The sequence below is a fragment of the Macaca nemestrina genome, chromosome 2, assembly GCF_043159975.1.
Source record: "Macaca nemestrina isolate mMacNem1 chromosome 2, mMacNem.hap1, whole genome shotgun sequence".
NCBI classification, from domain to species: domain Eukaryota; kingdom Metazoa; phylum Chordata; class Mammalia; order Primates; family Cercopithecidae; genus Macaca; species Macaca nemestrina.
In genome coordinates, this window is record NC_092126.1 from 114,030,385 (window position 1) to 114,998,443 (window position 968,059).

The window sequence follows — 968,059 nt, forward strand, 5'->3', positions numbered from 1 at the left end:
GAAACACTCGTCTCTCTCATCTGCTAGCATGAAGTAGTACCTAGTTAAGCAAATGCAAGGAGCATCTGCTCAGGATGGAAGATGCAGGCCATGTGTGGTATGGCAGGAAATGAGGACAGGGATGGGAGTTGCGGGGGATAGACAGGACAGGGGCTGGCCTGGGACCATTGCCCCCAGGTGGGCTAGCTGGGGGAGGGGCATCATTGCCCCAAAGGTGTGGGGTGGGGAAGGGGAGGCTGTCCAGGGTACAAGTCCAGAAATGACTATGCCTTGTCGGAATTCTGGGTCCTGTTCCGCCTGGGCCCTGAGTATCTGCAGACAGGAAACATCCTGGCCACTCTGGAGATGACTGAGCGGCAGAATCCCTTTCAAAGGACAACAGGACCTCTGTGGACCCCTTACTCCATTCCATAGTTGGGCAAACTGAGCCTCAGAGGTTTGGGGTAGGCCCAAAGTTACCCAGTAAGCAGTAGAGACCAGGTCCCAGGTCCCCCTGGGTCATTGCTTGGGGCCATCCATGGCCTTGTCTGATGGTTAGAGCTGGCCCATGTTCCCATCCTGGGTGTCTGTTTTCCACTTGCTGATAAGGGGCTTATACTGAGGCCAGCAGAGCAAGGCAGGTGCCAGAACAAATGCAGAGAGCAGAGGGCCCCTTGGTGGCCTAGACAGACCCTACAGGTCTGGGAGCCCCCAAGACAGAACTAAACCCTCTCTCCTCCCAGAGAGTTTTGCTGGGCTCTAGGGCCCAGAGGGGATGCTTGGGAGGCTGTACCTGCGTAGACTAGTGAGAGTCCAGAGGAGAGTGAGGAGGCTTCTACCTACTTACATTCCCACCAGCTGGAACCCCTTACCCTCCCCCCGCCATGGCCTTCCTGAGCCCTGCTTGGCAGCTCCAAAGCACCATCTTGCTGAGGTCTTAATTTCTAAATGAGTGAGGAGGAGCTTCAGGGAGGCAGAGCCAGGGGGGAGGGCGAAGGCTCACTGAGAGAGACCTCAGGGAGGATCAGCATGTGGACTCAGCAGTTTGCAACAAGCCACCAAGGTCTTACCTGAAAATCTAAGCCGGCTGCCATGGGGTGGCTGGGAGCAGGCCATGGACAGGAAAGACTGACAGTAAGTCAAGCATGGAGCAAGAGCGGAAGGTAGAACTCAAACACCAGGGCAGCGGGTATGCCAGGCATGCTCACCCCTCAGAGTGTAGGGCATTATCAAGTGTTGGTGAATGAATAAATGACTATGTAATCATACATCACCTCCATCACACTGGGGCCTGGGGTCAGGCCTGGTATGTGACCCCTGCCAGTCCTGCAGGTCAGATCCCTGGGAATAAGATGAACCCTGGCCGGGCGCAGTGGCTCACGCCTATAATCCCAGCACTTTGGGAGGCTGAAGCCGGCAGATCACTTGCGGTCGGGAGTTTGAGACCAGCCTGACCAACATAGAGAAACCCCGTCTCTACTAAAAATACAAAATTAGCTGGGCTTGGTAGCGCATGTCTGTAATCCCAGCTACTCAAGAGGCTGAGGCAGGATAATTGCTTGAACCTGGGAGGCAGAGGTTATGGTGAGCCGAGATTGCACCATTGCACTCCAGCCTGGGCAACAAGAGCAAAACCCTGTCTCAAACAAACAAACAAACAAACAAAAACAACAACAAAAAAAGATGAACCCTGCCTTCAGAACTCCATGTAACCTCCTCCCAGGTTGCCCTGCTGTTCCCTGCCAGCCACATCTCTCTGATTAGATTCAGAGCTCCCTGTAAGCCCCAGCCACTCAATGGCCCCCTCTCCCAACACACATGCACACACACTACTGCCATTCTCCTGGACATGCCAGGGTAGCTGCTGCCCATTCAGGCTGGTCTGGCTGCTCGCATAGAAAGCTGGACAGCTCTAGGGTCTTCTTACCCCGGGCTCTGCTCACCCCTCAGGCCCCTAAGCCTGTTCTTGGCAGAGGCTTGGGACCACAGGGACCACACTGTGACCTCTCTGAGTCTTGCTGCAGTATCCCCATAAGTAGGCCCCGAGGGGCTGGACCCCAGGCTGGAGTGCCCCTGTTCCCAACCTTCTCTGGGGACTGTATGTTCACTGTACAGAGGAAAAGGGCTTGCCCCAGGTCACTGGGGCTTGTGATTTTCAAGTAAGAATTCCTGATGTTTCCTCCAGAATAATAACTCCCATCACCACTCCCTCCTCTTCAACCCCTTCATCCCCACTTCCTACCAGGAACTGGGCCAGAAGGATGTCTAATTCTCAAAACAGCTTTCCAGGTAGGTAGCATTAGCCCCATTGCCCCATTGGGCAGATGAAGAAACTGAGGCTCCAGTAGTTCTGAGTGGCTTGTTTAAGCCTGGCTGGGAAGCAGCAAAGATGGGCTCCAACTCCCGATCCAGCTCCTCCTGGGTTGATTCATGAGGAGCATATTGTAATCTTTTTTTTTTTAGCAAGCCCATTTTATCTCAATATGCAAAACTATGCACATGGCATGCAAATTATTAGAAAAGCTCCCAGGGTGACAGTGCAGGCTTTGAGTTTCACTAATGATCCAACAATTCGGGGGCCTCTATCTCGCTTTAGCTGAGCCTCTCTACTCTGCCTCCCCACCAAGGTACCTCTGGGGAGGGCGTTGCAGGAGAGTTGAAGGTTTGTTGACACATGGCCAGTGAGGTGAGCAGCCTCAGACCCCATGAATGAGGCAAGGGTCTTATGCCCAGCCCCCTTCCTGCCTCCCCTGTCCCTTATTGGACTCCTTGGGGCTCAGCAGAGTTGAACATCTGCACTTTGGTGTGCACGAGGACAGGGGCTGCTTTCTGCTGCCAGAATATAGGAAGGCTTTCTGGAGGTGGAGGAGAAAAGGACATTCCAGATGAAGGGAACACTGGAGAACTAGTAAAAGGTGTCGAGGTAGGATCTGCTCCAGGGAAAGCCAGTGAAGCATTGAAGGTCTGCTACGTTTCGAGGAATGAGGCTTCTCCATGATGAAAGCCCTTTCCACCGGAGCAGGCAGGCCAGGAGGCTGGGAGGCGGGTGGCCAGGTTAGATCCAGACTGCGGCCACAAATCATGGGAGAAATGTCCCATGCGCACAGGGTGGAAAGGACAGTCATCCAGCGCCTTGGCCTGATTCACGGCTAGGGAGGCAGTGGGCATCCACCGGGCCCAGGTAACCTTGAGCTTGTTAGCTAACGTCACTGCACCTCAGTCTTCTTGAAGGTAAAATGGGCTCAGTAAATTCCTCATCTTCCTCTCAGAGCTGCTGGGAGGCAGCTGGGGCCTTCACCCGTTGCTGAATCATAAAGCATTTATGGAAAGGCTGTACCCATGGTGTCCTCCAGACCTGCAGAGGGAGGCAGGGCAGGAGTGCCACCACCACCCCTACACACATCACTCCCCGAGGCGATGAGCCAGGCCTGGCACCTGCCAGACACCCCTAGCCAGCTAGGAACAAAGCCCCAAGCCCAAGGTTAGGGCCGGGCTCAGGGTCCATTTCAGTGATAGGTCAGCAGGGAGGGCAGCACGTGGAGGCCACCCTGCCTGTTTCTGAGGTGCATAGGGAAAGTGGGGTGGTCTGCGGTGAGCAATGGTAGAAGCAGAGTCTCAGAGAGAGAGACTGCAAGACAGACAGACAGACAGGGCCCAGAGGTGGGTGGCTGAGCTCAGTCTGGAACCTTACCTGCTGTTAGAAAGGCCCCAGGAGGGTCTGGTAAATTGATCCGACAAGGGCAGCTTCCAGGTAGGGAGGGAATCCATGGAAGCTGGGTCTACCCCTTTCAGGACACTGGATTTCAAACTGGTTTTAAAGCAACAAGGAATTCTTTTTAAACTAAATTGGATGCAGATCCCTAATATATGGCAGATTGAAGTAGGGTTGTTCTGATGGAGGATGGTCAGGGGGTCGAGAGTCTCCCAGGACAGAATCAGGGTACATGCCCTGCACTGGAGGTGGTACGGGTGCTGGGCAGAGGCTTATGCCCCTGACAGGGTCTGGACTGTGGTTTCCACTCTCCTAGGACGACCTTGTGAAAAGCCTTTTACAGCCGTGGGCTTCATGTTCTCATCTGCAGAATGGGAGTTCTTGGTACCCCGGCCCAGCTTGCCCCTTAGTTGCCAGAACAACTGTGGGGGCAGAGAGCCCTCTCTCTCAGGCTGCCCCACTTCATGGAGAGGGGGCAGGTATTTATTCATCCTCCCTAAGAACCGAGGTCTTGGCGAACTCATCTGCCTCCCGGCTCAGCTAATTGGAATCACTTCCCCACTTCTCCTCTGCCTCTCAGTAAATTATGCGAATTCCCCCAGTCAGAGGCCTGGGTGATGGACAGCCCTGTCACAGCAGCCTAAGTGTTTAGAGAGCAATTGTTCTGGGGAAGGCTGCCATTCCTCAAGCGTGTGCTGTGCGGGGAGCCACGAGGAGCGCTAGCCCAACCCTGCCGCTGCCCCCGTCCCTGCCCCTGTCCTTGCTCCTCTGCCCGCCCCTGCCCCGCCGCTGCCCCTGCCCAGCCACCAGAGCTTGCTCCGCCCAGCCTGCCAAGCACGGGCTTCCGGTACGTTATCCTTGTCATAACAATCAGAGCAGCCGAGAGGTATTGCTCTTAAACCCTCAACACACATTTTTATAACCTTTCTGTTTAATAAGAAAGAGACAGCTCCAATTAGCTGGGAATATTCTGCCGAAATGGGATTATTTTAAAAGCTCTGGCAATATTATAAAATAGCTTCAGTAAGTGAACAGCTGTTGCCGGGCCCTGCCCGCCATGCGCACTGCGCCTCCCACACCCTCGAATCAGGGCTGGGCCCCTTGCCCCTCCCCAGGGGCTCCAGAGTCCCTGAGAACAGTGCTCTGGCCAGCAGCCAGGAGCCCCTCTTCAGGCAGCAGGATGTAAGTTGTGGGTGTGGGGCATAGTCTCCATGGCCCAGACTGGAGGGGAGGGACAGTTCACACCATGCCCTGAGGCTGGACTATGGCCTTGCTGGGGTCCTGCCTGTCCCAGAAAAAGTCATGTGGGGACCCCAGCATCATCTCTAAAAGGCCTGCAGCCTGTTCTGCTGCCCCTGTAGCCTGGACATGTTCCCTACTTTTAGCAGGACTCCCATCTGCTGCCCAGGCCTTCGCAGCCTCTCCGGCTCTCCAGTCAAGGGGGCAGGGCAGGCTGCTTGTGAATCCATTTCTCCAGATTGTGTGTTCTGAGTCCACCCCCCAGGCCCACCCCTGGGCCAGGTAAGGATGCTACCGAAGGGGTCCCTCCCTCTCCTTCTTGGGGCCAATGCTCATCTCCTCTTTGGCGCCTCCTCCACTCTCCCCAGGGCCCTCTACATTCCTTCTCTCTAGGAGGGGCTGTCTCTGTTTCTTTGCCCATTGCAGCTGGCAGCTTTATCAGTTACTGTGTCTAAGCCCCCAGGGCTGAGAGGCAGGGACCTGGAAGTCCTGGTCTTCCCCCTTTTCCCATGCCTGCTAGCTAAGCTCTGCAGAAAGGAGGCCTCCGCTCCCACCTCCCAAAGCCCTGGGGCTGGATCTTATCCACAGACTCAGCATTAGCAGCTGCCTCACCTGGGCCATTTGAGGCAGCAGACTGATGCCAGCTCCTCCAGGAGCCGGCCCGGCCTCTGTGGGGAAAAGCTGGGGCTGGGGCCTTCTAGGAGGCCCTGGGTCTTCTTTGGCCTGCTGCTTCCTGCCCACTCTGTCCACTTGCCACTTGGCCCACAGCTGTGGTGCCCGCATGGTGCTGGGTCCCCCTGAAGGCTCAGGCTGAAGAGTTGATAATGTTTGAACAACTTTCAGGGAAGGATACAGTTGAAAGGGACCTCAGAGTCTGGCCCATGGAACGGGTCACTGTATAGTCGGGAAAGCTAAATCCAAGTGAGAGGAAGCTCTGAGGCTATATTCTAAGACAGGATGGGAAGCAGGACTCAAGCTGTCAGCTTCAGCCCTGGTGTTTGACCCTTATTGGCCCTGGCACTGGTAATGATGGGATTTGAACTCTCGGCCCTGGTGTGGTGGAACTAAATGAGCCCTACCTTAACTGCACAGGTAATGAAAGGCAACTGCCTTCCCTCTGAGGCAGGAGTGGGTGAGGCCCTGCTGTGGGGCTGAGGGGGTGCAGATGGGACTCTGGGTCAGGCTGCTTGACAGGGAGACCCCTGTGGGTACTGTGTGGCAGAACCAGGGCAAGGACTGGGCCAACAGAGGTGCACTGAGGTGCCCAGATACTCCACTCATTTCTCCCACCAAGTGCCCTCCACGCCTGGCCAGAAAATATGGGCATTCAAGGTCTCCCTTGATGCTGCCAGGAAGAAAACCTCATGGCCAAGGGAACAGCTGCTGTGGCCCCAGCCTCACCAGGCCTAGGTCTTAGAGACCCTGCCTGGGGAATGGGAACAATTTTGGGACATCCTTGGGAGGAGACCGCAGCCTGGGAACTGCAGCATGATGCAAATGAACCATGTGCTAAATGGGGAAAAATGAATTTTACACCCAGACAAAGTGACTTTTATCATGTTAACGACCATGGTTTGCTCATCGTGTCTGGCGCAGTGAAATGGGGCCTGTGGATGTTTTTCTTTTAGTTCTGCTTTTAAATGGAGGCATATTCCCCCGCAGAGCAGACAAGCCAAGGCCTTCAGATTGGGATGACAGAAGTGCCTATTCAGCAAAAACAAAACAGAATTTTTTTTTTTTTAATCTTCATCTGTGCCTTCCAGCAAAAATAGAGCTGAGAATGAGGAGTTGGGGTGTGGTGTGAGGAGCCCCGGCCAGGAGACAGGAATGTGGCCCTGGCCAAGCTCATCCTGGTATGGCCTGGGACATGCTTCACCCATTCCCAACCTCAGTTTGCCCATCAGTATCAGGAGTGAGATGGGCTGGAGGCAGACGCTCTTAGGATCAGAGAGCTGCTCTGGCCTGGCCCTTGCTCAGATGTCCATGTCAAGCACATCACACTGGGTATGTCTGAGTCTGGAACTGCCTCCTCTCTCACACTGGGACTCCCAGGGGGCCAGGCAGGGTGGAATCATTTCGGAATCCATGGTGCCCTCAGCGGCCAGTGCAAGGTCCCACATGGAAGGGGCAGAGATTTTTGCTGATGGAGCCAAGGCTACTTCCACGACATCTGTAAGGAGCATCCAAGGGTGGACTCTGTTGGCCACGTCCCTGAGCACCCCACCCCCACAGACTGCACCCGGCACACATCACTGGCACATGGCAACTCCATATTGTGCTCATCAAGTTTCAGGAAAACACCATCTGATGCCTTGTATAGTTGCCCAGCACAGCACCCAGCTTCCCAGAAGGAGCCTGCGTTGTGTGCAGTGAGGGGCTGCTCATCTAAGGCTAATGAAGAGGACACGAGGCTGGCATATCTGGAAAACCTCTGCCCTGACGCCATGCAGTACTGTTCTGGAAGCCTTGCCCAGGTCAGGCAGGCAGGGCAGAGATCAGTGGACAATCAGCCAGCTCCAGCAGAGGTAATTAATCAATGTTTGGGGCCTTCCATCTGGGAATGCTGTGATCACTGCCACGCCTGTGCTCTGGTGGAAGTCAGGGCCTGGGCCAGGCTGACAGGCAGGGACTCAGATACTGTCAGCACCCTCACTGCCAGCACAAACACCATTGCGAACACTGCCTCTAGCAGTTCAGTGCTGCTGTTCCCATCATGGTCACACTGCTGCCACCCTTATGGTAGCAGCGACTCCCCCGACCCCACCCTGCCTCACCGGGACTCACTATCACCATCCCCACCCACAGTCACCTGTGCTTACTCTTCCCCTACTCAAGACACTTTTACACTGTTCCCACAATCCTAAAAGACACACAGGCAGCTTAGTGGTAGGGAGACCAAGGCACAGAGAGAGAAAGGGCCATGCCACCTAAACAAGAGAGAGAAGCCGGCCCCCTGGCATATAAACTATTGTCGCTTCCATCCGACCCCTCCCCTGTTCCGATATCAGCTGTTCCCAGGGAAGATCCTTCCTCCTCATACCAGTCAGGATGGGCTCAGTTAGGTCGCAATGACAACAACTCTAAAATCTTACTGGTTTAAAATAATGAAGGTTTATCTCTTTTTCCTGCTCCGTGCTCTTCATGGGTCAGCTGAGGCTCTGTTCTGTGTCATCTTCACACTGAGCCCCAGCTGGCCAGACAGCCAAATTCTGGAAAACTGACTGTTGTCATGGTGAAGGGAGAGCTGGCCCCTAAAGGTCCCATGCCAGCGATTAAAAGCCCTGCCCTGAAAGTGCTGCCTCTGCTCACCACTCGTCGCCAGAACCAGGCACACACCCCGCATGACCACCAGGGGGCAGGAAGGTGCAATCCTACCTTTAGCCGGGAAGCAAGGAGATCAGGTGGATTTGGCACCCACCAACAGTGGAGATTTCTCTTCCTCTCCCTGCCTTCACTCCTTGCTCCACCTACCCATGTCCTCCAGCCCCCTGGTCCAGCAGGATTGTGAGGGTTCAGGTGGGGCTTCCTCGGTCCTGCTGGGATCACAGGCTGGGCTTTCTGCTCCAGGTCCCGGCTCCCAGATGCCAGACAGCCTTTCCTCAGGAGGCAGATAGGCAAGGCTCTGGGACTCCAGGAAAGAATGCCCCTGGAGATGAGGCTGGGTGAGCCAGCAGCACGTGGGAGCCTGTCCTGTCCCAGGGAAGCCTTGTGGAAAGGGAGGGAGGGGCTAAGCTGGGCTTTGGACAGTGGCTCTGGCCATGGGTGTGGTAAGAGTTGCAATGGGAGAGGCTGGGGCAGGAAGCAGCTGGGATTGTCTCAGGAGTGTGCAGAGAGGGAGAGGACGGGCCAGCTTCAGCAAGAAGGCCAAGACAGAGGAGGAGGGTGAACGAGGTACGCACAGAGAGGAATGAGGCCTCTGGATAACAGTCTGGAATTCTGGGGTTCAGATCCAGGGCTCCAGTCCTGCAAGGCAGGTCATCTTGGCTGCCCAGGAAAGGAGATGTCAAAGGCAATGGGTATGGAATGGCTGGTGTGGGCTATGAGCCTCCGGGTCTGTGCAAGCATCTATCAGGCACCAGCTGGGGCACCCTAGTCACATGCTGATCCTCCAAATTCAAACCTGGCTGAGGGTCCCTGCAGTCTGGTCTAGCCCCAGGGTTTGGGCTGTAGGAGAAGATCCGAGGCTAGGGATTGCAGGGAAGGAGAGAGATGGCTTCCTGGGGCCTCTGAGTAACAGTCTGGAATTCTGGGGTTCAGCCCCAGGGCTCCAGATTCCCAATCTGGGGCTTATTTTGATCCATCACCACAGGCCAAGGCCAGGAGAGGGGCAGTGATGTGTCAGGATGGGGATGGGTCCAGGCAAGCCCACCTCTGATTCTTCCAGTACTGGGGTGCCTGTGCCCCGGCAAGTAGGGCTCTTCCCACATCATCCATCACTAGGCCACAGAAGGCTGGTCAGGATCAATAAACAAACAATTATCCTGTCATTACTGATTGTAGGCTGGGGGCAGGGTGGCAGCTAAGTGGGGAGCACCCGGTAAACAGTGGGGAGCACCCAGTAAACAAGAGTTTCTGATAAGAACAACCCCCACCTCAGGGGTTGGCTCAGGATGGGGGTGCAGGGGAAGAGGACTGTGGAAGTTGCCAGGCAAGGCTGCCCTACAGTGGGGGCAGGGCCCAGGAAGACTGAGCTCTGTCTGGTAAGCCACCCCAGGGGGCTGCCTGAAGGAAGCTAGAGGCCGTACTGGACCCACCCCTCACCCTCTCCCCTCTTTCTGATGTTTCCCTCTTCCCTTTTTCCCCAGCCACCTCAGCTAGGGACAGAGGGCACATCAGGAAAGTTAGTAACTGAGCTATTCCCGCCACAAATTAAGAGTCCTTCTCTGCTGGTCTATTGTACTTCCCTCATCTTGGGACGCCTAAACAGTCAACCAAAACAATAATTTGTCACTGCTGTCCCGCAAGGCATGTCATCTTGGTTGCCCAGGAAGGGAGATGTCAAAGGCAATGGGTATGGATCTGACTGGTGAGGGAAGCAGGAACACCCACAACCCTGTGGCCTGGGTCCCAGCTTCTAAGAAATGTTTGGGGTCTGACCTGGGAATAGAGGAGTTGCACCCTGAGCTCCTTGGTGGGTGGGGCAGGGCCAAATCTGCAGACTCAACGCAGAGGAGCCAGGGCTGCACATCTCCCCCAGTTCTGTTCCCTGTCCCATTCCCAGCCCCATGGAAGGGAAATCTCTCTCCATCAGAGGAAAGAGACGAGAGAAGAAGTGATTTATTATTCTATTCCATTATGCCTGTTTCCAGAGAAACTAATTATGGTGCATTGTTGTATTAGATACTTTCAGAAAGATTACATTTTCTTACTTTGGCCGATAAAAAAATTAAATCCATCAGTTTTCCTAAACACATTACAGTAAAGACAGACTTGCTCCTTGTAATTATTAATCAGTCAGATTTGGGGACGCAAAGCGTTTGACTTAAGCTCAATGCAGTCACGAACAATGTCCCGGGATCGCATGTGGTATTGAAACAATTTTTCAATTTATTAAAAAGTCATTAAGGCAGTTGGGGTGGGAGGTAAGGAGAGCTGGACTAAGCTGCTGAGTCAGGGTTGTGGATCGGGGGTGTAGAGTCGTCAAGGGGCTTCTGCAAGTGGGAAGAAACCCAGTGTGTCTTACTCCTACACCTGGCTCTGAGGGGCCTGATCAAGTTGAAATGGGACCCTAAGACGTCAGCCTCAAGGCTGGGTGCGGTGGCTCACACCTGTAATCCCAGCACTTTGGGAGGCCAAGGCAGGGGGATCACTTGAGGTCAGGAGTTCAAGACCACCCTGGACAACACGGTGAAAACCCTTCTCTACTAAAAATATAAAAATTAGCCAGGTGCAGTGGTGCATGCCTGTAGTCCCAGCTAGTTGGGAGGCTGAGGCAGGAGAATCGCTTGAACCCAGGAAGCAGAAGTTGCAGTAAGCTGAGACTGTACCACTGCACTCCAGCCAGGATGACAGCTCAAAAAAAGGAAGTCAGGAGTCAGGCCCTGCCCCCACCTCAGCGACCTCACACTATACTCATTCATCTGTCCAGAGTCCACTCCTTCAGGTTGTGAGCTCAAGGGATGGAACGGTGGCAATAATGTAGTAATGGGTCACTCAGGGGGAACAATTTGCCCTACGGAGTCCTAAGCCCACTCTCCAGTGGTCCTGCACTGACGGCTGACAGCCTGACTCCCACCCCTGGCAGGGAGACAGGCCCCTCCTACCAGCTCAGGCCCTTGGAACCCCCAGCTGGGGACATGTGGCTATTTGGAAGGACACCTGGTGTGGCCGAGTGCCTTGTTCCAGTTGCTGGGCTTGCTCACTCAATCATTTAATTACTCCTCTGACACTTCCTGCTCCCAGGAGGGATTTACAGGGGTTTAGAAGGCTGGCAGGCTACAAGCCCAGCTTAGCCTGCATCCTGGCTCAGGTGGGAGCCGAAGGGCGGCAATAGGACCCAGGCTCAAGTCATAGCTCAGCCACTTGCAAATTGCTGACCTTGGACAAGTTAGTTAAACTCACTGAGCCTCAGTTTCCACTTCTAGCGAAAGGGGTCCTGTCTCCTCACACAGGACAAGGAGGTCATGAGACCTGTGTCTGCCCCTCCTGGGCGGGAGCTCTGTCACATCACCTCTCTCCCTGTCTGCCATCAGGGCAAAGTTTGGCTCCCCCTCAGGGGCTGCTTCATTCATGTGGTTCCCTCTCACTGGAATACCTACCCTCTCCCATGAGCCTTTCTTCTGAATTCCACTCACCCTTCTTCAGGCGACCTTCTTCAAATCTGGGTGGGGCCCTCTGGGTATTCCTGCCCAGACTAGGGGAAGGTCATTAAAGCAGAGGCCTGAAATTAAATCCATCAGTTTTCCTAAACACATTACGCTAAAGACAGACTTGCTCTTTGTAATTATTAATCAGTTGCATTTGGGGATGCAAAGCATTTGACTTAAGCTCAATAGAGTCATGAACAATGTCCCGTGAATGCATGTGGTATAAGGCATGGGGCTCAGAAAGGCCAGGTCTCGTCCCTGACATCCCCCAACAGAGCCGAGACCTGGTACCCCCAAGCCCCATCCACACGAGACTCCCACGAGAGACTTGAACCTTGCTGGATTGGGCAGACCACTCTTTCTGTAGGTGTATTGTGAGGGTCCACGACCTCAGAACCAGAGGAACAGGCAGTGCTGAGCCCTCATAGGCTCTCTTGATCCAGCACTGAATGACCCCATCCAATTTACGGCCATGCCGCTCTGAACGTGCCCGATCTCGTCTGAGAGACCCCATCCAGCAACAAGACCTGCCAGCTCTGCTCTCTGCCACCAGCTGAGTGCCCTGCTCTGGACCTGCTGCCAGCCCCACTCTTGAGATACCCACACCCTCCAAGAAACTCAGGACAAGGCAGGGGCTGGGGGCCAGGGCTTGCATTGCCACTGACTCCTGGGTGACGTAAGCCAGCTCTGCCACTGTGTACCTTTGTTTCCTCATAGGTACAATATCCCCACCCCCACCCCATTAGCAGAACAGAGATTGGGCTGGAGATGAAATATCTGAATGGAGGGGAGGACTCCAGAAGAGGAAGGAGGCCCTGGGAGGGCTGAGGTTTGAGCATCAGCATAATTGGGGGTGACTGGTGAGGTTGGGGCGGGGTCTGAGCACAGCTGAGCTTCAGGCCTGCCCTGCTCCCAGCTGTCACAGGCCACAGGGCTGCAGAGATGGGCTGCTGGGTGCCTCGCTCCCTGGCCCTTGCCCCTGGGTCTCTCACCTGCGGGCAGGTAGAATTGAGCATGCTCCAGACACTCCATTTCCGGGGGATTTATAGAGGGCTTTATCTTCCCTCCTTGATCACTGGTGAGGGGATAGAGAGGGAATGCTTCATTCTTTCCCCTTTAGAGGGGCAAGGAAGAACAGCCTGGTCGCCCTCAAGCTTGCAAAATACTGTCTGAACCCCATGGTGGCTAACCCTCCTTCCCCACATGGGGCCTCGTCAGGGCCTGGCGGGTACTAGGAGGGGATGGAAGCCATTTAAGCTGTCACCAGCTCCATCAGAGGATTTAAATCACTGACACAGAGTAACAGCGCCGTGGATTACAGTGCGGGAGCCATGCGGGCACAGCACAGCAGAGGCGGGGGAGGGGGGCAGTGAGGAGGTCCGGGCCAAGAGGCACCTCCTTGGCACCTCAGCTGGGGGGTTTCTCTGCAGCTGAGGCCATCCCAGCAGGGAACCCCTGAGCATCCCACCTCCCCCTCCACCCAGACTAGTTCCCCACAGAAGCCCCCACATCACTGGGCTGTTTCAGGGCAGCTGGGAACCTATTCTTTGTGTCCTCACGTAAGGGCTTGAGGTCTTAACTCATGCCTGCCTCCCCACCTTGCCCATGGACTTTGCACCCAGAGGTCTCACAGTCACAGGCACCCTAGAGAGTGGTGGTGGGGGCAGGGGCACCTGGCAGGGAGCCTGCCTGCTCTCGCTCACAGGCACCCAGCCATTGTCTCTGATTGCATGGTATTAGCCATAAATTACAGCCTTTGAGAGGCCGCATGTAAAAATAAAATAAAATAAATGTCAAAAGACAGAGAAAATGTTGATTCTTCAGGGAGAAGAAAGGATGGCTTGGTTAAATTAAAACTTTGAGAGGAAGTGGAGTGTGGGAAGATGGTCCCTGGGACCCAGGAGCTGCTGGGGCATGGTAGGCGTAGCCTGGAGAACATCATTCAGTCAATCAGCAAACACACTGGTCCTTCCTGAGGTCTTGGCCTGTCCAGGCCAATGTAGGGGAAACACAGGAAAGATGGGGCCCCACCTATTGTGGGCAGCATAGTCCTGAGACTCAGCAGGAGGAGCCCCAGGCACTGGCTCAGCAGACACGTGGCTGGGCTCAGGCTGGGGCCTGGTAGGGTTGTGGGAGCTCTCCGTGGTGCTGAGGCCCATCTACCAGGTGAGAGGGCTGCTACCCATCCTGCCCTTCCCGCAGCAGGGTCAGGGGCCCCTCCTTCTCTACCTGAGTCTGGGACCCAGAGAGAGGCCAACAGCTGACATAAGAGCCCAGCTTGCTCCACCTTCTGTTTACCCTCTGCAAACACTCCTCTTCTAGTCCCTCCTCACCCTCTTCCTTGACTCTCCCACCAAGAAAGTTAGGGAGATTTTCCAAGGCTGCCTCAGTCAGGGCAGTGGAAAGAGAGACTGATGGATGGACAGAGCCCCTGACTGCCTGGCAGATGGACCACGTCCACAGTGATGTTTCCCCGGTGGGTGGCATTTCTCACTGGAGTCTGATTCAGACCCCAGACCCACATACCTGAAGGCCTAGGCCAGGAATACAGTCAACAACCCAGTACTCCTGGGCCTGTAGGGTTGAACTGGGGCAGGGAAGACACTCAAAGAATGAGGGATATCAAGCCTAAGGAAACAGATAGGATCCCCTGGGAGGGCTGGCTAATAAGGGCTGGAGTGGCACAAAATACACACCTCTCACCTCCCCTGCCACTCCACCACACACAACCTGTACTCCCAGGCTGCCCCCTTGGAGGGGCCAGAGCAATTGTGAAGCTGCAGCTATTTTTCTAGAGATTCTGGTTGGGGGACCCATTTGTTTCTTCAATGAGCAAAATACACTAAAAAGGCATCCCACTCCCAGCAACAGCCTCCAGGCCCTTTGCTCGCCCACCACAGCCATGGGGAGGAGGGATGCTCCAGGCTAGCTATGCTGGGTGCCTATTCCTGTTCTTAAGGGAGTCTCAGCAGGGTCATCTATGGCACACTTGCCATAGATGGGCAGATGACCTGGGTGCAGCAAGGGCTTGGTAGCTGGACAGGGCCTGACCTGGCTCCTGCTGGAGGTGAAAGGGGTTCCTGCAGCAAGGGCACCTCCTCACCAGGCCCAGGAGCACCTGCCCCCACTCATCCAGCTGCTCCCTCATCCTGAGACTGCTGCCCAGTCCTGCTTGACCTCAAACCATGGCAGGACAGGGCACTGAAGTTGCTCGGTTGAATAGGCCCCAGCATGACCCCAGAATGGCCTTCACTCTGGTACCTGCTCTTCCATCAGCAAGTGAGCCCAAGTGTACTGTGGCCTGAGCCCCTGCCTGGCAACACCTCCTCTGGTGAAGGTGCCCACCTGGCACCAGGCTTCTGGTCTGAAAGATGCCTGCCTTCTTCAAGGTGGGAAGGGAGCTGTCTCTGGTGCCAGGAACCCCCCAGCTACCTTCCTGCTCAGCATCCCTGTGGCTGGCAGTGTTTGATTCTCTACTGGCAGTCAAGGCCAAGGTCTAGCCCTGGCCTCCTCTCAACACTTGGGCTTCCCTGAACCTGCAACCCATATCCAGCCACCTTTGTATGCCCATGCTGAAGATAACTCTAGGACTCAGGAGGTGCTTGTAGTGGTGACTCCCCAAGGGTCTCACAGGGACCAGGCCTAGAAGCCCCTTCCTCATTCAATGCCTGCATTCTCCTCAACGTGTTCATCCATCCCTGATGTCCCTGAGTCATCCTCGTCTCCCTGCAACTTGGCCCCCAAGGTGGTCTTCCCCCACCCCTCCTTCTCTCAGGCTCCCAAATTCCAGAGCCTCTGAACCTCCTCCTTTTAGCCCCCTCCCCTCTCTGAGCTCCTCTCTTGGCCAACCCAGGGGCCATACTGACAGATTTCACCTTGAAGTTCCCTTCTCACCATCTCCATCTCCTGCTTGACCTTAACTGGAGAAAGTCATTTTCTTTGTGCCTGCCCCTAGCAGTGGGGCCAGAGTGAGTGCAAAGATGGGAATGGGCCATGGCAGGTGGAAATTCAAGTGCTGACATCCACGGGCCTCTTCTGTCCCCTCTTCCTGCACCTGGACCCCATGCCAACCCCTCCACTCCTAGACCCCAGGCACAAGCCTGGCCTACCCCAATCTACTGCTCATACCTACACTTACTCTCCCCTCTCATCCTGGACTGAGCTTACCAAGCAGACCCTTGGGACACCCCCCTACCCAGTGCGAACATACTCCCTACCCCACTGATCACACAGCATATGCCTGCATACCTTTGGACCCCTACTTTGCCTTGTGCTTTACTCTGAGCACACACTCCAGACAAAAATGTGTATCCACAAACCTGTGCATTTGTCCAACATAGGGCTCCAGAAGATCAAAGCCTAGAGACTCCCAGAAGCCTGCCACCTGCTAACCCAGTCCAGATGCCCTGCTGTACAGGTGGTAAAGCAGAGGCCTAAAGAGGAGGAATGGAAGCAGTCATTCTGAGTGGGAGGTGGAGCTGTCATGTCCCAGGGAGGGGATAGGGGTCCAACTGGTTCCCCTGACTGCTTCAAAGGCAGGTCCCTCTGCTGGGCCACTTGCCTGGCCACATTCCCTCTCCAGCCTCTTTTCCTCTCCAGAGCAAATAAGATTTCAGTGCTCTTCCCTGGGGAGACTCAGCACGCCCCTGTCCCTCAACCTCTGCCCTCTACCAGCTCTCTTTCAGGTCCATCTCATTAGGAAAATCATCTCAGGCCCAGCCATGTTCCAGAGTCCCAGATCCAAGCTCTAGCTGTGTGACCTCAGATAGCTCACCTCACCTCTCTGAATGTTCATTTTCTCAGCAGATGAGGAAATAATAATAACAGCTGACCTCACATGCTGTCCAGAGGCTAAAAGGCTCACCTGGAAGGAACTTAGTGCAGTGGACAGGGCCCTGTACCAACACAATAGTAACACCAACAGCAATAATAAAGCCTCTGCCTTTCCCTACATCCCCCTCTCTGGATTCTCACCCATAAAGATCTTTTTTTCTCTATCAAACTTCTTATAAAAGCTGCCTGCATACTAGCTGCCTCTTCCTGTCCAAGCACAAACTCCTACACACTCAAGCCTACCCATGGGACATGCCCGTCACGGGAATAGGCCACAAATCCACACCCCCCAACCTGGCACATACACACATGCTTGAACACATGCATGCACAAACAGTACACAGAGTATAATTCATTTGTAAAGGAGACTCCAGTTGTGCTATCCATCTTGAACTAAAATTCAATACTTCCTGGCATGGCCCGCTGGGCCTTGATGGAGAGGACAACACTGTCCCACGTAGCTGGCTGATCCTTCCTCTCTGAAACAATGGAATGCCAGCCACAAGGGCCCAGTAGGGATGGGTGAGGTGCTGGAGGGGTCATCCCAGCTGTCTCAAGGGATGGATTCTAACGGTCTAGCAGCAGATGTGGGCCCAGAGCAGAAAATGTTCTGCCCTAAGTCATCTCATCTGCAGCATCCTGGAGGGTCAGACAGTCCCTCTCTGATGCGCTATTTTTTTTCTGGGTCTTTTGGGAGCAGTGCAGCCTGGATAGGGAGTAGACAAAGCCACCTCCAACTTCCTGGAAGCCAATCCCCATCTCAATTCCACTTCTCCATCCCTAGCCTCTTCCCCTCCCTCAGCCACAGCGGCAATTCATCAACTCCCTCCCTAATAAAATTTCCCCCATCCCTTCCTGAACTCCACCCCTTTAGAGACTGTGGTCTCCTCCCAAGTACCGCTGCCCTTTGGATAGGCTGTTTCCTACCCTAAATCAACATTCCTTCCCTTTTTGACCTGGAGAACTCCTCCACAAGATTCAAGGCCCAGCTCAAACACTTCTTCCTCCAGGAAGCCAGTCCTGACCCTCCTGGGAACAGCCAAGTCCAGCCAATCAGGGAGGCTAGAGCCATGGGATGGGGCACTGAGAGAGAAGCCAACTGTCCCTGCCCCACCATGCAGGCCCCTGCAGGTGGGTAGGGGACTCAGATTCAACCCAGGCAATGGTGAGCCATGGAAGGGATTAAGGGGGAGCGATGTAGTCAATGCACAGTGCCTGGGTGCGGCTTTAAAAGGACATGCCAGGTCCTTTCCTCACCGTTTCCCTGGGGCTTCCAGTATCACTGTGTTCGGGCCGGCTCAGGGCTCGCTAAGTGAACATTCCTCGGCTGGGGGAGTTTTATGGCCCGCGGTGCTTCCTCCGCAATGGCCTGTGCTGTTTACTAACCCCTCTCCGGCTTGGAAATAGACTGTCTTTCCTGAACGATTTTCTCTTTTCCCATTTACTAAACATTGATTTCCCCCCTCCTGCGCCTCTAATAGAGCAGAAACCAATACGTCTCTGTTTGCTTTTCTCTGCGTTTGGGGCGCGGGTGGCGGCGGGGGGCGCCGGCGGCTGCGGCGGGGCCAGGCGGCTGCTCCGCGCATGTGCACCCGTCCAGGTGGCCCTGCTCTCCTCTGCGGCGCTGGCACGGCAGCCCCGGGCCCGTAGGGTGCCAACATCGGGCACGCAGGGACGGGGGACGGGGCACGGGGGTGGCGGAGAACACATCGGGTAGACAGGCGGTTAGTACCAGGAGCCTGAGTCGTCTGGGGCTGCTGCCAGAGCCGGTAGCAGGGGCACCAGGAAGACAGCCCGTTCCCGCGGATTCCCAACTCTTCTGTGCCTGCAATTTCATTAGTGATGCCTGGCCTCCTCCAGATCCTCCTTTGAAGTCCAGGTGCTTCTGAATGAGAAGCCCATTAGCGCCTGGGGCTGCATTCAGTAGAGGCCAAGTGGGGCTGAGACATTCATTTTTTCTCTCATGTCTTCAGTCACCGAACATATCAGACCACCTGTGGCTTGTTCCCACTCACAGATGAGAAAAGTGGGAGCTCAGAGAAGGGAAGATCTTGCCCCAGTCACTCTGCAGGAGAGAGGCAGAACCCAGAACAGAGCCCAGGCCTCTGACTCCAGGTTGGGGGGTCTGTGGTCATTGCATGGATCAAGGGGAAGAGAGGGCACATCTGGCAGAGATGCCTGCTGAGTGTAAAGGCCTGGTGGCAGGAATGTGTGTGACATAACCTGGGGCAAATGACGGTCAAGTTTAATTTTGAAACTTCTCAGGAAGCTGGCCTTGGCTGGTTGTTTGTGACCAAATAAAATACAGGAGGGGCCTTTGCAGAAGGGAAGACCAGAGGTTTCAAGGCAGACACATGGGAAGGACTGAGGTCAGGGCAGATGCAAAGAGGGACTTGCGGCAAAAAATCCGACTAGGAGACTCATAGACAGGCTGATAAGTGCAGGCAGGAGGACAGAGGGATGAACAGATGAATGAGAGGATGATGGACAGAGGGATGGACAAGTGGACAAGCCAATTCGAACAGTCAGAGAGCACTGAGCAGGATTCAGCAGAGCCAGGAGGAGAAACAGCATCCCTAGGGGCACCGGTGTGAGCAAAGGCTTGGAGGGGAGGCTGCAAGTGACCTCTGGGCTAGGAGCAGTAGGGGAGGAGGCTGGTGTCCTATTATAGTACATTGCAGAGGCCCAAGGCCATGAGGAAAGCAGAGCTGGAGGGGCAGGTGGTTGGGAGGTGGCTGTGATCCCCCACCTCCCAGTGCCCCTGCCTAACACAGGCAGCCCTCCCACAACAGAACAAAGGCAGCACTCAGGTGGGTCTGGTTATTCACATCCCCCAAGGATCACTGCACCCTGTACAGTCAGTGACCAATGTGTGTTTGGAGCATGAACTTGGATCATGATGCCTTTGCTGCACCAGGGGCCAGGTGTATGGCCTGCCTCTGGAGTAAGGCTGTGACCAACTCGGACAGACTGGGGGCAGGCAGTGGGAAGCCTTGGCTACCAGGAGGGAACTGGTCACAGCCACAGGCACAGGGAGCCTCAATAGGGGCCTGGACCAATTAGGATGGAAGGGGAGGCAGCAATAATTAAAAATTAAAAACCAGCAAGACAGTGGTTTAAAAATGAAAGGAATGAGTAAAAACAATTAGCAGAGATGAGGCAACAGGGCTGGCACGATACAAATGGAGCCGATCACAAAGCACTAATGACATCGGAAAACCTAATTTTTACAGTGTCAGGACTGGGTGATTGAAGCACTGGGCCTGCTCCCGAACCAGGCCGTATGCTGCCCTGAGGCCGGTGGAACTTTATCTCCCTCTATACATCTCAGAGGGGCCAGCAGGCAGGTGCAGAGGCTGGTGGGAGAGGCTTGGAGGCAGGAGGCCTAGGGATGGTGCTGGGAGATTGGGAAACCAAGACAAGGGCTAGAGGGAGGCAGATACTGCCCCCTTGGAGTGTCCCCACTAACGAAGGCAGCAGTGGTGAAGTCACAATCCTAAGGCACTCGGTTGCCGCGGAGACCAGGCGACCCTCCTGGCAGGGGGAGGCTGAGTCAGTTTGAGTAATGGCGGAGAAGGATGCTGCTGATGGGGAAAAATACATCTTCATAACAGGGTGAACCTTTTGGAAAATGGAATAAGTAAAATAATTGAGAGAAAGAAAATTGAGTTTTTATTGCTTTTTAAGTGTTTAAGTGGAGGTTTCATTTAGGGAAATTATCGTTGCTTTTATTTTTAGCCACCCGGTGGGGTGGGGAGGGGTGAGGAAGCATTGATTTAGGGAGGGGCTTGGGTGTCCTGTCCCTCCCCGCAGGAGTCGCAGGGCACCCTCATTTCACAGAAGAGAGAAGCTGGAGGCCAGCGGAGCAACTGAAACTGGCCACAGGGCATGGCAGAGTGCCCTCTGGATCCCCCTTGCCTTTTGGGGGTCTCCTGGGCCTGCCGTCAGGCCGACCCCTGGGCCTCCTCTCTCGTCAGTCCCCTGACCCAGTCCCACTTCAACTCATTCTGTGCTTCTGCTCTTGCTGTGGCCTCAGTTTGGAATGCCGCTTTCTCCCTGGAGCCTCAAAAGCTCTTTCTGCCCTGCAACCCCAGTCCCTCTCCCCGGCCTGGCTCCTCCTCCAAGCTTCATGCTCCCCTGAGTCTCCTGACCCTTCTTTTAGGATTTCCTGCTCCCTCCTGCCTGGTCCTCTGCCTCCTGTCCCCAGCCCTGGCAGGAGAGATGAGGAGGGACTCTCCAGAGAGTCTGCAGAGCCCATGTCTGTGCCCGTAGTGTGCTGTTCGAGCCTCCCAGCCTCCTCTGCCGAGCCCTGGTGTCCTCAGCCTCATCCATACTTATCCCATTCTTCCTCCTGGCCAGCACTGGCTGTGACCCTTCCACACACCAGAACTGGCTCAGGCCAAGATCACCAAAGACCCTACTGGGCAGATTCCATGATGGGTGAGGTGAGCTGCTTCTCCAGACCCCACTGCCCTCCCCTAGGTCCATGTCTGGCTGCTACCTGGGTCTCTGTCCTGGGCCCACTCTTGTACTCCCTTTTTTGCCTCTAGGATTAGCCTCTTCAAGGCTCTGTTCTTCCTAAGATCTCCTAGACATCCTCCTGGTCCCAGGATGGAACCCTGTGCTGGCTGCCCCCTTCGTTTTCTGCTGGCCCCACTCACTCCCTGCTCACACAATCCCCTCTTGCTCAGCCAACCCCTCATCCACTCACTCCACGGACCCCCTCATCTCTGGCCAAGGCAGCTGCTCTGGAAGCTCCTGGCCCACCACCATTTACACTCCCTGCCCCAGCAGCTACTTCCAATTCCTCAGCAGCATGGAGCTGTTTTCAGGCTGGGGCCTCTGCCCATGCTGTTCTCAATGCTTGGGAAGCACTCTCTCCCCTCAGGCCATGAGTCAGGAGGGAAAGACCAAGACTCAAGTTACTTCAGTCACAAAATGGAATTTATTGGCACAAGTAATTTAAAAATCCAGGTCTGAGAACTTCAGGTATGGCTGGGTACAGGTGCTGAAACGTTATTACCGTGACTTGGCCTCTTGCCTGTCATACTTACCTGAATGTGAGCTCCATGCCCAGCCAGGCCTCCCTGGTTCTGCTCCTCAAGGCACCTCATTCCCTGATCCCCCAGCTGGAGCCCCAGCCTTGAGTCAGCCACATGCCTGTCCTGGAAAATCACCGTGGGCCTGGAGATGAAGGAAGCTGATTGATTGGCCAGGCCTACGTCAAGGGGGAGGCATGTGACTGTTCCCAACACATAATGATGGGGTCAGGGGTTCCCCAAGGACAACTGAGAGTGAGCACCCGAGCATGGCCCGGCCTCTGCTGAACCTCCACAGGTGCCTCAACTCCCCTTTCTTGGTTAACTCCTTGAGAGAGTTAATTCTCTTCCCGTCTCACCTCCGCCTAGGCTGTGAGCCCAGAGGCAGGAACAAGGCTGTCCTGTTTACCACAGGATTCCCAGTGTCCGTGAGTGAGGGGGAGCCCTTTATGGTACAGAAGGGGAAACTGAGGCAGGGGCTTAACTAAGATCACATATCCATGTTCATGCCAAGGCACCCTGTGCTCTGTCTTTATGCCATCTTCAGTGTACCAACCCTCCATCTCCCACAGCTCTATGTCATTTGCCCCCACCCCAAACCACCCCCATTCCTCGTGTGGCCTCCAGCTCTGCCTGTCCATGTATCCCTCTTGCCTAAACTCCTGTGGTGTCCTCTCTGTTCTCCACCTCCTCAGTGCCAAAGCTGTCTCATGCTAGCCCCTGCCCAGCCCACCCCTGCTCCCGAGGCCCTGGCGGCCCCATGGACGCTGGCCTCTCTTGTCCCCACAGACAAGATGCCATCTCTGGGGGATATTCTCGTAGGTTCTCTGCCTACGCTGCCGCCCTCCCCAGGGCCTGAGTGCCTTTCCTCCCTGGCCTTCTGCACCAAGCGCTCCTCCTTACCAGGTTAGCTGCCCTTATTCTTTAAGCTGTAGCTCAGGGGTCACAGAGAAGCGTTCTGTGGTCCGCCACTGTCCCCTCCTCTGCTATAGGATATCTGTCTGTGTCTGCATGTTCTCCCCAGGCACACTCTGCCCCCTTGAGGGTGGCCAGTGTGTGATTCCTCCTGGAGTCGGCCCATGTCAGACCCTGAGCTGGTGCTCAACCACTCTTGGTGCGTGTTCATTGAATGAATGGATGACCTTCCAGTGATGGGGCCTTCACACCTGGGGCCAGTTCTGCCGGTGAACAATGGGGCATGGTCAAAGATCCTCCTGGGCCACGCCCTACAGAGCCAACAGGGGCAAGTTCTGTGCACATGCTCGGGGCTAGCAGGACCATTGAAGAAGTTGTGAGCCGTCTGGGAAGCTGGGTGATAGACCCATCCTGACCGCTGGCCCCTGTCCCACCAGGAGATAACTCCTGGGAAGCTGATGAGACACAATCTTGTCCTCTTGCTGGCCTTGGTTCTTCCTTACATCTTTCCTATTCTCTGTGCCACCAGCCAGTCCCCTCGCCCTCTTGGTCAGTGGCCTTGGTCCTCATAGTTCCTTTCCTCTCCTTTCGGCTTCTGCTCCCCTCTGCAGGGTGCATGGCACATCCTACTCCAGCGCCACCCCCTCCCATCTTTCCCTGCCAGTTCCCCACCCACTCCCTGCTCAGGCTCAGCCTCCTGAAGCCCTGTCTCCTCTCCACTAGGCACGGCTGCTTTCCTCCAAGTTAAGTTGAGTTGATCTTCTGTTTAATTACCTGATGTGTTCATTGCCTGCATGGCCTATTGGCAGAGGTGGGTAAGCTGGTGGGCAGATGGACAGCTGGGATGGCTCAGACCTTCAGTGGCCACCTGCCTGTGTACCTGGGAGTACAGCAGTGCGGGTGTGCTTCCCTGGGATGCCAGGGCAGCAGGAGAGGAGTGCATGCACCCACCCACACACGCATACACACACACAAACACACACACACCCTTGTGTTTCCACACGTATAACACACTAGCACAGTCACATCCCACATCCCACGTAGCCAGCCATGCATGCATACATGCACACACACACAAACACACATCACCATCTCCCACACACACATCCGTACTGGCTGACTGTGCTTCCAGCTACAGCCAACAGCTGTTATTACTATGCCTGTCCTGGGCCTGATATTCGAGGCCTCCGTGATCAAACCTCAACAGACCATGCCAGCCACACCTCTCTGAGATATCCCTGGACACAGTAGGGGCTGAGGCACCCTCAGGACAAGGCTGGAGGGGTAGGAGCTTGCCAGCTTCAGGCCTGGCCAGAGAAGTGGAGGCTGTCCATCTCTATCCATCAGTCTGTGTGTTTGTGGGGGTGTCAGTCACCCTGGGGGAGCCCCGGGGGCAGACACTCTGAGCAAGTCTCCCACTCAGGCATCATCTCCCCTCCTCTGACACCCTGTGCCAGGCAACACCTGGACTCTCACCTGCCCCAAGCTGATCCCAGGAACTGGAGAAGAGGTGGGGCACAGGGAAGGCACCTCCTGGAGGAGGCAGAACTCAGAGGACAATGAGCCCTCACTGAGAACCTATTATGTGCTGGAGCTTTCACACCGTGGTTGAAGTTGGTTGTTATCACAGTCTTTCCAGTCTTTCTGTCCCCTGCCCACATATCCCTCATTTCTCCCTCCTCTTGAACACAAGGAATGAGCTCCTCAGGGAGGGAGCACACTTCTCAAGTCACACCCAGACTGCTGGAGCCTCTTCAGTTTCCCTGGCTGTGTTTGCAAGCTGCATCTCTTTTTTTTGGTGGAGGTGGAATGTCATTGTCCTTTCTGCTCACTGCTAACCTAGGTTCATCTTGCTGCTTTCAACAGTGATACTCTCTGGTCCTGACTCCTATGGGCAATGTCTGGTATACCAGGCCACTGCTGAAGTCTTCACATGCCCTGTGGCAGAGGCATGCCTCATGACCCCATTGAGCGATGAGGAAAGTAAGGCTTTGGGAGTTTAAGTGACTTACTGGGGAGCTCCCAGGTAGAAAGTAGCTGTGGCAGCAATGGATCTTGGTCAGGTCACCAACTAGGCTGGGTCTGCACCCCACACCCTGGTACAGATGGGACGATTGAAGACCTGAGGCCAAGAAAGAAAGCTGCATGGTGGCCCCTGGCACTGGGATGCTCCACGGTGTGTGGTGTGTGGTATTCAGTGCACAGTATTGTTGGGGTTCAAGAAACATGACTTGGCCGGGCGCGGTGGCTCAAGCCTGTAATCCCAGCACTTTGGGAGGCCGAGACGGGCGGATCACGAGGTCAGGAGATCGAGACCATCCTGGCTAACCCGGTGAAACCCCGTCTCTAGTAAAAAATACAAAAAAATAGCCGGGCGAGGTGGCGGGTGCCTGTAGTCCCAGCTACTCGGGAGGCTGAGGCAGGAGAATGGCGTAAACCCGGGAGGCGGAGCTTGCAGTGAGCCGAGATCCGGCCACTGCACTCCAGTCTCGGCGACAGAGCAAGACTCCGTCTCAAAAAAAAAAAAAAAAAAAGAAACATGACTCCAGTCAGACGTGGTGGCTCATGCCTGTAATCCCAGCACTTTGGGAGGCCGAGGCGGGAGGATCACCTGAGGTCGGGAGTTCGAGACAGCCTGGCCAACATGAAGAAATCCAACTAAAAATACAAAATTAGCCAGGGATTACATGCCTGTAATCCCAGCTACTCGGGAGGCTGAGGCAGGAGAATTGCTTGAACCCAGGAGGCGGAGGTTGCGGTGAGCCGAGATAGCGCCATTGCACTCCAACCTGGACAAGAGCGAAACTCCATCTAAAAAGGAAAGAAGGAAAGACAGAGAGAGAGAGAGAGAAAGAAAGAGGGAGAGAAAGAAAGAAAGAAAGAAAGAAAGAAAGAAAGAAAGAAAGAAAGAAAGAAAGAAAGAAAGAAAGAAAGAAAGAAAGAGAAAGAAAGAAAGAGAAAGAAAGAAAGAGAGAAAGAGAAAGAAAGAAACATGACTCCAGAATGTGGCACCTTGCAGGTCACTCTGCCCTTCTCCGGCCCTCCTTTTTTTCCACTCCCTTTTCTCCCGGAAAGTGGTCATAGGAACTAGAACCCCTCTCCTGGCCAAGCAAACCATAAAACCTAGAAAGGTCACTTTCTGACCTCCTTCCTTCTCTCGTACAGATCCTCATGAGACAGGGGTTCTGGCCCTGGGCAGGGGCGGGGGCACCTCTATCATGCAGAGACCCAGGAAGAAACCTGAACAAATGAGTCTTGCTGAAGCTTTGCTCCCAGCGTATTAGCATGAGGCCATGCCCTTTTGCTTTAAGCATTTTTCCACAACTTCTTTCATCAGACTTAGCATAAAAATATTCTGTTTTCCCAGGCCCTTGGATCTTCATTTCCTCAGGCTCCCCAGTCACTTAAAACTTTGGTGAAATCAATGTGTTCTGCTTTTCTGTCAATCTGTCTTTTGTTATAGGGGTATCAGTCATGACTTTTGCAATGGGTGAGGGAAGATGTTCCTTTTACTCTCCTGACCTGAAAGACAAAGCTTCCTCCTGAATCCTTGCTGAGGGCTCCAGCTGTGAGGGAACTCATTCAGGCTGCCAGGCCAGACACAAACCCTTTGGGTCCCAGCCCACATTTGCTGGGTAAACGTGCCCCTTCCTATACCTTCTCATCTTCACCATAAAACAGTCTGGGGGCCTCTCTTTGTTGGGTGTAATTAGCTGTTTCTCCCTCACTTGCTCATGATTATATTCTGGTTTAGAAGAAATCAACCAAAGGAGTCTTTGTGCCGGGGCTTCTTAGGCTGACCTGGGGTGACTGAGTGCAGTGGCTGCCCCCCACCCTGCAAATACTTCCTCTCCCCTAGGGAGGACTGGGGAGGAGAGGATGAAGGAAGGAAAGGCAGGAAAGGGAAAGAAGCAGGGGAAGCAGGGGGAGGAAGAAAAGAAGGAGACAGGGAGATAGGAGGGTAGGTTGACTCGGGGTGGGGAGGAGGAGAGGGAAAAGAGGAGGAAAGTGAAGGGAGGAGAGCAAGAGGGAGGGGAGGAAACAGTAGGGAGAGGACACACTAACCTGACCTTCGGGGAGGCTGGAGGGAGGGGGAGCCCGGGCCACAGGGGAGTTGACTATGGCTGCAGGAGACAGATAAGGTTGGGGAGAAAGGCGCAGACGCTGATGGGAGGGCAGGGATTAGGGGCTCAAGGGCCTGTCCTGGGCCTGTGGGTGGAAACCCAGGAAGAAGGGCAGCTGCCCTAGTGAGATGGGAGGAGGGAAGAGGAAGCTATCGCTTCGGGGTACCCCTGTGCCCTTGGTGAGCGAGGAGAAAGGCCTCCCACCCCTACCCCATCTCTGCTGCACAGTGAGCTGTCTAAGCAGACCCAGGCCTCTGGACCTGGGCAGGACCAAGAGGGACAGGACAGATTCCCTGAGCTCAGGGCTCTCCTCCAATCAAAGAAGACAAGTCATGACCCATCCCCCACGAGCCTGGAATGATCACACATCGATGGGCATGCATGTCAGCTCACAGAGACAACAGGGACTATCTCTGCCCTGGTGGAGACTGGCCCATTGCGCACGTGTCCTTTGCAGCCATGTGCTCATACACGCTTGGCCACATCTGGTCTCTCAGATTCCCACACTCAGCTTGGTGCCTGTAGCCTGTCACCTGGGGCAGGTGAAGATAGGCCCATATCAGCATGTATGGCATGCTGTTATTCTCAGAGGCAGATTTTGAGGACACCCCCATTCTCCCCCTCCAGGGCAGGGCAGTGGCCTCTCATGGAGGCCCATGGCCACTGGGCCTTGGGCTTGAGACAGGTCTGAGGCTCCCTGAGCCTGCACTGCTCACGTGGCTGGGCCTGGGGAACCAAGTCCCTCCTGGCCGGGAGAATATAGCTCTGTGTGGGTGGTGGTGGAACCCTGACCTTGTTCACCATGCTGAGCCCAGTGCCCAACACATGGTGGGCCTGCAGTGGGCACTTGCAGAGGTCTGGGGGTGGATTAACCCTGAGGTGTTAGAAGCTGGGTCTTCTGGGGGCTTGGAGGGAAAGGGTCGCTCCTTGAAGCCCCTGCAGACTGTGCAGGGGTTTGGCCTCCTCCTAGGGAGTCCAGCCAATGAGACTGAGAGTGGAGGAAGGGCTGCCCAGTGTCAGCCTCATGGAATGGAGATAGGACATGCTAGCCGAGAGCCTGGCTGCTGGGAGCAGCTGATGGAGATAAATGGTTCCTGTTCGGGGTGGAGGTCAGGGCCTGGCAAGGCAGTCTTGGGCCTGAGAGACGGCTCTGGGCTGGGCCAGGAAGTCAAAGAGACCTCTTGCTGGGACCCAACTCTCCGTAGCCTGCCTGGGCCATCCCCCGCCACCCCCCAGCAGGGGCTGAGAGTATCAGCAGAGGTGGGCTGGCTCCACCCTGTCTCAGGTTGGAAAGCTGAGCCCTGCCAGGCCCTCAATTGCTCTGTGGGCCAAGCCTCCGCCAGAGCAGGGAGTGGTGGGTTTTCCCCATTTGTCAAGTGGACCAAGAAAGACCTCAGGGCAAGGGCTAGGCTGATGGAAAGGCCTGGTCCCAGGCCTTGTTCATTTCTTCATTCATTCATTCCCACATCTGCCCCTGCTGTCCTTTCTGGCCCCTCCACCCAGTGAGGCCAGGCCCTCCCCTCCGCCCTGGGATATCCTTGCCCATGCCGCTCCCCTCCTGCCACGTCAGCTTCCTGCTGTTTCCCCAAGAAGCTTCTGGAACTTTGCTTTTGCTGTGTTTTTTTTTTTTTTTCCCTCATCTGGAACCCTTCTGTCCCAGATCCCTGCATGGCCAGCAACTCTTGACATTCAGGTCTCAGCCAGTGCTGAAGTTGCCCTCCTTCCTTGATCGCCATCAGAAGCTGCCCCCTCCATTTTTATTCCCATGCAGTCCTGGTTTGTTTCCTCCAGAGCCTGAAAATACCTTGTTTATTGACACACCTGTTTATTATCTATCTCACCAAGCCCTGCATAGGAGCCAAGGTCCCAGCTGCTTTCCCCAACCGTCCATGAGTGCCCTAGTCCCCAGGGTCATTCAGATCAGCATAAGGCCGGCCCTGGTCATGGACAGGAAACAAGAGGAGTGTTTCCAGGGCAACAGGCTGCCCCATCTCTAAGGGACTCTATGTAAAGGCTTATGGGTTTGGATCTAGGCTCTCAGAGGGGGTTCAGATGGCTAGGACCCAAGGACCTTGCACACCCAGAAAGCAGGTTCCTTGAGCCCTTCCTGGGCTGGCCCCTGTGACTGGAGCCCAGAGTGGGGTGCATGTAGACATTAGCAAGTCAGGGCACCTCCACCCCCAATGATGGAGACAAATGAGAGGGGTGTGGAGCTGTAGTGGATTATGAGGAAGTTGGTGCAGCCTTATTGATGAGGGGTTATGCAGGAGGACAAGGCGGGGCAGAGGAGGGCACAATATGTTGAGAGAATCCATAAACCCTCCTGGACACCGCCCTCTATGGGGAGGAGGGAAGGTGTGCTCCACAGGTGTGTGTGGGGTGGGGGTAGCTCTGGGGCCCAGCTCAGCTCAGCCCATGGGGGGCCAGTGCCAGAGCCTTTAACACCACCCTGTGCTGAGCCCTGGGTGGGTAACCAGGCAGGAGAAGTGGAGGAGCCAGCCAGGTCCTGGCTCCTCTTCTCTCCCTCTACACTCCCTGCCTCCTTGGGCTCCAGGAAGGGTCCTCTCTGGTTGACATCTGAGAATCAGTGGGCCTGGTCAGTGTGAGCATCTCAGGGCGCCTAGACCCTGAGGCTCACCCTAGTAGCACCCAGTCTGTCCCTCCAGCCCAGCTACTGCCCCAGCAGCTTCTACAGAGGTGGGGCTAGGAAGGGAGCCAGGGCCACAGGCCCCTCGTTCCTCTGAGATGGAAGGGGTTCCTGTGCCTCGGGGAGTGGGGGGGGACCCCATCTTTCCTCAACTCTTGCATGTCCAGGGCCTCTAGATAACCTCAGAGTCTGTTGGGAGGTTAAATCCGCAACTCCAAAGGGTCCGGGAATGGAGTGAGGCAGAGTATGGCTTGCACTGCTGCCACCTGGTGGCTAAAAGAGGTAAAGCACCTAAAACACCTGCTCTTCCGATTCCCAGAAGGAATTGAAGGCTGTGGAGGGAAGGGTGCTCCTCAGGGAGCAGAGGCACAGGGAGATAGAATATGCACTCCTTGCTCCAGGTCAGCATCCTGGCCTGCAACCTTTGCCCTCACTCAACTTGGCTCAGAGCTTTCCCAGGTGCCATCAGACATTTGCCCACCAGAGCCTTCCAGAATGCTAGCAAGGCCAATCTAGCATCAGGGATGCCTGTTTGGCCTCCGCTATACTGAGGGGGACAGAGGGTCCAAATGACATCCAGGGGCACACACAGTGGGTCTTGGTGTCTGGAAGAGAGGGAATAGTGGGATATGGGAGGGAGGCAGGGAGAAGGTGGAGCTGGGAGGTGGGTGCAGCCTAGCCAGGCCCTGCCTCCCCTGTCCTCGCCTTACTCACAAATGCTGCTGGTCCTCTTCTTGCAGGACCTGGAGTGAGTCCCATGAGGCTCTCTTCCACACCCAAGTGTCACCTACTTATGTCATAATACACTGCCCCCAGTTCCAGAGCAGGGGCAGGGCTGGGGGGAAGAGGGGAGGCTTGATCACAAGCCCCCAGCAGAGGGCCCTCAGGAAGGAACATAGTTCCTTTCTACACCTCAAGCTCAAGATTATGTCAAGGGGCCAGGCATGGTGGCTCACACCTATAATCCCAGCACTTTGGGAGACCAAGGCAGGTGGGTTTCTTAAGCCCATGCGTTGGAGATCAGCCTGGGAAACATGACAAGACCCCATCTCTCCAAATGAATATTTTAAATATTAACCAGGCATGGTGATGCATGGCTGTAGCCCCAGCTGCTTAGGAGGCTGAGGTGGGAGGATCGCTTGAGCAGGGGAGGTCAAAGATATAGTGAGGGGTGATAAAGTGAAACCCTGTCTAAAAAAAGAGAAAAAAGAAAAAAAAAGATTATGTCAAAGTCACAAAGTCTACTGAAGGAATCCTGATGTGGCAGGCAAAGTTAAAATTGGGTACAAAAATGGACTGTTCCTGGAATCCAAGGGGAAAGTCAAATTCAGTTCCTCCCATGGACCTTTACCTCCCTTTCCTCAACCTCCAGGAGGTAAATCCCACCCAGCTCACCCTGTCCTACTGGGGATGGTGTCCTGACAAGGTTTGCCCCTTTCCACCCACCAGGCAACAGGATGCACTATTTCCCCTCTCATTCACTTCCTAAAGTCTCAACAACTCAGTCAAGCATAACCTCTGGGAAAATATGGTGTTGAAATCACTAGATGATAATCAGGGGCAGGGGGCGGGGGGAAATCCACTTGGATCCCTGCCTCACGCCTTAAAACACCAAAACAAGTTCCAGCTGGATCAAAGGTATGGGGACTAAAGAATGAAGAAAAAATCCCTAGACAAGTTTGATTTAGTCTAGCCTTTTCTAAATATAACAAACAACAGAAAAGCCATAAGAGAAAACATGGATACACCTGACTCCATAAAAACCAAACATTTCTACCCGGAAAAAAAAAAAATAATAGCCAGGTGTGGTGGCTCACACTTGTAATCCCAGCACTTTGGGAGGCTGAGGCGGGTGGATCACAAGGTCAGGAGTTCAAGACCAGCCTGGCCAACACAGTGAAACCCTGTCTCTACTAAAAATACAAAAATTAGCTGGGTGTGGTGGTGAGCGCCTGTAATCCCAGCTACTCAGGATGCTGAAGCAGGAGAATCCCTTGAACCCGGGAGGCACAGGTTGCAGTGAGCTGAGATCGTGCCATTGCACTCCAGCATGGGCGACAGAGCTAGACTCCATCTCAAAAAAAAAAAAAAAAGAAAAGAAAAAAACTCAAAGTTTAAAGACAAACTACAAGTTAAGGAAAAAATGCAAATTTCATAATATATAAAGGGTCCTTATAAATTGATAAGGAGAGGATCAAGAATCCCATTGAGAAAAGGGGCAAACAAGATGAACATACAATTCACACAAAAAGAAATCCAAAAGTCTCAACCACTGAACCCATGCTTACCCTCATTTCTTTAAGAGAGATGCAAATTAAATAGGCAAAGCCATGAAAGATTGATGCACTTGCTGGTGACCATGGGGAAAATCAGAAACTTAGAGTTGCTCATTGGAATGTAATCTGTGCAGCCTTCATGAAAACAATTTGGCAATATCTATCAAAATTAAAAATGCATAGACCCTTTGACATAGCACTGCCCACTTCTAGGAATTTATTTTACAGACTGACACACATGTGAAATTATGCCCAAGGTGTTCACTGCATGATGTTTCTAAGAGCAATAGATTGGAAACAGCCTACCCCAGGAAGGCTGACTGAGTGAATAGGGAGCTTCCTCACCAAATATACTCTGCAATTACTGGAACCAATGAGGGGGAGGCAGAGCCACATGTAGGGCCATAAGGACAAGGTGTAGTATAGGTATAGGATGGTGAACTCGTGTTTTTTTAAAAGGAAGAAGGTAAATGTTCCCAAATACTGCCGGTATCCCCAAGACCTCTCGGCCCCCATCTCCCAGAAAGCTGAGCTGCACATGTGGCATTCGTCTGGCTCTGCCCTCTGGCGTTCAGTTGAATCTGGACAATGGAGACCCCCAGGAGTTTAGCAGGCAGGATGGGGAGGTCGTATTTATTCCCTTGGCCCTTTCCAGTCCACCCTCCACTTGATTTTTCTGACCCTGAGATCTGGCCACATCTCTCCCTGTTCAAAACACTCTGTGGCTCCCCATTGCTCTCTGGATGGAAGTCAAGAGGAGGTCAGATCCCCACCCCTGCTTTTTTTTTTTTTTTTTTGAGACGGAGCCTCACTCTGTCATCCAGGCTGGAGTGCAGTGGTGTGATCTCTGCTCACTGCAAGCTCCACCTTCAGGGTTCATGCCATTCTCCTGCCTCAGCCTCCCGAGTTGCTGGGACTACAGGCGCCCGCCACCACGCCCGGCTAATTTTTTGTATTTTTAGTAGAGACAGGGTTTCACTGTGTTAGCCAGGATGGTCTCGATCTCCCGACCTTGAAATCCTCCCATCTCGGCCTCCCAAGGTGCTGTAATTACAGGCATGAGCCACCATGCCTGGCCTTTTTTTTTTTTTTTTTTTTTTGAGACGGAGTCTTGCTCTGTTACCCAGGTTGGAGTGCAGTGGCGTGATCTCGGCTCACTGCAACCTCTGCCTCCCGAGTTCAAGCTATACTTATGACTCAGCTTCTCGAGTAGCTGGGACCACAGGCATATGCCATTATGCCCTGCTAATTTTTTTGTATTTTTAGTAGAGACAGGGTTTTGCCATGTTGGTGAGGCTGGTCTCAGACTCCTGACCTCAAGTGATTCACTCACCTCGGCCTCCCAAAGTGCTGGGATTACAGGCACAAGCTGCTGCGCCTGGTCCCCACCACTGCTTTTGAGGGTCTGCTTCTGTGGGCCACTCATCCTGTAGACTCCCTAACCTTTCCCAGGATCCTGGTCTCAGCCCAGTTCCTGCCATCTGCAACCCTCCTCCTGCGCACTTTGAGGGGACAGCCTCAAAGGACCTCCTTGTCCTCCCCTGGCTGCTGTGCTCATGCCATCAGTGTCAGCCCCCAGTGTGGTGCCTGTCCTGAAACTGGGCTCTCCAGGGCACTGAAAGCAGGAAGCCCATCCCCCACCCCACCCAGGTGCTCCTGGAATGCAGAGGTTGACTAAATGCACAGAGGTTTTCCCAGGGCTCTTGGCCCTGAAGCCCTCTGGGGTTGTACTGTGTTGCACAGCCCAGCTCTGGCCCTTCCAGACTTCGGGAAGAAGGTGCCCTGCTTGACTCACCTCTGGGAGGCTGGACCAAAAGCGGCAGGGAGGACCCAGGACACTGGCTTCTGGCCCACCAGAAAGCAAGGCTCAGGGCACTGGCAGGAACAGCTGTCGGCTGAGGCAGGGTAGGAAGGGGACTGTGTGTAATCAGTAAGAAGCCATGTTTTTTAAAAAAATAACTCTGCCGTCAGTAGTGGTGAAACAATATAATAAATATGAGAAATAAATCTCGTTACCATATAATGAACTGCCTTATTAATGTGTTAAACTTGTAAGAAATGCTTAAGTGTTTAATTAGCAACTAATGAGGGTACCAATTAGGGATCATTATACATTTCTTTAAAACTCCTAATTGGCAGGGGGGCATTTCAATCAATGCCATAGGGCTGGCTCCACGGGGACCTCGTCCTGGCAGTACATCTGTTGGTTGTACCTGTAGGGCTACACATCTGGTAGCTAGCCCCATTGGAGCCCACAACAAGGCCAGGGCCACTTGAGTCCAACCCAACTGGACACCAGGACTCAGTTTCTCCTCTGCCACTAAATCCTGCTATTGATCAAAGCCCACCTGAAATGGTGCCTGTTAGAAGGCTGCCCAGTCCCTCTCACCAGATGGAAGGACTTGGCCTGTTCCGAGGCCTCAGGAGTCTGTGAGCTCACTTAGGACCATGGTTCTCCACCAGTGACCAGCTCCCCTAGGAGCTTGGAGGAAGAGTCACCAGGAGGCTGAGCAAAGGCTGAGCTGGTGCTGGGGCCACAGTGTGGGTAGTGAGTTCCTGCAGCTAGAGACAGGCTGAGAAACAATGCTAAGGTGCATCCTGGGGCACCTTCAGAGGCAGGACCTGGGTCTCTATCTCAGCTGAATCCTGGGCTCCTTTGCATGCAATCCCTGACCCACGGCTGCTGCAGGGCCAGGTAATGGGACTCAGAGTGGACCATCTCTCCTGCCTCCAGGGCTCAACCCCCCTTCCCAGGGAAAGTCAAGCCAAGTAGATCTTTGGCCTGGCTGGCGGAAGGGGAGCATCCTAAGCAGCAGAAGCATGATTAATTACCAAATTAATTGCCAAATTAATCACCTGGGTAATTGCCAGAGAGCTGGAAAGATGTCAGGGAGGCAAGGCCCAGCCAGGGGCAGGGTGGGAAGTAACCCTGGCACAGGCATGGGCAGAGAGCGTAGAGGCAGGAGACTGGCTGCTGTCTGAGCAGATGGCCTGGGCACGATGGGAGGCAGCAGGTTGAGGACTCTGGAGGCCAGGCTGGGGCGTTTCAGAGTTCAGAAGAAGTCTTGCAGGCCTGAGTGGAGGATAGAGGGGCATTGGCAAATAGGGTGTGTCTGGGAGCTCCGTAGGGGAGGGTGGGAGGCCCAGGAAAATCTGACCAGGTGGTACTTATGTCATTGCATACGAGTCTTGTCGGGAGGAGAGCGACTAGCCTTGGGGGCTGAGGGCTGGGGGAAGACCCTGGTTTGTGGCCTGGGAACTAGGAAGACAGTGGGCATCGTTGAGCCAGACAGAGAATTGGCTGGGGAAAGGAGCCAGCCTCTCCCCTGCAGCCTGTGGACCCCCAGGCCTCCTAGGTCCTGAGCCCTTCTGTGGCTCTTGTATTTTTTTTTTTTTTTTTTTGAGACGGAGTCTCACGCTGTTGCCCAGGCTGGAGTGCAGTGGCGCGATCTCGGCTCACTGCAAGCTCCGCCTCCCGGGTTCCCGCCATTCTCCTGCCTCAGCCTCCTGAGTAGCTGGGACTACAGGCACCCGCCACCGCGCCTGGCTAATTTTTTGTATTTTTAGTAGAGACGGGGTTTCACTGTGGTCTCGATCTCCTGACCTTGTGATCCGCCCGCCTCGGCCTCCCAAAGTGCTGGGATTACAGGCTTGAGCCACCGCGCCCGGCCCTGTGGCTCTTGTATTAAGGAGTGACTGGGGAAGTGGCCAAGTAGCCTCAGCCACCCACCAGGTTTCATGAATTTTCAGGAGACAGAGGGCTCACCTCATCCTCCCCGGTGGAAAAATACTCTACGACCTTGTGGCCCAAGGCTGCTGCTTAGAGCCAGGTCAGAGGGTTCCCTGGCCCCAGAGCTCAGAAGATGGGGCCCATCCTTCTCACCTGCCCCAGCTGCCCCTACTCACCTCTCCCAGGCTGGATCCGAGTCTGGGCTGTGTCTTCAGGAGGCTCCAGGTCAAGCCAGGTGTAGAGCAGGGGATTGCCCCATGACCCTGCCCCCACCTGGCAGTGGGGGACTTGGTGAGGGCACATGCACTGCTAGGTAGAGGCAACTTTAGAACTCGGGGCCACTTCAAGGGTTAGACCTTCCAGACTGTGGAGCCAGGAAGTGTAACCTAGAACTGGGTGGCCCCGCAGCCCCTGTAGACCTCAGGGCTGCCCGAGGGCTGAGCCCATGTATGGCTCAGAGGCCCCACCCTTGCAAAAGCTCTGTCCCCCGTGGGCCACCTTTCAGACCTTTAGCGTGTCATTTACTAAGCAAATATTTACCTAGTGTTCCTATGTGTCAGGCACTGTTCTAGACCCTCTACACATATGAACTATTTTATTTTATTTTATTTTATTTTTATTTTTATTTTTAGAGACAGGGTCTTTAAAGTGGAGAATGTGACCCAGGCTGGCCTTGACTTCCCATGCTCAAGCAATCCTCCCACCTCAGCCTCCTTAATAGCTGGGACTACAGGCACATGCCACCATGCCTGGCTAATTAAAAAAAGCTTTTTTTTTTTTTTTTTTTTTTTTGTAGAGACGGGGGTCTTGCCGTGTTGCCCAGGCTGGTCTCAAACCCAGGGCTTGAACTCTTTTTATACTTTTTTTTCCATATCTTGGTACTCACTGGCATTGAACTCTTAATTCTGTCAAGTAGGAAGACTTGCCCACTTTACAGATGAAGAAACTGAGGCAAAAGGTTCAGGGACTTGCCTGGAGTTGCATGGTGGCTTAGCTGTGATTCAGATAAGCTCATTCATGTAGCAAGGGGCACTCAGGAGAATGCAGTTGCCCCAGGCCCCTTGGACAGGGGTGTCTGGGACACCTGGCACCAGAACCCATGTTATTATAGAAGGCAGAGCTGACTTGCCGTGAGGTATGCCTCTTCTGGAAGCCCAAAGAGGTGTGGGGCCAGTCGCAGCTCCTCCCTAGAGTCCAGCCGCCTGCTGCGCTGGATCACCAGGAGTCCCGGTGCAGCAGCGGCTTGTTTCCTGCTGTCTGCCTTGCTGGAGATGATATATGGGAAAGAGGTGGTACAGTTCCTGCCCTCCCAGTCACAGCCAGGTCGCTGGAGGTGGCAAATGTCCCCATCTCGCTTGTTCATGTTGGGGGATGCAGGAGCCAAAAAGAAGGGGCCCTTGGTGACACACTCAGGAACCCACTATAAGGGATGCAGAGATAACCCAGGCCTGTTCAAGACTGCTGAAGGAGTTCAACAGAGCTGGGTGCAAATCCTGTGTGACCTAGGACAAATCACTCAACCTTACTGAGACTCTGCGTCAGGCTCATGAGAGCTCTGTGGGGAGGACCTGGGGGAGGGTGGTTGGCGTCTGAGAGCGGCTTTCTGCGAAATGCCTTGGGTGGGCAGGGAAGGGAACCAGGATTTGAAGTAAGAATGAGACAGGCATTTACAGTGGAGGTCTCAGGGAAGGCAAAGGTGTGCAACGAGAAAAGCCTGGGAGGGAATGATCAGATCACTCTGAGAGCCTGGGCCCTGACCACTGAGGGGCATGCCCCACCCTCATCCCTCCCTAACCTCCGGCTAGCTAACCCTGCCAGTGGCCCAGTCCTGACAGCACTTAGGGGACAGTAGCAGGTGGCCTCTCTCCCTGCTATGGAAGCTGCATGGTGAGGCCTAGGGGCCTGACCCCTGTGTGCCATCCTCAGTGCTTATGACAGGCCCCTTCTGTCCCCCAACTGCCCACAGGGATGCTGCATCGAGTGGTAAGGCCTTGGGGTCCAGTCTTTATCCCCTGCTGGCGGAGGCTGTCCAAATCCCAGGGCAGGGCACGAAGTTTAGATGCCCTGAGCCCAGATAGGTGGGCCCTGATGAGAAGAACCACCCTCCATAATAAAAGTACAAATAGCTGCACACTTTCACTGATGGCTCTCCACGTGCTTTTAATATGTTAACTCATTTAATTCCCATGAGGCAAGGACCACTTATTCAATTCTCCATTTGATAAATAGCCCTAAGCACCCACTATGTGGCAGACTCAGGATACAGTGGTGACCAGACAGTGTGCCTGACCCAACCCCAGTCCAGACCTGCTTCTGGCAGGGAGGAAGCAAACAGCTCCAATGCAGCAGCCTCCCAGACTCCAGGGCCCTGAAAAAAGCCTCAAGGCCAAATTTCAGGCAAGCCCCTGCCTGCTCCCACCTAATAATCTGGGTCTGCACCGCCACCTGGTGTTCACATTCAGAATGGCTCCAAACAGTGTGCCCTTGCCTCCTCCACCAAGGAAACTTGCACCCACCCCACCCACCCAGCTTTGGGATGGTCACCATTTGGGCGATGGGAACAGGCCTCCTGGGCGCCTTTGGAGGGTGTGGAGGCAGGTGCGGTCTCTCTGGGGGAGTCATTTAGCAGCACCTGTTGTCCTGGTGGATCTTACAGAGCAGTGTCCAACAGATCCACTCCCCACCCAGCACCATCGTCTGTGACAAGGGCCTCAGCAGAGCAGGCAGGATGAGTATCGCACGGCGTGCTGGCCCAGCACCATGCGAGCGCTCCATGCCCGCCGGACTCACCTGGTGAGGTCACCATCTTAGTGTCCTGGCTGTGGGGAAGTTCACGTCCTTCACCCCTTGCCCCCTGCCCAGCCTGAAATATCCACCACCACCTTTTATCAAACCCAGCAAGAGGTCCAGCACATGAAAGCCTTGCCTCACCCCCAGGCAGTGGTGTCGGCTCCTCTGGAGTCCCCTGTCCCCAGCTGCCTCTCTGGTCACTTCTTCCTGAGGGTGCTGTTGTTGCTGTCAGTGCTGCTGTCCTGGCTTTCCTGCTGGGGGGTCTCTTCCAAGTCCAGCACCGACCAGGTGCCCCTCAGCACCAGAGCCCAGCAGAGGGCCTGCTGTGGAAGAGCTGGGAACGTGTGAAGAGAATGAATGAGTGGTGTCAGGAGAAGCCAGCTCTGTCTTCAGAGGATATTCTTTCCTTGTTCGGGAATGTGAACTCGGGTTCACCCACCTGAGATCAAATTCAGGCCCTGCCTTGTGCTGAGCAACCCTACTCCCCTGTGCCTCAGTTTCCCCATCTGTAATGTGGGAGCACAAGGGGTGCCCACTCTGTGGGTTGCTGGGGAATTAAATGGGCTCGGATTCTGTCTGTGAGTGCCCCAGGAGGTCCACACGCACACAGACTCTGGGTCTGACTCATCTGAAGGGATTTATAGCATGAATCTTCCTGCCTCCTTCACCTGGAGTTTCAGAGTGTCATTTTTATTGACCCATTATCGAGCCGCTGAGAAATCCCTTAAATCTCTCATAATCTGGTGTTCTCAGCCTCCTCTGGGTAAAGAGCTTCCTGATGAGCTTCAACTGGGGCAGGGTTTGGCCCACACTCTCATTGCTTGGACCTCTGGGGCCTCCAGCCTGCTAGCAGGGTGTGGGAGGAGGGTAGGGGTTTAATATCAGCCTTAGCTAGAGAGGGGCCTGAGATTCGGGTGAGTGAGGTATCCAGGGCATGAGATTTAAGGAGGCACACACATTAATGTTGGTGAAAGTGCAGTGTCAGTACCTGAGAGTGAGTGGCTCCTTAAATTTTGAAGCCTAGGCCCTTCATTCACTTGGCCTAGTCCTGGCCCTGCCAGTTGATTCCCACATCAGGGCCTGCAGTCTGGGGGCTGCTCTTCATGCCACATGTGGGAGAGGCCAAGTGCAGAGATCTGAGGGTGGGACCACAGAACCCCTGGGCCACCAGACAGGTGACCTGTCTGAGAGCGGCAGTGCCTGGAACTGCAAGCAGGTGGCAGAACAGGCTGGCATGGAAGGTTAGTGGGCAGATTGGGGAGTGAAGTGGATAGTGCCTGCTGGGTGCCCTGTCAGGCCCCTGCACCCGCAGTCTCTGAGGCTTATCTTATCTGAGGCTCCTTTCTAGAATGGTATGGGAGAAGGGCCAGGTCCCTGGCTCTGAGTCTGATGCCCGCAGTCTCTGGGTGCTGGGTCTCCTCCTCTGCAATAGGGGTGGCCGTATACCCTCCCAGGGGCTACTGAGAGTAAAGTGAGATGGTGCCAGATTGCACCAATCAAGGGTAACTTATTAGGACCAGATTCTAGCCGTCAAGGTAGCCAAAGGCCCACTACCAAGGCCCTTCTGGCAGCTCTCCGGAGTTGTTGGCTGGAGCCCCTGGAAGTGCATGTATGGAATTGTTTTTTTTTTTTTTTTTGAGACGGAGTCTTGCTCTGTCACCCAGGCTGGAGTACAGTGGCCGGATCTCAGCTCACTGCAAGCTCCGCCTCCTGGATTTGCGCCATTCTCCTGCCTCAGCCTCCCGAGTAGCTGGGATTGCAGGCGCCCGTCACCTCGCCCGGCTAGTTTTTTGTATTTTTTAGTAGAGACAGGGTTTCACTGTGTTAGCCAAGATGGTCTCGATCTCCTGACCTCGTGATCCGCCTGTCTCGGCCTCCCAAAGTGCTGGGATTACAGGCTTGAGCCACTGCGCCCGGCCCTCATGTATGGAATTGTTATACATGCCTGGCACCACTCCTGGTTGGGGATACAGGGGCCTGTGTGCAAAACCACCTTACAGGGCTCTCAGTTCAGCATATAAGAGATGTCCTGGGTGAGGTAGATAGAATTGGACTGAACTCTCAAACCAGCCCCCATCCCACTAGCGTCCAGAAAGGTGCCATGGGAAACATAGCCAGGAAGAAACCTCAAGGTGGGTAGTAAACCAAGAGGGAGCTCTAGGGTCCCAGGATCAGCCAAGAGGTGGTCATGATGAGGCTTACCTGGGGTGAGGGGCTCTGCTGCTCTTTGAGGAGCCCAGGTTTGGGGAGTCCCATTTGCTGAATGCCTCACCCGCCGCACCTGGACCAAGGTTAGGGGTCCTATCTCTTTGACGGGGATCTCCACGAGCAAGACTACTTAGTTAGAAAATGGCCTGGAAGATTGTGAAATTGGTAGCATTCCTGGGTGCCAGCTATGTGCAGGGAGCCGGCCTTGTGCTCAGGCTCTCCCCGAGCTCTGCCCTTGTGACCTGCCATCCGTGCCTCGCAGGTGCACAGCCAGTCTCACTGCTTCTCTGAGTCCCCCTGTGCTTTGTCTATAAGAGGGGGCTAATGTTTATCACAGGGATTAAATGAGATGATGGGAGGGGGTACACAGCAGGCAGTAGGTGCTGTGCGGTGGGGTAGGAGTAGAGTCCCCGTGGACAGCCCCTCTCAGGGTACCAGGCTCAAGACAGGCATGGGCTCAAGTCCAAGTGGGGACTAGGGACTCAGACAGGGCTTAGACCAGCCCAGGCACTTGCCTTCATTTAGAGTAAAGAGAGAACATTGGCCAGGACAAAATTCAAAGAGAAGGTGAAGATGAAGGGGCCAATGCTGAGGAACCTGAGGGATCAGGGAGAGCCATAGGTGAGGGACGTCCCAGGGAAAGTCCCCATGAAGTTAGTCTGAAGCCAGGGGCTTCATGTGTTCTTTGTGCCTTCCCTGCCGATGGCTCTGGCACAGGGGACAGTCCCCCGCCTGCCTTGGCCTCCAGCAAGAGCGCACCCCCGGCAGGAGGGCGCACCAGGCCCCTGCCCTGCCAGCCCCTCCAGCTGGACTCAAGGCTTTACCCAAGCTCCAGCCACTGGCTGAACTGTGTCTCCTTCTGTCACTAGGACATACGGACAGAGGTGGTGCCCACGAACCCATCAGGCAGGCCTCCTTCTCATAACCACCACCCTGCCCCCTCCAAAATCAAAGATATGAGGTCCCCAAGGAGACTTCATCCAAATCCCCCCTCCAAGGTCCCCTGCTGAGAGACAATCCTTGTCCTTCACTTTAGACCTGGGAGACTTCAGGGCCTGGGAAGCAGTTATATTTGGTGTGGCTGGAGAAGCTCTGAATCGTTGTCTTTGTCCCAGGCTGTCTCTCCAAGGTTCCCAGTGAAGGGGAAGCACCGAGTGACTCTGAGCCTTGTTGGAGCTTGGCCAGTCTGAAGGTGGGCCCAGATGACAGCCCCTAGCCCCTTCTCTGCTCCACCTAGGCCTTCCCTTTTCAAAGCCTATCCGACCAATTCCTGCCTCCCACCTCCCCATGCCTGGGCAGAAAGAAGGGCAGGATTACATTGTCCACTTTACAAATGAGTCAACTGAGGGCCAGAGGAGGGAACAGATCCTCCCTCCTGGTTTGGTCAGTTCATGCCAAATCCAGGACTGGGGCCTGAACCTTGAGACTCCCAAGGAACAACCTCCTCACCCTCATTTCTTGCTCCCTCTATGGCCCAGGACCTGCTCTTTCTCAAGCCTCCACCCCAGCTCCCCTCCCCATCGCTCTGCCCACTCACCCAGGCTGGAACCATGGGGCCATCTTCTTCTGCAGCCCCCAGAGTCCTCAGCCAGGGCAAGCCCGAAGTTGGTACCAAGAACTGTGGTAAGGGGCCAAGTGGCTGCCAACTTCACTTTCTCCCTTGGTGTTGTGGGAAGAGCAGACAGCATGGGGCTCCAAAGCCCCACACAGTGGGGCAATCATGGACACTTCATTCAGCCCCTCTGACCACCCAGTTCCTCATGAGTAAACGGGGCTGGGCACCTCTTTCTTATAGGTCTGGCCCACTGGGGCCATCCATCAGCCCAGGCCCGGTGGCTTCTAACTGGTGTTCTGCCCTCTTAACACCCCTTGGTGGGACTGGCTTTTATGTTATTGAGTCTCCCAGGCTGGGAATGAGGGGCTGCTCTGCTGGGCCATGACCTGGACCCAGAGAAGGGAAGCTGGTGTTGCTGCCACAGGAGGATCAGCCAGGAGTGTGGCACCTCCTGGATGCTGCTGTGCCTGCTGGAAGAGAGAGCAGCACTCCACTGGGTTTCTTGGGAAATGCCACGGGTAGAGAATGTTTCTCATTGGGGTCTGTTGTTCTGTTCCACTGCTAGACAGCCTGTGTCACATCTGTCACAACCACAACCACACCCACAGAATAGGCAGCAGAGGCTGCCACATCCTGGCCTGCAACCCAGGTCCTGGTGAGTCAGGCAGAAAGTGAAGGCGGCTGGTGCTGCTCCTGTGCCTCCTCCAGGCAGGCCTCCCTGAATGCAACTCTTGGAGTTGGGAGCAACTCAGTCAGCACACTTTCTCTGACCAGCAGACTTGGCTCTCAAGGGCAGCAAGCACACCTCCAAGCACATGGTTGAGCATACCGAAAGTGCTTAATTCCTCCTGTGGACTCTGCATGAGGGAGACACCAGGGAGGCCCCTGTGTGATTTTTCACTTTGCTTTCAAGTTAAATGGCACGATGGGCTACCTGAGATTTTGCCCAAAATGTGAACATCTGGCTCAGGCTGTGACCAACTGATCAGAGCTGACCTGGCTTACTGAAGGCCTTGGTATCCCCTGGGTGAGGCCAGGTAGGGGGCTCCCTGGCCTCAGAGTCAAGGTTGTCTAGACCTCCCTCCCCTGTCAGCAGATTTGAGTTCAGGGTAACATCCCCAGACAGAAACCTTGGCCCCAGGCTCCCAGAGGATCACCTTCCCAGCAGAACCCTGAGAGAGAGGGGGATTCTTCAAAGCTGAGGGCAGACCTGAGAAGCAGGTCCTCCTCCTCTACCCAGCAGAAGGTCTCTTTGACACAGACTGCTTTCCCCAGGCCAGGGGCTGGGAAAAGGAAACCACCTTCCCAGGTAGGTCTCAGCTCCGCCTCCCTCTCTGCTTCCCCCACAGACCCTCTCCTGGGCTGAAGCCCTAGAGTTTTCTCTGGGGTGGGGGAGGTGACACCCACTTCTTGTTCCTCCCTGTATGCCTGCTGCCCTTCCCCCAGCTCCCTCAGGTTGGGGCAGAGGGGCAGGGAGTTGCTCCTGGGGAGCATTGACACCTGCCCTGATCTTCCACTGGCAGCACCAAAGCGCCTGGGGTGAGGGGCGGGGATTGCTGCCAAGGAGCTTTGAGGGCCGAGGGGAGGTGACAGAAGGTGCCACAGGCAGACCCAGGCCCAGGTCGAGGGCATCCTGGTCCCACCCCACCTAAGGGGTCTCCATGCTCTCCCCCTCCCTTCCTCCTTTTCCTGCAGCTGATGTCTACATATTTCTTGTTCTTCTCTCAGCAACTCTGGCCTTTTAGAGTGTCCTCTGGGTGACTAAGGCCCCCCTGTCCTGAGCCCTCAGAGGACAAGTTGTGTGGGGATGTCAAAACAGCGTCTCCTGGGGTCCCCCAGATATCATGGACCACGGCTCTCGACACTGAGGCCTACTGAGGGGTGCAGCTGGGCAGGATGGGGCGGGGGTGTCTGCCCTCAGCCTATAAAATCCCTAGGCACACCCTGCCCCCACCCCAACTTCTTTTTCCTACAGCTGTACATATAGAGATATATAGACCTATAGAATGTGTGTTATGTGTGTACACACACGCACACACCTGTTTTCCTATTTGACATCTGTCTCCTCCATCTAGAATGGAAATGCAGAGTCTAGGTTGGTTCACCCTCAGGACCGTGATGCCAGGCTCATGATAGACGCTTAGCAATGTTTCTGGAAGGAATCCATAGCAAGGTCAGGCTGCTGTACTGGAGTTTCTGGGCCCTCCCCCACAAGAACTTTCCTTTATATTCTGTAGGCATCCCCAGTGTCTGCCGGCAGCCAGGCAATGGGATTATTTCATTCACTTTGGCTCAAAGGTGACATTTCACTTTATTAAACAAGAAGATGGCCTCTGAAGGCGCCAAGCCACGTCTTCAGATACCACCTACCGCAAACTGCCCAGCTTCTGAGCCCAAGCCCTGGTTGCTACTCCCAAGGAAGGGTTTTACTTATGGAAGAGAGAGAGTGTGTGTGTGTGTGTGTGTGTATTGTTGGGCAGGGGGCATTTCTCAAAGGGCTCCATTTAACAGTCAATTTCAGGAGCAGTGAGGCAGGCAGGTGACTCCATCTCATCCCACTGCCTGACTGAGGGTGGTGAGCACACCAGGCTCAAGGCCTCAAGGAGGACATGCCAACCAGAACATTTCATCCCAATATTTATTGACCCTACACTCTGGAAGACCTGGGAACTTGGTTTTCCTGAAGGACTGGGAATAAGAGATAGAGAGCAGAAGGTGGGTGGATGGGGGAGAAGGTGCCTGTGAGGGCACAAGAGGTGTGAACAGGGGCCCTGGCACCCACAGAGTCTGCTGCCCTGTGCACATCGTCTAGCCAAGCCCACCCTGCAGGAGAGGGGCATGGGGTAGGCAGCAGGAGCGGATGGGCACTGGGGTCCTCCTGGAGCCACTGTCCAGGTCCTGGTCCCTGGAAGCCAGCCTTACTCCGCAGGCCCCGTTTCTTCAGGATCCCCCAGACGCTGGGTCTTCTGCAGCTCCCACATCCCTGGGCTGAAGGGCCACCCAACAGGAAGGGAGGACACAGCCCACCACCACCTCTCCTCTCACTCATGCCCCTCCAGAATCCTGCCAATCTGTTGAGGGAAGGAGACCTCTTCCAAAGATCAAGGCCATCGCTGACAGGCTGAGCTGTGACCCCAGTGTGGTTGGTCCGTGGGCACGTGGCCCTCCCCTCACCTAAGGCCCTGTCTGCTAGCCCCGTCCTCTAGCTCAGCCCTCCATCGTGGAATTGGGGGGGTGGGGGGGCTCACCTGCCCCTTATTTTCATGACGCTGGACTGCAGGCTCAGTTCTCTGGGAAGGACCTGGATGTCACTTAGAGTTCTGGTCTGTGGGACTTTCAGGGCTAAAACTGGAATAGTCCTGGGAAAAGCAGGATGGCTGGTCACCCTAGTGTCATTCTCCCCCAAACCCTTCTGAACCCTGCAGGTGGGTTCCACACAGATGACCCTAATGGCTTCCCACCCCTCACCCTTCCCCTGTACCCTCGTGCCCCAGAAAAAGCGACACTGTTTTGCTTCCTTTCGTGTTTCAGACTCAGCTCCTATGGGTCCTGAGGCGCCATACCTTCCCCGGGGCCCTTGGGGCTCAAGCCTCCTTCCTCCCCTAGTCCCACAAGGTCCTGTCCAGTTGGCCTTTCCACCCTAGGGGGTGGCAGGCCTTGGGACCCCAAGCCCCAGGGCAACCTTGAAGTCAGGGCCAGAGGCATTTCCTCAGATGGCTCAAGAGAAACCTGGGCTGCCACCTCATAGCTGTGATCCAAGCAACTATTCCCAGGCCCCCGACAGCCCCTCACCCATCCTGCCCCTCCTGGGGTTCCACACCGCAAGTGTCACAGGCTCACACTCCCTCCATGTAAACATCTTCATTACATCTTTAATGCTCTCACATGGAGCTGCTCTGGGTTAAATTACAGCTGTATGCATCCTGAATTCCTGGCAGCCTCCAGTCGGCTCAAGTGCTAACATATTTATAGCATTTAGAGGAGGGAATAAATCCAGAACCTTCTTCATGGGAGCTTCCTAGGCCCTTCCCTCCTGACACGTGGCATTTGCCCAATGGAAGATCTGCACACACTACCCCTGCAGCCCCTCCAACCAGCGGCGGACAGTGATGGTGGAGAAGCTGGGCACGGGACATGCCTCTGTGCACGCTTGTGTGTATACGTATGTCCAGCGTAAAAAGATGCTCCGCTCTTGGGGTCTGTCTCTGCCCAATGCCTTGCCAGGACCCCTGGCATCAGCCCTGACCCTCCAAGGCTTATGGAGAGGCCAAGTGCAGGGACCCATCTCCCCACTCTCTAAACACTGAATGGCTCTTCCCATAGATGGGATGGAGGTGGGAAATTCATAGACTAGGTTTTTTAGATCTTTTTCTGAGGTGCAATCCCTCACTCAATTTCAGGCAGTCATAACTGCCCCCTCTAGCCTGCAGCCTGTGATTACTGCCTTCAGACCAACAGCCTCTCCCAACCCCAGATCCTCAGTAGAGCCCAAGACAGGGAGCCGTTTTCAGAAGCAGGTGAGCCCAGTGAAGCAATGCAGTGGAGAGAGAAACCCTGCCGTGCATGCTTCCCTCTTCCCAGCAGTCCCTGAAGACTGAAGGCAGAGAAGATAGCCTACCCTGATGCTCTGCTACATACCATGGGGTACAGGTCGACTTGGAGGGTGGGGCCAATGTGGACAATCTCATCCTGCCCTCTGTGCTGGGACAGGCACGTCTGCCCATGGGCACACTCATGCACATGCATGAGGCCTCTCGGCAGGTCTGGGGGGCTGCATCCTTCCACTTCTGTTCCCCTACTTCCTTCCCCCTCAGCTCCCATCCTAGCTTGGCCCCAGTAACATCTGGTTGCCAAGGATGGGTGGCTGGGAGACCCCCTGGACCCTCTGTAGTATGGATGGGCCCTGGGTATAAACTGTCCTTCTCCTGGCATCCTTGCATACTGGGCAGTTTCAGCTCCATCTCTGGGCTTCTCAGGGCCCATAACAGGTGCTGCCCTACCCTGTCCCTATAACTTGGGTGGTTTCCTCTACCCACCCCAGAGGAGGCTCCAGATTCCAAAAAAACAGGTCTTTCCCTAACAGAGGGAAACCTCCCCTTTCCTCCCCCAATCGCTCCCACTCCGTATCTCCCCCGATTTCCTCCAGGTTAGCAGGGCAGACCCTAATGTGAGCGATCTGGACAGGGGATGAGGAAGCCAGCAGAGGCTCTTGACCTTCTCAGCATGAGGGATGCCCTTTGTGCCAGGGCCCCCAGGTCAGGAGAAGTCAGTGGTCAGAAGTCCAGCCCAGCCAGGGCCCTCTCTTAGAGCCTAGAGTCAGCAGGTGGGTCTGGAGAACAGCTGGGGCCTGGCAGGGCCTCTCGTGTCTTGGCAGGGCAGGTCCTCAGAGTAGGTCTTGACAATCAGGGAGTGGGGAGCTCTGTGGGCACCATGGCGGGTCTCTATCAGAAGTTCAGGCTTGTCCCAGGCCACTCACGCATGGATGGCATTGGCCACATCGGTAAACACCAGCCGGCTGGGCCTCTGCAGTGGGCCCTGGGAGGGCAGAGTAGTCTGCAGGAAGACAGGCAGAGGCATCAGAGACCATGGGCAAGGCCATGCATTCACTGGCCTGGTCACCTCCACCCTCACTTCCTGGTGCCTGCTTATGCTTGGCACCAGCAATGGCTTCTGCCTGGAATGCCCTCCCTGTAAGCTCAGCCTAGAAATACTACTTGCTCAGATGACTCCTCCCTAGCTTGCCCTGTCACCTTGGAGGCACTTACTGTGTTGATTTAATTACGCATGCATCGCCTTTTCCCACCGGGGGATCAGAGGGCAGGACTCTGTACCCCCAAGCCCTAGCACAGGGCCTGGGACAGGGAGGAACATGGGAAACAAGCGTCAAGTGGCCAGCAGTCCCAGCGGCTGGGTGGACCAAGGTTCTCAGCGCGAGTTCCTGAATATCCCAAGGGGGCAATATATCCTGACCCAGGTGATGCAGAACCTTTGGCAAAACCAAAGGGTCTTCAGACTCCCAGCCTGGATTCTTTCTGAGCCCAAGAAGACGCAAAGAGGCTGGATGAGTCAGGGGCAGGTCAGGCCTGCTGATGGTGCTCTGGCCCGGGGGGATTTGGGGGAATGGTAGCAAGTGGTCAGGCAGCCCAGTGGCTACAGCAGGATGGCCACACAGGTACCTATCCCTTTGGACACAGGAGGCAAGTTTGGCTGGGGTCTTCACATGCCTGGGTCTGTCAGCTACTGGGAATCCACCAGCCTAAAAGGTACTGCTGCCCAAGAGTCTGACCCCATCCACAACCCACTCAGGGCCATGGACTCTCAGGAAGCAGAGGAATCTGGGGTCCTAGCCACCAACAATCTCCCCCATTAGTCCTTTCCTACTTTCCTAACCAGTATGTGGGGGCACACGGAGCAAGAATTAGGATTTTCACTTGTGGATGAGAACACTGAGGCTCGGAGATGCCAGTGGGTCTCCCAAGATCAGCAGGCTATGGGGCAGAGCCAGGCTGGATCCCAGGACTGCCTCGGCCTGGCCTTGTGCTGTGAGTTTGTGTGTGGCCCCAGAGCAATCTGACCACTTTCTGAACAAATCTGGCAAAAGCCATGTACCCAATACCTGCTATCTGACCAGAAGGCAGGTGCTAGAAAGCTGCATGAGAAAGGAGGAGGGTGAGGGTGGAGGACAAAGGACGCTGCAGGCGGGGTGGGGAGCCTGGTCAGTGCCCACCTTGCCCTGCATGGCCTGCACAGAAGTGGCAGCCTGCACAGAGGCGGCGTCCCGCCCATGTTCCAGCAGCTCCTGCTCCAACTCATCTTGTTCCTCCATGGGGTCGAAGTTGTACATGGGCATGAGCTGGTGGCGTAGCTTCTCCAGCCTGGAGATGGGGGCAAAGGCTGCTGGGGACAGGGCAGGCCCTTCCCCTCCCAGCAGCCCTCCAGGCCTTGCCTGCTGACAAGCTGAGCCATAGCACACAACCATGCTTAGGGCCTTAAGATTTTCCTTGAAATGAGAACAAATGACAGACATTTTTGTACCTATAATACCAGCTCAATCCCTTAAATGGGTAGCCAGGGAGGCAGCAGTTATCCACTCCAGGGTAAGGCCATAGGCCAAGTAGCTGTTATCCATGGGCCCTACAGGGATCACCTAGGTTAGGGCCTTGCTGTAACCCACAGCGTCTGAGTCTCAGGTGGGGTTGGGGAGCCAGTAGCAGTCAGCTCAGAGCAGCAGGGCAAGGGTAGTGGGCAGTTGGGTGGGAGTAATCCCAGCCTTCCCCCTCCCTGCCCATCCCCAATCCCAGGGTTATACCCAGTTATCTAGAATCCTCACACCTGCCTGCCCCGTGTGTGAGATCCTTGTGGGAGGGGGGCCCTCAACCCTCCCCAAAGGAAAGTGGTCACCCCCAACTGTGAATGGGCAGAAGAGGCCTTGACTCCCTGATCAGCTTTTCACCTACTTCCTTCAGAGCCCAGCCCAGCACTGCCCATGGGCTCGAGATTTGGTTGGGATTTTGGTTGGGGTGGGGAATTACCTCTTCTTCTTCCTGATGTACAAAACCTGCAAGAGAAGGAGCAGCATCAAATGGCAAGGAGAGGAGGCCCTGAGGAACCCAGCAGCCCTTCTGGATGGGGACATGCTGAGGCTGACGAACAAGAGACCCGTGGGTCCCCATCCTAATGAGACATACACCACCCCCGTTCACCTTCATGCCTCCCTTTTTTTTTTTTTTTTTTTTTTTTGAGACAGAGTCTCACTCTGTCACCCAGGCTGGAGTGCAGTGGCACAATCTTGGCTCACTGCAACCTCCACTCCTGGGTTCAAGTGATTCTCCTGCCTCAGCCTCCCAAGTAGTTGGGAGGGTGTGCACCACCACACCCAGCTAATTTTTGTAATTTTAGTAGAGATGGGGTTTCACCATGTTGGCCAGGCTGGTCTTGAACTCCTGACCTCGTGATCAGCCCGCCTTGGCCTCCCACAGTGCTGGGATTGCAGGCGTGAGCCCCTGCGCCTGCCCCATGCCTCCTTTTGACATTGTAGCTGCAGACAGTGCCCAGGCTGAGTTTGGAGACTCAGAGGCTCCCTCCAGCCTGGGAGCCCACACAGTTAGGCCCAGCCTGGGGACTGGTGGGCCCCACCTATTGGCTGAGCTGCCAATACTAACTGTAGCTCCAGCCACTCAGCACCCACCTGTGGCTCCCCAGGACTGAAGAGGAAAGGGAAGACTTCAGCACGTACCCTCCGCTCGACTCTTCCCAGGCTCAAAGCCACATGCAGGGAAAAAGTAAAGGGACCAGGTAAGGTGGTGCATGCCTGTAGTCCCAGTTACTCAAGAGTCTGAGGCAGGAGGATCTCTTGAGCCCAGAAGTTCGAGTCCAGCCTGGGCAACATACTGGCACCCCATCTCTATAACAACAACAAAAAGAACCAGGGACAGGCAGTGGCCAGACTCTGTAGTGTGTAGAGCAGTGGCTCTAGGCAAGGCCCTGAGCTGGTGGTCTCTGGAGTTCCTATGGGAGGCTGACGGCTCCCAGTGGACTAAGGTAGGGGTGGGGGACCGCAGCCCCTCGCATCAGCCCAGGTCAATCCCCCAAAGCTCTGATGCAAGAGGAATCCCTGAGGTCCGGTCCCTCAATGTACAACCTTAAAGATGAGGGCCTAGGCAGCCTGAGAAAACATCTAGGACTTCTAGGTCAGAGCAAGAAACCCTGTACAATGCACTGAGGAGAGGAAGGAAGCAGGTAACACTTGTGGGACCACCTTGGGTAGGGAATCCAGGGACTTCTGCCATCATCCTGCTCTTCCCTAAACTGGCAGTTTCTGACTACCAGGAGCATGACTACCTCTGCCTGGGGGAAAGCACAGCCCTGTGGTTTGCTCCAAATCCTCCCACATTCTTTGTGGCCCATTCACAGCTTGAATCTGGTTTGGTTTCCAGCCTGGCCCAGAGCTCCTCCTGCAGGACCCCCAAAACCTAAAAAGAAACTGGGGTATCGATCCTCATTCTCCCTTCCTGTCCAGGGTCCCACGTAGGGGTGCTCCCTTGCTCTCCTGTGGGTAGGCTGTGACAGGAACTCTGGGATCTTCTGGCCCAGCCCCTGCCACCATGAGCAAGTGGATCCAGCCCCAGCCCCAGCCTCTGCGGTCCCCACCTCTCAGCCCTTGCCCCAAGCCCTCCTCCCTCCCCTGAGACCCTGGGATTCAGAAGGATCTACAGAAAAGGCCAGAACTTTTACTCAATTTCCATGCCTTTTCCCCTGTTCCTCAGCTAACACCCACCCCCACACCTTCCTTTCCAAATCTTCTCTACCCTTCACTGTCCAGCAGGTGCAGCCCTGCCTCCTCCAGGAACGTCCCCCACCACTGATCCTGGTCTGCCCGTGCCAAGCACTTTTTCCTCCTGGGTAAGGCAGAAAGCCTGGTGCAGATTTGCTCCTCCTTGTACCCACAGCCCTCCTTGAGGCTGGCATCGGGGAGAGGAAGCAGCACTTAGTGAGCACCTCTGGGCCTGTCTGCAGTCCCCAGGAGCTATCTTCTGCCCTCCGCTGCCTTTGTCCTATGAGCTTCCTACCTCTCTGATTTTGGCAAGCGGGCCATCCACCCAGGCCTTCTGAATGTTCCTCTAGAACAAAGAGTAAGAAAGCGTTCTCAAGTTCCAAGGACAAAACCTTTCACTGAGAGTAAAGAGGGCAGTTTCTAGGCCCCATTTTGCCCTTAAGGGTGCCTCCATCTGCTTACCCACTGCATGGGTGCCAAGGGAAAACACTGGCATCCTGCCTTACCCCCACCCAGGAGACCTCTCAGGCCCTGGCCTCATTCTGCCTATGCTGCACCCTGGGCCTGCTTGCTGGCTGGCAGTTGCTCCCTGGCAGCAATCTGGAGCCTGTGGGGCCCATATGGCAACCCTGGTTTAACAGCAGCTCCAACCAGGCCATGATGGACCATCCACAGCCCTACTTGTCAGAGCAACATGCTCCTGAGCCCAAGGCCAGCCATCGGAGCCTGCAAGGGGCAGTGAGCAGAATCCTACCATTGCCAGGCACACTGGGGAACTTCAGGGGCACCCCATCCTCCCTAGTCTCAGCCTGCACGGTCTCCAGTGGTCCCTCAGTGACATTCTGAGTGTCCATGTATCATCTTAGGGGGACAGTCCATATCCTTAGGGACTGACACCAGATCAAGAGGCGTCACACTCACTACTGGATGATACCTGCAGCCCTCTCCCCAGCCCCCTTCCTTCCTGATGGCTACCACCTCCACCCCTTCTCATGACACGGAGGCCAGGCTTGCACTTTGAGATCTCAACTCTAATTTTGCTTCTCAGCTGTCCCTAACCACCCAGCCTGGAAAGCTCCTGCTTTCCTGCTTGAGTCCCCAAGTCAGTCCCTGCAGGCTTCCCTTGGAACCCTTGGTTTTTATGTTTCCCGCTTCCTGTAAGAACCACAGGGCAGGACCTTGTCTTCCTAGCCTCTATTGGGTCCCAAAGGCCTGGTCCAGGGCAGGTACACTCAGTAAAGTGAATAAATGAATGTTCACTGCCAACAGCCTCCCAGGCGCAGATCAGCTCACCCAGACTCTGCTGCCCACAGTCCACATCAACCACCTTTAAGCCTCTTCTCCTATTGCAACCCCATACCCACTGCCCTAACTGTCCTGCTGGCTGCTCACAGAACCTCCTGTCTGCCTCCAAACTTTTGCCCATCAGGACCCTCCACTTGGAACTCCCTGACTACTATGTGGCCTTCACCACCCAGCTCAAGATACCATGTAATTCCCGAGAACCTTTTCTGTTTCTTCCAATTGGAAGCATTGCCTCTCTGGTCTCTGGTCTCTGGTCTCTGGGCCCCAATGGACAAATCTCTGTCAGAGAGGAGGACCACACTCTCATTAATAGATTGTTGGCTGGGCGAAGAGGCTCATGCCTGTAATCCCAGCACTTTGGGAGGCTGACGGGGGCAGATCACTTGAGGCCAGGAGTTCAAGACCAGCCTGACCAACATAACGAAACCCCATCTCTACTAAAAGTACAAAAAATTAGCCAGGCATGGCAGCTCACACCTGTAATCCCAGCTACTTGGGAGGCTGAGGCAGCAGACTCGCTTAAGCCCAGGAGGTAGAGGTTGCAGTGAGCCAAGATCGAGCCATTGCACTCCAGCCTGGATGACGGAGCAAGACTCTGTCTCAAAAACAACAACAACAACAACCAGATTGTCTTCTGATTGAACAGGTTCTCTATAAATCTAAACACTGATTATCCTCCCCCAGCCTACCCCAGCTCTCACCATGGCCACAGCCAGGCCTATCACCGTGATGATCCCAAAGGACAGAAGCATGGTACCCACGCCGGCCGTGCCACCAGCCGCATCAGGGATTCTGGTGTCATTAAAGGTGGTGGCCTCTGGGCTGAGGGTAGTGGTCTCGGAGGCTGGCCCATCTGTGGCAGGTTCCAGGTCAGACTCAGAGGTGGGTGGGCGGCTGCTGAACCAGCCCCTAGCAGATGCGGTCCTGGAGTTCATGCTGACGCGGAGAGGGCCCTGGCTGAGAGGCTGCCTGAGGCCAGTCAACCTGCCCACTCACTCCTGACTCCGGAGTGCCCCAGCCTGTGGTTCTTGCCACCTGTGGTGGCCACCTGCACAGTCACCTCCTTGGATAAAGGGAGCCCCCTGCCTTCCTGGGTGCTAGAAAGGAAAGAATAAGAAACATAAGGCTAAGGACAGGGACTCGTAGTGAGATGAAGTCTCTCTAGGTTCTGAAAGCATTGGTGAGGTAAAGGTTTGAGGGCAAGGATGAGGGCAAGTTCAGGAGGCATTAGGACACATATTTACATATCTATGGTACCCCTGTTTTTAGGAACAAAAATGAAGCCCTGCATCCTCTGTGGATAAGATGATCATAGTGATCAAACCTGGAAGATATGAAAGACAGCAGGGATGTTTGAAAGAAAAGGTCTCCCTCCCCTGATCAAAAACTCCCCACAACCTGCGTCCCCATATCCCCCACCACCCCACATCCACCGCCTCATTCCCTGCCTCCCACATCCCTCATCCTGCTTGCGGAAAAAATACCACAGCTTTTTCCTTTCCTGGAGGGAAACACTTGCCCAAGAGTCAGACAAGCCTGTCTTTGAAACCTAGCTCAGCTGCTTAACTAGTGATCCCTGGAAAGTCACTCCACCTCTCTGTGTCTCTGTTTTCCTGAGTCTACAGGGTCATGGGGTTACAGAAATGGCAGAACAAACAGGTCTCAAAGAAAGACTTAGTTCAGCACAACCCCCATCCACAGTAAGAATCCACTACATGTTAGATTTTCTCCCCATGGCCAACCCAGTCACAAAGGGGAGACATGGGAGCCCCTGGACCCAGTCCACTGTGTGGTCCAGACTATGCTTGGAGTGTGGGTGGAGGCTGATGTGGAAAGACCAGAAGACAAGAAGGAGATAGAGGCTCTGGTTCTTTGGCCGGGCTTCTCTGCAGGCTCTCGGGGACATTGGACTGCCCTTCCCACCCACAAACAATAGAGGGGCTGCTAGGGTCAAGAAGAAAGGCGAGGAAGGAATGGAGCTCCCAGTTTGGGCGCCTTCTCTTCGTTTACCCTCCTCCTCTGGAAGCAGAAGGTGAGAGATTTGCCCAGTGCAGAGGGCCCTGGTTAAGGTGGGGTGGGAAGAGGTCCCAGCCAAGCTGCAGAGGGGGCGGCCTAGGGAGAGGAAGGATACCTAGCTCATGGGTACACACGTCCCTTTCTGTGCTGGTTCATGGGCATTAGTGGGGGTGCCTCCCTGTGCAGATGCATGTTTGTGTGTGAGGTGTGTACACACCTCTGGTGGCCCCTGAGGAAGGGGCAAGGCTGGCAGAGGGCTATGGGGTAGAAAGGCTCATCCCTCTTTGCCTTCTCCCTCCAGCTAGGCTGGGCACATAGGAAGTCCCGGGTTCTTTTATTGGTTTTGCAACTGATCCCGGGCGTGACCTTGGGCCAAACCCTTAACTCTGGGGCTCTGTTTACATCGCCTCCCAAAGGAGAGAAGGGGCCCTACTGACCACTTTCACCTGGAAAGTGCCTCAGGGTCCAAAGGGTAAGGGAAGGAAACCGGGGCGAAAGGGGTCGGCACCGCGACCTTTGAGAACCCGCATGCCGTTCTCCACCAGGTCTCTCAGTCCTCCCTGCCCCAATCCCCATGCCCGCCTCCGCGACCCTGTGATGCCTCCCTTCTGGCACAGGAGCAGCGACCTCAGCACTTACTTAATCCTCTCCCGGCGCCGAGCTCAGTTGGAGAGGCTAGGGGTGGTAGTGACTGGCAGGAGGCCGGGGCGGGGGGAACCCCCAGGCCCGGCGTGGGGCGGCGGGTCCGACCAGAGGTCCACCCTCCCTGCAAGCTCCGAGCCGCTGGCCAGGCCCGCTACTGCGCACCGGCCTCAGCTGCGAGCGCTGGCTCTGCCGGCCTGAGCCAGGGTGGGTGAGCCAGTGTGGGTAGGGCCGGGACCCACGGCGGGGGTGGGGCCGGGCGGGCAGCCTCGGGGGATCCCCGAAGCTACAGCGCCTTGCCTCCCTGCGCGCTCCGCGCCCCCGGTCCCCGATTGGCTGTCGGGCCTAGAGCCCGCCCAGAATTGGACTGTTCGCTTGTCGCTCGGGTCTGGCTCCACCCCTAGAGGGAGCCTGGAGCCTGGAGCCTGGAGCCTGGTTGCAGTTTTTAGAGAGTAGCCCTGACTGCGTGGCCTGCGCTGAAGTTGGGTTGGGGACCGTACGTGGCTAGGTCCTTCCCAGGCCAGACCTCGGGACCCCTGCCAGCTACCCGTGCCAGGGCAGACTCACGCCCCCAAAACGCGGATGTACAGAGGAGACTTGGGGAGAGCAGTGGACTGGGAGTCCTTGGGCCTGCACTGAACTCTGGCTGACTTTGTGACCTTGAAGAAACTACTTTTCCCTTCGTGAACCTTGGCTTTCTACTCAGATGGGTCCTCTGGTGTGAGGGTTCTTGGCAAATGACTCCAACCCCGGGCTAGAAATGGGAAATCTGCGTCCAGAGAAGTTGAGAGTGGGGCGGATTTATTATTGGGCACCCCGACCCAGGCAAGTCTACATATACCCTTACAATAGCTTCCATCCACAGCATGATCAGCTCAGGGAAGGAGCCCTCAGATACTCCGGAGCCCTCAGATACTCCTAATCCGCCGGTTTTCAAAGGAGTTTATGGGGGTCACAGGGTAGCCTGGTACAAATGCGAACGCTCCTGTGTCTCCCGGTCTGGGAAGGATCCAGGGAAACGGCATGTTTAATAGTTTAAGGCCTGGCGTGGTGGCTCACGCCTGTAATCCCAGCACTTTGAGAGGCCGAGGCAATGGATCACCTAAGGTCAGGAGTTCGAGACCAGCTTGACCAACATGGTGAAACCCCGTCTCTATTAAAAATACAGAATTAGCCGGTCGTGTTGGCTCACGCCTGTAATCCCAGCTAATTGGGAGACTAAGGCTGGAGAATCGCTTGAACCTGGAGTCCGAGGTTGCAGTGAGCAGAGATCGCGCCATTGTACTTCACCCTGGGCAACAAGAGCAAAACTCCGTCTCAAAAAAAAAAAAAAAAAAAAAAAGGTAGTTAACAGTACATTCTGGTGGGGGGATGTTGACAAGACACACTTTGCGAGACGCTGCCGTGTATTTTATAGAAGGCGCAACTGAGGTCCAGAGGGGTCCCAACACCTGGACAAAGTCTCTTGATGAGTTGCCAAATAGAGTCAGGATTCGCACCAGGAAAAGAGTGGCCCCTGGGGTCTGGCTGCCACTCAGCCGGCCCCCTGGTGGGCTCGGCCACTGACCTAGGTAGGGTCACGACACTGGGACTGGACCCCAAAGTTGGACCTGTCTTCAACACTGGAACCCGCCTTCGCACAGCTCCACCCGGCTAAGATAGACCACGCCCCCGGACATCTGGTCCCCGCCCGAACACACAGGCCCGTTGGTGACACGCCTCCGTTCCGGCAGGCTACTGGGCTCTGCCCACACACCTACCAGGCTCGGTTCCTAAAAGCCAGCTCGGAGCAATCCCGTTGGGCTGGAGCCAAATCCCTGATGTGATTTTAAGGAAGACCAGCAGGTCCGGGTCTCCAGGGGTCAACCCCACACACATCCCCCGCACTTTCCTGCATGTAGGCCTGCGGGCGTAGAGGGCGTGGAATTCACACCCTCCCCACCCATCCGCAGGGGTCTCCTGGGAGGAACCCACAGGCGATGGGAACCCTGAAGCTGGGCTACGGCGTCCGCCCGAGCCTTTTCTTAAATGCGCCAACCCCGGAAGCGGGGCATCCAAGGGAGCGAGCGACGGGCCACGCACGTCCTGGCGTCCAGTACGGGGCAGCTTCTCCGGCTGGTGGGAGGGTGGGGAGCCTCTCAGGCAGGTATGCACGGGAGGTGGGGATCGGAAGGGGATGTTTCGACTGCAACCGCCTGGAGACCTGGCCGGTCCCATTCTCCATAGTGCAGATGGAGAAACAGGGTTGGAGGGAGGGGACCCCGTCTGGGTCGTTAACAATGCAGTGCATAGCTGTGAGGGAATTTACACCTCTGACTTCGGGCCTTGGTTCCTGGGACGGCGTACTGGTGCACAGAGCTGCTTCTGGAGTCTGGTGGACTCTCGGGTTCGTGTCTTGCCTGGGACAGTTTCTTTTTCTCTCTCTCTCTCCCTTTTTTTTTTTTTTTTTTTTTTTTTTGGAGACGGAGTCTCTCTCTGGCACCCAGGCTGGAGTGCAGTGGCGTGACCTCGGCTCGCTGCAACCTCTGCCTGCTGGGTTCAAACAATTCTCCTGCCTCAGCCTCCCGAGTAGCTGGGACTGCAGGCGCCCGCCACCGTGCCCGGCTAATTTATTGTATCTTTAGTAGAGACGGGGTTTCACTATGCTGGCCAGGCTGGTCTGGAACTCGTGACCTCGTGATCCGCCCACTTCGGCCTCCCAAAGTGCTGGAATTACACAGGCGTGAGCCACTGTGTCCAGCTTACCTGGGACAGTTTCTACCTAAGTGACGTTGGGCAAGTCGCTTCCCTTCTCGGACCCTACTTGTATTTGAAGATGTGGCACTTAGCAGGTGCTCAATAAATGCTAGTTTGGACTTTTATCTGGAAGCAAAGGGGACCGCTGATTTTAAACTTTCAGTTAAACTTGCTTGTGACATCTTTAAATATAAAATTGTAAATTTTTTAGTTGGCGGTTTACACTAATGTCCTGGATTATGGGTTAAATTAGGAGGAAATTTTCAGCATATAAATCCTTGACAGTACACACAAAATGTCAGATTCAAAGCTCCCAATCAAAGGCAATCATCTGCCCCTTGTAACATCAGTTAAGATCGTGTAACATCTGGTCTCTGCTGTGTGTTGAGCTGCCTCCCAGGCCTTGGATATTCATAGTCTAATGCTTTGCTTGCCATGGGTTTGGTGTGATTTTCTCCCATCTTACAGATTAAGAAAGTGAAATTCAGAAATAATGACTTGCTTAAGATCACACACACTAGGTTAGACACAGATCTGTCCTATCCCCAAATATGTGCCCTAACCTGCCACCAACCCATTTATTAGCAGAGACTGAGCCATGGGCTGAGCCCATTCCAGCTAAAAATGTGAAGAAAACATAAGTGGCAGGCCGGGCGCGGTGGCTCAAGCCTGTAATCCCAGCACTTTGGGAGGCCGAGACGGGTGGATCACGAGGTCAGGAGATTGAGACCAGCCTGGCTAACACGGTGAAACCCCGTCTCTACTAAAAAAATACAAAAAACTAACTGGGCGAGGCGGCGGGCACCTGTATTCCCAGCTACTCGGGAGGCTGAGGCAGGAGAATGGCGTAGACCCGGGAGGCGGAGCTTGCAGTGAGCTGAGATCCGGCCACTGCACTCCAGCCTGGGTGACAGAGAGAGGCTCCGTCTCAAAAAAAAAAAAAAAAAAAAGAAAACATAAGTGGCCAAGACAAGAATGATCAGATAGGTGGGTGAGGCTCTAAATGGAGTCAAGGGGGTGTCAGCAAGAGCACAACTATTCTCAGGCAATGTACTGGTAGAAGGGGGGATGTCATACAAGGCTCACCTGCTTTCCTGGTTCCTTTCACTCCCAGGGTGGCAACCAACTATATCTGAGGACCAGAGCCATTTTGGGGCACCAGAACTTGTGACCTCTCCATCTCCACCCAGCTGGGTCCAGGGGCCACTCTCAGCACCCACCTCAGCAGCTGACATCATAAGGCAGACTTGGGAACCTGGAAGCACTCTGGAGAACCTTTTCCTGAGACATGGAGCTTTGGGGCCGTATGCTGTGGGCCCTCCTGTCTGGCCCAGGGAGAGGGGGAAGTACCCTCGGCTGGGCCTTCAGCTCATGGCAACCCCAACCACCTCTGGCTGGGTTATCCAGTGCCACAGAACTGGTCAGCCACTGGACTAGGGTCTTTGAGAAAAGAGGTATCCCTGAGGCCCGGGAATCCAGTGAGTACATCGTGGCTCATGTCCTTGGAGCCAAAACAGTTAAGTTCAGTGTTGTCAAGAGGACAGGAAGAGGGAGGAGAGAGGACTTTGGGAAGAGATATCCAGGTTTTCTGTTCACTAAGAGTTCTTAGCTGAGACTGATGGGATTTTTCTGAAGGAACGTCTTAGCACCTGGCACACACTGTAACAGTTTGTTGGATGAATGAATAAATCTCTGCCTAAGTGTTCTGGGATAGACACCTGGAGGCCTGGTATTAGCTGTGTAACCTTGGGCAGGATGCTGCCCCCTCTGGGCCCGGATGATGAGAGCGTTGGGCCTCCAGACCAGTGCTAGGCAGGCATTATCCACATAAGACACCTGGGTTGGGGCCCCTGGGCCCAGTGAGCCAGCCACTTACATTCTCTGTGGGGACAGTTTCAGAGCCTGAGGCCGGCACTTTGGACCCAGCCCTTGACCTCTCAGCAACTACAGTGTATCCGGGAGCTGAGTAGCCGTCGATTGCAGAGGTGAGCACCCATGGATCAGACCTGAACAATGTGTTTGGGGAGCAGCAGTCCAGCTTCCCCTATCCCCACCAAGTTCAGGGAGGAGGAGAATGTCCAAGGACTAAGGAGGTGTTAGGGTGCAGGGGTGGCAAGAGTGGGGCTGGGGTAGTGAATAGAAGAAGGGAGGGAGGGAAGGCTTTGCCTCAGGAGTCCCAAGGCCCTGGAGACATGGTCTTGCCTGATACCCTTGGCCACAAGTGGTATCTCTCAACCCAGGCATGGTCCTATTGGTCCTGGCTCTGTCAATGATGACCACCCGGCTGCCCCCTCTGCAGGATGCCGGTGCAGTACATCCTTGGAGAGTGGGACTTTCAGGGGCTCAGCCTGAGGATGGTGCCCCCAGTGTTTATTCCTCGGCCAGAAACAGAGGTAGGTGTGCCACCAGGGCAAGGCAGGATCAGGATGAGGGTGGAGTTCAGGGTACCGGTCTTACCCCAGGCTTCCTCCAGGGGGCACTGGGGCCCCATGACTTCAGGGACATTGCCTTTCTAGACACGTATCTTCTCACTGTCTGTGGTGGCAGAGCCCAGAGGACAGGATTCCTGTTGGTCCCCTTGACTGTCATGTTCCAAGCTACCACCCCAGCCTCTAGGTCTGGCAATGTCCCAGAGTGCCTCAAATAGTGCTGCCCAAGTACTTAGACTGTTCCGCTGTTTCTCTGGGAGCTATCCCATGGCTTACCCAACCCACAGGGAACAGTGTCCTCCAGCAGCTTCTCAGGAGGCATGGAGGAAGTGGAGAGGGCTCCAGCCGGACACCTGGAGACCTGGTATCAGCTGTGTGACCTCGGGCAGGTCACTGCCCTACTGCCCTCTCTGGGCCCAGTTGATGAGAGGGTTAGGCCTCCAGACCAGAGAATCTGATCTACTGACTGGTCTGGTAATCACCCGTGTTGTCCCTCAAATTACTAGGACTAGGGATGTGCGGCGCAAGTGTGCTATCCCTTGGTAAGGCACCCTGGTCCTGGAAGAGACGCTTTCTATGGCCCTTCTTGGACTCCCCTCTGACTTTGTAGGTGGCAGAGCTGGGAGCCAGAGGGTGCAGACCAGGGAGTAGAGCTGAGTGAGAGCTGGTGGGCAAGTCAGAGGGCGGCACGTTCTGAGAAGGAATGTTTCTAGAAAGACCCAAGCACACAAACATTTCTGGGAAAGATTCCCATTCCCCTGCTGTGGCCAGGGGCCCCAAACCCTTCCTTCACTTTCCCAGCTTCTGTCCCCTAGCCAAGAAACTCTCTGACCCCTCTCCCCTCCATGTCATCTGGTTGGGAGGCCAGGTCCTTGCTTCACTGCCCAGTGTCAGGGCAGGGACAGTAGGGAATCTGAGGCCTTGCTGAAGTCACAGGGCTGTCAAGGAAGGGAGCATGAGGGCAGCACTTGGGCTTCCTGACTCCCAAGTCAGAGCCCCATCCCTCTCGTGGTGGCTCCCCTATCTGGGATTGGCATGACCTAGGACACAGTATGGAGACCCAGAGCAAGGTGTGGCCTGCCACCTGCAGGCCTTGGGAGGCTTACCTGTGGCTCCCAAAAACACGTGATCTCTGGCGAAGAGATCATTTGCTGTCTCCGGCTGCCCAGGGTCAGGGCATGGTGACCTTTGAGTTCCTTCAGAGCTGACCTGGCACCAGCCATATGTGCCAGGGTTCTGAGTATCAAGTGTGGACTTTGGCTCCCATGTGGCCCCTGATTCTTAGATTGGTCTGGGCCAAGAGAGCAGCTCTACTGCAAGGGGTGGGGTGAGGGGAGATGCTGCGATTGGGAGGCCAGGTGCTCACCTCACTGTGCAGACATTTCTGAGAACTCACCAGGTTCACCCCAATGTAAAGCCACATCGGGGGATGCCTTACCAAGAACTCAAGAGGACGTGGCCTGTGGCAGGGAGTGGTGAGAATGGGTGCAGAGGATGGTGTCTGATGAAGGAGGAGTCTGAAGTGCAAACTTGCAGGAGGCATGTGACCAGTGAGTTGGATTTTCCCTAGGGGTGAGAAGGTGGTTCAGCTTCTGGCCTGGCAGTGAGTACAGTAGGAAACTCAGGGCTGGGGGTGTGAACCATTCTCACCTGGCCTGCTGTGAGGCTGTACAGGTTGTGGGAGGATCAGTGTTTTGTCTGTGATTGACTCGAAGGAGGCAATGCCACCTCCCTGGGTCTGCTCCACCAGGGATGCCATCCTAATAGAGGGTACTTGTGGGCACTCAGGTTCTGCTGAGGCCTTGGGCCAACCTCTTGATGGGGTATGAAGTCCATGTTGGGGCAGCAGTTCTAGGCAGAGCCAACAGCTGCCTGCCCCTCGCCTCCTTCCTGCATGCCCCTGCGCCCCACCCTGTTCTTGGATTCTTTCCATATTCACCTGGAGGGGGTGCCTTGAGCCTGTGACCAGCTTGGCTTTTAGTCTCCCTGAAAGAGCCACCAGCGTCAGGCTGAGGGAGGCTCTTCACTGGGCGGAGAAGAGAAAGTTTCTGGACTTCTTGTGCTGTTGTCTATCCCTGCCCCAAGTGGCCCTACAACCAAGATGAGCCTCCTGTGCTCTGGAGTATTATGGCAAGCAAGAGGCCACTAGCCGTGGCAGGGGCTCAGTTTCTCAGCTTCTCACCCTCCCCAAGGTGGCCATCCACATATGTGGTGTGTGTCTTTGAGGTCTTTGAGTATCTCTGTGAGGTGACTGGCCAGTGTGGCTGACTGAGGGGTCATTCCCCAGCCAGAGTAGGTCTATGGCCAGGAAACCAAGAGAGGCTCAACACCTGACAAGTCCTGGTCACCCTGCCAACCTCTCAGCGTGTGGCCTCACCACTGAGACCACAGGCTCTCAGCCACAACCCTACACTGCTCACTCTGTACCCCTCAACCCTGCAGGCCCAGATTGCCACAAGTACCCTAGTGGTCTCCGGTAGTGCCTAGCACAGGGCTGGTGAGAGCTAGTGAATATATGCCCTCTCCTGCTGGAGCTGGACCCCCTCACCCACAGGCAATCATTTGTTTGATGCAGAAGAGGCTTGGAACAGGGAGGTTTGCACCTGCTGGCCAAGTTCTGCCTGGCTTGGACTTGCCATCCTCAGTGTGGGTGAACATTGTTGCTGGGGTTGGGGGCCTGGAAGGGTGAGATACTTTTTGGAACCCAGCACTGGGGAACTTATGTGGAAAATGGGTGTGAGTGAGGCTCATGGCATTGGGGTGTTGGGGAGACCTGGCAGTGTGAGACGCAGAGGGTGGTGCCACAGAGAGTTTGCCCAGCACTTAGAAAGTAGCCAAGAGGGTCGGGCGCCATGGCTCACACCTGTAATCCCAGCACTTTGGGAGTCCGAGGCGGGCGGATCACCTGAGGTTGGGAGTTCGAGACCAGCCTGACCAACGTGGAGAAACCCTGTCTCTACTAAAAATACAAAATTAGCCAGGCATGGTGTTGCATGCCTGTAATCCCAGCTACTCGGGAAGGCTGAGACAGGCGAATTGCTTAAACTGGGAGGCGGAGGTTGCGGTGAGCCAAGATTGCGCCATTGTACTCCAGCCTTCCAGCCTGGGCAACAAGAGCAAAACTCTGTCTCAAAAAAAAAAAAAAAAAAGAAAGAAAGTAGCCAAGAAGTCTGTCTGTGGGCCAAGCCCTGCCAGTGTGGGACACACTGCGATAAGTCGGACCTCAGGTCTTCCTGTTATGGAGTCTGGTGGGAGAGGCACACCGCATCCTTAGGCTAGACCTTAGGCTCAGGGTGGGGAGAGCCATGGTAGAGCCTGGCCCAGGTTTGAGGAAGGCTTTATGGAAAAGGTGGTCCTCTTTTCAGATCAGGGAAGCACCCACTTGCTGCCCACCATCCCTAGCTCCCTGAGCCAGTCTTTCCTGAGACCTGGGGTCCCAGGAGTTCTGACCCTCTGGGAAACATTTTGGCCATTGGACGGTAGGAGCCTTCCACCCTTCACCCCTACCCTATGTTGGTTTGCAGGCATAGTCCTCGCAGGCAGTGGCTGGGTAGGCAAGGCTTGAAACCCTCTTGTTTCCAAAGTGGCAATGTCTGAAAATGTCCTCCTGCTGCCAGGGCAGGCACCTCCCTCTGCACCCATGCCTGTTGAGCTATGCCTGTGTATGCCACACCCCTCAGGTCCTTAGTCAGGACCATGTTCCCCCATGACCCATCTTCTCCAAAGGAGGGAATTCCCTGTCCCTTTGGCTTAGGAGCCTCCCTGGGGCCTCTCAAGCTCAGCTCTGTCACACCAGCTCCTGATTCTTGGCCACCATGAACCACAGGCTAGGTAGGCTCAGGTGGGGCCTTGACCCCAGGCCTCAGTTTCCTCATGGGACGCTTGTGAGGATTTAACAGATTAATACAGGAAAAGCTCTGGGAGCAGGATCAGGCCAGAGGGAGTGGCCAGGAACTATCAGATACAGTTCTTGAGATGGAGTGTTGCTCTGTCTCCCAGGCTGGAGTATAGTGGCACGATCCTGATCCACCGCAACCTCTACCTCCCGGGCTTAAGCAGTTCTCCCGCCTCAGCCTCCCGAGTAGCTGGGACTAGAGAAATCCGCCACCATGCCCATGCCCGGCAAATTTTTGCACTTTTAGCAGAGACGAGGTTTCACCATGTTGGCCAGGCTGGTCTCAAACTCCGAACTCAAGTGATCTGCCCACCTTGGTCTCACAAAGTGTTGGGATTATAGGCGTGAGCCACTGTGCCCAGCAGAAATGCTAAGAATGGGAGGATGTCTGTAAAGGGCTTAGCTGGGGTTGATTAAACACTTAACATGACACAGGTGTGGATTAGCTCATTTAATCCCCACCATATCCCCATGAGGTGGGCTATCCTCAACTGGGCTCAGTTGTACAGATGGGGAAGCTGAGGCGTGGAGGGGCAGGGTGACTTGGCCATGGCCCAGCTGACATGAAGGTTAGTCTGGCTTTGGCTACCTCCCCTTCCTACGTTCACAGGGGTAACTGCTTAGGCCTCTGTACCAACACCCCCAGGCACCAACTCTGATCCAGACCCCTCTGCTTCACAGGAACTGGTTGAGTGGGTGCTGGAAGAAGTGGCCCAGAGGTCCTATGCTGTGGGATCCCCAGGCAGCCCCCTCATTCTGGAGGTAGGCTGTGGATCGGGAGCCATCTCCCTCAGCCTGCTGAGCCAGCTCCCTCAGGTGAGCCTCTCCACCCACTCTGGATAGACTGCGACTGACACTCACTGTCCCTCCCATTAGTGCTTCCCCCACATCCCTCTGCTAGGAGCACTTGAGGGGAAGCAGCTAGATGAGGGAGGACAGGGCTGCCCCTAGCCCACTGTGGTTCACAGACTCTAATGCCTACCACATGTATCTGGCTAGATTTTGGCCAAGAAGAAAAGGCTGTTGGGTATTTCCCTTCTCTTCTGGTGGGGGGTTGGAGGAGGGTCTCCCAGGCCCAGTATCTCCCAGCATCTCTCAGCATTGCCTTCCACATATCCTCTGTTTGTTCTTGGGACAGAGCCGAGTCATTGCTGTGGATAAGGGGGAAGCTGCCATCTCTCTGACCCATGAGAACGCTCAGAGGTAGGTGGGGGAGTTGCACTTTGGGGCCTGATCTTGACTCCTTTTCAGGTTTCAAACTCACTAATGTCTGATTTCTCCTGCCAAGAAGGAGGAAGCAGTGGGGTAGCCTGGCATGGGTCCCATGGGTTTCTGAATGGGTAGTGGGCAGTGAGTATCTTGCCGGTCCAAGAAAGGTTGACTACAAGACCTCATTCTTTTGTGTTTTGTTTTGTTTTTTTGTTTTTTTTTTTTTGAGATGGAGTCTCGCTCTGTCGCCCAGGCTGGAGTGCAGTGGCCAGATCTCAGCTCACTGCAAGCTCCGCCTCCCGGGTTTACACCATTCTCCGACCTCAGCCTCCCGAGTAGCTGGGACTACAGGCGCCCGCCACCTCGCCCGGCTAGTTTTTTTTTTTTGTATTTTTTAGTAGAGACGGGGTTTCACTGTTTTAGCCGGGATGGTCTCGATCTCCTGACCTCGTGATCCGCCCATCTCGGCCTCCCAAAGTGCTGGGATTACAGGCTTGAGCCACCGCGCCCGGCCCAAGACCTCATTCTTGTAGTGAAGGGTAGGGATCTGCCCCCGTGCCCACCCCTTTCTCCCTGTCTATCTAGGCTTCAGTTGCAGGACAGGATTTGGATCATCCACCTCGACATGACCTCAGGTACCCTCCCCTGAATGTTCCTTAACATAGGGAGACTAGATACAGGTGCTGCTGGGTGGATGAGGCACTCCACGGACATGGAGGGAGGGCTTCCCCAAAAGCCACACAACCACACACATGAACACACACAAATGTGTGTGTGTGTGTGGTTGTGTGTGGCAGTTCAAACGAAGCCTTGGCTGAGGACAGACAAGTTGCTTTTGCCTCCTAGGCTGACCTGACCCATAAGGGTCAGGTCAATGAATTCCTCATAACTAATGAGTTAAGGACTTGCTTGTTGATAAGCAACAACAGATAAGCAAAAGCTTAAAATAATGCCTTCAGGACCAAAATACTTGAGTGCCCCTCTCCCCCTGCCTGGCCTGGGAAGAAGCGATCCAGGCACTGCACAGCTCAGCCATAGCCTTTACAGTGTCTCTGGGCCTCCAACTCCAGTTCTGGCTCCATTGCCTTACCCATGGGATCCTTGAGCCTCATGTGCCCCCCCCATGGAGTGTGATATACTTGGTGTAGCACCCGGCACAGGGTGAAACCAGTAGTCAGAGCCATCAGGAATTGGCTGATGAGGCCAGGCCCACCCTCTGTGTACTCTCAGTCCATGTTGGCTATAAGGCTGGTGGAGCTACAGAAGAGAAAGGCTCTTTCCTGCCTAGGTAATCAGGAAGGATGCCCTGGAAGTGGCACTTGAACGGAGTCTTGTGTAATGAGGATTTTTGGCAAGGACACTCTATGTCTTGAAATGAAGGGCTGCCATGTTAAAGCATGCACATCCTCCACCAGGCTGTAGCTGAGGACCCTGGGCACTAATTTGCAGGTCTGACTTATCAGATCCAGTGGCAGGCCCAAGGTGTGGCGTGATAAGAGGGACATAGTGGCAGGGGGAGCTACCATCCTTTACCTCCCAATGGGTTAGTCCCTACTGTGTGTCCTCTTCTTTGACGACAGAAAGGAGCTGGACACACTTGCCCTGGGGCCCTGTGGACCTGGTCGTCAGCAACCCTCCCTACATCTTCCACCAGGACATGGAACAGCTGGCCCCCGAGATCCGCAGGTGCTAAGCAGGGTGGGCCAGGGAGGCCAGGCCTGGTAAGGCCTAATGGGATTAGTCTGCCCTCGATCGAGGACCACGTCATCTAGAGGGACAGAGGAGTTGGTGCTGAAACAGGCAGTGGTGTTACGTGGACGCACTGGAGAGCCCACAATCCTACCTAGATTCAGCATCTGCCTCCCTACTTAAGACTACTGAACAGCCACCGAACCTCTCTGGGCCTGTTTCCTGCCTCTGAAAAAAGAGAGGCAGTGCTCTGCAGGGCCATGGGAGGACTCAGTGACGACTTGAAAGCATCAAACACAGTGGAGGACTCATAGGGGGTGCTATGTAGATGGGCACATCATTTTATAGAATACTGAGGCCCAGAAAGGGAAGGTGTCTTGTCTGTGGTCACATGGGGGCTCAGTGGGAAAGCTGGGACTAAAACTTGGCCCCAGGCTAGCTTTGCACCAGGCGATCCTGCTCTTACACAGGGACTGAGAACCAGGGGCAGCCCAGGAGTCCTGGATGGGGCAGCAGTCATGTTGGATGGGGTTGGGGTGTTGGCTCTCCCTTTCTGGGCTCTCAGGAGTGGTCAGGACTAGCCCCAGATCTCCCAAACCAAGAAGAGGAGCAGCCTTGTGGGGAGACATTCATGCCCTGACATGAGTCAGTCCATCAGGAGAGGCCATCAGCCAGTGGGATTCAGCAAGCACGCCTGGCACTGCCTGGCAGGGTGCTGCCCATGAGAGGAAGGGAAGAGGAGCTGCCACCCATTTGGGGCCCTCCTTCTCTGGGTCCTCAGATTTGCCCTTCAGTCTAGAGTGTAAGTTCCACAGGGCCCCATTTGTGGAGGCTCTGCCCATACCCTCCGTGCATTTCAGATACCCCTTCCTCAGGCTGTCACCTCTCACTGCTTTCCCTTTCAGCTATGAAGACCCTGCGGCCCTGGACGGTGGGGAGGAGGGCATGGACATCATTACCCACATCCTGGCCCTGGCACCCCGGCTCCTGAAGGACTCTGGGTATGAATGGGATGGGTCTCCTAGGTCTGTCCCCAGCAGCCTCCACTGCTCCTAATGTGTACTGGGCAGGCCCTGGCAGAGATGAGCACAGGACCCTCACCTCACCAGCCCAAGCAGCCCAGAAGGGCAGGCCCCAGACCTGTCCTACTGAGCCTACCCATTTCTCCCCCATGTAGTAGTATCTTCTTAGAAGTGGACCCAAGGCACCCGGAGCTTGTCAGCAGCTGGCTTCAGAGCCGGCCTGAACTGTACCTTAATCTTGTGGCTGTGCGCAAGGACTTCTGTGGGAGGTGAGCTCCTACCCCTCTTTAGCCCTGTAGCATGCTGGTCTTTCCACTGGGGCCATCCTCAGCCCTGGCTGTCAGGAGAGTGTGCTGTTCCCACTCCCTGCTCATTCCCCGAGGCCCAGGTGGTAACCAGCCCCTATCCCTGTCTCCTCAGGTCCCGGTTCCTGCATATCCAGAGGTCTAGGCCATAGTGTGGCTGCCCTGTGGATGCCTTGTCAGTGGCGCCAGCCTGACCGGAGGGAGGTGGATGGCACTTTCCAGAACCCAAGTGCTTATGGCATTTCCCAAGGTTCTGTGATTTCCCCATGCTCTGCATTTCTAGGATATTTCTAGGACACCTGGGTAGACCCAAGTTCTCAGTCTGGCTCCATCACATCAGGGTGGCCGAGGGCAGTTGCTGTGTGTTGGTGAAATAGATGTGGGAGTATTGGGGGATATGGCCAGTAAAGTATTGAGAGACTAACAAATGGTGACCTAATGATTTGTTCCATGACTTGCAGGTCCCCTGACCCCTTACTCCCAGGTAGCGCCAGGGCGAGAGTTTCCTTCTGCCCCAGCAGGGCTGGCCATCAGTCCCCTGCTTGGTAGGGGTATGCGGGTGCAGCGTGGAGGAAGGCACGTGAGTCCTCACTCCTGGCCTTGGATACCATGGGGCCTGGTGTAGAGCAGCTCACTCCCAGGGACTGATCAGTCCTCCACTGCCCTGGGTGCATGCGAACACACTTCCCTGGCCAAGCCTGGCTCAAGCACAGGAAGCTCATCTGCATTTCGGCTTAAGGATGACTGCCTGCTTTCTGGAGGGGAGGGCCTGGAGGTCCTTGCTGCACAGTTCCTGGGTCGCACATCCACATTCATTTAACGGAAGGCTTGAGCCAGTGAGGGGTGTTTCCTTTTTATCCCCATAGCTTTTAACTAAAACATCCCTCCTGAGTTGACCCCCTGGGGTTTCAAATAACCCATGTGTACCTGGTTAGGGCTGGGGAGAGTGAGAAACTGAGATACTGGGCACAGGATTGTGGCCTCCACCCCAGCTCTGGTCTGTGCAGACTCATGGCCACCAGGAGGCTTGCAGATCCAGCCTTCCTATCAACAGTGACAGGAAATCTCTAGGTTGGTGAGTACTGGTGGTGTGAGCCTGCTTCAGGGTGGGTCCTAAGGAACATGGCAAACCAGGCTGGCTCATTCCACTAGACTGCCCCCTGCCACTCCAGCACTTCCCAGGGCCTGGCAGTATGGTCTGATGAGCAGTGTGATCCAATGGGCAGCATCCTCTGCTGCAGCCAGGAGAGCTGAGTTCCAAGGCTGTGTCCTGCAGTGGGACCTTGGGCAGCTCCTTTCCCTATGAGAAGCTGGCTCTTCTGAGTCCAAGGTCAACGCCAAGTGGCAGCCTCTTTCCTCTTAGCCAATGGAATGTGCATGCTGGCATCTGAATGTCCATTCTCCAGGCAGAGAGAACAAGAGAAGGTGTGAACTGCCTGAGGTCCCATGATAGTGGCCAAGTGGAGATAGTAAGTTAGATCCGTCCCTTTGGGGAGTCTATATTGCTGGAGTCACACCCAGCCTAAGTGTCGCCCTGCACTATGGCTGGAGGATGCATTTGGCAGAGGTCACGCTACAGCTCCTAGCGCCCCAGTGGCCTGCCCCATGCCCAGCCCCAGCTGCATGAACCTTGAGCTGCCCCTGGCTTCCTTTGAGGAGGCTGCTCCAGAAGGAACTTGGGTTGGGAGGCGAAGGGGTGCACAACCAGGGCGAGGCTCCCCACTCCCTGAGTTCCCTGTGCTCACAGACCTTTGCCTGCTAAGGTCCTCACCAGTGTTGCCCTTTCTGTCTTCCTCCCTGTGCCGTTTGGCTCTTGCTGTCTTCAGCAGCATCTCAGGGTAGTTGCCGTGACCTTAGTGCAGTCTGTCATCCCCCACCCCTCAGCCAGTCCTGGCTTCCCTGATGGTCTCACCCTCCTGGCCTCAGGCCCATTCCTGAGGAAGGGCCTTGGCGAGCTTGTGGATGTTGCACCAGAAGAGAGTGCAGTGTTGGAGAGTGACAGTGTTGGGGCAGCTGGGGCCACAAGCAGGAGCAGCCCTCAGGGACAACTTTCTGCCCAGAAAAATGTGCAGCTTGACTCTGCTGAGGAAAAGATCCAAGCCAAGAGGACTGGCAGGTGGGGCCTCAAGCCTGCAGCCACTGGCTTGATTGGGCCCTGGACATTGAGCCCTGATGTTGTAGCCACACCAGCCTGGATTTCAATCCCAGAATCTGCCCCTCACCACAATGTGACCTTGGGCAGATGACTTCACCTCACTCAGCCTTGGCTTCTAAGACTGAGAAATGTGACTAAATGCTTTATTTCTTTTTTTTTTTTTTTTTTTTTTTTTTTTGAGACGGAGTCTCGCTCTGTCGTTTACGCCATTCTCCTGCCTCAGCCTCCCGAGTAGCTGGGACTACAGGCGCCCGCCACCTCGCCCGGCTAGTTTTTTGTATTTTTAGTAGAGACGGGGTTTCACCATGTTAGCCAGGATGGTCTCGATCTCCTGACCTTGTGATCCGCCCGTCTCGGCCTCCCAAAGTGCTGGGATTACAGGCTTGAGCCACCGCGCCCGGCCCTAAATGCTTTATTTCATAGGATGCGTGTGAGGAACCCATGGAAGGTGCCTGGCTTGGCACATTGTGGCATTTTTTCTTGCCTTCCCCAGAGGGCAGACACAGGGAGGAAGGACCGGGTGCTCTCAGGCATCCATCTGATGCTTGGGACCAACATAAGGCAGGCAGGGATACAAGGCAGTCTGGAAAGAAGGGTAGGCAGGAGTTTCAGTCTTGGGCTCTTGACTCCTCATTGTTGTCTAGAGATGGAGCCAGCAGGCTGGTAGCCTGGCAGCCCACATCTCCCCTCAGCCCCTCCTCACTATGGCCCCAGTGCCTTGAGGCCCAGGCCAGGGCAGCCAGTGGCTCCAGCTCAGGGAAAGCCAGGCTCACCTGCCCTATCCCCTCCCTTGCTCCTGAGGCCAAAGCCAGAGACTCGAACTACCTCCCCATCACCACCAGCATATGTCAAGAAGCACTTGCAGGCAGAATGGGAGGAGGACATGGAGCTGATGGTGGAGTCCAGGCTGTGCAGGCCCCTGAGGTCTTGAGAGATGTGCCTACTGCCCATGCAGCCTCCTTCAGCCAGAGCCCAGAGCACAGACAGGAGTGTAGGAGTCCCTGTTTGATGTACTCTGAGAAAGTAATTCTATCTCCTCTTCTGATAGTTGGGGAAACTGAGGCCTTATCTCACAGTTGGATGCTTTTCCCAGTTGTCAATGGGTTTCTCCATGGGGCTCATCCAGCTGCCTTATTGAAATATGCCTCCAACCCTGTAAATGCAAGAAATCTACTCTTTTTGGCTCCTTTACCCCCACCTGGGCCCTGGGCCATTGGCTGCTCTCAATCCCTGCCCCAAACACTTAGCTGGCTCCCCATGACTTAAGTGTGTTCTCTTGTGTCCTATGGAATCCAGTTCTGAAGAGATGGGGGAGGACAACTGTGGGAAAAGCCCTGGGGGCCCTCCCAAGGCCCCATTAGTGCTCTGAGTAGGCTGCCATCAGAATAAAGGGTTCCACTGCTGACAAGGTTTGAGAACTGCTGGCTTGAGGTGGGAACCCCTTTAACCTCTGCGGGACAGCATGTCTTTCCCTATCCACCTTCGATTCTTTTCTCTCTTCATTGGCTTCTTCTTAGTGGATTCTTTTCTCTACTGCCCTGGGCTTCAGCCTTTGTGCAGCATTGTTGATGCCCTGAACACACACCTTCCCTCTGCCCAGGCAGTGCAAACAATCCACTTCTTCAAGCTCCAACACAAATGCTGCTTCCTTTAGGACAACTGCTCTGTGCTCTCCCTGCCTCCCCTAGCTCATACCTCTGCCGGCACCAGTGACCTTCTGTACCATGCCTTCAGAAACCTTCTTATCCCCCTCATCTCTGGGGCCCCCTGTGGATCTGGCATACCCAGATTCAGTAAATGTCTACCGGTAAGCTGATGGTACATGCATTTTCTAGAATAGAGCTGGGACTTCCCATGTGGCCCACATCTGACCTGGTGGCCCATGTATTCCGGTCATTAGGGAGAGGAAGCCATGAGGACCTGGCCTTCTGCCCGACCCAGGCAGCCATTCAAGTTGAGCAGTGGCCACTTCGAATGCTCAAGTGCACCTGATCCCTGTGCGACAGCCATGCCAGGAGAACAGGCTGTCCTTGGCGGCAGTAGGAGCAGGCGCCAGGTTTCCTGGAGCTCTTGGCTTCAGCCAGCCCCCAGTCAGAGTCCTGGCTAGGGCAGAGACCTGATCTCCCCCTCATGACTTTCTACCTTGGACAAGCCCCCTGAACTGGATTTGGGACTGTCAAAGCAACTCTACCACTGCTTTGGTAGGCTGAACAGTGACCCCCCCAAAATCGCAGTGTCTTAATCACCTAATCCTTAACATGTGACTATATTACCTTCACATAGCAAAATGGACTTTGCAGATGTGATTAAGGATCTTGAGATGGAAAGAGTATCCTGAATTTTTCAGGTAAACAGTATAATCACAAGGGCCTCTGTAAAGGAGGCAGGAGTGTCAGAGTGATGGAAGAAAATGTGTGTAACAATGGAAGCAGAGGTCAGAGTGATGCAATTGCTGGAGGAAGAGCCATGAGCCAAGGAATGCAGACAGCCTTTTCTTCCCTGGGGCCTCAAGAAGAATGCAGTCCTGCCAACACCTTGATGTTAAGCCCTGTGAAACTGATTTCAGATTGCTGACCTCCAGAATAGTAAGATCATAGGTTTGTGTTGTTTTCAGCCACTAAATGTGTGATAATTTGTTACAGCAGCCATGGGAAATGAATACAGATTGTGGTGCCCAAATTAGTGCTGCTGTAACACATGCCTACTGACTGAAGTGGCTTTGGAATTGCAATGTGGAAATGGGCAGAGGCTGGAAGAATTTTGAGTCATGATAAATTGCCTTAACCACCTCTCTTCAGATAGGTGATATGGCCCAGGGAACTCTTCCTCAACCTTCAGACCTAAACTGCCCAGGCTCCCCATTTTTTACTCTTACTTGGAGAGAGGTGGCCCTTTCCCAGAGTGAGAAGACTGGAAGACTGACCAGCATGGGTCCCAGAAGGGAGTGGGTGAGGAATGGTACTGGGATGTGGGGAGAGAGTGCAAGGCTGGCCTCCATGACCCATCTCCAGAGACTGGGTCCAGAGAGGACCTCAGAGACTGGGGCCAAGCCTGTTCCTGCTTTCCTGTGGAGTTAATATGACTGGCCCAGGACCCCTTGGGTGTGTGAGGATGAGCAGGGGCCCTATACTCTCTGGGTTGCAGGTACTGCATCTGTGAAATGAGCACAGCAGCCCCTGACTTTGAGGTAATGGGCCTGGCCCCTCCATGTAAGCCATAGGCCTGAGCAGAGCTGTGTCACCATTCTGTTCCTATGGTGAAATGGGGCTATCCCTGGGGTTCTCAACCTCCTGGTCCCTAAAACTGAAGTGGCCAACTGGTGCCCTCAGCCCTGTCCCTGTCCAGGCTGGGACTAGGACCTCCCTCTCCAGGGGTACTAAGGGACTCTGGAGACACTATCCCACCTGGCCAAGGCTTAGGGCTCCTGAGGCCAGTCCTAACCCAGGAGCCATATGGAGAACTACTGGGAAGCCAGACATGGGCCTCATGCTGGGTTTCAGAGCTGAGAAGCTAGGGGACAGAGAGCATGGATACCTGGGTTCAAGGGTCAGCTTGGCCCCAAATCACCTGGATACACTTTGGATGAAGCCAGGAGGGCCTGTTTATACTGGAAGGGGTGGATCTTGGCAAGACTTATGTTCAATCCCTGATCTTTTTTTCCCAGAGAGGGATGGGGCTTACTTAAAGTAACACAGCACTTGACTACTGACTCCCAGTGTGGTGCTCTCATCTGCCATTGCTTCCAAGGGTCTGTGGTTAGTTAATTAAGTTAATTAGGTGGTGCTCATATGGCTGTCCTTGTAGCTACTAAACCCAGGGATTCAGGCCCATAAAGCCCTCTGGGCCAGGTTTATGGGCAGGTAAGAGCCACATTAGGCCAACTGTAGCCCCTGGGTGTGCGGACAGATCTGGGTCCCATCAGAAACTCTGGTAGCTGTGGGAGGAGAGCAGGATATCCCCCGCTTGCGGAATGAGTGGGCGCCTTCCCCTCTGAGGGAACTGACTGTACAACCCCCAGCCTCTTCCCTCCCAGGGCCCTCCTGAGTTGTCTGGAAGGACCTTTGGGATCTTTGGCCTCATAACCAGGAATCAGAAGCTTCAAATTCTAGGGGCCCCTTTTCTTCCAAAGACTACCTCTCACACATACAACAGTCCTGCAGGAAAATGGTCAGGAAAGGCCAAGTTTACAGCTCACAGAGTGGGAAAGGCAAGGAAGCCTACCTCAGCCTCACTGAAAGCCCTGAACTGGGCTGACCTCCACCTGCCCCAGCTATGCCTAAAGGGGGAGGGTGTGACAGCTCAGAGTAACTGCTCCATGGTAGGCAGGCCTGGCTAAGTGGCCCCCTTCCCAGGGTCTGGAGTCTTCCTCAGACACTCTAACTCTCAGAGCAGAGGATGTCACCTTTTTGCTCCGTCTTGTACTAGGTCTGCAGCCCTCTTCTGGGGCATGTGGCTGGGGAAATGGTGGGATCAGATATCCCCTACTGAGCCCAGGGAGCAGATTGTTGGTGCCTGAAACACAGAGATCCCTGCGCTACAGATGAGAAAATTCAGGCTTAGCAGGACAGGAGCAGAGTTGGGGCACAATCCCAGGTCTCTTCTCTGGCTCCAACTGTCAGTCTTTCCTTTGCCACCCGAAGACCCCCCACCCTGCCTTGCTTTCCAGGAACAGGCCTGCCTGCCTGGAGAGGCGGCCAAGTCCCTCTGCTGTTCCTGGAAGTCAGTGTGAGGCTGAGCTACATGACCAAGCAAAGCAAACTAGGACTACAGGTGCGAACCACCCTGCCTGGCTCATTTTTAATTTTTTTTTTTTTTTTTTTTGTAGAAACGGGGTCTCTTGATGTTGCCAGGGCTGGCACATGGGATTTTTAATTGTCCCCACATTACAAAGTTGAGGACATCAAGGCTCAGCAGGATGCAGTTACGGGTCAGGTTGCATAGCTAGACTGGAAGGGAGGATGAGGCTGCCATTGGTGCCCATTTGACTATCAGAGACACTGAGGCCAGCATAACTAGGTCCTGGGCTGTCCCCTACAGAGCTTAGTGCAGAAGTCACCTGGGCTTGTGGACCCTTGGAGCAGGAGCAAGGGTTTCCAGGGCTGTCCCTAGAGGGCTTTCTAGAAGACCTGCAGCTGCACCTGGGTGCGTCTCCTGAGGTATAGGGCCAAGGCCTCAGTCTCTCAAGACCTGCTATGTGTCAGGCACCAGGGAGATGATACCAAGTGGAGGGTCCTATAGAATATGGTGCATCCTGCACCAAGTACTTCCAGGATTATCTTGCTCAACCTTCATGACATCCTGAGAGATGGAGGCTGTGAACCCTCTCGTTATACCGACGAGGAAACAAACACAGGGTCTAAGAAACTTGCTTGTATGCTGTCTGAGCTGTGATTCTGGCACAGGCTGAGTGACCTGGAGCTGGACGCCTTAGTCGTCACACCAGGATTGAGAGGGGCGGATAGGACAGGAATATACCAGGCCGTAGGGACAGTCTGGACAAAGGCCTAGAGTTCTGCAGACACACGGGTAGGGATGTATAGGGGTAAGCTGGTGCTGGGGGGTGCCCTTGGCTGAGCTCTGAATGCATTTCTGGGGACCAGGACCCTAAAGAGGTTTTTGAGCTGAGTTACAGAGTTAGAGAGGCATTGAGGCTGCTCTTTCTGGCTTCTAGGAAAAGGACTGGGGCAGGAGGCTGCAACTGTCCAGGGTCTGGAGGTGGCTGGGGTCTGTAGCAGTGGCATCAGATACTCTGGAACAGAACTGACTCACAGCCATTGCTGAGGGGTTGGATGTGGGATGGCCAGGACCACAATGGACCCAGGGCTCTGATTGGGACGTGGGGGAAATGGGGCCACCTGAGTTGGAGACTGGGGTGCTGGGGGGGGGACAGTCGGGGAGCTTGACAGCATAGGATGCTTCCAGAATATCCGAGAGGCAGCATCGGAGTGTCTGGAGATGCAAATGTGACCATGTGGGGACACAGTCCAAAGGCAGCCCTTGAGGTAGAGTTGGGAAGAACACTCTCCTAGACCTGAGTGCTGACAACAGTACCGGGCACCTGCAGTATGTAAACTAGTGCCAGGTGCCGCACACACTTTGTCATAAGTCTTTCTGTTGGCACATCAGGGATCCCTTCCTTGGCCCACTGTACGGATGAAGGGACTGAGGCTTAACCTGCCCAAGGCCACACAGCCAGCAACTGGCCATGCTGGAGTTTGAACCTAGTCCTCTGACGTCCCAGCCAGGAGAGGCGTGAGCAGGCTGCAGAGGCCAAATGCAGCCCAGAGCCTCAACCCCCAGAGGGGCCCCAGGAGCCAGTGAGGTGCCCCACAGCCAACGTGGGCTCCAGAGTGAAGGGGAAAGTGATGAATCAAACAGAAAGCAGCAGATGCAGACTGAGCTCTCTCCCCGTCAGCCCGGGTGCCAGATTTTCACGCCCACAGCAAAGGGGCCAGGCAGAGCACTAGGTGCGGGGCAGGAGAGGGCAGCGAAAGTGGTTGCCACTGAACCCACACTCATATACTCCGGATATGGGTGGTGCAGACTGACAGACACCCAGCCCAATTCCAGACTGAAAGTTGAGTCCATCTCAGCATGTGAGGATATGAAGTTTGCCTTGTCACGGGGAGCATTTCAGGTCCCTAGGCCTGTGAGGTTCTGGGATGAGGCACCAGATGCATGTGTCTAAAAACCCTTGTTGAAGGCACTCCACAGCTCAAGAACTGACCATTGCTGCCTACTTTCTTGGCCTGCACTGAAAACCACTGTTTCTTCATTTCCCTCAGCCCTCCTGCCTCAGTCCCCCAGAAATTTGGAGCTCATTCTTTCAAAGCACGTTTCGTGTGCAACTCAAATATGTATTTTTAAAAAGATAAAATGAGCATCTTGTTAGCATAAATGTATTTTGCAAATGCAAATTATTTCTCAGCATACAATCCATCAAGTCGAACAGCAATGAACACAAATGTTTGAACTGGGGGCTGGGATGGTAGTTGTAGTCTTATGTTGGTCTCAATGTCCAGTTTCTTTCAGTGTTTGATTTTGGTAGCACAGGATGAAGTGACTGCTGATTCTCACAAATAAGTGTTTACAAATGCTAGCACTGTGTCTGAAGCCCACCTTGCAGTCTCTTTGATTGACAGGGACAGCAAGAGAAACCTTATTTCAAGCTCAGCACAAACCTTGTTCTCTGAGTACATGGGAAGGATTCTAATGTGTCATAATTTGGTGCTGTGCCCATTTGAGTCTGTGCGTGGTTTTAAAAATTGGATTTTTTTTCAATAATTAAAAATATGAGCTGGGCATGGTGGCACATTCCTGTGGTCCCACCTACTTGGGAGGCTGAGGCAAGAGGATTACTTGAGCCCAAGAGTTTAAGACAGCAATGAGCTATAATTGTACCACTGCACTCCAGCCTGGACATCAGAGTCAGACCCTGTCTCTAAAAAAATAATTTTAGACTGGGCACAGTGGCTCATGCCTGTAATCCCAGCACTTTGGGAGGCTGAGGCAGGCAGATCACTTGAGGTCAGGAGTTCAAGGCCAGGCTGGCCAACCTGGTGAAAACCCGTCTGTACTAAAAATACAAAAATTAGCCAGGTGTGGTGGCTCACGCCTGTAATCCCAGCTACTCGAGAGGCTGGGGCAGGAGAATCGCTTGAAACTGAGAGGCAGAGGTTGCAGTGAGCCAAGATCACGCCATTGCACTCCCACCCAGGCAGCAAGAGCGAAACTCTGTCTCAAAAATAATAATAAGGCCGGGCGCGGTGGCTCAAGCCTGTAATCCCAGCACTTTGGGAGGCCGAGACGGGCGGATCATGAGGTCAAGAGATCGAGACCATCCTGGCTAACACGGTGAAACCCCGTCTCTACTAAAAAATACAAAAAACTAGCCGGGCGAAGTGGCGGGTGCCTGTAGTCCCAGCTACTCGGGAGGCTGAGACAGGAGAATGGCGTGAACCCGAGAGGAGGAGCTTGCAGTGAGCTGAGATCCGGCCACTGCACCCCAGCCTGGGTGACAGAGCAAGACTCTGTCTCAAAAAAAAAAAAAAAAAAAAAATAATAATAATAATAATAGGCCTGGCGTAGTAGCTCACATTTCTAATCCCAGCACTTTGGGAGGCCAGGGATCACAAGGTCAGGAGTTTGAGACCAGCCTGGCCAACACAATGAAACCCCATCTACTAAAAATAACAAAAATTAGCTGGGTGTGGTGGCGGGCTCCCATAATCACAGCTACTCAGGAGGCTGAAGCAGAATTGCTTGAACCTGGGAGGCAGAGGTTGCAGTGAGCTGAGATCACATCACTGCACTCCAGCCTGGGCGACAGAGCTAGACTCCGTCTCAAAAAAATAAATAAAATTTAAAAATTATAGTAATTTAAAAAAATGTTTTAAAAATGAAAGAAAAGGAAGAAGGGAGGAGGAAGCAAGAAAGAGAGAAAGGGACTGCACACAGTGGCTCACGTCTGTAATCCCAGTATTTTGGGAGACTGAGGTGGGCGGATCAACTGAGGTCAGGAGTTCAAGACCAGCCTGGCCAACATGTTGAAACCCTATCTCTACTAAAAATACAAAAATTAGCCGGGTGTGGTGGCTTATGCCTGTAATCCCAGCTACTTGAGAGGCTGAGGCAGGAGAATCTCTTGAACCCAGAAGGCGGAGGTTGCAGTGAGCTGAGAAAGGAAGAAGAAAAGAAAGAAAAGGAACTCCTGTGGGGTGGGGCATCTGGGGCACTTGATGCCCCACGTGACCATTCCCTTCCTGGAGGTCTGCCCCAACTGCTCCAGCCCCCATAGCCTGAGGCTCCCGGCACCTCCCACCCAGCATCTGTCACAGCAAATGAATCTGGGCCACATGCTCCTGAAAGATCCTGGGAGCCCCACCTGGTTCCAGTGTGGATGCTCCAAGTACTACATCCCCGATCTGGGGCAGGGAAGAAAGCCCCGAGCAGTAGACATGGGCTAGGGACTTCCCCAGGCCCTTGGTGGTGCCTCCAAGGGTGGAAAGACTGGGGAACCCTGTGCCCCTGAAAGCCCAGAGTTTCACTGGTTCTGGGTACCTTCATTTCTGGGAACTGACTGTGCTTTGGAAAGAGAGAAATGAGAAGCAAAACCCTAGGGCCCCAGTATCACCCCTCCTTTCTTCCTTCCGCTTAGTCACAGCCGAGAGCTCAGTATCTGAGCCTCCCTTAGGGCCACTGGGTGGGGCAGAATTCAAGGTCAGGCCAGGACACAGCATCTGGGACGAGTCCTCCTTTCCTGCCAACAGCCTCCGTGAGGGGTCCTGGGATTGCTGAGGGCTGAGACTGCCTTCCCAAAGTTGGGAAAGGGGTAACTGAGGTTCTCATCTGACCTGTCTCACCTCCTACTTGCAGGCCCGTCATTCCTGCATAGTCATTTATTAGGCACCAACTGTAAGCCAGGCCCAGGAGGTTGGATGGTTCAGGTGGGACCCTGTCCTTGCAGAACTTACGGACTTGCACATAGAGTCCTCCTGACAGGCCCCTCATGAGTGGCTGGGTCTTTACGAGTTTTCTGGTCAGCAATGGGGAGCCATGGGAGGCACTAGGCTCTGGGGAAGCCAAGCCACATCACATGTACATAGCACAGAGACTCACACGCCCCTGCACAGGCAGCCACATGTACATGTATGTTCATGGGCGTGGGCCTTGAGCACTGGGTCCCGTGAGCCACTGCACCTGGCCAACTGGGTCCATGTCCATAATCACAGGTGTCCACGCAGGGCCTCCCTTGGATCGGGGAGCTCCAGGCTCTGGAAACCAGGTCAGGGCTGCATGCACACACACGTGTGTGTGTGTGTGTGTGTGGTGTCGTGTCACTCTGCCTCAGAGGCCCAACCACTGCCTCCAAGTCATGGGAGTGCAGAGCCCATGTGAGCTCAAACACTGCCCCATGTCATAGAAAACAGGGCCAAAGCTCAGAGAGGGCCCATGACTTGCCCAGTGTCACACAGCAAGGTGGGGCAGGTCTGGGAGGGAAATGAACCAGACCTTATCCACATCCCTGACCTTTTTGCTTCATGCTTGGAGCTTGGCACCCCCTGCGAACCACACTCCATTGACCTCTGGGAAATGGAGACTGGTGATTCTCCCAGCAAACCCGCCTGGGAACTAACCACAGGCTCCTCCCAACCTTCACTAACCAACCCCAGGATTTCCAACACCAGTGTTTTGCTTAGCTGTGCTGGGCACCTGAAACTCATTCTCCCTGCCACCCTCCCTCCCTGATTCCTTGAATAAAATTCAGCCTTCCAAATTTTACTCAAATGCTTCTACTTTCTCTGACCCCCTGGAACTTTCCCCTGTCGCCAGCCTCCCTCCAGCATCTATCCCCTCATTCTTACCTCCTGTTTACTTCCCCACAAAGGCCAAAAATTGACCCCTAGAGCCCGAGACTCTGGGTGGAGGATCTTCTTAGCTGGGACCACACCCAGAACAGCCCAGCCCTTCAGACTCTGCCAGTCACAGTGGGATGGGCCCTGGAGCTGGAAGAGGAAACAGCCTCCACCAGAGTCACCACCTGCCCTCAACCCTGCTTCTCCTCCGAAGGCCCAACAAGGTCCTGTGTGCCCTCCAAGGGCAGAGGAGGCTGCTGGCTGTGGGAGGAGACCTGGAGCACTGGGCCCGAGGCAAAGCTGGCCCCGTGGAGTTTGCTATTCCAGCTTTTATTTACTCCTCTGTACCCTGAGCACCATTAACTGGGTGTCAGGCCTGTGCCTGTATTTGGCAGGGTGAGGGGCGGGGGCCAGACAAATTGTAGAGAAGCCTCAGGTCTTTGGGGTGTTGCCCCTCCACTACATGGCCCCAGACCAAGTTCTCTGCCAGTTTGCAGAGCTCTTCCCTTCCACTTGGTCTTGAGGAGAGGCCAGAGAGGCTGCCTTTACCCCATGAGCTCTGAACCCTCTCATTATCTGGCTGTCCCCTCATTCTCTCACTACCCACTCCCACTCCCGATGGGAGCCTCAGGCCCGGCTTAGGAACCCTTCCCATAGCTGTACTGATGTCCTTGGCTTTGCTATAGGGAAAGAACACAGCCACTCCACACTCTAGGACAGCCAGCTTGCGTCCAGTCCCTAGTGCAGAGGGGCTAGTTTAGGGAAGGACATTAGGAACCTGCCCGTGCACCTGACTCAGGGGCCCCAGAGAAGATTTGGTGGGCTAAGGGTGGGCAGGAGAATACAACTCACAGCCAAGCAGGAGGTGGCTTTCAGCTCCCCGCTTCTCATTTCTTTTTACCCTGGCTGCACCAGGGCCATGCCCCTCATGGAAGGTTCGCTTTCCTGCTTATCTAGTCTCAGGTGTTACAGTTTTTCTTGTTATGTATTGCACAGAGAGATAGCCTAACTGGTTCTTGCTGCTGCAAGGTCAAGTCATTAATTTACAAGGGTTTATCTTATAACTGGACACCTTTTTGGTTTCTCTTACAAGATGTGCTGGTTGTTGCTTCTCTTGGATTTTCTACAGTGACATTTTACCACTGAAAATAATGACAAATTTGTCTTTTCCTTTCTTTTTTTTTTTTTTTGAGACGGATTCCCATTCTGTTGCCCAGACTGGAGTGCAGTGGTGTGATCTCCACGCACTGCAACCTCTGACTCCCAGGTTCAAGCGATTCTCTTGGCTCAGCCTCCCGAGTAACTGGGGTTACAGGCGTCCACCACCATGCCAGGCTAATTTATTTTTTGTATTTTTAGTAGAGATGGGGTTTTGCCATGTTGGCCAGGCTGGTCTCGAACTCCTGACCTCAAGTGATCTGCCCACCTCGGCCTCCCAAAGTGCTGGGATTACAGGCGTGTGCCACCATATCTGGCCTGTCTTTTCCTTTCTAATACTTATGGCTCTTATTTATTTTTCTTGTTTAATAGCTTGGCTGAGACCTTCAATACAATGTTGAAAAACAGTAACAACTAGAGCATTTGTATATTGTTTCTCACTTGGGGTGCCTCTGGTCCCTCCCTGTCGAGTGCATTTGCTATTGATTTTGGATAGACGGCCCTTTTCTACTTAATGGTTCAGTCTAGTTCTGGCTGACTCTGATTTTTGTTTATTTTAGAGGCTTTTTTTTTTTTTTCCATCTTTCATTCATGCAACAGACCTTCAGTGAGCTGATTGCCAGGACTACACTGTCATACTGTGGCACCAAAGAAAAATTGACATGGTTCCTACTCAAAAGGAGTTCGTGGCCTGGTGGAGGATAGATAGAGGCAGGCAAATAGATCCTTATCCTTAGGCCATGGGGCGTGCATTCAATCCCCATCTGCTGGCACTGTGCCAGGCACCAGGAATGGGCACTATTCAGACAGGCCCCCATCACAGTCTGATGGGATCTAAGCAGCTCACATCCCCTCTCACTCAAGTTCCCACAGAGTAGTTGTAATGGTGAGCTGAGGTTTTCTCTGCTGCAGAGGCCAGGTGGGTAAGTAAACAAAAGTGCCCAAGAGCTAATCCCCCGGAGCAGCCTGAAACCAAGGAAGAGAGAGAGTTGGTAGACACATGCCCAGCTCCCTCACCCCTTGCATGGGACAACCATGGCTTGTGTTTTCTGCCAGCTCTCAACTGAAGACTGAGCCTCAGTTGCCTACAGAAGGAACCCACTCATTAACCCACCTATCTCCTTTGACTGCCTTTCCTTCCCTGTCTCACCCCCTCTCCCGTTTTACATCAGTAAGTGTGAAGGCTGAGATTTTATCCAACTTTCTTTTTTTTTTTTGAGACAGAGTCTCACTCTGTTGCCAGGCTGGAATGCAACCTCTGCCTCCCGGGTTCAAGCGATTCTCCTGCCTCGGTCTCCCCAGTACTGGAACTACAGGCACAGGCCACCACGCCCAGCTATTTTGTATTTTTTTTTTTTTTTTTGAGACAGAGTCTCACTCTGTCGTCCAGGCTGGAGTGCAGTGGCGCTATCTTGACTCACTGCAAGCTCTGCCTCCCGCGTTCACGCCATTCTCCTGCCTCAGCCTCCTGTGTAACTGGGACTACAGGCACCCACCACCGCGCCCGGCTAATTTTTTGTATTATTAGTAGAGACGGGGTTTCACCGTGTTAGCCAGGATGGTCTCGATCTCCTGACCTTGTGATCCATCTGCCTCGGCCTCCCAAAGTGCTGGGATTACAGGCATGAGCCACCACACCAGGCTTATCCGACTTTCAAGCAAACAAGTTAGTCTGTCATATTCTCAAGGATCATGGCAGAAGGCACAGAACTCCTGGTTCAGAAAGAGACAACAGATTATTGTTTACAGTAACGGCAGTAGACAGAGTAAAACCATTTTCTTGCACCACTTCCTTGAACCTCAGTTCCCACAGAGTGATGTGTTGATGGCCCGGTGATGCCTGCATATGCATTGGGTTGCATTACAGTGGAAAAACTGTATGCTGAATTTAGGGGACCCACATCTTGTATAATAAGCTGCAAGCAAACCTGCCCAGGTGGGAGATGTTATCTTTAGTATATGGGACAATAAACAAATCTGCCTTTTGCCCTGGAGGGAGATACTACCTCTATCTTCTAACGGTACTCACTATAATAATCACCCTTGTGGCCGGGCGCGGTGGCTCAAGCCTGTAATCCTAGCACTTCGGGAGGCCGAGACGGGCGGATCACGAAGTCAGGAGATCGAGACCATCCTGGCTAACACGGTGAAACCCCGTCTCTACTAAAAATACAAGAAAATTAGCCAGGCGAGGTGGCGGGCGCCTGTGGTCCCAGCTACTCGGGAGGTTGAGGCAGGAGAATGGCGTGAACCCCGGGGGGGCGGAGCTTGCAGTGAGCCGAGATCGCGCCACTGCACTCCAGCCTGGGGCACAGAGCAAGACTCCGTCTCAAAAAAAAAAAAAAAAAAAAAAAAAAAAAATCACCCTTGTAAAGATAGTTTAGAACAAGGGCAACCAGTGCCTCTACTGGCAAATGTGCAGAAATAGGAGAGAACCATGGGGAACTGTCTCTCAATACCTTACTGGTGCTTCTTGGCATTACTTCCCAAATAATCTATTTGCATTTGGATGCTTGTCTTAGAGTCGTTTCTGGGGGGAAAAACCCAAGATGGAGAGATAGCACTATATAGGCATCGGTGTATTTCTGGGGTGACTCTCTTTCCTCCAGACCTGTCCTGCAAACATCACAGGGGAGCCACACAAAGGAAGAGGTTTCCACACCTAGGATTGATACTGCTGGGACTTCAGGGCAGGTGCTCTAAAGGACTCTTAGAATTTCATTTTTAATGTTTAATATTTGGTCCATCTAGAATTTATGGTGGAAAGTGTGAGGTAGACATTGCACTTTTTTTCCCTCCAAGTTGCTCCAGTATCACTGACTGGAAATTGTGCTTAGTCTCTTACCACTTTCTTCTAATCCGCCTGTGGCCTGTTCCTTAGAGTATATCACAAACATACAAGTGATCAATTTCAAATAAATTGATTAAAGAATTCATGTGCATTCCCATCACTGGGATTTGACACTCAGTGCTGGTGCATTGTGAGACAAACCCAAACACCCACACTCATGATAACATGCGTTCTAGGGCAACGCATGGAGGTTGTGCTTTGGCTAACTGCAGAGCAAACACTACTTCAGCCTTCACAGAGAATTTGACTGTGAATACTGAAGATTTCTTTTCTTCTCTCTCTTTCTTTTTGAGAAGAGTTTTGCTCTGTCACCCAGGCTGGAGTGTAGTGGTATAATCATGGCTCACTGCAGCCTCGAAATCCTGGGCTCAAGTGATCCTTTGGCCTCAGCCTCCCAAGTAGCTGAACTGCAGACATGCCCTGCCATGTTTGGCTAATTTTAAAAATATTTTTTGGAGAGAAAAGGTCTCACTATGTTGTCCAGGTTGGTCTTGGACTCGTGGACTCAAGCGATCCTCCTGCTTTGGCCTCCCAAAGTGCTGGGATTACAAGTGTGAGCCACTGCACTCTGCTAAGGTTCCTTTTTATAAAAACATTTAGCAATATTCAATAACAATTTCAAAAAGTTAAGTAAAATTTTAGTTTGAAATCTTCTTTTTTTTTTTTTTTTTGAGACGGAGTCTCGCTCTGTTGCCCAGGCTAGAGTGCAGTGGCCGGATCTCAGCTCACTGCAAGCTCTGCCTCCCGGGTTCACGCTATTCTCCTGCCTCAGCCTCCCGAGTAGCTGGGACTACAGGCGCCAGCCACCTCGCCCGGCTAGTTTTTTGTATTTTTTAGTAGAGACGGGGTTTCACCATGTTAGCCAGGATGGTCTCGATCTCCTGACCTCGTGATCCGCCCGTCTCGGCCTCCCAAAGTGCTGGGATTACAGGCTTGAGCCACCGCGCCCGGCCTTTTTTTTTTTTTTTTTTTTGAGACGGAGTCTCGCTCTGTCGCCCAGGCTGGAGTGCAGTGGCCGCATCTCAGCTCACTGCAAGCTCCGCCTCCCGGGTCTACGCCATTCTCCTGCCTCAGCCTCCCGAGTAGCTGGGACTACATGCGCCCGCCACCTCACCCGGCTAGTTTTTTGTATTTTTTAGTAGAGACGGGGTTTCACCGTATTAGCCAGGCTGGTCTCGATCTCCTGACCTTGTGATCCGCCCGTCTCGGCCTCCCAAAGTGCTGGGATTACAGGCTTGAGCCACCGCGCCCGGCCTGAAATCTTCTTAACTTAAATTTTAATACAATTATAACTTATAGTTTGTTTTGCCTCAATTTTACTAGGTGATTTTGATTATTTAAAAAATAACTTTTTAGGCTGGGTGTGGTGGCTAACGCCTGTAATCTCAGCACTTTGGGAGGCTGAAGTGGGTGGATCGCTTGAGCTCAGGAGTTCAAGACCAGCCTGAGCAATGTGGCAAAACCCTGTCTCTATACAAAAATTAGCCAGGTGTGGTGGCGGGTGCCTGTAGTCTCAGCTACTCAGGGAGGCCGAGGTGGGAGGACCCCTTGAGCCCAGGAGTTTGAGGTGTCAGTGAGCTATGATCACACTACTGTGCTCCAGCCTGGGTGACAGAGCAAGACCACTCCCTCAAAAAATAATTACAATTAAGGCCAGGCGTAATGGCTTATGTCTGAAGTCCCAAAGCTTTGGGAGGCCGAGGCGGGAGAATCCCTTGAGCCCAGGAGTTTGAGAGTAGCCTGGGAAACATGGCAAAACTCCATCTGTACAAAAAATACAAAAAAATTAGCAGGATGTGGTGGCACACACCTGTAGTACCAGCTACTTGGGAGGCTAAGGTGGGTGGATCACTTAAGCCTAGGAGGTCAAGGCTGCAGTGAGCCAAGATTGCACCACTGCACTCCAGCCTGGGCAAAAGAGTGAGACCCTGTCTCAAAAAATAATGATAATAATTAAATTAATTTTAAAATAAAAATAACTTTTTGGACTATAACATATTTTGAAATTTTGCTATATCTCATTTAACATATTTTTATGTTATTTGAATGTAATATTTTATTTCATTATTTTATTTATTTATTTATTTATTTATTTGAGATGGAGTTTCACTCTTGTCACCCAGGCTGGAGTGCAGTGATGCAATCTCGGCTCACTGCAGCCTCTGCCTCCTGGGTTCAAGAAATTCTCCTGCCTCAGCCTCCCAAGTAGCTGGGATTACAGGTGTGCACCACCACGCCTGGCTAATTTTTGTATTTTTAGTAGACATGAGGTTTTACCATGTTGGCCAGGCTGGTCTTGAACTCCTGACCTCAGGTGATCCACCCACCTTGGACTCCCAAAGTGCTGGGATTACAGGTGTGAGCCACTACATCTGGCCAATATTTTATTTTAGTCTTTTTAAAAATTATTATTTTTTTTTTGTAGACAGAGTCTTGCTCTGTTGCCTAGTCTGAAGTGCAGTAGTATAGTCATAGCTCACTATAAACTTGAACTGCTGGCCTCAAGCAATCCTGTCACTTTGGTTTCTCAAAGCGCTGGGATTACATGTGTGAGCCACCATGTCCAGCCTTATTCTAATCTTTTGAATCATTACCATGAAAAGAACAGTAATAGTGTAGAAGTCTTGACTGTAACAACATAATCAGTCGTTTTACTAGAATAAAGATGAGGAGAATCAATGTTACAGAATAAATACAGAATGTCTTAGGCATTAGGCAAGTCTTCATTTTCTCACTTAAACCTCAGGTCACTGAACACCTGGACATGAGTGATAATTATTAAGTTCCATCATTTTGGATATCTGCTGACTTTCAGACATAAAAACCATAGATTTACAGATGTTTTTACTGCTATGAAAGCTTATTTGTTCAGTAGGAAGATAGAACACATTTTATTAGCAGCTTGATTTATGGTTGTTTAATATTTAGACTCTGGTATATGGGCCTCCATTTGTCCTTTTGCCTGGAGCACTGCAAACATCAAGGCCTGTGCTCCAGTGTGCCCACAGGTACTTCTCGCTGCAAGAGAGACCAGAGAAAGAGCTGTCCTGGGGCTCATGTCTCCACGGGCTCATGGTGAAGCGGGAGCTGGAGGGGTGAGGTGGGATCCAGGGGAAGACTCCGAGGAGAAACAAAAATCACCAAGTCTACACATTTCCTTCTTACAAAGATTCCATAAGGAATATCACTTGATAACATTGTCCCCAAAACAGAGGTGGAGGCCCGGTGCAGTAGCTCACATCTGTAATCCTAGTGCTTTGGGAGACTGAGGCAGGAGAATTGCTTGAACCCAGGAATTCAGACCAGCCTGGGCAACACGGTGAAACTAGATCTGTACAAAAAATTAGTGGTGTGTGGTGGCACACACCTGTAGTCCCAGCTACTTGGGAGACTGAGGTAGGAGGATTGGTTGAGCTCAGGTAGTAGAGGCTGCAGTGAGCCAAGATTGTGCCACTGGACTCCAGCCTGGGCAAGAGGGTGAGACCCTGTCTCAAAACCAAACCAAACCAAACAAAACACCAAAAACAGAGTGAGAAACTGAGGCTCAGAGTGGGTTCATGACTTGCTCAAGTCACGACGCAGGATACCTAGTTCTAGAACCACGTGCAGCAGGGCACCGGAGTCCTCTGCAAACCCATAGCTCTTTTCACTCAGGTCAGATGGTCCCCAGGTCAATTTCATCCACAGCAGGTTCTTTCCAGCCACAGCCAGCCTGACCTGGGTGCAGGCACCAAGGCCTCTAAGTGACAGAGAATGCAGCATTCCCACCCACTGCCAGCTGCCCCAGGTAGCCTTTGAGAACTGGCCACTGCAAAGTACAAGCACAGCAATGACCTGTGTCCTTGGGTTGCCCCACTGCCCTCTTACAGGGGTGGGAGGACCTCTCTGCCATAGCCCCACTTCACAGCTGCCACCCACCCACTGGGTCCTAGCCCTTCTTAACCACAGCATCGTCCCTGCCTTCTCTGTGACATTGGGGTGGGTGGGTAACAAGCTTGGCGCTGTGCTCAGTGAGGGCCAAAGAGTGACCTGAGGGTGGGAGGGGAGAGGCAAGTTCTTGCTGACACCCCTGTCCAGCCTTGGCCAGGGGAGGTTCTCCATTCTGAAGGTAAATGGGTCACGAGTGGTTAAAAGGTTGTCCTAGTGCCTCCCAGCTATGGGACCCTAACCTGCTCATTCAGCACCCTCAGCCAGACTTCCAGTCCGCTGCTCTGACAATGCTGCCCTTGGGATCCTGTGATGGGAACACTCATGGCCATTCCCTTGAAATGTGGCCAGACTTCAACTCAGTCCCAGACAGGTGTCAGTGCCCACCCACTGCAGCCTCTCCTCCGCATTCTCCAGGCCATTCTCCAACAGGCTGGATGCATATCCTGGGTGGCTTGATGCTGATGCTGGGGCCTAGCTGTGGGACGGGGAACTGTGGGTGAGACAAGGTTGGCCTCTAGTGACTAGAGCCAGAGGCTGCCTGCCCACCAGCAAAGAGGGCTCAGTGAGCAGGGCCTGGCACTGCTGACCCCACCTTGCTTTCCTTCCTACTCTCCCTTGGAACTTCACACCCCCGGCTGCCCACTGGCCTAGGCAGGACACTCCTGTCTAACCTCCTGCTTTCACTGTGGACCTACACCCACATGCTACCTCCACAGGTACACATGCCCTTTTTTTCTCTGCTAACACCTGTTTCTCGTCGTCCACTCTGCCAGGCTGGACACTGGGCACTTCAGAGGTCATGCCAGATCCAGCACAGACATGGAGGAGTCTAAGGAGGCACCTGCAGTCAGGGAGGGCTTCCTGGAGGCAGAGACTCAAGCTAAGGGCTCAGCACCCTCTCCCCCCACTTACCCCAGGTCATTGGCTGTCCTCTGAGCCTCACTCCCTGGAAGGGCCAGCAGGTTCCAGGAAGTGTCCCCTCGCCCTGCAGTGCTGGTTCCAAGAACTGCAGCTCTTGGCAGCATTTGCTTAGGATCCTTTCCTAGAACTCAAGGCTTGCTCTGCCCAGACTGCTGGGGTCTCAGAGGGCAGCCAGTGGGGGTAGTGGGGGAAGGGGGTGCCCTGGGACATGTTTCTGCAGGGAGAACATCCCATGGACCAGACACTGGGAGGTGGACCTAGGCTGTCAGCCAGGAGTGGTTGGCCACACTAGGGTGGGAGACAGGAGGTCGGTGAAATGCGGGTGCTTTGACTCCAGTCAACCATGGGGTGCGGGCCCATGAGTTCTCCCTGCACAAAAAGGAGGCTCACTCCCTAGGTCCAGAACTTCCACCAGCTTGCCACATGTCACCCTCCACGCCCCCATCTCTCCTCCCCCCGCTAGCCTGGTACCAGGGTCCCATACAGAATCAGCACAGGTCTTACCCTCAGAATAGGCTCTCATCAGATAACCTCCAGAGGACAGGCCAGGGTGCAGGACAGGCAGGTTCTGAGCAGGGAAGGGGGATGGGATCGTCAGTCTTGGGGCCCTTGGAAGGCCATGACAATTGTGTTATTAATCCTGTTATGGTTTTACCTTGCCTGGTTAGAACTGAGTAAATCACCCCACTTCACACCCCCCAGCAGTTGGGTCAGGTGAATGGGGGACAGGCCCTGATAAGTGGTCAAGGACAGGCCCCAACTTCCCTCAAGGTCACTGGGCCTTCCCCTGGGGTGTGTCCTCCACCCGCCACCTCTGAGCTGGCACCAGGCCTGCCCAGCTGCCTGGGACCTGCCAGATCACGTTGAGCAACCAGTTCCTGAGAAGCGTTGAAGGCAGTGTGGTTTAAAATTAACTCCCCCGCTTCCCCTCCCGCCTGCGGCCTCCTCTGAGTTCTTGGAAGAGGCGCTCTGCTCTTCCTGGGAAGAGGCCTCCAGCCGCAGCTGCTGCAATTCTGGCGAAAACACCTCACCCAGGCTGGGGGTGGGGGGTGCCCACGCCAGGCCTTCTCTGCCCTCCGCAAGGCCCAGGGATCCTCTGGAAGCTAGCTTCCACCCCAGTTACTCACTGAGACTCAGAAGAGAAAGGGGGTGATTGTCAAGGTGCTGGGAGGGGCTGCTCCTGCCCCCAAAGTCCACAGCTCCCAACCAGGCGCCTCTGGGCAGGAGGGAGAGTGAACTGATCCCACAACTGCAAACCCAGGACCCTGGCCTACTCTGAGCCATATATGTCCCGGCAAGATGCAGCAACTTGCCTAGGGCCACCCAGCTTTGGCTGCCCTTATAAGCTCAGCCTGCCCACTAGGTGCCAGGCTGATGGTGCTGATCTGGCAAGGATGCCCGGGAGCATGCCCCCGCAGGCACTCACACACCAGGGTTAACAGTGATCTCTGCCAGGGGTCTCTCCTTGTCTCTCACCCACACCCCTCGAACTGCCCTTGGAACACCTCTCCTTCTGGTTAAGCCTAATTTTCTCATGTCTCGTGGGCTCCGTGTCTCTGGGGCTTTGGGGGAAATGTTTCCTGAGAACCTACTCTCCTAGTAGCTCCTCCTCCCACAGCCATCCACTTGAAGGAGCTGAGAAAAACAAGGCATGTTGGCCAAGTGGAAAGGTCAGCACACGCACGCACGCGCGTGTGCGCACATACACACACACATATATGTGATGTCGCTGACATGAGGCTGGTAGGGGTGGGAGCAGTGAAGTGCTTCCTGGGAGGAGGCTGAGGGTTGGGAGGTACTTTGAAGAACAGAGCTTTGGCCCAGTCTGGACTATGAGTGCAACCCCCACCTCAGGTGGAGGAGCCCAGCTCCAGTGACAGGAAGGGCTCCATCTGGCTCATGGGTGCTGGGTGTGGGGAGTCCCTGGAGCAGAACTCTGCCCTGAGGAGCATTTGCCGGATACCACCCTCCCACCAAGCATGCCATCAGGGCATCATCGGTGCCAGCACAAGCATCTCACTAGTAGGGTCTGTGTGGGTGAGACAGTCCTGGAGGGCTGCCTGGAGGAGTCATGGCAGTCCTAGGTTGTAGCCCTCAGAGGCCCTGCCTGCTTTACTGAGGCCCGGGTCATGGAAGCAACTGTCTTTCCACTGAGCAGGAAGCTTTGACCACATCACAAACGCTCCCCTGCCCTGGGCCTGCTGTGTCTCCTCCTGCTCAGAGCATCAGTTTCCATTCACTCTCCATTCTCCAGCATCGAGGCCCAGCCACTCTCCAACCACTCTGAGGTCTGCATTCTGACCAAAATTAAACCTCCAGGGACCTCCTCTAGCTTGAGTCTCAGATGTGGGAACTCCAGCCTGCTGCCCCAGAGTGACTCTTGGAGTGACCCCTTGGGTGTTCCACGTGAGCCAGGGAGGGGTAGGGAGGACGCATCCACCATGAGAGGCTGTTGAATTTCTGGCAAAGCTCAAGCCTACTTTATATTAAAACTGGTCTAGGCCGGGCGCGGTGGCTCAAGCCTGTAATCCCAGCACTTTGGGAGGCCGAGACGGGCGGATCACGAGGTCAGGAGATCGAGACCATCCTGGCTAACACGGTGAAACCCCGTCTCTACTAAGAAATACAAAAAACTAGCCGGGCGAGGTGGCGGGCGCCTGTAGTCCCGGCTACTCGGGAGGCTGAGGCAGGAGAATGGCGTAAAAACCCGGGAGGCAGAGCTTGCAGTGAGCTGAGATCCGGCCACTGCACTCCAGCCTGGGCGACACAGCGAGACTCCGTCTCAAAAAAAAAAAAAAAAAAAAAAAACTGGTCTAGCAGGTTGGTGTCAAAGGCTGCCCAGGCTTGCACAGGGCCTACTTCTCCTGGAGGAAGAGGGCCTTTATGAGAGCCCAGGAAGTCTGGGATGTCCTGTGCACAGACCCTGAGTCTTCCTGCCTTCATAGGCCTCTAGGCCTTTAGGCCCCCGGCCCCTCACCTTCCACTTCACTGTGGGCAACCGTGCAGGATGGAAGGGTCCCCATCTGAGAGTGAGGTGGGCCTAGTCATGGCCCCCAGCCCCACTCAGATGTGTGTTCAGACTTGGCCAGGAGAGATTTGCTCAGTCAGTAGATTAAAAGTCCAGCCTAGGTGTAGGTGCAGGGACCTAGTGAGATGTATACACTGGTACCAATGATACCCCAGTGGCGTGGCTTGAAGGGGGCTGGTATCCAGCAAATACTCCTTGGGGGCAACAAGAAATACCTGGATGGCTTAGTAGCATCTCTGTCCCAAGGTCATTCCAGAGGGAGGCTTGTGAATCCAGGGAGGGACACCACACAGAATCAATCTCCAAACCCATTTCCCACCTGGAGACAGAATCCTCTAGGGCCCAGCCCCTAGACCAACTCTTCTAGAAAGCCCTCCTGAATCTCCCCACCCTTCTGCATGCCTTCTGAACCTGTGGGTGCCTAGGCTTTAGCAAGCCAGCCCCTTGGAGGCAGAATAGAGCAGTGGTTACATAAACAAGGTCTGGAATCAGGATGTGAACTCTGGCTCTGCCTCTCACCATCCCTCTCTGAGCCTTCCCTCTCCAGCTGTAGATGAGGACAGCCTCTGCTAGTGGAGCAGGAACCCCATCCAGAGTCACAGAATTGCTGCCCTCACCTCTTCCTGCCCCTGCTCCCACACTCTACCCTCCAGATCCTTCTTTCTGGCCTCCTGCCTCCAGGCCCTCATGAGTACAGATACCTCCCTTAGAAATGAGGTTCAGATCACAGCACTCCCCTGCTAGGCTCTCAAGAGGTGCTTCGCCATCCTCAAATAAAATCCACTGCTTCCTTTGCCCTTCTCGCCCCTTGTGGGCAGCCATTCTGGGCTCTAGGTTTCTGCCTCAGGGCCACTGCACTTGTAGTTCCTTTCACCTGGGACATCTCTTCTGCACGTTGTCTGCATGACCAGCTCCTGCTCTTTGCTTGGGTCTCCAGGCTCAGTGCCACCCAAAGTTGCAGAGCTATCCCCAACGCCCTCCCAGCTGTAGGGTGTCCCTGTACCCAAAGTTACTCTCCCCGCACCCCCCTGCTTTTCTGTCTTTACACTCTCAAAGCTTGTCCTGTGCACCCATTTGTTCACTAGTTCACTCTCTGTCTCTCCCACTAGCCCATGAGCCCCATGAGTGTGGGGACCGTGTCTGTCTTGTTCCCTGCTGTCCCCAGGACCTAGATGGAGTCTGGCCCAGTTGGTGCCTTTGGAGCATGTGTGCTGGTGGAGGACTTAACGGTAAAGTGTGACCTTCGTTACTGTTGTATGTTGTGCAGGGTCCTTGCACCCACCAGAAAGCTCATCCCTTTGTTCCTGGCTAGTGTCAACATGTGTGCCCCTTTTCCTAGGCCAGGACCACCCAGTGGTGATCATGTTGGCCAGCGGATCTTCAGTATCTGTTAGGCTGAATCTCTGATTGGGGTCTGGGCAGGCATCATTCGCTACCCTGGTAGGGAAACAAGAAAAGATGGAACCTGGAGCATGTTGGGAGTCAGAAGTAGCTGGCAGCCCCTCCCCAGATAGGAGCTGGGCCCTGGCTTGAGCTGAGGCCAGGGTGAAGAGAACAGGACCTTGGTGGCCAGGCCAGTGGCCAAGAGCTCTCAGCAGGCAGGGAGACCAGGAGATAGAAAACAGCATCCAAGAGCAACTTGCCTGGAAGCCGTCATCCCTGTTCTCCCTATCTCATGTAGTAATCCAGAGGACAAAAGGTCAGTCAGGACCCCCCAGGGTTGGCTCTGCTCTGAGCCCCACTTGCTGAGTGGCCTTGGTCAGCCCCTTCCCCGCTGTGTGCCTCGGTTTCCTCATCTGTGGAGCGTGGGTAATATTTGGACTTGACTCCCACAGTTGTGGTGAGTGCTGTATGAGGTGCAAGCCCTTGGCCCATGCCCAGCACCTGGCAGGCACCTTGAGGCTTTTCTCTCTGTGGACAAAGCAGTTTTCTGTGCTTCCTCTCACCACAGCAGCTTTCTGTCCAGGCTGCAGCACCAGGTGAGGAAGAGCTTGACACTGGCCCCTCTGTGTCCACTACCCGTCCACTAGGTGACAAATCTGGGGTGAAGCAGACAGAGGGGTTACCTCAGGTATTCTGGAAGCAATGAAGCAGCTGAAATTCAGACTGAAGGAATGAGGAACTGCAAATACCCCTGGCTGGGTCATGGTGACCTGAAGGAAGTGTGCCATCTGGCCCTACAGACAGCCAAGTGCCCAGGCCGCCGCCAGCAACAGGGAAGGCACGTGGCTGGCCACCTGGGTCTGGGCGCCACATCCAGGAAAGACACCCTCCCTCCATCACCCACCTCTTGCCCACTCTCACCAAACGTCAGGCCTATTCTTTGCCATGACAGCCTCCATGTCCCCAGGGTCCTGTGTGAACTCCAAAGTTCTTGCTGTCTATCCTCGTCCTCACCCCTCCCTGTCATCAGCCTGTCACTCCTCACCCCTTCTTGCTCTCAAGTTGCCAACAAGTGTCTCTTCTACTCTAAGACTTCTAATTGCTTGAGGGCTGAGACAACAGGAAGGTTAGGATTGTTTCCAGAATAAAGGTTGGAAAGCTTTAGAGAAGCTTTCCTGTGGGGCCCTCAAGCAAAGGTGCAGAAAACTTCAGGACATAGGGAGATTGCAACAGATAGTGTTCCAAAGTCAGACTGTCTGGTAAAGGAGGGTGTTTTCATTGTAATTGCTCTTCCACACACTTGTGGTGTGCTGAACCCTGAGAGAGAAGAAAGGATGCCCCAATTCCAACCAGTGTGGACCAGAATCCAGACACTCCCACCCCAGGCCAGACTCCGCCAGCTCACTGGCCCCTACCCCGATTCAGTTGCCCTGCCCCACTGCAGAGCAAGCCCTCCTCAGGTCTCTGTGTCAGGAACACGGGCCTCCCAGTCATGCCTCGGTGCCTTTGCACTCACTGTACCTTCTTCTGGGAGAACCAGCCCTAATCTGACTACTGGCTTCCTCATCTCAAGACACTGACCCCAGGAGTGGTCCACAGCTCTCTCCCCCTGGATATTCTCCACTTGTGATTTGGAGTTGGCATTTCTTGTTTACACATCTCTCAGGGCTGGTGCCCCTCTGCCAACCTCCCCCCAGCCCCCGCCTGGTAGTGGCCAGGACAATCACCCTGCAGGCAGTCTAACTGGCCTTCGTCTCCTAGCTCCCATTTCCCAAGGGGACCCAGGGGAGACGACAGGAGAGGCTGCTCCCTGTCTCTTCCACTCCTCAGTGAGTCCCCAGCAGGGACTGCTCAGCCACATAGGGTTTCCGGGCCTCTCCACTAGCCCAGATATCAAATGAGGGCTAATGGTAACAAGATCAAAGGGGACACATTGTGTACACAACTCAAAAGTGGCCCCATTGAAGGCTCCATACATGAAAGGTATCATTTTATTATAGAGGTAATAAAATAAAGAGGTAATAAAGGTATAATATCATTACAGAAATATCAGTGGAAAAGAAAAGACCACCAAGCTGTTCTTTGTTATAATTATTATTTCATGAAGTCTTATCAGATGTGTATTTCTCTCCTTCTCTCACGTGCAGGCACCTTCCTGGGCAGGAAGCAGACCCAGCAGAACTGCAGCGGCGGCCCTCAAACCAGCACCCCCTCTTCCTGACAGCACAGGCATTTCCCCAGGGCCTGTGCCACAGTGAGACCAGCTCTATGCAGACACAGCTCTGTCCTGTGAGGGGGTGAGACACAGGCTCTGCTGGGGACTGAGGCTCTGGCTGCATTTTCTTATCTATTGTAGTTGTCCATCCTCCCCAAGTATGGCTGGGGGCAGAAAAGAGTGAACACATTCACAGACAGGTGGGTCAGTGCCAGGACATCCAGGATTGCCTTGGTTCCAGCAACATGTCTCAGGGAAGAACCAGAGAAGCCAGGGCAGAGTTAGGGTCTCTGGACTACCAGGGCTCAGGGCATAGAGGTGGGCTTGGTTCACCCCTGACACCAACCCCAAGGAGAATAAATAAATAAATAGTATATAATTGTGCAGTCCCCTAGCCTGGCTTACCCCTCAACAAGGGGTCACTAGTCATGGTTGACCTCAGTTCCTCTGCCTGTCATCCTCCCAGAAATGGAGGCTGGCTGCTGGTAGGAGTCCTACCCGACCCTGGGGATTGAAAAACCAGGTCTGAGAGTGCCCATACAGTTCAGGTGGCCAGGGCAGGCAAGCGAGTGGAGGTCTGGGCCCAGCCCACAGGTGAGACAAGGTCCTGCCTGTCTCCCCATCCTCTGACACATGGCTCAGTGTAATGAAGCCACATGGGGCCTGGGGGCATTTACCTCCAGGTTGTGTGACACCTCCCCTCTCCCATGCTTTGTTCTTGCTGGCTCTTCCTGGGCCAGCTGCCAGAGGTATGCAGGCACCAGGATGCCTGGAGGAGGGACAGTGGGAGCCCAAGTCCAGCTGGGGCTGATGTCCCCTCCAGGGTGTGACTGGGTGAGGCTGGGCAGGGTGCCCGGCCCAGTCAGAGCTGGAAGGGGTACTGTCGGAGGTAGTCGGCCATGCGCCGGGGCAGTGGCAGGCAGTCCACGTCGGTCACCAGACGGTTGATGACAAGGCGGCACAGGTGTTGCAGGCTGCGGGCACTGCTTCTGCGTACAAAGGGCTGCACCAATTTTAGGTGTACAGCAGTGGCTGGTGGAGGAGCAGGCAGTGCTGGATCATTAGGCGCATCTTCCTTAGGCATAGGCAGGGCCGGGGTGGGAGCAGGATCGGGGCTGTCGCTTCGGGTGTCAGCAGCGCAGGAGGCCACATAGTGCTGCACAAGGCTGACCACATCCGGAAAGGCCAGGATGCGTGGCCTGGACAAGCAGTTGGAGTCCAGACGGAAGCTGGAGTCAGCATACTCAATGCGCACATTGGTGGGGCCACGAGCAGTTTTCACTGACAGCGTGAACAGGTAGCTGGGGTGGGTGCTGTCACGTACTAGGAACGTGCCCTCTGGCATCTTCTGCAGGTGTTGCCGGGCCTCGCTGGCCGTAATGGAACCCCAATACCAGCCTAGGCAAGTGCAGAGGGGGACAAGGGACATAGTGGAAATTAGCTGGGGGTACCAATCCAGGGTAAATCAAGGCAGTGCCTCTCGCTTCACACTTCCCTGGAGAGGGCTGTGCCTCTCCCATCAGACTCTCCTGGGCAGGGCTATGCATCGCAAATCAGACTCAATGGCAGAACTCAGCTTCTTCCACCAGACCACCCAGGAAAAGGCCTGCCTCCCCCCTCAGACTCACCAGATTCCCGAAGGTAGGAGAAGGTCTTGGCTATGCACAGCAGATCCTCCTCGGGGTCCAACACCTTTGGCTCACTCTCTATCTGGGCTGGGGTCCCCTCTGCCACCTCCTCCAGGAAGGCCCCAGCAGGCAAGGGCTGCATGACTGTCTCGAGCAGTTCTAGGGACTGGGCCCACAGGGGCCGCTGCCCAGTCCTCTCCACAGCCAGCAAAGGATGAGGTCTAGAAAGCAGTGGATGAGCAGTGAGTGGAGGACCCATGCTTCTCCCATCTCCAGAGACCCCCCTATGCCCCAGACTAGTTGCATGACCTCTGGCTGGCCCATCTCACTATAAGCCTCAGCTTCCCTTCTACCCAGCCATGGGCTCAGTTAGTCCAGTATCTCATTCCCCACTTGTCATCACAAAAGCCCCCTTGTTTCCATGTGGGGATCCTCTTTTGAAAGATTATTTTCCACTGCCCTGCATTTACTAAACAGTAATTAATCGATCTCTATTTTACATCAACCAAAAACACAGATCATTCCCTATAGGCATTTCTAATGTTCTTGCCACACTGATAGGATTCAGTGCAAAGTAGCTTCATGTTTGTGCCCTCCTGGCTGAGGTGGGCTGACTAAGTGGCCCACTGATGAACAGTCCTAGTTGAGCGATAGATCTACGATAGACAGGTAGATTTATCCTACAATAGATCTATGTGGGGTCCTCCAGAGAATTCCCAGGATTATGGTAGGCTGCCTGAGGTCACATGCTACCTCCCCATGGATAGGAGTGTCTCTCAGAGGGACCTAGGTCCACAATGGCCAGGACATAGAGACTGAAATAATCCCCTACCCATACAAGTCAGCCTATCCTGGCCTCTGCTTCTCCCAGTGGAGGGTCTGGGGTGGACAGTGGCCTCTAAAGGCACTGGCAAGTCTCACCTCCTGTCAGTATGAGCTTCCACCAAATAGCAGGGACCTAGCCCACACTCCAGATCCCACCCTGGCAAGCCAGCCATATCAGGCTCTATGATCTTGTACAAAGCTTGCTCTTCACTGGGCTTCAGTTTCTCTTTCCCAAAATAAAGGGTCCCACGAACCCATACACTGAGAGGGTCAGTAACACCATATTCTTGGATGGCTGGGGTTGAGGGAACTAAACTGACCAAATTCTGAGTAAGGGGATTTCTCCTAGGGGAAGCCCACCCAGCATGGTGATACTAGGGCTTCCTCCTTGGGAAAGCAGCAGGGACTGGCTCTACTTCCCCAAGAAGACTGCTGCTCCTCCCTCACTCCTTGCAAAATACATCTCCAAGCCTCAGTTCTGGGTCTAGTCCCTGGCTGGGCCTCAGGACACTGAGATAATGAAACCATGGCCTTTCCCTCAAGGACAACCAGACTGGCTGGGGAAGATGGCACTAAGAGTAATTATAATGCAAAGTCATAAAACTGCAGGTGTTGTGGGGGAGTCAGGGTCTGCTTGCTCCTGAGCTGAGTCTTCCAGGACAAAGGAAGGAGCTGGGGGAAGGTACCCCAGGCAGAGAGGACAGCATGGGCAAACAGCGCCAGTATTGCTTGTGAGGCAGGGAGGGGTAGGCAGGAGCAGGTAGCAGGAGCCAGACCTGACTCCTGTGTAGGTTATAGGTGACCCTCTAGGTTCCAATAAATCATGGCCCTATGACCACTCACAGTGAGAAAGGCCACACAACTCTGGCACACCACAGACTGCTAAAAACTGTTCCACACCTACCCTGGCTGTACTGTGGGAGCTCGGAAATCCCTCTTGGAGAACTGGAGGCCAAATTTTGAGATGACCTGCCTGCTGGAGCCCAGAGCTACCTTCCCAGGGGCACGGTTGGTGGCTAGCCAGTCAGGCTGGAACCTCTGTGGGTGGCCATGTCCAGATAGCTTAGCCGGTCCTCAGACAGATTCCACCTGTGGGTGTGGGCACCTCTGGGGCTGACGTGGTAGCTGGGTGTATGAATAGCTGTGTTGATCACCACAAGCTCCTGGTGAGTGACTGTGTACCTGGGCAGGGGTGTGTCCATGGCTGTGTCATCATGGTGGGGACAGTGGCTGGTGTATTCTAGGTACATGTGTGTGCCTGCTTTGGAGCCCAGCAGTCTGTTAAAAACTTTGTTCCCCGACACCCAACACTGGCCCTGAGCTTATAAGGGGGTGCTTAGCTAGGGTAAAAAGTGAAAGAGCCTATGGGACCCCAGAATGCAGGGGGAGGCAGGTAGTGGTGGAGCAGGTGTTCAGGAGTCCCCGAATGCAGACAGGAGGAAGGAACTTGCTGGAGACAGCAAGGGAGAAGTAGTCTTCCCAGCACTTTCATGTCCTCTTCCCTGGCCTCACCTTCCACCCTCCCTCACTTGGCACCAGGCCAGTTGTGATAAGCACAGCCACCCAGTTCTCCCTGAGTGCAGAACACCCATTTATACCTTCTTCTTCTCTCCTGGGAGCTCCCTGAGCTCCTGTCAGATCACCATGGCCAGCATCAGACCCTTTGGTTGAAAGGGTTGCTCCCAAGAGTTGCTGACCATCAGGTGCCAGACTGAGGAAAGGCAAGGATCTCGGGCTGTCTTCCCAAAAAAGAAAAAAGAGCCTATTTGCTAGCCTGGTGCAGGAGAGGGGACACCAGGACAGAGGGGGCCAGGGGCTGGTCCAAGGTTACTAGCAGGCAGGGCAGCCGGCAGGCTAGTGTAGAGTGCTCTGGGCCCAGAAGAAGATCTGGGATTGTTGGCCACATCTTGGTGGACGCCCTGCCGTTGGTGTCCATTTGCTCCAGTGAGAACCCAGGCTGAGCCCACCCCGTAAGTTCCTCCTGTAGCCAGCCAGCCCCCGGTTTCCCAATCCACAGTGGGAATTGAGGTGAGTGTGTGGGGGTGGGGAGTAGGAGTGTCACAGCCCCACACAGAGCCTCGCTCCCGAGGTCTGTCCGCGCTCAGTCACCTCTGGCCCGTCAAGCCCTCCCAATGCCCGGCAGCTAGCACATGGCCCCTGTTCTCCCGTGCGCCCCTCTTGGTGGCCAGGCGGGGGCAGAGAGCCGCGCTTACCCCTGAACGCAGAGGACCATGTCCCCGCGGCAGCGGCGACTCCGGAGTAGGGACTCGGCTGGACGGCGGCGGCGGGAAGGAACCAGTGGGCGCGGAGCGCGTGCAGGGTAGGCTCCCGGGGCGCGCGGGCGCAGGGCAGGGACTGAGAGGCAGTGGCGCGGACCGCCTGCGAGGGCAAGGTGGGGCGGGCCGGACGAGCGGGGCGGGGCGAGCTGCTGCCTAATCCTTTGTCTGCCGCGTCCCAGCCCTTCCCGGAAGCGGCGTCTTCCTAGAACCGCAGGCTGACCGGTGGGGCCCGGGCGGGGTGCGCGGGCGCAGTCGCCGGGTCTGGGGCCCTGGGCAGTGAAAGGAAATACTTTGACAGATTTCCAAGAACTTTCCAGGAAAACGGGGCGGGGCCCTGCGAGTCGACCAATCGCGACGCTGAAGGTGGAGCCGAGCGGTCGGGGAGGGCCAATAGCAGCGCGTGGACCCGGGGCTGACGCTGCCCAGCGGGGTAGGACGGAGAGATCAGTAGGGAAAGACCGGGTGGGGAAAGTTAAGGAGGGGCCCGGGCTCAGCAACCCGCGCCCAGATTGCCTTCTGGCATTCTGCGTCGTTGGGGAACGGCCCTCTTATCTCGCCGTGGAACTCCTGGCAGGGCGGGGGGCGGAGTCCCGGCCTCGTCCTCCCTGCTAGCGACTCCTCCAAGGAGGTCTGTCGGCGTGGGCAAACGCCCGGTGGTGGGACGGCCGCTCCTGGACCCTAGGACTCTGTGTGTCGGGTGTCGGATTGGGTGGCATGGGGTGAGGTCTGGAGCGGGACTTAGGGCAGGGTGGGGTGCAGAGGACGGTTCCAGAAATGAGTGGGTCCACTGGGGTCAAGCTGGCGGTCACCACAGCCAGAAAGATCCAGACAAGAACGTTTTCTTTGAGAGTTGAAGGAGAAAGCACATCCCAACTTTTCAAATTCTGGCCGGCCCAGCCAGTCAGGGGAGAAGAGACTACAGATTGAAGGAAGCAAGCAGAGACAGCCCCAGATGGCCCGGACTCTGCGTTGGTGCCCCCCCCCCAAAAAAAAATGCTGAGAGAGAGAGTCCTGCAGCTCAAAACATTGGGAGATAATCTGGGAGCAGGGTAGTAGAGGTTGGGGCAGGGTGGTGGGGCAGAGTAGTAACACTCGCTCTTATCTACAGGGAGTACTTGCTGCATTTGATCCTCTACAACTGGTGTTGCTCCCGTTATGCAGACGGAAGACAGCCCCAGGGAACAAACGCTAGGAAATGGCAGGGTAAGAGCTTGATCCCAGCTCTGAAGCTGGGATCAGAAGCCCACACTCCTACCAGGACCCTCTCCACCTGTTTCAGTTCACTGGATTCACTGTGGAGCATCTATGTGGGGTCTGTGTGACTCTCCTCCAAATCCTTGGGCCAGAAGAACTGTGGGATTTGGAGAGGTCGCAGGTCCACTCCCTACCCCTCACCCCCTCCCAGTGTGTGCAACCAGGGTCCTCAGAAAGGAGGCTAGCTTTGAGATCCTGGGCAGGGATGACAGACCCCTGGCTGTGTTGAAGGGCCTGAACGATAGTGTCCAGGGAAGACAGAGCTCAGCTTGCTCTGCCCAGAATGGCAGAAGGCAAGAGACCTGAAAGCAAAACCCTATGAAACTGGGGGAAAAATGGTTTAAGTTTCAGACTTCAGGGCAGTAACTTCTCTGCAGCTTTCCTAAAGGGAAGCCAGGCTTCATCAGTGCAACTCTGCCAGCCCCCTCCTGAGTTGGTCAGAAGCCAGTTTCTTGGAATGAGGGTACAGGGAATGGATACCTTATAACCCACCTTGAGGGGTGGGATACCTGGATAGCCTGGTATGGGGCCCCTGTGTGGACCACTGACTTGGCAGTAGGAACTGTCCACTGTCTCATTACTATGAAGACAAAAGGACTTTGCAGCTGCCAGGCAACAGAGTTACAATTTTGAACTTGGGTCTCTTATGGGGCCAAATCCCAGGCTGTCTACCAAAACTATACTTCTTACCCCTCACCATGACTATTCAACTGAACACTTACTATGTGCCAAGCACTCTCAGCAATTTGCAGCCTCATGTCATTGTCACAACTACCACATATTGTCTCCTCTTTCCAGGTGTGGAAACTGAGGCATGGAGAGGTTACAATATACCCTAGATCTCCCAACTGGCAAGTAATGGTTGAAGTCAGGAGCCTACACACTTCCTCCTACTTCCTCTGTGGGTGCTGGTGATCTGCCGACTCCTAGACATCCAGCTTTAAGGTCCTCAGTGAAGCTTCTCTGCCCCCAGGCCTGTCAATGTGAGAGCACCATGGGTGTCCCTTTGAAAGCATCTCCTACAGAGGTCAGTGATTATGCGGTCTATGTGTACACCAAAGGGTCCCAAGGGTTTTGGCCTTCCAACTAGTTTTGTGCATGCGTGACTATGACAGCACTGCGCACCTCACCTGCATGCTGGGAATAGTGATGTGCCCCTGTTCTGCCCCAAGTGCCTGCCTCAGGCATTGTGGGTCCCTCTGGCCAACTTAGTAGTTAATTCTCCTGCCCTGGCTGCTCCCTAGAAGCCCTGGCTCTGATTGCTGGGCCCACACTGCCACCTAGCGGTGCCACCTCTCATGCCCTCACTAGCCAAATCTCCATGGATTCCTCCCTTCTAGGATACCCTCCCCTGCACTCCGGGGATTGACCTTACTGCAAGATTCCCCTGCCCCTCCCTACCCAGAACAATCACAAAATGAGTCACAAGAATACATAGCAGTGCCTTCCCCAAAGTCTCCCTCATTTGTCCTCTATCCCTTCATCATGTGCAGCCTCCCCTCTTCAGGAAGGACATAATGTGTGTGTGTGTGTGTGTGTGTGTGTGTGTGTGTGTAGGATTTAGCCACCTTCACTTTAAGCTATTCCAAGGTCTCTGTCCCCTTGGACACACAGCTATATGAAGGGCTATGTGGCAGAGTCTGCCACCATGAACCCACTCCTGACCAGGCCTAGCCATCCCACATGCCAAATCCTCCCATCATAGTGGAGGGGATGTGGCAGGTGGTTGCTGGAACATGAGCACTAAGGGAAAACCACATATTCTGACTTTCCTGGGCTAAGTGAGTAGTTGCAAGTCATCTCTCTGATGGACCCATGTGGGGAATGCGTGTGCCTATGAATGCGTGTGCCTATGGAAACTGGTTATAGGGACTGGGAGGGGAGAAGCAGCACCTTTGCTTACTTTTCATACTTCTGTATAATTTGAATTAATGACAATGAGCAAGTTTTACTTATGCAATTTAAAATTTTAATAAAAAGAGACAAGCTTAAAAATACAATTATAAAATTTTTAGAGCAATTATACTCTAACTCCATTTTAAAGAAACGAGACATCTTCACATAACATTCAGTGAGATGCCTTTGGCTGAGGCAAGGAGCCAGCCTCCACCCTCAGCTGCCTAGCCTTCTACTCATCCAGAATGACATCTTGCTCAGCCTCAGGTTCACCAGGCTCAAACTAGTTGCCTTTACAGAGCAGAGCCTTCTTCAGTGCCCCCAGCAGTAGAAGCTTCCAGATCATAGGGCTTTCTAAGAGGCTCTGAGATCTTGAATCAGATTCTTAGGTTGGGCTCAGGGACATCAGTCCTGGGTCCAGCTGGGCATAAATGCGTGTGTGTGTGCACATGTGCATGTATATCTGTGTACATGTGTGTTATATGAATGTGTATTTACACATGTATATTATATGCATGTGTATGCACATGTGTAAAGGTGTGACTGCATGTGTACATGTGTGAGAGTATGTTTGTACATGTGGCTGTGTGAGGAGCCAGAAAGGACTAGGAGAGGAGGCCATGGTTTGAGGATAAGAGCCCAGCCCTGAGGTTGTGCTTTGGAGTTGGAATGGGGGCTCTGTCATGACAGCTGCTGACCTCAGACAGGTCACCTAACCTCTCTGGGCTTTTCTGTCCTGTGTGTCTGTAGCGTGGGGCAGAAGGGATAGTGTGACCTCCTCCAGTCTCTGTAAGGTCAGGGGGTTCCAGGGAGAGCACCTACCCAGCATCTGGTCTACAAGAAGTGTTCACTATGGCCAGCTGAGGCTATTGTCTGGAGCCTCCTGCTTCACTGAATACTGCTAGCCTGAAGGTCGCCTGAAAGAAATAGGGGCAGAGCCCCCAAACCTGTCTCCACTCAACATCTGCACACAGTGGGTACCCACGAATAAGTTGTAGCATCCTTTCAGTCACTCATTCACTCATTCATTCAGAGGATGAGCATCTTTCCAAGAGCTACTTCTCTGATGAGGCTGGACATGCAGCCCAGGGGTCCGTGAGTGTGTGTGTGTTAACCAGTGGGGCTGAGGGGAAGGCGCTCACTAGGCCTAAATTCCGACGCCAGGAGTAGGATGGCTGGGAGATGCCTCTGAGTGGGACCGAGGTCCTGGTACCTGCAGTCCTGTAGATGGCCTGTAGATGACAGCAGAGGCCCACGCAGAGCCCCTGCCCTGAGCCGCAACCTTCCCAGTCCCAAGTGAACCAGCTCGCTCAGGTCCCTCAGCTTCCGGATTGGGGGAGTGATGTGCTGTGCGCGAGTAGCTCAGATCTGTCCCAGGAGACAGCCACAGCCACCCTCCCTATGGCTTTAGACAAGTTGTTTTCTCCCCAGGGGCCCCAGTTTCCTCATCTGTGAAATGAGAGCTGTTTAACAGCCGGTGTTGGGAAAACTGGCTCAAAATACATAATGTGGTCTAAGATGGGCTTAACAGAGACTTAAATGTGCAAGGCAAAACTAGAAAGCTAATGGAGAATATCTGTCACTCGGAAGGGGGGCAGAGACTTTGTAAACACGACGCCAAAAGCCCAAACCATAAAGTGAAAGGTTGGCGGATCTGACTAAATGGCAACTCGGGATTTCTGGTCCCCAGGACGCTGTATATACCAAAGGGAAGCAACGAGTCAAGCGGGAGCTGCACAAAAGGGGGCAGTCGCCAGTGCTGGAGACGCCCAGAGCCACCAGAGGCTAAAGAGTGGCGAATTCAACAACGACGAGATGCCACTTCCCTCGGCATGTTGGCAAAAATTTAAAAGTTGAGTACTCTGAGGGTTGGCCACCACTAGGCAAGTCGGAAGCCTAGCAAGCCATACTGGAGGGCCACTTGGCAGCGTGCAGAGCAAACACCTGCCTCAAGGAGAGCTTTCAAGAGAAAGAAGACGTCCTGCGCTGTCACGTTCTAGGTCGCGAATAAAACCCGGGACCCGCACAGTAGCGGACTGCCAGTGCAGGAGCCTCCCTGGGTATCCCTGGAAACCGAGGAAGTTACCGCCCCCTCGGGAAGCCACGCCTCCTATTTTGTTCCGGCTCGGGGGCGGGACCCAGTCGAGGCCCGCCTGGCCCTTTAAGGCTGACCTAGCGGGGCCCCAAGTTGGGATGACGCGCAAGGAGCTGGGGGTGGAGGGCGGGGGAGGTCACGTGGGCGCCGGCAGCGCGACTCTCGGCCCTGGGCGCTCTGCGGCCGCCAGCTCCCGCGACCGCCGCCCCTGCCCTTCGCTGGTGCCTCAGCAAGGTGCGTTGCCGCCAGGTACGCCCTCGCCAGGTACGCCTTCCTGGGTCCCCTCTGCGGCCTCCTCCGGGGACCTCGCGGCCATTAGGCGCCCGGCCCCTTCCCTTCTTAACACGTGCCCAGGCGGCGCTCGCTTGTACCCGGCCGCGCGACCACCGCCCCCTGCGGCAAGTCTGTACTCTCTGGCCGTTCGTCCCTCACTCCCAGCTTGCCCCAGGCTAGCAGCCCAGCCCAGTTCAGAGGCTCCAAAGCTGGGGTGTGTTGGAAAAGTCTGGGCTGGACTCACTCTTCCCCTTTCCCCCAGGTGCCACTAGAAGCGCCAGGCTGGGGCCGCCTCTGAGCGCCCCGCGGGGGCCATGGATGGTGAAACAGCAGATGAGCAGGGGGGCCCTGTGCCCCCGTCAGTTGCACCCGGCGGACCCGGCTTGGGCGGTGCTCCAGGGGGGCGGCGGGAGCCCAAGAAGTACGCAGTGACCGACGACTACCAGTTGTCCAAGCAGGTGCTGGGCCTGGGTGTGAACGGCAAGGTGCTGGAGTGCTTCCATCGGCGCACTGGGCAGAAGTGTGCCCTGAAGGTCAGTGAGCCCTCACTGAGGCCTGGGCTATCCTGGAGGGTCCACAGCGGAAGCCTGTGGGTGAAGCTATGTCTAGCGCCCCTGCTAAGCTTCCTATGCTCAGCAACATGTTTCATCCTCATACTCTCCTGTAAGGTCAGGCTCGTGGTCCTCCCTACTTTACAGATGGGGAAACTGAGGTGTAGTCTAGCTAAGCTTTGGGTGTCCCAGTGAGCAAGGGGTGGAGTCAGTATGGCTAGAGCTGCTGTACCCGGAAGCAGGGAAGGGGTGACTCCTGACTCTGGGGTTCTGGCTGGACCCATGTGTTCAGGCCCAAAGGGGGTCTCTTGTTCAGCTTGGCTGCCCCTTCCATGTGAAGCTCCTTTGACTGGAATGGATCTGTTTCCCTTTGCTGGAAGCTGAGCCCTCACCAAGGCTTGGGTGGGGCTGCTTCTTCCCTGTGGCCCCTGCCTGTCTGGGCTGGAGTGGTGTGAGCCTCCCAGGGCTGGCCAGAAGACAAGGCTGATGCCCACTGCACCTGTGGAGCCTCAGGAGGCTGCTGATGGACTCCTGTCGAGTCACTGGTCCCCTGTTGAAAGGGACAGGCCCTGGTCCAACCCACCCCTGGTTCCTGGGCAGAGGGCGGGCCAGCCATCTAACTACTTCAGACTATAGGCTCCCTGGAGACCTGGCATGCTGATATAGGTGGCATGGTGGGGATCAGGGGGATGCGGGGGTTGGGTACCTAGTTCTAGCTTAAGGCATACATCTGGGCCTTGGGCCACACCCCATGCCCAAAATTCCTTGAATCTGTCATCTCTGGGGTCTTTACTCATCTGTAGCTTGTGCCAATGGATAGGTAGAGCATGGCAGGGATAGTGACTCCTGGAGGCTAGAAGTACAGCAAAGGCCCTTCTCAATTTTTTTTTTTTTTTTTTGAGACAGAGTCTCGCTCTGTCGCCCAAGCTGGAGTGCAGTGGCGCAATCTTGGCTCACTGCAAGCTCCGCCTCCCGGGTTCACGCCATTCTCCTGCCTCAGCCTCCTGAGTAGCTGGGACTACAGGCACCCGCCACAGCGCCCGGCTAATTTTTTGTATTTTTAATAGAGACGGGGTTTCACCATGGTCTCAATCTCCTGACCTTGTGATCCGCCCGCCTCAGCCTCCCAAAGTGCTGGGATTACAGGCTGAGCCACCATGCCCGGCCAGCCCTTCTCATTTGACAAAAGATTTTTTTTTTGTTGTTTTTTTTGAGACTCCGTCTCCCTCTGGAGCTCCGTCTCCGGCTCTGTTGCCAGGCTAGAGTGCAGTGGCACGATCTTGGCTCACTGCAACCTCCACCTCCCAGGTTCAAGTGATTTTCCTGCCTCAGCCTCCCAAGTAGCTGGGACTGCAGGTGTGTGCCACCATGCCCAGCTAATTTTTTGTATTTTTAATAGAGACAGGGTTTCACCATATTGGCCAGAATGGTCTCGATCTCTTGACCTCGTGATCCGCCTGCCTCGGCCTCCCAAAGTTCTGGGATTATAGGCGTGAGCCACTGCACCTGGCCTTTACACAACTTTTAATTATGAGTCCAAGTGCAGAGTCCTCTAGATATGGCTAATAGGTATCCTGTGTTTGCCAGTTTCATGACCTTGTATGATATCCCAGACTCTTGAAGCCAGGTTTCTGCATCTATTCATGGGGAAAGATAAGGAGTTGTTGTGAAGATGAAATGAGATTATACGTTTAAAGCACTTGGTACAGGACCTGATACAGGTCTGGAGAGGTTACAGGACTTATTTAAAGCACAGGATCTTAAAGCATCTGAGCAGGGAGCTGGGCCCAGCTCTCTGTGTCTTTCCCAGGACCACTAGGGCCAACAGAGGAGGTTGTCTCCGAGACTGCCTTGGAGGGGATCATGCGGATGGTTCTAGGAGAGGATCAGGGTTGGGCTGGTGGGGCTGGGCCCCAGGTATAGCTTCTTTGCCCACTAACCCAGCAGTCGAATGGGGTGCGGGAGATTTTCAGAGTCTCAGGAATGGGATTCTCTGAGTCTTTTAGGGAAAAAGTGACTCTTCTGAGGGCAGACTGGGATTCTGAGGGCAGATGGGGATAAGGGGATGAGGAATGAGAGTTTTCATCCCCCTCTGGGCACCATTTAGCCCTTCCACCTGTGCTATGATTGAGGGCAGTCTGGGTGGTGAGGGATTGAGGCCAGAGACCCACTTCTTAATACCAAGGCTTTGGCCCTGTGGGCCAAGACTGAGCTCTGACCAGCCCCTGTGGTGTCCAGATGCTGTGGGTGAGTCAGGGATGGGGTGGGAGATGAGAATTTGTAGGCCCACACAGTGCCAGTTATAAGTAAGGCTGGACTTAACCCCTTCCCCATAGATGCTATGTCTGATGAGTGACTTGGGGTAACTTCTGACTGCAGGAACTTCCATAGCACCTCATCAGTGCTCCCCTTGTTCTGGACTGGGAATTGGGTCAGGCCTGGAGTGGGTTTCCCTCTGTACCCCTTTATGGGTGAGCATGGCTGGGGCTACTAGCGTGGGACCTTCAGGATCTGGCCCTAAATTGGCACTCAAAGGGGACATGGATTAGATGTGGCTCCCACTCCAGGACCTTCCTGTTCTTGGTATCCCTAGTGACCAAGCCTAGAAGTCACTACCCAGCTAAGTAGGCATTTACTATCTCCCAATATTGGGCTAAGCACAACCTCTGGTACAGTCATTTTACCTGTCTTGTGAGTGGTAGCTGTGGCCATGAGGAGGAAGGTGGCACTTCCCCACTTATAGCTTCTGCCCATTGCCCAGGAGGGCCAGGACCTGGGGACCTCAGTGCATGGGCAGGCCTGGGCCCAGGGAGCTTAGCCAGCTCGTGATGGATCACAGTCCTTTCCTTACATCTGCCTAGCCCTCTCCCCCCAGTTGCCCCAGCTCAGCGTAGGCAACAGTTATGGGCTCTGTGTCTTTCTGCCTCCCTGGTGATGTGCCCCAGGTTACCAGGCTGGCCTGTCCTTGTTTTATAACCTGAACTTGTTCAGGCCATCTCTGCCCATTTGTCTCATGCTCATTCTCTTGACTCTGTTGCAGCAAGATGGCAGATAGTGCTCAACAGGAAGCCTGAAACTCAGCAAATACTCATGAAACAGGAAGAGCTGTGGCCACTGTCCCTGTAACTGTTGCTATTCTGTGGAGGCCCTAGAGGAACAGGTCCCTCCCTCCCAGGGAGCTGAGCCTCTTCTGCTTTCCCTTAGCCCCTGACCACCTGCTAGGTTCATCTTGGCCTCAGTCATACTCAGTGGCTCCCTCCCAAGGCTACCTTCTGCTGCCAGTGCAGCCATTCTACTCCATTCTACTCTGAGCACTCATTGCTGTCCTCTTGGCAGGAACTGGAGGACTGCCTTTCTTGGAGAGGGTGTATGGGCCAGGCAGTCCTCCAGTGTCTGTTCCTCCTGACCTCTTGCTTGTGCCCTCTCCCAGGCTTAACTAGTTAATTAGTACCCTTCAGCTTTCCCTTTAACTGGGCACAGCCCTGCAGATTTATCACAAATCAGTTACCCCACCACATCCAAGACCCAGTCCCTCAAACTTTATCGTATATGTGAAAATTGGGACCCAAAGTGAGTCACATGGCTTGAAGTGGGGGGTGTAGCAGAGGCCATAATTTTCTCCCCTCCTGATTTCCTGCCCAGCCCTCTTGTGGTTTTTGGCCTCTTGGCAGGCAGAAGTGACCATGGCACTTAGTATCTCTAAATGAAAGCAATAGACTGGGTGCAGTGGCTCGTGCCTATAATCCCAGCACTTTGGGAGGCTGAGGCAGGAGAATTACTTGAGTCCAGGAGTTTAAGACCAGTCCTGGCAACATAGTAAGACCCCTATCTCTATACAAAATTAAAAAATTAGGGCTGGGTATGGTGGCTTATGCCTGTAATCCCAGCACTTTGGGAGGCCAAGGTGGGAGGATCACTTGAAGTCCGGAGTTCGAGACCAGCCTGGCCAACCTGGCGAAACCGTGTCTCTACTAAAAATACAAAAATTAGCTGAACACAGTGACTAGCGCCTGTAATCCCAGCTGCTGGGGAGGCTGAGGCAGGAGAATTGCTTGAACCCGGGAGGCGTAGGTTGCCGTGAGCCGAGATCACGCCACTGCACTCTAGCCTGGGTGAGAGAGTGAGACTGTGTCTCAGGAAAAAAAAAAAAAATTAGCCAGGTGTGGTGGCACACACCTGAAGTCCCAGCTACTCAAGAGGCTGAGGTGGGGGCCGGGTGCGGTGGCTCACGCCTGTAATCCCAGCACTTTGGGAGGCCGAGACGGGCGGATCACGAGGTCAGGAGATCGAGACCATCCTGGCTAACACAATGAAACCCCGTCTCCACTAAAAATACAAAAAAATTAGCCGGGCGTGGTGGCGGCGCCTGTAGTCCCAGCTACTCGGGAGGCTGAGGCAGGAGAATGGCGGGAACCCGGGAGGCGGAGCTTGCAGTGAGCCGAGATCGCGCCACTGCACTCCAGCCTGGGCGACAGAGCGAGACTCCGCCTCAAAAAAAAAAAAAAAAAAAAAAAAAAAAAAAGAGGCTGAGGTGGGAAGATTGCTTGAGCCTAGGGGTTTGAGGCTGCAGTGAGCTGTGGTCATGCCACTGTACTCCAGTCCGGGTGACAGAGTGAGACCTGTCTCAAACATTGAAAGAAAGAAAAGCAATAAAAGGCCTTACGGAGACATAATGGTGGGGTCTTCTTTCCTGCCCCTGTGTTCTGGACTGTGGGGCTGGGAGCTCTTCCCCTCTGACCCCTAAAACATGTTGGAAGCTCTTCTGGGCTCCCAGTGCCCTCTTCCCTTCTTTGTTAAGGAGAGTAGAGTGGTGGGGTGGTGGATCCACATGTCCAGGAGACCCCTGCAGAGTCCTCTGGGTCAAGTCTCTGTAGCAGGCATCTTCCTTCTCGTTCCCAGGATCTGGGAGGTTGCTGGAGCTGCCTTCTCTGGGATAGTTTCCTTCCCCTTGATGCCAGTTGGCTTCCGTGAGCCAGGCTGCTCTGCATGTGGGATCTCAGTGATGCCCCAAAGCACAACACAGAAGAGGGCATATTTCTCTTGACAGATAGGAAACTAAGCTCTGGAAACCAGGAGGAGATCTCACAGGGATTTGAGATTACACAGGGATTTGGGGACTTGGCTGTATATGTTCTGAGTCTCTAATTGTGGCATTCAAAACCTCTGCAGTCCAACCCACCTCCCTTTTCTACCTTAGGTGACATCTTTCCTTCTCCAGCACTGAAGACTTTCTTCCCATCTGTCAAGATTCAGCCCCAGTGCCACCTCTTCCAGGAAGCTGCCCAGAGTTCCTGGCTTTGGGGCAATGGAACCTTCTTTGTTTGACCCCTAAAGCCATAATACTCCCCTTTGACTCAAAGCACCTTTATAGCACCTGGGCCCAAGGCCTGGCATGTATCAGGGACTCATGAGTGCTTATGAAAATAACCAGGCTCTGGCCCCTCTGAGCTTTGGAAGGAGCATCAGGAGCTGGACTTTTTCCAGGTTACACCTTCTCCACAGGAGAGGGGTTCTTGGATTGCAGCTCAGAGATAAGCCACAGAGAAATGTTATTTCTCCTCTCCTAAAGTCTGAGAATTCACATTGTTATTGGAATCTAACAGTTCCACTGCCTCAACAGACCTCATGGGGAATTCCTGGGAGAAAGGAAATGCCCATTCATGAGGCCGTTTCTGCCCACTGCCTGCTGTCCAGGCTGCACCTCTGAGTAGACAGAGGGTATAACCAGAATGCCGAAAGGAAGATAGAACATGATGGATGCAGAGACTGGGAAGCAGTGGATCCAGAGCCCAGTACCCTGGATGCCTCACTCTCCCTGGGGGGATGGTGCCCACTGCTCCATGGGTGAGGCTGGCCTGTTGGGGCTAGTGCTGTTGAGCTGGATTTGAAGCCAGGTGAAGCTGCTAGGCAAGCCAGGCCCTTCTTCATTTGGCAGCCACCAACCCCTCACCTACCATCTCCAGACCGGTCAGATCAGCCTCTGCAGGGCCACCCATTAGAGTCAACAAATCAGGAGGCACATGGAGGGCCTGGCAGCCCTGTACAACAGAGTCCCTTAAAATAGTTTCACTGCCCGCTGCGTTCTCCCAACGCTGCTCCTTACCTGGAAGGAAAGAATCTGAGGAGCCAGAGTGTTAACTGCCAGGGATGGGCAATTTGCTTTTTCATGAAGATCCTGGGGAGGGCATCAAACCCTACAAAATACAAATAGTGGAATTTTAGGCAGAGGTTGATTGTTCTGAGATGGTTCATACCGTGCCTGGCTGGCCTTGCTTACTGTTTTCGAAGCTGTGCTACCGGCCTACTCTGAGGATCACCTCTGCTGGGGCTTCTAGGATCTTTCCCCATCCCATCTAGGAGCTGATGCCAGCTCTCCAGGATTCAGGCCTTGGTGCTGTGGATTCTGATACCCCCATAAATGGCTAACAGTTTTTCACAGCATTCTGCCCAGCAGGTCCTGTCCACAGTGCACAACGATGCACAGCATGAGTTATCTTACCTAACTCTTATCACTCCCATTATATGGATGAGGTTCAGAGGTCAGCAACTTGCCCAAAGTGCACAACTAGTGGGTAGCAGGGCTGAGCTGTGAGCCTAGGCAGTTTGATGCCAGAGTCCTACCATCTAAGTCATCTCACTCCTCATGCAAGTCTGTGGGAACACGGGAGGGTCTCTGAGACTTGGCCCTTGGAGGGATGCTGGCATTGTCCTCTCTGCTCCACTGGGATCCCTGGCAGCCCCAGCTGGGCCCTGAGTGTTGCTGCCAGTGTCTGCCTACATCTGCCCAGTCCTCCTCACTGTATGGAACTCTATGCTAGTGATTGGACAGGTGGCAGTCCCATGAGGCCAGCACACAAGGACCATGATGACTGTGGAGGCCACCTCAGAAAGGTCATGTGCCTTTTCCCAGGCCTTGTGAGTCTCAGGCAAGTGGAGCTGAGCAGAGCCCAGAGCACCACGGGCAGGAAGTCAGACTGGTGAGTGGGCGAGTGGAAACTGTATCTGGGCTGGGCCAGCTAGGAGAGGCTTCCTGGAAGAGGTTGCCAGTTTAATCCAGACCTCTGGTTTGAGAAGGATGTGGATGACAGAGGAAGGCACAGGGTGTATGTGTGTGCCTGTGTGCGTGTGTGCGCGTGTGGGCGGGTGTGTGTGTATGTGTATGTGTGTGTGCATGTGTGTCACAACATGCCTGGTTTAGACATTCAGTACCTGCTGTGGAGTACCAGTTTCCCACTCGCAGACCTGTGTTCTGGCAGGATGTGGTTGACCTCAGCAGGCCGGTGTCAAAGTCCTGACAAAGCCTGGGAAGCTGAGGGAGGACCAGAGGAATCTGTGGAGGAAGAGGCATTTGTGTAGGGCTTTAAAGGGTAGAGCACCATTGCTGAGGGTGCTGCAGGGACTCCTGGATCACCTGGGCTGTTGTTCAGACTATGTGGGAAGGACTCAGTTTTCATTACAACAGAGGTCTGTTATATCTCTTCTGAGCTTCACACCTGGGGAAGTGGAGTTAGATCCCTCATCTTTCTCTACTGGGGCCATTATCATGGAAGACCCCTGGGTGGAGGCAGCGGTTGGAACATCTGGCTCTGTAAGCCCGCAGCCTCCCTTGGCTCCAGGCTGCCATGTCTAATAGTGAAGGCCCACAGGCAAGAGCTGAGGACATCCCTAGGTGAGAGACATTCCAAGCATACCTGTGCTGTGAGAGTGTGCACCAAGCGCTTCCTGGAGAGCTGGCTCTGCTGCTTTCAGGGCAGTGAGACCATGGCTCCTGTGAGCGCTGGTGTTTTCCCTGGAGAACATTAGTTCTACTGCTCTCCCTCCATCTGTTGGACATCTTGTGTGGTCCCAGATGAAAGGCCCCACCTGGGGTTGAGAGAGGAACAGTGCTCTCAGCTTAAAATGTTTTCTGCGACATTCTCTCTAAGTGACTTTGGACTAAACGCGGTTTCATAATCTTTTGCAAAACCGTCATTTTGTGGTGCAGTTGAACCCTGGGTTTGAATATGTGGTGGGGAATAGGATCCAGTCTCGGTGACTGTTACTATCCCTGCATTCATGCTATGAGACAACATAGGCCAGCAGACACTCTCAGAAGGCAGGGCTCTCATTTGGGGTGGCCTGGGTGCATTTGCTGGTGAAACATTATTGGTTTTTATGAGGGTTCACCCTGCATCTGGGGAAGCCAGCCCCTTGAGGGACAGGAAAGAATGGTGTGAAGGGAGCTCTGGGTCCTGGTCTCTTCCCCACCCTCCTGCCCTTTTGGAACTAAGTGGATTAGGCCCTGTGCAATTGTGATTAAAATCCTGCTGTGTGGGAACCATGGAGGTTTTGCTTAGAGCAGGAACACGAGGCTCCTGTTTGGGGAACAAGGAGCCTCAGGAGGCCCTTTCAGCGCTAGACAGGCCAGGGATGCGGAAAGATTGCTTTTGTTTTTGAGGCGAGTTTGGGATTAGGGTTGCCTTTTTCTTTAGATAGGGCTTTGTCTTTGCTGCCTTCTCATGGCACTAGCGATATTTCTGTCCTCTGCCTCCTCGTCCCTCTCATTTCTCCTTTTCCACCTGTTTCTCCTGCTATTGCTCTGTCCCCACTCTCCCGGGCCTTGCCAGTTTGCCTGTCTCATGTGTTTCAGGCCTGATGGCCTCTTTTCTGCAGCCCAGCAGGCTGAGGGCAGGCGGAGGACAGAGCAGGGCCAGGTCAGGTGCTGAGAACTCATCCTGGTCAACAGGCAGCTCACTCCCCCACCCCCACCCCAGGGGAGGGTGGGGGTGGGGAAGGAAGGAGTGACTGCTGTACCCATGCCACTCACAGTGTCCCCTCCTGCTACCCGCCTTGACCAGGTGTCAGCAGCCTTGGCAGTCAGAACAGTGGAGTCAGGAGTTCTTGGGCTGAGCTGTAACCTGAGGAGGTCCCCCGCCACCCCCCCATGGCTTGTGTGAAGTCAGCTTCAGCTGCAGTCTCTACTGTTGGGTCTCCTTTTACAGCCCAATGGTCTGAGACTTCTGCTTGGGACAATTGTGTGGGACTAGGCACAGTACAACCTCCAAGGGTTCCCTGGCCACAGTCAGGTGTAGATGGGGCTGAGATCTGACCTGAGTCAGAGCCTTAGAGCCAGCCAGAGGAGCTGGTGAGAGTCTGGGAGGGCTCAAGGTGTGAGGTACAACCTGCTTCCATTTTTACAGAGGGCATAACTGAGTGTGAGCTACACCTGCACTAGCTGGGGTGAACACTCAAGAATCTCTAGCTGGCACCCTGCACCTGACCGCCCTCGCCCTGCTAAGGCTCAGAGGCTACATTCAGGGGCCTGTGGGACCAGGACCTTGAGCTGCTACACTCATTGCCCCATTCTTAAGGGTTCAGCCTCCACAAGAGACCCATAGCTCATCCAAAGATACTCACTCAACATTAACAGCCCCCTTCTCAGGATGTGGCAGAAGAATTGGCCTCTCCATGCTTTCTGGCAGGCAGTGGCACAGGGGGCTGGGGGATGGCAATAAGGGTACCCACTTGCTGAGTGTCTCCTACATGCCAGGTGCAAACATGGCAGAATCAGAATGGATTATCACCCCCATGCCATGGATGCAGACAGGTTCAGAAAAGCAGAGTAACTCACCCAGGGTCACGTAGTATGGACATGGCCCTGTGCTGGAACCCAGGCCTGGCTCTCAGCCATTCCTCCCTGCGTGTGTGCTCCTCTGGGAATCGGGAGCCACAGTCTGCTCATCTGCAAAATGAGAGCCTGGGCCGGGTGCGCTGGCTTACACCTGTAATCCAAGCACTTTGGGAGGCTGAGGCGGGTGGATCACCTGAAGTCAGGAGTTCGAGATCAGCCTGGTGAAACCCTGTCTCTACTAAAAATAGAAAAATTAGCTGGATGAGGTGGCACATGCCTTTAATACCAGCTACTTGAGAGGCTGAGGCAGGAGAATCACCTGAACCTGGGAGGCGGAGGTTGCAGTGAGCTGAGATTGTGCCATTGCACTCTAGCCTGGGCGACAAGAGTGAAACTCCATCTCAAAAAAAAAAAAAAAAATGAAGGTCTGGGTGCTCTGCTTGACAAAGGCCTCCATTTTGGTTGCGAAGACATGTTAGGTGGGCAATGATCATCAGCAGTACCAGGGAAGCAGGCAGGTCAGGGGGGCCTGCCTTGCCCACTGCTGGGGCTGATCTTGCAAGTAGATAGACAGCATAGAGACTGGTCAGAGAGTGCCCCAGGATGCCTCTCCCACACCAGTCAGCAAATGGTGTTGTCAGGGGGAACATTTGTCTATGGTGATGCCACCAGCAAGGGCTATATTCTGCCAGGCTCAGGAACTCTGGGGGTTATGACTCAGGTTTGGGGACCCCTTCTGCTGTACTTCATGGCCTAATTAAGTGCTTGAGTCAGGCTGAGCCAGTACCAGGGTGTGTCCTTACCCTAGGCAGGCCCAGGAGAGGGGGAGTGAGTCACTGCCACCTAGTCTCATGGCAGGAACAGGCAGTGTCCCTCAGAGCTGCCAGGCCACCACTCTGGTCCCCTAGAGGGCAGGGCCTCCCCCTCTTCCTCGTAGCTATGGCTCCATGTTGTGATCAGAGACTAGGAAAGCCTCCTGGGAGCCGGCTGGGTGTCAGTGCCTTGGGAGTCCTCTGGTTGAGCATGAGCAGGAGGGGAGAGGGGCCAGGGACCAAGGGAGACTGGAAGCCTGGATGGCCAGTGCTCCTGCTACCCCTGGGAGGAGCCTGAGGAGAGCGATGGCTGCCTGTGCTCACCCAGGCCTGTGTGGCGAGCTGCAGAGACGTGAATGAAGCCAAAGGATGAGGGAGACATGCTGAGCAGATATGAGATAGAAGGTCAGTGTCGGGGGTGGGGATGGAAGGTTCCCTAGGGCCTCTGTGCCATGCCTCTGGGGGTGAGCCAGTGCATCTCCTCACGCCCACTTCTGATTCCTTTTGTCATCTCTGTGACATCTCCTCCGGGTGAGGGAGACCAGCTGTCATTCTTCTGAAAGCTGGAGGGTGTTGGGTCCCCTCTCTCCAGAGCTGACCAGAGGCCTGACCTGCTGAGTGCTTCAGCAGGGGTCACCTAGGCATGACCTCACTTGCCCTGGCCACCCCTGTTAGGGTGGGTTCTATGGCCATTTGTAACCCTGTGGCAGCTATGTGGGCATCACTGTCACACAACTGGCCAGTTGGGGGCACATATTTCATAGCTGCTGTGGAGTCTCTTCATGAAGAGAGACCACTGATGGGACATTGTTTCTGAGATTGCAACAAAACACTTGTGTTTGCTAAAATGTTCCAGTCTTATGATGAAAATGTCCTATTTTTACACTGTCATAGAAGAAATAGAACCAGGGTAAAGTTTCACAGATTATGTAGCTGATTTTGATAGAAAAATCCCCTTTTCCTCTTTGAAGTTAAAGGAAGATACCAGAACCTAGATCTTCTGAGTATGTACTCAGGGGGCTCACAAGTGGTCTCTGCGGCCTCCCCCAGCCCTCTGTGGGAAGGCCGTGGGCAGAATGCTGGGATCCCACACCCGTCAAGGGCAGAGGGAGTTCTGATCCTGCCACTTTCTCACTGTAGAACCTCTGGGGGAGGGGAGGAGGCCATAGCTGTCTCTGGGCCTCTCCCCACCTGTAACACAGGTGCCATGTGGGAGGAGAGTGGGTACCCAGTTCACAGATGCAAGCTGGGGCTTAGGAAGGTAAAAGGACTGGCCATGGTCACACACTTTGCAGGAGGGACATTGTTCAAAAGGATGCGAGGAGTTATCGAGGGGTGTAAAGGTGTCTGCTACCTGGGAGAGTAGGGGGCTTCCACAAAGAAGTGAAGATGGGCCCCCTCCTGTAGTTGACCAAGCTTGAAAGCTGGGTGAGTTCCCTGTTGTGGGTCTCTGTCCTTTCAGTCTTGGTTCCCATTCCCCAGGGTCCCTCCCCTGAGATCAGCCACCCTCTCCACCCTGGAGGGTCTTCCCCTTTCTTTTTTTTTCTTTTTTTTTTTTTTTTGAGACGGAGTCTCGCTCTGTCGCCCAGGCTGAAGTGCAGTGGCTGGATCTCAGCTCACTGCAAGCTCCGCCTCCCGGGTTCACGCCATTCTCCTGCCTCAGCCTCCCGAGTAGCTGGGATTACAGGCGCCCGCCACCGCGCCCGGCTAGTTTTTTTTTTTTGTATTTTTAGAAGAGACGGGGTTTCACCGTGTTAGCCAGGATGGTCTCGATCTCCTGACCTCGTGATCCACCCGTCTCGGCCTCCCAAAGTGCTGGGATTACAGGCTTGAGCCACCGCGCCCGGCCCTTCCCCTTTCTTATTGAGCCTTTCACAGCTAAACAGGATTCATGAACTCAAGGTTCTTGGTCCATCTTTGAAGAGCCCAGTCTGGCCGTGCACCTCTGAGGATATGAGACCATTTCCTGTGACCTGCTGGATTGGAGGGGTTCTGCCTCCCCCGGGTCCCCAAGGCTGCACCTCGCTTTCCCTGAGTTCTGGGAAACAAGGAGGGGAGGAGTGTAAGGCCATTTCAGGAAGACACAGGGGAATCCTGAAGCCAGGAGTCCCTAAGCAAACCCGGAAACTGTTTTCACCTGTACCATCATGGCCCCTCAATTCCCTCAGTGTACACCCGACACCGAGTTCATCTGAGCTCTTTGTGTGTGCTCTCATTCCCTCCTCCTGGCTCCCTGGGAACAGGAGTATTAGCACCATCTCCACTTTCCAGATTGGGCCCGTGAGACTCAGAGAGGCTGAATGGCCTGCTTAAGGCCACAGGGGAGTTGGGGACACACCTGGACCCCTGTGGCTACAGCTAGTCCTGCTGTGCATGGTCCCTGGTCTGGGGCACTGGGACCCCCTAGCACTCACATTCCCACTGTTCTTCCCTCTTCCTTCCCGGGAGCCTCCCTCACGTCCCTCTTTCTAGAAGCGTTTCCCTACACTCTTCCCATCCCCCAGACTTAGCATTTCAGCCTTTGTTTCCAGGTTGTCTGGGGCTGGTGGGAAGCAGACCAACTGAGGCCATCAAAATTTAGTAAATTGGAGGAATCTTGTCTTCCTAAGACTTGAGGATTTATTTTTTATTTATTTATTTATTTTTTAATGTGAGATGGAGTCTCACTTTGTCACCCAGGCTGGAGTGCAGTGGCGTGATCTCCACTCACTGCAAGCTCCACCTCCCGGGTTCACACTATTCTCCTGCCTCAGCCTCCCAAGTAGCTGGGACTACAGGCACCCGCCACCACCATGCCTGGCTAATTTTTTTGTATTTTTAGTAGAGACAGGGTTTCACTGTGTTGGCCAGGATGGTCTCAATCTCCTGACCTCGTGATCCGCCCGCCTCAGCCTCCCAAAGTGCTGGGATTACAGGCGTGAGCCACCGCGCCCGGCCTAAGACTTGATGATTTCAAAATTTGTGTTGGCTGTTCTGTCAGCAGAGCTTCCTGGGAAGACACTAGGTTTGGAACCTCAGCTACTCCCTCTCCCCCCAAGAACTCTAGTGGGAAGTGGTCAGGTGGAGGTTCCCAGCCTGTCAAGCTGCCCCCTGCCCCCATCAGGTGTCCTGGCCTTGGCCTAGAAGGGGAGTGGTTGTTCAGGCATCTTCCTTTCTTGTGAGTTCCCTCAGGAGGGGCTGGCCTTCCCCATCTCGCCTGTTCTGCCAGGTTCTGGTTCTGGAAAGAAAGGAGAAGGGAAGGGAAGGAGCCAGGACCAGTTTCCCGGGTGTACATGTCATCATCAAGCATCCCACTTGGCAGTGACTCATCCATAGACCCCTAAATCCTTGAGGACAGAGTGCCCATGGCAGCATTCCCAGTCCCAGTCTACCTAGCCCCCAGACAGGGCCAGTACATGTTTGCAGGAATTGGGAGGGGATCTGTACATGGGCAGGCCTCCTTGGGGATGAAAGTTGAATCCTGCTTCCCAAAGAACTCTGACTCAGAGGTGGCCATGTGCAAACCATGTGACCCAGAGAATCTACAAAGCCTCTCTGACCCTCAGTTTCCTCATCTGAAAATGGTGGCTAACAATGGAGTTGTTGAAGAGCAAGAGCTAATGGGTGTGACATGCCTGGTACAGGGCAGGGCTCCGTGAACATCTGCCATTATTGTAACAACCACCAAGCAGCAGGGCCTGGTCCAGACCAGGGGCGTGGGCCAAGCTCTTGGAAGGAGTGGCAGGGCCTTCTCTGTTTGTTTTCCCCAGGCTGGTGTTGTAGGGATGAGTGCCTGCTCCAAGCCTTGAAGCTGCATGGAAAAGGGGTGAAGCAGCTGTACATGGTTCCCAGTGCAGGGGACAGGTCCAGGTTCAAGTCTTGACTCTCACTGCCCGGCTGTGTGACTTTGGGCAAGTCACTTAACCTTCTAGAGGGACATTTCCTTACAGGTAGAAGGGCACTGCTGATGCTCGTTGGGTTATGGTGAGCACTGTATGAGGTGGCCTCAGCACAGTACTGGCCCAGCACCAGGGACAGACTGTTGTCATGTAGTGAGAGCTAATCCTACCTGACTCCATCATTCCCTCAGCACCCACCTGGGGCCTGGACGTTTGGGGTCAGTAGTATCACGTGAGCCGCCCTCCTTGGAACTGAGCCTCTGAGGAGGAGAGGTCAATGGGCAGGGTGAGACAGAGGACAGGATGTGGTCAGAACTTAATGAAGCGAGGTCTCATCTGTCAGGAGGCCAACTTATCCATAGCTGCAAAATTGGTTCCATTAGCTCCTTTAATGAGATACAAAAGCTGGGAAAATGAGTGTGTGAGAGAATAATGGCACGGGTCTGCAGCTCTGTTTTGAAACTGTGGCTAAAAAGTTAGATATTACACTACTTCCAGCTCTCCAAATAGCACCGGTGCCCTTGGTGGGAGGGAGAAGGAGGACACGGGGGGCAGGAGCGGGGCTCTGGCATTATAAGGAAGATGCTGAAGCCTTAAGAAGGAAAAGCCTGCTTCTGAACTCTAAATTCAGGGTCAGTCCCATCCTGATGTCTTCCCCACAGAGCAGAGGCTGAGGCTGTGACCCATTCTCCGAGTGGGCAAAGCAGCCCGCAAGGGTCACACTGGCTGGCAGGGCCGAGTGTGTTAATTGCCCACACAGGTGCCAGCACTGCTGGCAGGGGTTTCAACAACTGGCTGTAAAATGAATTCTGCTATTCCAGTGGTGTCTCTTACATCATTTGAGATGTGATCCTCATGGGAAACAATCACAAATAATCATACAACTGGGAGCTGGGAGAGATCTTAGAGATGGCTGAGTCGAAGACTTGTCAAGGAGGAAGTATGGTAGGTTCAAAGTGCTTTGTCTTATTTATGGCTTGTCTCTGTAAGAATAGGGGTTCCCAACAATGAAACCTAAATTTCCCTACAACATTCTCCACAGTTTTGCTGCCTGAGATTTAGTGTTGAGCACGTGCGCTGAGATTTAATCTTCAGCATCCTGGCCTGCCTTTGCCTGAGGCTGGGACGAGACCCTTAGGTGGGACAGAAGGTGTTGGAGGCCATGATGGTCCCTGCTGCTCCTCTCCTCTCTGCCCTCCGGCACAAAACAAAGCTGGAATCCCAAGAAAATGAAGGTCTGGTGATGTTATCTCAGCACTCCTGGCCCACATGCCAGGCAATAGCTGAGGCCCATGTGCTGGCGTCAGTCTTCATGGGGGAATCCATATTAGATATGTTCATTTGAGTCTGTATCTTTTGCAAAATTGCTGTTGAAGGTGTTGTCAGAAGGTTTTCTCCCATATAAGGTTTGATGTGAAATCCTTTTTAGAATTTTGTCTTAGAAAATGTTCAGTGAATGTCTGTGCTCCTCTTCATGGGGTAATAAAAGCAGCAGAGCCTAACTGGTTTCCATCTTTGCCAAGACTTCCAGGAAGCTCAGAATTAAAATTTGTCCTCATTTGTAGTATTGAACTTGCATGGGTTTCTGGTGCATTTTATCTTTTTCTTCATTCTAAAGAAAATCTTCTGTTTTTGTTTGGTTTGGCTTTTGCCTTGTTTTAGAATTATAAAATGTCTGAAATACTGTTGTTAATAAGCAGGGCTTGCAGAAATAATGGGGCTTGGAGGGCCTCAAGGGGTGGTGAGAGGAACTAGAACCCTGGCCTCCAGGAGGAAGTTCCCTTTGCTGTAGGGCTGATGTCTCTCATATTGTGAGTTGTCACAAAATCCATAGCTTCAGCTTCTTAATTTATTACTGCCTCGTTGATGGGAGAGATAAGTCAGCTCTCTTCCCCCGGAAAGAGTGGGTGTTCTGGCAGAAACCATACATATAGCAGCCTGGCCGGGGCTGCAGGTTAATTGGCCAGGGGTATGGAGGTTGGGGTGTGGCTGCAGGGGGTGTTGGGGAAACTGCTTTTCCAAGCTGGTAGCCTGGGCGCTTCCTATATGTGAGAGACGGAGATACTGTGGGCACTTTTACTTGAGAAGAGCCCAGCACTGGGGTGAGCTGGATGGGGATACCCATGTGTGGGTGGGTGGACCTGGATAGGGGGCCCTTCCTGGGAAAGGAGGTGGCTGGAGGAGGGTGTTGGGGACTGGTTCCCAAGAGTCACTGCAGACATCCCAGCTTTGTTCGATCTCTAAGAAGACAGACAGAGTGCTTTTCTAGTTCTGGACAAAAAGAAGTGTTAGGCCCTGCCATGGAGATGGGGTCCCAGTGGGAGAGGAGGTCTGAATGCTGAATAATGGAGGCATCTGGGCTTGGTCACCTTCTTTTTTTTTGAGACGGAATCTTGCTCTGTCGCCCAGGCTAGAGTGCAGTGGTGTGATCTCCCCTCACTGCAAGCTCCACTTCCTGGGTTCACGCCATTCTCCTGCCTCAGCCCCCTGTGTAGCTGGGACTACAGGCGCCCGCCACCAGGCCCGGCTAATTTTTTTTTTTTTTTTGTATTTTTAGTAGAGATGGGGTTTCACCGTGTTAGCCAGGATGGTCTTGATCTCCTGACCTCGTGATCCGCCCATCTCTTGGTCACCTTCTTGCACAGGCTGTCCTAGGTTGAGTTGTAGCAATAAGACCCCCCAATGTTTCTTGGGCACCTCTCTGTGGCCAGTTCTCTGCTAGGTACTTTGGAGAAGTAGAAAATATTAGATGAACAAATGGACAGATGGATAAATCCTGTTCTCTGCGAGTTCAAAGTCAACATTGCAGAGACTGGAGACACACATATGCCCATGGGCCCACACACCCACTCCCATACGCCCCACACACCCATGCACACACCCCTACACATGGATGTACACATGCATGCACACACTCATGTTCCCACACACACACATGCCCCCACATACCCTCCTCATACCCCTACATATGCACACACCCACTCACCGATGCACTCATTTATTTCAGAACAAGCTTCCCCAGTTTGTGCAAGCTGTGGATTTGACCAGTGCCTCTCCAACTTGGGGCCACCCCCTCCTCTCATCTCCCCTCAGGGAGGGGTTGTCTGGGTGCTCTCTCAAAAGTCCTGTTCTCCTTCCTTCTCCAGCCTTGCCATCCTGTAGCCAGGTGGCCACAGGGCAATGACTTCATCCTCCTGAGCCTGTGTTTCCTCAATTTGTAAATTGGGGCTAATGGTTCCCACCCTGCTTGCCTCACAGGGTGGTGCCAAGGATTCCCATGAGATAAGGGACAGCAGAGTGTTTTGTAAACTGCAAATTGTTTTCCAAACAGGCAAATGGTGCTGTAGTTTTCCCAGCTATGGAACTCAAGAATTCCTCCACCCACAAGTAAACCGTGTCCTTGCAAGGGTGGGAAGGGACATAGTAGGGTGATAGTGAGGGGCCTGGCCTGTTTTGAGGCCCCCACATTCCACCTGGTGATGCTAGAGGGGCACTAGCCCTTCTGCTCTCAAATTTTGCTGGGACTCACTAGCTGGTGAAGTCAGTAGGGGTCTTGGCCTCTGGCTGCTGGCTCTGGGGGCAAGAAAGAGAATCTGGCAAAGGAGGATGAGGGGAGAAGGGGGAAGTGAAAACCAGTACATCAAAGCCTGAGGCCTGCGGTCACTCGCTAAAGGAAATGTCATCTCAAATTCAATGCTCATTGAGCTTCAGTGGGGACCCACACCTCAGGTGCATGGCCAGGAATCCCCTTCTTCAGGAAGAAGCGCAGTTTCCACCTCACAGGGGTGTATGTGTGTGTATGTCTGTGTGTGTGTGGTGAGTGTGTGTGTCTGTGTGTACCTACTGGGCACTAGCTAGAGCTGTGGAGCTGCCCAAGTGCCATCACAGACCCTCCAGTTCTGATGGACCGCTGGGGAGCTCAGGGAACATAGGAGAGGAGTGAGGCAAGGGTAGGGGCCTGTTGGGTTGTCAGAAGTCCCCTCCTATCTTCTTCTTCTTTTTTTTTTTTTTTTTGAGACAAAGTCTCATTCTGTCGCCCAGGCTGGAGTGCAATGGTGCAATCTCGGCTCACTGCAATCTCTACCTCCCAGGTTCAAGCCGTTCTCCTGCCTCAGCCTTCCAAGTAGCTGGGATTACAGGTGTGTGCCACCACACCTGGCTAATTTTTTGTATTTTAGTAAGATGCGGTTTCACCGTGTTGGCCAGGCTGGTCTCAAACTTCCGACCTCAGGTGATCCTCCCGCCTCGGCCTCCCAAAGTGTTGGGATTACAGGCATGATCCACCGTGCTTAGCCCCCTCCTATCTTCTTGTCTTCCCAGCTGTGACTGGGAACCATGACATCATTGCCCATTCCAGGTAGCCCCTAGTGGGCTCAGGCATGTGGTGTGGAGGCCATGGGGACCCAGAGGCTGCTCCATGGGGGCAATGATGTGGGAGTGGTACTATGGTAGGTACTTTGCAAGGAACCCCTGTCTAGAAGTCCGCCTTGTTACCCACTTCTCTCCCCCACCCTATGTAGCCCAAGCCCTACAACTTAACACTGGGGAAACAGAGGCCCAGAGAGGAAAAGGGATTGGCCTAAGGTCATACTGAGAATAGGGATAAAACCTGGGCCTCCTGTGTCCTGGCTCTGTGCTCATTCTCATACCTGGGAAGATGGAGCTCTTACTTTGGGACATCTTTTGTGAAGAGTAGTGTGGAGTCATGTACCTATGTGAAGGAGGTCAACTTGCAGCAATGCCTTGTGGAATGGAGCAGTCATGATGGGCTCCCTGGAAGAGGAGGTGAAGCCTGGTTCAACAGAGCGGGTAGGTGAGGTACAGGCTGCCCTTGGGCAGCAGGGAGAAAGTTTGGCCAGGTTGTCATGTCTCCCATTTATTGAGCCTCACTGGGGCCTCCTCAATTTAATCTTTTTTTTTTTTTTTTTTTTTTTTTTTGAGACGGAGTCTCAATCTGTCATCTAGGCTGGAGTGCAGTGGTGCGATCTCAGCTCACTGCAACCTCCGCCTCCCAGGTTCAAGTGATTCTCCTGCCTCAGCCTCCTGAGTAGCTGGGGTTACAGGTGCACATCACCACACTGGCTAATTTTTGTATTTTTTAGTAGAGACGGAGTTTTGCCATGTTGGTCAGGCTGGTCTCGAACTCCTGACCTCGTGATCCACCTGCCTCGGCCTCCCAAAATGGTGGGATTACAGGCGTCAGCCACCACGCGCAGCCAATTTAATCTTATCTTGTCCTCATGATAGGTTGTGAGAGGTTTTTCCCCTCATCCTTACTCTATAGATTTATTAAATCTACCAATATTAACAGGTGCAGTGGCTCATGCCTGTAATCTCATTGCTTCGGAAGCCAAGGCAGGAGGATCACTTGAGCCTAGGAGTTCGAGACCAGCCTGGGCAACATGATAAAACCCCGTCTCTACAAAAAAAAAAAAAAAAAAAAAAAAAAAAAAATTAGCCATGTGTGGTAGCATACACCTGTGGTCCCAGCTACTTGGGAGGCTGAGGTTGGAGAATCATTGAGCCCAGGAGATCAAGGCTGCAGTGAGCTATGATTGTGTCACTGCACTCCAGCCTGGATGACAGAGCAAGATTCTGTCTCAAAAAGAAATCTACAACTATTACCTGAGTTAGTGCTCTGTGTCAGGCCCTGTATCCCCGTACTGGGACCTAGAGGTGGCCAGGCAGACTGACCCTGCCCTGTGGGCCCACAGTCTGATGAGGGATCAGCCATGTGATTTGGGGCCAATTACTTTCTCTCTCTGTGCCTCAATTTCTCATCCAAAAAGTGGCGATAATGAAGTCCTTTCCTCCTAATGTTTATAAAGTACCCCAAACAGAGCCAGGCACATTGAAAGTACAATATCTGTATGTGTGTGTTTGCTTAAAGAGTTATCAAAGGAACAAGCTAATTGCAGGTTGTGAGCAAGTGCTGCACAGGAAGTAAAAAGGGCAATGATGTGAGAGCTTTCTGGGGAGCTAGGAATGTTTTCCATCTTGATGGAAGTTTGGGTCCCAAGGGTGTGTGCAATCGTCAAAACTCATTGAATTGGACCCTTGAGACCTGTGCATTCTACTATATGTCAATTACACCTCAATAAACGAAGCATATATTGAAAGAAAGAAAAACAAAGGATGAAGAGGGAGGGCTTCTGAGATGAGATGACATTGAGGTGTACCACATTGAGGGGAGACCTGGAGGAGGAGAAGGCTCTGGCTAAGGGGAAGGAAGATGAGAAAACTGAGGCTCTAGGAGGTTTTGGGCTATGCTCATGTTCAACTCAAGGGGTCAGGAGATAGCTTAGGAGATTTCTTGGCAGCTGGACCTGGGCCCAGGCTGAGGGGTCTGTCTCCTGTGATGTGCTCTGTAGAGAGGCCAGTGGGGCATTTATTATATTTTCCGGAAACAGCCCTCCCCCCTGCCCCTGTGCCTATTTTCAGGGCTTTGGCACTTGTAGAAGGACTATTTTAATCCATGTGGGAAATGGGTTCCTAAATATGGACGCAGTGGGGCAGGAAGCCTCGAGAGGCTCCAGCTCAGGGCAGCTCCACCTGCTCCTCTACCTCAGCAAAGCACAGGCTACAGGCCCAGGCTGGAAGGCTCTCTGGCGGCTCCTTGGCCATCGATCACCCTCCCTCTCTCCCTCTCTCCCTCCAGTCCTGGGCCCATCCTCCCATCCTTTGTTTGCTCAGGAGCCCAGTGTTTCCTGCCAGGCCCCAGCCAGGGACCCCCAGCTGAATTTGACCTGCCTCTGTCCTCAAGCTGCTCCCAGGCTGATAGGAGGAACAGAGGCAAAACCAGTAAGAAAGGTACTGGGAGGATTTTCCACAGAGAGAGAGAGAGAGAGATTGATTGATTGATCTGAATTGAGCCCTGAAGATTCCTCAAAAAGAGGGAGTTGATCCAACAGAGAAGATGAGGCAAGAATGCACATGACAGGGACCAGCACAGGCCTAGACGCAGAGGCCTGGGGGAGTAAGGCCTGTTTGGGAACAGCACATGTATTTTTCTGGCCAGAACAAAGTGGTTTTGGCCCAGAGGTAGCAGGAAGTGAGGTGGGAAAGGAAGGTAAGCCCTGCGTGCTGGGGGAGGACATTTATCTGGAATACGTGAGGAAGTGTCTGTGGCCACAGGTGGATTACAGTCATAAAGGGAGAGGCAGGGCTGAGGACCCTACTGAAAGCATTCCAGCTGTGAGCTCGGGCTTTTAAGAGAGAAGAGGAGGATTCTGATGTGGGAGTGAGATGCCACAAGATGGGGAGTGAGGAGGGAGTGTGGGAGCCAGCCTGCTAGGCCTGAGAGGAGATGGTTAGGTCAGGCTGGGGAGGAGGGGATCAGGCAGGGGGAAGGGGAGGAGGCAAAGAAGGAACCAGGTGCAGGGAGGGAGGATGGTGCCTCTTGGCTCCTATGGCTGAGGATTGGGGTACCCCCAGCTAGAGCCACCCCAGGACATGGTGGAGGTGAGTTGGGGGCACTGAGCTTTCTGGTGTCAGCGCTGAGGAAGAAGCTGGTGATTGGGAATTGTGCGGACACCAACCTGAGGGGTGTTCTGGAAGGCAAGGGCAGCATAAGCAATGATCCACAGTGTCCAGGCAGGAGCATCTGCCCACAGCAGCCTTGACACATACCCCCAGCCTGCTCTGGGTAATGGAGCAGGGGCACAGAGCTGCTGGAGGGCTTATCCAGACCCTGGCTCTCTATATTCCTTGCACTGCCTGTATTCCCAGGCTAGAGTTGACGGGAGCAGCTCCAGAAAAGGAGGGACAGCCAAAGGGCAGCAGGCTCGAGAAACCATTGCCTGCCTCTCCCCTCTCTGGGACACTGCCCTGCCCCAGTTTGTCTTTACCTAGAGAGGGTGTGTGGTCCCAGAGCCTGCCCCCAACAGTGCCCTGTGTAAAGTGGCCTGGCTGTCCGCATCCTGCAGAGGAGGAAATTAAGGCTGGGGCAGCCCAGGGTCCTACGGATGCTGAGCAGTGCTGATCTGAGCCCCAGTCTTGAGCATCAGCCCTGGTCCCCAGCCCTCCTCCATTAGGAAACACAGTGTCATGGCTGGTCCTTGAGTGAGCAACCCTTTTGGGGAGTGGCTTGTCCCTGCTGTCCCTATTCTGGGCCATCTCCTCATGCATGCTGACTTCTTCTCCTCCTACAGCAGGGCCACTGTGAGACCTTGTTCTTTTGTGGTGCTGGTTGGCAGCCACAGTCCAGGGCTGAGTTAACCCAAGCAAGGATCCTGATGCCTGCCCACCGGATGCTTGCCTTGCTGGGATGCACCCTGTGGGAATGACTCTGCTATTACTCCATTTTACAGAGTTGTGGGCTGCAGCTTGGAGCTGTGAATGTTTGCCTGAGGTCACACCGAGTCATTGGAGGAATTCAATCCCAAACCCACATCTCACTCCACTCAGCTGTCATCTCCTTCAACTAGGGTCCTCCCTGCCCCCAGTCTCTACCTCTGGGTCCTCACCGGAGATCTGTAAGCATGGGATGAGGGTGGAGGCTAGGCAGCTAGGTCACCTTGAGATGGCCCCACCTCTCTCACAGCGGGATGACATTGTTGCCCTGGTATTGTATAGCAGCTCCCAGGCAGGCTACAAAGTTACCTTGGGAGCTGGGGACTGACTGGGCGGTCATGACCAAGCAACTCATTTTAGAAGCACTTTACTTGGTAGTGACAGTTTTGTTCTTGCTCCCACTCCTGGAGAATTTGAAGTCTTAATTACTTTTACCCCTACAGGAGTGTGGCCTTGTCTCCCTCCACTCTGGGCCAGTTTCTTTGTGGGAGATAGATTGACAGACACAGGCCTCAACCTCTCCTGCAGGAAGTCTTCCTTCCCACTCCAGCACTCTCCTGATCATGCTGCGGCCTGTAGGGCAGATTTGTGTGTTAGTGCACCCTCTCCCCTCCCCAGCCTTTCCCCAGCACCTTCTACATCTACACTTATGTTTCTCATAGATGTGCTGGGTGAGAATCACAAGGGAGGCACCAAGGGCCTACTATGTGCCAGGTGCTATCCTGTTCAATTTACATGTACAATTTCCAACCCTAGCCTAGGAAATAGAACAACTGTGTCATCCTCATTGTAAAAATGAGGCTCAAGGGATGTGTGGCCCCTGGCTTGAGGTCCCATGGCTGCTGTGTGATTAGAGTGGGGTTATAAAACCCACTCAATTTCCATCTTATTTGCAGTCCCTGAGAAGGGAGGCAAGGGCTTCTTTGGCCTCTGAGCCCCTCGAAGCAGTCAGCCACCTCTCAGAGACTCCTTGAACTACCTGCCAAGCTGCTTGAGCCCAGGACTGACCCTCAAGTCCAGAGGCTCATTGGACCACAAGTCAGAGAAACCTGGATTCAAATTCTCATTCTGCTCCTTATAAGCTGTGTGACCTGGGGCAGGTCACAGGCCTCTGAGCTTATATGTTTTTGTCTGCAAAGTGATGGTAGAGGGCTCTGAGCCTGATGCTTTCTACGCCCACCCACCCACAGCTCCTATATGACAGCCCCAAGGCCCGGCAGGAGGTAGACCATCACTGGCAGGCTTCTGGCGGCCCCCACATTGTCCGCATCCTGGATGTGTATGAGAACATGCACCATGGCAAGCGCTGTCTCCTCATCATCATGGAATGGTATGCTGGCCTGCCCTGTCTCCATACCCCCTCGGCATCCCTGTGGCCCCCAGGCTCCCTGCCATGCTTCTAGAGACTTTCTTTGTTTTCCAGGTAGCAGATCTGGATGCCACTGTAGCCCCTGAGGGGCAATGGAGCAGGCAGCCACAGGCCCTGCCTGTGGATCTATGGAGTTGGCCATAAGGACATTCCCTCAAGGGTGGACAAGAAACCATAGGGGTTAATATGGCCTCCCTGAGTGTGATTTCTACTCTGTGAGGAGGCCTAGAAGAGCTGTCAGAGAAGCCTCCCAATCCCTGAATATGGATGGATGGGGGATGTGGGGAAGAACAGGACCCACACAGTTCCCTCAACTTTCTCTCCTTTTGACCTGGATATGTGCTCCCATGGTCCCACCAGGAATTGGGTGCTTGGGGCCTAGAACCAGGAGCCAGCAGCCTGCTCCACCCTGGGCTTCTTTCTGTAACACCGTGGCTCAGCACCAGCTGTCCTTGGACTCTGGGTCCCCAGCTCCTCCCTGTCTGCCTTTCAAGTCCCCCCTTCCTGTACTGGTTAGCCAGTTCTTCAGATTTGGGGTTCAGATCCTGCCTCTGCTACCCACTAGCTGTGTGACCATGGGCAGCTCTTAACCTCTCTGAATCTCTGTAACTCACATGTAAGATGTGGAGAAGATCTTAATGTAGCATTTACCGTGTGATTGACTCCATTCTACGTGGCCCATGTGTATTGCATATTCAATCTGCATGACTATGGGGTTGGTGTTGTCATGCCTATTATACAAAAGAGACAGCTGAGGCACAGAGAGGTGAAAGAACCAGCCCAGGATCACACAACAGCACTCATGAAATGTGGATCCCAGGGCATGGCACATAGTAGGTGCCCAGAGAACAGTGGTCATATGATGATAATTAACATCTCATCCCACATTTGGGGAAACAGAGACTTGAATAGGGTTGGGAGTACCCAAGCCCTCACAGTCAGGTAGGGGCCGTGCCACTGGGAACACACAGGCTTCTTGGCAGGGATCAGAGCCCACCACCCTCTTCTAGTTCCAAGAGTTCAGTTCAAGCCACCCAAGCTGACAACCCACCATGCACCAGGTTCTGCAAGGGACAGGGAGGGTGACAGTGGCTGTTCAGTAGGGGAGGACCAGAGTGGTAGGGCTTGAAGCCTGGTCCTGTGATTTGGGGCAGGGGCAAGGGTACGATGATGTGCAGTTTCCCCCTCTCTGCTTATAGTCACCTCTTTTACAGCATGGAAGGTGGTGAGTTGTTCAGCAGGATTCAGGAGCGTGGCGACCAGGCTTTCACGGAGAGAGGTATGTGCATGTAGCTGGACCAGCAGGAGGATTCAGGGTGAGAGGTATGGACCAGAGAGTTGTGTGTGATGCTGGGCAAGACCCTGTTCCTCTCTGTGCCTCAGTCTTCCCATCTGAATAAGAAAGGGTGGGACTCAGTGTCCAACCCCACAAGGGACTCTCTGAGTCTTAGACACTTTGTCGAAGATGGACTCTCTATGGCTTTGGGATGGAGGCCTCAAAGCCTCTTGGTGCTGCCTTGCAGTTGAGCTGGGGAGAGGTAGTTCAGGACTGAGGAAAGAAGTTTAGATGGGTTGGGGGTATCCTCGGAGGAAACTGGGGTATCTGGGGTGGGGTAGACATCCCGGGATAGAGAACCTGGATAGCAGGAGTGCTGTCACTGTCTTCTTGTCTTGTGCTGGCCAGCTAGACTGTGTCCAGGAGGGATGATAGGGTGGGAGCTTGACCTTTGACTGGCATCACTGACCCCCTCCTCTTCTGTTTCTGCAGAAGCTGCAGAGATAATGCGGGATATCGGCACTGCCATCCAGTTTCTGCATAGCCATAACATCGCCCACCGAGATGTCAAGGTGAGGCTCTAGGATTCAGGTTGGGGACCCAGGGAAGAGGATATTGTCACACTCCACAATCCCTGATGGCATCCAGGACCCACTGGGTGGAGGCCATATTCCATAGTCACATTCAAAGCATCCGCTCTGTGTCCCAGACTGCTCTTCTCAGCCTCTTCTCTGGTTTCAGCATACTCATTCTGTTCTCACCAGATGGGTCCCCTTGTTTCTTTCAAACACTGAGTAATCCCAATAGTAATAAGAATAACCAAGTGCCTGCCTGAAGCTAGCAGGCCCTGACAAGCAATCTCATTTCATTCTCACCCAGCCTTGTGAGACAAGTGCCATTACCCATTTTACAGATGAGGAAAACAAGGCTCAGAGAAAGATTAAGTGACATGCCCAGGGCTGTGTAGTTGCTGCACTGGGATTCATTCATTCATTTGTTCACTTGTTCAGCAAGAAATTTTGTGTGCATGCAACCTCAGGAAGGGGCTGCCTGATGCTGTTGGGATTTTTTGTTTTGTTTTGTTCTGTTTTCTTGAGACAGAGTCTCACTCTGTCACCCAGGCTGGAGTGCAGTGGCACGATCTCGGCTCACTGCAGCTTCTGCCTCCCGGGTTCAAGCGATTCTCCTGCCTCAGCCTCCCAAGTAGCTGGGACTACAGGCACCCGCCACCACACCTGGCTAATTTTTGTATTTTTCGTAGAGATGGGGTTTCACCATGTTGGCCAGGCTGGTCTTGAACTCCTGACCTCAGGTGATCCACCTGCCTCGGCCTCACAAAGTGCTAGGATTACAGGTGTGAGCCACTGTACCTGGCCCTGTTGGGGCTTTTGTGAAGTCACAGCCATAGCTTTGATAGATCAGGCCCTCTGATACCAGCATTTTAAGGGAAAGAAGCCATTTGCTGAGCACTGGAGGAAGGAGTAGAGATAGTGCCAGTTGTTGGGCCACCTTCCAGTCTTGAGGCTGGAAGGTCAGCTCTCCAAATTTCCTATCCTGGGAGAACTGGGTCTTAGAGGTCATCTGGATCAGATGGATGAAATGCAAACCAAGGCACTCTGCATGTACAGCACACACATGCACGTGCACACATAAGCATGTGTGAGCACTATCAGAGCAGAGTCTGCTTCTCCTGGACCCTCTGCCCCAAGCCTAGAACATTACCTTCCTTGGTTTAGTTCCTCCTCAGACTGGGCAGAGGCGAGCTGAGGTTCTAGTTGCTGCATCAGGTCCTCCCTCTGGCTGAGCACCACAACCTGTAAATCCTTGCTTTACTTGGACCCTGGCTTCTTTTTTTTCCCAAAGAGAGAAAAGCCTTCTGCAGAGAAGATTCCCTTGAATAGACTAAAACTGCTTTTCTGTTTTTATCACAATTTTTATCACAATTGAGAAGGTCAGATCTTCTCAAACAGAACCTGAGAAATAGCATCCATTGGTTCTAAACCACCACCCCATCCTTCTAACAACACCCCATCCTTCTACCCCAGCTCTGCTTGGGGGTCTCTTCTGCTCCTCTCCATGGGCCTATATCCTACCCATTCATTAAAAACCGGTTTCAGGGACAGACCTCCCCACTGCCCTCATCTGCCAGGCCCCTGGCTACTCCTGGGACACAGGAAGATTGCCCCTGTGCAGCTCCTGGGGTCTGAGCAACCAGGGCCTTCTCCCCTAAGCAACCTCAGTTGGGGCTGTCCTTCTAGCCCTGTAGGATTCACTCTGGGCTGGGTATGGGACATGTGCTTGGCAACACTGACTTATGAGCAGCCTGCCTTCCCCTAGCACCCTTGCTATAGCATTTCATGGCAATGTCACCAACTCAGGATCAGAAGTTCCTGCCCCGAGACTTTCTTTTTTTTTTTTTTTTTTTAAGACGGAGTCTCGCTCTGTCGCCCAGGCTGGAGTGCAGTGGCCGGATCTCAGCTCACTGCAAGCTCCGCCTCCCGGGTTTACGCCATTCTCCTGCCTCAGCCTCCCGAGTAGCTGGGACTATAGGCGCCCGCCACCTCGCCCGGCTAGTTTTTTGTATTTTTTTTTTTTTAGTAGAGACGGGGTTTCACCGGGTTAGCCAGGGTGAAGAAGTTCCTGCCCCGAGACTTTCTATGGCACTTGGTCATTCACAGCCTTGGCTGAACACCTGCCTTGCTTCCCCTTTTGTGAATGCAGGTAGCACCTTGGGTTTCTCTATATTTGACCCATGTTGGTGGGCAAGGCCCAGGTCTTTTTATAAATGGACCTGGCTCCTTCTGCACTGGGATGGAGTTGGGGAGTCTGGCTGAAGATCACCTTGGGGCTCTGCTCCTGCCTGGTTCCTAACTCCAAACCAATGTTTTCTCTTTCTGGCCCAGCCTGAAAACCTGCTCTACACATCTAAGGAGAAAGACGCAGTGCTTAAGCTCACCGATTTTGGCTTTGCTAAGGAGACCACCCAAAATGCCCTGCAGACACCCTGCTATACTCCCTATTATGTGGGTGAGTCCTTGGGACATGATTTGTAACTCCTCACCCCAACTTATACAGCTGTATTGTAGGGTAGCCGGTGGGTTGCAGAAAACAAAGGGTTAAAGCCCAGCAAGGAGGGAGGGGGAGAATTCTGTCTGCATGGAGGCGGGTGCCGTGGGGGGCCGGAGGCTGCAAAAATATTCTCCCAAACTTCAGCTTCTGCTTTTGAAAATAGATCCAGGAAAATTCTGGCTGTGGCCTGTGAGCTGAATGACATCACAGCAGCTCTAAATATATATGTGATAAAAGGCTGCCATCAGCTCGGGACGGAGCCCAACCACGGTTGTTTTTCTCTAGTTTTTGTCTTCCTGGGATTCATATTCAGAAAGCGGGCAGGCATTTCCTCCTAACCTGGAGGGACAAAGGGTACCAGTCACCTGCTTCGTGGGAGAGAGTCACTAAAGCCAGGGCTTGGAGGTGTGCACATACTCATGTTTCCTGGAAAAGTTCCTTGCCCTTCTGCAAGTGGGCAACCCCCAGATCTGAAAATGCTCCTTGCCAAAACTGCCCCCTAACCTGAGAGTGGGCTGATGACAGAGGGCTTTTCTTCCTCAGAAGAGGTCTTCCTGGAGGGCTGCTGAAGGGGTGGGAAGCTCCCTGAGATAGTTGAAATGGCACTCTGTTAACTAGGATGTGTTTTGCAGTATTTTAACTTAGAAATCTTAGAGCCTACCCACCTCATTGCACAGGGAAGACAGGCCCCATGGATTGGTAGCCAAGCTGATGATGGAATGCAGAGCCTTGCCCCTGGTTTCTCCTTGCCTGTGACCTAGGCTGTGCATTCTGGGAGGCAAGGGACACAGGACAGCTGGCAGGCCAAGACCCTCTCACCTACGGCAGTTTCCCACCAAGCCCCAGACTGGCCTTCTCTTATTTCACCAAGGTTGAGACTGGCAGACGGGCCCAGGCCCAAGGGAGCTAGGGGTATGTCTGAAAGTGGTTGATTTTTTTCCGGGAGCTTTCTCCTCCCCTAGCTTCACACACGTGCTGCCTTTCCAAAAGGTGCCAGACGCCAGTCTGCTCTGCCCTACCTCCCAGCCCAGGTACCTGCTCCCCACCTCGCCCAGGCTTCAGGCTTCTGCCTGGGCTCTAAGACCCTTGGGTCTGAGAGCCCTGATGTCCCTCTGCCCTGGCAGCCCCTGAGGTCCTGGGTCCAGAGAAGTATGACAAGTCATGTGACATGTGGTCCCTGGGTGTCATCATGTACATCCTGTGAGTACCTTCCCCACCTCCTGCCTCCATCTTCTGTCCTCACCCCCACTGTGAGCCCTCAGGACCACTTCTGTCCCCCTACCCCCATGTCCTTGGTGAGGGGCTTGTGTGTGTCACTCCTCATGCAGGCTGCCCTTCCCTTTTGGTCATGGGACACCACTCCTTCAGGTGCCTGAGGGTCTCCCCATGCCAAGGGCTGATGGCATTCCTGGGATATGCCTGGGAGTCTGGAGGGCTGGTATTATTGCCATGGTGTCTGGTTGCCTGTCTCCCCAGTCAGGGACTTTTGAGGGGAAATGGGTCTACCCTGGCACTGGTCCCACCCTATGCCAAATGACTTACCCCTTCCCCCAGCCTTTGTGGCTTCCCACCCTTCTACTCCAACACGGGCCAGGCCATCTCCCCAGGGATGAAGAGAAGGATCCGCCTGGGCCAGTATGGCTTCCCCAACCCTGAGTGGTCAGAGGTCTCTGAGGATGGTGAGTGAACCTCTCTGTCCCAGCCTGGCCCCTGCAGCTTTCATTCTGGGAAACATCACTTTGGTGTCAAACTGACCTGTGTTCAAATCTTGGCTCCCCCTCTTCCCAGCTATGGGATCCTAGGCAAGTCCCCTAACCTTCTTGAGCCTCAGTTTCTACATCTGTCAAACAGGCTCAAAACTTGCTTCCTCAAAACTCCCTCTAACTCCTGTTCCTCATTCATATTTTCCCTTCTGAGGACCACAAACAAGGCTGCCCTGTATGAGTTATCTACTGCTGCTTAACCAGTTATCCTGGACACTTAGTGCTTCAAAACAAGAAATAGTTGTTAGCTCACTCTTTCTGTGGGTTGGGAATTTGGGAGCACATGCAGCCCCTGCCTCAGCAGAGCTTGTGGTCTATGGGGAAGGGTGGAGGGGCTGGCTCTGAGGAACTCTGCAACCTCACCTCTCCCCTCTCTTCCCTGGCCTCCCTAGCCAAGCAGCTGATCCGCCTCCTGTTGAAGACGGACCCCACAGAGAGGCTGACCATCACTCAGTTTATGAACCACCCCTGGATCAACGTGAGCCCCTCCTCCTCCCATGGCAGGCAGGGTGTCCAGCCGGAGTGGGACTGCCGGGCAGGAGGGTGGTGGCTCTGCTTTGAGGCCCCAGTACAGGGCTGGAATGGGCCCATGCGCACAGGTAGATAGTAGGGCCTCACCTACAACCTGGCTTTGCCACTGCCCCATTGAGGCTCCTTCCGCACCCCAAGCCTTAGTTTTCCCATCTGAGACTCGGAGAAGGGGATGGAGTTGGGGGAACCAGTGCTGTCCCAGGTGCCTCCAGTTTCTAATCCATGGGCATGGGGCTCCTTCCAGCAATCGATGGTGGTGCCACAGACCCCACTCCACACGGCCCGAGTGCTGCAGGAAGACAAAGACCACTGGGACGAAGTCAAGGTGGGTGGGCTCTGCCTCAGTCTCACTACAGGTGCCAGGATTTGGGCAAAAGGGACTTCAGGGGGGTGGCTACCCAGAGTCTGGGGTCTTTGGCCCCTTTCTATGCCTGGAGGACAGGATGTCAGTGACTGTCACAGTGGTCCAACCATGGCACTCCAAGGATTGGGCCTCACTACCCCATTCAGTGTGGTGCTCCTGGCGTACTTTCTCAATGAAACAGGGCTTTGGTACCAAGCTTGGATGATGACCTCTCTTATAACCAACAACATTTGGGAGGGTGGTCAAACTGGTTTAGACCCAGCAGAGGCCACATTTGAATATATGGGGTAGCAGCTCCAGTGGCACAAACTCCACGCCCCAGTGTGCTGGTTGCCCAGCGAGATGGCATTCTCTGAAGGTCTTGTGGTTCTGTGGTGGAAGTGGTTTAGTTCACTATCCCACTTACCCTTGGTGTGGTCCCAGGGAATAACTCTCCTTTTGTGCCTTTGTGAAGAAGCTCAGTGTCTGCCACAGAGGACTGTAGTGCGGTCCCTCATGTGATGCAAAGGGCTTGGCCCAGTGCTGGGCACACAGTGGGCACAGAAGCAGCACAGGCTGTCACTGACACTGTTAAGGGGCTGCCCAGGCAGGGGGTGATAGTTCCTAACATCAGTACATCCTGACCTCTTAGTGCCCCCCATCCTGTCTGTCCCCAGGAGGAGATGACCAGTGCCTTAGCCACTATGCGGGTGGACTACGATCAGGTGAAGATCAAGGACCTGAAGACCTCTAACAACCGGCTCCTCAACAAGAGGAGAAAAAAGCAGGCAGGCAGCTCCTCTGCCTCTCAGGGCTGCAACAACCAGTAGCTCATGGGACCTTGGAGAAGCCTGGCCTCTCAGCCTGCATGACAGACGGGAATGTGCTGAGGCCCTGGCCAGGAGGGCCCAGGGTCATTCTTTTAACAAAAGGATTATTTTGTTGTGTTTTAATTTGTCACTTGGAACTTCAGGATGGAGGACCCTGACCCTAAACCTCCTTCAGATCTCTGGCCCAGGCTCAAGCCCTAGAGACGGGCAGGGCCTAGGGGCTGGGAGCTGCCTGCTGCCATAGCAGCACCTTTAGCCAGGATGGCCTGAGTGAGGCCTCTGTGCTGTCCTGCCCTGGTCCATGGCCTTAGCTTTCTAGGCCACTGGGAGTTGTGGCTGGGCTTCCCATCTTCCATGTCTTCCACAGAGACATCCCCCTGCGGGGTGGGCAGATGGGCCTGGCCTTGAGAAAGGCATTGGCCATTGGTTGCCATGGTGACCAGGGACCACATTGCTGCCTGTGAATGCTGAGTGAGCGAGTAAGGGAGGAGGGGCAACTAAGGGTTCACCTCTGCCTTCTTGGGGAGGCTGATTTCTCGCACACTGGCTGGCCCTCTCAGTCTCACTCCTCCTTGGGCTCCCTGAGGCTGCTGGATCTGGTCTGCCTGCCTCCCTGTGCAGTCCAGCCCTGCCTTGCTGCAGCCCAGCCCAGAGGGAACACAGCACTCTCCCCTGAGGGAGTCCCTGGGCCTAGCTATCCCCTCACTACTCCCTACCCAAATGGTGGCTTTTCATCTGAACTTAAGGTGGGGGATATTTTTAACCTTTTTCCACTTTGGAAAATGTCACTGTGAGAAAAGCCAGTATACTTCCCCTGCACCCATCTGCTCACCAGATCTCAGGCAGGAAAGCCTCTCTCTGTTGATGTGAGGGGCTATCTTTTGGTGTACTTATGTGAAAGTGGCTGGTTGGGAGCAGGGCCAAGAGGCTTCCCATTAACCTGAGGTCTCTTTCTTTACTCTGGGTCAGACCTGAGGTTGGGGAAGGCGACCGAGCCATGCTCAGAACATCTGGTCCTGGCTTGGGCCTGAGTGGGGCAGAGAGGGCCTTTCCTGGCTGATCAGGACTTACCAGCCCCACCCCACCATGGTAGCCTCAGGGTGCCGAGTGCCTGGTGCTGCCTGACAAGTGCCTGACACCCAGCCTAGTTCCTTCCTGGCCCCTCTCTCACTGGCTGGAAAACCCTAGACCATGTCAGATAGGACAACACTGCTGGGTTTTACATCCAGATAGTAATAAACACCATTTCATCATTTTCTCCTGGCTCCTAGGTTTACTTTTTGTCTACAGGGGTGGACAAAAGTGGCCCAAGGGCAGCTTCTCAGACCCACTAGTGATTTCACCCCAGCTGGAGGGGGTGCCTCAGGCCTGGTAAGCATGCCATGCTAACTCCAAGGCCACTGAGTCCTCGCTAGGCGTAGAAAGGTCAGAAGAGCTGAGGGATGGCAGCTGCCACATGCCCCCAGCTCTGTGCCGCCCCTGTGCAGTGTGTGTGACACCTACCCCCGGTCCTGTGTGTGCCAGTGTCTGCCCACAGTGGCCACCCCCAGCTGCGTGCCAGCCTGCTGAAGGGCGGGCAGAGTGCCTGCTGCAGCGCTGAGCTATTTTCAGAAACTGCCAGATTTCATTTGGCAGTGAGAATATCGAGGAGGGGAGGGGGCGGCATGCTGCAAGACTGTCTTTTGACTACTCCAGTAACAGAGCACTCTTACCCCTCAGGAGCCCTTGCGGGCAGCCTCAAGGAGGGCTCTAACTGTGGCATTTCTCTCCCAGCTCCTATCTTGAAACTCCCAGTTTTCCAAGAGCTCATCTGCTGCCTGCAGCGCTCGCTCCTCCACCCCGCTTCCTTCAGGGCGTGGGGGAGGGTGCAGAGCTGCTGGAAAGCAGGGGACAGGCAAACACACCTGAGATGTTCTGCTGCTTCCCAGCCTGGTGACCTTGGGCAGCTTTCTTGGCCTCAGTTTCCTCAGCTGTGTCCTGGTGATGATAGTGCCCATCTCATGGAGTTGTGTGGGGGATTTGAGCAGATGATGTGTGTGAAGTACTTAGTGAGGTGCCAGGTGCGTGGCTTATGCCCCACAGTCATTAGCTACTCTAACATCCTTAGTCATCAGGAAGGAAGGAAGTATCTAGAGTTACATCTAGAGTATCTAGAAGTCTCTAGAAGAAAAAGCAGCCCCAAATCTACCTCAGGAAGGAGAGAATATCTAGAGTTATATCTAGAGTATCTAGAAGTCTCTAGACTTCTACCTCAGGAAATTTCTATCCAGACAATCAGGCCTTCCTCACCCATGGGGTTTTATTTACAGAGCAGCATCATGTGGGCCTCCTGGGCCTTGGTTCCAGTACTGGGCTTCCAGGAGGGTGGCCAGGTAAGTTCAAGAGACCCCATGGAGCCTGTGGTTCAGCCCAGCCTTCCTAGTGTACTCTACATCTGGAGGAATGCTGGCCAGATGCAAAGGCAGACGTAGTCCATCTAGTCACAAAGCTGTGGAGGCACAGATGGCCTCCCTCGCTTGGCTGCCAAGCATCCAGTGTACCTGAGATGCTGTGCTGGGTACAAGGAAGGCTGCAGTGAGAACTTCAGACAGGGGGCTCACCTCAAGGTGTTTACATTCATGTGGGAGAAGGTGAAAACATCACATGTTGAAAATGTTAAATTGGCCAGGCGTGGTGACTCACGCCTATAATCCCAGCACTTTGGGAGGCCAAGGTGGGCAGATCATGGAGTCAGGAGATCAAGACCATCCTGGCCAATGTGGTAAAACCCTGTCTCTACTAAAATACAAAAAGTTAGCCAGGCGTTGTGGCAGGTGCCTGTAATCCCAGCTACTTGGGAGGCTGAGGCACGAGAAACACTTGAACCCGGGAGGCACAGGTTGTGGTGAGCCGAGGTCACGCCACTGCACTCCAACCTGGGGACAGAGCAAGAGTCCATTTCAAAAAAAAAAAAAAAATGTTTAATCAAGGTCTTGATATGGTCTGTGATGGAAGAACATGGCTCCAGGAGAAGGAGGTGTCATGGGACAGTTTGAGCCAAAGAGAGAATGTATGCATCCCAGTGCTGGGAAAGGTACCTAGGTGCCTGATAGGATACAGGGTTACAGGCAGAAGTGCAGGGACCAGGGCCTCAGGGACAGAGGGACTCCCTGCTCTAGGACTTCTGTCTGCCACTCCTCTCTGCCAGTCTGTGCTTCTCCCTGGGGCTGGCCTTGATCCTCTGCCTGCACTAGTGGTTTGTTTTGTTTTGTTTTTTGTTTTTTGAGATGGAGTCTCGCCCTGTCGCCCAGGAATGCAGTGGTGCCATCTTGGTTCACTGCAACCTCCGCCTCCCGGGTTCAAGCGATTCTGCTGCCCCAGCCTCCCAAGTAGCTGGGATTACAGGTGCGCGCCACTACACCCAGCTAATTTTTGTATTTTTAGTAGAGATGGGGTTTCACTATATTGGTCAGGCTGGTCTCGAACTCTTGACCTCGTGATCTGCCCACCTCGGCCTCCCAAAGTGCTGGGATTACAGGCGTGAGCCACCGTGCCCAGCCATTTTTTTTTTTTTTTTTAAAAACCTCCACAGCTCTGGCAAAACCAGAGCTGCAGAAGTCCTAGCTGGGGAGGTCATCTGCTCAGGTGTCCACATGTCAGTTTCAGGGGAGGGTTCTTATTGGTCACATTTGGCCCCTTGCTGTTGTTGGGGAGAGGGTAGGGCCCCTCCTGTAACTAGGTGGGGAGGGGTGCCCTAGAGGCAGTTAGCAGAGGAGCAGATGGAAGGGTTGCCTCATTATCTCCCACATCTTTTTGGCCACTTCCAAGAGCCCATGAGGAGCCTGATCCAGCCGCTAGCCCAGCCCAGGGCCTGGCTCCGTGATCTCCAGCATCAGGTGTTGCTCTTACAAGCCAGGACCGGGAGGCTGGATGCCTGGCCAAGTCACACTCCTTTTTGGGCCTCAGTGTGGCTGTCCATGAAATGGGCGCAAATCTCTGACAATCAGCTAGTATTAGGTGAGCTAAGAAGCCAAGTGGCCACTTGTTCTCATCAGCGAGTCCAGACGCACAGGCATTTGCATGGGCTCTATGATAGCTTCCCTGGCAGCTTTCCGTAAGGAATTCCATAAGAAGCTACTTGGGAGGCTGAGGCAGGAGGATAGCTTGAACCCAGGAGCTTGAAGTTATAGTGAGCCATGATTGTACCACTGCATTCCAGCCTGGGCAACAGAGCGAGACTCTGTCTCTCAAAAAAAAAAAAAAAAAAAAAATGGCAGCACGCGGTGGCTCATGCCTGTAATCCCAGCACTTTGGGAGGCCGAGGTGGGTGGATCACGAGGTCAGGAGATTGAGACCATCCTGGCTAACATGGTGAAACCCCGTCTCTACTAAAAATACGAAAAATTAGCTGGGTGTGGTGGCGGGCGCCTGTAGTCCCAGCTACTCGGGAGGCTGAGGCAGGAGAACAGTGTGAACCTGGGAGGCGGAGCTTGTAGTGAGCCGAGATCCTGCCACTGCACTCCAGCCTGGGCAACAGAGCCAGACTCTGTCTCAAAAAAAAAAAAAAAAAAAAAGCCATAAGCTATATACACACGTGTGCACGTGCATGCGTGCGTGTGTAACATCTCTTCCCAGTGATGTTTCCCCTGACCTGGCCAACCGCCCTGATTCTGGCCTCCAAACCTGATGCTGGCTGGCTTCCAATAGCCTGGCTCATTGCTATTCTACACCAGCCCCTCTCTGCCCTCAATTCAGCCCCTTCACTGCAGTGTCAGAATTAAGCCTCGGCCGGGCGCGGTGGCTCACGCCTGTAATCCCAGCACTTTGGGAGGCCGAGGCGGGCGGATCACAAGGTCAGGAGATCGAGACCACGGTGAAACCCCGTCTCTACTAAAAATACAAAAAAAATTAGCCGGGCGCGGTTGTGGGCGCCTGTAGTCCCAGCTACTCGGGAGGCTGAGGCAGGAGAATGGCGTGAACCCGGGAGGCGGAGCTTGCAGTGAGCCGAGATCGTGCCACTGCACTCCAGCCTGGGCGACAGAGCAAGACTCCGTCTCAAAAAAAAAAAAAAAAAGAATTAAGCCTCAAAATGCAGCCTGCTACAGCCTCTGCAGGGGTCTCCATGCTTCCAAGCCTGCTTGAAACTTTCTTTCTGGCCGGCATGGGGAAGGGGGGAGGGCAGGCTGTGTGTGGCTGTCACCAGACCTGGCCGCCTTGGGCCTGGCTGCTTTGGGCCGAGTCTTTGCATCCGTCGTGGGTCCTCATGGCTGCCCACAACGGATGCCAGCAGGGTAAAATTCTTCATTTTGTCATACTGAGCAGCCAGCATGCTTAACCAGCAGGCAGGGAAGGGTCTGGCAAGCCCACCTCCCCTGCTGTGTGTGGGATGGAGTGGGGTTGTCTAGAGCCAGGAGACATGAGCTTTGGTTTACATGAGGCCTTGAGCAAGGCAGTTCTTATTTTTGAGGTTGTCCATCAGTAAAGTGAGAGACTGAATTAACAGGACCAGATTATTCCAGCATCCTTGACAGACATATCACTACCAGTTGATGGATTGTGAGGAATGTTCTATGTTCAAGCAGATCATGCATTTTTCTAAGCCTCAGTTTTCTTATCTGTTAGCATAATTCTCACAAGGATGGGGCAGGGCTGCAATGAAGACAGGGAGAGGGATGGCTCAGCCCAAAGGCCTTGGTCACCAGCATAGCCCAAGCGTCTGCTAGGTGATGCACTAAGCTGCCCAGCACTCTGCCAGTTCTACCCTCTCTGTGTCCCCTGACCAGGAGAAGGCAGCTGTTGACTCAAGGGAACAAGTTCTCTGGGGCTCAGAGGAGCTGGTAGAGAGGTTAATTGGGGTGTGGGGCCACCTGCTGGTCACCTGGATAAGCATTCAGTGGGCACCTACTGTGTGCCACAGCCTGAAGGAGCTGTGGGGCAGGGGAGAGACCACAGCACCATAATGAATAGCTGACATTTATTGATTGCTTACTGTGTGCCAGGACTGTACTAAAGCTTTACATGGATCATCTCAGTCCTCACATTCTCATCTTACAAATAGAGAAACTGAGTCCCAAGCTCTTAGCTGCTGCTCTCTGTGCTAAAGGAGGTCAAAGGAAGGAAATGCTATTTTTGGCTAGGGGCAATCACAGAAGACTTCCAAAAGGTGGTGACAATATGAACTCAAAGGGAAAGCCAAATTTGGATAGACAAACATTTAGGGACTTGGCTGGCAGGTACACGGGGAGGCAAGGCATTTTGTGTGAAGAATGGAGAACAAGTCTATTTACTGGGTGAGAGGCGGCCGTGGCACAGGGGTCTCTCATTTCCTTGTCCCACCTCCTGTAGGAAGTCAGAATGGGGTGCTCAGGGATAAGACAATGGGCCCCTGGTAACAGCTCCTCTTTCTTAGAGCCCCCAGGGTTCTCCCATGGGTGGTGCATTTCCCCTCCACATGTGCACCTCTGGCTCCTCTGGAGATAGACCCAGCCAATGTGTGAGACAGTCTATCCATCCCCTCTTACTGCTCTAGCATTTCTGGTTGATTTCAGAGTTGGCTGTTAGAGTTGGGGCCAGATCTTTTCACATTGGACTCCCTGAACTCCCCAGGATTTGGTGAAGGAGTCCTAGGGCCCTCCACTTTTCCTTCCAACACAGCTATTTCATAGATTGGTGTCCTGAGATATAATTTGAACAAGTTTACACGCGTTAAAAAAGTTTATGGAACACTGAACTAGACATTAACAAAACTGATCTCAAATTTTGCAAGTCAGGCATTAAGATCTCCATTTTACAGATGAGAAACCAAGGCTTGGAGTAACTAAGTGGCTTGCCGAGGTTCATGGCTGGTGAGGACAAGAGGCAGGGCTCTGATGTGGCAAAATGGCTACAAGATTGTCCTTTCTCCCATGGTTCCTGCCCTCAGAGAGTCCATACTTCATGGGCACAGGCACCTGCCGGCATTGTCTGGTGGGGCATCGGTGTTGACAAGGGGAGCAGAGATGACTGGGTGGTCATGGCTGTCTTAGGCAGGCTTGTTTCCCCCTTTCTGGAGAGTTCACTCTGGACAGAGACAGTTGGGGCAGAGAGTGGGTGGTGGGACTGAGGCAGCAGGGGAAGCACTGGGAAGCCTGCCTTAGCCTATAAACCCTGCCCCAGTGTAGAGGCTGTGTAGATAAAGCAAATGACACCCCCATTCCCATTCCTGACCTTGATCTGTGTTCACAGCAAGCTAGGGAGTAATCAACCCTCAAACCTGGCAGAGATGCCCTGTGTGGGAATGAGGCAGGCCCCTCAGCCACCTCTTGAAGCAGTGTCCCCGGTGCAGGGACTCTCCCCACCCCAGCCTCCCTTCCAGGTGACAGTACCTTCACTCATGGGTCATGTTTCCCCCACATGAACTACTAGGGCTGGATGGAGGGTCTCAGGGCCCCCTGAAAAGACCCAGGGGGGTGAGGGGCTGGGCTCTTAGCTCTGGGCCTGTTTGAGTCATGCCTTGGAGCTCATGTTTTAGCACATAGTGTGTGCCCGACATATCTCATACTTGACTTTGTTTACTTTTCTGTTCTTCTCGTAGCCCTCCCAGGCAGAGATCATGCCCATTTTGCAGATGAAGTCACGGAAACTTGAATAGTAGCAGAAGAAACTTCCTAGGTTCCTATGAGTGGTGTGTGGCAGGACCAGGGTCTGAAGCTAGGGGCATGGAGCTTCACAATCCCCTTCCTAATGGGAAGGCTATCCCTGCCCAAAGAGTTCCAATGTCATCTGACCCCTTCCCTGATCTGGTCTAGCTGGAGAAGACGTCACAAACCCGTTTCTCCTCTGCCTTGACCTCCTATGCCCCTCGATGCCAGAGGAAGGATTCTTGGGGGTGCCCTTCTATGGCCTCTGGTCCCTGAACTTGGGCAAGGAGTGCCTGGCACCTCTCGGGATGCTTTAAAGTCAGAGTGCTTCCCTGCAGAGGAGACAGATGTTGGGTCTGAGTCACACAGCTTGGGATCCCCTTCTGACTCCACTCTGCGTCCTTGGACAACTCCCTTAATCTCTCTGAGCCCATTTCCTCATTAGAACATATGGATAGCAATGCCTGCCCCCCAGACTGTGAGACTGGGAGAGGTCAGGCACGACAGTTTGCTGCGCTACCAGCATGTCACAGGTCCTGAAAAAATTCACCTCACATGAGACCGCGTGGGGTGGGACGGTGTTTAAGGAAATATTGAGTCACAGGTTAAAGCCTTCAGAAAGGAGGCTGACTTCCTGGGAGAAGCTGTAGTCAGAGCTCCTGTCTAACTGAGCCGCCCACCTGCCCTTGAGGTCTCGGTCGGTCTCTCTCTCTCTCTCTCTCTCTCGGTTCCTGCCAGGCCAGGCCCTAGTAGGCTGCGCAGTGGGACTGGCCAGGGCTGCTGTGAAATACAGGTGAAGCAGGTGAGGCTTTGCCCAGTGGCATCAGGCAGGTACAGAGAACCCCTCCTTACAAGGTCAGGAAGGGAGCCAGAGACTGTGGGGCATCGTACCAGCTAGTGACGGGATGGACTGGCCCAGCGTGCCTCCTTTGGGCAGGTGTCTCTGTGCTGTTGGCTGAGTCAAGTTAAGCAGACAGGACTCCTTCTACAATGATGGAGCCAACAGCCAAACAGTGGAGTGACAGAGAGGGACAGAAGGGTCGGGAGGTGGGGGGTGTCTCTGAGAAGGGGACACTCAGCCAAGGATGAATGACAAGAAGTTGATTATAAGAAAAGAGAGGTCGGGCATGGTGTCTCATGCCTGTAATCCCAGCACCTTGGGAGGCTGAGGTGGGCAGATCACCTGAGGTCAGGAGTTCAAGACCAGGCTGGCCAACATGGTGAAACCCTATTTCTACTAAAAATATAAAAATTAGCCAGGTGTGGTGGCATGCACCTATAATCCCAGCTACTTGGGAGGCTGAGGCAGGAGAATTGCTTGAACCTGGGAGGCGAGGTTGCAGTGAGCCGAGATCGTACCACTGCACCCCAGCCTGGATGAAAGGGCGAGACTCCGTCTCAAAAAAAAAAAAAAAAAGAAAAAGAAAAAGAAAAGAAAAGAAGGGCATCCCAGGAAGAGAGAATAGCAAGCGCAAAGGCCTTATAGTGGAAACAGCCTTTGAGATTCTGAGGAGCAGAAAAGAGCACAATATAGAGAGCGCTGGTCTCGTCTAGCCTCCTCCAGACAGAAGTGAGCATGTGGGCATTCTTATGGGACCCAAGGAAGTCAAGCTTTTTGGAGGCACCTTTCTCTAGGTTCTGCCACTGACCACCCAGAATAGAATGAGTCCAGGGCTCAGGATGGGTTGGCCAGGTGTGAAGCAGCCCCCACCTGGCCCTTGACTTTACAGATGGAACACCAGCTCCTAAGATGGCTTTGATATCTAATTGCTGGCAATAAATTAAACCCACAAAACTGTGGATGCACGGCTCATTGGGGCTGTTAACATCAGCAAAGCCAGTGGCTGTGCCTGTTTTCACACCAAGATGCAATAAGACACAACTCACCTCTGGAGATGGATTACATGGAGATAGGGCTCTGCCCTTTGGGCCTGGAAGAGAGAGGTGGATTCCTGTTACTGAGCTCCTGTAACTAGGCTTGATCTTATCACAGTTATATGAATGCTTGGGAGGGAGATCCTGGAGTAGAGGTGAGCAGAGATTTTCAGCAATAGTCACACACTCTAATCTCAGCAAGCAAGAGACAAGCCCCTCCTCCTTCTAGCCCATGAGTCAGTGCAGGCTAGGGGCCTGGGCTAGGAGCACTGCCAAGGGATGAGGGGATCCCAAGGTGTTCTTCCTGGGACAGCCATCTTCCTCCTATGGCCACCTTTCCCAGCCTGCCCTGAGAAGGTTTTCTTCCTTCTGTTGCTCTGGAAGTCAGGTGGGTTTCTGAGAGAGTTAGTTCCAGGGAATAAATACTTCCCACCTGAAGCTGGGAGGGCTGCCTGGAGGAGGTTAGGATGCCGTGCAAGTGTGAAAGGGGGTTTAGGGAAGGAGCAGACAGCCAGTTTCCACACTCTGGAGAGATGATAGTCAGAGGTCAGCTGAATTGTCCAAGGTTGCCCAGAAGGTTAGTAGCTAGATCTACGAACAAAAGAAGGCTCCCTGGAGATGGTCTGAATCATAGGGGCAGAGGAAAAGGGCATCGGGACTGGAGGGACTTAGAAGAGCTTGCAGTTGGCCGGGCGCGGTGGCTCAAGCCTGTAATCCCAGCACTTTGGGAGGCCGAGATGGGTGGATCACGAGGTCAGGAGATCGAGACCATCCTGGCTAACACGGTGAAACCCCGTCTCTACTAAAAAAATAAAAAAAAACTAGCCAGGTGAGGTGGCGGGCGCCTATAGTCCCAGCTACTCCGGAGGCTGAGGCAGGAGAATGGCGTAAACCTGGGAGGCGGAGCTTGCAGTAAGCTGAGATCCGGCCACTGCACTCCAGCCTGGGCGACAGAGCGAGACTCCGTCTCAAAAAAAAAAAAGAGCTTGCGGTTCTAGCTTCAGGACTTGTGATGATTCCTCCTTAGAGTATGATTACCCTTAGAAAAAGATGGTATCTCTTGGGCCTCTGCAGTTTCTTGCCTCCATGTTTGTCCTCTTGGACTGGCCAAACCCAGTCCTCCAAGGATGGAAGTGGATCCAGGAAAAATGAAAGTTGACACAGGCATGGTTCAGAAACAGCTTGAGAGCTGGAATGGACAGGCAGTTCTAAATAGACTTCAAGATGGTCAGAGCTGGAAAGTACTATTTGATTTTCATTTTATAAATGAGAAAACTGAGACTCAGAAGCCAGCTACCCAGCTTCAACTGTCTCGCCCAACATTGCAGCCCCCTGACCACTGGCTGGGCCACCTTGCCTTCCCTGGTCTTAGAGTTCCCTCTCAGGTCTTTCTGGCTCTCACCTTCTCCTGTAGAGCTGTTTTCCATTTTTGCTTATTCCTGAAGGGGACGGTATCAGTGACTGTTTTTGTGGCATCCATAGCTCTTAATTAGGCTTCCTTAGGCCTCCTTTCAAAAGGCTTTGAGTGAAAAGACCATCAGTATTTGGCACTGGGATCAGTGTAAGGGGCTCTGCCCATAGCATGGAGAGAAGTGCAGATGTGCAGGGAGACTGATGCTGAATTACTGGGGCCTAGAGAGCCTGGAGGCCTGAAGAGGGTTTTTCAGACCCCATCCCATGCATGTTCTGCTGGAACCCAGAGGCCCTTCAAGCCTGAGAGCCCTGGCTTCTGGGCTGGCTACTGATGTCCCCCGCCTACAACTCTCAGGGCGACAACTGCCCAAAGGCTGGACACAAACAGGGATTTCTTGTGTGCATTCTGTGGTTGGAGTGGGGCTGTGGAAATGTTGGATGCCATGGCCTGGCTGAGTTGAAGTCCCTACTCTCCGGCTGGAAATGCGGCCACTGCCTATAGGCTCTACGGCATAAGGATGTCTTTCAGAGAATCAGGGCTATGGAGATCATGAGAGGAGAGTGGTAGTTTTGCTTGGCCTTGGGATTTGAGGTGGGTTTGGAAGGAATGTGGAAGGTCAAAGCAGAGAGGGCACAGCATGACTCTGGGAATAGTCTTGCTGATTTGGGTGTGGGGAGTGTGGCTAGGAAAGGGCAGGGCCTCTCTTAAGCTTTAAGTGCCCAGCCTGGGGTGGAAAAATAAATGCCAGGCTCTGGAGGCAACAGGGAGCCATTAGGGTCTCTTGGACTGAAGAGAAGTGACAAGAGAGTGATTTGGGGCAGCTTAGCCTGGGAATTGGCAATGACGAAGCCAGAGTGGAGGAATTCTCCTCACAATTTCTCCCAGATTCAAGTAGCACAGCCTCAGGGTAGATGTTCCTCTCCAAGGGTGACTGGGACTGTGGATGGATGCTCAGAGACAACCCAGGATGATTCCCATGCAAATCATCATTAACCCCTGGCTCATGTCCACCCTTGGTTAGAGTCTTCCTTGACAAGCTCTCCCCGGGGCATTCTTAAACCAGCACCAGGTGTGTTTTCCAGGTGAGCCGGGCAGTTCTCATGCTGCCAGACCTGAGGTTCCCCACAGCCTAGGACATCCTGTCCAATGGAAGGATAAAGGAAAACTGGCATTATTGACAGATGGATCCTGAACCCCTCAGCTCATGTAATCCTTGCAGCAGTCAGAGGCAGGTGCCATTCGCACCCATTTTATACCTAACATCTCCTGATGAGCCAAGTCTTCTCAGACTCCACAGTCCCTACTGGTCCCTTGACTCTGGGGTTCCCCTGGCTCTGGGCTCCATCAGAACCTCCCTGGGGCTCCATCAGAACCTCCCTGGGGCCCCCACCTTGAGAACCTGCTTGAATGTGGATGGTGCCTGCATTTACTGTAGGCTTCTTGAGTGATACTGCTCCACAACTGGGTATGGGGAGGTTGGCTCCAGGTGGCCACCTCTAGTGGTCTTTTTCTGGCTGGTGGTTGCCAGCATCAAGAACCACCATCACTTCTCCCACCTTTCAAGAAGCCCTCAGGGTTTTCTCTGCATTTAGAAAAGAGCACAAAAACATAGACTATATCCTGGAAGTGGGCAGGGGATAGGGGAAAGCCTCTGCCACTTTCCTCTTCCCCAAAGTATCTTCCACAGCTTCCAGACTTGTCACTAAGACTATGTCACAGTCTTAGGTTTGATAGTGCCCACTCCAGGTTCTGCAAAAGTTTGAAGGTCAGCCTCTTAAATATTGTGGTTGCTGATTTCCCTGGATATAGAGAAGGGGTTTTGGTGTCGGGAAGTCCTCAGAACTCTGGGGATGGCTGCTATGGCTGATCTTGGACAAGTCTCTTCTGTTCTTTGCAATCTCAGTTCCCTTAACTGTAAAATGGCCAAAATTATGCTCACAGGATTATTGGGAGGATTTCATGTGAGAACACATGAGAAAATACCATAATTACAGAGTCTGGTGCTCCAATAATAGAATTACTTCAGGTTAGAGGGGAGTTGGGGGGCCCTAGACCAGCTCTACAGAATGGGGAGGCGAAAGGGGCTGGAGGGCAGGTAGCATCTGATCTGACAGAGAGGGCCAGAGCAGTTATATTCATTCAGGGGCTCCTATGCTGTGCCCAGGTCTCTGCTGTACAATGCCTGCCCTGCAGACATTGAGGGTAGTCTGCTGTTTACCTAGAAGAGTTTATATAGACAGTAGTCAAAACCTTGGGGTCCAGGGAGCCAGTACTGGGAGGCCAGTGGCCAGCCTGGAGGAAGAAGAGAGTAGGTGGAAAGAGCTAGAGACATAGTGCTCTTTTCCAAAGGCCACACCTATGCTCATGAACTTGGGTTATGCTTCAGGCCTTGGGTGCTGGGGGACAGCCCAACAGGAATAAGAACGTTTCCTAAGCAAACGATAAACTCTGAGAGCACTACCTGGTTCCAGGCCCAAGGAAGGCATGCTTTCAGCCCCCTGTTCCAGCCTCGTCCCCCTGCAGTCCTTGTCCATCTTACTAAGTGCAGATCCACACGCCTTATGCTCCGCAGGGCCAGTTTTGTAAGCCCAGAAGTCAAGGCCTAACCTGAACCTGATGAATGAATCAGATCAAATACATGCTGTATGCTCCCAGGCCTGATTTCTCCAACTCCTCCAGGCCACATCCAAGGGGGAGCTACAGAAATGTCCATGCCTCAGTTTCCATGAGGAATAGCATTCAGCAGTTAAGGTCTGTGATGGACTCTAAGAACAGTGCCAGGGCTGGGCGCGGTGGCTCACGCCTGTAATCCCAGCACTTTGGGAGTCTGAGGTGGGTGAATCATGAGGTCAGGAGTTTGAGACCAGCCTGACCAACATGGTGAAACCTCGTCTCTACTAAAAATACAAAAATTAGCTGGGCGTGGCATGCGCCTCTAATCCCAGCCACTCAGGAGGCTGAGGCAGGAGAATCGCTTGAACCCAGGAGGCAGAGGTTGCAGTGAGCCAAGACTGCGCCACTGCACTCCAGGCTAGGTGACAGAGTGAGACTCTGTCTCAAAAAAACAAAGAACAGCGCCATAGGTTTGTCCATTGGTCACTGTCATGATCAAACAAGTAGCTTCCAAAAGGAGCCAGCATGTCACATGGCAAGAGTGGAAACAAGAGAGAGAAGGCGGAGGTGTCATACACCGTTTTTTGTTTGTTTGTTTGTTTCTTTTTTTGAGATAGAGTCTCACTCTGTTGCCCAGGCTGTAGTGCAATGGCACCATCTCAACTCACTGCAACCTCCGCCTCCCAGGTTCAAGCTATTCTTATGTCTCAGCTTCCAAGTAGCTGGGATTACAGGAGTGGACCACCACACCCAGCTAATTATTGTATTTTTAGTAGAGACTAAATGCTTCACCATGTTGGCCAGGCTGGTCTAGAACCTCTGACCTCAAGCGATCCGCCTGCCTTGGTCTCCTAAAGTGCTGGGATCACAGGCGTGAGCCACTGTGCCTGGCCTTCATACACTTTTAAATAACCAGATCTCAGGTAAACTCACTCATCACTGGGATGGCGCTAAGCCATTCATGAGGGATTGGCCCCCATGATCCAAACACCTCCCACCAGGCCTTACCTTCAACACTGGGGATGACATTTCAACGTGAGATTTGGCAGGGACAAATATCAAAACCATTTCATCATAGATGGACATGTAAGAGGGAGAGAGGCACCAAGGTGACTGCTAGAGTGTTGCCTTGGGCTGCTAGAGAGATGGAGGTGCTGTCTATGAGGGATTGGCCCCCATGATCCAAACACCTCCCACCAGGCCTTACCTTCAACACTGGGGATGACATTTCAACGTGAGATTTGGCAGGGACAAATATCAAAACCATTTCATCATAGATGGACATGTAAGAGGGAGAGAGGCACCAAGGTGACTGCTAGAGTGTTGCCTTGGGCTGCTAGAGAGATGGAGGTGCTGTCTCTTAAGATGAGAAGACTGTGTGTGGAGGGGATGGTTTGCAGCACTGGCCACTTTCAAGATATTCAAGGTGACATTCAAGGTGTCAGGAAAGCAGTTGGAATGATGGAGCTTGGGGCACAGCTTTGGGAGACATCATGATTTATAGGGGGTCCAAACCCACAATATCAGACAAGAGGAGAGAATGTGGAGAGAGACGAAAAGGGAACTCAATCCTGCGGCAGAGGTTGGGGAGATATGAAGAATCCAGAAAAGTAAACTGAGAGGGAGCAGCCGGCTAAGAGAAAAACCAAGAGAGTATGGTTTATTGGAAGCTTCTGAAAGCAAGTATTATAAGAATGGTCACGGCTGGGTGGGTGGCTCATGCCTGTAATCCCAGCACTTTGGAAGGCTGAGGTGGGTGATCACGAGGTCAGGAGATCGAGACCACCCTGACTAACACGGTGAAAACCTGTCTCTACTAAAAATACAAAAAAATTAGCCAGGCGTGGTGGCACGCGCCTGTAGTCCCAGCTAATCAGGAGTCCTGAGGCAGGAGAATCGCTTGAACCCGGGAGGCGGAGGTTGCAGTGAGCCGAGATCGTGCCACTAAAAAAAAATAAAAAAAATAAAAAAGGGATGGTCACTGTGTTGAATGCTGTTGCACAGGAAAAGTAGGATGAAAACAGAGAAGCAATAATCAGATTTGCCAATAGGACTAGAAGCCCACATGGGGAGAAGTGGGGGCTGTAGATATGGAGGTGGAGATAGTGAGTGCAGTGAAGGGGAGTGGCAGCCTTTTTCCAGGCACACCACGAGGAGACTTGAGTTCTGGGCTTCTCCTCTGACTGACCAGAGCCCTCAGTGGCCAAAGAGAAAGACAAAAATGGGTCCTATGTCCTGGAATTCAGGGCCTGGGTTGGCCAGAGTGGATGAGTAGATGAGCTAGGCTGGGAAGGATGAATCAGGTAAAAGAATCCATGTTCAGTGCTGTCACAGTTCTCTGTCACAAGAGCTTAGCTTTGAAAACTACTCCCTGCTCATTAGCAGGAAGGATGAGCTCCAAAGTGGGTGGACTGCAGAGTACAGGGTGGCCAGTGCTGCCGAGCTCCATGTCCCGTCTGTGTGTATTATTCTCCTGAGAAAGTGGTACTGCTGTATACAGGTAAATTTGTCAGAGAAGCAACACATAATCATTGGGAAATTGCAGAAAGGAGGAAAGGGTCTCTTCTTGGTATATTTTACTCTGGTTTGTATCTACATGTGATTGTTCTTGCATAATTATAACCACATTGTGAACAGAGTTTTGGGCCTGATTTTTTTTTGCTGAATGTGATATACTAGCATTCTCTTTGTTGATAGATGGATTTCATGGTTGTTATTGGTTGCATACAATTACATGGGGTAATGTCCCATGTTCAATCACTTCATCCCTTACTGGTTGTCACTGGGATTATTTCCAATATTTATAGACAATATTACATTGGATATCTATAGAAATGAAACTTCTCTCAATCCATTTTCACAGAACTAACATTTTTTTGGGGGGGGTTCTTGATACCCACTTGCCATAGGTTGGTGGGAGGGTCAACCTGGACCCACCCTGCTTGAAATAAGTAGCCTACTATTACACTAACTGACTGCACACAGTCATTAAATTTTTTTTTTTTTTTTTTGAGACGGAGTCTCGCTCTGTCGCCCAGGCTGGAGTGCAGTGGCCGGATCTCAGCTCACTGCAAGCTCCGCCTCCCGGGTTTACGCCATTCTCCTGCCTCAGCCTCCCGAGTAGCTGGGACTACAGGCGCCCGCCACCTCGCCTGGCTAGTTTTTTGTATTTTTTAGTAGAGACGGGGTTTCACCGGATTAGCCAGGATGGTCTTGATCTCCTGACCTTGTGATCCACCCGTCTCGGCCTCCCAAAGTGCTGGGATTACAGGCTTGAGCCAACGTGCCCGGCCTTTTTTTTTTTTTTTTTTTAAGACAGAGTCTCGCTCTGTCGCCCAGGCTGGAGTGCAGTGGCGTGATCTCGGCTCACTGCAAGCTCCGCCTCCCAGGTTCAGGCCATTCTCCTGCCTCAGCCTCCCAAGTAGCTGGGACTACAGGCGCCTGCCACCACACAGGGCTAAATTTTTTGTATTTTTAGTAGAGACAAGGTTTCACTGTGTCAGCAAGGATGGTCTTGATCTTCTGACCTCGTGATCTGCCCACCTTGGCCTCCCAAAGTGCTGGGATTACAGGCGTGAGCCACCGTGCCTGACCCAAATAAAAAAGTTTTAATGGGCTGGGCACAGTGGCTCACGCCTGTAATCCCAGCACTTTGGGAGGCTGAGGTGGACGAATCACTTGAGGTGAGGAGTTCGAGACCAGCCTGGCCAACATGGTGAAACCTTGTCTCTACTAAGTAAATAGAAAAATTAGCCAGGTATGGTGGCCTGTGCCTGTAATCCCAGCTGCTCAGGAGGCTGAGGCGGAGAATCGCTTGAACCTGGGAGGCAGAGGCTACAGTGAGCTGACATTGCACCACTGCACTCCAGCCTGGGTGACAGAGTGAGACTCCATCTCAAAAAAAAAAAAAAAAAAAAAGGCCAGGCGTGGTGGCTCACACCTGTAATCCCAGCACTTTGGGGGGCCGAGGCAGGCAGATCACAAAGTCAGAAGATCGAGACCATCCTAGCTAACACGGTGAAACCCCGTCTCTACTAAAAAAAAAAGAAAAAAACACAAAAAATTAGCTGGGCGTGGTGGCAGTCACCTGTAATCCCAGCTACTCGGGAGGCCGAGGCAGGAAAATCGCGTGAATCCGGGAGGCAGAGGTTGCAATGAGCCGAGATCACACCGCTACACTCCAGCCTGGCGACAGTTGAGACTCCATTAAAAAAAAAAAAAAAGGAGGCCGGGCGCGGTGGCTCATGCCTGTGATCCCAGCACTTTGAGAGGCTGAGATGGGCGGATCACGAGGTCAGGAGATCGAGACCATCCTGGCGAACACGGTGAAACCCCGTCTCTACTAAAAATACAAAAAAATTAGCCGTGCGTGGTGGCGGGCGCCTGTAGTCCCAGCTTCTAGGGAGGCTGAGCCAGGAGAATGGCATGAACCTGGGAGGCGGTGGAGCTTGCAGTGAGCAGAGATCGCACCACTGCACTCCAGCCTGGGCAACAGAGCGAGACTCCGTCTCAAAAAAAAAAAAAAAAAAAAAAAAAAGAAAAAGAAAAAGAGAAGGGGTCTTCTTGTAGCTTCAATTTGTCTTTCTTGATAGTTAAAGAAGATGTTCATTTTCCCATCTTTTCATTTACTATTCTATTTCTCCTCACGGGAGGAAGCAGTTTCCATCAGGTGACCCAAATTTGTACCTTTCCCCAGGGGCTCTCTGAATGGCTCATCAGCCCTGCTAGGGCTGTCCTCACCAGCTGGAATGATGCAAGGTCAAATCTCTGTGTCCTCCTGCATTGTCTCCATGCCTTCAGCCAGTCTTCACAGTTGCACTCTTCCTCCTAAATGCCTCATAGCAGCCTCTTGGCCTGCCCCACAGACTCTCCTCTAAGCCAACATTGACTATCCCCAGCCACTTCCCCTGGACCCTGAAGAGCCTTCAGAAAATATAGCTTGACCCACTGACTAGTTTAGTCTCTACTGACTACTCAGAATTCTTCATAGTCTGCCTCCACCCACCTGCCACCCTGCCCCCACCCCCAAGGAAGTCTTGGGCTCTGGTCACACTGGCCTTGTCATTGCATCCCATTCATCTCGCTCTTCCTGCCTCTGTGCCTTGGTTCATGAGACCACCCTGAGAGTCATATCCATTTAAACTCATCCTCTGAGATCTCGCCGCCTCAGCCAAGCCTTCCCAGATTTTTCCAATCCACTCAGCCTCCCCTACCTCTGAACAGCTGAAGCATTTATAATCTATAGGGGCTTTCTGAGACGGTCCCCAATAAGTAGTCCTCTTTACCTCATCCAAGTTCTGAACAATGGAGAAATAAAAACTCAGATGGAGGTCAAAGCATTTTCTTCTTTACTGAAGAAGGCTTAGAGGAGGAAGTGGCTTAGTGTGAAGTCACATGGGTCTGTGTTGCGCTGACTTTCCCCCTTCCCCAAGTCTCACTTGTTTTGGGTAAGTGAGGCCCCACACATCCCAGCAAGTGGAGACCCACACATAGAAGAAAGCATGGGAGTGGGAAATCTGCCCCTCTCCTCACAGTTCATACCCCAGGAGCAAATGCTAAATCCTGTCTTTTTTTTTTTTTTTTTTTTTTTTTAATCCTGTCTTGAATTAATAGTTACTGTGGGTTAGCTGGGTGCTGTGGCTCATGCCTGTAATCCCAGCACTTTGGGAGGCCAAGGCAGGCGGATCACGAGGTCAGGGGATCGAGACCATCCTGGCTAATGCGGTGAAACCCCGTCTCCACTAAAAAATACAAAAAAATTAGCCGGGCAAGGTGGTGTGCACCTGTAGTCCCAGCTACTCGGGAGGCTGAGGCAGGAGAACAGCGTGAACCTGGGAGGCGGAGCTTGCAGTGAATTGAGATCACGCCACTGCACTCCAGCCTGGGTGACAGAGCGATATTCTGTCTCAAACAAACAACAATAACAACAAAAATAGAGTTACTATGGGTTTTGTTGCTTCAACTATGCTGGACCAACTATATAAAGTCCTTAAAGCCCAAGGTATGTACAGCTTCTTATCTTCACAGTGCCTTCGAGCAGGTGAAGAGGACTCCCTCTTAGCAAGCCCTTCCTTCTCCATGCACACTCACCCCAGTTAAGTCTAAAATTTGGTTCGGAGGACCTCATTTCCCTATGGACGCTGGTCTGAGTTTGCAGGCAGAACCATGGGAGCAGGCAGGGATGTAACCAGTATCATTCACTCAGGCCTCAGTCAAGGGGGTGACAGGGCCTTTCCTGAGGGCAGTCTTCCATGGGGTGCAGGGCACGAAGGCACAATTGCCCTTGGTGCCTCTGTACTAAGATCAAGGAGAGAGTCAAACAAGAGGTTGGGATGGCATAGACATGTTTTGCTTAACTCACAATTGTATCAAGAACCTCCTTTGGGCTTTTACTGGACCGATGATAAGTGACTGGATTATCCAAGGCATGGGGATTAATTATTTTGGGCTGGACAGAAGAGTCCATGGACAGAGTCAGGTTACAAACTCCACTGTTTCACTGGCTGTTGCTTTCTAGAGGAATGTGAACCCTCATACAATTTGGAACCCACCTGGTAATGCCTGGATTCCAGAGCTGTGGGTGCACACACATCATTGCACCATGTAGAATTAGAAAAAGATTTCTCTAAAAATAACTACCAAGGAATATTTAATTTGATAGCAAGACTATGACTAATCCATGAAACAGAGAGTCTGTGTGACAAGACACAGTACAATAATGGGGAAAAATTCATGTTTGACCTTTAAGCAAGTGCAAAATGAAACAGATCTATGCCTTGGCAGCTGAGGACCTTGTGGCTCTAGGGAGAGTGGCTGTGAGCAGGGGGTTTGATGGTCATGGAGGAGAACTAATGCAATACGTAGTTCTCAGGGGTGTTGCATCATGGAAATAGCTTAGGGAAATCAATACCTTTTGGTGTTAAATAGAGAGAAGAGGCTCACGCTGAGTTAAGTGCTGGCTGGTAAGAGGCGGATGCAGGAGGCCAGCCCAGCTGCATAGGGGTGACCAAACCAGCTCTCACAGGCTAACTTGTAGGAGAAGTAGATTCCACAAATACAAGGAGACCCAGCATTTCTGGGAAGCAATTTGAGCCGGTAGGAGGGGAGCAAGGTTCCAAAGTTTTGTGAACATTAACCTTGTGCCAGGCTCTGTGTTGAGAACTTTGCAGGCTTTATCCTCAGAAGCATCCCTGATGTAGAAGCCATTAAACTGGCTTCAGAGGGATTAAGCTACTTGCCTGGGGTCGCCCAGTTAGGAAGTATCTATCTGGAGCTGGATGTGAACCCAGCTCTGACTCCAGAGCCCTCAAGTTCTATTCCCTGTTGCTAGGTCACCTGAAACTTGAAAAAGCCTGAGGCTGTCAGTGGGTTGGAGTGACAGACTGGGGCTGGGACAGGCTGGGTGCAAGTGAGGTTTGGCCAGGGGCCACCCCATGTTGAGTTCTCATGAAAAATTGCCATGGCTCCCAGAATGGCAGATTTCTGAATCAGGATCACTTCTCTGATTGTTCCGTAATTCATAACTGCATATTATAAATTCTGATCCATCACCCTCAATGCTAATTGGAGAACAGAATAGTCCCCATTTCTTAGAGTTGCTTTTCCTCAGTGGTGACAGGGTGAGTACTATTCTTGCTGCTCTCTAGGTCAGGGCCCTGCATGTTCTGAGTAGAAGTCCAAGGTTTGATCTTGTGAGAGAGTTTTCTAAAGATTTCTCTTTGTTGGCATCCCCTACTAAATGTTCTTCAAGGAAGAGATTAGCCATAATCCTTGATCAGATTCAGGGCCAATTGCTTGTTGGTGCCCCGGCAATGTTCTTTCTCTGGACCCTTAGCATGGGCAGAGGTGTGATGGACAAGCAAGGTGTTGAGACCACAGCTAAAGCAGTGGGTCACAGAACCTGGAGAGTGGGCTGTGTAGGGACGTAAGCTGTGCTTCCCCTCCAAACCTGGGAGATGAGCGCTAGACCCTGGACACAGGTGTGCCATCTCGAGAACAAAGGAAAGATTGGCTCAAACAGGAGAAAGAAGCCTGGAGTGGTCCTGTGTGAGCAGTGGTCCTAGATGCTTCTGGGCAGACTTTGTTGGTGCTCAGAGAATTGGGGAATGTGCAGTGGTGCCTCTGAGCCCAGGACTCAAGAGGATAAGTCTTCCTCCTATGCTGTTCCTTCAACAAGCCCAGGATCTCCTTGAGGGGAGATCACGTTCTTATTCATGTCTCTCATCTCTGCTTCTGATCCAAGGTCTGTCAATGGTTGGTTCCCTAATGTCATGGGACGTGGAAAGGCCCCGACGGCTGCCCTGTCTCCCACTCTAGTCCCCACATTTCTCCCCACTCCCTACTTGCTCACTCACACATCACGTCCTGGTCACACTGGCCTTTCCTTTCCTTGGATACGTTAAGCTCCTTCTTCACCAGATTCACCTCCCCAAAATGCTACTCCCTCTGCCTAGAACACTTTTCTCTTCTTTACTTGGCTGATTTGTATGTATTGTCAGCCTCCAGTTTAAATATCATTTCCTCCAGGAAGTTTTCCCTATTTGCAAACTAGGTCAGAACCCCTAGTTGAGGCTCCCTCTGTACATGTACACTTTCTCTTTCTCTTCTCTCCTAGTACTTGTCTCTCTCTTCATTTTTTTTGTTTTGTTTTTTGTTGTTTGTTTTTGTTGTTGTTGTTTAGATGGAGTTTTGCTCTGTCACCCAGGCTGGAGTACAGTGGTGCAGTCTCGGCTCACTGCAACCTCTGCCTCTTGGGTTCAAGTGATTCTACTGCTTCAGCCTCCCTAGTAGCTGGGACTACAGGTGCTTGCCACCACACTGGCTAATTTTTGTATATTTATTAGAGATGGGGTTTCGCCATGTTGGCCAGGCTGGTCTGGAACCCTTGGCCTCAAGTGATCTGCCTGCCTCAGCCTCCCAAAGTGCTGGGATTTACAGGCGTGAGCCACTGCGCCTGTCCTGTGTCTTTCATTAGATATTTGCTGGTGTGATTATTGGTTCAATGTCTCTTCACCTAGCTAGATGTTAAACTCCATGAAGAGAGGCTGGACGCAGTGGCTCCCTGTTATTTATTTATTTATTTATTTATTTATTTATTTATTTATTTATTTTTTTGCTCTGGACCTGGCCCATAATAGGTGCTCAATAAATGTTTGGTAAATAAATGACTCAAATTTTTTACACTTCAAGATAAAAAGTAGGAAAAGTTGGTGCGGATAAAGTCTCAGTTCTCTTCCTAGCCCCAGTCCCATAGCATTTCAGAGATGGGGTAGGTGGTGCTACACTACACAACAGGCTTTTGCTTTTAACTCATTTAACTCAAGTGAGTTGGTGAAGGCATTTCCATTGGTGGCTTTTTATGTGTAGATAAATTACCTCTGTCCTGATTTGGAATATCTGTGCTATTTTGGGCTGTTTTTCTCTTTTGGGCCTATTTGTATTGTAGCAATAATTTCACCATTTGGCTATGCAGAGGCCCAATTAGTATTACAAATATGGTTCCATAAAATTTGCTTCTTGACATCAGAACGTTTTGTTGCTAATTACTCTCCAAGGTTTTTAATTTCAAGCCCTCCTTGGTGACTTAGTGCAGAAATTTAAGGACATAATTATTTCCCCCAAGGGAAAAGAGAACTAGGTAATGCCAAGTTTCCATCTACTTGCGCTTCCTTCCAGGGGGTATCTTGTTTTTGATTCTATCTCTGCCCTTTCTCCTGGACAGAAAATAAACAAGCAAACAAAAACCCTATTGGAACAAAAATATGAATTTCTGGAAAACATTAAAAGCACTAATTTACGAATATATTCATCCAAACAACATTTACTGAGCACCTACTATGTGTCAGATGCTGCATGCTAGTCACTAAAAATAAAAAAGAATATAGCATGGTGCTGTCTCCAGGTAGCTCACAGTCTTGAGTGGGCAGGACACAAGTGCTGAGAATTCTCTGACACATCTGGACACATCTGGGGGTGCTTCTCATGGTGGGGCTTGTTCATTAGACCCCATCCAGAAGTGCTGTATCAGTCTCCAGGAATTACAAACAGGGGAGATTTGACCATTTCTCATTTGAAGACCTTGGCTAACTGAAAGAAATCCACATTTTAATAATATTTTGAATGGGTTGATAAAATAGGAACAGATGGTTAAAGTGTGTCATTTTAGGGAAAATAATGAAATATTGCACTGCTTAATCCGTCTTCCTGTCACACTCTTCCCTATCCCCTCCCTACTGAAAATATATTCAGATACAACAAAACTTAAAGCAAAACACTAATATCTTCTTAGACAATTTAGGTCTCTTCACCTGAAGGGGCTCTAACTGTGTCAGCCATCTCTGTGTTAACTTCATCTTTTTTTTTTTTTTTTTTTCAGACTCCACCCAGGCTGGAGTGCAGTGGAGCAAAATCTCGGCTCACTGCAACCTCTGCTTCCCAGGTTCAAGTGATTTTCCTGTCTCAGCCTCCTAATTAGCTGGGACTCCAGGTGCATACCACCATGACTGACTAATTTTTGTATTTTTAGTAGAGATGGGGTTTCACCATGTTGACCAGGCTGGTCTTGAGCTTCTGGCTCCAAGTCATCTGCCTGCCTCAGCCTCCCAAAGTGCTGGGATTACAGGCGTGAGCCACTGCGTCCATTTGTGTTAACTTACTTTGAATTAGCCCCTTATTCTAAAGTTGCCTCCTGAAAGGAGGCTTCCTAAAAGGTGTTGCTTTGGGATAAATAAGGGGTGGTGGTGAAGTGGCACTAGCTTGCGCGTCTCTCTGCCACGAAGAAAATTAGCTCTGCAGATGTTTTACAACCACAGCAGACCCACTCCTTGAGGAACCCAGAAGGGCAGAAGTAAGTTGGATAATGTGTTCTTGAGCCTTCCATTTACCTGACCCTGGGGTTCATATGGGTATAAGCTCTAGCTGCTGGCACTTCCTGATCAAGAGAAGGCAGAATGTCACCACTATCACCTGCACTTCGTTTGGATTTGCCTCTATACCCATTGCATTTCTCTGAAGTTTTTTTCTACCATTCTGCTTGGACAGAGCATCAGATGAAATCAACTGCTGAGAGAGGGAAGTGAGTGCTGTGGTGGCACCGTTGCCAGAACTCTTGAGAATGAGCATCGTGTGCCACTTACCCACTGCTTGCCGACTTCAGTAGCAAGAGCCTCCAGAATGCTCATGGATAAACATCATCTTTGTGGCCACACATTGTTTTATGAGCTGAGTCATCAGACTGGCTGGCTCCTTAAGTACTGCTGTGTGATTCTCCAGGCAGCAGAAAACAAGGAGAGAAGATTAGAAGTGTATCTCATGGAGCTTTGCAAAGGGCCAGTATCATTCACCAAAGGTGATGGGGGATTTACCGTTATGGAGTTCGCTCGTGATAAAAAATTATTGATCAACTTAAACTCTAAGAGAAAAAGATGATGCTGTCTGCATTTCTTGTAAATCATTTATAAAATTTGTTTGGTTATAGGCTTTATTTTATTTTATTTTATTTGTTTGAGACGGAGTCTCGCCCTGTCACCCAGGTTGGAGTGCAGTGGCGCAATCTCGGCTCACTGCAAGCTCCGCCTCCCGGGTTCACACCATTCTCCTGCCTCAGTCTCCTGAGTAGCTGGGACTACAGGCGCCCACCGCCATGCCCGGCTAATTTTTTGCATTTTTAGTAGAGACAGGGTTTCACCGTGTTAGCCAGGATGGTCTCGATCTCCTGATCTCATGATTCGCCCGCCTCGGCCTCCCAAAGTGCTGGGATTACAGGCGTGAGCCACCGCGCCCGGCGGTTATAGGCTGTTTTTAACAGCCACCAGTCTTAACGAATTTCCTGTAGAAAACTTGATTCCTTTCTTGCTCATCGAGTTGCAATTTATCATCTAAGGTAATGAGTTAAACCTAAAAGTAACAGTGACATAAGTCAAACTGTTTGCATACTTTGTTTCTTAGATAAATTGCTCTATCATATTTATCTTTTATATAGCTACTCAATAAGACATTGCAATGAATTTTTAATTAAAACCAATATATCTATAACAAAGAAATTTAATTAATTAGAGTTTCTGAGTTTGCAGATTTGTGACTTGCTGAGGTAAATATCTCAGTTCTCTCTTCCAACCTATTTCATTATGGTCTCAGAAAACATACAGGGAGATCATTCACCCAAGACTGTATGTTAAATTCATGTTAGGTGGTAGGCACTATGTTAGTCTCTGTGTAAGGTAAAAATAATTGAAGAACAATCCTTGTCACTGAAGAAGAAAACAGATGTTTGCCAATGTGAGAAGCAGACCCATTTGATTTATTGGAGAAAGGTGGAATGAGTAAGTGCTACAGGAAAGGACATAATGGGTGTGAAAAATCCAGCTGAACTAACGGCAGTTGGGGAAGTCTTCCTCAGGAAAGTGGCCCTGAGACAGCTCTTGGAGGATGATGCAGATGTGTGGGTTTCAAGACTAGAGGACACGAGTTGAGGGAAACTGTATGCAAAAGCCCAGCCAGAACCAGGCAATGGTCTGAAGTTGGGATGGCCCTGGGAAATTCTGGGAAAGTAGTTTCCAGGGGGTGACAGTGTCAGAATGCAGACCTTCAGGTGCTGAGAATCAAATGAATTACATTGAAATAAAAGGATTTGGAGTGGATGATTCTCCTTTGTAGTCAGATGGAGAGAGGAGGAAGAGAGAGGAAATGGGGGGATGAGGGTACCAACAGGGCAGGTCTTCCTAGGACTGCAGAAGGAGTCTATGGAGCAGGTCAGGGTGAAAATGGGAGACGGGGCAATGATAGTTGAGGATCCTGAGAAGCAGTAGGTAGTGAGCCTGGTGGTGGCGAGAACACAAAGCAGAGCGATTGGAGAGGAGGGAAGGTTACTATGCTGAGGGTCTTGATTTTCAGAGGCAAGCTGGAAGGTAGCTCATATACTGGGAGAGTGTGTGTGTGTGGTGTGTTGAGTGGACTGGGAGCCTGAGGAAGGAAAGGATCAGAGCAGATGCTAGGGGGATAAGAGAGCAGGTGCACGGTCCTGCTGAAGGCCAATGTGTGCTATGCCCTTTTGCTTGAACTCACGCAATCTAAATTTATACAAATAGCAAGAGTGTAGGAGTCCAGGCTTACTAAGTCCCTTCCTTCTCACTTTGGTCCCTTCTTTTCCCTTCCCTGGTTGGGTTTAATGCCCTTCCACCCTGGAGCTGAGGTGTGCAATCATGGAGAATTTTCTTCATCTGGGAAAGCTGTAATCTAAGATGGATTCAGACTGGGAACAAGAGTATAAACTTTGGAAAAACTGGCCCTAGGCTCTGTGACTGTCATCACATACAGCAGACAAGGGAGTGAACTTAGAGGATGAAATAAGAGCTTTAAGGTTGTTCCCCGAAGGCCTGCGTAGCTCAGCCCCACTTGTTGACTAGCTCCCTGGAGAGTTCTGTAAGAATGTGGCTTCATTCCATAGTATACTTCCATGGTGGCCACTGGGGAGGGGTCTGTCTTCTCGGACGGTTAGCTCTTTCGTTATGTTGTTGGACATCCCTGCTACCCCTAAATAGAAGTGTATCTGGCTATTGAGAAATTCTATCATTCACAGAACAGACATTTTCTGGGCAGGAGTGGGCAGCTATGATTAGTGAGGGGAGGAGCCTAAAGATCGGAAGGTGGAAAGGGGTGGCCATAACCCAGGAGAGCACAATCAGGCCTGGGAGGAGTTACCAATAATGACACTTTGAAGGAAGAATCAAGATCTGTTGATTACAAGATATTCTTGTACTAGTCTGGCTTCCCATGCAACAACTATACACCAGGTGCTGGGTTGGTGGTGAGGGGTTAGAAAGATGATTTTAGCCTGGAGCTTGCCTTCTGGGAGCTGACAGTCTTATAAGGGAAATAAGACAAATTGAACATAGCTCCAATTCCAGACAAAGAAGGAAAGGAGCCTATGGGTCAGGGCAGGCTTCTTGGAGGTGAGGGGCTGAGCTGGACTTTGAAGGTTGTGGGGGTGTCTGAGAGCGCTAGTGAAGGATGACACTAGGGTTTTGACTTAGTAGTGCTAGTGACAGAGATGGGCAAATCTGCTGGGATTAGGGCATGTGGTCCAAATGTAGGTGTAAAGGAGAAGTTCTGCAGTTCATGGTCTTTGGTAAGTGGTTGACTTGGGGGTCACAAGGTGACATTTACAGGCATCAGAATGAATGGATTCTTAGGGAGGAGAGAGAGGAGGAGTTTCCCGTAGGAGCCTGTACTTAGGGCCCCAAGGGAGGCAGACACCCAGGAGCAGCAGAGGCCGTGTCCTGGGTAGGAACCTGAAGGGCCCAATGAAGTGCTTCTTTACTAGCAAGGCAGCTGTGATTATTCTGGCCCCAAACATTCACCACTCAGGCCAACTTAGAGAAGCAAGAACCTAGGTGTCAGCGGCCTCAGCCCAGAGGGTATCCAGGAGAGACGGCCACGAGTGCACCCCACCTAGTTCCCTCGTGGCGACTCCACCCTGCGGACCCTGGGAATGCACAGGGTGGCTCCGGGGACCTTTCCGACAGCACTGTGGGTGACACTGGGATGGGTCTGAAAATGGTGTCGTCTCCTCCTTTTCCAGATCTCCCCTCTCCAAGCAGGAGGCCTTTGGCCATCTCCGGGCGCAGGCAGGAGGCATTGGAAGCGGAAGCGAGTCTGGAGTCTGGGTAGAGGGAGTCGCCCACCTGACCGGCCTCGCCCCCTCCGTAGTTTGCTGCAGCTGAGGGCCCCAGACCAGCGAGAAAGCCAGTCCCGGGCCGGGCAGTCCAATCGCTTCTCGCGGATTTCCCTCCGCTGGCGCGCCGCAGCGGCGCGTGGATTCGCGCGCGGGCTCGGGACGGCGCGAGCCCGGGCAGCGCGAGCCCCTGCGCGGCAGGGAGTGGCGCATGCGCGGGCGTCCTGCGAGCCCGCTGGGGCGAGCCGAGCCGCGGCGGCGCCGGGAGCCCGGCGGCGGAGCTGTGAGGAAGCAAGCGGCGGCACGGGAGCAGCGGCGAAGGACAGGTGGCGAGCCTTCGCCCGCGCCGCCAGGGGCTGCTGGGCCACCCGCGGAGCCTCGCGGTCCAGACGTGGAGGGGGTGGCGGCGGCATCCCGGACGGCCTGTGAGGGATGCGCCGCCCACTGCCCCGCGCCGCCTGACCGTCCCCGCCTCGACTCGCGGTGCGCCACAGCCGGGCCCGCGGCCGTCCCCGCCGCGTTGTCGCCCGGTTGCCGCGCCCGCGGGGCCGCGCCCGGCACGGTCATGTGGACCCCCACGGAGGAGGAGAAATACGGCGTAGGTAGGTGAGGCTCCGGCCTGGCCTTGCCTGGGGTTCTGAGGGACGCGCCCAGCTCCCGGCCCCGCCTGGATTCGCATCCTCTCGCCCCCGCCCCTGCCCGCAGGCTGCGCGGCCTTGGCGCCGGGCTAGCGCGGGGTGGGGGCGGGTGCGGGTGCGGGTGCGGGGGTGGGCGCGGGTCTCTCTGCAGAGAGGGCGGCAGGGGGCGCTGGCGGTGCGGCCTTGGCAGGTGCGGCCCGCGGGAGGGGTGGGCAAGGCCCGGGCAGTTGCCCGAGGTTTCTGGTGTGGGCCACGGGGCAATTTTACCCGATAAGCCAAATTCTGGTAATATGTTTTTTTCGCTCCAGAAGCTCAATTTTAATGAGTTTCCGCACCTGAATTGATGAACCCGGTGGCTGTTTATTTTTGGTCTGGAACCTTAAACGGATGAAAAACGTTGACATCATTTTCTCAGTTCAAAAATTTGGACATTTGACTGCAAATGTTTGATCTGTTTTGTTTTGCCGTTAGTATTAGAAATAATACTTTACAATGGGAAATGTTTTTGGACATGTATCAATGTTTAGATGTTTTATAGACACGGGTTTTTTTTTTTAACCTGTTTTCAGTTGAGACCCTATTCCTCTTAGAAACCTTTTTTTTATCTGTTATAAGTGTTAAACTCCAGAAGCTAAATAACTCTTACAGTATTCTACTTCTTTAAAAAGAATATTCAGTAATTTAAAGTATTGAATGTTTTACAATTTTAGTTTTTTGTGTCAATTACATGATAGAGTTAAGCCTCATTGCATCACCTATCATCTTGTTCAGTTAGAAACAGATTTAAAATGTTGAGTGTACAGGTTTTATTTTTCCTAAGCTCGTAGTGGAAAATTTTAGATAGGAAATCTGTCTAAACAGATTTTTGTTTCCCATCTTTACTGCAATTTAGTCAAGATTTAGTTCACAGTTCACTACCAAATAACTTGAAACTGCGGTGGTAACGAGTGTTTTGGAATGCTATTAGGCAGGTTATCGTGTGAAAATGAAATTTATTTAAATTTGAGGACCAGCAGAGAGGTCTTCTATTCTGGTAGAAAGTCTTGTTTTAAAAGGAAACTTTGTGAAACAATTAGCTATGCTAGGGTGGAGGTGATAACGGGAGCTCTGGTCCTAGAGTCTCTATTGAGAAGGAATTGGGAAATGATGCGAAGAGCTAGGATTCATCTCTAAGGACATTTTACCCCTTAGAGTATTCCCTGAATACTGAATTGATTCTGTGAAATGAGGAATTGGTGGTTTATCTTCTCCATAACTCGCTCCCAGAACTGCTGAACTAGAATAACAAGTAATCAATGTGAGTGGTCAACTCTCCAGTGGCACCCCATGATTGATTTTTTTGGAGGGGAGAGGAGCCCTTTTTTTGGGGTGGGGAGGAGCCCTTGAATAGTGAACAAAGTGGAATTCAGAGTCCTAGCTTCTCTTTACTGGTGGTGTGGGCAAGTAATTTAACATCATTTTCTTAATGTATAAATTGGGGATAATGTTTACCTATCTTACAGGGTTGTGAAAGTGAAATGAGAACATGCGGAATGCTTAATAAGCGTTGGTTTCTTCTTTTCCCCTTAGTATTTAGACTAATAACACTAAGTGTGTTAGTTCTGAGACAGAGCCAATGCAAGGTAATCAAGATAGGTACATGTGAATCTGAAAGCACTAGGATTTGGTGTGTGATTTACCCAGCAAGATGCAACGGAATTCTTGCATTCCTAGGACTGTGTGTTTAGCTTTAGAAAAATTGTTACTCCCTTTGGGAGGCCACTGCATTGGGCTCAGGGCAGAGCTTAAATGCTTGCTAAATGAGAGAGAGAGTTACACTGAAGACGTTTTCATAGCAGCTGTGGTTTAGTATAATTTAGATGCCTTTTCTACCAAACCAAGCAACTCTCTCCCTGTTTATCTCACAGTCTTCTACTGTCCCCTCCTTAGTTATGATCTAAAAGTTTTTGTGTAAATTGTTTAAAACTCAGGACACAATTTTTTTTTTTCCCATAAGGATGTTAGGGCTACACTTCTAGACCTTTTCATAAAATCCGCTTTATGAAGTAGCTTATTCATTATACTTATGAGAAAAATAGTCAATTAAAATGGCATTTTTGCCGCATCATTTAATTGCTATGAAGGCTAGCTTGAAAATTGAACCATTATCATTTTCCTGTGAGAAAATGTTTGAGTTTCAGCTTTGATTTTTATGACTAAGTTGGAGCACAGATTTCTGTTTCTGTTTGTCAACCTATAACCATATAGCAGAGAGGGAAACCCCTTATACTTAATTTCCTACCAGTTTGGAGAAATTTGTGGAGGAGGGCCTCGAGGGCCTCCTTTTGCCCTGATGTTAGTGAGGGAAGGAGTCTCCTGTTGCAGCAGTACAAAGGGTTTTTTCCACTGCAGCCGTTCATTTGTATTTGACATTGGTAAGGCTTTGAGATCCTATAGTAATATCTTATTAAATTTTTTATAATATAGGAATTCTGTACAGGTTATAACACGACTGAATTGTTTGGTTTATTCATTTAGGATGAGGTGATTACTGAGCTCCCCTTTCCATTATAATATTCTGTGAGTGACTTTAGGCAGTGGGGAGGACATTATCCTTTTCGGAGGGTCAGTGATCGGCCTGTCAATGTGCCCGGGACTCTCACTTAGGTAACCCCATGTCGATTCCCAGAGTAGTCTTAAGACTATCATAGATGAAGAAACTGAATCCCAAAGATTGTTAATACTTTTTTTTTGTCTTTCAACAATTGTATATTTTCCTTAATTTTCTTCTTGGCAGTGGGCAGTATTTTGTGATATACTTGACTGTCTTGCTTTCTTTCTCTGGTACTGTAAGGTACTGTTCTTTACCGTACCCATTCGCCCGTGTTTTGACTTCTTATGTCTCTTTCCCTCTTAGAGAATCTCTGCTTTCCTTTCTGTTGCCATGAATGCTTGGAAAGTCCTGCATCCTTCCATTCTTTATTCTACCTTTCCAAGAAGCTTCCTGCTCTAAAGTGTATTAGGTGAGAAAAATCCAGCTATTTTTGTGAAACACCTGTCTTTCCCTATACTGACTGTACCCAAAGTACCAAATGTAGAATACAAAAACCAAGAAAATACTTTTCTTACCCTCTAACAGGAGCAACAGCAGGAGCAACAAACACCAACCAATTTTTAAAACAAGAGTGTTTGTAATTAAATTCCTTGAATAGAGGAGCGGTAAAGGTTTGAGTATGTATGTATTAGTTTGACGTCTTAGAAGTGGAAACTGCTTCAGGTCATCTTGTTTATTCTGCTGCTGTCGTGGGCAATTTTTTTGTTTTTTTTGTTTTTTTTTGCTTGAGAGATGGGATTCTGCTGTTGTCATCCAGGCTAGAGTGCAGTGGCATGATCATAGCTCTCTGCAGCCTTGAACTCCTGGGCTCAAGCAGTCTTCCCACTGCAGCCTTCCAAGTAGCTGGGACTACAGGTGTTTACCACCTTGCCTGGCTAATATTTTTTTTTTCCTTTTTTTGAGATGGAGTCTTGCTCTGTCATCCAGGTTGGAGTACAGTGGCATGATCTTGGCTCACTGCAAGCTCCGCCTCCCGGGTTCATGCCATTCTCCTGCTTCAGCCTCCCGAGTAGCTGGTACTACAAGTGCCCGCCACCATGCCCGGCTAATTTTGTTTTTGTATTTTTAGCAAAGATGGGGTTTCACTGTGTTAGCCACGATGGCCTCGATCTCCTGACCTCATGATCCGCTCGCCTTGGCCTCCCGAAGTGCTGGGATTACAGGTGTGAGCCACCATGCCCAGCCTTGCCTGGCTAATTTTAAAATTTTAATTAAAAAAGTATTTTTTAGTTATATGGTCTTGCTATGTTGACCAGGCTTGTCTCAAACTGCTGGCTTCAAGTTATCCTCCCATCTCAGCCTCCCGAGTCACTGGGATTATGCCTGTGAACTACTGTGCCCAGCTAAGGCAAATTTTTAAATAATTTAGGGCATTTATTGCTTATTTTTTCTTAATCCCTTTTAGTAGAACATGAAAAATTTTTTTCATTACCAATCTGAAGACCTTACATTTTAGTTTTGTAATGTTATATTTTTTCCTATTTAAAAAGTAATGCATATTTTATGCATTATTTTTACCTAATTTCCTTTTGGTTAGGTTTCCCCAGATAGGGAAGAAAAGCACTTAAAAACAAAACCAAAACAAACAAACAAAAAAAACGAACCCTGAGTCCTTAAAAGAAACTTGTAAAGATCCTGTGGTGCAGGAAAATAATCTGAAGGTGGGGAGGGAATAGATCCTTGAAACCAGATCTGAAATAATTAGTGTTCACAAAATTTGAGTAAATCTGTTGGTAAATGTACTAGAATTCACACTGTCTGAAGACAGTGTGCTCTTTAGATATTTATTCAGTGAGGGAAGCCCAACCTTTGCAACCTCTGGAAGGACCCCAATACCCCTTTAGAGGTAAAGACATCATCCACTAGGGGTAGGAAAGATTTCATATACCTATAACTTTATTTTGTTCTGAAAAGTGAGGATGTGCTTGATGTCTTGTTTAGTGTTTATGGGGAACTTCCACATTCATGATTCTACTTGAGCTTTACACTATATCACCGCCTCTCCCCTCTTTTTTAAACAGATGAGAAAGCAGCTTTAGCTGAGAGAAATTAAGTAACTGATCTAAGGTACTTTAGATAGTAAGTGCTGAGTTGAGATTTGAATGTAGAACTTTGAGATTCTAAGCCACAGATTGTATTATTACACTGTGTCCTCTGAGAGGAATGTGTCAGTAGTATGACTCTGGCTTGAAAGATGAGATATACTCTACAGTTTTCAATTTAAACTGGATAGTTACATTTAAGGAATTTTATTTCTGTATTGGACTTTTTTACTTTTTTTTCCTTTTTCTTTTCTTTTTTTTTTTTTTTTTTTTGAGACGGAGTCTCACGCTGTTGCCCAGGCTGAAGTGCAGTGGCGCGATCTCGGCTCACTGCAAGCTCCGCCTCCCGGGTTCCCGCCATTCTCCTGCCTCAGCCTCCTGAGTAGCTGGGACTACAGGCGCCCACAACCGCGCCCGGCTAATTTTTTTGTATTTTTAGTAGAGACGGGGTTTCACTGTGGTCTCGATCTCCTGACCTTGTGATCCGCCCGCCTCGGCCTCCCAAAGTGCTGGGATTACAGGCTTGAGCCACCGCGCCCGGCCTCTTTTTTTTTTTTTAGACAGAGTCTTGCTGTGACGCCCAGACTGGAATGCAGTGGTGTGATCTCGGCTCACTGCAATCTCCACTTCCTGGGTTCAAGTGATTCTTCTGTCTCAGCCTTCTGAGTGGCTAGGATTACAGGTGTGCACCACCACGCCTGGCTAATTTTTTTGTATTTTTAGTAGAGACGGGGTTTCACCATATTGGCCAGGCTGGTCTCGAGCTCCTGACCTCAAGTGATCTGCCCGCCTTGGCCTCTCAAAGTGCTGGGATTACAGACGTGAGCCACTGTGCCCTGCTTTTTTTTTTTTTTTTTTTTTTTTTTTTTTTTTTTTAAAGATGAGGTCTTGCTTTGTTACCCAGGCTAGTGTGCTATGGCATGATTGTAGCTCACGGTAACCTTGAACTCCTGGGCTCACGCTGTCCTCTCCAGTAACTAGGATAACAGTTCCATGCCACCATGCCCAGCTAATTTAAAATTTTTTTTTGTAGAGACTGGGTCTTGCTATTTTGCTCAGGCTGGTCTTGAGCTCCCGGCCTCAGGAGGCCCTCCCTCCTGAGGAGTGGCGGGTTTACAGGTATGAGCCACTGTGCCCAGCCTGTCGCCTGCTTTTTTTTTTTTTTTGAGATGGAGTCTCGCTCTTGTCTCCCAGGCTGGAGTGCAATGGCCGGATCTCAGCTCACTGCAAGCTCTGCCTCCTGGGTTTAGGCCATTCTCATGCCTCAGCCTCCCGAGTAGCTGGGACTACAGGCGCCCGCCACCTTGCCTGGCTAGCTTTTTGTATTTTTTAGTAGAGGCGGGGTTTCACCATGTTAGCCAGGATGGTCTCGATCTCCTGACCTCGCGATCCGCCCGTCTCAGCCTCCCAAAGTGCAGGGATTACAGGCTTGAGCCATTGCACCCGGCCTGTCGCCTACTTTTTAATGGGGTTGTTTGGTTTTGCTGTTGAATTCCTTGTATATTCTGTATTTTAGTCCCTTATCAGATAAATAGTTTGCAAATATTTTCTCCCATTCTGTAGATTGTCTCTTTACTGTTTGTTTCCTTTGCTGTGCAGAAGCTTTTAGTTTAATGCAGCCCCATTTGTCTATTTTTGTTTTTGTCGCCTGTGCTTTTGAGGTCTTAGTCATAAAATCTTTGCCTAGATGAATGTCCTGAAGCATTTTCCCTATGTTTTCTTTTAGTAGTTTTATAGTTTTGGGTCTTATGTTTAAGTTTTTAATCGTCTTAAATCTATTCAGTAGACTTCAGATTTCTAGTTCATTTTATCATGCAGTATTAGACTATGATTTAGAAACGTTAAGCTAAATTGTAAACATGGCACCTATTTCTGTGTAGTATTAGACGCATTCTGAAGCAGGACAGTCTCAAAAGAATGGTCATTGAGTTTGAAACTACTTTATCTTCATACCATATTTTTATATTGGTGCTAAATTTTAATTTTTAATAGCTTGTGTTTTGAATTTTTTAAAATTTTTGTGTCTTTATTCTTTAAGAATGATCTGAAATTATTCCCAATATGTGAGCATTATTGGATATGCTATATTAGGATTTTAATTCCAATGTTATGCTTTTATTGTAATGAACAAACCAAACCTGTTTATGATTATGCATTTAAGTGTTTGCATACCCCCTTTTGACAGCTTTTGCCTGGAAAAGCAAGTATTTTTTTCACATATTTTAGCTCTTAAAACCTTAAAATTTTTTTTTTATACATCACCAAATTATTTTAGCTAAGTACTTGCAGTTGGTTTGCTATATCACACCTTAGGATACTCTAGTAAAGATAATTACTATGTTGGGAAATGTCATTCAGAAGCTTCCCATTTTCCTGCTTATCTACAATGGAATAAAATCCCATCCTCCTACTTCAATATGATTCTCCCTCTCCCTTTGGAACTTATTCATGAGCTCTTGCTAATAAGTGAGAACCAACATGATAGAAGAATTAGAGTGTGATAAACACAGAACTTGATAGTACTGATTTAGTACCATACCTTCAACAGATATGTATTTGGCCTATATTCAAACATATCTATTGCCAGTGCCCTCACTACTTTTTGGGACAGCCCATTTTATTGTTAGCTGTAATGAGAACATTCTTTCTTATTGAGTAGAGTAATGAATCCCTGTAGTTTCTTATAAGTCCTTGTTCTGTGCCTGCATATAAATAACTTGTATCATAGCTTTTCAGTAAGTCATAAATTTTAGAACTCTAAGAAATCTTAGAGATAATATGGTTTAAGGCCCCAGAGCTAACACTAGTTGGAATAGCTAGCATTCATGGTTTATCATGTATCCAACACTTTCATGTTATGGTTCAGATGTGCATGTTCAGCCTCATCCACTGACTTGTTAATACTTTACACGTTAGCCAAACTGAACTTTCCTCAGGTTCTTCTGTTTGTGCTTAACTTATAACCAGTGCTGCCATGTCCCAGGACCATTAAACACTTATTTGCTGCATCATGTCTTTGTTAATATTGTTCCTTCTACATAGAGTGCCTTTCCCCCATGTCTTTATTTCTTAAATTATTTCCAGCCTGCCAAGACTTCTCTCATATATTGTTATCTCTGTAAATCCTTTCCTAGATTCTTGGCCCTACCCCTCTCTTTCTCCAACCAGATATATTTTATTCTGTTAAATCCTGTTATACTTTGTAGTTTATAGTGATATGTATACTTTATCCTGTTCATTAGACCAATGTCTTTCCAACTTTTGACTATGACCTACAATAAAAAAATACATTTAAAATTGTTATCTTGGGCCAGGCACAGTGGCTCATGTCTGTATTCCCCGCACTTTGGGAGGCCTAGGTGGGTGGATCACTTGAGGTCAGGAGTTTGAGACCAGCCTGGTCAACATGATGAAACCCCACCTCTGCTAAAAATACAAAAATTAGCTGGGCGTAGTGGTGCACGCCTGTAATCCCAGCTACTCGGGAGGCTGAGGCAGGAGAATCGCTTGAACCTGGGAGGCAGAGGTTGCAGTGAGCCGAGATCGCACCATTGCACTCCAGCCTGGGTGACAGAGTAAGACTCTGTGATCCTCCCAAGTGTTGGGACTACAGGCGTGAGCCACTGCACCTGGCCTGTCTTTGTATTCTTGGCCGATGCACCTCAGAACCAGGCATGCAGAAGGTTTTACACACATATTTGTAGCACTGAATTGGACATTTTTGTTAATGTGATATAAAGACTGATTTTTAGAGACTTCTGAGCTGCCATTTCACACTAATTGCTGATACTGAAATGATAACTCTAAGTTTTATTTTATATGAACTGAGGTCAAGCTATATCCCGTCCATCCTGAACTTGTATGATATTAAACAGAAATGTAAAATTTTAGTTTCATTTAAACAATATTTGTTGGGGTCCACGTGTTTCCTAAACAAAGGAATGAACACACAAGACAACACAAGACAGACATGGCGGCCGCCTCGAATGGTGCGCTCTGCTTTATTTTATACAGTCGTTTGTGGAATGTTGCCAAGTCACAAGACACATTGTTGTTTTTCTGACGTTTCCCTGATTTTCTGGATTTTCAAGATGTTTACTCATAAACAGGCCCCCAGGGTCTGCTGTTTGCAGCTGGCTCCTTTGTCCTCCCTGTTTGTAGGGAAGGAAGCCCCCCTTCGTTTGCAAGAGCAGGACTTATTGGGAACGCCCTGCTTCGTTTGCAAGAGCAGGGCATATCAGGAACATCTCGTTTGCGAGCAGGTAGTCTATTTCTGTTAACATTTTAACCACTGTATTTGGCTCATGAGTACAACCTGTCAAATCTTTTTGAAGCTTAAGTTTGTGATCCAAGATATTACTGTATTTTCTTTGAACCTTTACACGGTTTGTCTTCTATGTTTTTCCAAGTGGTTAATAAAAATGTTGGACAGGGCCGAGCGCGGTGGCTCAAGCCTGTAATCCCAGCACTCTAGGAGGCTGAGGCAGGCGGATCACGAGGTCAGGAGATCGAGACCATCCTGGCTAGTATGGTGAAACCCTGTCTCTAGTAAAAAATAGAAAAAATTAGCCAGGCGTGGTGGCGGGTGCCTGTAGTCCAAGCTACTTGGGAGGCTGAGGCAGGAGAATGGCGTGAACCTGGGAGGTGGAGCTTGTAGTGAGCTGAGATCACGCCACTGCACTCCAACTTGGGCGACAGAGTGAGACTCCTTCTCAAAAAAAAAAAAAAAAAAAAAAAGAATAAAAAAGGGTTGGACAGGAGAGGAAGAAAATTTTATTGTCCTAGGGAGAAATTATGTCTAGTGTATAAACAAGTAGTGTTTGCAGTGTTGTGATTTGAATGCAGATTATCTGTGTGAACATTTTTTGATAGTGCCAGCTGTGCCACCTTTGTGAACTTGATAATGTTTGGGGTTAGGATGGGCTCCTTAGCCTTAGTTCATGGCTACGGTGTTTTAACAAGGGGCAAAGATGCTACTAAAAGGTCTGTGTGGACTTACTAAAGCATGGGGAATGAGAAAGAAATATCAGCTTTGAAAAGATGTTAACTTCATTTTTGTCTTCCTGTACAGGAGGAAGGGTGGCACTAAACTTTTCTCAGAGTTTTGTTTCTGACATTTTCTCTACATTTTCTCTCCCCTCCCCTCCTCTCCTTCCCCTCCCTGCTCTCCTCTCTCCGACCCCCCTCCCTCTCCCCTCTCCCCTCTTCCCTCTCCCCTCTTCCCTCTCCCCTCTCCCCTCTCCTCTCTCCCCTTTCCCCTCTCCCCTCTTCCCTCTCCCCTCTCCCTTCTCCCCTCTCCCCTTTCCCCTTTCCCATCTCCCCTCTCCCCTTTCCCCTCTCCCCTCTTCCCTCTTCTCTTGGCTGGTCTTGAACTCCTGACCTCAAGTGATCTGCCTGCCTTGACCTCCCAGAGTGTTGGGATTACAGGCGTGAGCCACTGTGCCCGGTCTCTCTCCGCATTTTCTGTGCTCTAGATATGCTGGGCAACTTACCCTTTTCCAGACAGGGCTATAATGTTCCTACCTTTATTGCTTTGCTCAGGGTGTTGTTATATCATTGGAATCCCATGATTCCCTTTCTCTGCTTGGGGAATGTTAACTGAAAAAGCTCAAATGTCGTCTCTTTTTTATGCCTTTTCCCACTCTGCCTGATATAAATAAGCATTGCTGCTTCTACTGCAGTTGGTACCAACCTCTAGTATGGCATTTAGACTTTTAGATCATGCTTAATTGCATCTCTGCCTCAGGGACTGAGGATAAGGAACTTTGTCTTCATGTTTGTATCATCAGGACCTAGTTCATAGTGAGTGACTGGTGAATGCTTAATTAAGAATCCAACCTAGTGAAGAATTTTATTTTGTTTTATTAATCCTGATGGTATTTTAAAAGGCAGGCTGTAAACGTAATAATATTTGATTGTTAGAAATTTGTGACATCATGAGTATACTTTTTTTCTCTTGCCCTTTCTCTTTCTTGAGCCTGTTAGAGAGGTTTAGTGCCTATGGCTAAGTTCAAATGACAGATTTTGAGTGGGAGCCTTAGGATTCCAGTATGAATCCCTCTCTCTCACCTCCAGTTTCACAGTCATCACAACAGTGATCCAGAAGTCTTACAGCAGGTAATTGGGATGCAGTTTGAACTTATCCTGACAATACCTCTTTTGTTTGACATCTTTGGGGAATGCTGTGTTTTGGATGAGTGACTTTTCCAGGGAATTCAAGGTTAAACCTTTAAGAGCACCAAGAAAAGATTTTGTCTATTTTTGTTAGATTTTTTTCTTTTTTTTTTTTTGAGACGGAGTCTCGCTCTGTCGCCCAGGCTGGAGTGCAGTGGCCAGATCTCAGCTCACTGCAAGCTCCGCCTCCCGGGTTTACGCCATTCTCCTGCCTCAGCCTCCCGAGCAGCTGGGACTACAGGCGCCCGCCACCTCACCCGGCTAGTTTTTTGTATTTTTTAGTAGAGACGGGGTTTCACCGTGTTAGCCAGGATGGTCTCGATCTCCTGACCTCGTGATCCGCCCGTCTCGGCCTCCCAAAGTGCTGGGATTACAGGCTTGAGCCACCGCGCCCGGCCCTAGATTTTTTTCTAAAATATGACATATTTAGTCTTTCCTATATTGTGAATTCAGTATCTTGAATACATTTGAGCTTTTTATTTTCCTGTGTAACATTTCCTTCTGATTACATAACATATATATCATTACAGAAATGTCAGTAAATACAGAAAAACATACAAAAAAGAACATAAAGGTGATGTCTTATTTTCGTTACCCGGACAGTACCTCTCAACATATTGGCATATCTTTTTAGTTTTTTTTTTTTTGTGTATACATTTAAGTAGGCATTTAAAATAAATTTGGAACCGTACTGCTTATATTGTCTTATGATCTACTTTTATTTTAAATCTATTGTATTTTGAACATGTTCTTTTTTTTTTTTTTTTTTTTTTTTTGAGACGGAGTCTCGCTCTGTCGCCCAGGCTGGAGTGCAGTGGCCGGATCTCAGCTCACTGCAAGCTCTGCCTCCCGGGTTCGGGCCATTCTCCTGTCTCAGCCTCCTGAGTAGCTGGGACTACAGGCACCCGCCACCTCGCCCGGCTAGTTTTTTGTATTTTTTAGTAGAGACGGGGTTTCACCGTGTTAGCCAGGATGGTCTCGATCTCCTGACCTAGTGATCCGCCCGTCTCGGCCTCCCAAAGTGCTGGGATTACAGGCTTGAGCCACCACGCCCGGCCTGAACATGTTCTTATATCTGGATTCTTCACTCTTTTAAGACTGCCGTTCTGTAATACATGTATACTGTCCTTTACTTATTTTCCTACTTTTGAGCAGTTAGTTGTTTGAAATTAACTGTTGCCAGATTGCCCTCCAGGACAGTGAGAGTACTTGTTTTCTGCAGCTTTGTTATAATAGGGCATTATTTCCTCCGCAGATTTGCATTTTGAAAAATTTTGGCTGGGCTCGGTGGCTCACGCCTGTAATTCCAGCACTTTGGGAGTCCCAGACAGGCGGATCACGAGGTCAGGAGATCGAGACCATCCTGGCTAACACGGTGAAACCCCGTCTCTACTAAAAATACAAAAATTAGCCGGGCGCGGTGGCGGGCGCCTGTAGTCCCAGCTACACGGGAGGCTGAGGCAGGAGAATGGCGTGAACCCGGGAGGCGGAGCTTGCAGTGAGAGCAGAGATCGCGCCACTGCAATCCAGCCTGGGCGACAGAGTGAGACTTCGTCTCAAAAAAAAAAAAAAAAGGCCGGGCGCGGTGGCTCAAGCCTGTAATCCCAGCACTTTGGGAGGCCGAGACGGGTGGATCACAAGGTCAGGAGATCGAGACCATCCTGGCTAACCCGGTGAAACCCCGTCTCTACTAAAAAAAATACAAAAAACTAGCCGGGCGAGGTGGCGGGCGCCTGTAGTCCCAGCTACTCGGGAGGCTGAGGCAGGAGAATGGCGTGAACCCGGGAGGCGGAGCTTGCAGTGAGCTGAGATCTGGCCACTGCACTCCAGCCTGGGTGACAGAGCGAGACCCCGTCTCAAAAAAAAAAAAAAAAAAAAAAAAAAAAAAAGAAAAATTTCAAAATTGATACATGCTTGAGAGGAGTAAATCCTCAAGCATGACAAAAGTAAAAGGTCCCCTACTACCAGTTCCACTTCTTGAGTATCAGTTGTTTAACTGAGTTTCTGGTGATTTGACATTATTAATACAGACAAGTGATTACGATGGTTATGACATTAATACAGGGATATTTGTTTCTTCCTCGCTGACATCCATAGGAAAATTGCTAGTTTTTCCTATGGATGTTGCCACACCATTATGAAAATTGCCACACCATTATGGTGTGTTAAGTCACCACCCTGACACAAAAACTCTGGAATATTTATATGAAAGCAGGAACCCTTATTACCAAATCGTTTTTCTCCAGTGGTTGCAGCGTGAAAGTTTTCTGCTGTCTTTGGAACTTTGTCTGCAAACAGCTCAAAGGACACGTGGCTCAGGGGCTGTCCATGGCCTAGAGCATGGTGGGGTTGACCATGGCTGGTGGCAGGGAGCTTTCAGGGGCAGTGGCATCTCCAAAGCCTTGCCCATTTTCTAATTGAGTTGTTTGTTTTTTTGTTGTTGAGTTATAGGAGTTCTTTATATTTTTTGGATAGTAATCCTTTATACAGCAGTCCCCAACCTTTTTGACACCAGGGGCTAGTTTTATGGAACGTAGTTTTTCCATGGACAGGATGAGGGGATGGTTTTGGGATGATTCAAGTGCACTACATTTATTTTGTACTTTATTTCTATTTTTATTACATTGAAATGTATAATGAAATAACTATACAACTCACCATGATGTAGAATCAGCGGGAGCCCTGAACTTGTTTTCCTGCAACTAGATGGTCCCATCTGGGGGTGACGGAAGACAGTGACACCAGAAGTGTGTTGCTTATGTCTAGTCAATGTCTTAGTCTCGCTTTGGTTGCCATCACTCCAGAAAACTCTGCTGTACAAAAATAAGATGTTGGAAATGGAAGCAGGCTTTTCAGTGCTTTTGTGGAAATCTCAGGATATTCCACCTTGACTCTAATCCAGAATGTATGGAGATTTGAAGTTGTCCCAAGCATACTATTAAGGCTACCGTCATTTCTAATCTCAAGCAGTTGATCCTCTTCTAGCGCGCATAAAGTCAGTTCACCTGGTTTATTCACAAATGGGTCGTGGATTTATTCCTTCCCAGTTTGGGGGCCTTTTGTGGTTTGGAAATAATGCTCAGACTCTTTCGAAAGCTGAGATAGGTGATCATGCACCAGCTGGGAGAAAGAAGGCCCTGGCTCAGTCTCTTTTAAAATCTCTGCTGGCTGAGTGTGGTGACTCACAACTATAATCCCAGCACTTTGGGAGGCCAAGGCAGGTGGATCACCTGAGGTCAGGAGTTTGAGACCAGCCTGGCCAACATGGTGAAACCCCATCTCTACTGAAAATACAAAAATTAGCTGGGCATGGTGGCATGTACCTGTAATCCCAGCTCCTGGGAAGGCTGAGGTAGGAGAATCGTTTGAATCTGGGAGGTGGAGGCTGCAGTGAGCTGAGATTGTGCCACTGCACTCCAACCTGGACAACAGAGCGAGACTCTGTCTCAAAAACAAACAAACAAAGAAAAAAGGCCAGTGCGGTGGCTCATGCCTGTAATCCCAGCACTTTGGGAGGCCGAGGTGGGTAGATCACGAGGTCAGGAGATTGAGACCATCCTGGCTAACATGGTGAAACCCTGTCTCTACTAAAAATACAAAAAAAAATTAGCTGGTTGTGGTGACGGCCGCCTGTAGTCCCAGCTACTCGGGAGACTGAGGCAGGAGAATGGCATGAACCCGGGAGGCGGAGCTTGCAGTGAGCTGAGATTGTGCCACTGCACTCCAGCCTGGGCGACTGAGCAAGACTCTGTCTCAGAAAAAAAAAAAAAAAAAAGCTGGGCACAGTGGCTCACTCCTGTAATTCCAGCACTTTGGGAGGCCAAGGTGGGAGGATCACTTGAGGTCAGGAGTTTGAGACCAACCTGGCCAACATGGTAAAACCCCATCTCTACTAAAAATACAAAAAATAGCTGGGCATGATGGCAGGTGCCTGTAATCCCAGCTACTCGGGAGTTTGAGGCAGGAGAATCACTTGAACTTGGGAGGCGGAGGTTGCAGTGAGCCAAGATCACACCAATGCACTCCAGCCTGGGTAACAGAGTGAGACTACGTCACAAAAAAAAAAAAAAAAAAAAAAAAAAAAAATTCTGCGAAATCCCAGTGTTCACTCATCGCCCTCATAATTCCAGTTTGGCTTTGAATGCAGCTACTTTATCTGCTGATTTGAACACAGTTGTTGTTCTCCCTTGAAGTGACAGATTGAGCAGGTTGAATATGTCACAGAAGTAAGCAGTTTGTGTCTCATTCTGTGTCACTGAAATGTGCTGCCAGTGGTGACTGTTTTTCTAAAAGAAATCACTGGAGCTGCTCTCATAACTCAAAAACTCTGGCCAGTGATCTACCGTTAGAAAGCCATCTCACTTCTGTATATGAGAGAAGACATGTAAGCTCTGCATCCATCTCCTCACAGAACTGTGCAAATAGACGTGAGCTAAGGGCATGTACTTTATTTTTTTATTTTATTTTATTTTTTTGAGACGGAGTCTCGCTCTGTCGCCCAGGCTGGAGTGCAGTGGCGCGATCTCGGCTCACTGCAAGCTCCGCCTCCCGGGTTCACGCCATTCTCCTGCCTCAGCCTCCCGAGTAGCTGGGACTACAGGCGCCCACAACCGCGCCCGGCTAATTTTTTTGTATTTTTAGTAGAGACGGGGTTTCACCGTGGTCTCGATCTCCTGACCTTGTGATCCGCCCGCCTCGGCCTCCCAAAGTGCTGGGATTACAGGCGTGAGCCACCGCGCCCGGCCAGGGCATGTACTTTAATGTGGTTGATAATTTTAATCACATCCTGCAAAATGTTAAGTTTAGGCGACATTTTTTTTTTGTCATTTTTTGATACAGTGCGTAGACTCACATTCCGAAGTGACCTCTTTGACCTGAGTAGTGAAATTAGAAAGCTGTCCAGTTATGGCAGACATTCGTTCTATGCATATACTGATACAAAATGACCAATTCAATTTTCCTGATATGTAATCAGAGACTTGAATAGTTCTGCAGCTGTGGTGCTGGTTGGCAACAAAGGTACACACAACATATCCTCATGTGCATCCTCCTGAAAAATATATTGTACAAAAGCAAGCACTGTTGCCTTGTCAACATTGCTGGACTTGTCAACCTGGATTGTATACCACAGTGACTCAGTCCTCTCTTACAGTTGTACCTCAATATATTCTGCTATTTTATCTATTTGTCTAATTATAGTACTAGCCGAAAGAGGAATGTGTGCCACCTTTTGAACTGCAGCCTCTCCTAAAAGTTTATGGCAAATGTCCTCAGCAGCAGGCAGGATCAACTTTTCACCAATAATAAAGGGCTTCTTAGTTTTAGCGATGTGGTTAGCCACTAAGAATGATGCTCTCAAGTGCAGACACATTTGATCTGCACTTGGCCTCCAGTAATTGCTTCTATTCTTAGTGTTTCATTTTTTTTTCTTTTGAAAAACTCCAAAGGCTTGTCTTTTAATGCAGGGTGCTTGGTCTCCATGTGGTGAGACAGTTTTGAAGGTTTTCATGGCTTTGTTGGATAGCTGGTTGCCACATATTATACAAAGCACTTGGAGAATGTGAATCATTTGTTGCAAGGAACCTGAAATGTAAGTAGAACTCTTGGTATTTTCATTAATTAATTGATTGATTTGTGAGATGGGGTCTTGCTCTGTTGCCCAGGCTGGAGTACAGCCTCTGCCTCGCTGCAACCTCTGCCTCCTGGGTTCAAGCGATTCTCCTGGCTCAGCTTCCCGAGTAGCTGGGCTTATAGGCACATGCTACCACACCAGGCTAATTTTTGTAGTTTTAGTAGAGACAGAGTTTCGCCATGTTGGCCAGGCTGGTCTCAAACTCCTGACCTCAGGTGATCCTGCCTGCCTCGGCCTCTTAAAGTGCTGGAATTACAGGCATGAGCCACCATGCCCAGCCGGTATTTTCTTTTAAATGCAGCTTTCTTTATTGTTGGCATTCTTAGAGTGTCTTAGAGTCTTCTGTCTCATCATTGAGTCTTCCCCACTTTTCAAAGAAGCTTTCCAGTGATGTTTATTTTTTACTCATTTTGGCTAGAGCTAGCTTGTGGGCTTACCAAAACTGTGACTGAGACAAATACACCATGTGGGAAAGAGGCATGGACTGTAAATAAAATAATGGGCAGGCCATTTAAGGACTAAATTAAGTGTTGGATTGTGACTTAAAGCCTGCCACCAGATACAGCTGTGTTAAGTACATTAACTCACTTGCCACTATAAAGCCTGCCACCTGATGCAGCTTAATTGTCACTTGCCACTCACTGATAGGGTTTCAAATGAGCCTACAAGCAATTGATTGTCAAACCTCTCTGCTAATGTTAATCTGTATTTGCAGCTGCTCCCCAGTGCCAGCATCATTGCCTCAGCTTCACCTCAGATCATCAGTGTCTTAGTCTGTACTCACTGTGCTAATAAAGACGTACCTGAAACTGGGTAATTTATAAAGAAAAGAGGTTTAATTGACTTGTAGTTCAGCATGCCTTGGGAGGCCTCAGGAAACTTAAAATCATGGCAGAAGGGGAAGCAAACATGTCCTTCTTCACATGGCAGCAGCAAGGAGAAGTGCCGAGCAAAAGGGGGAAAAAGCCCCTTGTGAAACCATCAGATCCTGTGAGAACTCACCATCAAATCTTCATGAGAACAGCAGCATGGGAGTAACCGGTCCCATGATTCAATTACCTCCCACCAAGTCCCTCCCACGACACATGGGGATTATGGGAGCTATAATTCAAGATAAGATTTGGGTAGGGACACAGCCAAACCATATCAGCCAGGCATTAGATTCTCATAAGGAGCATACAACCTAGATCCCTTGCATGTGCAGTTCACAATGGGGTTCGTGCTCCTATGAGAATCTAATGCTGCTGCTGATCTGACAGGAGGCGGAGCTCAGGTGGTAATGTGAGCAGTGGGGAGTGGCTGTAAATACATACGGATGTGGGTTTGCTTCTTTACCCACTGCTCACCTCCTGCTGTGTGGCTTAGTTCCTAACTGGGATAAAGCAGGGTTGGGGAGCCCTGCTTTATCAGATAGGTGATCTGGAAATATTTCTCCCATTCTGTGGTTGTCTTTTTGCTCACTTGATGGTGTCTCTAGATGTATAAAAATTTTAAATTTTGATGAAGTCCAATTTATTTTGTTGTCTGTACTGGTGGTGTCATGCTATGAAACCGTTACCAAAGTCAGGATCATGAAGCTTTTCCTCTATGATTGTTTATAATTTATTTTTATTGTGGCAAAACATATGTAACATAAAATTTGCTATTTTTACCATTTTTTTTTTGAAACAAGGTCTTGCTCTCTCACCCAGACTGGAGTGCAGTGATGCAGTTATAGTTCACTGTGGTCTCAAACTCTTGGGCTCAAGTGATCCTCTGCTTCAGCCTCACCAGTAACTAGTACTACAGGTGTGTGCCACCATGCCTGGCTAATCTTTTAAATTTTTTGTATGGATGGGGTCTTGCCATGTTGCCTAGGCTGGTCTTGAACTCTTGGTCTCAAGAGACCCTTCTACCTTGGCCTCCTAGAGAGCTGGGGTTACAGGCATGAGCCATTGTGCCCTGCCCATTTTGAAGCATATAGTTCTGTGGCATTAAGTGTGTTCACAGTGTTGTGTAACTATCATCAAATGTCTATCTCTGCAATTTTTTCGTTATCCCATACTGAAATTCTACACCAGTTAAATAACTCTTTATTCCCCCTCACCTCCAACCCCTGGCAACTACTGTTATTCATTCATTCATTCATTATTTTGAGATGGAATCTCGTTCTGTTGCCCAGGATGGAGTGCAGTGGTGTGATCTTGGCTCACTGCAACCTCTGCCTCCTGGGTTCAAGTGATTCTCCTGCCTCAGCCTCCTGAGTAGCTGGGACTACAGGCACGCACCAGCATGCCCAACAAATTTTTGTATTTTTAGTAGATATGGGGTTTCACTATGTTGGCCAAGCTGGTCTCAAACTCCTGACTTCGTGATCCACCCACTTTAGCTTCCCAAAGTGCTGGGATTACAAGTAAAGGCCACTGTGCCTGGCCTCTACTTTCTATCTCTGTGATTTTGACTATTCTAGGTAACTCATATAAATATAATCATATGGCTGGGCATAGTGGCTCACGCCTGTCATCCCAGCATATTGGGAGGCCGAGGTGGGCGGATCACGAGGTCAAGAGATCAAGACCATCCTGGCTGACATGGTGAAACCTTGTCTCTACTAAAAATACAAAAAAATTAGCCGGGCATGGTGGCGGGCGCCTGTAGTCCCAGCTACTCGGGAAGCTGAGGCAGGAGAATGGTGTCAACCCAGGAGGCGGAGCTTTCAGTGAGCTGAGATTGTACCACTGTACTCCAGCCTGGGCGACAGAGTGAGACTCTGTCTCAAAAAAAAAAAAAAAAAAAGTAATCATACAATGTTTGTCCTTTTGTGTCTGGCATATTTCACTTAGCATGAGGTCTTCAGGGTTTATCCGTGGTGTAGTCTATGTAACTTTGTTCTTTCTTATGTCTGAATGATATTTCAATGTATGGGTATACCACATTTGATTTATTCATTCTTCTGCTGATGGACACTTGGGTTGTTTCTACCTTTTGGCTATTGTAAATAATGCTGCAGTTAACATTGGCATGCTAATACTTGTTAAGCTCCCTGTTTTCTATTTCTTTGGGTATATACCAAGAAGTGGAATTGCTGAACAATATGGTAATTCTGTCTTTAGTGCTTTTAGGAGCTAGCGTACTGTTTTCTTTTTTTTTTTTTTTTTTTTTTTTGAGACACAGTCTAGCTCTGTTGCCCAGGCTGGAGTGCAGTGGCCGGATCTCAGCTCACTGCAAGCCCCGCCTCCCGGGTTCATGCCATTCTCCTGCCTCAGCCTCCCGAGTAGCTGGGAGTACAGGCGCCCGCCACCTCGCCCGGCTAATTTTTTTTTTTGTATTTTAGTAGAGATGGGGTTTCACCGTGTTAGCCAGGATGGTCTCGATCTCCTGAACTCATGATCCGCCCGTCTCGGCCTCCCAAAGTGCTGGGATTACAGGCTTGAGCCACCGCGCCCGGCCTAGCGTACTGTTTTCTGTAGTAGCTGTACTACTTTACATTCCCACCAGCAGTGCACAAGGATTCTAGTTCCTCTGCATCCTCCCCAATACTTGTTGTTTTCTGATTTTTGATCATAGCCTTTCAAATAGATGTGAAGTGGTGTCTCATTGTGGTTTTGATTTGTATTTCCCTAATGATTAGTGATGTTGAGAATCTTCTCATGTGCTTGTTGGCCGTTTGTATGTCTTTTTTGGAAAAAATGTCTGTTCAAATCCTTTGCCCATTTTGGAAGTCAATTTAAAAAGTTCTTTTTTTTTTTTTTGAGACAGAGTCTTACCCTGTCACCAGATTGGAGCGCAGTGGCATGATCATAACTCACTGCAGTTTCAAACTCTTGAGCTCAGGGGATTCTCCCACCTCAGCCTCCTGGCTAGCTGGGACTACAGCTGTGTGCCACCGTGCCTAGTTAATTTATTTTTTATTTTTTAGAGGTAATAGTCTTGCTATATTGCCCAGACTGGTTTTGAACTTCTAGCTTCAAGAGATCCTTCTGCCTCGGACTTCCAAAATGTTGAGATTACAGGCATGAGCCACTGTGCCTGGCCTCAATTTTGTTTTTGTTTTTGTTTTTTTGTTGTTGAAGTGTAGGAGTTCTTTATTTCAGTAGTCTGCAACATTTTTGGCACCAGGGACTGGTTTCGTGGAAGACAATTTTTCAACGGACCACAGAGGGGATGGTTTCGGGATGAAACTGTTCCACCTCAAGATCATCAGGTATTAGATTCTCATAAGGAACGTGCAACCTAGATCCTTCACATGCACAGTTCACAATAGGGTTCACACTCCTATGAGAATCTAGTGCCCCTGCTGATCTGACTGGAGGCAGAGCTTAGGCAATAATGCTCGTTCACCCACTGCTCACCTCGTGCTTTTGCGGCTCGGTTCTTAACAGGCCACAGATTGGTATTAATCTGTGACCCAGGGGTTAGGGACCCCTGCTTTATATATTCTGGATATTAATTTCTTATCAGATACATGGTTTGCAAATATTTTCTCTCATTCTGAAGCTGTTTGCCTTTTCACTGTGTTGATAGTGTCCTTTGATGCAAGAAAGTTTTAAGTTTGATGAAGCTGATTTATCTTTTTTTTTTTTATTGCCTGTGTCTTTGGTGACATATCTAAGAAATTATGGACAAATCCAGTGTCATGAACCTTTCCCCGTATGTTTTCTTCTAAGAGTTTTTTAACTTTAGCTTTTATGTTTAAGGCTTTGATCCATTTTGAGTCAGTTTTTATATGTGGTATTATAAGGTTCTGATTTTATTCTTTGTGGATATCCAGTTTTCCCAGCACTATTTGTTGAAGATACTATCCCTTTCCCATTAAACGGTGTTGGCACCATGGTCGAGTATCATTTGACAGTATATGTGAGGGTTTATTCTGGGCTCTGTATTCTGTTTCATTGGTCTGTATAGTTCTGTCTTTATGCCAGTATCACACTGTTTTGATACTGTAGGTTTATACTAAGTTTAAATATCAGAAGTGTGAGTCTTCCAACTTTGTTCTAATTTTCCAGTTATTTTTGCTATTAGAGGACCCTTGAGATTCCATGTGAATTTCAGGATGAATTTTTAAATATTTCTGCAAATAATACTGTTGGAATTTTGGTAGGGACTGAATTGAATCTGTAGATTGCTTTGGGCAGGATTGTCATCTTAACAATGTTAAGTCTTCCAATCAGTTAACATGGGCTATCTTTATTTAGGTATTTAATTTCTTTTGGCAGTGTTTTGTAGTTTTCAGTATACAAATTTTTCATTTTTTTGGTTAAACATATACCTAAGTATTGCATTTTTTGATGCTACTGTAAGTGGAATTGTTTTCTTCCTTTTCATATTGTTAATTAATTTCCTTTCCTTTTCCTTTTTTTATTTTTATTTATTTATTTATTTATTTATTTATTTATTTATTTTTTTTTTTGAGATGGAGTCTCACTCTGTCACCTAGGCTGGAGTGCAGTGGCGTGATCTCGGCTCACTGCAAGCTCCGCCTCCCGAGTTTACGCCATTCTCCTGCCTCCACCTCCTGAGTAGCTGGGAGTACAGGCGCCCGCCACCTCACCCGGCTAATTTTTTGTATTTTTTTAGTAGAGACGGGGTTTCACCGTGGTCTCGATCTCCTGACCTTGTGATCCACCCGCCTTGGCCTCCCAAAGTGCTGGGATTACAGGCGTGAGCCACCGCGCCCAGCCTTTATTTTATTTTTTAAGACAGAGTCTCACTCTGTCGCCCAGGCTAGTGTGCAGTGGCATGATCTCGGCTCACTGCAACCTCCACCTCCTGGGTTCAAGCCATTCTCATGCCTCAGCCTCCCAGGTAGCTGAGACTACAGGCACCTGCCACCATGCCTGGCTAATTTTTTGTATTTTTGGTAGAGATGGGGTTTCACCATGTTAGCCAGGCGAGTCTCGAACTCCTGACCTCAGATGATCCTCCCACCTTGGCCTCCCAAAGTGCTGGGATTACAGGTGTGAGCCACCACGCCTGGCCTTCCTTTTCATATCATTCTCATGTTGTTCATATACAGAAATACAGCTGGTTTTTGCATGTTGATTTTATGTCCCGCACTGCTGAATTCATTTATTAGCTCTAATAGGCCTTTAAAAAAATACTTTAAGGTTTGCTGTATACAAAATTGTTGGCCGAGTGCGGTGCCTTATGCCTGTAATCCCAGCACTTTGGGAGTCTGAGGCAGGAGGATCACCTGAGGTCAGGAGTTTGAGACCAGCCTGGCCAACATGGCGAAACCCCATCTCTACTAAAAATACAAAAAATTAGCCAAGTGTGGTGGCAGGCACCTGTAATCCCAGCTACCTGGGGGGCTGAGGCATGAGAATCGCTTGAACCTGGGAGGTGGAGGTTGCAGTGAGCTGAGATTGTGCCACTGCACACCAGCCTGGGGGATAGAGTGAGACTTTGTATCCAAAAAAACTAAAAAATAAATAAAAATAAAAATAAAAGAATTTAAGAGTTTCTAATACTCAGAGGCAGATATCCCTAAAAATGTAGATTTCCTTTGTAGATACAGATTTCTTTTACAAAAGAGTTTCAGGATAGCCAATTAAATTCCAGAAAGGTGTATTTTAGTTCAATAGGGTATTATTTTTAACATAACTACTGTTTCTTAGCTAAAATTACTGAGTTCAGAGTAATGGTTGGAGCCCATTAAAGAATGGGGCCAACAGGCTGGGTGCAGTGGCTCACCCCTGTAATCCCAGCACTTTGGGAGGCCAAGGTGGGCAGATCACTTGAGGCCAGGAGTTCAAGACCATCCTTGCCTACATGGTGAAACCCTGTCTCTACTAAAAAATACAAAAATTTGCTGGGCGTGGTGGCGCATGCCTGTAATCCCAGCTACTTGGGAGGCTGAGGCATGAGAGTCACTTGAACTGGGGAGGTGGAGGTTACAGTGAGGCTGAGATCACTCCACTCCACTCCAGCCTGGGCGGCAGAGCCAGACTCTGTCTCAAAACAAACAAAAAACAAAAAACAAAAAGAACTCAGTATAAATAGATCTGAAAAAGAAGCAAGCCTATTTTAATTGAGGGCCTACCTTCATAAACACCTTATCTAGGATAGCTTTCTTTTCCCCTTTGGGGCAGGCTAATAACTAAGCCAAAAGTTTAGCAGATTTAATTTTTTAAAAAATCAATTAGTCACTTAAGGTTTTTATTTGCTTTTGATAAAGTCTTTAGATAAAAATATTGCAATCTTTTTAGAAGCTTCTACATATCAATAGGCATCCCTAGATAAGACTAATTTGGGAGCCCCCAATCACATGCACTTCAGTTCAGTGTTGTTCCTTTGGAACGTTGCACTGTAACTTAACTTTAGTAAGATTTCACTATTTCTGTAAGACTTTGCTGCCTGCAGAGCCTAATACTTATGCATGTATAAGCCGGAAGGAACTCAGTTCTTCACGAATTAAGGAGCCTCTTTTTACCTCAAATACTGGCTTTGCTCTCAGGTTCCCTAATGAACTTAGCTAATGTTTTTTTTTCTAAGTACACAAGAAAAGTGAAACAGAGGGTAGAACGCACAAATCCCTGTGAATTTCCAAAAGCCAAATTTTATAACCCCTCCAATTATTGCCATTTACTACCAGTTTCTTTCTGACCCAGTCAAATGTAAGAGGCCTCTAACTGGATCCAGGCCAGTTAATACCAGATGTAATCTGATCCCAGACAGTCCAGTTTCTGTCATGACCTCCAAACCCAGTTTGGATCAGAAATTTGCTCACATAAACTTGAAGAGCTCTAAACACCAATCTGTGGAACTTAGGAATCCCAGAGAGGACTTACCACGATCCTCAGCTGTTCTGAGAGAGGAATGGACACAGTGGGCCTGGTGGGTACCTCGCTTGGTCACTCAGTGCTCCTGGGGGTCGCTAGAAGCTCTACTTCGGATCCCACTTCTGACACCATCTGTTAAAAGAAAAACTTCAGCTGAATTCAATTTAAAAGACTTTAATTGAGCAAAGAATGATTCACAAATCGGGCAGCCTTCTAAGCCAGAGTGGGCTCAGTGACTCCAGCCCAGCCACATGGTAGAGGAGGATTTATGGACAGAAAAAGGAAAGTGATGTACAGAAAATGAAGTGAGGTACAGAAGTGGCCAGATTGGTTATAGCCTGGGGTTTGTCTTATTTGAACATGGTTTGAACAGAATCAGGTCCTTAAGGCATCAGGACCTCTGTGTCTCCATTTGATATCTTAGTGTCTATGTGTTGCTTTCTTTCTTGCAGTCATTTACTTTTTAAAAATTTACTCCTTTTATTATTGGGGACCATAGCTCCTGCAGTTCTGGATACATGTTTACAACAGCATGATGGAATAGGAAAGAGCTGTTTCCAGTCAGGAAAACTTAAGGAATGAATGATATGGCCCAGTCTACTTCATATACCCAGTTATTGAAGGGGTCTAATTGATAGCCCCACTGAAATCACTAGAGTGGGGGAGATTTTGTAAAAGGTAAGAATTAGGAATGCTGAGCACACAGAACAGTAAGGAGACAAGACTACCTTATGCACATTGCGTGCACAAAGCTATTGTAAATGTCAAACATGTACAATGGATAGAAGTAGAATGTGCTGTAGGAGTTCAGAGCTTGGGGGCATACAAGGCAATATCCCTAAGAGTGAAAGTACAACTGAGTGTTGATGAGTGAATAGGATTTTGAGTGAAAAAGAAGCATGAGAGCAAATTCAGGTCGCAGGGGACAGTAAGGTATGAAAGATTTGTGCAAGGTGTTTTGGGAGGACCATGTTATTTGCAGCTACCATCTTCCCTTTAATCTAGTGGTACTTTTTTGGGGGTGGGGTGGAGTAGGTGTCAATTCCATTTTGAGAATCTGATAAGTGCTATGGGAAACCCACATATGCACAAGTAAAATTTTACTAGTCGTGTCAGAATATTTATGGACTTCTTGTTGCTTATCTTTGGACTCAGGTTAAGAATCTCCACTTCAAACATTTCAACTTGTCTTTTTTTCTCTACATTGTGTGTATACTTTTTAAAGCCCACCTTTATGCTTCTGATTTTCTGACACATAGCACTGAATTCTTTTTTTTTTTTTTTTTTTTTAAAGAGAGAATCTCACTCACTCTGTTGCTCAGGCTGGCATGCAGTGGCGCTATCTAGGCTCACTGTAACCTCTACCTCCTGGGTTAAAGCAATCCTCCCTCTTCAGCCTCCCGAGTAGCTGGATTGCAGGTGTGCACCACCATGCCTGGCTAATTTTTGTATTTTTAGTAGAGACGGGGTGTCACCATGTTGACCAGGCTGGTCTCAAATTCCTGACCTCAAGTGATCCACATGCCTCGGCCTCCCAGAGTGCTGGAATTACAGGCATGAGCCACTGTGCTCGCCCATAGCACTGAATTCTAGTTTCAGAATTTATTTCTGTCATTTACTTAATTGAAATGAAGAGTTTAAAGGAAAATGCAAGTCTGGGCATGGTGGCTCACGCCTGTAATCCCAGCATTTTGGGAGGCCGAGGCAGGTGGGTCACCTGAGGTTAGGAGTTCAAGGCCAGCCTGGCCAAAATGGTGAGACCTCGTTTTTACTAAAAATACAAAAAATTAGCTGGGGGTGTGGTGGCGGGTGCCTGTAATCCCAGCTACTTGGGAGGGTGAGGCAGGAGAATTACTTGAACCCAGGAGGTTGAGGTTGCAGTGAGCTGAGATCGCGCCATTGCATTCCAGCCTGGGCAATAAGACCAAAACACCGTCTCAAAAACAAACAAACAAACAAACCCCCAAAATGAGCCGGGCACAACCTTAGCCTCTAGAAGATTGCTTTTTTGTCTTGTTTTGTCATTTCTTCTTTTATTATTATTATGGACTCATGGGTTTTTGTTTATTCAGTGTGACTCAGCTCGTCATTATAATTCTCTAATGCTTTTAAAGTTCTTCTGTGATGACTTCCTGTGACTGGAGAGACACCTGTTTTTGTCTGCTGCTTTGTTGTGATAATTGATTGTATTTGGTCTTAGGTCCTAAAGTCTTTGCTATTTTAATTTTTTTGAGGTAAAAATCAGTTATATAAAATTTATTCTCATAATAAATTTTCTTCCATGATGTTTATCATCTTTTGCTTACTATTTTTCTTTTTTTATCTTTTAAAAATAGGGTGTTGAGGTATAATTCACATACCATATAGTTAAGCCTTTAAACTGTACTATCCCATTATTTTTAATATATTTGTAGAGTTGTGCCTTCATCAGCTGTATCTAATTCCAGAACAGTTTCATTACCCGTGATAGAAATCCTATACCCATTAGCAGTCACTACTCATTCTGTCTCCCCCACCCTGGCACCCCCAGTTGACTTTTTGTCTCTAAGGATTTGCGTATTCTAGGCATTTAATATGAATGGAATCATGTAATATGTGACCTTTTGTGTTTCACTGAGTATGTTTTTAAGGCTTATCCATGTTTTAGCATATATCAATACTTCATTCCTTTTTATGGCTGAATAATATTCTATTATATGGATATACTATATTTGTCCATCTACCAGAATGGATACTTGGATTGTTTCTACTTTTTCATTTTTCATCGTTATGAATAATTATGCTACAGACATTCATATACAAGTTTCTCTGTGGATGTATGTTTTCAGTTTTTTTTTTTTTTTTGGCTGTATACCCAGAAGTGGAATTGCTGGATCATATGGTAATTTTTTAGTTTTTTGAGGAACTGTTAACACTTTTTTTTCAGTAGAGGCTGCACTGTTTTTCATATGTGCCCACTAGCTGTGCACAAGGATTCCAGTTTCTTCATATCCTCACCCATACTAATTGTTTTCTGTCTTTTAAGAAGTGGCATCTCATTGTGGTTTTAATTTGCATTTCCCTGATGGCTAATGATGTTAAGTCTCTTTTTGTGTGCTTATTGGCCATTTGTATCTCTTCACTGGGGAAATGTCTGTTCAGTTCCTTTGCCCATTTTTGAATTGGGTCTGTTCTTTTGTTGTTGAGTTTTAGGGGTTCTCTACATATTCTAGATACCAATCCTTTATCAGATAAGTGATTTACAGATTTTTTTCCCATCTTGTAGGTTGCTTTTTCACTTCGTTGATAGTTTGCTTTTATGAAGTCCAATTTGTGAATTTTTCTTTTGTCATCAGTGCTGTTGGTGTATCAAGGAAATCATGGTAAAATCCATTTTAGGTCTTTTACCTATTTTGAGTTAATTTTTGTATGTGATAGTAGAGAAGGGTCCAACTTCATTCTTTTGTATGTGAATATTCAGTTTTTTCAGCACCATTTGTTGAAGAGGCTGTCCTTTTCCCATCAAATGAGATCTTGGCACCCTTGTCAAAAATCATTTGACCATATATGTGGGGGTTTATTTATGGGTTTTCTATTCTGTTTCACTGGTCTATTTGTCTGTCATTACACATGTGTCATACTGTTTTGATACTGTAGCTTTGTCATAAGTTTTAAAATCAGGAAGTTGAGCCTTCCAACTTTGTTCTTATTTTTAATATTATTTTGGCTATTTGGATTCCATGTGTATTTTCAGATGGACTTTTTCTATTTCTGCAAAGAATGTTGTTGGGCATTTTTTTTTTTTTTTTGAGACAGATTCTTGCTCTGTTGCCCAGGCTGGAGTGCAGTGGCATGATCTCTGCTCGCTGCAACCTCTGCCTCCTGGGTTCAAGCAATTCTTTTGCCTCAGCCTCCTGAATAGCTGGGATTTAAGGCACCCATCACCATGCTCGGCTAATTTTTCTTTTTTTTTTTGTTGGATTTTTTTAGTAGAGACAGAGTTTCAGCATGTTGGCTGGGCTGGCCTTGAACTCTTGATCTCAGGTGATCCCCTCACCTTGGCTTCCCAAAGTTTTGGGATTACAGGTGTGAGCCATCACGCTCGGCCTGTTGTTAGGTATTGGATAGGGCATTGAGTCTGTAGATTGCTTTGGGCAGTATTGTCATCATAACAGTTTTAATTCTTCAATTTGTAAGCATGAGAATCCCTTTCATTTATTTATGTCTTCTTTGTTTTCTTTCAGCAGTGTTTTGTAATTTTCATTATACAAGGCTTTCCACTCTTTGGTTAAGTTAATTCCTAAGTATTTTATTCTCTTTGATGCTATTGTAAGTAGATTTTTTCCTCCATTTCTTTTTAGGATTATTTATTGTTAGTGTATAGATATGCAGCTGATTTTTGTGTGTTGATGGTGTTTTATCCTGCTACTTTACTGAATCCTTTTCACATTTTTTGGTGCAGAATCTTTAGTTTTCCATAGATAAGATCATAATACCAGCACATAGAAATAATTTTTAAAAAACTGTCTACTAAATTATAGATGAAGTAAAAATATGAAAGTGATCTTGAGTTAGGTATGGTGGGTCATGCTTGTAATCCCAAAGCCCAGCACTTTGGGAGGCTAAGATGGGAGGATCACTTGAGCTCAGGAATTCAAGACCATACTGGGCAACATAATGAGACCACATCTTTACAGAAATAAAAAAGTTAGCCTGATATGGTGATGCATGCCTGTTGTCCCAGCTGCTTAGGGGCTGAGGTGGGAGTATTCCTTGAGCTTGGGAGATCAAGTCTTAAATGTGCTGTGATTGCACCCCTGCATTCTAGCCTAGATGACAGAGCGAGACCCTGTCTCAAAGTGATCTTGATTGGTGACATTCACAGGTACCTACTACCACAGATCTCCATTAAAGTTCTAAAGGTTGTATTTCAGGGAGAAGAAAATAATCCAAGCCAAAGGATACAGATTCACAGCCAAAAGGAAGAGATGCATAGGACAAGGTGTTGGGGAAGGAGTGTGAACCATCCATGTTCTCTCAGTGTATCGCCCTCCAGATGCCTTCATATGTTCAGTGATCCAGAGGTTTCTGATTGTACTTCTTTCTTACCAATTTGGTTGCCTTTTATTTTTTTTTTTCTTGCCTAGTTGTTCTGGTTAGAACTTTCAATACTGTGTTGAATAGAAGTGGCAAAAACAGGCATCCTTCTTTTGTTCCTGATCTTAGTGGAAAAACTTTGTTTCACCATTGAGTGTGTTAGCTGTGAGTTTTTCATATGTGACTTATTATGTTGAGGTAGTTTCCTTCTATTCCTGATTTGTTGTGTGTGTCTGTGTTTTAGTCTGGAAAGGGTATTATATTGCTAGATGCTTTTTCTGCATCAACTGAGATAATCATGTACTTTTTTCCCCATGTATTCTGTTAATGTGATATATTACATTGATCATTTCTTTTTTTTTTTTTTTTTCTTTTTTGAGGCAGGGAGGGACCCACTGTGTTGCTCAGGCTGGAGTGCAGTGGCATGATTATGGCAGCCTTGACTTCTCTGGCTCAAGTGATTCTCACGCCTCAGCTTCCTAAGTAGCTGGGAAACAGGCACGTGCCATCACATCCAGTTAATTTAGACATTTTTTAAGTGATGGGGTTCTGCTCTGTTGCCCAGGCTGGTCTCAAACTTCTGGCTCAAGTGATCCTCTCACGTTAGCCTCCCAAAATGCTGGGATTACTTTACTGGTTACATTGATAATTTTTCGTATGTTGAACCATCCTTGTATTCCAGGAATACGTTCTACTTGGTGATGATGTATAATCCATTTCACATGGTGCTGAATTCTGTTTGATGTGGAAATCATCAACAAAATACTAGTAATGTTCATGATGGATATTGATCTATAGTTTTCTTATTGTGCCTTTGTCTGCTTTTGGTATAAGGGTAATGGCAGCCTCAGAATAAGTTAGGAAGTGCTTTCTCTCAGCAGTTGTTTTGAAGAGTTTGAGAAGGATTGGTGTTAGTTCTTCTTTAAATGTTTGGTAGAATTTACCAGTGAAGCCATCAGATCCAGGGCTTTTTAAATTTTTCTGGGAGGTTTTTGATTAGTCTCTTTACTAGTTATGAGTCTATTCAGATTTTCTATTTCTTCTTTTTTTTTTTTTTTTTTTTTTTTTTTTTTGAGACAGTCTCACTCAGTTGCTCAGGCTGGAGTGTAGTGGTGCAATCATGGCTCACTGTGACCTTGACCTCCCAGTTGGAAGTGAATCTCCCACCTCAGCCTCCTGCATAGCTGGGATCACAGGTGTGCACCACCACGCCTGGCTTATTTTTTATTTTTTGTAGAGATGGGGTCTCTCTATGTTGTCCAGGCGTATCTTGAACACCTGGGCTCAAGTGACCCTCCTGCCTCAGCCTCCCAAAGTGATGGGGTTACAGGCGTGAGCCACCATACCTGGCAGTGATTCATTCTTGTTAGGTTTTGTGTTTCTAGGAATTTACTGATTTCACTTAGGTTATCCAGTTTGTTGGCATACAGTGGTTCATAATGCAGCGGTTTTTTTTTCTTTTTTTCTTGAGACAGGATCTCACTCTGTTGCCCAGGCTGGAGTATAGTGGCTCCATCATGGCTCACTGTAGCATTGACCTCCCTGTAGCCTCAACCTCCTTGGACTCAGATGGTCTTCCCATCTCAGCCTCTTGAGTAGCTGAGACTACAGGAGCATGCCACCATGCCTGGCTAATTTTTGCATAATATTTTTTAGTGCATTTTTTTTTATTGTGGAATTTTTTTTACCTGGAATTTTCACATAGAATTTACCATCTCAATCATTTTTAAGTATACAGCCTAATAATGTTAAGTGTATTCATTGTTGAAAAGCACATCTACAGAACTTTTTCATTTTGCAAAGCTGAAATTTTAAATTCATTAAACAATCACTCCCCTTTTTCTAGACCCTCCCCCATTCTCTGGTAACTGCCATTATGTTTTCTGTTTCTGTGAATTTGACTACTTTAGATATCTTATATAAGTGGTATAAATATAGCATGTCTTTTTGTAACTGATTTATTTCACTTAACATAATGTCCTGAAAGTTCATCCATGTTGTAGCATGTGACAGGATTTCATTCCTTTTAATGCTAACATTTCTTGTATCTAATACTATATTTTGTTTATCTACTCTTCCATTGATGGATATTTGGGTTGCTTCCATTTCTTAGCTATTGCGAATAGTTCTGCTGTGAACATGGGCATGCAGATATCTCTTCCAGACCCTGCTTTCAGTTCCTTTGGGTATATATCCAGAAGTGGGAGTGCTGTTTCATATGGTAGTTCTATTTTTATTTTTTTTTGAGAAACTCCATACTGTTTTCTATAGAAGTTGCATCATTTTATAGTCCTACCAACAATACACAAGAGTTCCGGTTTCTCCACATCCTTGCCAGTGCTTGTTTTCTGTTTTGTTTGTTTGTTTTGTTTTTTCTTTGATGGTACCCTTTCTAGTGGACGTGAAGTAATATCTCATTGTGGCTTTGATTTGCATTTTTCTGATAATTAGATATGTTGAGCATCTTTTCATATGCTTTTGGCTGTCTGTGTTTCATCTTTGGAGAACTATCTGTTTAAGTCTGTTAACCATTTTTAAATTGGGGTGTTTGATTTTTTTTTTGTAATTGAGGTGTAGGAGTTCTTTCTGGATGTTAACCCCTTTCAAATATGTGATTTGCCAGTCTTTTCTATTTTGTAGGTTGCCTTTTTGCTCTGTTAACTGTCTTGATGCACAAAAGTTTTTAAGTTTGGCATAGTCCTTTGTGTTTTTTGTTGCTTTTGTTTCCTGTGATTTTGGTGTCATCGAAGACATCACCAAGCCTAATATTATGGGAGATTTTCCCCTATGTTTTCTTTACGTGTTTTATAGTTTTGGGTTTTATGTTGAGATATTTAATCCATTTTGGGTTAATTTTTGTATATGGCATAAGATAAGGGCCCATCTTTATTTTTTTGTATGTTAATATTCAGTTTTTCCCAGAGCCATTTGAAAAGCCTGTCTTTCCTCATTGAGTGGTCTTGGTATCCTTATCGAAAGTCATTTGACTGTATATGTGAGAATTTATTTCTGGGTTCTCTGTTCTATTTCATTGGTCTGTATGTCTGTTTTTATGCCAGTACCATACCTCTTTAGATTACTGTAGCTTTGTAATATATTTTGAAATAGGAAAATGTGAGTTTTTAAAAACTTTTTTTGTTTCACAGTTGGCTTGGTTCTTTGGGGATCAGTCAGATTCCATTTGAATTTTAGGATGGTTCTACTTCTGTAAAAAATGATACTGAAATTTTGATGACAATTACATTGAATCTGTCGATCACTTTGGGTGGTGTAGACATCTTAATAATATTATGTTTTCCAGTTCATGAACACCAGATATCTTTCCATGTATTTCTGTTTTCTTTGATTTCTTTCAGTAATGTTTTGTAGTTTTCTTTCTTTCTTTTTTTTTTTTTTGAGACGGAGTCTCGCTCTGTCACTCAGACTAGAGTGCAGTGGCGTGATTTTGGCTCACTGCAAGCTCCGCCTCCCAGGTTCACGCCATTCTCCTGCCTCAGCCTCCCAAGTAGCTGGGACTACAGGCCTCTGCCACCATGCCCGGCTAATTTTTTGTATTTTTAGTAGAGATGGGGTTTCACCGTGTTAGCTACGATGATCTCGATCTCCTGACCTTGTGATCTGCCTGTCTTGGCCTCCCAAAGTGCTGGGATTACAGGCGTGAACCACCGCGCCTGGCCTGTAGTTTTCAATGAACACGTCTTTTACCTCCTTGGTTAGGTTTATTCCTAAGTACAGATGGTCCTTGACTTATGATGGTTTGACTTACAATTTTTCGACTTTATAATGGGGCGAAAGTGATGTGCATTCAGTAGAAATTATACTTTGAGTGCCCATGCAACCAATCTGTTTTTATTTTTGTTATGGTATTTAATAAATTACATGAGATATTCAACACTTTATTATAAAACAGGCTTTTTGTTAGATGAATTTGCCCAACTGTAGGCTAATGTGAATGTTCTGAGCATGTAATGTAGGTTAGGCTAGGTGATGATGTTCAGTAGGTTAGATGTATTAAATGCATTTTCAACTATTTTATACTTATGATGGGTTTCTCAGGACATAATCTCATCGTAAGTAGAGGAGCATTTGTATCTTATTCTTTCAATGCTATTGTAAATGGAGTTGTGCTCTTTTTTTTTTCCCACATGGCTTCAAGTTATGTCTAATGTTTTTTCATTTCAACCCAAATGACTCCCATTAGCATTTCTTGCAGAGTGGGACTAGTAGTAACAAGGTCTTATGGCTTCTGTTGTCTGGGAATATCTCAATTTCTCCTTCATTTTTGGAGGGTAGTTTGGCTGGATTCTTTGTGGACAGTTTTTGTTTTTTTGTCCCCTTCAACATGTCGAATCAACTAAATCTCTTCTGATCTTGAAGGTTTCTGCTGAGAAATCTGCTGATAACTTTATGACACTTCCTTTGTGATGAGTTGCTTCTCTCTTGCTGCTTTCCAGATTCTCTGTCTTTGTCTTTCTAAAGTTTGATTATAATGTGCCACATTGGGAGTCTCTGAGTTTATGCTGCTTGGAGTTCATTGGGCTTCTCAGATGTTTATATTCATATCTTTGACCAAATTTTGGAAGTTTTTGGTAATTATTTCTTCAAATAAGCCCTCTGTTCCTTTCTCTGTCTTTTCTGGGATACCCACAACTTGTCTGTTGGTCTGCTTGATGGTATCCACATGTCTCTTAGTCTCTGTTTACTTTTCCTCAATCTTTTTTGTTTCTACAGACTTGATAATTCCAATTTTGAGTGTTTTTTTTTTTTATTTTTTATTTTTATTGAGACAGAGTCTTGCTCTGTCTCACCCAGGCTGGAGTGCAGTGGTATGATCTTGGTTCACTGCAACCCCCGTCTCGTGGGTTCAAGCAATTTTCCTGCCTCAGCCTCTTGAGTAGCTGGGATTACAGGCATGCCACCATGCCCAACTAATTTTTGTATTTTTAGTATTTTGTATTTTTAGTTTCACCATGTTGGCCGTGCTGGTCTGGAACTCCTGACCTCACATGATCCCTCCCACCTCAGCCTCCCAAAGTGCTGGGATTACAGGTATGAGCTACTGCACCTGGCTGAGATGCTTTGCCTTTTAAATATCAGGTTGTCTTTTTTTGTTACTGAGTTTTCAAAGTTCTTTATGTATTCTAGTTAAAAGTTCCTTATCAAGTATAAGATTTGCAAATAGTTTCTCCATTTTGTGAATTGTCTTTTCACTTTCTTGATGGTATCATTTGTAGCACAAAAGTTTTAAATTTTGATGAAGCCTAGTACTTTTTCTTTTGTTGTTTGTGCTTTTGGTGTTGTATATAATAAGTCATTGCCTATTCTAAGCTCATGAAGATTTACTATTATGTTTTGTTTAGGCATTTTATATTTTTAGCTCTTACTTTTAGGTCTTTGATATATTTTGAGTTAATTTTGTGTATTCTCTGATGTAGGAGTACAGTTTTATTCTTTTGCATGCGAATATCCAATTGTTCTAGTACTATTTGCTTAAAAGACTCTTTTTTGCCTATTCTTGAGGAAGGGCACCCTTCTTGAAAATCACTTTACTGTAAATGTAAGGGTTTATTTCTGGACATCCAGTTCAATTTTGTTGAGAGTTATACCATTATCACACTGTCTTGATTACTGCAGATTTGTAGTAAGCTTTGAAATTTGGAAATTGGTATAACTTTCTTCTTTTTCAAGATCTTTTTGGCTATTCTAGGTTTTGTATTTCTCTATGAATTTTAAAGACCAGCTTGTCAGTTACTGTAAGGTCAGCTGTGATTTTGGTATTGATAGCATTGCATCTGTAGATCAGTTTGTGGACTATTGCCATCTTAACATTAAGTCTTCTGAACCATGTATTTGTAGTTTAGTTCTTCTTTAATTTTTTTTTTCAGGAACATTTTACAGTTTTCAATGTACGTATTGCACTTGTTTTTAGACACTTTGTACCTAAGTATTTTATTCTTTTTGATTCTATTATAAGTGGAATTGGTAGGAAAGAAGTCATGTGCTCAGTCTTTTGACTCTGTCTTGGCTTCATAAGAATGGGCCTTGGGCCTGGAATATGTCCTTAGAAGAGAAAGAGTCTTCAGCCTGTGTTGGACTTATCCCCTTGTATGGGAATATCTCCCTTTTTAAGACTGTGTGTATTCCCTTGTTCTGCTTAAGTGTATATATCATATGGCAACTAGTCAACTTTGTTACTATATCTGTCTTCTGCAGAGAGGGGACAAGGTTCTTTTACTGCAGCTCAAGAGGCTTGCAGTCCAACCTATTGCCCTGTGTCAGCTATCAGGAAGGATCCACTAGCCATGGGAGACAAAAGTCTACTACTGAAGCTGATCTTGCTCTATTTCTTTTTCTTTTTTATTGATATGTAATAATCGTACATATTTATGGAATACATGTGATATTTTGATACATGCATACAATGTTTAGTGAGCAAATTAGAGTATGTAGGATATTCATTACCCCAAACATTGATCATTTCTTTGTACTGGAAACACTTCAAATGTCCTTTTCTGGAAGGGAGTGGTGGCAAACACCCGTAATCCCAGCACTTTGGGAGGCTGAAGCAGGCAAGGTCACCTGAGGTCATGAGTTCGAGACCAGCCTGGCCAACATGGTGAAACCCTGTCTCTACTAAAAATATGAAATTAGCCAGACATAGTGGTGCATGCTTCTAATCTCAGCTACTTGGGAGGCTGAGGCAGGAGAATCACTTGAACCCAGGAGGTGGAGGTTGCAATGAGCGGAGATCGCACCATTGCACTCTAGCCTGGGTGAAAAGAGTGAAACTCTGTGTCAAAGAAGACAAGACAAAATAAATATTATCTTCTAGCTTTTCTGAAATATACAATAAGTTGTATATTACTACTGTGCTGTCCAGTGCTAGAACTTATTTCTTCAATCTAACTATGTGTTTGTACCCATTGACCAACCGCCCCTTTGTTCGTCCCCGCCTTTTCCAGCCTTTGGTAACCATCATTCTACTCTCTACATCCATGAGATCCATTTTTTTTTAAAAAGCTCCCACATTTGAGAGAGAACATGTAATATTTATTTTCTGTGCCTGACTTATTTCATTTCACATAATGACCTCTAGTTCCAACTGCATTGCTGCAAATGGCAGAATTACATTGTTTTTTTATGGTTGAATAGTATTCTATTGTGTGTATATACCACGTTATCTTTATCCATATCCACTGACAGACACTTAGGTTGATTCCGTATCTTGGGTATTGTGAATAGTGCTGTGATAAACATGGGAGTGCCAGTATCCTTTTGATATATACTGATTTCCTTTCTTTTGGATAGATACTGGGTTGTGAGATTGCTAGACCATATGGAAGTTCTGTTTTTAGTTCTTTGAGAAATCTCTATACTCTTTTCCATAATGACCATACTAATTTAGATTCCTACCAACTGTGCATAAGAGTTCCCTTTTCTCTGCATCTTTGCCAGCATTTGTTATTTTTTGCCTTTTTGATAATAGCCATTGTAACTGGGGTGAGTTAATAGCTAGTGGTTTTGATTTGCATTTCCCTGATGGTTAGTGATGTTGATCATTTTTTCATATGCCAACTCACCATTCGTATGTCTTCTTTGGAGAATATCTACACAGAGTCTTTGTGGCTTTTTTTTTTTTTTTTTTTTTTTTGAGACAGAGTCTCGCTCTGTCGCCCAGGCTGGAGTGCAGTGCTGCGATCTCGGCTCACTGCAAACTCCGCCTCCCTGGTTCACGCCATTCTCCTGCCTCAGCCTCCCGAGTAGCTGGGACTACAGGCACCCTCCACCACGCCCGGCTAATTTTTTGTATTTTTAGTAGAGACAGGGTTTCACCATATTAGCCAGGATGGTCTCGATCTCCTGACCTCGTGATCCATCTGCCTTGGCCTCCCAAAGTGTTGGGATTACAGGCGTGAGCCACCGCACCTGGCCTTTTTTTTTTTTTTAAAGACAGGTTCTTACTTTGTCACCCAGGCTGGAGTGCAGTGGCAGGATCATGGCTCACTGCAGCCTCAAATTCCTGGGCTCAAGCTATCCTCTTGAGTAGCTAGGACAACAGGTCCACGCCGCCACACCCAGCTAATTTTTAAATTTTTTGTAGAGACTGGATCTTGCGGTGTTGCTCAGGTTGGTCTTGAACCCGTGGCCTCAAGTGATCTTTCCACCTTGGCCTCCGAAAGTGATGGTATTACAGGCATGAGCTTGCTGTTGCCCAGCTTGCTGCCTACTTTTTAATGGGATTATTTGGTTTTGTTGTTTAGTTCCTTGTATATTCTGTATGTTAGTTCTAACCAGATAGTTTGCAAATATTTTCTCCCATTCTGTAGGTTGTCTCTTTATTTATTGTTTTCCTTTGCTGTGTGGAAGCTTTTAGTTTAACGTAACCCCATTTGTTTATTTTTGTTTTTGTCGCCTGTGCTTTTGAGGTCTTAGTCATAAAATCTTTGTGTAGACCAGTGTTTTCTTTTAGTAGTTTTGTAGTTTTGGGTCTTACGTTTACGTCCTTAATCCATTTTGAGTTGATTTTTGTGTGTGGTGAGAGACAGGTGTTTAGTTTCATTCTTCTGCATATTGATACCCCCAGTTTTCTCAGCACCATTTATGGAAGAAAGTGTCCTATCTCCAATGTATATTTTTGGCACCTTTGTTGAAAATCAGTTGGCTGTAAATAGGTGGATTTATTTCTGGTTTTCTCTCTTCTGTTCCAGTGGTTTATGTGTCTGTTTTTAATGCCAGTACCATGTTGCTTTGCTTACTGTAGCTTTGTAGTCCAATATTGTGATGCCTCTAGCTTTGTTCTTTTTGCACAAGATTACTTTGGCTATTCGTGGTCTTTTATGGTTCCATACACATTTTAGATTGTTTATTCTATTTCTGTGAAGAATATAATTGGTACTTTAATGAGGATTGCATTGAATCTGTAGATTTCTTTGGATAGTATGGTCATTTTAACACTATTAATTCTTTTGATCCATGATTATGGGCTTTCTTTCCATTTCTTTGTGTCCTCTTCAATTCTCCCTTCAGTGTTTTGTCATTTTTGTTGTAGAGGTCTTTCATCTCTTTGATTAAATTTATTCCTGGGTGTTTTATTTTTCCATGTGTGTTTTAGCTAGTTCATTAGTGGCATATAGAAATGCTACTGATTTTTTCTTTCTTTTTTTTTTGACACGGAGTCTTGCTCTGTCGCCCATGCTGGAGTGCAGTGGCACGATCTCAGCTCACTGCAGCCTCTGCCTGCTGAGTTCAAGCGATTCTCCTGCCTCAGCCTGCCGAGTAGCTTGGATTACAGGTGTGCATCACCATACCCAGTTAACTTTTTTTGGTATTTTTAGTACAGATGGGGTTTCACCATGTTGGTCAGGCTGGTCTCAATCTCCTGACCTCAAGCTATCTGCCCATCTCGTCCTCCCGAAGTGCTGGGATTACAGGCGTGAGCCACTGTGCCCAGTCTGATTGTTGTATGTTCATTTTGTATCCTGTAACTTTGCCAAATGCATTTATTAGTTCTAAGACTTTTTTTTTTCCCCGTAGTCTTCAGCTTTTTCTGTGTATAAGATCATACTGTTTTCAGATGAGGGACAGTTTGACTTCCTTTTTCTCAGTTTGAATGCCTTTTATTTCTCTTGCCTGATTGCTGTAGCTAGGACCTGCAGTACTGTGTTGAATAAGAGTAGTGAAAGTGGGCATCCTTGTCTTGGTCCAGATTTTAAGGAAAAGCTTTCAGCTTCCTTAAAATTGTTGAATGAATTGGGAAGGATTCCTTCCACTTCAATTTTTGGAATAATTTGAGAAGAACCGGTGTTAGTTCTTCTTCATAAGTTTGGTAGAATTCAGCAGTAAAGCCATTGATCCTTTTTCTTTTTGGCAGACTTTTTATTATTGATTCAATTTCATTACTTACTATTGAGGATCTGTTCAGGTTTTCTGTTTTTTTTTTTCTTGGTTCAGTCTTGGTGGGTTTTATGTGTCCAAGAATTTAGATATTTTCTTTAGGGTTTCCAATTTGTTAGCATATAGTTGTTCATACAGTCTAATGATTCTTTTATGTATCTGTGATATCAGTTGTGATGTCTTCTTTTCTGTTTATGAACTTATTTGGGTTTTCTCTCTTTTCTGGGTTACTGTAGTTAGCTGTTTATTGATTTTGTTTATCTTTTTAGAAAAACAAGTTTTCATTTGTTGATTCTTTGTATATTTTGGTTTCTTTCATTTAGTCCCACTCTGATATTTATTGTTTTTTTCATCTGTAATTTTTTTGTTCTTTTCTCGTTCCTTGGAGGTACATTGTTAGGTTAACTTCTACTTTTTTGACATGGGTGTTTATTTCTATAAACTTTTTTCTTAGCTTTGCTTTTTCCATATCCCATAGATTTAGGTATTTTATTTTTCCATTTTGATTTGTCTCAGGAAAGTTTTTGATTTTCTTCCTAATTTCTTTATTGACCCAGTGATCATTCAGGAATATGTTGTTTAATTTTCATTTATTTGTACAGTTTCCAAAATTCCTCTAGTTACTAATTTCTAATTTGTTTTATTGTGGTCTGAGAAGATACTTGATATCATTTTGATTTTTAAGAATTTGTTGAGGCTTGCTTTATGACCTAACATATGGTCTATCCTGGGAAAACTTTTACGTGCTGATGTGAAGAATGTGTATTCTGCAGCAGTTGGATACAATATTCTGTAAATCTCTGTTAGGTCCATTTGTTCTACAGTGCAGGTTAAGTCTGAAGTTTCTTTGTTTATTTTCTGTATAGGTGGTCTGTCCAGTGCTAAAAGTGAGTGTTAAATTCCCCAGCTATTATTGTACTGGTATCTCTCTTTTTAGTTCTGTTATTTGCATTATGTATCTGAGTATTCCAGTGTTGGATGCATTTTATTTATGGTTGTTATATTCTTGTTATATAAGTATAAAGTAATCATATAATGACTCTGTTACTATAATTACTCCAGTATGCGTGGAAACATATTTTTTCCATCTCTTCACTTTCAGACTATGTGTGTCTTTATAGGTGAAGTGCATTTCTTGTAGGCAGCAATTTTTTTTTTTTTTTGAGACAGAGTCTCACTCTGTCACCCAGGCTGGAGTGCAGTGGCTCAATCTCGGCTCACTGAAACCTCCCCTTCCTGGGTTCAAGCTATTCTGCTCCTCCCGAGTAGCTGGGATTACAGGCATGTGCCATGACGCCCGGCTAATTTTTTTTTTCTTGTATTTTTAGTAGAGACAGGGTTTTGCCATGTTGGCCAGGCTGGTCTCAAACTCCTGACATCAAGTGATCCGTCTGCCTTGGCCTCCCAAAGTGCTGGGATTACAGGCGTGAGTCACCACACCTGGCCTCTGTATCTTTTAATTGGGGAATTTAAGCTGTTTACATTCTAGGTTGTCACTGATAGTTAAGGACTTATACCTCTCCGTTTGCTACTTGCTACTTGTTTTCTGATTTTTAAAAATCTATTCCTTGTTCCTTTCTTCCTCTCTTATTGTCGGCCTTTATGATTTGGCGGTTTTCTGTAGTGGTTTGACTCTTTTTCTCTTTTGTGTATCCTGTTCTACCAGTGAGTTTCATACTGTCATGTGTTTTCATGATGATATGTATCACCTTTTGCTTTGAGATGTTGATATGGTTTAGCTCTGTGTCCCCACCCAAATCTTGTCTTGAACTGTAATCCCCACGTGTTGAGGGAGGGAGTTGATTGGATCCTGGGGGCAGTACCCTTCATGCTGTTCTCTTGATAGTGAGTGAATTCTTACGAGATCTGATTTTTTTTTTTTTTTGGAGTCTCGCTCTGTTGCCCAGGCTGGAGTGCAGTGGCGTGATCTTGGCTCACTGCAACCTCTGCCTGCTGGGTTCAAGCAATTCTCCTGCCTCAGCCTCCCAAGTAGCAGAGATACAGGCACGCGCCACCATGCCCGGCTAATTTTTTGTGTTTTTAGTAGAGATGGGGTTTCACCATGCTGGCCAGGCTGGTCTGGATCTGACCTCTTGATCTGCCTACCTTGGTGTCCCAAAATGTGGGGATTACAGGCATGAGCTACCCCGCACAGCCGAGATCTGATGGTTTTGAAAGCGGCAGTTTTCTGGCTGGGCATGGTGGTTCACATGTAATTCCAGCGCTTCAGGAGGCTGAGGCAGGTGGATCACTTGAGGCCAGGAGTTCAAGACCAGCCTGGCCAACGTGGTGACACCTCGTCTCTACTAAAAAATACAAAAATTAGCTGGGTATGGCAGTGCACGCTTGTAATCTGAGCTGCTCGGGAGGCTGAGGCATGAGACTTGCTTGAACCTGGGAGGCAGAGGTTGCAGTGAGCTGAGATGGCACTGCACTCCAACCTGAGTGACAGAGTGAGACTCTGTCTCAAAAAAAAAAAAAAAAAAAAAGTGACGTTTTCTCCTGTATGTCCACTTCTCCCTCCTGCCACCTTGTGAAGAAGGCGCCTGCTTCTCCTTTGCCTTCTGCCATGATTGTAAGTTTCCTGAGGCCTCCCCAGCCATGTGGAACTATGAGTCAATTAAACCCTTTCCTTTATAAACTACCCGGTCTTAGGGAAGTTCTTTATAGCAGTGTGAAAAAGGACTGCTACAGATGTGGGACTCCCTTACGCATTTCTTTAGGGCCAGTATAGTGGTTATGAATTGTTTCAGTTTTTGCTTGTCTGGGAAAGACTTTTATTTCTATTTTGAAGGATAGTTTTGCTGAATATAGTATTGTTACCTAGCAGATTTTTTCTTTCAGTACTTTGAATATATCATTCTGTTCTCTCCTGGCCTGTGAGGTTTTTGCTGAGGAAGCTGCTGTCAGTCTGATGAAGTTTCCCTTATATGTTATTTGATGCTTTTTTCTTGCTGTTTTTAGAACTGTCTGACTTTTTACTGTTTGGGTAAAATGTGCCTTGGAGAAAACCTTATGGGATAGAATCTATATGGAGACCTTTAAGTTTCCTGTGTCTGGATGTGTTTGTCTTTTGCAAGACTGGGAAAGTTTTTAGTTATTACCTTGTTAGGCAAGTTTTCTATACCTTTGCCCATCTCTTCTCTGGAACTCTCAAAATTCAATTATTTATTTGCTTTATGATGGTGTCTTGTGTGTCTCATAGGCTTTCTTTACTCTTTTATATTCTTTTTTTTGGTTTGACTTGGTTATTTGAAAAGAGAAAAGTTCTGATTTTTTTCTGTGTCCCCAGCAAATCTCACATTGAATTGTAATCCCCAGTATTGGAGGTGGGGCCTGGTAGGAAGTGATTGGATTGTGGGAATGGTCCTTTATGAATGGCTTAGCACCATCCCCTCAGTGCTGTTTTTATGATAGTGAGCGAGTGGGTTGTTGTGAGATCTGGTTGTTTAAAAATGTATAGTGTTCATCTCTTCCCTCTCTCTCTTTCTCCTGCTTTGGCCATGTGAAGATGCCTGCTCTGGCTTTGCCTTCTGCCATGAGTAAAAGCTCCCTGAGGCCTCCCCAGAAGCAGATGTTGCCATGCTACTACCTGTGGAACTGTGAGCCAGTTTGAAACTTCTTTTCAAAATTACCCAGTCTTGGCCAGGTGCAGTGGCTCACGCCACCAGCCTGGCCAACATGGTGAAAACCTGTCTCTACTAAAAATACAAAAAAATTAGCCGGGTGTGGTGGGGCACGACTGTAATCTCAGCTGTCTGGGTGGCTGAGGCATGAGAATCACTTGGACCCAGAAAGCAGAGGTTGAAGTGAGCCAAGATTGTGCCACTGCACTCCAGCGTGGGCAACAGAAGAGAGACTCCATCTCAAAAAAAAAAAAAAAAAAATGACCCAGTCCTTGGTATTTCTTCATAGCAATGCTAGAACAGCCTAATACATCCCTGTATGGTTTCTTTGGCTGTAATGAGTGTCAGTGTTGTCTGTGAATTTCTCAGTGGCTTAGGCTGTGGTTGTTAGTGGAAACTGGTGAGTCTTTGGTGGGGATGGGGATTTCAGATGGGCTGGTCCTTGGGCAGTGGTAGCGGGAGAGATTTGCTAGTCCTTGGGCCACTGGGCAGTGTATGTGTGTATCTGTAGTTGTGAGTCTGAGCTGGGTCAGTTCTTGGGCCTTCTGGTGTCATTCTCAGGTGGTAGTGATTACAGTGGTGGGCTGAGTGGCCATTGCCATAGGCCCCTGGGTGGTGTGCACGATGTTGGTGGTGGCAGTCGCAGTGGTGTGCCACCTTTAGGCCCCGATTGGTGTGCATGGATGCCAGTGGTGGTGGTGGTGGGCTGGGCAAGACAGTCTCCTGGCCCCCAGGTGGGGTATGTGTGTGGTGGTGGTGGTGCAGTCTTGGCATGTTGATCCCTAGGCCCCTGTGAGGTGCACATAGGTGTTTTCAGCTAGATGGGGTGGCCCCCTTTTTATGCCTTTGGACAGCCCACATGTGCGTTGCTAGTGGTGGACAGAGTGGCCCATCCACACACACTTGGATGGCATGTGCAGGTGTTGACAATGGTGGTGGTGGGTAGTGTGGGCAGTCCTCTGGCCCTGCTAATGGTGCATGCAGGTGGTGGTGGGCGGTGTGGACCTATTTTCAGTTCCTGGGATGGCATCCATGCAGACTGGTCTCTAGGCACTCTAAAGGCCCTTGAATATTCATGGGAACCCTGCTGCTGGAGGGGTTGAGGTTGCTGTCAGTGGCAGTGGCCCTGTGTAGGTGACTCTCAGGCTGTGGGGAGTGTATGCTTCTGTTCTTTTTGTCTTTGGGGCAGCCTCCCTGGTGTGCTGTGCTGCCCATTTCTCAGGATGTAGGGCAATGCATTGGCTGTACTGCAGGGGACCTGGTTGCACTACTGGGTCCAGGTGGTGTGTCTTGATGCTTCAGGTGGACATGGGAGGATGTCACTGGGGCTTTAGGGATGTGGAGATTTAAGGGTTGTAGGGCCCTAGTGGAGGATGTAGTCTAGTGGGGGCTGTGATTTCAAAATGGCACTATGCTGTGGATGCTCGTGTCTCTAGTGGGTATGTAGGACCTGGCAGTAATGCCTTCTCTGCAATAATGCCATTGTGTGGGCTCCTGGGATCTCCCTTTAATAGTCTTAGGGTCCACAAGGGCCTAGGGGCTCTCCCATGGCTACGATTGTGGGAGTCTGCAATGGGAATTTGTATCACTTGGGAATCTCTCATTTACCTTTTTTTCACAATGAGGAGTGCCTCCTGGCACTGAGCCAAACCTGGCTGGCTGCCTTGCTTTCCTTTCCTTTTATGCCTCAGAGATTTCTTGTCACTTCTATGCTGAATTTCAGTGTTCTTCCTTAGAAGCTCTGTTTGATGTGTGGTTATCTACTTAGTGTTTTGGTGAAGGAAATGAGCCTTAGTCGCCTCCAGTCAGCCATCTTGAAGCCCACCATCATCTCTCTGTTCTGTTTTCGTTTATGCAAGTAAAGCATTGTTCCATCCAGTGCTCGACTTTGTTGTGTTTTCCGTGGCAGCTGTGATACCAAGATGCAATGGACAAAAGTGCTGAGACTCCTAATCCTGATAATAGTCAAGGGATGTCACTTGTTAGACATTTGTTAGTGGAATTCTATTTATAATAGGAATTGTTTTCTTCACTTTATTTTTGGATTGTTCCCTGCTAATTCATAGAAATACACTTGACTTTGTATATTGATCATCTGTCCTGCAGCATTGCTGAACTTATTTATTCTAATAGTTTTTTTTAGTAGATTCCTTAGAAATTTCTGTATAGAAACTCATACCATCAGCTACTAGAGATAGTTCTACTTCTTTCTTTCCAATCTGGATGCCTTTTTATTTCTTTTTCTTACCAAATGGCTTTTCTTCCACTATAATGTTAAGTAGAGCTGACAGTAGTGAACATTTTTGTCTTGTTCCTGATCTTAAGGGGAAAGCATTCAGTCCTTCACCATTGTAGTATTAGCCATGATTTTTTTTTTTTAAACAGGTGGGGCTGGGCATGGTATCTCACACTTGTAATCGCAGCACTCTGGGAGGCTGAAGTGGGCAGATCACCTAAGGGCAGGAGTTCAAGACCAGCCTGGCCAACATGGTGAAACCCTGTCTCTACTAAAAATACAAAAACTAGCTCGGTGTTGTGGTGGGTGCCTGTAATCCCAGCTATTTGGGAGGCTGAGGCAGGAGAGTCACTTGAACCCGGGAGGTGGAGGTTTCAGTGAGCTGAGATCACACCATTGTACTCCAGTCTGGGTGACAAGAGTGAGACTCCATCTCAAAAATAAACAAACAGGTGGGCTTTATCAGGTCAAGGAAGTTCACTTCTATTTTAGTTTGTTTAGTGTTTTTATTGCAAAAGGATGCTGGAAGCTGAGCATGCTGATGTTTGCCATAGTTCCAGGTACTTGAGAGGCTGAGGTGGGAGGATCACTGGACCCAGGAGTTTGTGGCCAGCGTGGGCAACATAGCAAGACTCCCATCTCTTTAAAAAAAAGACCTGAAACCAAAAATTTCTACAAGATAATATCAGAAAAACTCTTCTAAACATTGACTTAGGCAAAGAGTTCATGACCAAGAACCCAAAAGCAAATGCAACAAAAATAAAAATAAATAGATGGGACCTAATTGAACTAAAAAACTTTTATACAGCACACACACACAAAAAAAAAAATCAGCAGAGTAAACAGACAACCCAGAGAAAATCTTTGCAAACTATGCATTTGACAAAGGACTAATATCCAGAATCTATGAGGAACTCAAATCAGCAACAAAAAGAAACAAATAATCCCATCAAAAAGTGGGTAAAGGACATGAATAAACAGTTCTCAAAAGACAATATACAGATGGCCAACAAACATATGAAAAAATGCTCAACATCACTATCAGGGAAATGAGATCAAAACTACAACGAGATACCACTTTACTCTGCAACAATGGCCATAATTACAAAATAATAAAAAAATAGATGTTGACATGGATGTAGTAAAAAGGGAACACTTTTTAAATTGGTGGTGGGAATGTAAACTAGTACAACCACTATGGAAAACAGAATGGAGATTCCTTAAATAACTAAAAGTAGAAATACCATTTGATTGAGCAGTCTCACTACCCAAAGGAAATAAGTCATTATATGAAAAAGATACTTACAGATCCATGTTTATAGCAGCACAATTTGCAATTGCAAAAATATGGAACCAGCCTAAATGCCCGTTAACCAATGAGTGTCTAAAGAAAATGTGATATGGACAGCATGGACTACTGCTCAGCCATAAAAAGGAGCAAAATAATGGCATTTGCAGCAACCTGGATGGAGTTGGAGACTATTATTCTAAGTGAAGTAACTGAGGAATGGAAAACCAAATACTATACATTCTCACTTCTAAGTGGGAGCTAAGCCATGAGGATGTAAAGACATAAGAGGTGGGATAAAATACTTCACATTGGGCACAGCATACACTGCTCAGGTGATGGGTGTACCCAAATCTCAGAAATCTCCACTAAAGAACTTATCCATATAACCAAGAACCACCTGTTTCCCAAAAACTTTTGAAATAATAAAGAAGGTCACTGGCTTTTTTCTTGCATACATATATTGTGATGACTATGGTTTTTGTCCTTTATTAATATTACATAGTACATGAATTGATTTTCATATATTGACCTGACCTTGCATTTCCTGGAATAAATCATACTTGTAATGTTGCTTAGTCCTTTTTTTTTTTTTTTGAGACAGAGTTTCGCTCTGTCGCCCAGGCTTGTGGTGATCTTGGCTCACTGCAAGCTCTGCCTCCTGGGTTCACGCTATTCTCCTGCCTCAGCCTCCCGAGTAGCTGGGACTACAGGCGCCTGCCACCATGCCCGGCTAATTTTTTGTATTTTTTAGTGGAGACGGGGTTTCACTGTGTTAGCCAGGATGGTCTTGATCTCCTGACCACATGATCCACCCTCCTTGGCCTCCCAAAGTGCTAGGATTACAGGCGTGAGCCACTGCGCCCGGCCCAGTCCTTTTTAATGTTGCTGGTAATATTTTGTTGAAGATTCTTGTGTTTGTATTAATAAAAATATTATTCTGTAGTTTTTGTTTGATGTCTTTGTCTTGTTCTGATATTAGGGTAATACTGGCCCCATATAATTAGTTGGGAAATGTTCTTTCCTTTTGTCTTGCAAGAGTTTATGAAGGATTGATGATACTAATTATTTGAATGTTTGGTAGATTTCTCCAGAGAAGCCATCTGGGCTGTGCTTTTCTGGGCTGTGCTTTTTTTTTTGTAGGAAGTTTTAAAAGTACTAATTTGATCTTTTTACTTGTTACAGGCATATTCAGATTTTCTATTTCTTCAGTAATTTGTCTTTTTTAGGAATTTGTCCATTTCTTGTAAATTATCTAATCTGGTGTACAGTCCATAGTGTTCTTTTATAATCATTTTTTACTTTTATAAGGTAGGTGGTGATGTTCCATGTCTTATTCCTGATTTTAGTAATTTAAGTCTTTTAAAAAAATCTTGGTCAGTCCGACTAAAGACCTGCCACATTTATGGATCTTTTCAAAAAACCAACTTTCAGTTTTGCCAGTTTTCTCTCTTTTCCATTTATTTCATTTACTTCAACTCTAATCATTGTCATTTTTTCCTTTGCTTGCCTTAGTTAATTTTCTATTCTTTTTTCCAGTTTCTTATGGTGGTCGTTTAAGTTATTTTAAATTTGTCTTCTTTTTTAGTAGAGATATTTATAGCAATAAATGTTCCCCTAAGCAGTTCTTTAGCCACCTCTTGTAAGACTTTTTATTTTTATTTTTTGAGGTGGAGTCTCGCTCTGTTGCCCAGGCTGGAGTGCGGTGGCATGATCTCAGCTTATTGCAACCTGTGCCTCCCAGGTTCAAGCAATTCTCCTGCCTCAGCCTCCTGTGAAGCTGGGACTATAGGCACCTTCCACCACGCCTGGCTAATTTTTGTATTTTTAGTAGAGACGGGGTTTCGCCATATTGGCCAGGCTGGTCTCGATCTCCTCACCTCAACTGATCTGCCTGCCTCGGCCTCCCAAAGTGCTGGGATTATAGTCATGAACCACCATGTCCGGCTGCCTCTTGTAAGATTTGACAGGTGGTAGTCTCATTTTTATTCATCTCAAAGTCTTTTCTGTTTTCCTTTCTGATTTCCTCTTTGACTCACTGGTTAATTAGGAGTGTGTTGTTTAATTTCCAGATATTTGTATATTCCCTAATTTTCCTGCTGTTACAGGAGATTGATTATAGTTTATGTAATTTCAGCCCTTTTACATTTATTGAAACTTGTTTATGGCATAACAGGCTCTATCAAGTGTTTCATGAGCACTTGATAACTATGCTGCTGTTGTTGGGTGGAATGTTTTGTAATTGTCTCTTAGGCCTCAAACAGACAATGTTTTGCCCTTAGTAAGAAATATATGTAGGTCTCTGGTTCTTTCCCAGTTCTTAGAATGATTCCTTTGATGTCCTGGATGGAGTTTCAGGGGAGTGCACCTTGGTTAGTTTGAAGATGGGTGAAGAGACATTACTGTGCAAAGGGAGATGAGAAAGGAGGAACCAGTATGGGTGCCTCAACTTTAAGTGTGTTCTCAGGCAGATTTGTTTGAGGAAGTCCTATAAAGGAGACAAAGGATCTGGAAATGGATTATCTTAAAACCATTTGTGGTTCTTTATCTTTTAGTAAGACTTTATTTTTCTCCAGGGGTGTGCGTGCCCCAGGTTGAAGATGAATTGAAAGAATCTTGTAAAGGGTTAAGGTTAAGGATTTGCTTTTATATGCACTGGGAAACTACTGAAGTTTTAGGAAATAAACATTTTGTTTTAGTGAGGTTATATGGATAATAGGAAGAAGAGACTAGAACTATGAAGCCTATTTAGAGTTTATGCAGAAAGAAATTTACATTCAATTCATTAAAAACTTGTTGAGAATTTATTTTGTGTTAGGCATGGGCTGAGCTCCTCTTGTTCAAGAATTCACAATCACATTCAGTGTTTCGAGTACAGTAATTTTGATATGTCTTAGGTATGGTGGTGGCACAAGAAAAGTTACTGTCTGTAGTCTGATACATAATATATATCTATTTTGTTTTAGATACCTGTTCTGAGCTCTGGATGCAGATATCCCATACTTATTAGATTTTGCCATTTGGATGTCTCCCAGAGACCTCAACTACATGTCTAGATGGAGATCATGATCTTTAGTCATCTCCAGTCTGTTCTTGTTTTAGTATTTTTTGGCTCAATAAATGATATTAGTCAGATGAAGGTACAAGTTTGCAAGTCCATATTCAATTAGTCACTAAGTATTGATTCTGAAGAGCTCTTGAGGTAAGTGTAGCAGGCCACCATTACACCATTATCTCTTTTTGAACTGCTGGATCAGGTTTTTCATTTTTATTTTATTTATTTATTTATTTATTTATTTATTTATTTATTTTTTTTTTTTTGAGACGGAGTCTCGCTCTGTCGCCCAGGCTGGAGTGCAGTGGCCGGATCTCAGCTCACTGCAAGCTCCGCCTCCCGGGTTTACGCCATTCTCCTGCCTCAGCCTCCGGAGTAGCTGGGACTACAGGCGCCCGCCACCGCGCCCGGCTAGTTTTTTGTATTTGTAGTAGAGACGGGGTTTCACGGTGTTAGCCAGGATGGTCTCGATCTCCTGACCTCGTGATCCGCCCGTCTCGGCCTCCCAAAGTGCTGGGATTACAGGCTTGAGCCACCGCGCCCGGCTATTTTATTTATTTTTTAATTTCAGATGAGCTCTCACAGTATTGCCCAGGATGGAGTGCAGAGGCAGTCTACAGGAGCAGTTATCACACACTGCAGCCTCAAACTCCTGGGGTTATGTGATTCCTCCTGCCCCGGCCTCCTAAGTGGAACTGCAGGTGTACACCACCATGCTGGGCAGAATCTTCCTGCATTCAATTTTGCTATTGTTCTCTCTCCCTTTTCTGCACTGTAACTTCCCAAGTGATTTTAATAAAAACAAACCATGTCTTGGCACTCCCTTTCTTAAAACCTTCTTATTGCATCGTTTAGGATAAAGTCCACATTTCTTTCTTTTTTTTTTTTTTTTTTTTTTTTGAGATGGAGTCTCGCTGTGTCTCCCAGGCTGGAGTGCAGTGGCGTGATCTCGGCTCACTGCAAGCTCCGCCTCCCGGGTTCATGCCATTCTCCCGCCTCAGCCTCCCGAGTAGCTGAGACTACAGGCGCCCGCCACCACGCCCGGCTAGTTTGTTTTTTTTTTGTATTTTTAGTAGAGACGGGGTTTCACCGTGTTAGCCAGGATAGTCTCGATCTCCTGACCTCGTGATCCACCCGCCTCGGCCTCCCAAAGTGCTGGGATTACAGGCTTGAGCCACCGCGCCCGGCCATACATTTCTTAAAATAACTTAAAAGCAACTTGGACTTCTGGCTCCTGCTTACTTCACCAGCTTCATCCTTTATCACCGAGCTATTAATCTGCCATATTGAACTTTTTGAGTTTAAAATGTGGAATATTCTCTGTAGCCTGCTGTTCTTGCAGATCTGGTCCTGATTTATGTCTGTAACTACTTCTTTTATTTACTTATTTATTTTTGAATAGGATCTCCCTCTGTTACCGGAGGCTGGAGTGCTGTGGTGTGATCATGGCTCACTGCAGCCTCGACCTCCTGGGCTCAAGGCACTGTAGACGCATGCCAGGACATCTGGCTAATTTTTACATTTTTTTGTAGAGATGGAGTCTCTCTGTGTTGCCCAGGCTGGTCACCAGCAGTCCTTCTGCCTCAGCCTCCTAAAGTGCTGAGATTACAGGGGTGAGCCACCGCACCCAGCTTCTAACTACCTCTCTGGGTCTCCCTCTCTCCAGCCGTATTATCCAATCAATCAAGTATCTTTTAGTTCCTAAGAGAGTTATTCTTTCTCTTGCCTTTTGGCTCTTTGCACATGCTGTTCTAACACTTTTACTCCTTTTCACCCATTTTTGCCTTACTCGTATTCATTCTTCAGTTTTGAGGTTGTTCAAGGAGGCCTTCCTTGACCCCAGACCAGGTTTGATTTTTCTTTTTCTTTTTCTTTTTTTTTTTTTGAGACGGAGTCTCGCTCTGTCGCCCAGGCTGGAGTGCAGTGGCCGGATCTCAGCTCACTGCAAGCTCCGCCTCCCGGGTTTACGGCATTCTCCTGCCTCAGCCTCCCGAGTAGCTGGGACTACAGGTGCCCGCCACCTCGCCCGGCTAGTTTTTTGTATTTTTTTAGTGGAGATGGGGTTTCACCATGTTAGCCAGGATGGTCTCGATCTCCTGACCTCGTGATCCGCCCGTCTCGGCCTCCCAAAGTGCTGGGATTACAGGCTTGAGCCACCGCGCGCGGCCTGATTTTTCTGTTACATGCACCTACTGAACCTTTTATGTGCTTTAGCAATTGCACTCAACATATTTTATAAGGATTACTTGGTTTTTTTCTCCACAGCATTGTGAGCTTTGAAAGGACAGCATCTGGGTCTGTCTGGTTCACTACTGTATCTCCAGCACCTGGCATCTTGCCAGACACATGGAAAATGCTCAGTGCATATTTACTGAATGTTGAGAAATGACTGTCATAATTAACTTTGCTTGGGTGGGTCAGGAAATGTTTCAGATACAAGGAAATGCATGAGTTGGGGCTTGAAAAATGAGTAGGTGGACCAGGCGTGGTGGCGGCTCATGCCTGTAATCCCAGTACTTTGGAAGGCTGAGGTGGGTGGATCACTTGAGCGCAGGAGTTTGAGGCCAGCCTGGGCAACATAGTAGGACACTATGTCAACAGAAAATACAAAAATTAGCTAGGCATGGTGGTGTGTATCTGTAGTACCAGCTACTCTGGAGGCTGAGGTGGGAGGATCACTTGAGCCCTGGAGGTTGAGGCTGCAGTGAGCATGATCGTGCCACTGCACTGCAGCCTGGGCAACAGAGCAAGACCCTGTCTCAGGAAAAAAAAATAGAAAGAAAGAAAAATGAGTAGGTGTTTTCAGTATTTTGGAGTGAGAACGAGGGTGATGAGGGGAAGGGCATTTTGGGAGGACAGAACACCATTTGCAAAGGCACAAAGATATGAAAAAGCACAGGACATTAAGCAGCTGACTGCCCATAGTTCCAACCAGGTAGAGTGTGAATTTGAGGAATTTTTTTTTTTTTTTTTTTTTTTTTTGAGACGGAGTCTCGCTCTGTCACCCAGGCTGGAGTGCAGTGGCCGGGTCTCAGCTCACTGCAAGCTCCGCCTCCCGGGTTCACGCCATTCTCCTGCCTCAGCCTCCGGAGTAGCTGGGACTACAGGCGCCCGCCACCTCGCCCGGCTAGTTTTTTGTATTTTTAGTAGAGATGGGGTTTCACTATGTTAGCCAGGATGGTCTCGATCTCCTGACCTAGTGATCCGCCCGTCTCGGCCTCCCAAAGTGCTGGGATTACAGGCTTGAGCCACCGCGCCCGGCCGAATTTGAGGAATTTTTGAGAGATGGGACTAGTGATGAAGAAGAGACAAGATCATGGAGGGCCTTAAAGGTGATTATCTTCTGGTTGGCATTAGGGGCCATTCATGTTAAGGAGGATATTTTAACATATATTAAACTTTTGTTATGTCTTAGGTTTTTTTCTAAAAATGTATTATTTAATACAACAGTCTTCTTTCTGTCAGCTGTGATTCATCTTAAGTGAGTGAAGGCTGCTATCTTATTTATCCTGATACACTAGGTGTTTATATCCTAAGCAAGATCATTATTCTTTGAAATCAGATTTTGTGTATTACACTTCTCTGTATCCCACAGAGAACTTAGGTCATTTTTGGTACAGTTTTGGTATACTCTTATCAATGCCTCTTTCAAAATGGGTACAGCATACCATATGGATCCTGTAGAATAACACTTTTACTACCTGTGTTTCTTGCTGTCTGCTTTCTTAATGAAATTGACAGTGGCATTAATTGGGTGTAGTTGGCCAGGCACAGTGGCTCATGCCTGTAATTCCAGCACTTTGGGAGGCCCAGGCGGGCAGGTCATGAGGTCAGGAGATCGAGACCCTCCTGGCTAACACAGTGAAACCCCATCCCTACTAAAAAATACAAAAAACTAGCCGGACGTGGTGGCGGGCGCCTGTAGTCCCAGCTACTTTGGAGGCTGAGGCAGGAGAATGGTGTGAACCTGGGAGGCAGAGCTTGCAGTGAGCCGAGATCGCACCATTGCACTCCAGCCTGGGTGACAGAGCGAGACTCCGTCTCCAAGAAAAAAAAAAAAAAAAAAAAAAATATATATATATATAAAATATATGTTTATATACATAAAATATAATTGTTTATGTATATAATATAATTATATATTTATGTATTATATATTTATATTATATTTATATACATACATATAATTATATTTTTATATATTTATATACATACATATAATTATATATATTTATATAATTATATACATAAATATATATATTTTTGGGTATAGTAATTTTTGGTTTATGTTTATCCACCAAAGCTTATCAAGCTTTTTACATGAATTACTTTTAAGATTTTTTTATTTGTAGTTGATCTTTGGAACCTAAATTAGGGATTTTAATCCTTATTCCTGTTAAACTGTTTTAGTTTCTAATTCTGACTTATTTTTTTATTTGGATCTTATTTATATATTTGCATAACTAATAGAGGCTTCAAAATCCCATGATATGGTATACACCACCGTGATGCTTCCCTTGCCCATTCAGTTCTCTGCTTTTTCCACAGTTGTTCCTTATGTATTTTTCTGGAGTTTCTCTGTGCATTCACAATGCTAGCAAATATTAATGCATATTCTTACATTTTGTTTTTTTTGATACTAAAAGTAGCATGCTGTATTTACTGTTCAGCAAATTTCTCCCCCTACTTAATACTTCTTCGAGATCTTTTAATATAGTCCATAGGGAGAGTCCTTATTTTAAAAATCTGCATAGTGTTCTAGTACATGGATATGCCATAATTTAACCCTAGTCCTTTATTAATGGATATTTGCATTATGTACATTTTTTTGCTGATAGAAACAGTGCTTCAGGGAATGACCTTGTATATACTTGCCAATCCTCATTTACACTTGTGCAAATATACTTGTAAGATAAAGTTACAGGTGTTGGACATGTAGAATCTCTGAGTATATGCACTTGTCTTTCAGTGGTAGTTTGAAGTTTTTTTCTTTTTCTTTTTTATATAGATCTTGCCCATTTCTTAGTTTGTTCTTAGGTAGTTACCTTTTTGTAGTTGTTGTAAATGGGATCTTTTCTATGATTGTATTTCTATTGATTCCATATATTTATGTATGTGTGTATATGTATACATATATATGCACATATGTATGTGCGTATATATGTGTGTATAGACATATATATAGACACATATATATACCTTTAATTGTAACTTTTTTTCTAGTTATCTTGGGTTTTTTGAGTTTGTGAAATCACCTGCAGAATAGTGTTTATTTTTTCCCTTTCTGTCCACACCTGATTTTAATAACAAAGTGTCTTTGTGTTTACTTTTTTTTGGGGAGTAAAATGCTTTTATTTTTGAAATCTTTTTTTCAACTTTTATTTTAGATACATGGTGTACATGTGCAGATAAGTTACATGGGTATATTGCATTCAAGTAGTGAACACAGTACCCAATAGGTAGTTTTTAGATTCTTCTAGTAATTATTATTATTATGTTAGATGGAGTCTCGCTCTGTTGCCCAGGCTGGAGGTGTTTACTTTTTTTAAATTGAGACGGAGTTTCACTCTGTTGCCCAGGCTGGAGTGCAGTGGTGCAATCTCAGCTCACTGCAGCCTCCACCTCCCTGGGTCAAGTGATTCTCCTGCCTCAGCCTCCCGAGTAGCTGGGATTACAGGCGTGCGCCACCATGCCCGGCTAATTTTTTGGTATTTTTAGTAGAGTTGGGGTTTCACTATGTTGGCCAGGCTGGTGTCGAACTCCTGGCTTCAAGTGATCTGCCCACTTCGGCCTCCTACAGTGCTGGGATTACATGCGTGAGCCACTGCAGCCAGCCGTGTTTGTGTTTACTTTTGCATTATTAAATAATCTTATATTCCTTACTTGGTTTGTGTTATATTAAGCATTTACAATATATATCAAGTATATCAGAATATCTAAATAATATACTTTGAATTCCAGTGGTTACAGATGAGGCCATCAGCACCTTCAAGGTGCCTCTCACCTTCTTTCCTTTTCAGTTTTTTCTTAGGTGTGTCATTCTACGTTATCAGGGCATATAACATTTATATCCTGTCACTCTAATCTCCGTATTTGTTTTATTCTTAGTTCAGCTATCAAATTTATTCAGTGCTCATTGTCAGCTCTTTTTTGTGAAATTTCCTCAAAACTATCCTGTTTCCTCAATAAGAAATCATGAGCAAGATATTCCCTGAGTTTTTAGGTGTTCAGAACTGTTTGTAGCTTTTATGCTTTATTCTCTAAGGACATCTTGGTTGAATGGAACATCTTTTGCTTATATTTTCTTTCCTTCAGTATCTTTAAAATGTTTTTCTGGTGTCTTTCAGTGTTAGATATTGCAGTGGAGAAATCTGAGGCTAGTATGACTTTAACCACTTTTATTTTTCTTTTTAAGTTTTAAAGTCTAATAAATTTTCTAGGTTATGTCTTGTGTGGAGCATTCTGTGTCAGTGTTTCTTGGCACAAAATATATGTTACAGTATTTTTCATCCTCCCACAAGAAAACCTTCCTGAATTATATCTCTGTAATTATATTTCTGAATTAATCTTCTCTTGTTTTGGGTTTGTTTAGGAATTTCAATTATGCATATATTGGATTCCTTTTGCCATCCTCTCTAGCTATAATCTCCCTTCAAGTTTGTGGGTTGATTTTTTTTTTTTTTGAGACGGAGTCTTGCTCTGTCACCTAGGCTGGAGTTCAGTGGTGTGATCTTGGCTCACTGCAAGCTCTGCCTCCTGGGTTGACACCATTCACCTGCCTCAGCCTCCCGAGTAGCTGGGACTACAGTCGCCTGCCACCATGCCCGGCTAATTTTTTGTTTTGTATGTTTTAGTAGAGATGGGGTTTCACTGTATTAGCCAGGATGGTCTCAATCTCCTGACCTCGTGATCCGCCTGCCTCGGGCTCCCAAAGTGCTGGGATTACAGGCGTGAGCCACCGCACCTGGCCGCGGGTTGATGTTTTTAATCAGTTTGAGGAAAATATCAGTCATTATCTTTGTGAATATCGTTTCTCTTGTATTCTCTTTTTTTAAGGACTCTAGCTGTAAGTTTTTTAGATTTTTTGATCAAGTTTCACATGTCTATTATACTCTTACTTGTTTTTCCCTCTCTGTTTCAGTTTAGGTATTTTCTTTTTTTTGTTAGTTTTTATTTCATACTCTTAAACTTAACTCTGCAATCCAACTAGGCATGGAAGACAATAAGGAAAATATGGAACCCAAAGAACTGCAGCAAGAGCACAATGATTATAGGATGCTGTGAGCAAATGGGGTGGAGGGTGCTCTCTTGAACTACAGGAGGAATGGTTTGATGGTTAAGATAAAGCACAAGTCAAATTTATTAGAATTGTCCACAGTCAGTCATGGTGATCTTCTCACTGTTCTTGCCATTTCTGGATGCAGAGCACTCTATGGCCTGCACGGTATTAATGCTATTATTTACCTTGCCAGAGAGCACATGCTTGCCATCCAACCACTGAGGTCTTCGCAGTGCAGATGAAAAACTGGGAACCATTTGTGTTGGGTCCAGCATTTGTCATGGACAAGATGCCAGGACTTGTATGCTTCATAATGAAGTTCTCATCATCAGATTTCTCCCTATAGATGGACTTGCCACCAGTGCCATTATGGTGTGTGAAGTCACTACCCTGACACATAAACCCTGGAATAACTCTGTGAAAGCAGGAACACTTATAACCAAATGCATTATTTCGAGTGCTCAGAGCATGAAAGTTTTTTGGAAGTTTGTCTGCTAACAACTTGAAGGAGATGCAGCCCAAGGGCATACGATCCACAGTGATGTCAGGGCTCTGGGTGGTGTCAATGTCTACAAAGACAGTTTAGATATTTTCTATTGATCTGTCTTCAAGTTCACTAATTCTGTGTTCTGCTTTGTGGTGAAAACATTTAAAATCTACTCTTTTAATAATGCTCTAGAATAGTGTTTTTCAAACTTTAACATACAAAGTTGTTACCTGGAATCTTGTTTTTAAAAAATTTTTATTTTAGGTTCAGGGGTACATGTGCAGATTTTTTATATAGGTAAATTTCGTGTTATGGAGGTTTGTCGTATGATTATTTCATCACCCAGGTAGTAAACATAGTATGCAATAGGTTGTGTTCTATTCTCACCCTCCTCCCACTGTCCACCCGCATGTAGGCCCTAGTCTGTTGTTCCCTTCTCTGTGTTCGTGTATACTCAGTGTTTACCTCCCAGTCATAAGTGAGAACATGCAATATTTAGTTTTTATTTTTCTATGTTAGTTCACTTGGGAAAATGGCCTCCAGCTCCATCCATGTTACTGTGAAGGACATGATCTCATTCTTTTTTATGGCTGTGTAGTATTCCATGGTGTATATGTACCACATTTTCTTTATCCAGTATAGCATTGATGGGCTTTTAGATTGATTCTGCGTCTTTGCTATGGTGAATAGTGCTGCGAAGAACATATACATGCATATGTCTTTATGGGAGAATGATTTATATTCCTTTGGATATATACCCAGTAATGGGATTGCTAGTTGGATATATACCCAGTAATGGGATTGCTTGTTGAATATATGCCCAGTAATAGGATTGCTGGGTTGAATGGTAGTTCTGTTTTAAGTTCTTTGAGAAATTGCCAAACTGTTTTCCGCAATGGCTGAACTAATTTACATTTCCACCAGCAGTGTAGAAGGGTTCCCTTTTCTCTGTAACCTTGCCAGTGTCTGTTATTTTTTGACTTCTAAATAATAGTCATTCTGACTGGTGTTAGATGGTGTCTCATTGTGGTTTTGATTTGTACTTCTCTAGTGATCAGTGATATTAAGCTTTTTTTCCTATGCTTGGCTGAGTGTATGTTTTCTTTTGAAAAGTGTTCATGTTCTTTGCTTACTTTTTTTTTCTTTTTTTCTTATTATACTTTAAGTTCTAGGGTACATGTGCACAACGTGCAAGTTACATATGTATACATGTGCCATGTTGGTGTGCTGCACCCATTAACTTGTCATTTACATTAGGTATATCTCCTAATGCTATCCCTCACCCCTTCCCCCTCCCCACAATAGGCCCCGGTGTGTGATGTTCCCCTTTCTGTGTCCAAGTGATCTCATTGTTCAATTCCCACCTATGAGTGAGAACATGCGGTGTTTGGTTTTCTGTTCTCGCGATAGTTTGCTGAGAATGATGGCTTCCAGCTGCATCCATGTCCCTACAAAGGACACGAACTCATCCTTTTTTATGGCTGCATAGTATTCCATGATGTATATGTGCCACATTTTCTTAATCCAGTCTGTCACTGATGGACAATTGGGTTGATTCCAAGTCTTTACTATTGTGAATAGTGCTGCAATAAACATATGTGTGCATGTGTCTTTATAGCAGCATGATTTATAATCCTTTGGGTATATACCCAGTAATGGGATGGCTGGGTCAAATGGTATTTCTAGTTCTAGATCCTTGAGGAATTGCCACACTGTTTTCCACAGTGGTTGAACTAGTTTACAGTCCCACCAACAGTGTAAAAGTGTTCCTATTTCTCCACATCCTCTCCAGCACCTGTTGTTTCCTGATTTTTTTAATGAACACCATTCTAACTGGTGTGAGATGGTATCTCATTGTGGTTTTGATTTGTATTTCTCTGATGATCAGTGATGATGAGCATTTTTTCATGTGTCTGTTGGCTATATGAATGTCTTCTTTTGAGAAGTGTCTGTTCATATCCTTTGCCCACTTTTTGATGGGGTTGTTTGTTTTTTTCTTGTAAATTTGTTTGAGTTCTTTGTAGGTTCTGGATATTAGCCCTTTGTCAGATGAGTAGATTGCAGAAATTTTCTCCCATTCTGTAGGTTGCCTGTTCACTCTGATGGTAGTTCCTTTTGCTGTGCAGAAGCTCTTTAGTTGAATTAGATACCATTTGTCAATTTTGGCTTTTGTTGCCATTGCTTTTGGTGTTTTAGACATGAAGTCCTCGCCCATGCCTATGTTCTGAATGGTATTACCTAGGTTTTCTTCTAGGGTTTTTATGGTTTTAGGTCTAACATTTAAGTCTCTAATCCATCTTGAATTAATTTTCGTATAAGGAGTAAGGAAAGGATCCAGTTTCAGCTTTCTACTTATGGCTAGCCAATTTTCCCACCACCATTTATTAAATAGGGAATGCTTTCCCCATTTCTTGTGTTTCTCAGGTTTGTCAAAGATCAGATGGCTATAGATGTGTGGTATTATTTCTGAGGGCTCTGTTCTGTTTCATTGGTCTATATCTCTGTTTTGGTACCAGAACCTGGGAGGCGGAGGTGAGAGTGAGCTGAGATCGCGCCACTGCACTCCAGCCTGGGTGACAGAGCGATACTCTGTCGGGGGGAAAAAAAAAAAAAAAAGAAAATTAATTGGACATAAATTTAAATTTGAAGGTTATCTCCCGGGACCCCCCATCCTGCCGGAGTCTTAGTTCTTTTCCTTTGACATAATTCTATCCTTATGCCACTACCACACTATCTTCACAATTGTAACTTTATAGTAAGTTTTGAAATTGGGAAGTGCGGATTCTTTATATTTTGTCCTCATTTTCAAGATTGTTTTGGATATTCTGGATCTATGTATCTCTTTTTTTTATTGTGCTTATATATTACCACAGTAAAGAAAAGATATATAATTATATTTACAATTTTAACCATTTGAAAGTATACAGCTCTGTCTGTGGCCATACCACCCTGAATACACCCGATCTTGTCTGAAAGTGTACAGTTCTGCATCATCAAGTACATACACACTGTTGTTAAATAACCATCTCCACCATCTATATCTAGAACTTTTTCATCTGCCTCAACTTGAACTCTGTACCCATTAAACACTGACTCTTCATTCCACACTTTCCCAGCCCCCAGCAACCAAAATTCTACTTTTTTCTTTATGAATTTGAGCACTCTAGGAACATTATATTACAGATACTCCTCTTTTGATGAGGGTACATCCAAAAAGCTTATTGTAAGATTGAAAAATCATGAATTGATTTTGATAAGTTGAGGATCGTCTATAGTGGAATCATACAAAATTTTCCTTTTGTGACTAGCTTACTTTATTTAGTGTAGTACTTTCAAGGTTTATCCATGTTGTAGCATGTCAAGATTTTGTTACTTTGCAAGGCTGAATAATATTCCTTTGTAGGCACATACGGTATTTTATCTGTTCATCTGTTCATCTGTCAGTGGACACTTGGATTGCTTTCACCTTTTGACTGTTGTGTATAATTGTGCTAGAGCATGGGCATACAAATATCTGTCCTTGTCTCCTGCCTTTGGATATATATGCAGAAGTGGAATGGCTGGATCATATAAGTCTGTTTAATATCAAATTAAAATTAAATTTGTTAAATAAAATTAGGTATTTAACTAAATTAAATATTTAATTTACATTCTTTTTAAATTAAAATAATTATATTTGATTATTCTGTTTAATTTTTTTAGGAATTGCTATAATGTTTTCCACAGCGGCTGCACCATTTTACATCCCCACCAGCAATGCAAAAAGGTTCTAATTGCTCCACACCTTTAACATTTGTTCTTTTTTATTTTTTGATAATAACCATCCAGATGGGTATGAAGTGGCATGTCATTGTGCTTTGATTTGCATTTCCCTCATGATTAGGGATGTTGAACATCTTTTTATGTGCCTGTTGAGCATCTGTGTATCTTCTTTGCAAAAATGCCTACTCAAGTCTTTTGCCCATTTTAAGAATCATTTTGGGTTGGGTGTGTTGGCCCACACCTGTAATCCCAGCACTTTGGGAAGCCAAGGCAGGAAGATTGCTTGAGCCCAGGAGTTCAAGACCAGCCTGGTGACAAGTAAGACCCAGCTCTACAAAAAAATGGAAAAAATAAGCGGGGCATGGTGGCACATGCCTGTAATTCCAGCTACAGGAAGGCTTGGGAGGCTGAGGTGGGAGTATTGCTTGAGCCCAGGAGTTCAAGGCTGCAATAAGCTGTGATCTGCACTCCAGCCTGGGTGACTGAGTGAGATAGTCTCAAAAAAAAAAAAAAAAAAAAAAAAGAAAAAAAAGAGAAAAAAATCAGTTTGTTTATTGCTGATCTGTAGGAGTTCTTTATCCTGTCAGTTAATTCCTTATCAGATATATGATTTAAAAATATTTTTTCCCATTCTGTGGATTGTTATTGATGTAGCCTTTGATGCATAAAAGTTTCAAATTTTGATGAAGTCAGACTCTTTTTTTTTTTTTTCCCCCTGTACTTTTGGTCATGAAGAAATCATTTCCAAGCCCAGTGTCATGAAGCTTTTCCCTTTTGTTTTCTTCTAAGAGTTTTACAGTTATAGCTTTTACTTTTAAGTCTTTGAGCCATTTTTAGTTTATTTTTGTATATGATGTGAGATAAGGGTCCATCCAACTTACTCTTTTGCATGTGGCATCCAGTTTTCCGCCACCTTTGATTGAAAAGACTGTCAGTTCTTTGTTGAATGGTCCTGGCACTCTTGTCAAAAATCAAGTGATCATTTATTTGAGGGTTTGTTTCTAAGATCACAACTGATTTTTATATGCAGATGGTTCTTGACTTAGGATGGTTTGTCTTAGGGTTTTTGGACTTCACTATGGTGTGAAAGTGATGTGAATTCAGTAGAAATCATACCTTGAATATTCATAGTACCATTCTGTTTTTCACTTTCAGTATAATGTTCACTAAATTATATGAGACATTGAACATCTTATAAAATAGGCTTTGTGTTAGATGATTTTGTGCAGCTGTAGGCTAATTGAAGTGTTCTGAGCATGTTTAAAATAGGCTAGGTTAAATTATGATGTTCGGTAGGTTAGATATTTTAAATGCATTTTCAATTGAAGATATTTTTAACTTACGATGGATTTATCAGAATGTAACCACATTATTAGTTGAGGAGCATCTGTACAGATTGTGTATCCTGCAATCTTGCTGAACTAGTTTGCTATCTCTAATAGTTTCATGCGGATTTTTTTTCTTTTCTTTTTTTTTTTTTGAGACGGAGTCTTGCTCTGTCTCCCAGACTGGAGTGCAATGGGGTGATCTCTGCTCACTGCAAGCTCCGCCTCCCAGGTTCATGCCATTCTCCTGCCTCAGCCTCCTGAGTAGCTGAGACTACAGGCGCCTGCCACCATGCCTGGCTAATTTTTTGTATTTTTAGTAGAGACGGGGTTTCACTGTGTTAGCCAGGATGGTCTCGATCTCCTGACCTCATGATCCTCCCACTTCAGCCTCCCAAAGTGCTGGGATTACAGGAGTGAGCCACCGCACCTGGACGGATTCTTTATTTAGAAAAAAAAATACACACAAGATCCTGTCATCTTTAAATGGGAGTGGTTTTGTACCCTACTTTCTGATCCTGATCTTACAAAGCATTCAGTTTTTCTTTAGTAAGTGTGATGTTACCTCTGGGTTGAGGAAGTTATATTGTATTCCTAATATTCTGAGTTTTTTTTTAATCATAAAAGGGCATTAGATTTTGTCAAATGTTATTTCTGCATCCAGAATAAATCCCATTTCATCACATGTAATCATCTTTATATGTTATGGATATTTTTTTCCTTGTGATATGTTTGTTTGGTTTTGTCATGAGAATAAGTAATAATTGCCTTGGGAGTTGTTCCTTCCTTTTTTTATTTTTTTGAAAGTTTTTTTGAAGGATTAGCGTTCTTTTTTAAGCATTTGGTAAAGTTCACCAGGACAGATGCCCCTTGAATTACAATGGGGTTATTTCCTAATAAGTTCATCATAAGTGGAAAATATTGTTAAGTTGAAATTCCATTTGAAAATACCCTGATAAACCCATTGTAAAGTCAATAAGTTGTAAGTTCAGATGCTTTTCAACTTACAATGGGGTTATATCTCAATAAACCATTGGAAAGTTGAAAATTATATTTCTAACCATTGTTAAGTCAGGGACCATCTGTCTGGTCTTGCACCTGTGAGAAGCATTGTGATTACTGCTTCAGTCTCTTTTCATATTAGAGATCAATTCAGATTTTTCTGTTTCTTCTTTTTTATTTTTATTTTTGAGATGGAGTCTCACTCTGTTGCCCAGGCTGGAGTGCCGTGGTGAGATACTCGGCTCACTGAAACTTCTGCCTCCTGGGTTCAGGTGGTTTCTACTGCTTCAGCCTCGTGAGTAGCTGGGATTGCAGGTGCATACCACCACACCTGACTAATTTTTGTATTTTTAGTGGAGTTGGGGTTTTGCCATGTTGGCCAGGCTGGTCTCAAACTCCTGACCTCAGGTGAGCCACCTGCCGCGGCCTCCCAAAGTGCTGGGATTACAGGTGTGAGCCACCGTGCCTGACCTCTGTTTCTTCTTGAGTCAGTTTTGATCATATGTTTCGTTTTAGAAATTTGTCCATTTAATCTAGCTTATCGAAAATTTTGGCTTGCAGTTGTTCTAAGTATTTCTTTTAAATATTTTTTATTTTTTTAAATGTTGGTAGTAATAGCTTCACTTTCATTCCCGATATTAGTAATTTAAATCTTCTCTCTCTTTTTCTTGGTCAGTCTGGTTAAAGGATTAATCAATTCTACTGATATTTTCAAAGAAAGTAACATTTGGTTTCATCAGTTTCTTTGCTCTGTTTTCAAATTGACTATGGATATTGGTCTATATGTATACAACCCTTAGAGCACTTGTTCTCACCAAAATGCTAATGGTCTTGAACAAGTTTATATTCTCAGGACATATTTCTTTGTTTGCTGTGATCAAACACTGTTTAATTAATTCATTATTTGTAGGTGGCTTTCCTTGTATGACTAGCTAATGAGCTACTCAGAAATTTACTTTTGCTGGTTTTATTTTCATTTCTATTTTTGTGACATTCTGTGATGAGATGTTGTATTACATTTTTTTTTTCCTGATAGATGGTTTCCTGTGAATTGGGAATATTGTGCTTAGTGCTTAGTCTGGTAATGCTAACATGTATTCTTTTAGCACAGATTTCATATTATTGAATAATAAACAAATAAATATTACAGAAGCTGTATACAATTGGCCTTTCATACCCTTGGGTTCTGCATCTGTGGATTCAACCAACAGCAGATCAAAAATAGAAAACATAACAATACCATGATAAAAAATACAAAATTATTACAGGCATACAGAATTTATACTGTATTAGGCATTATAACTAATCTAGAGATGGTTTAAAGCAAACAAGAGGATGTGTATAGGTTATTTACAAATACTACACCATTTTATATCAGGGACTTGAGCATCCATGGATTTTGGTATCTAGGAATTCCTGGAAACCATCTTCTATGAACACTGAGGGATGACTGTGTGGAATTATGCTGTAAATACTGTTTATAACCCTTTCTACTTAACATAGTATGAAAAAAATTGAAGTTAATAAATATCTACAAAATTTAAGAATTAGCGGCTCAGTATGATGACACATACCTGTAGTTCCAGCTGCTTGGGTGAGGCAGGAGGATCACTTGAGCCAAGGAGTTTGAGACCAGTCTGGGGAACATGACAAGACCCCATCTGTTTTTTTTTTTTTTTTTGAAACGGAGTCTCGCTTTGTTGTCCAGGCTGGAGTGCAGTGGCACGATCTCGGCTTACTGCAAGCTCCGCCTCCCGGGTTCACGCCATTCTCCTGCCTCTGCCTCCCGAGTGGCTGGGACTACAGGCACCTGCCACCGCACCCGGCTAATTTTTTTGTATTTTTAGTAGAGACGGGGTTTCACCGTGTTAGCCAGGGTGGTCTCTGTCTCCTGACCTCGTGATCCACCTGCCTCGGCCTCCCAAAGTGCTGGGATTACAGGCGTGAGCCACCGCGTCCGGCCAACCCCATCTCTTAAAATTTTTTTTTTTTTTTTTTTTTTTTTTTGAGACGGAGTCTCACTCTGTTGCCCAGGCTGGGGTGCAGTGGCCGGATCTCAGCTCACTGCAAGCTCCGCCTCCTGGGTTTACGCCATTCTCCTGCCTCAGCCTCCCGAGTAGCTGGGACTACAGGCACGTGCCACCATGCCTGGCTAATTTTTTTGAATTTTTAGTAGAGACAGGGTTTTACCACGTTGGCCAGGCTGGTTTCGAACTCCTGATCTCAAGTGATCTGCCCATCTCGGCCTCTCAAAGTGCCGGGATTACAGGCATGAGCCTGCATGTCAGGCCTTTCTTAGAATTTATATAGTATCTGACAGACACAGTGGGGAACAGAGCCAAACAATCTATTAACTTGTAGATTTATTCTTCATGATATGCCTGCAGATAAAGTATAGGCCTGAAAATGGATCCATGATTATAGGGAGAAAGCTCTACTCTATTTCAGGCTCCCTGCTTTTCTAGCAGGCATAATTTATTTTTTTTCTCCTCTTTTTATATTAATTAAAAAAATTTAATTCATTTTTTAAAGTTTATTTTTAATCGACACATAATAATTATGCATATTTATGGGGTACAGTGTGATGTTTTGATACATGTACACATTGTGTAATGATCAAATCAGGGCTGTTAGGTTTTCCATCACCTCAAGCACTTGTGATTTCTTCCTGGTGAGAACATTCAAAATCCTCTTTTCTAGCTATTTTGAAATATACAATACATTATTGTTAACTGTAGTCACCTTACTATGAAATAGAACACCAGAATGTATTCCTCCTATCTAACTGCAACTTTGTTTGACCAAACCTCTAACCATTCCCCATCCCTTAACCACCCCCAGCCCCTGCCCCTGCCTTTGGTAACCACTGTTCTGTATATGTCTGTGGGATCAACTTTTTAAAACTCCACATGAGTGAAATAATACAGTATTTGTCCTGTGCTTGGCTTATTTCACTTAATGTCTTCTCGTTTCATCCATCTTGTTGCAAGTGATAGGATTTCATTCTGTTTTTATGGCTGAATAGTATTCTATTGTGTGTATATATATATACCACATTAAAAAATTCATTCATCCTTTAATGGATACTTAAGTTGATTCTATATCTTGGCTCTTGTGAATAGTGCTACAATAAACATGGGAATGCAGATATCTCTGACATACTGATTTAATTTCCTTTGGATATATATGCAGTAGTGGGATTGTAGAATCATATGTTATTTGTATTTTTTAAGTTTTGGAAGAGCCTCCATACCATTGTCCTGAATGGCTGTACTGATTTACGTTTCCACCAGCAGTGTATGAGAGTTTCCTTTCTCTTCACATTCTCATCAGCAATTTTTTTTTGTCTTTTTGATAATTGCCATCCTAACTGGGATGAGGTGATAACTCATTGTGGTTTTGATTTACATTTCTCTGATGATTAATGATGTTGAGCATTTTTTGATATGCCTGTTCGTCACATGTATGTCTTCTTTTGAGAAGTCTTTTGTTTATTTTTAATTGGATTTTGTTTTGCTGTTGAGTTGAGTTCTTTATATTCTGGATATTAACATCCCTTGTCAGATGCATAGTTTGCAAATATTTTCTCCCATTCTGTAAATTGTCCTTCACTCTGTTGTTTTCTTTACTGTGCAGAATTTAGTTTAATGTAATCGTTTTTTGTTAAACATTTCTGGCCTGTGCCTTTGCCAGACTAATATTATGCATTATTTCTCCCATGGTCTTTACTGGTAGCATTCAATAATATTCAATATCCCTTCATAATAAAAACTCTAAACGTGTTAGATATATTAATGGAAGGAACGTACTTCAGCACAATAAAGTCCATATATGACAAACCCATAGCTAACATCATACTGAATGGGGAAAAGTTAAAAGCTTTTCCTTTACAATATGGACCTAGATGAAGATGCCCACTTTGACCACTCCTGTTCAACACAGTACTAGAAGTTTTGATTGAGCATGGTGGTTCACACCTGTAATCCTAGCACTTTGGGAGGCTGAGGCAGGCAGATCACTTGAGGTCAGGAGTTCGAGACCAGCCTGGCCAACATGGTGAAACCCTGTCTCTACTAAAAATGCAAAAATTAGCCGGGTGTGTGGTGGTGGGTGCTTATAATCCCAGCTACTTGGGAGGCTGAGGCAGGAGAATCACTTGAACCTGGGAGGTGGAGGTGACAGTAAGCTGAGATTGTGCCATTGCAGTCCAGCCTGGGTGACAGAGTGAGACTCTGTCTCAAAAAAAAAAAAAAAAAAAAAAGTTTTAGCCAGAGCAGTTAGTCAAGAGAAAGAAATAAAGGGTGTCTAAATTGGGAAGGAGAAAGTCAAATTGTCCCTGTTTGCAGATGACATGATCTTATATATTGAAAACTACAGACTTCACCAAAAAAACTATTAAAACTAAGAAATGAGAATTCAGTAAAGTTGCAACATACAAAGCTTTTCCTCTAAGATCTGAAACAGGACAAGGATGCCCACTTTCACCAGTTATTCAGCATAGTACTGGAAGTCCTAGATAGAGCAGTCAGACAAGAGAAAGATATAAAGGGCATCCCAATTGGAGAGGGAGAAGTCAAATTATCCATATTTGCAGATGATATTATCTTATATTTGGAAAAATCTAAAGACTCCAACAAAAAAACAATTAGAACTGATAAATTCGGTAAAGTTGCAGGATACAGAATCAACATACAAAAGTCAGTAGCATTTCTATATGCCAAGAGTGAACAATCTTAAAAAGAAAGGAAAAAGTAATCTCAGTTGCAATAGTTACACCTAAAATTAAATAGTTAAGAATTAACCAAAAAAAGTAAAAGATCTCCATAATGAAAACTATAAACACTGATGAAAGAAATTGAAGGGGACACAAAAAATGAAAAAAAATTCCATGTTCATTGATTGGAACAATCAGTATTTTTAAAATGTCCATTCTACCCAAAGACATCTACAGATTCGAGACACTGCCTATCAAAACAGTGATGACATTCTTCACAAAAATAGAAAAAAAAAATCTCAAATTTATACGGAACCACAAAAGACCCAGAGTAGCCACAACATTCCTAAGCAAAAATAACAAAACTGGAGAAATCACATTACCTGACTTTCAGATTATGCTCCATATAGACGCACAGACCAATGGAACAGAATGGAGAACCCAGAAACAGGATTTGTCTAACCCTAACCCTAGCTGTAACCTCAACTGACTGGTTAGGGTTAGGGTTAGGGTTAAGGTTAACACACCTACAGCGAACTCATTTTCACCAAACATGTCAAGAAATACACTATGGAAAAGATAGTCTCTTCAATAAATGGTGCTGGGGAAATTGGATATCCATATATAGACGAATGAAGCTAGACACCTATCTCTTGCCATATACAAAAATCAAATCAAAATGGATTACAGCCTCAAACTATGAAGCTACTACAAGAAAACGTTGGGGAAAATCTCCAGGATATTGGTCTGGGCAGAAACGTCTTAAACAATACCTCAGAGCACAGGCAACCAAAGCACACATGGACACATGGGATCACATCAAGTTAAAAAGCTTCTTCACAGCAAAGGAAACAATCAACAAAGTGAACAGACAACCCACAGAATGGGAGAAAATATTTGCAAACTACCCATCTGAGAAAGGATTAATGACCAGAAAATATAAGGAGCTCAAACAACTCTGTAGGAAAGAAATCTTATAATCTGATCAAAAAATGGGCCAAAGATTTGAGCAGACGTTTCTCAAAAGAAGTTATACAAATGGCAGGCAGGCATATGAAAAGGTGCTCAACATCATTGATCATCAGAGAAATGCAAATGAGACCTACAATGAAATATTATCTCACCCGAGTTAAAATGGCTTATATCCAAAAGACAGACAATAACAAATGCTGGTGAGGATGTGGAGAAAAGGGATCCCTTGTATGCTGTTGGTGAGAATGTCAATTAGTACAACCACTATGGAGAACAGTTTGGAGGTTCCTCCAAAAACTAAAACTAGAGCTATCAGCCAGGCGTGGTGGCTCACCCCTGTAATCCTAGCACTTTGGGAGGCCGAGGCAGGCGGATCACGAGGATCCAGGAGAATGGCGTGAACCTGGGAGGCGGAGCTTGTAGTGAGCCCGGATCGCGCCACTGCACTGCAGCCTGGGCGACAGAGCGAGACTCCATCTCAAAAAAGAAAAAAAAAAAAAAAAACAAAAACAAAACCCAAACCCAGAACCTAGAGCTACCATGTGATCCAGCAATCCCACTGCTGGGTATATACCCCAAAGAGAGGAAATCAGAGATATCTGCACTCCCATGTTTGTTACAGCACTGTTCACAATAGCCAAGATTTGGAAGCAATCTAAGCATCCATGAACAGATGAATGGATAAGAAAATGTAGTACACATACACTACAGAGTACTATTCGATCATAAAGAAGAATGAGATCCTTTTATTTGCAACAACATGGGTGAAACTGGAGATCATTATATTAAGTGAAATAAACCAGGCACAGAAAGACAAACATCACATATTATCACTTATTTGTGGGATCTAAACATCAAAACAACTGAATTATTGGAGACAGAGTATAGAAGGATAGTTACTAGAGGGTGCGAAGGGTAGTGGGTGGCTGGGTGAGGGGAGGTGGAGATGGTTAATGGGTACAAAAAATAGTTACAAAGAATGAGCAAGACCTAATGTTTGATAGCTCAACAGGGTGACTATGGTCAGTAACTTAATTTACATTTTAAAATTACTTAAAGAGTGTAATTGGTTTGTAACTCAAAGGATAAATGCTTGAGAGGATGGATATTCCATTCTTCATGATGCACTTATTTTCACATTGTATGCCTGTATCAAAACATCCCATGTATACCATAAGCATATACACCTACTGCGTATCCACAAAAATTAAAAATAAACGTAAATTAACATACAAAATCTGTAACATTTATATATGCTACGAATATTCAGTCACAAGAAAACAATCTCATATACAATAGCTAAAACAAAAAATACCTAGGAATAAATTTAACCAAAGAGGTGAAAGATTTCTACAATGATAAACTAATGCTATTAATGACAAAAACTGAAGAGGACACACATAAATGGAAAGATCTCATGCTCATGGATTTGAAGAATTAATATTGTTAAAATGTCCATACTATTTCAAATGATATACATATTCAATGAAATCCCTATCGAAGTACCAATGACATTCTTCACATAAATAGGAAAAAAAAATCCTAAAATTAGTATGGAACCACAAAAGACCCTGAATACCTAAAGTAATGTTGAGCAAAAAGAACACAGCTGGAGGCATCACACTACTTGTCTTCAAAATATACAATAAAGCAATATTATCCCAAACAGTGTGGTACTAGCATAAAAGCAGACACATAGACCAATGGAACAGAATAGGGAACCTAAAATAAGTCCACAATTACAGCCAACTTAATTTTGGCAAAGGTGCCAAGAATACTGATTGGGGAAAGAATGGTTTCTTCTATAAATTATGCTGGGAAAACTGGATATTCACATGCAGAATAATTAAACTAGACGTCTATCTCTTACCATTTACAAGAATCAACTCACAATGGACTAAACCCTTAAATGTAAGACCTGAAACTCTAAAACTACTAGAAGAAAATGGGAAGCACTTCATGACATTGATCTGTATTAGTTTTTAAAAAATAATTTGAAAGCCAATGTAGAAGGAAGATTGTTATGGAAATGGGAAGTTTACATGGGTTCTCTGAATACACATGAAACACTCAATTTTTTTTTTTTTTTTTTGAGATGGAGTCTTGCTTTGTCGCCCGGGCTGAAGTGCAGTGGCACAATCTTGGCTCAGTGCAAGCTCCGCCTCCCAGGTTCACGCCATTCTCCTGCCTCAGCCTCCTGAGTAACTAGGGCTACAGGTGCCTGCCACCACACCCGGCTAATTTTTTTGTATTTTTAGTAGAGACAGGGTTTCACGGTGTTAGCCAGGATGGTCTCGGTCTCCTGACCTTGTGATCCACCCGCCTTGGCCTCCCAAAGTGCTGGGATTACAGGCGTGAGCCACTGTATCTGGCCGAAACACTCAATTTTAAGCAATGAAGGCTGTTGTTAATTTACATGTTCTTGTTAATTAGTGATGTAGATAAGAAGACAGGAGTGGTGGTGAGTGCTCCGGAGATTGAAATTTAATAGTAAGGGCCTCAATAAAGAGTTTGTTAAAGAGTAAAAGAACTGCTGATGTTAAATTCTTAAGTGCTTATGCAATTCATTGTAGTTTTATTTATGAGCCATGCTTAGAATACGTCTTTGATCTTAGACAGCTATATCATTGTTAATTTGTGGCTACCTGCAATGACTTGAGACTACAGAACCTAATCCTTTCCCCTCCCCGTTGGAGGGTTCGATGCAGTAAATCCTAGGGTAGACCATTTCTTTTTCTCTTGGTAGTCAGAGTAAGATACCGATGAGTATCTGATGTTTCTTAACAGTTCCCAAGTCTGTACAATATTAAGTGAGAGCTTGGTATAACTGTTTTTTAAAGTTTTAAAAAATTTGAGAAGTTTTTGTCCAGAATTTATTTTCCAAATACATTTAAGAATTTAATTTTATTAAATTAATTAAATTGTTTTAAATTTGAGAATTTAAAACATTTACAGATTTATAATGCTACAAGTATTTGAAAATATAGCCAAATATTCCCACAGTATACAGATTACCAATAACAGGTTTGATGTCTTCAGCAGAGATCAAATATAAATATACACATATATACACATGCAAATAGACTCATGGTATATACATTTTTTTCACAGCTTATTTTCTTTGCAACTGAAAGGCTTGATATCTCTTAGTATATGTTCACCTCCTTCATCCTTTGCATTTTTATACACATTTTAGAATCAGTTTATTGATTTCTACAAAAAAGTTTATTAGGATTTTGATTGGGATTGCAGAGAATGTAATGATCAATTTAGGGAGAATATATATTTTTATGCTATTGAGTTTTCTAATTCATTAATATGATGTATGCTTTTATTAGGCTTTTAATGTCTCTAATATTTTATAGCTTTTTGTGTAGAGTTCTTCTACATGTCTCATTAGACTTATTTCCAGTTACATGGCATTTTTTGATATTGTTTTAAGTGGTGTATTTTTCAAAACATTTAATTTTCTAATTGTTTATTCATGTATAGACTTAAAAATATTCACTTTGTATCTAGTGACCTTGCTACAGTCATGTATTTGTTGTAATAGTTTATGTCTATATTCTTTTTGACTTTTTTGCATACACAGTCAGACCTGCTGATGAAGACAGTTTTATTTCCTCATTTCCAATTATTACACCTTTAATTGCCTTATTTGTGTTGACTGGTCCTGCATACAGTGTTGAATAGAAATAGTAACAGTGACTGTCCTCTTCTTGTTCCTAATCTTAGTGATAAAATGTTTCATATATCACCGATGTATATGATGTTTGCTATAGACACATTGTAGATGCTCTTTATCAGATTAAGGAAGCTCTCTTCTAGTCTTATTGTGTTAAGAATTTTTGTCATGAGTGGACTTTGAATTTTATCAGTTTTTTCATACATAGAGATGATCATATGATTTTTTTTCCTTCATTGATTTTCTAATATTAAACCAATCTTGCATTCCTGGAATAATCCCCAACTGGTCATGATGCTTCATCCTTTTTATGCATAATTGGATTGGATTTGCTTTGTATTTTTTAAAAAATATTTTTGTTTATATTAATGAGAAAGATTAGCCTGTAATTTTCCTTTCATCTCATGTCTTTCTCAGGCTTTGCTATCATGCTGAGTTCAAAATGAATTCCCTCTTTGGAAGAGATTATTTATGATTGGTGTTATTTTTTTCAGATATTTGGACAGATTCACTGATAAAGTCATCAGGACCTGGTATTTCATTTGTGGGAAGTTTTTAATTACAGATTCACTTTACTTTAATAAATATAGGACTATTTAAATTTTTAACTTCTCTGCCAGTTTTTGTAGATTTTGCCTTGCTGTAAATTCATCTCTCATGTACAATTTCAAATTAGTTGGTATAACTTTTGTTGTGTAATATCCTTTTATGATGATTTTAATGTTTTGATTGCTGATATTGATAATTTGTTTCTTTTCTTTTTTTCCTAATTAGTTTTTCTAGATATCTGTCAATGTTAGTGTTTTCAAAGAACCAGTTTTTAGATTATAAGACTTGATTTACAGTAGCGGAAGTTCTTTAAGATTGACAGGGAGTTTCTTCTTAGTTTTTTCAATAGTTTTGAGAGTACAGGTAGGCTTTGGTTACATGGATGAGTTCTTTAGTGATGAAATATGAGATTTTAGTGCACCTGTCACCTGAGCAGTGTACACTGTATCCAATATGTAGTCTTTTATTTCTCAGCCCCTTCCAACCTCCCTCCACCAAGTCCACAGAGTCTGTTATATCACTTTGTATGTCTTTGTGTCCTCATAGCGTAGCTCCCACTTGTAAATGAGAATATGCGGTATTTGCTTTCCCATTCTTGAGTTTCTTCACTTAGAATAATGCCTTCCAGCTCCATCCAAGTTGCTGCAAAAGATATTATTTTATTCCTTTTAATAGCTAAGTGGTATTCCATGGTGTGTATATACCACATTTTCTTATCCACTTGTTGGTCAGTGCGTATTTAGGTTGGTTCCATGTCTTTGCAGTTGCGAATTGTGCTGCTATAAACATGCATGTGGATGTGTCTTTTTCATATAATGACTTCTTTTCCTTTGAATGGATACCCAGTAGTGGGATTGCTGGATCGAATGGTAGATCTATTTTTAATTCTTTAAGGAACCTCCATACTGTTTTCTGTAGTGGTTGTACTAATTTACACTCCCACCAGCAGTGTAAAAGTGGTCCCTTTTCACTACATCCATGCCAACATCTATTGTTTTTTGATTTTTAAATTATGACCATTCTTGCGGAAGGTGGTGTCTTATTGTGGTTTTAATTTGCATTTCCCAGATGATTAATGATGTTGAGCATTTTTGTTTTTCATGTGTTTGTTGGCTGTTTGTCTATCTTGTTTTGAGAACTGCCTATTTATGTCCTTTGTCCACTTGTTTATGTGATTTTTTTTTTCTTGCTGATTTGAGTTCCTTGTAGATTCTGGATACTAGTTTTTTTGTCAGATGCATAGTTTGCAGATATTTTCTTTGTGGGTTGTCTGTTTACTCTGTTGATTATTTCTTTTGCTGTGCAGAAGCTTTTTAGTTTGAGTAGGTTCCATTTATTTGTTTTTGTTTTTGTTGCATTTGCCTTTGGGTCTTACTCAGGAATTCTTTGCTTAAGCCTATGTTCAGGAGAGTTTTTTTCGATGTTATCTTGCGAAATTTTTAAGGTTTCAAGTCTTGGATTTAAGTATTTTATCCATCTTGAGTTTTTTTTTTTTTTGTGTAGAGATAGATGGGGACCCAGTTTCATTCTTCTACGTGTGGCTTGTTAGTTTTCCCATCACCATTTATTGAATAAGGTGTCTGTATTAATCCGTTTTTATGCTCCTGATAATGACATACCCAAGACTGGGCAATTTACAAAAGAAAGAGGTTTATTGGATTTACAGTTCCATGTAGCTGGGGAGGCCTCACAATCATGGTGGAAGGTGAAAGGCACTTCTCACATGGCAGCAGACAAAGAGAAGAGAGAATGCAAGCCAAGCAAAATGGGTTTCCCCTTATCAAACCATCAGATCTTGTGAGACTTTTTAACTACCATGAGAGCAGTATGGGGAAAACTGCCCTGATGATTCAGTTATCTCCCACCAGGTCCCTCCCACAACACGTGGGAATTATGGAAGTACAATTCAAGATAAGATTTGGGTGGGGACACAGAGCCAAACCATATCAGTGGTTTTTTTTTCCCCAGCTTATGTTTTTGTATGCTTCGTTGAATACCATTTGGCTTTATTTCTGGGTTCTCTATTTTTTTTTTTTCCATTGCTTATTTTTATTCCAGTATCATGCTGTTTTGGTAACTATAGCCCTGTAGTATAATTCAAAGTCCCATAATGTGATACTTAATATTGCTTTGGCTGTTCAGGCCTTCTTTTGGTTCCATGTGAATTTTAGGATTGTTTTTTCTAGTTCTTGGGGAAAATGATGATGATATTTTGATGGGAATTGCATTGAATCTGTAGATTGCTTTTGGCAGTACAGTCATTTTTACAATATTGATTCTTGTTATCTGTGAGCATGGCATGTGTTTCCATTTGTTTGTGTCATCTGTGACTTTTTTTTTTTTTTTTTTTTTTTTTAGCAGTGCCTTGTAGTTTTTCTTGTAGAGATCTTTAATTTCCTTGGTTAAGTATATTCCTACGTATTTTATTTTTATTTTTTGCAGCTGTTGTAAAAGAGATTGAGTTCTTGATTTGATTCTCAGATTGGTTTTTGGTGTATGGCAGTGCTACTGATTTGTTTCATTGATTTTGTACCTGAGACCTTACTTTACTGAATTAGTTTATTAGATCTAGGAATCTTTTGTATGACGGGTTTTCTAGGTGTATGATTATATCATTGATGGATAGTCACAGTTTGTCGTCTTCTTTTCCAATCTGGATGCCCTTTATTTCTTTCTCTTGCCTGATTGCTCTGATTAGGTCTTCTAGTATTATGTCAGAGACAAGTGAAAGTGGGCATCCTTATCTTGTTCCAGTTCTAAGGGGGAATGCTTTAAACTTTTCCCCATTCAGTGTGATTTGATTGTGGGTTTGTCATATATGGCTTTTATTACTTTGAGGTAAGATGGGGCTTTTCTTTATTCTTTGTATTCTTATATGAATTTTGGAATCAGTTTGTCAATTTCCTTAAAAAAGTTGTGGGATTTTGATTGTTATCTATAGATTTTTTCTGTTGTGCATTTGCTTTCTATTTCATTAATTTCTGTTCATCTTTATTATGAGATTTTTGCTTTTCAAAGCATGATCAAATTTATTTGACGATTCTTTTAAAACATATCTATTTGTTTGCTTGTGGTAGATAAGAAGCTCCTAATATTATTTTTTTTCTTAAGTAATTGATACAAACTTGCTGAAAAAGGACACTTGAACACAGGGTATCCAAGGGACAGAGACTCTGTTAATAGAAATGTTTTTCTACAAGCAGACATGAACCCACCACTCATGGATAGCAGTTTTCCCACAATGTGTCTTATTGTCCCAAACTGCTAATATTATTTTTCAAAATGTAGATTAAATGGAAAGGGGTTTACACTTTAGAAAGAGGAATTAGTAAAGAAGGGAAGGTATACATTTAAGAAAATTTAGTGCTTAATTCAGTGACTCTGACCCTGTCTCAGTGTTTAAAAATGCTAATTGGTGTGTTTATCCTTGCTTTTCTAGTGATATGCAGCTTTCGAGGATCTGTCCCTCAAGGGTTGGTCTTAGAAATAGGAGAAACAGTCCAGATTCTTGAAAAATGTGAAGGTGAGTATGGACCTACAAAGCGCATAAATTGTGATCATTTTTGGCAGTATTATATACATTTATTTTGTGCTAATAAGATTATAAGCAGTAATTCTGGAGCCGTAATTAGTCACATGATGAAATAGTGTTATATAAAATTCTTTCTGATCTATGTTCAGCATAAAGGTGTGAGCTTTTTTGATTCTAATGTATTAGCAACAATTAGATAATTAATTTCTGGCTGTCAGAACATGTTTTTTACATATATTTATGGGGTACATGAGATACTTTGGTACAGACATACAATGTGTAATAATCGCATGGTAAATGTAGTATCTATCACCTCAAGCATTTACTTTTTTTTGTGTTGCAAAAGTTCCAGTTGTACTCCCTCAATTATTCAAAAATGTGCAACAAATTATTGCTGACTGTAGTCACCCTATCGTGCTATCAAATACTAGATCTTACTCATTGTATCTAACTGTATTTTGTGCCCTCTTATTTATTTTTTACAAATAGGTAATCTACCCATGCTTAGCTGCCTTTGAATAGAACTACCTTATAGTCCATTCATTTGTGCGTTTCCATCTGATTGACTGGGCATCTTTAGTCCTAATTAAAACAAGCCCTTAAATATTTTTTGATTTTTATTTATAATTTTTTTTGAGAGGGAGTCTTGCTCTTGTTGCCCAGGCTGGAGCGCAATGGTGCAATCTTGGCTCACTGCAACCTCTGCCTCCTGGGTTCAAGTAATTCCCCTGCCTCAGCCTCCCTAGTAGCTGGGATTATAGGCACCCGCCACCACATCCAGCTAATTTTTGTAGTTTTAGTAGAGATGGGATATCACCATGTTGGCCAGGCTGGTCTTGAACTCCTGACCTCAGGTGATCCACCTGCGTCAGCCTCCCAAAGTGCTGGGATTACAGGCGTGAGCCACTGTACCCAGCCTAAATACGTTTAAATGTAGTTTGGCTTGACGGCTATCCTCTTCTGTGGCATATATGGGTATTTCTACTGTAACATTTACACATTCTTGAGATGGATCATGTTCTCCAGAATCTGTACTTAAATCTATAAGATATGTGGGAAAAATAAATTTAGAGAGAAATTACACAAAATCAGAGTATTAACAAAAGCAAAATTGATGCCATGGGAAATAACTTGGGCAGCCTGGACTAGCAGTTCAGCATGGCTACAAGCCGTCTCAGATGATATAATGAAGTAGAACTGTTGCAGTGTGGGTATAGAACCAATGTATATGGGAGTGGAGCTCTAATCTAGTTGGGTTACTGTTAAGAGGGGTATGGGGGGACATGTAACCTACCATGACCCAGGAATCATATATATTTAGGAATGCACTTTTTCTGGAAAGTGAGCTACATCCGTTTAAAATTTTTTAAAGAACAGAAGTATAAATCAGCACCCTTTTATGATAACAACTCTAAGGAAACTGAGAATAGAAGGTAATTTTCTTTATCTAATAAAGGGTAGCTACTAAAATACCTGTAGCAAACATCATATTCAGTCGTAAAATATTGAAAGAGTTTTCACTGAGATCTGAAAGTGAGACAATACCTACTGTCTTATTCTGTTTATTTGTTGTTATAAAGGAGTACTTGAGGCTGTATAATTTATAAAGAAAAGGGGTTTATTTGCCTCATGGTTCTGTAGGCTGTGACACCAACTTCTGCTTCTGGTGAGGGCCTCAGGAAGCTTCCACTCATGCCAAAAGTCAAAGAGAAGCCTGTATGTGCAGAGATCACATGGCAAGAGAGAAAGCAAGAGTGAGGGGCGGTGCCAGGCTCTGTTTAAAATTTGTATTTTTTAATTGACAAATGATAATTGTATTCATGGGTACATAGTGATGTTTTGATACATATATAGTGATCAGATCAGGGTAACTAGAATATCCATTATCCTAAACATCATTTCTTTTGGTTGAGAAAGTTCAATATTTTGCTTCTAGCTTTTTGAAACTGTATATTATTATTAATTATAGTCATATGGGATAGAACATTAGAACTCATTCTTTTTATTTAGTTGTAATTTTGTATCCTTTGACAAATCTCTTCAAATCCTCCCTTACCCTTCCCCTCCCAGTGTCCTTGGTTCAGGTTTTTTTTTTTTGTTAGCTTCCACGTATGAGTAAGAATATGAGGTGTTTAACTTTCTCTTTTTGGCTTATTTCACTTAACATAATGTCCTCTAGTTCCATTCACATTACTACGAATGGCAGGATTTCAGTATTTTTTTTATGGCAGAATAGTATTCCATTGTGTATATACAACATATTTTCTTCATCCATCTGTTATTTGACACTTAGATTGATTCCATATCTTGAGTATCTTTATTGGTGACAGGGTCTCATTCTGTCAGCACGCTGCAGTGCAGTGGTGCCATCACAGCTCACTGTAGCCTCGACCTCCTTGGGTTCAGGTGATCTTCCCACCTCAGCCTCCTAAGTAGCTGGGACTACAGGTGCACCATGTCACCAGGCCTGGCTAATTTTTGCATTTTCTGGTAGATACAGGGTTTTGCCATGTTGCCCAGGCAGGCTGGTCTTGAGCTCCTGGGCTCTGCCCACCCCAGCCTTCCAAAATGCTGAAATTAGAGGCATGAGCTAGCGCACTCAGCCATATAGTAGTTCTATTTGTAGTATTTTTTTTAATTGGAATATTTATTTATTTTAAGTTTTGATTTAGGTTCAGGGGTACATGTACATGTTGTTATATTTGTAAACTCATGTCACGGGGGTTTGTTGTACAGATTATCTCGTCACCCAGGTATTAAGCCTAGTATCCATTAGTTATTTTTCCTGATCCTCTCCCTCTTCCTACCCTCCATTCTCTGGTAGTCACCAGTGTCTGTTGTTGCCCTCTATGTGTCCATGTGTTCTCATCTTTTAGTTCCCAGTTGTAAGTGAGAATATGTGGTATTTGGTTTTCTGTTCCCATGTTAGTTTGCTAAGGATAATAGCCTCCAGCTCCATCCTTGTTCCTGCAGAGGACAGGATCTTGTGCTTTTCTATGGCTGTATAGTATTCCATAGTGTATGTGTTCCACATTTTCTGTAGTCTGCCATTGATGGACATTTAGATTGATTCCATGTCTTTGCTATTGTGAATAGTGCTGCAGTGAACATACACATGCATATGTCTTTATGATAGAATGATTTATGTTCCTCTGGGTATATATGCAATATTGGGATTGCTGGGTCGAATGGCAGTTCTGTTTTTAGGTCTTTGAGGAATTGCCACACTGTTTTTCACAATGGTTGAACTAATTTACACTCCTGCCAACAGTGTTTAAGCATTCCTCTGTCTCAGCAGTCTCACCAGTACCTGTTATTTTTTGAGGTTTTTGTTTTTTGCATGTAGCTTTTTAAAAAAAATTATTTTTAAGTTAAATTTTAAAATTTCAATGGGGTTTTTGGGAACAGGTGGTGTTTGGTTACATGAGTAAGTTCTTTAGTGGTGACTTCTGAGATTTTGGTGCACCCATCACCCGAGCAGTGTACACTGTACCCAATGTGCAGCCTTTTGTCTCTCACCCACCTCCCACTCCTCCCCCAACCAAGTCCCCAAAGTCCATTGTATCATGCTTATGCACTTGCATCCTCATAGCTTAGCTCCCATTTACAAGTGAGAACATACGATGTTTGGTATTTCATTCCTGAGTTACTTCACTTAGAATAATGGTCTCCAGTTCCATCCAGGTTGCTGTGAATGCCATGATTTTTTTTTTTTTTTAATGGCTGAATAGTCCATGGCATGTGTGTGTGTGTCTGTACCACCACATGTTTTCTTTATCCACTCAGTGACTGATGGGCATTTGGGCTAGTTCCATATTTTTGCAATTGAGAATTGTGCTGTTATAAACGTGCGTGTGCATGTGTCTTTTTTGTATAATGACTTGTTTTCCTCTGGGTAGATACCCAGTAGTGGGACTGCTGGATCGAATGGTAGATCTACTTTTTGTTCTTTAAGGAGTCTCCACATGTTTTTCATAGTGGTTGTACCAGTTTATGTTCTCATCAGCAGTATAAAAGTATTCTCTTTTCACCACATCCGTGCCAGTATCTATTATTTTTTAATTTTTAAATTATGACCATTCTTGCAAGAGTAAGGTGGTATCTCATTGTGGTTTTAATTGCATTTCTCAGATGATTAATGATGTTTAGCATTTTTTCATGTGTTTGTTGGCCATTTGTATATCTTCTTGAGAAGATTCTCAATGGACAATTCTTGAGAATTGTGTATTCCTGTCCTTAACCCATTTTTTGATGTGATTATTTGTTTTTCTCTTCTTGATTTGTTTCACTTCCTTGTAGATTCTGGATATTAGTCCTTTGTTGGATGCATAGTTTGTTAAGATTTTCTCCCACTTTGTGGATTATCTGTTTACTCTCTGCTGATTATTTCTTCTGCTGTGCAGAAGCTTTTTAGTTTAAGTAAGTCCCATCAATTTATCTTTGTTTTTGTTTCATTTGCTTTTGTGTTTTTGGTTATGAAGTCTTTGCCTAAGCCAGTGTCTAGAAGGGGTTTTCCAATGTTACCTTGTAGAATTTTTATGGTTTCAGGTCTTAGATTTAAGTCTTTGATCCATCTTGAGTTGATTTTTTTTTTTTTTTTTTGAGATGGAGTCTCACTCTGTTGCCCAGACTGGAGTGCAATGGCATGATCTGGGCTCACTGCAACCTCTGCCTCACAAGTTTAAGCAATTCTCCTGTCTCAGCCTCCCGAGTAGCTGAGATTACAGGTGCCTGCCACCATGCCTGACTGATTTTTTTATTTTTAGTAGAGATGGGGTTTCACCATGTTGGCCAGGTTGCTCTTGAACTCCTGACCTCAAGTGATCCACCTGCCTCAGCCTCCCAAAGTGCTGGGATTACAGGCATGAGCCACTGCACCCGTCTTTGAGTTGATTTTTGTGTAAGGTGAGAGATGAGGATTCAGTTTCATTCTTTTACATGTGACTTGCCAGTTATCCTAGCACCATTTGTTGAATAGGGTGTGTCCTTTCCCCACTTTATGTTTTTGTTTGCTTTGTCAAACATCATTTGGCTATAAGTATTTGGCTTTGTTTCTGGATTCTCTGTTCTGTTCCATTTGTCTATGTGCCTATTTTTATACTAGTACCATGCTGTTTTGGTGACTATAGCCTTATAGTATAGTTTGAAGTAGGATGATGTGATGCTTCCAGATTTGTTCTTTTTGCTTAGTCTTGCTTTGGCTGTGTGGGCTGTTTTTTGGTTCCATATGAATTGTAAGTTTGTTTTTTTTAGTTCTATGGAGAATGATGGTGGTATTTTGATGGGAATCACATTGAATTTGTAGACTGCTTTTGGCAGTATGTTCATTTTCACAATATTGATTCTACCCATTCATGTGCATGGGATGTGTTTCCATTTGTTTGTGTCATCTGTGTTTTCTTTCAGCAGTGTTTTATAGTTTTCCTTGTAGAGGTCTTTCACTTCCTTGATTAGGTATATTCCTCAGTATTTTATTTTATTTGCAGCTAGTGTAAAAGGGGTTGAGTTCTTGATTGATTCTTAGCCTGGTGGCTGTTGGTGTATAGCAGTGCTACAAATTTGTGTACATCAATTTTGTATCCTGTGGCCAGGCACGGTGGCTCACGCCTATAATCCCTGCACTTGTGGGAAGCCAAGGTGGGCAGGTCACCTGAGGTCAGGAGTTTGAGACCAGCCTGGCTAACATGGTGAAGCCCTGTCTCTACTAAAAATACAAAAATTAGCCGGGTGTAGTGGTGCACGCCTGTAATCCCAGCTATTTGGGAGACTGAGCCAGGAGAATTGCTTGAACCTGGGAGGCAGAGGTTGCAGTGAGCTGAGATTGTGCCATTGCACTCCAGCCTGGGTGACAAGAGCAAAACTCCATCTCAAAAAAAAAAAAAAAAAAAAAAAGATTGTATTCCGAAACTTTTCTGAGTTTATTTTTCAGTTCTAGGAGCTTTTTGGATGGGTCTTTAGGGTTTTTTAGGTATATGATCATGTCATTGGTGAGAAGTGATCATTTGACTGCCTCTTTACCAGTTGGATGTCCTTTATTTCTTTCTCTTGTCTGATTGCTGTGGCTGTTGAAGAGAAGTGGTAAAAGTGGGCATCCATGTCTTGTTCCAGTTATCAGGTGGAATGCTTTTGTCTTTTCCTCATTCAATATAATGTTGGCTGTGGGTTTGTCTTAGATGGCTTTTATTAAGGTAAGTCCCTTCTATGCCAATTTTGCTGAGGGTTTTAATCACAAAGGGTGCTGGATTTTGTCAAGTTCTTTTTACGCATCTATTGAGATGATCATGTGGTTTTTGTTTTAAATTCTGTTTATGTAGTATATCACATTTATTGACTTGCCTATGTTAAACCATCCCTGTGTTCATGGTATGAAGCCCACTTGATCGTGGTGCATTATCTTTTTGATATGCTGTTGGATTCAGTTAGCTAGTATTTTGTTGAGGATTTTTACATCTATGTTCATCAAGGATATTGGTGTGTAGTTTTCTTTTTTTGTTATGTCCTATCCTGGTTTTGGTATTAAGGTGATGCTGGCTTTATAGAATGATTTAGGGAGTGCCTCTTTCTCTGTCTTTTGGAATAGTTTCAGTAGGATTTTTACCAGTTTTTCTTTGAATATCTGATAGAATTCAGCTGTGAATCCTTCTGGTCCTGGCCTTTTTTTGTTGGCATTTTTTTTTTTTTTAATCATTTCTGTCTCACTGCTTGTTATTTGTCTGTTCAGAGTTTCTATATCTTCCTGGTTTAATCTAAGAGGGTTGTATATTTCCAGAAATTTGTCCATCTCCTCTAGGTTTTCTAGTTTGTGCCCATAAAGGTGTTCATAGTAGCCTTGAATGATCTTTTGTATTTCTTCGGTATTGCTTGTAATATCTCTCGTTTTGTTTCTAATTGAGCTTATTTGGATTTTCTCTCTTCTTGTTTAATCTTCCTAATGGTCTTTCAGTGTTATTCATCTTTTCTTTTTTCTTTAATCAACTGATAGGAAATTATAAAATTCCAGAAGTCTTGAGTATTTGAAACTTAGAAAAGTCAACAGAAAATGCAACCAAATTAGGCTTTAGTTTGGTGGTTCCCTTGGTTTAGATGACAGTCCCTCTGTGAGCTCAAGGTCGTCTTCTTGTTCATTTCCTTAGATCTGTTGTTTCAATGACAATGACAGAACTCTTAGTGGAGGCTGAGGAGAGTCTGAGAACTAAAGAAACACCCACCGACTCTCTCTGTGCACATTCACACATGGGAACGTATCTCCTGGAGAACACACTTAAGGAGATGGATGTTAGTGATGCTGTGCTGAACTGTTCTTTGCCAGCTGCCGCACAAAGTTGTTCTCTCTCTGGCCTTTATCATTTAAAGTTGTCCTTACTCTGGCCTTTATGATTTATGAAATCTTTTGCCACAGATTTCACAGATAAAGGGTTTCTCTCCAGTGTTTGTTTTCATGTGTTCGTGAAAATACTGCTTCATGTTGAAATCTTTGCCACACCACTGGCACATGAACTGTTTGTGCCCAATGTGGATGCTCATGTGGGTGTGTAGCTGGTAATTGTACTGAAACCTTTCATCACATTTCTCACCTCTGAAGGGCTTCTCTCCAGAATGCTGCAGGGAATGCCCCATGAGTGGCATACTACATTTGAATGATTTTCCACAGGTTTCACATGTAAATGGCATGTCTGTCATGTGTGCAACCATGTGTTTTCGCACATGAGCCATGGTATAGATTTTTTTCTCACACATTTCACAGGAAAATTTCTTTTCTGCGTAACCATGGATAATCTTGTTATGTTAATGAAGGATACAGTTTCTTGAACCATTTATTACAGGAAACACACTGAATGTTTTTTTCACAGTCTGTTTGCCGGTGAAGGTATAGCTCGCTTTCCAGGACAAACTTCTTGCGACATTTATCACAAATCCGCATGTGCCTATGAGTAAGGTTCATGTGCTTCTCCAGACACCACCGAGTGTTAAATACCCTGGGGCACATGCTTGTAATCCCAGCACTTTGGGAGGCTGAGGCGAGTGGATCATCTGAGGTCAGGAGTTTGATACCAGCCTGATCAACACGTAGAAACCCCGTCTCTACTGAAAATACAAAATTAGCTGGGTGTGGTGACGCATTCCTGTAAACCCAGCTACTCGGGAGGCTGAGGCAGGAGAATCGTTTGAACCCGGGAGGTGGAGGTTGTGGTGAGCCGAGATCACACCGTTGCACTCCAGCCTGGGCAACAAGAGTAAAACTCTGTCTCAAAAAAACAAAAAACAAAACAAAACAAAAAACCCTGGGGCACTTCTCACAGGTCACACTTAGCTTTCTGAACTGGTGCTTCAGGCTCCTTTGTGGCCCGCTTCTTATGCCTAGGTGACTCTACGCTCTTCCTGCAACCTCTTGTAGTTCTGGGAGTAGGGGAAGTGGTAGCTGCAGCAACAGAGGCTGCTCTCCTCGTTCTCCTTTCTGTAATTCTGACTTTCTCTATTATCTTCTTCTTTTTCTTCTGCTTTTCATTCTCTCCAGTCATTGCTGTTATCTGTGGCCCCTTCCTCACTCTCTTCCTCCTCGCTGTTGAAGAACAGGAGTCTCTTTGGATTGAGAAGAGGTACCCTTTTCCCCTTTAGGTACATTTAATGTTTGATTATTAAGGTTTACCTCCACTATGATCTGCTCCCTTTTGCAAGAGACTTCTTCCTCTTCTTCCTCCTCTTCTGTGTCATCAGAATTCTCCTGGTCTTTCTTAATAGCATGCCTGTCAGACTCTGCTCTTGTCTCCCTGAAGTATGACTGTTCTTTGTTTCATTGAGATGTGGTTTACTCATTGTGGTGTCCACAAATGTAGAATAAGGACTTCCTGATTCCCTGTGTTACACTTTGGTGGATAGGTCAAGTTCCTTGTTGGCACCATGATGAACGCTGGATGGCACTTGCCCATGATGGCTATCTTCTTGTGCCATTCCTGCTATACTCACAGCACAGTTTTCAACCAGCTCCTGATGAGAAATGGCTGTGTACCTTGTTAGTAAATGGTTCCATTTATTAAGCAGTTCAGACTGTAAAGAAAATAGCTTTAAAACAAAGTAATTATTAAGACTAAAATATTTTTCCATCCCAAAGAATCACTCAAATGAAAAAAAGATATTCCTGGAAACTGAATTCTTCCAGTGCTGCAGCACCAAAGCGTAAGTCAAAAAGGTTTGGTATTATGGCAAGAGCAGACCACTAGTGATTTTTCTTCTGAACAGAATTACAAGGGACTTGGAGCATCTCATCTGGGCCGGCCACTTCCACTACCTAGATCAAAGCCTTGGCAGTCTGTCCCTGCAGTGGGGGGACTGTAGCCAGAGTCACAACCTCCAGCCAGTCTGGCCCCTCACTCTGCCCAATGTCTGTCCTCAGGGCTGCTCCTCAGACCCGGCATTGGCTGCTGGCCGCTGTGCTACGTGGCCACCGCTCCCATGTCTCTGGACTTCCTTCTGAGTGTCTGAGGGCAAGGAGGGCGGCAGGGTGGGCAGAGTGCAGGGAGGGAGGCAGGGGAGGGAGTGTGGGTGTGCGGATGTGCGTGCAGGGAGGGAGGTGAGTGGCTGCGAGGGTGTGTGCCCGCCCCGTCCCCTTCCTTTATTGGCCACCCCCCTTTATTATCTTTTCAAAGAACGAGGTTTTTGTTTCATTTATCTTTTGTATTGTTTCTTTTTTGTTGTTTGTTTCAATTTCATTTAGTTCTGCTCTGATCTTTGTTATTTCTTTTCTTGTGCTGGGTTTCAGTTGTTTGTTTTTGTTTCTCTAGTTCCTTGAGGTTTGACCTTAGACTGTCTTCTTATTTCTCTTTCAGACTTTTGATGTAGGTGTTTAACGTTAAGAACTTTTCTCTTATCACCTCTTGCTGCATCCCAGAGGTTTTGATTGATTGTGTCACTGTTATGCAGTTCAAATAACTTTTAATTTCCATCTTAATTTCATTGTTGACCCAATGATCATTCAGCAGCAGATTAGTTTCCATGTATTTTCATGGTTTTGAGGGTTCCTTTTGGAGTTGATTTCCAATTTTATTCCACTGTGATCTGAGAGAGTACTTAATGTAATTTTGATTTTCTTAAATTTATTGAGAGTTGTTTTGTGGCCTATAATATGATCTGTCTTGGAGAATGTTCCATATACTGATGATTAGAATGTATATTCTGCAGTTGTTGGGTAGAATGTTCTGTAAATATCTGTTAAGTTCCTTTGTTCTAGGGTATAGTTTAAGTCCATTGTTTATTTGTGGTCTTTCTGTCTTGACGACTTGTCCAGTACTGTCAGTGGATTATTGAAGTCCCCCACCAATATTGTGTTGCCATCCATCACATTTCTTAGGTCTAGTAGTAACTGTTTTATAAATTTGGAAGCTCCAGTGTTAAGTGCATATATATTTAGGATTCTGATATTTTCCTGTTGGACTAGTTTTTTTATCTTTTTGTTTGTTTGTTTTTTAGATAGTCTCTCTCTTTGTCATCCAGATTGGAATGCAGTGGTGTGACCTTGGTGTCATCGGTGGTGTGACCTGTGCCTTCTGGGTTCAAGCGATTCTTGTGTGTCAGCCTGCTGAGTAGCTGGAACTATAGTTGTGCACCAGCATGCCCGGCTAATTTTTGTATTTTTAGTAGAGATGCGGTTTCACCATGTTGGCCAAACTGATCTGGAACTCCTGGCAACAAGTAATCTGCCCACTTCGGCCTCCCAAAGTGTTGAGATTACAGGCATGAGCCACCATGCTTGGCCTAATCCTTTTATCGTTGTATAATATCTCTCTTTGTGTTTTTTAACTGCTTTTGCTTTTGAAGTTTGTTTTGTCTGATATAAGAATAGCTCCTCCTGCTTGCTTTTGGTGTTCATTTGCATGGAGTATCTTTTTCCACCTTTTTACCTTAAGTTTATGTGAGTCCTTATGTGTTAGGTGAGTCTCTTGAAGACAACAGATACATGGTTGGTGAGTTCTTATCTATTCTGCCATTCTGTGTCTTTAAAGTGGAGCATTTAGGCCATACATTCAATGTTAGTATTGAGATGTGAGGTACTATTCTGTTCATCATTCTGGTTGTTGTCTGAATACCTTGTTTGTTTGTTTTTTCTCATTTGCTATTGTTTTATAGGTCTTTATAGGTCCTGTGAGATTTATCCTTTAAGGAGATTCTATTTTGGTGTATTTTGAGGTTTTGTTTCAATATTTAGAGCTTCTTCTTCTTCTTCTTTTTTTTTTTTTTTAAGCAGTTATTGTAGTGCTGGCTTGGTAGTGGCAGATTCTCTCAGCATTTGTTTGTCTGAAAAAGACTATCTTTCCTTCATTTACGAAGCTCAGTTTTGCTAGATAAAACATTCATGACTGATAATTGTCTTGTTTAAGGAGACTAAAGACAGGACCTCAGTCCCTTTGAGTTTGTAGGGTTTCTGCTGAGAAATCTGCTTTTAATCTGATAAATTTTCCTTTATAGGTTACCTGATACTTTTGCCTCACAGCTCTGAAGATTCTTTCCTTTGTCTTGACTTTAGATAACCTGATGACTGTGTGCCTGGGTGATGATCTTCCGTTCTGACTGGTGTGAGATGGCATCTCATTGTGATTTTGAGTTGCATTTCTCTAATGGTCAATGATACTAAGCTTTTTTGCATATGCTTCTTGGCCACATGAATGTCTTTTTTTGAGAAGCATGTGTTCATGTCCTTTGCCCACTTTTTAATGGATTTTTTTTTGTTCTTGAAAATTTGTTTAAGTTCCTTGTAGATGATATTAGACCTTTTTCAGATGGAGAGATTGCAGAATTTTTCTCCCATTCTGTAGGTTGTTGTTTCTTTCATTATGCAGAAGCTCCTAAATTAATAAGATCCCATTTGCCTTTGTTGTGATTGCTTTTGGTGCCTTTGTCATGAAATCTTTGCCCATTCCTATGTCTAGAATGGTATCGCCTAGGTGATCTATTACAGTTTTGGGGTTTACATTTAAGTGTGAAATCTATCTTTTTTTTTTTTTTTTTTTTTGAGACGGAGTCTTGCTTAGTCACTCAGGATGGAGTGCAGTGGTGCGATCTTGGCTCACTGCAACCTCTGCCTCCCGGGTTCAAGCGATTCTTCTCCCTTAGCCTCCCAAGTAGCAGGGACTACAGGTGTGCGCTACCATGCCTGGCTAATTTTTGCATTTTTAGTTTCACCATGTTGAAATGGGGTTTCACCATGTTGGCCACACTGGTCTGGAACTCCTGACCTCAGGTGATCCACCTGCCTCGGCCTCGAAAGTGCTAGGATTACAGGCGTGAGCCACTGCACCTGGCCAAGTGTTTAATCTATCTTGAGTTGATTTTTGTGTATGGTGTAAGGAAGGGTTCCGGTTTCAATCTTCTGCGTATGGTTAGCCAGTTATGCCAGCACCATTTATTGAATAGGGAGTTGTCTTCAGTGCTTGTTTTTGTCAGGTTTGTTGAAGATCGGATGGTTGTAAGTGTGTGGACTTGTTTCTGGGTGCTCTGTTGTTTTCCACTGGTCTCTGTGTCTGTTTTTGTTCTAGTACCATGTTGTTTTAGTTACTGTGGCCCTGTGGTGTAGTTTGAATTTGGGTAGCATGATGCCTCCAGCTTCGTTCTTTTTGCTTAGGATTGCCTTGGCTATTCGGGATTTTTTTTTTTGTTCCATGTGAATTTTAAAATAGATTTTTCTAGTTCTGTGAAGAATGTCATTGTAGTTTGATAGGAATGGCATTGAATCTGTAAATTGCTTTGGGCAGTATGACCATTTTAATGATATAGATTCTTCTTCTCTGTTAGCATGAAATGTTTTTCCATTTGTTTGTGTCCTCTCTGTTTTTTTTTTTTTTTTTTTTTTTAAAGCAATGTTTTGTAGTTCTTTTTGTAATCATCTTTCACTTCTCTGGTTAGCTATATTTCTAGGTATTTCATTCTTTTTATGGCAGTGAATGAGATTCTGTTCCTGATTTGGCTCTCGAGTTGGCTATTGTTGGTGTATAGGAACTCTAGTGATTTTTGCATGTGGATTTTGTATTCTCAGAGTTTGCTGAAGTTGTTTTTCAGCTTAAGAAGCTTTGGGGCTGACACCGTGGAGTTATGTAGGTATAAGGCATGTCATCTGCAAAGAGGGATAGTTTGACTTCCTCTCTTCCTATTTGAATGCTGCTTCTTTCTTTCTCTTGCCTAATTGTTCTGGAAAGGACTTCCAATACTGTGTTGACTAGGAGTAGTGAGAGAGAGCACCTCTGTCTTGTGCTGGTTTTCCAGGGGACTACTTCCAGCTTTATAGATTCATTATGTCGTTGGCTGTGGGTTTGTCATAGATGTCTGTTATTATTTTACCAAGCTTATTGAGAGTTTTTATCATAAAGGGGTGTTGAATTTTACCAAAAGCCTTTTCTGCATCTGTTGAGATGATCGTGTGGTTTTTGTTTCTAGTTCTGTTTGTGTGATGAATCATGTTTATTGATTTGCATATGTTAGAGCAACCTTGCATTCCAGGGATAAAGCTTAGTTTGATCATGGTGGATAAGCTTTTTGATGTGTTGCTGGATTTGGTTTGCGAATATTTCTTTGAGGATTTTTGCATTGGTGTTCATCAAGGATATTGGCCTGTTCTGTGACAGGTTTTGATATCAGGATGATGCTGGCCTCAAAGAATGAGTCGAGGAGGAATCCCTCCTCCTTAGTTTTTTAGAATTGTTTCAGTAGGAATGGTAATAGCTCTTCTTTGTACATCTGTTAGAATTTGGCTGTGAATTTGTCTGCTCCTTGGCCTCTTTTGGTTGGTTGGAAGTTTATTAAAATTCAGTTTCAGAGCTCATTATTGGTCTGTTCAGATATTCAGTTTCTTCCTGGTTCAGTTTTGGGGAGGGTGTATGTGTCCAGGAATGTAAACATTTCTTCCAGATTTTCTGGTTTATGTGTATAGAGGTGTTCATAATAGTCTCTGATGATTATTTGAATTTTTGTGGGATGAGTGGTAATATCCCCTTTGCTGTTTCTAATTGTGTTTATTTGGATATTCACTCTTTTCTTCTTTATTAGTCTAGCTAGCCATCTATCTATTTTATTTATTTTATTATTTTATTTTATTTTTGAGGCAGAGTTTCGCTCTTGTTGCCTAGGCTGGAGTGCAGTGGCATGATTTCAGCTCACTGCAACCTCTACCTCCTGGCTTCAAGCGATTCTCCTGCCTCAGCCTCCCAAGTAGCTGGGATTACAGGCATGTGCCACCATACCCAGCTAATTTTTGTATTTTTTAGTAGAGACAGGATTTCGCCTTGTTGGTCAAGTTGGTCTTGAACTCCTGATCTCATGTGATCCACCTGTCTCGGCCTCCCAAAGTGCTGGTGTTACAGGCATGAGCCACCTTGCCTGGCCTGTTTTATTAATTTTCTTTTCAAAAATCCAACCCCTGCCTTCATTGATCTTTTGAATGGTTTTTCGTGTTTCCCTCTCCTTCTGTTCACCTCTGATTTTGGTTATTTCTTGTCTTCCACTAGCTTTGGGCTTGGTTTACTCTTGGCTCCCTAGTTCTTTTAGTTTTAATGTTAGATTGAGACAGATATTTATTTTTGGTGTGGGCATTTAGTGCTATATATTTTCCTTTTAACACTGCCTTAGCTGTGTCCCAGAGATTTTGGGTATATTGTATTTTTGTTCTCATTAGTTTCAAAGAACTTGTTGATTTTTGCCTTAATTTCATTATTTACCCAGAAGTCATTTGGGAGCAGTTTATTTAACTTATGTGTAATTATATGGTTTTGAGTGAATTTCTTAGTGTTGATTTTTAATTTGATTGTGCTGTGGTCTGAGAGAGTGGTTGTTATGATTTCACTTTTGCATTTGCTGAGGAGTGTTTTGTGTCCTGAGTATGTGGTCAGTTTTAGACTGTGTGTGATGTGGTAATGAAAAGAATGTATATTTTGTTGCTTTTGGGTGGAGAGTTCTGTAAATGTCTATCAGATCCGTTTGATCCAATGCTGAGTTCAAGTACTAAATACCTTTGTTAATTTTCTGCCTCAATGATCTGTTGAATGCTGTTAGTGGCATGTTGAAGTTTCCCACTATTGTTTTGTGGGAGTCTGTCTTTCTTTGTAGGTCTCTAAGAACTTGCTTTATGAATCTGGGTGCTCCTGTGTTAGGTGCATATATATTTAGGATAGTTAAGTCTTCTTGTTGAATTGAATCCTTTACCATTATGTAATGCCCTTCTTTGTCTTTTTTTGATTTTCATTGGTTTAAAGTCGGTTTTGTCTGAAATTAGGATTGCAACCCCTGCTTTTTTTCTGTTTTCTCTTGCTTGGTAGATTTTTCTCCATCCCTTTATTTCGAGTCTGTGGGTGTTTTTACATGTGACACGGATCTCTCGAAGACAGCATTATTAATGGATCTTGGTTCTTTGTCTAGCTTGCTACTCTGCACCTTTTAATTGGGGCATTTATCCCGTTTACATTCAAGGTTATTATTGATATGCGTAGATTTGATCCTGTTATCATGATTAGCTAGTTATTATGGAGACATGTTAGTGTGGTTGCTTTATAGTGTTACTAGTCTGTGTACTTAAGTTTGTGTTTGTTGTGGCTGGTAATGGTCTTTCCTTTCCATATTTAGTGCTTCCTTCAGGAGCTCTGAAAAGGTGGATCTGAGGGTAACGAATTTCCTTAATGTTTGATTGTCTGAAAAGGATCTTATTTCTTGTTGGCTTATGAAGCTCAGTTTGGCCAGCTATGAAATTCTGGGTTTGAATCTCTTTTTTTAAGAATATGGAATATTGGTCCCCAGTCTCTTCTGGCTTGGGTTTTTCCTGAGAGGTCCACTGTTAGTCTGATGGACTTGCCTTTGTAGATTACCTGATCTAGCTACCTTTAACATTTTTTTCTTTCATTTTGACTTTGCAGAATCTGATGATTGTATTTCCTGGAGATGATCTTGTGAAGTATGTTACTGGGGTTCTCTGCATTTCCTGCATTTAAATGTTGGCCTGTCTAGGTTGGAGGAAGCTCTCATTGTTGATATCCTGAAATATGTTTTTCAAGTTTCAAGTTTCTTACACACTCCCCGTCTCTTTCAGGGACACCAATGAGTTATGGATTTGGTGTCTTTTTTTTAAATTTATTTTTTATTTTTTGAGATGGAGTCTTGCCCTGTTGCCAGGCTGGAGTGCCATGTGGCATGATCTCGGCTCACTGCAACCTTTGCCTCCCGGGTTCAAGTGATTCTCCTGCCTCAGCCTCCTGAGTAGCTGGGACTACAGGTGCGTGCTGCCACCACACCCAGCTAATTTTTGTATTTTTAGTAGAGATGGGGTTTCACCATGTTGGCAAGGATGGCCCTGATCTCTTGACCTCGTGATCTGCCTGCCTTGGCCTTTGGATTTGGTCTCTTTACATAAGCCCATATTTCTTGGAGATTTTGTTCCTTTTCATTCTTTTTCTCTGTTGTTTTCTGACTGTTGTATTTAAGAAACCCAGTCCTCAAGCTCTGAGATTCTTTCCTCACCTTGGTCTGTTCTGCTGTTGATACTTGTGATTGCGTTATCAAATTCTTATAGTGTGTTTTTCAGCTCTGTCAGGTCAGTTACATTCTTTTCTATACTGGCTATTTTGACTTTCAGCTCCTGTATCAGTTTATTGTGATACTTAGCTTCCTTGGGTTGGGTTTCAACATATTCTGTTATCTCAATGATCTTCCTCCCTAACCATGTTCTGAATTATATTTCTGTCATTTTAGCCATCTCAGCCCGTTGGGAACCCTTTCTGGAGAGGTGGTGTGGTTGTTTTTTTTTTTTCAGATGGAGTTTTATTCTTCTTGCCTAGGCTGGGGTGCAATGGTGTGATCTTGGTTCACCACAACCTCTGCCTCACAGGTTCAAGCTATTCTCCTGCATCAGCCTCCCGAGTAGCTGGGATTATAGGCTTGCGTCACCATGCTCAGTTAATTTTGTATTTTTAGTGGAGACGGTATTTCTCCATGTTGGTCAGGCTGGTCTCGAACTCCCGACCTTAGGTGATTCACCTGCCTCGGCCTCCCAAAGTGTTGGGATTACAGGCGTGAGCCAGCATGTCCAGCTAGTGTGGTTGTTTATATGAAAGAAGGCACTCTGACTTTTTGAGTTGTCAGAATTATTGCACTGATTCTTTTTTATCTTTGTGGGCTGATGTTTCTTCAGTCTTTGAAGTTGCTGACCTTTAGAGTTTTTTTTTTTTTTTTTTTTAACTTTTATCCTATTTGATGACCTTGAGGGTTTTGATTGTGTTATAAGGTGAATTCAGCTGGCTGGCTTAGTTTGCAGATTTTAGGGGACTAATGCTCCACTCACAACTTCTGGGCTGTATGCTCTAACTCTGGGTGACTTGTGTTGGATCCTGACTTTGCTCTCTGACTCCTTGAAGTTAGGAATCCACTGTGCTGGTGGGGGTAGGGGCTGAGGTGCTCCTGGACCACAGGTCACTTACACTCCAATTGGAGTGCATTTTGTAGTGTGGTGACAGCAGGATCCATGTTTGTTTACATGTGCTGCCAGCAGCAGCAGTGACAACATGGTGGAGTGCACACTGCTGCAGCAGCGTGTTGGTGAATGCTGAGGTTCTTGCCTTTGTGCAAGCATTCACCACAGCGGAGGAGGCAGTATGACTGGGGGAGGTTGGGGCTTCTGTTGGTGACTGTGCAAATGGGTGTGCTGGTGGTGATGTGAGAATGGAGGTGGGGCGCTGTCAGGTGCAGGCCTGTGTGTTATGGGGTAGTCACTCAGAAAGTGGGAGAGTCTGCTCTTCTCTAGGCCTAGTTTCACTCCTGTGGCAGTGTTGGTGCAAGGGCGGGGCATTGGAAGGGGTGGGTCTGCCTTGCTCTGTGCCCCGCAAGGCTCTGACTGCAGTGGTGGTTCAGCTGTGTCTGGTTGGTCATCTTGTCCTCTCTGTTGTCCCAGACAGCAGATGAGACCCAAGGTGCAGCGCCTTTCCAGCTAAATGTCAGTGCTTCAGAGGCTTCTCTGCTTCTGTGTTCTGGAAGAGCCATTTGTAGTATTTTTGAGGCGCCTCCATACTGTTCTCCATAGTGGTATACTAGTTTACATCTCCAGCACAGTGTATAACAGTTCTGTTTTCTCTGCATCCTTGCCAGCGTTTGTTATTTTTGTCTTTTTGATGATAGCCATTTTAACTGGGGGTGAGATGATACCTCATTGTTGGTTTTATTTGCAATTCTTTGATGATTAATGATGTTGAGCATTTTTTTCATATATTTATTGGCCATTTATATGTCTTTTTTGAGAAATGTTTGTTCAGATTATTTGCCCATTTTCAATTTTAATTGTTTTAGCCTTTAATATCAACATTAATTGTATTTTCAAATCTAAAGACGAATTACAGATAGAGAAATTTATGAAAATTATGGGGCACAGCATTCACAGCATTAGACAAAGAATACAAAACATTGTAACACATATGTCACTCTTCTTGTAATGATGAACAAAGAAAGAATAGCTAATTTTGTATTCTGACCACAGTATAAATAAATGCAAAAATATACGGCAGTTAAGCAATAGCCGTTAGGTAGAAAGTATTGATCATAGGCGGAATGTATTGCATGAGAGGAGGGAAATATATCAAGGAATTTAGTTAACAATGCTGGAAAAACCATGCCAGTCAACCAGATCTTGAGGCAAGAGTCATACTTCACAGAGAAAAAGAGCAAAATGTAGAGAAAAACCAGGTCTCACTATGGAATGGTCTGTAGTCTTTTAACCACAGTGCCATAGAAGGAACTTGACCAAGCACTGCCCATGATCTGCAGAGTTATGTGCATAATACTCAGTTTTCCTGCTGGGGATACCCCAGTTCATGACAATGACAAGAGAATGAGAAAGGCCACCTGCAAATGAAATGAGATCATCCCACCTGCAATAGCAGATATGGTCTTATTAGTGCCATCTCAGGGGTTGTGCCACAGAAAGAACCGTGTCCTGGGGAAGGAGATCAGATATTAGGTCAAGCCTGCATTCTCACAGGAGCTCATTTGCCCATTTTGTAATTGGATTTTTTAAATTTTGCTTTTGAGATGTTTGAATTTCTTGCATATTCTGGTTATTAAGTCTCCTGTCAGATGAGTAGTTTCAGAATATTTTCTCCCATTCTGTAGGTTGTCTTTTCACTTTATTATTTCCTTTTCTCTGCAGAGCTTTTTCATTTTATGTAATCCAGTTTGTTTATTTTTGCTTGTGTTGCTTATGTCGCTTTGAGGTCTTATTCATAAAATCTTTGTGTAGACCAATGTCCTGAAGCATTTTTCCTGTTTACTTATAGTAGTTTTATAGTTTTGGGTTTTACATTTAGGTTTTTGATTTACTTCAGTTGACTTTTGTATAGGGTGAGAGGTGGAAATCTAGTTTCATTGTTCTCCACGTGAATATCCAGTTTTCTCAGCATAGTTTATTGAAAAAACGGTCCCTTTGCCAATGAGTGTTCTTGGTACTTTTATCAAAAACAAATTGGCTGTAGATATGTGCATTAATTTCTGGGTTCTCTATACTGTTTTACTGGTCTGTGTGTCTGTTTTTATGCCAGTATCATGCTGTTTTGGTTACTATTGCTTTGTAGTATGTTTTGAGGTGTAGTAGTATGATGCCTTTAGCTTTGCTCTTTTTGCCCAAGATTGCTTTGACTGTTTGGGATCTATTCTGGTTCCATGCCGATTTTAGGATTTTCCCCCTTATTTCTGTTAAGAATGTCATTGGTATTTTGTTAGGGATTGTGTTGAATCTGTAGATTGCTTAGGGTAGTATAGCCATTTCAACAATATTTATTCTGCTGATTCATAAACTTGGCCTTTCTTTCCATTTCTTTTTGTCCTCTTCGATTTCTTTTATCAGTGTTTTGTAGTTTGCCTTGTAGAGATCTTTCACTTCCTTGGTTAGATTTATTCTTAAGTATTTTTTTTTTTTTGTAGCAATTGTAAATAGGATTGCCTTCTTCATTTTTTGGTTCTTTCATTGTTCCTGTATAGAAGTGCTACCGATTTTTGTTCATTGATTTTGTATAATGCAAGTTTACTGAATTAGTTTATCAGTTTAAAGAGATTTTTGGTAGAGTCTTTAGGTTTTTGTATATATAAGATCATGTCATCTGCAAACTGGGACAGTTTGGCTTTCTGCTTCCCAGTTTTGATGCCTCTTACTTATTTTTCTTGCCTGATTGCTCTGGCTAGGACATCTAGTGCTATGTTGAATAATAGTGGACATCCTTGTCTTGTTCCAGTTCTTAGAGGAAAATCTTTCAGTTTTTCTCCCATTCCAGAAGATGCTAGCTGTGGGTTTGTTATATATGGCCTTTGTATATTGAGATGCTTTCCTTCTACACATAATTTATTAAGTGTTTTCATCATGAAGGGATGTTGAATTTCATTAAGAGCTTTCTCTGAGTCGACTGAGATGTTACGGTTTTTGTCCTTCATTCTATTGATGTGATGTATGATGTTTATTTCTTTGCATGTGTTGAATTATTCTTATATTCCTGGGATTAATCCCACTTGGTTATGGTTATCTTTTTGATATGCTGTTGGCCTTGGTTTGCTAGTATTTTGTCGAGGATTTTTGTGTCTGTGTTCATCAGGGATATTGGCATGTAATTTTCTTTTTTGGTTGTGTCTTTATGTGGTTTTGCTATCAAGGTAATGCTGGGCTTGTAGAATGAATTAGTGAGAATTCCCTGCTTCAACATTTTGAAATAGTTTGAGAAGACTTGGGATTAATTCTTCTTTAAAAGAATGATAGAATTCTTTGGTGAAGCCATTGTTTTTGGACTTTTCTTTGTTGAAAGGCTTTTTATTACTGAATTGATCTCATTACTTGTTATTGGTCTGTTCAGATTTTGTTTCTTCTTAGTTTACTCTTGGTATGTTGTAGGTGTCCAGGAATTTTTCTGTTCTAGGTTTTTAAATTTATTGACATATTTCATAGTAATCACCAATGAGCCTTTGTATTTCCATGGGTCGTGTTGTGCTGTCTCCTTTTTCACTTCTGATTTTATTTATTTGGATCGTTTCTCTTTTTTCTTAGTCTAGCTGATGATTTACCAATTTTATTTATTTTCAAAAAACCAACTTTTAGTTTTGTTGATCTTTTGTTTTTAGTCTCAATTTTGTTTTCTGTTCTGGTCATTATTTCTTTACTTCTGCTAACTTTTTGTTTTGGTTTGTTCGTGCTTTTCTAGTTCCTTGAGGTGCACCATTAGGTTATATGAAATCTTTCTAGTTTTTTTGATTTCAGCATTTATTTCCCTAAAGTGTCCTCTAAATACGGCTTTTGCTGTGTTCCCTAGGTTTTGGGATCTTAAGATTCTATTTTCATTTCAAGGAATTTTGAAATTCATTCTTAATTTCTTCTTCTAGCCATTGGTCATTCAGGAGCATGTTGTTTAGTTTCCATGCATTTATATAGTTTCAGATGTTTCTCTTCCTATTGATATCTAGTTTTATTCCATTTTGGTCTGAGAAGATACTTGATATGATTTTGATCTTGTTATAAATAAAGTTTTGGTGTCGTAAAAGAAATAGCACTCGAATATAAAATTTTCTTTTTTTTTCTTCTCAGTAAGGCAATTTACTTCTATAGAAGGGTGCACCCTCACAGATGGAGCAATGGTGAGCACACACCAGGACAAGGGAGGGGAAGGGGTTCTTATTCCTGACACCTGTGGCCCCTGCTGCTGTGTCATTCCCCCTGTTGACTAGGGTTAGGCCACACAGGCTAAACTAATTCTGATAGGCTAATTTAAAGAGAGTGACGTGGTGAGTGGTTTGGTGGGAAAAATGGTTATGGCAGAGCAGGTAATCGGAATGAGTCAGGGTGGAGCAGGTTATTGGAATGAGTCAGGGTGGAGCAGGTGATTGAAAAAAGTTGCTTTATGAGGAAGTTAAGTTTAAAAGTAGAAGGCAAAGAATTGAACATATGGACATACTGATTCTTTGAAGAGAAATTTAGAACTAATATCTAACAATCTTAATTTTTTTTTTGAGACTTGTTTTGTGTCCTAACATATGATTAATCCTGGAGAATGTTCGGTGTGCTGATGAGGAGAATGTGTATTCTATAGCTGTTGGGTGAAATGTTCTATAAATATCTGTTATGTCCATTTGGTCTGTGGTGCAGTTTAAATCTGATGTCCCATTGTTGGTTTTCTGTCAGGATGATCTGTCCATTGCTGAGAGTGGGTGTTGAAGTCCACAACTATTATTGTGTTTGGATCTATCTCTTCATTTGGGTCTAATAATATTTGTTTTATATGTCTGGGTGCTCTGATGTTGGGTGCATATATATTTATAATTGTTACATTCTCTTGCTAAATAGATTGCTTTATTACTATGTCACCTTGTCTCTTTTTACAGCTTTTAACTTCAGGTCTTTTTTTGTCCAATATAAGTACAAGTATTCTTGCTAACTTCTGGGTTTTTTTTGCATGGAATATCTTTTTTATTCCTTCAGTTACAGTCTATGGTGAGGTGAGTTACTCGTAGGCAGTATATAATAGGGTCTTTATTTTTTATCCATTCAGCCTATCTGTATCTTCTAAATGTATATTTAATCCACTTGTATTCCAGATTATTATTGATAGGGGAGGATTTACTCCTGTTATTTTACTGTTTTCTGATTGTTTTGTGTATCCTTTGTTTCTTACTTCCTCTCATTATTTTTACAGTTGAGTGGTGTTTCACCGTGATAAGGTTTTCTTTTTCTCTCGTTTGTGTATGAGTCCTACCAATGAGTTTTATTGTTTCGTATGTTTTATTGATGGTGGTTATCATCTTTTTACTTCCAGATGTAAGACTCTCTTGAGTATTTCTTGCAAGATCAGTTTAGTGGTGATGAATTTTCTTAGTTTTTCTTGTCTGTGAAAGATTTTATTTATTCTTCTTTTTTTTTTTTTTTTTGAGACGGAGTCTCGCTCTGTCACCCAGGCTGGAGTGCAGTGGCCGGATCTCAGCTCACTGCAAGCTCCGCCTCCCGGGTTCACGCCATTCTCCTGCCTCAGCCTCCCGAGTAGCTGGGACTACAGGCGCCTGCCACCTCGCCCGGCTAAGTTTTTTTGTATTTTTAGTAGAGACGGGGTTTCACTGTGTTAGCCAGGATGGTCTCGATCTCCTGACCTCGTGATCCGCACGTCTCGGCCTCCCAAAGTGCTGGGATTACAGGCTTGAGCCACCGCGCCCGGCCTATTCTTCATTTTTAATGTCTAGGTTTGCTGGGTGTAATATTCCTCATTGTCATTTTTAATTTTAATTTTTTCTTTCAGTACTTCGAATATATCATCCCACTCTCCCTTGGCCTGTAAGTTTTCTCCTGAGAAATTTACTGTTAGTCTAGTGGGGTCTCCTTTATATGTGACTTGACACTTTTCTCTTGCTGCTTTTAAAATTATTTCTTTGTCTTTGACTTTTGACAGTTAGATATATATGTCCCTCAGTGAGGACCTGTTTGGGTTGAATCTGTTGGAGTTCTTTGAGCTTCCTGATTCTGGATGTCCATATCTCTCCCAATACTCAGGGGAATTTTCTTCTATTTCATTAAACATGTTTTCCCCACCTTTTCCTTCTCTTCTCCTTCTGGAATATCTATAATACTTTATTCACATGATGGTGTTCCATAAATCCTGCAGGCTTTCTTCATTTTTATAATTTAGTTTTTGTCTGCCTATGTTATTTCAAAAGACCTGTCTTGAAGTTCAGAAATTCTTTCTTCTGCTTAGTCTAGTCTGTTCTAGAAGCTCTTGATTTTATTTTTTGTTTTAGTAATTGAATTCTTCAACTGTAAGATTTTTTGTTTGGTTTATCTTTTCTCAAATTTCTTATTCAAATCATGAGCTGATTTCCCCAATTTTGTGGAATCATCTGTCTTCTCTTGTATGGCACTGAGTTTCCTTAAGATTAACATTTAATTCTTTTTCTGGCATTTCATGTATTTTCTTATATCTGATAATTTGTTTTTCTTCGTAAGTGACATGTTTTCTTGCTTTTTCTTGGTTGATATGTCCCTATATTGATTTGTATCCATCTAGCAGAAAAGTCGCCTCTTCCAATTTTATGGAGTAGGTTTCTTAGGGAAATTCTAATTTGAATGAGTCTTGGGGCATTGGTTTGGTGGGGTGTATTGACCTAGTTTCCATGTAGTTTTTTCAGCTGTAACCCATAGTAGTGGAATTTGCATGTTTCTGAGTGGCCTAGGCTGAGAGAGTTTGTGGTGATAATGGTACAGGTTTTCCAGGGATGGGCTTGCTGGGGCTGTTTCTCTGGGTGGGGCATGTGTATGTACACAGTAGATCAGCCAACTTGGGGTGCGGTCAGCTGGGGTTGGGGCCATGAGCCATTCCTCTGGTTTTGAACATAGGTATACAGTTGCTTGGCTGGTTGGTGGACATGCCTTCCCAGAATGTCTTGGGCTGTTTCTCCGGCCCAGGATGCAGGCAAGCAGCTGCTTAGCTGGCCGGGGGACATGTCTGCCAGGGTCTGCCTGCAGGGCCTTTTCTCAGGTGCTAGATGTGGACACAAGACTTTCTGACTGACCTGTGGGATTGTCTATCAGGCGCAGCCCACAGGGCTGTTTCTTTGGCTTAGGACACAAGGCTACTCATCTGATCTGGATTTTGCCCACCATGGACAGCCCGTGGAGCTATTTCTTTGGCCTTGTATGTGGGTGAGTGGCTGCTCAGCTTTCCTGGGTGCATGTCTGCTGGAGGTGGTTCACTGGGTTTCTCTGGCTCATGATGTGGATGTGCACCTGCTTGACTGGCCTGGGTCTGTGTCTGCCATTGGCAACCTGTAGGGCTGTTTCTGAGGCCTGGTATGTGCAAGGCTGCTTGCCTCGCTTGGGGGAATACGTCAGGGGCTGGGGGGCAGACTTAGGGCTGTTTCTCAAGCCTGTGACGTGGCTGCAGCTGCTCAGCTGGCCTGGGGGTGCTTCTGCAGAGGGTGGCCCACAGGGCTGTTTCATAGGCCTGAGATGCAGACACAGGATTGCTTAGTTGGCCTGGGAGCATGCCTGCTAGAGGTGGCCCACAGGCCTGTTTCTTGAGGCTGGGATGTGGGTACACAACTGCTCAGCAGGCCTGGGGGTATGTCTGCCAGGGGTGGCTTATGAGGCTGTTTCTCAGGTCTGGGATGCAGGTGTAAAGCTGCTCAGCCAGCTCAGGGGTGTGCTTACTGGGTGTGGCTTGCAGGGCTATTTTTCAGATCCAAGACTTGAACTCTTTGCTGCTTGGCTGGCCTGGGGGCACGCCTGTGAGGGTGGCCTGTGGGACTTCTCTCAAGCCCTTATTGGGAGCATAGGACCTTTGGGTAGGCCAGGGGCATGTCTGTGGTGGGTGGGAGTGCTGCAGGCTTGTAGCCAGGCCACTGGCCCCAGGGAATATTGGCTTCTTGTAGGCTCAGGGACCTCTTCTGCTTGGGGGAGGGTGGGCAAGGACGTGGCTGGCTCTCAAGGTCATGTTCACCCTGGGTGGGAATGGCAGACTTTCTTCTGGCTGGAAGTGTAGCAGCAGGCATTGGTTTCCCTGCCGTGCAGGACCAGAGTCACAGGCAATCCTGAGCCCAAGCTTTGTGCATCTGGGGTTGTGGCATTTAGCCATCTGTGGGTGCTTGGTATAATGAAGATGGAGCCCCAGTGTTGGAGAGGTACAGTGCCTACTGTACCCCAGAGGAGGGAGCATTCCAGAGGTGGCTCTAGTCTCAAGATGGTGTCTTGCTACAACAGCTTGGCTCACAAGGGGTGGGTTAGCACACATTGTGTTCCCAATCTGGAGCAGTGTAGTTGCATGAATTTCTGGCAGCTTTCCAAACTGGGCTCAGGGCGTGTAAGGACTGTAGGCCTTTGCAGTGGTGGTAGGGGATGGTGAGGATCTTCTGCTTACTTTTCCCTTACAATGGGAAGTCCCTCCTGTCTTTGGGCTGGTTTGGCGAGACGGTGCTGCAGAGGTCAGATGCCTTTACACTGCCTTCTTGTCACCACAGATGCATCTCCACTCCCCTGTGGCATTCCGCTTTTCTTTCTTCAACACTTCAGTCAAATCTTAGCTATTTATCTTTTTACCTTTGTTCGTTCTTGTGGAGGAGATAAGCACCAGGTGTTTCTAGTCGGCCATCTTGCTCTGCCAAGCTCTTTTTTTTTTTTTGAGACAGGATCTTAGTTCTGTCACCCAGGCCGGAGAGCAGTGGTACGATTATAGCTAACTGCAACTTTGAACTCCTGGGCTCAATCTTTTAACAACCAGCTATCCCAGGAACTAACAGAGTGAGAACTCACTCACCTTCCCCCTCCTGAAGGGCATTAGTCTCTTCATGAGAGATCCGCCCTCATGACCCAGACACCTCCCATTATGACCCACCTCTGACATCGGGGATCAAATTTCAACATGATGTCTGGGAGTACAAACATTCAAACTACAGCACCTGCGATCACCACAGCTGTTGAACATAGTATTATAAGTACTAGCTAGTACATACAGTAAGGTAAGAAACATACAGAATGGAAAGGAAAAGTTGAAATAATCATATATATTTGATATGATTTTATGTGAAAAAGTGCAATAGAATCTGTAGAAAATACTGAGAATAACTAAGGGAATTCGATGGCTACAATGTCAGTATTGTATTGATTGATTGATAGATGCAAAGTCTTGCTCTGTTGCCCAGGCTGGAGTGGAGTGACACAGTCACAGCTTACTGTAGCCTTGGCCTTCCCATGTTCAAGCAGTCCTTTCACCCCAGCCTCCTGAGTAGCTGGGACTACAGGTGTGCACCACCATGCCTAGCTAATTTTTAATTATTTTTATAGAGTCAGGATTTCGCCATGTTGCCCAGGCTGGTCTCAAGCAGTCCTCCCACCCCAACCTCCCAAAGTGCTGGGATTACAGGCATGAGCCACTGCACTTAGTCAAAACGTCAGTATTTTAAAAGCACATTGTTTTTCTCTATGTTTGCAAAGAAGAATTACAAAATGAATAAAACAATGCTATTTATAGTAGTATCAAAAGTATCAAATGCTAAGGAATGAAATAAAAAATATAAGACATTCATGTTGAAAACTACAAAAATATTGAAAAAATTAAAATCTAAACAAATGGAAAGATTTACTATGTTTACAAATTGAAAGACTATCATAAAGATGCCAGTTCTCCCCAAGTTAATCTAATGATTTAATGCAATCCTGATAAAAATCCAGCAGGCCTTTTTTGGGTGTGGAAATTGAACAGCTAATTATGACATTCATATGAAAATGCAAAAGGTTACAAAGAACATGATAATCTTGAAGATTATCTCAACTAGAGGACTTATGCTGCCAGATATCAAGATTTATTATAAATTAAGACTGTGATTTGGGGTGAAAGACAGACTACTGAAACAGAATAGAGGAGCCAGAAATAGACCCTGGAGCCACACCTGTGGGCTAACTCTGGCTCACTGATGTCTTTCCAAAAGTTGCTCTGCCAATCAGCAGGTTGTTACTAGAAACTAGCTCCAACCCAAGTGCCCTGGGAAGTTGTGCCATCACCAGCAGGCTGCATGTTCTTGTGGAAGCCATTCTCTTTCCCACAGATTCTGGATCTTAGCCTTGAAGGGAAAGGGGTTCTTTTAAGTTCTCAGTTTCTTGCTTGTCCACTCCGTGGACATATATCATCCACTAGTGCAGTGGAGAAATGATGCCCTTTACAATAAGTGATGCTATGCCAATTGAAATTGAAAATGATTACCTATCCAATAAATGATACTGGACCAATACTGAAAGCAATGAATATTGATTCCTGCCTCGCAGAATATACTCCAAACTCAATTCCAAGTAGATGGTAGATCTGAATGTGAAATGTAAAAATAATTCACCTTGAAGAAAGCATAGGAAACTGTTCTTCTTGACATTGGTGTATACAAGATTTTTTATAAAGATACAAAAAGCACTAACCATAAAGGAAAAGATGGGTAAGTTATACTTTATTAGAATGAAAATTTTCTTGTTCAGAAGATCATTAAGTAGAGGGAAAAGGAAGTCAGAATGAGTTATTTTACAAAAGGCTTGTACTCAGAGCATATAAAGAATGGCTAGAAGTCAAAAATTAAAAGATAATCTAATAGAAGAGCAGGCAAAAGGCTTGAGTAGACTCCTGAAAAAACACATATCCTGGTGGCTCAAAAACATATGGAGGGTGCTTAATCTCAGTCATCAGGGAAATGCATATTAAAACTATAGTGAGCTACCACCAGATGGCCACTTTATCGACTAAGAATTAAACCACTATACCAAGTGCTAGTGAGAATGTTGATTGGTTGTTACTCCCAGACATTACTGATGGTGGGGAAAATGTTATTAGCACTTTGGAAAACTCCTTGGCAGTATATACTAAAGCTGAATATATACATACCTTATAATTTAACAATTCTACTCATAAATATGAACCCAACAGCAAAATACCTATGAAATGTTAGTATCAGCTTTGTTCATAATAGCCTCAAACTGGAAAAAGTGAAAATGTTCATCAGCAGCAGAATGGGCAAATATGTGGTATATTCATACAACTGAATGTGATATAGAAAGGAAAATGAGTTATTTCTACATACAATACGATGACCCATCACAGACATATTATTGAAAAAAGAAGCCAGATATGATAATTAGTGTTATTATGATTTTGTATACAAAAAGGACAGAATCAGGCAAAACTGAATCAGGTGATATTTTTCAGATTAGTGGTTATTGACTGGGAGCAGTAACTTGTGCCTGTAATCTCAGCACTTTGGGAGGTTGAGGCAGGAGAATCACTTGAGGCCAGGAATTTGAGAACAACCTGGGTAACATAGCGAGATCTTGTCTCTACAAAAAATTTAAAAATTAGCATGGTGGTGTGTGCCTGTAGTCTTAGCTACTCAGGTGGGTAAGGTGGGAGGATTGCTTGAGCCCAGGAGTTCCAGGCTGCAGTGAGCTATGACTGTGCCATTACACTTTAGCATGGGTGACAGAGTGAGAACCTGTCTCAAAAAAACCTTTTTAAGGGTGTGTACATTGTGTTGATGACTGGAGGAGGTACTGGTGGCTTTTAGGATACTGCTACTGTTTTATTTATCTAAGTGGTGGGCAGACAGGTATGTATACTCTTTAAAAATTTATTTAGCTAGTGGGGTGCAGTGGCTCATGCCTGTAATCCTAGCACTTTGGGAGGCCGAGGTGGGTGGATCGCTTGAGGTTAGGAGTTTGAGATCAGCCTGGCCAACATGGTGAAACTCTGTCTCTACTAAAAACACAAAAATTAGTTGGGTGTTGTGGTGGCCACCTGTAATCCTAGCTAGTTGGGAGGCTGGGGCAGGAGAATCACTTAAAACCTGGGTTGCAGTGAGCCGGTATTGCACCACTGCACTCCAGACTGGGCAACAGAGCAAGACTCTGTCTCAAAAAACTGTTTTTTTATTTAGCTGTACACTAATGATTTTCACACTTACGGATGTTACATATTAATAAAACGTTTATTTTAAAAAGTAAAACAACTTTGTAAAAAAGTTGATAAAAGTATAAAACTAAACAATATGGAAAAATCTGAAAAATATATTAAACAAAAGAACACAAATAAAAGTTTACATTCTGTATTGATTCCATTTATATGAAGTTCAAGAATAAGCAACACTACAAATCTATGGTGATAGAAACCAGAACAGTAGTTGCTTCTTGGAAAGGGTTGACTAGAAAGAAGTATGAGGAAACTTTCAGGGTGATTAAAAAGTTCTGTATCTGGATGAAATGTGGGTTATTACATTTGTCAAAGCTCATTGTACTGTATGTTCATGATCTGTATTTTTTACTATATGTAAATTATGCATCAATGAACTGGATTAAAGGTTTAAAAATAAAAAATCAAGTCACAGATAAAAACATTTTTGCAGTGATACAACAAAAATAAGCAATCAGAATATAAAAGATGTCTTATAAACCAATAAGAATAAATAATAGGTGAGTACCAGATATGGTGGCTCATGCTTGTAATCATCAGTGGAGGCTGAGGTGGGAGGATCATTTGAGGCCAGGAGTTCAAGACCAGCCTAATCAACGAGTGAAAGACCCTGTCTCTACGAAAAAAGAGAAGAGAGAAAAGAAAAAATTAGGTGGGTGTGGTGGTGCATGCCTGTAGTTCTGGCTACTCAGAAGGCAGCCTGTGTGACAGAAGGAGATCCTGTTAGGAAGGAAAGAAGGAAGGGAAGGAGGGAGCGAGAGAAGAAAAGAAAAGAAAGAAAGAAAAAGAGTTATTCACAGAATAGCAAGTTAAAATCAGAATGATGAATGGTTTTATACATATCAGTTTGAGAAAACTGAAATGTCTCACATATTCAGATATTGGCACAGATATGTTACCATTGGAATGCTTATATGCTGGTTGTATCTTGTGAAATTAAATGTGCATGTCCTATGACCTAGCCATTTAATTCTTAAGTACATACCTTAGATAAATGTTTTTCAAGCTATCTTTATCAAATCATTAGGGGATTATTATGGTTATATTTAGTGGCTCACTTTTCTGTATGAATAAAAAAGAATAGAATAATATCTAAATATATTGCTATAACAATTATCCTATCAAGAGAGAGAAATCACTAATTTGAATAGAGAATATTTAATATAAATAATTGTTAACTAGTAAAAAGTGGTTAACTGCTAAAAGGGCTAAAGGAAGACTCAAAGGAATAGCAAATGCAGAAATCAGCTACTGCCTGTAGGGCTGAGAGGGAGTGGAGAAGCAAGAAACTAAGAACTTAACCCATATCTTTCTAGCCTAAGATTCAGAATTTATGGGAAAGAGCATGGATTCCATAGGAATGTGTAGCCTGCTGGTGGCGGTGAAACTTGCCAGAGGGCATGCGTTGGAGCTGGTCTATAGGAGCAACCTGGATGGTAGATAAACTTGTGGAAAGGCATGAATGAGCCAGAGCAGATTCATAGGTGTGGCTCTCCAGGTGGTAGAGAAACTTGCCAGAGAATAAGGGCCATAGCTAGTGTGTGCAGGTGGCTAAGATAAGCACTGCTGGGCCTCCAGTGTTACAAGTCCCCTGGGTAGAGTGCTTACAGTAAAACAGTAGCACACCAAATCCCTTCAGCACGCTCTCTTAAAGCCCAACTCCCCGTGAGCTGGCAAAAGAAAAATGTTTATAGGGTTGTATTAGTCTCTTTTCAAGAGAAGGATTTTGTGTGTGTGTGCTCTGGAATATTTGTTTCTATGGAAAACCCAGACTAATACATCTATATATAAATAAAAGATATTACGGAGGCTGAGAAGTCCCAAGATGGGCAGTCAGCAGACTATAGACCCAGGAGAGCTTACGGTGTAAGTTCTAGTCCAAGCCCAAAGGGCAGAAGACCAGTGTTCCAGCTCAGAGAGAATGGCAGGCGGAGCAAATTCTCTCTTACTCTGCCTTTTTGTTCTATTCAGGCTTTCAGAAGATCAGATGTGGGCCACCCACATTGGGGAGGGCCATCTGCTTTATTCAGTCTATTGATTCCAGTGTTAATCTCATCCAGAAACACCCGAACAGGCACATCCAGAATAGTGTTTAATCAAATATCTGGGCATCCTGTGGCCCCAGTCAAGTTGACACATAATAGTAACCATCACAGGCTCCAACTCCGGTATTACTAACCAGGGCAAAGAAGGGTGAGTTTAGTGCTGAGGGGCAATAAATTGGTAACCGGCACAATTGCATGTAGCATCATTAAGTTTTTTCTCTTCATGAGATTTGCTTCAATTTTATGTGAATGGGGTTATGATCTAAAACATATTTCTAAGTCTGGGTCATGGTAAGAAAAAAATACACAAAAGTGGATCTGGAGAAACTTCTACACATGTACACATGAAGACATCCACAGAATTGTTTGTAGTAGCAAAAGATTGGTAATGTCTTAAATGTCTACCAACAAGACAAAGTTGGAGAAATACAGATGCTCCTTGACTTACAGTGGAGTTATGTCCTGGTAAACCCATCGTAAATTGAAAATATCATTAAGTAAAAAGTGCATTTAACTGATAAAGATCAAACCTGTAATCCTAGCACTTTGGCACACTGAGGCGAGAGAGGATCACTTGAGGCCAGGAGTTTGCAACCAGCCTGGGCGACATAGTGAGACCCTGTTTCTACAAAAAATAAACAAGAATTAGGTGTAGTGGAGCATGTCTGTAGTCCCAGCTACTCAAGAGGCTGAGACGGGAGGATTGCTTGAACTCAGAAGTTTGAGGCTGCAGTGAGCTGTGATTGTCACTGCCTCCAAGCCTGGGTGACAGAGTGAGACCTTGTCTTAAAAAGAAAAAACACACACACACACACAAAAAAAAAAAAAAAAAAAAAAAGAAAATGCATTTAATACCTCAATAAATATATTTTAAAGTTGAAAAATCATTTAAGTTGAACCACCTTAAGTTCCGGTGCTTCTTGACTTATGATGGGGTTATGTGTTGATAAACCCATCATGAAGTTGAAAAATTTTAAGTAAAACCACCTTAAGTCAGGGACCATCTCTGAATCATGGGATATATTTTACAATGAAATAGTATTCAAAATGAAATGAATGAACTGTAGCTCACATATTAATATAAACAGACCTCATAAACATAACAACATCAATCAAAAACTAAGTGTGCAGAATACTCACTATATGAAGCTATTTCTATGAAGTGTAAAAGCATGCGAAAGAATACTGTGTGTATGCATGAAGGCTATACTATGTAATGAAAGTAGAAATAATGCATAAGAATAATAAATACCAAGTGCAATGTATCTGGGTAGGGGGTACAAAATGTATGGGCACTGTTTCTTTTCTTAGTTGTGGAGTGAGTACATGGCCTTATTATAATACTGATATTTCATACCTTTTCTTTCCCAAATACTTCATGATAGATTTTAAAATAAAACTTTCTGTTTTGGAATAATTTTAGACTTTTAGAAGAGTTGCAAGATAGTATATAGTTCCTGAATATCCTTGTTCATTCAGCTTGCCTTAAATGTTTCCATAACCATGATATAGATAGTACATAGTTCCTGAATATCCTTGTTTGTTCAACTTCCCTTAAATGTTATATTTTTCCATTACCATGATAAAATTATTAAAAGGAAGAATTAATATTTGTAAGTTATTATTATTGGGACAGGGGGTAGCCCTGTCACCCAGGCTGGAGTTCAGTGGAGCAATCTCAGCTCACTTCATCCTTTGCCTCCCAGGCTCAAGCCATCCTTCCATCTCAAGACTCCTGAGTAGCTGGGACTACAGGCACATGCCACCATGCCAGACTAATTTTTTTTTTTTTGGTAGAGACTGGGTTTCATCATGTTGTCCAGGTTTGTACTGAGCTCCTGGTGTCAAATGATCTCCCTGCTTTGGCCTCCTAAAGCGTTGAGATTTACAGGCATAAGCCACCACACCTGGCCTGGTGGAATATTAGGAACTTAACCATAGACTTTGTTTGAATTTGCTCACTGCTGTTTCTTTTCTGTTCTATAATCCAGTCCAGGATGATAGATTTTTGAAGAGGCGTTAAAACTGGATATAAAATGCCTTTTCTCTTTCAGTTTTATTTATCTTAAAGAATTATATTTCAAAAGTCAATTTTTTTTTTTAGTTTCTTGTTTCTGCTGGAATATACTTTCATATTTTAAAATAACTTGCTTATATTTCTATTTCTTACTTTTTTCATTTTTATTTTATTTTATTGCAGGTGTGTACCACCATGCCCAGTTAATTTTTGTATTTTTAGTGGAGACGGAGTTTCACCACTTTGGCCAGGATGGTCTCAATCTCTTGACCTTGTGATCTGCCGGCCTTGGCCTCACAAAGTGCTGGGATTACAGGTGTGAGCCACTGTGCCCGGCCTCATTTTATTTTTATATATTCACTCTGCAGTATAAATCAGGACTTCTGCTCTATTATTATTTCCTATTCCAAACATACTTCTCCTTTCATTCTTCCAATATATTTACCTTTTTTGGTTAATTTAGTATTTGGCTTATGATTAATTCATAACTTAGCTATATAGCATCTTATGATTATATCTTGTATTACTTTTTGTTTTCTTTGGAATTAATATTTAACTTATTTTTTCATTTATCTAGTTTTTCATGTACCTATCAATTTCTCCCCAAATTCTTTGCTGGAAATGAAACTGTTAGACCATTCAGATGTTTTGGATTTTGGTTTTTGTACCTCACTTCATAATCATGAAATTGACCTTTGTCTCTTTTCATGTTGGACCCTCTCTATTTCCTAGGTCCTATTCTAAACTTTTTCTTGGTCAATTTTCTAATTTTTGTCCTCTGGGAAATCCCCTGGGAGTTTCCTAAGAAAAAAATGTCACGGAAGGCATTTTTTTTTTTTTTTGAGTGTTTGAATACCTGAAAGATCTTTATTTTGCTCTCATGCTTTATTGATAATTTCAGTGGGTGTGGACTCCTAGGTTGGGAATTATTTATCCTACATTTCAAGGCATTGCTTCATTTGTGTTGCGTTTTTTTTTCTTTCTTTTTTTTTTTTTTTTTGAGACGGAGTCTCGCTCTGTTGCCCAGGCTGGAGTGCAGTGGCCGGATCTCAGCTCACTGCAAGCTCTGCCTCCCGGGTTTACGCCATTCTCCTGCCTCAGCCTCCCGAGTAGCTGGGACTACAGGTGCCCGCCACCTTGCCTGGCTAGTTTTTTTTGTATTTTTTAGTAGAGACGGGGTTTCACCGTGTTAAGCCAGGATAGTCTCGATCTCCTGACCTCGTGATCCGCCCGTCTGGGCCTCCCAAAGTGCCGGGATTACAGGCTTGAGCCACCGTACCCGGCCTGCATTGCGTTATTAAGATGGCATTCTGATTTTTGATCCTTTTATTACCTGGAAGCTTTTTAGACTGTTTTTATTTGCAGGATTCTGACACTTTACTGTGATATACTTTTGGGTATGTCAAAAGACAAAATTACAACAGATTTACTTATAGATCTCTTTGGCCTTTATTTGTGAGTCATGGGTTGGGGTAGCCTTCGTTCTACAGAATAGAGTGAGAGCTCCCACTAGGCAGTAGCAGAATGTGCATTTTGTAAAGTCGGAACAGAGAAATGGAAAAATAGAAAAAACTCTTGACTGGTTAATGTTAGCTTACTTTTTTGTAAGAGTTAAAGCAGAGAGGACTTTTATTAAACACTGACTCAGGTAGCCTGGAATCTCTTGTGTTCAGCAAAAACTGGTCTTTTTTTTAGATCTGTCTGCTTCATTCAAGTTTCAGTTTGATTATGTGGCACTTAACATGAGTAACTTCATTTTGATTTGGTTGATCTGTTGCACCTCCTAGTGCAAGAGCTCAGTCCAAAACAATGGCCTTTCATAATTTCGTCTAACAGATATGTATTATTTTTCCCCTTACTATTTTTTTGTGCTGAGTACTCAGTCTGGAAGCTAATGTTTTTCCATTCTCAGTTTTTTTTTTCATTGTTTTTAGGATTATTTTCTCCCTTAATGTTTTTTTCTGTTCTTGTAACTCTTTTTTTTTTTTTTTTTGAGACAATCTTGCTGTCACCCAGGCTGGAGTGCAATGGTGTGATCTCGGCTCACTGCCACCTCTGCCTTCTAGGTTCAAGTGATTCTCCTGCCTCAGCCTCCCAAGTAGCTGGGATTACAGGTGCCTGCCAACATGCCTACCTAATTTTTGTATTTTTAGTAGAGATGGGGTTTCCACCATGTTGTCCAGTCTGGTCTCGAACTCCTGACCTTGGGTGATCTGCCCGCTTGGCCTCCGAGCGTGCTGGGATTACAGGTGTGAGCCACCATGCCCGGCCTCTTGTAACTTCTGTTACTTGAATGGTGCCTCTCCTATCTAGGCTGAGTCTGTAATTGTCATTTTTTCCTAATCTTTTCTTTGTTTTTATCTTTTTATTCTTTGTTCTGGTATATATAGGTAATATCTTCCAAGGCTTCTATTGGATTTTTGTTTCTTTCTTTTATTTTCATTTCTTTTCTTTCTTCTTTATTTCTTTGAGATGGGATCTGACCCGTCCCCCAGGCTGGAGTGCAGTGGCATGATCACAGCTCACTGCAGCTGTTACAGGAAAGGGGTCCCAATCCAGACCCCAAGAGAGGATTCTTGGATCTTGTGCAAGAAAGAATTCAGGGCGAGTCCATAGACTCGCCCTCAAGTGAAAGCAAGTTTATTAGGAAAGTAAAGGAATAAAAGAATGGCTACTCCATAGACTAAGCAGCCCAGAGAGCTGCTGGCATTTTTATGGTTATTTCTTGATGATATGCCAAACAAGGGGTGGATTATTCATGCCTCCTCTTTTTAGACCATATAGGGTAACTTCCTGACATTGCCATGGCGTTTGTAAACTATCATGGCACTGGTGAGAGTGTAGCAGTGAGGACAACCAAAAGTCACTCTTGTGACCAGTATTTTGTACCAACTTCCTGTCTCATCCTGTGACTTAGAATGCCTTAACTGTCTGGGAATGTAGCTCAGTAGATTTCAGCCTTATTTTACCCAGCTCCTATTTAAGATGGAGTTGTTCTGGTTCACATGCCTCTGACACAGTCTCAACCTCCCAGGCTCAAGCCATTTGCCCAACTCAGCCTCCTAAGTAGCTGGGACAGCAGGCATGAGCCACCATGCCAGCTAATTGATTTTTTTTTTTTTTTTTTTGTGGAGACAGTGTTCCCCCTGTGTTGCACAGGCTAGTCCTGAACTCCTGGGCTCAAGTGATCCTCCCACTGTGGCTTCCTAAAGTGCTGGGATTATAGGCGTGAGCCATTGCACCTGGCCATATTTTCGTTTTCTAAGAGCGTTTTCTCACTATCTAAATGTTATAACTTCTTGTTCTTGCTTTATGGATGTAAATCTACTTTTTCTCTTTGGGACTATTTTTTTTTTCCACTTGCTGGATTCTTTCTCCTCTGAGTCTCCTTTTTCTGTCTTCCTCAAATCTTTCTGTTTTGACTTTTGTGCTTTGTGCTAAAGGCTTTGTTTAAATGGCTGCTGAGCGTTAGTTTTGCAAGTTTGAGGCTGAGAAGAGGGCTTTATACTAGTACTTGATTAGCTAGCTACCTTGACATTTTCATTTCATTTGAAGTTTTTGCCTCACTCCCAGCCCAACTGCTACTATCCTTGTCTTTTTCTCTTTACCTAGTTATCTTGACTAATCCTTCAGTATTACGCATGGAGGTAGAAGCCTCTGCCATTGTCCTGGCTGCCCAATAGGAATAGGGGTTGGAATCTGTTTTCAGATTGGTGTCCATCCCTGATACTCAGCAAAACCTAGGTCCCTGAACCTTGAGCCTGACTTGTCCAAATTCTCTAGGAGTGATTATTCTCTTTTCAGATTGGTGGTGGACACATGTCTAGCCCTACTTCGTGGGCAGAATAGAGGAAGAACCATAGAGTTCTGATTGTTTTTCTTGAACAGTGTCAACTAGTTCTTTTGTTATCAGACCTATGCCATACCCAGGCCTCCTGAATTGTCTGATGCCTTGAATTCCTAATATTTTCTGGGGTTTTATAATGGGAATTGACTCTTGTTGACTTATCTGCATGTGGGCTTAGATTTCAGTATTTGTCTTTTGAGTCTTACGCTTCCAAATGTTTTAAGTGCTTCTTGTTTGCTGTCATCTAAATTATTTTGTCCTAGGCAGATGCCTGATACCTACCGCGTATAAACCCTTGCTGGGCTGGCTCTGGTGATACATAATGTTATAGTTCCTCTGTCTGCCTACAAGGAGTGCATGTCGGCTTGGGGTGATAGGTGAATATAAATATGAAGACATTTTTATATTTGAACATGTTAGGTAGAAGTCAAGTGCAGTGTATTATGGATACTACACTGAGGGTCTGAGCTGTTGGCTTCACTGGGACAGGAAGGGAGAGGGGAGAAGAGCAGGGAAGATTTTAGAAATTATTTGGTATTGAACTGCCTTGAAAGAGAAGTTTACCATGTCTTAGAGGTTGATGGTGTTTGGAGTAGTTAGAAATTGCTTGTGGTGGCAGTCAGGTGCCCTCAGACCATTGCATGATGTTTGTTGGTTATTTAATGTCATTTTCCCTGTCCTAATTAGTGTTAGAATCTCTTTGTTTCAAGAGCCTATTCAAGTAGGTACCTTGTCTTCATTACATCACCTCTAAGCCAGGATTCTTCTTAATAGGCACTTCCTGGGCTCATTCTCTAGCTTAAGTATTGCTAGCTTAAACATCCTCTTAAATATTGATATATTATTTGTTTTTTTAAAATAAATGCTTTGTGCTGGAAGACTGGTACCAGTGATCCAAACTGCATCAGTTTGTTGGTTTGTTCTCCATATAGCTCCCTGAAGCCATCTTTCTCATGTCCTAGCTTAATCTAGACTTGAGTTTAGTATCATGCTTTGACTTTGACACTTGCATGTACTTCTGCTGTAGATTTTTTGCTTGATTCCAGCTTCCAGTTTACCTGGAGCATTTCTACCTTCTACCTCTTCTTTCTTGTTCTCTTAGTGTGATTTGACTTAGCTGCCCATTCCTGTGCTGCCTGTAGCAGTAACATTGATGTTGGCTCTTCTGTAAGAACATTTCTACCATCAAGCTGGAGAGTGTAAATCTGACTTTTTTCTGAATCATAGATAGTCTCACACATATTTCATAGTAGATTTCTCTTTTAAAGTGTATCGAACACATTATTCCTTAGATTAGCCAAAGTTTTAAGAATAACAGAATCTAGGTGTGGCATGGTGGCTCACGCCTGTAAGAAGCCAGTCAAAGCTCACCAGAACCAGACGGCGACAAAAGCGATCTCTAGTTGTCCTCATTTCTCATTATACACTAATTATAATGCATTAGCATGTTAAACAACACTCCCACCAGTGTGCCATGACAGTTTATAAAGGCCATGGTGGGCCGGGCACAGTGGCTTACGCCTGTAATCCCAGCACTTTGGGAAGCCAGGGCAGGTGGATCACTTGAGGTCAGGAGTTTTGAGACCAGTCTGGCCCACATGGCGAAACCCCGTCTCTACTAAAAATACAAAAATTAGCCAGGCATGGTGGCGCACGCCTGTAATCCCAGTTACTCAGGGGGCTGAGGCAGGAGAATTGCTTGAGCCTGGGAGGTGGAGATTGCGGTGACCTGAGATCGCACCACTGCACTCCAACTTGGGTGACAGAGCGAGACTCCGTCTTAAAATAAAAAACAACAACAAAAAACGCCGTGGCAACATCTAGAAGTTACAGTATATGTCTGAAAGGGGGAGAAAGCCTCAGTTCAAGAACTCCCCACCCCTTTCCCAAAAAACTCATGAATAATCCACTCCTTGTTTAGCATATAATCAAGAAATAACAATAAGTATACTCAGGCAGCCCATGCCGCTGCTCTGTCTATACAGTAATCATTCTTTTATTCCTTTATTTTTAAAATAAACTTGCTTTCACTTTACTCTGTTGGCTCACTCTTAAATTCCTTCCTGTGTGAAGCCAAGAACCCACATGGCCTCCCAGCTAAACCCCAATTTTGGGGTTCACCCTGTGACAAGTAGGAGTGATCACATCTCATTTTTTATCAGTGGGGTCTTTGTGACCTGTACATTGTGAAATCAGTCCTGCCAAATTCCTGTCTCACACTTATAAATGAGAACATGTGTATTTGGTTTTCTGTTCCTGTGTTAATTTGTTTAGGATAATAGCCTCCAGCTGCATCCATGTTGCTACAAAGGATATGATTTCATTATTATTATTATTATTATTATACTTTAAGTTCTAGGGTACATGTGCATGATGTGCAGGTTTGTTACATATGTATACTTGTGCCATGTTGGTGTGCTGCACCCATTAACTCGTCAGCACCCATCAACTCGTCCTTTACATCAGGTATAACTCCCAATGCAATCCCTCCCCCATCCCCCCTCCCCATAATAGGCCCCGGTGTGTGATGTTCCCCTTCCCAAGTCCAAGTGATCTCATTGTTCAGTTCCCACCTATGAGTGAGAACATGTGGTGTTTGGTTTTCTGTTCTTGTGATAGTTTGCTGAGAATGATGGTTTCCAGCTGCATCCATGTCCCTACAAAGGCACAAACTCATCCTTTTTTATGGCTGCATAGTATTCCGTGGTGTATATGTGCCACATTTTCTTAATCTAGTCTGTCAGTGATGGACATTTGGGTTGATTCCAAGTCTTTGCTATTGTGAATAGTGCCGTAGTGAACATACGTGTGCATGTGTCTTTATAGCAGCATGATTTATAATCATTTGGGTATATACCCAGTAATGGGATGGCTGGGTCATATGGTACTTCTAGATCCTTGAGGAATCGCCATACTGTTTTCCATAATGGTTGAACTAGTTTACAGTCCCACCAACAGTGTAAAAGTGTTCCTATTTCTCCACATCCTCTCCAGCACCTGTTGTTTCCTGACTTTTTAATGATCGCCATTCTAACTGGTGTGAGATGGTATCTCATTGTGGTTTTGATTTGCATTTCTCTGATGGCCAGTGATGACGAGCATTTTTTCATGTGTCTGTTGGCTGTATGAATGTCTTCTTTTGAGAAATGTCTGTTCATATCCCTTGCCCACTTTTTGATGGGGTTGTTTGTTTTTTCTTGTAAATTTGTTTGAGTTCTTTGTAGGTTCTGGATATTAGCCCTTTGTCAGATGAGTAGATTGCAAAAATTTTCTCCCATTCTGTAGGTTGGCTGTTCACTCTGATGGTAGTTTCTTTTGCTGTGCAGAAGCTCTTTAGTTGAATTAGATCCCATTTGTCAATTTTGGCTTTTGTTGGATTTCATTATTTTTTATGGCTGCGTAGTATTCCATGGTATATATGTTTCACATTTTCTTTACCCAGTCCACCAGTGATGGGAACCCAGGTTGATTCCATGTCTTTGCTATTGTGAATAGCGCAGTGATAAACATGCGAGTACATGTGTCTTTTTGGTAGAATGATTTGTTTTCTTTTGGAAATGTACTCAGTAATGGGATTGCTGGGTCACATGGTAGCCTTAAGTTCTTTGAGAAATCACCAGACTGCTGCCCACAGGGGCAGAACCAATTTACATTCCCATCAATAAGTATATGTGTTCCCCTTTCTCCACAGTCTTGCTGGCTTTTTTTTTTTTTTTTTTTTTAAAGCTTTTAGTAATAGCCATTCTGACTGGTGTGAGATGCTATCTCATTGTGGTTGTGGTGATCATGAGCATTTTTTCATGTTTGTTGGCCACTTGTATGTTGTCTTTTGAGAAGTGTCTGTTCATGTCCTTTGGCCATTTTTTAATGGGGTTGTTTTTTGCTTATTGATTTAAGTTCCTTGTAGACTCTGGATATTAGTCCTTTGTCAGATGCATAGTTTGCAAATATTTTTTCCCATTCTGTATGTTGTCTGTTTATTTTGCTGACAGTTTTCATTATTTTTGTTTGTTTGTTTTTTTTTTGCTGTGCAGAAGAAGCTCTTTAATTAGGTCCCACTTGTCAATTGTTTTTGTTGCAGTTGCTTTGGAGACTTAGCCACAGTTTGTTTTTGCCAAGGCCAATGCCGAGAAGGTATTTCCTAGGTTTTCTTATAGGATTTTTATAGTTTGAAGTCTTACATTTAAATCTGTAATGTATCTTGAGTAAGTTTTTATGTATGGTGAAAGATAAGCATCCAGTTTCATTCTTCTGCATATTGCTAACCATTCCAGCACCATTTATTGCATAGGGAGTCCTTTCCCCATTGCTTTTGTCAGCCTTGATGAAGATCAGACAGTTGTAGCTGAGCTTTATTTCTCAGTTTTACAGCTTTATTTCTGAGTTTTCTATTCTATTCCATTGATCTTTGTGTCTGTTTTTGTACCAGTACCATGCTGTTTTGGTTACTGTAGCCTTATAGTATGAAGTCAGATAATGAAGTGCTTCTGGCTTTGTTCTTTTTGCTTAGGATTGCTTTGGCTATTTGGGCTCTTTTTTAATTCCATATGAATTTTAGAATTATTTTTTAAATTCTATGAACAATGACGATAGTTTGATAGGAATAGTGTTGAATCTGTAGATTGCTGTGGGCAGTATGGCCATTTTAACAATATTGATTAAGTTCCTGAGCATGGAATGTTTTTGCATTTATTTATGTCATCTCTGATTTCTTGCAGCCGTATTTTGTAGTTCTCCTTGTAGAGATCTTTTATCTCCTTGGTTAGCTATATTCCTAGGTATTTTATTTTATTTTATTTTTTTGTGGCTATTGTAAGTGGGATTGTGTTCTTGATTTGACTCAGTCTGGATGTTATTGGTGTATAGAAATGCTATTGATTTTTGTACGTTAATTTTGTATCCTGAAACGTTGCTTAAGTTGTTTATCACTTCCTAGAGCCTTTTGGCAGAGTCTAGGATTTTCTAGGTATAGAATTACATTGTCAGAATGATATTGATAAATTATACAATAAAGATATAAGGATATTTCTAGCTCGGATACTTTTTTTTTTTTTTTTTTTTTAGAGTTAGGGTTTTGCTCTGTCACCCAGGCTAGAGGGCAGTGGTTCAATCATAGCTCACTGCAGCCTCATACTTCTGGGCTCAAATGATCCTCCCATTTTAGTCTCCTGAATAGCTAGGACTACAGGCATGTGCCACCATGCCTAGCTAATTTTTAAAGTTTTTTGGTAGAGTCTTGCTGTGTTGCCCAGGCTGGTACCATACTCCTGGGCTCAAGCAATCCCCCCTGCCTTGACCTCCTAAAATGCTGGGATTACAGGCGTGGGCCACTGTGCCTGGCCTTAGGTACCATTTTTATTAGTCTCTACTGTACTTTGGTGGATAAATATATTCCTGCCACTTACTAATGACACTTAAGATTTCAAATTTTAATGAGATTATATGGAGAATTGACATTTTCATCTTTTTGATAAGAAAAAAGGCTTCTTGTAGTTATAAAGACTTCATTTCTGTTAGCTCTGGGAACTGATTTATGTTTGAATATTGTCATAGAATTTGAAATCAGCACACTTAGCATACATTTGTAAAATATAGTTCTAAATACTTAACACTATTACTTTTAAATGCGTTTGACAGATTTTTCATTATACTTGCAACTTAATTTTTAAAAATAAATTGGAATTTTATAATAGTTATCATTTGCTCATTAACCACCATGTCCTAGGCACCAGTAGTAGGTATTATACATTCATTATTTTAACTAATCTCACAGTAGTCTTGTGAGATATTACTACCTCCATTTTTTAGTTGAGGAAACTAAAGGTGGCTGAGTAGAACATAGGTTATATATGACAGAAGGTGTATTTGGACTCTCTTAATCTGCCTTGAGTATTAAGCTGTTTGGAACTCACTGTGTGACTTAAGTTTAGAAAGATCACTGATAGTCTAGACCAGTATTTTTTGAGAGCCATTTACAAAGTTGTATGGGGCTTGCTCTTTACCCTACTAGGCTACTTGAAAAAGTGAATAAATGAATACAACATATTTATGAGGTTTTCTGTTTCTTTACCCTACTAGTCTATTGGGTTTTATGGGGTTTGCTCTTTACCCTATTAGGCTACTTTAAAAAGTGAGTAAATGAATACAACATATTTATGAGGTTTTCTATTTTTGAACACATGAGCAATAGAGGTAACTTTGGACTATAGCTCTCTGGTCAGCTGGAAAGCTTTTCATTCATGGGGAATTATATAAGAGTTTGCTAAGTTAGTAATAGACTGTGGGCTATTGGAAAAAGAAGCCTCAGGGTTTGAAGGTTTATATTAATATGTTTTGCCTACTCCTGGGTCTTGAAGATAGCCTGTGGTAGGCAGAGGAGGGTCGTAATTTGTTTTGTGATTTTGGGTACATATTTGAAACCAAATTTTTTAAGGGGTCAAAATGATGTAGATAACCTAAGTCTTTCATGGCCTTTGATGAATGGCTCACAGGCAACTCAAACTGATATGTATCTTTTCCTTGTGCTCCCAAGTGTTGCCTGTTCACTGCCATTTCCTAGTGTACCTTTTTCTGGATGTATTATTGGCTTTGTAGAGAGGATAATGGACCAGGGTCTTTTTCTAGCTCTGTTTTGGATGATTTATGACAGTGAGCATGACTTTCTGATGCCTCAAGTTATCCTCTGCCACATAGCTATTTTTCCATGTAAATTTTAGGTGGGTAAATGAACTAATAACCTTTGAGCTATGACTAGGAAGATTATATCTGTGCCATGGTTGGTGTTCATTCCAATTTTTCTCTTACGTTTGTTTCAGTGCTAGTGTTAGGACTCAAAAAAGAACATGTATCTTTGTATTAATCTTTAATCCTTCTTGTAATTTTGTTTAATATTAAATATCGTAAATTAGCAAACAGTTTAAAAGCAAATGTTATAGCATGTACATCTAGAGGAATGTTGTACCTATAACAGGCACTTGGGCCGATTATATAATTATTTTAATAATATTGGGCTTTTATAAAAAATATTTGGAATTTCCCTCAGAGTAAGTTTACAAACTGTCAAAGGATAAAAATTTGCTACCAAGTTGAAAATAATATTTGGAAGCTTTGGGGTTACAGTGGAGTATTGAATATCTGTATTTAACTTTGCTTCTCTCTGAAACACTACAAAAAAGAAGATACAGAGATTATAAAATGTCATATACCCATAAGGACAAGGAAATTGGCAAGGCATTGAAAGAGTAGGAACTGTCACTTAGTAGAGCTGAGATAGCCGAATCCCAAGGTGGTAGCAGGAATAGCTGAGAACTAACTTTGTTTACACAGCATATCCTCAAAAAGCATAGTAAATTTTAGCACCAGATACCTTTGGAACTGAGGATGAATATATTTTTAAGTGGTTCTCCTTTACTTCATCTCATTTGATGGCCACTCTTATCTCATCCTGGTAGAAGTTTTGAGGTTTGTTTTTGATGGAGGGTTAAAATAGAGCATCCTTGGATTGGGAGATTTCATGCACAGTTGAGGAAAAGCGTTCCATATTAAAACTGGGTCGGGGGTGGTTAAGTGACAGTATGCCTACTGAATATTGAAGACTGACAGCCTTCATCCTGTACTTGGCTCTCAAAATCCTGGCAGCCAGTCCTTTCCCCTTTCAAGCAGGAGACTAGAAGACTTTTGTGTGGGCAATCCATGATAAGGGGAAGGCCCTGGACTCTGCAAAATACATTTTTTCTTTGTCAGCTGAATCTATGTTAATCACTGCCAATAAAGGAGTGCAGTAGGGAGGTTATTAGGAAGAAGGGATGTGGTTCTTCATGGTTTTTTTTTTTTTTTTAATCACAGTGGCAGACTGCTCTGCAAGTAGTTGATACCCACAGTATTTCCCATGGCAAGCAGTGGTCTTTGTTCTGATGCATGACCTTCAGCAGCATCCTTTCTCACTGAGCAGTCAGTGGATAGCATATTTCTGCAGTAGTCGAACATTTCCTCACAGATCTGTATCTTAGCCTTTTGGGGCCCCTTTTGTAAGTTGGTAAGCCTTTTTTTTTTTTCCTTGTTTACTTTTCCCTCAGCCTTAAATGTGGCAGCTGCTTTCTGTGGTTGCTACCTCCGTTATATATTAGAGCTCTCTTCCATTTTCAGTTGTTTACCATCTTTTACCTATTTAATATTTCTTTATAGTAAATTTTTCCTGTTTGAATGATTGGTATATTTTCTGTCTCCTGACTTTTCCCACTTGATACTGTTGAAGTCTGGGTCTCCACAACAAATGATACACTGAGATCTCTGTGCAGTGAACCATAGGTCATCAAGCTTCACCCAACTATTTGGAGCTTCCAGTTAACTTTTTATTTCCTTTGCCTTAAATATGAACTGGCAACCAAGGATACAGGATATTTGAGGATGCCTCTAACATGAAAGATGGCCGTATTTAACTATCTCCCATTCTGTCCCCTAAAATGAAAAATCACTTTGTAGGAAACAGACTGCACAGGGTGAAGAAAGATTACCATTAATATCCTCTGAGAGATAAAGGAAGATATTGCATCTATGAAACAGGAGCAAGTGAGATCTCTGGGGTCTTTTTTGTAAGGTCATTAATTCCTTTTATAAGGGCCCTGTTCTCATGATCCAATCACCTTTTCAAAGGCTTGATATCTGGATACGCTTATATTGGGGATTAGGTTTCAACATATGAATTTGCAGGAGGAACACAAAACATTCTCTGTAGCATATATAAATATTAGAATGGTGCAAAAGTAATTGTGGTTTTGCTATTGAAAGTAACAGCAAAACCCCTAGTTACTTTTGCACCAACCTATAGCTTATAGTTTGGGAGTTTATTTTTGTTTAATCTAGCAATCTGGATTATTTAGTTCTTTTGCAGTTTGATATAGTTAAGTGTAAGTGTATCATCTTGGTCCTTGTTTTCTTTTTGTTCCTTAGTTTCTCAACTTATCCTTTCTTACTTACCTTGAATTAACTCAGCATTTTAATTATTTCATTTAGGCTCCTCTATTAGCTTACTGGTTTTACAGCTTTTCCCTTAGTGGTTATCCTAGAGTTTGAAACATGCACGCCTTTTTGTTGTGTGTGTGTGTGTTTTTTTGAGATGGAGTCTCGCTCTGTCACCCAGACTGGAGTGCAGTGGTGCCATCTCGGCTCACTGCAGCTTCTGCCTCCATGGCCTCAGCTTCCCGAATAGCTGGAACTACAGGTGTGTGCCACCACACCTTGCTAATTTTTGTATTTTTAGTAGAGACAAGGTTTCACCATGTTGGCCAGGCTGGTCTCGGACTCCTGACCTCAAGTGATCTGCCCGCCTTGGCCTCCCAAAGTACTGGGATTACAGGCATGAGCCACTGCGCCCAGCCTTTTACCCTTTTCTTTTTTTTTTGAGATGGAGTCTCGCTGTGTCGCCCAGGCTGGAGTGCAGTGGCACAGTTTCTGCTCACTGTAACCTCTGCCTCCCAGGTTCAAGTGATTCTCCTGCCTCAGCCTCCTGAGTAGCTGGAATTACAGGCGTGTGCCACCATGCCCAGCTAATTTTTGTATTTTTAGTAGAGACGGAATTCACCATGTTGGTCAGATATGAGGTCAAACTCCTGACCTTGTGATCTGCCCGCCTCGGCCTCCCAAAGTGCTGAGATTACAGGCGTGAGGCACCGCACCTGGCCCCTTTTACCCTTTTCTTTTTTTTTTTTTTTAAATTATTATTATACTTTAAGTTCTAGGGTACATGTGCATAACGTGCAGGTTTGTTACATATGTATACTTGTGCCATGTTGCTGTACTGCACCCATCAACTCGTCAGCACCCATCAACTCGTCATTTACATCAGGTATAACTCCCAATGCAATCCCTCCCCCCTCCCCATGATAGGCCCCGGTGTGTGATGTTCCCCTTCCCAAGTCCAAGTGATCTCATTGTTCAGTTCCCACCTATGAGTGAGAACATGCGGTGTTTGGTTTTCTGTTCTTGTGATAGTTTGCTAAGAATGATGGTTTCCAGCTGCATCCATGTCCCTACAAAGGACACAAACTCATGCTTTTTTATGGCTGCATAGTATTCCATGGTGTAGATGTGCCACATTTTCTTAATCCAGTCTGTCACTGATGGACATTTAGGTTGATTCCAAGTCTTTGCTATTGTGAATAGTGCCGCAATGAACATACGTGTGCATGTGTCTTTATAGCAGCATGATTTATAATCATTTGGGTATATACCCAGTAATGGGATGGCTGGGTCATATGGTACATCTAGTTCTAGATCCTTGAGGAATCGCCATACTGTTTTCCATAATGGTTGAACTAGTTTACAGTCCCACCAACAGTGTAAAAGTGTTCCTATTTCTCCACATCCTCTCCAGCACCTGTTGTTTCCTGACTTTTTAATGATTGCCATTCTAACTGGTGTGAGATGGTATCTCATTGTGGTTTTGATTTGCATTTCTCTGATGGCCAGTGATGACGAGCATTTTTTCATGTGTCTGTTGGCTGTATGAATGTCTTCTTTTGAGAAATGTCTGTTCATATCCTTTGCCCACTTTTTGATGGGGTTGTTTGTTTTTTTCTTATAAATTTGTTTGAGTTCTTTGTAGGTTCTGGATATTAGCCCTTTGTCAGATGAGTAGATTGCAAAAATTTTCTCCCATTCTGTAGGTTGGCTGTTCACTCTGATGGTAGTTTCTTTTGCTGTGCAGAAGCTCTTTAGTTGAATTAGATCCCATTTGTCAATTTTGGCTTTTGCTGCCGTTGCTTTTGGTGTTTTAGACATTAAGTCTTTGCCCATGCCTATGTCCTGAATGGTATTACCTAGGTTTTCCTCTAGGGTTTTTATGGTATTAGGTCTAACATTTAAGTCTCTAATCCATCTTGAATTAATTTTCGTATAAGGAGTAAGGAAAGGATCCAGTTTCAGCTTTCTACTTATGGCTAGCCAATTTTCCCAGCACCATTTATTAAATAGGGAATCATTTCCCCATTTCTTGTTTCTCTCAGGTTTATCAAAGATCAGATGGCTGTAGATGTGTGGTATTATTTCTGAGGACTCTGTTCTGTTCCATTGGTCTATATCTCTGTTTTGGTACCAGTACCATGCTGTTTTGGTTACTGTAGCCTTGTAGTATAGTTTGAAGTCAGGTAGCGTGATGCCTCCAGCTTTGTTCTTTTGACTTAGGATTGTCTTGGAGATGCGGGCTCTTTTTTGGTTCCATATGAACTTTAAAGCAGTTTTTTCCAATTCTGTGAAGAAACTCATTGGTAGCTTGATGGGGATGGCATTGAATCTATAAACCTTGGGCAGCATGGCCATTTTCATGATATTGATTCTTCCTATCCGTGAGCATGGTATGTTCTTCCATTTGTTTGTGTCCTCTTTTATTTCACTGAGCAGTGGTTTGTAGTTCTCCTTGAAGAGGTCCTTTACATCCCTTGTAAGTTGGATTCCTAGGTATTTTATTCTCTTTGAAGCAATTGTGAATGGAAGTTCATTCATGATTTGGCTCTCTGTTTGTTACTGGTGTATAAGAATGCTTGTGATTTTTGCACATTAATTTTGTATCCTGAGACTTTGCTGAAGTTGCTTATCAGCTTAAGGAGATTTTGGGCTGAGACGATGGGGTTTTCTAAATATACAATCATGTCATCTGCAAACAGGGACAATTTGACTTCTTCTTTTCCTAACTGAATACCCTTGATTTCTTTCTCTTGCCTGATTGCCCTAGCCAGAACTTCCAACACTATGTTGAATAGGAGTGGTGAGAGAGGGCATCCCTGTCTTGTGCCAGTTTTCAAAGGGAATTTTTTCAGTTTTTGCCCATTCAGTATGATATTGGCTGTGGGTTTGTCATAAATAGCTCTTATTATTTTGAGATACGTTCAATCAATACCAAATTTATTGAGCGTTTTGAGCATGAAGGGCTGTTGAATTTTGTCAAAAGCCTTTTCTGCATCTATTGAGATAATCATGTGGTTCTTGTCTTTGTTTCTGTTTATATGCTGGATTATGTTTATTGATTTGCGAATGTTGAACCAGCCTTGTATCCCAGGGATGAAGCCCACTTGATCATGGTGGATAAGCTTTTTGATGTGCTGCTGAATCCGGTTTGCCAGTATTTTATTGAGGATTTTTGCATCGATGTTCATCAGGGATATTGGTCTAAAATTCTCTTTTTTTGTTGTGTCTCTGCCAGGCTTTGGTATCAGGATGATGTTGGCCTCATAAAAGGAGTTAGGGAGGATTCCCTCTTTTTCTATTGATTGGAATAGTTTCAGAAGGAATGGTACCAGCTCCTCCTTGTACCTCTGGTAGAATTCAGCTGTGAATCCATCTGGTCCTGGACTTTTTTTGGTTGGTAGGCTATTAATTATTGCCTCAATTTCAGAGCCTGCTATTGGTCTATTCAGGGATTCAACTTCTTCCTGGTTTAGTCTTGGAAGAGTGTAAGTGTCCAGGAAATTATCCATTTCTTCTAGATTTTCTAGTTTATTTGCGTAGAGGTGTTTATAGTATTCTCTGATGGTAGTTTGTATTTCTGTGGGGTCGGTGGTGATATCCCCTTTATCATTTTTTATTGCGTCTGTTTGATTCTTCTCTCTTTTCTTCTTTATTAGTCTTGCTAGTGGTCTGTCAATTTTGTTGATCTTTTCAAAAAACCAACTCCTGGATTCATTGATTTTTTGGAGGGTTTTTTGTGTCTTTATCTCCTTCAGTTCTGCTCTGATCTTAGTTATTTCTTGCCTTCTGCTAGCTTTTGAATGCATTTGCTCTTGCTTCTCTAGTTCTTTTAATTGTGATGTTAGAGTGTCAATTTTAGATCTTTCCTGCTTTCTCTTGTGGGCATTTAGTGCCATAAATTTCCCTCTACACACTGCTTTAAATGTGTCCCAGAGATTCTGGTATGTTGTATCTTTGTTCTCATTGGTTTCAAAAAACATCTTTATTTCTGCCTTCATTTCGTTATGTACCCAGTAGTCATTCAGGAGCAGGTTGTTCAGTTTCCATGTAGTTGAGCGGTTTTGATTGAGTTTCTTAGTCCTGAGTTCTAGTTTGATTGCACTGTGGTCTGAGAGACAGTTTGTTATAATTTCTGTTCTTGTACATTTGCTGAGGAGTGCTTTACTTCCAACTATGTGGTCAATTTTGGAGTAAGTGCAATGTGGTGCTGAGAAGAACGTATATTCTGTTGATTTGGGGTGGAGAGTTCTATAGATGTCTATTAGGTCTGCTTGCTGCAGAGATGAGTTCAATTCCTGGATATCCTTGTTAACTTTCTGTCTCGTTGATCTGTCTAATGTTGACAGTGGAGTGTTGAAGTCTCCCATTATTATTGTATGGGAGTCTAAGTCTCTTTGTAAGTCTCTAAGGACTTGCTTTATGAATCTGGGTGCTCCTGTATTGGGTGCATATATATTTAGGATAGTTAGCTCTTCCTGTTGAATTGATCCTTTTACCATTATGTAATGGCCTTCTTTTTCTCTTTTGATCTTTGATGGTTTAAAGTCTGTTTTATCAGAGACTAGTATTGCAACCCCTGCTTTTTTTTGTTCTCCATTTGCTTGGTAAATCTTCCTCCATCCCTTTATTTTGAGCCTATGTATGTCTCTGCGTGTGAGATGGGTCTCCTGAATACAGCAGACTGATGGGTCTTGACTCTTTATCCAGTTTGCCAGTCTGTGTCTTTTAATTGGAGCATTTAGTCCATTTACATTTAAGGTTAATATTGTTATGTGTGAACTTGATCCTGCCATTATGATATTAACTGGTTATTTTGCTCGTTAGTTGATGCAGTTTCTTCCTAGCCTAGATGGTCTTTACATTTTGGCATGTTTTTGCAATGGCTGGTACCAGTTGTTCCTTTCTATGTTTAGTGCTTCCTTCAGGGTCTCTTGTAAGGCAGGCCTGGTGGTGACAAAATCTCTAAGCATTTGCTTATCTGTAAAAGATTTTATTTCTCCTTCACTGATGAAACTTAGTTTGGCTGGATATGAAATTCTGGGTTGAAAATTCTTTTCTTTAAGAATGTTGAATATTGGCCCCCACTCTCTTCTGGCTTGGAGAGTTTCTGCCGAGAGATCTGCTGTTAGTCTGATGGGCTTCCCTTTGTGGGTAACCCGACCTTTCTTTCTGACTGCCCTTAAGATTTTTTCCTTCATTTCAACTTTGGTGAATCTGGCAATTACGTGTCTTGGAGTTGCTCTTCTCGAGGAGGATCTTTGTGGTGTTCTCTGTATTTCCTGGATTTGAATGTTGGCCTGCCCTACTAGGTTGGGGAAGTTCTCCTGGAATATATCCTGAAGAATGTTTTCCAACTTGGTTCCATTTTCCCCCTCACTTTCAGGCACCCCAATCAGACGTAGATTTGGTCTTTTTACATAATCCCATACTTCTTGCAGGCTTTGTTCATTTCTTTTCCTTCTTTTTTCTTTTGGTTTCTCTTCTCGCTTCGTTTCGTTCATTTGATCGTCAATCGCTGATACTCTTTCTTCCAGTTGATCGAGTCGGTTACTGAAGCTTGTGCATTTGTCACGTATTTCTCGTGTCATGGTTTTCATCTCTTTCATTTTGTTTATGACCTCTGCATTAATTACTCTAGCCATCAATTCTTCCACTTTTTTTTCAAGATTTGTAGTTTCTTTGCACTGGGTATGTAATTCCTCCTTTAGCTCTGAGAAGTTTGATGGACTGAAGCCGCCTTCTCTCATCTCATCAAAGTCATTCTCCGTCAAACTTTGATCCGTTGCTGGCAATGAGCTGCGCACCTTTGCCGGGGGAGATGCGCTCTTATTTTTTGAATTTCCAGGTTTTCTGCCCTGCTTTTTCCCCATCTTTGTGGTTTTATCTGCCTCTGGTCTTTGATGATGATGGTGACGTACTGATGGGGTTTTGGTGTAGGTGTCCTTTCTGTTTGATAGTTTTCCTTCTAACAGTCAGGGCCCTCAGCTGTAGATCTGTTGGAGATTGCTTGAGGTCCACTCCAGACCCTGTTTGCCTGGGTGTCAGCAGCAGAGGCTGCAGAAGATAGAATATTGCTGAACAGCGAGTGTACCTGTCTGATTCTTGCTTTGGAGGCTTCCTCTCAGGGGTGTACTCCACCCTGTGAGGTGTAGGGTGTCAGACTGCCCCTAGTGGGGGATGTCTCCCAGTTAGGCTACTCAGGGGTCAGGGACCCACTTGAGCAGGCAGTCTGTCCCTTCTCAGATCTCAACCTCCGTGTTGGGAGATCCACTGCTCTCTTCAAAGCTGTCAGACAGAGTCGTTTGCATCTGCAGAGGTTTCTGCTGCGTTTGTTATTGTTTACTGTGCCCTGTCCCCAGAGGTGGAGTCTACAGAGACAGGCAGGTTTCGTTGAGCTGCTTTTGTGTAAAATTTTCAGTGCAAATAATGGAAAGAGGATTTTGAATGTAGACCTTTTGAATAATTACATTTTTCTATTTTGTGGCTGAATTCTCTTACAAGTTTCTTATTTTTACAAGTGGTTGGCACTTTGTTTCCTGCCTATCATTGGTTATATAACTGGAAAAGGGATCCAGAATTGGGTGAACTCCATATATTTTTATTGATTCAACAAAGGGGAAAAAAAATCAGTATTTTAAAAAGATTGTGGATTTTGTTTTTGGCTCTTGAATTTACAATTGGTTGCTTAAATGATCTCTAAAGTGGGTCCTCGTGCAAGTCTTCACAAAGAACCATAGTTTGTTATTAAATTACTTTAAATCATGGAATGGAATGGGAGAGAATTTGTGCTTATCTTCTACCTGTCTTTACTTCCTGTGCAGCTATTAGCCAGGTAATGGATATAAATACATTTTCATTTTTTCCTTTCATCAGTGAGGAATATATGTTAAACCTTTGGAATAAAAAACTTTAATCTTTGAAACTTCTTGTCAAAGGGGTATTTTTTTTTTGGACTGCATTTGATGCTTTTGATCTGGTTTGATTGGTTTGCACCTGGAATCTTTGTAAAGGATTGCTGATTGTTGACTGTCACATAGCCTGATCTGTATAGAGGCTTCATTCTTTTAGGTTCACACTGCCGACACTGTTCTGTAGCTTCTCTGTCAGCACCAATTGTTGTGGTACTGTTGGCTCTTTGGGATAGTATAGCCTCACTTGCATTGAGTGACTGGCAAGGGCATTTCACCATCTAAATAAGAATGCATATTATTTTTATTTTTTTGAAGTGAAAGGAAGTTTATTAGGAAAATAGAAGAATGAAAGAATGGCTACTCCACAGGCAGAGCAGCCCTCCTGGTTGACTGTTTTTATGGCTATTTCTTTTCTTTTTTTTTTTTTTTTTTTTGAGACGGAGTCTCGCTGTGTCACCCAGGCTGGAGTGCAGTGGCGCGATCTCGGCTCACTGCAAGCTCCGCCTCCCGTGTTCATGCCATTCTCCTGCCTCAGCCTCCGAGTAGCTGGGACTACAGGCGCCTGCCACCACGCCCGGCTAGTTTTTTGTATTTTTAGTAGAGACGGCGTTTCACCATGTTAGCCAGGATGGTCTCGATCTCCTGACCTCGTGATCCACCCGCCTCGGCCTCCCAAAGTGCTGGGATTACAGGCTTGAGCCATCGCGCCCGGCCGGCTATTTCTTGATTATATGCTAAAGAAGGGTAGATTATTCGTGAATTTTCTAGGAAAGGGGTGGGCAATTCCTGGAACTGAGGGTTCCTCCCCTTTTTAAACCATATAGGATAACTTCCTGACATTGCCATGACATTTGTACACTATCATGGCACTGGTGGGCATGTCTTTTAGCATGCGAATGCATTATAATTAGCATATAATGAGCAGTGAGGACAACCAGAGGTCACTTTCATTGCCATCTTGGTTTTGGTGGGTTTTGGCTGGCTTCTTTACTGCAACCTGTTTTTTTGTTTTTATTTTTTAAAATTATACTTGAAGTTCTGGGATACATGTGCAGAATTGTTACATAGGTATACGCGTGCCATGGTGGTTTGCTGCACTCATCAACCTGTCATCTACGTTAGGTATTTCTCCTAATGCTGTCCCTCCCATAGTCCTCCACCCACCGACATGCCCTGGTGTGTGATGTTACCCTCCCTATGTCCATGTGTTCTTATTGTTCATCTCCACTTATGAGTGAGAAGATGCAGTGTTTAGTTTTCTGTTCCTGTGTTAGTTTGCTGAGAGTGATGGTTTCCAGCTTCATCTATGTCCCTGCAAAGGGCAGGAATGCATCCTTTTTTATGGCTGCATAGTATTCTATGGTGTATATATATGTGCCACATTTTCTTTATCCAGTTTATCATTGATGGGCATTTGAGTTGATTCCAAGTCTTTGCTATTGTGAATAGTGCTGCAATAAACATATGTATGCATGTGTCTTTATAGTAGAATGATTTATAATCCTTTGGGTATATACTCAGCAATGGGATTGCTAGGTCAAATGATATTTCTGGTTCTAGATCTTTGAGGATTCACCATACTGTCTTCTACAATGGTTGAACTAATTTATGCTCCCACCAACAGTGTAAAAGTCTTCCTATTTTTCCACATCCTCTCCAGCATCTGTTGTTTCCTGACTTTTTAATGATCACCATTCTAACTGGTATGAGATGGTATCTCATTATGGTTTTGATTTGCATGTCTTTAATGACCAGTGATGATTAGCTTTTTTTCATATGTTTGTTGGCTGCGTAAATGTCTTCTTTTGAGAAATGTCTGTTCATATCCTTTGCCGACTTTTTGATGAGGTTGTTTCAACAAACCTGACAAAAACAAGCAATGGAGAAAGGATTCCCTATTTAATAAATGGTGTTGGGAAAACTGGCTAGCCATATGCAGAAAATAGAAACTGGACCCCTTCTTTACATCTTATACAAAAATTAGCTCAAGACGGATTAAAGACTTAAACGTAAGCCCTAAAACCATAAACACCCTAGAAGAAAACCTAGGCAATACCATTCAGGACATAGACATGGGCAAAGACTTCATGACTAAAATACCAAAAGCAATGGCAACAAAAGCCAGAATTGACAAATGTGATCTAATTAAACTAAAGAGCTTCTGTACAGCAAAAGAAACTATCATCAGAGTGAACAGGAAGCCTATAGAATGGGAGAAAATTTTTGCAATCTACCCATCTGACCGAGGTCTGATATCCAGAATCTATAAGGAACTTAAACAGATTTACAAGAAAAGTGCAGCCTGTTTTATTTTTTTATTTTTATTTTTTAATTTTAATTTAATTTTATTTTATTTTTGAGACGGAGTCTCGCTGTGTCACCCAGGCTGGAGTTCAGTGGCTGGATCTCAGCTCACTGCAAGCTCCGCCTCCTGGGTTTACACCATTCTCCTGCCTCAGCCTCCCGAGTAGCTGGGACTACAGGCGCCCGCCACCTCGCCTGGCTAGTTTTTTTTTTGTATTTTTTAGTAGAGACGGGGTTTCACCGTGTTAGCCAGGATGGTCTCAATCTCCTGACCTCGTGATCCACCCGTCTCGGCCTCCCAAAGTGCTGGGATTACAGGCTTGAGCCACCGTGCCTGGCCAGCCTGTTTTATTAGCAAGGTCTTTGTGACCTGTATCTTGTGCTGACTTCCTGTCTCATCCTGTGACTTAGAATTCCTAAACTCCTGGGAATGCAACCCAGTAGGTCTCAGCCTTATTTTACCTAACCCCTATTCGAGATGGAGGTGGTCTTATTCAAACACCTCTGACGTATTTTTCTTCTCCCTTTTACAAGGGAACTCTTAATCCTAAGGTTAGTAGAGGGATGAAGATCCATCTTCTGTAACTTCTTCAGGCTGAATAGGGGCGGTGATATTCCTGCCTAACTCTCAGGGTCCCTTGTATTCATGTTAGAGAGGAACTCAGTCAGAAAGCATTGGTATGTCGAGGGCCATTCATAACTGTGAGTTTGAAGAAAGGTGATATCTGGAAGATTAACAAGTCTTCAATTTTAAGAAAACATTCGGTAAGCTTATCATGCATTCCTATACAAAGAGTATAACAGCAATATATTCCACAACAGTAAAGCAAAATAAGTAAAATTATCCCAAGTAAACTAAATAAGAAAGCTTTTCATGAACTGGGCAGTTGTTGGAACCAAGCTGATATGGGGTTGCTAGCTGATGCCAATGTGTGCCCAGAATTAGAATATTGATCTATATGTTTGCATTAGTCATCCCTCTCTTTCTTCTGAGCAGCAGTCAGAGATCACTGGTTGGTTCACAGGATAAGCAGGGTTAGTCTAAAATGCAGATAAAACTTCGAAACAACTGATGAGACTAGAATCTAATCAGGCATACCGTAGTTCTTGAAACATTTTTTTTTCTTTAGTCTTCCATTTTTACTAAAGACAAATTGTAATAGGACCAATTTGTTTGCAAAAATAAGCCTTATTCTTATACTTGGCCTGATTATTTGTTTAAAGTGTAGCAAGAATAATTATTTGTCACATAGACTTTTTAAATAGGCTTTGATGGAACTGTGTTCCATAAGAAATCTCAGATAAGATTTTTTTTAAAGCCAAGCCCAGCCATTTGTTTGTGTACCCTCAAATACCTATGAATTGGGTAAACGCATCTCCTCTTGAGGTCTCAAGACTATTTGGGGCCCCTGGACCTTTCAGAAAGTGACATTCTTTACTTACCAGAGGTCAGGAATCCTGTACAGGGACTGTGTAGGCAAGTTATGAGGTCGGTTTTCCCATGGGGCTTTCATGGCTCTGTATGTCAAATTTGATTCCTTAAAGGAAAGCACACCATTCCAGTCAAAACCTTGGTAAAATAACCAGTTTCTCCAATTGTGTCTTGTTGCAAAAGAAAACATTCTTACTGCACTTATGCAAATAACTATATTGCCATAAATTAAGAATACTCACAAATAGTTTGCAAATTCTGGAGAAATCAGGTAGAGAGAAACAAATATGCTCCAAATTTTTTTCACAGGAGTATACTTAATTGTTAAAAACTGTAAGTAGCTCAAAAGAAAAGTTTTCTTGACTCTAAAAAACAAAACAAAGGATCAGCAACATTTTAAGCAAAGTCAAAAAGATTACTTTGAACTTTTTAGTTTAGTCCTTGCAGTTAACTCCTCTTCTGCTTGATATTCATGAACATTTCAGCTCTCCAGGAGAGTCCTGAAAGTTTTTTCTGCATTCTGATGTTGCAATCTCCAAACTTACCAGAAACCTACATTCAAGAGCACCTGTCAAAGTTCTATAGCTAATTATAAACCTTGAAGAGATTTTTTTCAAGGGATCAAAACAAGAAAACAATTGTTTTTGAAGAGAATTAAAGCAAGAAAACAATTGTTCGTAGATGACCAAATTCTTTAGGGAAGCCCCTATTAAAGCTATATTTGACTAGGAGTTTTAGTTACTTCTGTGGCATTCAACAATTTTACATAACAATTATAATTATTAATAACACATGCTAAGTCATATCAGACTTATAGGAGTTTTTCATAATTTTGGGACACATACCAATAACATTAACACAAATGTATCCCCAAGAAAGCCAAACACCATTCCTTATTTGACAGTGCTTTCTGTATGGTTTGTATACCAAATAAGCCAAATATGTCATTTTTGGACCTTAGGTGACCTAATAGCTAAAATATTAAGTCAGAGAAAGTCATACTTTATAATTTGATTTTGGAAAGTTTGTCAAATATCAAAGTTTTAAGACACTTCATATTATAAAATAGAGTTCCATGTCACTATAAGTCATTAATTTAGCCAAAATGATAACTCAAACATTTAAAAAAGGCAGAAACTAAGAGGGAAGACTTAGCTTTCCAAAGTGTCTTTTTTCTTTCTCTTCTTTTTCCTGTAGTTATTCAAAAGGAGCAAACAAAAATCCTTCATTATTTTTTATTTTTTATTTTTTTTGAGACGGAGTCTTGCTCTGTCACCCAGGCTGGAGTGCAGTGGCACGATCTCGGCTCACTGCACGCTCTGCCTTCGGGTTCATGCCATTCTCCTGACTCAGCCTCCTGAGTAACTGGAACTATAGGTGCCCGCCACCACACCTGGCTGATTTTTTGTATTTTTAGTAGAGACGGGGTTTCACCATTCACAGGATGTTCTCTATCTCCTGACCTCATGATCCGCCTGCCTTGGCCTCCCAAAGTGCTGTGATTACAGGTGTGACCCAACGCTCCCGACCCCTTCATTATTTTTTAATGTAACATGAAAATCTTGTTCAAGACAGAAAGCTGTATTTCACCCTTGCATTAGTGTACTATTAATGTCACACCCAATTCTTAAAACCTTATAGACAATTCTATTCAATCTTAATCACTTTGACCATAAGGTAGATTCTCATAAATCTTTTTTATAACTGTTTACAAATTTTTGTTACAGAAGGCAGGTTAGTGCTCTGAGAAAACCCTGTTGTACGTTTATTCCATTGTTCACACACAGACTTTTTTTACAAGATTAATTTTTCACAAATGTTTCACAACTTGCACAAATCTTCAGCTATATCCTATCTAACTTAAAACAATCATTTAACCCTTTAGGCAAAACTACCTCACATTCACATGCCTTTTTATAATCTTTTACCAAATCACATATCACTTTCTTTACACATCTTGCGTGCAAAACTGTTTTTATTTCCCAAAGATTACTTAAGTCACATGAACTAAAAGGCATTGCACTTTTTACTTTTGTGACAAAATATTTAAGTGCTTATTACCTTTAAACCAATTAATCAAAATCACAGTCTTCAAACTTACCAGACACCTCCATTCAAGAGCACCTGTCAAAGTTATATAGCTGACTATAAAACATCTTTTTAATAGGATCAAAACAAGACAACAATTGTTCATGGATGACAAAATTCCTTAGGGCAGCCTCTATTAAAGCCTCATATCACACATACAGCACATATAAACACACAGACAGAAGAAGATCCAGTACTTGTAAGATTTTTTTTATTCGCCAGTTTTTAGGTTTCTCTTTAAAGTATGCAGTTTTTAGGGCCGAATAAGCAGGCACAACTGGAAGGCAAAACAGATTAACAAAACCCAAAATTAAGGGTTCCATTTTTGTAGCAGATTCTGGATCCCCAAAAGAAAAACATTATGTAACAAGACAGTGCAATGCTTTTACTGTGCATTTCATTGCAAAGCAACCCAAAGCCAATCAGCTCATTCTGTGATTAACCCAACCCCATGAGATCTTATCTCAGTTGTGGGAGAGGGATATCTTCATTCCTTCCAGGTTGCCAAGAGCTTGCTTCTCTTATCCAAACATGCAAAGAGCCAAGTATCCCCCCATAACTGCAGTAGCCATTGCTAAAAATATATTTCCTCCCAAAGTATATTTTGGTTATCACACCCCAAAGTTCTCTCATAATGTGAAGTAATTTCTGATACACCCAAAAGTAAAAAACATCAGATAACACAATGCAAAACAGAACAGAGCCTTAGATTCTGAGAGGGATCTGTCACTTCTAATTCCCAGGGATCCCATTGTGGAGGATGGTGGCTGTCTTCTGACAGCTCCACTAGGCAGTGCCCCAGTGGGGACTCCGTGTGGAGACTCTTACTCCATCTTTCCCTTCTGCACTGCCCTAGCAGAAGTTCTCCATGAAGGCTCTGCCCCTGCAGCAGACTTCTGCCTGGACTCCCAGGCATTTTCATGCATCCTCTGAAATCTAGGCGGAGGTTCCTAAACCTCAATTCTTGTCTTCTACATACCCAGAGGGCCAATACCACATAGAAGCTGCCAAGGCATAGAGCTTCCACCCTCTGAAGCAGTGGCCTGAGCTGTAACTTTCACCTTCTGGAGCAATGACCTGAGGTGTACCTTTAGTCATGGCTGGAGCTGAAGCAGCTGGGACACAGGGCACCAAGTCCTCAGGCTGCACACAGCAGTGGGGCCCTGGACCTTGCCCAGGAAACCATTTTTCCCTCCTAGGCCTCTGGGACTGTGATGAAAGGGGCTGCCATGAAGGTCTCTGACATGCCCTGGAGACGTTTTCCTCATTGTCTTGGTGATTAACATTTGGCTTCCCATTACGTTGCAAATTTCTGCAGCAGGCTTGAATTTCTCCCCCGAAAATGGATTTTTCTTTTCTACCGCATCAGATTTTCCAAACTTTTATGCTAAGTTGCACTCTTGAAAATGCTTTGCTCTTTAGAAATTTCTTCGGCCAGATACCCTAAATCATCTCTCTCAAGTTCAAAGTTTCATAGATCTCTAGGGCAGGGGCAAAATGCCACCAGTCTCTTTGCTAAACTATAGCAAGAGCCACCTTTATTCCAATTCCCAACAAGTTCCTCATCTCTATCTGAGACCACCTCAGCCTGGACTTCATTGTCAATATCACTATCAGCATTTTGGTCAAAATCATTCAACAAGTCTCTCAGAAGTTTCAAACTTTCCCACATCTTTCTGTCTTCTGAGCCCTCAGTCTCTAGGAAGTTCCAGACCTTTCCACATTTTCCTGTCTTCTTCTGAGCCCTCCAAACTGTTCCAGCCTCTGCCTGTTATCCAGTTCCAAAGTTGCTTCCACATTTTTGGTTATCCTTATAGCAGCACCCTACACTCTGCAGTATGAATTTAGTGTATTAGTCTGTTCTCATGCTGCTATGAAGAAATACCCAGGACTGGGTAATTTATAAAGAAAAGAGGTTTAATTGACTCAGTTCTGCATGGCTGGGGAGGCCTCAGGAAACTTATAATCATGGTGGAAGGGGAAGCAAACACTTCCTTCTTCATATGGCAGCAAGTGAGAGAAGTGCTGAGCAAAGGGGAGAAAGCTCCTTATAAAACCTTCAGATCTCATGGGAACTCACTGTCATGAGAACACCATGGGAGTAACTGCCCCCAGATTCAGTTACCTCACACTGGGTCCCTCCCCCAGCACGTGGGGGTTAGACTTGAGATTACAATTCAAGATGATACTTGGATGGGGACAGAGAGCCAGACCATATTAGTGGGGAGATGGGGGGAAACTTCTCTCTTGTTTATTTAAATAGGATGATTGAGGATGGCCTTTCTGAGAAGATAACATTTGGGCAGAGAACAGATGGAAATGAGGAAGCAATCCTGAGATATTCTGGGTAGAAGGGGTTTGGGGAGGGGAAGAATAGTCCAGAAATATGATGCAAAAAGTATAAAGGTGCTGAGGCGGGAGCCAGCTTAGTAAGTTGAAGGAATTGCAGAGAGACTATTATGGTTGCAGTGGATGGATGGGATGGGGAGAAGCAGAGAGAGTGGTGGACGTTGAGATCGGCAGAGGCTCTAATAAAGGGTTTGGATTTTATTTTGATCTGGGATGCTTTTGGAGAGTTTAGAGCAGAGGAGTAACTGAGGCTCAAAAACTTAAACTTTTCTTTTGGAATGTGAAGTTAATACCCAAACCGTTTCCAGTAATTCTTTCATTTCCATACATTTGGGTAAAGTGGAAAAAGTCTGTGTTTCTTGCAATCATGCTGTGAGTAACATGCCCCTAGCTTAGAAGTTAGAGAGTTGCAGCAAGTTACTGAGGAAGGGAAGAGCTGGTATTTATAGGTAGAAGGGATAGAAGACCAATAGAGAACTTTTGGAGGCAATACTTGTTTAGCATTTTATAGAATTCAATTATATTTTTCTGACTTAAAGTTAGACATAAATCTTTATAAACTTGAGTGTTGTGAGAATGCCTTCCTTTCTTTAATTTCTACAAAAATTTATATCTGAAAATGTTAGAGTATAAAACTTTGCCTTAACCTTAAGTTCCTAGTAGTAATCAAACCAGCAGATGTTTTACTCACCAAATGAGACTCTGATGTGTTCTTCGGTTAAATGCATATGATGACATTGAAATTGATGAAGACTCAGACAATCTGAACATCAAGGGGAGTTTCACTTTCTTTGCTAGTATTCTGAAATTTTGGAAAGTCAAGATATTAATGATGAAAATGAAAGGGGAGAATATAATTGCAGAGGTAGATTGTCCAGAGTTCTTGGACAGTAGGTAGATTGACATTTGGAAAATACTTCATTGTACTGGTTCATGAAAAGCATATATTTCCTGTTGATTCATAATGATTTGGGAGATATTTTAGTTGTTTCTTTGAGAGCTTATGAACTTTTTTATTTCTTATGTGAGAAACAAAAATAATGAGTTGTTCTTCCTTTTCTCTTTTCCTTACTGTCTTCAATTCTTCTTAGTCATGGAATGGATAAATTTGGCAAAGCTTGTAGCAGAGTTTTGGTTTTAAGAAAAGGTGATGGCTGAAGTTCACTGAGCAGAATTCTCATGCGCACCTTATAATGGTGGCATCCCTTAGAAATGATAATGTGGTTTTGAAACTACTTAGTGGTTGTCAGGGCTGGGGGAAGAGGTTGGGGAGGAGAGTTGACTACAAGAGAGCATGGTGTCACATTTGCATTATCATTATATGGTGTTAAATGTATCCATAGTATGCGCTTAAGATTCCTTCAGTGTCTTCTCATGGCTTGTTAGCTCATTTCTTTTTGTCTCTGAATAACATTCCATTGAATGGATGTGCCACAGTTGATTTATTCACTCATCTGCTGAAGAATGACATCTTAGATGCTTTTGAGTTTTGGCAGAAAGTATGATAAAGCTGCTGTAAACATCAATTTGTAGTTTTTTTGTGTGGATGTAAGTTTTCAACTCATTTGAGTAAATATAAGGAATGGATTGCTCAATCATATGGTAACAATATGTTTAGTTTTGTTAGAAACTGCCAAACTGTCTTCCAGAGTGCCTTGTACCATTTTGGACTTCCATCAACAGTGAATGAGAGAGTTCCTTTTGCTTTATGTCTTCACCAGCATTTGGTTTGGGTCAGTGTTCTGGATTTTGGCCATTGTGATAAGGCATGCAGTCGTATCTCACTGTTGTTTTCATTTGCAATTGCTTAATCACACAGTGATGTTGAGCATCTTCTCATATTCTTATTTGTCATCCTGTATCTTTGGTGAAGTGTCTGTTTAGATGTTTTGCTTATTTTTTAATTGGGCTCTTTTCTTTTCTTTCTTTCTTTCTTTTTTCTTTTTCTTTTTGAAACGGAATCTCATTCTGTTGCCTAGGCTGGAGTGCACTGGTGTGATCTCTGCTCACTGCAATCTCAGCCTCTTAGGTTCAAGTGATACTCCTGCCTTAGCCTCCTGAGTAGTTGGGATTACAGGCATGCACCACTATGCCCGGCTAATTTTTTTTGTATTTTTAGTAGAGATGGGGTTTCACCATGTTGCTCAGGCTGGTCTTGAATTCCTGACCTCGTGATCCACCTGCGCCTGGCCTCTTTTTTTTTTTTTTTTTTTTGAGATGGAGTCTCACTCTGTCACCCAGGCTGGAGTACAATGACACCATCTCAGCTCACCGCAACCTCCACCTCCTGGGTTCAAGTGATTCTCCTGCCTCAACCTGCTGAGTAGCTGGGATTACAGGCGCATGCCACCATGCCTGGCTAATTTTTGTATTTTTAGTAGAGATGGGGTTTCACCATGTTGGTCAGGCTGGTCTCAAACTCCTAACCTCATGATCTGCCCACCTCAGCCTCCCAAAGTGCTGGGATTACAAGTGTGAGCCACTGCACCTGGCTGGGCTGTTTATTTTCTTGTTGAGTTTTAAGAGTTCTTTGTGTATTTTGGATAACATTCCTTTATCAGATAGGTGTTTTGTAAATATTTTCTCCCAGTTTGTGGCTTGTCATTTTATTTTCTTAACAATTGCCTTTCACAGAGGAGTTTTTAATTTTAATGAAGCTCTGTGTATCAATTATTTCTTCCATGGATCATGCTTTTGGTGTTGTAGTTAAAAAGTCATTGCTGTACTCAAGATTACTTAGATTTTCTCCTATGTTATCTTGTTGGAGTTTTGTAGTTTTGCATTTTACGTTAAGGTCTATGATCCATTTTGAGTTTATTTTTGTGACTAGAGTAATATCTGTGCATAGATTCATTTTTTTGCGTATGGATGTCCAGTTGTTCCAGCACCATTTGTTGAAAACTCTTTTTTGTCCATTTTACTACTTTTGCTCCTTTGTCAAATATCAGTTGATTGTATTTATATGGGTCTATTTCTGGATTCTCTATTAAGTTCTCTAGTTGCCTAATCTTTCACCAATATCATACTGTCTTGATTACTTTAGCTTTATAGTGTTCTCATTGCTTTTGAGGAGAGGCTCTTTGAAGAGACTTACTCTGCCATACCTCTTGATGTCATTTTCTGTTATGTTTCTTAAAATACTGTAAAATGTCACATTGGTAAGTTATCATCATTTTTCAAAAAGGAGAAACTGAGATGCAAGGTATAAAATGAGTTCATGAAATTTATTTTTTCAGCTATTGTTCTAAATAGGAGCAAGGCTCATCTCTTTTGTTTGTTATGTTTTCAGGTGAAAAAAGTTGATTTTTTTCATAGCTTTGTTATTTTAAAAGTTAATATGTGGGACAAACTGTCAGTGATAACCTCTCAATTAATTTAGCTATCATCAGCAATCTCTTCTTTATTTTCCTCCTTTAAAGGAACTCTTGGCTTCCTCTCCTACCCATTGGAACTGCTTCCTTTTAAACCCAAATAAAGAAACTATAGCAAAGCTCTGAAAATAATACATTGAAATTGAGAAAAGTTGGCAGTAAAATTTTCTTTCTCTGAAAATTGTTTTTTATTGTATAATTGAAACTTTTATTAGTATTGCTGAATGTGAATGCTGAAAGGAAATAAAGAAAGAAGGTGATCTGCACTAGCAAGGATGTTGACTTTAGCAGCTGGAAGGCAAATAAGTGAGAGTAGTGTAGTATACTGCATGGGAGATTGGATGAGACCGTGAAACAGAAAGTCTGGGCTATACTCCCTATCTGCCTTGAAAAAAGTCATACAATTTTAGCATTTCTCTGCCCCAACACCTTTATGTAGGAATTTTTGTGCTTTTGAATTACATGTCCTCTGAGGTCTTTTCTAATTGCATTTTACTCAGTTGAAAGGGCTTGTTATGCCTTGTAATGAAAATTAGAAATGTTTTATTCACCCTATGACTGTTCCTTTTGGAGTAAGCTACTATGACAACTCTAGATCCTAATAAAGCCACAATGGGTGATTTAAGGAAAGATGTGCATTTATCTGTTTTTTTCAAAAAATACTATTGTGTCTCTTACTGAACATGACATTGTGATTTTAATATCCTCTTATGCTTTGTTTTAGGTTGGTACAGAGGAGTTTCAACAAAGAAGCCAAATGTGAAGGTAATGAAAAGTTTATTGTTACCTTTTCTAATGTAGGAAGGAAATACCTTGTACGTTTGTTTGGTATAACAACTCTTAGTGGTTCATCTTTTAATCTTTTACAATAGCCACAATGATTCTTTCCTTTACAAAACTGCAGAAAACTCTTCTCTGTCTCAGCATATTAAAATGTTTCTTCTAAAAGGACAGGAAATGCAAATATGGTCATAGCTCCAAAGCTTATCTTGGAAAAGCCTAGTCAGGCTTTTAAATATTTTTTCCTTAAGGTATTTGACAAAAAGTAAATTGACTTATTCACAGGCCTAGTCCTGTGGAACCATATAATTAGATGAATTGTTTTTAAAATGCACAATGGAAAATATTTTCAAATAATCCAATTAGATATTTCTCTAATCATAATTTATTGAAATATGAATTTAAGCAAGGTATTAGTATAGAATACTAATTTTATGTACTAGATTTTATATTTATTACAATTAATATTGATGAAACAAAATATAGTTTAATTAGCAGTTATAATGCAGTTAGAAATAATCTTTCCCAGTAATGTATTTGCAAACACTTCTTTCTGCATATGTTTTCATGTAATTAATATTATCAGTTTTTCTTGTATGTTTCTGTAGCTTAATATTTGATGCAGTATGCTTTTCTTTGTATAGAAAAATACCAAAATTATCACGTTTTCATTCAAAAAGAAAATTGTTTAGAGTTCTAATAATCAGTTTTGCCAGTAGAATCATTCAGTTTGATTAATTTTAAGGTAATGATTATAAGGAAACAATATCTTTATATTTTAATGCCTCCTAGCTGTGGTTTCTCTTTCTTGGCACTGTTGACATTTTGGGCCAGGTAATTCTTTATTGTGGGAGACAGTCTTGTGCAATGTGAGATGTTTAGCAGAGTATGTGGCTTCTACCTACTAGATGCCAGCAACCCTCTGTCCCTTAGTATGACAGCAAAAGAGGACTTCAGACATTGCTGAATTTGTCTTGGGGACAAAATGACCCCTGGTTGAGAAGCACTGCTTATAGGTAATTTTTCTTATATTTCTATTTTGAAATACATTCATGAATGCTTCTGTGGGAATAGTTTCTACTTGTGGTTTATTTTTTAAATTTTGATTTAAAATTGTTGAAAAGTTAGAACTGGAATAAATGAGGAATCTTATAAATGAATATTTGTAATTTGTGATATTGCATGCTATTGATTTATTTTTAGTAGTATTTGTGATCTTGGCTACCTCCCACTACCTTATTTCCAGTACTAGTGTTTGGGGATCAGTGTGTAGACTCTGCTTATTAAAATTATTGTATGTTTGTGATTAAAGTATCAGATTGATGCAAAGTTTGTGGCTTGAAAACATTATTGAGACAGGAATGATGATACCCTTAAAATATTAAACATAACTGTTTTGATTATATCTTCCTGTGCAACAAAGTACTCCAAAATTTAGTGAATTAAACTGATAAACATTTTATCTCTCATGCTTTTGTGGCTTGACTGGGTCAGCTGCGTAGCTAGTTATTCTGGGATGTATGAGGTTACCTGTGGCAACAGTCAGCTGTGGGGTCAGTGTCCAAGACATTCTGGTAGGAATGTCCAAGATAGTTTACTCATATGTCTGGCATCTTGGCAGGGTTGGCTGGAAGACTGTCTTCAGCTAGACCACCAAGATAACCAGGCGTCTCTGTGTAGTCTTAGGGTTTCCCTGTTTCCATGTGGCTTCACGTGGTTTCTCCAGCAAGTAATTAGAGTTTTATTTTAGAGTTAAGGAAAAGTACTTGGAACCTCATACTTAAGTTCTTAATTGTCTTTCTTAGTTTTTGGACTCTGTGGGTGAGGCCATTTTGTGATTACTCTTAGCAGTGTTTTGGCAAGCTAAACAAAATGAGGAACCTAACTCACACTACTCCAAAGAATGTTAGAGCTCTTTTTATCTGATCAGACTCCTTTAATTTTATTACTTTGGGGGCTAATGTATTCAGAGATTGCATATTTTGGTAATATCTCTATTCTAGAATCTTAGGTTATTATAGCATTTATTAGCAACATGTATCTATATATCTCTTAATAGCTTGTATTTGTATTCTTAAACTTAAAAAAATATGGAAAGACAGTATTAGTAACTGAATTTCATCCTGTGTCAGTGATATTTTATGGAACCAGTTATTTAGTGTTTGTAAAATACAATCATTTAGGGATACCACATAATTAAAATAATACAAAAATAAATGCATTTCTATATATTCTTTATTTGTGCTAATGTTGTGGTCCTACTATACTTGATCTTAACCAAAAGGCTAAGAAATGATCTTATTTCAGTCATAATAAGTAAAATTTTCTATAGGTTTTTCATAGCTATTAGTGGTTAAAGGAAAAAATAAACATGACTTATTAAAGTTTGTCTTTAGTCATGTATGATACTAATAAGTAAAACACAAAATAGCTCAAATAAAATAATATCTGAACTAGACAGTGAATATAGTTATTTATTTATTTATTTGTGAGTGAATGAATGAGATTGAGTCTCTCTGTCATCCAGGCTGGAGTCCAATGGCATGATTATAGCTCACTATATTCTTGAACTCCTGGGCTCAGGCTACCGTCCTCCCTCAGCCTCCTGAGTAGCTGGGACTACCGGTGCATAGCACCATACCCAGCTAATTTTTTTTCCCCACTTTTTGTAGAGACGGGGTGTCTGTATGTGCCCAGGCTGGTCTCGAACTCTGGAGCTCAATCGATGCTTCTGCCTCAGCTTCCCAAAGTGCTGGGATTACAGACGTGAGCCACTGTGCCTGGCCAGCACTTAGATATATTAGTAAATGATGAAACAGTTCTTCCTATAAAAGTTTTTAAAAATTTGCAAAGCTTAATCTTTTTGTTGCCTATATTATTTTATAGTAAAACATTTAGAAGGAAAAACTGGGGTGATTATAAAATACCCTTTCTGTTATGACTACATATTAAAATTTTACAGTTAAAGAGAAGCATGATAGGCAAGAAGTATAACTAAATTTTATGCTAGATGATTTTCAGAATGATAGTTTATTGTCTTTTCATTTTTTGAGGACTTTGTTTTTGTTTTTCTGCATACACTTCTACAGTAGAACTTACTTTAGTTTTATAATTTTAGAGACCAAAGCAAGGTTTTGAGACATAGTGTTCTGTTCCACTGCTGAAATGCCATGATATGTATTTGTTAGAGTCATCAAAATATTGACTTTCTGACCAGGCACGGTAGCTCTCGCCTATAATCCCAGCACCTTGGGAGGCCCAGGCAGGTGGATCACTTGAGGCTAGGAGTTCGAGATCAGCCTGGCCAACAGGGAGAAACGCTGTCTCTACTAAAAGTACAAAAATTAGCCTGGCTTGGTGGTGCACTCCTGTAATCCCAGCTACTTGGGAGGCTGAGGCAGGAGAATCACTTGAACTCGGGAAGTGGGGGTTGCAGTGAGCTGAGATCTCGTGGACAACAAGGGAAGACTGTCTCAAAAACAAACAAAAACAAAAACAACAACAACAAAAAAAACCAAACAAAAAAACTTGAGTATACATGAAGAATTAAAGAATAAGAAATAAAATTGAGAAAAAAGGACAACAGATATTGATTTTAATTTTGTGCTTTTTATAAAATATATGCTCAAGAGGAATAATGAAATTCAGTGCAGTTTATATTTACTTCCATTTTGTGATTTCAGGATCAGCTTTTATACAATAATTGTGAACAGGATGTGTAGTATTCTGTGAGATAGGAACAGGGCCTTATGGAATGTTTTGCACAACAAAAAAGTTGCAAGACATGTTCGTGGAATAGTAAATGTTTTAAGCTGGGTAAGGCATAGTGCAGGAGAAAGTGATGGATGGTAAGGCAAGAAAGGTAGATTGGACCTATATATTTAGAGTCATATGCCAAAGAAATCTAAGGAGTTTATGCTTTGGCAACAGGGAATCTGTCATTCAACAGGGATGTAGCTTCATTACTGTCATACAATATAACTAGAAGATAGGGTTTATCAGAAAAACAAAAGGTAAATATTGAAGGTGTTTACCATCAAGAGAATCGCTTGAACTCAGGAGGCAGAGATTCAAGTGATTGAACCTCCTTGAATATTTAAGGTAAATATTGAAGTATTTATGGATAATTTCTGAAATTTTCTCTAAAATACTATAATGGGTAAAATGTGTGTAGATTGATGAGTCAAGATTGGCAAAATGTTAATAATTGTTGAAGCTGAGTGATGGATTTGTGGAGATTCCTTATACTGTTGTCTAATTTTGTCTGTATTTGAAATGGGTATTATGTTATTACTTATCTCATGGAATTGTAATGAGGAATCAAAGAGTTGATATGAAGCCTTTATTGCAGTGCCTAGCACATAAGAACATGATAATTCTTTTGCACATCATCTTTTACTATTAAAGAATAGCACTGCAAATGAGACTGCAAAGACTGCTAACTTGGAGGACAGAGAAAGAGGAACTGGCAAAAAAAGACTAATGGAGGTCATAGTTGGCCAAGGAGAACATTTTTTAAAAACAGGGGCAATTAATGGTTTCAGGTACTGTGGAGTAGCATGAGTACTGAATAATGGCATATAGTGGTACTCACAGCTATGAATTATTACAGTGAAAGAATAGAAAGAAAAATCAGCAAAGGGGAAAAGGTGTTGGGGCAACAGTCTGTGATGAATTATCTTTTGATGTGGTGTTGGATTCAGGTTACCAGTATTTTGTTGAGGATTTTGGTCTGTGTTCAGGGATATTGGCCTATAGTTTTCTCTTTTTGTTGTGTCCTTGAAAGAATTTGGTTCTAGGGTGATATTAGTTTAGTAGAATGAGTTAAGGAAGGGTCCCTCTTCGTTGATGTTTTGAAATAATTTCAGTAAGATTGGTGGCAGCTCTTCTTTGTACATCTAATAGAATTTGGCTGTGAATCTGTCTGGTCCAGGACTTGCTTAGGTTGGTAGGTTTTTTATTACTGATTCAGTTTTTGAACTTGATATTGGTCTGTTCAGGGTTTCAGTTTCTTCCTCATTCAATCTTGGAAGCTTGTGTGTTTCCAGGAATTTATCCATTTCCTCTAGATTTTCTAGTTTCCAGTTTCCTGTATGTCTTCCATATGTTCCTAATGGTGTTTGAGGATCTATCGTATTTCTGTGGGATTGGCTATAATGTCACCTTTGTCATTTCTGTTTGTACATATTTGGATCTTTTCTTTTTTTTCTTTCTTATTCTACCTGGCAGTCCATCAGTCTTGTTGATTCTTTGTGTGGATTTTGGGGTCTCCATTTTGTTCAGTTCTGCTCTGACTGTAGTTATTTGTTTTCTTCTGCTATCTTTGGGGTTACTTTCTTCTTGTTTTTCTAGTTCCTTCAGGTGTAATTGCTAATTTTTTTCCTAACTTTTTGAGGTAGGTGTTTAGCGTTATAAACTTGCCTATTAACTCTGCTTTTGCTTCATCCCAGAGGTTTTGGTATGTTGTGTCTGTTCTCATTTATTTTAAATAATTTTTTGATTTCTGCCTTAATTTTGTTGTTTATCCAACAGGCATTCAGGAGCAAGTTTTTAAATTTCCATGTAATTAGTGGTTTTGAGCAATCTTCTTGGTATTGATTCCTGTTTTATTCCATTGTTACCTAAGAGAATAGTTGGTAACTAGAAAAAAATGACTTCCATTTTTTTAAATTTATTGAAACTTGCTTTATGGTTGAGCGTGTGGTCAATCTTGGAATATGTTCTGATTCCATTGACTTCTGTAGATGAGAAGAATGTGAGAATATCCTGTGGTTGATGGGTGGAGTGTTCTCTACCTGTCTGTTAGATCTGACTAGTCAAGTGTTGAATTTAAATCCAGATGTTCTTTGTTAGTTTTCTGTCTCAGTGATCTAATGCTGTCAGTGGGATATTGAAATCCCCCACTATGGCTGAGTGCAGTGGCTTATGTCTATAATTCTAGCACTCTGGGAGGCTGAGGTGGGCAGATCATTTGTGGCCAGGAGTTCAAGACTAGCCTGGCCAACATGGTAAAACCCCATCTCTAGTAAAAACACAAAAATCAACTGGGCATGGTAGTGCATACCTGTAGTCCTAATTACTCAGGAGGCTGAGGCAGGAGAATTGCTTGAACCCAGAGGCAGAGGTTGCAGTGAGCCGAGATTGTGCCACTGCACTCCAGCCTGGGTGACAGAACGAGACTGCATTTCCAAAAAAAAAAGCCTGATGGTTATTTTGAGGTTGTCTAAGTCTTTTCATAGGTCTAGAGGTACTTATTTTAGGAATCTGTGTGTTCCAATATTGGGTGCATATGTATTTAGGATAGTTAAGTCTTGTTGAATTCAACTCTTCATCATTATATCATTCTCTTCTTTGTCCTTTTTAAAATTGTTGTTGGTTTAAAGTCTGTTTTATCTGATATAAGAATAGTAACCCCTGATCTTTTTTGTTTTTTTATTTGCATAGTAGATCTGTCTTCAGCCCTTTACCTTGAGCCTATGGGTGTTGTCACATCTGAGATGGATCTCCTGAAGATGGCAGACAGATGGGTCTTTTTGTTGTTGTTGTTCAACTTGCTACTCTTTCCTAATTGAGTGTTTAGACTATTTACATTCAACATTTATACTGATATGTGATGTTTTGATCCTATCGTGAAGTTGTTAGCTGGCTGCTTTTTAGTTTCTAATGTGTAGTTGCTTTATAGGCTATGTACTTAAGTGTGGTTGTGTGACAGCAGGTATCGTTCTTTTTGTTTCCATGTTTAGAACTCTTAAGGATCTCCTGTAAGCCTGGACTAGTGGTAACAAATTTCCTTAGTGATTGCTTGTCTGGGAAAGATTTTGGTTCCCCTTTGCTAATGAAGCTTAGTTGACAGGATATGAAATTCTTGGTTGGAATTTCTTTTCTTTAAGAATGCCTAAAATAGGCCCCCAGTCTCTCCTGTTCGTAAGTTTTCTGTTGAGAAGTCCACTGTTATCTTGATGGGGTTCTTCATTGTATGTGGTCTGATGTTTTTCTCTAGCTTCCTTCCAGATTTTTTCTTTAGCACTGCCCTTGTTCAGTCTTGTGGACTATATGCCTTGGTGATTTTCATTTTGTATTGCACCTCACAGGTGTTCCCTGGAATTCTTGTGTCTAGATGTCTTCCTCGCTAGTAAGATTAGGGAAATTTTCTTTAATTATTTCCTCAAATGTGTTTTCCAGCTTGTTTACCTTTTCTCCTTCTTTCTCAGGAATGCCAGTAATTGATAGATTTGGTTGCTTTACATAATCCCATATTTGTTGAAGACTTTGTTCATATTTAAAAAGTTCTTTTTTCTTTATTTTTGTCTGGATAAGCTCAAAAAACTTTTTTTTTTTTCTTTCTTGAGACGGGGTCTTTTTCTGTCATCCAGGCTAAACTACAGTGGTGTGATGGTTCACTGCAACTTTGACCTCTCAAGCTCAAGCGGCCCTTCTACTTTAGGCTCCTGAGAAGCTGGGACCACAGGCACATGCCATCATGCCTGGCTAATTTTAAAATTTTTTGTACAGACAGAGTCTTGCCACATTGCTAGAGCTGGTCTTGAATTCCTGGGCTCAAGCAGTCTTCCTTCCTCAGCCTCCCAAAGTGCTGGGATTACAGGTGGGAGCCACCATGCCTGGCCAAGAAACATGTGTGTATATATATCTCATATATATATATATATATATATTTGCTTTATTTATTTACTTATTATTTTGAGACAGGGTCTCTCTCTGTCACCCAGGTTGGAGTGCGGTGGCATGATCACAGTTCACTGTAGCCTTGACCTCCTAGGCCTTAGTGATCTCCCACCTCAATGTCCTGAGTAGCTGGAACTACAGGCACATGCCACCATGCCTGGGATACAGTAATTAAGCAGGCACAGGAATTGATAAAAAATATCAATGAAGACTAGAGTATTCAAAATCAGAATAAATGCTATTGAGAAAATGAGATACACTTTTGGAAAACGTAAAAATTAGATGCCTTTCTCACAACTTGCAGAAAAACAAATTCCAGAAGGATACAATTAAAAGCATACTTTTCAGCTGGGCACGGTGACTCATGCCTGTAATCTCAGCACTTTGGGAGTCCAAAGTAGTGGGATCACTTGAGCACAGGACTTTGAGACCAGCCTGGGCAACATAGCGAAACCTCATCTTTAAAAAACTAATATTTAAGCTCTGACATTCTTTCTTCTGCTTGGTTCAGTCTACCAATAAAGCTTTCAATTGTATTTTGAAATTCTTTGAGTTTTGAATTCTAGAAACTCTGACTGATTTCCTTTTAAGATGTTTATCTCTTCAGTCATTGTGTGGATTGCTTTAGAAGATTCTTTGTATCGGCTGGGCGCAGTGGCTCACGCGTGTAGTCCCAGCACTTTGGGAGGCCGAGGCAGGCGGATCACCTGAGCTCAGGAGTTTGAGACCAGCTGGCCAACATGGCGAAACCCGTCTCTACTGAAAATACAAAAATTATCCGGGCATGGTGGCACGCCCTTGTAGTCCCAGCCACTAGGAAGGCTAAGGCACGAGGATCGCTTGAATCCAGGAGGTGGAGATTGCAGTGAGCCAAGATTGTGTCACTGCACTCCAGCCTGGGCGACAGAGTGAGACTCTGTCTCCAAAAAAAAAAAAAAGTTTCTTTGTGTTTATTTTAAACCTCATTTTGGATCTTGTTGAGCTTCCTTACAGTCCGTGCTTTGAATTCTTTATCTGTCATTTCTGAGTCTCCATTTTGGTTAGGAACCATTGTTGGAGAGGTTGTGCAATTATTTGATGGTGTCATTATATTCATATTTTTCATGGTGCCAGAATTCTTGCCCTGGTTCTTTCTCATCTGGAGACACTGGCACTTCTAATTTTAAAAATTATTTTTGTGTGAATAGGATTTTTTCTTTTTCTTTCTTTCCCTATGATATTGTTTTGTTTATTTGTTTTCTCTCTCTCCTTCTCCTTAGGATGTGCAATAGTAGAGAATGCTGGGTAGGGACTTTGGCTTTGCTTCTGTAGCCCTATGCACACACTTTGGCAGGTTTTATATTCAGCTGTGCAGTTCAACCTACAAGCCAATAGATGGCACTTATAGGTAAAAGCCACCTGTGGCCAATGGGACTGAATATGTACTTGGTCCTTGTTTACTGGCAGAAGTCTCTGTTGCTTCAGGCAGTGGACTGATTCATGAAATATACAGTGGTCTGAGCTCCCTGCTCAGCCCCAGGGAAGTGGGGGCCATGATGGGCAGGGTGGACCATGCAGGTCTGCCTGTAGGTCCTCTAGTGCTGACACAAGCACCAGCACTGAGGGAGAATATAGTAGGTGGCCATCAAGCACTCAGAGAGTGCCTAGGTGTGGAGATGGGAAACCTCCTTGCCCCCAAATTCTCTGCATATGAATGGTGGGATTGAGGGTGGCCTAAATTCCTAATTCAGGAGATTGGGTACTCTAGATGCCTGGAGATCTGCCTGGGCATGTAGTGGGGAAGGGCCCCTTTGCACCAGGATTTATGTACAAGAGGGGTGGGGCAACTAGGCTGCCGAACAAGGCAAGCAGGTGCTCTGAATGCTTGGAGATCTGCTTGGGTGTAGCAGAGAGGGCTTCCCTGCACCAGGGATCTCTGCGCAGTAAGGGTGGGGCAGCTCAGGCGGCTGATCCAGATGAACTAGAACTCCAAATGCCTGGAGATCTACCTGGGCGTGGAGTGGAGAGGGTCTTGCTGCACCATGGTCAATGACCATAAAGGATGGGATGGCACAGGCTGCTGGTCTAGGCAAGCAGATGCCCCATATGCCTGAATTTCTGCCTGGGGGTGGAATGGAGAGGACCCTGCTGCATCTTGATCTCAGGGAAGCAGCAATGGCACATGCAGACTGGTTCCAGGTCACCAAGCTGGCCCTGGCTGCCAGTCTCATTGCCCTGGAGAAACCGCAGTTGTAGCAATTCTCCCACCACAGGCTTGTGACAGGGTAAATCACACTTCAAGCACCTACTGTTAATGTGCTTTCCACAGTTCTGGCTGTGGAGGCCTCTACCCTGCTTCAGAACAGGTACTCCCATCTCTGGTTCAACACTAAAATGCCTATATGGTCATGCTGCCAGGTTGCCAAAGAATGGCTTTGTATACACCTGGATTAAAAATGACATTCTGCTCTTGGGCCGCGGCCTGGAAAACTGTATGCATCTTTTCCTGGTGTCTTTTTCTCACAGTATCTCCAAGTCTCTCCCCAGTTTAACTCCAGTGCTTGGGAGAAGCAGAGTACTTTCCCTTGGCCTGACTTGCTTAGATCCCCAGTGGAAAGGTAAGTTACAGAGGGAGATTCTCTGCCTCTTGCACGTACTAGGGCTTCACTCACTTTTATCAGCTAGACACTGTCACAGGAGTTGTTTGCTAGTATTTTCCTCCCTGGGATCTGAGGTTTCTTCACAATTCTGGTGGATTTGTATTTTCCTTCTTGAATTAAAGCTCAGAGAGTTGATCTTTATGCATGATCTTGCTGTTTCCAAATGGCTAAGGCATGCTAATAGCCTCCAATCTGCCAATTTCTGAATTCTTCATTCTAAATACTAGTCCTTCTTTCAATATACGTAGCCTGTGTTTTTGTTTTCTTAATGTTGTGTTTTGAGGAGTAGATATTAACTTGAAGGAAGTCCAATTTGTCATTTTAAACTTTTTGTTTATTATCAAGGTTTCTTATGTTTTGTCTTTATTATGGTTGTCTAACTTCTCATCTGGTTTTGGTCAGTTTATATTTTAAGAAATCTGTCCACTTTACATTTTTGAATTTCTTTTAGTTAATCATACTGTTATTTTTTAATGCATGTGAGGTATTTAGTGATAATCCTCATTTATTTCAGATTTTAGGAATTTTTGTCCTTTCTTTTTCTTGATCAAGTCTAACTAGGTTTTTGTTGCATTTGTCAATGTTTTCAAAAATCAACTTTTAACTTTCTGATTTTTTTTCTGTTATTTAACATATATCTGCTCTTATCCTATTCATTTTACTGACTTAGGATTTATTCACTTTTATTTTTAAAAGATATTTTTATTGGATATACAATTCTAGGTGAAAATTTAAACACATCAATTTATTGTCTCCTGGCTTTACACTATTTCTTTTTTGAAAATTGATATAGTTGTACATATTTATGGGATACATGTGATGTTTTGGTACTTGCATACAATGTGTAATGATCAAAACCAGGGTAATTGGGATATATCCATCATCTCAAACATTCATATTTCCTTTCTGTTGGAAACATTACAGTTTTTCTCTTCTGGCTGTTTTGAAATATATAATAAATTATGAACTGTAGTTTCCCTACTGTACTATCGCACACTAGAACTTATTCCTTTTAACTGTATTTTAGTACCTATTAATCAATTTCTCTTCATTGTCTTCTCCCCCTTCCCTTCCAGCTTCTGGTAACCATCATTCTACTCTCTCTCTTCATGAGATCCACTTATTTAACTCCCACATAAGAGTAAGAACATATGGTATTTTTCTTCCTGTGACTGTTTTTTTCTTTAAAATTATGGATTTAGAGGGATACATGTGCAGGTTGTTACATGGGTATATTGTGTAATGAGGGATGGGGTTTGCACTTCTAGCAAACCCATCATCCAAATAATGAACATAGTACCCAAGAGGTAGTTTTTCAATTTTTGCCTCTCTCCCTCCTTCCCACTTCTTGGAGTCCCCAGTGTCCACTGTTTTCCATCTTTATGTTACGTGTACTCATTGATTAGCTCCTACTTATAAGTGAGAACTTGTGGTATTTGTTTTTCTGTTTCTGTGTTATTTCATTTCAGATAATGGCCTCAGCTGCATCCATGTTGCTGCAAAGAACATGATTTCATTCTGTTTTATGGCAGCCTGGTATTTCCTGTTTTATATATAACCACATTTTCTTTATCCAGTCTACTGTTGATGGACACTTGGGTTGATTCCATGACTTTGCTATTGTGATTAGTTCTGTGATAGACATATGTGTGCAGTTACCTTTTCCATAAAACAGTTACTTTTCCTTTAGGTAGATACCCAGTAGTGGGATTGCTGGGTTGAATGGTAGTTCTATTTTTATTTTTTTTTGAGAAGTCTCCAAATTGCTTTCCACAGGGGCTGAACTAATTTACATTCCCATCAAAAGTTTGTAAGTGTTCCCCTTTCTCTGCATCCTTGAGAACATCTGTTATTATTTGACTTTTTAATAATAGCCATTCTGACTGGTATGAGGTGGTATCTCTTTGTGGTTTTAATTTGCTTTTCCCTGATGAATAGTGATATTGAGCATTTTTTTCATGTATGTTGGCTGCTTTTGTGTCTTCTTTTGAGACTTGTCTATTCATGTCCTCTGCTCACTTTTTAATGGGGATATTTGTAATTTTCTTGTTGATTTAATAAGTTCCTTATAGATTCTAGATAGTAGTCCTTTGTCAGATGCATAGTTTGCAAATATTCTCTCCCACTCTGTAGATGGTGTGTTGACTCTTGATTGCTTCTTTTGTTGTGTAGAAGCTATTTAGTTTAATTAAACCCCTTTGTCTATTTTTTTTTTCATATTTGCTTTCGAAATCTTAGTTATAATTATTCACCTAGGCTAGTGTGTAGAAGTTGTTTCTTTTTTCTTTTTTTTTTTTGAGACGGAGTCTCGCTCTGTCACCCAGGCTGGTGTGCAGTGGCGCCATCTCTGCTCTCACTGCAAGCTCCGCCTCCCAGGTTCACGCCATTCTCCTGCCTCAGCCTCCCGAGTAGCTGGGACTACAGGCGCCCGCCACCACGCCCGGCTAATTTTTTGTATTTTTAGTAGAGACGGGGTTTCACTGTGTTAGCCAGGATGGTCTCGATCTCCTGACCTTGTGATCCACCTGCTTCGGCCTCCCAAAGTGCTGGGATTACAGGCGTGAGTCACTGCGCCCGGCCGAAGTTGTTTCTTTTACTTCCCTCCCTTCCCCTCCCCTCCCCTTCTCTCCCCTCCCCTCCCTTCATCTTTTATTATTATTTTTTTTTATTTTTTATTTTTATTTTGGTCATCCAGGCTGGAGTACAGTATTGCGATCATAGCTCGTTGAAGCCTTGAACTCCTGGGTTCAAGTGATCCTTCTGCCTCAGCTTTCAAAAGAGTTGCTTGAACTACAGATGAGCAGCATCACCCCAGCTGTTTTTTTTTTTTCCCCCTCATTTCACTATGTTGCCCAGGCTGGTCTTGAGCTCCCAACCTCAAACAGTCCTCTTTGTTTTGGCCTCCCAGTGTGCTGAGATTACAGATGTGAGTCACTGTGCTGGGCTTTTCCTATGTTTTCTTCTAGGATTGCTGTAGTTTCAGGTCTTACATTTAAGTTGTTAGTCCATGTTGAATTAACTTTTGTAAATGATGAGAGAGATCTATTCAGTATCATTCTTCTGCATAGGGCTAGCTAGTTTTCCTAGCACCATTTATTGAATAGGGTGTTCTCTCCCCGTTGTTTACTTTTCTCAACTTTGTCAAAGATCAGTTAATTGTAGGTATGTGGCTTTATTTCTGGGTTTTCTGTGTTTCATTAATGTATGTGTCTGTTTTTGTACCATTACCATGCTGTTTCATTACTATAGCCTTGTAGTATGGTTTGAAGTCAGGTAATGTGATGCTTCTGGGTTTGTTCTTTTTGCTTTGGATTACTTTGGCTATTCAGGTGCTTTTTTGGTTTTAAAAATAATTTTTCAATTATTTTTTCTAATTCTGTGTAAAATGATACTGGTAATTTGATAGTAATTGTGCTGAATCTGTAGATTATTTTGGGTGGCATGGTCATTTTAATGATACAGATCTTTGAATTAGCATTGAATGTTTTTCCATTTGTTTGTGTCATCTATGATTACTTTCATTAGTGTTTTATAGTTCTCCTTGTAGAGATCCATCATCTTCTTGGTTAAATGTATTTCTAGGTATTTTATTTTATTTTATTTTATTTATTTTTGTGGCAGTTGTAAATGGGATTGAGTTCTTGATTTGGTTCTCAACTTGAATGCTATTGGAGTATAGACGTGACATTGTTTTTTGTACGTTGATTTTTGTATCCTGAAACTTTACTGAAGTAATTTATCAGGACTAGGAGACTTCTGGAGGAATCTTTAGAATTTTTTAGGGATAGGGTCACGTAATAAGTGAACAGGTAATTTGACTTCCTCTTTTCCTTTTTGGATACCTTTTATTGTTTTATTTATTTATTTTTTCCTTTCAACTTTTAAGTCCAGGGATACATGTGCAGGATGTGGAGGTTTTTTACATAGCTAAACATGTGCCATGGTGGTTGGCTGCACGGATCATTCCATTACCTACGTATTAAGCCCAGCATCCATTAGCTATTCTTCTGATGCTCTCCCTCCCCTTACCCGCCCTCCCGCCGACAGGCCTCAGTGTGTGTTGTTTCCCCTATGTGTCCAGGTGTCCTTATCATTCATCTCCCACTTTTAAGTGAGAACATACAGTGTTTGATTTTCTGTTCCTGTGTTAATTTGCTGAAGATAATGGCTTTCAACTCCATCCATGTCCCTGCAAAGGACGTGATCTCATTCCTTTTTATGGCTGCATAGTATTCCACGGTGTGTATGTATCACATTTTAAAAAATCCAGTCTGTCACTAATGGGCATTTAGGTTGATTCCATGTCTTTGCTATTGTGAATAGTGCTGCAACGAACATGTGTGGTTGTATTTTTATAATAGAATGATTTATATTACTTTGGGTATATACCCAGTAATGGGATTGCTGGGTCAAATAGTATTTCTGCTCTGGGTCTTTGAGGAATCACCACACTGTCTTCCACAATGGTTAAACTGATTTACACTCCCACTAACAGTGTAAAAATGTTACCTTTTCTCCTCAACCTTGCCAGCATCTGTTGTTTTTTGATTTTTTAATAATAGCCATTTTGACTGGCATCAGATGGTATCTCATTGTGCTTTGGCAGTGATGTTGGGCTTTTTTTTTTTTTCTTCATATGTTTGTTGGCCACATGTATGTCTTCTTTTGAGAAGTTTTTGTTCATGTTGTTTGCCTACTTTTTAATGTTTTTTTTTTCTTGTAAATTTGTTTAATTTCCATGTGAACTCTGAATATTAGACCTTTTTTCAGATGGATAGATTACAAAAATTCTGTAGGTTGTTTATTCTGATGATAGTTTCTTTTGCTGTGATGGCCTTTTTTTTCTTTCTCTCACCTGGTTGCTTTAGCTAAAAATTCCAGTAGTATGTTGAATAGAGTGGTGTCGGGGGACATTCTTACCTTGTTCCAGTTCTTAGGAGGCATGCTTTCAACTTTTGCCTATTATGATGTTGGCTGTGGGTTTGTCATCTATGGCTCTTATTATTTTGAGGTATGTTCCTGTGATGCCTAGATTGTTGAGGGTTTTTATCATGAGGGATGTTGAATTTTATTGAATGATTTTTCTGCATCTATTTGAGATGATCATATGTTTTCTAAAAAAAATTTATGTGGTAAACCACATTTATTGATTTGCATATGTTTAATCATCCTTACATCATAGGAATCAAACCCTTTTGATAGTGATGAATTATCTTTTGATGCACTGCTGGATTCAGTTTACTAGTATTTTGTTGAAGATTTTTCCATCTATGTTTATCAGGGATATTGGCCTATAGTTTTCTATTTTTGTTGTGTCCTTGCCAGCTTTTTGTTCTAGGATGATAATGGTTTAGTAGAAGAGTTAGGGAGGAGTGCCTCCTCCTCGATATTTTGGAATAGTTTTAGTAAGACTGGTGGCAGCTCTTCTTTGTACGTCTGGTAGAATTCGGCTGTGAATCTGCCTGGTCCAGGGCTTTTTTTGCTTGGTAGGTTTTTTATTACTGATTCAATTTTTAAACTTGATACTGGTCTGTTCAGGACTTCAGCTTCTTCCTGATTCAATCTTGGGAGATTCTTTTCAGGACTTATTTATTTCCTCTAGTTTGTGCACAGAAACTAAAGATCTTCTGCACAGTAAAAGAAACTACCGTCAGAGTGAACAGGCAAGCTACAGAATGGGAGAACATTTTGCAATCTACCCATCTGACAACGGGCTAATATCCAGAATCTACAAATAACTTAAACAAATTTACAAGAAAAAAACAACCCCATCAAAAAGTGGGCAAAGTATATGAACAGACACTTCTCGAAAGAAGACATTTATGCAGCCAACAGACACATGAAAAAATGCTCATCATCACTGGCCATCAGAGAAATGCAAATCAAAACCACAATGAGATACCATCTCGCACCAGTTAGAATGGCGATCATAAAAAAGTCAGGAAACAACAGATGCTGGAGAGGATGTGGAGAAATAGGAACACTTTTACACTGTTGGTGGGAGTGTAAACTAGTTCAACCATTGTGGAAGACAGTGTGGCGATTATTCAAGGATCTAGAACTAGAAATACCATTTGACCCAATAATCCCGTTACTGGGTGTACACCCAAAGGATTATAAATTATGTTACTGTAAAGACACATGCACATGTATGTTTATTGTGGCAGTATTCACAATAGCAAAAACTTGGAACCAACCCAGATGTCCATCAATGATAGACTGGATTAAGAAAATGTGGCACATATATACCATGGAATACTATGTGGTCATAAAAAAGGATGAGTTCATGTCCTTTGCAGGGACATGAATGTAGCTGGAAACCATCATTCTGAGCAAACTGTCACTAGGACAGAAAACTAAACACCTCATGTTCTCACTCATAGATGGGAATTGAACAATGAGAACACTTGGACACAGGGTGGGGAACATCACACCCGGGGGCCTGTTGTGGGATGGGGGGTAGGGGGAGGGATAGCATTAGGAGAAATACCTAATGTAAATGATGAGTTGATGGGTGCAGCAAACCAACATGGCACATGTATACCTATGTAACAAACCTACACGTTGTGCACATGTACCCTAGAACTTAAAATGTAATAATAATATAATAGTAATAAAAAATGTTTAGCATAGGCTCCCAGTCTCTTCTGGCTTGTAGAGTTTCAGCTGAGAGGTCTGCTGTTGCCCTGATGGGGATCCCTTTGTAGGTGACCTGCACTTTCTCTTTATCTGCCTTTAACATTCTTTCTTTCATTCCAACCTTGGAAAATCTGATGGTTATGTGTCTTGGGGATGATCTTCTTGTGTAGAATCTTGCAAGAGTTCTCTGTATTTCCTGAATTTGACTTGTTGGTCTCTCTAGCAAGGTTCGGGAAGTTTTCATGGATAATATCCTGAAATATATTTTCCAGGTTGTTTGCTGTCTCGCCCTCCCTTTCAGGGATGCCAATGATTCATAAATTTGGCCTCTTTTTACATAATTTTATACTTCTCAGAGGTTTTGTTCATTTCTTTTTATTCTTTTTTTCTTTATTTTTCTCTGTCTTATTTCAGAGAACCAGTATTCAAGTTCTGACATTCTTTCCTTAGCTAGGTTATTCTGCTGTTAATACTTGTGATTACACTGTGAAATTCTTGTAGTGGGTTATTCAGTTCTGTCAGACCCATTAGGTTCCTTTTATATCGACTATTTTGTCCTTCAGCTCCTTTATTACTTTATTGTGGTTCTTACTTTCCTTGGGTTTCATATTGTCATCCTCCTGACTCTCGATTATTTTTGTTTCTACTTATATTCTGAATTCTGTTTCTGTCATTCCAGCTAATTCAGCCTGGTCCAGAACTCTTGTTGGAGAACTGGTGTGGTTTTTTTTTTTTTTGAGACAGAATCTCACTCTGTCGCCAGGCTGGAGTGCCAGTGGCCTGATCTTGGCTCACTGCATCCTCCGCCTCCCGGGTTTAAGTGATTCTCCTGCCTCAGCCTCCCAAGTAGCTGGGACTATAGGCACACGCCACCTTGCCCAGCTAATTTTTGTGTTTTTAGTAGAGACTGGGTTTCACCATGTTGGCCAGGATGGTCTCAATCTCTTGACTTGGCCTCCCAAAGTGTTGGAATTACAGGTGTGAGCCACTGCGCCCGGCCCGGTGTGATTTTTTTGTAGGACATATGATACTCTGGCCATTTGAGTTACCAGAGTTCTTGCATTGGTATTTTCTCATTTCTGCACGAGGATGTTCCTTTAACTACAGCATAGATTGAGTACAGTCAGTAGACTTTTCTGGATGTTTTCACTAAGCTGAGGCTTTGTGCGGGGGTTTTATATCAAGCTGACTTCTTGTCTCTCGTTTCAGAGGGGGTTATGTTAGTGAGGTATTTTTGGTGTTGAAGCTTGGGGGTATAATCCAGAAGGTGACACTTAGGCTCATTGGTCAGTTTTAGACTCTTGCTTGGTTGTGTGGCTTTCCTGTGTTTCCTCACAGTTGCAGCCATGTTCCCTCTCAATGCTGTGAAAGTGTGGGTTCCCCTCTTTCTTGAGTGCTGGCTGTAATTTATGACTTTGTACTTCTTGACTGCCCACTGCAACTCTGTGCCGAGTGTTTATGTTTCTTTCCCAGCTTAGAGGCAGCAGAGAAAGAGATCTTGGTACTGGTTGTGGCCAAGGGTCGTTTGGTTGACTCTTGGGGACCCCAACCCAGAGAGATGCAGGTCAGAATTTGCTCAGTGCAGTCAGTCCATGATGGAGGGTTTGTGGGCCCAAGTCAGGGGTTTCTTGTCTGGTGATGAGCCGTGGGGGTTGTATGGGACCTGCAGGAGACAGAATGGCCTCCTCTTTTTGGGTCGACTGCAGCTTGTTGGAGGTGTGGATAAGGCCCTTAGGGTCTTTTCTTCCTCTATTCCGAGGGTAGGAAGGGCAGTTCCATTGCAGAAGCAGTGCCAGAGAGGCTTTCAGTTGCCCCTGGAGGCTCTGGTCAGGGAGTTGCTGAGTTGGTATTGGCTTGATAGTTCTAGTGGGGGCTGGCTCGAGGCTCAGGCCTGGAGGACTTGCCCAGTGAGGAGTTATGGGAACAGGTACTCATGTAATAGTCTGGCCATTTTTCCAAAGGGCTGCTACTGTATGCTTGGGGTATATTCTAGATACAAACTGGCTGCTGGCCCACAGCCACTTGTAGGAAGTGGCTGGAGACCATGGTTGAGAGGTCCTGTTTGGTGAGGAGTAATGGGTCAGGACCTACTTGAAAAAGCAGGCCATGTTTTGGTAGAGCAGATGTGCTGTGCTTGGGGTCCTGTTCAGTCCCTGCTCGCTTCAGAGACTCCAAAGCCCAAAGTCTGGAATGGCCATGTCACCCAAACAGCAAAGATGGCAGCCTTCCCCCTGCCCGGGAGCTCCTTCTTAGGGAGGTTCAATGCCACTACTGGCAGCTGGCTGAAATTCCAAGCCAGTGGGTTGTATCTTCTGAGGTGCCATGGAAGTGGGGCCTGCAGGCCATTGCTGCTGAGCTTTCTGGATTCAGTCTCTTTCCTAGGGGTACATACAGCAGCCTAACCTTCCACTTTGCTGTAGCTCTGGTTACTTTTGCTGGAAGCCCAAGTATCTAGGGCGCCAGGGTCTCCATGCATGCCTGAGGGACTGCTCTGCTGAGACTCTGCGTAGCTCAGACTGAAGACTGAAGGTCCTGGTTTAGTGGGATCTCCTGATCTGAGGGTCGCAAACATCTGTGGGAGAAGCATGGTTTTCCAGGGTTGCTTATTCACTCACCACTTTGCTGGGTGGTGGAGGATCTCCTGGCTCCATGTTGCTCCCAGGTGGGTCGTTGTCCTGTCTTGCTTTTCTTTGTTCTCTGTGGGTCAAGTTGTTTCCTTGATTAATCCCAGTGTGAGTACTTGGATGTTTCAGTTAAGGTGTTGTATTTACTCATGCCTTTTGTTCCTGTGAGAGACACACTAGCTTCTTCTAGTCAGCCATCTTTTCCACTCCCCAATGGTCAATTTTTGAGAGTGTTCCATCTGCAGATGAGAAAAAGGTATATTCTGTGGTCGTTGCCTGGAGTATTCTGTAGATGTCTATTAGGTCATTTGGTGAAGAATTTAATTTAAGTCCACAGTTTCTTTTTTCTCTGCCTCAGTGATGTGTCTAGTTCTGTCTGTGGGTATTGAAGTTCTCCACCATTGCTGTATGGCTCTCTGTCTCTTTTTGTAATTTTGGTAGTATATGTTCTATATCCTGGGTGGTATGATATTGGGTGTGTATATATTTGAGATAGTTAAATCTTCTTTTGAATTGAACCCCTTTGTTGTTGCATAATGGCCTTCTTTGTCTTTTTTTTCTTGTTGCTGGTCTTAAGTCTGTTTTATCTCATAGAATAAGAGCAACACCGTCTCTGTTTTTTTGCTTTGCATTTGTGCGATCTTTATCCCTTTATGTTGAGCCTTTGAGTGTCATTACATATGAGATGGCAGCAGAAGGTTGGTTCTTTTTTTTTTTTTAATGCAAATTGCCACTCTCTGTCTTTTAAATGTGCTGTTTCATTTATTTTATGTTCAAGGTTAATATTGCTATGTAAGATTTTGTCCATGTGATGGTATTGTCAGCTAGTTGCTTTGCCGTCTCAATTGTATAATTGCTTTATATGATATGTGAGCTTTATACTTACGTGTGCTTTTATGGTAGCAAGTATCTTTCCTTTTCATCTTTAGAACTCCTTTGAGCATTTCTTGTGTGATTGATTTGGTGGCGATGATTTCTTTTAGCAGTTGCTTGTCTGGATGTGCATAATCGTTTGGCTTAGTTCCTGGGTGCTTTCAGGGGGCCAAGGCTCTGTATGGGTTCCCTGGTTGTGGGTATCTTCTGTGTGGCAGCTTTCTCAGATACTGTTTGTTGTAGTGATGTATTGGATGAATTAGCTTACATATATCCTTCAGGGCTGAGGATACAGAGAACTCAGGAAGCTTAACTTATCAAGCACCAAGCCCTTTGGGCAGCATGTCTTTTATTTGGTGGTACAGTTCAGGCTGAAATCCAGTAGGTGGTGCTTAAGAGTAAGAGCTGGTTTTCCCTTAGGTTGGCTGATGATAAGTGGAAGCACCTGCCCTGCTGGTGGGGGTGGCAGGAAGTGATCCTGTTGGAGTGTGCTTAGTTCTTAGGGGAGGGGCTCAGGAGTGCATCAGCTCCTCGTCATTATTCGGTAGGAGTGCAGTATGCTTCCCTATCATGCCTTTGTTGTAGGGCTCATGACCTTCACTTCATAAAGACTTTGTCTTTTCATTCCTGGCTTCAATGTGGCTGCAGCCCTTCTCATGGCTACCACCAAATGAGCTCTGGGCAGAGCCTCTTCCCCTAATCCAGAGCAGGCAACTTCATGAATTGGCTGTCCTTTATTGCCAGGACACTGCCATTTTGTGTAGGGAGGGGGAGTTGGGCCCTTCCTTTCATGTAGGCCCGAGTGGCATGGGCTTACATTCAGCAAGGGTGTAGCCACCATGAAAAGCACAAATAACACTTTCTGCAAGTACACATGTGTCTTCCTCCAGTGGGAAGAACTGCTGCTGCTTCTGCAACAATGAATGGGAGCAGTTAGGGTGGGAGAGGACCCGTTCTCCACAGCCATTTCTGGGTGTTGGTGCTGGCCCCTGCAGTGATTGGCACTACTCCTGTGTTTTATTTGTGCCAACGAGGGCTTTGGTGGGCTGCACTTCCCCCTCCCTTATGGGTGGCCTACACTGAGGGTTAGATCTCCAGGCATCCTGCAGCTTCCCAGGGACTCAGTGGTTCTCTGTGTTTGTCAAAGTCAGAGTGGCTTGTAGGGTATGTTTGCAGGGGATCTGGTGGTGCTGTGACTCAAGGGCAGAGAGTCCCTGGGCATGGTAGTGGCCTACGACAAGTGCGGAACCTCTATGGCATGGTCTGTCTCAGTTCAGGTCTGAGGGGAATGTAGGTAGCCTGTGTGAGCTGACTACCCAGTTCTTTGTCCTTGAGAAGTTCCCAAATAATCACCAATAGCATAGCTCTGGGTTACAAGGGCAGAGGGACTTTCCAGCAGTTTGGTGATTCATAGAATGTTACAGGGGTGAGCGCAGCACAGAAGTACTCCCACCTATCCTTTCCATGAGACTCCAGTTTTCCAGCGGTTGATCTTTGCTAGACTCTTGATACTTTCCTTTTTGAATCCCATGTTCTTCCCATGGCTACTCTGACAAGTCCTGGCTACTTTTTCTCAGTTTTTCTTTTGGGATTTGTCCATTCACCAGTAACTTTGATCTTCTTTCTGAGAAGAGCTGGCACCCAACATCCCTAGTCAGGCATCTTGAGAACAAACAAACTGTGTGACTATGTTGTTTCACTTAACCTAATGATCACCAGTTCCATTTATGTTGCTGCAAATGACAGGATTTTATTTGTTTTTATCACTGAATAACATTCAGTTTTGTATATGTGCTTTATTTTCTTTATCCCTTCTTGTGTTGATGAACACTTAGGGTGATTTCACATCTTGGCTATTGCCAGTAGTGCTCCAATAAACATAGGCATGCAGCTCTATCTTCTACACACTCATTTCTTTTTCTTCGGATATGTACCAAGCAGGGGATTGCTGGATCATATGGTAGTCCTTTTTAAGTTTTTTGAGAAACCCCTGTGTTGTTTTCTGTAATGGCTATGTCACTTTACATTCCTGCCAACAGTGTATGTGCTTTCCCTGTTCTCTACATTACTTGCCAGTAGTTGTTATTTTTTTGTCTTTCTAGTAATAGCTATTGTAACTAGGGTAAGGTGAGTATCTCATTGTAGTTTTGATTTACATTTTCCTGATTATTAGTGGTATTGAGCAGCATTGTTTAATATACCTGTAGCCATTTATACATCTTTTGAGAAATGTCCATTCAGGTATTTTGTCCATTTTCAAATTGAATTTTTTTTTTTTTTTTTTTGCTATTGAGTTCTTCGTATATTCTGGTTATTAATCCCTTGACAGATGGATAATTTGCAGATTATTTCCTTTCATTCTGTAGGTTCTTTCTTCACTTTATTGATTATTTGCTTTGAAGAACTTTAGTTTGATGTAATCCCATTTGTCTGTTTTTGCTTTTGTTGCCTGTGATTTTTCAGGTCTTCCCCAACAATTTTTGCTCAAGCCAATGTCCTGTAGTGTTTTTCTAATTTTGTTTTGTTTTAGTAGTTTAATAGTGCCAGGTCTTACATTTAAGTTTTTAATCCATTTTGAGTTGATTTTTGTATATGGTTGAAGATGGGGATCTAGTTTCGTTCTTTTGCGTAGGGATATCCAGTTTTCGCAGCACCATTTATTAAAGGGACTCCTTTCTCCAATGTATATTCTTGGTTCCTTTTTTGCAAATGAATTGGCTGTAAGTGTGTGGACTTATTTCTGAGTTCTCTATTCTGTTCTATTGATCTGTGTGTGTTTTTATGCCAGTCATGCTGTTTTGGTTACTATCGCTTTGTAGTAGTATATTTTGAAGTCAGGTATTATGATGCTTCCAGCCTTGTTCTTTTTGCCCGGCAGTAGCTGTTTGGGGTCTTTTGTGGTTCCACATACATTTTAAGATTTTTTTTCCCTTTCTGTGAGGAGTGTCAGAGGTTTTCTCTCTAATTTTTAATGTTTTATTTTGGGGGGTACATAGTAGATTTATACATTTATGGGGTAAATGAGATGTTTTGATGCAGGCATGCAATGTGTAACAATCACATCATGGAGAATGGGGTATCTAGCCCTTCAAGCTTTTATCTTTTGTGTTACCAACAGTCTAATTGTACTATTTTAGTTATTTTTAAATGTACAATCCAGTTATTATTGATTGTAGACACCATGTTGTGCTTTCAAATTTTAGGTCTTATACATTCTCCCTATTTTTTTGTACACATTAACCATCTCCACCTCACCCTCTGTTTCTCTATGACCCTTCCCACCCTCTGGCAGCCATTCTACTCTCTATCTCCATGAGTTCTGTTGTTTTGGTTTTTAGATCCCAGAAATAAGTGACAACATGTGATGTTTGTCTTTCTGTGCCTGGTTTATTTCACTTAACGTAATGATCTCCAGTTTCATCCATGTTGTTGCAAATAACAGGATCTTATTCTTCTTTATGACTGAATAGTACTCAATTGTATATGTGTACCACATTTTCTTTATCCATTTGTCTGTTGATAGATGCTTAGATTGCTTCCAAATCTTGGCTGTTGTTAACAGTGCTGCAACAAACATGGGAGCACATATATCTCTTCGATATACTGATTTCCTTTCTTTTGGCTATATAACCAGCAGTGGGATTGCTGGATCATATAGTAGCTCTAATTTTAGTTGTTGGAGGAACCTCCAAACTGTTCTCCATAGTGGTTGTACTAATTGACATTCCCACCAACAGCATACAAGGTTTCCCTTTTCTCCACATCCTCACCAGCATTTGTTATTGTTTGTCTTTTGGATATAAGCCATTTTAATTCGGGTGAGATGATATTTCATTGTAGTTTTGATTTGTATTTCTTTGGTGATCAGTGATGTTGAGTACCTTTTCATATACCTGTTTTACAGTTGGTATATTTTCTTTTGAGAAATGTCTGTTCAGATCTTTTGCCCGTTTTTTGATCAGATTATTTGATTTTTTTCCTGTAGAGTTGTTTGAGTTCCTTATATATTCTGGTCATTAATATTTTCTCTTATTCTGTGGGTTGTTCATTTTGTTGATTGTTTCCTTTGCTGTGAAGAAGCTTTGTAACTTGATGTGATCCCGTTTGTCCATTTTTTCTTTTGTTGCCTGTTCTTTTGGGGTATTAAGAATTTTTTGGCGGGGTTGGGCACAGTGGCTTATGCCTGTAATCCCAGCACTTTGGGAGGCTAAGGTGGGCAGATCACGAGGTCAGGAGATCGAGCCCATCCTGGCCAACATGGTGAAACCCCGTCTCTACTAAAAATACAAAAATTAGCTGGGCATGGTGGCATGTGCCTGTAATCCCAGCTACTCGGGAGGCTGAGGCAGAAGAATCCCTTGAAGCAGGGAGTCAGGGGTTACAGTGAGCCCAGATCGTGGCACTACACTCCAGCCTGGTGACAAAGCGAAACTCTTTTTTTTTTTTTTTTTTTTTTTAGACAAAGCTTTGACCGACCAATGACCTAGAGAGTTTCCCCAAGATTTTCTTCTAGTAGTTTTGTAGTTTGAGGGTATATTCAAATCTTTCACCCATTTTGATTAGATATTTTTATATGGTGAGTGATGGGGTCTAGTTTCATTCTGTAGGTGGATACTCAGGTTCCCCAGCACCATTTGTTAAAGAGAATGTCTTTTCCTCAGTGTATGTTCTGGGCACCTTTATTGAAAATGAATTCACTGTAGATGTGTACGTTTGTTTCTGGGTTCTCTATTGTGTTCCTTTGGTGTGTATGTCTATATTTATGCCACTATTTATGCCAATACCATGCTCTTTTGGTTACTATAGCTCTCTAGTATAATTTGAAGTCAGGTAATGTGATTCCACCAGACTTGTTCTTTTTCTTAGGGTAGCTGTGGCTATTCTGTTTCTTTTGTGGTTCCAAATATATTTTAGGATTTTTTTTTCTGTTTCTGTGAATAATGTCATTGGTATTTTAGTAGGGATTGCATTGAATCTGTAGATTTCTTTGGGAACTATAGACACTTTAACAGCATTGATTCATGCAATCCATGAACATGGAATGTTTTTTATTTTTTGGCATCCCTTCAATTTCTTTAGTCCTTGTTTTATAGTTTTTATGATAGAAATCTTTTACTTCTTTGGTTACCTCATAGATTTAATTTTATGTGTGGTTATTGTAAAGAAAATTACTTTTTGAATTTCTTTTTTAAATTGTTCACTATTGGCGTATAGGAATGCTACTGACATTTGTATGTTCATTTTGTATCCTGTGACTTTACTGAATTTGTGTGTGTGTGTGTGTGTGTGTGTGTGTAGTCTTTAGGTTTTTCTAAATATAGGATTATATCATCTGCAAGGATAACTTGACTTTTTTCTTTCCAAATTGGATGCCCTGTATTTCTTTCTGTTGTCTGATTGCTGTACCTAGGACTTCCAGTACTATGTTGAGAAACATGGAAAGCGGGCATCCTTATAGTGTTCCAGATCTTAGAGGAAAGAAAGGCTTTCAGCTTTTCCGCAGTCAGTATTATACTAGCTGTGGGTCTGTCATATATGGCCTTTATTATGTTGAGGTGTGTTTCTAGTTACTTACTGTTTTTTTTTGAGGTTTTTTTTTTTTTTCATGAAGGGATTTTGAACTTTATCAGATGCTTTTTCATAATCAATTGAAATGATCATATGGTTTTTGTCTTTTGTTGGTAATGATGTATCACATTGATTTGTGTATGTAGAGCCATCCTTCTGTCCCAGGGATGAATCTTACTTGATCATGATGAATGATCTCTTTAATATACTGTTGAATTCGTTTTGCTAGTATTTTGTTGAGGATGTTTGCATCAGTGTTCACCAGAGATACTGGCCTGTAGTTTTCCTTTTTTATGTGTCATTGTTTGATTTTGATATTAGGGTAATAATGGCCTCATAGAATGGTTTGGAAGTATCCCCTCTTCCTCTATTTTTTGTAATATTTTAAAGAGGATTGGTATTAGTTCTTCTTTAAATGTTTGGTAGAATTCAGCACTGAAGCCGTTGGGTCCCAGGCTTTTCTTTACTGGGAGACTTTTTTTTTTTTTTTTTTTTTTTTTTTGAGACGGAGTCTCGCTCTGTCGCCAGACTGGAGTGCAATGGCACGATCTTGGCTCACTACAATCTCCGCCTCCCGGGTTCAAGTGATTCTCCTGCCTCCGCCTCCTGAGTAGCTGGGATTACAGGCACGTGCCACCACAGCCAGCTAATTTTTGTATTTTTAGTAGAGACAGGGTTGCACCATGTTGGCCAGAATGGTCTTAATCTCCTAATCTTGTGATGTGCCCACCTCAGCCTTCCAAAGTGCTGGGATTACAGGCTTGAGCCACCATGCCCGGCCTGCTTTTGTTTTTCCTTTGGAGACAGGATCTCACTCTGTCACCCATTCTGGAGTGTGGTGGCATGATTATGGCTTACTTCAGCTTCACCCTCCCTGGACTCAAGCATTTCTCACACCTCAGATCCCCAAGTAGCTGGGACTACAGGCACACACCACCACACCTGACTAATTTTTGTATATTTTGTAGAGTTGGGATTTCACGAAACATTTTGCCCAGGCTGGTCTCAAACTCCTGGGCTCAAGTGATCCACCTGCCTCAGCTTCCCAGAGTGCTGGGATTATAGGCGTGAGCCACTGCACCAAGCTGATTTTTTATTATGGCTTTGATCTTGTTACTGGTTTTGCAGGTTTTGGATTTCTTCATTGTTTAATATTGGTAAGTTGTAGGTCTAGGAATTTCTTCTAGATTTCCCAATTTAATGGTATTGGCATATACTTGCTCATAGTAGCCACTAATGATCCTTTATTTTTCTGCAGTATCAGTTGTAATGTCTCCATTTTCATCCCTGATTTTATTTATTTGGATAATCTGTTTTTTTTTTTTTTTTTTTTGGTCTGGCTAAAGGTTTGTCAGTTTTGTTTAACTTTTCAAAAAACCAACTTTTTTCATTTTTAAAAATTGTTTTCTTTGTTTCAATTTTATTTCTGCTCTGATTTTTTTTTTTTTTTTTTTTTTGAGATGGGGTCTCAGTGTCACTCAGGCTGGAGTCAGTGGTGTGATCTCAGCTCACGGCAACCTCTGCCTCCTGGGCTCAAGTGATTCTCCCACCTCAGCCTCCTGAGTAGCTGGGACCACAGGCGCGTGCTGCCATGCCCAGCTAATTTCTTGTGTTTTTGGTAGAAATGGGATTTTGTCATGTTGGCCAGGATGGTCTCAAACTCCTGAGAGCAAACTCCACCTGCTTTGGCCTCCCAAAGTGCTGGGATTACAGGTGTGAGCCACCATGTGCGACCTGATCTTTTTTTTTTCTTCTGCTGATTTTGGGTTTGATTTGCTCTTGCTTTGCTAGTCCTTTAAGATGGATTGTTAGATTGTTTAAAGTTTTCTTCTTTATTGATGTAGGTACTTATAGCTCTAAACTTCCATCAAAGTACTGCTTTTGCTGTAGTTTTCTTTCCAGAAATTTTTCAATTTTTTAAAAAATTACTTCACTGATCCACTGGTTATTCAAGAGCATGTTGTTTCATTTGCGTATATTTGTATAGTTTCTACAAATCTTTTTGTTGTGATTTCTAGTTTTATTCCATTGTGGTCAAAGAAGATGCTTAATATTGTTTCCATTTTAAAAATATTTTAAGAGTTGTTTTGTGACCTAACATATAGTTTGTCCCTGAGAATAATGCATGTACTGAGGAAGAGAATGTGTATTCTGCTGCCTTTGCATGAAATGTTCTGTAAATATCTATTCGATTCGTTTCATCTGTAGTGCAGATTAAGTCTGATGTTTCTTTGTTGATTTTCTGCCTGGAAGATATCTCCAATACTGAAAGTGGGGTTTTGATGTCTCCAGCTATTATCGTATTAAAGTCTATCTTTGTCTTTCACTCTAATAATATTTGGTTGGTATATTTGTGTTCTCCAGTGTTGGGTGCATATGTACTTAAAATTGTTATATTCTCTTACCGAATTGACACTTTATTGTTATATAGTGTACTTCTTCAAATCTTCTTTTAATTTTTGTCTTGATATCTATTTTGTCTAAGTATAGCTACTTCTGCTCTTTTTTGGTTTCCATTGGTATGGAATATCTTTTTTCATGTTTTTATTTTTAGTGCACGTGTACCTTTATAGGGTAAGTGTGCTTCTTGTAAGCAAAAGATCATTGGGTCTTGTGTTTTCATTTATTCAACCATGCAATATCCTTTGATTGGAAAGTTTAGTCCTTTTCCATTCAGCATTATTATTGATAAGTAAGGACTTATTCCTGTTCTTTTGTTATTTGTTTTCTGGTTGTTTTGTTGTCTTCTCTTTTTTCTTTCTTTCCATTCTACTTTTTTGTGAAGATATTTTTCTCCGGTGATATGATTTAATTTTTTGCTTTTTTTGGATCTCTTGTATTTTTTTTTGTGATTACCATGAGGCTTGCAAATACTACCTTATTATCCATTATTTTTAGCTGATAACAGCTTAACACTGTTAGCATAAACTTACAAGCAAAAAGAAAACTTAGAAAAACTTCACTTTAACTTAATTCCCCTGCTTTTCAACTTTTTGTTGTTTCTTTTTATATTTTATTGTACTGCCTCTCCTGAATAGTTGTTGTAGTTATTATTTTTTGTGGGCTAATCATTTTGTCTTTCTACTTAGAATAAGAGTAGTTTACAGACTGCAGTTACAGTTTTATATATAATATTCTGTATTTTTCTGTGTACTTAGTATTACCGATGAGTTTCGTACCTTCAGGTGATTACTTGTTGCTTGTCATCATCCTTTTTCTTTCTGATTAAAGTACTCCCTTTAGCATTTTTTGTAGGACAGGTCTGGTGTTGATGAAATCCATCTGCTTTTGTTTATCTGGGAAAGCCTTTATTTCTCCTTCATGTTTTAAATGTATTTTCCCTGTATACGTTATTCTAGGGTAAAAGTTGTTGTTTTTTTCTTCAGCACTTTAAATATGTTATGCCACTCTTCTGGCCTGTAAGGTTTCCATGGAAAAGTTTGTTGTTAGACATGTTGGAGCTCCATTGTATGTTAGTTATTTGTTTCTTTTCTCTTGCTGCTTTTAGGATCCTTTTTTAAATCCTTGATCTTTGTGAGTTTGATTATTAAATGTCTTGAGGTAGTCTTCTGTGGGTTAAATTTGCTTGGTGTTCTGTAACCTTCTTGAACTTGGATATGGATGTCTCTCGCTATGTTTGGAGGGTTCTCTGTTATTATTTCTTTTTGTTTTTTTTTTTGTTTTTTTTTTGAGATGGAGTCTCGCTCTGTGGCCCAGGCTGGAGTGCAGTGGCGTGATCTCCGCTCACTGCAAGCTCTGCTGCCTCCTGAGTTCACGCCATTCTCCTGCCTCAGCCTCCCGAGAAGCTGGGACTACAGGCACCCGCCACCACGCCTGGCTAATTTTTTTTTTTTTCCTTATAGTAAAGTTCCAAACCCTATTTCTTTCTCTACCTCCTCTTTAAGGCCAACCCTTAGATTTGCTCTTTTGAGGCTATTTTCTAGATCCTGTCATCTTGCTTCGTTGTTTTTTATTCTTTTAATGTTTGTCTCCTTTGTGTATTTTCAAATAGCCTGTCTTAAAACTCACTAATTCTTTCTTGTGCTTGATTCATTCTGCAGAATGAATCATTCTTGATTCAATAGACTCTGGTGCATTATTCAGTATGTCAGTTGCATTTTTCAACTCCAGAATTTTGGCTTGATTATTTTAAATTATTTCAGTCTCTTTGCTAAATTTACCTGATAGAATTCTGGATTTCTTCTGTGTGTTATCTTGAATTTCTTTGAGTTTACTAAAAACAACTATTTTGAGTTCTCCAAAAGGTCATGTATCTCTGTTTCTCTGGATTTGGTTCTGGGTGCCTTATTTAGTTTATTTGGTAAGGCCATATTTTCCTCGATATGGTCTTGATACTTGTGGAGTTTCGTCTGTGGTAGGCATTGAAGAGTTAGTTATTTAAGGTAGTCTTTGAGTTAGTTATTTATTGAGCTTGTTTGTACTTGTCTTTCTTAGGAAGGCCTTCCAGATATTCAAAGGGACTTGGCTGTTGTGATTTAAGCTGTGTCTGCTTTAGGGGAGACCCCAAGTCTAGTTAATGCTGTGGTTTTTTCAGATTTGTAGAGGGACCACCTTGATGGTCTTGGACAATATCTGGAAGAATTCTCTGTGTTATCAGACAGAGACTCTTGTTCTCTTCTCTTACTTTCTGCCAAACAAGCAGTCTCTCTCTCTGTTTTGAGCCACCTGAAGCTGGAGTTTGAGTGACGCAAGCACCTCTGTGGTCACCACCACTAGGACCGTGCTGGGTCAGACCTGAAGCCAGGTCCACTGGGTCTCACCCAAGGCCTACTGTAACCACTCCCTGGCTACTGTATATGTCTGTTCAAGGCCCTGGAGCTCTAGAATGAGCAGGTGGCAAAGCCAGTCAGGCCTGTGTCCTTTCCTTCAGGGTACTGAGTTTCCCCAGTTCCTGGGTGGGTTTAGAGGTGATATCTGGGAGCCAGGGACTACAGTCAAAAACCTAAGAAGTCTGCCTTGTGTTCTCTTGTACCATAGTTGAGCTGACGCCAAAACCACAAGACACCATCCTTCCCCTTCTTTCCTCCCCTTTCCAAAGGCAAAGGAGCCTCATCCTGTGACCCCTGCCATCACAGGCCCATGGGGCCTACTGCCAGACTACCACCAATATTTTAAGGCCAAGAGCTCTTCAGTCAGCTTGTGGTGACTCTTTCCTGGCCTGAGACTCACCCTTCAGGGCAGCGGGCTCCTCCCTGGCCCAGGACAGGTCCAAAAATGCTGTCCAAGAGCCAAGTCCTGGAATCAGGGACCCAAGAGCCTGCTTTGTTCTGTACCTACCTGTGACCTCGTTGGTTCCTAAGGTGTAAGAGAAAGCCCCCCTTACTTTTCCCCTCCACTTTTCTCAAGCAGAAGGCTTGCCTGGTAGCCAACACAGCTGGAAATGTGCTGAGTTTCGCCCGAAGCCAGCAAGTTTCAGATTCTCACCCAAGGCCCTTGATGTAGTACCTGGGTATCACTCCTGGTTATTCAGGCCCCCAACGGCTCTTTAGGTAGCAGATGATGAATTTTGCTAGGATTTTGCCCTTCCCTTCAAGGCAGCGGGTTCTCTTCTGGCCCAGGGCATGTTTAGATGTGTCGTCTGGGAGGTAGGGCCTGGAAAGGGGACCTCATGACCTCACAACTCTGAGCAGTGCCTTATACTGCTGTGACTGAGCTGGTATCCAAGATGCCAGACAAAGTCTTCTTCACTCTTTCCTCTCCTCTCCTCATACAAAAGGAAGGGGTCTGTTGGAGCTGCAAGCTGTGCAGCCTGGGGGGTTAAGGGAGAGGTGATGCCAGCACTTTCTTAGCTACCCTAGCTGTTCTCTCATTAGATTGTGTGTTTCCTAATCCACTGGCTCTGGGTCTGGTTTGCCACTGGGACTCACCTAGGAGTTACAGTCCTTGTGGCCTAGACTGCCTTTCAAGTTTATTTAGAGCCCCAGAGTCTTTAGCCTGAGGTGGTGAGACTTTCAGGAACTCAAGTTCCAATCACTGAGATCAGCTATTCTCCTCTGCCTAGGGCTGGTTTAAATGCTTTCTTCATGGGCACACATCAGCCAAATTTATTCTGGTTTTTACTTCTGCTCTAATGGAACAGCTTTGAGTTCAATGTCTCCCAGTTTCTACGCACTCTTTCTCCCCCAGCATACAGAATTATTCTCTGCACCATGCAGTAGCTGCTATGGGTTGGGGGAAATGTGGTGTCTGTGATTCAAAACTGTTTTTTCTGCCTCTTCATTTTCTCTTTCAGTAATGTAAAGTTAAAATTGGATGCTGTAAGTACTTGCCTGAGTTTTGGTTTTTATGAAGGTGTTTTTTTCTTTTGTTTTGTCTTTTGTTAAATTGTCCTCTCAGTGGGGTGATCAGTGGAGCTTTCTATTTGAGCATCTTGCTCCATCTTTTCCTCCTGTCATTGGTATTTTGATAGGAATTGCATTAAATGTATAGATTGCTTTGGGAAGTATATTTTGCTGGATGTGATAGGTCACACCTGTAATCTCAGCACTTTGGGAGGCTGAGGTGGGAGGGTCACTTGAGCCCAGAAGTTTGAGACCTGCCTAAGCAAGATGGCAAAACCTTATGTCTGCAAAAAATAAAAAAAAAAATTAGCTGGGCATGGTGGATGCATTTGTAGTCCCAGCTACCTGGGAGGCTGAAGCAGGAGGATCCCTTGAGCCTAGGAGTTCAAGGCTGCAGTGAGCTAATTGTTCCACTGCACTCCAGCCTGGTGATGAAATGGGACCCTATATCTTAGAAATAAATTTAAAAAATGAAAAAAGTATAGGCATTTTAACAATATTAATTCTTCTAATCCATGAACCTGGCATATCTTTCCATTTATTTTGTGTCCTCTTCAGTTTCTTTCATTAGTGTTTTGTAGTTTTACTTGTAGAGATCTTCCACTTGGTTAAATTTATTCCTAAGTATTTTATTTTATTTTTGGTAGCGATTGTAAATCAGATAGCTTTTTTGATTTTTCACTGGTAGTATGTGTAAATGCTACTGATTTTTGTATGTTGAGGTTGTATGCTGCAACATCACTAAATACGTTTTTCAGTTCTGAGCTTTTTTGTGGTGGTGTCTTTAGGTTTCTCTAAATATAAGGTTATTGTGGCCATAGAAAAGAATGAGTTCATGTGCTTGCAGGCACATGAATGAAGCTGGAAGCCATCATTCTCAGCAAACTAACATAGAAACAGAAAACCAAACGCCACACGTTCTCACTCTTAAGTGGGAGTTGAACAATGAGAACACATGGACACAGAGAGGGGAACATCACACACCAGAGTTGTGGGGAAAGGGTGGGAGAGCATTAAGACAAATACCTAATGCATGCGGGGCTTAAAACCTAGATGATGAGTTGATATGTGCAGCAAACCAACATGGCACATGTGTACCTATGTAACAAACCTGCACGTTCTGCACATGTATCCCAGAAGTTAAAGTAAAATAAAAAAAAAATTATGTTGTCTGCAAACAAGGATAATTGGATTTTTAAAATTCCAATTTGAGTGCCCTTTCACTTCTTTCTCTTGCCTGTTTGCTCTGTCTAGGACTTGCAGTACTATGTTAAATAAAAGTGGTGGAAGTCTTATCCTTGTCTTGTTTGAGATCTCTTTGGAAAGACTTTCAATTTTTCCCTGTTCGTTCAGTATGATATTAGCTATGGGTTTGTTATGTGTGGCCATTGTGTTCAGGTAAATTCCTTCTGTACTCACTTTGTTTAGAGGTTTTATCATGAAGGGATTTTGAACTTTATCAATGCGTTTTCAGCACCCATTGAAATGATACGGATTTTGTCTCTGATTTTGTTGACGCGATGTATCATGTTTTTTGATTTTCATATGTTTAACCATTCTTGATTCCCTGGGATGAATCCCACTTGATCATGATGAATTATGTTTTTGATATGTTGTTGAATTTGAGTATTTAATATTTTGTAGAAGATTTTTGCATTTATGTTGATCAGGATTATTGGCCTATAGTTTTCTTGTTTGTTGTGTCCCTGTCTGATTTTGGTATCAGAGCAGTGCTTGCCTCATAGAATGAAGTTGCAATCGTCTCTTCCTCTTTAAGTTTTTGAATTAAAAAAAAAAAAACTGTTGTGTTTTGAGAGTCTTTGCCTGTTCGCTGTTGAAATAATATGAAACATTTTCTTGATATATTGAACAAGAACAGAGCTGAATAAGCCAGCTCTACTGGAGCATTAAAGAAAATTCTTTACCATTATGTAAGGTTTAAATGTAACTGGCACGAGGGTGCATGCTATGTAAAACATAATAAGATTACTGCTGCTATACCAAGTACTTCCAGTCTCTCCTCAGGTTCTGTTGAAATACTGGTAATATTAATAGTTTTATCAGAATTATTCATGTTAAAAAATCATTTAAAAAGAGAAATCAAAATTTCTCACTAATCATATATTCAACTCAAACTTTATCTACTTAAATTAGTTTTATTTGTCTCCCACTTGTAAACCTGTATTTCACTAAAACCAGAGCAATAAATCTTCCATACTTAAGTATCTTCCTTGCCTAATGATTTAAGGGAAAAATACAAAATGATTATTAAAGAAAAATATATGAACTAACACATCCTTTTGTTTTAAATGTTTTAAGTTTTAAAATATTTAGTATTTTATTCAGTATAAATATTTAGTATTTTATTATAGTTTGTAATTTCTAGCAGGAACACATGATTTGAATGAATATCCTAATGGCAAACTATAGTAAAATATTCAGCTGCATTTGGGAAAGAGGGATAGAGATGATCTTCAAAGCCTTCTAGTTGTCTTGATCAGAGGTACACTTGTTTGTATTATTGTAACATTTATTAGGTGATCTAGTTTGCTTTTCCTTCACCTAGGGAGTTTTACTTGTCCAAAGGGCATTTTGCTTCACTTAATTGGCTGACAATTTACTGATGAGATTCATAACTTTTTGGTTGCTCTGGTGTTTTGACATATTTGCTGTGTTCTGGGCCACATCCTAGAAGGACCACCATAACTTCTGTTTCCTGCATGGCTGCAAGAACCTCTAGATCAAGCTTGTCAAGCCCATGGGCCATATGTAGCCCAGAACAGCTTTGAATGTGGCCCAACACAAAATTGTCAACTTTCTTAAAACATTATGAGATTTTTTGCGATTTTTTTTTTTTTTAAAGCCCATCAGCTCTTGTTAGTGTTACTGTATTTTATGTGTGGCCCAAGACAATTCTTCTTTGAGTGTGGTCCAGGGAAGCCAAAAGATTGAACACTGCTGCTCTAGATCACTAAGAATTTCATTGCATCCAGGCATTTCTGCCATTCCAGACATTGCTCCAGGAAAATTACCAGGCATTGCCCTGGGAAAGCCACCTTGAAAAGAGCCATACTGAGCTCCTGAATGTCATCTGGCTTCTTCTGCCTCTGAGCGCTCTCATGATCTTATGGAGCCTTCTTTAACCCTTTTTATTCTTTCTTTGATTTCTTGCTCTTGATACTTCTATTCAACCTTTCTCTAATGTTCTGCAATTTTCTTGGCCCTCAGTTGAACTTCTTTCAGCATTGCACTAGCATCTTTATCACAATCTAGTTTATAGTCAGGGGCAAGATTATAGCTGCTGCTTTCCAATGGCCCAGAAATTTGTGTGCTTTCCTCACCGCTTGTAAGGCTGAGCCTTATCAGAATTTATTTCATTTGTTCTGTCAGTCTCGAATGGCAATGTTTGGCTTCTGTAATGTGATAAAGACACTGACTCTCTTGACATACAGAATGGTCAAGTGAGGATTCAGCTTGGTGGCATCTGTGAACAAGACAGTGGCTTTCTGTAGTGCACCTTTATCTGGGGCTTCAATGGCAGCCTCGCTTCCTCTCCTCTCGCCTTGCCTCGCCTCCCCTCCCCTCCCCTCCCCTCCCCTCCCCTCCACTCTCCTCCACTCTCCTCCCCTCTCTTATCTTTTTTGATATGGAGTCTTGCTCTGTTGCCAGGCTGGAGTGCAGTGGCATGATCTCAGCTCACTGCAACCTCCGCCTCCTGGGTTCAAGCGATTCTCCTGCCTCAGCCTCCTGAGGAGCTGGGATTACATGTGTGCACCACCACGCCTGGCTAATTTTTGTATAGTAGAGATGGGGTTTCACCATGTTGGTAAGGCTGGTCTCGAACTCCTCACCTCGTGACCTGCCTGCCTCAGGCTCCCAGAGTGCTGGGATTACAGGCGTGAGTCACTGCACCTGGCCGCAGCCGCTTTCTTACCATTTGCCTGATCTTCATCTTCTTAGTTATCTTTACAGTTTCATTTCCCATTTCTTGACAGGCGTCAGTATCTGGTTCAATCACATCTTCATTGTTGATTTCTAGATCACTTTCCTGACTTAATGGTTCATCTATCTTTTTGTTTTCCTTTACTTTCCTACTCTGTTTTTTTCCTTGATATTTTCTTCTGATTCAACTTTGCAAATAACAGGTAATACTTTAGCCTCCATGTTCTCCACCCACTTCCTCAGGAAGCGCATTTTTTTTTTTTTTGGTATGCAGAATGTTTGGATCCTGCTGAAGCTAGCTCACTTAGTTGTCGTCAGTGATCAGGATGCAGAGGGCGTGACTGAGGAAGGTGTGGCCTGATGATGGGCCCAGATGCTGGCTCAGTTTGACTGCATAGAAAGGGGGAAGAGTTCTTTACATATTCTAGATACTAGTCTGTGTCAGATGTGTGGTTTGAAAATATTTTCTTCCAGTCTGTAACCTGTCCTTTTATGCTCTTGACAGTTTTCTTTTTTTGAACAGAGAAATAGTTTTTAATTTTGATGAATTCCTATCTGTTAATTTTTCCTTTCATGGATTGTCCATTTGGTGTCAAGTCTGTGGATTTTTGGCTAACCCTAGAAGTTGAAATTTTTATTCTGTGTTATATTTCTAAAAGTTTTACAGTTTTACAATTAAGATGTGATCCATCTTAAGTTAATTTTTATAGAATGTTTTAAACTTAGATTGAGGGTTATAGTTTTGTTTATGGATGTCCGTTTGCTTTGGTATCATTTGTTGAAAGGGTTATTTTCTCCCATTAAATTGCTATTGCATCTTTATAGAAGATTAGTGGCATGTGTTTGTATGGATCTGTTTATAGGTTCTCTGTTTCATTGATCTATATGTAAATTCCTTTGCCAATACTGCACAGTCTTGATTAGTTATATAATCTCAAAATCAAGTAGACTGTTATTTTCACTTTATTCTTTTTCAAAATTATTTTTAGCTCTTCTAGTCTCTCTCCCTTTCCATATAAGTCATTTTTATGGGAATCATATTAAACCTATTTACCAATTTGGGAGAATTTGCATCCTTTTATTGAGTCTTCCATAAGCATAGTATGATATTTGATATCTTTATCTGTGTTTTTTAGTTTTCTACGTACAAGTTGTGTGTCTGTTTTGTTAGATTTATATCTAACTGAATCACTCTTTTTGAGTGAGTGTAAATGGTGCTGTGTTTTTAGTTTCAGAATTTATTGCTAGCATATAGCAATATAATTGATTTGTGTATGTTTATTTGTATCTGCAACCTTTCAGAATTCTCTTGTTCTAGGCGGCATTTAAATTTTTTTTGTTTCTAATCTTGTATGCTTTTTATTTACTTTTTACATTTTTACCTTATGGCACTGGATAGAGTTCCCAGCAGTATATTGATATGAGTGTTGAAAGTGGACCTTGCCTTGTTTCTGATCTTGGGAGGAAAATATATGCATTCTTTCACCACTAATTAATGTTAACTATAGGTTTTTTTTTTTTTTTTTTTTTGAGACGGAGTCTTGCTCTGTCTCTGAGGCTGGAGTGCAGTGCCATGATGTCAGCTTAGTGCAACCTCCGCCTCCTGAGTTCAAGCAGTCCTTCCACATCAGCCTCCCGAATAGCTGGGACTACAGTATGCCTGGTGAATTTTTGTATTTTTAGTAGAGATGGGGTTTCACCATGTTGGCCAGACAGGTCTTGAACTCCTGGCCTCAAGTGATCTGCCCACCTTGACCTCCCAGAGTGCTGGGATTACAGGCATGAGCCACCGCTCCCAGCCAGCTGTAGCTTTTTTTGTAGGTGCTTTCTATCAGGTTGAGGAAATTTTCTGTTTTGGTGTTTCCAAGAATTTTATTTTTATCATGAATATGTGTTGAATTTTGTCATATTTATTTTCTGCATTAATTGATATGATTATATGATTGTTTTCTTTAAACTATTAATGTGGTACATTACATTGATTTTTCTGAATATTGAAGATGAATTGCATCCTTAGAATAACCCTCACAATGCCTAACTCTTACATATTACTGAATTATATGTAATAATAATTGATTAGGCATATTTATACGTATAATCATGAGGAATATTAGTCTGTGATTTTTTATATTGTCTTTGTTCAATTTGGGTATCAGGGTAGTACCAGCTTTTAAAAATGTATTGAAGAATATTGTTTTCTTTTATTCTTTTTAAAATTTTCTTAGAGACAGGGTCTCACTCTGTCACCTAGGCTGGCATGCGGTGGTGTGATCATAGGTCACTGCAGTCTTGAACTCCTGGTCTTAAGTGATCCACCTTAGCCTCCCAAGTAACTGGGATTACAGGCACATGCCACTGCACCTGAATAATTTTTAAACTTTTTAATAGAGATGGGGTTTCTACAAAATGCCCAGGCTGATCTCAAACTCCTGGGCTCAAGCCATCTTCCTGCCTCTGCCTCTGAAAGTTCTGGGATTACAGGTGTGAGCCACTGTGCCTGGCCCTCTTCTGTTATTCTATGGTAGAGATTTGGTAGAATTAGAGCTAATTCTTCTGCAGTCATTTGGTAGAATTTAGCAGTGAAGCCATCTGGGGCTGCAGAGTTTTTAGGAGTTTTCAAAATATAAATTAAAATTTCTTAATAGTATATAGGACGTTCAAATTATCTGTTTTAGATTGAGTGAGTTGTGGTAGTTGGTGTTTTTCAAGGAATTGGTCTATTTCCTGTAAGTTGTCACATTGATGTGTGTGGAGATTTTTATAGTATTTTAAAAATAAACATTTTGATATCTGTGGGATCTGTAATGATACCCTGTTTCTTTCCTGATACTGATAATTTGCATCTTCTCTATTTTCTTCTTTGCCTGACTGGAAATCAATTGATTATATATATATTGTCCAGTACCAGCTTTATATTTCATTGATTTTCTCTGTTTCTTTTCTGTTTTCAATTTATTGATTTCTACATTGTATTCCTTCTTTCTGCTTGCTTCAGTTTTATATTTCTCTATTTTTTCTAATTTCTTGAGATGGGAGCTTAGATTATTGATTTGAAACTTTTCTTCTTTAATAATATGTGTATTTAGCTGTCATAAAATTTCCTTTCAGCACTGCTTTATGTGTGTTCCATAAATTCTGTTATATTGTATTGTCATTTTCATTCAGTTTGGTATAATTTTTTATTTGCCTTGAGAATTTCTTTTTGCATGGATTACTTAGAGTATATTGTTTTGTTTCTAAACGTTTAGAAATTTTTTTTTGTTACCAATTTTTAGTTTCAATGCATTGTGGTTGGAGAAAATATTCCATGTACGATTTCATTTCTTTTAATCTTATGTTTTTTTTCCCCCAAGATATGATCTTTCTTGGTGTATGTCCTCTTGGTGTATGTCCTTGGTGTACACACTTGAAGTGAAAGTATATTTTGCTTTTGTTAGGTGGCTATTCAATGACTGTTGCTAGATCCTGTTGGTTGTTAGTGTTGTTGAGTTTTTCTTTATCATTGCTGATTTTCTGTCTAGTTCTATACCTCTCTGTAATTGTGGGTTTACCTATTTTTATTCCTGTCAGTGTTACTTCATATATTTTGTAGCTTTTGTTTGGTGCATACACATTGATAATTGGTACGTCTTGGTGGTTAATCCTGTGTCATTAAATAAGGTATCTTTTTGTGTTTTGTAATTTTTTCTTTTTTGCTTTGGAGTCCACTTTATCTGATATTAACTACTGCTTTCTTTTGATTAATTTTTGTATAACATATCCTCCTGTCCTTTTACACTCAGCTAGCTTGTATCACTGTATTTAGAATGAGTTATTTTGTGGACTCCTTATAGGTTGGTCATATCTACCTGTATACTCTGCCTGTCTCTGTCTTTGAGTGCATTTATATAATTTACATTTAGTGTAATTATTGATGTATTAGGATTTAAGTCTGCCATTTTATTTTGTTATGTTCTGTTCCCGTTTTCTCTATAAAATAATTTTTTATTTTTCTCTTTTCTTTGTCCTGCCTTCTTGTGGTTTAATTGAAATTTTGAAAAGAATTCCATTTTCACATGTACACATGTCTAGATATATAGTGTTTTTGAATATATCCCTTTGTAGAGCTCTTTTAGTAGTTACCCCTAGGCTTATATCATATATGCAGAACTTATAGTCAGCTGTTGTTGTCATTTTTTTCCAATGGAGTAAATTATAGAAACGTTATCTTCTTTTATTTCACTTTACCTCTTTGATAATATAATTGTATCAGTTATTTTTCTACATAAACTAAGAATCATATAAGTTAGTACTATAGTTTTTGCTTCAACCATCAAATCTAATTAAGAAAATTCAAGAGAAAAATGAAAGTCTATTATATTTACCCATGGATTTGCTTACATTTTTTTCTTCTTAGTGTAGTTCCATGGTTTTTTGTTTTATCATTTTCTTTCTGCTTAGAGAATTTTCTTTCACCTTTATTTTTAGGGTATTTCTGTTGGTGACAAATTATTTTCATTTTCCTTCATCTGAAAATGTTTTGATTTCTCTTCCATGCCTGAAATGTATTTTTGGTAGGTATAAGATTCTAGATTGACAATGCTTTCCTTTCAGCATTTGACAAATGTGCCACTTCCTTCTGTCTTCTATATTTTCAGTGAAAATTATAGGAATTTGTATTTTAAATATTTTATACGTATTTTTCAAAAATCTAGAATGTAAAATACATGTAACATTTACCATGAGTGACGTTTAGTACATTCATAATGTTTTACAAACATCACCGTTATTATGCTCCAAAACGTTTTCATTTCCACAAACAGAAACTTCCAAGCCCCTTAAGCAGTCACGTTTTTTCATCCTCCTGCTCCTGACAACCATTTGACTTCTTTCTGTCTCTGTGTATTTGCCTATTCTGAATATTTCGTGTACATGAAATTAGGTAATAGGTGTCTTTTGCATCTGTCTTCTTTCATTCAGTATATTGTTTTCTGAGTTCATGTACATTCCTTTTTATGACTGAATAATGTTTCACTGCAATTATACACCATTCTTTTTTTTTTATTTTTGAGATGGAGTCTCGCTCTGTCTCCCAGGCTGGAGTGCAGTGGCACCATCTCACCTTACTGCAACCTCCACCTCCTGAGTTCAAGCGATTCTCCTGTCTCAGCCTCCTGAGTAGCTAGGATTATAGGCACCCGCCACCATGCCCAGCTAATTTTTGTATTTTTAGTAAAGACAGGATTTTGCCATGCTGGCAAAGCTGGTCTCAAACTCCTGACCTCAGGTGATCTGCCTGCATTGGCCTCCCAAAGTGCTGAGATTACAGGCGTGAGCCACCGTGCCCGGCTGGATATATACCATTCAATAATATGAACAGCTCATTTATTTATCAGTTGATGGACATTTGGGTTGTAAACAGCTTTTGGCTATTGTGACTGGTGCTGCTATCTTTTATGGTTTCGATGAAAAATTAATATAATTTTTTTCACTATAGGTAAAATGTTGTTTCTCTCTTGTCAATTTTTTCTTTGCCCATAGTATTCCATAATGACTATGTTGTAACTTGTTGTGTATTTCCTTGGTTTTCTTCCTGCTTGGGATTCATTCAACTTCTTGAATGTGTACCTTTATGTCTTTTTCCAAATTTGGAAGTTTTGTGTCATTTTTAAAATTTTACATTTCAAATTAGACTTTATTTTTTAAAGAGTTTTAGGTTTCCAGAAATACTGTGCAGAAAGTACAGGCTTTTCCTCTCCACCCCCCACTTCAGTTTTCCTATTATTAACATCCTGCATTAGTGTGGAACATTTGTTATAATGGATGAACCTATTGATACACTATTAATATTATTATTTACATTAGGGTTTACTCTTTGTGTTGTACAGTCCTAAGGGTTTTACCAAATGCATCGTGTTATGTAGCTGTCGTTACAGTACCATGCAGAATAGTTTCACTGCCCTAACAATGCCCTTGTGTGCCACCTGTTCATCCTTTCCCACTTCCCCTAGGAACCTTGGCAACAACTGTTTTTTTTACTGTCTCTATGGTTTTGCTTTTTCTAGAATATCATATAGGTGGAGTCATACAGTATGTAGCCTTTCAGATTGATTTCTTTCACTTAGCAATATGCAGTTAATGTTTTCCCTATGTTTTTGTGGCTTTATAGCTCATTTCTTTTTATTGCTGAATCATATTTCATTGTATGGATGTGCTACAGTTTGCTTATCCATTCACCTGTTGAAGGACATCGTAGTTGCTTCCAAGTCTTGGCATTTATGAAGAAAAATGCTATAAGCTTTTGTATGCAGTTTTTTTGTATGGACATCAAATTTTCAACTCATTTGAGTAAATACTTAGGAGTGTAATTACTGGATCATATGGTAAGGCTATGTTTAGTTTTGTATGAAACTGCCAGAGTGTCTTTTAAAGTGACCATACCATTTTGTATTCCTACCAGCAATGAATGAGGTTGCATCACATCCTCACTAGTATACCATTATTTCTTCATGTACTTTTTCAGTCCAACTGTCCCGTGGGGCAGTTCTGATACCACCAGAGAAGGCTGATGGAGGGAGTCCTATTAATGCTGGTTAGGGGTGTAAATCCAGATAATCCAGGCAATCTCCACTGCCACTGTGTGGTGGGAGCTTGTTACTAGCTACTGGAGAAGGTTTTCGGGTCCCCAAACAGCCAGCCACCTCTTATGCTACCCCAGTATGGGTCTGAGTGCTTCGTTACTGCCTGATGATGGTGAAAGTCTAGTATCTCCAATTGACCTTGCTTGTGTGGGTGGGGATTAGGTCACAGTTTTTTGGAGTTGGGGGCAGAAAGGGGTGCTGTTTGACAGCAGTATAGTGGTTATTGTTTAAAAGTTTTCTGTCTTAATAGGATGACCTTTTCCTGGTTCTTTGGCTAGAGAGAGCAAGTTTTTGTTGGAGTTTCTTTCTGTCTGTACCTGTTGATGCTTCCAGGTTTCCAACTTCTTCACTTTCAAATAGCCTGATATATATGCAAAAAGATAAACTAGGGAATTCACCACTATGTTTTTTTGTGTCTCCCACAATCCCTAGTTGGTCTGCCTTCTTCTCTCTACCTTTCAGAATATTTTTATTTTGGTTATGTATGTATATATATTCCAGAGTTTTTAGGTATGCATTAGGTGTTTATTTGGAGGAATACTGAAATGTATGTTTCTTTCATCTTCTCAGAAGTGTATGCTGAGCATGTATATTTTAAAGCTTTTTACTATCAATTCCTTTTTTTAAAAACAGATAAACAATAGTCATCATTTAGCTATGGTTACATGCGGTTGCATTTTAAATCCTTTTTTAAGTCCCTCTATTCTCCCATATTAGGATTTTACGTTAGCATATGCTCTTTTATTATGAGCCAACACACAGAATTTATTACTGTAGTCTAATTGCTTATAGCCTTCATTGGGATGATTATTGGTGGTAGTGTGGGCCACAGAGTATAAAAAATATTTAGGACGTGTGTGTGTGTGTGTGTGTGTGTGTGTTTAAGACAGGTTCTTGCTCTGTCACATAGGCTGGAGTACAGTGGTGCTATGATAGCTCACTATAGCCCCAACTTCTGGGCTCAAGTCATCCTCCCAAGTAGCTAGGACTACAGGTGTGCACCTCAGCCTCCCAAGTAGCTAGGAGTACAGGTGTGCACCATCACACCTGGCTAACTTTTTAATTGTTTGTAGAGACAGGGTCTCCCTATGTTGCCCAGAGTAGTCATGGACTCCTGACCTTTAGCAGTCCTCCCACCTCAGCCTCCTAAAGCACTGGGATTACAAGCATGAGCCACCAAACCTGTAAGCCATTCATGTTTTATTTGAAGAGCATTTTATACTTCAGGAGATGGGGTGAAACATTGATTGGAAAACTGACGTGTTTTTTTTTTTTTAAATACGCTACTTATTCTTTAGGGATTGGAATCAAATTATGGTAAATAACAAAGTAGAAACAGTTTTGGAAAGAGTAAAAGAAGACATATTTTAGAAGTTCTCGAGTTGATTCACTCCTGTGAACATTAATGTTAGCTAGAATCTGATGATTGCTTTTCCAGCTCAGAGCTAGATAATATGTAAGTTGTTGGTTAGATGATGATACTAGTTTTGGAGATATGTGACAAGTTTTGTACATAATACTATATCTGGAGAGTGAATTGATGGACCATCTCTAATCTATAACTCTTTTAAAATTAAAATTTAAAGTTTTATTTTTGCAGTGCTAAAGATCATGGTTGTCTCCTGAGGATAGATTTTGATTGCATATGGCCATGAAATTCCTACCTAATATACTTTGTACAGCTCTGCATACTTAATGTGCAAAGTGGTTGCTATAGCAGGAGATCTACTGTGTTTCTGTGCTGAGATCTGATTGCTATTTTTGTATATATGAATGTTAATCACAGTTTATTTTTTCTAATGGGAAATATTTTCTCTTTTACAGGGGATCTTTCCTGCAAATTACATTCACTTGAAAAAGGCAATTGTCAGTAATAGGGGGTGAGTAATTGGCCTTACTAAATTTATTTACAATTTTTATAGGCTATAGAGGAGGATTGTTTTTCTTTTTGGTTCATAGTATAAAATATACCATTGACATGTTTTCCTGGCAAAAATGTACATGCTTTATCATGTAATTCTAAGGGAATAATGTTTTCTTAAAATACAGACAACTTTAATCTGTTTTCTTGTATACGAAAGAAGTGACGTTAGCTGTGAATTTTATAAAATAAATTAGGCATGCAGTATGTTTTAAAAAATTAAGTACTATTTTGAGCATAGTCATTCATAGGGTAGGAGTTAAAGAAAAATATGTCATTTTGTTTTTACAAAGTGAAAGAGACTTTTAAAATTTTTTATTTGCAAGTTGAAATTGAAAAAGTTTAAAGGTATACCTTAACCATAAGAAGACAATATACAAAACGGTTTATCACAAATTTTAAAAACAAAGCAATCTCCCTAAAAAGAGACAAGAAATAAATATATCAAAGTGTTACCACTTGTTTTTGCATGTTGGGAATATGAATGAGTTTTCAAAAAATTCTTTATCATGTTCTGTTTTTAAAAATAGTAAGTATTATAGTTTTGATTTTATTTTTCAAAATTTATTATTTTAAAACATAAAATGTAGGTACTATATAATTTGTAACCAAGGTAGCTTCCTAAAGTAGAAATACTGTTCTTGATTGGAGGGTGAGTAAGCATCAGAGTAACCTTCTGGTCAGTTAGGGTTCATTCAGGAAAATAGAAACATGAGTCACTTTATGAGGTGGAATTTAATGTGGGAAATTATTTACACACGTTTGAAGAGTGAAAGAACAAAAGAGGAAATCCTGATGTAACCCATAGATTATAACTGCATAAAGCGGCCTACACATTAATGGTGGGGATACAAAAGATAGTGGGTTGGGGATACCGAAACCCAGGAACACAGAAATTAGATCTAGAGACACTGGAGCTCAGAAATTTGAGGAGGAAATATCAAATAGCTACTGTTGGTATGTGTAAAGAAGGTGGTAATGAGGCTGTTTTGGGGAATGCCAAAAGCAACTGGAGGCTGGAACCGATTTTCACTGAAAGAACTTGTTTACAGGAACAGCAGGAAACACACTTCTTTACCTTCTTTTCCCCAGTATCTTTCTAATGCTCCCAGCTGGCAATGGAGACTGCAAAACACAGCTTGTGGATTTTAGCCTCATGATTAGTACTTAGAAGAATAGATTTGGAGATGATAGTTATTATTAATTGTCTTGTATGCCTTCCAATATAAAATTTGTGTTGGGGAAATAGTAAGAATATAACTTGGAAGATTCTGATATGAATCCACAACTAGCATACTTCTTATTCTTCTCCTTCTCCTTTTACAAAACATGTAAAGCCATAAGGACATAAAAAAGAAAAACAACTTATACATCTCATGTTTATGAACCTTTGCGGCAAATAATCTGCCATCTCAAGTTTATAAGTAAGGACTATCAGAAGTATCGAGCCTGGATAGAAGTGTGAGAAAAGGAAAAGAGAGTGTTTCGACTTGGGATTAGCAAAGCATATATTTTGGAAAGTGCTTAAAAACATTTTCTGAATGTGAATGGCTTATCACAAAATTCAGAAATAATATCCTTGATTTATCAGTAATGAGGCTGATCAGAGCTGAAAGTGGGCAGAAGCTATGAGGGACCAAGGTGAGAAAAGGAGATATAGATAGTATCTAGGGATTCTGAAATAGAGTGCCTTAGAAAATACCAGCAAAATAATACACTTTCTGATGATAAGGAACTTACCCTAAGTTCATGAGTCATATGTCCCATTTATAATAGTTACAAAGGACATTGGGGAACACTTTGCTAGCAGAAGAATCCCCACCTGGATTCAGTTTGCTTCAGGAAAGTAGAAGTGTTGTGGCTGTACATAAAATTACACACAGAGAAGCCATATTTGCTGGAAGTGGGATGTAAATCTTAGAAAGCTATTTAGAATTTACTTCCATATCCAAATGTCCAATAAGTTGGTGGTGCAGAATAAAAATTCTAAAATCTGGAGAAAATATTAAAAAACAATTGTCTACAGGCACTGGAGAACAATTGGTTGGGCAAGACCAATCTTGAGGGGCTGTGATCTTTGATGGAAGGGATGTGCACAAGGAGAGATTCATGTTTACTTTGGCCTTTTTCTCCAGAGAATTTTTCATTTTACTATGTTGTAGTGGAATAGAACCCAACCAGAAAGTAGTAGTCTTTCATGACATCAGCAATTTGGCAGAATAAGAAGTTTCAGCTCTCATCCCCCTACAGAAACACAGATTTAACAATGGTATACCAAGAAAAATACCTTTATAAGAGGTCCAGTATCCAGTGAAGAAGTTGCAGTACTCCAGAGGAGCACAAAACAGAGAGGAGACACATTGAAATGGCTAAGAAGAGCAATTTCACTCTTAGCTTTGTCAGTCCCTTCTCCCAGCTGGTTAAGAGAGAATTTGTCCCAGACTGTGACTCCTCCAGTGGGGCAAAGAACAAGTGGACTGTACAACAAACATCTCTAGCATTTGTGGGTGCTGCTTGAATGACCTCTTTCTATCCCACCTCATCCAGAGTGCTGGAGTAGCCAGCATAATTTAAACCTGCGGGGGAAGCTAAGAACAAAGAAAGGGAGTGAGATGCTCACTGCAGCTTGCTTGTCTCTGCAAGATTGGAAAAAGTGCACAACCCTCAGATTTCTGTAGGAGGGAGGGAGAGGAGTGGGAGCAGTAGCCCATCATTTCAGTGCCTCACTTTAGAGAAAAGTGGAGGGCAGGCAACTGTGGCCAGTAGAGCTCTGCAGGGTTGGGAGAAGGTGCATATCTGTGAATCTTCTGCTTCAGAAGGGAATGAGAAGAATGAAGCATGCATCCTGGAATTTTAGAGTACTGCCCTAGGGAAAAGAGATGGGCCTCTTACTGTGGCCATCGTTTCTTTGTGAGATTGGGAGAAGGCACACAACCCTGAGACTCTCAGGATGGATGGTGGAATGAAGTGCGTACATTCATAGAATAGATTTGAGAGGTTCCCAGAATCTGGTTGAGCTGATTGGTTGAGGGTCTTTGTCTATTGAAGTCAGTCCATAAAGACTGGGAGGAGTGGTTGCAAAGCTGCAAGGAAGATGAAGAATCAGGAATACATGACACAATCAAAGGAACAAAATAAATATTCAATAACAGATCCTAAAGAAAAGGAGTTCTATAAATTGCCTACAAGACAACTCAAAATAATAGTCTTAAAGATTACTTAACTAAATGAGTTACAAGAGGACACAGATAGACAACTAAATTAAATGAGGAAAATGAAAAGTGAAAATCATGAGAATACCAACAAAGAGATAGAAACCATAAGAAAGCAAAGAACCAAACAGAAATTCTGGAGCTGAAGAATACAATAAACAATACAAAAATTCTATAGAGAACTTCAACAGCATTCTTGATCAAATAGAGGAGCGAGTCAACTGGAAGATAGGTCATTTGAAATGATTCATTCAGAGAATCAAAAAGGAGAAAGAGTGAAGAAATCCTAAGAAACTAAAAGGACACCATCAAGCAAACCAATATGCTCAATATGGGATTATCAGAAGGAGGGCAAGAGAGAGAGGAAGAGGGAGAGCAGGAAGAGAAATGAGCAGGAAACTTACAGTGGCTGAAAACTTCCCAGATCTGGGGAGGGAAATGAACATTGATCCTTGAAGTCCAAACAACCCTTTAAGAGGAATCCATGCTGAGACGCATTGTGGTCAAATTGCCAAACGTCAAAGAGAATTTTGAAAGTAGCAAGATGAAAAGGACTTGTCTTATATAAGAGAACTTCCATAAATCTGCTGTTAGCAGATTTCTCAGCCAAAACCTTATAGACCAGAAGGGAACAGGAGGATATATTTAAAATACTGAAGGAAACAAAAAAACTGTCAACCAGTACCCAGCAAAACTGTCCTTCAGAAATGAAGTAGAGAGAAAGGCTTTCCCAGATAAACAAAAGCTGAGGGAGTTCATCACCACTAGACCTGCCTTATAAAAAAATGCTAAAAGGAGTTCTTTGAGTTGAAACAAAATGATGCTACACAGCAACAAGAAAGCATACAAAAGTACACAATTCACAGGCAAGGGCAAATATATACACATATACAGAATATTTGAATACTGTAAAGATAGTGTATAAACAATTTTAGTCTAAGAGTTAAAAGACAGCAGTATTAAGAATATAACTACAAAAACTTGTTAGTAGATGCACAATATAAAATATGTAAATTGTGTCATGAACAATAAAACATTTGTTGTGGGAATTAAAGTTGTCAGGTTTTTGTTTTTGATTTTTTTTTATAGCATGCAAATCTTTTAAGTTTAGCAAATATTAATTACTTTTAAGGGAACTATGAATAATGATTGGTTCTGTTTACATAGTTGGTTAATTAAGCTTTATTCTTATATATTCTTCCCTTCTGTTAGGTCACACAACTCTTAAGTGTTAAAACAATGTTCTGTTGAATTCTAGGTCTCCCAGCTGTTTTTGACTATTTGGTCACAATTCCAAATTGTTATTCTGACTGCTAAGTGATTTATTTTCAAAGTATTCCTCCAGTAATGTTAAAGGTCTAGTTTCTACCACTTCTTCTATTAAAGGAAATTTTAATTTTTTTTATCAGTTGGGATAAAAGCTTCAAACAAAAAACATCAGAAATGAATCACATAAAAAAGTAATCTTAGTTTTTATTTCAACATCCATATGAAATGCTTAGTTACCTTTATTTTTCCTTTTTTTTTTTTTTAAGTTTGAAAAAGTTTTTTTCCTTCAACTTTTATTTTAACTTCCAGGGTATAGGGTTCCAGAATGTGCAGGTTTGTTACATAGGTAAATGTGTACCATGGTGGTTTGCTGCACAGATCAACCCATCACCTAGGTATTAAGCCCAGCATTCATTAGTTATTCTTTTTTCTTTTTTTTTTAAGGAAATTATATTTATTCAGGCCTGAGCATTGCAATGGCAGTATGCAGGCCATCATAAACTGTGTGCCCATGTGCGTGCTGAGGGAGGTAAGGGGATACAAAGATTTTTTTTTTTTAATTTTTTTTTGGTTATACTTTAAGTTCTGGGATACGTGTGCAGAATGCGCAGGTTTGTTACATAGGTATACATGTGCCATGGTGGTTTGCACCATCAACCCATCATCTACATTAGGTATTTCTCCTAATGCTATCCCTCCCCTATCTCCCCACCGCCTGACAGGCCCCAGTGTGTGATGTTTTCCTCTTCATGTCCATGTGTTCTCATTGTTTAACTCTCACTTTAGATTGAGAACATGTGGTGTTTGGTCTTCTGTTCCTATGTTAGTTTGCTGAGAATTATGGCTTCCAGCTTCATCCATGTCCCTGCAAAGGACATGAACTCATCCCTTTTTTATGGCTGCATAGTATTCCATGGTGTGTATGTGCCACATTTTCTTTATCAGGTCTATCATTGATGGGCATTTGGGTTGGTTAGTTGGTTCCAAGTTTTTGCTGTTGTGAGCAGTGCTGCAATAAACATACGTGTGCATTTGTCTCTATAGTAGAATGGTTTATAATCTCTTGAGTATATACCCAAGGGATTGCTGGTTCAAATTATATTTCTGGTTCTAGATCCTTGAGGAATCGCTGCACTGTCTTCCACAATGGTTGAACTAATTTACACTCCCACAAACAATGTAAAAGTGTTCCTATTTCTCCACATCTTCTCCAGCATCTGTTGTTTCCTGACTTTTTAATGATCACCATTCTAACTGGCATGAAACAGTATCTCATTGTGGTTTTTATTTGCATTTCTCTAATAATCAGTGATGATGAGCTTTTTTTCATATGTTTATTGGCCAATAAATGTCTTCTTTTGCGAAGTGTCTGTTCATATACTTTGCCCACTTTTTGATGGGCTTCTTGTAAATTTGTTTAATCTTTGTAGATTCTGGATATTAGCCCTTTGTCAGATGGAGAGATTGCAAACATTTTCTCCCATTCTGTAGGTTGCCTGTTCACTCTGATGGTAGTTTCTTTTGCTGTGCAGAAGCTTTTCAGTTTGATTAGATGCCATTTGTCAGTTTTGGCTTTTGTTGCCATTGCTTTTGGTGTTTTAGTCATGAAGTCTTTGCCCATGCCTCTGACCTGAATGGTATTGCCTAGGTTTTCTTCTAGGGTTTTTATGGTTTTAGGTCTTAGGTTTAAGTCTTTAATCCATCTTGAGTGAATATTTGTATAAGGTTCTGTAAGGAAGGGATCCAGCTTCAGTTTTCTGCATATGGCTAGCCAGTCTTCCCAACACCATTTATTAAGTAGGGAATCCTTTCCCCATTGCTTGTTTTAGTCAGGTTTGTCAAAGATCAGATGATTGTAGACATGTGGTGTTAATTCTGAGGCCTCTGTTTTGTTCCATTGGTCTATATATCTGTTTTTGTACTAGTACCTTGCTGTTTTGGTTAATGTAGACTTGTAGCACAGTTTGAAGTCAGGTAATGTAATGTCTCCAGCTTGCTATACAGGCTCTTTTTTGGTTCCATATTAAATTTAAAGTACTTTTTTCCTAAACTGTGAAGACAGTCAGTGGTAGCTTGATGGGGATAGCATTGAATCTATAAATTACTTAGGGCAGTATGGCCATTTTCATGATGTTGATTCTTCCTATCCATGAGCATGGAATGTTTTTCCATTTGTTTGTGTCCTGTCTGATCTCCTTGAGCAGTGGTTTGTAGTTCTTCTTGAAGAGGTCCTTCACATCCCTTGTAAGTTGTATTCCTAGGTATTCTATTCTCTTTTAGCAATTCTGAATGGGAGTTCACTCATGATTTGTCTGTTTGTCTATTATTGGTGTATAGGAATACTTGTGATTTTTACACATTGATTATGTGTCCTGAGAGTTTGCTGAAGTTGCTTATCAGGTTAAGGAGATTTTGGGCTGACACAATGGGGTCTTCTAAATATACCGTCATGTAATCTGCAAACAGAGACAATTTGACTTCCTCTCTTTCCATCAGAATATCCTTTATTTGTTTCTCTTGCTTGATTGCCCTGGCCAGAACTTCCAATACTATGTTGAGTAGGAGTGGTGAGAGAGGGCATCCTTGTCTTGTGCCAGTTTTCAAGAGGAATGCTTTCAGCTTTTGCCCGTTCAGTATGACATTGACTGTGGGCTCATAAATAGCTCTTATTATTTTGAGATACTTTCAATCAATATAGTTTATTGAGTGTTTTTAGCATGAAGGGGTGTAGAATTTTATTGGACACCTTTTCTGCCTCTATTGAGATAATCATGTGGTTTTTATCATTGGTTCTGTTTATGGGATGAATTACGTTTATTGATTTGTGTATGTTGAACCAAGCTTGCATCCCAGGGATGAAGCCGACTTGATCATGATCGATAAGCTTTTTGATGTGCTGCTAGATTTGGTTTGCCAGTATTTTATTGAGGATTTTCACATCGAAGTTTATCAGGTATATTGGCCTGAAGTTTTCTCTTTTTTGTGTGTCTCTGCCAGGTTTTGGTATCAGGATGATGCTGGCCTCATAAAATGAGTTAGGGAGGAGTCACTCTTTTTCAGTTTTTTGGAATGGTTTTAGAAGGAAAGGCACCAGCTCCTCTTTGTATCCCTGATAGAATTTGGCTGAGAATCTGTCTGGTCCTGGGCTTTTATTGGTTGGTAGGCTATTAATTACTGCCTCCATTTCAGAACTTGTTATTGGTCTATTCAGGGATTTGACTTCTTCCTGGTTTAGTGGTGGAAGGGTGTATGTGTCCAGGAATTTATTAGTTTCTTCTAGATTGTCTAGTTTATTTGCATAGAGGTGTTCATAGTATTCTCTGATGGTAGTTTGTATTTCTGTGTGATCAGTGGTGATACCCCCTTTATCACTCTTTATTGTGTCTGCTTGATTCTTCTCTCTTTTCTTCTTTATTAGTCTGGCTAGCAGTCTACCTGTTTTGTTAATCTTTTCAAAAAACCAGTTTCTGGATCCATTGATTTTTTGAAGGGGTTTTCGTGTCTCTTTCTCCTTCATTTCTGCTCTGATCTTAGTTATTTCTTGTCTTCTGCTAGCTTTTGAATTTGTTTGCTCTTGCTTCTGTAGTTCCTTTAATTTTGATGTTAGGGTGTCGATTTTAGATCTTTCCTGCTTTCTCTCTGGGCATTTAGTGCTGTAAATTTCCCTCTACACACAGCTTTTAGTGTGTCCCAGAGATTCTGGTATATTGTGCCTTTGTTCTCTGGTTTCAAAGAACATCTTTATTTCTGCCTTCATTTCATTACTTACCCAGTAGTCATTCAGGAGCAGATTGTTCAGTTTCCATGTAGTTGTGTGGTTGTGAGTGAGTTTCTCAATCCTGAGTTCCAATTTGATTGCACTGTGGTCTGAGAGACTGTTATGATTTCTGTTCTTTTGCATTTGCTGTGGAGTGTTTTACTTCCAATTATGTGGTCGATTTCAGAATAAGTGTGATGTGGTGCTGAGAGAAACGTATATTCTGTTGATTTGGGATGGAGAGTTCTGTAGATGTCTGTTAGGTCCTCTTGGTCCAGAGCTGAGTTCTAGTCCTGAATATCCTTGTTAATTTTCTGTCTCGTTGATCTGTCTGTTATGGACAGTGGGATGTTAAAGTCTCCCACTATTACTGTGTGGGATTCTAAGTCTCTTTGTAGGTCTCTAAGAACTTGCTTTATGAATCTGGGTGCTTCTGTATTGGGTGCATATATATTTAGGATAGTTAGCTCTTCTTGTTGCATTGATCTCTTTACGATTATGTAATGACCTTCTTTGTCTCTTTTGATCTTTGTTGGTTTAAAGTCTGTTTTATCAGAGACTAGGATTGCAACTCCTGCTTTTTTTTGCTTTCCATTTGCTTAGTAAATATTCCTCCATCCCTTTATTTTGAGCCTATTGTGTCTTTGCACCTGAGATGGATCTCCTAAATACAGCACACTGATGGATCTTGACTCTTTGTCCAGTTTGCCAGTCTGTCTTTTAATTGGGGCATTTTTGCCCATTTACATTTAAGGTGAATGTTGTTATGTGTGAATTTGATCCTGTCATTATGATGCTAGCTGGTTATTTTGCCTGTTACTTGATGCAGTTTCTTCATATCGTCGATGGTCTTTACAATTTGTTATGTTCTTGCAGTGACTGGTACCAGTTTTTCCTTTCCATATTTAGTGCTTCCTTCAGGAGCTCTTCTAAGGCAGGCCTGGTGGTGACAAAAATCTCTCAGCAGTTGCTTGTCTGTAAAAGATTTTATTTCTCTTTCACTTATGAAGCTTAGTTTGGCTGGATGTGAAAATCTGGGTTGCACATTCTTTTCTTTAAGAATGTTGAATATTGCCACCGACCCCTGCAACTCTCTTCTGGCTTGTATGGTTTCTGCAGAGAGATCCGCTGTTAGTCTGATAGGCTTCCCTTTGTGGGTAACCCGATCTTTCTCTCTGACTGCTCTTACGTTTTTTTTCCTGCATTTCAACTTTGGTAAATCTGATAATTATGTGTCTTGGGGTTAGTCTTCTTGAGGAGTATCTTTGTGGTGTGTGGTCTCTGTATTTTCTGAATTTGAATGTTGGCCTGTCTTGCTAGGTTGGGGAAAAGTTCTCCTGGATAATATCCTGAAGAGTGTTTTCCAACTTGATTCCATTCTCCCCATCACTTTCAGGTACACCAATCAAATGAAGGTTTGGTCTTTTCACATAGTCCCATATTTCTTGGAGGCTTTGTTCTTTTATTTTCATTCTTTTTTCTCTTATCTTCTCACTTTATTTCATTAAGTTGATCTTCAATCTCTGATATCCTTTCTTCCGCTTGATCAGTTCGGCTGTTGATATATGTGTATGCTTCACGAAGTTCTTGTGCTGTGTTTTTTAGTTCCATGAGGTCATTTATGTTCTTCTTTAAACTGGTCATTCTGGTTAGCAATTCTTCTAACCTTTTTTCAAGGTTCTTAGCTTCCTTGCATTAGGTTAGAACATGCTCCTTTAGCTCGGAGGAGTTTGTTATTACCCACCTTCTGAAGCCTACTTCTGTCAATTTGTCAAACTCATTCTCCATCCAGTTTTGTTCCCTTGGTGCCGAGGAGTTGGGATCCTTTGGAGGAGAATAGACATTCTGATTTTTGGAATTTTCAGCCTTTTTGCTCTGGTTTTTCCTTGTCTTTGTGGATTTATTTACCTTTGGTGTTTGATGTTGGTGACCTTTGGATGGGGTTTCTGTGTGGACCTCCTTTTTGTTAATGTTGGTGCTATTCCTTTCTGTTTGTTAGTTTTCCTTCTAATGGTTAGGCCCCTCTGCTGCATGTTTACTGGAGTTTGCAGGAGGTCCACTCCAGACCCTGTCCCTGTTTGCCTGGGTATCACCAGTGGAGGCTGCAGAACAGCAAAGATTGCTGCCTGTTCCTTCCTCTGGAAACTTTGTCCTAGAGGGGCACCCACCATATGCCAGCCGGAGCTCTCCTGTATGAGGTGTCTGTCGCTCCCTGTTGGGAGGTGTCTCCCAGTCAGGAGGCACGGGGTCAGGGACCCACCTGAGGAGGCAGTCCATCCCTTGGCAGAGCTTGAGCAATATGCTGGGAGATTTGCTGCTCTCTTCAGAACTGACAGGCTGGAACATTTGAGTCTGCTGATGCAATACCCACAGCTGCCCCTTCCCCCAGGTGCTCAGTCCCAGAGAGATTGGAGTTAGATCTATAAGCCCCTGACTGGGGCTGCTGCCTTTCTTCTAGAGATGCCCTGCCCAGAGAGGAGGAATCCTGAGAGGCAGTCTGGCTACAGTGGCTTTGGTGAACTGCAGTGGGGAACTTCCTGATGACTTTGTTTACACTGTGAGGGGAAAACCGCATGCTCAAGCCTCAGTGATGGTAGATGCCCCTCCTCACACCAAGCTCAAGTGTCCCAGGTCAACTTCAGACTGGTGTGCTGGCAGCAAGAATTTCAAGACAGTGGATCTTAGCTTTCTTGGCTCCATGGGGGTGAGATCCACCGAGGTGGACCCTCGGTTCTCTGGCTTCAGCCCCCTTTCCAGAGTAGTGAACGGTTCTGTCTTGCTGGCGTTCCAGGCGCCACTGGAGTATGAAAAAAATACGCTGCAGCTAGCTCAGTGTCTGCTCAAATGGCCACCTAGTTTTGTGCTTGAAACACAGGTCCCTGGTGGCATAGGTACCCGAGGGAATCTTCTGGTATGTGGATTGCAAGGACCGTGGGAAAAGTGTAGTATCTGGGCCGGAGTGCACTGTTCCTCAAGGCACAGTCCCTCATGGCTACCCTTGGCTAGGAGAGGGAATTCCCTGACCTCTTGCTCTTCCTGAGTGAGGTGACACGCTACCCTGCTTCAGCTCACCCTCTGTGGGATGCACCCACTGTTTAACCAGTGAGATGAGCTGTGTACCTCAGTTGGAAATGTTGAAATCTCCTGCCTTTTGCATTGATGTCGCTAGAAGCTGCAGACCGAAGCTGTTCCTATTCTGCCATCTTGCCATAAAGAAAGAAAGCAAGCAAGCAGGTATTCTTCTTGATCCTTTCTCTCCCACCATCCCCCTGACAGGTCCCAGTTTGTGTTGTTGGCTCCGTGTATGTCTCCTTTTGGGAAATGTCTGTTCATGTCATTTGCCCACTTTTTAGTGTGGTTGGTTGTTTTTTTCTTGTAAATTTGTTTAACTTCCTTATAGATTCTGTCTCCCGTTCTATAGGTTGCCTGTTCACTCTGGTGATAGTTTCTTTTGCTGTGCTGAAGCTCTTTAATTAGATCCCATTTGTCAGTTTTTGCTTTTGTTGCAGTTGCTTTTGGCATTTTTGTCATGAAATCTTTGCCTGTGTCTATGTCCTGAATGATATTGCCTAGGTTTTCTTCTAGGGTTTTTATAGTGTTGGGTTTTGCAATTAAGTCTTTAATCCATCTTGAGTTAATTTTTGTGTAAGATGTGAGGGTCCAGTTTCAATTTTCTGCATATGGCTAGCCAGTTCTCCCAGCACCATTTATTAAATAGGGAATCCTTTCCCCATTGCTTGTTTTTGTCAGGTTTGTCAAATATCAGATGGCTATGGATGTTCAGTCTTATTTTTGAGGTTTCTGTTCTGTTCCATCAGTCTGTTTGCCTGTTTTTGTACCAGTACCATGCTGTTTTGGTTACTTGAGCCTTGTAGTATAGTTTGAAGTTGGGTAGTGATGCCTACGGCTTTGTTCTTTTTCCTTAGGTTTGTCTTGGCTATTTGGGCTCTTTTTTGTTTCACAGGAATTTTAAAATAGTTTCTTCTAATTCTGTGAAGAATGTCAATAATAGGTTTATGGGAATAGAACTGAATCTATAAATTACTTTGGGCAGTGTGGCCATTTTCACAGTATTGATTCTTCCTATCCATGAGCATGGCATATTGTTCCATTTGTATCCTCTCTGATTTCCTTAAGCAGTGGTTTGTAGTTCTCCTTGAAGAGGTCCTATACCTGTCTGGTTAGCGGTATTTCTGGGTATTTTATTCTCTTCATAGCAGTTGTGAATGAGAGTTCATTCATGATTTGGCTCTTTGCTGGCCTGTTGTTGGTGTATAGGAATGTTAGTGATTTTTGCACTATTGACTTTATCCTGAGACTTTGCTGATGTCGCCTGTCAGCTTAAGAAGCTTTTGGGTTGAGATGATGGGATTTTCTAGATACAGGATCATGTCATCTGCAAACAAAGATAATTTGACTTCCTGTCTTCCTATTTGAATACTTTCTCTTGCCTGACTGCCCTGGCCAGAACTTCCAATACTATGTTGAATAGGAGTGGTGAGAGAGGGCATCCTTTTCTTGTCCTAGTTTTCACAGGTAATGCTTCCAGCTTTTGCCTTTTCAATATGATATTGGCTGTGGGTTTGTCCTATGTAGCTCTTATTATTTTGAGTTATATTCCTTCAATATCTAGTTTATTGAGAGTTTTTAACATGAAGGGATGTTGAATTTTATTGAAGGCCTTTTCTGCATCTATTGAGATAATCATGTTGTTTTTGTCTTTAGTTCTGTTTATGTGCCTAATTACATTTATTGATTTGCATATGTTTAACCAGCTTTGCATCCCAAGGATGAAACTGACTTGATCATGGTGGATAAGCTTTTGATGATCTGCTGGATTCAGTTTGCCAGTATTTTGTTGAGGATTTTTGCATTGATGTTCATCAGGTATATTGGCCTCAAGTTTTCTTTTTTTGTTGTATCTCTGCCAGATTTTAGTATCAAAGTATTGATGGCCTCATAGAATGAATTAGGTAGAAGTCCCTCCTTTATCATTGGTTTGAAATAGTTTTAGTAGAAATGGTACCAGCTCTTTTTTGTGCCTCTGGTAGAATTCAGCTGTATATCCTTCTGGTACCGGGCCTTTTTTGCATGGTAGGCTATTTATTACTGCCTCAATTTCAGAACTTGTTATTGGTCTATTTAGGGATTCAGTTTGTTCCTGGTTCAGTCTTGGGTGGGCATATGCATCCAGTAATTTATTCATTTCTTCTAGATTTTCTGGTTCATGGACATAGAGATGTTCATAGTATTCTCTAGTGGTGGTTTGTATTTCTGTGCCATCAGTAGTGATATCCCCCTTTTAATTTCTGATTGTGTCTATTTGATTTTTCTCTCTTTTTTTAATGAGTCTAGCTAGCAGTCTATTTTATTAATTTTTTCAAAAAACCAGCTTCCAGATTCATTCATTTTTTTTTTTTTTTTTGGGAAGGGCTTTTTTTTTTTTTAAATCTCAATTTTTTTTTACTTCTGCTCTGATCCTGGTTATTTCTTGCTTTCTGCTATCTTTGGGGTTTCTTTGCTCTTGGTTCTCTAATTCTTTTAGTTGTGATGTTAGGCTGCTCATTTGAGATCTTTCTGGCTTTTTGATGTGGGCATTTAGTGTTATAAACTTGTGTCTTAACACTGCTTTAGCAGCATTCCAGCTATTCTGTTACATTGTCTCTTTGTTCTCATTCTTTTCTTTTCTTTTTTTTTTTTTTGAGACGGAGTCTCACTCTGTCACCCAGGATGGAGTGCAGTGGCGTGATCTCGGCTCACTGCAAGCTCCGCCTCCCAGGTTCACGCCATTCTCCTGCCTCAGCCTCCCCAGTAGCTGGAACTACAGGGGCCCGCCCCCACGCCCAGCTAATTTTTTTGTATTTTTAGTAGAGACGGGATTTCACCGTGTTAGCCAGAATGGTCTCGATCTCCTGACCTCATGATCCGCCCACCTCGGCCTCCCAAAGTGCTGGGATTACAGGCGTGAGCCACCGCGCCCGGCCTGTTCTCATAATTTTCAAAGAACTTCTTGATTTCTGCCTCAATTTCATTATTCACCCAGTAGTCAATTCAGGAACAGATTGTTTAGTTTCCACGTGTTGTGAGGGTTGGAGGTAGTTTCTTAACATTGAGTTCTAATTTGATTGTGCTGTGGTCTGAGAGACTGTCTTGATTTTAGTTCTTTTGCATTTGCTGAGGTGTGTTTTACTTCTGATTATGTGATCTATTTTAGAGTAAGTACCATGTGGCAATCAGAAGAATGTATATCCTGTTGGTTTTGGTTGGAGAGTTCTCTAGATATCTATCAGGTTTGCTTGATCCAGGCTTAGTTCAGGTCCTGAATATCTTTGTTAATTTTCTGTCTTGATGATCTAATATTGTCAGTGGGGCATTAAAGTCTCCCACTATTATTGTGCAGGAGTCTAAGTCTCTTTGTAAGTCTCTAAGAACTTGCTTTATGAATCTGGGTGCTCCTGTATTGGGTGCATATGTATTTAGGTTATTTAGCTCTTCTTATTAAATTGAACCATTTATCATTATGTAATGCCCTTCTTTGTCTTTTTTGATATGTGGTAGTTTAAAGTATGTTTTGTCTGAAAGTAGGATTGTGATGCCTGCTTTTTTTTGTTTTCCTTTTGCTTGATAAATTTTCCTCCATCTCTTTATTTTGAGCCTATGTATGTCTTTGCACGTGAGATGGGTCTCCTGAAGACGGCATACCAGTGGTCTTAACTTTTTATCCATCTTGCCATTCTGTGTCTTTTAATTGGGGCATTTAGCCCATTTACATTTAAGTTTAATGTTGTTATATGTGAATTTGATCCTGTCATGATGTTAGCTGGTTATTTTGCAGACTTGTTCATGTGGTTGCTTCATAGTGTCACTGTTCTTCTGTGTACTTCAGTGCATTTTTGTAGAGGCTGGTAATGGTATTTTCTTTCCATATTGAGTGCTTCCTTCAGGAGCTCTTACAAGACAGGCCTGTTGATGAATTCCCTCAGCATTTGCTTCTTTGAAAAGGATCTTACTTCTTCTTCGCTTATGAAGCTTAGTTTGGCCAGATGTGAAATTCTGGGTTGGAATTTTTTTTTTTGAAGAATGTTGAATACTGGTTTCCAATCTCTTCTGGCTTATAGGGTTTCAACTGAGGGGTCTGCTGTTACACTAGTGGGCTTTCCTTTGTAGATGACCTGTTCTTTTTCTCTGGGTGCCCTTAACCCTTTTTTCTTTCATTTTGACCTTGGAGAATCTGATGATTATGTGTCTTGGGATTGATCTCGTGGAGTTTCTTATTGAGGTTCCCTGGATTTCCTGAATTTGAATGTTGGCCTGTCTTGTTTGGTTGGAGAAGCTCTCCTGGATGATATCCTGAAGTATGTTTTCCAACCTAGTTCTGTTCTCTCCATCTCTTTCAGGTAACTCAATCAGTTGTAGGTTTGGTCTTTTTACGAAATCCCATGTATCTCAGAGGTTTTGTTCATTCCTTTTCATTCTTTTTTCTATATTCTTGTCTGCCTGTCTTATTTCAGAAAGGTAGTCTTCAAGCTTTGAGATTATTTTCTCTGCTTGGTCTATGCTGCTATTGATACTTGTGATTGCATTGTGAATTTCCTGTGTTTTATTTTTAGCTTCATCAGGTCAGTTGTGCTCCTTTCTAAAGTAGTTATCCTCATTATCAGCTCTTGTATTATTTTTTCATGATTGTTAGCTTCTTTGCATTGGGTTAGGACGTGCTCCTTTATCTCAACGAAGCTGGCTGAAGCCTGCTTCTGTCAATTCAGCCATCTCAGCCTCAGCCCAGTTCTGTGCTCTTGCTGGAGAGGTATTGCAGTCATTTGGAAGAGAAAAGGTACTCTGGCTTTTTGAGTTTTCAGCATCACCCCTCCTTACACTCTAGACAGTGCAGCTCAGGGAGAGATCTCTTCCACTGGTGACACAAGCATTCCTTTGGCTGCCCCATCTCATGTCTTACTGGGTCATGTGCACCCCAAGTCCACCAGCTCTGAGCCCAGCACAGCCCCAGGACTTGCCCAAAGACTGCAGTCCTTGTGGCCTAGACGGCGTTTCAGATTTGTTCAGAACCCAAGGGCACTTTAGTGCACTGGCGGTGGGGCTAGCCACCACTCAGGTGCCTACTGCTGGGGTGTAAGATTACCCTCTGGCTGAAGCTGCTCTAAGAGCCCCCTCCATGGGCACTGGCCAAATTCTGCCATGTGTTACGTTCTGCTGTGATAAGGAATCACTGAGTTCCAATGCAAAGCCCTACAATCACTTTGTTCTCCCTCCCCCAAGCACACAGATTATCTTTCCATGTGCCAATGGTGGATAGGGATTGGTGGTGTAGGCAATGCAAGTAAGCCTTTCTTATTCTCTTCAACGCTTCTTTCCTTGATATCATGTTAAAACCAGGTGCTCTGTCCACTCACCTCTAATTTTTGGTTCTTAAGAAGGTGCTTTCTTGCATGGGTGGTTGTTGAGTTTGGTGTTCTGCAGAGGATGATTGCTGGAGGGTTCTATTTGGCCATCTTGCTATGCCTTCCTTCATTCGTCCATTTTTATTTGGATTGTCTTTTTGCTGTGGAATTGAGTTCATTATATATGGTGGTTATTAATCCTTTGTCACATGAATAGTTTGCAAATATTTCCCCCTTTCTATAGGTTGTTTTTTCACTTTCTTGATTGCCTCTTTTTCTGTGCAGAAGCTTTTTAGCTTGATACAATCCCATTTGCCTGTTTTTGCTTTTGTTATTTTTCCTTTGAGGTCTCACTCCAAAAATCTTTGCCCAGACAATGTGCTGAGAGTTTTCCCAATGTTTTCTTCTAGTGATATCATAGTTTCAAGTCTTACATTTAAGTCTTTAATCCATTTCAAGTTGACTTTTGTATGTGGTGAGAGATGGAGTTTAGTTTCATTGTTCTACACATGGACATTTAGTATTCCTAGCACCATTGACTGAATATACTGTCCTTTCTCCAATGTATGTTTTTGCCACGTTTGACAAAAATCAGTTGACTTTATATGTGTGGATTTATTTTTGTTCTCTAGTCTGTTTCATTGCTCTATGTATCTGTTTTTAATGCCAGTACAATGTTGTTTTGGTTACTGTGGCTTTTAGTATATTTTGAAGTCAGGTAGTGTGATGCCTCCAGCTTTGTTCTTTTTACTCAGGATTGCCTTAGCTATTTGGAAAATTTTGTAGTACCATACAAATTTTAGGATTTTTCTATTTCTGTGAAGAATGTAATTGTTTTTTGAGAGAGAGAGAGAGATTGCATTGAATCTGCAGATCACTTTTGGTAGTTTGGTCATTTTTACAATATTCTTCCTATTCATGAACATGGATTTTCTTTTCATTTATTTGTGCCCTCTTCAGTTTCTTTCTATCAGTGTTTAATAGTTTTCCTTGTAGAGATCTTTCACTACCTTGTTTAATTTGTTCCTAGGGATCTTATTATTTTTTTGTAGCTATTATACATGGGCTTGCTTTTTGGTTTCTTTTTCTGCCAGTTTATTGATCTCTTGAAGTGCTACTGATTTTGGCAGGTTGATGTTATGTCCTGCAACTTTACTGAATTTGCCTTTCAGTTATAATTAATTTTCTGGTAGAGTTTGTAGAGATACATATGATCATGTTGTTTTCAAACAGAAACAGTTTTACTTCCTCCGTTCCAATTTAGATGCCCTTTGTTACTTTCTCTTTCCTTGAGATGAATTCCACTTGATCATGAGGTACCACCTTGATAGTCTTTGACACAATCCAAAAGTATTCTCTGTATTACCAGGCAGAGACTCTTGTTCTTTTTCCTTACTTTCTCCCAAATAAGCAGAATCTCCCTCTCTGTGTTCTGAGCCATCTGAAGCTGGGGATGGAGTGACATAAACACCTCTGTGGTCACCACCACTAGCTCTGTGCTGGGTCAGACCTGAAGCTTGCATGGCACTGAATGTCACGCAAGGACTACTATAGCCAAACTCCCTGGCTACTGTGTATGTTTGCTCATGGCCCCGGTGCTCTACAGTCAGCAGGTGGCAAAGCCAGCCAGGCCTGTGTCCTTTCCTTCAGGATGCCATGTTTCCTTAGTTCCCAGGTGGGTCCAGAGGTGATGTCCAGGAGCCAGGAACTAGTAAAAAACCTTAGTGTTGCGGGAAGTCAGGGACCCCGAATGGAGGGATCGGCTGAAGCCATGGCAGAAGAACATAAATTGTGAAGATTTCATGGACATTTATTAGTTCCCCAAATTAATGCTTTTATAATTTCTTATTCCTGTCTTTACTGCAGTCTCTGAACATAAATTATGAAGATTTCGTGGACACTTATCACTTGCCCAATCAATACCCTTGTGATTTCCTATGCCTGTCTTTAATCTCTTAATCCTGTCATCTTTGTAAGCTGAGGAGCATGTATGTTGCCTTAGGACTCTGTGATGATTGCGTTAACTGCACAGATTGTTTGTAGAGCATGTGTGCTTGAACAATATGAAATCTGGGCACCTTGAAAAAAGAACGATAACAACAATGTTCAGGGAACAAGGGAGATAACCTTAAACTCTGACTGTAGGTGAGCTGGGTGGAACAGAGCCATATTTCTCTTCTTTCAAAAGCGAATAGGAGAAATGTCACTGAATTCTTTTTCTCAGTAAGGAACATCCCTGAGAAAGAGAATGTGCCCCTGAGGGTAGGCCTCTAAAATGGCCACTTTAGAGGCGGCTGTCTTTTATCGTGGAAGACAAAGGGATGAAATAAGCCCCGGTCTCCTGTAGTGCTCCCAGGCTTATTAGGACGAGGAAATTCCTGCCTAATAAATTTTGGTCAGACCGGTTGTCTGCTCTCAAACCCTGTCTCCTGATAAGATGTTATCAATGACAATGCGTGCCGAAACTTCATTAACAATTTTAATTTCGCCCCGTCCTGTGGTCCTGTGATCTTGCCCTGCCTCCATTTGCTTTGTGATATTTTATTACCTTGTGAAGCATGTGATCTCTGTGACCCCCACACTATTGGTACACTCCCTCCCATTTTGAAAATCTCTAATAAAAACTTGCTGGTTTTACGGCTCAGGGAGCATCACGGAACCTGCTGACATGTGATGTCTGTCCTGGACACCCAGCTTTAAAATTTCTCTCTTTTATATTATTTCCCTTTATTTCTCAGACCAGCCAACGCTTAGGGAAATAGAAAAGAACTCGTGAATATCGGGGGCGGGGTTTCACCCAATACTTTAGAAATCTACTTGGTGTTCTATTGTGCTATGTAGCTGAGCTGTTACTGAAACAAGACACCATCCTTCCCCCTTTTCCTTCCCTTTTTCAAAGGCAGAGAAACCTCACCCTGTAGCCACTGCTGCTACAGGCCCACAGGCCCACAGCCCCACAGGGAGTACTGCCTGACTACTGTTGATGTTCCCTTAAGTCTTAAGGGCTCTTGAGTCAGCGTGCAGTGAATCTTGCCTTGCCTAGGACTCACCCTTCGGGGCAGTGGCCTCCTCTCTGACCCAGAACAGTTCCAGAAATGCCATCCAAGAGCCAAGTCCTGGAATTGAGGGCCCCTAGAGCCCGCTTTGTTCCCTACTGACTGGTGACCAAGCTGGTACCTAAGGTGCAAGAGAAAGCCCTCTTTACTTTTCCCCTCAACTTTTCTCAAGCAGAAGTCTTGCCCTGTAGCCACCAGAGCTGGGAATGTTCTGTGTCTCACCTGAAGGCAGCAGCTCTCAGATTCTCACCCAAGGCCCTTGACATAGTACCTGGGTATCACTGGTGTTTATTCGTGGCCCAGTGGCTTTTCAGTTAGCAGGTGATCAATTTATTTTGGAATGGATCCTTCCTTTCAAGGCAGCGGGTTTTTTTCTGGCCTGGGTATGTTTAGTTTGGCAGGTTAGTAAGGTCTGAGAGCTAGGACCTGGAAAGGAGACCTTGTGACTGACTGGTGCCCTATCTTGCTATGGTTGAGCTGTTATCCAATATGCAAAACAAAGTCTTCCCCACTCTTTCCTCTCCTCAAACAGAAGGGAGTTGTCTTTTGGAGTTGCAAGCTGTGCAGCCTGGGGCTAGGAGAGGGGTGATGTCAGCACTCTCTTAGTTGCTTCGGCTCTTGTGCCATTAGGTCTCATGCACCTCCCGTCCACTGGCTCTGGGCCCAGTTCAGCACTCACATAGGAGTTGCAGTACTTGTGCCCTGGACTGCCTTTCAAGATTAGGGCCCCAAAGCATGTTCACAGTGGTGAGGCTTGCGGGAACTCACATTCCAACCACTGGAATTGTTGATTCCCTTCTGGCTACGGCTAGTTTACAATGATCCTTCGTTGGTGGGTATCAACTGAGTTTCGTCTGTGTTGTTTTTGTGCTATAACAGAATAGCACTGAATTCAGTGCCTTAGAATTGCTGCAAGTTCCCTGTCTTCAGTGCACAGGAACCCTCTCTGTACTACTGCTGGGGGATTGGGAAGGAGTGGCATCGGCGATTCATGATTGTTCTTTATACCTCTTTAGTGCCTGTTTCAGCAGTGTGAAGTTAAAACCAGGTACTATATGGAGGTCTTCTGAGTTTTAGTTCTCATAAAGGTGCTTTTTTGGTGTGGATGGTTGTTAAATTGGTGTCCTTGTGTTGCAGGGAGAGGACAGTTGGTCGAGCCTTGTATTCTGGCATCTTGCTTTGTCCTCCCTGTATTGTCTCTCTTTTTTATTTTATTTTATTTATTTGGGTCTTTTTGTTTTTCATGGTTAGTATAGGTAGTAGTTTGTCAGTTTTGTTTACCTTCTTAAAAAACCCAGTTTTTATTTTGTGGCTCTTTGTATTTTTTTCCTCAATTTTATTTCAGCTCTTCATAGTTTATTTTCTTATATTTAGGTTTGGTTTGTTCTTGCTCATCTAATTATTTACACTCATTCTTGTTGTTTATTTCAGGTTGTTCATTTGAGAGCTTTCTACTTTTTTGATATTGGCATTGATTTCTATAAACTTTCCTCTTAATACCACTTTTGCTGTATCCATAGGTTTAGTATGTTGTGTTTCTGTTTTCACTTGTTACAAGAAATGTTTAAATTTTATTGTTAACTTTTTCATTGAGACATTGGTTATTCTGAAACATGTTATTTAATTTGCATGTAACTGTAATTTTGGAAGTTTTTCTTGTTATTGATATATAGTTTTATTGTGGTCAGAAAAGATAGTTGATATGATTTAAGTTCTTTTGAGTTTGTTGAGACTTGTGTTGTGGCCTAATATACAGTCTGTTCTGGAGAATGTTTCATGTGCTGATGATACGAATGTTTACTCTTCAGCTATTGAATGAAATGTTCTTTAATGTCTGTTTGGTCCATTTAATGTAAAGTATAGTTTAAATCCAATGTTTCTTTGTTGATTTTCTGTCCAGATGATCTGTCTAATGCTGATAGTAGGGTGTTTAAATCTCCAAAACCAATTTGTTGGTTAATTTTTGCTTTTCCCACAATGGGGAGACTTAACCAATGGGATCCCTCTTGGTGTCATGTTTGACAGGCCCACAAGCATTTGCAGTGGTGCTGGATTCTAGGTGGATGTTCTTGAAGTGGCTGTGGGACTAGTGTTCTAGCTTCGGGGTGTCATGAATGTATTGCAGCACCTGGGTCTTGGGGTTTAGGTTTACTCTCTGTGGCAGAGTTGGATATAGATTGCTCACACAGCCAAGATTTGTGAATTTGAGGCACCCCTTAGCAGTATGGGCCGAGTGCCAGGTTTTAGTTGTGATTCTACTTCTGCCTCGCAGGGTACAGCACTGGCTTGACTCCAGGGAAGAGGTGTTCTGGAGGTTTGGGCCTAGGAGCAGGGTCCAGCTGCAGTTTGGCATCCTGATCCAGTGGAACTCAGGGGCAGGGCATGAGGCATCTTGTAGTAGTGACTCTAGACCATTAGATGGCGGGACTTTGCAGTATCTCAGACTGTGAGGTCAGGTACAGGGGCAGAATGTACCTGCCCTTGTAGAATGGTGAAGCACAGCTGTTGTTTGGTCCCTGGAGGGTACAGGGAACAGTACAGCAATGACTGCCCTCCCCAGGGAGAGCAGTCTTTCAGCAGCGTATGCACTAGGGGATGAGTTCACCTGCATGGAAGGCAGGATGCTAGTATTGCGTGGCCTATAGAGCAAGGTATCCAAGTTCAGACACCATTCTGTTTCTCTGGGACATGGGGTACTACACCAACTCAGTCCTGGAATGCACAGCTGCTCCACTTGCCAGGGCACCAGTTTTCCAGGGGGTGATGTGCTGCTTCAGCTGAGGCCTGGGGAGAGGTCTGACTGTTCTGGGTGACCCACGTATCATTTTCCTGGAATGCAGGGAGCTGCTTCAGTGGAGGTACTCGGGTGTGGAGCCAATCCCTAGTGGCCAAGGCACTGTTTTGTTTCAGCTTAGTTACTGGAGAGGCATGACTGTTCTAGGTGACCAAGGTACCGTGTTTTCAAGATGAGGATACTACTTCAGCTCTGGCCCACAGCAGTAGAGGGAAGGTTAGGTAGAGTGGTCCCATCTTTGCTTGTTTCTATGGGGAGGGGTCTAACAGTTGCTCACAACTTAGCTTGGGGATATCCAGCCATAGGTTTGTGATGGCTCTGTGTTGCCTCAGCCGCAGAGATGAAGGAATGCCACGTCTGCTCGCCCCCAAAGCAAGATACACTCCAGCCATAGTTCAGTTCCAAATTGGAGAAGTGTGATAGCCATGTGGGCCATAGGGGATGGGAGATGGTGTCAGCTCCTTCTCTGGGGAAAGCACAGCTGTGCGGACTCCAGGCATCTCCCTCAGCTGGGTCTAGTTCCTATGAGGACTGCATTGGCCTGAGTGGTGAGGCCTGCAAGTGTCCAGGGTGTTAATGTGTGTTCCTGGGATCCTTTAGCTTAACTCCTTACTGTTGGGATAAGTTCCTCCTGGTTTCCAGCTGAGCCCAGTTGGGAGATGGGCCCGATGCTTCCTTCCATTCTCTACGTGGCCAAGTTTCTTTTTTCACCAAAGTTTGTATTGCTCCTTTGATGCACTCTGGCACTGTCCCTCAGTTATTTTTGTTAAAATGTAGTTGTCTTGGCCGGGTGCGGTGGCTCACACCTGTAATCCCAGCACTTTGGGAGAATGAGGCGGGCAGATCACGAGCTCAGGAGATCGAGACCATCCTGGCTAACACGGTGAAACACCGTCTCTAGTAAAAATAGAAAACAATTAGCCAGGCGTGGTGGCAGGCGCCAGTAGTCCCAGCTATTCGGGAGGCTGAGGCAGGAGAATGGTGTGAACCCTGGAGGCGGGGCTTGCAGTGAGCCGAGATTGTACCACTGCACTCCAGCCTGGGCGACAGAGCGAGACTCTGTCTCAAAAAAAAAAAAAAAAGTAGTTGTCTTTTAATTGTTTTGGCTCCCTTTATGAGGGGAACAAGTGCTAGAGGCTTTTAGTTGTACATCTTGCTTGGTAATCATTTCAAAATACATGTTTTAAGAAAGTAGGAAAGACCTATGGAATGTAATAATGTTGAGATATTAGAGGCAAGACACGGATGTTCCCATTACCTGTCATGGTAATGATGTATTATTTTTATTACACTATTGCTTTTGATTTTCTAGATTTTTGCTTCTGTATTTATGTATGTGATTGGTCTATGATTTTTTCTTGTCATATCCTTTACTAATTTGGGTCTAAATACTATTCTAGTTTTGTAGCATGAGTGGAATAACCTTCACATTATTGCTAGACTAAAAAAGTGAATGTAGAGATTAACCCTTCTTTAAAGGTTTGATAAAACTTGTCTTTTAAAATGTCTGGGCCTGCTATCTTTTAGATAATGAGTTGGGTAGTAGGGTGGGTAGGGGAGAAAAACTTGATTACTGGGTTAATTCAGTTTCTTTAATGGTTTTTTTATTTATCCGGGTGTTCTATTTCTTCTTGAGTAAATTTTAGTACTTTATATTTTCCTGGAAATTTTTACATCCATATATTTTTTTAGATTTATTACTATAAGCTTATTCATTGTATTTTTAAGAATATTTTAAAAATTTCAGATCGAATCTATGATTATGCTCATCCCTTTTATACTAATATTGCTTTTGTGTTTTTAAAAATTTTTCTTCACATCAATTTTTTCGGAAGTTTTTCTGCTTTGATTTATAAAGAACCAGCTTTTTTATTTTACTTATTCTTAATATTGTTTGTTTTCTATCTCATTAATTTGTTTCGGTTGTCATGAATGATAGTTTGTATTTTGTGTTTTTTCTTACCTCTGAAGTTTTGTACTTTTGTTTTTTGTTCTTGTCAATTCTGATGTTTATGCACTTAGCAAATTTGTTTTTAGTCTTTAAAAAAAATTTTTTTTTCTCTCCATAGGTTATTGGGGAACAGGTGGTATTTGGTTACATGAGAAAGTTCTCTAGTGGTGATTGTGAAATTTTGTGAAATTTTGGTGTACCCATCACCCAAGGAGTATACACTGCACCCAATTTGTTGTCTTTTTATCCGTCACCCCCTTCCCACCTTTTCCCTGAGTCCCCAAGGTCCATTGCATCATTCTCTTGCCTTTGCATCCTCATAGCTTAGCTCCCACTTACGAGTGAGAACATACGATGCTTGGTTTTCCATTCCTGAGTTACTTCACTTAGAATAATAGACTCCAGTCTCATCCAGGTTGCTGTGAATGCCATCAATTCATTCCTTTTTATTGTCTTCCATCGTATATGTATATACCACAGTTTCTTTATCCAGTTGTTGATTGATGGGCATTTGGGTTTGGTTCTACCTTTTTGCAATTGCGAATTGTGCTGCTATAGACATGCGTGTGTGAGTATCTTTTTTTGTATAATGACTTCTTTTCCTCTGGGTAGATACCCAGTAGTGGGATTATTGGATCAAATGGTAGTTCTACTTTTAGTTATTTAAGGAAACTCCACGCTATTTTCCACAGTGGTTTTTATTTTTAGGTTTATTTCATGCAAGAATTGAATATTATGGAATTCCCTCTATATAATACCTTAGCTGTATTCCACAATGTTTAATACTTAATATAAATTTACAAATTGATAGTCTCTCCAATATTCTCCTTTAGTTTTATAATGTTTCTCTTTTGCTATTCTGTAAATTATAGATTTCAGTGTAAAGCTAAACCTTATCACTACCTTTTTAAAAATAGGTGGGGAAACAATCACTGGGGAATGGAAGAGGGGAAAAGTCAATGAAGTTAAATTTATAAATGAATACATGACATAACAAGGAATAATATATCGTGGATATTATAGACATGTTTCTCTATTTGGTCACAGAAATTAATTTGCATTAGTGATTTCCTTACTTTACCACCCATTTTATAATTTCCTTGCCTTAGCTAGGTACTACTTAGCTGTGGTGTTTGAGCCCTTGATGGTTCAGTATGCAGAGGGATGCTGTACTCTTGCACTAACTTTTACCACAGAGCATGGTAGTATTATGATATTCCCTGGGGATCTTTTGGGTTCCATTCATACTTCTTCCTACTCTATTATATAGCACCAAAAGTATTTCTGTTAAAGACTTGTAAAAATCATGCCAACCAAAGCCAAAACTGCCTCTGTTTTGTTTTTTTTTTTGTTTGTTTGCTCAGTGGCAGGGGTAACCTGAACCTGAAATGGCCTCATGGGAATCTCAGCTTCGATATAATTGAATCATATTCTTATCTGGTGTATGCATGTTTCCCTTGAATTCTAAATTAGCAGAGCCAGAGTCCAAAGATAGAAAGCAAAAAATTTGCAAGTGAGTCATTACGTGTGAAAATGAGAAAATGAGAAATTGTCCTTTACATTTCTACTTCATGTTTCTGGATCCATGTATTCTGGTTATGGGAGAAACATAACTTTATATTAGTTACTGGTTCAGAATAATTGTCTTAACGTGTGGATTGCCCCAGCCTTTAAAAAGCTAGTATAATGAAGTCTTCTATAGTCTTGTCTATTGTTCTATACAGTGTGTTGCTCTGGGTGATGAAGTAATTAGTAAGATCAGTTAATCCGGTGAGTTTCAGCTCCTTATTTTCCTTCTTTTTGTTTAAAGTGAATTCCTTGCTCATATTCCAGTTTTGTATGCAAGAGAGTTATGGCAAATAAGGTATTAAATACTCTGCTGAAGATTATGTTTCCAGAAATGAAGCAGCCAGGGAAAGTAAGTCCAAGTCTCATCCTCTTTGTCATGAACGGGGTCAAAAGTATAAGCTTGCCTGTAGGCAGTTGGCTAATAAACTTGGAGTATGTGTACCACATCCAAGTCTCAGGGTTGCCCACTGCTACCGGTCCGTTCTGATTCAGTAGTTGTTGTGTCAGATTAGCCTCGGTGAGGGAAAGTTCATAGAGTTGAGCTCCTCTATAGCTGCTGTTTCTTTCACAGCGTTCTTTTCAGGATGGCTGGGAAAGTAAACATTGAATTTACAGGACACTGGGGACAGTTATGGGGATGGTGTACGGTCTAAGGAAAATGGGCTTCTCTTTGCAAGATAATTCACTCAGGTGAGGTAATCTCACAGTATGTAAGCAAGGCAAGGATACCCTCATCAGCCCAGAAGGAGGGACTTTTTCTGATGCCAAAAGAAGGTTTACTAGGGGTGGAGCTCAGACTTTCCTAAGTTAGCCCATGTCTTTCTTCTATCTCTATTCTGATTCACAGGTTACTGTTATTTTTATGTTACTACCCTGCCTTTTATCTTAATTTTAATGAAAAGGCCATGAATTCAACTGATCTTGTAATTCAGCAATCCTTAGGATCAAAACTTGAGTTTGATTTTTGGCTATATGAGTGATGAAGCTGAAAGAGAAAATGAACTCTTGCATGAGCATCAGAAAAGTGAGCATTAAGCCTTTTGCAGTCCTGGTTTCCTGATTAGAGATTGTTCTTCCAAGTAGTATTTTGTATATATCAAATTGTCTCATCCATCTGTCAAAGTCAAATAAAAATAGAGAGACAAATCTCTAAACAAAGCATTTTATTTGGAAGGCCAGGCATAGTGGCACATACCTGTAGTCTTGGCTCCTCAGGAGGCTGAGGCAGGAGGATTACTCGAGCCCAGGAGTTCGAGGCCATTGTGCACTATGATCATGCCTGTGAGTAGACATTGCACTCCAGCCTGGGAAACATAGCAAGACTCTGCCTCCTTTAAAAAAAAAAAAAAAGAAAAAGTTTTATTTAGGAAAGCAGAATTGCCATTCAGGGCATACACACAGACAGGGTAGTCTTCTGTGTGTCTGAAGAAGAAACAGAAGGTTGGGGTTTTATTAGAGAAATGTTACATATTGTTTTGAAAGAAAACTTACACTAGAGAAGTTTTTGGGAGCTGGCAAGCTCTGATTGGTTGGATGAGTGATGGCAGTAGGTAAAACTGTTCTTAGAGTCATGGCAGTTCATTTCAGCAGCTACTAGGTAAAACTAGTCTTTTTTTTTTTTTTTGAGACAGAGTCTCACTCTGTTGCCCAGGCTAGAGTGCAAATGGCACAGTCTTAGCTTACTGTCACCTCTGCCTCCCCGGCTTCAAGTGATTCTGTTGCCTCAGCCTCTTGAGTAGCTGGAATTACAAGGCACGCACCACCATGCCTGACTAGTTTTTGTATTTTTAGTAGAGATGGGGTTTTACCATGTTGGCCAGGCTGGTCTCGAACTCCTGACCTCAGGTGATCCACCCGCCTCGGCCGCCCAAAGTTATAGCGGGCCACTTTGGCAGCTGGCTTGTGATAGAACCCTTGGACAGGTGCTTTGTGCCCAAGTGCTTCCCTCCTCCCCCGACCCAGGCTCTTGACATTAATTTAGTTGGGTATGCCAAGATAATTCCAATTCATGTAATCAATTTTTATATATCCATTCTACATATGCTAGATTTGTTAACTCTTAGTTTGGATTAGAGTTAAAGGGAGAATCAGTAGATCAGCAGTACCTGGAAGATTTCTTGCTTTTGAGCATCCAGACCAAGAGTTTTTTTTTATTTTAAAAAAAGTTTGCCTATTTATTTGTTCATTTGTTTGTTCATCCATTTATTAATTCATTCTGTGACCTCATTCTTGGTCTTATTTAGCAAAGCTTTTCTCAAACTCAATCTCATGCTTTCCTCTAGGATGGAGACAGTATTAGACTCTGCTTCTAGTTATATATATTTTATTTATAAGTGTTATAGGAACCTTGACATTATCATAACCAGAGAGGGTTAGAGATCTGGGCCTCCAAAGTGGTTAGATGAAAGTGGGAATTGAAAGGGAATTAGCATGTGTGCCCACTATAGCAAGATTGTGAGAGTTGTTGAGAGTCAGCTGCCAAAGAATGGTAGGAAAGATGTGAGTACCTTATGGACTGTCGGTTGGAGTTGGTACAGCATTAGACAGCTGAGAAGGAGGAGAATCTTGGTGTCCTAAATTGTCCCATTATGGCATGGAATGTCCCATTATGGCATGGAATGAAAAACAGGTACTTCCTGGGGTTATATTTTCTACCTTCTAACTGGTCTCCCTGTTTCTATTCACGTTCCCCTACAGTTTATACTGCAACGTAACTGCCAGAGTTGTTCTTTAAAAATATGTTAGATCATGTTACTCCTGTGCTTAAAACCTTCCAGCGACTCCCATCTCATGCAGAACAAACACTAAAGTTCTTACAAAGGCTTACAAGTTTTATGATGTGGCTTCCTGTCACCCTGTAACCTTCAGTGACACTGGTTTTCTTGCTTTTATTCAGTCATTTCAGGTATGCTCCTGCCTTGAGGCTTATGTTGTTTCTTATGCATGGGATGCTGTGCCTGATTAGCTTTGTCACTTCCTTCAGGCCTTTTCTGAAATCTTCTCAATGAAACATACCTTGACTACAGTATTTACTTCTGCCTTCTTCCTTCCCCTCACCAACTTAAAACTGGGTGCTCCCACAGGGCAGTGGGGAGTGGAGAATGAGGAGGGATTGGTTAATGGGTACTGAAATACCATTAGATAGAATAAGATCTAGTGGTTTTATAGCACAACAGAATGACTATAGCTAACAATAATTTATTGTATATTTTGAAGTAGCTAGAAGAGAAGATTTAGAATGTTCTCAATACAAAGAAATGATAAATATTTGAGGTGATGGATATTTCATTTACCAAGGTTTTCTCATTACACATTGTGTGCTTATATCAGAATATTACATGTACCCCCTAAATATGTATAACTATTATACATCCATAAAAAATGAAAATAAAATAAGTACTGCATGGGAAATTTAGAAAAAGACTGCTGTCTCTGGAAATTGACTGTAGCTGCTACCAAGTTGTCTTCTTTTCAGTCTTTGCTTCTTTAAGTCATTGGTTTCCTTTTCTAAGTCTGGGTTGAAAGGAACTTAGGTCATAGCCCTGTGTTCCCCAGATGCAGGAAGGTTGATAAATCAAGCATCCATCATTTTACACTCACAGAATGGAGGACAATCTGTCTCTACATTCCACCTAGGGGAAGGGGATTATGAGGCAGAACAGAGAAGGAAAAAAATAATCCCACAATTGTCTGTAACCCTGCCATTTACTTCTTTTGGGATACCTATTAGCAGTAGATTAGAGTTTTTCCACCTCTCTCCCATGTACTCTTAAGTACTCACAGATACTTTGGGTCTCTTTTTTTTCCCTGACCTGCATTCTAGAGAGATTTCATCAGTACTGGCTTGCGACTGTTTTCTTTTGAATTCTTTCTAACATATATCCTCTCTATTGAGGTTTTCTTTTTTCATTGGCAATGTTTTTGTGTGATTTTATTGTGGTGAAATATATATATATAAAATATAAAGTTTACCATTTCAATTCTTTAAGTGTACAACCCAGTGGCATCAAATACATTCACAATGTTGTGCAGCTGTCATCACAATTCATCTCTAGAACTTTCATTATCGCCAAAAGAATCTCTGTCCCTATTAAATAGTTACTCCCCGTTCTGCCTCTACCCAGCCCCTGGTAATCTCTATTCTACTTTCTGTCTGTATGAATTTTCATATTCTAGGTACCTAATATAAATGGAATCATAACATTTGTCTTTTTGTATCTGGCATATTTCACTAGCATAGTGCTTTGATGATTCATCCATGTTGTAGAATGTATTAGAATTTCATTCCTTTTTAAGGTTGAATAATATTCCATTGCACTTATATAGACCACATTTAAATTTTCCATTCATCTATTGATGGACACTTGAGTGTTAATAATTTTCGTTTGCAAGTTTCCTAGTTGATTCTATTGCATATCATCGTTTCTTGTTTTATTTGTGCTTGGTTCTGTTTCATACTTTTTCCTTTCTGAAATGGAAGTGATTCTTTTCATTTCTCTAAGCATCCTAAACATTTAAAAATGTTTATCAGGCCATTTCATAAAGTTAATTTTATCTGAAAAGGATTTACAGATGGCCCCCAGCGTATGATGGTTTGCCTTAAGATTTTTCCTCTTTACAGTGGTGCGAAAGTGATACGCATTCAGTAGAAACCATACTTTGGGTACCTGTACAAACATTGTGTTTTTTACTGTCAGTACAGTGTTGAACAAGTTATATGAAATATTTAACACTTTATTATAAAGTACACTTTTTGTTAGATGATTCTGCCAAACAGTAGGGTAATATGAGTGTTCTGAGCACATTTAAAGGAGGATAGGCTAAGCTATGGATGTTTGGCAGGTTGGGTGTATTAAATGCATCTTTGACTTCATGGTATTTTCAACTTACAATGGGTTTATGAGGATGTAACCCCGTTGTAAGTTGAACAGCATTTGTGTTATTTTTAAGCCTTTTAACATAATAGAGTCTTCATGCATTGTAGAATTTTGGTTTTCAGAAGTGGATGATTTTGTTTCCCCTCTCCGTTTTTCCCTCTGAGCATATCTGTCTAGTGCTTGAGCAGTTACTGCTATCTGTCCCCTAACCTCCAGTGTGGAACCAGGTCCTTCAGCAGCATTTTAGAGCTTCTTCCCCACAGTGACATTGGGGCTGTGGTAGATTCTGACCCTTGGCTGAAGTGGGGAGGGGGCTGCTTAAGGTCCAGTCTCCTTAGTCCTGCAGCTTGCTGAAAACCATAGTCCTAAATGAGGTTTAATAGCAGTTGGTGTTGTGCCTCATGTTGGCTTTCTTTTCCAAAACTTCATCCAGTGAATCTGGCCTTGGTTCCCATCTCATTTTGAGCACTTTTTCCCTCCTTGTTATCCCCCTAAGTTCCTAGTCACCAGCGCTGGCTTTTGACTTCAGAGTCTAGAAGACCTGTGATTTCACCGTCGTTCACTGCTGTGTTTTTGTTGTTGTCATTGTTGTTCTGTTGTTGCTGTACTGAGATATTTATTTTATTTTGGATCTCAAAAATATTTATATTTTACCTATAATTGCTGTGTCTTTGGAGCTGAGGAAATATGTCAAAATAAGAATTTACTGAGCTATTTTGATAAGACATCTGTAAAAAATATAAAGTACAGTATAAAATCTAGCTGATTTTGACATTTTATTCTAGAAACTCTTTGCTTAATTGTAAGCAATGAAAATTAAAGATTGAGAGTCAACAATAGCTACCATTTATTAAATATCCTATATACTAATCATTTTATTTGGTACTTCACACTTAACCACATCACACTTTGGTATCCCAGATTCATAGTGGAATTATCCACTTATTCCTGATGAGGAAGGCAAGGCTTTGAGAGTTCAAATACCTTTACTAAAGTAGCATAGCTAGGAAGTGAGGAAACTAGCAGTTGAGGCCAAATTATCATAAGTCCTATGTCTTAGAACTGTAAGATAGGAACAATCTCAGTTTTTTATAGATCTTAATGATTAAAGTAGCCAAAGACCTAATAGATGAAACTCCAAGGAAATTATATTTTACTTTCTCTTGCATATCATTTCTGCATTAATCTTACTAAAACACAACACTCCTTTAACATCGCTCATGTTTCCCTATTTCCATAGTGTCAAATTTAAAATCTCACAGCCTTGCAGTGAGTGCAGAGGTCCGGATCCACAGCCCCGACTTGGGCGGCTGCAGCCTCACTGGTGCAAGGCTCTTGCCTACTCCTTGCCCCCCAAGAGCCCAGGGAGGCCCAGGTCCACAACCCTGACTCGGGCAGCTGCAGCCATGCCCAAAACGGTGGGGCTGCTACCTGTAGCTCCTGGCCCTCTGGAGCATGCAGCCCCTGCTGTGCTCCCTCACAGCCTGGGGCTGGGGCTCTAGGTCCTTGCTGGGCCCTGGCCAGTGTCCAGGGCAGGGGCAACGTCTCCCCGAGCTCCCTCGGTGGCTCCAGTGCTCAGGGGCGGCCCAGAGCTCCCCCTCACCTGGCTTGGGGCCCTGCCCAGGATGGGCATCTCTAGGAGTGGATCGCAGGCCTTGGGCCGGCCATTGGGAGTGATACTGTGCAGACCTATATGGGGTAGACCCTGGGGATGCGACCCTGGGCATGTGACCCTGGGCGGGCCTGTGCAGACAGCCTCCTCCAGAGGCGCAGGAATCCAGTGCTCTCTGTGAGGTGGGCATGGTGACTGCACTGCTGGCTGATCCCCGAAGTGGGCACCACTCTCACTTCCTGCCCCTGGCCCCTGAAGCGTGGCTCCAGCACTGCCTCCTCCCATCACCCTCCCTGCAGCAGTGGCAGGAGAGAGCAGTGACTTGGGGAGAGTTTCTGGAGCTGCAGAGGCTCCGGGCCTGGGGCTGGGTCCTGCCTGGCTGTGTAAGGGTGAGGGCAGTGCAGTCAGCCGCCTCCTGGAGGTAGGGCACGAGAGACTCACCACAGCTATTGCTGCTCCTGCAGCCACTCCTGCCTCCACCGCCCACGCTTCCCCACTACAGATGGCCTGCTGCCATCAGTAGCATGAATTCTCTTTAATATGCCTTGCTCATTATTTTTTCTGTGCCACTTTTTATAGCATAGTACGGTCTTTAGGACTCTCTCTCCACCTGCTTGCCTTTCAGATGCAAGCCTCTTCTAGTAACTTCACTTTCTTCATGAATCTTTATCTGTCTGCAACAGTTTACAGTGAACCTTTTTAGAACATTAGATGTTATAGTTGATGTCACACATATAGCATCTATTTGTGCTTTATGTTTAAGTTTTGTTACTGAGATTGTGATTTCCCTGATTGTTTCTATACATCTCCTAATTATCTCCGCAGCATTCTTAAGATGTAGTATATGGAAATAACTTCAGAAATTGCAACTTTTAACCAGTAGCTTGAAGAAATAAAGGATGTCTTCTCATTCAATTTGAATTTGTGTAGCAAGTCATCATGACTTTCTTATGACATTTATCATTAGCTTCCTCTTTTTCATCTGAGAAGATCAATATGATCTATTTCAAAAAATGAAAGTAAATTAAACCACAGTTATTTTCCTGCTCCCATCTTCCCTAAATACTCAGCATGCTGATCACCACAATATTCGGGGTGGGGTGAGAAAAGTGAGTCTCTTGGGCAGTGTCTTACATGGCTGTTGGAGCCGGGTGCCTAATCATTGTGCTTTTACTTTCCGCTTTGAGAAATTGCAGGGTTATGGAGTTTCTCTTGTTGAGCTGTGCTGCTTTGTGGGAGGGGTGATGCAGGTAATATGAAACTTCTTACTCTCTCCACTGCGTCTATTCTGGGTTTTTTGCCTCAGTAGTGTGCTGAAACTTTTCTGCGGGGTTCCTAGACTCCCACAAAGGTGCTCTCGTCCACAAGTTGTTGTGAAAATTGATGCTTCTTGGGGGCATGTGACAATAGAAAGCACCTCTTCTGCCATCTTGCTGATACTACCTTTGTCACATTTTACTCTTAACAAGCCCTTGATGAAGGCTTTTATATTAATGAGCTTGTAAATTTGATGAATATAGATAATGCCATGGCATTATTTCAAGGTGACTTTTTGTGAGCTGTGGGGGTAAGTCACACAAAATAACACAGTAAAACCATGAGGCATAATCAGATAACTTATATATTCATCGATGCTCAATATTAATGCACTGAGTCATCTTTGAACACAGTGGTGCTTTGTCAGCTGCTTCTTGTGGAAACAAATAATACTTGATGCTAATTTTGTGGAATATATTTTCCTGGACTTTTTTTTTTCAGATGGACGATATTCCCCTTGGCTAATAAATGTGTATAAGTTACCTCAGTATATCAGTATATCAAATCTTTGGTCATATAAAGTATTTTATTAACCCTCAACATTGGTGTAGACATTATAGAAATATTATCAAGTTAGTCTTCCTGCTTTCAGTAACTTTTCTTTCAGGTTACTTGTGTTAAGATCTGGAATTTTTACTGTCTTTTGAAAAGGTCCTATGAGAGCTGGTCCCAGTCATACCAGCTTTTTTTCATCGTGGATGTGTGAAATTGTTTTCCAACTCAGTGACATCTTACATACTTTTCTCATTTGCAGGTGACACCATAACTCATTTTCTCCCTTTGCACACACTTTTCATGTCATGATTTTTTTGCATGTATTGGGCCTTGACACTTCTTCAGAGAAGAGTTTATTGATCTGCTTATTGTAAATTGTACACCACAGCTAAAAATCTTTCATTGTACCTGTATTAGTCTGTTCTCATGCTGCTAATAAAGACATATCTGAGACTGGGTAATTTATAAAGAAGAGATTTAATGGACTCACAGTTCCACGTGGCTGGAGAGACCTTGCAATCACAGTGGAAGGCAAAGGAGGAGCAAAGTCACATCTTTTTATTTATTTATTTATTTATTTATTTATTTATTTATTATTATTATACTTTAAGTTGTAGGGTACATGTGCATAATGTGCAGGTTTGTTACATATGTATACTTGTGCCATGTTGGTGTGCTGCACCCATCAATTCATCATTTACATCAGGTATAACTCCCAATGCAACCCCTCCCCCCTCCCCCCTCCCCATGATAGGCCCCTGTGTGTCATGTTCCCCTTCCTGAGTCCAAGTGATCTCATTGTTCAGTTCCCACCTATGAGTGAGAACATGCGGTGTTTGGTTTTCTGTTCTTGTGATAGTTTGCTAAGAATGATGGTTTCCAGCTGCATCCATGTCCCTACAAAGGACGCAAACTCATCCTTTTTGATGGCTGCATAGTATTCCATGGTGTATATGTGCCACATTTTCTTAATCCAATCTGTCACTGATGGACCTTTGGGTTGATTCCAAGTCTTTGCTATTGTGAATAGTGCTGCAATAAACATACGTGTGCATGTGTCTTTATAGCAGCATAATTTATAACCCTTTGGGTATATACCCAGTAATGGGATGGCTGGGTCATATGGTACATCTAGTTCTAGATCCTTGAGGAATCGCCATACTGTTTTCCATAATGGTTGAACTAGTTTACAATCCCACCAACAGTGTAAAAGTGTTCCTATTTCTCCACATCCTCTCCAGCACCTGTTGTTTCCTGACTTTTTAATGATCGCCATTCTAACTGGTGTGAGATGGTATCTCATTGTGGTTTTGATTTGCATTTCTCTGATGGCCAGTGATGATGAGCATTTTTTCATGTGTCTGTTGGCTGTATGAATGTCTTCTTTTGAGAAACGTCTGTTCATATCCTTTGCCCACTTTTTGATGGAGTTGTTTGTTTTTTTCTTGTAAATTTGTTTGAGTTCTTTGTAGGTTCTGGATATTAGCCTTTTGTCAGATGAGTAGATTGCAAAAATTTTCTCCCATTCTGTAGGTTGCCTGTTCACTCTGATGGTAGTTTCTTTTACTGTGCAGAAGCTCTTTAATTTAATGAGATCCCATTTGTCAATTTTGGCTTTTGCTGCCGTTGCTTTTGATGTTTTAGACATGAAGTCTTTGCCCATGCCTATGTCCTGAATGGTACTACCTAGGTTTTCCTCTAGGATTTTTATGGTATTAGGTCTAACATTTAAGTCTCTAATCCATCTTGAATTAATTTTCGTATAAGGAGTAAGGAAAGGATCCAGTTTCAGCTTTCTACTTATGGCTAGCCAATTTTCCCAGCACCATTTATTAAATAGGGAATCCTTTCCCCGTTTGTAAGATCAGATGGCTGTAGATGTGTGGTATTATTTCTGAGGACTCTGTTCTGTTCCATTGGTCTATATCTCTGTTTTGGTACCAGTACCATGCTGTTTTGGTTACTGTAGCCTTGTAGTATACTTTGAAGTCAGGTAGCGTGATGCCTCCAGCTTTGTTCTTTTGACTTAGGATTGTCTTGGAGATGCGGGCTCTTTTTTGGTTCCATATGAACTTTAAAGCAGTTTTTTCCAATTCTGTGAAGAAACTCATTAGCTTGATGGGGATGGCATTGAATCTATAAATTACCTTGGGCAGTATGGCCATTTTCACGATATTGATTCTTCCTATCCATGAGCATGGTATGTTCTTCCATTTGTTTGTGTCCTCTTTTATTTCACTGAGCAGTGGTTTGTAGTTCTCCTTGAAGAGGTCCTTTACATCCCTTGTAAGTTGGATTCCTAGGTATTTTATTCTCTTTGAAGCAATTGTGAATGGAAGTTCTTTCATGATTTGGCTCTCTGTTTGTCTGTTACTGGTGTATAAGAATGCTTGTGATTTTTGCACATTAATTTTGTATCCTGAGACTTTGCTGAAGTTTCTTATCAGCTTAAGGAGATTTTGGGCTGAGACAATGGGGTTTTCTAAATATACAATCATGTCATCTGCAAACAGGGACAGTTTGACTTCTTCTATTCCTAACTGAATACCCTTGATTTCTTTCTCTTGCCTCATTGCCCTAGCCAGAACTTCCAACACTATGTTGAATAGGAGTGGTGAGAGAGGGCATCCCTGTCTTGTGCCAGTTTTCAAAGGGAATTTTTCCAGTTTTTGCCCATTCAGTATGATATTGGCTGTGGGTTTGTCATAAATAGCTCTTATTATTTTGAGGTACGTTCCATCAATACCAAATTTATTGAGCGTTTTTAGTATGAAGGGCTGTTGAATTTTGTCAAAAGCCTTTTCTGCATCTATTGAGATAATCATGTGGTTCTTGTCTTTGGTTCTGTTTATATGCTGGATTATGTTTATTGATTTGCGAATGTGAACCAGCCTTGCATCCCAGGGATGAAGCCCACTTGATCATGGTGGATAAGCTTTTTGATGTGTTGCTGAATCCGGTTTGCCAGTATTTTATTGAGGATTTTTGCATCAATGTTCATCAGGGAAATTGGTGTAAAATTCTCTTTTTTTGTTGTGTCTCTGCCAGGCTTTGGTATCAGGATGATGTTGGCCTCATAAAAGGAGTTAGGGAGGATTCCCTCTTTTTCTATTGATTGGAATAGTTTCAGAAGGAATGGTACCAGCTCCTCCTTGTACCTCTGGTAGAATTCAGCTGTGAATCCATCTGGTCCTGGACTTTTTTTGGTTGGTAGGCTATTAATTATTGCCTCAATTTCAGAGCCTGCTATTGGTCTATTCAGGGATTCAACTTCTTCCTGGTTTAGTCTTGGAAGAGTGTAAGTGTCCAGGAAATTATCCATTTCTTCTAGATTTTCTAGTTTATTTGCGTAGAGGTGTTTATAGTATTCTCTGATGGTAGTTTGTATTTCTGTGGTGTCGGTGGTGATATCCCCTTTATCATTTTTAATTGCGTCGATTTGATTCTTCTCTCTTTTCTTCTTTATTAGTCTTGCTAGTGGTCTGTCAATTTTGTTGATCTTTTCAAAAAACCAACTCCTGGATTCATTGATTTTTTTGGAGAGTTTTTTGTGTCTCTATCTCCTTCAGTTCTGCTCTGATCTTAGTTATTTCTAGCCTTCTGCTAGCTTTCGAATGTGTTTGCTCTTGCTTCTCTAGTTCTTTTAATTGTGATGTTAGAGTGTCAATTTTAGATCTTTCCTGCTTTCTCTTGTGGGCATTTAGTGCTATAAATTTCCCTCTACACACTGCTTTAAATGTGTCCCAGAGATTCTGGTATGTTGTATGTTTGTTCTCATTGGTTTCAAAGAACATCTTTATTTCTGCCTTCATTTCGTTATGTACCCAGTAGTCATTCAGGAGCAGGTTGTTCAGTTTCCATGTAGTTGAGCGGTTTTGATTGAGTTTCTTAGTCCTGAGTTCTAGTTTGATGGCACTGTGGTCTGAGAGACAGTTTGTTATAATTTCTGTTCTTGTACATTTGCTGAGGAGTGCTTTATTTCCAATTACGTGGTCGATTTTGGAGTAAGTACGATGTGGTGCTGAGAAGAATGTATATTCTGTTGATTTGGGGTGGAGAATTCTATAGATGTCTATTAGGTCTGCTTGCTGCAGAGATGAGTTCAATTCCTGGATATCCTTGTTAACTTTCTGTCTCGTTGATCTGTCTAATGTTGACAGTGGAGTGTTGAAGTTCTCCCATTATTATCGTATGGGAGTCTAAGTCTCTTTGTAAGTCTCTAAGGACTTGCTTTATGAATCTGGGTGCTCCTGTATTGGGTGCATATATATTTAGGATAGTTAGCTCTTCCTGTTGAATTGATCCCTTTACCATTATGTAATGACCTTCTTTGTCTCTTTTGATCTTTGATGGTTTAAAGTCTGTTTTATCAGAGACTAGTATTGCAACCCCTGCTTTTTTTTGTTCTCCATTTGCTTGGTAAATCTTCCTCCATCCCTTTATTTTGAGCCTATGTATGTCTCTGCGTGTGAGATGGGTCTCCTGAATACAGCAGACTGATGGGTCTTGACTCTTTATCCAGTTTGCCAGTCTGTGTCTTTTAATTGGAGCATTTAGTCCATTTACATTTAAGGTTAATATTGTTATGTGTGAACTTGATCCTGCCATTATGATATTAACTGGTTATTTTGCTCGTTAGTTGATGCAGTTTCTTCCTAGCCTCGATGGTCTTTACATTTTGGCATGTTTTTGCAATGGCTGGTACCGGTTGTTCCTTTCCATGTTGAGTGCTTCCTTCAGGGTCTCTTGTAAGGCAGGCCTAGTGGTGACAAAATCTCTAAGCATTTGCTTATCTGTAAAGGATTTTATTTCTCCTTCACTGATGAAACTTAGTTTGGCTGGATATGAAATTCTGGGTTGAAAATTCTTTTCTTTAAGAATGTTGAATATTGGCCCCCACTCTCTTCTGGCTTGGAGAGTTTCTGCCGAGAGATCTGCTGTTAGTCTGATGGGCTTCCCTTTGTGGGTAACCCGACCTTTCTCTCTGGCTGCCCTTAAGATTTTTTCCTTCATTTCAACTTTGGTGAATCTGGCAATTATGTGTCTTGGAGTTGCTCTTCTCGAGGAGTATCTTTGTGGTGTTCTCTGTATTTCCTGGATTTGAATGTTGGCCTGCCCTACTAGGTTGGGGAAGTTCTCCTGGAATATATCCTGAAGAGTGTTTTCCAACTTGGTTCCATTTTCCCCCTCACTTTCAGGCACCCCAATGAGACGTAGATTTGGTCTTTTTACATAATCCCATACTTCTTGCAGGCTTTGTTCATTTCTTTTTCTTCTTTTTTCTTTTGGTTTCTCTTCTCGCTTCATTTCATTCATTTGATCCTCAGTCGCAGATACTCTTTCTTCCAGTTGATCGAGTCGGTTACTGAAGCTTGTGCATTTGTCACGTATTTCTCGTGTCATGGTTTTCATCTCTTTCATTTCGTTTATGACCTTCTCTGCATTAATTACTCTAGCCATCAATTCTTCCACTTTTCTTTCAAGATTTTTAGTTTCTTTGCGCTGGGTACGTAATTCCTCCTTTAGCTCTGAGAAATTTGATGGACTGAAGCCTTCTTCTCTCATCTCGTCAAAGTCATTCTCCGTCCAGCTTTGATCCGTTGCTGGCGATGAGCTGCGCTCCTTTGCCGGGGGAGATGCGCTCTTATTTTTTGAATTTCCAGGTTTTCTGCCCTGCTTTTTCCCCATCTTTGTGGTTTTATCTGCCTCTGGTCTTTGATGATGGTGATGTACTGATGGGGTTTTGGTGTGGGTGTCCTTCCTGTTTGATAGTTTTCCTTCTAACAGTCAGGACCCTCAGCTGTAGGTCTGTTGGAGATTGCTTGAGGTCCACTCCAGACCCTGTTTGCCTGGGTATCAGCAGCAGAGGCTGCAGAAGATAGAATATTTCTGAACAGCGAGTGTACCTGTCTGATTCTTGCTTTGGAAGCTTCCTCTCAGGGGTGTACTCCACCCTGTGAGGTGTGGGGTGTCAGACTGCCCCTAGTGGGGGATGTCTCCCAGTTAGGCTACTCAGGGGTCAGGGACCCACTTGAGCAGGGAGTCTGTCCCTTCTCAGATCTCAACCTCCGTGTTGGGAGATCCACTGCTCTCTTCAAAGCTGTCAGACAGAGTCGTTTGCGTCTGCAGAGTTTTCGGCTGTGTTTGTTATTGCCCTGTCCCCAGAGGTGGAGTCTACAGAGACAGGCAGGTTTCCTTGAGCTGCTGTGAGCTCCACCCAGTTCGAGCTTCCCAGTGGCTTTGTTTACCTACTTAAGCCTCAGCAATGGCGGGCGCCCCTCCCCCAGCCTCGCTGCTGCCTTGCCGGTAGATCACAGAGTGCTGTGCTAGCAATGAGGGAGGCTCCGTGGGTGTGGGACCCTCCCGGCCAGGTGTGGGATATGATCTCCTGGTGTGCCTGTTTGCTTAAAGCGCAGTATTGGGGTGGGAGTTACCAGATTTTCCAGGTGTTGTGTGTCTCAGTTCCCCTGGCTAGGAAAAGGGATTCCCTTCCCCCTTGCGCTTCCCAGGTGAGGCAATGCCTCGTCCTGCTTCAGCTCTCGCTGGTCGGGCTGCAGCAGCTGACCAGCACCGATCGTCTGGCACTCCCCAGTGAGATGAACCCAGTACCTCAGTTGAAAATGCAGAAATCACCGGTTTTCTTGTTGCTCGCGCTGGGAGTTGGAGACTGGAGCTGTTCCTATTCGGCCATCTTGCTCCGCCCTCGCAAAGTCACATCTTAATGGCAGCAGACAAGAGAGCATGTGCTTGGGAACTCCTCTTTATAAAAACCATCAGATCTTGTGAGACTCGTTCACTATTATGAGAACAGCTTGGGAAAGACCCGTCCCCATGATTCAATTACCTCTCACCGGGTCTCTCCCACAACACATGGTAATTATGGGAGCTACAATTCAAGATGAGATTTGGATGGGGACACAGCCAAACCACATCAGTACCTTTTCATTTTCATTTTAGATTTATTACTGTCCATGTCTGTCTGATTCCCTGTCCAGACCAAGAGATTTCTGAAGATAGTAATCCTGTTCATTTTTGTTCACTGATAAATTTTTGACAGTTGGCACAGGGACTGGCATTATAGTGGATGCTGCTTATGAAGTAGTCAGAGAGAATCCAAGCACCTTTCTGTTACTAGGTTCAGAATTCCTCTACCAGACTTAGAATTCCTCTGCTGACATTGTGTTGCAAGAAATACAATACCAATATAATGGAGTATGCATTAAACTTTTCAAAGTTTAATTGTGTGGGTTCCTCCCTGCCACAACCCCCCACATTTTTCCAGATCTTTTTTTTTAACCAAGGGTATGAGCAAACTTTCATGCAGAAAAATGTTAAAGGACATAAATAATTTAAAAAAATTAATCTGAGCGAGACTTGGGTAGTATCATGGGTTTTCATTGAAGGAAAAAAGCTTAGAGACTGTTCTTTAAAAAGTGTGTTGTAAGGATAGTATTATAAAAAGTAAAACTGAGAACTTACGCAGTAAAACCCAAATCTCTTTAATTCAGTTCACTTTCACTGTTGCAGTATATCATTATAAAAAGGTCTTTGATAATTAGATATACTTTTTATTTGCATAAATTTAAAATGTGAGTTAAACAAGTAAAAGACAGGAAACAGTTTGCTGAGATTTTTTTCAGAGATAATATGGCTGTCTTTTGTGGCTCTGGTTCTAGGCAGTATGAAACTGTGGTTCCACTTGAAGATTCTATTGTGACTGAGGTTACAGCAACTCTACAAGAATGGGCAAGTTTGTGGAAACAGTTGTATGTGGTAAGTAGTTGATTACTGGTTTATTGGATCATTAAAGTTTAGTGTACCAAGTAAAAATATTAACCTGTGCTAAGTATGCAGTTTTAGATTTCTGAATATTTGCAGTTTATCAAATGTATATTCTTAGTATTTACTGAAACATAGCAGACTGAGTTTTTTCAACCTGAGGAGCACACATTATTGTTCATATGCCTGTAGTTTCTCTACTCCAGTCGCTGGAATATGTTACATAGCACCAGGGATCTTAGCTGTCTTACTCATTGTTGTGTCCCCAGATGTTTTCATAAAACAGATAATTACAGAACAAATGAACCAACTTGAGAGTTATTTATTTTTATCTTTTGTGAACCTAATGGTGGATATAAAGGCCAATAAATTGTGTTAACAGTTTATAGCAGCTACTAAGCTTCAAGGATATGTCATATCTGACACTTTGCTGGCCCAATAAATTAATAGAAAATGTAATAGAAGCCAGGCATGGTGGCTCACACCTGTAATCCTAGTGCTTTGGGAAGCCGAGGCAGGAGGATTGCTTAAGGCCAGGAGTTTGAAACTACCTTGGGGACCACCATCTCTACACAAAATTAAAAATTTAGTTGGGTATGGTGGTGTGTGCCTGTAGTCCTAGCTACTTGGGAGGCTAAGGAATGAGACCCTGTCTCTTAAAAAAAAAAGTAATAGAAACCTAATAAAAAAGTAATAAAGTTCTCAGAAAACTTAGAAAGTAGAGAGTGATAAGATGTAGAAATAATCATAATATCTACACTAAAAATAAGTGACAGGGTTTGAACTCTGGACAATATGGAGTAAACACATTTTATTTTACTTCTACTAATACAACAAAAAGCCCTGGATAAAGCACATAATTCACCTCCTGGAAAACTCAGAAAGTTAGAAAAAAGAGAATGAACTGCCAAGGGATTTGGGGGCTCAGGATCAAATGAATTTTCTTTCTCTCTCTCTCTCCTTTTTTCCCTTTCCTTACCTTCATATATCCTGACCTGGTCTCTGGAGAGGCACAGAACTTGGAAATGCCAGTGGGTAGAAACCAACAAAGGAAAATTAGTGCCAAGGAAAGCCTGTTCTCTGTAGCCAGAGGATAGCCCCAAAAGACAGAAACTTTTTTAGTAATACTTTACTGTTCTCTAAGAGAACACACAATAAAAGCTGTATTTCTCTCCTACCCTAACAGGCATTTCAGCAGTGGCATCCATAACCAGTGCTGTTTTATACATACATCCTCCCCCTCCTACAGTAACAAGAGGATGCCCCTCTCCAGTGGAGACTGTAGAATGAACTGGAAAAATCTGGAAAAATGTGGGGGCGGGTGGCCGGGAGGAACTCAGAAAATTAGACATTCACCCCCTACCCTATAGTAATGAAGTGGTGCCCCACCTCAGCGGAATATGAAGTAAGGAGGAGGTAACTTTCCATGGAGAAACCTGTGGTTGGAACTCTTGACTTCTACTTTCCTTGTTGTGCTTTCCCCAGCTGAGTCTGTGGGCAAGACTCTGACTTCCACCCTCCCTTCCCCACTGCATTGATGAGGCAGACCCTGTGGGATAGTACCCTGTCTTCCATCCTTGCCCTGCTAAAATGAGGCAGTGTTTGTCCCCACCCAAACCCAAACTGAGGAGATAGTGGGGTGAAGTTATATCATCTACATAACACAAATGAGGGAAATTAGAAAAGCACTGCAGAGATTTTTATAACTAGATTTACATTCATCCACAGCTCATAAAGGTGAGAAGGTTGCAGTTTTAAGTAGGTTGACTACTTGCTAAAATAGATGATTTAAATAGGAACCAGAGTGTCATAGTACAATAATGTTCAGGATATGGTGCAGAATTACTTGTCGTATGAAAAATCAGGAAAATCTAAACTCAGCAGATGCTGATACTGAGATGACACAGATGTGGAATGATCGACAAGGACATTTAAACAGCTTTTGTAAAAATGCTTCAACAAGCAATTACAAACACTCTTGAAACAAACAAACATAGACAACCTTAGGAACAAAGTAAAAACTATAAAGAACCAAATGAAAATGATAGAACTGAAATATACAATAACCAAAATTAAAAATATATAAGCTCAATAGCAGCCTATAGAAATTATAGAGAAATGAATTGGTCAATTTGAAGATAGTTCACTAGAAATTCTCCCATACAAATAATGGAGAGAAAAATAGAAAAAATGAGCTCTGCTTCCAGAGACCTGTGGGACAATAAGATAAGATGTAACACTGTAGCCTCAGAATACTAGATAGAGAGGACAGGATGTGGCGTAAAAAAAAAAAAATTTTTTTCTTTTTTTTAAATGAAATAATGGCTGAAATTTCCCAGTTTGGCAGAAGACATAAACATCTTAGATTCAGGAAGCTTAGTGAACTCCAAATGGGAAAACCCCAAAGAAATCCATACTCAGACACATCATAGTCCAAATTCTGAAAATTAAAGCCAAACAAGAAATCTTGAAAGTAGCTAGAGGACATTTAACACATTACCTGTGACAACAATTTGAGTAACAGGTTTCTCATCAGAAAGTATGGCAGACAGGAAGTATCCCATCATTTTTCAACTGCTTAAAGAAAAAAACCCCCAAAAAACAAGCAGATTATCCTGAATTGTGTATCCAGCAAAAATATGCTTCAGGAATGAAGGGGTAATCAACCCATATCAGAAGGAGGAAAGTATGAAAATTTGTTGACAGGAGATTGGTTATAAAAGAATGACTATAAAAGGAAGTTGTTCAGAAAGAAAGGAAGTGACAACAGGATACTTGGAACATTAGGAATGAAGAAAGCAATGGAAAGGGTAGATTAATTCTCTCTTCAGTTTTTAAAGTTATGTTTGATAATACAAAGCAAAAATTATAATGTTGATACAATTTTCAGTGTATGTTGAATTAATATTTAAGAAAACTGTTGGCCGGGTGTGGTGGCTCACGCCTGTAATCCCAGCACTTTGGGAGGCCAAGGTGGGTGGATCACTTGAGGTCAGGAGTTGAGACTAGCCTGGCCAATGTGGTGAAACCCTGTCTCTACTAAAAATAGAAAAATTAGCCAGGCATGGCGTTGCATGCTTGTATTCCCAGCTACATGGGAGGCTGAGACAGGAGAATCGCTTGAACCTGGGAGGCGGAGGTTGCAGTAAGCCAAGGTTGTGCCATTGCACTTTACCCTGGGTGATGAGAGCAAAACTCCATCTAAAAAAAAAAAACCAAAAAACTGTTTTATAAAGTGGAGAGGGAAAAGGACATAAATTATGATAGAGTAATTACATTCTATTTTAAATATTAAAACATTCGGCCGGGTGTGGTGGCTCACGCCTGTAATCCCAGCACTTTGGGAGGCCAAGGTGGGCAGATCATGAGGTCAGGAGATCGAGACCATCCTAGCTAACACGGTGAAACCCTGTCTCTACTAAAAATACAAAAAAATTAGCCAGATGTGGTGGCGTGTGTCTGTAGTCCCAAGCTACTCGTGAGGCTGAGGCAGGAGAATGGTGTGAACCAGGGAGGCAGAGCTTACAGTGAGCTGAGATCGTGCCAGTGCACTCCAGCCTGGGTGACAGAGCGCGACTCTGTCTCGAAAAACAACAACAACAAAAATTAATACTGGTAGACTGAGCAGCTCCATATGTATATTGCAATCTCTAGAGCAATCATTAAGATATTACATAAAGTGATGTAATAAAAAGTAGTATAAATCAAAATAGAATACTAAAAATGTTCAAATAACCTACAGAAAAATAAGAACGGGGGTGAAACCCCGTCTCTACTAAAAAAATACAAAAAACTAGCCAGGCGAGGTGGCAGGCACCTGTAGTCCCAGCTACTTGGGAGGCTGAGGCAGGAGAATGGCGTAAACCTGGGAGGCGGAGCTTACAGTGAGCTGAGATCCGGCCACTGCACTCCAGTCTGGGCAACAGAGCGAGACTCTGTCTCAAAAAAAAAAGAAAGAAAAATAAGAAAAGGAACATAGAGGCAGGTAAAATAGAGGGAGCAAACACAAAAGTAAATACTAAAATGGCAGACTTAAATCCTAGTATATGAATAATTACAAGATAGAGTTTAGCAGAATTGTACAATAAAAAAAAGATGTTGTTTATATGAGACTCACTTCAAACTCACTTGTCTATATGATGATATAGGGAGGCTTACAGATAGAAAAATATATGCTATGCAAACATGAAAGAAAAACAGGGTAATTATATTAATAACATGTCATTATATTGTGAATAATTTTTTCCTTAAATAAATACTATTAATTGTACTAATATAAGAAAAATTCAATATCAGAGCAAAGAAAACTACCAGGGACAAAGAGACAATACAAAATGATAGAAGGATCAATTCACTGGGAAGACAAAATAATCTTAATCTAACAGAGGTGCAAAATAAATAAAGCAAAACCTGAAAAAACTGAATAGAGAAAAGAGAAAAAAAATCACTGTTGTAGTTGGGGGTTAATGACCCATTCTCTTTGTAATCTGTATAACCACTAGGCAATAGTCATCAGGAATAGGGAAGAACGAAACAGTGCAATCAACCATAGGGTCTAATTGAAATTTATAGAATACTTAATAAAATCAGGATACAGATTCTTTTCAGTCAAACATGTTCATTCACCAAGATAGACAATATCTTAGTTCATAGAGCAAATCTCAACAAGTTTGTAGTAATCGAAGTCATACAAAGGATATTCTAACCATAATGGAAACAAATTAGAAATCAGTAACAAGAAAAAACAAAAAACCAGGAAAACCTTAAAAATTAAACAACCCACTAAATGATCTGTGTCAAAGAGGAAACTGTGAGAGAAATAAAAGATATATCAAAGTGAATTTAAAAGAAAATATATTAAAATCTGTGGGATACTGCAAAAGCATTGTTGAAAGGAAAATGTATGCTTTAAGTCCTAATAATAGGGAAAAAAAAAAGCAAGGTTTCAAATCAGACAATTTCAGCTCCTGCTCTTCTGTAAGAAACTAAAAAAGGACTCCAGCCTGGGCATCACAGCAAGACTCTGTAAAAAAAAAAAAAAAAAAAAAAAAAAAAAAAAAAAAAGGCCAAAGCAAGCAGAATGAAGGAAAAAATGAAGAGCAGAAATTAATGAAATAAATAAAAATACAAAAGCAATAGGGAAAATCAAAGCAAAAACTGATTTATAAAAGATTAATAAAATTGATAAACACCTAGCAAAACTGAAAAAGAAAATGAGGGAAAATACTAATTACCAATATATCAAGAGTAAAGAAAGAGATATCACCACAGACATCACAGACATTAAGCAGGCAAAAAGAAAATACTGTAAACAACTTTACATACATAATGATAGTTTAAGATGAATAGGTCAAATTCTTGAAAACCATAAATTGTCAAAACTCACCCAAGACAAAATAGATAATCTGAAAATCCTGCAACTGTTAACGTAATTGAATTTATAATTAAAATCCTTCCAAAAAGAACCATCTGGTCAAATAAATGACACTAGTTTTATACAGAGTCTTCTAGAAAATGGATAAGGAGGGAATACTTCCTAATTCATATTATGAGGCTGCTATTACCTTGATACCAAAATTAGACAAAGACAGTACAAAAAGAAAAAAATATGGAGTAGCTCTTATGACTATAGACATAAACATCCTCAATAAGGTATTAACAACTTGATCAATATATAAAAATAATAATATACCACGGCCAGTGGGGTTTATTCTGGTAATGCAAGGATGGTTCAGTATTTGAAAATCATGTAGTATAATCCATTGTATTAACATTCTAAAGAAGAAAAACCACCTGATGACATTAGTTGATTCAGAAAAGTATTTTAGAAAAATCGACACTCATTCTTGATAACAATTCTCAGTAAACTAGCAAAGAAGCAAACTTCCTCAGCTTGATAAAGGATATTTATAAAAACCCACAGCAAATGTCGTAATGATGAGAGACAGTTTGCATTTGAGAACAAGGCAAGGATGTTGCCTCTCAGCACTCCTATCAACACAATATTGGAAGATTTAACCAATGGAGCAAAGCAAGAAAATGAGAGAGATAGAGATAGAAAGGAAGAAATAAAACTCTTCCTGTTTGCAGATTATATGGTTGGCTACATGGGAGATCCCAAGGAATCTACAAACAAGAAGACATTAGAGTTTAAAAAGAAACCTCTTAGAATTAATAAGCAAGTTTATGGTTGGAGATATCCAAACACACACACACACACACACACACACACACACACACACACACACACACAAAATCATATTTCCACAAATAACAATGAATAATTGAAAACTGAAATTTAGAACACAGTACCATTTATTAGTTGCTCAAGAAAAAATGAGGCCAGGCACAGTGTCTCATGCTTCTCAGTACTTTGGGAGACTGAAGCAGGAATACTGTTTGAGCCCAGGAGTTTGAGATCAGCCTGGGCAACATAGCAAGACCCCATTTCTACCAAAAAAAAAAAAAAAGAAGGAAAAAAAAGAAACACTTGGGCATAAATCCAACAGAACATGTACAAGATCTGTATATTGAAAACTACACAATGCTAATTAAAAGACCTAAGTAATGGAGAGGCAGTATGCTCATGGATTAGAAGAGACATATTAAAAATATTTGTTCTATCCAGACTATTGATCTGTATATTTAATGTAATTCCTAAAACATTCCTGGCAGGATTTTTTTAGAATAGACAAACTGATTCTAAAATTTATAGGGAAAGTTGAAATTATTTTTTTAAATTAAAACTAAAATTTTAGGGGAGTGCAAAAGAACTAAAATGGTTAAACAATTTTGAAAAGAATAATAAAGTTGGAAGAATCACTCAGTGTAATTTTAACACTTACTATGCAGTAATCAAGGCAGAGTAGTAGTGGCAGAGGGATAGACACTTAAAGGGACCAAGATAAAGAGCTGAGATGTAGATTCACACAAGTGTGCACAACTGATTTTTGACAAAGGTACAAAAGCAATTAAGTAGAGGAACGATAGTGTTTTCAACAAATGGTGTTGGAATAGTTGGATATTAATAGGCAAAAGGAAAAAAAAAAAGAAACTTGCCTAAGTCTCATCCTTTTTTATAAAAAGTTAACTCAAAATGGATTGTAGGCTCAAATGTAAAATGTAAAACGATAAAACTTTCAGAAGAAAATTTTAGGAGAAAACGTTCATGACCTAGTCTTAAGTGGAGACATGGCACTAAAGGAAATGATCCATAAAGTAAAAAGGTTTTGACTTCATCAAAACCAAAATTTTTGCTCTTGAATGACCCTGTTAAAAGGATGAAAAGGTAAGCCATATACTGGAAGAAAATATTTGAAAATTGTATATCCATCAAAAGATTTGTATCTAGAATATTTATGGAACTCTGTAAATGGAACAGTAATACAACAACTCAATTAGGAATTGGGCAAAATACTTGAATAGGGACAAGGAGGATATGTGGCTAGCCAGTAAGCACATGAAAAGATTTTGCCATATCATTAGCCAATAGAGTAATGCAAATAATTGCTACAATGAGATACTAATATATATCTGTTAGAATGACTGAAATAAAAAGTACTGCTAATACCAAGTGATGTCAAGGATGTGGGTCCAGATCTCATACATTGCTGGTTAGAAGGTAAAATGGCACACCCACTTGGAGAAAAATTTGGACTTTTCTTATAAAGTTAAACATATACTTAACATATGACCCAGCCATCACAGTCCTGTTTTTACCCTAGAGAAGTGAAAGCTTCTGTTCAAATAATAGCTTTTACATGGATGTTTATAAAAGCTTTATTTGTAATAGCATAAACGGGAAACAATCCAAATATCCTTCAGTAGGTGCGTAGAAGAAAAAACTATGGAATACTACTCAGAAACAAAAAGGAGTAATGATTAATACATCCAGCAACTTAGAGTGATTGATCTCAAGGGCATGATGCTACTTAAAAAAATGTAACTTTGGTCAGGCGCAGTGGCTAACTCCTGTCATCCCAGCACTTTGGGAGGCTGAGGCGGGTGGGCCGACAGATCACGAGGTCAGGAGATTGAGACCATCCTGGCTAACATGGTGAAACCCCGTCTCTACTAAAAAAAATACAAAAAGTTAGCCAGGTGTGGTGGCGGGTGCCTGTAGTCCCAGCTACTCAAGAGGCTGAGGCAGGAGAATGGCGTTAATCCGGGAGGCGGAGCTTGCAGTGAGCCAAGATTGCATCACTGCACTCCAGCCTGGGCGACAGAGCGAGACTCTGTCTCAAAAACAAACAAACAAAAAAGTCAAAGGGTTGCATACTCTATTATTCCATTTACGTAACATTCTCAAAGTGACAGAATTATAGCAATTAAGACAGATTTGTGATTGCCAAGAGAAGGTTGAGGTCAGGGTGTGACTATTAAGGCTTAATATGAGAGAGTATCTTTATGGTGATGGCACCATTCTGAATTCTGATTATGGTGATAGCTATTTGAATTTACACATGTAGTTTCTTTGTAATGGAGTTGATAATATTGTAACAATGTCAGTTTCTTGGTTTTGACAGTGTACTGTGGTTACATAAGATCTTATCAGTGGATGAAGCTGGGTAAATGGTATATGGAATTCTCTGTATGTTTTTGGCAAGTCCTGGTGAATATCAGAGTTGTACACACCAGAGGTTTAAAAAGGAATGTTTGCCAGATATTCAGTAATTTAGGACAAAAATTGTCAATGTGATTGACATTTTCTTCCTGATATCACATACCATATGAACAAAGTTAAATTTTAAGCTTCATGGAAAGAAATAGCTTATTTGTGACAGAGATGGTCTCAAAAATTTTTGTTAAAACTAAAAACTTTTACTAATAAAAATAATAATGTTTTAGATATTTTTAGTGTGAATTATGCTATTATGAATAGCTATTATGCTATGCTATTATTTATGCATGAGATTTTAATTATGATTGGCAGTGTTAACTAAATTGATTCCAAAAACTGTAACATAAATTTGAAGAATCCTTTTTGGATTTGATGTTAATGCTACAAATTTAACATAAGAGGGTCTGAATTTACTTAACTTGGCTATGGTTTTGAAACTGATAACTGCAGAATCAATAACTGATTACTCTAAAGTCAAATAAATTATTCTAAATTGTTCTATTTGAACCAGAAGAGAAAAACCCCATTCCTCTGAGGCAGTTAAAACCATAATCTCTCTATCCAGTAATCTTGTTTTGATGTGAAACAGATTATCTGAGCATCATCATTTGTGGAAAATGTTGACATTATATTATGCATTCCTGTCAGAACAAGATTTGTCATTACAGATTGAACTCCTTGTTCTCCTTGTTCCCTCTTCTCAATACTGCACTTGACTGGTCTTATAAAAAAGATTGTCATATTTTAAATAGTTATTTATGTTTCACACACTATTTTTTAAAAGCCAAAAGCACACTAGAGGTCACAAAAAGAATTTATATTTTTCCCTCTGCCAAGATAGTAATTAAGGCCAAGTACTAATATAAGCTAGAAAATGAATTTATTGCCCAGAATCATCTTTATTCTTTATTTTTAGAGTTACTCTGGCAATAAGAAAAAGGGAATTTTCTAGCCACTAGGAAATCTTCATCAAAAAACTTTATAGGTGAGGCACGGTGGCTCAGGCCTGTAATTCCAGCACTTTGGGAGGTCTTGGTGAGTGGATCACCTGAGGCCAGATGTTCGAGACCAGCCTGGCCAACGTGGCAAAATCCCGTCTCTACTAAAAGTACAAAAAATTAGCTGGATATAGTGGCAGGAGCCACTGAGGAATAGTGAACTAACTCATTAAATGATTGATTCCCACTATTTTTAATTTACTAGCTTTTTATGTAATATAGTGCGCTTACCTTCACTACTGTCTGTATTGAAATAGAAATTGATTCTCAAATTATTTGTATAAATATATGTTTTAAAATTTACTTTTTCTTCAAAATATGATTTATTTTAATTTTGTAATATATAGCTTTCACACCAGACATAGTCAACTTATAATAGTTTGAAAGCTTTTAGTCCCCAAGAAGACATGGTAACTCTAGAAGAGATAACCTAAGTAGTCAAATTATTTAGAGTGATTATATGCCTTTTCTACTTGACTAGATTTCAGTGTGAAGTAAATTTCCATTTCAGTTGAAAGCGTTTGCAGGAGAAATAATTTATCAGGGTTATTAGATTACTTTTATGTCGTCATTGAGGAATTGTATTAATACAATAAGATAGCATCAGTATAGTTGTATGGAAACAAAATGTTAAAATTGGATTGTATCTCACATATCCACAAATCCTATTCTGGGCTCCTGAACTACTCCCATTTTCCAAGCAAGATATGCTAATAAACTGAAGCATGTGTGGTTAGCATTGGGTGAGTTTAATGAAATATATGGAATACCTGCACACGAAAAGCTAGACAACACTACTGAAAGAAATTTTAAAAGACCTGAAATAAATGGAGGAGATATGCTTATGGAGTGGAAGACTCAATATGGTTAAGATGTTAGTTCTCTCCAGTATTGATGTGTAGTGTCAACATAATCCTAGTGAAAATCAAAATTTCCGCAGGTTTTTTTTTTTTTTTTTTTTTTTTTTTTTGATACGGAGTCTCGCTTTATCACCCAGGCTGGTGTGCAGTGGTGCTGTCTTGGCTTACTGCAAGCTCCACCTCCCGGGTTCACGCCTTTCTCCTGCCTCAGCCTCCCGAGTAGCTGGGACTACAGGCGCCTGCCACCACGCCCGGCTAATTTTTTGCATTTTTAGTAGAGACAAGGTTTTACCGTGTTAGCCAGGATGGCTTGATCTCCTGACCTCGTGATCTGCCCACCTCGATCTCCCAAAGTGCTGGGATTATAGGCGTGAGCCACTGTGCCCAGCCTTCGCAGATATTTTTTGTGTGTAGAAATTGATGTTGAAGTTTTAATCTTTTTTTTTTTTTTGAGTCAGAGTCTTGCTCTGTCTCCCAGGCTGGAATGCAGTGGCACAATCATAGTTCACTGTAAGCTCCAACTCCTGGACTTAAGATATCCTCCCACTTCAGCCTCTTGAGTAGCTGAGACCACCAAACCCGGCTCATCTTTTATTTCTTCCTTTCTTTCCCTTTCCCTTTCCCTTTCTCTCTCTCTCTCCTTTTCTTTCTCCTTCTCTTTCTTTCTTTCTTTTCTTTTCTTTCTTTCTTTCTTTCTTTCTTTTTCTTTCTTTCTTTCTTTCTTTCTTTCTTTCTTTCTTTCTTTCTTTCTTTCTTTCTTTCCTTTTCTTTTCTTTTTTCTTTCTTTTCTTTTCTTTCTTTCTTTCTTTCTTTCTTTCTTTCTTTCTTTCTTTCTTTTCTTTCTTTCTCTTTTTCTTTCTTTCTTTTCTTTCTTTCTTTCTTTCTTTCTTTCTTTCTTTCTTTCTCTTTCTTTCTTCTTTCTTTCTTTCTCTCTTTCTCTCTTTCTCTCTCTCTCTCTCTTTCTTTCTTTGTCTCTCTTTTTCTTTCTTCTTTTTTCTTCTTTTCTTTTCCCTCCCCCTCTTCCTCCCCCTCTTGCCACCCCTCCCCTCCCCTCCCCTCCCCTCCCCTCCCTCCCTCCCTCCCTCCCTTCCTCCCTCCCTCCTTCCCTCACTATGTTGCCCAGGCTGGTCTCAAAACTACTAGTTTCAAGTTATCTCCCGCCTTGGATTCCCAAGGTGTTGGGATTACAGGCATCAGCCACCACATCCAGCCTGATAAGTTGACTCTAAAATGTATATGGAAAAAGTAAATGACTAGAAAAACCTCAGAAGAGCAAAGCTGGAGGTCTTTGTGTGCCTGATTTCAAGAGTATAAAATATAGTAATCAAGACTGTGGTATTAACAAAAGGATGGACATATAGATCAATGAAACAGAATAGAGACAATTCATATATGGCTAATTTTAGGTAAAGGTGAGGTGGCGCTTAAATGAGGAAAAGGAAGGCTTTTTAACAAATGAGGATAAATGAATATTCATGTGGAGGAAAAAATGAACCCAGTTCCTTACCTTACACCATGTACTAGAACCAAAGGATTCCTAACCTTAGAATAGGCTAGATTTCTTAGTACTTTAGAAGCACAAACTATAAAAGAAAAAAGCTGACATTTTGGATTCTATAAAAAAAAAAAACTTTTGTTCTCTGGAATATACTACAGTGAAAATGGAAACTAATCCCAGAATGGGAGAAAATATTTATGTTTCATATATCAGGAGTCACATCAAGAGAAAAAAACTCTTGACTCTTACAATTCAATAATAAAACAACCCAACAGAGAAGGACAAATGATTTAAATACACAGTTTATAGAAGAAGAAAAAATAATGACCAATGAAAAGATACTCAACATCATTAGTCATCAGGGAAATACAAATTAAAAATTTCTCCATTTCATTGTTGTTTGACATTAATTCTCGTCTTTATCCATGTTTAGGAGTGAGTTTGGGCTTCAATCCCTTTGCTTTTGTAATCAGTTTTTAAGTTTGTGATTATCTGTTCCTTAAACATTTGGTAGAATTCACCTTTGAGCTATCTAGGATTGTGTTTTCTTTATATTAGTCATTTAAAAATTATTGATTCCATTTATCTAATGGTTTGGGAATCATTCAAGGTTTTTGATCAATTTTGATAATTTATATTCTAGGAATTTTTCCATCTTACCCAAGTTTTTAATGGTAAAGCCGTAAAATTGCCTTCTCCCATACCCATAATTACTTCCCCTTTACATTGCTAGTGTTTATTTGTTCTTCTTGCTCTTGCTAGACTTCTGTCTCTTTTAGTAACCTATATAGGAAATACTTTTGACTTTGCCGATCCTCTATTATAGTTTTATTTTTTATTTAACTTCTGTTCTTCATTTCTGTCTCTACATTTTTGTGGGTTTATCCAATTTTTTTTCCAGCTTATAAAGTTAGGTACTTAGCTTATTTATTTTTAATTCTTTTCTTCAGCCATGACTGGTCTGCTGTTTAAACAGCCACAAGTTCATATTTTATTTATTACAGTTTTCATTTCTGGAAATTCTATTTGGTTATTTTTCAAGTTTGCCTGGTTCATTTTGACGGTCCTTTCTGCCTGTTAGATACTTTCAGTGTCCTCCTTTATTTCTTTAAACTTATTATGGGTAGCCATTTTATATTCTGTATCTGATGCTTTCAATACCTTCAGGTTTTGTTGTTCTGATTCAAATTTTTAAAAATCTGCTGACTCTTGCTTTTGTTCACTTGTTTTAGTTTTGTTTTTGACATGTTTTATTTTGAGCTAATGTCCCTTGGAACTCTTAAGTGTAGTAATGCCTTGAAACCAGAATTAAAACATTTCTTCGGGGAAGTTTTGCATTTGGTGGTTTTGCCAAGTGCCTGAAGTATTACCTACCTGGAAACACATTAAAATTTAGATTGAAGTTTGTTAGGCCATAACGTAGTAGTGTGGATTTCTTCTTTAAACTCATAGTAGTGCTCATTTGCAGTTAATATTCCTTTTTGCCCTTTATCCCTGAGACCCAAGCTGAGACCCATACCTAGCTTCAGTGCCTCTATGCCTGGTGGAATTTTCCCCTCCTAATTCTAGGAGAGCACCCACCTTCTAGAATTGCAGCCTTCCAGGGTTTAATACCTCCTGCTGCCTAGGTTTTGCCTAAGACCTGGCCTCTTGACCCACTTTACCCAAAACCCAGGGATTGGCAGGTGCTCACAGGACAAGGGGAAATCCGATGCTAAAATGCAGTCCTCCTTGTTACAACGTTATAGTTGTTTTGGTCTTACTTTCTACTCAACCCTATAGTAAATAAGTTTTACTTTCATTTTGATGTTAGCCAACATTTGCTGACATATTTTATGTGGAGGGAATCTCTCTCTCTCTCTCTCTCTCTCTCTCTCTCTCTCTGTCTGTCTCTGTCTCTGTCTCTGTCTCTGTCTCTGTCTCCTGTGATATTCCTACATCTTAGAATAAATATTGTTTGCTTTCGAAAGCTATTTCTTTTAAAACAACTCTCTGAAAGGGGTTTCTTCCCTCTATTAGTAAGAAATAGCCCTCATTTATTGATGGTTTGCTACAGACACAGCACTTTATACATTTACAGCTATTTTGTTCTCACAATAATCTTGTGAGATGGGCATTGATATCCTGTTTTAGCATTGGTGAGTCTCACATGTAGGAAGTAACTAAACTGACTTGGTAACACACTGCCTCCTTCCTTTTTTCTCTCCTATCAATGAGATTTCACTAGATAATAGTTGATGGATGACAAATTTGGGTTATCCTTTTTGCCTCAAACCTTGTCTCCAGCCAGTTCCCAGGAAGATTCACTGTATTACTATGTTGACTAATCTTCATTTCTTTTCCGCATTTGGCTTCCTGTGAGTTCACAAATGAAAAATCAGTATTTTTTTCCATATGAGTTCTTTATGGACTATATCATGGCTTTTCTTTAAACCTGTTTAGGGGCAATATCAATGTAAAAATGATTCTGAAATCTTGATTTACAGGCAAACGGTTGGTCCTGATTCATCTACATCAGTGGAACAAGGGATATAAAATAGTATTTAAAATTGCATGATTCTATCTAATTTGCTGTTAGAGCTTTTCCTTCATTTATAGTAGGATTACTCAGACTGTTTTGGGTTGTCAGTTCTTTCATAATTATTTTTAATTTTAGCAATGGTGTTTTAGACCATTGGTTTCCTGGTTTAAAACAATCTTGATAGAAATCACTGTTAAAGGAGATTATATAATGCTAAGACTGAAAAAAAAAATACATAAGACCTCACTACTTTCATGATGGCATAATGCAGTTGATTTCATTTAACTTACCTTTGTTTGATGCCATTATGACCTGTGGCAGTTATAGCACAACATTCATTTCCAACATTGTCTAAAAATCAGGGCATCCTTCTGTGTAAATGTAGTTTGGGCCAACTTATTAGGCTTCTTTTAAGCACATTTTCAATAGAAATACACTTAATATTTCAGACAAACAGTGGTGGGTTGACTGGGGAGCTTTAGTTGTCTCAGAAGCCACCCCAGTGGAGTTGCATGTCCTCTTATATTTGTGTGCAGAGAATTGGAAGAGCAAATTATACCCAAGGACATTCTTTCAGTGAGACATAGCCAGCTCTGAGGCTTGCTCTTTAAATCTGAATTATGACAGCAACATATTAAAAAGATTGGAATAGTATAATACTTTCCTAATTCCTGGGAAATGTTTTTACCTAACAGGACCTAAGAGTGATTTTTTCAGGTGTCAAATGTTCTAAAACTTTGGATCAAAAACGTGCAGGAGCACAGCAGTGTTTAGAGATGGCTCAAAGGATATTAATCTGCTTTTTCACCAAAAGACGAACCTAGGGGCTAAGAAACTAAGAAACTGTTCATAGAAAAAAAGATATTTAAAAGAAAGTAAGTGTCTGGTTTTCTCAAAATTCTCTCCTAAAGAAGGACCTGGTTTTTAGAAACTTGCCTTTAGAAATACCATATATTTTCATGCTCAATAAATATCTATTTACTAACTTATTCCCATGTAAAGGATTTGGTAGTGCCTCCTAGATTGGCCAGCTTCTTCATCCTCCTTGTCACAACTTCCACCCAGGAGAATCAGTGTCACTGGGTTCCATGAGAGGCCATAATTATCAGGCACAATACCAGTTTAATTGTATGTAATAGTTGGAAGGAGTGGAAAGTACATAGGCTTTTATATTATATACCTGTGCTTGGATCCCAACTCCCCAAATTTCTAGGTTTGTGTGTTACTGCAAATTAGTTAAACACCGAATCTTAGTTTCCTCATCTGTGAAGCTGAGACAAGAGCCAGTATGTTGGGTTATTGTGAAAATAAATAACAAATGAATAACAGTACATGAAGGCCCTTTCCTGAGTATCTGGCATGTTTGAGGTACTGAAGGTTGATGAAACTTAAGTGATTTTCTTAAGATTTTTGCTAATTGCTTATGTGACTCTTACCTTCCTCAGATGATGTCATAGCTCCTAAAACCATTCTCTGACTTTCTAATCCCTAACTAAAGATTTTAGAAGTTTTCCTCAGAGTTGATGCATATTGTTTTCTTGAAACTTGATTAATCTTTCTTCTTTAATTTTAGAATAAACACTCTTTTGAAATTAAGCAGAATGAAGTAGACTATAGGGAAAAGAAAAGACTCCAGTCTTAAAATGTAATTTTAAAAATTCAGATTTCTTCCTATTTAGAAAATGATGTTTGGTTTCTAGGATAGTCCACAAGTGAATGAATGGCTGGTTGATCTGCTGTATTTCCCAAAACCAAAAAAGTGAAGAAGATAAAGTCTTCACATTAGAGCAGTATTCTCAGAGTGGACATAGCAGGGCTTGTGTTCTTCCTGTCTTCCAAGAGAACCATAGAAGACTATTGTGAATTGTCTCATTCCACTTTCCACACCTAGTTATACAGCCTGCCAATTGAGGTCTCATGGGAAGAGGAAAGGTTCATTTCTTAGATGACTGGAAATCTCAGAAAATTCAGTACATTGAATATAAAATGCATGTGGATGACTCCCAACTGAAGAATGTACTTCCTTAGGAAATATGATAAATACAATTACGTATACAAATACATAGATAGATTCTTCCTAGGATATCTTGGGAGGAGTGAAAAAATTTGTTAACATTCATGTGACTATTGTCATATTCTTTAATTCTCAGCTAAAATTTCACCTCCTCACAATAATTTTTGCAGAGTGGGCAAAGAGTGAATTTGGATGTGAGAGGCAACAAATTGCTAACTAGCACAGTTCATTCTTTTGGCTATTAAGCTTTCATATGCACTCTTCTACATATATTTGAATTCTCACACAACAAAACAACTATATATCTACCTATTCTTTTTTAATTTTTAAAAGTCTTTTTGTAGTAAAATATGACATAAAATTTACCATTTCAACTTTCGTTAAGTGTATAGTTCAGTGGTATTAAGTACATTCACATTATTATGCATTCCCCACCATTGTTACGCAACCCCCACCACCAGCCATCACTAGAATTTTTTTTCATTTGCCAAATTAAAACTCTATCCTTATTAAACATTAATCCCACGTTTCTCCCTCCCATATACCCTGGAAACCACCAGTGTACTTTCCACCTCTATGAATTTGACTGCTCTAAGTACCTTATATGAGTAGAATCATATGGTCCTATTGTGACTGGCTTATTTCACTTAGCATAATGTCTTCTGGGTTCATCCATATGGGTTCAGGATGTGTCAGGATTTCCTTCCTTTTTAAGGCTGAATATTCTCCATCTTATGTACAGTGTCAGTGGAATCTGAGTTTCATATATTTAACAATACAGAAAGAACCAGGATTTGGGAGTTAAATATGTATGCTTGGGTTTAAATCCTGTCTAGGTCACTCACATGCTCTATGACCTTGTTGGAGATTTGTAATTTCTCTGAATCGCAACTTCCTCATCTATGAAATAATGAAAATAAAGCCTTTCTGATGGGACTGTTGTATAAATTATATTATTTATATAAAGTACTCAATATAGTGACTGGCCCAAGGAGAACAATTAAGGGTAAAAGTTCATATGCTTATTGGCTGCAGGTATATTTTCTTTGGAAAAATGCCTGTTCATGTCCTTTGTTCACTTTTTAATGAGGTTTTTTTTTCTTGTAAATTTGTTTAAGTTCCTTGTAGATGATGGATATTAGAATTTTGTCAGATGCATAGTTTGCAGATATTTTCTCCCAGTCTATATGTTGTCTGTTTACTTTGTTGATAGTTTCTTTTTCTGTGCAGAAGCTGTTTAGTTAGATCCTATTTGTCAATTTTTACTTTTGTTGCTATTGCTTTTGGCATCTTTGTCATGAAATTTTTGCCCATTCCTATGTCCAGGATAGTATTGCCTAGGTTGTCTTCCAGGGTTTTTACAGTTTTGGTTTTACATGTAAGTCTTTAATCCATCTTGAGTTGATTTTTGTATATAGTGTAAGGAAGGGGTCCAGTTTCAATCTTCCACATATGGCTAGCCAGTTATTTCAGCACCATTTATTGAAAAGGGAGTCCTCAGTGTCACTGATAATTAGATAAATGCAGATCAAAACCACAATGAGATACCATCTCACACCAGTCAGATTGGCTATTTTTAAAACGTCAAAAAATAACAGATGCTGGCGATGTTGTGGAGAAGAGAGAACACTTACACACTGTTGGTGGGAATGTACATTAGTTCAACCATTGTGGAGAGCAGTGTGGCAGTTCCTCGAAGAGCTAAAAACAGAACTATTCAGCCCAGCAGTCTCATTGCTGGTTATGTACTCAGAGGAATATAAATTTTTCTACCGTAAAGACACATGCACACCAATGTTCATTGCAGTGCCATTCACAATAGCCAAATCGTGGAATCAACCTAAATGCTCATCAATGACAGATTGGATCAAGAAAATGTGGTTGATATACACCATGAATGCTATACATCCATAAAAAAGAATGAGATCTTGTCTTTTGCTGGAACATGGATGGAGCTGGAGATCATTATCCTTATCAAACTGAAGTGGGAACAGAAAACCAAATACCTGATGTTCTCACTTATAAGTGGGAGCTAAATGATAACACATGGACACAAAAAAGGGAACAACAGACACTAGGACCTGCTTGAGGGTGGAGAGTGGGAGGAAGGAGAGGAGCATAGAAAGAATAACTATTGGGTACTAGGCGTAGAACCCAGATGATGAAATAATCTGTACAACAAACTCCTGTGACATGAATTTACCTATCTAACAGACCGGCATGTGTACCCCTGAATGGAAAACAAAAGCCAAAAAAAAGGATAATGGTTGATTGCTTACTACTAACTCTTCTGAAGATGCTTATGTATGCCTGGCCCTCTTTATGTCCTTTGAGGATGATGGTACTTTTGTTGAAATTATCATTTCAAATCAGTATCTGTAATTTTCCCTTTACTCACAGCAGAGCCTACTTTGACTGTGATGCTGAATTTTTACTGAGGTCAGCTGCTTATTTTCTGTGTACCACATTTGTTTTTTTGAAAAGCTGGTCAGCCACTGTTTCATTTGCACTTAGTTCAGAATTTGAGAAGTCAACTGATTTCTTAGCATTGTGCATTCTTAGATATATCAAGTCTATCTGAACTTCATATTGCATTTTATAGAAGATATTTTAGAGAAAGCTGTGGAAAAAGGAAAAAAATCTGTGGTTGGAGAGCAACTCCAATAATAAATAAGAAACTTTAGTACCAGTGGACCAGTTGTTAGAAGCACAGATATTTTAAGAACCGCAGATTGTTACATCAAGATTCCTCATGTCTTCACTACAACTCCTTGTATAATTAGATGCTTTATTTTTATCTTGTGAGTCACAGTATTGGGCTTAATTCATTTTGGCTGTTTATAAGATTGAATTAAAACAAGCAGCCTAGTATTTAAATTTTGTGAACTACAGGTTGGATTTTGGTGATGATTATACCAGTGCATTCTTTTGTCAATTTCAGTGCTTTGGAGTCCATTATTCCATTTTATGTTTACTACATCCCAGAAGGTGGGCAGGGATGATTGCTTTTTCCTCATTCTCTTTGTTTTATAGATAAGGAAATGGAAGACTAGAGAAGAGGAGTGTCATGGCCAAGCTGAAGGACGTAGATTTTGTCTAGCTGAGTAGGCAAAATGAAACTAGAATCTAAGTGCCTTGCTTTGACTCCAAGTTTTCCATTTTAAGAAAGTTAGGTCCAATTAAAATGAACAAATTCACAGTACTTGTTAACCATTAAGTGTAAAGATTTTAAAATGGAAAAGTTGATGAGTTATTTTATTTTATTTTATTTTTGAGACAAGAGTCTTGTTTTGTTGCCCAGGCTGGAGTGCATTGATGCCATTTTGGCTCACTGCAACCTCCACCTCCTGGGTTCAAGTGATTCTCATGCCTCTGCCTTCGCTCCTGGCCTCAAGTGATCCGCCTGCCTGGCCCTCCCAAAGTGCTGGGATTACAGGTGTGAGCCACCATGCCCAGCCCCAGAGTATTTTATATTAATCAATTTTTCATTGAAGCATCTGGTCCATGCTAAGTCATGGACAAATTGCAATATTGTACCAGCCCTTTCCTTTTATATTTGTGTATTTATTTGAGATGTTTAATATTGTAAGAAAATTTTGATTCATAATATTTCAAATAAATAGCTGTTGTCTAAATACAGAAACAATACTTTCCTGCCAACAAAGAGGAAAACATTTAGAGCCAGGTACTGATATTGAAGTTCCTTTGGTTTCAAATTGATATTTAAGATAAAATAACTTTCTTTTAAAAATGAACATTTAATGAACATTAGATTTCATTTCTAATTACTCCCTTAGCTTCTGTAATCTAGAACTACCTAGTTGCTATTCCAGATCTTGAATATTTTTAGGACTACCTTACTCTGAAAGTTATTCTGCTAACCTATCAAAACCAATGCCAGGAGACTTCCATTGGATGTTGCTACCACTAGACACAGTGCCAGCTTTGTTTTGTCTCATCATTCTGTGCACTTACATAACAATACTTTGTTAGAGTAGAACCAAACGTTTCATGGAGGAATTGTTTTTTTAGACGAATAACATCTGTGTTTACTAAATCTATGACACTCAGGTAAATATTGTAAGGAATGCTTACAATGCTGTTGAACACCAGCCAGAACATCAGACAAGTTTTTATCCAGAAACCTTCTGGATAAAACCTGGTATGTGACAGATTGTTTGTATTATTGTTTGTATTATTCTCTAGCAAGTGTTAGAATAATTCTAGTTCTCTTCGTTTGTTCATTGACTTCACTAGGTTAATTGAGAAGGAAAGATTGTTAAATTATTTAAATTAACTAAAGCCAAAATTTCCACTCCACAATTTCCCTAGTTTATTCTATTTTTTTTCTGTTTGAAAACCTATTCTTTAATTTAGTGTTTTTTGTTTTTCTTGGCCTCTTAAGTTGGTTTCTTTCTGTAGATTCCTCTTCTTTTTCTCTCCTACCCTGCAGACAACAAGTATTTTGTCACCCATACCAGTTCTTCCTTTGATATGTCTTCTGATTTCTCCTCTCTTTGTCCAGTCCCACTGCTATTGTCTAGATATTCATCTCCTCTGATAAGATTTAGTGTGTTTCTTCCTGCAAACTATTTCATGTCACTCTTATTATGTTATTCCTCTACTCAGAAGTCATCCTTGACTGGGTTGTCTTCAGCAGAAAGAATAGCTGCACCTTCAGTTATCATTCTATATTCATTACCCCTGCTTGCTCAGTCTTGTAGTTTCACAAAAATTATGATTCCCAAAGTATGATGAGTCAAATCATTCCACCAAGCAGCATCCTCCTATTTCCAACTACCTATTGGCTTGTTAGCTATATCTGCCTGAGTGTACCACAGGTGGATCAAGGCCAACATGTCTTTTCAGCTTCTGTGCCCTCTCATCTTTTTTATGTCACCAGGCTCTTGCAAGGATCAACTACGATAATACATATGTAAGCCCTAGATAATCATTGCTCCAGATGCACTTCTAAAAGTGTATGCAATTAGTGGTGTGGGCAGTGCTGAGCATAACAGAAGCTGAATTTATATTCTCTTCAAAGGACATTGATAATTTATTTTTTCATTCAACAAATATTGAATGCTTTCTGTGTTCAGTACATTACAAGGTTGCTCCACATTGCTGCTGGAATACAACAGTAAATAAAAAGAAAATCTTTGCCCTTTTGGAGCTCACTTTCTAGTGTGGGAAAACAAATACAAGAAATGCATTTTAAAAAATATTTTAGTGAGCCCCCCCAAAAATGAAATGGATTTAATATATTTTAAGATATATGTTTCACATTTCTGATTTATAGTAGACATTGGGAAGCATTTTTGCCAAATAATTTTGCACTTTACCTACCCATAAAATTCATTTATTTTAAGTATAGATTTACATGATCTTTAGTCGATTTACAAAGTAGGGCTACTATCACCACATCCAGCTTTATAATATTTCCATCACCCCAAAAAGATCCGTCATTCCTATTTGCCATCATTCCTCACTTTTGCCAAATTTCAAACAACCATTAATCTGCTTTCTGTTTCTGTAGATTTACATTTTCTGTGCATTTCATTTAAATACAGTAATATAATGCGCAGCCTTTTGTATCTAGTATCTTTTTAAATAATAGACTGTTGCATTTATTGATGAATAGGTTGATTTTACTGTATGTAAAGTGTCCATCATGTTTTGACAAACATTTAAGGTGAAGAGATTTCTACTGTCAAGCAAATGAACATACTTTATCATCTTACATAGTTACCTTTCTTTATTTTTTTAATAATGAGAGTATCTAAAATCTACTCTTAGCACATTCCCAGTATGAAATACAGTGTCATTAATGATAGTCTTCATGTTGTACATTAGATCTCTACACTTAGTCTCCCTATATAACTACAACTGTCTACCTTTGACCTGCATCTTCCCATTTTCAATCCCTAGTGATCACATTTTACTTTTTATATATGTGTGTGTGTATATATATATTATTCATTTATTTAATTTGTTTGTTTATTTATTTTGAGATGGAGTCTCACTCTGTCGCCCATACTGGAGCGCAGTGGCGAGATATTGGCTCACTGCAAGCTCCGCCTCCTGGGTTCATGGCATTCTCCTGCCTCAGCCTCCGGAGTAGCTGGGACTACAGGTGCCTGCCACCACGCCCGGCTAATTTTTTTGTATTTTTAGTAGAGACGGGATTCCACTGTGTTAGCCAGGATGGTCTCAATCTCCTGACCTCGTGATCCGCCTGCCTCGGCCTCCCAAAGTGCTAGGATTACAGGCGTGATCCTCCATACCCAGCCCTCTATGTATATATTTTTAAGATTCTACATGTAAGTGATTTCATGCAGTATATTTCTTTCTGTGTCTGGCTTATTTTAGTTAGCATAATGTCCTCTAGGTTCATCCATGTCGACTTCTTTCACTTAGCGTAATGTTTTTGAGGTTTGTGTCATTGCATGAAATCAGTAGTTCATGCTTATTTATTGCTGAATTGTATTCCATTCTGTGGATAATATTTTATCATTCATTGGATTGTTTCCACTTTTTGGTTATTATGAATAATACTGCAGTGAACATTTGTGTACAAGTCTCTGTGTAAACATATGTTTTCCTTGTAGGGGTAGATATCTAAGAGTAGTATTTCTGGGTCATATAGTAAATTTATTTCTAATTTTTAAAGAGGCTGCCAAAATGTTTCCCAAAATGACTGTACCATTTTATATTTTCACCAGTAATGTGTGAGGGATCTATTTTTTCCACATCTCTGGCAACTCTTATTGTTGTCTCCCTTTTTAAATCATAGCCATTATCTGTATGAGAAATGGTATCTCGTTGTAGTTTTTATTTGCATTTTTCTAATGGCTGATGATGTTCAGCATCTTGTCAGTTGTTTATTGGCCATTTATGTATCTTTCTTGGTGAAATGTCTACTTGAATCTTTCACTCATTTTTTTTCCATTAGGTTGTTTGTCTTAGTTATAAAAGTTCTTTATATATTTTGTAGATAATCCCTTTATCAGAGGTATGATTTGAAAATATTTTCTGCCAGTGTGTGACTGTTCTTTTCACTTTCTTAATACATATTTTAAAGTGGAGACATTTTTAATTTTGATGAAGTCCTAGTTTATCCATTTTTTAAAAAATGTATTGTGCTTTTGGTGTCATATTTAATAATTCTGTCTAACTCAAGGTCACTCTATATTTTCTTCTAAGACTTTTATAGTATAGCTTTTATATTTAGACCTGTAATCCATTTTGAGTTAATTTCTGTGGTGGTGTGAGATAAAAATCTAAATTAAGTTTTTTGCAAGTAGATGTACAATTGTTCCACCATCATTTGTTGAAAAGACTATTCTTTCCCCCCATTGAGTTGTCTTGGCACAGTTGTCAAAAATTAATTGACCAAAAATATAAGGGAAAGTTTATGGACTCTAAATTCTGTTCAGTTGTTCTATATTTCTGTCTTTATACAAATACCACATTTACTTGATTACTGTGGTTTTATAGGTAAATATAGTAAGTATAGTTTTGTAGTAATTGTAAAACCAGTTAACAAGTGTGAGTCCTTCAGCTTTGTTCTTCTTTTTCAAAATTGCTTTGGCTATTTTGGGTCCTTTACATTTTCATGTGAGTTTTAGGATCAACTTGTTAAAAAATTTGGGAAACATCTTATAAGTTTTTTTACAATTATGGTTGGCATGTTTTTTTCTGTCAGAGTGATGTTATACTGAATAATATCTTTGAGGGAAAAATGGTAAAATATCAAATGAGGATACATGCAAAAGAAAGAATGCAGTGAGAGGAATAGGAAGTTCTAGGGCTGGTGTTGGATTGCTAGTTTATAAACAGAATGATTAGGGAAGTCCTTCATGATATGGTGACTTTTGAGCAGAGTCCTGAAGAAGATGAAAAGTTGAAACTTGATAATATCTGGAGAAAGTGGTTTAGGCAGAGGAAGAACAAGTTCAAAGGCTCTGAGTTAGGAACATATTGGACTTATTCCAGGAACAAAAATTAGATCATTGTATGTGTAGCTTTAGGGAAGTGACAGGGGAAAAAGTGGTAAAGGAGATAAGAGGACTTTAATTAGACTTTTGAATCTTATTTCTCTAAAGGTTAAATGAAACAAAAGTTAATGAGTACTTATACAGGGAGAATATGATTCTTCCAAAGACAGTGCAAGCTTTACATGATATAATTTATCCCCTTACCCATCTTGGTCTACTCCTTGGTCTTACTAAATCTCTGATCTGTTTAGTATGGTATGTATGAAATGGCTTCATAATTTTAATAGAAAAGAATTATTAATTTTTAAATATTATCCAAGCCTTCTTATGGGGAAAAAAATTCATGCATAATCTTGTTTAGTTCATAGTACACAACTACTAGAAATTATGAAACCATTGATGTAACATGAACCACTTTTTTATATATATATATATATATATATATATATATATATATATATATATATATACTTTAAGTTCTGGGATACATGTGCAGAATGTACAGGTTTGTTACATAGGTACACACGTGCCTACATAGGTACACACGTGCCATGGTGGTTTGCTGCACCCATCAACCCGTCATCTACATTAGGTATTTCTCCTAATGCTATCCCTCCCCTAGCCCCTCGACCCCCAAACAGGCCCTGGTGTGTGATGTTCCCCTCCCTGTGTCCATGTGTTCATTGTTCAACTCCCACTTATGAGATGAACCACGTTTTTGCAACAAAAGATATAAAGGTATATTTTATGAAAATCATGATGGCTTATAATGCATATTGAAGTGAAAGTTCCTCTTCTGAAGCCTGTAATCCCAGCACTTTGGGAGGCCGAGACGGGCAGATCACGAGGTCAGGAGATCGAGACCATCCTGGCTAACACGGTGAAACCCCGTCTCTACTAAAAAATACAAAAAAAACTAGCCGGACGAGGTGGCGGGCGCCTGTAGTCCCAGCTACTCGGGGGACTGAGGCAGGAGAATGGCATAAACCCGGTAGGCAAAGCTTGCAGTGAGCCGAGATCTGGCCACTGCACGCCAGCCTGGGTGACAGAGCGAGACTCCGTCTCAAAAAAAAAAAGTTCCTCTTCTGATATCTATCTAAAGGGCTGTTATTTAGTTCCCTGATTTTGGTGTTAAAGTAATTCTTTTGACTTTTTACATCTAGGCAAATCTTGTGTGGTACTGTAGCATTACTTTGTGTGGACTTCTGTTTCTCACTTCCCAGTTTTCATGAAGACTAGATACCTGCCATGGAACACAGTTATATTCCTAGATAGATGTACAGAGCTAGTTCACTCTAAGAGCAACAATGGTTTACACCACTTTTCCTTCTTAGAGCTCAAATAAATCCATGTATACTTTCAGTATTTGAATATTTTTATAAAAATTCAGAATACTCTTCCTAGGTAAGGAGATAGTTAGACCTAGTGTACAGATTTGTCTTTATGTGTTTGACTTATTTCACTTTGCATAATATCCTCCAGGACATTTCATTCATGTTGTTGTAAATGGCTAGATCTTCTTCGTTGTGGCTGAATAACATGTTATTGTATATATACACCACATTTTCTTTACCCATGCATCTACTGACAGACACTTAGGTTGTTTCCATCCCTTGGCTATTGTGGATGAATATGGGGGTGCAGATATCTCTTTGAGATATTGATGTGATTCCTTTGGGTATATACCCAGAAGTGGGATTGCTGGATTGTATGGTAGTTCTGTTTTAATTTTTTTGAGGAACCACTGTACTGTTTTTTCATAATGGCTATGTTAATTGACACTCCTGTCTTTAGTGTACAAGAATTCTCTTTTCTCTACACCTTCATCAATACTGATTATCTCTTGTTTTTCTTTTTTTTTTTTTTTTAAAAATAGCCATTCTAACACTTACTTGTGAGTTGATTCTCATTTTACTTTTGATTTGCATTTATTTGAAGATTAGTGATATTGAACACCTTTTCATACACCTGTTGTCATAGGTATATCTTTGGGAAAATATCTATAGACAGATGTGGTAAAAGGCACCAGCTACTTGGAGTTTGAGGCAGGAGAATTGCATCCAGGATTTCTGGGCTGTAGTGCACTATGCTGATTGGGTATCTGCACTAACATGGATGTTAGTATGGTAAACTCCTGGGACTAGGGAATGATCAAGTTGCCTGAAGGAAGGGGTACAAGCCCAGGTTGGAAACAATGGAACAAAAGTCTTGTGATGATTAGAATCAAACATTTATAATGCCCTTTTTTGTTCCTGTAACCTTATAGGGGAATGAGGCAGAATTTCACCTTTTCCTTAAAAAAATCTTTTTATTGATATATGGTAATTATAATCAAATTAGTGTATTTAGAATATTTTGTTACCTCAAACACTTATAATTTCTTTGTGTTGAGAATTTTTCATATCTTCTAGCTATTTTGAAATACATAATGTATTGTTAACTACAGTCACCCTACTGGGCTTTTAAACACTAGAACTTAATCATTTAACTGTATATTTGTAGCCATTGACAAACCTCTTCATTCCTGCCCATGTTTTCTAGCCTTTGGTAAACATTCTACCCTGTGCCTCCACTTTTTTAGCTCCCACGTATGAGTGAGAACATGTGATATTTGTCGTTCTGTGCCTGGCGTATTTCACTTAACGTAATGACCTCTAGATCCAACCATGTTGCACATGGCAGGCCTTCCTTTTTTTATGGCTGAATAGCATACCATTATGTATCTATACCACATTTTCTTTATCCATTCATCCATTGACGGATTGATTTTATATCCTGGCCATTGTGAATAGTGCCTTGATAAATGGGAGTGCCAGTATCTTTTAGATTGATTTCCTTTCCTTTGGATAAATACCCATATTAGTCCCTTTTCACACTGCTGATAAGGACATACCTGAGACTGGGTAATTTATAAAGGAAACAGTTTTAATTGACTCACAGTTTTGCATGGTTAGGGAGGCCTCAGGAAACTTACAATCATGGTGTCAGAGGAGCAAATACATCCTTCTTCACATAATGGCAGGAAGGATAAGAATGAGTGCCCTGTGAAGGAGGGAGCCCCTTATAAAACTGTCAGATCTGGTGAGAACTAACTTACTGTCACGAGAAAAGGATGGGGGAACTGCCCCATGATTCATTTATCTCCTGCTGGTCCCTCCCATGACATGTAGGGATTATGGGAACTACAATTCAAGATGAGATTTGAGTGAACACAGCCAAACCATATCAAATACCCACTAGTGGGATTGCTGGACCGTATGGTAGTTCTGTTTTCAGTTGTTTTGAGAAATCTCGTACTGTTTTCCATAATGGCTGTACTAATTTACATTCCCACTACAGTGTGTAAGAGTTGCCTTTTCTCCATATCCTCAGCAGCATTGTTTTTTATATTAACCATTCTAACTGAGGAGAGGTGGTATTTCATTATAGTTTTGATTTGCATTTCCCTGGTGATTAGTGATGTTGAGCATGTCTTCATTTACCTCGTGGCCATTTGTATGTCTTCTTTTTTAGTTTCATTTTTCTTTTGAGACAGGGTCTCTGCCACCCAGGCTGGAGTGCAGTGGCACAATAATAGCTCACTGCAGCCTCAAACTCCTGAGCTCAGGAAATCCTCCCAACTCAGTCTCTGGAGTAGCTGAGGCTACAGGCACACATCACCCTGTCTACCTCTGTTTTTAAAATAAATAGATTTCAGGGGTACAAGTGCAGTTTTGTTCTGTGGTTGTATTGTGTAAAGTGAAGTCTGAGCTTTTAGTGTAACTGTCACCGGAGTAGTGTACATTGTACTCATAAGGGTTCATTTATTGGTATAGTTTATTAGAGAGTCTCTCTTGGAATTATTTCTACCTTTATTCTGCTTTCGTCCAAGAAGATACTTTATATGATTTCATTTTTTTTTTGAGACGGAGTCTCGCTCTGTTGCCAGGCTGAAGTTCAGTGGCACTATCTTGGCTCACTGCAACCTCCGCCTCCCAGGTTCAAGCGATTTTCCTGCATCAGCCTCCCGAGTAGTTGGGACTACAGGTGTACGCCACCATGCCCAGCTAATTTTTGTATTTTTAGTAGAGATGGGGTTTTACCATGTTGGCCGGGATGGTATTGATCTTTTGACCTCAAGTGATCCACCCACCTTGGCCTCCCAAAGTGCTGGGATTACAGGCATGAGCCACCATGCCCAGCCATGATTTCAATTTTTAAAAAATTTGTTGAGACTAATTTTGTGTCCTGATATATAGCCCATCTTGCAAAATGTTCCATGTGCTAATGAGAAGAATGCACATTTTATGGTTGTTGGGTAGAGTGTTCTATGCATGTCTTTTAGGTCCATTTTGGCCTGGAGTCCAATTTAAGTCCAAGATTTCTTTGTTGATTTCAGTTTCAGTTATCTGTCTAGTGTTGTCAGTGGGATTTTGAAGTTCTGCATTGTTATTCTATTGCTGTCTCTTTTCTTAGGTGTAGTAGTATTTGTTAAATAAATCAGGGTGCTCTGGTTTTGGGGGCATGAATATTTGGGATTGTTATAACTTCTTGTTGAATTGTTCTCTTTATCCTTATATAATGACCTTCTTTATCTTTTTCTGTTGTTGAAGTCTTTTTTATCTAATGTAAATATAGCCACTTCTGCTCACTTTTGGTTTCTGTTTGCATGGAATATCCCTTTCCACTCCTTTACGTTGAGTCTATAGATGTCTTTACAAGTTAGATGGGTTTCTTGTAAGCAGTATATGGTTGGATCCTGTTTTTAAAATTTATTCCACCAATATGTATCATTTAAATGGTTCATTTAATTCATTTATATTCAAAGTTAATATTGATACATGAGGTTTTGTTCCTGTCATAATGTTAACTGTTGCCTAGTTGCTTTGTAGTCTCAATTTTGTAACTGTTTTATAAGGCCTGTGAGTTTTATACTTTGTGTGTTTTTATGGTGGCAAGCATCGACCTTTTGTTTTCATGTTTAGAACTCTCTTGAGCACTTGTTTTAGTACTGATCTGTTGGTGATTAATTCCCTTAGTGTTTGCTTGTCTAGAAAAGACTTTATTTGTCATTCATGATTAAACTTAGTTTAGCAGGATAAAAAATTCATGATTGACACTTTTTTATTTAAGAACTATGAGGCCGGGCACATTGGCTCACACCTGTAATCCCAGCACTTTGGGAGGCCGAGGTGGGCGGATCATGAGGTCAAGAGATCGAGACCATCTGGTTAACATGGTGAAACGCCATCTCTACTAAAAATACAAAAAAATTAGCTGGGCATGGTGGCGGGCGCCTGTAGTCCCAGCTACTCAGGAGGCTGAGGCAGGAGAATAGCATGAACCCAGGAGGCGGAACTTGCAGTGAGCCAAAATAGCGCCACTGCACTCTAGCCTGAGTGACAGAGCAAGACTCTGTCTAAAAAAACAAAACAAAACAAAACAAAAAAAGCAAAACAAACAAACAAAAAAACCAAACAAAACTATGAAAATAGGACCCAGTCTCTTCTGGCTTATAAAGTTTCTGCCGAGAAGTCTGCTGTCTGTCTGATGTGACTCCTTTATAGGTGATTATATGCTTTTATTTTGCTGATTTTAGGACTTTTTCCTTTATGTTCACTTTAGATAGTTGGATGACTGTATGTCTTGCTGAGGTCTATCTTGTAACATATCTTTATGGAGTTCTCTGAGCTTCTCATATCTGGGTATCTAAATCTCTAGCAAGACTATGGAAATTTTCCTCAATTATTTCCTCAAATAGGTATACCAAAACTTTTTCCTTTTTCTTCTCCCTCTGGAATATTTATAACACATAGGTTTGGATATATTGCATAATCCTTTACTTCTTGAAGGCTTTTCACTTTTTGAAATCTTTTTTCTTTATTTTTGTCTGCTTGGGTTAATTAGAAAGACATGTCTTCAAGCTCTGAGATTCTTTCCTCTGCTTGTTCTAGTCTATTGTCTTCAGTGAACCTTTTATTTCCATAAGTTCTATTTGTTTTTTGTAAAAAGTGTGTATCTGTTCAGTAAATTTTTCATTTATGTCCTGAATTTTTTTTCTGATTACTTTGTATTGATTTTCAACTTTCTCTTAGATCTCATTGAGCCCCTTTTTTTTAAAAAAAAAATTTAAAACAGGGTATCACTCTCTTGCCCAGACTGTAGTGCAGTGGTGCAAAAATAGCTCACTGCAGCCACGAACTCCTGGGGTCAAGTGATCCTTCTGCCTCAGTCTCCCAAGTATCTCGGACTACAGGCACATACCACCACACTGATGTGATTTTTTTTTTCTTTTCTTTTTTTAGAGATAGGGGACTCACTGTGTTTCCCAGGCTGGTCTTGAACTCCTGGTCTCAAGTGATCCTCTGGCCTTATCCTCCCAAAATGGTGGGATTACAGCTGTGTGTCATCATGCTCAGCCCCATTGAGATTATTTAAAATCAGTTTTGAAATCTTCATCTGATATTTCAAAGATTTCATTTTGGTTAGTATGATCTATTGCTGAAGAATTAGTATGATCATTTGGGGGTGTTGTAATGCTCTTTTTTTTTTTTTTTTTTTTTAACTATTTTCAGAATTGTTTCTCTGTTTCCTTCTTGTCTAAATAAACTATTTTTCTTATTTTTGAATTTACTTATGTTGGATGGTATTAGTTTCCCCCCTTGAAGATGTGACTATAATGTATGTTGTATAGGATTGTTAGGTTCTGGATGCTTTTAGTGGTAAAGACTATATGAACTCCTTGTAATAGATAGCCTTTGTGGGATGGTTTTCTTAAATGCTGGTTGTAGTAACAATGCACTAGATGTATGAACAGACTCATACCCTCTTGTGGGGCCAGGATGGCGAGGTCTTAGGAAACTAACCTTGTTTCCTGGTGCTGTGCACTTGTGTCAGCAGATTTTGTATTGGGTTTTGCAGTTCAATATGTAGGCCAGTAGGTGACACTTACAGGTAAGGGCTGGCTGAGGCAGAAGCAGACGTGTATATGCTAGACAGATAAAAGGACTTTATTTACCAGAAGCAGCTCTCTGTTGCCTGAGGAACTGGGCTGGTCTGTAGAATACACAGTAGCCTTAGATCCCTGCTCAGTAACTGACATGGGGAACAAACCAGGCAGATCTGAACCCTCACACTTACTCTCAGATACCCCAATGCCAAGCACAAGCACCAACACTGATTGGAGTGGCAAGGGGAACTCCTGGTGAAATCTGCTGAGGTCCCCACAGGAGGTGGGGTTGCTGCCCTAGCTCCATGACCTATACAGGCAGAAATATGATCCACTTCCCTGTCATGCTTTTGTCCAGTGCTCAGAACACCAGATTGGACAGACAGTGCTTTCTGTCTCCAGGCTGCAGTGTAGCCAATAACTGTGAAGATACCTATCCTGTGGCTCACAGTCAGAATGTCTTTTGTGTGGAACCTCCTCCCTCATCCCAAAACACACAGCTCTGTGGTTCTCCTCCTCTTCACTGCAGGTATGCTGCTGCTGGGAGGGGCCCTGCATTTTGTGCAAGGCCAGGCCAGGTGGGCACACTACCAGTGGGGATGCTGCTGCCCCCTAATAGCCCTAGAATAGACATCCTCTAGTGTGCCTTCACCAACCTCCGGCAGGAACAGCCATGACTTTGTCTGCAGCAGTGGGTAATGGTGGGAGAGAAGTCTCCCTCTCTATATCTGTGCCTGAGCACTGAGGCTGCCTGGCTTCTGGTATGGAACCACACTTTTCCCTTTTGGAACTAAGCGCAACATCTGCATCTCCATTGGAAGTGGTGTAGTCACTTTTACCCCACAGATGGGCAGCTCTCAGGCAAGGGAAAGCATGCACTATAGTCTCTTTTGTCTCAAGGGGTGCCCGTTTGGTGGGCTGCACTCTTCCCTTAGGAACAACATTCCCTGAGGACTGGGACACTGGGAACCTTGCAGCTCTCCTTGGTTCAACCAGCCTTGTATGGCTGCTGCAATTCATGTGGGTGCTGAGAAATGTCTGCTAGGACTCCATTGATGTGGAAACACAAGCGATGAGGTTCCCTGGTGGATTTATTTCTAGTTTCTATATGCTGTCATATTGGTTATGTGTCTGTTTTTATACCAATACCATGCTATTTTGGTTACTATAGCTTTGTAGTATATTTTGAAATCAGGTAATGTGACACCTCTAGATTTGTTCTTTTTGCTCAGGGTTGCTTTGGCTATTTGTTTTTCTTTTTTCTTTTCTTTTTTTTTTTTTAAATTCCATACAAGTTTTAGCATGGATTTGCTATTTCTATGAATAATGTATTTGGTATTTTGATAGGGATTTCACTGAATCGGTAGGTTTTGGGGGGAAGTATGGTCATTTTAACAGTATTCTTACAATCCATGGGTATTCAGTGTATTTCAATTTGTTTGTGTCTTCTTCAACTACTTTAATCAGTGTTTTGTAGTTTCCTTGTAGAGGTCTTTTACTTTCTTAGTTAAGTTTATTTCTAGGTTTTACATTTTTTTGGTAGCTGTTGTTAATGGGATTGTGATATAGTTCAGATATTTGCCCCCTCCAAAGCTCATGTTGAAATGTGATCCCAATATTGGAGATGAAGCTCAGTGGGAGGTGTTTGGGTCATGGGGGTGGATCTCTCATGAATGTTTTGGTGCCCTCCCCATTATAAGAGAGTTCTTGCTCTGTTAGTTCACATGAGCTCTGGGTGCTAAAGAGTCTGGGACTTCCTCCCCTCCTACTCTCTTGCTCCATCTCTGGCTGTGTCACACTTGAACTCCCCTTTCCCTTTTGCCATGATTGGAAGCTCCCTAAACCCCTCATCAGTAACAGACGCTGGTGCCATGCTTCTTGTACAGCCTGCAGAACCATGAACTAATTAGTCTCTTTTTTTAAAAAACTGAATTACCCAGTCTCAGGTATACCTTTATAGCAACAGACTGACAGAGATTGCTTTCTCGATTTCTTTTTCAACTAGTTTCTTTTTGGTATATAGAAATGGTACTGATTTTTGTGTATTGATTTTGTATCCTGCAACTTGACTGAATTCATTTATTGGTTCTAAGAGTTTTTTGGTAGAGTCTTTAGCTTTTTCTATATATGTAAGGTTATATCATCTACAAAGAGGGAAACCTTGATTATCTGTTTTCCAACTTGTATGCCTTTTCTTTCTTTCTCTTCCCTGATTGCTCTAGCTAGGCATTCTAGTACTGTGTTGAAAAAGAATGTGTAAAGTGAGCATCTGTGTCTTGTTCCAGTTCTTAGAGGAAAGGCTTTCAGCTTTTCCCCATTCTAGTATGATGTTAGCTGTGGATTTTTCATGTATTGACTTCATTATTTTGAGATATGTTTCTTCAATGCCTGATTTGCTGAGAGTTTTTGTGATGCAGGTTTGTTGAATTTTATTAAATGCTTTTTCTGTGTCTATTGAGATGACAATATTTTGTCTTTCATTTTGTCTTTCATTCTGTTGCTGTGATGTATCATATTTTGTCTTTTGTTGTGTTGCTGTGATGTATCACATTTATTGGCTTGCAGATGTTGAATCATGCTTACATTGCTGGGATAAATTCTATTTGACTATGATGTATTATCTCTTTGATGTGTTGTTGCATTCAGTTTGCTAGTATTTTGTTGAGGATTTTTGTGTCCATGATCATCAGGGATATTGTCCTGTAGTTTTCTCTTTTGTTTGTTGTGTTCTTGTCTGGTTTTGCTATCAGGTGATGCTGGCCTCATAGAGTAAGTTGGGAAGAATTTTCCCTGCTTCAGTTTTTTGAAATAGTTTGAGAAGAATTGGTGTTAGTTCTTCTTTGTAAGTTTGGTAAGTTCAACAATAAAGCCATGCATTCCTGTGCTTTTCCTTATTGGGAGACTTTTTATAATTGATTCAGTCTTATTACTTGTTACTGGTTTATTCAGGTTTTCTTTGTCTTTCTGGTTCAATTTTGGTAGATTGTATATGTCTAGGAATTTATCAGTTTTCTGTAGGTTTTCCAATTTGTTAGTATATAGTTCATAATTATCTGTAATTATACTTTATATTGCTTTGGCATCAGCTATAATATCTGCTTTTTCATTTCTAATTTTTATTTGGGTCTTCTCTCTCTTTTTTTTTTTTTTTTTTGGTTAGTCTAGATAGTGGTTTGTTGATTTTATCTTTTTTAAAAAAAGCTTATTTTTTTATTGATCCTTTGTATTGCCTTTCATCTGTATTTTGTTTAGTCCTGCTCTCATTTTTATTATTTATTTCCTTCCACTAATTTTGGATTTGGTTTGTTCTTTTCTCTGTCATTGAGGTGCATCATTAGGTTGTTTATTATAACTTATTCAACATTTTTATGTAATAGGCATTTATTGCTGTAAACTTCCCTCTTAGCACAGCTTTTGCTGTATCCCATAGGTTTAGGTATACTGTATTTTAATTTTCATTTGTTTCAAGAAAGTTTATTTTCTTCTTCATTTCCTTATAGACCCAGTGGTCATTCAATAGCATGGTTTAATTTGCATGTATTTGTACAATTTTAAAAGTTTTTCTTGTTATTGATTTCTGGTTTTATTCCATTGTGACAGATCACAGTATATCTGACAACTTACTTGATATGATTTCAGTTTTTAAAATTTTGTTGAAATTGTTTTGTGACTTATCAGATGGCTTAGAGAATGTTCTGTTTACTGATGAGGAGAATGTGTGTCTTGCAGCTGTTGGAGAAAATGTTCTGTCTTATCTATTCAATCTGAAGTGTAGTTTAAATCCAATGTTTCTTTGTTGATTTTATGTCTCAATGATCCATCCAAAGCTGAGAGTGGGCTGTTATAGTCCTCAACTATATTGTATTGGAGTCTGCTCTTTCTTTAGATCTAATAATATTTGCTTTATATATCTGAGCAATCCAGTATTAGGTGCACATATATTTACAATAATTATATCCTCCTGCTGAATCAATCCCCTTTTCATTGTGTAAGGACTTTCTTTATCTCTTTTTAAAAATAGTTTTTGACTTAAAGTTTGTTTGATGTATATGTAGCTATTCCTACTTGCTTTTGGTTTCCATTTGCATGAAATATCTTTTTTCATGCCTTTACTTTGAATCTATGTTTCATTTTTTATTTATTTTATTTTTGACATGGAGTCTCTCTCTGTCACCCAGGCTGGAGTGCAGTGGCGCAATCTTGGCTCACTGCAACCTCTGCCTCCTGGGTTCAAGCAGCTCTCTTCTTGTCTCAGCTTCCCAGTAGCTGGGACTACTGGAGCATGCCACCATGCCCAGCTAATTTTTGTATTTTTAGTAGAGATGAGGTTTCACCATGTTGGCCAGGCTGATCTTGAACTCTTGACCTCAGGTGATCCATCTGCCTCTGCCTCCCAAAGTGCTGGGATTATAGGGGTGAGCTACCGCCTCTGGCCTTAGTCTATGTTTCTTGGTGAAGTGAATTTCTAGTAGGCAGGATATAGCTGGGTCATATTTTTAAAAAATCCATTCAGTCTGTGTATTTTAAGTGGGGAATTTAACCTACTTATGCTCAAAGTTATTATTGATAGATCATATTCTATTGTTAATTGTTTGCTGGTTATTTTTCATATCTTTTGTTTATTCCTGTATTTTTGTTTATCACCGCAATTTGGTGGTTTTTTGTAGTGGTAATGATGGCAGCAGCAGGCCTTTTGTAGCATGCTGGCTGCAGCGGGAAGGTGTAAGCAGTGGTGGCAGGAATGGCTGCTGCAGCAGCAGCAGTGGAGCAGGAATGGCGGTGGTGAGACCCCTGTGCCTCGTGTCCCTGAGGCAGCCAACTGTGTCAGCCCCAGACCCGGAGTCTCCACCACTCCAGACCCTGGCCCTGTGTTGCTGCTCTCACCTGCTGCTGCTGCTGAGAGGGTACAGGGAGGAGGTGGAGCTGGGCCTGGGGAGTGCTAGGCTCCATGGAGGCAGCATGAACCAGGGACAAGCAGGAGCTCCACCTGAGCCCACCACCCTAGGGATCACTACGATGGGGCTGGGCTGAGCTGCCTGCCAGTGGAGGAGCAGTGCGGTCAGGCACAGGGGTGGGCAGAGAGGGGACCAGCGAGGCGACCTGGAGCTCCTGCCCCAGGCTGCAAGGAGACCCAGCCAGGGCTGCCTGCATGCTCCATTGAGTGGGAGTGAGCGGGAGCCCCACCCTCCCAGGTGCAGGACCTGGGCATCTCCGCACTCTTGGGCACCTGGGAAGACCGCCCATTCCTCAAAAAGCTCAAGGGTTTTTACTCTCGCTGCCTGGCCTCTCCCTGCCCCCAGTATCTGCTCAGATCTTGGAGCAGGGTTTGGGCCAAGCCCAGGCACTGTCACAGCCCAGCCAGGTGTGTGCATGCTTGAGGCAATGCCGACATACCAGACCTCTGCTGCCTCAGCCCCCTCTGGACTTCGGGTGCCCTTCTGAACTTTGGGTGCACAGAGGGTAGGGAAGCTGAGGTGGGGCTGAGGGTGGCTGTGATGCTAGCCTGCAGGTGCCCCTTGGTGCAAGCAGTCTCAGTGCCATGATGACAGGAGGAGGCAGACAGGCTCCTGGGTGGAAGGGGGTGGGTCCCCGATGAGGCCCCACCTTCTGGCTAGGGAGGACCTGAAGGCTGCGGGCTGGGCTGCTAGTCGAGGAACTTGTGGTACCTTTTCTGGGCACACCCATGGCTGCACGTGGACCAATCATACACATTTCCTTCCCTCTGTGGCCTGTAAAAGCCCAGGCTCAGCCAGAGCTGGACAGACGATGGGATGACCAGTTGCAGAGAGGAGCTACCATATCTGCTGATAACTGAACACTTTTTGGGGTGACCAGCTGCAGAGAGGAGCTACCCTTTCTGCTGAAAGCTGAACACTAGTCAGGATAGCCTGCCTAGCAGAGAGAAGCTACCTACCCTCTCTGTTAGGAGCTGAACACTCATTGGGACACCCTTGCTGCAGAGAGCAGCTGCCCACTGTGAGTCTCATCTGAGCTGTTCTATTGCCCAATAAAGATTCCCTTCGTCTTGCTCACCCTCCACTTGCCTGCATATCTCGTTCTTCCTGGTCACAGAACAAGAAGCCAGGACCCGCCAGTTGGTGAGGCTAAAAGAGCTATAACACAAACAGGGCTGAAACATGCTCCTTGCTTGCCATGTTGCAGGTGAAGAGAAGAGCTGCGGCCCTTTGGGGAGCTCAGTCCTGGGCTATGACTCAGACCAGGTGTTGGCGTCCGCGTGTTTCCTAAACAAAGGAATGAACACACAAGACAACACAGGACAAGACATACATGGCGGCTGCCCCGAACGGCACACACTGCTTTATTTTATCCAGCCGTTTGTGGAATGTTGCCAAGTCATGAGACATGTATTGCTTCTCTGACCTTTCCTTGACTCGCAAGATCAGTAAAACACTGACCAGTTCCCAGAGCCCACTGTTTACAGCTGGCTCCTTTATCCTTCTTGTTTGCAGAGAAGGAATGTCCTGCTTTGTTTGCAAGAGCAGGGCTTATCGGGAACTTCTCGTTTGTGAGCACACAGTCCTCTACACCAGCACTATGACTCTCTCTTTGGGGCCCTCCCGTTCCTGGTGTCTCCAAGCTTCCTGTTGCCACTCTGTTCCCCGGTGCCAGCTGTGGAAGCTGCTTGCAGTGCACCTGGTCTAGCCGCAGCCTCATGGAGAGCTGGCACCTGAAGCTGCCTGCCCGCTGCAGCAGCCAGTATGTCTGACTGCACAGTTGCCAGACCCCACACTTGTTCACACATCCCTTGCCACTCTATGCCTTACTTGCCCTTGGCAGGTGTGGGATCCCGACCAGTTGCATGAGCCTAGTGCAGCCTGCCAGGCTGAGTGGCAGAACAAACCCAGTGGACCCAAGAAAAACAAGCAAAGGTGCCACTGGCCACAAAGGTTTCCAGTCAGAAAAGCGGCACCCCAAAGATCCTGTAACAGTAACATTTGAGTTCTTTCTCATTTGTTTGCTTGCTCTACCAGTGAATTTTGTACTTTTATGTGTTTTCATGATGGCACATATCATCCTTCCACTTCTAGATGCAGGACTCTCCTAAGCTATTTCTGGTAGGGTCAGTGTAGTGGTGATGAGTTCCCTCAATTTTTGCTTGTCTGGTAGAGACTATTTCGCTTTCATTTTTGAAGGATAGCTTTGCTTCATATAGTACTTTTGGCTAGCACTTTTTTCTTTCTTCACTGTGCCATCCTCTTTTCTCCTGGCCTAAGGAGAAAAGGTTCCTGCTGAGAATACCACTGTTAGTCTGATGGGGGTTTTCTTATATGTTACTTTATTTATTTCTCTTGCTATAAACTTCAGACCGAAAGGGACCCCTGAATGTCAGGTAAAAATAACCAAAACGGCACTTATTTGTATATATATAGTTGGCCCTCTGTATTCATGGGTTCTGTATCTGAGGAGTCGACTGACCACGGATTGAAAATGTTTGAACAACAACAAAATAAAAAATAAATAAAACATTACAGAAATTAAAAAATAATATAACAACTATTGACATAGCATTTACGTTTGTTACTAGATATTATAAGTAACCTAGAGATGATTGAAAGTACATGTGTGGATGTGGGTAAGTTGTGTGCAAATACTGTGCCATTTTATATAAGTGGGGAGTATCTATGGGTTTTCGTATTCAAGGGGGTTCTAGGGCCAGTTTTTCAGGGATACCAAGGGATGACTGTGTACCTGTGTAAATACACTTATGTTCACACATATGTATAAGTCTTAAATACATAAAATAGAATCACATTATATGTATTTTTATGAGACTTGCTTTTTTCACTTTTGTATTCCTGAATTGTCAGAATTTTAACAAGCAATCACCAAAAATTTTAAAACTGAATGTGTATTGACATATGGATGCATATTAGGTTTTTCTGTATTGGACATATGCTTTTAAATTTTGATTACTATTAAAAGCCTACAGTGAAAATATGTATACAAATTTTCTGCTGTATCCTCAGTTGTCCTTTTAAAGCAGATTTGTACAAGAGTAAGTTTTGCTTTTCAGCAACATTTTTTCATGAAAATGCCTATGGATATGTCATGTGAACTTAATTTTTTTCCTGTATCCTCACATTAAATATTAATATTTTTATTGTTTCTGTTTAATAGATTAAAAACCCCTCTGGTGATTTTAACGGACAGTTGCATGAGCAACATTGTAGAGACACTTTGTTCTGGTTGCATAGCTTTTAATCACTTTCAGTGGAATTCGAGAGTACATATTTGTTTGTTGGACAGGCAGGTATTGGGCTTCCCATTTAAAATGACAACTCTGCTTCTAGTCAGTTCAAAAAATAAATATACTGAGCTCCTTTCATGATGTGCCAGGCATTGTGCTGGGCACCATAACATATGATTAAGACAGGTTATTGAACTCAAGAGACCTCTATTATGTCTTAGGTCAGCATTTTATTTTGATAGGTGTGAATGTATTTCCAGAACTATGGAGATAGTATTTTAAATTTGAATTTATTAATTAAATTAATTAAATTTATTTAATAAACCAGGGATGTATTGTCTCTGTAAGATAGCCATGTGGCCCTCTTCTAAGATTTTTTTTAGCTAATCTATTTTAAATGTTTTAAATATTTTATGTCAATATAGTAAATTTTTCTCCTAGGCATTCTACCTTGTGCTTATTTTTTAATTAAATATCTATTTATATGTTGTCATTCCCCAGTCTGCAAGTATTTGGACTTTGAACCTTTGAGTCACTATTTCTAGTACAACATTGATTTGATTCAGTTTCTATTATGTTTAATTAACATTTACTGAGAAGCTACCATGTGTCCAGATCCTCCCTTAGAACCCAGGAATACAAAGATAAATGACCTAAGATTTTTATCCTAGAGTGTATAAAGAGTGATGGAAGAGGTAGATGAATAAGCCAATAAAATATTTTGCAAGTATATAGTTACAATCTAAAGTAAAACCCATATATATGCCCATTCTTTTCTCCTTATCACAAACCCCTTTAATGCTATCTAACAAGTTTGCCTGATAGCCTGTGACATACTTCTCCAAGAATGACAAATGTCAGTGAAGTTGACATTCATCTGTGAAGATTAGTTTGGCTACTATAAATGCTGTGTGTAGTATTCACATGTGACAAATTCACCCACATACTCACACACATCCCATACTGTATTCCTACCCAGTTACACAATGACATTTTCTTGGTACAGGATTTTTTGGGCCCATTCCCATCCTTACTAGAATAGCTTTGGAAATTTCAAAGTAAGCCCAATTACAATTTGCATTGCTTTTCCAAATGTTCCAAATAATCATATTCTTTTGGATTTTCTCTCTTAACATTATACTGAATCTTTTATTTCTGCCTCACACCTGGCATGTTTTATATTTTAAAATGTATATTTTATGTTGTATAAATATCTATGAGACAGATTAAACTATCTAGTATAAAAACAATATACTTTTACACAGAACTCTGTATTCCCTCAGTCTAAGCACAGGCTTGCTTTTTACAAGAAAAGATGTTAAAGATCCTAAAGTTGTTCATACTTTTCCTACAAATTAAATCTCTATGTATCATTTATGAAAGCAGCATGCTGCTATGATCTTAAGGTGCTGGAGCCTGGAAACCCATTGCCTAGCAACCACATACTAACTCTGTCCATTCTCCAGGCAACATTCTCCAATTTGTAGTCCATTTTGTCTTTCCTGGTATTTATGTTTTTCAGTCACAGTGATTTTAATGTTTTAACAAAGTATGTTTCTTATATTTTTGAGTACCTTCCCAAAGGGCCACATGACAAGGGATATGTGTGTTCTTAATTATTATTTCCTTATAGTCTCTTGATCACAATACTGGTTTTTTGCTGTTGAATACACATTGGTAGGATTGAAATGCTAGAATCTGTAAGAAGAGTTTCTTTTTTATATTGATTTAATATTTAGAAATTCTATTCATAGAGAATACATTCTAGGAATTTTTCCTTGACCTTTTACATTTTATTTTAATGTGTTAATAATGGTAGCTGGTAGTTAGTTACATTTTTAAATGACTGTGTATTGATCATTTGCCTGATCTTATTTAATCCTTAGAACAATCTTATGAGTGAGATATAATTATGATTCCATTTTTAGAGGAGGATACTGAAGGACAAAAACATTACAACCTACCCTGGGTTACTTTTTATTACTTACTATTTGTGATTTACAATACTAACTTAAAAAATTTGGTGGGGCAAGTGGCCAAGATGGCCCACCAGAAGCAGCTAGTATATGTGGCTCTCACAGAGAGGAATGGAAGGGACAAGTAAATAAAACACCTTCAACTGAAACATCCAGGTACTCATATTAGGACTGATCAAGGAAACAACTTGACGCATGGAGAACAAAGACAGGATAGTGGCCCACCAGGGAGCAACATGTAGCCAGGGGAACCTTCCCGGCCCAGGGAAGCGGTGAGTGAATGTGCAGCCCTGAGAAACTCACGCTTCTTGAGTGGATCTTTGCAACTCTTGGATCAGAAGATCTCCTTGTGAACGCACTCCGCCAGGGCCTTCAGTCTGACAGACAGAGCTATTTGGAGTCTCAGCAGAGCATTTGCTAAAGCATGCATGGAGACCTTGGAGCCCTAGATATTTGGGCTTTCTGGCAAAAGTAGCTGAAAAGTAGGAGTTTAGACCCCTGTATGTACACTTAGGAAAGAGGCTGAATCCAGGGAGTTAAGCAGTGACAACCTGCAGGCCTCACAAGACCCACTGGCTTGAAATTCCACCCAGCCACTGGTAGCAGCATTGTACCTCCCTAAGAAGGAGTCCCTGAGGGGAGAAGGAGCTGTCGTCTTTGCTCTTTGGGCACCTTAGCCATTCCAGCCTTTGGGCTTTGGAGAGTGTGAACCCCCCTGGGGACAGAAGGGACCCCCCCCCCCAGCACTGCACGACTGCTTTATTAAAACATTGCCATACTGCTGCTTTAAGCAGGCTCCAGATCCCACTCCTCACTGTGTCATAGCTCCCAATCAGGGCCTCCAGCCATCCCTGTTGGTGTTCTGTGGCTGACAGAAATTTGTAACCTTTGTGGGATGGAGCTGCCACGGGAGAGGCGGGCCACCATCCTTGCTGTTTGGGCTACTTAGCTGTTCCCACCATAGGGCTTCGGAGTGTCCAAAGTGATAGGGGGCTGAAGTGGATGCCCAGCACAGCACAGCTCCTTTACCAAAATGTGGCGAGACTGCTTTTTTAAGTGGGTCCCTAATCCCATTCCTCCTCCCTGGATGGAACCTCCCAACCAGGGTCTCCAGCCACCTGCAGATGTCTTTAGGCTGGCAACTGGCCCGTATCTCCCTGGGACAGACTGCCATCTTTGCTGTTTTGCAGCCATCACTTGTGACACCTCCAGGTACTGGAAAATCCAAAGTGACTAGGGACTGGAGCAGGCCCCAAGCATACCGCAGCAGCCCTACAGAAAAGTGGCCAGATTGTTATGTGGGCACCCATTCCCATATATCCTCACTGGGCAGGTCCCCCAGGCCTGCACCTCCAGCCTCCCCCAGCCAGAGCTATCAAGCAAGTAGCAACTTCTCAACTCCCTGGACAGAGCCTCCAGGGGCAATAGAAAGCCTCTCTGGCACTGTTTCTGCAGTGGAACCGCCCTTGCCACCCTGGGACTAAAAAGGGAACAAAGACCCCTGCGTGCTTTATCCAAACCTCCTATAAGCTGCAGTTGACCCAAGAAGAGGCTGGTCTGTCTCGTGTGGGTCTCACACCCCCACCCAGTGCTTGTCACCAGACAGGAAACCCCTGCCTTGGGCCCACAGCACAGACCCTCCATCCTGGGCTGATTGCACTGAGTAATTGCTGACCTGCATCTCTCTGGGGTGAAGCTCCCGGGAGACACGCAAATGACCTTTGGGCAAATCTACATCTAAGATCCCTTCCTCTGCTGCCTCCAAGTTGGAGGAGGCATAACATAAACACTGAGATTGCCCCAGAGCTACAGTGGGCAGCCCAGGAATGCCAAGTCACGGTGTACAGCTAGCAGTCAAGGGGGGGAGGAACCCACATTTTCACAGCATTGAGAGGGAACATGGCTGCAACCATGAGGAAACACAGGGGAGCCACACAACGAAGGAAGTATCTACCAACTGACCAATAAACCTAAGTGCCACCACTAGCTGGATCACATCCCGAAGCTTCAACACAAAATATCTCTCTTACATACCCACCTCTGAAACCAGAAAGAAGTCAACTTCAAATAAAACCCCTGCACAGCACCTCAGCTCAGTGAAAACATCCAGAAAAGTCTATTGACTGTACTCAATCTACACTGTAGTTAAAGGAACACCCACATGCAGAGATGAGAAAGAACCAATGTAAGAACTCTGGTAACTCAAATGGCCACAGTGTCATATGTCTTCCAGATGACCACACCAGTTCTCCAACAAGAGTTCTTGACCAGGCTGAACCAACTGTAATGACAGAATTAGAATCTGAATATGGAGAGGAACAAAGATAATTGAGAGTCAGGAGGATGGCAAAACCCAATCCAAGGAAAAGAAGAATCACAATAAAGTGATACAGGAGCTGAAAAACAAAATAGCAGATATAAAAAAGAACCTAATGGGTTTGACAGAGCTGAATAACACAGTATAAGAATTTCACAGTGCAATCACAAGTATTAACAGCAGAATGAACCAAGCTGAGGAAAAAATCTTGGAATTTGAAGACCAGTTCTCTGAAATAAGACAGTCAGAGAAAAATTAAGAGAAAAGACTAAACGTGAATGAACAAAACCCCCTGAAAAGTATGAAATTATGTAAAAAGGCCAAATCTATGAATCATTGGCATCCCTGAAAGGCAGGGGGAGAAAGCAAAAACGACTTGGAAAATGTGTTTCAGGATATCATCCATGAAAACTTCCCCAACCTTGCTAGAGTGGCCAACAGTCAAATTCAGGAAATACAGAGAACTCCTGCAAGTTTCTACATAAGATCATCCCCAAGACACATCACATAACTGTCAGATGTTCTAAGGCTGAAATGTAAGAAAGACCATTAAAGGAAGCTAGAGAGAAAGGGCAGGTCCACCTACAAAGGGAACTCCATCAGGCTAACAGCAGACCTCTCAGCTGAAACCCTACAAGCCAGAAGAGACTGGGGGTCTATATTCAACATTCTTAAAGAAAAAATTCTTCAACTAAGAATTTTATATCTAACTGTATTAGGGTTCTATACAGGGACAAAACTAATAGGATAGATGTATGTATAAAAGGGAGTTTATTAAGGAGTATTAACTCACATGATCACAAGGTCCCACAGTAGATTGTCTGCAGGCTGAGGAGCAAGGAAGCCAGTCTGAGTCCCAAAGCTGAAGAACCTGGATTCCAATGTTTAAGGGCAGGAAGCATCCAGCATGGTAGAATGATGTAGGCTGGGAGGGTAAGTCTAATGTTTCCATGTCCTTCTGTCTGCTTTTTATTCTGGCTGTGCTGACAGCTGATTAGATGGTGCCCACCCAGATTGAGGGTGGTTCTGCCTCTCCCAGTCCACTGACTCAAATGTTAATCTCCTTTGGCAGCACCCTCACAGACACACCCAGGAACAATACTTTGCATCCTTCAATCCAATCAAGTTCACACTCAGTATTATACCACTATACCAGCCTAACTAAGCTTCCTAAGTGAAGGATAAATAAGATCCTTTTCAGATAAGCAAACATTGAGGATATTCGTTGCTACCAGACCTGCCTTACAAGAGATCTTGAAAGGAGTACTAAATGTAGAAAGAAAAGACTGCTACTAGCTAATACAAAAACATACAGACCAGTGTCATTGTAAAGGACCACACAAACAAGCCAATATAATAACCAGCTAACAGCACAGTGACAGGATCAAATCCATACATACCAATACTAACCTTGAATGTAAACAGACTAAATCCCCCACTTAAAAGGCAGAGTGGCAAGCTGGATAAAAAAGCAAGACCCAATCGTATGCTGTCTTCAGAAGACCCATCTCAAACATAATGACACTCATAGGCTCAAAATAAAGGGATAGAGGAAAATTCACCAAGCAAATAGAAAACAAAAAGCAGGTGGTGTGATTTTTAATTTCAGATAAAACATTTCAAAACAACAAAGATTTAAAAAGTAGCCGGGCGCGGTGGCTCAAGCCTGTAATCCCAGCACTTTGGGAGGCCGAGACGGGCGGATCACGAGGTCAGGAGATCGAGACCCTCCTGGCTAACACGGTGAAACCCCGTCTCTACTAAAAAATACAAAAAACTAGCCGGGCGAGGTGGCGGGCGCTTGTAGTCCCAGCTACTCGGGAGGCTGAGGCAGGAGAATGGCGTAAACCCGGGAGGCGGAGCTTGCAGTGAGCTGAGGTCCGGCCACTGCACTCCAGCCTGGGTGACAGAGCGAGACTCCATCTCAAAAAAAAAAAAAAAAAAAAAAAAAAAAAAGTAAAGGGCTTTGTATTATCATAAAGGGTTTAATTCAATAAGAAGACTTAATTTTCTTCAATATATATACACCCAGCATAGGAACACCTGGATTCATAAAGCAAGCTATTTGAGACCTACAAAGAGACACACAGTTTTACACAATAGTAGTGAGAGACTTCAACACTCCACTGACAGTATTAGGTCACTGAAGCAGAAAATTAACAAAGATATTCAAGACCTAAACTCTACATTGGACCAATTGCATCTGATACACCTTTACAAAACTCTCCAGCAAAAAAACAGCAGAATATACATTCTTCTTATCGCCACATGACACGTACTGTACAATCCACCACATAATTGGACGTAAAATAATCCTCAACCAATATAAAGAACCAAAAGCATACCAAATACACTCTTCAATCATAGTGCAATAAAAATAGAAGTCAAGACTATAAAAAATCACTCAAAACCATGCAATTAAATGGAAATTAAACAACATGCTCCTGAATAACTTTTGGGTAAATAATGAAATTAAGGCAGATATAAAGTAGTTTTTTTGAAAGTACTGAGAACACATAAACAACATACCAGAATCTCTGGGACACAGCTAAGGCAGTGTTAAGAGGGAAACTCAGAGCACTAAATTCCCACATCAAAAAGTTAGAAAGATCCCAAATTAACAACATAACTTCACAGCTGAGAGAATTAGAGAAGCAAGAATAAATCAACCTCAAAGCTAGCAGATGAGAAATAACAAAAATCAGAACTGAACCGAAGGAAATCGAGATGTGAAAAAACAATTCAAAAGATCAACGAATCCAGGAGTTTCGTTTAGTTTTGTTTTGAGATGGAGTCTCTCTTTGTCACCCAGGCTGGAGTGAAGTGGCATGATCTCAGCTCACTGCAACCTCCATCTCCCAGGTTCCAGCGATTCTCCTGCCTTAGCCTCCTGAGTAGCTGGGACTACAGGCACGTATCACCATGCCTGGCTAATTTTCTTTTCACCGTGTTGGCTGGGCTGGTCTTGAACTCCTGACCTCAGGTGATCCGCATGCCTCGGCCTCCCAAAGTGCTGGGATCACAGACGTGAGCCATCGCGCCCAGCCCAGGAGTTTTTTTTTTTTTTTTTTTTTTTTAAATAATAGAATAGGTCACTGGATAGAGATAGACTGATTAAGAAAAGAGAATATTCAGATAAACGCAGTTAGGAATGAAGAAGGGAATGTTACTACTACTCCACAGAAATAGAAACAATCATTGGAAACTACTACGAACACTTCTGTGCACACAAACTAGAAAACCTAAAAGAGATGGACAAATTCCACATGCATCCTTTTAAGACCGAGCCAGGAAGAAATTGATTCCTTGAACACACAAATAACGAGCTCCAAAACTGAATCAGTAATATTAGCCTACCGATCAAAAAAAGCTCTGGACCTGATGGATTCACAGCCTAAAAACCTAAAATTGTGTTCTTTTTTTGTACTATGCCAGTGATGTGTTAAGTACATTGGGCATCAAATTTACACAAAAGCCATTAATGATTACACCCTTTAGGGACATCCCTCTTTAGCAACAGACCATCTCCTCAATCCCTTGGGGTAATTAATATGAGAGGACAGTTTACTTCTAGTTCTCCTATCTCTGGATTGTAGCCATTGAGGCTCTAGTTGAATATGATGGGACCTCCTATTAGACTCTCCACTTGAGTGAGCTTTCCTATCTGTCCCCTTGGCTAAAAGAGCTGTCAAAACTGTGGTTTTGCTTGGATTAGCAATTGCCCTTGGGGAAAAAGCAGTTTTGGTTACTTGGCTTCTTTTTCTGGGTTTTTGCCTTTTTTCAAAATTTGGCTTAATAATTCCTTGCCATCCTGCTAGCTCTTTGATACTTTTCAGAAGCTGAATTTTTATAATATTTTATCCAGTAATTTTAGGTAATTTCAGCAAGGAGATATAAATAGCTTAGCCTGGAATGACTGGAAATAGAAATCTTCTTAATTAACATCTCTTTCAGATTGTCTCAAGGCAACTCAGCCCTGGACTTTCAAAACAAGAAAGTTCTATCCTCCTCTGCACCCCCAGCATGGTCTTTTCCCAGTGTGCATCAGTTTATTGTGCACATGAAAAATCCATATGAACTCACTATCTGGTTCTCTATAGTTTTACTAAATATTTCTTTAATGGCTTTACTTCCATTGCTTTCATTCTGATCTGTCATTACTCACCAGTACAACAGTAGTAGAATCTACACCTCCATTTTTAGGCTCCTGTAGTCTGTTCTAGGGATTGTAGCCAAAATTACCTTTTTAAAATTCAGATTTGATCATGCCATTGCACTGCTTAAAGTCCTTTAATGACTTCCTGTGATATGGATAGCAAAGACCCAAATTACTACTATTGTTGATCAGGCTCTGCTCTGTCTGCTCTGTGCTGCCTCCCAGCCACAGGGCCTTGGAGGTAAAACTGTCTAATACAGGTCTGGAAAAGGCTATTGGTCCTAAGTTATAAAGTTTCTTTTTTTTTTTATGGCAGTGAGGAGTCTGCAGGGAACCACAAGAAAAGAGTTAAAGCAGTAGAAAGATATTTCTGCCTCTGTAGCGTTGATACTGGACTGAGTGGCAGGACTGAGGGACCTGTGAAGATGACAAGTAGTGAGAGCCTGGTCCAGGAGGATGGCAGAGGTTTCATACAGAAATGCTTTTTGAGATAGAATTAGTGAGAGTCAGCAACTTACTGCATGTGATTGGTAAGGGAAAAAGAGAAGTCAAAATTATAAAGTATTTCACATGTAAATTTATCAAGCAATTACAATGTTTTGGACACCATTTTAAACATTTTACTATATTCTCTTTTACTTCTCACAGTCATCCTGTGAGATAAGTATTATTAATATCTTCAGCTTTTCAGTAAAAGAGACTCTGACATAGAGATATTAAGTACCTTACCCATTCACAGCTATAGAGTGATGGCAGTAAGATTTCAAACGTAGTGTGATGTCAAAGTTGTGCTGTTTCTAACTCAAAAAAGCCAGTGGACATCAGTTGTGTTAGCTAAGATGTAACACCTAAGAATGGGAAAGATTTTGAAGAACAAGTATGTATATGTCAAAAGATGGGGATGAAAGTGGGAAAACAAAAGATGACTTTATTTCTGGATATCCAGGTGAAGATATCTGTAAACAGTTGGCCATATGGTTGTAGATTTCCAAAGGCAGAGTAGGATTGCAGAGTGAGGTTATGCAATTGTTTGTCAGCGATGTTTAGAGACATAGAAGGGCCCAAGATTCCCCAGGGAGAAAGTGTGACTTTAGAGGCCTGATGTGAGAGTTCAATTAGATAAGGTATATAAAGGGCACATAGCACAGTGCCTGGAGCACTCTAAGAGATCAGTAAATGTTACCTGTTATCATCATTATTGTATACCATTAAAAGACAGTAAGGATGAGAACTCAGATTTCTTATAATTTTGCTAAACATGTATAGCATGATTTTCTTAATGAATTATGTTGGTATGCTAGGTATGTCATGAAAGAGCAGGCATTCTATAGGAGATAAATAACTCAGTGTTTATCTCAATGTTCATATTTCTAAATGAAAAGCATTTGGATTCTCATCTTTAATATTATTTTAATACAGTGTTTTTATATTTATATGTACTACTGTTACTTTCACATGTTCTTTTATCTTTTCAATAGAAAAATGTTCTTCTAGTGATTACATTCATTTGGAAAAGTCAACTGATTTAAACTTTTACATCTATAATAAAAAGCCTAAATTACAACTGTCTGGCAAAAGGTTGCCAGCTGTTAGTTTCTGTTTAAACAGACTAGGTATGGAGTGTTTTTTAGCAGTTTAATCAGTGCCACCTACAAAGTCTGTTTAATATTTAATGAAGAGGCATAGTCCTTAGCAATAAGTCTCTGAGATGCTGATGTGTGCAGCAAAAAAGACCTTGCGAACAGCCATTATTTGTTGAGCTCATACTCCTTTAAGGTCTCAGTTGGGCAGTTGGAGAAAGAGGAAGAGTGGAGTGTGGAGAATGCACATATAAAATATGGTCCCAGACCTTCAAGTGCTTACAGACTTTGCAGAGGAAGAAAGGTTCACACACGAGAGGTGATATAGGGCAATAAAAGATTCTCTCTATTCCCTAACAAGTAGTAGAGAGAGTGAGTATTACAGGCCTTCTTGAAAGTTTGAGATTGGTGAGAACAGTTCAGGAGGCGTGGAAGAGAAATTATATCTATAAGATTGAAATATTGAAAGAAAGTAGGGGCATAATGGGAAGAAGGGTGTTTCAACCTAGAGAGACTGGGCAGGGTCTCAGAATGTCAGGCATTGGTCCTGTAGAATAGGACCCACATGGTGCGTCAGTTTATTTAGCCACTTACTCTGTCATCATGTATTGTTGATCTCCTTTTTGGCTGGGGCGGAGGGGACTGAGTCTTGCTTTGTCACCCAGGCTGGGGTACAGTGCTGTGATCTCGGCTCACTGTAGCCTCCACCTCCCAAGTTCAAACAATTCTCCTGCCTCAGCCTCCCGAGCACCATACCCAGCTGATTTTTGTAATTTTAGTAGAGACGGGGTTTCACCATGTTGGCCAGGCTGGTCTCGAACTCCTGACCTCAGGTGATCCGCCCACCTCGGCCCACCAAAGTGGTGTGAGTACAGGTGTGAGCCACTGCACCCGGCCGTGTTATTGATCTCTTATTTGCAAGACTGTATGCAGGATATTTTTCTTAACTTTTTGTTTTTTTTTTTTTGACAGAGTCTCTCTCTGTCGCCCAGGCTGGAGTGCAGTGGCACTATCTCGGCTCACTGCAAGCTCCGCCTCCTGGTTTCATGCCATTCTCCTGCCTCAGCCTCCTGAGTAGCTGGGACTACAGGCACCTGCCACCATGCCCAGCTAATTTTTTGTATTTTTAGTAGAGACGGGCTTTCACTGTATTAGCCAGGATGGTCTCGATCTCCTGACCTCGTGATCTGCCTGCCTCGGCCTCCCAAAGTGCTGAGATTACAGGTGTGAGCCACTGTGCCTGGCCTTTTCTTAACTATTTGTAATTTATTTTCCTTCTTCTCTACATATATAACAATAAACCCCATTATTTCTATCTCCATAATATACCTTGACTTTCAATTTCTTTCTCTTTACTACTTTTCTTACTGATTTGATTCTTAGGGGGGAAAACTGTGTAACCACTAGCCTAAATGAAAAAAGAGAAGAAAAGAGGAAATGGGTAGTGCATGGCATTTTAATTTCCCCTTTCCTTTTATTCTTTCTATACAACAGGAGCCACAAACTTTTAAAAATGCATATGGGACCATTGTGTCTCTTCAGTGGTCAGCCTTGCAGTGGTTCTGATTGTATTTAGAATAAGAGCCAATCCCTGGCTCTGTCTCTGACTGCACCTCTTTTCTTTTTGCCCATTTGCTGAGGTACTAACCTGTTTCCTACCTGTGATCTTTGCTCATGCTGCTTCTGCTATCTGGATTGTTCATCCCTGGCTCTTCATCTGAGAGGCTTTCCCCAGCAGTCCTATAGAAATAGGTCCCTGGGGCCGGGCGCGGTGGCTCACGCCTGTAATCCCAGCACTTTGGGAGGCCGAGGCGGGCGGATCACAAGGTCAGGAGATCGAGACCACGGTGAAACCCCGTCTCTACTAAAAATACAAAAAAATTAGCCGGGCGCGGTTGTGGGCGCCTGTAGTCCCAGCTACTCGGGAGGCTGAGGCAGGAGAATGGCGTGAACCCGGGAGGCGGAGCTTGCAGTGAGCCGAGATCGCGCCACTGCACTCCAGCCTGGGCGACAGAGCGAGACTCCGTCTCAAAAAAAAAAAAAAAAAAAGAAATAGGTCCCTGGTATTTGTTATGACAGTACTATGTAGATTACCTTCAGTGATCTTTTGTGTTTATAATTTAGCTATTACTGTTTTCCCTGCTAATCTGTAAATTCCATGAAAATGAGCACTGTTCTCTTTATCGCTGTGTACCCAGTGCCTAATAATGCACCCTATACATACAAATACATTTGTTTATTTACCTAATTAATTTTCTTTATTTTATTTTATTTTATTTTTTATTATACTTTAAGTTCTAGGGTACATGTGCATAACGTGCAGGTTTGTTACATATGTATACTTGTGCCATGTTGGTGTGCTGCACCCATCAACTCGTCATTTACATCAGGTATACCTCCCAATGCAATCCCTCCCCCCTCCCCCCTCCCCGTGATAAGCCCCGGTGTGTGATATTCCCCTTCCCGGGTCCAAGTGATCTCATTGTTCAGTTCCCACCTATGAGTGAGAACATGCGGTGTTTGGTTTTCTGTTCTTGCGATAGTTTGCTGAGAATGATGGTTTCCAGCTGCATCCATGTCCCTACAAAGGACACAAACTCATCCTTTTTATGTCTGCATAGTATTCCATGGTGTATATGTGCCACATTTTCTTAGTCCAGTCTGTCACTGATGGACATTTGGGTTGATTCCAAGTCTTTGCTATTGTGAATAGTGCCGCAATGAACATACGTGTGCATGTGTCTTTATAGCAGCATGATTTATAATCCTTTGGGTATATACCCAGTAATGGGATGGCTGGGTCATATGGTACATCTAGTTCTAGATCCTTGAGGAATCGCCATACTGTTTTCCATAATGGTTGAACTAGTTTACAGTCCCACCAACAGTGTAAAAGTGTTCCTATTTCTCCACATCCTCTCCAGCACCTGTTGTTTCCTGACTTTTTAATGATTGCCATTCTAACTGGTGTGAGATGGTATCTCATTGTGGTTTTGATTTGCATTTCTCTGATGGCCAGTGATGATGAGCATTTTTTCATGTGTCTGTTGGCTGTATGAATGTCCTCTTTTGAGAAGTGTCTGTTCATATCCTTTGCCCACTTTTTGATGGGGTTGTTTGTTTTTTTCTTGTAAATTTGTTTGAGTTCTTTGTAGGTTCTGGATATTAGCCCTTTGTCTGATGAGTAGATTGCAAAAATTTTCTCCCATTCTGTAGGTTGGCTGTTCACTCTGATGGTAGTTTCTTTTGCTATGCAGAAGCTCTTTAGTTTAATGAGATCCCATTTGTCAATTTTGGCTTTTGTTGCCGTTGCTTTTGGTGTTTTAGACATGAAGTCCTTGCGCATGCCTATGTCCTGAATGGTATTACCTAGGTTTTCTTCTAGGGTTTTTATGGTATTAGGTCTAACATTTAAGTCTCTAATCCATCTTGAATTAATTTTCGTATAAGGAGTAAGGAAAGGATCCAGTTTCAGCTTTCTACTTATGGCTAGCCAATTTTCCCAGCACCATTTATTAAATAGGGGATCCTTTCCCCATTTCTTGTTTTTCTCAGGTTTATCAAAGATCAGATGGCTGTAGATGTGTGGTATTATTTCTGAGGACTCTGTTCTGTTCCATTGGTCTATATCTCTGTTTTGGTACCAGCACCATGCTGTTTTGGTTACTGTAGCCTTGTAGTATAGTTTGAAGTCAGGTAGCATGATGCCTCCAGCTTTGTTCTTTTGACTTAGGATTGTCTTGGAGATGCGGGCTCTTTTTTGGTTCCACATGAACTTTAAAGCAGTTTTTTCTAATTCTGTGAAGAAACTCATTGGTAGCTTGATGGGGATGGCATTGAATGTATAAATTACCTTGGGCAGTATGGCCATTTTCACGATATTGATTCTTCCTATCCATGAGCATGGTATGTTCTTCCATTTGTTTGTGTCCTCTTTTATTTCACTGAGCAGTGGTTTGTAGTTCTCCTTGAAGAGGTCCTTTACATCCCTTGTAAGTTGGATTCCTAGGTATTTTATTCTCTTTGAAGCAATTGTGAATGGAAGTTCATTCCTGATTTGGCTCTCTGTTTGTCTGTTACTGGTGTATAAGAATGCTTGTGATTTTTGCACATTAATTTTGTATCCTGAGACTTTGCTGAAGTTTCTTATCAGCTTAAGGAGATTTTGGGCTGAGACAATGGGGTTTTCTAAATATACAATCATGTCATCTGCAAACAGGGACAATTTGACTTCTTCTTTTCCTAACTGAATACCCTTGATTTCTTTCTCTTGCCTGATTGCCCTAGCCAGAACTTCCAACACTATGTTGATTAGGAGTGGTGAGAGAGGGCACCCCTGTCTTGTGCCAGTTTTCAAAGGGAATTTTTCCAGTTTTTGCCCATTCAGTATGATATTGGCTGTGGGTTTGTCATAAATAGCTCTTATTATTTTGAGGTACGTTCCATCAATACCGAATTTATTGAGAGTTTTTAGCATGAAGGGCTGTTGAATTTTGTCAAAGGCCTTTTCTGCATCTATTGAGATAATCATGTGGTTTTTGCCTTTGGTTCTGTTTATATGCTGGATTACGTTTATTGATTTGCCTATGTTGAACCAGCCTTGCATCCCAGGGATGAAGCCCACTTGATCATGGTGGATAAGCTTTTTGATATGCTGCTGGATTTGGTTTGCCAGTATTTTACTGAGGATTTTTGCATCGATGTTCATCAGGGATATTGGTCTAAAATTCTCTTTTTTTGTTGTGTCTCTGCCAGGCTTTGGTATCAGGATGATGTTGGCCTCATAAAATGAGTTAGGGAGGATTCCCTCTTTTTCTATTGATTGGAATAGTTTCAGAAGGAATGGTACCAGCTCCTCCTTGTACCTCTGGTAGAATTCAGCTGTGAATCCATCTGGTCCTAGACTTTTTTTTGGTTGGTAGGCTATTAATTATTGCCTCAATTTCAGAGCCTGTTATTGGTCTATTCAGGGATTCAACTTCTTCCTGGTATAGTCTTGGGAGAGTGTAAGTGTCCAGGAAATTATCCATTTCTTCTAGATTTTCTAGTTTATTTGCGTAGAGGTGTTTATACTGTTCTCTGATGGTAGTTTGTATTTCTGTGGGGTCGGTGGTGATATCCCCTTTATCATTTTTTATTGCGTCTATTTGATTCTTCTCTCTTTTCTTCTTTATCAGTCTTGCTAGCGGTCTATCAATTTTGTTGATCTTTTCAAAAAACCAACTCCTGGATTCGTTGATCTTTTGGAGGGTTTTTTGTGTCTCTATCTCCTTCAGTTCTGCTCTGATCTTAGTTATTTCTTGCCTTCTGCTAGCTTTTGAATGTGTTTGCTCTTGCTTCTCTAGTTCTTTTAATTGTGATGTTAGAGTGTCAATTTTAGATCTTTCCTGCTTTCTCTTGTGGGCATTTAGTGCTATAAATTTCCCTCTACACACTGCTTTAAATGTGTCCCAGAGATTCTGGTATGTTGTATGTTTGTTCTCATTGGTTTCAAAGAACATCTTTATTTCTGCCTTCATTTCATTCAGTAGTCATTCAGGAGCAGGTTGTTCGGTTTCCATGTAGTTGAGCAGTTTTGATTGAGTTTCTTAGTCCTGAGTTCTAGTTTGATTGCACTGTGGTCTGAGAGATAGTTTGTTATAATTACTGTTTTTGTACATTTGCTGAGGAGTGCTTTACTTTCAACTATGTGGTCAATTTTGGAATAAGTGCGATGTGGTGCTGAGAAGAATGTATATTCTGTTGATTTGGGGTGGAGAGTTCTGTAGATGTCTATTAGGTCTGCTTGCTTCAGAGATGAGTTCAATTCCTGGATATCCTTGTTAACTTTCTGTCTCGTTGATCTGTCTAATGTTGACAGTGGGGTGTTGAAGTCTCCCATTATTATTGTATGGGAGTCTCAGTCTCTTTGTAAGTCTCTAAGGACTTGCTTTATGAATCTGGGTGCTCCTATATTGGGTGCATATATATTTAGGATAGTTAGCTCTTCCTGTTGAATTGATCCCTTTACCATTATATAATGGCCTTCTTTGTCTCTTTTGATCTTTGATGGTTTAAAGTCTGTTTTATCAGTGACTAGTATTGCAACCCCTGCTTTTTTGTGTTCTCCATTTGCTTGGTAAATCTTCCTCCATCCCTTTATTTTGAGCCTATGTATGTCTCTGCGTGTGAGATGGGTCTCCTGAATACAGCAGACTGATGGGTCTTGACTCTTTATCCAGTTTGCCAGTCTGTGTCTTTTAATTGGACCATTTAGTCCATTTACATTTAAGGTTAAGATTGTTATGTGTGAACTTGATCCTGCCATTATGATATTAACTGGTTATTTTGCTCGTTAGTTGATGCAGTTTCTTCCTAGCCTCGATGGTCTTTACATTTTGGCATGTTTTTGCAATGGCTGGTACCGGTTGTTCCTTTCCATGTTGAGTGCTTCCTTCAGGGTCTCTTGTAAGGCAGGCCTAGTGGTGACAAAATCTCTAAGCATTTGCTTATCTGTAACGGATTTTATTTCTCCTTCACTGATGAAACTTAGTTTGGCTGGATATGAAATTCTGGGTTGAAAATTCTTTTCTTTAAGAATGTTGAATATTGGCCCCCACTCTCTTCTGGCTTGGAGAGTTTCTGCCGAGAGATCTGCTGTTAGTCTGATGGGCTTCCCTTTGTGGGCAGGTAACCCGACCTTTCTCTCTGGCTGCCCTTAAGATTTTTTCCTTCATTTCAACTTTGGTGAATCTGGCAATTATGTGTCTTGGAGTTGCTCTTCTCGAGGAGTATCTTTGTGGCGTTCTCTGTATTTCCTGGATTTGAATGTTGGCCTGCCCTACTAGGTTGGGGAAGTTCTCCTGGATGATATCCTGAAGAGTGTTTTCCAACTTGGTTCCATCTTCCCCCTCACTTTCAGGCACCCCAATGAGACGTAGATTTGGTCTTTTTACATAATCCCATACTTCTTGCAGGCTTTGTTCATTTCTTTTTCTTCTTTTTTCTTTTGGTTTCTCTTCTCGCTTCATTTCATTCATTTGATCCTCAATCGCTGATACTCTTTCTTCCAGTTGATCGAGTCGATTACTGAAGCTTGTGCATTTGTCATGTATTTCTCGTGTCATGGTTTTCATCTCTTTCATTTCGTTTATGACCTTCTCTGCATTAATTACTCTAGCCATCAATTCTTCCACTTTTTTTTCAAGATTTTTAGTTTCTTTGCGCTGGGTACGTAATTCCTCCTTTAGCTCTGAGAAGTTTGATGGACTGAAGCCTTCTTCTCTCATCTCGTCAAAGTCATTCTCCGTCCAGCTTTGATCCGTTGCTGGCAATGAGCTGCGCTCCTTTGCCGGGGGAGATGTGCTCTTATTTTTTGAATTTCCAGGTTTTCTGCCCTGCTTTTTCCCCATCTTTGTGGTTTTATCTGCCTCTGGTCTTTGATGATGGTGATGTACTGATGGGGTTTTGGTGTAGGTGTCCTTCCTGTTTGATAGTTTTCCTTCTAACAGTCAGGACCCTCAGCTGTAGGTCTGTTGGAGATTGCTTGAGGTCCACTCCAGACCCTGTTTGCCTGGGTATCAGCAGCAGAGGCTGCAGAAGATAGAATATTTCTGAACAGCGAGTGTACCTGTCTGATTCTTGCTTTGGAAGCTTCCTCTCAGGGGGATACTCCACACTGTGAGGTGTGGGGTGTCAGACTGCCCCTAGTGGGGGATGTCTCCCATTTAGGCTACTCAGGGATCAGGGACCCACTTGAGCAGGGAGTCTGTCCCTTCTCAGATCTCAACCTCCGTGTTGGGAGATCCACTGCTCTCTTCAAAGCTGTCAGACAGAGTCGTTTGCGTCTGCAGAGGTTTCTGCTGTTTTTGTTATGTTTACTGTGCCCTGTCCCCGGAGGTGGAGTCTACAGAGACAGGCAGGTTTCCTTGAGCTGCTGTGAGCTCCACCCAGTTCGAGCTTCCCAGCAGCTTTGTTTACCTACTTAAGCCTCAGCAATGGCGGGCGCCCCTCCCGCAGCCTCGCTGCTGCCTTGCCGGTAGATCACAGACTGCTGTGCTAGCAATGAGGGAGGCTCTGTGGGTGTGGGACCCTCCCGGCCAGGTGTGGGATATAATCTCCTGGTGTGCCTGTTTGCTTAAAGCGCAGTATTGGGGTGGGAGTTACCCGATTTTCCAGGTGTTGTGTGTCTCAGTTCCCCTGGCTAGGAAAAGGGATTCCCTTCCCCCTTGCGCTTCCCAGGTGAGGCGATGCCTTGCCCTGCTTCAGCTCTCGCTGGTCGGGCTGCAGCAGCTGACCAGCACCGATCGTCCGGCACTCCCCAGTTAGATGAACCCAGTACCTCAGTTGAAAATGCAGAAATCACCGGTCTTCTGTGTCGCTCGCGCTGGGAGTTGGAGACTGGAGCTGTTTCTATTCGGCCATCTTGCTCCGCCGCCCCTTCTGAATGCAATTTAACAGTTTGGGCAGACATTGAGTGGAACATTTGCTGAACTTTAATTTTTCAGTTATAATTGTGTAAGTTGAACCAATTGAGGTTGGCTGCTGTTTGTGCTGTTAATCATTGGTCCTTTTCAATTCGAGCATGAACAAGATTAATTTTTGCCTCACAAATTGACATGGTGGGTGGTCTGTGGCTATAGGCTTCATCTTCAACATCGCCTCTTCCCTTCTCAAAACAAGTTATCTATTTGTAAACTGCTTATTTCTTTGGGGCCCAAAGAAATAAACTTAAACTTTAATAAACTTAAACTTTTGGGGCCGAAAAGTTTATGGGTAAAAGTCTCTATAAACTTTTTGTAAAGCATTGATGATTTCACCATTCTTCCACTTAAGCCTCACAATAAGTTTGTTTATAATATAGACTTTTTACTCTGTATTATAAAGATTTAATGCAGTCATTGATATTGTTTGTATGCCTACCATTTCATTAGCTTTTCCATGTGTTTTTTCCCTTTTGCATCTTCCTTTGGATTATTTGAATAATTTTAAGAATTCTATTATAATTTATGTGTCAGCTTTTAAGATATACTTCTTTGCATTATTTTTTGATTATTACGGTAGGAATTATACAGTCATAGCTTTTTATAGTCTACTTGGAGTTCGTATTGTTCCACTTCACATGAAATGTAGATACTTTAGAACTGTATGATGAGTATATTTATAAACATACATCCTACTCTATTCTTTGTTACATTTATCATTTCTATTATATCTTTATATATTATGATTCCTTAAGACAGTGTTGTGGTTTTTTCTTTAATCAATTATATTTTAAAGAAATCAGTAGCAAAAATAGTCCTCAATATTTATCTATAGATTTACTGGTTCCAGTGTTACTCATTTCTATAGATTTAGGAGTTTCCCCTTGGGAAAGTTCAGTGTGAAAATTTTAGCATTTCTTTTAGTGTGAGTTTGGTGATGTCTCTCAGTTTTCTTTTTCTGCAAATGCCCTATTTCACCTTCATTTTTTTAAACAGTCTTTATTTCTAGATATAGAATTCTGGGATGATTTCTTTTCTAATACATTAAATATGTTATTCCATTGTCATCTGGCCTCAGTTTCTGATGATTGTGTGATATCAGTGATCATGTTCTGCTCTATGTGATCTGTTGTTTTCCTTTGATTTTTTAAGATCTTTATTTTTTTATATTTAGTAGTTTGACTATGGTGTACCTATGCATTAATTCCTTGTCTGTTTGCGATTCATTGAACTTATTATTGAATATATATTATACATTTCTTGTAGTTTAAAATTTCTAAATTTACATGCTTCACCAATATTGGAAAATTGTCATTATTTCTACAAATAATTTTTCTGGCTCATTCTCTTTTTGTCTGTTTCTCTCCTCTTCCAACCCCTAGATTCTAATTATGTTAGATATTTTAAATTTTTTCCACAAGTCTCTGAGATTGTTTCTTTTTGTTGTCTTTTCAGATGAAATTAATTCTGTTGATCTTTCAGGTTCACCGTTTTGTCATTTTTGTTCTGCCGTTAAGCTCATGCAGTGATCTTTAAATTTCTCATATTGTGTTTCTGTTCTAAAATTAAATCCAAATAGTTCTTTTTTATAATTCAGTTTTTCTTTTGAGATTTCTTACTTTGTCATTTACTAAGGGCATATCATTCTCTACCTCACTGACTGTAGTTTTAGTAACTCTTTTAAAGTATTGCCTGATAATTCCAACATCTTATCATCTCAGGGTTGACATCTGTTGACTGTCTTTTCTCCTGAGACTGGGTAAGCTTTTCTTGGCTTATCAGATGTTGGTTAATTTTTTATTGTGTCCTAAACATTGTAAATGTTATAGAGAATCTAGATTCTTTTTTGTTGATCCTGAGAGTACTGGTGTTTTGGTTGTACAGTTGGTTAATTTGGCTGGACTGAAACTATACACTGTTACGCCTATGGCAGGCAGTGGCTTAGATCTCAGTTCAGTTCTCTAAACCCCAGGTACAAACTGCTTTCAGTTTGCTCTGTGCATGCATGACTCAGAAATCAGCCAAAGACTTGGTCTGCATTTAAACACAGAAGTCAGGGTCACCCTTAACAGGCTTTCTCCTTTTTAGTATTTTTTCTCCCTCACTAGTGCCCTGGTTGCCTATAATCTTCTCCTGATTCCTTTGACCAGAAAGGTGACTGGCTTTTTATCAGAGTTTTAGCAGATATGAAGACAGTAGATGTCCTTAGGGCAAAATCTCTAAAAAAAAATTTTGAAGGTCACTGGGGATGTGGTGGTATTTCATGGTAGTCACTTGCTCCGTACTCCCTTCCAAAATCTACCTGCCTTCATTCAGTCTTCAGAACTCTCATATAGTTGGTGTTTTGTGTTTTGCCCAGAGTTTATAGCTGTCATTTATAGGAGGATCAATTTGTTAGACACTTACTCCTCCCTCTGGGGAGTGGAACTCCAACACTGTGTTCCTTCTTGAGGGAATGGAATGAAGTACAGTTGTGATCTGCAGAACCCAGATACCTGGTACCCTATGGCTATAATACAGTCAATCTTTCATAAAATTTATCTTTCCTGTTAATTTCTGATTGTAGAGATCAAAATATTCATTGCCTGACAGTCTGAGCAATGATTAATTTAAATGGGTGATCATTCTACCTTTCGGTAGTTTCTCTTATGCTGTAAGTCTTATACCTGTTACTTTCTCATAGTCGTATATCTAAAATGCTACCTTAAAGGTTTAATATGTCTTAAAGGACAGAATGCTGAACTTCATACTATACCTTACTCTGATACCCTTAGTGCTCTTTCCAGCTAAAGCTCCATTTTTCTTTACTTTAGATGTATTTGGAGTCACTACTAGGTTAATTAAAAAAAAAAACAAAAACATATTGATATGGTTTGGCTGTGTTCCCACCCAAATCTCATCTTGAATTGTAACTCCCACAGTTGCCACGTGTCATGGGAGGAACCAGTGGGAGGTAACTGAATCATGGGGTGGGTCTTTCCCATGCTGTTCACCTGATAGTGATTAAGTCTTGAGATGTGCTGGTTTTAAAAATGGGAGTTTCCCTGCACAAGCTCTCTCTTTTTGCCTGCCGCCATTCATGTAAGATGTGACTTGCTCCATCTTGCCTTCCACCTTGATTGTGAGACTTCCCCAGCCATGTGGAACTGTAAGTCCATTAAACATCTTTTTCTTCCTGGTCTCAGGTATGTCTTTATCAGCACCTTGAAAACAGACTAATACACATCTATTTATATGTTTTATATTTTTGATGACCTTTAAGACTTGGGGATTTTTTTTTCCTTTTAAATGACAAAATATGCATAGAGCAGAGTATGTAAATAATATAGGTACAGTTTTAAAAAATGTAATGCAAACAGCTGTGTAACAACCACCCGTATTAAGAAATGAAACATTACCAGTACTTTAGAAGTCCCCTGTGTTTCCCTTCCTACTGAAATGACCATTATCTTTATTTAAAATTAAAAAAAAATTTTTTTTCCATAGGCTGTTGGGGAACAGGTGGTATTTGGTTACATGAGTTAGTTCTTTATTGGTGATTTGTGAGATTTTGGTTTTGGTGATAATCATTTCCTTGTTGTTTTTCTCTATAGTTTTCTTCCTATGTGAATACTTCATGAGGTTTTTATTCATTCCTTTCCAGAAATATTAGTTTTTTATTACATGCCCCACATTGTTATAGGTTCTAGAGTTGCAACAGTTAATGAATATACACTATCTTTGCCTTCATGGACTTTACAGTTTAGTGATAGAACTTTTGTAGTTAATTTCATTAAATTACCTCTCAGAGAACCTGTAAGAAGATTTATTGAGTAGGGTCATATCTGTGGAGCATAATCAAGTGTTTTTTCTTTGTCTCATTGTTTTATTCATTAATCAAATAGTTCTTGAGTACTTAAAGGAATTGTGTTATGCCTTAGAACACAGTCCTTAGAACTAGATTTCTGTTGTTGAAGCTACCAGTTTATGGTATTTCGTTACAGTAAATGCAGCTGACTAAGACACCTTAGAAAGAGAATGCAGCCTACCAGACTGTTTAGGAACCAGTGTGAATTCATCTAAAGAAAAATGTGTCAGCCAGAAGAGTAATTTTTAAACAATTGAAACAGAAAAAAGAAGGGAGAATCCTCTGGGATATTACTGGGAGTTGAACTGCTGGACTGTAGGGTACATGCCTATTTAATTTTTTCAAATCACTCTCCCAAATTGTGGGCTAAGGTGTACTTTTACCATGATTTTTGCAATTCTGGTGGATAGAATCACAGAGTCAAGTGCTAGTATTGCCTATCCAGATACTTTTTACTAAAAGGGAGCCCTATTAATCTGGCCAACTACTACTTCCATTTTTAGGGTATACCTTTGCTGGTAAGTTAGGGTCTGTATAGGGTATATGAGGTGGGTGGGCAGGGTTTTAGGATCTAGGCAAGAGAGAACTGATTTCAGGAGTCAGCTATGAAATGAAATGGAATTTGAGATTGGGTGAGAAAAAGGTAAAAGTCAGGTACTGTAGTGGAAACCAACCGTTCATAATAATCATATCCAGTGGAGATTTCATGAGCCCCAGTTCATAGAAGAGAGGCGTTTGTATAGCAGAGAGAGATCTGGTTTCAATACACTGTGGACATGAATACATCAGTCCATCACACTGTGACTTCTTTAAACATTTAAATGATACCAGATTCTTCTTGTTAAAGTTTATTCCAAATGAGTAGGATTTTGATGTTTTAACTCTCTATGTACAGTGTTGGTAAGGCCAGTGCTAACATCCGGCTCTATTACTGTGTCTCACCATATAGTGATAACTTGGCATATTGTTTTGCTTTTGTTCATTACAGTTTCTTTTGGACCCCAAGTAAGGGTTGAAGTAATCATATTTCCTGGTTCATGGCACATTATTGTCATCAGTCAATTTAATGATCCTCTCTAATCTTATTTATATATGGCTCTTTTCCCCCTTTATTCCATATCCCATCTCCTGTTCTTCCACACATATATTAAGTATGGGCACATATTCTAATATATTTTTTTGGATATGCAGTTATTTCCAAAATGTTTTAGAAATGTGTTTTAATTTATATAAGTTATCAAAACATATATTTCTTTACACAGAATAATGTTGTATTATTTAATACTAATATAAAATAATATAAAATAATATTTTTATAATAATATTATTATTTAATATTATTATTATTATTTTTGAGATGGAGTCTTGATCTTGGCTCACGGCAGCCTCTATCGCCCAGGTTCAAGGGATTATCCTGCCTCAGCCTCCCGAGTATCTGGGACTACAGGTGTCTGCCACCACACCTGGCTAATTTTTGTATTTTTAGTAGAAATGAGGTTTCACCATGTTGGCCAGGCTGGTCTCAAACTCCTCACCTCAGGTGATCCGCCTGGCTCGGCCTCCCAAAGTGCTGGGATTAAAGGGGTGAGCTACTGCACCCAGTGTATTTTTTATTTTTTCTTCTAGTTTGCCTCCAGTTTTCTGACAGGGTAAAAAGTTCTGAGATAAACATCCTTATAAATGTTTCCTCAAGGACCAGTGTGAGAGTTCCTCTGGGATATTACTGGGAGTGAAATTGCTGGATTGTAGGGTACATGCCTATTTAATTTTACCAAATCACTCCCCAAATTGCTGGCTAAGCTGTACTTTTACCGTGATTTTTACAATTCTGGGGGCTATAAAGTGGCATCTTACTTTTTCCTTTGCATTTTTCTGATTAGTGGTATTGTTGACAGTTGCTTTATTTGTTATTCAAATTTCTTTTTCTCTGAATTATTATTTGTTATCTTTTGTCTATTTTCCTTTTGGGTTTGTTTTTTCTTGATTTGTAGAAACTCCTTATAATTTTTTAGATCTCTCATGGTCAGTTTTGGCTGTTATATATATCTACCCCCAGTCTATCATGTCTACTCTCTACCCACAGTCTATCATCTGTCTGTTACCTTTGCGATTCTTTCATACTGCAGAAATTCTAAATAGTAATGTAATCACCCTCAGGTTTCTGCATTATAACTTGTGCTTTGAGGTCTTTTTTTTTTTTTTAAAAAAAAAACATATAAGACTTCATTTTATTTGTTTTCTCATTTCAGAGTCACAAAGATATTCCTACTACTTTTTATATTATTAGCTCCATAATTTTACTTTTCACATTCATGCCTTTAAACCATCTGGGACTCACTGTCCAGATGGAAATTTGTAATCTCTACTTTTCTCAATATGATAAGCCAGTTTTCTCTATACCACCTACTAATCAATCTGTTTGTACTTCATTGACTTCTAATGCTGTCTCTACCAAATACCAGATTCACATGTATACTTCAATTTATTTCTAGAGTCTTCTTTTATTGTCTGAAATGTGCCAGTTTTTTATCAAAATGGCTTTGTGATCTGTCTTAATACATGACAAGGCATGTCTTACTACCGGCATACATCAGAGGTACTGTAAATGTGGTTCCAGATTACTGCAACAAAGTGAATATTGCACTAAAGCAAGTCACATGAATGCTTTGATTTCCTAGTGAATATAAAAATTATGCTGACACTATACGTACCTTCATTTTAAAAATACTTTATTGTTTAAAAAAATGCTAATGATCATCTGAGCCTTCAGCCAGTCATGATCTTTTCTCTGGTGGAGGGTCTTGTCTACATATTGATGGCCGCTGACTGATCAGCGTGGTGATTACTGAAGGTTGGTCTGGCTGTGGCAATTTCTTAAGACAACAGTGAAATTTGTTGCATCAATTGACTGTTCCTTTCATGAAAGATTTCTCTGTAGCTTGCAGTGCTGTTTGGTAGTATTTTACCCATAAACGTCTTTCTGAATTGGAGTCAGGCTTCTCCAACCTTTCCACTGCTTATCAATAAAGTTTATGTAATATTCTAAATCTTTTGTTGTCATTTCAATAATGTTCACAGTATCTTCACCAGGAGTAGATTCCATCTCAGGAAACCACTTCCTTTGCTCATCCATAAAATGCAACTCCTCATTTGTTCAGATTTTATCATGCGATTGTAGCAGTTGAGTTCTGTCTTCAGGGTCCACTTCTAATTATAGTTATCTTGCTAATTCTACCACATCTGTGATTACTTTCACCATGGAAGTCTTGAACCCCTTGAAGTCATTCATGAGGGTTGGAATGAACATCTAAATTTCTGTTACTGCTGATATTCTGACTTCCTCCTATGAATCAGAAATGCTCTTAATGGCATCTACAATAGTGAATCCTTTCTAAAAGATTTTCAATTTACTTTGCCCAGATCCATCAGAAGAATCACTGTCTATGGCACCTACAGCCTTACAAAATGTGTTTCTTAAGTAATAAGACTTGAAAGTGGGAATTACTCCCTTATCTATGGCCTGCAGAATAGATCTTGTGTTAACACGCGTGAAAACATGAATCTCCTTGTGCATCTCCATCAGAGATCTTAGGTAACTCGGTGTGCTTTCAAAGAGCAGTAATGTTTTGAAAGGAATCTTTTTTTCTGAGCAATAGGTCTCAGCGGTGGGCATGAAATATTCTTCTAAACTAGCTGTAAACAGATAGGCTGTCATCTAGCTTTTATTGTTCCACTTAGCACAAGAAGAGTAGAATTAGCATAATTCTTAAGAGCCCCAGGGTATTTGGAAGGGTAAATGAACATTGTCTTCAACTTAAAGCCACTGGCTGCATTAACCTCTAACAAGAGAGCCAGCTCGTCCTTTGATGCTTTGAAACCAGACACTGACTTCTCCCTAGCCATGAAAGCCCTAACTTACTCACAGCTGAATTCTACCATATGTACAAAGAAGAGCTGGTATTATTTCTACTGAAAACTATTCCAAAAAATTGAAGAGGAGGGAGTCCTCCTTAACTCATTCTATGAGGCCAGCATCATCCTGATACCAAAACCTGGTAGAGATACAACAAAGAAACGAAAACTTTAGGCCAATATCCTTAATGAACATTGATGCCAAAATCCTCAACAAAATACTGGCAAACTGAATCCAGCAGCACATCAAAAAGTGAATCTACCACAATCAAGTAAGCTTCATCCCTGGGATACAAGGTTGATTCAACACAAGCAAATCAATAAATGTGATTCATGACATAAACAGAACTAAAGACAAAGACTACATAATTATCTCAATAGATGCAGAAAGGGCTTTTGATAATATTCAGTATCCCTTCATGTTAAAAACTGTCAATAAACTAGGTATTGAAAGAACACACCTCAAAATAATAAGAGCTACATATGACAAACCCACGTACTGAATGGGCAACATCATACTGAATGGGCAAAAGCTGGAAGCATTCCTCTTGAAAATGGGCACAAGACAAGGATGCCGTCTCTCACCACTCCTGTTCGACATAGTATTGGAAGTTCTGGCCAGGGCAGTCAGGCAGGAGCAAAAAATGAAGGCCATTCAGATAGGGAGAAAGGAAGTCAAACTATCCCTGTTTGCAGATGGCATGATTCTGTATCTAGAAAATCTCATCATCTCAGCCCAGAAGCTCCTTAAGCAGATAAACAACGTCAGCAAAGTCCCAGGATACACTATCAATGTGCAATAACTTTTAGCATTCCTATAGATCAACAGCAGTAGAGCCAAGAGCCAAATCACAAACTCTCATTCACAATTGCCATAAAAAGAATAAAACACCTAGGAGTACAGCTGTTCAGGGAGGTTGAAAGATCTCTACAAGGGTAACTACAAACCACTGCTCAAAGAAATCAGAGATGACACCAACAAATTAAAAAAAAAATTTCGGACTCATGGATGGAAGAACTAATATAGTTAAAATGGCCATACTGCCCAAAGCAACTATAGATTCAATGCTAGTCCATTAAACTACCATTGACATTCTTCACAGGACTAGAAAAAACTATTTTAAAATTCACATGGAACCAAGAAAGAGCCGGAATAACCAAGGCAATCCTAAGCAAAAAGAGCTGGAAGCATCACACTACTGGACTTCAAACTGCTGCAGGGCTACAGTAACCAAAGCAGCATGGTACTGGTACAAGAACAGACACACAGACCAATGGAACAGAACAGAGAACATAGAAATAAGACTGCACACTTACGACTGTATGATCTTCAACAAAACAGACAAAAGCAATGGGGAAAGGATTCCCTATTCAATAAATGGTGCTGGGATAACTGTCTAGCCATAGGCAGAAGATTAAAACTGCACCCCTTCCTTACACCATATTCAAAAATTAACTCAAGATGGATAAAAGACTTAAATGTAAGATCCCAAACTACAAAAACCCTAGAAGACAAACCTAGGCAATACAGGCACAGGCAAAGATTTCATGACAAAGACACCAAAAGCAATTGCAACAAAAGCAAAAATTGACAAATGGGATGTAATTAAACTAAAGAGCTGCACAGCAAAAGGAACCATCAATGGGGTAAACAGACACTCTACAGAATGGGAGAAAATTTTTGCATTCTATGCATTCAGCAAACGTCTGATATCTAGTATCTATAAGGAACTTAAACAAATTTACAAGAAAAAAACAATTAAAAAGTGGGCAAAGGATATGAACAGATACTTTTCAAAAGAAGACATACATGTGGCCAACAATCATGTAAAAAAACCTGAACATCACTGATGATTAGAGAAATGCAAATCAAAACCACAATGAGATACCGTCTAATACCAGTCAAAATGGCTAATATTAAAAAGTCAAAAAATAATAGATGCTGGCAAGGTTGTGGAGAAAAAGGAATGTTTATACACTGTTGTTGGGAGTGTAAGTTAATTCAGCTACTATGGAAGGCAGTGTGGCAATTCCTAAAAGACCTAAAAGCAGAAATACCCTTTGACCCAGTAATCCCAATATTGTGTATATACCCAAAGGAATATAAATCATTTGATGATCAAGACACATGCACGTGTCTGTTCATTGTAGCATTATTCACAATAGCAAAGACATGGGATCAACCTAAATGTCCATCAATGATAGACTGGATAAAGAAAATGTGATATATATATACCATGAAATACTATACAGCCATACAAAAGAATGAGATCATGTCCTTTGTAGGGACATGGATGGAGCTGGAGGCCATTATCCTTAGCAAACTAACACAGAAAACAGAAAACCAGATACCACATATTCTCACTTATAAGTAGAAGCTAAATGATGATAGCACATGGACACACAGAGGGAAACAACACACACTGCAGCCTTTCAGAGGGTGGAGGGTAAGAGGAGGGAGAGGATCAGGAAAAACGACTAATGGGTACTAGGCTTAATACCTGGGTGATGAAATAATCTGTATGACAAACCTGCATGACACAAGTTTACCTATGTAACAAGCCTGAACCTGTATCCCTGAACTTAAAAGTTAAAAAAAAAAAAAAAAAAAATCCCTAAATGGCATCTTCTTATCTTCTTTTAACAGAAGACTGCTTTGTTTTTTTTCCAATACAAGGCTGTTTTGAAAATCTGTTGTTTACTGTACCCACTTTCATCAGTGATCTTAGCTAGATCTTCTGAGTAACTTGCTACAGCTTTTCCATCAGCACTTGCTGTTTCACCTTGCATTTTTTGTGTTGTGGAGATAGCATCTTTCTTGAAACCTCATGAACCAACCTCTTTAGCTTCAGACTTTCTTTCAGCAGCTTCCTCACCTTAGCCTTCATAGAATTAAGGAGAATTAGTGCCTTGTGCTAGATTTGGCTTTGGCATAAGGGAGTATTGTAGTCATTTTGATCTACTACCCAGACCACTCAGATTTTTTGTGTGTTAGTAATGAGGCTGTTTTGCTGTCTTAACATTTTGTGTTCACTGGAGTAGCACTTTTAATTTCCCCCAACAAACTTTTCCTTTGCATTCACAGCTTGGTTGTTTGGTGCAAGGGGTCTTGCTTTTGGGCTGTCTCAGCTTTCAACATGCCTTTGCCACTAAGCTTAATCATTTCTAGCTTTTGATTTAAAGTGACAGATGCATGACTCTTTCCGTTTAACACTTAGAGGCCATTGTAGAGTTATTACTAGGCCTAATTTTAATATTATTTTGTCTAAGAGAATAGGGAGGCCTGAGGAGAGGGAAAAACATAGGGGAATGCCTGATTGGTGGAGCAGTGACAACACAGACATTTACGATTAATTTCTCCATCTTACATTAGTGTGGTTTATGATGCCCCAGAACAATTACAATAGTAACATCAAAGATCACTAATCACACACAGTTCACCATAACATATATAATAATGATGAAAACATTTGAAATATTGCAAGAATTACCAAAATTCCAGAAACACAAAGTGAGTACATACTCTTGGAACAATGGAGCTGATAGACTCACTTGACCCAGTTTTGCAATTTGTAAAAACTGTAATATCTGTGAAGCTCAATAAAGTGAAATGCAATAAAATGAGATATGCCTGTATTTCGTAGGGCAGGTCTATTTTTATTTTTCATCTTTTGCAAAGTTGATGTAACTATTCATGGTCTTAATTCATATGATAACATACTTTGGTTTATAGAATTTCTTTATTAAAAAAGCTCCTGGAATTTATAATGGAATAGCATTGAAATTAGGGATTAATTTGGAGATATTTGATTTATTTAAAATATTAAGTCGTTCTTACCATGAGCATCTTATTTTATTGTCTTACATTTTTTGGGTTGTACTTTTTATTTTGAGATAATTATAGATTTCCAAACTGTTTAAGAAGCAATACAGATGGGTAGCAGCTCTCCTGCTCGTGGACCCTGACAGCAGGCCTGCAGCACTGTAGTTTTAGTATGCAGTTGGAAGTAACATTGTTATCAGCTTAAAATAGACTGTTACAAGAAGTTTTACAAAAGCCTAATGGTAACCACAAAGAAAAAAACCTGTTGTAGATTTTTAAAAGATATAGAAAAAAGAATGAAATTATATCACTCAAAAAAAAAAGTCACTAAATCACAAAGGAAGAGAGGAAGAGGGGAACAACATAAATACAAAACAGAGAAAGTAGTTAACAAACTGTTAATAGTAAGTCCTTAACTGCCAAGGATTATTTTAAATGTAAATACATTAAACTCATTAAGCAAAATATGTAGAGTGACTGAATGGATTTTTAAAACAAGATCTAATTATATGTTGTTTGTAAGAGATTCACTTTAGCTTTAGGAGACACATAAGCTAAAAGTGAAGGGATGGAAAAAATATTCCATAAAAATGGTAATAAAGAGAGCAAAGGTAGCTATATGTGTACCAGACAAAATAGATATTAAGGCAAAAACTGTTGTGAGAGACAGAGAAGGTTTTTGTATAATGATAGAATCAATTTAACAGGAAGATAGAACAATTATAAATATATATGCACCCATCATGACACCTAAATATATAAAGCAAACATTGGCATATCTGAAGGGAGAAATAGCAGTACAGTAATGGGAGACTTCAGTACCCCACTTTCAATAATGGATAGGTCAGACAGAAAATCAATGAGACAGCAGTCCTGAACAACTCTATAGACCAAATGACCCAATAGACATATACAGAACATGTCACCCAATAGCAAGAGAATCAGTCGTTTTCCAAGTTCATTCTCCAGGATAGATCACGTGCTAGATCACAAAATAAGTCTTAACATACTTGTTTGAAATCATTTTAAATATATTTTCTAATAATAGTGGAATGAAAATAAAAGTTTACAAATACATGGAAATTAACACTCTTGAATAATTATTAGGTCAAAGAGCAAATTAAAAGGGAAATTAGAAAGTATCTCAAGGGAAATGAAAATGAAAACAAAGCATACCAAAATGTTTAGAATGCAGGAGAATCAGTACAAAGAGATAAATTTATAGTGATAAATATCTACACTTTAAAAAGATCTTGAATAAACAGTCCAGCTTTATGCCTCAATAAACTAGAAAAAGAAGAACTAACTAAGCCTAAAGTTAGCAGAAGGAAGGAAATGATAAGAATTCCAGCAGAGATAGAGAATGGAAAACAATAGAAAAAAATCAAAAAGACGGTTTTTTGAAAAGAAAAATAAAATCAAACTATTAGGTAGACTAAGAAAAAAGAGAGAAGACTCATAAATAAATTCAGAACCAAAAGAGGAGACTTTACAGCTGATGCCACAGAGATGATGTAAGGGACTATTATGAATAATTATATGCCAGTAAATTGACAACCTAGAAGAAATGGATAAATTACTAGAAATATGCAACTTCACGAGACTGATCAAGAAGAAAGATAAAGCCTGAACAGACCAATAACAAATAAGGAGATTGAATCAGTAATCAAAAATCTCCCAACAGAGGAAATCCCAGGACCAGATGGCTTAACAGCTGAATTATACCAGGCATTTAGATAATTAATCCAATCCTTGTTAATGCTTACAAAAAACAGGAGGAGGAGCACTTCCAACTCATTTTATGAGGCCAGCATCACCATGATACCAAAGCAAGACAAAGACGCTAAAAGAAAAGATAACTTCAGGCCTCTATTCCTAAGAACATAGATGCAAAAACCCTCAAAAAAGTATTCAGAAACTGAATTCAGCAGCACACCAAAAGGATCATACATCAAATCAAGTAATCCTGGGACGCAAATATGGCTCAACATATACAAATTAATTGATGCAATATACCGCAATGGCAGAATTAAGGATAAAAATCATACGATCATCTCAATAGATGGGAGGAAAGCATTTGATAAAATCCAGCATCCTTTCATGATTTAAAAAAAAAAAAAAAAAAAAAAAAAAGGCCGGGTGAGGTGGCTCAAGCCTGTAATCCCAGCACTTTGGGAGGCCGAGACGGGCGGATCATGAGGTCAGGAGATTGAGACCATCCTGGCTAACCCGATGAAACCCCGTCTCTACTAAAAAATACAAAAAACTAGCCGAGCGAGGTGGTGGGCGCCTGTAGTTCCAGCTACTCGGGAGGCTGAGGCAGGGGAACGGTGTAAACCCAGGAGGCGGAGCTTGCAGTGAGCTGAGATCCAGCCACTGCACTCCAGCCTGGGCGACAGAGTGAGATTCCATCTCAAAAAAAAAAAAAAAAAAAAATTCAACAAATTAAGAATACAATGAATGTACTTCAGCATAATACAGGCTACATGTATGACAACCTCACAGCTTATATCATTCATACGCAGTGCTGAAGAGCTGATAGTTTTCTTCTAAGATCAGGAATAAGATAAGGATGCCTACTCTTGCCACTATTCAACACAGTACAGGTTGAATATCCCTTATCTGAAATGCTTGAGACTACAAGTGTTTTGGAATTTTTTGGACTTTGGAATATTTGCATATATGTAATGAGATATCTTGGAGATGGGACCCCAAGAAATTTTAGAATTTCTAAACATGAAATTCATTGATGTTTAGTATACACTTTATACACATAGCCTGAAGGTAACTTTGTATAATATTTTAAATAATTTCATACAGGAAACGAAGTTTGTTTACGTCAAACCTTCATGAAGCAAAGGTGCCATTATCTCAGCCATCCATGTGGGTAGTCTGGATTGTTTGGTGTCGTCATTATTCCTGACTCTGAATTTATATGCTAGCAATAAGCAATTATTTTCTTAAACTTACACATAAGTACTTAACAGTAAAAACTCTGACACGCCATTAATACAGTGGAAAATAATGTGTTCAGGGTAACTGAGCAGCACAGCAGAATCACCAGAATACCTGTATCAGCTTTTAAACAACAGCAGCAACAAACAGTGGCAGGCTTTCAGTCTCTACTTACAATACTGTGTTTTGATTAAAAGGTTACTGTAGACTAGGCGCCGTGGCTCATGCCTGTGATCCCAGCACTTTGGGAGGCCAGGCAGGCAGATTCCTTGAGCTCAGGAGGTTGAGACCAGCCTGGGCAACATGGCAAGACCTTGTCTTTACAAAACATTCAAAAATTAGCCAGGTGTGGTGATGCATGCCTGTAGTCCCAGCTCCTCAGAAGGTTGAGGCGGGAGGATCACTTGAGCCTGGGAGGTGGTGATTGCAGTGAGCTGAGATTGTACCACTGCACTCCAGCCTGGGTGAAAGAGTGAGACCCTGTCTCAGAAAGAAAGAAAGAAAAAGAAGATTACTGTATACTGTATTTTAATTGTTTCGTGAGAAGAAATACCAGAAGCAGTTGAGGGACCTGGAAGTTGGTCCTGTAGGGATGAGGAGGCATTATGCTGGTTCCTTTTTTAAATGGCTAGCTAACTTTATAGATCAGTTTTCTTTTGGGGACACTAAATACACTGTTCTGTACCAGTGTTTTGCCTGTGACCCATCATATGGGGTTAGGTGTGGAATTCTTCGCTTGTAATGTCATACTGGTGCTCAAAATTTTAGAATTTTGGAGCATTTTGGATTTTTGGATTAGGGATGTTCAGCCTATACTGAAAGTCCTAGCCAGAACAAATAGACAAGAAAAAGAATAAAAGGTATTCACATCAGAAAGGAAGAAGAAAAATTATCTCTTGTTTTCAGAAACATGACCTTATGTGTAGAAATCCCTAACAGGTCCACACACACACACCAAAAAAACCCCAATATTAGAACTAATAAACACATTCTGTAAAGTTGCAGGATAGAAAATCAACACACAAATATCAGCTGCATGTCTGTAATAAAGAACTATTTGAAATTAAGAAAATCCCATTTATAATAGCATCAAAAAGAATAAAATATTTAGGAGTGAAATTAACCAAGGAAATTGAAGATCCCTGCAATAAAAAAAATATACAACTTTGATGACAGAAATTCAAACAAACAGATGGGAAAGATATTTCATGTTCATGGATTGAAAAGAATAAGCTGGGTGTGGTAGCTTATACCTGTAATCCCTGCTACTGAGGAGGCTGAGGTGGGAGGATTGCTTGAGGCCAGGAGTTTGAGACCAGCCTGGGAAACACAGCTAGACCCTGTCTCTACCAAAAACAAAAACTAAATTACCTGCACATTGTTGTACACACCTGTAGTCCTAGGTACTCGGGAGGCAGAAGTGGGAGGATCACTTGAGCTTAAGAGTTTGAGGCTACAGTGTGCTGTGATTGCACCACTACACTCCAGTCCAGATTAAATAATAATATTTTTATGTGGCTTAAAACTAATATTCTGTTCAGTAAACATCAGCAGGCCAATTGATACAGGAGATTTATAGAATTATAGCACATTAGGGTTCTCCAAAGAAACAGAATCGATAGGATATATATAGATACATACATAAGAGGAGATTTAGTCTAGAAATTGGCCCACACTGTTATAGAGGGCAAGAAGTTCCATGATCTTCTGTCTGCAAGTTGGAAAACCGGGAAGGCCGGTGGTATAATTCAGTCTGAGTCAGAACCTGAGAAATGAGAGGCAAATGGAGGGCAGGAGAAGATCAATGTCTCAGCTCAAGCAGAGAGTGAATTGACCTTCCTCTGCCTTTTTATTCTTCTCAGGCCTTCAGCATGTTGTATAATACCCATCCATATTAGTTCTTCTTTACTCAGTCTGCTGGTTCAAATGCTAATCTCTTCCAGAGGTACCCAGAAGTAATGTTTTACTAGATATTTGTGCATCCCTTAGCCCAGTCAAGTTAACACATTAACCATCACATATAGCATTATATGAGTATAGATAACCACATATATTTTAATGAAAATAACAAGTGAAAATGTTTTAATTCTTATTAAATTTTTGGTTTTACACTTTGTGATGTAACAGTTTGATGGCAGTTCCTTGGGTTCGGGTCTAGGACTTAGTAATGCTCAATTTATTTGTTTCAGTTTTTTTTTTTAATTTATTTTTTATTATTATTATACTTTAAGTTCTAGGGTACATGTGCATAATGTGCAGGTTTGTTACATATGTATACTTGTGCCATGTTGCTGTGCTGCACCCATCAACTCGTCAGCACCTATCAACTCGTCATTTACGTCAAGTATAACTCCCAATGCAATCCCTCCCCCCTCCCCCCTCCCCATGATAGGCCCCGGTGTGTGATGTTCCCCTTCCCGAGTCCAAGGGATCTCAGTGTTCAGTTCCCACCTATGAGTGAGAACATGCAGTGTTTGGTTTTCTGTTCTTGTGATAGTTTGCTAAGAATGATGGTTTCCAGCTGCATCCATGTCCCTACGAAGGACACAAACTCATCCTCATCCTTTTTATGGCTGCATAGTATTCCATGGTGTATATGTGCCACATTTTCTTAATCCAGTCTGTCAGTGATGGACATTTGGGTTGATTCCAAGTCTTTGCTATTGTGAATAGTGCCGCAATAAACATACGTGTGCATGTGTCTTTGTAGCAGCATGATTTATAATCCTTTGGGTATATACCCAGTAATGGGATGGCTGGGTCATATGGTACATCTAGTTCTAGATCCTTGAGGAATCGCCATACTGTTTTCCATAATGGTTGAACTAGTTTACAGTCCCACCAACAGTGTAAAAGTGTTCCTATTTCTCCACATCCTCTCCAGCACCTGTTGTTTCCTGACTTCTTAATGATCGCCATTCTAACTGGTGTGAGATGGTATCTCATTGTGGTTTTGATTTGCATTTCTCTGATGGCCAGTGATGATGAGCATTTTTTCATGTGTCTGTTGGCTGTATGAATGTCTTCTTTTGAGAAATGTCTGTTCTGAGAAAAAAATTATACATAGTTTCTGTCTACCTTATTCAGAGTAACATCTTCTTCAAAAGTAAAGGTTGACTTAGTCAAGAGGGTACGGAATTTCTTCATATAAAGTTATTAAAAATAGATAAAACGAAACAATTTTTAAAGAGATATATTAAGTAGTTAAATTTAAAGGAACAAAAGGATACTAATTAAGAAGATGGTTACCTGTAGGAAGTTGAAAAGGATTATTATTAGAGAGGTGCACGTGAGACTCAACAGCAAAGGCCAGATGTGGTGTCCTGGAAACACAACTAGAAGACTTGTTGATGTTTGGGAGCCAGGCTCAGAGCAGAGTGTCTTTTGGAGGGAAGTCAAGGAATATGGTAGTAGTCACAATCACAGAGCCCTTACTGGGTACTAGGCACAGTTAACCCCTGTAATAATCCTTGGTAGATGACCTTATTCTTTTTTCTTTTTGTAAATGGATGAGCCAATTGAGGCACACAAGTAGTTAGTAAATTTGCCTAAGGTACTGTAGTTGGCAGAGTTGAGATAGAAAACCAACCATTCTGACTCTAAAGCCAATACCCTTTCCCACTGTGTTAGGCCATTCTTGCGTTGCTGTAAAGGAATGTCTGAGATTGGGTAATTTATAAAGAAAGAAGTTTAATTGGTTCACAGTTCTGCAGGGTGTACGAGCATGGCCTTGTATTTGCTCAGTTTCTGAGGAGGCCTCAAGGAGCTTTTACTCGTGTCAGAAGGCAAAATGGGAGCAGACACATCACATGGCAAGAGTGGGAGCAAGGTGGTGGGAGAGGTGCCATACACTTTTAAACAATCAGATCTTACATGAACTCACTCATCACCAAGGGGATGGGGCTAAGCCATTCATGAGGGCTACACCCCATGATCCAAACACCTGCCACTAGTCCTCACCTCCAATAGTAGGGATTACATCTCAACATGAGATTTGGAGGGGGCATTTGAACTATATCACCCACTATGCTCTATTATCTTTATATTAAAGAATTATGAAACTCCAGAGAAAGGATGAGTAGTAGGAAGGCAGGAAATGATCTGGATAAATTTCACAGGTTTGTTTGAAGTTCTCAGCTTTCTTTTTTCACGAGGTAAGACAGTCATTTAAAAGGACTAGAGTAGGCTGGGTGCAGTGGCTCATGCCTGTAATCCTAGCACTTTAAAAGACCAAGGCGGGTGGATCGCTTGAACCTGGGAGTTCAAGACAAGCCTGGGCAACATGGCAAGACCTTGTTTCTATAAAATGCAAAAATTTAGCTGGGCATGGTATGCCTATAGTCCCAGCGACTCGTGAGGCCAAGGTGGCAGCATCACTGGAGCCTGGGAAGTAAAGACTGCAGTGAGCCATGATTGTGCCACTGTATTCCAACCTAGGCAACAGAGCAAGACCCTGTCTAAAAAATGAATGAATGAATGGACTAAACTAGAGGTAGGAGTTAACGCAACATAATGCCTTTAATAGAGAATTCCTGGATGCCCTTGGAATTTCAGCTCTTTTCGTGTAAAAGGACTGAGCCTGCTGCATCTCTAGAGTTTGCATGCCAGTGTGCACCTTCCACTTTTTTCCTTTCTTTGCCTTAGCAGGGAGACTCAGATCTTGTAGGGGCTTGGTTGGCAGGGTAGCTACTATCATTTCTGCCTTGTATGTACTCCCAATGTGAAAGCTGTGAAGGGACAGATGCTATATGTAATCAAGAGACAGAGCTTTCCCTAGAGCATTCTTTTGCTGTGAAATGTGTGTCATTTCTCATCCACTCTAGGAATGAGATGTATAAATGGTCTAGCTTTTGTGTTGATTCTGAGAGGGATCATTGCACTAGTGCAGATTTGGCTGGTTCTATTTATTTAAAGTAATAAATAGCAGTGAGGGCTAAATTGAGACTCTGCTTAACTTTGTGACCCATAGCAACCCAATTGGGGTGGAGGATGGAGGAGGGCCTTTTATAGTAAGAATTACTCAGTTTCATCTTTTAAAAAAGTCAAAGATATATGTATATATGGATTTTTAAGTCATATATTACAGACTACTTGGTATTGAACAAATAGCTTTAAATTCCTGGCCCTATTTCTCCCCATTCCTGATTCTCACTACACATTTTTTAAGCCCTTTTAGCTGTTTCTTCTGGTATTTTACATTTTTAAATAGTTATTTTAATGTATATCTTGATTTTTCTATTTAAGTTATAGTTCAGTGATCTCCTTATTATAGAAGATAGGAATTAAGCTCCGAATGCTCTTGTCCCTACATACATACTTTTACCCTTTCAGTACTTCCAAACTAGTTGTATCACTATTTTTTTTTTCCCCGTCTGGCGGAGTCTCACTCTGTCCCCCAGGCTGGAGTGCAGTGGTGCCATCTCTGCTCATGCCATTCTCCTGCCTCAGCCTCCCGAGTAGCTGGGACTACAGGCACCCGCCACCACTCCCAGCTAATTTTTTGTATATTTACTGGAGATGGGGTTTCACCATGTTAGCCAGGATGGTCTCGATCTCCTGACCTCGTGATCCACCTGCCTCGGCCTCCTGAAGTGCTGGGATTACAGGCATGAGCCACCATGCCCGGCTGTATCACCATGTTTTGAACCAGTGTTTAGTTGTTACTGTGTCTGTGTAGCCACTTCACATATAGTGAATTAAGGTTACATTTCCTTTCTTGTGTAACTTTGTTTTTCTTATAGTTAATAATTGTTTCTCCTTTTTAATTTGCTTTATTTCCTCTGTTTTCTATGTTTCAATCTTGTGGCATAAATGAAAATCTTTGACTAGGTTCAAGAACTTCAGGTATTTTATCAGTTGAATTTTTTTTCTCAGTTATATCCTGCATGGACCCTGCCACCCTCTTTGTTACTCTAACCTGAGAATTTTCTTCGCTTCTCTCCTAGGTCCCTTTGTCTCTTAGGTTAAGTCAGTGTTGCTTTAATTCTTGGTTAACGGTTAACTTCCTCATTTGGTGAAGCACTTTCCCCATAGCTTCCTGAAAAAAAAAAGAAAGAAAAGTGTGTGGGAGAATTTTTATTTCTGAGGTTTTACATATTTAAAATGTGTTAGCTTACCCTTACCTTTGATTGATAGTTTGGCTGGATATATACTTCTTTGTTACAAATAAGATGAAGAATTTTAAAAGCATTGGTTCATTATTTTCTAGCTTCCAGTGTTGTTGAGATGTTCCATGTCCTGTCCCAATGCCCTTCTAGTTCCGGATCCTTTTATTGACAAGTTGTTTTTTATGAAAAATTTAGTATTATCTCTTTGCCCCAGTGTTCTGAAATTTTACAATGATTTGATGTAGTTAGATTTTTTTCATTGGTAATTCTGGCTAATCAGCCAATTCTTTTAGCCTAAAAGCTAATTTCTTTCAATTCTGGGACATTTTATTTGTATTTCATTTTTCGATACTTCCCTCCTCTTTGTTTTCACAGTCCTCTCTTCCTGGAACCCTTTGATTAGAATTGAACATCTTCAAATGATTCACTAATTTTCTTACATTTTGTCTCCCATTTATCTATTGGATTGCATTACCTTTTCATTCTACTTTCAGGCAGGATTCCTCAATTTTGTGTTTTATTATTTTACTGTTTTTTTAATATTAAATTACAACTACCCTGCTTTTAACTTCCAAAAGCCCTTTTGGGTTTTGGGTGTTAATGCCCCTTTATTATGCCCTATTCTTCTTTGGATGGATGTGCTATAATTTCTATCGTCTTATAAAATATTATTGTTTCCTTGAAATTTTCTTTTATTCTTGTCATTATGTCTGTTTCCTCCAATATCTATTTTTCTGATTGTTTTGTTCCCTTCATGTTGGAAGCCTTCCTTATTATATGGTGTTCTTTGTCCATTCATATTTAAGAATGAGACATTAAAATGTTGACAGAAAGCTCTGTGAATTGGGCTAGTATTTATCAATTGGTGAACATTACTTTAGAGGGATTAGAATAGGGCTTGGCTTTTCATGGGAAAAGGTAGAGCAGCTGTCAATATTTCTGGATCTTTTCCCCTGGGCTGAGTTTTCCTAAAGAGGAATCTTCTCTGTTCTTTTTCATATGAAGGTATCAGCCTGGTTGTTAACATTTGGGGAGCTCGATGTGAAAAGGGCAGTGGGCAGGGGTTGGGGGTAAAAGGGGATAATACTTCTAGGCTTCAGAGGTTTCTGATAATACTTCTAGGTTTCTGATAATAGGTTTACTTCTAGGTTTCTTCAGAAGTTTCTGATAATACGTCAGAGGTTTCTGATAATACTTCTAGGCTTCAGAGGTTTCTGGTACCTCCAGAAGTAAGACGCTTGCTGTGTCTTATTGATTTCTTCCCTATTTCCCACCCTCCTCACTTGTCTTCCTCCACCCTACTCTTAGGGCTTTTTAGTTTTCTATTCTTTGACAAGTCATCTGCTTTCCAGCTTTCACCTTTAATGTTTGGTAGAGTGGGTAGTTGTACATGGGAAAGATTGAGGCTGGCTTTTTATTCATCTCCCTAAGAAGAGATGCCTATGGACACATTAAGGACTGACTTTAAGTAGAGATTTGATCTATCCTGTGTAGTAGGAATGACTGTGAGCCTGAGAACGCCTCAGCTGTTTACTGCCCACTGTTAGGTAAGTCTACCTTGTTCAGTATTGTGAATGGATGCCCTTCACTTGGCATCTGTCCATCCATGAATGGATGACTTCAGCAACTACACCCTCCATTTTCATATCTCTAATATTTTTTGTGCCTTTCTACCTTTGGTGGTGTTCCTTTCTTATGAAGATCTGCTCTGTGGAATAGAAAGATTTTTACAAATCTTAGCTCTTCTGCAAATGTGTGTTGTAAGAGAGGAATAGAGCTGTAACGCTGTTTGTTATTTGGAATATCAACTCTATAATGGAGGATGTATTTGGGCTGGGGGTAGAGTGAGGATGACATCGTGGCCCTTGAGATGTGGAGGAGTTAGATGTGTGTGCCAAGGAAATAGATATTGTATAGGTACTTCCTCATATTAGTGAAGAGAAAAAGAATTTTCATATTGTTTCTTTGTGTTTTCATTTGTTGAAAATATGTGCTTGAAAGTCAGTGTAAATTAGTTTTGGTTTAAGTACTGTTTTGTTTCACAAAAATGTCTCTTTTTTACTCAGTTTCTATGTTGTTCGGCAACCTAAAATGAAAATTTAGATTCCTGGATTTAAAGATATTTTTTAAAATATCTATCTATCTATCTATCTATCTATCTATCTATCTATCTATCTATCTATCTATCTTTTGAGATGGAGTCTTGCTCTGTGCCTCGGGCTGGAGTGCAGTGGTGCGATCTCTGCTCACTGCAAGCTCTGCCTCCCAGGTTCGTGCCATTCTCCTGCCTCAGCCTCCTGAGTAGCTGGGACTACAGGCGCCCGCCACCACGCCTGGCTAATTTTTTGTATTTTTAGTAGAGACAGGGTTTCACAGTGTTAGCCAGGATGATCTCGATCTCCTGACCTTGTGATCCACCCGCCTTAGCCTCCCAGAGTGCTGGGATTACAGGTGTGAGCCACCGTGCCCGGCCGTTTAAAGGTATTTTTGACATAAAGGTCATTAGGGTTCCAACTACTGCAGTCTAGAAATTTTTTCATTATATTGGGTTGAGTTTCGGAATATAAGAAAACATTTAGAATAGGATTAGAGGTTACTTCATGAGAAGAGACTTGATTATTAGTAGTAATGAAAAAAGAATGCTGTTTTGGGAGTTTTGAATAAACTCAAGTTCTTAATGGTTAATTTGTTAAAAAGAAAGTGAGGAAAAACCCATCTACTTATGTATAAATAAAGGAATATTCAAAAAGAAAATGTAAAATAGGGGAGATCTGGTAATCTTCCCACAGCAACTTGAAATTTAAATGCAATGTTTAGCTTCCATTAAATTGATTTTGATATAAAGTTTTTAGTACTCATGGCAGGACACTATTCTCTTTGAGGAGAGCAGTATTTCTGATGTCATTTTTCTTTAATTAGATTTTTATGATGCTGTGTTAGTTTATATTAATTGGTCTTTAAGCGTATGTAGTTTTAAAATAAAGGTAATATACTTTCTTGTGAATGCCCTACAACTTTGCTCATTTACTGACTTAGAGGCATCACTGTGGCATAACCTTTCTTTCCATACTGGGTTAAAAATAATTTAGGAAAAATTATCTTTAAAACATAAGCACTAAAACGTATTCTTGTTTTCTGCAGAGCTCCAGGGATTGTTTCACAACAATGAGGCAAATTGTACTTGGCGTGTGTTTGTAAAGTAGTTTAATCATTCTAAATTTATGGTTTCTGGTGACTGTTCAGTGTACTTTCCAAATAATCTGTGACTGATCTTGACAAATACTAGCCTGTAGAGTTCTTGGAGAGGCTGGATGTGTTGCTAAGATGAGCTATACAGGTTTCTTCTGCCCAACCTCCTCCTCATGGAATTTTCCTTTTATTTTATTGGTGACAGGAAATAGGGATGATTGTGCCAGAAAACAAAACATGTAGTGCCAACCTAATTATACTGTTATTTTAATCCACTGAGGAACAGGTCTCTAAGTAGAAAAGGATTGTTTATCCTGAGTGAGGTATTTAGCTGTTTTGTGGCATCAGATGATTCTAGGTGAATGTATGCTCTCATGCTAGTCACCCAGATTGCTCACCTTGAGTGATATATACTGTCTTATGCTAACAAACCCAAGAACACTGTGTGGTGTCGGAGCAATGTTGGTGGAGCCTCTGCTACTAGGGTCTCTGGTCAGAGAGGTCATTAGGTTGACCTGGAAAAAGAAATTAACACCACATTGGTTATAATAACAGTGCTGCTTTACTTAATCCATTTCATTCTTTGTGCATCTTTACACAATTGGTGTAGGGCAAGTAATTTCATCTTCATGTATTTGGAAACAACTGATTTTCTATTGTAAAAAAATGTGTAATTGTTTCAATTACCTACATAACAAACCATCCAAAGCTTAGTGGCTTAAAATAACTATATTTTTCATTCTTTTCTGGATATAGTGAACTCAGTTGTGCACTTTTCATTTAGGATTTCTCATTCTGTTGCAGTTGAATATTGGTAGGGGCTGTAGTCCTCTGAAGGCTCAGCGGGGCTAAGTATTCAAGACTGCTCACTCACACCATTGAAACTCCTTACTTATGGCCCCAGCTGCCAAGAACATGCATTCCAAAACGCAGGAATCAGAAGCAGCCAGATTAGTTAAAGGCTGAGAACTGGCCTAGCTCGCTGCTGCCATGTCTGTTGGTCAGAGCATTCTCAGGGCCTGCCCAGATTCAAAACTGTGGAGAAATAGACTCCATGTCATGCTGGAAGAGTATCAAAGTGACATTATTGCAAAAGACCACTTGGCATGGGAGATATTGTAGTTGTCTTTGGAAAATGCAATCTATGAAGCTCTTGATTAAAAAAAAACATGTACAATGTCTTAAAAAACTGCATTTGTATATTCTTGCATAGATACTGTATGTGTGTATATGTGGCATAGATATTGTATATGTGTATTGTGCATTTATGTATTATGTGTGTATATGTACATGTATATGCATTAATATTCACATAGATAATACATATATGCCATGTTAGTTTGTTGGGCTGCTATAACAAAATTTTCTAAGTTGAGCAGTCTATAAGCAACAGAAGTTTATTTATCACATTTCTGGAGGCCTAGAAGTCCAGGATCAAGGAATTGGCAGATTCAGTGTCTGGTGGGGGTCCACTTCCTCATGGTTTGCACCTTCTTGCTATGGCTTCACGTGGGAGAGGGGATGAAAAAACCTTCCCCTTGGGCCTATTTTATTTTTTAAGGTAACAAATACAAATATTTAATTAAATATTAATAGGAAATTTGTCTGTGTGTATACATATATATGTATAAAATAATTACATATATATGTATATATGTATAAAATAATTACATATATATGTATATATGTATAAAATCATTTTAACTTTTCTTGTAGATCCGGGGGTACATGTGTAGGTTTGTTACATGGGTATATTGCATGATTCTGACATTTGGGATACGAATAATCCCCTTGCACAGGTAGTGAACATAGTACCTAACAGGTAATTTTTTCAACCCTTGTACTTCACCCTCTCCCCACCTCTAATAGTCCCCAGTGTCTGTTGCTGTTGTCTTTATGTTCATGAGTGCCCAGTGTTTAGCTCCCACTTGTAAATGAGAACATTCGGTGTTTGTTTTTCTGTTTCTGCATTAATTTTCTTAGGATAATGCCTTTGGGCCTATTTTATAAGGGCACTAATCCCATTCATGAGGGCTTGGCCTTTATGACCTAATCATCTCCCAAATAGTTTCACCTCCTAATACCATTTCCTTGAGGGTTGGGATTTCAACGTATGAATTTGTTGAGGGGGAAACACAGACATTTGGACCATAGCACACATGTACATGAATACACATGATGCCTCATTATCAGTATACTTCATTAGACTTGGCTAGAAAAAAAAACCACACACGCACACACCCCACATTACTTTTAATTAGTTTTCACAAATCTCAAAACTACCTAGCAATGAAACTAACTTTCTGGTCAATTCGATTTACCACTCCATAAGAGACTGTTTTATATTGTTTCCTCTATTCTCAAATCTCAAATACCCCTTCCCACTCTATTCACTCCCAGCTTATGATGTTGCTTTTTATTTCTCTGGGAATAAAGCAGTCAGAGAAAAATTTTAGTTCTCTTATTACCAGATCTACCAGCTACCTGTTTCACTACCCATATTCTGTATCTTTCCTCTCTGTGAGGAAATAGGTGACACAGAGTATCAAGCCTCTTACCTAAATCAAACCCTCCCTTTTTTTCCTCAGGATCCATCTCTTCATGTCTACTCAAGGATTTAACAGCTGCATCATCACATTTTCTCTCTCTACTAGATTACTCCCTTCAAAATTTAGTTTGAAATTTTGTCAAATCTTTAAAAAACCCTTCCTTAACCACACAGTCACATTCTGTTACCTCATTTCTCTGCTTTTAGTTACTGCAGATTCTTCAAAAGAGTTGTCTGTGCTCTTTCTCCACTTCTTCCTCTCACCATCTCACTCAAACTCACTCCAACAATTTCATTGAAACTGTTCCTGTAGAGGTCAGTGACAGCCACCACAATGCCAAATCCCCTGGCCAATTCTAAGTTCATATTTATTTAACCGCCCGCCAATGCACTTGACAAAGTCCTCCTTAAAATCCAATTTTCATTTGGCTTTCATGACACATACTCTCCTGCTTTTCCTCTCACCTCACTGCTTACTCCTTTTTGGTTTCCTCTGCTAAATACTTCTCACTTTCCTAACCTCTGAATGTTGGAAATCAATGTCGGACTTAGCATGTCCAAAATTAAACTTAGTTTCCTTCTTCCAGACATGCTTTCCAGGCCACAAAACAAGAGTGATACTTCATTAGACTCGGCTAGAAAAAAAAACCACACACACACACACCCCCCCACACACACCCACCCACCCATTACTTTTAATTAGTTTTCACAAATGATACTGTGTTCATAACCCACATCTAGTCTATCAGCAAATTCTGACACCTCTACCTACAAAACATGTCAAAACTCCAAGCCCTTCTTAACATCAGCATTCTTACCTTCATCCAAGCAGCTGTTATGCTGTAAATTGTTGCACTAAATAGCCTCCTGACTAGAATCCCTGCCTTCCTCTTTGCCTTTTTATGGTTTATCTTCAATAGAGCACTCAAGAGTGATGCTTTCAAGACTTACACATCACTCTTCTTCTCCAAATCTCCAGTGACTTCCCATCTTGCTTAGAATAAAAGCCAAAGCCCTAAAGGTGGTTTACAAAATCTCCGTTTAACCTGGTCCCTGCGCCTCTCTGCGTCATCGTTCTTCCCTTTGTTCACTTCGCTCAAGACACACTTACCCTGTTCTTCCTGAACATGCCACGTTGACTTCCACCTCAAGGCCTTTACACTTGTTTCTTATGCCTGAAAAACGTCCCCAGTTTCCTTAAATGTTGCCACCTTACTTCATTCAGTTGTATTCTCAAAATTCAGCTCCCAAAAAGTCTTTCCCTGACAACTCCACCTAAAGCAGTACCTTCCCCAATTCCCCAACCAGCCTACCCTTGGCCACTCGATTTTTTTTTTATAATTTATTACCATCATTAGTGATTTGCCTATTGCCTGTTCTCTAGAATGAAAGTGCCATGAGAGCAGGGACTTTTGATAGCAACAAGGTGTTAGATAGAACTCAGCAGGTGCCGCACAAGCATCTGTTAATTGGATGAATGAATGAATGCTTGTGGATGTATACATGCAATGGACTATCATATAGGCTTTGATGGGAAAAAATAATTCAAACTTTCTGTTTTATACTTAAACAGGTGACTTTGTTTTATCAATAAGAAATGTTTGTGTTGGAAACAAATATCACATTGCCTTTATTGCTTAATCTTCAAGATTCCAGTTTTCCAGATGATATAGTTTGCTTAGGCTTTGCTGATTTTTGAGCTGGCAGGAATTTGTGAGTTCTCACCTTTTGCCAGCATTGTGTACCATCAGGATGCTTAACTTTTCTTCATCGGTTAAAGAAAGGAGAAGTTAGAGTGTATGATTCCTAACATCTTCTAGTTTAAAATAATTTCTCTTTAAGATGGATCTTTAAGAGTCTAATGGGGCCGGGCATGGTGGCTCATGCCTCTAATGCCAGCATTTTAGGGGGCTGAGGCAGGAGGATTACTTAGGCCTGAGAGTTTGAGATCAGCCTGGGCAACTTATCAATACCCTATCTCAAAAAAAAAAAAAAAAAAAAAAAAAAAAAAACAACCAACCAAACAAACAAAAAACATTAGCCAGGCCTGTAATCCCAGCCATTCAGGAGACTGAATTGGGATATTGCTCAAGCCCAGGAGATGGAGACTGCAGTGAGCTATGATTGTATTACTGCACTCCAGCCTGGGAGACAGAGTGAGATCCTGTCTCTTAATAGAAAAAAGTCACATTAGATGATTTCTAAGTAGTGTGATATTCTAAATGCTTTCATTATAAGGTCACTGCCACCTCAAAACACTGGCTGATTCTACTGTTTTGTGATTTGCTTTGTAGCTAATTTTATTTATAGCTTCTTTGACTTGAGTTTATTTTGGCAAACATCTTTTTTAGGGTAAATCTCATACAGATATTCTACTAACATCTTAATCTGCCTTCAGAAGCATTATTTATAGATCGGTTACATCCAAAGAATTTTAATTATACGGAAACCAAAAGATTCTAAAATCAGGATTTCACATATCAGCAAATAGGACTTGAGTTTTTAAATTCATACGTTATTTTTAAGTACATCTTTTTTCTGAAGCATCTGTTCTCATGACACTTACATTTTTCTACTTTTAAGGTTAAAAACCACTATAATGTCCATAATTAAGTTTGTTAAGATGTTTCCATTTAACTCTTACAAAGGTGACAATTTTTATTAAACGGAAAAGACTGGAAATCTGTTACACCAAAGGGAGTCGGGGAACGACACACTGTTTAGAAAAGCTAATTAGAAAATTAGATGAGGCCTAGAAATCAGGAGTGAATTTCACTCCAGGGACTGTGGCTTTATATTGAAACTTCAGTTGCTTCAAAATAGGGCAAATGATTCTTCCTCTCCCAACTTGGATATCCCTCCTGGAGAAACCAGAGTTATTGCTGGATGGTTAAAATTTTTGCTTTTATGTGAACTGCAATTTCTATGAGGGAAAACAGCTCTGGGCTCCTGTGTAACATTCTGTTCTAAGTTTAGTAACTTTGATTTCCTAAAGAAGTGAATAATCTAGGATGTGGTAGAGATAAATGCTACTTTTGCATGATCCAGATCAATTATGTTACTTTCTTAGATGTCACTATGTAGAGATTTTTAGATAGAAGGAGGTAATGACTTTCAGACTTTAAAATTAAGTTCCTCTTTATGTTACCTTAGTGGTTCAGAGAAATGAGCACTATTCACAGTTTAACTATTTCTCTTTTTCTTTTCATTCCTTTTCCATATCTCTTGTATTTCATCCAACACCAAAAATGCCCTTTCAGAAACACAAAGTAGATCTTTTCTACAAACTACGCCATGTGATGAATGAACTTATTGACCTGCGAAGGCAGCTACTGTCTGGTCACCTGACTCAGGATCAGGTGCGGGAGGTTAAGCGGCACATCACCGTGCGCCTGGACTGGGGTAATGAGTAAGTATGAAAATTGTTTGGGTATCTCTAAGTTTCACTTGTGGTAACTCACTCTTCAGGGAGTTTGCACCTATACAAAGCTTCTCTTTAATGATTCAAAGACGATGTTACATTCTTCACTAAGCTTTTATCATTTTTGGTAGGAACAGTTATTTGTCCTAGTTAGCAAAGGGTACTCACTGGTTCTAGTTGCTGAACCTCTTTCAGCCTCTGTTTTTGCTTCTGGAAAGAAGAGGTAAATAATACGACTAGATTATCCTATAAAGTTAAATTTCTTTGACCTCAGATTTCTTGATTCTATACCTCCTAATCAGAATACACTTAAAAAAATTTTATTGCTTTCTTCAAACGTGAATTTGGTGTCCTTTACATTTTATAGCCATACAATGAATCTGAATGAGCATAACCTACAAATGGAAACTGTCTACATTTGTACTTCAGAATATTTTTAACTACCTTGTCATTCAGTAATAGTCTTGCATTTATGAAATGACTATGATTTGCTATTGCCATCCAAGTACAATTTGAAGACTTTGGTATGGGAAGTTAGGGTATAATTTTCAATTGATAAAATTGATATATTATATCCATAATTGATATAATAATATAATTTTATAATTGATATAAATGTCAGGTGCTTTTGTCTCATTCTCTTAAAATTGGGTCCACTGAACTTTTAAGTGACCAGGTTGCCTCTACTTAAAATATGCATTGCCTTAAGTATATTTAAACGTGTGTCTTCAGCTCCTTATCCTTTTTGGGAGGGGTCCACCAATAAATGAGATCTATGAGCCCATTTCTGGAAGCCGGAAAGTAGATGAAAGATTAATGACAGAGTAAGTCCATTATATGTGGAGGAAACCTTAGTTAATGAGAGAGTCAGTCTGCCTCACAGCTTCCAGAATCATGGAAGGTGGGATAGGCCTTGAAGCTTTGTAAAGGGTTTGGCTTAAAAGAGTGTCTAGGGAACAGTCTACCCCAGTCAATGAGCAGAAAGCCTGGCCAGGTATTTCCTCTTGGAAAACTGGGCAACAGGGGTGTGAACTGGGACTTTGCAAAACCCTCCACATTCTGGCATTTAAGGACTTTAAAGTATAATGAGCAGATTGCTCCCCCTTAGCAGAAAGGGAAACTTGCCAGTCACCTACCCATGTACAAAAAAACTCTGCATTTCTTCTGCTGTCTTTTAAGTTTGAATGGACAGTCAAGTATCACCAGATGTTTGAAGAAACGCTTCTACAGGAAAGAGAGAGACGAAGATTAACAAAACACCTGTGCCCAAAGAAAGTAAACTGTCCCCAGAGCAAATTGAGGTGATAAAGTACTTTAAAATAAAACAAAACAAAAACACTTTAATATCCTCAAATAGAATCTAGAAGATCTATTATGTAGAATAAGATGCCATGTAAAAGAAATGGAGAATGTAATTTCCAAAATAAAATACTCAGAGAAGATAAATTTTATGTAATCTCTAGGAAAATAAAACAAATATATAGGCAATACATGAGGAAAGAAGTTCAATACAAAGGCTCTACCCAGGGAGGTCCAATATCAAACATTTTGCCTTCCAGAAAAAGAACAGAGGAAATTCTAAAGGAATAATAGAGAATTTGTCAGAGCCAAAAAAACAGGAATCTTAAGATTGAAAGGGCCCCACCAGATGCTTATAATAAATGGGAAAACAAAACAAAACAAAAAAAACTCACAGCGAGGCACATTAAGATACCTTAGTATTCTAGGAATGAAGAGAAGACTATTTAAGGGTTTTAAAGAGAAAAATAGTTCCTCTCACCAAAGTGTAAGAATCATACTGTCCTCAAAAGTTTTATCATTAACTGGGTGCTAGAAGATAATGAAATAATATCTTCAGAGTTCTGTAGGGAAATGATTTGCCAGCCAGAGTTTTATTTATTTATTTATTTATTTATTTTTATTTTTTTTTAATATTTATATATATCATTTCTTTTTTCTTTTTTCTTTTTTTTTTTTTTAATTATACTTTAAGTTGTAGGGTACATGTGCATAACGTGCAGGTTTGTTACATATGTATACTTGTGCCATGTTGGTGTGCTGCACCCATCAACTCGTCATTTACATCAGGTATAACTCCCAATGCAATCCCTACCCCCGCCCCCCTCCCCATGATAGGCCCCGGTGTGTGATGTTCCCCTTCCTGAGTCCAAGTGATCTCATTGTTCAGTTCCCACCTATGAGTGAGAACATGCGGTGTTTGGTTTTCTGTTCTTGTGATAGTTTGCTAAGAATGATGGTTTCCAGCTGCATCCATGTTCCTACAAAGGACACAAACTCATCCTTTTTGATGGCTGCATAGTATTCCATGGTGTATATGTGCCACATTTTCTTAATCCAGTCTGTCACTGATGGACATTTGGGTTGATTCCAAGTCTTTGCTATTGTGAATAGTGCTGCAATAAACATACGTGTGCATGTGTCTTTGTAGCAGCATAATTTATAATCCTTTGGGTATATACCCAGTAATGGGATGGCAGAGTTTTATTTTAAAATACCCAACCATCTAATTAAGTGAGAGGGGACACAAAGCCATAAAGCCATTTTTAGATGTTCAGGGATGCACAAAAGTTACCTCTCATGACCCCTTCTTAAGAAGGGACTTGAGGATGTGCTCCTGCAGAGTAGAATAAATCAGGAAAGAGGAAACATGGAATCTAATAAACAGTGGATCACACCCAAATTCTTACTGTTCGTCAGTAGAAAAGAGAAAATATAACACTAAATTGGTTATTTGTGACCTTTTTGAAGCCACAACATTCTATCCTTGTTTGTTTTGTTTAATTATACCCTCTCACGACTGTTAGTAGGATTGCTTGGCATCTACCACAGACCACCTTCTATAATAGTATATAACATGAATTTAGGTGTACCATAGATCAGTGTTCTCTAAATCTAACTTTGGGGAATAAAAATTTAGTAAAATACAGTATGTTGATGTGCAGCATAGCTACTGATTCTGCCTCTTCAAATGCAAACATTTTTATGTTATAAAATTATGTCACTGTTTTTATTTTTAAGTCAATGATAAGAATACAGAAATTGCAAATACAACATTACTGTGTGGCAAGCAAATTGGTCACACTTGAATTGACACTAATAAATGTGTAATTCATTATGTTGCAGTTTAACTGCCACTATAGATTCCAGTAAATAGAATTATTTCAGAACTATGAGTACCTATACCTCTTTATTATGAAACTTGAAAAACAAACCAATCTGATTTTGCAATCAAATCTGAAAATATATAGATGATAGCTTAGAAACAAGTTCAAATTGTACTGGAAAAAGGCTCAGAACATTATAAATACCTCCCAGTAAATTACAGGGCTATTCCAATTTCATGACTAACTTTTTCTCAATGAAATGTGTGTGTGTGTGTGTGTGTCTGTCTGTCTGTGAGTTGGAGGGGTATGTATATGCATACTTTAATAAGCAAAGGTAAAAAACACAGTTCCACTCCCCTCCCTACTTTTCTTCTCCCTCTTTCCTATTTCTCCTTTTCTCCCTTCCCTACTTTACGTCTTCTTTCTTTTTTTCCCCTTTCTTCCTCCCCTTGCACTTCTTTCCCTCCACCCCTGTCTTCCTTTTTTTTCTTGTTTCCTCCTTTCCTTCAGTGGAAAATATAGTCACTTAAAAACCTAAATAAGAACTTTGCAGGTGTGTCATTATTGAAAGGAAAAAACATGTCGCACCAAAACTGATAGGACTCTTCTTTCTGGTTTCTCCTTGAGCTTACTTTTTAAAAATTTTTCTTCCTATTTTGAAAGAAAAGATGGCATATTGTAAAAACAAAGTCATTTTATACCATTAGGTTATGTAAAATAGACTGTTCTACACAAAAGCTGAGAACAGATGACTATAACCATTGTTCCCATTTTATTCTGATAGTTCCACACTTCTTGTTCCACCACACTTTTATAAATGCCATAAAACCTTGAAGTTTAGCACATTAACATGTTGAATCATTGTTTGCCAAATGTATTTTAATGTTTTAATAGATGTAATTAAATATATGATTTTAAACTCGTTATGTCTTTAAGCTCTTACACAGACATTATAGCTCTGCCCTTTCAGACTCTATTTCACAAACTACTATTTGTTATTAGTAGTGTATTGATTAAATATGTCTACATCACTGTGGCAAGTACGTGGTCTCACTTCATGCACTGTTACAATGAAATGCTACTATGCCTTGGCTGGGCGTGGTGGCTCACACCTGTAATCCCAGCACTTTGGGAGGCCAAGGTCAGGAGATGGAGACCACCTTGGCTAACACGGTGAAACCCCGTCTCTACTAAAAATACAAAATATTGGCCGGGCATGATGGTGGGCACCTGTAGTCCCAGCTACTCAAGAGGCTGAGGCAGGAGAATGGCGTGAATCTAGGAGGCAGAGGTTGCAGTGAGCTGAGATCATGCCACTGCACTCCATCCTGGGCCCGTATTTTTAGTCGTTAGGCTATTTGATCTTTGTTCTGTTCTGCAAGTGTGAATACTGTTATATCCTGTGATGTATATCTGAGTAACATTCCATTAGAACTTCCAAGGATAGAAACTGACCTGGTCCTGTAATCTTTCATTTAGAGTTTTAATTTAGTGAGGAACTCTCCACATCTAGATAACAATTTTTTATTTTGTTTCCTGAGATTAGGAATTATTTATTTGGCCTAAAATTTGAATATTCAGACATTAAACTTATGTGACTTAAACTTATTGGCCTATATGTAGATACTTCATAACTAAAAATTATGAAATTGTATCAAATAGAAACCAGCACTTACTACATTGTGCTCTTATATTTTTAGGAACTGCAATACTAGAAGGGCATAAAGCTGTGTTCAAATTAGTCATCATCTTTGCTCAAGTGTCTTACATAGAGAATTAGTCAGTTAATTAGATCCACTCCAAATAAATTTTAAAATAATTTGTCTAGTGATGTAATTTTAACTTAATATTTTCAACATCTTCTCTAAAGATGCTAAGTTTCTTGTGTCTCTAATTTCATCATTACAGTAGCTAGCTAAGTTAAAATTGCATTAACCCAGAACTGACATAGCCTAATTGATCTCTGCCTTAGAAAAATACCTAAGAAATATTTTATTCTTCGAATAATAATTTAACACAAATCACTAATATATATACATATACATGTATTTATATGTGTATATATATATATAAACTTCTGGTTCTTTTATTCTCTTTCTCCCCCTCTGTCATTTTTTCTTCCTCCTCCCCTTTTCTACTTTCTCATATTTTTACATATTCTAACCCATCTCTATCTCTTTCTTCCCACTTAGTATATGTCTCTCATCAAGGGAATTGCTTTTGGAGTAAGATATACAAGCAGTAGTTTAGTTTGTTATATGCAGAAAATATCCCCCAGTGAGTTTCCTCTAAGTAGATTTTTAGCCAGGATCCAGAAGGGTTTGTGGCTTAGTACTTTACCCTTAAGGATATACTGATATTTTCCAACTTTGGGACACCTGAAATTAGCAGAAATTTTCAATGATTTCACAGTTATGGTTCTTCCCATACCTGGTGGTGTGCTCACTGATCAGTGTCTTGCCCTGTTCACAGTCTGGGATGTCTTGACTATGTTTAAAGTATGTATGGTCGAAGTCCTGTCAAGTTTATGTTCAGTCGACTGACTAACACACACTCTTACACTGACACTCTTTTGGCATTTTTCGCTTATCATTATAACCTGCACTCTGCACTTGGTAGGCACTATGTGAACATATTTGAGTAATAAAGTGGATTTGTTTTCATGCCTGGTGGACAGTTTCCTTCTGGTTTGATGTTTGACACACAGTCATCTTTCAAACAGTTATGACTAAATTGATTTTACAACTACTTGTAGCCATTATTACTTATTATAACTTTCACAGTTATTTTTTAAAAGACAGCAGTTATAATGGAAATACCGTAAGTTAAGAATGAGAACAAGCCAACTTGAGACAAGCCTAGCTCCACTCTTTTAATATTAAGGCCACTTAGTTAACCTCAGTGGGCCCCAGCTTCCTCTGTTAGAAAATGGGTCTAATACTATCTGCTTCCCAAAGTGCTTAGAGATGATGTACATAGCCCACGTAAATGTTTGGGAAAGGGTAGTAATTACTAATTATATCTTTTTATATGTTATATAAATATAAATATGCTGTGTTTTCATTAGTATAGTTCTTATCTGTATGCTGTTTTTACTATAAGCATTAGAAAAGGGCACTGCTCCACAAGAAATCTTAACATCTTCATCTTTTCTGAACTGATACTGGATCCCCATCCCCTGGCCTGCGGACCCCTGTTAGGAACTGGGCCGCACATCAGGAGGTGAGCTGCCAGTGAGCCAGTATTACTGCCTGAGCTCCACCTCCTCTCAAATCGGTGTGAACCCTGTTATAGTGAACTGTGACGTGAGAGATCTAGGTTGTGTGCTCCTTATGAGAATCTAATGCCTGATGATCTGAGGTGGAACAGTTTCATCCTGAAACCATCCTAACCCTGCACCCTTGCCACCGTCCGTGGAAAAATTGTCTTCCATTAAACCAGTCCCTGGTACAAAAGAAGATTGGGGACCACTGCCTTAAAGTATCCATTGTATATAATTAATTAACTTCAGATTATTTTCTATATTCTGTGGTTCAGATGAGGAGAGGAAAAAGATAAAATAGGACATAGAATACAGAGTATAGAGCATTTAAAAGAAATAGAGATTCAGGGCCTGAGAGAGCTCCACTTAAAGAATATTGGGTCAGGATTATGTCCTTACTAGCTGCTGTGTCCCTAGGTCCAACATGAGCTTAGCACAGAGTAGGTTCTAATATATATTCATTGGATTATTGGAATGAATGAATGAATGATCAATGATAGGTGAGAGAAGACCAAGTATTTTTGTGAAGACTGTTTACCTAAACAATTGGTAAGACCATTTCTGAAAACTTAACTCTGTACTACATATGCATGTAGATATACATAGATGTTTGCCCCCTGCTTGCGTTCATCTGTTTAAAGAGTTTTTTATTCAGACGCCATACTTCTTTGATCACAATCCCTATAGTCTAAGCCATTTTTTGGCTAACAGTGTAACATAGGGATAATAATTAAAATGACAGTAGCAATTTACAATGCCAGGTACTGTGCTGGGTCCTTTACATGGATTAATCCTTACAACAGCCTATTATAGTAGATTTTAGACAGTGTGGTTTGGTGGTATACCCAAGATACAGACCAGGCGAACTGACATCAGAACCCATGCTCCTGAATACTGCAATGCAATGCATCTTTTGCTGTGAAGATAGAGATCATGTTGACCATTCCCTGTGCTCGATGTTCACTATTCTTGGAGTAAACCATAGGAAAAAATAGCCAGGAGCCTCTTTTTGAGAGTGAAGTTTGTAGTGAACACATATTGGTTCTCACTGTCCAACATCTCTGCCTTTTTCAAATGAGGATAGTCACTAATATAACTGGCAAACTACCCTTTCTCCATTAAAGATAGTCTTAACAGGAGGAACTCCTTTTGGTTTTTACCAAATCACCCATTAATTATTCTCTTATTTCTCAAGATAATGAAATTACAAAACCGAAAGATACTGTGCTCTAGTTACTTTTAGGAGAGGGAAAACACTCTGCTCTCAAGAGAGGATTGACATGAAGAATATGAACATTTGCATGACTCAAAGCTACTGTATTCTCTATGTCTAACACCATTGGTAGGATACATGATAGTTCCTCAGAAAGTTCTGTGGGGTGAATGGATATTTATATGGGTGGGTGGCTGACTGTACAAGCAAGCTAAGGTTGCCATGATGCTAACATAGAGTTCTTATAATACCAGTCTCCAGACATGGCCATCACTGTGTGGTGCACTACCACAGAGGAGCACATACACTCAATTCTAGGCCTAATGACTTAAGTGTCATCTGGATATTTTTTAAACTGTTGTATCTAATACATTTTTTTTTTGAGATGGGGTCTTGCTCTGTCATCTAGACCGGAGTGCAGTGGCATGATTTTAGCTCACTGCAACCACTGCCTCCTGGTTTCAAGTGATTCTCACGCCTCCGCCTCCCAAGTAGCAGGGATTATGGGCACACACCACCACACGCAGCTAATTTTTGTGTTTTTAGTAGAGATGGGGTTTCACCATGATGATCTTGAACTCTGACCTCAGGTGACCCATTCACCTCAGCCTCCCAAAGTGCTGGGATTATAGGCCTGAGCCATGGCGCCCAGCTGAAAACATTTTTTTTTTTGAGACAGGGTCTCACTCTGTCCCTGAAGCCTGAATGAAGTGAGACAATAATAATGCACTGCAGCCTCAAACTCCTGGGCTCAAGTGATCCTCCTGCCTTAGCCTCCTGAGTAGCTGGGACTGCAGTCACATGTCATCACAACCTGGCTAATTTATTTATTTATTTTTAGAGATGGGGGTCTCACTGAGTTGCCCAGGCTGATCTCGAACTCCTAGTCTCAAGCAGTCCTCTCTCCCTGACTTCCTAAAACTGTGGGATTATAGGCATGAGCTACCGCACCTGGCCATAAAAAACACCTATTTTGATTATATTATTTACTCATTCTTTTTTGTTGTTGTTGTTTCCTAATTGTAGACTAGTTCACATATATTTTTAGATTTTGGATAATTAAAGAATATGTATGAAATGTTGTCTCTTCATTTTTTATTATTTTAAAAAGTTTAAATAATGTGACTACAGAAAATTTTGAAAGTGTTTTAAATAGTACTATTTCAGTTTTCTAATAAAAATGCTAATATTCTTGTGATCTTTCCATTGTTTTTCCATATCTCCATAGAAGTATTTTAAATATTTGAGATTATATCTGCAAAATTATCTTTATAATGTCAGTTGCTTTTTTTAAGAAGAGAGGTAGAAAGGATATACTGCAGCTCTCTCTTAAACTCCATGAACACCACTGCCTTTGCATGCTCTAACCGTTAGAAGCCAGAGGCCTGAAATTGTTTCAAGTAAATGAAGAATAGCTAATAAGAGGTGATGGAACTGAGTGTTTCTTTGATATAAGAAGTCAGGATTCCAATTGTAGAAAAATAAAATTTCATAGATTTAAATGCATCAACTTCAGTTGGCGTAGTTTTATCATTAGATTGTAAACCATCATGGATAAGGCCAAAAGTTTGTTACTGATCTCATTATGCAAAACTGTGGGTTATTTTTAACATTTGATTCAAAACCATTTTCTCTTTAAAATCTCATTTTTGAAATTAGTGGATAATAGAAAAAAACACTACTTTGACAGAAAAACGTAAGTTTTTATCCTTTAATAGTCATTTATCCTTTAAATTATCATTTAATATAATAGTTTTTATCCTTTAAATTATCATATAATAACATGTTTTTTCTTTTTTTCTTGCCTGCTAGAAAGTGTACATCTAAATTTTAATTCTTAATCCTAGTAACCATTTTAGCATATGCTATTAGTACGTTTGCTTCTATAATACCTCCTCCATATAGGTTTGATTTTCCATTTTTATTTTATCAACCTTACTGCAATGTAATTTTATCATATTTTCCTATAAACAGGGTATAAATTGTAAATGAATCTGAATTTTGGATGTGCACCTGATTTTATTTTTAACGATGAGTTTTATGCACAGAAAGAGCTTACAGATTTAGCTGTGCTAGCATATTCTAAAATAGTTCATAGTCTAGTTGAAGAGATAAAAAAATCTTTCTTCTTCTATAATCCCATGGAATGCTTTTGCCAGACACAATAATTCATAACCCTTGTTTTGTAGTAGGGTGGTCACAGAGTGTCTCCAAAATTCTGATGAGAGTTATAGACCCTCTCATCAGAAAAAATCTATAATGAATACACACACAAACTCATCCAGTGTCATAAGTAGTTTCAGAGGTCTACAACCCTATAAACTCCATTGAATTCCTGGCTTAGAACTGTTGTCTTAGAGTGTGAAAAAGGAGCTAACATTTATTGACCATAAATTAGATACCATTTTGAACCCAAAATGTCCAGAGTTATTTCTGCTGCCCAGTACTGCCATTACCATCACTTCTTCTTACTGCCCCAAAGATCCTCCAAATACTATTGTCTTGAGTAGTAATACTTGTTGGTTAAACTTTTATCTAACGTTTCTTAAAATATTGGTGCTAATGCATAGCTAGGTCTTTACCAGTATCAGTATTAATTAAATTGAAAATGAGATGAAACTCAGCCAAAATATACATCTCTTTGAACACATGGACACAGGGAAGGGAACAACACACATTGGGGCCTATCTGGGGGTAGGGTGAGGGGAGGGAGAGAATTAGGAAAAATAGCTAATACATTCTGGGCTTAATTCCTAGGTGGTGGGTTGTGAGGTGCAGTAAACCACCATGGCACATGTTCACCTGTGTAACAAACCTGCACATCCTGCACATGTACCCCAGAACTTAAAAATAAAAAATAAAATAAATGAATAAAGAGAAAAAGATACATCTCTTTGAATTTAGTAACTTTTTTTTTTTTTTTTTTTTTTTTTTTTGAGACGGAGTCTCGCTGTGTCTCCCAGGCTGGAGTGCAGTGGCGTGATCTCGGCTCACTGCAAGCTCCGCCTCCCGGGTTCACGCCATTCTCCCGCCTCAGCCTCCCAAGTAGGTGAGACTACAGGCGCCCGCCACCACGCCCGGCTAGTTTTTTGTATTTTTAGTAGAGACGGGGTTTCACCATGTTAGCCAGGATAGTCTCGATCTCCTGACCTCGTGATCCACCCGCCTCGGCCTCCCAAAGTGCTGGGATTACAGGCTTGAGCCACCGCGCCCGGCCGAATTTAGTAACTTTTAAGAGGTGAATTTTATGTGTTTGTCTTTGAATTACATCCTGAAGATTTTTTTTCATCCTAATGAAACTAATGCATAACTAAACCTTGAGCATGTTTGTCAGATGGGGAGAAACAGAAAAATAAACATGACTTATTAATGATCTAAAGAAAACCTATCCTTAATGAACTCAAGCATGCTGATATAATGTAATACTGAATGAAACCTTTTTACCATCATGAGTGGAACTGCCTGAACTGGAATTGTGTCAACCTTAAATCCCTAGCCTCATTTATTTACCCAGAAGTGAACACAATTAGATGTTGCTTTATAAAGACATGTTCCTGCTAGGACAGTGTCTGATCGTCTGTCCACAAGATGTGGCAGGTATGGGTTCCCAGGCACATAAAGAGAGATAAGTAATATGAGTACATGGCATACTGAATGTAGTCTCTCTCTTTACTAGACATTTGGGCCTGGACCTGGTGCCTCGGAAGGACTTTGAAGTAGTGGACTCGGACCAGATTAGTGTCTCAGATCTCTATAAGATGGTAAGAAATCTAATATGAGGTAGCTTGTTCCTGCATACCTCATTTTTTCTCTTTTGTTTATTTTCTCTAATGTTATGAAACAACATTGCTAAAATTATTATTTTTTGCCTCTTTCCCAGTGTATTTAAGTGATATTTCTTATTTTGGCCATATCTATCACTCTAGCTTTCCAAATGGGATTCCAATGTAGTAACCTACGGATACTGGGCTTACTAGATTATCTAAGCATTACTTCTTTGTTGACTTTCCTGGTAAACCAGAGCTCCTTCAGCCTGCAGCATAACTAAAGTTATGTTTCTTTCCTCTCATCTGTTTAAAAGAGAAAGTTGTTAAAGCTGGAAAGAGCCAATTATTAGGTAATAGAGAAATTGAGCCTGGAAGTAATGTACCAGTCTTTCTAGAGAGACAGAACCTGATATAGATTCTTAGCTATCTGTTGGTTATTATAAAAATCTATTGGGTTGACTAATCAAGATTACATTTTATAGTCTGGATGCAAAGTGAGTAAATGAAGGGTACAATATTTTAAAGTAAAATAAATAAACAGAAGAAACCTTAGGTGGTGGCAGTTATGCTTAGACTAACAGACTGGATAAAAACTTATTTTGAAGAGTATGTATTTGATGAGTATGTATTGGTGAGATTTATAAGTTTTAGAGTCTGTTTAAGAAAGTAATATTTCTAGGGAACTTAGAGGGTACTAAGTATATTGCCTGGACTAGGACCTAACGAAATTTGCCTAATATGCTAATAACATATCAATTGCTTCTGCATATTTCCTTGTGTGTACTTACTAGCATACCCAAGCAATTGTGTACAGTTGCTTTAACTATGCTGTATGCAATGCAATAGGTTGATAAGTGTGAGATACAGAGATTAAAGATAGCTGGATGTGGTGGCATGCACCTGTAGGTACAGCCAGCTACTCCGGAAGCTGAAGTGGTAGGATCGCTTGAGCTCAGGATTTTGAGAGCAGCTTGGACAACATAGTGAGACCCATCTATTTAAAAAACAAAAAGTATGAACAAGACTTATCTATTCCCTAAAGAATCTCACTATCTAGGATATTGGTTTCTAATCCCTTTTGGGTCATAGAAGATCAGGTGAAACTTTCTCCCAGGACAATGCAAGTATGCTTTGCATACAAAGTTTTATGATCAGTTTTAGAGAATTGATGGATAGTTTCTCCTGATGCTTGCTGTGAAGCCCATGCATGGACCGTATGTTAGAAACTCAACTCTAGTGGAATCAATAGACCACAGTCAAACAGCCATACGTGTGCTGCATATATGTGCTGTGTAGCATAATTTAAGTATACACTGATGCTCTTAGAGGTAGTGACTGGTTTCCTGGGAGTAGGAAAGGAGAAGGAAAGACATTCCAAAAAGGCACACAGCATGTGGAAGTGGCAGTTCCAGGAAACTATATAAGATATTTAATAACTTCAGCATGGAGTACCACTAACTCATGTTAGTTAGTGGGAGTCAGGCCAAGAAGGAGACAAAAGTCAGACCATGAAGAGCTTTGTATTTCTCAAATTAGACTCTATCCAGTAGTCTGAAAGAAGCATGAGAGTGACATAAGCAGATATTGATTTCAAATGTTGACTCTGTCTAGAGATAATATAAAATGCAAAAGACTGGAATGAGGGAGGAATCCCATGCATAGAATTCAGAGACCCACAGTAGTGATTCAGGTAAGAAAAATGGCTAGGCAGCAATGGACAAGAAATACAATAAGAATGTAGATGTTTGGAATTAAAACTGATAAATTTTGATGATCAATTAAATATGGAAAGTGAAGAGAGAATGAGAGTTTGAAACTAAGAATTCCCCTTGGAATAGTTGGAGGATGCTGTGTTCTTGATAAAGGTTTTGGATTCTATTCTTAGTGTGACAGTAAGCTTGTGAAGGTAATTGAGCAGGAGAATCACATGATCAGCCTTACATTTTTAAAAGATGCCTCTGATTGCTGTGTGGAAAAGGATTGGAGTGGGGCAAGAATAGAAGTAGAGAGGAGTCATTCAAGCAGGAGATCTTAATTTCAGTAGCTTGAGCTAGAGCTGGAAGAGTGAAACTAGTAAGAAGTTGTTGGATTCGGAATATATTTTGAAGTCAGAACCATAGTTGTTGATAGATTAAATTGCCGTACGTGTATACAAGAAAGGGAAAGGTCAGAAAAGAGTTATACCTGTGTTTTTGACCTGCCTAATTGTATAAAAGTGAAATGGGAAACCTTGTGGAAGAAGTAGTTTGCAGAGTGAGGCAGGTAAGGATCTATAGTTCTGATTTTCTTTTCACGTTTGAGATGCCTTTTAGACATCCCACCAGAGATGCTGAAAGACTAGAGCTCATAAGTGAAGTTCAGATAAAACAGTTTTAGAGCCATCATATTACATATGGTATATAAAGCTTTAGGGCTGAATTAGATGACCACCCCCTTGCCCAAACCTTCATATGGTGAAACCCAGTGGCCATACAGCACTTCCAACCAAGCATCAATAGGCAAAGCTCTCGCATAATGTTCACTATTTGGGTGATGGGTACACTAGAAGCCCAGACCTCACAGTTTTGCAACATCCATACAACGAATCTGAATCTTCAGAAAAGAGAGACAGACAGAGAGAGAGAGAAAGAGAAACAGAGAGAGACCAAAATGAACAACATATAAAAGGACCTTGGAAGAAAGAGACAGCCCAACAGAAGAAAATGGTGATTGCTGTCTGCAGAGAGAAATGAGGAAACAGTTAGGAAACAGAGTACAACAATCCAAAGAGCTTTACAAAATTAAAAAGCAGATTACTGGATTACACTTGGAATAAAGGTTAGAAAATAGAGAAAAAGGCCGGGCGCGGTGGCTCTAGCCTGTAATCCCAGCACTTTGGGAGGCCGAGACGGGCGGATCACGAGGTCGGGAGATCGAGACCATCCTGGCTAACACGGTGAAACCCCGTCTCTACTAAAAAGTACAAAAAACTAGCCGGGCGAGGTGGCGGGCGCCTGTAGTCCCAGCTACTCGGGAGGCTGAGGCAGGAGAATGGCGTGAACCCGGGAGGCGGAGCTTGCAGTGAGCTGAGATCCGGCCACTGCACTCCAGCCTGGGCGACAGAGTGAGACTCCGTCTCAAAAAAAAAAAAAAAAAAAGAAAATAGAGAAAAATCTCCCTGAAAACAGAACAACAACAAAATAAAGTAACAGTAGGAGAGAAAAGGTTTAAAAGTTTAGAGGTTCAATTCAGGAAGCTCAGTATTCAGAAGAGAGAATAAAGAAACAAAGAAAGACAATTACTGAAGGAATCATATTAAAAACTTTCTCAGAACATGGATATGAGTCTCTAGATTTAAAGGGCCCAACATAATTATGAAATTTCAGCTCACTAGAGATAGAGATGAGTTTAAAACTTCCAGAGAACAAAATGGATTACATACAAAGGATTTGTTGTAATAAAAACATTTGGCTTTCTGATAGCAGCATTAAAAATTAGAAAACATAAGACCATTGCCTTCAGAATTCTGAGGAAATATAACATTCAACCCATAATTCTGTATTTACTCAGCCACATTATAAATCAAGTGGGAGAGAAGCCTAAAGAGAATTTTGGTCACTCAGAGTCTCAAAACAACAATAATAACAATGCTCTTTAACTCCTTTTAAGGAAACTACTGAAGAGTAAGTTATTCCTTCTAAAATGAAGGAGTAAATCAAAAGGTCTACTGTGTGTTATCCGGGAAAGGGATTCTGACACAATTAAAGCCATGTTTATTTCATTTTCTGCTAAATGTTCTGTCTTTTTTATCTCATATTTTGCTTTTTCATACAAACAGTTAGATATGATAAAAAACAATTAAAGGAGTCCACAAATTTATTAAAAACCACTTAGGATTTATATGTTAAATTGCACAGTAAATGTTTTGGTTAAATCTTAAAAGTTCAAGATTCAAAAGAATATCCTTTTAGAACCTTTTTGTGTTAACATGTAAATCTATTACTGGAAATTATGAATACTTTATATGAAACTTTCTGATTATAATACTCCTTGCCATTGATTTTGGGGAAAAAATCCTATATGAATAAGATTATACTTATTACACTCATAGCATTTTTTAATAAAAAAATGAAGCCTCCATGCAAATGTTGAATGATAATGATTGATAAAAGTCTCTTTAAATACACAGTTGGATTTTGCATTCTTTTTGTTTGTTTTATTTTGTTTGTTTGTTTTGAGACAGAGTCTGTCTTTGTTGCCATGGCTGGAGTGCAGTGGTGTGATCTGGGCTCACTGCAACCTCCGCCTCCTGGGCTCCAGCAATCTTCCCACCTTAACCTCCCAAGTAACTGGGAGTACAGGTGCGTGCCACCATACTCAGCTAATTTTTATTTTATTATTATTCATTTATTTATTTATTTATTTATTTATTTATTTATTTATTTATTTTGGTTGAGACGAGATGTCGCCATGTTGCCCAGCCTAGTCTTCAACTCCTGGGCTCAAGCGATCCTCCCACCTTGGCCTCCCAGAATGTTGAGATTATAGGCATGTACCACCGTGCTTAGCATTCTTTATGATGAAAACCAGAGGAAGTCCTTAGTGCTCTTCAATTTTGCATCATAACAACTCTAAATCCATTTTAAACAATAGAAAATTGGTGCTGCCGAAAATATAAAGTATTTCAAAAGGCACCACAAACTATTTTTGTTAATCTTAATTAGCCATGCATCTTTGTGAAATGTGACACTCAAAAATTACATAATATGAGAGTTTCTAAATTGTGGCAAGATGTAACAGAATGCTCACATTATAGCCCCCTGCTTCATTATTATCCATCCACATTATCATGTATTGGGATTTATGTTTGCTTGTTGTCTTCTTGTGTTAATATTTTTAATAGCTCAATGTTTATACATTCATTTCTGGGATAAATCAATTAGATTCTTTACTAAAAATCAGTGATTTTATATGCTTCATCCTTTCATAGATTCTGACTAGATATGCCTTATATTTCCTTGTAAGACTCACAATATTTAACACAATCCCCAACATATATAGCAGGCAATTAATTTTGTTATTCAGTTGATTAGCATATTCAAAGCTGCATAGTTTCTTTCCGTATTGCTAGACTTTTGTAGACTAAATGAACAAGAGACTTTACAGGGCTGAAAATGACTTCTCTACTGGGGAAAAATTGGCAGAGGCAGCAATGTGTTCTATGCCTTTCTTAATTAATTTATATTTTGGATGTACATTGCTAGGCACTTGGAATATAAAGATAAATAAGACAATGTTTTGCTCCTTGTAAGTGCAAAGTCTGGAGTTATGTAGCAAACAGGGAAACAGTGCATTACAACCCTAATAGAGATGATTATTACACTGAAAAGGGAGATATTGGCTGACCAGCTGAAGGCTAGTTGACAAGAGTGCCCAGAAAGAGGTTCCAGAATGCCAGTTCCGATGCCTTTCTCTGGCTGCCCATGTGGTGTGCTTTCAGACTAAATCATTCTCTCAAAATTTAATGACTGAAATAAAAAAAGATTTGTTATTGTCAACAGGGATGTTTCATACTGAAATTAGCTGTTTCATAAACTCCTTCTGTATATAATTCTAATTGAAAATTTATGACTACCAAGATTGGTAGACCTTTTAATGGGTTAACAGTAAATGTACTTGAGAAAAACAGCTTAGTGCAGCTCCTGGATGTAAAGTAAAACAATGGAATTTATTTTAGTCTAGTAACCTTCCAGTGAGATATGAACAGTAAACCACAGAAAACCTGATTTGTTTTTGAACGCTTGAATTTTTTTTTTTTTACTTTTTAAAAACCTATTTTATATGTGAATTTTTCTTTTGTGCATATACATTCTATATGATGTTTTGCCCAGCTGGTGGAGACTTTATTTTTTTGTATTTCATATATATCATGGGAACATATATTTCCATGAATGAACATTAATACTCAATAATAATTAGTTAATATTGCTAATATATACATGGATATTGAATAATAAGCAAATATAGCTGGTCAGACACATTTAAATTAATATTTAATTTTACTTCTCTTTTATATAGGGTTAAATATATGTGTTTGGAAAAGAAATGGAAACTTCCACTGCCACAACCATTCTTCTTACCCATGTGATATGGAGCAATTCAACAAATGAGTGTGGTACCATACCTCTAGGGTCCAAAAGGAAGCAGGATGAAATCTCTCGTTGTTGAGTTTACCAACACCAGGCACTGAACATTTGTAAATTCATCATTATTCCTGGCCAGGGTTTACTTCTAAATGTGAATGACTTTCTATAATAACTAATTATAAAAAAGAATAACAATTATACTAATAATAAAAATACCAATTGTGGATAATAATTATCAGCCACTTACAGTATGATAGATAATATGCTGAGTCTGTCTGCTCAAACTCTGTGAGGTTGAATTAGGCATAAAATTTTATACTCACTTTTCAGATAATGAATACACAGATAAAAGTGTGAGTCAAGATTCAAAACTAGGCCGGGCACGGTGGCTCATGCCTGTAATCCCAGCACTTTGGGAGGCCAAGGTGGGCAGATCACGAGGTCAGGAGATCGAGATCATCCTGGCTAACACGGTGAAACCCTATCTCTACTAAAAATACAAAAAAAAATTAGCCGGGTGTGGTGGCAGGCACCTGTAGTCCCAGCTACTTAGGAGACTGAGGCAGGAGAATGGCGAGAACCCAGGAGGTAGAGCTTGCAGTGGGCCTACATCGCACCACTGGACTCCAGCCTGGGTGACAGAGCAAGACTCTGTCTCAAAAAAAAAAACAAAAAAAACAGGATTCAAAACTAGAGGGTTGCAGGGGGCGGCATCAAGATGGCTGAGTAGAGGCATCAGGCACTTGCCTTCTACTCAGTGAGTAATTAACTACATATTGAATAGAGCATCTAAGACAGAATACTGGAGTTCATCAAGGAAGTGACAGGAAACTTCGGAGTCATGGAAGGAGAGGGAAGCAAAGCAGCCAGCCCACCCAGGATAAGCTTGGAGCTAGAAGGAACTCCCCATTGTGGGGAAAAGGCATTGTTCCAGAGAGAGAGTTTGGGCTGGGCCTCACACTACCTCTGAGATTCAAGCAGCCACAGCACGGTGTCATTTTGAGAGCCTAGCTCCCACCAGACTACATTTTTCCACCCTTGGGTCCAACACACCCGAATCTCCACATCCCTGGAACCCTGCTGACATCCCCCTATGTCCATTCAGAGGGCTGCAGCATCACAATACATACTGGCCCCAGCATTGTGCCTGGGTCTTCAGCACTTTAGCCCACACAGTGACTTACCTGGGGAATGGGTGGTTCAGTGCACCTAGGAGACTGCCCCCATGACAAAGAAAGCTAAAGCTTGTGCTCCCCAGAGCCTGAGAGCTGCATGTCTGGGGCCACTGCCACTGATAGCAACCCTGCTCCCTCCAGTGGCAGAGCCTCTGCATACCTGCGCAGACATTCAACACATTCAAGGGGCAGGGGGACTGGTTCACGTGTGTACATTGTCCTGGGGACTGAGGACCAATCTGCCTCATACACTGCCACAGGCACGTAAGTGCATAGTCCAAGGAACTGAGGATCGACCTACCTCACCTATCACCACCAGTACCCACACATGCTTTCCAGGACCTGAGTATTGACTAGCATTCCTCCTGCCACCACACCTGTGTTTACCACCTGGGGGCCAGAGAACAGACCTTTCCTACTCATAACTGTTGTCCCCATGTGCCATCCAGGGGCCTGGTGATCACCCTCGTGAAACTGCCCTAGATGTTGCCTGTGTACTAAGGGACCTGAGAGGTGGCACACCACTGCTACTGCCATTGCCAGTGCCACATGTACCACCTGGGGGCCTGAGTACCCACTTGATAATTATCATTAGCACCCAAGCATGCTGCCTGGAGGCCCAAGGACTGACCTTCCACCATGGAGTCCCACATACACCACCTAGGGACCTGAGGACCAGCCCATCTGACATTCTTGTTCCTAGCTAAGCCTCACCGCAGCATCCATTAACAACCACAGTCTAAGTCACTACAGAACTCACAAACACCACTGACACTGATTATAGCTGAAGAAATCATATGGAGAGTCTGCTACTGCACTCACCTATAATCAAAGCCAAAGCATCCTACGTCACACTAAATATATATCTATAGGAAAAAGCCTTTCCCTATGTAAACCAATCTATAAAATTAGAACAAGCAGCTGTTACACTGGATGTCCACATACCAATGTAAGGACACAAGAAACATAAAAAAGCAAGGATATATGACTATTCCAAAAAAAGACAATAGTTCTTTAGTAACAGATCCTATAGAAAAGAAAATATATGAAATCTCTGAAAAATAATTCAAAATAAGATTAAAGAAGCTCAGTGAGATACAAGAGAACACAGATAAATGATAAAAAAATCAGAAAAACAATTCATGAGCTGAAGTTTAACAAAGAGATATGCATCATAGAAAAGAACCAAACAGAATCCTGGAACTGAAGGTGTAGTGAATGAAATTAAAAATACGATCAAGAGCTTCAACAACAGACTAAATCAAGCTAAAGAAAGACTTTCTGGCCAAGTGCAGTGGCTCATAGCTGTAATCCCAGCACTTTAGGAGGCCAAGGCAGGTGAATCACCTGAGGCCAGGAGTTCGAGACCAGCCTGACCAACATGGTGAAACATTGTCTCTACTAAAAATAGAAAAAAAAAAAATTAGCTAGGCATGGTTCTGTGCACCTGTAGGCTCAACTACTTGGGAGACTAAGGCAGGAGAATCTCTTGAACCCAGGAGGTGAAGGTTGCAGTGAGCCGAGATCATGCCACTGCACTCCAGCCTGGGTGACAGAGCAAGACTCCATCTCGAGAAAATAATAAATAAATAAATAAATAAAAGTTTCTGAATCTGAAGACAGATTTTTTGATATAAAACAGATGAAAAGAAAAAAGTAAAGAAAGCTTATGTGAGATACAGGATACCAGAAGCAAACAAATATTCAAATTTGGGGAGTTTCACAAGGAGAAGGCATGGGCAAAGATATAGAAAACCTGCTAATGAGATAATAGCTGAAAACTTCACAAGTCTTGCAAGAGATAAAGACATCCAAATACAGAAAGCTCAAATATCCCCTAATAGATTTAATCTAATAAGATTTTAAAGGCATATTATAATCAAACTTTTAAAAATCAAAGACAAAGAATTCTAAAAACAGTTAAAAGCATCATGTCACATATAAGGGAGTCTCCACCAGACTAACAGTACATTTCTCAGCAGGAAGCTTCTAGACCAGGAGAGAATGGGATGACAGATTCAAAGTCCTGGGGTGAGGGATTGGTTGGGGCATGAGGAGAACTGTCAGCCAAGAATACTACACCCAACAAAACTATCCTTCTTAAATGAGGTGACATAAAATCTTTCTTAGACAAGCAAAAGCTGAGGGAATTCATCACCACTAGACCAGTCCTACAAGAAATGTTTAAGGGATTTCTATATCTGGAAGTGAAAGGACAACGTCCACCATCATGAAAACACACAAAAATATAAAGCTTACTGGTGGCATACATACACAGATGAGAAGGGGGTTAAACATTACCATCACAAAAAACCACCAAATCTTAAAGGCAAACAACAAGGAAGAAAGAAATGAAGAGTGTATTAAACAATCACAAAATAATTAGCAAAGCAGGAATGAGTCCTTACCTGTCACTAACAACCTTGAATGTGAACTGTTTAAATTCTCCAATTAAAAAATATAGACTGGCTGAATTGATTTTAAAAATCAAGACCCAACTATATGTTCTCTACAAGAAACTCAGTTTACCTATAATGACACACAGACTGAAAGTGAAGGGATTGAAAACATTCCATGCAAATAGAAACCTAAAGTATGCAATAATAGCTATGCTTATATCAGAGAAAATGGACTTTACATCAAAAAACATAAAAATAGATAAAGAAGGTCATAATGATAAAGGGATCAATTCATCAAGAGGATGTAACTGTTGTAAATATATATGCATCCAATACCAGAGCACCCAGATATATAAGCAAATACTATTAGAACAAAAGAGTTCAGCAGACCCCAATGCATTAATAGTTGGGGACTTCAGCACCACACTTTCAGCATTGGACAGATTATCCAGGCAGAAAGTCAACAAACATCAGACTTACTCTGCACTATAGAACAAATGTACTTAACAGACATTACAAAACATTTCATTCAACAGTTATAGAGCACATATTTTTCTCATCAGCACATGGAACATACTCCAGGATACAGCACATATTAGGCCACAAACAAATCTCAACAAATTTTGAAAAATCAAAATCATGTCAAGTATCTTCTCAGACCACAGGGAAATAAAACTAGAAATCAATAAAAAGAGAAACTTTGTATACTGTATAAATACATGGAAATTAAACAGCATGCTCCTGAATGAGCAATGAGTCAATGAACAAATTAAAAAGGAAATAAAAAGCTTGCTTGAAACAAGTGAAAATGGAAACACAACATATCCGAATTCTATGAGATATGGCACTAAGAGGAAAGTTTACAGCAATAAATGCCTGCATAAAAATTGGAAAGATTTCAAATAAACAACCTAATGGTATGCCTTAAGGACCCCCAAAAAGGAAAAACAAACTAGACCTAAAGTTAGTAGAAATAAATAATAAAGATCAGAGCAGAACTAAACAAAATAGAGCTGAAAAAACCACTACAAAGGATCAGTGAAACAAAAAGTTGGTTTTCTGAAAAGATAAAATCAATAAACCACTAGACTAATTGAGAAAAAAGAAGACTCATGCTGAGACCAGCTCTGCTTGAGAGACCCAAACCCAGTGGCGTTAGAGGAGTTAAAGACACACACACAGAAATATAGACTTGTGGAGTAGGAAATCAGGAGTCTCACAGCCTTCAGAGCTGAGAGCCTTGAACAGAGATTTACCCACGTATCTATTAACAGTAGGCCAGTGATAAGCATTGTTTCTATAGATTAAAAATATTCCTTACTGGAAACAAAGCGATGGGCCAAAACAAAGTGTTGGGTTTGGCTAGTTGTCTGTAGCAGGAGCGTGTCCTTAAGGCACAGATCACTCATGCTATTGTTTGTGGTTTAAGAATGCCTTTAAGTGGTTTTTCCATCCTGGGTGGGTCAGGTGTTCCTTGCCCTCAGTCCGGTAAACCCACAACCTTCCAGCGTGGGCATCATGGCCATCATGAACATATCACAGTGCTGCAGAGATTTTATTTATGGCCAGTTTTGGGGTCAGTTTATGGCCAGATTTTGGGAACCTGTTCCCAACAGATCCAAATAGTCAGAAACAAAACAAGATACATTATGGCTGATGCCACAGAAATACACAGGATCAGCCGGAATGGTGGCTCACTCCTGTAGACCCAGCACTTTGGGAGGCCAAGGCAGGTGGATCACCTGAGGTCAGGAGTTCAAGACCAGCCTGGCCAACATGGCAAAACTCCATCTCTAGTAAAAATACAGAAATTAGCCGGCCATGGTGGTGCACATCTGTAATCCGAGCTACTCAGGAGGCTGAGGCAGGAGAATCACCTGAACCCGGGAGGTGGAGGTTGCAGTGAGCCAAGATTCTGCCACTGCGCTCCAGCCGGGGTGACAGAGTGAGACTCAGTTTCAAAAAAAACAAAAAAACAAAAACAAGGGATCATTAGAGACTGCTGTGAACAATTATATGCAAACATATTGGAAAACCTAGAGGAAATGGATTAATTCCTGAACACACACAATCTACCAAGATTGAACCAGAAAGAAATGAAATGCTTGAATAGACCAATAATGAGAAAAGAGTCAAATAAGTAATAAAAAATCTTTCAGCAAAGAAAAACCCAGAACTGTATGGCTCTACTGCTGAATTCTACCAAACTTATAAGGAAGAACTAACACCAGATCTTCTCAAACTATTCCAAAAAGTTGAGGCAGAGAGGAATTCATCCTAACTCATTCTATGAGACCAGCATTACACATTACATTGATAGTAAGTCAGACAAGGACACAAGAAAAAAAAAAAATGGACCAGCATCCTTGATGAACACGATGAACACAGACACAAAAATCCTCAGCAAAATACTAGCAAATTGAATCCAACATGTCAAAAAGATTAGAAACCATAATCAAATGGAATTTATCCCAGTGATGTAAGCATGGTTCAACATGTGCAAATCAGTCAGTGTGTGATACATCACATTGACAGAATGAAGGACAAAAATGATATGATCATCTCAGTAGGACAGAAAAAGCATTTGATAAAATTTAACATCTTTCCCTGTTAAAAACTCTCGACAAGTTAGACATAGAAGAATACCTCAACATAAAAGCTGTATATGACACATCCACAGCTGACATCACACTGAATGAGAAAAAGCTGAAATACTTTCCTCTAAGACTGGAACAAGACGAAGATACCCACTTTTAATTCTCCTATTCAACATAGTACTTGAAGTCATAGCCAGAGCAGTCAAGCAAGAGAAAGAAATAAAAGGCATCTAAATTGGAAACGAGGAAGTCAAATTGTCCCTCTTTGTAGATGACATAATCTTATACATAGGAAAACCTAAAGACTCTACTAAAAATCTCTTAGAACTGATAAATGTATTCAGGAAAGCTGTAGGATACAAAGTCCAACATACAAAAATCAGTAGTGTTTCTATACACCAATAATGAAGTGGCAGAAAAAGAAATCAGAGAGCAATCCCATTTACAATAGCTACAGAAAAATAAAATGCTTAGGAATAAATTTAACCGAGGAGGTAAAAGACCCCTACAACGAAAGTTATAAAACATTATTGAAAGAAATTAGGACACAAACATAAAGACATTTGATGCTCATGGATTTTAATAATTAATATTGTTAAAATGACCATACTGCAGAAATCTACAGATTCAGTGCAACTCCTATCCAAATACCAATGACAATCTTCACAAAAAATAGAAAACCTAAAATTTGTATGGGACCACAAAAGACCCTAAACAGCCACAGCAATACTGAGCAAAATGAACTAATCGGGAAGCATTACACTACCTGATTTCAAAACACACTACAAATCCAGATTAATGAAAACAGCATGGTATTGGTATAAAAGGACTCATAGACCAATGGAACAGAATAGAGAAACGAGAAATATATCCAACTGTTTACAGTCAACTGATTTTTGACAAATGCACCAAGAACATACAGACACCCTTCAATAAGTGGTGCCAAGAAAATTGGATACCCATATCCAGAGGAATGAAACTAAACCCCTATCTCTCACCATGTACCAAAATCAACTCAAAATAGATTAAAGACTTAAGATACAAAACTATAAAACTAGAAGAAAACATAGGAGAAAAGCTTCAAGATACTGATCAAAGCAAAGATTTTATGACTAAGACCTCAAAAACACAGGCAACAAAAGCAAAAATAGACCAAGAGGACCATATTAAAAGCTTCTGCACAGCAAAAGAAACAACAGAATGAAGAGACAATCTATAGCATGGGAGCAAACATTTGCAAACTGTTCATCTAACATGGGACTGATATCTAGAGTATACAAGGAACTCACACTACTCAACAGCAGAACACCAAATTATTCCATTAAAAAGTGTGCAAACGGGCCAGGCACAGTGGCTCACGCCTATAATCCCGGCACTTTGGGAGGCCGAGGCAGGTGGATCACGAGGTCAGGAAATAGAGACAATCCAGGCTAATATGGTTAAACCCCATATCTACTAAAATACACACACACAAAAAAGTAGCCGGGCGTGTTGGCATGCCTGTAGTCCCAGCTACTCGGGAGGTTGAGGCAGGGGGATCGCTTGAACTGGGAAGCGGAGGTTGCAGTGAGCTGAGACTGCGCCACTGCACTCCAGCCTGGCAACAAAGCAAGACTATGTCCCCCCCCCCCCCAAAAAAAAAAAAAAAGGAAAATAAAATGTGGGCAAAGGATCCTAATAGATCTTTCTCCAAAAAAGACATATAAATGGCCAACAACTATATGAAAAAATGCTCAATATCACTGATCATCAGGGAAATGCAATGTCAAAACCGCAGCAGAAAACCACAGTTAGAATGGCTGTTATCAAAAAGACAATAAATAAATAAATAAATGCTGACAAAGAAGTGGAGAAAAGGCAACTCTTTTTTTTTTTTTTGAGATGGAATCTCACTCTGTCGCCCAGGCTGGAGTGCAGTGGCGCATTCTTGGCTCACTGTGAGCTCTGCTTCCCGGGTTCACGAGAGAAAAGGCAACTCTTACGCACTGTTGGTGGGAATGTAAGTTAGTACAGCCACTATGGAAAACAGTATGAGACTTCCCAAAAAACAAAACAGAACCACCATTCGATCCAGCAATCCTACTACTGGATATTTATCAAAAAGAAAGAAAAATCAGTATATCAATGAGACACCAGCACCCTTGTGTTTATTGCGGCACTGTTCACAATAGCCAAGATATAGAATTAATCTAAGTGTTTGTTAACAGATGAAAGGATGAAGAAAGTGTGGCATATATGCACAATGGAATACTATCCTGCCATAAAAAGAATGAAATCCTGTCATTTGTAGCAACATGGATAGAAGTAGAGGTCAATATGTTAAATGAAATAAGCCAGGCACAGAAAGACAAATATCTCAGATTCTCTCATATGTAGGAGTTAAAAAACAAAACCAAAACCAAAAAAAAAAAAAAAAAAGTGAATCTCTTGGAGACAGAGAATAGAATAGTGGTTACCAAGGGTTGAGAATGGTGGGGTGGTGGGGTTGAAGAGAGGTTGGTCAGCAAGTACAAACATCTAGTTAGAAGGAATAAGTTGTAGTGTTTGATAGCACCATAGGGTGAGTGTAGTTAACAGTAATTTATTGTACATTTCAAAGTAGCTAGAAGAGAAGATTTGAAATGTTCCCAACAGAAAGAAATGATAAATGTTTGATGCAGTGAATATCCTAAATACCCTGATTTGATAGTTATACATTGTATGCATGTATCAAAATATCACATGTACTTCATAAATATTTTAAAATATATCAATTTAAACATTTTTAAAAAATTCAAAACCTAGGATCCTCACTTCTGCACTTAGGTCCCTAATTTCTGTATCATACTGATGCTCATTATGTAATTTGAGCTTCAATAACTTTGTAAGGAAGATAATACAGACTCTTATCTGAATTTTACGTTCAGGAAAGTGTCTCTTGGAGAGATTAAGTGATTTGTCTGAAATTTCACAGTCTATGAGTGGCATAGCTCGAATTAGAATCTGCTGCTTCTAATTTCAACCAGCCAGCAGTAAAGGAACAGCATGGAGAAGTGTTTTGGAGGGAGCCCTTTATTGTTAAAGGTATCAGTGTGGAAAGTCTGAAGAAGCCGGATCAGGCAGCTCAGAAAGTGGTACAGTATGTGGAGAGGACAGTGGCAAAGCAAAAATTTAGTGGCAGTCACCCACTTGTGACTTGTCTGTTAGTCAGATCTGGAAGGGCTAAGGTTTGAATCTGGACGTTGCCACTTTGTTGCTATGTGACCTTCAGCAAATCATGTCCTTACTCTAGGCCTTAGTTGTCTCCACCAAATATGAGTAACAGTTATTTTACAGAGTTATCAGTATCAAATGAGATCATGAATATAAAAGGCATAGCAGACTGCCCAGCATATCGAAAGTACTTAATAAAATTTAGTTTCTTTCCTGGTAGAGTTTATTTTTCTTTCCTTCTTTCCATAGCATTTATCTAGTCGGCAGAGTGTACAGCAAAGCACATCCCAGGTAAGTGGCTTTCCTGGGTCTTCCAGCCTTTCCTGTCAACTTTTTCTATTAAGAGATTACAACATATGAATACACCAGGAAATGACAGACACCACTGACTTCTCGACTGTGTGGTGTCTTTATTTGAGGAGCCTTGACCTCTAAACAGTCTTGGCCAGACTCTACTTCTACTGTGCAAATTTGCATAAGCACAATTAAAGCAGACTGAAACTAAAATGAATCAGTCTGGGAGAAAATAAAAATGTTATTTAGAATCATAACTATTACTGGGTAACAGTGTAAATCAAGTGCATTGGGGTCATAATGGCATTTCTTAAAAATGACTTTGAAAATGGTTTTCTGGGCCTGGCGCGGTGGCTCATGCCTGTAATCCCAGCACTTTGGGAGGCCGAGGCAGGTGGATCACCTGAAGTCAGGAGTTTGAGACCAGCCTGGCCAACATGGTGAAACCCGTCTCCACTAAAAATACAAAAATTAGCTGGGCATGGTGGTGAGTGCCTGTAATCCCAGCTACACGGGAGGCTGAGGGAGAATTGCTTGAACCCTGGAGTAAGAGGTGCAGTGAGCCGAGATCATGCTATTGCACTCCAGTCTGGGTGGCAGAGTGAGACTCTGTCTCAAAAAAAAAAAAAAAAGAAAAAAGAAAAATAGAAAATGGTTTCCTGGAGAATTAAGATGTTTGTCACCTAGTGGAGATCTTTAGTTCACTTATAAGTTGGAATTACTGTCCCTATATTTCTTTCACTGTTTATTCCTCCCAGCTGCTTGCTTGCCCACCTCAACCCAAGTCTGTTGATGCAGCATCCCCTACAAGCAAAGAAAACATCTTCAGTTTCTCAAATAATCTCCTTCAGTAGTGTGAAAAGAGTTTGTAATTTAGTTTGCACCTTTTAATGATCAATATAAAAACTAAAATAAAAATCACCGGGTTTTCTTCTTCCTCATTAGGTAGATACAATGCGCCCACGTCATGGGGAAACATGTCGGATGCCAGTGCCACATCACTTCTTCCTCAGCCTGAAGAGTTTCACTTACAATACTATTGGGGAAGATACCGATGTCTTCTTTTCCTTATATGACATGAGGGAAGGCAAGCAGATCAGGTGAGAGTCACTGGAAATTCTGGTGAGGTTGTGATTCTATATTAGGATGGTATGGGTCATACGCATCTCTGACCTTCAGAGAAGACAGATGCACAGAAGAGGCAAAACAAGATAAGGTAACCTCATCTCATTAGCTAGGAGTTTTGGCCCCAATTCCCTGTGTGCCCTTAAGTCATCTAAACCATACCATGGGTGGCCGCCTTTTTTATGCCTTTTTCCACATAGAAGCTCAAAATTGAGTCTTTGCCACCACCTCACAGAGAGAAAAGGATGCATCTATTTAATACCAAGAAAAGACACAGGAGAAACATAGAACTAGGCAAATGCAGCAGAGACACACAGTTCCAGAGTGCAGGAAGCCCTGGGCCTTGGCTTGCTGCTGTGGAAGAGAGGTTTTGCAGATAAAAGGGGCTGATGGTGTCTTGTCTGGGCAGCCCATGAAAGGAGAGCATCTTCTGGGTTTCTTTTACATTGCTTGGGAACTTCTTGTGTTAGGAGTGCTTTATGGCTTTTACTTGCTTTAGTACTTAAAATTCGAAAGCAGATTTTTCACTTTTCCAATTATACATCACATGTGGGAAAATTAGAAATGGAAGTTAAAGCAGAATTCAAAAGAAAAACAGTTAATTTGCATGCCCCACAGTGCCTCTGATCTTGACAAAAATATTAATACACTGTGCTTTACTTTGGCATAGGAATAAAATGATGCACCCATTGATCAGGACATGTGAATTTTCCTTATCACCAATGGCTCCTAGTATGTGCCCTTGGGACAGTTATTGTAGAGAAAGTAGCAGTGGTATTGATGAAAGCTAAAACTGTTGCACACAGGCAAGACTATGGGCCAGGACTGTGTGGATATAGATTCTGGCTGCTGTTCTTTTCCTACCCAGATTTTTTGTAAACTCTATTTTGTGTGTGTGTGTGAGTGTGTGTGTGTGTGTGTGTAAAAATCCTTTCTTCAAGCTAAATTTTATGAGAAAGTCCAATATATGAAACAGATAAAACTATTCCATTATTGTGGCCCGGGCGCGGTGGCTCACTACTGTAATCCCAGCACTTTGGGAGGCTGAGGAGGGTGAATCTCGAACTCAGGAGTTCGAGACCAGCCTGACCAACATAGTGAAACCCCATCTCTAACAAAAATGCAAAAAATTAGCTGGGCGTGTTGGTGGGCTCCTGTAAGCCCAGCTATTCCAGAGGCTGAGGCAGGAGAATCAGTTCCACCCAGGAGGCGGAGGTTGCAGTGAGTCGGGATCGCGCCACTGCACTATAGCCTGACTGACAGTGTGAGACTTGGTCTCAAAAAAAAAAAAAAAGAAAAAAGGTGGATTGCTGGCAAGATGGCCAAATAGGAACAGCTCTGGTCTGCAGCTCCCAGCAAGATCGATGCAGCAGTTGGGTGATGTCTGCATTTTCAACTGAGGTACCCAGTTCATCTCACTGGGACTGGCTGGACAGTGGATGCAGCCCATGGAGGGCAAACCGAAGCAGGGTGGGGCATCCCCTTACCCGAGAAGCGCAAGGGGTTGGGAAATTTTCTCCCCTACCCAAGAGAAGCCATGAGGGACTGAGCCTGAGGAACCGTGCACTCTGGCCCAGATACTGCGCTTGTCCCATGGTCTTTGCAACCCACAGACCAGGAGATTCCCTCTGGTGCCTAACCCACCAGAGACTTGGATTTCAAGCACAAAACTGGGTAGCCATTTGGGCAGACACCGAACTAGCTGCAGGAGTTTTTTTTCTCCATAACCCAGTGACACCTGGAATGCCAGCGAGACAGAACTGTTCACTCCCCTGGAAAGGGGTGCTGAAGCCAGGGAGCCAAGTGGTCTGGCTTGGTGGGTCCCACTCCCATAGAGCCCAGCAAACTAAGATTCACTGGCTTGAAATTCTCACTGCCAGCACAGCAGCAGACTGAGATCAACCTGGGCCACTCGAGCTTGGTGCGGCGAGGGACATCTGCCATTACTGAGGCAGTTGCCCCTCTGCAACGAAGCTTCCAGAGGAAAGAACAGGCAGCAATTTAATCCATCTTGAGTTAATTTTTGTATAAGGTGTAAGGAAGGGGTTCAGTTGCAGTTTTCTGCATATGGCCAGCCAGTTTTCCCAACACCATTTATTAAATAGGGAGTTATTTCCCCATTGCTTGTTGCGTGAGTAGGTGGTTTTATGCTCAACAGTATAAACAAAGCCACTGGGAAGTTTGAACTGGGTGGAGCCTACTGCAGCTCAGTAAGGCTGCTGTGTCCAGACTACCAGATTTCTCTTCTCTGGGCAGGGCATCTCTGAAAAAAAGGCAGCAGCCCCAGTCAGGGACTTATAGATAAACCCCCGTCTCCCTGGGACAGAGCACCTGGTGGAAGGAGCGGCTGTGGGTGAAGCTTCAGCAGACTTAAAAGTCCCTGCCTGACGTCTCTGAAGAGCACAGCAGACCTCCTAGAACAGCGTTTGAGCTCTGCTAAGGGTCAAACTGCCTCCTCAAGTGGGTCCCTGACCCCCATGTATCCTGACTGGGAGACACCTCCCAGTAAGGGCCTATAGACACCTCATGCAAGAGAGTTCTTGCTGGCATCTGGCAGTTGCCCCTCTGCGACGAACCTTCCAGAGGAAAGAACAGGCAGCAATTTAATCCATCTTGAGTTAATTTTTGTATAAGGTGTAAGGAAGGGGTTCAGTTGCAGTTTTCTGCATATGGCTAGCCAGTTTTCCCAACACCATTTATTAAATAGGGAGTCATTTCCCCATTGCTTGTTTGTGTTGTTTGTCAAAGATCAGATGGTTGTAGATGTGTGGTATTATTTCTGAGGCCTCTCTTCTGTTCCATTGGTCTATATATCTGTTTTGGTACCAGTAACATGCTGTTTTGGTTACTGTAGTCTTGTAGTATAGTTTGAAGTGAGATAGCATGATGCCTCCAGCTTTGTTCTTTTTGCTTAGGATTGTCTTGGCTATGCAGGCTCTTTTTTTGGTTCCATATGAAATTTAAAGTAGTTTTTTTCTAATTCTGTGAAGAAAGTCAGTAGTAGCTTGATGGGGATGGCATTGAATCTATAAATTACTTTGGGCAGTATGGCCATTTTCATGATATTGATTCTTCTTATCCATGAGCATGGAATGTTTTTCCATTTGTTTGTGTCCTCTCTGATATTCTTGAGCAGTGGTTTGTAGTTCTCCTTGCAGAGGTCCTTCACATCCCTTGTAAGTTGTATTCCTAGGTATTTTAGTGTCTTTGTAGCAGTTGTGAATGGGAGTTCGCTCATGATTTTGCTCTCTGCTCATCTATTATTGGTGTATAGGAATGCTTGTGATGTTTGTACATTGATTTTGTATCCTAAGACTTTGCTGAAGTTACTTATCAGCTTAAGGAGATTTGGGGCTGAGATGATGGGGTTTTCTAAATTTACAATCATATCATCTGCAAACAGGGACAATTTGACTTCCTCTCTTTCCTTTATTTCTTTCTCTTGCCTGACTGCCCTGGCCGGAACTTCTAATACTATGTTGAATAGGAGTGGTGAGAGAAGAGGGCATCCTTGTTGTGCCAGTTTTCAAAGAGAATGCTTCCAGCTTTTGCCCATTCAGTATGATACTGGCTGTGGGTTTGTCATAAATAGCTCTTACTATTTTGAGATACGTTCCATCAATACCTAGTTTATTGAGAGTTTTTAGCATGAAGGGGTGTTGAATTTTATCAAAGGCCTTTTTTGCGTCTATTCAGATAATCATGTGGTTTTTGTTACTGGTTCTGTTTTTGTGATGGATTACGTTTATTGATTTGCATATGTTGAACGAGCCTTGCCCCCCAGGGATGAAGCTGACTTGATCATGGTGGATAAGCTTTTTGATGTGCTGCTGGAATTGGGTTTGCCAGTATTTTATTAAGGATTTTTGCATTGATGTTCATCAGGGATATTGGCCCAAAATTTTCTTTTTTGTCGTTGTGTCTCTTCCAGGTTTTCGTATCAGGTTAAATGCTGGCCTCATAAAATGAGTTAGGGAGGATTCCCTCTTTTTCTATTGTTTGGAATAGTTTCAAAAGGAATAATACCAGCTCCTCTTTGTGCCTGTGGTAGAATTCGGCTGTGAATCTCTCTGGTCCTGGGCTTATTTTGGTTGGTAGGCTACTAATTACTGCCTCCATTTTAGAACTTGTTGGTTTATTCAGGGATTTGACTTCTTTCCAGTTTAGTATTGGGAGGGTGTATGTGTCCAGGAATTTATCCATTTTTTCCATATTTTTCTAGTTTATTTGCATAGAGATGTTTATTCTCTGATGGTAGTTTATATTTTTGTGTGATGAGTGGTTATATCCCCTTTATCATTTTTTATTGTGTCTATTTCATTTTTCTCTTTTCTTCTTTATTAGTCTGGCTAACGGTCTATCTATTTTGTTGATCTTTTCAAAAAACGAACTCCTGGATTCACTGATTTTTTTTGAAGTTTTTCGTGTCTTTATCTACTTCAGTTGTGTCCTGATCTTAGTTATTTCTTATATTCTGCTAGGTTTTGAATTTGTTTGCTCTTGCTTCACCAGTTCTTTTAGTTGTGATGTTAGGGCATAGCTTTTAGATATTTCCCACTATTATTGTGTGGGAGTCTAAGTCTCTTTGTAGTTCTCTAAGAATTTGCTTTATGAATCTGGGTGCTCCTGTATTGGGTGCATATATATTTAGGATAGTTAATATATATGCACCCAATATATCAATATCAACAAGATCAGTCTTGTTGCATTGATCTCTTTACCATTATGTAATGCCCTTCTTTGTCTTTTTTGATCTTTGTTGGTTTAAAGTCTGTTTTATAAGAGACTAGGATTTCAACCCCTGCTTCTTTCTTTTCTTTTTTCTCTTTTTTCTTTTCTTTTCGCTTAGTAAATATTCCTCCATACCTTTATTTGGAGCCTATGTATGTCTTTGCATATGAGGTGGGTCTCCTGATGGGTCTTGACTCTTTATCCAATTTACCAGTCTATGTCTTTTAATTGGGGCATTTAGCCCGTTTACATTTAAGGTTAATATTGTTATGTGTGAATTTAATCCTGTCATTATGATGCTAGCTGGTTATTTTGCCCATTCGTTGATACAGTTTCTTCATAGTGTCAATCGTCTTTATAATTTGGTATGTTTTTGCAGTGGCTGGTACTGGTTGTTCCTTTCCATATTTAGTGCTTCCTTCAGGAGCCCTTGTAAGGCAGGCCTGGTGGTGACAAAATCTCTCAGCATTTGCTTGTCTGTAAAGGATTTTATTTCTCTTTTGCTTATGAAGCTTAGTTTGGCTGGATATGAAATTCCGGGTTGAAAATTATTTTCTTTAAGAATGTTGGATGTTGGCCCGCACTCTCTCTGGCTTGTAAGGCTTCTGCAGAGAGATCTGCTGTTAGTCTGATGGGCTACCCTTCCCTGGGTAACTCAACCTTTCTCTCTGGCTGCCTTTAACATTTTTTTCTTCATTTCAACCTTGGCGAATCTGACGATTATGTGTCTTGGGGTTGCGCTTCTTGAGGAGTATCTTTGTGGTGGTCTCTGTATTTCCTGAATTTGAATGTTGGCCTGTCTTACTAGGCTGGGGAAGTTCTCCTGCATAATATCCTGAAGAGGTTTTCCAACTTCATTCCATTCTTCCCGTCACTTTCAGGTACACCAATCAAACATAGGTTTGGTCTTTTCACATAGTCCCATATTTCTTGGAGGCTTTGTTCATTCCTTTTCATTTGTTTTTTCCTCTAATCTTTTCTTCACGCTTTATTTCATTAAGTTGATCTTCAGTCTCTGATATTCTTTCCTCCACTTGATTGATTTGGCTCCTTTTTTTATTATTATACTTTAAGTTCTAGGGTACATGTGCACAACGTGCAGGTTTGTTATGTATGTATACGTGTGTCATGTTGGTGTGTTGCACCCATTTACTCATCATTTACATTAGGTATATCTTCTAATGTTATCCCTCACCTTGCTCCCCAACCCCCAATAGGCCCTGGTGCGTGATGTTCCCCTTCCTGTGTCCAAGTGTTGTCATTGTTCAATTCCCACCTATGAGTGAGAACATGAGGTCTTTGGTTTTTCTGTCCTTGCGATAGTTTGCTCAGAATGATGGTTTCCCGCTGCATCCATGTCCCTACAAAGGACACAAACTCATCCTTTTTTATGACTGCATAGTATTCCATGGTATATATGTGCCACATTTTCTTAATCCAGTCTATCATTGATGGACATTTGGGTTGGTTCCAAGTCTTTGCTATTGGAAATAGTGCCACAGTAAACGTATGTGTGCATGTGTCCTTATAGCAGCATGATTTATAATCCTTTGGGGATATACCCAGTAATGGGATGCCTGGGTCAAATGGTATTTCTAGTTCTAGATCCTTGAGGAATCGCCACACTGTCTTCCACAGTGGTTGAACTAGTTTACAGTCCCACCAACAGTGTAAAAGTGTTCCTATTTCTCCACATCCTCTCCAGCACCTGTTGTTTCCTGACTTTTTAATGATCGCCATTCTAACTGGTGTGAGATGGTATCTCATTGTGGTTTTGATTTGCATTTCTCTGATGGCCAGTGATGATGAGCATTTTTTCATGTGTCTGTTGGCTGCATAAATGTCTTGTTTTGAGAAGTGTCTGTTCATATCCTTTGCCCACTTGTTGATGGGGATGTTTGATATTTTCTTGTAAATTTGTTTGAGTTGTTTGTCAATTCTGGATATTAGCCCTTTGTCAGATGAGTAGATTGCAAAAATTTTCTTCCATTCTGTAGGTTGCCTGTTCACTCTGATGGTAGTTTCTTTTGCTGTGCAGAAGCTCTTTAGTTAATTAGATCCCATTTGTCAATTTTGGCTTTGGTTGCCATTGCTTTTGGTGTTTTAGACATGAAGTCCTTGCCCATGTGTATGTCCTGAATGGCATTGCCTAGGTTGTCTTCTAGGGTTTTTATGATTTTAGGTCTAACATTTAAGTCTTTAATCCATCTTGAATTACTTTTTCTATAAGGTGTAAGGAAGGAATCCAGTTTCAGCTTTCTGCATGTGGCTAGCCAGTTTTCCCAGCACCATTTATTAAATAGGGAATCCTTGTTTTTGTCAAGTTTGTCAAAGATCAGATGGTTGTAGATATGTGGTATTATTTCTGAGAGCTCTGTTCTGTTCCATTGGTCTATATCTCTGTTTTGTTACCAGTACCATACTGTTTTGGTTACTGTAGCCTTGTAGTACAGTTTGAAGTCAGGTAGCATGATGCCTCCAGCTTTGTTCTTTTTGCTTAGGATTTTCTTGGCAATGCAGGCTCTTTTTTGGTTCCATATGAACTTTAAAGTAGTTTTTTTCCAATTCTGTGAAGAAAGTCATTGGTGGCTTGATGGGGATGGCATTGAATCTATAAATTACCTGGGGCAGTATGGCCATTTTCACAATATGGATTCTTCCTATCCGTGAGCATGGAATGTTCTTCCATTTGTTTGTGCCCTCTTTTATGTCGTTGAGTAGTGGTTTGTAGTTCTCCTTGAAGAGTTCCTTCACATCCCTTGTAAGTTGGATTCCTGGGTATTTTATTCTCTTTGAAGCTATTGTGAATGGGAGTTCACTCATGATTTGGCTCTCTGTTTGCCTGTTATTGGTGTATAAGAATGCTTGTGATTTTTGCACATTGATTTTGTATCCTGAGACTTTGCTGAAGTTGCTTATCAGCTTAAGGAGATTTTGGGCTGAGATGATGGGATTTTCTAAATATACAATCATGTCATCTTGTATGCTTCACGAAGTTCTTGTGCTGTGTTTTTCTGCTCCATCGGGTCATTTATGTTCTTCCTCTAAGCTGGTTATTGTAGCCAGCAATTCCTGTAACGTTTTTTCAAGGTTCTTAGCTTCCTTGCGTTGGGTTAGAACATACTCCTTTAGCTTGGAGGAGTTTGTTATTACCCACCTTCGGAAGTCTACTTCTGTCAGTTCACCTAACTCATTGTCTGTCCAGTTTTGTTGCCTTGCTGGCGAGGAGTTGTGATCCTTTGGAGGAGAAGAGGTGTAGAGGTGTTCTGGTTTTTGGAATTTTCAGCCTTTTTGCACTGGTTTTTCCTCATCTTCTTGGATTTATCCACCTTTGGTCTTTGCTGTTCGTGACCTTCAGATGGAGTTTATGTCTGGTCATCCTTTTTGTTGATCTTGGTGCTATTTCTTTCTGTTTGTTAGTTTTCCTTCTAACAGGCTCCTCTGCTGCAGGTCTTCTGGAGTTTTCAGGAGGTCCTCTCTAGACCCTGTTTGCCTGGGTATCACCAGCGGAAGCTGCAGAACAGCAATGTTCCTTCTTCTGGAAGCTTTGTCCAAGAGGGTCACCTGCCAGATGCCAGCCAGAGCCTCCTTTATGAGGTGTCTGTTGACCCCTGCTGGGAGATGTCTCCCAGTCAGGAGGCACAGGGGTCAGGGATCCACTTGAAGAGACAGTCTGTCCCTTAGCAGAGTTCAAGCGCCGTGCTTGGAGATCCATTGCTCTCTTCAGATTCACAGACAGGAGCATTTAAGTGCCCACAGCCGCCCCTTCCCCCAGGTGCTCTGTCCCAGGAAGATGGGAGTTTGTTCTGTAAGCCCCTGACTGGGGCTGCTAAGTTTCTTTCAGAGATGCCCTTCCCAGCGTGGAGGAATCTAGAGAGGCAGTCTGGCTACAGAGGCTTTGCCGAGCTGCAGTGGGCTCCACCCAGTTTGAACTTCCAGGTGGCTTTCTTCACATTGTGAGGGGAAAACCACCTACTGAAGCCTCAGTAATGGTGGCTGGCCCTCCCCTTACTAAGCTCGAGCATCCCAGGTTGAATTCAGAGTGCTGTGCTGGCAGCAAGAATTTCAAGTCTGTGAATCTTAGCCTCCTGGGTGGGCTCCATGGCCGTGGGATCTGCTGAGCTAGACCACTTGGCTCCCTGGCTCCCCCTTTCCAGGGGAGTTAACAGTTCTGTCTCACTGGCGTTCCAGGCACCACTGGGGTACAAAAAAAACCTCCTGCAGCTAGCTCGGTATCTGCCCAAACGGCTGCCTAGTTTTGTGCTTGAAATCCAGGGCCCTGGTGGTGTAGGCACCTGAGGGAATCTCCTGGTCTGTGGATTGAGAAGACTGTGGGGAAAGCATAGTAAGAGCGCACTGTCCTTTATGGCACAGTCCCTCACGGCTTTCCTTGGCTAGGGGAGGGAGTTCCCTGACCCCTTGCACTTCCCTGGTGAGCCAACGCCCCACCCTGCTTCAGCTCACCCTCCATGGGCTGTACCCACTGTCTAACCAGCCCCAGTGAGATGAGCTGGGTACCTCAATTGGAAATGCAGAAAAACCTGCCTTCTGTGTTGATCTCACTAGGAGCTACAGACCAGATCTGTTCCTATTTGGCCATCTTGCCAGCCACCGATTGGAGTTTTGCTGTTTCACCCAGGCTGGAGTGCAGTGACACGATCTCGGCTCACTGCAACCTCCGCCTTCTGGTTTCAAGGTATTCTCCTGCCTCAGCCTCCTGAGTAGCTGGGATTACAGGTGCCCACGACCACACCCAGCTAATTTTTGTGTTTTTATTAGAGATGGGGTTTCACCATGTTTGCCAGGCTAATCTTGAACTCCTGGCCTTATTATCTGCCTGCCTCAGCCTCCCAGAATGTTGGGATTACAGGTGTGAGCCACCGTGCCTGACCCAAAGTCCCATTCTTATTCTCTTGGAGTTTTTTCAGCATTCAAGATACCCTTGCATAAAATAAACTTTTTGTTGAAAATCAGCTGCTTCTATAATTGAAATAGAGGGCTGTCCCTGAGAGTCAAGCATTCCACCTAAATGAGATAATCTGCGTCTGTGAAAATTTTAGGGGACCCTGAAGATAAATTTTATTTTAAAATGATGGGTGAGCACTTTTTTATTAAAGCAAACAGTTTTGTTTCCGTCTGCAAAAGAGGTAATGTATGTAATGCAGCTGGAGCTTATCCGTAGGATTTAGGCAGTCTACTAACAGACCTGCAATTTAGTCTTGGTCCTTCGACCCTAGGCCCCATGGTACAGTCTAGCCTGTCTTAACTTGGTCCAGGACATAGACTCCAGCTCACTAACCAACATTTTCACAAGGATTTTCTGTGAGTTCTAGCAGAAATAAGAGAGGAGCTGGTACCTTGTCTCTGGTAACTGTTAACGTCACTTTCTTTTTCTGCCCTGCTCTCTGGTCTGTCATTGTCAGTATACGTATCTTCCCTAAAAATTACAAGGGTCTAGAGAAATTAATAGTGTTCTCTCTTTCTCTTTCTCACACAACCACAAAGAAAGCTAATGATTTCTGTGCCCTTTGGATGAGGAGGCCAACAAATGGATGTTTAAGTGAAACTTTATAATCCTGTTGCCCTGCTAAGTTTTTCATTAATATATTTTGTTACATAACTCAAAACTGAAAATATAGAGAGAATGAATTCAAATAGGGTTTAAAGCTAAGTATATTTCATACTAGTGGTCAGGCTATCTTGACATGCTTCTACATATATGCCCAACACATCAGCTCTTACTCAGAAGCATTAAAGTGAAAGTCTTTTGAGAGATAGACATGGTGAAACTTTTACTTTAGATATATACTTTGGCCTATGGTTAAACCTGCCTTTTTCATCTGAAAATAAGATCAGAAACTGCTGTTCTATATATGCCATCCCTCATTATGTTCTGAGTCTAGCTGTTAGGCTGCGAAAAATTTTTAACGTATCATCCTACAGAGTCTAGTTAAAAACAGTGAAAGAAATGATCAGTTTCTTTAGAAAGTTTCACATTGTTTACAAGAAATTTGACTTCTTCTCTGCCTAAAACATAATACATAGGACAAAGTAGAGCAGAATGACTGATGCTTTTCACATATAAAAAGAAATCCTCTGTCAGGAGAGGAATATGGAGAATTAAGTGAGATCAGAGGTAGAAGTTACAGTGTTTGGTAAAGTCATTTATGCACCAAATGTTTATTTTTACACCTGCTATGTGCTTGTGCTGTTATAGGCTCTAGTAATATGGCAGTGGATAAAACACACAAAAATCCATGTTCTCATGAAGCTTACATAATAGGAAGAGACAGTAAATAAAAATAAGTAAATTGTATCATATTTGAAGGGATAAGTGTTATGGGATAGAAAAAGTAAAGTATAAGGGAGATTTGCTATGCTAAATAAGATTGTCAGGGTAGGTACACCTACCATGCAGCTACCTTCCAGGGAAGAGACTTAATTTCTCCCATCCTCTCATCCTTTGATCTCTAAATGATTTCTAAATTAATGAGGTGGAGCTAAGGGATCAAATTACTGGCAGCCATGTCATCCTTAGTTACTTAAGGATAAATAAAAAAACTAGATAGAAAGTCTTTGCAGTGACCAGATGACAGACGATGGTGGCTTGGATTCTGGCTATCTTCTAAAGGTAGAACTGTGCTTATTTTATTTCTGGTATGGTGGAGTAAGTCCCTGACAGTCTGACCCTCCTACAATTAACACTGGGCAAAATCCAAAAACTACCTGACAGTGCTGCCGAATGAATAAAGCAGGCAGATATTGTAAGGCAGTAAAAAGTTGGAGAAAAAGACCAACATGAGGTGAATTTTCTGTTTTTGTGGTTTTGATCTGAAAGTGAGCTGTACTCCTAGCGTAGTATAGAGTGTCTAAAACTCCATTAGAAAGCCTGCCATATTTTTAGCCTAAGGAACCAAGAGATGGAACCTGGGGCAAGTATGGCCACTAGAGGGAGTTCTGGAGAGAAGAGAGCAGGAAATGGGAATTTCAAATTCTGTATATGAGCTCTGCCCATGTCACTGGCTCACCTCTGAACCATGCATATCCAAGGCAGATGCAAAGCAGCTAGCAACTAAGGCTAAAAAAAGACTGTTACAGAGCCTGCTATGAGCTGGTAACATTTATCAATTGAACAAATGACTTGTTATAAACTCTCAAGATGGAGTTCCAGCATTAAAGCTATAGTTGCAAAAAAGGCTTCGTGTAGAATCCAGCTGAATTCGGATTAAGGCATTCTAGGCTTTTTCCCATTTCTACTCCTGCCTCAAAGCCAGGCTCACAGAAAAGGTGATTTAAACAGACAGTCACTTCCCCTCCGATCCCAGCATCCACTTGGCTAAACCTCAAATTTACAAAGTACCACTAAAGCTTTTCCAGAGTTGGGAATAAATGAAAATATGAAGGAATCAAAGAAAATACAAGATTGAAGTTTGCTACCTTTCTTGCACTTATTTTAAAAAGTTTTGTTGTCGTTAAAATATATTTAGCTGGGGAAATTTTAACTAATTTGTGTTTATCTGAAAACACGGTACTTGGAGAAACAACTCAATTGTAAGGCCTGTGGCTGGTGTCTTTGGAGTAACAATCATTGAGGGTCTCTGAGGCTTGATTCCCTGACACAGACTTCTAGTGACTGGAGGTGTTTCTGTCAGAGCCAGAGCATTTATTCATAAACTGGGGATTATTTTCTCTTCTTTTACATTTACAAAGCAATGTAAAATATCTGCCTGGCTGTAGATCAGGATTTATTAAAGATCATCTCAAGACAGAGCAAGATTTAAAAAACTGGATATTTTAATCTTCACATGGAAGTGAAGAACACAAGGTACTGGATCCTGTAAGCAAATCAATCAGTATATCAGGATTTGTATTTTGAGGAATGTGCTAAATGGTGTTTAAAAACAAAGTCTGGATCAGTATATCAGGATTTATATTTTGAGGAATGTGCTAAATGATGTTTAAAAACAAAGTCTGGAGACTCATGAGAGAGAATGGAAAATTGAGTGACATATATGTACACTTGCTGTCCATGGAGTAAGCTGTGTGGCTGTTGTTAGGGTAACTAGAAATCAGCTGCAAAAGAACAGAAGAAATAGTGTTGTAGAAATAGCACAAACAAAAGGAAGCCCTGAGACTAGATGACTCCTTTGCAATGCATGGGAACCAGGAGTCCAGTAATTATGACTCATTAGAAAAAGTTAAATGGTATGAGAGAAAAATAGAAAATTTAGAATTTCACATACAAAATATATACAATTATGAATTTTTAAAAATCAGTTCTTGGTTAGAAAAGAGAATATTTTGTCTATGTGTAAACTTTTAATGGCATCTAGAGATATGGCTGCTGGTTTCTGAGAAGGAATGCTCCAAATATCTTTCCCTCTGAGCACGTTTAGAACAGAGACTCCCTTGGAAATAGATTCTGCCAGTTGTTTATCTTGAACTCAATTATCATTAAAACTACTATTCCCCTCCCACTGCAGGAAAGCCACAATACCCTTTATATATGGACTCTTCAAATCAAAACTGTAGAACTCTTTATTGAATGTCTACCTGATTGTTGCTATTAAGTTTTGAACCTAAATATATAAAAAGATATCTTTTTCTTTCAACGGCCTTTAATGGAAAATATAAATATGTCAGCACCCCAAGACATAGAATGGAGAGAGGTATATAGCAGATGCACTAAATCAATGATGGTACAGGCCCAAGAGCTGGAGCCTGTGCTACAGTGAGACTACAGAGCAAAGTAGGTGACATGCTCACGCAGAAAAGAGGGAATAGAACAGAAGAGAGAAATTCTAGCATCTCAGAAAGTGAAAGCAAAGCTAGTATATAAATGGCACAGGAAAACGAGTCTTATTGTCATCCTGTTTATTAGACAAAAATAATTTTACCTTTCTTGATTATCTACATTCACCAAACTTAGCTCTGAATTACTTTCTGCCATTTCTAATAAATTTACCCTCAAAAAATTGATGAGCTACTCCCAAGATACTTAAGCCATGTGCAACAGTCTCATAGAAGGTTCAAAACAATTCTCCAAATGCTTAAAGCAGGTTGACTGTATTTAGTGCCTACAGTGTTCCAGGTCCTATTCTAAGTCCCAGATATCAGTGAAAATCAGTAAAATACCTCTGCCTTCAAGGACTTAATATAAATCTATTGCCTTATGTATACAAAGGAAGGATACATTTCTTTTGCCAAGTTGGACTCTGTGAGCTTCCTGAGCTATGTTTGTGCTCAAGGAGAAAAAAAAACTGGGAGGATATTCACTTATCCAACTACGCAATGGAATGAGCCCTCTTCTCATGTCCTGGGGATATACTAGGGAGCTAGACAGCAATATTTCTACCCATCATGGGGGATGAGGGAGAAGCAGACAAAAAACAGGGTAAGTGGAATATGTAATGTGTTCAATTGTTTATATATAGATATTGTATGTAGAAAAATAAAGCAGAGAAGGGAGCTAGAACATGGAATAGGGGAAATTTTTGATAGGATAAATGAGGAGGGAGGTTTACTCAGAGGATGACAATTGAGTAAAGACTTAAAAGAATTGGGGCAACAGTCAGGTGAATATTTTGGAAAAGAAGTTTCCATGTACAGGGAATCAGAGCAAGTTCAGAAGCTCTCAGGCAGAAGCATGAGCTTGAGGACAGCAAGGAGACCAGTGTCATTGGAACAAAGTGAGCAAGGACTTAGGAAAAAGTAGACCATGAAGTCAGAGAAACAAATATCTGGCCTTGGCGAGGGACTAGTAGAGAACTGTAGGGTTCTGAAGGCCATTGTAAATGCTTTGGATTTTACTCTAAGTGAAATGGGGACCATTGAAGTTTCTGAGGAGAAGAGGGACATGTTCTGACTTGGGTTTTAACCTGTTCACTGTAGTAGCCATATTGACAGTGGATTGTGGGAAGTGCAGGCAAAAACAAGGAGTCCAATTGGGAGACTAATATAATCATAGCTGGAGAGATTGGGTTTGGACCAGTGGTGGCAGTAAAATGGCTTTTATGTGGAAATTTTAACAGTGTTCATGATTGCCTCTGAGTGAACAATTTTAGTAGGATTGTGGACAATTACAGCTTTCTGCTTTTGTTTTTAAGTAGTTTCTAGATTTACTGTAGTAAACATTTATAATCTGAGAAAAATATATTAACAACAATGAAGAGTTGCTCAGGGTATTGTCAGAATGTCTAGGAGGATTTCCCATTCCTTTTTTAATTTTTAAAATGTTTTTAATATTTTTGAGACAGGGTCTTGCTCCGTCTCCCAGGCTGGAGTGCAGTGGTGGAATCACAGCTCACTGAAGCCTTAACCTCCTAGGCTCAAGTGATCCTCTAATCCCAGCCTCCTGAGTAGCTGGGACTACAGGTGCACACCACCACACCTAGCTAATGAGAATTTCCCATTTCTTCCTGAGGGTTAGGAAAAGTTTTCTGGGAGAGAGAGTGGGAAAGCATGAGTACTCCTACTAATCTTGGCACTGAGGGGCAGAAGGTATTCCAAGCAAAGAAGAGAGTGTGAGTAAAGACTTGGGAAATAAGCAGTGGCAGGAAGCACCACAAGCATTTGATGTTGTTATAGTATGAATGGTGAAATCAGAGATGAGGGAAAAGAGTCTTCTGTGCCAACTAAGGGTCTTGGGCCTTATTTATAAAGAAGATGATAAAGAACATGATTGAATTTTAAGGAGGGGCCTGGCATAGTCATCTTTAAATATCAAATCATCCCTCCGATGGTGAGGATCTCATAGCACACAGATAATGTGCAGAGGTTAGGTCTGAAGTTTAAGTAGTTTCTAACAAAGTTAAGCATATGCCTACTCTGTTTCAGCAGTTCTACTCCTAGGATAGATATCCAAGAGAAACAAAGCATGTGCCCATAAAAAAGACTTAAACAAGAATGTTCACTGAAGCTTTGTTCATCGTAGCCAAAAATTGGAAACAAATCACGTATCAACAGGAAAATTGATAAATAATCGTATCTATATACATACATTGTATCTATATATAATGGAATATTACTCAGCAATAAAGAATGAAGTATTCATACAGCAACATGAATGAATCTTGAAAGCATTATGTTGTGTGAAGGAAGCCAGGCACAGACTCCTGCTCCAAGATGGCCGACTAGACGGAGCCAGAAGAACATTTCCCACTGAGAGATCCAGACATTGAGAAGATGGTTGCACTCCTAGCAGATCTTCAGAGGGAAGGCATTGCAAGCAAATGGAGGGAAGCCATTGAGGCTGGATTGAAGGGGGAAGAAGCTGGGAATTCTGCATGGGGCTACCATGTACCAGGATTCATTCCTGACCTTCAACAACTCCTGCATAGGGGGTGAGTTGAACAGACAAGAAACTATCTGCTCTTGCCACAGGCCCCAGGAATCCTGGCAGGAAGAGATCCCTCAACCACCACAGACACTTACATTGACAGGGAAAGCTGCTTAGAGAAGTAGTAGGGGCAGAACTCTGGCCAGGATGGAGCCCAGAGGGTTTGATGTGGGAGCATGGGTAGTGGAGCGTGGCCAGAGATGCCCCTCCTGCTAGGCTTCACTTGCTCCAATAGGAGACTTTAGGCCCTAGGGGAACTGTCTGACCTGAACTCTGCAAGGTGATCTGGCCCCTGAGATAGGGCCGGGTCAGACCTGAGCACCCCTCAGTTGGCTAGCCTCTCCCAGGGCCCCAGCCTGGCTGTGCCTGCATCAGTGCAGCCTTCAGGTAATTTGTGGGTACCCATGTCGTAGCTCCTTCACTGGCGGACCACACTTGACTGGCAGAGAGCTCCAGCACAGCAGCTCCCACTGACAGGCTCCAGCCCACCCACACCCTTCCGCCACTGCAGCCTCCCCATGCCACTTTGCCTGCAGATGCAGACACTTGACCACAGCCACTCTCCATATCACTTTGCAGGCATGTGTGTGTGCATGCACCCTGCCATACCACACCTGCCTACATGAGTGTACCTCGCCCTTGCCCCCCCTTGCCACACCGCCATTGTTTTCAGAATGTCAGTGGGCTCCTTCCCCCACCAGTGCCTTGCCCCTGCACCAGGGGTACTGGCACAAAACTAGGCATGGAAAACAGTGGACTTGCCCCTAGCCCTGAGCAGCCACTGCTGCCAGCGTCAGTGCATACAGTGGATACACACAGTCCTGTTCCCACCAGTGTGCCGCCCCCGTGCTAACACCACCATTGTGCAAATGTGAGCATAGTCACTAGTAGGAGGGGTTGCCCCCCCCAGCCATACTTCAAATGCCTGAATGGAGGTTGGCACCTCAGTACCCACTAGCACCCTGCCCCAGTGTGCTCCCTGCTGCATTGCTGCTGCCATTGGCACATGAAAACAAGGACAGCTTCCACTGCCACTACCATATGAAGTACTTTGACTGGCACCACCCAGCAGTGTTGTGACCAGCAGTCCCAGAACACCTTGGCCGCTCCAGTGCAGCAGGTTCCTAACCTCAAGCCAGATTTCAAAGCCAAGCCCGATATCAGTTTCCAGAGTGAAACCACACAATATGGAAGTCCTGAGCTGAGCCTTGGTCTCCTAAAAGCTTCCAGTAATGAAGCTAGTTGACTGAACCCACCTTATATCACAGTCAAACCCCAAGGTCATTAAGTAGTATAAAAGGGAAAAAAAAATGAAAACCCATCCAAAGGATAGCAACTTCAAATAGTGAAGGAATATTAGCCCACAAAGATGAGAAAGAACCAGTGCAAGAACTCTTGACAACTCAGAAAGCCAGAGAGTGTCTTCTTTCCTCCAAACAACTGCAACAGTTCTCCAACAGGGGTTCTTAACTGGGCTGAGATGGCTGAAATGACAGAAATAGAATTCAAAATATGAATAGGAATGAAGATCATTGAGATTCAGAAGAACATTGAAACACAATCTAAGAAAGCTATGAATCAAAATAATACAATACTGGATAGCCAGTGTAGAAAAGAACATAACCAATCTGATACAGCTGAAAAACACTCTAGAAGTAGTATTAACAGCAGAATAGACCAAGCTGGGGAAAGAATCTCAGAGCTTGAAGACTGGCTTTCTGAAATAAGACAAGAATAAAGCAAAAAGAATGAAAAGGAATAAACAAAACTTCCAATAAATATAGGATTATCAAGAGACTGAATCTATAACTCACTGGCATCCCTGATGGGGATGGGGAAAATGGAAGGAACTTGGAAAACATATTTCATGATATCGTCCATGAGAACTTCCCAACCTAGCTAGAGGGGCTAACATTCAAATTCAGGAAATGCAGAAAACTCCCACAAAATACTTCGCAAGAGGATCATCCCCTATACACATAAGTCATCATATTCTTCAAGTTTGAAATGAAAGAAAAAATATTACAGGCAAGGTAGAGAGAAAGGATAGCTCACCTACAAGGGGAAACCCATCAAACGAATAGTGGACCTCTCAACAGAAATCCTACAAGCCAGCAGAGATTGAGGGCCAATATTCAACATTCTTTTTCTTTCTCTCTCTCTCTTTTTTTTTTTTTTTTTTGAGACGGAGTCTTGCTTTGTCTGGAGTGCAGGAGGCTGGAGTGCAGTGGCATGATCTTGGCTCACTGCAACCTCCGCCTCCTGGGTTCAAGCAGTTCTCCTCCCTCAGCCTCCCAAGTAGCTGGGATTATAGGCACATGCCTGGCTAATTTTATATTTTTAGTAGAGACAGGATTTTGCCTTGTTGGCCAGGCTGGTATCATCATTCTTAAAGAAAAGAAATCCCAACAGAGAATTTCTTATCTGGCCAAACTAAGCTTCATAAGGAAAGGGGAAAGAAGATCCTTGTCAGGCAAGCAAATGCTGAGGAAATTAGTTACCCCCAGACCTGCTTTATAAGAGCTTCTAAAATAAGCACTAAGTATGGAAAGGAAAGACCATTGCCAACCACCACAAACACACACTTAGGTACACAGACCAGTGACGCTATAAAGCAGCCACACAAGTTGGCAAATTAACAGCTTAAACAAATAAACATGAATATAGGATAAAAGTTACACATTCAATACTAACTTTGAATGTAAATGGGCAAAATGCCCCAATTAAAAGGCACAGAGTAACAAAGTGGATAAAGAAGCAAGACCCAGTGGTATGCTCTCTTCAAGAGACCCATCTCACATTCATTGATACCCATAGGCTGAAAATAAAGGGATGGAGAAAAATCTACCAAGGAAATGGAAAACAGAAAAAAGCAGGGATTGCAATCCTGATTTCAGACAAAGCAGATTTCACACCAACAAAGATAAAAAAGATGAGCGTTATGTTGGTAAAGGGTTTAATTCAGCAAGAAGACCTAACTATCTTAAATACATATGTACTCAACACAGGAGCAGTCAAATTCATAAAGCAAATTCTTTTTTTTTTTTTTTTTTTGAGACGGAGTCTCGCTCTGTCGGCCAGGCTGGAGCGCAGTGGCCGGATCTCAACTCACTGCAAGCTCCGCCTCCTGGGTTTATGCCATTCTCCTGTCTCAGCCTCCCGAGTAGCTGGGACTACAGGCGCCCGCCACCTCGCCCGGCTAGTTTTCTGTATTTTTTAGTAGAGACGGGGTTTCACCGTGTTAGCCAGGATGGTCTCGATCTCCTGACCTCGTGATCCGCCCGTCTCGGCCTCCCAAAGTGCTGGGATTACAGGCTTGAGCCACCGCACCCAGCCTCATAAAGCAAATTCTTAAGAGACCTTCAAAGAAACTTAAGACTCCCACACAGTAATAGTGGGAGACTTCAACACCCCACTTACAGTATTAGATCATCAGGGCAGAAAATTAATGAAGATATGCAGGACCTGAACTCAACACTGGACCAAATGGATCTGATAGACATCTATAAAACTCTTCACCCCAAAAAAACAAAATACGTTCTTATCTACACATGGCACATACCCTAAAATTAACTATGCCATTAGACGTAAAACAATCATCAGCAAATGCAAAGCAAGCAAAGTCACACCAACCACTGTCTCAAACCACAGAGCAATAAAAATAGAATTTAAGAAGAAGAAAATCTCTCAAAATCACGCAATTACAGGGAAATTGGACAACTTGCTTCTGAATGACTTTTGGGTAAATAATGAAATTAAGGTGGAAATCAAGTTCTTTGAAACAAATGAGAACAAAGATACAACATATGAGAATCTCTGAAACACAGCTTGAATGTAAATGGGCAAAATGCCCCAATTAAAAGGCACAGAGTAACAAGGTGGATAAAGAAGCAAGACCCAGTGGTATGCTGTCTTCGAGAGACCCATCTCACATTCATTGATACCCATAGGCTAAAAACAAAGGGATGGAGAAAAATCTACCAAGTAAATGGAAAACAAAAAAGCAGGGATTGCAATCCTGATTTCAGACGAAACAGATTTCACACCAACAAAAAAAGACGAGCATTATATAATGGTAAATGTCTGAAATATCATTCCAGATTGTGTGTTTTTGAATCTCCTTTTCTCTCTCTCTTTTTTTTTTCTTTGAGATAGAGTTCACTCTATCACCCAGGCTTGAGTGCAGTGGTATGATCTTGGCTTCCTGTAACCTCTACCTCTCAGATTCAAGCAGTCCTCCCACTTCAGCCTCACAAGTAGCTGGGACTACAGGTGTGTGCCACCACCACCACCACCACCACCAACAGAAACTTCAGGCCATTATCCTTGATGAACATTGATGCAGAAATCCTCAACAAAATACTAGCAAACTGAATCCAACGGCACACCAAAAAATGTATCCACCATGATCAAGTAGGCTTTATCTCTGATTTGCAAGGTTGATTCAACATACTGAGATCAATAAATGTGATTCAACACATAAATAGAACTAAAGATAAAAACCCCATGATTATCTCAATAGATGTAGAAAAGGCTTTCAATAAAATTCAACATTTCTTCATGTTAAAAACTCTCAAATGAACTAGATATTGAAGGAACATACCTCAAAATAAGAAGAGCCATCTATGACAAACCCACAGCCAACCTCATACTGAATGGACAAAAGTTGGAAGCATTCCACTTGAAAACTGGCACAAAGATGTCCTCTCTAACCATTCATATTGAACAGAGCATTGGAAACCTGACCAGAGCAGTTAGGAAAAAGAAAGAATTAAAGGGCCTATACATAGGAAGAGAAGAAGTCAGTCTATCTCTGTTTTCAAATGACATGGTTCTATACCTAGAAAACCCCATAATCCTGGCCCCAAGCTCCTTAAGCTGATAAACAGCTTGAGCAAAGTTTCAGAATACAAAATCAGTGTACAAAAATCACTAGCATTCCTATACCTAACAACAGCTAAGCTGAGAGCCAAGTCAGTAAGGTAGTCCCATTCACAATTGCCACACACAAAAAAATAAAGTATGTAGAAATACAGCTAATTAGGGAGGTGAGAGATCTCTACAATGAGAATTACAAAACACTGTTCAGAGAAATCAGAGATGACACAAACAAATGGAAAAACATTCCATGCTCATGGATAGGAAGAATCAGTATTGTTAGAATAGCCAAGGCGATCTTAAGCAAGATGGACAAAGCAGGAGACATCATGCTACTCTACTTTGTTCTTTTAAATATACTACAAGGCTGCAGTAACCAAAACAGTATAGTACTGGTACAAAAACAGACACATAGACCAATGGAACAGAATAGAGAGACCAGAAATAAGGCTATACACCTACAACTATCTGTTCTTTGACAAAGCTGATAAAAATAAGCAATGGGGAAATGACTCTCTATTCAAGAAATGGTGCTGGGATACCTGCTTAGCCATATGCAGAAGATTGAAACTGAACTCCTTCCTTATACCATATGTAAAAATCAACTCAAGATGGATTAGAGACTTAAATATAAAAACCCTGGGAGACCAATGGAGACCCGCAATACCATTGTGGACGTGGGAATGGGCAAAGATTTCATGATGAAAACAGCAAAAGCAATTGCAACAAAAGCAAAAGTTGACAAATGGAATCTGTTTAAACTAAAGAGCTTCCACATGGGAAAAGAAACTGTCAACAGAGTAAACAGACAACTTACAGAATAGGGTAAAATTTTTGCAGTCTGTGCACCCGACAAAGGTCTAATATCCATCATCTATAAGAAACTTAACATATTTATAAGAAAAAAACTTCATTATAAAGTAGGCAAAGGACATGTACAGTCACTTTTCAAAAGAAGACATACATGTGACTAAGAAGCATATGAAAAATTCAGCATCACTGATCATTAGAGAAATACAAGTCAAAACCATAATGAGATACCATCTCACACCAGTCAGAATGGCTACTATTAAAAAGTAAAATATAATAATAATAATAGATGCTGGTGAGGTTGCGGAGAAAAGGGAACACTTATACGCTGTTGGTGGGAGTGTAAATTAGTTCAACCGTTGTGGAAAGTAGTGTGGCAATTCCTCAAATACCTAAAAACAGAACTAGCATTTGACTCGGCAATCCCATTACTGGGTATATACCCAGAGGAATATAAATCATTCTGTTATAAAGACACATGCATGCATATATTCATTGTATCACTAATACATTTTTTGGAAAAAAAAAAGAATAGAGATTATAAGTAAGTAAAAAAGGAAGCCAGACTCAAAAGGATACGTACTGAGTGATTTTGTTTATGTAAAGTTCAAGAATAGGCAAACCTGAACTATAGTCATGGTTGATAGTATTCACTAGAAAGATCACAATGGAATCTTTTAGATGGTGGAATTAATTCTGCATCATGATCTGCCATGGTGGTTCCCTAAGCAAAAATTCATCAAGTTGTATACTTAGATTTGTGCCTATTACCATATGTAAACTGTGCTTTGGTACATTTAGAGAGCAAAAGAGAGATGGCGTAGTTTGCAACCTGGGTAGTGGAAGTGACAATAAAGATAAAAGGACACATTCAAGAGACTTGTTTTTAGAGATATGTGAAGTGGGAGGGGCGACTGTTGAGTGTATGTAGAAGCCATTAGCCACAGGAGGGTACATTAGCAAAAGGAGTGGACAGGTTTTGAACCAGGAGTTCTTAATGTTAAATGCACATACAATTAAAGTTTTTTATATTCTGGCCACTCTACAGATTAATTAAATGAGGATTTATCAGATGATTTCAACGTGTAGGAAAGGCAAAGAACTAGTGCTTGTGACAGCTGAGCTCAAGGACTCTGTTGGATTTTGGGTAGAGCTGCTGCACCTAAAAGGTATTAAGAGGGTATTATAAGTAATTCATTACTAATACAGTGCTGATTTGAAAAGCATTTACTTTTTACAAATTTGAGTGGATTTGAGATTATAATATTCTTCTTGTTTATTTATTCAAAACACATTGTATGCCACCATGTATAAGATACTGTTCCAGATGCTGAGGATTCAGCATAAAACAAGACAGAAAAAATCCCCTTATTTTTGTAGTTTATGTTCCAGAGGGGGAGATAGACAATAAATAAATATATACTATAAAACTGGCATTGGGTAAATTCTTCGAAGAAAATGAAGCAATGAGAATCACAGAAATAGGGCATGGCACTTTTTAAAGTAGGGCGGTTAGGCATGACCTCTCTAAAGAGGTAGCGCTGACTCTGCAGGTTATTAAAACACTGAACATTTCAGGACTCCAGTGACTGACCCCACAACAATTCCCCTTCACTTGCAAAACTCTAGGCTTCCTCAGCCATTGACCTCTAAAAGACCCCACTAATCCACTGGTGTTGCCCCCCACATACTATTGCTAGATGCTGTAACATCACTGAAACGCTGAAGCTTCTTGAACATTAATCCACATACCAGTAACACTAATCCACCCTGACTCCAGAGCTGCTGACAACTTCCCTTGGTCTATAAATCAGACAGACTCCCAGTCATAAGGCACTGAGACACTGCAGGACCCCAGATAAATCACTGGACTGACATAGATGTCTCCATCAGTGATCTAATATACCTGTTAATCCCTCATACCCCAACACTGATACTCAGAATTTTCCTCTATTCTGCAGTGCCCAGTGGTTCAACAAATCTTTTGTCATTAGAGGTCTTTCAAACCTAGCTATTTGAAGTTTGATTCAAAGACAAATAGCATCAGTAAAACTTGAGAGTTTGTTATAAATTGATAGTCACAGCCTGTAATCTCAGCACTTTTGGAGGCTGAGGAGGGAGGATCACTTGAAACCAGGAGTTTGAGATCAGCCTGGGCAACAAGCAAGATGCCATCTCTACAAAAAAAATAAGAATTAGCCAGACATGGTGGTGCATGCTTGTAGTCCCAGGTACTTGGGAAGCTGAGGTGGGAGGATCACTTGAGCCCAGGAGGTCAAGGTTGTAGTGAGCCATGATTGCATCACTGCATTCAAGTCTGGGCAACAGAGCAAGACCCTGTCTCATAAAAAAAATTAAAAAAAAAAAAAACAATGTCTGAACGATTGGAATGTTAGATATGTAGAAAGAGGTCTAGGCCAGAGATTTAGATAATAGCACTCAATGATTGTTGACATCAGAACAGTGTGCCACATAACCAAGGGGGAATATTTTAGATAAAGAATTGGATGAAGAAAGAACTGAGGAAGGAAAAGGAAGAAGACCTAGCTAATTGGACTGTAAAGGAGCGGTCAGGAGAATCAATAGAAGCCAACAAAGGAAACGTTTCAAGAGCAGAGAGAGGACGAGGCAGGGAAGCTTCCTGTGGCCAACATTATTTCACACCAACATCAATGCCAGAGACTGCAGAGCAGTGACACAGTGATAGGATTGGATATGGAGGCCATCAGTGGAGATTTTAGTTTAAATAAAGTGTTTTGAATTTTTGGATAAGTAGAAACCTAACCAAAGTTGGCTGAGGAATGAAAGAGCAGTGTAGGGAATATACAGGCAGAAATGAGGATAACTCTGTAGAAGTTTGGTGGAAAACAAAATGGACAGGGTTAGGGAAGGCTTTTTTGTTGTTATTTCTTTATTATTATTACTATTATACTTTAAGTTCTGGGACACATATGCAGAACGTGCAGGTTTGTTACATAGGTATACGTGTGCCATGGTGGTTTGCTGCACCCATCAACCTGTCATTTACATTAGGTATTTCTCCTAATGCTATTCCTCCCCTTGCCCCTCAACCCCCAACAGGCCCTGGTGTGTGATATTCCCCTCCCTGTGCCCATATTTTCTCATTGTTCAACTCCCTCTTACGACTGAGAACATGCGGTGTTTGGTTTTCTGTTCTGTGTTAGTTTGCCGAGAATGATGGTTTCCAGCTTCGTTCGTGTCCCTGCAGAGGACATGAACTCATCCTTTTGTATGACTGCATAGTATACCATGGTGTGTATGTGCCACATTTTCTTTATCCAGTCTATGATTGTTGGGCATTTGGGTTGGTTCTGTTGTGAATAGTGCTGCAATAAACTTATGTGTGCATGTGTCTTTATAGTAGAATGATTTATAGTCCTTTGGGTATATACCCAGTAATGGGATTGCTGGGTCAAATGGAGAAATACCACTCTAGATGCTTGAGGAATCACCACACTGGTTGAACTCATTTACACTCCCGACAGTGCAAAAGCATCCCTTTCCACATCCTCTCCAGCATCTATTTTTTCCTGACTTTTTAATGATTGCCATTCTAACTGGCATGAGGTGGTATGTCATTGTGGTTTTGATTTGCATTTCTCTAATGACCAGTGATGATGAGCTTTTTTTCATATGTTTGTTGGTTGCATAAATGTCTTCTTTTGTGAAGTGTCTGTTCATATCCCTTGTTCACTTTTTGATGGGGTTGTTTTTTTCTTCTAAATTTGTTTAGTTCTTTATAGATTCTGGATATTAGCCCTTTGTCAGATGGATAGATAACAAAAATGTTCTCCCATTCTGTAGGTTGTCTGTTCATCCCGAGGATAGTTTCTTTTGCCATGCAGAAGCTCTTTAGTTTAATTAGATCCCATTCGTCAATTTCGGCTTTTGTTGCCATTGCTTTTGGTGTTTTAGTCATGAAGTCCTTGCCCATGCCTATGTCCTGAATGGAATTGCCTTGATTTTCTTCTAGGGTTTTTTGGTTTTAGGTCTTACATTTAAGTCTTTAATCCATCTTGAGTTAATTTTTGTATAAATTGTAAGGAAGAGGTCCAGTTTCAGTTTTCTGCATATGGCTAGGCATTTTCACAACAGCATTTATTAAATAGGGAATCCTTTCCCCATTTCTTGTTTTTGTCAGGTTTGTCAAAGATCAGATGGTTGTAGATGTGTGGTGTTATTTCTGAGACCTGTCTTCTGTTCCTTTGGTCTATATATCTGTTTTGGTACCAGTACCATGCTGTTCTGGTACCAGTACCATGCTGTTTTGGTTACTGTCACCTTGTAGTATGGTTTGAAGTCAGGCAGCGTGATGCCTCCAGCTTTGTTCTTTTTACTTAGAATTGTCTTGGCTATATGGGCTCTTTTTTGGTTCCATATGAAATTTAAAGTAGTTTTTTCTAATTCTGTGAAGAAAGTCAGTGGTAGCTTACTGGGAATACCATTGAATCTATAAATTACTTTGAGCAGTATGGCCATTTTCACAATATTGATTCTTCCTATCCATGAGCATGGAATGTTTTTCCATTTGTTTGTGTCCTCTCTTCTTCCCTTGAGCAGTGGTTTGTAGCTTTCCTTGTAGAGGTCCTTCACATTTCTTGTAAGTTGTATTCCTGGGTATTTTATTCTCTTAGTAGCAATTCTGAATGGGAGTTCACTCATGATTTGGCTCTCTATTTGTCTATTATTAGTGTATAGGAATGCTTGTGATTTTTGCACATTGATTTTGTATCCTGAGACTTTGCTGAAGTTGCTTATCAGCTTAAGAAGCTTTTGGGCTGAGACGATGGGGTTTTCTACACCATCATGTAATCTGCAAACAGAGGCAATTTGACTTCCTCTCTTTCTATTAGAATATCCTTTATTTGTTTCTCTTGCATGATTGCCCTGGCCAGAACTTCCAATATTCTGTTGAATAGGAGTGGAGAGAGAGGGCATCTTTGTCTTGTGCCAGTTTTCAAGGGGATGCTTCCAACTTTTGCCCATTCAGTATGACATTGGCTGTGGGTTTGTCATAAATAGGTCTTACTGTTTTGAGACATTTAACACAAATACCTACTTTATTGAGTGTTTTTAGCATGCAGGGCTGTTGAATTTTGTCGAAGGCCTTTTCTGCTTCTATTGAGATAATCGTGTGGTTTTTGTCATTGGTTCTGTTTATGTGATGGATTACGTTTATTGATTTGCATATGTTGAACCAGCCTTGCCTCCCAGGGATGAAGCCAACTTGATCATATTGGATAAGCTTTTTGATGTGCTACTGGAATTGGGCTTGCCAGTATTTTATTGAGGATTTTTGCATCTATGTTCATCAGGGATATTGGCCTGAAATTTTCTTTTTTTTTGTTGTGTTCCTGCCACTTTTTGGTATCAGGATGATGCTGGCCTCATAAAATGAGTTAGGGAGGAGTCCTTCTTTTTCTATTGTTTGGAATAAGTTCAGAAGGAATAGTACCAGCTCCTCTTTATACCTCTAGTAGAAATTGGCTGTGAATCCATCTGATCCTGGGGTGTTTTTTTTTTGGTTGGTAGGCTATTAATTACTGCCTCCATTTCAGAACTTGTTGTTGGTCTATTCAGGGATTTGGCTTCTTCCTGGTTTAGTCTTGGGAGGGTGTATGTGTCTAGGAATTTGTCCATTTCTTCTAAGTTTTCTAATTTATTTGCTTATAGATGTTTATAGTATTCTCTGATGGTAGTTTGTATTGCTCAGGATCAGTGGTGATCAGCTCTTTATGATTTTTAATTGTGTCTATTTGATTATTCTGTCTTTCATTCTTTGTTAGTCTGGCTAGTGATCTATTTTTGTTAATCTTTTCAAAAAACCAGCTCCTGGATTCATTGATTTTTTGAAGGGAATTTTGCATCTCTATCTCCTTCAGTTCTGTTCTGATCTGAGTTATTTCTTCTCTTCTGCCAGCTTTTGAATTTGTTTGCTCTTGCTTTACTAGTTCTTTTAATTGTGATGTTAGGGCGTTGGTTTTAGATCTTTCCTGTTTTCTCCTGTGGGCATTTAGTGCTATAAATTTCCCCCTAAACACTGCTTTAACTGTTTCCCAGAGATTCTGGTACATTGTGTTTTTGTTCTCATTGGTCTCAAGGAACTTATTTATTTCTGCCTTAATTTCATTATTTACCCAGTGGTCATTCAGGAGCAGGTTGTTCAATTTCCATGTAGTTGTGCAGTTTTGAGTGAGTTTCTTAATCCTGAGTTCTAATTTGATTGCACTATAGTCTGAGAGACTGTCATGATTTCCATTCTTTTGCATTTGCTGAGGAGTGCTTTACTTCCGGTTATGTGATCAGTTTTAGAATGAGTGCTATGAGGTGCTGAGAATATATATTCTGTTGATTTGGGGTGGAGAGTAGACGTCTATTAGGTTTGCTTGGTCCAGAGCTGAGCTCAAGTCCTGAATATCCTTGTTAATTTTCTGTCTCATTGATCTAAGATTGACAGTCGGGTGTTAAAGTCTCCCACTATTATTGCGTGGGAGTCTAAGTCTCTTTGTAGATCCCTAATAACTTGCTTTATGAATCTGGGTGTTCCTGTATTGGGTACATATGTATTTAGGATAGTTAGCTTTTCTTGTTGCATTGATCCCTTTACCATTGTGTAATGCCCTGCTTTGTCTGTTTTGATCTTTGTTGGTCTTGATTGTGTTGGATAAAGTCTGTTTTATCAGAGACTAGGATTGTAACCCCTGCTTTTTTTTTTTTTCCTTTCCATTTGCTTGGTAAATATTCTTTCATCCCTTTATTTTGACCCTATGTGTGTTTTTGCACATGAGATGGGTCTTCTGAATATAGCACACCAATGGGTCTTGACTCTTTATCCAATTTGCCAGTCTGTGCCTTTTAATTGGGGCATTTAGCCCGTTTACATTTAAGGTTAATATTGTTATGTGTTAATTTGAACCCGTCATTATGATGCTAACTGGCTATCTTGCCCATTAGTTGATGCAGTTTCTTCATAGTGTCAATGGTCTTTACATTTTGGTATGTTTTTGCAGTGGCTGGTACCGGGTTTTCCTTTCCATATTTAGTGCTTCCTTCTGTATGGTAGGCCTGGAGAGTGACAAAATCCCTCAGCATGTGCTTGTCTGGAAAGAATTTTATTTCTCCTTTACTTATGAAGCTTAGTGTGGCTGGATATGATATTCTGCTTGAAAATTCTTTTCTTTAAGAATGTTGAGTTGATGGGTGCAGCACACCAACATGGCACAAGTATACATATGTAACAAACCTGCACATTATGCACATGTACCCTAGAACTAAAGTATGATAAAAAAAATAAAAAATTAAAAAAAGAATGTTGAATATTGGCCCCCACTCTCTTCTGGCTTGTAGGATTTCTGCAGAGAGATGCAGTGTTTGTCTGATGGGCTTCTCTTTGTGGGTAACCCGACCTTTCTCTCTGACTGCCCTTAACATTTTTTCCTTCATTTCAACCTTGGTGAATCTGATGATTATGTATCTTGGGGTTGCTCTTCTCAAATAGTATCTTTGTGGTGGTCTCTGTATTTCCTGAATTTGAATGTTGACCTGTGTTGCTAGGTTGGGGAAGTTCTCCTGGATAACATCCTGAAGTGTGTTTTCCAACATGGTTCCATTCTCCCCATCACTTTCAGGTACACCAATCAAACATAGATTTGGTTTTTTCACATAGTCCCGTATTTCTCGGAGGCTTTGTTTGTTCATTTTCATTCTTTTTTCTCTAATCTTGTCTTCATGCCTTATTTCAGTAAGTTGATCTTCAATCTCTGATATCCTTTCTTCCACTTGATCGATTCGGCTGTTGATACTTGTATATGCTTCACAAAGTTCTCATGCTGTGTTTTTCAGCTCCATTAGGTCATTTATGTTCTTCTCTAAACTGGTTATTGTAGTTAGCAATTCCTCTAACCTTTTATCAAGGTTCTTAGCTTCCTTGCGTTGAGTTAGAACATGCTTCTTTAGCTCGGAGGAGTTTGTTATTACCCACCTTCTGAAGCCTACTTCTGTCAATTCATCAGACTCATTCTCTGTCCAGTTTTGTTGCCTTGTTGGCGAGGAGTTGTGATCCTTTGGAGGAAAAGAGGTGTTCTGCTTTTGGAATTTTCAGCCTTTTTGCACTAGTTTTTCCTCATCTTCTTGGATTTATCTGCCTTTGGTCTTTGCTGTTCGTGACCTTTGGATGGAGTTTGTGTGTGGTCGTTTTTTTTTTTTTGTTGATGTTGATGCTGTTCCTTTCTGTTTGTTAGTTTTCCTTCTAACAATCACACCCCTCTTCTGCAGGTCCACTGAAGTTTGCTAGGGGTCTACTCCAGACCCTGTTTGCCTGGGTATTACCAGTGGAGGCTGCAGAACAGCAAAGATTGCTGTCTGTCCTTCTTCCTAAAGCTATGTCCTACAGGGGCACCCACCAGGTGCCAACCAGAGCTCTGCTGTATGAGGTGTCTGTCGACCCCTGCTGGGAGGTTTCTTCCCGTCAGGAGGCACGGGGATCAAGGACCAACTTGAGGAGGCTGTCTGTCCCTTAACAGAATTCAAGCACTATGCTGGGAGATCCACTGCTCTCTGCAGGGCCGGCAGGCAGAAACATTTGTGTCTGCTGAAGCTGCGCCCACACCTGCCACTTCCCCAGGTTCTCTGTCCCAGGGAGATGAGAGTTTGATCTATAAGCTCCTGACTGGGACTACTGCCTTTCTTTCAGAGATGCCCTTCCCAGAGTGGAGGAATCTAGAGAGGCAGATCTGGCTACAGTGGCTTTGTAGCACTGTGTTTGGCTTCGCCCAGTCCAAACATCCTGGTGACTTTGTTTACACTGTGAGGGGAAAACCGCATACTCAAGCCTCAGTAATGGCAGATGTCCCTCCCCCCACCAAGCTCGAGCGTCCCAGGTCGACTTGAGACTTGTGTGCTGGCAGTGAAAATTTCAAGCCAGTTGATCTTAAGCTTGCTTGGCTCCATGGGGGTGGGATCTGCTGAGCAAGACCACTTGGCTCCCTGGCTTCAGCCCTTTATCAAGGGGAGTGAATGGTTCTGTCTCGCTGGCATTCCAGGTATTGCTGGAGTATGAAAAAGAAAGAAGAAAAAAAACTCCTTCAGCTAGCTCAGTGTCTGCCCAAACCGCCACCCAGTTTTGTGCTTGAAACCCAGGGCCCTTGTGGTATAGGCACCCAAGGGAATCTTCTAGTCTGTGTGTTGCAAAGACCATAGGAAAAGCGTTGTATCTGGGCCAGATAGTACCCTCCCTCACAGCAGGGTCCCTTATGGCTTCCCTTGGCTAGGGGAGGGAGTTCCCCAACCCCTTGCGCTTTTAGGGTGAGGCAATGCACCACCCTGCTTCTGCTCGCCCTCCATGGGCTGCACCCACTGTGTAACCAGTCCCAGTGAGATGAACCGAGTACCTCAATTGGAAATGCAGAAATCACCCCCCTTCTGCATTGGTATTGCTGGGAGCTGCAGACTGGAGCTTTTCCTATTCAGCCACCTTGCCCAGGAATCCCAGGCAAGGCTTTTAGAGCAGGAAAAGAGCTGGCAGAGAAGGGGGACATGGAGATTTCAATGAGGAAAGATTGCTCAGTGGGGCATTATTCCACAGGGACTGGGAAGGAAGGATAGAAATACCTGCAATCATTAATAAGTTGAGTTATGATAAGTTTTAAAGACAATTGGAAGACATTTATGTCCAATGATTTGTATTTTTCTAAGAGGCTTAAGGAAAAATGTAAAGGTCTGGATCAGTCTTTGTGGGGAATGAGGGAGAGAAAGGGGCAAGAGTGAACACTTCTCTGAAGTATGTGCCAAATCCTGTGTCAGGAGCTTTACATCATTATTTAATCCAGTCCCTAAATCAACTGAGTGAGGTTGAACAGTTTGCTAGTATCCAATCCAAGATTTAAATCCCTGTTGATGTCTTGCATTATTTTCATTACCTCCTATTGCTTCAGAGATTCATAAGAGAATAGCTAACCATATCACAGGATTAGCATGAGATAGAAATCGGAAGCTTTTAAGAGGAACTAATGGTCATAGTCATGGATTCCAGAAGTCCAAGGATCTGTGCTTGATAACTGCTCACTGTCCCTTCTAAAAAACAACAGGCAAGTTTCCCTATCAGCAACCCCCTAGGATATTATTTATTCTTTATGGCCAGAATATTATATCCCTGGAAGCATATCATGAGCTCAGATTTAAGGAAAAAGTCTGAGGAATAAACTTCCTGATATCAAAATTAAACATTTAGCGCTGGTGCAGTGGTTCATGCCTGTAATCCCAGCACTTTGGAAGGTCAAGGCAGGAGGATTGCTTGAGGCCAGGAGTTTAAGACCAGCTTGGGCAACATAGCAAGACCCGGTTTCTACAAAAAAATTTAAAAGCATCCAGGTATGGTGGTGTGCACCTGTAGTCCTAGGTACTTGGGAGGCAGAGATGGGAAGAGCCCAGAAGTTTGAGGTTACAGTGAGCCCAGACAACAGAGCAAGACTTTGTCTCAAAATAAAAGAAAAGAAAGATAAAGAGAGAGAAAGAAAGGAAAACAATTAAACATTTGTATGCTTCAGAAACCCTGGAATACACAATTGTTATATGTCTTAAATAGTTTGTCTTGGATTTTTGCATTCAAACATGTTTTTACTTCCATTAAGAAATGTGTGAAGTGTATTAATGCTTATATTGATAAGGCTGAGCACCCTATGGATAGCTTAAGAGGAACAGTGTAACCTAATTTTTTTTATTATTTTTATACTTTAAGTTCTAGGGTACATGTGCACAATGTGCAGGTTTGTTACATATGTATACATGTGCCATGTCGGTGTGCTGCACCCATTAACTCATCATTTACATTAGGTGTATCTCCTAATGCTATCCCTCCCCCATCCCCCCTCCCCACAATAGGACCCGGTGTGTGATGTTCCCCTTCCTGTGTGCAAGTGATCTCATTGTTCATTTCCCACCTATGAGTGAGAACATGTGGTATTTGTTTGTTTATTTTTTTCTTGTAAATTTGATTGAGTTCTTTATAGGTTCTGGATATTAGCCCTTTGTCAGATGAGTAGATTGCAAAAATTTTCTCCCATTCTGTAGGTTGCCTGTTCACTCTGATGGTAGTTTCTTTTGCTGTGCAGAAGCTCTTTAGTTTAATTAGATCCCATTTGTCAATTTTGACTTTTGTTGCCATTGCTTTTGGTGTTTTAGACATGAAGTCCTTTGCCCATGCCTATGTACTGAATGGTATTACCTAGGCTTCTTCTAGAGTTTTTATGGTTTTAGGTCTAACATTTAAGTCTCTAATCCATCTTGAATTAATTTTCATATAAGGAGTAAGGAAAGGATCCAGTTTCAGCTTTCTACTTATGGCTAGCCAATTTTCCCAGCACCATTTATTAAATAGGGAATCCTTTCCCCATTTCTTGTTTTTCTCAGGTTTGTCAAATATCAGATGGCTGTAGATGTGTGGTGTTATTTCTGAGGGCTCTGTTCTGTTCCATTGGCCTATATCTCTGTTTTGGTACCAGTACCATGCTGTTTTGGTTACTGTAGCCTTGTAGTATAGTTTGAAGTCAGGTAGCGTGATGCCTCCAGCTTTGTTCTTTTGGCTTAGGATTGTCTTGGCAATGCCGGCTCTTTTTTGGTTCCATATGAACTTTAAAGCAGTTTTTTCCAATTCTGTGAAAAAAGTCATTGGTAACTTAATGGGGATGGCATTGAATCTATAAATTACCTTGGGCAATTTGGCCATTTTCATGATACTGATTCTTCCTATCCATGAGCATGGTATGTTCTTCCATTTGTTTGTGTCCTCTTTTATTTCACTGAGCAGTGGTTTGTAGTTCTCCTTGAAGAGGTCCTTCACATCCCTTGTAAGTTGAATTCCTAGCTATTTTATTCCCTTTGAAGCTATTGTGAATGGGAGTTCATTCATGATTTGGCTCTCTGTTTGTCTGTTAGTGGTGTATAAGAATGCTTGTGATTTTTGCACATTAATTTTGTATCCTGAGACTTTGCTGAAGTTGCTTGTCAGCTTAAGGAGATTTTGGGCTGAGACAATGGGGTTTTCTAAATATACAATCATGTCTTCTGCAAAGAGGACAATTTGACTTCTCCTTTCCTAACTGAATGCCGTTTATTTCTTTCTCTTGCCTGATTGCCCTAGCCAGAACTTCCAACACTATGTTGAATAGGAGTGGTGAGAGAGGGCATCCCTGTCTTGTGCCAGTTTTCAAAGGGAATGCTTCCAGTTTTTGCCCATTCAGTATGATATTGGCTGTGGGTTTGTCATAAATAGCTCTTATTATTTTGAGGTACGTTCCATCAATACCGAATTTATTGAGCGTTTTTAGCATGAAGGGCTGTTGAATTTTGTCAAAGGCCTTTTCTGCATCTGTTGAGATAATCATGTGGTTTTTGCCTTTGGTTCTGTTTATATGCTGGATTACGTTTATTGATTTGCATATGTTGAACCAGCCTTGCATACCAGGGATGAGGCCCACTTGATCACGGTGGATAAGCTTTTTGATGTGCTGCTGGATTCGGTTTGCCAGTATTTTATTGAGGATTTTTGTATCAGTGTTCATCAGGGATATTGGTCTAAGATTCTTTTTTTTTTTTTTTTTTTGTATCTCTGTCAGGCTTTGGTATCAAGATAATGTTGGCCTCATAAAATGAGTTAGGGAGGATTCCCTCTTTTTCTATTGATTGGAATAGTTTCAGAAGGAGTGCTGCCAACGCCTCCTTGTACCTCTGGTAGAATTCGGCTGTGAATCCATCTGGTCCTGGACTTTTTTTGTTTGGTAGGCTATTAATTATTGCCTCAATTTCAGAGCCTGCTATTGGTCTATTCAGGGATTTAACTTCTTCCTGGTTTAGTCTTGGGAGAGTGTAAGAAATTATCCATTTCTTCTAGGTTTTCTAGTTTATTTGAGTAGAGGTGTTTATAGTATTCTCTGATGGTAGTTTGTATTTCTGTGGGGTCGGTGGTGATATCCCCATTATCATTTTTTATTGCATCTATTTGATTCTTCTCTCTTTTCTTTATTAGTCTTGCTAGCAGTCTATCAATTTTGTTATCTTTTCAAAAAACCAGCTCCTGGATTCATTGATTTTTTTGGAGGGCTTTTTGTGTGTCTATCTCTTTCACTTCTGCTCTGATCTTCGTTATTTCTTGCCTTCTGCTAGCTTTTGAATGTGTTTGCTCTTGCTCCTCTAGTTCTTTTAATTTTGATGTTAGGGTATCAATTTTAGATCTTTCCTGCTTTCTCTTGTCGGCATTTAGTGCTATAAATTTCCCTCTACACACTGCTTTAAATGTGTCCCAGAGATTCTGGTATGTTGTATCTTTGTTCTCATTGGTTTCAAAGAACATCTTTATTTCTGCCTTCATTTCGTTATGTACCCAGTAGTCATTCAGGAGCAGGTTGTTCAGTTTCCGTGTAGTTGAGTGGTTTTGAGTGAGTTTCTTAGTCCTGAGTTCTAGTTGATTGCACTGTGGTCTGAGAGACAGTTTGTTATAATTACTGTTCTTTTACATTTGTTGAGGAGTGCTTTACTTCCAATTATGTGGTCAGTTTTGGAATCAGTGTGATGTGGTGCTGAGAAGAATGTATTTTCTGTTAATTTGGGGTCGAGAGTTCTGTAGATGTCTATTAGATCTGCTTGGTGCAGACTTGAGTTCAATTCCTGGATATCCTTGCTAACTTTCTGTCTCGTTGATCTGTCTAATGTTGACAGTGGGGTGTTAAAGTCTCCCATTATTATTGTATGGGAGTCTAAGTCTCTTTGTAAGTCTCTAAGGACTTGCTTTATGAATCTGGGTGCTCCTGTATTGGGTGCATAAATATTTAGGATAGTTAGCTCTTTCTGATGAATTGATCCCTTTACCATTATGTAATGGCTTTCTTTGTCTCTTTTGATCTTTGATGGTTTAAAGTCTGTTTTATCAGAAACTAGGATTGCAACCCCTGCTTTTTTTTCTTTTCCATTTGCTTGGTAGATCTTCCTCCATCCCTTTATTTTGAGCCTATGTGTGTCTTGCATGTGAGATGGGTCTCCTGAATACAGCAAACTGATGGGTCTTGACTCTTTATCCAATTTGCCAGTCTGTGTCTTTTAATTGGACCATTTAGTCCATTTACATTTAAGATTAATATTGTTATGTGTGAACTTCATCCTGTCATTATGATATTAGCTGGTTATTTTGCTCGCTAGTTAATGCCGTTTCTTCCTAGCATTGATAGACTTTACATTTTGACACATTTTTTTGCAATGGCTGGTACCTGTTGTTCCTTTCCATGTTTAGTGCTTCCTTCAGGATCTCTTGTAGGGCAGGCCCGGTGGTGACAAAATCTCTAAACATTTGCTTGTCTGTAAAGGATTTTATTTCTCCTTCACTTATGAAACTTAGTTTGGCTGGATATGAAATTCTGGGTTGAAAATTCTTTAAGAATGTTGAATATTGGCCCCCACTCTCTTCTGCTTGCAGAGTTTCTGCCAAGAGATCTGCTGTTAGTCTGATGGGCTTCCCTTTGTGTGTAACCCAACCTTTCTCTCTGGCTGCCTTTAACATGTTTTCCTTCATTTCAACTTTGGTGAATCTGATAATTATGTGTCTTGGAATTGCTCTTCTCAAGGAGTATCTTTGTGATGTTCTCTGTATTTCCTGAATTTGAATGTTGGCCTGCCTTACCAGGTTGGGGAAGTTGTCCTGGATAATATCCTGCAGAGTATTTTCCAACTTGGTTCCATTTTCCCCGTCACTTTCAGGCACACCAATCAGACGTAGATTTGGTCTTTTCACATAATCCCATATTTCTTGGAGGCTTTGTTCATTTCTTTTTACTCTTTTTTCTCTAAACTTCTCGCTTCATTTCATTCATTTGATCTTCAGTCGTTGATACTCTTTATTCCAGTTGATCGAGTCAGTTACTGAAGCTTGTGCATTTGTCACGTAGTTCTCATGTTATGGTTTTCATCTCTGTCAGTTCTTTTAAGGTCTTCTCTGTATTTTCTAGTTATCCATTCATCCATTCTTTTTTCAAGGTTTTTAGTTTCTTTGTGCTGGTTACATAATTCCTCCTTTAGCTCTGAGAAGTTTGATTGACTGAAGCCTTCTTCTCTCAACTCATCAAAGTCATTCTCCATCCAGCTTTGTTCTGTTGCTGGCGATGAGCTGTGTTCCTTTGGAGGGGGAGATGCGCTCTGATTTTTGAATTTCCAGCTTTTCTGCACTGCTTTTTCCCCATCTTTGTGGTTTTATCTGCCTTTGGTCTTTGATGACAGTGACGTACTGATGGAATTTTGGTGTGGGTGTCCTTTCTGTTTGTTAGTTTTTCTTCTGTCAGTCAGGACCCTCAGCTGTAGGTCTGTTAGAGTTTGCTTGAGGTCCACTCCAGACCCTGTTTGCCTGGGTATCAGTAGTGGAGGCTGCAGATGATAGAATATTGCTTAACAGCAAATGTTGCTGTCTGATGCTTGCTCTGGAAGCTTTGTCTCGTGTGTACACTGCTGTGTGAGGTGTGAGGTGTTGGTCTGCACCTAGTTGGGGATCTCTCCCAGTTAGGCTACTCAGGGATCAGGGACCCACTTGAGCAGGCAGTCTGTCCGTTTTCAGATCTCAACCTCCATGCTGGGAGATCCACTGCTCTCTTCAAAGCTGTCAGACAGGGTCATTTACCTCTGCCAAGGTTTCTGCTGCTTTTTGTTTAGCTATGTCCTGTCCCCAGAGGCGAGTCTACAGAGGCAGTCTGGCCTCCTTGAGCTGTGGTGGACTCCACCCAATTCGAGCTTCCCGGCAGCTTTGTTTACCTACTTAAGCCTCAACAATGGTGGGCGCCCCCTCCCCCAGCCTCGCTGCCGCCTTGCAGTTAGATCTCAGACGCTGTGCTAGCAATGAGGGAGGCCCCATGGGCGTGGGACCCTCTGGGCCAGGTGTGGGATATAATCTCCTGGTGTGCTGTTTGCTAAGACCCTTGGTAAAGCGCAGTATTAGGGTGGGAGTTACCCAATTTTCCAGGTGTTGTGTGTCTCAATTCCCTTTGGCTAGGAAAAGGAATTCCCTTCCCCCTTGCACTTACCAGGTGAGGTGATGCCTCGCCCTGCTTCAGCTCTCGCTGGTCAGGCTGCACCCGCGGACCAGTGCCAACTGTCTGACACACCCCAGTGAGATGAACCTGGTACCTCAGTTGAAAATGCAGAAATCGCCTGTCTTCTGCGTCGCTCACCCTGGGAGCTGGAGGCTGGAGCTGTTCCTGTTCGGCCATCTTGAGCGCGCCCCCCAACCTAATTTATTTTGACTTGGTTAGTGGTATTTGCATAGGGTCAAAAAGTCAAAAGCCAGACTTTTTGACTTCTGACCCTAAAAGTGGAAAAGGAAATGGAAAAAGTGAAAAAGGAAATGGAGGTATTGACTTGCAGCCGTCTTTCCACTGCCCGGAAGAGCATCCTGACATCTGACATGGGCCTGGCAGGATTCATGGATATATGAGGACTTAGAGATAGATTAGGAAGGATGCTGGGACCCTTTGCTACTCTCTCCTTAGAAGATTGCATGTGCACACAGACACGTAATTGTTTACATCCTGCTGCAGAGGATACGTGGATCTTCTGAAACCTGTCTTGAGCCCAGATTGAAAACTGTACTTTAAAGCATAAAAGACCCACTTTGGTAATAGTTCCCATGCTGTCATATACCTCGTGCCTCAGCATCCACTTCATTTTATCTGCCTACTCTGGCTCCACACTTTGCTCCTGACCAGGGTGTGGTCAGCCATAACCAGTCTGTAGCTTCATTCCACTGCCCCTGAGGATAATTCATCCTACCCATGGTCCATCTCCACCCAACACTAGACCTGCCTGTGGTTCTCCAGCTTCGTTCCTGAGTTTGACCTCTGAGATCTGTCCTTGTACTTGTCCTAAACTCTGAACTCACACTGCCACTGGCCTTACCTGCCCTACACTATATTCTTTGAGGGTTGCAGAGATATAAGACCTACAGTCTCTGCTGCTTTGCAGACAAGGACACTGGACTTAAAAGACGTGTTGGAGTTCTCCAAGACGACCCTTAGTGATTATTCACTACAAAGAGCTCATAGGGCTCAGCATATACTTGTAGTCATGGCTAAGACTTATGACAGTGATGTAGTAAGGATACGTAGCTGGATCATGACAGAGAAAGACACAGACTTTGGAGGAATCTATGCACAAGCTTCTTTGTGCTCTCTCTCTCATGAGGGGTCACACAGAGCACTCTTCCAGCAATGAATATGTAGCATTAAGTATGCGATGTTTCAGCCCTGGGAAGCCCATTAGGGACTCAGCAGCCAAGGTTTATTGGGGGCTGTCACATAGGCACCCTCTGTGTAGCACATGCCAAATTCCAAGCTCCCAGAAGGGAAGCAGGTATATAACATAAGCCATATTGTTCACACAGACAGTCTAGGCGTAGTGAGCCACCCTTAATTGTTGGGAACACTCTGAAAGCCAAATACCAGATGCTAGCCAAGGGCCAGCCTTGCAAGCAGACCTTTCTAAGGATAGCAGTCTCAGGCCTGCTGTGTTAACTCTTTTCTGTGCCCCAAGCTCCTGTTTCATAGAATTTTGGCCCACCATGTCCATGTAAACCACAGACTTCTTCAGCTATGCTTTGACTGTTAGGTTTTTAGATGTCAAGTTTCCTCTTGCCATTTTTAAGCCTTGGAGACCAGAAATGCCTGTACCAGAAAGTGCCATTCCTAGATCTGGTCCTCTGGACATCCTCCTTCCAGCCCAAGAACCCCACCTGTGTATCCTGACCTCAGTGCTGCTAGCATTGTAATGTTGTACTTTGGAAATTGATGTAGTTTTCTCTAATATGAGAACAGTGCTGCTATGCAATAGTATAGGGTCTTTTGTCTCAGTGACCCCTCACAGACCTTGCAGGGCTATGCTGTCCAATACAACTGAACCGTTCTATATATGGGGGGCATTTTGGTAGCCACTAGCCACATGTGACTGTTGAGCACTTGAAATGTGGCTAATGTGACTAAGAACTGAGTCTTTAACTTTACTTAATTTTAATGTAAATAACAAAATGTGGCTAGTGGCTACCACATTGGTTAGTTAGCACAGCATAAAACCTGGTGGGCTGAACGATCTGGTAAGCTGGTTGTGCAGGGCCATGGCAGAAAGGATAGACTGAGTGCACAGGATATCAAGAGGAAGGAAAGACATGAAGCAAAAGAAGAAAATTAAGAGAGTTCTTTGAAGTCCGGATATATCCATTTGTGCACATTTGTAAATATGTAGTATTTAGAGAGATGTAGCTGTTTTCAGATGCTTTCTTTTTGATCAATATTAAATCTTATTTTCACCATTCAGATACTATATCTTGAGAGACAGTTGGAATGAGTACAGATTTTGGAAAAGCCAGGCTTAGGCTAAAATCTTGTCTCTGTAGCTTATTAGCTACAATACTATAACATAACACTGTTTTTAAAATAATGCCATAAAGCTGGGTGCGTTGGCTCACGCCTGTAATCCCAGCACTTTGGAAGGCTGAAGTTGGTGGATCACCTGAGGTCAGGAGTTCAAGACCAGCCTGGCCAACATGGTGAAACCCTGTCTCTACTTAAAAAAAAAAAAAAAAAAAAAAAAAAGCCAGGTGTGGTGGCACATGCCTGTAATCCCTGCTACTCTGGAGGCTGAGGCAGGAGAATCGCTTGAACCTAGGAGCTGAGATCACGCCACTGCACTCCAGCCTGGGCAACAGAGTGAGACTCCACTTCAAATATAAATAAATAAATAGCCATAATTTTTTTATATTAAGGGAGAGTGAAAAATAATTTAACATAGTGCAGTGGACATTCTTATATTTTAAATGTTTCTAAAACCTAAAAGTTCTTAAGTACTAAAAATTCGAAAGCATTTAGGAACTTTCTTTGCTGTTCTTCCCTGAAATTGTTCCTGAACTTCCCAGTTGTGTACTTTAAAAGCCTAGAAAATATCTAGTGAAATATCTGACAAATTTAAATATTAGTGTGGCTTTCAGGATGGCTGAATTTTCTAGCTCCCATTTATAAACACTCTATATTTGTCTGTTTCCTCTGTGTGTGTTTGGTTTCTGTAAGCTCTGCCTTTCTCATCAGGATTCCCTCATTTTGGACTAAGTCTCTTGTGCTGTGACATGTTATCATATTAAACAAGCAAGGCTTTGCCTCATTGAGACACAGCAACAGCAGCAGAAATAGTGAAAAGAACAAGTTAATAAATATAAATACTGTGTATTCTGATATTCTTAGAGGACTTCCGTAATCAAAACAGGACAAATATAGAGGAGTATATATATTACATGGCAACTATAAAAACCCTTAAATACTGTTATATCTTGTTTTATGCTGAACAGAAAAAAGCTTGTATAATGAGTAAAGGAATGAAGTTAAAAAGAACAAAAATGTTCATGTTGTGGTAAGGAACTGGAAAGCACAGAACAAGATTATCAATACCAGCGTAGGTAATGAGGGAGAGTAACAAAATCAGGAAGACCGTCAATATTATTATTGCTAAGACAGTGTTTTTACATGAGGCTTTAAGAGAGCAAGCACATTTTAGCACTTGTTTAAATCTTTTCAGTTTATATAGTAAATAAGTTGGAAAACAATAAATAGGAAAACACTAAATCATGTTATCAGTTATTTGCTCTTAAATATGTTGTTTACTTGTGATAGTGCTAGGTTACATATTTATCTAAGTACAGTCAGATTGACTGAGAGAATAGTCTTTTGTACACTTGATGAACTAATTCTAAACTAAATTGGCTTCTTCAACCTTCATTCATTTATTTATCTGATCATTATTTCAGCATGCCATTCAAAACTGCTAGGTCTGGGTTACTCTTGGGAAGTTGCAAAGGCCTCTGTAGGAAAGGTGCATTCTTCTACACCAGGCAAAAGAGTTTTTCCTGAATAAGGAGAAACAGCTGCTATTCTATTAATAACATTGCTTTTCTGGCATCAAGGGCCAAGCAGGATTACTTCTCTCTGTAAGTACTTCAGACTACTTAACTTTCACCTGAGAAATATAAAATGTATACTTCTTTAGTCCCCATAGGTGTGATTAGCAAAACACATGGAAGGGAGAGTCTGTTCTCATCCTCCAGCGTCCTCACATGGACACACACCTTCCTCAGAAGCATTATGACCTGAATGTTGGAGACAGCAAAGATGAACTGACTTAGCATTGTGCTGTCCTGTCATCAGAGCCTTACCACCATTTATTCATCTACATGCTTGTTATTGTTAGAATTAGGAGTCTGATCCTGCGATAAGAGCAGAAATTATTAGAGTGAAAACAGCTGTTTGTAGCTTACCACATTAAGCTACCGTTTAGTTAATTTTTGTTAAGTATATGGTTTCTTTGTTTTAAGTTTAGGGGTACATAGGCAGATTTGTCCCATAGGTAAACTCATGTCATGGGGGTTTGCTGTACAGATTATTTCATCACCCAGGTATTAAGCCTAGTATCCATTAGTTATTTTTCCTGATCCTCTCCCTCCTTTCATCCTCCAGTAGGCCCCTGTGTCTCTTGTTCCCCTCTGTATTAGTCAGGGTTCTCTACAGGGACAGAACTAATGAGATAGCCCACAATAGGCCATCTGCAGGCTGAGGAGCAAGGAGAGTAATCCCGAGTTCCAGAACTGAAGAACTTGGGAGTCCCATGTTTAAGGGCAGGAAGCATCCAGCTTGGGAGAAAGATGTAGGCTGGGAGGCTAGGCCAGTCTCTCTTTTCACATTTTCTTGCCTGCTTGTATTCTAGCTGTGCTGGCAACTGGTTAGATTGTGTCCACCCAGATTAAGGGTAGGTCTGCCTTCCCCAGCCCTCTGACTCAAATGTTAATCTCCTTTGGCAGCACCCTCACAGACTTACCACGATCAGTACTTTGTATCCTTCAATCCAATCAAGTTGACACGCCGTATTAAGCATCACAAGTCCATCCCTTGTCAACTTGAACCCATACACATCTCCTGAAATCATTCATAATCTTTGAATAAAGACAATAATAAGGTCATAATTAAGCCCAACATAATACAACTATCCTTCACACAACCGGAAATGCACCAATCCCCGACCCAAATACTATTACGTTAACAATACTTAAATGCTGATGTGAAGTCAATAAATCTTGTATCATGTGATAAAGGAGAAAGAAAATAAAATCAAGATATTTTCTTAGTACAAATGCACAAACATTCTTAACAAAAGGAGGAGGAAATACTTGTGACAATTACAGTCCTCGTTTCTGCAGCTGGTCACGTGGTCATAGCTGGTATTGATGACTACCTTCTTCTACTACCCATTCTGTATTCCCTTTGCCTTCAGCAAGCACCTAAGCAGGTCATGGGGTTTTTCCTGGTGGAGTGACCCAAACCTTCATTCCTGAGGGGTCTGGGCCATTTGTAGTCCTGCCTTGATTGGGCTGTTGTAGTTTCCCATTGACTTTAATCACAGGGCATGGTAATACTAGGAGATGCCCTAATGGATCTCCTGTATTCGATGCTTACTCTTCCTTACTTCTGTTGTGGAGCAGTAGACTGATTTCATCTTGATAGTATGGGTCAGTCACCTCAGCCAACACTGTAACTCCCTTCTTTGCCTGTTGACTTAAAGGTAGGAGGATCCCAAAGTGTCCAGGTGGCAAACTTAACTTCAGTTTAATGGAATCATTGTATCTTTTGATAGCAGCATTCCTCCCGCTGGAACTAAGACCTCTAGGCCAGCAGAATGTAATGTTGTGGGAACAAGAAGCAAAAATTTTGCTAGTGGATCACTAGGGGTGATGGTAAGTGGTGCCATTTCCACTTCTACCCCTTGATTCCTGGACCTGTGAATCCTGGCAATGAGAGAAACTGTACCATACGTTGGATTTTGATTCAGAGCATATACGGCCTTCTAGAGAACTTTGCCCCAGCCCTGCAAAGTGTTGTCACCTAGTTGGCATTGTAATTGTAACTTCAAAAGGCCATTCCACTGTTCTATCAATCCAGCTGCTTTAGGATGATGGGAAACATGGTAATACCAGTGAATTCCATGAGCATGAGCTCACTGCTGCACTTCTTTAGCTGTAAAAGTGAATGCCTTGGTCAGAGGCAATGCTGTGTGGAATACCATGATGGTGGATGAGGCATCTGTGAGTCCGTGGATGGTAGTCTTGGCAGAAGAATTGCATGTAGGATAGGCAAATCCATATCCAGAGTAAGTTCTATTCCAGTGAGGACGAACCTCTGCCCTTTCCATGATAGAAGAGGTCCAATATAATCAACCTGCCACAGCTGGCTGGTCACCTTGAGGAATGGTGCCATATCCAGGGCTCAGTGTTGGTCTCTGCTGCTGGCAAATTGGGCACTCAGCAATGGCCGTAGCCAGGTCAGCCTTGGTGAGTGGAAATCCAAGTTGCTAAGCCCAAGCATAACCTCCATCCCTGCCACCATGGCCACCGTGTTCATGGGTCCATTGTGGGATGACAGGGGTGGCTGGGGAAAGATGCTGAGTGGTGTCCACAGAATGGGTCATCCCGTCTACTTGATTATTAAAATCCTCCTCTACTGAGATCACCTGTTGGTGAGCATTCACATGGGATACAAATATCTTCACAGTTTCTGACCACTCAGAGAGGTCCTTCCACATACCTCTTCCCTAGATTCCTTTTTCACCAATTTTCCAATCATGCTTCTTCCGAGTCCCTGACCCTTCAGCCAAACCATTGACTACAGTCCATGAATTAGTATATAATCACACATCTGGCCATTTGTCCTTCCATGCAAAGTGCACAACCAGGTGCACTGCTTGAAGTTCTGCCCACTGGGAAAATTTCCCTTCATTACTGTCCTACAGGGATGTCCTAGAAAGGGGCTGTAGTGCTGCAGCTCTTGACTTTCGGGTGGTGCCTGCATATCGGGCAGAGCCACCTGTGAACCAGGCCCTAGTCTTCTCTTCCTCTGTCAACTGATCCTAGGGCACTCCCCATGAGGCCATCGGTGCAGGTTAGGGGGAGAAGGCAGGGTGGCAGGAATGGAGACCATGGGCATTTGAACCGTTTCCTCATGTAACTTATTTGTGCCTTCAAGACCTGCTCAAGCCTGATCATGTATATTCCACTTCCGTTTGATGATGGAATGCTGCTGTGTATGATCCGCTTTATGGCTAGATGGGTCAGAAAGCACCCAGCTCATGATAGGCAGTTCAGGTCGCATGGTGACTTGATGACCCATAGTCAAACGTTCAGTTTCCACCAAAGCCCAGTAACAGGCCAAGAGTTGTCTCTCAAACTGACAGTAGTTATCTGCAGAAGATGGCAGGGCTGTGCTCCAGAATCCTAAAGGCCTCTGCTATGATTCACCTAAGGGGGCTTGCCAAAGGCTCCAAACAGCATCCCTATCTGCCACTGACACTTCAAGCACCATTGGATCTGCTGGGTCATATGGCTGCTTGCACAGCAGCCTGGATCTGTTGCAGAGCCATCTCCTGTTCTGGACCCCACTCAAAACTGTCAGCCTTTCAGGTCACTTGATAAATGTGCCAGAGTAACACACCCAAATGAGGAATATCTTGCCTCCAAAATTCAAGTAGGCCCACTAGGCATTGTGACTCTTTCTTGGTTGTCGGAGGGCCCAAATGCAGCAACTTACACTTCATCTTAGAAGGAATATCTCGATAGGCCCCACACCACTGGATCCCTAGAAATTTTACTGAGGTAGAAGTTCCCTAAATTTTAGTCAGATTTATTTCCCATCTTCTGGCACACAAATGTTTCACAGTAAGTCCAGCGTGTTTGCTACTTCTTGCTCACTGGATCTAATCAGCATAATGTCATCAGTGTAATGGACCAGTGTGATATCTTGCAGAAGTGAAAGTGATGAAGGTTTCTCCAAATAAGATTATGACACAAAGCCAGAGAGTCAATATGCCCCTGAGGTAGGACAGTAAAGATATAATGTTGGCCTTGCCAGTTGAAGGTAGATTGCTTCTGGTAGGCCTTATGGACTGGAATGGAGGAAAAGGCATTTGCAGAGTCAATGGCTGCATACCAGGTGCCAGGAGATGTGTTAATTTGCTCAAGCAATGAAACCACATCTGGTAAAGCAGCTGCAATTGGAGTCACCACTTGGTTAAGTTTACGATAATCCGCTGTCATTCTTCAAGATCCATCTGTCTTCTACACAGGCTAAATGGGAGAGTTGAACGGGGTTGTGATGGGAATCACCACCCATACGTCTTTCAAGTCCTTGATGGTGGCACTAATCTCTGCAGTCCCTCCAAGGATGCAATATTGGTTTTTTGTTTGTTTGTTTGTTTGTTTTGAGATGGAGTCTCACTCTGTAGCCCAAGCTGGAGTGCAGTGGAGTGATCTCAGTTCACTGCAACTTCTGCCTCCTGAGCTCAAGTGATTCTCATGCCTCAGCCTCCTGAGTAGCTGGGAGTACAAGTGTGCACCACCACACTCGGCTAATATTTTGTACTTTAGTAGAGGTGGAGTTTCATCGTGTGGCCCAGGCTGGACTCAAACTTCTGAGCTCAGGCAATCCACCCACCTCGGCCTCCCAAACTGCTGGAATAATAGGCGTGAGCCACTGCGCCCGGGCGCAGTAGTTTTTTAATTTACTATTCGTCTAGGTAGAGGCCACTCTAATGGCTTCCATCTGGCCTTTCCCACCATAATAGCCCTTACCCTACTAGTCAGGGAGCCAATGTGGGGGTTCTACCAGCTCCTTAATATGTCTGTGCCAATTATGCATTCAGGCAATGGGGAAATGACCATAGGATCAGTCAGGGGACCCACTGTAAGTCAGACCTGCTAAAACTCCATTAATTACCTGACTTTTGTAAGTCCCTGCTTTAACTGGAGGGCCACAGTGATGTTTTCAGTCCCCTGGAATCCACATCAGCTCAGAGCCAGTGTCTAGTAGTCCCCGAAATGCCTGATCATTTCTCTTTCCCCAGTGCACAGCTACCCTGGTAAAAGGCCGGAGGTCTTCTTGGGGAAGGATGGGAGAAAGATTCACTGCATAAATTGTTGGTAATGTAGTGGGGTCCTTCTTTGGGGTACCTGGCCTCCCTTCATTCAAGGGGTTCTAGATCTGTAAACTAGTTCAAGTCTGGAAATTGATTTGGGGCCATGATTCTCTGTTTTTATAATTCAGATTAGTCTTGTGTCTGTTCAACCTAGAAATTTTCTGCTTGTATAAATTAAGTAGGAATGCAGTAGGCTTCCTATCCACTTAACTTCTAGGAACACCATGATTAAATAGCCAGTGCCAGAGCTCTACATGAGTCAGACTATTCTGATTGCCGCTTTGCCTCTGCTGTCCGTCGTGGTAGGCCCATTTTGCCTTTGACAGTTGAGTGCTGCCACCTGGCCCCTGCCACCTCGGGATCCAGTTATTTCCACTGTATTTAAATTTTGTAGTTGAGTGACTGTGGTTCCCACTGTTAGATCTGGCATACAGAGAAGAGCAGTTACAGGGCTCTTCAAATTATAGGACATCTTCAAAATGCAGGTGTTGCCCTCACAAATCTGTTTCACAAGGCATTGGTCAAGGGTGTATCTTCTGGACCCTCCCAGCTGGGATGAGTAGGTCTAAGGTGACTAATACACTCCACCATCCCTCTCCCTAAGCCTTTGGATCCCTTCCTCTACATTAAACAAAGGGAGATCAGGCATTTCCAGCTTTCTCACAGTGAACCATCTTTTAATCCATACTTCAGCTAACCAAAGAAACTATTAGAACCTTTTTTAACTCCCCAAGCTGCAACATTAAATGCAGAGTCCCTACTTAGTGGACCCAAATCAATAAATTCAGCCTGACCCAACTCTGTGTTTCTTCCACCATTGTCCCATACCCTTAATATCCATTCCCATCCTATTCTCCAGATTTCTGTTTATATAAATTAGAAAACTCAAGCAGTTATTTTCAAGTGTAGCACACCTCCTTATGAGTCACACTCTCAACCTCACCTCTAGGGGCCTGCTGGGACTTTAGCCTAGTTATAGGTCTAGAAGCAAACAGGGGTGTTGGGGTGGGTCCCGAGGAGAATCAACATTATCTTACCTGGCAACTGCCTCAGGAGATAAGACTCTCACTCAGGGCAATTGTAGCAAATTTGAGGCTCGGTATCTGCTTCTGAAGCTGGGAGATAGAATCCCTAAGTTCATCATTTTGTTTCATCACTTTGTCCACCAAACTTAGGAGCAACCAACCAGCTTCATTATGTTCCTGTAGAGAAAGAGCTGGAATTGTGGAAAAACACACAAGCTCTTACCATGTGAGTGGCTGTTCTGCAATAAAAAATGGATGCACAGCTTTGCCAGGTGTCTACTGTTAAAGTGAGGGCATTTATTGGAAAAGAATGGGACCCTGCAACTTGGAATAGGGACGTGTGGGAGGACCCTGATGAAGCTGGGGGCACTGAGTTCCTTTTGCCAGAAGGAACACCGTCCCCATCCCCAGTCATGTCAGCATCCCCTCCCCGGCCCAAGCTGCCATCAGCCTTTCCACCTTTGAGGAGATAAATGCTGTGCTCCCTGAGACAACACTGATGTCCTCCCCTGAGGCAGTTGCCAGGCAGAAAAATGTTGATTTTCCTCAGGACCCACTCCCAATACCCCTGTTTGCTTCTAGAGCTATAACTAAAGTCCCGGTAGGTCCCTAGAGGTGAGGCTGAGAGTGTGACCCATGAGAAGGTGCACTACACTCGAAAAGAACTGCTTGAGTTTTCTTTATTGTTATTGCTATTATACTTTTAAGTTCTAGGGTACATGTGCACAACGTGCAGGTTTGTTACATATGTATATATGTGCCATGTTGGTATGCTGCACCCATCAACTCATCATTTACATTAGGTATTCCTCCTAATGCAGTCCCTCCCCACTCTCCCCACCCTATGACAGGCCCCGGTGTGTGATGTTCCCCATCCTGTGTCCAGGTGTTCTCATTGTTCAATTCCCACCTATGAGTGAGAACATGCAGTGTTTGGTTTTCTGTCCTTGCGATAGTTTGCTCAGAATGATGGTTTCCAGCTTCATCCATGTCCCTACAAAAGACATGAACTCATCCTTTTTTATGGCTGCATAGTATTCCGTGGTGTATATGTGCCACATTTTCTTAATCCAGTCTATCATTGATGGACATTTGGGTTGGTTCCAAGTCTTTGCTGTTGTGAATAGTGCTGCAATAAACATAGGTGTGCATGTGTCTTTATAGTAGCATGATTTATAATCCTTTGGATATATACCAAGTAATGGGTTCGCTGGGTCTAATTTATACAAACAGAAATCTGGAGAACAGGCATGGGAATGGATATTAAGGGTGTGGGATAATGGTGGAAGGAACATAGAGTTGGGTCAGGCTGAATTATTGATTTGGGCCCACTAAGAGGGAAGGGTGCAGGACTGAGAAGGAATTTCAGAGGTGATAGAATGTTCTTTCATTACCCAGGTACTAAGCCTAGTACCTAATAGTTATTTTTTCTACTCATTTCCCTCCTCCCACCCTCACCCTCAGTGGGCCCCAGTGTCTGTTGTTCTCCTCTTTGTGTCCATGTGTTCTCATCATTTAGTTCCCACTTATAAGTGAGAACATGTAGTGTTTGTTTTTTTGTTTCTGCATTAGTTTGCTAAGAATAATGGCCTCCAGCTCCATCCATGTTCCTGCAAAGGACAGGATCTCGTTCTTTTTTATGGCTGTGTAGTAGTCCATGGTGTGTATATACCCCATTTTCTTTATCCAGTCTACTATTGGTGGGCATTTGGGTTGATTCCCTGTCTTTGCTATTGTGAATAGTGCTTCTGTGAACATATGCCTGCATGTGTCTTTATGGTAGAATGATTTATATTCCTTTGGGTATATATTCAGCAATGGATTACTGGGTGAAATGGTAGTTCTGTTTTCTGAAGACTTGATAGGGGCTGTATAATTACAAAAACGTTATTATAATTACTTGAGAATATGTAACAACAGATTTACTCATGTGTCTGTTTTATCTTAGACAAAATGGAAAAAGCCAGTTTTCTGGGATTATTTGCCATTCAAGTTTCTGCTTGTTCTTAAGCAAATCATTATCTACATCTCTTCAGTGGGAATGTCATGAACTTCAAACAAACTGTGTGCCTCCAGAAGAGCTGGAGTGGGAACGTGGCATAGACTTTCTAGTTGGAAGAGTCAGAGTACATGTAGGTAATAGGAATCCTGTAGATAGGTTTCTTTCATGCAGCATCTCTAGGAGCCTATGCCACACAGACACTCTTCATCTCTGGAGCAAGATGTGGCTTGCAGCATTTCCCAGGTATATTTTCCCATGGAACCCAACTTTCCACACCCCAACACTTTTTTTTCAGTACTTATTTCATGAGTTGAAATAACAGATAAAGCATGGGCTTTGAGGTCAAACAGATCCAGATTTGAATTTCAACTTTACTACTCTCCACTTTTTCATCTCAAGCCAGGAACTTTGCCTTTCTGACTCTCAGTTTTTTCAGAGGTAAAATACCTGTTGTAAAGATCAAGTGCAATTAGGTAAGAAAAGAAATACTTAAAAGAATGCCTGGCACACAAAAAACACTAAGTGGCTGCTGTTGCAGCTACTACAGCAAAATAATTAATACCAGAGCTGTATCTCCCTCTCACATATTTTCTCTTTCACACGAGTTTTTAGCTACCTGTTTTCTGTTCACATTTGTGTTCCACAGAGACCTCAAATTCAGTATGTACACCCAAAATTTATATAATCTTCCTTTATATCTTCTCTGGTTGATACAACCACATCCAGTCAACTGCTAAATCTTGTCAGCTGTGTCTCCTAAATATATCTCACATCCATTCACTTCTCCTCAATTTCAAGACTGCATCATAGCTTGCCTGGGCTACTCCTGTTGTCTCTCTGGAGTACTTTCTATGTTACTAACCTGGTTTCTGCATTGCAGCCCAAATGCTCAGTCTAAACACTTATGGGATCATGCTGCTTCTCAAGTTTGAACTTTCAGAGCCTCTCTAAGGCCCACAATAGGGTTTTTCAAACTCGTTAACCCTAACACCAGTTGAAGTCCTTAAAATTATAGATTCCTGGACTGTCTCTGGGAATCCTTTCCTCTAGAGATTCTGATCCAGATGATCTTGGATTTGGCCCAGGATATTTGCATTTTAAGTAAGCTGCCAGGTACTACAAATGGTAGCCAAATTTGGAAAATCCTCACACGTAAATAATCCACACTGTGTTTGGCACCTCTGACTAGCTATCCAGTACTCTCCTTTTAATTTTATTTTATTTTTAGTTTTAGTTTTAGTTTTAGTTTTAGTTTTTTGGAGACAGGGTCTCGCTCTGTTGCCCAGGCTGGGAGTGCAAGGCTGCATGCAGCCTTGACGTCAGCAGGCTCAAAGCAATCATCCCACTTCAGCCTCCTGAGTTGCTGGGGCTATGAATGTATACCATCATGCCCAGGTAATATTTAATTTTTTGTAGAGACAGGATCTCACCATATTTCCAAAGCTATTCTTGAACTCCTGGGCTCAAGTAATCCTCCTGCCTCGGCCTCCCAAAGTGCTAGGATTACAGGTGCGAGCCATTGCATGCAGCCTCCAGTACCCTCTTAACTCATGCTCTGAGCTTCCCCATACAATAAGCTACATCATCCTTTAGAAAGTCTGCACTGCTCACTCTCTCCTCCTAGAATACCTTTTTCTTCATCTCTAATTACCCCTTACCAAGAGTCTTTCAAGAACCTGTTCCAGTACCTCCTTCAGGCAGCCTATCCTCATTCCAGTAGTTTGTCAGCCCCCCCCCTTTTTTTTTTTTTTTTTTGAGACATAGTCTTGCTCTGTCACCCAGGCTGGAGGGGGCAGTGGTGCGATCTTGGCTCACTGCAAGCTCCGCCTCCCGGGTTCACGCCATTCTCCCGCCTCAGCCTCCCCGGTAGCTGGGACTACAGGTGCCCGCCACCACGCCTGACTGATTTTTTTTTTTTTTTTGTATTTTTAGTAGAGACAGGGTTTCACCATTTTAGCTAGGATGGTCTTGCTCTCCTGACCTTGTGATCCGCCCACCTCGGCCTCCCAAAGTGCTGGGATTACAGGCATAAGCCACCGTGCCCGGCCTTGTCAGCCCCTTTCTATGTAATTATAGCATTTTCACATTGTGGAGCAATTTTTTGTTTATGTGTGTCTCTGTTCCACTAGACTTGAGGACAGGGATTACTTCATTTCTATAGCCTCAGCATTTAGCTCAGTTTCTGCAAAATGATAGTAGTGAGTGAATGTTTGTCAAAAGAATTAAAGGGAAATAGGAAGGCCAGAAAGAATGCTTGCATTATACCAGTAGTCAGAAAAATGTTACTTGGAGTCCTGAAGTATCTCAAGGAGAACCGGTGGTCAGAGTAGAGGCCTAACTATGGAGGATTCCTGCATTATCCCCCTTTCCTGAAACCCTCACCTCTGATTCAACCCAAGAAAATCTGCTTCTTAAGTTTTTGTATGTTGGTGAACAGGGTAAGGTTTTGTTGAAAAGAAGAGAAAAGCTGACACTAAAAGTAAATTTGGAAACCATAGCCCTGGACCATCATTTGCCTTTATAAAACCCCCCTTTTTTTTTTTTGTGGATTTCTGCTTTCTGTGCTTTAAAATGAAGTGGGAAAACTTAAAGAATTTGAGAAATAAAGCCAAGTGATCTAAATTGGAAAATGAATCTATGAGGGGATATTAGATATTTCCTACTCTGTTGGGTCATACAGTGTAGTATAACCTTGGGGCTACTTGCTTATTTTCAAGCACCTGGCAGGTTATCATGGGAGAGATGCTAAGCAGTTGGCATCCATATTCATGGAGGACTGAACGGGGAACATAAAGATTAAATTGAAAAAGTTGGGAGAATTCCTCTAAATTTATTTGAGAAAACTGCTTCTGTTTCCAAAACAGTGTCTTTAGGATGTACCCTCTTTGAGGATAAGAAACTCATCTCTGCCTTAGTGCCTGGCATGGGCTGGTACCTCATTGGCAGTCACCAAACATTTGTTGAAGGGATGCATGAATTGCCATCAATGAAGGCATATACAAAATGCGGTGCCATCCAAGAATTATCAATCTCAAAAACGGAAGTTATCTTAAAATTAAGACACCATTAGACTTGTCACAGATTGAAATTATGGGATTCATTTCTAAGAACTTGATCAATAATATGAAATTAATGTAACTTCATATGCTGTATGTCCGTAGTTCATCATCATAAAAACAACTAAAGGTAGAGTAGTTCCCTTGTAATATTGCTTACTGAAGAGTAAGAATTAACCATCTCTTTTTCTCTTGAAAGAGATCAAATAGTAACTTAGATGGTTTCTCATTCATATAAAGAGAAAGAATTATTCATATAGAGGTGTGAATATTTATGAAATCTCATGGGTAAATTTGACTCTCTTGGCCACAGTTTCTATTACACCTTTGAAGAATACAAGTACTTGCTGTTGCTCTAGTTGCCAAGTAGATTCAGTCAGCATTTATCTATTATGTTTCTACAGACTCCATTGCCTTACACAAAAGTGGGTTGTGGGGTAAAATGTAACCTGTCCCCTTAGTTCTTAAAACATATACTACCATTTTAAGCCTCTGAAAAGTCCTAGAGGGTAGAAACCTGTCTGTTTCAATACAGTATTTCCCAACAATATTTTGCCACTTTTTTTGTAAAACATCTATTGACAAATCATGGGAACATTGGATAGATTATTTGTCTTCAAATAGTTTGAAGCATTTATTTATCATACCCATTGGGGAAGCTAGCAAAATATATAAATAAACGGGTATATAAACAGGTGTGATAAATAAATAAAATAATTATATGTATGCCATAAGCCCTCTGAAGTGAAAAAAACAGTTATTTTGAGTATTAAAAATCATCAAAAAGGCCAGGTGAAACTAGAGTATGAAAATCTTGAGGAGATATAAAGCTCAGGTTGGCAATGTGAGAACTAATGAAAGGAAAGGGCTTCCTTTCATTATTGAGGAGAAAAAGAGAAGTTCCTATGTTCTGTTAGAGCCAGCAGCCCTATTTACCTAGATAGTTACTTCATCTACTATTTTATCTTTGAACAAGACCTTATGTAAGTCCCTCCAAATAGTACCCCTCTATGGGCAGCTCCAAAAAGCAGCCTGTTGGGGAGGTGTCTGCTCTTGAGAGATTCACAGAGTGTATAGTGTGAGGATGAGAGCAATTGTATGTTTTCCTTCTGAAGAATAGTACAGAAGTTATAATAGATTCTCTTGAAAATCTCCTTGAAAGACATAAACTTCCCAAAACCTACTTTTATACTTATGTATTTGCAAAGATATATTATCACATTATCAGATAATTGGGGATTGTTACATGCATGGTATACATATTAGAATAGATCAACTTCTGTAACAAATAAAAAATATATTATGGTTCAAACACAATAAAAGTATATTTTCTTGCTTTTATAACAGCCCTGGGTGGGTGTTTTAAGTTAGTAAGACAGTCTTCATCCACACAATCATTTAGGGACCAAGACTAATGGATAATCTGCCATCATCAATACATAGCACCAAGGTTGTACTGGGGGTCATCTCCACTCCAGCTTTCTAGAAGGGAGAAAGCATGAAGGCACATATATAAGAAATTTTTAGGACTAAGCCTAGAAATTGCACACATCACGTTCACACTTTAGTGTCCACAATTCAGTCACATGGCTCCACTCAACTGCAATGGGGAGGCTAAGATGTATACTCTAGCTCTGTACCCAAGAAGAAACAGAAAACTGGATTTAGTGAGCATCTGGGGGACTGTGTCTGTCACAACATAGTTGTTGCATCTTGGTCCTTGGTCACCAAATTAGAAGGTTGATTTGTGCTATCTCATTTGCTCCCTTCTGGCTCATAGATGTTTCTGCATAGTGTGATGGTGATGTACCCATCCATTTTATTGTGACCCTCATTAGCAAACTTCCACATACCACACAGCAATTCTCAGGACATTTCCACCTTTTTCCATTCAACATTTATTGTAGGGTCAGGCTCTTAGAAGTACTAGAGGTACCGAAGGGAACAATGTCCTTATCCTTGGGAGTTTATTCTCTTGTGTAAGAGAAAGACAATAAAGAAAGAAAATAATTAGTTTGTGCCACATGCTGTAAAAAAGAGAGTAAGTAATGGGAAAGGGTAAAGCAGTACTGCTCTTGCCAACATATCAAAGTTGGCTTCTCTAGGAAACTGGAGGCTAAGATCTGAAGGATGGTAGTGAGCCAGCCACTTGGGCTGAAAGAACAGCATTCCAGAGAAAACAACATGCACAAAGGTCCTAAGGCAAGAATGAGCTTGGCAAGTTCAAGAAACTTGTATCTAGGACACCAGTGTGTGTGTGGCGAGTAAGCAAGAAAGGCTCATGTGAGATGAGATAGGGCTGTAAGATAGGCTGAGTCAAGTGTTTCACACAAGGCCATACAGATCTTGGAGAGTTTACATGTTATCTGAGAGTGAGAGTAAACCACGAAAAAGTTTGTTGTTGTTTGTTCTCTGTAACAGCTTTATGTTAATATAATTCACATACTATAGAGTTTACCCATTCAAAGGGTACAGTTCAATGGCTTTTATTAGAGTTATGCAACCATTACCACAGTCCATCTTAGAACAGTTTCATCAACTCAAAAAGAAATCCCATACCATTTAATAGTCACTCAGTTTCCTCCAAACCCCCAGCCCTAGGCAACTACTAATCTATTTTCAGTCTCTGTAGGTTTGCCTATTGTAGACATTTCATAAAAATGGAATTAGACAGTGTGTGGTCTTATGTGATTAGCTTCCGTTACTTAGCATATTGTTTTCAAGGTTCATCAACATTTTAGTGTGTGTCAGTACTTCGTTACTTTTATGGCTGAATAATATTTTATTATTTGGCTATATCTACCACATTTTATTTATCCATTTGTCGGTGGATATTTTGGTTGTTTTCACCTTCTGGCTACTATTAATAATGCTATGAACATTCATGTACAAATTTTTGTGTGACCATATGTTTTTATTTCTCTTGGATATATACCCAGGAGTAGAATTTCTGAGTCATATGGTAACTATGCTAACCTCTTGAGGAACTTCCAGACTGTTTTTCCAAAGTGGCAATACCATTTTGCATTCCCATCAGCTGTGTATGATAGTTCCAATTTCTCCATTTCTTTGTCAGCACTTACGATTATCTATCATTTTGAATAAAGCCATTCTAGAGGTTTGAAGTGATACCCTCATTGTGCTTTTGATTTGCAATTACCTGATGACTAATGATGTTGAACATCTTTTCATGTGTTTATTTGCCATTTGTGTATTTTCTTTGGAGAAGTACCAATTCAAGTTACTTACCCACTTTTGAATTGTCTTTTTATTATTGAATTTTAAGAGAGCTTTATATATTCTAGGTACAAGTCCCTTATCTGTATATGATTTGTAAATATTTTTGCCCATTCCATGGCTTGTCACTTTCTTGATGGTGTCTTTTGATGCACAATAATTTTTTGCTTTAACGAAGTCCCTTTTTTTGTTGTTGTTGCTTGTGCTGTTGGTGTCCTTCCTACCTAAGAAACCATTACTTAATTCAAGGTCATGAAAATTTATACCTACATTTTCTTCTAAGGATTTTGTAGCTTTAGCTCTTACATGTAGGTCTGTGGTTCGTTTTTACTTAATTTTTATATATGGTGTGAAATAAAGATCCAGCTTCATTTTTTGCATGTGAATATCTAGTTGTCCCAACACTGTTTGTTGAAATACTATTCTTTTCTCCACTGAGCTGTCTTAACACCCTTGTAAAAAATCAGTTGACCTCATAAAAAGGTTTTAAGCTGGGAAAAGATACGATCTGATTGATACTTTAAAAGGATCAGTCTCTCCAAGGATGGCTTTTAGAGAGGCAAAAGGGAAGTAGAGCTGGGAAGCTGTTATAATAATCCAGGTTAGTCAAGTAATGGCCAAGACTAGTGACAGCAAAGAAGATGGCAAGCTTTATAAAGATTGAAGATAGTTTGGAGAGAGGATTGCCTTGACTCTATGTTTTTGCCACTTTTTCACTTGTCTGTGTCACAGCTGTCTTTTCTACTTTTCCCCATTATATTTTCTCTTAAATGGTCTTGAGAATTTTTTCTGTTATTTTTGTAAGTCTTTTTTTTTTTTTTTTTTACTTTACTGTTTTTTATTTCCTGTCTGTGATAAAACTCACAACTTATTTGTATCTACACTATTACTAAAACCACAGCTTATTTGTATCTACACCTATTGTTTCCTTCTTCACTCTTTCCTGGATTCTATCCCTCTTCACCTACTCAGTGATTTTCCTTTACCAGTTATATCCTGTGTCTTCAGTAGTTCTCCTTCTATAAGCCTTGTCCCATTAGATACACATTTTCTTAGGTGTATTCCATCTTTTTTTGAGTCTGGTTTTTAAAATGTAATTTATACATAGTAAAATTCACCCTTTTTAATGCACAGTTCAGTGAGTCCTAACAAATGTATATAGTTGTGAAACCATCACCACAGTCAAAAATAGAACATTTCATCACTCTCAAAAAGTTCCCTCATGTACCTTTGCAGTCAGTCCCTACCCTTCTTCCCCAGCCCTAGCAACTGATTTGATTTCTGTTCCTATAGTTTTGCCTTTTCCAGAATGCAATATAAATGGAGACATAGAGCCTATGGGCTTTTTTCATTGGGTTTTTTCATTTAGTATAATGCTTTTGAGATTCATCCATATTATTATACATCCCAGTAGTTTGTTTTTTAAAATTGTGAAATGATATTCTATTATGTAGATTATTCATTTATACCCCTGACGGATAGTTGGGTTCTTACATGTTTTGGCCATTGTGGATGATGCTGCTATAAATATTTATATATAGATCTTTGTGGATTTTTTTCATTTCTCCTGAGTAAACACATAGGAGGAGAATTACTGGGTCATTTAGTATGTGTATGTTTATAAGAAACTATCAAGCTGTTTTCCAAAGTGGATATACCATTTTGCATTCTTACCAACAGTTTATAAGAGGTTTAGTTCTAGTTGCTCGACATTCTTACTTACCAACCTTTGGTATATTGATTCCTTTTTTTTTTTTTTTTTTTTTGAGACAGAGTTTCTCTCTTGTTGCCCGTGCTAGAGTGCAATGGCATAATCTCGGCTCATTACAACCTCTGCCTCCCGGGTTTAAGTGATTCTCCTGCCTCAGCCTCCAGAGCAGAGCAGCTGGGATTACAGGCACATGCCACCATGCCCGGCTAATTTTTATGTTTTTAGTAGAGACGAGGTTTCGTCATGTTAGCCAGGCTGGGCTCGAACTTCTGACCTCAAGTGATCTGCCTGCCTCGGCCTCTCAAAGTGCTGGGATTACAGGCGTGAACCACTGCGCCTGGCCAGTATATTCTTTCTTTAATTATAGCTATTCTAGTAGGTGTGTAATGGTATCTGTGTTTTTTGTTTTTTTTGTAATGGAGTTTTGCTGTTTTGCCCAGGCTGGAGTGCAGTGGCGCGATCTAGGCCCACTACAACCTCTGCCCCCTGGGTTCAAGCGATTCTTCTGCCTCAGCCTCCTGAGTAGCTGGGATTACAGGCGCCCACCACCATGACTGGCTAATTTTTGTATTTTTAGTAGAGATGCGATTTCACCATGTTGGCCAGACTGGTCTCGATCTCCTGACCTCAGGAGATCTACCCGCCTCACCCTCCTAAAGTGCTGGGATTACAAGTGTGAGCCACTGCACCCAGCCCTCACTGTGTTTTTAATTTGCATTTCTCTAATGATTAATGATACTTTGTTGTGCTTATTTGCCATCTCTGCACATCCTTTGGTGAAGGGTTTATTCAGATCTTGTGTCCATTTTTTATTTGAATGTTTATTCTTTTTGGGCATTTTATATGTTCTCAATACAATTTTTTCTTAGGTGAATGTTTTGTGATTATTTTCTCTCAGTCTGTAGCTTGTCCTTTCCTTTTCTCACTAGTGTCTTTTAAAAAGAAAACTTTTAATTTCTGTCTAAATTAAGTCTAATTTATCATTTTGTTGTGATTTGTGATTTTTGCTTAATAATCTCGGGCCACAGAAAGTTTTCTACTATGTGCTAAATGTGGAAACAAATGTGAAAAAGATATACAAGATACTTGTCTTCGTTTTTCACTGAGTTTTCTTCTTTTATAGTTTTAGCTCTTGTATTCGAGCCTGTGATACATTCAAGTTAATTTTTAAAAGCAAGGGTCAAGGCTTAGTTTTTTCATATGGATTGTTCAGCACCATTTGCTGAACGTGGTGTACACCCCCCTTGATACCTTTATTTGAAATCAATTGACTTTGTATATATGGGTTATCCCATATTTTAACAAAGACCTCCCTCAACCCCACATGCCCATTTAACTAAAAATGCATCACTTCCACCTCTTTACAATCATTCTTTAAAGTGTGGTCTAGACTGTGCTTCATCATTTCTTTCTTACTCCTTACACTGGCATCTTTCTCTACCATTTCATTAAAACAGTTCTTGCCAGAATCACCAGTGATCTGTGTTCAAGAGTTTTGTCCTTGTTACATGTGACTCTCAACGGTCCTGGACCTTGCTGACCCCTCCCTCCTCTTTCAAACACTCTCTTCACTTGACCAGTGCAACATCTTACCATCCTTCGTATTTTTCTTCTGTTTTTCCATTTGCCCCATGTGTCTACTTTGATAGTTTTTCTTTACCCATTTCTTTCTTTTTTTTTTTTTTTTTTTTTTTTTTGAGACGGAGTCTCGCTCTGTAGCCCAGGCTGGAGTGCAGTGGCCGGATCTCAGCTCACTGCAAGCTCCGCCTCCCGGGTTCACGCCATTCTCCGGCCTCAGCCTCCCGAGTAGCTGGGACTACAGGCGCCCGCCACCTCGCCCGGCTAGTTTTTTGTATTTCTTAGTAGAGACGGGGTTTCACCGTGTTATCCAGGATGGTCTCGATCTCCTGACCTCGTGATCCACCCGTCTCGGCCTCCCAAAGTGCTGGGATTACAGGCTTGAGCCGCCGCGCCCGGCCTTACCCATTTCTTAAATGTCATTGTCCCTCAGCATTCTGACCAAAGCCCCTTTTCCTCTTTGTTCTTTGCATGTTCTCTGCTTATTCCCGTTTGTTCCCCTGACTGAAGAATCTCAAATTTATGTCTGACCCAAATCTTTCTGAGGTTTATTTCTGCATGTCTAACTGCCTACCAGGACCACAGCTGTATGAGGAAAAAGTACCTTGTATATGTCTTGTTCACATTTATATTCACATGCCAAGTACACAGGACTTAATAACAATTTGTAGACTGATCAAATGAATACATGAGCAAACTAAACTGATACCACATATATTCCAAGAATATATGACTGGAGGCACAAAATAAGTAAGTTACTTTTGGAATCACATACTTTGTCTTCACCATGGCACAGTTTTCCTTTACAGCTGGTAGTGAATCTTTGGATAAAGAGATGGGAATGAGATTCTGCACAGGGGCAGGAAGGAGATGCGAGAGTAAAGAGACATTTCTCCAAACGTTGCAAACACTGTTTCTAAAGTTTTCTAGTCTAGTAATTGTAATTTTCTTTTGAAATTATATATATTATTTGGAGAATAAAATAGTTAGTGGCTCTATTAAATTCTGATTGTAGCTTTAGCTATAACACATCATTTCTTTTTGAATTTCCACCAAAGTTTTTATATGTTGCTGTAACATTTTTTAAGACCTAAAGCAAGCTTGTCCAACCTGCAGTCTACAGGCTACATGCAGCCCACAATGGCTTTGAATGCAGCCCAACACAAATTCATAAACTTTCTTAAAATATCGTGAGACTTTTTAAATTTTGATTTTTATTTTTTAGCTCATCAGCTACCATTAGTGTTAGTGTATTTTATGCGTGGCCCAAGACAATGCTTCTACCAATGCAACCCAGGGAAGCCAAAAGATTGGATGCCGCTGCCCTAAAGTGATTCTCAAGAGTTATATAAAACAGCATTCTCCATTGTTTTTGGCACCAGTGACCAATTTCATGGAAGCTAGTTTTTCCATGGACTGATGGGTGGAGGCAGTGGTGTGAGATGGTTTTGGAATGAAACTGTTCTATGAAACTGTTCTACCTTAGCTCTACCTTAGATCATCAGGCACTGGTTAGAGCATACAACCTGTATCCCTCCACGTGAAGTTCACAATAGGGTTTGTGCACCTATGAAAATCTAATGCCATTGCTGATCTGACAGGAGGCAGAGCTCAGGTGGTAATACTTGCCCACCTGCCACTCACCTGCTGTGTGGCCCAGTTCCTCACAGGCCACGGGCCCATACCAGTCTGCAGCCTGGGGACTGGGGACTTCTGATATAGAAGATGTAAATTTGGTAATGTAGATTCTTTCGGATCTAATATGATGAATGGTTTTATGATCTGAGTGCTCACATCTAAGAATGTATATGCTTGTTATGGATTTTGCATCATGCCAGTGCTTTGGGAATATCTGGGAGATATTACTGCCCTCCTTACTGCCCTCAGGGAGCACACACCTGAAACAGATAAAACACACAGCTACAATCAGCAAATAAACAGAAGCACCTATCAGGTAGTTTGTAGTATCCTTTGTATGTTACTTAGCAGGAAAAAAGAGGGTATCCTGCCACTAGACATGTGTTTTTGGCCTTGCTTGTCACTGCAAGCTGTTATGTAAATATGTTTAGTGTTTTTCCTTATCTGCCCTTTTCCTCTGTTCTGGAGTGTGTTACTCACATTTCTCTGTATCTTTTTTTCCTACATTTCAGTGAGCGGTTTCTGGTAAGACTGAACAAGAATGGTGGGCCAAGGAACCCAGAGAAGATCGAACGAATGTGTGCCCTTTTTACAGTATGTACAAATTCTCTTTTCCTTCTTTGCTGTTGACTCTAACCAGTGGCCTGCTATGTGGATATTGTCACCCTGAAAACAAGCATTTATTCTTATTTCCACACACATGGGAGAGAATAGGACTTGATTTATGTTTCTGTTAGGTTTTAATGAAATATTTATAGAAAACTGAAATTATATACAGTTTTAAACTTAATTTTTATTAATGAAATACAATCAAGTACCTTTCACTGATATAGATTGTATAAGCTATTTCATACAATAGACACTTAAAATCTGACAGAACCAGCCTGGACAACATGCCAAACCCCATCTCTACAAAAAATACAAAAATTAGCCAGGCATGGCATGTGTCTGTAGTCACAGCTACTTGGGGGTCTGAGGCGGGAGGATCGCCTTAGCCCAGGAGGTTGAGGCTGCAGTGAGCCAAGGTCACACCACTGCACTCCAGCCTGGGTGAAAAAGTGAGACCAGATCCTGTCTCAAAAAACAAACAAACAAACCAAAATCTGACATAGGTCTTTCTTACTATTCTTATCCAAGGCCACTGGGAATTTCTCTGAGGTGTATAATTTCTAATGCATAATTTATTTTAAAGGTATCCAACAAGTTTACAGCTTTGTAGTTTGTTAGTGAGTTCATATACAGCAAGACAAACTATATAATAGTCCTCTTCCAAATACCAAATAGGGGATATTTTCCTACTGTCATCTGTACTTTTTTAATATATATATACTTTAAGTTCTAGGGTACATGTGCACAACATGCAAGTTTGTTATATAGATATACATGTGCCATATTGGTTTGCTGTACCCATTAACTCATCATTTGCATTAGGTATTTCTCCTAATGCTATCCCTCCCCCAACCCCATCCCACAACAGGCCCCAGTGTGTGATGTTCCCCACCCTGTGTCCAAGTGTTCTCATTGTACAATTCTCACCTGAGTGAGAATATGTGCTATTTGGTTTTCTGTCCTTGCGATAGTTTGCTCAGAATGATGGTTTCCTTCTTCATCCTGCAAAGGACATTAACTCATCATTTTTATGGCTGCATAGTATATACCATGTGTATATGTGCCACATTTTCTTTATCCAGTCTATAATTGATGGGAATTTCTGTTGATTCTAAGTCTTTGCTATTGTGAATAGTGCCTCAATAAACATACGTGTGCGTGTGTCTTTATAGCAGCATGATTTATAATCCTTTGGGTATATACCCAGTAATGGGATGGCTGGGTCAAATGGTATTTCTAGTTCTAGATCCTTGAGGAATCGCCACACTGTCTTCCACAATGGTTGAACTAGCTTACACTCAACAGTGTAAAACTGAACCAACAGTGTAAAAGTGTTCTTATTTCTCCACATCCTCTCCAGTATCTGTTGTTTCCTGACTTTTTAACGATCGCCATTCTAACTGGTGTAAGATGGTATCTCATTGTGGTTTTGATTTGCATTTCTCTGATGATCAGTGATGATGAGCATTTTTTCATGTGTCTGTTGGCTGCATAAATGTCTTCTTTTGAGAAATGTCTATTCATATCCTTTGCCCACTTTTTGATGGGGTTCTTTGTTTTTTCTCGTGTTACTTTGTTTAATTTCTTTGTAGATTCTGGATATTAGCCCTTTGTCAGATGGGTAGATTGCAAAGGCCACTGGGAATTTCTCTGAGGTGTATAATTTCTAATGCATAATTTATTTCTACATATGGCTAGCCAGATTGCAAAAAATTTCTCCCATTCTGTAGGTTGCCTGTTCACTCTGATGGTAGTTTCTTTTGCTGTGCAGAAGCTCTTTAGTTGAATTAGATCCCATTTGTCAATTTTGGCTTTTGTTGCCATTGTTTTTGGTGTTTTAGTCACGGAGTTCTTACCCATGCCTATGTCCTGAATGGTACTGCCTAGGTTTTCTTCTAGGGTTTTTATGGTTTTAGGTCTAACATTTAAGTCTTTAATCCATCTTGAATTAATTTTTCTGTAAGGTGTAAGGAAGGGATCCAGTTTCAGCTTTCCACATATGGCTAGCCAGTTTTCCCAGCACCATTTATTAAATAGGGAATCCTTTCCCCATTGCTTGTTTTTGTCAGGTTTGTCAAAGATCAGATGGCTGTAGATGTGTGGTGTTATTTCTGAGGCCTCTGTTCTGTTCCATTGGTCTATATCTCTGTTTTGGTACCAGTACCATGCTGTTTTGGTTACCGTAGTCTTGTGGTGTAGTTTGAAGTCAGATAGCATAATGCCTCCAGCTGTGTTCTTTTTGCTTAGGATTTTCGTGGCAACATGGGCTCTTTTTTGGTTCCATATGAACTTTAAAGTAGTTTTTTCCAATCTGTGAAGAAAGTAATTGGTAGCTTGATGGGGATGGCATTGAATCTATAAATTACCTTGGGCAGTACGGCCATTTTCATGATATGGATTCTTCCTATCCATGAGCATGGAATATTCTTCCATTTGTTTGTGTCCTCTTTTATTTCACTGAGCAGTGGTTTGTAGTTCTCCTTGAAGAAGTCCTTCACATCCCTTGTAAGTTGGATTTCTAGGGAGTATTTTATTCTGTTTGTAGCAATTGTAAATGGGAGTTCACTCATGATTTGGCTCTCTGTTATTGGTGTATAGGAATGCTTGTGATTTTTGCACATTGATTTTGTATCCTGAGACTGCTGAAGTTGCTTGTCAGCTTAAGGAGATTTTGGGCTGAGATGATGGGGTTTTCTAAATATACAATCATGTCATCTGCAAACAGACTATTTGACTTCCTCTTTTCCTAATTGAATACACTTTATTTCTTTCTCTTGCCTGATTGCCCTGGCCAGAACTTCCAACACTATGTTGAATAGGAGTGATGAGAGAGGGCATCCCTGTCTTGTGCCAGTTTTCAAAGGGAATGCTTCCAGTTTTTGCCCATTCAGTATGATATTGGCTGTGGGTTTGTCATAAATAGCTCTTATTATTTTGAGATACATTTCATCAATACCTAGTTTATTGAGAATTTTTAGCATGAAGAGCTGTTGAATTTTGTCAAAGGCCTTTTCTGCATCTGTTGAGATAATCATGTGGTTTTTGTTGTTGCTTCTGTTTATGTGATGGATTACCTTTATTGATTTGCATATACTGAATGAGCCTTGCATCCCAGGGATGAAGCCAACTTGATCGTGGTGGATAAGCTTTTTGATATGCTGCTGGGTTCGGTTTGCTAGTATTTTATTGAGGATTTTTGCATCAACATTTATTGGGGTATTGGTCTAAAAATCTGTTTTTTTGTTGTTGTGTCTCTGCCAGGCTTTGATATCAGGATGATACTGGCCTCATAAAATGAGTTAGGGAGGATTCCCTCTTTTTCTATTGATTGGAATAGTTTCAGAAGGAATGGTACCAGCTCCTCCTTGTACCTCTGGTAGAATTCAGCTGTGAACCCATCTGGTCCTAGACTTTTTTTGGTTGGTAGGCTCTTAATTATTGCCTCAATTTCAGAGCCTGTTATTGGTCTATTCAGAGATTCAACTTCTTCCTGGTTTAGTCTTGGGAGGGTGCATGTGTCCAGGAATTAATCCATTTCTTCTAGATTTTCTCATTTATTTGCGTAGAGGTGTTTATAGTATTCTCTGATGGTAGTTTGTATTTCTGTGCGATCGCTGATGGTACCCCCTTTATCATTTTTTATTGCATCTATTTGTTTCTTCTCTCTTCTTTATTTGTCTTGCTAGTGATTTATCAATTTTGTTGATTTTTTTTAAAAAAAAACCGCTCCTGGATTCATTGGTTTTTTGAAGGGTTTTTTTTTGTGTGTGTCTCTGTCTCCAGTTCTGCTCTGATCTCAGTTATTTCTTGCCTTCTGCTAGCTTTTGAATGTGTTTGCTCTTGCTTCTCTAGTTCTTTTAATTGTGATAGGGTGTCAATTTTAGATCTTTCCTAGTTTCTCTTTTGGGCATTTAGTGCTATAAATTTCCCTCTACACACTGCTTTAAATGTGTCCCAGAGGTTCTGGTACATTGGTCTTTGTTCTCATTGGTTTCAAAGAATGTCTTTATTTCTGCCTTCATTTAGTTATTAACCCAGTAGTCATTCAGGAGCAGATTGTTCAGTTTCCGTATAGTTGTCTGGTTTTGAGTGAATTTCTTAATCTTGAGTTCTAATTTGACTGCACTGTGGTCTGACAGACAGTTTGTTGTGATTTCTGTTATTTTACATTTGCTGAGGAGTGCTTTACTTCCATCTATGTGGTCAATTTTGGAATAAGAGTGATGTGGAGCTGAGAAGAATGTATATTCTGTTGATTTGGGGTGGAGAGTTCTGTAGATGTCTATTAGGTCCGCTTGGTGCAGAGCTGAGTTTAAGTCCTGGATATCCTTGTTAACTTTCTGTCTTGTTGATCTAATGTTGACAGTGGAGTGTTAAAGTCTCCCATTATTATTCTGTGGGAATCTCAGTCTCTTTGTAGGTCTCTAAGGACTTGCTTTATGAATCTGGGTACTCCTGTGTTGGTCGCATATATATTTAGGATAGTTAGCTCTTCTTGTTGAGTTGATCCCTTTACCATTATGTAATGGCCTTCTTTGTCTCTTTTGATCTTTGATGGTTTAAAGTCTGTTTCATCAGAGACTAGGATTGCAGCCCCTGGTTGGTTTGTTTATTTGTTTGTTTTTTCTATTTGCTTGGTAGATCTTCCTCCATCCCTTTATTTTGAGCCTATGTGTGTCTCTGCACATGAGATGGGTCTCCTGAATACAGCCCAATGATGGGTCTTGACTCTTTATGCAATTTGCCAGTCTGTGTCTTTTAATTGGGGCATTTAGCCCATTTACATTTAAGGTTAATATTGTTATATGTGACCTGAGAGACCTGGCTGTTAGGAGGAAAACTAACAAACAGAAAAGAATAGCATCAACATCAACAAAAAGGATATCCACCCCAAAACCCCATCTGCAGGTCACCAGCATCAAAGACCAAAAGTAGATAAAAACACCCCACTGTCAATATTAGACAGATCAACGAGACAGAAGGTTATAAGTAGATGTTTGATCCTGTCATTTTGATGTTAGCTGGTTATTTTGCTCGTTAGTTGATGCAGTTTCTTCCTGGCATCGATCGTCTTTACAATTTGGCATGTTTTTGCAGTGGCTGGTACCAGTTGTTCCTTTCCATGTTTAGTGCTTCCTTCAGGAGCTCTTGTAAGGCAGGCCTGGTGGTGACAAAATCTCTCAGCATTTGCTTGTCATTTTATTTCTCTTTCACCTATGAAGGTTAGTTTGGCTGAATAGGAAATTCTGGGTTGAAAATTCTTTTCTTTAAGAATGTTCGATATTGGCCCCCACTCTCTTCTGCTTGTAGAGTTTCTGCTGATAGATCCACTGTTAGTCTGATGGGCTTCCCTTTGTGGGTAACCCAGTCTTTCTCTTTGGCTACACTTTACGTTTTTTCCTTCATTTCAACCTTGGTGAATCTGACAATTATGTGTCTTGGGGTTGCTCTTCTCAAGGAATATCTTTGTTGTATTCTCTGTATTTCCTGAATTTGAATGTTGGCCTGCCTCACTAGGTTGGCGAAGTTCTCCTGGATGATATCCTGAAGAGTGTTTTCCAATTTGGTTCCATTCTCCCTGTCACTTTCAGGTACACCAGTCAAACATAGATTTGATCTTTTCGCATAGTCTAGTGTCTCTTGGAGGCTTTGTTTCTTTTTACTCTTTTTTTCTCTTAACTTCCCTTCTCACTTTATTTCATTAATTTGATCTTCAGTCCCTGATACCCTTTCTTCCACTTGATCAAATCAGCTATTGAAGCTTGTGGATGTGTCATGTAGTTCTTGTGCCTGGTTTTCAGTTCCGTCAGGTCATTTAAGGTCTTCTCTACACTGTGTATTCTAGTTAGCCATTCGTCAAGTCTTTTTTCAAAGTTTTTAGCTTCTTTGCAATGGGTTCGAAGATCCTCCTTTAGCTCGGAGAAGTTTGTTATTATTACCTTCTGAAGCCTACTTCTGTCAACTTGTCAGAGTCATTCTCCGTCCAGCTTTGTTCCGTTGCTGGCAAGGAGCTGCAGTCATTTGGAGGAGAAGAGGTACTCTGGTTTTCAGAATTTTCAGCTTTTCTGCTCTGGTTTCTCCCCATCTTTGTGGTTTTATCTACCTTTGGTCTTTGATGCTGGTGACCTACAGATGGGGTTTTGGTGTGGATGTCCTTTTTGTTGATGTTGATGCTATTCCTTTCTGTTTGTTAGTTTTCCTTCTAACAGTCAGCTCCCTCAGCTGCAGGTCTGTTGGACTTTGCTGGAGGTCCACTCTAGACCCTGTTTGCCTGAATATCACCAGCAGAGGCCGCAGAACAGCAAATATTGCTGCCTGAACCTTCCTCTGGAGGCTTCGTCCCAGAGGGGCACCCACCTGTATGAGGTATCCGTCCGCGCCTACTGGGAAGTATCTCCAGTTAGGCTACACGGGTGTTAGGGACCCACCTGAGGAGGCAGTCTGTCCATTCTCAGAGCTCAAATGCCATGCTGGGAGAACCACTATTCTCTTCAGAGCTGTTAGATAGGGATGTTTAAGTCTGCAGAAGTTTCTGCCACCTTTTGTTCAGCTATGCCCTGCCCCTATAGGTGGGGTCTACAGAGGCAGCAGGCCTTGCAGAGCTGTGGTGGTCTCTGCCCTGTTGGAGCTTCCCCAGCCACTTTGTTTACCTACTCAAGCCTCAGCAATGGCGGATGCCCCTCCCCCTGCCAGGCTGCCGCCTGGCAGGTTGATCTTAGACTGCTGCGCTAGCAGTGAGCAAGGCTTGTGAGCATGGAACCCACCGAGCCAGGTGCAGGAGATAATCTCCTGGTGTGCCATTTGCTAAGACCATTGGAAAAGTGCAGTATTTGAGCGTGAGTGTCCTGATTTTCCAGGTACGGTCTGTCACAGCTTCCCTTGGCTAGGAAAGGGAAATCCCCCAACCCATTGCACTTCCCAGGTTAGGCGATGTTCCACCCTGCTTCGGCTTGCCCTCCTTGGGCTGCACCCGCTGTCCATCCAGTCCCAATGAGATGAACCAGGCACCTCAGTTGGAAATGCAGAAATCACCGTCTTCTGTGTCAGTCACGCTGGGAGCTGCAGACCTGAGCTGTTCCTATTTGCCTGTCTTAGAACGGAATCCCCTTGTTTCTGTACTTTAGTTTTTTCTGAAAAGCCATACTGTTGTTCATGGTCTCTACAACCATGGACCAATCAAGTTAGAAAAGTTTTGGAAACCTGCTGATTAGAAAATACCAAACCTCACAATCCCGTCTTGCCTTGTGTGTTCTTCAAGTTTATTCTGATTTACTAATTTGTTTTTACCTTGTTAAAAAAACTATCCAGCAGTATTTATTTGAGTTAATTTATTTACTATAGAAGAAAACAAGACTGTGTCACAATTTTAAACCAGTTTTGATTATTGTGAATTCTTTGATCTGTTTCAGTGATCCTGAGATACATCAAAACCTATTGTGTTGGTTTCACAGTTTCACTGACCTTGCTTATGGTGTGTGATTGACAGGTGACAGATATCGTAACGCTTACATTGGGCCTCTTAAATGCAAATAGGATTTATCTGGAGATCTGATATGTGACTTTCTGTAAAAGATACAGTTATATTTGTTCACCTCACTTTTTAGTTCATTTACTGCAACTTTATCTTTCAAAACATCAAATGATATTATGCAGAATCAGATATCACTTTCACAGAGATAGCTTTTATTGATAATATTCCAGATGTGTGGAAAAATTTATAAATCTAGCTAAGGTAAAATAATAATTCATCCATCTTTGAGCTTAGCAGTAAAGGCTTAGGAGATAATACAAGGAGAAAGAACAGGAAAAGCAGACCCATGATGGTGGTTAAGGGAGTTGAGATGTCTTAGTCTGGGAAGATCAGCACTGTGTCTTCAATTGGAAAAGAATGAAAGAAAGAATCTAAATTGTAGTAAATGGGATTTAAGTTAGTCTGTTGAGTGAGAGCTTCCGAAGTGAGAGTGCCTGAACACTGAGGTGGTTTTGTGGGACCTCCTTTCTGAAACAGAATTAGTAAGAGACACTCATCTTCTAGAATGTCTCAGTAACCTTAGGAACTTTTTCTAAATTCTGATTCTCTGATATTACCTGGTAAAGCATCACGAGAAATTGTTGATTCCTTGTTTCTTGGATTTGTGGGAACAGAGCTGCATGCATGTACTGTCCTTGAATTCTTGAATATGATGAGTACAGTCCTTGTCTTTTGAAAAATGAACTTAATTAGGGTGGTATTTAAATGTAATTATAATAAATCAAAATTTTCATTTAGCATTTTAATTATCCATATGAGCCCAGAGGCCAAAGCTATAGCTCCAACTTTATTGCACATAACACGCATGATGTGCTCTTGTTCTGCCACAATGGGAAGGTACAGGGTGCTAAATATACTATTAATACTTCCATAATTCTATATGCAGTGCAGCCCTGGATTTTTTTTTTTTTCTTTGCAGTAAGGGTCTCACTCTGTGGCCCAGGTTTCAGTGCAGTGGCGTGATCATAGCTCATGTAGAAACCTTGAACCTTTGGGCTCTAAGCGATCCTCCTGCCTCAGTCTTCTGAGTAGCGGGGCTATAGGTGCACACCAAGCTTGGCTAATTTTTTTTTTTTTTAGGAGATGGCATCTTGCTATTTTGTCCAGGCTGATCGTGAACTCCTGGCCTCAAACAACCCTTCCACCTTGGCCTCCCAAAGTGCTGGGATTACAGGTGTGACTCACCGTACCCAGCCCAGCCCTAGATTTTTAAAAAATGTCCCAAACATGATTTGAGGAATTTTTACAAAGCACACAAGATTTCTGAACAAGATTATCTTAGCCAGGATTTCTATGTTTTAGTTTAAGCTATATGAGATTATATTGGTGGGACCTGTTTTCTCATTATCTGAGACTTGAGTTCCTCCTATGAACTAAAGGAGTTTCCTAGATTGACGTATGTGCTGCAAAGTCTCAGAATAAATGCAAGAATATGTAGCCACAACTATGGTTGATGCTGACCTGTTAGCTTACCTTAGAATGGGGAAAAGGGAATCATACAAACTGAGCAGATTACAAGGTTACTCAGCACACTTCAGAGCCACATTAAAGTCACATTATTTGGCACAGCCTTATTCTCTTTGAGGCCTTAGTTTTTCTGACTTGGTTAGATTTTAGGGTTTCCTACCAAGGAAGAATTTTATCCAAGGGGAATGTGTTTTATACTTACGTGGATGGCCAATATAATGAGGATTTTGCTGACTTTCATGCTAAACAATGGCTCTACATACAAATGCGTGAAAGTTTATCTATCTGTTTTTACTCATTCTTAGATATTCATGACTTCATACACACTGCCTGAAAGGTGTCAGTAATTGTTACATAAACAAATGAATATATGTTTATTTGTTGTCATATTCAAGTGACAAACTCAGAGAATGAATTTGTACAGTTATCCATGCATTAGTTGGCATTTTATTTTATATATTTATTTATACTCTTCTACATTCCAAGATAGAATTTTAAGTAATGATCTTTTTAGTTCAGAATTGAACTTGATTATTACTATAATAACATTATGTATTAAAATACCTTATTTTCTGCAACTTACATGTGAATAAGCTGGTTTTATTTTGTATTCATGAATCTCATTATCTCTATAGAAAAAGAGTATCCCCAGCACAGGTAAGTTAATTAACTTTTTAATGTTTCAAATGAGTAAGTCTAAGATGCTGGACCCTAAGTCACTGTCCTCAGTTGTTTCTTCTACACATTGTTTAGTTGGGACCAGCTTCCTAGGTAAGTAGGATTAGAGAGTTTGGTCCAGTGAACAAATCTAATTCCTGCCATGTAATCAGGATTGAAATCCTGCTCACCAGATGAATGATAGATACATCACTCTTCTCATCTTGCTTTTACAGGTCATGTGAGTAATTTAACATAGATAACCACCCTTGGTGCTTAGTCTTGAAGAATATGTGTTTAAGAAACCCTGTAGTAACTGTGTTTAGCCATGCACTTACATTTAATAAGATAGCTTTTATATTGAAATTCTGTGGAACTCACAAATAATTATTTTGCTTAAAATATTTTCTTGCATTAATTATTGTCCTATTGATGTCAAATAAATACCACTGAAAGTTCTGGATGCTGTGTACATGATAGTCAGAAAGAGCCCCTACTCAGCCACTTGGAAAATACCATAAATTATACTTAAGTCTTCTTTTATTCACTCAGCAGAGCCAAGGGAAACATTTAGTATTTTTGTGTACAGTCCATCAGATTAGTTTCCCTTATTTGGACATCTTTGGAAACTGGCTTGAATTCCATAGGTACATTGGAGTCACTGATTATACAAGTCATTTGATAGTTTGGATGTACATAATCCAGGCTGTGGAACCATTTCACTTTGAAATGTGTCGAACATTTCTATATCCTTTAGTAATCAACATCTTTCCATCCAAAAAGTATATAAAAATGGTAACCTGGTTTTCAATTTTCACTTGTTTAGTACCACCTTAATAAGTGTTAAAATATAGCATTGTTTTAATAATATTATTTTAAATTCCATTTTTAATTAAAAGAATTAGTGTAATGGGTCCTGAAACATCCTTTTTCAATATCAAACACAACTTTCATGTAAAAACATATCTTTATGATTCCAGGTATCAATTTATGTTTAATTACTTTGTAACCTGTTTCATTGTAAACATACGTTATTATTTTAAGAACTTGGCAAAATATTATAACCATCTAAAAGCTTCAATTTCACCACTATGTATTACTTTTTTTTTTTTTTTTTTTGAGATGGAGTCTCTCTGTTGCTAGAGTACAGTGGTACGATCTCAGCTCACTGCAGCCTCCACCTCCCAGGTTCAAGCCATTCTCCTGCTTCAACCTCCCGAGTAGCTGGGATTACAAGTGCATGCCACCACACCCAGCTAATTTTTGTATTTTTAGTAGAGGTGGGGTTTCACCGTGTTGGCCAGGCTGTCTCGAACTCCTGACCTCAAGTGATCCTCCCACCTTGACTTCCCAAAGTGCTGGGATTACAGACATAAGCCGCCACGCCTGGCCCACATATTACTTCTTAATGTCTCCTTTTCTTTCATATGTTCAGGACCATTTAATAGGGCAAGGCTGGGACTAGGCTAAAGCAAACAAAGCACAGCATCTTGAGAGTGAGTACCTTCTTAAATTTTGCACCTTAGGTGCCTTGCTTGCCTCACCCTAGTGCTAATCCTGCAACAGGGTTTACAAATTAAGAAGCATGGAGACTCTGACTCTCTTAAGCTCCTTCCAAATCATGACTGCCATTTGATTGTACCTTTTTTTTTTTTTTTTTTTAATTGAAGAGAGACAGGCATCGGGGTCAATCAAAAGATGAAAAAGGAAAAGGAAGCGAAACTAAGGGAGCCTTTCCTAGAAGCAAAAGGGAGATCACAGAAACCAGTCACATTAAGGGCAAAGGTTATTCCATCAAGTACCATTAACTTGCAATAATGACTGAGAGAGCAGCAAGTTGACGGCCTGGTGAAAAATCTGAAACAGAATATATATTAAATGAATTTTTGTTATTTCGAGGATAATACATTTAAAAAGCATAATGCATACTTATCAACAAACATTTCAACATATGTTCTAAACACAAATAGAATGATTATCAGACTGGGCATGGTAACTTAACACCTGTAATCTCAACACTTTGGGAGGCTGAGGCAGGAAGATTGCTTGAGCCCAGAAGTTTAAGACCAGTTCTGACAACATAGCAAGACCCCATCTCTACAAATAATTTTAAAAATACCTGGGCATGATGGTGCACACCTGTAGTACCACTTACTTGGGAGGCTGAGGTGGGAGAATCACTTGACCCAGAGGACAAGGCTGCAGTGAGCCATGATCACACCACTGTATTCCATCCTGGTGACAGAGCAAGACCTTATTTATTTTTTTGTTTTCTTTTAAAACTTTTATTCTTTTTTTTTAGAATTATTATACTTTAAGTTCTAGGATACATGTGCACAATGTGCAGGTTTGTTACATATGTATACGTGTGTCATGTTGGTGTGCTGCACCCATTAACTCGTCATTTACATTAGTTGTATGTCCTAATGCTATCCCTCCCCCTTTCCCCACCCCACAACAGGCCCCGGTGTGTGATGTTCCCCACCCTGTGTCCAAGTGTTCTCATTGTTCAATTCCCACCTATGAGTGAGAACATGCGGTGTTCGTTTTTTTGTCCTTGTGATAGTTTGCTCAGAATAATGGTTTCCAGCTTCATCCATGTCCCTACAAATGACATGAACTCATCCTTTTTTATGGCTGCATAGTATTCCATGGTGTATATGTGCCACATTTTCTTAATCCAGTCTATCATTGATGGACATTTGGGTTGGTTCTAAGTCTTTGCTGTTGTGAATAGTGCCGCAGTAAACACATGTGTGCATGTGTGTTTACAGTAGCATGATTTATAATCTTTTGGGTATATACCCAGTAATGGGATGGCTGGGTCAAATGGTATTTCTAGTTCTAGATCCCTGAGGAATCGCCACAGTGTCTTCTTCCACAATAGTTGAACTAGTTTACAGTCCCACCAACCGTGTAAAAGCATTCCTACGTCTCCACATCCTCTCCAGCACCTGTTGTTTCCTGACTTTTTAATGATCGCCATTCTAACTGGTGTGAGATGGTATCTCATTGTGGTTTTGATTTGCATTTCTCTGATGGCCAGTGATGATGAGCATTTTTTCGTGTGTCTGTTGGCTGCATAAATGTCTTCTTTTAAGAAGTGTCTGTTCATATCCTTTGCCCACTTTTTGATGGGGTTGTTTGAATTTTTCTTGTAAATTTGTTTGAGTTATTTGTAGATTCTGGGTATTAGCCCTTTGTCAGATGGGTAGATTGCAAAAATTTTCTCCCATTCTGTAGGTTGCCTGTTCACTCTGATGGTAGTTTCTTTTGCTATGCAGAAGCTCTTTAGTTGAATTAGATCCCATTTGTCAATTTTGGCTTTTGCTGCCATTGCTTTTGGTGTTTTAGTCATGAAGTCTTTGCCCATGCCTATGTCCTGAATGGTATTGCCTAGGTTTTCTTCTAGGGTTTTTATGGTCTTAGGTCTAACATTTAAGTCTTTAATCCATCTTGAATCAGTTTTTCTATAAGGTATAAGGAAGGGATCCAGTTTTAGCTTTCTACATATGGCTAGCCAGTTTTCCCAGTACCATTTGTTAAATAGGGAATCCTTTCCCCATTGCTTGTTTTTGTCAGGTTTTTCAAAGATCACATAGTTGTAGATATGTAGGCTCTGTTCTGTTCCATTGGCCTATATCTGTGTTTTGGTACCAGTACCATGCTGTTTTGGTTACTGTAGTCTTGTAGTATAGTTTGGAGTCAGGTAGCGTGATGCCTTCAGCTTTATTCTTTTTGTTTAGGATTTTCTTGGCAGTGCGGGCTCTTTTTTGGTTTCATATGAACTTTAAAGTAGTTTTTTTCCAATTCCGTGAAGAAAGTAATTGATAGCTTGATGGGGATGGCGTTGAATCTATAAATTACCTTGGGCAGTATGGCCATTTTCACGATATGAATTCTTCCTGTCCATGAGCACGGAATGTTCTTCCATTTGTTTGTGTCCTCTTTTATGTCATTGAGCAGTGGTTTGTAGTTCTCCTTGAAGAGGTCCTTCATATCTCTTGTAAGTTGGATTCCTAGCTGTTTTATTCTCTTTGAAGCAATTGTGAATGGGAGTTCACTCATAATTTGGCTCTCTGTTTGTCTGTTATTGGTGTATAAGAATGCTTGTGTTTTTTGCACATTGTTTTTGTATCCTGAGACTTTGCTGAAGTTGCTTGTCAGCTTAAGGAGATTTTGGGCTGAGACAATGGGGTGTTCTAAATATACAATCATGTCATCTGCAAAGAGGGACAATTTGACTTCCTCCTTTCCTAATTGAATACCCTTTATTTCTTTCTCTTGCCTGATTGCCTTGGCCAGAACTTCCAACACTGTGTTGAATAGGAGTGGTGAGAGAAGGCATCCCTGTCTTGTGCCAGTGTTCAAAGGGAATGCTTCCAGTTTTTGTCCTTTCAGTATGATATTGGCTGTGGGTTTGTCATAAGTAGCTGTTATTATTTTGAGATACCTCCCATCAATACCTAATCTATTGAGAGTTTTTAGCATGAAGGGCTGTCGAATTTTGTCAAAGGCCTTTTCTGCATCTGTTGAGATAATCATGTGGTTTTTGTCTTTGGTTCTGTTTATATGCTGGATTATGTTTATTGATTTGCATATATTGAACCCGCCTTGCATCCCAGGGATGAAGCCCACTTGATCATGGTGGATAAGCTTTTTGATGTGCTGCTGGATTTGGTTTGGGAGTATTTTATTGAGGATTTTTGCATCGATGTTCATCAGGGATATTGGTCTAACATTCTCCTTTTTGTTGTGTCTCTGCCAGGCTTTGGTATAAGGATGATGCTGGCCTCATAAAATGAGTTAGGGAGGATTCACTCTTTTTCTATTGCTTGGAATAGTTTCAGAAGGAATGGTACCAGCTCCTCCTTGTACCTCTGGTAGAATTTGGCTGTGAATTCGTCTGGTCCTGGACTTTTTTTGATTGGTAGGCTATTAATTATTGCCTCAATTTCAGAACCTGTTACTGATCTATTCAGAGATTCAACTTCTTCCTGGTTTAGTCTTGGCAGTGTATATGTGTCCAGGAATTTATCCATTTCTTCTAGATTTTCTAGTTTATTTGCATAGAGGTGTTTATAGTATTCTCTGATGGTAGTTTATATTTATGTGGGATCGGTGGTGATACCCCCTTTATCATTTTTTATTGCATCTATTTGATTGTTCTCTCTTTTCTTCTTTATTAGTCTTGCTAGCGGTCTATCAATTTCATTGATCTTTTCAGAAAACCAGCTCCTGGATTCATTGATTTTTTTGAAGGGTTTTTTTGTGTCTCTATCTCCCTCAGTTCTGCTCCGATCTCAGTTATTTCTTGCCTTCTGCTAGCTTTTGTATGCGTTTGCTCTTGCTTCTCTAGTTCTTTTAATTGTGATGGTAGGGTGTCAATTTTAGATCTTTCCTGCTTTCTCTTGTGGGCATTTAGTGCTATAAATTTCTCTCTATACTCTGCTTTAAATGTGTCCCAGAGATTCTGGTATGTTTTGTCTTTGTTCTCGTTGGTTTCAAAGAACATCTTTATTTCTGCCTTCATTTTGTTATGTATGCAGTAGTCATTCAGGAGCAGGTTGTTCAGTTTCCATGTAGTTGAGTGGTTTTGAGTGAGTTTCTTAGTCCTGAGTTCTAGTTTGATTGCACTGTGGTCTGAGAGGCAGTTTGTTATAATTACTGTTCTTTTACATTTGCTGAGGAGTGCTTTACTTCCAACTGTGTGGTCAATTTTGGTATAAGTGTGATGTGGTGCTGAGAAGAATGTATTTTCTGTTGATTTGGAGTCGAGAGTTCTGTAGATGTCTATTTGGTCCCCTTGGTGCAGAGCTGAGTTCAATTCCTGGATATCCTTGTTAACTTTCTGTCTCGTTGATCTGTTTAATGTTGACAGTGGGGTGTTAAAATCTCCCATTATTATTGTGTGGGAGTCTAAGTATCTTTGTACAACACCTTGTTTTTTAATGAAAAGGAAGAAAGAAAGAGAAAGGAATGATTTTCATAACTCTTTGGTTTGGAAATTAGTTTTGATTCTGGATTATATCTGTTTACTTAAAGGAAACCCTTAATATTTTTCACTAAGATTATTTTCAACTATAATTTAGTACAAATGATAAATATCAGAATTTAGAAATGGAAATCAAATTATTGAGGTTTTACTGATAAAGTAATCTCTTTTAAGTGGGACATACTTTGTGTGTAATAATCATCTGTGGACAGAGGAATCAGTGTAAAATTAGTGGAGAACAAACTTACAGAATTTTAGTTATTGAAGAGCTTTTTGGTGGTTTCCCATTTTTTTCTGTGCTGAACATTTATTCCTTCTGTTACGGAATGTTTTTATATGATGTTAGAGTAAACATGGAATATGCAATATCATGCAGATTTCTAATGTGAGAACTTTTATAGACTTTTTATTTGTTAAGTGGTTTAAATGAGAACTAGAAAAATGTTGTCAATAAAGTAAACTTCCAAAGGCCTGTAAGATATCCAGACTTTTACTCCAGGCCTCTTATAAACTATTAAAGTGCTATGTGCTATAATTTCCCTTCCCCTACCTATAACATACAGTAAAAGCAAATGACTAGAGATTCAAAATGAATTTTTAATTATTTTCTGTGTGTTCCTTGCCTGAGTTTACTTATTTTTTTCTCTTAGGATCTGAGCAGCAAAGATATGAAGAGAGATTTGTATATCGTTGCCCATGTGATCCGAATAGGTACTGTTCACCTTACCCATTCACATGACTAAGACTGGCCCAACTTGGAACAAGTATGTCTTGTGCATGAGCTTTGTTTTCTCCCTAGATCTTACTTGTAATTTCAGATCTCAGGATTAGAGTCCAACTTGTATTGAAGCTATGCCTAAGCTCAACTGCTGTGGTAGCTTGGTTTGATATAAATGGATTTGGGGGAGTGGGTTTTGTTTGTGGTTTTTAATCACTTAAAACCTTCTGCTCCCTATCTGTTTTTAGACCCAAAGTTTTTATTTAAAATGGTCTGCTTATAGACATTATTTCTAACACAGTGCCCTGCCTCTGTACCTACCCTTTCCCTCAGAGATCTTATAGCAGTTTTCCAGAGGTACCAACTTCACAGCAAATGCCATTCAGCACCTATTGGTTGTGTTTTAAATTATGTATCTGTGGTTCTTTCCACAAAATTAGAGTTATTGTCATCACTCCCAACGATGGATGGTATTTCACTTCTATCCCACCCAAGATGAAAAAGTGATTTTTACTACTGTTCTGTGGTTGGTTTGCTCAGACTTATTTCAAGTTTATGATATAACTTTTGGGCCTCTGGCGAACCAAGTCCTCCTTCATAGGTTTGAGTTCTGGCCTATCATGTACATTTTTATCAAAGAATGTTTTTTAATCTCTTGCCAGCAAAACAGCTATTTTGCTGTACTTAAAGTGTTTGTTAAGGTTCCAGCATTTGCAACTCTTCTTGCTGCTGTAGGCACAGCTTTGGTAAGCTGGAAAAGTAAATATTCATCCACTTTTTAAGACTACTCTCAATCCCACAATTGTTCAGGATGATGTTGAACAGCGGAATTTGGTTGAAAGAACACAGTATCCTCCTTGTCTGTACATACGTAGCTTATACCTGGCAGCTAAAATACTAAACTTTGTACCTATAACGTACCTGAGAAGTGTAAATCTATTATTAGCACATTGGTCTTTCTAAGAAATTCATAAAATCACTTTTATTCTCATGTGATTAATAAATGAACTGTGGATATTGATTTAGAGTTAGATAAGAATGATTGATTGAATGTAGTACAGGGAAGAGCTTTGGCCAGAGGCTTCTTTGGTGTTCTTACACATAAATATCCTTCAGCCCTATAGTCTTCCAACTTAGAGGATTTCCTAGGTGCCTGTAGCTCAGGCATCCTTGGATGACAATTAGGCAATACTGGAGAGGAGCATGCTTTTCTCAATCTGACTGGTGTTTTCTGCTGTGCCCAAGGCCGGATGCTCCTGAACGACTCAAAGAAAGGTCCTCCTCACCTGCACTACAGGCGACCGTATGGCTGTGCGGTCCTAAGCATCTTGGATGTCCTGCAGTCACTCACAGAAGTAAAGGAAGAAAAGGATTTTGTTCTTAAGGTTTACACGTGAGTAATGGACATCAGGAATATTAATGATTTGTAGCATAAGACATCCCACCACTGTCCTTGAGAGCAGCAGTGCTGAAACCTTGAGGACACGGGCCACACAGTGGCTCACATCTGTATTCCCAACACTTTGGGAGGCTGAGGTGGGCGGATCACAAGGTTAGGAGATCAAGACCACCCTGGCTAACATGGTGAAACCTCGTCTCTACTAAAAATGCAAAAAATTAGCCGGGCATAGTGGCACGCGCCTGTAGTCCCAGCTACTCAGGAGTCTGAGGCAGGAGAATTGCTTGAACCCGGGAGGCAGAGGTTGCAGTGAGCTGAGATTGTACCACTGCACTCAAGCCTGGGTGACAGACTGAGACTCTGTTTCAGAGAAGAAGAAGAAAAAAAAAAAAGAAAGAAAGAAAGAAAAAAAAAACAACACCTTGTGGACATAGAATCACCAGGATGTAGGAAAGGGAGCTTTTTGAAAATGCAGAAGATTGATCTAAGATTTGGGGTGGGACCCAGGCAGCATTGTTTTTAATAAGCTTCCCAGGTAATTCTGAAACAGCTTCGTTTGGGACCTTCTGTCCTAAAGCGACAATGTAGTACACATTTTCTTTTTCTCCAGAATTAACCAATCTTATATATTTGTCGAAAAGCTAACAATATACTTCTCATGTGTCTTGGCTATGAGAGTCTTGTGTGTCTAATGCTTGCCCACCAGTTATTATAACTGAGCTGGCTAATGATCAAAATTGTTTAAAAGAATGATCATGAGTCAGGTTTCTCTATCTTTGAAAGATAGCCAGTTTTTCTGAGGAACCAAGATATTATTCTTCACTTGTGCCACTGGAGATCGATAAGTCATATCCAACCAGGCATGGCATTATTTTTAGTGATCTTCAACCAAGGGATATTGTCTTAGATAAGCAGTCCATCTCCTTCTAACTTGTGAAACAATAGGAAAAACACAATAATGAAAAGAAGTACAGAATTCAGTCATATACTTCTTCTTTGCTCATGTAGAGTTAGACACAAATTGTAGTGCTAAAAAATGATCACCGATGAGTTTATTAAGTTTTTAAAGCAAGTATATTTAAAACTGTGAGAATTTTTAAAAACTCATCTTTCAGTTTAAACCCAGTATTGTTTGTCCAAATTAAATCAAATACTGCCAATCACCATGTTAATGTATCTTCACCATAATATTGTATAGAGATTTTTCTGTAGTATCTGTTGCTGTTTCTGACTTGGGCATGAAATAAGCTTAATTCACAATATCTGTTAAGCCACATTTGATTAATTTCAAAATAAAATCCCAATCTCCTCATTACCTATTTTCCCTTCAGCTTTGTTCTATTCAGAGTTGTATACTTTATGGGATGAGGAATCTTCCTTTGGAATCATAACTTACAAAGAAAATTTTGGCTGGTTTTCTCCTCCTTCCATGCGTCAGTCACAGGCTTTCTCCATTTACCAAATCCTCACATTGATGGGTGGTGGAACCTGCTAGTTTATGTGCCTTCCTCCCTTTGAAAAGGACTAAACAGAAATCCAAAATCATCATTATCATCTTACTCCACTGTATTCCTTCCAAGGGCAACGGATTTATAGAGAGCACTCCAGAATTGTTATCTCTTTGCATGTATTATCCCTTCCTTGTTTTGGTGCAAATTTTCATTACAGATAGGAGCTTGCACAGCATTCCTCCTGAAATCATGCTGTCAGGCTCAATTGGCCTAATTGTTTCTAAAGCAACAGCTTTCTGCGAGAAACAGGATTCACGTATATATTTTTCTTAGCTCCTTCTTATGGGTGGGCTGTGTCTAGTATACTAGTTCTAAAAAGCTGAAGAAAAATATGTTTATAGAGAAGATTTTTTTTCAAATTTTCTTTTGAAGGATTAATAGAGTAAAAATGTTCAATAATTTTTCCACTTGAAAATATTAACAGACTTTCAAACGGACTATCAAATGCATGTTTGTGAAATTGATTTTGTGTGCAGTATAGAATTATTCTAGGATTAGTCATTTTAATCCACATCAGCACAGTGAATCTAGCCCCCAGGAGAAGCAATATTTTCCAGTAAGTTTCAGGCAACATTTTTGTTGGTTAGAGTGAATTGGAAGCTTAAAGAGTTTACTAATTGCAGTTGATAGTGCTTTAGCCTTTGCTAGGACAGGACTTTACAAAGATGAAAACCTCTTATACAGTTTTAATGAATGAGTTAGCAAATATCTGATTAGTTGTTCACGTTCTCATCATTTCTTTCATTGTTCATAGTCAGCCTTATCCAGAGAAGATAGAAACTCCTGTCTGTCTCTGCCAAGGCCACTACTCTGCTACATAATGTTGTTTTCACGTGTGTATGGGAAGGTACTACATCCTTTTAAGAAAATTGCAATAAGAAGCTGAGGCATGAAAACTAGGTCACTTCCTAATAAGTCAAAAGCCTTAAAACTCACAAATAAATAACCATATGTACATTTCAGTCTGATACAGATACCATAGTTTTATTGACCAGAAGGACAAGGGGTCACAAGCAGGCACAGGGCATGCTGTACTTAGAACCCAAAAACCGGGAGCTAAAGCCCACATTGGAGGAGGTGGGTGTCCGTAAATAATGCATGTAACCAAATACAAGATGGCTTTGAATATGTGATGATCGCTGTCCAATTTTACAATGAAAAATGTCCAAATAAATGTATTTAGGCCAACCTTAATGAAACAGATAAATACATGTTTTGAACATTAAATTTTTAATTTGGGTTACAGTATATTTTATATTTTAAAATATGTATTACAAATTATGTAATACACATATAAAATCACATACTATATAAAATTGAGATGTATTGCTTATTCTTGACTCTCAAATTTTATGAAAAAATTTATTTAAATTATTCATATGCAGCCATGTCATCAGGTCTTTGTCTTCACTTAAGCCACTTTCTGAATTATCTGACACAGTTTTCCGAGGCACATTATTTTTACTCCCATCAGATTGGCTTTGATGCATCATTCTTTGACACTTTCATGACGCTTTCACACTGGAAATTCATCTTGAGGCACAAGATGATACCACCACTTACTATGCTACTTTTATGGTGATTTTTACAATCGCATTTAACACTTCAATTTGGTGATCATACCCCAACCATAATGACTAATTCTATGTAGCTTTGCTCTTTTTTTAAAAAAAAAGTCAACCAATTCTGCCAGATAACCTTCATAAGCATCTAAAAACTCCCATTGATTGAGGTAATTTCAGGTTAGCATAACTTACCCAAATAATGCTGCGATGTTCAAAATAAAGAGATTCAGGCCGGGCGTGGTGGCTCACGCCTATAATCCCAGCATTTTGGGAGGCTGAGGCAGGTGGATCACGAGATCAGGAGATCGAGACCATCCTGGCTAACACTGTGAAACCCCGTCTCTACTAAAAACACAAAAAATTAGCCAGGTGCGGTGGCGGGCACCTGTAGTCCCAGCTACTCAGGAGGCTGAGGCAGAAGAATGGCGTGAACCCAGGAGGCAGAACTTGCAGTGAACTGAGATGGCGCCACTACACTCCAGCCTGGGCGATAGAGCGAGACTCCATCTCAAAAAAAAAAAAAAAAGAGATGCAGAGACTGCCCCATATCATGAAAGGCTTTATGAGACTGGAAACATCAAGTGGCATTCACCTACTATGTACCCACAAAAATTAAAAATGTGAAGAAATAAACTTCTTTTAATTAAAGCAATATGAGGTGGCAGCCTCTTCTGTGAGTGATGACTGGAAGGGAACTGCTCCTCATATTTGGGATAGACACTAGGCCTATTCAGGCATTTTTTGAGAATACTGTCTTTGGGTTCTTTGCTTCATAATCACCTTACCCACGCAACTGTCTTAAGAGTACTTGTTTAGGAGCCTTTTTTTTTTTTTTTTTTTTTTGATGCGGAGTCTCGCTCTATCGCCGAGGCTGGAGTGCAGAGTGCAGTGGCGCGATCTCGCCTCACTGCAGCCTCCGCTTCCTGGGTTCAAGCCATATTCCTCCCTCAGTCTCCCGAGTAGCTAGCTGGAACCACAGGCACTCACCGCCATCCCCGGCTAATTTTTGTATTTTTAGTAGAGATGGGGTTTCACCATGTTGGCCAGGATGGTCTTGATCTCCTGACCTCATATTCAGCCTCCCAAAGTGCTGGAATTATAGGCGTGAGTTACCATGCCCGGCCTATATATATTCTTTATTATTCATCTGTTGATGGCTGCTTGTTTCCATATCATGGCTAGTGTATATAATACTGCAGTAAACCTGGGAGTGCGGATATCTATTCAAGATACTGATTTCTTTTTCTTTGGGATATACCAGAAGTGTGATTGCTGGATCAAATAGTTGTTCTATTTTTAATTTTTTGAGGAACTGCCATACCATAATGACTATACCAATTTACATTTCCATCAACAGTGTTCAAGAGTTCCCTTGTCTTCACACTCTTGTCATCACTTGTTATCTCTTGTTTTGTGATTACAACCATCCTAAGAGATGTTAGCTGATATCTCATTTTCTTTTTGATTTGCATTTTCCTGATGGTTAGTGATATTGAGTACCTTTTCATATGCCTGTTGGCCATTTTTGTGTCTTCTTTGGGAAAATGTCTTTCAGGCCTTTTTGCCTGTTTTGTAATTGAGTTATTTGTTTTTATGGAATTCAGTTATATGAGTTCTTTATATAGTTTTAGATATTAATCCCCATCAGTTACATGGTTTGCAAATATTTCTTCTCATTCCATAGATTGCTTTTTCGTTTTGTTGATTGTTTCCTTTGCTGTGAAGAAGCTTTTTAGTTTTATATAGTTCCATTTATTTATTTTGGCTTGCCTGTGTATTTCATGTCATATCTCAGAAAATCACTGCTAAGACCCAATGTCAAGGAGCCTTTATTTCTGTTTTCTCCTAGGAGTTTTACACTTTTAGGTCTTATATTTAAGTATTTAATATCTTTCGAGTTAGTTTTTGTATTTTATGTCAGATAAGGTCCAATTTCATCCTTTTATATGTAGATGTCCAGTTTTCCCAGCACCACTTATTGAAAACTGTCCTTTCCCCATTGTGTATTCTTGGTGCCCTTGTTAAAGACTGTTCACTGAGTTTATTTCCAGGATCTGTATTCTGTTCCACTGGTTTGTGTGTCTGTTTTTATGCCATTACCATATTATTTTGATTACTGTAACTTTACAACATTATTTGAAATCAGGAAGTGTGATGCCCCTAGCTTTGTCCTTATTTCACAAGATTGCTTTGGCTATTTGGAGACTTCTGTGGTTCCATACAAATTTCAGGATTGTTCCTTTCTATTCCTGTGAAAAATGTCATTGGAATATTGATACAGGCTGCCTTGAATCTGTAGATCACTTTGGGTAGTATATGGACATTTTGAAAATATTAATTCTTTCAATCTATGAACACTGGATATTTTTTCATTTATTTGTGTCTTCTTCAATTTCTTTCATCAGTGTTTTATAGTTTTCAGTAAATAGATCATTCACTTTCTTGGTTAAATTATTCCTAAATATTACATTTTTTGATGCTATCGTAAATGACATTGTTTTCTTAACTTTTTTGGAGAGCTTGTCATTAGTATATAGAAATATTGCTGATTTTTATGTTGATTTTATCTCCTGCTACTTTACCAAATTTGTTTATTCTAATGGTTTTTTGATTGAGTCTTTAGGCTTTTTATATGTATATAAGGTCATGTCATCTGCAAACAGAGGCAGTTTAACTTCTTCACTTCCAGTCTGGATGTGTCTTATTTTTTCTTGCCTGGTTGCTCTGGCTAGAACTTGTAGTACTGTGTTGAACAAAAGTGATGAGAGTGGACATCTTTGTCATGTTTCTGATCCTAGGAAAAAGGCTTTTAGCTTTTCACTATTGAATATGGTATTAGCTGTGGGCTCATTGTAAATGGCCTTTATTATATACTTTTCTTATATATCTAATTTATTGAGAGTTTTCATCTTGAAAGGATGTTAAATTTTGTCAAACACTTTTTCTACATCTGTTGGAATGGTCACTCAATGCTATTCCTATCAAACTACTAGTGACATTCTTCACAGAACTAGAAAAAACTATTTTAAAATTCACATGGAACCAATAAAGAGCCCAAATGGCTAAGGCAATCCTAAGCAAAAAGAACAAAGCTGGAGGTGTCATGCTACCTGACTTCAAACTATACTACAGGGCTACAGTAACCAAAACAGCATGGTACTGGTACAAGAACAGACACATAGACAAATAGAACAGAATACAGAGCCCAGAAATAAGGCAGCATGCCTATAACAATCTGATCTTCAACAAAGCTGACAAAAACAAGCAATGGGGAAAGGACTCCCTATTCAGTAAATGGCACTGGAATAACTTTTTAGCAATAAGCATAAGATTGAAATTGGACCCCTTCCTTACATCATATACAAAAATCAACTCAAGAAGGATTAAAGACTTAAACATGAAACCCAAAACTATAAAAACCCTGGTAGACAACCTAGGCAATACCATTCTAGACATAGGAATGGGCAAAGATTTCATGATCAAAATGACAAAAGCCATTGCAACAAATGTGAAAATTGACAAGTGGGATCTAATTAAACTGGAGAGTCTGCATGAAAAAAGATACTATCAACAGAGTAAACAGAGAACCTACAGAAATAGGAGAAAATATTTGCAAACTATGCATCTGACAAAGGTCCAATATCTAGCATTGATAAGGAACTTAAACAAATTTATAAGAAAAAAGAACGCCATTAAAAACTGGGCAAAGGACATGTATAGACACCTTCAAAAGAAGACATACATGTGGCCAACAAGCATATGAAAAAGAGCTCAACATCACTGATCATTAGAGAAATGCAAATCAGAGCCACAATGAGATACCATCTCACACCACTCAGAGTGGTTATCATTAAAAAGTCAAAAAATAACAGATGCTGGTGAAGTTGCAGAGAAAAAGGAACACTTATACACTGTTGGTGTGAGTGTAAATTAGTTCAACCATTGTGGAAAGCAGTATGTCGATTTCTCAGAAACCTAAAAGCAGAACTGCCGTTTGACCCAGCAATTCCATGACTCTATATATATCCAAAGGAATATGAATTTTTCTGTCATAAAGACACATGCACATGTATGTTCATTGTAGCACTATTCACAATAGCAAAGACATGTAATCAGCATAATGCCCATCAATGGTAGACTGCATAAAGAAAATGTGCCACATATACACCGTGGAATACTGTGCAACCATAAAAAAGAACAAGATCCTGTCCTTTGCAGGAACATGGATGGAGCTGGAGGCCATCAATCTTGGCAAACTAACTCAGAGACAGAAAACCAAATACCACATGTTCTCACTTGTATGTGGGAGCTAAGTGATAAGAACATATGGACACAAAGAGGGGAACAACAGACACCGGGGCCCACCTGAGGATGAGGGTGGGAGGAGGGAGATGAGTAGAAAAAATAACTATTGGGTACTAGACCTAGTACCTGGGTAATAATCTGTACAGCCAACCCTTGTGATACGAGTTTACCTATATAGCAAACCCTCACATTTACCCCTGAACCTAAAATAAAAGTTTAAAAAAAAAAAATGGGCGTATTATTTTTACCCTTCATTTTCTTAATGTGGTATGTCACATTTATTGATTCATGTATGTTTAACCATCCTGCTATCCCAGGGATGAAATCTCACTTGATTGTGGTGTGTGATCCTTTCAGTGTGCTATTGAATGTGGTTTGCTAGTATTTGTTGAGAAATCTTGCATCTGTGTTCAGAAATTTTTCATCTGTGTTCATCAGACTTGTAATTTTCTTTTTTTATATGGGTTTAATATCTAAAATCTGAAATGCTCCAAAATCTGAAATTTTTTTAATGCCAATATGATTCTCAAAAGAAAATGCTCATTGGAGCATATTGGGCTTCAGATTTTCAGATTAGTAATGTTCAACCAGTTAGTATAATGCAGATATTCCAACATCTGAAAAAATTAAAAATCCGAAACAATTCTAGTCCCAAGCATTTTAGATAAGGGTTACTCAACCTATAGTATTTTTATCTGACTTTAGTATCTGGATAATGTTGGCATTGTAAAATGGGTTTGAAAATGCTCACTCCTCTTCATTTTTTTTTTTTTTTTTTTTTTGGAGGAGTTTGAGAAGGATTGACATTAATTATTTTTCAAATGTTTAGTAGACTTCACCCATGAAGCCTTTTGGTCCTGGGCATTTGTTTGTTGGGAGATTTTATTACTGCTTCTGTATTCTTATTATTGATCTGTTTATATTTTTTGATTCTTTATGATTCAATCTTGGTAAGTTGTATGTTTCTAGGAATTTATCCATTTTCTTAGATTATCTAATTTCTTAACATATACTTGTACATAGAAGTTTGTTATGATAACTTTGTACTTCTGTAGTATCAGCTGTAATGTTTACTCTTTCATTTATAATTTTATTTATTCGAGTCTTCTCTCTTTTTGTTGTTGGTTAATTCAACTAAAGATTTGTCAGCTGGGCGCAGTGGCTCACGCCTGTAATCCCAGCACTTTGGGAGGCTAAGGCGGGTGGATCACGAGATCAGGGGATCAGGACTGTCCTCGCCAACATGGTGAAACCCCATCTCTACTAAAAATACAAAAATTAGCTAGGTGTGGTAACACGTGCCCGTAATCCCACCTACTCGGGAGGCTGAGGCAGGAGAATGGCTTGAACCCGGGAGGCAGAGATCGTACCCAAGATCGTGCCACTGCATTCCAGCCTGGCGACACAGCGAGACTCCGTCTCAAAAACAAAAAAAAAAGATTTATCAATTTCATTTAGCTTTTCAAGAAACCAACTATTAGTTATGTTTATCTGTTGTCTTTCCTGTCTCTGTTTCATTTATTTTTGCCCTAACTTTCATTATTCTCTTCCTTTTGTTAACTTTGAGCTTAGTTTGCTGTTTTTCAGTTCCTTGAGATATAACATTACATTATTTGAGATCTTTTTTCTGCAGGTAGGCATTTATTGCTGTAAATGTTTCTCTGAGAACTGCTTTTTCTGCATGCCATAAGTCTTGATAGGTTTTGTTTTCATTTTCATTTATCTCAAGGTATATTTTGAATTTCCTTCTTTGACCCATTAGTTGTTCAAGAAAGTGTTTAGTTTCCACATATTTGTGAAATTTTCAGTTCTCCTCATGTTATTGATGTCTAGTTTCATGCCGTTGTGGTCAGAAAACATAGTTGAGATTTCATTCTTCCTGAATTTGCTAAGACTTGTTTCGTGGGCCGGGCGCAGTGGCTTATGCCTATAATCCCAGCACTTTGGGAGGCCGAGGTGGGCAGATCACGAGGTCATGAGATCCAGACCATCATGGCTAACACGGTGAAACCCCATCTCTACTAAAAATACAAAAAAAAATTAGCTGGGCATGGTGGTGGGCACCTGTAGTCCCAGCTACTCAGGAAGCTGAGGCAGGAGAATGGCGTGAACCCGGGAGGCAGAGCTTGCAGTGAGCTGAGATCTTGCCCCTGCACTGGGCGACAGAGCAAGACGCCGTCTCAAAAAAAAAAAAAAAAAAAAAAAAAAGGTTGTGAAAGAGTGGACAAACAGAGTCTTAATAAGGTCTGCTGCTGTCAACTTTATTACCTTTTGTTAAGTTAGCTTTGTCAGGTGACTTAAAAGAATAAGGCAATCTAGAGAGACAGAAAAAGAGAACCCCTATGAACTAGTGAATCAAATAAGAAAGAGATGAAAAACATAAATTATACAACTGGAGGTTCAGAAAATGAGGTGTACTGAAATAATGGGCATGCTGCATGCCATCTAAAATGGTTTGTCTTTTTTTTCTAGTGACTGTTGGTTATTGGTAAGTTCCACTTTTACATTTAAACTACACATCCTACATAATTCCATCAATAATATCTTAATTACTCCATAGTGGTCACATAAAATGTCACCTGTGTTAATAATAATGCCAGTATACATTTGTTTATTATTCTGTGTACTTTCAGGGCCCTTCTGGATATACAGTTTGAAACCTCATACTAACCCTGTGTAATCAGTCAGGCTTTACGGGGAGGATATGGTCACACCCTGGTTAAGTAGGTGATCCAGCAAGTTGATAACATTTCTTGAAAGAATAAGATAATGCTAGTAATTGTAGTTTTATTTCAAAATTAATTTTTTGTTTAATCTGTGATGATTCAAAACAAAGCAACAATAACCAAAAATGCTAGGGATAGATACCATATCACAGGCTTTATAGAACATGTTACTTTTAAAGTGTTATTCTTCTTTATGATCAGCATTTAGTTTTTATTGCTGTTGGACTATCATACCTCTTATTAACCAATAATATAGGCATACATTAGATCAAAAATAGCATTAATATTTCTATTAGTTAAAATTTAGGCATTCTTTTTGTTTTAGAGGCAAACTATAGGAAAAATTTGGACATTGCTAATCTAGAGGTAACCCCTCATAGAAACAAATGCAGGGCGTATAATTATTCCCCACAAAGGTACAGGTAAGAACGCAAACCATATAGTTCAAAAGCTGCTGTAAAATAGCATTTAAAAATCAGAAGCCATGAGCAAAGCATAGGAGAAGGCCTGTGTCAGTTACAACAGTAAATGTAAATAAGATGAAAAAATATGTAAGATAAAAATTCTTGGCCGGGCATAGTGGCTCATGCCTGTAATCCCAGCACTTTGGGAGGCCGAGATGGGCAAATCACCTGAGGTCAGGAGTTCCAGACCAGCCTGGCCAACATGGTGAAACCCCGTCTCTAATAAAAATACAAAAATTAGCTCAGCGTGGTGGTGCTTACCTGTAGTCCCAGATACTCAGGAGGCTGAAGCAAGAGAATCACTCGAACCTTGGAGGCAGAGATTGCAGTGAGCTGAGATCATGCCACTGCACTCCAACCTGAGAGACAGAGTAAGACTCCATCTCAAAAAAAAAAAAAAAATCTCAAAATAGTAAAAAAAAAAAGTCTTAAAATAGTCAACAAACAAAATCCATCTATATGATATTAATAAGAGTTTCACAAAGACTAAAAGTAAACAGGCTGAGTATAATCAAATATAAACAGAATGAAAACAAATGTCACAATATTAATAATAAAAATAAAGTATAAGGTGAAAGATATGAAATGGATGTGTCATGTCAGGAGTATCAGGGTTTGATGGAAAGAGAACATATGCCCACTGTAAGGTTAAATTCAGTTTCTTATTTTATCATGCAAGAACACATGATCTCATGTCAAGCAAAGTGGCCTTTCAGGATTGGCACAAGCATAGCATGTGACATCACCACTCATTCAGCCCCAGAATCCCTAGCAGGACCAGCCCCTGATTGCCTGATCTCTGCAAAGTAGAGCGTTGCTCTTTGCTACCCATTAAATTCAGCGTTCACACTCCCATGCTGGAGGAATTTTCCTGACCGTTCATGCACTTCTGTTTAAAGGAACACTGACCAAATTCAGCCTTAACATACCCGCCTTCTTAGCTAGGAAGAGAAAGCAGAGCCAGAACTGGGGGACCTTTGAAGAGTTTGCCTCCAGCTCTTTACTGTTCCAGAAAGCCCCTTTTTTTCTTCACAGGGATAGAAGAATCATTCCAGTCCATGGTGGAATTTATAGTGAAGATCTAATTGTCATGACCTTAAAGCATATAATAATGTTAACTCAAAGTTATAGTCAATTTATTAGAAATAAAAAGCAAAGACAAAAGTATAGTAAAAAGATATTTTCACTTGCTTCTTGACAGATATGAACACAGAAATAAGTACAGAGAGAATTTGGATAAAGTTGATGTAACAGATAATAAAGGCATCATTGAGCACTCACCCTGGGCTGTTATTTTTTCTCTTTTACAGATGAGGAAACAAGGTACAGAGTGGGGAGGAATGTGCCTAAGCAACCCGGTTAATAGACCGTGCTTTTAACCACTTTCTCTCTTACCTTTAAATAGGGTGAGCATAACTTAGTCTAAACCAGAACACTGTGATAGTCAAAGGGAGTGGTATTGATGTCAGGACAACAGGTGTAGAGTATTCCAGGCCATATTGTCCTCCCAGCTGTAAACACATTTTTTTGTCCAACAAACAGAATACATATTTTCCATTGCTTGTGGAACATTTACAAAAATTGTTCATAGAAAAAACTTCTATAATTTTCATAAGGCAGAAATTGCACAGCCTTTATTCTCTGATCCCAGTGCAATTATTGTACATTGCATCTTACCAGTCATCCAAAGGTAGAATACCATAGTCATCCTGATATCAAAAAAGTATTTAACAGAGGTCAACCTTCATTTTCAATTATTTAACAATTTCAAATTAGTAAACTATGTTATTCATTGCCGTTTGCCCTCATTCTCAATTATTTAACAATTTCAAGAAAACTAAGAATGTTATTCATTGCCTAATGGATATCATAGATCTCCCTGGCTGAGATCAAAACAAATCAAAACGTAGATGTAAAGCAAGTGTAGATAAAAATAGACATACAATGTAGAACAGCATAAATATAACTATCTAATGTAAGTAGTAAGTAGTGTGGACAAAAGTGCCACCTTTGCCTGTAATACCAGTACTTTGGGAAGCCAAGGGGACAGGAGGATTACTGGAATCCAGGAGTTCAGGACCAGCCTGGGCAGCATAGTGAGATCCTCATCTCTACAAAATAAGAAATTAGCCGGGCGTAGTGGTGCATGCCTATAGTCCTAGCTCTTTTGGAGGCTGAGGTCAGAGGATTGCTTGAGCCTGGGAGTTCAAGGCTGCAGTGAGCCATGATTATGTCACTGCACTCAGCTTGGGCAATAGAACAAGACCTTGTCTCAAGAAAAAACAAGTGCCAACGGGCGTGGTGTCTCATGCCTGTAATCCCAGCACTTTGGGAGGCTGAGACTGGTGGATCATTTGAGGTCAAGAGTTCAAGACCAGCCTGGCTAACATGGCAAAACCCCATCTCTACTAAAAATACAAACATTAGCCAGGCGTGGTGACCGGCACCTGTAATCCCAGCTACTTGCAAGGCTGAGGCAGGAGAATCACTTGAACCCAGGAAGCAGAGGTTGCGGTGAGCTTAGATCGTGCCACTGTACTCCAGCCTGGGTGACAGTTCAAGACCCTGTATCAAAAAAAAAAAAAAAAAAACCCACAAGTGACACCTTTGTTAGCAACAAACTTGAATTTGAGATCATGGTTTAGATTTATGAGCCACGTGGACTTGTGTGTTAGTTTTCTGTGGCTCCTATAGCAAATTATCACAAATTTGGTGGCTTAAAACAACAGAAATTCATTCTCACAGTTTTGGAAGCTAGAAGTCTGAAATCAAGATGTCAGCACAATTGTACTCACGCTTGAGGTTGTAGGGGAGAACGTATTGTTTGCCTCTTCCAACTTCTGGCTGTCAACATGCCTGAATGGGACCACATCACTCCTGTCTGCTGCTTTTTCACATTATTGTCTTCTCTTCTGTTTGTCTTAAATATCCCTCTGTCTTTGTCCTATAAGAATATTTGTCATTGGATTTAGGGCCCACCCTGATAATCCAGGATAATCTCCTTATTTCAAAATCCTTAATTTAATTACATCTGCAAAGACTCTTTTTCCAAATAAGGTAATTCACAGGTTCTGGGGATTAAAATGAGGACATATCTTTGTGGGGGCCACCATTCAACCCGTTACAACTTGTGATTAACATGAACACTTAATTAGAAAGACCTTTAAAATCACTGTCAATGTGGAGCCTTGTGGTGGAGAGATTGTGTGCTCTCTGCAAGGAGGTTAGTCCAAAGGAGGGAAGAGGCAGAACTGAGATGTTCATACACATGTGTTCTAGATGCACTGACAAGAGAATTTATTACTTCTCCCAGTAAGGTGAGTGAATGGGCAGAGAGGCCCTCAGTGTTACAGAAACATGGAAGGAGGAGTAAAAATAAATGGTTCTGCTAAATTGCTGTAATTACATGTATATTCACATACAGGCTATTTGTCTTTATTTTAATCGACTATTAAAGTAAACATGTACAAATTGTAAAATAAGAAATAGTTTACATTTTTATAAATCAATGTAATTTTTAATACATTTCCTGTTAACTGCTGTAAGAACCTTATTCAGAAAGGCGTAATAGCCTATTTAATAACATATAAACAGTATATTTATTGTAGATTCAAAACAGAAAGTGATGGAGGAAAACAAATGATAACCACAAAGTTCAGGATAGTGATTACCTCTGAGGAGTTCCTGAGAGAGAAGGGTGCGGGATTGAGGAGGAACTTCAGAGGGGTTAGAATGTTTATTTTCTAAAAAGAGCAGTGAGTACACAGGTGTTAATGATACCAATATTTTATCAATGGAGGGCTTGTTAAAACACAGTACTGGATGGCACCCCGTGGGGTGTCTAATGTAGTAGATTGGGATGGGGTGCAAGAATTTCCATTTCGAATAAGTTCACTGTTGATGCCAGTTCTGCTGGTCTGAGGACAGCACTTCTTATACATTTTATAAATTATCTTTTATATCCATTCACTGTTGTTAAAAAAATAATTTTGTAGAAAGAGTATACAAAGCAAAGTCTGTTTTTTTAACTTCCTGCTCTGGGATAAGGGTGGATTTGCTTTTACTTAATAGTCACAGAGAGGTAGGTGCCTTCCCAGTAGAGCTAGCATAGTTAAAGGTACAGATTCCAGAGCTAAACTGCCTATGTTTGAATCTTGGCTCCACCATCTAGGTTGTATGACCTCAGGCAAGGGTTTTAATTTGTCTATCCCTCAGTTTTCTCATCTTTAATGATATCTATCCTGTTGGGTTGCAGTGAAGATCAAATGAGTCAATATAGGTAAAGCCCTTGGTATGGTACCTGGTCGATTAGGAAGGGCCAGTTGCTACTAGTAGGTTGGTACAAAAGTAATTGTGGTTTTTGCCACATTACTCTAAGGTATTAGACTTTTTCCCTGGAAGTTTCCATCCTGGAGGTACTATTTAGTGTATTTATTCCTTGCTTTCCAGAGAGGACCTCCTGTTCAGGTTCCCCATAAGAAGCCACTGGTCTTTCTCTGCCTCCAGCTGCCTCTTTTCTTGCTAATAGAGAAAGAGGTACTTGGAGGAAGTAGTATTCTTTGAAACCTTCATATTTCACCTTAAAGTTTTTCTAATTTATTATTATAATATATTTGGCTTTTAAACCAACTGAGAAGTGGAGACTCCTCCAAATGGTGTAATGAGAATGAGAGGTTTTGATCTTTATTGCCCTGGATGTTAAGCCATAGTGAAGATTGTGATAATGTTTCTCCTGCTATCAGATACTCTCTAAAATTTTCAAAGGGTTATGTGATTCTTCAGTCAGTTCCAAAAAAGCTTTTATAGACAGAGGCAGAATTGTTTCTCCAGCTCTGTAACTCATGGTTTTAACTTCTGCCAAATTGGTGGTGTAACTTCAGTGAGAACTTGATCAGCAAACAGCCTGTTGCTATTTCCTCTCTGAGTACAGTTTTTGTGCTAATCCTGGCTCACAGACAAATGTATGCACCTGGGTTCCTCATTAACATCGGCTAACTTAAGTCTGGCTATCTCCTTTAAGGCATGAACCCTAATTCCCAGAATTTCTCCATCTGCCACTTCCTGTGTGGCTCTTTGTATACTTGAAATAAAATGAATTAAAGTAGTTCATTTCTACTTTGAGTATTGATTAGACATTGATTAAGCATTGTCCTCTGATATGAAATTAAATACTTGAGGAAATCAAATCTGCTTTGTGAAAGTACAAACATTTTTATTTACTTATTCATGGTTGATTGCATGTGCCTAGCATTGTAAAAATTAAATGTATACTAACCCATTCTTTGGTTTCTGGGTGTATTAAAGTGTGAAGGAATGGTGAGATACCAGTGGCGTTTTTACTCATTCTCATCAAGAGTGAGAAGAAGAGCTATCTTGAAATGGTTGCGGGTTGGGACGGGAAGAGTGAGAGGAATAGGAATAGTAGGAGGGACTTTGGGCTGTACATCAGGGAGCTGAGACTCAGATCCCTATAGGGTCTAAATGGTATGTATCCTTTTCTCCTCTAGATTTCTAAAATTCCTTTTACCTCTAATATTCTGTAATTAAAGACATCACTGAAACTTTCAAGAAGTTAACGGTCTCATTGGGAAAACCAAACATAAATTAATTATAATACGTGATAAATACATGATAAAATAGAAGTAAAAATAAAGTTTCACAAGAATAAACATGAAGGAGCAGTTTATGCCAGACTCCTACTCATTCTTAGAGTAGGAGATTATACATAAGCAGGGGCTATAGATTGAAATACTTCACATAGCAATGGAATAGGGTTGGAGACATTGTATAAACTCATATCTAGCTTAATATAGGTGCATACCGTTACATATTAAAAGATTTTAAATATATTTACATACATACGTTAGTATACACACAAATATTTCCTCACTTTGTCAGCTGAGAGGGCCTACAGGAAACAACACTCCAATTGCAATGACCATACCTAGAGCCTAGACCTTGGTGTCTAATATCATTTTCAAACAAACAAAAAAATACAGACCAGGAGTGGTATCTCACGCCTGTAATTCCAGCACTTTGGGAGGCCAAGGTGGGCAGATAACCTGAGGTCAGGAGTTCGAGACCAGCCTGGCCAACATGGCAAAACCCCGTCTCTACTAAAAATACAAAAATTAGCCGGCCATGATGGCAGGTGCCTGTAATCCCAGCTACTCAGGAAGCTGAGACAGGAGAACTGCTTGAACCTGGGAGGCAGAAATTGCAGTGAGCCAAGATCGTGCCATTGCATTCCAGCCTGGGCAACAAGAGCAAAACTCTGCCTCAAAAAAAAAAAAAAAAAAAAGAAAGAAAAAGAAAAGAAAAAAACCCAGGGCTCTTCAGATAAATGGCTCAGTCTAGGACTAGAGTAGGTAATATACAAAATGATCCTAGAGCAGAAAGTGTCAGAAAGCAAAGACGTGCTCAAAATTTTTTTTAAATTTTAGAAGATCTACAGTGGTGGGAGTGTATCAAAGGAACATTGAAGCCAACTGAAAGAACTTCCAATGGCCAAAATTGGAACAAAAAAAAAAAAGATACTGAATTTTAACCCAAAGTATAAGATAAATATCCATGAGTCAATACTTGAATAAATATGATGGAATAAATAACTGAGGGAGAAGAAACAAATCTGCTATGTAGAAGAATTTCAAGTAATGTATGTATATAGATACTCAACCATCAAGGAGGTGGAGCATAATTCCCCAGTCCTTAAGTGTGAGATGTACATACTGAACTCTTTCTAAAGAGAACAGTGTGGAAAGGGAGCAGAGGGAAACTACAGTAAAGAAACCTGACAAGCACTACTTCAACCAGATGATCAGGGATAACATCAGCAGGCATAAATCATGCTGCAGTATGTACCCTTGATATGATATGATGAGACTGAGGTGGTACCAGTAGAGTGGGGCACTGCTGAAAAGATACCTAAAAATGTGAAAGCAGCTTTGGAACTGGGTAACAGGCAGAGAAACAGTTTGGAGGGCTCAGAAGAAGATAGGAAAATGTGGGAGAGTTTGAAACTTCCTGTAGACTTGTTGAATGGGGCTTTGCTCAAAATACTGATAGTGATATGGGCAATAAGGTCCAGGCTGAGTTGCTATCAGATGGAAATGAGGAACTTTTTGGTAGCTGGAGCAAAGGTGACTCTTGTTATGTTTTAGCAAAGAGACCAGCAGCATTTTGCCCCTGTCGTAGAGATGTGTGGAACTCTGAACTTGAGAGAGATAATTTAGGGTATCTGGTGGAGGAAATTTCTAAGCAGCAAAGCATTCAAGAGGTGACTTGGGTGCTGTTAAAGGCATTCAGTTTTATAATGGAAGCATAGCACAAAAGCTTGGAAAATTTGCAGTCTAACAATGCAAAAGAAAAGAAAATCCCATTCTCTGAGGAGAAATTCAAGCTGGCTGCATACATTTGCGTAAGTAATGAAGAGCCAAATGTTAATCCCCAAGACAATGGGGAAAATGTCTCCAGGGCATGTCAGAGGTCTTCACGGCAGCCCCTCCCATCACAGGCCCAGAAGCCTAGGAGGAAAAAGTGGTTTCTTGGGCCAGGTCCAGGGTCCCTGTGCTGTGTGCAGCCTAGGGACTTGGTTCCCTGCATCTCAGCTGCTCCAGCTGTGGCTGAAAGGGGCCAATGAAGAGCTTGGGCTGTGGCTTCAAAGGATGCAAGCCTCAAACCTTGGCAGCTTCCACATGGTGTTGAGCCTGCCAGTGCACAGAAGTCAAGAATTGGGATTTGGGAACTTCCACCTAGATTTCAGAGGATGTATGGACATGCCTGGATGTCCAGGCAGAAGTTTGCTTCAGGAGCAGGGCTGTCATGGAGAACCTCTGCTAGGGCAGTGCAGAATGGAAATGTGGGTTCAGAACCCCCACACAGATTCCCTACTGGGGCACTGCCTAGTGGATCTGTGAGAAGAGGGCCACCATCCTCCAGACCCCAGAATGGTAGATCCACAGACAGCTTACACCCTGCACCTGGAAAAGCCACAGATGCTCAACGCCAGCCTGTGAAAGCAGCCAGGAGAGGGGCTATACCCTGCAAAACCACAGGGGTGAAGCTGCCCAAGACTATGGGAACCTACCCCTTGCATCAGCATGACCTGGATGTGAGACATGAAGTCAAAGAAGATCATTTTGGAGCTGTAAGATTTGACTGCCTCGCTGGATTTCAGACTTGCATGGAGCCTGTAGCCCCTTTGTTTTGGCCAAAGTCTCCTATTTGGAATGGCTGTATTTACCCAATTCCTGTACCCCCATTATATCTAGGAATTAACTAACTTGCTTGTGATTTTACAGACTAATAGGTGGAAGGGACTTGCTTTGGCACAGATGCACTTTGGACTGTGGACTTTTGAGTTAATCCTGAAATGAGTTGAGACTTTGGAGGACTGTTGGGATGGCATGGTTGGTTTTGAAATGTGAAGATACGAGATTTTGGAGGAGCCAGGGGTAGAATGATATGATTTGGCTGTGCCCCCACCCAAATCTCATCTTGTAGCTCTCATAATTCCCACATATTGTGGGAGATACCCAGTGGGAGATGATTGAATTATGGGGACAGGTCTTTCTTGTACTGTTCTCATGAATGGATCTCTTGAGATCTGATAGTTTTAAAAAACTAGAGTTTCTCTGCACAAGCTTTTTTTTTTTTTTTTTTTGCCTGCTGCCATACTTGTAAAATATGACTTGCTCCTCCTTGCCTTCCACCATGATTGTGAGGTCTCCTCACCCACATGGAACTGTGAGTCCAATTAAACCTCTTTCTTTTGTAAATTGCCCAGTTTGGGGTATGTCTTTATCAGCAGCGCGAAAACGGACCAATACAGTGACTATAGTACAGAATGATTTCTCAGGATGTGCATTCGTGTAATATGATTGTGGTAGTGAAGGAGGGCAGAGTGGGCATTAGTGACTTATAAGCTGTTAGAGGAAAGAGCTAGACTCAGGATGAACAATGGAGCCTTCCTTTATCTGTTCCCTAGAGAAATGCTCAACATAGTCTTTTGTGCTCCTTTTTTCTCATTTGTATTTTAAAATATTTTCATTTTTAAAAATTTCTTCATGAGATGCCCTCATATCTTGGAGGCACATTAGTACCAAGTGGAAAGCAGAGAATTAATGTTATTCTAAGAGAAAATGAAGTTTGTTAAATATGCTAAACATTGTAAGGCTAAAACATATTACTTATTTAAATAGGTTTCACTGAAGACAGCATAGGTTAAACATAGTGATTGTTTTTAAAAATGATATAGGTTTTATTTTCTACAAATGTATGAGGTATATGAGGAATTTCATTATGTGTATATAATGCATAGTGGTCAAATCAAGGTATTTAGGGTGTCCACCATGCAAGTACAATACATTTTTGTTAAGTATAGTGAACCTACTCAACTTTGAAACATTGAATTTTATCCTCCTTACTGTGTGTTTGTATCCTTTAAGTTGTCTTCATCAGTTTCCTTCCCGCTACTCGCTCTTCCCAGCTTCTGTTATTAATCTTTCCATTCTCTACATGCATGTGATCAAATTTTTTAGTTCCCACTTGTAAGTGAGAGTGTCTTTTCATGCCTCATTTCATTTAAAACAATGACCTCTGGTTCTATCCATGTTACTAAAGGTAACATGATTTGATTCTTTTTAATGGCTGAATAGTATTTTGTGTTGGGGGTGTGGCTGTGTATATCACATTTTCTTATCTATTCATCCATTGAACACTTAGATTGATTCCATATCTTCACTATTGTGAGTAGTGCTGCAATAAACCTGTGAGTTCAGATATCCCTTTGATATATTGGTTTTTTTTTCTTTGGGTAGACAGTCAGTAGTGGGATTGCTGGATCAAATGGTAATTCTGTTTTTAGTTTTTTTAAGAAATCTCCATACTGTTTTCCATAGTGGCTGTACTAGTTTACATTCCCACTAACAGTGTATAAGAGTTCCCTTTTTGGAGGGTTCCAAGATGGCTGAATAGGAACAACTCCAGCCCCCAGCTCCCAGCATGAGCGACACAGAAGATGGGTGATTTCTGCATTTCCAACTGAGGTACTGGGTTCATCTCGCGGGGGTGTGTTGGACAGTGGGTGCAGGACAGTGGGTGCAGCCCACCGAGTGAGAGCTGAAGCAGGGCGAGGCATCGCCTCACCCAGGAAGTGCAAGGAGGAAGGTAATTCCTTTTCCTAGCCAAGGGAAACCGTAACACACAACACCTGGAAAATTGGGTCACTCCCACCCTAGTACTGCGCTTTACCAAGGCTTTTAGCAAATGGCACACCAGGAAATTATATCCCGCACCTGGCTCAGAGGTTCCCATGCCCACGGAGCCTCCCTCATTGCTAGCACAGCAGTCTGAGATGTAACTGCAAGGTGGCAGCGAGGCTGGGGGAGGGCTGCCTGCCATTGCTGAGGCTTGAGTAGGTAAATAAAGCGGCTGGGAAGCTCGAACTGGGTGGAGCCCACCGCAGCTGAAGGAGGGCTGCCGGCCTCTGTAGACTCCACCTCTGGGGACAGGGCATAGCCAAATAAAAGGCAGCAGAAACCTCTGCAGATTTAAATGTCTCTGACAGCTTTGAAGAGAGTAGTGGTTCTCCCAGCACAGCATTTGAGATCTGAGAACGGACAGACTGCCTGCTCAAGTGGGTCCCTGACCCCCAGTAGCCTAACTGGGAGACACCCCGCACTAGGGGCAGACTGACAACTCACACCTCACATGGCCGGGTACCCCTCTGAGACGAAGCTTCCAGAGGAATGATCAGGCAGCAACAATTGCTGTTCAGCAATATTCACTCTTCTGCATCCTCCACTGCTGATACCCAGGCAAACAGGGTCTGGAGTGGACCTAGAGCAAACTCGAACAGATCTGCAGTTGAGGGTCCTGACTGTTAGAAGGAAAACTAACAAAGAGAAAGGACATCCATACCAAAACCCCATCTGTACATCACCATCATCAAAGACCAAAGGTAGATAAAACCAGGAAGATGGGGAAAAAGCAGTGCAGAAAAACTGAAAATCCTAAAAACCAGAGTGCCTCTTCTCCTCCAAAGGAACGCAGCTCCACGCCAGCAACGGAACAAAGCTGGACAGATAATGACTTTGATGAGTTGAGAGAAGGAGGCTTCAGATGATCAAACTTTTCCAAGCTAAAGGAGGAAGTTCGAACCCATCGCAAAGAAGCTAAAAACCTTGAAAAAAGATTTGACAAATGGCTAACTAGAATAACCAATAGAGAGAAATCCTTAAATGACCTGATAGAGCTGAAAACCATGACATGAGAACTACGTGACAAATGCAAGAGCTTCAGTAAACAACTCGATCAACTAGAAGGGTATCAGACATTGAAGATCAAATGAATGAAATGAAGCGAGAAGAGAAGTTTAGACAAAAAGAGTAAAAAGAAATGAACAAAGCATCCAAGAAGTATGGGACTATGTGAAAAGACCAAATCTACATCTGATTGATCTATCTGAAAGTGACGAGGAGAATGGAACCAAGTGGGAAAACATTCTGCAGCATATTATCCAGGAGAACTTCCCCAACTAGTGAGGCAGGCCAACATTCAAATTCAGGAAATACAGAGAATGCCACAAAGATACTCCTCGAAAAGAGCTCCTCCAAGACACATAATTGTCAGATTCACCAAAGTTGAAATGTTAAGGGCAGCCAGAGAGAAAGGTCGGGTTACCTGCCTACAAAGGGAAGCCCATCAGACTAACAGTGGATCTCACAGCAGAAACTCTACAAGCCAGAAGAGAATGGGGGCCAATATTCAACATTCTTAAAGAAAAGAATTTTCAACCCAGAATTTTATATCCAGACAAACTAAGTTTCATAAGTGAAGGAGAAATAAAATCCTTTACAGATAAGCAAATGCTGAGAGATTTTGTCACCACCAGGCCCGTCCTACAAGAGTTCCTGAAGGAAGCACTAAACATGGAAAGAAACAAGCGGTACCAGCCACTGCAAAACAAGCCAAAATGTAAAGACCATCGATGCTAGGAAGAAACTGCATTAACTAACAAGCAAAATAACCAGCTAACATCATACTGACAGGATCAAGTTCACACATAACAATATTAACCTTAAATGCAAATGGGCTAAATGCTCCAATTAAAAGACACAGACTGGCAAATTGGGTAAATAGTCAAGACTCATCAGTGTGCTGTATTGAGGAGACCCATCTCACATGCAGAGACACACATAGGCTCAAAATAAAGGGATGGAGGAAGATTTACCAAGCAAATGGAAAACAAAAAAAAGTCAGGGGTTGCAATCCTAGTTTCTGATAAAACAGACTTTAAACCAACAAAGATCAAAAGAGACAAAGAAGGCCATTACACAATGATAAAGGGATCAATTCAACAGGAAGAGCTAACTATCCTAAATATATATGCAACCAGTACAAGAGCACCCAGATTCATAAAGCAAGTCCTTAGAGACCTACAAAGAGACTTAGACCCCCACACAATAATAATGGGAGACTTTAACACCCCATGTCAACATTAGACAGATCGAGATAGAAAGTTAACAAGGATATCCAGAAATTGAACTCAGCTCTGCACCAAGTGAACCTAATAGTCATCTACAGAACGCTGCACCCCAAATCAACAGAATATACATTCTTCTCAGCACCACATCGCATTTATTCCAAAATTGACCACATAGTTGGAAGTAAAGCACTCCTCAGCAAATGTAAAAGAACAGAAATTATAACAAACTGTCTCTCAGACCACAGTGCAATCAAACTAGAATTCAGGACTAAGAAACTCACTCAAAACCACTCAACTACATGGAAACTGAACAACCTGCTCCTGAATGACTACTGGGTACAAAACGAAATGAAGGCAGAAATAAAGATGTTCTTTGAAGCCAATGAAAACAAAAACACAACATACCAGAATCTCTGGGACACATTTAAAGCAGTGTGTAGAGGGAAATTTATGGCACTAAATGCCCACAAGAGAAAGCAGGAAAGATCTAAAATTGACACCCGAACATCACAATTAAAAGAACTAGAGGAGCAAGAGCAAACACATTCAAAAGCTAGCAGAAGGCAAGAAATAACTAAGATCAGAGCAGAACTGAAGGAGATAGAGACACAAAAAACCCTTCAAAAAATCAATGAATCCAGGAGCTGGTTTTTTGAAAAGATCAACAAAATTGATAGACTGCTATCAAGACTAATAAAGAAGAAAAGAGAGAAGAATCAAATAGACGTAATAAAAAATGATAAAGGGGCTATCACCACCGACCCCACAGAAATACAAACTACCATCAGGGAATACTATAAACACCTCTACTCAAATAAGCTAGAAAACCTAGAAGAAATGGATAATTTCCTGGACACATACACCCTCCCAAGACTAAACCAGGAAGAAGTTGAATACCTGAATAGACCAATAGCAGGCTCTGAAATTGAGGCAATAATTAATAGCTTACCAACCAAAAACAGTCCAGGACCAGATGGATTCACAGCCAAATTCTACCAAAGGTACAAGGAGGATCTGGTAGCATTCCTTCTGAAACTATTCCAAGCAATAGAAAAAGAGGGAATCCTCCCTAACTCATTTTATGAGGCCAACATCATCCTGATACCAAACCCTGACAGAGACACAACAAAAAAAGAATTTTAGACCAATATCCCTGAACATCAATGCAAACATCCTCAATAAAATACTGGCAAACCGAATCCAGTAGCACATCATAAAGCCCACCATGATCAAGTGGGCTTCATCCCAGGGATGCAGGGCTGGTTCAGTATACACAAATCAATAAACGTAATCCAGCAGATAAACAGAATCAAAGACGAAAACCACATGATTATCTCAATAGATGCAAAAAAAGCCTTTAACAAAATTCAACAGCCCTTCATGCTAAAAACTCTCAACAAACTGGATATTGATGGAACATATCTCAAAATAATAAGAGCTATATATGACAAACCCACAGCCAATATCATACTGAATAAGCAGAAACTGGAAGCATTCCCCTTGAAAACTGGCACAAGACAGGGATGCCCTCTCTCACCATTCCTATTCAACATAGTGTTGGAAGTTCTGGCCAGGGTAATCAGGCAAGAGAAAGAAATAAAGTGTATTCAATTAGGAAAAGAGGAAGTCAAATTGTCCCTGTTTGCAGATAACATGATTGCATATTTAGAAATCCCCAGGATACAAAGTCTCAGGGTACAAAATTAATGTGCAAAAATCACAAGCATTCTTATACACCACTAACAGACAAACAGCCAAATCATGAATGAACTCCCATTCACAATAGCTTCAAAGGGAATAAAATAGCTAGGAATTCAACTTACAAGGGATGTGAAGGACCTCTTCAAGGAGAACTACAAACCACTGCCAAATGAAATAAAAGAGGACACAAACAAATGGAAGAACATTCCATGTTCATGGATAGGAAGAATCAATGTCATGAAAATGGCCATAATGCCCAAGGTAATTTATCGATTCAATGCCATCCCCATTAAGCTACCAATGACTTTCTTCACAGAATTGGAAGAAACTACTTTAAAGTTCATATGGAACCAAAAAAGAGCCTGCATTGCCAAGAAAATCCTAAGCAAAAAGAACAAAGCTGGAGGCATCACGCTACCTGACTTCAAACTATACTACAAGGCTGCAGTAACCAAAACAGCATGGTACTGGTACACAAAAGAGATATAGATCAATGGAACAGAACAGAGGCCTCAGAAATAAAACCACACATGTACAACCATCTGATCTTTGACAATCCTGGCCAAAATAAGAAATGGGGAAAGGATTCCCTATTTAATAAATGGTGCTGGGAAAACTGACTAGCCATAAGTAGAAAGCTGAAACTGGATCCCTTCCTTGCACTTCGTACAAAAATTAATTCAAGATGGATTAGAGACTTAAATGTTAGACCTAAAATCATAAAAACCCTAGAAGAAAACCTAGATAATACCATGCAGGACATAGGTATGGGTAAGGACTCCGTGACTAAAACACCAAAAGCAGTGGCAACAAAAGCCAAAATTGACAAATGGGATCTAATTCAACTAAAGAGCTTCTGCACAGCAAAAGAAACTACCATCAGAGTGAACAGGCAACCTACAGAATGGGAGAAAATTTTTGCAATCTACTCATCTGACAAAGGGCTAATATCCAGAACCTGCAAAGAACTCAAACAAATTTACAAGAAAAAAAACAATGCCATCAAAAAATGGGCAAAGAATATGAACAGATTATTCTCAAAAGAAGACATTTATGTAGCCAACAGACACATGAAAAAATGCTCATCATTACTGGTCATCAGAGAAATGCAAATCAAAACCACAATGAGATACCATCTCACACCATTTAGAATGGCGATCATTAAAAAGTCAGGAAACAACAGGTCTGGAGAGGATGTGAAGAAATAGGAACACTTTTACACTGTTGGTGGGACTGTAAACTAGTTCAACCATTGTTGAAGACAGTGTGGTGATTCCTCAAGGGTCTAGAACTAGAAATACCATCTGATCCAGCCATCCCATTACTGGGTATATATCCAAAGGATTATAAATCATACTGCTCTAAAGACACATGAACACGTATGTTTATGGCAGCACTATTCACAATAGCAAAACTTGGAACCAACCCAGATGTCCGTCAATGACAGACTGGATTAAGAAAATGTGGCACATATACACCATGGAATACTATGTAGCCATAAAAAAGGATGAGTTCATGTCTTTTGTAGAGACATGGATGCAGCTGGAAACCATCATTCTCAGCAAACTATTGCAAGAACAGAGAACCAAACACCATATGTTCTCACTCATAGCTGGGAATTGAACAATGAGCACACTTGGACACAGGAAGGGGAACATCACACACCGGGGCCTGTTGTGTGGTGGGGGGAGGGGGGAGGGATAGCATTAGGAGATATACCTAATGTAAATGATGAGTTAATGGATGCAGCACACCAACATGTCACATGTATACATATTTAACACACCTGCACATTGCACACATGTACCCTAGAACATACAGTATAATAATAAAAAAAAAAAAGTTCCCTTTTCTTTGCATCCATGCAAACATCTGTTATTTTTTTCTTTTTCTGACTGGGATAAGATGATAGCTCATTGTGGTTTTGATTTACATTTGTCTGATGATTTGTGATGTTGAACATTTTTACATTCATCTGTTGGACATTCGTATGTCTTCTTTTGAGAAATTCTGTTCAGATTCTTTGCCCACTATTATTTTTTTACTTCAGTAGCTTTTGGGGTACAGGTGGTTTTGGGTTACATGGATGAATTATATAGTGGTGAAGTCAGATTTTTGTGCAGCCATCACGCGAGTAGTGTACATTGTATCCAATATGTAGATTTGTATTCCTCATCTCTCTCCCACCCTCCCCTTTCTGAATCTCTAAAGTTCATTATATCATTCCTTATACCTTTGCATACCATAGCTTAGGTCCCACTTGTAAGTAAGAACATACAGTATTTGGTATCTCATTCCTGGGTTATTTCACTTACAATAAGGGCTTTAGCTCCATCCAAGTTTCTGCAAAAGGCATTATTTCATTTCTTTTTTAGCCAAGTAGTATTCCATGGTGTATATATACCACATTTTCTTTACCCACTCATTGGTTTATGGGCACTTAGGTTGGTTCCATATCTTTGCAGTTGTTAATTGTACTGCAATAAACTTACATATACAAGTGTCTTTTTGGTATGTTGACTTCTTTTCCTCTGGATAAATACCCAGTTGTGGAATTGCTTAATGAAATGGTATATCTACTTTTAGTTCTTTAAGAAATCCCCATACTGTTTTCCATAGAAGTTGTACTAATCCCACCAGCAGTGTATAAGCGTTCCCTTTTCGCCACATTCCTGAAAGGCTTTCAATAGGTGCTCCCACACTGAATTCCCATGGGAGAAGCCTCAGCTCTGTCTACAGTGGTGATGAGAGGGAAAAGATGTATCCCTCTCAGGACCCTTCACAAGTGCAAGGGCTTTCTGACTGGTGGGGTACAGCCACAGACTTTCCCCACTAAGCCCAGCACTTCAGCTATGCCTCTGCTGAAGGAAACTACCCACCATTGGAAAGATCTAAGATTCAAGGCCTGCCATCTGGATTCTTTTGTCCTACAGGGTGTTCCCTTGATGTGATGTACCCCCCTTTCCTTAGGAGTAGGAGTCACTTAGAGCCAGATTGCTGTGAATGCTGCTGTTCTCTGGGTCTAGCTGCCCAGTCTGGCCGCCATACTGCAGACTGGTGCTGGTGATCCTATGCAAGAGATCCAGTGATATGACCTGTCCTCAAGTCTCCCACCAGCAGTTATCAGCACCAGCTCTGATAGGCATGACAGAGGAGTGATGTAAACTCTGTGAGATTCCTTGGTTATAAATAGCCTTAGTGTGTTGACTTTCTCAGATGCCAGTTATAGTAGTAATGAACTGGTCACCGGGACAGACTCAGGACCTCCTGGTTAGCTAGGGTGGTGCAGGCAATGGTAATAACTGAGGTAACATACAAGTTTTCTCCTTTCCGGACACAGTGTTATTCTATCTGCAGGTGCTGCAATGAACTGTGTCATTTGGCCTCCCGGCTAGGAGACAGCACTAGGAAAAGAGCACCACCTGCTGTAGTAGCAGTGGGATTTGTGCTTGCCTTATGTTACCCAGGAGAGGTGTTCTGGTTTCTCAGGTGAGGGGTGGAACTAGAGAGCTCCCAAAAGTTTCTGTTCTTCGTGTTTTGCTACCAGGGTGGGTGGAGGGACAAAGCCAGGTGGGAACTGGGTCAGGTAGGTCCACACCCTGGCTCTCCACTTGCAGGGCAAGCACTGGCCTCTCTGGAGATCACAGAGATCTCTGTGGAGATTACCACCTCTGCAGGTGGTTTACTGGACACTGAGGTAATGTTCCATGGAGGAAGGTGGCTGCCTCTGCTGCACAGAAGAGATTGCAGAGGGAGTGGAAAGTAGTAGGTGAGAGTAAGCCCCACCCAACTCTTACACAACTGGCAAGGCAGGTCTCACATCTGCAGTGATCCATTAGCAGCAGCTAGCTAAGTTCCAGGCTGTCTACACTCAGAACTCGAAACTCCCCCAGGCTATAAATCTTCCCCATGGAGACAGCAATTGGGGCTTTCATGCTATACCCCTCCCAGTCCACTCCCACAAAGCTGGAGCACCTGGCTCCTGCACTCCTAGCTACAGCACACTTCCCACTTGTCCCCTGGTTCTGGGCAAGGGATTTTATCCCCACTCAAGATTATATCACAAATTTCAGTTGGGAGCTTCCGTTAACCTGAGACTACTGCCTGAGTTAGCTAGCAGACTTCGGTGAGGTCCCCTGTGATGTAGAATGAGGAATGACTTCCCTTGGTCCAAGCTGAAGACTGGGAATGCTCACAAGGCTCTTTCCCTGCTGTTCCTACTTTTATATTCTTCACCACTCCCTAAACCAGTTCCAGTGCTGGGTAGGATTAAGGCCTTTCCGTGTGGTTGAATTGCCAGGTTCCCAGTGGTGGTGTATATCCTGGAGGCAGTGTCTCCCCCTCACACTCAGGGGATTTGGTGTCAGTTATACCTGCTTCATGATATAATGTGCAGCTTGCCACTTCTTTTAAAGGTCTGTGGTTTCTTTAAGCTATCCCGTTCAGTTCTTGTGTTGCTTCTTGGAAAAAAAGTTCAGTGTGAATCTCTACACACTATTGTCTTTCCAAGTGGAAGAGACATGCTGACACTACCTCCAATCTGCCATCTTGGGAGGAAAAAACACAAAAACTCTTTGCCCACTTTTTATGGGATTATTAGTTTATTTTTCCGGCTGAGTTTTTTCAGTTCCTTGTATACTCTGAGTATTAGTCCCTTGTTGTATAAATAGTTTGGAAATATTAGTCCCTTGTTGTACAAGTAGTTTGGAAATATTTTTCCCATTCAACAGGTTGTCTGTTTACTCAGGTTTGCTTCTGGTTTGCTAAAGAGACAACCTGTTGAAAGGGAAAAATGTTTCCAAACTACTTATACAACATCTCCTATTGTTGTGCAGAAGCTTTTTAGTTTAATATATTACCAGTTGTCTATTTTTGTTTTTGTTGCCTATGCTTTTGAGATCTTAGTCATAAACTTTTTGCCTAGACCAATGTCCAGCAGCGTTTTCCCTAGGTTTTCAAACTTCTATTATGTTTATAGTTTCAGGTCTTATGTTTAAGTCTTTAATCCATTATGAGTTGATTTTTTTGGTATATGGTGAGAAATAGGGGTCCAGTTGCATTCTTCCGCTTGTTCCAAAAAAAAAAAAAAATTGAAGAGGACAGAACTCTCTCTAACTCATCCTGCAAGATCATCACCACCCTGATAGCAAAACCAGGCAATAACTCCACAAGAAAAAAAGAAAACTAACAGGTCAATATCCTTGATAAACCCAGATGCCAGTGCCTCACAATTCAGCCCACAGAGGAAGGCCTTAACCCCACCCAGCACTGGAACTATTTAGGGAGTGGTGAAGAATATAAAAGTAGGAGCAGCAGGGAAAGAACTTTGTGAGCATTTCCAGTCTTCAGCTTGGACCAAGGGAAACCGTTCCTCATTCTACATCACAGGAGACCTCATGGAAGTCTGCTAGCTAACTCAGGCAGCAGTCAAAGGTTGAGAGAAGCTCCCAACTGAAATTTGTGATAGAATCTTGAGTGGGCATGAATTCTCTTGGTCAGAACCAGGGGGCAAATAGGAAGTATGCAGTAGCTACAAGTGCAGGAGTCAGATGTACAGCCTTGTGGTCATTCCCAGGCTTCAGCTTGGACTAAGGGAAGCCATTCCTGATTCTCCATCACAGGGGACTTCGTGGAAGTCTACTAGCTAACTCAGGCTAAATCATCCAACTTGGATGACTGTTAGTTTTTTTCTCTTGCCTGATTGCTCTTGCTAGGACTTTCAGTACAATATTGAATAGGAATGGTGAAGGTGGACGACTTTGTCTTGTTCCAGTTCTCAGAGGATAGGCTTTCAGATTTTTCCCTATTCAGTGTGATGGTAGTTATGGGTTTGTTGTATGCGGCCTTTATTGTTTTCAGATATGCTGTTTCTATGCCTAGTTTTGTGAGAGTTTTTATAATGAAGGGATGTTGAATTTTATCAGATTTTTTTCTGCATTTGTTGAGATAATCATATGATTTTTGTCCTTTATTCTATTTACTTGATGTATCATGTTTATTGATTTACTTATGTTGAACCATTTTGAATCCCTGGTATAAATGCCACTTGTTCATAATGTATTAACTTTTTTATTGGCTCTTAGATTGGGTTTGCTAGTATTTTGTTTAGGATGTTAGCATCTGTGTTTACCAGGGATATTGGCATGTAGTTGTTGTTGTTGTTGCATTCTTGCCTGGTTTTAGTATCAGAGTATTGATAATCTTGTAGGATGAGTTAGAGAATTCTGTCCTTTTCAGTCTTTGGAGTAGTCTCAAGAGAATTGGTATTTAGTTCTTTATACATTTGGTAGAATTTGGCTGTGTATCGATCTGGTTCTGGACTTTTCTTTCTTAGGAGACTTTTTAATTACTGATCCAATCTTGCTATGCATTATTGGTCTGTTCAGGGTTTTTCTTTCTTTCCAATTCAATCTTAGTAGGTTGTATGTTTCTAGGAGTTTATTTATTTTCTCTAAGTGTTTCAGTTTATGAGCATATAGTTGTTTATAATAGTCTCTAATGATTCTTTGCATTTCTGTAGTATCAGTTGTAATGTCTTGTTTCTTGTAATTTTGTTTATTTGGGGCTTCTCTCTCTTTTTTTTTTTTTTTTTCTTGGTTAGTCTAGCTAGCAGTTTATCAGTTTTGTTTATCTTTTTGAATAATCAGCTTTTCATTTTGTTGATCCTTTTTTTTGTTTTTCTTCAGTCTATTTCATTTTGCTTTTTTCTTCTGCTAGTTTTGGGTTTGGTTTATTATTCTTTCTTTTTTAGTTCCTTGAGATATGTTGTTAGATTGTTAATTTGTAATCTGTCAACTATTTTATGTAGGCATTTATTACTATAAAATTCCCTCGTAGCACTGCTTTTACTGTGTCCTACAGGTTTTGGTATGTTGTATTCCAGTTTTTGCTTATTTTGAGATTTTTTTTATTTCCATCTTAATGTCTTTGTTGACCCAGTGGTCATTCAGGAGTATGTTGTTTAATTTCCATGTATTTCTATACTTTCTAAAGTTCCTCTTGGCTTTGATTTCTAGTTTTATTCCCTTGTGGTTTGAGAAGATACTTGATATGATTTTGATTTTTTTAAATGAGTTGAGGCTTGTTTTGTGACCTAACATTTGGTCTTTCCTGGAGAATGTTCTTTGTGCTGATGAAAAGAATATATGTTCTGCAGTTGTTGGGTAGAGTGTTCTGAAATGTCAGTTAGCTCCATGTGGTCTAAAGTGCAACTTAAATCCAATGTTTCTTTGTTGATTTTTTGTCTAGATTATCTGTGTAATGCTGAGAGTGGAATGTTAAAGTCCCCCACTATTATTGTTTTGCAGTTTATCTCTCTCTTTAGCTTTAATGATGTTTTCTTTATGAATTCAGGTGTTCCAATGTTGGTTACATATATATTTAGAATTTTTTATTAGAATTTTTTTATCATCTTGCTGGATTGATCCCTTTATCTTTAAATAATGACCTTCTTTGTTTCTTTTTACTGTTCTTGACTTAAAGTCTGTTTTCTCTTGTATAAATATAGCTATTCCTGCTCCGTTTTGATTTCCATTTGCAGAGAATATCTTGTTTTCATTTCTTTATTTTCAGTCTGTATGTGTCTTTACTGCTAAGGTGAGTTTCTTTTTTTTTTTTTTTTTTTTTTTTTTTTTTTTTTTTTTTTGAGACAGAGCATCGCTCTGTTGCCCAGGCTGGAGTGCAGTGGTGCAATCTCAGTTCACTGCAACCTCTGCCTCCCGAGTTCAAGTGATTCTCCTGCCTCAGCCTCCCAAGTAGCTGAGACTACAGGCACACACCACCATGCCCAGCTAATTTTTTTGTGTTTTTAGTAGAGACAGGGTTTCACCTTGTTGGCCAGGATGGTCTTGATCTCTTGACCTCATGATCCACCCGCCTTGGCCTCCCAAAGTGCTGGGATTACAGGCATGAGCCAGTGCACCTGGCCTGAGGTTCTTGTAAACAGCGTATAATTGGATTGTGGATTTTTAAAAATCCATTCTGCCATTCTGTATCTTTAAAGTGGAAAATTTAATCTATTTATGGTCAGTGTTATAATTGATATGTGGTGCTTTGTTTCTGTCATTTCTTAATTGTTTTCTGATTGTTTTATACAGTTTTGTTCCTTTTTCTTTTACTGGTTGTTGTGGTTTTCTGGACTTCTGCAGTGGTACCATTCGAGTTCTTTCTCTTTCTCCATGTGATTACTTTGCCAAAGAGATTTATATTTTCGTGTGTTTTCTTTCTTTTTTTCTTTATTTGAGACAGAGTCTTGCTCTGTTACTCAGGCTGGAGTGCAGTGGTGAGATCTTGGCTCACTGCAGCCTCCACCTCCTGGGTTCAAGTGATTCTCCTGCTGCAGCCTCCTGAGTAGCTGGGATTACAGATGTATGCCATCACGCTCAGCTAATTTTTTTGTATTTTTAGTAGAGACGGGATTTCACCATGTTGGCCAGGCTGGTCTCAAACTCCTAGCCTCAGGTGATCTGCCCGCCTCAGCCTCCCTAAGTTCTGGGATTAAAGGCATGAGCCACTGCGCCTGGCCGTTTTGTGTGTTTTAATCTTGGTAAATGTCATCCTTTCACTTGCAGGTTTAGGGCTCTCATGAGAATTTTTTTGTAGGGCCAGTCCAGGGGCAGTGAATCCCCTTAGCATTTGCTTGTCTGGGAAAGATTTTATTTCTCTTTCACTTATGAAGGATAATTTTGCTGTATATAGCATTCTTAGCTGTCAGATTTTTTTCTTTTTCCTTTTTTTTTTTTTTTTTTTTGAGACAGGATCTCACTCTGTCACCCAGGTGGGAGTGCACTGGTGTAAATACAGCTCACTGCAGCCTCAACTTCCCATGCTCAAGCAATCTTCCTGCCCCAGCCTCCCATGTTGCTAAGACTTCAGGCACACTTCACCACACCCAGCTAATTTTTTTTTTTTTTTTCAAAGATTGATTCTTGTCATGCTGCCTAGGCTGTTCCGAAACTCCCGGACTCAAGTAAGCCTCCTGCCTCAGCCTTCCAAAGTGCTGTGATTACAGGCATGAGCCACTGCTTTTGGCCAGATTTTTTTCTTTTAGTTATTTAAATATATTATCCCATTCTCTTCTGGCCTGTGAATATGTGAATAGATGATTATCTCTTGCTATTTTTAGGATTTGTTCTTCATCTTTGATTTTAGGCAGTCTGACTATAATGTGTTGTGGAAACGACCTTTTTGAATTGTATTTTTATTTTCCTGGGGATTGCTGAGTCTCTTGTATCTGAAATGTCTAGATCTTTTGCTGGACTTGAGATGTTTTCATTTATTGTTTAGTTAAATACATTTTCCAATCCTGTCATTGTCTCTTTGACCTTGTGGATATTGATAATTTTAATATTTAATTGTCGCAAAGGCTTTTCTCAGTCTTTTTTATTCCTTTTCTTTATTTTTGTCCGATGGGATTATTTCAAAAGATATCTATTCATGTTCTGAGATTCTTCTACCTATTCTAGTCTACTGCAGAAGCTTTCAACTTTAATTTGTAGTTCTTATAGTGAATTCTTCAATTGCAGAATTTTTTTTTTAATTTTATTTTTATTTTTTATTTTTTTAAATATACTTTAAGTTCTAGGGTACATGTGCACAAAGTGCAGATTTGTTACATATGTATACATGTGCCATGTTGGTGTGCTGCACCCATCAACTCGTCAGCACCCATCAAATCATCATTTATATCACTTATAACTCCCAGTGCCATCCCTCCCCCCTCCCTCCCCATAATAGGCCCTGGTGTGTGATGTTCCCCTTCCCATGTCCAAGTGATCTCATTGTTCAGTTCCCACCTATGAGTGAGAACAGGTGGTGTTTGGTTGTCTGTTCTTGCAATAGTTTGCTGAGAATGATGGTTTCCAGCTGCACCCATGTCCCTACAAAGGACACGAACTCGTCGTTTTTTATGGCTGCATAGTATTCCATGGTGCATGTGTGCCACATTTTCTTAATCCACTCTGTCACTGATGGACATTTGGGTTGATTCCAAGTTTTTGCTATTGTGAATAGTGCCGCCATAAACATACGTGTGCATGTGTCTATGTAGCAGCATGATTTACAATCCTTTGAGTATATAAACAGTAATGGGATGGCCGGGTCAAATGGTATTTCTAGTTCTAGATCCTTGAGGAATCGTCACACTGTCTTCCATAATGGTGGAACTAGTTTACAGTCCCACCAACAGTGTAAAAGTGTTCCTATTTCTCCACATCCTCTCCAGCACCTGTTGTTTCCTGACTTTTTAATGATCATCATTCTAACTGGTGTGAGATGGTATCTCATTGTAGTTTTGATTTACCATCTCACACCAGTTATAACGGCGATCATTAAAAAGTCTAAATGTCTTTCAAATGGTGAATGAATGAACTAAATACTTCTCAGCATAGAAAAACTACTGATACATGCAGTAACATGGATGAATTTCTCAAAGCATTATGCTAAGTGAAAGGGGCCAGTCTCAAAAGGCTGCACTTTGTTTGATTCCATTGATATGACATTCTAGAAAAGGCACAACTATAGTGATGAAGAACAGACCTATGGTTGCATTTGTTAAGTATAGGGGAAGGGTTTGGCTACAAATAGACAGCAAGATCGAATTTTTAAGATCACATGATTGTAGATGTGTGGTGTTATTTCTGCGGGCTCTGTTGTGTTCCATTGGTCTATATCTCTGTTTTGGTACCAGTACCATGCTGTTTTGGTTACTGTAGCCTTGCAGTATAGTTTGAAGTCAGGTAGTGTGATGCCTCCAGCTTTGTTCTTTTAACTTAGGATTGTCTTGGCAATATGGACTCTTTTTTGGTTCCATATGAACTTTAAAGCAATTTTTTCTAATTCTGTGAAGAAAATGATTGGTAGCTTGATGGGGATGGCATTGAATCTATAAATCACCTTGGGCAGTATGGCCATTTTCACGATATTGATTCTTCCTATCCATGAGCATGGTATGTTCTTCCATTTGTTTGTGTCCTCTTATTTCACTGACCAGTGGTTTGTAGTTCTCCCTGAAGAGGTCCTTTACATCCCTTGTAAGTTGGATTCCTAGGTATTTTATTCTCTTTGAAGCTATTGTGAATGGAAGTTCATTCATGATTTGGCTCTCTGTTTGTCTGTTACTGGTGTATAAGAATGCTTGTGATTTTTGCACATTCATTTTGTATCCTGATGCTTTGCTGAAGTTGTTTATCAGCTAAAGGAGATTTTGGGCTGAGATGATGGGGTTTTCTAAATATACAATCATGTCATCTGCAAACAGGGACAATTTGACTTCTTCTTTTCCTAACTGAATACCGTTTATTTCTTTCTCTTGCCTGATTGCCCTAGCCAGAACTTCCAACACTATGTTGAATAGGAGTGGTGAGAGAGGGCATCCCTGTCTTGTGCCAGTTTTCAAAGGGAATGTTTCCAGCTTTTACCCATTCAGTATGGTATTGGCTGTGGGTTTGCCATAAATAGCTCTTATTATTTTGTGGTATGTTCCATCAATACTGAATTTATTGAGTGTTTTTAGCATGAAGGGCTGTTGAATTTTGTCAAAGGCCTTTTCTGCCTTTTCTGCATCTATTGAGATAATCATGTGGTTTTCGTCTTTGGTTCTGTTTATATGCTTGATTACACTTATTGATTTGTGTATGTTGAACCAGCCTTGCATCCCAGGGATGAAGCCCAGTTGATCACGGTGGATAAGCTTTTTGATGTGCTGCTGGATTCAGTATGCCAGTATTTTATTGAGGATTTTTGCATCGATGTTCATCAGGGATATTGGTCTAAAATTCTCTTTTTTTGTTGTGTCTCTGCCAGGTTTTGGATCAGGATGATGTTGGCCTTATAAAATGAGTTAGGGAGGATTCCCTCTTTTTCTATTGATTGGAATAGTGTCAGAAGGAATGCTACCAGCTCCTCCTTGTACCTCTGGTAGAATTTGGCTGTGAATCCGTATGGTCCTGGTCAGTTTTTAGTTGGTAGGCTATTAATTATTGCCTTAATTTCAGAGCCTGCTACTGGTCTATTCAAGGATTCAACTTCTTCCTGGTTTAGTCTTGGGAGAGTGTAAGTGTCCAGGAAATTATCCATTTCTTCTAGGTTTTCTAGTTTATTTGCATAGAGGTGTTTATAGTATTCTCTGATGGTAGTTTGTATTTCTGTCGGGGGTCGGTGGTGATAGCCCCTTTATCATTTTTTATTACGTCTATTTGATTCTTCTCTCTTTTCTTCTTTATTAGTCTTGATAGAGGTCTATCAATTTTGTTGATCTTTTCAAAAAACCAGCTCCTGGATTCATTGTCTTTTTGGAGGGTTATTGTGTCTCTATCTCCTTCAGTTCTGCTCTGATCTTAGTTATTTCTTGCCTTCTGCTAGCTTTTGAATGTGTTTGCTCTTGCTCCTCTAGTTCTTTTAATTGTGATGTTCGGGTGTCAATTTTAGATCTTTCCTGCTTTCTCTTGTGGGCATTTAGTGCCATAAATTTCCCTCTACACACTGCTTTAAATGTGTCCCAGAGATTCTGGTATGTTGTGTTTTTGTTTTCATTGGCTTCAAAGAACATCTTTATTTCTGCCTTCATTTCGTTTTGTACCCAGTAGTCATTCAGGAGCAGGTTGTTCAGTTTCCATGTAGTTGAGTGGTTTTGAGTGAGTTTCTTAGTCCTGAATTCTAGTTTGATTGCACTGTGGTCTGAGAGACAGTTTGTTATAATTTCTGTTCTTTTACATTTGCTGAGGAGTGCTTTACTTCCAACTATGTGGTCAATTTTGGAATAAATGCGATGTGGTGCTGAGAAGAATGTATATTCTGTTGATTTGGGGTGCAGCGTTCTGTAGATGACTATTAGGTTCACTTGGTGCAGAGCTGAGTTCAATTCCTGGATAGCCTTGTTAACTTTCTGTCCCGTTGATCTGTCTAATGTTGACAGTGGGGTGTTGAAGTCTCCCATTATTATTGTATGGGAGTCTAAGTCTCTTTTTAAGTCTCTAAGGACTTGCTTTATGAATCTGGGTGCTCCTGTGTTGGGTGCCTATATATTTAGGATAGTTAGCTCTTCTTGTTGAATTGATCCCTTTACCATTGTGTAATGGCCTTCTTTGTCTCTTTTGATCTTTGATGGTTTAAAGTCTGTTTTATCAGAAACTAGGATGGCAACCCCTGCATTTTTTTGTTCTCCATTTGCTTGGTAGATCTTCTTCCATCCCTTTATTTTGAGCCTATGTGTGTCCCTGCGTGTGAGATGGGTGTCCTGAATACAGCAAACTGATGGGTCTTGACTCTATTCAATTTGCCAGTCTGTCTTTTAATTGGACCATTTAGTCCATTTACATTTAAGGTTAATATTGTTATGTGTGAACTTGATCTTGTCATTGTGATATTAGCTGGTTATTTTGCTTGTTAGTTGATACATCTTTTTCCTAGCATTGATGGTCTTTACATTTTGGCATGTTTTTGCAATAGCTGGTATTGGTTGTTCCTTTCCACATTTAGTGCTTCTTTCAGGGTCTCTTGTAGGGCAGGCCTGGTGGTGACAAAATCTCTAAGCATTTGCTTGTCTATAGAATAGTCTATTTCTCCTTCACTTATGAAACTTAGTTTGGCTGGATATGAAATTCTGGGTTGAAAATTCTTTTCTTTAAGAATGTTGAATATTGGCCCCCACTCTCTTCTGGCTTGGAGAGTTTCTGCCGAGAGAGCTGCTGTTAGTCTGATGGGCTTCCCTTTATGGATAACTTGACCTTTCTCTCTGACTCTCCTTAACATTTTTTCCTTCTTTTCAACTTTGGTGAATCTGACAATTATGTGTCTTGGAGTTTCTCTTCTCGAGGAGTATCTTTGTGGCGTTCTCTGTATTTCCTGAGTTTGAGTGTTGGCCTGCCTTACTAGGTTGGGGAAGTTCTCCTGGATTATATCCTGAAGAGTGTTTTCCAACTTGGTTCCATTTTCCCCATCACTTTCAGGCACACCAATCAGATGTAGATTTTGTCTTTTCACATAATCTCATATTTCTTGGAGGCTTTGTTCATTTCTTTTTACTCTTTTTTTTCTACACTTCTCTTCTCACTTCGTTTCGTTCATTTGATCTTCAGTCATTGATACTCTTTCTTCCAGTTGATCGAATCAGTTACTGAAGCTTGTGCATTTGTCACGTATTTCTCGTGTCATGATTTTTATCTCTGTCAGTTCGTTTATGGCCTTCTCTGCATTGATTATTCTAGTTATCCATTCTTCCATTCTTTTTTCAAGATTTTTAGTTTCTTTGCGCTGGTTATGTAGTTCCTCCTTTAGCTCTGAGAAGTGTGATCGACTGAAGCCTTCTTCTCTTAACTCGTTAAAGTCATTCTCCATCCAGCTTTGATCCATTGCTGGCGATGAGCTGCATTCCTTTGGAGGGGGAGATGCACTCTGATTTTTTGAATTTCCAGCTTTTCTGCCCTGCTTTTTTCCCATCTTTGTGGTTTTATCTGCCTTTGGTCTTTGATGATGGTGACAAATTGATGGGGTTTTGGTGTGGGTGTCCTTTCTGTTTGTTAGTTTTCCTTCTGTCAGTCAGGACCCTCAGCTGTAGGTCTGTTAGAGTTTGCTTGAGGTCCACTCCAGACCCTCTTTGCCTGGGTATCAGCAACAGAGGCTGCAGAATATAGAATATTGCTTAACAGCAAGTGTTGCTGTCTGATTCTTCCTCTGGAAGCTTCGTCGCAGGGGTGTACCCCACTGTGTGAGGTGTGAGGTGTTGGTCTGCAGCTAGTGGGGGTGTCTCCCAGTTAGGCTACTCAGGGGTCAGGGACCCACTTGAGCAGGCAGTCTGTCCATTCTCAGATCTCAACCTCTGTGCTGGGAGATCCACTGCTCTCTTCAAAGCTGCCCGAGAGGGTCATTTACCTCTGCCAAGGTTTCTGCTGCTTTTTGTTTAGCTATGCCCTGTCCCCAGAGGTGGAGTCTACAGAGACAGGAAGGCCCCCTTGAGCTGCGGTGGGCTCCACCCAGTTCAAACTTCCTGGCAGCTTTGTTAACCTACTTAAGCCTCAGCAATGGCGGGTGCCCCTCCCCCAGCCTCACTGCTGCCTTGCAGTTAGATCTCATACTTCTGTGCTAGCAACAAGGGAGGCTCTGTGGGCATGGGATCCTCCTGTCCAGGTGTGGGATATAATCTGGTGTGCTGTTTGCTAAGACCCTTGGTAAAGCGCAGTATTAGGGTGGGAGTTACCCAATTTTCCATGTGTTATTTGTCTCAGTTTCCCTTGGCTAGGAAAAGGGATTCCCTTCCCCCTTGCGCTTCCCAGGTGAGGTGATGGCTCGCCCTGCTTCAGCTCTCGCTGGTCGGGCTGCACCAGCTGACTAGCACCGATTGTCCGGCACTCCCCAGTGAGATGAACTCGGTACCTCAGTTGAAAATGCAGAAATCACCCATCCTCTGTGTCACTCGTGCTGGGAGCTGGAGGCTGGAGCTGCTCCTATTTGGCCATCTTGCTCCGGAACTCAATTGCAGAATTTCTATCTGGTACTTTAAAAAACTGTCTCTTTGGTAAATTTCTCATTCATATCCTGAATTGTTTTTCTGAGTTCTCTTGTATCTCACTGAGCTTCTGTAAAATCAAAATTTTCAATTCTTTATCTGGGATTTCAAAAATTTCTTTGATTAAGATCTATTTTTGGAGACTTATTCTGTTCCTTTGTAAGTGTCATATTTCCTTGCTTTTTCATGTTTTCTGTGTCATTACATTGAAATCTGTGCATCTGGAGTAACAGTCACTTATTCCTGTTTTGAATTTACTTTAGTAGGGAAAGACCTTTTCCTAAAGATCTATGGTGTCTGTGGTGTTGGTTGAGTAGGGTACTTTGGCTTTGACTCTGGTGTGTGCATTAGTGTCATCTCTGTATGATTTCTTTGGCTGTAAACAGCATTAGTGGCATCTGTGATTTCCTTGATAGGTTAGGGTACAGTTATTAGTTAAGGCTGTGGGGAAGTTGTGCTGGGGACTAGGATGGCAGGTGGGCCAGTGATAGTGTCACTGGGCAGGGTGCACTGGCAGCCATGTTGGCAAGTATTGTTGTGTCAGTTGGTGGGCCTCCATGTGGCTTGCTCAGATGCTGGTAGTGGCAGTGGTGGATTGTACAAGTGGACAGATTCTCAGGTTCCTGGGCAGTTACATGGCGTGAGTGATAGCAGTAGCAGGAGTGGGACAACTCTCTGGGTCCTGAGTGATGTGCTTTGATGTTGGTGGTGGCTCTGAAGGGCTGGGTAACCCAATCTCCAGGAACTCAGGTGTCACTTGCAGGTAGGTGCAGATGAGGTGATAGCAGCCAGGAGTTTATGCCCTCAGGAGAAGTACTCAGGTGCCTGAAGTGGTTGGGTTGGGTATTTGCCAGGACCCTAGGCTGTGTTCTCTGTCACACAGCAGAGAGTGAAGCTGGACTAGGTAGGCTTGTGCTCAGACCTTCGAATGGTGAGAACAGCACCAGCTGTCATGGACAGGGCACTCCGCAGGCCCCAGATGGAGTGCTCAGGTGAGGGGTGTTAGCAGCTGTGCTAACACCCTGTCACAATAGAGGGTTGGGTCATCCTCGGTGACCAGAGCCTGGGCCAGCGGGTGGGAATGCACATTCCTCACACCCTAGTCTCAATGGGGCTTGCTCCCTGGCCCTGGCAAGGGTAGCCCACCTCAGCTGCAGGAGTCCCACCCAACTGGTGATCAAGTCCCAGTGGCAAATTTTACACCACTTGCATCCCAGTCTCCATCCTGGTGGCACTCACTTCTCATCTCCAGCAGCTACACCCCATGCCTTGCTTGCTTCTTAGCTCTGGCTGTAGGTATGCTTCCAGCATACTCACCATTCCCAGTAGTGACAGCTCAAGTTTCTGTCATGCCTCAGTCCTGGCACTGCTGGGCTGCAGGACAGCAAGCAGTCTGTCAAAGGCTAGAGTTGAAAATGATATCTTGCTCCTCAGACATTTCAGGGACAAGATGTCAGGGGAGGCTGGAGAAGCAAATAGACTCAGGAAAGTTCTCCACCTCTTGGTGAACCTGCTTCTGCACCTTGCATACCTGCGGAGCTGCTTAACCACAGGTGCTTTTCACTCTGTTCTCTTCACCTCCTTGTTCTGGGATACAGGGACAATTCTCTGGACACTATGAAGATCTTCCTAGGGATCTCCTGCTAACAACTTCAAGTCAAAGAGTAACAGAGACTGCAACAGAGCCACTTGGGCCTCTTAGAGCAGAGGATACAGAGCAGTGGGGTAGGTCCCTCAATTCAGTGAGCAGACAAGAGACAAAGGCTGACTTAGGTTTTATTTTCATCATGAGCTTGCAGAAATATATTTTTTCTTGATATTCAGTGATTACATTCAAAAGTTTATTTTGAATGTAATATTGTTATTTATCATTCACTGACAGGTCATTTGTAGCTTCACAAAAAAAAAAAAAAAAGACAAGGAAAGGGAGGGATGGATCTAGTGAGACTGTGCCTAATACAATCTGTGTGTGCATTTCTGTGGGTTTGAAAACCCACTTGCTCTTTATACTAATTCAAACTAAGCAATTGTGAGTAAGAATAGCTTTAGAAGGTGCACATCTAGGCTGTGCACCGTGGCTCATGCCTGTAATCCTGGCACTTTGGGAGGCTGAGGCAGGCGGATCACTTGAGGTCAGGAGTTTGAGACCAGCCTGGCCAACATAGTGAAACCCTGTCTCTACTAAAAATACAAAAATTATCCAGGCATGGCAGCGGGTGCCTGTAATCCCAGCTACTCAGGAGGCTGAGGCATGAGAATCACTTGAACCAGGAAGGCAGATGTTGAGTGACCCGAAATCGTGCCATTGCACTCCAGCCTGGGCAACAGAGGGAGACTCCTCCTCAAAAAATAAAAAATAAAAAAAATAAGAAGGTGTAGTACATCTATCACCACATAATGAGGTTTAAGGGTTTAGAAAGCAATTTTACCTAAATATGCCTTTAATAACTACATCAGGTATAACATGAGGATGCTGCTAAAGGAATGGAAGAGTAAGATAGGCATGAAATGACGAAGACTTTTATGGGGTTAGGACTAAAGAGAATAATTTTAAAATCTGAACAATTGGCCCAGGTGTGGTGGCTCGTGACTGTAATCTTAGCACTTTGAGAGGCTAAGTAAGGCAGGAGGATTGCTTGAGCCGCAGGAGTTTGAGACCAGCCTGGGCAACATGGTAAAACCTTATCTCTACAAAAAAAAAAAAAAAGACAAAAATTAGCTGGGCATGGTGGTGTGTGCCTGTGGTCCCAGGTACTCTGGAGATTGAGGTAGGAGGATCACCTGAGCCTGGGGAGGTCAAGGCTGCAGTGAGCAGTGATCACACCACTGCACTCCAGCCTGGGCGACAGTGAGACCCTGTATAGATCAGTCGATAGATAGATAGAAAGAAAGAATTCATCAATAACAGCATATAGTATTTGAAAGCAAGTATTGTATTAAGAGAATAAAAAGAAGCGTTGGTAATTGAAGGTAAATTGATGCCTTTGTAGCAATAACTTGGCAGTTCTGCAAAGCTAAATCATGTTTATGGCCAGTCATGAGTAGACTGCAAAATTTCGACAGTTCACTCTTTGCAGCCTGTGAATGAATCTGCATGACATTTGATTTCAAACCATCTTTCCTTTGGAGCTAGCAGGAGCTTCTTTCAAGCATACTTCCAGCCGCTAGTGCTCCCATCCTCCTTGATTCAAATAGACACAAATATGGCCATCCATTTTTCCTTTACCTGTCCCAGAAATGTGATTGTTTTCACTGCTCTTTTACTGTTTTCCTCTTAAGATAAATATAGTAATGATTTCATAAGATGACCATAATGCAGAATGTTTTCCTAAATATCTGCCTTTAGTGTAATGTAATTCTGATGCAGAATGATGGCAGAGTTTTAATTAGCAACATTTAAGCTATAAGAAATAACCAGTTGACCTTGGCAATTATTCCATTTATGTATTCAACAAATATTTTATTAAGCACTTATTATGTGCTATAAGTTTTGCTACCTGGTGGAGATGATTAGCAAGACATAGTCCTTATCATCTAAGGACTTGCAGTCGGGTGAAGTAGACAAATAGGTGCCCTAAAATATAATAGGCATTCTTCTAGAAATCAGAATTCAGCGAAGACCCAAAAGAGGTAGTGGTCAGGTCTAAGGTAGGGATGTTGAGAATGGAGAATAATAGAGCAAGCTGGAAAGGATTCATAGAAAAAACAATATTGAACTGAATCCTTTAAAAAAATAAAAAAGAGGGGAAAAGAAAGGAAAGAAATACAATTAATAGAGTCTTTGTAAGCTTTTTCAATGTAAAAGAGATCTGGAGAGGTAAGAGAGGACCCTGATGAGTCTGCCTTAAATGACTTGCTGAAAAGTTTGAACTCTAACCTGTGAAGGGCATTAAGAAGGGTGGCCATATAACCAAATTGACATTCTGGAAAGAAAGATGTGTAAAAGACCAGTTAGAAGATTATTGTACTGGTCCAGAAGAGAGATGATAATGACCAAACCAAGACAATGAAGAGGGAGGAGAGGTAAAATGTGAGATTTGATTATTGCAAAATCTGTAGGATATGGTGAATGCTGGAAGGATATAGTACTACTGAGTTCCTCTCAGTGAGAGGGCATCTCTGGGTCCAGTCAGGTTGGGGAGAAATGAATTTTCTTGGCCATGTAGATCAGAAGCTTAGGATGAATCTGGACTGGAGACAATGCTTTGGAGCTTGGCAGTAGTTGAAGCTATGGGAATGGTTGAGATTGCCCAGGAAGGCTTGTAGAGTGAGAAAGAAATGGGCTGAAGGCAGAGCTGTGAAGGTCACTAATAGGTAAGGGATATGCAAGGGGAGAGGAATGGCAGGAACAGGCTGTCAGTTGTCTAGCATCTGAATTATGTGTGTTGGGTGGAGGGGTAGATGTGAGTGAAGTAATACAGATTGCCACTGTTGGTATGACTGACAAAGCTCCAGCTCCCCATTATACCACCAAGGGACCAGTGAGTATTTTATTGGAGAAAAACTGAAATTGCCCCATCCAGTAGGGGAGGTAATTTTCAAGGCTTTTAATTTCCTGCTAAGTTGCTAAATCACAAGAGATTGTTTTAAAGGATACTCTTCCCTCTTTCCTTGTTTGGAAGGAATTCTATAGGCAGAAAGTTATTCTCAGAGCCCTGGGCTTTGAGAACCTCCTTTAACCATTCATCACAACAGCTCTGAGTAAATGAGGCATATTTGTATGGCTAAGGAGTCCAAAGAGCCACTGACTGGGTAGCAGTTAGTTAAGCTAGTAACTGACCTGCTTTATCTCTGAGTGGCCTCTATTCCAACCCTTTTATTTAGAGACCTGATATGCTTCATACTATTGGATGGCACATTCTAGAACTCTTACTGGGGTGTCCTCCTGGAAGTGGCCATGCTGAACTGGACACATCTGAGTAATCCATGGAAAGTTCCATGGGTTCTTTTTGCATGGGTCCTGTTTTCTGAGATAGGTAGATCCATACCTTCCTAACCAACAGGGGAGGGGGTAGAACCAGGGCTGTGGGAACTCCCTGAGTGTCAAATGGAATTTTCAAGAGATTACCCTCATCTTTTTCCAAATGTTTTATTAAGGTGTCTGTACTAGCATAAGGAATTCGTAGTCTCTGTTCCTAAACTTTGTTCCAAATGGTTATGTGGTTGCAGTTCTCCGGGAATTGACCTTTAGAAGGAAGACACTAAAACATCGGAATGTAACAGAAATGCACTGTTATTCCTCCCCTCTTTTGTCTCGATCCCATGGTTCCTAGGAAGCAGCTTTATTCCTAGGAAGGAACTTTATTCTTACACATTTAGGCATCAGCTTTGTCTGCTAAGTCCTCCTTCTCCCTGACCACAGAAGACTTCATGGTAAATCAAGCCCACTGCTCTCACAAGCTTTTCTTCTTAACTTGGTCTGGTTGAAACATAGCTTCATGCAAATAGTATCAACATTGCTTATAGCTTAGCAGGGCTGTCCTTTGGGGCCAGTCATAATGACAGCTGTATGATGGTAAAAAACCAATGCCAAAGCAGTTTCTAAACAGTAGTACTTGTTGAGAGGAAATGTTTTTCCTCTATCAGGAACTTTCCTCTGGGACCTGTTTATATGTCTGTGCGCACGCATGCAATGGGTGCTAGAAAAGAAACAACTTTTCATGTGGAATAGTGTTACTTCTGAGAGAAGGAATTTTGCCAATTAAATGTTTGTAGGGATTCATTTTAGAGTTTCTATCCTTTGCCCAAGTATGTCTTTTGTGCTTAATAGGAAATGAGCCTTGTTTAATTTAGTAAAACATGACACCATTTCTTTAGGAAAGTGAGGGATCCTTTTCCCTTTGAACTTAAGTGTTACACATTGGAACATCAAACCAGGTGTTTAAAATACTTGAGTGCTATAACACCTGTCCTTCTGTTATAGGTGCAACAATGAGAGTGAGTGGTCCCAGATCCACGAGAACATCATCCGAAAGTCCAGTGCCAAGTACTCTGCCCCCAGCGCCAGCCATGGTGAGGTACTTCTCTGACTAGAACATTTTGTGTTGCATTTGTAGTTGCTAATCATACAGTACTTCAGTTGGTTGGTGCAGATTGCCTGCTGTATTCCCTACGGACATTTATTCTCCTGTCCAGGCATTTCCTACCCATTCTTTTTGTAGTAATTTGAGGCTTTCCCTAATATCTGTGACCAAAATACATTTTCTGCTTTTTCTAGGATGAGTTCCATATGCTTTGATAGGTAACTTGAGTTCTAATTCAAATCCAGAGTGAGCAAAAATGTTGCAGGGTTTGTTACATTGTGAAGTCTATGTTTGCCTAAAAAAAAGATTATACTCAGCCAAATAAATATCGCTCTCTATATATAGCTAGATATCTATATAGATATAGACATCACACACTTCTCTTTCTATTCCTGAAAACTGACCATAATGAGAATCAGTGATTAGTCTGTCAGTATCAGTCATTCTGAAACTAGAATGGAAAATCTTTATTTCAAAGAAGCTTCATTTTAGCTCAACTTCTCCTTTTCCTTTTCCCGTCCTTTCTTTAAAAACTCTGTTTAAATAATTTCTATAAAATCTCAGTACAGTTCTACATATTGTATTGTTTTCTAAGTTAAACATTAATGCTTGATTAAATTAGAAACATTATTTAAAAGCCTATGTGCCTTTATAGACCCTTGCAGATAGCTATCTAATTTACGCAGAACCAAGTTACTCCTGACAGTTTTTACCTCTAAATCATTTTATAACCTCTTTTACATAATCCTCTTTAACTTGCATAGACCTTGTTGGAAATTATAAGTTGTCCTTAAATGACAGTGTAAAATCACTGAGAGGCAAGCAGTTTCTAAAGAGTAGTACCTGTTGTAGAAAACTTCGTTTTTTCTCTGTTGGGGTGAGCAGATACTCAACTAGGAGGATCCTTAGAGGAGATCCACACCAGAGGCTGCCAAGATTGAGACCTTCAGCTGTAACAACTTGATTCCTCTAAAACCCTAGTGGGGGTTTAGGTGATATCTGAGAGCCTCTCACTATTTTTAAATGACAGTTTTCCCTTATACATGTGCCTGGATGCCAAGTAGCTCCATGCAGTATGCTAAATCTAGGCTAAAGCAAGAGACAAATAAAATTTTATTTTGAAAATATAGGAAAGTTACTAGCAATTTGGGAAACTACAATTCACATCCATATTTGTCATGTTCTTTGCTTTATTTACTTATTTGATTTATAAAGAGGTGCCCTTGACTACACATTCTTGGGACATACTATGATTAAAACATATAGAGAATATTTAAAAAGAGAGATGATAGTACTAATTCGTGAAAGAGCAACTTCTACCATTGCTTCACCGGGTTAAGATGATGAGATTTGTCTTGCTCCCCAGAGCGAGCAGGGACTGTGCCATGTTCTGTGTCTGATTTTTGTCTAGAACTCACAGACACTTGCCATTTAAACAGTGTTAGAAAGACCTCTCTGCGGGGCACCACAGACTTCAGGGAGCCTCAGTTGGGATGGCTGTAATGAGAGGAGGTCTCTGTGTAGTTGTGGAAAAGTCAGTAGGAGGAACAGGCTGCTGCTTTTTGAAGTATGTTAGAAGCTAGCTGAGACCTTGGAAATCACCTGTTTCAACCCCCTCATTAAATAAATGAGGAAACTGAAGCTCAGCAAAATGACTTAGTGGCTGAACAAGGATAGAACCCAGGTCTCCAGACTCCAGACCTTTGGCCTTTCTACTCAGTTGCCAAGCTTCTGAGCATGGGTTTTCTACTGCTGGACTCTGGGGTCTTCGTGTCAGAGAATTTTATAGATTGCTCAAGGAATATTTCAGGTCTTTGTTAGTCTGCTTAATTAAAGATACATCTTTATTAAAAATCAGTTTACTTTGCTATAAACTTTTACCCATCTTTGTTAAATATTGTGGGCAGTTCATTGCCTTGCAGTTCTGTTTCCAAAGTCATTAGTGCTTTTCCTTCAAGTCACATAATTTAAAAATGCAGAAGCAATTGCTACACTGGGTTTGAATGCTGAGAGTAAATGTATCATCCAGCAATAACTCTTTTATGTGAACTTTAATAGATGTGGGTCTTCATTTCCATTGTTGGCCTCTTGGATATGTAGCTACAAACTGAACTTTTAACAGTTCCAGTAGTAGCATGAAGAGTATTAAGGACAAGTGAAGATAAAGCAGTTGACACACAAGTTTTCTATTTATTTTAAAATGACTGTTAACTACAATTTATTTCCATATCTTGGGCTGATATTAATTTATATAATTAATCCTCATCCAGCATTTCCACAAGGAGGGGTGGGGGCGTGTGGCACAAGAACAGAGTCAAGTTGGTGCCCTCGAATATTTTACACAGGTGTTAATTTGTCCAGTTACTTTTTTATGAGTCAGTCTTTAATCCAATAAGAGGGTAAGAAAATGGTTTTCTTGTGTCAGGTAATCAGTGAGACCAGATTAACAGAGAAATTGTATAGACTTTGTTATTTTCAAATTCTTTGATTTGAGGTCAGGTAGAACATCAAGTGTTGCCAAGGGACTGGTTGCGTACTGGGTGAGTGAGTGGGTCACTTTTCTGAACTATTAATGAAGGCCCTCTTGTGCCCAGAATCATGCCTTAGCATTATTTGGTATGTGCTTCATACCAACACAGGGTTTCAGAACTAGAAAGGAAACCCACAAGTTCCAGGATCCCAACTCTACAAAAGGACATACAGTTTTTATAGCCTCCATTGTTGATTTCTTTCATTCTTTGCATGTCTTTTCATCTGATCCCTTGCATGAACTTGAAGGTTTTCTCTTATTTGTTATGTTTAGAAGTAGAGAGCAGCTCTTTAGGATCCCTTTGGGTAACTCAAAAGCTAACTGTGATACTCTCAGCACCTTTAGTCAACATCTTCATGAGTTTCACTTTGCATCTGTGGGCCGTTTTGGTTGCTCAGAAAATGCAGGGACAAAAGGCAGTCAGCAAGTACTTAAATAAACCCTTGCCAATGCAGAATGGTTAGAGTATACCCACTGATTTTTTTTTTTTTTTTTTTTGGCTTTTGCCCTCCAACCGCAACTCCCTCAAATTATGGAGACTTTCATCCCCAGCTGTTTGCTTCATGCTGGGCTGTCTCATAAGTCTGATTTCTGTTTACCCAGAGGATATGATTTGATAGCTATGTAAACACAACAAAGATGAATAAGTTAGGGTTATGAGGGGAGGGCAGATATATCCTAAGCTGTTCTCTACAAAGATTATTGTGGTTTTGGTTATGGCTCCCAGCCTTTCAGGTTCATAAACTAATTGCAGTTTAGTCCGACATTGATTAGGTTTAAGATAATTACTTTAGAGGGGCTGAAATCTTAAACACTGATTATCTAACCAGAATACCAACTGGAATACTGTATGTTTGCCTTTTCAGGGCACTGTGATCCTGGTGTTAATGACACTTGAGATACCATGTTTGTAATCCCAAGGTTTCTTGGGAAGCATGAGTTTAGCAGAAGCAACAAGATAATCTTGAGGTTCTGTCTGAGCTGTAGTAGAACCGTATTTCATCCCTTGGCCCAGCTCTGAGAGTACATATTCCTGGCTACTGGCATACTTTTCTTGCCAGATAAAATATCTGTAACTCTTTTATCTGACTTCTGTCTTTGTCTACTTTTCCGTTCCCTCCTCCATCCCCATTCCTAGACCATTCTTATTTTACAATTCTACTTGTTATTATCTCCATTCCAGCTACTACTCTTGTAATTGTATTCATTATCATAACACCTTATTCCCTCATTTCTATAGATGTTCATCTGCTATTTAACTCCCAAGTTCATAGACCAATGAGGGTGTCTCCTCTCAACCCATAGATCAACGCCTAAGTTCTTCATCCTGTTAACAGCTAAACCCATTCACAGTTATAGAGGTAGCACTTCCTAATTCCATAGAGGCTTGACTGTTACAGCCTTCTAGCCAGTAGCTGCAGAGGGGACCCTCAGGAGGGTGCTGTGGAGGTGGAAATTTCAGGAGATTCTAGCTTTGTGCACAACTCCAAGGGTGTAAGTAATGAGCCAGAAGGCAGCTCACCTGGGGTGATATTTCAAATACTCCCAAGTTTTGATTAAAGATCATGTGGAGGATCTGAAATCCTCATGGAGTCAAGGCTTGGTTAGTCCCACAAAAGCACCATCTTTTCTTTGCAGAATGTGATGTCTCCTCTGTTGCTAGCCAGTGCAAGATTAAACTAGCAAGTTACTTCCCACACTTTGACATACTCCCAGCATAAAACACAGCACATCTTAGCTTGCTCATTTCTCATATTTAGGATGCCCTGACTGAAGGTCTTCTTTGGCCATGCTTGTTTCTACTCTATAGATTTCTCTAGGTTCCTAAATATATAACTTACGTAGTTCAACCCTCTCATTCAGTAGGGCCAGCTGGACCCTAGATGGATGCTGGGGAACAGAGGGAGAGACAACTCAATCTCCCAGACCTCAGTCTGTGTTTAATAGACTAGTTCTCTGGGTTCTTGGGGTCACTTTAACTTAAATTTCTTTAGCTTTCCAAAATGTTTCTTGAAAATAACTTACACTTTCTGCCTCAAAGTTTTTCTCAAGAATTTTGCTGAACTTTGCAAATTTTCTTCTGGAAAATGTGACTATGTCTTTTCTAGTACTATGTAACAGGGTAGAACTGTGGTTCTAAGAAAATGCTTTTGGTTTTGCAGGTCTTATCATTTCTCTGCAGCTTCTTCGTGGAGACATGGAACAGATTCGGAGAGAAAATCCCATGATATTTAATAGGGGATTGGCAATTACAAGAAAATTGGGATTTCCTGATGTCATTATGCCAGGTATGCAGAACTGCTTGGGGCTGGGAAGGTAGATGGGTTAGGATGGAGTCTAGTGCTCCCCTCCTGAGAAGGTGGTGAACTGTGCTATGGAGGAGACCTGCAGCTATTAAAATCTCCCACATCCCAAGTCAGACTGCTTACTGCAGTCTGCAGTCAATGGCCCTTCGGCTCTTATAGGCATTTGTTCTTTTCCAGAAGCCCCTACATTGCATTCACCAGTGCAACATGACAATCCAGCAGATAGGTAGGCTTTGTTGTCTTCTATGAAGCCTGGATGGTAGAAGTGAATATGGAACCTTCATGGAGAGTTTTTATACTCTTCCTTCCTTTTCTTAGAAGATAATTGTCTCACAAGAACTTCCTGCTTAAGGGGAAGAATATATCAAAATATATGCGTGTAGTATCAGTGAATCCCATATGTGTAGGAATAGCAGATACCTTGCCATTTTCATGTATCAGAAAAATAGATCAGGCAAATGGTATAAATTAGACATTGTGAATATAGCACTACCTGGCCAGCTTCTCAGAAATTGTCTCACCCATTTCATCTAATGCCCAGTGGAGAGCCAGGGCACAAATTGGGAATGAATTGACCCTCAACTGTGGTACCAGTAGGTCAATATCAGGTTCATGTTTTCTAATTAGGCAGACATGGGTAGGACTGGAAAAGTGGATCCAAATGGGGCATCAGAGCCAAGGGAGTTATCAGGAGTGAAGAAGGGGTAGAGGCATGGTTCAGATGGATGGTAGGTGTTCAGATAACCAGAGAAGATGCAAATAAGGAGAAGAAGATTAGAACAGGTAAATGTCTGGTTGTCTGGATAGATTATAGGAGGAGTGGACTTACCCTCTCAGGTGAGTTTTTTGTTGTTGTTTGTTTGTTTTGAGACAGTGTCTTACTCTGTTGCCCATGCTGGAATGCAGTGGCGCTATCTTGGCTCACTGCAAACTCCACCCCCTAGGTTCAAGCGATTCTCCTGCCTCAGCCTCCCGAGTAGCTGGGACTACACATGTGCACCGCCACACCTGGCTAATTTTTGTAATTTTTGTAGAGACAGGGTTTTACCATGTTGGCCAGACTGGTCTCGAACTCCTGACCTCAAGTGATCCATTGCTGGTATACTGGTCTTGAACTCCTGACCTCGGCCTCCCAAAGTGCTGGGATTACAGACTTGAGCCACTGCATCTGGCCTCAGTTGAGTTTTAATGCCCTGCTAAAAGCTTATTTGCTTTTATTGTAAAGGGCCAGGCCAGACTAGACTGAACTGATTATGATCACTTTAAATATCACTTATTTGGAGTTCTTCATGGTGGTTCACTAAATTCTCTTGTTGGAAGCATTTGCCAGCACATACACAAAGGGTTGGGTAGCCTGGCCATAGAGAAGGCCTATGTGATGGGTTCCAGCTGCCTTCCAACTTCCCAGGCTATGCCCAGATTTATTTCCTGTCACCTTCATTCTCCCTCCATAGACACAGTAAATGCAGAGCAAGCTGCCACGCACAGCCTTCATCTTCTACTAATGCACACAGGAGAGTCTTTTGGATGGGAAACGTAGGCTAGTAGATCAATTATGTTTTTATCTAAATGCTAGGGAGACTTCATGCTTATGAAAGCTGTTGTAGGGGTAATGACCGCCACAGGACACTTCTACCATCCTGTCGTGACACCTTTCTTAGCTCTTTCTGGGCTGCTAATTAGGAAAAGAGCCCAAGCATAGTCAGGCTTCTTGACTATGAAAAAAAAAAAAAAAAAAAAAAAGGGCCAGGCGCGGTGGCTCACTCCTATAATCCCAGCACTTTGGGAGGCTGAGGTGGGCAGATCAGGAGGTCAGGAGATCAAGACCATCCTGGCTAACATGGTGAAACCCTGTCTCTACTAAAAATACAAAAAATTAGCTGGACATGGTGGTGGGCACCTGTAGTCCCAGCCACTTGGGAGGCTGAGGCAGGAGAATGGTGTGAACCTGGGAAGTGGAGTTTGCAGTGAGCCGAGATCGCACCACTGCACTCCAGCCGGGGAGACAGAGCGAAACTCCGTCTCAGAAAAACAAACAAACAAACAAAACGTTACCAAAATTGAAAAAAGAATAAATAGATACCAAAATCAACCTGGTGATCTTTTAAAAATTAGATATCTAGGCTTATGTGGTGGAATGTATCCCAAGGGGATATACTTAAAGTCCTTCCTTTCTCTTAAGAACTTTTCTAAGATTCAGATACTATCTTCCTGATAGTCTTCACATACTCCTGGGATTAAAACCAAGTGATCAGAGACTAGAAAGGAACAAGCTTCAGTCAAAAATGTATTTAAGCAAAATTTGATTTTAAGTTACATTGTCAAAATCTCATCTGTGGAAAGAAATCTTTTTTAGGATACTCTGCATCTCTTTGTATCATTGGCACACAGCGAGACATGACTGTGCAAATGTACAATTTCAAGCATTGGTAAGGCAAGCTGAGGTTAAGGGGATTTTCCCTCCTCTGGGCAGCTAAGATGATATCATATGATTTTCCCCACAAGGCAGAGATACTGGGCAGTCGTGGCAGGCCCAGGGTGGGGCTGTGAGCCTGCCTTTGAAGTACTGAGTGCTATAGCCAAAAGTGAGGACTGATTCATAGGCAGAACAGCCCTTTTCCATAATCTTCCATCCTTTCTCTTCCAGAGAAAAGAACTTTTGCACAGATGGCCACTCCCAGGGTTGTGGGCTGTTAACAACTCTCATTTCCCCCTTAATATGCCCCAATATACTGTCAAGAGTAGGTTTGCAGTCCCTGGGCAAAGTGATAGGACAGTACCTGCAGGTCCTATTGGATCAGCAGGAAAAGTATGCAGGAGTGTTTTACATTGTGGTCAGCCTGTCTTGGGAAACAGTGACTGTTAAGAAGTCCTTAGGAGTCTTTTTCAAACCCTGGCCACATCTCTACCTGAAGCTAGTCCACCCATCATCTGTGAGAGTGTTTTACTTGAGTTGTACAGTCCCTCAGCTCTCACAGTGCTGGTGTGACCAAGTTACAAGAAATTACAACTTCATCTTCTTGACCCATGAACATGTCGAGAAATAAGAAGGAAAGAAATCATGTCAGTAACTGTGACCATGACAGCATGATAAGTCTGAGAAATTAAAGTAAATGAAAAAATTAGAATTATTCATAAACTGTGATCCTTATTTTAAAACTGTCCAGCATTTGGCAGAAACTATCACTCATTTGGAAAGGTCTTTTTTTTTTTTTTTTTTTTTTTTGGTCAGGATGGCCCAGATAGGTCCTTGTCAAAGCATACTGGCAGAGCTGTAAGGGAGAGTTCACACAGGCTCTAGCCACACCAGTAGCTAACATATGATTTCTAAAAAGATCTTCTTGACATTCTACCATTGCTTTCCATGAGAGCGTACATACATATCACAGGGATGATGTGAGCATGAGATATTCTGCTCTTTCATGACTGAGGCCATGACTGCATAGCCATTCAGTTCTGCTCATGACCCTTGGTAATGAGCAAGAGGCAACAGTGATACTGCTGGTGTTCTGGGAGCCAAACCAGGAAATGCCATCTTAGATTATGGAAGAACAAATAGATATGAGAAATTTAGCCACTTTTTTTTAAACTGAGCACATAACCTTTTGTTAGTTGATCACCATATTTCAGTGGATACTTTTTCTTTCCTTCTGAACTCATTTTAGTGAAGTACAAAAGCTAATAATAACTCTATGGCACACTTTTAGTCCTTTTCTAGATTTTTTAAGAAGATGGGCAGGCAAGACAAACAGGACAGGTGTTCCAGGTAAACAAATTGATGTTAACATTGTTTTCTGTAACTCCTGTGTCAGAATTAACTATAATAAAACTTTAAAGAAAACGGTTAGCCAAAAATGTATAACCTGAAAGAAATGATTTAAAACCTCTAACTCGGGCCAGGCTCAGTGGCTCATGCCTGTAATCCCAGCACTTTGGCAGGCCAAGGCAGGCAGATCACTTGAGGTCAGGAATTCAAGACCAGCCTGGCCAATGTGGTGAAACCCCATCTCTACTGAAAATACAAAAATTAGCCCAGAGGTAGTGGTGGGCACCTGTAATCCTGGCTCCTCAGGAGTCTGAGGCAGGAGAATCGCTTGAACCTGGGAGGTGGAGGTTGCAGTGAGCCAAGATGGCACCACTGCACTCCAGCCTGGGTGACAGAGCGAGATCCCAACTCAAACAAAAAACTTAAAATAAAATAAAACCTCTTGCTTGGTCAGACACGGTGACTCACGCCTGTAATCCTAGCACTTTGGGAGGCCAAGGCAGGTGGATCACCTGAGGCCAGACATTCAAGACCAGCCTGGCCAATATGGCAAGACCCCATCTCTAAAAAAAAAAAGCAAAAATTAACCGGGCACGGTGGCGTGCACCTGTAGTCCCAGATATTCGGGAGGTTGAGGCATGAAAATTGCTTTAACCCGGGAGATGAAAGTTGCAGTGAGCCAAGATAGTGTCACTGCACTCCAGCCTGTGCGACAGAGCAGAACTTGTCTCAAAACCAAAACCAAAACAAAACAAAAACCTCTTGCTCAAGAAGGGACTGTACCCTTCTTCAGACCATGTCTAAGCCAGCAGAGATGTGTCACCACTTGCTATGGCTGTCTTTCTTTGCTTTCCTGGAAAGTCTGTACCCTGTAGTCAGTGGAGATAAAGGGCTTTGTCGTGGTTCTTTGGGAAGCACAATGATTTAACCTGTTTTCTAGGCCTTGAATTTCTAAAGTTATCATTGACTGTAGGTGATATGAACCAAATTTCATATTAAATGGCTTTCTGTCTTGTCATAAGAAGCCCATCTACGATTCATTATGTTGTTCTAACAGATGACTAAGTTTTTTTCCTAAAGCAGTGGTTCCCGAACCTTAGTGTGCTTCAGAATCCCCTGCAAGGCCCATAAAACAGATTTCTGGGCCCACCCCAAGAGTTTCTAACTTAGTAGGATTGTGGTGGGACCTGGCAATTTGCGTCTCTCACAAGCTCTCATATGATGGTGATGCTGCTGGTCTGGGACACCCTTTGAGAACCAAGTCCTAGAAAGTACTCTGCTTATGGATGCTTCTCCCCTTCTTGATTCCCTGTACTCAATTACTGCTCCCCTCTGGACATATCTATTAGAAGGCAGCTATATAGGCATAACATCCTTTTAGAGGACCCTCTGACTCCTCCCCTTGTGCTCAGAAGCACACTCTGTCCTTTTCTTTGACTCCTGACAGAAATGTGCATGTTTCATCACTGACCTTCAAGTGATGTTTCTTTCTTTTCCTGTTTGTCTTAATTGTTCTTGTTTTTCTCTGTGCTGTCCCTTCATTTTCGTCCCTTTCTTTCTGATGCAGAGATGAAGACAGTTGGGTGTAAGTTCTGTCTTTTGTGTCTCTGTCTGCTTATTGCCTGCTTTGTTCTCATCTTCATTTGTTTCATGGAATGTTGCAATACTGGGGTGGGGTGTCATGTACATATTAATAATCCTCATCAGCCTCACCTTCTTGGGTAACTGACAAGACATAAAAAGAAAAGCTACCAGCCCATCCTATAGCACTATGTATTACTTTTGAGTATTCACTAAGATCTGAAGAAACTGGGGACATACTGGAATGTCTAGAAAATCTTAACAAGCTTAAGGTGTATAGATACAGGAAACAATTTTTGTATGAGACTGATCAGTTACATTCATTGAAAAGAAAAGGAATTGTGCTTACTCCAAGCCACAAAGAATCAGAAAGGCAGAAGGCTTCTCTTTTTGGCTTTGTTGGGACATACTTCACATGAAAAGGCAAACCAGCAGAGACATGGTTTTTGGAAGAAAGCTTTCCTCAAGGGGAGCAATGACATTATTTACCACAAGTGGGTTCATAGTGCTCATCAATCTGAGTGTCAAATGAGGCTATGGCAGTGTATCTAAGGGATGGTTTAAGAATAATCACATCTAGTCTCAAAAGAGGTTGGAAGATCATCACATCCCTGATTCAGGAAAGGAAAAACTATATATAGTGATGTCACACTATGCCCATACCTTTCATCCTGTTAGAGCAAAGAGCATCACTGACTTTGTTGCAATGGAAGCCGGAAGTGTGACACCAAAGACATGGTAAGAAAAAGAAAGAATCCTCCTTTCCTGGGTACTCTAAAGAAGTCCTCTCAAGAGCCTTTTTTTTTTTTTCTTTTTGTCTCTTCCTCAGGAAAATAAGAATACTCCATTGGTTACATACCTAAAACCATCGAAGTTAAATGGTAGCTGACATTGCTACATTTCCATGTATACTGTTAGGAGACATCCTTCTATTCTTCCAACAGATAGGCTTGGCATCATCCCAATTGTACTGAAAGAAAGTCATTTCTCATCTTACATGATCTTAAGGAAGAGAAAGCACATCTATAGAAACCCGTCCTAATCCTGTCTAGAAGTAGGCAAGGTATAAATAATATAGTATTAAATATTATTGGGCAGTGCGTGGTGGCTCACGTGTGTAATCCCAGCACTTTGGGAGGCCAAAGCAGGCGGATCACCTGAGGTCAGGAGTTCCAAAGCAGCCTGGCCAACATGGTGAAACCCCGTCTCTACTAAAAATTTAAAAATAGCTCAGCATGGTGGCGGGAGCCTTTAATCCCAGCTACTCAGGAGGCTGAAGCTAGAGAATCGCTTGAACCCGGTAAGTGGAGGTTGCAGTGAGCCAAGATTGCGCCACTGTACACCAGCCTTGGCAACAGAGCGAGACTCCATCCCCAAAACACATACACACACACATACACACACATATATATATATATAAATATATAAATACTCAAACCCAGAGCCTCCTAATATGAAGTGTGAGTAATTTATACAGAAGGAATGTGGATATAATAAAGAACTCATATCAGATTTTGGCCAAATTTGTTTGGGCCTTGCCAGATTATTTCTGCTGGGATGGAATTCCACATAGGCTAGCACTAATGAAACATTTGGCCCCAAGTTCCAAGTAGTACTGGAGTATCTGGCAAGATATTCTCTTGCTAACAAATATTCTGGTGTCTGAGCTAGACTTCAGAGGTTGGGAGACCTCTGAGACTACTCTCAGAAGAAATCTGCAAACACATCATGAACTGTTTCTCCAGAGTCACCAGGATGCAGGTCTTCAGAGGATCAGACCTGTCACTCGTCTGTCAGAGTGCTCCCTATCTATCCCCCTAAGATTTCTGGTAGCTGAACAGCACTGTTTACTTTTAAGATCGCTTACTCCGTAAGCACCTCAAGAGTATTCCAGGCCAATCCCTGTCATAATAACATAGCCCCAGGTTCATTACCTTGCCTTGTCCCAGTAGCTGTTTGTCTAGGTGCACAAGAATCTGTATTTTTGATGTGCAGTTGCAGTGTAGTGCAGCTGTTCTTCACACATAAACGTTTCTAGCCAGGTATCAGTAAACTATAGCCTATGGGCCAAATCCAGCCAACAGCCTATTTTTGTACTTCTTGCCAGCTAAAAATGTTTTTCTTTTCCATGTTAAAAGTGTTGTAAAAACAAAGAACACCTGCCAGAGACATGTGTAGCCAACAAAACCTAAAATATTTACTATTTAGTCTTTTACAGAAAACGTTTGTCAACTCCCGTAAACTTAAGTGCCCAGTTTTCTGAGTGCAGCTGTATCAACAGATCCTGTGAGACTGTGAAAGGGACAGATATTTTATTCCAAAACCCTCTTATAAGAAAAAACTCAAATCATTCCACTTCATTCAAGAAACTCTATTGGATGTCACCCAGGCACTAAGCACTCAATGTAAGGCATTACTGATGCTGTAAGATGCCCTGCCAACCTTAGGAAGCAGAAGGCACTTAACAATGGGAGTCAGGGCTGCCCAAGGTCCTTCCTAAAAGAGAGACCCATCATCAGGGCTACCCTCAGAAATACCTACTCCTACTTCTTGTAAAGACTCACCCTCTCAGCACTCCTCCATGCTGCCTAAGAGTTGCCCAGTCCCCCACCCCTACCCAAACTCCATCAGTGTCCTCCCAGCAGACCTCCATGTTCTGGTTTCCTAGTGTTAAACAATGAAGAACATCAGAAACACTTGGTGATTTTTTTTTAAAATATATGTACACAAGACCCACTGGAATTTCAAGGTGTGCATGCTAGAAATCTGTTTTCAACAAGTTCCCCAGGTGGTTCGAATGCAATCATCCAGGCACTGGTATGCAAACTAACCTCCAAAACCACTGCTCCATCTTTCTCTTTCTCATCTTCATTGTATGTGCCTGCCCTCATGCCTGTCTCTCCTGGCAATACTTCCTGGCAGTTAGTGCCAAAGTCTACAGGAGCCTCTTGGAAACAGAGCCTTAACCCAAAGGCATGATCTCACTGGTAGGTTTTGTGAACGTGTAACATGCAATAGGGACAGCTGAAGAGTGGGAGAACCATAGAAGGCTATCTGTAAGATAGGCAGGCAGGGGCCTGGGTCATTAGATCCCTGGAGCTTTTCACATTTGCTTCCACTTATGTTTTCTTCTAGTTCCAAGAGAATTAGTGGAGAGCTTGATTGAAATGATCCCCCAGAGAGATTTTGACAAGAAACCTCTCCCTCCCAGCAACGTTCATTTTCACAAATTGTCGCTCTTGAAATTGAAACCATAATTGCATAATTACAACCCATAAGCCCAATAGCCTAATACCTAACCTGGCTGAGAATAGTTCTAGTCTAGACAGGTCTGTTCTCCAAATAAAGAGCAGCTAAAGACCTGATGAAAATAAACTGCTTCAGTCTGTAACTCAGAGGGTAAAATTACTTGTATTGATAAATTTTCTCAGCTAGTTGATCACCAAGGGCATTCTGTTTTTTAAAAAAATGAAAACTACAGGAATATGTAGCTTAATCCTTCCATTTTGAAACTGGCATTTTACCTTAAAATGCTCTGCCCAGAAACTGAGCATATCTCTGTATGGTCAACACAGATCAAATTCTGTCATTAACAATCTCCAAGAAACTTATTTATTTATTTATTTATTTATTTATTTTTATTTTATTTTATTTTTTTAAGAGACAGTGTCTCACTCTGTCACCCAGGCTGAAGTACACTGGCATGATTATAGCTCACTGCAGCCTCAAACTCCTGGGCTCAAGCAATCCTCCCTCCTCAGCCTCCTGAGTAGCTAGGACTACAGGTGTGCACTACCATGTTTAGCTAATTTAAAAAAAAAAATTTTTTTTTGAAGAGCCTCACTATGTTGCCCAGGCTAGTCTGGAACTCTTAGCCTCAAACTATCTCCCCACTTCAGCCTCCTTATAATCCATAGCAGGGATTACAGGTATGAGCCACCATGCTCAGCCCCTAGTTTTATATTAGTAATCTATATAATATATAACTAGGAAAAGTTTGAAAATGTTTCATTTGAAGGATATGTTTATTGATTAACCTGTGTATAGAGCCACAGAAACTAAAAATGTTTGTACAACCTACAATAATGTTGCTGGTAGCCAACAGGTAATTGCTTTTAAAAGCCTCATAGATTATTTTGAGAATAATTTCCAGAGAGTTCAAACCAGGGTAGTATTTAAACCAAGCAGCTATTCTTTAGATTAAGCATTAAAATTTTCTAGACTGTTTGACTCAGAAAAGGATAAAAATTAAAATTTTAGAATAAATAATTTTAAAATTCTAGATTATTCACTTTGTGCTAAATCAGTCTACAGATTTACTTAAATTCCATAGGAAAACTAATGTACAATTAAAAGACTTTTATAAGAAGCCTGTTTCAATTGTTAAAAATTCTAGGTATAACTATGATTTATCCCACTATAATAGCAATAACCTGACTTTAAAGGGAAAGTTAAAATGAAGAAAAATAGCAATAAGCCATAGTAAAGTTCTCAGTTAAGTTTGGATTTTACTTTCAGGACTGACTTTATTCAGCCTCTGTCCTGACAGTAACAGACTGATGAATTTGAGCTTCCTTTCTCGTTCTACCTGTCTTCCCCACCCAAACCTACCGTGTACTCCTGGGTGCTTTAAATAGTGTACCAAGAGGGCCCAAGCAGCAATGTCCAAAAGGAAGCAGATTAAGATTCTAGACTCATCAGAATTTAAAGCAGAGGCACTTCCCAATCCAAGGGTCTGTGCAGATGGTGGTCCTCCAGACTATCCCACATATGCAACAGTGGCATTTTGGTATGATTTTCAAAACACATTTTCTTTTTCCTTCATGGTAACCTCAAGGTTGCTTGTTTGGGAAAGAAGATGGCTTTCACACATTAGGGAAAGTTCTTAGGGCTTCTGAGGGATAATTAATTACTTGTCATGAAATTTTCTTCCCCACTTTAGCTACAGTATTTTGAGAACCTTCATTATGCCACCAAATAACCATGATTGCAAGATTGCATACCTGAGATAGGAAAATGACCTGAATAATGGAAGGGCTAGTCACGAAGACCCTGAAATCCTCAAATATGTGCCAGTCCTGGTCTATTCCTGTTTCCTGCGTGACAGAAACTCAGATGCTTCCATTATTAGAGAGGTAGTCAGTGCAAAAAAGAGAGCATTGTCATTTATGTCTGACCAAACCAGAAAGTCCACTTGCTAACCAAAAACAAACCCTGCTTCTATCATTGTGATTCCAGGTAGTAACATATTTAAATGTACCAGTTTTTCTAAGAACTGAAGTAGAAAAAAATATCTGATTTCCGAATTGGCATGTTTTGCAAGTTGTTTCATTACCTCTCGTTTGGTTTCTTCAGGCTGTTAACACATCTTCACTTTGGTCTTACCCATTTTCCTTTGCCATTTTTTCCCTTTGAAGTTTGTTGCCCCCACAGCTTTTACTATTTTTTTCATATGAATAAAACTGGTTATGTTAAAGGTTTAGGAACTTAGAGCAACCTAAGTACACTCTTATACATGAACAGGCAATGCTGTCTCCCCTCAACTCATCACCCTAAAAAGGAAGATATAACTTGGGTCATTTTAGACTTGAAGTTTGAGCTTCTCCTCCCCAGTCTTGAACAACAGAGATGGGCAAATTGGGCTGGAGTCAGAGCACAGGGAAGCAAAAAAGCACAACACATTGTTGCCTCATTGCCTTACTGCCTATGCTTCTGGAAAGTGATCTCCCAGTGCACTTGCAAACAAAAAGAAGAAAAAGTGACAGGTAGTCCAGTGACCTCTACCTGTCACTCCAGCAGGCAATGGGATTTGGAACAAAGCCTCCAGGAGGAAGGAAAAGTAATATATCCTCTAGTCAGAATGGATGTGGATTGCAAAAAGAAAGCATATAAAAAGTATAAATCTATAAAAGAGAAACCCTTCTGAGAGAAAAGAAGAGGGATTCGTAGTTAAAACATAGGCATGTTAAAATGTTATTCCTGTTGATTCTAGAATCTTCCCACTTTGGGAGGCTTACATTACAGCCATTCTCCTGGAGGGGAGAAACACTGAGCAGTCTGAGTATCTACAATCTGAAAGATTCTCCACCCTTGACAAGATGTAGTGAACATCTTTAGAATTCAGACTTAGAGGACACATGACTAACCAACCTGGGTGCTGCTGCACTGATACTGGTAGAATGTCCATCATTATTAACCAAGCTTGGAATGCCCTGAGCAGCCACCCAAGCCCCAGAAGATCCAAATGCTAGCCTAGTTCTCTGTGAAAATGGGGCAGTATGGCTTGTGGAGTCATAAGGATGTGGCATTTCTTTCCCCACAGGTGATATCCGCAATGACCTGTACCTAACCCTGGAGAAGGGGGATTTCGAGAGAGGAGGAAAGAGTGTACAAAAGAATATTGAAGTGACCATGTATGTGCTTTATGCAGATGGAGAAATCTTGAAGGTAAGGCTTGCCAGTCAGTCATTTGGGTTGGAGGATAATCCTATAATAATTCTCTGTGGACTTTATCCAGAGGCCCATTCTCTTCAAACAGGATTAAAATCACCCCATCAACCTTTTTCTCTGCCTTTTTCTTTCTTGAAGAAAACCCTAAAGTGTGCTTTGATAATGACTTCCAGTATTGTACAGCCATTGTGGAAATTTATCCTAGTGTCTGACCTGAATCCCTCTTGCTCCATTTTAGACCTATTCCCTCTAGTTCTGTCCTACATGTTGCCTCTCCTGCCATTCCACCTAGCATAGAGCTGCCTACTTTTGGTAACTGTTATTAGGTCCCATTCTGCCTTTTTATTCCTTGAGCTAATACAGAAAGTTATATTTACACTTTGGTCAAGGGTGGAACTTAGACAATCACTTCCTGGTACTAACTTACAGGACAAAGAACAGCAGACTCAGGCCCTGGAAGATTAATTAAAGCCAACGTAGTACAAGTGTCCTTGTACTACATTGTCTTCACTGAAAGTGAAGACTTGGAGTGCTATTTTTCTGTTGCATGTGAGTTTTTTCTTCAGTCATGTCATGGTAAAGTCTGCAGTGAATAACAAGGCATCATTTGCAGCCCGCTTGGTAGAAGACAAATCGGTGTTGAACAAACCTTGCTTCTGTGTGTTGGCAGCAGCCCTGTGAGATAGAACAGGAATGATCATTCCCATTTGACAGAGAAAAAAGGTAAAATTAGTCAAAATCATTTCCCAAATCAAGACAGAAATAAAGGAGAATGTTGAAATAGTAGTAGAAACAATGCTTTGTGTGTCATTTTAAAAACTTAACTCAAGAACCTAAGCCTGTTCACTGTTTGCAGGGAGCGTGCCAGTGGCAGGAGAATGGTCAGCTGATCACATCACCCCTGTGTGGACAGGGACCTACTCTGGATTATGAGGCCCAAAGCTTCCTGTCGTCCAGACAAGGGCATGGGCAGTACTGAGACTGCATCTTCATGGCAATATTTGGGAGATGGGTTAAGTTAAATCTGGCCTAACTTGGTTATGTCTAAAGAAAGTCAGCCAAGGGTGACCTAAAATGCCAGTCCAATGTGGAACTGAGGACAATTAGAAAACAGACTCTCTCCACTTTGTAATTTAATTTTTTTTCTGATCTGGTAAAATGTTACAAAAAGTTGACTTTTCTCATGCAGCTTGTTGTTTCTCTTCTTAATGAGGATGAAGAGCCTACCTTAGTGATTTAGATGTACCACCCTGCTTCCCTCTGTTTTTGAGGAGTACATGTGGTTACTTTCACCCCAAAGAAAACAAGCAGCATTGTGACTGCTGATTTCATATACCATCTACATAACTGTTTCCAAAAGTATTGAATTTAAAGCAAATGCATTTTCTTATCTCATAGATTTTGATTAGAGCAAAAATGAGACCTTTAGACAAGAGAAAGAAAAGTGTCCTAGTGACACAGAAATCCAGACATTTCCTACCAGGAAGATGACATCTTATTTTGTTTCTTTCTTCCAGGATTGCATCAGCTTGGGTTCAGGAGAGCCAAATAGGAGTTCCTACCACTCCTTTGTCCTCTACCACAGTAATAGTCCTCGCTGGGGAGAAATTATCAAATTGCCTATCCCCATTGACCGGTTCCGGGGCTCCCACCTGCGCTTCGAGTTCAGACATTGTTCCAGTGAGTTAGACTTCCCCCGCCACACACACACATTCCCTTGAGAATATAAATATAACTCTCTCCTCTCTGGAACAGAATTAAGTGGATTCGTATTATTTGGGCAAGAAAATGAGGAGTTAGGAATAAATAGATACTCAGAGATGGGTTGTCACCAGAGGCTGTTCTTGGGACTGTAAAAGCAGTGATGCAAAACCACAAAGTCTGTGTTGGCCCTTCCTAGTGTCTGACCTAGTGTCTGAAATTATTATCCATTGTCATTCTCCTTTGCATATTCCTTTGTACCATTATTAAACTCCTTATTAAAGAGACCCTGGTTCATCAAGACCAGCAATTTAGTTTCTTTTTGGGTCTAGGTAGCCTATATGCCTTAAGTATGAATGGAAACTCATTTCAGTACATTTCTCATCGTTCCTGCAGTCAGGTTGCCACCTAGTTAATGAAAGAGGTGAGGAACAAAAGCATAGGTGATAAGCACAAGGAGAATTTCCATGAGGAAGCAGAGTGGAAGGCAAAAAACAACTAATACTTGGCTCTGATTGCAGCAAAGGACAAAGGGGAAAAGAAACTCTTTGGCTTTGCATTCTCACCCCTGATGCGTGATGATGGCACCACCCTCTCAGATGATATTCACGAGCTTTATGTGTACAAGGTATGAAGCCTAGCTGCCTTTCATCCCCACCCCTCACCTGCCCTGAGGCCGCTCTCACATATGGTTCTCAGTTAGGTGGTTTTCACTGGGCAGGCCAGAAGACCCAGGGAAGTGCACTGATGGGTGACAATGGGACATCTTTGATCAGGCTTCTGTCTTCTAAGTGCAGTGGCCTTCCTCCCACAAGTAATCCCAACAGGTTCTTTGTTTTCTACTTCTCACTTCACTGGATGGAAATCCATTACCAACCCCTCATTGCCATTGTGGTCTTGTTTAGTACATTCTTAGACCTGCTATTTGAGATCATGGTACTGTTAGCTGCCACAGCATAGCTGCCACCCAAGGTTACTTGCACATCAGGTGGCAACCACATGCCCCACCATACTCTGTTTAAAAGGCACATGAGCTGTTCTAGGGAGTTTCTGAACAGAAAGTACTCTTCCAAGATGACCTGAGGCTCAGTGTTCAGCCTTAGGAAGATGAGAGCAAATATCAGCCCAGAAATTCCTAGGATCTGGTTTTTGCATGTTGCATGGCTCAGGGGACATTTTTTTCTCCATTTTTGCCTACAGTGTGATGAGAATAGCACGTTTAATAACCATGCTCTGTACCTGGGCCTGCCTTGCTGCAAAGAGGACTACAATGGCTGCCCTAATATCCCGTCTAGCCTCATCTTCCAGCGCAGCACCAAAGAGTCTTTCTTCATCTCCACTCAGCTCTCCTCTACCAAACTCACCCAGAATGGTAGGTGATAGTGCCTGCACGGTAGTGCCCTCCACCCTCCTCCATTGTTCACTCCACATTACTAGTGCATGTGAAGGGAGACAGAAATTATTCCTTCTTGATGCCATAATAATGAGCTTCTTTTCTTTTGAAGTTGAAGGAATCACTCAGCAATAGCAGCCTACAAGGTTTTCCATGGTTTTAGTAGCTCCACAATACATCCGGAGTTCACAGATGAGTCTTTGGCCTTGATCTCAGTCTGCGGTGATGCTTGCAGCTAGTTCTGTTCCTCTAGATTTCACCTGTCCTTGACTGGGAGAGTCTGGGCCTTGCTTGACCTTACAATAGCCAGGGTTTGGCCATGTGCAGTGACTCATGCCTGTAATCCCAGCACTTTGGGAGGCTGAGGCGGGCAGATCACTTGAGGTCAGGAGTTCGAGACCAGCCAGGTCAACATGGTGAAACACCATCTCTGCTAAAAATACGAAAATTACCTGGACATGATGGCGCATGCCTGTAATCCCAGCTACTCAGGAGGCTGAGGCAGGAGAATTACTTGAATTCAGGAGGCAGAGGTTGCAGTGAGCTGAGATCGCGCAACCGCACTCCAGCCTGGAAAACAGAGTGAGACTCTGTCTTAAAAAAAAAAAAAAAAAAAGACGGCCAGGCACGGTGGCTCAAGCCTGTAATCCCAGCACTTTGGGAGGCCGAGACGGGCGGATCACGAGGTCAGGAGATCGAGACCATCCTGTCTAACACGGTGAAACCCCGTCTCTACTAAAAAATACAAAAAGCTAGCCGGGCGAGGTGGCGGGCGCCTGTAGTCCCAGCTACTCGGGAGGCTGAGGCAGGAGAATGGCGTAAACCCAGGAGGCAGAGCTTACAGTGAGCTGAGATCCGGCCACTGCACTCCAGTCCAGGCAACAGAGTGAGACTCCGTCTCAAAAAAAAAAAAAAAAAAAAAAAAAAAGACAAAAAATAGCCAGGGTTCATCCTCTTTTGGGCTTGCTTTCTAGTGGACCTCCTAGCTCTGCTGAAGTGGAAGGCCTTCCCCGACCGGATCATGGATGTACTAGGGCGGCTGCGGCATGTCAGTGGGGAGGAAATTGTTAAGGTATGTCTTCCACGTAATTTAAACATACTGCATGAGGAAGAATCTGGGCAGAAGACCTTACTTTGTCATGATTTTTGCCAATAACCCTCTGAGACTGTTTCATCAGATTGTTGTTTTTTGTTGTTGTTGTTGTTGTTGTTAGCTTCCTTTTCCTCCTTTGGAATACTTTTGATTTTATTTTTAACTTACAAATAATAATTGTTTATCTGTATGGGATACGATATGATGTTTTGACAATGCAGAATATATGTTCACAATGCAGAATGACCACAACTTTCCCTCAGCCTTTGGTATTCCTCATTGCACTTTCTACTTCTATATATTTTTTATATTCCACATATAAGTGTCATAGTGTGGTCTTTCTGTGCCTGACTTAATTTCACGTAGCTTAATGTCCTCCAGTTCTATCCATGTTGTCTCAAACGACAGGATCTCTCCCGTTTTAAGGCTGAATAGCATTCCACTGTGTTTATATGCCATGTTTTCTTTTTTTATTTTATAATTTCAGCTTTTATTTTAGATTTAATGGGTACTTGTGCAGGTCTGTTATATAAATATATTACATGATGCTGAGGTTTGAGATACGAATGATGCGATCACTAACGTACTGAGCATAGTACCCAGCCGTTAGTTTTTCAACCCTTGCCGCCATCCCGCCCCACTCTAGTAGTCCCCAGTGTCTGCTGTTACCATTTTTATGTCCACGAGTACCTAATGTTTAGCTCCCAGTTACAAGTGAGAACATGCAGTATTTGGTTTTCTGTTCCTGCTAGTTTCCGTAGAATAATGGCCTCTAGTTGCATACATATTGCTGCAAAGGACATGGTTTTCTTCTTTTTTATCTGCATGGTATTCCGTGGCATACATGTGCCACATTGTCCTTTTTTTTTTTTTTTTTTTTGAGACAGAGTCTCACTCTGTCGCCAGGCTGGAGTGCAGTGGCACAATCTTGGCTCACTGCAACCTCTGCCTCCCAGGTTCAAGCAATTCTCTTGCCTCAGCCTCCAGAGTAGCTAGGACTACAGGCACGTGCCACCACGCCCAGCTAATTTCTGTATTTTTAGTAGAGATGGAGTTTCACCATGTTGGCCAGGATGGTCTCCATCCCTTGACCTTGTGATCTGCCCACCTTGGCTCCCAAAGTGCTGGGATTACAGGCGTGAGCCACCGCGCCCAACCTGTGTACCACATTTTCTTTATCCAATTCACTGCTGATGGACACCTAGATTGATTCCATGTCTTATGATATTGTGAATAATACCACAATGAACATTCAAGTGCATGGGTCTTTTTGGTAGGATGATTTTTTCTTCTTATGGATATATACACAGTAATAAGATTGCTGGGTCGAATGGTAGTTCTGAGTTTTTTTTTTTTTTTAGTATATCTCCAAACTGCTTCCCACAGGAGCTAAACTAATTTACAATCCCACCAAGAAGGTATAAGAGTTCCCTTTTCTCTGCAGCTTCAACAGCATCTGTTATTTTTTTACCTTTTTTTCTTTTTCTTTTTTTTTTTTTTTTGAGACGGAGTCTTGCTCTGTTGCTCAGGCTGGAGTGCAGTGGCATGATCTCAGGTCATTGCAACCTCTGCCTCCTGGGTTCAACTGATTCTCCTACCTCAGCCTCCCAGGTAGCTGGGATTACAGGTGTGTGCTACCATGCCTGGCTAATTTTCATATTTTTAGTAGAGACAGGGTTTCGCCATGTTGGCCAGGCTGATCTCGAACTCCTGACCTCAAGTGATCCGCCTGCCTCAGCCTCTCAAAGTGCTGGGATTATAGAATTGAGTCACCATGCCCCGGCTTTTTGACATTTTAATAGTCACTCTGACTGGTGTGAGATAGTATCTCATTGTGGTTTTAATTTGCATTTCCCTGATGATTAATGATGGTGAACATTTTTTCATACATTTGTTGGCTGTTTGTATATCTTCTTTTGAGAAATGTCTATTCATGTCCTTTGTCCCAGTTTTTGATGGGATTATTTGTGGTTTTTTGCTGATCTGTTTGAGCTCCTTGTAGATTCTGGATACTAGCCCTTTGTTGGTTGCATGGTTTGCAAATATTTTCTCACACTCTGAGGGTTGTCTGTTTACTCTGTTGGTATTTCTTTTGCTGCTAGCATCATTTATTGAATACAGAGTTATATCCTTATTGTTATTTTTGTTGATTTTGTCAAAGATCAGATGGCTGTAGGTAGGCTATTTTATTTCGAGGCTCTCTGTTGTGTTCCATTGGTCTGTGTGTCTGTTTTTGTACCAGTATGATGCATTTTTGGTACTGTAGCCTGGTAGTGTAGTTTGAAATTGGGTGATGTGATGCCGACAGCTTTGTTCTTTTTGCCTGGGATTGCTTTGGCTATTTGGGCTCTTTTTCAGTTCCGTATTAATTTTAGAATAGTTTCTTCTAATTCTGTGAAAGATGATGTTGGTAGTTAGATAGGAATAGTGTTGAATCTATAGATTGCTTTGGGCAGTATGGCCATTTTAATAATGTCGATTCTTCCAACCCATGAGCACAGGATGTTTTTCCATTTGTTTGTGTCATTTATTTTTTCTTTCATCAGTATTATTTATTTATTTGTTTGTTTGTTTGTTTTGAGATGGAGTCTCGCTCTTGTTGCCCAGGCTGGAGTGCAATGGCGCAATCTTGGCTCACTGCAACCTCCGCCTCCCGGATTCAAGTGATTCTCCTGCCTCAGCCTCCCTAGTAGCTGGGATTATAGGCATGTGCCACCACGCCTTGCTAATTTTTTTTTGTATTTTTAGTAGAGATGAGGTTTCACCATGTTAGTCAGGCTGGTCTTGAACTCCTGACCTCAAGTGATCCTCCCATCTTGGTCTCCCAAAGTGCTGGGATTACAGGCCTGAGCCACCGCACCTGTCCTCTTTCAGCAGTATTCTGTAGTTATGCTTGTAGAAGTCTTTCACCACTTCAGTTAGATGTATTCCTAGGTATTTTGCGTGTATGGCTACTGTAAATGCAATTGCATTCTTGATTTGGCTCTCAGCTTGAATGTTGTTGGTATAGAGAAAAGCTACTGGCTTTTTTTAACATATACCACATTTTCTTTATCCATTCATCTGCTGATGAACACCTAGGTTGTTTCCATATCTTAGCCATTATGAATAATTTTGCAGTGAACATGGAAGTGCAGACATCTCCCATGTTCTGAAGATGTCCACGACATCTTCAGCCTACTGATTTCAATTTCTTTGGACATATACCCAGTAGTGGGATTGCTGGCTTATATGGTAATACTATTTTTAGTTTTCTGAGAAACCTCTATACTGTTTTCCATAATGGCTGTATTAATTTACATTCCCAGCAACAGTGCATAAGAATTCCTTTTTGTCCACATGCTCACCAACACTTGTTATGTTTTATCTGTTGGTAATAGCTCTCCCAACTGGGATGAGGTGACATCTCATTGTGGTTTTGATTTGCATTTCCCTGATGATTAGTGATGATGAGCATTTTTTCATATATCTGTTGGCCATTTGTGTATCTTCTTTTGAGAAATGTCTACTCAGGTCCTTTTTCCCATCTTTTTGATTGGGTTGTTTCCTTGCTAGTGAGTTGTTTGAGTTCTTTATACATTTTGGATATTAGTTCCTTATCAGAGATACATGGTTTGGAAATATTTTCTTCCAATCCATGAGTTGTCTGTTTTTTTGTATCAGTTTTTGTTGCCTTTGCTTTGGGGGTCATACTCAAGAAATCATACTTTGGGATTTTTTTGTTAGCTTCTGTTTTTAAAGGTATATAGCATATCAGTTTATTAACTTTTAAAAACTATATTTAAGCCTGATATCTTTCTGGCTCTACTCTCCTAATTTTAAGAACTCCAAATACTGCTCATTGACTTGTACCTGCTGATTTTGTCTAGTCTCTCACTTGGAGTCCATAATACCTTCCTTTCTTACCCCTACATTAACTGTACCTTTGTGACATTCCCTATCTAATGGCTTTAGCAGGCTGACATCAACACTGCCAGTCCCCAGTTGCCTTCATAAGGCTTTTCTGGGCGGAGTGTTTCCCCTTAGCTCAATAAAAACCCCAGGCACTTCCTGGTGGTGAAAGCCCATCAGGTGAATCCTACACAGTGGACTAAACTCTACTGAGGAAAATGGAAGTATTTTTCGTTATCAGCAAGCAATGGAATGTAGACTAGAGATTAAATCTGGAGGAGGCATCCTGTGCATAATGAACATTCTTAGCTTTGCCATTGTAAGTGTCAAATGAATTAGAAAAAATGCACCATCTAATTTTGCTTTCACAGCTCCATTAACTCAATAATATACAACACAGTGTTTCCAAATGAGGAAGAGTTTTAAAGCCTGTATACCACTGTGTACTTTCATGAAGTTGATGTATGAATGTTGTTTTAATTATGTGATCAGATTATCATAAAAATTTTTAAACTATTCAGAACAATCTAATGCTAGTTTTGAAACTTAAGATAAATTCATACTCATATTTTCCTTCTAAGAATGTTGAAAACATCAACCAGTAAACAAGATATTAAGAAGTCTGTTGCCTTTTCAAGGGTGAGCTTTTATATTCCTGAGAAGAGAACATCCTACCAGCATATCTGGTTTTAGCATCAATAATTTGTCTCCAGCTAGCTAGAAGATGAAGGGGTGGCCTGCCCCTCCACACCTGTGGGCATTTCTCGTTAGGTGGAACGAGAGACTTGAGAAAAGAAATGAGACACAGAGACAAAGTATAGAGAAAGAAAAAGTGGGACCGGCGCTCAGCATACAGAGGACCCATGCCAGCACCGGTCTCTGAGTTCTCTCAGTATTTATTGATCATTATCTTTATCATCTTAGAAAAAAGGGAAGTGGCAGGATAATAGGGAGAAGGTCAGCAGTAAGACATATGAATAAAGATCTCTGTGACATGAATAAGTTTAAGGAAAAGTGCTGTGCCTTGATATGCATTTGCAAACATCTCCATAAACCTTCTCAGTGCATAAAGAGCAGCATTGCCGCTAGCACGTCCCACCTTCAGCCCTAAGGCAGTTTTCTCCTTTCTCAGTAAACAGAACATACAATCAGGTTTTACACCGAGATGTTCCATTGCCCAGGGACGGGCAGGAGACAGATGCTTTTCTCTATCTCAACTGCCAAGAGGCCTTCTTTCCTCTTATACTAGTCCTCAGCACAGACCCTTCACGGGTGTCAGGCTGGGGGACGATCAGGCCCCTTCCCACAAGGCCATATTTCAGACTATCACATGGGGAGAAACCTTGGACAATACCTAGCTTTCCTAGGTAGAGGTCCCTGCGACCTTTGGCAGTGTATGTGTCCCTGGGTACTTAAGATTAAGAGAATGGTGATAACTTTTCACAAGCATACCGCCTTCAGGCATTTGTTTAACAAAGCACACCCTGCACAGCCCAAAATCCATTAAACCTTGAGTCACCACAGCACGTGTCTCTTGCAAGGACAGGGTTGGGGGTAGGGTCACAGATTAACAGCATCTCAAATACAGAACAAAATGGAGTCTCTTAATGTCTGCTTCTTTCTATATAGACACAGGAATAGTCTGATCTCTCTTTTCCCCACAGAAGAGAATGCAAAGAGAATGTGCTAGCATTTTGAAATATGTTTACTTCTTACTGGAAGATTTCAGGCATATGCAGAAGTATATAGAATAGTATAAAGAACCAACCCAGCCCCAAAGACTGTTAACCCATGGCCAGTCTTGACCCATCATTATTACCCCTATCTACACCTTCTGCCTCATATTTTTCAGAAATGAATTGTAAACGTTGTATCTTATAAACTGGAAGAAGGATATACTTGAGTTTTAAAGGCTGCAAGTGTCCGTCAATATTTATTATTCTCTTCCTTTGTTTTGCATCTAAAAAATAGTCACATGCTCAAACAACAACAAAAATACTGCCACATTTTTTACCCCCACTGACAGCCCTCATTGACTGCATTCTCCCTTCTCCTGTAATACTAATTCTTAGACCAAAAAATAATGTCTGTAGGTAAAGCCTAGTTTGCCATACCCTTATCCAAATATACTCTATATAGTTAGGCCACAGTAGAGAGCAAGAGACTACTGAACTTTTGGGGATACCAGTAAAGTGAGCTCTTTTTCTCAAAATAAATTTAGCATCAGTATCACTTAGATTGTTTTTATTTCAAAATTGCTATTCTGCATAGGTGTTCTGTGGTTTTTAGGTCATTGCCCTTTCCTTAGACATGTATCACCCACCGAACGGGAAGAGCCTCTCTAAGTCTTTCTTGGGGCCCTTTGGGCTATAAGCCAACACCCCAAGTCCACCTAGTTATCACTTAGCTGGGTGGAGGGTCAGGGTACTAGATGACTTTTAAGTGGTATTTTGAGATCCTAAGAGATCTTTCACTTTTTTATTGGAATTTAAATTCATTGGTTTATGGAAGTTTGTGCATGTAAGGTCCTGAGACATGAACCCTCTGCTTTTTATGTTGTTTCAGTTTCTGCAGGACATCTTAGATACACTCTTTGTGATTTTGGATGATAATACAGAGAAGTACGGCCTGTTGGTTTTCCAGTCTCTGGTAAGTCACCTTCCCGACTCTTTACTTTTATTAATTATTCCTGTCATATATTTCAGAAAATTTAAGGGAAGCAATTTATTAGAGTGAATCAGCACAAGATGTAGCTGTTTCCAATAGAAAAGGGACTAAGGAGTGTCGCCCAAGGAAGACCAAGCAACCAACCAGGCAGATCAAATTTGAAGAATCCAACATGATCAAGTCCAGACCTTGGCTTTATAGTTTCTGGATCTTCCATCTCATCACTATTGCAGTATGCCTGGCCCCTGAAATAGTGACCTCCATGAGGTCAGAAACCCAGAGAGTAATACAAGAAATCAGATGGCCCATTTTTTCGCTTACAGAGTAGGTTATAACCATCATGAAAAGCAGAGACTTACCAATGCTGGTCTCTAGAGACCTGTGCAGGTCCAGAATCTGTGCAGTTGTTTCAGAACTAGAGTCTCAGAAGGTTGGTTAATGAAAATGGACAGGGATTTGAATGTTTAGTGCATTTTGCGTAATATATCCAGTCCCATGGAGAGCCACACATTCAAAGAGAGCCAGATACTCTGAGAGATGGGGAGCAGAGGTGAGAGTTGGAATGAGTACTTGCATAGTTTGCCCCTCTGGCTCTTCTTCGTCCTAACTTCCCTGTCCACCAGCCCCATTTCTGAAGGGCACAGCCTTTCATAGGCTGATTTGGCTCAGAGGACAAGCTTTTTCTCCTGTCTTCTCCAAGTTTTGGGGGACACCTTATTGTTTATGCCATCTGCACACATATTGTTTTGCCTTTCCCTACCCAGCGTTATTGTGAAGGGAGAGGCTCAGAGTAAATACAGGAAGAGACTGATGAGCCTGGGTCTGAATTAGGAGGCTGGGGTGTTAGAGAAAAGACAAGACAGAAGTACAGACACAGAATGGAAATCTTACAATCACTACCCATGAGGAATGCTAGAGGAAAGCACTGACAATTTGCCATTCCTTGGAGAAGGAAGACTGTGTTTCCTGCTAGGGATAGATTTGAGGCCTCCAGTGAACCCTGGTGGCTTACTCTCCATATCTCCCAGGTGTTCATCATCAACCTGCTCCGAGACATCAAGTATTTCCACTTTCGACCTGTGATGGACACATATATCCAAAAGCACTTTGCTGGAGCTCTGGCATACAAGTAAGTTCCATTTGGTATCATCATTAGGACTTGTGTTTGAGTAGAAATACAGGCTTTAAAAAAGTTTAACTGCAACCACCATTTAAAAAGTTCAACTGACTTTTTAAAAACTTTATATTTGTAATTTTGATAAAATACACATAACATAAAATTGACCATCTTAACCATTTTCTGAGTGTAGTGTTCAGTGACATTAAGTACATTCACATCATTGTAAAACCATCACCAGAACTCTAGATAATCTCCAAAACTCTTTTCATTTAAAAAACTGAAATATTGTAATCATTAAAAATAACTCTCCATTCTCCCCTCCCCTATCCCCTGGCACCCACCATTCTATTCTACTTTCTGTCTCTATGAGTTTGACTACTCTAGGTACCTCATGTAAGTGTAATCACAGTATTTGTCCTTTTGTGGGTAGCTTGTTTTACCCAGCATAATGTCTTCAAGGCTCATCCATGTTTTAGCATGGGTCAGAATTCATTGCTTTCTAAGACTGAATAATGTTCCATTGTATATATTTACCACTTTTTTTTTTTTTTTTTTTTTTTTTTTTTTTTGAGACGGAGTCTTGCTCTGTTGCCCAGGCTGGAGTGCAGTGGTGCAATCTTAGCTCACTGCAAGCTCCACCTCCCGGGCTGACGCCATTCTCCTGCCTCAGCCTCCCGAGTAGCTGGGACTGCAGGCACCCACCACCACGCCCAGCTAATTTTTTGTATTTTTAGAAGTGACGGGGTTTCACCGTGTTAGCCAGGATGGTCTCGATCTCCTGACCTTGTGATCCACCTGCCTTGGCCTCCCAAAGTGCTGGGATTATAGGTGTGATGAGCCACCGCACCTGGCCATTTACCACATTTTTAAATTCATCTATTCACCTATCTGTGGACACTTGAGTTACTTCCACCATTTGACTATTGAAAATACTGCTATAAACACTGGTGTACAAATATCTCTTCAAGACCCTTCTTTCACTTCTTTGGGGTGTATACAGAGATGTGGGATGGCTGCATATAGTAATTCTATGTTTAACTTTTTGAGGAAACACCATAGTGTTTTCCACAGCGGTTGCACTGTTTTACATCCTCACAGTGCACAAGGGTTCCAGTTTCTCCACATATCACCAAGACTTGCTATTTTCTGGGGTTTTTTTTTTTTTTTTTTTTTTTTTTTTTTTTTCCTGGCATGATCATAGTTCAGTGCAGCCTCAAACTTCCAGACTAAAGTGATCATCCTCTCTCAGCCTCCTGAGTAGCTGAGACTATAGGCACATGCCACCATGCCTGCCTAATTTTTAAGAAATTTTTTGTAGAGAAGGGGCCTCACCATGTTTCCCAGGCTGGTCTCAAACTCCTGGCCTCAAGCAATCCTCCTCCTCCAGCCTCCCAATGTGTTGGGATTATGGGCATTAGCCACCACACCCAGCCTATTTTCTGGGGTTTTTTTGTTTGTTTGTTTTTTAATTGTATTTTAAGTTCAGGGGTACATGTGCAGATTTGTTATATAGGTAAATGTGTGTCATGGAGGTTTGTTGTATAGGTTATTTCATCACCTAGGTATTAAGCCTAGTACCCATTAGTTATTTTTCCTGATCCTCTCCATCCTCCTACCCTCCACCCTCCGATAGGCCTCAGTATGTTTTGTTCCCCTCTATGCGTCCATGCGTTCTCATTATGTAGCTCCCACTTATAAGTGAGAACATGTGATATTTGGTTTTCTGTTGATGTGTTAGTTTGCTAAGGATAATAGTCTCCAGCTTCATCCATGTTCCTGCAAAAGACATGATCGCATTCTTTTTTATGGCTGCGTAGTATTCCATGGTATATCCAGTCTACCATTGATAGGCATTTAGCTTGACTCCATGTCTTTGCTATTGTGAACAGTGCTGCAGTGAACCTATGCACACATGTGTCTTTATGATAGAACAATTTGTATTCCTTTGGGCTTATATGCAGTATTGGAATTGCTGGGTCAAATGGTAGTTCTGTTTTTATGTCTTTGAGAAATTGCCACACTGCTTTCCACAATGGTTGAACTAATTTACACTCCCATCAACAGTATATAAGCATTCATTTTTCTCTGCAACCTCACCAGCATCTGTTCTTTTTTGACATTTTAATCATAGCCATTCTGACTGGTGCAAGATGGTATCTTGTGGTTTTAATTTGCATTTTTCTGATTAGTGATGTTGAGCCTTTTTCATATGATTGTTGGCCTTTGAAAAGTCAGGTCCTTTGCCCACTTTTTTATGGGGTCTTTTGGGGTTTTTTAAAAATAAATTTAAGTTCCTTATAGTTGCTAGATCTTAAACCTTTATCAGATGCATAATTTGCAAAAATGTTCTCCAATTCTATAGGTTGTCTGCTCACTCTGTTGATAGTTTCCTTTGCTGTGCAGAAGCTCTTTAGCTTAATTGGATCTGATTTTTCAATTTTTGCTTTTGTTGCAATTACTTCCGGCTTTGTTGTGAAACCTATGCCTATTCCTGTGTCAAAAATGGTATTGCCTAGGTTGTCTGCCAGGGTTTTTATAGTTTTGGGTTTCACATTTAAGTCTTCAATCTACCTTGAGTTGATTTTTGTATGTGGTGTAAGGAAGGGGTCCAGTTTCAATACTCTGCATATGGCTAGCCAGTTATTCCAGCACCATGTATTGAATAGGGAGCCCTTTTCTCCATTGCTTGTTTTTGTCAGCTTTGTCAAAGATCAGATGGTTGTAGGTATGCAGCCTTATTTCTGGGCTCACTATTTTGTTCTGCTTGTCTATGTGTCTGGTTTTTTGGGGGGTTTTTTTGGTTTTTGTTTGTTTGTTTGTTTGTTTGTTTTTTGAGATGGAGTCTTGCTAAGTCGCCCAGGCTGGAGTGCAGTGGCACGGTCTCGGCTCACTGCAAGCTCCACCTCCCGGGTTCACACCATTCTCCTGCCTCAGCCTCCCAAGTAGCTGGGACTACAGGCACCTGCCACCATGCCTGGCTAGTTTTTTGTGTTTTTGTAGAGATGGGGTTTCACCATGTTAGCCATGATGGTCTTGATCACCTGACCTCGTGATCCACCCACCGTGTCTGTTTTTGTACCATGCTGTTTTGGTTACTGTAGCCCTGTAGTATAGTTTGAAGTCAGGTAGCATGATGCCTCCAGCTTTGTTCTTTTTGCTTAGGATTGCCTTGGCTATTCAGGCTCTTTTTTGGTTCCATATGAATTTTAAAACAATTTTTTTTCTAGTTCTGTGAAGAATAACAATGGTAGTTTAATAGGAATAGCACTGAATCTATAAATTGCTTTGGGCAGGATGGCCACTTTAATGATGTTGATTCTTCCTATCCATGAGTGTGGAATGTTTTGCCATTTGTTCGTGTCATCTCTGATTTCTTTGAACAGTGTTTTATAGTTCTCTTTGTAGAGATCTTTCACCTCCTGGTTAGCTGTATTCCTAGGTATTTTGTGTGTGCTGTGGCAATTGTGAATGGGATTTCATTCCTGATTTGGCTTTTGGCTTGACTGTTGTTGGCATATAGTAATGTTAGTGATTTTTGCACGTAGATTTTGTATCCAGAGACTTTGCTGAAATTGTTTATCAGATTAAGGAGCTTTTAGACTGAGACTGTGGGGTTTTCTAGCTATAGGATCATATTGTGTGCAAAGAGGGATAGTTTTACTTCTTGTCACCCTATTTGGATGCCTTTTATTTCTTTCTCTTGCCTGATTGCCCTGGCCAGGACTCCCAATACTGTGTTGAATATGAGTTGTGAGAGAGCACATCCTGGTCTTATACCAGTTTTCAAGGGGAATGCTTCCAGCTTTTGCCCATTCAGTGTGTTGTTGGCTATAGGTGTATCATAGATGGCTCTTATTATTTTGAGGCATCTTCCTTGAATACCTAGTTTATTGAGAGATTTTAACATGAAGAGATATTGAATTTTAGCAAAAGCCTTTTTTGCATCCATTGAGATAAGGGGGCTTTGTCTTTAGTTTTGTTTATGTGATGAATCGCATTTATTGATTTGCATATGTTGAACCAACCTTGTACCCCAAAGATAAAGCCTACGTTTTATTTATTTATTTATTTTGAGACAGAGTCTCACTCTGTCACCTAGGCTGGAGTGGAGTGGTGCCATCTTGGCTCACTGCAACCTGCACCTCCTGGGTTCAAGTGATCCTTCTGCCTCAGCCTCCCAAGTAGCTGGGACTACAGGCACATGCCACCACGCCCGGCTGATTTTTGTGTTTTTAGTAGAGATGGGGTTTCATCATATTGACCAGGCTGGTCTTGAACTCCTGACCTCAGTTGATCTGCCCACCTCGGCCTCCCAAAGTGCTAGGATTACAGGCCTGAGCCACTGCGCCCGGCCGATAAACCCTACTTGACCCTACTTGATTGTAGTGGAAAAGCTTTTTGATGCGCTGCTGGATTTGGTTTACCAGTATTTTATTTTGTTCAGGATTTTTGCATCAATATTCATCAAGGATACTGGGCTGTAGCTTTTTGCTGTTGTTGTGTGTCTGCCAGGTTTTGGTATCAGAATGATGCTGGCCTCATTTTTTTTTTTTTTTTCTTGAGGCAGAGTCTTGCGCTTCGCCAGGCTGGAGTGCAGTGGTGCCATCTTGGCTCACTGCAACCTTCACCTCCTGGGTTCAAGTGGTTCCCCTGCCTCAGACTCCTGAGTAGCTGGGACTACAGGTGTGTACCACCATGCCTGGCTAATTTTTTTTTTTTTTTTTGTATTTTAGTAGAGACAGGGTTTCACCATGTTGGCCAGGATGGTCTCGATCTCCTGGCCTCGTGATCTGCCTGCCTCGACCTTCCAAAGTGCTGGGATTAAGCCACCACGCCCAGCTGCTGGCCTCATGTTTTTGTGCATTTGGTACAATTCGGCTGTGAATCTGTCTGGTCCTGGGCTGGTGGTGGTGGTGGTGGTGGTGGTGATGGTAGGCTGTTACTGACTCAAGTTCAGAGTTTATTATTGGTCTGCTTGGGGATTCCATTTCTTCCTGGTTCACTCTTGGGAGAGAGTGTTTGTGTCCATGAATTTATTTATTTCTCCTAGATTTTTTAGTTTATGTGCATAAAGGTGTTCATAATATTCTCTTGTGGTTATTTGTTTTTCTGTGGGGGTCAAAGGGAATATCCCCTTTTTTATTTCTGACTGTATTTATTAGAATATTCTCTTTTTTCTTCTTTATTCATCTAGCTAGTAGTCTATTTTATTTTTTTCAAAAAATCATCCTGGATTCATTGATCTTTTGAATGGTTTTTTGTGTTTCAATCTCCTTTAGTTCAATTCTGATTTTAGTTATTTCATGTCTTCTGCTAGTTTGGGGATTGGTTTGCTCTTGGTTCTCTAGTTCTTTTAGTTCTGATGTTAGGCTGTTAAATTGAGGTCTTTCTAACTTTTTGATTTGGGCATTTAGTGCTATAAATTTCCCTCTTAACACTGCCTTACCTGTGTCCCAGAGATTCTGGTATATTGCATCTTTATTTTAATTAGTTTCAAAGAACTTGTTGATTTCTGCCTTAATTTCATTATTTACCCAGAAGTTATTCAGGAGCAAGTTATTCCATTCCCATGTAATTTTATGGTTTTGAGTGAATTTCTTAGTCTTGATTTCTAATTTGATTGTGCTGTGGTCTGAGAGAGTATGATTTCAGTGATTTTGCTGAGGAGTGTTTTGTGTCCCAATTATGTGGTCAATTTTAGACTATATGCCATATGGCAATGAGACAGATGTATGTTCTGTTGCTTTTGAGTGGAGAGTTCTGTAGGATGTCTGTCAGGTCCATTTGATCTAGTGCCAGTGTAGGTCCTGAATATCTTTGTTAATTTTCTGTCTTGATGATACGTCTAATATTGTCAGTGTGGTGTTGAAGTCTCCCTCTATTATTGTGTAGGAGTCTGAATCTCTGTGACGGCCTCTAAGAACTTGCTTTACGAATCTGGGTGCTCCTGTGTTGGGTGCATATATGCTTCAGGAGAGTTAAGTCTTCTTGTTGAACTCTTCAACATTATGTAATACCCTTCTTTGTCTTTTGTAATCTTTGTTGGTTTGAAATCTGTTTTGTCTGAAATCAGCATTGCAACCCCTACTGTTTTTGTTTTCCATTTGCTTGGTAGATTTTTCTCCATCCCTTTATTTTGAGCCTACTTGTGTCACTGCATGTGAGATGGGTCTCTCTGAAGACAGCATATGAATGGGTCATGGTTCTTTTTTTTTTTCTTTCTTTCTTTTTTTTTTTATTATACTTTAAGTTCTAAGGTACATGTGGATAACATGCAGGTTTGTTACATATGTATACTTGTGCCATGTTGGTGTGCTGCACCCATCAACTCATCAGCACCCATCAACTCACCATTTACATCAGGTATAACTCCCAATGCAATCCCTCCCCCCTCCCCCCTCCCCGTGATAGGCCCTAGTGTGTGATGTTCCCCTTTCTGAGTCCAAGTGATCTCATTGTTCAGTTCCCACCTATGAGTGAGAACATGCGGTGTTTGGTTTTCTGCTCTTGTGATAGTTTGCTGAGAATGGGTCATGGTTCTTTATCCAGCTTGCCACTCTACGCCTTTTAAATGGAAAATTTTGTCCATTTATATTCAAAGTTAGTATTGATATGTGTGGATTTGATCCGGTTATGATGTTAGCTGGTTATTTTACAGACTTGTTTATGTAATTGCTTTATATTGTCACTGGTATGTGTACTTGTGTGTTTTTGTGGTGGCTGGTAATGGTCTTTTCTTTCCATATTTAGTGCTTCCTTCAGGAGCTCTTATAAGGCAGGTCTGGTGGTAACAAATTCCCTCAACATTTGGTTGTCTGAAAAGGATCTTATTTCTCCTTCGCTTATGAAGCTTAGTTTGGTTGGAGATGAAATTATTTGTTGGAATTTCTTTTCTTTAAGAGTGTGGAATATTGGCCCCCAGTCTCTTCTTATGTGTAGGGTTTCTGCTGAGAGGTGCACTTTTAGTCTCATGGGCTTCCCTTTGTAGGTGACCTGATCCTTCTTTCTAAATGCCTTTAATACTTTTTTCTTTCATTTTGACCTTGAAGAATCTGATGAATATGGGTCTTAGAGATGATCTTCTTGTGAAGTATTTTACTAGGGTTCTCTGCATTTCCTGAATTTGAATGTTGGCCTTTCTAGCTAGGTTGGGGAAGTCTTCATGGATGATATCCTGAAATATGTTTTCTAAGTTGGTTCCGTTTTCCCCGTCTATTTCAAGGACACCAGTGAGTTGTAGACTTGGTATCTTTACATAATCCCATATTCCTCAGAGGTTTTGTTCATTCATTTTCATTCTTTTTTCTCTGTTCTTGTCTGACTGTCATATTTCAGAAGGCCAGTCTTCAAGCTCTGAGATTCTTTCCCGAACTTGGTCTATTCTGCTGTTAATACTTGCAATTGCATTTTGAAATTCCTCTAGAGTGTTTTTCAGCTCTGTCAGGTCAGTTACATGCTTTTCTATACTAGCTATTTTGTTTGTCAGCTCCTGCATTGTTTTATCATGATTTTTAGCTTCCTTGGATTAACTTTCAGCATACTCCTGTAGCTCAATGATCATCATTCCTATCCATATTCTGAATTCTATTTCTGTCATTTCAGCCCTTTCAGCCCAGTTCAGAACCCTTGCTGGAGAGGTGATGCAATCATTTGGAGGAAAGAAGGCTTTTTGAGTTGCCAGGGTCTTTGTGCTGGTTCTTTCTCGTCTTTGTGGGCTTGTCACTCTTCAATCTTTGAGGTTGCTGTCCTTTGGATGAGTTTTGGGTTTTTTTTCCTTTTATCCTATTTGATGACCTTGAGTGTTTGATTGTGGTGTAAGGTGGATTCAGCCAGCTGGATTCATTTCTGGAACATTTTAGGGGTCAGTGCTCAACTCCTAACTCCTGGACTGTGCACTCTAACACAACTTGGAGACTTGTATTGGGCCCCAACTTTGTTCTCTGGCTCCTCAAGGTTAGGAATCCACTGTACTGGGTAGGCTGAGATGCTCCCAGACTGCTGGCCATTTCACTTTGGCTGGGTGGTGTAAGCCAAAGTATTTCATAGTGCAGTGACAGCTGGATCTATCCCCTTTCACATGTGCCAGCAGCAGTGGGTACAGCAGCTGTGGCAGAGTCACCTGTGGCAGAGTGCTAGCAGGTGCTGGTGCCAGGGTACCTGCCTCCCTGCACGTGTTGACCAAGGTGGCAGAGGCAGCACAGCTGGGCAGAGCTGGGGCCCCTGCTGGCAACTTTTGCACAGTCACAGTAGAGGTGGTGATGGCGCAGGGTTGGGACACTGAAGGTCTGGGTGCTTTCTCTGTGTCCTGCAAGCAGAAGTGGTCACTCAGGATAGGGGAGGATCTGCTATTCTCTGCACAGTGTTAGGGCAAGGGTGGGGCACTGGCAGGGGCAGGGCTGGCTGGCTCTGTGCCCACCAAGGCTCTATCTGCAGTGGTGGTGGGAGCAGGGGGCAGGCTGCACTCCTACATGCTAGCCCACTTTTTAATGGAAAAAGGAAAGCAAAACCTGCCAGTGCAGACACAAGCCAGTAAAGCATTGTGGAGAGTTGCCATGGGTCCTGGGGAACCTGCAGTATGAGGAGGGGGCATGCGGGCTGGTGCGTGGCATAGGGTCGCTGCAGTGGAGCTCTCCCCACTGTCAAGCATGGTCTGTGTAGAAACTATGATGTGGGGCCCACAGGTCACCTGAGGCTGCCCTGCAAGCAGGTATGGCCAGACTTGGGCCCCAGGAGAGGCCAGCCGATCAAGGAGTGCTCAGGATAGACCAGCCCCATCTGATGAGCAAGACCGCCCTGTAGAGTTCAAGACCAACAGTTCCCCTAGGGCTGAAGTCTCCCCTGGGAGCAAGTCAAGCCTAAGGGGATGGCCATCCCTGGCTATGCACCACTGCCGACACTCCCACACCAACACCCCTGGGCTCCACATCAGCTGGTTTGCTACGCCTACCACTTCTCTAAGCAGCTCTCCCTGCCAACTCAAGTATCTGTGGTAGTTGAGGGTTCTCCTTCTGTCAGGGTTCCAGAGGCCATTGGTAAGAGCAAATTGCTCCTTAATAGTTCACTCACCTTTCCTCCAGAGCCATTGAGGGCCAGGCTGGTTTCTGGGGGTTTTTTTGATAGTAGCCACCCTAATGGGTGTAGAGTGATATTTCTTTATGTTTTTTATTTGTGTTTCCCTAATTATCTTCCTTGGAGAAATGTCTATTCAAGTCCTTCACCCATTTTTTTAAAAGAGGTTATTTGTTTTATTGTTGAGTTATAGGAGTTGTTTATATATTCTGAGTATTAATCCCTTATCGGTTATATGATTTATAAATATTTTTCCCAATCACTTGGTTACCTTTTCACTGTTGATTTTGTCCTTTGAGACACAGAAGTTTTTAAAATTTTGATGTAGTCCACCTTGTTTTTTGTTGTTGCCTGTGCTTTTGGTGTCATTTTCAAGAAATCATTGCCTAATGTCATGAAGCTTTCACCTGTCTTTTTTTTAAGTGTTTTATAATTCTAGCCTTTTCATTTAGGTCTTTGATCCATTTTGAGTTAATTTTTGTATATTGTGTAAGATAAGTGTGTGACTTCATTCTTTTTGCATGTGGATATCCAATTTCCCAGTTCCATTTATCGAAGCTGTCTTTTCCCCACTGAATGGCCTTGGCATCCTTGTCAAAAGGGTGGTACTTTGGCCCCTTGACCATATATGTGAGGCTTTATTCCTGGCCTATTTTTTTCCATTGTTTTATAAATATGTCTTTATGCTAATTCAACGTTGTTTTGATTGCTGTAGCTTTGTGATGTTTTGAAATCAGGAAGTGTGAGACCGCAATTTTGTTCCTCTTTTTCAAGATGCTTTTGGCTATTCCAGGTCACTTGTAATTCCATATTAGGATGGACTTTCTTTTTTCTTCAAAAAATGCCGTTGGAATTGTGTTAGGGATTGCATTGAATCTGTAGATCACTTTGGGTAGCATTTACATCTTTAATAACAATATTAAACCTTCTAATTCATGAATATAAGATATATTTCCATTTATTGCTATGTTTTATTTCTTTAAGCAACATGTATAAAACTCTTTTGTCTCCTTAAATATGTCCTAAGTATTTCATTCTTTTTGATGCTCTTGTAAATGGAATTGTTGTCTTAATTTCATTTTCAGATTATTCATTTTTAGCATATAGAAATGTATTTTATTTTTTGTGTTGATTTTGTGTCCTGCAACTTTACTGAATTTATTTATTAGTTCTAACAGGTTTTTTGGGGGGATTCTTTAGGGTTTTCTACATATAAGATTGTATCATCTGAAAACAGAGCATTTTATTCTTCCTTTTTAATTTGAATGTCTTTTATTTCTTTTTCTTGCCTAATGTTACTGGCTAGGACTTCCAGTACTATGTTGAATAAAAATGTCAAAAACGAGCATTTTTATCTTGTTTCTGATCTTAGATGAAAAGCTTTCAGTCTTCTACCATTATGTTTGATGTTAGCTGTGGGCTTTCAGCTGATATTTCAAACTATAGTTTGTTACATAGTTGCTATACTTTTACTTCTAGGAAATGATGGTAAAGCTGCTAAAAATGTCTTGTTTTTTCCATGAGAAACATTTGAATAGCTAAAATAGCACCCACAAAAAAATGTCAAAGAATATAAAAAGACAGTTCATAAAGGAGTTTATATAACTAGTAAACAAATGTGAGAAACACAGGTTATCTAAGACCATTAAAGCAAGCCAGACATGGTGGCTCACACCCGTAATCCCAGCACTTTGGGAGGCTGAGGCAGGTGGATCACTTGAGGCCAGGAGTTCAAGACCAGCCTGGCTAACGTGGTGAAACCCCATCTCTACTAAAAATACAAACATCAGCCAAGCATGGTGGTGTATCCTCCCCTTCCTGTAATCCCAGCTGCTTGGGAGGCTGAGACACAAGAATTGCTTGGACCCTGGAGGCAGAGGTTACAATGAGCTGAGATCACGCCACTGCACTCCAGTCTGGTTGACAGAGCAAGTGTCTGTCTCAAAGAAAAAAATAAATAAGACCATTAAAGCAATAAGAAATCACCATTTTCTTTCTTTCTTTCTTTCTTTCTTTCTTTCTTTCTTTCTTTCTTTCTTTCTTTCTTTCTTTCTTTCATCTTTCTTTCTTTTTTTTTTTTTTTTTTTTTTTTTTTGAGACAGAGTCTTGTACTGTCGCCTGGGCTGGAGTGCAATGGCCTGTTCTTGGCTCACTGCAACCTTTGCCTCCTGGGTTCACATGATTCTCCTGCCTCAGCTTCCCAAGTAGCTGGGATTACAGGCACACACCACCATACCCAGATAAGTTTTTGTATTTTTAGTAGAGATGGGGATTCACTATGTTGGCCAGATTGGTCTCAAACTCCTGACCTTGTGATCCACCCACCTCAGCCTCCCAGAGTGCTGGGATTACAGGCATGAACCACCACACCCAGCCAGAAATCACCATTTTCTTATGCGAAATTAGCATAATTATTGAAAATATAAATAAAACCCAGTGGTGGCAAGGCTATGGAGTCACTGGAACTCTGATACTTTAATGTCACTTTGGAGAGTGGACTGTACTATGTGCTTTATATGCGTCATTCTATTAGTGTTTACAATAACTTTGAGATGTACCATTTCCCCATATTTTCATTGAAGAGAACGAGACACAGGGGATTAAATAACTCATTCAATGATACAAAACTAGATATTGATAGGCTCCAGAATATCCACGGCCTATACTCCTGACCTCTGTGCTCTGTTGCCATATAAATATGCAGACCTTCTGACCCAGTAATCTCATTCCATTCAGATGACTTATTCCTAAGGAAATAAGGTAGATGGGATAGAGCAGGGGTTGTGAATAGGGACTCCTGGGACTACATACTTTTATTCAGAGTCTACTATTTACTAGCTGGTGTCAGATGTTCTGAAAACTTAGCAATTTAAGACAAAATAAAAATATACACATCCAGTCCAGGTCTTTAGGAAAACTATTTTTTTTTTTTTTCAGATGAGATCTTGTTCTGTTGCCCAGGCTGGAGTGCAGTGGCACAGTCATGGCTCACTGCAGCCTTTACCTCCTGGGCTCAATTGATCCACCTGATTCAGCCTCCTGAGTAGCTGGGACTACAGGCGTGCACCATCATGCCTGGCTAATTTTTGTATTATTTTGTAGAGATAAGGTTTCGCCATGTTGCCCAGACTTGGGTGGAAACTTTCTTGTAATCAAAAAGAAATATATGTCAGAGATAGTGGGGAAAAGTTATTTTAATTGCTGTTTAAAATGTGGCAACTCCTATGGACAAAGGGTGTTGTTTGTTCTCAGATGACCTGAATATTCCAAAGCTATAATGGATCTGCCACTCCTTTCTAGCTTATCAGCAGAATATTATTTCCTATTTGCCTAATTCAGGGCTACAAACATTTCAGTCTGCATTACTTTTGAATTAAAGTGGGGTTTCTGGAACTGTTCTCTTTCCCAGGGAGCTCATCCGCTGTTTGAAGTGGTATATGGACTGCTCAGCAGAACTGATTCGACAGGACCACATTCAAGAAGCCATGCGGGTAATGTACTAACCTCTCCATACATAAGAGACCCACTCATGCAATTATTTGTGAGTAATCTCAATGATATAATGTGCATGACAAATGTTGACATCGCAGTACCTGGCCTGCTTTCAGGAATTACTGTCTTGATCCACATAATTTCTCTTTCTTTACCTTGATTTTGTCCCAGAAAACCTTTATTCCTGGTAATTTTAAAGAAGGAGGGAGAGATGATATGCACATGGCTCCTGGCCATCCTCCCCTGCCTGATTTCTTACCCATAGTATCAGTCCTTTCTACCACTGGCTAAAGTATAGTAACTCCTTCTAAGCCAATGTTGGTGGCAATGTTGATTGAATTAAGATCCTCTAATAGTGTTCTGTTTTTTGGTAGTTACTAAGCATTCATTTTTTGAACTGTTTTAAGTAAAAAAAGCTGAGTAGATGCACTGTATGTAGATTTGTTCAGAAGAAGATAATCTTAAAATTGTGGCCTTAGGAAGAACTGTGGTCTTCCATGGTCGTGACCATTGTCAGCATTCCTGCTTGGACAGGTTCCCTGACAAGGCATCCCTTTGTATTGCTGGGTAGCTCCAATTGACAGGGGACTGTTCTCATTTTGAGTTAACTCACTGTCTGGTAACTTCTTTTCATGGCTACTGCTTCTGCAAAAAAAAAAAAAAAAAAAAAAGCAAATTAGTTTTGCTTTATTTCTGTCCTCTTTTAGTATCACATCACCTGCACAGAGTAGTACTGGACCTGTGTTTTTGTCCTTTTCCACATGTTTAACAGGTGCAACATAATGTCTTCTCAAACATTATCAGACTGAAGGGGCAAAATCAAATCATAGATTTGCATTTACCCTGCTTCTTTTTTGCACATTCTGTAAAAATCTGAGGCTACAAAGTTCTTTTCTGTCCTCTTTCATACAAATGTCTACTGAGCAGTACCATCTGTCCTAGGGGCTGAGATGCAATGATGAATAAAATCAGCCCATCTTCTTCAAGAACATATCTGCAGTGTCCTAAGGGGCGGCACGAACACAAGTGTAGGGCAGGGTGCTGAGGCATGTGAGGAAAGGGCCTGGGTTCTCTTCTTCTCAGAACCCTAGCACCTGTCAGGTACCTAACAATCTTTGAGTGGATAAAAGTTGAGTTAAATGCAAAAGATTCTATATGAGCCTAAAAAATAATTGCTTAAGGATACTGGAGAAGGCAGCACAGAAGTTAATTTCTCCTAAAAATAATTTGTTTAATCATTCAGTCAATGTTGCTTGATACCTGCCATGCTTCAGACATTGTACTAACCACTGGAGTTTCAGCAGGGGCCCAAATAAAAATGTCTAGGGCTTCATAGTACTTTCATTCAAGTGGGGAAAGACATACAATATACATAAAACAGATAAATACATGTATTTATCGTAATTCTAATTAATGTTGCCACCAACCTTGGCTTACAAAGTCAGTTAAAAAAAAAAAAAACCTTGGCTGGCCGTGTCGACTCACACCTATAATCCTAGCACTTTGGGAAGCCAAGGCGGGCAGATCACCTGAGGTCAGGAGTTCAAGACCAGCCTGGCCAACATGGTGAAACCTCATCTCTACTGAAAATACAAAAATTAACCGGGCATGGTGGCATGCACCTGTAATCCAAGCTACTCGGGAGACTGAGGCACAAGAATTCCTTGAACCTGGGAGGCGGAGGTTGCAGTGAACCAAGATCATGCCGCTGCACTCCAGCCTGGGTGACAGAGCAAAACTCCATCTCAAGAAAAAAAAAAAAAAAAAATAGTTGAGTACTATGAAGTAAATAAACAAGATAATGGAACAGACTAGCTGGAAAGGGGGGTTTACTTCAGATCAAGGGTTTGGGAAACCTTCTCCGAGGAGGTGATCTCCGAGCTGAAGTCAGTGTTAAGAGTTAAGGAATGAGCACTCCAGACTGAGGAAACAGAATCTTTAAAAGCCTAGATGGGAAAGGGCTTGGGTTTTGTTTTTGTTTTTGTTTTATTATTATTATTATTATTATTATTATTATACTTTAAGTTCTAGAGTACGTGTGCACAACGTGCAGGTTTGTTACGTATGTATACATGTGCCATGTTGGTGTGCTGCACCCATTAACTCATCATTTACATTAGATAGCATCTCCTAATGCTATCCCTCCCCCCTCCTCCCTCTCCCCTCCTTCTCCCCACGACAGGCCCCAGTGTGTGATGTTCCCCACCCTATGTCCAAGTGTTCTCATTGTTCAATTCCCACCTATGAGTGAGAACATGCGGTGTTTGGTTTTCTGTCCTTGCAATAGTTTGCTCAGAATGATGGTTTCCAGCTTCATCCATATCCCTACAAAGGACATGAACTCATCTTTTTTTATGGCTGCATAGTATTCCATGGTGTATATGTGCCACATTTTCTTAATCCAGTCTGTCATTGATGGACATTTGGGTTGATTCCAAGTCTTTGCTGTTGTGAATAGATGTGCATTCGTCTTTATAGCGCATGATTTATAATCCTTTGGGTATATACCCAGTAATGGGATTGCTGGGTCAAATGGTATTTCTAGTTCTAGACCCTTGAGGAATTGCCACACTGTCTTCCACAATGGTTGAGCTAGTTTACAGTCCCACGGACAGTGTAAAAGTGTTCCTATTTCTCCACATCCTTTCCAGCACCTGTTGTTTCCTGACTTTTTAATGATCGCCATTCTAACTGGTGTGAGATGGTATCTTATTGTGGTTTTGATTTGCATTTCTCTGATGGCCAGTGATGATGAGCATTTTTTCATGTCTGTTGGCTGCATAAATATCTTGTTTTGAGAAGTGTCTGTTCATATCCTTTGCCCACATTTTGATGGCGTCGTTTGATTTTTTCTTGTAAATTTGTTTAAGTTCTTTGTAGAATCTGGATACTAGCCCTTTGTCAGATGGGTAGATTGTAACAATTTTCTCCCATTCTGTAGGTTGCCTGTTCACTCTGATGATAGTTTCTTTTGCTGTGCATAGCTCTTTAGTAAATTAGATCCCATTTGTCAATTTTGGCTTTGTTGCCATTGCTTTTGGTGTTCTAATCATGAAGTCCTTGCCCATGCCTATGTCCTGAATGGTATTGCCTAGGTTTTCTTCTAGGGATTTTATGGTTTTAGGTCTAACATTTAAGTCTCTAATCCATCTTGAATTAATTTTTGTTTAAGGTGTAAGGAAGGGATCCAGTTTCAGCTTCCTACATGTGGCTAGCCAGTTTTCCCAGCACCATTTATTAAATAGGGAATCCTTTCCCCATTGCTTGTTTTTGTCAGGTTTGTCAAAGATCAGATGGTTGTAGGTGTGTGGTGTTATTTCTGAGGGTCTGTTCTCTTCCATTGGTCTATATCTCTGTTTTGGTACCAGTACCATGCTGTTTTGGTTACTGTAGCCTTGCAGTATAGTTTGAAGTGAGGTAGTGTGATGCCTCCAGCTTTGTTCTTTTTCTTAGGATTATCTTCGCAATACAGGCTCTTTTTTGGTTCCATATGAGCTTTAAAGTAGTTTTTTCCAGTTCTGTGAATAAAGTTATTGGTAGCTTGATGAGGATGGCATTGAATCTATAAATTACCTTGGGCAGTACAGCCATTTTCACAATATGGATTCTTCCTATCCATGAGCATGGAATAGTCTTCCATTTGTTTGTATCCTCTTTTATTTCGTTGAGCAGTGGTTTGTAGTCCTCCTTGAAGAGGTCCTTGTAAGTTGGATTCCTGGGTATTTTATTCTCTTTGAAGCAATTGTGAATGGGAGTTCACTCATGATTTGGCTCTCTGTTTGTCTGTTTTTGGTGTATAAGAATGCTTGTGATTTTTGCACATTAATTTTGTATCCTGAGACTTTGCTGAAGTTGCTTATCAGCTTAAGGAGATTTTGGGCTGAGACAATGGGGTTTTCTAAATATGCAATCATGTCATCTGCAAACAGGGACAATTTGACTTCTTCTTTTCCTAATTGATTACCCTTTATTTCTTTCTCCTGCCTGATTGCCCTGGCCAGAACTTCCAACACTATGTTGAATAGGAGTGGTGAGAGAGGGCATCCCTGTCTTGTGCCAGTTTTCAAGGGGAATGTTTCCAGCTTTTACCCATTCAGTATGATATTGGCTGTGGGTTTGTCATAAATAGCTCGTATTATTTTGAGATATGTTCCATCAATACCTAGTTTATTGAGAGTTTTTAGCATAAAGAGCTGTTGAATTTTGTCAAAGGCCGTTTCTGCATCTGTTGAGATAATCATGTGGTTTTTGTCTTTGGTTCTGTTTATGTGATGGATTACGTTTATTGATTTGTATGTTGAACCAGCCTTGCATCCCAGGGATGAAGCCCACTGATCATGGTGGATAAGCTTTTTGATGTGCTGCTGGATTCAGTTTACCAGTATTTTATTGAGGATTTTTGCATTTTGATGTTCATCAGGCATGTTGGTCTAAAATTCTCTTTTTTCATTGTGTCTCTGCCAGAGTTTGGTATCAGGATGATGCTGGCTTCAAAAATGAGTTAGGGAGGATTCCCTCTTTTTCTATTGATTGGAATAGTTTCAGAAGGAATGGTACCAGCTCCTCCTTGTACCTCTGGTAGAATTCGGCTCTGAATCTGTCTGGTCCTGGACTTTTTTTGGTTGATAGACTATTAATTATTGCCTCAATTTCAGAGCCTGTTGTTGGTCTATTCAGGAATTCAACTTCTTCCTGGTTTAGTCTTGGGAGGGTGTATGTGTCCAGGAATTTATCCATTTCTTCTCTAGATTTTCCAGTTTATTGAGTAGAGGTGTTTATAGTATTCTCTGATGGTAGTTTGTATTTCTGTGGGGTCGGTGGTGATATCTCCATTATCATTTTTTATTGCGTCTATTTGATTCTTCTCTCTTCTTTATTGGTGTTGCTAGCAGTCTATCAATTTTGTTGATCTTCTCAAAAAAACCAGCTCCTGGATTCATTGATTTTTTGAAGGGTTTTTGGTGTTGCCATCTCCTTCGGTTCTCATCTTAGTTATTTCTTGCCTTCTGCTAGCTTTTGAATGTGTTTGCTCTTGCTTCTCTAGTTCTTTTAATTGTGATATTAGGGTGTCAATTTTAGATCTTTCCTGCTTTCTCTTGTGGGCATTTAGTGCTATAAATTTCCCTCTACACACTGCTTTAAATGTGTCCCAGAGGTTCTGGTACATTGGTCTTTGTTCTCATTGGTTTCAAAGAATATCTTTATTTCTGCCTTCATTTCATTATGTATGCAGTAGTCAGTCGGGAGCAGGTTGTTCAGTTTCCATGTAGTTGAGCGGTTTTGAGTGAGTTTCTTAATCCTGAGTTCTAGTTTGATTGCACTGTGGTCTGAGAGACAGTTTGTTATAATTTCTGTTCTTGTACATTTGCTGAGGAGTGCTTTACTTCCAACTATGTGGTCAATTTCGGAATAAGTGTGATGTGGTGCTAAGAAGAATGTGTATTCTGTTGATTTGGGGTGGAGGGTTCTGTAGATGTCTATTAGGTCTGCTTGCTGCAGAGCTGAGTTCAAGTCCTGGATATCCTTGTTAACTTTCTGTCTCGTTGATCTGTCTAATGTTGACAATGTGGTGTTAAAAGTCTCCCATTATTATTGTGGGGGAGTCTAAATATCTTTGTAGGTCTCTAAGGACTTACTTTATGAATCTGGGTGCTCCTTTATTGGGTGCATATATATTTAGTATGGTTAACTCTTCTTGTTGAATTGATCCCTTTACCATTGTGTAATGGCCTTCTTTGTCTCTTTTGATCTTTGTCAGTTTAAACTCTATTTTATCAGAGACTAGGATTGCAACCTCTGCTTTTTTTTGTTTTCCATTTGCTTGGGAAACAGCAAGCAACAGATGGGGTTGATCTTCCCCCATCCCTTTATTTTGAGCCTATGTGTGTCTCTGTATGCGAGATGGGTTTCCTGAATACAGCACACTGATGGGTCTTGACTCTTTATTCAATTTGCCAGTCTGTGTCTTATAATTGAGGCATTTAGTCCATTTACATTTAAAGTTAGTATTGTTATGTGTGAATTTGATACTGTCATTATGATGTTAGCTGGTTATTTTGCTCGTTAGTTAATGCAGTTTCTTCCTAGCATCAATGGTCTTTACAATTTGGCATTTTTTTGCAGTGGCTGGTACCAGTTGTTCCTTTCCACCTTCAGTGCTTCCTTCAGGAGCTCTTGTAAGGCAGGCCTGGTGGTGACAGAATCTCTCAGCATTTGTTTGTCTGTAAAGGATTTTATTTGTCCTTCACTTATGAAGCTTAGTTTGGCTGGATATGAAATTCTAGGTTGAAAATTCTTTTTTATTTTATTTTATTTTATTTATTTATTTATTTATTTATTTATTTTTATATTATACTTTGAGTTCTAGGGTACATGTGCATAACGTGCAGGTTTGTTACATATGTATACTTGTGCCATGTTGCTGTGCTGCAACCATCAACTCGTCAGCACCCATCAACTCGTCATTTACATCAGGTATAACTCCCAATGCAATCCCTCCCCCCTGCCCCCTCCCCATGATAGGCCCCGGTGTGTGATGTTCCCCTTCCTGAGTCCAAGTGATCTCATTGTTCAGTTCCCACCTATGAGTGAGAACATGCGGTGTTTGGTTTTCTGTTCTTGTGATAGTTTGCTAAGAATGATGGTTTCCAGCTGCATCCATGTCCCTACAAAGGACACAAACTCATCCTTTTTTATGGCTGCATAGTATTCCATGGTGTATATGTGCCACATTTTCTTAATCCAGTCTGTCAGTGATGGACATTTGGGTTGATTCCAAGTCTTTGCTATTGTGAATAGTGCCGCAATAAACATACGTGTGCATGTGTCTTTATAGCAGCATGATTTATAATCCTTTGGGTATATACCCAGTAATGGGATGGCTGGGTCATATGGTACATCTAGTTCTAGATCCTTGAAGAATCGCCATACTGTTTTCCATAATGGTTGAACTAGTTTACAGTCCCACCAACAGTGTAAAAGTGTTCCTATTTCTCCACATCCTCTCCAGCACCTGTTGTTTCCTGACTTTTTAATGATCGCCATTCTGACTGGTGTGAAATGGTATCTCATTGTGGTTTTGATTTGCATTTCTCTGATAGCCAGTGATGATGAGCATTTTTTCATGTGTCTGTTGGCTGTATGAATGTCTTCTTTTGAGAAATGTCTGTTCATATCCTTTGCCCACTTTTTGATGGGGTTGTTTGTTTTTTTCTTGTAAATTTGTTTGAGTTCCTTGTAGGTTCTGGATATTAGCCCTTTTTCAGATGAGTAGATTGCAAAAATTTTCTCCCATTCTGTAGGTTGCCTGTTCACTCTGATGGTAGTTTCTTTTGCTGTGCAGAAGCTCTTTAGTTTAATGAGATCCCATTTGTCAATTTTGGCTTTTGCTGCCATTGCTTTTGGTGTTTTAGACATGAAGTCTTTGCCCATGCCTATGTCCTGAATGGTACTACCTAGGTTTTCCTCTAGGATTTTTATGGTATTAGGTCTAACATTTAAGTCTCTAATCCATCTTGAATTAATTTTCATATGAGGAGTAAGGAAAGGATCCAGTTTCAGCTTTCTACTTATGGCTAGCCAATTTTCCCAGCACCATTTATTAAATAGGGAATCCTTTCCCCATTTCTTGTTTCTCTCAGGTTTGTCAAAGATCAGATGGCTGTAGATGTGTGGTATTATTTCTGAGGACTCTGTTCTGTTCCATTGGTCTATATCTCTGTTTTGGTACTAGTACCATGCTGTTTTGGTTACTGTAGCCTTGTAGTATAGTTTGAAGTCAGGTAGCATGATGCCTCCAGCTTTGTTCTTTTGACTTAGGATTGTCTTGGAGATGCGGGCTCTTTTTTGGTTCCATATGAACTTTAAAGCAGTTTTTTCCAATTCTGTGAAGAAACTCATTGGTAGCTTGATGGGGATGGCATTGAATCTATAAATAACCTTGGGCAGTATGTCCATTTTCACGATATTGATTCTTCCTATCCGTGAGCATGGTATGTTCTTCCATTTGTTTGTGTCCTCTTTTATTTCACTGAGCAGTGGTTTGTAGTTCTCCTTGAAGAGGTCCTTTACATCCCTTGTAAGTTGGATTCCTAGGTATTTTATTCTCTTTGAAGCAATTGTGAATGGAAGTTCATTCATGATTTGGCTCTCTGTTTGTCTGTTACTGGTGTATATGAATGCTTGTGATTTTTGCACATTAATTTTGTATCCTGAGACTTTGCTGAAGTTGCTTATCAGCTTAAGGAGATTTTGGGCTGAGACAATGGGGTTTTCTAAATATGCAATCATGTCATCTGCAAACAGGGACAATTTGACTTCTTCTTTTCCTAACTGAATACCCTTGATTTCTTTCTCTTGCCTGATTGCCCTAGCCAGAACTTCCAATACTATGTTGAATAGGAGTGGTGAGAGAGGGCATCCCTGTCTTGTGCCAGTTTTCAAAGGGAATTTTTCCAGTTTTTGCCCATTCAGTATGATATTGGCTGTGGGTTTGTCATAAATAGCTCTTATTATTTTGAGGTACGTTCCATCAGTACCGAATTTATTGAGCGTTTTAGCATGAAGGGCTGTTGAATTTTGTCAAAAGCCTTTTCTGCATCTATTGAGATAATCATGTGGTTCTTGTCTTTGGTTCTGTTTATATTGCTGGATTATGTTTATTGATTTGCGAATGTTGAACCAGCCTTGCATCCCAGACACGAAGCCCACTTGATCATGGTGGATAAGCTTTTTGATGTGCTGCTGAATCCGGTTTGCCAGTATTTTATTGAGGATTTTTGCATCGATGTTCATCAGGGATATTGGTCTAAAAATCTCTTTTTTTGTTGTGTCTCTGCCAGGCTTTGGTATCAGGATCATGTTGGCCTCATAAAATGAGTTAGGGAGGATTCCCTCTTTTTCTATTGATTGGAATAGTTTCAGAAGGAATGGTACCAGCTCCTCCTTGTACCTCTGGTAGAATTCAGCTGTGAATCCATCTGGTCCTGGACTTTTTTTGGTTGGTAGGCTATTAATTATTGCCTCAATTTCAGAGCCTGCTATTGGTCTATTCAGGAATTCAACTTCTTCCTGGTTTAGTCTTGGAAGAGTGTAAGCGTCCAGGAAATTATCCATTTCTTCTAGATTTTCTAGTTTATTTGCATAGAGGTGTTTATAGTATTCTCTCATGGTAGTTTGTATTTCTGTGGGGTCGGTGGTGGTATCCCCTTTATCATTTTTTATTGCGTCAATTTGATTCTTCTCTCTTTTCTTCTTTATTAGTCTTGCTAGCGGTCTGTCAATTTTGTTGATCTTTTCAAAAAACCAACTCCTGGATTCATTGATTTTTTGGAGGGTTTTTTGTGTCTCTATCTCCCTCAGTTCTGCTCTGATCTTAGTTATTTCTTGCCTTCTGCTAGCTTTCGAATGTGTTTGCTCTTGCTCCTCTAGTTCTTTTAATTGCGATGTTAGAGTGTCAATTTTAGATCTTTCCTGCTTTCTCTTGTGGGCATTTAGTGCTATAAATTTCCCTCTACACACTGCTTTAAATGTGTCCCAGAGATTCTGGTATGTTGTATCTTTGTTCTCATTGGTTTCAAAGAACTTCTTTATTTCTGCCTTCATTTCGTTATGTACCCAGTAGTCATTCAGGAGCAGGTTGTTCAGTTTCCATGTAGTTGAGCGGATTTGATTGAGTTTCTTAGTCCTGAGTTCTAGTTTGATTGCACTGTGGTCTGAGAGACAGTTTGTTATAATTTCTGTTCTTGTGCATTTGCTGAGGAGTGCTTTACTTCCAATTATGTGGTCAATTTTGGAGTAAGTGCAATGTGGTGCTGAGAAGAATGTATATTCTGTTGATTTGGGGTGGAGAATTCTATAGATGTCTATTAGGTCTGCTTGCTGCAGAGATGAGTTCAATTCCTGGATATCCTTGTTAACTTTCTGTCTCGTTGATCTGTCTAATGTTGACAGTGGGGTGTTGAAGTCTCCCATTATTATTGTATGGGAGTCTAAGTCTCTTTGTAAGTCTCTAAGGACTTGCTTTATGAATCTGGGTGCTCCTGTATTGGGTGCATATATATTTAGGATAGTTAGCTCTTCCTGTTGAATTGATCCCTTTACCATTATGTAATGGCCTTCATTGTCTCTTTTGATCTTTGATGGTTTAAAGTCTGTTTTATCAGAGACTAGTATTGCAACCCCTGCTTTTTTTTGTTCTCCATTTGCTTGGTAAATCTTCCTCCATCCCTTTATTTTGAGCCTATGTATGTCTCTGCGTGTGAGATGGGTCTCCTGAATACAGCAGACTGATGGGTCTTGACTCTTTATCCAGTTTGCCAGTCTGTGTCTTTTAATTGGAGCATTTAGTCCATTTACATTTAAGGTTAATATTGTTATGTGTGAACTTGATCCTGCCATTATGATATTAACTGGTTATTTTGCTCGTTAGTTGATGCAGTTTCTTCCGAGCCTCGATGGTCTTTACATTTTGGCATGTTTTTGCAGTGGCTGGTACCGGTTGTTCTTTTCCATGTTTAGTGCTTCCTTCAGGGTCTCTTGTAAGGCAGGCCTAGTGGTGACAAAATCTCTAAGCATTTGCTTATCTGTAAAGGATTTTATTTCTCCTTCACTGATGAAACTTAGTTTGGCTGGATATGAAATTCTGGGTTGAAAATTCTTTTCTTTAAGAATGTTGAATATTGGCCCCCACTCTCTTCTGGCTTGGAGAGTTTCTGCTGAGAGATCTGCTGTTAGTCTGATGGGCTTCCCTTTGTGGGTAACCCGACCTTTCTCTCTGGCTGCCCTTAAGATTTTTTCCTTCATTTCAACTTTGGTGAATCTGGCAATTATGTGTCTTGGAGTTGCTCTTCTCGAGGAGTATCTTTGTGGCGTTCTCTGTATTTCCTGGTTTTGAATGTTGGCCTGCCCTACTAGGTTGGGGAAGTTCTTCTGGATGATATCCTGAAGAGTGTTTTCCAACTTGGTTCCATTTTCCCCCTCACTTTCAGGCACCCCAATCAGACGTAGATTTGGTCTTTTTACATAATCCCATACTTCTTGCAGGCTTTGTTCATTTCTTTTTACTCTTTTTTCTTTTGGTTTCTCTTCTCGCTTCATTTCATTCATTTGATCCTCAATCGCTGATACTCTTTCTTCCAGTTGATCGAGTCGGTTACTGAAGCTTGTGCATTTGTCATGTATTTCTCGTGTGGTGGTTTTCATCTCTTTCATTTCGTTTATGACCTTCTCTGCATTAATTACTCTAGCCATCAATTCTTCCACTTTTTTTTCAAGATTTGTAGTTTCTTTGCACTGGGTACGTAATTCCTCCTTTAGCTATGAGAAGTTTGGTGGACTGAAGCCTTCTTCTCTCATCTCGTCAAAGTCATTCTCCGTCCAGCTTTGATCCATTGCTGGCGATGAGCTGCGCTCCTTTGCCGGGGGAGATGTGCTCTTATTTTTTGAATTTCCAGGTTTTCTGCCCTGCTTTTTCCCCATCTTTGTGGTTTTATCTGCCTCTGGTCTTTGATGATGGTGACATACTGATGGGGATTTGGTGTAGGTGTCCTTCCTGTTTGATAGTTTTCCTTCTAACAGTCAGGACCCTCAGCTGTGGGTCTGTTGGAGATTGCTTGAGGTCCACTCCAGACCCTGTTTGCCTGGGTATCAGCAGCAGAGGCTGCAGAAGATAGAATATTGCTGAACAGCGAGTGTACCTGTCTGATTCTTGCTTTGGAAGCTTCCTCTCAGGGGGGTACTCCACCCTGTGAGGTGTGGGGTGTCAGACTGCCCCTAGTGGGGGATGTCTCCCAGTTAGGCTACTCAGGGGTCAGGGACCCACTTGAGCAGGCAGTCTGTCCCTTCTCAGCTCTCAACCTCTGTGTTGGGAGATCCACTGCTCTCTTCAAAGCTGTCAGACAGAGTCGTTTGCATCTGCAGAGGTTTCTGCTGCGTTTGTTATTGTTTACTGTGCCCTGTCCCCAGATCCCCTAGGATCTCTTTTCTTACAGTCTACAGAGACAGGCAGGTTTCCTTGAGCTGCTGTGAGCTCCACCCAGTTCGAGCTTCCCAGCGGCTTTGTTTACCTACTTAAGCCTCAGCAATGGTGGGCACCCCTCCCCCAGCCTCGCTGCTGCCTTGCCGGTAGATCACAGACTGCTGTGCTAGCAATGAGGGAGGCTCCGTGGGCTTGGGACCCTCCCGGCCAGGTGTGGGATATAATCTCCTGGTGTGCCCGTTAGCTTAAAGCGCAGTATTGGGGTGGGAGTTACCCGATTTTCCAGGTGTTGTGTATCTCAGTTCCCCTGGCTAGGAAAAGGGATTCCCTTCCCCCTTGCGCTTCCCAGGTGAGGCGATGCCTCACCCTGCTTCAGCTCTCGCTGGTCGGGCTGCAGCAGCTGACCAGCACCAATTGTCCGGCACTCCCTAGTGAGATGAACCCAGTACCTCAGTTGAAAATGCAGAAATCACCGGTCTTCTGTGTCGCTCGCACTGGGAGTTGGAGACTGGAGCTGTTCCTATTCGGCCATCTTGCTCCGCCCCCCCGAAAATTCTTTTCTTTAAGAATGTTAAGTATTGGCCCCCACTCTCTTCTGGCTTGTAGAGTTTCTGCCAAGAGAGCCGCTGTTAGTCTGATGGGCTTCCATTTGTGAGTAACCCAGTCTTTCTCTCTGGCTGCCCTTAACATTTTTTCCTTTATTTCAACTTTCAATTATGTGTCTTGGAGTTTCTCTTCTTGGGGAGTATCTTTGTGGTGTTCTTTGTATTTCCTGAATTTGAATGTTGGCCTGCCTTGTTAGGTTGGGGAAGTTCTCCTGGATAATATCCTGAAGAGTGTTTTCCAGCTTGGTTCCATTCTCCCTGTCACTTTCAGGTACACCAATCAGACATAGATTTGGTCTTTTCACATAGTCCCATATTTATTGGAGGCTTTGTTCATTTCTTTTTACTCTTTTTTCTCTTAAACTTCTCACTTCATTTCATTCATTTGATCTTCAATCACTGATCCCGTTTCTTCCTCTTGATCGAATCGGCTAGTGAAGCTTGTGCATGTGTTATGTAGTTCTTGTGCTATGGTTTTCAGCTCCATCGGGTCATTTAACGTCTTCTCTACACTGTGTGTTCTAGTTAGCCACTCCTGGCCTTGGGTGATCCACCCACTTCCACCTTCCAAAGTCCTGGAATTACAGGGATGAGCCACTGCACCGGGCCCCAAGAGCTTGGATTTTTAAGGAACCAAAAGGCAATTGATGTGGCTAAAGCAAGGGCTTTCAAATGCTAGATTGGATGTAGAAGATGATAATAAGGGAGAACTGTGACTGTTTCTAAGGGGTCTTTGCTAAATCAGCTGAGTTGATGGCAAGGCCATTTATGGAGGTACAGAATTCTGGGAAAGATAAGGTTTGGGTAGGGAAAAGGAAGAATTCCCTTTCGGGGAGCATTTTTCTGAGGTGTTTTCATATTTGTTCTCACCATTTCACACTTGTTCTGTAATATATCCAACACTAAGGTTTTATCAGTTCATTTCCTCTTCTTTATCTGATTTCAGTTTACATGTCTCCTTCACCAAATTAGTAAGTTTCCATCTAATCCTGTTTTCCTCCTTCTTCATAGGATGCATGCTCCTGGCCTGATACTTCTTGTTCCAGTATCAAAAGCCATGAACCAGGAAACTTCTTCCTTAATACTTTTGATTCAATATATCTTTCCACTCATAACCTTATCTCTTCCTTTTACCTTCAGAATCATGACCTTAAAAAAAGTTCTGTTGAAGAAGGTGAAAATAAAAAGTTCATTATTTCTTACTTGGTTTTATTGTTTGTTCACAATGTGAGAGGCATGCAGGGGTGTCATTGTGGGTTTTAGGGTGGCTCTTCACAAGGCATTCTAAAACAACAGCACACTTTTCCATGCTGAGCTATATCAGTTCCTTAGCAAGTAGCCACAAGGAGGAAAGAGAGGGCACGGTGGATCTTCTTGGTGATACAAACATGGTAATAACTTTTAGGATCTCTTTTCTTACAGGTTTATTAACTTAAGCAAAAATGGACAGGGCAGCTGCTTGAGCCACAGTTAAGTGCTCCATTGTCTCTACACAGTAATCGGAGCACCTTTAAAGCTTGAACAAATTCCACAGGCTCCACCTCTCACCTTCTATTCCACTCCTCTGCCCCACTCTCCTTCCCCAGTTGAATCTGTCAGAGGTGGCCAGCATCACCTGGTCCTGATCAAGATGGTACTGATCCAAAAATTCAAGAGATTCAAGAGGAGTGGGGAGGAGGGAAGTCAGGTACTGACGAATGACTGGAAGTGGCTTTATTTTCCATGTCCTCATCCGGGTTTGCATGGAGACTTCTCTGACATCAGCCTTGTGCTCCTCTGCTAGTTGTCTTATATTGTGTAACCTAATAGAGGAAGCAAGCTCTCATGCCCAAAAGGTGCAAGTCACTTTGCTGTCTAGTTCTACCTCCCTGAAACTGGCAAATGTTTAATGCCACTCATTACATCTCTTGTGGTAGCTGTTTCAAACTTAAAAACCAAACAAACAAAAAAAACTTTTTAAAATTAGAAGAGTAGTATGGAGCACATAATTAGATTTGCCTACCTCTCAGGTGTCCTAAAATTATACTTTTCAGAAAAAATATTAGTTTATTTTACTGTCTTTATTTCCAATGCTCCACGTAATTACCAATCCTTCCTGCATCTTCTGGGGCTTGGGCATATGATAGTAGGATGCTCAATAAGTTCATGTTCTTCTTCTATGCATAATACATTTTTGGTGAATCTTTCCAGGTCTAAGCATGCTTTTCATTTTCTATGTGACTTAACTGAGGAAGCAATCCTGGCTTTTTTAGGCTGCTCCAAGATCTATTCTATCTTTTACCTATAGGAATTCTAATCCCTACCTCTAAGGATTCCAGAGTGTCAATCCTGACCCTGTCCCTCTTTTGTCCTCTGCTGAGCCCAGCAAGCCATGTTAATCATACAAAACCAAAGTACCTAAAGGGAAAGGTCAGACCTGCTACCTAGCCATTTAGTTTGGAAAATGTACACGTTTATTTTCTTTATTTTAATAGAAAATACGTCCTACTTCAGTGACTTCAAACTGGCATGACCTAATAAATGAAGCTGGCTCAGAAGCGTATACTTTCTGCTTCATGGGCCCGAAGAGTCACCGCAATATAGACATACTAGAGCAGTGGCAGAGTCCAGCCTGCAAGTGTCTGGGTTTAACAACTGACAGATTTTTCAAGTTCTTTATAGACTAGGCATTAAAAAGCTACTAGAACAGAGGGTGTAGCATTTATGGAGACGAGGCCACACACTCATTTCTTCTACAGAATCATCTGATACAATCCCTGGATGACAATTTTTTTTTTTTTTTTTTTTTTTTGAGACGGAGTCTCCCTCTGTCGCCCAGGCTGGAGTGCAGTGGCGCTATCTCGGCTCACTGCAAGCTCCGCCTCCCGGGTTTACGCCATTCTCCTGCCTCAGCCTCCCGAGTAGCTGGGACTACAGGCGCCCGCCACCTCGCCCGGCTAATTTTTTTGTATTTTTAGTAGAGACGGGGTTTCATTGTGTTAGCCAGGATGGTCTCGATCTCCTGACCTCGTGATCTGCCCGTCTCGGCCTCCCAAAGTGCTGGGATTACAGGCTTGAGCCACCGCGCCCGGCCATTTTCTAAACTGGCATTCCCCAGTGCCAACTGAATTTTGTATGGGCCACAAAATATTAAGTTCTGCTTTTCCAAACCGTCTAACAGCTGGATAGATCATGAAAGGGAGTTTAGGAATTGTTTCCTGTTTATGTTTCAAGTACCTGACTTCTGTTTGTTTCAGCGTTGCATAAGTTTCTCTCCATTATCTCTTCCTTTTCAGTGTCTGGGAAATCTGTGTTTTTTTGTTTTTTTTGTTTTTTTAATTAGAAAACATAGTATTGGGTCTTGAATGTGTTCTCTTAAAAGGAAATTACTCTGTAAGCATGGGCCAAGCGTCAGGAACTCCTCAGAATCAGATTCTGCTCCCAAACTTTTTGCAGAAGCTTCATCTTATACTATTTATGAACTGTTTATGGCAGATGTCTTTGTGGAAAGAGGGTGGATACTGGATGTATCAGGCCTATCGGCTGCTGTGCAGCCTGGGACAAGTTTTCTTCAGATTTCTGTGACCCCTGGTGAAAAAGGAGGAACTGTGTCAGGCCCCAGCTATATCTTAAAGATGTAGGAGACTCCTAAGTCTGAGGACTCCTGAGTCCTTTAGGATACTTCCTTCTTGCAGTAAACTTGAGTGTTTCTTACATCCTTGCCTTGTGACCCTTTTATTTCCAGACCTGAAAAAAAATACAAAGAAACTTATTTTTTAAACTCTGAATGTTCTTGAATTCAACTATTTCTATAACAGTCTATGGCTCCTTAATTCCAGAACCTCAGAAAACAGTTGTGAAATTATTTAATGATTCTTTCAATAAGAAGGTAGCTGCTGCTTAGTGACAATTTGGATATTTGAGAAAAAAATTTAAAAAATGAAGTGCCTATCTATCTCCATAGTTAGAACTGTCCATCACCTGATTTTGATATAGAAACTGCTGTTACTTTGCCCTTTGTTTTCTGCTATGTGAGTTCCTGACCATCTTCAACACCTCTCCATCACTTTTTCTCCCACACTTTCCAGGCCTTGGAGTACCTTTTCAAGTTCATTGTACAGTCACGGATCCTGTACTCACGAGCCACTTGTGGAATGGAAGAGGAACAATTCAGATCCAGTATCCAAGAACTTTTCCAGTCCATCCGGTTTGTGCTCAGTCTGGACAGCAGAAACTCAGAAACACTCCTTTTTACTCAGGTTCGCACACTGCAGGGAAGCTTTGCTGCTGGGTTCCTCTTTCTCAGCGGGTGGTTCCTTTGTCTTCTGGTTTTCAGAGATGAAGAAACCCTGCCAGGATCATGTGTGTTGGGTAAGGGGTGATTTATAAGGAAATACCTGATACAACAAAATGCTGCTTTTACTGCAAATCTGGCCGTGCCTCAGCTGCCAGATGTAAAACAGCTCATTGGCTTTATGTTGGAGATGAAGCACAAATTTGTTCTTGTGAACAGTCTTTAGACCAAATTTATTTAGCTACATACTACTTAGTTTTATATGAACATCTTATTCATAGGAGATAATCAGAATGTATGGGGAATTTTATTTCCTGATTAAGCATTGTATTAACGAAAGTTGGGCACAGTGGCTCACGCCTGTAATCCTAGCACTTTGGGAGGCCAAGGTGGGCGGATTGCTTGAGCTCAGGAGTTCAAGACCACCCTGGGCAACATGATGAAACCCCATCTCTACTAAAAATAGAAAAAATTAGCATGCACCTGTAGTCCTGGCTACTCAGGAGGCTGAGGCAGGAGAATTGCTTGAACCCGGGAGGTGGAGGTTGCCATGAGCCAAGATTGCACCACTGCACTCCAGCCTGGGCAACAGAGTGAGACTGTCTCCAAAAAGAAAAAGGAAAAAAGAAAATTTAGATTAGCTTTTGTCCATTCCAGAAGTTGAATGAAATAATTTGTAAAACAGTAGGATTAACTAGGAAGCTTTGGCTAAGAATTAAGATTAAATTAGGATCAGAGGGCTGGCAAGATGGCCAAATAGGAACATCTCTGGACTACAGCTCCCAGTGAGATCAACGCAAAAGGCGGATGATCTGCATTTCCAACTGAGGTACCCGGCTCATCTCACTGGGACTGGCTAGACAGTGGGTGCACCCATGAAGGGCAAGCAGAAGCAGGGTGGGGTGTCGCCTCACCTGGGAAGCTCAAGGGGTTAGGGAACTCCCTCCCTTAACCAAGGGAAGCCAAGAGAGACTGTGCCTTGAGGAACGGTGCATTCCGGCCCAGATACGCTTTTCCCACAGTCTTTGCAACCCGCAGACCAGGAGATTCCCTCAGGTGCCTACACTACCAGGGCCCTGGGTTTCAAGCACAAACTGGGCGGCTGATTGGGCAGACACTGAGCTAGCAGCAGGAGTTTTTTTCATACCCCAGTGGAACCTGGAACACCAGCGAGACAGAACCGTTCACTCCCCTGGAAAGGGGGCTGAAGCCAGGAAGCCAAGTGGTCTAGCTCAGCGAATCCCACCCCCACGGAGCCCAGCAAGCTGAGATCCACTGGCTTGAAATTCTCACTGCCAGCACAGCAGTCTGACGTCGACCTGGCACACTCAATCTTGGTCAGGGAAGGGGCATCCACCATTACAGAGGCTTGAGAAGGCAGTTGTCCCCTCACAGTGTAAGAAAGGCTGACAGGAACTTTGGAGGGGGCAGAGCCCACCACAGTGCTGTCAATCTACCGTAGCCAGACTGCCTCTCTAGGTTCCTCCTCTCTGGGCAGGGCATCTGTGAAAGAAAGGCATCAAGCCCAGTCAGGGGCTTACAGATCCAACTCCCATCTCCCTGGGACAGAGCACCTGGGGGAAGGGGCAGCTATGGGCACAGCTTCAGCAGACTTAAATGTTCTTGCCTGCCGACTCTGAAGGGAGTGGCAGATCTCCCAGCACAGTGCTCGAGCTCCGCTAAGGGACAGACTGTCTCCTTAAGTGGATCCCTGACCCCCATGCCTCCTGACTGGGAGACACTTCCCAGTAGGGGACGACAGACACCTCATACAGGAGAGCTGTGGCTGGCATCTGGTGGGTGCCACTCTGGGAAGAAGCTTCCAGAGGAAGAAATAGGCAACAATCTTTGCTGTTCTGCAGCCTCCGCTGGCAACCTATAGAATAGGAGAAAATTTTTGCAATCTATCCATCTGACAAAGGGCTAACATCCAAAATCTACAAAGAACTTAAACAAATTTACAAGAAAAAAAAAAAAAAACATAAAAAAGTGGGCAAAGGAGATGAACAAACACTTCTCAAAAGAAGACATTTACATGGCCAACAAACATGAAAAAAACTCATCACTGGTCATTAGAGAAATGCAAATCAAAACCACAATGAGATACCATCTCACACCAGTTAGAATGGCGATCATTTAAAAGTCAGGAAACAACAGATGCTGGAGAGATGTGGAGAAATAGGAACACTTTTACACTGTTGGTGGGAGTGTAAATTAGTTCAACCATTGTGGAAGACAGTGTGGTGATTCCTCAAGGATCTAGAGCTAGAAATACCATTTGACCCAGCAATCCCATTACTGGGTATATACCCAAAGGATTATAAATCATTCTACTATAAAGACACATACACACGTATGTTTTTTTCTTTCTTTTTCTTTTTCTTTTTTTTTTGAAATGGAGTTTCACTCTTGTTGCCCAAGCTGGAGTGCAATGGAGCGATCTCAGCTCACTGCAACCTCCACCTCCCGTGTTCAAGCAATTCTTCCGCCTCAACCTCCTGAGTAGCTGGGATTACAGGCGCACACCACCATGTTCAGCTAATTTTTTATATTTTTATTAGAAATGGGGTTTCACCCTGTTTGCCAGGCTAGTCTTGAACTCCTGACCTCAGGTGATCCACCTGCCTCACCCTCTCAAAGTGCTGGTATTACAGGCATGAGCCACCGCGCCCAGCCACACACGGATGTTTATTGCAGCACTGTTGACAATAACAAAGATTTGGAACCAACCCAAATGCCCATCAGTCATAGACTAGGTAAAGAAAATGTGGCACATATACACCATGGAATACTATGCAGTCATAAAAAACGAAGAGTTTATGTCCTTTGCAGGGACATGGATGAAGCTGGAAACCATCGTTCTCAGTCAACTAACACAGGAGCAGAAAACCAAACACCACATGTTCTCACTCATATGTGGCATATGTGGGAGGTGAACAAGGAGAACACATGGACACAGGGAGGGGAACATACACACCTAGGGGGGATCAGGGGACTAGGAGAGGGATAGCATTAGGAGAAATACCTAACGTAGATGACGGATTGATGGGTGCAGCACACCGCCATGGCACGTGTATACCTATGTAACAAACCTGCACGTTCTGCACATGCATCCCAGAACTTAAAGTATAATAAATAAATTAATTAAAATGAAACTTCAAAAAAAGATTAGATTAGATTCAATATTAGAAATACCAGTATGGGAAGAAAATTTGGTTTCTTTTATTAAAACTACCTGGCCAATCACCTGAGCCCAAGAAGTTAAGGCTACAGTGAGCTGTGATTGGACCACTGCACTCCAGCCTGGCCACAGAGTAAGACACTGTCTCGAAAACGAACAAAACTGCCTGGCCAGCTAATCTGTTACCTTTCCACACAGTCTTACCCTAGAACAAATCAAGAATTCATTACCCCAGTCAAAAGGGAAGTATTTTTCCTTACAAAATGAATGTCAGAATTTTTATGTAATGGATTATATTCTTCAACTTTTTGAAGCTAAATATTACGCCAAAACCTGTAAGCAAAGATCAGAGAGCCTCTCTCATGTCCAGTCATTCAGTCACTGCCAAGTATATTGTTAGCCCAAGTATATATTTAAACTGTCTCATTTAAGATTAAAATTAAAAAACAAAAAATTTAAAAAAAAAATTTTGTTTTCCACTTGCCTCTGTATTGCCTCTTGATACCAGTCGCCTGTAGGTTTCTCAGCCCAGAGGACAGGTAATCAACTGGGAGTACCTTAAGACTTCCTTGACTCTATAAGGAAATATACTCTATAAGGGAGTCTATAAGGAACTCTATAAGGGAGTACCTCAAGGCTTCCAGGTGCTTCTGTAAGGAAGACACCTGTGATCTCCCCTTCTAAGTACCTTAAGCTGCTCATGTTCCTCTTCCGTTCCCCTCCCACAGCCAGAATACGGAGAGATTAGAGGTAGCTAGCAAAGCAATGCACATATGCTTTCTGGGAACTTGGTAACACAGTAATGCCCTGTATTGAGTGGCACACTCCTACTACATCAAGATAAATAGCTTAGATCTGGTCTCAGCTAAGACCTGGGTGAGAATCTGACCACCACCTTTGGTGCAAGGCTCATGTTTCGTGAGTTTCACATATGTGTGTGTGTGTGTGTGTGTGTGTATGTATATGTGTGTGTATATATATAGAGAGAGAGATACACACACACACATGTATGCATATTATTCACTTAGACTTTATATCTTTGATTATGACCACTAGAAGATGTCAGGGTGTGAAAGTCCTTCTGTCCTGGTGTCTAAGTACAGGACATTTCACCATTTAAGAGAGCAAATGAGTTACTGTTTGTTATTGATTATAAAGCACCTACTTCACCACTCCTTTGTTTTTTATATCTAAGCTGCTAACAATATGTTTTGTTCTGGTTCTAATTACTGCGAAACAATCTCCTCAATATTCCAGGAGTTATAAATCTGCAGATAGAACTCATATAAGTGCTCCAGTTGGGCCTGGCCTGAATAAAAACCACAGCACAAGCCTGTTTTCCATGGCATAAATTTTCACTCACTCTAAGCCAGTGTCTGTTGCCTGATAGAGCAGTCAGGAAAACAGCCTTCCCTCCCCAGCCTGCCATTTGGGAAGGGTGCGTTCTCACCTTTTTGTCTCAAGGTGGCACTCCATTTCTCCTTGTAAATCCTGAGTTAATGGCATAAGGGGACTGAGAAGTGAAAAAAAGTCTTCATGCTGCTTCTACTTCCACAAGAGAAAATCATGAGGACCAGCATATATCAAAGGCCTATTGTGTTCCAGACATTCTACTGGAAACTTTATGTAAAAATTTCCCTCATACCAGCATCAAGAAATAAGTAATAGCATCATCCCCATTTTATAGATGGGGAAACAGAGAATTAGGTTAACTTGCCAAAGTTTATGTGTCAGGTAAGTGGTAAAGCTCGAATTTGAACACATGTAATTCCAAAACCCATTCTCTTTCTCCTATAGTGCTCTGCCTCCCAAAGGTTCTGGAACTGTTCTATTATCAGATTGTTCTCAAGAAACTACCTTGTGGTCTACCAGAGCTTACATCCTAGAAGAAAAGCCTAACATGCACACTCCCACTCCCCTTGCTTGGGTGTCTAGGTCGCTGAACTCTTAAGCCCACGTCAACAGTCCTCAAGAGTTTATGGCTAACCAAATACACAGATTTCTCATCCTCTTGAATTTACTCTTGAGACTACCAGGCATCACTTATGAAAAAAATAATTTATGAATCCTTCATATTTCATGGTTGCAAATAAGAATCTCTATTCTGGGGAAATGGTACAGCTCTCAGAACTGGATCATTGGCTGCAGGGCTGTGAGCAGAGTTCAGCTGATGCTGCTTGAAGGAACTCAGCTCTCTGCCATACTTTCTTGAGTTTGGAACCAAAATTGGAAAGTTAAGAACTTGATCATAGAGATGAACAAAAATATAAATACATTTTATGAACAAAAACAGCTGTGGATCTTAAGCCACACTGAGCAGATTTTTCTTTATACCCCATTCTTTTGCCAGCAAATGCTATATGCAAGTTATGAAAGCCTCAGATTTCCTGGATCCCAGTAAATTATCTTGTTTTGGTTTCCTTTTTGGTTTTTCCTGCTCCATGCCTGAGTGCTGTAGTCAGTGGCCAGGGAGGAGCCCACCTAAGGCAGAGATGCTACAGTGCCTTCTCAGCCTCTTACCACCTTGTGTCATTGTCTGAGTGTGAAAGATAGACACACACCCTAATTCTGTGCTAACCACAGCTTCATTTACTTCTGCAGGCTGCACTCCTCAATTCTTTCCCAACCATCTTTGACGAGCTGCTGCAAATGTTCACCGTGCAAGAGGTGGCAGAGTTTGTGAGAGGGACACTGGGGAGCATGCCCAGCACTGTGCACATTGGGCAGTCAATGGACGTGGTCAAGCTGCAGTCCATTGCCAGGACAGTGGATAGCCGCCTGTTTTCTTTCTCAGGTAAATCAGGTTGGGATGAGAGTCAGACTCACCTTTCCTTCCTTCTAGGGGTGATAGCCAAGTGATAATCAAAGGATCAGTTTCCTCAACCATTATGCAAGAAACCAGTGACCCTTAAGATGCAGAATATTTTGGTAAACTATAATAGAGAATGTAGCCAAGACCTAGGCCTACTGTCTTACTCACAGTTTATTCCTAGGAATCCACACATATGGGCATGTCACTGGGGTGGTGTCTGAGTCCATTCAGGCTACTGTAACAGAATACCATAGACTGGGTGGCGTGTAAACAACAAACTTTCTCAGTTCTGGAGGTTAGGAAGTCTAAGATCAAAGCACCAGCAGATTCAGTGTCTGGTGAGGCCTACTTCCTGGTTCATAGACAGCTGTCTTCTCTCTGTGTTGTCACATAGCAGAAGGGGCAAGGCAGCTCTCTGGGGTCTCTTTTTTTAAAAGGTCACTAATCTTGTTCATAAGGGCCCTGCCTCCAGGCCCACAGCTTCCAAGAACAGAGCTTGCCATACACTCAGGAAGGGAAGGAGAGGAAGAGAGAAGGGACTATCTCAAGGAAACAAGGATAAGCCAAGAAAATAAAAGAGGCCCTACAGATGACTTGAGGTCAGGAGTTCAAGACTAGCCTGGCAAACAGGGTGAAACCCTATCTCTACTAAAAATACAAAAAATTAGCCAGGCGTGGTGGTGGGCACCTGTAATCCCAGCTACTCAGGAGGCTAAGGCAGGAGAATTGCTTGAACCCAGGAGGCAGAGGTGGCGGTAAGCTGAGATCATGCCATTGTACTCCAACCAGGGCAACAGAGCGAGACTATCTCAAAAAAAAAAAAAGGGGGGCCCTGAAAGGGGGCCCTGAGGACCCTGTGCTTTCTTGTTTCCTTGCCATACCAGTCGATACATTTTCCGAAAGTCTTTGGAGAACCAACAAGGATTAGAGAGAGGAATAGACAGGGAGCTCTTTATGCTCCCCAAAGGGTCAGGACAATCTAATATATTAGCAGCCTAGTCTGTCTTTCACGAAGAACTTCTGGTTTTGTTCCTGAAGCCACATCATATGTGATCAAGTTCTGCCTTGCAGGGACAACCAAATGCTCAATGGCCATATATTAAGATCAATATGAGCCTAATTCTTTAAATATAATATCATTGTGCTAGGATAAACTTCTGAGGCACCAAAATAAATCCAAAACACCAGCAAAACAATTATTAGAATTTTTATAATTTTGGTGGTTAATTTTTTAGGTTTGACTTTTTTTTTTTTTTTTTTTTAAATGAGATGCAGTCTCGCTCTGTTGGCCAGGCTGGAGTCCAGTGGCGTGATCTTGGCTCATCGCAACCTCTGCCTCCCAGGTTCAAACGATTCCCCTGCCTCAGCCTCCCGAGTAGTTGGGACTACAGGCATGCAACACCATGCCTGGCTAAATTTTTTTTTTTTTTTTTTTTTTTTTTTTTTGTATTTTTAGTAGAGATGGGGTTTCACCATGTTGGCCAGGCTGGTCTCGAACTCCTGATCTCATGATCCACCCATCTCAGCCTCCCAAAGTTCTGGGATTATAGGCGTGAGACATGGCACCCGGCCAGGTTTGACTTTTAAAGTATAAGACCAAAAATTTCTCAGCCCAGTGCTACACATATTTGTAATACTAAATAAGTGTTCCCTTTGACTTAGCTCTGCCAGCGTATGGTATTGCTAGTAGTAGTAAAGCTGCCACCAAGAAAGTCATCTTTTTTCGACCAGTAACTGTTTATGCTGGTAAACAATTCTCTCTTCAGCTCCTATGTTGAAGATTTTATTAATGGTTTGGGCACACTGTCACTGAAGGCCACTGTACACACTTGAGCTTTGTGCACTGCTTAAAAGAAAATGCTTTCAGCTGGGCGTGGTGGCTCACGCCTGTAATCCCAGTACTTTGGGAGGTCGAGGTGGGCGGATCATGAGGTCAGGAGATTGAGACATCCTGGCTAAAACGGTGAAACCCCATCTCTACTAAAAATACAAAAAATTAGCCGGGCGTGGTGGCGGGTGCCTGTAGTCCCAGCTACTCAGGAGGCTGAGGCAGGAGCATGGCGTGAACCCAGGAGGCGGAACTTGCAGTGAACTGAGATCGCACCACTGCTCTCCAGCCTGGGCGACAGAGCAAGACTCTGTCTCAAAAAAAAAAAAAAATGCTTTCAAAATATGTGGGAAGGGGAACAGCAGACTGCTCTCACTGACATACTTTATTTCTAATATCTCTGCATGTACTTGCTGCTTCACACAAACACTTAAGAAAAATTTTCTTAATACTTATGTGGCCTTGGACTATGTAATTGGATTTTAGATGACAAACACCGCCAAAATTTTGTTTGCATCTCACTTTCATTGAATGCCTGAGTTGCAGCATCTTCCCTGAAGCAAAAGGTTCTTTACCAGTGATGTCCTTTAACCAGCACTGGTATTCTCAAAGTATAAGTTTGGTCTCTTCTTCAGCAGGTTCTAGTAACAAACCACTGTTTTTTTCTGTAAGCAGCTATTGGTTATTACAAATACTAAGTATGTTGGTATTTTCATCCACACAGTGCGGTATCAACTTTTTTTATTCAAGCAGCCTTTTAAATCTAGACTAGCTAGTATTCTATCCTGTTTGAACATATTCTAAGCATTTGACAAGGCAGGCCCAAATTTCTTATATATCATGTAATTTGTCTTTGACTGAAAAAGATTTTCTGTCTGAATTTCATGTGGAACTCTTAACTAAAGACAGATAAGAACGATAAATCCAAAATGCCATGGCTTGTTTGTGTTACTGATAATCTGACTAAATCATGCTGGCCAGATATGATGGGACCTGCAGAGTCACACCATCACTGACCACGTAGGAATACAGGGTGCCAGAAACACATTCACATTTGCATTTCACTTGTCTCCTAACCTCCCCTGTGAAGTAAATGTATTCTAGAAGAGGCCCTTACACCCCATTCTACAGATGAGGAAAATAAAGCTCATGAGAGGAGTCAACTTGCCTGAGGTCTCAGAATGAGTTAATAAAGGAGCTTGAAGTAGGACAGCCTTCCTGAATTTGGGATTCTAAATATAGTCACCTTCTGATGAAAGTGCTATTCTGGTAACATTGGGAGAAAGTAAAAGAAAATCATTTGAAGTGTTCAGTGGGATTGGTGATAAATGTTGGCTAATTATCAAAGTCTTGTGACAATACAAAGGTCGTGCTTCAATTGTGTTCATTGCTGTGTACACACTGAGCAGCAATCTCACAAGGCTGTGGGGGAAAGGGAGCAGGCCTGTTGGCTGTGGCAAGGTAAATGCCCACAGGGGTGGAAGTGTCAGACTACCTACCTAGCCAGGGCATAAAGAGGGACAATCTATAATCCATTTCAAGCCTGCAAGTTCAGGCAGTGTAGTTCATACTAAGTATACCATTTAAATGGAATTTTCACTGTAAACTGTGCTTTTAATTTGGAGTCTATTCATTAAAGAGATTTCATTTGGGACCGGGTGTGGTGGCTCACACCTGTAATCTTAGCATTTGGGGAGGCCAAGGAGGGAGGATCGCTTGAGCCCACGAGTTCAAGACTTGCTGGGCAGCATAGTGAGACCTCATCTCTACAAAAAATTAAAAAATTATCCAAGTGTGGTGCCATACACCTGTGGTACCATCTGTGTGGGAGGCTGAGGTAGGAGGATTGCCCTAGCAATCCTAGAAAGTTGAAGCTGCAGGGAGCCATGATCATGCCACTGCATTCCAGCCTGGGTGACAGAATGGGACCCTGTCTTCAAAAAAAAGAGACTTCATTCCAAGTGAAGCAGACTCCTAACATTCATCCTGCACAAAATATCATGGATGCTTGGTATTGAAATGAGAACAAAGAAAAGATGGAAGAATAATGTCATGTGATGGCTTATAATTTCCAGGCAGTGAGCTTTCAGGCCCTTGTAAGGTAAGGGGATTACCTTCACTTTTGCTCTAGTCTCAACCCCACCTGCTTTGAGAATAGCTAGGTCCTATAATGTCACTGGCTTCCCGCAGTAGCTAGTTCTCCTCTAAAGGCTTCTTCACCTTTGTGTTTTCTCTCCCAGAATCCCGCCGCATCCTGCTTCCTGTGGTTCTCCATCACATTCACCTTCACCTGAGGCAGCAGAAAGAGCTGCTTATTTGCTCAGGAATTCTTGGCAGCATCTTCTCCATCGTCAAGACCAGCTCTCTGGTAGTAGCCCCACACCCACTCCACCCTGCTCAGCTCTTCCCTAGTCTTGTATTAGTTTAGCCAGAGGCAGACCAACAAAGATCGCTTTGTACACTTTTCAGTCACAGATGCTTTCATCAGTGACAGGAAGGTGCCCAAGTGAATGGTGGCCTGTGTGTTCCCAACAGGTTTCTCTGTACAACGTATTCTTGCTATTTTTAAAGGTTGCACTATCAAATCTACCCAGAAATATAGTTATCTGTAGTACCACAAAGCCCAATTCTGTGTCATGCTGTTTCCATCAATAGGTTTTAATTCTGCATTCTTGGGAGTTTTCTGAGAATATTCAGGCATGAGCACAGGGAGGCAGACCCAGACTTGAGAGGTAGCTTGCTTATTCAGGCTCTTCTGTTAGCTTCCTGACAGCTTGATTCCACCCATATGGCGTTCCTATACTGTGCCAAATGAGGTCAGGGCATACAAGAGGTTAATGTTGCCCACCAGAGCTCTGAGCCTCAGAGGATGGTAGAATTGTGCTTTAAGGGTCGGGTTTCAACTGATACTGCTTTTACCCATTTTCTTTCCTCTTTATTTTTTCTTTTTGAAAGAAATCGGTGGTAGGCGGGGATGAACTGAGGTAGGGAAAGAGAGAAGAAAAGATATGAATCAGGCACAGGTGAGAGTAGGAATTTATTTTAATGATACTTATTTCATGTACTTTTGATAATAGAAGAAAGGCATATTACTTATAGAAAATTCAGAAATGATAGGAAAGCATAAGGAAAGAAATGTAAAACAAAAATGGATTTTTAAATTATACCGTTTTATTAAGTTGCTAGAGAATAGAATTTCACATGCATTTAAAATGAACGGCAGTTACCAGGTGATAAGAATATACAAGGATAGGCTAGCTACATGTAGTGGGAGAGGCACCTAAAAAAAAAAAGTGTATTTTGTTTGAGCAGGGGACAGGGACTCAATAGGATACTCTGATGTTCAAACTCAAAGTACCATCTGGTGACAGGGGTCTAGCTTGGCAGAGAGTGACTATGATGGTGATAATGGCCCTATTATTTGCTCTTGGCTCCAGGTAAGACTTGGCAGCTCTTCTTCCCACCAGGCCTCAGAGAAGCCACACCAAGCACATAAGATCTACTCATAGCCCAAGGTTGTATTGAGGGGGGGACAGCTTATTGCTAAAGGAAGGAGAGAAATTGAAGCAAAAAAAGAGGAGGAATGGAACAGGAGTGGGAACCAGTAAAAACCTGGAGGTGATGGTTTGGTTGTGTTAGTGGGGCTAGAGTCAGTGTAATGAGTTGCTTATGACTACCCAAAGATACATCACTGGTAAGTGTTATGATCAGTTCGACAGATAGGAAAAATGACTTTGGTCCCAAGAGCTACTCAAATTCTTCATGTGGAATGGGGCAGAGTATAGTTAAAATGGATGGATGGGTAGAGGAACAATGAAATTGAAGCTCAATGAGAGCAGAGATATTATCTCTCTTGTTCACCTCTATATATTCAGGTTCACAAACAGTGACTGGCACATGGTAAATGTTTAGTGAATGATAGATTGATGGATGGGTGAAGGATAGACACTAGGACCAGTGATAGTATAAACATCTTAGGCAAGGGGCAACAGGAATCTCTTTGTGAGATAATTAAAATCATGCTACAGAATTTGAGATGAATGTGAGAGGTCTATAATAGGATAACAGATTCTTCCTAAATTAGGAAGTGGCCCTCAGTGAGGAGACATGCTTTATTGTTTTTGTGAGGTGGCCAGAGAAAGATGCACTGAGGCTGGAGTCCTTCAAATGGACCCTGTAACACGAAGGAGAGAACTGAGGAGCTAGAAGTGGACCCAGGCATATCTAGGCAGCAGTCCAGGCTGGCAAAAATTGAGGGCACCCAAGGGGAAAACCCTGAGGAGAAAACAGGGTGCTCAGAAAGATGAGCTACTTCTGTGCATTAGTGCTATGCACTAGTGAAGGTACTGCTGCCACACCCTGTAGTGTGAATTCGTCACCATTTCTCAAACTTTATCATTGCCAAAAGTGTCAGCAGAGTTGTGCCTTCTCCTGACTATTCTAGGGAAATCAAAGAAAACATTTAACTCAGGATCTTTGTTTCTGCCCTGTATATCAAAATTAATGTATCTGCTTGAGATTCGAAGTTGCAGGTGGTGTTGAGTTAGGGTAAGGCCCCAGCCACCATGCCTGGGCAGCAGTGGCAGTTGTGCCTCACCTCCTGTCAAAGCCATTGTCCTGGGTTCCTTGACACTGCATGTTGGTGAGACTGAGAGCTTGGTGTCGGGAATCCAGAAGACTACTGCTGATGTACCTGACATAGTAAGTGCTGCCAGCTGTACTTCAGCCTGGCTTGGTGCTAACGGTGTGCTCTCTTACTGCTCGCTCCAGGAGGCAGATGTCATGGAGGAAGTAGAGATGATGGTGGAGAGTCTCCTGGACGTGCTCTTGCAGACTCTGCTCACCATCATGAGCAAATCGCACGCTCAGGAGGCGGTAAGAGGGCAGCGGTGCCCGCAGTGCACAGCCGAGATCACTGTTAGTAACTAACATCCAGGTTTTCTTGCCTTCTTTTCTAACCTGGGGCTTCTCCACAGTACTCCCCCTCCATCTTACCATCCCATCACCTTCATCTCAGCCTCCCCTCCTGCATGGTTGTCAGCATGCTGCCCTCTTCCCTCCTTGAATCTGACTCTCCTCTCCACTCTGAAAGCTCTAGGTTCATATTCCCAGAACTCTTCTTTAGGGCAGATCCGGGGAATGTTTGTTGTCCTGTTTTCCTGCATACTTTGAGCCAAGTCATTTTCTATATTGTGGAATGAAGCAGGGATGTATGTAAGATGTAGTAAGAAGTTGAAGTTGAAAAACAGACTACTTCTTCTAGGAACCCCCTCATATAGGTTCTCCTAAATGATGTACAGGACAGAATAATTTTCTCAGAATTGGCTTCTATCTACAAATTAGTTGCTTTTGTCCATTATGTTTGTATCTACATTTTTAGGATTTGGAAAAATGTGATGAGGTAAATTTCACTGGCATTACTGAATAATGATTTTTCTGTAATCTAACTAGAAGAGAAACAAACTGGGAAGGCTTCTCAGGAGGGGCAGAGACACGATGCCTTGGGCCCCTCATGTACCCCAACTCCAGAATAGACTTCTCAGCCCTGAGGTGGGGACATGATAAACAGTTTTCGTGGAATCTTTCCATTGGCAGATGGGAGATTACAGTGATCTCTCTGAAGAAAACCCTCTGGAGCAAGCCAAGCTACAGCGTGCTAGGGGGAGCAGGGAGCACTCAGGGAGCAGGTACGTGTTCTGAAGCACTGGGCTTGGAAAGAGTGTCTGCTCCTTTAGGAGCCTCTGTTGAAGACACTCTCACTGTAAGTAAAAAACATATATGTATATGTACCCTGGCATTTCCTGGTAACCCAGCCTTCTAACCAAACTTACACAGTGCTTGCTGTGGGCCAGAATCTGCTTTATGCACTTGTCCAATATTAGCTCATTTAGCAGTACTGAGGAAGTGATTCATTTTATGTAGATTATAATGAGGATGATGATAATTGTAATTTATTTAGTACCTTTTTACATAATGGACTTTATTCTTAAATGCTTTATATACATTAACCCATGTGACCCTCATGACAAATTACCTATAGCTTTTTATGCCCATTTTTGAGATAAAAATGAGGTTCATGAACATATATATTTTGCACACATGTATTTTTAATAATTTCAGGCCAGGCGCGGTGGCTCATGCCTGTAATCCCAACACTTTGGGAGGCCAAGGCGGACGGATCATCTGAGGTCAGGAGTTCAAGACTAGCCTGGCCAGCATGGCGAAACCCAGTCTCTACTAAAAATACAAAAAAAATTAGCCAGGCGTGGTGGTGGGTGCCTGTAATCCCAGCTACTCGGGAGGCTGAGGCAGGAGAATCGCTTATACCTAGGAGGTGGAGGTAGCAGTGAACCAAGATCGTGCCATTGCACTCTGAACTGGGCGACAAGAGCAAAACTCCGTCTCAAGAAACAAGAATAATAATTTCAGAGACCTAGAAAGGGTTTGAGAGACTAAAAACTGTTGTCACTTTCTCACGAGTTCATAAATATTTGAAAATTGCCCATGAGAAGTAAATGTTCTCCCTCCCTTTTAAAGAGGCAACTAAGAGGAGGCCATGCTTGTCTGCTCCATGCCAAAAGTTGCAATAAGATGGTTTTTGAAGTCCTTAAAGCAGGATTTTATTCCATGTATCCCAGTTGGAACTTGAAGACATTTTGAACATTGATATTTATCCTTTAATTTCTACTTGTCTTAAAGCCCATAGCTTGTCCCCTCAAAAAGGTCAATTTTAACTCATCTGCCTTTCAGACAGGCATATTGATCTGCTGTGTTTTGTTTGCCCAGTCTAGTAACCCTGTGCAAATTCTAGGAGATTCCAAAGAAGTCCTTGTACAAGGGCTGCTCTAGCCCAGCAGGATCGGCAGAATCCAAATTCTATCCAGAGAAGGTTAAGCTCTCCCCTGTTCCAAGTATCCTCTATAGACTTAAGTACAGTGCCTTGGCAGCAAAGGACTATTTAGCCAAAACTTTCCTAGGAAAAAAAGGGAGAGTATTTGTCTCACTTTGCAATACTACTTTATTATTGTGTAAGATTTTTCAGTAGCCCCATACTGCAGAGACCTTATTCCCCCCCAATCCCTCCAGGCTTTCCTTAGCAGAAAAGAAGCTTTAGAGGGCCAGATTTGTCATCTTTCTTCCATGATCATTGGGGCCATCTCATACCCTCCCTTCTCTCCTTGCCCTCTATGGATGGGGGGAACACAGCCCTTGCAATTGGCCATGCTAAGTGTTTTTTTTGGGTTGGTCCCTAGGGCGAATATGTGTCCTGCCTTCTCTCACTGCTCCGCCAGATGTGTGACACCCATTTCCAGCACCTCCTGGACAACTTCCAGAGCAAAGATGAACTCAAGGTAGGCAGTAGAACACCTTTCATGTGGGAGCCAACACTCCCCAGGGGCTTTTTCCCTGTCAGGGGGATGAGTGCAAGTGACTAGCATTGCCACGGGTGTAGGATTCACCAGCCCTACTTTACAGCTGAGTGTTGGCCTCCAGAAGCTGAAAGCCAGCAGTGTCCCCACACAGCTGGACCCTGGTAACACTGCCAAGTTTTCCTTAACTATTGGCAGCCCTGTGATCATGTGCCTCTATTAGAGTCCCACACTGGTTGTCGGAAAACCAGGACTCCTTCCTTTCTTAGTAACTTGGCAGTTACCCTTATATTTTGTACCTACAAATTAGGATTTGCTGTTTTAATGCCTTTAATAATAATGATGACAACTTTTTTTCATTTAAATATATTTGTGGAAGATACCTTTAGAGAGCAAGGTGTACACTGCTCATTTGCTGCCAGACTCTGGGTCTGGAACACTGAAGGGCTTATTTTTGTCACAGATTGCTATACATAATTTAAAAAGCCAAAGTGTACTATAAAGTTCATAATATAAAACACCTGTTTTTTTTAGCTAGTAGTCCTAGCTACTCTTGAGGCTAAAGTGAGAGGATCGATTGAGCCCAGGAATAATTTTTTTTTTAAATTTAGTGGTTTCCTGGCTCAGCCTGACTCATGTCCAGTCCCTGCTCCACAAAGGCAGCCATTTTCAATTCATTTGCTATTCTTCAGGAAGCTTCTACTACTATTTTTAGCTATTAGTTATTATCTATTTTTCCCTTTCTATGGAAAATGAAGGTGATTCTCCAGAATCATTCCTCTCCCACATACATCCTTTCTCCCATTCTCCCAATGTAGTTTTCATATATTTTTGTTTGCATTGGTTATATTGGTTATCTTTTTTGTTGTTGTTGTTGTTGAGACAGAGTCTCGCTCTGCCGCCCAGGCTGGAGTGCAGTGGCCAGATCTCAGCTCACTGCAAGCTCCGCCTCCCGGGTTCACGCCATTCTCCTGCCTCAGCCTCCCGAGTAGCTGGGACTACAGGCGCCCGCCACCTCGCCCGGCTAGTTTTTTGTATTTTTAAAGTAGAGACGGGGTTTCACCATGTCAGCCAGGATGGTCTCGATCTCCTGACCTCGTGATCCGCCCATCTCGGCCTCCCAAAGTGCTGGGATTACAGGCTTGAGCCACCGCGCCCGGCCTATCTTTTCTTTATTACAGCTAAATAAGTACTGTGGTGAGCCAAGACTGTCCTGGGATTATGTTTCTTTTCTTATAGAACAGTGATGTCCAGTCTTTTGGCTTCCCTAGGCCACATTGGAAGAAGAATTGTCTTGGGCCACACATTAAATACACTAACACTAACAATAGCTGATGAGCTAAAAACAAATATATATATATACACACACATATATGTATACATACACACACACCCATATATATAAAATATTTTAAGAAAATTTACATATCTGTTTTGGGCCTCATTCAAAGCCATCCTGGGCTGCATGTGGCGCATGGGCCATGGGTTAGACAAGCTTGTTGTCAAACTTATTGTTTTTATAAAAATTAATTGCCTCTTTTTTTTTATTTGCTTATGTTTTGTTTTGGTCTTCAAATCTGGTGAGGATTTACCACTCTTGCTATCATCTTTCTAATGTATCTCTTCTTCTAGCTTGCCTTATGGTCAAATGTATCAGATGTCAGGTCACTTTTTTTTCCTAGAGATTTCCTCCCCTACTGCTTTTATTTATTTCAGTCTCTATCTTTTGTGTTGGAGACTCTCCTCCTACAGACTTTCCTGCAGAGACTCCTGGATGATAGTGTGTATCTAAAAGTGAAGTCCTTTAGTGCTGATTACAAACTCTATGTATAGGCAGAGCTTTCTCTAGCAGGCTCCCCTGTAGATGGCCAAAGAGGATCTGCCCTTTTGGTCAGAGCATTCCCTAATTCCTGTATCTGCAGGACTTGGACTTGTTCATTCCCTAGAGGGGAGTCTTCTACTTCTCCTGTGTTGGGCACAGGAGTTCAGTGTCGCAAAAGATCAACACTGTGACAAAGGATTCCTCAGCAAGGCTAGTTTACTTTCTGCAGAAAGGGTGCCCTCGCCAGCAGTCCAGCCACAAGAGCACAAACAAACAAAGGAGACAGGGTCATCTGTAACCTGACCCATCCACCCTACTGCTGTGTCTGGTTTCCATTGGCTGGAACGGGATCTCACATTCTATACTCGACCCGATTGGCTAGCAACTTAGAACTTCCCAAAAGAGGTAAAGGTAGAGGAGAACAAAGGAAGAGAGGAAGTAACTTGTGGAATGCTGAGAGAGGCAAAAACACTTCCAAATAAGAGAGAGGAATAGGCTATGACCTAATGCTTGCTTGGATTGGTTCAGGCGTGCCAGGGCAGATATCTAGGCTAAAATGTGGAAGCTAAGAACAGAGTATATTGATTTCTTTATTACAGCTAGCAGAATTTGAGAATATTAGCACTGGTCTTTGAGTAAATTTTGCTTCTAAGAGAGGTTACTATCTATTCTTAATTAGACTGGGAGGAAAGTTCCTTTGAAGAGGAACCTCTGTGTATTTCATTTTCTGCATTCTGGAAATGGAGTAACCTACCAATATTTTAGGAACGACATAGCAAAAAGGGGCTGTGAGTCTTCCAGTTCAGCAGGTAAAGTTTCTTTAAATGCCTATTTTCATTTTGGCACCTCAGTTCTCAGCTGTTAATGTATCCTTGAAGACAGACCCTCAGTGATCAACTCCTCCAGAAAACAGCCCTCAGTACTCTGGCAGGGCAGAGAAAAACTTATTAGCTAGTGACATGAGATAGCAGAGGGGATGTTAGACTTTAATCTTCCTATTCTTAGCCCTCATACCTTAGATTACGGGAGGTGCCTAGTGGCGCTTCAGTTTGTGTGCCTTGCTTCTTATTGTTCTCATCCCCAAAGGCCCTTGGCTCTTGGTATTCCCAGGTCTGTTAAGTCAGTTACCAGTTTCTTCTTTTTCAAGTTTTCAGTATTTCTTGACCTCATTTGCTTACCATCTTCTCCCCTCTTGTTTTCTTTGTGTGGGTCTGTGCATTTCTCTTTCTTGGCTATTATTTTAGAGGATTTGAGGAGAAGCCACGGTAAGGGAACATGTTCTGTCCACCACACTGAATATGGAGCTTTGTATGTGTTTTCTTTTTTTATGACAGTATTATTGAGATACAATTATACCGTAAAATTCACACTTTTCACAAGTGTACAATTTAATGCTTCTGATTATATCCAGCTTAAAAAGACTCATCACAAATAGTGATATCAAGTTAATAATTTAAGACTTCCAGCCAGGCACAGTGGCTCTCGCCTGTAATCCCAACACTTTGGGAGGCCGAGGTGGGTGGAGGCAGATCACCTGAGGGTAGAAGTTTGAGACCAGCCTGACCTGACCAACATAGAGAAACCCTGTCTCTACTAAAAGTACAAAGTTAGACGGGTGTGGTGGTACACACCTGTAATCCCAGCTACTCGGGAGGCTGAGGTGGGAGAACCACCTGAACCTGGGAGGCAGAGGTTGCGGTGAGCCAAGATCGTGCCATTGCACTCCAGCCTGGGCAACAAGAGCTAAACTCTTGTCTCAAAAAAACAACAACAACAAAAAAAAAACTTCCACAAAGAAAAGCCCAGGACCAGATGCCTTAATTGGTGAATTCTACCAAATTTTTAAATAAGAATTAATATCAGTCCTTTGCAAACTATCCCAAAAAATAGAAGAGGAGAGAACATTTACCTACTCATTTTATGAGGTCATTAATAAATACTGTGATAAGAAAACTGGACAAAGACATCACAAGAAAAGCAAACTACGGACCAATACCCCTTGTGAATATAAACACAAAAATCTCCACTAAAATACTAGCAAACTGAATCCACCAACATAGTAAAGTAAAAGGATTATATACCATGATCAAGTAGGATTTATCCCAGAAATGCAAGGTTGGCTTAACATGTGAAAATCGTCAAGGAATGGCGTGAGCCACACAGAAAAATAGGAAGCTCCTGACTTCCCCTCCACCCACAGACACCATATAAACATCTATTCATGGATCACTTCCCTCTGAGAGAAGGAGACCAATTGAAAGACTCTTACCCACCAGGCAACTGAGGAAACATCCACATTGAATGGGTAGGAAAAGCTGAGAGGCACACTCAGGCACAGACCCCACCCCTGGCACTGCACCATAAAATCAGGAACGGAATCCTTAACATTTACCTGCTCCTTGTGGAGAGGAGGGTTTGGACTTCACATATACCACCCTAATTCTAAGATTTGCCGTGGTTTGGCTCCTAACTCACCAACTCTGGGAGGGGAGGAAATTTGACACATGTAAGCATCTCTGGATCACAAGGAAAAAGCAGCAATTTTATATGGGCACACAAGCACTTCCAGGGCTTTATCCTCTAGAAGCACTCAGAGAAAGGGCTCCAAAAATGCAGCTCCATGTGTCTCTCAGGAACAGACAAATTCTTTCAGTGCACATGTGGCAGTCTGGCTTCTTACTGACTTAGACTGGGGAGTTAAAGGAGCAGACAAGTAGTAGCTTGCTGCTAGCCTGAGCAGCAGATTGGCACTTCCTGAGCCTCCTCCCCCAGCTCACCCTAGTGATAATTTCAAACAAACTCCTCTCCTAGAAGGAGTTTGTCCACACATGGAGCATCTCAACTTTTATAGCTTCTACCCAAGGGAATGCATCCTAAACCTCCCTGTTCTGGGAGCAAAGAGGACTGGCTTCCGTGTGTCTCTAGACTACATGAAAAAGGTCGTGGTTTCATATGGGCATGCAGGCACTTCTGGGGCTTTATCCTCCTGAAACAGTGCAGAGAAAGGGCTTAAAAACACAGTTCCCCTGTTTCTCCCTGTAAGGGGTGTATGACTACTTGGTGGTCTGGCTTCTAACTCACTTACATTCACGAGTTAAAGGGACAGGCAAGTATTGGCCCACCCGCAGCCTGAGAAGCAGATTGGTACTTCACAGGCCTTCTCCCCCAGCTCATCTCAGGAATAATTCCAGGCCTGTTAATCCCTACTGGAAAGAATTGTCCACATATGAGTGCTCCAACTTTTACAGCTTCTACCCGAAGGACTGCATCCTAAACCTCCTAGCATTAGGAACAAAGGAAGCTGCATATATATGAGGCTGTCTAGACCTCAGGAAAAAAAAGTTGCAGTTTTATATGAGCACATAACTACTTCCAGGGTCTTCATCTCCCAGGATCAGTACAGAAAAGTGGCTTTAAAAACTCACCTCTCATTTCTCCCTGGAAGGGGTTTATGCCATGCATCAAGTACCTCAACTTTTACAGTTACCTCTCAAAGGACTCTATGTTAAACCTCTTAGTTCTAGGAGCGGAAAGAGGCATTTATGAATCTCCCCAGATCACAGAACAAAGATGGTTTTAAGTGGGCACACAAACACTTGCAGGAGCTAACACCCCTTTGAAGCAGTGAAGAAAAGGAGCAGGAACATGCAGCTCCAATTTTTCTGTTTAGAAAGGTCTCATGGCACATAATTCCAGTGGCTGCTTTGTAGCTTGGCTTACATTGAACTTGTTTCAGGGAGCTAATGGAGAAAACAAACAATAGCCATTTAGCAGCCTGAGCCAAGGCTCAGCACTTCATGAGCCTTTCCTTTGGCTCACCACAGTGATAAGTCCAAGTGTACCCATTCTTCCTGGAAGGCGTTTGGCCACACATTAAGTACCACAACTTCTATAGCTCCCACCCAAGAGACTATCTCCTTAATAACCTAACCCTGGGAGAATGGGGCTTTGCATTCCTGAGTGGCCCTAGATCATGGAAAGCCAAGACATAGACATACAGTGTTTGCAACAAATCCTCTTCCCCAGCTTAGTGCAGTGACAGTGGGAGATAAATGCCCATGTTCAACTTTACCAAGAAGATACAGTAAACTGGAGCATGCATCCAATACTTTAACCTTTGCAGCTACATAACAAGAGTCTGGCTCCTAAGTTATCAGTTTCAGAGTATGGAGAGGACATGGCACATCCTAAGCTCCAGGAAGTCACCCAAAACAGAGACAGCAGTCTGGAGAAACACAAAGATTTGAGAGGCACCTTAGAATCTCTGGATGGATGGATTGGTGAGATCCTTCTACACAAGTCCAATCTGACAAGATTGGGAGAAATAGTTGTCTTATCTCATATGCAGAAATGAACCACAGAGCATCGAGGAAAATAAACAGGAGTATATTTCAAACAAAAGAATAAGATAAATCTCCAGAAACCAGCCCAAGTGAAGTGTAGAGATGTGATCATCCAACAGGGAATTCAAAATAATGTTCATAAAGATGTTTACTGAGGTCAGGAGAGCAATGAAAGAATAAACTGAGAAATTCAACAAAGAAATAGAAAGTATACATAAGTACCAAACAAATCATAGAACTGAAGAATACTCTAAACTGAAAATTTCAATAAAAGGATTCAGCAGCAGACGATCAAGCAGAAGAAAGGATTAGTGAAATCAAAAATAGGTCACTGAAAATTATATAATCTGAGAAACAAAAAGAAAAGAAATTTTAAAAAGAGGTAAGTCTGGGCACGGTGCCTCACGCCTGTAATCCCAGCACTTTGGGAGGCCAAGGCAGGCAGATCACGAGGTCAGGAATTTGAGACCAGGCTGGCCAACATAGCGAAACCCTGCCTCTACTGAAAATGCAAAAAATTAGCTGGGTGTGGTGGCGGGCACCTGTAATCCCAGCTACTTGGGAGGCTGACGCAGGAGAATCACTTGAACCCAGGAGGCAGAGGTTGCAGTGAGCCGAGATCATGCCACTGCACTCCAGCCCAGGCAACAGTGCACGACTCCATCTCAAATAAAAGAAGAGTTTAGTTTGGAAGTCCTAGCCAGAGCAATCAGGCACAAGAAAGAAAACGCATCCAAATAGGAAAAGAGGAAGTGAAACTATCTTTGTTTGCAGATGTTATAATTCTATACCTAGGAAACCCCATGGCCTCTGCCCAAAAATTCCTAGATCTGATAAACAACTTCAGCAAAGTTTCAGGATACAAAAATCGATGAAAAAAATTAGTAGCATTTTTATACACCAGCATTCAAGCTGAGCCAAATCAAGAACATAATTCCGTTCACAATAGCCACAAAAAGAATAAAGTATCTAGGAATAAAACTAACCAGAGAGGTAAAAGATCTCTACAAGGAGAGTTACAAAGCTGCTAAAATAAATCAGAGATGACACAAACAAATGGAAAAACTTTCCCTGTTCATGGATAGGAAATGAAGAATCGATACTGTTAAAATGACCTTACAACTCAAAGCAATTTACAGATTCATTGCTATTCCTATTAAACTACCAATGACATTTCTCACATAATTTTTTAAAAAAAATTTACTTGATATGGAATTTTTTTAAAAACCTGAATAGCCAAAGCAGTCCTAAGCAAAAAGAACAAAGCTGGAGGTGTGACATTACCTGACTTCAAACTATATACTACAAGGCTACAGTATCAAAAACAGCATGGTACAGATACAAAAAAACAGACACATAGACCAAAGGAACAGAATACAGAGCCCAGAAATAAAGCTGCATACCTACAACAATTTCATTTACAACAAAGGTGACAAAAACAAGCAATGGGTAAAAGACTCCCTATTCAATAAATAGTGCTGGGATAACTGGCTGGCCATATGCAGATTGAAACTGGACCCCTTCCTTACACCATATACGAAAATTAACTCAAAATGTATTAAAGACTTAAATGTAAAACCTGAAACTATAAAAACTCTGGAAGATTTTCAAATAACTTTAAAAAGAACTACCTGGACGTAGGCCCTGACAAAGATTTCATGACAAAGACACCAAAAGCAATTTGCAACAAAAGCAAAAATTGATGAATGTGATCTAATTAAAGAGCTTCTGCACAGAAAAACTCTCCACAGAATAAACAGGCAAGCCACAGAATGGGAGAAGATATTTGCAAACTATGCATCTGACAAAGCTCTGATAACCAGAATCTGTAAGGAACTTAAATTCACTAGCAAAAAAACAACCCTGTTAAAAAGTGGGCAAAAGACATGAACAGACACTTTTCAGAAGAGGACATATAGCAAACAAGCACATGAAAAAATGTTCAGCATCACTAATCACTGGAGAAATACAAATGAAAACCACAGCAATTGGGAGGCTGAGGCAGCAAGATCACTTAAGCCCAGGAGTTCAAGACCAGCCTGGGCAACATAGCAAGACCCCATCTTGACAAAAATAAAAATAAAAATTACCTAGACACGGTGACATGTGCCTGTGGTCCGAGCTGTTTGGGAGGCTGAGTTCAGAAGATTGCTTGGGTCCAGGAGATCAAGGCTGCAGCAAACCGATTATACCACAGTTCTCCAAGCTGGGTGACAGGACAAGACCCTGTCTCAAAATAGTAAAAATTAAAATTAAAAAATTAAAAGTCAAAAAATAACAAATGCTGGTGAGGTTGCAGAGAAGAGGGAACACTTATACACTGCTGTTGGGAATGTAAATTAGTTCAGCCATTATGAAAAGCAGTTTTGTGATTTCTCAACTTAAAAAAGAACTATCGTTCAACCCAGCAATCCCATTACTGGTATACACCCAAAGGAAAGAAATAATTCTACCATAAAGACACATGCACACGTATGTGTTCATCACAGGACTATTCACAATAGCAAAGACATGGAATCAACCTAAATGCCCATCAGTGGTAGACTAGATAAAGTGTGGTACATATACATGTTGGAATACTGCACAGCCATTTTAAAAGAACAAGATCATGTCCTTTGCAACAACATGGATGGAGCTAGAGGTCATTGTCCTAAGTGAACTAACACTGAAAACCAGATACCACATGTTCTCACTTGTAAGTGGAAGCTAAACATTGAGTACTCCTGGACATAAGAAGAGAACAACAGGCAGGCTCAGTGGCTCATGCCTATAATCCCAGCACTTTGGGAGGCTGATGCAGGTGGATCATTTGTGGTCAGGAGTTCAAGATGAGCCTGGTCAACATGGTGAAACCCCGTCTCTACTAAAAATACAAAAATGAGCCAGGCATGGTGGCACATACCTGTAATCCCAGCTACTCAGGAGGCTAAGGCAGGAGAATCACTTGAACCTAGGAGGCAGAGGTTGCAGTGAGCCAAGATCGTAGCACTGCGCTCCAGCCTAGGTGACAGAGTGAGACTCAGTCTCAAAAAGGAAAAAAAAACTAAGAGAACAACAGACATCAGGGCCTAAGAGTGGAGGGTGGGAGGAGGGTGAGGATAAAAAAACTACCTATCAGGTACTATACTTATTGTTGGGGCAATATAATAATCTGGACACCAAACCTCCATGATGCTCAATTTATCTGTATAACAAACCTATACATGTACCCCTGAACCTAAAATAAAAGAAAGAAAAAAATTAACATAAAGACTTTTAAATACCTTTTACTCAAAGTAACAAGTGACAAAAACTCACTTAGAATGAGGGAGTACATGACTAATGGTCTAGTTTTCCTGAAAATGAATTTGAAAGAAAAGGACCAGAGGAAATGGTCCTGAAGAAAGAAACTGAGAGCATGAAAGACTGACTTCCTTGATAGCAGTGTGCCTCTCTGACTGCAGGTAAAGGCTACTCATAAGCCAACAGATTTTATTTTTTATTTCCTAAGCTGAAACAGCCTAGCCCAGGAGGGTGTGTGTGTGTGTGTGCACACACATGTGTGCGCATGTGTGTGTATTTAAATGGGCGGAGGAAGTAAAGAGAGGAAAGGGAATAGCCTGGGGGAAGACAGATGAGAGACTTGAGTACAAATGACTTAGGACAGGAGTGACAAAATAGAGAAACAGCTCTAGGTTATTTTTAAAAAGAACGTATATACCATGGAATTCTACACAGCCATAAAAAAGAATGAGATTATGTCTTTTGCAGCAACACGGATGGAGCTAGAGGCCATTATCTTAAGAAAACTAATGCAGGAACAGAAAACCAAATGCTACATGTTCTCACTTATAAGTGGGAGCTATACATGGACACAAAGAAGGGAACAACAGACACTAGGGCCTATTTGAAGGTGGAGGGTAGGAGGAGGGGAATTAAAGTATAGAGTTTCTTTATACAATCAAAGTTGTTATCAGCCTAAAGTAGCAAGTTGTAAGTATAAGATGTTTTATGTAAGCTACTGAGTAACCACTAAGCAAAAGCCTGTAATGAATATGCAGCAGATAAAAGCATCAAAACATACCACTAGACAGCCATCCAGCCACAAAGGAAGAAAGCAATACAGGAAGAAAAGAACAAAGGATCTACAAACAACCAGAAAACAATTAAAACAGCACTAGTAAATAAGTCCTTGCCTATCGGTAATTACTTTGAATGTAAATCAATTAAATTCTCCAATCAAAAGATGTAGAGTTCCTGAATGGATTTTTTTTAAAGACCCAACTATATGCTGCCTACAATAGCCTCACTTCACCTTAAAGGACATTCATACACTGAAAGTGAAGGGATGAAAAAAGACATTTCATGCAAATGGAAACAAAAAGAGCAGGGGTAGCTATACTATTTCAGACAAAGTTGACTTTAGGTCAAAAATTATAAAAAGAGACAATGGGCTGGGTGCAGTGGCTCATGCCTGTAATCCCAGCACTGTGGGAGGCCAAGGCAGGTGGATCACAAGGTCAGGAGTTCAAGACCAGGCTGGCCAAGATGTGAAACCCTGTCTCTACTAAAAATACAAAAATTAGCCAGGCATGGCGGCGGGCACCTGCAATCCCAGGTACTTGGGAGGCTGAGGCAGAGAATTTCTCGAACCCGGGAGGCGGAGGTTGCAGTGAGCCAAGATCGCGCCACTGCACTCCAGCCTGGGCAACAAGAGTGAAACTCCATCTCAAAAAATAAATAAAAATAACAAAAATAATAAATATCTAGAGATAAAAATGGAAACATATCAAATATTACAGAATGCAGCAAAAGCAGCTCTGGGAGGAAAGTTTATAGCGATAAATCCCTACATCAAATAAGAAGCAAGATCTCAACCCAGTGTCACACCTCAAGGAACTAGTAAAATAAGAAAAAACTAACCCCAAAGTTAACAGAAGGAAAGAAATAAGAAAGATCAGAGTAGAAGTAAATGAAATGGAGACTAAAAAAAAAAAAAAGAAAAATCAACTAAACTTAAGTTTATTTTCTGAAAAAACAAAATCGACACTTTTAGCTAGAGTAGAAGAAGAGAGAAGACATTACAACTGACAACACAGAAATATAAAGGATCATAAGAGACTGCTACAAATAATTATATCCCAACAGATTGGACAACCTAGGAGAAAATGATAAATTCCTAGAAACATATATCTACTAAGACTTAATCATGAAGAGATTGGAAATCTGAACAGACTAATAGCTAGTAAAGAGCTTGAATCAGTAATTAAGAGTCTCCCATCAAAGAAAAGCCCAGGACTAGATGGCTTCACAGTTGAATTCTGCCAGACATTTAAAGACAAACTAATAATAATCCTTCGCAAACTTTTCTTAAAAATTGAAGAGGAGGGAATATTTCCAAACTCATTTCATGGGGCTAGCATTACCCTGATACTAAAGCCAGACAATGACACTACAAGAAAAGGAAGCTGTAAGTCAGTAACATGGATTAATATAGATGCAAAAGTCTTCAACGAAGGACTAGCAAACTGTATTCAACAGTACGTTAAAAGGATTATTCACCATGATCAAGTGGGATTTATCGCTGGAATACAAGGTTGGTTCAACATACACAAATCAATTAATGTGATTTACCATATTAACAGAATGAAGGAGAAAAAAAATGATCATCTCAATAAATGCAGGCAAAGCATATAAAGAATTCTTCATTTCATGATTTTAAAATTCCCAACAAATTACGTATAGAAAGAATGTTCTTCAAAACAATAAATATCATATATGATAAGCCCATATAGTTGACTTCACACTCAACAGTGAAAAACTGAAAGCATTTTTTTTAAAGATCAGGAACAAGACAAGGATGCCCACTCTGACTACTGTTCAACACAATACTAGAAGTCCTAGCCAGAGCAGTTAGGCAAGAGAAAGAAAGAAAAGGCATCCAAATAGGAAATGATGGAGTAAAATTATCTCTGTTTGCCATTGACATGGTCGTATATGTAGAAAATTTCAATGACTACAAAAAAACCTGTTAGAACTGGAAAACAGATTCAGTAAAGTTGCAGGAGACAACACCTAATTAGTTGTGTTTCTATACAATAACAACAAACTGTCTAAAAAAGAAATTATGAAAACAAGCCAGTTGTGGTGGCTCACACTTGTCATACCAGCACTTTGGGAGGCTGAGATGGGAGGATCGCTTGAGCCTAGGAGTTTGAGACCAGCCTGGGCAACATAGTCAGATCTCCTCTCTACAAAAATAAAAGTTAAAGAAGAAGTTACAAAAACTGTCCCATTTACAATGGTATTTTTAAAAAACAAAATACTTAGGAGTTTAAAAAAATTTTTTTTTTTTTTTTTTTTTTGAGATGGAGTCTCGCCGTGTTGCCCGGGCTGGAGTGCAGTGGCCGGATCTCAGCTCACTGCAAGCTCCGCCTCCTGGGTTTTTACGCCATTCTCCTGCCTCAGCCTCCCGAGTAGCTGGGACTACAGGCGCCCACCACCTCGCCCAGCTAGTTTTTTTTGTATTTTTAGTAGAGACGGGGTTTCACCGTGTTAGCCAGGATGGTCTCGATCTCCTGACCTCGTGATCTGCCCGTCTAGGCCTCCCAAAGTGCTGGGATTACAGGCTTGAGCCACCGCGCCCGGTCAAAATTTTTTTTTTTAGACAGGGCCTCCCTCTGTCTCCCAGACGGGAGTGCAGTGGCACAATCTTGGCTCAGTGCAACCTCCACCTCCCAGGTTCTAGGGATTCTCCCACCTCAGCCTGCTGAGTAGCTGAGATTACAGGTGCATGCCACCACGCCCAGCTAATTTTTTTTGTATTTTTTGGTAGAGATGGGGTTTTACCATGTTGACCAAGTTTTAGGGGTACATTTAACCAAGGAAATTAAAGATCTACATGTTTACTGAAAACTATAAAATATTGATTAAGAAAATTAAAGATTATGCAAATAAATTGACAGATATCTCATGTTTATGGATTAGAAGGATTAATATTGTCAAGATGTTTATACTCCCTAAAGCAATCTACAGATTCAGTGCAATCTCCATCAAAATTCCAATGTCATTCCTCACAGAAATTTTTTAAAAATCCTAAAACGTGTATGGAATCAAAAAAGGCCCCAAATAGCCAAAGCAACCTTGACTAAAAAGAACAAAACTGGAGGCATCACACTACCATATTTCAAAGCATATTACAAAACTATAGCGATCAAAACACCATGATACTGGCACAAAAACAGACACATTGACCAACAGAATAGGATAGTGAACCCAGAAATAAACTCACACATCTACCATTAATTGATTTTTGACCAAGATGGCAAGAACACACAATGAAGAAAGGAGAGTCTCATCAATAAGTGATGTTAGGAAAATTGGATAAACCACATATAGAAGAATGAAAGTAGACCTTTACCTCACCTCCCTGTACAAGAATCAGCTGAAAATGGATTGAAGACCTGAAATGATAAAGCTACTAGAAAACACATGACGTTGATCTAGGCAGGGCTTTCTTGGATATGATCCCTAAAGCACTGGCAATGAAAATAAAAATAGAAAATAGGATTGCATCAAACTAAAAAGCTTCTTCACAGTAAAGAAAACAATAGAATGAAGAGAAAACCTACAGGTTGGGAGAAACTATTTGCAAATTACATGTCAGATAAGGGACTAATATCCAAAATACACAAGGAACCTCAAGCTACTCAATAACAAGACTACAAATAACCCTATTTTTAAAATGGGCAAAGGACTTGAGTAGATATTTCTTCAAAGAAGACATCAGATATATGACAAAATGCTCCACATTTCTAATCATCAGAAAACACAAAACCACAGTGAGATATCACGTCACATTTGTTAGATAAGCTATAATCAAAAAGATGAAAGATAAGTGTTGGTGAGGATGTGGAGAAAAAGGAACTCTTGTACACTGTTAGTGATATTGTAAATACAGCCATTTTAGAAAACAATATGAAGTTTTCTCAAAAAAACTAAAAATAGAATTACCATATAATCCAACAATTCCACTTCTGGGTATATACCCAAAGGAATTAAAATCAGTATGTCAAAGAGATATGTACACTTCCATGTTCATTGTAACGTTATTCACAATAGCAGAGACATGGAAAAAACCTAAGTGTCTATCAGCAGATGAGTAGATTTTTAACATGTGGTATATATACACAGGGAATACTATTCAGCCTTAAAAGAAGTAGGAAATTTTGTCATTTCCAGCAACATGGATGAACCTGGAGGACATTATGTTAAGTGAAGTAAACCAGGCACAGACAAATAATCATGTGATCTCACTTATGTGTAGAATGTAAAAAAATTGAACTTGAGGCTGGGCGTGGTAGCTCACGCCTGTAATCCCAGCACTTTGGGAGGCCTAGGCAGGCGAATCAAGAGGTCAGGAGACCAAGACCATCCTGGCTAACACAGTGAAACCCCGTCTCTACTAAAAATACAAAAAAATTAGCCAGGCGTGGTGGCAGGTGCCTGTAGTCCCAGCTACTCCGGGAGGCTGAGGCAGGAGAATGGCATGAACCTGGGAGGCGGAGCTTGCAGTCAGCCAAGATCGCGCCACTGCACTCCAGCCTGGGTGAAAGAGCGAGAGACTATCTCAAAATAAATAAATAAATAAAAATTGAACTCAAAAAGTAGGTAGTAGAGTGATGGTTACCAGAGGCTGGGGGTGGGGGCAGTAGACAGAGAAAGGGGAGACGTTGGTCAATGGGTGCAAAGTTTCAGTTCAGGTGTTCTGTTGCACAGCATGACAACAATAGTTAATAATGGACTGTGTATTTCAAAATAGCTAAAAGAGTATTTTCAGTGTTCTTACCACAAAAAACGATAAATATCTGAGGTGATAGATATGCTAATTAACCTGATTTGTTCATTCCACAATGTATACATGTATTGACGCATCAGATTGTGTTTAATAATTATATACAATTATTATTTGTCAATTAAAATAAAATTTTTAATAAGAAAATCAGTGTAATACACCCTTAAATGGTATAAAGGACAAAACCACATGATCGTCTCAGTGAGTGTTGTCTTAGTCCGTTTTGTGTTTCTATAAAGGAATACCTGAGGCTGATTAGTTGATAAAGAAAACGGGTTTGTTTGGCTTACAATTCTAATGTCTGAAAAAGTTTAAGACTGGATCTCTGGTGAAGGCCTCAGGCTGCTTCCACTCATGGCAGAAGGTGAAGGGGAGCCAGTATGTGCAGAGATATCATGGTGAGAGAGAAAGCAAGAAAGAGGGGGAAGGTGCCAGGCTCTCTTTAACAACCAGCTGTCATGGGAACTCATAGAGTGAGAGCTCACGTTTCCCCCAAGGGAAGGCATTTATCTATTCTTGATGGATCCACCCCATGGCCCAAACACCTCCCATTATGTTCTATCTCCAACATTGGGGATGAGATTTCAACATGAGGTTTGGAGGGGACATATCCAAACCAGAGCAAATGTAGAAAAAGCACTAAAAAAAGTGCCAACAATTTTGATATTTTGTAATAACTGAACAAACTAAAAATAGAGGCAAACTTCTTCAGCCTTATAAAGGGCATCTACGAAAAGCACACACCTAACACCATACTTCGTAACAAAAGATTAATTTATTTCCCCTAAGATCAGGAACAAGGGCAAGATGTGTGCTCTAGCCATTTTTATTTATTATACTGGAGAGTCTAGCTGGGGCAATAAGGCATTGTGGGGTGGGGAGTAACCCTTCAGGTTAGAAAGGAAGAAGTGAAACTATCTCTATTCACAGATGACCCGATTCTTTTTTTTAGAAGGCGAGGTCTCATTCTGTCATCCAGGCTAGAGTACAGTGGCATGATCATAGCTCACTGCAGCCTCAAATTCCTGGGCTCAAGTGATCCTCCTGCCTCAGCCTCCCAAGTAGCTGGAACTACAGGCACTCACAACGATGCCTGGCTAACTTTTTAAATTTTTTTAAGAGATGGAGTCTCACTATGTTGCTCAAGCTAACTTGATTTTATGTACAGAAAATTCTAAGGCATCTACAAGAAAATTATCAAAAGTTACAAACAAGTTCAAGATTTCAGGACATAAGATCAATATCCAAAACTCTATAGTTCTATACACTAGCAATAAATGATCCAAAAAATGAAATTAAGATTAAAATTCCAGTTACAATATCATCAAAATGAATAAAAAAGAAGTTCCAGCTTTATTTTTGCAGAGATTGGCAGTCTGAGCCTTCAATTCATGTGGAAATATTGGGGACTCAGCCAAAACAATCTGGAAAAAGAACAAAATTGAAAGATTCACACTTCCCATTTTCAAAACTTACTGCAAAGTAACAGTAATCAAGATTTGTACTGACATAAAGATAGATACATAGATCAACAAAACTGAAGAGTCCAAAAATAAACTCTTATTTAAATTGATTTTTTTTTTTTTTTTTTTTTTTTTGAGACGGAGTCTCATTCTGTCACCCAAGCTGAAGTGCAGTGGTGCTGTCTCGGCTCACTGCAAGCTCCGCCTCCTGGGTTGACGCCATTCTCCTGCCCCAGCCTCCCGAGTACCTGGGACTACAGGCACCCGCCACCATAACTGGCTAATTTTTTATATTTTTAGTAGAGATGGGATTTCACCTTGTTAACCAGGATGATCTTCATCTCCTGACCTCGTGATCCACTCGCCTCGGCCTCCCAAAGTGCTGGGATTACAGGCGTGAGCCACTGCCCCCGGCCACCTATGTTTTTATATTTTTAGTAGAGACGAGGTTTCACCGTGTTAGCCCGGAAGGTCTTGATCTCCTGACCTCGTGATCTGCCCACCTTGACCTCCCAAAGTAAATCGATTTTTTATAATAATGCCAAAGTAATTCTGTAAGGAAAGAAGTGTCTTTTCAACAAATGGTTCTGGGACAACTTAATATCCACATGTAGGGCCAGGTGCAGTGGCTCACGCCTGTAATCCCAGCACTTTGGGAGGCCGAGGCAGGCAGATCACCTGAGGTCAGGAGTTCAAGACCACTCTGGCCAACATGGGGAAACCCCGTCTTTACTAAAACTTTAAAAATTAGCCAGGCATAGGCCGGGCGCGGTGGCTCAAGCCTGTAATCCCAGCACTTTGGGAGGCCGAGGCGGGTGGATCACGAGGTCAGGAGATCGAGACTATCCTGGCTAACATGGTGAAACCCCGTCTCTACTAAAAATACAAAAAACTAGCCGGGCGTGGTGGCGGGCGCCTGTAGTCTCAGCTACTTGGGAGGCTGAGGCGGGAGAATGGCGTGAACCCGGGAGGCGGAGCTTGCAGTGAGCCGAGATCACGCCACTGCACTCCAGCCTGGGAGACACAGCGAGACTCCGTCTCAAAAAAAAAAAAAAAAAAAAAAGGCCGGGCGCGGTGGCTCAAGCCTGTAATCCCAGCACTTTGGGAGGCCGAGACGGGCGGATCACGAGGTCAGGAGATCGAGACCATCCTGGCTAACACGGTGAAACCCCGTCTCTACTAAAAATACAAGAAAATTAGCCGGGCGAGGTGGCGGGCGCCTGTAGTCCCAGCTACTCAGGAGGCTGAGGCAGGAGAATGGCGTGAACCCGGGAGGCGGAGCTTGCAGTGAGCCGAGATCGCGCCACTGCACTCCAGCCTGGGGCACAGAGCAAGACTCCGTCTCAAAAAAAAAAAAAAAAAAAAAAAAATTAGCCAGGCATGGTGGCAGGCACCTGTAATCCCAGCTACTCAGGAGGCTGAGGCATGAGAATCGCTTGAATCCAGGAGGCAGAGGTTGCCGTGAGGCGAGATCATGCTACTGCATTCCAGCCTGGGAGATAGAGCAAGACTCTGTCTCAAAAAAAAAAAAGTCCACATGTAAAAGAATGATATTGCACCTCTACCTTATACTACATACAAAATTAATTAACTTGGAATGGATTTTAGACCTAAATGTAAGAGCTAAAACTATGAAACTGTTGGAAGAAAACATAGTAGTATATCTTGTTGTGTTAAGCCGTGGTTTCATAGATGTAACACCAAAGTGCAAACAAAATTTATAAATAGGGTTAGATTTCATCAAAGTTAAAAATTTTTGTGCTTCAAAGGCTACCATCAAGATAACCCACAGAATGGGAGAAAATATTTGCAAAACATACATCTAGTAAACACCTTGTGGTCTAGAATGTATTCAGAAAGACACCTACTACTCAAAGATAAAAACCCAGTTTAAGAATGGGCAAAGGATTTGAATAGACATTTCCCCAGAGAAGACAGACACATAGCCAGTACGCACAAGAATAGATACTCCACGTTATTACTCATTAAGGAAATGCAAATTAAATCCGCAAGATAGCACTTCACACTGAGAGTAGATATAACAGGTCAGGCATGGTGGCTCATACCTGTAATCTAGCACTTTGGGAAGTCAAGTCAGGAGGCATTAAGTCAGGAGTTGGAGACAAGCCTGGGCAATAGAGCAAGACCCTGTCTTTACCAAAAAAAAAAAAAATTCTTTTTTTTAGTTAGGTGAGTGTAGTGGTGCATGCCTGTAGTCCCAGTTTAGTCCCAGCTAAATTTGTTGAGACTTTCTTTAGTCAAGAGACTGAGGCAGGAGGATCCCTTGAGTTCAGGAGTCGATGCTACAGTGAACTATGATTGTGCCATTGCATTCCAGCCTGGGCAACAGAGTAAGACCCCATCTCAAAAAAAAAAAAAAAAAGAGAGTAGATATAATGAAGAAGACAAATACTGGTATTAATTATTTAAACATTTCATAGATTTTAGTAGTGAAACCATCTTGTCCTAGAATTTTCTTTGTGAAAACGTTTTTAATTATTTGATCTTTCACTTGTGAATAGGTGTACTCAGATTTTCTGTTTCTTCATGAATGAACTTTGGTGGCTTGTAACTTCCTAAGAATTTGTCAATTTCATCTAGGTTATATAATGTTGGCATGCATTTGTTCATAGTAGAACCATGTAATCCTTTCTGATTTTATAACGTTGGTAATGATGTTACTTCTTTTGTTCCTAATTTTACTAATTTGAGTTCTCTTTTTCTTTCTTGGTCAATGCAACTAAAAGTTTGTGCATCTTGTTGATCTTTTCAAAAAACCATTTTTTTTAATTTTAATTTTGATTTTAAGTTCTAGGGTATATGTGCAGGATGTGCATGTTTGTTACATAGGTAAATGTGTGCCATGGTGGTTTCCTGCACCTATCAACCCATTACCTAGGTATTAAGCCCAGCATGCATTAGCTATTTTTCCTAATGCTCTCTCTCCCTCCACCTCACTCCCCAACAAGCTCCAGTCTGTGTTGTTTTCCTCCCTGTGTCCATATGATCTCATTGTTCAGCTCCCACTTATAAGTTACAACATAACAGTATTTGGTTTTCTGTTCCTGTGTTAGTTTGCTGAGGATAATGGCTTCCAGCTCTATCCATGTCCCTGCAAAGGACATGATTTCATTCCTTTTTATGGCTGCATAGTATTCCAGGGTGTATATGTAACCCATTTTCTTTATCCAGTCTATCATTGATGGGCATTTAGGTTGATTCCATGTCTTTGCTATTGTGAACAGTACTGCAGTGAACATACACATGCATGTATCTTTGTAATAGAATGATTTATAATCCTTTGGGTACATACCCAGTAATAGGGTTGCTGGGCCAAATGGTATTTCTGCTTCTAGGTCTTTGAGGAATCGCCACACTGTCTTCCACAATGGTTGAACTAATTTACATTCCCACCAACAGTGTGAAAGCATTCCCATTTCTCCACAGCCTCACCAGCATCTGTTGTTTCTTGGCTTTTTAAATAATTGTCATTCTGACTGGCATGAGATGCTATATCATTGTGGTTTTCATTTGCATTTCTGTAATGATCAGTGATGTTGAGCTTTTTTTCATGTTTATGGGCCGCATAAATGTCTTCTTTTGAGAAGTGTCTGTTCATCTCCTTTGCCCACTTTTTAATGGGGTTGTTTTTTTCTTTAAGTTTGTTTAAGTTATTTGTAGATTCTGGATATTAGACCTTTGTCAGATGGATAGATTGCAGAAATTTTCTCCCATTCTATAGGTTGTCTGTTTACTCTGATGTTAGTTTCTTTTGCTCTGAAGAAACTCTTTAGTTTAATTAGATCCCATTTGTCAGTTTTTGCTTTTGATGAAATTGCTTTTGAAGTTTTTATCATAAAATCTTTGCTGGTGCCAATGTCCTGAATAGTATTGCCTAGATTTTCTTCTGGAGTTTTTATAGTTTTGGGTTTGACATTTAAGTCTTTGATCCATCTTCAGTTAATTTCTATATAAAGTGTAAGGAAGGCGTCCAGCTTTAATTTTCTGCATATGGCTAGCCAGTATTCCCAGCACCATTTATTAAATAGGGAATCCTTTCCCTGTTGCTTGTTTTTGTCAAGTTTGTTGACGATCATATGGTTGTAGGTATGCAGTCTTATTTCTGAGATCTCTATTCTGTTCCATTGGTCTATGTGTCTGTTTTGGTACCACTACCGTGTAGTTTTGGTTACTGTAGCCTTGTAATATAATTTGAAGTCAGGTAGTGTGATGTCTACAGTTTTGTTCTCTTTGCTTAGGATTGTCTCGGCTATATGGGCTCTTTTTTGGTTCCATATTAATTTTAAAGTAGTTTTTTCTAATTCTGTAAAGAATGTCAATGGTAGTTTAATGGTAATAGCATTGAATCTATAAATTACTTTGGGCAGTGTGGCCGTTTTCACAATATTGATTCTTCCTATCCATGAGCATGGAATGTTTTTCCATTTGTTTGTGTCCTCTCTGATTTCCTGAGCAGTGGTTTGTAGTTCTTCTTGAAGAAGTCCTTCACTTCTCTTGTTAGCTGTATTCCTAGGTATTTTATTCTCTTTGTAGAAGTTGTGAATGGGAATTCATTCATGATTTGGCTCTCTCCTTGGGTGTATATGAATGCTTGTGATTTTTGCACATTGATTTTGTATCCTGAGACTTTGCTGAAGTTGCTTATCAGCTTAATAAGCTTTTAGACTGAGACAATGGGGTTTTCTAGATATAGGATCATGTTATCTGCAAAGAGAGATAGTTTGACTTCTTCACTTCTTATTTGAATACCCTTTATTTCTTTCTCTTTCCTGACTTCCCTGGCCAGAACTTCCAGTACTGTGTTGAATAGGAGTGGTGAGAGAGGGCATCCTTGTCTTATGCTGGTTTTTAAGGGGAATGCTTCCAGCTTTTGCCCATTCAGTATGATATTGGCTGTGGGTTTGTCATAAATGCCACTTATTATTTTGAGATATGTTCCATCAACACCTAGTTGATTGAGAGTTTTTATCATGAAAGGATGTTGAATTTTATCAAAGGTCTTTTCTGCATCTATTGAGATAATCATGTTTTTATCTTTTGCTCTGTTTATGTGCTGAATTACCTTTATTGATTTGCATATGTTGAACCAGCCTTACATCCCAGGGATGAAGCCAACTTGATCATGGTAGATAAGCTATTTGATGTGCTGCTGGATTCGGTTTGCCAATATTCTATGGAGGACTTTTGCACCAATGTTCATCATGAATATTGGCCTGACGTTTTCTTTTTCTTATTGTATCTCTACCAGATTTTGGTATCAGGATGATGCTGGCCTCATAAAATGAGTTAGGGAGCAGTCCATCCTTTTCAATTGTTTGGAATAATGTCAGAAGAAATGGTACCAGCTCCTCTTTGTACCTCTAGTAGAATTCAGCTGTGAATCCATCTGGTCCTGGGCTTTTTTGGTTAGTAGGCTATTCATTACTGCCTCAATTTCAGAGCTTGTTTTTGGTGTGTTCAGGGATTCAACTTCTTCCTGGTTTAGTCTTGGGAGGCTGTACATGTCAAGGAATTTATCCATTTCTTCTAGATTTTCTAATTTACATGCCTAAAGGTGTTTATAGTATTCTCTGATAGTTGTTTGTATTTCTGTAGGAATAGTGGTGATATCCCCTTTATCATTTTTATTGTGTCTATTTGATTCTTCTCTCTTTTCTTCTTTATTAATCTAACTAGCAGTCCATTTATGTTACTAATTTTTTCAAAAAGCCAGCTCCTGGATTCATTGATTTTTTTGAAGGCTTTTTCATGTCACTCTCTCCTTTAGTTCTGCTCTCATCTTGGTTACTTCTTGTCTTCTGCTAGCTTTTGGTTTGTTTGCTCTTGGTTCTCTAGTTCTTTAGTTGTGATATTAGAAAGATTTATTTGAGATCTTTCTAGCTTTGTGATGTGGGCATTTAGTACTATAAATTTCCCTCTTTAAACTTTTTTAGCTGCATCCCAGAGATTCTGGTACATTATCTCTTTGTTCCCATTGGTTTCAAATAACTTCTTGATTTTGGTTTTAAATAACCTGATTTCTGCCTTACTTTCATTATTTACCCAGGAGTCATTCAGGAGCAGGTTGTTCAATTTCCATGTAGTTGTGTGATTTTGAGTGAGTTTCTTAATCTTGAGTTCTAATTTGATAGCACTGTGTTCTGAGATCCTGTTTGTTATCGTTTCATTTCTTTTGCATTCACTGAGAAGTGTTTTACTTCCAATTATGTGATTGATTTTAGAGTAAGTGCCATGTAGTGCCGAGAAGAATGTATATTCTGTTGTTTTGGGGTGGAGACTACTGTAGATACCTATCAGATCCAGAGCTGCGTTCAAATCCTGAATATCCTTGTTAATTTTCTGTCTCAGTGATCTTTCTTTTTTCTTTTCTTTTTTTTTTTTTTTGAGACGGAGTCTCGCTCTGTCACCCAGGCTGGAGTACAGTGGCCGGATCTCGGCTCACTGCAAGCTCCGCCTCCTGGGTTTACGCCATTCTCCAGCCTCAGCCTCCCGAGTAGCTGGGACTACAGGCGCCCGCCACCTCGCTCGGCTAGTTTTTTGTATTTTTTAGTAGAGACGGGGTTTCACCGTGTTAGTCAGGATAGTCTCAATCTCCTGACCTCGTGATCGGCCCGTCTCGGCCTCCCAAAGTGCTGGGATTACAGGCGTGAGCCACCGCGCCCGGCATTGTCTCAGTGATCTTTCTAATATTGACAGTGGAGTGTTAAAGTCTCCCACTATTATTGTGTGTGGGAGTCTAAGTCTCTTTATAGGTCTTTAACAACTTGTTTTATCAATCTAGGTGCTTCTGTATTGGATGCATATATATTTACGATAGCCCTTCTTGTTGCATTGATCCCTTTACCATTGTGTGATGCCCTTCTTTATCTTTTTTTATCTTTGTTGGTTTAAAGTCTGTTTTGTCAGAAACTAGGATTGCAATCCCTGCTTTTTTCTGCTTTCCATTTGCTTGGTAAGTTTTCCTCCATTCTTTTATTTTGAGCCTATGTATGTCTTTGCACATGAGATGGGTCTCTTGAATACAGCACACCAATGGGTCTTGACTCTTTATACAGTTTGCCATTCTGTGTCTTTTAATTGGGGGCATTTAGCCTATTTACATTTACAGTTAATATTGTTATGTGTGAATTTGATTCTGTTATCATGATGCTAGCTGATTATTTTGCACACTTGTTGATGTAGTTGCTTCATAGTGTCATTGGCCTTTGTACTTTTTTTTGCAGTGACTAGTAATGGTTTTCCTTCCATATTTAGTGCTTCATTCAGGAGTTCTTGCAAGGCAGGCCTGGTGGTGACAAATTCCCTCCTCATTTGGTTGTCTGAAAATGATTTTATTTCTCCTTCACTTACGAAGCTTAGTTTGGCCAGATACGAAACTCTGGGCTGAAAATTCTTTTCTTTAAGAATGTTGAATATTGGCCCCCAATCTCTTCTGGCTTATAGGGTTTCTGCTGAAAGGTCTGCTGTTAGTCTGATGGGGTTCCCTTTGTAGGTAACCTGGCCTTTCTCTCTGGCTGCCCTTAACATTTTTTCCTTCATTTCGGCCTTGGAGAATCTGATGATGATGTGTCTTGGGGTTGATCTTCTCGTGGAGTATCTTACTGAGGTTCTCTGGATTTCCTGAATTTGAATGTTGGCCTGTCTTGTTAGGTTGGGGAAGTTCTCCTGGGTGATACCCTGAAGTATGTTTTTCAACTTGGTTCTGTCCTCCCTGTCTCTTTCAGGTACCCCCATCAGTCATAGGTTCAGTCTTTTTACATATTCTTGTAGGTTTTGTTTATTCCTTTTCATTTTTTTTTTCTCTAATCTTGTCTGCCTTATTTCAGCAAGATAGTCTTCAAGCTCTGAAATTCTTTTCTCTGCTTGGTCTATTCAGTTATTGATACTTGTGTTTACACTATGAAGTTCTCATGTTGTATTTTCAGCTCCATGAGGTAATTTATGTTCCTCTCTAAACTGGCTATCCTGGTTAACAGCTCCTGTAATGTTTTATCATGGTTTTTAGCTTCTTTGCACTGAGTTAGAACATGCTGTTTTAGCTCAGTGAAGTTTGTTATTACCCACCTTCTGAAGCCTACTTCTGTCAAATCATTCATCTCAGCCTCTGCCCAGGTATTGTAATCATTTGGAGAAGAGGCACTCTGCCTTTTTGAGTTTTCAGTGTTTTTTCACTGATTCTTTCTCATCTTCATGAGTTTGTCTAGCTTCAATCTTTGAGGCTGCTGATCTTTGGGTGGGGTTTTTGTGGGGACTTTTTTGTTGATGCTGTTGTTGTTGCTTTCTGTTTGTTTTTGTTTCAATAATCAGACCCCTTTTTGTAGGGCTGCTGTGGTTTGCTGAGGATTCACTCCAGACCCTATTCACCTGGGTCTCTCCCACACCCAGAGGTGTCACCTGAGGAGACTGCAGAACAGCAAAGATAGCTGCCTGCTTCTTCCTCTGAGATCTCTGTCCCTGAGAGGCACTGACCTGATGCCAGTGGGAATGCTCCTGTATAAGGTGTCTGGCAACCCTTATTGGAGGGTCTCACCCAGTCAGGGGGCATGGGATCTGGGACCCACCTAATGAAGCACTCTGGCTGCCCCTTGGCAGAGGGGGTGTGCTGTGCTGAGGGGGAGTCCCACTTGTCTGGGCTGCCTGGATTCCTCAGAGCTAGCGGGGGAAAGACTAAGTCTGCTGATCCACAGAGACCATGGCCACCCCTCAGTCCCAGGGAGATCAAAGTTCTGTCCCTAAACCCCTGGCTAGAGTTGCTGAAATTCCTGCAGGGAGGCCCCACCCAATGAAGAAGAATGGTTCAGGGTCCGACCTAAAGTGGCAGTCTGGCCACAGTCTGCCACAGCCAGTGTGGCAGTTTGGGTCCAAACCATCCAGTCTCCCCACACCAGCAGGGGGAAAACCGCAGACTGGAGCTACAGTGATGGCTGCTGCCCCTCCCCTAGGGAGTCAGTCATCTTAGGTAGCAGGCAGTGGCTCCAGTGGCACAATCGGTTAGCACATGGTACTGATAAGGTAGCAGGCAGCCATAGTGATGCCTGCTGCCCCTCTCCTGGGGAGCTCATTTGTCTTAGGCAGCAGGCAGCCATAGTGATGACGGCCTCCCCTCTCCCTCAGGAGCTCAGTTGTCTTAGACAGCAGGCAGCTGCAGTGATGGCTGCCTTGATTTCTTCTTTTTTTTTTTTTTTTTTTTTTTTGAGACAGGGTCTTGCTCTGTCACACAGGTGCTGTGGCACAATCATAGCTCACTGCCACCTCAGTCTTCCCAGGCTCAAGGGATTCTCCCACCTCCACCTCCCAAGTCGTTGGGACTACATGTGCACATCACCAGCTAGTTTTTTTTTTCTCTTTTTTTAATTTATTGTTGTAGAGATGGAGTCTCGCTTTGTTGCTCAGGCTAGTATCAAGTTCCTGGGCTCAAGCAGTCCTCCTGTCTCAGCCTCTCAAAGTGCTAGGATTACAGACATAAGCCACTGTGCTTTGCAGTTTCTTTAGTTTTGAATGGTAGTTTCGCTGGCTATAGGATTCTTTGTTGATGGTCTTTCATTTCAGACTTTGAATATTTCTGCTGTCTGCCTTCTGGCCTCCATTATATCTGATGGTGTCACCTGTTATTATTATTGAGGGTTATTTGTTGTTTTTCTCTTGTTGCTTTCAAGATTCTCTTTATTTTTGGCTTTTGACACTTTTGATTCTAATGTGACTATATGTGAATCTCTTTGATTTTATCCCATGTAGAGTTTGTTGAGCTTCTTGGCTGTGTGAAGACTTTTTCATCAATTTTGGAAAGTTTTTCCCCATTATTTCTTCCCATTTCTTTTTCTCTTTTCCTTCTGGCACTACCACTATGTGTATGTTTATACCCTTAATGATGCCCCACAGATATCTGAGGCTCTGTTCATTTGTCTTCATTCTTTTTTCTTTTTGTTTTTCTTACTTGAGGTAATCTCAGTTAACTCGGCTTCAAATTTGCTAATCCTTCTGCTAGCTCAGATCTGCTGCTGAGCCCCTTTAGTGAATTTTTCATTTCAGTTATTGTATTCTTCAGTCCTAGAATTTATATTTGGTGTACTTTAAGTAATTTCTACCCTTTTTGTTGGTATCCTCTTATTTGGTGAGTCATTGTTCTTACACTTTCCTTTAATTCTTTAAGTGTGATTTCCTTCAGTTCTTTGTTTAAAGTATTTTCCAAGCAAGTCCAATATTTGAGCTACCTCAGGAAAAGTTTTTATTAACTTCTTTTTGCCTGTGTATGGGCCATACTTTCCTGTTTTTTTATATCTTATGATATTTTGTTGAAAACGACATTTTAAATAATTTGGCAACTCTGGTAATCAGATCCCTTCCCCACATCCCCAGGGTTTGTTATTGTTGCTTTTTATTGTTTTATGTTGTTGATGATGCTTGTTTCTTTTTTTAGTAATATTATTGGACTCATTGCTTTTTGGGGTTTTTTTAGACAGGGTCTTGCTGTATTGCTCAGGCCATAGCGTACTGATGTGATCATAGCTCACTACAACCTTGCCTGGGCTCGAGAAATCCTCCTACCTCAACCTCCTGAGTAGCTTGGACTACAGACATGCACCACCACATGCAGCTAATTTTTTAATTTTTTGTGAAGACAGGGATCTTGCTATGTTTCCCAAACTGGTCTCAAACTCCTGGCCTCAAGTGATCCTCTTGCCTCAGCCTCCCAAAGCACTGGGATTACAGGTGTGAGCCACCATTCTTGGACCCATTCTTTAATATCTGTATTTTTTAATTATATGCAGTCACTAAAGTCTCCATGCAGTTAGTTAATGATCAGCTAATAACTGAACAGAGATATTCTTAAATGCCTTAAATCAATAACTCTCCACATTTTAAGGGGGTTTTTATATGTATGTGTTGAGGCTCACTGTCATTGCTTCAGCACTTTTCAGTTCAGCCATAGCCTTCACTTCCTGCTTACCCAGAGCCTCAAGGTCAGCACTGGTGAGAGATTAGGCCTTCTCAGGCCTTCTCTAGGAATTTGCACAGCCCTGTATACATGTGTGGCCTTCTAGATTCCCAGGAATATGTCAGAGCTTTTCAAGGCCCCCTACAGATATTTCATTCCTCAGATTTTCCTTATATAATTTTTTTTTTAGTCGTTCTCTTGTTTGCCTCAAATGACATGGCTGCTTCATGCAGCTGGGATGTTAAATTATACGTTTTTTTGTTTTTTGTTTTGCTCCAATAAATGCCTTGGGTATAGAGTTTTCCTCACTTGAGTAAGCTCTGAGTCAGGTTAAATTAAGACAAGCCCTATGAATGGAGTTTTTCCAAGAAGCTGCCAAACAGATCAAATAATAACAATTCTGTGGGTCGGAACTTTTTGTAGGAGTTCCAAAACCATTCTCTCCCTTCTAATGGCTGCTAGGCTGCTGGTGTTTCATGACTTTCATGATTCTACAGCAGCTTGTTTTTAAGGCTACTGTGGAGGTAGGAGGGGATGGGAATAGTGCAAGTTAAAAATTCAACAAAGCTCATTGTTATTATTCATCCATTATCATTGAATAAACATTTCTTGGATTGTCACAAGCCTTTGGTTAACCAGTGTTAGCCACCCCATTGCTTTCATGGACAAGCAGATTTTCAGAGATCTGCCATTCCTAAAATGCCTCTCCCATCATTGTGTTCTTAATATCCAAAAAAGCATGTTCTTATAATCTAACGCTCGGGGGCCATGCCCCAGAAAATGAAGCCCATGGATTCAGTCGGACACCAGTTTGGCTAGACCTTAGTCTGTCCCATGCTTTGGGCTTTGTGGGTATAGAGTGGGTATAGAGCTGCTTTGGGCATTGTGGGAATAGAGCTACCTCTGTTCTGCCCAGTTTGGGTCTGCTCCCATCTGGCCTGTGAGAGTACCCAGAACTCACTCTCATGTAGCCATCTAAGAAACAACTCACAGAGAGAACCATACCTAACTCACTGGTCCCACCCATTCTCATGATCGAGTGGCCAGGAGTGGCCTATTGAGGAGATGCATATTGTAGTGGTGGTATCTCACATCAGCTTTCCTCTGCTGTCAGGAATTTCTGCTGAAGATTTTTTGTGTGTTCCGGAACCTGATGAAGATGAGTGTGTTCCCTCGGGACTGGATGGTAATGAGACTGCTCACAAGCAAGTGAGTATGGAAGGGCTCTGTGTCAGCATTACTGAGCTGTTCTCAGACTAAGAAGAGTATGTGTGTTTCAGAGAGGGAGCACATGAGCAAGACAAATGAAGGGCAGGACCATGGGAAAAGAGAGGAGAGGGCAAATGAGAAAAACGTTTTTGTGCTTGGCAGATGATGGCACAGTAAGGATAGAGAAGGAAGTTTTCAGGATGTGAAATATAATATCCTGAGAAGGGTTCTTCCTTGAGGAAGGCCTGCTTAGTGTCTCATTGGCCTCTGCTGCCCTGTAGGTTTAGGCATTGTCCCAAGCCGCCTTCTCGATTTAAATTGTGTTGTCTACCATAGACAGTGCCAGTTACCCACCTGAGACCTGGCTGCAAGGCTCTGACCACTTCTGATTACTGACATAGAATTTACTCTAAAGATAACCCTAACCTGACTGCCTCATTTATATTTCTAGCCTGTGCTTCCTCCTGGCAAACCAGACAAATGATGCATGTGGTAAGGGGCTGGCTCATCTGGTCTCTCTCTATTCAGAAGAAGGCTACTTGGCCTACACACTCTAGCCCATTGCCTCCTCCCACTGATCTGCCTTTTATATTGACATGTAAAATATAATTAAAGTATTTGTTAGATATATTAACAAGATACTAGCATGGTCTTTCCACTTTACACCTTTTATAGCGCACTGTAACTTTTTCCAAAATGCAAATGTTTTATAAAGAATGGAAGGATGGTTATAAACAAAGTTGCACAGATACTTCCTCACATAGTGACTTTTCCATTTGAATCCTTCTTGTTTCTATCTCTTAACTCCATTCAGAGCACTTCAGGCTCCCCAGCCTGTCCTGCAAGAGCAGTTTTTTCTTTCAAAGCTGTGACCCTTTAAATTTTTCACCCCCTCTAGTGGTGGGCTAGTGTTTCTAATGCACTGTTTTTGTCATGTTCTTCTGCATCTAAGCAGAGGTGGCCACTGTTAGACATAAGTCTCTTTGTCAGGTAGCCAAGGCCCTATGTAATGAAAATGAAACCTACTGTCCCACTAGACTTCCTCTCTATTTCACTCTCTTGTTCCAGCAGGACAGCCTCCCATTGTCCCTTCTGTGTGCCCAGGCTAAGATTGAGAGTGATTACTCAAGCTAGACCAAAAGAGCTGAATTCAAATGACACATAGATGAAAATAATAGTATATGATTAAAGCAAAGATTTATTACCTATATAAACCCCTGTTATCCAGTATAATAATAAAATTATGTTCTAAGTCCTAGAAAGTGATCATAATATCTATTGATTACCCAGAGGTCCCCAAAATACTAGAACTACTCTGAACTGAGAGAAACTTTAAAGAACCATCGAACTCCTACCACCTTTTATAGGTAGGGAAAATGAGACCCAGAGAGAAGTATGAAGGCCAGGTAATGGCAGAACTAGGTCTAGAACCCAGTGACGTCCTGTGCTGTCCTGCCAACTGTGGGGCATTTATCCAAGACTGGTTTTCTGTAGAGTTTTTTCTATAGAGTTTATACCATTTTCTCTTTCCTTTATAGTCACATCTTACATGGGAACAAGTTGTACCCAAGAAGCTTGCACACAGGCTATAGACAGCTGATGCCAAGCCATCAGATGCCATTGTTAGTCTTTTAATTCTGCCAATGCCTTGTTTCCCTACTGCAGTATTATAGTCACTACTGTCCAGTACCTGTCCTCTGCACTGCACAAGAATTTCACAGAGACTGACTTTGACTTTAAGGTAGGCACTCCTGAAATCCATCAGTATTATTGCAATAACCTTAGAAAGCCAAAACCAAGCTCACTTGTTTTTGCTTTATTAATAGATTCATAGTATCAAACAGCTTCTAAGCCTGATGATGATTAGAATATGACCTGGGGTACGCCTGTTGAAAGTGTTGGTAGCCAGACTTCTATGAGTATGCTTTCTAGTCCAGAATCAACACAATTGGCTTCAGAAGGAGTCAAGAGGGGAAAGAAGAAGAACAAATTCCTGTTCACAAAGATATTTAAAAGGGAAAAAAACTGAGGATCTTAAGATTATAAAATGGGTTCTATGCTACATGTATGTATTTAGTAACTCTCCCTACAAGATTGAGTTCTTAGACTGTCACGTTTTCTCTTTCTCTGTCTCTCTAGGTGTGGAATTCTTATTTTAGCCTGGCAGTTCTATTCATAAATCAGCCAAGCCTTCAGCTAGAAATTATCACCTCAGTCAAAAGGAAGAAGATTCTAGATAAGTAAGATAAACGTCTTATATTCATCTCATTACCACTTGGCCAAATAGGGCTATGTTTCCATGAGAGTTCCTTCAGAGGTTCACAGGTTCTCAGCTGGGTGGTTTCCCAGGGGCCAGGTGTGGGAGTTCAGTCGAGAGCCCAATGGCTTAGCGCATTGGGAAGCATTAGAAACAAACAGTACTGAAGTACTAGCCTCATGGGTTTGCAGCCCTATCTTCCTGAACCTTCTCCCACTAACGGTTGGCTCCTGTGTTACTATTCTTAGGTATGGGGACATGCGTGTAATGATGGCTTATGAACTGTTCAGCATGTGGCAGAATTTGGGTATGTTTTTTATCTCTATTCTTCCCTTCTATATATTGCATAGCCAAATAGAAAGTAGCAAGACTAATAACATCTCCCAGGCTTTATGAATGTTAATTCAGACCCAAGAGATCCTTACATATCTTTCACATAACACCTCAGATGGATGGTGTAGCACATGTGCATAAAGCCCTTGGCAAGGAGAGTTTGGCTGAGAAATAAGACCTCAGTAATATATGTGCAAAATCCCCTTTTTTAGGAACTAAAGTCAAAAGAAAGAAAAAGAAGAGGAGGGCTGTAGTAGTTTTTTTCCAATTTGAGAACCCATGCCTGTAAGATCCTCCATACTCTTCACTTCCCAGTCTGGATGTTGCAGGCTCAAAAGCTTAGATCGGAGATACCCAGTACATGAGCAGAGGTGGCCATTGATTTTAATAAAGATTGAAACATTTCTTGGATCTCTGGTATTCATGCATCCAGATCAGATACTTGACACCAATTGCATGGAGTAATATTTGAGAAGAGAACTGCAACCTCTGAGTGAGATCAGCTTTGGCTTTCCTTCTTTGCACAGCTTCTGCTTTGAAAGCTTTGAAAATAGCCACTGCTTTGAATCTAAATTTGTCAGATCAGTGTTTTTGGTAGAATTTCTGGGTTGCCCTGGTGACTGAGTGGGCCATCCTGTGATATTGTAGAGATCTGAGTGGCCTGTCAAGATGCTAGATAACTATTATTATTTCAAGTAAAGTTTGCTTTCAGCTGAGCTCATGGCTCTGAAGCTATAGGAATGATAGTCATAAAATCTCCAGTCCTCTGTTAACCATCCCCACCACAAACCTAGAGGCAGCAAGCAAGATGTGAGGTATTTCTGCCAGTGGGAGGGCCTTCTATTCATGAGTGGGGATGCATTTCCCCAAGCATGACTTTCCAGCACTCTGGTTCCCTGTATCCAGCACAGTTTGGAAATGGATTTTAACCCAAAGTTGACTCTGAAATTCCCAGGAATGCAAGAGACTGGCTACTGTGCCATGTACCAAAATTGGAATATGCTGAACTAGCTTCAGGGCTAAACATTTGCTTCTTAGACAGGTTTTCAAAATGGAAATTTTTTTAATGCCATATTTGCCTGATAAAGCCTTTACTGCCTCATTGCTTTTGGTGGAAATGACATTCTCTGGTCCCCAAGAAATGGTTTTACTTGGTTGTAGCATTTATTGCACAGACCCACAGTTTATCTCCTCCTTAGTCTCTGAAGGACTGAGAGCAGAGCTCTAAAAAATGGTTCACTCCATTTTACCATTGCAAGGAAGAGAAAAATCCTATCCCACCATCCACAGGACTGTCTCTGGCTTCTGGTAACATACCCTAGATGGCAGGCCAGTGAGAGGGAAACCCATATCACGCACTTACTATGGAAATGCTTCATTAAGGAAGTTGAGGGTTGAGCTGAGCCAAGTAGGTGTAATGGTACCATCAGAAATGCAATATGAACACAAAGGGAGTTCAGGATGGGTAAAGAGAGAATCTCTAAGCCAGCCTTTTAGGGTAGGGCTGTACAGGAGGCTCCTGCTAGCTCAGGAGGAGGACTTCTTTGGCATAGATGAACATAGGCGGTGTAAGGGTCCATGGACTTATTAGGCCTCTGGTGGCTAGACCAGGGACTGGATATCCTCATCACTTAAATGTCTCTGGGCTACAGCTAGAAACTCCAAGGGGAGTGCATTGTATTTAAGAAGAAATATATAGGCTTTTCCAATAAACACTGTGAATAGACCATCTGACACTCATAGGTTACTCAGAAACCTGTTCTGTCTAGAGTAGCAAACTCTGTTCCTTCATCTCAGAGAGATTTTCAGGTAGTTTGTGGGACCTGTCAGGAAGTTCTTTGGAAAAGCAGTTTTGTGACTGTTGCACATTTACTTTAACTGGGCTAGGCCGACTTTATCCATAAACTCTAAAAAGTTGAGGGGGAGTATCTCAAAAAACCATAGGGGAGAGCTTGCTTTGCTCTTGGAAGCTTCCAATATAGATTATAGCATGTGTTGTGGCCCCATTTGGGAATCTTCCATGAAAGGAGCAAAGCAGGCATAAACTAATTTGGGTTTTGTTTTTCAGGTGAACATAAGATCCACTTTATTCCGGGAATGATTGGTCCTTTTCTGGGTGTGACACTGGTCCCACAGCCAGAAGTACGGAATATCATGATTCCCATCTTTCATGACATGATGGACTGGGAACAGAGAAAAAATGGCAACTTCAAACAGGTAAGAAACCTGGCACAGTGTTCAGGGTATTCTCTGGAATGGATCCCTTCTGCTTAGGCAGGTGGCCTAGATGACCAAGCCATGATTCTAGTGGGAATGGGCTGTAGCTTGGCTAATTTGAATCCTGTTCAAGGGTTTTCCCTTACTTGCTAGCCATAATTGATTTGTGGATTTTCTTCATGAAGTTAGAGGCCAGAAAATAATGAGGCCAGCAAAGAATGAACATCACTATAACTTTCTGATCAAGGAGAGAATGATTGAGACTGTAGCCTCCCAGTTTCATTCAGGATAGGGCCCTGGGAGTGTGTGATGTCATTCCTTTACAGAGGATTTTCACTGTATAGTCCAGGCATTTCTAGGGCAGTAGCCCAGACCAGTTGAGTTCTCATGGCTCAGGGTAGCCCAGCATTTTACAGACTACTGCACAGAGAGGTTGGTCCAGGAGATACAGGCCCCTTGGTTTTCAACTGAGTGGCTTCAGGCTGTCCTCCTGTGTAGTTCTTTTGCCATCACTAAGGTGGAGGACATGGCCCCTGCCTTTGTATCTGTAGTTCTAGGGCATAGTACCAGGACCAATAGGGGCTATTGGTGAAGAAGCCAATTTTAGCTAATAAAATAAATAACTTGCTAACAACAAAAACTGTCCACTGTAAGCAGGCCTGCTTTGGGAGATAGAGATTTTCTCTCTTAGCAGATGATCTTCAAGCAGAAGCTCCCAGGACACCTCTAGGGGAATTTTCTGTATTGGCTTGGGAATTGTACCAGTTCCCCACTAAGCTCCTTCTGAGCCTGTGATTCTAGGATGAACCAGTGGTCTTAGAATAGGTGACTGTAACAGTGAGAAGTAGACCAGGGAAGCAGTAATTTTTAAATATTTATTTATTTTTAAATATACATAGAGTAAAATGTATTCTTTCTGATTTACATTGTATGTGTTTTGGCAAATGCATACTCGTGTAACCACCACTGCAATCAAGAGTTTTTGAATACTTAAAAATTCGATCTTGCTGTCTATTTGTAGTCAAACCCTTCCCCTATACTTAACAAATGCAGCCATAGGTCTGTTCTTCATCACTATAGTTGTGCCTTTTCTAGAATGTCATATAAATGGAATCAAACAAAGTGCACCTTTTTGAGACTGGCCCCTTTCACTTAGCATAATGCTTTGAGAAATTCATCCATGTTACTGCATGTATCAGTAGTTTTTCTATGCTGAGAAGTATTTAGTTCATTCATTCACCATATGAAAGACATTTAGACTTCTTAATAATCGCCGTTATAACTGGTGTGAGATGGCACATCAAAACTACAATGAGACACCATCTCACACCAGTTAGAATGGTGATCATTAAAAAGTCAGGAAACAACAGGTGCTGGAGAGGATGTGGAGAAATAGGAACACTTTTACACTGTTGGTGGGACTGTAAACTAGTTCAACCATTGTGGAAGACAGTGTGGCGATTCCTCAAGGATCTAGAACTAGAAATACCATTTGACCCAGCCATCCCATTCCTGAGTATATACCTAAAGGATTATAAATCATGCTGCTATAGAGACACATGCATACGTATGTTTATGGCGGCACTATTCACAATAGCAAAGACTTGGAACCAACCCAAATGTTCATCAATGATAGACTGGATTAAGAAAATGTGGCACATATACACCATGGAATACTATGCAGCCATAAAAAAGGATGAGTTCATGTCCTTTATGGAGACATGGATAAAGCTGGAAACCATCATTCTGAGCAAACTATCACAAGGACAAAAAACCAAACACCATATGTTCTCACTCACAGGTGGGAATTGAACAATGAGAACACTTGGACACAGGGTGGGGAACATCACACACCGGGGCCTGTCGTGGGGTGGGGGAAGGGGGAGGAGTAGCATTAGGACATACAGCTAATGTAAATGACAAGTTAATGGGTGCAGCACACCAACATGACACATGTATACATATGTAACAAACCTGCACGTTCTGCACATGTACCCTAGAACTTAAAGTATAATAATAAAAAAAAAGAAAGACATTTAGGTTGTTTCCTTTTTTGTCAATTATAAATAAAGCTACTAAAAACATTTCTTTACAGGTTTTTGTATGCATATAAGCTTTCATTTTTCTTGAGTGAATACTTAGGAATAGGATTGTTGGGCCTTGTGACAAGTGTATAATTAGCTTTCAAAGAGGTTCTCAAACTCTTTTCTAAAATAGCTATACCATTTTGAAGTCCCAGCAGCAGTATATAATCAATTGCTCCACATACTAACCAGTACTTACTATTATCTGTTCATTTATTTTAGCCATTCTAATAGGTGTATAGTTGTATATCATTGTGGTTTTCATTTCTATTTCCCTAGTGACTAATGATGTTGAGCACCTTTTCATGTGCTTATTTACCATCCTTATATTTCTTTGGTGAAATGAGTTCGAAGCTTTTGTTCATTTTCATTTGAGTTGTTGCTTTCCTTATTGTTGAATTTTAGGGTTCTTTATGTATTCTGTATGTAAGTCCTTTGTTGAGCATATGATTTACAGATATTTTCTGCAAATCTTTAGCTTATCTTTTCATTTACTAAACAATATCTTTCTTAGAACAAAAGTTTTTAATTTTTATGAAGTCCAATTTGTCAGTGTTTTTCTTTTATAGCTCATGCTTTTGGGGTCATACCCCAAGAACTTTTTCTTAACATAGGGCCACAAAAATTTTTCTCCTATATTTTCTTCTAGAAGTTTTATAATTTTACATTTTAAATTTAGATCTATGATCTATTTTGAGTTGATTTCTGTATAAGGTATGAAGGATGGAGCAGGTTCTTTTTTTTATTTTGCAACAAGATGTCCAATTATTCCAGCACCTTTTGTTGAAAAGAGTATCCTTTCTTCAGCTGTCTTTATGCTTTGGTGAAAAATCAATCGCCAAAAAAAAAAAACAAATGGATTTGGATAAGGAGAGGCTTAAAAAAAAGAAAAAGAAAAAATCAACTGACCATCAAAGGATGCAAAGTTTCAAAGTTAGGAGAAATAAGCTTTAGTGAGCTATTGCACCACATGGTGACTATAGTTAATAATAATATATTGCACACAAATTAGCCAGGCTTCGTGCCACGTGCCTATAGTCCCAGCTACTCAGGAGGCTGAGGCAGGAGAATCGCTTGTACCCGGGGAGGTGAAAGTTGCAGTGAGCCAAGATTGCACCACTGCACTCCAGCCTAGGTGATAGAGTGAGACTCCATCTCAAAATAATAATAATAATAATGTTTATTTAAAAATTGCTAAAAGAGTAGACTTTAAATGTTCTCATTGCAAAAAAAAAAAATTAGGTGAGGTGACAGATAGTTAATTAGCTTGATTTAACCATTTCACAATGTATACATATATCAAAACATCATATTGTACTCCATAAATACATATAATTATTGTCACTTAAAACTACTTTAAAAAATCAGTTATATTTGTGTGAATCTCTTTCTAGACTCTAGTCTTTCCATAGATCAATGTTTATTCTTTCATCAATACCACACTACCTTATTATAGTAGCTTTATAGTTAGTCTTAAAACTAGGTGATATGAATCTATCTTCCAGCTTTGTTCTTTTTTTTTTTCAAGTATTGTGTTAGCTGTCTAATTCTTTTTCCTTTTTTAAATAAATTTTAGAATCAGTATGTCAATATCTATAACATTCCTGCTGAGATTTTGACTGGGATTGCAGTGATTCTGTAAATCAAATTGGGGGCCGGGTGCATTGGCTCATGCCTGCAATCCCAGCACTTGGGGAGGCCAAGGCAGGCGGATCATTTGAAATCAGGAGTTCGAGAGCAGCCTGGCCAACACAGTGAAACCCCATCTCTACTAAAAACATAAAAATTAACCAGGCGTGGTGGCAGGTGTCTGTAATCCCAGCTACTTAGGAGACTGAGGCAGGAGAATTGCTTGAACCCGGGAGAGGGAGGTTGCAGTGAGCTGAGGTCGCACCACTGTACACCAATCTGGGCAACAGAGCAAGACTCTGTCTCAAAAAATATATATATATATATATTATATATAAAATAAATATATATATAAAATTATTTTTATATATATATAAAATTAATATATGTTATATATATATAATTATACATATATAAAAAAATTGGGAAGAATTGATGTCTTAATAGTCCATGAAAACAGTATGTCTTTCCATTTATTTAGGTGTTCTTTTATTTCTTTCATCAGTGTTTTATATAGAGATCTTACACATATATTATTAGATTTTTATGTATTTCCTGTTTTTTGGTGCTCTTCTAAATAATTCCATGCAACTGATTGATATTGATTCCTTGAGCAAATTTTAGACTCCCTTTATTGCCAAGTATGCAGCATTTCAAAAAATTGTTCTACATGAACTTGAAAACAATGGGTATTCTGTGGGTGAGGGAGTAAAATTTATGTTTATCTAGTAGCTCAAGCTCCTTAATTATATTGTTTGAACTTCTGTAGCCTTACTGCTTTGCTACTTGATCCATTAGTTTTAAGAAAGTTCAATTAAAATGTTCCACTTTGTTTATATAAATAAATAAATAATTGCAATTTTTAAATTTTGTTTTATTTTTGTTTCTAGGATATAGAAATTCAATTGATTTTTATATATTGACATTATATCCTGTACCCTTGCTAAATTTACTTATTAGTTCTGGAAGCTTTTTTGCAGATTCCTTGGGATTTTCTGTTTAGACAATCATGTCATCTGAGAAAAGAGAGTTTTATTTCTTCCCTTCTACTCTATAGATCTCTTATTTTTCTTGCCATATCACATCAGCTAGGACCTCCAGGATGATGTTAAATAAGAGCAATGAGAAACTTGCTCTGTTCTTAGAAGAAAGTATTCACCAGTGTTTTACCAGTGAATATGATACTATCCTTATGTGCTTCTCCTATTAAACAAATAAATAAATATGATACTAGTTCTAAGTTTTTTATAGATTCTTTTTATCATGGGTAAATAGTATTTAAGATTAGATCAGTTTGGGAGTGTGTAACTCTAATGCCTCCAGGTCTTTGGGAAATAATAACTTCAAACAAAACAGGAACTGTTACTTTTCTGTATTGTCACAACTTGTGCCTTCTAAATGTGCAAAATGCACACCACCTGATTTAAAAAAAAAAAAATTTTACCAAGAAGTGGATGACATTGCAGAGCTGCACTGTGGGTCATCCGAGTCAGCTGAAAATGGGGCTGGGTTGCATTCCACCATCACTAACACTGACCAGCCTAAAACTACTTTTTCTAATTATAGAACAATATTTATTTAATGTAGAAAAATTTTAAATCCAATAGTGGGCTGGGCATGGTGGCTTGCACCTGTAATCCCAGCACTTTGGGAGGACAAGGCAGGTAGATCACAAAGTCAAGAGATCAAGACCATCCTGGCCAACATGGTGAAACCCCGTCTCTACTAAAAATACAAAAATTAGCTGGGCGTGGTGGCGTGTGCCTGTAGTCCCAGCTACTCGGGAGGCTGAGGCAGTATAATCGCCTGAACCCGGGAGGTGAAGATTGCAGTGAGCTGAGATTGCACCACTGCACTTCATCTTGGTGACAGAACAAGACTCCATCTCAAAAAAATTAAAAAATGCAATAGCTATAATGCAGAATTTTAACACAATCCTACCATTGTTAGGAACTTGGAGAGGAGGCAGTTTATGTCATTTTTAGACTTTTTCTTCTCAATACGTAGGCTTTTTTTAACTTAAAAAATGAAATTGTTAGAGGGCTGGCCAGATGGCCGTATAGGAACAGCTCCGGTCTGCAGCTCCCAACGAGATCAACACAGAAGGCGGGTGATTCCTACATTTCCAGCTGAGGTACCCAGCTCATCTCATTGGGACTGGTTGAACAGTGGATGCAGCCCTCAGAGGGTGAGCCAAAGCAGAGTGGGGTGTCACCTCTCCCGGGAAGCACAAGGGGTCAGGGAATTCCCTTCCCTAGCCAAGGGAAGCCATGAGGGACTGTGAACGGTGCAGTCCGGCCTAGATACTGCACTTTCCCCATGGTCTTTGCAACCCGCACACCAGGAGATTCCCTCCAGTGCCTACACCATCAGGGCCCTGGGTTTCAAGCACAAAACTGGGCGGCCCTTTGGGCAGACACCGAGCTAGTTGCAGTTTGTTTTTGTTTTTGTTTTTTTTCATACCCCAGGGGTGCCTGGAACACCAGTGAGACAGAACTCTTCACTCCCCTGGAAAGGGGGCTGAAGCCAGGGAGCCAAGGGGTCTGCCTCAGTGCATTCCATCACCACGGAGCCCAGCAAGCTAAAATCCAGTGGCTTGAAATTCTCACTGCCAGCACAGCAGTCTGAGGCCAACCTGGTACACTCAAGCTTGGTTGGGAGAGGGGCTTCGGCCATTGCTGAGGCTTGAGTAGGTGGTTTTACCCTCACAGTGGAAACAAAGCCGCCAGGAAGTTTGAACTGGATGCAGCCCACCACAGCTCAGCAAGGCCGCTGCAACCAGAATGCCTCTCTAGATGCCTCTTCTCTGGGCAGGGCATCTCTGAAAAAAAGGCAGCAGCCCCAGTCAGGGGCTTATAGATAAAACCCCCATCTCCCTGGGACAGAGCACCTGGGGAAAGGGGCAGCTGTGGGCGGAGCTTCAACAGACTTAAACGTCTCTACCTGATGGCTCTGAAGAGAGCAGCAAATCTCCCAGCATAGCGTTCGAGCTCTGCTAAGGGTCAGACTGCCTCCTCAAGTGGGTCCCTGACCCTGACCCCCATGTCTCCTGACTGGGAGACACCTCCCATTAGGGGCCAACAGATACCTCATACAGGAGAGCTCTGGCTGGCATCTGGCAGGTGCCCCTCTGGGACAAAGCTTCCAGAGGAATGAACAGGCAGCAATCTGCTGTTCTGCAGCCTCTGCTGGTGATACCCAGGCAAACAGGGTCTGGAGTGGACGTCCAGCAAACTCCATCTGACCTGCAGCAGAGGGGCCTGGCAGAAGAAAAACTAACAGAAAGGAATAGCATCAACATCAACAAAAAGGACGTCCATTCAGAGACCCCATCAGAAGATCACGAATATCAAAGACCAACGGTAGATAAATCCATGAAGATGGGGAGAAAATACTGCAAAGACAATGAAAATTCTAAAAACCAGAACGCCTCTTCTCCTCCAAAGGATCACAACTCTTAGCCAGAAGGGGAACAAACCTGGATGGAGAATGAATTTGATGAATAGACAGAGGTAGGCTTCAGAAGGTGGGTAATAACAAACTCCTCCAAGCTAAAGGAGCATGTTCTAACCCAATGCAAGGAAGCTAAGAGCCTTGAATAAAGGTTAGACGAATTGCTAACTGGAATAACCAGTTTAGAGAAGAACATAAATGACCTGATGGAGCTGAAAAACACAGCACAAGAACTTTATGAAGCATGCACAAGTATCAATAGCCAAATTGATCAAGCAGAAGAAAGGATATCAGAGATTGAAGATCAACTTAATAAAATAAAGCAAGAAGACAAGATTAGAGAAAAAAAAATGAAAAGGAATGAACAAAGCCTCCAAGAAATATAGGACTTTGTGAAAAGACCAAATCTGTGTTTGATTGGTGTACCTGAAAGTGACGAGGAGAATGGAACCAAGTTGGAAAACACTCTTCAGGATATTATCCAGCAGAACTTCCCCAACCTAGCAAGACAGGCCAACATTCAAATTCAGGAAATCCAGAGAATGCCACAAATATACTCTTTGAGAAGAGCAACCCCAAAACACATAATCATCAGATTCACCAAGGTTGAAATGAAGGGAAAAGTGTTAAGGACAGCCAGAGAGAAAGCTCAGGTTACCCACAAAGGAAAGCCCATCAGACCAACAGCTGATCTCTCTGCAGAAACCCTACAAGACAGAAGAGAGTGGGGGCCAATATTCAACTTTTTTTTTTTTTGAGACTGAGTCTCACTTGGTCGCCCAGGCTAGAGTACAGTGGTGCGATCTTGGCTCACTACAAATTCCGCCTCCTGGGTTCATGCCATTCTCCTGCCTCTGCCTCCCGAGTAGCTGGGACTACAAGTGCCCGCCACTACACTCAGCTAATTTTTTTGTATTTTTAGTAGAGACGGTGTTTCACCATGTTAGCCAGGATGGTCTCAATCTCCTGACCTCATGATCTGCCCACCTCAGCCGCCCAAAGTGCTGGGATTACAGGCGTGAGCCACCACGCCCAGCCAACATTCTTAAAGAAAAGAATTTTCAAGAATTTCATATCCAGTCAAACTAAGCTTCATAAGCAAAGGAGAAATAAAATCCTTTACAGACAAGCACATGTGGAGAGATTTTGTCACCACCAGGCCTGCCTTACAAGAGTTCCTGAAGGAAGTACTAAACATGGAAAGGAATAACCTGGTACCAGCCACTGCAAAAACATACCAAATTGTAAAGACCGTCAACACTATGAAGAAACTAGCTAGCTAGTTTCTAGCTAATACCTAGCTAGCATCATAATAACAGGATCAAATTCACACATGACAATATTAACCCTAAATGTAAATAGACTAAATGCCCCAATTAAAAGACAACAGACTGGCAAATTGGATAAAGAGTCAAGACCCATCAGTGTGCTGTATTCAGGAGACCCATCTCCCATGCAGAGACACACATGGGCTCAAAATAAAGGCATGGAGGAAGATTTACCAAGCAAATGGAAAGCAAAAAAAAAAAGCAGGGATTGCAATCCTAATCTCTGATAAAACAGACTTTAAACCAACAGAGATCAAAAGAGACAAAGAACGGCATTACATAATGGTAAAGCGATCAATGCAATAAGAAGCACTAACTATCTTAAATATATATGCACCCAATACAGGAGCACCCAGATTCATAAAGCAAGTTCTTAGAAAACTACAAAGAAACTTAGACTCCCACACAATAATAGTGGGAGTCTTTAACACCCCACTGTCTATATTAGACAGATCAATGAGACAGAAAATTAACAAGGATATTCAGGACTTGAACTCAGCTCAGGACCAAGTGGACCTAATAGACATCTACAGAACTCTCCACCCCAAATCAACAGAATATACATTCTTCTCAACACCACATTGCACATATTCTAAAATTGACCACATAATTGAAAGTAAAACACGCCTTGGCAAATGCAAGAGAATGGAAATCATAACACTCTCTCAGACCACAGATTAAGAAACTCACTCAAAACTGCACAACTACATGGAAACTGAACAACCTGCTCCTGAATGACTACTAGGTTAATAACGAAATGAAGGCAGAAATAAAGATGTTCTTTGAAACCAATGAGAACAAAGACACAAGGTACCAGAATCTCTGGGACACATTTAAAGCTGTGTGTAGAGGGAAATTTATAGCACTAAATGCCCACAAGATAAAGCAGGAAAGATCTAAAATTGACACTCTAACATCACAATTAAAAGAACTAGAGAAGCAAGAGCAAACAAATTCAAAATCTAACAGAAGACAAGAAATAACTGAGATCAGAGCAGAACTGAAGGAGATAGAGACACACAAAAACTCTTCAAGAAATCGGTGAATCCAGGAGCTGGTTTATGAAAAGATCAACAAAATAGAATAATAAGAGCTATTTATGACAAACCCACAGCCAGTATCATAACTGAATGGGCAAAAACTGGAAGCATTCCCTTTGAAAACCAGCATAAGACAAGGATGCCCTCTCTCACCACTCCTATTCAGTATAGTATTGGAAGTTCTGGCCAGGGTGATCAAGCAAGATAAAGAAATGAAGGGTATTCAGATAGGAATAGAGGAAGTCAAATTGTTTCTGTTGGTGGATGACATGATTGTATATTTAGAAAACCCCATAGTCTCAGCCCAAAATCTCCTTAAGCTGATAAGCAACTTTAGCAGAGTCCCACAATACAAAATCAATGTGCAAAATTCACAAGCATTCCTATACACCAATAAGAGACAAACAGCCAAAACGTGAGTGAACTCCCATTCGCAATTGCTACAAAGAGAATAAAATACCTAGGAATACAAATTACAAGGGATGCAAAGGACCCCTTCAAGGAGACCTACAAACCACTGCTCAAGGAAATAAGAGAGGATACAAACAAATGGAAAAACATTCCATGCTCATGGATAGGAAGAGTCAATATCATGAAGTGGCCATACTGCCCAAACTAATTTATAGATTCTATGCTATCCCCATCAGGCTACCATTGACTTTCTTCACAAAATTAGAAAAAACTACTTTAAATTTCATGTGGAACCAAAAGAGTCTGCATAGCCAAGATAATCTTAGGCAAAAAGAAAAACTGGAGGCATCATGCTACCTGACTTCAAACTATACTACAATGCTACAGCAACCAAAACAGCATGGTACTGGTACCAAAACAGATATACAGACCAATGGAACAGAACAGAGGCCTCAGAAATAACAACATGCATCTACAACCATCTGATCTTTGACAAACCTGACAAAAAGAAGCAATGGGGAAAGGATTCCCTATTTAATAAATGGTGTTGGGAAAACTGGCTAGCCATATGCAGAAAGCTGAAACTGGACCCTTTCCTTACACCTTATACAAATATTAACTCAAGATGAATTAAAGACTTTAAATGTAAGACCTAAAACCTTTAAAACCCTAGAAGAAAACCTAGGCAGTACCATTCAGGACATAGGCATGGGCAAAGACTTCATGACTAAAACACCAAAAGCAATGGCAACAAAAGCCAGAATTGACAAATGGGATCTAATTAAACTAAAGAGCTTCTGCACAGCAAAAGAAAGTATCATCAGAGTGAACAGCCAGCCTACAGAAAGGGAGAAAATTTTTGCAATCTATCCATCTGACAAGGGCTAACATCCAAAATCTACAAAGAACTTAAACAAGTTTACAAGAAAAAAAAAACCCATTAAAAAGTGGGTGAAGAAGATGAACAGACACTTCTCAAAAGAAGATATTTATGCGACCAACAAACATATGTAAAAAAGCTTATCATCACTGGTCATTAGAGAAATGCAAATCAAAACCACAATGAGATACCATCTCACACCAGTTAGAATGGCAGTCATTAAAAAGTCAGGAAACAACAGGTGCTAAGAGAGGATGTGGAGAAATAGGAACGCTTTTACACTGTTGGTGGGAGTGTAAATTAGTTCAACCATTGTGGAAGATAGTATGGCAGTTCCTCAAGGATCTAGAACCAGAAATACCGTTTGACCCAGTAATCACATTACTGGCTATATACCCAAAGGATTCTAAATCATTCTACTGTACACATGCACACATATGTTTATTGTGGCACTATTCACAATAGCAAAGACTTGGAACCAACCCAAATGCCCATCAATGATAGGCTGGATAAAGAAAATCTGGCACATATACACAATGGAATACTATGCAGCCATAAAAAATGATGAGTTCATGTCCTTTGCAGGGAGATGTATGAAGCCAGAAACCATCATTCTCAGCAAACTAATAAAAGAACGGAAAACCAAACACCGCATGTTCTCACTCATAAGTGGGAGCTGAACAATGAGAATACATGGACACGGGGAGGGGAACATCACATACCAGGGCCTGTCAGGGGCTGGGGGGCTGGGGGAGGGATAGCATTAGAAGAAATACCTAATGTAGATGACAGGTTGATGGGTGCAGCAAACCACCATGGCATGTGTATACCTATGTAACAAAACTGCCCGTTCTGCCCATGTACCCCAGAACCTAAAGTATTAAAAAAAAATGACCAAAAAAATGAAAGTGTTGTATATATTGGTTTGTAATCTCCCTTTTTTGGTAGCAACTAGTCATGACTACCTCTTCATGTGAATTAATGCTCCCCTATACTACCCCATCAGTTTAGAGGCTATATGGTATTCCATTGTATGGCTGAATCATAAGGTATTTTGTTAAGCTCCTAATTTAATTTTTTTAATTAATTTATTTATTTATTTTGAGACTGAGTCTTGCTCTGTTGCTCAGGCTGGAGTGCAGCGGCATGATCTCAGCTCACTGCAACCTCTGCCTCCCGGGTTCACGTGATTCTCCTGCCTCAGCCTCCTGAGTAGCTGGGATTATAGGTGCATGCCACCACTCTCGGCTAATTTTTATAGTTTTAGTAGAAACTGGGTTTCACCATGTTGACCAGGCTGGTCTCAAGCTCCTGACCTCATGATCTGCCCACCTGGGCCTCCCAAAGTGCTGGGATTGCAGACTTTTTTTTTTTTTTGAGATGGAGTTTCCCTCTTGTTGCACAGGCTGGAGTGCAATGGCATGATCTTGGCTCACTGCAACCTCCTCTTCCCAGGTTCAAGCGATTCTCCTGCCTCAGCCTCCCAAGTAGCTGGGATTACAGGTGTGCGCCATTATGCCCAGCTAATTTTTTTTGTATTTTTAGCAGAGATGGGGTTTCACCGTGTTGGTCAGGCTGGTCTCAAACTCCTGACCTCATGTGATCCACCCACCTCCATCTCCCAAAGCGCTGGGATTACAGTCATGACCCACCTCTCTCAGCCCCTAATTTTAGCAATTTAGGTTCATTCCAAATTTTTGTTGTTAATATTGCCAAAAACATTTATTCTTATTTTCTTAGGTAAATTTCTCAACCTATAATCACTAGATCAAAGAGTCAAAAACCTTTCTTAAGTTTTTATAGCACAATTCTTTGAAATCCAGACTACCTTTTCTGTGTATGTTCCATCTAAGCAATTACCATGCTGAGCTGTGTCAGCTGTCCTACCTGCCACCTCTGCCAGATGATGGGCTTTTAGGGACCAGGATTATTTCTTGTGCATTTTTATATCTCAGAACCCACCATGGTGCCTGGGACATGGTAGGCTCATAGAGATGAAAATCAAAACTAGCATTTATTAAGTACTTCCCAAGATCCAGGGCACAGTGACACCAAAGAGGAATGTTACCACCATTCCTATTTCACAAACGTAGAAAATTGGGCTTAGAGAGGTAAATGTTAGAACTGTGCATATCATTATGTCACAGGACAAATATTTGTTGAATGAAGATGTCACTTCAGGAATATTGTTTCTATGGAATAAAAGTAACTACAAACTTGATGGTCAGTGTCACTAATTATGACCTAATATGTTTGAAGAACTTATTGTTTGACTTAGAGATGTTGATTTTGCATGTGTTGATATTCAGTGTCCCATGTTTCAGATTTCTAGATTTCTCCTAATAACTTGCTCCTTTATGAGCTCTGTAGGGGTGATTAAGTCATGTCTCCCATATCCTTCCATCACCAGCTTTTTTTTTTTTTTTTTTTTTTTTTTTTGAGATGGAATCTCACTCTGTTGCCCAGACTGGAATACAGTGGCATGATATTGGCTCACTGCAACCTCCACCTCCTGGGTTCAAGTGATTCACCTGCCTCAGCCTCCCGAGTAGCTGGGACTATAGGCAAGGTGCCACCACACCTGGCTAATTTTTTTATATTTTTAGTAGAGATGGAGTTTCACCATGCTGGTAAGGCTGGTCTCAAACTCCTGACCTCAGTTGATCTGCCCACCTCAGCCTTCCAAAGTGCTGGGTTATAGGCGTGAGCCACCACACCCAGCCCCATCACCAGCTTCTTTGCCTAATACAAAGTTCAAAACACTTGAATAGGTTTCAGAAGCACGTGGAAGACTCATTAAAGCACAGCTTGTGCACTCCCACCCTGAGTTTCTGATCCGACAAACTAGATGAGGCCTGAGAATTTTAATTTCTAACAAGATCTCAGGTGAAACTGCTGCTGCTGGCCCAGAGACCCATTTTGAGAACCATTTAGATTCCAGTGGACTGTTGTACCCTGTTTACACTGTTGTACACTCTGCTGCTCCAGGTCCCCTCCCCACCTTTTTGCTGTGTTCTGAAGGCACAATCTACCTATACCACCATGTGTGAAGAGAGATCCCTTGTTATAATCAGGCCCTTCTCTTGGGGGCCTTTTAGCCAGCAGGTTGACCCAGTGAGCAAGAAAAGCTCTGAACTGGGACTAATCCACTTTGGCTTCTAGATGCAGCTCTACCTGACGTAACATAACCCCAGGCAAGTCCCTGCTTATGCCTTTTCTCCACACAGAGAGAGTGAGAGGGCTTCAATCCCTAAGGACTCCGGGTCTCAGACTTTCTGCTTCTTCTCAAATGTGTATTCAAGCAACTCACTCATCCCTGCCCTGGCCATGTAGCAGACCACTATTTAAAAAAAAGGCCTCATTTTCCGGTCATCGGACTTCAGAGGCCCTAATTGCCTTCATTGAATTTACTAATTCAGTTACTCTTTTATTATTTCTTAGCCTTAGGATTCTTTGTTCTCTGTAGAGTGACAAAGGCTTCTGTTTATAGCACATTATTTCATGCAGCCATGCTGTGACTTTTTTGTTTATATTAAATACTAAATAAATAATGTCACAGTACTATAGTTTAAAGGTTAATAAAGGGGTCGAGCGCGGTGGCTTGACTGCAGTTTGGGAGCCTGAGGCAGGTGGATCATCTGAGGTCAGGAATTCAATACCAGCCTGGGCAACATGGTGAAACCCCATCTCTACTAAAAATACAAAAATTAGCCAGCATGGTGACGCATGCTCGTAATTCCAGCTACTCAGGAGGCTGAGGCAGGAGAATCGCTTGAACCTGGGAGGTGGAGGTTGCAGTGAGCTGAGATCACACCTGTGCACTCCAGCCTGGGTGACATAGTGAGACTCCATCTCAAAATAAATAAATAAAGGTTAATAAAAGGTTAAAACAATTTTATATCATATCACTTACAACGAGTTTCTCACCTCAGAGTAAATCCAGTGAGACCTATTAGAAAAGTGGCTGAGATTAGGATAAATAGCCAATGCATCTGAGGCTTAATACCTAGGTGATGGGTTGATAGGTGCAGCAAACCACTGTGGCACATGTTTACCCACATAACAAACCTGGCACAGGTATCAATCAACAATCAAACAGTCAAGCACAGGTATCCCCTGAACTTAAAATTAAATTAAATTAAAAAAAAGAAAAGTGAGTACTGCTGAATGCCCTTGCAAATCCACAGGGTAGGAACAAATATAGTCTTGCTTCTTATGATTTAGGTATCCAATAACAAATGCAGGGGCCCAGTGATGGTCCAGTGATAGGAACAGCAGCCTCAAGGGCTCTAGGTTCTGTGGGTACAAACAGTGGAGCCTGTTACCCTGAAGGAAAATCTCAGGAGGAAATACTCAAATCTCATTCAGCTCCATTTAATGCCAGCCATTAGAGTGAGGACAAGCTCCCCAGAAAGCATCTTTTTTGACTGGCTGACTAGAGGGTAAAGTTCTAACCAAATGTATTTTATGCCTACAAATTATTTTGAATTAATGTTTTTAAAGGGGGGAAAAATCTGAAAAAGCCCTCTTTTGAATCCAAAATACTATTCTCGGTAGGGAATCCTTGCCTTTGCCCTTAGATGGGAAAGAGTACCTGAGACTTTTAAGTCCTACCTCCTTTTCAGACCACTAGGGTGGGAGGCCTTCTTGATTTGGGGAGGCAGAGTGATTTCTTGGTGCTATAGGTAAGATACTATCTTCCCTGGGATTTCTGTGGAACAAGGACAGAATCAGGAAGTAGTTTACCGCCATCCTCACCCACCACAGGAACTGGATTTCCCATTCTTCTTCTGAGGTCATCTCAGGTTTATGAAGTTTCTGCTTCCTTCTAGGTGGAGGCCGAGTTGATTGACAAGCTGGACAGCATGGTATCAGAAGGGAAAGGTGACGAGAGCTACAGGGAGCTCTTCAGCCTACTGTAAGCTGCTCCAGCCCCAGGCACATCACAATGGGGGATGGGATGAAGTGGGCCAATGAAAAGTAGAGTTTGCAACTGCACTGGCAGGCTTTAGAGTTTGGTTATCAAGAGAGACCTGGGTTGTTCCTGATGGTAGCAATGCTCAACTTCTGTCACCAAGAAACCAGGCTCTTTCAGGGATTCCCATAGTTGACTGAAAAGATAGAAAACAGGTAACCTCTGAGCTCCTAGATTTGCTGAAAGGAAAAGGATCATTGTTTGTCTTCATAACATGCACTGCATCTGGATGGGGGGCAGACAGTTCATGGAGACTCAGTTCTGGGCTCAATGCTGGCATTTCAAGGTGGGGGATAAATCCTCCTTTGAGAGACAGGTTCCTGATTACCCTGCTTGGTAAGTTAGTACAGTCAGCTTGAAAAACATTGCAGTGAGCTCTTGAACAAGCTGCAACACTCTTTCCAGGCCAGTTTTCATGTTTGTGGAATGAGATGGTTGTACTGAATGATGTCAGGGTTCTTCTGGGTCCTCCATTCCATGGTTTCTGGCTTAAGTTGATGGAGGCAAAGAGACCTGAAGAGAGACCCAGGGGAACTATGGCCCTCCCAAGTAGATAGTGATGTTGCTATCTTATCTTCCTAAAAAATGAAATCTTAAGATATTTACAGCTCTAGAATACCCTCCCTGTTGTACTTATGTCCAACTTTGAGATGTTCTTTGTTTTAGTTCCATTTTGAAAACAAACCTCTAGCGTATTTTTTCAGGAATACTATCCATTTGCTTAGAACTTTCCAGTGTGCAATATGTGTTGGCATTTCTTACCTTATTTGATCCTCACAACATACCTGCAAGGTGTGCAGAGTAGAAATTATCTTCCCTCCCACTTGAGAAATAAAGAACTGGGCTCAGGGAAGTGCCAGCATGCCCTCAGTTGTGTCATCAGTAACAGACAGCTCTGGAAGGAGGGCCCAGATCTTCTAATTTCCAGATGGAGGAGTCTTTCCGCTATACCATGCCCACTTTGTTTCTTGAGGAGTCATGAGGTAAAATGTAAATTTATTTTAAATTTAAATAATTATAATTTGTGAAAATGAATCCATCCTTTAGTATTTCTTTTTTAGCCGAAGATTTGTCTAATTGTGGAAACAAGGCAGTGTTCCTTGGCCGCTAACAAATGACTGCTACAAAGGAAAAAGTACAAAAATAATCTGCAATTACTAGTTACCTGACCAAATCATGTTTATAAGCTCTTTTAAAACAGTCTAAGAACTGAGAACCACTCATAACATGGAGCAGCATTTTCAAATTTGTGTTTTTGGAAGCTAAAAAAAAAAATGTAAATCATGGGTGAATTAGTTTAGAAAAGATTCAACTAAGCAAAATTGAACAAGCCTCTTTATTAGGACTTCTCAAAGACTTTGTTGTGCAAAAGGATATGAGCTGGGTGCAGTGGTACTTACCTGTAATCCCAGCTACTTGGGAGGCTAAGGTGGCAGGATTGCTTGAGCCCGGGAGTTCGAGATTATCCTGAGCAACACAGCAAGACCCCATCTCAAAAAAAAAAAAAAAAAAGGATATGAAAAATCTCCAACAGGAGGGTATAGCGATCAGCATTTCCCAATTTCCCATGCTTGTGTGCTCACAGAACATTTCCACCTGTCCTCTAGGACAGAGACCTCTGCAGAACACAGTTGAAAAATGCTGGTACATTTCTCAATGGATAAAGCCGCAGAAGTCAGATTCAGTGTTCTTAACCTTCTCTAACAACAGGAGTTACCTGGAGAACCCTCACTTTCCCAGAAGCCTGGCCTAGGCAGTATGCTCTGTGCAAGGAGACAGTCATCATTGTAGCAGCAGCATTAACAGCAGTCAGGGTGTGGGTTTGAGTACCCAGTGCTAGACCCCTAGCTGGGTGTGCCACCCCAGGTGACTCTCATGACCTTAGAGAGCAAGGAATAGTGTGGAAAGGAATCAGGAATAAAATTGTATGGAGTGAAGGATGGCTCATCACTGGAGCAAGCCGAAAGAGTTCAAGTCATTGTCCCTTAGGAAAGACCTGTGGGATGGCAGAGGATCTCAGAAGCCAGGCTTTTGGAGAAGCCAGGGGCTGCCCTGAGGTACCAGGAGCATGAGGTTGTCAAGTAAGAAAAGAACCTGGGCATTTAGCTCCTGGCTCTGGCACATTTTGCTTGGGAGCATTACCTGCAACAGTAGGATGGCCAAGTATAGCTCCTGGACTTGCTCACTTTCCCTTATTTTGGGGCCCCAAGACTAATGAGAATCTTTCCCTTAGTTTCCATGAAGATGATGGGTTTAGGCTGGGTATGGTGGCTCATGCCCATAATCCAAACACTTTGGGAGGCTGAGGCAGGAGAATCACTTGAGGCTAGGAGTTCAAGACCAGACTGGGCAACATAGCAAGACCCCATCTTAAAAAAGAAAAATTAAAATTTTGAAAAAAAGAGCTTGGTTTGTATGTTTGCTGAGGATGACTCTGGGCAGTGATAAAGACAGTCAGCCATTGGCAAAGCCAGGCTTATCCCTCAGTGGGCTCTTGTTCAACTACTCCTTCAGAACAGAAGGTAGTTACAGTGTATGCCTAAGGTGACTGGAGCCGAGCCCCTCCTTCCCCTCCTCCTCAGTGGCATCCTTAGGAACTTGTACATGGAAATAGAAGACGTGTTTTCATTTGTTGCTGCCAGTTCAGTAACCTCCTTGTCTTTGCTTTCTGCTGCATGGAGTAGAACCCAGCTGTTTGGGCCCTACCCCAGGTAAGACTGCAGTGTGGTAAGTCTGCTGTCTTCAGATCCATCACAGCCTCCATGGGCTCTTGGACTTCACTCTTGTGCCCAGGGGAAGGCTCATGAATTGTGTTTGCTTTCTCCACCCCTCCACCAATAGCCTGTTGGAGAAGGTTGAACAAGAAACATGGCGTGAGACCGGCATTTCCTTTGTGACCTCAGTCACCCGCCTCATGGAACGTCTTCTTGACTACAGGTATCTTCTCAGCCACCCGCTCACCTCTTCTTTTGTCAGGATACTCTCTCTAGCAAGGGAATCCCCCGACCTGAAAACTGAGACCATGTGCCCTTCATGGGGAGCACTGTTGTGATATTGGGTGCCATCACCAGTCAGTAGGAATCTGCTGATGACCAAGAAGAGACAGAGACAGAGACTTTTCCCAGGGGTAGGCTAGGGCCTCCTGGGATTCCCCGCTAAAATGTGGGCACATGTACCCAGGAGGGATCTTGGGGATATGTAGTCATCTGGCCTTCCATCCAGAAGGGTTAAGGCTCAGAGGAATGGGCACAGCAAGAGAGAAGAGTAAAGCTATCTCCAGAGCAGGGCAGGGAACAGCTATAGGTCCTTAGTGCAGACTTTCCTCCGAACCATATGGCAGATGAGCAGAGAAGTATCACCTAGAGGACATGAAGTTGGCTTTTCCAGGGACTAGGGACCCCACTTTTCAATGCCTATATTCTTTGTCTAAAGTCTATTTATTTCTGTCCCCTGGTCATGGCCAGAATAGATTAGAGGAAACAGCCTGTGAGCTCAGAGATCTTCATATTATGTTCAGTCTGGGAGTTCATGTGAAATAAGAATTTTTTTTTTTGAAGACAGTCTTGCTTTGTCACCCGGACTGGAGGGCAATCATGGCTCACTGCAGCCTCAAGCTGTCCTCCCACCTCAGTCTCCGGAGTAGCTGAGGCTACAAGCCCATGCCACCATGCCCGGCTAGTTTTTTGTTTTTTGGTTTTTTTTTTGTTTTTGTAGCGACAAGGTCCCACTGTGTTGCCCAGGCTGGTCTCAAATTCCTGGGCTCAAGTGATCCTCCCACCTCGACCTCCCAAAGTGCTGAGATTACAGGCCTGAGCTGCTGCGCCCAGCCAGAATTAGAATTTCTTAATGGAAGTCTGCCTTCTCAGTTGTATCATGGCTTTTGAATTAGTCCAAACATGACAATGAAACCTCAACTGCAGCCTTAATCATTCTCTCAGCAGGGTTCAGGTGATGGCTAAAGGTACCTTTTGGGAGCCTGGAGGAAGGTGAGGAGAAATGATAAATGAAACCCAGCTCCAAGCAATAGTTGCCTTCTCTGTGCTATAAGCTGTGCAAATGCCAAATGAGGAGAGCATTTTGAGCTCATGGATCAGGAAATAGGAGAGTTAAGCCTGGCTCCAGTTGCTGCTGAAGTAGAAGGTGCTGCTGTGCAAAAGACTCAGGTGTCCAATGCACTGGCCTGGATATGGAAATGGAATTCCTGAGAAATATGCTCTCGTCTTAAGCATCCCCCCGTTCTGTAGCACAGCTATGCTTGTGTGAACTTCAGGCCGTTTTTCCTGGGCCTTTCAAGTTCAAAGCTGGCCTTGGGGCCCCTTTTACAGCAAGAGACTTCTTTGTTCACACCAGGTCCGTAGCTTCTCCTGCAGCTACAATTAGAAAGGGAAGAGAGGTGAACAAAGCGCTGCACCTCCCCCTTACCAAAACATTTTCTAAAGTTTGGTTTTATTCACCGTGTCCTAACGAAGGAGCAGAAAATAATTTCTTAGGCTCCAAGGCCTTGTTCTAGCTGCCTGTTTGATTTCTTTAGCTACCTTCTACAAGCTGCTCAAACTCATGCCCAAAACCAACTTCATTCTCTATTTCTTGTCTCGGTGGTGGTATCTACAAAAAGTCCAAAATCCTTAATATGGCATCACTGGCCTTTGCTCACTTCTCCAGACCAATCTTCTGCTAGTCCCCAGTACTCATGCCCTACACCCCAGCCTCCCAGTGTTGCTCCTTGCTAACGTGAAAGGAAACAGCATAATGTTGATGATGGCCCCTGTCTATTGAAAATCCACCACTTGAGTGCTCTACATACATTTTCTCTAATCCTATAAGCATCCTCATTCTTTTTATCCATGAGGAGAAACTAAGAGGTACCACTGCTAGGATCTGAATCCAGATCTAGCTGACTCAAGAACCATGCCCTGTCTCTTTCTCCATGTTGTCACCACTTAACCACTTGTATTTTCCCTTCAGGTTTCTCTATATGCTGTGTTCTCTCCCAAGAGTGGTCTTCCAACTCACCCCTATTAAGAAAGCTTTCCCAAGCCAGGAGCTTACCTGTCTGTGCACACATTGAATTATGATCATTTATCATCTTTCTGTCTTACCTTACAAAAGAGGACCAGCTCCTTGAGGATAGGAACCTTGTCCTTATCTCCCTGTTCCCCTGTATGGGGGCTGGCTCCTGGCAGGTACAGAGTAAATAATGAGTGATAAACTTGTTGGAAAGACCATGCAGAAACCAAGCAACTCTTTTCCTCTACCTCAATGCAGTTAGTTCAAGAACTTACTAAGAAAAGAGTTATTGGCCAGGCACAATGGCACATGCCTGTAATCCCAACACTGTGGGAGACCAAGGCAGGCAAATTGCTTGAGCTCAGGAGTTCGAGACCAACCTGGGCAATATGGTGAAACCCCATCTCTATGAAAAATTGGAAAAGTAGCCAGGTGTGGTGGCATGCACCTGTGGTCCCAGCTATTTTGGAGACTGAGGTGGGCAAATCACTTTATCTGGGGAGGTCGAGGATGCAGTGAGCCAAGATTGCGCCACTGAACTCCAGCCTGGGTGACAAAATGAGACCCTGTCTCAAAAAAAAAAAAAGTAAAAGAAAATAGTTGTTGATATGACTCAAGGAAAGGACATCAAACAAAAAGGAAAAAAATAATTGTTCAGAGTTTTAAAATATATACATTGATTAAACATAATCAACAGATTGTACTCTAGAATTACCTGAACTTGTTATGTAAGATTCAATGTTAGACTAGCAAAACTTTAGATACTCAAAGGAGTACCTCGTCAGCTTTTATATCAATGTCTTTAACTTTTGTGTGAATTTCAGACACTCTGTGTCAAACATGAAGATTCTCACTGGTAGTAACTATATTTCCCAGGATAGGAAGCAGGGCCCTAGAAGGGTTTTCTTTGTGCCTGGAACAGACAGGGACAGAGCTAGAGTTGCCAAGCCCTTGTGGCTCAAAGTGGAACCTGTACCTGGAACGGGCAACTGAAGGTTATGAAGCCTGCCTTTCCCAGGCCCCTCGGGTTGCAATGAGGGCTGCCTGGTCACTGATGTAGTCCCCAGCCAGCCCACTACCCAGGTGAGCCAGATGCTTCAGAAGCCTCTTTCAGGAGTCTTCCCTGCTCACCCTTCAGAGAAAGAGCAAGAGGGAAAGCAACAGCTGCACCTAAGTCAAACTTTAAAAGGCATCCACCATGAAGTAGCCACACAGAAGTGATGCAAAGCTACACAAAAAAGAGTCTGCTGTCAGCAGTGCAGAGGAGAAGCAGTCATAGAGCACAGAAGTGTATAGGATGCCCCTGGTATCACAGTGTTGAGGCCAGTTCCTTTCTGTTTAAGGGACTTAGCTATGAAGTTCTAGTTATGGCCAAACAGAAGTTAATGCTTGGTAAGTGTTTCAGATGCTTTATAGAAAATACAAATCACTAAATGGAAATGGAATTCCTGGGAAATGTGCTCTTGTCTTAAGCATCCCCCCATTCTGTAGCACAGCTACATGCCTGCCTATAGCTACACTAAATGCTGAAGTGGCTAGGTAAGATCTCACTGCCCTTCATGGGGCCAACTTACTGGGGAGACAGATGCCTTCTACCATTGTGTGGGTTGCTTGGAACAACTTGGCCATCTGACCTCAGGCTCACTTCTCTTGAAAAGTCAAGCAGTTTCCTGGCCCTGCTAGCACTAAAGGGACAGGTTCTGCAGAAGGATGTTCAGGACCCTCATGTCTGGCTACATAGGAACCAAATGTCTTATGTGGTGATAGGTCAACCCCCCGCTCAAGAAAGGAGGGCCTTGGTTCCAAACATCACAAACCTGTCAACTCTGACCGGAGACTTCCACAGGAAGGACATTTGGCTTTGCAAAATATCATGAGAGGAGTATGGATTTTCAACATCTTTTTCTTTCAGAGGAGTCATCCCGGGGTTCTTCCTCTGCATGATGGGAAGGTGGGGAGAACTGGGTTTGTCAAATGGCCATCCAGAGGCTCAGTGACTTGGCCTAGGGCCCCTGATTCCCAGCTGTACTGCTCTTCACTGGGCCCTGTGCCTGTCAGTGGAGCAAAGCCAAAGACACTCTCCAACCTGACCCTAGAAATCTGTATAAACCCCTTTCTGCAGCTTTTCCCCAGAGCTGCTAATATACAGCTGCACAAGAAACTAGATCTTCTCTAGAGCAGTGTGGGCTGCTATGGAAGGAGACACATCAGGCAGATGGCTCTCTGGCTGGCTGTGTGCATAGGAGACTTCTTGCTGGATTCACCAGTCTGGTTCTCATTCTCCTTCATCTCCTTATGCCAGGCTTCTGCTCCTTTCCAGAGGAGCTTGGCTTTGACCAACCCTCTCCCTATCTTGGAAAGGATCCATTCTCAGTGTTCCTATTTTCCTGTCTCTCACAGGCCATCCCTGATACCTCCTTTACCCAGACCCTGCTAGGTATGAATGCAGCTCAGTCCTGGCTGATGCCTTAAGCACGAGACCTGCTGCTTCTGGTGATAGATGGCTCCAAAGACTAGTACACAGGAAGGAAACCGTAGGGAGAAATGTCAACTATGTGGTGAACATGTACAGAGCCCTGAAGCTAGGGCCATGAAGTGGAGGATCTTGGCTTCTATTCAGCACTCCTACAAAATGAAACCTGTCCTTTAAGGAGAATTCTGTGCCTCCCTTTATGGGAAGTTGAGGATTTGGCTTTTCACCTAATTAATATGCCCTTTTGTGCCAAGGACCTTGTAGGTGCCACTTAATACCCTGATGTAGCTCTGGGCTCTGTCTGTGCTCTGCCACCAGAATAAGGGGCTCAGTTGAAGAGATATTTGAGCCCCGAGAGTGGGTCCAAAGCTGAAGGAGCTCACAGTAGACTCCTCATCTATGGAAACAGTTCCTGTTGGAGGCCATCTCAATCTGGGATTTGGTCATACTAATGCCCCAGTAATAGTACAGTTCTATGTGTTGTCTCAAGGCCCCACTTCGTATCTGGTGCTCATCTGTGCTGTCTCTTCCAGGGACTGCATGAAAGGAGAGGAAACAGAGAATAAGAAGATTGGCTGTACTGTTAACCTGATGGTGAGAGAACATGGGCCCTGACCTCTCTGCCTACTGAAATGGTTTCTGTCCTGCGCTGTGATTGGCTTGGCCCTTCTACAATACATGGCTATAGGCCTGAGGGTTTTAATCAGGACATCAGCCCAGTTACTGGTATCTTAGAGGCCTGCACTTCCCCAGACACATTCCTACTTGGGGAAGGAATGAAACGAGCTTCTCTTTGTACCGAACTCTAGCCTGGCCTCTTGGCAGGGACCCACTAACTCTGACATGCCCCAATTCACAGTCAACCCTGACTCCTGATCTGCCCTGATGCTTTTCCTCTTTCACACTACCCAGGGCTCCCATAGACCTGCCAGTGGTTCCACCCACAGCAGGTGTTCCTTCTGGCTGGTGCTTTCTCCTTCTGGTGCTGTCTGCCTCCAGGAGCCTGCCCTCCCTCTCCTGCCCAGCACACCCACGGCTTTGGCCAGCTGCCCAGAGCTTGGCTATGGCCTCCACAGGTAGTTAACAGGTGTTTCCTTCTCTTTATTATAGAATTTTTACAAATCTGAGATTAACAAGGAAGAAATGTATATCCGCTACATCCATAAGCTTTGTGACATGCACTTGCAGGCCGAAAACTACACAGGTAAGTGGGGAAAAGAGAGAGCCATGCCTGACCATGAGGACAAACTGAAGGGATTTGTACAATAGGCAGAGAAAGGCTTCAGGGTGGTGCCTGCCAGATCTCAGCAGAATGTTGGGGCTTGTGCTATCCCCTCACCTCACTCATTTCCCTCAACTCCTTTGTGGCACATGGTAGAGAGAAAGCAGGCAGAACTTCCACTTGTGCCTTTGTGCCATGTCCTCCACTACTTGAGGCTGTTTCACTCTCCTTCCCTCCTGTCCACCCCTCTGAAGTCTCAACGGTGACCTCCAAATTCTGGTGCACCAGGTTCAGAGCATCCTGAGCTAACTGTCACTCCTTATGAACAGAGAGCCTTTTTTAGGACTTTCAGAGCTGGAGCTAAGGTTATAACAAAGGAATATCCCCCTAACCCTGGAACTTCCAGAACTCACTAGCAGACCTTCCTTGCAGGCTAGGTTCTTCAGACCCTGCAACTGCATAGCAGGCTCACATTGCGCTCCCAGTGCAGAGTATGAAGAGTGTTCATCTGACTTCTTGACAGGCCAGACAGGGCCTGTCATTGTATCTACAATATAATCCAACATCAAGGCCTTTTCTAACTAGAACAAATTTTAAAGCATTTCAGAGTGGCTGTCACAACTGTTTACTGAGAACCACGCTGAATCAGGGGGTTGTGCGCATGTGTGTGTGTCCTGTCTGATTGACATGCCATCGTTCCCCCCAAAGAACCATTTTCTCCACTGTGGTGACCAGCCATTATGTCTTAGCTCTTAGGTGATAGGACTTGAATTTGTGTGATAGACCAGGAAATTTAAGCTATCCTTCTCTGCAAACACTATTGCAATTAGATAGATTTGTAGAAACAGAGAATCCTCCTTCTTTATCTCTAGCTGTTAGAGAGTGTTTGGCATAGATGATATATTATCTGATAGCACAGCTTGGCAATAATTAAATCTAAAATGACTGGGCTATGAATCTTAAATTCAGCTGACTAATAAAATGACTGGGCTGAGTCTACCATTCTCTGCATCCACTTGCACCCATGATCCAGCAACCCTCTGAGAGGGCAGTGAAGAGAAAGACTTTAATAAATGTTGTGTATCAGCAGAAGCATTTGCTAAACTTCTGGGGAACTGGGCCATGACTGAGAGGCTGGGTCAGGGACTTTAACAGAGAAAGAGTGCTAAGCCTTGTCTCTGATGGCTCAGGGAATGACATCTGAAAATAATATAGGCAAGGAAGAAAAAGACGTTCCATGATTTCCTAAGCTCCAGAGGGAGGCCGTGAGTTCCACAAGGCTTGTCGCTAGAGAAAAAAGGCTTCCTGATCCCATGAGGAGGCGTGTACATTCCTTGGCAGGAAGTTCCAGTGGCAAGGGCACAGGCAAAGAGGCAAGGATGAGGAGGAGCCTAAAGAGTGGACACAGGCAAGTGGGCCTAGCTAAAGCTGGAAGTGGGTCAATAAATGGTTAGAAATGAGATTCTTCATAGTCATGGAGAGTAGATTTGAGTAGAACCTTGAAAACCAGGCAGAAGCACAGAAGCTAGAACTAATTAACTTGCCAGTAGGAGATGCCCACTAAAAATGAACAAATGGAACAGAAGAGAGAAAACTGTGTAATGAGGCCCCTGAGCCATGGCTGTGATTCAGTGTGACTCATCCCTCGGAATGTAGGGAGCCGTGGTATTTCACTGCTGTTGTTTTACATAACCCTCTCTAATTGTTCCACACATAGAGTAAGATGTTGCCAGGCCTTCATTCTGGGTCTAGTATCAATTTAGGTTCCTTTGGTAATGGAGCCCTAAGAGCCAGTTCTGAGAAGGTTGGAAAGGAAGCTGTAGTCAGTTGAGCAGAAAGGAACCCAAGAGCTCTCTCTGATGTGTCAACGTCTCCCACAGCAAAGCCACCTGTACACAGACTTTTGGGTAGCTGAGTCATTCTTTATTAATCTGGAGGCCGGAACAGGTGACCAGGCCATGGAAGGAAGGTGTCTACCAGGATATTTGGCTCCTTCATGCTATGGACCAGGGTTATTGGCTTGCTGAGCAGGCCCACTGTTCTGTCTTTGGTATCCAGTGTCCCTGACCTGGGCTGCACATGACTTGCGCTGGCATTCTGCCCAGCATAGTCCTCTGACACTAGGCTGCTCCTGGGCCCCTGAGCAAGGGAAGCCCCTGGACCTCCGTGCTGTCTGTCCCCACAGAGGCCGCATTTACCCTGCTCCTTTACTGTGAGCTGCTGCAGTGGGAGGACCGGCCACTGCGGGAATTCCTCCACTACCCATCGCAGACAGAGTGGCAGCGGAAGGAGGGACTGTGCCGGAAGATCATTCACTACTTCAACAAAGGCAAGGTATGCGTCATTAGGCAAGCCCTTTAGCCTTCCAGCTTCTGCTGTGATGCATGGCATCTTGACACCATAGGGTTAACAGCAGCTACAGGGGGTGGTGTGTGGGGTGGTGAGTGGGTGGGTGCCTATCTATGTGCCTGAGATATGGAGACCACGTGATTTTCTCTGAGGGAGAAAAAGACAACAGCTTAATTCTGTGACTTGAAAGCCATATCCAGATTGTAGGTGTTAGAGACTACCCCACATACCAGCTTTGCCTATCTATAAATACGAATGCTTCTACAGCAGGGGCTTCTGGAACCCTGTTTGTTTTTATTGGATTTACTTAAAGAACTGATATGGCTTTCTAATCTGCTGCCATATAAAATATGAGTGGTAGAAATGAATGGATTTTAATCACAGCCAAAGGAGACCTAAACTGCTTCTTACTGGTATGTGTTCTTTTCTTAGATTTCCCTTCCCTACAGCACAGCCAGGGCTCCTCACGTATCGGGGTTACTTTCCATCAAACTAGTTTCTATGGGATTGGCAGCATTGTCAGCACTGGTTTAGGCTTCCTTGGGGCTCCAGCCATTCTGCTCCCATCTCTGGGAGAGCTCTATGTGGGGCCCTCTGACTACCTACTGTTGAATGTGGCCCATGTGCTAGAAAAACTTGTTGAAGCCATTTTCTCATTACTAAGCTTTGAGCACGTTTTCAAGCTGAAATAGGGTCATTCAGGGAACTGTAGTAACTGAGCCCCTGACTCAAATAGAAATTGGTTTTTGAGATGAGTTTTTTCATCAAAAAGAAAGATGTAAATATTAATGGCTTTTGCCTATAAATCAGAAAACATTCTTCAGTTTTACATAACATGGGGGACTTCTGTGTTTGTCAAAAATATTCACTCAGAAAACATTTCCCCATGCAGAGAATGCACTGGTAAGCAGGAACCTTTTAAAAGCACAGAAACTCTTATGTAACCTAGCCCAGAAAGGATGCCCGTGCTCAGCTCTCAGCCAGCCTGTGCGACTGATCCACAAAGCTGACCCAAAACCTCTGGTCCTTGCTGATCCAGGACCTGACACAGAGCCCCTCACTTGCAGTTTTAGGCTGGTTTTCTGGCTCCTGGCTAACCTGGAGCTGCCCCTCACCTACATGCCCAGCAAGCCCTCCTAGCTCACAGGGAATGACATAAGCATGGTGTGAGCATGCATGTGTGCTTCTAGTGCGTTTATTCTCATTTCTTTCTATGGGCACAAAGTACAGAGTAGAGAGTTATTCTAATCTGACTGAGTCTGCCTGTGGGATGCATGAGCATTGATGGTCCCCTCTTCATCCCACATTATGGTAATGCATAGAAAAGCAGGATTAAACTTTAACATGGACTAGGGAGTAAAACACAAAGTGTGCCTGAGTACTATAGATGGACAAGAAGGAGAGAAGGACTAGGAGACTCCATAGGCCACCTTCTCAGGAATCTCCTCACTTCTGCAATCCTGCCTTTGCCCTGAATTGCTGGAGGAGCAGAGTCTATGCTGAGTAGAGACCACTCAGTGAGCCCTCTCATGAGTTTATCCTCAAAGGAGCAGTCATCAGGCCCACTGTCTTAGGCTCACACAGGAGGCCTACCTTGTCTGTTCCTGTGCCTCAGCTCCTGATGAAACCATCAGGTGAGATTAACCAGTTCTTCTTGAAAATATTCAGGGTTTTCAAGAAGAAAACCATGGTTCTAGAAAAGCAAAACGTAGATGCTATGGGAAAAAGATGTTCTTATGGCAGGGATGCTTGGCACCAAGAGAAAAGCCACCTTGGCAACAAGAGAAGGGCAAAGAAAGAAAGGAGGGACAGGTAGTGAGTTTCTACCTCTCAACACTGCCAGCACACCCTGCCTCACAAGGCAAGCCCCTCCTGGCTTTTCTTCCACACATTACCCCCAAGACCTGCCCCATAGGGACTGCTCATTTAGGTGATGATGGCCCCATGTAGGGCTAAAGATGCCCTGTCTGCTGACAGTAGCTTCCAGTGAAACAAATGTCCTCCACTGGGATCAAGGCTCATCTGTCTTGCTGGCATCTCTTCCCTAGTTTGTAACCCTGCTGCTCCAAGGCACTCGCTCCAAGGCCTCTACTCCAGTTATCTTTAGAATGAACGAGGACAAAGAGTAGTAGAAGAGAAGTGACTGGATTTCAGAGACTGGTAAGACATTTTAGAGTAGCTTTGCTTTCTGCCTGAAGGAGGGAAACCAAGGGGAAAGATGTAGATGGGGATGCATTGCACCTGTAGTACATTCGCTACCTCTATGCAGAGGCAGCTCTTAAAGCCCCCAGACCCACCATTGTTCCAGTACACCCCTCAAAGCTGGCACATGCTCTCTGGTGTCTGCCTTAGACAACACAATCTCCCTTGGTCCCATGTTTATGTCCTGGGTACCCAAGAGGATTAGCCGTGGCTAATAACATGGCCATAGTCTAGTTCTGGGCCATTCTGTCCTGTAGTGAGGTAGTTGACTTATAAACCTGCTACAAGTTGGACTGGGCTCTGGTCCACAGTGAGTCAGCTCTCCCAGGCCAGACAAGGAGAGAAGGAAACTCCAAAGAGACAGGATGTGGCAGGGTGAGAGTTGAGAGAAGAAAGGGGTGATGTGAAGGTCAGAACTGGTCCTTATCTCTAGGTGGAGGAAGCAGGCAGGAGGAAAAGCTAGACAGAGGCTAGCAGAGCATCAGGGCTACACCAACCACTTCTGTGGGAGTGGGCTTGAGCTCTCCTGCTTGAGGGTTTACCATGGTCCACACTCTTTTGAAGGAATGACTGTTACTTCTAATATGTAATGTGCAAACAGACTGGTGGCCCATGCTTTTCCCTTCCTTTGCCATTTGATTAGAATGAGCCCTAAGTCAGTACAACTTTTTGTGCTGTCCCTGCAAGGGAGCAACAAGGGTATATAAAAGCACATATTAGGCCAGGCAAGGTGGCTCACAATTGTAATCCCAACACTTTGGGAGGCCAAGGTGGGCGAATCACTTGAGGTCAGGAGTTCAAGACCAGCCTGGCCAACATGGTAAAAGCTTGTCTCTACTACAAATACAAAAATTAGCCGGGTGTGGTGGCGCACGCCTGTAGTCCCAGCTATTCGAGTGGCTGAGTCACGAGAATCACTTAAACATGGAAGGTGGAGGTTGCAGTGAGCTGAGATTGCACCACTGCACTCCAGCCTGAGTGACAGAGCAAGACTCTGTCTCAAAACAAAACAAAACAAAACAAAACAAAAGCACAAATCTGCAGGAGCGGGTAGAGGTGACTGGATTTTAGACACTGGTAGGGAGTTTTAGAGTCAGCTTTGCCTCCTGCCTGAAGGAGGGAAACCAAGGCGAAAGATGTGGATGGGAATGCATTGCACCTGTAGTATATTTACTAACTCTGTGCAGAGGCAGCTCTCAAAGCCCCCAAGCCCACCAGTGTTCCAGCATACCCCTCAAGGTTTGCAGGGTGTCTTAAAATTCTTGGTCCTGGTTCATTCTAAAGATAATTATGGTGGGGAGGGATGCCTTGGAGCATCAGGGTTACAAGCTAGGGCAGAGATGCCAGCAAGATAGATGAGCATTGATCCCAGTGGAGGAGACCTGTTTTTATTGGAAGCTACTGTTAGCAGACAGGGCATCTTTAGCCCCACATATAGCCATTGTCATCTAAATGAGCAGTCTCCCATGGAGTGGCTCTTGAAAGGCTGGCCAGAAGTCTCTACACAACTCAGCTATAAACTTAGCTAGCCCCCATGAAGCTGCCAGCCAGATAGACCCTGTTCTGGGTCCATTGCTGAAACCTGCCCAAGCAGCACTTGCAGAGGACTGATATACGCCCTCTTGAAAGCTGTGATAATGGGGGTACAAGAGGCTTTCTAGCTCACTGAGGCGCAGGCATTATATTAAAGCAAGGAGTCAGGGTCTATTTAAAATTCCGTTTGGCTGGGCATGGTAGCTCATGCCTGTAATGTCAACACTTTGAGAGGCCAAGGTGGTAGGATGGCTTGAGACTACAAGTTTGAGACCAGCCAAGGTAACATAGCGAGACCCCATCTCTATAAAATATTTTAAAAACTAGCCAGGCATGGTGGCACACACCTAGCCCCACCTGTAGTCCTAGCTACTCAGGAGGTTGAGGCAAGAGAATCTCTTGAGCCCAAGCATTAAAGGTTGCATGCCAGTGCATTCTAGGCTGGGTGACAGAGCAAGACCTTGTTTCTAAAAAAAAAAAAAAAAAAAAAACCGCACACAACAACAGCAACAACAAACACCTCTTTGGTTTGTTTTAATCTTTTTAATCGGTCCTGCAGTTTCAATCCATGTGGTGTTAATTTCTTTGAAGGATAGAAAAATATATTCTTTTGAGAAACACAATTGCAAATGAAACAATGTTTTCCTTCTCCCTGATGCTATTTCAAAGAGTATTCTTACAAATATAGTCCTTATGTTTAATGATTTATGCTGAAATATTTACTGGTGAAATTATATCTGAGATTTGCTTCAAATGCTATGGGAAGGAATAAGTGAATGGGGTATGAATAATACAAGATTGGCTGTGAATTGGTCATTGTTGAAGCTGGATGATGGATAGGGGTTTATTCTTCTAGTCTCTCTATTTTTCTATATGCTTAAATTTCCTATAATAAAAAATTTTTATTAGTATTGAGAAGTTGAGGAGTCTGGGTAAAATATCAAGTAAACTAATGACCCTCAATCTAACCAAAAGAGGTATATATATATTTATTATTATTATTATTATTATTATTATACTTTTAAGTTCTAGGGTACATGTGCACAACGTGCAGGTGTGTTACATATGTATGCATGTGCCATGTTGGTGTGCTGCACCCATTAACTCATCATTTACATTAGGTATTTCTCCTAATGCTATCCCTCCCCCCTCCCCCCACCCCACAACAGGCCCCAGTGTGTGATGTTCACCACCGTATGTCCAAGTGTTCTCATTGTTCAATTCCCACCTATGAGTGAGAACATGCGGTGTTTGGTTTTCTGTCCTTGTGATAGTTTGCTCAGAATGATGGTTTCCAGCTTCATGTCCCTACAAAGGACATGAACTCATCCTTTTTATGGCTGCATAGTATTCCATAGTGTATATGTGCCGCATTTTCTTAATCCAGTCTATCATTGATGGACATTTGGGTTGATTCCAAGTCTTTGCTATTGTGAATAGTGCCGCCATAAACATACGTGTGCATGTGTCTCTATAGCAGCATGATTTATAATCCTTTGGGTATATACTCAGGAATGGGATGGCTGGGTCAAATGGTATTTCTAGTTCTAGATCCTTGAGGAATTGCCACACTGTCTTCCACAATGGTTGAACTAGTTTACAGTCCCACCAACAGTGTAAAAGTGTTCCTATTTCTCCACATCCTCTCCAGCACCTGTTATGTCCTGACTTTTTAATGATCGCCATTCTAACTGGTGTGAGATGGTATCTCATTGTGGTTTTGATTTACATTTCTCTGATGGCCAGTGATGATGAGCATTTTTTCATATGTCTGTTGGCTGCATAAATGTCTTCTTTTGAGAAGTGTCTGTTCATATACTTTGCCTACTTTTTGATGGGGTTTTTTGATTTTTTCTTATAAATTTGTTTAAGTTCTTTGTAGATTCTGGATACTAGCCCTTTGTCAAATGGGTAGATTGTAACAATTTTCTCCGATTCTGTAGGTTGCCTGTTCACTCTGATGATAGTTTCTTTTGCTGTGCAGAAGCTCTTTAGTTAATTAGATCCTATTTGTTAATTTTGGTTTTTGTTGCCATTGCTTTTGGTGTTCGAGTCATGAAGTCCTTGCCCATGCCTATGTCCTGAGTGGTACTGCCTAAGTTTTCTTCTAGGGTTTTTATGGTTTTAGGTCTAACATTTAAGTCTTTAATCCATCTTGAATTAATTTTTGTATAAGGTATAAGGAAGGGATCCCGTTTCAGCTTTCCACATATGGCTAGCCAGTTTTCCCAGCACCATTTATTAAATAGGAAATCCTTTCCCCATTTCTTGTTTTTGTCAGGTTTGTCAAAGATCAGATGGTTGTAGATGAGTGGCATTATTTCTGAGGGCTCTGTTCTGTTCCATTGGTCCATATCTGTTTTGGTACAGTACCATGCTGTTTTGGTTACTGTAGCCTTGTAGTATAGTTTGAAGTCAGGTAGTGTGATGCCTCCAGCTTTGTTCCTTTTGTTTAGGATTTTCTTGACAAGGTGGGCTCTTTTTTGGTTCCATATGATCTTTAAAGCAGTTTTTTTCCAATTCTGTGAAGAAAGTTATTGGTAGCTTGATGGGGATGGCATTGAATCTATAAATTACCTTGGGCAATATGGCCATTTTCACGATATTGATTCTTCCTATCCATGAGCATGGAATGTTCTTCCATTTGTTTATGTCCTCTTTTATTTCATTGAGCAGTGATTTGTAGTTCTCCTTGAAGAGGTCCTTCACATCCCTTGTAAGCTGGATTCCTGGGTATTTTATTCTCTTTGAAACAATTGTGAATGAGAGTTCACTCATGATTTGGCTGTTTGTCTGTTATTGGTGTATAAGAATGCTTGTGATTTTTGCACATTGATTTTGTATCCTGAGACTGCTGAAGTTGCTTATCAGCTTAAGGAGATTTTGGACTGAGACGATGGGGTTTTCTAAATATACAATCATGTCATCTGCAAACAGGGACAATTTGACTTCCAAAAGAGGTATACATTTTTTAAAGGAGGAAATGGATAATATCACCTCTTAATGAAGGCCACTGCAGCCTTCCCTCAGGCTGTTGCATGGGCATGTTACTATAACAGGAGCCATACCACAGAAAGCCTGGAATCTAACTAGGCAAGGATCATCTGAAGCCTAATTTAAGGTCAAATAGTTCCATAAAGGAAATTGTCCGACCTACTGCCAAGTCCTTGAGTAGGCATTTTCTTCTTGATTTCCATACTTGTTTTGGAGCTTAAACAATCTTAATCTAAAAATCAGTGTTTCATTAACTTATCAAATAAATCTTTACTGAGTACCTGATACATCCCTGGCATTGTTCTCGTCTCTGAGAATAAAACAAACAGGGTCCCTGCCCTCTTTGTGTTTATCATCTGATTGAGACTAATACAACAAAAAAGTAAATAATTTTTTAAAATTAAGATAACTTCATAGTAACAGAACAGAAATGGACAAGGAAGTGCCTCTTCTTGACAAAGTAGTCAGGGAAGGCCTCTTGGAGGTGGAGACATTTGAGCAGAGACCTAAAAGCTATGCTTGAGCTAGAAAGCCACACGGCTGTTCATGACCCCCAAATTGGTTTTGAGGCATATGTTCTTTGTGACACAAGTTGGAGCTGGCGGGAGACCTTTTGTGTGTCTTCTGATGTATTTAATGTGGGCTTCGGCCATTCTGAGGATGAGATGCTGAAGCCCTGTTTCTATTTCTGACACAGAGCTGGGAGTTTGGGATCCCACTGTGCAGGGAGCTGGCGTGTCAGTACGAGAGCCTCTATGATTACCAGAGCCTCAGCTGGATTCGGGTGAGCTGTGCCCCTCCCCCCACCCCAGCCCTGACTGGCATCAGTTTCTAAATGAGCATTCTCTATGGGCCTAGCCCTTGGTTTAGTGCTGTGGACAATACAAGAGAAACAAAAGCCAAGACTCCTGCCCTCAGGACACTTGCAGTCTGACTAGGAAACCAAAAAGAACACCTGAAAAATAATTGTATGATCTGGACCCCAAGAGCCATGGTGCTCAGAGAAGGGAGAAGTAGCATAGGCAGGATAGGACGGTGGTTTCAAGAAAGAGAAGGAGGTGGCAGCTCAGCTTCACAGAGAAGCTTTTCCTGGAATGGTTTTGTTTATGGATGCTTCATCCAAAATCTTTATAAGAGCTTTCCCCACTTTGCTTATGGTCAATTTTAAACATGTTGTACTTGCTGCCTTCTTTGATGCAGAATATTAAAAAATTAAATTAAATGCCCGATGGGCTTTGAAGGTCTGCACCAAATTTTTTCTGGTTGCTGGTGCTGGGTTCTCAATCATAATGGCTGCTGATTTCATCAGCGAAAAAGAGGCTAGCAGTCTCAACTCACCCTTTCTGCACCCTCATCCTTGTGGCTAACTCTCCTGTTCTCTGATCCAGATTGGTGTTTGGGCATGTTCCTCTAGCAGTGGCTTCTTAACCCGTTCTGGCAGGCTGGCTTGTTTTAATGCATTAGAGCTATCTTCCCAATCGAAGTTTCAGTGAGTTTTGTGTGAGTGTGAAGCCAGGTCAGCCTCAACTAAAAAAGTTACAGACCTTGGAATGCTAGACATCATGGATATTAGTTAGCTTTTCAAATTTAAAATATCTTAACTTGGAATGAGTACCAGTGCTGTTAGCATCTGAGCCTTCGTCACTACAGTTGTTAGCATCTTTAGTCAGATAATAGATGAACAAGAGTTGGACTGATACAAAATGGTGGTGAGAATTGCTGATAGCCAGCTACAAGCAACCTAGTCAGGGGTCAACTGGTATAGTGAGTATTGGTCAAAACCAGAAATCCCTGGGCAGAAAAAGTCCATGTTAAAAGTGTGCCTCCCAAGTACAGGAATCTATAGGGCTGAGTCCACTCCCTAGGAAGGACATTCACAGCAGCTACACAGGGCTGCAGTGGGCAGGCCTGTCCCCATCCCACCATCAGACAGTGGTGATAGAGGGCCTTCTCTTCCATAATGCAACTCCCCAGAGAGAGGCTGGTCATGTCTAGAGGCTCACTTACTTCTTATCTAGATTGAGTTGCCATGATCCCTTTCTGGAAGACAGTGTCCAGTTGGGCCTAGGAGAACTTGCTTTGGATACCAACAGCAGTCAAGCCAACCCGAAGACCTTTCTCATTCACAGAAAATGGAGGCCAGCTACTATGACAACATTATGGAGCAGCAACGCCTGGAGCCTGAGTTCTTTCGGGTCGGCTTCTATGGCAGGAAGTTTCCTTTCTTTCTTCGGGTGAGTCCATTCAGATGGTCACAAGAACTTATATAATTTTACACATAATTCACTTAAAACCTGTATTCTTGTCTTCCCCTTTTTGCCTTTTCTGCTGAATACTTTTTTACAGAGGATAGACCAGTTAACAACAGGCATTTGGTTTTATTTGACTGGACTGGCTGCCAACTTCAGACTCTGTTTTAGTCTGCTCTGTTGTTCTGTAGCTACCAGGAATGTGTGAGGGTGGCTTTCTTACCAAATCAATGGAGTTTCTTCAGGAAGTGACCAGGGTCTAAGTATGTCCCATAGGTACCTTCCAACTTCTGCCTCCAGTGCCTGGAACCTCCATTGTGAGTCTTCTCAGCCATACAGGGCGCCAATAAAGCCCTGACCTTAACAGTAGACTGACCTCTTAGAGTTTGTCATCTGAAATGATGGTTTTTCCTCCTGGCTGCACTGTAGCCAGCATGTGGTTCCTGGGATCCTGAGGGAGCTGCCAAGCACTGTGTTTGGCTGTAGAAAGCCTCTTATAGGCAGCCAGTTCTCTGACCCAGGATGACAACAGCCTTTTCTCCCTACCATTCCCTGGCAGGTTGAACCGGAATATAAAAAGAGTGGAAAGGATGACTGAGTATAGATCTACTGACACCAGTTGTGATTTTCTTATTTATTCAGCACAACTCAGAGGCTCCAGGAGTAGTCAGTCAACATACACTGCAGGCTGAGTCCCATAGAGATGTGTTCTCAGATGATCTAAATGAAGCTGCCCTGATGTGTGGGCCCTGGAGCAGTTGAGACCTAATCTCTGATCACCCCCAGTTCCGATATCTTTAAAGTTCACTGTCCACAAGTCTCAGAAAGTAGCTGGGAAAATTCCCTTTGATATGTTTGGGATCCTGTATTCTTGGAGAAATTGGGTTAGCCAATGAGCAATAACAAACTTGTTATCACATCAAAGGTCAACCGGGCTTAATAGCTCCTTAAAAAAAGCTAGTCTGCTAGCGGCAGAGTCCAGGCTAACCACATTGCAGAAGTAAGGCAGGTCAACTTGCACTTTTCTTGGGCAGTAGTCATTCTAGGCTAGAAGGAAAAATGATCTGTGTGGGCACTGGTAATATGACAGGAACAGCAAGCTCACTGCCTAATTTACCTAGTTGTGATCCCCAGGAAGGCTGTAACTGTTCCACAGGAGTGTGTTTCTAGTAGCAGAATGGGAATGAGTAGAGAGAATTTTTTTTTTTTTTGAGACAGTTTCGCTCTTGTTGCCCGGGTTAGAGTACAATGGCACGATCTCAGCTCACCACAACCTCCGCCTCCCAGGTTCAAGCGATTCTCCTGCTTCAGCCTTCCCAAGTAGCTGGGATTACAGGCATGCACCACCACGCCCAGCTAATTTTGTATTTTAATAGAGACGGGGTTTCTCCATGTTGGTCAGGCTGGTCTTGAACTCCCAACCTCAAGTGATCCGCCTGCCTCGGCCTCCCAAAGTGCTGGGATTATAAGTGTGAGCCACCGCACCTGGCCGGAAATGAGAAGAGAGACTTTCTTAAGAGGACTAGGCTTCCTTCATCTCTAGTGACCATCCAGCCCAGGCATTTCAGAAGTGGCATATTTACTAGCCCCATCAACATAGATCATATAAGAACAATGGAAGTGGTGGAGGTCAGCAAAAGAAGTAGAAGCAGCTGTACAAGAATTAGAAACCAAAAGTGTTTCCAGAAAGTCCTTTGACAAACTAATGATTCTGGTCTTGTAACTTGCCTTTTTCTCATTTTATCTTTGCAAATTATGCTTTCTTGTCATTTTCTTCTTCTTGTGTAGATCCACAATTTGTACATCAAAATTGAGATTTCACTGTAAAACATCATTATTTTGGATATTACAGAATCAGGCCCTGGTGTCCCCTGTTTCTATTCTGCCAAGCAGGAATACTCCATCATGGTCCAACCTGTTTCCCACCCTTTCATGCGCATGTCACAGGGCACGTTAGTGTCTCAGGGTGCTTGGAGCTTTCTGACAGGTAGGACCTGGCATAAAACCTGCATCTAAGCCATCCAAACCATGCTCACAAGTAACAGTACAAATGTTCAAATGTGGTTTCAAAGACCCTGGTAATGGAGGAAGAATAACAAGGGGTGTTAGGAAATATCACCCATCAATACATTCCCATCTCCACACAAGATGCAATCTCAAGGGGAGGTATAATGCATGTATAATTCATGCATACAAATTTCCTCGGCCAACCCACATGCTACCTTCCCTTATTTCAGCTGCTCAGTTCATCTGTGGCAAACATAATAAGTCCCAGTGGAGGTAGCTCTTTGCCTTGCAGATGGTGAGAACCAGGTACAAAGGAGTGGCGGCCAGATCTGTCCTTTGTGGGAATGCTGGGGCTCTTGCCCAGGCGAACATGAAACCAACAGTCAGCCTCAAGGTCAACACTGTGCATTGTTCCTGCTGGGCCTTCCCCAGAAGGCTAGGCTACTCTCCTACCATCCCTGAATGCACAGGCCATCTATTACTTTAGCTCTGTCAGCTTGGTTTCTCTGGACCATCTGCCTGCTTCCCCTCACAAATGTGATTATTTACTAATCTGCAAAGAGTCAGGAAAACATCCAACCCTCCCTTCTTGAGGGAATTTTTATTTCTCATCATTTGACCCATGAACAGACATTGTTGAGGGTTGTACATATGAATGATATGAAAAGGCCAGTTCTTCACAAGTACTTTCTTTGTCAGTTTTGTTTATCAAGCCAAAGATGTAGAAATGCCTCTGTCCTTTGACTACTGGTCTATTCCACTGGAGAGGCCAGCCTGTTCCTCCTGACCTTAACTTCCCTTCTAGTGTGCCCTTCCATTCTGATTCATCCAGACACATGGCCCAGGCCAGACGCAGTGGCTCATGCCTATAATCCTAGCACTTTGGAAGGCTGAGGCAGGTGGATCACCTGAGGTCAGGAGCTCAAGACCAGCCTGGCGAACATGGCGAAACCCCATCTCTACTAAAAATACAACAATTAGCCAGGCATGGTACAAGATGCCTGTAATCCCAGTTACTTCAGAGGCTGAGGTGGGAAAATGACTTGAGCCCGGGAGGTGGAGATTGCAGTGAGCCCAGATTGCAACACTGCACTCCAACCTGGGCAAGAGAGTGAGACTCTATCTCAAAAAAACAAAAGACAATACAGATACATGGCCCAGCCTTAGCCAAGTTCTCCCATAGTGAGAGAGGAAGTAAAAGGGAGACAGAAATCCTATTTCAAGAAGGTCAGGGTGTTCCAAGGCCTGCCCTGTGATTAACCCTCTCCTGGGAAGCATATGGCTGGCCCTGTGATGGCGCTCTCTCTCATTCTTCCTTTGAAGACATGCCAAGAGGGGCTGGCAGTGCCTGATACCATTTTGTTGAAATGGGTCTGGTTAGGCAGTTGGTTGGGCAGATGTGTCACCGGTGGGTTTCAGGGGAACTTGCTCCAGCCACCCACTCATGACCGGCTATGATATAGGCAAAGCAAGCAGAGTTGGGGGTGCCTTGTCCACGAAGAGAAAAACTGAGACATAACCCAAACTAAATGTGACATAACGTAAAATTTTAAGAAATCTGTACTTAGAATGATGTCTATTTGTTCTGCTGACATGTTTGCAAAGGAGTTTGCTGCCAAAGGGTTATTAATGCAATAAACAGCTACTGAATGCCTCCTGGGCACTGGGCAACATTAGACTGTTTGTCTCAACTAATAAAAGTGATCCTTCAGAATCACACACTTGATCACTGCCCCCCGCCATTTAAATTTATTTGATGGCACCCATAGCAATCACTCCTTGGTAACACTGGAGTCAGGGTCAGGGTCTTCCAAGGCCTGCCCAGTGATTAACCCTGTCCCAGGAAGCATATGGCTGGTTCTGTGATGCCTCTTTCTCTCTTTCTTCCTTTGAAGACATGCCAAGAGGGGCTGGCAGTGCCCCTCTGCCCAACTGCTTTTACCAGTTCTCTACACAGACACCTTCTTTTCAGCTCCGCCTTTTCCTGTCTTGATTGTTGTTGCCCTGGTTGTCACAGTATCCACATAGATTGCCCTTCTCCACTCATACCATACCATACCAGCCTGACCTAGGTGGACCTTTCAGGACATTTTTTAAACATAATTTTTTTAAAATCACATCTCCCACCTTGCTCTCTTTCCTGTGTAAGGTTTTTCTCCTTCTTCCAAGCTTCTTGCAGCCTGTACCCTTCCCTCGGGGCTGCCACACCACAGTGTAATTCTCGCTTTGTTTTTCTTCTCCCTCCTTGATTGTCTGGAGACTGAGGGCAATGCCCTGCGCCTGTCCCAGGGCCTGATACAGAGAAGACTCCTAAGATATGTTTGTGATGTATGTAGCTACTGACTCCATTGTGGAGGTTGGGGGCTACAAATAAGGTATACATAGAGTGTGCTCTTATGTTTGTGGCAGAACAAAGAATACGTATGCCGTGGCCATGACTACGAGAGGCTGGAGGCCTTCCAGCAGAGGATGCTCAGTGAGTTCCCGCAGGCTGTCGCCATGCAGCACCCCAACCATCCTGATGACGCCATCCTACAGTGCGATGCCCAGTGTATCTTTTGATACTGGGTGGGAGGACGGCAGGGGCCCTGGGAGGTGAGGTCCACCCAGTCAGCTGCCCTCTACCACATTGCCAACCATATAGGTTAGATATCCCATAGCCCTAAACCTGAGTGTGTCCTCATTGCTTAGCACACACTTAGAAACGCACTAATGCCTCAAAGAGGAAGCACTGGCGTGCCCTTAGCAGTGGGTGGTCTAGTCATCAGTGGGACTTCAGGAAGGTCTTTATCCCTCAGACTGGCTGCTTCCAACAGCTTAATCCTCACCCTGCCCTATGAGGAGTCTGCCCAGGCAGCCAGGAGCAATCACTGTACAGGGTGACTTGGGGTCCTATCAGGGCTCTTGTCACAGGAATACCACCTGTGCTGTGACCTGCGCCACTCCCATGTGTACTATTATTGTCCCTTGTCTTCGTCAGGCGGACTGGGGCAGGGCCCAAGGATGTGCGGAGCAGGAGAGGATGGGGGAGTTCCTTTGGTTTGGTGGCACTTGGAAGTCTGAATGGAAACACTGCCCTCCCCCTCACCTTTCACACACAGCTTCCTTGGGGACCACATGACAGATGCCATGACTATGGCAAGCTTGTTTCAGAGAAGGGAGGGCAAGTGGACTCTTACCTGCTTTTTTTCCACAAAGATTTCAAACAGTATTTTATTTAAAAGTTGTTCTTCAGTAAATATACTTTACCTATAGAGGGGAAGCCCAGACCCTTGTAGCCTTCTCTCACTCCCATGGGGTGGATGCCTGCATTCCCCTCTTTCCCTTTGTTTCTTAAAGGGGCACCAGAGAACACTTGGCTGTTGACATCTCACCTTGGTTGAGTGCTCATGAAACTCAACTACTAGAGCAGGGAGAGGGAGAGAGCAGATAGAGATTTACGTAACTGTGCTTGGCTCTAATCTGCCCCTGGAGATGCCACTGCCTCCACCACTGGGCTGTCAGTAAGGAGCAGGGACTATGGTGCACTTCTCCCCTTTGAGGAGATAACAGGGGTCAACCTCTCAGGTCCATCTCTGGCAAGTCTGCATTTCTCCTTCACTTCCTGCCCAGACTTGCAGATCTATGCAGTGACGCCCATTCCAGATTATGTGGATGTTCTGCAGATGGATAGGGTACCAGATCGCGTCAAGAGCTTCTATCGCGTCAACAATGTGAGGAAGTTCCGGTACGACAGGCCTTTTCACAAAGGCCCCAAGGACAAGGAGAATGAATTCAAGGTGAACAAATCAGGAAAACAGGGGCAGTACACACAGCAAGTCCAGGGGCAAGCTCAACTTTCTTGGGAACTCACTGTTTTATCCCTCAGGTAGGCAGGGTGTGGCAAAACTTGCCTAACTGCCCACACCTGCCTGTTCCCTCCCTACAGAGCCTGTGGATTGAACGTACCACACTGACCCTGACCCACAGCTTGCCTGGCATCTCTCGGTGGTTTGAAGTGGAGAGAAGGGAACTGGTGAGACATGTCTCAGATGAAGCTGAGCTTCACAACTGCTCCCTCAGCCCCAGCTCTGGGGGCCCTTCTCTAAGGACTGAAGATAAAGAGAGCTTCGGCCACCTGCCTGGCCTAGGCTCCCACAGGTCAACCCTGTGCTAGGATCTTTGTGTATCTTCTCTCATCTAATCCATACAACACCCCTGAGCAGCAGGTATTTTCAGCCTCCCACTTTACATATGAGAAAACTATTCTCTGAGATTCAAGAAAGCAGAGTGTTCTGATTTCAGAACTAGTGTTCTTCACTATTTGCTGTACTTCCAAGTGCCTATACATCAGAAAACAGAAGTGGAAAGTGTCCAGGGAGTCTCAAGTTCACAGGAACAATGAAGGGGAATCAATACCACAGATCTTAGACCCCAGGTCTCAGGAATATGATGAGGGGTTATCATCATTTCTGGGATGACTCTGTGTGCTGTGTACCCCTAGGTGGAGGTGAGCCCTCTGGAGAATGCCATCCAAGTGGTTGAGAATAAGAACCAGGAGCTACGCTCCCTGATCAGCCAGTATCAACACAAGCAGGTGCATGGCAACATCAACCTGCTAAGCATGTGCCTGAATGGTGTCATTGATGCAGCTGTCAATGGAGGCATTGCACGCTATCAGGAGGTGAGCTGTGGCCACAGACCAAACCCATGCAGGCAGCCTGGCTGGGAAGGTGACTCACAGGCTTCTCTTTTCAAGATTGTAGTCTCCTTAGGTGGCCTTCCCTACATGCCCTCTCTTGGCTAAACTAACTTGGGATGGTCCTGGAACGAGGCCCTAAGCTCCCTATCACTCCCTATTTCTTTGGCACAGTTCTCTGGTAGGGCCTTTTCTTCATTTTTATTCTCTGAACTCTGATATGGGTAATCTGTAATCCTGATTATGGGAAGATGTTAGGTGCCCTCCAAGAGGAGCCTTGGAGCCCAGCCCATCATGAGAAGTGAGTCATAGGCTGGATAAGAGGCTAGCCCCTACTCCCAGTCCACCAGTCCTGCCCCCCCTACCTAGGCCATCCAGGCTCCATAAGGGACTGGGGTCAGCATCCAGACTTAGATGGCTTGGCCACGTTCAATCCTTCTCAGACAAAAAACACACCTCGCCAGGGGCAGTGGCTCATGCCTGTAATCCCAGAACTTTGGGAGGCTGAGGTGGGCGGATCACGAGGTCAGGAGATTGAGACCATCCTGGCTAACACGGTGAAACCCCGTCTCTACTAAAAATACAAGAAAAAATTAGCCGGGCATGGTGGCGGGTGCCTGTAGTCCCAGCTACTCGGGAGGGTGAGGCAGGAGAATGGCGTGAACCCAGGAGGCAGAGCTTGCAGTGAGCCGAGATCACACCACTGCACTCCAGCCTGGGCGACAGAGCAAGACTCCATCTCAAAAAATATATCATAAAATAAAATAAAACACACACACCTCTAATTGCCAGAAGTTCAAACAGGCCAGACTGGTGTATGTACCTATGAGGAGACAGCCTGGCTACGTTTTAGGTGGCATTAGTGAACTCAAATCTCCTGGGCCCCATATAAGTAGTAGTCCTGGGAAGAGTCTTCCTGACTTGGCCTTTCCTTTCACAGGCCTTCTTTGATAAAGATTACATCAACAAGCACCCAGGAGATGCTGAGAAGATCACCCAGCTCAAGGAGCTTATGCAGGAGCAGGTATGTCTTGGAGAGCTTGGGGACCAGCAGCCAGGTGAGAAAAGCCATGCACTACAAGATGGCTTCAGTTCTCAGGGGCTGCTCATGGTTCACAGAGTGGCCTTGTTTGTGACTCTGATAGGTTCATGTCCTTGGAGTTGGGCTAGCAGTTCATGAGAAGTTTGTGCACCCAGAAATGCGACCTCTGCATAAGAAGCTAATTGATCAGTTCCAGATGATGCGGGCCAGTCTCTACCATGTAAGTTAATCCCTGTCCTGCCCCTGCTGCAGTAGAACCAGGTGTCACTTTCTCCAGACCTATATACCACAAGCCAAAGGAAAATAGGAGGGAGAGAGCCTGGGTGGGGCCCGGGTCAGGGAGAGAGGCTGTCCTCCCCACAGAGGGACAGGGGGCAAGGATGGATGCTATATCCAGGGGAAGGATGCTAAGGATCCTCTCACTCACTCACTCCCAAAGGAGGAGCCAGATTCAAGGGCAGAGAACATGTTTCAGAGCACTGTGCTAGTGAACAGGTTTTCATATGTGGAGGAAAAGAGCTAAAGTATATGGCCCACATGTAGGGATCTTTTTGGAGATGTTTTTCATCTCAAGAACCTAAAGAGGTAGGCATGGCCTGAGCCAGCCTTCTCTCCCCATCTCCCTCCTCCTCCTCTTCTCTTTCTCTGCCCTTCTTCATTCTTCTCCCTCTAATCGTTCTCTTTTCTCTCTTTTTACTCTTCCCCCAACTCTCTTTTCTCCCTCTTTCCCTCCTTCCCTCTCCTTCCCAGCTTCCTCTATCATGTCTGGTGATCCAAGCTCACATCTGAGATAGTCTAGGATGAGCAGTACTTTGATGCTAGCGGTTCTTAAAGGGGTCAGCCAGGTCCTGGGGCTGGACCAGGCTCCTGAAAGTCTCCCTAACTCTGGCCCAGCTCTTCAGCCTCCACAGTAGCATTTGGCCCAAGGACTTAAACACACAAACAGGACTTATATTCCAGGACCAGTATTCCTTGGCAGGGTCTTAGAGGAAGGGCTGACTGGCTGAGGATAGAGCCCCCTAGTCACATACCCAAACCTCATTTTCAACTGTGGGGCCGACTCCAAATGTTTTCTAGATATCCCTTCCTGCTAAACAGGCTGTCTCCCAGATCTTAAGGGGTATGAGCCCAATTACCTGCTGCTACCTGGCACCCAAGCCAAGTTCTCTTCTCATCACCCAGGACCACTGGGTAGTGGCAGGTCGACAAGAAGTAGAGCTGTTTGAGCTGCACGAGGTTGTCATGAGCAAAAAACATCCCCGTCTAGGGATACCCATGGCCACAGGAGCCCTGAGAGAGGCTGAACTACTTAAACACAGTGGGCCTGACCCATTTGGGGCGGACCTGCTTTGTTCGTGGATGCTGCAGGTTCTGGTCATCTCTGTCCCTCCAGGCTCCCAGTGCAGATCTCAGCCTGTGTGGACAAGTGTGGATAACATGAAAAGAGAAAAAGAAGCTTGTTGTAGTTTGAGGGGTAGGGGCACATTTTCCAGAGGAAAGCCTGGAGATCCTGAAATTTCTCCCATCTGTTAGGATTCTCCCGTGGTATTTCAAGGTGAAATATGCAGAGAAGCTCTTTTACATCTCCGCCTTAAAATTGGAGTGTCGTTTAGTTAGGAACTTGGGCAGTATTGCTGAGCCTGGTGGGTATTCATTCCACTACTTCTCATTCCAAGGTCTCCTGCATACTTCCCCATCACAGCAGGTGACCCAGGCAGGCTGGAGCCTGGCCGGTGGGGAGGTTCTCTGCCATGTGGGTTGCAGCAAAAAGCACAAAACACTTTCCTATATACATCACATTCTTCCGTGTGCACACATATCCTTTATCCAGCTACAGAAATACATTTTAGCCCTCTGTATACTTTGGAAGAAGTGGGTGGAAAACCCGGTGCTTCTTCACACCAAGCTCAGAAATATCCCCAGTGGACGTAGGGCCCCTGTTCACTACAGATTTTGAAGGACTTGAGGAAACCTGAACAGTTATTTCATCTGAGTTGCACACAGGGACGCAAACAAACATGCTGTCACCTAGTAGGGTTTGAGATCAGAAGTGTGTGCCCAGAAATCTGTATACTTAATATGAATTAATTAAGCTAAAATAGATCTGTGCTATTTTTCAGTTACATACATCGGGATTTTATGTTCTGTCTCCCCGTAGACTGTGTCACAGACAACCCAGGTCACTAAGAGCTGGGCCATTTAGCAGTCTAATAAAACTTGACACCAATCCTTATGTAATTGGTGCCCACTGATTGACAACTAATAATAAGCTCTTCCTCTCCTTTTTCCCAAATCTTGTTCTACTTATTCCATAGCGAGAAAACCTGTTAACACACTCCTATGAGCTCAGACCAGCTTCAGTTCATTCCAGATATGCTTCTCTTAGTGTGGAGTCAACCTGGGGCCTCGCACACGGCCTTGGGTCTAGGTTCCCATGCAGTTAGGAGGGTGTTTTAGTCATGAAGGGGGCATTGCCAAAAGGAAGCAGTTCAGGTTCAGCCAACCATATGACTCTTTTTTGTTTCTTTTAGATTTTTGATCACCAGTCAGTTCTTCCCTCATATCCCTTAGTTACTTATTTATTCTTTACTCTCTATGAAGGGGCATTCATTTCTCAACAGGAGTTTCCAGGTTTGGATAAGCTAAGTCCTGCATGTTCAGGCACCAGCACCCCACGGGGAAATGTTCTGGCATCCCATAGCCCCATGAGTCCGGAGAGCATCAAGATGACCCATCGTCACAGGTATGGCCTTAGGGCTGGGGAGGGTTCCCTCTGGAGAGGTGAGTCTAAATTGTCAAGGGTCAGACAAAAGAGTCCTTGTGTATACTCATATTCCCTCTTACCCATGCACACAGCAAACACTTATGTGGCTCCTGCCATAGGACCCACACCCTGCATTCAGTCAGTCACTATCCTGGTTAAGGGAAGTGTATAGATGATATTGTGGCAGCATGGAGGAGGGGGCATTTGGGGAAGTCTTGAAGGATAAATAGATGTTTGCTAGGGGTTAGGAGGGTGATAGGGCAAGATCTAGGCAAACTGACTGACACATGCAGAAGCCTCAAGATATGAACAAGCCAGCCTGGTCAGCACTCTGAGTAGAGTCAAGTGGCTGGAGTGCAGGATTCCAGGGCATGGAAAAGGGGATAGGACCAACTCTGAATGGGCCTTGTTCATGCAGGCCTTTGGACTTGATCCCAAGGAGAATGAGGATCACCAAGTCAGTTTTAAGGAAGAAACAGCATAGTGATGTGAACATCAAAGACTGGTTTGCCTGGGCTCAACTGAGAATACTGAAAGTCTCTAGGCCAGGAAGGCCAGGTTGGAGGAGGAGACCAGTGAGAGGAGCCCCTCACTTAGGCTTGTTTTCCAGTGTGAGTGGCAACTCAGCACAGAATGGGCACTTAGGAACAAATGAATGAGAGGTTTTCCTGGTATTGCTAGAGGAGAGCTATTGACAAGCCTTTTGGCCACAGATGTGGAAAGAGGACTGCAGATAGTTCACAGCCGGCTATTGTGGTAGCTTCCCACACTAGGAAGAAGCCTCTGACCAAGGAGCAGATCCCATCATGGTGTGGGGGGTGGAGGGGTGGGCACTGACCCAGACTAATACCCCATAGAAAGGGGGACCTGAGATCTTTGACCTGATTTGGCATATCTCTTTATTCCTCCTGAGAAACTGCTAATGTCGTTAAACTGAGTGGCCATAAGCCATGTAGCTGTAGATAGAGGCTTGTCCGGTGTACCACACCATTGTCTCTCCCAGACCAAGGGCTCCTGAGTAGCAGGGTACAGCTCAGGACTGCTCCAGGCCTCAGATGGGTATGAGCATTGGCTGTGGAACCCTCCAAACCGGTGGTAGCTGAAACCAGGGATGACTGTTCCACACATTCTGCTCTATTGTCCCCCTGCCACCTGCCATCGGCCTGACTCCTCCCTATTTCCCACTCTTGCTCACAGCCCCATGAACTTGATGGGCACAGGCCGCCATTCATCATCCTCTCTCTCCTCACATGCGTCTAGTGAAGCAGGAAACATGGTGATGCTGGGCGACGGCTCCATGGGCGATGCTCCCGAGGACCTGTACCACCACATGCAGGTACAGAGCTGTCCAGGGAGAGTGGGCCAGGGCACCATGCCTACAGGACTCACCTTGCTGTTGCAATGTCTGATCTGAGGGCTGGCAACCCTGCCTAATTCTCTAGCTCCGAATTCAGAACACCCCTCATCAGAGCTAGAAAGCCGCCTTTCCTCCACACACCATCCTAAGTATCAGTTCCCAGGCCTTATTTCCCAAGAAGAAAATCCAGCTTCAGCCCTGGTTGCTTTAAGAGATCCCATGGGAAAGATCCTCTGCCAGAGTGCCCCCTTGCCTGGCATTCCTTTTGGCTTAGTCCTGCTTCCTCCGTGGTCACCGTAGTATGGCCAGCCCAACAACTTTGTTCCATATGGGTGGTATGGGTGGCCCCTAGTGCCCAACCATTAGCCTGGCCTCCATCAGGGCTCAGGGTATAGCATAAGGCACTGGGGCAGAGCACCTCAGGGCATGAAAAAGCCAACTCTGTGCCAGCCCTAAAGTCCTGGCCATTCAGACCTCTATCCTGCTGATTTTTCTCCCTTTGCAGCTTGCGTATCCCAACCCCAGGTACCAGGGCTCGGTCACCAACGTCTCTGTTCTGTCCTCGTCCCAGGCAAGCCCTTCTTCCTCCAGCCTGAGTTCCACTCACTCAGCACCATCCCAGATGATTACCTCTGCCCCTTCCAGTGCCCGAGGTAAGGACGGCAGGGTGCTACTTGCAGAATGGAGAAGAGAGGTCTTCATGAACCCCACTCAGCTTCCCGTTATCTGTGACTGTGTCATTGAGAGCAGCCCTGTGACTTAGAGAATACTCATTTGTGCTTTTACCACTAAGGACTCAAGTGTTCCTGCCTCCAGGCCTCTTCTCTGGCTGGCTTTAGACTCCACTCTGAGCAGTGGCTGCTGCTGTGTAGCCATTGCATTTCTACCTCAGTGAAAGGACACACAGCTTAGAAGAAAGCTCACTTCTTTCTCATTGAAATTTTTGCTAGAACAAAGATCAAAGTCAAGGCAAAAGTCAGTATTTTGTCTTGAGGAATCAGGCATGGTGACAAAGTATGGAAAGTAAATCGGGAGACTAAAATTAACCCTGGAAAATGTTATTCTAAAACAGTAACAGCAACCAAAAAGTTTTTCTTCAGTTGGGAAAGGCTTTCTCAGAAGAGATGGCTCTGTAAAAACCTATTTACTTTGCCAATTATTACTTGATTTCTAGTTCAGTTGAATAAATATTGTTCTTTGAGAGCCAGCATCTTTTTCACATTCAAATCCTAGTTCCCAAGTGAAAGTTGATTCTGCCCTTGTAGACAGAAACATTTGCTGTGGAATGGAAATTAGCTGTGATAAATAGGATCTAATGCTTTCCAGGGTTGGCTTTGCAGGGTAGTGACAGTGGTCTGAACTTGCCAACCAGTCACTTGCTCTTGCTTCCAGGCTTCAGAAGGAGGGAGTCTCTTTGTTCTTCTCATTATTATGAAACCAAAGAAAAATAGCACAAATGTATTTATTTATTTATTTTTATTATTGTACTTTAAGTTCTGTGGTACATGTGCACACGTGCAGGTTTGTTACATATGTATACGTGTGCCATGCTGGTGTCCTGCGCCCATTAATTCGTCATTTACATTGGGTATATATTCTAATGCTATCCCTTCCCCCTCCTGCCACCCCACAACAGGCCCCAGTGCTGATGTTCCCCACCCTGTGTCCAAGTGTTCTCATTGTTCAATTCCCACCTATGAGTGAGAACATGCAGTGTTTGGTTTTCTGTCCTTGCAATAGTTTGCTCAGAATGATGGTTTCCAGCTTCATCCATATCCCTACAAAGGACATGAATTCATCCTTTTTTATGGCTGCATAGTATTCCATGGTGCATATGTGCCACATTTTCTTAATCCAGTCTATCATTGATGGACATTTGGGTTGGTTCCAAGTCTTTGCTATTGTGGATAGTGCTGCCATAAACATATGTGTGCATGTGTCTTTATAGCAGCATGATTTATAATCCTTTGGGTATATACCTGGTAATGGGATGGCTGGGTCAAATGGTATTTCTAGTTCTAGATCCTTGAGGAATCGCCACACTGTCTTCCACAATGGTTGAACTAGTTTACAGTCCCACCAACAGTGTAAAAGTGTTCCTATTTCTCCACATCCTCTCCAGCACCTGTTGTTTCCTGGCTTTTTAATGATCACCATTCTAACTGGTGTGAGATGGTATCTCATTGTGGTTTTGATTTACATTTCTCTGATGACCAGTGATGATGAGCATTTTTTCATGTGTCTGTTCGCTGCATAAATGTCTTGTTTTGAGAAGTGTCTGTTCATATCCTTTTCCCACTTTTTGATGGGGTTGTTTGTTTTTTTTCTTATAAATTTGTTTAAGTTCTTTGTAGATTCTGGATACTAGCCCTTTGTCAGATGGGTAGATTGTAACAATTTTCTCCCATTCTGTAGGTTGCCTGTTCACTCTGATGGTAGTTTCTTTTGCTGTGCAGAAGCTCTTTAGTTGAATTAGATCCCATTTGTCAATTTTGGCTTTTGTTGCCGTTGCTTTTGGTGTTCTAGTCATGAAGTCCTTGCCCATGCCTATGTCCTGAATGGTATTACCTAGGTTTTCTTCTAGGGATTTTATGGTTTTAGGTCTAACATTTAAGTCTTTAATCCATCTTGAATTAATTTTTGTATAAGGTATAAGGAAGGGATCCTGTTTCAGCTTTCTACACATGGCTAACCAGTTTTCCCAGCACCATTTATTAAATAGGGAATCCTTTGCCCATTTCTTGTTTTTGTCAGGTTTGTCAAAGATCAGATGGTTGTAGATGTGCAGTACTATTTCCAAGGGCTCTATTCTGTTCCATTGGTCTATATCTCTGTTTTGTTACCAGTACCATGCTGTTTTGGATACTGTAGCCTTGTAGTATAGTTTGAAGTCAGGTAGTGTGATGCCTCCAGCTTTGTTCTTTTGCCTTAGGATTGCCTTGGCAGTGCAGGTTCTTTTTTGGTTCCATATGAACTTTAAAGTAGTTTTTCCCAATTCTGTGAAAAAAGTCATTGGTAGCTTGATGGGGATGGCATTGAATCTATGAATTACCTTGGGCAATATGGCCATTTTCACGATATTGATTCTTCCTATCCATGAGCATGGAATGTTCTTCCATTTGTTTATATCCTCTTTTATTTCGTTGAGCAGTGATTTGTAGTTCTCCTTGAAGAGGTCCTTCACATCCCTTGTTAGTTGGATTCCTAGGTATTTTAGTATCTTTGAAGCAATTGTGAATGGGAGTTCACTCATGATTTGGCTCTCCGTTTGTCTGTTATTGGTATATAGGAAGGCTTGTGATTTTTGCACATTGATTTTGTATCCTGAGACTTCACTGACGTTGCTTATCAGCTTAAGGAGATTTTGGGCTGAGATGATGAGGTTTTCTAAATATACAATCATGTTATCTGCAAACAGGACAATTTGACTTCCTCTTTTCCTGATTGAATACCCTTTATTTCTTACTCTTGCCTGATTGCCCTGGCCAGAACTTCCAACACTATGTTGAATAGGAGTGGTGAGAGAAGGCATCCCTGTCTTGTGCCAGTGTTCAAAGGGAATGCTTCCAGTTTTTGCCCATTCAGTATGATATTGGCTGTGGGTTTGTCATAAGTAGCTCTTATTATTTTGAGATATGTTCCATCAATACCTAGTTTATTGAGAGTTTTTAGCATGAAGCACTGTTGAATTTTGTCAAAGGCCTTTTCTGCATCTATTGAGATAATCATGTGGTTTTTGTCTTTGGTTCTGTTTATGTGATGGATTACGTTAATTGATTTGCATATGTTGAACCAGCCTTGCATCCCAGGGATGAAGCCAACTTGATCGTGGTGGATAAGCTTTTTGATGTGCTGCTGGATTCAGTTTGCCAGTATTTCACTGAGGATTTTTGCATCAATGTTCATCAGAGATATTGGTCTAAAGTTCTCTTTTTTTGTTGTGTCTCTGCCAGGCTTTGGTATCAGGATGATATTAGCCTCATAAAATGAGTTAGGGAGGATTCCCTCTTTTTCTATTGATTGGAATAGTTTCAGAAAGAATGGTACCAGCTCCTCTTTGTACCTCTGGTAGAATTTGGCTGTGAATCCATCTGGTCCTGAACTTTTTTTAGATGGTAGGCTATTAATTATTGCCTTAATTTCAGAACCTGTTATTGGTCTATTCAGGGATTCAACTTCTTCCTGGTTTAGTCTTGGGAGGGTGTATGTGTCCAGGAATTTATCCACTTCTTCTAGATTTTCTAGTTTATTTGCATAGAGGTGTTTATAGTATTCTCTGATGGTAGTTTGTATTTCTGTGAGATCGGTGGTGATCCCCTTTATCATTTTTTATTGCATCGATTTGATTCTTGTGTCTTCTTTATTGGTGTTGCTAGCGGTCTATCAATTTTGTTGATCTTCTCAAAAAAACCAGCTCCTGGATTCATTGATTTTTTTTTGTGTGTGTGTGTGTGTGTGTGTGTGTGTCTCTATCTCCTTCAGTTCTGTTCTGATCTTAGTTATTTCTTGCCTTCTGCTAGCTTTTGAAGTGTTTGCTCTTGCTTCTCTAGTTCTTTTAATTGTGATATTAGGGTGTCAATTTTAGGTCTTTCCTACTTTCTCTTGTGGGGATTTAGTGCTCTAAATTTCCCTCTACATACTGCTTTAAATGTGTCCCAGAGATTCTGGTATGTTGTGTCTTTGTTCTCACTGGTTTCAAAGAACATCTTTATTTCTGCCTTCATTTCATTGTGTACCCAGTAGTCATTCAGGAGCAGGTTGTTCAGTTTCCATGTAGTTGAGCAGTTTTTAGTGAGTGTCTTAATCCTGAGTTCTAGTTTGATTGCACTGTGGTCTGAGAGAGAGTTTGTTATAATTTTTGTTCTTTACATTTGCTGAGGAGTGCTTTACTTCCAACTATGTGGTCAATTTTGGAATAAGTGTGATGTGGTGCTGAGAAGAATGTATATTCTGTTGATTTGGGATGGAGAGTTCTGTAGATGTGTATTAGATCCACTTGGTGCAGAGTTGAGTTCAATTCCTGGATATCCTTGTTAACTTTCTGTCTTGTTGATCTGTCTAATGTTGACAGTGGGGTGTTAAAGTCTCCCATTATTATTGTGGGGGAGTCTAAGTCTCTTTGTAGGTCTCCAAGTACTTGCTTTATGAATCTGGGTGCTCCTGTATTGGGTGCATATATATTTAGGATAGTTAACTCTTCTTGTTTGAATTGATCCCTTTACCATTATGTAATGGCCTTCTTTGTCTCTTTTGATCTTTGTTGGTTTAAAGTCTGTTTTATCAGAGATTAGGATTGCAACCCCTGCTTTTTTTGTTTTCCATTTGCTTGGTAGATCTTCCTCTATCCCTTTATTTTGAGCCTATGTGTGTCTCTGTATGCGAGATGGGTCTCCTGAATACAGCAGACTGATGGGTCTTGACTCTTTATCCAACTTGCCAGTCTGTGTCTTATAATTGGAGCATTTAGCCCATTTACATTTAAGGTTAATATTGTTATGTGTGAATTTGATCCTGTCATTATGATGTTAACTGGTTATTTTGCTCATTAGTTGATGCAGTTTATTCCTAGCATCCATGGTCTTTACAATTTGGCATGTTTTTGCAGTGGTTGGTACCGGTTGTTCCTTTCCATGTCTAGTGCTTCCTTCAGGAGCTCTTGTAAGGCAGGCCTGGTGGTGAGAGAATCTCTTAGCATTTGTTTGTCTGTAAAGGATTTTATTTCTCCTTCACTTATGAAGCTTAATTTGGCTGGATATGAAATTCTGGGTTGAAAATTCTTAAAGAATGTTGAATATTGGCCCCCACTCTCTTCTGGCTTGTAGAGTTTCTGCCGAGAGATCCACTGTTAGTCTGATGGGCTTTCCTTTGTGGGTAACCCGACCTTTCTCTCTGGCTGCCCTTAACATTTTTCCCTTCATTGCAACTTTGGTGAATCTGGCAATTATGTGTCTTGGAGTTGCTGTTCTCGAGGAGTATCTTTGTGGCATTCTCTGTATTTCCTGAATTTGAATGTTGGCCTGCCTCGCTAGATTCGGGAAGTTCTTCTGGATAATATCCTGAAGAGTGTTTTCCAACTTGGTTCCATTCTCCCCGTCACGAATAGGAGCAGCTCCAGTCTGCAGCTCCCAGCGTGAGTGACACAGAAAACAGGTGATTTCTGCATTTCCAACTGAGGTACCGGGTTCATCTCACAAGGGCTTGTCAGACAGCGGGTGCAGCCCACGGAGCAGGGCGGGACATCGCCTCACCCGGGAAGCGCAAGGGGTCAGGGAATTCCCTTTCCTAGCAAAGGGAAGCCATGACAGATGGTACCTGGAAAATCAGGACACTCCCACCCTAATACTGCGCTTTCCCGATGGCCTTAGCAAACGGCACACCAGGAGATTATATCCCGCGCCTGGCTCGGAGGATCCCACGCCTGTGGAGCCTCGCTTACCTCTGTCTCAGCAGTCTGAGAGCAAACTGCGAGGTGGCAGTGAGGCTGGGGGAGGGGCGTCCGCCATTGCTGAGGCTTAAGTAGGTAAACAAAGTGGCCGGGAAGCTCAAACTGGGTGGAACCCACCGCAGCTCAAGGAGGCCTGCCTGCCTCTGTAGACTCCACCTCTAGGGGCAGAGCATAGCTGAACAAAAGGCAGCAGAAACTTCTGCAGAATTAAACATCCCTGTCTGACAGCTTTGAAGAGAGCAGTGGTTCTCCCAGCATGGAGTTTGAGATCTGAGAATGGACAGACTGCCTCCTCAAGTGGGTCCTTGACCCCAGAGTAGTCTAACTGGGAGGCATCTCCCAGTATTCGGCAACTGACACCTCATAAGGCAGGGTGCCCCTCTGAGACATATCTTCCAGAGGAGGGATCAGACAGCAACATTTGCTGTTCTGCAGCCTCCACTGGTGATACCCGGGCAAACCGGGTCTGGAGTGGACCTCCAGCAAACTCCAATAGACCTGCACCTGAGGGTCCTGACTGTTAGAAGGAAAACTAACAAATAGAAAGGACATCCATACCAAAACCCCATCTGTACGTCACCATCATCAAAGACCAAAGGTAGATAAAACCACAAAGATGGGGAGAAACCAGAGCAGAAAAGCTGAAAATTCTAAAAATCAGAGCACCTCTCCTCCTCCAGAGGAATGCAGCTCCTTGCCAGCAATGGAACAAAGCTGGACGGAGAATGACTTTGACGAGTTGAGAGAAGGAGGCTTAAATGATCAGTAATAACAAACTTCTCTCAGCTAAAGGAGGATGTTCGAACCCATCGCAAAGAAGCTAAAAACCTTGAAAAAAGAGTAGATGAATGGCTAACTAGAATAAGCAGTGTAGAGAAGTCCTTAAATGACCTGATGGAGCTGAAAACCATGGCACGAGAACTACGTGATGCATGCACAAGCTTCAGTAGCCAATTTGATCAACTGGAAGAAAGGGTATCAGTGATTGAAGATCAAATGAATGAAATGAAGCGAGAAGAGAAGTTTAGAGAAAAAAGAGTAAAAAGAAACGAACAAAGCCTCCAAGAAATATGGGACTATGTGAAAAGACCAAATCTACGTCTGAATGGTGTAACAGCACAAATTTATGACATGAGAAGTCGTTAAGGAAAGAAGCTCTCCAAAGCACAGAAACCCATGAAGCCCACAACTGGGAGTGATGGAGAGAAGCCCACAGTAGGAGTGATGGCCATGTGGCACAGTGAAAAGATGCAGTGACCACCTGGGAAAAGCCTTGGCGGATTGTAGAGGGAAGTGGAGTAAGGTTGCAGCAGGCAGTCAGACTTCCATCTGAAGTATTCAGACCAAGCCCTAATTTCCAGGGCAAGGGGATTAAGGCCACCTAGCCAGTTCATGGCCAAGCTAAGTTTGGTTCACAAATCTTTCACTCACCAGCCCTCACTCTCATGCCCATTCCACTGCCCATATTGCCTCCCTAGCATGGACTCTGAGGTCAGAAAAGGGGAGCCAGCATTTGAAAGCAGACATTTCTAGTACTAAATAGGACAAATGAACCAAAAGATTGGTGCATGCTGAAGATTTGTCAGTATGTGAAGGCTGCAGACATAGAGAAGGGCAGTGATACGTGTTATGAAGAAGGCACATTGAAAGACAGCCTTGGGAATAAAAAGAAACTCTGAGCGATGAATGCCACAGTTGAGGTTGGCATTTACAGTATCTTCAGGTAAATAGTCCTGAACAGAGCTGCAGAAACAGATTTTGTAATCCCTCTGGTTTTGTTTTTTTCCCTAACCTAAAGCATATCTAAGATATGCTCAGACATCTCTAAGACTTTATCTGGTATTCTTGCTGAGGACAGATCTCTGAATCATGATGACTGATAAACACAGAAGGCAACCAAGGATGAACATTTGAACTCAATTACACTCTGACATTGGTCAGACACTTCCTCTAGGCTGTTTCAGATACTCAGTGTCCTGAAAAGAAGAAAGAGGAGGAATAAGCAGGCCCTGCTGTTGGGGACCTCACAGGCTGGCGGTTACCACCTTTTCCTTCCAGCTATTGACTGATTTATTCACTTATCAAGCTTTTACGGAATGCTCGTGAGGAATCTGCATGGCTCTTGCCTTAAGGGGCAGGTGGTGCACTACGTCAGTGCTGAATAGAGAGAAATTATCTTCTCCTTGTTTGGAAATAACTCCTTTTTACTTCAAATGACTTGGTTATCTGTTGCTGCATAATAAACCACCCCCAAAACTTCTGAAAACAATCTATTATCATCTCTTATTCTGTGGGTTTACAGGGCTCACTGAGCAATTCTCACTTGGAGTCAGATGTCACTGGCTGGAATCATCTAAAGGCTCAGCTGGGCTGGATATTCGAGATGGCTCACATACGTGGCTGACAATTGATGCTGGTGGTCAGCTGGGGGTGCAGCTGGGGCTGTCAACTTGAGCCCCTACATATGACCTTTCCATGTGACTTAGACTTCTCACACCATGGCAGCTGATTATCCCCAGAGAAAGCATTCCAAGAGACCCAGGAAGAAGCCTCAAGGCTCCTTTTTACCCAGCCTTGGATGTCCCAGGAAGTCCCCATGTTTCTATTGTCTCGTCAAGTCACTAATGTCAACCCAGATACCAGAGAGGGGAATGAGATTACACCTCATGTTGTAAGGAATGGCGTGTGTGTTTTGGGAGGGAAGGCGTTGATGGTCACCATTTTTGGAGAGGAGCTGTCACAATGGCCAAACTCCGGAATATCACACAGAGGAAGGCTGAGAGAAGCCCCTTCCCTTTTGGGGGTAAATATTAAGTGCAAAAATAAGCAAAATGGTTAACTAGAACTGGGCCCAAAGAGAATAGTGACAAGATCAGAGGAAGTAAGAAAGAAAGGAAGTCCCTTCTAGACCACAACTTCCATACAATCCGTGTGCAGGCTCATCTGGAGAAAGGTGCAGGTCCTACATCTGTCAAGCACGGTGTTAGCCCCTGGGAGACAAAATAGAAGGGTCTGTGTGACATGGCATCATAGAGAAAGACTGATACTTTCAAATGCATGTAGTAGATGTAGATGCACTCTGGGCTAAAAAGGGAGGAAACAGTCCACTCTGTTTGAGGTTTGTGTTTGGTATTACCAGGGAGGGGAAAGCTTTCATAAAGGTGATCTTGAGGGAAGTCCTTTGCATTGGGGTTACTTTCCCCACTCTCAAGAGTGGTCATGAGACCAGTGGCCTTCCTTGCCATACCCATGGACACTGCTGTGATTCCTGTTGCTTTGGAGATGTCAGAGAGGAATGGCCTGCAAGGCAGTCTAAACTCTTGTGAGTTGACAGCTCCCCCTGCTGATCAAAAGGCTGATTGGAGCTAGGAAACAGGGATTTTGAATAATCCTTAAGTAATTCATTGACACTGGGGTTTACTAGACTACAACTCACATAATTTAGAAGTCCCATGAACACAGAAACCCTTGTGGTGTTCAAATGTTTTCATGAAAAGTAACCATCACCTTCTCCTACCATGGGATTGGCTGCCCAGGGCAGAGGGCAGGGGGAGGGAAGTGAAGTGGTACGGGTAAAAAATTTAGTGGTGGCACAGAGCACCCCTTTGTGGCCACCATAGCCAGAGAGACCACCATAACAAGAGTCTGAATCTTCAGCAGAGCCCCTGAGCCCTGGCTACAGCCTTCAGGCTTCTGTATCTCCATCCTAACCCCCTCACACAGATCAGCATATTGAGTATGCAGATGTGGGGCTTTCTTTATGAGCTGTGAGCTCCATGAGGTGAGAGATCACAGACAACCTAAGCAAGACAGTATACCAAGTTCCAATCACATGCTTGGTGTGGAATGGGCATTAGATATGGGTTTGATGTTACTGAGTTGGTCTAAAAGTGCTGTGTTTTTTTGTGCATACTGAACAGAGAGTAGTCCTGTCTAGAGCTGTGGGCTGCAAGGCTCAGGAAGCATTCTGAGAGTTTCTTGCTGGGAAAGCATTATATCAGTCAGTGAGAATAGGTGCTTTTTCCATTTCTCTTTACATAGCCATCTTCTTGAGGTTGCCTAAGAGTACAGGTTCTAAAAGAGAACATAGAAACCAGTAAAATCACAAAATAGCAATTCAGGTTGAGTTTTAAAAATCATACTTTATTCATTCTCTTACAAGTGAAAGAACATTTTTTAACGACTGGGTCTTAAAGCCAGCCCTGAGGTTCTACAAACAGGATTACTCAGACCAACTGTGGAAAAAGTTACATTACTGGTATTTATTAAGCTGACTTCTTCAAAGTATTTTAGTCTCATCTTCTTGGACTGACATGAATACAAGAGGAATTTCTCAAGGACTCCTGTGGCAAGCTGGCTGAAGAAGACTTATTTTTAGCTGTGTCCTGACAGTGCTGGCACTGCACACTCAAGGGAAAGCCCCAGAGACCCTGAGTTCCAGAGACACAGAGCCTCTAGGAGCTGCAGATTGACCCCAGCTGCAGATTCAGCTGGAGCCCATGGGTTGGTTTAAACTACCCAGCTTCACTCAGATGACACCCCAGACAGGGGTTTCAACCATAAGAGCCAGGCAGAGGTTTGAGGTCCAGTTGATCCTCCTGTGATGGCTCCGATTCCCCCAGTGGTTTCTCATGGATATGCTGGTATCTGGTACAATGAGCACATTTGGAGGGCCTTCCAAATTACCCATTCCCCCAGGAAAGCCAGCAAGTTACTCTTGCTGCTTCTGTGGAAGATCTTCTCAAGGACCATGGGTTGACAAGTTCCTGGACCTATGGCTGTGGCCTGAATCCATGGGGATGAGTCACACCACATGTGGCTTCGTGTGGCCTCCATAACAGTCCCTCAGGCTAGGGGAAATCACTGCACCCCACAGGAGTAGAACATGAATCAAGTCAACTAAAGAGCCTGGGTTAAAGCCCCATAATTTCCACATTAGTTCCATGAACCCTGAGTTCACGGAAGGGCAAGTGTCACAGAGCAAAACCCCAGAGAGCAACCTGAGTGCAGAGCCCTGGCCCCCAGCCAGCCTGGCTCTAGGGCTGCAGTAGGACTGGCAGGAAGGCAGAGGCCAGGCGCTGGGTACCTAGAATTTGGAGGGGGGAAAGCCTCTGAGAAAAGCCGGTAGGGAGCCAGGTGAGAACAGGGCCAGTGGTGTCAGAAGGTAAGTGTGTAAAGACACAGTATGTCAAGTAATAACAGTGTGGCTATGTTATCTGAGTGTGTCTGTCTCTGTGTGAGTGTCTCCATTGTGAGTGTCTCTGTGTGAGTGTCTCTGTGTGAGTGTCTCTCTGTGTCTGTCTCTGTGTGAGTGTCTCCATTGCAAGCTGGCCTGTTCCCATGCCTGGACCCCAGGAGAGCCCAGCATACAGGCCACACCCATTCCCTGATAGTGCTGGATGCAGGGAGCCCCTAGCCACCCTGCTCCAGTTCTTAACTCTCCTCACCCTCTGCTTCTGAGCATGGTGGGGGCTGTGTCAGCAGATCTGCATCTCACCAGCCTGCCGTATGTCAACCTTGGCTGGGACATGAGGTGCAGCCACTGCCACCATCTAACAACCAGGCTCTGCTTCATTCCTCCTGTGCTTGCTGAGTTCATCCTCACCCTAACTGCAAGGGACACCTACCCTGGTTCCCTAATCCTGAGGATGCTTGACTGCTGGACCCTCCATCTGTGGCTTGTCATCTGTGCTTGATTGTTCTCACTTGGTTACAGGCTCTCCCTCTCTGCCAGATAAGTACCGCCATGCCCGTGAAATGATGTTGTTGCTGCCCACATACCGGGACCGCCCAAGCAGTGCCATGTATCCAGCAGCCATCCTGGAGAACGGACAGGTAATAGACCCACCACACTGACTGCCCTCTGCTCCAAGGGAAGCCTGTGCTTCCCTCCTTGCATTTGCTGGGCCTTCTGCATTGTTCTACATGCCTCTCTCATTCCGCTGTAAGATCCCTCAAAAGGCTGCTGGGCTCCTGGATGTGGAGTGCAGTGAACCTGAGGACCAGCAATCCAGACAGAGTGTAGGTGTGAGTAGAATGGTGGCAGGAACCACCACTGGAACCAGCACTGCTCATGTAGCTATCTGTCCTTCCCGCCAGATTCCTGGACTCCTCATCCCTAAACAGTCTAGCGGAGGTCATTGGTTCTTTGCAGCCTGTCCTGAGAAGGCAGTGGTGGACACATTGGTCTGGAAGATGTTCTTCCTCCCTATTTGTGTGGCATCCTCACTGGAGCAAAGTCTGCCTCTTTTATTCATCCATCCAGCTGAAGTCCCTCACTACCTGCTGGGCTGTTCTATATGCCATTTGCACAACTCTCCAAATGCTCTGCCTGGGGACCTTGATCCAGAAGCTATAGGGATTAACTCCCTCCCCTGGGCAGTCTGCCCCCACCCTTCTATCAGGTTCCATAAAAGTCACCTCTCAGTGACCATTACCTAGCCTCAGAATGCCAGGAGTTTCTTAGTGGTACCTCCCTGTGCCTGATCGGCTCTGCCAGCTAGAGGGATGAGGTTTGCTTGGCAGCTGCCCATCAAAACAGCAAGTCCTGTCTGTGACGCTAGGCTTGATGCTGTCCTTTCCTCTACCTTCGGCGCTAACACGGGCCTGTGCAGGGCCTCTCCAGGAGGCTAAACCTGTCAGTGCTCATGGGGAAGTGGGGATCTCTCTGGCCAGACAAAAGGATGCAAACAGATGCTCCCAGGTAGCTATGTTCTGTTTCTTGGGCCCTACATAAGACAACCTGGGTCCCAGCCAGATACTGGAGGATGATATCGCAAATATTGTGTATAGAAGCAATGAGAACCAGACATCCTGGACAGTCTTTCCTGGGGCTGGCCAGGAGGTCTCAGTATCTCAAGTGTGAGCTGTACCACTGCTTTGTTTTCCCTGTCTGATCTTGTAATGCCCTGTCTCTTGTGGCCCACAACACTGCCTCCCAAGATATAACTGGTTGTTTTCACTCTCTATAATGTTTATCTCCTTCCTTCAGCCGCCAAATTTCCAGCGAGCCCTGTTCCAGCAAGTGGTCGGAGCCTGCAAACCTTGCAGTGATCCCAATCTGTCTGTGGCTGAAAAAGGTATTGTTCCCCAGGTGGCCTTCCCCCCATGTCTGTCCCCATCGTGAGTGTCTGACTCTTGTCCCTGAGTACCAGCTGGCCAGGGCTAAGCCATACTTCAACACTCAGGTCTGTCTGTCTGTCCAGAATTCTGACCAATTCTTGTGCTCACTATTTAACCCATGTCTGGCTTGATGCTAAGGTTTATATCCTGTATCCCTCCTTCCCCAGGGCCTACCCTCAAAGAGGCCCCAGCTGCCTCCTGCCCTGAGCCCACCTTTATGGAAACTTGGGCTTGTGTGTGCAAACTGTAGACAACTACTTCCCTAGACTCCTCCCAACCACCCGCAGAATTCAGCAGGCCTTGTGGCCCCTTTGGTCCCTCTCAACTTGGGCCCTCAGGGATCTTTCCTTGGAGCTCAGAATAGGCCATGGCGAAACAAGCCCCAAGAGGAAGGGGAAAGACATGCTATTTCCCAAAGACAGGCTTCTCCAAGTGAAGCCCAGGGTGCCCCAAAGGAGTCCAGTCCTCCTGTTGCCACCGTGGCCAGCAGCTGCTGTGAATTCATCTTTTATTGCCAGGCCACCAACCATACTGTGAGACTGAGCAATCCTCCTTAGACCTGTGGCTGTTTAGAGAGTGGGCATTTTACCCTGTGTTCTGCTTCTGCAAGCTGATGAAAGAAGCAGACTCAGACCTCAGACACAGAGATCTGAGTTAATTTTAACAGAGAGTAATACTAAGTGCAGAGCCTTCCTGCCACCCAGAACCTGGCCTCATATCCACCCCTCTCCTCACAGGTTCTCTGCCTAGCTGTTCCATCTATTGGAGTTTAGGGCACATTCAGTTCCCACCAATACAACCTATCATCCCCTATTCCATCAGAACATGTCCCTCCAAAGCTGTCATCATCACGTTATCATCGTACCTGTTCATCAAGTGCTATGTGCTGTCCCCACTGTTATGCTCTGCCTTTGCTCATCATGGAGGACATACCTCTGTGTCCTCTTTAAAGAGACAAAAAACTGATGGGCACTGAAGCTGGGTGCCCCACCACAAAGGGCCTGGAGACTGGCTGAAGATGCCTTCATAGCTTCAAGGTCGCATATCCCGAAAACATGCAGCTTCTTGGACTCTGTGACCCAAAACAGAGTGCGCTTTTCGCCTGGAGGGCCAGAATCCACAGTGGCATTTCTTCAGCTGAGATGCAGAGCAACGTCAGAAGTAGCCAAGAGTCTAGATGGGCTTAGAGCTCAAACAGGTGCTGTTGGCCAGACCAGGACCCTACCCCAACCAGATACATTAGCGCTTCAGGCCTCAGGCCAAGGCCAGACTACATCAAGGAGCTGGACATGCCCACTACTAGGTGTGGAAGGAAAGGAGGGTTGTCTCAGAACAGAGGTGAGCCCAGAGCAAGCATATCCATACTACAAGGCCAGCATTTAGAGGGCAGCTAATCAGACATTTGCCCAGTGGCAACACACAGGCTGGAGTGTAGCTCCCTAAGTCTCTACCTGGATCCTCTAGGGCAGGAACTGTACATACTTGTCATCATTCTCTTGTCAGTCAGGGTTCTGAGTCCCATGAGGACTACATCTCTCATAGGTATCTCTTTTTGCCACGCAGTGACTCCCAGATCAGGCGAGCCTGCCCTCAGGACCATGGGCTATGCACTGGCGGCCTCAGGCCAGTGCTGGACAGTTGTTAATGGTGAGGGAGGGAGGCGACAGGATACAGTTGGGATCACCCCTCTTTTCCTACGATAAGTCATTCTATATTAGCCTTCCCTCTAGCCCCAGTGCACATGTGCTACATGACAAAGGTCTACTGGCCCCACTGCTCATAGACATCAGGCTGCAGGGCAAACTTGATGGTTTCTGGTTTACGTGGAGTCACTCAGGCAGGCACCCTTTAGTAAACCATTACAGCCCTGTCAGCTTTCTTCTCCCATAGCCTTCCTGGCCTAGAGCTCCTTTGAGCCATTGTGGGTGAACATCTGCACCCCTTAATTCTTCCAGGGCTAGGTGTGCATCTGAGATCCTGGGCTGTCCGAACCCCTTTAGGGAAGCTGCCCAGACCCATTTCCAAGCTTCCTATTCCCTGATACTTCTTTGGTGGCTTTTTATGGAGAAGGTGCTTTTTTTGGCAGAGAGGGGAAGGTGCAGGGAGCCTTAGCACCAAGAAGCTCATGCTGCATCTTGTAGAGAGTGTGGGTGAGTGGGCCTGTTCTTGGGATGGCTCAGGCTCTCTGAGGAGGCTATTTGGTGAAAGCCATCTGATGCTCATTAAATGCAGAATTATTTCCTCCTTTCAGGCAACAGCTAAGTGTCTTGCCTGCAACTCAATCGTTGGCACACCCCTCCTTCCTGCCACCAGCAATCAACAATACCAGGAGACTGGGCAGTTCTCCTCAGAACGGAGGCTGTTTAGACAGTGGAGTTTTATCCTGTGTTCTGCAAGCCCACACCAGTTCCTGAGCAATGAGGAAGATGATGATGATGGATGGATGTCACAATCTTATCCCTGGAGAGCTGAGGGGGCCCAGCCCTTCTGGCCACATCCTTTTCAAAGGACAGACTCTAGTTCCTTCCCTTCCAAAGCTTCTCAGCTCCCATTAGGCCCTGAAATTCCCCTCTCTGTGTCTAGACCAGGAAGAATCCAAACCTCAGGCTCAATGTAGCTACTACGGCCTGAGAACAAATCCAGTGACAGCACCTGGATTGTGAGCTGCTTCTCTGCTGCTAATAGCCCAAAGGGGAGAGTGGAGTTGCCTGGCTCCAACAGAGAAAGGACATATTTCTTTTTGCTGGTATTTGTTCTCTAGGAGGAGCTGGCCAAGAGAATTCACATGTCCACTGCTGCTTCTGCAGAGTGGCACCCTCAGACCCCAAGGTCCAGCCATCATTCCTCTCTCCTCCTGAAAAGTCTGTCATCCCAACTGTGGCTGAGGGGACAGTATTCTGGCAGTAGACTCCTTCTTTAACACAGAAGGGCACTCTGTGCTTCCCTTTATCCTGGGCCCACTGCACCCTGCATCCATGGCACGTGGGTGCTAGGAACTGGGGTTCTCTAGATGCCAAAGGGCACTCATGGGCTCCACAGCCCTCCCTCCTCCTGTTAGGAAGCAGTGAGTCCAGCTGAATCTGGGCTGCAGTTTCTTCCAACAGGTACCTGTCTTTGCTCCCTGCTTTTCCTTTTGAGCCTGGGCAGTAGGAGAGCTGACTCTAGACTTTGGCAAGGAGCTCTCTGTCCTGTGTTCTCTCTATATTCTCTCATTCTCATCTCTACTCTTCTGTCCTGTTTTCTCTTCTCCTCCTGGTGGATCCCAGAGGCTGCAGCTGTTCACTCCTTGCTGCACATTCAGCTGTCTCATCCTGAATACTCTTTAGATATAAGCTCACTCTGTTGCCCTCCTCTTAAGCAGCTTCAATCCCTGGGCAGTCTCCCCTGTGGGCCACAGTGCCTTGCTTGGCCAGTGTTTTTATTTTTATTTATTTATTTATTTATTTTTTTTTTTTTTTTTTTTTTGAGACGGAGTCTCGCTCTGTCGCCCAGGCTGGAGTGCAGTGGCGCTATCTCGGCTCACTGCAAGCTCCGCCTCCCGGGTTCACGCCATTCTCCTGCCTCAGCCTCCCGAGCAGCTGGGACTACAGGCGCCCACCACCTCGCCCGGCTAGTTTTTTTTTTTGTATTTTTAGTAGAGACGGGGTTTCACCGTGTTAGCCAGGATGGTCTCGATCTCCTGACCTCGTGATCCGCCCGTCTCGGCCTCCCAATGTGCTGGGATTACAGGCTTGAGCCACCGCGCCCGGCCAAGGCCAGTGTTTTTAGTTCCAGGTGCTGGCATGCCCCACACGTGTGCTGGATACATGGTGCACACTGGAGAAGCCACAGGCTGTACTTCTCCCAAAGGGTGGCTCAAGAAGTAACCTCCCTTCATGCCATCTGTTTCCACCCTTCAGCTGTGCCAGCAGCCCCCAGCAGCTGGAGTCTGGATAGCGGAGCCCAAGAGGCCCAGCCCTTCCTGTCTGCCCATATGGGGCGCATCCTGGCCCCCCCAGTGCCTCCCCGAAGCCTGCTGCATGGTAAGAAGACCTCCAGCGGGTCCCCAATAGTCCCTGGTCTCAGTCTCTGCTCAAGGGCCACAGCAACAACCATCTAAGCTGAGAAGATTGGCCATTCTCTGGGCCGACTCAGCCAAAGCAAAAACACCCCCACCACAAGAAGGATCCTGCTGGGCTTTGGGGTCAGTGAGGTTTCTGAGTACAGCAAGTTAGCTCAGGAAGGCCATCCCAACTAGAAGGCTGAAGACAATGGAATTGACTTTGCCAGGCACACTTCTCACCAGACTGTTTCATCGCCTAGCAGTCGGCTACAGCTGCCGCTGCCTGAGGCCTGTTCCACAGACTCTGAAGCACTCAACTTTTCTGACTTCCTGTGTGGAGTGGGTTTCTTCTACCCCAGCAGCCTGTGTTTTGGAGAAGGCCAGTGTAAAGAGAGGTTTATCCATAGCCCTCAATGCTGAGGGGTCCCCGGGGGACTCTTCTCATGCCTGCCCAGTTGGCCCAGCAAGATGGTGCTGGCATGAAGCCTGTGCAGGGCCCCCAGCTGAGGCTCTGGTTCTGTTCCCTTTGCAGGTCATTACTCCCTACACTTTGACGCCTTCCACCACCCTCTGGGTGATACCCCCCCAGCCCTCCCTGCCCGGACCCTGCGCAAGGTAATGTACTGAAGCGGCAGCCCCACCAGGCTGTGAGATGAGTCATCTTGTCTGCTCTAGAACCACCCTTGGGGTCTACAGGAGGAACTGGAGCCCTCCCCTTCACCTCTCTCCCCAGCCTGGCAGAAGCTGGGGGTGGCCAGAGCCACACTTGAGCTGCAGTTGCACACTTGTGTCCTGCAGCAAATGTGATGGGGGCAGGGAGATCAGAGGGTCCTGGAGACAACAACACACAGTTCCAAGAGTGTGTGGGCAGTGAGCACTGGGAAACCTGGGGGCTGTCAGCCAGCACCAAGGTATCAACACACCATAGTTCGCTAGCTAAACAAACGTTCCTGTGGTGGATCAGAGAGCATTTCAAACTAGAATTCAGTAAAAGAAAGAACTTTATGAAAAACTCAGGAGAGTAAAATTTCCTACCTATTAGTTTGTCTGCAAATTGGAAAAGACTGAGTCTATCACAGATTTTAGCAGCAGAGTCCATGGCCCACCAGGGTTCTTTCTGTCCCCCTCAACAGGCCTGATGACCCAGCCTTTATGTCAGTATCCCAGAGCCACCGACGGCAGCCTGGGACCTGGGACCAGGGGGCACCAATGCCCAGCAGCCAGGGCAGGGCCATTTTTTGGCCACTGAAATGCAGATGATTCTGGAGTTCCACTGGCTTACTTCAGGGTGGTGGGAGGAGCTGGGAGCTTGCTGCTGAAGAAACAAGAAACATGCTGTTGGTGAGGGTTAAAGTTCATTCATAAGCAGGCTCTTGGTCTTCCCATGGCAGGCAAGTCAGCCTGTCTGGAGAGAGGGATTCTAACATGCCCACCCTTTCCTTCACAGTCTCCTCTCCACCCTATCCCAGCCTCCCCAACAAGCCCCCAGTCAGGTCTGGACGGCAGCAACTCTACGCTGTCCGGCAGTGCCAGCAGCGGCGTGTCCTCCTTGAGTGAGAGTAACTTTGGGCACTCCTCGGAGGTCCCACCTCGCACTGACACCATGGACTCCATGCCAAGCCAAGCATGGAATGCTGACGAAGATCTTGAGCCACCCTACCTCCCTGTCCACTACAGCCTCTCTGAGTCTGCCGTCCTGGACTCCATCAAGGCCCAGCCATGCCGAAGCCACTCAGCCCCAGGGTGCGTCATCCCTCAGGACCCCATGGACCCGCCTGCGCTGCCGCCCAAGCCCTACCACCCCCGCCTGCCAGCCCTGGAGCACGATGAGGGGGTGCTGCTGCGTGAAGAGACTGAGAGGCCTCGAGGCCTGCACCGCAAGGCTTCATTGCCTCCTGGGAGCGCTAAGGAGGAGCAGGCCCGCATGGCTTGGGAGCACGGCCGAGGGGAGCAGTGAGGGGCAATGAGGCGGCTGGGATGCCGCCCTCAGTAAGCAGCTTGCCAACCACTCCAGGTCTGAAAAGCAAGTCCCCCAGCCCGACCCCAGGGAGCCAGAGAGGCTTGGCACTCAGGAGAGAACCACCCCAAGTCTCCATTCTACTGCCGTGAACTCATGTGTTGCCATGTACAGAGGCCACAGCAGCATGAAGGGTTGTGGCTTCCCTTTTTATTTTTTTACATTTCCATTTCTATGGGTTTTCCTTTCTTTCCTTTATGCAGTAGATGCTTTCTTCCTCCTGCAGTTCTGGACCATGTGGAGCTATATGGAGAAATTGCACAGACAGAATCACTTTGCCACACTGCAGGGCCCAGGAGCAGGAGCCCAGGTCCTCCCTCCAGGGTAGAGATGCACAGAATGGAAATTGCACTAAGGACCTCTTCCTTTGCTGTATGGACAGAAGAGTTCATGGTTGCATTCAGGGATTGCAAGGACCATATAGACATGTCACAGGTGGAAAAAGGGCCACAAGCCGTTTTGCACAAATGCCTGTCCACCTGCCCCTCTTCCATCCAGGAGTGTGCTACTGAGGGGCTGGCTGGACCAACCTGCTGGCTCAGGCACGTGACTGGCCTAACTGCATGCCCAGGGAACTGCCAGGGTTCAATGGGCCAGCCGTCTCCTACTCCATCTTGGATTTTTCTCTCCATCACATTATTTCTGACCATTTGCTCCCTTCCATTCTTGAAACACCTCATGCCCCACAGGAGCCCCAGTGGTGACTGGATCTGCAAGGGTTATCTCTCACCCTCTGGGGTTTGAGTGGAGGTATGGAGCCAGAGGGGCTATCCTAGCCACCTTCCTCCTAGGGGGAGCTGGTCCCCTTCCTAAGTGGTAGAGACTGGTGTAAGAGTGAGTCTGGGGTGTGGCAGGCGCCAGAAATCCTCGAAGCTTTCAGAAGCGTTCAGAATGCCTACCATCAGCTCCTGAATCAGGGATTTTCAGCACTACCTCTGAGCCATGGGGGTGGCTGCCTAGCCAGGCTTCCAGGCCCTGAGGACATGTGGTCAGGTTCAGCAGGCTCCTTGGTAAAGAGGGTGGGAGGGGGCTTCTCCTTTTGGAAGCAGATAGCCATGCAGGTAGAATTGTCATCTCCCAAGTGGCCACATACAGCAACCCGCTCCAGGCCATGGGGACCACCACTCAGGGTTTGGGGCTGGCAGGAGGGCAGTTTCTCCAGTCTCCCCAGTCTGTTGGTGTCTTTATAGGAAACTATAAAGCAGAGCAGTGGTGTCTTTAGAGGAAACTCATTCAAGTCAGGGCACTGATTTTCCTCTCAGTTTATTATTTCGGGGGATCGGGTCAGGTGGGTATAGTAGTACTTCACCAGGGTGCTTTTAAGTTACTTTAAAAAAAAAAAAAAGCCTACAAAATATTTCTTTTCTTTTATTTGCTCAAGTTCACATTAATGATGGTCACAAGGCTGCCTTGTTGGGCAGGCATGTTGCCCCCATTTCCTCTTCTGCTGGCCTGTGTGACCTCCACAGCCAGGCCCTGGGCCCGAGCCCCTCGTCCCTTCTCCACTGCCCCTATTTCCAGACAGTAAAGGCCATGGTCAGGGTGTTTTTCACTTGTAAACAAACCCCAGCTTGTTTAACAGAAATGCTAATAACCTACTGGGAAAGATGGAGGTCTAAATTACCTTCAGGGTTTTTCTGGGGCTTTATCATCAGTGTGGGTCCCTTCTGATACCATTAGGCTCACTCCAGGCAGAGTGGGGCAGAAGGCTGCTGAGGATGTGGGTCAGTCACAGCAGCCCTCACCTCAAAGGGCTGGCCTGCTTCTCAGCCTACATTTATTTGCAAGCTTCAATCTCTGGACCATCTGGTGTTCACAGGTGTTAGAGGGTCGGGGCTAGCTTCAGATTTGATTCATAGGTAGGAGGGCTTAGATTTTAAGGCACTTCTGAACGTCAATCCCTGGACAAGGCAGTCATCCCATAAGAACAGCTACCTTCTCCACTTCGTGCACAAGAGGTAAGGAGGGGAGTATGGGTTCATTTGGCTTCGCATTATGCAAGTTGAAACCGTTTGTTTCCCCTTTCCATTTTCCCTAACTGAATGAAAAGGACACATTCTGAAATCCCTTTTGTTGGAGAATTATTCAGTCTGAGGGGAAATGGGAGGCCAGAGATGAGAACCCTTTGAGAAGATTGTAAAATACTGATTTTCATTCTTTCAAGCTTATTTGTAAATACCTATTTGAATGCTGTGTATTTGTACAGGAATTTGAGCAAAAAATGTATAGAGTGTGATGTCCAATTGGTATTCAGCACTATAAATGTGTTTTTAACCTCACGCATTCTGTGCTTATTTAAAACAAGAAAACTTCTAACCATTATTTTGTGTATTCATGTTTAAAGAAAACAAGTGATTTAAAAATGATCTTACCTGTACCAGAAAAGCAAAGTTAAAGGAAACAAAATTTGTACCATTGTCCCAAGAGGTATTTTACTGTATATATTGTGGTAGCATGTTCAAAATCCAACAAGTAATGTGAATTTTAGATGTAAATATCTGCCACTTGATTTTTTCCCCCTTTCCCCACTTCCTTGACTGCTGTGATGTGAATTAAAGATGAATATCTGATAATGATCCACTGAATTCACTGAATGGGAGCGGAGGATGTGCCCCTCTCCAACCCTTGTCGCCGGGCTCCAAGCCCTTTTTAGCCCCATAGACATGTCCTTTTTGCACTGAGTAGAGCCAACCCTTCCCCAACGCAGGAAGCCAGGGGGGCACTTGAAAGGAGGGCAGTCGAAATGGAAACATCCTCCAGTGCTTCTCTGCTGATCCCCGGGACCCCACTCAGGAGGCCCCTCAGCAACAGGGGACCCCGAAGGCCTAGCGGGGAGGCAGGAGAAGGCGGGCCAGCCACTGAGCCACGCTTCTGAGCTTGTAAGGGCACCTCCCGAGCCCCTCACCTTCCCACGCTGAGGCGACCCCATATCCTCGACCGATGATCCGGCCCGGGCGCTGCCCTCCACGGTCTAGAGTGGCGGCCCAGCTTTGAGATTGGCGCGCCTTGAGCCCTTCCTCCGGATGTCCCGCAGTCCGTCCACCCCGCACGTCTCCTGTCAGCCTACGCACGGCGGGCTCTGGTCAGATGGAGGTTCAGCAGATGGGCTTCCAAAGGTTGGGTCCGTTGCCCACGCGTAGGAAAGAAGAAAAAAGGAAAGAAACTTTTGAGTCTTGCCTGCGGTCGCCCGCCCTCCCTGCCTAACCTGCTGTCTTGGCTGACCCCAGAACAACTGCGCCACGAGTCGGAGTCCGGGCGAGGAAATCCGCAGGGTTTTTCGAGCAAGCCTGGGGCCCAGAGCAGGGGTACGCGGGTCAACTCAACAGATGTAAGGCAGTGGCGAACCCCATTTCAGCTAGCGGTACCCAGCCTCAGTAGAGTCGCTGCCCTTACCCAATATGGTGGCCCACGCCGTTTCCGTCGCTGCTGTAGCCGCTTCCTGCGGCCGGCCCGGGTTCAATCAGCGGCCGACAACTGTCTAGGGCTCAGACACCACCAGCCAATGAGGGAGGGTAGCGTGGAGCCGCCCGTCTGGGCTCCACGGCTTATGGACCAATGGAGATGTGGCGTGTGGGAGGGCGCGGAGGGCCCGCCGCCAATGGGGAGCTACGGCGCGCGGCCGGGACTTGGAGGCGGCGCGGCGCGGCGGGTGCGGTTTAGTCGGTCGGCGGCGGCAGCAGCGGAGGAGGAGGAGGAGGATGTGGGCTACGCAGGGGCTGGCGGTGGCGCTGGCTCTGAGCGTGCTGCCGGGCGGCCGGGCGCTGCGGCCAGGCGACTGCGAAGGTGCTGGATGGGGGGCCTGGGGCCGCGCTCCGTGACCGTTCTGGCGACGGCGCTGAACCCCACAAAATCACCAGACGGCGGGGGCCAAGAGGGCGGGGGCGAGGGCGGGGGCGACGGGGGGTCCCGGCGGGGCCTGCACGAGGAGGCTCTGGCGCCCGCCCTAGTAAATCTTGCCCGGGCCTAGAAAACATTGGTCCGACGAGGAAAAGTTGAGACTAGATCCCGTTGAAAACTTGGCCTGAAATCTCCATCACGCCTGAGTTACTGTCCCCACCACCGTCCAGAGGTTACCGCTCCCCGTCCGACGTCGGGAGCCCCAGGGCTGGCCGTGGGTGCTGCGCCCTGTCTGTTGGGATCACGAAGCTGCACCTCTGGGTGCGCTGTTGTATTTGGAAATTAGCAGCAGCATTTTGATGGTTTTTCTCCTCACCTTCCAGTCTCTCCATTTACGAGGTCACAGTGAGTCCCGTCTCAAGGACACGTGTTCACCATGGGCTTAAACTTGATGAAAGGAGCAGGGAGGAGTCGTTTATAGGTCATTGGGTGATGCTTGGTCTTTTGATTACCTGGGTGTACCAGGGGACCCCTGCCACCTTGAACCGGGTTCCGTCTACCTGTAGGCAACTGAGAAAAATCGGTGATGGAAAAGCTCACCTCTAATGATTCATCCTCATGTCTCCTATTAAAATTGTTGGCGGAGTTCCTTCCTGGTGGATTGGAACAGCTTGGTGATTGCTGAGCATCTCCCGTCCCTCTCTTTTCCAGTTTGTATTTCTTATCTGGGAAGATTTTACCAGGACCTCAAAGACAGAGATGTCACATTCTCACCAGCCACTATTGAAAACGAGCTTATAAAGTTCTGCCGAGAAGCAAGAGGCAAAGAGAATCGGTTGGTAAGTAGTTGGTGACCCTCCCCAACTGGCCTGGCTCATGTTAACCCTCAGCTTCACTAGCCTTTTGATAAAAGGCCTTGCCCGCCTCTCTATTCAGGAAGCCAGCTACTCTCCATAAACTAATGTGAGACTGAAGTGTTTCTATGTCCTTCCCAAAGCAGGCATGTATTCTGCAACTGTGATTTTTTTTTTAATCCTGTTAGTCCTTATTAAGCACCTACTATGTGCTGGGCACTGGGAGTATCAGGGGAAAGAAGTGACAGTCAGGCACACAAATAATGCAGTGTCTGGGTGTCATGAAGAAAATGGACCATTAGGTGCTGATTTAGAGTGGCCATGAAGTCTCTGAGGAAAGGTTATCATTGAAGTGAGATAAGAACATCCCATACAGGAAACAGCAGTGTGAGTGCCCAGAGGCCTGAACGAGTTTGGCATGTATGTGGACAGGAGAAGGTGACAGGGTGCCCACAGGATAGGCAAGGGCCAAATCAAGACAAGAGCCCTAGTGAAGCAATGGGTTTTCTAACTTTAATTTCCCTGGCAGTCTCTGGCTTATCTGTTAAAGATTTGAACCCTGGTGACACTTAAACTCATTTGGTGGCTGCCAGCTTGGACTGAGCATGTGTTAAGAGTCCAGGGTTTACACTGACTGAATCTGACTACCAGTACAGGCAGGGCACTGAAAAATGCAGCTGTGGGCCAGGTGCGGTGGCTCATGCTTGTCATCCTAGCACTTTGGGAGGCCAAGGTGGGAGGATTGCTTGAGCTTAGGAGTTTGAGATCAGCCTGAGCAAAGTGGTGAAATCCCATCTCCACAAAAAAATGTTTAAGCTGGGCACGGTGGCTCACACCTGTAATCCCAGCACTTTGGGAGACCGAGGTGGGTGGATCACCTGAGGTCAGGATTTCAAAACCAGCCTGGCCAACATGGCAAAACCCCGTGTCTACTAAAAAATACAAAAATTAGCCAGGCATGGTGGCAGGCGTCTCTAATCCCAGCTACTCAGGAGGCTGAAGCAGGGAGAATTGCTTGAACCTGGGAGGCAGAGGTTGCAGTGAGCCGAGATCATGCCACTACACTCCAGCCTGGGTGACAGAGCGAAACTCTGTCTCAAAAAAAAAAAAAAGTTTTAATTAGCTGGATGTGGTGGCCCACACTGGTAGACCAGCTACTAGGGTGGCTGAGTGGGAAGGATCACCACCCAACAGATTGAAGCTGCAGGGAGTCATGATAGTGCCACTGCATTCCAGCCTGGGCGACAGGGGGACCCTATCTCAAAAAAAAAAAGTTAGGCCCTACCAGAGAGATGATGTTTCAAGGTGTCAGTATGTTTGGAGGCGATGGCTCTCAAGCACCTCCTGAAGGCCACTGTCCTTTCTTGATGCAGTGCTACTATATCGGGGCCACAGATGATGCAGCCACCAAAATCATCAATGAGGTATCAAAGCCTCTGGCCCACCACATCCCTGTGGAGAAGATCTGTGAGAAGCTTAAGAAGAAGGACAGCCAGATCTGTGAGCTAAAGTATGGTGAGTACGCCTAGTCCTTACTTAATGAATGCTGTGTACCTTCTGGGTTTATTTCCCATCTGGGAGAGGAAAATGATGAGCTAGAGTCATGAGTGGATTGTATCGTTTGACAGATGGTGCTAAATGCTGGAGGGCTCTGGCATGGAAGTGGGTGGAGGTCAGAATAGGCCTTATTGAATAGGTGATATTTCAGCAAACTTTGAAGGAGGTGAGGATTAGCCAAGAGGCCAACTAATGGAAGAGCATTCCAGGCAGAGGCTACAGGCAGGATAAAGGTGGCCAGTGGCATGGCAAGTCAGAGAGCATTGCAGGCTGGTGAGGGCTTTTAATTTGCATGAAGTTAGGAGCATTAGGAGTTTTTGAGCAGAGAAGTGACATGGTACGACTTGGGTTTAACAGGCTGGTTCTGGCTGCCAGCTCTGAAGCCCCAGTGATCTTTACTATTCTGAAAAGAAACGCTATGTCCAAGTATGCAAGCCCAAGAGTTAGGAACTACAGCATCTCTCTTGCTGACTGGGTCTCTGGTTGTACATAGTCCCAGTCTTCAGAAACAGGGCATCTTCTGAAAAACTTGAATGGCCAAGGACCTGTGTTCGCCCACTTGGGTCTTCTGAGAGTCATCCTGGTACAGGTCCAGTTGGCTCCAGGTCACTGTGGTCATGGAGAGTAAGTTCCTCAAGGGCCTGAGCAGGGCTGCTCTTTGTCACCAGCCTGGAGCTGTTAGTCTGTGGTGACTATGTCAGAGGCCCTTGGAAGATGGGAACCACGTTTCTCTTGTAAGGACAGTGTGGCCTCTGTCCCTATCCTTGTCCACACTGCATATCTGTAGTAGACACAATATGTGGCCAGCCTTCCTGGTGAAGAGGCTAGTTCCCTCTTGTGGTGGCAGTAGGCACTGACATGCCTGTAAATGTGTCTGGAAATGTCTCTTCCTCTGAAACCAGTAGGGCTGGTTTGGCCATTCAGGGAGTGATATATTCTGGGACTACTGGGGGACTGCGGCTGCTCCACCTAGCCAGTGACTCTCCGTGCTCTCTCCTCCAGACAAGCAGATCGACCTGAGCACAGTGGACCTGAAGAAGCTCCGAGTTAAAGAGCTGAAGAAGATTCTGGATGACTGGGGGGAGACATGCAAAGGCTGTGCAGAAAAGTCTGACTACATCCGGAAGATAAATGAACTGATGCCTAAATATGCCCCCAAGGCAGCCAGTGCACGGACTGATTTGTAGTCTGCTCAATCTCTGTTGCACCTGAGGGGGAAAAAACAGTTCAACTGCTTGCTCCCAAAACAGCCTTTTTGTAATTTATTTTTTAAGTGGGTTCCTGACAATACTGTATCAGATGTGAAGCCTGGAGCTTTCCTGATGATGCTGGCCCTACAGTACCCCCATGAGGGGATTCCCTTCCTTCTGTTGCTGGTGTACTCTAGGACTTCAAAGTGTGTCTGGGATTTTTTTATTAAAGAAAAAAAATTTCTAGCTGTCTGTGGAGAATTATGGTGAATACTGAAATGGGGTTTTGCCCCAGAAGGTTCCTACCAGTTTATGCTTTCCAGTTGCAAAGTTTGGGGGGATATTCATTTCCATTTATCCCTCAACCCACCAGTGCTGCAAAGACCAGAGCAGGACATAGGGGCTAGGGCCCGCTGATGTGCCTGGGTGTGTGCCACTAGAGGGCAGCAGGCACCTCAGCAGAAAGGAGGTAGGGGGTGCTGGGCTTGATACCCTGCCCCTTGATACCATATGTCTTAGCCACCCAAGAGAGCTGGAGGCCACAGCTTTAGGAGGAGTGAGTCTGGATACATTGGAGGGCCTTAAATTGTGGCTCCGTACAAGCAAGACAGGGTGTGTGGAGTGTGGTTTTCCGCAAGGATGCCTTCAATAACAGTGCATGTCAGCACTGACATCTCAATGCTGTTGGCCTGGCCACCTACTTGCTTTTTTGTCCATTCCAAGCCTCTGATGTCTATTCCAGTTTTTGCAAGACTAGGAGGAGTCAGCTTATACAAGGAGGGAGTGGGAAGCTGCCTTTTGCCTTTGTTTACGAGGTCCAGGGTTTTTCTAGAGTCTGCTGCTTAAGCCACGCTCTGTGGCATTGGTGCTTAGGAAACCCAGTTGTTAGTGTGAGCTGTGGCTCAATGAAAACACCTGTAGAAACCACCTGAAAGGACGAACTAAGAACCAGTGCTTTCCAAGGAATTGCTCTTGCCTCAGATCACTTGTGTCTCCTAAGCTCAGTTTGCCAGTAGGAGGCCTTACAGGCTGCTGTGGAACCCGTTGCTTTCTTCCAAGACCTTTCCCCCTGCACCTGCCTGAGCTGCTCCAGGAGCTGCTTTCTCATTGTGAGAAGATGCCATGACGTGGTGTGCTCTTCCCCATCGCAAGGATTCTGTGCCGGGAATTGGGTCAGGTTCTACCATGGCTCCAGCAACTGTCCTTGGAGAATGAAAGCTTCCTCAATAGGCTTGAGCACCTGGGCACCTTTTCCCTCACCTCACCTGGGGAGAAGAGGTTCTCCTGAAGGTGATGAACAGGAGGGTACTGGCCAACGAAGGGTCAGCGTGGCAAACTGATAACGGCTGGCACTATCTGTGCATATGGCCTCTTCATAGTGCATATGGCACTATCTGTGCATATGGCCCCTTAGCTCTTGTGGCCCTACCTTTCCAGCCTGCTGTCTGCCCAGATGCCCACAGAAGAGGGTGGGACCCAAGAGTGGTGTTAGAGAGTCTATTCCAACTGAACTGCAACTGCAGGCTTGTCTCCGCTTACCTGAATGACAACAATTGTCCTCATGGCCTTTTCGGGGACTCCTGCAGGTGAACCTACACGTGGAGAATGCGCGGAATGTGGGCCTTGGATCCTGGACAGGGGCTAAGGAAGGGCATGCATTAGTCCTTGGGGCTGTCAACCCCAGATCCCAGGCAGGAGAAGCCAAGGAGGGTGATGCGGGGTTTGCTCAAGCCTAGTCCTGGGACTGAGGGGATACTAAAGAGACCACTGACTGGGTTAATGCCCCAGACCCCAACGCCCATGGAAACTGTCACTCTTGCTCCAATCAGCGCGGGCTCCAGCGCCTGCAGGAGGAGGTAGTTGGACCCAAAGCGGCAAAGCACGCCAGGGAGCACAAAGCGTTAGGTCGTCCCGCCGGCCTCTCAGGGTTCCCTACGCTCCGCGTAGCCTCAAGCATCTGCCATACGGGCCGCGCGGTGGCGGCAGAGCGCGCGGCCCAGGCCCACTCACCCGGCACTCACAGGGTCACATGGCACTGGGCGACGCTGCGCGATGAGGCAGGCCCGGCGCGGGTCTCGCCCCGCCCGCCGCAGGGTCACGTGGCACGGCCGGCGCAGCTTGATAACGCAATGCCCGGCCCCTAGGCGCCGCTCCCGCCCCGCCCCGCCGCCACCGCCGCGCCGAGTCCTTTTGTCCAAGATGGCGGCGCCGGGGGCGCTGCCTCCTCGGCCGCCGCCGCCGCCGCTGTGAGAAACCTACGGGCCGCCCGCCCGCCGCGCCAGCGCCATGAAGCGGCAGAGCGAGCGAGACTCTAGCCCGAGCGGGCGCGGCTCGTCATCGTCGGCCAAGCGTCCGCGGGAGCGCGAACGGGAGGCGGAGGCGGGCGGGCGGCGGGCGGCGCACAAGGCCTCTGGCGGCGCCAAGCACCCGGTTCCAGCGCGGGCCCGCGACAAACCCCGCGGCAGCGGAAGCGGCGGGGGCGGGCATCGCGACGGCCGCGGCACCGGGGACGCGAATCACCGCGCGAGTAGCGGGCGCTCCTCGGGCTCCGGCGCTGGCGGCGGGGGACGCGGCGGCAAGGCCTCGGGGGACCCGGGCGCCTCCGGCTTGTCGCCCCGCGCGTCTCCTCTGCCGCCGCCTCCGCCACCGCCTGGGGCCGAGCCCGCGGGTCCCGGCTCATCCGCAGCCGCGCCTGAGTACAAGACGCTGCTCATCAGCAGCCTGAGCCCCGCGCTGCCTGCCGAGCACCTCGAAGACCGGCTCTTCCACCAGTTCAAGCGCTTCGGCGAGATCAGCCTCCGCCTGTCGCACACGCCTGAGCTGGGCCGTGTGGCCTACGTGAACTTCCGGCACCCACAAGACGCGCGCGAGGCCCGCCAGCACGCCCTGGCCCGCCAGCTGCTGCTCTACGACCGCCCGCTCAAGGTAGAGCCCGTGTACCTGCGCGGCGGCGGCGGGAGCAGTCGGCGAAGTAGCAGCAGCAGCGCCGCCGCTTCCACGCCTCCCCCAGGGCCGCCCGCGCCCACCGACCCGCTCGGCTACCTTCCGCTGCACGGAGGCTACCAGTACAAGCAGCGCTCGCTGTCCCCCGTCGCTGCCCCGCCCCTGCGGGAGCCCCGCGCCCGCCACGCCGCCGCAGCCTTCGCCCTGGATGCCGCCGCTGCCGCCGCTGTGGGACTGTCCCGAGAGCGGGCCCTGGACTACTACGGGCTGTACGACGACCGTGGGCGCCCCTATGGCTACCCAACTGTGTGTGAGGAGGACCTGATGCCCGAGGACGACCAGCGGGCCACGCGCAACCTCTTCATTGGGAACCTGGACCACAGCGTATCTGAGGTGGAGCTGCGACGGGCCTTCGAGAAATATGGCATCATCGAGGAGGTGGTCATCAAGAGACCTGCCCGTGGCCAAGGTGGTGCCTATGCCTTCCTCAAGTTCCAGAACCTGGACATGGCCCATAGGGCTAAGGTGGCCATGTCGGGCCGAGTGATTGGTCGCAACCCCATTAAGATAGGCTATGGCAAGGCCAACCCCACCACTCGTCTCTGGGTGGGTGGCCTGGGACCTAACACCTCACTGGCAGCTCTGGCCCGGGAGTTTGACCGCTTTGGGAGCATTCGGACCATTGATCACGTCAAAGGGGATAGCTTTGCCTATATCCAGTACGAGAGCTTGGATGCAGCCCAGGCCGCCTGTGCTAAAATGAGGGGTTTTCCCTTGGGTGGACCAGACCGCAGGCTCCGCGTGGATTTTGCCAAAGCAGAGGAGACTCGGTACCCCCAGCAGTACCAGCCCTCACCACTCCCTGTGCATTATGAGCTGCTGACAGATGGATACACCCGGCACCGCAACCTGGACTCCGACCTGGTGCGGGACAGGACGCCCCCACACCTTCTGTACTCAGACCGAGACCGGACTTTTTTGGAAGGGGACTGGACCAGCCCCAGTAAAAGCTCTGACCGCCGAAACAGCCTTGAGGGCTACAGTCGCTCAGTGCGCAGCAGGAGTGGTGAGCGTTGGGGGGGAGATGGGGACCGTGGTTTGCCCAAGCCCTGGGAAGAGAGGCGGAAACGGAGGAGCCTTTCCAGTGACCGTGGGAGGACAACCCACTCCCCTTATGAGGAACGGAGCAGGACCAAGGGCAGTGGGCAGCAGTCAGAGCGGGGCTCCGACCGCACCCCTGAGCGCAGCCGCAAGGAGAACCACTCCAGTGAAGGGACCAAGGAGTCCAGCAGCAACTCCCTCAGCAACAGCAGACACGGGGCTGAGGAACGGGGCCACCACCACCACCACCACGAGGCTGCAGACTCTTCCCATGGGAAGAAGACAAGAGACAGCGAGCGCAATCACCGGCCCACGGAGGCCGAGCCCAAGCCTCTTGAAGAGCCAAAACATGAGACCAAAAAGCTGAAGAATCTTTCAGAGTATGCTCAGACACTACAGCTGGGTTGGAATGGGCTTCTGGTGTTGAAAAACAGCTGCTTCCCCACGTCTATGCACATCCTAGAGGGGGATCAGGGGGTAATCAGCAGTCTGCTCAAAGACCACACTTCTGGGAGCAAGCTGACCCAGCTGAAGATCGCCCAGCGCCTTCGACTGGACCAGCCCAAGCTCGATGAGGTCACACGACGCATCAAGCAGGGGAGCCCCAATGGCTATGCGGTCCTCTTAGCCACCCAGGCAACCCCCAGTGGGCTTGGCACTGAGGGGATGCCCACAGTGGAGCCAGGTCTGCAGAGGCGGCTTCTCAGGAACCTGGTCTCCTACTTGAAACAGAAGCAGGCCGCAGGGGTGATCAGCCTGCCAGTGGGGGGGTCCAAGGGCAGAGATGGCACAGGCATGCTCTACGCCTTCCCACCCTGCGACTTTTCCCAGCAGTACCTCCAGTCAGCACTAAGGACATTGGGCAAACTAGAAGAAGAACACATGGTGATAGTCATCGTCAGAGACACTGCCTAGCCCAAGCCTGTCTTTCCCAGCGTCATGTTTGTGTCACAAAAGCAGTTATTTTAAAAATCTGATCCCCTGTCTACCTTACCACTTTGGTTTGAATTATCTCCTGGGTTATTTTGGTTCATTTGGGTGGGGATCAAAGTCCTGTCCAGCACCAAAACTAAGTTCTTAGAATTTGGGGGAATTTTTTTTTTTTTTTTTTTTTTTTAACAATGATGAGAAGGGAATCCGGTTATGTTGATTTCTAGTGTACAAGATACTGTCTGCTGTGGTTCTGTATTTTTTTATTTTTTGACCAACTGTATGGAAAGTTGTCAGTAAAACCTTTGTCAGGATGGATTTTTAAACCTGTTCAGAGTCCTGGTTTAATCAAGCTAAGAATCGAAGACTTCCCTAGTGCATGTACACGAATGTCCTACGTCATCTTTCCAGCACCACTGCTGCATAGGTCACTCTCAGCCTCTCAGTTCTTCAGGCTGAGTCTGGACTCTAATCACTCATTTTTATCTTGGCTGACAGGCAAGCTTCAGTTTGGGCTCTGGACCCTGCCACACAAGCCCGAGTAGAGCCCATGCAAAGGAAGGGATGGGGTGAGCCCAAGGCCTGTGGTTAGCAGCTACTGATGGTTTCTTTCTTCCCTAAACGGTGTGTGTGTCCATCATCAGTTTGAGCTGTGGCTGTTGGACAGAGTGCCCACTCAGCATGTTTGGCAGCAGGTAGCCTTCAGCAGCTGTGTAGTCTTGTACAAAGAGAAGCTGTGCACTGTTGATGCCAGGGGGTCTCAGGGCCCCTGATCTGTCCAGGCTCCCTCTGTTTTGGCCTCCTTTCTAGCCTCACTCAGCCCGGGGATATCCAGCGTTGGGAGACGGAGTTGCCTCATATTCCCAGGGGCCCAGCAGTCCGAATACTGGAATGGAGGGTTGGAGGCAGCCTTCCTTGGATTTACTCATGAACTTTGCCTAGATGTTTGTGATTTTTGGCTTTCTCTGGGTCGTTCAGGGCTGATGGGTAATAGAGCAGGCCCGTGCCCAGTCATACCTAGAGCTTTGTGGGGGATACTGAACCTCTAGACTGAAGTACTTTTACAAAGCTACAGGGGAGCACAGTGGACTAGGGGATGCCCTTGGTAACTGATGTGACGGTTTCCTAGGTGCAAGATCAGAGCATGTGCCTACACTTTGCACCCTGATGCTGAGGTGGAGCCCATTGGGAAATAATATTTTTCTGGGGGTAAGTCACAAGTCACTGAGGGGTCAGGCAGTGCTAGAGGTTGAAGCCACTCAAGCCAGTTGGGGAGGGAAGGGATGCAGAGGTGGTGTGGACAGTATGGGCCAGGGAGGAAAACCAGAGCACACAGTTGTCACCATGGAACACCCCAAATGCCATTGTTCAGAGTGTCTGTGTGGCACCTTGGATGTTCAAAGGGAACACTGTGAGGGCTGATGAGAACAGAAGCTCTGGTAAGCGAATGAGCCCCTAGATAACCAGGAACTCCAGATTCTGCTGGCCGTGGCATCCTCTCGCCAGGTCTGGTCCCTTACCTGAGCTGGGATGAGGCAGCATGAGTGACACCTGAGAGTAGAGGCTGGGGCTCAGTGCAGGCTGTGGAGAGGCCACGCTGGTCCACAGGAACACTTGGCAGTGCTCTTGTAGACCCCTCGGTGATGTGGAATGGACAGGCGCTTCGCAAGAGAGCAAGCACGTTCGTAACAAAACAGCAACACAAGGACATGTTAAACATGTTTGTTTATTTGCCTGTTTTTACTTGAGCTGTGGTCACAGCTGCTAGGTACCTACGCAAGTCAGCTAGGTACAGCAGGACATGCCACCATTCCAGGGTAGCTGGTACTGCCAGAAACAGGAGTGGGTCTTGTCCTGTTGAAGGCACACTGCAGGGTTTTTCCTGCAGATCTCCAACAAACGCCTGAGTCACAGGCCAGAGCTGCCTTGGTATGTAAGTCCAAAACTTCTCTGGGCTACCTATCTTCCTTCATGAAGCGGGTGCTCAGGACCCGGAAGAATCTACCTCCCAGCTTTCTGAGACAGAACCAAGTAAAAGGAAACATGCTAGAAAACGTGCCTGGAGAAGACACTTCAACCTTTGCCTTATCCAACCCCTCTTCAGAGAAAGGTGCCCCATGGACCCAAAAAGAACTGCCAAGTTTTGGTGAGGAGTAACACCCTGGCATGACCTTCCTTCTCTTTCTTGGCCCTCAACCACTTCCTCTGGCTCTTAAGACCCAGCAGGTTCTGTGAACTCTCAGGCCTTGGCCAGCACTAGTGAGGGGAAGTCAGGTGGTCAATGCCCTGATGATTTTATGAAACTGCCCCAGTGAGAAAACTCTTACTTCAGGCATCCAGTGACCCCACCCAGGGTTCAGGTCCTGTCTAAGGTGTTGCTTAAAGACAAAAAGGCAACATTTGCCTCACCGGTGGTGTGCCACTGTTCTCATGCTGCCTCCTATGTGACTCCGATTTTGAGCCCTGGTAGAATAAGGAAGAGAGCTGATGCTTCCTTAGCCCCTTAGCACATGTTCCTAAGGGTGTGTTGTCAAGCCAACCCGAATTCTGCCTCCCTATTATAGTTCCTATCTCCCCCTTAGAGACCTGTGGGTGCTCCCAGCAGAGTTGAGACTGGCTCCACTGAGTTAATGACTAGAATATAGTGCTTTCACTACTTCTTGATTGTTAACCTGTTTTCTTCTGATGCTGGTCAGTACCAGCAGTCAGACTATTCCACTGGTTAAGTGTTAACTACCATTAAAGTGAGGCATGAAGCAAAAGAGCTGAGTCCTCTGCTCTCCAGAGGACTAAGAAATACCTGTGTGACACAGACCCACTTCAGTGTGTACAGCAAATTCTATAGTGGTCCTAAGCCCAGCAGGGCTTTACCTGCCCCTGGAGAGTTTTAGCCATCTTGTGTTTCTTGTTTACTTCACAAATTTGTCCCCTCTTCTCTCTGTTAAGGGAGAGAAGTCACTTTAGCTGGATAATACCTATGTAACAAACTCAGCAGCTGTTATTTGGGCAAAATCAAACGAAGAAAGAGACTATGATCTTGTATTTATTGTGGGAATGGAAAACAGGGTGGGGTGGGTGAGTGAAAAGGTAGAAATCCCTGGTCCTTTGCCTGATGGTTACACAGTTTCACCATAGGCCAATTTTAGGGGCCTCTGAAGTATCTTTCTACAAACACAGACCAAGCTCCACTACCCCAAACCTGCCAGGACTGCTCAAGTCCACTGTCACAATCCCTCTCAGAAAACATTAGTGGCCGTTGCCCCAGCTACACAGAAGGCCAAAATGCTTTCACTCCTTAGCTTTGCCAGCTGCATCCTCCAAAACTTCCCAGAATACCTCCCTTTCCAGTTCCACCAAATCTGTACTTGGGAGCAGCCCTACTGGATCCAGAACATGAGGACAGAGAGCTGCGTCCACAGGGGACACAGCCCTGACTTCTCCTCTCTCCACATTACCCTTACAAAAACAGGTCCTCCCCATGAGAGAGCTACAGGGCAGGGGCAGACACTGTGAGTAAGCTACTTTCCTCCCTGGAGTGCTCTATGTGGGCAGAACATGCTCTCCCTGCCTCTCCTGGAAGGTGTCTCCTCTATGGCGTGGCTAGAGCTGCAAAAAAGGGACACACCCCACTTGGGTAAAAGAAAATAGGGAAAGGCCATAAACAAAGACAGACTTGTAGTTTATTTTGTATTTTTTTTAAATAAATACACTTTACATTAAAGAAAAAGGCCTTTGATTTGTAATTTCCACATTGGGGAGAAAGGGAAGAAAAAAAGATTTTTGAAAAACTGAATCACAAAGAAAAATAGAGGGAGTGAACTTATATCCTAAGTTCCCTCAACTCCACAAAACCAATATCCACAATGACCATGCTGCCCCCAAACCATGAAGGTGAGTGAATTTAGGCATTTACCCAGCAGACAGAGTGTCTTCCTCCCCCACTCTGGCACGAAGGAAAACAAATTAACCTGACAGCATATGAGGCAACAAAACAGGTTAAAAAATCATATATTATATTTATAATAAAATATTCTTAATCCTTATCAATTTAAGAAACCACGATTTTCCTTTTCATTTAAATACGTATGTAAAAATGCCTCTATATTGTTATTTAGACATCATTTTCTTCCAAAGAAAATGAAGTGCAGGGACAAGAGACCTGGTGGATATAAGTTCATACCCTCAGTTATAAATGCCTGTTTTTTTTTCCTTTTTAAAGTTTTATAAAAAACTATTTCTTGTTCTTTAAGTAAAGAACATTATACAAAGAAAATATATTGTGAAATACCCCAGAGACATGTTTTTTTTTTTTCCCTTGAAAGATATGTCCATTCTAGGAAATGGTGTGGGGTGGGGGTTAGGGGTGCAGAGTAGGGCCTAGTCCCTGTTGTCATTTTTGTGGTTGTTATTGTTTCTGGAAGGACTCTCGGGTGCCAATGAGGCTCTCTAAGCCATAATCCTCTGAATGCAGGGCATGCAGCTCCTTAAAAGACAGACAGCCCTGGGAGAAAGAGAAGGGAATATGTTCTGAATTCATTTGACTCAGTTTCTCGCCTGCCAAGAATCTCTTCCAAGCAGTGATGGTTCCTCACTCATTCAGGGATAAGATGATGTCATCTTCCAAATCAGAGTTGTCAGAGCTGTCAGCTGAAAGGGAAGAATAGGGAGAGACAAGATTACACACTAGGCCTATAGGAAGCTTTCATAAGGAAGCACCTGCACTCATATACATTCATGGTCGAGCAAGGTTAAATACCAGTTTCCAGAAAGAAGAAAACACATCAATTAACTGCTTGGAGCTGGCTCTGGAGAATACTCCTGTTGCTTGGCAACTGTATTCTCCCTGGGACCTTTTGCTCTCCTAAGGGCCTGGACACGGTGCCCCTGCTTCCTGCCTGGGAGGCGCTGAAGGAATCAAGCGAGTGCCATCTGAAGCTTCCCCCCCATGCCACTTTAAATGGCTGCAGAGGGGCAGAGCTGAGGGGACAGTGAGTGAGCCTCTATGGCCCTTGGCCTCTGGTGTCCTTCAAGGATGGGCACAGGCCTGCCTGACCTCAAGAGACCACTACTAGAAAGGCAGGCTAAGACCAGGCAAAAGTGAGAGATGTATCTTTTCTGAAATACCTTAGTCACGCCCTTCGATCCTCAGAACACCAACCACCAAGACAGAGATAGTCACCCTACATTCATGCCTCTGTAATTTCGGAATATGGTCTGCAAATTATATTCCCAAAAAGGTGCAGGCCAGTTGCAGCAATACAGGAGAAGCAGCTACCCATCCAGAGGCAGGAGGCCAGCAGGAGCAGTGTGACGCCCTGGAAGACAGCACTGTCTCTGATGAGGACCCTCTCTGCTTGACAATCTGCCTTCTCTGGCAGCATATGGACACATTAACACTTCTGGAAGGATCTGTTAAGGGGTGAAACTTAAGTGGTAGCAAAAAGGACCCTCGAGATGAGGTAGATACACCATGTCTGGCTGATCAAAATCAGAAAGAAACAGGGTACCTAGCTGTAGGGACTCTAATATTCACTGAGTCAAAGAAAAGGAAAGTTCTCAGTGCCCAATTTGATTACTCGTAGCTCAGGAGGCTATGAAACCATTTTAACCAGGTCCCCCGTAAAACAGACAAACCCTGAGCTGGAGCCCTGCAAATGCCCAGTGTGTTAAGGGGCAGTCACTAGATGCAAAGAATCCCCTCATCAGCCTTTTCCAGTGCCTAAGAGAATCAACTCTTAGACAAACAGAGAAAGAACAATTCATGTTCCCAAACCTTCCTTCATTCACCATCCCCAAACACAATTTCCTTTAGGAGGAAAACTGAAGAGGACAAAGGAAAACCAAGAAAAGCATTGCAATGATACAGAAAAGTCTTGAAGTAAGCAAAAGAAATGGCTGACAAAACCAGTGTTCCTGGGTCTAAGTGGGCACACTGTACTGGTGAAGAGTAGGAAAACAAGATGGAGATGGCAAAGAACTATTATCTAACACAGCTGAACAAAGCAAGCCTCAGCTCCTCTGCTATAAGAGCTCCAGGAGGAAGTGTCACAGGAAGGTGTAGGGCCTCCTCCCCAGAGCCAAGTCCAGCACCGTGTCCCCACCCCACACCACAAACTTGCCCGATCCCTGCAGCAGCATCCACCGCATCCCCCAGGACTCGTGCTCTCCACAAGCCAACAATGCCAGACCCGCTGGCCTGAGACCCTTCTGCCCAGCAGCTATGCAGCTCTTAAGAACTAAGAATCTTAACCACGCTATCGCACATCTAAGAACTGTAAATGCAGCTTAACGAGATCACAGCACAATCTTCTTTAAGCAAATAACTGTCAGGTTCAGAGTCTGAGAGAAAACCTCCAGGGCTTGGGCACCAACTCCCCTCTGGTGGTCAGATCATAGGACGCCTTTCTCTACCTTCCTTATCCTTTCCCCATTCTCCAAGTGTTGAAGTGACCCAGTCCTAAACCCTGGTTGGGACCTCCCATTCTGAAAGGTCACTAAGGCAAAGACAATCTAGGTATAATTAATCCCTGTAGTGTTTAACCTATCACTCCACAACATACAGGCTTCGGAGGCAGGGCTGACAAGCACAGACACATAAAGATCTCAGAATCAGGCCAGGCGCAGTGGCTCACGCCTATATCCCAGCACTTTGGGAGGCCGAGGCGGGCGGATCACCACGTCAGGAGATCGAGACCATCCTGGCTAACAAGGTGAAGCCCTGTCTCTACTAAAAACACAAAAAATTAGCCGGGCGTGGTGGCAGGCGCCTGTAGTCCCAGCTACTCGGGAGGCTGAGGCAGGAGAATGGCATGAACCCGGGAAGCAGAGCTTGCAGTGAGCCAAGATTGAGCCACTGTACTCCAGCCTGGGTGACAGAGCGAGACTCCGTCTCAAAAAAAAAAAAAAAAAAAGTCTCAGAATCAAGGTGTTTCTCTTCCTAGAGCCAGTGCTCTGCATCTGGAATCATCAAGTCCCCGCAGACTCCAAGGCCTATGTAAAGGTACATGGGGGCACATGGGTGTAGTTTGCTATCATTTCTATGGCTTTCACCCTATCCTAAAAGGGCTCTTCATAAGCCCAGTAAGGTTCAAAGCTACTGCTCTAAAGGATTAGTGTGAGGCAAAACTATGGGTGCTAAGAATGCTCTGCTTGCTGACAGCAGCTGGGATCTTCTATGAAACACAAGAAGAGCTATGGAGTGTGCACCAGATGCCACCTCTGCATCTCCACCTCAATTCTGAAGTCCACTCTGAGACGTCCTCAAGTTGTGATCCATTATTTTCACATTGTAAATATTCTCATAAAGTAACAACATTCTCATAACTGATAAGAGTTAAAAGTTTTCCAGATTATACCTTTGGCTTGAAAGAAGGAATTTCCTAAACAGCTAAAAGAGGTAGTAATTGTACAGGCCAAATACAAACTGAGTGGCTTTATATTCAAATTAAGAATGGAATAATTAAAGTGATGCTGTCTTATTTTGGGAGCACCACCATCAGCTGGCCTGCTGTTTGCTGACCCTGCCAACCTGCCCTGCTAACTACCTGTAATTGAAAGGAGGTATAACTTGTTTCCCATGTCTCACTATTCACATATGACAAAAACGTTCATTAAAACTTGCCCAATGTCTGACCATGGCTTCGGCCTACTCCACTGAATCACCTCAGCCTCCAAGTATGAAAAAACAGAAGTTGATCAACAGCAGATGAACAGATAGAAGACACTACCCTACCCTCCCACCCTCAAGCTTCCTCAAAATACAGCCTTGGTAAGAAGATTCATGTACAGCTGCAGAGCTAACAGGCTCTTTGAATTATTTGCTGATTTTTGCAGGATTCATTACCATAGTCAGGGGACAACTTGACTTCAGAAACCTAATGGGAAGTAACTAGAAAAACTGGAGTTTGTTCCTCAAAATTTGGATTAAGAAAAAAAGGTAAATAAAAGGAAGTGAATGAACCAGAAGCCAAAGGGAAAATATTTGTCCCTTGGCTGTTAGAAGGGATTAGCCAAAGGGAGACACGAAAGGGCTTCTCCACAAGAAGGCCTGCATTTCTTTATAATTCACCCCAAAAAGAACAGCACCTCATGAGGGGCTACTTCTGACCGATTCTAGCCCTGCCTCTGAGCAGAGAGCTACGCTTTGGCCTTTCATTCTAAGGCTAATTCTCTAAAGCAGGAGCTGACAAACTACAAGCCCACCGCCTATTTTTGCAAAACAAAGTTTTATTAGAACACAGCCACATTCATTCATGTATGTATTGTCTATGACTGCTTTCTCACTACAACAGCAGAGTTGAAGAGCTGCAATAAAGGCCATATGGCCTACAAAGCACATATATATATGTGCTTTGGAGTGCAGTGGTGTGATCTCAGCTCACTGCAACCTCCGCCTCCCAGGTTCAAGTGATTCTCCTGCCTCAACCTCCCAAGTAGCTGGGATTTACAGGCATGTGCCACCATGCCTGGCTAATTTTGTATTTTTAGTAGAGACAGGGTTTCATCATGTTGCCCAGGCTGGTCTTGAACTCCTGACCTCAGGTGATCCACCCGCCTCAGCCTCCCAAAGTGCTGGGATTACAGGCATGAGCCACCGTTCCTGGCTGCATAAAATATTTACTGTCTAGTCTTACAGAAAAAGTCTGCCAATCTCTACTTGAAAGGTAAGAGATGACAGCCATTTGGTTGGGTTCCATAGTCTGAAAGGAGAGGAGGGCAGAGATGCAAAGGTGCTTTGCCTCAAGAGACCAGAACAGTGAATCAAGTTATGGGGCACAGAACCATGGTATGGCTTTGCCCTCTAAGTTGTATAGGCACAAAAGAAGAGATTTTGCCCTGGGTGCCAAGGTTCAGCCTGAACTCTGCCCTATACTTACTGTCCCCCAGGATCAGTTCCACCTCCTCATCTGCATCAGAGTCTTCATCCTCCCCGTCCTCTCCCTCCTCTAGAAGGTTTGCTAGCTCCTCATCAGACGGAGAGAAGTCATTGTCCCCATCTTCCCCTGCGTTCTCATTATTGTCATCCTCTTCCAACTCTGCCTCCAGCAACTGGTCAGTGTCAAGCTCATCTAAATCATCGGTGTCGTCATCATCTTCATCATCATCTTCTTCCTCCTGTTCTTCCTCTTCCTAGTAAGAAAGCATAAGGTTCATTAGTACAAACACAGAGGCCTGACCCATGTGGGCCACATGGCAAGTCGACGAAAGGAACAGGGTGGGAAACTGTCAGTAGAAGGGGTAGTGATCTAGAAGAACACAGACTTCATGAGCCAGCCAGACTTGTCAGTGATGGCTGAGATAGGCACACATGTCCCCCAAGACTGTCAAAGCACCCCTCAGACAAGGATTAATGGTCACACAGCCCTTATGCAAGGGCTCAAGAAGTCTACTCGCTTCACAGAAGTCTCTCCCATCAATCTTCTAGGAACCCAAGGGGGCTCTTCCTTCTCACCTGCATCAACCAAAGCAAGGGAAATCAGCTGAGGCACTAGAAAAATCCTTTTACCTGGAATCTAAAATGCAACAGTTTAACAAAATGGAAGAACACAGCTGCTCATTATCTCCTCAGCCCTTCAAGCTCTTGCCCTTGATCTTCTAACCAAGAATGTGGATAAGCTCCTTAACCATGCTATCATAAACATTTGATCAGAACATTGCAACAAAAGACTTAAAATATAGAACACTAACAGAAACCCATATTTCCTGTTATAAGCCAAAAAGAAAAAAAAAAGTATGCTAGAGAAACTATCTTTCTTTCCATTCTTACAAGAACTTGCCAAAGGCAAGAAAATTACCAGAACATCAATGAAATACTTTGTTCTGGGGACCCTGGGCTTTGTAAATGGTACATTCTGGCATCTGCCACAGATTTCAGGTTTGCATTAGAATCCCAACTGTTTCCCTTCAAAAGGGAGAGGACACAAAGATACCCACCTCTTTGCTTTGACAGGGATAACAGGCATTCCCAAGTAAATGTAGCTGCCACTCAGGACACTTATCTTTCTGCTCAAACTTCAACTGTCAGCCTTGCCAATAGCAAAGGATTCTAATTGTTACAATAATAAAATGTAAAATTCATTTAATACATCAACCTAATGAAAGTCAAGATGGAATAAGCCCGACGTAGGCACAAAAAAATTTTTTTGGTTTTTATTATTTTAAAACTTATACTGAGTGGTTACATCTTTTTTCATTTTAAAGGTGTTAGTGCCTGCCAAGCACTTAAAAAACAAGCATTTTGTGCTTACCCAGCCATTAGAAACCAGTGTGTAACATAAGCTAGGATCATTCAGCAGGGTAGCTCCACTTCGTGGACTTCTGGTAATTTTGGAACCACCACTAGTGACTTTTTGATAAACTGTGTAATTCAGTAATTTAGAGTCTTCAAAATTTCTGCCAGCTACGTTGGAAAAACTGAGCCCCTTTTAAATACCTAGTACTCCTAATACTTGTGCAAGTGCATGTATGGTCTGTACCAGATTTTGTGGGAGCATGTGTGTATGTGCCAACACACGCACACATAGAAGGCCTGAGACTATTCCATAGCCTTGGCCACACATCCCCTCCAGAGGTGAGTGGATAAATACTAAGCATTCACCCACCTCAAAGGAACTATGAGTGTCTGGAGGCAACAATGATAAACTGAAACACAGACAGGCTCTCAGCCCCTACAAGCACACAAGCTCATACAAATAACTGGGAGAGGAGAGCAGGGTCCAAATACAGGGAAAATCATCCAAGTGCTTACCAGATTACAACTTTTGCCTCTTTTTCCAGGCATATTTTCATAGACTTGACCAAAATTAGCTAATCCACTAACAAAGTGCTGCAGTTAAAAGTAAGTAAAGAAGAAAGCATCCAGGGCCCTGTGTCTCTTTAGGCTTCATGGACAGAACATTTATATTTAAAATTTAAGATAGCACAACTAAAGGTCCATGGTTGAGTGGGTACATGAAAGGTTAAACTGCTCAAATAGGCATAGGCTGGCCAGAAAATTCATGAAGACAATTCTCTTTCATTTTGAGGAACATCAAGGGTTAGCTGATCCAGAAGAACTGAACAAAAAGCTTCCAAATCAAGAGCAATCCTGGAAAATTTTCAAGCAGGGTCTAAGCTTTGAACTACATACCATTCCAAACTCTTCCAGCAGCAGACAAATCCAAATTTTACTTAGTTTTATAGCAGAAGAAGCAGATGTATATATATTCATCCCAGAAGGCCACGAACACATCATATGTGACCATGAGAGAGGAGGGGAAATCAGTAGGAAAGAGATCTACCTGAATCTCAAGTTGAGCAGCACCTCACTTTGTTGTCTCTACTTTGTATTTATTGCCCAATGCTGATTTCTCACCATGTATTTTGTCACACATGGACATAGTCATAAACTCACTTTCCAAATTTTAAATCTGAAACCGGGATCATGAAGCAGAGGCTCACAAGACCCATCCAAAATGCTGTGGCAGAACCCAAAAGAGATTCTAGGAAGCCATTTTAGGAGCATTCTCTGCTGGTCAAGTAACTGATTGGTGGCATGAGCTCCTCTCCTTCAGATCTAAAGAATAAAGTTTCCAATAATGAGTGGTCCAAAAAGTAAAAACTAAAAATAATTATTTAATGAAAAAGCAAAGCTTAGCTGGGCACACTGGCACGCACCTGTACTCCCAGCTACTCAGGAAGCTGAGGCAGGAGGATCACTTGAGCCCAGGAATTCAAGGCTACACTGAGCTATGACTGTGCCACTGCACTCCAGCCTGGGCAACAGGGTGAGATCCCTTTTTTTTTTTTTTTTTTTTTTTTTTTTTTTGAGACGGAGTCTCACGCTGTTGCCCAGGCTGGAGTGCAGTGGCGCGATCTCGGCTCACTGCAAGCTCCGCTTCCCGGGTTCCCGCCATTCTCCTGCCTCAGCCTCCTGAGTAGCTGGGACTACAGGCGCCCGCCACCGCGCCCGGCTAATTTTTTGTATTTTTAGTAGAGACGGGGTTTCACTGTGGTCTCGATCTCCTGACCTTGTGATCCGCCCGCCTCGGCCTCCCAAAGTGCTGGGATTACAGGCTTGAGCCACCGCGCCCGGCCTTTTTTTTTTTTTTTTTTTAAAAAGGTTGAGCACGTTGGCTCATGCCTGTAATCCCAGCATGTTGGGAGGCCGAGGTGGGCGGATCACAAGGTCAGGAGATCGAGACCATCCTGGCTAACACGGTGAAACCCTGTCTCTACTAAAAATACAAAAAATTAGCCGGGCATGATGGCAGGCGCCTGTAGTCCCAGCTACTCAGAAAGCTGAGGCAGGAGAATGGCGTGAACCCGGGAGGTGGAGCTTGCAGTGAGCCGAGATCATGCCACTGCACTCCAGCCTGGGTGACACAGCAAGACTCTGACTCAAAAAAAATAAAAACTTTTTTTAAAAAAGCAAATTTTGTTGAATCCTGACTCAACTCTGACAACATTTAGATAATGTTTTGGATCCAGGGATATTGTTTTTTTCAATTCTCTAAGACTTCTTTTAGGGCTCCGAGGAATTCAGGGTCAGGCCATTTTAAATTAAGGTACTAATAAATTTCCCTACAGAAAGAATTCTAAAACTCTTCTCTCCTTAGTTCCACCTACATCAATTTCATGGTTACCCAAAGCTCCCAAACCCTGCAGATAAACAACTCACCCCTTTCCTTTACAGAAAATAGGCCAACTGGCAGAAGTTCCTTCTGCTGCTCTCTGGTCCCCTCCACATCTAAACCTGCCTTCAGCCCTGGTCTGAGGAGGAAGCATGCTGCCTACTCCTGCTCTGGATCTCAGCCAACCCTGAGACCCTGTTACCACAGACACTGTTCTCATCCCCACCTCACCACCACCTTCACACTGGCTTCTCACCTTCCACGCCAAGAGGTTCAGTTCTCCCAAACCTAATAAGCTCTCAATCTACATAGGCTTCAGATGCCTTCTATCTACACTTTGGTCGGGCATGGTGGTTCATACCTGTAATCCCAGCACTTTGGGAGGCTGAGGCGGGTGGATCACCTGAGGTCAGGAGTTCCAGACCAGCCTGGCCAACATGGTGAAACCTCATCTCTACTAAAAATACAGAATTAGTCTGGCATGGTAGCACATGCCTATAGTCCCAGCTAGTTGGGAGGCTGAGACAGGAGAATCGCTTGAACCTACGAGGTGGAGGTCTGGGCAACACAGAGCGAGACTACGTCTCAAAAAAAAAAGTCATTCAAATCTGATCCTGATCTTTATGTAACATGTCATATTTTGCTAAATGTATAAATGCCTACTTTTTTAAAAAATACTTTTTCTGTACTTAAAAGCTATAGGTTCACTTTAGGGTCATAAATGTTTGTGTTTTTTTTTTCCTCACTGGCAGAATCTAACTCAAGTTACATTTTAATTATTTAGGAAAAAGAGCCTTTCAGGAATCATCACATTCAGCTCTGACCAGGTATGTGTAATCAGTAAAGACTTTTACCATCTGCTTCTAGGCAGTGGAGAACACACAAGAAGCACGGCACACGGTGTGTCCCAAATGCCAAAATGGAGTGGAACATAGACAGCATTATTCCTTTGTTGAGCTTTTTCTTATAAATTTAAGGTTAAGTATAATTAGCTAAAATGTATTGGCTTGTCAAAATCTAGGAGCAATGATCAATTACTCATCTTCAGTTTTATAACTTTTCTAAAAGCCAAATCAAAGATGAATGATTTCTAAAAACACAGGCACCAGGCCTGGCGCGGTGGCTCATGCCTATAATCCCAGCACTTTGGGAGGCCGAGGTGGGCAGATCACCTGAGGTCAGGAATTCAAGATCGGCCTGGCTAACGTGGTGAAACTCCATCTCTACTAAAAATACAGAATTAGCTGGGTGTGGTGGTGGGCGCCTATAATCCCAGCTACTCGGGAGGCTGAGGCAGGAGATCTGCCTGAACCTGGGAGGCAGAGGTTGCAGTGAGCTGAGATCGCAACACTGCACTCCAGCCTGGGTGACAGGGTGAGACTCCGTCTCAAAAGAAACAGATACCAAACTTCTAATGGATAATAATGAGCTTTGATAGGTGACTAGCTTATCTCCACTTTCATCAAATGCCTGAAGGTAGGCAGACTAGCAGCCTCGGGAACCAAATATTTATGGCTGTCCAATACATTGTGTAGGTTTTCATTCATCTAGATACAGCTGTACCTTTCATCCTTTCCTCTTAATCTCCAGACTTATTTAAGCATAAGGACAAAGGACAACTATTTTATGGCACGTCAATTATATCTCAATAAAGCTCTTTATATAAGCTGGACCATTTTATTAGATGGCGGCTGATCATTCAGGTTTCTGAATTTATTTTACTATAATGAAAAGGCAAATTCAAAGGTGTTGGTCACAGGTGCCTGTATCCTTGAGCCATATAAGTCATATCTGGAACATCTGAGAAAACCTGAGAACAGATATCTAGACTAGGGCAAAACTTTGAATAGCAAATGATTCATAGGAAAATGTAAAGTCTCTAGTTTTAAAATCAGGTGAAGCATACAAAGCAAAGTAAAACTAGAGACTGGTTTTCCTACAAAGGAAAGTGAGTTTAAAAAAAAATCAAGCTGGCACATTGTGCATGAGAGGCAGTGGGAAGAAATTTGATGGAGATAGTTAAAACAGCCAAACCCCACCACAAGATTCTAGAAGGAGCATGGATCAACAGAATTAAGATTACAAAGGAGACCTACTCAAATAGATATGATATTATCCCAGCTGAAACATCTCTAAATCAAAAATCAAAATGCCAAGGGTTTGAGGAGATAAGCAGTTCTCTAACAGAGGTCCTTCAAACATGAAATGCACCAGATGGTCAATAAGGGCTGTAATATCAGTATGGAGTGAAACATGCCTAGATCCTAAGAAATCTGGAAGCCACAATAATAACTTAGCCATGTTGCACACCTACCCTGCCACATAGTCTTCTCTGAGCTAGAAAGCTTTCTGGCTCTTCTACAGGCTGGGCCCCAGAGCCACTCCTCAGAGTCCTCTTGAGCCTGCCCCTCTCACTCTTGGCTGTCATGCTGAGGCAGCCTCTTGCTTTCCTTCCTGCACCCAAGTCAAAAGTCCTGACCACTACCATATGCCCTTCCTAATATCTTTCTCCCTTAACTTCTCAAAAGTTAAGCAGAAAAAAAGAAGAATTAGTCAGTCTTTTTCCTGACCCAAGCCTCAGGAAATAAGAGGAGTGTAACTCTTAAATTATTCCCTTATGGTGGCCTCTTGCTTCCACAGCCAGCCACCAATCACCAGTGCCTTTGCCTCTCACCACTCCATGTGTGCAAAAATAAGGCCAACCCAGAGAATAGCCTTCCAACTCCCAAGGTGTCTAGGGCAATCTCAACTTTCCTCTGAGTTGACCTCCTGCTCAAAGACAGACACCAGGCATCACATGGACCCAGGTGATGGTTCCCAGAGAAGACTGCCGCCCACTGCCTTATAAAATGCAAGGATATGGGAGGGCTAGGATAATGATGTTGACAAATAACCCAGTTTTGGCCTCAGATTTATGCTTCAACATGTAACATCCAAGAAGCCTGATTCAGAACTGATACCTGGTAGTCATTAATAAACCCATGGAGGACAAAGCAGTCGATAGTCACCCACACCATTGCAATGTACACGCAAATGGCTTGACAACTACACCCTCTATATCGACCCAAGAATAAACTACGTCTTGTTTCATGATAACTAACATGAAAAAGTAGGCATTAAGGGAGTGAGGTGTGTAAGGTAGCAAACTGAAGTGAGAATAAAAGAATAGGCAGTATTAAGAAACCCACTCAAGGCAACCACATAAAATTTGGAGGACCTAATACCAAGTTCTGCTACCCAGAAAGACTAGAAACATGTACAAGCTCTAACAGCACAGCGCTCAAGAAAACACTAAAATTCATGTCACAAATAAATCAAAGATCTCAAGGATCCATCAGAAAACCTCTCCCTTCTACGCACATCTCATAACTCACATGAGCTTTAGACACTGCTGGCTCCTCTCACCCATGAAACCAAGGCCCCTATAGAGCCCATATAGCTGGAAAGCAGCAAAGGAAAGCCTTTCTACACTAGGAGATCCTTGGCAGCATTTGGTGAAGTTGTTTCAAACTCTACAGCCTAATTATCCTTTACCAGGCCCTGAGGAAAGCTCTGCTGTGATCCCACAGTGGCCACCAGCTGCCCACCACACAAGAGTCTCCTCACTCTGCTCAGAAGCCTATTTCTGCAGATCATGAATCATCTTGGGCCTCTAATAAAACGCATGCTTAGGCAGGCAGAACAGTGAAGACCAAGAGAGCACACACAGGGGATTTTAGGTTGAGTCTCTGTTCTAGCTTTTTCACCCAGGTGTATTTGATCCAGGTATACTGTGTCATCTTTGATGTACAGGTGATGCAGTATTCAAAGGATTTGATTTACAGAACAAATTATATGCTCATAACCTGTAACTCCCAACAGTAAAACACATAGCTAAATCTCAAACTAGCTAAATCTCAACAAAACACCCTTGCTTAGTCCGTACTAAGTCCTACTAGAAATAAACATGGGTCCTTTGCCCTAGTATTAGACTTGCATCCTTACAAAATTACCATTTTCAAAAATTCTTGCTTTTAAAGAATTATTTTAAATGTAAGTACAAGCTATTTCGAAAGGACACTAAGAGAAAACTATTACATTAGCCCTAACCATTGAGCATGATTTATCAAAAAGTAGGGGAGGGATGAGGGCAAGAGAGTTGTGGCAATGCAAACTGAGGGAATTGTACTTTTCCCGGTCCTGTGATGCCACTGCTCCTCATCCAGAGCACCTCTGTGCCCTTAAAGAGGAGACAAAGCTGGCTGGGCATGGTGGCTCATGCCTGTAATCCCAGCACTTTGGGAGGCCGAGGCGGGTGGATCACCTGAGGTCAGGAGTTCCAGACCAGCCTGGCCAACATGGTGAAACCCCATCTCTACCAAAAAACAATACAAAAATGAGCTGGGCATAGTGGCACGTGCCTCTAATCCCAGCTACTCAGGAGGCTGAGGCAGGAGAATCGCTTGAACCCTGGAGGTGGAAGTTGCAGTGAGCCGAGTTCACATCATTACACTCCAGCCTGGGTGACAAGAGCAAAACTCCATCTCAAAAAAAAAAAAGAGACAAAGCACCAAGACTAAAGAATACAATAGTGGGGGGGAAAACAGAAATGAACTCAAGAACTGGGAAAGAAAACATTTTTAGTTGCTTTAATATCTGAAGAGCAAAGTCAAATCCTAGTCATTCATTTTCAACTTTATAGTACTCACTCAGCAATAAATACTTCTCAGAAAAGTAGACAAAAGAATCTGCCCTGGAGAGTGTACTCTTGGAAAGAGAATGTGGTGTGAGCCCTGTAGGCTGGAAAAAGTCTGCTGAAACTCAGAAGTTTGAGAAACTCTTCAGAACCCATACTGACACACCACACAGGCAAGTACCTAGCATAATACAACCACAAATTAAAATTCCCTATGAAAACAAAATGCAAAGACTAAGGGACATGATATTATCTACCCACATTTTATATATGTTTAATTTCTCCAAAGCATCAAAATCTTATCTTTACCTCCATCTCACCAAAGTGACTGTTCTGTTTTTTATTGACATTGGGAGTATAAAGGGATGCTTATCTGAAGCCAGAACAGGGCACAAAGAAATCTCTAAATGAAAATCAGAGATTGCTAGGATGAGTGCGGTGGCTGACGCCTGTACTCCAAGCACTTTGAGAGGCCGAGGCGGGCAGATCACCTGAGGTCAGGAGTTCGAGACCAGTCTGGCCAACATTGTGAAACCCCGTCTCTACTAAAAATATACAAAAATAGCCAGGTGTGGTGGTGGGCACCTGTGATCCCAGCTACTTGGGAGGCTGAGGCAGGAGAATCACTCGAACCCAGGAGGCAGAGGCTGCAGTGAGCTGAGCTCGTGCCATTGCACTCCAGCCTGGGCAACAAGAGCAAAACTCCGTTCTCAAAAAAAAAAAAAAAAAAAAAATCAGAGATTGCTAAACTTTAAATCGATCTGCAAATGGAATTTACAGGACCATCAGATACTGGTTAAAATCTTGTAATAAAATTTCTTCTGAGTTTCAGTCATCAAGGGTACATGACAAGCCTTATGAATGTGGCAACAGGTAGCAAAGGCTGAACAGACCTTTAAAACCTCCTACAGCAAAAAGCAGAGCATAACCTCTATTAAGCACTGTTCAGCAGAAAGAAATCTTGAAGACCACTGACCTGGTCCTCCTCTTCATCCTCATCCTCTGCCAGACGCTGCCTGCCCACTTCATACAGCCTGCATACTGTGTCCATGTTCAGGGCATCCATGCTGCCTTGATTCTGAAATAGAACACCCAGTCCATAAGGAGCAGTTAGTTTTCAGAAGGTCCACATCCACGCCTCAGCCCTGACTGGTGCCCATGACCTTGACCCTGTAATTATCAAAGCTTCTGATACCCTAAATTCTTGGGCTGACTCTGAAAATGTTATACCTAGGACACATAAAGGGGAATAAAAACAGAATGAAAAGACTTGGTGAGGAACCATCACCCTGGGAACAAACCCGGTGAGAGATCCAGATTCCTCTGAGAAAGGGATGACAGTGTGAGTCCAGAAAAAAAGGAGATAGGATGCTTTAAGCTGTCTTATATTGGGATTTTCTTACTATTTCTCTGTGTACTGTACATCTCCCAAGCCCCATCAAATGAATAGGTTATCAATAATCTACCTTCAGGAATGTATTGACTTTACATCTTATATCAGACAAAATATGGTACAACTTGAAAATTATCCTAAACATCAGAACAAAAGAGCAGGGCCTCTGCAAGCTCCCTTTACCTCAATGACAGCAAGATAGCAGTCTTTGGTGTCTGTACACAGGTCAAAGATGTTCCGTTTCACATCAATGGTTGCTGGAAAATAGAACATGAGAAGACTTGGGATTGGACTATTGCTGTGACCCTAAAACCCGCTTTTCCTCTAAAGGAATTCAGGATGATTGCTCAAAAGTATTTCCATAACTCCTCTGTTTTTCAATAAAAAATTACAGGCCTCCAGAAAATGAAGGACCTTAAATAAGGAACACCAAAACATGACAACATGATCAATGTCTGTCCCTTTTTGCTTACCTATAGGTTTGTAGTCAGTTGCATTAAATGTTCGGAAGGATGACCCAAAGGGGCTTTTCATCCTCTCTTCCATTAAGTCATCTTCATCATCTGCCTGCAACATAGCTTGAGCGGGGGTTGGGGAGGAAACACTATTAAGAATCACAAACATCCCCTCTTCACAAGTGCAGAAAACATTAATGGCCAATCAAAACAATCTACTTGTATATAGGTTTACATACAGATTCCCTTGTACATAAATCTACTCTGCATCTACTTAGCTCCTCTCAGAGCATCTTCCTTGCATATCCCACCTATTGTGACAAATAATATCCTCAGCCTCTCATCTACCTCCAAGAAGTGTTACAGTACTTACAAGACTTACAACACCACAAGAGAATAAATGCAAAAGCTCTTAAGTTCATAATGACACACTGGAAAATACTGCATGAAATTTCTTTCCACACAAGATTTCCTTGTTATCTTCAAAGTCAGCTGCCTTTCACCCTAAATCAACATTATTTTCATATCTTTTGTCACCATTTGTACTACCAATTTTTTATCTTTTATGTTACAACTCTCAAATGCTTTCTAGTTCACAAGTGAGAGATGGTTCCAAAAAGAAGTATCAAATGAAGTGAAGGGGTAGAGCAGAAGGAAAGAGAACAATGAACAGTAAGATTTATTACCTCCATACATCACTGTTCCCGTGTGATTGAACACCACGCGACACTGATCCAGAGCAGGAACAGTATGCAAAAGATGAAAAGTTCGAAGGTCCCACTAGGAGGGGAATGGTCAAGGAAAGCTATTTTACACAAAACTTATCTAATCTCATGGGAGGAAATTCTAAAATATCACTTTTTTTCCTCCTGCCAGGTATTGACACTTTAAAAGTCAATGAGATCGAGGTAAAACAAATACATGTAGAATGCATATTATTGCATGATGTCTCTGAAAATATCCTAGGGTATCCTCATATACAGGAATGCTTTAAGAGCTCTTTTCCTCCCAACAGTAGTACTTCATTTTCCTCTTATGTGGCAAGTGATTTTTATAGTGCAAAAGTAAAATCCTTCTGAAGACAGATAAGAGCTAACTGAATTTTTGGAGAATTGGGAGGTAGGAAACTGGTCACTCTTACAAACACATAGAAAACATGCTAGTGAAAGTTGTCAGTAATTACTAACACTGGCAACAGTGCTTTGGAGATTTCACTAACATTTCAAACCAAAGGACAGGCACCATATTATTACCAGTGTGGATACTTTAACCAGGTATTGGTGTAAAGATAGAACACATTATTTCTGCACCACAAACCGGACAACAAATGGAAGGTAAGACATGATTGTAAAGGATACAATCTCAGTATTAATGATCACCTCCAGTCCATTTGGATGGAAAACACCACTGATGTTCATATTGAACTTGTCAAACTTGTGGATGGCCTGTGCAGAGCGGACATCCCAGAGGACGCCATCATTTAAGACAAGATCATCTGTAGGATTAAAGGTGGCACAGTTCCTCTTGTAGTTGTTGGCAAGATCTGGGTTAAACAGAGTCAACAGCTTGTTGCCAGTCTGAATATCATAAATCTTTAGAGAAGAAGGGGTGGGAAGAGAAAAATCAGACCAATCCATCCACTGACAAATTTAAAGAGAAAATGTGCAAAGTAGTTTCTAAGATTAACACACAAATTCTCCACATGGATCAATGATTACCACAGAATACTCCTGAAGGGTTACTTTTTGGAGAAAGGCATCAATGAAACACCCTTTTCTCCTTAAAATCACCCAATGTACATATTTTAGCCCTGCCATATTAAAAGTTTCCAAAGTCTATATAATGTACAACCCATGCAGAGACCAGATCTTTCTCATCAGCTTATAAATATGCATGCTGTAACATTTCCAATCTTTAAAAAAAAAAAATTCTCCGTTAACATAGGAACAAATAAGGAGACACCAGAAGGAAACAATCAAACAAATCCAGATCATGGGAAAAGAAAACTAGCCTGGTATCTTCAAAAGTCAATGTCATGAAAACTGGAAAATTAGTTCTTGGCTTTAAAACATTAGTAAGACGTAACAACCAAATGCAGTATGTGAATCACGGCTGGATCCTGGTTGACAAAAAAAAAAAAAAAACTTAAACCAAACACGTCAGGAACAATGAAAAAACTGAGTAAGTATGGACTGGCTATTAGATGATTATGTAGCGGATTATAAATTTTCTTAAATTTGGTAATAGTGTCATTGTGTAATATCATTGTTAGGAGACACGTGCTATAAGACTTAGCCATAAAATGTCATGACACTTGCAATTTCAAATGGTTCACAAAAACACATTTCATGGAAAGAAAATATGACAAAATATTAAATTGATGAATCTATGTAGTAGGTATATGGACTATTCTTTTCGTTTCTTTGTATATTTTAACATTTTCAAATGAAAAGTTGAGGGGGAAAATCTCCCTCCACCACCTCCCTCTTTTTTCTTTTTTTTGGCCAGACCTATGTGAAGTTACTTATTGATACGTTTAATCATTTATTATATCACGGAGAGGCTTATACCTTAATTACAGTTGGTAACTAAGAAAAACTATTGACTGGGCCTGGATTCCTGTTGTAGAAGCAGAGATTACAAGGTACCTTCTTTATCAGTTGACCTTGTTGATTTTTTTATTTTTAAGTTCCAGGATACGTGTGCAGAATGTGCAGGTCTGTTACATAGGTATACACGTGCCATGGTGGTTTGCTGCACCTATCAACCCGTCATCGAGGTTTTAAGCCCTGCATGCATTAGGTATTTGTCCTAATGCTCTCCCTGCCCCCATGCCACCACCCAACAGGTCCCAGTGTGTGTTGTTCCCCTCCATGTGCCCATGTGTTCTCATTCTTCAACTCCCACTTATAAGTGAGTGAGGACATGCGGTGTTTCGTTTTCTGTTCCTGTGTTAGTTTGCTGAGGATGATGACTTCTAGCTTCATCCATGTCCCTGCAAAGGACACCACCTCATTCTTTTTTATGGCTGCATAGTATTCCATGGTGTATATGCACCACATTTTCTTTATCCAGTCTATCGCTGATGGTCATTTGGCTTGGATCCACGTCTTTGCTATTGTAAATAGTGCTGCAGCAATAAATATACATATGCATGTGTCTTTATAGCAGAATGATTTATAATCCTTTGGGTATATACCCAGTAATGGGATTGCTGGGTCAAATGGTATTTCTGGTTCTAGATCCTTGAGGAATCGCCACACTGTCTTCCACAATCGACGAACTAATTTATATTCCCATCAACAGTGTAAAAACATTCCTATTTCTCCACATCCTCTCCAGTATCTGTTGTTTCCTGACTCTTTAATGATCACCATTCTGACTGGTGTAAGACGGTACCTCATTGCGCTGTTTTTGTGTTTTGTTTTGGGGTTTTTTGTTTTTTTTTTTTGAGATGGAGTCTCACTCTGTCACCCAGTATGGAGTGCAATGGCGTGATCTCAGCTCACTGCAACCTCCATCTCGCTGGTTCAAGCAATTCTCCTGCCTCAGCCTCCCAAGTAGCTGGGACTACAGGTGCGCACCACCATGCCTAGCTAATTTTCGTATTTTTAGTAGAGACAGGGTTTCACCATGTTCGCCAGGCTGGTCTCGAACTCCTGACCTCAGGTGATCCCCCCACCTCGACCTCCTGAAGTGCTGAGATTATGGGCGTGAGCCACTGTACCCCACTCTCATTGTGGTTTTCATGTGCATTTCTCTAATAATCAGTGACACTGAGCTTTGCTTTTTTTTTTTTTTTTTTTTTTTTTGAGATGGAGTCTTGCTCTGTCACCCAGGCTGGAGTGCAGTGGCATGATCTCAGCTTACTGCAAACTCGGCCTCCTGGGTTCAAGCAATTCTCCTGCCTCAGCCTCCCGAGTAGCTGGGACGACAGGCGGCCGCCACCACACCTACCTTTTATTTGTATTTTTAGTAGAGACAGGGTTTCACCATGTTGGCTAGGCTGGTCTGAAACTCCTGACCTTGTGATCTGCCTGCCTCAGTCTCCCAAAGTGCTGGTGGTATAGGCATGAGCCACCGCGCCCGGCCTACGTTGAGTTTTTTTCATATGTTTTGTTGGCCACATAAATGGCTTCTTTTGAGAAGTGTCTATTTTTTGATGGGGTTTTTTTTTCTTGTAAATTTAAGTTCCTTGTATAAATTTGTTTTAAGTTCCTTGTAGATTCTGGATATTAGCCCTTTGTCAGATGGATAGACTGCGCAAGTTTTCTCCTATTCTGTAAGCTGCCTGCTAACTCTGATGGTAGCTACTTTTGCTGTGCAGAAACTCTTTAGTTTTAATTAGATTCCATTTGTCAATTTTGGCTTTTGCTGCAATTGCTTTTGGTGAAATCTTTGCCCATGCCTATGTCCTGAAGGTATTGCCTACGTTTTCTTCTAGGGTTTTATAGTGTTGGGCTTTACATTTAAGTCTTTTTTTTTTTTTTTTTTTGAGACGGAGTCTCGCTCTGTCACTCGGGCTGGAGTGCAGTGGCCGGATCTCAGCTCACTGCAAGCTCCGCCTCCCGGGTTTACGCCATTCTCCTGCCTCAGCCTCCCGAGCAGCTGGGACTACAGGCGCCCGCCACCTCGCCTGGCTAGTTTTTTGTATTTTTTTTTTAGTAGAGACGGGGTTTCACCGTGTTAGCCAGATGGTCTCGATCTCCTGACCTCGCGATCCGCCCGCCTCGGCCTCCCAAAGTGCTGGGATTACAGGCTTGAGCCACCGCGCCCGGCCTACATTTAAGTCTTTAATCCATCTTGAGTTAATTTTTATATAAAGTGTAAGGAGGGTATCCAGTTTGGTTCCTGCATAAGACTAGCCAGTTTTCCCAACACTACTTATTAAATAGAGAATCCTTTCCCCATCACTTGTTTTTGTCTGGTTTGTCAAAGAAGAAAGCTTCCCTTTAGCACTTCATATCACTCCCTCAAGCTAGTACCCTACTTCTCTGCTTCATTTTTCAGCAAAACACTTTGAAATAATTGTCTATATTGTGTGCCCATTTCTCCCTTGTTCTCATGAACCAACTCTAATGAAGCTTTTGCCCCACCAGTGTACACAAGTTTTTTGTTGCTGTTGCTGTTTTGAGTCCGGGTCTCTCTCTCTCACCCAGGCAGTGGTATGATCACAGTTCACCACAGCCTCAACCTCTTGGGCTCAAAGTGATCCTCCCACCTCAGCCTCCCAAGTAGCTAGGACTACAGTTTCGCATCACCACACCTGGCTAATTTTTTTTTTGTAGAGACGGGGGGTCTCACTCTGTTTCCCAGGTTGGTCTCAGACTCCCACCTCGACCTCAGAAGTATTTCTTGACATGGTTAACAATGACCTCCACATTGTTCAGTCAAAGGCCACCTCTCAGTTCTCAGCTTATGCAACTCATCAGCAGTTTCTGATCCAGCTGATCAATCCTTCCTTGAAGCACAATCTTCCCTTGGCTTCTAGGGCACCTCTTTTTTTTTTTTTGAGATGGAGTCTCACTCTGTCGCCCAGGCTGGAGTGCAGTGGCACGATCTCGGCTCACTGCAACCTCCGCCTCCCAGGTTCAAGCAATTCTTCTGCCTCAACCTCCTGAGTAGCTGGGAATAAGGCATGCATCACCACGCCCAGCTAATTTTTGTATTTTCAGCAGAGATGGGGTTTCACCATATTGACCAGGCTGGTCTCGAACTCCTGACCTTGTGATCCACCCGCCTCTGCCTCCCAAAGTGCTGGGATTACAGGTGTGAGCCACCACTCCTGGCCAGGCACCTCTTTTTCTCGGGGTTCCATTCTGCCTTACTGGCCACTATATTTGATTTCCTTCCCAAGTTCCTCATTTGGCAACTCCTAAACACATGGCAGGGTTGTGTACCCACAACTCTTCTATAGTCCCCTTGATGATCTCATATAAGTTCCTGGCTCTAAATACTATCAGCTGGGGACAGTGACTCATGCCTATAATGCCAACACTTTGGGACACCAAGGAAAGTGGATCACTTGAGCCCAGGAGTTCGAGACCAGCGTGGGCAACGCTGGGGAGATGCCGTCTCTACAAAAGTACAAAAAAATTAGCCAGATGTGATGGTGCTTGCCTGTAGTCCCAGCTACTCAGGAGGCTGAGGTAAGAGGATTGCTTGAGTCCAGGCAGTCAAGGCTGTGGTGAGCTGTGATCGTGCCACTGCACTGCAGCCTGGGTGACAGAACAAGACCCCATCTCAAAAATAAATAAATAAATACTATCAGTATGTGGACAAGTCCCATTTTATATTTCCCAACCCACACCTCTCTCCTGAACTCCCAATTTTTTGTTGTTTTTGTTTTCAGACACAGGGTCTCACTTGTTTACTCAGGCTGGAGTACAGTGACACAATCATAGCTCACAGCAGCCTCCAACTCGTGGGCTCAAGCAACCCTCCTGCCTCAGCTTCCTGAGTAGCTGGGACCACAGGTCCCAAGCCCACCAAGCCCAGCCGATTTTGTTTATTTTTTGTAGAGATGGGGGGAGTCTCTCTCTGTTGCCCAGACTGGTCTCGAACTCCTGGCCTCCCACCTCAGCCTCCCAAAGTGCTGAGATTAGTCTGGCCAACTCCCAACTTTTGTATTCAATCTCCATTCTCTACTTGAATGTCTAACAGAATCTCAAATTTCATGTGTCCAAAATCCCAGGGCCAAGGCCCTCCATTTCTCATAGCCTCTACCATGCCTACCCAGGCCCAAACCCGCAGCTCCTCTCATGTGTCAAGCGGTACAACTCCCTCTAACCTGGAAGGCTGCTCTTGCTTCTCTCACAAAAACCAGAGTCATACTTTAGGAACTTTACATCCACTCATGTATCCTCTACTCACCCTCCAGTGTGTTCATCTCACTCAAAAGAAACGCTAAAGGTCCTAACTATCACCTACAAGATGCCACCAGATATGGGCCCCTCACTGACCTCAGCTCTCCTCTCACCTCCCAAGCAAGGGCTTTCCCTTGCCATTTCCTGTGCCTCACGCTGTTCTTCCAGGTATCTTCCTGAACCTCGTGTTTCCTTCAAGGCTCTGCTTAAACATTACCCCATCAGTGATGCTGTCTACCCTAGATAACAGAGAAGTCCCCCCACACCACCACCGATTTCCTACCTCTTACCTTGCTTTCATTTTCTCTGAAACACTTACCACCTAAATTCACCATATATTTATTTGCTTCTTTATTGTCTCCCCAAAGAGGGTCTCTAAAGGCAGGGACTTCACTTCTAATGTAAAACTTACTAAGAATTCAAAAATATCTGTGGCGCTAATGACATCTTTCTCAATGTCACGTTGAGCCCTTACACATTTTTCCCATACGGCTCAGAACTATATTATCACACTTTCAGATTCTAACTGGAAGGAATATCATTAATTTCTAGTTGCCCAAAGGACTTAGGTCCTCACATTCTATCAAGATTTCAGTATGAACAAACGGGCATAATCAGCTTGGAAACAGTGGTTCTTAAGTACTTACGTGGGCAATGTCTCCTTTTGTGCCGATGACCCGATCCTGGGAGTGCTTACTGAACTCAACATAGTGATCTTCTGTGAAGGAATGCCTGTGGACAAACAGGAGCACTGAAGTGACAGATCTTCAGGACATATTCCTGCAACCAACTGAAACATGGGTGACCCCCAGCCTCTTGCACAATCACACTCACCTAAAGATCCTGGACTCCCAAAGAGGAAACAATCATACACTTAGATTACAAAGAAAATTTCTTCTATCAGCTTGTCCAAGCACATACAAAATAATGAATGGGAATTCCTTAGAGAAATGACAAACAGGGCATATGTGCCTTTGAAACACGCAGCAAAGGGGCCAGCCACGGTAGCTCACTCCTATAATCCCAGCACTTTGGGAGGCTGAGGCAGGTGGACTGCCTGAGCTCAGGAGTTCGAGACCACCCTGGGCAACATGTCAAAACCCTACCTCTACCAAAATTGCAAATTAGCCAGGCATGGCGGCACATGCCTGTGGTCCCAGCTAATCAGCAGGCTGAGGTGGGAGGATCACTTGAGCCTGGGAGGCAGAGGATGAAGTAGGTCATGCTTGTGCCACTGCACTCCAACCTAAGTGACAGAGTGAGACCCTGTCGAAAGAAGGAAAGAAAAGAAAAAGCCGGGCACAGTGGCTCATGCCTGTAATCCCAGCACTTTGGGAGGCCGAGGTGGGCGGATCAACGAGGTCAGGAAATCGAGACCATCCTGGCTAGCATAGTGAAACGCTATCTCTACTAAAAATACAAAAAATTAGCCAGGCGTGGTGGCTGGCGCCTGTAGTACCAGCTGCTCAGGAGGCTAAGGCAGGAGAATGACGTGAACCCACGAGGCGGAGCTTGCAGTGAGCTGAGATCAGGCCACTGCACTCCAGCCTGGGTGACAGAGTGAGACTCCGTCTCACAAAAAAAAAAGAAAAAAAGAAAAGGAAAGGAGACGAGAGGAGAGAGAAAAGGAGAGGAGAGGAGGCAAGAGAGGAGGGGAGGGGAGAGGAGGGGAGAGGAGAGGAGGGGAAGGGAGGGGAGGGGAGGAGAGGAGAGGAGACACAGCAAAGACGGCAATGTCCTATGTGAACACGGGAAAATACATAGATTCTGGGTCAGGGTCTGCTGCATAATGAGAATGTATATACCTCATAAAAATATCTAGGAATTAAGAAAGATAAAGTCTTATTAAACATGAGTCTTAGATGAGGAAGAGAGAAGTTAACAATAACTGACAGCATCCTCTTTCCCCAAAAAGCTTCGTCTAAAAACCAAATGAAAGGGGGTCTAAACAAACTAGGTAAATAAAACACAGACTAGGTTCCAAAAGCAGATACATACTTCATATCAAATACTGATTTCATTCCCCAAAGTGCAGACAAAGGCTGGCTCCAAGTAGCAGATGTCAGCAGCAAGGACCCATCCTAAAAGAAGAAGGCGCAAGGTGGGTAACCGTGCATTTACATACATGCAGATGTCACTACCTGCCATTAGCATTTTTAAATATATGCATAAAAATGTTGTTGAATTAAAGAGAAAATTTTATAACCCACAGAAAGCAAGAAATGGTCAGAAGCCATTATGATTTGAATACATATACCTATAGTGTCCTAGAAAATAACTAAACTTAGGAGAGTATTAAATCCTACTGAACTAGCCACAAAAATAGAACAGATAAAAGGGAGGTGGGAAAAATGAGACGATGTCAAAGATAGTTCCTTTCTTCCTAATAACTTTGCCATATTCCTCAGTCTCCATCTGAAATATGAGTTAACCTCAACCAGACTTTCCAGTTGAGAACTCATTTAAAAGAGAGAGCTCAATAAAGGGTAAGCCTCCTTTACTCTAGTTCACTAATTCATCTTGGAAGAATGACTGACAGCATCCTAGGAAGGAACCCTTACCCTGGAAGGTTCAAGATGTGTGATGGCTGAGTTGTGACAGTTATAGCTGGCCTCCTCCTGTCCACTAAACACATTATAGAGCTTCAGCTGCCCTGTGCAGGTGCCAAGCATCAGGAACCGCTCCCGAGCTGAGAATGCACAGCAGGTGAAGCCACTCTCATCTTCATTGGCTTCCCGGAACACTGAAATAGGACGGAATCTAAGCACAAAAAAAAGGAGAGAATCAGAGGCAAAGAATGTGCAGGGACTCAGAAAAAGCAAACTGCTAGGACAGAAGAAAAAGCACAGAACATTAATGTTTCAAATGGGTTCTTCCAAAATCACAGTGACCTTCAGTGCTTTTTATTTTAAATAAGAAAAATATTTCCACTTACAAATTTAAATAACAAAAATTCCCATGTTTAGGCCAGATGCAATGGCTCACAACTGTAATCCTAGCACAGGTGGGGGGATCAGTTGAAGTCAGGAATTCAAGACCAGCCTGGTCAAAATGGTAAAACCCCATCTCTACTAAAAATGCAAAAATTAGCTAGATGTGGTGGCGCCTGCCTGTAATCCCAGCTACTCAGGAGGCTGAGGCAGGAGAATCACTTGAACCTGGGAGGCAGAGGTTGCAATGAGCCAAGATTGCACCACTGTACTCCAGCCTAGGCGACAGAGACACTCCATCTCAAACAAACAAACAAAAAAATTCCCATGCTTAAAACCTGTGATCCCATAACCTTTATGTAAGATTTGTCAAGAATCAGAACAGGAAGCCACTTGCAACAGCACAAGTTTGGGAGCCTCCTTATGGACAGTAATGAGGGGGTGTGGGTTCTAGAAAACATACTAGTTGGCCGGGCGCGGTGGCTCAAGCCTGTAATCCCAGCACTTTGGGAGGCCGAGACGGGCGGATCACGAGGTCAGGAGATCAAGACCATCCTGGCTAACACCGTGAAACCCCGTCTCTACTAAAAATACAAAAAACTAGCCAGGCGAGGTGGCGGGCGCCTGTAGTCCCAGCTACTCCGGAGGCTGAGGCAGGAGAATGGCGTAAACCCGGGAGGCGGAGCTTGCAGTGAGCTGAGATCCGGCCACTGCACTCCAGCCCGGGCTACAGAGCAAGACTCCGTCTCAAAAAAAAAAAAAAAAAAAAAAAAGAAAACATACTAGTTGAGATGAGAACACAAAGGATTATATCAATATACTGCCAACAATCACACAAGGAGCCCATGGTTGACAAAAGGTGATACAATTACATTGTTCAAGTATTACACAAAGTGACAATCAGTGGTATTTCAAGCCAACTATGCTGATACTGCCCAGTTTGATTTAAATAAAAGAATCGTTCCAATTCCCAGAGAGTAAGAAGGGGCCTTCTTCTTACCTGCTAAAGATAAGGTGCCTATCAAAGCATCCGCCATCCACCCCTCCATACTTTGGAAATGATGCCCTGCGGTTTAGCCTTGAGGTAAAGTTTATTGGCGCTTGCCGCCTCTGTTTTGGCTCAGGACATTGGTGAGGAGTAAAGAGGGAGAAAGGTGGGCAAGTGGCAACTGGATTCTTGCAGCGAGCATGTTGTTCTCTAAGATACTCTGTGATTATACTGTCCAGCGTAGGTGGGGAAGGAAGATGTCTGTCCAGCTGCTTTTTTATGGCTGGGCTTTGGCTGTAGGCGCCATGGTCCGACTTCTGCCGCAACACTCTGATTTTCCTGCCATTACAGGGTGACGGCCTCTCTCTGATAAAACTGATCCTACCAATCAAAGGGGAGTTGCCAGCATAAGATGGGCCGGGCAGAGCTAGTGGACCCTGGGGAGGCCGTGGCTGAGGATGGGCAGTGGGGGCAGAAGGGGCAGAGGCACCCACGGCAGCATGGCTGCCCAGTCGAGTTGCAATGCCATTAGCGATACGAGGGGTTCGGGGTAGAGAGACAGGAGAAGCAGCAGCAGTGACTGGGGTAAAGGCAGAAGAATGGGAGGCAGCAGTCATGGGCAGGTCGGCCTCTTTTGTCAGCACGGTTGCTGTTTCTCCAAGCCCTTTAGAAATAAGATGGTTTCGTATCAACAAAAGCAGCTCTTTCTCAGGGAAGGAGATCCTTGACTGAGCAACAACATCTGCTTTCTGCAGTCGTGCTAGGGAAACATCAGTGCCAATGAGAAGTGGTTTTCCTGACACCCGTTCAATGAGTTCAGCAGCATACTTGCAGAACTTGACATGGTCACTGCGCTTGTCCTGCAGCACAGGCTCCTTCATCAGCTGCTGGATCTGGCAGCTGCTGAAAAGGGGCAGTTTACTGATGATCTGCCGGACAGTGCTACTGCGAGACAGGCCCACCAGGGCCTTGCAGGCCAGTGCCCGGATCTGGTCTGCATCTGTGATGGGCATCTTAATGGACAGTAAGGACAGGAGCACCTTGATGCCGTTGTTGGACTGAACCACATTCCACATCTTGGCCAGGGTGTGCTCACTGCTTTTGGGGTTCTGAGGCAGCTTTCTCCGAGGAGTACCAGAGATAAATTTACCAATACTGGATATGCGGTTATCTGGGCCACACACACAATTGATGATAATCTGAAGTGCTGACTTCTGAATTTCAGCATCATGGATGAAGAACTCACCCTCAGCCACTCCCAAAATAATGCTGATACCTAATGGGAAAAAAAAAATTCTGTATTATTCATCATAAAACTAATGACCAATTTCAATAGTTGTTCCAGAGTCAAAATTTGGTGTTCCACTCACTTTGTTTTACTTTAAAAAACTACATTATTTTTGTAAAAACTGCAAGGAATTGTTTGTATAAAGTACAATCAGTTCTACTACAATGTATTTTTATGATCTCATATGCAGTTATTAAATAGGGAAATTATGTCATAATTATGGAAAAGTCACCAAGGTTCGTGTGCAATTTTTTCTGGTTTTATTATTTTTTTGAGGCAGAGTCTTGCTCTGTCACTCAAGCTGGAGTGCAGCGGCACGATCTCGGCTCACTGCAACCTCCGCCTCCCAGTTCAAGTGATTCTCCTGCCTCAGCCTCCTGAAGAGCTGGGATTACAGGCGCCTGCCACCACGCCCAGCTAATTTTTGTATTTTTAGTAGAGATGGGGTTTCACCATGTTGGCCAGGCTGGTCTGGAACTCCTGACCTCAGGTTATCCACCCGCCTCAGCCTCCCAAAGTGCTGGGATTACAGGTGTGAGCCACTGCGCTCGGCCTTTTCTGATTTATTAATTTTAATACATTAAAACCTTAGGAATGGAGAAAGCTCTCAGTTGGGCTGCTACTGTGAAAGCAGAACCCTTTCTACTTTATTTTAAGAAAATTAAAAACAAGTGCCTGCGTCTTAGTCCTATCCTGCATCTTGTCCTGTCACACAACTTCCCATGCTCACCCCAGCAGTGCCCTGATCACCCCTGCTCTTAATAATGTATATTATCAAAGTGTATTTTCCTTTTTTTATATATGTATGATGGTTTCTACCCATTTTGAGCTACCTGCCAATTACTAACTCAGGTTACAAAATTGCTCACTTTGTTTTTTTTTCCCCTTTAACTCCTGGAAAGCTGTGATGCTTAAGTTTTTTACTATCTGCCTCAACCTATTTTTCCCATGAACTTTTAGTGCAAGACTCTGCAGAGTGTGAGCTTTTCAGGAAAGCTATAATATACCATTATAGCAGAAATGCCAGAAAACCTGCGTTTACTAGCATGACCCCCTTAAATCAAACTATCTAGTACTACGTTTGTATTTTTGTTTTTTGTTTTTTTTTTTAATTAGTTTCTGATCTGCTGAATGGTAGTCCTTATAAAGGACAGACAAGGAGCCCCCCTCTACTACTTTTGTTCTGAAATCCAAAATTAGGTCAGGTAGGTAACCACAACCAGAGTGGCAAAGAAAAAACAAACCCAGACCAAGAAACAACAAAAATGGCAAAATATAACCTACCTACAGTAGAGACTGTAGATCCAGCCTCATCCAACACGTCCACTGATTCTGCCAACTGGAGCTGGATTTTAGGGACCACAGTAAGAATAGCCAGGACATCCAAAGCAAAGCGCACAGTGTCATTCCTGGACAGTAAGAAGAATTAGTCAAAGGGAAATTAGAATATAGCCACAAGAACCAAGAGAGACAGAGATAGAGAGACAGAAACAGACACACGCACACAGAGAGACTATAAATCAGAACCGCTACCAGTGTGGCTCTATCTCGAGCTGTCACAACAAGAGAGGATTTTATAGTTACAATGACATTACTTCCAAAAAATACAGCAATAAAATTTTTACCTATCAAACTTCTACAATAAAAAACACAGAATAATCCTGAATCCTTTCATTCTAGCGAAAATATATAGACACACACACTCTCAAACTTTTGGTGAGAGTAGAAATTAGCACAATCTTTCCAGAAAGTAATCTGGAGGCCAGGCGTGGTGGCTCATGCCTATAGTCCCAACACTTTAGGAGGCCGAGATGGAAGGATCACTTGAACCCAGGAGTCTGAGACCAGACTGGGCAACATGGTTTTATATTTTTCTATTAAAAAAAATATAGGCCGGGCACAGTGTCTCACGCCTGTAATCCCAGCACTTTGGGAGGCTGAGGTGGGCGGATCATGAGGTCAGGAGATCAAGACCATCCTAACACGGTGAAACCCTGTCTCTAATAAAAGTACAAAAAATTAGCCGGGCATGGTTGCGGGTACCTTTAGTCCCAGCTACCTGGGAGGCTGAGGCAGAAGAATGGCGTGAACCCGGGAGGCGGAGCTTGCAGTGAGCCGAAATCGTGCCACTGCACTCCAGCCTGGAAGACAGCGAGACTCCGTCTCAAAAAATATATATTTTTATATATATATACAAAAGATATTAGCCGGATGTGGTGGCACCTGCCTGTAGTCCCAGCTTCTCAGGAGGCTGAGGTGGGAGGATCACCTATGCCCAGGAAGTTGAGGCTGTGGTGAGCCATGATTACACCACTGCACTCCAGCCTGGGCAACAGAGTGAGAGCCTGTCTCGAAAAACAAAAAAAGAAAAATGAAAAAAAAAAAGAAAGTAATCTGGAAATATGAAACAAGATTCTTAAAATGTTCATAAACCCTGTCCTAGAAATTTCACCTCTAACAATCTGTCCTAAAGAAATAATCAGGCCGGGGCCAGGCGTGGTGGCTCATGCCTGTAATCCTAGCACTTTGGGAGGCTGAGGCGGGCAGACTGCCTGAGTTCAGGAGTTCAAGACTAGCATGGGCAACATGGTGAAATCCTGTCTCTACTAAACTACAAAAAAAAAAAAAATTAGCCAGGCTTGGTGGCGGGCGCCTGTAGTCCCAGCTACGTGGGAGGTTGAGGCAGGAGAATTGCTTGAACCCAGGAGGCAGAAGTTGCAATGAGCTGAGATCGAGCCACTGCACTCCAGCCTGGGCCACAGAGAGAGACTCCATCTCCAAAAAAAAAAAAGAAAAGAAAAAAGATTCAGGCCAGGTGCAGTGCTTCACGCCAGTAATCCCAACACTGTGGGAGGCTGAGGCAGGCAGATCACCTGAGGTCAGGAATTCAAGACCAGCCTGGCCAACATGTTGAAACCCCATCTCTACTAAAAAATACAAAAACCAGCCGGGCATGGTGATGGGCATCTGTAATCCCAGCTACTCAGGAGACTGAAGCACGGAGAACTGCTTGAACCCAGGAGGCAGAGGCTGCAGTGAGCCAAGATCACACCGCTGCACTCCAGCTTGGGCAACACAGTGAGACTCAGTCTCAAAAAAAAAAAAAAAAAGAAAGAATCAGAAGAATTTACGTACTAAGATGTTCATTAGTCACATTAAAATAGCAAAAGAATGAGAAAACCCACATAGACAAGAGCAACACATGTGTTACAGTATACTCATAAACTACAGTCATTGACAATCACTTTCAAAGAACCCTAAAGAATGAGGGAAAGGGTTCAAAATACATCATTAATGATATAAAAATAAAAAATGTAAGATATAAAATTAAAAATCAGACAATACCAAGTACTGGCAAGAAAGTAGAGAAATGTTGGATATCTTTTGTAGTTAAAAAAGATAAAAACGGCTGGGTGCGGTGGCTCACGCCTGTAATCCCAGCACTTTGGGAGGCCAGGGTGGGTGGATCACGAGGTCAGGAGTTTGAGACCAGCCTGGCCAATACGGTGAAACCCCATCTCTACCAAAAATACAAAAATTAGCTGGGCGTGGTAGTGGGCGCCTGCAGTCCCAGTTACTCGGGAGGCTGAGGCAGGAGAATCGCTTGAACCCAGGAGGCGGAAGTTGCAATGAGCCAAGATCACACCACTACTGTACTCCAGCCTGGGTGACAGAGCAAGACTCCGTTTCAAAAAAAAAAGAAAAAAAAGTAGAGAAATGAAAGCTCCTATATATTGCTGGTGAGGAATGACAATGGCATGAACGTTTTTAGAAGCAATTTGGCAATATCCAATAAAGGTAAGAACACAGACACCCTACAAAACCAGATGCTCTACATCATATCCTCAAGAGAGCCTCCAAAAGGAGGTTCATGATACCATTTATTAAATAGGAAAAAAAAAAAAATACAAAAACACTAAATTAGCCATCAATGGCAGAATAAACTGCAGTATAGAAATACAGTGTTTTAAATAAATATTAACATATATAAATCTCAAGAATAGAAGTGTAAAAACAGCAAGCTGCAAAAAAAAACTTAGGAAAATAACAATTTAAAAACATGCAAAGCAGTACTATATTATTATTTATGAACACAGCACAGATATATATAGTATAAAAACATGAGTGGGGAGAATATGGTTCAAATTCAGAAGATGAGTGACTCTGGGGAGGCAGAAAAAGAACTGAGGGAAAAGCAAATACAACAACATGCCTATCCTGGTTAATGATGGAGCAGTTGTTATACTATTCTCTGTGCCTTTCTACGTTTTGAAAATATTCATAAAAAAGATGAATTTGATTAAAAAGTATAATATCAATTATGTGTACTTACAAATATTATGTAATGAATGCTAAGTAATTTTCTCTTTAAAAGATTCTGCATATTCTAAAGCAGAAACATTTACTAATTTTATTTCTAAAAATAAACTTTTAAAATCAAGGACTATTTTTTCAATAATCCAAATACAGGCCGGACAGTGTTTCATGCCTATAATCCCAGCACTTTGAGAGGCTAAGGCAGGCAGATCACTCAAGGCCAGGAGTTGGAGACCAGCCTGGCCAACATGGCAAAACCCCATCTCTACTAAAAAATACAAAAATTAGCTGGGCTTGGTGGTGTGCGCCTGTAATCCCAGCTACTTCAGAGGCTGAGGCATGAGAATCACTTGAACGAGGGAGGTGGAGGTTGGAGTGAGCTGAGATCGTGCCACTACACTCCAGCCTGGGCAACAGAGCAAGACTGTGTCTCCAAAACCAACAAAAAAATAAATAAATACATATGTACCAGTTTAAAAAATGTATTTATACCCTTTCTAGTTATCTTGTGAGCTGTCATAATCTTTTTTTTGGAGACAGAGTCTCGCTCTGTTGCCCAGGCTAGAGTGCAGTGGCACAGTCTTGGCTCACTGCACCCTTCACCTCCTGGGATCAAGCAATCTTCCCACCTCAGCCTCCCTAGTAGCTGGGACTACAGGCATGCGGCAACACACCATGCTAATTTTTTTTTATTTTTGGTAGAGATGGGGTTTTACCATGTTACCTAGGCTGGTCTCAAACTCCTGATCTCAAGCATCGAACTCTGCCTCAGCCTCCCTAAGTGCTGGGATTGCAGGTATGAACCACCATGCCTGGTCTGTCATCACTTTTTAAACAATTCTCCAAATAAATATAATAACCTACTTTTCCAATATTCTAAAACAGCACTTCTCAAAGTATAGTCTGAAGACTTCGAGAAGTCTGAGACCCTTTCAGAAGGTCCTGTGAAGTCAAAGTTATTTTCATAATAATATGTTACTTTCCTTTTGCACTCTCATTCTCTCATTGCATAGTAAGAGAGTCTTCCAGAGATTATGTGATATCACAAAAACTGAATACAGAAGCAGATATGAGGTATTAGGCCAGACATTTTTTCGAACTTGCTAAAATTATCTGGTTTTATTTTGGAAATTTTTCATGAATAATGCAAACATGCAATGGGTTCACTTTTTTTTTTTTGAGACAAAGACTTGCTGTGTTGCCTAGGCTGTAGTACAGTGGCATGATCTCAGCTCACTGCAACCTCTGCCTCCCAGGTTCAATCGATTCTCCTGCCTCAGCCTCCCAGGTAGCTGGGATTACAGGTGTGTAACACCACGCCCGGATAATTTTTCTATTTTTAGTAGAGACGGGGTTTCACCATGTTGCCCAGGCTGGTCTCAAACTCTGGACCTCAAGTGATCTGCCCACCTCATCTTTCCAAAGTGCTGAGAGTACAGGCATGAGCCATCGTGCCTGGCCCACATTTTTTTAGTGCATAAATATTTTTACATTTTTCTGTTTTAATTTCTAATACACTGAACACTGATAGATATATCACAAAAACAAAAGCCTTTTAGAGTTCTCAGTAATTATTAATACAGTAAAGGTATCCTGAACCCAAAAAGTTTAATTACACCTGCTCCAAGAGTACCTCACTATATTTAAACACTGGGATTTAACAAACATACTATATTCCCCTAAATAAGCCCCTCTTATCTTTATGGCTGTGATTAAATAGGAAAAGAAGGTCGAGCACTCTGTTTATAAACTTTTTTACTATCTTCTCTTAAGATCCCATCTTTTGGCCGGGCACGGTGGCTCAAGCCTGTAATCCCAGCACTTTGGGAGGCCGAGACGGGCGGATAACGAGGTCAGGAGATCAAGACCAGCCTGGCTAACACGGTGAAATCCCGTCTCTACTAAAAATACAAAAAACTAGCCGGGCGAGGTGGCGGGCGCCTGTAGTCCCAGCTATTTGGGAGGCTGAGGCAGGAGAATGGCGTAAACCTGGGAGGCAGAGCTTGTAGTGAGCTGAGATCCGGCCACTGCACTCCAGCCTGGGTGACAGAGCAAGACTCTGTCTCAAAAAAAAAAAAAAAAAAAAAAAAAAAAGATCCCATCTTTTTCAAAAGAGTTTTATTTCTTTTTATATCATCTTCAAATAGAACCTACCCAATTTCCTGATTACATCAGCCACCCTTTTCTGGGCCTTGTCCTGCTCTGCCTTCAACTAATTTGTGAAAATCCTAACAGTGTGTTGAATTCCAAGAGTAAAAGGACAATTTTATATGAACATAATATAAACATTATATATGGTTGTCAAGTACTAGCAAGACACTTAAAGTCTAAGCACTGAAGAATCCTGGACTCTAGCCTCAAGACAAGACTTTAACCCCAGCTCTGCAGCTGTGGCCATGTAAATCACGTACCTTCTCTGACAGTACAGACGCTGATCCTTGCCTATTACGTAATATTTACAATCACCAAGACCATACATATGAACAAGTGTGCTGTAAATTAAAAATCATATTTTCATGCCTAATTTCTCAGTTTCAAGTCCAAAATTTCAATTCAACAAATTTTGTTAAGCATATACCATGCACAAACCAACATCAACTTTAGTAAAAAGATGCATCAAACTTCATTTGAAATCTCTCTCTGGTCCCACCTTGCATAATAGGTCTTCCAATTGCAGGCAATAGAAATAAGCTGCAACAAGAGTTGCACACAAGAAAGTTTGAGGAAGACTTCAGCTGGTTCCCAATATAGCTGTGCTGGGCCATATTCTATCAAAAATTCCATCATTTCCACAATCTGTTCATGAGTATATGAGCATGCCTATAAGGAGAGATATACAGTATTATTATTATATACAACTCTACATCTGCCTACTACCTTCTTGAGCGCAGCTCACTGGCCAAGATATTTCATTTTACTTATTTATTTCAAGACAGGGTCTCACTTTGCCGCCCAGGCTGGAGGGCAGTGGCTTGATCATGGCTCACTGTAGCTTCAATCTCCCAGGCTCAAGCTATCCTCCTGTCTCAGCATCCCAAGTAGCTAGAACCATAGGCACATGCCACCACACCCAGCTAATTATTTTATTTTTCGTAGAGACAGGGTCTCATTTTGTTGTCCATGCTGGAGTGCAGTGGCATGATCATAGCTCACTGCAGCCCTGAACTCCTAGACTCAAGTGATCCTCCCACCTCAGCCTCCTGAAGTGCTGGAATTACAGGCATGAGCCACCATGCTTGGCCAACGTTTTAATTAAAAAGTAAATAATAATACCTTTCAAATTCCACAATTCTTAAGTCAAAAGCCCATATGTGAAATAATGACCATATATTGATTAATCTTTTACCTTATTTATAATTAGACTCACAATATGATTTGTCTAAAAAGATAACAAGTTTCCTTTGTGCATATAAGTTATAGCTCAAGAGAAAGAAGCATCATGTGACTGATTTCTTTTCAATTTGTGACTTTTTTTTCTTAAGACTGGGTTTCACTCTGTTGCCCAGACTGGAGTGCCATAGCCTGATCACATGCAGCCTCAAACCCCCAGACTGAAGTGATTCTTCCACCGCACCCTCCAGAGTAGCTGAGGCTACTCATGCACCACCATGCCTTTTTTTTTTTTTTTTTTTTGAGACAGTCTGTGCCCAGACTGGAGTGTAGTGGTATGATCATAGCAGTCTTGAACTCCTGGGTTCAAATGATCCTCCCACCTCTGCCCCCGAAGTAGCTAGAACTATAGATGCACACCACAGGGCCCAGCCAATTTTTAAAACTTTTGTAAAGACAGGGCCTCACTATTGTTGCCCAGGCTGGTCTCAAACTACTGGCCTCAAGAAATCAGTTGGTGATTTTTTAAAAAACATGCAGCTACTCATCTGTATCCCAAAACATATCAAACTCCACAATGATAGAGAAGTAGAGTTATAAACACATTTTCAGAAAAGAAATTCTGCATAGAAGGCAAATCATCTAGTACTTTTCATACAAAATAGTTCTTTGCCAGGTACACTGGCTCACACCTATAATTCTAGCACTTTGAGAGGTCGAGGTGGGAGGCCTCTTTGAGCCCAGGAGTTCAAGACCAGCCAGGACAACATAGTTGCACCCCCAACTCCACAAAAAATTTAAAAATTAGCTGGGTGTGATGGTGTGTACCTATAGTCCCCCAACTACTCAGGAGGTTGAGGTGGGAGGATCACCTGAGCCTGGGAGGTTAATGTTGCAATGAGCTGTGGTCACATCACTGCACTCCACCCTGGGCGACAGAGGGAGACTATCTCAAAAAGAAAAAAAGAAAGCTTTTTTATACACACTTCAGTTAATCTTTTAGTTCTAGAATCCCAGCAACTTACAACTGGAAGCAAAATAATTTCCTGAAATTCACCTATTACATCCATTTTTCAATTGGTTCTGCCTTCAAACAGGGAAGTATACTCCAACAATGGGCATAACACAGAGTCCACTGATCTGAATGTGAGTTTCAGGACTGAGATGCTACAGAGAGGGCTAACAGAACTTTCCCTTTCAAGACAAGGTCCTCTCACCTTGTACGGGGGTTGCGGGTGGACAAGAATGCCACCCTCAGTCCTCTGAAGTGACTGCTTCACTTGTTCCAATTTAATGGCCAGGTGAGCCTCAAAGTATTTGCGCAAGGCCATGCAGGTATGTTTCCCAGTTTGGCGGCTAGCAAATATTTCATCATCACTCAGAAGTGCACCCTGATCTTCCAAATTTAGAATCTCTAAAGTACTGATCTATTAAGATACAAAATATTGGGGTAAAAGAGGGGAAAAGGCAAGAGTTAAGAAAAAAGATTAAAAAATGGGAAAATATTTTAGTAAACTTTTTTTATTTTCCACACACATTCTGCTATGTATCAGTAAACTTTTATGCTTAACAATACTGACAAATATCAAACCATATTTATGTATATCTATGTATATAACATGATAACAGTAGCTATATGAAAACAAAACATTAAACCCATACCGAAAAATGAACAAGCTTTTAATCACAGCAAAAAATATACAGGCATAAAACTATTGCTTTTAGAAAGATCAAGATCATCAACTGCCAATCCCCGTGATAAGATTACTATATCCAAGGCAAGTCTACAATGGCACAGTGTCCTCAAACTACTAAAGAAAAAGAGAAATTTGTGAAGGAAGGAAAAAAAAAAACAAAACAAAAACTTCACAGAAAGAATGGCAGCAAAACTCCTCTAACCAAAAGCTTCCTTTCTTCAAGGGTGTGCTGTTAAAGGGCAGCCAAGACAACCAGGACCCTTAATCCTAGTGAGAAAAGCACTGAAATAATCTCACCAAGTTCACCAGACGACGAAGACCATCATAGCGGTCAAAAAGCTCCAAGACGGCCCGAAATGAGAAGCAAATTGAAAAAAACATGGTAGCATGGCAGCACCCTGAAGCATGAGAACACTCCATTAACCACAGGGTATAGTTCACCACATCAGACAGAACATTGTGGGGATGCATGCAAACCTGCAAAAAAATACAAATAAAACAATGCTTTTAAATTGTGGGCAAAGGAGCCCTCGAACAGGATGAAAAATTCACCAGTATAGATATCTGCAGAATACAATGACCATTTCCAATCAAGTCACTCTTAGTACAAAGTTTAGGTTATAATACAAAGGCAATTTTAGAACACAATCCATTCCGAACCTGAAAACGACCTAAATTTAGACAAATATTTAAATACAACCTATACTTACTAAGTGCCAACAAATATTTACATTATTTACTGCTCACGAGGGCTCCATTATACAGGTATTAGGATTCTCACTTAAAAGAAGAGGAAGAGGTAAGGAACTTCTCCAATGTGATAAAAGTGGCTCAGATTTCTGATCCTAAGTCTAGGAGTTTGGTATTCATTCTCTGGTTAATTCACACACATTTTGATGTCTACTATGGGTCACAAAATGAAACTGTAAAGCATCCCCAGGTTTCCTTGATATTTTTTTCTCTATCTTAGCCATAAGTAATTTTGTATGTACACACACAGATTAGTTTATTACTCCCAAAAGACTACCTATCTTGTATAAACACCAAAAGAAAAATTAAAACTGATATTATTAATAAGCAAAGATAATGTCATAGCTCAAGAAGAAATTACCCATTTCACTCTACCAGAAAAGACACACCAAATAAGAATACTAGAAAAATGTTCCAGGAATAGAACTAACAAGAACTTTGCTTTCCTAGGGGATCCCAGGAGCCCATCACTTTTCAAATGTACAACCCACAGCCTGGGCAAAATGGCAAAACCCTGCCTCTACAAAACATGTAAAAATTAACCAGGTGTGGTAGTGTGCCCTTGTTGTCCCAGCTACTTGCAAGGATGGTTTGAACCCAGGAGGCAGAGGCTGCAGTGAGCCAAGATCATGCCACTGGACTCCAGCACAGGCGACAGAGTCAGACCCTGCCTCAAAACAAAAACAAAAATGAAAAACCACATACATATGTATAACCCATTTACACTTTTAAAAAATCACAAAGCCAGGCATGGTGGCTCATGCCTGTAATCCCAGTACTGTGGGAGGCCGAGGTGAGTGGATCACTTGAGGTCAGGAGTTCGAGACCAGCCTGGCCAACATGGTGAAACCCTTTACTACAAACACAAAAATTAGCCAGGCACAGTGGTGGGCGCCTGTAATCCCAGCTATTCTAGAGGCTGAGACAGGAGAATTGCTTGAACCTGGGAGTTGGAGACTGCAGTGAGCCAAGATGGCACCACTGCACTCCAACCTGGGCAACAGAGCAAGATTCTGTCAAAAAAAAAAAAAAAAAAAAGTATAAAAAGTAGCCAGGCATGGTGGCACAAGCCTATAGTCCTAGCTACCTAGCAGGCTGAGCACTTGGGCAATAGGGCGAGACCTTGTATCTAAAAATATACACACATATACACCCCTATATACAATATAAATTTGTGTGTGAATGAATCAGTGAGAGACTAGGTCTGTTGCGTGTGGCTTTTTTTTTTTTTTTTTTTTTTTTTTAAACAGAGTCTTGCTCTGTAGCCCAGGCTGGAGTGCAACGGCAGTCTCGGCTCACTGCAACCTCCGCCTCCTGGGTTCAGCAATTCTCCTGCTTCAGCCTCCCAAGTAGCTGGGATTACAGGCATCTGCCACCATGCCTGGCTAATTTTTGCACTTTTAGTAGAGACAGGGTTACATCATGTTACCCAGGCTGATCTTGAACTCCTGATCGCAGGTTATCCACCCGCCTCAACCTCCCAAAGCACTGGGATTACAGGTGTGAGCCACTGTGCCCAGCCTGTTGTTTTTACAATAACTCATAAACGTCACTCCACTAAGACATCAGAAAAGTACCTGAAGGCTAATCTTAATGCCATAGAAATGGCAAAAACTAAATAAAGCTCCCAGACTCCAATCCACCCAGCATTTTCCCAGTAGAGTCAGAAAAAAATAGAATCATTTCTAAACAATTTTACATTTTTAGAATGCTTTATAAAGACTAGATATTCACGTTCCTTGCTTCTTTCATTAAAATTTATTTATTCAACTATTGTTTTTTTCTTATCCAAAAGTCATTCTGCAAATGTGATCTTTTAAAGAGGTTGTCCCCAACCAAATCTCATCCCCACAAACCTGTATAGATGAGACTTACTCTTTCCATGGCATCCTGATTGTAGGATAGGTAATACAAACACATAGATACACCGGTTGCAGCCATAGAAGGACGAGGTATTTCCAGTAATTTCTGTACTCCGCCATGCGCAACAAATTCTGTGGCAAATTTGTTATGGAGCAGGAGAGATGCTAGGTGCTAAAAAATGAGGACACAAATTACCACAAAATAACCTAGAAAATTAACAAAATCTCTTGACCTAATATTCAGTTAAGCTGTTAAATACAAAAGTCCTCTAAGGAGACAACCAATCCCTCACAAAAGAAAACCTAATATTATTTAAAATAAACAAAAAGACTAAGATTCCTTAACATTTCTCTTTTCTTTCCTAACACCAGGGATTTTTTTTTTTTTTTTTCCCCAGATGGAGTTTCACTCTTGTTGCCCAGGCTGGAGTGCAATGGCGCAGTCTTGGTTCACTGCAACCTCCGCCTCCTGGGTGCAATCGATTCTCCTGCCTCAGTCACCTGAGTGGCTGAGATTATAGGCACCTGCCACCACGTCCAGCTAATTTTTTTATTTTTTAGTAGAGACAGGGTTTCACCATGTTGGCCAGGCTGGTCTTGAACTCCTGACCTCAGGTAATCCGCCCACCGGGGCCTCCCAAAGTGCTGGGATTACAGGTGTGAGCCACCATGCCCAGCCTGATTTTTTTATGAAGGTGAAAAATATTGCTATAAGGGCTGGGTGCGGTGGCTCATGCCTGTAATCCCAGCACTTTGGGAGGCCGAGGTGGGCAGATCACTTGAGGTCAAGAGTTTGAGATCAGCCTGGCCAACATGGTGAAACCCTGTCTCTACTAAAAATACAAACAATTTGCCAGACATGGTAGTGGGTGCCTGTAATCCCAGCTACTCGGGAGACTGAGGCAGGAGGATTGCCGGAACCTGGGAGACAGAGGTTGCAGTGCGTCAAGATTACACCACTGCACTCCAGCCTGGGCGACAGAAAAAGACTCTGTCTCAAAAAAAAAAAAAAAAATTACTATAAGTAATGATATTGGTCAGGTGGCTTGTCTCACTCCTGTAATTCTAGTACTTTGAGAGGCCAGGGTGAAAAGATTGCTTGAAGTCAGGAGTTCAGGGCCAGCCTGGACAACACAGCACAACCCCATCTCTGCAAAAAATTTAAAAATTAACCAAATGCAGTGGCACATGCCTGTAGTTCCAGTTACTTAGGAGGGTGAGGTAAGAGGATCGCTTGAGCCAGAGAGTTCAAGGCTGTAGTGAGCTAAGATCAATTGTACCACTGCACTCCAGCCTGGGTGACAAAGTAAGACCCTGTCAGTCAACCAATCAATCAGTAACTCTACAACCATTTTACTATTACATATTTAGGTTGGTGAAAAACTGCAGTTTTTGCCTTTGAAAGCAATAGCAAAAACTGCAGTTACTTTTGCACCAACTTAATAGCTTCCCTAACGGACTTTTGCTAACCTTCCCATTTTAATCCTTTTAATATAAATAGCTCTATATCCTAGCTTTTGCTCAATGACTCATCAACTAATGAATTCCCAAAATCTGCCTTCCTTTAAATTGATCAATATATCCCCAAAAGAAGAATCTTGAGCAAATTATCTGAACAAGTATATTTTTAGAACTAACCATGTGCATTTTAAATAGATGTCTTAAAGGTTATCTTTTAAGGTTTTTTAACTGCCTGTTCAAGTCCCACTAGCCTCTCTGGGTGGACTTGATCTCCTGTACAATGTTATGAGCAAAGAATATAATCCAAGCAGCAGGCTGCTTGATGACTCTGAACCTAGGCCAACATAAACAGGGCCTTGGGAAAGCTAGAGCTCCCCCTACTGTTTCCCACATCAAGGTATCTTCCAGGTACCAACAACATAGATTTGTAATGCACAAAAACATGATTTGATATCTGCACAAATCTCACTAAGGTCAATGGAAAAAAACAGGGATGTGCCCTCTTCAAAAAAGTTCTCTCAACAACCAGGCTCAGGCTAACCCTTATATATAATTCAAATCCCTTCTATCATTACCCTACTTTTTGTTTGTTACACAACACTCTACCACACTTCCACACACTCCTTCCCACAAGACACAGCTAAACTATGTGACACCCATTATAATTCTCCACACAAAAACCTATAAAAATAGCAACTGCCCAATCCCTTCTTCCATTGCACCCTGTTCAGGACCAGAAATTGTATCTGAAAGCAATATCGTTGGGCCACTGGAGACAACTTTGATCTCCAGCTTCATCCCACTGTGCGAAGTATAACCATGAGCTTACACACTTAATATACATACACACCAAATCCCACATGTAGAAACACGTTACTCTAATTATGTCTGACCTCCTCCAAACTTGAAATTTCTGAAAGTTAAAAGGCAAATTTCCTCATTTCTATTCCATTTCAAAATACTTTGGAACTATACTACTTTGGCCAACATGGTGAAACCTAGCCTCTACTAATAATACAAAAATTAGCCAGCCATGCTAGCACATGCCTGTAATCCCAGCTACTCAGAAGGCTGAAGCAGGATAATCACTTGAACCCGGGAGGCCAGGGTTGCAGTGAGCAGAGATCGTGCCACTGCACTCCAGCCTGGGTGACAAGAGCGAAACTCTGTCTCAAAAAAAAAAAAAAAGAGAAAAAAATTATAGGTTTATATGTCTGTATCTCTTAACAAACAAAAAATGACAAAGACTTGATTTATTTATTCGTTGGCCTCCTTGTATCCCTCGTACCTGAACATAAGCCTCTGGCCCATAAAAAGCACTCAATAAATGTTCAGTAAAGAACAAACACAAAAATAAAGTTACCAAGTGGTAGTAAAATAAGCAGTTCGGCAAAGGGAAGATAAACTAGAAGATGATTAAAGAAAAAGCAAGAAGAGTGTTGTGTCAAGATCACCGATGGGCACATCACAAAAGTTTGATCCAACCTTGGTCCCCAGAGTTTTCACAAATGCTCACTGAAGAAAATTCCCAGGACGATTTGCGGGCCTCTCAAAACTTCTGCTTCGAGACTTTGATAAAGAACCTTAGTAACTTGACTACACACCCTAGTACTGAATTCCCTTACCATCTACCAGAAAATTCACCCCAACAATATACAGGAGCAGTGATCCTCAGGGAAGTCAGAGATGAGTTGCTCTACAGGAGAGGGGTAAGAACACTGCTGTCTGTGTAGAAAGAAAAGGATGGCAAAACTGAGATACATGTTACTCAGCAGAGTTTCTAGGCTTGAAAGAAAACTAACAAACAATGGGCTTAAGAGAGTTCAGAATGAATCAAGTAGTGGACCATTCAGATGTCGCTGCAGTTTCTGCATGTATAATTGATGGGATCCTTCTGAGGATGCTAGAATACAGAATTACGACACTGAGCCACGCCAGCCATAACCCTTATTCTTGTACTTTTCTTTCTTGCTAGTAATTTTATGTAGCAGGTTGAAAAAGCTACCCCATGCTAGGATAGACTGTATACCGATAATTTTGAAATAAGTTCTAGGATGTATTTTTCTTCTTGTATCTTTTCCTTCCTACCATGATATTAATAATTTATAAAGGATCTGCATAGTTTGAACGTATTTGAATAACTTCAGTATACTTTAGCTCTACTGTTTGATTTGACCCAAAGAAGCACCAAGAGGACAAAAGTATTCCCATGTGTTTTAGAAGCCCAAAGTCAGTGAGACAAAACCCAACATCAAGAATCTGAAGCAAACTTACTTGTGGGGAAAGAATGTAAAGAGAGCATTGGGTAGTTTAGCTAGAGTATAATAGATTTTCTGGCTTTCAAAAATCTAGACTGCAATAAGATGAAACTTCGTGTTATTTTTACAATTTTCAGTACAAATAAAGGTATGTATAGAGAAATAACAAAGTTGACATATTTGAGTGTCTTTAAAAAAAAAAAAAAAAGAAAGAAAGAGCCAGGTGCGGTGGCTCACACCTGTAATCCCAGTACTTTGGGAGGCTGAGGTAGACCCTTGAGGTCAGGAGTTTGAGACCTGCCTGGCCAATATGGTGAAACCCTGTCTCCACAAAAAATTTAAAAAGTAGCCAGGCGTGGTGGCACATGCCTGTAATCTAAGCTACTCAGGAAGCTGAGGCAGGAGAATTACTTGAACCCGGAAGGCAAAGGTTGCAGTAAGCCGAGATCACACCACTGCACTCCAGCCTGGGAGACAGAGCAAGACTCAGTCAAAAAAAAAAAAAAAAAAAAAAAAAGGCCAGGTGCGGTTGCCCTTGCCTGTAATCCCAACACTTTGGGAGGCTGAGGCGGGCAGATCACCTAAGATCAGGAGTTCTAGAACAGCCTGGTAAACATGGTGAAACCCTGTCTCTACTAAAAATACAAAAATTAGCTGGGTGTAGTGGCTTATGCCGGTAGTCCCAGCTACTCGGTAGCCTGAGACAGGAGAACTGCTTGAACCCGGGAAGCGGAGGTAGCAGTGAGCAAAGAGCACCACTGCACTCCAGCCTGGGTGACAGAGTAAGACTCCGTGTCAAAAAAAAAAAAAAAAAGAGCAAGAAGACCCCAAACTCACTAAAGGGAAATTATTTCCTGGGTTGCAAAAGGGCTGAACATGGGAGAGCAAGTAAGACTAACTCACAAGGTCCCCACTTACCCATGATGACTAAGCTGATCTGAATGGAGCAATACAGTTGAATGAATAACAATGTGGCTATCATACAGTTCTCAACAGGTAACTACTGAGAGATGAGGCCATTGCACGGTTGCTCACATCTATAATTCCAGCACTTTGGGAGGGTGGCACATGGAAAACTTGAGCCCAGGAGTTCGAGACTAGCTTGGGCAACATAATGAAACCCAGTCTCTACCAAAAATACAAAAAATTAGCTGGGCAGTGTGGTGCACACCTGTGGTCCAAGCTACTCAGGAGGCCGAGGCAGGAGGATGGCTTGAGCCTGGGGGGTGGAAGTTGCAGTGAGCCAAGATCACGCCACTGCACTCCAGCCTGGGTGACAGAGTAAGACCCTGTCCTCAAAAATAACAAAAAATAAATAAAATAAAATGTATAACACAAACAACATTGTTGTAGTCCAGTCACTACGCCAGAAAAAAAAAAAAGAAAAAAGAAAGAAAACACTGTAACAATCCTAGAAACCCAAACAAAAGTTATATTCAGTCTCACTTATAACAAAGTAACTTATCATCTTTGTGTTCCATTCAAATCTTGGCTAATTTTATACCTGTTACATGTTCATCTTAAAATTTTACTTGTTACATATTCATTCATTCTTTTCTGACTTCTGCATACCCAAGATTTCACTAAAAGTTTGGAGTGGTTATGCTTTTTTTTTTTTCAACTGTAATTTCACTTTAAAATTAAACTTTAGCCTAGCAGAGTAACTTCAGTTTTTCACGAAAATCCTTATTTCCATGGTTCAACAAACAAATATTAAGGGAATTCATTCAGTTCCTAAGTGACTACTATTTGTTGATTGCTTACCATATACCAGTCCCTGTTTTAAGCAGTAGAAATTTAAAAAAAAAAAAACCCTCAAAATTATATGCAAAGATGTTCACTGCAATGTCCCCTGTAACAAAAAAATGAAACAGCACAGGTATATCACAAAACTAAGAAAATTACAGAGCATCTAATTTGTATAGAACAATCATATAGCTACATGTAAACATTCTTAGGATACAAGTGAAGCTGAACTGTAAAGTCTAGCTAACAATTATTTTCAAAGCAACTGTGTCTATTAAAGATTAGAATGAAGCACAAAAATAAAAAGTTATTTTATTAAAAGCGAGACTGAATGTTATTTTCTTTTGGGCTTTCAGGATTGTTACAATGTTGTTTATGTTATACTTTTTTTTTTTTTTTTTTTTAGACAGGGAGTTTCAGAGTTTCGCTGTTATTGCCCAGGCTGGAGTGCAATGGCAGGAGCTCAGCTCACCACAACTTCCGACTCCTGGGTTCAAGCGATTCTCCTGCCTCGGCCTCCTGAGTAGCTGGGATTACAGGCATGTGCCACCACACCCAGCTAATTTTGTATTTTTAGTAGAGACGGGGTTTCTCCATCTCTAGTTGGTCAGGCTGGTTTCGAACTCCCGACCTCAGGTGATCCACCTGCCTCAGCCTCCCAAAGTGCTGGGATTACAGGCATGATCCACTGCACCGGACAAAGTGTTATACATTTTTTTAAAAAAGTAATTTTAATGACCTCATCTCTCAACAGTTACCTATTGAGGAGAGCTGTATGATAGCTACATTCTTATTCATTCAACTCTCTCTCTCCATTCAGATCAGCAGTCACCTTGAATTAAGTGTGGACCTTGTGAATTAGACTTAGTTGCCCTCCTATGTTTAGCTCCTTTGCAACCTTTACTGAATTAGGGTCTGCCTGTCTTGTTTTTTTCCGAGAGAGTCTCGCCCTGTCGCTCAGGCTCATCCTAGTGATCTTGGCTCACTGCAATCTCCACCTCCCGAGTTCAACTGATGCTCATGCCTCAGCCTCCTGAGTAGCTGGAATTACACGCGCAAGATACCACGCCAGGCTAATTTTTATATTTTTTGTAGAGACCAGGTCTCCCATGTTGACCAAGCTGGTCTCAAACTCCTGGGCTCAAGCTATCCTTCTGCCTCCGTCTCCCAAAGTGCAGGGATTATAGGCGTGAGCTAACGTGCCTGGCCTGTCTGCGACCCTTTTTTTTTTTTTTTTTGGGGGGGGATGGAGTCTCACTCTGTTGCCCAGGCTGGAGTACGGTGGCACAATCTCTGCTCACTGCAACCTCCGCCTCCCAAGTTCAAGCAATTCTCCCACCTCAGCCTCCTGAATAGCTAGGATTACAGGTACCTGCCATCATGGCCAGCTAATTCTGTCTGCTATTTCATTACTCATTTTCTAGTTTATATTTTGTTACCCCTAGGTAATTTAACATATACAATATGTACATAGTTTAGAAAAAATTTTGTGGCCGAGCGTGATGGCTCACACCTGTAATCCCTACACTCTGGGGGGCCGAGGTGAGTGGTTCATTTGAGGTCAGGAGTTCGAGACCAACCTGGCCAACATGGTGAAACCCTATCTCTACTAAAAATACAAAAAGTTAGCCAGGCATGGTGGCAGGTGCCTATAATCCCAGCTACTCAGGAGGCTGAGGCAGGAGAACTGTTTGACCCAGGAAGCGGAGGTTCCAGTGAGCAGAAATCACGCCACTGCACTCCAGCCTGGGCGACAGAGCAAGACTCCATCTCAAAAAAGAAAAAAAGAAAAAATTGTTGTTAGCTGATACAGGTAATATCTAAAAAGTAGCACATAAGCAAGCACTATTTCATATTTTTCCTCTCCTATTCAGCCACAATAATGGAGGCCAACTCATGTCTAGATCCACTTTTTATCTCAACACTCAGCCCTTTAGATTAACACCTAAGTTTCTGTAGAGATACACAGTAAGCCTCCTCTCTTCTATCTAAACAAGAATGTTTTGATTGTTACTATTCTGATGCATCTGGCTATAGAAATATCCTGAGCAATATAATGCAGAGAAATTACATGTTAAAACCCCCAGCACATCTCTGTCAATAAAATGGTCAGTGACACAGGGTATGGTGGCTCATACCTATAATCCTAGTACTTTGGGAGGCCAAAGCAGAAGGATTGCTTCAGTCTAGTTTAAGACCAGCCTGGGCAACATAGTAAGACTGTCTCTACAAAAATTTTTTTAAAATTAGCTAAGCATGGTGGCATACACTCGTCTCACTCAGGAGACTGAGGCAGGAGGATTGCTTGAGCCTAGGAGGTCAAGGCCACAGTGAGCTATGATCACCCCATTGCACTCCAGCCTGGATGACAGAGTGAGACCTATCTCTAAAAATAAATAAATAAAGCTTCACCAGGTGCGGTGGCTCACGCCTGTAATCCCAGCACTGTGGGAGGCCAAGGCGGGCAGATCACTTGAGGTCAGGAGCTCGAGTCCAGCCTGGCCAACATGGTGAAACTCCGCCTCTACTAAAAACATACAAATCAGCCATGCACAGTGGCATGTGCCAGTAATCTCAGCTACTCAGGAGGCTGAGGCAGGAAAATCACTTGAATCCGGGAGGCGGAGGTTGCAGTGAGCCGAGATCGCGCCACTGCACTCCAGCCTGGGCAACAGAGTGAGACTCCATCTTAAAAAAATAAATTTAAAAAAAAAATAAAGTTTTTAAAAAATCCCCAGTGACCCAATATTTTTAAGAACTTTACCTTTAGTGCCTCAAATGTAAGCAGGACATCATTAGTTTGCTTCAGGTCAATATAGAACATCATCAGCTCCCGTGATCCAAGTTGCATGAATATGGGAAGTAGCTGAAATGAAGACCAAATACAAGTCTTAAATTTTGGTTTTATTTTCATGTATTTCCTATTCCACTCTTTGAGGATAGAAGCCTAAAGAAATAACACACCTCTTCCTCCCTCCCTATGAACATAAATGTATACACGCACTGTAATCAAACAGACCATATCAGGAACAACCTGCATAAGACTTGACCAGTTTCAAGCAAAGTCTTGTTTGCAGCAGAGTTAGAATATATCTTTGTATAAAATGCTACCATAAAACACCAGAGAAATGAACACAATAATTCCTATGTGTGAACAGTCCTCTTCCCAATAAGCTTACCTCCTGATACTCTCCTAGAGGGGTCAAATACTGGAGAATGAGTCGCTGCTCGATAGCAGGAGTCATAGGATAAAGGGTATAATTGGTGCCAATCACCCAGGGGGACATTTCTGACCAGCTGCTGTTAGACAGCTCAACAAACATGCGATCTGGATCAGAAGATGAGAAACCCAACTTTTGCTTGGCTTTCCTAAAGTTCTCTCTGTCACCCTGTTTTGCTGACTTGTTTTTCTTTAATCCTCCATCCTCAGGTTTGGTTGTTGAGTTCACTCTGCTACTGGTCTTGTGGCCTGAATCAAGATGAAAGGAGATCTCCATGTCTCCAGAAGCTTCCTCTTGGTCTCCATCCACTACATCTACAGCCATGTCACCATAGTCCATATCCACAGCCTCCTCATCCAGAGGCAAAAGGGGTTCAGAAGAGAGCTTCCGTGGACTGGGACGCTTGTTTTCCTGCCGCAAAGCCACTTCCTGTAGCTGTAGCTCCCTCAGTCTTCGAAGCACTATTGCCACCTATCAACAGATAATTGGAGAAAAATGGGGTGCCTCTTTATTAAGGATTAAGTAATCCTTAATAATTCTTATTTCCACATAACTGGAGACTCACACAGTGAGTCCAATACCTGGTAATAACAACAATTTGATAAATATGTTGCTTTGATTCCTACAAATTGATAAAATAAGTAACAGCTAAGTATTATTCCTCATAAAATTTTCCAGAGAACCCAAACCAGAAGATTTGCACGTAAAATACATCATGGACAACTGATCTGTTTGGGTCAACTTGACCTGGACCATCACACCTGAAGAGGCAGAAATTAGATATATTCATGATTTTTCTAATGTGTCGTTGAAAACCAAACATGAAAGTTTCTGAAACTTTTATCTACTGCAGGTTGTATTCCATTAGATATTGCCATCTATATTATACATAACTACATTATCATTTTTCAAGTTCTTTTTTTTTTTTTTACTTCTTAAGTACTTACTTTTTGGGCCAACCCTATAAAGTGGTACTGTGTTTCATTTTAAAAAGAGAGGGATGGCCAGGCGCAGTGGCTCACACCTGTAATCCCAGTAATTTCGGAGGCCAAGATGGGTGGATCACCCGAGACCAGGAGTTGGAGACCAGCCTGGCCAACATGGTGAAACCCCGTCTTTACCAAAAATACAAAAAATTTCCCGGGCATGGAGGCGCTCGCCTGTAATCCCAGCTACTGGGGAGGCTAAGGCAGGAGAATCGTTTGAACCCGGGAGGCGGAGGTTGCAGTGATCCAGCTTGGGCAACAAGAGTGAAACTCCGTCTCAAAAAAAAAGAGAGGGATTATGTGTGCACTTTACTTTGAATTGCATTTTTTAAATTAGAATAGTGGATAGATAAAAGGAAGGGCACTTGGAAGCTGTTATCCTCACCAAACTAATACAGGAAAAGAAAACTAAACACTGCATGTTCTCACTTATAAGTGGGAAATGAACGATGAGAACACAGGGACACATTGCGGGGAACACCACACACTGGGGCCTGTCGAAGGGGAGTGGGAAGAGAATCAGGAAGAAGAGCTAATGGATGCTGGGCCTATTACTTAGGTGATGGGTTGATCTGTGCAGCAAATCACCATGACACGTTTACCTATGTAATAAATGTGCACATCCAGGAGAGGTACCCCAGAACTTAAAATAAAAGTTGATGGGGGGGAGGGGGAAAAAAAGGGCAGAGGGATGGATATTATAAGTGTTCACAATCAATTTAGGTGATGTATATATGTAGTTGTTCACTGTAAAATGCTTTCAATTTTACTACACATTTGAAAATTTTCATAACACAAATGGTAGAAAGGGAAACAGAGAATGTTACTATTCTTTATTGGCATACAACGTCATCATCCTTGACAAGATTAAAAGTAGCTATTTTGTGCCAAACACGGTGGCTCACGCTTGTAATCCCAGCACTTTGGGAGGCCTAGGTGGGTGGATCATGAGGTCAGGAGTTCGAGACCAGCCCGACCAACATGGTGAAACCCTGTCTCTACTAAAAATACAAAAAGTTAGCCAGGCATGGTAGCAGGCACCTGTAATCCCAGCTACTCAGGAGGCTGAGGCAGGAGAATTGTTTGAACCTGGGAGGCGGAGGTTGCAATGAGCCAAGATTGCATCACTGCACTCCAAACTGGGCAACAAAGCAAAACTCCGTCTCCAAAAAAAAAAAAGGCAGCTATTTTCTATTTTTAAAAACTCTTATGGAAACTAATATTGAAATTATAGCCATGCTCCAGTACAAGGTAATCAATAGGATCTACTTATTCAGATTCAGGTAACAAAGAATTTGTGAATACTCTCCCACCTTATACAAAAATTTATTCTAATACAGTCCTTACCAGCTGTGAATTTTCATCTCTATAGTTGGCAGCAATGTCTTGATTTTCCATAGCACCTCCTAACAGTCCAGTAGAGTATGTCCTCAATGGTTGATCAGCCTCTCGGGCCCATTTGAAAAGATTCTCGACAATGCCCTCCTATAGTAAAGGAAATTAAATAGTACATTTCGGAAAAAGTCCACGTTCATGATTAACAATATAAGCAAAGATTTCAGTCTCATGAAAAAAATTTTAATATTTCAATGTTCATAAGAGTAAAAAAAGCACTACTACACCATCTAATAGGTTCCTTAGTTATATAAAGTATCTGTGCAAAAGAAGCCTATTCAGCCAATAAAACTCAATCTATCTCTTTTAGGTTTTTGCAGTCAGAAAAAAATAATTAAAAAATAAATAAAACTCAAGCTAAAAATTAACAATCTCCAGAATATAGTCCTAATCTAGATGTTAACTTCCGAAAGGCTCCATGATCAACTGGGGATCACTGAAAGTAACCCTCATAGAAACTCACAATAATATATTAACGTTCTGAGAAGTACTCCATCAAAGTAGTGTTTAATTTAGGCCCCACATACCAGAACCTTCTTTTTTTTTTTTTTTTTTTTTTAAGACAAAGTCTCACTCTGTCGCCCACGCTGGAGTGCAATGGTGTAATCTTGGCTCACTGCGACCTCTGTCTCCCAGGTTCAAGCGATTCTCCTGCCTCAGCCTCCTGAGTACCTTGGCCTATAGGCATGTGCCACCACAGCCGGCTAATTTTTTTATTTTTTAGTAGAGACGGGGTTTCACTATGTTGGCCGTGCTGGTCTCGAACTCCTGACTTCAAGTGATCCGCCCACCTCAGCCTCCCAAAGTGCTGGGATTATAGCGTGAGCAACCATGCCTGGCCTCCCAAACTTATTTCTAATTACCTTTTATTATGAAATATAATACATATAAACATGCATGGTCCAAAGAACTTGAAAATCACCTATGTCCTACTGCCCAGCTTAAGAAATAGAAACTTTCTGTAGGCCAAGATTGATAAAAACATAAAATAAAAATAAGTAATACATTAAAATTCTTTTACCTTTTCCAGATCACAAATTTAAAAATAAAAAAATTTTTAAAGAAATAGAAACCTCCAATGTACCCCTCCTTATGCCACCTCCTGCAAGGAGGTTTAAACACTCCTAAATTTTAAGAATTTTCTTGTTAAACTTTGTTAACTGCTATATGCCTTTGAACTACATAAATTGTGACAGTGTGTATATTCTGCTGCAACTTATTTTTTACTCAGCATATGTTTTTTAGATTCATCTATATTGCTGCATGTAGCACACTTAAATAGCACTCAAGACAGGCTACAAATATTAATTTATCTCATACTCATATCAAGCCTGTAGGATTGGGCAGGTACTATATTTACAGATGAAGAAAATGAATCACAATGAGGCTAATGAACCAAAAGTTACAAAACTAGTTAGTGGCAGAGCTAGGATGTGAACCTAGACAGTGTACCCCTACAGATGCTCTTCACTGCCATACTCTGCTATTTTATTGGCTTGACCAATAATGATGATATAAACTATGTTTGTGCTAGCCAAGTATCTAACATACAAACCTAGGAACAGAACTGCTAGGTCATAGGGTATGTGCATGCTCAACTTTACTAAATGAGGCCAAACTTTTCCAAAGTGATTGCAACAATTCACATTTCCACCAATAGTGAATAAAATTTCTCTTCCTTTTTCCACATCTTTGCCAACACTACCACTATCAGTCTGATGGGTGTAAAAATAGCATTTCATTTAATTTGAATTTCCTTGGTTATTAAATAAGTTCTGCATTTTTTCATTTATGTGTTGACCATTCAGGTTTTTGCTTCTGTGAAGTACTCTTGCTTTTGTCAGTGTCTTTTGCTAAACAAAAGTTCTTTTTTTTTTTGAGACACAGTCTTGCTCTGTCACCCAGGCTGGAGTACAGTGGCGCAATCTCGACTCACTGCAACCTCTGCCTCTCAGGTTCAAGCGTTTCTCCTGCCTTGGCCTCCCGAGTAGCTGGGATTACAGGTGCACACCACCACGCCCGGCTGATTTTTGTATTTTTAGTAGAGATGGCGTTTCACCATGTTGGCCAGGTTGGTCTCGAACTCCTGACCTCAGGGGATCCACCCGCCTCCCACTCAGCTCCCAAAGAGCTGGGATTATAGGTGTGAGCCACCGCACCCGGCCAAGTTCTTAATTTTCTTATAAGCGTACTTAAGGCTGGGAGCAGTGGCTCATGCCTGTAATCCTAACACTTTGGGAGACCAATGCAGGAGGATCACTTGAAGTCAGGTGTTTGAAGTCAGGTGTTTGAAGTCAGGAGTTTGAAACCAGCCTAGGCAACATAGCAAGACCCCATCTCCACACACAAAAAAAATTTAAAAATTAGCTGGGCATTGTGGTGGACACCTGTAGTCGAAGCTACTTGGGAGACTGAGGCAGGAAGATCACTTAAGCCCAGGAGTTCAAGGCTGCAGTGAGTTAGGACTGCACCACTGCACTCCAGCCTGGGTGACAAAGCAAGACCCCATCCCTAGAAAGAATAAAAATAAAAATAAATTTAAAAATAAAAAAAAATACTGGCTGGGCATGGTGGCTCACACCTGTAATCCCAGCACTCTGGGAGGCCAAGGAGGGTGGATCACCTGAGGTCAGGACTTTGAGACCAGCCTGGTCAACATGGTGAAACTCCGTTTCTAATAAAAATGCAAAAATTAGCCAGCATGGTGGCGGGTGCCTGTAATCTCAGCGACTCAGGAGGCTGAGGCAGGAGAATCGGAGCCCGGAAGGGGTAGGTTGCACTGAGCCGAGAATGTGCCACTGTGCTCCAGCCTGGGCAACAAGAACAAAACTTTGTCTCAAAAATAATAATAATAATAATAATAATTTTTAAATTTTTCAAAAACTTAATATTTTCTTTTTCTTAAATTCTTCAAAACAGTCATCAGCTCATTCTCCTATATATTACCAAAAGTTTTTACCATTTTTTAAAAATTCCTACTATGGGTTAGGCATGGTGGCTCATGCCTGTAACCCTAGCACTTTGGGAGGCCAAGGCGGGTGAATCACTTGAGGTCAGGAGCTCAAGACTAGCCTCCTGGCCAACATGGTGAAACCTCGTCTCTACTAAAATTACAAAAACTGGCTGAGTACAGAAGCGCGTGCTTGTAGTTCCAACTATTCGGGAGGCTGAGGCATGAGAATTGCTTGAACCTAGGAGGCGGAGGTTGCAGTGAGCTGAGATTGTGCCACTGCACTCCAACCTAGGTGACAGAGCAAGACTGTCTCTCAAAAAAAAAAAAAAAAATCTACTCTGAAGAACACATTTTTGGAAATTTTGTTGTAAAATTTCTACTGATACAGAATATATTTACCATGTATTTTCAGCGTATCTCTTTGTGCCCTTTTTCCAAACAGTGTAAAAAACTTAAAATATTAATTCTATCTATTATCTTCCACTGACATGTTATGAAGAATTCTGTTCCACCTTTTGTCCTCCTAAACTGTTTCTTTTGATTAACAGTTCTAGGTTTACAGGCCAGGCATGGTGGCTCATGCCTGTAATCCCAGCACTTTGGGAGGCGGAGGCGGGTGGATTACATGAGATCAGGAGTTTGAGACCAGCCTGGTCAACATGGCGAAACCACATCTCTACTAAAAATACAAAAATTATCTGGGTGTGGTGGCACATGCCTATAATCCCAGCTGCTCAGGAGGCTGGGGCAGGAGAATCACTTGAACCCGGGAGGCAGAGTTGCAGTGAGCTGACATCAGACCACTGCATTCCAACCTGGGTGACAGAGCAAAACTCTGACTCAATTTAAAAAAAAAAAATAGCCCTATGTTTACAAACAGACACTGAGGATATTTTCTACTATCTTCTGACCTCTACTGCCACTGTGGCAAAGTTTGCTCTGTTTGATTATTTGCAGGAACTTTTTTTTACTCTAGTTGCTTTTAAGATCTCCTCTTTGGTAATCTTCACTGTACTTCCTGAATCTGAATGGTGATGTCTTTCATTAATTTTTAAAATTCTACTGTCATCTCTCTGAATGCTGTCATCTCTCTCAATATGCCTTTGTCCTTTCTCATCTCTCTACTCCTTCTACCTGAAACTCCCTTTAGATATTCTGAACTTTCTAATTCTAGTCCATGTTTCAACTTCTTTTATACTTTTCATTTCTTATTTCTAGGAGCTTCATTATTAGTTATCCTGTCAGATCTTCCAGTCCATTAATTGTATCTTCAGCTCTGTCTAAACTTCACTCTAACTCAGAGAGACAGGTGTCTCACTTTGTTGCCCAGGCTGATCTTGAATTCCTGGCCTCAAGGGATCCTCCTGCCTCAGCCTCCTGAGCAACTGAGACTATAAGCATGCATCCCTATACCCAGCTCATTTACTAAGTTTTTAAATTCCGTAACTATAATTTTTGTTTTTTCATAGAATCTTGAACTTTTCTTAGAGTTCGGATTCCTTATTTTACATCCAATAGTTTAACCATTTTTAAGAGTATAATTCAGTAGGACTAAGTACATTCACAATGTTAAATAACTATTACTGGTATAGTATCTATTTTCAGAACTTCTTCACTATGCAAACAAAAACTCTATAGCCCTCACTTTCAATTACGATTAAGACAACCAGACAGAAGATCAATAAGGAAATAGAGAACGTGGCCGGGCGCGGTGGCTCCAACCTGTAATCCCAGCACTTTGGGAGGCCGAGACGGGTGGATCACGAGGTCAGGAGATCGAGACCATCCTGGCTAACACAGTGAAACCCCGTCTCTACTAAAAAATACAAAAAAAAATAGCCGGGCGAGGTGGCGGGCACCTGTAGTCCCAGCTACTTGGGAGGCTGAGGCAGGAGAATGGCACAAACCCGGGAGGCGGAGCTTGCAGTGAGCTGAGATCCGGCCACTGCACTCCAGCCTGGGCGATAGCATGAGACTCCGTCTCAAAAAAAAAAAAAAAAAAAAAAAAAAAGGAAATAGAGAACGTGAACAACACTATAAGACATTGAACCTAAAAGATGTACACAGAAAACTCCACCCAACAACAGCAGATTACACAATCTTCTCGAGTACACATAGAACTTTTTCCATGTTCTTTTATGTTTTTTTTTTTCCAGAGTAAACCATATGTTAGGCCACAAGTCTTAATAAATTTTTTAAAATGATTGAAATCTCATAATCTTTTCTAGTCACAACACAATGAAACTAGAAATCAACAATAGAAAACTATAATGTTCACAAATACATGGAAATTAAACATCACTCTTGACTAACTAATGAGTCAAAGAAATCACAAGGGAAATTAGAAAGTCACTTTGGACAAATGAAAACACAACCATACCAAAACCTATGGAATGCAGCAAAGGCGGTGGTTAAAATGAAATTTATTTATTTATTTCTCTTTTTTTTTGAGATGCATCTTTGGTCTTGTTGCCCAGGCTGGAGTGCAATGGCACAATCTCGGCTCACTGCAAGCTCTGCCTCCTGAGTTTGAGTGATTCTCCTGCCTCAGCCTCCCAAATAGCTGGGACTACAGGCACATGCCACTACGCCTGGCTAATTTTGTATTTTTAGTAGAGATGGGGTTTCACCATGTTGCCCAGGCTGCTCTCGAACTCCTGACCTCAGGTGATCCATTCACCTCAGCCTCCCAAAGTGCTGGGATTACAGGCGTGAGGCACTGCACCCAGCCAGAATGAAATTTATAGCTGCAAACACATACAATTTTTTTTTTTTTTTTTTTTTTTTTTTTGAGACGGAGTCTTGCTCTGTAGCCCGGGCTGGAGTGCAGTGGCCGGATCTCAGCTCACTGCAAGCTCCGCCTCCCGGGTTTACGCCATTCTCCTGCCTCAGCCTCCGGAGTAGCTGGGACTACAGGCGCCCGCCACCTCGCCCGGCTAGTTTTTTGTATTTTTAGTAGAGATGGGGTTTCACGGTGTTAGCCAGGATGGTCTCGATCTCCTGACCTCGTGATCCGCCCGTCTCGGCCTCCCAAAGTGCTGGGATTACAGGCTTGAGCCACCGCGCCCGGCTGCATACAATTAAAAAAGAAGAAATATCTCAAATCAAATTCGGAACTAGGCCTAACTATGCCTTATTCTATATGACACTAGAAAAAAACAATACTCAAAGCTAGCAAAAGAAATAATAAAGATTATAGTGGAGAAAAATGAAATAGAGAACAGAAAAATACAGAAAGTCAATGAAACTACAAGTTCTTTACCAAGATCAACAAAATTGACAAAGTTTTGGCAAGACAGGTCAAGAATAAAAGAGAGGACTCAAATTACTAGGATCAGAAATGAAACAGGCCTCATTACTATCAACTTTATAGAAATAAAAAGATTTATAAGAGAATACCATATACAATTGTACAACAACAAATTGGATAACCAAGATAAAATGGACAAATCTACCAAAACTGACTCATAAACAGAAAAACTAAACAGACCTATAAGTAGCAAGGAAATTGAATCAATAATCAAAAACTTCTCAAAACAGAAAAACCCAGGACATGATGACTTCACTAGTAAATTCTACAAAACATCTAAAGAAGAATTAAAGCCAGGTACAGTGGCTTACATCTGTAATCCCAACAATTTGAGAGGCTGAGGCAGGAGGATCACTTGAGGCTAGGAGTTTGAGACAACTTAAGCAACAAAACCAGACCCATCTCTTTAAATAATTAAATAAAATAAAGAAGAATTAACACCAATCCTTCTCAAAACTCCTCCCAAAAACTGACTAGGAAGTAACACTTCCTAACTCATTTTATGATGCCAGCATTACCAAAGCTAAAGACACTATGAGAAAAGAAAACTATAGACCAATATATCACTAATGACTATAGTTATAAAAATCCTCAACAAAATACTAGGAAAATGAATTCAGCAGCATAAGAGGATTATACATCATGACTAAATAAACTGTATTTCAGGAATTCAAAGATAGCTCAACATGCCACATGACCACTGCAACTGATACCAAAAAAATGTTGACAAGTCAATACCTTATAATGAAAAAACTATAAACTAGAAATAGAAGGAAACATCAGCATAATAAAGGCCATTTATGAAAACTCACAGCTAATATCATACTCAACAGTGAAAGACTCAAAGGCTTTCCCTTAAGATCAAGAAAAAGATGTCCACTTTTTTTTTAAAAGACAAGGTCTCCCTGTGTTTCCCAGGCTGGTCTTGAACTCCTGAGCACAAGCTATCTTCCCACCTCGGCCTCCCAAAGTACTGAGGTTACAGGCATCAGCTACCATGCCTGGTCAAGGTGTCCACTTTTGCCACTTCTATTAAACATAGTACTGGAAGTTCTAGTGAAAGTAATTAGACATAAAAAAGGAAATTAAAGGAATCCAGATTAGAGAGGAAGAAGATTACATCTGTTGGCAAATGACATGAACTTATATGTATAAAACCCTAAAGACTCCATACACAAAAAAACCCGTCAGTTAAGAAACACATTCGGCAAAGTATAGGACACAAAATCAACATACAAAAATCAGTTGCATTTCTACACACTAGCAATGAAAAATTTAAAAAGGAAATTATTTTTCTTTTTTTTTTTTAAGTGACAAGGTCTCATTCTGTCACCCAGGCCGGAATGCAGTGACATAATCATAACTCACGGCAACCTCGAACTCCTGCGCTGAAGCAATCCTCCTGCCTCAAACTCCTGACCAGCCAGGACTACAGCCATGTGCCACCACACTCAACATATATATATACACACATATATATATGCACACACATATTTTTACAGAAGGGGTCTCACTATGTTGCCCAGCCTGCAGTCAAATACTTTTAAATAAAAATAAATTTTAGCCCAGACAGAGTGGCTCATGCCTGTAATGCCAGCACCTTGGGAAACCAAGTCAGGGAGGATCATTTGAGCTCAGGAGTTCGAGACCGGCCTGGGCAACATAATGAGACTCTGTCTCTATTTTTTCATACATATTTTTTAAATAAATAGATTTTGGGTCAGGTGCAGTGGCTCATACCTGTAATCCCAGCACTATGGGAGGCCGAGACGGGTGGATCACCTGAGGCCAAGAGTTTGAGACCAGCCTGGCTAACATGGCGAAACCCCATCTCTACCAAAAATACAAAAAATTAGCTGGGCATGGTGGCAGGTCCATGTAATCCCAGCTACTCGGGAGGCTGAGGCAGGAGAATCTCTTGAACCTAGGAGGCAGAGGTTGCAGTGAGCTGAGATCCCGTCACTGCACTCTAGCCTGGGCAACAGGCAAAACTCAGTCTCAAAAAAAAAATTGTAAAGCTTTTTTTTCAATATCTCTGAAAGTAAAAGTCAGCAACTTTTTAAAAACAGTGGCTGAATAAAATCAACTTAGTACACTGAACCAGCATTTTAAAAAAGAAACAAAGTAAAAAGTATCAGAATGAATTGCACTAAGAGTAAACAGTGTTTTTAAAACTTCTTTTTCATACATATAATGTATAGACTGGGTTTCAAGGTTTTAAAAAAAAGTACAACACTATGTTTCACAAAATTTGAAAAACATTGTCCTAGAGCAGTAAGTCTTTTTCTTTTCTGTTTTGAGACAGGGTTTCATTCTGTCTCCCAGGCTGGAAAGCAGGGGCACAATCACAGCTCACTGCAGCCTCCACCTCCTGGGCCCAAGTAACCCTCCCATCTCAGCCTCCCAAGCAACTGAGACTACAGTGTGTACCACTACACCCACAAAGAGACTCCATCTCTTTGTAGATGAGGTCTCCTTAGGTCATCCAGGCTGAATAACTCTTAATTATAACTTTGAGGAACACCAATAATCAATTTGTTGAGAAATAATTATTTCTGACTCATTAATTGCTATAATTAAAGTATTTTAAGAAACATTGATTCATTTAAAAAAGCTGCATAGGATACTTCTGAAGAGTACAGATCATCATGTAATCAAGTAACACAATATGAAAGAGGCTTGCAATCTGTTCTCTAAACACTGGATTCAAGACAATTTCCAATCTAATGCACAATGGAGTAAGTCACTTCTCCCAATAAACCATTAATTAAGAACTGTTCTTGCAGAAAGCTTTATTATTCATAATTTCCCTTAAATAGGGTTTCTAACCTCCAAAAGGCATTCATTTCTTTTTAGACCTACAATGATGAAACTATAAAGAACCAGAGATGATTTTCCTACAAAGACAACATGGAAATTTTCAAAAAGCCCAGTTAAATCATCTGTAATTGGCTGGATGCGGTGGCTCACACCTGTAATCCCAGCACTTTGGGAGGCTGAGGCGGGTGAATCACCTGAGGTCAGGAGTTCGAGACCAGCCGGGCCAATGTGGTGAAACCCCGTCTCTACTAAAAAATACAAAAAAAAAAAAAAACTAGCCGGGCGAGGTGGCGGGCGCCTGTAGTCCCAGCTACTCGGGAGGCTGAGGCAGGAGAATGGCGTAAACCCGGGAGGCGGAGCTTGCAGTGAGCCGAGATCGCGCCACTGCACTCCAGCCTGGGTGACAGAGCCAGACTCCATCTCAAAAAAAAAAATATATATATTAGCCAGGCATGGTGGCAGGCGCCTGTAATCCCAGCTACTCAGGAGGTTGAGGCATAAGAATCGCTTGAAGCCAAGAGGCGGAAGTTGCAGTGAGCCGAGATCACACCATTGCACTCCAGTCTGGGCAACAGAGTGAGGCTCTGTCTCAAAAAAAAAAAAAAAAAATCTGTAATCTTAGCTAAACCTTGTGTATACAAATATATTGCCATAAATGCTTGTACTATCCTGATTTTCAGAAGAATCCACATCAAAATTTTTTTACAAAGATATAGATTCTTCTAGTCTCACACAGGGGTTGCTAACTGGAGATATTAGTCTATAAGAAATACTGCAAATTATAACGTTAATCACAATGTTATTCTTTAAAATACTTTATGTGGCACAATTATTCTGCAATAAAAGTTAATACGAATTTTCTTAAAAGCTAAATAAGAATCCAGATCTTTAATTTGGGTCATACACTTAACTATGATAAGACTTCCAGGCTGGGTGCCGTGACTCATTCCTATAATCCCAGCACTTTGGGAGGTTGAGGCGGTAGGACTGCTTGAGCCCAAGAGTGTGAGACCAGCCTGGGCAACATAGGGAGACCTCATCTCTACAAAAAATTTTTTTAAAAATTAGCCAGGCATGGTGGCATTTGCCTATGGTCCTAGCTACTTGGGAGGCTGAGGCAGGAGAATGGTTTGAGACAAGGAGGTCAAGGCTGCAGTGAGCTGTGATCACACCACTACACTCCAGCCTGGGCAACAGAATGAGACCTGTCTCAAAAGAAAAGAAAACAAAAAAGGATTTCCAGAGTGCTTAAGAAGATTAAAATTTTAATAGCTTTAAAAATAAAGCAAGTGGCCAGGCGCAGTGGCTCACACCTGTAATCCCAGCACTTTGGAGGCTGAGGCAGGTGGATCACCTGAGGTAGGGAGTTTTAGAACAGCCTGACCAACATGGAGAAACCCCATCTCTACTAAAAATACAAAAATTAGCCAGGTGTGGTGGTGCGCACCTGTAATCCCAGCTACTCAGGAGGCTGAGGCAGGAGAACTGCTTGAACCCGGGAGGGAGAGGTTGCAGTGAGCTGAGACTGCGCCACTGCACTCCAGCCTGCACGATAGAGCGAGACTCCATCTCAAAAAAAAAAAAAAACAAGCCATGGGGCATATCCAATTCACATAGCAAATTCTTAAAGCTAGGATACAAAATATTTACATTACTTCTAAAACTTGAGTAATTTTTTTTTCTGTCTCACTCTCTTGTCAGGGCTGGAGTGCAGTAGCATGAATAGGGGTCACCACAGCCTCTACTTCCTGAGTTGAAGCGATCCTCCCGCCTCAGCATTCCAAATATCTGGGACTACAGGCATGACCTACCGTGCCCAGCTAATGATTTATTTTTGTAGAGACAGGGTCTTGCTGTATTGCCAAGGCATATGGCCGGTCTTAAACTACTGGGCTCAAGCAATCCTCCTGCCCTAGCCTCACAAAGTCCTGGGATTACAGATATGAGCCACCTCACCTGGCCCTAATTTTTCTCTTTATTTTATTTTATTTTATTTTATTTTATTTGAGATGGAGTCTCGCTCTGTTGCCCAGGGTGTGTGTAGTGGCATGATCTTATCTCACTGCAACTTCCACCTCCTGGGTTCAAGCGATTCTCATGCCTCAGCCTCCCAAGGAGCTGGGACTACAGGCGCACCCCACCACACCCAACTAATTTTTGTATTTTTTTGTACAGACAGGGTTTTGCCATGTTGGCCAGACTGGTCTCAAACTCCTAGCCTCAAGTGATCTACCCGCCTTGGCCACCGAAAATGCTGGGATTACAGGCGTGAGCCACTATGCCCAGCCCCTATTTTTTTTTTGGGGGGGGGACGGAATATCACTCTGTCGCCCAGGATGGAGTGCAGTGGCACAATCACGGCTCACTGCAAGCTCCACCTCCCAGGTTCACACCATTCTCCTGCCTCAGGCTCCCAAGTAGCTAGGACTACAGGAGCCCACCACCACGCCTGGCTAATTTTTTGTATTTTTAGTAGAGATGGGGTTTCACCATGTTAGCCAGGATGGTCTCAATCTCCTGACCTCGTGATCCACCCACCTTGGCCTCCCATATTGCTGGGATTACAGGCGTGAGCCACCATGCCCGGCCAACCCAGTCCCTAATTTTTGATAGCTGAAGTATATGTGCATAGTCACTATCAATTTAACATTTGCTTGTCTTCCTAACACTTACTCTTATTTCAAATTATCAGTTTACTTTTGTTTGCCCACCCCCAAACACCTACATGAATGTAAAGCTCTCATGTTGCTAACAAAATATTCCAAGCCCCTACAACAAACACAGCACAGAAGAGATCTTCTAATATTAGCTACACGAATACTAAATACCACGTAGAAAAGGCTTCCTCAAATACAAAGCTCTTCATCACTGGGAAGGTCATTCATCAAGAGTAAGAGTTTGAGATCATAAATCCATTCCAGAAACACATGAGCCAGGCATGGTGTCCCACATCTATAATCCCAGCACTTTGGGAGGCCAAGGCAGGAAGATGATTTTAGCCCAGAAGTTCAAGACTAGCCTGGCAACATAGTGAGACCTTGTCTCTACAAAAAAATTTAAAAATTAGCCGGGCATGGTGGCACATGCCTGTACTCCCAGCTACTCAGGAGGCTGAGGTGGGAGAACAGCTTCAGCCCAAGAGGTCAAGGCTGCAGTGAGCCATGGTGATCTCACCACTTTACTCCAACCTGGGCAACAGAGACCCCATCTCAAAAAAAACGCTGGGTGCGGTGGCTCACACCTGTAATCCCAGCACTTTGGGACACTGAGGCGGGCGGATCATGAGGTCAGGAGTTCAAGACCAGCCTGACCAATATGGTGAAACCCCGTCTCTACTAAAAATACAAAAATTTGTCAGGCATGGTGGCACAAGCTTGTAGTCTCAGCTACTCGGTAGGCTGAGGCAAAAGAATCATCTGAACCTGGGAGGCGGAAGTCGCAGTGCGCCAAGATCACACCACTGCACTCCAGCCTGGGTGACAAGAGCAAGACTCTGTCTCAAAAAAAGAAAAAAAAAAAAAAAACCCCACACAACATATAGTTTCAAGATTTAAAAAAATACTATAACGGCCAGGTGCGGCAGCTCATGCCTGTAATCCCAGCACTCTGGGACGCCAAGGAGGATGACCAGATCACTTGAGTCAGGAGTTTGAGACCAGCCTAGCCAACATGGTGAAACGCTGTCTCTACCAAAAATACAAACATTAGCCAGGCATGGTGGCAAACACTTGTAATCCCAGGTACCCAGGAGGCTGAGGCACAAGAATTGCTTGAACCCAGAAGGAAGTTGCAGTGAGCTGAGACTGCACCACTGCATTCCAGCCTGGGCGGCAGAGCAAGACTCAGTCTCAAAAAAAGAAAAAAAAGCAAATAAAATAAAATTTAATACACTGCCTGGGCGCGATGGCTCACACCTGTAATCCCAGAACTTTGGGAGGCCAAGGCAGTGGATCACCTGAGGTCAGGAGTTCGAAGCCAGCCTGACCAACATTGTGAAATTTCATCTGTACTAAGATTACAAAAATTAACTGGTCATGGTGGTGGGCGCCTGTAATCCCAGCTACTTGGCAGGCTGAGGCAGGAGAATCGCTTGAGCCCAGGAGGCAGAGGTTGTAGTGAGCCGAAATTGCACCATAGAACTCCAGCATGGGTGACAAAGCAAGACACCATCTCAAAAAAAAAAAAAAAAAACTATAGCACCCAAGCAACAAGTGTTCATCAAAATAACTATTTTTAAATTTCTGGCTGGGCGCAGAGGCTCACGACTATAATCCCAACAATCTGAAATGCTAAAGTGGGAGGATCACTTGAGCCCAGCTGCTCACTGGGCAATACAGCAAGACCCCATCTCAATTTTAAAAATGATAATAAAAAATAAATAATTTTATTATTGCCTATCAGGATCTCTTAGATTTTTATAACATGTATTACTATATGAATAACAAAAACTGTAACAATGATTTTAACCACAAAGACAAATCAAATAGAACATAATTCAATTACAAAATAACATTATGACTTTACTTTTCGCTAAGTACCTTTTCTTGAAAGACAACAGCAGTTTCCAGCCCTGGCATGATGTCTAGTAGGAGTCTGCAAGCTGCAGTGTTTAAAGGAGGCTCTCGGCTTGTCATCACGTATGCATTCACCAGCTATAAAGAAAAAAAGAAATAGTGTTCATCTAAAATTCAACCCAGTCAAACTAAGGACATCTAATAAAACCTCAACATATTCCCATTACTTTCTTAACAGGTATGAAAGAAGACTGTATGTAACTAATTAAACTTTTACTAATAAAACCTTTAATTATTATAAACACTTATGATCCTGCTGAGCCATGATATCACACATAATTTCTTCTGCAGCTTTAAAGCCAAATCCCCCCAAAACAACTCAGCAATCATAGAAATTAAAGCTCGAATGCTGACGCCAGTGATGCACACTTGTAATCCCAGCACTTTGGGAAGCCAAGGCAGGAGGATCACTTAAGCTCAAGAGTTTGAAACCAGCCTAGACAACATGGCAAAACCCCATCTCTACCAAAAATACATAAATCAGTCAAGGGTGATGGCCCATGTCTGTAGTCCCAGCTAAACAGGAGGCTGAGGTGAGAGGATGCCCAGAGCCAAGGAAGTCAAGGCTGCAGTGAGCCCTAATCACCACTGCACTCCAGCCTGGGCAACAGTGATACCCTGTCTCAAAAAAAAAAAAGAATGCCACAAAGAAACCTAACCCCTTCCATATACACTTTATTTTTTTTTTATGGACAGGGTGTCATTCTGTCACTTAGGCTGGAGTGCAGTGGCACAAGCACAGCTCACTGCAGTCTCAACTTCCCAGTCTCAAGTGATCCCCAGCTTCAGCCTCCCAAGCAGCTGGGACCACAGGTGCACACCACCATGTCCAGCTAATTTTTAAATTTTTAGTAGAGACGGGGCCTCATTACGTTGCCCGAGCTAGCCTGTAACCCTTGGCTTCAAGTGATCCTCCCACCTCAGCCTCCCAAAGTGCTGGGATTACAGGCATGAGCCATCACATCTGGCCCCTACACCACTGCATATACACTTTTTTAAAAGCATAAGCAGGGCAATATGAGCCCCATATTCTTGACAATGGTTAATGAAAAACTCAGATTTTATAATAAATTATATATATAATTAATACATATAATAATATATATTAATAAAATCTCCATTTGGCACTTATTTACTGAATCTCTAACATTAAGTGGAACTATGTTCTGTGCTGGGCCTATAACAGTAAATAACTGACACAGTCCCACCAACCCAAGATTATCCAGGCTGGGTGTGGTGGCTCATCCCTGTAATCTCAGCACACTGGGTGGCCAAAATCTGAGGATCGCTTGAGCCCAGAAATCAAGACCAGCCTGGGCAACTCAGTGAAATCTTGTCTCTACAAAAAAATTTAAAACTTAGCCAGGCATGGTGGCACATGCCTGTGGTCTCAGCTACTCAGGAGGCTGAGGCAGGAGAATCCTTGAGCATGGAAGGTCAAGGCTGCAGTGAGTGATCATACCAATGCACTCAGAATGAGATCCTGTCCCAAAAAAAAAAAAAGATGTGTGATTCAATAGAGGTGACATTTGGGAAAACAGGTAATACCATGAGTAAAGGATGCTACAGAAGCCCCTAGGAGGGCACACAACCCCTGCAGAGGAATCAGAGAAGACTTAAGAGAAGAAGGGATTCCAAGCCAGGATGTAAAAGATGAGAAGAAGTATCTAAGGAAACACTGGAGGAGAGGAGGGCCAGAAGGCAAGAACTGAAACTGCAGAGAACAAAGGTCAGAGACAGATTTGCTTTTTTTTTTTTTTTTTTTTTTTTTTGAGGCGGAGTCTTCACTCTGTCGCCCAGGCTGGAGTGCAGTGGCACCATCTCGGCTCACTGCAAGCTCCGCCTCCCAGGTTCGCGCCATTCTCCTGCCTCAGCCTCCCGAGTAGCTGGGACTACAGGCGCCCGCCACCGCGCCCGGCTAATTTTTTTTTTGTATTTTAGTAGAGACGGGGTTTCACCGTGTTAGCCAGGATGGTCTCGATCTCCTGACCTCGTGATCTGCCCGCCTCGGCCTCCCAAAGTGCAGGGATTACAGGCGTAAGCCACCGTGCCCGGCCCAGATTTGCTTTTTATACCAAACTAAGAAACTTAAAATTTATCCTGAAGGTAACAGAAAGCCATTAATGGATTTTAAGCAAGAGGGTACCACAATTTCTGGGCTATAAAGTGAAGAATGAATTAGAGGAGGACAAGACAAGAAACCAGTAAATACGCTATTTCAGTAACCAAGTGAGAAATGATTGGCTCAACTGTGGTCTAGCTAAAATGGGGTCTGGTGACAAGAACAGAACTAGAGAGATTTGTGAAGTTTAAGGTGAAGGGAATAATGACATCTGTAAATCCACTGTATAAGAGAGTCTGGAGGCGTAAAGGATGCTTTCTAGCTGACTAGACAAGGACATCATTACTGAACTAGAGAACAAGAGAAATAAATTATGGAGCAAACGGGGTTAGATACGTAAAATTCAAGGTGTATATGGGAGATACCCAGAAGGAAATGTCTAGAAGGCAGTTGGAAGTGATCTGAAACTAAGAAAGACACATTGGTGATACAGAAATAAATCTAGGAGTCAACATAATACAGATAATAATAGCTAACACTGGCTGGGTACAGTGGATCATGCCTGTAATCCCAGCACTTTGGCAGGCCAAGGCAGGTGGATCACCCAAGGTCAGGAGTTTGAGAACAGCCTGACCAACATGGAGAAACCCCGTCTCTACCAAAAATACAAAAATTAGCCGGGTGTGCTGGTGCATGCCTGTAGTCCCAGCTACTCAGGAGGCTGAGTCAGAAGAATTACTTGAAACCCGGGAGGCAGAGGTTGCAGTGAGCCGAGATCACGCCACTGTACTCCAGCCTGGGTAACAAAAGTGAAACTCTGTCTCAAAAAATAAATAAGTAAATAAATAAATGATAATAATAGCTAATACCTATTCGGCCTTCATCATGTGCCTGGCTCTCTGCCAAGCACCTTCATGCTTAATTTCACTCAAGGATTACCAAAAAGGTTTTAAATGCTATTAACTCCATTTTATAGACTAGAAAAATAAGGCTGCGGCGGGGCGCAGTGGTTCACGTCTGTAATCCCAGCACTTTGGGAGGCCAAGGTGGGTGGCTCACTTGAGGTCAGGAGTTCAAGATCAGCCTGGCCAACATGATGAAAGCCCATCTCTACTAAACATACAAAAAAATAAACCAGGTGTGGTTGGCAGGCACCTGTGGTCCCAGCTACTCGGGAGGCTGAGGCAGGAGAATCGCCTGAGCCCAGAAGGCAGAGGTTGCAGTGAGCCAAGACTGTGCCATTGCATTCCAGCCTGAGTGACAGAGCCAGACCCTGTCTCTAAAGGAAGAAAAGAAAAAGAAGGCGGGGAGAAAATAAAGCTTGAAGGGACTTAAGTCTGTCAGTGAAATATGGAGCTGGATTTAAATCCAAAACATAGACTCCCAAAGCCCACGTTCTCAAACATCATGGCATCCCACCTCCAAAAACAAAACTATCAGCCACAATTTGTTGAGCAATTACTATGTTCAGGAGCTGAGTAAAATACGTATATTCTCATTTACTCCTCACATGCCCCTCAAGATAGAGAGAAAGCACCTTTCTATCCCTCTGCATGCCCAATGCATACCCCACAGTGTCAGTGCAGAAGCATGCTGTATGCATCACTCTTATTTTTCCATTAAAAAACTCAAGAGGGCCCCTATACTCTCAAATTCAAAATCATTTTGCCCAAGAATGAGCGTAGATACCTTGGGAGGCCTCACCAATATCAAAGTACATATCAAAGAGAAAGCATTATGGCCACAACCAGGACTTTGGCAAAAAACTCTACTCCCAACTTTGTCAAGGCCTAGGAGAAAGCAAACTATTCATGAAAAAAACAATAAAGATACAAAATCTACAGGTGGTAATTGCTGGAGAAAAGTAAGAAGCAAACCTACTGCATTCATGAAATCATCATTCTTGAAGAGTATTCTCAGCAAGTGGCCCAGCATACACTCTGGATCAGCTCGACCTACCAAGAGAAGAGGGGAGGAACAAAGGAATGAGTAAGTCACCCCAGTCAAGCAACTTAGACCTCTGGAAAGGCACCTGGGTTGTTACAAAAACTAATAAAATGCCAGCAAAAATAATCAGAAACAAAAGATTATTGTGCTAAACTAGATTACATAAGAAACATGCTTTAGGCTGGGTGTGGTGGCTCATGCCTGTAATCCCAGCACTTTGGGAGGCCGAGGCGGGCAGATCACAAGGTCAGGAGTTTGAGACCAGCCTGGCCAACATGGTGAAATCCCATCTCTAGTAAAAATACAAAAATTAGCCAGGTGCAGTGGCGGGCACCTGTAATCCCATCTACTCAGGAGGCTGAGGCAGGAGAATTGCTTGAACCTAGGAGGTGGAGGTTGCAGTGAGCCGAGATTACACCACTGCAATCCAGCCTGGGTGACAGAGCAAGACTCTGTCTGGAAAAAAAGAAAAAAGAAAAAAAGAAATATGCTTTAAAAATAACAATGTAAAAACCTGAGACACTGCTCTCTAGCCTTCCCATCTCCTAGCATACTGCCTATACAGCACTGCTGAATTAAACAAGTACTAGATCCAGATCAGCATCACCAAGAGTACACAAGGTCTACAAAAGAATCATAAAGAAACCTAAGAGAGAGAAAACTTCTGACTTCCCATCCATAAAAAGGTAGGAAGCATGCTTCTAACCATGCGTGGCCTGAAGAAGACAGGCTCCAAGTCCAACCTCTCCTTCTACTACAATGACAATAGCAACAGAGATGCATCCTCAAACATGTAAGGACACCCTGGGTCAAGGTGACGGGGGTGAATTCCACCAAGCAATCACTAACCCTAAAGATACAGTAACCTTGGCCATCTTAACTTCCTAGCTCTTGTGGAAAGAAAGGAGGCCAGGGGCCTAGGATCAACTCAATGCATAGCCTAATGACAGAAGAATTTGTTGATGGAAGGGAGAATTACGGTTTGTTGTTGTTGGATTTTTGAGACGGAGTCTTGCTCTGTCGCCAAGGCTGGAGTACAGCAGCTCAATCTTGGCTCACTGCAACCTCCACCTCCTAAATTCAAGCAATTCTCCTGCCTCAGCCTCCCAAGTAGCTAGGATTACAAGTGCCTGCCACCACGCCCGGCTAATTTTTGTATTTTTAGTAGAGTCGGGGTTTCACCATGTTGGCCAGGCTAGTCTCGAACTCCTGACCTCAGGTGATCTGCCCGCCTCAGTCTCCCAAAGTGCTGGGATTACAGGTATAAGTCATTGCGCACGGCCTGGTTTGCTTTTAAAGCAGAAACCTCTAATTTATTTCATTTCCTTTCAGAGCATTTAGAGAGGTAAATTTAGTCAAAACATACAATAGAGGATGAAGACAAGATGTGAGCTGCTGATGTTTTTACCAAGCTGTTAATTAGTATCTCAAAGTAATTCACAAAAAGAAACATTAGAGAAAAGCACCACCAAAACAAAAAAGATCATACATTACCTAATGTTAGCTGTTTATAAATCATGAAACTGAAATCCTTATTTTTAATGAAAGAGATAATGCCACTGACAAATATTGCTTAATATTAACAGTTAGTAAAAAATTGCTTTTTAAGCTCTACTGAAAAATGGCATATCTTTCTGTCTCTCCTTTCTTCCTCATTGCCATTTAATCCATCTCCAGGCAATGACACTCAGCATGATCATCTATCTTTTAATGCTTTTCATAATCCTATGCATTAACTTAATTTCTGATTTCACATTCACTTTCTTCTTCATGCTCTGATTTGAGTTACTGAAGATGTGGGTTAAATCGTGACTATTCCTCTGTAGTCACAAGTAGGGATGTCCAGGACAAGAACAGCAGATAACATCACATAAGCAACTAGACTCTCAATCTGAAATGCCTAGCTTACATGTGAGAACAAAAGTATAAGAAATAGCAGTAAACCCTGGAACATTCAGGTGAATATACAATGTTCTTATTTTTATAACTTCCACTCATTCACACTCTCTTTCCACACACAAATTTTCTTTTTTTTTTTTTTTTTTTTTTTTTTTGAGACAGAGTTTTGCTCTTGTTGCCCAGGCTGGAGTTCAATGGAGCGATCTCGGCTCACCACAACCTCTGCCTCCCGGGTTCAAGAAATTCTCCTGCCTCAGCCTCCTGAGTAGCTGGGATTACAGGCATGCACCACTATGCCTGGCTAATTTTGTATATTTAGTAGAGACGGGGTTTCTCCATGTTGGTCAGGCTGGTCGCGAACTCCTGACCTCAGGTGATCCTCCTGCCTCGGCCTCCCAAAATGCTGGGATTACAGGCGTGAGCCACTGCACCAGGCCAAAATTTCAGACTCCTCTCCAGAAAGGACTGCTTCAGGCTATAGAGCTTATATGCACTATGGGCCCATGAATGACTTCAGCTTTGCCTACTGGTGATCTACTTTATAGTAAACATAAAATGGCAGTCTCAAGTCCCTCATAATTCTGTACCACAGTAGCAAATTCCATACCAAAGCAGGTGCTATCATGGCCTTAATTAAATTAGCCCAAAATTGGTCAGGCTCAGTGGCTCACGCCTGTAATCCCAGCACTTTGGGAGGCGGAGGCAGGTAGATCACTTGAGTCAGGAGTTCAAGACCAGCTTGGCCAACATGGTGAAACCCCTTCTCTATTAAAAATGCAAAAATTAGCTGACTGTGGTGGTGCATGCTTGTAATCCCAGCTACTTGGAACACTGAGGCACAAAAATTGCTTGAACCCAAGAAGCCGTGGTTGCAGTGAGCCAAGATTGTGCCACTGCACTCCAGGCTGGGCGACAGAGCAAGGCGCCATCTCAAAAAATAAATAAATAAATAAGCCCAAAATAAAACCAAATTAACACGAGAAGGCACACTTTAGTTCTCAAGACACCAAAGCAGACATAAACATCAAGGTTCCAAATACCAACTTCCTAACTAAAAGCAGGACACTGAATGTTTTCTCAACTATATTTCTCCAACAGTAAAAGGATAATTATTAAAAGGATAACTATTATTAGAAAGATGAAGGCACAGAGAAGAACATCTTTTGCTTTTATGGTTTAAAAAAGTTGGCTGGGCACAGTAGCTCAAGCCTATAATCCCAGCACTTTGGGAGGCCCAGGCAGGAGGACAGCTTGCATCCAGGAGTTCGAGACCAACTTGGGCAGCAAAGCAAGACCCCATCTCTACAAACAAATAAAAAATAAAAATCAGCCAGGCATGATGGTACATGCCTGTAGTCGCAGCTACTCAAGAGGCTTGAAGTGGGAGGACAGTTTGAGCCAGGAGATCCAGGCTGCAGTGAGCTATGATCATGCCACTGCACTGCAACCTGGGCAACAGAGTGAGTATCCATCTCCAAAAAGGAAAAAGTCCGAAAGGAAGACCAATTTTTCTTTTTAATTCTTTGTCATCATACCAACCGAGTTAACTAAAGTACACCTACTTTTGTTCCTTTAGGTTAGTTAAGTGATATTTAATCGGCAAATACCAAAAATATTTCCAATTTTTTCCAGAAATTTATTTCTCCTCACCGGTTCCACCTTGAGCAACATTTTAACAAATAAAAGGTCTTAAAACTTACCACAGAAGATGCTACTGCAACTCAAAAATATTCCCATAAGCAATTTTTCTTTTTTAAAAAAGAAAAAAAAAAGACTCTTGCTTTAATAAAAGTGTCTTAAAAGAAAAAAAAGAGAAAAAAAAGACCCACACTTAGGAGCACAAGTCTTACCAGGATGTCGATCATCAAATGGGTCTGGATCCCCTTTACGATACTCTTCAGTTTCTTTTTCAATCAATTGAGACATCCTAGCACAAAGGGAACAAGAAGTCAACTCTGGACAAGCATAAAAAAATGCACCACCTCCTACAACAGTCAATTCGACAGTCAAGGTAGAAAATAAAACCAAAGTTAGAAAAAGGCTATTTCTTCTGACGTACACCGAAATCTAAGCAATTATCTCATAAAACAGTTTCTTCTCCCAAACTCATTCTTTTTTTTTTTTTTTTTTTTTTTTGATGGAGTCTCGCTCTGTCACCCAGGCTGGAGTGCAGTGGTGTGATCTTGGCTCACTGCAAGCTCTGCCTCCCGGGTTCACACCATTCTCCTGCTTCAGCATCCTGCATAGCTGGGACTACAGGCACCCGCCACCACGTCCAGCTAATTTTTTGTATTTTTAGTAGAGACGGGGTTTCACCATGTTAGCCAGGATGGTCTCAATCTCCTGAATTCGTGATCTGCTCGCCTCGGCCTCCCAAAGTGCTGGGATGACAGGTGTGAGCTACCACACCCCGCCCCCAAAACTCATTCTTATATAAACTTTCCCTGCCTCAAAAAATAACATTACCTTCACCTCAGAAACCAAAAACCTAGGAGTCATCTTTAAAATCTTCCTTTTCCTGCCAGGCACGATGGCTCACGCCTGTAATCTCAGCACTTTGGGAGGCCGAGGCAGAAGGATCACCTGAGGTTGGGAGTTCGAGACCAGCCTGAACAACATGGAGAAATCCCGTCTCTACTAAAAATACAAAATTAGCTGGGCATGGTGGCACATGCCTGTAATCCCAGCTACTCAGGAGGCCGAGGCAGGAGAATCGCTTGAACCCAAGAGGCGGAGGTTGCGGTGAGCTGAGATCACGCCATTGCACTCCAGGCAACAAGAGCAAAACTCCGTATCAAAAAAAAAAAAAAAAAAAAACTTCCTTTTCTACTCCCTCTCCCACAACAATTTCTATTAGCTCTACTACAAGGTATTTCCTGACTCACATCACTTCTCTAACTCTTTACCACTCCTATCCTCATCCAGACCACCATCATCAAGTGCCTGGATTACTTCCAATGGTCTCTTTACCAGTCTCCTTGCTTCTCGCTTCCATGTCTGACCTGACGCAATTCATTCTCCAACTTCCAATGACTTACCACAATACCCTGAATTAAATCCAAGTACTACTATGGCCTGCAATTATCTGGCTTCTGCCTGCTGCTTCCTGACCATTTCTTCCACTCATCCCCACCCCCCCGCATTAAGCTTCAGTCACTGTTCTTCAAAGAGCCCAATTTCACTCCTATTCAGGGTTACAGTGCTATTACCTCAGCTTGTAACATTCTTCCCACCATCTAAGCCTCCACCCCTGCCCCAAGTAACCATACATCTGCTTTCTCTCACTGCAGGTGAGTTCTGCCTGATCCAGAATTTTTTTTCTTTTTTTTCTTGTAGAGATGGGGTCTTCCTATGTTGCCCAGGCTGGAATATAGTGGCTATTTACAAGCATAAACATAGCACACTACAGCTTCAAACTCTTGGCCTCAAGCAATCCTCCTGCCTCAGCCTCCCAAGTAGCTGGGTCTACAGGCACGCAACACTGTGTCTGGCTTGTTCCAGACTTTCACATAAATTGAACCATATATAATCTTTTTACATCTGACTTTCATATAGCATGTTCTGAGAGTCATCCATATTGCTGAACATATGAAAAGTTCTATTTTATTCATGCAGTCTTTTTTTTTTTTTTTTGAGATGGAGTTTCACTCTTGTTGCCCAGGCAATGGTGCTATCTCAGCTCACCACGACCTCTGCCTCCCGGGTTCAAGCGATTCTCCTGCCTCAGCCTCTTGAGTAGCTGGGATTACAGGCATGTGCCACCATGCCCGGCTAATTTTTGTATTGTTAGTAAAGATGGGGTTTCTCCATGTTGGTCAGGCTGGTCTCGAACTCCTGACCTCAGGTGATCTGCCCGCCTCAGCCTCCTAAAGTGCTGGGATTACAGGTGTGAGCCACTGCGCCTGGCTATTCATGAATTATTTATAAAGCAAGAAAAATGGCTGGACACAGTGGCTCACACCTGTAATCCCAACACTTTGGGAGGCCAAAGTGGGTGGATCACCTGAGGTCGGGAGTTCGAGACCAGCCTGACCAACATGGAGAAACCCCATCTCTACTAAAAATACAAAATTAACAGGGCATGGTGGCACATGCCTGTAATCCCAGCTACTCAGGAGGCTGAGGCAGGAGAATCGCTTGAACCCAGGAGGCAGAGGTTGCACTCCATTGTACTCCAGCTTGGGAAGCAAGAGCGAAACTCCATCTTAAATTAAAAAAAAAACAAGAAAAATTACTATTTGAGTGTCCTAAGACTGACACTGTATTACAATGACAAGCCAATACAAGACTATCATACTCTCCATCTAACATGCTCTGTCCTATGTCAAACTCTCCTATGTGCTTATTTCCAGGACACCATACTTTCTAGTCTTTTTTTTTTTTTTTTTTTTTTAAAGAAACAAGGTCTAGCATGGGTGACAGAATGAGATTCTCTCAAAAAAACAAACCAAAAACCAAAAAAAAAAAATGGGGTGTCACTCGGTTGCTCAGGCTGCAGTGCAGCAGCACGACTCATGGCTCACTGAAGCCTCAAGTGATCCTCCCACCTCAGGCTCCCGAATAACTGGGACTACAGGCACACCACCATGCCCAGCTAACTTTAAAAATTTTTTGTAGATGGAGAATTTGCTCCCCAGGCTGACTCAAACTCCTGGGCCCAAGCCCACCTTGGCCTACCAAAGTTCTGGGATTACAGGCGTTCAGCTGCCACACCCAGCCTTGCTAGTCTTTTTTTTTTTTTTTTTGAGATGGAGTCTCGCTCTGTCACCCAGGCTGGAGTGCAATGGCGTGATGTCGACTCACTGAAACCTCCGCCTCCCGAGTTCAAGCAATTCTTCTGCCTCAGACTCCCAAGTAGCTGGGATTACACACATGTGCCACCACGCCCAGCTAATTTCTGTTTTTTTTTTTTTTTTTTTTTAGTAGAGACAGGGTTTTTGTTTTGTTTTTTGTTTTTTTTTTTTTGAGACAGAGTCTTGCTCTGTCGCCCAGGCTGGAGCGCAGTGGCCGGATCTCGGCTCACTGCAAGCTCCGCCTCCCGGGTTTACGCCATTCTCCTGCCTCAGCCTCCCAAGTAGCTGGGACTACAGGCGCCCGCCACCTCGCCCGGCTAGTTTTTTTGTATTTTTTAGTAGAGACGGGGTTTCACTGTGTTAGCCAGGATGCTCTCGATCTCCTGACCTCGTGATCCGCCCGTCTCGGCCTCCCAAAGTGCTGGGATTACAGGCTTGAGCCACCGCGCCCGGCCGAGACAGGGTTTTGCCATGTTAGTCAGGCTGATCTCAAACTCCTGACCTCAGGTGATCCGCCCGTCTTGGTTTCCCAAAGTGCTAGGATTATAGGTGTGAGCCCAGCCCTTTCTAGTCTTAAGAGTTAAACTTTCTTGGCTGGTGTGGTGGCTCACGCCTATAATCCCAGCACTTTGGGAGCCGAGGCGGGCTGATCACCTGAGGTCGGGAGTTTGAGATCAGCCTGACCAAGATGGAGAAACCTCATCTCCACTAAAAATACAAAAAATTAGCCAAGCATGGTGGTGCATGCCTGTAAATTCAGCTATTCGGGAGGCTGAGGCAGGAGAATCGCTTAAACTCGGGAGGCGGAGGTTGAAGTGAGCCGAGATCATGCCATCGCACTCCAGCCTGGCCAACAAGAGTAAAACTCTGTCTCAAAAAAATAAATAAAGAGTTAAACTCTCTGCAAAAATTACTGGTCCACTCTAATCAAGCTTCAGAAGTATTTCTGCTTTTTCTTCCTTTCCTTCTAAACTCTGAAACCTCTCTTTGACACAAAGGGCAATCACACAAAATAATGTATGTGTACATATTTTTTTTGTTGGTGATGGTTTTTATTTTTTTATTTTTTAAGAGACAGGGTTTCACTGTCTCTCAGGCTGGACTACAGTGGCACAGTGGCACAATCATACCTCACTGCAGCCTCAAACTCCTGAGCTTAAACAATCCTCCTGTGTCAGCTTCCCAAGTAGGTGGGACTACAGGTGTGCATAAGCATACCTGGGTGTTTTTTTTTTTTTTTTTGAGACGGAGTCTCACTCTGTCGCCCAGGCTGTAGTGCAGTGGCGCAATCTTGGCTCACTGCAACCTCCGCCTCCCAGGTTCAAACGATTCTCCTACCTTAGCCTCCTGAGTAGCTGGGGTTACAGGTACACACCACCATGCCCGGCTAGTTTTTGTATTTTTAGTAGAAATGAGGTTTCACCATGTTGGTCAGGCGGTCTCAAACTCCTAACCTCATGATCCACCTGCCTCAGTTTCCCAAAGTGCTGTGATTACAGGTGTGAGCCACTGTGCCTGCCCTTATACCTGGCTACTTTTTTTAATTTTTTATATAGACAGTATCTTGCTATGTTGCCCAGGCTGGTCTTGAACTCCTGGACTCAAGCAATACTTCCACCTCGCTTCACTATATTTAGAATTATATATTGTAAGATCTACTAGTATCAAAAAAGAAAAAAAAAACCAAAAAGATCTACTAGTATCCTCAGTTGAAACTAAGCAATATAGCAGAGAAGTTAAAAATATGGCCTCTGGGCCAGACACAGTAGCTCATGCCTATAATCCCAGCACTTTGGGAGGCCAAGGCGGGAAAATCACTAGAAGTAAGGAGTTAAGAGACCAGCCTGGGCAATATAGGGAAATCCCCCCATCTCCTCTAAAAATTTAAAAATTAGCCAGGCATGGTGGCAACACATCCTATAGTCCCTGCTACTCAGGAGACTGAGACTGGAAGATGGCTTGAGCCCAGGAATTCAAGGCTGCAGTGAGCTATGATAAAACTGCTGCACTCCAGGGCGGGGAGCGGTGGCTCATGCCTGTAATCCCAGCACTTTGAGAGGCCGAGGCAGGAGGATCACGAGGTCAGGAGATCAAGACCATTCTGGCTAACATGGTGAAACCCCAACTCTACTAAAAATACAAAAAAATAGCCAGGCGTGGTGGCAGGCACCTGTAGTCCCAGCTACTTGGGAAGCTGAAGCAGGAGAATGGCGTGAACCCGGGAGGCGGAGCTTGCAGTGAGCCGAGATTGTGCCATTGTATGCCAGCCCAGGCGACAGAGGGAGACTCCGTCTCAAAAAATAAATAAAAAAAAAATAAGAAGAAAAATTGCTGCACCATGTCTCCAAAAAAATAGTAAAAGTGACTTTTGGAGCCAGATATTCAGGGTTCAAATCTGAGCTCTTCCACAGTGTGAGACACTCTGGGTAAATTATGTAACCTCTCTGTGCCTCAAGCTAATAGTCTACATTAGAGTTTCTCTGGGTTTAAGTTAATTAGAACAAAACCTGACAAGTAAGAGCTCTTCAGGTGTTAATTGTGGGGGTTTTTCCTTCTGTTTAGTCTTCTCTTCTCATTTTCCAAGAGTAATTGGCATTATAAAAACTGGGAATTGGGCCAGGCACAGTGGCTCACACCTAAAATCCCAGCACTTTGGGAGGCTGAAGCAGGTGGGTCACTTGAGGTCAGGAGGTCAAGACCAGCCTGGCCAACAGGGTAAAACCCATCTCTACTAAAATATGAAAATTAGCCAGGCATGGTGGTGGGCACCTATAATGCCAGTTACTCAGGAGGCTGAGGCAGGAGACTCACTTGAGCCAGGGAGGCAGAGATTGCAGTGAGCCAAGATCAAGCCACTGCACTCCAGCCTGCGTGACAGAGAGAGACTCCATCTCAAAACAAACAAAAAACTGAGAATCAAAAATAGGAAAAACAGTTAATTTAGGGTAGCTACTGACTGGGAAGAGGCAGGAGGGTGCAATCTGGTACTCAAGTTCTACCATAACTCAATCTTGATAATGGTCTTACAACAAAAAAATCCATCTAGCAGAGTACTTTACAGTATATAAATTACATCTCAAAAAAAAAAAAAAACGGCTGGGCACGGTGACTCATGCCAGCAGTAATCCCAGCACTTTGGGAGGCAGAGGCGGGCGGACCATGAGGTCAGGAGATCAAGACCATCCTGGCTAACATGGTGAAACCCCGTCTCTACTAGAAACACAAAAAAATTAGCCAGGCGTGTTGGCGGGCGCCTGTAATCCCAGCTACTGAGGAGGCTGAGGCAGAATAGCGTGAACTCGGGAGGTGGAGCTTACAGTGAGCTGAGATCACACCACTGCACTCCAGCCTGGGTGACAGAGCAGACTCCGTCTCAAAAACAAGACCAGCCTGGCCAACGTGGTGAAATCCCACCTCTATTTAAAAAATACAAAAAATTAGCCAGGTGTGGAGGTAGGTGCCTGTAATCCCAGCTACTCGGGAGACTGAGGCAGGAGAACTGCTTGCACCTGGGAGGCAGAAGTTGCAGTAAGCCAAGATAACACCACTGCACTCCAGCCTGGGCGACAGAGTGAGACTCCATCTCAAAAAAAAAAAAAAAAAAATTTAAAAAAATTTTTTAAAAAAAGCCCACTCACACAGCTTGGCCCAAAGCCAGCCTCTTTCAGCAGAATCAAGTCAAAAACTAATAAAAGGATGATTCAGGTTACAAAATGACATACATTGTTCTTACGAAACTGTCAAAAGATCATAAAAATAATGGTCAATAAAAAAGCAGCCAGGCCTAAAATTCATTTGCTCTTCCTGGAATACACTAAAACACGCAAACCTGCAGCCAGATGAGGGAAGAAAACAAAAAACAAAACCCTAAAACTATTTCAGAAAATACCCAGTAAACAGACCCACAATTTGGTGAAGGAGGGAAGTTGCCTGCGATTAAAATAAAATAAACTGACCAGCCTGGGCAACCTGGCAAAATCCTGTATCTACAAAAAAAAAAAAAAAATTAGTGGAGCATGGTAACATGTGCCCCAGCCACTCAGAGGGCTGAGGTGGGAAGATCACTTGAGTCCAGGAGGTTGAGACTGCAGTGAGTACAACACTGTACTCCAGCCTTGGGGAAAAAAAAAAACATTGGAATTGGAGTCAAAACCCAGGATTCTAACCTAAGTTTCCACTGCCTCACTATGCAGTTTTTTGCAAGTAAATCTGAGAAAGTCTATCATTTAATAATGTATCTTTCAGAGATACTTTGAGGGACAAATGAGGAAGGGGAAGTTCAGATAAGTGCCTCTTACAGTTCTGACACCAAAACAATGTCCTCAAATATTTGTTGAGTGGAATGAACCGATTCACTCATTTTCTTTCCATTCTGATAACCCCTTTAATATTTATAAACCTTCCCATTCCAGTAGGTGTGTTTTATATATATATATACACACACACAAACACACACAAACCACCATACTGCCTGATTTGGCACTTCATCATCATATACTATTTTGTGCTACATGCATTGTTCCTTATCTGTCAGTTTTTGTTGTTGTTGTTATTGAGAAGAGTCTCTGTTGCCCAGGCTGGAGTGTAGTGGCACAATCTCAGCTCACTGCAGCCTCGACCTACCTGGCTCAAGCAATCCTCCTACCTCAGCCTCCTGAGTAGCTGAGACTACAGGCACGTGCCACCACGCCTGGCTAATTTTTGCATTTTTTGTAGAGACAAGAGTCTCACCATGTTGGGCAGGCTGGTTTTGAGCTCCTGGGCTCAAGCAATTCACCTGCCTTGGCCTCCCAAACTGCTAGGATAACAAGTATGAACCACCATGCCAGGCCTCTGTTAGTCTTAGTTGCTTCCCAGGTAGTTATCTCCTTGAGGACAGTACCCCTCTGTCCAAACAAATTTTAGGTTTTGCATTGCTGAAGAGCATAGCATATTGAAAAAGTTGAGGATAAAATACGATAATGTAAAATAATGTTGAAAATAAAACATTAAGTACTTTTAGTATAAGTGCTCAAAGAATATTTCTTGAACAAGTGAATGAATCCACATAACCATCTTCATTAACAACACTCTCCTCCTTTCACAGTTACATCAATTATACACATGTTAACAGCACAATATTTAGATTCTCTAACTCACTGTGGCTGCATTTCAAGTATCTTGTTTAATAGCTGGTGTTTAATTATTCTCTTTTTGTTTTGTTTTTTAAATTAAGACGGGGTCTTACTATGTTGCCCAAGCTGGTCTTTAACTTGTGGCCTCAAGCGATCCTCCTACCTCAGCCTTCCAAAGTGCTGGCATTAGAGGCATAAACCACTACACCTGGCCTAACTTTCTTAATCTCCAATGCCTCTACCAATTAAAATCCAGTTTCCACCAGTCAGCAATAATCCTGTTCCTTAAAGAAACGCGGTATTCTCACATGTTCCCTATGTATTAAAAGCAATTAGGAACAATGCATTTATCCCCATTTAAACTTTCATAATATCATAGTTCTCCATAAAAAGTAAGAGATCACTGCACAAACAAAACAATTTTTTAACAGCTATGGTATTGAAGATGAGACGTTAAGGATCCCCACATTCCAGTGACCTTCCCCTTAGAAAACCCATGAGCACCCCTCCCCAGCCTTTACTTTTCACTTTTTCTCCATCTTGACACATTTATTAAATAAAATTATATAACATACATATATACCTACATATCCCAGGCAGTGGACAAATCATCATTTGAGGAGACACCAATAAAAAGACATAGTCGTAGGCCAGGCATGGTGGCTCACGCCTATAATCTCAGCACTTTGGGAGGCCGAGGCAGGTGGATTGCTTGAGTCCAGGTGTTCAAGACCAGCCTAGGCAACATAATGAAACCTATCTCTTCTAAAAATACAAAAAATTAGCCAGGCAGGGTGGTGTGTGCCTGTAGTCACAGCCACTCAAGAAGCTCAGATGGGAGAATCAACTAAGCCCAGGAAGTTGAGGTTGCAGTGACCCGAAATCACACCACTAAACTCCAGCCTGGGCAACAGAGGGAGATCCTGTCTCAAAAACAAAAAAAAACAAAAAAAAAAGGACATAGTCTCTGCCTTCAAGAAGCTTACAATTTAGTGAAGAGACGTGTAAAAAAACAATTATAGCTGGGTGCGGTGGCTCATGCCTATAATCCCAGCGCTTTGGGAGGCTGAGGCAGGAGGACCACAAGGTCAAGAGATTGAAACCATCCTGGCTAACACGGTGAAACCTGAGACCCCGTCTTTACTAAAAAATATAAAAAATTAGCCAGGCATGGTGGCGGGCACCTGTAGTCCCAGCTACTCGGGCAGCTGAGGCAGGAGAATGGTGTGAATCCGGGAGGCAGAGCTTGCAGTAAGCCAAGATCGCGCCACTGCACTCCAGCCCCGGTGACAGAGTGAGATTCTGTCTCAAAAAATATATATATATATATATATATACACACACACACACACACACACACACATAGTACAATGTGGCATAATGGGTGAAAATTAAAATACATACATATGAATGATAGGAGTATTAAAACAAAGTGGTGGCCGGTATGGTGGTTCACACCTGTAATCCCAGCACTTTGGGAGACAATGTAGAAGGAACGTTTGAAGTGAGGAGTTTGAGAACAGCCTAAGCAACATAGTGAAACCCTGTCTCCCGCAAAAAAATTAAAAAATAAAAATTTAGCAGTGAGCTATAATCACACCAGTGCACTTCATCCTGGGTGACATAGTGAGACCCTGTCACTAAAAAAAAAAAAAAAAAAAAAAAGTTTTTTGTTTAATGATGGGGAGCCCAAACCTACCTATGGAAGTCACTCAGTGAAGGTTTTACAGACATGATTCTTGAACTACTTCTTTTAAGGACTAGGCCTGCCATGCAGACATGCCAAGGAAAGGCATTTCAGGCCAAAGAAATACCAAGTGTAAAGGCACATAGACATTAAAAAATATGTTAATCCAGCCGGGTACAGTAGTTCACGCTTGTAATCCCAGCACTTTGGGAGGCCAAGGCGGGCAGATTATGAGGTCAGGAGTTCAAGACCAGCCTGGCCAACCAGCCTGGCCAACACAGTGAAACCCCATCTCTACTGAAAATACAAAAATAAGCTGGGTGTGGTGGTGGGCGCCTGTAATCCCAGCAACTCGGGAGGCTGAGGCAGGAGAATTGCTTGAACCCAGGAGGCGTAGGTTGCAGTGAGCCGAGACTGTGCCACTGCACTCCAGCCTGGGCAACAGAGCTAGATTTCATCTCAAAAAAAAAAAAAAATGTTAATACTTACAGAAAGAGACTAATACTATGAGGGAGAAAAAAGAGGCCATCCTTCTTTTTCTCATCCTATGGGGCTATTTATGATGTGATGCCATTTATGACAGGCTGGGATTACTGGTGTGAGGCATCCAACCCAGCACCCCTTGATTTGTTTTGATACTCCTATCATTCATGTGTACGTATTTTTATTTTCCACCATTATACCACACTATAACTTTTTTTCACGTGGTTCCTCACTAAATTGTAAAATTCTTGAAAGCAGATACTATGTCTTTTTATTGGTGTCTCCTCAAATAATGATTTACCCACTACCTGGTACTTGATAACTGTGTGGTACATAATTTTATTGAAAAAAAATCTGTTAAGGTAGAAAGAGAGAAAAGTAAAGGCTGGGTAGAGGTGCTCATGGGTTTTCTAAGGAGAAGGTCACTGGAACGTGGGAATCCTCAACATCCCATCCCCAATATCATAGCTGTGAAAACAACTTTTTACACATTGATTTCTTACTTTTTATAGAGAAAGAACTACAATATTATAAAAGTAAGCCACATCATAAATGGCCTCATAGGCCACCCTAAAAACTTTACATTTTACTCTGTAGGAAAAAGGAAGCCAGAGAAGAATTATGAATGAAGGTAGGGAAATCATATTTGTGTATGAGAAAAAGGAATCTTTCAGCAAGGGGGAGGATGTATTAAAAGAAGGTAAACTGGAGACAAACTTATAAGGCACACTGCTTAATGGGCCAGTCCACATGAGCAATACCTAACGAAGGCCAGGCGCAATGGCTCACTCCTATAATCCCAGCACTTTGGGAGGCTGAGGTGGGCGGATCGCCTGAGGTCAGGAGTTCAAGACCAGCCTGGCCAACACGGCAAAACCCTGTCTCTAATAAAAAAAATACAGAAAAATTAGCCGAGCATGGTGGCTCATGCCTGTAATTCCAGCTACTCCAAAGGCTGAGGCAGGAGAATCACTTGAACCTAGGAGGTGGGGGTTGCAGTGAGCCAAGATCCCACCACTGCCTGGGGCAGAGAGCAAGACTCCGTCTCAAAAAAAAAAATAAAAGTAAAAACAGGCTGGGCATAGTGGCTCACACCTGTAATCCCAGCACTTTGGGAGGCCGAGGCAATCAGGTCGCTTGAGGTCAGGAGTTTGAGAACAGCCTGGCCAACATGGCAAAACCCCACCTCTGCTAAAAATACAAAAATTAGCCGGCATCATGGCAGGCACCTGTAATCCCAGCTACTCAGGAGGCTGAGGCAGGGAGAATTCCTTGAACCCGGGAGGTGGAGGTTGTGGTGAGCTGATATCGTGCCACTGCACTCCAGCCTAGGCAACAGAGTGAGACTCCATCGCCCCAAAAAATAAAAAATAAAAAAAGTTTTTCAGTTTAAAATCATTTAGTTTAAAACTAAGTAGGGAATTTTAAAAAAGTGTTAAGTTATGAATAAATGAGAAGGCACACAGAAATGAGGATGATAAGCTCAATTTTGGACATGGTCTGTTTCAGGTATCTGTGGAAGAGTCAAGTAGGCCAGCACGGTGGTTTCGCCTGTAATCCCACCACTTTGGGAGGCTGAGACAGGAGGACTGCTTGAGCCCAGATGTTCAAGACCAGACTGGGTAACACAGGGAGAACCTCCCTCTACAAAAAATTTAAAAATTAGTCAGGTGTGGGGGTGCACACCTGTGGTCTCATCTAGTATGGAGTCTGAGGTAAGAATATGGCTGGAGCCCAGAAGATCAAGGCTGCAGTGAGCTGAGATTATGCCACTACAGCCTGGCAACAGAGTGAGACCCTGTCTCCAAAAAAACGGAGCCAGAAGAGCCAGGTAAAGATATATTCACCAGGACGAGTGTGGTGGCTCACACCTGTAATCCCAGCACTCTGGGAGGCCGAAGCAGGTGAATCACCTGAGCTCAGGAGTTCAAAACCAGGCTGGCCAACATGGTGAAACCCCGTCTCTACTAAAAATACAAAAAATTAGCCGGATGTGGTGGCACGCACCTGTAATCCCAGTTACTCAGGAGGCTGAGGCAGAAGAATCGCTTGAACCCGGGAGGCGGAGGTTGCAGTGAGCCAAGATTGCGCCACTGCACTCCAGCCCAGGAGACAGTGCGACACTCCGTCTCAAAAAAAAAAAAAAGATACATTCACCAAACAGTTACAAAATGAGTCAAATTTTTTTTATTTTTATTTTTCTAATTTAAAAATAGGCCAGGCATGGTGGCTCACACCTGTAATCCCAGCACTTTGACAGGCCAAGGTAGGTGGATCACCTGAGCTCAGGAGTTCAAGACTAGCCTGGCCAACATGGTGAAACCCTGCCTCTACTAAAAAGATACAAAACTTAGCTGGGCGTGGTGGCAGAAGCCTGTAATCCCAGCTACTCAGGAGGCTGAAGCAGGAGAATCGCTTTAACCCAGGAGGCAGAGGTTGCAGTGAGCCGATATCATGCCATTGCACTCTAGCCTGGGCAACAAGAGCGAAACTCTATGAAAAAAAAAAAAAAAAAAAAGGCCAGGCGCGGCGGCTCATGCCTGTAATCCCAGCACTCACTTTGGGAGGAGTCCAAGGTGGGTGGATCACTTAAGGTGAGGAGTTCAAGACCAGCCTGACCAACATGGTGAAACCCCGTCTCTACTAAAAAACAGAAAAATTAGCCGGGCATGGTGGTGGGAGCCTGTAATCTCAGCTACTCGGGAGGCTGAGGCAGGAGAATCGCTTGAACCCGGGAGGCGGAGGTTGCAGTGAGCCAAGATCACGCCATTGTACTCCAGCCTGGGCAACAGAGCAGAACTCTGTCTCAAAAATAAAAAATAAGAAAATTAAACAGCTTCAGGAAGTAGGGAAATCTGACTAAATCTGAGGAAAGAAAAAAATTGATTTAGAATTTACAGTCTAGGTGACAATGTTCCTATGCTATTCTCCATACCAATTTTTGCTTCTTTTAAACTAGCTTATGTGTGTGTGTGTGTGTGTATGTGTATGTATCAAGAAATCTAGCATATAAGTTGTGTGAGGTTTTTTATTAAATTAGGTTTTAAAAAAATTATTCATACCTGGTAAGGATAGGTACCATGTCCTGCCCACTGCCATGTTCCTTTTCCCACTGCTCCAGCAGGGTAGTGAGCTCAGCTTTGGAGTCCACATGTACCACTACTGTAGTCATGGCTTTGCCTAAGGAAGCAAAAAAAAAAAATTAAAAAAACAACCAATAAGTGAACACAAGCAAATAAAAGTGAAGAAGGGGTAGAAAAGGGATGAGAAAGCAAGAGAAATAATTAAAAAGGGAAATTTAAATTTAACCCCTTGAAACCTTTGGATTTATTTGTGGTACAGCGGAAAACTCAGGATACTCATCAAGCCTAGATACCCATTCAGTCATGATGAACAAGTACTTTCACCTTTCTCAGCCTCAGCTTCAACTGTCAAATGAGGCAAGAAGCTGGATCAAAACAGTGACTCTTAACCTTTTGAGGAGCCCCTTTGAAAATCAGACAAAAGATATGGTACCTTTCCCTCATCAAAAATGCATTTACTGCCAGGCATGGTGGCTCACGCCTATAATCCCAGCACTCTGGGAGGCTGGGGCAGGTGGATCATCTGAGGTCAGGAGTTCGGGACCAGCCTGGCCAACATGGTGAAAACCTGTCTCCACTAAAAATACAAAAATTAGCTGGGCGTGGTGGCAGGTGACTGTAATCCCAACTACTTGGGAGGCTGAGGCAGGAGAATCACTTAAACTTAGGAGGCAGAGATTGCAGTGAGCCGAGATCACACCACTGCACTCCAGCTTGGGCGACAGAGCAAGACTGTCTCAAAAAGAAAAAAAAAAGGCCGGGCGCGGTGGCTCAAGCCTGTAATCCCAGCACTTTGGGAGGCCGAGACGGGCGGATCACGAGGTCAGGAGATCGAGACCATCCTGGCTAACATGGTGAAACCCCGTCTCTACTAAAAATACAAAAAACTAGCCGGGCGAGGTGGCGGGCGCCTGTAGTCCTAGCTACTCGGGAGGCTGAGGCAGGAGAATGGCGTAAACCCGGGAGGCGGAGCTTGCAGTGAGCTGAGATCCGGCCACTGCACTCCAGCCTGGGCGACAGAGCGAGACTCCGTCTCAAAAAAAAAAGAAAAAAAAAATAGATTTACCTAATGCCTACCTGTTATACAAAAATCCGAGGCCTAGATCTCTGAGGTTTGTGCTTACATTTTTTTAAGTACAAAATGTGGCTAAAACTATTCCTAAAAATATTTTGATCGTTAGTTCTTTGAGGGAAGTTCTATCAAAGATAAACGGCACACTCCTGGTTTTTTTTGTTTTTTTTTTGTTTTGTTTTGTTTTTTGTTTTTGAGACAGAGTCTCACTCTGTCACCCAGGCTGGAGTGCAATGGCACAATCTCGGCTCACTGAAACCTCCACCTTCTGGGTTCAAGCAATTCTCCTGCCTTAGCCTCCCAAATAGCTGGGATTACAGGTGCCCGCCACCACACCTGGCTAATTTTTGTATATTTAGTAGACAGGCAGTTTTACCACACTGGCCAGGCTAATCTCGAACTCCGTTTTATGTTTTTGTTTTTTTTTTTGAGACAGAGTTTCGCTCTTATTGCCCAGGTTGGAGTGCAATGACATGATCTCGGCTCACTGCAACCTCCGCCTCCCGGGTTCAAGTGATTCTCCTGCCTCGGCCTCCCAAGTAGCTAGGATTACAGGCATGCGCCACCATGCTCAGCTAATTTTTGTATTTTTAGTAGAAACAGGGTTTCACCATGTTGGTCAGGCTGGTCTCGAACTCCTGACCTCAGGTGATCTGCCCACCTCAGCCTACCAAAGTGCTGGGATTATAGGCATGACCCACCATGCCCAGCTCTGTTAATTCTTAAGGAGGCCAATAAATGAAATGGACCCTATTGCCAGCATGAAAGTGGAGAAGGAACACTATAAACTCATTTATCCTTCAAGCTTCCTAACCTCTCTCACAGCTGATTTCCTGGAAAGAAGACGCTGGAAGAGAGGCAGAGAAGGTTGGTTGGGTTGAGTGGTCAAACTAGGAATGCAGAAGGGCAGGGAGCTGAGGTGGGCTTTGGAGGTCCAAATAAGACACCCACATGCAAGAGGCTTATAAGGGGATCCAAAAGGGATAAATGAGACGCAAACATCTGACAGGTTATAGCATCAACTTCCTTATAAAAGTAGCCTTAAAAGCAAAATGTCATATTCTGCCAAGCAAAATGTGTTATCTTCTCAGAAATAGCAACCATTCCATAAAAAGAGCTTCACATCAGAAAGGAATTACTAGCTGATCTAAAATGAACACTTCTAAAGATATCTATCATAAAACCAAATAAAATACATGTAAAAGATGATATCATTATTGCATTGCATTATTGCACTGCATTGTAAAACATAAATAATATTTGTGTTTTCATCAAGTAGACGCAATTCCAGTAGTAGTGATTCACGTCACCTGGGTTACACATAACTCCAAAGGAAAATATCTGCCCCACTCCCAAAACTGAACAAAATCAAAAAGTTTTTTGTTTTTTTTGTTTTTTTTTTTTCGTTTTGAGGTGGAGTTTCGCTCTGTCATCAGGCTGGAGCGCAGTGGTGCAATCTCAGCTCATTGCAACCTCCACCTGCTGGGTTCAAGTCATTTTCCTGCCTCAGCCTCCCGAGTAGCTGGGACTACAGGCTCGTGCCACCACACCCAGCTAATTTTTTATATTTTTAGGAGAGACAGGGTTTCACCATGTTAGCCAGGATGGTCTCGATCTCCTGACCTCATGATCTGCCTGCCTCGGCCTCCCAAAGTGCTGGGGTTACAGCCGTGAAAACCATGTCTGACAGATTTTTTTTTTTTTTAAGGGTCTCAGTGCGGTCCTAGCTCACCGCAGCAGCCTCAACCACCGGGGTCAAGGGATCCTCTCACCTCAGCCTCTAGAGTAGCTGGGATTACAGTATGTGCTGCCATGCCCAGCTTATTTTTATTTTTATGATTTGTTCAGGTGGGGTCTCACTATTGCCCAGGCTGGTCTCAAACTCCTGGCCTCAAGTGATCCTCCTGCCTCAGCTCCCCAAAATGCTGAAACAACAGGCATGAGCCACCACACCCTGCCACATTTTCAGACTTTCTAACCAAAGTCACAAAAAGGAAATGCTGTAGGTGTGACAGACTAATATGGACTTCTGACTTCAACCTGAGAAAACTCAGGTTGCATATTTTACTGTCTACTAACTATATATACATTGTTATTTTATTTTTTTTGAGACAGCATCTTGCTCTGTCACCCAGGCTGGAGTGCAGTGGCACGATCTTGGCTCACTGCAACCTCCACCTCCCAGGTTCAAGCGATTCTTCTGCCTCAGCCTCCCAAGTAGCTGGGACTACAGGTGCACACTAGCACACCCAGCTAATTTTTGTATTTTTAGTAGAGACAGGATTTCACCACATTGGCCAGGCTGGTCTCGAACTCCTAACCTCATGATCCGCCCACCTTGGTTCCCAAAGTGCTGGGATTACAGGTGTGAGCCACTGTGCCCAGCCTTGATATATATTTTTTTAAAACACTTTTTTTTTTTTTTTTTTTTTTTAAGACAGAGTCTCACTCTGTCACCAGGCTGGAATGCAGTGGCGTAATCTCGGCTCACTATAACCTCCGTATGTCAGATTCAAGCGATTCTCCCACCCCAGCCTCCCAAGTAGCTGGGATTACAGGCACGTGCCACCACATCCAGCTAATTTTTGTATTTTTAGTAGAGACGGGGTTTCACCATGTTGGCCAGGCTGGTCTCGATCTCTTGACCTCATGATCCGCTCACCGCAGCCTCCTGAAGTGCTGGGATTATAGGCGTGAGCCACTGCACCCAGCCAAAACAAACTTTTTATTTGGAGTAATTTTAGATTCACAGAAAAGCTGCAAAGATAACAGTGTTCCCACATACCTCTCACCCAGTTCAGTTTCGCTAACGTTACCATCTTATAGTGGTACACTGTCAAAATTAAGAAACCAGCATTGTTACATTATTAACTAAGCTCCAGACCTGATCCAGATTTCACCATTTTTCAAATCATGTGCTTTGTTCCACGATCTCATCTAGGATACACTGCATTCAGCTGTCATGTCTATCTAGTGTCCTGTGGTCTATGATGGATAGTTTGATGGATAGTTTGGGGGCTTGTCTTTGTTTTACATGACCTTGACAATCCTGAAGAGTACTAGCCAGGCTGGTAGAATGTGGCAACAATTTAACCAATTCTTTCTTTCTCCTCTCTTTCCTCTCTCCTCTTTCTCTGTCTCTCTCCTCTCTTTCTCTCTCTCCTCTCTTTTTTTCTTTTTTAAAGACGGGGTCTCCCTGCCATGTTGCCTAGGCTGGTCTTGAACTCCTGGGCTCAAGCAATATTCCTGCCTCAGCCTCCCAAAGTGCTAGGATTACAGGGATGAACCACCATGCCCAGCCTATCAAATTTTTTTTTTTTTTTTTTTTTTTTTGGAGATGGAGTCTCGCTCTGTTGCCCAGGCTGGAGTGCAGAGGTGTGAACTTGGCTCACTGCAACCTCCCCCTCCCAGGTTCCAGCGATTCTCCTACCTCAGCTTCCCGAGTAGCTGGGACTACAGGCATGTGCCACCACGCCCAGCTAATTTTTGTATTTTTAGTAGAGACGGGGCTTTACCATGTTGGCCAGGCTGGTCTTGAACTCGTGACCTCAGGCAATCCGCCCGCCTCGGCATCCCAAAATGCTGGCATTACAGGCGTAAGCCACTGCACCAGGCCTACCAAACATTTAAAGAAGAATTAACACCAATCCTTCTCAAACTTCTCCAAAACCTGACGAGGAAAGACACTTTCTAATTCATCCATGAAGCCATCATCACTGACATCAAAGCCAAATAAAGATATCACAAGAAAAGAAAGCCACAGCCGGATATCCTTTATGACCGTACACATAAAAATCCTCAACAAAATACTAGCAAACAGAATCCAACAGTGTATTAAGAAAATTAAGGCCAGGCACGTGGCTCACACCTATAATCCCAGCACTTTGGGAGGCCAAAGCAGGTGGATCATCAGGTCAGGAGTTCAAGACCAACCTAGTCAACATGGTGAAACCCTGTCTCTACTAAAAATACAAAAGTTAGGACTGGCATAGTGGCTCACGTCAGCAGTTTGGGAGGTCAAGGCGGGCAGAACACCTGAATTCAGGAGTTCCAGACCACCCTGGCCAACATACTGAAACCCTATCTCTACTAAAAACACAAAAATTAGCCAGACATGGTGGCATGCGCCTGTAATCCCAGCTACTTGGAAGGCTGAGGCAGGAGAATCGCTTGAACCTAGGAGACAGAGGTTGCAGTGAGCCAAGATCGCACCACTGCACTCCAGCCTCGGTGACAGAGCGAGACTTCGTCAAAAAAAAAAAAAAAAAAATTATCCGGGGGTGGTGGTGCGCGCCTGTCATCCCGGCTACTCAGGAGGCTGAGGCAGAATTGCTTGAACCTGGGAGGCGGAGGTTGCAGTGAGCCGAGATCATGCCACTGCACCCCAGCCTGGGCAACAGAGCGAGACTCCATCTCGGCGCAGGGGGCGGGGGGGAAGGTAACGCTCAATAAACTAGGAACAGAAGAGACCTCTTATAACATGATAAAGGGGATTATGAACAACCCACAACTAACATTATACTCAATGATGAAAGACTGAAAGCTTTGCCCCAAAAATCAGAAACAAGACAAGAATGTCTGCCTTTGCTACTTCTATTAAAACACTGTACTGGAGTCCTCGGCCTGGCGTGGTGACTCACACCTGTAATCTCAGCACTTTGGGAGGCCGAGGCAGGCATCACTTGAGACTAGGAGTTTGAGACCAGCCTGGCCAACATGGTGAAATCTCGTTTCCAATAAAAATATAAAATTAGCAGGGCATGATGGGGCACACCTGTAATCCCAGATATTCATGAGGCCGAGGCATGAGAATTGCTTGAACTGAAGAGGCAGACATTGCAATGAGCCACAATTGTGCCACTGCAGTCCGGCCTGGGCGACAGAGTGAGACTCCATCTCAAAAAACAAAACCAAAAAACTACACTCTACTAGGGTCCTAGCCAGAGTAATTAGGCAAGAAAAAGAAATATAGGCTGGGCACGGTGGCTCATGCCTGTAATCTCACAACTTTGGAAGGCCGAAGCGGGAGGATCATGAGGTCAGGAGTTCAAGATCAGCCTGGCCAACATGGTGAAACCCCGTCTGGCCGGGCGCGGTGGCTCAAGCCTGTAATCCCAGCACTTTGGGAGGCCGAGACGGGCGGATCACGAGGTCAGGAGTTCGAGACCATCCTGGCTAACACGGTGAAACCCCGTCTCTACTAAAAAATACAAAAAACTAGCTGGGCGAGGTGGTGGGCACCTGTAGTCCCGGCTACTCGGGAGGCTGAGGCAGGAGAATGGCGTAAAAACCCGGGAGGCGGAGCTTGCAGTGAGCTGAGATCCGGCCACTGCACTCCACCCTGGGCGACATAGCGAGACTCTGTCTCAAAAAAAAAAAAAAAAAAAGAAACCCCGTCTATACTAAAAATACAAAAATTAGCTGGGCATGGTGGTGTGCACCTGTAATTCCCAGCTACAGGGGAGACTGAGGCAGGAGAATGGCTTGAAACCAGGAGCGGACGGAGGTTGCAGTGAGCCGAGATTGCACCACTGCAATCCAGCCCAGGTGACAGGCAAGACTCCGTCTCAAAAGAAAAAAAAAAGTCTGTATGTGTCTGTGTGTGTGTATGTGTGTGTGTGTGTGTGTATGGTATCCAAGTGGAAAAGAAAGAAGTAAAATTATCTTTATTCCCAGATGACATAATCCATATATAGAAAATCCTGAAGAATCCACATAAAAATTATTAGAATAAATGAATTCAGCAAAGTTGTAGGGTACAAGAGCAACACGCAAAAATCAGTTGTACTGCTAAACAGTAGCCAAGAACAATATGAAAGTAAATAAAGAGAACAATTTCATTTACAATAGCACCAAAAATATACAAAATAGAAACAAATTTAATTTAAAAGGCACAAGGCCGGGAAGGGTGGCTCACACCTGTTAATCCCAGAACTTTAGGAGGCCAAGGTGGGTGGATTGCTTGAGCTCAGGAATTCAAGTCCAGCTGGGGCAACATGGCAAAACCTAGTCTTTACAAAAAAGGCAAAAAATTAGCCAGGCATGGTATGAAACTGTACAAGGTGTGCACCTGTACTCCCAGCTACTTGGCAGGCTGAGGTGGGAGAACCACCTGAGCCCAGAAAGTTGAGGCTGCAGTGAGCCAAGATCATACCACTGCACTCTAGCATGGAAGACACAGTGGGACCCTGTCTCGACAACAAAAAAGGCACAAACACTTGTATACTGAAAACTACAAAACATTGCTGGAGTCAATTCATGATGACCTAAATTTTAAATAACCCAAATAAACAAAAAAGATATCCTGTGTTCACGGATTAGAAAGCTTAGTATCAAGATGGTAATACACTCCAACGTGGTCTACAAATTAAATGCAATCGCTATCAAAATCCCAATGACAGATCAGGCTTGGTGGCTCACGCTTGTAATCCCAGCACTTTGGGAGGCCAAGGCAGGTGGATCATGAGGTCAAGAGATTGAGACCATTCTGGGCAATATGGTGAAACCCCAACTCTAGTAAAAATACAAAAATTAGCTGGGTGTGTTGGCAGGCACCTGTAATCCCAGCTACTCAGGAGGCTGAGGCAGGAGAATCACTTGAACCCAGGAGACAGAGGCTGCAGTGAGCCAAGATTGCGTCACTGCACTCCAGCAAAGCAACAGACTGAGACTCCGTCTCAAAAACAAAAAAAAAAGTTGGAAAAATCACACTTCTGATTTCAAAACTTGCTACAAAACTATAGTAAATGGAACAGCATGGCACTGACATAAGGATCAACGTATAGACAAACACAATAGAATTGATAATCCAGCAATAAGCACTCACATTTATGATCAATTTTCAATAAGCGTACCAAGACCATTCAATAGGAAAAAAGTATTTTCTTTTTTTTTCTTTTCTTTTTTTTTTTTCTGAGACGGAGTCTTGCTCTGTTGCCCAGGCTAGGGTGCAGTGGCCGGATCTCAGCTCACTACAAGCTCCGCCTCCCGGGTTTACGCCATTCTCCTGCCTCAGCCTTCCGAGTAGCTGGGACTACAGGCGCCCGCCACCTCATCCGGCTACTTGTTTGTATTTTTTAGTAGAGAGGGGTTTCACCGTGTTAGCCAGGATGGTCTCAATCTCCTGACCTCACGATCCACCCATCTCGGCCTCCCAAAGTGCTGGGATTACAGGCTTGAGCCACCGTGCCCGGCTGGAAAAAAGTATTTTCAATAAGTAGTGCTGCCCAGGCACAGTGGCTCACGCCTGTAATCCCAGCACTTTGGGAGACCGAGACAGGCAGATCACTTGAGCAGGAGTTCGAGACCAGACTGGCCAACATGGTGAAACTCCGTCTCTACTAAAATACAAAAATTAGCCGGGGGATGGTGGCGCACGTGTAACCCCAGCTACTCAGGGGGCTGAGGCAGGAGAACTGCTTGAAGCCAGGAGGCGGAGGTTGTGGTGAGCCGAGATAGAGCCACTGCCCTCCAGCCTGGGCGACAGAGCGAGACTCTGTCTCAAAAAAAAAAAAAAAACACAAAAAAAAGTACTGATGAGGCTGGGCGCGGTGGCTCACGTCTATAATCCCAGCATCGTGGGAGGCCAAGGTGGGCAGATCAGGAGGTCAGGAAATCGAGACCATCCTGGCCAACATGGTGAAACCCCATCTCTACTAAAATACAAAAAATTAGTCAGGTGTGGTGGCACACGCCTGTAGTCCCAGCTACTGGGGGGCTGAGGGAGGGGAATCGCTTGAACCTGGGAGGCAGAGGTTGCAGTGAGCTGAGACTGTGCCACTGGACTCCAGTCTGGTGACAGAGCAAGACTCGTCTTTAAAAAAAAAAAAAAAAAAAGTATTCCTGAGACAATTGGATATTATCACACAAAACAGTGAAGTTGGATCTTTGCCTCACAGTATACGCAAAAATGGGCCAAGTGCTTTGGCTCATGCCTATAATCCAACACTTTAGCCAGATCACCTGAGGTTAGGAGTTTGAGACAAGCACGGCCAACAAGTTGAAACCCATCTATACTAAAAATACAAAAAATAGCCCGGCATGGTGGCAGGCACCTGTAATCCCGGCTACTCAGGAGGCTGAGACAGGAGAATCACTTGAACTCGGAGGGGACAGAGGTTGCCCACTGCGCACCAACCTGGGCAAAAGGGTGAGACTCCGTCTTAAAAAAAAAAAAAAAACCAGCCAAGAAACACATGAAAGATACTCAACATCAGTCACTAGGGAACTGCAAATCAAAACCACAATGAGCTATCACCTCTCACCTACTAAGATGACTATAGTTTAAGAAATGAGAAAATACAAGCATTGGCAAGCATGTGAAGAAACTGGAACACATATTGCTGGTAGAAATGTAAAAGAGTATAGTAGTTATAAAAAACAGTTTGGGACTCTCTCAGAAAGCTGTAGGGTTTTTTTTTTAAGTCACATGTAGAATTACTATACGACCCAGCAATTTCACTACTAGATATATATCCAAAAGAACTGAAAACAGGGCTGGGTGTGGTGGCTCACACCTGTAATCCCAGCACTTTGGGAGGCTGAGGCGAGCAGATTACCTAAGGTCAGGAGTTTGAGACCAGCCTCACCAACATGAAAAAACTCCATCTCTACTAAAAACACAAAATTATCTGGGCATGGTGGCACATGCCTGTAATCCCAGCTACTGGGGAGGCTGAGGCAGGAGAATCACTTGAACCCAGGAGACAGAGGCTGCAGTGAGCCAAGGTCACACCACTGCACTCCAGCCTGGGCTACGAGAGCAAAACTCCATCTCAGGGAAAAAAAAAAGGGAATTCAAACAAAGACTTATACATAAATGTTCAGGGTAGCATTATTCACAATAGCCAAAAAGTAGAAACAACCTAAAAAGTCCATCACCAGATGAACAGATAAACAAAATGTGGTATATTCATACAATGGAATATTCAGCCATAGAAATGAATGAAGTAGTAACATGCTATAGATGTGGAAAAACCTTGAAAACAGTAAGTGAAAGAAACCAGACCCAAAAGGGCACAAATTGTATGATTCTATTAATATAAAACACTGAAGGCTGGGCGCGGTGGCTCACACCTGTAACCCCAGCACTTTTGGAGGTCAAGGTGAGTGGATCACGAGGTCTGGAGTTCGAGACCAGCCTAGTCAAGATGATGAAACCTCATCTCTACTAAAAGTACAAAAATAAGCCAGGCGTGGTGGTGTGCGCCTGTAGTGCCAGCTACTCAGGAGGCTGAGGCAGAAGCATCGCTTGAACCCGGGAGGCGGAGGTTGCAGTGAGCCAAGATCACGCTGCTGCACTCCAGCCTGGGCGACAGAAAGAGATTCCGTCTCATTAAAAAAAAAAAAAAAAAAAAAAAACCTTGAAATAGGTATACCAATATACAGAAAGCTAACTAGTAGTTGCCAAGGGCTTGAAGAAGGGGGAAAATGGGTAGTGACTGCTAAACGGGTATGAGGTTTCCTTTTAAGGTGATAAAAACATTCTAGAACTAGAAAGATAACAGTTGCACGACACTGTGAATCTACAAATGCCACTGATTTGTACACTTCAAAATGGGTAGTGGTTAATTTTATGCTATGTAAATATACCACAAATTTTTTTTTTTTTTTTTTTTTTTTTTTTTTTTGAGACGGAGTCTCGCTCTGTAGCCCAGGCTGGAGTGCAGTGGCCGGATCTCAGCTCACTGCAAGCTCCGCCTCCCGGGTTCACGCCATTCTCCGGCCTCAGCCTCCCGAGTAGCTGGGACTACAGGCGCTGCCACCTCACCCGGCTATTTTTTGTATTTCTTAGTAGAGACGGGTTTCACCGTGTTAGCCAGGATGGTCTTGATCTCCTGACCTCGTGATCCGCCCGTCTCGGCCTCCCAAAGTGCTGGGATTACAGGCTTGAGCCACCGCGCCCGGCCTATACCACAAATTTTTAATGAGAAAAGAATTGATCCAGAAGAGACTGCTTCTTAGATAACTTAAGCAGTTAGCTTACTAGAGCACATAAAGACATGATTTTTAAAAAAACACTACCTCTAATAAAGAAGAATTCAAGGGCATTAAAACACTAAAATTTTATATTTTTTAAATTTTTTAATTTTTATTATTTTGTAGAGACAGGGTCTCGCTATGTTGCCCAGGCTGGTCTCAAGTTGCTGGGCTCAAGCAATCCTCTCCACTTGGCCTTCCAAATTACTAGGATTGTACACATGAGCCACCATGCCTGGTCTAAAACACTAAAATTTTAGAGTTCAACTTAGAAACATATACATATATACTTCTGGTATCATTTTCAGAACTTCCAACTAATCTATGCCTCAAGATAATTATAACTTTGGGAATAAGGCCAGGCGTGGTGGGTCACGCCTGTAATCCCAGCACTTTGGGAGGTCGATGTGGGTGGATCATCTGAGGTCAGGAGTTCGAGACCAGTCTGGCCAACATGGTGAAACCCCGTCTCTACTAAAAATACAAAAAATTAGCCGGGCGTGGTGGCAAGAGCCTGTAGTCCCAGCTACTCAGGAGGCTGAGGCAGGAGAATGGCATGAACCCAGGAGGCAGAGCTTGCAGTGAGCCGAGATTGCGACACTGTACTCCAGCCCGGGTGACAGAGCGAGACTCCGTCTCCAAAAAAAAAAAAAAAACCTTTGGTGGGAATAACCATTTGCCCAAGGAAAATATAAACCTTAGTGAGACCTTGTCTCTATTATTTAAAAAAATAATAAAAAATAGGCCAGGCGTGGTGGCTCATGCCTGTAATCCCTGCACTTTGGGAGGTCGATGTGGGTGGATCATCTGAGGTCAGGAGTTCGAGACCAGTCTGGCCAACATGATGAAACCCCGTCTCTACTAAAAATACAAAAAATTAGCCAGACGTGGTGGCAGGCGCCTGTAATCCCAGCTACTAGGGAGGCTGAGGCAGGAGAATCGCTTGAACCCGGGAGGCAGAAGTTGCAGTGAGCCAAGATCGCACCACTGCACTCCAGCCTGGGCGACAAGAGCAAAACTCCATCTCAAAAAAATATTAATAATAATAAAGAATAAAAAAATATAAAGGCAAGGCGTGGTGGCTCACACTTGTAATGCCAGCACTTTGGGAGGCTGAGGTGGGAGGATCACTTGAGCCCAGGGGTTTGAGACCAACCTGGGTAACAGTGAGACCTTGTCTCTATTATTTAAATACATAAATAAAGGAAAATATAAACTTATAATAGACTTAATAATAGCAATGTGAATTAATTTAGTATCAATGAAAACAGTCAGCAACTGGGCGTGCTGGCTCACACTTGTAATCCCAGCACTTTGGAAAACCTAGGTGGGCAGATCACCTGAGCCCAGGAGTTTGAGACCAGCCTGGGCAACACATGATGAAATCCTGCCTCTATGAAAAAAATTTAAAAATTAGTAATAGTAGTACCTACTTCAATGTTTGTTTTTTGGTTTTGATTTTTTGTTTTGTGAGACGGAATCTCGCTCTGTTGCCCAGGTTGGAGTGCAGGGGCGCGATCTCTGCTCACTGCAACCTGTAGTTCCAGCTACTCAGGGAGGCTAAAGCAAGAGAACTGCTTGAGCCTAGGAGGTGTAGGCCACAGTGAGTCATGACTGCACCACTGTACTCCAGCCAGAGCAAAAGTGCGAGACCTTGTCTCAAGGAAAAAAAAAAAAAAAAGGCTGGGCACAGTGGCTCATGCCTGTAATCCCAGCTCTTTGGGAGGCCAAGGCAGGCGGATCACCTGGGGTTGGGAGTTTGAGACCAGCCTGACCAACATGAAGAAACCCCGTCTCTACTAAAAACACAAAATTAGGCCGGGCACAATGGCTCACGCCTGGTAATCCCAGCACTTTGGGAGGCCGAGGCCGGTGGATCACAAGGTCAGGAATTCGAGACCAGCCTGGCCAACATAGTGAAACTGCGTCTCTACAAAAATACAAAAAAAATTAGCCAGGCATGGTGGCACGTGCCTGTAATCCCAGCTACTCGGGAGGCTGAGGCAGGAGAATCACTTGAACCCAGGAGGCAGAGGTTGTGGGGAGCCGAGATCGCACCACTACACTCCAGCTTGGGCAACAAGAGCAAAAAGACAGTCATCTTCACCTTGTTATGCCCAAGACAGTGAGGATGCATTACTCAAGTTCTTAAGTGAGTTATTTAAGTGCTATGAAGAAATGATGGTCTGTCCAATGGTGACACGATAGTTACCAATTAGTGAATATCTAGTATGGAACAGACATTGAGTAAGTAATTTACTATACTTACATTATTCTGAATTTTCACAACCATCCTACCCTTTTTTACACATGAGGAAACAAGCTCCGAGAGGTCCCCAAAACCAGCTACTAGTAGGTAGAAAAAGTATTTCAAGGATTCAAATCCCAATTCTGCTGACATACCTGTGAAGTCTTGGTTATTTAACTTCTCCAAATCTCAATTTCCTTATCTGTAAGATGGAAACAGTTGTTGTGCGGGGTTAAATGACAATATTGTCCCCATGGTGGGATAATACAAAGCCTCAAGAAATACTTATGTAAAATTTCCTTATCCTAACAAGTGTCTGCTAGCGTAGTCCACAAAATAAATATATAGATATCACACACAAAAACAGAAAAAATATGGCATAATAGTAACAATTGTTTGCCGGGCACAATGGCTCATGCCTGTAATCCTAGCACTTTGGGAGACTGAAGTGGGTGGATTACTTGAGGCCAAAGTTCAAGACCAGACTGGCCAAAATGGCAAATCCGCATCTCTACTAAAAATAAAAAAATTAGCCAGGCGTGGTAGCACACACCTGTAATCCCTAGCTACTCCAGAGGCTGAGGCATGAGAATCACTTGAACCCGGGAGGCGGAGGTTGCAGTGAGCCGAGATCATGCCACTGCACTCCAGCCTGGGCAACAGGGCAAGACTCCGTCTCAAAAAAAAAAAAAAAAATTAAAAACTTGCCAGGCACAGTGGCTCAAGCCTGTAATCCCAACACTTTGGGAGGCCAAGTCGGGAGGATTACTTGAGGTCAGTTGGGCAACATTTCGAGACACAGTCTACACAAAAATTTAAAAATTACCCAATTGGCCGGGCGCGGTGGCTCAAGCCTGTAATCCCAGCACTTTGGGAGGCCGAGACGGGTGGATCACGAGGTCAGGAGATCGAGACTATCCTGGCTAACACGGTGAAACCCCGTCTCTACTAAAAAATACAAAAAAAAAAAACTAGCCGGGCGAGGTGGCGGGTGCCTGTAGTCCCAGCTACTCGGGAGGCTGAGGCAGGAGAATGGCGTGAACCCGGGAGGCGGAGCTTGCAGTGAGCTGAGATCCGGCCACTGCACTCCAGCCTGGGCGACAGAGCGAGACTCCGTCTCAAAAAAAAAAAAAAAAAATTACCCAATCATGGTAGCCTGTGCCTGCAGTCCTAGTTACTCAGGAGGCTGAGGCAGCAGGCTCCTTTGAGTCCAGGAGTTAGAGGCTGCAATGAGTTATGATCACACTCGAGACCATCCTGGCTAACACACTGAAACCCTGTCTCTACAAAAAATTAGCCGGGCGTGATGTCAGGCGTCTGTAATCTCAGCTACTCAGGAGGCTGAGGCAGGAGAATGGCGTGAACCTAGGAGGCGGAGCTTGCAGTAAGCCGAGATCGCATCACTGCACTCCAGCCTGGGCGACAGAGCGAGACTCTGTCTCAAAAAAAAAAAAGGGTTATGATCACACCACTGCACTCCAGCCTAGGCTACAGAGCAAGATCCTGTATCTAAAAAAAAAAACAGTCCAGGTGTAGTGGCTCGTGCCTGTAATTCCAACACTTTGGGAGGTTGACAAGGGAGGATCACTTGAGTTCCAGACCAGCCTGGGCAACACAGTAAGACTACTGTCTCTACAAAAAATAAATGAATAAAAATAAAAAATTTAAAAACTGTATAATAGGCAGAACAGTAAAACACTGTACTCAGCAACTACCCAAGAGGTACTGAGCAAAAAATGATTTCCCTACATTCCCCAAATTCTCTATTATCTCAACATCCAAAAATATATACCTACTCAAAAATGGGTAATGAATAACTGCTATATAGAAAACCCAAATGTTCACATCATTAAGAAAAATACTAAATCGATTCCTAAAGTCTACATATACACACATAAACATTAAAGGTAAACTCCAGTAAGCTGGAAAAAGAAAATGAAGGATATTACCAATTAACCTCTCATTCTGTACATTAACAATGCATTTTGAACAGGAAGATGCTACTAACATAAAAAATTAAAACGTGTAAAGACTAATTAAAAGGCTTCATCGAAAAAACAGGGTAAGGAAAAACCGAGACCAACATGACGTGGCCAAGGACAAGTCATTTCTGACTCAAAAATAACTAATACAAACACTCCAAAACTATTTCCTCAACAAATGGAAAACCAGAGCGCTGCCACTGCAGTAAGAGGAAGCCAGACAGAAAACCGTCTAGGAAGTGAAGTTGTGAAGCAAACGCTTCTGAAACCCCAGTTGAAAACTACTATAACCCCCGGAAACAGACTCCCGGGAAGTTTGGCGGGCACTCTGAGGTTTGACTCCAGGCTGCGGGACCCGCACACCTCTTTCCAACCCTTCCCTTCTTCATGGGGATGAGAGGAGTGACCAGAAAGCTCCGCCCCCGTCGCAAGGTCCAAGAGCCGGGCGGGTGCAGGGAGAGGTGGCACGAGGCCGAGAGACTGGAGAGCCCGCCCAGGTGACTGGAGCTGGAGGCGGAGACACAGTCCGTGAAGGGGCCCGCCGTATAGTACGGAAGATGGAGCCCCCCCAAGCCCGTACGGAACAGAGACTAGGAAGATTGGAAGGGAAAAGATGACAAGGGATATGACATGCGCCCCTCCCTCCAGGTAGGGGCTGACACACCCCGCCCCCCCACTCCGGGCGGAAGAGTTACTCTCGGGAAGCTTCTCGTGGGGAGTGGAGGAAGAACGTGGAGGCCCCGCCCCCGGGACAAGAATCAGGAGGAGGAAAAGTCCTGTCAGGCCCCGGGCCCAGCCTCCCGGCTGACCGGCCCGCCCCCTCCTCGCCGGCGGCCCAAGCAGGTGCCGCCCCTCCCCCAGCCCGGCGCCCACTCTGCCGCCCGGCCAGCCACGCGCCCTGCCTCCTCGCGCCCCTCCCGTAGAGTCGCCTCCCTCCATTTCCCACTCACCGTCCGAGGCGGCTCCGCCACTGCCCCCCCGCGACCCCGCCAGTGGCCACAGTTCACACACACAGCCTCAGGTCCCGCACTCACTCTTCACTCACATACACACACAACGCGACCACGGCTCCACAGCGGCCCACATATTATGCGTCACTCGCGCGCTACGTGCACCGCGCGCGCGGGCGCGCGCGCCTACTTGGCGCGAGGACAGTGAGCAAGGGGCGGGAGGAGAACGCCTGCACGATCCGAGGAAAATCGAAGAGCCCCGGGGACGCCTGGGAAATGAAGTTCCGCGTCTAGGGGCGGGCCCACCAGTCCCAATTGACGCATGAGCTCTTCGCCCCGCGCATTGACTTCTGGATTTGTAGTTTTTTTGGATAAATGCGAACTGCTGAGTACTCATTGGCTGCTTCGGAAAGCGGAAGTGAAAAGTGAGGGAGTCAATCCTTCCAAGACAGTACTATAATCGCCTGATGCTTTAGTGTCTTGTTCTGACCTGTGTGCTCAAAGAGCCTCTGTTTTATTCGGCTATTTGCCTCATCTTACCTAGAACATACCGTGATCTAAGAAAATATTTTCTCATAAACATCTCAGAAATCACAGCACTCATTAAAACAGAAGGCACTAGTTGTTTTTTATGTATTTGTTTTGAGACAGAGCCTCGCTCTGTTGCCCAGGCTGGAGTGCAGTGACGATCTCAGCTCACTGCGACCTCCGCCTCCCGGGCTCAAATAGTCCTCCCACCTCAGCCTCCAGCTGAGACTACAGGTGCATGCCACGACACCCAGTTAATTTTTGTTTTTGTTTTGTGTGTGTGTATTTGGTAGAGACATGGTTTCACCATATTGGCCAGTCTGGTCTCGAACTCCTGGGCTGAAGCGGTCCACCCACCGGGGCATCCCAGCCTCTTTGTTCTCCGTCTTTTTTTTTTTTTTTTTTTTTAAGACAGAGCCTCGCTCTGTCACCCACGCTGGGGTGCAATGGCGCAATCACAGCTCACTACAGCCTCAACCTCCTGGGCTCGAGCTGTCTTCCCACTTCAGTCTCCCAAGTAGCTGGGACTACGGGTGTGCACAACCACACCCAGCTAATTTTTTTAAATTTTTGTAGAGACGGAGTCCCACTGTGTTGTCCAGGTTGGTCTTGAATTTCTAGGCTCAAGTGATTCTCCTGCCTCAGTCCCTCAAAGTGTTGGGATTACAGGTATGAGCCACTGCGCCCAGCCTCTCTTTTTGTTCAAGACCTAGCCTGTAGGAATCAATAGATACTTATTGCCAGGTATTATACGTGAGGCAGAGAAGTGAAAAATCAAAAGCTCATAGATTGAGGCAGGACTGACCTCACAGGTCACTTAATTCAATTTCTTCATGTTATTGGGAAAAATGAGGCCCAGAGGGAGTGAGTGACTTGCCCAGCATCACACAACCAATTAGCAGAACCAGAAGACTCCTTACTCCGACCAGCGGTCCCTTTTGCGGGGCATAGAAGATAAACATGACTCCACATTTGAGGAGAATCTTGACCTGACAAGATCCTACCCAACCTTCAAGGCCTTACGCAGCTCATTATCTCTCTGGGAATGCTGAGCAAGTCTCCGTGCATTTCCATGAGTCTTCACGGACAATACTGTCACATGAACACAAGACACAGCAAGCCTGCCGCTATGCTCAGTGTTCCACAGCTAGTAAGGAACCTGAATCCTGGTTCCCTTGGTTTCACTCCCCACTAGATCCCATTTCCCTCTTTCCAGAAAAGAGACCATCCTCCTTCTCTTAAATGTGTACTCTACTGTGTGCTGGGAGCGCCACAGACATGTCACCTCTCTTCACTTCTTTCTCCTGCAACAACACACAGCTTTCTTCTCTGTGCTTCTGGAACTTTGCCTCTATCAGTAATGGCCACTACCATTTCTTTCAACTTTAGAGCATGCTGGGCTCTGAGCCAAGTGTTCTAGCCACACTCTGTCATTTAACCCTCACTACCCTGCCACACACACAGGGAAGATATGGTTAATCACCTTTACAGATGAGAAATCTGAACCCAGAGAGGTAGATCAAGGAATGGAACCCACATGCCTTTCCTCCAGCACTCCTTCAGGTGACTTTCCTGGGCCATGAACCTAAAATGTATGGAGATGGGACATTTAAGCCTTAGATATCTCCCCTCTGTCTATGGTCTAGCCGGCCCAGTGATGACTTCTCCACTGGCTGGGGTCCTAAAAGGCAGAGCCCTTAAGGGAGCTCAAGGCCCAGCTCACCAGCTCCTGGCACTGCCTCAGCCTGCCACCAGATGGCACTGCTTCATTTCAGAAACCCAACCTGGTCAGCGTGCTGTGGCTCACGCCTGTAATCCCAGCACTTTGAGAGGCTGAGAATCTCTTGATCCCAGGAGTTCAAGACCAGCCTGGGCAACATAGAGAGACACCCCCCACTCCACTGTCTCTACAAAATATCTTAAAAATTTGCCAGACATGGTGGTGCATGTCTGTAGTCTCAGCTATTTATGAGGCTGACTTGGGAGGATTGCTAGCGCTTGGGAGGTTGAAGCTGCAGTGAGCTGTGATTGTGCCACTACACTCCAGCCTGGGTGACAGACAGAGACTCTATCTCAAAAAAAAATTTTTTTTATAATTTTTTTTTAAAAACAGAAACCCAGCCTGGGGTCCTGGGTTGGTGATGGGAGCAAGAAGCATTAAGAAGGGGCTTTGGAGAAGCCAGGGCCTAGGAGGCAGGGGAAGCAGAGCAGGAGACAAACAGGGCCTGTCCAGCAGCCACACCCTCAGGATTCTGCACTCTTAACTCCTGCAGCCTCCTCTGCCCCTGCCAACACCTCCCCCTCCCCAACACACACACAGGCACACACCTGCAGGCACCTTCAAACACCTCCTTCCCACCTCTGGGAAGGGGAAGAGGGAGCACCCAGGCTTTCCCAACTGCTCACGCATTCCAAGTGTGCTTGGTGGCATATTTCACAGTTCAAGTATTACCCACATGTGCCAGATACACAAGCATGCACACTACACATTAGGCACCTAGTCCTCACAACAAATACTTCCACATCTAAGCATATGCACATACAAAGCTACAGACAATCCAGGCCCACACACCTGGCTTAGTTCTGGCACATGGGTCCTGCACCACTGGGAGGAGATTTATTGGCCTCTTTGGTAGGACATCTCTGGACTCCCTCTCACCTTGCTCTGCCTGTTCCACCCCCTGCTCCATGGTGTGCCCAAGAAAGAGGAAGCCCCATCTGAAAGAGTGAGGAGTGCTTTGGGGGCTGCCCAGCAGCAGAGAAAAGGCAAGAAGACCCCAACTCTGGCCCCAGGACCAAGGCCTACAGATAGGCATGCTCTACCTACTCCCACCTCCAAGCACGCCCACTCCCTGGCTAGGAAAATGGACAGCACCAAGCCCTCTGAGCTTCAAGCTTCTCCTTCATTTTCCTCCCTCTCCCGCTCCGATCCTTCTGTGAGCTTTTCACTCCCAGCACCTCCTTCTAGGCTTACCCAGGTGCTCCCACCAGCCCATCCTCACCCTGGTGCCACCCCACAACTCCTGTGCTTCTTCCAGCAATTCCCTGGGGCTGGAAAGTGAGGCCAGCTGTCTCATATCCACCCCTGCTCTCCTGTTGGCTAGACAAGACTGCTACTGCAAGGGTCCAGGAGTGTTGCAGGAGCTACCAATTAGAGGCTCAAGACTACCAGGCTTTGGGAACACCAGCCTGGACAAAGAGGAAATCCCAATCATTCACTGGGTACCCTGCTCCTGCCTGGTGGCCCCTATACCCCACCCCCATAAAATGAGGAGAGGGAACACCACAACATTTCCCAAAGGGTGTGTAATTATGTCTGATTACATCTACATCCACTACTCTCAATTTACAGAGAAAGAAACAGACTCCAAAGTCAACAACTTAAGTGCTGACATCGACCATTGGGCACAGGTAACAGGGAGATAAAAAAGCAAGCACACCTAGCCTCTTTTGCCTCAGGTTCCTGGGGTTGGAACTCCTTCCAGGAGGAAGAGTGGAGTCAACATTGGGATGAGAGTCTGTGTTGGCCTGGCCTCCAAGCTCTCAGAAGCCCCTGAATTTTTATTTACATATTTATTTTCAGATGGAGCCTCACTCTGTCCCCAGGCTGGAGTGCAGTGAAGCAATCTCGTCTCACCGCAACCTCTGCATCCTGGGTTCAAGTGATTCTCCTGCCTCAGCCTCCTGAGTAGGTGGGATTACAGGTGCCTGCCACAATGCCTGGCTAATTTTTGTATTTTTAGTAGAGATGGGATTTCACCGTGTTGGCCAGGCTGATCTCGAACTCCTGACCTCAAGTGATCCACCCACCTTGGCCTCTCAAACTGCTGGGATGACAGGTGTGAACCACTGTGCTCTGGCCACCCCTGGATTTTTTGAAAGACCATTCAACAGGATTCAGGGATCTCTGGCCTGACCCATTTGAAGTTACTCTGGAGACTGCTGGAGCAGACCCTCATGATGACTCAGGTCAGAAAGAGTTTACCACTCTATCAGTTCTTTCATTTTGGGAGGGCCTGTGCCTGGCACAGTAGCTCACACCTGTAATTCCAGCACTTAGGGAGGCTGAGATAGGAGGATTGTTGAGCCTAGGAGTTCAAGACCAACCTGAGCAACATAGTGAGACCCTGTCTCTATAAAAAATAATAAAAATAAAAATAATTCTTATGGCCAGGTGTGGTGGCTCACGCCATAATCCCAGCATTTTAGGGGGGCAAGGCAGGTGGATCACCTGAGGCCAAGAGTTCAAGACCAGCCTGGCCAACATGGCAAAACCCCATCTCTGCTAAAAAATTACAAAAATTAGCCAGGTGTGATGGTGCATGCCTGTAATCCCAGCTACTCAGGAGTCTGAGGCATGAGGATTGCTTGAACCCAGGAGCTGAGATCATGCCACTGCACTCCAGCCTAGGCAACAGAGCAAGATTCTGTCTTGAATAATAATAATAACAATAAAATTAATAATAATAATTTTTTAAATTAAAAAAAGAGAAGGCCTAGAGAAGAATGGCTTTGTCGAATGGGACAAATTCAGAGGTCAGAGACTCACCCCACCACCCGAAGTAAATACCTCTACCATGGGCCTATCCCTCTTGGAGATGTTGCCAGATACAACCTGAGGTACCCAGTTAGGCCTGGGAGCCAAAATCACCAAGGAGGGGAGTTTCTAGGTATAGAGGGTGTCGTGGGCTCTTACCATGGGGAAGTTCTTCATCCCTTAGAGGTGGAGATGTCTCTCTATGAAAAGTCACATGATGTTCCTGAGGGGAGCCACCTCTGCCCTGCTCCTGCTTCACCAGGTCCAGGCTTCTCACAAGATAGCCTTTTGTGAAGTCACAAAGCTGGTTGCCTCCCCACAGGACCAGGGACCAGGACAACCAGGGACTAGTGGGCATGACTTTAGGGGAGAAAGGACTTCACAACAGCCTGTAGGCTCTGGAGAGGGGTGTGGAGTCTGGAGGGGCTCAGTGGACCAGCCTCAGGCTGTAGTGGGCAAGAAGGGTTATTGGAGACTCAGGATGGAATTAGTTTCTCATGTCTCAGTGATCGCCAAAAGATGAGAACAGCTGGGGCCTGTGCCTGTATTCCTTGACCATTGTCCTGTCCCTTGAGACCCTAGGGCTGGAGGAGGACTCTTGCCCCTTTTGAATATATATAAGGGTCCTGATCACTGATGTTCTAGGTCATCCATGGAAAAAGGAGGTTAAGGCCCCTGAGCCAGGGACCAGATCTTCTCTCCTCAGTGCCATCCCTCTGTGACCATCCACTTTCTTTTCTTTTCTTTTCTTTTTTTTTTTGAGATGGAGTTTCACTCTTGTCCCCCAGGCTGGAGTGCAGTGGCATGATCTTGGCTCACTGCGATGTGCACCTCCCGAGTTCAAGCGATTTTCATGCCTCAGCCTCCCGAGTAGCTGAGATTACAGGTGCCTGCCACCACACCTGGCTAATTTTTGTATTTTTAGTAGGGACGGGGTTTCATCATGTTGGCCAGGCTGGTGTCGAACTCCTGACCTCAAACGATCCACCTGCCTTGGCCTCCCAAAATGCTGGGATTATAGGCATGAGCCACTGCACCTGGCCTGACCATCCATTTTCTACCTGTTTCCTGGGCAAGCACATGCTACCAAATTCTGCTGCATTGAAAAGCAGCCCTGGTAGCCTTGGGGCACCCCTACCTGTTGGATTACGCAGAGGAAGAAGAGTGTCAAGAGAAGAAACTGGAGCACTCAGTGCCCACTCTCTCCAGAGGGTAGAGACTACCACCTCCTGAAGAGGCAACCCAGGGGAGAAAACAGAAAACAACCCAGGAGAAAAAGTGTCATTCTATAAAATGTGGAAACTCAGTTACTGCCTTGGAAGGTCACACCTCGTAAGTGGGGCATGGGGGCAGCCACTAAATGGAAACCTTGTCTTAAAAACAAGTGGCAAGGCGTGGGTGCCTTACGCCTGTAATCCCAGCACTTTGGGAGGCCGAGGTGGGCAAATCACCTGAGGTCAGGATTTCAAGACCAGCCTGGCCAACATGGTGAAACCCCATCTCTACTAAAAATACAAAAAATCAGCTGGGCGCTCCTGTAATCCCAGCTGCTCGGGAGGCTGAGGTAGGAGAATCGCTTGAATCCCAGAGACAGAGGTTGCGATGAGCCAAAATTACGCCGCTGCACTCCAGCCTGGGCGACAGAGAGAGACTCTGTTAAAAAAAAAAAAAAAAAAAAGAACTAAACTGTGTTTTAAGTTACGATTCCTGAGCCCTTGCCCTGTGCCTGGCCCTGCACCCTGTGTCTTCAGTGCTGAGGAGAATGCAGCACAGACCCTGCCCTCAAGGATCACAGTCTAAGGACTGAATGACCATGTGCAGCTCCCTCCCTTAAAATGAAGGCTGCTATTCCCAGAAGTCAGGGGCAGCCTGGAACTCAAGAGCCTTGTATCCCAGTCCAGGGCACTACATTTCACGAAGGCAAAAACAGACCAAATCCTGTGGACTTTTGGCGGTTAAGCTAAGACAGCGTCTCACTGCCTCTCAGGGTCTGCAGGTCTGGGTCTTGGTGTCATTATGTTGAGAGTGGCTCACCACCATGTGTCTCCTCCAGACCAAGGAGACCTCTTGGCCATTTTGTGTTCAAGCCTTGCCTCCACTGAGGGTTTCTGCCATCTGCTCTACAGAGCCAACAGGCATCCTGTGGGACAGGTCTGGTCTGACGTACAGGAGACTAGATGTGACTCTGGGCAAGTTTCCTCAGCCATCCCCCATAAGGAGGGCTTTACTAGATCTATGATCTTTCTTTCTTTTCTTTCTTTTCCTTCCTTCCTTCTTTCCTTCCTTCCTTCCTTCCTTCCTTCCTTCCTTCCTTCCTTCCTTCCTTCCTTCCTTCCTTTCTCTCTTTCTCTCTTTCTTTCTGAGACAGAGTCTTGCTCTGCTGCCCAGGCTGGAGTGCAATGGCACAATCTTGGCTCACTACCACCTCTCTACCTCCCCCGTTCAAGCGATTCTCCTGCCTCTGCCTCCCGAGTAGCTGGGATTACAGGCGCATGCCACCACGCCCAACTAATTTTTGCATTTTTAGTGGAGATAGGGTTTCGCCAATTGGCCAGGCTGGTCTTTAACTCCTGACCTCGTGATCCACCCACCTCAGCCTCCCAAAGTGCTAAGATTACAGGTGTGAACCACTGTGCCTGGCCTAGGTCCACGATTTTCAAATTATGTTAGTATTACGATTTTACCACAGAGTCCTTTTGGTCCCAGCGAAATCTCGTATACCTCTTTGTTAAGTAGAGAAAAGGAATGATGCAAGGGATTCTAGGACATGATGTAGCAGAGAAACTCCTAGCGTTACAAGGAATGCAGTTTAAAAATCATGCACCAGCCGGCCGGGCGCGGCGGCTCACACCTGTAATCCCAGTACTTTGGGAGTCCAAGGCGGGTGGATCACAAGGTCAGGAGTTCAAGACCAGCCTGGGCAATATGGTGAAACCCTGTCTCTACTAAAAATACAAAAAAAAAATAGCTGGGTGTGTTGGCGGGCACCTGTAATTCCAGCTACTCAGGAGGCTGAGGCAGGATAATTGCTTGAACCTGGGAGGCAGAGGTTGCAGTGAACAGAGATCGAGCCACTGTACTCCAGCCTGGGTGACAGAGCGAGATTCTGTCTCAAAAAAAAAAAAAAAAAAAAAAAAAAAATGCACCACATGGCTTCCAGCCCCTTTCAGGTGCTGTGAATCTGTGACTGCAAAGCCTGAGCTTTATGAAAGATGGGAACAGGACAAAGAATGCCACATGTAGTGGCCACCTCAAGAGTCCTGCTCTGAATATTTTTGCCACAACTATTTCTCGTTCCTGGTTCCAGTTCAGCTTATTTCCAGCCACCAGCGTGTCCCCAGCCCACCTCTCAGTGGGCCCTCTGCTCCTACCTTTGCTCCTCTCTTACAGGATCTGAAATCAGCATCTAGACCTTAGGGGCTCAAAGTCCACATGGGTTCTAAGTCAGGAGTACAACAGTCACCTCTCTGTACCTGAATCCAATAGGCAGGAGACAGGAGGCTTTCTCCAGGTAACATTCATCTTTGCCTAACTCTCTTCTGAGATCCTTGTAGCCTCTGGAATTGTCCTGGTCCTTTTTTGGATGCAAGGCATGTTTGATTTCATGGGCTGCCAACCTCATCTGCCAGAAGATGCTCAGACAGCCAGGGTGCAGTACAAAACCTGCCGTCTCCATTTTCTTTTCTCCTAAGATACAGATCAGAGGGAAGACAGGCAAGATGGGCTTCCCACCCCACAAGGCAGGCATGTCTGAATTCTATGAGCTTTTGTTTCAAAGAATTTATGAGAAGCATCATGGCCTTGGCCCATTCTAAGAGCAAGTCAGGAGAGCAGAGTTATGGTGCCATGAGCCCTGTTGCAGGGAAAGGGAGCTGCATTATAACTGAGAGCAAAGGCTGCTCTCTGCCTTGTGGCTAGTGAGGCAGGGCAAAGAAAAGCGAACATTCCTTAGGGCCAGGCATGGTGAACGAACAAGACTAAGCTGACAGGCTAGTACTAGGTTCTCAAGCCTGGCTGCAATTCAAATCACCTGCAGAGCCTTTCTGAACCTCTAGTGTCAAGACCCTATCCCAGTTCAATTAAGTCAGAATCTCTAGGGCACAGGCAACAATGTTTTCCAAAGCTCCCTAGATAATGAATACTCTGAATACTCCACTAAGGCGGAGAACCTCTGGTCTAGGAGGAAGACTGGCATTAAACAGGATGTGGGCGGGCCAGGTGTGGTGGCTCACGCCTGTAATCGAGGCACTTTGGGAGGCTGAGGCGGGCAGGTCACCTGAGGTCAGGAGTTCAAGACCAGCCTGGTGAACATGGTGAAACCCTGTCTCTACTAAAAATACAAAAATTAGCTGGGCATGGTGGCAGGTGCCTGTATTTTTAGTCTCCACTAAAAATACCAAAATTAGCCAGGCATGGTGGCAGTTGCCTGTAATCCCAGCTACTCGGGAGACTGAGGCAGGAGAATCGCTTGAACCTGGGAGGTGGAGGTGGCAGTGAGCCCAGATTGCGCCATTACACTCCAGACTGCGGGACAAGAACTAGACTTCATCTCAAAAAAAACCAAAAAACAAAAAACAAAAAAACTAGGATGTGGGCATGATGACCTTTACCCTGAGGTGGGGCCTAGAGGTCTAAAATGTTGGGGTCTAGTAAGCTGGACCTTTCTGCTCCTGGGATCCACAGGGCTCCCTCTTACCCACCCCTGCACATCCTCCACACACATCCCACACACACCGAGCACCTCTTGTGGGGAAAGCAAAACAGAAGGCTCAGGAACCCAGCTCCAGGGAGGGGAAGAAACATACGCTCTAGGTTAGAATCATGACCCTGGATTCTCTAGTTGTGTGGGCCTGGCAACCCTTTGAGCCTCAATTCCTCCTCTGTAAAATGGAGGTAGTAGGCCGGGCACAGTGGATCATGCCTGAAATCCCAACACTTTAGGAGGCTGAGGTGGGCGGATCACTTAAGGTCAGGAGCTCAAAACCAGCCTTTCCAACATGGTGAAACCCTGTCTCTACTAAAAATAAAAAATTAGTTGGGTGTGGTGGCATGTGCCTGTAATCCCAGCTATTTGGGACGCTGAGGCAGGAGAATTGCTTGAATCCGGGAGGCGGAGGTTGCAGTGAGCCAAGATCACATTACTGCACTCCAGCCTGGGCAACAGAGCAAGACTCTGTCTCAAAAAAAAAAAAAAAAAAAAAAAATGGAGGTAGTAATACCTGCTTCGAGGGTGGTTGCAAGGAGGGCAATGGGAAGCACTGGCTTACAGGAAGGGCTCCAGAGATGAAGCTGCTAGCAGCAGCAGCCACAACCCCAGCTCCCTCTGTCATCTTGGACAAAGCTCTAATGATCATCTACCCAGTCCCCTTGTTTTCACATGAAGATCTCAATGTCCAAAGGAGAGAGGTTTGCTCCAGACATGCAGCCAGCAAGAATCTTAATCTGCCGCCTCCCAGGCAGCTTCACATCACAGCAGTCTTTTTGTATTGAACTTTAGTTTTCCTCTCTCAGCAAAACTCTTAAAATTACTATAGGGGCTTCTTCTCTCTTTCTCTCTCTCTTTTTTTTTTAAACAGGGTTTTTACTCTGTCACCCAGGCTACAGTGCAGTGGCGCGATCATAGCTCGCTACAGTCTCAACCTACCAGGCTCAGTTAATCTCCAACCTTAGCCTCCCTAGTACCTAGCACTACAGGCACACGCCACCATGCCCAGCTAGTTTTTTTATATATTGTTTATTTTTTGTAGAGACAGGGTCCCACTGTGTTGCTCTAATTACAGGTGTGAGCCACCCTACCCAGCCTACTGGGGCTTCTAAAGCAGCAAGTAGGGATTTAAAAATACCTTTAGGCTATCTTATCTGAGATGCCTGACTGATCCTTGAAGTAGAAGCCAGTCTGACCACTTGGCTCCAGTCCCCTTTGATGTTCCTGATACAGAGAAGAAGGTACATTACCTCAGTGGCAAGGGTATGGCCATCCCAAGGCTGACGATTACATAAGAAGATGCCACTCTGCCTGGGCTGGGGTTAAGAAGTGGGTGGGGGCCGGGCGCGGTGGCTCACGCCTGTAATTCCAGCACTTTGGGAGGCTGAGGCAGGTGGATCACGAGGTCAGGAGATCGAGACCATCCTGGCTAACACGGTGAAACCCTGTCTCTACTAAAAATACAAAAAATTAGCCGGGCGTGGTGGCAGTCACCTGTAGTCCCAGCTACTCAGGAGGCTGAGGCAGGAGAATGGCATGAACCTGGGAGGCGGAGCTTGCAGTGAGCCGAGATCGCACCACTGCACTCAAGCCTGGGCCACAGAGCAACACTCCGTCTCAAAAAAAAAAAAAAAAAAGGAAGTGGGTGGGGTATGCAGGGAAGAGAGACGCTGGGTTTTCCATATAAGCCTTTTTTGAATTCTTTTACTTTTTTTTTTTTTTTGAGACGGAGTTTCGCTCTTGTTGCCCAGTCTGGGGTGCAGTGACGTGATCTTGGCTCACTGCAACCTCCGCCTCCTGGGTTGAAGTGATTCTCCTGCCTTAGCCTCCTGAGTAGTTGGGATTACAGCCAAGTGCCACCACACCCAGCTAATTTTGTATTTTTAGTAGAGATGGAGTTTGTCCATGTCGGTCAGGCTGGTCTCGAACTCCCGACCTCAGGTGATCCACCCGCCTTGGCCTTTGAAAGTGCTGAGACTGGCCGGGCGCGGTGGCTCAAGCCTGTAATCCCAGCACTTTGGGAGGCCGAGACGGGCGGATCACGAGGTCAGGAGATCGAGACCATCCTGGCTAACACGGTGAAACCCCGTCTCTACTAAAAAATACAAAAAACTAGCCGGGCGCGGTGGCGGGCGCCTGTAGTCCCAGCTACTCGGGAGGCTGAGGCAGGAGAATGGCGTGAACCCGGGAGGCGGAGCTTGCAGTGAGCCGAGATCCGGCCACTGCACTCCAGCCTGGGCGGCAGAGCGAGACTCCGTCTCAAAAAAAAAAAAAAAAAAAAAAAAGAAAGTGCTGAGATTATAGGCATGAGCCACCACACCCGACGTATTCTTTGACTTTTTTTTTTTTTTTTTTTTTTTTTGAGACGGAGTCTCGCTCTGCCGCCCAGGCTGGAGTGCAGTGGCGCGATCTCGGCTCACTGCAAGCTCCGCCTCCCGGGTTCCCGCCATTCTCCTGCCTCAGCCTCCTGAGTAGCTGGGACTACAGGCGCCCGCCACCGCGCCCGGCTAATTTTTTGTATTTTTAGTAGAGATGGGGTTTCACTGTGGTCTCGATCTCCTGACCTTGTGATCCGCCCGCCTCGGCCTCCCAAAGTGCTGGGATTACAGGCTTGAGCCACCGCGCCCGAGTATACGTGGTTTTTTTTTCTTTTTTGAAACAGAGTCTCACACTGTCACCCAAGGTGGAGTGCATGGCACAATCGCAGCTTACTGTAGCCTTAAACTCCATGTTCAAGTGATCCTCCCATCTCAGCCACCCAAGTAGCAGGGAATACAGATGCATGACACCATGCCCAGCTATTTTTGTATTTTTTGTGGAGACAAAGTTTCGCCGTGTTGCACAGGCTGGTCTCCAACTCCTGGGTTCAAGCAATCCGTTTGCCTCAGCCTCCCAAAGTGCTGGGATTACAGGCATGAGCCACTGCACCTGGCTGAGCATGTACCACTTTAATACAAACAAAATTACACTGAAAAGTAAAGCATAGGCCAGGTGCAGTGGCTCACACCTGTAATCCCAGCACTTTGGGAAGCCAAAGCAGGCAGATTGCCTGAGGTCAGGAGCTTGAGACCATCCTGGCCAACATGGCGAAACACCATCTCTACCAAAAATACAAAATTTAGCCAGATGTGGTGGCAGGCGCCTGTAATCCCAGCTACTTGGGAGGCTGAGGCATGAGAATCGCTTGAACCCAGAAAGCGGACTTTGCACTGAGCTGAGATCGCACCACTGCACTCCAGCCTGGGGGATAGAGCAAGACTCTGTCTCCAAAAAAAAGTAAGAAAGGAAAGAAAAGTAAAGCTATACATGTCACTATATGTTTTTCAAAGCCTATAGAATATACAACACCAAAAGTAAACTCTAATGTAGACTATGGATTTTGGTCGATAATGATATATCAGTATGGGTTCATTGATTGTAACAAATGTACCACTCTGACGTAGGATTTTGATAATGGAGGAGGACGTGCATGTGTGGGAGCGGGGGCATATGGGAACTCTGTACTTTCTGCTCAATTTTGCTGTTTTAAGATTACTCTAAAAAAGTAGTACAGTTGACTCTTGCATGGGGGTTAGTGGTGCTGACCCCCCACCACAGTAGAAAATCCATGCATAACTTTTTTTTTTTTTTTTTGAGACACTCTTACTCTGTCACCCAGGCTAGAGTACAGTGGCACAATCTCAGCTCACTGAAACTTCCGCCTCCGAGGCTCAAGCGATTCTCCTGCCTCAGCCTCTCAAGTAGCTGGGATTACTGGTGCCCACCACCACACCCGGCTAATTTTTGTAGTTTTAGTAGAGATGGGGTTTTACCATGTTGGCCAGGCTGGTCTCTAACTCCTGACCTCAGATGATCTGCCTGCCTCAGCCTCCCAAAGTGCTGGGATTACAGGCGTGAGCCACTGCGCCTGGCCCCATGTATAACTTTTGATTCCCCGAAAACTTAACTACTGATAGCTTACTTTTGACCAGAAGCCTTACTGATAGCATTAACAGTCAATTAACACATACTTTGTATGTTATATGTATTATATTCTGGTTTTGTTTTTTTTTTGGTTTTTTTTTTTTTGGAGATGGAATTTCCCTCTTGTTGCCCAGGTTGGAGTGCAATGGCACTATCTCTGCTCACTGCAACCTCCGCCTCCCAGGTTCAAGCAATTCTCCTGCCTCAGCCTCCCCAGTAGCTGGGATTACAGGCATGTGCCACCACACACCGCTAATTTTTGTATTTTTAGTAAAGACGGGGTTTCGCCATGTTGGCCAAGCTGGTCTCGAACTCCCAATCTCTGGTGATCCACCCGCCTTGGCCTCTCAAAGTCCTGGGATTACAGACATGAGCCACCGCATCCAGCCTATATACTGTATTGTTAGAATAAAGTAACTAGGAAAAACAAAATGCTGGCCGGGGTCAGGTGCGGTGGCTCAGGCCTGTAATCCCAGCACTTTGGGAGGCTGAGGTGGGTGGATCACCTGAGGTCGGGAATTTGAGACCAGACTGGCAAACATGGTGAAACTCCGTCTCTACTAAAAACACAAAAATTAGCTGGATATGTTGGCAGGTGCCTGTAATCCCAGCTACTCAGGAGGCTGAGGCAGGAGAATCGCTTCAACCCAGGAGGCAGAGGTTGCGGTGAGTGGAGATGGTGCCACTGCACTTCAGCCTGGGCAACAGAGCCAGAAAAAAAAAAAAAAGAAGGAAGATGAAGTGGCACCTCTGGGAGGCTGAGGCGGGAGGATCCCTTGAGGCCAGAAGTTTGAGACCAGCCTGGGCAACATAGCAAGACCCTGTCTCTACAAAAAGAAAAGAGAAAGAAAATGTTAAGAAAATCAAGCCAGGCATGGTGACCTTCTTATAGTCCTAGATACTCAGGAGGCTGAGGCAAGAGGATCCAAGCCCAGGAGTTTGAGGCTGTAGGGCAACATAGTGAAACTATGGCTCTAAAAAATGTAAAAGAAGAAAGAAAGGAAAGAAAGAAAGAAAATCATAGGAGAAAATACATTTATAGTACTCTATTGATCAATATCGTAAGTTTACATTATCTGTTTACAATGATATCTGACTGAAATGGGGGTAACCACAGCTGCAAACCTCAATCAAGGAATTCAACTTTTTCTTATAATGTCATGACTTTTCTCAGCTTCTTGGGAGCACTTCCAGCATCAATAGTGATACTTCACATGGGTCCCATGGCGTTATTTGAAGTTTACAGTATTGTACTTAACAGGATGAAAAATACAAGAGAACTGGGGGAGGTCACTTTTAGTGCTATACACAGTTTACTGGAGAGACGAATTGCTCATGTGATGATTAGCAACACATGATGTTTTAAGTTTTAGCTCACAATAGCAACAGGAAGTGGCTAGGAAATTATTACAGTAGTACAGTACATACTAGTTAATTCTATGCAGTTATGATTTATTTATTTACTTATCATTCCATTATTTGAGACTGGATCTTCTCTCCCTATCATCCAGGCTGGAGTACGGTAGTGCAACTATGGCTCACTGCAGCCTCGATCTTCTGGGCTTGCTCAATCCTCTTGCCTCAGCCTCCCTATTAGCTGGGACTATAGGCACACACCACCACGCTCTGCCAGCAGTGTGTGTGTGTGTGTGTGTGTGTGTGTGTAGATGGGGTCTGCCTACATTGCCCAGGCCAGTCTCAAATTCCTAGGCTCAAGTGATCCTCCTGCCTTAGACTCCCAAAGTGCTGGCATTACAGGCTTGAGACACTGCACCCAGCCAATTATGATTTAACACTGCATCTTTACATTTGTTCATATTTCTCTTGGCTGTAAATGGTGCTATATACAGTCTTTAAGTGTTTGCATATATAAGGTTTTGTTTTGTTTTGTTTTTTTGAGACGGAGTCTCGATTTATTGCCCAGGCTAGAGTGCAGTGGCACGATCTCAGATCACTGCAACCTCCACCTCCAAGGTTCAAGAGATTCTTGTGCCTCAGCCTCCCAAGTAGCTGGAATTACAGATGTGTACCACCACGCCTGGCTAATTTTTGTATTTTTAGTAGAGACTGGGTTTCATCATGTTGGCCAGGTTGGTCTCGAACTCCTGACCTCAGGTGATCCACCCACCTTGGCCTACCAAAGTGCTGGGATTACAGGCGTGAGTCACATGTGTGGCCTTGTATGTGTAAGTTTTGATAAATTTTAACTTTTTATTTTATTTTATTTTTTATTTTTTTGAGATAGAGTCTTGCTTGGCTCACTGCAAGCTCCACCTCCTGGGTTCCAGTGATTCTCCTGCCTCAGCCTCCCGAGTAGCTTGGGTTACAGGTGTGCACTACCATGCCTGGCTAAAAATTTTAAGTTTTTATAACAGATTTGTGAATATGTTATGGTGGTAAATGAAAAAATGAACTCATATCTACATATATTTTATGCATTCATGATATAACTGTTTCTTAAATTTTAAAAATATTTCTAACCTGTAAGGTTTATCTGCAAGTTTTTTAAATTGTTGCACCAAAATTTTTTCCAATGTATTTATTGAAAAACATTTTTGTATAAGTGAACCTGTACAATTCTTTTTTTTTTTTTTTTTTTTTTTTTTGAGATGGAGTCTCCCTCTGTCGCCCAGGCTGGAGTGCAGTGGTGCGATCTCGGCTCACTGCAAGCTCCACCTCCCGGGTTCACGCCATTCTCCTGCCTCAGCCTCCCGAGTAGCTGGGACTACAGGTGCCCGCTACCTCTCCCGGCTAGTTTTTTTTTGTATTTTTTTAGTAGAGACGGGGTTTCACTGTGTTAGCCAGGATGGTCTCGATCTCCTGACCTCGTGATCCGCCCGTCTCGGCCTCCCAAAGTGCTGGGATTACAGGCTTGAGCCACCGCGCCCGGCCTTTTTTTTTTTTTTTTTTTTTTTTTAATTGAGATGGAATTTCACTTTTGTTGCCCAGGCTGGAGTGCAATGATGAGATCTCCGCTCACTGCAACCTCCTCTGCCTCCTGTGTTCAAGTGATTCTCCTGCCTCAGCTTCCCGAGTAGATGGGACTACAAGCATGTGCCACCATGCCCGGTTCATTTTGTATTTTTAGTAGAGATGAGCTTTCACCATGTTGGCCAGGCTGGTCTCAAACTCCTGACCTAGGTGATCCACCTGCCTCGGCCTCCCAACGTGCTGGGATTACAGGCATGAGCCACCACACCTGGCACAATTATTATTATTATTTTTTATTTTGTAGAGGCCAGGCATGGTTGTTCTTGCCTGTAATCCCAGCATGCTGGGAGGCCAAGATGGGTGCATGGCTTGAGTCCAGGAGTTCGAGACCAGCCTGGGCAACATAGCAACATTAGCCGGTGTGATGGCACATGCCTCTAGTCCCAGCTACTAGGGGGACTGAAGCAGGAGGATTGCTTGAGCCTGGGAGGTGGAGGTTACAGTGAGCCAAGATTGCACCATTGCACTCTCGCTTGGGTGACAGAGCCAGACCCTGTCTCAAAAAAAATTTTTTTTTTGGTAGACACAGGGTGTCACTGTGTTGTCCAGGCTGGTCTCAAACTCCCGGCCTCAAACCATCTTCCCACCTTGGCCTCCCAAAGTACTGGGATTACAGGCATGAGCCACCATGTCCAACCAACCCTCACAGTTCAAATCTATGTTGTGTTGTTCAAAGGTCATCTGTATATTTATAAATAAATACTCACACATGCAAACCCTTTCCCATGGGGTTTGCAAGGATTACATGAGCTAAGGGATGTGAAGGGCTTAACCTAGGCCAGATGAGTGTTCAATATGAGTTGGCTTTTTCTTTTATTGCCGTCTCTGTCCCATGGTTCCCTCTCAGCTGTCATTCATGGGAGGGAGATGGTGGGAACAGGTCCCTCTTGCCCTTTATCTCAGTATGCTGAAGCATCAGAGGCTTTGTCACTGGCTCAGGCACATGGCTTAACTGGTGATGCTACAAGCCAGGCCTCTGATGACAGTTACTAATCCCTGTTGGGGACAGAATTCTGCACTCAGCCCAGACTCCTGAGAGGAAGTAAGCACCTACTTTGTGCCAGGTCCTATGTTCAGCCTTCAAATTATTCTCTCGACAGTCTGACAAGGTAGGGTAGGCATTATGTTCTATTTTAAACAGATGAGTAAGATGAGCCCCAGGGAAGTTAAATTACACATTCAAGGCTACTCAGCTACAAGAACAGTCCAGGCAAAGTTTCTGCTCTCCTCTATCAGGAAGGAGGCACAGAAGTGAACATTCCACCAGCACCCCAGGGACACTCCCCAACCGCACACCCTCAGCAGCCTAATGAAAAGGCCACCAGGGAGGACTGCCTCTTCTTCCCAGGGGGGCAGGAGTAGATTGGTGGTTCCAGCAGGTCTGTTGGGACACTTGCCCTGGGGGAAGAATAAGAAAGCATTGGCCGGGTGCGGTGGCTCACACCTGTAATCCCAGCACTTTGTGAGGCCGAGGCAGGTGGATCACCTGAGGTCAGGAGTTGAAGACCAGCCTGGCCATCATGGTGAAACCCCGTCTCTGCTAAAAATACAAAAATTAGCCGGGCGTGGTGGTGCATGCCTGTAATCCCAGCTACTCAGGAGGCTGAGGCAGGAGAATCGCTTGAACCCAGGAGGCAGAGGTTACAGTGAGGTGAAATCGCATCACTGCACTCCAGCCTAAGCGACAGAGCAAGATTCCGTCTCAAAAAAAAAAAAAAAAAAAAAGGGCCGGGTGCGGTGGCTCAAGCCTGTAATCCCAGCACTTTGGGAGGCCGAGACGGGAGGATCACGAGGTCAGGAGATCGAGACCATCCTGGCTAACACGATGAAACCCCGTCTCTACTAAAAAATACAAAAAAATAGCCGGGCGAGGTGGCAGACGCCTATAGTCCCAGCTACTCGGGAGGCTGAGGCAGGAGAATGGCGTAAACCCGGGAGGTGGAGCTTGCAGTGAGCTGAGATTCGGCCACTGCACTCCAGCCTGGGCGACAGAGCGAGATTCCGTCAAAAAAAAAAAAAAAAAAAAGAAAGAAAGAAAGAGAAAGAAAGAAAGAAAGAAAGAAAGAAAGAAAGGAAGGAAGGAAGGAAGGAAGGAAGGAAGGAAGGAAGGAAGGAAGGAAGGAAGGAAGGAAGGAAGGAAGGAAGGAAGGAAGGAAGGAAGGAAGGAAGGAAGGGAAAGGAAGAAAGAAAGAAAGAAAGAAAGAAAGAAAGAAAGAAAGAAAGAAAGAAAGAAAGAAAGAAAGAAAGAAAGAAAGAAAGAAAGAAAGAAAGAAAGAAAGAAAGAAAGAAAAGAAAAGAAAAGAAAAGAAAAGAAAAGAAAAGAAAAGAAAAGAAAAGAAAAGAAAAGAAAAGAAAAGAAAAGAAAAGAAAAGAAAAGAAAAGAAAAGAAAAGAAAAGAAAAGAAAAGAAAAGAAGAAAGAAAGAATCTCAACGCTCTCCTTAGGGGCTGGGGCTGGGGCTGGGGCTGGGGCTGGGGCTGCTGGAGCTGAAGGCCTGATTCTCCACAGACTCCAACAGGTTTTCTCTTCCATTCCCCTGATCTCTCCTCCATCTAGCCACATGCAGTTTTCTTTCTCTCTCTCTCTCTTTTTAGCTTTTCTTGCTTGGTTCCATTATTATTATTATTATTATTGTTTTGTTTTTTAGGTGGAGTTTTGCTCTGTCACCCAGGCTGGAGCACAGTGGTATGATCTCGGCTCACTGCAACCTCTGCCTCCAGGGTTCAAGCAATTCTCCTGCCTCAGCCTCCTGAGTAGCTCGAACTACAGGCGCGTGCCTCCCAGGTTCAAGTTATTCTCCTGCCTTAGCCTCCTGAGTAGCTGGGGTTACAGGCATGAGCCATCACGCCCAGTTAATTTTTGTATTTTTAGTAGAGACTGGGTTTCACCATATTGGTCAGGTTGGTCTTGAACTCCTGACCTCAGGTAATCCACCCACCTCGGCCTCCCAAATTGCTGGGATTACAGGTGTGAGCCACCGTGCCCAGCCTCTTTTTATAATTATTTGATTTAGGGCCAGGCCCAGTGGCTCACGCCTGTAATCCCAGCACCTTGGGAGGCTGAGGCAGGTGGAGCTCCTGAGATCAGGAGTTCAAGACCAGCCTGGCAACATGGTGAAACCCCATCTCTAGTAAAAATTTAAAAAAATGGCCGGGCATGGTGGCTTATGCCTGTAATCCCAGCACTTTGGGAGGCTGAGGCGGGCGGATCATGAGGTCAGGAAATTGAGACCATACTGGCTAACGAGTGAAACCCCGGCTCTACTAAAAATAGAAAAAATTAGCTGGGCGTGGTGGCGGGCACCTGTAGTCCCAGCTACTCGGGAGGCTGAGGCAGGAGAATGGCATGAACCCAGGAGGCGTCGCGTCCAGTGAGCTGAGATTGTGCCACTGCACTCCAGCCTGGGCGACAGAGCGAGACTCAGTCTCTAAATAAATAAATAAAACAAAACTAAAACAATTAGCCTGGCATGGTGGCAGGCACCTATAATCCCAGCTACTTGGGAGGCTGAGGCAGGAGAATCACTTGAACCTGGAGGCGGAGGTTGAAGTGAGCCAAGATCGCACCATTGCACTCCAGCCTGGGTGACAAGAGTGAGACTTCATCTCAAAAAAAAAAAAATTTTTTTTTAAATTATTTGATTAAATTAAATTAATTTATTTGGAGGCAGGATCTCTCTCATCCAGACTGGAGTGTAGTGGTGTGATCTTGGCTCACTGCAGCCTCCACCTGCCAGCCTCAAGTAATCCTCCTACCACAGCCTCCCAAGCAGCTGGGATTACAGACATGTGCCACCATGCCTGGCTAATTTTGGTCTTCTTTGTAGAAACAGAATTTTGCTATGTTGCCCAAGCTGGTCTCAAACTGCTGGGCTCGAGCAATCTGTTCCCCTTGGCTTCCCAAAGTGCTAGGATTATAGGTGTGAGCCACCACACCTTGTCCAGTCCTCTCACTTTCAATGTAGGCCACCACCATCTCCCCAAAGGGGCCATTATAGGGCTTCACGATCCCCAGACTTCTACTCTTAGTGCCTTTATGGTCCCTTTAAATTGCAATTTTCTTAAACTTCCTTGTGGCTTACAAGTTCCTGTGTGGCCCTGGCCCTATCTCCAGCCTTGCCTCTTTGCACCTTACTCCTGGAGTTCCCATCCCTTGGCCTTTGCCTATGCTGTTCCCCTTGCTCAGAATCCTCTCCTGCATCTTTCACCCAACCCCAATTTCTGGCCCTGGCCTGTCCTGCCTGCTCCCTTCTGTCCTTTACCTCAGCATAGGTTGGGAGCCTGCCTGGCTACTCTTGCCTCAATAAGGACCATTGTAAGGGTATCCAGAATGCTTGAAGCTCCTTTAAGCAAAACAAGGAGACGATTGTAAGGATTGTAAAGAACTGATTGTATGGGGGTGTTCTTTAGACTCCACAGGCAACAACGCTTGTCCTTCCCTCCCTCCCTCCTCTGGTACTCTCAGCCCAGGGCTTTCTGCCTGATTGTTTCACAGCTCTCTGCATCTTTGAAACTTGATTCCAAATCCTGGGATACAGAATCGAATTGGCCCACCTGTAATGAAGTAATCTCCCTGGGCCACTCAGCTACTGGTAGGGAACTAAGACTCGCTAGACACACAGGGTCTGCAAGCCTCAATCCTGAGTGGGTAAGCAGTTTTACAGAGGGCAAAATGGGCTAAAAAGACCCCAAAGGTGTCTCCCATAGCTCCTTCAGGGAGTATTTACCTTGTGCTCCCCTATTGCAGTGGTGTAACTATCACTGCCTGCTGCTGTTCTATCTTCCCCAGTGGATATACACGCTTAGGACAGAAGCCAAGTGGTATAAATCCATCTCCAGGGCCAAAATGAAATTTACCCAGTAAGTATTTGTGGGATGAAGTGCAAAGAAAGCACAGAAAAAAAGCTGGCCTTCAAGTTCTTGGAGCCATCACAAAACAGGTGACATTTGGGCTGGGCATTAGAGGGAGTAGATTTACTAGTCGGGACCAGTCACACATTACTGTGCATCCAACCCATTGGGTGACTTTATGGGATTAGGATGAGGCCTGGAAATGGGTGAGGAGTGGCCAAAGGAGGGATTTGACTCCTAAATGTCTGAGGCAAATATTTCCTTTTCTGAACACCCCTGCTGATAGTTCTGTTCTCACAGGAGTTAAGGCTGTATTATAATTATGTTTGTTGGCCAGGCACAGTGGCTCATGCCTGTAATCCCATCACCTTGGGAGGCTGAGGCAGGTGGATCATTTAAGCTCAGGAGTTCAAGACCAGCCTGGCCAACATGGTGAAACTCTGACTCTACTAAAAATACAAAAATTAGGCAGGCATGGTGGTAAGTGCCTGTAATCCCAGCTACTCAGGAGGCTGAGGCAGGAGGATCGCTTGAACCCAGGAGGCAGAGGTTGTAGTGAGCCGAGATTGTGCCACTGCACTCCAGCCTGGGCAATAGAGTGAGACTCCATCTCAAAAAAAAAAAAATATATATGTTTGTGTACCTGTTTCTCCCAGGGGCCTTAGGGACTGTGAGGTTTTCATCTCTGTATAACAAGTCCCCTGGGTCTGGTGGATGAAACTGAATCCCCAGATGGCAAATGTGTGGGCAGTAGCAACCCTAATATCCTCTTCAGTACATGCTCACAGAAGCCAATCCTCATCCAGACTTTGGGGCTTTTGGGGCTACTGCAATAGACTGACCTGGTCCCATCTGGAGCAATCAGATACAATTCCAGTAAGAATGGGATGCTATAATCTAGATAACTGCAAAAGTGCAGCTGAGTCTGGGGAACCCAGCTTACTTATGTATTGCTTTTTTTTTTTTTTTTTTTTTTGAGACAGGGTCTTGCTTTGTTGCCCAGAGTGCGGTGGCATGATCAAAGCTCACTTCAGCCTCAAACTCCTGGGCTCAAGCAATCCTCCCATCTCAGCTCCCCCAAGTAGCTGGGACTACAGGTGTACACCACCATGCCCAGCTATTATTTTTATTTTTAGTAGGGATGGGGTCTCACTATGTTGCCCAGGCTGGTCTTGAACTTCTGGGCTCAGGGGATCCTCCTGCTTCAGCCTCCCAGAGTGCTGGGATTATAGGCGTAAGCCACCATATGTGGCCCATTTAGCACTTTAAAAAGTGTTTATAGGCATTTCCCCATTTCTCACCACTGCAAGCATGTTATTCCCATTTTACAGATGAAGAACCTAGCTCAGGGTGGTTAAGTAATTTGACCAAGGTCACACAGCATGTGAAAGAAGCTAGTCCCTCCCTCCTATCCCTAAGGAAGATCCTTTCATTGCTTTGAGGGAGTTATGGTCCCTCCTAAACATCCTAAGTTCTCTCCAGACTTCAGAGCCTTATCAGTGGGAATCATTGCTCTTTCCTTCCTCAGAGAAACAGAAATTGTGTGCCTACTATGCAGAAGGCACTGTCCCTTCTCCCTTACAAACACCTGCTCTCAGAAAAACACCAGCATCAGCATAGTGAGACCTTGTCTCTACAAAAAAAATAAAAATAAAATTAGCCGGATGTGATGCTGCACACTTGTAGTTCCAGGTACACAGGAGGTTGAGGAGAGAGGATCACTTGAACCCAAGAGGTCAAGCCTGCAGTGAACTATGATCATGCCACTATAATCCGGCCTGGATAATGAAGACCCTGTCTCTGGAAGAAAGAAAGGAAGAAAGGAAGGAAGGAAAGAAGGAAGGAAGGAAGGAAGGAAGGAAGGAAGGAAGGAAGGAAGGAAGGAAGGAAGGAAGGAAGAGAGAGAGAGAGAAAGCACCAGCATAACAGTCATTTACCCCTGAAATAAGTAAAGGAAATGCACCTGCTTTCTCACTGTGTAACATATGCTTTATTTGAATTCACGGATCTGGGTTCAATTTATGGTTCCACCAGTTACTGGCTGTAAGATCTCACGTAACTCAACCACTCTGAGCTTCAGTTTCTTTTTCTTTAAAACTGTGGTAAAATTCATATAACATAAAGTCATTTTAAATGAGGAATTAAGTGGCATTCAGTACATTCACAGTGTTATGCAACCACCACCTTATCTAGTTTATTTCTTTTTTGAGACAGAGCTTGCCCTGTTGCCCAGGTTGGAATGCAGTGGTGCAATCTCGGCTCACTGTAACCTCCACCTCCTAGGTTCAAGCGATTCTCCTGCCTCAGCTTCCCAAGTAGCTGAAATTACAGGCATGCCCCACCAGGCCCTGTAATTTTTTGTATCTTTAGTAGAGACAGGGTTTTGCCATATTGACCAGGCTGGTCTTGAACTCCTGACCTCGTGATCTGCCTGCCTCCACCTCCCAAAGTGCTGGGATTTACGGGCGTGAGCCACTGTGCCCGGCTTTTTTTTTTTTTTTTTTGACAAGGAGTCTCACACTGTCCTCCAGGCTGGAGTGCAGTGGCATGATCTCAGCTCACTGCAACCTCCGCCTCCCAGGTTCAAATAATTATCCTGTCTCAGCCTCCTGAGTAGCTGGGAGAACAGGTGCACGCCACCATGCCTGACTTTTTTGTAATTTTAGTATTTGCCGTATTGGTCAGGCTGGTCTTGAACTCCTGACCTCAGGCGATCCACCCACCTCGGCCCCCCCAAAGTACTGGGATTACAGGCCTGAGCCACTGTGTCCAGCCTCTATCTAGTTTCAAAACATTTTCATCACCCCAAAATAAAATCCTGTACACATTTTTTCTTTTTTGTTTTACATTTTTAAAATTTAATTTAAATTTTAATTTTTTTTGAAATAGGGTCTGGCTCTGTCACCCAGAGTGGAGTGCAGTGGTAAGATTATGGCTCACTGCTGCCTCAAACTCCTAGGTTCAAGTGACTTTCCCACCTCAGCCCCAAAGTAGCTGAGAGCACAGGCACGTGCCACCACATATGGCTAATTTTTTAATTTTTTTTTTTTTTTTTTTTTTTTTTTGAGATGGAGTCTCGCTCTGCCGCCCAGGCTGGAGTGTAGTGGCGCAATCTCGGCTCACTGCAAGCTTCGCCTCCCGGGTTCACGCCAGTCTCCTGCCTCAGCCTTCCAAGTAGCTGGCACTACAGGTGCCTGCCACCACGCCTGGCTAATTTTTTGTATTTTTAGTAGAGACGGGGTTTCACCATGTTAACCAGGATGGTCTCGATCGCCTGAAGTCGTCGTGATCCGCCCACCTCGGCCTCCCGAAGTGTTGGGATTACAGGCATGAGCCACCGTGCCCGGCCAATTTTTAAATTTTTTGTAGAGATAGGCTAGGCTGGTCTTAAACGCTTGGGCTCAAGTTTTCTTCCCACCTCGGCATGAGCCACTGCATCCAGCACTTTTCACTTTTCGGATAATAGCTATGATTTCCCGAACTTTAAATTTTGATAAAATCCAATTTATCTATTTTTATAATGCTTTTTTCTTTTTTTATTTATTTGAGATGGAGTTTTGCTCTTCTTGCCCAGGCTGGAGTACAATGGCGCCATCTCAGCTCACTGCAACCTGTTTCTCAGGTTCAAGCGATTCTCCTGCCTCAGCCTCCCGAGTAGCTGGGATTACAGGCATGTGCTACCACGCCTGGCTAATTTTGTATTTTTAGTGCAGATGGGGTTTCTCCATGTTGGTCAGGCTGTTCTCAAACTCCCAACCTCAGGTGATCTGCCCACCTCGGCCTCCCAGAGTGCTGGGATTACAGGCGTGAGCCACTGCGCCCGGCCTTTATAATGCTATTTTATTTTATTTTATTTTATTTTATTTATTTATTTTTATTTTTATTTTTATTTTTATTTTCGAGACGAAGTCTCGCTCCGTCGCCCAGGCCGGAGTACAGTGGCCGGATCTCAGCTCACTGCAAGCTCCGCCTCCCGGGTTTACGCCGTTCTCTTGTCTCAGCCTCCGGAGTAGCTGGGGCTACAGGCGCCCGCCACCTCGCCCGGCTAGTTTTTTGTATTTTTTAGTAGAGACGGGGTTTCACCGTGTTAGCCAGGATGGTCTCGATCTGCTGACCTCGTGATCCGCCTGGCTCGGCCTCCCAAAGTGCTGGGATTACAGGCTTGAGCCACCGTGCCCGGCCAATGCTTTTTTATTGTGACAAAATATCCATAACAAAATTTATCACTTTAGCTTTTTAAAAAAATTTTTTTTTTTTTTTTTTTTCAGATGGAGTCTCTGTTGCCCAGGCTGGAGTGCAATAGCGAGATCTTAGCTCACTGCAACCTCCGTCTCCCAGGTTCAAGCAATTCTCCTGCCTCAGCCTCCTGAGTAGCTGGGACTACAGGCGCCCACCACCATGCCTGGCTAATTTTGTATTTTAGTAGAGATGGGGTTTACCACGTTGGTAGGGCTGTACTCAAACTCCTGACCTCAGGTAATCCACCTGTCTCGACCTCTCAAAATGCTGAGATTACAGGCGTGAGCCACTGAACCCGACCCACTTTAGCTATTTTTATTCATTTATTTATTTTTCTCAAGAGGGAGTCTTGCTCTGTCCCCCAGGCTGGGGTGCAATGGTGCGATCTCGGCTCACTGCAACCTCTGCCTCCTGGGTTCATGCCATTCTCCTGCCTCAGCCTCCTGAGTAACTGGGACTACAGGTACGTGCCACCACCCCCGGCTAATTTTTTGTATTTTTATTAGAGTTGGGGTTTCACCATGTTGGCCAGGCTGGTCTCGAACTCCTGACCTCGTGGTCCGCCCACCTTGGCCTCCCAGAGTGCTGGGATTACAGGTGTGAGCCACCGTGTTCAGCCCATTTTACCTATTTTTAAGTGTACAGTTTAGTGGCATTACATTCACATTGTTGTGCAATCATCACCACCATCGATCTCCAGAACTTTTTCATCTTCTCAGACAAACTCTGTACCTATTAAACAATAATTGCCCATTCCCCACTCCCTATGGTCTCTGGCAACCACCATTCTACTTTCTGTCTCTATAAAATTGACTATTCTAGGTACTTCATATAAGTCGAATATATAATATTTGTCCTTTTTATAACTTAATTAACTTAGCATAATTTCTTCAAAGTTCACCCATATTACAGCATGTGTCAGATTTTCCTTTCCTTTAAAGGTGAATAATATTCCATCAATTTATACCCCACATTTTGTTTATTCATTTATCTGTCTGTGGACACTTGGGTTGCTTCTGCTTTTTAGCTATGGTGAATTATGCTGCTATGAACATGAATGTACAAGTATCTGTTCAAGGCCTGCTTTTGTTTCTTTTGGATATATTTCCAGAAGTGGAATTACAGTGATGCTATGTTTAGTTTTTTGAGAAATGGCCATACTGTTTACACAGTTGCTGTAGTTTTTACATCTCTACCAGCAAGACACAAAGGTTCCAGTTTCTCCACATTCTCACTGAGAATTGTTATTTTCTGTTTTTTAAAAAATAACGTCCTATATTTTAAAACATCCATCCTAATAAATGTGAAGCAATATCTTTCTGTAGTTTTAATTTGTGTTCCCTATTTAGTGATGTTTGACATCCTTCCCCAAGTTTATTGGCCATTATATAGCTCCTCTTTGGAGAAACGTCCAAATTCTTGGCCCACTTTTGAATCAGGTGTTTGTTGTTGTTTAATTGTAGAAGTTCTTTCTGTCTTTACTTATTTATTTCTAGAAGCGGAGTCTCACTCTGTTGTCCAGGCTGAAGTGCAGTGGCACAATCATAGCTTACTGCAGCCTCAAACTCCTGGGCTGAAGTTATTCGATCTTCCAACCTCAGCCTCCCAAGTAGCTGAGACTACAGGTGTGCACCATCATGCCCAGCAGTTTTGTTTGTTTGTTTGTTTGTTTGTTTTTTTACTTTTTGAGAGCTGGGATCTCACTATGTTGCTAAGGGTATGTTACTTATGGGGTCAAGCTATCCTCCTACTTCAGCTTCCTGAGTACCTGGGATTACAGCTGTGAGCCACCATGCCTGGCTCCTGCAGAAGTTCTTTATATATTCCAGACACCAATCTCTTATCAGACATATAACTTGCAAATATTTTCTCCCATTCCATAGGTTGCTTTTTCACTCTGTTAATAGTGTCCTTTGATGCACACGAGTTTTTAATGTTGATGAAGTCCAATTTATTTATTTTACTTTGTTGCTTGTATTTTTGTTGTCATTTCCAAGAACTCATTGCCAAATCTAATGTCCTGAAGTTTTCCCCTCTATATTTTCTTCCAAGAGTTTTACAGTCTTCACTCTTACATTTAGGTTTTTTATGCATTTTATTTATTTTTATTATTTTTTTTTTGAGATGGAGTCTCGCTCTGTCGCCCAGGCTGGAGTGCAGTGGCGCAATCTCGGCTCACTGCAAGCTCCGCCTCCCGGGTTCACGCCATTCTCCTGCCTCAGCCTCCCGAGTAGCTGGGACTACAGGCGCCCGCCCCTGCGCCCGGCTAATTTTTTCTATTTTTAGTAGAGACGGGGTTTCACCATGGTCTCGATCTCCTGACCTTGTGATCCGCCCACCTCGGCCTCCCAAAGTGCTGGGATTACAGGCGTGAGTTTTATGCATTTTAACTTAATTTTTGTATATAGTGTAAGCTAAGGGTCCAACTGCATTCTTTTGTATGTGGATAGCCAATTTTCCCAGCACCATTGGTTGAAAAAAACTGTCTTTTTTTCCATTTAATGGCCTTAGCATCCCTGCTGAAAATCATTTGACCATATATGGAAGGATTTACTTCTGGGTTCTCTATTCCATTCCATTAGTCTATAAGGTGTTCTTTGTGCCAGTACCACACAGTTTTAATTACTATAGCTTTGTAATAAGTTTTGAAATCAGCAAGTGTGGGATCTCCAACATTGTTCTTCATTTTCAAGATTGTTTTGGGTATTTGGGGATCTCTAGAGAGTTCACATGCATTTTTGGATGGGTTTTTCTATTTCTGCAAAAATATTGTTGGAATTTGATAGGGATTGCATTGAATCTGTTGATCACTTTTGGTAATATTGCCATCTTAGTGACATCAAGTCTTTTGATCCATGAACACAGGATTTTTATTTGTGTCTTGTTTTTGGCAGTTTTGTAGTTTTCTGTGTACAAGTCTTTTTTTCTCCTTAGTTAAGTTTATTCCTTTTTTTTTTCTTTTTGCAATAGGGTCTTACTTCTTTGCCCAGGCTGGAGTGCACTGGCATGGCCATAGCTCACTCTGGGGCTCAAGCTATCCTCTCACCTCAGTCTCCTGAGTAGCTGAGTAGCTAAGACTATAGACATTCGCCATTTGGCTACTTTTTAAATATTTTCATGGAGACAGGGTCTCTTTACGTTGCCCAGGCTAGTCTCAAACTCCTCACCCCAAGCGATCCTCCTGCCTTGGCCTCCCAAAATCAGGTGTGAGTCACCATGCCTAACCTATTTTGCTCTTTTTGATGCTATTGCAAACGGAATTATCTTCCTTCCTTCCTTCCTTCCTTCCTTCCTTCCTTCCTTCCTTCCTTCCTTCCTTCCCACCCTCCCTCCCTCCCTCCCCCTCCCTCCCCCCTCCCTTCCTTCCTTCCTTCCTTCCTTCCTTCCTTCCTTCCTTCCTTCCTTCCTTCCTTCCTTCCTTCCTTCCTTCCTTCCTTCCTTCTTTCCTTCCTTTCTCTCTCTCTCTCTCTTTCTTTCTTTCTTTCTTTCTTTCTTTCTTTCTTTCTTTCTTTCTTTCTTTCTTTCTTTCTTTCTTTCTTTTTTTCTTTCTTTCTTTTCATATGGTGTCTCACCCTGTCACCCAGACTGTAGTGCAGTGGGTCAATCTCAGCACACTGCAACCTCTGCCTCCCAGGTTCAAGTGATTCTCCTGCCTCAGCATCCTGAGTGGCTAGGATTACAGGTGCCTGCCACCATGCTTGGCTAATTTTTGTATTTTTAGTAGAGACAGGGTTTCTTTTTTTTTTTTTTTTTTTTTTTTTGAGACGGAGTCTCGCTCTGTCGCCCAGGCTGGAGTGCAGTGGCCAGATCTCAGCTCACTGCAAGCTCCGCCTCCCGGGTTCACGCCATTCTCCTGCCTCAGCCTCCCGAGTAGTTGGGACTACAGGCGCCCGCCACCGCGCCCGGCTAGTTTTCTGTATTTTTTAGTAGAGACGGGGTTTCACCGTGTTAGCCAGGATGGTCTCGATCTCCTGACCTCGTGATCCGCCTGTCTCGGCCTCCCAAAGTGCTGGGATTACAGGCTTGAGCCACCGCGCCCGGCCCGAGACAGGGTTTCAACATGTTACTCAGGCTGGTCTCCAACTCCTGACCTCAAGTGATCTGCCTGCCTTGGCCTCCCAGTGTGCTGTGATTACAGGCATGAGCCACTATGCCTGGCCTATTTTCTTAATTTCCTTTGAATTGTTCGTTTTTAGTGTATACAAATTAAACTGAGTTTTTAATTTTTTTAATTTTTTACTTTTTAGATACAGTGTCTCATTGTTGTGTCCAGGCTGAACTTGAACTCCTGGTCTCAAGCAATCCTCCCGCCTCAGCCTCATGAGTTTGAGGGATTATGGGTGTGTGCCACTGCACCTGGCTTCAACTGATTTTTGTGTGTTGATTTTGTTTTTGTTTTGAGACAGAGTTTTGCTCTTGTTGCCCAGGCTGGAGTGCAATTGGCAATCTCGGCTCACTGCAACCACCGCCTCCTGGGTTCAAGCAATTCTCCTAGCTCAGCCTCCCAAACAGCTGGGATTACAGGCACCTGCCACCATGCCTGGCTAATTTTTTGTATTTTTAGTAGACACAGGGTTTCACCTTGTTGGCCAGACTGGTCTTGAACTCCTGACCTCAGGTGATCTACCCGCCTTGGCCTCCCAAAGTGCTGGGATTACAGGCTTGAGCCACTGCACCCAGCCTGTGTGTTCATTTTGTATTCTGCAACCTTGCTGCCTTTATTAGTTCTCACACTTTTTTTTTTTTTTTTTTTTGTAGACTCTTTAGGTTTTCTACATATAAAATCATGTCAGCTGGCTGGGTGTGGTGGCTCATGCCTGTAGCTCCCGCACTTTGGAAGGGTGAGGCAAGGCAAGAATATCACTTGAGGCTAGGAGTTCTGAGACCAGCCTGGGCACATAGTGAGACCCTTTCTCTACAAAAAAAAAAAAAAAAAAAAAAAAAAGCCTGATGTACCTATAGTCCCAGCTACTCTGGAGGCTGAGGCAAGAGCACTGCTTAAGTTTCCTGGAGTCCCAGGCTGCACTTAGCTACGATTGCATCACTGCATTCCAGCCTGGGCAACAAAGTGAGACCCTGTCTCTAAAAAATAAAGAAATGAATAAAAAATCATGGCCATCTGAAAATAGAGATAATTTTACTTTTTCCTTTCCAATTTGGATTTCTTGTATTTCTTTTTTTTTTTTTTTTTTTTTTGAGACGGAGTCTCGCTCTGTCGCCCAGGCTGGAGTGCAGTGGCCGGATCTCGGCTCACTGCAAGCTCCGCCTCCCGGGTTCACGCCATTCTCCTGCCTCAGCCTCCAGAGTAGCTGGGACTACAGGCGCCCGCCACCTCGCCTGGCTAGTTTTTTGTATTTTTTAGTAGAGATGGGGTTTCACCGTGTTAGCCAGGATGGTCTCGATCTCCTGACCTCGTGATCCACCCGTCTCGGCCTCCCAAAGTGCTGGGATTACAGGCGTGAGCCACCACGCCCGGCCTCTTGTATTTCTTTTTATTGCCTAATTGCTCTGGCTAGAATTTCCAGAACTATGTTAAATAGAAGCAGCAAAAGTGGGCATCTAAGCCAGGCATGGTGGCTCACGCCTATAATCCCAGCACTTTGGGAGCCCGAGGTAGGCTGGATCACCTGAGGTCAGGAGTTCGAGACCAGCCTGGCCAACACAGGGAAACCCCGTCTCTACTGAAAATACAAAAATTAGCTGGGCGTGGTGGCAGGCGCCTATAATCCCGGCTACTCAGGAGGCTGAGGCAGGAGAATGGCATGAACCCGGGAGGCGGAGCTTGCAGTGAGCCGAGATCACGCCATTGCACTCCAGCCTGGGCAACAAGAGTGAGACTTCGTCTCCAAAAAAAAAAAGTTGGCATCCTTGTCTTGTTTCTGATCTTAGAGGAAACAGTTTCAAGTTTTATACTTAAACATGACATTAGCTATGAATTTTTTCATATACAATCTTTATTATGTTTCTTCTCTATTGCTCGTTTGTTGAGTGCTTTTCTCATGAAAAGGTGAATTCAGATGCCTTTTTTTTTCTTGCCTAATTGCTCTGGCTAGAATTTACAGTACAATATTAAATAACAGTGGTGAAAGTGAGCATCTTGTCTTATTCTGGTCTTATGGAGAAAGGGTACAAAGGTTTCAGTATTTCATCATTATGATTTAGCTTTGGGTTTTATATAAATGCCCTTTTCAGACTAAATAACTTTCTTTCTTTCTTTCTTTCTTTTTTTTTTTTTGAGAGGGAGTCTCCCGCTGTTGCCCAGGCTGGAGTGCAGTGGCACAATGTCAGCTCATTGCAACCTCCACCTCGCGGATTCAAGGGATTCTCTTGCCTCAGCCTCATGAGTAGCTGGGATTACAGGCACACACCACCATGCCTGGCTAATTTTTTGTATTTTCGGTAGAGATGGAGTTTCACCATGTTGGCCAGGCTGGTCTCGAACTCCTGACATCAAGTAATTTGCCCACCTCGGCCTCCCAAAATGTGTGATTACAAGTGTGAGTCACTGTGCCTGACCAACTTTCTTTCTTTACTAGTTTGCTGAGTATTTTTATCATGAAAGCTGATCCTGCCACCAAAACTTTGGCTCTACAGTGATTTGAGAGCGGCTACTGACTGAGCTGTTGGGAGTCACTAGGAATGGTACATCCTGGCCTTCCCAGACAAACCCTCGAGTCCAGCTAGGACTACCTCTCTCTTGTCTTTCCCACATCCATGCCTTTTGTCATGCTGTTCTTCAATCCGAGTCCTCCTCACCCTTAAAAGGCCTTCTTCAGCAAGTCTTCTTCCTTTGTACAACACTCCCACCTTATGCATTCGCCAAGTCAGTAGTCAGGTTTAATTGTGCCTATGAAGCAAGTACCTTGCCAGTGATAAGGTAGCCATGAGTAAGCTTGGATTCCACATATCCAAAAGAATCCATTGGGGCAATCCATTGTAGGCTGGTGTTCATAGGATTTTCCCATAGTGCACTTAGGCGGGGGTATGTGGCATAAGGGTTAGTGGTATTTGTACAGTTCCAGGCCCTTTTTGATGGAACACAATTGAGGTAGCTTAAGTTAGAGAGAGACCAGGCTCTGTGGAGTAACCTTGGCCACCACTCGGCTGTGGAGGCGTTGACTGTTAGGGTTTGGTGACAAGTGCTTTCACCTACAATGCAATGGGTTTTATTAGTCCACTTGTAGGATATGCACACCATCCCTCTTACTGGGTTGGTAAGTGTCCAGGACTGCAGGCATTCCTGAGGAGTGAAAATGAGGCTGTAGTTTTGGGATATTAGTAAGGGGGAATGTCTATCCCATACCATGGCCACTGTTCACTCATACAGGCTCCCCCGCATACCCAGCAATTGGACACATTCATGGTAAGCACGATGCGTTCTCCTAGATCTACAAACAGGTTTTTCTTGGCTTGGGAAGGGATATGTCTGCTCGTAGTTTTTTTAATAAAGGGATGGAAATACTATGGGTGGTTTTGGGTGATAGTTGTTGGCTTTGGCTTTTGCTTTGGCTATAAACTGTTCTCTCTTTATGTCCTCTAGCACTTGAGTATTTACTCCCCAGTGTCCAATTTTGGTGAAGCAAAGCCACTGCTTCCCTTTGGGGCATATAGCCCCATTACGACTGCCAGATACTCCTAGATTTTTTACTTTATAATAACTTTTCCCTGATTCAACACATTTTTCAACTAAGGTTCCATAGCAGGATCTTTCTATATGGGTATGGTAAGTAAAGGACTGTTGCATTTTTTCCTCCATAGTAGAAAGACTGATAACACTCACGGCAACTTGAAGGGCTGCTGTGGACAGCAGGGTGGCTACTGACAGCATTAGGATTGTGATGAGGGATATTCCTGTATTAAGGCTTTTGGTTGGGGCCAGGCACGGTGGTTCATGCCTGTAATCCCAGCACTTTGGGAGGCCGAGGCAGGTGGAACACGAGGTCAGGAGTTCAAGACCATTCTGGCCAACATGGTGAAACCCCATCTCTACTAAAGATACAAAAAATTAGCCTGGCGTGGTGGTGCACACCTGTAATCCCAGCTACTAGGGAGGCTGAGGCAGTAGAATTGCTTGAACCTGGGAGGTGGAAGTTGCAGTGAGCCAAGATAGCAGCACTGCATTCCAGACTGGGCAACAGGGTGAGACTCCGTCTCAAAAAAGGAAAAAAAAAAGACTTTTGGTTGGAAGTGAGGCACAGCAAGTGGTTGGGTAGATACACGCCATTTCTGGAAGCAGGTAATTAGTCTTCCCTGTGTTTATGCTTTCTAGGGGGTTTTTGGTTTTAAGAAGGTTTTTTGGTTAATTTCAGCATGGTAGGAGAAATTGTGCTTGATGACCACTTAACTGTTAATGTTTTAGAGGAAGACGTAGCCTTTGGGATGAGTTTAACCCTGGTGTGATGGATCCAGTGGGGGAGTCCTTGGACTCTCACTACAGTTGGCATGCTGAGTATCACAGTGTAGGGGCCTGTCCATTTCGGTCGCAGCTTTTTGTGAGGGTCGAGTTGGCAGATGAACACCTCTGTGCCTGCAAGACAGTTATATTGAGAGGACAAGGAGGTGTCGACCAAGAGAGGCATTGCCTCATTTGCTGCTTAACAGATGAAAGACCATGTCTGGATTACGGAGGGGAGGTAATTCCTGAGTGACTCAGAGTCTGGGGAGGATGAAGGCCCTAAGACAAAAGTTCGGCCATACATGATTTCGAAGGGACTATAAAAAGAGGATGCTTTTGGTGTTGCGCAGAGTCCCATGAGGGCGACAGGGAGATTTCTTGTCCATGACTGATGGGTTTCTAGAGCTAGCTTAGTGAGTTGGGCTTTAAGGACAGAGTAGACCTTTTCAACTTTGCCTGAAGATTGAGGCCTGTAAGGTGTGTGGAGAATCCACTTTGTTCCTCAGGATGTAGAGATGCCTTAGGTAATTTGGCTGATGAAGGCAGGCCCGTTAGCAGACTGGATGGATGTTGGGAGTCCGAAACAGGAAATTATAGGCATGATGAGAGTTTGTGTGACGATATTTGCACCTTCTGAAGTTATTGGGAATACTTCTATCCACCTGGAGAAAGTACAAAGACTAGAAGATAGCAGAGCCGTTTATTGGGCGGCATGTGAGTGAAGTTTACTTGCCAGTCTTGCCCGGGATCTGGCCCTGGGCTTGGTGGGTAGGAAAAGGTAGTGGCTGGAGGGAATCCGGGGGTGACACTGAGTGGCAGATAGAGCAGGACTGGAAAAATCACTCGGACGCAGCTGGAAAGGTGAGAACAAGTGGGAATAGGGCAGAGAGTTTTAAGAGAGGTTTGTAACTACATGAAGAGTTGTGGAGACTTTGGAGGATAGGAATTGTTTGAGAGTGAGGGAGAACGAAGTGCCCTTCCTTGACATACCATGGTCCTTGCTTTTGGAGGTTCTGGGCCGGGAAGTCCTCCTTTTCTTCTGAGGAGTAAAGAGGAGAGAACAAGGACAGGGACAGAAACTGGCCTTGCACAGGTTGTAGAGCTACTTGTTTGGCTACCTGATCTGCTAAAGCGTTTCCGGCCAATACGGGATTGTCTGGGGTTTGGTGGCCCCTGCAGTGAATGATGGCAACTTTCTGTGGGAGCCTGGCAGCTTGAAGGAGCTTGTTGATGAGAGAGCCATTTATGACAGGAGTGTTTTTTGCAGTTAGGAAACCTCGTTCTTTCCAGATAGATGAGTGTGGTGAGTGTACTATATGGAATGCATAACGAGAATCCAAATATATGTTAATTTGTTGTCCAGCTGCTAAAGTGAGAGCTTGAGTGAGAGCAATGAGTTCAGCTTTTTGGGAGGTGGTGCCCAGGAGGAGTGGAAAACCTCTGCCCCGTCCTCACTTGGGGCTGATGCCATTTTAGGCCTCAGCCCACCTGCACCCAGGGGCTCATTAAAACAGCGTGTTGCTCCACACCGCCTCGTGTTGTCTGTTGGCGTGCTCCCAGGTTTCGGCACCCGATGAAAGTTCTTGTATCGGTTCAAACCCCGAGGGCGTGTTGTGGAGCAACACGCTGTTTTAATGAGCCCCTGGGTGCAGGTGGGCTGAGGCCTAAAATGGCATCAGCCCCAAGTGAGGATGGGGCAGGGGTTTTATAGTCTCCTGTAAACAGGAAGTGTCCCCGTCTGGCGTAACTGCTACGTGGTATCTGGGTGGCCTTTTTCTTGATCTTCGGGGGTACGTGTCTTCCAGCCAGGGTAGGTGTCTTCTGGCCTGGGTAGATGTCTTCTGGCCGGCTCTCTTCCTGCTTCTGCTATCTTGCTGACAGATACTGCTGGCACAAGTGGCCTTTTGCCTTGGGACCGGGCCTGAGAAGGGAGGAGTTACTCATTCCTTCAAGCTTTCGGGCCCCGGGGAGAATCTTTCAAAGAGCAGTTTTCTGGGGCTTCTCACTACACCTACACAGCATGCTGCCCCCAAGTTCTGGTCCCTCTGCCTAGAATTCTTCTTCCCCGAGACTTTACGTGGTTCTCTCTAGCATTCTTGGCATTCAGGATTCAGCTCACAGGTCACCTCATTGGGTTGGTCTTACCCAATGCCTTCTCTTTTCCAACAGCCTCTCTCCCATACTGGTCTCTGTTTTGTGTTTTCAGCACTTATTAGAATTTGCAATTATTTTGTACTGTCTTTCCTCCCTGTTTAGAAGGTAAGCTACTTGAGGGCAGATACCTGTTCCCTCCTGTTTAGTGCTGTGTTCCCCAGGGCATATCAGCATCTGAAATACAACTGGGGAACAATAAACATCTTTTCATCTGAATGAACATCCATACAGGATAGGTTTCTATTAGTCACACTTTACAGACCACACTCTTCCAGGCTCAACTCTGAACATACTTCTTCATTCATGATGGGGATGGTTATAAGCATGGGCTCTGGACCTAGATGGTCCGCACTCAAACCCCATCCCTCTTCTTACTTCTCAGCTTATTTTTCCACCTTTGAAGTGGAATGTTGATGTGAGGATTAAATGAGTTAATAACTGTAAAATGCTTATGGTCATGCCTGTCATGTCTTATTACTATTCCCCAGCATTGGGTACAGTGCCTGGTACGTTTTTTTTTTTTTTTTTTTTGAGATGGAGTCTCACACTGTCGCCCAGGCTGGAGTACAGTGGCATGATCTCAGTTCACTGCAAGCTCTGTCTCCCGGGTTCACACCATTCTCCTGCCTCAGCCTCCCGAGTAGGTGGGACTACAGGTGCCCGCCACCACGCCCAGCTAATTTTTGTATTTTTAGTAGAGATGGGGTTTCACCATGTTAGCCAGGATGGTCTCGATCTCCTGACCTCGTGATCCACCCACTGCAGCCTCCCAAAGTGCTGGGATTACAGGCATGGGCCACCGCGCCTGGCCAGTGCCTGGTACATATTGGTACCCAGTAAATAGTTGCTGAATGGGGAATTTTATGGTGTAGCAATTATACTAGGCTGTCATTAGAAACTGGGGTCAATTTTTAAAAAATCTCCTAGGACATTATAATCTGGGTGATGAGTGTTATACAAGCAGAAAGTTAAAAAAAAATCCCAAGAATGGGATAACTGTTGAAGAAAGCAATACAACTCTTTGTCATCTTGGAATCTGGTTCAGAATGATCATGGCTTTGGCATTCAGAAGTGAGGGAGGGCCATTAAGTGTGGCTGGTGGATGCAGGATTAAGCTAACTCTCATGGAATAAGGAGGAGGTGAAACAGATAAAATGAAGAGGGTGGCTTGAACCTGGGAGGCGGAGGATGCAGTGAGCCGAGATCGTGACACTGCACTCCAGCCTGGGTAACAGAGCAAGACTCCATCTCAAAAAAAAAAAAAAAATGAAGAGGGTGTTTTTCCATTTGTGTTTTCATGGTGATGAAGACAGCCTTGTTCTGGTTTCTGATTAATCAACAAGTCCATGGAGAATTTTGCCTAATCCCAGAAGGGCAGTCCCAGATCTTTTAAACTCATTTAAAGGTATAGCCAACAATAAGCAGGTATATGCATAAATCACTC

At 43.4% G+C, this 968,059-nt stretch overlaps 8 protein-coding genes, 1 long non-coding RNA gene and 3 pseudogenes across 43 annotated transcripts; 6 read left to right on the top strand and 6 right to left on the bottom strand.

The window, feature by feature from the left end:
* Positions 1-45,705: 45,705 nt before the first annotated feature.
* On the bottom strand, positions 45,706-59,038 carry LOC105480496 (uncharacterized protein C3orf18). 3 transcript variants are annotated; one of them, XM_011739472.3, is made up of 5 exons: positions 58,913-59,038; positions 53,134-53,529; positions 49,386-49,411; positions 48,581-48,728; positions 45,706-47,406 (listed from the first exon to the last, which is right to left on the bottom strand). In XM_011739472.3, the coding sequence occupies exons 2-5, from the start codon at positions 53,365-53,367 to the stop codon at positions 47,326-47,328; spliced, it is 489 nt and encodes a 162-aa protein (XP_011737774.1). In that variant the 5' UTR covers positions 53,368-53,529; positions 58,913-59,038; the 3' UTR covers positions 45,706-47,325. The 3 variants fall into 3 exon arrangements, with proteins under 3 accessions (XP_011737774.1, XP_011737773.1, XP_024648113.1); XM_011739471.2 differs by lacking the exon at positions 58,913-59,038 and adding an exon at positions 55,088-55,384; XM_024792345.2 differs by lacking the exon at positions 58,913-59,038 and having other exon boundaries at positions 53,134-53,822.
* Positions 56,882-80,811, top strand: LOC105480495 (HemK methyltransferase 1, mitochondrial release factors N(5)-glutamine). 6 transcript variants are annotated; one of them, XM_011739468.2, is made up of 11 exons: positions 56,882-56,935; positions 58,941-59,342; positions 59,720-59,811; positions 60,126-60,219; positions 64,832-64,966; positions 65,289-65,353; positions 65,945-65,994; positions 66,940-67,045; positions 67,954-68,049; positions 68,226-68,339; positions 68,491-70,688. In XM_011739468.2, exons 2-11 carry the CDS (start codon positions 59,115-59,117, stop codon positions 68,525-68,527), a joined length of 1,017 nt encoding a protein of 338 aa, XP_011737770.1. In that variant the 5' UTR covers positions 56,882-56,935; positions 58,941-59,114; the 3' UTR covers positions 68,528-70,688. The 6 variants fall into 6 exon arrangements, with proteins under 6 accessions (XP_011737770.1, XP_011737771.1, XP_011737769.1 ...); XM_011739467.2 differs by lacking the exon at positions 56,882-56,935 and adding an exon at positions 57,121-57,236 and having other exon boundaries at positions 68,491-80,811; XM_024792344.2 differs by lacking the exon at positions 56,882-56,935 and adding an exon at positions 57,262-57,476.
* Positions 80,812-96,129: 15,318 nt separating this feature from the next.
* Positions 96,130-101,333, bottom strand: LOC105480497 (cytokine inducible SH2 containing protein). Of its 2 annotated transcripts, none has more exons than XM_011739473.3 (3): positions 101,038-101,333; positions 98,000-98,220; positions 96,130-97,769 (listed from the first exon to the last, which is right to left on the bottom strand). In XM_011739473.3, exons 1-3 carry the CDS (start codon positions 101,055-101,057, stop codon positions 97,234-97,236), a joined length of 777 nt encoding a protein of 258 aa, XP_011737775.1. In that variant the 5' UTR covers positions 101,058-101,333; the 3' UTR covers positions 96,130-97,233. The 2 variants fall into 2 exon arrangements, with proteins under 2 accessions (XP_011737775.1, XP_011737776.1); XM_011739474.3 differs by lacking the exon at positions 101,038-101,333 and adding an exon at positions 100,007-101,009.
* An 878-nt stretch (positions 101,334-102,211) lies between these two features.
* LOC105480500 (MAPK activated protein kinase 3) lies at positions 102,212-140,203 on the top strand. 5 transcript variants are annotated; one of them, XM_071091771.1, is made up of 12 exons: positions 102,212-102,306; positions 103,156-103,384; positions 105,944-106,105; positions 106,884-107,154; positions 130,955-131,094; positions 132,348-132,412; positions 132,902-132,981; positions 135,313-135,436; positions 136,603-136,678; positions 137,634-137,719; positions 138,017-138,097; positions 138,793-140,203. In XM_071091771.1, the coding sequence occupies exons 4-12, from the start codon at positions 106,936-106,938 to the stop codon at positions 138,867-138,869; spliced, it is 948 nt and encodes a 315-aa protein (XP_070947872.1). In that variant the 5' UTR covers positions 102,212-102,306; positions 103,156-103,384; positions 105,944-106,105; positions 106,884-106,935; the 3' UTR covers positions 138,870-140,203. The 5 variants fall into 5 exon arrangements, with proteins under 5 accessions (XP_070947872.1, XP_011737777.1, XP_011737778.1 ...); XM_011739475.3 differs by lacking the exons at positions 102,212-102,306; positions 103,156-103,384; positions 105,944-106,105 and adding exons at positions 106,473-106,612; positions 137,033-137,157; XM_011739476.3 differs by lacking the exons at positions 102,212-102,306; positions 103,156-103,384; positions 105,944-106,105 and adding exons at positions 106,492-106,597; positions 137,033-137,157.
* Positions 140,204-161,560: 21,357 nt separating this feature from the next.
* On the top strand, positions 161,561-164,482 carry LOC139361772 (uncharacterized). Its single transcript, XR_011619400.1, has 3 exons — positions 161,561-163,291; positions 163,486-163,921; positions 164,238-164,482. It is a non-coding gene; the product is annotated as an uncharacterized lncRNA (long non-coding RNA).
* A 2,861-nt stretch (positions 164,483-167,343) lies between these two features.
* Positions 167,344-815,231, top strand: LOC105480503 (dedicator of cytokinesis 3). Of its 13 annotated transcripts, none has more exons than XM_071091778.1 (54): positions 167,379-167,718; positions 244,345-244,428; positions 309,949-309,989; positions 354,719-354,774; positions 396,797-396,893; positions 484,677-484,825; positions 496,114-496,198; positions 511,942-511,983; positions 512,932-513,086; positions 574,669-574,750; positions 591,066-591,126; positions 592,379-592,526; positions 638,717-638,805; positions 643,509-643,634; positions 655,322-655,446; positions 656,967-657,129; positions 657,672-657,778; positions 658,351-658,522; positions 659,518-659,615; positions 666,093-666,176; positions 667,223-667,323; positions 679,793-679,874; positions 696,525-696,695; positions 702,513-702,705; positions 706,792-706,919; positions 709,322-709,468; positions 711,805-711,903; positions 740,454-740,548; positions 742,214-742,289; positions 742,688-742,788; positions 743,054-743,112; positions 745,207-745,355; positions 761,013-761,098; positions 763,840-763,866; positions 763,997-764,092; positions 769,169-769,229; positions 769,746-769,839; positions 772,043-772,191; positions 779,633-779,719; positions 781,065-781,169; positions 785,601-785,742; positions 786,804-786,970; positions 787,120-787,206; positions 787,675-787,854; positions 788,810-788,893; positions 789,015-789,131; positions 791,533-791,654; positions 792,873-793,011; positions 793,604-793,685; positions 805,194-805,312; positions 806,469-806,556; positions 810,499-810,621; positions 811,174-811,256; positions 812,089-815,231. In XM_071091778.1, the coding sequence occupies exons 1-54, from the start codon at positions 167,682-167,684 to the stop codon at positions 812,596-812,598; spliced, it is 6,150 nt and encodes a 2,049-aa protein (XP_070947879.1). In that variant the 5' UTR covers positions 167,379-167,681; the 3' UTR covers positions 812,599-815,231. The 13 variants fall into 13 exon arrangements, with proteins under 13 accessions (XP_070947881.1, XP_070947879.1, XP_070947880.1 ...); XM_071091779.1 differs by having other exon boundaries at positions 805,212-805,312; XM_071091774.1 differs by having other exon boundaries at positions 167,380-167,718; positions 793,538-793,685.
* LOC105480505 (zinc finger protein 652-like) lies at positions 251,809-268,908 on the bottom strand (annotated as a pseudogene).
* LOC105480630 (hsc70-interacting protein pseudogene) lies at positions 345,216-345,898 on the bottom strand (annotated as a pseudogene).
* Positions 815,232-816,198: 967 nt separating the features above from the next.
* On the top strand, positions 816,199-820,348 carry LOC105480502 (mesencephalic astrocyte derived neurotrophic factor). The gene is given in 5 exon segments (XM_011739479.2): positions 816,199-816,247; positions 816,250-816,441; positions 817,207-817,334; positions 818,723-818,864; positions 819,909-820,348. Coding segments are annotated over 5 exon segments (681 nt in total). The 5' UTR covers positions 816,199-816,213; the 3' UTR covers positions 820,094-820,348.
* Positions 820,349-822,255: 1,907 nt separating this feature from the next.
* On the top strand, positions 822,256-825,133 carry LOC105480506 (RNA binding motif protein 15B). Its single transcript, XM_011739487.3, has one exon. The coding sequence runs from the start codon at positions 822,383-822,385 to the stop codon at positions 825,053-825,055; it is 2,673 nt and encodes an 890-aa protein (XP_011737789.1). The 5' UTR covers positions 822,256-822,382; the 3' UTR covers positions 825,056-825,133.
* An 88-nt stretch (positions 825,134-825,221) lies between these two features.
* On the bottom strand, positions 825,222-935,581 carry LOC105480631 (DDB1 and CUL4 associated factor 1). 11 transcript variants are annotated; one of them, XR_011620063.1, is made up of 27 exons: positions 930,255-930,402; positions 914,004-914,121; positions 900,715-900,791; positions 896,900-896,973; positions 892,921-893,034; positions 879,252-879,389; positions 876,877-877,389; positions 876,462-876,563; positions 868,246-868,404; positions 865,918-866,097; positions 865,141-865,350; positions 863,244-863,413; positions 857,561-857,685; positions 855,001-856,264; positions 853,632-853,830; positions 853,069-853,151; positions 851,718-851,802; positions 845,563-845,796; positions 844,891-844,984; positions 844,223-844,327; positions 843,933-844,006; positions 843,333-843,434; positions 833,947-834,199; positions 829,625-829,717; positions 827,942-828,008; positions 827,480-827,533; positions 825,222-827,086 (listed from the first exon to the last, which is right to left on the bottom strand). XR_011620063.1 is itself a non-coding variant. In XM_071091789.1 (26 exons), the coding sequence occupies exons 3-25, from the start codon at positions 914,111-914,113 to the stop codon at positions 829,659-829,661; spliced, it is 4,524 nt and encodes a 1,507-aa protein (XP_070947890.1). In that variant the 5' UTR covers positions 914,114-914,121; positions 927,478-927,524; positions 930,255-930,402; the 3' UTR covers positions 825,222-828,008; positions 829,625-829,658. The 11 variants fall into 11 exon arrangements, 7 of the variants coding, with proteins under 7 accessions (XP_070947890.1, XP_070947889.1, XP_070947888.1 ...); XR_011620060.1 differs by lacking the exon at positions 827,480-827,533; XR_011620061.1 differs by having other exon boundaries at positions 825,222-827,533.
* Positions 935,582-963,064: 27,483 nt separating this feature from the next.
* On the bottom strand, positions 963,065-964,290 carry LOC105480632 (suppressyn-like; annotated as a pseudogene).
* Positions 964,291-968,059: the final 3,769 nt, after the last annotated feature.

Coding starts and splice junctions, on each gene's coding strand:
- LOC105480496 (XM_011739472.3), bottom strand. CDS start 53,367: ATGAACTCCAGGACCGCATCTGCTAGGGGCTGGTTCAGCAGCCGCCCA. Junction 48,729..49,385: donor TACATCAGGAAGAAGAAGAG/GTAATTCCCCAC, acceptor CCCCATCTCCAG/GCTGGAGAAGCTACGCCACC. Junction 47,407..48,580: donor TGCAGGCCATGCAGGGCAAG/GTGGGCACTGAC, acceptor GTCTTCCTGCAG/ACTACTCTGCCCTCCCAGGG.
- LOC105480495 (XM_011739468.2), top strand. CDS start 59,115: ATGGAGCTTTGGGGCCGTATGCTGTGGGCCCTCCTGTCTGGCCCAGGG. Junction 59,343..59,719: donor ATGTCCTTGGAGCCAAAACA/GTTAAGTTCAGT, acceptor CTGTGGGGACAG/TTTCAGAGCCTGAGGCCGGC. Junction 67,046..67,953: donor CTGGCCCCCGAGATCCGCAG/GTGCTAAGCAGG, acceptor TTTCCCTTTCAG/CTATGAAGACCCTGCGGCCC.
- LOC105480497 (XM_011739474.3), bottom strand. CDS start 100,074: ATGTACCTAGAATACACCAGCCACTGTCCCCACCATGATGACACAGCC. Junction 98,221..100,006: donor ATGGACACACCCCTGCCCAG/GTACACAGTCAC, acceptor ACTGCTTTCTAG/ACCTCATCCTTTGCTGGCTG. Junction 97,770..97,999: donor CTCCTACCTTCGGGAATCTG/GTGAGTCTGAGG, acceptor GCACTTGCCTAG/GCTGGTATTGGGGTTCCATT.
- LOC105480500 (XM_011739475.3), top strand. CDS start 106,936: ATGGATGGTGAAACAGCAGATGAGCAGGGGGGCCCTGTGCCCCCGTCA. Junction 136,679..137,032: donor GGTGTCATCATGTACATCCT/GTGAGTACCTTC, acceptor CCCTTCCCCCAG/CCTTTGTGGCTTCCCACCCT. Junction 138,098..138,792: donor ACCACTGGGACGAAGTCAAG/GTGGGTGGGCTC, acceptor GTCTGTCCCCAG/GAGGAGATGACCAGTGCCTT.
- LOC105480503 (XM_071091781.1), top strand. CDS start 210,437: ATGCCTGCTCTGGCTTTGCCTTCTGCCATGAGTAAAAGCTCCCTGAGG. Junction 740,549..742,213: donor ATGAGACTGCTCACAAGCAA/GTGAGTATGGAA, acceptor TCCCTACTGCAG/TATTATAGTCACTACTGTCC. Junction 787,855..788,809: donor GCATTGCACGCTATCAGGAG/GTGAGCTGTGGC, acceptor TTCCTTTCACAG/GCCTTCTTTGATAAAGATTA.
- LOC105480506 (XM_011739487.3), top strand. CDS start 822,383: ATGAAGCGGCAGAGCGAGCGAGACTCTAGCCCGAGCGGGCGCGGCTCG.
- LOC105480631 (XM_071091788.1), bottom strand. CDS start 914,113: ATGACTACAGTAGTGGTACATGTGGACTCCAAAGCTGAGCTCACTACC. Junction 856,265..857,560: donor ATCTACAGTCTCTACTGTAG/GTAGGTTATATT, acceptor TTTTCCCATTAG/GTATCAGCATTATTTTGGGA. Junction 845,797..851,717: donor CAAAAGGAGACATTGCCCAC/GTAAGTACTTAA, acceptor TCTTCTCTAAAG/ATTTATGATATTCAGACTGG.